We start from the raw sequence: 1,153,433 nt of genomic DNA, 5'->3' as shown, positions 1-1,153,433 counted from the left end.
CAAGAAAGGCAGCCTGCCCAACTAGAGGGACTGCAGGTGGGTGATTCCATTCCGGATATAAGAACATAAGAAATAGGAGCAGGAGTACGCCATTTGGCCCCACGAGCCTGCTCCGCCATTTAATAAGATCATGGCTGATCTGATCATGGGCTCAGCTCCACTTCCCTGCCTGCTCTCCATAAACCTTTATTCCCTTATCGCTCAAAAATCTGCCTATCTCTGCCTTAAATATATTCAATGACCCAGCCTCCACAGCTGTCTGGGGCAGAGAATTCCATAGTTTTACAACCCTTTGAGAAAATAAATTTCTCCTCATATCAGTTTTAAATGGGCAGCCCCTTATTCTAAGACTATGTCCCCTAGTTTTACTTTCCCATATGAATGGAAATATCCTCTCTGCATCCAACTTGTCGAGCACCCTCATTATCTTATAAGTTTCATTCTTCTGAACTCCAATGAGTATAGGCCCAAACCACTCAACCTATCTTCATAAGTCAACCACCTCATCTCCGAAATCAACCAAATGAACCTTCTCTGAACAGCCTCCAATGCAAGTATATCCTTCTTTAAATACGCAAAACAAAACTGTACACAGTCCTCCAGGTGTGATCTCACCAATACCATGTACAGTTGTAGCAGGACTTCTCTGCTATTATGCTCTATCCCCTTTGCAATAAAGGCCAATATTCCATTTGCCTTCCTGATTACTTGCTGTACCTGCATACTAACTTTTTGTGTTTCATGCACAAGGACCTCCAGGTCTCTCTGTACTGCAGCACTTTGCAAATTTTTTTCCACTGATATTATAATTTGCTTTTCAATTATTTCTGCCAAAGTGGATAACCTCACAATTTCCCACATCATACTCCATCTGCCAAATTTTTGTCCACTCACTTAACCTGTCTATATCTCTGTTATGTATTCAACCAGCATTGTAACCCATGTATAATCTGACCTAAGTTGTACACTGTGAGAACAATGACCACTAGGTGGTAAACTTGTGGGAGACACTCCTAACCTGGACTTTCAGATATAAAAGGGGAAGCTCCACCCACTTCCATCACTTGAGTGCTATGGAATAAAGAACAGGTCACAGACTGACCTTCTCTCAAGCATGGGCCTCGTGTGCATTTATATTGTATAGTAAGGACGTATCAATGGCGACGAGAAACTGGGATTTAAACCATGCGAGCATGGCCACGAGCAGAACAGATGAGAGGTATTGTGTTAAGGAATGGTTGGGACAGAGATTCAACATTGTTAAAGCAGCACACAGTTCTCCAGGCAGACAAGGGCAGTCGGGCATGCCCCAACATGTAGTCGAACCCAGAGGGAGAGTTCGACAGAGACAATGACAAGCTGAACGGCGATTCATGCCATTGCAAGGGACAATGTGGCCAGTAATGGGACCATCAACAACTGTTAATGGCGCACTCAAGGACAATAAAAGTGGCAGTCAGGGACGATTGACTGGCAAGGGACTTTTTGTTTCAAACAGCAGCTTATGTTGGGGGCGTGGAAGCACACACTCAGCCGGAGTTTGCAGAGATGAGCAAAATACCTGCAGAAATTGCAGAAATGAACGCTGGGGGAAATCACTGGAAGCTGAAGTTCAGCGAGTTCATGTGGAGCAGGTATACAGTTCATACACCAGGTCACCACCGATAATGATGAAGGTGCTCCTCAATGGCATCCCAGTATCAATGGAGCTAGACACGGGTGCCAGCCAGTCCCTGATGGGTATCAAACGGTTCGAAAAGTTGTGGCCGTCCAAGGCCAGGAGGCCAAAATTATCGCCGATTGACGCACAGCTACGGACATACACAAAGCAGATCATTCCGGTGCTAGGCAGCGCCACGGTAGTCGTGACCCACAAAGATTCGGAGAACAGGCTGCCACTCTGGGTTGTCCCGGGGGACGGTCCCGCACTACTGGGGAGGTGTTGGCTTGCGGTCATGAACTGGAAATGGGGCGATGTCAATGCAATTTCCTCTGTGGAGCGAGTATCATGCTCACAGATCCTGGACAAATTTGACTCATTATTTCAACCCGGCATTGGCACTTTCATGGGGGCCAAGGTAGTGATTCACATAAATCCGGACGCCAGGCCAATACACCACAAGGCCAGAGCGGTGCCATACATGATGCGGGAAAAGATAGAAGGCGAATTGGACCGCCTGCTGAGGGAAGGCATCATCTCGCCAGTCGAATTCAGTGACTGGGCGAGCCCAATTGTGCCGGTGCTCAAGGCGGATGGGTCGGTCAGGATATGCCTCCAGAAGTCTGTCCCAGGCAGAAAGGGACTACGGGATGGTAGAAAAGGAGGCGCTCGCATGTGTATATGCGGTAAAGAAAATGCACCAGTGATCTGTTTGGCAGGAAATTTGAGCTGGAAACAGATCACAAACCCCTAACTTCCCTTTTGGCCGAAAACAAGGCCATAAATGCAAACGCATCGGCCCGCATACAGAGGTGGGCACTCACGTTAGCCGCCTATGACTACACTATTCGGCACAGACCGGGCACCGAAAACTGCGCCGATGCACTCAGCAGGCTCCCACTAGCCACCACTGAGGGGGCTACTGGGCATGCTGCTGAGATGGTCATGGCTGTTGAAGCTTTCAGAAGCGAAGGCTCACCCATGACAGCCCGTCAGATCAAAGTCTGGACAAATAGAGACCCGCCATTGTCTCTAGTCAAGAAATGTGTACTGAATGGGGACTGGGCAGCCACGTACAGGGCATGCCCTGAGGAATTTAAACCATTTCACAGGCGCAGGGATGAACTCTTGATTCAGGCCGATTACCTACTGTGGGGAAATCGCGTAGTCATGCCCCAGATGGGCAGAGAGGTGGTCATCAGAGAACTCCACAAGGAGCACCTGGGCATTGTCACGATGAAGGCAATTGCCAGGTCACACGGTTGGTGGCCAGGTATAAACGCAGATCTGGAACTTTGTGTTCGCAGATGCAACACGTGTGCCCAGCTAGGCAATGCGCCCAGGGAAGCCCCCTTAGCCCCTGGCCGTGGCCCGCCAAGCCTTGGTCACGCATCCATGTGGACTATGCAGGTCCTTTCATGGGAAAAATGTTTTTGGTTGTAGTAGACGCCTACTCCAAATGGATCGAGTGTGACATTTTAAATTCAAGCACATCCTCTGTCACGGTAGAAAGTCTACGGGCAATGTTCGCTACCCACGGTCTACCAGACATCTTGGTCAGCGACAATGGCCCGTGCTTCACAAGCACTGAATTCTAGGACTTCATGGCAGGCAATGGAATTAACCATGTCAGAACAGCACCGTTCAAGCCGGCCTCAAACGGCCAGGCAGAACGAGCAGTGCAGATAATCAAACAGGGGATGCTCAGAATCCAAGAGGGTTCCCTACAATGCCACTTATCATGCCTCCTGTTGGCCTACATATCCCGACCACACTCACTCACAGGGGTTCCACCCGCAGAGCTGCTAATGAAAAGGACGCTCAAAACCCGGTTATCCCTTATACACCCCACCATGAAAGAAATTATCGAGAGCAGGTGCCAGTCAAAATATGACTACCATGACAGGAATGAGAGGGCGTGATGTATTGATGTAAATGACCCTGTTTTTGTCCTCCACTACGCTGCAGGGCCCAAATGGCTCACAGGCACTGTGGTTGCCAAAGAGGGAAATAGGATTCTGGTAGTTAAACTTACCAATGGACAAATCTGCCGCAAACATGTGGATCAAACAAAAAGGAGGTTCAGCAACCCCATAGAAGAAGCAGAGGAAGAACACGATATAGAGTTCACTCCTCCACAGGTAGCCGAACACAGGAACCAAAGGGAGGAGAGCCCAGTCACTGTGGGCAGTCCGGACAGGCCTGAGGCACTGCAAACAGCAGACACTCAGGCCAGCGCCCAAAAACCGGAGCCCCAACTCAGGCGCTCTACAGGAGAGCGTAAACCACCAGAGAGACTCAACCTGTGATCCCAATAAGACTTTGGAGGGGGAGGTGATGTCATGTATTCAACCAGCATTGTAACCCATGTATAATCTGACCTAAGTTGTACACTGTGAGAACAATGACCACTAGGTGGTGAACTTGTGGGAGACACTCCTAACCTGAACCTTCCGATATAAAAGGGGAAGCTCCACCCACTTCCATCACTTGAGTGCTATGGAATAAAGGACAGGTCACAGACTGACCTTCTCTCAAGCATGAGCCTCGTGTGCATTTATACTGTATGGTAAGGACGTATCAATCCCTTTGCAGATTTTTGTGTCCTCCTCACAATTTGCTTTCCCACCCATCTTTGTATCATCAGCAAACTTGGTTACATTACACTCGGTCCCTTCATCCAAGTCATTAATATAGATTGTAAATAGTTTGAGGACCCAGCACTGTTCCCACAAAGGGGCTGTCTGGGATGCATCCTCCCATTTGATTACCAGGGTAATAGATTGGAGAAAAGCTGATATGTTTTTTTGAGGGGCTGAGAATAGAACTTGGAAAAATAAAATGGACAATAATATTGGCAAAAAATGATGTAGAACATCAATGGAAACATTTAAAACAGTGTTCAACAGAGTCCAGGAAAATATATTCTGCTAAAAAAAACAAGCGAAACACTAATGAGACACCAGGATTGAATAAAGAGATAAGGGAAAAATTGAGAGTAAAGAAAGAGGCATACACTAAGTACATGGGGCTAGATTTTACATTTTTGTGCTTATCGTCCCAAAATGGGCATTATTTCCGGCGTGGGCGGTAAAAATGGGTTTTCAAATCGCTGGCTTGTTGCCCATTCTCAAAGCCCCTAGTTTCCATTTTTTAAATTGGGCATTACCGCGAGCGATATGAAATGGGTGGTAGCGTTAAATCTCGCTGACCTTGTGCCGTAAAGTGTCGCCGTCCTTAGCAACGGCATGGCAACGCTCGATTCCCGCGATTCAGGAGGTCAAGGGTCATCTTAACATGCGCAGAAGAGGAGACAGAGAGAGAGGGAGCTGAGAGGGACTGAAGACATGTGTGGCTGTGGTATGTGCTTGTTTGACAGATGTGGGAGGCATGAGGGAGATTCACCAGCAGCAAAAAAGCTACTAAGCACCAAGAACATAGTTGGCACCGAGTTTTTGTCCAAAAAATAAGATATAACATGGAAGGGATGGTGGAGGCCCTGGAGCTGGTAGCCAGGAACACTGGTGGCTGAGGACTCACAGTGGTCCCGGAGCGCGGCACTGCACCCCAAAGTGCCGCACCCCCATTGCCAACGACACATGAGAGCCAGGAGCAACATCTTGCTTCTGGCTTGGAGCACGTTCCTACCTTGGGACTGTCCTCTCCCGTATCTGTTCAAGCAGCGGCTCGGCCATCATCCACCCTGCACCCCCCCCCCCCCGCTAATGAAGCATCGCCTGAGGAGCTCCTCGGCCAGGCGGCTTGGAGTGAGGAGGGGAAGGGAAAGGGGCAAAGGTGGGGAGGAGAAGCGGGAGGGGGAGGAAGGGTTGGTTCTACAGAAATACTGATGATTTCAGACAAATGTTCGGTTTAAATGTTTTTTATTTCACAAAATCTTGTTGCGCATTGGCTCAGATAGCTGCACCATTACAAACTAGTGATTCCTTAACATCAAAGGGTATAATTACACTTAACTTCAATCAACTTAAACTTTGACTGCCACCAAGGTGATGCCCACCATTGATGTATCACCTGCACACCCAGCAGTGTGTGAGCCTTGTAAATAACACCAATGTTCTTTCAGGCAAAGCGCTCATTGATGAGCTCCTGACGTAAGGCTCTTGCAGCTATCATGCCACCACAGGCCCTTTCATGCAGTCTACAGGGGAGTGGGGGCATGGCTTCAGTGTCAGCTTGATTGTCTGGGCCAATGTCAGCGTCCGCCTCCTCATCCTCCTCTTCCTCGCTCTGGTGAGGTGGACTGTCAGACTCATCAGGCAAATCTTGTCCCCTCCTGATAGCCAAGTTGTGCAGCAATGTTTTGACATCGACATCGCTGCCCTAAGTGAGACCCAGCGGGCAGGGGAAGGCCATCTCAAGGAACATGGTGGAGGTTATACCTTTTTCTGGAAAGGAAAACCAGAGGAAGAAGGCCACCTTCATGGAGTCGGCTTCACGTCAAACTGGTTTGGCCGCCTCAAAGACTCCCCCTGTGGGGTTAATGAATGCCTCATGACCCTTCGCCTTACCCTATCCCGAAACCAATGCGCAACAATCATCAGTGCATATGCCCCAACACTCGATGAGTCAATGAGGGTTTTTATTCCAAACTCGAGACATCCCTGTCCCGTGTCGCCACGGGCGACAAATTGATCCTCCTAGGTGACTTTAATGCCAGGATCGGCGTGGCGTGATTGGCAGAGAGGTGGGGTAGGGAAATCCAACTCCAATGGCACCCTACTCCTGACAAAATGTCTAGAACACGAACTCCTCATCACCAACACCCTGTTCCGCCAGAGGAACAAATACAAGGCATCATGGCAACACCCTCGCTCCAAACACTGGCATCTGCTGGACTATGTCATTGTCCGAGCCAGGGATCGCAAGGATGTGCGCATCACCCGCGCCATGACAGAAGCTGATGACTGCTGGACGGACCACCACCTAATCCTATCCATCATCGATATAAACATAGCCCCAAAGCAGAGAGGACAGCAGAAGCAGATCCGCAACAAAGTTAATACTGGGGCACTTAAAGACCCAGCTAAGAGAGCCCTATATAGCCAGCGCCTCACAGACATTCTGGCGTGCCTTGATGACCCTGAGATACTTAATGCCCACAGCGCTTAGTCTGCCCTCCAGGCCTGCATAACCAGTGCCTGTGAAAAGAAACTTGGTTACTCAACCAGAAAACACCAGGACTGGTTTGATGAAAATGATCAAGAGATCCAAGAACTAATAGATCGTAAGTGCAGAGCCTTCCTGAGCCTCAAGCAACAACCCAACTCGGGAGCTGCAAAGCAACGTTACAGATGGCTCAAGGCTGAGGTCCAACAAAAAACCCGGGACCTAAAGAACAGTTGGTGGATGGAGAAAGCGCAGGTGATACAACAACTAGCCGACAGCCACGACACACGAGGATTCTTCATTGCAATCAAGGCCACCTATGGTCCAAACTCCCAAGGCCCCACCCCACTCCTGGCAAAGAACGGGGAAACACTCAACAAGGACACCGATGCTGTCAGGGCCCGCTGGAAGGAACACTTTGAAGATCTCCTCAATCGAGACTCTGCCTTTGACTCGATTGTTCTCGACTCCATCCCACAGCATGCGACCCGCCACCACCTCTGTGAAACCCCAACGCTGCATGAGGTAGGCAAAGCCATAAAACAGTTCAAGAATAACAAGACTACGGGTGCGGATGGAATTCCTGCTGAGGCACTAAAATATGGCGGAGAGGCGCTGTTGGCGCGGATACATGACCTCATCGCTCTCATTTGGAGGGAGGAGAGCATGCCGGGAGATCTCAAAGATGCAGTGATCATCTCTATTTTTAAAAAGGGGAACAAATCCGACTGCGGCAACTACAGGGGAATCTCCCTGCTATCAACTACTGGGAAAGTTGTCGCTAGAGTTCTCCTCAACCGTCTTCTCCCTGTGGCCGAGGCGCTCCTCCCGGAGTCGCAGTGAGGATTTCATCCCCTGCGGGGAACAACGGACATAATCTTTGCAACACGACAACTGCAAGAAAATTGCAGGGAGCAGCGTCAGCCCTTGTACATGGCCTTTTTCAATCTCACAAAGGCCTTTGACACTGTTGACCGTGAGGGTTTATGGAGCGTTCTCCTCCGTTTTGGATGCCCCCAAAAGTTTGTCAACATCCTTCACCTGCTCCATGACGACATGCAGGCCGTGATCCTTACCAGCAGATCCATTACAGACCCATTTCACGTCCGGACCAGGGTCAAACAGGCTTGCGTCATCGCTCCAACCCTCTTCTCAATCTTCCTCATTGCCATGCTCCACCTCACTGTCAACAAGTTCCCCGCTGGAGTGGAACTAAAATATAGAATGAGCGGGAAGCTGTTTAACCTACACCGCCTCCAGGCCAGGTCCAAGATCACCCAAACCTCTGTCATTGAGCTGCAGTACGTGGACGACACCTGCGTCTGCGCACATTCTGAGCCTGAACTCCAGGATATAATCGATGTATTCACCGAGGCATATGAAAGCATGGGCCTTACGCTTAACATCCGTAAGACAAAGGTCCTCCACCAGCCCATCCTCACCGCACAGCACTGCCCCCTCTGTCATCAAGATTCACGGCGCAGCCCTCAAAAGCGTGGACCACTTCCCATACCTCGGGAGCCTCTTGTCAACAAAGGCAGACATTGATGCGGAGATTCAACATTGCCTCCAGTGCGCCAGTGCAGCCTTCGGCCACCTGAGGAAAAGAGTGTTCGAAGAAGAAGCCCTCAAACCTACCACCAAGCTCATGGTCTACAGGGCTGTAATAATACCCGCCCTCCTGTAGGGATCAGCGGCATGGATGATATACAGAAGACACATTAAGTCGCTGGAGATATATCACCAATGATGTCTCCGCAAGATCCTCCAAATCCCCTGGAAGGACAGACGCACCAACATCAGTGTACTCACCCAGGCTAACATCCCCAGCATTGAAGCACTATCCACACTCGATCAGCTTCGCTGGGCAGGCCACAGTTCGCATGCCAGACACGAGATTCCCTAAGTAATTGCTCTACGCGGAGCTCCTTCATGGCAACCGAGCCAAAGGTGGGCAGCAGAAGCGTTACAAGGACACCCTCAAAGGCTCCCTGGTGAAGTGCGACATCACCACTGACACCTGGGATACCCTGGCCGAAGACCGCCCTAGATGGAGAAAGTGCTCTTCGAATCGCAACGCTGCGAGCATGAAGAGGTCAGGCACTGGCAGTGGAAGGAGCATGCGACAAATCGGTCCCACCTCCCCCTTCCCCCGACGAATGTCTATCCCACCTGTGACAGGGTCTGTGGCTCTCATGTTGGACTGTTCAACCACCAAAGAACTCACTTTAGTAGTGGAAGCAAGTCTTCTTCGATTCTGAGGGACTGCCTATGAATGAATGAATGAATGTGCAGCATGGAGCACACCACCACGATTTGAGCTACCTGCTCAGGGTGATATTGGAGCTCACCTCCTGAGTGGTCCAGGCATCTAAAGTGCTGCTTAAGCACTCCAATGGTTTTCTCCACGTGTTGCAAGTAGGTCTATGGCTCTCGTTGTATCGCCTCTCAGCTTCGGTGTAGGTGTCATGCAGGGGGGTCATCAGCCAGGTGGCGAGGCCATATCCATTGTCACCAAGCATCCAGCATTGACCTTGTGGCTCATTGTTAAACAAGTCAGATACAGCGCTCTCACGCAGAATGTGAACATCATGGATGCTGCCCGGAAATTGAGCATTCACTGCCAGTATAATTTGCTGGTGGTCGACAACGAGTTGGACATTCAGGGAGTGGAATCACTTGCAGTTCCTGAAAACCTCTGCATCCTAAAAAGTTGCCCGTATCGCGATGTGCGTACAGTCTATTGCTCCCTGCATCTTAGGGAAGTTTGCAATTCTTGAGAATTCTAGAGCCCTCTCACTCTGTGCCTCCCTGGTCATAGGGAAGCTGATCAAGTCCCTCCTGCGTGTGTACAGGGTTTCAGTTACCTTTCTTATGCAGCAATGTGTGGCATGCTGAGACAGACCGCAAATGTCGCCAGCTGAGGCTTGAAAAGAACCCGACGTATAGAACGACAGTGCCGCAGTGACTTTGACCTCGACGGACAGTGCAGTACTGATGGTGCTGGCAGGCTGCAAATCTGCCCTTATCAGCTGGCATACCTCAGTGATAACCTCTTTGTGGAAGCACAGTCTCCGAAGGCAGGTGGTGTCAGGGAAGTCGAGGTAAGACTGCTTCTCACTGTACTGGCGAAGGGTGTAACATCTGGTCCTGCTCATCAGTCTGGCATGTCTTACATGGGGCACATAATGCTGTGGAGTGTACCTTTGGCCATCTCGAGTCTGCAGCATGTAATTGGTCATCAAGAGAGGGTGAGAAATGACAGGCCTCATTGTAATAACTCTCTGTTTTCCACCGATTGGTCACAAATAATGAATGTCCCGACGAAGACACCTATTAAATTCCAATGGTATGGTCAAGATGTTTGTACAGTTGTTCACATCAACTCCAACGACCTCCAGAGTACATCTGAACTCCCCCAAGGTTGAAGCAGAACAGCCTTTTAAAGGATGCAACATGTGATGTAGAACATGGTGTCCATAATGCTGTGATTATTTCAGGACAGTTCCACTTTTACTGGGCGTTTTTTGGGGTGAGCGATATTGTGGGCGATATGTGTGCGAGGTGGTGAAAGTAACGGTGGGCGATCTCTTGGGCGTTAGTTTCGTCAAATGTGCTCTTTACGACAAAAAAAAAATGGGCGGGTGGTATTATTGAATCTCGGTGTTAATTCCACTCTGAAAGTAACGCTGGCCGATATTATGGCCGTTGATTTCGTCCATTCTGATCATTCCGCCCAAAAAAAGTGAGCAGGCGGTATTGTTTTATCCCAGCTTTACGCACATGGGGAAAGTAACGCTTGGCGATAAGTTTCCGAAAAATGCCCGTCAGTTTCCAATTTGTGGCTAAGTAGGCAATATATGGGCATTATACGTCATTTCAGTGGTAAAATGGACGTTAAGTAGGCATTAAGTGTGCAAATAACGAGGAAACTCTAGCCCATGGAACGGTAGCATGGTGGTTATGTCACTGAACTAGTAAACCAGAGATCTGGACTAATGATCTTATGATGATCAAATCACCACCTCAGCTGTTGGGGAACTTAAATTCAGTTAATTAAATAAATCTGGAATAAAAAGTTAGTATCAGTAATGGTGAAGATAGGCTAGAAATTTACCTCAGATCGCTGGCGCCGGATTCTTAGCGGTATTCCGGCAGTTGCGTCTTTTGAACCGCCGGAATACCGCTGATGCGCGCTCCTGTGGTTTTCTGCCCTTCAATGTTGGCGCTGGCAGAGCGTTCCAATAGCGGGCAGGAGCGGGTGGCAGCGGAGGCCCAAAACTCGGCAAGCAGAACCACTGTACAAAATGGCCGGAAAAGCTTCTCTGTGCATGTGCAGCCATTCTCCCTGATTTCGGGGTCAAGGGTGACCCTGCACATGTGCAGAGAAGATTGAGACAGCACTGGATAGCTTCAAACTGCAGAGGTGGGTGGAGGATTGTGCTGTTGCTTCAGTGTTGTCCGATAACCCTCTTTTGCTCCAATTCGTGCATAATGTCAGCGGTGGAGCTCGTTAGGAGTATTTCTCACCTTTCCTTTATTTTTTTAATATATGTATCATGTAATATGTCAACAAAGCTCCTTGATTGTGTGGACTGGTGAGGCTGCGGCTTGCTCTGGGAGTGCTGCCCGAAGTCGTCTGCTGTTCAATAATGCTCTCTGCCTGTTGTAATTTAATATTTGATGGTTCTTGCCAGCCTCGCAGTGTCACATGAGGATTTGATATTGTTTGTGACTCTTTGCACTAGCCCCCAAGGTAATTCTCGAGGAAGTAATCAGGATGTTTAGTGCATCTGGCATTTTAAGCATGTAAGCAGAATCGATGGGAAGCTATTATGCTGCTCTCTGTGATGGCACTGTGCGAGTGTCTTGACATTATTGCATAAGGGGTTGGAGCTTTTGTCTTCAGACGCTCACTGCTCAGTGTGGAACTGAGCCAAAGCAACTAGGGAGACAGCAGGTGAAATGACCTGCAGTGCCAATAGCAGATTGTAGTAAAACACAAAAGTATCTGAAGTTTCCCTGCTGGAGCTGTGCCTTGTTTGCGTTGCATTCTTGCAGGTCATGGTGTTGGTGACCATTTATAGTCAGATTAGTGTCTATTTGACTGCTTTTTTAAAGTTTCTGGCTTAGTAATGTAAAATAAATTGGAGAAGATGGAACAGCTGGAGTGATCAGCCAGCCTGTTATGATGGTGTAAAGTTTCTAGTAATCTCCACTATGAATGAAGTTTGTATCCCAGCTGACAATACTTAATTGTGCATAACGCTGGGCCCAAGTCAGGTAAGTACTTCAAAAATGGGTGTTTTTGATCAGAGCGATAAGGGGAAGTAGCGAGCCTTAAAAAATACTTTTTGTGGAAATCAGGGGGGAATTTTGGGCGATTTCTGGGTGGCAAATGTGGGCGGGCGATTTGTAGCAACGTCGACGGTAATCGTAGGCCGAAATTACTGCCAGCAATAATCGGGAGGTGAAACGGGCGGTGCAGGGTGGTAATTTACATTTTTGTCCAAAACAGGTGGTAACTGGGTGGTAACTGGGCGTTAACTGGGCGATCCCAGGGGAAATTCTATCCCACCATGAAACTACCGGATTGTTATAAAAACCCATCTGGTTCACGAATATCCTTTAGAGAAAGGAAATCTTCCATCCTTACCCAGTCTGGCCTATATGTGATTCCAGACCCACAGCAATGTGGCTGACTCTTGACTGCCAAATGTAGAGCGATCCTCCTCACCATCTGTGGGGCACCAACGTATGGCCTCATGAAGAATCTGCTCACTCCAGCAAAACCCACGGAGAAATTGTACGACGATTTGTGCACACTGGTCTAAGAGCATTTGAACCCGAAGGGAAGTGTTCTGAAGGCGAGGTACCGGTTCTACACCTACAAAAGATCTGAAGGCCAGGAAGTGTTGAGTTATGTCGCCAAGCTAAGATGCTTTACAGTACATTGTGAATTTGAAGGACATTTGGAGCATATGCTCAGAGACTTTTTCGTACTTGGCATTGGCCACGAAACCATACTTCGCAAACTTTTGACTGTAGTGACTCCAACCTTGAGTAAGGCCATAGAGATAGCCCAGGCGTTCATTGCCACCAGTGATAATACTAAGCAAATCTCTCAGCACACAAGTGCTGCTACAAGTGCTGTGAACAAAGTGATGTTGTTTTCGAATCGTAATGGACAGGGCAGGTCACACATACCTGCAGCTGCACGTCCGCAGATGTCTCAGAGTCCACCATCAAGGGTGATGAATGCAAGGCCATTAACACCTTGTTGGCGCTGCGGGGTGATCATCGTTTCCATTCATGTCGATTCAAAGGATACATTTGCAAGGGCTGTGGAACAATGGGACGCCTCCAATGAGTGTGCAGGCGAGCTGCTCGGCCTGCTAAACCTGCAAACCACCACGTTGCAGAAGAGGACAGATCCACAGAGGATCACGATGAAACAGAACCTTTGATAGAGGAGGCAGAAGTACAGGGGGTGCACACATTCACCACGAATTGTCCACCGATAATGCTGAAGGTTGAACTAAATGGACTCCCAGTTTCAATGGAGCTGGACACAGGCGCGAGCCAGTCTATCATGGGCAAAAAGACTTTCGAAAGGTTGTGGTGCAACAAGGCCTCAAGGCCAGTCTTAACTCCAATTCGCACGAAACTAAGAACTCACACGAAAGAACTGATTCCTGTAATCGGCAGTGCTACCGTAAAGGTCTCCTACGATGGAGCGGTGCACAAGCTACTACTTTAGGTGGTACCGGGCGATGGTCCCCGCTGCTCGGCAGGAGCTGGCTGGGACGACATCCGAGCGCTATCGCCCACTGACGACACTTCGTGTGCACAGGTCTTAAACAAATTTCCTTCACTGTTCGAACCAGGCATCGGGAAATTCCAAGGAGCAAAAGTGCAGATCCACCTAATTCCGGGGGCGCGACCCTTCCATCAGAAGGCGAGAGCAGTACCGTGCATGATGAGAGAAAGGGTAGAAATCGAGCTCGACCGGCTCCAAAGAGAGGGCATCATTTCACCGATCGAGTTCAGCAAGTGGGCCAGTCCTATTGTCCCAGTCCTCAAGGGAGACGGCACCGTCAGAATCTGTGGCGATTACAAAGTAACTATCAATTGTTTCTCCCTGCAGGACCAATACCCACTTCCAAAAGCCGACGACCTCTTTGCAATGCTGGCGGGAGGAAAGACGTTCATGAAACTGGATCTGACTTCAGCCTACACGACGCATCAACACGCCCAAAGGTCTTTTTGTTTATAACAGATGCCCATTTGGAATCCGATCAGCGGCGGCGATATTCCAGAGAAACATGGAAAGTTTACTGAAGTCAGTCCCACACACCGTGGTCTTCCAGGACGGCATCTTGGTCACAGGTCGGAACACAGTCGAGTATCTGCAGTACCTGGAGGAGGTTCTTAGTCGACTCAACCGTGTGGGGCTCAGGTTAAAACGCTCGAAGTGCATTTTCCTGGTATCTGAAGTGGAGTTCCTGGGAAGGAGGATTGCGGCGGACGGCAGCAGGCCCACCAACGCAAAGACGGAGGCAATCGAGAATGCACCGAGGCCACCGAACGTGACGGAGCTGCGGTCGTTTCTGGGACTCTTGAACTACTTTGGTAACTTCTCACCGGGTCTCAGCACACTGCTAGAACCACTACATGTCTTAATATGAAAAGGGGGCGAATGGGTTTCGGGCAAAAGCCAAGAAAATGCCTTTGTAAAAGCGAGAAAATTGTTATGCTCAAACACATTGCTTGAGTTGTATGATCCATGTAAGCGTTTGGTACTAGCATGTAATGCGTCGTCATATGGCGTCCGGTGTGTACTGCAACAAGCCAATGATTTCAGGAAACTGCAACCAGTTGCTTATGCATCCAGGAGTCCGTCTAAGGCTGAGAGAGCCTACAGCATGACTGAAAAAGAAGCATTAGCGTGTGTCTATGGGGTAAAGAAAATGCATCAATACCTGTTTGGGCTAAAATTTGAATTGGAAACTGACCATAAGCCACTTATATCCCTGTTTTCCGCGAGCAAAGGGATAAATACAAATGCATTGGCCTGCATCCAGAGATGGGCGCTCACGTTGTCCGCAGACAACTACGCCATCCGCCACTGGCCAGGCACAGAAAACTGCGCCGATGCTCTCAGTAGGCTGCCACTGCCCACCACGGTGTTGGAAATGGCGCAGCCCGCAGATCTAGCCATGGTTATGGAAACATTTGAGAGTGAGCAATCATCTGTCACTGCCCAGCAGATCAAAACCTGGACAAGCCAGGACCCCTTATTATCTCTAGTCAAAAGCTATGTGCTTCACGGGAGCTGGTCCAGTGTCCCAGTGGAAATGCAGGAAGAGATAAAGCTGTTTCAATGACGCAAAGATGAAATGTCTATACAGGCAGACTGCCTTCTGTAGGGCAATCGAGTAGTGGTCCCCAAGAAGGACAGAGACACCTTCATCAATGATCTCCACAGTACCCACCCAGGCATCGTAATGATGAAAGCGATAGCCAGATCCCATGTGTGGTGGCCCGGTATCAATGCGGACTTACAGTCCTGCGTTCACAGATGTAATACATGCTCGCAGTTAAGCAAAGCACCCAGGGAGGCGCCGCTAAATTTATGGTCTTGGCCCTCCAAACCATGGTCTAGGGTACACGTCGACTATGCAGGCCTGTTCTTGGGTAAAATATTCCTTGTGGTTGTAGACACATACTCCAAGTGGATTGAATATGAGATAATGTCGGTCAGCACGTCCGCTGCCACCACTGAAAGCCTGCCGGCCATTTTGCCACACATGGCTTACCCGATGTCCTAGTGAGCGACAACGGGCCATGTTTTACCAGTGCTGAGTTCAAAGAATTTATGACCCGTAACGCGAACAAACATGTCACATCTGCCCCGTTTAAACCAGCATCCAATGGTCAGGCAGAGAGAGCAGTGCAAACCATCAAGCAAGGCTTGAAGAGGGTAACTGAAGGCTCACTGCAGACTCGCCTATCCCGAGTCCTGCTTAGCTACCGCATGAGACCCCACTCACTCACTGGGATTCCACCTGCTGAAATGCTCATGAAAAGAGCACTAAAGGCAAGGCTCTCGTAAGTTCGCCCTGATCTACATGAACAGGTGGAGAACAGGCGACTTCAACAAAGTACATACCATGATAGCGCAAATGTGTCACGCGAGATTGAAGTCAATGATCCTGTATTTGTATTAAATTATGGGCAAGGTCCCAAGTGGCTTCCCGGCACTGTCGTGGCCAAAGGGGAGCAGGGTATTTCGGGTCAAACTTTCAAATGGATTCATTCACCGGAAATATTTAGACCAAATCAAACTCAGATTCACGGACTACCCTGAGCAACCCACCTTGGACCCTACCTTTTTTGATCCCCCAACATACACCACAGTGGTAACCGGCACCACGGTTGACCACGAAGCAGAACCCATCATCCGATCCTGTCACCGCATTTGGAAAGCAGTGACAGGATCGGACCGAGTCAGCATGGATTTATGAAAGGGAAATCATGCTTGACGAATCGTCTAGAATTTTTTGAGGATGTAACTAGCAGAGTGGACAAGGGAGAACCAGTGGATGTGGTGTATTTGGACTTTCAGAAGGCTTTTGACAGGTCCCGCACAAGAGATTGGTGTGCAAAATCAAAGCACATGGTATTGGGGGTAATAAACTGATGTGGATAGGAAACTGGTTGGTAGACAGGAAGCAGAGAGTCAGGATAAACAGGTCCTTTTCAGAATGGCAGGCAGTGACTAGTGGAATGCCACAGGGCTCAGTGCTGGGACCCCAGCTCTTTACAATATACATTAACGATTTGGATGAAGGAATAGAGTGTAATATCTCCAAGTTTGCAGATGACACTAAACTGGGTGGCGGTGTGAGCTGTGAGCAGGACGCTAAGAGGCTGCAGGGTGACTTGGACAGGTTAGGCGAGTGGGCAAATGCATGGCAGATGCAGTATAATGTGGATAAATATGAGGTTATCCATTTTGGGGGCAAAAACACGAAGGCAGAATATTATCTGAATGGCGGCAGACTAGGAAAAGGGGAGGTGCAAGGAGATCTGGGTGTCAAGGTTCATCAGTCACTGAAAGTGGGCACTCAGGTGCAGCAGGCGGTAAAGAAGGCAAATGGTATGTTGGCTTTCATAGCTAGGGGATTTGAATATAGAAGCAGGGAGGTCTTACTGCAGTTGTACAGGGCCTTAGTGAGGCCTCACCTGGAATATTGTGTTCAGTTTTGGTCTCCTAGTCTGAAGAAGGACGTTCTTGCTATTGAGGGAGTGCAGCGAAGGTTCACCAGACTGATTCCAGGGATGGCTGGGCTGTCATATGAGGAGAGACTGGATCAACTGGGCCTTTATTCACTGGAGTTTAGAAGGATGAGAGGGGATCTCAGAGAAACATATAAGATTCTGACGGGACTGGACAGGTTCGATGCGGGAAGAATGTTCCCGATGTTGGGGAAGTCCAGAACCAGGGGACACAGTCTTCGGATAAGGGGTAGGCCATTTAGGACTGAAATGAGGAGAAACTTCTTCACTCAGAGAGTTGTTAACTTGTGGAATTCCCTGCCGCAGAGAGTTGTTGATGCCAGTTCACTGGATATAGTCAAGAGGGAGTTAGATATGGCTCTTACGTTTAAGGGGATCAAGGGGCATGGAGAGAAAGCAGGAAAGGGGTACTGAAGGACTGATCAGCCATGATCTTATTGAATGGCAGTGCAGGATCGAAGGACCGAATGGCCTACTCCTGCACCTATTTTCTATCTTTCTATATTTCTATCCACAGCAGCCCTGTAGGTCCCAACACACCAGGCAGCCCAGCAAGGCCAGCTGCACAGCAGCCCAACGAGGGTCCAATAAATGACTCAACAACACCAGCCTTCACACCGAGACAATCAACGAGGGCAAGAAGGGCTCCAAATCGACTCACATTGTAAATAGTTACACTATTGACTTTTGGGGGGGAATGTTGCTGTGTATCTGGACTTGTTTATACTCTTTACAGCCACCAGAGGGCTCATTCCCCGGAGTCCCAAGGGATCTCATAATCCCTTGGGAACACAGGTTTAAGAGTGCTTCACAGGTTGGAGAGGCACTCTGGAGACCTGCAATAAAAGACTAAAATTACATGTTACTTTGAGCTCACAGTGTTCAGTCTGACTCTTTCTCCAGACATTACAGGTTCCTCGACATATTGGTCCAGAAAACCATCCCTAATACTCTCCAGGATATCCACCTCCACTGCATTGCTACCAGTTTGGTTAGCCCAGTCAATATGTGGATTAAAGTCGCCCATGATAACCTTTATTGCACGCATCCCTAATTTCTTGTTTGATGCTATCCCCATACTCATTACGACTGTTTGGTGGTCTGTACACAACTCCCACTAGCGTTTTCTGCCCTTTGATATTCCGTAGCTCCACCCATACAGACTCCACACCATCCAAGCTCAGGTCCTTCCTTACTATTTCATTAATTTCCTCTGTAACCAGCAACGCCACCCCACCTCCTTTTTCTTTCTGTCTATCCTTCCTAAATTTTGAATACCCCTGGATGTCATCCTGGAGCCATGTGTCCGTGATGCCAGTTACATCATATCCGTTAACTGCTATCTGCGCAGTTAATTCGTCCACCTTATTCCAAATACATAGAAATACGCCTCGCATTGAGGCACAGAGCCTTCAGGCTTGTCTTTTTAACACCCTTTGCCCCTTTAGGATTTTGCTGTAATGTGACCCTTTTTGCTTTTTGCCTTGGGTTTCTCTGCCCTCCACTTTTACTTTCCTTCTTTCTATCTTTTGCTTCTGCCCCCATTATACTTCCCTTTGTCTCCTGCATAGGTTCCCATCCCCCTGCCATATTAGTTTAATCCCTCCCCAACAGCACTAGCAAACACTCCCCCTCGGACATTGGTTCTGGTCCTGCCCAGGTGTAGACCGTCCGGTTTGTACTGGTCGCACCTCCCCCAGAACCGGTTCCAATGTCCCAGGAATTTGAATCCTCCCTTCTGCACCACTCCTCCAGCCATGTATTCATCTGAGCTACCCTGCGATTCCTACTCTGACTAGCACGTGGCACTGGTAACAATCCTGAGATTACTACTTTTGAGGTCCTACTTTTTAATTTAGCTACTAGCTCCCTAAATTCGTCTTGTGGGATCTCATCCCGTTTTTTACCTGTATCGTTGGTACCTATATGCACCACTGGCACGACAACTGGCTGTTTACCCTCCCCCTTCAAAATGTCCTGCACCCGCTCCGAGACATCCTTGACCCTTGCACCAGGGAGGCAACATACCATCCTGGAATCTCGGTTGCGGCCGCAGAAACGTCTATCTATTCCCCTTACAATAGAATCCCGTATCACTATAGCTCTCCCACTCTTTTTCCTGCCCTCCTGTGCAGCAGAGCCACCCACGGTGCCATGGACTTGGCTGCTGCTGCCCTCCCCTGATGAGTCATCCCCCTCAACAGTACCCAAAGCGGTGTATCTGTTTTGCAGGGGGATGACCGTAGGGGACCCCTGCACTACCTTCCTTCCACTGCTCTTCCCGTTGGTCACCCATCCCCTATCTGGCTGTGTAACCTTTACCTGCGGTAAGACCAACTCACTAATCATGCTATTCATGTCATTCTCAGCATCGTGGATGCTCCAGGGCGAATCCATCCGCAGCTCCAGTGCCGCAATGCGGTCTGTCAGGAACTGCAGCCGAATACACTTCCCGCATATGTAGTCGTCAGGGACACTGGAAGCGTCCCTGACTTCCCAAATAATACAGGAGGAGCATAACACATGTCCGAGCTCTCCTGCCACGATTTAACTCCTAGATTAACTTAATTTGGCAACAATAATGCTAAAGGTTACTTACTGATAAAGAAAAGAAAAAGAAAAAACTGGTCACCAATCACCAGCCAATCACTTACCCCCTTGGCTTACCCCCATGCCTTGACAAAGCAAATGCTGCAGAGTAGAGATGGCAGAAGATATATTCGACAGCATTATGTGCCCAATCTAAAACATGCCGGACTGATGAGGAGGACGAGACCGTACACCCCCCACAATTACTGGGAGAAGCAGTCTTACCTCAAATTGCAAAGTGCTGCAGTACAGCGAGACCTGGGGGTACTTGTGCATGAAACACAAAAGGTTAGTCTGCAAGTACAGCAAGTAACCAGAAAGGTCAATGGAATCTTGGCCTTTATTGCAAAGGGGATGGAGTATAAAAGCAGGGAAGTCTTGCTACAGTTATACAGGGTATTGGTGAGGCCACACTTGGAATATTGCATGCAGTTTTGGTTTCCATATTTACAAAAGGATATACTTGCTTTGGAGGCAGAGAAGGTTCACTAGGTTGATTCCGGAGATGAGGGGGTTGACTTATGAGGAAAGGTTGAGTAGGTTGTGCCTCTACTCATTGGAATTCAGAAGAATGAGAGGTGATCTTATCGAAACCTAGATTATGAGAGGGCTTGACAAGGTGGATGCAGAGAGGATGTTTCCACTGATAGGGGAGACTAGAACTAGAGAGCATGATCTTAGAATAAGGGATCGCCTATTTAATACTGAGATGAGGAGAAATTGCTTCTCTCAGAGTAAATCTGTGGAATTCGCTGCCTCATAGAGCTGTGAAAGCTGGGACATAGAATAAATTTAAGACAGAAATAGACAGTTTCTTACCTATAAGGGAATAAGGGGTTATGGGGAGCGGGCAAGGAAGTAGATCTGGGTCTATGATCGGATCAGCCATGATCATATTAAATGGTGGAGCAGGCTCGAGGGGCCGCATGGCCTACTCCTGCTCCTATTTCTTATGTTCTTATGTTCTTATGTAACACCTGCCTTCAGAGACTGCGCTTCCACAAAAAGGTTATCAGTGAGATATGCCAGCTTATCAAGGAAGATCTGCATCCTGCCAGCACCATCAGGACCGCACTGTCCATCGAGGTCAAGGTGACCGCGGCACTTTCGTTCGACACATTGGGTTCCTTTCAGGCCTCTGCTGGCGACATTTGTGCTATATCTCAGCATGCGACACATCGCTGCATTAGACAGGTCACTGAAGCCCTGTATGCACGTAGGATGGATTTTATCAGCTTCCCTATGACCACAGAGACTCAGACTGAGTGAGCTCTAGGATTCTACTGAATTGTTAACTTCCCCAAGGTGCAGGGAGCAATAGACTGTATGCATATCGCGATGCGGGCACCTTTTCAGGATGCAGAGATTTTTCGGAACCGAAAAGGATTTCACTTCCTGAAGGTGCAACTCGTTGTCGACCACAACCAGATAATTATGGCAGTAAGTGCCAAATTTCCGGGCAGCATCCATGATGCTCACATCCTGCGTGAGAGCACTGTATCTGACATGTTTACCAGTCAGCCATAAGGCTGGCTGATTGGTGACAAAGGATATGGACTCGCCACTTGGCTGATGACCCCACTGTGTGACACCCACACTGAAGCTGAGAAGCGATACAATGAGAGCCGCAGAGCCACACGCAATGTGGTCCAGAAAACCATTGGAGTGCTTAAGCAACGCTTTGTACGCCTGGACCACTCAGGAGGGGAGCTCCAATACCACCCTGATCCGGTAGCTCAATTCATGGTCGTGTGCTCCATGCTGCACAACTTGGCTATCAGGAGGGGGCAAGAATTGCCAGAAGGGGCTGATGGTCAACCTCAGGAGAGAGAGGAAGAAGAGTACGAGGAGGTGGATGCTAACCTCGGGGCAGACAATCAGGCTGACTGTGCAACCATGCCCACGCCCCCCTCCAGACCGTAGGAAAGGGCCCGTGGTGGCTACATAGCTGCAAGACTCTTACGTCAGCAAACATTGCTGTTATTGACAAAGCTGTGTGTGCAATTCAGACATCAATGTTGGGCATCACTTTGGTGCCAGTTAAAGTTTAAGTTGATTCAATTTATATTTAATTATACCCTTTCATGTTAAGGAATCACCAGTGTGTAACGGTGCAGCTATCCGAGACAATGCGCAACAAGGTTATTTAAATAAAAAACATTTAATCCGACCATTTATGTGAAATCTTAAGTATAGCTGTCAAAAACACCCCAGCCCCACCCCCACCCCACCCCACAACACGTTTATAACATTGACATCAATCAAATGGTCACCATTTCCAGCAACACAGAACACAAATGCAAACCAACAAGGTGACCCCCTCCCCCCGTACCCCAGACCTTACAACAAATTTGATACACCAAAATGGAAATATTACAAAACCATCACCTGCGGACAGAAACCTCACTTTCCTTGCGCCCCCCTCCCCCCCAACACCCCCACCTTTTTCTCCCCATCTCTACCCCTTCCCCTCCTGACTCCACGCCACCTGACCGAGGAGCTCCTCTGGTGCTACATCATTGGGGGGGATGAAGGCAGACCCGGTGGTTGCACGGATACGGGAGAGGATGGTCCTGAGGTGGGAACCTTCTCCGAGCCAGATGCAAGATGTTCCTCCTGGCTCGCATGTGTCGTTGGCAATGGGGGTCCAAAACCAGGGGTGCGGTGCCTTGCTCCGGGACCACAGGGAGGCCTCTGCCACCAGTGTTCCTGGCTATCACCTCCAGGGCCTCCACCATCCGCGGAACATACTCCATCCTGTCGGGATATGCCCCCCATTGTCTGGAGGATCTGCTGACCTATGTCAAGATTCCTCCTGGACAAGTCTACCGTGTCGCCGCTCAGATCTGCCGCTCGTGGCAGACCTGCCATGTCTAGAAAACCTCCGCGGGGTCGGTGCAGGCTGCTCAAAGTCCGCACTGTCATCCATAGAGAACGGACCCAGCAGATCCGCGGTCGGGAATCGGTGCTCCTCATCCGGCGAGTCCGGCCCCACGCCCCCAGCTTGTGGACTCTGTGGTCTTGCCTGGGGATGCACTGCTGACTGAGCTGCAAAACACAAATGAGGTTTTTAGAGGAGAAGGAGGTGCTAGGGTCACAAGGTGATTACAGCGCTACACACGACAAAATGCACGACAAAAGCACCACCACTATCAAAATCATCAAAAGACATCACATTTCATGACCATCAACACATTCTGCATTGCAATGATTCTCATGAGGCCAGCATTATTTAGAGAACACTTTTATCAATCATCTATCATACATTATTGTTCGGATATGAGTGGGTGTGGCATCTATTGACTTTACATCACGCAATGGTGTATACTTTACTCACGTGGCATCACTTCAGGTTCTGCAGCTGCTTGTGTGGCCGACCGGGGTGGTACCCCATTAGTGCCAGCACCCACTCCTCGATATCGGTGATGTCGATGATGATTGGTGCCCCCCCCACCCGTTCGCCTCTGCTCGGCCTTATTCTTTGAAACCTTCTTCTGTAAAACGTAACAACAGGACGACATGGCATGAGATCATTGCGTGATATCATTGCTAGGTACTGTCACAGCGACTGATACAACACATAAGCGATAGATGTAATCATGATTATTATGATAATTATCATTCTTTACCTAAAGACGTACACCATGAACGCAGGCTTGGGGTATAACATTCCCGGTAAACGTGAAAGACCTCACATTTGATTTTAATCACTCATTACACTTACAAATCAAATTATATAAATATATAAGTATATGTAAATAAATGTAATACTTGCTCTTGCGGATCCTACAAGGTCATTCCATCACTTTCGGCATTGATTGCCCTCACGCACCTCATTGGTCGCCGATGAGACCACCTCGGCTATCTCGGCCCATATCTTCTGGTAGGCCTTTGGGCTGGGCTTCCCACGGCCACCCTGTGTCAATTGACCCCAACGTGACTCGACCTCCTGCATGAGGGAGGCACTCTCTTTCGTCCTCCCAATTGTTTCTCTCCCAGCTCACTCCTCTCGCCAGTGTCAGTCTCCACAGCGTGCTATGTCGCCTCCTCCATTCCCTCCATTGTAGGCACCAAATTATCGAAAATATCTCACTGGTAACAGTTAAATTTTTGCTCACAATTCTGTATTAAGGTCAAAATTCTCCCTCCTACCTCCCAAAACAGCCAAACAAGCACCCACACCACACCAACACATGCCTTCACTCCCTCTCTGCTCCCTCTCTCTCTGTCTCCTCTTATGCCATGTAATGATGACCCCTGACATCCTGAAGCATGGGAAACTAGCATTGCCATGCCATTGCTAAGGACGGCGACACTTTACGGCAGAAGGTCAGAGAAATTTTACGCTAACGCCCATTTCAGATCGCTCGCGGTAACAGCCATTTAAAAAAATGCAAAGTAAGGGTTTTGACAATGGGCGATGATTCAGCGATCTAAAAACCCATATTTACCACCCACACTGGAAATAACGTCCATTTTTGGGTGATCTGTGCAAAAGCAGAAAGTCTAGCCCCATGGATTTCAAAAGGGAAAGTCTTGCTTGACCAACTTCATTGAATTCTTTGAAGAGGTAACAGAGAGAGTGGACCAGGGAAATGCAGTAGATGTAATTTTTCTAGATTTCCAAAAGGCATTCGATAAGGTACCACATAATAGACGAATGAATAAAATCAGAGAATGCTGAGTTGGCGGACAGTAGCAGAATGGATAACGAACTGACTTCAAGGCAAAGCAGAGAGTAGGGGTAAGGAATAGTTAATTAGAGTGACAGAAGGAGGAAAGTCTGGTTCCACAAGGATCGGTGTTGGGACCAATGTTGTTCACAATTTATATTAATGAATTAGACTTTGGAAATCAAAAACACAATTTCTAAATTTGCGAATGATACCAAATTGCAAAGCAGGGAGCTGGTCAATACTGAGGAGGACTGCAACAAATTTCAAGAAGATATTAATATACTTGCAGAATGTACAGATAATTGGTAAATGAATTTCAACAAAGATAAATATGAGGTATTAGACTTTGGTAAGGAAAATAAGGAGGTCACATATTATTGGAAAATGGGGAAGAAGAACAAAGGGATCTCTGAGTACAAATCACTAAAAGTAGCAGGTTAATAAGGCCATAAAGCAAACCAAGCACTAGGATATCAATCTACTGGTCAGGTGGGCAGAACAGTGGTGAATGGAATTTAATTCGGAGAAGTGTGAGGTGATGCACTTGGAGAGGGCTAATAAGGAAAGAGTATACACACATTACACGGTAGGCCACTTAGAAGTGTAGATGAACAAAGGGACCTTGGAGTGTTTGTCCACAGATCCCTGAAAGTAGCAGGCCAGGTGAATAAGATGGTTAAGAAGGAATACGGTATGCTTGCCTTTATTGGCCGAGGCATAGAATACAAGAGCAGGAAGGTTATGCTTAAATTGTATAATACACTGGTTAGGCCACAGCTGGAATACTGCGTGCAGTTCTGGTCGCCGTATTATAGGAAGGACGTAATTGTACTTGTCAGGGTGCCGAGGAGATTTACTAGGATGCTGCCTTGAATGGAGAATCTTAACTATGAGGAGAGATTGGATAAGCTGGGCTTTTTCTCCTTGGAACAGAGGAGGCTGAGAGGAGACCTCATTGAGGTGTATAAAATTTTGAGGGGCCTGGATATAGTGGTTAGCAAGAGCCTATTTCCCTTGGTCGGGGGGGTCAATTACAAGGGGGCATAGTTTTAAGGTGGTTGGTGAAAGATTTAGAGGGGATTTGAGGGGAAGTTTCTTCACGCAGAAGGTTGTTGTGATCTGGAACTCACTGCCTCGAAGGGTAGTAGAGGCAGAAACCAGCACTACATTTAAAAGGTACTTGGATGGGCACTTGAAGTGCCGTAATGTGCAGGGTTACGGACCTAGAGCTGGTAAGTGGGATTAGACTGGATAACCTCTTTTTGGACGGCGCAGACACAATGCTAAGTACTTCAGTGAATCTAATAAGGGCTAGAATGATCTCCTGGACTAGTTTTGATCACCTGGATGGGTCGGAGAGGAATTTTCCCAGATTTATTTCCTCCGATTGGCCTGGGTTGTTACTTGTTTTATTGCCTCTCCCAGAAGATCACATGGCTCCGGTTGGGGTAGGGTGTAAAATGTTGCAATATATGGGGTATCGCAGTTGTGTGGGGCGGACTGGTTGGGCCGGATGCTCTTTATCTGTCCGCCATTGTTCATAGGTTTATATGTAACCTTCAGGGCTGCTGATCGCGGGACTGTGTGGCTCTTTTTCGGCCGACGCGGACACGATGGGCCGAAATGGCCTCCTGCTGCACTGTAAATTTCTAAGTTTTTATGTTTATTTCTAGAGGGATAGAATTGAAAAGTAGGGAAGTTATGCTAAACTTGTATCAAACCTTAGTTAGACCACACTTGGAGTACTACGTACAGTTCTGGTTGCTATATTATAAAAAGGGTATAAAGGCACTGTAGAGGGTGCAGAGAAGATCTAAAAGGATGATACCAGAACTCTTGAGGTTACACCTATCTGAAAATGATGAACAGGCTGGGTCTCTTTGCTCTTATTAGGAGTGACCTAACAGAGGTCTTTTAAATTATGAAAGGTTTTGATAGAGTGGACACAGAGATAGTATTTCCACTTGTGGGTAACAGCAAAACTAGAGTCCATCAATATAATATTGTCACCAAGAAATCAAGTGGGAAATTCAGAAGAAGCTTCTTTACCCAGAGAGTGGTGATAATGTGGAACTCGCTACCACAGGGAGTGGTTGAGGCAAATAATAGAGATGCATTTGGGAGCGGGGGGGAGGGAGCCAGACAAGCATATGTGGGAAAAGAGAAGAGGGTTATGCTGATAGAGTTAGATGAGGAAAGATGGGAGGAGGCTCGAGTGGAGCATAAAAGCTGACATGGGCTGGTTGGGCTGAATGGCCTGTTTCTATGCTGTATATCCTATGTAATCCTAAGTGGACCGATGCCATTTTGATACAATTAAAAAAAGAGAAAAAGGGCATGAGGCTTGACTTAAGCACAGCTGTCAGTGATCTAGTGTCAATATAAAAGTGCTAAAGATTTATGTGATGGTCGACCATAATGAGTAACACAAGACAATACAACCTTCTATTAGTACACATGATTAACCAAACAAAATAATGACCACATTTTAAAACAAAGATTAAACAAATTCATGGGCCAGAATCTTTCCAGCCCTGCGAGTGCGGGTTTGGAGGTGGGCCCGCTGTCAAAATGGCTTTGATTGACAGCGGGTCAGGATCCCGCTCTGAACCCACTTCCGTGAGAGTTTCTCAACTGTCAGCTCGGCGTTTGGATAGTAGACCCGACAGGAAGCGATGGGACAGGTAATTAACAACATTAAAAGATATTTAAATGCTAGTTAAGATGGTTAAAAACAGGCACTTACAATTTTACTAACCTTTTGATGGGTTTGCCGTCCCTCGGGTTTCACACCAGGTAAGTGACTCTATTGCTTTGGCTAGTAGACAGCTGCAGAAGTGGTAGAAAAGCTACCATTTCACAGGTGTTCGCTTTCCAATGTCAGATGCTGAAGTCTTCAGGTTTTGGAAAAGATTTTTGAGCTGTGTGCACCTTGGAAGTGTTTGCAGTGAACTCTCTATTCACTGTCACCTCCTTGGAGCAACCTCACTCTCCACTGACAGAGCACTTCTGTCATCTCAACCTCACCTGCCGTCTATTCCAACAGCATCGGTGCCCTTGAAAAAAATCTCACCTTGGTCTTAGAATCCCACCACAATCAGCCCTAACACCAACATCACCAGGCAAACCAGCATCACCAACAACAACAACACCAACCTTTTCCACAATCACCTGATGTTGCACAGTACACAGGACATCAGCACCCAACCACATTACTGCCCGGGAGGCCAGTGATGGCTTCACCATGGCCAGATTTACTTCACTTCATGCTATACACCTTGACTAGCACACGATGCGCCAGGTTGGCACCACCCCACACCAACTCCTTAAAGCATCCCTGCAATGTCCAACCCATTCCCTTTACACTCATCACCATTGTGGGGGGTACCCTTATGTCTCACCATTCACTACAACTCACTAAGCCACTTCCAAAGGTGCTCACAAATCTGTCCAAGAACACAAAGTCTTGAAAATAAAGAGTTCAATGTTTGACAATACATCAACATTAACTATACATGAACATTGGCTAAAGGACCCAAGTGACTATCCTTGTGTGTTGTTAGTTGGTATGGTTGGATAAGAATGAGGGTGAGTGTGATGGGTGGCCAGTGAAATTTGGAACTAATAATGTAGATAGAGAGGGATGAGTGGCGGTGCAAAGTAAGTTGGTGTGATTAAGGATATGCAGGGGCAGAGTAGGGAAGGCAGAGTGATGGGGATGTGATGAGTGGCACAGCAGGATGAAGCTGAATGTGGCTTTGCAGTAATGTTTCGTGATCTGCTGAGATCATTGAAAGGTTTACATCACTGCAGCCTAGTCCTTTTGATGATGTCCCTGTTTGTACCCTCCTGTGCAATGTGCAACCAAGCTGCGTTGGTCTCCTGGGAAGGTCCCTTCGCCTATGGAAAGGGAAGAGGACCTCCCTGCGTGCTGTGACTCCATCCATAAACATCTGGAAGGAGTCATGGGAGAGATTGGGTGCAGCCCTGCACCTCTGTGCAGTGCTTCCCAGTGTTTGCTGAACCTCAATGCTGCAGGACACTGACAGAAGAACTGTCAAAATCATTGTGGGCATGGTCCCTTTAAGGAAACTGATTGATGGCATGTCATCAATTGACATCATCAGACCGGCTTCCTCTTAATTGGCCAGAAATCCTGCAGGGCGGGTTTAACGAGCCCAATAATGGGAACATTCTGGAGAGAGAGCGGGTTTGAGTCGGGAGCGGGCTTTCAATATGCCACCTATCCCAGCCGCATCGATCCCGCTGCTTGTGGAGAAATCATGGCCATTGTCTTATTTGAAATAATAATGACACATCCCAATTTATGGGCCCAAATTTCCCCATTTCTCCATTTTTTTTGGAGCAATTAGATTTTTTTGGAGTAACTTAAAAATCTCAATTCTCCCCATTTAAGTTGCTCCAGTGTAATTGAGGTAGTTAGGTTTTTTTTTAGTTCAGTTTTTTTTCAAAAGCGGGTGTTACCAACCACTTACCCCTATTTTGGCTATTTATGCAAGTTTAGCCATTTAAAACTTACTCCAAACTAACTTAGGCCAGAGTAAGTGTCCACTTTTGTACGTTCTGTAAAACCCTGCGGTTAGTTAAGAGTTCAGCGCAGGTAGCCAGAGACAAGGTGGGAAGGTAAGTTAGAGGATTCTCTAAAGCATTAAACACTTCACTTGTACCAATAAAGAACCATATAAACCATAACAGTTAATAAGTAATAGAAAATGTAAAATAAATCAAGTAATAATTAGTAAAGAGTCTTACCTTCCAGACTGGAGCACGCACCGACAATGCCCTTCAGCTAGGGCTAGGTGCAGGAGCCTCGCAGCCAACAGCAGTGTAGTCGTTCTCCCATGGTCCAGTGCTCCAGCTCTCCAGGTATCCTGTCCCCATTGCTCCAGTGCTCCAGTTCTCCAGTTCCCCAGTTATCCATTTCTCCAGTGCTCCATTTTTCCACTTCTCCAGTACTCCCGTTCTTCAGTTCGCCAGTTCTCCTGTTCAGCACGCATTGTCCACTACTTCATAGTATTTCATTGGTTTGGTTGCGCGGAGCTTGACGGATCTCCCCGCAGCAGTGGGCTAAAGTCCCGAGAAATTAAGGGGCTCCTGCCCCCCCCACATTGTGGTAACACAGCCTCATATCGTGGGGAAGGGGCAGTGGGGTCATCTAGTGGAATTGGCTACAGTACAGACTCCAGTCGGGTTGAGGAAGTCTATAAGCCATCATTCATTGCCTGCAGTTGGCTGTGTGCAGATCCTGGCAGGGGGGTGAGGTGGCACAGCAGCAGCAAGTGTCGGCTCCTGGCTGAGGCAGGCACTGCTGTCGCGATTGTGATCAGGGCTACATGTTGAGTAATGAGTCATCAACACCTCATTGTGGCTAAGTTGATCCTTCAGAAAACATCATACCCCATTAGTCCAACCTATTACTTGAAGAATTCACCTCGGACTTTTAAGAATTAACTTTTTTGCATTAACGTGCCTCTGTCAGGGACTGACTATTAGAGTAACGGGGTTTAACCCACCACTGTCTCCTGGAGAGAACGCCAAGTGCGTGTTCTAAATCGGATATGCTTGTTTGAGTTCAGTAATGCATCTGATTATCACCTTGGTATTTTACCCCACCCATTTACTTTAAGTCTTTTAATACGCCCCTACTTAATAAATATATACAGGCACCTTTAGTAGTTAGCAGTCTGTGTTGTTAGAAACAAAACCTCGAAAGGCTAAGCCATCTACATTTAAATTGTTCCCTGCAAATCAATAATGGCCCCTGTGTCCCTCCTCACTCCCTCTCCCACCCAACCCCTCACTCCCTGTGTCCCTCCTCACTCCCACACCCCCAACATCACTCTCCCGCACACACCCCCCACCCCCGCCCAACTCCTCGCAGCCAGCAGCGGGACCGATCTGTGTGTCTCAGATACTGTAGTCGCTGGCTTCCTCGGCCCACGGACACCCATCCCACTGTAGCAGGAGAGATCTCCGAGCCACGACACGCTACACCAGCACATCCCTTGGTCATGGCTAGGTGCAGGAAGCACTCATGACTGAAGGGGGGAGGGATGTCTATCTTTTGCAGGTGTTCGTAAATGTTGTGTGGTGATAATGGACCATGATTCAGTTTTAATGTATAATATACTTTATTGAAACGTTTACAATGTACTTTACTTTAGTGCAATAAAATCATTCTTGTCATGATTCAGTTTCAATGCATAATATATTTCATTGAAAACTTTACAATGTACTTTACTTTAGTGCAATAAAATCATTCCTGTATCAAACTTTACTTTAATATGTCTCTTTAAGATCACTTAAAAACTTTAAGATCACTTATAACGTTTTAAAGTTACAAAACTTAGTAAACAATTTCAATTTGAAAACGAGATCACTTAAAAACCTTGAGATAAGTTTTAACGCAGTAAATTTAAACAACTTATTAAATGTGAGAACATTTACACTCTAAGATCACTTAAAAACTATAAGATCACTTATATAGTTGTAAAGTAACAAAACTTAGTAAACAATTTCAATTTGAAAACAGTTACAACAGTGGCATCAACAGCTACAACAACAACAGCAGCAAAGAAAAGCTGCACCCAGCTCTCATCCACATCTCGGTGAATGTGTACTGCCTCATGGGGGTGGTGGTGCTGGGAGAGGCAGAGGGGTGGTGGGGGGAGTGGGGATGGGGGAGGGGGGTGCCCAGCTTGGGTCTCTACAGAGGCTGATACGGGGATTGCAGTGGGAGTGGCATTTGATTGGCCGTGCTACGTGCCCTCATTGCAGCAGCTAACTCCCTGATGGCCTCTGCCATCGTTTGCACTGCTCTGACATTCCCGCCTTCAGTTCCCATGTCATTACTGCTATTACTCCCGACAGTGCCGTTAACTCATCACCCACTCCTCTGACGGTGCCCTCGAGTGGTCTCCACACCCAATGCAATAACCTCAAGCGCATCTGTTGAACGCTGCATCTCAGGAGAGCCTATTTGGATTCTCCTTCCCCTCGCTCCGGCTCTGCCTCACAGTACACCTCCAGTGCGAGGCGCAGGGTGGGACGGTGGTGTCCTGGGTGTTCCACACTGCATTCCACCACCACCACTGGACCCGCTTCCTCTGACAGTGGGGCGCTGGGTGTTCCAAGCTGCATTCCACCACCACCACTGGACCCGCAACCTCTGACAGTGGGGCCCTGGGTGTTCCAAGCTGCAATCCACCTCCACCACTGGACCCGCAACCTCTGACAGTGGGGCCCTGGGTGTTCCACACTGCAATCCACCTCCACCACTGGACCCGCAACCTCTGACAGTGGGGCCCTGGGTATTCCAAGCTGCAATCCACCTCCACCACTGGACCCGCAACCTCTGACAGTGGGGCCCTGGGTATTCCAAGCTGCAATCCACCTCCACCACTGGACCCGCAACCTCTGACAGTGGGGCCCTGGGTGTTCCACACTGCATTCCACCTCCACCACTGGACCCACAACCTCTGACAGTGGGGCCCTGGGTATTCCAAGCTGCATTCCACCACCACCACTGGCACCCGCAACCTCGGAAACTGTAAAACCATGGAATGTCACACCAGAACTTACATCACTAAACGCGGATGGGTATGTGAAGAGACGATGGCATGCCACATCAGAACTTAAAGCACTATGCAAGGATGGGGAAGGGATGAAAGCATGGAATGTCAGACCAGAACTCTTTGAAGTGTCTGACAGAGTGAGGCCCTGCACTATGGACTGATCCATATTACGATCAACATTCTCCCCTGAACACATATCGATGCCCCCCTCCTCCCCACCCACCACACCCCTCTACCCCCACGCCCCCTCCCCCCCCGACCGCTTTGGTCTGGATCGCACGCAGCTGAATTTTCCTCTGGATCTTCTGGATTGGCATCGTGTTCTGCAAAATATAACCGAACAGTCAAATGGTTAGCAGCACAGAAGAGGGCAAGATGGGTGGCATGAGTAGTCGCGCACGTAGCAGGCCAGGTAGCAGGTTGATTTGAAGGGTCATGATGCATTTTTAGGACTTACCCACTCCCTCGAATGTGGGCCCAGCTTGTGCAGTACTGATTGCCTTTCTCCAGGCACAACTCATCAAAGCAGCGACCCTCTCTTCCAAGGCTGTCAGTTGGTGCAGATTTGCCAGGCCTCCTCCTGTTCGTGTTCTTTCCCTTTTGTTGTGGGCCAATTTCTTCTGCAAAGATGAAAATATAACTTTTTACAAAGGGTGTCTTTCTGCTGGGTGGGACATATACAGATGGTCATGTTTACAATTGCAATTCCATTGAAAAATGAAGATATTACTTACACTAATTACTTGACCAAGGTCCTGCCATTTCTTTTTACACTGGCTCCCAGGTCTCATGATATTCACCACTCCGCAGTATTCTTCTGCAACTAGGTTCCAGCGTTTTTTCATTTCTTTGGGTGCCACCCTTGTGCGACCTCTGTTGCTGGTGTACAGCTCCTGCCATCTGTTCTCAATGACATTAACTAGTGTCTCCAAATCTTCATGCAAGAAATTCTTCATTCTCGCTGCATGTTGTTGTATTGATGTATTGGATTTACACTCAGTGATTTCTCAAAACACACAGTCCTTACCTTGCATGCACCTTTGCAGCACCCTATGCAGCACTCCTTTGCACTCCAAGAATCACTTAAAAGACTTTTCACTCCTTCCCTTCCTGCAACCAAAAATCACAGAGCTCGCTTTAACTTGAAATGTGGCCGAGTGCCAATGTTGCTAAACACGCTTTGCCTTTAAAGGGCCGATCGTCAAGGTTGAAGATCCATTGCGCATGCACGCACGCTCCAACGCGCATGCGCAACGCTGCCAGCAATCAAAACCACGCTAGGCCCTAGCCCCACCCCCTGACGGCTGTGTGGATCCAGCACAGCACTTGCTCCGCCCCCCACAGCTTTTGATGTGCCACGCCACGGGCTTACAGCGTTCAAGGAGTGACGAGAATTCGAAGGTTGCTTTTCGGTGTGCTTTTTTACCTGCAAAGTCGATGCACCAGATGGAGCTGCGCCATTTAAATTGGAGGGGGAAACTTGGGCCCAAAGTCTCTTAATTTATTTATTCATTCATTGGATGTGGGCTTTTCTAGCAAGCCCAGCATTTATTGACCATTCCTAAATGCCCTTGAGAAGGTGGTTGTCCTTCGAGGTGGTAGAGGTCACAGGGTTGTGAGGTGCTGTCGAAGAAGCAATGGCGATTTGCTGCAGATGGTACACAGTGCGCCGATGGTGGAGGGAGTGAATGTTGAAGGTAGTGGATGGGGTGCCAATGAAGTGGGCTGCTTTGTTCTTGATAGTGTTGAGCTTCTTTAGTATTATTGGAACTGCACTAATCCAGGCATGTGAAGAGTATTCCATTATGCCTCTGATTTGTGCCTTGTAGGTGGTGGAAAGGCTGTGGGGTGTCAGGAGGTGAGTCACTTGCCACTTATCGGCCCAAGCCTGAATGTTGTCCACAGACTGCTTCTTTATCTGAGGAGTTACGAGTGGAACTGATGCAATCATCAGCGGACATCTTTCACCATTTAAAAAATACTCTGCGCTTCTATTTTTCCGACCAAAGTGGATAACTTCACATGTGTGGCACTACCACCATGCTAAATGGGATAGATTTTCAACTTTCCACACGTGTGTAAAATGCCGATGATTTAGCCGCATGTTATAGAAGTCTCCTGATTTCCATTTCTACTAAAATCAATGGAAATGGAAATGAAATGTTTTCCAAAACAGACAGATGATCCGCACTGCCAGTTTGATGCCCGGCTGACAGGTTGAATATCTACCCCATGCTCAGTACCCACTGACCAGTGTCTTTTATAAATATCTGCACGAACGTTAAAAAAATGTTGCAGTTAACAAAGGGTTAAGGTGGCATTTAAGATTTAGCAAAATGTGAGAATCAACAGAATTAGGGCACGTGGTAGATGGACATTTAGAAATTGATGTGCAATATATACACTGTGCATGCAGCAAACCATGAATTTGTATGCATTGGAAGTGTACACTGAAGTGACATGAATGATACCTTTTTAAGTAGAAACTTGCATCTGGCATAAGTTCAATAAACTTTACTTGCCATTTCTAAACTAGCACCTCAACTGACGCGCAGGCAGTTTCGACACTCCTACTTTCATTCAGTAGGATGTGTTAATTCATACGACAGGTACAAACCTTGAAGCAAAGGGACTGAAAACTCTGATAATATTAGTGGTGTAGCAGTGATGATGCAATGTGCATGTACATCTGCAACCCTCTTGGCATGAAAATATTGACTCAGATTTTGAGGTAGAAGTAATGGTGTGGCTATCAGCACTCACCGTTATTAAGGAGTAAATCGAACTGCAACTTCCAGCGTCCGCACATGCGCAGTTAAATGCAGAAATCAGGAAGTTGCTGGCTGAGATGCCCTGCTCCTCCAGAAGCTGCGCTATAACAGTATCTCACTGAGAGATTCAGCATTCAAATACATGAAGACCATGAAGTTGCTGCACTGAATACCCACTGAATAAACATGCCAGAAAAAGTTAGGGTTTGCCCATTCCAGTGTATGTGAATTTTTAACGGTGTGATGACCAATGTTGCGTCTAATTTCTTTCTCATGGGGGGTCCCTTTAAATATCTCTTCCAGCGGCAGGAGCTGGTGTGGGGCCTCGCGATTGGTGCGCGGCTATGCACCTTAGAGGGGAACACTGGTGATAAGTCTTTCTGGCACTAAAAATGTACTTTTACAAGTGTAGAGTTTCATTCCAATAATTAAAATTTGAAGGAGATTTAATGTTTTTTTATTTCTTTGTCTGATTTATCTTTTTTCTATTAATCTCATCTTTCTTCCCGTCTTTATTTTGCTTTCTGTACGTGATTTTACATTGAATAAAAGATTCTAACTTACACTTCCTGGTTCAGACTCACACTCCTCAGTAAAGGTTTTTCAATCTGATTGATTAGTTGAGGAGACACACCATTACTTGTCCTGTTCACACAAGTCGCAGATCCGCTGTGGAGGCCGCCACCCTTTCTTTTCTCTCTTATTACCCAAGTTGCAGTACATAAGCTCACAATGTCTGTGGGCAAGTGTAAGAATAATGAACAGATGGCGCCATTCGTTCGACAATGACCGTGAAATCTGGGCCATTAAAGATGTTTGAAGCATTCCCCTTTTGGCACTATTGCTGTATGCAGTATAAATAAATAGACATGAAAAGTTCAGCATCATTAAACATTAGGAAAATTGAAACAGAATTGAAAATTATACATATGCTAGATATTTTCAGCTGGAATTTCTGTGGGGGTTCTCCCAAGTAACTTCTGTAATAACAGGAACAAGAACTTGCATTATTACAGCGCTTTTAAGTCGTAAAATATCCCAAGGCACTTCACAGGAGCATTATCAAATAAAATTTGACACTGAACCACATAAGGAGTTATTAGGACAGATGACCGAAAGCTTAGTTAAAGAGGTAGGTTTAAAAGAGCATCTTAAAGGAGGAGAGAGAAGCAGAGAGGTTTTGGGAGGGAATTCCAGAGTATAGGGTGTAGGTAGCTGAAAGCATGGTTGCCAATGTTGGAGCGAGTACAATTGGGGATGTGCAAGAGGCCAGAATTGGAGGAGCGCAGAGATCTCGGAGGTTTGTGGGGCTGGAACAGGTTACAGAGATGGGGAGGGGCAAGGCCATGGAGGGATTTGAAATCCAGGATGAGAATTTTAAAATTGAGGGGTTGTCAGATGGGAGCCAATGTTGGTCAGTGAGCATAGTGGTGATGGGACTCGGTGTGAGTTAGGATATGGGCAGCAGAATTTTGGATGACCTCAAATGTATGAATGGTGGTAGATGGGGAACCTTTGGAATAGTCAAGTCTAGAGGTAACAAAGGCATGGATAAGGGTTTTAGCAGCAGTTGTGCTGAGTTGTGGCAGAGTCAGGCGATGTTAGGGAGGTGGAAGTAGAAAGTCTTGGTGAGTGCGCGGATAGGAGGGTGAAAGCTTATCTTGGGGTCAAATATGACATTAAGGTTGCAAACGGTCTGGGTCAGCCTCAGACAGTTGCAAGGGGGAGGAATGGATATGGTGGTGGAAGAGTGTTTGTGCTGGGTATCGAAGATAATGGCTTTAGTCTTCCCAACATATATAATTGGAGGAAAGTTCTGCTCATCCAGTCTTGGACAAGCAGACTTATAACTTCGAAACAATGGAGGGGTCAAGAGTGGTGGTGAGGTAGAGCTGGGTATCATCAGCGTACATGTGGAGCCTGACGTGTTTTTGGATGATGGCGGCAAGCAGCAGCATGTAGATGAGAAATAGGAGGGGGTCCAAGGATAGATCCTTGGGGGACACCAGAGGTAACGATGTGGAAGCGTGAAGAGAAGCCATTGAAGGTGCTTCTCTGGCTAGATGCCAGTGGCAGATCAGTAGAAAGTCCAGAGAAATGGTTGTTAACTCCACTGCTGCAATGTTTCCGTTGATCTCCTACAAAAGTTATGACAGGAGATTGGGAGAACTCCACAGGGAATTCTATCCCTAGATAGTAAAATACCAATGTGTTCAATGATGACATGGATAAACAGATATCACTATGAACATAAATTCCCTATGTTATCACAGTGTAGGAATCATAATTCATCTATTCTATTCATAACAATGCCCTTTATAACCTATTTGTGATCTGAGCCATTTTTCTTCAGACAAGAAACAAAAGTTGTATTTCACACTACAGGACTACCGGATCCTTGCACAAATGAAAATGTGAGGAATGCAGTGGAGCATCTGAAGTGGAGAAAATCCCTGGATTTGGACAATATTACAAGAACTGTATGACAACTGAAGGCTTATGTGTACTGAAATGGTTGTACCTCACCATCTGGTACATGAAATAATTGCCTCAGGACTGGCAATGAGACATTACTCAAACGACTGCACAAAAATGGAGACAAAACTGACTACTGCTGTATTATGATTTAATCTAGTGCTTGGAAAATGTCTTCTTCTTCCTTCTGCATATATACATAACATCTGTCGTGTGCATAAGGTCTCAGAAAATTAAACATAAAAATATGCATTTTCATGGTTGAGGTTACTTTCTGAGATCTTCAAGGGGATGGCAATGCCCAAAGGCTGCCTGTCCATCGCATGCACACTGCTGCCTAACACAATTGACAGGAGACTCAGGATGAATTAAGCAGATTTCTGATGAAAAAAGGATAATGTCAAATATATTGTACATCATACAGCTGGAAATGTGCTTATAACTTCAAATCCAGTGTTTTATCAAATTTGCAGACTTAAGAGTTGATTTTCTTGCATGTGCCACCATCATGAATATACTGTCATTACAGCATCCCCAAGAAAATTATAACCATCATCAGGAACGTATGAATTATTCAAATGCTGTGCATTACCACAAAAACAGATGGCAGAATGGATCAAAAGCAACATTGATATAAGTGTCACCTCTATGCTTTGATATATGTGCAGACTGGGTTGTATTAGAGGAATGGATACACCCAATAATGGTCTGAATAAGGGACATAACAGATAATGGATAACTTGCTAACTGTTAGATTTTGACTTTAACCTAACTCACCGAGCAGAAATTTGGAGCAATCTGTAGCAGTCTATTAAACATGTAAGAAGAGTGGAGTTAAGTGTAGAATTCCATTTTAAAAGCAATACAATATTACTTAAGCAATGAACAAAAATGAAGATAGTAAGACTGAAATACCTCAGCCATCCAGTGGACTCCCAACATAATTTTGGGGGAATCTACTAGAATGGTAACAAACTCCACCGGAGCCGAATATGCCCTGTTCCAGCCATGGGGCAGGGTTTCCAGGATGGCCTTGTAGAGGTGGAGCTTTCGCACAGGGGCTAATTAGCACAGTGCAATCCTGATTTTGTGAGTTCCTCATCATTAGCATGTTAAATTTGCATTCCCAGTGCTCTTTGCATAATTAACTGGGAGTGCAGAGGTCATGGGGGTGGAGGGGATGGGTGGGCGGGGGAGAAAGATGTGTCTGAGCCCTTTTAATGTGGTGCAGGCAGCATGCAAAATTTGCATTGCCTGCTCATTCTAATGATTGGAGCGCTGATCTCAGCGCTAAATAAGCTGCTGCTGGTTGACTTAGCGCTAAACAGGAGTAGCCAATATATGGTACAGTATACTGTCCAATATGATTTGGCCTAGGCTCTCTGCACTACTGACCTGGATGTTGGACAGCAGACTTACAACTTAGAGACAATGTCAGTTTGGTGAAGTCATGGGCCAACAGGGAAGAGAAAGGGCGCGGAGGTTTTCCGATGTGGCACTGGAGACCTTGATCCTTGGGTTTCAAAGACAATGTGAGCTCCTCTACCTGCAAAGGGGGGGCAGGGGTGGAGCATGAGGCTATGGGAGGAAATAGCACAAATTGTCAGTGCCACAAGTGCTGGATCCAGTGCCGCAAGAAGTTTAGTGACCTCACACGAGTGGTAAGGTGAGTAAATGCATCTTCAAATGCCATATCCGACCATCTCCACCACCAGCCTCACACGCTGTTCAATGCACCACACACCCATCACTCACCTACCAACAACCTTTAGCAATCACCACTCATACCTCACAATCATAGCTTCACCTCACCGTCACACACTTACCACTGCTGCAAGACACCCACATCTCACACCTTGTACACACTTCCAGCTATTCAACCATGGCAGGCACATCAGCCAAACACATTGCTCCACAATTATGAACACACTTCCCTTTCACTTGCAGACCAAGGTGGCTCATAACCACTGTGAACAGCATCAGACAGGCGGAGGAGAAGCCCAACTTCACAACCTCTCGGAGCTGGAAGACACAGTGATAGAGATAATGGAGGGGCCATCACTGAGGCCGTGGCTAGTGGCGAAGTTGAAAGCATTGCTGATGATGACGGTATGCTCATACCTAATCCTTATTCTCCCATCCCACTTCCCAATCATCCCACAATCTCTTCTCACTTACACGCTGCTGATAGTGTAAGCATGCACATCTTGCTCTCCGCCCTCCCCTCACCACAACCCAATCCTTGTGCCTTTCTCCTTTCAGATACCCAAGATGTCTCACCTGCCCGGCCTGCCCCCGAAGTTATGGAAGAGGAGAGTGAAAGATAAGTAAAGGCACCGTCACTCGATCTGACACCCAGGCAGCAGCTCAGAAAATGCCACTGCGTGTACTTTAGAGGGTGGTATAGAGGCGGGATCTGCATGTAGTGAGTCACCGGGCACGAGTGGGCTACAGCCAGGCCAGGGGGAAAGGGTAGCTCGTGTGCCAGCTCCTTGGAGTCTGAGTTCGAGCACAGTTTCTGCTGCACAGGGCTCAGATGATGGCATTGATGAGGTGGCCTTCAGAAGAAGGGTGATGGGCATGCACACAACAATGCTTTGTGCTATCGCAAGCCAGGCAGAGAGCCTCTTGTCAGTGTCAAGGAGTCCATCTCCAATATTGCATAGCATTCTGTGCGAAGCTTGGAGCCCATGATTTCCAGGATAGAAGTAATGGGCAACTCCATTAGAGAACTTGTGGACCCAGCCATGATGCTGGGATGACGGGCGATGCCGCTACTTCCATTGCAGCACAGGTGCAAGCAACCCACCATCTCAGTGCTGCAGTGGAAGCTCAGACCACTCTCATGCAGCCTCCGCTTGCAGCCATGCAAGATCAGACTGCTGCAATCGTGGCTGTGTTTACAAGTGTGGCAAGAGGCTTGCAGGGTCTCATAGCAGTCCAGCATTCTGTCCTCCACAGATGGCTAGGAATGTGGAGGCGCTGCCCTGGGGGAGTGGCAGTGGCTCCATGGAGCAAGAACCTGCTGTCCTCTCCGAGGATGACAGCATTCCTCCTCCCACCACTGCCACTCTGCCAGTGCCCTTGCTACTGCCTGTCAGCCAGCTAGCCGAGACTGCTGCCATCAATGCCCATGTGGTGCAGTATACAGTCAGGCCATCTAGGCCCAGAGCTGCTCGAGGACATCCTGCAAGGCCATCTGCAGTCTCCCCCACTGAAAGTCAGCAGCCTTCCACCAGCCATGCTGCAGCTACTCAGGTAGAACTGCATAGGAGCACTAGAATTTAAAAAAAATTGTTCATGGGATGTGGGTGTCGCTGGCAAGGCCAGCATTTATTGTCCATCCCTCATTGCCCTTGAGAAGGTGGTGGTGAGTTGCCTTCTTGAACCATTGCCACCCGTGTAGTAAAGGTACTCCCACAGTGCTGTTAGGGAGGCATGTGAAGAGTATTCCATCACGTTCTTCATTTGTCCATTGTAGATGGTGAAAAGGCTTTATGAAGTCAGGAGGTGAGACACTCACCACTGATGATGCAGCCTCTGTCCTGCTTTTGTAGCCACAGTATTTATATAGCTTGCCCAGTTAGGTTCCCGGTCAATGGTGACCCCCAGAATGTTGATGGTGAGGGATTCGGTGATAGTAATCTGGTTGAATGTCAAGAGGAGGTGGTTAGACTCTCTTGTTGGAGATGGTTATTGCCTGGCACTTGTGTGGTGCAGATGCTATTTGCAACTTATCAGCCCAAGCCTGAATGTTGTCCAGGTCTTGCTGAATGTGGATATGGACTGCTTCATTATCTGAGGAGTTACGAGTGAAACTGAACATTGTGCCATCATCAGCGAACATCCCCACTTCTGACCTTATGATGGAGGGAAGGTCATTGAGTGAAGCAGCTGAAGCTGGTTGGGCCAAGGACACTGCCCCGAGGAACTCCTGCAGTGAGGTCCTGAGCTGGGATGATTCTCCTCCAACAACCATCTTCCTTTTGTGCTAGGTGTGACTCCAGCCAGTGGAGAGTTTTCCCGCTGATTCCCATTGACTTCAATTTTACTCGGGCTCCTTGATGCCACACTGTCAAATGCTGCCTTGATGTCAAGAGCAATCACTCTCAGCTCATCTCTGGAATTCACCTTTTTTGTCCATGTTTGGACCAAGGCTTAAATGAGATCTGGAACTGCGTGGTCCTGATCAAACTAAAACTAAACATTAGTGAGCAGGTTATCGATGAGTAAGTGCTGTTTAATAGCACTGCCAACGACATCTTCCATCACTTTGCTGATGATTGAGAGTAGGCTGACAGGGTGGTAATTGGTAGGAATGTTTGTGTCCTGCTTTTTGTGGATATGACATACCTGGGTAATTTTCCACTTTATCGGGAAGGTGCCAGTAGCTGCACTAGAACAACTTGGCTAGAGGAGCACAAGTCTTCAGCACTACAGGCAGGAAGTTGTTGGTGCCCATAGCCTATGCTGTATCCAGTGCACTCAGCCTTTTCTTGATATCACGTGGAGTGAATTGAATTGGGTGAACATTGACTTCTGTGATGGTGGGGACTGCAGGAGGAGGCTGTGATCCACTCGACACTTTTGCTGAAGCTGGTTTCAGCTTTGTCTTTTGCACTCACGTGTTGGGCTCCACCGTCATTGAGGATTAGGGATGTTCACGGAGCCTCCTCCTCCCATCGGTTCTTTAATTGCCCACCAGCATTCACTACTGGATGTGGCACGATGACAGAGCTTTGATCTGATCCAGTGGTCGTTGGATCACTTAGCTCTGTCTACAGCATGCGGCTTCTGCTGTTTAACTCCTCATTGAACCAGGCTTGGTCACCTGGCTTGATGGTAATGGTAGATTTTATTTAAATTTGTTCCTGGGATGTGGGCATCACTGGCAAGGGCAGCATTTATTGTCCATCCCTAATTGCCCTTGAGAAAGTGGTGGTGAACTGCCTTCTTGAACTGCTGCAGTCTTTGTGATGAAGGTACTCCTACAATACTGTTAGGGAGGGAGTTCCTGAATTTTGACCAAGCGACTATGAAGGAACAGCAATCTATTTCCAAGTCAGGAGTCAGGATGGTGTGTGACTTGGAGGGGAATTGCAGGTGATGGTGCTCCCATGCGCCTGCTGCCATTGTCTAACCAAACTGGTAGCAATACGGTGGAGGAGGATTTCCTGGAGTGTATTAGGGATGGTTTTCTAGACCAATATGTCGAGGAACCAACTAGGGGGCTGGCCATCCTAGACTGGGTGATGTGTAATGAGAAAGGACTAATTAACAATCTTGTTGTGCGAGGCCCCTTGGGGCAGAGTAACCATAATAAGGTAGAATTCTTTATTACGATGGAGAGTGACACAGTTAATTCAGAGACTAAGGTGCTGAACGTAAGGAAAGATAACTTCGATGGTATGAGACGTGAATTGGCTAGAATAGACTGGCGAGTGATACTTTAAGGGTTAGAAACATAGAAATATAGAAAATAGGTGCAGGCCCTTCGAGCCTGCACCGCCATTCAATGAGTTCATGGCTGAACATGCAACTTCAGTACCCCATTCCTGCTTTCTCGCCATACCCCTTGATCCCCCTAGTAGTAAGGACTACATCTAACTCCTTTTTTAATATATTTAGTGAATTGGCCTCAACAACTTTCTGTGGTAGAGAATTCCACAGGTTCACCACTCTCTGGGCGAAGAAGTTTCTCCTCATCTCGGTCCTAAATGGCTTACCCCTTATCCTTAGACTGTGACCCCTGGTTGACGGTTGAAAGGCAATGGCAGACATTTAAAGATCACATGGATGAACTTCAACAATTGTACATCCCTGTCTGGAGTAAAAATAAAACGGGGAATGTGGCTCAACTGTGGCAAACAAGTGAAATTAGGAATAGTGTTAAATCCAAGGAAGAGGCATTTAAATTGGCCAGAAAAAGCAGCAAACATGAGAACTGGGAGCAATTTAGAATTCAGCAGAGGAGGACAAAGGGTTTAATTAGGAGGGGGAAAATAGAGTATGAGAGGAAGCTTGCTGGGAACATAAAAACTGACTGCAAAAGCTTCTATAGATATGTGAAGTGAAAAAGATTAGTGAAGACAAATGTAGGTCCCTTGCAGTCGGAATCAGGTGAATTTGTAATGAGGAACAAAGAAATGGCAGAACAATTGAACAAATACTTTGGTTCTGTCTTCACGAAGGAAGACACAAATAACCTATCGGAAATACTAGGGGACCGAGGGTCTAGCGAGAAGAAGGAACTGAAGGAAATCCTTATTAGTCAGGAAATTGTGTTAGGGAAATTGATGGGATTGAAGGCCGATAAATACATAGGGCCTGATAGTCGGCATCCCAGAGTACTTAAGGAAGTGGCCCTAGAAATAGTGGATGCATTGGTGATCATTTTCCAACATTCTACCGACTCTGGATCAGTTCCTATGGACTGGAGGGTAGCTAATGTAACACCACTTTTTAAAAAAGGAGGGAGAGAGAAAACGGGGAATTATAGACTAGTTAGCCTGACATAGGTAGTGGAGAAAATGTTGGAATCAATGATTAAAGATGTAATAGCAGTGCATTTGGAAAGCAGTGACAGGATCGGTCCAAGTCAGCATGGATTTATGAAAGGGAAATCATGCTTGACAAATCTTCTAGAATTTTTTGAGGATGTAACTAGTAGAGTGGACGAGGGAGAACCAGTGCATGTGGTGTATTTGGACTTTCAAAAGGCTTTTGACAAGGTCCTACACAAGAGATTGGTGTGCAAAATTAAAGCACATGGCATTGGGGGTAATGTATTGACGTGGATAGAGAACTGGTTGGCAGACAGGAAGCAGAGAGTCAGGATAAACGGGTCCTTTTCAGAATGGCAGGCAGTGACTAGTGGGGTACCACAGGGCTCAGTGCTGGGACCCCAGCTATTTAAAATACACATCAATGATTTTGATGAAGGAATTGAGTGTAATATCTCCAAGTTTGCAGATGACATTAAGCTGGGTGGAGGATGCTAAGAGGCTGCAGGGTGATTTGGACAGGTTAGATGAGTGCGCAAATGCATGGCAGATGCAGTATAATGTGGATAAATGTGAGGTTATCCACTTTGGTGGCAAAAACATGAAGGCAGAATATTATCTGAATGGCGACAGATTAAGAAAGGGGGACGTACAACAAGACCTGGGTGTCATGGTACATCAGTCATTGAAAGTTGGCATGCAGGTACAGCAGGCGGTGAAGAAGGCAAATGGCATGTTGGCCTTCATAGCTAGGGGATTTGAGTATAGGAGCAGGGAAGTCCTACTGCAGTTGTACAGGGCCTTGGTGAGGCCTCACCTGGAATATTGTGTTCAGTTTTGGTCTCCTAATCTGAGGAAGGACATTCTTGCTATTGAGGGAGTGCAGCGAAGGTTCACCAGACTGATTCCCAGGATGGCAGAACTGACATATGAGGAAAGATTGGATCGACTGGGCCTATATTCACTGGAGTTTAGAAGAATGAGAGGGGATCTCATAGAAATATATAAAATTCTGACGGGACGGGACAGGTTAGATGCAGGAAGAATGTTCCCAATGTTGGGGAAGTCCAGAACCAGGGGACACAGTCTAAGGATAAGGGGTAAGCCATTTAGGACTGAGATGAGGCGAAACCTCTTCACTCAGAGAGTTGTGAACCTGTGGAATTCCCTGCCGCAGAGAGTTGTTGATGCCAGTTCATTGGAGATATTCAAGGGGGAGTTAGATGTGGCCCTTACGGCTAAAGGAATCGAGGGGTATGGAGAGAAAGCAGGAAAGGGGTACTGAGGGAATGATCAGCCATGATCTTATTGAATGGTGGTGCAGGCTCGAAGGGCCGAATGGCTTACTCCTGCACCTATTGTCTATGTTTCTATGTCTCTATGAAACATATAAAATTCTGATGGGATTGGACAGGTTAGTTGCAGGAAGAATGTTCCCAATGTTGGGGAAGTCCAGAACCAGGGGTCACAGTCTAAGGATAAGGGGTAAGCCATTTAGGACCGAGATGAGGCGAAACTTCTTCACTCAGAGAGTTGTTAACCTGTGGAATTCCCTGCCGCAGAGAGTTGTTGATGCCAGTTCATTGGATATATTCAAGAGGGAGTTAGATATGGCCTTAACGGCTAAAGGGATCAAGGGGTATGGAGAGAAAGTCAGAAAGGGTGAATGATCAGCCATGATCTTATTGAATTGTGGTGCAGGCTCGAAGGGCCGAATGGCCTACTCCTGCATCTATTTTCTATGTTTCTATGTTTCTATGTCCATCTCGGTGGTAGACGTTGTGGGTTTGGGAGGTGATGTTGAAGAAGTATTGGTGAGTTGTTGCAGTGGATCTTGTGGATGGTATACACTGCAGCCATGGTGCGCCGGTGGTGGAGGGCGTGAATGTTTAAGGTGGTGGATGGGATGCCAACTAAGTGGATTGCTTTGTCCTGGAGAAGAAAAAGGAATACAAAAGATAGACACTAAGGGAATGCACGAGGATGATTAGTTGATGTTGTTATGTCGTATTGATATTGATAAATTTATAAATCATGTTTGGATTGTTTGTTTTGTGGTGACACTCATTCCCTCCCTCCTTCTTTTCTCCTCCTCCTTCTCCCTCCTCCTGCTTCTTCATTCCTCCTTCCTCCTTCCGTTCTCCTCCTTCCATCCTCCTCCTCCTTCCTGCCTCCTCCCTCTCCTCCTCTTCTTCCTCCTTTTCCTCATCCTCAGTTGGTCCCAAAAGCCATAATAGCAAGGGCTGCACTCTCATGATGGCCAAGTTGTGGAGCACGCAGCAGACCACCATGAAATGAGATACCCACTCCGGTGTTTAGTGGAAGGCTCCTCCACTGTGGTCAGTGCAGCAGAACCATTGCTTTAATACCCGATGGCCTTATATAATGAGTGGTGGAGTTGTGGAGGGGTGTCACCAGCCAGGTGTAGATCAGATAGCCCTTGTCACTGAGCAGCTACCCTCGCATTTGACATGGTGGCTGCAAGATTGCTGGTACACCAGACTGGCACAGGATGAAGGTGTCATGTATGTATGCTTGGGGTTACTAGCCACCAGGTGGTGCAATTGTCAGAGGTCATTGGGCTGTCTGCACGTGTGTGCAGCCCAGATATAAAAGGCAAGCCATCATGTAATGTAATCACTTTGGGCCCGAATAAAGCAGAGCCAGGATAGTATTCAGTCTATCGAGTTATTATATACATAACATTTAGTGATGAGGTAACATAAGAACCTTCACATGCAAAAATGAGCACAATTGGAATTCTGGAGAGATTCGTGGAGGGAGAGCACTGCACAGATTTTGTAGCTCGCCTGGACCAGTACATCGTGGCAAACAAAATGGAGAAAACCACTGACGCAGTTAGGCACAGGGCGGTCTTCCTCACGGTTTGCGGTCCAAAAATCTATGGACTCAGAAAGAATCTTCTCTCGCCAATGGACAAGGATTATGAGGAATTGTGTGCTCTAGTACATGACCATCTAAAACTAGAAGAAGGCATCATCATCTCACGATATTGATTCTACAAGCACGTTCGTTCTGAGGGCTAGGATGTGTCGGAATCGTTGCCGACCTAAGACGTCTAGCTGGACCGTGTAAGTTCAAAAATGCATTGGGAGACATGCTACGGGACTTCTTTGTAATCGACATCAACCACGAGGTGATCCTCCGTAAGCTACTTGCAGCGGAAACGCTGGACTTGAGCAAGGCTGTCACGATTGCCCAGGCATGCATGACGAGGGACAAACACTTAAAGCAGATATCATCGGAAAATCGGAACTTGGCAAGTACTGTAAACCAGATTGTATCATCATTTGGCAGAGCTGCATATGGCAGGGCCTACTCGACTGCATAGGCGAAACCTGTGGCTGCTCAAAGTCCATCAATGGGAATGAATCCGATTTCACCGTGTTGGTGTTGTGGGGGCAATCATCGGCCTCATCAGTGTCGATTTAAACAGTACATTTGTAAAGGCTGTTTGAGATGTGGGCATCTCCAGCGCATGTGTCCGCAACTGAGCAAGCGTGCTGCGACACACCACATGGTGGATGATGACCAGTATAGCGTGGATCCAGATATGCAATCTGAAATACCAGAGGAGGAAGTGCATAGACTGTATTCGTTCCAAACAAAAAGCCAACCGATAATGATTAATGTGAAACTTAACGGTGTGCCGGTACCGATGGAATTGGACACGGGTGCGAGTCAATCAATAACGAGCCAGTGAACATTCGACAAGCTGTGGGATATTAAGGCTGTGAAACCTAAGCTGAGTCCAGTCAATGCAAAGTTGCGCACGTACATTAAAGAACTCATAACGGTGATTGGCTGTGCGGTAGTCAAGATGTCGTATGATGGTGCGGTTCATGATTTACCGTTATGGATTGTTCCAGGCAATGGTCCAACGCCAGTTGGTGGGAATTGGCTAGAAAAAATCAAATGGAATTGGAATGATATCAAAGTGTTGTCGTCGGAGGATGATACTCCATGTGCTCAGGTGCTGAGCAAGTTATCTCGTTGTTTGAACCAGGCATCAGCAAATTCATAGGAGCCAAGGTGCAGATCCACGTGATCTCGGATGCAAGACCCGTCCATTATAAAGCTTGGGCAGTTCCGTACATGATGAGGGAGAAGGTCGAAATCAAACTGGACAGACTCCAGCGTGAAGGGGTCATATCACCAGTCGAATTTAACGAATGGGCCAGCTCCATTGTTCCTGTGTTGAAGAATGATGGCAATGTCAGGATTTGTGGAGACTACAAGGTTACGATCAACTGAATTTCGAAACAGGATCAATACCCATTACCGAAGGCTGATGACCTGTGTGCAACGCTAGCCAGAGGGAAGTCATTCACTAAACTGGATCTGATGTCGGCCTACATGACACAGGAGCTGGTCAACACATTGAAGAAACTTACGTGCATCATAAAGGACTGTTTATCTACAACAGGTGTCCTTTCTGAATTCGCTCGGCTGCAGTCATATTTCAGAGGAACATGCAGAGTCTACTGAAATCCGTCCCTAGATCAGTCATGTTCCAAGATGACATCCTGGTCACAGGTCGTGATACCGCCGAACATCTGAACAACCTGGAAGAGGTTCTACATCGTCTGGACAAAGTGGCACTGAGACTGAAACATTCAAAGTGCGTCTTCATGTCACCGGAAGTTGAATTCCTGGGGAGGAAAATTGCTGCTGACAGCATCAGGCCTACGGACTCGAAAACCAAGCCCATCAAAAATGCACCCAAGCCTCAGAATGTGACGGACCTGCGTTCGTTCCTTGGTCTACTCAACTACTTCGGTATTTTCCTACCTAGATTGAGCACTTTATTAGAGCCACTGCACATGCTGCTAAGAAAAGGTGACAACTGGGTTTTGGATGTGTCTCAAGTCAGAGCTTTTGCGAAAGCTACTAATCTGCTTTGCTCTAACAAGCTGCTGGTACATTATGATCCATGTAAGCGTTTAGTATTGGCCTGTGATGCTTCATCATAGGAATTGGTTGAGTGCCCAACAAGCTAATGAGTTGGGCAAATTACAACCTGTTGCATATGCTTCAAAAAGTTTATCAAAGACAGAAAGAGCCTACAGCATGGTAGAAAAAGAAGCACTAGCCTGTGTGTATGGGGTTAAAATGATGCATCAGTACCTGTTTGGTTTCCGGTTTGAACTGGAAACTTATCACAAGCCACTCATTATATTTTTTGGGGAAAACAAAGGTATCAATACCAATGCATCGTTCCGCATCCAGAGGTGGGCGCTGACATTATCTGCCTATGATTATGTCATTCACCATAGACCTGGCACTGAGAATTGTACCGATGCACTGAGCTGTCTGCCGTTGCCCACACCGGAGGTGGAGACGCCACAACCTGCAGACCTACTGTTAGTCATGGATGCTTTTGAAAGTGAAGGAACCCCTGTTATGGCTCAACAAGTTAAGACCTGGACCAGCCAGGACCCGATATTATCGGTTGTGGAATGTTGTGTCCTTAGTGGTGATTGGTCTGCCATACCCAAGCAAATGTGTGAGGAGGCCAAACCTTACATCCATCGCAAAGACAAACTATCCAGTCAGATTGTTTACTGTGGGATAATTGTGTTGTTATGCCTAAGAAAGGCAGAGAGAAATTTGTACATGACCTACATAGCACTCATCCCAGTATTGTCATGATGAAAGCCATTGCCAGTTCTAATCTATGGTGGCTTGGAATTGACTCTGATCTGGAATCATGCGTGCATCAGTGCAACACTTGCATGCAGCTAAATAAAGCACCAGCGGAATCGCCACTGAGTTTGTGGTCGCGGCCATCTAAACCATGGTCCAGGATCCACACCGACTTTGCAGGTCCCTTCCTGGGAAAGATGCTTTTAGTTGTGGTGGATGCATATTCCAAGTGGATAGAGTGTATAATCATGTCATCCAGCACATCCATAGCTACCATTGAGAGCCTTTTTGTCATGTTTGCCACTCATGGTCTGCCCGACATCGTTGTAAGCGACAACGGACCTTGTTTCACTAGTCTGGAGTTTCAAGAGTTCATGAAACTCAATGGTATCAAACATGTGAGGTCAGCACCATTCAAACCCGCATCTAATGGTCAAGCAGAGAGTGCTGTCCAAACTATCAAGCAGAGTATGAAACGTGGAACTCAGGGTTCACTGCAGACTCACTTGTCACGCATATTGCTTAGTTACAGGACAAGACCCCACACGCTTACCGGGGTCCCCCCTACTGAACTATTGAGGAAGTGAGGTCTCAAGACCAAGCTCTCTCTTGTCCACCCTAACTTGAACGATCATGTTGAATACACACGTCAAAGTCAGTGGTGGTATCATGATCGCGCTTCCGTGTCACGCGACATTTCTGTTAACAATCCTGTGTATGTACTAAATTATGGTCAAGGTCCCAAGTAGATCGTCGGTACTGTTGCGGCCAAGAAGGGTAATAGAGTGTTTATTGTCAAGCTCAAGAATGGGCAGACATGCAGGAAACATGTTGATCAGATAAAGCTGCGGCACACGGATGAACCAGAACAGTCTGAGGAAGACACAATCAGTGACCAACCAACCTACCCTCAGTCATCAGAGGACTCTGCTTGTCATGTATTCAACTGTCATTGTAACCCATGTATAAACTGACCTAAGTTGTACACCGTGAGAACACTGACCACTAGGTGGTGAACTTGTGGGAGACACTCCTAACCTGGACTTTTAGGTATAAAAGGGGAAACTCCACCCATCTTCTCCACTTCAATGCTGGCAAATAAAGGTTACTGATCACAGAATGACCTCTCTAGTATGGGCCTCGTGAGCATTTATATTGTATAGTAAGGACATATTATTGGCGACGAGAAACTGGGATTTAAACCTTGTGAGCATGGCCACTAGCAGCACAGACGAGAGGTACTGTGTTGGTGATGATTGGGACGATTTTATTGAGAGACTACAGCAAAGTTTCGTCACTAAGGAATGGCTGGGACAGGATTCGGCTGACAAACGCAGGGCTCATCTCCTGACGGTTTGTGGATCCAGGACGTACTCCCTGATGAAGGACCTTCTAGTGCCAGTGAAGCCAGCGGACAAGACTTTTGAAGAATGGGGAACACTTTAAACTGGCAAGCAGCATGCACATGGCGAGACACCGGTTTTACACGTACCAGCGGCGAGAAGGGCAAAGCGTTCCAGACTTCGTGGCAGACCTCCGGCGACTGGCGAGCCTCTGAAAGTTCCCAGATGCATGCAGAGTGGAGATGCTGCGAGACTTTTTTATTGAGGGCACCAGGCATGCTGGGGTTTTCAGGAAACTGATTGAGACCAAAGACTTGACCTTGGAAACGGCGGCTTTGATGGCCCAGACATTTATCTCAGGGGAGGAAGAGACCAGAATGATGTTTGACAAAAATCTTGGTTTAAATGCAGCAAATGGACAGGGAGTCAACATTGTTAATGCGGCACACAGTTCTCCAGGCATACAGGGGCAATCGGACATGCCCGAGCATGTAGTCGAACCCAAAGGGGGAATTCAACAGAGACAATGGCTAGCTGAACGGCGATTCATGCCATCGCAAGGGACAATGCGGCCAGTAATGAGGCCATCAACGCCTGTCAATGGTGCGCTTAAGGACAGTTACAGAGACAGTCAGAGACGATAGACTGGTAATGGAACTTTTGTTTCCACCAACGGCTCGTGTTGGAGGTATGGAGGCAAACACACATATACCTGCAGAAACTGCAATGTCAGCGGTCACTTGGCGCGTATGTGCAGAAAGCCTGCAGCCAGGTTGATGTACGAGGAAGACGGGCCCGATGTAAGCCCTACGAGGCCAAATGGACACTGGGGGAAATCACTGGAAGCTGAAGCTCAGCAAGTTCATGTGGAGCACATATACAGTTCATACACCAGGATGCCACCGATAATGATGAAAGTGCTCCTCAATGGCATCCCAGTATCAATGGAGCTAGACACGGGGGCCAGCCAGTCCCTGATGAGTATTAAACAGTTCGACAAGTTGTGGGCATCCAAGGCCAGGAGGCCAAAATTATTGCCGATTGACGCACAGCTACGGACATATACAAAGGAGAACATTCCGGTGCTAGGCAGCGCCACGGTAGTCGTAACCCACAAAGATTCGGAGAACAGATTGCCATTCTGGATTGTCCCGGGGGACGGTCCCGCACTGCTGGGGAGGAGTTGGCTTGCTGTCATGAACTGGAAATGGGGTGATGTCAATGCAATTTCTTCTGTGGAGTGAACATCATGCTCACAGATCCTGGACAAATTTGACTCACTATTTCAACCCGGCATTGGTACTTTCATGGGGACCACGGTAGTGATTCACATAAACCCGGACGCCAGGCCAGTACACCACAAGGCCAGGGCGGTGCCGTACGTGATGCGGGAAAAGATAGAATGTGAATTGGACCGCCTGCTGAGGGAAGGCATCATCTCACCAGTTGAATTCAGTGACTGGGCGAGCCCGATCGTGCCGGTGCTCAAGGCGGATGGGTCGGTCAGGATATGTGGCAATTACAAGGCCACCATCAATCGGGTGTCACTCCTAGACCAGTACCCGCTACCGAGAGCGGAGGACCTCTTTGCGACGCTATCCGGTGGCAAACTTTTTTCAAAATTGGACCTGACCTCAGCTTACATGACCCAGGAGCTGGCGAGTGAGTCGAAGAAGCTGACCACCATCACAACACACAAGGGGTTGTTTGAGTACAACAGGTGTCCGTTCGGGATTTGCTCGGTCGCCGCAATCTTTCAACGAAATATGGAAAGCCTCCTCAAATCAATTCCAAGGACGGTGGTTTTTCAAGACGACATCCTCATCACGGGTTACGATACTGAAGAACACCTCCACAACCTGGAGGAGGTGCTACGCAGACTGGACCGGGTAGGTCTGCGACTGAAAAAGGCGAAGTGCGTCTTCCTAGCTCCAGAGGTAGAATTCCTGGGGATGAGGGTAGCAGCAGATGGGATCAGACCTACTGCGTCCAAAATGGAAGCGATCCAGAGAGCACCCAGACCCCGTAACACGATGGAGCTGCCTTCATTCCTGGGGCTTCAGAACTATTTTGGTAACTTTCTTCCCAAATTGAGCACGCTGTTAGAGCCGCTACACGTGCTCCTACGCAAAGGTCTCGAATGGGTCTGGGGGGACAGCCAGGAAAGGGCTTTTGATGGATCATAACAAATTGCGTGCTCTAACAATATGACCCATGTAAGAAACTTGTTTTAACGTGTGATGCATCGTCCTATGGGGTCGAGTGTGTGTTGCAGCATGTTAATGCCAAGGGTCAGTTACAGCCGGTAGCTTATGCCTCCAGAAGTCTGTCCCAGGCAGAAAGGGGCAACGGGATGGTAGAAAAGGATGCGCTTGCATGTGTATATGCTGTAAAAAAAATGCACCAGTACCTGTTTGACAGGAAATTTGAGCTGGAGACAGATCACAAACCCCTAACGTCCCTTTTGGCCGACAACAAGGCCATAAATACAAATGCATCGGCCTGCATACAGAGGTGGGCACTCACGTTAGCTGCCTATGACTAAACAATTTGGCACAGACCGGGCACTGAAAACTGTGCCGATGCACTCAGCAGGCTCCCACTAGCCACCACCGAGCGGGCAACAGAGCATGCTGCTGAGATGGTCATGGCTGTTGAAGCTTTCGAAAGCGAAGGCTCACCCGTGACAGCCCATCAGATCAAAGTCTGGACAAATCGAGACCCGCTACTGTCTTTAGTCAAGAAATGTGTCCTGCATGGGGACTGGGCAGCCACGCACGGGGCATGCCCTGAGGAATTTAAACTATTTCACAGTGCAAGGATGAACTCTCGATTCAGGCCGATTGCCTACTATGGAGAAACCGAGTAGTCATGCCCCAGATGGGCAGAGAGGCGTTCATCAGAGAGCTCCACAATGAGCACCCAGGCATTGTCATGATGAAGGCAATTGCCAGGTCACACGTTTGGTGGCCAGGGATAGATGCAGACCTGGAACTTTGTGTTCGCAGGTGTAACACGTATGCCCAGCTGGGCAATGCGCCCAGGGAAGCCTCCCTTAGCCCCTGGTCCTGGCCCGCCAAGCCATGGTCATGCATCCATGTGGACTAAGCAGGTCCTTTCATGGGAAAAATGTTTTTGGTTGTAGTAGACGCTTACTCCAAATGGATCGAGTGTGACATTCTCAATTCAAGCACATCCTCTGCCACGGTAGAAAGTCTACGGGCAATGTTCGCTGCCCATGGTCTACCAGACGTCTTGGTCAGTGACAATGGCCCGTGCTTCACAAGCACTGAATTCCAGGACTTCATGGCAGGAAATAGTATCAACCATGTCAGAACGGCACTGTTCAAGCCGGCCTCAGTCGGCCAGGCGGAACGAGCAGTGCAGGTAATCAAACAGGGGATGCTCAGAATCCAAGGGGGTTCCCTGCAAAGCCGCTGATCATGCCTTCCGTTGGCCAATAGATCCCGACCACACTCGCTCACAGGGGTTCCACCTGCTGAGCTGCTAATAAAAAGGATGCTCAAAACCAGGTTATCCCTTATACACCCCACCATGAAAGAAATTGTTGAGAGCAGGCGCCGGTCACAATGTGACTACAATGATGGGAATGCAAGGGCGGGATGTATTGATGTCAATGACCCTGTCTTTGTCCTCAACTACGCTGCAGGGCCCAAATGGCTCGCAGGCACTGTGATTACCAAAGAGGGGAATAGGATTCTGGTAGTTAAACTTACCAATGGAAAAATCTACCGCAAACACGTGGATCAAACAAAAAGGAGGTTCAGCAACCTCATAGAAGAAGCAGAGGAAGAACACGATGTAGAGTTCACTCCACCACAGGTGACCGAACACCGGAACCAAATGGAAGAGAGTCCAGTCACTGTGGACAGTCCGGACAGGCCTGAGGCACTGCAAAAAGCAGACACTCAGGCCAGCGCCCAACAATCGGAGCCCCAACTCAGGCGCTCTACAAGGGAGCGTAAACCACCAGGGAGACTTAACCTGTGATCCCAATAAGACTTTGGGGAGGAGGTGATGTCATGTATTCAACTGTCATTGTAATCCATGTATAAACTGACCTAAGTTGTACACCGTGAGAACACTGACCACTAGGTGGTGAACTTGTGGGAGACACTCCGAACCGGGACTTTCAGGTATAAAAGGGGAAGCTCCACCCATCTTCATCACTTCAGTGCTGGCAAATAAAGATTACTGGTAACAGAGTGACCTTCTCTCTAGTATGGGCCTCGTGTGCATTTGTACTGTATAGTAAGGACATATTACCGCTGTCATCAATGAATCTGGACTTTCAATCCCTGATATGGTCATTGCCACTCCCTTCAGATCGGCTACCCAGCCCCCAGTCATAACAGACTCAGAATGGTCACCCAAAGCTGGAGTTGAACTGAGACGATCAACTCAGGAGAGGAAAGCCCTGGAGCGTTTCAATTTGTAAAAAAATTGTTACTAATATCTTAAAGGGGGATATTGTCATGTACGTATGCTTGGGGTTACTAGCCACCAGGTGGTGCGACTGTCGGAAGTCATTGGGCTGTACGCACGTATGTGCAGCCCAGGTATAAAAGGCAAGCCATCATGTACTGTAATCACTTTGGGCCCTAATGAAGCAGAGCCAGGTTTGTACCTGTGTTAGTTTACAGTATTCAGTCTATCGAGTTATTACATACATAACAGAAGGCATCAAGATTGCTGCCAGGATACCAGCATTCACCATCATGATGTGCTGGCCATGGTCACACACTAACAGCACATTAAGGGAGTGGTAGACTTTGCGGTTGTGGTACATCTCAGAATTGATATGCGATGCCTGCAAGGCCGTGTGTGTGTAGTCGATGGTGCACTGCACCATGGGGAAGTCCATTATTTGGCAATGCAACATGAGCGCTTCTCTTACTCCTCTCTGTTCAGCAAGAAGACAATGAAATCCCTTCTCCTGGAGTAGATAGCTTCGGTGACCTCCTGGATGCAGTGATGGATGGCAAACTGTGAGATGTTAGCTATGTCTGTTGCTGTAGACTGGAAGGATCCAGTGATGAACAAATTGAGGGCCATGATGACCTTGAGAGGCACTGGAAGAGCTGTCGTCGCCCTGCTCTAAGGCTGCAGATCTGGTTCCAGGAGGTGGCAGAGTTCTGTGACCACCTCCTTGGTGAAGCAGAGCCTCCTAATACACTGCTCCTGGCTTAAGTGCAGGTAGCAGCAGTGCTCCCTGAAAACCCTCGGTGGGTAAGACCACCTGCTGAGAGCCCAATATTCCCGTTTATATGGAGCTCCGCGCAAGCGATACACTGGCTTTTAAATAGAAAAATAGCTCATGCACGAGAATTTGAATGGGCTGCACAGCCTGTTAAAGGAGTTGTGCATGCAAAATAACATTTTAACAGGAACATTGATTCTGCCCCTCCTCCCTCTGCGAGCAGTTTGTCCTCTTCTTTGCTGCCTCTGTTCCCTTTGTCCCTTTGTCCCTTTGTCCGTCATACTCGAGCACGAGGGGAACTGCAGGTAGAGCTCCCTTCACTGGGAGCAAGTGGTGTGAGCAGAACCCTTTAAATTAGAAGCAAGGTGTTCTCCACTTGCAGCAACACTCTTTGTCACCTCAGCAACTTTAAGTTACTGTAGAAAGCTCCAAAAGTTGCACAAACTTACACAGAGCCAGTAGAAATTAAAAAGCAAGTCACCTGCAAGTTGTTGGTGATCCCTTTAAATATCACTGGTTCGGGGGGGCGGAGGGGTCCTTCCTACTGCTGAACGCTTAGTCAGCTGTTCGTGATTTGGAGCGGGCATTGAATGGAGCGGATCTGTCCAACAGGTCATGCGTCAAATCAGCGTTGCACACACCTTGATGTCATAATCGGCCTCATTACCATTTCTCCAGCGAGCGTGGGCATGGCTGTGCTGGTGACCTGCCCACAATGGTAGCCACCGCAGGATCCACTGCAAGTGGGCGGAAGCGATATGGCCACCATTTTTTCACCGAAACCGTGCCTCATCAGCTGTCGCTACGGGGCTGAATTTCACGGTCAGGAGGGTGTTTTTAGAGAACAGCATTTTAAGTTTTTAAAATAATTATGAAGTCAGAGAAATGTTTCAAGAGAGGTGGTGGAGAGGTGATGTTGGGTATAATCAGCATATATATGGAAGCCCACCCCATCTCTGCAGACGATAGCACCAAACAGCAGCATGGAGATGAGGAAGAGGAAGGTGCCAAGGATAAATCCTTGCAGGGAGATGAAAATACATTCAAGGACCATGCAGAAGAAGGCTTTGAGGCAGTAACTAGCAAGGACAGAGGGTTTTTTTTTTGAGGTGATTACAACAATTTTGAATGGGTGGGGGCTAATGCCTGAGGAGATGAAACCATTCACCTTTCTTTGGTTCCTTTAAAATTCTCATTGTCTACCGCCCCTCAAAGCCCAGTCCAAGTTTCTTGTGGACAAGCTTGGGGTGGGACTTGGAGGGGAAGTGGACAATGAGGATTTTAAAGGATCCAAGGGAAGTGAGTGAAGGTAAGAGTGGTGAGAGAGCATGACTTAATGTAGGACAGGATGCAGGCAGCAGAGATTTGGACAAGTTGGAATTTGTTTTGGGAAGAAGGAAGTTGAAAGGCCAGCAAGGAGGGTGTTTGTCAATCAAGTCATGAAGTAAAAAAAAATTGATAAGGGCTTCAGCAGCAATGGGGACGAGATGAAGCCAGGCCTAAGAACCAAACCGCCCCACCCTGTGAAAGTAGAAACTATTCAATTTACTGTGTAGTAAGCCTTAACCCTTAGATGTGATATTTTTTAATACATCTCAATTATACTACCTAGAACTTCGGCTCATTCAAAACATCACCATCGACACCTTGTTCTTCATTAAGCTTGTTCCTCCATCAATCCCATTCTACCACTGGCTCACTGTCTCCAAATATATCAAGTTTAAAATGCCCTTCCTCATCAGCAAATCCATACATGGCCATGCTCCACTAGCATCCCCAGCCATACGTCCCCTCCTGTCTCATCCAGTCCTCTGGCTCTGGCCTTCCTTGTATCCTTCAACACATGCTACACTATTGGTGACAGAGCTTTCAGCCCCACTCTCTCGAACTCCATCCTTAAACATTTCACCCTTGCTACCTCTCTGTCTACCTTTAAAAGACTTCCGAAAACCAATTCCTTCGATCAAGCTTTCAGTCACCTCTACTCTCACAAATTCTCTGTTCCTTTGTTCATCAGTGAGGTGCCTTAGAATGTTTATCTATTTTACATTATACAAGTTGCTGTTTTTGTTGTTGTTGAACATCATGAATGCACATGTGTACATAAAGCACTGCTCTATGTTTTGTGGTAAGATGGTGCGATGTATTTATACCAAGGTTAAGCTTCCCTAACGCCACATTATCTGACTAAGGAGTCATGATTCACAATGGATTCTGGGGCATTCATCACAGACCCAATTCACGTCTGGACCGGGGTCAAACAGGATTGCGTCATCGCCCCAACCCTCTTCCCAATCTTTCTCGCCGCCATGCTCCACTTCACAGTCAACAAGCTCCCCGTTGGAATGGAACTAAATTACAGAACCCATGGGAACCTGTTCAACCTGCGCCATCTCCAGGCCAGATCCAAGACTACCCCAACCTCTGTCGTTGAGCTACAATACGCGGACGACGCCTGCGTCTGCGTACATACAGAAGCTGAACTCGAGGACATAGTCGACATATTTACTGAGGCGTACGAAAGCATGGGTCTTAAGCTAAACATCCGTAAGACAAAGGTCCTCCACCAGCCTGTCCTCACCGCACAGCACTGCCCCCCAGTTATCAAGATCCATGGCGCGGCCCTGGACACCGTGGACCACTTCCCATACCTCGGGAGCCTCCTATCAACAAAAGCAGGCATCGACGATGAGATCCAACACCGCTTCCAGTGCGCCAGTGCAGTCTTCGGTCGCCTGAGGAAAAGAATGTTTGAAGACCAGGCCCTTCAAACTGCCACCAAGCTCATGGTCTACAGGGCTGTAGTAATACCTGCCCTCCTGAATGGCTCAGAGAAATGGACCATGTACAGTAGACACCTCAAGTTGCTGGAGAAATATCACCAACGATGTCGCCGCAAGATCCTGCAAATCCCCTGGGAGGACAGACGCACCAACATTAGTGTCCTCACTCAGGCTAACATTCCCAGCATTGAAGCACTGACCACACTCGATCAGCTTTGCTGGGCAGGCCACATAGTCTGCATGCTAGACACGAGACTCTCAAAGCAAGTGCTCTACTCGGAGCTCCTTCATGGCAAATGAGCCAAAGGTGGGCAGCGGAATCGCTACAAGGACACCCTCAAAGCCTCCCTGATAAAGTGCAACATCCCCACTGACACCTGGGAGTCCCTGGCCCAAGACCGCCCTAAGTGGACGAAGTGCATCCGAGAGGGCGCTGAGTACCTCGAGTCTCAACGCCGAGAGCTTGCAGAAATCAAGCGCAGACAGCGGAAAGAGTGTGCGGCAAACCAGTCCCACCCACCCCTTCCCTCAACGACATCTGTGATAGAGTCTGTGGCTCTCGTATTGGACTGTTCAGCCACCAAAGAACTCACTTCAGGAGTGGAAGCAAGTCTTCCTCGATTCCGAGGGACTGCCTATGATTGGCTCTAAATATGGAGATTGAAACTGTGATGGCAGGTCTACAAGTAGATTTTTTTATTCTACATTTGATATTGGAGCAATATGAAAATGAAGAACTGTTCACTGCCCCGTCTTTCATTCCTCACTTTGATCGGCACCAAAAAAATCACTAAAATAGATTTTAATATTGTAATGGAAACTGTTGCAGCTTATATCATTGCAGATCATTTCAAGCCGTGCTTATTTGTCAGGCTTACTGACCAGAAAACGGACAAGTTTTCATTGCAGTCATATATGCAATGTATTTCTATGTAAGTAGCAGCTCTGACTAACAATCAGCAATATGACTGTAAAACAAGGTCATTGGCAACATGTTGCATACAATAGAATGCATATACAAACATCACTAGGTCAGAGCAAACATTAACCCAAGCATTACTACCAGTTCCTATACCTGTCTGTGTTTGCTTACTGAGCTCTTGACAGTTGTATGTTTTGAACAACATAAAAGCACACCGGCTTGTGTCAATATTTGCAAATCGAAGTGGGTTCTTATCCACACCAGCTGGACCTCCTTAAACAAATATCTATCAGGATTTCACATTTATCTATGAAACCATTTGTTGAAAGGCAGATACTAAATAGACTTGTGTGCTTAACTATTCAGTAGCTCTGGAATCTGTTAAAATAACTGGACAGGTTTTTCTGAAATGTCAAACATATACAGTCATGACCATGTAAACAAACATCAATCATGTTGTTTAACCTTTAACTGGCTATTTGTTAGCTTTTAGAACTAACAACCTGATAAAAAAATAGCAATCTTCTTAGTAATTTTATCAGATGGCAGGAGTATTGATCTTTAGAAGCTGTTGCAGAAGGCAATAGACAAAGGACTTCTTATTTGAAGAAGATTCCTCTTCCTGTTCCTTTATTTATAGGTTTTAAATGGGGAAGGCGAATGTAGGATACAGGTGCTGTCAGTCATCATCTGTAGAGGCAAACTTTCCTCTAGGTTCCTGTTAGTTACAGGAACCCTTGAAGGTAAAGAGCTTTGAATAACTCCAGCAAAGGAGACCCATCTCCCTATTGTAGGTACATCAGGGTTAGTTGCAGGTGGAATTTGTTCTCCGCTGGTGAAATGCGGCCTTCCATCACTGATATTACTTTATGCTCGCATTGCTGAGAGGTAAGACATCATCATCATAGGCAGTCCCTCGAAATTAAGGAAGACTTGCTTTCACTCCAAAAGTGAGTTCTCAGGTGACTGAACAGTCCAAGATGGGAACTACAGTCTCTGTCACAGGTGGGGCAGACAGTGGTTGAAGGAAAGGGTGGGTGGGGAGTCTGGTTTGCCGCATGATTCTTCCACTGCCTGCGCTTGTTTTCTGCATGCTCTCGGTGACGAGACTCGAGGTGTTCAGCGCCCTCCCGGATGCTCTTCCTCCACTTACAGGGGTCTTTGGCCAGGGACTCCCAGGTGTCGGTGCACTTTATCAAACATAGAAACATAGAAACATAGAAAATAGGTGCAGGAGTCGGCCATTCGGCCCTTCGAGCCTGCACCACCATTCAATATGATCATGGCTGATCATGCAACTTCAGTACTCCATTCCTGCTTTCTCTCCATACCCCTTGATCCCTTTAGCCGTAAGAACCACATCTAACTCCCTTTTGAATATATTTAACGAACAGGCCTTAACAACTTTCTGTGAATTCCACAGGTTCACAATTCTCTGAGTGAAGAAGTTTCTCCTCATCTCGGTCCTAAATGGCTTACCCCTTATACTTAGACTGTAACCCCTGGTTCTGGACTTCCCCAACATCGGGAACATTCTTCCTGCACATAACCTGTCCAATCCTGTCAGAATTTTGTATGTTTCTATGAGACCCCCTCTCATTCTTCTAAATTCCAGTGAATATAAGCCTAGTCGATTCAGTCTTTCTTCACATGTCAGTCCTGCCATCCCGGGAATCAGTCTGGTGAACCTTCGCTGCACTCCCTCAATAGCAAAAATGTCCTTCCTCAGATTAGGAGACCAAAACTGCACACAATACTCAAGATGTGGTCTCACCAAGGCCCTGTACAACTGCAGTAAGACCTCCCTGCTCCTATACTCAAATCCCCTCGCTATGAAGGCCAGCATGCCATTTGCTTTCTTTACTGCCTGCATGCCTACCTTCAATGACTGATGTACCATGACACCCAGGTCTCGTTGCACCTCCCCTTTTACTAATCTGTCACCATTCAGATAATATTCTGCCTTCCTGTTTTTGCCACCAAAGTGGATAACCTCACACTTATCCACATTATACTGCATCTGCCATGCATTTGCCCATTCACCTAACCTGTCCAAGTCTCTCTGCAGCCTCCTAGCATCCTCCTAATGTTTTCTGCCCTTTGGTGTTTTGCATCTCTACTCATATAGATTCCACATCATCCAAGCTAATGTCCTTCCTTACTATTGCGTTAATCTCCTCTTTAACCAGTAACGCTACCCCACCTCCTTTTCGTTCCTGTCTTTCCTTCCTGAGTATTGAATACACCTGGATGGTGAGTTCCCAGCCTTGGTTACCTTGAAGCCAAGGAGGCTTTGAGGGTGTCCTTGAAAAGTTTCCTCTGCCCACCTGGGGCTCACTTGCCGTGTAGGAGTTCTGAGTAGAGCGCTTGCTTTGGGAGCCTCGTGTTGGGCATGCGAACAATGTGGCCCGCCGAACGGAGCTGGTCAAGTGTAGACAGCGCTTCGATGCTTGGGATGTTGACCTGATCGAGAACATTGACATTGGTGCGTCTGACCTCCCAGGGGAGTTGCAGGATCTTGCGGAGGCATCGCTGGTGATACTTTGTGGTCAAGCAGGGCAGTGTCATTGTGCCAACCCTCTTCTCGATCTTCCTCGCTGGAAAGCTCCACCTCACACTCAACAAGCTCCCTGCTGGAGTGGAACTAAACTATAGAACCAGTGGGAACCTGTTCAACATTTGTCGCTTCCAGGCCAGATCCAAGACCGTTCCATCCTCTGACGTCGACCTACAGTACACGGACGACGCTTGCGTCTGCGCACATTCAGAGGCTGAATGCCAAGTCACCGTCAACATCTTCACTGAGCATACGAAAGCATGGGCCTTACACTAAATGTCCGTAAGACATAGGTCCTCCACCAACCTGACCCCGCCACACAGCGCTGTCCCCCAGTCACCAAGATTCACGGTGCGGCCCTGGACAACGTGGACCACTTTCCATACCTCGGGAGCCTATTATCAGCAAGGGCAGACATCGACGACGAGGTTCAACACTGCCTCCAGTGTCTTTGGCCGCCTGAGGAAGAGAGTGTTCGAAGATCAAGCCCTCAAATCTGGCACCAAGCTTATGGTAGTGATATCCACCCTCCTGTATGGCTCAGAGACGTGGACCATATACAGTAGACACCTCAAAATAATAAGACAAATCAGCAATCAACACACAAATTGAAGGAAAAAAAGCATCCCATAAACACATTAAACATACAGGATATGGGCCGTGAAATTCCATGGACAGTGAGCTGAACATCAGGACCATGCCTGCTTGTGCTCTCCAGCAATGACTCCTGTTGGAGTTTGCCGGATCATGGGGAAGGTATCATATATGCATGGGGTGAGTAGGTGGGAGTATCATCTGGGACAATTCTTTGGAACAGTCTACCCCAGGTGAGCAGAAATTTGGCCAGCCACTCACCTGCCCAACCAGACGGAAAGAAGAATTTTACAGACAGCTCCCCCCCACACCATCCCGCCATTCCCCTACAACACTGGTACTGCTCTAATAGGTCTCCGAGCAAGAGGCCTGATCCAGGGGATTTATAAAATATATGTTTACTTTTCTGGGATCCAGGCCACTTGGCAGGATTGGGACCCATGGATGGGGCTTACATGTGCTCTTGTGGATGCCAGTACACCTAATTTCACTTGCCTTAGCAGCAGGTAGTATAACATAACATAAGAACATAAGAAATAGGATCAGGAGTAGGCCCTTTGGCCCCGCGAGCCTGCTCCGTCATTTAATAAGATCATGGTTGATCTGATCATGGACTCAGCTCCACTTCCCCGCATGCTCCCCATAACCCCTTATCCCTTTATCGTTTAAGAAACTGTCTATTTCTGTCTTAAATTTATTCAATGTCCCAGCTTCCACAGCTCTCTAAGGCAGCGAATTCCACACATTTACAACCCTCAGAAGAAATTTCTCCTCATCTCTGTTTTAAATGGGCGGCCCCTTATTCTAAGATCATGCCCCCTAGTTCTAGTCTCCCCCATCAGTGGAAACATCCTCTCTGCATTCACCTTGTCAAGCTCCTTCATAATCTTACATGTTTCGATAAGATCACCTCTCATTCTTCTGAATTCCAATGAGTAGAAGCCCAACCTACTCAACCTTTCCTCATAAGTCAACCCACTCATCCCCAGAATCAACTTTGTGAACCTTCTCTGAACTGCGTCCAAAGCAAGTATATCCTTTTGTAAATATGGAAACCAAAATTGCATGCAGTATTCCAGGTATGGCCTCACCAATACCCTGTATAACTGTAGCAAGACTTCCCTGCTTTTATACTTCATCCCCTTTGCAATAAAGGCCAAGATACCATTGGCCTTCCTGATCACTTGCTGTACCTGCATACTATCCTTTTGTGTTTCATGCACAAGTACCCCCAGGTCCCACTGTACTGCTGCATTTTGCAATCATTCTCCATTTAAATAATAACTTGCTGTTTGATTTTCACTTGCTGTACCTGCATAGTATCATTTTGTGTTTCATGCACAAGTACCCCCTGTTGTGTATCTGTAAATCATGCACTCCTATGTTCTGCCACCAGGGAGCTCATCCCCTGAAGTCCCAAGGGATCCCAGCATTCCTTGGGAGCACTGTATATAAGCCAGCCCCTAAGGCCTGTTCCTCACTCTGGAGTGTCTTATTAAAGATTGTTACTTTAACCTCCCTGTGTGCAGCCTCATCTGTGTTAGGAACACAACAACTGGCGACGAGAATACGAATTCAACGCAAAGATGCAACAAACTGTGGGCATCCTGGAGAAGTTCTTGGAGGGTGAGGACTGGGAAGCCTATGTCGAATGGCTAGACCAGTACTTTGTAGACAACGAGCAGGAAGGAGAAGGAAGCGCTGCAAAAAGGAGAGCGGTCCTCCTCACAGTCTGCGGGGCACCGACCTACAGCCTCATGAAGAATCTTCTGGCTCCAGTGAAACCCACAGATAAGTCGTATGAGGAGCTGTGTACACTGGTTCGGGAGCATCTTAACGCGAGGGAGACCGTGCTGATGGCAAGGTATCGGTTCTACACGTGCCAGCGAACTGAAGGTCAGGCAGTGGCGAGCTACGTCGCTGAGCTAAGGCAACTTGCAGGACAATGTGAGTTTGATGGCTACCTGGAGCAAATGCTCAGAGACTTTTTTGTACTGGATATTGGCCATGAGACCATCTTACGAAAACTTTTGACTGTAGAGACACCGTGGTAAGGCCATTGCGATAGCACAGGCGTTTATGTTCACCGGTGATAACACCAAACAAGTCTCTCAGCACACAAGTGCTAGCAATGTTCATAAATTAACTAAAACTGTGTTTGTGAGCAGAAATGTACAGAGCAGAACCCATGAGTCTGCAATGGCCAGCAGGCTTCAGGTGACCCAGATGACTCAGAGTCCCCAACAAAGGATGAATGCAAGGCAATTCACACCTTGTTGGCGTTGTGGAGGCTTCCATTCAGCCTATTCATGCCGCTTAAAAGGGTATGTTTGCAAGAGCTGTGGAACAATGGGGCACCTCCAACGAGCTTGCAAATGAGCTGTAAGCTCTGCAAAACCTGCTAACCACCACGTGGCAGAGGAAGATCGGTCCATGGTGGATCAAAGCAATTTCGAGCCTCAGAGAGAGGAGGCAGATGCTGAAGTACACGGGGTGCACACATTTTCGACGAAATGTCCACCTATAATGCTAAACGTAAAATTGAATGGCTTACCCGTAGCCATGTAACTGGACACTGGTGCTAGCCAATCCATCATGAGTAAAAAGATGTTTGAGAGACTGTGGTGCAACAAGGCATTCAGACCAGCCCTGAGCCCCATCCACACGAAACTGAGAATGTACACCAAAGAGCTTATCACTGTCTTGGGCAGCGCCAGGGTCAAGGTCATCTACGAGGGCACGGTGCACGAACTGCCACTCTGGATTGTCCCGGGCGATGGTCCCACACTGCTTGGAAGGAGCTGGCTGGGCAAAATCCGCTGGAACTGGGATGACATCTGAGCACTATCACATGTTGATGAGGCCTCATGTACCCAGGTTCTTAACAACTTTCCTTCCCTTTTTGAGCCAGGCATTGGAAACTTTTCCGAGATGAAGTTGCGGATCCACTTGGTCCCAGAGGCACGACCCACTCCCCAGTGGAATTCAGCGAGTGGGCCAGCCCGATTGTTCCAGTAGTCAAAAGTGACGGCACGGTCAGGATTTGCGGCGATTATAAAGTAACTATTAATCATTTCTCGCTACAGGACCAATACCCGCTACCTAAGGCAGATGACCTATTTGCGACGCTGGCAAGAGACAAGATGTTCACCAAGCTCGACCTGACTTCGGCCTACATGACGCAGGAGCTGGAGGAGTCTTCGAAGGGTCACCTGCATCAACACGCACAAGGGACTATTCATCTACAACAGATGCCCGTTTGGAATTCGGTCGGCTGCAGCGATCTTCCAGAGAAACATGGAGAGCATACTCAAGTCAGTACCACACACGGTGGTCTTTCAGGACAACATATTGGTTATGGGTCGGGACACTTCCGAGCACCTACAAAACCTGGAGGAGGTCCTCCAGCGACTGGATCGCGTAGGGCTGCGGCTGAAGAGGTCAAAATGCGTCTTCATGGCAACAGAAGTGGGGAGAACGATCGCGGCGGATGGCATTCGGCCCACAGATGTCAAGACAGAGGCTATCAGGAACGCGCCCAGGCCACAGAACATCACGGAGCTACGGTCGTTCCTGGGACTCCTCAACTATTTTGGTAACTTCCTACCGGGGTTAAGCACCCTTTTAGTGCCCCAACATGTGTTATTGCACAAAGGTGAGAACTGGGTATGGGGAAAAAAACCAAGTAATTGCTTTTGAGAAAGCCAGAAACGTTTTATGCTCCAACAAGCTGCTTGTATTGTATAACCCGTGTAAAAGACTTGTGCTAGCAAGTGACGCGTCGTCGTATGGAGTCGGGTGTGTATTACAACAAGCTAACGTTGCGGGGAAGTTGCAACCTGTTGCCTTTGCTTCCAGGAGCTTGTCTAAGGCCGAGAGGGCCTACAGCATGATTGAGAAAGAGGCATTAACGTGTGTGTTCGGGGTAAAGAAAATGCATCAGTAACTGTTTGGCCTCAAATTTGAGCTGGAAACCGATCACAAGCTCCTCACATCCCTGTTTGCTGAAAACAAGAAGATAAATACTAATGCCTCAGCCCGCATACAAAGGTGGGTACTCGCGCTATCAGCGTATAACTGTACCATCTGCCACAGGCCAGGCACCGAGAACTGTGCAGAATCTCTCAGTCGGCTACCATTGCCCACCACGGGGGTGGAAATGGTGCAGTCTGCAAACTTGTTGATGGTGGCGCAGCCCGCAGACTTGTTAATGGTCATGGAAGCGTTTGAAAATGATAAATCACCTGTCACAGCCCGCCAGATTAGGACTTGGACCAGTTAAGATTCTCTGCTGTCCCTAGTAAAAAAAACTGTGTACTGCATGGGAGCTGGGCCAGCATCCCCGTTGAAATGCAAGAGCCAATCAAACCATTCCAGCGGTGAAAGGATGAGCTGTCCATTCAGGCAGACTGCCTGTTGTGGGGTAACCGCGTAGTCTACCACAAAAGGGCAGGGAAACGTTCATCTCGGATCTCCACAGCACACAGCCGGGTATAGTAATGATGAAAGCGATAGCCAGATCCCACGTGTGGTGGCCCGGTATCGACTCTGACTTAGAGTCCTGTGTACGGCAATGCAGCGTGTGCTCAGTTGAGCAACGCGCCCAGAGAGGCAGCACCACTAAGTTTGTGGTCCTGGCCCTCCAGATCATGGTCGAGGACCCATGTCGACTATGTGAGCCCGTTTCTCGGTAAAATGTTCCTGGTGGTGATGGATGCTTTTTCTAAATGGATTGAATGTGAAATAATGTCAGGAAGCACCGCCACCGCCACCATTGAAAGCCTGAGGGCCATGTTTGCCACCCATGGCCTTACTGACATACTGGTCAGTGACAACAGGCCATGTTTCACCAGTGCTGAATTTAAAGAATTCGTAACCCGCAATGGGATCAAACATGTCACCTCGGCCCCGTTTAAACCAGCCTCCAATGGACAGGCAGAGCAGGCAGTACAAACCATCAAACAGAGCCTTAAATGAGTCACAGAAGGCTCACTCCAAACCCGCCTGTCCCGAGTACTGCTCAGCTACCGCACGAGACCCCACTTGCTCACAGGGGTGCCCCCGGCTGAGCTACTCATGAAAAGGACACTTAAAATCAGAATCTCGCTGGTTCACCCTAACCTGCATGATCAGGTAGAGAGCAGGCGGCAGCAACAAAATGTAAACGATGGTCGCACCACTGTGTCACGGGAAATTGATCTGAATAACCCTGTGCATGTGCTAAACTATGGACATGGTCCCAAGTGGATCGCGGGCACGGTGATAGCTAAAGAAGGGAATAGGGTGTTTGTAGTCAAACTAGACAATGGACAAATTTGCAGAAAGCACCTGGACCAAACGAGGCTGCGGTTCACAGACTTCCCTGAACAACCCACAGCAGACACCACCTTTTTCGAGCCCACAACACACACCCAAAGGATCAATGACACAATGCCGGACCAGGAAATCGAACACATCACACCCAACAGCCCAGCAAGGCCAGGCTCACTGAGCAGCCCTGCAGGGCCAACAACACGCCAGCCCAGCGAGGGCACAGCCAACACACCAGAACAGACATTTGCACCCAGGCAGTCCACCAGGGAAAGAAAGGCTCCCGATCGCCTCGCCTTGTAAATAGTTTTCACTTTGACTTTGGGGAGGAGTGATGTTGTGTATCTGTAAAGCATGCACTTCCATGTTCTGCCACCAGGGAGCTCATCCTGTGTAGTCCCAAGGGATCCCAGCATTCCTTGGGAACATTGTATATAAGCCTGTTCCTCACTCTGGAGTGTCTTATTAAAGACTGAGGTCACTGTTACTTTAACCTCCCTGTGTGCAGCCTCATCTGTGTTTGGAACACAACACTCCCAGGTCCCGCTGTACTACGGCACTTTGCAATCTTTCTCCATTTAAATAATAACTTGCTCTTTGATTTTTTTCTGCCAAAGTGCATGACCTCACACTTTGCAACATTATACTCCATCTGCCAAATGTTTATCCACTCACTTAGCCTGCCTATGTCCTTTTGCAGATTTTTTGTGTCCTCCTCACACATTGCTTTTCCTCCCATCTTTGTAGCGTCAGCAAACTTGGCTACGTTACACTCAGTCCCTTCTTCCAAGTCGTTTATATAGATTGTAAACAGTTGGGGCCCCTGCGGCACCCCACGAGTTACTGTTTGCCAACCAGAGAATGAACCATTTATCCCGACTCTCTGTTTTCTGTCAGTTAGCCAATCCTCTATCCATACTAATATATTACCCCCAACCCTGTGAACTTTTATCTTGTGCAGTAACCTTTTATGTGGCACCTGGATCAGTTCCTATGGACTGGAGGGTAGCTAATGTAACACCACTTTTTAAAAAAGGAGGGAGAGAAAACAGGGAATTATAGACCGGTTAACCTGGCATCAGTAGTGGGGAAAATGTTGGAATCAATTATTAAAGATGAAATAGCAGCGCATTTGGAAAGCAGTGACAGGATTGATCAGCATGGATTTATGAAAGTGAAATCATGCTTGACAAATCTTCTAGAATGTTTTGAGGATGTAACGAGTAGAGTGAACAGGGGAGAACCAGTGGATGTGGTGTATTTGGACTTTTAAAAGGCTTTTGACAAGATCCCACACAAGAGATTGGTATGCAAGATTAAAGCACATGGTATTAGGGGTAATGTATTGATGTGGATAGAGAACTGGTTGGCAGACAGGAAGCAGAAAGTCGGGATAAACGGGTCCTTTTCAGAATGACAGGCAGTGACTAGTCGGGTGCCGCAGGGCACAGTGCTGGGACCCCAGCTCTTTACAATATACATTAATGATTTAGATGAAAGAATTGAGTGTAATATCTCCAAGTTTGCAGATGACACTAAGCTGAGTAGTGGTGCGAGCTGTGAGGAGGATGCTAAGAGGCTGCAGGGTGACTTGGACAGGTTAGGTGAGTGGGCAAATGCATGCCAGATGCAGTATAATGTGGATAAATGTGAGGTTAACCACTTTGGTGGCAAAAATAGGAAGGCAGAATATTATCTGAATGGCAGCAGACTAGGAAAAGGGGAGGTGCAACGAGACCTGGGTGTCATGGTACATCAGTCATTGAAAGTTGGCATGCAGGTGCAGCAGGCGGTGAAGAAGGCAAATAGTATGTTGGCCTTCATAGCTAGGGGATTTGAGTATAGGAGCAGGGAGGTCTTACTGCAGTTGTACAGGGCCTTGTTGAGGCCTCACCTGGAATATTGTGTTCAGTTTTGGTCTCTTACTCTGAGGAAGGACGTTCTTGCTATTGATGGAGTGCAGCGAATGTTCACCAGACTGATTCCCGGGATGGCAGGACTGACATATGAGGAGAGACTGGATCAATTGGGCCTGTATTCACTGGAGTTTAGAAGGATGAGAGGGGATCTCATAGAAACATATAAGATTCTGACGGGACTGGACAGGTTAGATGCAGGAAGAATGTTCCCGATGTTGGACAAGTCCAGAACCAGGGGACACAGTCTAAGGATAAGGGGTAAGCCATTTAGGACTGAGATGAGGAGAAACTTCTTCACTAAGAGAGTTGTTAACCTGTGGAATTCTTTACCGCAGAGAGTTGTTGATGCCAGTTCATTGGATATATTCAAGAGGGAGTTAGATATGGCCCTTACGGCTAAAGGGATCAAGGGGTATGGAGAGAAAGCCGGAAAGGGGTACTGAGGTGAATGATCAGCCATTATCTTATTGAATGGTGGTGCAAACTTGAAGTCCTGAATGGCCTACTCCTGCACCTATTTTCTATGTTTTTATGTTTGTCAAATGCCTTCTGGAAGTCTAAATACACCACATCCACTGGTTCCCCTTTATCCACCCTGTTCGTTGCATCATCAGAGAACTCCAGCAAGTTTGTCAAACATGACTTCCACTTCATAAATCCATGCTGACTCTGCCTGACCGAATTTTGCTCTTCCAAATGTCCTGCTACTGCTTCTTTGATAATGGACTCCAACATTTTCCCAATCACACATGTTTGGCTAACTGGTCTATAGTTTCCTGCTTTTTGTCAGCCTCCTTTTTTAAATAGGGCCGTTACATTTGCAGCTTATCGCTCAAAAATCTGTCTATCTCCGCCTTATATATATTCAATGACCCAACCTCCAGAGCTCACTGGGGCAGAGAATTCCACAGATTTACAACCCTTTGAGAGAAGAAATTCCTCCTCGTCTCAGTTTTAAATGGGCGGCCCCTTATTCTAAGAGTATGTCTCCTAGTTTTAGTTTCCCCATGAGTGGAAATATCCTATCTTCATGCACCTTGTCGAGCTCCTTCATAATCTTATGTTTCAATAAGATCACCTCTCATTCTTCTGAATTCCAATGTGTATAGGCCTAACCTACTCAACGTATCCTCATAAGTCAACTACTCATCTCTGGAATCAACCTAGTGAACCTTATCTGAACAGCCTCCAATGCAAGTATATCCTTTCTTAAATATGGAGACCAAAACTGTACACACCACTCTAGGTTTGGCCTCACCAATACCCTGTACAGTTGTAGCAGGAACTCTCTGCTTTTATACTCTATCTTCCTTGCAATAAAGGCCAACATTCCATTTGTCTTCCTGATTACTTGCTGTTACCTGCATACTAATTTTTTGTGTTTCATGCACAAGGATCACCGGGTCTCTCTGTGCCACAGCCCTTTGCAATTTTTCTCCATTTAAATTATGATGAACTTTTCTATTATTTCTGCCAAAGTGGATAACCTCACATTTTCCCACATTATACTCCATCTACTATATTTTTGTCCACTCACTTACCCTGTCTATATCCCTTTGCAGATTTTTTGTGTCCGCCTCACAATTTGCTTTCCCACCCATCTTTGTATCATCACCAACCCCAGTCTGTCATTTGCCTTTCAAGGGTAGACAGAAAATCGACCCTTTACAGTACAACCCAGACACTCTCAGAAATAGCAGTAACAGAATATAACCAGATTTTTCCCATCCTCTTGAAGGTTCAGCTGGAGTCCTGCCGAAGTTACACAGAAGACTGGTAGAGGATCCGTGGAATTCCAAGGCCATGAACTCCTGAGAGCATAAGAACATTTGAATTAGAAGTAGCAGTACGTTATATGGTTGCTCATGCCTGCTCTGCCATTGAATAAGATCATAGCTGATCTTCGACCTCAACTCCACTTTCCTGCCGATCTCCATATCCCTCGATTCTCCTAGACTCCAAAAATCTACCTATCTCAGCCCTGAATATACTCAGCAGCCCCCAGTCCTTCTGGGTAGATAATTCCAAAGATTCACAACCCTCTGAGTGAATAAATTCCTCCTCATCTCAGTCTTAAATGGCCCCCAGTTCTAGATTCTCCAGCCAGGTGAAACAACCTCTGTATCTACCCTGTCAATTCCCCTCAGAATTTTATGGCCCAGAAATCCCGGCCTTCCCGGATCCAAATGGAGTGTGTACGGACCTGGGAAGGCATCGCAAAAGCCTGTTTTCAGCGTACAATGCGCATGCGTTGAAAACCGGCTTTTCCGATCTGTCAAGCTGGAGTTTGATAGATCCAACACATCTCCACATCCAGGACATTTGCAAGGGCAAGTTTGCATTATTTACCCATATCTTGCCCAGCGGATGTCCTGAAAACTCTTGCGCCTGGTAAAAGCAGGTGCATAGCTTACTTTTACAGACGTAAAAGTTTTAAAACACACTTAAAACATAAAAAATAACATTTAAAAAAGTTAATTTTTAAAACCCTGACCACTACGTTAAATTTATTTTAAAGCATAATTTTTAAAACTTTTTTTAAAAATCAGAAAAATCATTTATTTTAATAATACATAAATAGCTTTAATTTAAATTTATGTTAAATATGTAGTGTAATTTTTCTATTTTTTATTAACGTTGTGTGTGTTTGGGGGGTTTCTCATTCATAATAATGGAAACTCCAACTTACGGAGTTCCCATTATTATGAATGAGAACATACTTTACCTGGATTGGCTGCCCAGAGCCATGTGACTGCAGCTCCAGTCCTGCGCATGTCCTGATGTGCATGCACTACGACATGCAGTCAGTGGAGGTCTCAGGACCGGGATCTCTCTCGGAATCCAGTCGAATGCCCGCGGGAAGGATAAACCGGGTTTTCAGGGCCTATGGGCTAGATTTTCAATTTTTGCGCAGATCGACCAAAAATTGGCGTTATTTCCAGTGTGGGCAGTAAATATGGGTTTTGAGATTGCCGAATTATCGCCCATTTTCAAAACCATAACTTTCCATTTTTTTAAATGGGCGTTACCGCAAGCAATCTGAAGTGGGCATTAGCGTTAACTTTTTTTGACCTTCTGCTGTAAAATGTCACCATGCATAGCAACAGTATGGCAATAGTCATTTCCCGCGGTTCCAGAGGTCAGGGTCATCATTACATGTGCAGAAGAGGAGACAAAGAGAGAGGGAGCAGAGAGGAACTGAAAGCATGTGTGGGTGTGATATGTGCTTGTTTGGCTGTTTTGGGAGGCAGGAGGGAGATTCACCAGCAGCAAAAAGCCTACTGAGCACAAAGAACATAGTTGGCACTGAGTTTTTGTCGAAAAAATAATATTTAAAATGGAAGAGATGGAGGAGGCGACACAGCATGCTGTGGAGATGATGTTGGCGAAAGCAGTGAGCTGGGAGAGAAACAATTGGGAGGACGAAAAAGAGCGAGGAGGTTCTTGGATGAGGCAAATGCCTCCTTCATGCAGGAGGTCGAGTCACGCTGGGGTGATTTGACACAGGGAGGGCGTGGGAAGCCCACTCCAAAGGCCTACCAGAAGATATGGGCCAAGATAGCAGAGGTGGTCTCGTCGGCGATCAACGAGGTGCGTGAGGTCGGACCCGCCAGAGTAAGTATTACATTTATTTACATGTACTTATATATTTATATAATTTGAATTGTAAGCGTAATGCATGATTAAAATCAGATGTGAAGTCCTGCACTTATACCGGGAATGTTGTACTCAAAGCCTGTGTTCACGGTGTAAGTCTTCAGGTAAACAATAATAAGTTTCATAATTATCATGATTACATCTGTCAGTTATGTGTTGTATCAGTCTCTGTGACAGTACCTAGCAATGATATCACACAATGATCTCATGCCATGTCGTGCTGGTGTTACCTTTTACAGAAGAAGCTTTCGAGGAATAGGGCCGGGCAGAGGCGATCGGGTGGGGGACCACCAGTCATCATCGACTTCACCAACATCAAGGAGCAGGTGCTGGCACTAGTGGGGAGCCACCCCCGGTCGGCCATGCAAGCAGCTGCAGAACTTGATGTGATGCCACATGAGTAAAGTATACACCATTGTGTGATGTAAATTCAATAGATGCCACACCCACTCATATCCGACCAATAATATATAATAGATGGTTGCTAAAAGTCTCCTCTAAATAATAATGGTCTCATGAGAATCATTGCAATGCAGAATTTGGTGATGGCCATGAAATGTGATGTCTGTGATGATCTTGATAGCGGTGGTGCTTTTGTCATGCATATGCTGTGTGTAACGCTGGAATCACCTTGTGACCCTAGCACACCCTTCTCCTCTAATAACCTCATTTATGTTTTGCAGCTCAGCAAGCAGCATAGCCCCATGCAAGAATACCGAGCCCAGAAGGTGGGGGCACGGGGCCGGACTCGCCGGACGATCCTCCATCTGGTGCTGAGGAGCCCCCATTCTCGCCTGTGGATCTGCTGGGTCCCTTCTGGGAACAATTGAACCAATACCCCTGTTCTGACTTCACGAAGGAAAATACAAATAACCTTCCGAAAGTACTAGGGGACAGTGGGTCTAGTGAGAAGGAGGAACTGAAGGACATCCTTATTAGGCGGGAAATTGTGTTAGGGAAATTGATGGGATTGAAGGCCGATAAATCCCCAGGGCATGATAGTCTGCATCCCAGAGTGCTCAAGGAAGTGACCCTAGAAATAGTGGATGCATTGGTGATCATTTTCCAACAGTCTATCGACTCAGGATCAGTTCCCATGGACTGGAGGGTAGCTAATGTAACACCACTTTTTAAAAAAGGAGGGAGAGAGAAAACGGGTAATTATAGACTGGTTAGCTTGACATCAGTAGTGGGAAAAATGTTGCAATCGATCATGAAGGACAAAATAGCAGCGCATTTGGAAAGCAGTGACAGGATCGGATCAAGTCAGCATGGATTTATGAAAGGGAAATCATGCTTGACGAATCTTCTGGAATTTTTTGTGGATGTAACTAGCATAGTGGACAAGGGAGAGCCAGTGGATGTTGTGTATTTGGACTTTCAGAAGGCTTTTGACAAGGTCCCGCACAAGAGATTGTTGTGCAAAATCAAAGCACCTGGTATTGGGGGTAATATACTGACGTAGCTAGGGAACTGGTTGGCAGTCAGGAAGCAGAGAGTTGGGATAAACAGGTCCTTTTCAGAATGGCAGGCAGTGACTAGTGGAGTGCCGCAGGGCTCAGTGCTGGGACCCCAGTTATTTACAATATACATTAACGATTTGGATGAAGGAATAGAGTGTAATATCTCCAAGTTTGCAGATGACACTATACTGGGTGGTGGTGTGAGCTGTGAGGAGGATGCTAAGAGGCTGCAGGGTGACTTGGACAGGTTAGGTGAGTGGGCAAATACATGGCAGATGCAGTATAATGTGGATAAATGTGAGGTTATCCATTTTGGGGGCAAAAACACAAAGGCAGAATATTATCTGAATGGCGGCAGACTAGGAAAAGGGGAGGTGCAAGGAGACCTGGGTGTCATGGTTCATCAGTCACTGAAAGTGGGCACACAGGTACAGCAGGCTTAAAGAAGGCAAATGGTATGTTGGCCTTCATAGCTAGGGGATTTGAATATAGAAGCAGGGAGGTCTTACTGCAGTTGTACAGGGCATTAGTGAGGCCTCACCTGGAATATTGTGTTCAGTTTTGGTCTCCTAGTCTGAGGAAGGTCGCTCTTGCTATTGAGGGAGTGCAGCGAATGTTCACCAGACTGATTCCAGGAATGGCTGGGCTGTCATATGAGGAGAGACTGGATCAACTGGGCCTTTATTCACTGGAGTTTAGAAGAATGAGAGGGGATCTCATAGAAACATATAAGATTCTGACGGGACTGGACAGGTTAGATGCGGGAAGAATGTTCCCGATGTTGGGGAAGTCCAGAACCAGGGGACATAGTCTAAGGATAAGGGGTAAGCCATTTAGGACTGAGATGAGGAGAAACTTCTTCACTCAGAGAGTTGTTAACCTGTGGAATTCCCTGCCACAGAGAGTTGTTGATGCCAGTTCACTGGATATATTCAAGAGGGAGTTAGATATGGCTCTTACGGTTAAGGGGATCAAGGGGTATGGAGAGAAAGCAGGAAAGGGGTACTGAAGGAATGATCAGCCATGATCTTATTGAATGGCGGTGCAGGCTCAAAGGGCAGAATGGCCTACTCCTGCACTTATTTTTCTATGTTTCTATGTTTCTCAACAGAGGAAAGTGCCAACTTTGAGGAGCCTGCATTGCCAAGCTCCATAATCCATTCAATACTGATGACATCTAGTGCTCCTGTGGCCATTCCCACCTCCACCGTGGAGGTACCGGGCTTTAGCACCTTGCCACAGGGCACCCAGGTGTCTCCAGGACAGCGGCGACCAAACAGAGGTTGGTTTGACGCGGAAGGTCTGTTCCACATGTGGCAGATCTGAGCGGGGACATGATACACTTGTCCAGGAGGAGTGTTGACATAGGTCAGCAGATCCTCCAGACAATGGGTGGCATATTCCACCAGCAGGCCAACATGTCCACCACCATGATGGAGTACGTGCCGCAGATGGTGGAGGCCTGGAGCTGTTAGCCAGAAACACTGGTGACAGAGGGCTACCAGTAGTCCCGGAGGGCGGCACTACATCCCAAGGTGCCACACCTCCATTGCCAATGACACATGAGAGCCAGGAGGAAGATCTTGTTTCTTACTCGGAGCACATTCTCACCTCGGGACCGTCCTCTCCCATATCCATCCAAGCAGCGGTTCTGCCATCATCCCTCCCAATGAAACAGCACCTGAGAAGCTCCTCGGCCAGGCGACTTGGAGTCAGAAGGGGAAGGGAAAGGGGTAGAGGTGGGGAGGAGAAGCGGAGAGGGGAAAGGAAAGTGAGGTGCATGGCTGCAGGTGTTGTCTTGGGCATATTTTTATGTTGTAGGTGCTATTTTGTTTGGAGGGTTGGGGGAAGGGGCGAGGGGGCCACCTTGATGGTTTGCATTTGTGTTCTGTGTTGCTGGAAATGTTGACCATTTGAATGATGTAAATGTGCTAAATTTGTTGTGGGGTGGGGTGGGGGTGGGGCGGGGTGTTTTTTTAGTTATAATTATGATTTCACACAAATGTTTGGATTAAATGTTTTTTATTTAACATTACCTTGTTGCGCATTGTCTCAGATTGTTGCACCGTTACACACTGGAGATCCTTAATATGAAAGGTTATAATTAAACTTAACTTGAATCAACTTAAACTTTAACTGTCACCAAGGTGATGCACACCATTGATGTATGAACTGCACACCCAGCAGTGTTGCAGCTTTGTAAATAACAACAACGTTCCTTCAAGCAAAGCGCTCATTTATGAGCTGCTGATGTCAGAGTCTTGCAGCTATGTAGCCACCACGGGCCCTTTCCTGTGGTCTAGAGAGGGACGGTTGCATGATTTCAACATCAGCCTGATTGTCTGGCCCAAGGTCAGCGTCCAACTCCTTGTCCTCCTCTTCCTCTCTCTCCTGAGGTGGACCGGCAGTCCCTTCTGGCAATTCTTGTCTCCACCTGATAGCCAAGTTGTGCAGCATGGAGCACACCACCACGAATTGAGCTATTTGCTCAGGTTGGTATTGGAGCTCACCTCCTGAGTGGTCCAGGCATCTAAAGTGCTGCTTAAGCACTCCAATAGTTTTCTCAATGATATTGCATGTGGCTCTGTGGCTCTCGTTGTATCGCTTCTCGGCTTCAGTATGGGTGTCACGCAGCAGGGTCATCAGCCAGGTGGCGAGGCCATATCCTTTATCACCAATCATCCAGCATTGACCTTGTAGATGATTGGTAAACATGTCAAATACAACGCTCTCACGCAGGATGTGAGCATCATGGATGCTGCCCGGAAATTTGGCTTTCACTGCCATAATTATTTGCTGGTAGTCGATAACGAGTTGCACATTCAGGGAGTGGAATCCTTTTTTGTTCAGAAAAACCTCTGCATCCTGAAAAGGTGCCGACATCGTGATGTGCGTACAGTCTATTGCTCCCTGCACCTTGGGGAAGTTAGCTATTCGGTAGTATCCGTCTGTGCCTCCCTGGTCATAGGGAAGCTGATAAAGTCCAGCCTGCGTATATAAAGGGCTTCAGTGACCTGTGGCATGCTGAGATATAGCGTAAATGTCGCCAGCTGAGGCCTGAAAGGAACCCGATGTGTAGAATGAAAGTGCGGCGGTGATCTTGACCTCGACGGACAGTACAGTCCTGATAGTGCTGGCAGGCTGTAGATCTCTCCTGAGGAGTTGGCATATCTCACTGATAACCTCTTTGTGGAAACGCAGTCTCCTAAGGCAGGTGTTATCGGACAAGTTGAGGTAAGACCGCTTCTCCCTGTAAGTGTGGGGGGTGTAAGTTCTTGTCCTCCTCATCAGTCTGGCATGTTTTAAGATTGGGCACATAATGCTATCGAATATACCTTCTGCCATCTCTAGTCTGCAGCATGTGCGTACTCATCAAGACAGGCTGAGAGGTGACAGGCCCCATTACAATAACTATCAGTATTATACCTATTGTTCACAAACAATAAATGTCCCCACTAAGATACTTAAAGTAAATTCCAATCATCCACAATATGGTAAGATGTCTGTTCAGATGTTCACAACACCTGAAAACAACTCCAGAGTACATCCAAACTCCCCGAAGTTACATAAAAACATAAGAACATAAGAATTAGGAACAGGAGTAGGCCATCTAGCCCCTCGAGCCGCTCCGCCATTCAATAAGATCATGGCTGATCTGGCCGTGGACTCAGCTCCACTTACCCGCCCTCTCCCCGTAGCCCTTAATTCCCTTATTGGTTAAAAATCTATCTATCTGTGACTTGAATACATTCAATGAGCTAGCCTCAACTGCTTCCTTGGGAGAGAATTCCACAGATTCACAACCCTCTGGGATAAGAAATTCCTTCTCAACTCGGTTTTAAATTGGCTCCCCCGTATTTTGAGGCTGTGCCCCCTAGTTCTAGTCTCCCCTACCAGTGGAAACAACCTCTCTGCCTCTATCTTGTCTATCCCTTTCATGATTTTAAATGTTTCTATAAGATCACCCCTCATCCTTCTGAACTCCAACGAGTAAAGACCCAGTCTACTCAATCTATCATCATAAGGTAACCCCCTCATCTCCGGAATCAGCCTAGTGAATCGTCCCTGTACCCACTCCAAAGCCAGTATAACCTTCCTTAAGTAAGGTGACTAAAACTGCATGCAGTACTCCAGGTGCGTCCATAGCAATGCCCTATACAGTTGCAGAAGGACCTCCCTGCTTTTGTACTCCATCCCTCTCGCAATGAAGGCCAACATTCTATTCGCCTTCCTGATTACCTGCTGCACCTGCAAACTAACTTTTTGGGATTCATGCACAAGGACCCCCAGGTCCCTCTGCACCGCAGCATGTTGTAATTTCTCCCCATTAAAATAATATTCCCTTTTACTGTTTTTTTTCCCAAGGTGGATGACCTCACACTTTCCAACATTGTATTCCATCTGCCAAACCTTCGCCCACTCGCTTAACCTGTCCAAATCTCTTTGCAGCCTCTCTGCGTCCTCCACACAACCCGCTTTCCCACTAATCTTAGTGTCATCTGCAAATGTTGTTACACTACACTCTGTCCCCTCTTCCAGGTCATCTATGTATATTGTAAACAATTGTGATCCCAGCACCGATCCCTGTGGCACACCACTAACCACTGATTTCCAACCCGAAAAGGACCCATTTATCCCGACTCTCTGCTTTCTGTTCGCCAGCCAATTCTCTATCCACGCTAATACATTTCCTCTATCAGAGGACCTCTATCTTCTGCAGTAACCTTTTGTGTGGCACCTTATCGAATGCCTTTTGGAAATCTAAATACACCACATCCATCGGTACACCTCTATTCACCATGCTCGTTATATCCTCAAAGAATTCTAGTAAATTAGTTAAACATGATTTCCCCTTCATGAATCCATGCTGCGTCTGCTTGATTGCACTATTCCTATCTGGGTGTCCTGCTATTTCTTCCTTAATGATAGTTTCAAGCATTTTCCCCACTACAGATGTTAAACTAACCGGCCTATAGTTACCTGCCTTTTGTCTGCCCCCTTTTTTAAACAGAGGCATTTCATTAGCTGCTTTCCCATCCGGTGGTACCTCCCCAGAGAATTTTGGTAGATTATAACGAATGCATCTGCTATAACTTCCGCCATCTCTTTTAATATCCTGGGATACATTTCATCAGGACCAGGGGATTTGTCTACCTTGAGTCCCATTAGCCTGTCCAGCACTACCCCCCCTAGTGATAGTGATTGTCTCAAGGTCCTCCCTTCTCACATTCCTGTGACCAGCAATTTTTGGCATGGTTATTGTGTCTTCCACTGTGAAGACCGAAGTAAAATAATTGTTTAAGGTCTCAGCCATTTCCACATTTCTAAATTATTAAATCCCCCTTCTCATCTTCTAAGGGACCAACATTTACTTTAGTTGAAGCAGCCTTTTAAATCAAGTGACCAGCGATTTAGAAAATGGCGTCTATACCGCTGTGATTAGTTCAGGTGAGAGCAACTTTTTCATCGCGGTTTTTTCAGCAAGCGATATTGTCGGCGATATGTGTGCAAGGTGCCGAAAGTAATGCTCAGCGATTTTCTGGCCATTAGTTTCGGCAAATGTGATCTTTACGACAAAAAATAGTGGGCAGGCTGTATTATTAAATTTCGGCGTTAATTACATGCTGAAAGTAACGTTGAACGATATTATGGGCATTGGTTTCACTCATTCTGATCTTTCCGCCCTGAAAAAGTGGGCGGGCGGTATTATTTTTTATCGGTATTGAGTTCATGCCAAAAGTAATGCTCGGCGATAAGTGACTGAGAAATGGGCATTAGTTTCCATTTTGTGGCTAAATGGGCGATATATAGGCGTTATACCTCATTTCAGCATTAAAATGGACATTAAATGCGCGATATGCATGCAAATATAATGTAAAGTCTAGCCCTATATGTTTCCATGGGATCACTTCTCATTCTTCTAAACTGCAGAGAGTATAGCGCCAATCTGCTCAATCTCTCCTCATAGGACAACGATCACATCCCAGGGACCCTCTCCTCTCTGCTTGCTGCTGTACTGCAAAAGACTCGGCAATGGATGGTGATTTTCTGAGCAGAAAGTTACTCTGTACTATTCATCTCTGTCACAGCTGCAGTGAGACTTTGAAACCTTGCCTTTCATTAAACTCACCAACCTCATGTCTGCCCTGAAGTTAAATGCGTCCAATCAATTTCTCATACCCTGTGTAATTGTGCATTGCCCTGAAAGCATGCTTTCTGATATTAGTAATGTTAACATATTCCTATGAAACCCCTCTGTCCCAAATTTTAACAAATGCCAAGAGCAGCACCAGGCATACCTAAAAATGAGGTGCCAACCTGGTGAACCAATACATACTGCACACATGCTAAACAAAGGAAACAGAGGTAAGCAATCCCAGAACCAATGGATCTGATCAAAGCTTTGCAGTCCTGCCACATCCAGTCAGGAATGGTGATGGACAATTAAACAACTAACGGGAGGAGCAGACTCCATGAACATCCCCATCCTCAATGCCTAACATGTGAGTGCAAAAGACAAGGTTGAAGCGTTAGCAACCATCTTCAGCCAGAAGTGCTGAGTGGATGATTTATATCCTCCTCCTCCTGAGGTCCCCACCATCACAGAAGCCAGTTTTCAGCCAATTCAATTCACTCCACGTGATATCAAGGAACGACTGAACACACTAGACACAGCAAAAGCTATGGGCCCCGAAAACATCCCGGCTGTCGTGCTCAAGACTTGTGCTCCAGAATAAGCAACACCTTTAGCCAAGCTGTTCCAGTACAGCTACAACACTGGCATCGAACAACAATGTGGAAGATTGCCCAGGTATGCCCTATCTACAAGAGACAGGACAAATCCAATCCGGCCAATTACTGTCCCATCAGTCTACTCTCAATCATCAACAAAGTGATGGAAGGTGTTGTCGACAGTGCTATCAAGCTGCAGTTACTCACCAATAACCTGCTCACCGATGCTCAGTTAGGGTTCTGCCAGGACCACTCAGCTCCAGAACTCATTACAGCCTTGATCCAAACATGGACAAAAGAGCCGAATTCCAGAGATGAGGTGAGAGTGACTGCCCTTGACATCAAGGTAGTAATTGACAGAGTGTGGCATCAAAGGAGCAGTAGTAAAATTGTAGTCAATGGGAATCAGGGGGTAAGTTCTCCATTGGCTGGAGTCATAGCTAGCACAAAGGAAGATGGTTGTGGCTGTGGAAGCCAAATCATTTCAGCCCCAGGATATCACTGCAGGAGTTCTTCAGGGCAGTCTCCAAGGCCCAACCATCTTCAGCTGCTTCATCAAAGATCTTCCGTCCAACATGGGATCAGAAGTGGGGATGTTTGCTAATGATTGCCATGTTCAGTTCCATTCGCAACTCCTCAGATAATGAAGCTATCCATGCCCACATGCAACAAGACCTGGACGACATTTAGGCTTGGGCTGATAAGTGGCAGGTAACATTCACGCCACAAGAGAGAATCTAACTTATGCCCTTTGACATTCAATGGCATTACCATCACCAAATCCCCCATCATCAACATCCTGGGGATCGCCATTGACCAGAAACTTAACTGGACCAGCCACGGAAATAGTGTTGTTACAGGAGCAGGTTACAGCCAGGGTATTCTGCGGTGAGAGTCTCACCTCCTGACTCCCCAAAGCCTTTCGACACCATCCAGGACAGAGCAGCGTGCTTGATTGGCACCCCATCTATCACCTTAAACATTCACTCCCTCCACCACTGGCACTCCGTGGCTGCAGTGTGTACCATCTATAAGATGCACGGCAGCAACTCACCAAAGCTTCTTCAACCGCCCCTCCCAAACTCATGACCTCTACTGTCTAGAAGGACAAGGACATCAGGGGCATGGGAACGCCATCACCTCCAAGTTCACCATCCTGACCTAGAAGTATATTGCCGTTCCTTCATCGTCGCTGGATCAAAATCTTGGGACTTCCTCCGTACCAGCCACAGCTGGATTACCTTCACCAAATGGGTGGTGCGGTCCAAGAAGGTGGCTCAGCACCACCTTGTCAGGGGTGATTGGGGTTGGACAATTAGTGCTGGTCTTGTCAGTGACGCACATCCTGTGAACAAATAAAAAAACATTTAAGTTAAGATATCACAGTGCAGTTTCAAGCCAAATGTTTTTTTTACGTTTTGCTTTTAACAGAGAAAGGCTACATTTCTTTCATTTTTCGAAGTGTATTTTTGATACGAGCCATCTTCAGAGGAGCACTAAATATGGTTCAATAGTCCATTAACACTTCCTACCAGAAATACCTGTCCATTTTTGACACTAAAATTTGTGAATTGTGCAAAGTATTGCTCTTAGAAACGTAAAAGTAAATGTAAAATGAGAAGAGAAGCAAAAGAGAAAGAAAAATGATTGGATAAAATTTTAAAATTAAAAAAGTGTCATCGTGGTGAGGGGTGTTTCAAACACATTGTGTGGATTTTTACCTGGAATTTCACATACTGTGAGATCCCAACTATTCAATCGAATTGGCAGCAAGTGGAGGCTGAAAATGTAACTACTCAGCATGCTGAGCTCGATTGGCTCCCAACATTAGTTTATTTAGACAACTTCATATATTCTGCCCTTGGTTTACGAAGATGGGTACATTCTGGTCACTAAAGTTGAACCACAGGGTGGAGTATTCGAGGTCCAATGTGAATCAGTAAAGGTGCAATTTTAAACTAAATGTGAGTAACATTCAGTTGTAAATTAAGCAGGCAACAAACATTTTCTCATGTTTAATGATTATTTATCCTGAATGAAGATGGATGTGGAATAGGTCACGATCCCGTGATTTGATGTTCATGTAATTTGCAAACTAAAGGAAGGATTGACTCATAAAATTACAAAGAATATACATAAGAACATTAAAAAAACATAAGAAGTAGAAGTAGGAGTAGGCCATTTGGCCCCTCGACCCTGCTCCGCCATTTAATAAGATCATGGCTGATCTGATCTTGGGATCAGCTCCACTTCCCTGCCCACTCCCCATAACCCTTTATTCCCTTATGGCTCAAAAATCTGTTTATCTCCACCTTAAATATATTCAATGACCCAGCCTCCACAGCTCGCTGGGGCAGAGAATTCCACAGATTTATGACACACTGAGAGAAGAAATTCCTCCTCAACTCAATTTTAAATGGGTGGCCCCTTATTCTGAGACTATGCCTCCTAGTTCTAGTTTCCCCCATGAGTGGAAATATCCTCACTGCATCCACCTTGTCAAGCCCCTTCATTATCTTATGGACGCGCTTATTTGTTCTGCAAAAATGGCCTATAGGCTCCACCCCTTATTTCTGATTGGTCCCCTTGGAGGATAAGCCACACCCTGAAGTTTCACAGGAATGTGTCACTGGAACTCATCCCAAGGTCTCACTGACTTTGCAAATTGTAACTTGATCCACTTTGACTTCCTGAAGCGACATCCTGGGGTTACCATTAACCAGAAACCTAACTGGACCAGCCACATAAATTCTGTGGCTACATGAGCAGGTCAGAGGCTGAGTATTTGGCTGTGTGTGACTCACCTCTTAACTCCCCAAAGCCTTTTAGAAACATAGAAACATAGAAAATAGGTGCAGGAGTTGGCCATTTGGCCCTTCGAGCCTGCACCACCATTCAATTACTAAATAGCTGTTTAGTGTGTGTAGTGGGAGTCAGTGTTTTTGCTGGGTAATTTAAGGGTAACTAGTGGGATGGCAGGGCAGCTCGTTCAAATGGAATGCGACAGCTGTGCCATGTGGGAATTCCTGGATGCTTCCCGCAACGGGGATGACCACATGTGCAGGAAGTGTCTCCAGCTCCTCCAACTCGAGCGCTGAGTCTCGGAGCTTGAGCGAGGAATGAAGGCACTGAGGAGCATCCGAGAGAACGAGAGGTACGTGGATAGCTTGTTTCAGGCGTAGGTCACCTCACAGATTAAAAGGGTACAGGAGGATAGGGAATGGGTGACCGTCGCACAGAAGAGTATGGCGAGGCAGGTAGTACAGGAGTCCCCTGAGGCTATCCCGCTCTCCAACCGGTACTCTATTCTGACTACTGGCGAGGGTGGTGATGCCTCTGCGGGGTGCAGCCAGGGCAAAGTCCACAGCACCGTGGGTGGCTCAGCTGCACAGGGTGGGGGAGGAAGAAGACGGGAAGGGCTACAGTGATAGGAGATTCAATAGTTAGGGAAGCAGATAGGAGCTTCTGCGGCAGCAAGAGTGACATCAGGATGGTGTGTTGCCTCCTTGGTGCAAGGGTCAATGATGTCACTGAGCGACTGCAGGGTATTCTGGGGAGGGAAGGGGAACAGCCAGTGGTTGTGGTCCACATTGGTACCAACGACATAGGTAGAAAGAGGGGTGAGGGTCTTGAAAGCTGAGTTTAGGGAGCTAGGAGTAAGATTGAAAGCCAGGACCACAAAGGTGGTAATCTCAGGATTAATGCCAGTGCCACGTACTAGTGAGGGCAGAAATAGGAAGGCTAGTCAGATAAATACTGGGGCATTGGTGTAGGAGGGAGGGCTTTAGTTTCCTGAACAATTGGGACCGCGTCTGGGGTAGGTGGAACCTGTACAAGTCGGACAGGTTACACCTCAACAGAGACGGGACCAATGTTCTCACAGGTGGTTTTGACAGTGCAGTTGGGAGGGCTTTAAACTAGCTTGGCAGGGGGATGGGAACCCAGGAGAGGGCTCTGAGCTAGTTACAGCGGGAGAGAGCTCAGATGAATAGAACCCCAAGAAAGAATGCAAAAGGCAGAAGACAACAGAGCAGAGTAGCACTGGGATAAATATAAACTAAAAGGTGATAGGAAGAGACAATATGTATGAATATAAAGGGGCTGCAGGAGGGGTCAAAACTAAAAATCATGGTTTAAAAACTAGTATTAAAACACTTTACCTAAACGCACGCAGCATTCGAAACAAAGTAAATGAGTTGATGGCACAAATCATTACAAATGGGTATGATATGGTGGCCATTACAGAAACGTGGTTGCAGGGTGGCCAAGACTGGGAATTAAACATACAGGGGTATCTGACAATTCGGAAAGATAGACAAGAAGGGAAAGGAGGTGGAGTAGCTCTGTTAATAAAGGATGAGATCAGGGCAGTTGTGAGAGACGATATTGGCTTTAATGAACAAAATGTTGAATCATTGTGTGTGGAGATTAGAGATAGTAAGGGGAAAAAGTCACTGGTGGGCGTAGTTTATAGGCCCTCAAATAATAACTTCATGGTGGGGCGGACAATAATCAAGGGAATAATGGAGGCATGTGAAAAAGGAACGGCAGTAATCATGGGGGATTTTAGCCTACATATCGATTGGTCAAATCAAATTGCACGGGGTAGCCTTGAGGAGGAATTCATAGAATGCATACGGGATTGTTTCTTAGAACAGTATGTTACAGAACCTACAAGGGAGCAAGCTATCGTAGATCTGGTCCTGTGTAATGAGACAGGAATAATAAACGATCTCCTAGCAAAAGATCCTCTCGGAATGAGTGATCACAGTATGGTTGAATTTGTAATACAGATTGAGAGTGAGGAAGTAGCGACTCAAACGAGCGTACTATGCTTAAACAAAAGGGACTACAGTGGGATGAGGGCAGGGTTGGCTAAAGTAGACTGGGAACACAGACTAAATGGTGGCACAATTGAGGAACAGTGGAGGACTTTTAAGGAGCTCTTTCAGAGTGCTCAACAAAAATATATTCCAGTGAAAAAGAAGGGCGGTAAGAGAAGGGATAACCAGCCGTGGATAACCAAGGAAATAAAGCAGAGTATCAACTTAAAAACCAATGCGTATAAGGTGGCCAAGGTTAGTGGGAAGCTAGAAGATTGGGAAAATTTTAAACAACAGCAAAGATTGACTAAGAAAGCAATAAAGAAAGGAAAGATAGATTATGAAAGTAAACTTGCGCAAAACATAAAAACAGATAGTAAAAGCTTTTACCGATATATAAAACGGAAAAGAGTGACTAAAGTAAATGTTGGTCCCTTAGAAGATGAGAAGGGGGATCTAATAATGGGAAATGTGGAAATGGCTGAGACCTTAAACAATTATTTTGCTTCGGTCTTCACAGTGGAAGACACAGAAACCATGCCAAAAATTGCTGGTCACGGGAATGTGGGCAGGGAGGACCTTGAGACACTCACTATCACTTGCCGGGTAGTGCTGGACAGGCTAATGGATCTCAAGGTAGACAAGTCCCCTGGTCCTGATGAAATGCATCCCAGGGTATTAAAAGAGATGGCGGAAGTTATAGCAGATGCATTCGTTATAATCTACCAAAATTCTCTGGACTCTGGGGAGGTACCAGCGAATTGGAAAGCAGCTAATGTAACGCCTCTGTTTAAAAAAGGGGACAGACAAAAGGCAGGTAACTATAGGCCGGTTAGTTTAACATCTGTAGTGAGGAAAATGATTGAAGCTATCATTAAGGAAGAAATAGCGGGACATTTAGATAGGAATAGTGCAATCAAGCAGACGCAACATGGATTCATGAAGGGGAAATCATGTTTAACTAATTTACTGGAATTCTTTGAGGATATAACGAGCATGGTGGATAGAGGTGTACCAATGGATATGGTGTATTTAGATTTCCAAAAGGCATTCGATAAGGTGCCACACAAAAGGTTACTGCAGAAGATAAAGGTACGTGGAGTCAGAGAAATGTATTAGCATGGATAGAGAATTGGTTGGTTAACAGAAAGCAGAGAGTCGGGCTAAATGGGTCCTTTTCGGGTTGGAAATCGGTGGTTAGTGGTGTGCCACAGGGATCGGTGCTGGGACCACAGCTGTTTACAATATACATAGATGACCTGGAAGAGGGGACAGAGTGTAGTGTAGCAAAATTTGCAGATGACACAAAGATTAGTGGGAAAGCGGGTTGTGTAGAGGACACAGAGAGGCTGCAAAGAGATTTAGATAGGTTAAGCGAATGGACTAAGGTTTGGCAGATGGAATACAATGTCGGAAAATGTGAGGTCATCCATCTTGGGAAAAAAAACAGTAAAAGGGAATATAATTTGAATGGGGAGAAATTACAACATGCTGTGGCGCAGAGGGACCTGGGGGTCCTTGTGCATGAATCCCAAAAAGTTAGTTTGCAGTTGCAGCAGGTAATCAGGAAGGTGAATGGAATGGTGGCCTTCATTGCGAGAGGATGGAGTACAAAAGCAGGGAGGTCCTGCTGCAACTGTACAGGGTATTGGTGAGGCCGCAAATGGAGTACTGCATGCAGTTTTGGTCACCTTACTTAAGGAAGGATATACTAGCTTTGGAGGGGGTACAGAGACGATTCACTAGGCTGATTCCGGAGATGAGGGGGTTACCTTATGATGATAGATTGAGTAGACTGGGTCTTTACTCGTTGGAGTTCAGAAGGATGAGGGGTGATCTTATAGAAACATTTAAAATAATGAAAGGGATAGACAGGATAGAGGCAGAGAGGTTGCTTCCACTGGTCGGGGAGACTAGAACTAGGGGACACAGCCTCAAAATACAGGGGAGCCAATTTAAAACCGAGTTGAAAAGGAATTTCTTCTCCCAGAGGGTTGTGAATCTGTGGAATTCTCTGTCCAGGGAAGCAGTTGAGCTAGCTCATTGAATGTATTCAAATCACAGATAGATAGATTTTTAATCAATAAGGGAATCAAGTGTTATGGGGAGCGGGCGGGTAAGTGGAACTGAGTCCATGGCCAGATCAGCCATGATCTTGTTGAGTGGCAGAGCAGGCTCGAGGTGCTAGATGGCCTACTCCTGTTCCTAATTCTTATGTTCTTATGTTCTTAATGAGATCATGGCTGATCATTCCCTCAGTACCCCTTTCCTGCTTTCTCTCCATGCCCCTTGATCCCCAAGGCACGATCTACAGGGCATATGTCAGGAGTCTGATGGAATACTCTCCACATGCCTGGAGGAGTGCAGCTCCAACGACACTAAAGAAGCTCGTCCCCATCCTGGACTAAGAAGCCCGCTTGATTGGCACCTCATCCACCATTTTAAACATTCACTCCCATCACTGCCTGTGCACCGTGTCTGCAGTGCGTACCATCTAGAAGATGCTTCAATGTCGCTGGGTCAAAATCCTGGAACTCCCTACCTAACAGCACTGTGGGAGTACCTTCACCACACGGACTGCAGCGGTTCAAGAAGGTGGCTCACCACCATCTTCTCGAGTGCAATTAGAGATGGGCAATAAATGCTGGCCTTGCCAGCAATGTCCATATCCTGAGAATGAATAAAAGAAAATCTCTTTTTTCACTCGGTAAAAACAAACTAACTAAAGGAATGATAAATAAATAAAATTTAATTGGATAGTTTGGTGCTCATAATGGACCAGGCCATGGCCAATTTGTAGTGTTCTGCTGAAAAAAATGTTCGATAATTAATATTTTCTCTTACTAAGCAATTATCAAATAGGCTTCATCCTTGTTTTGTCCACTGTACTGGTGAGTTAATAATTGAGCAAAAGCAATCATACATACATCACAAATTTGGTCTATCCATGAAATCAAAATTATTTGAGGTTGGAAGTCAACTTTTTGATTTCCATTAATCTAGCTTGTTATTACAAGTGATGAATATTGGTGAGCTACTATATATATCCATTAAAACATCCATACACAGACAAGGAGAGCCTCTTCGTAGTGAGTCATTTCAGACTTCACTAAAAAGACAACATTATGGTAGAAGATGCTGGAAGCAAATAAATTAAAGAAAATAGAAAGGCTGCTGTAATGTATTTGCTTCATGGGTTCTTTGCTTAAGCATTCATAGGAACACATTGCTATTAAGAACTAGTTAGTTTATTAACAAAGGTTTTACATAAGAACATAAGAAATAGGAACAGGAGTAGGCCATACGGCCCCTCAAGCCTGATCCGCCATTCAATAAGATCATGGCTGATCTGATCATGGACTCAGTTCCACTTTCGCGCCCGCTTCCCATAATCCCTTTATCGTTTAAGAAACTGTCTATTTCTGTCTTAAAATTATTCAATGTCCCAGCTTCCACACCTCTCTGAGGCAGTGAATTCCACAGCTTTACAACCCTCTGAGAGAAGAAATTTCTCCTCATCTCTGTTTTAAATGGGCGGCCCCTTATTCTAAAATCATGCCCTCTAGTTCTAGTCTCCCTCATCAATGGAAACATCCTCTCTGCATCCACCTTGTCAAGCTCCCTCATAATCTTATACGTTTCGAGACAATCACCGCTCATTCTTCTGAATTCCAATGAGTAGAGGCCCAACCTACTCAACCTTTCCTCATAAGTCAACCCCCTCATCCCCAGAATCAACCTAATGAACCTTCTCTGAACTGCCTCCAAAGCAAGTATATCCTTTCGTAAATATGGAAAGCAAAACTGCACGCAGTATTCCAGGTGTGGCTTCACCTTATATACCTTATATACATGTAGCAAGACTTCCCTGCTTTTGTACTCCATCCCCTTTGCAATAAATGCCATTGGCCTTCCTGATCATTTGCTGTACCCGCATACTATCCTTTTGTGTTTCATGCACAAGTACCCCCAGGTCCCGCTATACTGTGGCACTTTTGCAATCTTTCTCCATTTAAATAATAACTTGCTCTTTGATTTTTTTCTGCCAAAGTGCATGACCTCACACTTTCCAACATTATACTACATCTGCCAAATTTTTGCCCACTCACTTAGCCTGTCTATGTGCTTTTGCAGATTTTTTGTGTCCTTCTCACTCATTGCTTTTCCTCCCATCTTTGTATCGTCAGCAAACTTGGCTACGTTACACTCAGTCCCTTCTTCCAAGTCATTAATATAGATTGTAAATAGTTGAGGTCCCAGCACTGATCCCTGCGGTAGCCCACTAGTTACTGTTTGCCAATCTGAAAATGACCCATTTATCCTGACTCTGTGTTTTTTTGTTAATTAGCCAATCCTCTATCCATGCTAATATATTACCCCCAACCCCGTGAACTTTTATCTTGTGCAGTAACCTTTTATGTGGCATCTTGTCAAATGCCTTGTAATGTTTAACAATCACACTACACATTACCAGTTCATCCACTGGGCTCACAACCGCATGTCTCATCGTGTTTGACCTAGACCCATCGTGTTTTATTGAGTCTTGTGAACATCACGTGACTGGCTAAGCTATTCATAATGCAACAGCTCTACAACTCTTTTTGGGGTAAACAAAAATTAAACATTAAATCAAGTGCCCCCCGATCTGGGGGACACTCCAAACACTTTTCACATGCCCTTTTTTTTGTTGTTTTTCAACAGCTCTACAAACCTGTGAGCATACTCACCAGGTGCATACCTTACAGCCGCAATGTCCCCATCCATCTCATTCTGTCTTTGCATCTGTAATTGAGAATGACAGCTATAGTGTGACACACGCATGGATGGAATTCAGGAAACTGACAAATAAATACATACAAATAAAAGGTGAACTTTGAATTTCAGATCATCCTGACTTTATCTTTGTCTAGAGGCAATTTTCACAAAGGGAGATATCTAGTAAGATTAACCATTTGTAATAATTTGCCCATGGTATTTCATATAGACATTTTGAATTGCTTACTGAATGTTGAGTTTAAATGCAATAACTCTCATTTTTAGTATAAAAAAGGTGCAGTTATTTAACTGCAAACAATTGTTTGTGGTGCTATTCCAGTCACTGGTGTGTATAGGACAAGCAGCTCAAGCTCATTTGTCTCATATTGTGGAGGCTGAAATGTTTTTAGGACTAGATCCTCCTCATTTGGTCCATGGATCGTATTGGCTAAGGACTGTACAGAGTCCAAAAGAAGGAGATAGATTTTCTCTGCGGCCTGCCAAACAGGATCATAGTGTTCCATCATTGAGTAGATATAACTGATGTTGACAACTGTGATGAGTATAGTAAAGTGTTCTTCCGACCTCACTTTCTTTTGTCAACATTTTCCATAATAATTCAGTTGTGATTATCAAATCTAGGAGATAATTTTGAATTGAGGAGACCTCACCTTTATATAGGAACAATGGATGGGCAACATCAGTGTTCCCCTGCAGAGCTGAAGGTACACACCATTTGTCAGAACACATTTCTGTCTTTTTATGACATCTACCAAACCATTAATGAAGATATGAAGGGTGTGGCATCAACAAAAATTCTTCATTGTCCTCTGGATAGATGTTATAAGAATATTCAACAATTATTTATCTTTGTACTGATTTAGCATTTTCTGTGGAAGTTCCATATCCAGTTCAACACACCATATAAACAAAATGAATACAGTTTTACAGTAAGCCTTGATGCCATGCCCTATTCAACATGCTAGAAATAGTCATATTACTGCTGTTGACTGTGGATGCAGATTGTTTTTCTCACATTCTTTGGAGTACATCTGAGGATAATGAAGTTAGATGCTGCTTTAACCTATAACTATACTATTTTCATTTTGGGACTTAATATGTGGATAAGGGTCCCGATTCCCTCTGTTGTCTCATGCTTTTCACTTACCAAAGCACTTTAATTTTGGGGCCAATTTTTTAGAGCATCTTTTGTTAAGAGGGTTGTGAGCCAATGCCAGTGCATAACTAGTTAAACAGGACACTCGATAGGACCAAATGTGATTTGCTTGATCTATGCTTCACTGGCTAGCAGATAGAGCAACAATTAGAGACAGCAACTTCCTCCTTAAGGTTACTCCAGTTCGTCCTTTTGTAAATCCAACTCTTGTGATTGACATTCATTTCAAGGTATCAACGAAAGGGATTTTGACTGTAAGCCAAGTAGTGGTCAGATATGCAAACTAATTCTTTGTCAAACCCTTTCAAGTGATTTGGGGCATCAGACAATGCTAGATCTAAGAAGAGACTGATGCACAGAAATAATAGGATTTATTTTGCTCCCTAGCCAATTTTCATATAAGCAAGTGCAATTGCTGATCAATGTGCTTAAACATAGGGCTGGATTTTCGGCTCATTTGCGCCTCGGTTAGCGCCTTGATGGGGCGTTAAATGCTGTTTTTGGGCGTTTTGCCGGGCGTCCAGGATTTACTGCCCAGGTGGAAGATTCGGCTTTTGGTTTGCACCGGTGCAAAAATTTACCGCCCCGCCCTCCGTTTTTAGCGTGATGATGACGTCAATCATCGTGCAATGCTGCGCTAGCACCCTGGATGGAACATTCAGCCTTAATGCTACATTTACGAACAAGTGGATGAGGGGAACCAGTGGATGTGGTGTATTTGGACTTCCAGAAGGCATTTGACAAGGTGCCACATAAAAGGTTACTGCACAAGATAAAAGTTCACGGGGTTGGGGGTAATATATTAGCATGGATAGAGGATTGGCTACCTAACAGAGAACGGAGAGTCGGGATAAATGGTTCATTCTCTGGTTGGCAACCAGTAACTAGTGGGGTGCCGCAGGGATCAGTGCTGGGACCCCAACTATTTACAATCTATATTAACGACTTGGAAGAAGGGACTGAGTGTAACATAGCCAAGTTTGCTTATGATACAAAGATGGGAGGAAAAGCAATGTGTGAGGAGGACACAAAAAATCTGCAAAAGGACATAGACAGGCGAAGTGAGTGGGCAAAAATTTGGCAGATGGAGTGTAATATTGGAAAGTGTGAGGTCATGCACTTCGGCAGAAGAAATCAAAGAGAAAGTTATAAATTAATTGGAGAAAGATTGCAAAGTGCCGCAGTAAGGGGAATAGATAGACGTTTCTGTGGCCGCAACCGAGACTCTAGGATGGTATGTTGCCTCCCTGGTGCAAGGGTCAAGGATGTCTCGGAGCGGGTGCAGGGCATTCTGAAAAGGAAGGGTGAACAGCCAGTTGTTGTGATGCATATAGGTACCAACGATATAGATAAAAACAGGGATGAGGTCCTACAAGACGAATTTAGGGAGCTAGGAGTTAAATTAAAAAGTAGGACCTCAAAAGTAGTAATCTCAGGATTGCGACCAGTGCCACGTGCTAGTCAGAGTAGGAATCGCAGGATAGCTCAGATGAATACGTGGCTTAAGGAGTGGTGCAGAAGGGAGGGATTCAAATTCCTGGGACATTGGAACCGGTTCTGGGGGAGGTGGGACCAGTCTGCACCTGGGCAGGACCGGAACTAATGTGTGAGGGGGAGTGTTTGCTAGTGCTGTTGGGGAGAAGTTAAACAAATATGGCAGGGGATGGGAACCTATGCAGGGAGACAAAGGGAAGTAGAATGGGAGCAGAAGCAAAAGATAGAAAGAAGAAAAGTAAAAGTGGAGGGCAGAGAAACCGAAGGCAAAAAGCAAAAAGGGCCATATTGCAGCAAAATTCTAAAGGGACAAAGTGTGTTTGAAAGACAAGCCTGAAGGCTCTGTGCCTCAATGCAAGGAGTATTCAGAATAAGGTGGACGACTTAACTACGCAGATAGCAGTTAATGGGTATGATGTAATTGGCATCACGCAAACATGGCTCCAGGGTGACCAAGGCTGGGAACTCGACATCCAGGAAGGATAGATAGAAAGGAAAAGGAGGCGGGGTGGTATTGCTGGTTAAGGAGGAAATTAATGCAATAGTAAGAAAGGACATTAGCTTGGATGATGTGGAATCGGTATAGAAACATAGAAAATAGGTGCAGGAGTAGGCCATTTGGCCCTTCGAGCCTGCACCACCATTCAATATCATGGCTGATCATTCCTTCAGTACCCCTTTCCTGCTTTCTCTCCCTTGATCCCTTTACACGTAAGGGCCATATCTAACTCCCTCTTGAATATATCCAATGAACTGGCATCAACAATTCTCTGCGGCAGGGAATTCCACAGGTCAACAACTCTCTGAGTGAAGAAGTTTTTCCTCATCTCAGTCCTAAATGGCCTGCCCCTTATCCTAAGGCTATGTCCCCTGGTTCTGGACTTCCCCAACATCGAGAACATTCTTCCCGCATATAACTTGTCCAGTCCCGTCAGAATCTTATATGTTTCTATGAGATCCCCTCTCATCCTGCTAAACGCCAGTGAATAAAGGCCCAATTGATCCAATCACTCATCATATGACAGCCCAGCCATCCCTGGAATCAGTCTGGTGAACCTTTGCTGCACTCCCTCAATAGCTAGAATGTCCTTCCTCAGACTAGGAGACCAAAACTGAACACAATATTCCAGGTATGGGTGGAGCTGCCGAATACCAAGGGGCAGAAAACGCAAGTGGGAGTTGTGTACAGACCACCAAACAGTAGTAGTAAGGTTGGGGACAGCATCAAACAAGAAATTAGGGATGCATGCAATAAAGGTACAGCAGTTATCATGGGTGACTTTAATCTACATATTGATTGGGCTAACTAAACTGTTAGCAATGCGGTGGAGGAGGATTTCTTAGAGTGTATTAGGGATGGTTTTCTAGACCAATATGTCGAGGAATCAACCGGGGAGCTGGCCATCCTCAACTGGGTGATGTGTAATGAGAAAGGACTAATTAGCAATCTTGTTGTGCGAGACCCCTTGGGGAAGAGTGACCATAATATGGTCGAATTCTTTATTAGGATGGAGAGTGACACAGTTAATTCAGAAACTAGGGTCCTGAACTAAAGGAAAGGTAACTTCGATGGCTTGAGACGTGAATTGGCTAGAATAGACTGGCGAGTAATACTTAAAGGGTTGACGGTGGATAGGCAATGGCAAACATTTAAAGATCCAGCAATTGTACATCCCTGTCTGGAGTAAAAATAAAACGAGGAAGGTGGCTCAACCATGGCTAACAAAGGAAATTAAGGAAGAGGCATATAAAAAAGCAGCAGACCTGAGGACTGGGAGAATTTTATAATTCAGCAGAGGAGGACAAAGGGTTTAATTAGGAGGGAGAAAATAGAGTATGAGAAGAAGATTGCTGGGAACATAAAAACTGACTGCAAAAGCTTCTATAGATATGTGAAGAGAATAAGATTAGTGAAGACAAATGTGGGTCCCTTGCAGTCGGATTCAGGTGAAGTTATAATGGGGAACAAAGAAATGGAAGACCAATTGAACAAATAATTTGGTTCTGTCTTCACGAAGGAAGACACAAATAACCTTTCGGAAGTACTAAGGGACCAAGGGTCTAGTGAGAAGGAGGAACTGAAGGATATCCTTATTAGGCGGGAAATTGTGTTAGGGAAATTGATGGGATTGAAGGCCGATAAATCCCCGGAGCCTGATAGTCTGCATCCCAGAGTACTTCAGGAAGTGGCCCTAGAAATAGTGGATGCATTGGTGATCATTTTCCAACAGTCTATCGACTCAGGATCAGTTCCGATGGACTGGAGGGTAGCTAATGTAACACCACTTTTTAAAAAGGGAGGGAGAGAGAAAACGGGGAACCGGTTAGCCTGACATAGGTAATGGGGAAAATGTTGGAATCAATTATTAAGGATGAAATAGCAGCGCATTTGGAAAGCAGTGACAGGATCGGTCCAAGTCAGCATGGATTTATGAAGGGGAAATCATGCTTGACAAGTCTTCTGGAATTTTTTGAGGATGTAACTAATAGAGTGGACAAGGGACAACCAGTAGATGTGGTGTATTTGGACTTTCAAAAGGCTTTTGACAAGGTCTCACACAAGAGATTAGTGTGCAAAATCAAAGCACATGGTATTGGGGATAATGTACTGACGTGGATAGAGAACTGGTTGGCAGACAGGAAGCAGAGAGTCGGGATAAACGGGTCCTTTTCAGAATGGCAGGCAGTGACTAGTGGGGTGCCGCAGGGCTCAGTGTTGGGACCCCAGCTCTTTACAATATACATCAATGATTTAGATGAAGGAATTGAGTGTAATATCTCCAAGTTTGCAGAAGACACTAAATTGGGTGGCGGTGTGAGCTGTGAGGGAGACGCTAAGAGGCTGCAGGGTGACTTGGACAGGTTAGGTGAGTGGGCAAATGCATGGCAGATGCAGTATAATGTGGATAAATGTGAGGTTACCTACTTTGGGCACAAACAAGCAAAGACAGATTATCTGAATGGTGGCAGATTAGGAAAAGGGGAGGTGCAATGAGACCTGGGTGTCATGGTTCATCAGTCATTGAAAGTTGGCATACAGGTACGGCAGGCGGTAAAGAAGGCAAATGGTATGTTGGCCTTCATAGCTATGGGATTTGAGTATAGGAGCAGGGAGGTCTTACTGCAGTTGTACAGGGCCTTGGTGAGGACTCACCTGGAATATTGTGTTGAGTTTTGGTCTCCTAATCTGAGGAAGGACGTTCTTGCTATTGAGGGAGTGCAGCGAAGGTTCACCAGACTGATTCCCAGGAATACTAAACTGACATATGAGGAGGGACTGGATCAACTGGGCCTTTATACATTGGAGTTTAGAAGAATGAGAGGGGATCTCATAGAAGAATACAAGATTCTGACGGGACGGGACAGGTTAGATGCGGGTAGATTGTTCCCGATGTTGGGGAAGTACAGAACCAGGGGACACAGTCTTAGGATACAGGGTAGGCCATTTAGGACTGAGATGAGGGGAAACTTCTTCACTCAGAGAGTTGTTAACCTGTGGAATTCTCTACCACAAAGAGTTGTTGATGCCAGTTCATTGGATATATTCAAGAAGGAGTTAGATATGGCCCTTACGGCTAAGGAGATCAAGGGGTATGGAGAGAAAGCAGGAAAGGGGTACTGAGGGAATGATCAGCCATGATCTTATTGAATCGTGGTGCAGGCTCGAAGGGTCGAATTGCCTACTCCTGCACCTATTTTCTATGTTTCTATGTTTACAGCGGGACCTGGGGGTACTTGTGCATGAAACACAAAAGGATAGTATGCAGGTACAGCAAGTGATCAGGAAAATGGTATCTTGGCCCTTATTGCAAAGGGAATGGAGTATAAAAGCAGGGAAGTCTTGCTCCAGCTATGTAAGGTATATAAGGTGAGGCCAGACCTGGAATACTGCGTGCAGATTTGGTTTCCATATTTACAAAAGGATATACTTGCTTTGAAGGCAGTTCAGAGAAGATTCACTAGGTTGATACCGAGGATGAGGGGGTTGACTTGTGAGAAAAGCCTGAGTAGGTTGGGCCTTTACTCATTGGAATTCAGAAGAATCAGAGGTGATCTTATCGAAACATATAAGATTATGAGGGTGCTTGACAAGGTGGATGCAGAGAGGATGTTTCCACCGATGGGGGAGACTGGAACTAGAGTGCATAATCTTAGAATGAGGGGCCGCCCATTTAAAACAGAGATGAGGAGAAATTTCTTCGATGAGGATTGTAAATCTGTGGAATTTGCTGCTTCAGAGAGCTGTGGAAGCTGGGACATAAATTTAAGACAGAAATAGACAGTTTCTTCAACGATAAGGGGTTAAGGGGTTATGGGGAGAGGGCAGGGAAGTGGAGCTGAGTCCATGATTAGATCAGCCATGATCTTATTGAATGGCGGATCAGAATCGAGGGGCGGTGTGGCCTACTCCTGCTCCTATTTCTTACGTTCTTATGTTTCTTAACGTCCATCCCAAGAAACACCTGAAAAAAACAGGTGGTCCCAGGGTGTGGCAGGCGGTATTGGCAGCATTTGTAAATGGAGAGATGAGGATCATACATCGCAGGTCACATTGACGACAACGGTTGTGCACATAATGCTGTGTGAAGCTCCAACTTGCAAACTTCACTTTTATCTGCCATTACAGTGCTCTTACAACTTCAGTGAGAGAATTTAATGGAGGCATTACTAGTTCGCCAATGTATCATGCTCCATGCTATTGCCAGGCAGTGTCAACCTAGAGGAAGGACTCTTGGCCATGTCGGTCCATGGATGAGGAGAGGCCGTAGGAGGAGGGCTTACCCCCACGTATTTACAGGCACCAACGTTCATACCTCCAGCTCTCAGAGCAGCGGTGTGTGAGAAGGTTGCGCTTCCAAAAGGAAGTTCTGACAATGTTATGCCGTCTCCTGCAGGCAGACCCATGCCTGGACCACATGATGGCAGCCTTCAACACTCCCCTCAAAACGTTACTGAATTCCTTGTGGTGTGCTGCATGTTGCACAGCTTGGCCATCATGAGGGGCCAGGCATTGCCAGTGGGGATTGCAGGCCCACCTCAGGAGGAGGAAGATGATGAACAGAAGCCTGGCCAGGCTCCCATTGGATAGCCACACTATCCACAGGGGAGGCAGCGTAGAGATGCTGCCGGACCAACACTCGCACGTCGCCAGCTCATAATGGACCGGCTCTCCTAAATGAAAGAAACTGAGGGATGGAGCTAATACTGGACACGCTGTGTGCCCCATAGAGGCACATCTCCGGTGAATATTGGAATGATACACTCCCAACTCCTACCTCCCATCATCATGTTCAAAAATCAGAGTGAACTGCATGACAATGTTGTGACTGGAAGATTAAGAAAGACTTATATTTATGGACGCGTTTATTTGTACTATAAAAATGCCGGCCCTCGTCTCTGATTGGTCCCCTTGGAGGATAAGCCATACTCTGAAGTTTCTCTGGAGTGTGTTACTGGAACCGCCCATCCCAAGTTCTCACTGACTTTGCAATTTGTAACTCAATCCACTTTGACTTCCAGAAGCCACAGAGGACAGATCTCCCCAGAAGTCGCCAAGTGCCAGCTGAAGTCCCTTACCCCAGTGCAAGTGCATCCCTCCCCCCAGCCTAAGTCCCTTGCCGCCCAGCGCAAGAGCTGCCTCCCGCAGCTGAATTCCCTTACACCAGCGCAAGTGCTGTCATTCCCCCACCACCCCCCCCCCCTCCATAGATGGGGCTTTGTGTGTGGATTGTTAACAGGTTTATTGGGTATGAAGTAAATAGTGACATTGTCGTGACTTCTGTATTGGAAGAACCTCTCTCCCCTCCGATCCCCCACCCTGTCTCTCTCTTCCCCCTCCCCCACCCCATCTCTCTCTTCCCCCTCACCCCGTCTTTCTCTTCTCCCCACCACCCCCCCGTGTCTCTCTCACCATTATCCCACCCCCCCGCCCTCCCAGGCTCTCTCTCCCCTCCAGACTCTCTCTCCCCCAAGCTCTCTTCGCCCACCCCCCCTCCCCGCCCCCCACAAGCTCTCTCTTTCCCCCAGTCTCTCTCCCCTCCAGACTCCCCGCCATGACATGCAGCTCAGCTCTCTCTCTCCCCACCCGGCCGCTTCTCTCCCCATCTGGCAGATTCTCTCCTCCCCTGTCCCCAGGATCTCTCTCCCTCTCCACTCTCTCCCCACGCAGAACCTGGTCGGACTGATTGCAGGGTCTACTTCCGGTTTGGTGGGCGCACTTCTGGTTCCGGCACTTCCGGTTCGGGCAGGAGGGATGGGGAGCGAGGACTCGACCAGGCAGGAGGATCGGGGATGGGGACTCGACCGGGCGGGAGGATCTGGGGTGGGAACTCGACAGCAAAAGCACAGTACAAATAGTCACTTTGTATATTTATATAGCGTCTTTCACGACACCGGACGCCTCAAAGCGCTTTACAGCCAATGAGGTACTTTTAGAGTGTAATCACTGTTGTAATGTGGGAAACGCGGCAGCCAATTTGCACACAGCAAGCTCCCACAAACAGCAATGTGATAATGACCAGATAATCTGTTTTTGTTATGTTGGTTGAGGATTAAATATTGGCCACGACAACGGGGATAACTCCCTGCTCTTCTTCGAAATAGTGCCATAGGATGCTTTACATCCACCTGAAAGAACAGACGGAGCCTCCGTGTAACGTCTCATCCGAAAGATGGCACCTCCAACAGTGCAGTGTTCCCTCAGCACTGCACTGGAGTGTCAGCCTAGATTTATGTGCTCATGACTCTGGAATGGGATTTTAACCCACAACCTTCTGACTCAGAGGTGAGTGTGCTACCCACTTTTTTGAAAAACAAATATTTATTGAACATTAAAAACATTTACAACATCATGATCATTCCATTGTATTATGCCTTCTGCCCATCTGCACAGCTGCTTCTCCAACACTTATTAACATTAAAACCTGAAGTTGAATTTGTCGCCTATAACATATATTAATCTATTGTACTTTACAAATTGATCTTAAAATACTATCTTTAAATTATTTTCTGAATAAAACATCCACAGAGCCATAATGATCATTTAGCTTATATTTAAAATACTCTTTTAGGTTTATTCTCCTCCCCTTAAAAAAACAGAGCATTTCTTCTTTGCACAATCACAGATCTAGCCAAACTGAATATTAAATTAATTGCCGCTCCACTAGACTTGGGCAGACTCTCTTGCAATCCCCATCTCAAAATTGAATCCCACGGGGGATTCCCATTCTTGCTCTTCAGTCCTCACCCAGCAAGAAAACCTCACACAACTGTTGAACATAATACTTTAAATCCTTTAACTGCGGACATAACACCAGTAAATGAGACAGAGTCTCATCCCATGTCCCACACACTGGGCAAGTTCCCACCTCTACTCGCCCAATCTTACAAAAGACTATCCTGGTAAAAATCCAGTTATGAGCCAATTTGAAATCTAGTTCAATCCACTCTGGACATTTGAAATTCGTCCACACTCCCTTCCAAATTCTGTTGAAGTCCAGCTGTGGGTATATATTCTGCCATGTCCTGACCAGCAGCTGTCTTGAATCTCCATTCTCTAAATACCCCATAGAAATCTACAGTTGTCAAATTGGACTAATTTCTCCCCTTTCTCCAGCACAAAGCTTGGAAAAGCGGGACGCATTTTACCTTCTTTGGAGATTTGCGCATTTATTTCTTTCATCCAATCCTGTGGCATTGCCCTCACAATCTTCTTATACTAACATGTATGTATGCTTGCGTTTACTAGCTACCAGGTGGCGCCACTGTCAGAGGTCATTGGGCTGTGTGGCCCAGGTATAAAAGGCCAGCCATCTTGTAATGTAATCACTTTGGGCCCTAATAAAGTAGAGCCAGGTTTATACCTGTTCGGAGTTTACAGTATTCAGTCTATTGAGTTATTGCATACACAACATATACATGATCACAATTGCTTTTTCCTCTACCTACTGATCCTCCTCCAACACCATATCCCTCACTACCGCTTCCAGCAACCAACCTGGAATTACCTCATATAATACATCTTTCACATATATAATATCAGCTTTTTTTTAAAGTTTGATTAAATAATACTTCTCCTTCAATGTTGACCTACCTGTTCAAAAATAAGGACTATTCTAAAGATTCCTCAGCAACTTTGCGCATAAACTGCACACTTTAAAAAATTAGGCCCAAGTCTCTACAACCCCCTTACAAAACCTAGGGAGAGGTTTAATCAATTTCAAAAACATATTGTGTATTCCATATAAAATATTCCCTGTCCTCCCATCCCACTTAATTTTTAAAAATCCTGGAAACAACTCTGCCAAAACCTTGTACTTGACTTCTGAAGAAATCTCTTCACCCATTTAATTCTAAAGATTTTTTTCTTCAAATCAATATCTGGGAAATTGAGTTCTCCCTGATTTTGCTGTTCAATTATGGTTTTGTAAGCAACCAAGGCTGGTTTCCCTTCCCATAAAAACCTCACACAAGCCTCTCGGCTGGACTTCTCCACCCACTCAGGAATATGCTCCACTGTCAATAAGTACCATAGTTTTGATAGCAGGAGAGCTGACACCACTGTCACTCTTCCTTGCACTTTCAACCACCTTCTTTCCCATCTTCCAAAATCTTTTTAATTTGCGTAACTTTCGGTTCCCAATTTAATCAATCCACTTCATCACTATCCTTCTCGCACCCCACATATGCACCCCAGAACTTCCAAAACCTCCGTCACCTTAAAAGGACTTTCCGCCAACCACGTCCCCCTACTCCTTCCCGCAACTATGCATTGGGACTTACTATAATTCAGTCTGGCTCCTGAAGCTCTACAATACTCCTCCACTCCTCCCATAGCTATCCTCACTGACTCCCCATCTTTCAACATTAAAGTTTGTGTCATCTGCATATTGGTGTATCATCGACACCTGCTCAGAACCTGAACCACAATCCCAATTACGCCTTGTTCCTTTCGCATCATGTAACCTAATGGTTCTGCTACCAATGTGTACAACAATGTGTACAACTACCCTGTCTCACTGATCTCTGTATTGGAAAATACTTGGATAAAAAGCCAGTACATTTAACACAGCTAAATATGTTTGAATAAAAAATGCTTATCCACTCAATTAAATTTTTCCCGAAACCAAATGCTTCCAAAAGCATCAATAAAAACTCATGAAAGACTCTATCAAATGCTTTCCCTTGATCTATCTTCAGCACATAAGCTTCCCTTCCACTCTCTTCCATGAGTTCTATCGCATCTCAGATTGAGCCCACAGAGTCAGCGATGTCCCAGCCTACGACTCTATAGGACTGAGAGGGCAAAACTATCTGCGGCATCACCTCCTTCATACAATTTGCCATAACCCTTGCCAAGATCTTATAATCCACATTTAATAATGTGATGGACCTCCAATTCTTCAGATCCCTTCTATACCCTTTATTTTTATAAGCTAAGCTTATGGTACCTCTCCTCAAAGATGGGGCCAGGCTTCTCTCAGTTTTAATCTCCTTGGACTTAAAATCTCTAAAAATTCTTTATGCAATTCTGCACTTAGTCCATCGGATCCTGGGCTTTTTACCCCCTTCATTCCACTTATTGCTACTTTTATTTCCACTAATCCTACTTCTTTGCCACACATGTTTCTCTCGTCCTCCTTTAATCCCTCTTCAATAAAAGCACTAACCTTCTCCATTGCCAATTTGGAATTTGTTTTCTTTTGTATATAACTCTTGATAAAAGCTACTAGTCGCCTCCATAATCTCCCCACTTTCACTAATGATCTTTTCTTCAACCTTCAACTCTCCAATTAATGATAACCTTCTCTTGCTCTAGAAAATATCTAGTGCACCTTTCTCTCTCCAATGCATCTTTAGCCTTTGCACGGAGAATAGCCAGCTTGCATTTTTTAACTTGTAATAATTCCCACTCTTCCTTTAAAAACTTCCACTTAGTCTCTGCTCCCTTATCCCCTCCATCAACTGCTTTACAGGTATCTGTAAACCTTCTGTTTATATTCTCTTCTTGACACCGGTTAGCTGTTGCTCTTTCTTTCCCGTAACGTACCGAATAAACTTTTACCTCATCTTTGAAATTGTCCCACCAAACTCTTTTTTCTTTCGAGAATAAAGGGAGCCAAAATTCAGTGCTGTCAGAAAGCTGGTGGTGTTAAGGCCTTTTTTCTCTGATTAGAGCAGCAATGTTTGTGGTGGCCATTAGATTCAAATTCAGCTTTTTGACCACAAAAAGTGTTCCAGTCTTATTAGCCCTTCGAACCTGAAAGTTTGCAATCTTAATTGGGGCGTTATTCCCATGGGAATTTCACCCTTAGGGTGATGTGGCAGCTGCCATTGCAGCACAGGCACAAGGGAATAAGCGTATCGGTGCTGCTTTGGAGAGGTTGGCTACGGCTCTGCAAGAGTTGACGGAGCGTCTAAGTGCCGTCATATCTGGTGGCTTTCAGACTGTGGCTGCTCACATGCAGTCTCAACTGGATGCCTCCCGAGACCTCAGTGTTGCTTTCGCGGCTGGATCCACCGCAGGCCACGGGGAACCTTCTGGTGTGGTACCACAGCACTGACCTGAGCTCCCTCAGATTGGTGGTGGTGGTATTGTGCCGCTCCCAGTGAGTGACTCAGGCTCCTCGGACCAGGATATGGATGATATGCTCCCTCCGGCTCGCAGCATTCCTGGCCCCAGAGCTGTCATTCCACCAATGCCTCCACACATGGCCTCGCCCAAGCCAAGCCAGACTGAACACTTTCAGGAGGGTGTTGGCCAGTCTCTAGTCGGCTCTTCCAGGCCTAAAGCTGGTAGAGGGTGTCCTAGAAAGACATCTGCAGCTTCTACACAGGGAACACAGCAACCTTCTCAGACCCATGAGGCAGCCACAGGGGAGACACTGAGGCGAAGTCGCAGGTTAGGGGGTTTATAAGGAAATGCACAAGGGTGGTAAATGATATTTATATGTTATTTTTCTGCACTGTTCATTGTTCTGGTAGTTGTTTGAAGTTATATTGATTATGTATTAAATCTTTATTTTTCGCACCTATATCTGGGCTGCTGTATAATGTGAGGTGAGCATCATCATCATCATTATAGGCAGTCCCTCGTAGTTGAGGATGACTTGTTTCCATTCTAAAAGTGAGTTCTCAGGTGACTGGAGAGTCCAATGCGGGACCTAAAATCTCTAACAGCTGGGCCAAACAATGGTTGAAGGAAAGGGTGGGTGGGGAGCCTGAGTTGACGCACGCTCCTTCCGCTGCCTGCGCTTGGTTTCTGGTTGCTCTTGGCGATGAGACTCGAGGTGCTAAGCGCCATCCCGGATGCACTTCATCCATTTTGGGCAGTCTCTGGCCAGGGCTGCCCAGGTGCCGGTGAAGATGTTGCACTTTATCAAGAAGGCTTTGAGGGTGTCCTTGAAACATTTCCTCTGCTTACCTGGGGCTCGCTTGCCGTATAGGAGTACCGAGTAGAGCGCTTGCTTTGGGAGTCTCGTGTCGGGCATGCGGACGATGTGGCCCGCCCAGTGGAGTTGATCGAGTGCGGTCAGTGCTTCGATGCTGGGGATGTTAGCCTGGGTGAGAACATTGACGTTGGTGCGTCTGTCCTCCCAATGGATTTGCAGGATCTTGTGGAGGCAACGTTGGTGGTACTTGTCCAGTGCTTTGTTGTGCTGCTGTATATAGTCCACATCTCTGAGCCATACAGGAGGGCGGATATCACTACTGTCCTGTAGACCATAAGCTTGGTGCCAGATTTGAGGTCCTGGTCTTCAAATACTCTCATCCTCAGGCAACCAAAGGCTGCGCTGGCATACTGAAGGCGGTGTTGGACCTCGTCATCGATGTCTGCTCTTGCTGATAGTAGGCTCCCAAGGAATAGAAAATTGTCCACACTGTCCAAGTCCTCACCGTGGCTTTTGATAACCAGATGGCAGTGCTGTGTGGCAGGGTCAGGTTGGTCGAGGACCTTTGTCTTATGGATGTTTAGTGTAAGGCCCATGCTTTCATATGCCTCGGTGAAGGTGATGACGATGGCTTGGAGTTTGGCCTATGAGTGTGTGCAGATGCAATCGTCATCTGCATACTGTAGTTTGATGACAGAGGACAGGTAGACCTTGGATCTAATCTGGAGGCGGCAGAGGTTGAACAGATTCCCATTTGTTACCGTGCGGAAGGCTGAGTTGGGACGACGTTTCCAGTCTGAGCCCCTGGATTGAGATTTCAGTTTTCTCTCTGTGAATCTCAGGATCTCTGGGCTAGACTTTCCACTTGGTGGTTAAGGCCGAAAAAAATGGGCCTTGTTCCAGCGATGCGGGACGTATCGCCCATGCTGATCGCCGGCTCAAGGCCCATTTATTTTTTTGCAATTTTCCACTTGGCCTTACCCCAGCGATGTCAAATGGGCGATGTGATTTCTCCGCGATCTCACGATCGCCCAAAGAAAACGGAAGTGAATGAAAAAAAAAGCTTCCCTAACAACACATTACTGCACATGTGCAGGTTGATTTTTTTTTCAGTTTGATGCTCTTTCCCGCATTTTGAGAGGTCGGGGTCTTAAACATGCTCAGAAGCTCTGTGTGGGTCTGGGAGAGAGAGAGAGAGAGAGAGAGAGAGAGAGAGGAGAAAGGAAGCAGGGATTTGACAAAGCACTTACCAGAGAAAAATACTACCCTTAATTCAATTCAATTTAAACAAAGGAGGGATCATTAGAACGGTGAAGGTCCAAGCCCTTCAGCAAGGAGGCCAATGAGGCTCTTGTTAACATTGTTAACGCGAAGTGGGAGGATCTGACACAGGGTGGGCATGGGAAACCTACACCCCGTGCATATCGGAGGATTTGGGCAGAGATTGACGACGTGGTCACATCGGCATCTAATGAAGCGCGAACACCGGACCGGACCAAGATGGAACAGCCTACTGACGGCTGCAAGAGTAAGTTGAAATTTATATTTGAAATCATCCATATTTATTATTTAATGATGTATGGAAATTCTAACTAGAATCTGCAATGTTATCTCGTAATCTTTAAACATAACTAAATTAGGATTAAATTATTACATTTACGCACCACAACATAAATTTGAATGTTACAGTATGAAATATCTTATTCCTATGCAATGTAGTGCAAATTTGTAATTGAACTTATAAATCTGTCAGTCTTAAATGTTTATTGCCAAACCCATTTGCTTATGCCTTGCAATGTTACCTTATCTATTACAGAAAAAGATATCTATCAACCAACGCGAGCAACGCAGGACGGGCAGGGGCTGTGCCATGCTGCAATCTCTCACCGCTTATGAAGAGCTTGCGTTGGCCTTGGTGGGGCCAGAAAGCCATTCGGTCACAACCCGTGGTGTGGCCGAACCCACCCTAGAGTCACGTGAGTAATGAGAACTGTGCATTGTGCAATGTGTGAATCAATAGTAAATATTTGTTACGCGGGTAATCCTATGCAATGATACTTTAATTTGATATAGAATTGAGTTATACTATTGAGATGTACTATTGATCTTCAAATGAGGTCATGTTAGGCCTGGTGAGCGCTTGTGCATATGGGCTAATGGTAATGTTTTGAGTTATTGAAAAATTGAGATGAATTGATTTGAATTGTTAAATGTTGTTTATAAATTTCATTTGTCTTTCAAAAGTCAACAAGTATCAGCCCACTGAACCTTCAGGAACCTCCCAGGAGGAAAAGCCAGAGGAGGAGCTAGTGCAGACTCCTGCTGTTGTGCGTGAGCAGGAGGAGAAGGAAGAGGAAGGGGAGGAGGCGGAGGAGGAAGAAGAGGAGATTTTTTTTGTGGGGGAGAAACAACCTGCGGCTATCTCTTTTGAGATAGATGAGGCACCGGGACCAAGCGGTGTGCAGGTGGTCATCCCAAGGCGCGTGACATTACAGACGCCGACCCCACGGCGGTCCGGTCAGCATGATATGTACTCGCCTGCCACGGAGGACCAGACGGAGAGCTTACTATCCCTGCGCAGGGAGACGGTCGCAATCGGTCGCGACCTTATCCAGGGGTTCGCGGGTTTCCCAGCCAATTGGAGCCAGTTCTCCACAACCTGGAGCGAGTTCTGCTCGCACTTCTCCAGCTGGTCTTCTGAGCAGTCACAGGCTGCTCGGGAGACGTTGGAGACGATCAGGGAGCAGACCGCCGCACCAAATGCCCTATGGCATGCATTGCTGGCTGGACACACGCTGCACCCCAAGGTGTCGTGTCCACTCGCAGTGAGACCCCAAGCACGCAAGCGAGTACGGAGGACATAGTTCCTCCTGACTCGGAAGTAGAGCCTCAGGCTTCTGCTTCCACCCCGTTACCTCCACCACAGCAGGAAGTCTTGCCGTTCCACTCTGCACGACGTCTTGGTGTCGGTCTGCGTAGACCAAAACAGGCGGGTGTGGTGCGAACATCGGATGGGACAGGATCTGGAGGGAAACGTGGCCGCAGGTCGGGAGGGGGGAATGTTTTTCAATAGTTCCGTTGTTACATATATGTTCACTTGTTATTATCACTTTATTATTCTCTTATTATTCTTACTAAATTGGGCACTTGTTATCAATACTTAAATGTTCACTTGTTATTCTTACTAAAATGGTCACTTGTTATCATCACTGAAATAGTCACTTGTTATTATTACTTAAATGGCCACTTGTTATCATCAGTTAAATGGTCACTTGTTATCATTACTGAGATGTTCACTTGGTATTATTACTTAAATGGTCACTTGTTATCATCACTTAAATGATCACTTGTTATCATTACTTAAATGGCCACGTTACTAATACTTAAATGTTCAATTTCTTCTTCTTCTAACGGTTTGGGGATTTGAGGGAAGGGTGGGTTGGTGCGGGGGGGGGGGGGGGGGGGCGTGGTTGGAGGGAGGGTGTTGTTCATTAGTTCATTAAAAAAAAATTGTTTCTTAATAAAAAAATGTTTTTCTACAACTTTTGTACCTTCTCTCTTAGTTAAATTAGTTTTACAACGTACAGTTTTTCATGCATATTTGTTTGTTTATTCTGTTTCCCCACGGAAATGAAACTTTTGATTAACCGTAACTGTAATTGAACGTTTGAATATCAACAATAGGTCATGCGAATTGTTCATTAATGAGCTGCTGACGCAAAAGTTTAGCGGCCATGTAACTGGCACTGGCTACCAGTCTTCGTGAAAGGTCAGGTGGTACCGGTGCTAGATCGCCAGGCTGATTAAGTTCCCCTATGTCCTCTCCAGCCTGTTCCTCCTCTTCATCTTCGCCGGCTGCCTCTTCTGTCTCATCTCCTTCTGGAGGTGGACCTGCAGCATGATCTGGCATTATTTGTCTTCTCTTTATAGCTAGGTTATGCAGCATGCAACACATAACAATAAACTCTGTTATCTGGTCAGGGTGGTACTGGTGGCTGCCTCCAGAATGATCCGGGCATCTGAAGCGCTGCTTTAGGACTCCAATTGTCTTTTCAATGATGTTGCAAGTCGCTATGTGACTTTCATTATACCATTTCTGTGCTTCAGTGACAGGATTACGCAGAGGGGTCATGAGCCAACTGGCAAGGCCATATCCTTTATCCCCCAGCATCCAACCGTGACCTTCTGGCTGATTGGCAAACAGGTCAGGGATAGCACTCTCACGTAAGATGTGCACATCATGGATGCTGCCAGTTAATGTAGCATTCACTGTCATAATTGTTTGATTGTAGTCGACAACAAGCTGCACATTTAGTGAGTGGAACCCCTTTCTATAACGAAACACCTCCGCGTTCTTTAAGGGTGCTTGCAGGGCAATGTGCATGCAGTCTATTGCTCCCTGCACCTTGGGGAAGTCTGCTATTCTCGAGAAACCCAAAACCCTCTCGGTCTGTGCCTCCCTGGTCATTGGGAAGCTTATGAAGATCATCCTGCGAGCGTAAAGGGCTTCAGTCACCTGTCGAATGCAGCAGTGTGTAGCATGCTGAGAGATATGGCAGATGTCGCCAGCTGAAGCCTGAAAGGATCCCGATGCGTAAAAGGCTAGGGCAGCAGTAATCTTCACCTCAATGGACTGTGTGGTTCTGATGGTGCTGGAAGGCTGCAGATCACCCTTAACCAATTGACATATCTCATCGATGACCTCCTTCCGGAATTGCAGCCTCCTAAGACAAGCATTTTCAGACAAGTTCAGGTAGGATTGATTTTCCAAGTACCTTCGTTGGCTGTACAGTCTCCTTCTCTGTCTTCGTCTCCATCTACCCATTACTCTGCCAACTCTTCGATTAATCCTTTCAGTAACCAGTGTGTGAGCAGTTGCAATTAAAGGCAGGGAAAGTATAGGCCCCATCACTATCAATAATTACTTTCACTAATTTTAATAATCTTCCTACTCTATACTCTCTAATCACTGTACTCTGCACTCTCTGTAATCTCTACGCTGTATACCAGTCAGTTTGATAGGCCCCAACAATATCATTAAATAATTTCACTATGTAAAAGCTATTTACAAAATAATTCCAATATATAAAAACTATTTAGCATAAATAAGTTGATAATACCTATTTATATTCCCTGTCCCAAATATCTGAGTACAATTTTCTTCAATTTTACTCTCTAAATGACTCACAATTAATTCTCCACCCTTCCTCTGAAGTTCAAAATGGCGTCTGTCGTGCCCATTTCCTTCTCTTAGGGCCTGAAAAAGCAACTATTTCTCAGCACTCTTTTGGGCCTTGCATCGGACCAGTGAAGTACATGCTAGGTGCCGAAACTTGGGATGGGCCTTGTGTGGGCGATCATTTGGGCGATCATCTCAGCGATCAAAGTGGAAACTTAGGCACCTGTTTTTCCGGCGATATTTTGGGCCTAGTTTCCACTTTTTGCTCAAAATGGGCGATAGAGTTCTGTTTTGGGCGATAGATGGGCCATAGATGGGCGATATGAAGTGGAAAGTCTAGCCCTCTATTTCTCTCTCTCTCTCTTTACCTTTTTCCCCCTTTTCTCTTTCTCTATTAATATTTCTCTATTTCTCTCTCTCCCAATCAAAATTTCTCTGTCTGTTTTTCATTCCCTTTCCTCACTTCCATCTCTTTCTCATTTGCTCCCTTCTCTCTCTCTCCCTTCTCCCCCTCTCTCCCCCTCTCTCTTTCCCTCGCATCCTGTCCCTCTCTCCTTCCCTCCCTCTCTCTCTCTCGCTCCCTCCCTCACCCTCACCCTCTCCCTATCTCCGACCCCTTGAGTGCGGATTCTGTGCTGAACTCCGGTCTATTGAAGAGGCTCCTGGACTTGTTGGTGAGCAATACGGGGCTGGCTCCAGGATCTCGCCCTGTCCGGAGCTCGCTGATCTCACCCAGATGATCTCTTACTGGACTTCTCTGCTGCCGACTCAGCTGCTGTCATCGAGCTAAACTGGCTTCGAAATCTCTGCCACTCTGCACCGGCCCTAAAAGCTAGTGGGGGTGCTGTCAGCTAAAGGGCCAGCTTCTAAATGGTGAAAATGGGTCTGGAGGGCAGAGTGGCAGCGGTGTGCACTTTTACCGCATCACTATTGCTGCAAGCCCCACACCGCCATCAGAGTCGGTCGTTCGCAGCGGTGGCCCACAACGCTGCAAGACTTCCCGGGCCAAATCTTTACCGGGACGGCCAGATGAGCCCAAAGCGGCAACCGTTTGATTTTGACGAATGGCCACCGCAAACAGGCAGTAATGGTCCTTCCCGGGACTGTGAATTTTGGGGCCAAATTTCCTTCCGAGCATTCTTTATTATATTTAAAATCCCTTCTTTATAAGAAATTTCTTTCAGGTACTGATTGTTTAAAATCCACACCCCTGGTGTTATTTTAACTCTACTGTATTCCTAATTTTAAGAACCAAAATCGAGTGGTCACTAAAAAATACTTTTTTATAATAAATCTCCATCACCTCAGAACTTAACCCTTCCCGCATTAACACAAAATTTATTTGGCTCTGTTTTAAAACATCACTCACACACCCTCTTCTGGAGAACTCCATTATTATGGGGTTCCGATCCCTACATAGAAACATAGAAACATAGAAAATAGGTGCAGGAGTAGGCCATTCGGCCCTTCGAGCCTGCACCTCCATTCAATGAGATCATGGCTGAACATGCAACTTCAGTACCCCATTCCTGCTTTCTCGCCATACCCCTTGATCCCCCTAGTAGTAAGGACTACATCTAACTCCTTTTTGAATATATATTCTCTCAAATTTAAATGTGCCATCATTTTTACAATCATCCCTCTGGAGTTATCATCCTTAAAGGTCATCTGGGCTGAAATGTCCATCTGAGATAAAAATACATTAAATACAAGGGTTTTCTGCCTATGCCACTTCTGTAAATAACCACCGAAAAAACTCACGTCGCTTGCAATGGTCATTCGGCGCATAGATATTAAAGAGATCACAATGCAGTTCCTCCATTTTTACCTTTAGCTGTAAAAATCTCCCCTCAGTGTCCTTGTCCACCAATGCAACGTTCTCTTTTATGGACGAACTCAGTAAAACAGCCATCTCTTTACGGTTATTTTTTGCACAACTTGCAAACACTTCTCCCTTTCAAACTCTTTCTAGGATATCCTCATCCCAAAAGGTTTCTTGCAGACACAACAGGTCAGTTCCTTTAAAAGACTGCAACAACTGCTGCAATTTCTTCTCCTCCTCAGTCCGTTCATATTGATTGAGACGAATGTAATCATTGCTTTTAATAAAATAAGTGTGCCTCATAATCCCGCCATCATTTAATCAGCAGCCCTTTCCTCCTCGCATGCTCTTTCACAACTTTTTGGGCAGCTGGAGCTTTCTCCTGCAGCCTCCGGCTCTTTTTCACCTCCTGTTTGAACTTTCCCTGCAGGTTAGCCTCTTCCTTACATCTAAATCCTTAGATTTAGGCTGCAGAACTGTCCCTTCTCCCTCCTTCTGCCCCTCACTAACCTTTCCCTTTCCACATGATGCCACCCCACCCTCACTTCCATGCCTTCATCCTCTTCTGGCTCTTTAGATATGGCCTTTATGGCGAAAGGGATCAAGGGGTATGGAGAGAAAGCAGAAAAGGGGTACTGAGGTGAATGATCAGCCATGATCTTATTGAATGGTGGTGCAAGCTCGAAGGGCCGAAAGGCCTACTCCTGCACCTATTTTCTATGTTTCTATATTTCCATGTTTCCTCACTCTCGAGCTCTTCTGTAATCTCCCGTCCCTGTTCCCCGTCAGATACATAATCTCCCTTAGAGAGTCTTCCTGCGAACATGGTTTCTCCAACAGTGCCACTCCCTTCGGCCTCACCTCCATCACTGGCCCTTACACTTACCCCGCACCCTGCTCCCGCCTCCGCTCCCCCCACTCTGTCCTAGACCCATGATGTTTTCCGCTGAATTTGTCTTTTTCCACCATATTTAGTGTGTTTTCCACAATCTCCATCCTGTTTTCTGCTCCGCAATGTTCTGCCTCTTCTTGTGCTCTTTTCTTATTCCGTTTGCGGCTGTGTCCTCCACCTGCTCTGCTCCTCCGGCCACTCCAGTCACACCTCCTGCTCCTTCTCCCATCTCATCACTCAAGGGACTTCCTTCTGCCTCACACTCATAGCGGATAGAGCCTTTGTGACAAACTGCACAGTTTGCATTTCTGAGCAATGTATCCAGCCTTACCACAGTTATAACAGTACAGGCCTGGACAGCTTTTTACAAGATGGTCCTGTCTCAAGACAATGAGAGCAAACCTTCACCTGGTTATCACGCAGAACCCAGAAGTACTGCACTCCTTCCATTATCTCGTATTTCATGCTGTAGGGTAATGACTTCACCCCCTCTGGGAATCGCATCTTTACATAACAGGTTCCATCGGCTACCTGTGTTCCAAGATAGCATCTCCTCTTTACTACTGAGCAAAGTTTAACTTCTCACGACTCCAACTTTTTTTTATCAGCGCATCATCCTCAACATAAACGCGCAGGTTTAAGAATGAAACTATCACCTCTTCAGAATGCAGCAAAGATACATCCAAGTACTTCTCACCAACCTTTAGGCTCAGTAAAAGTCTTCCCACCTCCTCTTGGCCACTGACAGTCATTTCAAATTCAACATTCGGCTTTGGTCGGCAAGCAAAGCAACTTCCCTCACCGCAGTCCTCCTGTACTGCCTGGATGATATCCCAAGCTCGCATCTCCTTATCCTGGCAGTGAACCACCACTGTGTTTTCTTTTCCAAACCTCCTGGGGTCCAAATCTTTGGGCCTTTTATTCTCCCTTCCCAAAACATTATCTCTCCTGATTAAATTCACACTGGGAGCATTGTTCACCAAGGGGCCCGGCACTCCAGGCCCCTCAGCAGCCATCTGGCTGATATTTATGGGCCAAAAAGGCCCTAAAATTTGAAGAAAAAAAACACCATCAACTTTTGACAAACTCACTCCAACTCCTGCAGTAATCTGCAGCACCTGCTCGCTCCTAGCCCCTCCCACCGAGAGAGCTGAACCACAGCTGATGCTGTGCGAGGAGATACACTAATTTTGCTCTTACCCCCTTTTCCAAAAGTGATGGATCTGCATATTAAAATGATTTTGCTTAGTCAGGCAGAAATAAATCCATATAATTGTGACCTTTTAGATATCCACAAGTTAATTAAGCTGGAGTTGTCTTACAAACACAGCAGCATCAGTAGTCCATCTCGATTATACTGAAGCTACAATGTACTCTTAATTGGCATCAGCTATGTTTTATTATAAGAACAGTTTTAATCATCTCCAGGGGTTCTTCAGAATCACTCAGATGGAACCAAATTTTCCAACAAGCTATTAGAATCAGTTTTAACTAAAGGAATAAAACTCATAAGCTATGGATCTGACACAATAGCTGTACTTTCTTCCAATATAACCACCAGGTGTTGAAGTGGCAGAAAATGCAATAAAATAGGGTGGAGCAACTAACCACCTCACTACTCCCCCCTCCTCCCCCCCAACACTGTCAACCACAATTTCCCTCCGTCCCTTAAAGCAAAGGAGTAGGCTTGCTGCCCTTAAACTGCTACGATGGGTGTAAATGACAGAGGTGAACCTGTCCAATATCACCCCTGCTTCTGCTAATGCTACTGGGAAGCCAGAAGAGGAGAGTTGGGACAGAAGCAGAAAGCCTACTGGTGTTCCTTTTGTTGGGAGAAGACTTCGCACTGGATAACTCTCTCTTTCATCTGACTCCTCGGCTCAGCCTGAGGCCTTAATTGAAATTTTTCCCATCTCCTCATTTCTGCCTCCTTTAAATAGACTCCCATGTTCCAGCTGACTGATTCCCAAGAATCCATAGAAATATTTTTAAATGTTTTTTTAATAATATAGTTGATGCTTATTAAGAGTGCATGGCAGCTTCAGTATAGTGTAAATGGGTTAATGGCAGTGCTGTGGTTATAAGACAACTCCACCTTAATTACAATTGTGGATAAACTAAAAGATCAGAATTATACTGATTTCTTTCTGTCTGACTAAGCAAAATCAGTTTAATAGGTTGGGGGTCAGATCAGGCTTGGGGCAGCTAATGAAAGACTTCCCTCAGCCTCCTCTGTTGGTGAATCCGTCCCAGAGGAAAATCTGGGTCAATTACTCCTCAGCTGCATCTATTGTGGGTTCAAAATTCATTTCAGAGTTTGAGTACATAATCTAGACTGGCTCTTCAGTGCAGTACTGAGAGAGTGCTGTACAGCCGGAGGTGCTGTATGTCGGATGAGATGTTAAACCAACACTGCCACCACTGGATTATCTGGTGATTATCACATTGTTGTTTGTGGGACCTTGTTGTGCACAAATTGTCTGTCACATTTCCTACATCACAACAGTGACTACACTTCAAAAATACTTCTTTGGCTGTAAAGTGAGTCCTGAGGTTGTGAAAGGTGCTATATAAATGTAAGTTCTTTCTTTTCTTTCTTCCTATTGGCTAGAGTTATCCTGCCCTGGTCTCACAGACATATTTTTCCTACCATTAAAGTGAATAGAGATGGGAAAATTGTTGGCTGGCCATTGCAGAAACAAACACCACCACCCATTGACTCAAATTCCCAGCTCCTCATTTACGTATTAGAAACCACAATGCAAATGATCTAATTAGGAAGTTCAAGCATCAGTTAACACATCACAAATTGAGCAGCCTATATTTCATTCTTCATGTAAGGGATAAAAGCACTGAAATTAGAGTTTGCAAGTGAGTGCGGATTTGCTGCATGATTCAAAAGGGAGCTGGGTGAGGCCCAGAGCGTGGCAGATGAGTATTGGCAGATGTATCGCCAAGTCACTGTGGTATCCTATTTGATCATCTTTGAGATCAGAGAGGAATTTCCCAGAGTTATTTTCTAAATTGGTCTATGGTTTTCTTTGTCTCTTCTGGGAAATGATGTGACTGGTGAGCGGAGATGGTAGATGGGGGTCACGGGGGTAGATTTTGACCTCTGGGGCAGTGGATCGGCGGAGTGTGCCGGTCGACCACCCATTCCAGCAGCAAAGAGACCCCGTGATTTTGAGGTTTTAGCTTCATTGAATTCTCCGGGTGAGTTGCAGAGCACCAAACAGACATCGCAATGCAGCTCGCTGGATTGATAACTGGAAACCCGGGCTGGAACTGCTGCCAGCAAGGTAAGTTATGGAGGAAGGGCGGTCACGATTACAAAGAGTGGGGTTCTGGGGTGGCTACTGTCATGTAGTCAACTATCATTTTAACCCATGTATAAGCTGACCTAAGTTGTACACTTTGAGAACATTGACCACAAGGGGGTGAACTTGTGGGAGACACTCCTAACCTGGACTTTCCAGGTATAAAAAGGGAAGCTCCACCCACCTTCATCACTTGAGGTCTTGGTAATAAAGGTAACTGGTCACAGAGTGACCTTCTCTCAAGTATGGGCCTCGTGTGCATTTATACGGCATAGTAAGGACATATCAGCTACAGTCCAGATTATCTTTTGGGGCCCTGGAGGAGAACACCTGCTCATCCGGAGACCACAAAATTGATTCCAGACTTACCTCTTTTATTCCATCGCCCAATGGTGCCTGCACTCCCCAAGCACCGGCTAGTTCCGACCTAAAATGACAATCGAGGTCCTACTCGGATCACTCGGAATACAGATTGAGGATAAGGACGTAGTGTCTCAAACGGGCGTACTATGCTTAAACAAAGGGGACTATAGTGGGTGATGAGTGATCACAGTATAGTTGAATTTGTAATACAGATTGAGGGTGAGGACGTAGTGTCTCAAACGAGCGTACTATGCTTAAACAAAAGGGAATACAGTGGGATGAGGGCAGAGTTGGCTAAAGTAGACTGGAAACACAGACTAAACGGTAGCACAATTGAGGAACAGTGGAGGACTTTTAAGGAGCTCTTTCATCGTGCTCAACAAAAATATATTCCAGTGAAAAAGAAGGGCGGTAAGAGAAGGGATAACCAGCCGTGGATAACCAAGGAAATAAAGGAGAGTATCAAATTAAAAACCAATGCGTATAAGGTGGCCAATATTAGTGGGAAAATAGAAGATTGGGAAAATTTTAAACGACAGCAAAGAATGACTAAGAAAGCAATAAAGAAAGGAAAGATAGATTACGAAGGTAAACTTGCGCAAAACATAAAAACGGATAGTAAAAGCTTTTACAGATATATAAAACGGAAAAGAGTGACTAAAGTAAATGTTGGTCCCTTAGAAGATGAGAAGGGGGATTTAATAATGGGAAATGTGGAAATGGCTGAGACCTTAAACAATTATTTTGCTTCGGTCTTCACAGTGGAAGACACAAAAAACAAAAATTGCTGGTCACAGAAAGGTGGAAAGGGAGGACCTTGAGACAATCACTATCACTAGGGGGCAGTACTGGACAGGCTAATGGGACTCAAGGTAGACAAGTCCCCTGGTCCTGATGAAATGCATCCCAGGATATTAAAAGAGATGGCGGAAGTTATAGCAGATGCATTCGTTATAACCTACCAAAATTCTCTGGACTCTGGGGAGGTACCAGCGGATTGGAAAGCAGCTGATGTAACGCCTCTGTTTCAAAAAGGGGGCAGACAAAAGGCATGTAACTATAGGCCGGTTAGTTTAACATCTGTAGTGCGGAAAATGCTTGAAGCTATCATTAAAGAAGAAATAGCGGGACATCTAGATAGGAATAGTGCAATCAAGCAGACGCTGCATGGATTTATGAAGGGGAAATCATGTTTAACAAATTTACTGGAATTCTTTGAGGATATAACGAGCATGGTGGATAGAGGTATACCGATGGATGTGGTGTATTTAGATTTTCAAAAGGCATTTCATAAGGTGCCACACAAAAGGTTACTGCAGAAGATAAAGGTACGTGGAATCAGTGGAAATTATTAGCATGGATAGAGAATTGGCTGGCTAACAGAAAGCAGAGAGTCGGGATAAATGAGTCCTTTTCGGGTTGGAAATCAGTGGTTAGTGGTGTGCCACAGGGATCGGTGCTGGGACCACAACTGTTTACAATATACAGAGATGAACTGGAAGAGGGGACAGAGTGTAGTGTAACAAAATTTGCAGATGACACAAAGATTAGTGGGAAAGCGAGTTGTGTAGAGGACACAGAGAGGCTGCAAAGAGATTTAGATAGGTTAAGCGAATGGGCTAAGTTTTGACAGATGGAATACAATGTCGGAAAGTGTGAGGTCATCCACCTTGGGAAAAAAAACAGTAAAAGGGAATATTATTTGAATGGGGAGAAATTACAACATGCTGCGGTGCAGAGGGACCTGGGGGTCCTTGTGCATGAATCCCAAAAAGTTAGTTTGCAGGTGCAGCAGGTAATCAGGAAGGCGAATGGAATGTTGGCCTTCATTGCGAGAGGGATGGAGTACAAAAGCAGGGAGGTCCTGCTGCAACTGTACAGAGTATTGGTGAGGCCGCACCTGAAGTACTGCGTGCAGTTTTGGTCACCTTACTTAAGGAAAGATATACTAGCTTTGGAGGGGGTACAGAGACGATTCACTAGGCTGATTCCGGAGATGAGGGGGTTACCTTATGATGAGAGATTGAGTAGACTGGGTCTTTACTCGTTGGAGTTCAGAAGGATGAGGGGTGATCTGATAGAAACATTTAAAATAATGAAAGGGATAGACAAGATAGAGGCAGAGAGGTTGTTTCCACTGGTCGGGGAGACTAACTAGGGGGCACAGCCTCAAAATACGGGGGAGCCAATTTAAAACCGAGTTGAGAAGGAATTTCTTCTCCCAGAGAGTTGTGAATCTGTGGAATTCTCTGCCCAAGGAAGCAGTTGAGGCTAGTTCATTGAATGTATAGATAGATTTTTAACCAATAAGGGAATTAAGGGTTACGGGGAGCGGGCGGGTAAGTGGAGCTGAGTCCACGGCCAGATCAGCCATGATCTTGTTGAACGGCGGAACAGGCTCGAGGGACTAGGTGGCCTACTCCTGTTCCTAATTCTTATGTTCTTATGTACTTACTTAATATGACCCCCATTTCAATATTAAAAAGGGACTGTTGCCTGAAACAGGCGGGTGATTTGGACACCCAGTAGTCGGCCCCTTGCAAAATGGAGCCAACCTCATTACTGGTGTTAACGGGCCGGTAAAGCTACTGACCCTATTTTGACACCAGTAGTGTCCCATTCATATCAGGTGAGGGAACTCAAAATCGACTGTGCAGACTTTACTTCACGACAGCATAGGACAGGTTCAATAGACCAGTTGATATTTTCCTAAACCTTGTTTTTTGTATGTTTGTATGTTATCATACATAAAAATTATGGTGGTTAAATTGGATAACCCCCCGAAAACAGGCACGGGGATGCGATTAGTCCACGCCCATTCATTGCAGGCGGCATGTTAACAATGCTGCCTGCTGCTTTACATTATTGCTCTATGCAGCCAGTGCTATTCAAACATGACAGCCACATCAGCCAAATATATCCCAGGAAAAGGGGAGGTGCAAAGAGACCTGGGTGTCGTGGTACATCAGTCATTGAAGGTTGGCATGCAGGTGCAGCAGGCGGTTAAGAAAGCAAATGGCATGTTGGCCTTCATAGCAAGGGGATTTGAGTACAGGGGCAGGGAGGTGTTGCTACAGTTGTACAGGGCATTGGTGAGGCCACACTTGGAGTATTGTGTACAGTTTTGGTCTCCTAACCTGAGGAAGGACATTCTTGCTATTGAGGGAGTGCAGCGAAGGTTCACCAGACTGATTCCCGGGATGGCAGGACTGACCTATCAAGAAAGACTGGATCAACTGGGCTTGTATTCACTGGAGTTCAGAAGAATGAGAGGGGACCTCATAGAAACATTTAAAATTCTGACGGGGTTAGACAGGTTAGATCCAGGAAGAATGTTCCCAATGTTGGGGAAGTCCAGAACCAGAGGTCACAGTCTAAGGATAAGGGGTAAGCCATTTAGGACCGAAATGCGGAGGAACTTCTTCACCCAGAGAGTGGTGAACCTGTGGAATTCTCTACCACAGAAAGTTGTTGAGGCCAATTCACTAAATATATTCAAAAAGGAGTTAGATGAGGTCCTTACTACTAGGGGGATCAAGGGGTATGGCGAGAAAGCAGGAATGGGGTACTGAAGTTGAATGTTCAGCCATGAACTCATTGAATGGCGGTGCAGGCTAGAAGGGCCGAATGGCCTACTCCTGCACCTATTTTCTATGTTTCTATGTTTCTATGACACTCACTGACACACTTCACTCTTTCTTCCAGGAGAAGGAGTGTAACAGGAAGTAGCAGGAAAGAAATGGAAGAGGACAAGCGTGCCTGCATGTTTTAACGCCATGGAGGAGACAGTGCTGACCATCAGGAGAAGAGGCATCACTGAGGCTTTGGCCACTGGCAGCGCTGGAGGGATCAATGATGAGGGTCTCTGCATACCTAATCCTACTTCTCCCTCATCCCATAATCTCTTCTGACTCACAAGCTGCAGATGATGTTGGCACAAACTTCTTACTTTCTCCTCTCCCTTAATCACAACCCAACTCTAGTCTCTTTTTCATTTCACATACCCAAGAACTGGAACCTTTGCAGTGCCATTGCTGTTGCCTGTCAGCTTTTCTGATTGGCTCAGATGACCACTATTCCCACTGTTCCCTCATAATGGTCAGGTTGTGCAGCATGCAGCATACTCCACAAATCTTGATACACACTCGGCTGAGTATTGCAGGGCTCCTCCAGAGCAGTCCAGGCAGCAAAAGCATTTCTTGAGGATGCCAATGCTGCATTCTGTAATGTTCATTTGGCAGGCTGGCTCTCATTGTAGGTGTTGTGTATGCAATAACTCAATAGACTGAATACTGTAAACTCCGAACAGGTACAAATCTGGCTCTACTTTATTAGGGCCCAAAGTGATTACATTACAAGATGGCTGGCCTTTCATACCTGGGCCACACACACGTGCGCACAGCACAATGACCTCCAACAGTGGCGCCACCTGGTGGCTAGTAAACCCAAGCATACATACATGACAATATCCCCCTTTAAGATATTAGTAACGGTCTTTTTACAAATTGTTATGTATTTAACCCCTTGTAACCTGCATCACACCTGTCCACCAAAGGGCCGACCTGTTGGAGTCCCAAAGGATCCCAGCATCCCTTGGGAGCACAGTGTATAAGCAGGCCACCCACGAGGTACCTGCACTCTGGAACCTTAATAAAGGAGTTAAGGTCACACTTGCTCATTACACACAGTACTCAGTCTGACCATTTATTATGAGTGTAACAATTGGCGACGAGGTAATGAACAACCGCGCAAAAATGCAAAAAATAGTCGGCGTCCTGGAGAAGTTCTCAGAGGGGGACGATTGGGAGGCCTTCGTGGAGAGACTCGACCAATACTTCATGGCCAACGAGCTCGAAGAGAATGAGAACACGACCAAACAAAGGGCGATCCTACTAATTGTCTGTGGGGCAACAACCTATGGCCTCATGAAGAATCTCCTGGCCCCGGCAAAACCAACAGAGAAATCCTACAAAGAATTGTGTACGCTGGTCCGGGAGCACCTAAATCCTAAGGAAAGCGTTTTGATGGCGAGATATCGGTTCTACACGTGTCAACGATCGGAGGACCAGGAAGTGACGAGCTACATCGCCAAACTAAGATGTCTTGTAGGACATTGTGAGTTTGAGGGATTCCTAGAACAAATGCTCAGAGACTTTTAAGTATTGGGCATCGGACATGAGACAATCCTTCGCAAACTGTTGACTGTAGAAACTCCGAATCTCAGTAAAGCCATAACGATAGCCCAAGCATGTATGTCCACCAGCGACAACACCAAGCAGATTTCACAGAACAAAGAAGTTTCGGCCAGTACTGTGCATAAAGTAACGTCGGTTTTGAGCAGAAATGTACAGGGCAGAAAGTACACGCCGGCTGCTGTGGCCCGACCTCAATTGACCCAGAGTCTGCCATCATCTGTTAATGCGAGGCAGTTAACACCCTGTTGGCGCTGCGGGGGTGATCATCGGCCCCATCAATGCCGCTTTAAGCACTATGCGGAAATGGCTGCAGAACAATGGGACACCTCCAACGAATGTGCAGGCGAGCTGCAAACCCTGCAAACCACCACGTTGCCGAGGAAGATCGATCCACAGTGGATCAGACGGAATTGAAAACTCGTATTGAGGAGGCAGAGGTGTACGGGTTACACACGTTCACAATGAAATTCCCACCAATAATGTTGAAAGTTGAACTGAACGGTATTCCAGTGTCTATGGAGCTGGACACGGGAGCAAGTCAGTACATAATGAGTAAAACAGCCTTCGACAGGCTGTGGGGGAAGAAGGCACACAGGTCCAAGCTCAACCCCCTTCACACCAAACTAAGGACTTACACCAAGGAACTAATCCCTGTAATTGGCAGTGCTGAAGTCAAAGTCTCCTATGATGGAGCAGTACACAAACTCCCGCTCTGGATTGTGCCAGGGGATGGCCCCACATTGTTTGGCAGAAGCTGGCTGGGGAAAATCCGCTGGAACTGGGACGACATCCAAGCGCTTTCTTCCGTCGATGACACCGCATGTACCCAGGTTCTAAGCAAGTTCCCTTCGTTATTCGAGCCAGGCTTTGGAAGCTTTTTGGGGGCAAAAGTGCAGATCCAATTGGTTCCCAGTACGCGATCCATCCACCACAAGGTTCGGACAGTACCAACATATGGGTGAAAAAGTGGAAATTGAGCTGAACAGGCTGCAACGTGAAGGCATCATCGCACCGGTGGAATTCAATGACTGGGCCAGTCCGATTGTTCCGGTACTCAAGGAGGACGGTACGGTTAGAATTCGCGGGGACTATAAAGTAACGATTAACCGTTTTTTGCTGCAGGACCATTACCCACTACCCAAGGCAGACGACCTATTTGCGATCCTGGCTGGAGGGAAGACATTCACCAAGCTGGACCTGACCTCGGCCTACATGATGCAGGAGCTGGAGGAGTCTTCGAAAGACCTCACCTGCATCAACACGCACAAAGGTCTGTTCATCTACAACCGGTGCCCGTTCAGGATTCGGTCGGCCGCAGCGATCTTCCAGCAGAACATGGAGAGCCGGCTAAAGTCAGTTCCTTGCACAGTGTTCTTCCAGGACAACATATTGGTTACAGGTCGGGATATCTTGGAGCACTTGAAGTATCTGGAGGAGGTTCTTAGTTGGCTGGATCGTGTGGGGCTCAGGTCAAAATGCTTGAAGTGTGTTTTCCTGGCATAGGACGTCGAATTCTTAGGAGGGAGAATCGCAGCAGACGGCATCAGACCCACCGATGCCAAGACAGAGGCCATCAAGAATGCACCACGACCACAGAACGTGACGGAGCTGCGGTCATTCCTGAGACTCCTTAACTACTTTGGTAATTTCCTACCTAGCTTAAGCACCCTGCTAGAACTCCTAAATGCGCTACTGCGCAAGGGAGACGATTGGGTATGGGGGAATTCACAAGAGACTGCCTTTAAGAAAGCCAGAAATGTATTGTGTTCTAACAAACTGCTTGTCCTGTATAACCCATGTAAACAATTGGTGTTAGCTTGCTATGCGTCGTCATACAGGGTCAGATGTGTGTTGCAACAGGCTTATGAATCGGGAATTTTGCAGTTGCGTATGCATCCAGGAGTTTGTCCAAGGCCGAAAGGGTCGACAGCATGGTTGAAAAAGAGGCTCTAGTGTGCATTTATGGGGTAAAAAAAATGTACTTATTTGGCGTCAAGTTCGAGCTTGAATAACCACAAGCCGCTCATATCGCTATTCTTGGAGCGCAAAGGGATTAATACCAATGCCTCTGCCCGCATCCAAAGATGGGCGCTCACGCTGTCGGTATACAATTATGTAATCCGCCACAGACCAGGCACAGAGAACTGTGCAGATGCTCTCAGTCGGCTACCATTACCCACCATAGGGATGGAAATGGCACAGCCAGCGGATTTGCTCATGGTCATGGTGGCATTTGAGAACGAGAAATCCCCCGTTACGGCCCGCCAGATCAGGACCTGAACAAGCCAGGATCCTTTACTATCCATGATAAAAAACTGTGTTCTCCATGGGAGCTGGTCTAGTGTCCCAGTGGAGATGCAGGAAGCGATTAAGCCATTCCACAGACACAAAGATGAGCTGTCCCTGTAGGCGGACTGTCTTTTCTGGGGCTATCACGTGGTCTTGCCCAAGAAAGGCAGAGGCACATTTATTAGCGAACTGCACAACACTCACCCAGGCATTGTAATGATGAAAGCCATAGCCAGATCCCACGTGTGGTGGCCTAGCATCGACTCAGATTTAGAGTCATGTGTCCGCCAGCGCAACACTTGCTCTCAGTTGAGCAATGCACCCAGAAAGGAACCGTTAAATTTCTGGTCATGGCCATCCAAACTGTGGTTGAAGATCCATGTAGACTATGCAGGCCCATTCCTCGACAAAATATTTTTGATTGTCGTGGACGCTTACTTAAAATGGATTGAATGTGCAATAATGTCTGTAAGCACATCCACGGCCACCATTGAAAGCCTACGAGCCATGTTTGCCACGCATGGCTTGCCTGATGTCCTCGTCAGCAACAATGAGCCAGTGCTGAATTCAAAGAAGTCATGACCCGCAACGGGATCAAACAGACCATGCGTAGCAAACATGACACGAAGGCTCTCAATGTTAGCTGTGGATGTGCTGGATGATATGATTGTACATTCTATCCACTTGGAATAAGCATCCACCACAACTAAGAACATCTTTCTCAGGAAGTGTGGATCCTGGACCATGGTTTAGATGGCCACGACCACAGACTCAGCAGCGATTCCGCTGGTGCTTTATTCAGCTGCATGCAAGTGTTGCACTGCTGCACACATGATTCCAGATCAGAGTCAATTCCAGGCCACCATACATGAGACCTGGCAATGGCTTTCATCGTGACAATACCGGGATGTGTGCTAGGTAGATCATGCACAAATTTCTCACCGCCTTTCTTGGGCATAACACCACGATTACCCCACAGTATACAATCTGATTGAATGGATAGTTCGTCTTTGCAACGGATGTAAGGTTTGGTCTCCTCACACATTTGCTTGGGTATGGCAGACCAATCACCACGAAGGATACAACGTTTCACAACTGATAATATCATGTCCTGGCTGATTCAGGTCTTAATTTGTTGGGCCGTGACAGGGGTTCCTTCATTTTCAAAAGCATTCATGACTAACAGTAAGTCTGCTGGTTGTGGCGTTCCCATCTCCGGTGTGGGCAACGGCAGAGGCTCAATGCATCGGCACAATTCTCAGTGCCAGGTCTATAGCGACTGATATAATCATAGGCAGATAATGTCAACGCCCATCTCTGATGCGGAAAAATGCATTGGTATTGATACCTTTGTTTTCCGAAAACAATGAAATGAGTGGCTTGTGATCTGCTTCCAGTTCAAACTGATGCATCTTTTTAACCGCATACACATAGGCTAGCGCTCCTTTCGCTACCATGCTGTAGGCTCTTTCTGCCTTTGACAAACTTTTTGAAGCATATGCAACAGGTTGTAATTTGCCCGACTCATTAGTTTGTTGGAGCATGCAACCAACTCCACATGATGAAGCATCACAGGCCAATACTAGACGCTTACACGGATCATAATGTACCAGCAGCTTGTTAGAGCAAAGCAGATTAGTAGCTTTCTCAAAAGCTCCATCTTGAGACGCACCCCAAACCCAGTTGTCGCCTTTTCTTAGCAGTATGTGCAGTGGCTCTAATAAGGTGCTCAATCAAGGTAAGAAATTATCGAAGTAGTTGAGTAGACCAAGGAATGAACACAGCTCCATCACATTGTGAGGTTTGCGTGCATTTTTGATGGCCTTGGTTTTCATGTCCGTAGGCCTAATACTGTCAGCAGCAATTTTGCTCCCCAGGAATTCGACTTCTGGTGCCATAAAGACGCACTTCGAGCGTTTCAATCTGAGTTCCACTTTGTCCAGACAATGTAGAATCTCTTCCAGGTTGTTCAGATGTTCGGCGGAATCATGACCTGTGACCAGTATGTCATCTTGGAACACGACGGTTCTGGGAACAGACTTCAGTAGACTCTCCATGTTCCTCTGAAATATGGCTGCAGCCGAGCGAATTCGAAAAGGGCACCTATTGTAGATAAACAGTCCTTTATGAGTATTGATGCAGGTAAGTTTCTTCGATGTGTCGACCAGCTACTGTGTCATGTAGGCCATTGTCAGATCCAGTTTTGTGAATGACTTCCCCCAGCTAGCGTTGCAAACAAGTCATCAACCTTCGGTAACGGGTATTGATCCTGTTTCGAAACTCGGTTGACCGTAACCTTGTATCCTGACAGTTCCATCACTTTTCAACACGGGAAAACTGGGGCTGGCCCGTTCATTAAATTCGACAGGTGATATGATCCCTTCACACTGGAGTCTGTCCAGTTCTATTTCGACCGTCTCCCTCATCATGTATGGAACTGCCCGAGATTTATGATAGATGGGTCTTGCATCTGAGTCCACGTGGATCTGTACCTTGGCTCCCGTGAAATTGCCAATGCCTGGTTCAAAGAGCGAGAGGAACTTGCTCAGCACTTGAGCACATGGAGTATACTCCTCCGACAACAACGCTTTGATCTCATTCCAGTTCCATTTGATTTTTTCTAACCAGTTCCTGCTGAACAGCATTGGACCATTGCCTGGAACAATCCATAACAGTAAATCGTGAACCGCACCATCATACTACGCCTTGATTACTGCACTGCCAATCACCGTTATGAGTTCTTTAGTGTACGTATGCAACTTGGCATTGACTGGACTCAGCTTAGGCCTCACAGCCTTAGTATCCCACAGACTGTTGAATGTCCTCTGGCTCATTATTGATTGACTCGCTCCCGTGTCCAATTCCATCGATACCGGCACACCATTAAGTTTTACATTAATCATTATCGATTGGCTCTTTGTTAGGAACGAATACAGTCCATACACTTCCTCCTCTGGTATCTTGGGTTGCATATCTGGATCCGCGCTAGACTAGTCATCATCCTCCACGTGGTGTGTCGCAGCACGCTTGCTTAGTTGCGGACACATGCGCTGGAGATACCCCACTCTCGAACAGCCTTTACAAATATACTGATCAAACCGATATTGATAATGCCGATGATTTCCCCCACAACGCCAACATGGTGATATCGGATTCATTCCCGTTGGCGGACTTTGAGCAGCCACAGGTTTCATGTATGCAGTCGGGTAGGCCCATCCATATGCAGCTCTGCCAAACGACGACACTATCTTGTTTACAGTACTTGCCGAGTTCCGATTTTTCAATGATATCTACTTTAAGCTTTTGTCCGTCGTCATGCATGATTGGGCAATCATGATGACCTTGCTCAAATTCAACGTCTCCGCCGCCAGTAGCTTATGCAGGATCACCTCGTGGTTGATGCCGATTACAAAGAAGTCCCTAGCATGTCTGCCAATGCAGTTTCAAAATTACACAGTCCAGCTAGACGTCTTAGGTCGTCAACGGATTCCGATACATCTTGGTCCTCAGAACGAACGTGCGTATAGAATCAATATCTTGACATGATGATGCCTTCATCTGGTTTGAGATGGTCACGTACCAAAGCACACAATGTTTCATAGTCCTTGTCCATTGGACTGAAGGGTGAGAGGAGATACTTTATGAGTCCATAGATTTTCGGACCGCAAACCGTGAGGAGGACCGCCTGGCGCCGAACTGTGTCTGCCTCTTTCTCCATTTTGTTGACCATAAAATACAGGTTCAAGCGGGCTACAAAGTCTGCCCAATCTTCTCCCTCCTCAAATCGCACCAGAATTCCAATTGTGCTCATTTTTGCATGCGAAGGTTCTTGTTAACTCGTCGCCAAATGTTGTGTCTGCAATAACTCAATAGACTGAACACTGTAAATTCCGAACAGGTGCAAACCTGGCTCTACTTTATTAGGGCCCAAAATGATTACATTACAAGATGGCTGTCCTTTTATACCTGGGCCGCATACACGTGCGCACAGCCCAATGACCTCCGACAGTGGCGCCATCTGGTGGCTAATAAGCCCAAGCATACATACATGACAGTAGACTTCCTGTGTACTTGCGTGTGGTTTCCTGATCAGAGTCATGAGCCTTTGATTTGCTGTGCTGGGTCAAATACAGGTGGAACAGAGGACAGCCACAGAATGAAAGAATAGTGAGCTGCCTGTGGTCACACACCAGTTGCACATTGAGGGAAAGGATTCCCTTTTGGTTCATGAAAATGGAAGAGTTCACATGATGAGCCACAAGGCAATGTGCGTGCAGCCTATGGCACCCTGCACCATGAGGAAACCTGCAATCCAGTCATTTTCAGTCATGAATAATGGTGGACAATTAAACAACTAATGGAAGGAGGAGACTCCATGAACATCTTCATCCTCAAGTATGGTAGAGCCCAGCACGTCAATGCAAAAGACATGGCTGAAGCCTTTGCAACCACTCACTGCCAGAAGTGCAGAATGGATGATCCATCTCGGCCTCCTCCTGAGGTCCGACCATCACAGAAGCCAGTGTTCTGCCAATTCGAGTGACTCTAATTGACATCAAGAAATAGCTGAGCCCTGACAAGATCCTGGTTGTAATGCTGAGGACTTATGCTCCAGAACTAGCTGTGCCTCTAGCCAAGCTGTTCCAGTACAACTACAACGCTGGCATCTACCCAACAAAGTGGAAAAATGCCCAGGTATGTCCTGTGCACAAAAAGCACGACAAATCCAATGCTGCAAAACACCTCCCCATCAGCTTACTTTCAATCACCAATGTTCAGTTTGGGTTCCATCAGGACCACTCAGATCCAGACATCATTACAGTCTTGGCCCAAACTTGGTCAAAAGAGCTGAATTCTTGAAGTTAGATGAAAGTGACTGCCCTTGACATCAAGGCAGCATTTGACTGAGTGTGGCACCAAGGAACCCAAGTAAAATTGGAATCAATGGGAAAACTCTCCACTCGCTGGAGTCATATCTAGCACAAAGGAAGATGGTTATGGTTGTTGGAGGCCAATCATCTCAGCATCAGGACATTACTGCAGGAGTTCCTCAGGGCAGTGTCCTAGGCCCAACAGTTGTGTATCTGTAAAGCATGCACTCCCATGTTCCGCCACCAGGGAGTGCATCCCCTGAAGTCCCAAGGGATCCCAGCATCCCTTGGGAGCACTGTATATAAGCCGGCCCCGAAGGCCTGTTCCTCACTCTGCAGTGTCTTAATAAAGACTGAGGTCACTGTTACTTTAACCTCCCTGTGTGCAGTCTCATCTCTGTTAGGAACACAATAACTGGCGATGAGTATACGAATCCAATGCAAAGATGCAGCAAACTATGGGCATCCTGGAGAAGTTCTCGGAGGGTGAGGACTGGGAAGCCTATGTCGAACGGCTGGACCAGTACTTTGTAGCCAATGAGCTGGACGGAGAAGGAAGCGTGGCAAAAAGGAGAGCGGTCCTGCGGGGCACCAACCTACAGCCTCATGAAGAATCTTCTGGCTCCGGTGAAACCCACAGATAAGTCATATGAGGAGCTGTGTACAATGGTTCGGGAGCATCTTAACCCGAGGGAGAGCGTGCTGATGGCGAGGTATCGGTTCTACACGTGCCAGCGATCTGAAGGTCAGGAAGTGGTGAGCTACGTCGCCGGGCTAAGGCGACTTGCAGGACAATGTGAGTTTGATGGCTACCTGGAGCAAATGCTCAGAGACGTTTTTGTACTGGGTATTGGCCACGAGACCATCCTGCATAAACTTTTGACTGTAGAGACACCGACCCTCAGTAAGACCATTGCGATAGCACAGGCCTTTATGTCCACCAGTGATAACACCAAACAAATCTCTCAGCACACAAGTGCTAGCAATGTTCATAAATTAACTGGAACTGTGTTTGCGAGCAGAAATGTACAGGGCAGAGACCACGAGTCTGCAACGGCCAGCAGGCCTCAGATGACCCAGATGATTCAGAATCCGCAACAAAGGATGAATGCAAGGCAATTCACACCATGTTGGTGTTGTGGAGGCTTCCATTCAGCCTATTCATGCCGCTTCAAAGTGTATGTTTGCAAGAGCTGTGGAACAATGGGGCACCACCAACGAGCTTGCAGATGAGCTGCAAGCTCTGCAAAGCCTGCTAACCACTACGTGGCAGAGGAAGATCGGTCCATGGTGGATCAAAGCAATTTCGAGCCTCAGAGAGAAGAGGCAGATGCTGAAATACATGGGGTGCACACATTTTTGATGAAATGTCCACCTATAATGCTAAACATAAAATTGAATGGCTTACCCGTAGCCATGGAACTGGACACTGGCGCTAGCCAATCCATCCTGAGTAAAAAGATGTTTGAAAGACTGTGGTGCAACAAAGCACTCAGACCAGCCCTGAGCCCCATCCACACGAAACTGAGAATGTACACCAAAGAGCTTATCACTGTCCTGGGCAGTGCCATGGCCAAGGTCACCTACGAGGGCATGGTGCATGAACTGCCACTCTGGATTGTCCCGGGCGATGGCCCCACACTGCTTGGAAGGAGCTAGCTGGGCAAAATCCGCTGGAACTGGGATGACATCCGAGCGCGATCACACGTCGATGAGACCTCATTTACCCAGGTTCTTAACAAATTTGAGCCAGGCATTGGAAACTTTTCCGGGGCAAAGGTGCAGATCCACTTGGTCCCAGAGGCACGACCCATTCGCCACAAGGTGCGAGCGGTACCTCACATGATGAGGGAGAAAGTAGAAATTGAGCTGGACAGGCTGCAACGCGAGGGCATCATCTCCCCAGTGGAATTCAGCGTGTTGGCCAGCCCGATTGTTCCACTACTCAAAAGTGATGGCACGGTCAGGATTTGCGACGATTATAAAGTAACTATTAATCGTTTCTCGCTACAAGACCAATACCCTAAGGCAGACGACCTATTTGTGACGCTGGCAGGAGGCAAGACGTTCACCAAGCTCGACCTGACTTCGGCCTACATGACGCAGGAGCTGGAGGAGTCTTCGAAGGGCCTCACCTGCACCAACACGCATAAGGGACTATTCATCTACAACAGATGCCCGTTTGGAATTCGGTCGGCTGCAGCGATCTTGCAAAGAAACATGGAGAGCTTACTCAAGTCGGTACCTCGCACGGTGGTTTTTCAGGATGACATATTGGTCATGGGTCGGGACACCATCGAGCACCCACAAAACCTGGAGGAGGTCCTCCAGCGACTGGATCGCGTAGAGCTGCGGCTGAAGAGGTCGAAATGCGTCTTCATGGCAACAGAAGTGGGAGTTTTTGAGGAGAAAGATCGCGGCGGACGGCATTCGGCCCACAGACGCCAAGACAGAGGCTATCAGGAATGCTCCCAGGCCACAGAACGTCACGGAGCTGCGGTCATTCCTGGGACTGCTCAACTATTTTGGTAACTTCCTACTGGGGTTAAGCAGCTTTTAGAGCTCCTACATGTGTTGTTGCATAAAGGTGAGAACTGGGTATGGGGAAAAAGCCAAGTAATTGCTTTTGAGAAAGCCAGAAACATTTTATGCTCCAACAAGCTGTTTGTATTTATGGCTAAAGGGATCAAGGGATATGGAGAGAAAGCAGGAAAGGGGTACTGAGGGAATGATCAACCATGATCTTATTGAATGGCGGTGCAGGCTCAAAGGGCCGAATGGCCTACTCCTGCACCTATTTTCTATGTTTCTATGTTTCTATATTTGTATTGTATAACCCGTGTAAAAGACTTGTGCTAGCATGTGATGCGTCGTCGTGCGGAGTTGGGTGTGTATTACAACAAGCTAACGTTGCGGGGAAGTTGCAACCTGTCACTTATGCTTCCAGGAGCTTGTCTAAGGCCGAGAGGGCCTACAGCATGATTGAGAAAGAGGCATTAGCGTGTGTGTTCGGGGTAAAGAAATGCATCAGTACCTGTTTGGCCTCAAATTTGGACTGGAAACCGATCAGAAGCCCCTCATATCCCTGTTTGCTGAAAACAAGGAGATAAATACTAATGCCTCAGCCCGCATACAAATGTGGGCACTCGCGCTATCAGCATATAACTATACCATCCGTCACAGGCCAAGCACCGAGAACTGTGCAGATGCTCTCAGTCGGCTACCATTGCCCACCACGGGGGTGGAAATGGAGCAGCCTGCAAACTTATTGATGGTGGCACAGCCCGCAGACTTGTTGATGGTCATGCAAGCATTTGAAAATGATAAATCACTTGTCACGGCCCGCCAGATTAGGACTTGGACCAGCCAATATCCTCTGCTGTCCCTTGTAAAAAACTGTGTACTGCATGGGAGTTGGGCCAGCATCCCCGTTGAAATGCAAGAGCTAATCAAGCCGTTCCAACGGCGAAAGGACGAGCTGTCCATTCAGGCAGACTGCCTGTTGTGGGGTAACCGCGTAGTGCTATCCAAAAATGGCAGGGAGACGTTCATCTCAGATCTCCACAGCACACACCCGGGTATAGTAATGATGAAAGCGATAGCCAGATCCCCCGTGTGGTGGCCCGGTATCGACTCTGACTTAGAGTCCTGTGTACAGCAATGCAGCGCATGTGCTCAGTTGGGCAACGCACCCAGAGAGGCACCACTAAGTTTGTGGTCCTGGCCCTCCAGACCATGGTCAAGGATCCATTTCGACTATGTGGGCCCGTTTCTCGGTAAAATGTTCCTGTTGCTGGTGGATGCTTTTTCAAAATGGATTGAATGTGAAGTAATGTCGGGAAGCACCGCCACCGCCACCATTGAAAGTCTGAGGGCCATGTTTTCCACCCACGGCCTGCCTGACATACTGGTCAGTGACAACGGGCCATGTTTCACCAGTGCCGAATTTAAAGAATTCATGACCCACAATGGGATCAAACATGTCACCTCGGCCCCATTTAAACTAGCCTCCAATGGGTAGGCAGAGCGGGCAGTACTAACAATCAAACAGAGCCTTAAACGAGTCACAGAAGGCTCACTCCAAACCCGCCTGTCCCGAGTACTGCTCAGCTACCGCATGAGACCCCACTTGCTCACAGGGGTGCCCCCGGCTGAGCTACTCATGAAAAGGACACTTAAAACCAGACTCTCACTGGTTCACCCAAACCTGCATGATCAGGTAGAGAGCAGGCGGCAGCAACAAAATGTAAACGATGGTCGCGCCACTGTGTCATGGGAAATTGATCTCAATGACTCTGTGCATGTGCTAAACTATGGACATGGTACCAAGTGGATCGCGGGCACGGTGATAGCTAAAGAAGGAAGTAGGATGTTTGTCATCAAACTAGACAATGGACAAATTTGCAGAAAGCACCTGGACCAAACGAGGCTGTGGTTCACAGACTGCCCTGAACAACCCACAGCAGACACCACCTTTTTCGAGCCCACAACACACACCCAAAGGATCAACGACACCACCCCGGACCAGGAAATTGAACCCATCACACCCAACAGCCCAGCAAGGCCAGGCTCACCCAGCAGCCCTGCAGGGCGAACAACACGCCAGCCCAGCGAGGGCACAGCCAACACACCAGAACAGACATTTGTACCGAGGTGGTCCACCAGGGAAAGAAAGGCTCCCGACCGCCTCACCTTGTAAATAGTTTTCACTTTGACTTTGGCGGGGAGTGATGTTGTGTATCTGTAAAGCGTGCACTCCCATGTTCAGCCACCTGGGAGCTCATTCCCTGAAGTCCCAAGCATCCCTTGGGAGCACTGTATATAAGCCAGCCCCTAAGGCCTCTTCCTCACTCTGGAGTGTCTTAATAAAGACTGAGGTCACTGTTACTTTAACCTCCCTGTGTGCAGTTTCATCTGTGTTCGGAACACATTACCAACCATCTTCAGCTGCTTCATCAATGACCTCCTCTCCATCATAAGGTCAGAAGTGGGGATGTTCACTGATGATCGCACATTCAGATCCATTTGCAACACCTCAGATAATGAAACTGTTCATGCCTGCATGCAACAAAATCTGAACAAATTCAAGCTTGAGCTGATAAGTGGCAAGTAACATTCACACCACACAAGTGCCAAGCAATGATTATCTCCAACAAGCGAGAGTCTAACCACCACCCCTTGACATTCAATGGGATTACCATCACTAAAACACCTACCATTAACATCCTGAGTGGTCGCCATTGACCAGAAACTTAACTGGACCAACCACATAAATACTGTGGCTACAAGAGCAGGTCAGAGGCTGGATATTCTGCAGCGAGTGACTCACCTCCTGACTCCCCAAAGCTGTCCCAACATCTACAAGGCACAAGTCAGGAGTGTGATGGAATATTCTTCACTTGCCTGGATGAGTGCAGCTCCAACAATCAAGAAGCTCAACACCATCCAGGACAAAGCAGCCTGCTTGATTGGCACTCCATCCATCACCTTAAATATTCCCTGCCTCCGTGGCTGCAGTGTGTACCATCTACAAAATGCACGTAACAACTCAACAAAACTTTGCACAAACATATGTAGCCAAGTAGGAAATCGTATACAAATCATGAACCAGCAACCTGTTATGTCTTTAACCCTTGGCAACCTGCATCACACCACCACCAGAGGGCCTACCTGTTGGAGTCCCAAGGAATCCCAGCGTCTCTTGGGAGCACTGTATATAAGCAGGCCACCCACACGATACCTGCACACTGGAGTCTTACTAAAGGAGCTAAGATCACACTTACTCATTGCTCACAGTACTCAGTTTCATCCTTTATTATGAGCTTATCACAACCCACACAAACCAAACAATTAATTTGTTAAAGTTTTTTTTTCTCAGCTGCCAAAAAGGAACCAGCAACAGCTACAAAACCAACTGATCAAATTGCTCAAACAGTTTTTCCAACTTCTTTGGGTGGACACGTTGTTTCTTCAGTTAGTTGACTCTATCATGCTTAAAAAATAACATTTATAACATAATCATCATAAAATGTAACCAATTCACAAAAATGTCTTTACTTATAAAATTACCACCATGACCTGATGAAAAACCATCTGATAAATTTTGACTCAAGAAATATAAAATACAGAACTAGAGGGGGCAGCTCAAGCAATACCAGGAGTTCCGCAGGTCTCTGATGAAATATGTAAAGGACCAGGAAAGATGTCAAAGATGAAGTATTTCTTGCTTTTGTTATGGCTTTAATAATTATACAATTGCATAAGTAAACAATAAAAAATATCACTTTTCACAAAAAATTGAAGTGTGTTTTAGGAAAGTTTTTTCTCGCCACTACAATGGTTTCAGTCCAGATAAAGTGACAGGCCCACAAATTCGGAAATGGGGCGCTAACTTTTGAAATCTTGAAAAATGTGTGGTATGGAATGAGAAATTGCTGGAATGATGGGGATGTGCTGAGCAACCGGGAAGTGGCCTCAAATTCATTGGAACTGAAGTCTGATGAGGCGGTCACGGACCGTCCTTCCACAAGGCCAATTGAGTGGCTGCCTCCTCTGTTACTGCTATTCCTCCTCATCCTCCCCTTCCTCCTCGTCCTTCTCCTCATCCTCCTCGTCTCCCTCTTCTTCCTCCTGAGGTGGTGAGGCTATGCCTGGTGGCAATGACTCACCCTCATAATGCCCAAGTTATGCAGCAGACGACGACAAAAGAGAACATTAAGTGAGTGGTAGCTTTTGCGGTTACGGAATACCTCAGGATTGTTATGCGGTGCCCGCAAAGTGATGTGAGTGTAGTCAATGTTGCCCTGCACCATGGGAAAGTCCATAATCCTGGCAAAGCCACATGCACTTCTCTATGGTCATGGGCAAGGAAATGTCGTTGCTTCTGTAGAAAGCATCTGTGACCTCGCGGATGCAGCAATGGACGACGAACTGCGATATGTTAAATATGTCTCCTGTTGCATACTGGAAGGATCAGTTGGCATAGCAATTGAGGGCAATGACCTGAGACTACAAGTCTGGTTGCAGGAGGTGGCAGAGCTCCACGACTACATCCTTGGTCAAGCGGAGCCTTTTAAGACACTGTTCCTCAGTGAAATTGATGTAGGAAACCTGCTGCTGGAATACCCTGGGTGGGTAAAGCCTCCTGTTGCGAGCCCTGTTGGCCCTCCTCCCTCTGGCAACATTTTGCAACCTTTCTCTCTGCCTCCGCTGCCTCTGACGTTGACACTGGAGGGCGAGGTCCAGTCCCAGTACAGCCCCCATTAAAGTATGGAAATGTTGCACTTTGAAATCTCACCTAAATGAAAGTGAATAATTTTTCTGAGGCAGAAGACTCCTTAAAGTGAAAATGCTGAAATCGCTCAAAATGCTTGTTTGCCAAAGTCAAACTGATAGGCAGCATTCTTTGCCGACTAAAAATAAATCGGATGTTGACGCCTTTAAATACTACTCCTCCATTGGCCAGCTGATTGCATACTGCCTCCTCTACCTGCTATTGCTAAAGATAGGTGCTCAGGCAGGGGGTGAGAGGGAATTTCTGATCCGCGTGCTAAAGGAGTGATGCGCACCAGATGACATCACGAGCACTGGGGTGCTAGGGACCGAGTTGGTAAGGCTTAGCACCAGTCCAAAAGCGGCAAGGAATTTTGGGGGCGTTGCTCAATTGGCCAAGCCCAGTCGCAAACCCATTTGCACCCCGTTATCGCCTCCTGGAGGCGGTAACGGGAGGAGCAAAGGAGGCCAATTTCTCCCCCAGCAATGTCTTCACTAGAAGCTGTTGGGGCCAAAATTGCCCCTTCTGATAGTGTTGAAAGTGGTGGCCACAGGTCAGCACAGAATGGCCACCAACTTTCTGCGTAGTGGCCCCCATTTTGTAAATTGCCCTTCGTGAGCTTTGGAGTGATGCCCAGGACCGCTCCGCCCATTTACCCGTCATGGCATGCACACACCGACCCCTTACTGACTGGCGGAGACCCCCTTGTGTATTCACCCCTCATGAAATGTTCCCTTTCCCATACTGCCCCGCGGGAACGGTCCCGCCACCAATTGGTGCCCCCGACAGCTTTTTGTGTCGGTGCACTCTCTGTGGCATGGCGGCTCGGCCACCCTTAAAGGGGAGGGTGCACTGCCACGGCTTCCAAGTTATTTTTTTTTTGTCGGCTGACTGCCAGGTCGGCCCGACAATTAAGCACCTGGGTTCAGCCGGGACGCCAACAGGCAGCCTGTCACCCCCTCTTGGGTGCCAGGCCGCTGGTCCAGCCCAAACCCTCCCTGGTGGCCCAGTGTTCGCAGCGGCCCGCCCCTTTAACTGAAGGGGAGAGACATTGTGACATGCCAGCGCTGACGTGATTGGTAAGGGTGCTCCATCCCGCAGCCGCCACAACTTCCGCCCCAAGCCAAAAACATTTTCAAAGTGCCGAATATCAACTGCATCGCCGCCACCTGGGTTGTGACGGAGAAAAACTTTTAAAAACAGAGGGTGTGCCCCGTTTTAGGCAGAGGCCAATTTCTACCCCTTTAACTGTTGTCAGTAAAACCTGTTTTGGAACTTTCACTTAGATCTCCCTCAACTATTTGGATTTCACTTTCATGGGACAGTTTATAAATCTGTGCTGGATCTGTGCTGATAGTTCTCCTCGAAATACATTTCCGATTGCTATGTTAGCTTTCACAGAATGATTTCACAGAATCTTGCAACACAGAAGGACATTCAGATGAACACAGAGATACACTACAAAATTCTTTTATTACTAGTGGGGTTAAATATTGTAGTAAAGCAAATATATATATATGACTTAGGAGGTTTAAGTTCTCCTCTCTTGCTGATTGAAGTCAATGTGTTGCACTGCACTCTTAATAATAAAAAATATGCTAAAGGGAAGAATAAAGTGAGTAAAGCGCTGGCCTACAAACACCAAAAGTATTCTTCTGCTATAATCACTATTTAAATGGAGGCATTAATCCTTTTAAAATAACTCTGTTAAAATAGCAAACAAAGGCAAGCAAAAGAAAAACTTAGGGGGTTAAATTGGGACATGCAGCATCCATTTTTTAGGTGCTACATGGCCACATAAGATTCGAAAATGTGCTCCAAGATGTGTGCAAATTTCGACAGTCGACAGGATGCCATCTTGATAAAGGGGTTGGCATTTGCGTGCCTAATAACCACCGGCAACATGCAGTACAGGCAGATCATGATGCGAATCTGTGCAATGCTGATTTGACGCCAGTGCTGCCATTTTTGAACTGCACACTCCATCCAATGCCCTGTCTAAACCTTGTGCAGCTGAGCACAACATTAAACGAAATGAAGGTGCTCCCACCAGTGCTATTTAAAGGGATCATGAGCTTGTACACTTATAATAAATGGTCAGACTGAATACTGTGCGTAATGAGCAAGTGTGACCTTAGCTCCTTTATTGTAGTTCCAGAGTGCAGGTACCTTGTGGGTGGCCTGTTTATATACCATACTCCCAAGGGATGCTGGGATCCCTTGGGACTCCAACAGGTACGCCCTCTGGTGGATAGGTGTGATGCAGGTTACAAGGTTACAAGGGGTTAAATACATAATAACAGCACTCCCCCGTGAAGTCAACAATACACTTATTTACAAGGTGAGACGATCTGGGGCTTTGCGCTCCCTTGTCGATCGTCCCGGTACAAATATTGGTGTGGTTGGGTTGGTCAGTTCTTCACTGAGCTGTTGGGCAGCCAGCCTTGCCGGGCTGCTGGGGATGGTGAGTTCTGTTTCGTGGTTAACTGTGGTGTCAATTACCACTTGTGTGTGTGTTGGAAGGTCAAAGTTGAAGGTGTCCTCTTCAGGTTGAGCGTAGCTGTTGGACCAAATTAAACTGCAGTTCACCAAGTGTTTTCTGTGCGTTTGTCCATTGGTCAGTTTGACCTGAAAAACCCTACTCCCCTCTTTGGCTGTGACCATGCCAGTGAGCCATTTGGGATCATGTCCATAATTGAGCACAAATACAGGATCATTGATCTCAATATCGCGTGACAAGTCTGCGCGGTCATGGTGCACACTCTTTGATGCCGCTAATCCTCCACGTGATCATGTAGATCAGGGTGAACCAGAGAGAACCTTGTTTTAAGCGCCCTTTTCATGAGCAGCTCGGCTGGGGGAATGAGGGGGCTCTGGTGCGGTAGCTGAGCAGAACTTGGGACAACCGGGTCTGCAGGGAGCCTTCCGACACACGTTTCAAGCTTTGCTTGATGGTCTGGACTGTCTGTTCTGCCTGGCTGTTGGCTGCGGGCTTGAATGGCGCAGATGTGACATGTTTGATCTCATTGCGGGTCATGAACTCTTTGAATTCGGCACTTGTGAAGCATGGCCCATTGTCGCTGACGAGGACATCGGGCAGGCCGTGCATGGCAAACATAGCTCTTAGACTTTCAATGGTGGCTGTGGACGTGCTTCCAGACATTATTGCACATTCAATCCACTTTGAGTAAGCATCCACGACAACCAAAAACATTTTGCCTAGAAATGGGCCTGCATAGTCTACATGGATCCTCAACCAAGGTTTGGACGGCCAGGACGGCAAAGTTAAGGATGACTCTCTTGGTGCATTGCTCAACTGAGAGCAGGCATTACACTGGCATACACAAGACTCTAAATCTGAGTCGATGCCTGGCCACCACAGGTGGGATTGGCTATGGCTTTCTTCATCACAGTGCCTGGGTGGGTGCTCTTTAGTTCCCCAATAAATGTGTCTCTGCCTTTCTTGTGCAATACCACATGATTGCCCCACAAGAGACAGTCCGCCTGCAGGGACAGTTCACCTTTGCGTCTGTGGAATTGCTTAATCGCTTCCTGCATCTCCACTGAGACACTGGACCAGCTCCCATGGAGGACACAGCTTTTTACCAGGGAAAATAAAGGATCCTGGCTGGTCCAGGTCCTGATCTGGTGGGCTGTAACGGGGGATTTCTCATTCTCAAATGCCTCCATGACCATTAGCAAGTCCGCTGGCTGTGCCATTTCCACCCCTGTGGTGGGCAATGGTAGCCGACTGAGAGCATCTGCGCAATTCTCTGTGCCTGGTCTGTGGCGAATTACATAGTTGTATACCGACAGCTTGAGCGCCCATCGTTGGATGTGGGCAGAGGCATTGGTATTGATCCCTTTGCTCTCCGAGAATAGCGATATGAGCGGCTTGTGGTCTGTTTCAAGCTCGAACTTGAGGCCAAACAAGTACTGGTGCAATTTTTTTACCCCGTAAACGCACGCCAGAGCCTCTTTTTCAACCATGCTGTAGGCCCTTTCAGCCTTAGACAAACTCCTGGATGCATATGCAACCGGTTGCAATATTCCCGATTCATTAGCCTGTTGCAACACACACCCGACCCCGTATGACGACGCATCGCAAGCTAACACTAGTCGTTTACAAGGGTTATACAGGACAAGCAGTTTATTAGAACACAATAAATTTCTGGCTTTCTTAAAGGCAGCCTCTTGTGAATTCCCCCATACCCAGTCATCTCCCTTGCGCAGTAGTGCATGCAGGGGTTCTAGCAAGGTGCTTAACCCAAGCAGGAAATTACCAAAGTAGTTTGGGAGTCCCAGAAACGACCACAGCTCCGTTACGTTCTGTGGTCGTGGTGCGTTCTTGATGGCCTCCGTCTTGGCGTCGGTGGGTCTGATACCATCTGCTGCTATTCTCCTTCCTAAGAATTCGACGTCCTGTGCCAGGAAAACACTTCGAGCGTTTCAACCTGAGCCCCACGCGATCCAACTGACTAAGAACCTCCTCCAGATTCTTCAAGTGCTCCATGGTGTTCCGACCTGTAACCAATATGTCGTCCTGGAAGACCACTGTGCAAGGAAACGACTTTAGCAGGCTCTCCATGTTCCGCTGGAAGATAGCTGCAGACGACCGAATCCCAAACGGGCACTGGTTGTAAATAAATAGACCTTTGTGCGTGTTGATGTAGGTGAGGCCTTTCGAAGACTCCTCCAGTTCCTGCATCATGTAGGCCAAGGTCAGGTCCAGCTTGGTGAACGTCTTCCCTCCAGCCAGGGTCACGAATAGGTCATCAGCCTTGGGTAGCGGGTACTGTTCCTGCAGCGAAAAATGGTTAATTGTTAATTTATAGTCCCCGCAAGTTCTAACTGTACCGTCTTCCTTGAGAACTGGAACAATCGGGCTGGCCCAGTCGTTGAACTCCACCGGCGTGATGATGCCTTCACGTTGCAGCCTGTCTAGCTCGATTTCCACTTTTTTACACATCATGTATGGCACCGCCCTAGCCTTGTGGTAGATGGGTCGCGTACCGGGAACCAAAGGGATCTGCACTTTCGCCCCCGAGAAACTTCCAATGCCTGGCTCGAATAACGATGGGAACTTGCTTAGAACCTGGGTACATGCGGTGTCGTCGACGGACGAAAGCGCTCGGATGTCGTCCCATTTTCCCCAGCCAGCTTCTACCAAATAACATGGGGCCATCCCCTGGCACAATCCACAGTGGGAGTTTGTGTACTGCTCCATCATAGGGGACTTTGATTCAGCACTGCCAATTACGGAGATTAGTTCCTTTGTGTAAGTCCTTAGCTTTGTGTGAATGGGGCTGAGCTTGGGCCTGTGTGCCTTCTTCCCACACAGCTTGTCGAAGGCCGTTTTACTCATGATAGAAACATAGAAACATAGAAAATAGGTGCAGTAGGCCATTCGGCACTTTGAGCCTGCACCGCCATTCAATGAGGTCATGGCTGAACATGCAACTTCAGTACCCCATTCCTGCTTTCTCGCCATACCCCTTGATCCCCCTAGTAGTAAGGACTGCATCTAACTCCTTTTTGAATATATTTAGTGAATTGGCCTCAACAACTTCCTGTGGTAGAGCATTCCACAGGTTCACCATTCTCTGGGTGAAGAAGTTTCTTCTCACCTCGGTCCTAAATGGCTTACCCCTTATCCTTAGACTGTGACCCCTGGTTCTGGACTTCCCCAACATTGGGAACATTCTTCCTGCATCGAACCTGTCTAAATCCATCAGAATTTTAAATGTTTCTATGAGATCCCCTCTCATTCTTCTGAATTCCAGTGAATACAAGCCCAGTTGATCGAGTCTTTCTTGATATGTCAGTCCCGCCATCCTGGGAATCAGTCTGGTGAACCTTCGCTGCACTCCCTCAATAGCAAGAATGTCCTTCCTCAAGTTAGGAGACCAAAACTGTACACAATACTCCAGGTGTGGCCTCACCAAGGCCCTGTACAATTGTAGTAACACCTCCCTGCCCCTGTACTCAAATCCGCTCGCTATGAAGGCCAACATGCCATTTGCTTTCTTAACCGCCTGCTGTACCTGCATGCCAACCTTCAATGACTGATGTACTATGACACCTAGGTCTCGTTGCACTTCCCCTTTTCCTAAACTGTCACCATTCAGATAATAGTCTGTCTCTCTGTTTTTACCACCAAAGTGGATAACATCACATTTATCCACATTATACTTCATCTGCCATGCATTTGCCCACTCACCTAACCTATCCAAGTCACTCTGCAGCCCCATAGCATCCTCCTCGTAGCTCACACTGCCACCCAACTTAGTGTCATCCACAAATTTGGAGATACTACATTTAATCCCCTCGTCTAAATCATTAATGTACAATGTAAACAGCTGGGGCCCCAGCACAGAACCTTGTGGTACCCCACTAGTCACTGCCTGCCATTCTGAAAAGTACCCATTTACTCCTACTCTTTGCTTCCTGTCTGCCAACCAGTTCTCAATCCACGTCAGCACACTACCCCCAATCCCATGTGCTTTAACTTTGCACATTAATCTCTTGTGTGGGACCTTGTCGAAAGCCTTCTGAAAGTCCAAATACACCAATCAACTGGTTCCCCCTTGTCCACTCTACTGGAAACATCCTCAAAAAATTCCAGAAGATTTGTCAAGTATGATTTCCCTTTCACAAATCCATGCTGACTTGGACCTATCATGTCACCTCTTTCCAAATGCGCTGCAATGACATCCTTAATAATTGATTCCATCATTTTACCCACTACCGATGTCAGGCTGACCGGTCTATAATTCCGTTTTCTCTCTCCCTCCTTTTTTAAAAAGTGGGGTTACATTCCATAGGAATTGATCCAGAGTCTATGGAATGTTGGAAAATGACTGTCAATGCATCTGCTATTTCCAAGGCCACCTCCTTAAGTACTCTGGGATGCAGTCCATCAGGCCCTGGGAATTTATCGGCCTTCAATCCCATCAATTTCCCCAACACAATTTTCCGACTAATAAGGATTTCCCTCAGTTCCTCCTTCTTACTAGACTCTCTGACTCCTTTTATGTCCAGAAGATTGTTTGTGTCCTCCTCAGTGAATACCGAACCAAAGTACTTGTTCAATTGGTCTGCCATTTTTTTGTTCCCCGTTATGACTTCCCCTGATACTGACTGCAGGGGACCTACGATTGTCTTTACTAACCTTTTTCTCTTTACATATCTATGGAAGCTTTTGCAGTCCGTTTTAATGTTCCCTGCAAGCTTCCTCTCGTACTCTATTTTCCCTGCCCTAATCAAACCCTTTGTCCTCCTCTGCTGAGTTCTAAATTTCTCCCAGTCCCCGGGTTCGCTGCTATTTCTGGCCAATTTGTATGTCACTTCCTTGGCTTTAATTCTATCCCTGATTTCCCTTGATAGCCACGGTTGAGCCACCTTCCCTTTTTTCTTTTTACGCCAGACAGGGATGTACAATTGTTGTAGTTCATCCTTGCGGTCTCTAAATGTCTGCCATTGCCCATCAACTGTCAACTCCTTAAGTATCATTCGCCAATCTATCCTCGCCAATTCACGCCTCATACCTTCAAAGTTACCCTTCTTTAAGTTCTGGACCATGGTCTCTGAATTAACTGTTTCATTCTCCATCCTAATGTAGAATTCCACCATATTATGGTCACTCTTTCCCAAGGGGCCTCGCACAACGAGATTGCAAATTAATCCTCTCTCATTACACAACACCCAGTCTAAGATGGCCTCACCCCTCGTTGGTTCCTCAAAATATTGATATAGAAAACCATCGTTTATGCACTCCACCGTATTGCTTCCAGTTTGGGTAGCCCAATCTATATGCATATTAAAGTCACCCATGATAACTGCTGCACTTTTATTGCATGCACGCCTAATTTCCTGTTTGATGCCCTCCCCAACATCACTACTACTGTTTGGAGGTCTGTACACAACTCCCACTAGCGTTTTCTGCCCTTTGGTATTCTGTAGCTCCACCCATACCGATTCCACATCATCCAAGCTAATGTCTTTCCTTACAATTGCATTAATTTCCTCTTTAACCAGCAATGCCACCCCACCTCCTTTTCCTTTCTGTCTATCCTTCCTCAATGTTGAATACCCTCGCACGTTGAGTTCCCAGCCGTGGTCACCCTGGAGCCATGTCTCCGTGATGCCAACCACATCGTATCCATTAACTGCTATCTGCACAGTTAATTCGTCCACCTTATTCCGAATACTCCTCGCATTGAGGCACAGAGCCTTCAGGCTTGCCTTTTTAACACACTTTGAACCTTTAGAATTTTGCTGCAAAGTGGCCCTTTTTGTTTTTTGCCTTGGGTTTCTCTGCCCTCCACTTTTACTCTTCTCCTTTCTGTCTTTTGCTTCTGTCTCCATTTTGTTTCCCTCTGTCTCCCTGCATTGGTTCCCATCCCCCTGCCATATTAGTTTAACTCCTCCCCAATAGCACTAGAAAACACTCCCCCTAGGAGTTCTGGTCCTGCCCAGGTGCAGACCGTCTGGTTTGTACTGGTCCCACCTCCCCCAGAACAGGTTCCAATGTCCCAGGAATTTGAATCCCTCCCTGCTGCACCACTGTTCAAGCCATGTATTCATCTGAGCTATCCTGCGATTCCGCCTCTGACTAGCACGTAGCACTGGTAGCAATCCCGAGATTACTACTTTTGAGGTCCTACTTTTTAACTTAACTCCTCGCTCCCTAAATTCATCTCGTAGGACCTCATCCCATTATGGATTGGCTTGCCCCCGTGTCCAGCTCCATAGACACTGGAATACCGTTCAGTTCAACTTTCAACATTATTGGTGGGCATTTCGACGTGAACATGTGTATCCCGTACACTTCTGCCTCTTCCGTGCGAGTTTCTAATTCCATTTGATCCACTGTGGACCTAGCTTCCTCTGCAACGTGGTGGTTTGCAGGGTTTGCAGCTCGCCTGTACATTCGTTGAAGGTGTCCCATTGTTCTGCAGCCACTTCAAGCGGCATTGATGGGGCCGATGATCACCCCCGCAGCGCCAACAAGGTGTTAACTGCCTCGCATTAACAGATGATGGCGGACTTTGGGTCAATTGAGGTCGGGCCACAGCAGCCGGCATGTACTTTCTGCCTTGTACATTTCTGCTCAAAACCAACATTACTTTATGTACAGTACTGGCTGAAACTTCTTTGTTCTGCGAAATCTGCTTGGTGTTGTCGCTCGTGGACATAAATGCCTGGGCTATCGTTATGGCTTTACTCAAATTCGGAGTTTCTACAGTCAACAGTTTGCGAAGGATTGTCTCATGTCCGATGCCCAGTACAAAAAAGTCTCTGAGCATTTGTTCTAGAAATCCCTCAAACTCACAATATCCTGCAAGGCGCCTTAGTTCAGCGACGTAGCTCGCCATCAAATAACTTTTCTTAGGATTTAGATGCTCCCAGACCAGCGTACACAGCTCTTCATTGGGTCTGTGATGGATCTATTGGTCAGGATCAAGGCTTGCATGCCGTCGTAGAGCAGGCGAAGAATGGTGACAAACTTTTGGGGGCATCCGAAACGGAGGAGGATGCTCCATAGTCCCTCGTGGTTGACAGTGTCAAAGGCCTTTGTAAGGTCAAAGAAGGTCATCTACAAGGGTTGGTGCTGTTCCCTGCATTTTTCTTGCAGCTGTTGCACTATAAAAATCATGTCCGTTGTACCCCGTAGAGGACGAAATCAGCACTGTGACCCCGGGAGGAGCTCCTCAGCCACAGGGAGAAGACGGTTGAGAAGGATTCTAGCGATGACTTTCCCAGTGGCTGATAACAGGGAGATTCCTCTGTAGTTGCCGCAGTCAGACTTGTCCCCTTTTTTAAAGATAGTTGGTCCAGTTAAGTTGCTGGTCAATGGTGACCTCAGGATGTTGATGGTGAGGAATTCGGCAATGGTAATGCTGTTGAATATCATGGGCGATGGTTAAACCCTCACTTGTTGGAGATAATCATTGCCTGGCACTAGTGTGGCACAAATGTTACCTGCCACTTATCAGCCCAAACCTGAATGTTGTCCAGGTCTGCTGCAAGCAAGCATGGACTGCTTCATTATCTGGGGAGTTGAAAATGGAACTGAACACTGCAATCATCAATGAACATCCCCACTTCTGACCTTATGATAGAGGGAAGGTCATTGATGAATCAGCTGAAGATGGTTGGGCCTAGGACGCTGCCCTGAGAAACTCCTGCAAGAATGTCCTGAGGCTGAGAACTTAACAGCTAGTGGTTATTTGAGCCAATCAGAAAAGCTAATAGATGATTTTTAATGTTATGGGCTCCTTGAATGTGACATCCCACACATTTAACGGGTGAGGTGCGCTATACAATGGGGGGTAGAATTTCAGTAGGATTCTCCCAATCCTTTTGTGTACCTTTTGTAGAGAATCGGTGAAACCGTTGAAAAATGGCTCAAATAGCTGCTTTCAATGATTTACACATTTCTGAAAGAAAGAAAAAAAGAAAGCAAGTAAGAAAGAAAGATCATAGCTTATGGAGAAGAAGGGGTGAAGCCATGAATTATCGATCTAATGTGACCTCATAAGAGTTCGAAAGCTATCATTTAAAGATTTGGTCATTGAAAGACTTGCTAATGTGACAATGGACCATCTGGTTCCTAAGGCTGAGGCTTCTCTATCGTTGTTATAATTTTCTTGTATGGCTCCAACTTACTGCACATTCTGCCAACAAACCTCTGTAACAATCTTTTAATGCATAAATGATAGTAATGATCTTGTGTCTTTTCCAATTTTAATTCTCTCATCTGTCTACATTCCAGCCACCCAGAACTCAGTAGCAGATGTTCTTTTCTGAGAAATGCACCTTTGGGAGAAAGTAAAAGATGATTCCTCATATCTGATATCCCTGTGCAGGATTGCCCCTGTCACTGAAAAGACGTTTGTGATTCAGCATCTTTGTCCTTAAACATGAGATGCCCCTAATCCTTTGGCCTCGGGAGAAGCTATTAACTTCTTTGTACCACTCCCCATAATCCTGGTTATATTGGCAAAGTTTCAAAGGTGCTTCTTTCATAGAACTATATTAATACAGCAGTCCTTCTGCCTTCAGATTTAGCTCCTACACCCCGTCTGCTAATCAGTTGTGCAAGCTGGGTCTGCTCCAATAAGTTTCCTTCCTGCTATGCCTCTCAGCTCTGACATCTTTAGTGGCAGATTTACTACTGATTGCATGTCTTATCTTCAGGGGATTCCTCTGTCAATCAAGGCTTGCACAGGGGAATAATGACCTTATCCTCTCAGCCAGAAAAGATTCTACTTACAGATCCTGCGACAGAACCCTCAGGCAGTTTGTCAATTGTGCCAGGTCTCAGTTTTCTAATTCCAAGCATGACCCTTTCTTCCTGACTCTTAGCTATGCTGTTATACATTTTCTTTTTGTTCCCAGTCATTCATTCGCAAATGCTGTGTATCCTTAGTTGCTTCAGAAGGACTCCCATTATCATTGTGTCAGCCAGTGGTAGTGCTCTCACCTCGGAGTCAGAAGGTTGTGGGTTCAAGTCCCACTCCAGAGGCTTGAGCACATTATCTAGGCTGATGCTTTAGTGTAATACTGTGCTGCACTGTCAGATGTGCCGTCTTTTGGATGAGATGTTACGCCAATATCTCAGGTGGATGTGAAAGATCCCACAGCACCATTGGAAGAAAAGCAGGGGCTTTCTCCTGCTGCCCCATGCTCCCACCTTCCCTTCACCACCCCAGCTGCAAGATCCGAGGAGCGTCTCCCCTTTCAGATTTACCTACTGCTGCCAGCCTTCTTCGGATGCTGACGGTGGTCTCTAGGCCGCCTGATCTTCGTCCTCTCCGGCTGGCGGCTGACGCTTTTCATTCGAAATAGCCGAGCAGCTGACTGACGGCATTCAAAGTAGGCCCTGCAGATCATGCCTCCATATTGCACTTCCGCGCTTCACTCCAGGAATTAAAATCGATCCTCATGTGTCTGCAAAAGTGCCTGTTTCAAGTGCTAAGATAAGTGTGGCAATTCAGTAGCCATTCAAGACTTGGAATACTGGCAAAATAAAGGTACAAAAAATGAGTAAATTGACAATGTTGTGAATATTGCTGGTGCAATAGCAATACATATTATGTGTCGTAAGCACTGCTATGAGTGTCTTATGAAAGTCAAAATCATTGTATTGCCACAGTGTGATTATCATTGTCATAGGAACAGGAGTAGGCCATTGAGCCCCTCGAGTCTGTTTTGCCATTCAATGAGATCATGGCTGATCTGCGACCTAACTCCATGTATCCTCCTTTGGCCTACATCCCTTAATAGGTTTGGTTAACAAAAAGCTATCTATCTCAGATTTAAAATTAACAATTGATCTAGCATCAATTGCTGTTTGCAGAAGAGAGTTCCAAACATCTATCACCCATTGTGTGTAGAAGTGTTTCCTAATTTTACTCCTGAAAGATCTGGCTCTAAGTTTTAGACTCGCCCCCTAGTCTTAGAATCCCCAACCAGTGGAAGTAGTTTCTCTCTATCTACCCTCTGTGTTCCCCTTAATATCTTGAAAACTTCGATCAGATCACCTGAATCATCTAAATTCTAGGGAATACAAACCTAATTTGTGTCATCTCGCCTCGGAACTTAAAACCTGAAGTCCGGGTACCATTCTGGTATACCTACGCTGCACTCCCTCCAAAGCCACTATATCCTTCCTAAGGTGTGGTGCCCAGAACTGACCACAGTACTTCAGGTGTGGTCTAACCAGGGCTTTGTATAGCTGCAGCGTAACTTCTACCCCCTTGTATTCTAGTCCTGTAGATATAAAGGCCAGCATTCCATGAGCATTTTTGATTATTTTCTGTACCTGTTCATGACATTTTAATGATCTATGTACCTGAACTCCCAAATCTCTTTGGCCCTCCACTGTTTTTAGCTTTTCACCATTTAGAAAGTACCCTGCTCTATCCCTTTTAGGTCCAAAGTGGATGACCTCACATTTGCCTACATTGAACTCCATTTGCCACAGTTTTGCCCATTCACTTAATCTGTTGATAACCCTTTGTAATTTTATGCTTCATCTACACTGCCTATCTTTTCGTCATTGGCAAATTTGGATATATGACTTTCTAAACCATCATCTAAGTCATTAATAAATACTGTGAATATTTGAGGGCCCCATCACAGATCGCTGCAGGACACCACTAGTCACATCCTGCCAATTTGAGTACCTACCCATTATCCCTACTGCCTGTCTGCTGCCGCTCAGCCAATTTCCTAACCAGGTCAATAATTTGCCTTCAATTCCATGGGCTTCTACCTTAGTTAACAGTCTCTTATGTGGGAATTTATCAAGTGCCTTCTGGAAGTCCATAAAAATAACATCCATCGACATTCCCCTGTCCACTACTTTAGTCACCTCTTCAAACAATTCAATCAGGTTTGTCAGGCATGACCTACCTTTCACAAATCCATGCTGGCTCTCTCTGATCAACTGAAAATTTTGGAGGTGTTCAGTCATCCTATCCTTAGTTGTAGATTCTAGCAATTGCCCGACAACAGATGTTAGACTAACTGGTCTATACTTCCCTGGTTCCTGAATCAAGAGAACATTGGAAGATTATAGTCAGAACATCTGCAATGTGCTCACCTACTCGAGAATCTGCACTCCCAAGCACTGTACTAGCTGCCCATCTCTAACCCTTAGGTGAGTATTCTAGATGAATGAATACTTTAAAGATTGCCCTGTGCTCTGTAGTCTTTAGCTTAGTTCAGACGGTCGATTCTTTAACTTGCAAATAAACATTGTAGTCGCTCTTGCCTGTTTGGAGCTGAAATGTACACCTTTTTTCAGGGTTTCCACAGCTCGTCTACCAAAGTTATAGCAGACAAGTGCAGAAACCCTCGCAAACTTCATCCCCTGTACATCTTGGAGGCTGATATTTCAAAATTTCACATAGAATTATATAGAATATACAGCACAGAAATAGGCCGTTTGGCCCAAGCAGTCCTCGCTGGCGTTTATGCTCCACTCAAGCCTCCTCCCATCCTTCCTCATCTAAACCTAACAGCATAACCCTCAATTATCTTCTCCCTCATATGCTGATATAGCTTCCACGTAAATGCCTCTATACTATTCACCTCAATTATTCACTGTGGCAGCGAGTTCCACGTTCTCACCACTTTCTGGGTAAAGAAGCTTTTTCTGAATTCCCTATTTGATTTCTTGGTGGCTATCCAAACCAAGTCGTGAATGGTGGTGGACAATTAAACAATTAACGGAAGTATGAGGCTCCATGAATATCCCCATCCTCAATGATGGCGGAGCCCAGCACGCAAGAGCAAAAGACAAGGCTGAAGCATTTGCAACCACCTTCAGCCAGAAATGCCGAGTCGATGATCCATATTGGCCTCCTCCTGAGGCCCCACCATAAGCCAATTCAATTCACTCCAATTGATATTAAAAAATGGCACAGTGCACTGGCTACAGCAAAGGCTATGGGCCATGAAAACATCCCAGCTGTCATGCTGAAGACTTCCACTCCAGAACGAGCTGTGCCTCTCACCAAGCCGTTCCAATACAGCTACAATACTGGCATCTACCCGACAATGTGGAAAACTGCCCAGGTATGTCGGGGCCGAAATTCAAGGTCTGTATAAGGTCCATTTCCACCGTTTAGCAGCAGCCATGCGGCAGAATCAAGTGCCACTGCGTTGCAGTCCAATGGCCGCCCCGACCCAAAATCAGAAAGGAGGTTTTTCGGCCTGTACCCAGTGCGTCATCAAAACATGCACTGCCACTCTCCCTCACCTACAGAATACTGCGCCCCAAATGTAGTGGAAAAAATCATTCCCCCGCCACGCAGTGCCCCCGACAGCTTTCTCTATCGGTGCATCTTCTCCTCACTATGTGCAGCCCGGCAGCGCGACAGCCCTTCAAGGTGAGGGCCCATCGCCGCGGCCACCATGTCTTTATTTTTGCTGGCCGACTTCCCGATCAGTCGGCAAAATGGTGCCCACTAATTCGGCCGGGCCCCCAACAGGCAGTCTGGCACTCTCTTTTGGGTTCCAGGCTGCTGGCCCGGCTGAAACCCTCCCTGGTGGCCCAGTGGCCAAAGATAAAAAATGGCCGATTCTCTCCCCTTTAACGATGGGAGAGAGCATGGTGACGCACATTGTGCTGTGATCCTGTCCCCGCTTCCACCCCTCAGTCTCACTTGCCGCCGCACTGCCGCCCCCACATTTGCATTTGCAAATTCAAGAGATTCAGAGAACAACTGCAGGGTTTCTCACTAATTATTTTGTAATACATGTTTTATAATATGTGCAATCCGTCAGCTATCCCTGTAACAAGGACATTTTTAGGATGAGACATTAAACCAAGGCCCCGGAGTTGCGGTCAATATTTATCCCTCAACCAACATTGCTAAAACAGATTATCTGGTCTTTTTTCTCATTGCTCTTTGTGGTACCTTGCTTTGGAAAGTTGGCTGCTCCATTCTTCTACATTACAACAGTGACTACACTACAACCAACGAAGCATTTTCTGAAGTATAGACACTGTTGTAATGTAGGAAATGTGGCAGCATTAGACTGGAGGAGCAGCAGGTAAATAAGGCACACACTTGGCTCAGTCATCTCCAACTTCCCTTTCCTCTCCAAAGTCCTTGAACGTGTTGTCGCATCCCAAATCCATGCCGATTTTTCCTGCAATTCCACGTTTGAATCCCTTCAATCTGGTTTCTGCACCTGCCACAGGACTGAAACGGCTCTCATCAAAGGCACAAATTAAATCCTTTGTGACTGTGACAAAGGCAAACTATCCTTCCTCGTCCTTCTTGACTTGTCTGCAGTCTTTGACACGGTTGACCACTCTATCCTTCTCCAATGCCTCGTCCAGCTAGGTGGGCCTGCACTTGCCTGGTTCCATTCTTATCTATCTAATCGTCTCTTCCTGCCCCCGCATCGCTATCTCTGGGGTCTCCCAAGGATCTATCCTTGGCCCCCTCCTATTTCTCATCTACATGTTGCCCTTTGGCGACATCATCCGGAAATCACAGCATCAGTTTCCACATGTACGCTGATGACACCCAGCTCTACGTCACTGCCACTTTTCTCGACACCTCCACAGTCTCTAAAATGTCAGACTGCTTGTCCAACATTCAGTTCTGGATGAGCAGAAATGTTCTCCAATTGAATATTGAGAAGACCAAAGCCATTGTTTTCAGTCCCTGCCACAAACTCAGTTCCCGAGCCACTGACTCCATCCCTCTCCCCAACTTCTGTGTGAGGCTGAACCAGACTGTTCGCAACCTTGGTGTCATATTTGACCCTGAAATTAGCTATCGACCACATATCCGCAGCATATCTAAGACCGCCTATTTCCACCTCCGCAAAATTGCCTGTCTCTGTCCTTGCCTCAGCTCATCCAATGCTGAAGCTCTCATCCATGCCTTTGTTACCTCTAGACTTGACTATTCCAACGCACTCCTGGCTGGCCTCCCATATTCTACCCCACGTAAACTAGAAGTGATCAAAAACTCGGTAGCCCATGTCCTAACTCGCACCAAGTCCCGCTCACCCATCACACCTGTGCTCGCTGACCTACACTGGCTCCCAGTTAAGCAATGCCTCGGTTTCAAAATTGTCATCCTTATTAAATCCTTCCATGGCTTTGCCCCTCCCTATCTCTGTAATCTCCTCCAGCCCCACAACCCCACAAGATATCTGCGCTTCTCTAATTCTGCCCTCCTGAGCATCCCTGATTATAATAACTCAACCATTGGTGGCCATACCTTCTGTTGCCTAGGTCCCAAGCTCTCTGCTCTCCGCCTCGCTACCTCCCTTTCCTTCTTCAAGACGCTCCTTAAAACATACCTCTTTGACCAAGCTTTTGGTCACCTGCGCTAAATTTTACTTATGCGGCTCAGTGTAAAATTTTTATCGCAATATACTCCTGTGAAGCGCCTTGGGATGTTAAAGGTGCTATATAAATACAAGTTGTTGTTGCTGTTAGTAAGTTGACTGTCAGCTAGCTTGTCAGATGTCCCATGACTGCTTTTGAGTCTCTTTACAAGAAAGTTAACAGAGGAGAACCTGAGCCAAAGAGACAAGAACATAACACACAGGAAGCATAGAAGATACTACAATTTCACTCTGTCCTGACAGCCACATGATATGCCTGCATGGCTCATTTCAATATCGAAATGAGTCTAAGAAAGAAAGGCTGGTATTTATATAACGCCTTTAAGGGGCTGCATGACCCATTCAAAATACCATGCATTGAAAAGCCGGCAAGCGGTGCATGGGATGTCAAAGGAAACATTGGTCCTTGGTCCTCAGTCCTCTCCAATCTGGCACGCTGTCACTATGTACATCGCGGAATCGTGCCCAGTTCCAGCGCTAATGAATTTAGGCCCCGATGCATGTAGGAAGTGTGCAGCTTATGCAAGATTTTTAATAACATATACAGATATTTTACCAAGATTTCCATTTGGTATCATTAGGAATCCAAAGTTATGCTATTTAATCAGCATATTGCGCTACTGCCTTGCTTGAAGAATTGGAATTAAAAGATTCCAATTGATCCATTCTAGTGAATGAAAATTGAGTGAGCATTGGAAGTTACATCTCCAGAGGGAGACAAATCAATTTTTATCAAACCTGGTATTCCTCTTTCAGATGTTGCCAATAAGAGGATCTTTGTCTTGTTACACCAGAGTACAATGATAACTCTGTTATACACATCTGGGAAGCATCTTGGGACATTTTACTACCATTAAAGTTGCTTTCTAAATGTAAGTCGGTGCTGTTGTCCAAGTGGTAGTATGAATTGGCCATGCAGTATGTTCTGTTTTGAGTGAAGGTCATTGGCATCAGATAACAGGAGAACAAATAGAGGATCAGATGAGTTTGGGAACAATATACATGTACAAGGGGACTACTTGAACACCTGGATAATAATTACATGGTTCATATTGTATGTATCATAGTCTTGAAACATGAGATATTTGTATTTGACAGCCTTCTGGTGACTTGGTGAGACCATATTAGAAAGTGTATGTGATACATTATCTTGTTGCATTTCTTTTTATCTATAGTGATATTTTGTTGCAAAACTTTATGTCTGTCCATTTGTAATATAGCATGTTGTTATTTTAGTCTTGGCTAAAAATAAAAGAAATGTGGCTCAAATGGTGAAATCTGCAAGAGATGAAAGAGAATCTATTAAGTACTTAAATTATTGGCTTATTTTTCCCTCTGGCCTATTCACCTCCAGATGGTATCCAGATACAAGCTGGAATTTCAGTATAAGATTAACTCAATTCATCCCAATAGACAAGTGATATTTACATGCAATTATTAACAACAGATTGAGTCATCTAAAAGTGGGTATTCATGTCAGGAATTTCAAGGTTTCAAGATGAACAATTCAAGATGCAGACATGAGGCCAACAAGATTGCATAAGACTTATGAATCCACTGTAATTTTTATAATCGTATTCCCTGAACCATCACAACGATGTACTGAAGTTTTATTTTCTTAGGTGAAGTAAGCCTGGATATTACTGTCAACAATTTTATCGTTCTGTTAAAATAGCAGATAGAAATTTGATATGAACATGTTAAGCACTCGTATGATAAGATCGGCGACAGTGCAGCATAGGACTGAGTAATCTATTCAAATGGCATTGATATCAATGCGATGAAAATCTGGTGGGTTCTACTATGGGTGGACGATCCACTTGTCCAAATATCTGGCCAGGCAGTGAAGGTGAAGATGTACCCCATGTGTCTCGGCCTATGTGTCATTAATTGTTTGGGTGTTACCATTAATCAAGGGCCAAAACAACACCAAAATGACTTGTTTGAAGTGAAGAGTGAACTCTTTTATTGAATGTTTCTTTACTGCTATGCCCTTATGATCCATGCCTTCCATCTGACTTCTCCCTGAATTATGCTGCTCATGACGATGGTAAAGAAAGGTGGGCTGCATAATAAAAGTCCTCAATTAAGTTAGGATAAAGGCTCTATCTCTGTAAGCAGCATAAACCAATGTGCCAGCACTAGTGTCAAAAGGCAGGGTTAAGCCCAGTGATACAAATATTTATATAGCAGACCGGTCACAAAAGTAAAAGTCCATGGGATCCAAGGCAAAGTGACAAGTTGGATCCAAAATTGGCTCATAGGCAGGAAGCAAAGGGTAATGGTCGATGGGTATTTTTGTGACTGGAAGGCTGTTTCCAGTAGGGTTCCGCAAAGCTCAGTACTAGGTCCCTTGCTTTTTGTGGTTTATATCAATGATTGAGAGTTGATTGTAGTTTGCAGATGATACAAAAATTGGTCGTGTGGTTGATAATGAAGAAGAAAGCTGTAGACTGCAGGAAGATATCAATGGACTGGTTAGGTGGGCAGAACAGTGGCAAATGGAATTCAATTCAGAGAAGTGTGAGGTAATGCATTTGGGGAGGGCTAACAATGAAAGGGAATACACAATAAATGGTAGGGCACTGAGAAGTGTAGAGGAACAGAGGGGGAATAGAAGGACCTTGGAGTGCATGTCCACAGATCCCTGAAGGTAGCAGGACAGGTAGATAAGGTGATTAAGAAAGCATACAGGATACTTGCCTTTATTAGCCATGTCATAGAATATAAGAGCAGGGAGGTTATGTTTAAACTGTATAAAACATTATTTAGGCCATAGCTAGAGTACTGTGTGCAGTTCTGGTCACCACATTACAGGAAAGATGAGATTGCACAGCAGAGGGTACAGAGAAGATTTGCGTGGATGTTGCCTGGACTGGAGAATTTTAGCTCTGAGAAAAGATTGGATAGGCTGGGTTTGTTTTCTTTGGAACAAAAGAGCTGAGGGGAGACCTAATTGAGGTGTATAAATTTATGAGTGGATAGGCAGGACCTATTTCCCTTAGTAGAGAAGTCAATAACTAGGAGGCATAGATTTAAACTAATTGGTAGGAGGTTTAGAGGGGATTTGAGGAGAAATTATTTCATCCAGAGTGGGCGGGGATACTGGAACTCACTGCCTGAAAGGATGGTAGAAACCCTCAAAGAATTTTAAAAATACTTGGATGTACACTTTAAATGCCGTAACTAACAAAGCTATGGATCAAGGACTGAAAAGTGGGATTAAGCTGGATACTCTTTTATGGCCGATACAGACACAATGGGGTGACGGGCGCCCTTCTGTACTGTGAATTTCTATAAGTCGATGATTCTATGAACTGTTTCAGAATGGCAGCTATTGCTAATTCCAAATTTCAATCTGATTGTTTGGCTCAGCATTTAAAAGCAAGTTAATCTTTTTTAACAAATGGTAAGTTATGTCAATGCTATCCTCCATCTTGTTTCATTCAGAGCTGGTGCTTTCATCGACAAAAAATTAGCTTGTGACATTACAATTTTTGACAAAGAAAATATCATTATGTATTCTTAGTACAGTTTTAGTGATTTGGTAACTATTAGGTTTCTCAGTCGAGATTGCAGTAGTCCGTGGGTATTCACACTGCAGTGAAACCTGGTCCTACAGACAACAATAACTTGCATTTATATAGCACTTTTAACATCGTAAAACGTCCCAAGACTCTTCACAGGAACATTATCAAACAAAATTTGACACCGAGCACATAAGGAGATATTCGGACACATGACCAGAAGCTTGGTGAAAGGGATAAGTTTTAAGGCACATTGTAAAGGAGGCGAGAGAGGTACTCGCAAACGACAGGCAACCGTAAAATACAACACTTCATGACAGTCCCAAATAATTTACATTATAAAATGTGTCCTTGCCGACCCTGGCATTGAAGTCACCAAGGAGGATCAGTTTGCCGTCCACAGGGACACAGGACAGGGATTTTTCGAGGTTGGAGCAGAAACCCTCTTTGGACTCATCTGTTGCATCGAGTGTTGGGGCATATGCACTGATGACTGTGGCGCATTGATTCCGGGACAGGGTGAGTCGAAGAGTCATGAGAAGTTTGTTAACCCCGCAGGGGGAGTTTTTGAGGCAGTCAAACAGCTCATTTTTGATGGCGAAGCCGACTCTGTGAAGGCGGCGTTCGTCCTCTGGTTTCCCTTTCCAGAAGAAGGTGTAACCTCCACCTTGTTCCTTGAGCTGGCCTTCCCCTGCCCACCGGGTGTCACTTAGGGTGGCGATGTTGATATCAAAGCGTCTAAGTTCCCGGGCAACTATGGCGGTGCAGCGTCCGGCCTGTCGCTGTTGGTGTTGTCCATGAGGGTCCTGACGTTCCAGGTGCAGAACTTCATGCTAACGGAGTGGAAGATGCCTGTGCGTGAGTTCTTTTAACGTGGCATGGCCGTTGCACACCGGCTACCACACAGGCTTATCTGAGCAAGGTCATAGAAACATAGAAACATAGAAAATAGGTGCAGGAGTAGGCCATTCGGCCCTTCGAGCCTGCACCACCATTCAATAAGATCATGGCTGATCATTCACCTCAGTACCCATTTCCTGCTTTCTCTCCATACCCCTTGATCCCTTTAGCCGTAAGGGTCATATCTAACTCCCTCTTGAATATATCCAATGAACTGGCATCAACAACTCTCTGCGGCAGGGAATTCCACAGGTTCACAACTCTCTGAGTGAAGAAGTTTCTCCTCATCTCAGTCCTAAATGGCCTACTCTGTATCCTAAGACTGTGTCCCCTTGATCTGGACTTCCCCAACATCGGGAACATTCTTCCTGCATCTAACCTGTACCATCCCGTCAGAATCTTATACGTTTCTATGAGATCCCCTCTCATCCTTCTAAACTCCAGTGTATAAAGTCCCAGTTGATCCAGTCTCTCCTCATATGTCAGTCCAGCCATCCCTAGAATCAATTTGATGAACCTTCGTTGCACTCCCTCAATAGCAAGAACGTCCTTCCTCAGATTAGGAGACCAAAACTGAACACAATATTACAGGTGAGGCCTCACCAAGGCCCTGTACAACTGCAGTAAGACCTCATTGCTCACAATACTCAAATCCCCTTGCTATGAAGATCAACATGCCATTTGCCTTCTTCACCGCCTGCTGTACCTGCATGCCAACTTTCAATGACTAATGAACCATGACACCCAGGTCTCATTGCACCTCCCCTTTTCCTAATCTGCCGCCATTCAGATAATATTCTGCCTTCGTGTTTTTGCCACCAAAGTGGATAACCTCACATTTATCCACATTATACTGCATCTGCCATGCATTTGCCCACTCACCTAACCTGCCCAAATCACCCTGCAGCCTCTTAGCATCCTCCTCACAGCTCACACCGCCACCCAGTTTCGTGTCATCTGCAAACTTGGAGATATTACACTCAATTCCTTCATCCAAATCATTGATGTATATTGTAAAGAGCTGGGGTCCCAGCACTGAGCCCTGCAGCACTCCACTAGTCACTGCCTGCCATTTTGAAAAGGACCCGTTTATCCCGACTCTCTGCTTCCTGTCTGCCAACCAGTTCTCGATCCACATCAGTATATTACCCCCAATACCATGTGCTTTGATTTTGCACACTAATCTCTTGTGTGGGACCTTGTCAAAAGCATTTTGAAAGTCCAAATACACCACATCCACTGGTTCTCCCTTGCCCACTCTATTAGTTACATCCTCAAAAAATTCTCGAAGATTTGTCAAGCATGATTTCCCTTTCATAAATCCATGCTGACTTGGACCGATCCTGTCACTGCTTTCCAAACACGCTGCTATTTCATCCTTATTAATTGATTTCAACATTTTCCCCACTACTGATGTCAGGTTAGGTTTTGGTTCAGTGGCAAGGGGGTCCAAGATGATTGCAGACCAGACACTGCTGTATGAGCCTAATTGCCTACGGCGAGATTTTGGCCACAATCCACGTCCGGACCAGGGTCAAGCAGGCCTGCGTCATCACCCCAACCCTCTTCTCAAACTTCCTCGCTGCCATGCTCCACCTCACAGTCGACAAGCTTCCTGCTGGAGTGGAACTAAACTACAGCACCAGTAGCAACCTGTTCAACCTTTGCCGTCTCCAGGCCAGGTCCAAGACTACCCCAACCTCTGTCATCGAGCTACAGTACGCAGACAATGCTTCCGTCTGCGCATATACAGAGGCTGAATTCCAGGACATTGTCGACGTATTTACTGAGACATATGAAAGCATGGGCCTTACGCTAAACATCAGTAAGACAAAGGTCCTCCACCAGCCTGTCCTTGCCACACAGCACTGCCCCCCAGTCATCAAGATCCACGGCGCGACCACTTCCCTTATCTCGGGAGCCTCCTTTCAACAATAGCAGGCATTGACGATGAGACCCAACACCGCCTCCAGTGCACCAGTGCAGCCTTCGGCCGCCTGAGGAAAAGAGTGTTTGAAGACCAGGCCCTCAAAACTGCCACCAAACTCATGGTCTACAGGGCTGTAGTAATACCCGCCCTCCTATATGGCTCAGAAACATGGATCATGTACAATAGACACCTCAAGTCGCTGGAGAAATACCACCAACGATGTCTCCGCAAGATCCTCCAAATCCCCTGGGAGGACAGACGCACCAACGTTAGCGTCCTCGTCCAGGCCAACATCCCCAGCATTGAAGCACTGGCCACACTTGATCAGCTCCGCTGAGCAGGCCACATAGTTCGCATGCCAGTCACAAGACTCCCAAAGCAAGCACTCTACTCGGAACTGCTTCACGGCAAACGAGCCAAAAGTGGGCAGCGGAATCATTACAAGGACACCCTCAAAGCCTCCTTGATAATGTGCAACATCCCCACTGACACCTGGGAGTCCCTGGCCATAGACCGTCCTAAGTGGAGGAAGTGCATCAGGAGGGCGCTGAGCTCCTCGAGTCTTGTCGTCAAGAGCATGCAGAAATCAAGGGCAAGCAGCGAAAAGAGTGTGCAGCAAACCAGTCTCACCCACCCTTCCCTCAACGACTATCTCTCCCACCTGTGACAGAGACTGTGGTTCTCATATTGGACTGTACAGCCGCCAAAAAACTCATGTTACGAGTGGAAGCAAGTTTTCCTCGATTCCAAGGGACTGCCTATGATGCTGATGATGACATTATAAAATATGCAAGAGGCACTCTAAAATGACGAGACCTCATAAATTACGGACGACAGATAGCCATATTTACTTACTATATTTTACACCGTAAAACACAGGACAGTGTATCTATCCTGGCAGCCTTTTGATTACTTTCTGAACAAGTAAACATGCTTTTAATGAATTTTTTCTATTTCTAAAATTATTTGTTCCTTTATCCCTTCCACTGACCCATAGAATCTCCATTTAGGCACTACATTTTACACTTATACCTCAATAGATTCCTCTTGCTGCCTCAGTGAGCCTCACTTCCACCATATCTGATGTCTGAGTAACTTGTAGTGAGCCCAGCATCGTATAAAAACTCTTATCAAGGTATTGGACTCTCATGTGATTTCCAACCCGTAGTTACGCTATAAACTAGAGAACAGATAAAGCGGCTGATTATATTCGTGTCCTGAGATTCCACACAGCTGTCACATGCTCTGTGTGCAGCAGATTGGCTGGAACCGCCCCCCCCGCGAGAATCACCTTGTGACTCACATTTTAGGATCAGTTATTAGTGGCAGCATGGGCCTTCTTAAAGTGCAGACATCTACAAAAAATGAACAGTTGATGCCTGTAGTTCACAAGTTTCACTGTATTTTGTTTGTTTGCTTGCAAGGTATACTCCTATCAATTGGCAACTGGAGCATTATCATAAGTTTCACACATACCTTCAACAAGATACTTGGATAGAACTGGTTCACAGACACTGCAGGATGGGTACAAGAGATCATCACCTCAGTGGCCAGACACAGCAACATGGTAAACTTAAAATAATAATGTGCAACACAATACACAGGAAGAGGACTGGAAACAAATACTATACTACTAAGTAACTTGCCAAAATGTGTCTTTTTTGAAATAAAATACAGTTCTCTTTAATTACGGCCAGCTGCCCATATTTGGGTGAACATAACTTGCATGACGGTTCCTGAACACATAATATGATCCTTCTCATTAAACAGAAGATTACCTTGTGCATGACTTTCCCCATCAATGACATATTTATTGCCATGTTGTGGATGAAATAGAGATGCTGACGTTGGCGGTTTATTACTGAAAAATGACTTGTAGAGAGTCATAAAACCTGCTATTAAGAAGCATGCAAGATGATGTTACATCTGATCAGATGCTATTGCTAGCACTACTTGTCTTTCAGATAGATCCCCTGGCATTGTCCCGGGTTTGCCTAAGGTACACTTGAATTAAAATCCAATACTTTTTCAGCCTGCCAACAGCAAAACAACTGAGGCATAATCAAACAAATTGCAGTACGTGAATAATCCCTTTATTACATTTAAACACCACCGCACCCCCCCCACCCCCCGCCCCACCCCCGCATGAACTTCCTACCTCCTGTTCCGTAAGATGAGAAGGTTAAACAAGATAGAGCATTCATTCATTATTTGCCAATGTCAATAGCTGCAAACAGATTGTACAGCAATAAAGTACAACTGCAGAGTCCTTTCTGGCGTGAAATAAAGCTGCCACCTAGAGTTCAGAGTTCAATGTTCACCTTTCTTCCATAAACCTCGCACAGAACTCTTGTTGTCCAGTTATCAATCTACAAGGTTATTCTCAAATGATATAGAAAACTGTTTCTATTTCTAATGTATCCTTATTTCACAGTGAATTTGAGTTTGCTGTCATTTAATTGTTCTCTTGAATGGGTCATGTTAATGCGATGTACTATTTGTTTTCCTAAACAAATGTTATAGCAATTGATGTCTTTTTTATTGCTCCATCCATACATAGTCCATCAACAGTAAGAGACACATATTCTGCATATTGGATAGAATTGGATTGATCCATTTCTTTGTAACTGTAATGACAACTGATTGGCTGTAGAAATGCTCTAAATCATTTACTGAAATCAATGCAGCATTCTTTAATGATGTCATAATCAGACCACCCTGATGCTCAGATAGATAAATGCGCTACATTTTGCGATACTGTTTGCATAAGCCATTTAGGCCATTTCTCCATGATTTCTGCAAATCTCCCAGTGAAGTTACAGTCACAGAAATGTTATCCACTATAGTGGTACAAGCTGATCTTTTATTAGTAAGGGATAGAGTTGGAATATTATATGAAATTTTGAAAGGAACAAGAGAGGGCTCAGTGAGGAATGACAATGGAGCTTAGGCTTTTTAAAAAATAGGCATATAGATTGAATTTATTTTCTTGACAGAGGACATTATTTTGATATTTAAAATGCAGATGGTCTTAAAAAATGTGATTGCAAGTCGGTTATTTAAGTTAAAATGCGATCACAAAGCTAGAAGACATGGATACAATGGAATATAGGCCTGTAAATCCCAGTCTCCCTGGGTCCGTACGGAGTGTGTACGGACCCGGGAAGGCATCGCAAAAGCCGGTTCTCGGCGCACAATGTGCGTGCGCTGAAAACCGGCTTTTCCAATCTGTCAAGCTGGAGCCTGACAGATCCAACACATCAAGAGCGAGGACATTTGCAAGGGCAAGATTGCGGGATACACCCATATCTTACCCAGCAAATGTCCTCAAAACTCTTGCGCCTGATAAAAACAGGCACATAGCCGACTTTTACAGGTGTAAGAGTTTTAAAACATACAAAAATACAATTAAATTTAATTAAATTAAATTAAAAACACACATTTTATTGTTAAAAACCCTGCCCACTAAGATAAGTTTACTTTTAATCCCAATTACAATTTTTTTTTAAATCGGAAAAGTATCTTTTCTTTCTCAGGCATTTATTAACTTTAATTTCAATTAATTTTAATTATATGAGGTGTGTTTTTTATTTTTTATTATGGTGTTTAGTGTGTTTGTTTTTTCTCATTAATAGCAATGAGAACTTGTAGATACTGAGTTCTCATTGCTATTAATGAGAATGCTGTGGAATACTGTACCTGATTGTTTGTGCAGTCACACGTGACGGCACCTTCTGCGTGGGAACCCGGAGGACGGGAATGCGCTTCACAGCGCGGGAAGAGAAGGCCTCCCCAACGGAATCCCACGCTCCTCCAGGACCACCAGGTAGATTCGTAGACATTTTTCAGGTTGGAGGCATCCGCCCGCGGGAAGCCACCGACTGCAATTTCTGGGCAAAATGTCCATTCTGACACATGCTAGAGGTGTAAATTATGAAATTGCACATCACTTGTCTGTAATTTTCCATTCATTATAGTGGACCAAAAATTATTGACCGCGATGACGTAATTTTACAATATGCGGCAAGAGCACAGGAGTGTAAATTTTATGCCAATATTACTGAGCTCCAAGTGAAAGTAGAGATTAGAAAAATTCACACATACAAACACTAGCAGACTTTCATAAAAGCCAGCCAATGCTACTTCGATTAATTTCTTTAAAAAAGAACTGAATAAATATAGAGTTAAGAATGGGATTGAAGGTTATATGGATAAGTACAGACATAGATGGAACACTATAGTTTCTATGCTGCTGAGACTGTGAAACTGTCATGTGTAAAACACGGCTGGTCAGGATTGACTAATGGGGATTGTAATGTTAGATTGATATCCTGGAGTTTTGCTCAATTACCTTTGGGTGTCAAGGAGAAATTTCACAGAGCTTAATCTTCTTGGAAGTTGTACCTGTGATTATTCACCTCCCTCAGGAGATTAAATACATTGGGGTAGAGTCTACAATAGAACAAATTGCACAGGGTATGCTAGAAAGAGTGGCATTGATGAGCAATACAGGCTGTTTTATTCCATATTTTATATTCTTAAAACAATAACGAATACTCAGAGTAAAAAGATAATGTATTGACCTATTGTGGCTTTCAAAGCCTGAAATAGCTGTTTGTTTGAATATGAGACATGATCATGTATGGAAAATTAATGAGTGCCACAGCTATTATTTGCATTAGTTCATGAACTGAACAGTGCAACCATGATATAAATGTCCAAAGTGGTAAGATAGTTCGGCTAGATTGATATCTTGAAATTCTCCTGTTGGTGGGGCAGAGCAATGGGAGCTTAAGGAGGCAAAATTGCCCTCCACCCCAATTGGGGTGATAACCTTCTGCAGCCGGGACTTTTAGCGCCCGGCCCAGAAGTCCCACCCCCACCATCACCGGAATTGCCATTACCACCCCTCCAAGGAAGCGGAAGTAACACGCTTCAACGCCCCCCCTTCGATTAAAGAGGAGGGCCGCTGTTCACTCTGCAAAGCTTCTGATGGCCTCCACTAGGCCTACAGTCCAAGACGGAGTGCCGGGCTGCACGTTGGCAGCTCGGACCACACTAGGGCCGCCATTGTAGAGCCGACCTGAGAATTGGTCAACAAAAAAAGATGGCAACCCAAGACGCTGGCACTCTCCCCTTTAACTAGCGCCTTGAGAGCAGATGTCAGACAGCTTCGCTGTTGCGAGGGGCAGTGAGGGGGTCACAGCGCACGCGATGGCGTTATTGCTGGTTCACAGTGGCCCAGGGTACTAACCACGGGGCATAACGTGCCATGGCAGTGCGTCCGCAAACGCCCGGGCAATTTCCCGGGAGGCAAGAGTGACCCTTCGGGGCTATAAAAAGGGACAATTTAACCCCCAACTCTTATCTTGCCCATCCTGTATCTGACCTAGGAGTGTTCACTGCTGACACGGGGTACAAGAGGTGGAAATGTTCCATTCCTCAGTAGTTTTCCTGAGTAGCAAATAAACGCTCATTAAAATTCTAGATGGTTGTTCTATTGAAAATGTTTAAGTGTTATAAATGGAATATATTTCAGTAATATGATGGATATCTCCACTCAGGAAACTGGCCAGCCACTCATGAACTCAGCTTCATTTATGAAGATATTTATCGTATAATTTATGTTCCTGCAACTTATCCACTATAGCCTAGAAATTCTTGGCAACACGCAAGGTTCACCAGTAGGAATTGATAGAGCCAGGGGTTTGAAAATCGTAAACTTGAGAACTCATTAGTTTGCTACCCACTCTGCGCTTTGCATTAAATTGTTGATCTGGTTGCCAGTGGTTCACTTAATTGCAACAGCTTCATTACAGAGACAAATTTGATCCAACTGAGCAGCTAATTGGGAAGGCAGGGTAGCCTAGCAGATATGGTACTGCACTAGTAACACTTCAAGTCACAAATTCATCTACCACCATGATAAGTTGTGAAATTGAATCTAATAAGTCTGGTTATTTGTGAGCTGGACAAGAAAAAATAACTATGAAACTGCTGGATTGTTGTTAAAGACCCAAGTGGTTCACAAATGTTCTTCAGGAAAGAGATCTACTATCCCTGCATGTGACTCCAGTCCCACACTAGAAGGTTGACTCTTGATGCTCTCAGGGCAACTAGGCATGGGTAATAAATAGTGCTTTGCCAGCGTTGACCACATCCCGAAAACATTTTTTTTTAATCCTTTCTTTTGCCCTATTCCCACAGTGCATTCAGTTTACCCATTTCAAATTGCATTAAATGGCAGCAAGACTTTGCCTAGTGGAAGAGTTTTCTTAAAACTGTCATACTTATTTATTTTTGCTGCCATTGAATTGAAAACAATGGGGCTTTCTTGTAATGTTCTCCTCTCACAGGATTGCATGAAAGAAAACAAAGAAAAACAAACAAAAGATGTCATTTATCAGCTGGCACTAGGGGCGGACTGGCTGCATCCAGCAATATGCCACCGACAGTACCTACAGGCCCATGCACCGTTATCTTGGAATGATGGATGAGAAATGCCTCTGCAGGTTCAAGGAAGCACTATGCTATCTGCTACAAAGAAACACACAGCCACCCTCCAACATAGAGACAACAGTGGCAGTGGAATTCAAGATTAGCACTGCTCTCAACATTTATGTCATTGTGCTTAAGATCTGTGCCACTGTGGGCTTTGCAACAGATGCCTCTGGAGCTGTCACATGTTCTAGAGCAGACTGCAATCCGAGCAAGGCTTCCTGCAAACTGCACAAACTGGCAAAAGATGGGAAGTAGTGTTCCACAAGGATCGATGCTTGAACCACTTTGTACACCATTTACATAAATGATTTGGACTCGGGAATCGGAAGTACAAGAAAAAAATTTGCAGACAATACCAAAGTGGGGAGTATAGTTACTACACAGGGGGACTGTGACAAAATACAGAAAATCATTAATGAACTTGCGGAATAGACGTATAATTCTCAAATGAACTTTAATATACGTGTATATTTTTGCAGTGGTGTTTCCCAAGGGTCTGTTTTAAGAACATAAGAACATAAGAAATAGGAACAGGAGTAGGCCACCTGGCCCCTCGAGCCTGCTCCGCCATTTAATAAGATCATGGCTGATCTGATCATGGACTCAGCTCCACTTCCCTGCCCGCTCCCTTTATTCTCTTTTGGGTCCATTACTCTTTGCAATTTTCTTAAACAACCTAGACTCGGGTGTAGGAAGCAGCATTATAACATTTGCAGTTGATATGAAACTTGGCAAAGTAGTAGATCATGATGAGAATAGTAATAGGCTTCAGGCTGACATAGACAGGATGGTGAAATGGGCAGACGCACGGCAAATATAGTTCAATGTAGAGAAGTGCGAAGTGATGCACTTGGGAGGACTAATATGGAAAGATAGTATACTATAAATGGCATGTTTTTGAATAGTGTACATGAGTTGAGAGACCTTGGTGTCCATATACACAAATCCTTAAAGATGACAGGGCAAGTTGATAAGGTGGTCCCAAAAGCATATGGATTACTTGCTTTTATAAATGGAGAGATCATGCTAGAACTTTATAAACCACTGGTTAGGCCTCAGCTAGAGTATTATGGACAATTTTGGGTATCACATTTCAGAAAAGATGTAAAGGCATTAGAAAGGATACAAAGGAGGTTTACCAGGATGTTACCAGGGATGAGAGACTTCGGTTATGAGGAGATGTTGGAAAAGTTAGGACTGTTCTCCTTGGAAGTCAAGAGGTGACCTAATAGAGATTTTAAAGATGATGAGAGGTTTTGATAGAATAAATAGGGAAAATATATTCCCTGTCGAGTGGGTCAATAACTAGAGGTCATAGATTCAAAATCGGCAAAAGATCCAGAGGGAAGAGAAGGAGAATTTTTTTCACTCAGAGTTGTTGGGATCTGGAACGCTCTCCCAGAAAAGGTGGTGGAAGCTGATTCAATAATAAAAGAGAGTTGGACAGGTACTTGAGGATGAGAAGCTTACAGGGTTACTGACAAAGCGAGGATGTGGGACGAAGCATGACTGCTCTTTCAAAGAGACAACACAGGCACAATGGGCTGAATGGCCTCCTGTGCTGTAAGTTTCGATGATTCTATGACCAAGATCCATCTATCTCGCCTTCTAATATCCTGATAGTCACACGATACAATGATAATAGAGTTGCTGACTCATCATAGCTACACTAATCGTACTGTGGTTGTGTTGGTGCTTGTGATAATCGGTCAGAATGATGCAATGAGATGAATAACCAGTTATATAAATATTGGTTGAGGGATAAATGTCCAAGACATTGGGAGGACACCTGCTCATTTTTGAATAGTGCCATGGGGTCTTTAATATGCACCTGAACAACCAAAACAAGAACACGAAATCTTGTTTTAATGACTCATCTTAATGACGTGACTGCTGACAATGTACTCTAATTACAAATTTTAAGGATGCATACAGCGAAACTCATGTATCATGTAGCGAGCTTGTATTAGTATTTGCTGTGCAAAGCTTCTTTAAAGTATCAGTGTGACAACAGCTTCAATTATAAGTTACTGCTTGAATTTGTGCTCTGCTGCAGTATGGACAGCAGGATAAGCACTGAAGAAGTTGTAAGGTCACCTGAGCAGTATTTATCGTGCAGAAAGAAAAGAGTAACGTCTACGGGGAAATACTTTCTGCATGCATACTTGGGGCAGTTACTTGATATAGGACTTGATATAGAGCAGTCTTGTCTTGGCAGATTTCCTGAGAACTCCATTTTCTTCACCTTCATTTGGAGTCAGACCTGTTGGTTGTTGCTTTTAATGTACTTTTGCATACAACACAACATTTTTTTTTGGGCCGGTTTATGATTCAATGTTATTCCTCTCTGAACTCCAGGAAATTGGGTAGATATCTAAATGCTATAATCAGGGCCTCACTAAGAATTGAAGATTAAAAACTGGTGGGCACTTCGAGGACCACTTCAAAACGCAACTGCAAAGCTAACTGGGGTAATAACTGGCAGAGATCTGTTTATCATAGGAATATAGATAGAGCAGTAGGCCAGTTAGCCACTAAATCCTGTTCCGCCATGCTCTTAGATCATGGCTGATCTGTACCTCAACTTTATTTAGCTGCCATTTCTCCATATCCTTTGACTGAATGGACTACTTCTGTTAACAATGTTCCTATACCCTTACCAAATTTCTATTGATCTCGGTATTGAAAATTTCAATTGTCCCAGCATCCACAGCTTTTTGGGGGAGAATTCCAGAGTGCTACTACTCTTTCTGTGAAATAAATGTTCCCAATTTCACTCCTAAATGACCTAGCTCATTGTGGCCTACCTTATTAAGATTATGCCACCTTGTTTTGGATTCTGCTACTAGAGGAAATAGTTTCTCTGCATCTACTCTATTGAATCCCTTTAACAAACACCTCAATTAGATCATCCCTCAACCTTCTAAACTCAAGGGAATACAAAGCAAGTTTATGAAATATGTCTTTCCAAGTTAACCCTTTAAACCCTGGTATAATCCAGGTGAATCTGCACCGTACCCCTCCGAGACCAATAAATTCTTCCTGAACTGTGGTTCCCAAAACTGAACACAGTAATCCAGATGGGGTCCGACCAAGGCTCTGTACAACAGAAGTATTACTCATCACTTCTGAATTCAAATCCCCATGCGATAAAGGCCAACATTCCATTAACCTTTATAACTGCTTTTTGTACCTCTGCATTTGCTTTTAGTGGTATTGTACACAATCATCTAAATTACTTTGCTCATCCACAGTTTCTAGTCTCTCCCTATTAAGTAAATATTCTGATTTGTCATTCTTGACTCCAAAGTAGATGACCTCATACTACACCACATTGATATCCATCTTCCATAGTTTTGTTCACTCATTTAGTCTTTGTCACTTTGTAACATCTTGCTCCCATCTACACAACTTATTCTGTCTCCTAACAGTGTTATCTGCAAACTAGGATATAGAACTCTCGGCTCCTTCATCCAAGTCATTAATATATATAGTGAAAAGCTGAGGCTCCAGTACAGGTCCCATGGAAATACCACTTTTCACTTGCTGCCAAGCAGAGAATGTTCCCTTTATTCCTAATCTCTGACTCTTACATCCCAACCAATTATCAATCCATGTTACAAGGTTGCCTCCAATTCTGTGTGCTCTCATTTTTGATAATAGCCACTTATGTGGAACCTTAGCAAATGCGTTCTAAAAGTTCATATAGGTAACATACATAAACACACCCCTATCCACCAGGCAAGTGAGTTTCTCGAAAACATTCAACTATATTAGTCAGACACGTCCTACCCTTCACAAATCCATTTGAATCTTTGAGAAACTCATGTTTGTCCAAGTGCTAAGTCACTCTGTCCCTGATGATAGATTCCAATAACTTTCCCCATGACTGATCTTAAACTGAGAGCTCTGTAGTTACCTGATTACTTCCTCCCTCCCTTCTTACATATATAGAAAGACTTGCATTTATATAGCACCTTTTATGACCACTGGACATCCTAAAGCACTTTATAGCCAATGAAGTACTTTTGAAGTATAGTCACTGTTGTACTGTAGGAGTATCATTTGCAGTTTCCCAATCCGTAGATACAATGCCTGAATCTGGAGCACTTTAGAAAATTATGACTGATGCATTTACAATTTCTTCTCCTATTTCTTTTAATACCCTGGAGTGAAAACCATAAGGTCTTGAAGATTTGTTTATCTTAAGTCCCATTATTTTCTCCATTATCATATTCTTAAATGAATTATGTTCCTCCTCCTGACTTATGTTTAGGTTCCCTTGTAACAACTATTTAGAAACAGATACAAAGTACTCCTTTAACAAGTGTGCCATTTTCTTATTGACCATTATCATCTCTCCTGTGTTGTTATCACCCTCTTTCTCTTAATATATTTATAAAAACGTTCGCAGTGTAACCGATCAGAAAATGTACTTTGTGTTTTCCAAAAATAAATATTTGTTCCTCAATCCATGTACTCCTACAAAATTTCATATAAAATATTAGCACTTGATCATATTTAAATTAATAGTGCTTCACAGACTCCCAAGTTCTGTGCTTATGTCACTATTATGGTTTCTTGTGCCTAAACCTGTAAGTTAATAAAATATTGTAAGCTTGACAAGAATTAAAAACAATTACACAAATTAGTTTTGCTGTATGGTTTGCATCTCAACAGATGCCCATGGAATCTTTATAGGCAGCTATAATAATTAATATAATTAATGAAAGATTATTTTTGAGACTTCTAGTTAGAGATTTGCAATCTGTGCTATTAAATTACTACCATTCTAGATTTATACAGAATATATGAAATATCTTTGAAAGTGATATAAGGACACAAAAAAATAATAGAGCACATTTGTAACGAAAAGGTAAATGCTATATTGATTCAGAAAATAGAAAACTTGAGTCATTACTCACCACTGGCTATAGACTAATCAGTAAAGCCCTAGTGAACAGATTAAAAACAGTTTCAGGAAGTATTTCTTACAGTGATCAATGATGTACTATCCCCAGCCACTGAATCTTCAATAACGTTTTTCCCTTTTGGGAAACAATCAATTTTTGTAATATGATTGATTTACCATTGGGCACAGTTTCCTTGTACTGAGAAAGGCATTTATCTCCCTTATATTTTAAAGCTAGTTTCAAAGGTAGAGAACTTGCAAGAGAGTTTTGGCTTCACAGTTAATTTTCTGTGTTTAATATTATGATTACTGTCATTAAGTGGTTTAAATAGCAATTTAGGGCTATTTCATGCTTTTAACATGCTATAGACTTGGGAACTGTTCTGCACAGGCTATTAGAAATAAGAATGGCTAGATACGCAGTTGGTTACAGAAACCTAGCACTGATTAAATGCTTTAGTTATGAGAAAAACTGGAAAAACTAAGGACATATTCCCTTGCACAGATATTTCAAAGAGATTTGATAGAGGTGTTCAAAATTAGGAGGCTTTTGAGAAGGTAAATAGGGAAAATCTATTTCCATTGGTCAGTCGGTAACTGGAGGGCATAAATTTAAGAATACTGAAAGAACGAAGGGAACGTTAGAAGAATTTATTTTATACAAAGGGATGTTATGACATGGAATGCCATGTCAGAAACATCATGGCCACTTTCCTTCATTTTGGATACCTGGATGTGAATCCATCCTGTAAAAAGGAACTTAAGTTTTTGCCCTGGCAACTGTACAGGCAAACACACTACACAGCATCAGCTAAAAACTCAGCTGTTGGCTTTTAAAGACTCAGGGGGCGAAATTCCCCTGTTGTGCGCCTCTTGTTAGTGCCTCCAGGCGCTAATTGGCCAGTGCTCTGAGAGGCTGCCGTGAACAGTGTCAGCGGCAGCCTCACGGGTTGCAAACCAGGCCGACCGCTGCTCGTGGGGCGGAATTTAAAGAGGGAGCTCGCTGCACTGCGCACCGCCATTTTGTTGTTTTGGCTGACTTCCTGGTCGGCCTATCTTGATGGTCCGTGGCATGGTCCGGGCTGCCATCGTACAGCCTGGCACTCCATCTCGGTGCCGGGCTGTGGCCACAGCACCACGTTGCCCTGGTGGCCCAGTGGGGGCCATCAGAGACCCAGCAAAGTGTGCAGCGGCTCTCCCCTTCAACGGAAGCGGAGGGGCGTTGAAACGTGTCAGCGCTATGCAGAGAGGCCGCATAGCTGCCAATCCCACCCGAGTGGCGCCCCAGATACTGCCCCAACAGGAAGTGGAGCATGTGACATTGCGCTGCACTTCCCGTGAGGGGCAGTAACCCCAATTTCATGGCCGGGGCGGGACATCCGCGCCAGGCACAGGAAGTCCCTCCCCAACTGGCTTACCGCCCCCCAAACGGAACGCTGGGGAATTTCTCCCCCTCAGAATCACAATACTAGAGAATTGGACTCTCATACTGGTAGAAAAAGCGACAAACTATATTGTTAGATTAGTAACTTGTTAATCAGGGAGGAATGAAGATGTTGTTGTTAATTTGTGCGTCAGCTTGGTTCAGTTGTTAACATTATTGCCTCCCCCTCGAGGACATGATCTAGGCTGAGACACCACGGCAGTATTAAGGGAGTGCTGTATTGTCAAAGGGGCATTTCTTTGAATTAATCATTAAACCAAATTATTTTTTGGGACTCTAGAGGAATCAAGGGATATGGGGATAGTGCAGGAAAGTCGAGTTGAAGTAGAAGATCAGCCGTGACCTTATTGGATGGTGGAGCAGATTTGAAGGGTTTTGTAGCTTACTCCTGCTCCTATTTCTTGTGTTCTTATATATTATCTGTCAATTCAGGTGGATTTCAATGATTCCGTGGCATTATTCAAAGAGCATGGAATTCCACCAATGTCCTGGGCAACATTCTTCCCTTAACCAATACCACCAAAAGAAAACAGACAAACTAATCAATCATGCTTGTGTTTGTACAGCTCCAGCCAGGAGAAAAAGCAAAAAAGAAGTAGAAAGAAATCAAAAGGTGACGTCACAGCCAAAGGGGTAAGTGATTGGCTGGTGATTGGTGAGTAGCTTTTCTTTTTCTTTTTTTATATCAGTAAGTAACCTGTTAACATTGTTGTCGCCAAATTAAGTGTATCTAAAGGTTAAGTCATGGCAGGAGAGCTCGGACACGTGACATGCTACTCCTGTACCATGTGAGAACTCAGAGACACTTCCGGTGTCCCTGACGACTACGTGTGCGGGAAGTGTATCCGCCTCCAGCTCCTGACAGACCACGTTGCGGAATTGGAGCTGAGGGTGGATTCACTCTGGAGCATCCACGATGCTGAGAATGACGTGATTAGCACATGTAGCGAGTTGGTCTTACCGCAGGTGAAGGGTCCACAGCCAGATAGGGAATGGAAGACCAACAGGAAGAGCAGTGCAAGGAAGGTAGTGCAGGGGTCCCTTCTGGTCATCCCCCTGCAAAACAGATAAACTGCTTTGAGTACTGTTGGGGGGGATGACTCACCAGGGGAGGGCAGCAGCAGCCAAGTTCAAGGCACCGTGGCTGGCTCTGCTGCACAGGAGGGCAGGAAAAAGAGTGGGAGAGCGATAGTGATAGGGGATTCAATTGTAAGGGGAATAGATAGGCGTTTCTGCGGCCGCAACCGGGACTTCAGGATGGTATGTTGCCTCCCTGGTGCAAGAGTCAAGGATGTCTCGGAGCGGGTGCAGGACATTCTGAAAAGGGAGGGTGAACAGCCAGTTGTCGTGGTGCACATTGGTACCAACGATATAGGTAAAAAATGGGATGAGGCCCTACGAGACGAATTTAAGGAGCTAGGAGCTAAATTAAAAAGAGGAACCTCAAAAGTAGTAATCTCGGGATTGCTACCAGTGCCACGTGCTAGTCAGAGTAGGAATCGCAGGATAGCTCAGATGAATACGTGGCTTGAGCAGTGGTGCAACAGGGAGGGATTCAAATTCCTGGGGCATTGGAACCGGTTCTTGGGGAGGTGGGACCAGTACAAACCGGACGATCTGCACCTAGGCAGGACCGGAACCAATGTCCTAGGGGGAGTGTTTGCGAGTGCTGTTGGAGAGGAGTTAAACTAATATAGCAGGGGAATGGAAACCAATGCAGGGAGACAGAGGGAAGCAAAATGGAGACAGAAGCAAAAGACAGAAAGGAGATGAGTAAAAGTGGAGGGCAGAGAAACCCAAGGCAAAAAAAAAAAGGGCCACTTTGCAGCAAAATTCTAAAGGATCAAAGTGTTTTAAAAAGGTAAGCCTGAAGGCTCTGTGCCTCAATGCAAGGAGTATTCGGAATAAGGTGGACGAATTAACTGTGCAGATAGCAGTTAACGGATACGATGCGGTTGGCATCACGGAGACATGGCTCCAGGGTGACCAAGGCTGGGAACTCAACATGCGAGGGTATTCAACATTTAGGAAAGATAGACAGAAAGGAAAAGGAGGCGGGGTGGTGTTGCTGGTTAAAGAGGAAATTAATGCAATTGTAAGGAAGGACATTAGCTTGGATGATGTGGAATCGGTATGGGTGGAGCTACGGAATACCAAAGGGCAGAAAACGCTAGTGGGCATTGTGTACAGACCTCCAAACAGTAGTAGTGATGTTGGGGAGGGCATCAAACAGGAAATTAGGGGTGCATGCAATAAAGGTGCAGCAGTTATAATGGGTGACTTTAATATGCACATAGATTGGGCTAACCAAACTGGAAGCAATACGGTGGAGGAGGATTTCCTGAAGTGCATAACGGATGGTTTTCTAGACCAATATGTCGAGGAACCAACTAGGGGGGAGGCCATCTTAGACTGGGTGTTGTGTAATGAGAGAGGATTAATTAGCAATCTCGTTGTGCGAGGCCCCTTGGGGAAGAGCGACCATAATATGGTGGAATTCTACATTAAGATGGAGAAGAAAACAGTTAATTCAGAGACCATGGTCCAGAACTTAAAGAAGGGTAACTTTGAAGGTATGAGGCGTTAATTGGCTAGGATAGATTGGCGAATGATACTTAAGGGGTTGACAGTGGCTAGGCAATGGCAGACATTTAGAGACCGCATGGATGAGTACGACAATTGTACATCCCTGTCTGGTGTAAAAATAAAAAAGGGAAGGTGGCTCAACCGTGGCTATCAAGGGAAATTAGGGATAATATTAAAGCTAAGGAAGTAAACATAGAAACATAGAAACATAGTGGCATACAAATTGGCCAGAAATAGCAGCGAACCCGGGAACTGGGAGAAATTTAGAACTCAGCAGAGGAGGACAAAGGGTTTGATTAGGGCAGGGGAAATAGAGTACGAGAGGAAGCTTGCAGGGAACATTAAAATGGACTGCAAAAGCTTCTATAGATATGTAAAGAGAAAATGGTTGGTAAAGACAAACGTTCTAAGGATAAGGGGTAAGCCATTTAGGACCGAGATGAGGAGAAACTTCTTCACGCAGAGAGTGGTGAACCTGTGTAATTCTCTACCACAGAAAGTTGTTGAGGCCAGTTCACTAAATATATTCAAAAAGGAGTTAGATATAGTCCTTACTACTAGGGGAATCAAGGGGTATGGCGAGAAAGCAGGAATGGGATACTGAAGTTGCATGTTCAGCCATGAACTCATTGAATGACGGTGCAGGCTGGAAGGGCCAAATGGCCTACTCCTGCACCTATTTTCTATGTTTCTATCTCATTGCTATTAATGGGATGTTGCTGGTTTATTTTAGCTTTTACTTTTGCCTACATAACATGCAATACAGCTCAAGATAATTCATTGTATGAAAGTGTATTAAAGCTTGTTGAGGTGTTTCATCATGACAAGATGCTAAAAGGGTTAAATTATGAGGACAAGTTGCAGAGACGAGGCTCATATTCCCTTGAGTATAAAAGATTAAGGGATGAGCTAATTGAGGTGTTTAAGATAATTAAATGATTTGATAGGGTAGATAGAGAGAAACTATTTCCTTTGGTGGGGGCATCCAGAACAAGAAGGCATAACCTTAAAATTAGAGCTGGACCATTCAGGGGTGTTGACAGGAAGCATTTCTTCACACATAGGGTAGTGGAAATCTGGAACTATTGCCCTCAAAAAGCTGTTGAGGCTAGAGCAATTGAAAATTTCAAAACTGAGATCGATAGATTTTTGTACGGTGAGGGTATTAAGGGATATGGTTCAAGGTGGGTAAATGGAGTTAAGATACAGATTAGCCATGTTCTAATTGATAAGCGAAACAGGCTCAAGGGGCTCATGGCCTATTCCTGTTCCTCTGTTCCTACTGATACTAAACCTGAACTGGCATCTATACAATAACTCTTTACAGAGGGATTTATATTTCCATGGAGTCTTGATGTTCTACTTCTACACTTGATGTAGTACAGTGCTACAAGACACTGAGAGACAGGGCCCAAGATATATCTCTGTCTGGATATAGAGCTGCCCAGTCGCCCCCATCCAAGCTCAGAAATACCCTGTGGAACCTCCTCCCTGGGTCAGTGATAACACTGATACAGAAGATCATGAGTTCAAGCTCCACTTGAGACTTGAGCACATATCAAGGCTGACATTTCAGTGCAGGACTGAGGGACTACTGCACTGTTGTAGGTGCAATTTATCTGACGAGGCTTTAAACCAAGGTTTTATCCTCCCTCTCAGATGGGCGTAAAAGATCGCATGACACTATTCAAAGAACAGCAGGGGAGTTCTCCTCATGCTCTGGCCTATATTGATCCCTTAACCAACGGCACTAAAACAAATGATCTGGTCATGAATCTCATTGCTATTATGGGATATTGCTGTTCACAAATTGTCTGCCATTTTTGTCTACATTACAACAGTGCTTATACTTGCAGGTTTTTTTGCCTCAGTACAGCGGGACCTGGGGATACTTGTGCATGAAACACAAAAGGATAGTATGCAGGTACAGCAAGTGATCAGAAAGGCCAATGGTATCTTGGCCTTTATTGCAAAGGGGATGGAGTATAAAAGCAGGGAAGTCTTACTATACCTATACAAGGTATTGGTGAGGTCACACCTGGAATACTGCGTGTAGTTTTGGTTTCCATATTTACGAAAGGATATACTTGCTTTGGAGACAGTTCAGAGAAGGTTCACTAGGTTGATTCTGGCGATGAATGGGTTGACTTATGAGGAAAGGTTGAGTAGGTTGGGCCTCTAGTCATTGAGATTCAGAAGAATGAGAGGTGATCTTATTGAAACGTATAAGATTATGAGGGGGCTTGACAAGGTGGATGCAGAGAGGATGTTTCCACTGATGGTGGAGACTAGAACTAGAGGGCATGATCTTAGAATAAAGGGCCGCCCATTTAAAACAGAGATGAGGAGAAATTTCTTCTGAGGGTTGTAAATCTGTGGAATTCGCTGCCTCAGAGAGCTGTGGAAGCTGGGACATTGAATAAATTTAAGACAGAAATAGACAGTCTCTTAAACGATAAGGGGTTATGGGGAGCGGGCGGGGAAGTGGAGCTGAGTCCATGATCAGATCAGCCATGATCTTATTGAATAGTGGAGCAGGCTCGAGGGGCCATATGGCCTACTCCTGTTCCTATTTCTTGTGTTCTTGTGTTCTTATGTTCTTAAAGTCCTTCCAGGCTGTCACAGTAAAAGTAGTAACATCGGTCTGCAGTTCATACTTATATCAAGTAGATGGCTGATGCCAAACAATTTCATCACCTTCCCCTATGACATCCAAAAACAGCAAGATAGAGTTCTGGGGTTTGCACAGATTGAAGGATTCCCCCAAGTCCAAGGTATCATTGACTACACCCATGTTGCCTTGCGGGCTCTTTGATATTCCTGACATTGATGAACCCAAATAAGTTCAACCACAAAAGAATAGAATTAAAACAATGACTGGGATTTATCCCATTCTGCCACAATAGCTTCACTCGACGTTCAGTGGAAACTCCATTTGCGCACCTTTGCACTGTAGTTTCAGTGAGGTTATAGTGGCGGAGAAGCTCCAAGAAAATCGTAGAATCATGGGCTAGACTTTCCACTTCAGATCGCTGGGTTAGTGCCCATATTCCTAGCCGTTTTAAATGGAAAGCTAAATAAAGCTATCAGTACTCCAGAAAACTCAATGGAAAAGATCTCATCGGAGCTGATGGCAGCACAAGCATTTCTTCAATAATCATCACAATGACTTTCATAGTACAAGCTGTTCTTGGCTATCTCTGGAGTTGAGCCTATTCATGAGCGTTCCCCTTTAATACTGACATTGGTTGTGCAATGAAAAACAAATCTATTTTTAGAATTGTCATCTCTCACTCCAATGGCCATGAAAATGAAAAGGAAAATAAATTAATAATAGAAGAGTATATTGTATTCAATGGCTGAACATTTTTGTCTCCCATTTTATCTCCCACATCCATGAGTTTTGTGACTGTTAGTCAAATCTCAGTCTGATTATGCCCCATTGTGGCCATTTCTAAAAGTGTGTGTATGCACTGGGGAGAGGATGGGGTGGAGAAGGCTAAGCTCACTGGTTAAAATATCAAATTTAAACAGACTGGACATCTTACTCTGTACCCTTGCCACCAATTTCATCCCCCTTCCCAGCCATTATCTCAACCTGAACCGGACTGTTTGCAACCTGCAACCTTGGAATCTTATTTGATCCCGAGCAGAAATTTCAAATACTTATTATCTTCATCAGAAAGACCGTCTATTTCCACCTCATAACATTGCCCATCTCTGCCAATAGCTCAGCCATCTGCTGCTAAAGCCCTCATTCCTGCCTTTAAGAATATTGGGTAGATTTTCAACTTGCCACCTGACATAAAACTGGTGTTGCTGCCCGTTATAGAAACCACCCGATTTTCATTTCCATTGATTTGATGGCTCTGTTGTTTAATTTGCTGATGAAGATCGTACCTTTGGTTAAAAATTTAATTCATTTAAGATGACCATTTTTAAGCTATGGTCCCCTCCAGCTGTTTTACTGGGATTTATTCAATATGGGATAACTGACCTTTCTTCTTGGTAGCTCAGCCTTCCTTACATTTTGGCAGATCTTCTTGGCTAAATAAGTGATAATTTTGTTCCAGCCTAGATTCAAGCTCTTACATTCCCTCCTTTTTTATAACACATATCTCACTAAGCTTACGTCTTAAAATATATAGATTTGTACCTATTTATGTAGTTGGGACATTGGCTAATAAAGAGAAACTGATAACATTAAATGAAAGTAACACTTACAAGTTGTAACCCTTTATATTGAAACGTTTCATATGCATTGTGAATAGAGCCAAGTTCTTTGATCCTGAGACTATAAACACATCTTGAAGCAAAAATAACATGACATTGCTTCAATATGAGAATGACATCATGTTAACCTGAGCTGTTGTGAAGCAGGCACAGTGCACAGCATCTAATTCAAACCTGCTTTCATCAAGTCGCTGATACTTCCTATTCTTTGGTCTATTTCTGGAGTACAACAAATCTCTTCTTCAAGTTTGTTTTGATGTAATATCAAGCTAGGAATGAAGGAAATGATTTCTATTTTAGTTAAAGTGCCACATCTTCTCATTTAGAATAGGAAAAATCATCAAAGGGATCAGATCAAAGCCCTTTTTAAAAAAAAGAGCAAGTCTGGTTGGAACCGTTCACCTATCACTCAGAAAAGGATCATGGACTGTTCCGGGGTCTGTCAATATTCTTGCTCGTAACAGAAACAAGTCACAAATCTGATATATGAAAAGTTAGCTCACCCATAACTCTTGTAGATTTCATTATACAATGGATCCTCTAGATATTGTCAATAGAGCAAGAATTTATTGATAAAATGGAAAATTAGAAATAGTAATAATAAGCAAATAAAAAGACCCAACATGGATCTGGAAGAAGATCCTACCGAGCAAAACTCCTTTGACTTCTTTAAGGATATTCGACAAAGTAAATGATGGAACTTCTTGTGTTATACTTTATTTGGACCTTCAGAAAGCTTTTGACAAAGTTTTATATGAAGAACTTCTAATTGACTTAAAAGCTACAGGAATCTAGGGTATAATTAAACAGGAAATTGATTAAAAACTAGGAAGGAGATTACTCATGAATGGTGTAACATCAGACTAAGAGAAGATGTTGAGTGGCGTTCTACAGGGGTCAGTGCTTGGACCTCTGTTGTTTCTAATCTGCATTAATGCCCAGGATATTTAAATAAAGTGAGCATATCAAATGTGTTGACGTCACTAAAATAGAAAGAGCAGTAGATATGAAGATGTAGTACAGAATTGGAGAAGGATTTACATCAACCTTGTAATTGGGCAGATAAAAAGCAAAGAAAACTTTACACTTACAAATGTGAACTTTGCACATGTGGTCAAAAGTGTGCCATAAGTATACAACAAATGGAATTGAAGTGGCAGAGGGTGATTTAGCAAGATCCTTGGGAGTGATGGTAGATTAATCATTTAAATTGCCACTATTCGAATAAACAAAAAATAGCTGCAATGTGTAAACTGGTGAAGAAAGGTGATAAAATTATCCTTTCAAAGTGCATTTTTTGTTACCTAAAGGTGGTTTCATCCCAGTAGGAAAGTGCTGAGGTGTAACTAACAAAATCAAAGAAGGAAACAAAACTTGTTAAGGGCTTGTTAACTGGTGTGGAAGTCTGGAACGTGCTGGTGTGAACACTTTTGCATTGAAACAGTTGGTGCTTTCCGCAACATAGAAATAATGTGAAGAAGGTAATGTTCTCATCTACTCTGCTGCCATTAACTTACAAACAGTGATGCAACTGTTTCAGTCGGCCACATCATGCGAAGCAGGTTGATTACTCCAAGGAGGGATCTAGGTGATCCTGCTGTCATTTGGGACTTGCCTAGAATCAGCGACAACACAGAAAACTGATGCATTTGTAGAGTAAATGAAGCTCTTTACCAGAAAGCACACCAATTTATCGGGTCCAGTATCGACCATGAGCAACTGATGCCAAGGCAGCTTGGCTTTTTTCCAGCTTTTCCACTTCCCCAAAAGATCCCTATGATCAACTATACTCACATTGCCATTTGTGGTCTGCCTCATAATCCAAGAACAGATATAATTATGAAGAGCTTTCACTCCCTTGTTATGCAGATCCTTTGTGATCAACTGCTCAAAATCCTCCATGGCATTGTATAGTTTACAGGTTGCGTGCCTGCCTGATTCATATTGAAGAAGTCAATGTGATTGAGTTGTATGGGAGACTGGTTTCTGGGAGACAAGTGATATATTCTTTTCCTAGAGAATAGTGGACCTGTGGAACATGTTGTTGCCTCATTCGATGGATGCTGATTCGCTGAATTCCTTCAAGCGAGAGCTGGACATACTTCTGCCAAGGGCGGAGATCACCTCTTATGGGAGGTAGGTGCTGCAGGGAATTCAGGGCCAGAGTGATCTCCTGAACTAGATGGGTTGGAGAGGAATTTCCCAGATTTTTTCCCCCCAAATTAGCCTAGGTTTCTTATCTGACTTTTTTGCCCCTCTCAGCAGATTACTTGGTTTCGGATGGGGTGGAGACTGTATATGTTGTGATACACAAAGTATCGCAATTGTGTGAGGCAGGCTAGATGGACCAGATGGTCTTTATCTGTACGTCCTTGTTTGTATGTTCGTAAGCTGCTCCCCCATGCCGTGCGATTTTTGCAGAACCACCTTGTACCACATCAACTTTGCCGACCCTCCCCTTACGGCCCACAGTCTTTGCCGACTCCCCTTTTCCTCCGCAATTCTAGTCAAACTCCTTCCCCCCACCCCAGCCTTATACGCCATGATCTTTGCCAGACCCCTTATCCCCGCGATCGTTGCTGATATTCTGCAAATTTTGCTGATTGCCCAGGACCGTCCCCTTCTACCGCAGGTTTTCCTGCCCAGCTGCTGTCCAGCCTGTCAATGTGGCCGGCTGCTGGGCAGGTAATGGAATTAAAAGATGATAATGAGGTGCTGCAGTGCCTGGGATTTCTGGGCTTCCCCTCCACAAACACATTCCCCTGCTCCCTCCCCGCCTCCTCATAATATCAGGGCCATTCTGTCTGTTGCAGCCAGTGTTACTCATAATATATCTTGAGGGCCACTTGGGGTCTGCCTTCTCCTCCTTGGTGGTCTGTGGTAGACTTGGTTCTCCACCTGCCTTTGAGGTTCCATTCGTGGCCTACACAACTGTGGAATACTGCAGAACTGGGAATCATCTTGTGGTTCCCCCTCCTTCTCTTGCTCTCTGGAAAGAAAAAAGGGAATGTTATTTGGATACAAAGCTATCCCAGCATTCACAGCACAATTGAAATCTGTACTCAGCAACTACCCACTGGTACATTGAAATTAGGTGCTTATTGTTACGCTCATAATAAAGCATGAAACTGAGTACTGTATGCAATGAGTAAGTGTGACCATAGCTCCTTTAATTCGACTCCAGTGTGCAAGTATCGCGTGGGTGGCCTGCTTATATACAGTGCTCCAAAGGGATGCTGGGATCCCTTGGGACTCCAACAAGTAGGCCCTCTGGTGGTGATGTGATACAGGTTGCCAAGGATTAAATACATAACATCACTCCCTTGTAAAGTCAATAGTAGACTTATTTACAGAGTGAGACAATCTGGGACTTTTTGCTCCCTTGTCGATTTTCTCAGTACAAATGCAGGTGTGGGTGAGTTGGTTGGTTCTTCACTGGGCTGCTGGGCAGCTGGCCTTGCCGAGCTGCTGGGGATGGTGAGTTCGGCTTCGTGCTCAACCATGATGTCGGTTGCTACTTGTGTGTGTGTTGGAGGGTTGAAGTTGGTGGTGTCCTCTTCGGGTTGCTCGTAGCAGTTGGTGAACCGCAATTTGATTTGGTCCAAATGCTTTCTGCACGTTAGTCCGTTGGCCAATTTGACCTGAAACACTCTACTCCCTTCTTTGGCTATGACCGTGCCAGCGAAGCATTTGGGACCATGTCCATAATTGAGTACAAACACAGGGTCATTGACCTCAATATCGTGTGACAAATTTGCGCAATCATGGTACATGCTTTGTTGATGGCGCCTGCCCTCGATGTGATCGTGGAGATCAGGGTGGACAAGAGAGAGCCTTGTTTTGAGCGCTCTTTTCATGAGCAGCTCAGCTGGAGGAATCCCGGTGAGCGAGTGGGGTCTGGTGCAGTAGCTGAGCAGAACTCGGGACAATCGGATCTGCAGGGAGCCTTCCGACATGCGTTTCAAGTTTTGCTTGATGGTCTGAACTGCCCGTTCTGCCTGGCCGTTGGATGCGGGCTTGAACGGGGCAGATGTGACGTGCTTGATCCCATTGTGGGTCATGAATTCCTTGAATTCAGCATGGGTGAAACATGGCCCAGTGTCGCTGACTAGGACATCAGACAGGCTGTGTGTGGCAAACATGGTTCTGGTAGGGTTTCGATGGTGGCGGTGCTTATAGACATTATTACACATTCAAACCATTTTGAATAAGCATCCACAACAATCAAGAACATTTTGCCTAGAAATGGGCTCGCATAGTCAATGTGGATCCTAGACCACAGTTTGGAGGGCCACAACCACAAACTTAGCGGTGCCTCTGGTTGCATTGCTCAGTTGAGAGCAAGTGTTGCACTGGCGCACGCATGACTCTAAATCTGAGTCGATGCTGGGCCACCACACATGGCATCTGGCTATGGCTTTCATCAATACAATGCCTGGGTGGGTGCTGTGTAGATCACGTATGAACATTTCTTTGCCTTTCTTGGGCAAGACCACATGATTACCCCACAAAAGACAGTCCGCCTGTAAGGACATTTCGTCTTTGCACCTGTGGAACGGCTTAATCTCTTCCTGCATCTCCACTGGGACGCTGGACCAGCCCCCATGGAGGACACAGTTTTTTTACCAGGGACAGTAAAGGATCCTGGCTGGCCCAGGTCCTGATTTGGCGGGCTGTAATGTCTGACTTTTCGTTTTCGAATGCATCCATCACCATGAGCAAGTTTGCAGGCCGTGCCATTTCCACCCCAGTGGTGGGCAATATTAGCCGACTGAGAGCATCAGCGCAGTTCTCTGTGCCCAGTCTGGGGCAAATTACATAGTTGTATGCGGCAGCGTGAGCGCCCAGCTTTGGATGCGGGCAGAGGCATTGGTGTTAATCCCTTTGCTCTCTGAGAATAGCGATATGAGCGGCTTTTGGTCAGTTTCTAGCTCAAACTTGAGACCAAACAAATACTGGTGCATTTTTTTCTCCTCATAAACACATGCCAGAGCTTCTTTTTCAATCATGCTGTAGGTCCTTTCGGCCTTGGACAGACTCCTGGACGCATAAGCAACCAGTTTCAAAATCCCCGATTCGTTAGCCTGTTGTAACACACACCCGACCGCGTATGATGACGCATTGCAAGCTAGCGCTATCTTTTACAAGGGTTATACAGGACAAGCAGTTTGTTAGAATATAATAGACTTCTGGCTTTCTCAAAGGCAGCCTCTTGTGAATTCCCCCATACCCAGTCATCTCCCTTGTGTAGTAGCACATGTAGGGGTTCTAGCAAGGTGTTTAACCCAGGTTGGAAATTAACGAAATAATTGAGGAGTCCAGGAACGACCACAGCTCCGTCACGTTCTGTGGTCTCGGCACGTTCTTGATGGCTTCCGTCTTGGTGTCGGTGGGTCTGATGCCGTCTGCTGCAATTCTTCTTCCCAAGAACTTGACCTCTGGCGCCAGGAAAACACACTTTGGGCATTTCAACCCGAGTCCCATGCAATCTAGCCGGCTTGGAACCTCTTCCAGATTCTTCAAGTGTTCGATGGTGTTCCGACCTGTGACCAGTATGTCGTCCTGGAAAACCACGGTGCGTGGAACCGACTTTAGCAGGCTCTCCATGTTCCGTTGGAAAATTGCCGTGGCCGATCGAATCCCGAACGGGCATCGGTTATAGATGAACAGACCTTTGTGTGTGTTAAAGATGAGGCCTTTCGAAGATTCCTCCAGCTCCTGCGTCATGTAGACCGAGGTCAGGTCCAACTTGGTTAACATCTTTCCTCCAGCCAGGGTTGCAAATAGGTCATCTGCCTTGGGTAGTGGGGGTACTGGTCCTATAGTGAAAAAAGTCGTTACTTTATAGTCCCCACAAATTCTGACCGTGCCGTCAACTTTGAGTACCGGGACAATCGGACTGGCTCACTCGTTGAATTCCACCAGCACGATCATGCCTTCTTGCTGCAGCCTGTCCAGCTCAATTTCCACTTTCTCTCGCATCATATACGGTACTGCCCGTGCCTTATGGTAGATGGGTCATGTACCGGGAACCAAATGGATCTTCGCTTTCGCCCCCGAGAAACTTCCGATGCCTGGCTCAAACAACGATGGAAATCTGCTCAGAACCTGGGCACATGAGGCGTTGTCGACAGTTCCAGCAGATTTTTCCCAGCCAGCTTCTGCCGAACAGTGTGGGGCCATCCCCTGGCACAATCCATAGTTGGAGTTCGTGCACTGCTCCATCATAGGAGACTTTGCCTTCTGCGCTGCCAATTACAGGGATCAGCTCTTTGGTGTAAGTTCTTAGCTTGGTATGAATGGGGCTGTGCCTGTGTGCCTTGTTGCACCACAGCCTGTCGAAGGCCTTTTTGCTCATTATGGACTGACTCGCACCCGTGTCCACTTCCGTGTCCCGTGTCGTTCAGTTCAACTTTTAACATTATTGGTGGACATTTCGTGGTGAAGGTGTGTACCCCGTACACCTCTGCCTCCTCGGCTCGAGTCTCTAGTTCAGCCTGTGGATCGATCTTCCTCCGCAACGTGGTGGTTTGCAGGGTTTGCAGGGTTTGCAACTCGCCTGCACATTCGCTGGAAGTGTCCCATTGTTCTGCAGCCGTTGCACGCATAGTGCTTGAAGCGGCATTGATGGGCCCGATGATCACCTCCACAATGCCAACAAGGTGTTAAGTACCTCGCATTAACAATTGATGCAGACTCTGGGTCATCTGTGGTCATGCAGCAGCCGGCGTGTACTTTCGGCCATGTATATTCCTGCTCGAAAACGACGTTACTTAGTGCACAGTACTGGCCGAAACCTCTTTATGCTGCAAAATTTGTTTGGTATTATCGCTGGTGGACCTAAATGCCTGGACTCGTGTTATTGTTATATATGGAGAAAGAGTCAGACTGAACACTGTGAGCTCAAAGTAAAGTATTTATTGCAGGTCTCCAGAGTGCCTCTCCAACCTGTGAGGCCTCCTTAAATACCTGTGCACCCAAGCGATTATGGGATCCCTTGGAATTCCAGGGGATGAGCCTTCTGGTGGTTGTACAGAGTGTATACAAGTTTACATATATAACAGTTATGGCTTTGCTCAGATTCAGTGTTTCAACAGTCAATAGTTTGTGAAGGATTACCTCATGGCCAATGCCGAGCACAAAAAAGTCTCTCAGCATTTGTTCAAGAAATCCATCAAATTCACAATGTTCTGCAAGGCGCCTTAGTTCAGCGACGTAGCTCGCCACTTCCTGGCCCTCCGACCGTTGACACGTGTAGAACCGATACCGCGCCATCAAAACACTTTCCTTAGGATCTAGGTGCTCCTGGATCAGCGTACACAATTCTTCATAGGATTTGGTTGTTGAAGAATCTAGCTCTGGTAAAATCATGAGGCTATAGGTTGTTGCCCCACAGACGGTAAGGAGGATCGCCCTTTGTTTGGCAGCATTCTCGTCCCCTTCCAGCTCATTGGCCACGAAGTATTGGTCATGTCTCCCCATGAAGGCCTCCCAATCATCCCCTTCTGAGAACTTCTCCAAGATACCAACTGTTCTTTGCATTTTCGTGCGGTTGTTCATTACCTCGTCGCCAATTGTTACGCTCCTAAAAAGGATTAAACTGAATACTAATGAGTAAGTGTGACCTTCACTCCTTTAATTTGACTTCAGAGTGCAGCTACCACGTGGGTGGCCTGCTTATATACAGTGCTCCCAAGGGATGCTGGGATCCCTTGGGACTCCAACAGGTTGGCCCTCTGGTGGTGGTGTGATACAGGTTGCCAAGGGTTAAATACATAACACTTATCATGTGTGGAATCATGGAGAAGATCCACATCACTTCCTCCCCTCTTCCAGTCGCCCTCTCTCTTCTGATCACTTCACTCCCTCTTCCAAGATCTACCTGAAGGATGCTGCCAGCAATGTAGCAGCCCAAAACTGAAATCCTCTTTGCCGGCAAGTTGCCTGGGGATTCCTAGCAGGCGTCTGCAGCTCACTGCCCTCGTGTAAGTGAAGCCTGAAGGCCAACAGCAGGTGTGCAATAGGCCTACCTGTTCCAGCACAGGGATCAATGCCTGCACCCAGTTACCTGCCAGTAAATGTGTTTGTCTGTAATGTCCTGCATGATCTTTGACCTTTCTGTATCCTCAGTGTGATCAAATCAACACTGATTACATTTTTCCCCTTAATTTTCCTCTCCCCTTTGTACCTGAATGTGCTGCATCTACTGGGGTGCAGTTCAACGGGCAGTGCAGCCCTCTGGTAAGTCACCCAAGTGTCTATCCTTCATGTGCGATCTCAGACAGCAACTGTTGACAACTATTCCACTGTGTAGGGCATTAGGGCAAAATCCAACACCGTCCTTGCCCGCTATCTACACACTTGCCAGCAGGACTCAATGATTAGAGATCCGGAGCAGGAACCCTGGCGGATTTTTCCCTTCCATAACTTGGGGTGCTTCAGCCAATGGTTGCCCCTTTTGTAATCTGAAACCAAGAATTGGACCTGGGAAGTTCTTGTCCAGGCTGTGCCATTACACATTAGGTCTTCGTGGGTGAGGGGGGCAACTGCCTCCCTATTGAAATTCATTTCTTCCAAGGATCTAAGAACTACGGTTTAGTTACTTCAGTTCTGGTTTGCTCCTACAATTTTTAAAACCCAGGCTTGCCAACAAGCTTTAAAAAACCGAAGCTTGCCAATATTTAATCACTGCTTAATTTATCTTGTTTTCACTCCTGCTCTTAAGATTTAGAGCTGCCCGACACTATCAGCTTTGACCCGTCACTTAGGCTTCTTAATTAAAGAAAATAGAATATAAATCCATAATGGAAAATTATTGTTAGCCTCCAGCTTGCCTTGTGCCAAAATGTTTGTCCAATTGGCATTTTCAGCAGAAAAAACATTTTTTTATACTGAGAATGCAGAAAGGAAATTCAAGTACAATACAGATCTTGGCCTTGAGTTTGCACTCAAGGCCCACTCCCTCAACCTCCATTGCTGACCCTGCCGGAGTATCTATGGTCCAGGAAGGTCCCTCATTAACATGACAGGGGCAAGCGCCCGCACCATTACGGTGCACCTTGGGCCAGGGAAGGAGGCACGGGCAAAGCGGCTGAGTGGGGAGAGCAATGAATCCTCCCACTGCTTCCTGCACCCAAAGACGCTGTCGTAAAAATGTTCGGCCCAGTTTCTAAAAGGGATGATCAAGAAAGGTGGAAGGAAGAATTTTTAGAGTCTTCTGGACTCTGGCCAGGATACCAGCGTTTCATCGTTCATCAGAAGGGTTGCCAGGGTTAAGATTATATTCAACATGGTAATTTAATGCCAGTCATCCAACCTCCCCATCAACAGCATGGGCTAAATTTCGGGCAGACAGAGGGTCTCGGCAAACAGGCGCATCCAGATCCCAGACAATATTCTAACCCCTCCAGCACACTCTCAGACAACTTTGCCAAGGCAGCGCAGTCTGGGCTCACGGATGCTTTTTATGCCTTTAAACTTGAAGTTTGAATCCAGCTGTCCACTGTGGAAAAAGTTAAAATAATAAAGTGTCTTTGAACAATGATTTGTACTAACTTTTGTCTGCAACCTGCTGATGGTCTAATTTTGTACCTGCAGTGTTCTCCACATGATTTACATTCCCTGAGGTGTTATTGTCATCACATAAAAAGAGAAAAACAAAATAATGACTTTTGCAGGTCTGCCCACAAAGCAGCTTGAAAGTCCCTGGAAAATGCTCATTGGATTTGAAATATTTTATTATCTACAAAATCAATGTCAACAGTTTTACGGCCAGAGATGTCTCAGTCAGGAGCATGCAACCTGTCAATAATAAGGTTCAAGGCTGAGGTGGTACTAAGCAATAATTAGATGTGGCACTTTTATTAGTCAGGATTTTGTAGCTTATGAAGACAATTTTAAACTGCTCCTTCAGACAATAAAGAGCTTCTGAGGTGGTTTAGCCTGCGTTTAGCGCAAGAAGTTGAAGCTTGCGGTAGGAACGGATGCCCAGACGATCGTTAATGGGCTGATTGCCACTTAAATTGCCTGTTAGTGTTCATTAAGGAGGCTGCATGGCATTTTGGTGAATAGTACTTGACCTAACACCCTCTCCTAACAGCAACCAGCTGATTTGGAAATAAACAAATCATTGCAGAGGATTTCGAGCACTACTTAAAGGTAAATCACTTTTAATTGTTCACTTGCTGCTGAAAAATTTTAAGAGGATTTTTGAAACACATTGGGAGACTTTCTGGGACATTTGTCAAGACTTCACCAACACTCTAGGAACATTTAGTCTGGAACTTCTCTGAGGACTTCACCATAAAAGAGTAAGTGCGGTGCTATTCCACCTTATTGGGCATCTTATAAGAGTCACCAGGAGAAAAGGAGTGCTTGGTCATCAGCATCTGGCTATGGGTTTGCAGGAGAAATGGGAGGAGGACACGAGGCCAGGCAGAGCAGCACTAGCTGCTGCAGGAGAGAGGGACAGGTGGGTGAGGAGGGCATGGTGGACTCCTCCCCCCTGCGGGTACAGGACAGCCCTCCTCCTCTGGACCTCCTGCACTAGGACCTCCAGTGTCGCGTCTGAGAGCCTGTGCGGCATTTCACTTGGTCCCTGAGCCATCCTGAAACCTCCCGCTGTGTTTCAGCCAGCACACTCCACACCTTCACTGGGAGTAGGTGAGTGGAGCCCACATATACTGCTCCATGAATATTGGGCTAGAAATTGCGCAGCGCCCCATTTGGGGCGATATCTTTTGCGGGAGCGCCAAAGCATCGCCGGACGTTACACAATTGATTCCGACAGGAATTTCAGGTTTAGCACTTCGAGAGAAGTGGAGCGCTAAATCAAGCGCTACCATTTCCTTTCGAACGCTAAAAGAAATGAGAGGGCACTGTAGCGGCAAAGCACTGCACAATGTTCCGTGCAGTGCTGTTGGTTTTACAGCCTCCTTCCCTCCCTTAAAGGGAAGGGCCAATGCTGTGTCATTGTAGCCTAAGGCTGTGTATGTTTGTCGACGGCACCTGCGATACGTACATTGCAGCGCCACCCACTCTGAGTGTAAGGCTTGAGCAATCGCGGGCTGGAAAAAGATCAAAATATAGCTTCCTGGGGACATTATTAAATTTTAGCCTTCCTGACCAGCATTGCCTTTAATTAGTGCTCCCCAAGCAGCCAGCAGAGGTGACAATGCCTCCTGCAGCTGCCGTTGTTGACGCCCGGTGATGCTGCACGGAGCGGAAGCAAATCTTACATTTAGGGGCGATAATGGTGATAGCTGTGCACCAGATGATGTCACGATCTATGGGGCGGTACATTTTAGCGCCAGCGCTAACCCACCATATAAGTTCACAGGTGTCGGTGATTTTGCTGCGCCCGGTCGATAAGCCCTTAGCACCCTGTTATCACCCCCTGGAAGCACTAACGGGAGGTGCAAAGGAGGCCAATTTCTCTCCCATTGTGTCTAATCAACGCTTGAGTATTAAACCTGTAGGTGTCTGTTTTAGCATCTCCAGGCAAGTTCAAATTATGGTAATCAGCAATTAGGACCAAAATTGGGTGCTAAAACCAGACTTTCAAACAGGCCTGTCTTACGACAGAAATAGACAGTTTCTTAAACAATAAGGGGTTATGGGGAGTGGGTAGGGAAGTGGAGCTGAGTCCATGATCAGATTAGGGATGATCTTACTGAATGGCGGAGCAGGCTCGAGGGGCCGTATGGCCTACTCCTGTTCCTATTGCTTATGTTCTTATGTTCTTCTTAGCACCACACCCATTTATGGCTGTTTTCACCCTTTCACCAAAATAACCCCTAAAATGTTTTATATAATTACATTACAAAATTCTGTCTCATTCTGAATAGGTGAATAACGAGAAAAGCAACATGAAAAAGAAACAAATAGTCCAGCCCTGTTCTGTTGAGAATGATGACATTTTCCAATGCTATAAGCTGAACAGTTTTCAGTTTATCTATTTTTTTGAGATTGCTCATTCCATTTTCCGCACTGTGTCCTTTGCTTGTTTCGAACAACCTGTTGGTGTTTCTGGTTCACAGTTAAAGTCATAACAGTGCAGCAATGTTAGATGCCAGCTGTCTCAGCTGGGCTGTAAAAACTTAGTACCACCTAGGGAACTGCATTCATACAGAATACATGAAGGCCATGACAAAAGTACCACACTGCTGATGTGACAGTGACTAAATAAGATTTAAAGTGGAAACTAATTTCCTTGTCCCAGTGGATATTAAAGATTTCACAGCACTAATTACAGGGAAAAGTAACCCCACTGCCCAGTCACTACTCGTCTGAGAAACCATCCTAGTCGTTATCCAGGTGCACTACTGTAAATGAAATCTGCCACTTCATTATGTTCAATGGAAATTCATCAGCACTATCACTCGTACTTCCTTTTAAACATACTGGCCAACAATTTGATAGTGCAGCTCCTGTTTTTCAGGTGCTGAACCTCAAATATGGCAGGCAGGGTATGCTCATTATAAGCCAGAAATGTGGCAATCGCTATATTAGTATAGGAAAAGAATAGATGTCCAGGGCCTGAGCCAGCTGTGTTCAGGAAAACCAGGTGTACATGTGGCCGAACCAAAAGTCCTTAAAGGAACTGTTGCAAGTTACCTCTCTCTATTGTGGGCTTCGTTCTCCTGCAAGGAGGGAATGAAAAGAAGTTTGAATGAGAGTGATGGAATGAGTGTAAGGGATGGGTAGATTACATCTGTAGGAAGGTAACTATGAGGAAGTGGGGTGCCAATGCTAAATGGCCTCCTTCTGTGGTGTTACTTGCAACAATTGCATTATGATGAGGGTGAGTGTGAGGGGTGGTCAGTTAGATGGGGATGTGAGTATGTACATAGAGAGAGAGGGATGGATGGACGTGCAAGGTATTTTGGTGTGAGGAATGATATGCAGGAGTAGGATTGGGAAGGCAGAGTGATGGGGATGTATTGACAGGCACTTCAGGATGAGGGTGAGTGTGGCATTTCACTCACCTGACCTCATGAGATCATTGCTTTCTGCACAGTAGCCAGGTCCTCCTCACCACATACCTGCTGCTGATCTCCTCAGCAATATCCAGCCAGGCTCTTTTTGTTGCTTGTGGAGGTCTCCTTTGTCTGTCAGCAGGGAAGGAGGACCTCTCCGTGTGCTCTGACAGCCTCCACAAGAGTAGGCAGTGCAATATCTGAACTGTGGTGCAGCCCTCTGTCTTTGGCTATCCATCCTTCCAAAGTTTTAGCTGTACTGTGACCCTTCTTTGCCACTTTCCACCCTCCTTTGGCAACATTCAAGTGAGTTGAGTGCAAGACTGCTTTAAATATGGGCGCTGGAAATGACACATCGATGATGTTAACAGGCCCGCGCCATTTAACAGGGCTGTGAAACGTGCATGTCTTTCAATTAGGGCCATTTAGTGAAAGTCGCTCTGAGCAACATGTTGCTGAGAACATCGTGCCCCCGACCCACTATATCGCTCGCGCACACCCAACCCGACGCAAAGCTAAAAATTCTGTCTCACTCTCTCTCTCATTGTCACACTCTCTCTTTCTGTCTCACTGTCTCTCTCTGTCTGCCTACCTGTCCGTCTCTCTGACTTTTTCTTTGTCTCTCTCTCTGTCTCTCTCAGTTTCTTTCTGTCTCTCTCTCTCTGTCTCTCTTTCTGTCTCTATCTCATTCTCTCTCGGTCTATCCCTCTTTCTCGCTGTCTCTGTCTCTCTCTCTCTCTCACAATCTCTCTGTCTATCCCTCTGTATCTCTCTCTCTGTCTCTCTCCATCCAGTATTTGCCCTCTTGGTGAGATTGGGAATCCTTTGCCTGACGTTCATCAGCCATGGACCTGTGCCAGGACAATTCAGTGACACCTCTGGACATGGTGCCACTCTCCATACTCCATTTGGTAATATTTCACCAGTAATGTCAACTTTCGTGAATTAATCGTGAGACACATGATTTTTAATGAAAATTTACCTCAACTCACGAAGGGTGATGATAATGGGTACGATTTTCTAATAGTTTTTTGTAAAGCATTTTCAGCTGCAGTAATATAGTTTTTGTAAAGAGGTGTGATCTGTTAGAGTTTAAATAAAGCCACTAATGAGGTTTATAAACCAACAAATACCAACTCATGATTTCTTACCAAACCTCATGATTTTTAAGAGTTTGTCTCATGATTTGTGAGACGGTCAGGTTGGCATTGTTGAGAAGTGCTTTCTAGCATCACCCTTGACAAGCCTAGCTCTAAATTTAAGGTTATGACCCCTTGTTCTGGACTCCCCAAGCAGATTAAATAATTCCTCTCTATCTACCCTATCAACTCATTTGATCATCTTAAACACCTCAACAACAACAATAACTTGTATTTATATAGTGTCTTTAACGTACTGAAACGTCCCAAGGCACTTTACAGGATTATTATGAGATACAAAATTTGACACCGAGCCACATAAGTAGAAATTAGCGCAGGTGACCAAAAGCTGCATCAAAGAGGTATGTTTTAAGGAGCGTCTTGAAGGAGGAAAGAGAGGTAGAGAGGTGGAGAGGTTTAGGCAGGGAGTTCCAGAGCTTGGGGCCTAGGCAACAGAAGGCACGGCCACCAATGGTTGAGTGATTATAATCAGGGATGCTCAAGAGGGCAGAATTAGAGGAATGCAGACATCTCGGAGAGATTGTGGGGCTGGAGGAGATTAGAGATAGGGAGGGGCAAGGCCATGAAAGGATTTGAAAATAAGGATGAGAATTTTGAAATCAAGGCATTGCTTAACCGGAAGCCAATGTAGGTCAGCGAGCACGGAGGTGATTGGGTGAGCGGGACTTGGTGCGAGTTAGGACACGGACTGCCGAGTTTTGGATCTCCTCTAGTTTACGCAGGGTAGAATGTGGTAGGCCAGCCAGGAGTGAGTTGGAATAATCAAGTCTAGAGGTAACAAAGTCATAGATGAGGGCTTCAGCAACAGATGAGCTGAGGCAAGGGTGGAGACGGGCAATATTATGGAGGTGGAAATAAGCGGTCTTAGTTATGCCTCGGATATGTGGTCGAAAACTCATTTCAGGATCAAATATGACACCAACGTTGCAAACAGTCTGATTCAGCCTCACTGCTGGCATCAGCCCTGAATGGGCTTGTTAAGCCCACCCTGCGCGTTTGTTGGCCAATTGAAGGAAGCGGGTCTGATGACATCATTTGATGGCACGTCATCAACCGGTTTCCTTTAAAGGGACCATGCACAACTTTATTTTGACAGATGTGCTGTCGGTGTTCTACAGCATTTAGTGCTGCAAACACTGACGAGCACTGCACAAAGGTGCACGGTTGCACCCAGGCTCTCCCATGACAACTTCCATATGCTTATGAAGGGAGTCACAGCATGCAGGGAGATCCTCTTCCCTTCCAATGGGTGGAAGAGACCTCCCCAGGAGATCAACGCAGCCTGGTTGCACATTGCACAGGAGGGCTTAAGCAGGGATGTCATCAGGAGGACCTGGCTGCAGTGGCGCAAACCTTTCAATGATCGCAGTGGATCATGAAAAGTTACTGCAAAGCCACACTCAACCTCATCCTGCTGTGCCACTCATCACATCCCCAACACTTTGCCTTCCCTACCCTACTCCTTACTCACACCAATTTACCTTGTACCTGAACCCATCCCTCTCTATCTATATTATCACATTCCCATCTCACTAATCACCCCTCACACTCACCCTCATCCTAGTCCAATCATACCGACCAACAATGCACAAGGGTAGGCCAGATTTATGTAATGATTCTGTTAATGTGCTGTCAAATATTGAAATCCTTATTTTCAGCACTTCTCATTCGCGGACAGATTTGTGTGCACCTTTGGAACTGGCTTAGTCGGTTGCAGTGAATGGTGAGACATAAAGGTACCCGCCCCCCTCCACTCCACCCATCCCCCGCAATGGTGATGAGTGATGAGTGTGAAATGAATGGCTTGGGCATTGAAGGGATATTTTATGGTGTTGGTGTGGGGTGGTGCCAACCTGGCACATCATGTGGCAGCCAGAGTGTCCAGTGTCAAGTGTATATGTGGCCATGGTGAGACCATTCCTGGCGTCCCGGGCAGCAATGTGTTTGGGTGCTGATGCCCTATGTCCTGTGCAGCATCAGTTGATTGCGAAGAAGTTTGGTATTGTTGGTGCTGCTGGTGTGCCTGGTGGTGCTGGTGTTGGGGCTGATGGTGGTGGAATTCTGAAGACCAAGGTGAGACAGTTTGAAGGGCACCGATGCTGATGTAATAGATGGCAGGTGAGCTTGAGATGACAGAGGCGATCTGTCAATGGTGAGAGAGGTTGTTCCAATGAGGTGACACTCGATAGTGTTTTCTCCAAACACTTGCAACCTGCATAAAGCTCAATCTGCCTTCCAAATGCTGTAAGCAATAGCTTTTGATCTTGGAAAGTGAACAGCTGAGATGTGAGCTTTTATAACACATTTGTAGCTGTCAATTAAAGAATTCAATTCATGGTAGCACATCTCCCGATGCCCTTACCTGATGTGATCCCCAAGCAGCATAGACTCCGTGGACAACCTGGTAAAATGGTGAGGTTAGCTTAAAATACTGTTTAAAGGGCTGTTAACAAGGTAATAATGACCTAAATCTCCTCTCCCGCCATTGTGTGTCGAGTCTATCAGCCCTGACAGACCCGACTTCTGGGAAAGTAGTGTGGTGGCAGGTTGATAGTGGATTCCTGACCCGCTGTCAAAAAAAGTTTTGCCCACCCAACCTGCCACCAAACACACCCACTGATCCCACGAAAAATTCACCAATAACCACTATGCTACTGTATCCCTGTTTTCTCTGTTTCTTACCTACTAACCAATTCCCTATCCAAGCCTATAAATTCCCTCCAATTCTATGCATTCTCATTTGTGTTAACAGTCTTTTATGTGAATCCTGGTAGAATGCATTCTAGAAGTCCATATAAAAAGCAACCATAGATACTCCCTTATCTATGATGATTGTAACCTCCTCAAAAAATTCAACTAGGAACGTTAGCCATGACTTACCCATTGCAAATCCATGCTGGTTCTTTGATCAGCTCATATTTGGCTAAATGCTGAGTCACTCTGTCCCTAATATCAGACTCTATTAACTTCCCTACAACTGTCATTAGAAACATAGAAAATAGGTGCAGGAGTCGGCCATTCGATCCTGCACCGCCCTTCGATCCTGCACCACCATTCGATAAGATCATGGCTGAGCACGCAACTTCAGTACCCCATTCCTGCTTTCTCTCCATACCCCTTGATACCTTTAGCCGTAAGAGCCACATCTAACTCCCTTTTGAATATATCTAACGAACTGGCCTCAACAACTTTCTGTGGTAGAGAATTCCACAGGTTCACAATTCTCTGAGTGAAGAAGTTTCTCCTCATCTCGGTCCTAAATGGCTTACCCCTTATCCTTAGACTGTGACCCCTGGTTCTGGACTTCCACAACATTGGGAACATTCTTCCTGCACCTGACCTGTCCAATCACGCCAGAATTTTAGATGTTTCTATGAGATCCCCTCTCATTCTTTCTAAATTCCAGTGAATATAAGCCTAGTCAATCCAGTCTTTCTTCATATATCAGTCCTGCCAATCCGGGAAACAGTCTGGTGAATCTTCACTGCACTCCCTCAATAGCAAGAATGTCCTTCCTCAGATTAGGAGACCAAAACTGTACACAATATTCAAGGTGTGGCCTCACCAAGGCCCTGTACAACTGCAGTAATACTTCCCTGCTCCTATACTCAAATCCCTCGCTATGAAGGCCAACATGCCATTCGCCTTCATCACCGCCTGCTGTACCTGCATGCCAACTATCAATGACTGATGTACCATGACACCCAGGTCTCGTTGCACCTCTCCTTTTCCTAATCTGTCACCATTCAGATAATATTCTGCCTTCCTGTTTTTGCCACCAGTGGATAACCTCACATTTATCTACATTATACTGCATCTGCCATGCATTTGCCCACTCACCTAACCTGTCTAAGTCACCCTGCAGCCTCTTATCATCCTCCTCACAGCTCACACTGCCACCCAGCTTAGTGTCTTCTGCAAACTTGGAGATATTACATTCAATTTCTTCATCTAAATCATTAATGTATATTGTAAATTGCTGGGGTCCCAGCACTGAACCTTGCGGTACCCCACTAGTCACTGCCTGCCATTCTGAAAAGGACCCGTTTATTCCTACTCTTTGTTTCTGTCTGCCAACCAGTTCTCTATCCACGTCAATACATTACCCCCAATACCATGTGCTTTAATTTTGCACACTAATCCCTTGTGTGGGACCTTGTCAAAAGCCTTTTGAATGTCCAAATACACCACATCCATTGGTGCTCCCTTGTCCACTCTACTAGTTACATCCTCAAAAAAAATTCTAGAAGATTTGTCAAGCATGATTTCCCTTTCATAAATCCATGCTGACTTGGACCGATCCTGTCACTGCTTTCCAAATACGCTGCTATTAGATCTTTAATAAGTAATTCCAACATTTTCCCCACTACTGCTGTCAGGCTAACCAGTCTATAATTGCCTGTTTTCCCTGTTTTCTCTCTCCCTCCTTTTTTTGAAAAGAATTAGCCTATAATTTCCAACTGTATCCCTCCTACCCTCTTAAATAATGAAGTGACACTTGCAGTTTTCCAATCCAAGGGAACAATTCCTGAATTGAGAGTTTTGGAAGATCATGACTAACCTATCAACAATTTCCTCACCTACTTCTTTTAATACCCTGGGGTGCAAATCATCGGATCTTGGAGATTCGTCTATGTTTAATTTCATTAGTTTCTCCACCACTATTATTTTACTTATATTGAATCTATTTAGTTTCTCCCCTTGATTTAGTATTGTTTTTTCTTGTATCTCTAGTAGTTTGCCATTTCCTGATTTCCAATTTCAGTATCACCTGCGTCTGTCATTAATGGACCCACATTACTCTTAATCACACTTTTTCTCTTAAATTATTTGTAAAAATGTAATGTTTTTCCTTGATGTCCTTTGCAAGCTTTTTCTTGTATTCCCTTCTTGCAGATTTTACTACTTTCTTCATCTCCTTTTGTTCTTTATATCTCTCCGAGTCCACAGGATCTTTATTGTTTTTTGTCTTCATTTTTTTTAAATCTTGTACTATCTCTCACTTCCCTTGTTGGCCAAAGTTACACACATAGAGCTCCTGCCCTTTAGGTGTATGGGCAGGTTTTGTATTCTACCAACTGCTTTTTTGAGCATCTCTCACTGTTCGTCCATCATTTTATCCATTAATAATTCTGCCCAGTCTATTGTGGTCAATTCCTGTCTCATCCTTCCAAAGTCAGCTTTACCTAAATTTAAAAATGTGGATCTCCTTCTCAAAATTAATATTTAATTCTATCAAATTATGGTCACTGTTAACTGGATGTTCCCTTTCCGATAGATTATTGACTAATTCAGGTTCATTGCTCACTAAATTTAAGATGGCCTGTTCTCTTGTTGGTCCAACAACATAATGACCCAGATTTTGCTGTCAAAATAACAGTGAGCCTAATGGCAGTCGCCGTTATTAAAACATTAATTGTACAGCAACTTCAGATGAGGAGCAGATGGACCGTTAAATGCCAATACCCAAAATTTGCTGTCTGAGTTGAATTGACTCTACCATTAGCTACACGAAAATATCGATTTTTTTCCGCTATTTGTCTCACCATTGAAATGCATTGAATGATGTGAAGTTGCTGTATTTGCGCTATTGATACAAACTAAAGTCTTGTGGTTACACGTGCAAGTATCCTTTTTACGATGTGGTAACTGTTAATTACTGCCAATCAACCTCCAGCACTGAAAATTAATTATTAAGTGTGGAGTGACATTCCCTCAGGTATGAATTGTTGTTGGAGATTTTTTAAATTCAAATTTCATATTTACGTATTTTTTAATCTTTCCTTTCCATCTAATTTTTCTCTCTCTCTTAATCCAATCTTTCTTTCACTCTCTTTATTTCTCTTTTTGTACCTGTTTTGACATTGAAGGGTTAAAAAGGTTAATCGCGATAGTGCGAAATTGCTGTGCTTTAGAAAATGCACTCTGACAGAATGAGATAAGCAATTGCAAAAAGGTCACAAGACGCTGAGCAAGAAAGAAACCAATCACACCAGACGCTGGCCGAAGATGAGGAAGTAAGTGGGACAAAGACGAAAAAAACTCATTGCGTAGACTTTTTTTTGCAATGACAGATGTAGAAGCAGTGACATGTGACCTTTGTGGTTTAAGACTTTAAATACTCATTTTTTTGTAAACCCAAGTTGAGTTGTAGCCTACATACAACTCCCCTGATACCTTGTATTAATAAACTGTGTGTTTTCAAACTCTCTAACGTAGTCTCGGAGTAGACTTATTTCTACCTCGGGGGTTTTCCCCCCAACTCGAATGTACGGGGATAAGTTCGGATTTCACGACATCCCAAAAATAAGAGCGTCGAACCGGCTGGCATGAGGCTGCCGGACACCCAACGAACAAGTGACTGATGTACTATGACACCTAGGTCTCGTTGCACCTCCCCTTTTCCTAATCTGTCACCATTCAGATAATCTTCTGTCTCTCTGTTTTTACCACCAAGGTGGATAACCTCACATTTATCCACATTATACTTCATCTGCCATGCATTTGCCCACTCACCTAACCTATCCAAGTCGCTCTGCAGCCTCATAGCATCCTCCTCGCAGCTCACACTGCCACCCAACTTAGTGTCATCTGCAAATTTGGAGATACTACATTTAATCCCCTCATCTAAATCATTAATGTACAGTGGAAACAGCTGGGGCCCCAGCACAGAACCTTGCGGTACCCCACTAGTCACTGCCTGCCATTCTGAAAAGTCCCCATTTACTCCTACTCTTTGCTTCCTGTCTGACAACCAGTTCTCAATCCATGTCAGCACACTACCCCCAATCCCATGTGCTTTAACTTTGCACATTAATCTCTTGTGTGGGACTTTGTCGAAAGCCTTCTGAAAGTCCAAATATACCACATCAAATGGTTCTCCCTTGTCCACTCTACTGGAAACATCCTCAAAAAATTCCAGAAGATTTGTCAAGCATGATTTCCCTTTCACAAATCCATGCTGACTTGGACCTATCATGTCACCTCTTTCCAAATGCACTGCTATGACATCCTTAATAATTGATTCCATCATTTTACCCACTACCGATGTCAGGCTGACCGGTCTATAATTCCCTGTTTTCTCTCTCCCTCCTTTTTTAAAAAGTGGGGTTACATTGGCTACCCTCCACTCCATAGGAACTGATCCAGAGTCAATGGAATGTTGGAAAATGACTGTCAATGCATCCACTATTTCCAAGGCCACCTCCTTAAGTACTCTGGGATGCAGTCCATCAGGCCCTGGGGATTTATCGGCCTTCAATCCCATCAATTTCCCCAACACAATTTCCCGATTAATAAGGATTTCCCTCAGTTCCTCCTCCTTACTACACCCTCCGACGCCTTTTATATCCGGAAGGTTGTTTGTGTCCTCCTTAGTGAATACCGAACCAAAGTACTTGTTCAATTGGTCCGCCATTTCTTTGTTCCCCGTTATGACTTCCCCTGATTCTGACTGCAGGGGACCTACGTTTGTCTTTACTAACCTTTTTCTCTTTACATATCTATAGAAACTTTTGCAATCCGTCTTAATGTTCCCTGCAAGCTTCTTCTTGTACTCCATTTTCCCTGCCCTAATCAAACCCTTTGTCTTCCTCTGCTGAGTTCTAAATTTCTCCCAGTCCCCGGGTTCGCTGCTATTTCTGGCCAATTTGTATGCCACTTCCTTGGCTTTAATACTATCCCTGATTTCCCTTGATAGCCACAGTTGAGCCACCTTCCCTTTTTTATTTTTACGCCAGACAGGAATGTATAATTGTTGTCGTTCATCCATGCGGTCTCTAAATGTCTGCCATTGCCCATCCACAGTCAACCCGTTAAGTATCATTCGCCAATCTATCCTAGCCAATTCACGCCTCATACCTTCAAAGTTACCCTTCTTTAAGTTCTGGACCATGGTCTCTGAATTAACTGTTTCATTCTCCATCCTAATGCACAATTCCACCATATTATGGTCACTCTTCCCCAAGGGGCCTCGCACAACGAGATTGCTAATTAATCCTCTCTCATTACACAACATCCAGTCTAAGATGGCCTCCCCCCTAGTTGGTTCCTCGACATATTGGTCTAAAAAAACCATCCCTTATGCACTCCAGGAAATCCTCCTCCACCGTATTGCTTCCAGTTTGGTTAACCCAATCTATGTGCATATTAACGTCGCCCATTATAACTGCTGCACCTTTATTGCATGCACTCCTAATTTCATGTTTGATGCCCTCCCCAACATCACTACTACTGTTTGGAGATCTGTACACAACTCCCACTAACGTTTTTTGCCCTTTGGTGTTCTGCAGCTCTACCCATATAGATTCCACATCATCCAAGCTAATGTCCTTCCGAACTATTGCCTTAATTTCCTCCTTAACCAGCAATGCTACCCCACCTCCTTTTCCTTTTATTCTATCTTTCCTGAATGTTGAATACCCCTGGATGTTGAGTTCCCAGCCCTGATCATCCTGGAGCCACGTCTCCATAATCCCAATCACATCATATTTGTTAACATCTATTTGCACAGTTAATTCATCCACTTTATTGCAGATACTCCTTGCATTAAGACACAAAGCCTTCAGGCTTGTTTTTTTAACACCCTTTGTCCTTTTAGAATTTTGCTGTACAATGGCCCTTTTTGTTCTTTACCTTGGGTTTCTCTGCCCTCCACTTTTCCTCATCTCCTTTCTGTCTTTTGCTTTTGCCTCCTTTTTGTTTCCCTCTGTCTCCTTGCATTGGTTCCCATCCCCCTGCCATATTAGTTTAACTCCTCCCCAACAGCACTAGCAAACACTCCCCCTAGGACATTGGTTCCGGTCCTGCCCAGGTGCAGACCGTCTGGTTTGTGCTGGTCCCACCTCCCCCAGAACCGGTTCCAATGCCCCAAGAATTTGAATCCCTCCCTGCTGCACCACTGCTCAAGCCACGTATTCATCTGCGCTATCCTGCGATTCCTACTCTGACTATCACGTGGCACTGGTAGCAATCCCGAGATTACTACTTTTGAGGTCCTACTTTTTAATTTAGCTCCTAGCTCCTTAAATTCGTTTCGTAGGACCTCATCCCTTTTTTTAACCTATGTCGTTGGTACCAATGTGCACCACGACAACTGGCTGATCTCCCTCCATTTTTAGAATGTCCGGCACCCGCTCCGAGACATCCTTGACCCTTGCACCAGGGAGGCAACATACCATCCTGGAGTCTCGGTTGTGGCCGCAGAAACACCTATCTATTCCCCTTACAATTGAATCCCCTATCACTATCGCTCTCCCACTCTTTTTCATGCCCTCCTGTGCAACAGAGCCAGCCACGGTGCCATGAACTTGGCTGCTGCTGCCCTCCCCTGATGAGTCATTCCCCTCAACAGTACCCAAAGCAGTGTATCTGTTTTGCAGAAATTAGGATGAAGTGGAATATCAGTAAGATAAGTGGTGTGTAAGAGAAACGAGTGTCCCCGTCACTTCAATTGTCAAAAACTATCTCAATCACCTAACTTGAGCCGGAATTAAGAGGGTAAATGCCCCACGTGATGGCCAAGGATTAAGGTCGAAGGGAACATCGAGAGGACAAAGTGACGGTGGAAACCTGTGTGACTCTGTGATACGCATGAACTGGAGTGAGAGTTGAGGGATAATCCCATCGCAATAAATAAGTGACGGAGTAGAAGTAGGCCCGCATGAAGAGACTCATTCACAGAGGAAGCGAGGGAAGGTCAGATCACATAATGGCATCGGGGAAGACCTTGAATGGGGGCCGGGAGGGTCTCTTAGTCGGTTCTATGCAGACGACCAGAAAGGCTTAATAGATAAAATGATTAAAGACGGATGGGATCCCTCGGCTGTCCCCAAGGAGCAAAAGAATTGGTGGGAGAAACAGAAACAGAAAAAGGCAAAAGAAAGCCGGAGTACTTTTAGTATATCAGTTATGTGTGTTACAAAGTAAAACCAAACAATTAGTAGAGAAAAGTAAAGAGACAAAAGCCGAGAATAAGAAATGGAGAGAGCGGTATGAACAAACTGGCAAGTGGGGGAGATCAGATTATGACCTCCCTCCGACTTATGTTGCCACAGTAGTGGCCTCAGCTCCTCCCTTTGATGAGCAGACCGAGATGGAAGGGTCAAATTCAGTAAATGCAGAAAGAGCAGCCCCTCTTAGGGTAACCCAGGGCGTACAGGGAGGGAACCCCCGATATCAATACTACACTTTCACCCCCACAGAAAAACAAATGATGAATCAGGATTTGGGGAGTCTACAACCACTGAAGAGAAATGTAGAATTTTGGCAAAAGTTAGAAGAATTGTATGAGACCCAGGATATGCATGAGCGAGATGTCCACCAAATAGTTCCGGCTAAATGTCCAAAGGACCGGTGGACAGGGCTAGCACCCCCTCACAGTGACGGCACATGGATACCTGCCGTGGGTGCCACAAGGGCACAATGGGACGCTGCCAGAATGGGGTTCGTCCAGGCTGTACAGGCCTTAATGGGAGCATCCACTCCAAATTGGGGATTGATAATGCAGACCCGCCAGAAAAAGGGAGAAAACACCAATGACTACGGAGAGAGGTTATGGGTCCAATAACAAGAATCCTCGGGATAGGTGGTCCCGAACAGAGACGACCCAGTCTTCGTGAAAATGTTTAAGGACGGCCTTTCGGCCAACCATCAAAAGATCTTAAAAATGGGGGTGGTAGTCGCGGACACCTATGACCAAGCTACCCAGTGGGCATGCCACATTAACTCTGGGGGAATAAAACAAGAAGTGGCCGCGGCTAAGAGTAGTAAGAGTGCAGGCTGAGGGGAATGCTACATCTGTGGCAAGATGGGTCATTTTGCCGCCAACTGTAGGGCCCCAAAAGACTAACCATCCGATGTGACAATTGCGGGAAAAAGGGAAATGCCACTGATAAATGTTGGGCGCCCAAGGAGAAAAGAAATAGTCAGTCAGGCCTTAGATTAGAGGAGATGAACCGACAGCAGTTTAATCACAGCACTGAGAGACTTAGGAAGCGACTGAAGGCCAGCAGCCCCCGTGGGGTAGGGAGAGAATCCGTGTATTCACATAGCAGCGCTGTTAGGGGGCCGGCAGTGTGATATGTTAGTGGATACCGGAGCATCGGTATCTATGACAGATATTCCCTTATCCACAACTAAACATGTAGTCCATATAACTGGCGTGGGAGGATTTGCCACCAAAGCCCACCAGAGTGAAGTAATTCTATTGGAGATAGCCGGTATTCTGATCCTGCACAATTTTATGTATGCCCAAATGCAGAAGGGACCATATTGGGGATCGACCTCCTAGAACAGTTAGGGGCAATAATAAACCCACAGAATAAGAGAATAGTTTGGAGAAATAAGGGAGGACGCAAAATCACGACGTACGGAGAACAGACTAATTTGCACAATCACGCAAAGGTTGGAAGTGTGCAACTTCTCACCCGAGATTGGGATACGGCAGGAGACCAAGGCCCATTATGCGAACAAATGAGGGAAGTGTGGGCTCAATCAAAGCAGGATTGTGGGCTGGTAGAAACCAAGCCGGTGGTCATTCCTAGGCCCGAACACCCTCCTCATAAGCAATACCCCATTAAACCTGGAGAGAGGACATATGGGGGCTCTAATAGAAAGTGGAGCTGAGTCCACGGCCAGATCAGCCATGATCTTATTGAATGGCGGAGCAGGCTCGAGGGACTAGATGGCCTACTCCTGTTCCTAATTCTTATGTTCTTATGTTCTAACCTGAAGGCCGAGAGGCCGTAAAACAAATAATGCAGGACCTCTTGCGGAGCAGTGTCCTCCGGGAAGCCGAAAGCACTACGAACTCGCCAACCTGGCCCGTAAAGAAACCAGATGAGTCATACCGATTGACCATAGACTATACGGCATTCAATAAAGTAACTCCCCGCCAGCACCCCATCGTAGCAAGCCCAGCGACCATATTTAATGGAGTGAAACCAGAACATAAAATATTCACGGTCTTAGATATAGCTAATGGATTTTGGTCCTGACCATTAGCCCAGGAGTCCCAAGATAAATTTGCATTCACGGTCGGGGATGGGCAATACACTTGGACACGAGTGCCCCAGGGTTTTCTCAACAGTCCAACCATATTTCACCGAACTATGAGTTGAGCCTTGGAGACTGGAGACTGTAGATTTAACCCCCTACCGAAGTACCATCCTCCAATATGTGGATGATCTGTTGATTGCCTCAGAGGACGAGAGAGGACATATGGGGGCTCTAATAGAAACCCGAGAAGCCTTAAAGAAAACGGGATTTAAGGTAAACCGCAAGAAAGCTCAGATCAGATTGAAGGAGGTACAGTACTTGGGACACCAACTGTCGCAGGGGGCAAAAACAATGCCCCACGTCGGAAAGGAGGCAATTCGCATTATGCCCCGACCGAAAATGGTCCGAGGAGTGCGTAAGGTATTCGGACTCTTTAACTACTGTAGGAACTTTATAGCCAACTTTGCGGCAATCGCGGAACCCATACAGAGAATAGTTAAGGAAGGAAAACCAGCTCTAGAAAGTGTGGAGTGGTGTCCAGAACAAGAAACAGCATACAGCCAGATAAAGGAAGCCCTGATGTTGGCACCAGGCCGAGGACTGCCAAATATGAACGCACCATTTCACATTCATTGTGAAAACGAGGGCGGGTTTTACGGAGCAGTAGTTACTCAAATGCATGGAGACCGAGCCCGCCCAGTAGCGTACTATTCCACCAGTGGCAGGAGGTCTGTCAAGATGTGTAGCAGCCTTGGACTGCGCAACATGGGCGGTGAAAGTTAATGAGCCAGTAGTAATGACAGGGGAGGTTATACTACATACCAAACATATCTTGGTCGAAATGCTCAACACCAGGAAATTGCGCTCCGTGTCCAACGTCCACCGGGCCAAATGGGAAGCAGTATTACTTCCCTTAGATGGTTCCGTAAAAATTGTACAAGACACGGGGAGAACCCGGCAGAGGGCCTCTTATCCATGGGTGAGCCTCATGAGTGCAGTCACAGGAATGGGAGGACTCACCGGGGCACATAAGTGAGATTCCCCTTGAAAACTCCGAGCTGATCTTGTACGTGGATGCGTCCCAGAAATACATTCAGGGGACCCCGCATACGGGATGGGCGGTGGGAGACGAAGCGCTAAACACTGTCCGAAAGGGAAGGTCAGATGGAGGACTGTCGGCCCAAGTAGCTGAACTCACTGCCCTGACTGAAGCCCTCCAACTGGCCGAAGGCCGGCGGGCAAATATATATATGGATAGCCGCTGTGCCTTCGGGGTAGTCCATGACTACATGACTGCCTGGGCAAGGAGAGGGTTCGTCACTTCGAGCGGGGAGGCTATCAAACATGAGGGCTGAATCACACTACTATTAGACACTGCCAGTAAACCCGCAGAGGCAGCAGTGATCACGGTTAAGGCTCACCAGAAAGTAATAAACAATGTCTAACGGGCAATGAAGCAGCGGATAAAGCAGCACAGGAAGCAAGTATATCCTTAGAAGTGCAGGAAGAAGTTGTATGTAGTATCATTACCAGGGAAGATATAGACATTGTGAGATTACATGCCGATGTAAGTGATAAAGAAAAGAAAGATTGGGGCACAAAAGGAGGGAGCCAAGGTGATGACTTCGTATGGAGGAAAGGTGGGAAGGTGATAGCCCCGGCTTGTATTAGACAAATGCTCATGGAACTACAGACGGCATCAGTCATGTCGGACGGAACGTCATGATAACAAACATAACTGGGGATTGATGGTGACCAGGAATGGGACAGGACGTAGCTAAGTACTGTCAGCAATGTGTCACGTGTGCCCAGCACAACCCAGGAAAGGCCATTAAGGTTAGAATGGCTCACCAACCACGACCAAGGGGGCCGTGGGAATGTATACAGATAGACTTCACGGGACCTTTACCATCCTCAAGGGGCAAGAAATACTGTCTAGTAATAATAGATCAGTTTACGCGGTGGGTAGAAGCGTTCGCCACGCGAAACTGCACCGCAATCACGGTGGCCCGAATATTGGCAGAGGAAGTAATCCCACGTTGGGGCGTCCCTATCCAAATCGATTCCAACCAGGGAACCCATTTTACCGGACAAATAATGAAAGAGGTGTGTGCTATGTTGGGTATTAGACAGGAGTTTCATATCCCCTACCACCCGCAAAGCTCTGGGATGGTAGAACGGATGAACAGGACACTTAAAACAGCCCTAGCAAAGGCCATCCAAGAGACGGGACAAGCTTGGGCGGATTTACTGCCCACAATCTTGATGAGACAAAGGGCAATTCCTAACCGAGTGACGGGATTAACTCCATGAGAGTTGATGACAGGCAGGGTGATGCGCCTGCCGGAAGGAATAGTAAAAGCTTTTATCGATATATAAAACGGAAAAGAGTGACTAAAGTTGGTCCCTGAGAAGATGAGAAGGGGGATTTAATAATGGGAAATGTGGAAATGGCTGAGACCTTAAACAATTATTTTGCTTCGGTCTTCACAGTGGAAGACACAAAAACCATGCCAGAAATTGCTGGTCACGGGAATGTGGGAAGGGAGGAGCTTGAGATAATCACTATTACTAGTGGGTAGTGCTGGACAGACTAATGGGACTCAAGATAGACAAGTCTCCTGGTCCTGATGAAATGCATCCTAGGGTATTAAAAGAGATGGCGGAAGTTATAGCAGATGCAATAGTTATAATCTACCAAAATTCTCGGGACTCTGGGGAGGTACCAGCGGATTGGAAAGCAGCTAATGTAATGCCTCTGTTTAAAAAAGGGGGCAGACAAAAGGCAGGTAACTATAGGCTGGTTAGTTTAACATCTGTAGTGGGGAAAATGCTTGAAACTATCATTAAGAAAGAAATAGCGGGACATCTAAATAGGAATAGTGCAATCAAGCAGACGCAACATGGATTCATGAAGGGGAAATCATGTTTAACTAATTTACTGGAATTCTTTGAGGATATAACGAGCATGGTGGATAGAGGTGTACCGATGGATGTGGTGTATTTAGATTTCCAAAAGGCATTCGATAAGGTGCCACACAAAAGGTTACTGCAGAAGATAAAGGTACGCGGAGTCAGAGGAAATGTATTAGCATGGATCGAGAATTGGCTGGCGAACAGAAAGCAGAGAGTCGGGATAAATGGGTCCTTTTCGGGTTGGAAATCGGTGGTTAGTAGTGTGCCACAGGGATCGGTGCTGGGACCACAACTGTTTACAATATACATAGATGACCTAGTAGAGGGGACAGAGTGTAGTGTAACAAAATTTGCAGATGACACAAAGATTAGTGGGAAAGCGGGTTGTCTAGAGGATACAGAGAGGCTGCAGAGATTTAGATAGGTTAAGCGAATGGGCTAAGGTTTGGCAGATGGAATACAATGTCAGAAAATGTGAGGTCATCCACCTTGGAAAAAAAAAACAGTAAAAGGGAATATTATTTGAATGGGGAGAGGTGCAGAGGGACCTGGGGATCCTTGTGCATGAATCCCAAAAAGTTAGTTTGCAGGTGCAGCAGGTAATCAGGAAGGCGAATGGAATGTTGGCCTTCATTGCGAGAGGGATAGAGTACAAAAGCAGGGAGGTCCTGCTGCAACTGTACAGGGTATTGGTGAGGCCGCACCTGGAGTATTGCGTGCAGTTTTGGTCACCTTACTTAACGAAGGATATACTAGCTTTGGAGGGGGTACTGAGACGATTCACTAGGCTGATTCCGGAGATGAGGGGGTTACCTTATGATGATAGATTGAGTAGACTGGGTCTTTACTCGTTGGAGTTCAGAAGGATGGTGGGTGATCTATAGAAACATTTAAAATAATAAAAGGGATAGACAAGATAGAGGCAGAGAGGTTGTTTCCACTGGTCAGGGAGACTAGAACTAGGGGGCACAGCCTCAAAATATTGGGGAGCCAATTTAAAACCGAGTTGAGAAGGAATTTCTTCTCCCAGAGGGTTGTGAATCTGTGGAATTCTCTGCCCAAGGAAGCAGGTGAGGCTAGCTCATTGAATGTATTCAAGTCACAGATAGATAAGATTTTTAACCAATCAGGGAATTAAGGGTTATGGGGAGCGGGTGGGTAAATGGAGCTGAGTCCACGGCCAGATCAGCCATGATCTTGTTGAATGGCGGAGCAGGCTCGAGGGGCTAGATGGCCTTCTCCTGTTCCTAATTCTTATGTTCTTATGTTCCTATAACTGTGGGACCCGACGTAGGACCCCTGAGGGATCAGATTAGAAAGTACTTCTTGGAACTGAGTAAGCAACTTAAGGAAGTGAGGGAACGGCAAGCAGGCAGGGATGAACAGAAGGAATTGGAGGACTAGGGGGAGGTCCCACAGGTAGGCGCGAAGGTAATGGTAAAATGTCTGCCAGGATGAACAGGGTTTGCTCCCCGTTGGTCTGGCCCATTTGAAGTCCTAATTAGCGGAGATACGTGCGCCTGCATAGATATGGGTGGGGTTGGCCGATGGAAACATTGGTCTCAGCTCAAAGAATATGAATCCAACGACCCCAGCACAAGCGAACAAAACAAATAACCCTGCCTTCATACACATTCTAGGAAACTGAAGGCGGACGCATCAACAGAAAACGCCGGAAGAAATAAAGACGATCCAAGATAAATGTGTTACGCGATATTATGTGCAGTTTGCTTTTTAGTGTAATTATAGTATGTAGCCTAGGGAGGACTCAGGCCAGAGTACCCCCACAGACCAAGAGAGAGTTGTATGTGAACACCTTTTTGTTCATGCCATACACCTATGCCAAGAAAGCCAATGTTGCCAACTGTTGGGTTTGTCCCCACACACTCGGAGAAAGGAATCCCCCTACAATCAATCCCATTTAGTGATAATGAGACGGCCAGCTGGATATTTGGAGTTAGAACAGGATCCACACGTGTTGGCTCTTATGCCGTAGAGGCAGACAGCAGCACCATAATAAAACTTAAAAGTCACGGATATAATCCAGAACAGTGTAGTGGGTGGAGACGATCAACCTATAACGATTCCTATCTACCACCGTTCCTAAGAACAAGGTGTAAGAAGGGACAGGGAGGGGGGCTATGTCTCACAAGGCAGGGATGACCGGAAGATCCTATTGTTGGGTACAGTAACTGCACATATAGCCTTATCTTACCTGCCGAAGGGGGTAGGGTAACACTCCTGTCATTAAACGGAAACGGTGACTTTTCGGTCCAATGGGACCCCCCAGCGATAAATAAGTATACGCCCTACAACGGGACTCATTTTGTGTACGGTCACAGGGCCTATCCCTGGTTGCCCCAAGAATGGATGGGTTCTTGTTATCTGGCGTATATCGTACCCTACATGTATCACCTGGGTTCTCTGAAGGACCTCCACTGGAGAGCCAGACGAGCCATCACGGAGACTGAAAGATTCTGGGCCATTGCATTTCCCTGGTATGGAATGGGTAAATTGGCAAGGGAATCCATTAACATGGCTTCCGTCCTGGAACAGCTGGCCAACAATACAGCTGAAGCCCTAGTTAAGGTTAATGCAGAGATGGTAGCCCTCCGCACAGTAGCTCTGCAAAATCGGATGGCCCTTGACTATGTGTTGGCAGAAAAAGGGGGAACCTGTGCCCTCATCAGGGCCGAATATTGTACATACATCCCGGATAGCTCTGAAGAAATTACCAATCTGGCAGAGCATATCCAAGAAGAGGTTAAAAAGCTTAAGCAACTACCAGCCTCCACATTGTGGGACTGGTTCTCAGGGTGGTTAAGATCTATGGGAACGTCACTAATCCAAGGTCTGGTTACCTTTGTGGTGGTGGTAATAATGCTGTATTGCCTATGTATGTTACTTAAATGTTGTATAAGCAAAGCACTGTCATCTTTAATATCGAGCAGACCTGTAACCCAACCGCCTTCAAACTACGAGAACCCAGCAGTGTCTCAGAAGGTGGCGTACACACGCCCAAAACACCTATATGATGAGGTTTTACAAGCAGCAGAATGCGGTACAACAGGAGATGGGAACCTGGACCCGGGAGTGGAGACCCTGGGGCTCAGGAACCGGCACATCACATCACCAATTTCTGCATGTAGACCGGGTCTACGTTGGCCTAGAATTATGTATGTGAAAAATTTCGGCCAAATGAGGGATTGAAGGGTTAATCGCTTTCGTGCGAAATTGCTGTGCTTTAGAAAATGTACTATGACAGAATGAGATAAGCAATTGCAAAAAGGTCACAAGACGCTGTGCAAGAAAGAAACCAATCACACCAGACGCTGGCCGAAGATGAGGAAGTAAGCGGGACAAAGACGAAAAAAAACTCGTTGCGTAGACTTTTTTTTGCAATGACAGATGTAGAAGCAGTGACATGTGACCTTTGCGGTTTACGACTTTAAATACTCATTTTTTGTAAACCCAAGTTGAGTTGTAGCCTACATACATCTCCCCTGGTGTCTTGTATTAATAAACTGTGTGTGTTTTCAAACTCTCTAACGTAGTCTCGGAGTAGATTTATTTCTACCTTGGGGTTTTCCCCCAACAACATTGATTTTACCATTCTAATTTACACTTCCTTCTCAGTCCATTCTCAGTTTATTTCTCAAAACTCCAAAATGATTTGTTAAGGAGATACATAGTTGCTTTCCCTATTCGCTCAGGTCCCAGATGCACAGTTACTCTCGCTGCACTGTTATCAGCTCGCACGTTCAGCAACTTGTCATGCAAAAAATGTAAAAACCTAAACAAGCAAGGTCCAGTCTAACTAATGGCCATAAGCAGCCCTTGTTCCAAAGCATGGGCCATTGTTCCAGAAAACTGTCATGAATACACTCAGGAAATTAACTGTCTTTGTGATTCAAGCTGTTTGCTTCCCCTGGTCTATGTGAAAATTAAAGTCTCCCATAATAAATACTGTTTTTACAACAAGCTTCTCTGCTCTCTATGTTTATGTATCCTACAACTTTATCACTGCTATCTGGAGGTCTGTAAGCAAGTCTTGCATTCTTTTCTAGTGTTCAATTTGTTCTGCTAGGTTGATCTGGCAGGAAAGTCACAAGCTCTTCTGCTTAGGCTCATGGTTAAAGTAACCTCGATGACATCAACGGATTTCATCTACATATTTAAAGAAGAACCCATTGTCTTCCAGTGGATATCAATCCTGCTTGCTCAGAAGAGCAGGTTAAAATTGAAGACTGTAGGAAGAGAGCAGGACCTTGGCTTACGTCAACTGGGAAAATGTAACTGTCTGCCCACCTGGTTTCTGCCAATCGGGCAAAGTGAAAATCACCTCTAATGTTAATAAAAAGGGAGGTTACTCCGGCAGGATCAGGCATGGAGATCACTCAGTTATATAGTCCAATTTTGTTTACAGAGAAACCTATGTGAAGTGCAGTGGTTCATAGTGTCATGTATTCAACTGTCATTGTAACCCATGTATAAGTTGACCTAAGTTGTATACCTTGAGAACACTGACCACAGGGGGTGAACTTATGGGAGACACTCCTAACCTGGACTTTCCGGTATAAAAGGGGAAGCTCCACCCACCATTTGCCTCTTGAGGTCTTGGTAATAAAGGTAACTGGTCACAGAGTGATCTTTTCTCAAGTATGGGCCGCGTGTGCATTTATACTATACAGTAAGGACATCGTACATAGTTTAAAAAAAATAAAAGAGATGAGGCAAGTAGTAATTAGATGTTGTCAAACTTCCATTCTTTTTAAAGCGTGAAGATCATAAAATTAAAGGAAGACTGAGGCAAGGATAAGGAGTACCACAGGTTTGAGGTCCAAGGAACAATTGAGTTAGAGTTTGTAGAAAGAGTCTTGATTTGAACACTTTGACACAGTAAGGGTTGTAGAACGAAAGAAAAGTGGAGGATGATGTATTTGGAGTTCACATGGAACAAGTGAGGAAAGTTGAGTATAATAGCATAGCATCAAGAAAGTAGAGAGCAATAAGGAAAGTTTCAATGAACAATTGGAGACTTGAGTTAAAAGGTGAGTTAAAAGATAAGAGGGGATTGATTGTTAGATGGAAAGTTTTTTCTTAAATTAAGTCAAACACACATCATCATAGGCAGTCCCTCGGAGTCGAGGATGACTTGCTTCCACACTAGAAATGAGTTCTCAGGTGACTGAACAGTCCAATGTGGGAATTACAGTCTCTATCACAGTTGAGGCAAACGGTGGTTGAAGGAACCGATGGATGGGGGGCCTGGGTTGCCACGCGCTCCTTCCTCTGTCGATGCTTGACTTCAGCTTGCTCTCGGCGAAGAGACACAAGGTGTTCAGCGACTTTGCGGATACTTTTCCTCCACTTTGGGCGGGCCAGGGATGCCCACGTGTCGGTGTAGATGTTACATTTTTTCAAGGAGGCTTTGAGAGTGACCTTGAAGCATTTCCTCTGCCCACCTGGAGCTTGCTTGCTGTGTTGGAGCTCCGAGTAGAGCGCTTGTTTTGGGAGTCTCGTGTCAGGCATATGGGCGATGTGGCCCGTCCAGCAGAGCTGATTGAGTGTGGTCAGAGCTTCGATGCTGGGGATATTGGCCTGAGCGAGGACACTGACGTTAGTGCATCTATCCTGCCAATGGATTTGCAGGATCTTGCGGAGGCAGCAATGGTAGTACTTCTCCAGTATTTTGAGGGGCCTATTGTACATAATCCATGTCTCTGAGCAGGAACGGGAGGATCGAGAGGCCCATAAAAGGAGCCCAAGAGTCGGAGGAGCCACAAGAGCAGGAGCGGAAGGATCGAGAGGCCCATAAAAGGGGCCTGAGAGTCGGAGGAGCCCTAGGAGCAGGAGCGGGAGGATCGAGAGGCCCATAAAAGGGGCCCAAGAGTCAGAGGAGTCAGCTGGTGCAGGGACAAAGTTTTTTAAAAAAAATCAAAATCGAAGTGTGACATCACAGACAAGTGGGTAAGTGATTGGCTGGTGGATTGGTGAGTATTTTTATTTTTCCTTTCGGTAGGAAACCTTTGGCATTGTTGCCAAATTAAGTTAATTTAAGGGTTAAGTTATGGCAGGAGAGCCCAGACCTGTGTCATGCTCCACCTGTGCTATGTGGGAAATCAGAGACAGTTCCAGTACTCCTGACTACTATGTGTGCGGGAAGTGTATCCAGCTGCAGCTCCTGTCAGACCGCATTGCGATACTGGAGCTGCACATGGATTCACTCTGGAGCATCCGTGATGCTGAGGATGTCATGAATAGCACATTTAGTGAGTTGGTCATGCCGCAGGGAAAGGTTGCACAGACAGATAGGGAATGGATGACCATGAGGCAGAGCAGGATTGTGGAAGGTAGTGCAGGAGTCCCCTGCGATCACCCCCTCCAAAACAGATATAGCACTTTGGATATTGTTGGGGGAGATGGCTCATCAGGGGAAGGCAGCAGCTGCCAAGTTCATAGCACCATGGGTGGCTCTTCTGCACAGGAGGGCAGGAAAAAGAGTGGGAGAGCTATACCGGTAGGGGATTCTATTGTAAGGGGAATAGATAGGCGTTTCTGCGGCTGCAATCGAGACTCCAGGATGGTATGTTGCCTCCCTGGTGCAAGGGTCAAGGATGTCTCGGAGCGGCTGCAGGGCACTCTGGAGGAGGAGGGTGAACAGCCAGTTGTCGTGGTGCATATAGATACCAATGATATAGGTAAAAAATGGGTTAAGATCCTACAAGCTGAATTTAGAGAGCTAGGATTTGAATTAAAAAGTAGGACTTCAAAGGTAGTAATCTCAGGATTGCTACCAGTGCCACGTGCTAGTCAGAGTAGAAATAGGATAGTTAAGATGAATACGTGGCTTGAGGAATGGTGCAAGAGGGAGGGATTCAAATTCCTGGGACATTGGAACCAGTTCTGGGGGAGGTGGGACCAGTACAAACCGAATGGTCTGCACCTAGCAGGACTGGAACCGATGTCCTAGGGAGAGTGTTTGCTAGTGCTATTGGGGAGGGTTTAAACTAATATGGCAGGGGGATGGGAATCTATGCAGGGAGACAGAGGGAAGTAAAATGGGGCAGAAGCAAATGGTAGAAAGGAGATGAGGAAAAGTGGAGGGCAGAGAAATCAAGGGCAAAAATCTAAAAGGGCCATATTATAACATAATTTTAAAATGACAGAGTGTTAAAAAAACAAGCTTGAAGACTCTCTGTCTCAATGCGAGGAGCAAGGTGGATGAATTAACTGTGCAGATAGCTGTTAACGGATATGATGTAATTGGGATTACGGAAACATGGCTCCAGGGTGACCAAGGCTGGGAACTCATCATTCAGGGGTATTCAATATTCAGGAAGGATAGACAGAAAAGAAAAAGAGGTGGGGTAGCATTGCTGTTTAAAGAGGAGATTAACGCAATAGTAAGGAAGGATATTAGCTTGGATGATGTGGAATCTGTATGGGTAGAGCTGTGGAACACCAAAAGGCAGAAAACGCTAGTGGGAGTTGTGTACAGACCATCAAACAGTAGTAGTGAGGTTGGGGATGGCATCAAACAGGAAATTAGGGATGCGTGCAATAAAGGTGCAGCAGTTATCATGGGTGACTTTAATCTACATATAGATTGGGCTAACCAAACTGGTATCAGTACGGAGGGAGAGGATTTCCTGGAGTGTATAAGGGATGGTTTTCGAGACTAATACGTCGAGGAACCAACTAGACAGCTGGCCATCCAAGACTGGATGATGTGTAATGAGAGAGGATTAATTAGCAATCTTGTTGTGTGAGGCCCCTTGGGGAAGAGTGACCATAATATGGTAGAATTCTTCATTAAGATGGAGAGTGACACAGTTAATTCAGCGACTAGCATCCTGAACTTAAAGAAAGGTAACTTTAATGGTATGAGACGTGAATTGGCGAGGATAGACTGGCGAATGATACTTAAAGGGCTGACGATCACATGGATAAACTTCAACAATTGTACATCCCTGTCTGGCGTAAAGTTATAATGGGGAAGGTGGCTCAACTGTGGCTAACAAGGGAAATTAGGGATAGTGTTAAATCCAAAGAGGAGGCATATAAATTGGCCAGAAAAAGCAGCAAACCTGAGGACTGGGAGAAATTTAGAATTCAGCAGAGAATGACAAAGGGTTTAATTCGGAAGGGAAAAATAGAGTTTGAGAGTAAGCTTGCAGGGAACATAAAAACTGAGTGCAAAAGCTTCTATAGATATGTGAAGAGAAAAAGACAAACGTAGGTCCCTTGCAGTCAGAATCAAGTGAATTTATAATGGGAAACAAAGAAATGGCAGACCAATTGAACAAATACTTTGGTTCTGTCTTCATTAAGGAAGACACAAATAACCTTCCAGAAATACTAGGGGTCCGAGGGTCTAGCGAGAAGGAGGAACTGAAGGAAATCCTTATTAGTCAGGAAATTGTGTTTGGGAAATTGATGGGATTGAAGGCCGATAAATCCCCAGGGCCTGATAGTCTGCATCCCAGAATACTTAAGGAAGTGGCCCTAGAAATAGTGGATGCATTGGTGGTCATTTTCCAACATTCTATAGACTCTGGATCAGTTCCTATGGATTGGAGGGTAGCTAATGTAACCCCACATTTTAAAAAAGGAGGGAGAGAGAAAACAGGGAATTATAGACCGGTTAGCTTGATATCGGTAGTGGGGAAAATGTTGGAATCAATTGTTAAAGATATAACGCATTTGGAAAGCAGTGACAGGGTCAGTCCAAGTCAGCATGGATTTATGAAAGGGAAATCATGCTTGACAAATCTTCTAGAATTTTTTTTGAGGATGTAACTAGTAGAATGGACAAGGGAGAACCAGTGGATGTGGTGTATTTGGACTTTCGAAAAGCTTTTGACAAGGTCCCACACAAGAGATTAGTGTGCAAAATTAAAGCACATGGTATTGGGGGTAATGTATTGACCTGGATCGAGAACTGGTTGGCAGACAGAAACAAAGAGTAGGAATAAACGAGTCCTTTTCAGAATGGTAGGCAGTGACTAGTGGGGTGCCACAAGGTTCAGTGCAGGGACCCCAGCAATTTACAATATACATTAATGATTTTGACGAAGGAATTGAATGTAATATCTCCAAGTTTGCAGATGACTTTAAGCTGGGTGGCAGTGTGAGCTGTGAGGAAGATGCTAAGAGGCTGCAGGGTGACTTGGACAGGTTAGGTGAGTGGGCAAATGCATGGCAGATGCAGTATAATGTAGATAAATGTGAGGTTATCCACTTTGGTGGCAAAAACAGGAAGGCAGAATATTATCTGAATGGTGACAGATTAGGAAAAGGGGAGGAGTAACGAGACCTGGGTGTCATGGTACAGCAGTCGTTGAAAGTTGGCATGCAGGTACAGCAGGCGGTGAAGAAGGCAAATGGCATGTTGACCTTCATAGCGAGAGGATTTGAGTATAGGAGCAGGGAGGTCTTACTGCAGTTGTACAGGGCCTTGGTGAGGCCACACCTTGAATATTGTGTACAGTTTGAGGAAGTACATTCTTGCTACTGAGGGAGTGCAGCAAAGGTTCACCAGACTGATTCCTGGGATGGCAGGACTGACATATGAAGAAAGACTGGATCGACTAGGCTTATATTCACTGGAATTTAGAAGAATGAGAGAGGATCTCATCGAAACATATAAAATTCTGAGAGGATTGGACAGGTTAGATGCAGGAAGAATGTTCCCGATGTTGGGGAAGTCCAGAACCAGGGGTTACAGTCTAAGGGTAAGGGGTAAGTCATTTAGGACCGAGATGAGGAAAAACCTTCACTCAGAGAATTGTGAACCTGTGGAATTCTCTACCTGAGAAAGTTGTTGAGGCTAGTTCGTTAGAAATATTCCAAAGTTAGATGTGGCCCTTACGGCTAAAGGGATCAAGGGATATGGAGGCAAAGCTGGAATGGGGTGCTGAAGTTGCATGATCAGCCATGATCATATTGGATGGTGGTGCAGGCTCGAAGGGCTGAATGGCCTACCCCTGCACCTATCTTTCTATGTTTCTATATAGGAGGATGGGTATCACCACTGCCCTGTAGACCATGAGCTTGGTGCCAGGTTTGAGGTCCTGGTCTTCAAACACTCTTCCTCAGCTGACTGAAGGCTGCACTGGCAAACTGAAGGCAGTGTTGGATGTTGTTATCGATGTCTGCCTTTATTGACAGTAGGCTCCCGAGGTATGGAAAATGGTCCACATTGTCCAAGGCCGCACCGTGGATTTTGATAACCGTGGGGGCAGTGCTGTGTGGCGGGGGCAGGTTTGTAGAGGACCTTTGTCTGACAGATGTTTAGTGTAAGGCCTATGGTCTCGTATGCCTCGGTGCATGTGCTGATGATGGCTTGGAGTTCGGCCTCCGAGTGTGTGCAGATGCAGGCGTCGTCTGCATACTGTAGTTCGATGACAGAGGATGGGACGGCCTTGGATCTTGCCTGGAGGTGGCGGATGTTGAACAGATTCCCATTTGTCCTGTAATTTAGCTCCACTCCAGCGGGGAGCTTGCCGAGGGTGAGATGGAGCATTGCAGCAAGGAAGATCAAGAAGAGCGCCGGTGCAATGACACAGCTTTGCTTGACCCTGGTCTGAGCGTGGAATGGGTCAGTGGTGGATCCGTTGGTCAGGATCACAGGTTGCATGTCATCGTGGAGCAGGCGGAGGACGGTGAGAAACTTTTGAGGGCAGCCGAATCTGAGGAGGATGCTCCATAATCCCTCACGGCTGACAGTTTTGAAGGCTTTTGTGAGGTCGAAGAAGGCCATGTACAGGGGTTGGTGCTGTTCCCTACATTTCTCTTGTATCTGCCACGCGGTCACACTATTAAGATATTAGGAACAGTATTGTATCTTGGACAGCTTGGGCATTATCGGGAGTTTAGAATTGTTGAACAGAGAATAAGAGTTTGACACTAAGCAGGCATCGAGCTTGTTGGAAGCAGTGTTAGTATTGGTTGTTATGTGGGCATTTGATTCAAGGTCATCAGTAAAATGATGGAAGGTGTCATCGACAGTGCTATCAAGCGGCACTTACTCACCAATAACTTGCACACCGATGTTCAGTTTAGATTTCGTCAGGAGCACCAGACCTGATCATTACAGCCTTGGTCCAAACATGGACAAAAGAGTTGAATTCCAGAGGTGAATTTAGAGTGACTGCCTGTGATATCAAGGCAGCATTTGACCAAGCATGGTATCAAGGAGCCCTAGTAAAATTGAAGTAAATGGGAATCAGGAGAAAAACTCTCCACTAGCACAAAGGAAGATGGTTGTGGTTGTTGGAGGTCAATCATCTCAGCCCCAGGACATTGCTGCAGGACTTCCTCAGGGCAGTGTCCTAGGCCCAGCCATCTTCAGCTGCTTCATCAATGACCTTCTCTCCATCATGTCAGAAGTGGGGATGTTCGCTGATGATTGCACGGTGTTCAGTTCCATTCACAACTCTTCAGATAATGGAGCAGTCCATGCCCGCATGTAACAAGACCTGGATGACATTCAGGTTTGGGCTGATAAGTGGCAAGTAATATTCATGTCACACAAGTGCGAAGCAATGACTATCTCCAACATGAGAGTCTAACCATCTCCCCATGACATTCAATGGCATTACCATCCCCCACCATCAACATCCTGGAGATCACCATTGATGAGAAACTTAACTGGAACAGCCACATAAATACTGCGGCTACAAGAACAAGTCAGAGGCTAGATATTCTACGGTGAGTATCTTACCTCCAGACTCCTCAAAGCTTTTCAACCATCTACAAGGCACAAGTCAGGAGTGTGATGGAATACTCTCCACTTGCCTGAATGAGTGCAGCTCCAACAACACTCAGGAAGCTTGACACCATCCAGGACAAAGCAGCCCACTTGATTGGCACCCCATCCACCACCTTAAACATTCGCTCCCTCTACTACCAGTGCACTGTGGCTGCAGTGTGTACTATCTACAAGATGCACTGCAGCAACTCGCCATGGCTTCTTCAACATCACCTCCCAAACCCACAACCTCTACCATCTAGAAGGACAAGGGCAGTAGGCATATGGGAACACTTTCACCTCCAAGTTCCCCTCCAAGTCATATACTATCCTGACTTGGAATTATATCGGCGTTACTTCATCGTCGCTGGGTCAAAATCCTGGAATATTCTCCCTAACAATACTACGGGAGTACCTTCACCACACCACATGGACTTCTGCGGTTCAAGAAAGTGGCTCACAGCCACCTTCTCTCGGGTAATTAGGGAGGGACAATAAATGCTGGCCTTGGTAGCAATGCCCACATCCCAGGAATGTATATATAAAGGTCAGAGGAGGTAGTGAAACCAAGAATGTCGATTAAAGAGTGAAGACATGAACAGTAGAAGAGGATAGCTATGGATAAACATAAAGATAGTATGCAGGTACAGCAAGTGATCAGGAGGCCAATGGTATCTTGGCCTTTATTGCAAAGGGGATGGAGTATAAAAACAAGGAAGTCTTGCCACAAGCTATATAAGGTATTGGTGAGGCCACACCTGGAATACTGCGTGCCATTTTGGTTTCCATATTTACGAAAGGATATACTTGCTTTGGAGGCAGTTCAGAGAAGGTTCACTAGGTTGATTCCGGGGATGAGGGGGTTGACTTATGAGGAAAGGTTGAGTAGGTTGGGCCTCTACTCATTGGAATTCAGAAGGATCAGAGGCGATCTTATCGAAACGTATAAAATTATGAGGGGGCTTGACAAGGTGGATGCAGAGAGGATGTTTCCACTGATGGGGTAGATTAGAACTAGAGGGCATGATCTTATAATAAGGGGCCGCCCATTTAAAACTGAGATGAGGAGAACTTTCTTCTCTCAGAGGGTTGTAAATCTGTGGAATTCACTGACTCAGAGAGCTGTGGAAGCTGAGACATTGAATAAATTTAAGACAGAAATAGACAATTTCTTAAACGATAAGGGGATAAGAGGTTATGGGGTGCAGGCGGGGAAGTGGAGCTGAGTCCATGATCAGATCAGCCCAAATCTTATTGAATGGCGGAGCAGGCTCGAGGGAGCATATGGCCTATTCCTGTTCCTATTTCTTAGTTCTTATGTTCTTATGTCATTGTAACCTTGATGAAAGAAAAAAGATTTTTGTTGCGCCATCATATAGCATGGAAATGATCACGATGTATTGATTCAGGTATTGAACTGCGAGAGGACGGGAAATTGTAGCATGAGGATTTGAGATCTAAATACAATTGATGGATGTAGAGTGGAATCATCAGCAGAAGAGTGAATTTATGGTCAAGTAAACAAATAGTAATGTTACCTGTGAAACATCATTAATTTTTACAGGACCACACTTCAGGCCATTTACTAGCATAGCAGTCATTTATACAACACTGTAATAAAATCCTGCCTACAGTCATATCAGCTCATTACCTGCTCCAAATAATTCACCATTACAGTGATTGAAAGTTTCACCTACTGAATCTATCCAGCCTTATTTTGGTACTTATTTTTTGTAGAATAAATAGATAGATATTAATTTGGATACAATACCAAGTGTTAATTAATCTCTTTGCCAGTATGGTTTCAGCATTTCATCACATTGAAAAAAACAACTAACAGTATGAAGGTATCATGCATCAGAATATATTAGTGTATACAGAGAGAAGAAATTAATATTACAACCAATTGAGGTATAAAAAATGAAACACTAGAGAATGAAATCGACCCTTGCAGCATAAAAACTATCAGAGCTAGAGAGCCCAGTATGTCTCTTCTCATGAAAAAGGGACAACTGGATTTTCTTTCAAATTAGGGATTTATAGGATGTCTTAGACTTTGATTTCATTACCAGCAACAAAACATTAAGAGCCAATCATGATGCATCTCCAAAACTTGATAAACTGCTCTTTCCCCACCCTAATCCACTCGATATCATCCCGTCCTTGACAACTTTTCTTAGCTCCCCATCTCCATAATGCATCAGTTTCAAGATCCTTATTCATTGTATGGGCTCACCTCTCGTGCCCTATGTTCCAGCATAGAACTGAAGGAGGTTGTAGAGGGAGGGAAGGCTTTGCTGTTGTATTCTATGCTCCTGTTTGTAAAATCTAGGGGCGAAAAATTGAATGGAAGTGCACCATCCATTAGTGCCCAAGAGGGGTGCTAACCGGGTGCTAAGCACTTACAACCAGAGCGGCGTGTTGTCAGTGCCTCCCAAGAACTCTAATGGAGGTTTACTGGTGGCGCTACCAATTAGCACTGTGCTCTCTAGTGCTACCCACTTGGTGATATAAATGCACATGCAATGCCCCAGTAGTGCCAGGGTCAGCAACTTCAATTCATGCATGGGAGTCAGCATGGTTTTATGAAAGAGGAATCATGTTTGACAAATTTGCTAGAGTCCTTTGAGGATGTAATGAGCAGGGTGCATTAAGGGGAACCAGTGGATGTGGTGTATTTGGATTTTCAGAAGGCATTCGATAAGGTGTCACATAAAAGGTTACTGCACAAGATAAGAACTCACAAGGTTGGGGGCAATATATTAGCATAGATAGAGGATTGGCTAACTAACAGAAAACAGAGAGTCGGGATAAATGGGTCATTTTCAGGTTGGCAAACTGTAACTAGTGGGGTGCCACAGGGATCAGTGCTGGGGCCTCAACTAGTTACAATCTATAATAATGACTTGGATGAAGGGACCGAGTGTAATATAGCCAAGTTTTTTGATGATACAAAGATAGGTGGGAAAGCAAGTTGTGTGGAGGATGCAAAGGATCTGCAAAGGGATATAGACAGGCTCAGTGAGTGGGCAAAAATTTGGCAGATGGAGTATAATGTGGGAAAATGTGAGGTTATTCACTTTGGTAGGAAGAATAAAAATGCAAATTATTATTTAAATGGAGAGAGACTACAAAATGCTGCATTTCAGAGGGATCTGGGGGTCCTTGTACATGAAACACAAAAAGTTAGCACGCAGGTACAGCAAGTAATTAGAAAGGCAAATGGAATGTTGGCCTTTATTGCAAGGGGCATGGTATAATAGTAGGGAAGTCTTGTTACAACTGTACAGGGCATTGGTGAGACCACAACTGGAGTACTTCTACAGTTTTGGTGTCCTTTTTTAATGAGGGATATACTTGCATTGGAGGCAGTTTAGAGAAGATTCACGAGGTTGATTCCTAAGATGAAGAGGTTGTCTTATGAAGAAATATTGAGCAAGTTGGGAATCTACTCATTGGAATTTAGAAGAATGAGAGGTGATCTTATTGAAACGTATAAGATTCTGAGGGGGACGGACAGGGTAGATGCAGAGAGGATGTTTCCTCTTGTGGGGAATCTAGAATTAGAAGGCATAGTCTCAGAATAAGGAGTTGCACATTTAAAACGGTGATGAGGAGGAATTTCTTCTCTCAGAGAGCCATGCAGCTTTGGAATTTTTTACCCTAGAGAGCTGTTGAGGCTGGGTCATTGAATATATTTAAAGTAGAGCGAGACAGATTTTTGAATGATAGGGAGTCGAGGATTATGGTTTACGGGGCATGGGCAGGAAAGTGCAGTTGAGGCCAAGATCAGATTAGCCATGATCTTATTGAATGGCGGGGCAGGCTCGAGGGGCCAAATGGCCTACACCTGCTCCTTTTTTTTATGTTCAATAGGTTCACCTGCCTTAGCGCCTGGAGGTAATTGTGCCAGAGAAAGCAAGCCCAGAAGTTCCGGGTGCGATAATGAAACAGATCATCAGGTGAGTTTTTTCATTTACATCCACTTTATGTAGCTTTGTCCGATGTTTAAAAACGTTCAAATCACCTCCCTTGCATTGGTTTTACTCTTCAGGTGGTCCAGGTGACCACCCCTTTAGGTGCTAGGATGCCAGTTTCCTAGCGCCACAACTTCATTAGCGTGCCCATGATTCAATTTTAGCATCCTAAGAGGAGTACTCCCCTGAGTGCTCCACTCCCCTCTTAGTGCGCTAAAAATCGATATCCCAATTGGAGGCGGTAAACATTGCCTGACACTAAAGTTAGCAACCAGGCAGTGTTACTCAATTTTTCCCCCTTGGACTTTGTAATGTATTTGCTTCATGGTTCTTTGATTAAGAATTCATAGCAACACATTGCTATTAAGAACGTGTTGGTTTATTAACAAAGGTTTACCAATCATGCTACACTTTACCAGTTCATCGACTAGGCTCGGGACACCGCGTGCTCCATCTCCAGGGACACCCTGGCTCGGATGTAACCGACAACAGCTCTACAACTATTTTAGTTGAAGACAATAATCAAGTACCCCCTGATTAAAGATGGGGGGGGGGGGCACATTCCAAAAACTTTTCAGGTGCCCCCTTGTTATTTTGTGTTTTTTATGAGGGCACCAACACACAAATTATACAAATGCCCCCTGGCTAAAAGGAGGGGAGCACTAAAACCGGAAAAATAAACAAATTAAACTTTACAAAAAAACATCAAATTCAAATTTGGTTGCCGGGCGTGATGATGCACTCCAGTCCCTCCGGTGCCCACTTCTCACGGAAGGCCGCGAGCGTACCGGTGGACACTGCGTGCTCCATCTCCAGGGACACCCTGGCTCGGATGTAACCGCGAAAGAAAGGCAGGCAGTCAGGCTGAACGACCCCCTCGACTGCCCGCTGCCTGGACCAGCTAATGGCACCCTTGACCATGCCCAGGAACAGTCCTACGAGGAGGCCTTCCAACCTACCCGCTCCCCTCTGCACAGGCTGCCCAAAGATCAGGAGTGTGGGACTGAAGTGCAACCAGAATCTGAGGAGCAGCCCCTTCAAATATTGGAACAGGGGCTGCAACCTCGTACATTCAATAAAAACATGGAACATGGTCTCTTCCAGACCGCAGAAATTGCAGGCAGCCTGGGAGCCTGTGAACCGTCTTAAAAACTTATTGCACGGGACTGCTCCATGCCTCACCCTCCAGGTCAAGTCCCCAATAAATAAGGGGAGGACTCCCGTGTAGAGTGCACTCCATTGGGGACCCCCGCCTCCTGTGGACGGCAAGATGGTGCACTATGGCGTGTCCGATCAGCAGACGAAGATGGCAAGGTGGAGCGTGTGCAGGAGCAGTCCGCACAGGAATCCCCTCCACGCAGAACTGAAAGGCACGGTGGGGATTTCCCCAAGGAGGCTCAAGTTGTGAGGCGCCAGCTCCCGAGGGAGGTTCCGGGGCTTGGCGCCGATGAGGAATTCCGTCCGGACGGGGTTCAGGTCGGATGGGATTTCCCCACGTGTTGAGCATCCTCGACACACCTAACGGAGTCAGGGCCCAGTGCTGTTTTTAGCGACTCAATGGCAATGGCCACGCGCCGGACGTCGGCCCAGGATAGGCGCCGTGCAACAACTCTACAACTACTTTTGTTGTAATCTGTTAAAACATAAATCGTTAAAGTCAAATGCCCCCTGATTAAAGGGGCACTAAAACTGCAACTTTCAATCAAGTGCCCCCTTGTTTTTTGTTTTTGTTTTTTTTGCAGGGGCACGAAAAACACAAATTATACAAGTGCCCCCTGGCTAAAAGGGGGTCGGGGGGGACACTAAAACCGACAAACTTAAACAAATTAAACTCTAGGCACTAAAGGTGCAAATTAAAATTTGGTTGCCGGGGGTGATGATGCACTCCAGTCCCTCCGGCGCCCATCTCTCGCAGAAGGCCGCGAGCTTACCGCTGGACACCGCGTGCTCTATCTCCAGGGAAACATAGAAACATAGAAAATAGGTGCAGGAGTAGGCCATTCGGCCCTTCTAGCCTGCACCGCCATTCAATGAGTTCATGGCTGAACATTCAACTTCAGTACCCCATTCCTGCTTTCTCGCCATACCCCTTGATCCCCCCAGCAGTAAGGACCTCATCTAACTCCTTTTTGAATATATTTAGTGAATTGGCCTCAACAACTTTCTGTGGTAGAGAATTCCACAGGTTCACCACTCTCTGGGTGAACAAGTTCCTCCGCATCTCGGTCCTAAATGGCTTACCCCTTATCCTTAGACTGTGACCCCTGGTTCTGGACTTCCCCAACATTGGGAACATTCTTCCTGCATCTAACCTGTCTAACCCCGTCAGAATTTTATATGTTTCTATGAGGTCCCCTCTCATTCTTCTGAACTCCAGTGAATACAAGCCCAGTTGATCCAGTCTTTCTTGATAGGTCAGTCCCGCCATCCCGGGAATCAGTCTGGTGAACCTTCGCTGCACTCCCTCAATAGCAAGAATGTCCTTCCTCAGGTTAGGAGACCAAAACTGTACACAATACTCCAGGTGTGGCCTCACCAATGCCCTGTACAACTGTAGCAACACCTCCCTGCCCCTGTACTCAAATCCCCTTGCTATGAAGGCCAACATGCCATTTGCTTTCTTAACCGCCTGCTGCACCTGCATGCCAACCTTCAATGACTGATGTACCATGACACCCAGGTCTCTTTGCACCTCCCCTTTTCCTAATCTGTCACCATTCAGATAATAGTCTGTCTCTCTGTTTTTACCACCAAAGTGGATAACCTCACATTTATCCACATTATACTTCATCTGCCATGCATTTGCCCACTCACCTAACCTATCCAAGTCGCTCTGCAGCCTCACAGCATCCTCCTCGCAGCTCACACTGCCACCCAACTTAGTGTCATCCGCAAATTTGGAGATACTACATTTAATCCCCTCATCTAAATCATTAATGTACAGTGTAAACAGCTGGGGCCCCAGCACAGAACCTTGCGGTACCCCACTAGTCACTGCCTGCCATTCTGAAAAGTACCCATTTACTCCTACTCTTTGCTTCCTGTCTGACAACCAGTTCTCAATCCATGTCAGTACACTACCCCCAATCCCATGTGCTCTAACTTTGCACATCAATCTCTTGTGTGGGACCTTGTCGAACGCCTTCTGAAAGTCCAAATATACCACATCAACTGGTTCTCCCTTATCCACTCTACTGGAAACATCCTCAAAAAATTCCAGAAGATTTGTCAAGCATGATTTCCCTTTCACAAATCCATGCTGACTTGGACCTATCATGTCACCTCTTTCCAAATGCACTGCTATGACATCCTTAATAATTGATTCCATCATTTTACCCACTACAGATGTCAGGCTGACCGGTCTATAATTCCCTGTTTTCTCTCTCCCTCCTTTTTTAAAAAGTGGGGTTACATTGGCTACCCTCCACTCCATAGGAACTGATCCAGAGTCAATGGAATGTTGGAAAATGACTGTCAACGCATCCACTATTTCCAAGGCCACCTCCTTAAGTACTCTGGGATGCAGTCCATCAGGCCCTGGGGATTTATCGGCCTTCAATCCCATCAATTTCCCCAACACAATTTCCCGGCTAATAAGGATTTCCCTCAGTTCCTCCTCCTTACTAGACCCCCCGACCCCTTTTATAACCGGAAGGTTGTTCGTGTCCTCCTTCGTGAATACCGAACCAAAGTACTTGTTCAATTGGTCCGCCATTTCTTTGTTCCCCGTTATGACTTCCCCTGATTCTGACTGCAGGGGACCTACGTTTGTCTTTACTAACCTTTTTCTCTTTACATATCTATAGAAACTTTTGCAATCCGTCTTAATGTTCCCTGCAAGCTTCTTCTCATACTCCATTTTCCCTGCCCTAATCAAACCCTTTGTCCTCCTCTGCTGAGTTCTAAATTTCTCCCAGTCCCCAGGTTCGCTGCTATTTCTGGCCAATTTGTATGCCACTTCCTTGGCTTTAATACTATCCCTGATTTCCCTTGATAGCCACGGTTGAGCCACCTTCCCTTTTTTATTTCTATGCCAGACAGGAATGTACAATTGTTGTAGTTCATCCATGCGGTCTCTAAATGTCTGCCATTGCCCATCCACAGTCAACCCCTTAAGTATCATTCGCCAATCCATCTCAGCCAATTCACGCCTCATACCTTCAAAGTTAGCCTTCTTTAAGTTCTGGACCATGGTCTCTGAATTAACTGTTTCATTCTCCATCCTAATGCAGAATTCCACCATATTATGGTCACTCTTCCCCAAGGGGCCTCGCACAACGAGATTGCTAATTAATCCTTTCTCATTACATAACACCCAGTCTAAGATGGCCTCCCCCCTAGTTGGTTCCTCGACATATTGGTCTAAAAAACCATCCCTTATGCACTCCAGAAAATCCTCCTCCACCGTATTGCTTCCAGTTTGGTTAGCCCAATCTATGTGCATATTAAAGTCACCCATTATAACTGCTGCACCTTTATTGCACGCACCCCTAATTTCCTGTTTGATGCCCTCCCCAACATCACTACTACTGTTTGGAGGTCTGTACACAACTCCCACTAACGTTTTTTGCCCTTTGGTGTTCTGCAGCTCTACCCATATAGATTCCACATCATCCAAGCTAATGTCCTTCCGAACTATTGCCTTAATCTCCTCCTTAACCAGCAATGCTACCCCACCTCCTTTTCCTTTTATTCTATCCTTCCTGAATGTTGAATACCCCTGGATGTTGAGTTCCCAGCCCTGCTCATCCTGGAGCCACGTCTCCGTAATCCCAATCACATCATATTTGTTAACATCTATTTGCACAGTTAATTCATCCACCTTATTGCGGATACTCCTTGCATTAAGACACAAAGCCTTTAGGCTTGTTTTTTTAACACCCTCTGTCCTTTTAGAATTTTGCTGTACAATGGCCCTTTTTGTTCTTTGCCTTGGGTTTCTCTGCCCTCCACTTTTCCTCATCTCCTTTCTGTCTTTTGTTTTTGCCTCCTTTTTGTTTCCCTCTATCTCCCTGCATTGGTTCCCATCCCCCTGCCATATTAGTTTAACTCCTCCCCAACAGCACTAGCAAACACTCCCCCGAGGACATTGGTTCCGGTCCTGCCCAGGTGCAGACCGTCCGGATTGTACTGGTCCCACCTCCCCCAGAACCGGTTCCAATGCCCCAGGAATTTGAATCCCTCCCTGCTGCACCATTGCTCAAGCCACGTATTCATCTGAGCTATCCTGCGATTCCTACTCTGACTAGCACGTGGCACTGGTAGCAATCCCGAGATTACTACTTTTGAGGTCCTACTTTTTAATTTAGCTCCTAGCTCCTTAAATTCATTTCGTAGGAACTCATCCCTTTTTTTACCTATGTCATTGGTACCAACGTGCACCATGACAACTGGCTGTTCTCCCTCCCTTTTTAGAATGTCCTCCACCCGCTCCGAGACATCCTTGACCCTTGCACCAGGGAGGCAACATACCATCCTGGAGTCTCGGTTGCGGCCGCAGAAACGCCTATCTATTCCCCTTACAATTGAATCCCCTATCACTATCGCTCTTCCACTCTTTTTCCTGCACTCCTGTGCAACAGAGCCAGCCACGGTGCCATGAACTTGGCTGCTGCTGCCCTCCCCTGATGAGTCATCCCCCTCAACAGTACTCAAAGCGGTGTATCTGTTTTGCAGGGGGATGACCACAGGGGACCCCTGCACTACCTTCCTTGCACTACTCTTCCTGCTGGTCTTCCATTCCCTCGCTGGCTGTGGACCCTTCTCCTGCAGTCAGACCAACTCGCTACACGTGATACTCACGTCATTCTCAGCATCGTGGATGCTCCAGAGTGAATCCACCTTCAGCTCCAACTCCGCAACGCGGACAGTCAGTAGCCGGAGGTGGACACACTTCCCGCACATGTAGTCGTCAGGGACACTGGTGTTGTCCCCGTGTTCCCACATGGTACAGGAGGAGCATATCACGTGACCGAGCTGTCCTGCCATGACTTAACCCTTAGATACACTTAAATTGCCGACAACAATGTTAAAAGTTACTGACTAATAAAGAAAAAGAAAAACTACTCACCAATCAGCAGCCAATCACTTACCACGTTGGCTGTGACGTCACCTTTTGATTTCCTTCTACTTCTTTTTTGCCTTCTCTCCCAGCTGGAGCTGCACCGGTACGCCTCTCTCGACTCCCGCCTCTCTCGACGCTCCCCGGACTGCTGAGCCTTTTATAGGCCGCTGCCTCTCTCGACTCCCGCCTCTCTCCACCCTGGCTCGGATGTAACTGTGGAAGAGTCAGGCTGAACGACCCCCTCGACCGCCCGCTGCCTGGACCAGCTGATGGCCCCCTTGACCATGCCCAGGAGCAGTCCGACGACGAGGCCTTCCGACGTGCCCGCTCCTCTCCGCATAGGGTGCCCAAAGATCAGGAGTGTGGGACTGAAGTGCAACCAGAATTTGAGCAGCAGCCTCTTCAAATATTGGAAGAGGGGCTGCAACCTCGCACATTTAATAAAAACATGGAACACAGACTCTTCCAGACCGCTGGAATTGCAGGCGGCCTGGGAGCCCGTGAACCGACTTAAAAACTTATTGCACGGGACTGCTCCGTGCAACACCCTCCAGGCCAAGTCCCCGATAAATAGAGGGAGGACTCCCGCGTAGAGTGCACACCATCGGGAAACCCCGCCTCCTCTGGACGGCAAGATGGTGCACTATGGCGTGTCCGGACAGCAGACGAGGATGGCAAGGTGGAGGGTGTGCAGGAGCAGTCCGCACAGGAATCCCCTCCACGCAGAACTGAAAGGCACGGAGGGGATTTCCTCGAGGCGGCTCAAGTTGTGAGGCGCCAGCACCTAAGGGAGGTTTTGGGGCTTGGCGCCGATGAGGAATTCCGTCTGGAAGGGGGTCAGTTCGGACAGGATCTCCCCACATGCTTGAGCCTCCTTGACACACCTAACGGAGTCAGGGCCCAGAGCTATTTTTAGCGACTCGATGGCATCGGCCGCGCGCCGGACATCAGCCCAGGATAGGCGTCGTGCAACAGCTCGACAACTATTTTAGTTGTGCACTTTAATCTAGTGCCCTCTGGTCAATGGGGGAACACATTCCAAACACTTTCAAACAAGTGCCCCCCTGATTTTTTTTTTTGAGGGCACTAAAATCACAAATTATACAAGTGCCTCCTGGCTAAAAGGGGACACACACACTAAAAACCAGCAAATAAACAAGTTAAACTTTAGTCATTTAAAATTAAATTAAAATTTGGTTGCCGGGGGTGATGCACTCCAGTCCCTCCGGTGCCCACCTCTCGCGGAAGGGCGTGAGCGTACCGGTGGACACCGTGTGCTCCATCTCCAGGGACACCCTGGCTCAGATGTAACCGCAGAAGAGCAACAGCTTTACAAACCTGTGAGCATATTCGCAGGTGCATACATTACAAACTTTATTGTTTCATTTCCTCCATTGTAAGTTTCCTTGTCCTCTTATTTTAAAGATGTCTGCATCCGAATGCTTATCTCCCTATTCCTCGACTTCTTTTAAAGTTTTACTCTATTTAGTGTATTTGTTCTCTTCATATTCTCTTCTTAAAAGGTAACACCTAGCATATCTGTCTGCCCAATCTGCTAACTTGTCTATATTTTCCTGAAATCACTTACACTCCTCAATACTGTTGTCCACGCTCTGTATTTTTGTGTCATCTGCAAAGTATAACATTGTTCCCCCGTACTTAAATTTAGATTATTTATATATATTGAGAAAATATACTATTCTCTACTTTCTGTCCACAACCAACATTCTACCTGTAATGCCATGGTCCCTTTAATACTGTGGCCTGGGGCGTGGATAGTTACTGAATTGGGGCACGATCCCGGTGCAACGCGCGCTGCACACGGCAAATTGGTCCGCTGGCCTCATTGGTATCAGCAAACTGCGAATGCCAGTCGCAGCCCCAGAGGCAGCTCAGGTAAATAAAATTGGCCATCTGGGATGCTGGCTGAGGGCCTCAGGTGAGCCTATGGGAGCGGGGTGAAGAAGCCAATCTGTAGAGGGGTTGTGAGTAGTGGCTGACAGAGGCCCACAGTTTTAGTGTGGAGCTGGGAGGAGCATTCCTGGCCTTCCCGGCTCCACATTAATCTATCATCATCTTCTGGTTAAAAACCTACCTTTGTGTTGGCAGCCTCCAGCAGACCCTACATGTGGTTAGGCCGCAAGTAGGCCCAATAATATTGAATGCTGCAAGATTCTGTTTGCAGTTTATTATAAAATGAGCTCAGTGTGTGAGCTGAGAAATTTGGAAAATCATCTACCCCAGGAATACAGGAATTCCCCATGACTTGTGTGCAGTCCGAGAGTTAAAGAACTGCTCAGGTCATCAGATCTGGGAATTTTGTAGGAGCAAATGGGAACAGTCTATGCCACATAAAAGCTGCCATAAAGAAAGGCTGCTAGAGATAAATTTAAATTGCAGCACATGAGGTGAGACTTCTTCACAAGCAGTTTTCCTCATAATTTTAATCTGCAAATATAAGATGCACTGTATATGAGATGAAGCGATGATAATACAACATAGTGAAATATAGTGTGGTTCAAAAGTGACTTGAAAAATGTTTTAATGAAAGAACCTTACCCTTTAGGTACATTGAAAATGATAGCTAATGTCTAACAATGTGTTAGACTATTGAGGATGTTAGAAATCACCTCCTAGTAAAAATGACTGGTAAAAATGTGAGCTTAAAAATAACTTTGCCGTATAATCAGATCAAATATTTACATTCATACAAGGCAAAATTTAAGTCCTTGTGCCAGGACTTTTAGGATGACTGAGGCCCACTCAGCAGAGCCAGCACCAATTTATAATTAAAATCTGTAACTGTTTGCTTGTATCCTTGTTAGCCGTGCCTTACAAATGCACTATGCAAGAGTAGGCCCATTAATAAACAGGCTCCAGCTATGAACCAATCACTATATCATTTTTGTTTTACATTTAAAGCAGCCTCATGATTGGTAGGTGACAGTTCATTAAGGCCATCTACTCAATCAACAAAAACTGAAAAAATAATTTGTTCACAATAACCTTCAGGCGACCTCGCAGGCAACGGGAGTCTTTAAAGCACCATCCCCATTACCTGTCAAGCCTGTGCAGACAGTTATTTTCCCCTACAGTAATAGCAGGCTGCTGTTGAACAGGGTAATAAACACCTACTGAGTGGGATGTAGCGTGAAAAGATCTCATCACCTGCCATTAACACGCTAATGAATAATTCAGCAAGGGCTGTCGTATCTGTCAGAAAAGCTCACGTCTAACCACTGTGCTGTGTGCAGCCTTGCACCATACGAGCAGAGACAGAGCCACAGAGATCCACATGACAAATTGGTGGCTGGGTGCTGTGTATTTCAGTGATGGAGCAGGTGTGTTTACCTCAGGATGAGTGCCTTTACCACACGGATTCACTCTGATGAATACACTAATGTAAAATTTCTGACTCAATAAACACTGATTGCACAGCCTCCTAATTCAGCCCTGAAGATTCTCAACATTATTCATGAAATATGAGGTTTAAAGTGTCTTGCGTCTCCCTGCAGACTGGCTGTCTAGCAATTATTCATTCTTAATGCTATGCTTTTTGAGGGGTGTGTGTGTATGTCTGTATGGCTAACTTTTAACATGGCCTGCCCAGCAGAAATGGGGTGATAGAGGAATTCAAATCGCTGAGGTGAACTTACTGCCCTGTCCCCGCTGTTGCCATAGTTACTGGGGCTTTCCACTGGGCAGCCCAGATGCCCGCCTGAATCACTACTGTTTGCACTTTCTAGGGTAACTGGACAGAGCGTGCGCTATGCATACTCTACCCTTGTGTACCTGTCTATGTGTGTGCTTGTATAAATGTGTGTGTTTGTGCCGGTGTATGAGTTTGTGTGTGTTTGTATATGTGTTTGTGCCTGTGTGTGTGTGTGTGTGTGTGTATTATTTTATATTATATATATATATATATGTGTGTGTATCTGTATGTGTGTACATTAAAATGTGTGTGTGTTCATATGTATTTATATGTATGTGTGTGTGTTCTGTACACTTCGGAAATCAAACACCGAGTTGCAATGAAATGATGCTTGTCTTGTTTGATTTAAAATAGAAAAACACTTCCATGTGCTTAAAAATTGATGTTGTTGTTAGCTGAAAGGAAATGGTACATGTAAATAGGCCACTGAGCATTGGGGACTTTTACATTTGTTCATTTTTAACAATACAGCCTGAGGGCATATTTGTAATACAGAGGGACATATAAATAAAGGAAGTGTGTTGTGCTGGGTGGGATCTTCAAATGCATTTGTTGGGATTTCCAGATTTGTACTTTGTGATCAAAATAGACAACTGCTTTTCTTTTTTCTTCCAGTAAAAATGGTAAGATTGAAGAATGTGTAATATAAAAATGACTCATGGAGAACTGGACAGTGTCAGAGATGCACTGCTGTATTGTTGCAGGAACACCATTGATAATTGCTTCATTCCAATGACTTCACATTTATCTTTTCCAATTATGTCAAGAGTAAACAAAGAAACTGAAGCACATCTGAGTACAATCACATCACTAATTTGATGGCAGTTTAGTGCTGCAGGGTATATTTTGTTCTAATGCTCTTCAGTACAGTCTCTAATATACTATGTTTGAGCAAGATGAAAAACAATATTGTCATCATGAAAGGACTACAATAAACAAACTTGATCTGTGACTAATACCTCAGCACAAAAAGCTTATTCATTTATAGTGATTAAAAGTATTATTTAATAAATTCATATTTTAGTATTCGATGCTTATTTAGTAATCTGGCATGCATTCAACTCACTGGTCTCTGATGATTAATTTACAGTGGACATCTGGTAGTCATGGCCATTATTTAATTTGTCAGACAAGACATTGCTTAATGATGGTAAGCCCAGTGGAATGCTAACTAATACCATTCTGCTCACCCACAGAATACTGGGTGGTCTTTGAACTGCGGGCAGAAAATGAGTTTCAGCAGCAAAAGTGAAACATCCTTGTTGCTAGGCCCCTGAGCAGCCACTTCTGAAAGGACTGCATGCTCATTCTGTCCTTTGATGGGTTTAGTTACCAGCTTTTTTTTCTTGTTTTGATGATTTTGGATTTTTTTTGTGAATTTGGTGCACTCGCAGGTCAGGTGGGTACCATGGTTAGCATAGCGCCTGATTCAGGAGGGGCAGTCCGCTGCCAGCCACCACTCACCCTTCCCGGTTGCCACCCTTCCGAGCTCACTTGGGCACCTTGGCTGGCATCCCAGCCGGCCAAACTTGCGCCCTACCCCGTGACCAGTGAGCTGCCTCTAGGGCCACGAGAGATACCTGCAGCTCTTAATGAGGCTAGCGGACAATTTGCATGGTCCTGTCACAGGTCTCAATAGGCTCATAAGAACATAAGAACATAAGAATTATGAACAGGAATAGGCCATACGGCCCCTCGAGTCTGCTCTGCCATTCAACAGTTCATTGCTGATCTTCAACCTCAACTTCACTTTCCTGCTTGATCCCCATATCCCTTGATTCCCCATGAGTCCAAAAATCTATCTCAGCCTTGAATATACCCAACGACTCAGCATTCACCGCCCTTGGGGGTAGAAAATTCCAAAGATTCACTGAGTGAAAAAATTCCACCTCCTGTCAATCTTAAATGGCTGACCCCCTTATCCTGAGACTATGCTCCCTAGTTCTAGACTCACCAGGGGAAACAACCTCTCAGCATTTACCCTGTCAATCCCCCTCAGAATCTTATATGTTTCAATGGGATCACCTCTCATTATTCTAAACTCCAGAGAGTGTGGGCCCATTCTACTCAATCTTTCCTGATAGAACAACTCTCTCATCGCAGATGCTGGACTGGGATCGTGCACCAATTAGGGCGTAATCAATTTCTAGGGCAATAGGTTTCAATCCAGATTTTTGAGGGGAGAAGGAATAGCTCAAAATGTAAACACTTCTAACTTGTTTTAAAAAATGTAGAGGTTGTCAGACATTTAAAGGTATATTTACAAATTTGGGTCACTGACCTCGAGTTTTGCCCTCCAGATGTATGAATTTGTAAAGTATGTCCTTTAATTACAACATTTTACCTCAAAAGTATAGCCCTGTGTCCTGTATTTCTGTTAATAAATTGACACTAGCTGTGGAGTATTTTGCTTATTCTGCGTTGATCTTAAGTAGATTTTCACAGTCGGGCTGGATTTTCGCCTTATAAGTTTTCGGGCGGTAATGGTGGTGGGGCTGTCCTGATACCCTGTACCACCTGGAAAAAGTTTGCGCCCTTGTCTGCAAAATTAGGCAGAAAGTGAGGTTCCATGATTGGGGGTGCAATATCAGACGTTACACAGGAAGTTTTTCTGCCCAACCAAAAATCGCGAAATTAAAAAAAAACACATTTGACGCAGGCACAGACGCATTCAAATCTTCCTGGTGTTGTACATGTGGACTTGTATTTACTCTGTACAGCCACCAGAGGGATCATCCCATGGAGTCCCAAGGGATCACACAATCCCTTGGGAGCACAGGTATTTAAGGAGGCTTCACAGGTTAGAGAGGCACTCTGGAGACCTGCAATAAAAGACTAAGGCCACACTTTACTTTGAGCTCACAGTGTTCAGTCTGACTCCTTCTCCATACACAACAACTGGCGACGAGATACAGATAGCGAACCCAAAGATGCAGAGAACAGTGGGCATCCGGGAGATGATTGGGAAACTTTTGTGGAGTGACTCGACCAATACTTTGTGGCCAATGAGCTAGATGGGGAAGAGAATGCTACCAAACGAAGGGCGATCCTCCTCACCGTCTGTGGGGCACCAAAGTATGGCCTCATGAAGAATCTGCTCACTCCAGCGAAATCCACGGAGAAATCGTATGATGATTTGTGCACACTGGTCCGAGAGCATTTGAACCCGAAGGAAAGCATTCTGATGGCGAGGTACCGGTTTGACACCGACAAAAGGTCTGAAGGCCAGGAAGTGGCAAGTTATGTCGCCGAGTAAGACGCCTTGCAGGACATTGCGAATTTGAAGGACATTTGGAGCACATACTCAGAGACTTTTTCGTACTTGGCATTAGCCACAAAACCATACTTCGCAAACTTTTGACTGTAGAGACCCTAACCTTGAATAAGGCCATAGCGATAGCCCAGGCGTTCATTGCCACCAGTGACAATATGAAGCAAATCTCTCAGCACACAAGTGCTGCTACAAGTACTGTGAACAAAGTGATGTTGTTTTCGAAGCATAACGTGCAGGGGAGGTCACACAAATACCTGCAGCTGCACGTCCACAGATGTTTGAGTCCACCATCAAGGGTGGTGATTGCAAGGTCATTAACACCTTGTTGGCGCTGCGGGGGTGATTATCATTTCCATTCAGGCCGATTCAAAGAGTACGTTTGCAAGGGCTGTGGAACAATGGGACACCTCCAACGAGTGTGCAGGCGAGCTGCTAAGCCTGTTAAACCTGCAAACCACCATGTTGCAGAGGAGGACAGATTCACGGAGAATCACGATGAACCAAAGCCTCAGACAGAGGAGGCAGAGGTACATGTGGTGCACACATTCACTATGAATTGTCCCCCAATAATGCTGAATGTTGAACTAAATGGACTCCCGGTGTCAATGGAGCTGGACACGGGCGCGAGCCAGTCCATCATGGCAAAAAAACTTTCGAAAGGTTGTAGTGCAACAAGGCCTCAAGGCCAGTCTTAACTCCAGTTCGCACAAAACTAAGAAATTACACAAAAGAACTGATTCCTGTAATCGGCAGTGCTACCGTAAAGGTCTCCTACGATGGAGCGGTGCACAAGCTAACACTCGGGATGTTACCGGGCGATGGTCCCATGCTGCTCGGCAGGAGCTGGCTGGGAAAGATATGCTGGAACTGGGACAACGTCCGAGCGCTATCGCCCGCTGACGACGTTTCGTGTGCCCAGGTCTTAAACAAATTTCTTTCGCTGTTCGAACCAGGCATCGGGAAATTCCAAGGAGCAAAAGTGCAGATCCACCTAATTCCGGGGGCGCAACCCATCCATCACAAGGCGAGAGCAGTACCGCACATGATGAGAGAAAGGGTAGAGATCGAGCTAGACTGGCTGCAAAGAGAGGGCATCATTTCACCGATCGAGTTCAGCGAGTGGGCCAGTCCTATTGTCCCAGTCCTCAAGGGAGACGGCACCGTCAGAACCTGTGGCGATTACAAAGTCACTATCAATCGTTTCTCGCTACAGGATCAATACCCACTACCAAAGGCCGACGACCTCTTTGGGTGGAAAGGCGGGAGGAAAGACGTTCACGAAGCTGGATGTGATTTCAGCCTACATGATGCAGGAACTGGAGAAATCATCGAAGGCTCTCACCTGCATCAAACCGCACAACGGTCTTTTTGTTTATAACAGATGCCCGTTTGGAATCCGTTCAGCGGCGGCGATATTCCAGAGAAACATGGAAAGTTTACTGAAGTCAGTCCCACACACCGTGGTCTTCCAGGACGACATCTTGGTCACAGATCAGAACACAGTCGAGCACCTGCAGAACCTGGCGGAGGTTCTTAGTCGACTCAACTGCGTGGAGCTCAGGTTAAAACGCTTGAAGTGCATTTTCCTGGTACCTGAAGTGGAGTTCCTGGGAAGGAGGATTGCGGCGGACGGCATCAGGCCCACCAATGCAAAGACGGAGGCAATCGAGAATGCACCGAGACCACAGAACGTGACGGAGCTGTGGTCGTTTATGGACTCTTGAACTACTTTGGTAACTTCTTACCAGGTCTCAGCACACTGCTAGAACCACTACATGTATCTCTACGAAAAGGGGGCGAATGGGTTTGGGGCAAAAGCCAAGAAAATTCCTTTGTAAAAGAGAGAAAATTGTTATGCTCAAACAAATTGCTTGTGTTGTATGATCCATGTAAGCGTTTGGTACTAGCATGTGATGCGTCATCATATGGCGTCCGGTGTGTATTGCAACAAGCTAATGATTTCGGGAAATTACAACCGGTTGTTTAAGCATCCAGGAGTCGATCGAAGGCTGAGAGAGTGTACAGCATGATTGAAAAAGAAGTGTTAGCGTGTGTCTATGGGGTAAAGAAAATGCATCAATACCTGTTTGGACTAAAAGTCAAATTGGAAACTGACCATAAGTCACTTATATCCCTGTTCTCCGAGAGTAAAGGGATAAATACCAATGCATCGGCCCGCATCCAGAGATGGGCGCTCACGTTGTCCACATACAATTGCGCCATCCGCCACAGGCCAGGCACAGAAAACTGCACCGATGCTCTCAGTAGGCTGCCATTGCCCACCATGGGGATGGAAATGGCGCAGCTCACATATCTAGCCATGGTTATGGAAGCATTTGAGAGTGAGCAATCACCCGTCACTGCCTGGCAGATCAAAACCTGGACTAGCCAGGACCCCTTATTATTTCTAGTCAAAAGCTGTGTGCTTCACGGGAGCTGGTCCAGTGTCCCAGTGGAAATACAGGGAGAGATAAAGTCATTCCAGGGGCGCAAAGATGAAAGTCTATGCAGGCAGACTGCCTTCTGTGGGGCAATCGAGTAGTGGTCCCCAAGAAGGGCAGAGACACCTTCATCAATGACCTCCACAGTACCCACCCAGACATCGTAATAGAAACATAGAAACATTGAAAATAGATATAGGAGTAGGCCATTCGGCCCTTCGAGCCTGAACCACCCTTCGATAAGATCATGGCTGATCATTCCCTCAGTACCCCTTTCCTGCTTTCTCTCCATAACCCTTGATCCCTTTAGCCGTAAGGGCCATATCTAACTCCCTCTTGAATATATCCAATGAACTGGCATCAACAACTCTCTGCTGCAGGGAATTCCACAGGTTAACAATTCTCTGAGTGAAGAAGTTTCTCCTCATCTCAGTCCTAAATGGCCTACCCCTAATCCGTTTCCCCTGGTTCTGGACTTCCCCAACATTGGCAACAATCTACCCACATCTAACCTGTCCAGTCCCGTCAGAATCTTGTATGTTTCTATGAGACCCCCTCTCATCCTTCCAAACTCTAATGTATAAAGGGTCAGTTAATCCAGTCTATCCTCATATGTCAGTCCGGCCATCCCAGGAATCATTCTGGTGAACCTTCGCTGCACTCCCTCAATAGCAAGAACGTCCTTCCTCAGATTAGGAGACCAAAATTGAATATAATATTCCAGGGGAGGCCTCACCAAGGCCCTGTACAACTGCAGTAAGAATAATTATGTGGGTTGCGATGGCCGGGAATCGAACCCGGGTCAACTGCTTGGAAGGCAGCTATGCTCACTACTATACCGCCATCAACCACACTATGATGAAAGTGATAGCCAGATCCCACGTGTGGTGGCCCGGTATCGATGCAGACTTAGAGTCCTGCGTTCACAGATGTAATACATGCTCGCAGTTAAGCAATGTACCCAGGGAGGCGCTGCTAAGTTTATGGTCTTGGCCCTCCAAACTATGATCTAGGGTACACATCGACTATGCAGGCCCGTTCTTGGGTAAAATGTTCCTAGTGAGCGACAACGGGCCATGTTTTACCAGTGCTCAGTTCAAAGAATTCATGACCCGTAATGGGATCAAACATGTCACATCTGCCCCATTTAAACCAGCGTCCAATGGTCAGGCAGAGAGAGCAGTGCAAACCATTAAGCAAGGCTTGAAGAGGATAATGGAAGGCTCACTGCAGACTCGCTTATCCCGAATCCTGCTTAGCTACTGCACAAGATCCCACTCACTCACTGGGATCCCACCTGCTGAGCTGCTCATGAAAAGAGCACTTAAGACAAGGCTCTCGTTAGTTCACCCTGATCTACATGAACTGGTAGAGAGCAGGCGGCTTCAACAAAGTGCACACCATGATAGCGCAAATGTGTCACGCGAGATTGAAATCAATTATCCTGTATTTGTATTAAATTATGGACAAGGTCCCAAGTGGCTTCCCGGCACTGACGTGGCAAAAGGGGGGAGCAGGGTGTTTCGGGTCAAATTTTCAAATGGGCCCATTCACCGGAAACACTTGGACCAAATCAAACTCAGATTCACGGACTATCCTGAGCAACCCACCTTGGACCCTATCTTTTTTGATCCCCCAACATACACACCAGTGGTAACCGGCACCACAGTTGACCACGAAGCAGAACCCGTCATCCACAGCAGCCCTGCAGGGCCCAACACACCAGACAGTCCAGCAAAACCAGCTGCACAGCAGCCCAGAGAGGGCCCAACAAATGATTCAACAACACCAGCTTTCACACCGAGATAATCAACCAAGGCAAGAAGGGCCCCAGATCTACTCACATTGTAAATAGTTACACTATCGACTTTGCGGGGGGGGGGGGGGGAGGGGGCAGTGTTGTTGTATATGTGGACTTGTATTTACTCTGTACAGCCACCAGAGGGACCCCATAGTCCCTTGGGAGCACAGGTATTTAAGGAGACTTCACAGGTTGGAGAGGCATTCTGGAGATTTGCAATAAAAGACTAAGGCCACACTTTACTTTGACTCTTTCTCCATACACAACACTGGGCACATGCAAAACTTTAGGACGCGGCAATTTCCTTTGCATATGCGCAGATGCACCGGCCCACTTCCCTCACAGCAGGAGAGATGGCGCAGCAGGAAGGAAGATAGAGCACACGCCGCTGCTCTACAGCAGCTGTTGAGGCATCATTGCAGGCCATACAGAGGAGATGGCCTGCACTGCATCTAGTGGGTGGAAGGAGGCCATGCCAGTGTCTTTAAAAGGATCTGGAGGGACATAGCCCAGGAGGTGTCAGCATCAGACACGGTGGCCAGAACTGGCACCCAATGCTGCAAGACATTTAATGACTTCACGAGGATCGTCAGGGTGAGTACCCTTTACATTTACGCACCCCTGCCATGGTTTCAAGATCACTGTCTCACACAATGTTTAGTCTTTGATGGAGCTTCCCCTTCTCTATTTGTTCCAGGCCATGGTGTGGGTTGTTGAAGCCACTTCAGTACAGTCTCTACACTTGCAGGCTCACTTCTGCAGCCATGCCCTCTGCATTCAGGATGCATGTACCGTCTTGTCCCCTAATCATTGTCAACCCTCCTCGCACTCCCCTTCCACTGTTGTTAGGTGTTGTCCAAAGATCACCCTGAGCTGCTATGCTACCTGGCTCTCACTCCTCCCACTGTTCCAACATGATCAGTCACCAGCCACACAGATTGAACTGAACACATTTGCATTTCCACACAGTGGCAGCTCTTCTACAATGGAAGGCACATGTGGCACAAGAGGAACTGCACACTTACTCAACCCTTCTTATTGCTTTTATTGCAGGCCAAGTTATTGCATAATAGGAGGGAGCAGCATCACACCAGAGGGAGACAGCCTGATCTGCAGGAGCTGACCGAGGTGGAGCAGAGAGTGTCGGCCCTCATGGGCACCCCAGTTCGCGCAATGGCCGAGGCCCCTATGAATAGTGACGGTATTTGCAATTGATGTGAATTCCTTGACCCCTAATATTAAGTGGCCTAGCCCTATTATATATACATGTCCAATGCCAACTTCCTCTCATCACCCTGCCCCCTCTCCCACTGCTAACCACATGCCTACTGTTTTGTTCTTACAGATGACCAGCCAGAAGCGCAGCAGCCTTCGCGTGAAGCGTCCACATCTGGGCACGGGGGAGATGACAAGGGAGGGGAGGAAAGTCCACTCCCTGAGCATGGGACCCCATCTGTTACACCATGTGAGAACACAACATCGGGGGAGGAGAATGAATTTGAGGGTTTTGAAAACTCTGAGGCTCCGGGCCCCAGTGGCCTACAGCAACGCCCAGCGGGAGGGGAAGCTCGGAGGCCAGCTCCCCGGAGAGTGAGTCGGCACAGGAGTCCTGCTCAGAGACAGGCAGATGTGGACCTGCACTTGGGGGCTATGTCCAAGGAGAACATGGAAATGCACCGCGAGCTCATGGGTGCATTGGGTAGGGTCCCGTAAAGCATAGACGCACTTGCTGCAAGTGTGGTGGAGGCCGCTTCATGCATTGTCTGCGTCTCTGAGGATTCCAGTGAGCCCATCCTTGCCCCCTCACAGAGGCAGATGGGCTCCAGCAGCAAAAGTGGGGTTCCAGAACGGATGGCATGTGCCATGGGTGATGTCGCAGCAGGGACACTCCCGATTCAGCAGAGACTGCTGCCGCCGATATTGAGGCACAGCAGTCCACAGCCGGGCCTTCGAGGCCCAGAGCTGGTCCAGGGCATCGTCCTAGGCCATCTGCATTGTCTTGCCCACCAATACAGCAGCCCACAAGCAGCCTTGCTGTAGGCACTGAGGCCTCATTGAGGAGGAGCAGCAGGCATGGGAGGGGGATGAAGGGAAGGGGGGGCAAAGTTCAGAGTAAGTCCAATTAAGTTGTAGGACAATGTTGTGGAGATGCCCTGATTTTTCATTATGGCGCATAAAAATAGTTAAGTTGAATTAATGCACTTCATTGTTCTTGAGTGCCTTGCAACAAAACGTTGTTTATTGAATTGTTTTGTTTTATTGGGGGGTCTGTTTGTTACTCTGTGGGAGTAAATTTTCACTTTGACCGTTTGCCATTGGTGTTGTGTATATCAATCCAAAGTTCGCTGGAGATGTGCCTTTAAGGTGGCACTTGGTGTGGCCAGTAGTAGCTCTATCCCTCAGCTTCCTCCAATCAAGCAAACCGGTCCATTATGGGCTGGCGACGTGCGGCTCTTGGTCCGCAGCATCCCTACACAGCATCCCCTGTGGGTGGGGTGGCTGTCCAATCGGGACCTCGCCAGGCTCCTCTTCACTATACTCCTCCTCCTGAGGAGGGCCTGCAATCCCCACTGGCAAGGCCTGGCTCCTCATGATGGCCAAGTTGTGCAGCATGCAGCTCACCACAATGAATTCGGAGACCTGTTGAGGGGAGTATTGAAGGCTGCCTCCAGAGTGGTCCAGGCATCGAAAGCGCTGCTTGAGCACCACAATTGTCTGTTCGATAATGTTGCAGGTGGATGAATGGCTCTTATTGAAGCGCTCCTTGGCTTCTGTGGTGGGGTTGTGGAGGGGGTCATGAGCCAGGTGGCTTGGCCATATTCTTTGTCCCCGAGCAGCCAGCCGCATCGTTCCCTTGGTCATTGAAACAATCGTGAGACACTGCTCTCACTCAAGTTGAAAGCATCATGTGTGCTTCCTGGATAGTGGGCATTCACTGCCAGGATACGCTGCATGTGATCGCACACCAGCTGCACGTTTAGGGAGTGGTATCCCTTTCAGTTTCTGAATATCTCTGCGTTGTGTAATGGTGCTCACAAGGCCACTTGTGTGTAGTCAATGGCTCCTTGAACCCTTGGGAAGCCTGCAATTCTGCCAAACCCACATGCCCGCTCATTTTGGCTGTCCCTGCTCATTGAGAACTTTATGAAGTCCATTCTGTGGGCGTACAGAGCCTTTATGACGTGGTGAATGCAGCGATGTGCAGCTTATTGAGAGATGCTGCATATGTCCCTTGCTGCAGCCTGGAAGGAGCCGGAGGCATAGAAGGCCAGTGCCACAGTCACCTTCACTGCGATGGGCAGCGCAGTCCTGTTGGCATTTTAAGGCTGTAGGTCTGCCTGTATGAGATGACAAATCTCTGTCAGCACTTCCTTTCAGAAGCTAGGCCTTCTCATATTGCTTCTCAGAGAGCTGGAGCTAAGAGCTTTGATGCCTGTAAACCCGTGGGGAGTAAACCCTCCTCCCTAGACGTCTTCAGCCACTCCTCATCCGTGGACTGACTTAGCCAAGAGCCCTTCTTCTATTTTGACACCACCTAGCAATAGCATGGAGCATGATACACTGGCGAACTAGTAAAGCCCCCATTATATTCTCTCACTGAAGTTGTAAGGACACTGTAATGGCAGATAAAACTGCCACTTTTAAGTTGGAGCTTCACATAGCGTGTTGTGCGCAAACATTGCAGTCAATGTAACCTCCTATTTAGGATCCTCCTCCCTCAATTTAAATCCACGCCAAATACTGCCTACTCGACCTAGTTTTTCAGGCGTCACTTGGGGTGGGCATATAGTGTGGCGTTAGGGTTTAAATTTACAGCCGGTGCGCTAGCGGAATGTTACATGACGACTGATGTCATGATCTCATTGAAACTAGAGGGCGGAGTGTTAAGTTTTTGTGCTGCCGTAAACCCTGAGCCGAATTTGCCAGCCGGATGGTAAAAGCTGGACACCCACCGTTATGCCTTAAAACACTCTTTGCCACCCCTCCAGGGCGCTACCAGAGGCGGAAGGGAGCCAAAAGTCCAGTCCAATCTACCTCAAAATGATGTGCTGTTACATTAATAACCACTTTTCAGTCTAAGTTTACACTACAGTTTGAGCTGCCTACCTCCCCTCCTGCAGAGACAGATACTAACAATGAGAAGCTAAGGGTGCTTGGCAGCAGGAACTTGTACTGTTCTACTGGTAAACCTTGGTGTAAATTTTCAATTTGCTGCCCGGGCATAAAACTGGTGTTACAGATGGCCACCTGTTATAGAAACTGTCTGTTGGTTGCTATAATGGGCAGCTGTTGACAAAAACAGTTTTACACACTGGCGACAGTTTGAAAATCTACATCCTCATTTCTAGAGCTGGTGCACTAAAATTTCAGCCTCCCCTAACAGAGGGGGAGGTAAGGGTATTAAGGGTTATGGAACCAAGGTGGGTCAATAGAGCTTAGATACAAATCAGCCATGATCTAATTGAATAACGGAACAGGCTCAAGGGGCTGAATGGCCTACTCCTGTTCCAATGTTACTGAGGCTTGTAATGGTGGTGACATTCCTGCAATTAACTAAACGCTCACTTTATCCAATTGTTGCCTGTTCATCATATGCTTGTGAATGAGTGGGAAATGAGTCGTTGCCTGAGCAGATGTTCCCTTTAAATGAACATTCTCATTAGCAACCTTCTATTGATGAACTAACAACAAATGCAGTCAGGGAGGCTTTCTCCTTGACTGTCCTATGTCAAACTATTGAGTGCTGCACAATTATTTCTTTCAAAAATGACATGCTTTTGTAATGTAAAATCTGGCCTGGATTTTCTTATTGTTGTAAATGATGTAATTTAAAGTAAATGGGCTATTAAATCTGACATTATAATAATGCCAACCAAAAAATCAAGCTCCATTTCTTTGATAATTATTGCCAAAAAGTAGATGTGAGTGTGAAATGAAGATGAAAATGTCATTCCTTTGCCTCCTGTTTTGAATTCAGGTTAGCTGTGGATGCCTTCTTGGGGTCAGTGGCACCAGTCACTCCCAAAATCAGTCCAAACATCTGATTTTGATGGGAGTTGGCTCACACTGACTTATATCTACTTCTACAGCAGTGGATAATAATGAAACCTCCTTGTGAACTATACCAGATATCTGTGTCTTCTGTATGCCCATTCAGCTGATCTCTCCAAAAGCAACAGTCAACACTGGATGAGGTAAGGCTTGATTCAAATCATGAAACTCATTTATTCCACTGTAGTGCAAACGTACAAAGCAATAGTTACAATCAGATTAATTTAGTTCATCTGATTGAGCAACTGATGGCATGAAAATTCTGTAGGTTATCCTACTTGACTTAAACAGACCAATTCCTTTCCATCCTGACTTTGTGAACCTGCTTGTCTCAAGATCTCTTGCCTCAACCATCCCTTCTGTTGCAAAAGCTCGACTTTTTTTCCTGAAAGAGATCAAAAACTTTCCTACATAATAGGTCTGAGGTGTGTATCAATTGCAGAGACAAGCCACCAAATTGGTTTTTAATTAGCCTATGAGGAAACAACATCAAGTCTAACCCATTAACCTATTACCTACCTACAGTACGCGGATGCCGCTTGCGTCTTCACACGTTCAGAGGCTGAACTTCAAGCCATCGTCAACATCTTCACCGAGGAATACGAAAGCATAGGCCTTACACTAAACATCCGCAAGACAAAGGTCATCCACCAACCTGACCCCGCCAGACAGCACTGCCCCCCAGTCATCAAAATCCATGGCGCGGCCATGGACAACATGAACCACTTTCCATACCTCGGGAGCCTAATATCAGCAAGGGCAGACGTCAACGACATGATCCAACAAAAGACAAAAGATGATAACAGTCTAAATATGTATGGTTGCAATAAAAATTTGACTGCAAACATTTTGCTGGTCTCTGCTAGTTGATCGTATTACAAAGACACGCAGGACAGAAATGTCAATTATAATTGGACTAAATGCCGTGAGTGTAATGGTTTCCCTATACCTTCATTGGCCCAAAGCTAATTTCTTCAGTGTTGTAATCAAACATTAAAAGGCAAAATAATGTGACTTCCATGTGATCATTTTCCAAATTAATCCAACCACAGAATTAAGGGGAAAATGCAATAGTTTGTCAAAGTATCTGTTTCTGATTAATCACCACCATTCACAAATTATACTTTCCATTAAAGTGATTCAGCTGTTTGAAAAATGAATTGATTAATTGTATTGTATCCTCGGGATGCTTAACAACAACAACTTGCATTTATATTGCGCCTTTAACGTAGTAAGATATCCCAAGGTGATTCACAGGAGTGCTATCAAACAAAATTTGACACTGAGCCAAAAAAAAGATATTGGGACAGGTGATCAAAAGCTTGGTCAAAGTGGTAGGTTTTAAGGAGCATCTTAAGGGACGAGAAAGAAGTAGAGAGGCCAGAATTCATGAGCTTAGGCCTGGGCAACTGAAGGCATAGCTGCCAATATTGGAGCAAAGAAAATTTGGGATGTGCAAGAGGCCAGATTTGGATGAGTGCAGAGATCCCAGAGTGATGTAGGCCTGGAGGAGAAAATTACTGATTTGAATGTGAATGTGCTTGGCTGTCATTTTTATTGTGTATGTATTGGGGGTGGAAAAGAAACTCATGTTTGACATCACATAGCTACGATACCTCAAATAAATCACGTAAATTACCTCCAAAATGTCTATCTCTCACAAGGTGCTGCCTGTTTAATGCAAAAATATTAATTTTCTACTTAAAATATTGGTGGAATTTCACTTTACATAGGATTGGAGATAAATTACAGCATTTTTTTAATGCTTTTCCTCAACATTCCCTTTGAAAAAGATAATAACTAAGAATGTTGGTTTTCATTTTAATAATGTTACAGTACATTCATACCACCACACCTTGAGGTGGCCAATGAAGCCTCTCCAAATAACTATGTTACTGCCTACAGTAGATATCACAAAATAGAGATGGACCACAAACCATCTTTTCAAGTCAATGACAACTATTATCTTACTTAGAAAACTAGCCACTAGTAATGCTACTAAAATTGTACTTGATCTTAATAATCAAAGATGCTGTGGATTGAGTAAAAATAATGGCTCAGATGTTGTTGTCAGGGGTGGTGGAATGGCGCTTGCCATTCACTTTGCTGACAGCTGCTCACAACTTTTTCTCGGCCTTCTCAACATAGATTTGCACTAATCTGCCATCAGATTCAGCACAGTGCCCTTTACAGGGGATCTGTAATGTCTGTGAGCAGGGCAAGAATGAAGCCTCAGATTGAAGAATCCTCAGTGAGACGCGCGACTGGAATATTTACCTGCTCATGCGTTGGGAGCAGGGGGCCCGGTAGCGCATGAGAAACCCGGAAGTAGCTGCAGCGCTTCTGTCAGTGGATTTTTAGCCCAGCCACTGCATTTGCATCTGACTTCCGGGTTTCCCGACTAATTAGCACAAGCGGGTCTGATGACAACATGCATGGGTCGATTTCAGCTGAAATATTTAAAGGGACCCTGCAAAGATGAAAGTTAAAGGATAAGCCAGGTGGGGGAAGAGAAGAAGCAACTGAATGAATGGAGTCTCAAAGTGACAAAGCTGCACATTGCTTAAATGATGGAGCTGATGCTGTGTTCTGTAAGGGCCCACAGGGAGATTCTCTTCCCAAGCTGACTCTAGCACATCACTCCTCATACATACTTACCTTGCAGGCGCACCCATTCCTATCTGTCCAGGAACCTAAAATGCATCTTCAGCATTCCGATTGCTTGCTCGATGACAGTTCTCGTGGTCATGTGGCTTTGATTGTATCTCTCCTGGGCCTCATTCTTTGGGATCCTAACAGGTGTGATCAGCCACGTCTTAAGGGGGTAGTCCTAGTCTCCAAGGAGACAGCTGTTAACTTTGCTTCAAGGTCCGAGGAGCTCTGGGTGGGTGGATTGGCACAGGATGAAAGAATCATGGCAGCTGCCTGGGAATCTTGCACAAACCTGCATGATGATCACTTTGTGGTGGCATCTGAGCTGAACGTTGATGGAGTGGAAGCTCTTGCGGTTAATGAAGATTCCAGGGTGATCTTGGGGTGCCCTGATTGCCACATGTGGGCAATCAATGACTCCCTGGATCTGTGGGAAGCCAGCCAGAGCCACATAGCCGAGTGCCCGCTCAATCCGACTGGCCTCATTGTTTGCAACGTATACATAATTACTGGCCCTGGCAAACATGGCATTGGTCACCTGAGTGATGGATGCATTTGTGGGCAGCAGATTGCGAGATTCTGAAGATATCGCCTGCAGATCCCGTTAAGGAGCCTTGGCGAAGAAATTGAGGTGGTGATGACTTTGACAGCCACTGGCAAAGTGTGACCACCAGGTCCACTTCACAGCAGGTCTTCTTCCAGGAGGCTGCAAATGTCTGCGCCAACCTGATGCGATACCTGACCCTCCTGAGCACTGGTGTTCTGACATGTCCAGGAAGCTGATCTTCTGCCTATATACCATCTGTGGGGTGAATCGTCTCCTGCGAGCTGCACCCCTTGTGCTCATTCCCTCTCCCCTGTGGAGTGGCAGGTCAGTGAGGAGATGGCTGCTGCTGCGCCTGCTGGTGCTTCTTCTGCTGCTGGTGCTGCTGCTGCTCATCTTGGTCCTTGTTGTGTATCGATAAAGCACTCCCATGTTCCACCACCAGGGAGCTCATCCCCTGAAGTCCCAAGGATTACCAGCATCGCTTGGGAGGACCGTATATAAGCCGGCCCCTAAGGCCTGTTCCTCACTCGGGAGTGTCTTATTAAAGACTGAGGTCACTGTTACTTTAACCTCCCTGAGTGCAGTCTCATCTGTGTTAGCAACATAGTAACTGGCGACGAGAATACGAATCCAACGCAAAGATGCAGCAAACTGTGGGCATCCTGGAGAAGTTCTCAGAGGGTGAGGACTGGGAAGTCGAACGGCTAGACCAGTACTTTGTAGCCAACGAGCTGGACGGAGAAGGAAGCGCTGCAAAAAGGAGAGCGGTCCTCCTCACAGTCTGCGGGGCACCGACCTACAGCCTCGTGAAGAATCTTCTGGCTCCGGTGAAACCCACAGATAAGTCGTACGAGGAGCTGTGTACACTGGTTCGGGAGCATCTTAACCCGAGGGAGAGTGTGCTGATGGCAACGTATCGGCTCTACACGTGCCAGCGATCTGAAGGTCAGGAAGTGGCAAGCTACATCGCCGAGCTAAGGTGACTTGCAGGACAATGTGAGTTTGATGGCTACCTGGAGCAAATGCTCAGAGACTTTTTTGTACTGGGCATTGGCCACAAGACCATCCTACGAAAACTTGTGACTGTAAAGACACCGACCCTCAGTAAGGCCATTGCGATAGCACAGGCGTTTATGTCCACCAGTGATAACACCAAATAAATCTCTCAGCACAGAAGTGCTCGCAATGTTCATACATTAACTGGAACTGCGTTTGCGAGCAGAAATGAACAGGGCAGAACCCACAAGTCTGCAACAGCCAGCAGGCCTCAGGTGACCCAGATGACTCAGAGTCCCCAACAACGGATGAATGCAAAGCAATTCACACCTTGTTGGCGTTGTGGAGGCTTCCATTCTGCCTATTCATACCACTTCAAAGGGTATGTTTGCAAGAGCTGTGGAACAATGGGGCACCTCCAACCAGCTTGCAAACGAGCTGCAAGCTCTGCAAAACCTGCTAACCACCATGTGGCAGAGGAAGATCGGTCTATGGTGGATCAAAGCAATTTCGAGTCTCAGAGAGAGGAGGCAGATGCTGAAATAAACGTAGTGCACACATTTTCGACGAAATGTCCACCTATAATGCTAAACGTAAAATTGAATGGCTTTCCCATAGCCATGGAACTGGACACTGATGCTAGCCAATCTATCATGAGTAAAAAGATGTTTGAGAGACTGTGGTACAACAAAGCATTCAGACCAGCCCTGAGCCCCATCCACACAAAACTGAGAACGTACACCAAAGAGCTTATCACTGTTCTGGGCAGCGCCATGGTCAAGGTCACCTACGAGAGCATGGTGCATGAACTGCCACTCTGGATTGTCCCGGGCGATGGCCCCACACTCCTTGGAAGGAGCTGGCTAGGCAAAATCCGCTGGAACTGGGATGGCATCCGAGCGCTATCACATGTCGATGAGAGCTCATGTACCCAGGTTCTTAACAAATTTCCTTCCCTTTTTAAGCCAGGTATAAGAAACTTTTCCGGGGCGAAGGTGCGGATCCACTTGGTCCCAGAGGCACGACCCATTCATCACAAGGCACAAGCGGTACCTCACATGATGAGGGAGAGAGTGGAAATCGAGCTGGACAGGCGAGGGCATCATCTCCCCAGTGGAATTCAGCGAGTGGGCCAGCCCGATTGTTCCAGTACTCAAAAGTGATGGCACGGTCAGGATTTGCGGCGATTATAAAGTAACTATTAATCGTTTCTCGCTACAGGACCAATACCCGCTACCTAAGGCAGACGACCTATTTGCAACGCTGGCAGGAGGCAAGGCATTCACCAAGCTCGACCTGACTTCGGCCTACATGATGCAAGAGCTGGAGGAGTCTTCGAAGGGCCTCACCTGCATCAACACGCATAAGGGACTGTTCATCTACAACAGATGCCCATTTGGAATTCGGTCGGCTGCAGCGATCTTCCAGAGAAACATGGAGAGCCTACTCAAGTCGGTACCACGCACGGTGGTCTTTCAGGACGACATATTGATCACGGGTCAGGACACCGCTGAACACCTACAAAACCTGGAGGAGGTCATCCAGCGACTGGATTGCGTAGGGCTGCAGCTGAAGAGGTCGAAATGCGTCTTCATGGCAACAGAAGTGGAGTTTTTGAGGAGAAAGATCGCGGCGGATGGCATTCGGCCCACAGACACCAAGACAGAGGCTATCAGGAACACGCCCAGGCCACAGAACGTCACGGAGCTGCGGTTGTTCCTGGGACTCCTCAACTATTTTGGTAAATTCCTATCGGGGTTAAGCACCCTTTCAGAGCTCCTACGTGTGTTATTGCGCAAAGGTGAGAACTGGGTATGGGGCAAAAACCAAGTAATTGCTTTTGAGAAAGCCAGAAACATTTTATGCTCCAACAAGCTGCTTGTATTGTATAACCCATGTAAAATACTTGTGCTAGCATGTAACGCGTTGTCGTACGGAGTCGGGTGTGTATTACAACAAGCTAACGTTGCGGGGAAGTTGCAACCTGTCGCCTATGATTCCAGGAGCTTGTCGAAGGCCGAGAGGGCCTACAGAATGATTGCGAAAGAGGCATTTGCGTGTGTGTTCGGGGTAAAGAAAATGCATCAGTACCTGTTTGGCCTCAAATTTAAGCTGGAAACCGATCACAAGCCCCTCACATCCCTGTTCGCTGAAAACAAGGGGGCCAGCCTCAACCCACATACAAAGGTGGGCACTCGCGCTATCAGCGTATAATTATACCATCCGCCACAAGCCAGGCACCGAGAACTGTGCGGATGCTCTCAGTCGGCTACCATTGCCCACCACGGGGGTGGAAATGGCGCAGCCTGCAAACTTGTTGATGGTGGCACAGCCTGCAGACTTGTTGATGGTCATGGAAGCATTTGAAAATGATAAATCACCCGTCACGGTCTGCCAGATTAGGACTTGGACCAGCCAAGATCCTCTACTGTCCCTAGCAAAAAATTGTATACTGCACGGGAGCTGGGCGAGCATCCCCGTTGAAATGCAAGAGCTAATCAAGCCGTTCCAGCGGCGAAAGGACGAACTGTCCATTCAGGCAGACTGCCTGTTGTGGGGTAACCACGTAGTGCTACCCAAAAAGGGCAGGGAGACGTTCATCTCGGATCTCCACAGCACACACCCGGGTTTCGTAATGATGAAAGCGATAGCCAGATCCCACATGTGGTGGCCCAGTATCGACTCTGACTTAGAGTCCTGTGTACAGCAATGCAGCGTGTGTGCTCAGTTGAGCAACGCGCCCAGAGAGGCACCACTAAGTTTGTGGTCCTGGCCCTCCAGATCATGGTCGAGGATCCATGTCGACTATGCAGGCCCGTTTCTCAGTCAAATGTTCCTGGTGGTGGTGGATGCTTTTTCAAAATGGATTGAATGTGAAATAATGTTGGGAAGCACCGCCACCGCCACCATTGAAAGCCTGAGGGCTATGTTTGCCACCCACGGCCTGCCTGACATACTGGTCAGTGACAATGGGCCATGTTTCACCAGTGCAGAATTTAAAAAATTCATGACCCGCAATGGGATCAAACATTTCACCTTGGCCCCGTTTAAACCAGCCTCCAATGGGCAGGCAGAGCGGGCAGTACAAACAATCAAACAGAGCCTTAAACGAGTCACAGAAGGCTCAATCCAAAGCCGCCTGTCCCGAGTACTGCTCAGCTACCGCACGAGACCCCACTCGCTCACAGGGGTGCCCCCGGCTGAGCTACTCATGAAAAGGACACTTAAAACCAGACTCTCGCTGGTTCACCCCAACCTGCATGATCAGGTAGAGAGCAGGCAGCAGCAACAAAATGTAAACGATGGTCGCACCACTGTGTCAAGGGAAATTGATCTGAGTGACCCTGTGTATGTGTTAAACTATGGACAAGGTCCCAAGTGGATCGTGGGCACGGTGATAGCTAAAGAAGGGAATAGGGTGTTTGTGGTCAAACTAGACAATGGACAAATTTGCAGAAAGCACCTGGACCAAACGAGGCTGCGGTTCACAGACTGCCCTGAACAACCCACAGCAGACACCACCTTTTTCGAGCCCACAACACACACCCAAAGGATCAACGACAGCACCCCGGACCAGGAAATCGAACCCATCACGCCTAACAGCCCAGCAAGGCCAGGCTCACCCAGCAGCCCTGCAGGGCCAACAACACGCCAGCCCAGCGAGGGCACAGCCAACACACCAGAACAGACATTTGTACCGAGGCGATCCAGCAGGGAAAGAAAGGCTCCTGACTGCCTCACCTTGTAAATAGTTTTCACTTTGACTTTGCGGGGGGAGTGAAGTTGTGTATCTGTAAGGCATGCACTCCCATGTTCTGCCACCAGGGAGCTCATCCCCTGAAGTCCCAAGGGATCCGAGCATCCCTTGGGAGCACTGTATATAAGCCGGCCCCTTAGGCTTGTTCCTCACTCTGGAGTGTCTTAATAAAGACTGAGGTCACTGTTACTTTAACCTCCCTGTGTGCAGCCTCATCTGTGTTAGGAACGCAATAGTCCTCATCTGAGGTCCAAGGTAAAACTGCATAAGTGGCACCCATGCCGAACTGATGCTTGACAGATAGGAAGTGTCGATCAGACTCACAAAAACCCAAGGTGGCAGAAATGACCTCCAAAGTAGTGGATATCAGCTGAAAAGCAGTGTAAGCACACTCTCAAAACAAGTCATGTGACCAAAAGCCTTTCACAGGCATGGAAGCAGATGTGAGGTCTGAGTGCTTACAGGATTGTTTGCCTGTCATTTGGTCAGCCCTCTCAATTCACGCTGTCATCGTGCCTTGCTTTCACTGGCGAGTTCCAGGAAGCGCAGGAAACCTGTGCACTCTGAGTTAAAGCTCAAATCTGCAGTTAAAACAGTTACTATTTGCCTCTTAACATCTTTCAATTGCCAACCCATCTCTCCTATGGGGGTTTCTCACACACAGCCAAACACCAAATGTAAAAGTTGGCGGGTTTGAGCCGGCTTCCCGACGTGCTGTCAATTTCATTGCATATAACCACCCAACCACTCCCAAACCCACTCGTTCTTTGCTGTTAGAATTCTCCTCTCCCCCCCCCCCCCCCACCCTCCCCTCCCCAAAGATTCTAAACCAGGAAGTATAAATTAGATTTAAATCATGTACAGAAAGTAAAATAAAGATTGGGAAAAGCAGATGAGATTAAGAAAGAGATAAAATAGATAAACAGAAAAAATTAAAAACCTATGAAATATTTAAATCTCCAACTCTAATTAACTTCTGAAGGAATGAGACTTTTACATGTAAAATTTAATTTTCAGGGACAGAGAGGTTGTTTGGCAGTAATTATTACTTATCATGTTGTTAAAAATGTATTTACTACCGAATGGACCAGACCTAACTTTTTCTGACATCTTTAATGGGTAACGAGTAGGCAAGTATCCCAAATTCACACCATTACAGTGATTTCAGTGGTGAGTCTATCGGCGAGGACTGTTATAGCGCACTCTGTGGTGGGCATCTCTGTCAGCAGTTTGTGGATTTCCACATTTAAATGTGCATTGCTTACTCCAGAAGTTGCTGTTAGATTTTCTCCATTATAACGGAGAAACGTTGCTAGCCTCACCATTATTGTCATCGCAAAACCCGGGCCAATGCAAAATTTTCTTTCCCAGAAACGTTGGTTAAAGCCAGACACTCAATTCATTTAGGAAATGGCTTGATGCTGTAATTGGGTGATGGTAGGGTTGATGTATTGGAAGGATGAAAACAAAAGTCTTTTCCATCTGAATCCAGCTTGTGCTCTTGTGGTCATTTAAATCCTGAGTCTATTTCAGAGCCATGATCATGCTTGCAGTTATGTTTTCTGCTTTACAATATATACACAAATTCTTTCATTTTTCCAAACTTTCTGTTGGAAGTTGGAACCTTCCAGTTTTATTGCCACCAATTTTAGTTTACTGCTGGTGACCATAGTATTTTGTGCCTATTGAATTGTGCTGTGCAGCATTCTTTCATGTGACAAGAAACGTTTTTTAAAAGGCAAGATTATACAAGCTAGATCGGGATATTGTAACAGAAATATTTATCACCTACTCACTTGACAAGTGAACTATGTTTTACTGAAAAATTATGCACAATCCTTAGAATATATGTTTTATGATTATTTGATATATAGTTATGCAGTAACAGTACATACTTTCTTGTATATTTTTACAAGTCGTTTTCAAAGGTCATCTTGCTAGACTTTACAGAGATTCATCGCAATCTCATTTCCCAAATCTTTCAGAGTTCCTGTCGGTCCTGTCAGGTAACAGGTACTGGACAGGAGATTCCTTGAGTTCTTGTCATAATTTAATCCAATAAATTTGGCACTTAATCTCTTACAACAAAGTGTCTGAGAGATCTGTTCATTAGACTGATAATGAGGAGAAACCAATAAACTTTCACTGTTAATTTAAACTGGTTAATTCCATGACCTTAATATTCAATTTAATTGGAAATAAAACAATCAAAGCTTGCCAATAAGAAAATCATGCACATTCAAGACTAGCCTTTCTATCATTTTCCCATTCCATTTTCCAATTATTTTAATGTATTTTATGCAAAATTTAACCAAAATGAATTTCAATTTCCCAAATCATTCCCATACTTTTTTACACCAAACTATTGCTCCAGTTCAGTTGTAGTACAGGTTAGGTACACAGTAAACCTCGTATACACTTGCCCAGCAATGAGGTCGATTTTCAACTTGCCGGATGTAAACTTGGTGTTTTTGGATCGGCCAACCATTATAGAAACAGCTCCATGGTGAAATCAATGGAAATGAAAAATGGCCGGTTTCTGTAATGGTTGTCTAATTATAGTTGGTAAATTGTGCAGTTTCTATAACAGGCGGCCAATCCACAACTCCAGTTTAACATCAGGGGAGCAGATCTACCACAATCTGTCGTAACCAAAAAGAAAACCCATTGTGCTAACGTGAACTTTTCCATTTTTTATAAGGACCTTCAAGTGAAATCGGCAATTTGATCTCAATTTGTGCTTGATCATTGGTTGTGTTGTGCTGTGATCCGTTACCCAATGGAAATTAGGCTGAAACTACCTAAACTCATTTTACATCGAATTCTTGCAGTGAGCTATGAGTGGTCACTTACACCCCATCAATCTGGGCTGGATTCAGACTTGGACCCCGGAGTTAAAAGGACAGTGTGTTAACATACTGTACCTCCCAGTCCCACAGCGTGTTACATTTGTTAATGTTTGGTGCTGGGAGGGAGGCACATTGTTGTATTACCATCACTTTTGCAAATGTTCATATAAATGGCAATAAAATGGAGAAGCACAGAATCTCCTCGTTCCCCTGCATATTCACAACTAAGATATAATGCAGCATTGGTTTGACTTCTGAAATGTGGTTGTCGTAAATATTAGGTTGCATTTTAGCAAAACTCCACTCTCAGCACCAACATTTACAATGCCCAATTTTCACTAGAGAAAGAACTATGTACAGCTCCAACATTATTCCATAAAATGTGGATCCAATAAATGTCCAGTCTTGAAATCAATGCCACCATTTACAGCATAGCTTATTGTCACTATTCACAGATTTGAGCACTGTAAATGCAAGTTTGGATTATATCTTGAATTGTAGACATAAATTGGCACATAAATCATACAGCTCATTAAAGGGAGCTACACTTTAGTGCAGCAAGTTATTTGTCCCTTGTTCTCTAGTTTTATGCTTTCACAATTCTGGTTAAAGAAAAATATATTTTATGTTGAATTTCCCCCATAGTGACTTCAAATAAGTACTAGTGAAGAATGCTGACCATCATGAGAATTCTGCCTCCGCTAATATATGACCAAAGGAGAATGTTGTGATACCACTGTAAATTCGACTGCCAAATTAGTAACAATACCATTTATACTTAATTTCATTCCTGAGAGTTTGTTTGAAATATTCTTTGTTGCTGGATTTTCATTGTGGCCATGCTCCCATGTCATGATGAGGCCTTTTTGTTTAATTTATAGCTATCTCTCCTTGCATAGAAATAGTAAACTTGATATCTTCGCAACTGCATATCCACAGTCTATTTTTGGTCTGCTGTAATATTGATAACTTGTGTTATATCTCATTTTACTTCTGCAGTTGCTTACTGCTGCCCTGTTTTTTCTCTTGTTTTGCTGCATTTCTTTAGTTTTTTTTCCCTTTGCTGTTTTGTATTGGTTTTCTTTGTTTCTCTTTCATTTCCCTTTATTTTCACTCTCTCCTGAGTCAAGCCCCCAAGACCAGAGTTGCCCAGGATAATGGGCAACATATAAACTGCCACAAATGCTTGATTCCAGCTTGCACTGTAACAGAAACCATGTAGGACAAATAGTTACATGAAATCTTTTCCATATGACACATGGTTCTTGCAGAATACAAGAATTCATATTGATAGGGGAGTACTGTTGTAGCTTATTCTAATTTGTGGACCTGGCTACTTTGTTACATGACTTAGCAATTTTATACATGTTGTTGATGAAATGCTCATACTTCACGGTCACATAACTACAAATGGAATATGGATAAGCTGACAACAACATCTGCAGAATGGCTGAGGAATATACATAACACGCACGTCCGTGATATATATTCAAGTAGTTCAGATGGCATTTGTATGGCACTTAAGTGTCAGTTACATAGCAGACAATTTGAACTGAACTCTCAATTAGATTACACTCGTACTACTATCAGTCAGCTTACCTGCTCATCTTAGTTTACTTCACAAAACCTAGAGTACATTAAGAAAACAGCATATTAGGTCAAAATTAGTTATAAATGTGAATTTAATTGTGGCTTTTGAAAACATGTATAATATACATATATATCAAATAAAAAATAACCAATCACAGGGAGTGAATGTAAGACTATAATCTACTGAAAGGATTTAAATGGAGTTGGTAAAATGCTTGCATGTTAGTCGCATGGCAAACATCGAAGCCCTTAATTAGATTACAGCCGCATAACTCACTTTCTGCAATCTATTACTTTTTATGTAAGTGTAACTGAGGTTAGGGAAGCAATTTCAATAGTTATGATGAGTTAACACTTAATGCTTGATCTTCCACCAGAATGCATTCATTTGGCAGCAATCATGTTAAATGGCATTAGATAGGAAACCAAGAGTCTTCACAAATCAGACAGAATAGGTGTATGAGATGTCATAAGCAGATGGGGTAAGTCAGGCATTGACTTATTTGTATCTAAGTCGAATGCTCAGAATAGATGTTATATTGTATGGAGGCCCTGAGGCAGCTGATCTGATGATTTCCATTGAACTGGAAAAATTTAAAATTTAATGTTTTTCCCCCGAATATTATTCTTCAAAGACTTGAAAAGATATGTGACACCGTTCAGAGTAATTTGTGACACATAAATGTATGCTAGGGAGTAATATGTATTTAAATATGTGACTTATTTGTAACTTAAGTTATAATTGCACCTTAATGATATCTTTAATTCACAATCTAGAATTTCCTAAATTACAACAGTAATAACACTTCAAAAGTGCTTCATTGGCTATAAAGGGACATCATGAGGTCACGAAAGATGCTATATAAATGCAAGTCGTTCTGTTTTTCTTTCATCTGAAGATGTTTCTTGACAGACTCATTTTTTTTCCTGGATAGATTGCTGAAAGACATTTTAAATTTGGAACATGTGGTTGTCATCTGCCACTTGCACCAAAGCAAAAAACTATCGGAAACATATGTGCAGAAAATGGTTCCGCTTTCTGGCAACTATGTGCTTTTCTTGAAATAATGTTTGCCTATGTTTAGTCGTAACATTTAATAACACACATTTCCTGTCTGAATTCATTATAACCTTAAATACATGAGCGCTTTTGTACACAAATTTGTTGGGAACTAGTTTTATTAATATTGGATCTTTTAACTACTTCATTGGATTTTACAACACCACGGAGGCAAGTGTGTCATTCATTATTAGTCAGCAAGTTTGGGAAACCTGCCAACAAATGAGTTTATAAACTATAATAAAAACAGAAAATGCTGGAAATCTCAGCGGGTCAGGCAGCATTTGTGGAGAGAAAGCAGAGTTAACATTTCGGGACGATGACCCTTCATTAAACTGGAGAGTGTTCAAAAAGAACGGATTCTTAACAAGCAGTGAAAGGGGGAGGGGAAGAAAGAACAAAAGGGAAAGTTGGAAGACAGGAGAGATTGGAGAGACAAAAAGGGATGATGGCCCAAATCCAAATTGGGTACAACAGTTGAACTTAATGTTGCTGGGCTGAAGAAGGAGAGAAAAAAATCAGCCAAGGTTGCTGCTTACTACCCAGTGGTCCCCTAATAGGAACTGTGTGGACGTTGGAAGAGGACGGGATTGGACACAGCCAAATACCATTTGGCACTGACTACCTGGACTCACACACGAAGGATTTCCATTTGGACAAGGTGCCTATGATAACGCACCTAACATGATGCATTGCCTTTGGGAGAAGAATGGTGAAAACTGTTTTTTAAAAAAAGGAAATAACTGTTTGTGTTAATTGAGTGTCAACAATTCATGGAAACAAATGGATAAACTCAGTGACAGATTTTGTTGATAGGAAACACCAGATGTTGAGAAATTGCAGAACTAATCATTGTTTCTAAATCTGTCAACAAATGGCAGTAAAACCCCAACTCCACAAAACGATCTGAAAAAACACCAGCATCATGTAAACAGCCCAAGATAACACATTTATTTTCTTTTGATGACAAGTTTCAAACTCATTAACAAAGAAACTAGCACAATCATTTTCACTTTAAATGGTACCATTGTGCTCCATGACCCCACTTCACTGCTCAGATCACCCTCACAACATGATCAAAAAGGACTAAACAAAAAGGCTTTTTCTTTAAAAGATGAATGCAAAAAAAACATTGCATAAAGTTGCAGAGATGAAGAGGTTTTGTCTCAGTCTCAGAATATCATACATGCTGACATCCATGTAAATAATTCCTTGTTAAAGATCCTTCTGCCTCATTGTGTTTGAATGACCAAAGAATTTATAAAAGAAAGAATCTGACACAAACCAGTGGAAGATTCCAAAAGGTTGAAGGATTTTTGAGCAGCTTCTTATTGTTAACACAAACATAATTAATTGGTTCCATGCAAATCACATCTGATGTAAAGCATATATTTTTAATTCCAAAAATACGTTCGATGTATTTTCTGCATAAATTTTACAAACTGATACAATAAAGAAACATCTTCTTTTGCCAATTATTAACATTTTGATTAAAAACTGAGCATGTTCATATCATTTAACAAATTAGCAAAATGTTAAAAATACAATACTTAAAGAAAAAGAATATTGAGGGTATAACCTGAAAATCTTTTCATTTTTGGTGAATATTTTTCTCATCAGCTAGTTCTTTCCTTTCACTAAAATGAATGAATGTGAGTATAAAAGAGGAAACTCAATTTATACTCAGATTGACTTTTTAACCGGCATTAGGGAACAGAGAAAAATGTTCACCTTGTGAAGAATGTACTGGGAGGTTGAACACCTTCCATTTCAGCATCAAACTGCAGATTAAAGTCTCCTCTACACTGTCCCAACAATGCAGCTAAAAACCTGCAGTCTGTCCATTGCACTGCCACTGTAACTCCAGCAGGTGTGTGCCAGAAAAGCCAGAATTGAGAAGGGGTCCTGGCTCCTGGATATGCCAGGTCCCGGTCTTGCAAAGAAATTCCCACTGAGGCTTGTTGGGGGCAGAGCATCTGCCCACCCCTTACAAGGCCTATTGATTAAGAGGGAGCGCTGACTCCTAAAGTCAGTCCTTGGCTCTCAGAAGGATCTGGTAAAGGATCAGTGGCCATGCAAAGACCAGGCTGTACGAGCCCACTAAAGGGTAGACATGGGCATCACCTTAGGACCCAGACTGGGACTGTAGTCGGGACCCTTGAAGAAAAAGGGACTTTAAAAACATGATTTAGCTGTTGTCCCCTTTGTAAGGGTTCTGGGAGCACTGTAAACTTCCTTCTAGGGAAGGGGACCAGCACCAGGTCGGAAAAGACTGCAGGAAATTACTGTATTTTGCTTTTTATATACTTTTTACATGTTGAAATGTGATATCCAAAGTGTAACCGACATGCAATTGATAAAATACTTTTAGATAGTTAGGTAGGAACATATAACTCACTTTCCTGGATATGACTGAGGAACACTGCATGGCCTTTTACGATCTTACAAAGGCCTTTGACACTGTCAACCGTGAGGGTCTATGGAGTGTCCTCCTCCGTTTCGGATGCCCCCAAAAGTTTGTCAACATCCTTCACCTGCTTCACGATGACATGCAGGCCGTGATCCTTACCAACGGATCCATTACAGACCCAATCCACGTCCGGACCGGGGTCAAACAGGGCTGCGTCATCGCTCCAAACCTCTTCTCAATCTTCCTCGCCGCCATGCTCCACTTCACAATCAACAAACTCCCCGCTGGAGTGGAACTAAACTACAGAACCAGTGGGAAGCTGTTTAACCTATGTCGCCTCCGGGCCAGGTCCAAGATCACCCCAATCTCTGTCATTGAGCTGCAGTATGCGGACGACGCCTGCATCTGCTCACATTCAGAGGCCGAATTCCAGGATATAGTCAATGTATTCACTGAGGCATATGAAAGCATGGGCCTTACGCTTAACATCCGTAAGACAAAGGTCCTCCACCAGCCTGTCACCGCTGCTCAGCACTGCCCTCCAATCATCAAGATCCACGGAGTGCCCCTGGACAACGTGGACCATTTCCCATACTATCAACAAAGGCAGACATTGATGCGGAGATTCAACATCACCTCCAGTGCGCCAGTGCAGCCTTCGGCCGTCTGAGTAAAAGAGTGTTTGAAGACCAGGCCCTCAAATCTACCACCAAGCTCATGGTCTACAGGGCTGTAGTAATACCCGCCCTCCTGTATGGATCTGAGGCATGGACGATGTATAGAAGGCACCTCAAGTCGCTGGAGATATATCACCAACAATGTCTCTGCAAGATCCTGCAAATTCCCTGGGAGGACAGGCGCACCAACATCAGTGTCATCGACCAGGTGAACATCCCCAGTATTGAAGTACTGACCACACTCGATCAACTTCGCTGGGCAGGCCACATAGTTCGCTTGGCAGATGCGAGATTCTCTAAGCAAATGCTTTATGCAGAGCTCCTTCATGGTAAACGAGCCAAAGGAGGACAGCGGAAACGTTATAAGGACACCCTCAAAGCCTCCCTGGTAAATTGCGACATCACCACTGACATCTGGGAGACCCTGGCCGAAGACCCCCGAGGTGGAGAAAGTACATCCAGGAGGGCGTTGAGTTCTTCGAGTCCCAACGCAAAGAGCATGAAGAGGCCAAGTGCAGGCAACGGAAGGAGTGCGCGGCAAACCAGCCCCACCGACCCCTTCCCTCGATGAATGTCTGTCCCACCTGTAACAGGGTCTGTGGCTCTCATATCGGACTGCTCAGCCATCAAAGAACTCACTTTGGGAGTGGAAGCAAGTCTTCCTCGATTCCGAGGGACTGCCTATAGAAACATAGAAACATAGAAAATAGGTGCAGGAGCAGGTCATTCGGCCCTTCTAGCCTGCACCTCCATTCAATGAGTTCATGGCTGAACATGCAACTTCAGTACCCCATTCCTGCTTTCTCACCATACCCCTTGATTCCCCTAGTAGTACGGACTTCATCGAACTCCTTTTTGAATATATTTAGTGAATTGGCCTCAACAACTTTCTGTGGTAGAGAATTCCACAGGTTCACCACTCTCTGGGTGAAGAAATTCCTCCTCATCTCGGTCCTAAATGGCTTACCCCTTATCCTTAGACTGTGTCCCCTGGTTCTGGACTTCCCCAACATTGGGAACATTCTTCCTGCATCTAACCTGTCTAACCCCGTCAGAATTTTAAACGTTTCTATGAGGTCCCCTCTCATTCTTCTGAACTCCAGTGAATACAAGCCCAGTTGATCCAGTCTTTCTTGATAGGTCAGTCCCGCCATCCCGGGAATCAGTCTGGTGAACCTTCGCTGCACTCCCTCAATAGCAAGAATGTCCTTCCTCAGGTTAGGAGACCAAAACTGTACACAATACTCCAGGTGTGGCCTCACCAAGGCCCTGTACAACTGTAGCAACACCTCCCTGCCCCTGTACTCAAATCCCCTCGCTATGAAGGCCAACATGCCATTTGCTTTCTTAACCGCCTGCTGTACCTGCATGCCAACCTTCAATGACTGATGTACCATGACACCCAGGTCTCGTTGCACCTTCCCTTTTCCTAATCTGTCACCATTCAGATAATAGTCTGTCTCTCTGTTTTTACCACCAAAGTGGATAACCTCACATTTATCCACATTATACTTCATCTGCCATGCATTTGCCCACTCACCTAACCTATCCAAGTCGCTCTGCAGCCTCATAGCATCCTCCTCGCAGCTCACACTGCCACCCAACTTAGTGTCATCTGCAAATTTGGAGATACTCCATTTAATCCCCTCGTCTAAATCATTAATATACAGTGTAAACAGCTGGGGCCCCAGCACAGAACCTTGCGGTACCCCACTAGTCACTGCCTGCCATTCTGAAAAGTCCCCATTTACTCCTACTCTTTGCTTCCTGTCTGACAACCAGTTCTCAATCCATGTCAGCGCACTACCCCCAATCCCATGTGCTTTAACTTTGCACATTAATCTCTTGTGTGGGACCTTGTCGAAAGCCTTCTGAAAGTCCAAATATACCACATCAACTGGTTCTCCCTTGTCCACTCTACTGGAAACATCCTCAAAAAATTCCAGAAGATTTGTCAAGCATGATTTCCCTTTCACAAATCCATGCTGACTTGGACCTATCATGTCACCTCTTTCCAAATGCACTGCTATGACATCCTTAATAATTGATTCCATCATTTTACCCACTACCGATGTCAGGCTGACCGGTCTATAATTCCCTGTTATCTCTCTCCCTCCTTTTTTAAAAAGTGGGGTTACATTGGCTACCCTCCACTCCATAGGAACTGATCCAGAGTCAATGGAATGTTGGAAAATGACTGTCAATGCATCCACTATTTCCAAGGCCACCTCCTTAAGTACTCTGGGATGCAGTCCATCAGGCCCTGGGGGTTTATCGGCCTTCAATCCCATCAATTTCCCCAACACAATTTCCCGACTAATAAGGATTTCCCTCAGTTCCTCCTCCTTACGAGACCCTCCGACCCCTTTTATATCCGGAAGGTTGTTTGTGTCCTCCTCAGTGAATACCGAACCAAAGTACTTGTTCAATTGGTCTGCCATTTCTTTGTTCCCCGTTATGACTTCCCCTGATTCTGACTGCAGGGGACCTACGTTTGTCTTTACTAACCTTTTTCTCTTTACATATCTATAGAAACTTTTGCAATCCGTCTTAATGTTCCCTGCAAGCTTCTTCTCATACTCCATTTTCCCTGCCCTAATCAAACCCTTTGTCCTCCTCTGCTGAGTTCTAAATTTCTCCCAGTCCCCGGGTTCGCTGCTATTTCTGGCCAATTTGTGTGCCACTTCCTTGGCTTTAATACTATCCCTGATTTCCCTAGATAGCCACGGTTGAGCCACCTTCCCTTTTTTATTTTTACGCCAGACAGGAATGTACAATTGTTGTAGTTCATCCATGCGGTCTCTAAATGTCTGCCATTGCCCATCCACAGTCAACCCCTTCAGTATCATTCACCAATCTATCCTAGCCAATTCACGCCTCATACCTTCAAAGTTACCCTTCTTTAAGTTCTGGACCATGGTCTCTGAATTAACTGTTTCATTCTCCATCCTAATGCAGAATTCCACCATATTATGGTCACTCTTCCCCAAGGGGTCTCGCACAACGAGATTGCTAATTAATCCTCTCTCATTACACAACACCCAGTCTAAGATGGCCTCCCCCCTAGTTGGTTCCTCAACATATTGGTCTAAAAAACCATCCCTTATGCACTCCAGGACATCCTCCTCCACCGTATTGCTTCCAGTTTGGTTAACCCAATCTATGTGCATATTAAAGTCACCCATTATAACTGCTGCACCTTTATTGCACGCACCCCTAATTTCATGTTTGATGCCCTCCCCAACATCACTACTACTGTTTGGAGGTCTGTACACAACTCCCACTAACGTTTTTTGCCCTTTGGAATTCTGCAGCTCTACCCATATAGATTCCACATCATCCTTCCGAACTATTGCCTTAATTTCCTCCTTAACCAGCAATGCTACCCCACCTCCTTTTCCTTTTATTCTATCTTTCCTGAATGTTGAATACCCCTGGATGTTGAGTTCCCAGCCCTGATCATCCTGGAACCACGTCTCCGTAATCCCAATCACATCATATGATGATGCATTGGGAGGTTGCACTTCACCAGGTAAGCTGTTGCTGATTTATGCAGCTTCTGCTAGCTCTGGCCCAAGTGGCCATGCTTTGCCAGTGGCTGGCAAAGTCACCATTTACCTTTTTGCCCCAGGATCCTCCCAGACATGTTCTAAGAGACATCAGCCGTATCTCCCAGTTTGCAATGCACAGCTGCAACAAGCAGGTCATCACTGCCATATTTTCCATCACTTTTTCTATGGATGGCAACAGTCAAAATGAGGGAACTCTGAGCTTTGCAGTGGTGCCTGGCTTATCTCATGTCCAGGGCATTATAGACATGAGGGAAGCCAGGCATTGCTGCAAAGCCCAGACCGTGAAGGCACCAAAAGACCAGGCCACACCTTTTATCAACAGAATGGGTTATCACTCAAGTAATGTCCAGCTGGTCTGGGATCACTGCAGAAGGATAATGTAAGCCCATGCCAGTTTCACAAGAATCTGTTCCCAAATCTTCATCCTACGACACTCATCCATCCTCTCATATTCCATTCTAACAGGAACGTAAGATGGCAATACAGGGAGGAGGCAGCGCAACAGGAAAAGCCATCATCTGTGTTCCCTCATGACAATGGAGACTTGAAAACTGCTATGAAAAGACATTGCAGACCAAAATTACAAAAGTGATATGTAATTAATTTAATGCTAAAAACAATACTTGCCTTGAATTCATCTCTCACCTAAGTGTCAATCCATAGTGCCTTTCTTCAAAGATTTACTAACTCAGCTATTCCTAGCAAAGCTGGTAGAAGGCTGCTGTTACTCATGTTGGGGCCTTTGAGATGATTCTGGCCAGTGACTTCTGGGAACTTGAGTCTGTGAGGGTTCGGCTGCAGACTGTAGCACTTCTGGCTCAGCTGGCTTTCTGGCACCGTGGCAGATATTGATTGAAAAGTTGGTGAGGGACCAGATGTGCTGACATCCTAAGACAGGGTAACACGTTCTGCTCGCATGATGTCACTGCCACTCCCATGGGGCTGTGGTTCATCTGTCCCACTGAACTCCAGGAGATCAGTGAGCTCTTGAAAGCCCTTTTCTATTTGGTCCTCCAGTCTCTCTGTAAGGTGGAGCCCAGAGTTTGGATGGTTTTCCACCAAAAGCTGCAAAGGCTGGTATCTAGACTCCCGATATGAGGGCCCAGCTGGGCAGGGAAATTTTCAGGGTGCTGGAGGGTGAAGGACTATTACCAGGTGTTACTGAGAGAAGTAGAGAAATGAAGAGCTGTAATCAACTTTGCTGCCTATGTCAGATCATTGAAACTTTTCCTGCATGAACCCAGGTCCTGGAAGTGATGCTTCTGGAGCTGATGCTCTTAGCCACCTCTCTCCAGGCCTGGTGAACATCTATTTTGGAAAACAACCTGCTGTTGGTGGGATAGATAACTTTTCTCCTTGCCTACACCAGGATCACCAGGGAAGCTTTGGAAAACCTGGAGGCTTACCTGCCATATATTTGTGACCAAATTCCTCTTGTTGCAATGAAATCAGCCAGAAGGGAATGCAACCTCCCTTTAAGGGGTGCATTCCCGCTTTTAATAGGCCTCTGGAAATTATGCATTGAAAGTGGGTGGGCTTCCCGACACGATTGAATGCGAAAACTGGTAGTCAAATTTAAATAAGGCCAGAAATTAAAAGACAGTGGTCCTGCAATTTAGACTTGCCAGTAAATTTCACAATTGCTTGCCCCCTAACCACCTGAAACCCGCTCCAGATTAAAGTTAACCCCCTTATTCTAACACTAGGTAATATTTCTGGGGAGTCATCTGCATTAATAATGGCAAACGAGTTTGTGTGTCCTGAGCATCTTTTAGTTTATTATAGGTCTAATCTAGTTAGAGTGCTTTTAAGTAGATTGTTCATAAATGTTAGATTAGACTGACATTCATTTCAATTCCTAACCTACAGGAGGCATCAGCCAATATTGCCTTTCTCTGGGCTTCATTCAGGTCTGCATCTGCAGAGGTGAACAGCAATGGCTTAAACAACATATTAATCTGAAGCTATAAGCTCTGGTATGGATTAGCCTCATGCTCAGTAAAGATGTCCTTTTGTACTGACAGATATCTCAAAAGCAGCATTAATCTACTAAACCAGGACAGTGTGTAATCTACAGCATCCCTTCACTACCAACGTAGCACAATCCGAGGGAAATAGTTTATAGAATTTCACATCTGTGTAGTAATTATGAAATAAAAAATTTAGAAGTGCATTCAGGCAGTCATGAGATGACAACTTGGTTCAGCCGTTGTGATATCACAAAACGTGAGCGATAACGAACGAGCAAACTACTGTACTTCTGCACTATGTTAAGCTCTAATCATTCACAGATTAATGCTAATTTTTCTGAAACCTAGATCATGAGAGTCAATTCTTCATAAAGTGGTAGAATGTGACAAAGCACTGAGCAGTAGCACATGGGTAATAGATACAGTGCGCGACCATTGATATGGAGACTCCATATTCAGCCTCTTAGTATCGAGAGCATAACTTTGGAGAGTATCTTGCTATTTCTCTTCTTCCAATATTGATTTTGGCAAAATGCATTAGCTGTTTTTTAAGACCATGGGCATCTTTATAACAAAGTAACAAAAAAGGGGGTAGTTTGAAACTGGTTTATTGTACATTTTTCTAATTCTATAATAATTAACATTAAAAATGTATTAAATATACATTAATTTCCAATGCTACATAACCAAAGGTAAGTATAGTTTTAAAAACTGAAAAATCATTCGGGTATAGTAATATTTTCGCTGTTATTATTTCCGTATCAATGGATTGTTAATTTAGTGTATACTCTATTTAAATGCCTATTTGTTAAGTGTGTACAATATTCTGCACTAATATATATCTGATGTATGAACTATATACATAGTTTGTTAAGTGACTATGTATGCCCAAATGTCTCCCACTCATTTATATGAAAGCCTGTCTTTTAAGTGGATTTAAATAATACAATGTGGATCATTTTTATTTAAGTGCATTATTTTGCAGTCCATGCACACACAAATTGCAAAATTAAAACTGTAATTATATAAAAACTACACCACTTCAAAGCAGACAAGGTCAAAGGGACATGATTTTTAAAATTGGAGGTTACCTTTTTCACTGTTAAAGTAGAGCATGAAACAAGAGGAAATGCTCTGTACAATGTAGAAGCATAGATCTAGTAGAGAAATTTGAGAAAACATCTCCAACCATAGGACTGTAAAAGTAGAGAATAAAGATAATACTTGCATTTAAATAGTGCCTTTCATGACCTCAGGACATCATAAAGTGCTTTACAGCTAATTAAGTACTTTTAGAAACAGAGAAACATAGAAATTAGATGCAGGATTAGGCCATTCGGCCCTTTGAGCCTGCACCGCCATTCAATAAGATCATGGCTGATCATTCAACCTCAGTATCCCTTTTCTGCTTTCTCTCCATACCCCTTGATCACTTTGGCCGTAAGGGCCATATCCAACTCCCTTTTGAATATATCTAACGAACAGGCATCAACAACTTTCTGCAGTAGAGAATTCCACAGGTTCACCACACTCTGAGTGAAGAAGTTTCTCCTCATCTCGGTCCTAAATGGCTTACCCCTTATTCTTAGACTGTGACTCCTGGTTCTGGAACTACCCAACCAACAGAAACATTCTTCCTGCCTCTAACCTGTCCAATCCCATCAGAATTTTATATGTTTCGATGAGATCCCCTCTCATTCTTCTAAACTCCAGTGGATACAAGCCCAGATGATCCAGTCTCTCTTCATATGTCAGTCCTACCATCCCGGGAATCAGTCTGGTGAACCGTCGCTGTACTCCCTCAATAGCAAGAACATCCTTCCTCAGATTAAGAGACCAAAACTGAACACAATATTCTAGGTATGGCCTCACCAAGGCTCTGTACAACTGCAGTAAGACCTCCTTGCTCCTATACTCAAATCCCCTAGCTATGAAGGCCAACATGCCATTTCCCTTCTTCACCGCCTGCTGTACCTGTATGCCAACTTTCAATGACTGATGTACCATGACACCCAGGTCTCGTTGCACCTCCCCTTTTCCTAATCTGTCACCATTCAGATAATATTCTGTCTTCGCGTTTTTGCCACCAAAGTGGATAACATCACATTTATCCACATTATACTGCCTCTGCCATGCATTTGCCCACTCACCTAACCTGTCCAAGTCACCCTGCAGCCTCTTAGCATCATCCTCACAGCTCACACCGCCACCTAGCTTAGTGTCATCTGCAAATTTGGAGATATTGCATTCAATTCCTTCATCTAAATCATTGATGTATATTGTAAATAGCTGGGGTCCCAGCACTGAACCCTGCAGCACCCTACTGGTCACTGCCTGCCATTCTGAAAAGGACCCATTTATTCTGACTCTCTGCTTCCTGTCTGCCAACCAGTTTTCTATCCACGTCAATACATTACCCCCAATACCATGTGCTTTAATTTTGCACATTAATCTCTTGTGTGGGACCTTGTCAAAACATCTTGAAAGTCCAAACAAAGCACATCCACTGGTTCTCCCTTGTCCACTCTACTAGTTACATCCTCAAAAAATTCTAGAAGATTTGTCAAGCATGATTTCCCTTTCACAAATCCATGCTGACTTGGACTGATCCTGTCACTGCTTTCCAAATGCGCTGCTATTTCATCTTTAATAATTGATTCTAGCATTTTCCCCACCACCGGTGTCAGGCAAACCGGTCGATAATTCCCTGTTTTCTCTCTTCCTTCTTTTTTAAAAAGTGGTGTTACATTAGCTACCCTACAGTCCATAGGAACTGATCCAGAGTCAAGAGAATGTTGGAAAATGATGATCAATACATCCACTATTTCTAGGGCCACTTCCTTAAGTATTCTGGGATGCAGCCTATCAGGCTCTGTGGCTTTATCGGCCTTCAATCCCATCAATTTCCCTAACACAATTTCCTGACTAATAAGGATTTCCTTCAGTTCCTCCTTTTCGCTAGACCCTCGAACCCCGAGTACTTCCGGAAGGTTATTTATGTCTTCATTAGTGAAGACGGATCCAAAGTATTTGTTCAATTGGTCTGCCATTTCTTTGTTCCCCATTATAAATGCACCTAATTCTGACTGCAAAGGACCTACGTTGGTCTTCACTAATCTTTTTCTCTTCACACAGCTATAGAAGCTTTTGCAGTCAGTTTATATGTTCCCTGCAAGCTTCCTCTCATGCTCTATTTTCCCCCTCCTAATTAGACCATTTGTCCTCCTCTGCTGAATTCTAAATTTCTCCCAGCCCTCAGATTTGCTGCTTTTTCTGGCCAATTTATATGCCTCTTCCTTGGATTTAACACTCTCCCTAATTTCCCTTGTTAGCCACGGTTGAGCTACCTTCCCCGTTTTATTTTTACACCAGACAGGGATGTACAATTGTTCAAGTTCATCCATGTGATCTATAAATGTCTGCCATTGCCTATCCACCATCAACCCTTTAAGTATCATTTGCCAGTCTATCCTAGACAATTCACATCTCATACCATCGAAGTTACCTTTCCTTAAGTTCAGGACCCCAGCCTCTGAATTAACATTGTCACTCTCCATCTTAATAAAGAATTCTACCATATTATGGTCACTCTTCCCCAGGGGGCCTTGCACAACAAGATTGCTAATTAGTCCTCTCTCTCATTACAAAACACCCAGTCTAGGATGGCCAGCTCTCTAGTTGGTTCCTCGATATATTGGTCTGAAAGCCATCCCTAATACACTCCAGGAAATCCTCCTCCACTGCATTGCTACCAGCTTGGTTATCCCAATCTATATGTAGATTAAAGTCGCCCATGATAACTGCTGTACCTTTATTGCACGCACTCCTAATTTCTTGTTTGATGCCATCCCCAACCTCACTAATACTGTTTGGTGGTCTGTACACAACTCCCACTAGCGTTTTCTGCCCTTTGGTATTCTGCAGCTCCACCCATACAGATTCCACATCATCCAAGCTAATGTCCTTTCTTACTATTGCATTAATTTCCTCTTTAACCAGCAAGGCTACCCCACCTCCTTTTCCTTTCTGTCTATCCATCCTGAATGTTGAATAACCCTGGATGTTGAGTTTCCAGCCTTGGTCACCCGAGCAAAAAACAAAAAGGGCCACTGAATATAAAGGGGCTGCAGGAGGGGTCAAAACTAAAAATCATGGTTTTAAAAACTAGTATTAAAACATTCTACCTAAATGCACACAGCATTCGAAATAAAGTAAATGAGTTGACGGCACAAATCATTACAAATGGGTATGATTTGGTGGCCATTACAGAAACGTGGTTGCAGGGTGGCCAAGACTGGGAATTAAACATACAGGGGTATCTGACGATTCGGAAAGATAGACAAGAAGGGAAAGGAGGTGGGGTAGCTCTGTTAATAAAGGATGATATTAGGGCAGTTGTGAGAGACGATATTGGCTCTAATGAACAAAATGTTGAATCATTGTGGGTGGAGATTAGAGATAGTGAGGGGAAAAAGTCACTGGTGGGTGTAGTTTATAGGCCCCCAAATAATAACTTCACGGTGGGGCGGGCAATAATCAAGGGAATAATGGAGCATGGGAAAAAGGAACGGCAGTAATCATGGGGGATTTTAACCTACATATCGATTGGTCAAATCAAATCGCATGGGGTAGCATGGAGGAGGAATTCATAGAATGCATACAGGATTGTTTCTTAGAACAGTATGTTACAGAACCTACAAGGGAGAAAGCTATCTTAGATCTGGTCCTGTGTAATGAGACAGGAATAATAAATGATCTCCTAGTAAAAGATCCTCTCGGAATGAGTGATCACAGTATGGTTGAATTTGTAATACAGATTGAGGATGAGGAAGTAGTGTCTCAAACGAGCGTACTATGCTTAAACAAAGGGGACTATAGTGGGATGAGGGCAGAGTTGGCGAAAGCAGACTGGAAACACAGACTAAACGGTGGCACAATTGAGGAACAGTGGAGGACATTTAAGGAGCTCTTTCATAGCGCTCAACAAAAATATATTCCAGTGAAAAAGAAGGGCGGTAAGAGAAGGGATAACCAGCCGTGGATAACCAAGGAAATAAAAGAGAGTATCAAATTAAAAACCAATGCGTATAAGGTGGCCAAGGTTAGTGGGAAAATAGAAGATTGGGAAAATTTTAAACGACAGCAAAGAATGACTAAGAAAGCAATAAAGAAAGGAAAGATAGATTACGAAGGTAAACTTGCGCAAAACATAAAAACGGATAGTAAAAGCTTTTATCGATATATAAAACGGAAAAGAGTGACTAAAGTAAATGTTGGTCCCTTAGAAGATGAGAAGTGGGATTTAATAATGGGAAATGTGGAAATGGCTGAGACCTTAAACAATTATTTTGCTTCGGACTTCACAATGGAAGACACAAAAACCATGCCAAAAATTGCTGGTCACAGGAATGTGGGAAGGGATGACCTTGAGACAATCACTATCACTAGCGGGGTACTACTGGACAGGCTAATGGGACTCAAGGTAGACAAGTCCCCTGGTCCTGATGAAATGCATCCCAGGGTATTAAAATAGATGGTGGAAGTTATAGCAGATGCATTCGTTATAATCTACCAAAATTCTCTGGACTCTGGGGAGGTACCAGCGGATTGGAGAGCAGCTAATGTAACGCCTCTGTTTAAAAAAGGGGGCATACAAAAAGCAGGTAACTATAGGCTGGTTAGTTTAACATCTGTAGTGGGGAAAATGCTTGAAACTATCATTAAGGAAGAAATAGCAGGACATCTAGATAGGAATAGTGCAATCAAGTAGATGCAGCATGGATTCATGAAGGGGAAATCATGTTTAACTAATTTACTGGAATTCTTTGAGGATATAATGAGCATGGTGGATAGAGGTGTACCGATGGATGTGGTGTATTTAGATTTTCAAAAGGCATTCGATAAGGTGCCACACAAAAGGTTACTGCAGAAGATAAAGGTACGCGGAGTCAGAAGAAATGTATTAGCATGGATCGAGAATTGGCTGGCGAACAGAAAGCAGAGAGTCAGGATAAATGGGTCCTTTTCGGGTTGGAAATCGGTGGTTAGTGGTGTGCCACAGGGATCGGTGCTGGGACCACAACTGTTTACAATATACATAGATGACCTGGTAGAGGGGACAGAGTGTAGTGTAACAAAATTTGCAGATGACACAAAGATTAGTGGGAAAGCGGGTTGTGTAGAGGACACAGAAAGGCTGCAAAGAGATTTAGATAGGTTAAGCGAATGGGCTAAGGTTTGGCAGATGGAATACAATGTTGGAAAGTGTGAGGTCATCCACCTTGGGAAAAAAAAAACAGTAAAAGGGAATATTATTTGAATGGGGATAAATTACAACATGCTGCAGTGCAGAGGGACCTGGGGGTCCTTGTGCATGAATCCCAAAAAGTTAGTTTGCAGGTGCAGCAGGTAATCAGGAAGATGAATGGAATGTTGGCCTTCATTGCGAGAGGGATGGAGTACAAAAGCAGGGAGGTTCTTCTGCAACTGTATAGGGTATTGGTGAGGCCGCACCTGGAGTACTGCGTGCAGTTTTGGTCACCTTACTTAAGGAAGGATATACTAGCTTTGGAGGGGGTACAGAGACGATTCACTAGGCTGATTCCGGAGATGAGAGGGTTACCTTATGATGATAGATTGAGTAGACTGGGTCTTTACTCGTTGGAGTTCAGAAGGATGGTGGGTGATCTTATAGAAACATTTAAAATAATGAAAGGGGTAGACAAGATAGAGGCAGAGAGGTTGTTTCCACTGGTCGGGGAGACTAGAACTAGGGGGCACAGCCTCAAAATACGGGGGAGCAATTTTAAACCGAGTTGAGAAGGAATTTCTTCTCCCAGAGGGTTTTGAATCTGTGGAATTCTCTGCCCAAGGAAGCAGTTGAGGCTAACTCATTGAATGTATTCAAATCACAGATCGATAGATTATTAACCAATAAGGGAATTAAGGGTTACGGGGAGCGGGCAGGTAAGTGGAGCTGAGTCCAAGGCCAGATCAGCCATGATCTTGTTGAATGGCAGAGCAGGCTCGAGAGGCTAGATGGCCTACTCCTGTTCCTAATTCTTATGTTCTTACATTCTGGAGCCATGTCTCCGCAATCCCAATTATATCATAATCATTAATAGCTGCCTGCGTAGTTAATTCATCCTTCTTATTACGAATACTCCTCGCATTTAGGCACAGAGCCTTCAGGCTTGTCTTTTTAACACTCTTTGTCCCTTTAGAATTTTGCTGTAATGTGACTCTTTGTGATTTTTGTCTTGGGTTTCTCTGCCCTACACTTTTACTATTCTCCTTTCTATCTTTTGCTTCTGCCCCCATTTTATTTCCCTCTGTCTCCCAGTATAGGTTCCCATCCCCCTGCTCTATTAGTTTAAACCCTCCCCAACAACACTGGCAAACACTCCCCCTAGGATATTGGTTCCGGTCCTGCCCAGGTGCAGACCGTCCGGTTTGTACTGGTCCCACCTCCCCCAGAACCGGTTCCAATGTCCCAAGAATTTGAATTCCTCCCTCTTGCACCACTCCTCAAGCCACGTATTCATCTTAGCTATCCTGCTATTTCTACTCTGACTAGCATGTGGCATTGGTAGCAATCCTGAAATTACTACCTTTGACGTCCTACTTTTTAATTTAACTCCTAGCTCCCTAAGTTCAACTTGTAGGACCTCATCCCGCCTTTTACCTATATCATTGGTGCCTATATGCACCACGACAACTGGCTGTTCACCCTCCCCCTCCAGATTGCCCTGCAGCCACTCCGAGACATTCTTGACCCTTGCACCAGGGAGGCAACATACCATCCTGGGGTCTTGGTTGAGACCACAGAAACGCCTATCTCTCCCCCTTACAATAGAATCCCCTACCATTGTAGCTCTCCCACTCTTTTTCCTGCCCTCCTGTGCAGCAGAGCCATCCAAGGTGCCATGAACTTGGCTGCTGCTGCCTTCCCCTGGTGAGCCATCTCCCCCAACAATATCCAAAGTGGTATATCTGTTTTGGAGGGAGATGACCGCAGGGGAATCGTGCACTGCCTTCCTACTCCTGCTCTGCCCGCTGGTCACCCTTTTCCTATCTGCCTTTGTAACCTTTACCTGCGGTGTGACCAACTCACTGGACGTGCTATCCACGACATCCTCAGTATCGCGCATGCTCCAGAGTGAATCCATCCGCAGCTCCAGTGCCGTCATGCGGTCTAACAGGAGCTGCAGCTGGATACACTGCCTGCACACATAGTAGTCAGGGGCACTAGAAGCATCCCTCATTTCCCACATGGTACAGGAGAAGCATGACACGGGTCTGGGCTCTCCTGCCATGACTTAACCCTTAAAATAACCTAATTTGCCAACAATGCCAAAGTGTTCTAACTGACAAGATAAGGAAAAAAGAAAAACTACTCACCAATCACTTCTCTTTTGAAGTGTAGGAAATGTAGCAGCCAATTGTGCACAGCAACCTCCCACAAACAGCAATGAGCTAATATCCAGATAATCTGTTTTTGTGATATTGGTTCAGGGATATTGACCAGAACACTGGGGATAACTCCTCTGCTCGTCTTCAAAATAGTGCCATGGGATCTTTTTACACCCACCTGAGAGGGCAGACAGAGCCTCGGTTTAATGTCTCATCTGAAAGACGGCACCTCCGACAATGCAGTACTCCTTCAGTATTACAGTGGAATGTCAGCCTAGTTTAGTGTAGTAAATGTAGATTCCATGGATATGTTCAAAATTCATTAGTTATGATTTTGCCATTGGAGGTACTGGAGGAATTGATGTGGAGGCTAAGAGAATGTATTACCAGGATTAAATGGATGGGAGAATTGGAGTTAGCAGTATTTGTGTGATTAAAAACAGATCTACTTCTAATCCTCTACAAATAAAAATCGAGTATGTATTCAACCAAAGAGGTCAATTTAACAATTAATTATTTTCTAACGATGGATATCATTCTCATTAAAGTAAGTTATTATGACATCAATGGGAATGGGCTTTGCAGAGGAACTATAGGAGTAATATTCCAACTCACCCATTGTAAGTGCATATCAAAAGGTCCACACTGCACACAATTTTCTAATCATTTAAAACAACTGTAAGTAAATTATTCGTAGCATGTCCAAATTTCTGATATGCGCTTATAGTGGGCAAGGTTTCTTGTCATCAGCGTGATGCCAAAAAAGTTTCTGTTATGAATCCTGAATTGTGCCATTTACATAAGAACATAAGAAAGAGAAGCAGGAGTAGGACATTTGGCCCCTTGAGCCTGCTCCACCATTCAGTAAGATCATAGCTGATCAGTTCTTGGCCTCAACTCCACTTCCCTGCCCGTTCCCCATAATCCTTGACTCCCTTATCCTTCAAAAATCTGTCTATCTCCACCTTAAATATATTCAATAACCCAGGCTCCACTGCTATCTGGGGTAGAGAATTCCAAAGATTCACGACCCGCTGGGAGAAGAAATTCCTCCTCATCCTCATTTTAAATGGGCGACTCCTTATTCTGAAACTATGCCCCCTAGTTCTAGATTCCCCCATGAGGGGAAACATCCTCTCTGCGTCTACCCTGTCAAGCCCCCTCAGAGTCTTATACGTTTCAATAAGATCACCTCTCATTCTTCTAAACTCAAATGAGTAGAGTCCCAACCTGCTCAACATTTCTTCATAAGACAACCTCTTCATCTCAGGAATCAACCTCGTGAACCTTCTCTGAACTACCTCCACTGCATGTAGATCCCTCCTTAAATAAGGACACCAAAACTGTATAAAGTACTCCAGGTATGGTCATACCAATGCCCTGTACAGTTGAAGCAGGGTTTCTCTACTTTTATACTCCATCCCCCTTGCAATAAAGGCCTTCCATTTGCCTTCCTGATTACTTGCATGCTAACTTTTTGTGTTTCATGTACAAGGACCCTCAGGTCCCTCTGTACCACAGCATTTTGTAGTCTCTCCTCATTTAAATAAAAATTTGCTTTTTAATTTTTCTTGCCAGCGTGGATAACCTCACATTTTCCCACAATATACTCCATCTGCCAAATTTTTGCCCACTCACATAGCCTATCTATATCCCTTTGCAGATTCTTTGTGTCCTCTTTACATCTTGCTTTCCCACCTATCTTTGTATCACCAGCAAATTTGGCTACATTACACTCAGTCCCTTTATCCAAGTCATTAATATAGATTGTAAATAGTTGAGGCCCCAGCACTGATCCCTGTGGCACCCCACTAGTTACAGTTTGCCAACGTAAAATGACCCATTTATCCCGACTCTCTGTTTTCTGTTAGTTAGTCAATCCTCTATCCATGCTAATATATTACCCTCAACTCCGTGAGCTCTTATCTTGTGCAGTAACCTTTTATGTGGCACCATCAGGTCCAGGGGACTTGTCCACCTTTAGTCCCATGAGTTTGCCTATCACCCTTTATCTAGTGATAGTGATTGTTTTAAGTTCCCCCTCTCCTAATAACGCTTTAATTATCAATTATTGAGATGCTTTCAGTGTCTTCTACCATGAAGACCGATACAAAATAGTTATTCAAAGTCTCTGCCATTTCCCTGTTTCCCATTATTAACTCCCCAGTCTCATCCTCTAAGGGACCAATGTTTGCTTTAGCTACTCTCTTCCTTTTTATATACCTGTAGAAGCTCTTACTGTGTGTTTTTTTATACTTCTTGCTAGTTTACTTTCATAATCTATCTTCGCTCTCTTTATTATTTGTTTAATTGTCCTTTGCTGATTTCTAAAAATTTCCCAATTCTCTGGCCTTCCACTAATCTTCGCAACATTGTATGCCTTTGTTTTCAATTTTATACCATCCTTTACTTCCTTAGTTAGTCACGGAGGGTTCACCCTTCTCAGAGTCTTTATTTCTCATTGGAATATATCTTTGCTGAGAGTTATGAAATATCTCCTTAAATGTTTGCCACTGCTTATCTACCGTCTTACCCTTTAATCTATTTTCCCAGTCCACTGTAGTCAACTCTGCCTTCATACCTTTGTAATTGCCTTTATTTAAGTTCAGGACATTAAGAAATAATGGAGGTTTGTACGAAAGGTATGGCAATAAACATGGGCGATTTTAAACTTCATATTCATTGGACAAATCAAATTGGCAAAGGTAGCCTTGAGGACAAGTTCATGGAGTGTATTTGGGATGGTCTCTTAGAACAAGACATCATGGAACAAACCAGGGAGCAGACAATTTTAGATCTGGTAATGTAATGAGACTGGATTAATTAATGATCTCACAGTAAAGGATCCTCTTTGGAAGAGTGATCATAGCATGGTAGAATTTCAAGTTCAGTTTGAGGGTGAGAAACTTGGGTTTCAAATTGGGTTGCCAATTTGATTTGTCCAATGAATATGAAGTTTAAAATCGCCCATGTTTATTGCTATACCTTTCGTACAAGCCTCCATTATTTCTTAATTTATACTCTGTCCTACAGTGTAGCTACTGTTAGGGGGCCTATAGACTACTCCCACCAGTGACTACTTTCCCTTATTATTTCTTATCTCCACCCAAACTGATTCTACATCTTGATCTTCTGAGCCAATATCATTTCTCACCACTGCACTGATCTCATCCTTTATTAACAGAGCTCACCCACCTCCTTTTCCTTTCTGCCTATCCTTCCGAAATGTCAAATACCACTGAATATTCAGTTCCCAGCCTTGGTCACCTTGCAACCACTTCTCTGTAATGGCTATCAGATCACACCCATTTATTTCTATTTGTGCCGTCAACTCATATATATGGCTTGTTATGAATGCTGCGTGCATTCAGATAAAGAGCTATTAATTTTGTCTTTTTACCATTTTTCCCTATGCTGACCCCACTATCTGATGCACTCTTATGCGAATACACTCTGTCCCTTCCTGTCACACTCTGGTTATCATTACCCCTATCGCTACCCTGCACGATTGCCTTCTCCTTTCTCTTTGACTTTTTAAATTTTTGCTCACCTGATCCCTCCCTCCCATAATTGTTAGCATGAAAAATGAGACTGTGGCAATTCAGGCAACCAAAGTAATTGAACACATAACATTCTGTCCATTACAGGAAAAACTGCCAAGAAACACTTGCAGTAATTAAATGGAGAGCGAAGTGAGTAGTATAATGAGCAAAGTGACTACCAGGGTTTACGTCCTCGTCCACGGCTGTCAGAGAGAGGAGATTTTCACCCTAACAATCTGAGTTTGATTCAAACCCAGATACCAGAGGAGAAAGGACATAACACACTGCATCTTATAATCCTCCAGCTATCAATATACAGTCTGAACGTTCCAATTGGCTGCAAATCCTGCCAATGTGTTTGGTGAGGCAAAACAGGTCCGCACACTGGCAAATGCCAAGAACCTTCAGCTGGCAAAGAGTTAAATTAGTCCCTACTGGTACACAATACTTGCCATTTTCTCTGGTTGTCCTCTACAGGTTTTGTACTTTTAGTTATCGCAAAAAAATTTGGAGCAGAAACTTTTTTTACTCAGATAAAGCTTTTAACATTTGTGCTCTTGCCATGTACTTTAAGATTCGTACTTGAAAAGGCACTTGAATTCAGTGGCACAGTGCATCAGTGTTAGTTTATCTGGCACAAAGGCTGCCTCAACATCTGCACATCTAAACAATATGAAATTACAGCGGGAAATAAATCAATAGCTGGTAATGTGTTTTCCATGAGGAGACACCGCATTCTGTCCTCTGAGCTGTTAGCAGGTGTGCTGGGTGCATACAGATGAGATGATAAAAGCCTGATGCGAGAGATGGGTAGAAAACACATGCTTTGCTAGCAATGACTTTTTAAGTCGCAATACATCAAACAGACAGTGTCGGCCTTTGAGGATAAATCTGTGATGGCTTGTTGTGCGTCTCTCAACTGCCTCTGAGGCCAAGAGACTAAAAAAGTGCCTGAATGTCATATTAAATCTACTTGGGAGGATGGAGCTCTTCAAAGAAGAGTGCAATCATATTTGACGGGAAATACATTTACTGAAAGAGCCTGGCTGAAATAGACATGCGTAATTACCATAAAGCTGAAACAAACTGGTGTTTTTCCTCAGCTATATTTTATCTTTATTGGATTAACAGTGTTAATGGACGTTATGTCAAAGGGAATTTGCATGAATATTGAACGTAAATGCAGTGTAAAGAATAAATAACGTACATTAGGCTCCTAACAGAAAACAGCCTTTTCACATAGGTACTTAGGTTGGTGCCAGCCTCTATACAAGTCTTCTCTCTTACCCATCAAATACACTCATTTGTTCTGCTGTCAATTTGTAGCTGAGAATGTCCATCAAGTTTTATTAATTTTTATCTGGAATGACTGTCAGTTTCTGGTATGCTTTTTTTTACGTTTACTTGCTACATTTACAAATCAAAGTACTGGCAGACACCAAAGCACAAATGCAATCATGTTGGATAAGTAAATATTTAGTGAGATGAACAGCTAAATCTCTGCTTTCGATCAGGAGCTTCCCAGTATCTCAAACACATATACTTAGCTCCCACTTTAGATGTTGCGTAGCTCCCCGATTGAGGGTTTCAAGTGGGTTTCAGATCTTTAAAACCAGGAACGGATCATGAGGCCGGAATTTTCTCAGGGAAGAGCGGGTGGTTTGGAGGCGTGGGGGGAAGTGAAAGTTCAACAAATATTAACCCCGGCCCCAACCCGCCCACTTTCAGCTTTCACTCAGGTGGGACGGGCTGACAATCCGCTGCCAAGAGGTGAGTTGGCAATTTACATATGACAATGAAGCCTGAAGCCTGAAGCCTCCACTTTAACGTGCTTTGCAGGTTTTGCTGCAGGCGGCCGGGGGTCCCGGGGCTCGGGATTCCTGCTGGCTGCAACTGGGCGGCATCAGCCTCGGGGAGCAATCTTTGTGGGCCGGGAGGAGCAGGATTGCTTCCTCTTTATCAGGAGCACATTTATCAGCACCTAGAAAGAGACCAGCATTTTACATGTATATACAGCATAAACGTCAGGATCAGGGTGATCTCCTAGACTAGTGTCGATCACCTAAGGGGATCGGAGAGGATTTTCACAGATTTTTTTCCCCCCAAATTGGCTTAGGTTTTTATCTGATTTTTCGGTTCTCTCAGGAGATCACATGGTTTCAAGTGGGGTGGGCGGTGTATATATTGTGATAAACAAGGTATCACAATTGTGTGGGAGAGGCTAGATGGACCGGAGGGTCTTTTTCTGTCCATCATTGTTCATACGTGCATGAACTTAAAATGAGTTTCTTCTGTTTACATTTGAACAGTCTCGGGCATCCAAATGTTGTGATGGTATCGCAGCAATAAAGCTTGAGGTGCTTTGAAGGAGCCGTACACCCCAGATATTGAGGAAGGGGCTCAGGGACCTACACAGGCTCTCCCCACCGATTCTTCTCGGTGATAGATGAAAACCAATAAAACCACAGATTCAGACAATCCGATGTTTGTAGGAGAGATCCAAAGCCCGAATTAATCCAAATCTTCTCTAAAGCGAATGAATATCTGCCTTAGCGAAAACTACAAATGAGTTAATATCAAATAACTGTGTTTAGTGTTATAACAAAAACGTATTAAAAACATAAGAACGTAAGAAATAGGAGCAGGAGTAGGCCACTTGGCCCCTCGAGCCTGCTCCGCCATTTAATAAGAGCATGGCTGATCTGATCATGGACTCAGCTTCACTTCCCTGCCCGCTTTCCATAACCCTTTATTCACTTATTGTTCAAAAATCTGTCATTCGCCACCTTAGATATATTCAATGACCCAGCCTCCACAACTCTCTGGGGCAGAGAATTCCATAGATTTACAACCGTCTGAGAGAAGAAATTCCTCCTCATCTCAGTTTTAAATGGGCGGCATTTTATTCTGAGACTATGTCCCCTAGTTTTAGTTTCCCCTATGAGTGGAAATATCCTCTCTGCATCCACCTTGTCTAGCCCCCTCATTATCTTATATGTTTCAATAAGATCACCTCTCATTCTTCTGAACTCTAATGAGTATAGGCCCAACCTACTCACCGATCTTCATATGTCAACCCCCTCATCTCCGGAATCAACCTCATGAACCTTCTCTGAACAGCCTCCAATGCAAGTATATCCTTCCTTAAATACGGAGATCAAAACTGTATGCGGTGCTCCAGGTGTGGCCTCACCAATACCCTGTACGGTTGTAGCAGGACTTCTTTGCTTTTCGACTCTATCCCCCTTGCAATAAAGGGCAACATTGCATTTGCCTTCCTGATTACTTGCTGTACCTGCATACTCACTTTTTGTGTTTCATGCACAAAGACCCCCAGGTCCCTCTGTACTGCAGCACTTTGCAATTTTTCTCCATTTAAATTATAATTTGCTTTTCTATTATTTCTGCCAAAGTGGATAACCTCACATTTCCCCACATTATACTCCATCTGCCAAATTTTTGCCCACTCGCTTAGCCTGTCTATAACCCTTTGCAGATTTTTGTGTCCTCCTCACAATTTGCTTTCCCACCTAACTTTGTATCATCAGCAAGCTTGGTTACATTACACTCGGTCCCTTCATCCAAGTCATTAATATAGATTGTAAATAGTTGAGGACCCAGTACTGATCCCTGCGGCACCACACTAGTTACTGTTTGCCAACCAGAAAATGACCCATTTATCCCACTCTCTGTTTTCTGTTAGTTAGCCAATCCTCTATCCATGCTAATATATTACTCCCAACCCCGTGAGCTTTTATCTTGTGCAGTAACCTCTTCTGTGGCACCTTATCGAATGCCTTCTGGAAATTCAAATACACCACATCCACCGGTTCCCCATTATCCACCCTGCTCATTACATCCTGAAAGAACTCCAGCAAATTTGTCAAACATAATTTCCCTTTCATAAAACCATGCTGACTCTGCTTGATTGAATCATGCTTTTCCAAATGTCCCGCTACTGCTTCCTTAATAATGGACTCCAGCATTACACTGCACTAGATCTAAGATAGCCTGCTCCCTGTTTGTTTCCACAATCCACTGTTCAAGGAAACTATTGTGTTCCCAACACAGATGAGACTGCATACAAAGAGGTTAAAGCAACAGTGACCTCAGTCTTTATTAAGACATTCCAGAGTGAGTAACAGGCCTCAGGGGCCGGCTTATATACAGTGCTCCCAAGGGATGCTGGGATCCCTTGGGACTTCAGGACATACGCTCCCTAGTGGCGGAACATGGGAGTGCATGCTTTACAGATACACAACATCACTCCTCCCCAAAGTCAAAGTGAAAACTATTTACAAGGCGAGGCGGTCGGGAGCCTTTCTTTCCCTGGTGGACCGCCTCGGTACAAATGTCTGTTCTGGTGTGTTGGCTGTGCCCTCGCTGGGCTGGCGTGTTGTTGGCCCTGCAGGGCTGCTGGGTGAGCCTGGCCTTGCTGGGCTGCTGGGTGTGATGGGTTCGATTTCCTGGTCCGGCGTGGTGCCGTTGATCCTTTGGGTGTGTGTTGTGGGCTTGAAAAAGGCGGTGTCTGCTGTGGGTTGTTCAGGGCAATCTGTGAACCGCAGCCTCGTTTGGTCCAGGTGCTTTCTGCAAATTTGTCCATTGTCTAGTTTGACTACAAACACCCTACTCCCTTCTTTAGCTATCACCGTGCCCGTGATCCACTTGGGACCATGTCCATAGTTTAGCACATGCACAGAGTCATTGAGATCAATTTCCCGTGACACAGTGGCGCGTCCATCGTTTACATTTTGTTGCTGCCACCTGCTCTCTACCTGATCATGCAGGTTGGGGTGAACCAGCGAGAGTCTGGTTTTAAGTGTCCTTTTCATGAGTAGCTCAGCCGGGGGCACCCCTGTGAGTGAGTGGGGTCTCGTGTGATAGCTGAGCAGTACTCGGGACAGGCGGGTTTGGAGTGAGCCTTCTGTGACTCGTTTGAGGCTCTGTTTGATTGTTTGTACTGCCCGTTCTACCTGCCCATTGGAGGCTGGTTTAAATGGGGCCAAGGTGACGTGTTTGATCCCATTGCGGGTCATGAATTCTTTAAATTCGGCACTGGTTGTCAGGCCATGGGTGGCAAACATGGGCTGTGGCGGTGCTTCCCAGCATTATTTCACATTCAATCCATTTAGAAAAAGCATCCACCATCACCAGGAACATTTTACCGAGAAACGGGCTCACGTAGTCGACATAGATCCTCGACCATGGTCTGGAGGGCCAGGACTCTAAGTCAGAGTCTATACCGGACAACCACACATGGGATCTGGCTATCACTTTCATCATTACTATACCCGGGTGTGTGCCGTGGAGATCCGAGATGAACGTCTCCCTGCCCTTTTTGGGTAGCATTTCGCGGTTACCCCACAACAGGCAGTCTGCCTGAATGGACAGCTCGTCCTTTCGCCGCTGGAACGGCTTGATTAGCTCTTGCATTTCAACGGGGATGCTGGCCCAGCTCCCATGTAGTACACAGTTTTTTACGAGGGACAGCAGAGGATTTTGGCTGATCCAAGTCCTAATCTGGCGGGCCGTGACAGATGATTTATCATTTTCAAACACTTCCATGACCATTAACAAGTCTGCTATGCCACCATCAACAAGTTTGCAGGCTGCGCCATTTCCACCCCCATGGTGGGCAATGCTAGCCGACTGAGAGCATCCGCACAGTTCTTGGTGCCTGGTCTGTGGCGGATGGTATAGTTATACGGTGATAGCGTGAGTGCCCACCTTTGTATGCGGGCTGAGGCATTAGTATTTATCCCCTTGTTTTCAGAGAACAGGGATATGAGGGGCTTGTGATTGGTTTCCAGCTCAAATTTGAGGCCAAACAGTTACTGATGCATTTTGTTTACCCCAAACACACACGCAAATGCCCCTTTCTCAATCATGCTGTAGGCCCACGCGGCCTTAGACAAGCTCCTGGAAGCATAGGCGACAGGTTGCAACTTCCCCGCAACGTTAGCTTGTTGTAATATACACCCGACTTCATACGACGATGCATCACATGCTAGCACGAGTCTTTTACACGGGTTATACAATACAAGCAGCTTGTTGGAGCATAAAATGTTTCTGGCTTTCTCAAAAGCAATTACTTGGTTTTTGCCCCATACCCAGTTCTCATCTTTATGCAATAACACATGTAGGGGCTCTAAGAGGGTGCTTAACCCCGGTAGGAAGTTACCAAAATAGTTGAGGTGTCCCAGGAACGACCGCAGCTCCGTGACGTTGTGTGGCCTGGGCGCTTTCCTGATAGTCTCTGTCTTGGCGTCTGTGGGCCGAATGCCGTCTGCTGCGATCTTTCTCCCCAAAAACTCCACTTCTGTTGCCATGAAGACACATTTTGACCTTTTCAGCTGCAGCCCGACACGATCCAGTCACTGGGGGATCTCCTCCAAGTTTTGTAGGTGCTCGACGGTGTCCCGACCCGTGACCAATATGTCGTCCTGAAAAACCACCGTGTATGGAATCGACTTGAATAGGCTCTCCATGTTTCTCTGGAAGATGGCTGCAGCTGACCGAATTCCAAACGGGCATCTGTTGTAGATGAACAGTCCCTTGTGCGTGTTGATGCAGGTGAGGCCCTTTGAAGACTCCTCCAGCTCCTGCGTCATGTAGGCCGAAGTCAGGTCGAGCTTGGTGAACGTCTTGCCTCCTGCCAGCGTTGCAAATAGGTGGTCTGCCTTAGGTAGCGGGTATTGGTCCTGCAGCAAGAAACGATTAATAGTTACTTTACAATCGCCGCAAATCCTGACTGTGCCATTACTTTTGAGTACTGGAACAATCAGGCTGGCCCACTTGCTGAATTCCACTGGGGAGATGATGCCCTCACGTTGCAGCCTGTCCAACTCGATTCCCACTCTCTCCCTCATTATGTGAGGTACCGCTCGCGCCTTGTGGTGAATGGGTCGTGCCTCTGGGACCAAGTGGATCCGCACCTTCGCCGCCGGAAAAGTTTCCAATGCCTGGCTCAAAAAGGGAAGGAAATTTGTTAAGAACCTGGGTACATGAGGCCTCATCGACATGTGATAGCACTCGGATGCCATCCCAGTTCCAGCGGATTTTGCCCAGCCAGCTCCTTCCATCGTCCAGGACAGTCCAGAGTGGCAGTTCATGCACCGTGCCCTCATAGGTGACCTTGACCATGGCGCTGCCCAGGACAGTGATAAGCTCTTTAGTGTACGTTCTCAGTTTCATGTGGATGGGGCTCCGGGCTGGTCTGAGTGCCTTGTTGCACCACAGTCTCTCAAACATCTTTTTACACATGATGGATTGGTTAGCCCCAGTGTCCAGTTCCATGGCTACGGGTAAGCCATTCAATTTTACATTTCGCATTATAGGTGGACATTTCGTCGAAAATGTGTGCACCCCGTGTGCTTCAGCATCTGCCTCCTCTCTCTCAGGCTCGAAATTGCTTTGGTCCACCATGGACCGATCTTCCTCTGCCACATGGTGGTTAGCAGGTTTTGCAGAGCTTGCAACTCATTTGCAAGCTCGTTGGAGGTGCCCTATTGTTCCACAGCTCTTGCAAACATACCCTTTGAAGCGGCATGAATAGGCTGAATGGAAGCTTCCACAACACCAACAAGGTGTGAATTGCCTTGCATTCATCCTTTGTTGCGGACTCTGAGTCATCTGGGTCACCTGAGGCCTGCTGGCAGTTGCAGACTCGTGGGTTCTGCCCTGTACATTTCTGCTCGCAAGCACAGTTCCAGTTAATTTATGAACATTGCTAGCACTTTGTGCTGAGAGATTTGTTTGGTGTTATCACTGGTGGACATAAACGCCTGTGCTATCGCAATGGCCTTACTGAGGGTCGGTGTCTCTGCAGTCAAAAGTTTTCATAGGATGGCCTCATGGCCAATGCCCAGTACAAAAAAGTCTCTGAGCATTTGCTCCTGGTAGCCATCAAACTCACATTGTCCTGCAAGTCGCCTTAGCTCAGTGATGTAGCTCGTCACTTCCTGACCTTCAGATCGCTGGTACGTATAGAACTGATACCTCGCTATCAGCACAGTCTCCCTCGCATTAAGATGCTCCCGAACCAGTGTACACAGCTCCTCATACGACTTATCTGTGGGTTTCACTGGAGACAGAAGATTCTTCATGAGGCTGTAGGTCGGCGCCCCGCAGACTGTGAGGTGGACCGCTCTCCTTTTTGCAGCGCTTCCTTCTCCGTCCAGCTCGTTGGCTACAAAGTACTGGTTTAACCGTTCGACATAGGCTTCCCAGTCCTCACCGTCAGAGAACTTCTCCAGGATGCCCACAGTTTGCTGCATCTTTGCGTTGGATTCATGTACTTACCGCCAGTTATTGTGTTCCCAACACAGACGAGGCTGCACACAGGGAGGTTAAAGTAACAGTGACCTCAGTCTTTATTAAGACACTCCAGAGTGAGTAACAGGCCTTCGGGGCCGGCTTATATACAGTGCTCCCAAGTGATGCTGGGATCCCTTGGGACTTCAGGGGATGCGTTCCCTGGTGGCGGAACATGGGAGTGCATGCTTTACAGATACACAACAGAAACTATCCCAGATGTACTCTATGAACTCCTCCTCAAGACTACCCGAGCCAATTTGCTTTGTCCAATCAATATGAAGATTAAAAATCACCCATGTTTATTGCTGTTCCTTTATTACAAGCCTCCATTATTTCTTGATTTATACCCCATCCAACGGTGTAGCTAATGTTAGGGGGCCTATAGATTATGCCACCAGCAACTTTTCCCCCTTATTCCTTATCTCCATCCAAACTGATTCAACATCTTGATCCTCTGAGCCAATATCATTTCTCACTAACACACTGATCCCATCCTTTATTAACAGTGCTACCCCACCTCTTTTTCCTTTCTGTCTCTGCTTCCGAATTGTCAAATAACGCTGAATATTTAGTTTCCAGTCCTGATCACCTTGGAAACACGTTTCTGTAATGGCTATCAGATTATACCCATTTGTATCTATTTGTGCCGTCAACTCACCTATTTTGTTACGAATGCTACATACATTTAGACAAAGAGCTTTTAAAATTGCTTTTTTACCCTTTTTTCCTGCTTGTTTCCTCTGTCCTTCAAACTCACTTTCTACATTTTTGCTTTCTAATTCCAGCTTTACTCCCCTCCCTACTGAATCTATTCTCAGGTTCCAATCCCCCTGCAAATTTAGTTTAAACCCTCCCCAACAGCACTAGCAAACCCCCCGCGAGGATATTGGTCCCGGCTCTATTGAGGTGCAAACCGTCCGGCTTGTACAGGTCCCATCTCCCCCAGAAGCAGTGCCAATGCCTCAGGAAACTAAAGCCCTTCCTCCTGCACCATCTCTCCAGCCACGCATTCATCTTCTCTATCCTCCTATTTCTGTACTCACTAGCTCGTGGCACTGGGAGTAATCCGGAAATTACTACCTTTGAGGTCTTGCTTTTTAATACCCTAGCTCCCTAAAATCTGCCTGTAGGACCTCATCCCTCTTTCTATCTATGACATTGGTTCCGATATGGACCACAACCTCTGGCTGTTCACCCTCTCCCCCCAGAATGCCCTGCAGCCGCTCGGTGACATCCTTGACCCTGGCACTAGGGAGGCAACATACCATCCTGGGGTCACGTCTGCGGCCGCAGAAATGCCTCTGCTCCCCTGACTATTGAATCCTCTACCACTATAGCTCTTCCATTCTTCTTCCTCCCCGACTATGCAGCTGAGCCACCCACGGTGCCATGGTCTTGGCTCTGGTTGCACTATTTAGAAGAGTAGGGGAGTTATCTCCACTGTCCTGGCCCATATTTATCCCTCAATCAACATCAATAAACAGATTCTCTTATCATTATCACATTACTGTTTGTGGGAGCTTGCTGTGCGCAAATTACCTACCATGTTTCCTACATTACAACAGTGATTACACTTCAAAAAAGTACTTAATTGGCCATAAAGTACTTTGAGACGTCCGGTGGTTGTGAAAGGCCGAGCCGCCAGACAGCCAGCCAGACTTTCAATCTGGATTGCTGGGGGGGGGGCGAGTGAGCAGAGAATTTTTTTTAAAAATTCGGCAGGGCTTGAGGGAAACCCATTCTCCCGAGAATCCCGACACCAATCCAGCCCCCGCCACCAGCCTCCATGTTAAAATCCTGGCCATTGAGTCAACACAGCTAGTTCAAAGGAATACAGAACATGGGAGAATATTATTCAGTTTTGCTATGGGCTGTTCTATTTCAGGATTTTTGACCAGTTTCCATTATAATCAATATATTATTCAGTCAGATACTGTAGCAGTTAAGATCTTTGTTTGATATTGAAGGCAGTTTCACCTTTGAATCAATTAATTACTCACAATCTTTTCCAATAAGCAACAGGTGGGGTCATCCCTCTCCCCGCTCAGGACAGCTACTTCCAATGTTCTGGTAAGTATATCTTCTGTAGACCTAACCATGTAATGTGGCAGCGAAATTGTTATCCTGAATATCATCCCTGACATTGGAAAATGCAAAGAGACAGGATGCTATAAGACACAGTGAGTAGAAAAAGTTAGAAAATATAGCATATAAAGAAAACAAATAAATAGTGGATCCCACCAGTCTGTGAAACATTGAATATTAAATGTTAGATCATTTGCAGAACAAAATATTCATTTCAGTTGTCCCATTATTAACACATCCGATATATTTGAAAACAAATATAAAAACGGTATAATTATGATTGTGATCTGAAAGGAGTTTGAAGAGCTCGACTGCATTACATGACTGATCTGTAATTTTACTTGTCATCAGGTGTAATGTAATTGACACTAAAATTACCTCCGTGTCAACCAACAATGGCTTAGTTAATCAAAATTAATTCATAGTAAAAGCATTTCTCTAAAGTACAGTACTTTGCAAATCTGAACAGTGACCCATTCCAACCCAGCACTACCCGGCATTTTCCATCATGATTTATAGACATTTTTAAGAATTACATTTAGTTGGTGGGAATTTTCTTAATGTGTGGACCACACAATGTGAAAAACAGCTATCCATCCCAATGGCTCCTAGGCAAGATCTCTATCTCCAACCAGGAAAGTCCTAGATTCAATCCCTTATTAGTGGTGAGTTTGCTTATTTCAGCAGAACATCAATTGGGCTAGTGTCATTGGTAACAGAACCCCTGGATTTTGGAGGGGGGAAATCAACCTTGGCTGCTGCAAGTGTACATGTGTGGACAGGAGGAGAAGGCACGATTGGCCTTAGCTGTGATGTCCATCACAATGAACAGTCTGCCAATACTCACTGTTACACTTAATAATGAGCACCCTGGTGAGGTACCAGAGAGTGATTGTCAGCTATGCTGTGGAACAATATTCAAGTGAGGGAATCAATGACTTCAGGAGGGGAAAAGTAGAAATAAATAATCTGTAAATAAATAAGCAAGGAAAGATTACTTTCACTGTAAATACGGCTTGTACTTCAAAACTGATCACAGTCATTTAAAATCAGTGGTCCTTGAAACTCATGCTTTATACTGAAGGCTCTCTGATCACATGCCTGATCGAAAGGTAACACTGCAAGTTTACTACACAAAACTCACTTATTGCAACACCATTTTAGAATTGCACATATCTGGGGTCAAACTTCATTCATGCTCCTCAGTGCTATCATTTAATGAGAGATCAATTTGGAACTTTAATCTCATGACTGCACACATCCCAAGAACTGCAATTTTTTTTACACTTGCACATTTTAATATGGAACTGTATAATAGGATAAGACCTACTATTGCCACCAAAAGCCTACAATTCAGCAGATTTGACTTATGAAAATAGGTTTCTAACTATACAGAATACCTGCTTGCTACAGTGAGACGGAGAATATATATATTAACTTGCAATTTTTCTTTCACTGGTTAGTTTCTCTGCAACAATTGCTCATTATAATAATGATCTTGCGAGCTTGCGCACAGAGCTTGGAGATTCGCAAACTGTGTGATTTCGCAAGCAAGTGAGGAATTTTGTGAGCGTAGGAATTCAGTGGAGAGCAGGAAGGCGGTGGAGACGTCTGACTGAAAAGGAGGAGTGGAGCCACAGAATCCAAGGGGGGAGAAATTGCTCTCAGCGAGATATTGGGGAGGGCACTTCAAATTAGCTGTAAATTTAGCACCCAGCAAGACGGGCTGCTAAATTGCTGGCAATTCGGCACTTGGAGAGAAAAAAATAGTAGGGGTGTTAACCTGGGCGTTCGCACGGCATTTGCACTCCGCACATCAGCGTGTGCTGCTGACGGCAGCACGTCACTGATGTCAACAGCGCCACACTGTCACATCACAATGTCCCTCCCCTTCTCTTAAAGGGGAGGACCGCTGGGACTGCGCATCCACTTTAGTGGCACCCACTGGGCCACCAGGGAGGGTTTAGGCTGGGTCAGCGCCCCGGCATTTAAGAAGAGGTGTCAGGTTGCCTTTTGGTGTCCCAGCTGTACCAGTGGCAGCCATTGTCGGGCCGACTCCAGAGTTGGCTGACAATTAAAGATGGCGGCCGCAGCGCGAGGCCCTCCCCTTTAAGTGCGGCCGCAGTGCCCCAGCCACCCCGCAAAATTGCAAGTGTCAGCAGGTGAACTTTTAGGAAACAGTGATCATAGTATCATAAGGTTTAGATTAGCTATGGAAAAAGACAGGGAGCAATCGAGAGTAAAAATTGGAGGAAGGCAAATTTCAGTGGGATGAGAACGGATCTGACCCAGTTTAAATTGGAATCAAAGAACAATGGGTTACTTTTAAAGAGGAAATAGTTCAGGTACAGTTGAGGTAAATTCCCACTAGGGGGAAAGGTAGGGCAACTAAAGTTAGTGCTCCCTGGATGACGAAAGAGATAGAGAGTAAGAAGAAGCAGAAAAAGAGCACGTATGAAAGATATCAGGTCAAGTATAGATCTGAGAATCAGGCTAAATATAAGTTCAGAGGATAAGTGAAAAAGAAAATAAGAGAGGTAAAGAGAAGGTATCAGAGTAGGATGGCAATTAACATAAAAGGTAATCCTCAGGGGCTAGAACCTCCACTTTGTTTGCATGCTTAATGCCCACTTAACACCCATTTTACCGCTGAAATTATGTTTAACGCCCAGATATCGCCTATTTAACCACAAAATGGAAACTGATGTCCATTTTTTGGAAACTTATCGCCGAGCGTTAATTTCTCCATGTGCTTAATGCCGGGAAAAAAATAATGCCACCCGCCCACTTTTTTTGGGTGGAATCATCAGAATGGGCGAAATCAACGCCCATAATATCGCCCAGCGTTAATTTCTGCACTGATTTAACGCCAAGATTCAATAATACCCACTTTTTTTGTCGTAAAGAGCATATTTACTGAAACTAGCAGCCATGAGATCGCCCAGCATCATATTCACCATCTCGCACACATATCGCCCACAATATCGCTCGCCCAAAAACCCACCCAGAAAAAGTGGAACTAACCAAAACTAATCACAGCGTTATGGACACCATGTTCTACATCACATGTCGCATCCTTTAAAAGTCTGCTGTGCTTCAACCTGAGGGGAGTTCAAATGTACTCTGGAGGCCGTTGGAGTTGATGTGAACATCACTATAAACATCTTGACCATGCTGTGACCGATTGGAATTTAATAGGTGTCTTCGTCGGGACATTCATTGTTTGTGACCAATCGGTGGTAAACAGATAGCTACTGCAATGGGGCCTGTCCTTTCTCAGCCTCTCTTGATGACCAATTACATGCAGCAGACTCAAGATCGCTGAAGGTGCACTCTACAGCATTATGTACCCAATGTAAGACGTGGCAGACTGATGAGGAGGACCAGGCGTTACACCCCCCGCAAGTACAGGGAGAAGCAGTCTTACCTCAACTTGCCCAACACCATCTGCCTTCGGAGACTGCGCTTCCACAAAGAAGTTATCACTGAGGTGTGCCAGCTGATATGGGGAGATCTGCAGCCTGCCAGCACCATCAGTACTGCACAGTCTGTCAAAGTCAAAATCACCTCGGCACTATCGTTCTACACCTCGGGTTCTTTTCAGGCCACAGCTGGCGACATTTACGGACTTTCTCAGCATGCCACCCATCGCTGCATTAGACAGGTCACTGAAGCCCAGTACGCATGCAAGAGGGACTTGATCAGCTTTCCTATGACCAGGGAGGCACAGAGTGAGAGAGCTCTAGGATTCTCCAGAATTGCAAACTTCCCCAAGGTGCATGGAGCAAAAGATTGTATGCACATCACAATGCGGGCATCTTTTCAGGATGCAGAGGTTTTCAGGAACCGCAAGGGATTCCACCCCCTGAATGTCCAACTCGATGTCGATCACCAGCAAATTATACCAGCAGTGAATGCTGAATTTCCGGGCAGCATCCATGATGCTAACATCCTGTGTGAGAGCACTGTATCTGACTTGTTTAACAATCAGCCACAAGGTCAATGCTGGATGCTTGGTGACAAAGCATATGGCCTCACCACATGGCCGATGACCCACCCTGCATAACACCCACACCGAAGCCGAGAGACGATACAACGAGAGCCACAGAGCCACTCGCAATATTGTGGAGAAAACCATTGGAGTGCTTAAGCAGCGCTTTAGATGTCTGGACCACTCAGGAGGCGACCTCCAATACCACCCTGAGCAGGTAGCTTAATTTGTGATGGCTATCAGGAGGGGACAAGAATTGCCTGATGAGCCTGACAGTCCACCTCACCAGAGAGAGGAACAGGAGGAAGAGGAGGCGGATGCTTGACATCAGCCCAGACAATCAGGCTGACGCTGAAGCCATGCCCCCGCACCCCTGTAAACCACATGAAAGGACCCGTGTTGGCATGATAGCTGCAAGAGCCTTACGTCAGGAGCTCAGCATTGATCGCTTTGCCTGAAAGAACATTGGTGATAATTACAAAGCTGACACACTGCTGGGTGGGCAGGTCATACATCAATGGTGGGCATCACCTTCGTGACAGTTAAAATTTAAGTTGATTAAAGTTAAGTGTCATTATACCCTTTGATGTTAAGGAATCAACAGCGTGTAATGGTGCAGCTATCTGAGCCAATGCGTAACAAGGTTTTTTTCAATAAAAAAGATTTAAACCGAACATTTGTCTGAAATCATCAGTATTTCTGTATAAAGCCTACCCTCCCCCCCCCCCCCCGCTTCTCATCCCCACCTCTACCCCTTCCCCTTCCCCTCCTGACTCCAAGACGCCTGGTCGAGGAGCTCCTCAGGCGATGCTTCATTGGGGGGGTGGTGGTGGGGATGACGGCCGAAATGCTGCTCGGACGGATACGGGAGAGGACAGTTCCGAGGTGGGAACATGCTCCTAGCCAGAAGCAAGGTGTTGCTGCTGGCTCTCATGTGTGGTTGGCAATGGGGGGAGCCCTCTGCCACCAATGTTCCTGGCTACCAACTCCAGGACTTCCACCATCCTTTCCATGTTATATCTTATTTGTTGGACAAAAACTCGGTGTCAACTATGTTCTTGGTGCTTAGTAAGCTTTTTGCTGCTGGTGAATCTCCCTCATGCCTCCCACAACAGCCAAACAAGCACACACCACAGCCACACACGCCTTCTGTCCCTCTGAGCTCCCTTTCTCTCTGTCTCCTCTTCTGCACATGTCATGATGACCCTTGACCTCCTGAATCGCGGGAATCGAGTGTTGCCATGCCGTTGCTAAGGATGGCGACACTTTACGGCAGGAGGTCAGCGAGATTTAACGCTACCGCCCATTTCATATCGCTCACGGTAACACCCATTTAAAAAAATGGAGACGAGGTGCTTTGAGAATGGGCGGGAAGCCAGCGATCTGAAAATCCTTTTTTACTGCCCACGCCGGAAATAACGCCCATTTTTGGGTGATAAGCACAAAAGTGGAAAATCTAGCCCAATGTCTTCTATAGGCATATAAATAGTAAAAAGGTAGTAAGAGGAAGATGGGGCCGATTAGGGACCAAAAAGGAGAGCTACGCATGGAGGCAGAGGGTATGGCTGAGGTACTAAATGCATACTTTGCATCTGTCTTCACCAAAGAAGAAGATGCTGCCATGGAGGAGGTAGAGGGGATACTGGATGGGATAAGAATTGATAAAGACGAGGTACTAGAAAGGCTGGCTGTACTTAAAGTAGGTAAGTCACCAGGACTGGATGAGATGCATCATAGGACACTGAGGGAAGTGACGGAAGAAATTGCGGAGGTACTGGCCATAATCCTCCACCTCGTTAGAAATGAGGGTGGTGCCAGAGGACTGGAGAATTGCAAATGTTACACCCTTGGTCAAAAAAGGTGTAAAGAAAAACCCAGCATCTATAGGCCGGTCAGTTTAACATCGGTAGTGGGGAAGGTTTTAGAACCAATAATCAGGGATAAAATTGTCACTTGGACAAGTGAGGATTAATTAAGGAAATCTAGCACAGATTTGTTAAAGGCAAATTGTGTTTAACCAACTTGATTGAGTTTTTTTAGGATGTAACAGAGAGGGTTGTTGAGGGCAATGCAGTTGACGTGGTGTACATAGATTTCAAAAAAGCGTTCGACAAAGTGCCACATAATCAACTTGCCAGCAAAGTTTAAGCCCATGGAATAAAAGGGACAGTGACAGCATGGATAAGAAATTGGCTAAGTGACAGGAAACTGAGAATAGTGGTGAACGGTTGTTTTTCTGGAGGCAGGTATACAATGGTGTTCCCCAGGGGTCAGTACTAGGACCACTTGTTTTCTTGATATATATTAATGATTTGGATGTGGGTGTACAGGGCACAATTTCTACATTTGCAGATAACACAACACTTGGAAGTATAATGAACAGTGAGTAGGATAGTGATAGACTTCAAGATTACATGGACAGGGTGGTGGAATGGGTGGACACATGACAGATGAAATTTAATGCAGAAAAGTGTGAAGTGATTCTTTTGGTAGAAAGAATGAGGAGAGGAAATATAAACTAAAGTGTACAATCCTAAAGGGGTTGCATGAACAGAGAGACCTAGGGGTATATGTGCATCAATCATTGAAGGTGGCAGGGCAGGTTCAGAAAACGGTTAAAAAAGTGTATGGGATCCTGGGCTTCATGAATAGAGGTATAGAGTACAAAAGCATTGAAATGATGATGAACCTATATAAAACACTAGTTCGTCCTCAACAGGAGTATTGTGTCTAATTCTGGGCACTGCACTTTATGAAGGATGTGAAGGCCTTGGAGAGGGTGCAGAAAAGATTTAGGAGAATGATTCCAGGAATGCAGGAGTTCAGTTACGTGGATAGGTTGGAGAAGCTATTTTCTATGTTTTCTATGTTCTCCTTAGAGCAGAGAAGATTGAGAGGTGATTTGATAGAAGTGTTCAAAATCATGAGGGATCTGGACAGAGTAGATAAAGAAACTGTTCCCATTGGCAGAAGGATCGAGAACCAGAGGACACAAATTTAAGGTGATTGTCAGACGAACCAAAAGTGACATAAGAATAAACTTTTTTACAGTGAGTGGTTAGGATCTGGAATGCACTGCCTGAAGGGATGGTGGAGGCAAGGCATCACTGCTTTCAAAAGGGAGTTGGATAAATACCTGAAGGAGCAGAATTTGCAGGGCTATGGGGAAAGGGTGCGGAAGTGGGACTAGCTTAAGCGCTCTTGCAGAGAGCCGGCATGAGCTCAACAGGCTGAATGGCCTTCTTCCGTGCTGTAACCATTCTATGATTCTATGATCTGTGCCTGTTCTAATGTACTTTAGCACTGGCCTGCCAAGCTGAATCCTATGATTATTCAAGACAAATATGGTGGGATGAAATTTCTGTCTTTGCAAATATTAATGGAAAAATAGACATGAGTATGAATTGGTGCCAAAATTTCCAGTCTCTACGGGCATGTATGATGTGCGTGCACACTTGCAGAGGCCTTGCAAGTGCCGGTTCTTGGCACATGTGCACATATGCCAAAAACCAGCACTTGCGAACTGTCAAAATGTCTTTTGATAGTTCCAACGCATCCCTGGGAGAAGAGCCTTCGCGGCAGAGATTTGGGATATTTTCCCAACTCTTGCCCAGCAAATGTCCTTCAAACTCTTGAGCCGGATAAAAGCAGGCATATGGCTTGCTTTTACCAGTGTAACAGTTTTAAAAGATAGAAAAATAAAATGTTCTCAATAATTTTTTATATTAAAAACCCTGTCCATTAAATCATTTACCCATATTAAACCATATAAAAAAATAATTTTTGTCTAAATTAAATTCAATTTCAATTCATTTTAAATATGTGAAGTGTTTTTCTTATTTATTTTAAATATTTGTGTTTTGGGGGTTATCCCCATTCACAGAAATGGTGATCTCCGTACAGAGGCATCCGCCCACAGGAAGCCCCCGAGCGCAATTTCTGGGCCAATCTGGATTTTACTCATGACTATTTATCATTAAAATTAATTAAAATGTGACTTTCACTCCCTTATAAGGGAAAAGTAAAGTAAAAAGTAAAACACCATCAATTCAATCTGTTATAACTTCTTTTGGAGAAATGGGGGGGGGGGGGGGTGGAAAGAGATATGGGAAGACATTCAACGCACCAAAAACGGGCACAAAATTGGTGTAGTGGCCAGTATGCGTGACCAATGACAATTTTGGGAGATTCGAGCTACATTGGTGCTCCTGCTTCATTTCATTATGATTGTCCAGCTGTCAGCACTAATTGCATTGTTTATGGCATCTTGTCAAATGGAATGCTGGGCAATCGGGTGGCAGGGATGCCATCTAAAGGCAGCCTGCACTCCTTAAAGTGGAGGTGTAATTTTGCTGATTGGAATCATAGCTGTCAGTCACTGCTGGAAGTGAAGTTGGTGGCTAAGAGGTGGCACCCTCATTTTCAGATACTGCACTGGTGGTTCTTGTGGAGGATGTGACCAGAAAGAGGGAGCTGCTCTTTCCAGCAGATGAAAGAACATGCGAAAACAAATAGCCTGGCACCAGTGGGCAGAGGTGGTAGAGCAGTTCAATGCAAGGAGCATAGCACCCAGGACCTGGCTGCAATGCCACAATAAATTCAATGATTTGACCAGAGCTGCTAAGGTAAGACTTCTACTCACAACTCTCTTACTTTTTGCTTAGCCCTGCACCATCTGCAGTCCCAACACTCACAAGCCTTCCTTCCTTCCTTTATCAATGCTGTTCTTGAACCACAGCAGTACAGTTCACTGAACCTCCTTCTGCTGCTACTTGCAAACACTGTACCTGCTTCTGTCCTCACAATTACTCCCCTCATTTCCCCATACCTGTGGCATTTCTCATGCACCATCCATTCTATTCTAACCTGACATATACATCTTCACAATATTTCAGCAGCCCACACACTAACACATTCCCTTTCTTCTTTCAGGCCAAGGTGACACACAATACCAGGGAGCAAACAAGGATAGAAAGAGGACAACCAAGTACTATTCCTATTCAAAGAGGCTGCACTGGAACATCAGGAATGTCACAACTGGCGAGGCTAAAGAATAAGCTCCACAGGGTGCTTGGCCATTGTACCCTCCTTTTCTCTTTTTTATGGCAAACTCTCACCCTCATACAGGCTGCATGACAATGCGGTTCTGCTTAGAGCTGCCACTTACTTATCTCTACTAACCCTTCCCACTCACTGTTAACCCTAGTCCATCTCTTCTCTTTGCAGGTCCATCACAAGTAACTGCCCCAGCTGCAGCAGGAGAAGAAGAAGATATCCCCCTGAAAACAACCTTACTCTTGCAAACAGCAGCTCAGAAACTGGCACCTTGCATAGCTTAGAGTGTCAGTTAGAGAGTCTGCACTGGTGGATTCATTGAGCACAAGTGCACAGGAGTAAGGCCAGGGGAATAAGATGACCCAGAAACCAGCTCACGGGAGGGTGAGCCAGCATCCTAGCCCTACTGTAGAGGGAAAGTGATGAATTTGTTTCACCTACTTGATATAGCAATGGACTGCAAATTGACAATTTCTAGGCAAATTAGTCCAAATCCCACTGAAGTCAATGCTTGCAACATTAGTACTGACTTGGACTTTGTCAGTCGGGGAGAGCTGGGATGGGGCTGCCAAAGGGACAATGATGAACAAGAAAAGATTGGGACATTTGCAATGCTGCTTAGGACAAGAGACTGCTGCTTGGCACTAAATGGTAATACTAGGGGCAGAGTGACTTTATCAGGGACAAAATGACAAATATGAACTGAGAGAGCCAACATAGATTTGTAAAAGTTAAATCATGTTGAATAAGAACATAAGAACATAAGAATTAGGAACAGGAGTAGGCCATCTAGCCCCTCGAACCTGCTCCGCCATTCAACAAGATCATGGCTGATCTGGCCGTGGACTCAGCTCCACTTACCCGCCCACTCCCCATAACCCTTAATTCCCTTATTGGTTAAAAATCTATCTATCTGTGATTTGAATACATTCAATGAGCTAGCCTCAACTGCCTCCTTGGGCAGAGAATTCCACAGATTCACAACCCTCTGGGAGAAAAAATTCCTTCTCAACTCGGTTTTAAATTGGCTCCCCCGTATTTTGAGGCTGTGCCCCCTAGTTCTAGTCTCCCCGACCAGTGGAAACAACCTCTGTGCCTCTATCTTGTCTATCCCTTTCATTATTTTAAATGTTTCTATAAGATCACCCCTCATCCTTCTGAACTCCAACGAGTAAAGACCCAGTCTACTCAATCTATCATCATAAGGTAACCCTTTCATCTCCGGAATCAGCCTAGTGAATCGTCTCTGTACCCCCTCCAAAGCTAGTATATCCTTCCTTAAATAAGGTGACCAAAACCTAGTTGAATTTTTTGAGGAGGTAATGAACGTGGTAGATAAGGGAATGTCTATGGATGTTATTTGTATGGACTTCCAGAAGACATTTAACAAGGTTCCACATAAGGGATTGTTAACAAATGAGAGTGCGTGGAATTGGAGGCAACATATTGACTTGGATAGAGAATAGGTTAGAAGGTAGGCAACAGAGAGTAGGGATAACAGATATATACTCCAATTGACAGGATGTGACTAGTGATGTCGTCAGGGATCTATACTAAGGCCGCAGCTTTGTACTACATTTATAAATGACTTGGATGAAGGAATAGAGAGCAGTATATCCAAGTTTGCTGATGACACCAAGTCAGGTGGCACAGTAAATAGTGTAGATGGGGGGAATGTTGCAAAGGGACATTGATAGATTAAGTGAGTGGGAAAAACTGTAACAAATGGAGTTCACTGTGGGAAAGTGTGAGGTCATCCACTTTGGACCTTATGAAGCTAGATCAGAGTATTTTCTAAACGGTGAGAAGCTAGGAACTGTGGATGATCAGAGGGATTTAGAGGTCCAAATACAGAAATCGCTAAAAGCTAGTGGACAGCTACAAAATAATTTAAAAAGCAAATGGAATGTTGGCCTTTACCTCAAGATGGATGGATTAAAAAAGGGGTGGAAATTATGTTACAACTGTACCAAGCTCTGGTGAGACCCCACCAGGAGTACAGCATTCACTTCTGGGCACCACATCTCTGGAAGGACATATTGCCCTTGGAGTGGGTATAGCGCAGATTCATCAGAATGATACCGGGGATAAAAGGGTTAAATTATGAGGACAGGTTGCATAGATTGGGCTTGTATTCCTTTGAATATAAAAGATTAAGGGATCTAATTGTGGTGTTTAAGATAATTAAAGTAGTTGATAGGGTAAATAGAGAGAATCTATATCCCCTGGTGGAGGAGTCCAGAATAAGGGGACATAACCTTAAAATTAGAGTTAGGCCGTTCAGGGGTGATGTCAGGAAACACTTCTTCATCAAAGGGTAGTGGAAATCTGGAACTCTCTCCCCCAAAAAGCTAGGTCAATTGAAAATGTCAAAACTGGGATTGCAAGATATTTGTTAGGCAAGGCTATTAAGGGTTATGGAACCAAGACGAGTTGAACTCTTTTGGGAGCAAACAAAAAACATTAAACCGTGCCCCCCCGATCTGGGGGAAACACCAAACATTTACAAGGCCCTTTTATTTTTTGGGGGATTTTTTTTGGGCACAAAATCGTATTTTTTCTCCAAGTGCCCCCTATAAAAGGGGAGGGGGGCACTAACAGCACCGGCAATTAAAACAAATTAACTTAAAAACATAAAATCAAATTAAAATTTGGTTGCCGGGCGTGATGATGCACTCCAGTCCCTCCGGTGCCCACCTCTCGCGGAAGGCCGCGAGCGTACCGGTGGACACCGCGTGCTCCATCTCCAAGGACACCCTGGACCGGATGTAGGCACGGAAGAGAGGCAACCAAGACGAGTTGATGGAGTTAAGATACAGATCAGCCCTGATCTAATTGAATGACAGAACAGGCTTGAGGGACTGAATGGCCTACTCCTTTTCCTATACTAACTTGCATTATGCTAACACTGCTGTAATCTCAATCGCTCTCTCAGGTAGCATTGGCATTTGTACATTTTTAAGACTCAGAGCTCAAGGTTGATAAATTTTGGATGAATTTGTTTCATGCTCTTGTGTCTGTTGAGGATCAGAGTGAGAAGGCCAGAACTCGCTTCATCTATGATCATTTACAACCTTCCACGAGAAGTGATCTATCTACCTTTTGGAATTTAAATCAAGTCTCAGAGCTGGGAGCAGTATCTGAGACAGACATTCCAGCACATTGCTCATTTTCACATGAAAATAAGTAGTAACATTGGAACTACTCCAAGAAATATGGGAAAGCATGAAAAATATGCTTTTCGGATACCTCTTTGACAAGGTGCTGTGCAAAAGGTTATGTCATAAGATAGAATCCTGTGGGATAGGAGGGCAGATTCATGGATAGGACGAATACCAAGCATGTATATACCATGCTTGGTACAGAATTAAATTCTGTTGAGTGGGAAAGGGACTTCGGAGTTATAATTATCATTTATGAGCCTCTGAAGGTGCACAACCAATGACAAGAGGCTACTGTGAAGGTAAATAGAGTATTAGGAGGTAGAGCAAGGATGATCCAATATAAAGCAAAAAGAACGATAGGAGGAAATTTTGAGGCCTCCTGCCTGGCAGAAACAGGCGGTAGTGTTCCAAAAATGTTAGGGTGCGACTTACCCATCGATAGTGTGGCCAATACTGTATTCCCAAGGACCAACAGCTGATCAGCTGGACAGCCTACCTGAGTCAGGCAGCAGACCCTTTTAAAATGCAAATCAGGGTTCTTTGATGTACATAGGACTCCGATGGTCATTTTAGGACTCAACTGGGTGGAACGTGTGCTGATGTATCCAGTCAAAGTGGAGTGCAGACGATTAATTTTCATTTATTTTTGGGAGGGTCAGTAGGAGCAGGGGCTCGCATCCAGGCTCCACAAAAACAATATGGAATGCCGCCACCTCACCCCTGCGCCCCCCCACCCCGCCCAGGCCTACCTTTTTGAGCCCAGAGGCAGACTGGTGTGCTCAATATTATGATGGCATGGAGCCAGCAGGCTTTCCCAGGATGCTCGTTTTTCTGCTCCACCAGCCGACTACCTGAAAACTGCATGGAGGGAGAATCTATTCCGTAGTTTCCTTATACAAGACAATAGCTTGGCCTCATCTGAAATGCTGTATCCAATTTTGGTGCTATCAGATGCAGGGTGACATAGAGGCCCTGGAAAAGGTTCAAAGTATTGTATATATAGGCACCTTTGGCAATGACTCCATGAGGCAGGGTATGGTACTTAAACTGTGTAGACTGAAGTCCTTTATTTACAGCTCCTTGAGTGAGGACACCAAGCTGTGAGCTCCCTTTTATACTGGGTTACCTGCAGTGTGCAGGTAACCCTTATGTCTCCAGCAGCAGCACCCTCTGGTGTACAGGTAAGGTGTGTACAGTGTAAGGTACATTCAGTGTTACAGACATCATATAACAATACAAGCATGCATACATAACAACACTCTCCCCTAAGCATTTTTCAAGTCCTTGTTGTCATGACCTGGGGAGGTGATCAGTAGTGGGCTATGGGAGGTTGTGGGGAGGGTTGTGTGGGTGCCAGGTTGATTGCTGTACTTGAGGCTGGCCTCATACATTTCCCCTTTCCCTCCCCCAGCCCTCCCCGCTCACGCACAGACCATGAGGGTGTCACTGTTGTGGGATCCCTCAGTGGGGTAGCCATTGCCGCAGTGGGTAGGATGCATACTCTGTGATGTGGGTAATTGTGTGGTGGTGGGCAGGGCCACAGGACTGTGTGGGCTCCTTGTCCTCCAATTGGGATGAGAGTCTGGTCATCCCAGGGTTTGCCAGGGAAGCTGGAGGGTATTGGCCTCTCGCTCCTGGTGTTGGCCCTGGTGGCCAGCGGGTGTAGGGCTGGTCTGGGGCAGGTTGCCAGTGGTGGTGGCTGTGCTGCCCATTGACCACTGTCCCTGTAGTGGGTCTGCTCCCACTGGGTGTGTGTGTCCTTCCTGGGGCATCATATTTGTTCCAAAGGTCCAGGCTACAAGGTCTGGTAGCCAGCTGAACCTGGGGTCTCCCACGGGGGGATTCCTCTAGCATTTGCATGGTCCCTGTAGAACCCAGTGTCCTTTAACTGTGTCCTACCTGTATACATGACACCTTGGCTCTGATCATACATAGTCGAGTCTACATTATTGACCGCCTTTACATTGTTAATTACAACATTTGCATCAATTTTTTGTATCATGGTCTCACCAGACATTAGGCATTTCAAACTCTCTGTCATAATCATCACACATAACAAGCTTGTTCTTAACTTTACTTATACAAACATTCATTTCATTTTAGTTACACCAGCATCACAATTCATGGTTACATTATCATACTTGCACCCTTTAACTACATTTTTAGCTTTAAAGTCCCTGTCATCTTTCAGTTGAAACTGTCCCTTTAAATTTTTTTGGTTACCGGTCTCCTTTAAGGGAGCCTTCCAATCTGATTCGCCGGTCGGGGCCACATGTCGCTCCACCAACGCTGCCCCTCGTGGTCTGGTCGTGGCCATTTTGATAGTAGGTTCTTCTCCTCGTGGTGTGGCCGCCATCTTCTGGCCCTCCTGCAGGTAGGCTGTGGTGGTCTTTTCTTCCTCAGGTTCGGCCATGGACGTCGGGAGTCCATCTTTCTCGATGATTTTCACCTCTTGGAGTCCTGCCGCAGCCCGGAAGGAGAAGTTTGGGTTTTCGGTCTTGGAGATTTCGCCACGGTGTTGTGGAGTCGTCGCCGCGCAGTCGAGCTGGACATTGGGATCTCTAGATGCAGCGATGGATCCATGTTCAATGTCAATTGCTGGAGCCTGGAGGCCGTCGCCACTTCAACCGACTTGGACCGGGTTCATCCAATTTCTTCCCAGCAGCGTGGGACCATCGCCTGCAACGATACACAAGGGGAGTTTGTTCAACACGCCGCCCTGGGAGACCTGGACGTCCACGCTGCCAACGATTTGGATTTTACCTTTGGTGTAGGTGAGCAACTTCACTTGGAAAGGAGACAGTTTTGGTCGATTGGCGGGATTTATTGAAATATTTTCAAAGGTCGTTTGGCTCATCAAAGACTGGCTCGATCTCCATAGAAATTGGGACTCCGTTGATGTCAACTTGCATCGTCCACGGAGAACTTTCGGTGGAGCAGGTATAAATTCCATACTCTTCTTCCAGGGGTTGAGCAGCTTCATCTTCATCTGTGTCGGAGCCCCGGTGATCAGCCAACTCTTCGGTGACGGGGTGAGTGAAGCCTTTTCTGCACATTCTTTGAAGGTGCGCTTTCTCTTTGCAGCCTTTGCATGCATAGTCTTTGTAGCGGTACTGGTGGGCCCTGTGGTTTCCTCCACAGCGCGGGGCCATCCGGTTTGCCCCATGTGGCGGATTCAGGGTTGCTCGACTTGGGGCAGCATTTCTGCCTTTAGAAGTATCCATGCGGTGCACTGCGTTCGCCGGTTTAGAGTCCTGAGTCAGTATTCACCTGGAGTCGCTGGCCAAAACCATGTAGCCCTGGCTCACTTGAATTGCTTTCTGCAGGGTGACTGTGATGTCTACAGAGCGCAATTTGTGTAGGAGGCCTTTGTGGCCGATTCCAATTAAAAATATGTCCCTTCGTGCTTCATTAAGGTGGTCGCCAAAATCACACAGTGCAGCCAGTCTTCTTAAATGTGCAGCATACTTAGCAATTTCTTGGCCTTCGGGTCGCCGGTAAGTGTAGAACTGGTGCCTGGCTGTGAGGATGCTTTCTTTTGGTTTTAGTTGCTCCTGTATTAGTGTTACAAGTTCCTCATAGCTCTTGGTGGTTGTCTTCTCCGGGGCTAGCAAGTCCCTGACGAGACAATGGATGGTGGGCCCACAACTGTTAAGCAGGATGGCCCTGCGCTTTTTCATTCGTGTAGCCGGTGAGTCCCCATCCAGGTCGTTGTCTATGAAGAAATGTTCCAATCTTTCTACAAAAGCGTCCCAATCTTCCCCATCGGTGAATTGCTGAAAGTTGCTGAGATTCGACATGCTGAGCATGCAGTTCCGGAGATGAGGGGGTTACCTTATGATGTATTCAAGTCACAGATAGATAAATTTTTAACCAATAAGGGAATTAAGGGTTATGGGGAGCGGGCAGGTAAGTGGAGCTGAGTCCACAGCCAGATCAGCCATGATCTTGTTGAATGGCGGAGCAGGCTCGAGGGGCTAGATGGCCTACTCCTGTTCCTAATTCTTATGTTCTTATGTTCTAGTTTGTGACCTTGTCGCCAGTTATTGTATATGTAGGCACCTTTGGTAATTACTCCACGAGGCAGAGTATGGTACTTAAACTGTGTAGACTGTAGTCCTTTATTTGCAGCTCCTCGAGTGAGGACACCAAGCTGTGAGCTCCCTTTTATACTGGGTTACCTGTAACCCTTAGGTCTCCAGCAGCAGCACCCTCTGGTGTACAGGTAAGGTGTGTACAGTGTAAGGTACATTCAGTGTTACAGACATCATATAACAATACAAGCATGCATACATAACACAAAGGAAGACCAATTGAGTGCTCCGTAGTTCAAAAGCCCTTAGTTATCACAGTAGACATGGAGAGCCAAATCTTTTTACAGTCAAGAAATGTAGACTTTGGGATGATTTTGGTGGAGTATTTAAAATGATGAAGGGACTTGACCATTTCTTTGTAGACAGACTATTTGAACTAGATAGGTTAGGGAAAACAAGGAGTCATGTATATAAGCTATGTAAGCATAGAATTAGATTAGATATCAGGAGACTTTATCAGGAGACTTTTTGCCTCACCCAGGAGATTACATGGCTGCTGGTGGGAGGGAACACTGATGATTATGAGGCTTAGTTGTGTTGTGACTTTTTGGGACAGGTTCTATGGACCATTCTGTTTTTTTTATTAAGTTTGCATGTTCATTACAAAAAAAGCTGCAAAGCTGATCCCCAGTCTTAGATGTCTGAGTTGTAAGTAAAGACTGGAGAATTCAACATGAGAGTACTACAAGGGACTAAATTAGTAAAAGAGAAATTTAAGTTTGATATTAGAAAGTTTATTTTCACTCAAAGAGTGATCAATATATGGAATGATCACCTCGTGATCAGACAAAAATTTGGAATAATTTAAAACCAATTGGATGTTGCATTAGGGGGATTTTAGGATCTTTCATAGTTCAGCTATCTTAGGTTGAGTGGCCCTCTTCATCCCAAATTATCTTTTGATCTTGTGATGTGGAAAATATCCTGGTACTAAATTTCCGTGGGTTCTCCAAGATCAGCTGAATCCCAGAGAAATGACGTAAACAGACGTTTTTATCTATTTACATTGTTTCTCTGTGGGGTTCCCGACCTCCATCAAAGAATTTCCAGATGCCTGTGAATACCGATTGTCACATCCAGGAATGGAGTCCACTCAGCACTATCTTATTATACTTTGGTTATTAGTGTCATGGAAAATTCAGAGAATTAATGTTCTATTACATATTATATTGTACCCCAATAGTAAAACAACATAATTGAAATGTTAAAGTCAGCATATCATATAGCTTCTGATGCACTTAAGCACTATTTTGAGATGCAGCTCCAGGGAGTAATGATTGTAAGTTATGGAGACATTTCCACATTCATAAATTTTACTTTATTTTTCTAAAGTGCGATTGTTCTTTAGGAACAATCTCCCCTCATTAGGAACTAAAGGTTTCTCAGTGTAGTATTTTTCTTAAATAAAAGAATTTGGGTACAAAGTGTTTCTTGACACTTTTAAGATGTTGACGTGACCTCACAACAGTCTCTGAACACAAATATGCTATGTTAAATGTTTTTGGGGACTGACAACAGCTATTGTGCCAGCTACAGCCACATGAATATGTTTAGTGTTGGCACAAAAACAAACCCTATAAAATCAACTCCTGCATTTGATTTTAAAATATAATTGATGTAACCATTAGTTTTAAAAAATTACATTGCTCAGAATCCTCACCCTTTCAGTTCCAAGTCTTCACCACACTTTTTACTGTGAACTTCAGGGTCTCTTAAACAGTCAGTGGGCTTTCATCCCATTGTTGTGAGGTAAATTTGAAACTATGCAGCCAGAGTTTAAGGGCAATAATTAAGAACAGAACCATAGCCAGTTCTGTCCCTCAGCTGATGGTCTATCTGAACTAAAATATTTACAGATATTGTGGTAAAATAACTTTTTTTTCAGTCAATAACATGACATTAATCACAAGCACATGTTTTGAAGCCACATTACTTCATAGCAACAGAAATAGCTACTGTAATGAATTTACTTCTAACAGAAATGAGTGAAGAGTCTTCCTGCGAATCTGAGCCAAACCCAGCTTTATCATCAAATTATGATGCTCTGCTCCAGCTCAATGACATGATGAAACATTGGCTCAGCTCCATCCCTTCTCTTTTACCATTTCAAATAAAATAAGTTCATTCTTGTTCAAGCCAGGAGAAAGCAAAGCTTGGCTTCGATTCTGCTTTGTCCAACTATATGCATTTGGAAAAACACATGATTCCAGATTATGTGCCATCATAACATTCCACAGTAATTTCAATTAGTTTTCATGAATTAAATTATGCTCCAAACTGAATCAATTTGTTCAAGTTGCAGAACTAATTCAAAAGTCGCCTAAATTTTGACGCTAAAGGTGAAAATTCTTAGGCCAGTCTTGCTCATCACATATTGCCAAAGTAAGAGCTATAAAATATGCTGTAAATTTGGATGTAAAGTTAGTGCATGGATCCAACTGGAAAACATCTACGAATGTTATTAGATCTTCCCTAGGCTCTAAACCAGTAGAGAGCTTTGACATGAGAGTCCTGCTGCCTGTTTGCTGTTGTTGGCTATGGCTTCAAGGCAACCTGGCCTATATCAAAATAAGTTTTAGTTCTCATTGTGCAATGACTCATCTCTCTGCAAATGACACTGTCATCTCCTGCAAAAGGCTGCATTTTAGAAAAAAAGATAATGGGGTTGACTTTAACTCTATCCATCCCACAGATACAGACAAGACGGTAGGCAGTTAAAACTAAAGGGTTTACTTACCCGCTCACAACTCGACCTTTCCCGATTATAACCTGTAGGGTATTGCAGGCAGATGAGGTGCCTACCTAAAGCAGGCGAGGGCCTCATGAATTTATGCAAATTGGGGTCCTATGATATCAAAAGGACTCCCATAGGAGTAATGTCCTTTGTAAGAAAGACTGGTATTAGAGATTCATATATATATTCATTTTGCAATCATTGTCCAAACTAATCTTACCCATGATTCTCTGTGGGCATGGGAATGTTAGAATATTAAAAGCTATTCGAATGTACGCAGAACTCAGTTTTGACTAGGCTCAGATAACAAGCAGCCACAGGCTGCTAGTGAAGGCCAAATGATTAAATATGGGTATTAGGCCAGACCTCATAGTTTGTTTAAAAGAAACTGGCCCTGGAAAGGTCATGGACAAACAACCCTGGTACTTGTACCAGGATCACGCCCACCAGTGACCTCCTGATTTCCATTGACCTCAGTTTAACTAGATAGTCACAGATAACTAAATAATAAATGGTAAAAGATAAATGGAATGCAACATTTATCACAAATATATAAATTAACATATAAACATGGTTCTCCACTCCCTATCTCTATAACCTCCTCCAGCCCTACAACCCTCTGAGATCCCTGTGCTCCTCCAATTCTGGCCTTTTGCGCATCCCTGATTTTAATCGCTCCACCATTGGTTGCTGTGCCTTCAGCTGCCTAGGCGCTAAGCTCTGGAATTTCCTCCCTAAACCTCTCCACCTCTCTACCTCTTTTCTCCTTTAAGACGCTCCTTAAAACCTACCTCTTTGATCAAGCTGGCCTAATAACTCTATGTGGCTCGGTGTCAAATTTTGTTTGATCACACTCCTGTGAAGCGCCTTGGGATGTTTTGCTATGTTGAAGGCGCTATATAAATGCATGTTGTGGTTGTTGTAAAAGTGATAAAACAGCAAATTTGATACATCATTAGGAGTCACATGAATAAGATGCACAGGAAAAATTATTCAAAGGGCTGGATTTTTGGCTTTTGAGATTTCGGGACGATAATGGCAGTGGGGCAGTCCTGATACCGCCTGCAAATAGTTTGCATCCTCATCTGCAAAATTCGATAAAACATGAGTTTCCAAGATCGGGGACGCGAAATCAGGCATTACGCAAGGAAATTTTTGCGCCCCAACTGAAAATCGCAGTGTTAAATAAGTCAGAATAATGTGCTGGACAAGGTTGTGCAGATGCCTTGATTTTTGTGGATTATGCTTGTAAATAGTTTATTTGATTTAAAGCACGTTGTCTATTGTATGGTTTTCTTTTGGTGGAGGGAGGTTTTGTTACTTTATTGCAGTAAAATGTCTGTTTGATCCTTTGCCATTGGTGTCTTGTGTATCATTCCAACGTTCACTGGAGATGTGCCTTTATGGGGGCACACAGCATGTCCAATATTAGCTCCATCCCTCAGTTTCCTCCATTATGAGCTGGCGACATGCAACTCTTGGACCGGCAGCATCTCCATGTTGCCTCTCCCGTGGATGGTGTGGCTATCCAATGGGGGCCTTGCCAGACTCCTCTTCATTGTCCTCCTCCTGAGGTGGGTCTGCAATCCCACTGACAATGCCTGGCCCCTCATGATAGCCAAGCTGTGCAACATGCAGCACACCACAATGAACTCGGAAACCTGCTGATGGGAGTATTGAAGGCTGCCTCCAGAGCGGTCCAGGAATCAGTCTACCTTTGGCAGATGGTATATCTCTGCGCTTCCGAAAGAAAGTGCTGACAGTCTTATCACACACTGCTCCCCAGAGAGCTGGAGGTATGAGTGTTGGTGCCTGTAAACCCATGAGGGGTGAGCCCTGTCCCCAGACATCTTCGGCTTCTCTTCATCCGTGGCCCGACATGGCCAAGGGCCCAACATGGCCAAGAGCCCTTCTTCTAGCTTGATGCCGCCTGGCAATAGCATGGAGCATGATACGTTGGCAAATTAGTAATGACCCATTAAATTCTCTCACTGACGTTGTAAGGACACGGTAATTGCAGATAAAATTGCTGTTTGCAAGTCGGAGCTTCACACAGCATGATGTGTGCAACCATTGCAGTCAATGTGGCCTGCAATGTAGGATCCTACTCCCTCCATTTAAATAGGCTGCAAATAACACCTGCTGCACCCTGGGAACACCTGGTTTTTCAGACATTTTCTGTGGCAGGCATTTAATGAGTCGTTAGGGCTGAATTTTGTAACTGGGGTGCTAGCGGAGTATTGTACGACAATTGATGCCATGATCTCAGAGAAACAAAAGGGCGGGGTGGTAAATCTTTCCGCCGCCACAAACCATGAGCCGAATATGCCGGCCAAGCAGTAAAAACTGAAGGTCCACCGTAATGCTTAGAAATAACTTTTACAGCCCCTTCGGGGCTCTAACTGAGGCGCAAGTGAGATGAAAATTCAGCTCAAAGTGTCTGTTAGTTGACCAAATGTTGAAAGTATTGTCATACTGTATAGCAGCACTTTACCATGGTAAATAGAACATTGGGTGCTCTGTATAGAATACAAGTCTCAGGAGGTCAAGTTGATGGATTACAGAATCATAGAAGTTTAAAACACAGAGGGAGGCCATTTGTCCGATTGTGCCTATCCCGGATCTCTAATAAAGCTATTTACTTAGTTCAACTTTTCACTTTCTTTTCAAATATTTAGCGATTTGATTTTAAAAGATCTCATAGATTTTTCTTCCACCACTGTTTCTGGTATGGTATTCTGTATCAATGCTCCCTGTTAGCTGTGTAGCGGCGCAGCGCTCCAGGGATCCCACTCAGTTGGCTTGCCAGATTTTCAATGTTAAAAACTGCACATGCGCGATGAATGGAGTGATTATTTGCAACAACATTTTTGTGTCCTTTTGCATGTGCGTTATTGGAACTCCGCCTCCTTTCTATGCATGCGTGGTCGATCCGGTCACGCATGTGCAGTGCGACCCACGAGGAAGCCGGAAGTGGGGCCAAACCACGATCCGCGTGGAGATCATTACTACTAGATCTGCTTCTCGGGCATTAGGATTATCTCCAGGATGTTTGCCTAGAATATCGCTGTGATTATCTACACAAACAGTTTTGTGGCCTTCTCAAAGAGAAAAAAAATTGGAGGTGGAAGAGAGAGAGACTGGGGAAGTGAGAGAGAGTTAGCAGAGGGAGAGAGAGACTGGGGAGAGAGAGACTGGGAAGAGAGAGGGGGAGGGAGAGAGATTGAGATTGGGAGAGATAGAAACTGGGGGGGTAGAGAGACTGGGGGAGAGAGAGAGAGACTGGGAGAGTCTGGGGAAGAGAGAGACTGAGGTAGAGAGAGACTTGGGGGGTAGAGAGAGAGAGACTTGGGGAGAAAGAGAGTGGAGGGGAAAGAGAGTGGGGGGAGAGAGAGAGAGAGTGGGGAGAGAGAGAGAGTGTGGGGAGAGAGATAGAAAGACTGGGGGAGAGAGAGTGGGGGAGAGAGGGAGAGAGAGAGAGAGAGTGGGGGAGAGAGAGAGAGAGTGGGGGAGAGAGAGAGAGAGTGGGGGAGAGAGAGAGAGAGAGTGGGGGAGAGAGAGAGAGAGAGAGAGTGGGGGAGAGAGAGAGAGAGAGAAAGAGAGTGGGGGAGAGAGAGAGAGTGGGGGAGAGAGAGAGAGAGAGAGTGGGGGAGAGAGCGAGAGAGAGAGAGAGAGAGTGGGGGAGAGAGAGAGAGAGAGAGTGGGGGAGAGAGAGGGAGAGAGTGGGGGAGAGAGAGAGAGTGGGGGAGAGAGAGAGAGAGAGTGGGGGAGAGAGAGAGAGAGAGAGTGGGGGAGAGAGAGAGAGAGAGTGGGGGAGAGAGAGAGAGAGAGAGTGGGGGAGAGAGAGAGAGAGAGAGTGGGGGAGAGAGAGAGAGAGAGAGTGGGGGAGAGAGAGAGAGAGAGAGTGGGGGAGAGAGAGAGAGTGGGGGAGAGAGAGAGAGTGGGGGAGAGAGAGAGAATGGGGGAGAGAGAGAGAGTGGGGGAGAGAGAGAGAGAGAGTGGGGGAGAGAGAGAAAGAGAGTGGAGAGAGAGAGTGGGAAGAGAGAGAAAAAGTGGGGAGAGAGAAAAAGTGGGGAGGGAGAGAGAGAGCGAGGGGGGGAAGAGAAAGAGACTTGGGGGGGAGAGAGAGTGAGAAGAGAGAGAGAGTGGGGGGAGAGAGAGGGAGAGAGAAAGTGGGGAGAGAGAGAAAGTGGGGAGAGAGAGAGAGCATGGGGAGAGAGAGGGGAGAGTGGGGAGAGAGAGAGAAAGTGGGGAGAAAGAGAAAAAGTGGGGTGAGAGAGAGAGTGAGGAAAGAGAGAGAGAGAAACTTGGGGGAGAGAGAGAGAGTGGGGGGAGAGAGAGAGAGAGAGAGAGAGTGGGGGGGGGGAGAGAGAGTGGGGGAGAGAGAGAAAGTGGGGAGAGAGAGAAAAAGTGGGGTGAGAGAGAGAGTGAGGAAAGAGAGAGAGAGTGGGAGGGAGAGAGAGAGAAACTTGGGGGGAGAGAGAGAGAGAGTGGGGTGAGAGAGAGAGAGAGAGAGAGTGTGGGGAGAGGGAGAGAATGAGAGAGAGAGACGGGACGGAGAGAGAGAGTATAGGGTAAAGAGACTGGGGGAGAGAGAGAGATTGGGGGGAGAGAGAGAGGGGGGGAGAGACTGGGGGAGAGAGAGAAAGAAAAAGACTTGCATTTATATAGTGCCTTTCACGACCACCAGACTTCTGAAAACATTGTTCGATGTCCTAACAACCTCTTACATATATAAAAAAAATCCCAAACATCTCCCTTTATCCTTTCATTCATGATTTTAAGTTTATTTCCTTTAGTTACTGATTCGCTGATCAGTGGAAATAATTTTTCAATATCTACTTCATCAAAATTCCTTATTAATTTGAACATCTCTATCAGATCTCCTCTGAACAATTCTTTGTTCTAATGAAAAGAGACTTGAAGTGGATTTGCAACTGGTTGCCTGGATGTAGAACCGGTGTCCCATTATAGGAACCACCCAGATTTCATTTCCATTGATATCGCTCTAACTTAAAAGTGGCCAGTTTTTATAACAGCCGGCGTTTATGCTCCACTCAGGCCTTCTCCCGTCTTTCCTCATGTAACTATCAGCATAACCCTCTGTTCCCTTCTCCCTCAGATGTTTATTGCATCTAAATGCATCTAAACTATTCGCCTCAACTACTCCCTGTGGTGACGAGTTCCACATTCTCACCACTCTGTGTAGAGAGGTTTTGTCTTAGTTCTCTATTTGGTTTCTTGGTGACTATTTTATGTTGATAGCGTCTAGTTTTGCTCTTCCCCAGAAGTGGAAACACTCTCTCTCTATCTACTCTATCAAAACATTTCATAATTTTAAAGACCTCTATTAGGTCACCCCTCAGCCTTCTCTTTTCAAGAGAAAAGAGACCCAGTCTGTTCATCCTTTCCTGATAGATATAATCTCACATTTCTGATATTATCCTTGTAAATCTCTGCACCCTCTCCAGTGCCTCTATATCCTTTTTATAATATAGTGACCAGAATTGTACACTGTACTCCAATCAAGGTTTGATACAAGTTTAACATAACTTCTCTGCTATTCAATTCTATCCATCTCAAAATAAAACCCCAGTGCTTGGTTTGCTTTTTATGGCCTTATTAACCTGTGTTGCTACTTTTAGCTCTTTACTCTGAGCTCCCTTTGCTCCTCTTCCTCTACCCCATTTAGTTTCTTATTTTCCAAGTAATATGTGACCTCTTTATTTTTCTTGTCTTTCCACTTTTACGTTATAAATCATTGGCAAGACTAGATATAACACATTGTGCCCATTAATTATTTCTGTGGTTAGAATATCAAAAGTAAATAAAACACACAAAGTATTTTATATATTTTTGTTTACTAATGACATGAACATATCACAAAGCTACTCTTTTCCTAATATTTAACTTTTATAAGTGAGATATTCTTATATAGCACATCACTGTATATAGTTTTATCTATGGGCATTAGGACAGAGCCTCATAGCTTATTTAAAATAAACTAACAAGCATTCCTGGACCTTATGCCAGGATCATGCCCATGAGTGACTTCCACTATTGACCCTGGTAGAGCAGGCAACGCCAGGAGAGGTAATCGAATCTGAATTTCTCAGGTAGGTGGCGGTGCCACTAGGGGTGTATCTAGTCTCCATGGCTTGTGCAGAAGGCCACAAATTATAGCATAGGTGCTCAGGCTAGAGAATGGTGGGTGTTCAGCAAACTTGGATATATGTTCTCCGTTATGTTATCTAAGTCATTAATAAATATAGAGAATAGTTGAAGTCCCAGCATAGATACTAGTCGGACACCACTAGTCACTTCCTTCCAATGTGGGTACATACCCATTGTCCCTACTCTCAATCTTCTACTGTCTAACCAATCTTGTAACCAGGTCAATAATTTGCCTTCAATTCCAAGAGCTTTAATTTTAGCTAATAGTCTCTTATGTTTAACTTTATCAACTGCTTGCTGGAAGCCCATTTCCCAGTCTACTACTTTAGTTACTGCCTCAAAAAATCAATTAGGTTCGTTAGACATGACCTACCCTTTACAAATCCATGTTGGCTCTCTCTAATCAGCTCAAATTGATCTAAGTGCTCAGTCACTCTGTCCTTAATTATAGAGTCCAATAACTTCCCCACAACAGATGTTAAGTTAACAGATCTATAATTTCTTGGTTTCTCTCTCTAACCTTTCTTAAATAATGGAGTTACATTTGCAATTTTCCAATCTAAAAGTATAAGTCCTTAATCGGGAGAGCTTTGGAAGATTATGTCTAAAGCATTCGCCATTTCCTCATCTACTTCCTTTAAAATCCTGGGGTGGAAATCATCAGGTCTTGAGGATTTGTCAGACTTTAGTGCCAGTATTTTTTCTTGCTTACGTTAACTTTAGTGAGTCCCAGTCCTTGATTCATTATTAGTTGACCTGGAATGTCAGGTATATTATCCTGACCCGGATGGGTCCCTGCCCCCACCTCTGCAGATCTTTGGTCTGAAGTATAAATAGTGCAATTAATATCTTGATGGAATTTTCATGGAGGTGCCAACATCTGCAGGGTCGAATACACTTGGCCTTTGAGAAATTCATTTTTAAATGTTTATATGTAAACAGGATTTGATTTTAGTGTAAGGTTTTGCACTTTAAAACAGGAAACACCCAATACACAATGAAAGGGTTCTATTTTTTTAAAAGGTGAAAAAGCAAAAGGATATGGGGTGATTAGCAAAGTTTCACTCCTATTTCCTGGTTTTTCATTCCATTAAAAAATGATATAGAATATGTTATAATATTACCTCCTGTAATATTATAACATTGCCCGGTGACAGCAAGCTATGTGACCAGGTATAAAAAGGGTCAATAGCACTGAATGAACTTCACCAATTTAGTAGGTAGACTAAGAAATGGCTCATGTTTTTTTTATTGAGAATGAAGGTTAAGATAGAGTACAAGTGTACTGGAGTCAGTAATGTAACTGAACTATAGCAGTGAGTTATACCACTCAATGGATTTTGTTTGACAAATATTATCATTGTAATAATAATAAAGCATAATACAAATTTACAGAGATACTTCAGAGCTGAGATTGAGGTGATCTAACTGGTTCTTTCAAACCCATAAGATTCTCTAAGAAAACACATCTGGAGGACCAATCCACATGTCAGTCTTGTCCCCCCAAGATGAATCTGGTTCTTCTTCTTCTTCTCCCCCCTCACTCCCAGAAGGATTACTTAGATATTGTACTCCACTTTTAAAACTGGAGTACATTATCTACAACTTGTTTATAATCCCAACAGGCTATGAAATCTACAGATCAGGCTTTGAAGCTCAGCTTCACTCACCCACTCTCATATTCTCAGCTGCACAGAGCACTTTTAACCTTTGCTACAATGGAGCCAAGTTTTCGGCCTGAGTTGCTCCTGTTTTTTTGGAGCAACTGGTTTAGAATGGAGTATCTTAGAAATTGCAATTCTCGGCATTTAGTTTGCTCCACTTCTAATCAGTTAGAACAGTTTCAGTTTGGAACAGAGTTTTTTTTTAAAGGGGGCGTGTCCAGCCACTTACGCCCGTTTTGAAAGTTTAGGCAGTGAAAACTTACTCCAAACTAACTTAGAATGGAGTAAGTGAAGATTTTTGTACGCTCAGAAAAACCTTGTCAACACTTAGAAAATCAGGCGCAGGTTACAAATCAGGCGTAGTGAATGGGGGGGGGGGGAGTGTTTAAAGGGAAGGTTACAAACATTAAACACTTCAGTTTTACAAAAAGAGCCATCATCAATAATAAATGACAAATACATCAATAAATCAACCAATAAATCAATCAAAAAAAATTAATAAAAATATATTTTTTTTTAAATCAATAAATAAAACATTTTCTACTTACTGACTGCAGCACCAGGAGTCCTCCAAATGCATGCTGGGATGTTCCCCGTGTGTCTCTGTCTAAGCTCAAAGTCTTGGGCCCTGCCCGTTCAGCCTCCCTCTCCTTTCTTTCTCTCTCTCTCTCTCTCCCTTCTCTCTCTCTCTTCCCCCCCATCTCACCCCCTCTCCCTCTCTCCCCCCCTCCCCCATTCAACCCCCCCTCACACCCTCCCCTCCCTCCCCCTCTCGCTGTCAGAAACACAGACATTGACAGTCAGAGAGTGAGAGAGACACACACAGACAGACAGAGATAGCGGCAGTTGGCGAGAGGCGGGGGCAGCGTCGGAGCGGCCTATAAAGGCCCAGCCGGTGCTCCACAGGCAGTGGCAGTTGGCGAGAGGTGGGAGCAGTCTATAAAGGCCCAGCGGGTGTTCCACAGGCAGCGGCAGTTGGAGAGAGGCGGGAGCAGCGTTGGAGTGGCCTATAAAGGCCCAGCGGGTGTTCCACAGGCAGCGGCAGTTGGCGAGAGGCGGGAGCAGCGTCAGAGCGGCCTATAAAGGCCCAGCGGGTGTTCCACAGGCAGCGGCAGTTGGAGAGAGGCGGGAGCAGCGTCGGAGCGGCCAAAAAAGCCCCAGCGGGTGTTCCACAGGCAGCGGCAGTTGGCGAGAGGCGGGAGCAGCGTTGGAGCGGCCGAGAAAAGGCCCAGCGGGTGTTCCACAGGCAGCGGCAGTTGGCGAGAGGCGGGAGCAGCGTCGGAGCGGCCTATAAAGGCCCAGCGGGTGTTCCACAGGCAGCGGCAGTTGGTGAGAAGTGGGAGCAGCGTCGGAGCGGCCTATAAAGGCCCAGCGGGTGTTCCACAGGCAGCGGCAGTTGGAGAAAGGCGGGAGCAGCGTCGGAGTGGCCTATAAAGGCCCAGCGGGTGTTCCACAGGCAGCGGCATTTGGCGAGAGGCGGGAGCAGCGTCGGAGCGGCCTATAAAGGCCCAGCGGGTGTTCCACAGGCAGCAGCAGTTGGTGAAAGGCGGGAGCAGCGTCGGAGCGGCCTATAAAGGCGTACTTGTACAGCTACAGCGGGGAGAGAAGGCAAAAAAGAAGTAGAAAGGAATCAAAAGGTGACGTCACAGCCAAGGGGGTAAGTGATTGGCTGGTGATTGGTGAGTAGCTTTTCTTTTTATTTTTTATATCAGTAAGTAAACTGTAACATTGCTGTTACCAATTTAAGGGTATCTAAGGGATAAGGCATGGCAGGAGAGCTTGGTCACGTGTTATGCTCCTCCTGTACCATGTGGGAACTCAGGGACACTTCCGGTGTCCCTGACGACTACGTGTGTGAGAAGTGTATCCGCCTCCATCTCCTGACGGACCGCGTTGCGGATTTGGAGCTGAGGGTGGATTCACTCTGGAGCATCCACGATGCTGAGAATGACATAAGTGGCACGTGTAGTGAGTTGGTCTTACCGCATGAAAAGGATCCACAGCCAGCTAGGGAATGGAAGACCAACAGGAAGAGTAGTACAAAGAAGGTAGTGCAGGGGTCCCATATGGTCATCCCCCTGCAAAACAGATACACTGCTTTGAGTGCTGTTGAGGGAGATGACTCATCAGGGGAGAGCAGCAGCAGCCAAGTTCATGGCACCGTGGCTGGCTCTGATGTACAGGAGGGCATGAAAAAGAGTGGGAGAGCGATAGTGATAGGGGATTAAATCATAAGGGGAATAGATAGGCGTTTCTGCGGCCGCAACCGAGACTCCAGGATGGTATGTTGCCTCCCTGGTGCAAGGGTCAAGGATGTCTCCGAGCGAGTGCAGGACATTCTAAAAAGGGAGGGAGAACAGCCAGTTGTCGTGGTGCACATTGGTACCAACGACATAGGTTAAAAAAAGGGATGAGGTCCTACGAGACGAATTTAAGGAGCTAGGAGCTAAATTAAAAAGTAGAACCTCAAAAGTAGTAATCTCGGGATTGCTACCAGTGCCACGTGCTAGTCAGAGTAGGAATCGCAGGATAGCACAGATGAATACGTGGCTTGAGCAGTGGTGCAGCAGGGAGGGATTCAAATTCGTGGGGCATTGGAACAGGTTCTGGGGGAGGTGGGACCAGTACAAACTGGACGGTCTGCACTTGGGCAGGACTGGAACCAATGTCCTAGGGGGAGTGTTTGCTAGTGCTGTTGGGGAGGAGTAAAACTAATACGGCAGGGGATGGGAACCAATACAGGGAGACAGAGGGAAACAAAAAGGAGACAAAAACAAAAGACAGAAAAGAGATGAGTAAAAGTGGAGAACAGAGAAACCAAAGGCAAGAAACAAAAAGGGCCACTGAATATAAAAGGACTGCAGGAGGGGTCAAAACTAAAAATCATGTTTTTAAAAACTAGGATGAAAACACTCTACCTAAATGCACGCAGCATTCGAAATAAAGTAAATGAGTTGACGGCACAAATCATTACAAATGGGTATGATTTGGTGGCCATTACAGAAACATGGTTGCAGGGTGGCCAAGACTTGGAATTAAACATATAGGGATATCTGACGATTCAGAAAGATAGGCAAGAAGGGAAAGGAGGTGGGGTAGCTCTGTTAATAAAAGATGATATCAGGGCAGTTGTGAGGGATGATATTGGCTCGAATGAATAAAATGTTGAATCATTGTGGGTGTAGATTAGAGATAGTAAGGGGAAAAAGTCACTGGTCGGCGTAGTTTATAGGCCCCCAAATAATAACTTCACGGTGAGGCGGGCAATAATCAAGGGAATAATGGAGGCATATGAAAAAGGAACGGCAGTAGTCATGGGGGATTTTAACCTACATATCGATTGGTTAAATCAAATCGCACGGGGTAGCCTGGAGGAGGAATTCATAGAATGCATACGGGATTGTTTCTTAGAACAGTATGTAACAGAACCTACAAGGGAGCAAGCCATCTTCGATCTGGTCCTGTGTAATGAGACAGGAAAAATAAACGATCTCCTTGTAAAAGATCCTCTCGGAATGAGTGATCACAATATGGCTGAATTTGTAATACAGATTGAGGATGAGGAAGTTGTGTCAGAAACGAGCGTACTATGCTTAAACAAAGGTGACTACAGTGGGATGAGGGCAGAGTTGGCTAAAGTCGACTGGAAACAAGGACTAAACGGTGGCACAATTGAGGAACAGTGGAGGACTTTTAAGGAGCTCTTTCATATTGCGCAACAAAAATATATTCCAGTGAAAAAGAAGGGCGGCAAGAGAAGGGATAACCAGCCGTGGATAACCAAGGAAATAAAGGAAAGTATCAAATCAAAGACCAATGTATATAAGGTGGCCAAGGTTAGTGGGAAACTAGAGGATTGGGAAAATTTTAAGCAACAGCAAAGAATGACTAAAAAAGCAATAAAGAAAGGGAAGATAGATTACGAAGGTAAACTTGCGCAAAACATAAAAGCTTTTACTGATATATAAAACGGAAAAGAGTGACTAAAGTAAATGTTGGTCCCTTAGAAGATGAAAAGGGGGATTTAATAATGGGAAATGTGGAAATGGCTGAGACCTTAAACAATTATTTTGCTTCCGTCTTCACAGTGGAAGACACAAAAACCATGCCAAAATTTGCAGGCCACAGGAATGTGGGAAGGGAGGACCTTGAGACAATCACTATCACTAGTGGGGTAGTGCTGGACAGGCAAATGGGACTGAAGGTAGACAAGTCCCCTGGTCCTGATGAAATGCATCCCAGGGTATTAAAAGAGATGGCGGAAGTTATAGCAGATGCATTGGTTATAATCTACCAAAATTCTCTGGACTCTGGGGAGGTACCAGCGGATTGGAAAGCAGCTAATGTAATGCCTCTGTTTAAAAAAAGGGGGCAGGCAAAAGGCAGGTAATTATAGGCTGGTTAGTTTAACATCTGTAGTGGGGAAAATGCTTGAAACTATCATTAAGGAAGAAATAGCGGGACATCTGGATAGGAATAGTGCAATCAAGCAGACGCAGCATGGATTCATGAAAGGGAAATCATGTTTAACTAACTACTGGAATTCTTTGAGGATATAACGAGCATGGTGGATAGAGGTGTACCGATGGATGTGGTGTATTTAGATTTCCAAAAGGCATTCGATAAGGTGCCACACAAAAGGTTACTGCAGAAGATAAAGGTATGCGGAGTCAGAGGAAATGTATTAGCATGGATAGAGAATTGGCTGGCGAACAGAAAGCAGAGCGTCGGGATAAATGGGTCCTTTTCCAGTTGGAAATCAGTGGTTAGTGGTGTGCCACAGGGATCAGTGCTGGGACCATAACTGTTTACAATATACATAGATGACCTAGAAGAGGGGACAGAGTGTAGTGCAACAAAATTTGCAGATGACACTAAGATTAGTAGGAAAGCGGGTTGTGTAGAGGACTCAGAGACTGCAAGGAGATTTGGATAGGTTAAGCGAATGGGCTAAGGTTTGGCAGATGGAATACAATGTCGGAAAGTGCGAGGTCATCCACCTTGGGAAAAAAAACAGTAAAAGGGAATATTATTTGAATGGGGAGAAATTACAACATGCTGTGGTGCAGAGGGACCTGGGGGTCCTTGTGCATGAATCCCAAAAGGTTAGTTTGCAGGTGCAGCAGGTAATCAGGAAGGCGAATGGAATGTTGGCCTTCATTGCGAGAGGGATGGAGTACAAAAGCAGGGAGGTCTTGCTGCAACTGTATAAGGTATTGGTAAGGCCGCACCTGGAGTACTGCGTGCAGTTTTGGTCACCTTACTTAAGGAAGGATATACTAGCTTTGGAAGGGGTACAGGGATGATTCACTAGGCTGATTCCAGAAATGAGGGGGTTACCTTATGATGATAGATTGAGTAGACTGGGTCTTTACTCGTTGGAGTTCAGAAGGATGAGAGGTGATCTTATAGAAACATTTAAAATCATGAAAGGGATAGACAAGATAGAGGCAGAGAGGTTGTTTCCACTGGTAAGGGAGACTAGAACTAGGGGGCACAGCCTCAAAATACGGAGGAGCCAATTTAAAATCGAGTTGAGAAAGAATTTCTTCTCCCAGAGGGTTGTGAATCTGTGGAATTCTCTGCCCAAGGAAGCAGTTGAGGCTAGCTCATTGAATGTTTTCAAGTCAAAGATAGATAGATTTTAAACCAATAAGGAATTAAGGGTACAGGGAGAGGGCGGGTAAGTGGAGCTGAATCCACGACCAGATCAGCCATGATCTTATTGAATGGCAGAGCAGGCTCGAGGGGCTAGATGGCCTACTCCTGTTCCTAATTCTTATGTTCTTATGACACTGACAGAGGGCCTGCAGGGAGCCGGAGAATAGTTAAGTTTTTTTTAGGCGCACTTTGTGAGGCGAAACGTGGGCGTCCAGGTCGGGGCTGCGCCGTTCTAGGCGCGGCCCGAAACTTGGGCCCAATGTGTGGAGTTCCAAACTGCACATCTGATTTACCGATCAAGGCCAAATATCTCCACTGCACACATACATGGTGGGGGGTAGTCGAGTGCAATCTGCAGTCGTCGGACACTTCCCGTAAACCAGATTACCTGGTTCCATAAACTCTGAAGTATACATAGAATTTACTGCACAGAAACAGGATATTCGGCCCTACCTGATCTATGCCAGCGTTTATACTCCACCCAAGCCTCCTCTCACCCCTCTTCATCTAACCCTATCAGCATATCCTCCTATTCCCTTCTACCTTGTGTGCTTATTTAGTTTCCCCTTAAATGCATCTATGCTATTCGCCTCAACTGCTCCTTGTGTCAGTGAGTTCCACATTTTAACCACTTTTTGGGTAAAGATGTTTCTCCTGAATTTCCTATTGGGTTTATTTGTGACTATCTTATATTTATGGCCCCTAGTTTTTGACAGTTCCACAATTGGTGAGGCAGTGCACCTTCGTACCAGAACTGTTCAGGATCCCTATATGTCTAGGTCTTAGTCATAGATAGTTTTTACGATTTTAATATGAATCATCTAATTCTCAAATTCCTAATTAGTCTAGATACAGCTTTACTTACATGTTATCAACTATTCCTATTCCTGGGTCAGTGAACCAAACACAGGAGGTGCTTTCCAGCTGATCCATAAAGAATTGCACTATGACACATAGGCATCTCATTACATTCTATGCAACATTAAAATCTAGAAGGGCATGTTTTCCCAACCATCTGCACAGCATTTTGTTCAGGGCTACATTTAAATTCTTGACCTCAAGAATCCTTCATGTGAGCAAGCAAAGTGAACAGATTACCTGACTCAAAATCTGATCGGGTTAACATATTGCTTTATTTTTACTGGTTCCAAATTACAGCTTCACATCCCACATTAAGCATGAAATTATCTTGGGATAAAGGAAAGCTCAATAATTTATGAACCTTTCAAAGGATACAGTAAAATATTTTTAAAAGCAACTTTCTGTGGATGTTTTCTATTTTTGTGACAGCAGGTTATCTACTGCAGATTTCCACTAAACAAATTCAACCCAGCTAGCTATTTGTATTGAAACTGTACACTTGTTCCTTATACTTGTGACAAAGATTTTTCTACAAACTGTGAGCATAGAAAATCCATATATGGAAGCTGGAAAACAAGCAAACCTGACAAATGGGGGGAATTTTAATCACCAAAAATGGATGGATTTGGGCCAGTGGGAGGTTAAAATGTTAAAAATCAGAATCCTGACTGAACCCCGCCTCTAAACCGCCCACTTCCAGTTTTAGCGGATTTGGAATGGGTTGCGGGCAACCAACCTGCTCCCAGGAAGCTGGTTGGTAATTTAAATATTATAATGAGGCTGCGTGCCTCATAATCCACTATTTCAAATTTAACTCTGGCCAGCCAGGTTTCCCAGGCCTCAGGAAAACTGCCGGCTAAAGGGAGACAAGGATTGCTGGATCCAGGAAGTAAGTACCTTTCTACTTACCTGCTGGATACAGTGTACTTGCCTCACCAACCCTTCTGATCTTCCCCAGACCTCCCCAACGAGACCTCCGACCTCCGATACAGCCCCAATCTCTGACCTCCCCTCCGCCTCCGATTTCCGACACCCCCACCCCCCCACCCCAGCCAGCAGCCTCCGTTCCCTCAGGCTTCCAATCTCCGACACCTCCTCCCAGCCACCGATCCTTCTCACCCTCCTCTCCGCTTCCCGTCTGCAGCATCGTGCCGAAGGCCTACCTGCCCGACAGTCAGGCAGCCTTTCAATCTGGCTGGCTGTAGCTGGGAAACAGAAAAAAGTTAATAAGGTCCTGCCATTAAATTCAGCAGGGCCCGAGGGAAACCCATTCTTCTAGGTCTTCTTGCAGCCCATCAACCCCACACCCCCAACTCCTTCCCTGCCTCCGAGTAAAGATCCAGCCCATATGAACAGTACGGCATCATCTCGTAACTTAGGCTGTAAGCATGTCCGAGAATATTTTTCTCCATCTTCCTCGCTGCAATGCTCCATCTCACTCTCAACAAGGTCCCTGCTGGAATGGAACTATAAACATTACAGGGAAACCGCAAAGGGATACAATTGTTAAGAGTACAAGTTTTATCTTCCACATGGATAGTCCCCTCCAACCCTCAGAAAATTTGAAGTTTGACACTATTGGGTAAATTTTGTTTTCACAGTATGGGTGATAATCACGCGGAGCAGATTACCTGTCTGTTATAGAACTGTTATAGGGGCTCTACAACTTATTCGCAATCCACTCTGCCCGATTATCCACCAGGTTGTGAAAATTAACATTTACCCCTTTATCTGGTGCATTTTCCTGAATTTTGGAATCTATAACAAACCTTCAGCATTGCATTTTTTCAACTAACACGGAAGGGCAATTAAACAATATTATTGAAAAAGACTCTCTTGTCATTCGGGAATAAATAGGAATCTGGAAAATCTTTATAGTTTAACACTTCTTTTTCCCAGTTTCAGCAGATAAGTTGTTACAATGAAAGAAATAAAAAAAAATTTAAATTGCCACGTAGTAAATTGGGAATTTGAACACAGTATTATTGACCATAGGATCCTTCAATTCAGGGCCATAAGCAGAAAATTTAGAATTATACAAGGAACTTATACTACACAATGGATTAGTGACATCTAGGTTTTCAAAGGAATAAAAAGGTATAACTACCTGCAAAACCTACCTCAAAAGTCACTCTCCACTCTCCAAAGCCCCCCCAGATTAAGTTGTCACTCTTCCTCCACCTCCCAGTTCATGCTGCACTTTCCTTCCTTTCCGTGCCTCGAGTAACATTGGTGCTTTCCTCCCCGAAAGCTCTTTCCCAACATATGGCCCCCGCATCTCCCAAAGTCCTGCTCCCAACTTCTTTCCCGAGGATTGTTGCTCTTCCCTCCCAAAAGCACCACAATTAGGGCCCATGTTTCCCAGGAGTTGCTCCTATTTTTTTGGAGCAACTAGTTTTTTTTTTGGAGTATCTTAAAAATCACTATTCTTCCCATTTAGTTTGCTCCAGTTTAAGTGAGTTAGTTCAGTTTTTTTTTTTCAAAAGGGGGCATTACCAGCCACTTCCACCTGTTTTGGCCATTTAACCAAGTTTAGCCAGCGAAAAGTTACTCCAAACTAACTTAGGCCAGCGTATGTGTCCACTTTTGTATGCTCAGAAAAACCTTGTGGAGACGTAAGAAATCAGCGCAGGTAGCCAGAGATAGGGGATGGGAAGGGAAGTGAGAGGATTTTCCAAAGCACTAAACACCTTCACAACAACATTAAAGAAGCATAAGTACATGTAAAACAATAAGCACTAAACAAAGCAGTACATTTAAAGCACCAAGCACTAAACAAAGCACAAAAATAAGCATTCAATAACAAATAAAAAATACAAGGAAGCTGAGAGGACCTGCACCAAGACTTACAAAGCATTAATCAAAGCACAAAAAGTAATAAGCAATTAATTAACAAATAAAAAATAGAAGGAACCCTGCATCTAAAGCACCAAGACCAAAGTAATAATCAATAACAAATAAAAAATAGAAATCCGACCTTTATGTGAAGGGAAGGTGGGGGGGTGGGGGGGGGGGGGGCGGGAGGGGGGAGATGGAAGTACCCTCTTGATCAAATGGTACAAATCCTCTGGAAGGTCTGGAGCTAGCCGTTGGACTTCAGTATCCTGAGGCTCTTGTTCCCAGTAACAAAACGCACCTGGGCAGCACCATGGGAATCCCATTTTTTGATTCAGTGAGCTTCGATTTTATTGTTTCAAGTTCTGAGTCCTTTCAATCTTTTCTGTTTGGAAGGCTGCGCCCATCTTCAGGATTCATCGCCGGGGCACAACGAGAAACTCTTGCACAAGCAAAGCATTCATTTCACGGAGACCCAATCCTGCCTCCAAACAGCGAGCAACATTAAACAGACGAGCCTGCCCAGGTCCCATCCTACTCACGTCTTGCCCCCAATCTCTTTCCTTTCCTGCTACGCCCACCCCCCCCTCCCCCGAACATCTCCGAGACAGTCCCAAGGAACACTCGATGGCCTCAGTCAGTGAGAGCAATCAAGGCTTTGTAGACATTTCCCAGATGCTCCCGGAGACCACGCTCTGCTGCACTTCGAGAAATCTCCATCTCGTTCATGAGTTCGACATCTTCCTTCTTGATGGTCACTTTTGCCAGCTCCTTCTTGTTTGGCTTTCTGTTCCCAGGATCTCCTGTCTCCGATGACGGACATTGCCGTCTCCAGGTCCGAGCTCAGGATCTCCTTCTCCCCCACATAGTCGGTCACCCTGTCCAGGAGCCCATTGGGCCAGGGCTAGGGGCGGTGTGCTTCGGGCCCCTCCCACACAGCATGCAGAGATTTAGGGGCAAGGAGCTACTGCACATGCGCGTGCACGCTAGCGCGCATGTGCAGAGATCCTGGCACTATTTTCAGCGCCAAGACCTGGCTCCGTTCCCCACTGGATGTGGTCCGCTACGCCGAACCTGAAGACATCCCGAGGAACAGGGAGAATTCCTCGGTAAGTTTTAGGTGCGATTTTTGTTCCAGAAAGTCTGCACCTCCCCCAAAGCATCATTCCTGGTTTCTTCATCCTCAGGTTTTTTATCCTTACATGAGACCACCAAAACATTGGCTATCCACATATATAACGGATAGTTGTGATGTATGGAAATGCCCCTGTCCCCACTGTTTGAATTTATAGCCAATAATCAAAGAATGTTCTTGATTTTCTGACCAATAGTCGAAATTATTGGAAAATAATCTGCAGCATCCACCCAAAGTTTCCGGTTGCACTGCCAGAAGATAAACCCACTGAGAGCACAAATTCAGAAAATAACCCATTAATATATTTTAAAGTCTGTCATTCTTTAAAAAAAAATTCTCATGATGTGGGCGGTATCTCTTCCAATAACAGTGCTAGTGAATGGCCTATGCAGGACCTTGCAATTGGTGCGTAGACGCGCACCTTAGAGGGAACATTGGTGGTGACCATTCTTCTTGAACTGCTACAGTCCTTGTGGTGATGATGGTAGGGAATTCCAGTATATTGACTCAGCGACAGTGAAGGAATGGCGATATATATCCAAGTCAGGGAGATGTGTGGTTTGAAGGGGAGTTTGCAGGGGACATTGCTGCCATGCCATTGTTGCTCTCATCCTTCTCAGTGGTAGAAGTCGCTAGGGAGGGAGGTGCTTTTAAAGTAAATTTAATACCGAATTTAGTGAATTCGGTAGATAGTCCATACTGCAGCCACAGCACTCAGTGGCAGGGGGGCCCATCAAGTAAACTGCTCTGTCTTGGATGGTGTTGAGCTTCTTGTGTGTTGTAGCAGCTGCAACCATCCAGGTGAGTGTTGAGAATTCCATCACACTCCTGACCTGAGCCTTGCAGCTGGTGGAGAGGCTTCAAGCAGTCAGAGATGATCCACTCATTTCAGAATATCCTGCCTCTGCCCTGCTCTTGTAGCCACATTGTTGATATGACTGGTCTGCTTAAGCTACTGATCAATGGTGACCCTCAAGATATTGATGGAGGGGGACTTGGTAATTAATGGTGGTGCCATTCAAGGTCAGATGGAGATGACTGTGATTTTTCTTTTTCAAGATGGTCATTATGTGGCACAAATGTTATCTGCCACTTGGAAGCCTAAGCCTGGATGCTGTCCAGCTTCTGCTGTAAGCTGGCATGGGCTGCTTCATTTTTGGAGGAGATGTGAATGGAACTGAGCACAGTGGAATAATCAGCAAACAGGAGCACTACTGACCTCATAATAAAATAAGGATCTTTAATGGAACAGTTGAATATACCTTGGAAGCCTCTCATCAACAAGAGCAGACATTGACAACGAGACTCAACACCACCTCCAGTGCGCCAGTGAAGCCTTCGGCCCCCTGAGGAAAAGAGTATTTGAAGACCAGGCCCTCAAATCTGCCACCAAGCTCATGGCCGACAGGGCTGGTGTAATACCCGCCCTCCTATATGGCTCAGAGACATGGACCATGTACAGTAGACACCTCAAGTCACTGGAGAAATACCACCAACGAAGTCGCCGCACGATCCTGCAAATCCCCTGGGAAGACAGACGCACCAACGTTAGCATCCTCGACCAGGCCAACATCCCCAGCATTGAAGCACTGACCACACTTGATCAGCTCCGCTGGGCAGGCCACATTGTTCGCATGCCAGACACGAGACTCCCAAAGCAAGCGTTCTATTCGGAACTCCTTCACGGCAAACAAGCCAAAGGTGGGCAGAGGAAACATTACAAGGACACCCTCAAAGCCATCCTGATAAAGTGCAACATCCCCACTGATACCTGGGAGTCCTTGACCAAAGACCACCCCAAGTGGAGGAAATGCATCCGGGAGGGCGCTGAGCACCTCGAGTCTCATCGCCGAGAGCATGCAGAAATAAAGCGCAGGCAGCGGAACGAGCATGCAGCAAACCAGCCCCACCCACCCTTTCCGTAGACGACTATCTGTCCCACCTGTGACAGGGACTGTGGTTCTCATATTGGACTGTTCAGCCACCTAAGGACTCATTTTTAGAGTGGAAGCAAGTCTTCCTCGATTCCGAGGAACTGCCTAAGATTGATTGATTAATTGAAGATGGTTGAGTCAAGTAAGCTTGCCTGAGGAATTTGTCATGTATATATGCTTGGGTTTACTAGCCACCAGGTGGCGCCACTGTCGGAGGTCATTGGGCTGTGCGCATGTGTGTGCGGCCCAGGTATAAACGGCCAGCCATCTTGTAAGGTAATCACTTTGGGCCCTAATAAAGTAGAGCCAGGTTTGTACCTGTTCGGAGTTTACAGTATTCAGTCTATTGAGTTATTGCATACATAACATTTGGCGATGAGGTAACAAGAACATCGTATGCAAAAATGAGCACAATTGGAATTCTGGAGTGATTCGAGGAGGGGGAAGATTGGGCAGATTTTGTAGCTCACTTTGACCAGTACTTTGTGGCCAACAAAATGGAGAAAGAATCAGACGCAGTTCGGTGCCGGACGCTCCTCCTCACGGTTTGCGGTCCGAAAATCTATGGACTCAAAGAATCTCCTCTCGCCTTTAAATCCAACAGATAAGGACTATGAAACATTGTATGCTCTGATATGTGACCATCTCAAACCAGATGAAGGCTTCATCATCTCAAGATATCGATTCTATACGCACGTTCGTTCTGAGGGCCAGGATGCATTGGAATTGGTTGCCGACCTAAGATGTTCAGCTGCACCGTGTAAGTTCGAAACTGCATTGGCAGACATGCTGTGGGACTTCTTTGTAATTGGCATCAACCACAAGATGATCCTGCATAAGCTACTGGTGGCGGAGATGCTGGATTTGAGCAAGGCCATCACGATTGCCCAATCATGCATGTCGATGGACAAAAGCTTAAAGCAGATATCATTGAAAAAATCGGAACTCGGCAAGTACTCTATACAAGATAGTATCGTCGGTTGGCAGAGCTGCATATGGCAGGGCCTACCCAACTGTGTACGCGAAACCTGTGGCTGCTCAAAGTCCGCCAACGGGAATGAATCCAATATCACTGTGTTGGCATTGTGGGGGAAATCATCGGTAACATCAGTGTCGGTTTAAACAGTATATTTGCAAAGGCTGTTCAAGAGTGGGGCATCTCTAGCGCATGTGTCCGCAACTGAGCAAGCGTGCTGCGACACACCACATGGAGGATGATGACCAGTCTAGCTTGGATCCGGATATACAATCTGAGATACCAGAGGAGGAAGTGTATGGACTGTATTCATTCCTAACAAAGAGCCAACCGATAATGATTAATGTAAAACTTAATGGTGTGCTGGTATTGATGGAATTGGACACGGCTGTGAGTCAATCAATAATGAGCCAGAGGACATTCGACAGGCTGTGGGATACTAAGGCTGTGAGGCATAAGCTGAATCCAGTCAATGCCAAGTTGCTTACGTACACTAAAGAACTCATAACAGTGATTGGCAGTGCAGTAATCAAGATGTCGTATGATGGTGCAGTTCACGATTTAGCACTATGGATTGTTCCAGGCAATGGTCCAACGCTGTTTGGCAGGAACTGGTTAGGAAAAATCAAATGGAACAGGAACGAGATCAAAGGATTTTCGTTGGAGGAGGATACGCCATGTGCTCAAGTGCTGAGCAAGTTCCCCTCGCTGTTTGAACCAGGCATCGGCAATTTCACGGGAGCCAAGGTGCAGATCCACGTGGACTCTGATGCAAGACCCGTCTTTCATAAAGCTCGGGCAGTTCCGTACACAATGAGGGAGAAGGTCGAAATTAAACTGGACAGACTCCAGCGTGAAGGGATCATATCACCGTTCGACTTTAACAAATGGGCCAGCCCCATTGGTCCCATGTTGAAAAGTAATGCCACTGTCAGGATTTGTGGAGACTACAAGGTTACGATCAACCGAGTTTCAAAACAGGATCAATACCTGTCACCGAAGGCTGATGACCTGTTTCCAACGCTAGCCGGGGGGAAGTCGTTCACAAAACTGGATCTGACGTTGGCCTACATAACACGAGCTGGTCGACATGTCGAAGAAACTTATGTGCATCAACACTCATAAAAGGACTGTTTACCTACAACAGGTGCCCTTTTGGAAATCGCTTGGCTGCAGCAATATTTCAGAGGAACATGGAGAGTCGACTGAAGTCCGTCCCCAGAACCGTCGTGTTCCACGATGACATACTGGTCACAGGTCATGTCTCCGCCGAACATCTGAACAACCTGAATCTACATTATCTGGACAAAGTGGGGCTCAGACTGAAATGCTCGAAGTGAGTCTTCATGGCACCAGACGTCGAATTCCTGGGGAGGAAAATTGCTGCTGACGGTATCAGGCCTACGGACTCGAAAACCAAGGCCATCAAAAATGCACCCAAGCCTCAGAATGTGACGGAGCTGCATTAGTTCCTTGGTCTACTCAACTACTTTGGTAATTTCTTACCTAGATTGAGCACCTTATTAGAGCCACTGCACGCTGCTAAGAAAAGGCGACAACTGGGTTTGGGATGCGTCTCAAGATAGAGCTTTTGAGAAAGCTACTAATCTGCTTTGCTCTAACAAGCTGCTGGTACATTATGATCCGTCTAGTACTGGCCTGTGATGCTTCGTCATATGGAGTTGGTTGCGTGCTCCAACAAGCTAATGAGTCGGGCAAATTACAATCTGTTGCATATGCTTCAAAAAGTTTGTCAAAGGCGGAAAGAGCCTACAGCATGGTAGAGAAAAAAGCACTAGCCTTTGTGTATGGGGTTAAAAAGATGCATCAGTAGCTGTTTGGTCTTCGGTTTGAACTGGAAACAGATCTCAAGTCACTCATTTCATTGTTTTCGGAAAACAAAGGTATCAATACCAATGCAATATCCCGCATCCAGAGGTGGGCACTGACATTATCTGCCTATGATTATGTCAGTCGCCATTGACCTGGCACTGAGAATTGTGCCGATACATTGAGCCATCTGCCATTGCCCACACCAGAGATGGAAACGCCACAACCAGCAGACCTACTCTTAGTCATGGATGCTTTTGAACGTGAAAGAACCCCTGTCAAGGCCCAACAAGTTAAGACCTGGATCAGCCAGGACCCGATATTATTGGTTGTGAAATGTTGTATCCTTAATGGTGATTGGTCTGCCATACCCAAGCAAATGTGTGAGGAGGCCAAACCTTACATCCGTCGCAAAAACGAACTATCCATTCAATCAGATTGTATACTGTGTGGTACTAGTGTTGTTATACCCAAGAAAGGCAGAGAGAAGTTTGTGCATGATCTACATCGCACGCATCCCGGTATTGTCATGATGAAAGCCATTGCCAGGTCTCATGTATGGTGGCCTGGAATTGATTCTGATCTGGAATCATGTGTGCATCAGTGCAACACTTGCATGCAGCTTAGTAAAGCACCAGCGGGAATCGCCGCTGAGTCTGTGGTCGTGGCTATCTAAACCATGGTCCAGGATCCACATCGACTTTGCAGGTCCCTTCCTGGGAAAGATGTTCTTAGTTGTGGTGGATGCTTATTCCAAGTGGACAGTGTACAATCATGTCATCCAGCACATCCACAGCTACCATTGAGAGCCTTCATGTCATGTTTGCTACACATGTAAGCGACAACGGATCTTGCTTCACCAGTATGGAATTTCAAGAGTTCATGAAATTCAATGGTATCAAACATGTGGGGTCAGCACAATTCAAACCCGCATCCAATGGACAAGCAGAGCGTGTGGTCCAAACCATCAAGCAGAGTATGAAACGTGTAACTCAAGGTTCAGAGCAAACTCGCTTGTCACGCATATTGCTTTGTTACAGGACAAGACCCCATACACTTACCGGGGTCTCCCCTGTTGAACTATTGATGAAGAGAGGTCTCCAGACCAGGCTCTCTCTTGTCCACCCTGACTTGAATAATCGTGTCGAATACAAACGGCAAAGTCAGCAAGGGTATCATGATTGCGCTACGGTGTCAGGTGACATTTTTATCAATGATCCTGGTATGAACTGAATTATGGTCAAGGTCCCAAATGGACCAGCGGTACTGTTACGGCCAAGGAGGGTAACAGAGTGTTTATCGTTAAGCTCAAGAATGGGCAGACATGCAGGAAACATGTCGATCAGGTAAAGCTGCGACACACATATGAACCGGAACAGTCTGAGAAAGACACAATCAGTGACCAACCAAACTACCCTCAGTCATCAGAGGACTCCGCTGTCATCAATGAATCTGGACTTTCAATCACTGACATGGTCAATGAATCTGAGACGTTCAACTCTGGAGCAGAAAGCCCTGGAACGTCTCAATTTGTAAAAAGACCGTGATTAATATCTTTTTTATATATGAATACTTGTATTTACTCTGTACAGCCACCAGAGGGCTCATCCCCTGGAGTCCCAAGGGATCCCATAACCCCAGGGGAGCACAGGTATTTAAGGAGGCTTCACAGGTTTGAGAGGCACTCTGGAGACCTGCAATAAACGACTAAGGTCACACTTTACTTTGAGCTCAGTGTTCAGTCTGACTCTTTCTCCATACACAACAAGTGGCGACGATTTACAGATAGCGAACATAAAGATGCAAACATTGGGCATCCTGGAGAAATTCTCGGAGGTAGATGATTGGGAAACTTTTGTGGAGTGACTCGACCAATACTTCGTGGCCAACGAGCTAGATGGGGAAGTGAGCTGCCAAATGAAGGGTGATCCTCCTCACCGTCTTTTGGGCACCAATGTATGGCCTCATGAAGAATCTGCTCACTCCAGCGAAACTCACGGAGAAATCGTACGACGATTTCTGCACACTGGTCCGAGAGCATTTGAAACCGAAGGAAAGCGTTCTGATGGCGAGGTACCGGTTCTACACCTACAAAAAGGTCTGAAGGCCAGGAAGTGGCGAGTTATGTCGCCGAGCTAAGACACCTTGCAGGACATTGCGAATTTGAAGGACATTTGGAGCACATGCTCAGAGACTTTTTCGTACTTGGCATTGGCCACGAAACCATACTTCGCAAACTTTTGACTGTAGAGACTCCAACCTTGAGGAAGACCATAGCAATAGCCCAGGCATTCAATGCCACCAGTGACAAGACGAAGCAAATCTCTCAGCACACAAGTGCTGCTACAAGTACTGTGAACAAAGTGATGTTGTTTTCGAATCGTAAAGTACAGGGCAGGTCACACATACCTGCAGCTACACGTCCGCAGAGGACTCAGAGTCCACCATCAAGGGTGATGAATGCAAGGCCATTAACACCTTGTTGGTGCTGCAGGGGTGATCATCGTTTCCATTCATGCCGATTCAAAGAGTATATTTGCAAGGGTTGTGGAACAATGGGACACCTCCAACGAGTGTGCAGGCGAGCTGCAAAGCCTGTTAAACCTGCAAACCACCATGTTGCAGAGGAGGACAGATCCATGGAGGATTACGATAAACCAGAGCCTCAGATCGAGGAGGCAGAGGTACATGGGGTGCATACATTCACCACGAATTGTCCCCGATAATGCTGAATGTTGAACGAAATGGACTCCCAGTGTCAATGGGGCTGGACACAGGTGCAAGCCAGTCCATCATGGGCAAAAAGACTTTCGAAAGGTTGTGGTGCAACAAGGCCTCAAGGCCAGTCTTAACTCCAGTTTGCACGAAACCAAGAACTCACACGAAAGAACTGATTCCTGTAATCGACATTGCTATCGTAAAGGTCTCCTATGATGGAACGGTGCACAAGCTACCACTCTGGGTGGTACCGGGCGCTGGTCCCATGCTGTTCGGCAGGAGCTGGCTGGGAAACATATGCTGGAACTGAGATGACGTCCGAGCGCTATCGCCCGCTGACGTCACTTCGTGTGCCCAGGTCTTAAACAAATTTCCTTCACTGTTCGAACCAGGCATCAGGAAATTCCAAGGAGCAAAAGTGCAGATCCACCTAATTCCGGGGGCGCGACCCATCCATCACAAGGCGAGAGCAGTACTGTACTTGATCAGAGAAAGGGTAGAGATTGAGCTAGACCGGCTGCAAAGAGAGGACATCATTTCCCCGATCAAGTTCAACGAGTGGGCTAGTCCTATTGTCCCAGTCCTCAAGGGAGACGGCAGCGTCAGAATCTACGGCGATTACAAAGTAACAATCAATCGTTTCTCCCTGCAAGACCAATACCCACTACCAAAGGCCGATGACCTCTTTGCAATGCTGGCAGGAGGAAAGACATTCACGAAGCTGGATCTGACTTCAGCCTACATGACGCAGGAACTGGAGGAATCATCGAAGGCCCTCACCTGCATCAACACGCACAAAGGCCTTTTTATTTATAACAGATGCCCGTTTGGAATCCGATCAGTGGCGGCGATATTCCAGAGAAACATGGAAAGCTTACTGAAGTCGGTCCCGCACACTGTAGTCTTCCAGGACGACATCTTGGTTACAGGTCGGAACATAGTCGAGCATCTGCAGAACCTGGAGGAGGTTCTTGGTCGACTTAACCGCGTGGGGCTCAGGTTAAAACGCTTGAAGTGCGTTTTCCTGGCACCTGAAGTGGAGTTCCTGGGAAGGAGGATTGCGGTGGATGGCATCAGGTCCACCAACGCGAAGTCGGAGGCAATCAAGAATGCACCGAGGCCACAGAACGTGACGGAGCTGCAATCGTTTCTGATCAACTCCTGATCTACTTTGGTAACTTCTTACCGGGTCTCAGCACACTGTTAGAACTACTGCATGTCTTACTACGAAAAGGGGATGTATGGGTTTGGGGCAAAAGCCAAGAAAATGCCTTTGTAAAAGTGATAAAATTATTATGCTCAAACAAATTGCTTGTGTTGTATGATCCATGTAAGTGTTTGTTACTAGCATGTGATGCGTCGTCATATGGCGTCGGGTGTGTATTGCAACAAGCTAATGATTTCAGAAAACTGCAATCGGTTGCTTATGCATCCAGGAGTCTGTCTAAGGCTGAGAGAGCCTACAGCATGATTGAGAAAGCAGCGTTAGCATGTGTCTATGGGGCAAAGAAAATGCATCAATACCTGTTTGGGTTAAATTCGAATTGGAAATTGATCATAAGCTACTTATATCCCTGTTCTCCGAGAGTAAAGGGATAAATACCAACGACATCAGCTCGCATCCAGAGATAGGCGCTCACGTTGTCCGCATACAACTACGCCATCCACCACAGGCCAGGCACAGAAAACGGCGCCGATGCTCTCAGGAGGCTGCCATTGCCCACCATGGGTGTGGAAATGGCGCAGTCCGCAGATCTAGCCATGGTTATGGAAGCATTTGAGAGTGAGCAATCACCCGTCACTGCCCGGCAGATCAAAACCTGGACAAGCCAGGACCCCTTATTATCTCTAGTCAAAAGCTGTGTGCTTCACGGGAGCAGGTCCAGTGCCCCAGTGGAAATGCAGGAAGAGATAAAGCCGTTCCAGCAGCGCAAAGATGAAATGCCTTTACAGGCAGACTGCCTTCTGTGGGACAATCGAGTAGTGGTCCCCAAGAAAACCAGCGGCACCTTCATCAATGACCTCCACAGTACCCACCCATGCATCGTAATGATGAAAGCGATAGCCAGATCCCACGTGTGGTGGCCCAGTATCAATGCGGACTTAGAGTCCTGCATTCACAGATCAAATACATGCTCGCAGTTAAACAATGTACCCAGGGAGGCGCCGCTAAGTTTATGGTCTTGGCCCTCCAAACCGTGGTCGAGGGTACACGTCGACTATGCAGGCTCGTTCTTGGGTAAAATGTTCCTTGTGGTTGTAGACGCGTACTCCAAGTGGATTGAATATGAGATAATGTTGGCTAGCACGTCCACTGCTACTACTGAAAGCCTGCGGGCCATGTTTGCCACACACAGCCTACCCAATGTCCTGGTGAGCAACAACGGGCCATGTTTTACCAGTGCTGATTTCAAAGAATTCATGACCCGTAACTGGATCAAATATGTCACATCTGCCCCGTTTAAATCGGCATCCAATGGTCAAGCAGAGAGAGCAGTGCAAACCATCAAGCAAGGCTCACTACAGACTCGCCTATCTCGAGTCCTGCTTAGCTACCGCACGAGACCCCACTCACTCACTGGGATCCCACCTGCTGAACTGCTCATGAAAAGAGCACTTGAGATAAGGCTCTCGTTAGTTCACCCTGATCTAAATGAACAGGTAGGGAGCAGGCGGCTTTAACAAAGTATATACCATGATAGCGCAAATGTGTCATGCGAGATTGGAATCAATGATCTTGTATTTGTATTAAATTATGGACAAGGTCCCAAGTGGCTTCCCGGCACTGTCGTGGCCGAAGAGGGGGCAGGGGTCAAACCTTCAAATGGACTCATTCACCGGAAACACTTGGACCAAATCAAACTGAGATTCACAGACTATCCTGAACAACTCACCTTGGACCCTACCTTTTTTGATCCCCCAACACACACACCAGTGGCAACCGGTACCACGGTTGACCACGAAGCAGAACCCATCATCCACAGCAGCCCAGCAGGACCCAGCATACCAGGTAGCCCAGCGAGGCCAGCTGCACAGCAGCCAAGCGAGGGCCCAACGCTTGACTCAACAATATCAGCTTTCACATTGAGACAATCAACCAGGGCAAGAAGGGCTCCAGATCGACTCACATTGTAAATAGTTACACTATTGACTTTGTGGAGCATGTTGTTATATGTGTATACTTGTATTTATTCTGTACAGCCACCAGAGGGCTCATCCCCTGGAGTCCCAAGGGATCCCATAATCCCTTGGGAGCACAGGGATTTAAGGAGGCTTCACAGGTTGGAGAGGCACTCTGGAGACCTGCAGTAAAAAACTAAGGTCACACTTTACTTTGAGCTCACAGTATTCAGTCTGACTCTTTCTCCATACACAACAATCTTAAAGGGGGATATTGTCATGTATGTATGCTTGGGTTTACTAGCCATCAGTTGGTGCCACTGTCGGAGGTCATTGGGCTTTGCGCACGTGTGTGTGGTCCAGGTATAAAAGGCCAGCCATCTTGTAATGTAATCACTTTGGGCCCTAATAAAGTAGAACCAGGTTTGTACTGTTTGGAGTTTACAGTATTCAGTCTATTGAGTTATTGCAGACACAACAGAATTCTTGCTGTAATACCTGTCATAATTGGTCCTTTTACAACCACAGCCATCTTCTGTTCCAGGAGAGTTTTCCTTTTAATACTCATTGACCTGTTAGGACTGCCTGATGCCTTGTTCATTTGAACATTGCATTGATGTTGAGAGGAGCTACTCTCACCTCTCCTCAAGCATTCAGGTCTTGCATCCTTGTGTGGATCAAGGTTGTGATGAGGTCTGGAGTGATTCTGGCAAAAGCTGAAGTGAGTGTCAGTGAGCAGGTTATTGGTGAGTAACTGTCAAATAATAAAGGCACTACTGATGACTCCTCCTGTCACTTTACTGAATATTGGGGGCAGGACAATAGGATAATAATTGATTGGGTTAGATTTATCCTGATTTTGGTCAATGGGACCTATCAGGGCAATCTTTCGCATTGTCAGGTAGATGCTAATGTCATAACTGTAGTGGAGTAGCTTGGCAAGGGGGTGCCTAGCTCCTGTGCACAGGACATCAGAGTTTCAGCCAGGTTTTTGTCAGGGCACTAGCCACTTCTTAATGTCATGTGGAGTGAACTGAATTGGCTGGACACTATTATCTATGAAGGTGGTGCCCTCAGAAAGGCGTCAAGTAGGATCCTCCATTCAGCACTTTTGGCTGAAGATGCTTGTAAACACTTCAGTCTTATTGTTTGCATTCATGTGCTTGGCTCCACCGTGAGTGAGGAAAGGGATGATCCTTCCATTATTTTCATGGTTGCCCATCATCATTCTTGACTGTATGTGATAGGGCTACATATCTTTGTTCTGATCCAGCGTTTAACTTGCAGGTTACTCTGCACAGTAGTTCCATTAGGTTCATACCTTATTGTAAGGCATGCCTAATGCTGCTCTGGGCACATCCTTCTATGCTCTGCATTGAAACAGAGTTGGCCTCCTTTCATTCTGCAGCAAATAAAGCATTAAGGAAGATTATTTATTCTGTGCAAACAGTGTTATGAAATGATAAAGCTGTTAATAAAGAAACAGGTTTATGATTTTGTTATATATCGTACCTAAAGACAATGTTCCACTCCAGCGATCAAAAAGCTAAGCAAACAAAATGGCTGACTCCTGAGAGCCGAGATTGTCCACGTGGTATAAAACTTGACAAGTGATTACTTTCACTGCCGGTAGTACATGACAGATCATTAACTGCCCCTGCAGGTCTTCTTGAAGTAATACACCTCTGTTACAGCTTCACTGATGAGCTTGAGCCTCATCTTGCACTCACCATCATGTTCAGGTAGCACACCCCATTACATTAGACTCACTGCATGAGGCAATACTTGCTGTGAGTTGTGAACCTCCTACGCACACCTGGGCTGCCCTCTCTCCCTGAATCACTGCACTATACCCACCAATGACCTCTACACCTCGGCTAAATCTCATCTACTATTGATGTCCTCTTCGTTAAGCTCACTAACTCAGGATCTGACCTGGAGTAAAATATTCACATTTCAAATTGACACTGCGCTGCAGAAATCTGCAGAGGTTCATTATTAATGGCCTTAATAATGTATTCACAAGTGAAAATAAATTTTCTTTTGCACCTTTTATTAGCCTCTTTTACTTCAAAATCAGAGAGAGCCTCCAGTGGAAACAAATACATGTTTTATGCTAGTGATATACATTTTTATTTCTTTTGCTGAGGTGAGGAGAGCAACCTGTACAACTCGTGTATGTGAAGCCTGACAGCTTGGGTAGGTGTGTTACTGTTTAGATGTTTCATCTTCATAGTCAGTGACTTGTTTCACTTCCATTGCCGATACAGAAAGGATACCTTCATACAGAACAGCTTCTTAACATTAATGTCTGCTATCAGCTGCATGCAGAGACTGCTAAAAGCAGTAGCAAATTCAATTTAAATGCCATTATCAGGGCATATCCCCCATTCAATTCAGGAGGGATAAAATTTGCTTTTATTGTTAAAAAAGCTTGAGGGAGTTGACCAATCAGTTGCTTAAAAATCAGTAAGTTATACATTATAACTCAGCATTACATAAAGCCCCTTAGCCGAGCCTATGGTATTAGCCTGAGAAAAGCAACAGATTAATGTGTCAGGAACACAATTAACACCCTCTATCTATTTCATCACAGATTCATACAATCAATATAAAAGGTTCTTGCCATTCATTAAACATGCTTACAGTGCACAAGTTCACATGTTAAGTCCATTTAGGCATTCTATTAATTTCTCCTCAAAGTCACAGTCACATAGCACAGTAATACTATTACCTCCAGTAAGGCCAGCTTAACAGTCTCCCTAAACTAGGTGGGACATATGCCTTTATCTCTCCTTCATCCCAGCCAGCTTAGAGAACATGGATGAATCTAGAGTGTCAGAGATCAGATTTATAGAGTTTCATTACACTGCTAGTGATCAGATACCATCCCAAAATAAATAACGTGCTACCTTCTTAAACTACCAGAATTTAAATACTGGAAAGACGAATAATTGCACTCTGCCATTAAAATTCTGCACACATCTAAACTATTTATCGATGTTTAGATTAAAACGTTCTTAATCTGCACACATCCATATGGCATGGGACAGTGACATGGAATGGCCATAGGATGCAAAGCTTTCTAATTGGCTGAGGTTGCATGGCAACTGCTGCAAAACATTTTGATTGGCTCAAATTTTAAAATTCTCCATTCACCAAAAAAAGGACTAATTAAATTTCTTAAATAGCATTCAATCACAACCTGACATTTTTTCCTTTTACTGGCCATGTTGATTCCCACCCAGCCCAATATAAAACCCTAAACATTAAATTTGTAACATAGCAAACACCAAAAAATGTTGCACCTTGTTTTAATAATCTTCCCTTCTTGCTCGTAACTTCATTTTTAAACATGTGTCTCCTGGTACATCAATGTTGCCATGTTATGTAAACAATGCTTTGGTAAATTTACTAATATGGGATTTACTTCCCCATATGCCCATTTTGTAAATTATTTTTCCTGCTTTCCCACAAAGCTAAGATTGATATGTTAGCAGGAAGTGCTTTCAACCTGGTTGATTTTAATTGCCTACCCACCTGTGTTTGTCTTGTCCTTCTACTTTGTGGAACTGAGCACCACTCTGGCCTTGTCAGTTAATACTCTATTATAACAATGGTGAGTAATAGTAGCATGACGGAACATTTTGGCACAAAAGCTAATGAGGTCAGATAATGAGTAGTTTTTAGGCTGTTTAGAAAATGATATGCTAATTATATCTGTGGGTCACAGAATTAGGCTTTCATTTGTACTTAAAAATGATGAGCAAAAATGAGATGTGCTTTCAGCAGCTGCAGCAACATATTAAGCGAACTATTTTTCTACTTGCCTACCTGATTTAGAAACTGAGAAAGATGCCTTGTAATCTCCTATTAAACCATCCTTTGCCTGTCTCCTCATTATTCAGAATATGTTCAATTATTTGTAATTAAGGTAATGAAAAGGACAGTGGCAGTAATGTGGAAGGTAATTGGAGGCAACCTACTGAGAGAAACGTAAACTGTTTTTGATTCATCAGGATACCTCGCAAATGATGAGCATTTATTAAATGGTAAAAATTTGAAAATTAAAGACGACTCCTGCACAGTTGTAATAAGATCTGGGAATGTTAGCACTATTTCAGGGAATGGCAATTTTAATTAGTTTGTCTTGTAAACTGCTATATTTTAGACCAATGTTAAGTGAGGGATGGCAACCCTCTTGAGCAAAACCAGAATTTGGAGCCAATTTACAAAAAGTAATCATCACTATAAGCTTCATCAGGCATGAACTTTCCACCAAACGTATTAAAAATATATGGTTATCATGCAAATATATTTGACAATGTTCTTCTGATCGCTGCTCTACCAATTATTGACAAAAGAATACATATTTTAAAATGTCGGCTGGCATTACTCCGGTTCGCAAAATTATAAGAATAAAAGATGGAATATTTAATCCCCACGAGAGGTGGGGGTTATTTTCATCTCACTGCTTGTGTGGTGATCTGGCATAATGGATTGCCCACCCATTGTAGAACTTATGGATTGTGGGGTGATGATCGGACAGGTTCTACAATAAGCAGGAGATCCGGTCATCGCATTACCATCCAGGCAGTGAAGGTGACGTTTACCTCAGTGAGTCATGACCCAGTGTAGTCTTCAGGTGAAGTGGGAATAGAGGTAAGGGGATAACCTGGCATGCAGACATAATTCAGTACATATTTTAAAGTAATGCTTTCTATCGTTGTTTTTACTTTCCATTATAAATTCCAATGTCCCCGTTTATAATGAAACTGCCTATGTAAACTTTCCACACTGTAATTTTAACCTTCTCACCTGTCCTCATCCCCATCCTCTCACCCACTCCCTTCCTCCTTTGCATCCTTTTCTGACACTCTCCTCCTCCCACCACTACTACTCCCTCTCTGTGCACTCCTCCTCCTTCACTCCTCCTTATCTCTTCCTCCATATCGTCCTCCCCTCCTCTTCCTTTCCACTATCCCCCTCTTTCCTATTCACCCTCCTCTCCCTTCTCTTTCCTTTATTTATCATCCCTTTCCTGTGCCGACTTCCTGTTCCCCTGTCCTCTTGCCCTCTGCTCTTCACTTTCTTTCTCTCTTCCATCCTTCCTTTCCTCCAACTTTGCTCTATTCCCTTCTTTTATCCCTTCCCCTTTTTCTCTTTTCCCTTCCTCTCATCCCTCTTCCTTCTTCTCATAAGAATGTAAGAATTCAGAGCAGAAGTAGGCCATACGGCCCCTTGAGACTGCTCCACCATTCAATAAGATCATGGCAGATCTTCAACCTCAACTTCACTTTCCCACCAGATCCCCATATTCCTTGATTCCCCTAGTCCTTTCCTTTCCTCCCATTCCCCAACAAATTCTTCCCTTCCCATCCTCTCTGTCCCATCTCCTCTCCTCCCCATTCTCCAACTCCATTCTCATTCCTCTTGTTCCCTTCCTCTCTCCCATCTTGTCTCCGCCCTCCCTTCTTCTCTTCCCACTTTTTTCCCTTCTCATTACGCTTAGCTGGAGTTGGTCCAATGTGGAATCAGGTGTTCAGTCAGGGGCAATCTTACAAATGATTCTGTCTATGGTGGTTATGGCAGATAGATGCAGCAGGCTAGCTCTGAAGCAGTTCCACCAATGTGATGGAGAGTGGGAGGTCTCAGGACGTACCATTGCAAAAGTTCATGGGTGCCTTTATCCAAACAGCAGCAGGGTTGGAGTCCCGGGCTGTGATATTGTGCAGCCAGGTTCAGGCAAGGAATTAAAGAAATCCAACAACAACAACTTGTATTTATATAGCACCTTTAACATCGTAAAAAAGGAGTATTATGAGACAAAAGATTTGACACCAAGCCACATAAAGATAAATTAGGGCAGATAAAAGCTTGGTCAAAGGGGTAGGTTTTAAGAGAGGCGGAGAGGTTAAGGCAGGGAGTTCCAGAGCTTAGGGCCTAGGCAACAGAAAGCACAGCCACCAATGGTTGAGCGATTATAATCAGGGATGCTCAAGAGGGTAGAATTAGAGGAGCGCAGATATCTTGGGGGTGGGGGGGGGGGGGTGGTTGTGGGGCTGGAGGAGATTAGAGATAGAGGTGAGGCCATGGAGGGATTTGAAAACAAGGATGAGAATTTTGAAATTGAGGCGTTGCTTAACCGGGATCCAAAATAAGTCAGCGAGCACAGGGGTGATGGGTGAATAGGACTTGGTGCGAGTTAAGACACGGGCAGCCGCGTTTTGAATTACCTCAAGTTTACGTAGGGTAGACCGTGGGAGGCCAGCCAGGAGTGCATTGGAATAGTCAAGTCTAGAGCTAATAAAGGCATGGATGAGGGTTTTAGCAGCGGATAAGCTGAGGCAAGGGCGGAGACAGCCCATGTTACACAGATATGTGGTCAGAAGCTCATTTCAAGATCAATTATGACACCAAGGTTACAAACAGTGTGGTTCAGCCTCAGACAGATATTAGTGAGAGGGATGGAGTCAGTGGCTAGTGAACGTAGTTTGTGGCGGGATCCAAAAACAATGGCCGTGATTTTACTTACCAAGGCGGGCTAAGTGTGGCTGAGGTAAGTGGCAGACAGCAACCCCACTCCCGCTTCTATGGAGCTCTGTTGATCGGATTTTACTTTGATGGGGCTTGGTAAGCCCGCCCTGCGAAGTTCCCGGCCAATTAACAGGAAGCGGGTCTGATGACGTCATCTGATGAAGTGTCATCGGCCGATTTCCTTAAAGGAACCATGGCCAACTTTATTTTACCAATTGTTCCATCAGTGTTCTACAGCATTGAGCCGCTACAAGCACTGCAAAAGGGTACACGACTGCACCCAGGCTCTCCCATGACTCCCTCCAGATGCTTATGGAGGGTGTTACAGCACACGGGGCGGTTCTCGTCCCTTCCAATGGGCAGAAGAGACCTCCCCAGAACACCAACGCAGCCTGGTTGCACAGTGTACAGGAGGATACAAGCAGGGATGTCGTTAGGAGGATCTGGCGCAAACATTTCAGTGATCTCAGTCGATCTCGAAACGTTACTGCAAAGGCACACTCAACCTCATCCTGCTGTGCCACTCATCACATCCCTATCACTCTGCCTTCCCTACCCTACTCCTGCACATCCTTACTCACACCAACTTATCTTGTACCTCCACCTATCCTTCTTTCTCTATCTACTTTATCACATCCCCATCTCACTAGCCACCCCTCACACTCGCATCCTTGTCCAATCATACCAACTAATAACACACAAGGGTAGGCACTTGGGTCTTTTAGGCAGTGTTCATGTAGAGTTTCTGCTAATGTGTTGTCAAATATTGAAATCTTTATTTTGAACGCTTTGGCCCCAAAATTGCCCTTCGCACCGATAGGGGGAGGTAAGCGTCCAGGGCCAGGGCTTCCTACGCCCAGCCCGGAATTCACGGCCCAACACAGAATTGAGCCGTGCGCCCCTCAAAGGAAGCTGAGCGCTGTGTCCAGTTTTCCGCTACCTTTGAGGGGCGTTCCCGGGGCAGCAGCACGGTGCTGAGTCCAACGTTACACGGCTGCTCCACGTAGCGCTGATGCTGTACAACGCCCCTGCCTTTCAATAAAAGGGGGGGGGCCTCTGTGCACTCTGCAGGCTCTTTAGGGCCACCAGGGAGGCAAGTGACTGGGCCAGCAGCATGGCACCCATAACAGAGTGCTGGGCTGCACGATAACAGCCCGGTTGACATGAGGGCCGCCATTGTCGGGCCGGCCCAAGATTCGACCGACAAATAAAAATAGCGGGCATCCACCAGCTTCACGACCCGCAATGACATCATCGCCAGTTGCATGCCGGCCCGGGGAGCTAATCGTGGATGTGGTGCACTTCGCCAAACTTCCAGAACAATTTGTCCGGAGGTGCTAGCGCTTCCCCCCCTCCCCTGGATGAAAACGCCATCGCGCCCCATTAGCGCCTCCAGAGGTACTAATGAGGCTATAAAAAGGGGCAATTTCACCCCCTTTGCATTCTTGCAGAGATTTGTGTCCACCTTTGGAAGTGGCTCAGTGAGTTGTAGTGAATGGTCAGACATAAGGGTACCCCCCGCACAATGGTGATGAGTGTGAAAGGAATGGCTTGGGCATTGCAAGGATGCTTTATGGAGTTGGTGTGAGGTGGTGCCAACTTAGTAACATCATGTGGCAGCCAGGTTGTACAGCCTCGAGTGAAGTAAATGTGGCCATGGTGAGGCCATCCCTGGCCTCCCGGGTAGCAATGTGGTCAGATGCTGATGCCCTTTATCCTGTGCAGCATCAGGTGACTACAAAGAAGGTTGGTGTTGTTGTTGGTGTTGCAGGTGTGCCTGGTGATGTTGGTGTTGGGGCTGATCGTGATGGGATTCTGAGGACCAAGGTGAGATTTTTTTCAAGGGCACCGATGCTGCTGGCATAGATGACAGGTGAAGTTGAGATGACAGAAGCGATCTGTCAATGGAGAGAGAGGTTGCTCCAAGGAAGTGACTGGATAGAAAGTTCACTGCAAACACTTCCAAACTGCATACAGCTCAAATGTTTCTTCCAAATCCTGAAGGCTTCTGCTTCTGACATTGAAAAGTAAACAGCTGTGTAATGGTAGCTTTTATACCACTACTGCAGCTGTCAACTAGCCAAAGCAATGGAGAGTCACTGAGAACCTGACACACTTACCTGGCGTGAAACCCGAGGGACGGCAAACTTGGTAAAATGGTAAATGCCTGGGTAAAATCCTTTTACATACCTTTAAATTACCTCTTAAGCATTTTAATTGACTGGTGTCAGGTCTACAATCTGCTGGCAGCCCCGACAGTTGAGAAACTGACACGGCGACTTCTGCCCCGTTGTCAGTCGGGACCATTTTGACAGTGGGCCTGCTTCCAAACCCGCACAGTTGGGAAGTTTAATTTCAGTTAATTAAATAAATCTGGAATAAAAAGCTAGTGTCAGTAATGGTGACCATGAAACTACCGGATTGTCATAAAAGCCCATCTGGTTGACTAATGTACTTTAGGGAAGGAAACCTGCCGTCATTACCCAGTCTGGTCTATATGTGACTCCAGACCCATAGCGATGTGGTTGACCCTTAACTGCCCTCTGAGATGGCCTAGCAAGCCACTCAGCTGTCAAGAAGGCAGCTCACCATCACCATCACCTTCTCAAAGGATGGATAATAAATGCTGGAATTGCCAGCAATGCCCACATCCCATTAATGAATTAAAAAAATGGAAAGTACTGACACAAAATGTGTGACAAATACGTGACAATAGGAAGTCAAATGATGCAGACAGGAAGTGCGAACGGCTGCAGGATCTTTAATATGTGTGATACACAGCACAATGAAGACAAATTTCATGAATGTGTATAAAAGCTTAAAATTCATGCCTGCTTTAATTTTTATGCTGAGCAGACCTGATGAAATGCAGTTTCACAGTAATATTATCAAGGTTAAAATACATCTTATATAATAGATGTCAAAACCATATGTAATTGAATAATGGAATAAATGCACTTTTGTTCATTTGTATTAGAGGGATATTACCAGAATGTTATACCTATGAATCAGTGTTTTTTTTAATCCTGTATATGGATGTTCTTCATAATGTAATATTTAAAATATTCATCTGAACTGCATCATGCCAGTTAACTCAACCTAACTCATTAATAGTGTATAATCCAGAATTCAGATTGCAGCACACCTTATTATAATGTTTAACCAATGCATCTTTCAGGCAGAAAATCTTAAAAGAATATTATGATATTATGTTCTTATATCACATGACTCTGAGGACCTCAAGTGGAGAACTCCTGAAAAACACTGTGTAAATGTCCAATTTTAAAGAAATAATATAATTTCTTCTCACAGAGGGTCGTGAATCTTTGGAATTCTCTACCCCAGAGAGCTGTGGAGGCTGGGTCATTGAATATATCTAAGGTGGAGACAGACATATTTGAAAGATAAAGGAGTCAAAGGTTATGGAGAGTGGGCTGGGAAGTGGAGTTGAGGCCAAAATCAGATCAGCCATGATCTTATTGAATGGCAGAGCAGGCTCGAGGGGCCAAATGGCCTACACCTGCTCCTATTTCTTATGTTCTTATATCACATGACTCTGAGCACCCCAAGTGGAGAACTCCTGAAAATCACTGTATTAATGTACAATTTTAAAGAAATAATATTTTCCACTCAATTGTGATAAACTTTAAACTTTCATCGTACATGGATTTCGTAAGCATTGATATTTTTTCCACTCTATGACCAGCGATTTCATATTAAGAACTTCAAAATTACACTTATGGTCAAGCATGTTCTTCTGAACGGCACATACAATGCAGCTTATCTTTGAAATATAGGTAAGATTGATCTGCTAATAAATGTTGATATTTTCATCATAGCATAGCAAAACAGTATTTAAATTACCCCAGTGTCGCAGCACACAATGAGAACAGTCTCGTATCATTGCTCTGTTATCTATTTGAATAATAAAGAATAATTAATTTCCTGTTAGAATTAGAAGCAGATTCAATAATAACTTTCAAAAGGGAATTGGATAAATACTTGAATGGGAAAACATTGCAGAGCTATGGGAAAAGAGCAGGGGAGTGGGACTAATTGGATAGCTCTTTCAAAGAGCTGGCAGAAGCACGATGGGCCGAATGGCCTCCTTCTGATCATTCTATGATTCTATAAAGTTAAATTTATAAGATATGTAAGAGCATAAAATGTGGAGGACATATTCCTGGGGTCCTGCTCTAAAAAGAAGGATATTGGATGAGCATCACACTCAGAATAGGGCACTGAGGACCATCTCGAGCAGCCTGAGACAGATAGCAGGGTTAAGACAAAGGCCAATGTCAACCTCAGTGCCAATATCTGAGAAAGCATGAACACAATACAGCACTACCTGTATCAAGTGGTGGCATCGCCAACACCTGTGATGTCGGGCTTGGCTCAGTGGTAGCACTCTTGCCTCTGAGTCAGGTGATTGTGGGCTCAAACCCTACTCCAGAACTTGAGCACACAATGTAGGCTGACACAAGTTCCATCTTTTAGGGCCTGTGATTAAACTAAGGCCTTATCGTGCCCGTTAAAGTGGATGTAAAAGACCTAAAGTCACAATTCAAGAAAGAGCAGTAGAGCTCTTCTTGTGTCCTGGGCAATATTTATCCTTCAGCCGACACCACTAAAACTGATTATCTGGTCATATATCTCATTGCTGTTTGTGGAATCTTGCTGTGTGCAAATTAGCTTCTGAGTTTGCCTATATTACAACATGGCTACATTTCAAAAGTATTTCATTGGTTGTGAAGCATTTGCAATGTCCTGAAGATGTGAAAGGCGCTAAATAAATGCAAGTTCTTTCTCCCCTTGATCACTGACTTTCTGTCCTTTGGAGAGAGCGATGGAAAGTGGCTTTGGAAAGCTTTTGCAAGACACATTCTGCAGGATCATTAAGTCTGCCCTCCTGCTAAGCAGTGATCACTCAAATCCAATACAAGTAGCATGGCCAGAGAGCACTTTTATGACACTATCCTCTCTCCTGGTGACACTTCACACAGACAGTCCACCCACACCTTCCCAGTTGCCTGTCCATGTAGGTGTCAGGATACAGGACCAGAATGCCAATGTGCCTGCAGTAGTGATGTATTCTCTTGGGACAGAGCCCTAGATGAGGGTCACCTTGGTCCTGGCCCTCAGGTATCATCTCAGTGCAGCATCAGGATAGACTTAAGAACAGCCTGTGAAGGATCAGAATAGGCATAGTAGAAAATAAGAAACGCTTCTTTGTAAATATATAGGCGCACAGTAATACCTAAGCCAATATGATGACCTGTGCACTTCTGTCACGAAATTCAGAGATCTAACACTGATTTTATGCTGGAAAATCAAGCATGTGCAATAGTCCCATTTCTATTCCTGAGACCTTATTTGAATAAAATGGCCAATAAAGGAGGGTGTGCAACTGGGAAGGTGTGGGTGGGACTGTCTACATGAACTGTCACCAGGAGAGAACAGAGTGTCATAAAAGTGCACTCCAGCCATGCTACTTGTGTTGCATTTGAGTGATCACTGATCAGCAGGAGGGAGTAAGATTTTCACATTTTACAAAAGTAAAAGAAAGAACGAACTTGAGTTGAATTGCTCTCCTATGATCCAACCATTACTGACAATATCTCTGTATTTTTCTCAGAGCGCCGACCCCCAGCAGCACAAGCAGCGGGGAGATCAAGGAGCAGCAGCCAGCCACAAAGGGAGCAGCACGAGCAGCTCAGAGAGGGCAACAAAGGTGAAGAGGGCGACTACATTCAACATCACCAGAGCCCAGAGAACGGATTGGTGGGGTGTCACGAAGCAGAAAGGGCACGAGTGGGATGAGCAGCAATCCTACAAAGGACTAGAGAGCCAAGCAGCGGGTCCAACCAGCAGCAACTGACCTGCCAAGATAAGTAGTAAAAATCAACATGTGATGTCACAGTAAGGCAGGGAAGTGCTTGGTTGGTGAGTTCCTCTCTCTTTTCTTGGGCATTGCTTTGAATTAAGAGCCGGGATTAAAAACTAAACCTAATTAAATAAATACATTCTAGATGGCAGGGCAGGAGATGTGTTACTGCTGCAACATGTGAAAGCTGGTGGACACCACTGAGGTCCACATCTGCAGCAAGTGTCTGCAGTTCGAGGAACTTCAGCTCTGCATTGATGAGCTGGAGTCTGAGCTGCAGACCCTGCAACACATCAGTGAGGGGGAGAGTTACCTGAACGCTGTGTTCCAGGAGGCAGTCACACCCCTTAAGTTAATTCATTTAAATTTGGTCCGTGGTCAGGGACAGGAGTGTGTGACTATGAGCGAGGCAGGTATGGGGACTCCGCATGTAGTGATGGAGGAGCCTCAGTCCATGCAATTGTCTTAACAGGTCCGAGATTCTTGCTCCCTATGTGGACGAAAGCAGGGACTGCAGGGAAGATGAGCAAACTGACCACAGCACCATGGTACAGGAGGCCATTCAAGTGGGGGGAGTAAAAATAAATGTTGTAGTGGTAGGGGACAGTAACATTAAGAGGATAGATACTGGTCTCTGCAGCCAAGAGCATGAGTCCTGAAGACTGTGTTGCCTGCCCGTTGGCAGGGTTAAGGACAGCTCCTCGGGGCTGGAGAGGGACTTGGTGTGGGAGGGGGAAGATCCAGTTGTTGTGGTCCACGTAGGTACCAACAACATAGATAGGACAAAGAAAGAGGTTCTGCTGAGCGAGTATGAACAGCTAGGGGCCAAATTAAAAAGCTGAACCACAAAGTTAATAATCTCTGGATTACTAGCTGAGCCACGAGCAAATTTACATAGGGTAAATAAGATCAGAGAGTTAAACACGTGATTCAAAGACTGGTGTGGGAGAAATGGGTTTTGGTTCATGGGGCACTGGCACCAGTACTGGGGTAAGAGGGAGCTGTTCCGATGTGTCCTAGCGAATCAAATAACGCGGGCTGTAGAGAGGGTTTTAAACTAATTAGTGGGGGCGAGGGTTCAGGTGAGCAGAAATTTAAAAAGTCAAAGAGCAAGGAGAAGGCAATAGGGCAGGGCAGCACTGGGAGAAATGATACCTAGAGCGTGACAGGAAGGGACAGAATGTATAAACATAAAGGTGTATCAGAAAGTGGGGTCAAAGCAGGGAAAAATGGTTAAAAAAAAAAAATTTAAAAGCTCTTTATCTGAATACACGCAGTATTTGTAACAAAATAGATGAGTTGATGGCACAAATAGATATAAATGGGGTTGATCTGATAGCCATTACAGAGACCTGGTTGCAAGGTAACCAAGGCTGGGAACTAAATATTATGGGGTATTTGCCAATTCGGAAGGATAGACAGGAAGGAAAAGGAGGTGGTGTAGCTCTATTAATCAAGGATGTGATCAGTGCGTTAGTGAGAAACGATATTGGCTCAGAGGAACAAGATGTAGAATCAGTTTGGGTGGAGATAAGAAATAATAAGGGGAAAAAGTCGCTGGTGGGCATAGTCTATAGGCCCCCTAACAGTAGCTACACTGTTGGATGGAGTATAAATCAAGAAATAATGGAGGCTTGTAAAAAAGGAATGGCATTTTAATCTTCATAATGATTGGACAAAACAAGGAGCCTTGAGGGAGAGTTCATAGAGTGTATCCGGGATAGTTTCCTTGAACAGTACATTGCAGAACCAACCAAAGAGCAAGCTATCTTAGATCTGGTACTGTGTAATGAGACAGGATTAATAAATGATCTCCTAGTAAAGGATATTCTAGGAAAGAATGATCATAGCATGGTTGAATTTCAAATTCAGTTGGAGGGTGAGAGTTGGATCTCAAACCAGAGTCCTAAGCTTAAATAAAGGAGACTACAAAGGTATGAAGGCAGAATTGGCTAAAGTGGACTGGGGAAATAGACTAAAGTGTAAGACAGTTGATGAGCAGTGGCAGACATTTAAGGAGATATTTCATAACTCGCAACAAAAATATATTCCAATGAGAAGGAAAGACTTTAAGAGAAAGAATAACAATCTGTGGCTAACTAAGGAAATAAAGAATGGTATCAAATTGAAAACAATGGCATACAAAGTGGCCAAGATTAGTGGGAGGCTAGGGGATTTGGAAACTTTTAAAAACCAGCAAAGATTGACTAAAAAAAGAATAAAGAAAGGGAAGATAGATTATGAAAGTAAACTAGCAAGAACTATAAAAACAGATTGTAAGAGTTTCTACAGGTATGTAATAAGGGAGAGAGTGGCTAAAGTAAATGTTGGTCCCTTAGAGGATGAGACTGGGGAATTAATAATGGGAACAGGGAAATGGCAGAGACTTTGAACAAATATTGTGTATCGGTCTTCACAGTAGAAAACACTAAAAACACCCCAATAGTGGATAATCAAGGGGCTATAGGGAGGGAAGAACATAAAACAATCACTATAACTAAAGAAGAAGTAGTCAGTAAAATAATGGGACTAAAGGTGGACAAGGCCCCTGGACCTGATGGTTTGCATCCCAGGGTCTTAAAAGAAGTGGATGCAGAGATAGTGGATGCATTGGTTGTAATCTACCAACATTCACTGGATTCTGGGGAGGTCCCAGTGCATTGGAAAACCGCAAATGTAATGCCCCATTTAAAAAAGGAGGGAGACAGAAAGTAGGAAACTATACACCAGTTAGCCGAACATCTGTCGTTGAGAAAATGCTGGAGTCCATTATTAAGGAAGCAGTAGCAGGACATTTGGAAAAGCATAATTCAATCAAGCAGAGTCAGCATAGTTTTATGAAACGGAAATCATGTTTGACAAATTTGCTGGAGTTCTTTGAGGATGTAATGAGCAGGGTGGATAAAGGGGAACCAGTGGAAGTGGTGTATTTGAATTTCCAGAAGGCATTCGATAAGGTGCCACATAAAAGGTTACTGCACAAGATTAAAATTCACGGGATTGGGAGTAATGTATTCGCATGGATAGAGGATTGGCTAACTAACAGAAAACAGAGAATCGGGGTAAACGGGTCATTTTCCGATTGGCAAACAGTAACTAGTGGGTACCACAGGGATCGGTGCCGGGGCCTCAACTATTTACAATCTATATTAATGATTTGGATGAAGGGACCGAGTGTAATGTAGCCAAGTTTGCTGATGATACAAAGATAGGTGCCACAGGGATCGGTGCTGGGGCCTCAACTATTTACAATCTATATTAATGATTTGGATGAAGGGACCGAGTGTAATGTAGCCAAGTTTGCTGATGATACAAAAGCAAATTGTGAGGAGGACACAACAATTCTGCAAAGGGATATAGACAGGCTAAGTGAGTGGTGAAAAATTTAGCAGATGGAGTATAATGTGGGAAAATGTGAGGTTATCCACTTTGGCAGAAAAAATAAAAAAGCAAATTATTATTTAAATTGAGAAAAATTACGAAATGCTGCAGTACAGAGGGACCTGGTGTCCTTGTGCATGAAACACAAAAAGTTAGTATGCAGGTACAGCAAGTAATCAGGAAGGCAAATGGAATGTTGGCCTTTATTGCAAGGGGATAGAGTATAAAAGCAGAAAAGTCCTGCTACAACTGTACAGGGTATTGGTGAGGCCATACCTAGAGTACTGCGTACAGTTTGGTCTCCTTATTTAAGGAGGGATATACTTGCATTGGAGGCAGTTCAGAGAAGGTTCACTCAGTTGATTCCTGAGATGAGGGGGTTGACTTATGGTTGAGCAGGTTGGGCCTGTACTCATTGGAGTTCAGAAGAATGAGCGGTGATCTTATTAACACATATAAGATAATGACGGAGCTCGACAAGGTAAATGTAGAGAGGACATTTCCTCTCATGGGGGAATCTAGAACTAGGGGCATAAAAGGGTCGCCCATTTAAAACTGAGACGAGGAGGAATTTCTTCTCTCAGTGGGTTATAAATCTGTGGAATTCTCTGCCCAAGAGAACTGTGGAAGCTGGGTCATTGAATATATTTAAGGTGGAAATAGACAGATATTTGAGCAATAAGGGAGTGAAGGATAATGGGGAGCGGGCAGGGAAGTGGAGCTGAGTCCATGATCAGATCAGCCATGATCTTATTTAATGGCAGAGCAGGCTCGAGGGGCCAAATGGTCTACTCCTGCTCCTATTTCTTATGTTCTTATGTTCTTAACCTCACATCTGTACTATACATGTGGTCTTCACCTTTACCAAGCCCACAGCTATTAAACTAATTAACATAATAAATTACTGTAAACCTTATTTCCTCCATCGGTACGCTGGTATTCTCAGATTGCATGCTGAGTAACGGGGTGATTCAAATGGTTGATTGGCCTTTTCTCATTCCCATCTCTAATCACAGTGCTGTTGCAGCAGCTCACTTCACTTTCTAAAGAAAAAGAATACTTAAAAACATTCCAGGAACATTCCCCCGAATTGTCATATGTAATTAGCCTTGTCAACTACTAGCATGGATTTAGGCAATAAGCCTCATTTGTATACAATTAATGAAATATTATGAACTGGAACAAGCTGATCGGCAATGGATGCCCAGGGATAATAATTGGACAAAGAAGCTGACACTAGTGCCTTATAATTGGCAGAGTTTAAGAGACTGAATGCCAGTCTTAACTGACATTCTGACTCAATTCTCCTCAGTGGGTCATTGGATGAATATCACTGACATTCAGCTGGTTGCTAGATGGAGTACGTTTCAGTGGACAAGCACTTCATCTTCAGGGGTAGGAAAAGGCTGGCAGGCCTGTCCTACCCCTCCTGTCAGCTGATCCCAGAGCAACAGTGACAGAAGCCACAGGGCATCCCGTGGCCCCAAATATGTTAGTCTGCAGCTGTTACAACTCTAACAAAAGGGAAATTGTATTTTTTTAAAGTAACAGATTTTCTAACTCATAAATACAAAGCTCATTAAAAATACTTTGTAAAAGAATTAGATTGCTGTTTATTTCCCCAGGACAATAATCAACTAGCCATACAGGAAAATAAAAATATGTTCATATTAATATATATCTTACCGTGACCTGCTATGACCTTTGAAGTAACAGGCTAACAACATTAAAAAAGAAGTAACACATCACAAAGTGCCATCCCAAAGTAATTCGGGTCAAATGCCAATTCTGTCCAGCCACTTTTCAGAGGTTAACAACGGCGACTAAGCAAAATACGTAGTTAAAGTGGGCTTCAACAAGGCGAAAGAGGGTTATGTTCTTCTAAACAAAAGGCTGAGCACCAACATTGTGAATTTGCAGAAGAATTTATTTTCTGAAACATAACAAAACTGGTGTCCTCCCTGCATCTGTCACCATAGACTCTTGGCTCCTAACACGGATTTTGTCTGAACCAATCCAATCAGAGGCTTCATGTCAGCAGGTGCTATTTTATTCCTGTGAAATTCATCAACTCAACAACCCGTGAAACATCAGTGGACAGAAAAATTCATTAAAATGGGATAGGATCTGGGCAGTGTGCATGGGTGACTTCCGAGAAGTGGCAGGAACATGGTGGGGAGGTCGGGGGGGGTGGGGGGGGATGGTGGAGGTGCACAAAGCAAATAAACAGGACTTCCAAGTATTGGCTGCTCAGACTGATCGCAGTCAAGTTCACCGCAATGGTAAACAAGGACAGTAACCTTTTACTGAAATGACTACTGCCTGTAGTAGTATATGAGATAAACGAGAATATCACAGGATATTAGATAAACTAGAATTACACCATGGCATTTGTTGCAAGCAGCTCTTATGAATAATGTCTTGTATTAGTGCTTATTTCTCTCAATGCACTTCATCTTCAAGGGTAGGAAAAGGCTGGCAGGCCTTTTCCATTTCCATTTCCATTTGTCTGCCAATAAAGTAGAAAATCAACATTACGGCCACACATTTGCTGTTTTGTCAATGAGGTTGATGGCATCAAAAGATTTGGTGGCATTTGTTGATAAATGCTGAGTTATTAGCCTCACAGTGACCCAGCTGGTATGCAATCTCTCATGTTGTATGTTTGGTATATGCTGAGTTAGCTGATCTGAGCTGAGATAGCGGCAAAACTCCCATAAATTACAATAACAACTTACATTTATATAGTGCCTTTAAAAAAATGACTTGCATTTATCTAGTGCCTTTCATGACCTCAGGATATCCCAAAGCACTTTACAGCCAATGAGTACTTTGAAGTGTAATCCTTGTTGTAATTTAGGAAACACAGCAAGATCCCACAAACAGAAGTATGATAATAACCAGGATAATCTGTGTTTTAGTGATGTTGATTGAAGAATAATTATTGGCCAGGACACCAAGTACAACTCCCTGCTATTCTTCGAAATAGTGGGATCTTTTAAATCCACCTGAGAGAGCAGACACAGCCTCAGTTTAATGTTTCATCCGAAAGATGGCACCTCTGACAGTGCAGCACTTCCTCAGCATTACTGTCAGCCTAGATTGTACTCAAGTCCCTGGGGACTTGAACCCACAACCTTCTGACTCAGAGGTGAGAGTGCCACCAATTGAGCCACGGCTGACATACAGTAAGATAGGAAGATAGTAAAACATTCCAACTGATCTCAGAGCGCCAACTAAATTATCTAGGGTGCCCACTCATTATTGCAATGCAGTGACCTCTGCCGAAAAGTGCAGGTGTGTAGACATCGAGTGAGGACGTGTTTGGTTGTGATGGTCTCAAAGTTGAATAGTCTTTTGACACTTAACGGAAACCTTCAGTGGAAGCCTTGGTGCTGGTTTTGGGGCTCCTCTGCTGCTTTAAGGTGACTTGACACCATTTCTCGCTGCAACACCATTGAGATTCTCCTCCAGCTGCTGTGCATTGGAAATGACCTCACGACCCAGGAAAATAGGTCAGAACCATGGGAGGGGTGGATGGAAGTCCCACCTTATCAGAACCCTGCCCCAAATGATAGAATCCAACGCCTTCTACATGAAGCCAAAAAACCTATTAACAGATGTCTGCTAGAAACACAATTTGACCCTATAGTATTTTTATGAACAGTTTCCATGGTTTGTCAACATTTTCCATTGATAGATATGCAATGACTTGTTCGTCATCTTGTTTCCAGAATTTTAACTAGTTCCCTGACTTTCATGAAAAGGTAATGAATAAAGCACTTTATGCTGTCCTATTGACTAACCAATGAAACAGTAAATGAAATACCAAAAATAATCAACAAACTTTACAAAGAAAAGTCAGCCACCAGAGGGCAACAGTGAGCTCCTCTCCAACACAGGGTTTAGCCCCTCAGCTGGAATCAGGTGAAGGTGACAAAGATTGTTCCTAGCCCACCTTGCCCCTTTTGGGTACAGAGCCTATGAACCACTATAGAACTTAGACAAATTGGAAGCCTGGTTCCTAGATTAGCAGGAGGATCTGGCACACACGCACACTCCACTAAACTACTAGAGTGAGTGGACGTACAAATATCCCATTAAATGATCAGAGATAGAATACACACCGTTCTATTGAAAGCATGCATGCAGACATAGAAGCCTGCCGAACTTTAGCACATTCTACATATATTTGTAATCAATAGGCTAAAAGAATTAGGGGGAAAAATGGAGTCGTTTGCACCTCCCGTTAGCACCCACAGGGGGTGCTAATGGGGCGCAAATGACTTTTCGTCCAGGCACGGTGCCGCGAATGACTCACGCTAAATTCCGCGAGAGTTTAGCGGCAGTGGTAACCGGTAGTGCCCCGCTCCACTGTGCAGGTGATGAAACCGTGCGCAGCAACCCATTTTCACCCCGGAGCAAACTTCGGTATCGCCCCCTGAAGCTGTGCCGGGCGATACCGCTTGCAGGGCACTAGTTAAAGGGGATGTGGCATGCACATGAATAAAAAAAATCGTTCGACTTACTTCTTGTGCCCCGTTGCCTCCTTGAACGCAGGATATGTGCCGCGATCTGGCAACCCGGCACTCAAGCTGATGGCAATGAACCTTGCTTCCCGGTGGTTCAGCTAGGGCCCCGCAAAGTCTGCAGCTTGGCCCTCTCTAATGCATGGGAGAGCCCTTCCTATCGCCACACGGCCCAGTGTGTAGCTCTGCATCCTGCTTACTTCGCTCCCACCCCGATAGCGCCCCAAAGAGGAAGTGGAGCGAGATTTTGTGATTTTTGTGTGGCCGGGAGGAGCACGAATGCAGCAGTCACTTATGAGGACTGATAGTTAGGCTGCTCAACAAGTATCACTGGTACTCCAAAACTACATAGGGCTCCTATTGACAGTCTAGGGCCCCAATCCCCAATATAATGAGATTCCTATATTTTTCCACAGGCACCTGGGCCACCCATATTAAGGCCCCCAACCAAAATAGCAACAACCCAGACATCAGCAGGATCGTGGCGATCAGTTGCCATTTTCATCTCACTCCTGCCCCCTTCCCACCTGGCAGAGGAGACGCTTTTTCTTATCCTCTGAGGGTTTTATGGCTAGTTCAAGCTGAAATTTCTCAGGAATGCTTCCACAAATATTTTTGATACAAAGTTGGAGTTTGAAAATATCACACATCCCCAAAAACTTATACAGTAGCACTTTTCCTAAACAAGAATTTATACAAATCACATTTCAGAATTGCAAATGCTTCAAAAAGTTTCCCACTGCCCGTTTGAGAGAAAATTAATCTGATGGACAAAAGGTATTTATTTGCACTAATGGAAAAATCTGAATGGAAAATACCTTCACTGCAAATCAGCCACCGCTTCCTAGTGACATGAATGACAAGTGGGAATTACTTTATAATTATACTTCTGGTGATTTCTAGCTATAGGTAAGTCAATTTTTTCTGGATAATCAGGCCAGCATTTAAGCACCAGCTGTGATTGAAATGTCTCTTTATCTGCCTATGTGCTTTTAATACATCTCATATATTGGAAGTCATCTCACTAGTACTGAAAGTACCTTCCTGCATTAAATAAGGGCTCTCCAAATCACCTCTAACACAGTGAAATAAAGCTAGTTCAGTACATATTATGGGGACAGGTCACACTTCTCTGTGAAAGTAATTATTAGATTGAACCCTTAAGAAGTAATTTTATGAGTCTACATTGTAACGTGGATTGTTTTGCTCATTGCAGCATGTATCAGAAATGTTGGTGTCTGCTATACATAGTTTTCCAACCAGTGGCTGTAATATCAGGGATAACATAGCCCAAATTTCTGGCATACGCTGCCACCAGGTGAAACATAGACATAGAAACATAGAAAATAGGTGCAGGAGTAGGCCATTCAGCCCTTCTAGCCTGCACCGCCATTCAATGAGTTCATGGCTGAACATGCAATTTCAGTACCCCATTCCTGCTTTCTCACCATACCCCTTGATCCCCCGAGTAGTAAGGACTTCATCGAACTCCTTTTTGAATATATTTAGTGAATTGGCCTCAACAACTTTCTGTGGTAGAGAATTCCACAGGTTCACCACTCTCTGGGTGAAGAAATTCCTCCTCATCTCGGTCCTAAATGGCTTACCCCTTATCCTTAGACTGTGTCCCCTGGTTCTGGACTTCCCCAACATTGGGAACATTCTTCCTGCATCTAACCTGTCTAACTCCGTCAGAATTTTAAACGTTTCTATGAGGTCCCCTCTCATTCTTCTGAACTCCAGTGAATACAAGCCCAGTTGATCCAGTCTTTCTTGATAGGTCAGTCCCGCCATCCCGGGAATCAGTCTGGTGAACCTTCGCTGCACTCCCTCAATAGCAAGAATGTCCTTCCTCAGGTTAGGAGACCAAAACTGTACGCAATACTCCAGGTGTGGCCTCACCAAGGCCCCGTACAACTGTAGCAACACCTCCCTGCCCCTGTACTCAAATCCCCTCGCTATGAAGGCCAACATGCCATTTGCTTTCTTAACCGCCTGCTGTACCTGCATGTCAACCTTCAATGACTGATGTACCATGACACCCAGATCTCTTTGCACCTCCCCTTTTCCTAATCAGATAATGGTCTGTCTCTCTGTTTTTACCACCAAAGTGGATAACCTCACATTTATCCACATTATACTTCATCTGCCATGCATTTGCCCACTCACCTAACCTATCCAAGTCGCTCTGCAGCCTCATAGCATCCTTCTCGCACACTGCCACCCAACTTCGTGTCATCCGCAAATTTGGAGATACTACATTTAATCCCCTCGTCTAAATCATTAATGTACAGTGTAAACAGCTGGGGCCCCAGCACAGAACCTTGCGGTACCCCACTAGTCACTGCCTGCCATTCTGAAAAGTCCCCATTTACTCCTACTCTTTGCGTCCTGTCTGACAACCAGTTCTCAATCCATGTCAGTACACTACCCCCAATCCCATGTGCTTTAACTTTGCACATTAATCTCTTGTGTGGGACCTTGTCGAAAGCCTTCTGAAAGTCCAAATATACCACATCAACTGGTTCTCCCTTGTCCACTCTACTGGAAACATCCTCAAAAAATTCCAGAAGATTTGTCAAGCATGATTTCCCTTTCACAAATCCATGCTGACTTGGACCTATCATGTCACCTCTTTCCAAATGCGCTGCTATGACATCCTTAATAATAGATTCCATCATTTTACCCACTACCGATGTCAGGCTGACCGGTCTATAATTCCCTGTTATCTCTCTCCCTCCTTTTTTAAAAAGTGGGGTTACATTGGCTACCCTCCACTCCATAGGAACTGATCCAGAGTCAATGGAATGTTGGAAAATGACTGTCAATGCATCCACTATTTCCAAGGCCACCTCCTTAAGTACTCTGGGATGCAGTCCATCAGGCCCTGGGGATTTATCGGCCTTCAATCCCATCAATTTCCCCAACACAATTTCCCGACTAATAAGGATTTCCCTCAGTTCCTCCTCCTTACTAGACCCTCAGACCCCTTTTATATCCGGAAGGTTGTTTGTGTCCTCCTTAGTGAATACTTCAAAGTTACCCTTCTTTAAGTTCTGGACCATGGTCTCTGAATTAACTGTTTCATTCTCCATCCTAATGCAGAATTCCACCATATTATGGTCACTCTTCCCCAAGGGGCCTTGCACAACGAGATTGCTAATTAATCCTCTCTCATTACACAACACCCAGTCTAAGATGGCCTCCCCCCTAGTTGGTTCCTCGACATATTGGTCTAAAAAACCATCCCTTATGCACTCCAGTAAATCCTCCTCCACCGTATTGCTTCCAGTTTGGTTAACCCAATCTCTGTGCATATTATAACTGCTGCACCTTTATTGCACGCACCCCTAATTTCATGCTTGATGCCCTTCCCAACATCACTACTACTGTTTGGATGTCTGTGCACAACTCCCACTAATGTTTTTTGCCCTTTGGTGTTCTGCAGCTCTACCCATATAGATTCCACATCATCCAAGCTAATGTCCTTCCGAACTATTGCCTTAATTTCCTCCTTAACCAGCAATGCTACCCCACCTCCTTTTCCTTTTATTCTATCTTTCCTGAATGTTGAATACCCCTGGATGTTGAGTTCCCAGCCCTGATCATCCTGGAGCCACATCTCCGTAATCCCAATCACATCATATTTGTTAACATCTATTTGCACAGTTAATTCATCCACCTTATTGCGGATACTCCTTGCATTAAGACACAAAGCCTTCAGGCTTGTTTTTTTAACACCCTTTGTCCTTTTAAAATTTTGCTGTACAATGGCCCTTTTTGTTCTTTGCCTTGGGTTTCTCTGCCCTCCACTTTTCCTCATCTCCTTTCTGACTTTTGCTTTTGCCTCCTTTTTGTTTCCCTCTGTCTCCCTGCATTGGTTCCCATCCCCCTGCCAAATTAGTTTAACTCCTCCCCAACAGCACTAGCAAACACTCCCCCTAGGACATTGGTTCCGGTCCTGCCCAGGTGCAGGTCCAGTTTGTACTGGTCCCACCTCCCCCAGAACCGGTTCCAATGCCCCAGGAATTTGAATCCCTCCCTGCTGCACCACTGCTCAAGCCACATATTCATCTGCACTATCCTGCGATTCCTACTCTGACTAGCACGTGGCACTGGTAGCAATCCTGAGATTATTACTTTTGAGGTCCTACTTTTTAATTTAGCTCCTAGCTCCTTCAATTCGTTTCATAGGACCTCATCCTTTTTTTTACCTATGTCGTTGGTACCAATGTGCACCACGACAACTGGCTGATCTCCCTCCCTTTTTAGAATGTCCTGCACCCACTCCGAGACATCCTTGACCCTTGCACCAGGGAGGCAACATACCATCCTGGAGTCTCGGTTGCGGCCGCAGAAACGCCTATCTATTCCCCTTACAATTGAATCCCCTATCACTATCGCTCTCCCACTCTTTTTCCTGCCCTCCTGTGCATGTCTACCAGTAGCACAGGCACATGGGGGGCTATTTGGTGAAAGAGTGAAAACAGGCACTCAATGGGTGCTGTGCTAATAAGACACACCTGTTTGAAAGTCTGGTTTTCGCATGCAATTTTGGTTCGAATTGCTGATTACCATAAGTTGAACTTGCCTGGAGGTGCTAAACCAGACACCTGCATTTAGTGCTGATTAGACGCAATTTTCTTGGAGCAGAATATGTGGGCTCCACTCATCCACTTCCACTGAAGGTGTGGAGTGCGCTGGCTGATATACAGCAGCAAGTTTCAGGATGGCTCAGGGGCCAAGTGAGAGGGTGTACAGGTTCCGGGACATGACACTGGAGGTCCTGGTGGAGGTTGTCCAGAGGAGGAGGGCTGTCCTGTAACCGCAGGGGGAAGGCATCCACCATGCCCTCCTCACCCTCCTGTCCCTCTCTCCTGCAGCAGCTGGTGCTGCTCTGCCTGGCCTCGTATCCTCCTCCAATTCCTCCTCCAGACCAAGGGAGGCACCTAGCATGATGCCAATGATCAAGCACTCCCATTCTCCTGGTGACTCCTATAAGTTAGAGTAGCACAGCACTTACTCTTTTTCGGTGGTCTTCAGAAAATGTTCAGAATAAATATTCCTAGAGTATTGGTGAAGACTTGACAAAGTGTCCCAGAAACTCTCCCGATGTGTTTCAAAAGTTCTCTTCAAACCTCCAGCAGCAAATGAACAGTTAAAAGGTGATATATCTTTAAGGAGCGCTTAAAATCCTCCGTAATGACTAGTTTGCTCCCAATCAGCTGGTCGCTGTTTGGAGAGGCCGTTGGGTCAAGCGCTATCCACCAATCAGGTAATTTAAGTAGCAATGAGCCCCTTAATGATCCTCCAGGTGGCCGTTCCTAGCGCAAGCTTCAACTGCTTTATCAAGCTGATGTCCTGCGTTAAACACGGGCTAAACTGGCCACCAAGGAGGCTCTTTAGTGCCTAAAGTATCTGGTAAAATCGCCCCCATAAACTTACCCCTTAATCTTTACCTTTCACTCCCCTCTTTTAGTCATGTCCCAATTTATTATAAAAGATGCACCTCCAAATTGACAGTACTGTTTCTGATGATGAGTTACACTCAAAGCAGTAACCTATCTTTCTCTTTCAAATGCTGATCCACAATACTGTCCTCCTGGTGAACCACTTCATGATCTTCTGCCTCCTAAGCACCAAGCCATCTTGCATGGAATTTCTATGTCCAGACCTTTTTGGATGGCAAAGTTGTACAGGGCACAGCAAGCTACAACCCCTATGCAGGATACAGACTCTGGAGCATGCTACTGATTTAAGTGGCCCTTTAAGACCCGCTATGGCTCTCTGAGACATCTATCTCTCCTCCGCTCCTTTTCTTGCAACTCTTAGTGGGAGTCATTAACAATAGCAGCTTGCAATGTTATGTGTGTGCCATTTACTGCATCCTGCACTTGGAGCAGGCAGCGCGTGATGAATTTGAATGGACCTATCATGCAGCTGCCTTGCTGTTGCCAAGCTGGATGAATTCCCCAGCTCTCCTAACAGTGTCAGTTACATGAGCAATTCATGCCCAATGGCACCTTGGTTGATATTACACAGATCCCCTGTGGCTATTTGAATTGAGCATAAAAATTAAGTGTGATTCGCACTTTCACACCTATTGCTTCTTTGGTGAAACAAACTCTTTGCACACAATGCTCCTCATTGAGACCTTCATACAATCTGTGTGACCCTTTGTAAGGCACATCTTCTTCAAGTAGTGTTTCATTCTCATCCCCCACCATCATCCTGTACTCCTTTTCCATCCTGTACTCTTCCTTTAACATTTCAAACAAGAGAGTTCTCATTGGTAATCCCATGCTTGCTACCCATACTCAAAACTTCTTAATGTGTAATGTGTAAAAATCTCCCCGTATCTCGCAGGTCCTCAGACAGTCAGGGACTAGCCCAGCTCTATCCATGTGCAAGGCAAAGAGCTCTTCTGTAACTCTAGCAATCTCTTCTGAAAGATTCTTCAGGTTGCAGGTTCCATGTCACGTCTGCCAGTCTCAGCAGATGCTAGCATCAAGTGCACCCCTTTTATTTCATTTGGAAGCGTAAGTGACAAGTTTGGGGAACTCTAAAACTGTACATTTTTGTTAACATATTTTAGAAAGATCCACCAGCTTGCTGCACACATCAGCAGAGTCTCCATTCGGCAAAGGAAATTGAACTGCAGCCATTTTGTAAATGATTATTCATTCTCAGGATATGAGTGGCGCTGGCAAGTTCGGCATTTATTGGCCGTCTCTAGTTGCCGTTGAGTGGGTGGTGGTGCCGGGGCTTCTTGTTGAACTGCTGCAGTCCATGTGGTGAAGATGGATTTCATGCCAAGTGTAAGTTGTTTCAGTTATAAACAAGTATGTTTACTAGTTATCACCAGTGCACTCCAGTGATGTAAAGTAACCTGCACCTGCTCTTAAAATGAAGCTACTATAATGTCTTTAGAAACACTATAATGTTCTTGGTCTTCTTGTGTGGTTGACTGTGAGATTGTTGCACTATGTCACAGTGCACAAGCTTTATCACTTCCAATCAGAGCTACAAGCAGGAGTTCTACAGATCTTCGACAGTAACTTAACAAACACCTGGTAAACCAGCAGGTGATATTCGTAACCAGACAGGTTCAATCGGGAACTCATCCTTCTTTCAATTTCACACCACTGCGATTTCTCTACTAAGTACATGTCAAACTATTACTTGCAAAAGCAAGAGCCACTTTGGGTATCCAAATGTAATACAAGATTATACCTATCTGGGGCACTGGCAGGCCTGCACATTCTATGTGTTTGAACATAAGAGCATAAGCATAAGAAATAGGAGCAGGAATAGGCCATTTGGTCCCTCGAGCCTGCTCCGCCATTTAATAAGATCTTGGCTGATCTGATCATGGGCTCAGCTCCACTTCCCTGCCCACTCCCCATAACCCTTTATTCCCTTATCGCTCAAAAATCTGTCTTATCTCCGCCTTAAATATATTCAATGACCCAACCTCCACAGCTTTCTGGGGCAGAGAATTTTTTAGATTTACAATACTCTGAGAGAAGAAATTCCTCCTCATCTCAGTTCTAAATGGGTGGCTCCTTATTCTGAGACTATGTTCCCTAGTTTTAGTTTTCCCTATGAGTGGAAATATCCTCTCTGCATCCACCTTGTTGAGCCCCTCATTATCTTATATGTTTCAATAAGATCACCTCTCATTCTTCTGAACCTTAATGAGTATAGGTCCAACCTACTCAACCTACCTTCATAAGTCAACTCCCTCATCTCCGGAATCAATCGAGTAAACCTTCTCTGAATTGCCTCCAATGCAAGTATATTCCTCCTTGAATATGGAGACCAAAACTGTACGCAGTACTCCAGGTGTGGCCTCACCAATACCCTATACAGTTGTAGCAGGACTTCTCTGCTTTTATACTTATCCCCCTTGCAATAAAGGCCAACATTCCATTTGCCTTCCTGATTACTTGCTCTATCTGCATACTAACTGTTATGTATGGGGAAAGAGTTAGACTGAACACTGTGAGCTCAAAGTAAAGTGTGACCGTAGTCTTTTATTACAGGTCTCCAACCTGTGAGGCCTCCTTAAATACTTGTGCTCCCAAGGGATTATGGGATCCCTTGGGACTCCAGGGGATGATCCATCATAGGCAGTCCCTCGAACTGAGGATGACTTGCTACCACGTCAAAAAGTTCACAGGTGTTTCAATGATGGACCTAAAATTCCAGGTCTGAACTCAATCTTGAAGGGTGGAAGATGCCTGTGCTTGGATTTTTTTAACGTGTGGTGACCGTTGCACACCAGCCACCACACGGGCTTGACAGAGCTAAGTCTTGGTCCAGTAGCAAGGATTAACCAAGACGACTGGAGACCTGCTCTGCTGCATGGATTTAGTGCGCACTGTGGGCTGGCCCGTACTGCCCCTGGGCCCTCGGCTCTTCTGGAACCCAAACTCATGCCTCTCCTGGGCCCCGATCACGTCCCTCTAACAATGGCTCTCCGTTCCTTGGCCCCGACCTCGCCACTCCTTCGCCCCGACCTCGCCGCTCCTGCTGCAGAGGGATGGGCCCTCTGGTGGCTGTACAAAGTAAATACGAGTTTACATATATAACAACACTCTCCCCGCTGCCCAAAGTCAGTAGTATAACTATTTACAATGTGAGTCGATCTGGGGCCCTTCTTGCCCTGGTTGATCGTCTCGGTGTGAAAGCTGGTATGGTTGAGTCAAGCGTTGGGCCCTCACTGGGCTGCTGTGCAGCTGGCCTTGCTGGGCTGCCGAGTGTGGTGGGTCCTGCTGGGCTGCTGTGGATGATGGGTTCTGCTTCATGGTGCTGGTTGCCACTGGTGTGTATGTTGCGGGGGTCAAACAAGGTAGGGTCCAAGGTGGGTTGCTCAGGATAATCCGTGAATCTGAGTTTGATTTGGTCCAAGTGTTTCCGTGGAATGAGTCTTTTTGAAAGTTTGATCCAAAACACCCTGCTCCCCTCTTTGGCCATGACAGTGCCGGGAAGCCACTTGGGACCTTGTCCATAATTCAATACAAATACAGGATCATTGATTTCAATCTCGCATGACACATTTGCGCTGTCATGGTATGTACTTTGTTGAAGCCGCCTGCTCTCTATCTGTTCATGTAGATCAGGGTGAACTAATGAGAGCCTTGTCTTAAGTGCTCTTTTCATGAGCAGTTCAGCAGATGGAATCCCAATGAGCGAGTGGGGTCTCATGCGGTAGCTAAGTAGGACTCGGGATAGGCGAGTCTGCAGTGAGCCTTCAGTTACCCTCTTCAAGCCTTGCTTGATAGTTTGCACTGCTCTCTCTGCCTGACCATTGGACCCTGGTTTAAATGGGGCAGATGTGACATGTTTGATCCCGTTGCGGGTCATGAATTCTTTGAACTCAGCACTGGTAAAACATGGTCCGTTGTCACTCACCAGGACATTGGGTAGGCCGTGTGTGGCAAACATGACCCACAGGCTTTCAGTAGTGGCAGCGGATGTGCTTGCTGACATTATCTTACATTCAATCCACTTGGAGTATGCATCTACAACCACAAGGAACATTTTACCCAAGAACGGGCCTGCATAGTTGTTATGTACCCTAGACCACGGTTTGGGGGGTGAAGACCATAAACTTAGTGGCGCCTCCCTGGGTACATTGCTTAATTGCGAGCATGTATTACATCTGTGAACACAGGACTCTAAGTCCGCATCGATACCGGGCCACCACACATGGGATCTGGCTATCGCTTTTGTTGGAGTGGATTTTCAGACATAGCAAAGCAGGATGGGGTAAGCCACCACTAAATGAACTTTGTACCAAGAAGCCTATCTGCTGTCCCTGATATGAACTCTGCAGCAACAGGTGATTCCTGGCCAGGTGCAGGTCACTGTTTCATAGAAAGCTTTGCAACAGAATAACTAACCACAAAAGAAGATGCAGAGGAAGGGCCCCCAAACTCGCGACATGCTATCAGGTTTCACTAGGACTAAAAAGTTGTATGTAAATGAATTGCGTTGCCATATGGATTGATTGGTTGTATGTAAATAAATTTAAATGATTGTATTCCGCCCCCTGTAAACTGCTTATAACCCCACGGCACAAGGCACTCGGGGAGAAGGTGTTCGCAGATCGCGGGATCTCAACTCTTCTCCCAGAGCTCTGTTAGCAATAAAGTTGTCTCTCTTACTTTACTAGAGTCTATGTGAATTTATTTTCGCCAACAAATTGGCGTAGTCGGCAGGATACCGCAGAGCTGGATAGTCGTATGACCCAGTAGAGCGGGATAGTAGTCAATTTCTGACCACCCAGAAATTATACTGGGGGAAGCGGCTGGCCGGCGAAGTGGTATCAAATGAATAAAATAGATTAAATAAGTAAAGAGACATAACTTACGGTTCTGAATCTGTTGTTCTAACGCCAGTGGTTAGTATGTGATAAGAGTTAAGAAATTCAGACTGTAGTGGCGTACAGCGCAGACTGAAAGTAAAGTAATTAGTGATGCGGGGGTTGATTATTTTAGTCCAATGTTCATAGATGGTGATATAGAAATCGGTGCGGAAGGGAGCTGATCCCTCCAACCAAGAGCTGGACTCTGGTGGTAAGGAAACACGTTAATCTTCATGAGCAAGACAAGAGGTCTCTGCGAGGTGAATCGTGGCCGTGAGTATTTTAGTTTGGAAATTCCATAAACTAGAGGGGAATACAGGAACATAGAATAAACATCTTCAATGACAGGTAAGGAAACGGACATAAAACGTGGACCGCCCGGGTCCCTAATTAACTCTTACATGACCGATCAACAAGTCTTAATTAAAAAATACAGAAAGACAGCTGGGATGTATCCCAGACATTAGAACAACAACGAAATTGGATGACAAAACAAAAGAAAGATAAAACCAAAAAGGCCGGAGTATTACTAGTACATCAGTTAGCAGGACTAATTGAGCAAGTAAAGGACGTTAGAGAGAAAAGGGAAGAGAAAAGTAAACAATTAATTCAGGCACAAGGAAAATGTAGGGAATGGGAAAAGAAATGCCTGGCGTTAGAACAACAGATTCAGAACCGTTCCCAATGGGGGGGGAGAAACAGCCTCACTGCCCCCTTAGGAAGATTACCAAGGTGAGGCAACAGCCCCGGGTCAGGAAGATCGAGAAACCATCCCGGCAGCGCTAGTCACCAGGGGAGGAACTGCAGCGAATCCCACTGTAACCTATAAACCATTTACCCCCGGCGAGAGACAGCAGATAATGGCATCCCTGGGGAAATTACAACCCCAGTGTGCGAATACCAAATTTTGGGCAGAGCTGGATACAGTTTGGGTGGGCCACCAACTACACTTTAGGTAATGCCCTGACTAATTGGAGTAAAATTACTACAACCAAACAACAAAAGAGGGAAGGAGCCTCAGAGTATGGGGAACGATTATTTCTGATATATCAAGAATGCTCTGGACAGGGAAACCTGGGCCGCGGCGACCGAGCATTTATCCAGGCATTTAAGAACGGACTATCCGCTGCACACCAGACCATTATAAAAATGGGAGTAATTTAACCCAGGATTATGATGAACTGGTCGAGTGGGCTAGTGGCGTCCAGGGAGGGGGCGATGAAAAATCCCAAACAAAGATAAAACAAGAAAGGGTTTTTGCAGCAGGGACGGGGGGGAGGACAGAAAAAGGGGACATGCCATAACTGCGGGAAGGTGGGTCACTTTGCCAAAGAATGTAAGGGGAAACGCCTGGAAAAACAATGCACGTATTGCGGCAAAAAGGGACATTTAGATGCGACCTGCTATAGTAAAAATGGCTATACTAATAAGGCAAGGACCCTGTCAGAACAGGAATACCAGCAGTGGCAGGAGTACAAAGCCACCCTGTGGGATGCCTGGCGGCCCCTGTACAAAGTAAAGAGGAGGGAAGGATATATGTGTCTGCACTAGTAGGGGGCCGACAGTGTGAGATGCTAGTGGACACTGGAGCCTCAATATCTATTACCAAACTACCCCTTCCCGTAACCAACAAAAAGGCTTTAATAAACGGAATAGATGGACGGCCAACACTGGCCTACCTGAGCACCACCCAAGTGGTGGAAATTGATAATTTATGTATACCCATGAGATTTTACGTATGCAAGAATCATGAGGGAACAATATTGGGGAATGACATAATGAAGGAATTCCAAGCCCTGATTGATTGTGGCGAGGGGAAATTAACATGCACAAAGGCAGATGGCAGTAAGGGAGATTTGGGACAGATAGCTCACCATATGGAAAGTTTAGGTGTAGCAACAGCCACAAAAATCAACTGGCATACCGAGACTGGAGGATATGGCGGCATTTGTGCCTCTGTGCCCGGGGTTTGGGCACAGACAAAATTGGATACCGGAAGGGCGGACATGGACCCTATTAAGGTCCCTGGACCATCTCATAAACCACACAGGCAATACCCTATAAGACCCGAAGCCAGAACAGCAGTTGTAGAAATAGTAAAGGGACTAGTGGAAAAAGGTATCTTAAGAGAAACTGTTAGCCCTACTAACTCCCCAACATGGCCAGTAGGGAAGTCAGATAGGAGTTATAGACTAACCATTGACTACACTGCCCTTAATAAGGTCACCCCCAAACTATACCCGATAGTGGCCAGTCCCTCCACAATCCTTAGTGGATTATCCCCTGAACATAAAATCTTTACAGTCCTGGACATAGCCAATGGCTTCTGGGCACTTCCCCTCAACCTAGAATCACAAGAGAAATTTGCCTTCACAGTGGAGGATAAACGATATACTTGGACCCGATTACCACAAGGGTTCCATAATAGTCCTGCCATATTCCACCGAGTCATGAGCGACGTACTAAAACAAATAGAAGTACCGGCAGGAAATAGTATTTTACAATATGTCGACGACATATTAATAGCTTCAGAAACCAAGGAGGGACATCAGGCAACCCTATACCTGGTGTTACGAGCTTTGGAGACGGCAGGCCTTAAGGTCAACCCCAAGAAAGCCCAGGTAGGGAAAACCCAAGTCCTGTACCTAGTGTACTGCCTTTCAAAGGGGTTGAAAGAAATGCCCTCGGATAGGAAAAAGGCTGTCAAGGACATGCCTAGACCAGTAACGGTAAGGGGGGTGAGGAAGATACTGGGTCTCTTTAATTACAGCCGGAACTTTATCCCTGAGTTTGCAAAGATTGCCGAGCCTATACAAAGACTAGTAAAGGGAGGAAAACCGGCCCTAGTCCTTATAGAGTGGGGCCCTGAACAAGAACAGGCGTATAGTAAACTCAAGTCAGAACTAGTCTCCGCACCTGGATTGGGACTGCCTGACATGGTAAAGATTTTCACATCCACTGTACCAATGAAGATGTGTTCTATATGGCCGTGGTCACCTAAGATCACGGGGATAAAAGAAGACCTATAGCCTATTACTCCACCGCCGAAGGTCCGGTGGTGACCGAATAATCCAGATGTATAGCTGCACTAGACTGCGCAGCTTGGGCAGTAAAAATAAGCGAGCCCGTGGTAATGACCGGAAACATCATTCTCCACACCAAACACACGTTGGTAGAAATGTTAAACACAGGAAAACTGAGAACCGTTTCTAATATGAGACGGACAAAGTGGGAAGCAGTCCTCTTGCCACCCATCAAAGCAGTAACTATAATTAGAGATGTATGGGAAAACCCCGCGGAGGGCATAGTGCAAGAGGGAGAGCCCCACGATTGCGGGGACGTGGATATGGACATGGAAGAGGATAGAATAAAAGACACGCCCCGTCAAACCGCAGAACAAACCTTGTTTGTGGACATCTCGCGAAAATACGTAGAGGGACTACCTCGTACCGGATGGGCCGTAGTTAACCAGGATCTAGAGACAGTCGAATCAGGGCGAATTAATGGGGGGTCGTCAGCTCAGGTGGCAGAATTGGTAGCCCTCACCCGGGCACTGGAACTATCAGAGGGTAAGATCATTAATATCTATACGGATAGTAGATATGCATTCGCGGTAGTACACGATAATATGACAGCATGGGGGAGGAGGGGTTTTATCACAACCAGTGGACATCCCATAAAACACCAGCTGAGAATAGAAGCTCTCTTAGCAGCCAGTAATAAACCAAAACAGGTAGCGGTCATTAAAATTAAAGCCCACCAAAGGGAACCGGACCGAACCAGTCCAGATTGGCTGAGTCACCAGGGAAATCAAGCTGTGGACTTAGCTGCACAAGAGGCATTAGAACAAGAGGAGCGTGAGGAAGCCTCAGTCAGCGCCGCTGGGGTCCGAGACGAACAGATAAGTATCGAGAAACTACACCAGGACACTTCTGAGGAAGAAAGGGGTATGTGGACAAAGCAGGGCACAATGCAAGGAAAGGATAACGTTTGGAGACGAAACGACAAGGTAATGGCGCCTGAATGCATACAGAATACCTTATTGGAGTTGCACCATGGCCTGTCCCATTCGGGACGAGAGGCCATGACCGGGAGTCTTGGAAGAGATTGGTGGTGGAAGGGGATGGGGAGAGATATTGCCAAACATTGCCATCGATGCGTTACGTGCGCACAATATAATCCAGGTAGGCCCATTAAAATTAAAATGGGACACCAGCCCTGTCCACGGGGGCCATGGGAACATTTACAAATTGATTTCACAGGTCCTTTGCCCCCATCCCATGGAAAAAGATATTGCCTAGTGATTATAGATCAATTTACCCAGTGGGTGGAAGCTTTCCCCACACGTGATTACACTGCCTCAACAGTGGCAAGGATATTGACCGAGCAGGTGGTTCCCCAAGGGGGAGTGCCTCTTCAGATAGATGCCGACCAAGGCACCCACTTCACCGGGAAGATTGTAAAAACAGTATGCCAGCTAATGGGCATAAAACAAAAATTCCACATCCCCTACCACCCGCAGAGTTCTGGAATGGTAGAACGCATGAACCGTACCCTTAAGAACGCCCTGGCCAAGGCCATGCAAACATCAGGAAGAACATGGACAGAAGTATTACCTATTATATTAATGAAGTTAAGAGCCACGGTAAACCGGACAACCGGATTAACCCCTTATGAACTAATGACAGGAAGGGCGATGCAATTACCAGAAAGCATCATAACAGGTGGGGCCGACGCAGGCCCATTAAAAGACAAAATTAAACGGTATGTTTTGGAACTAAACACTCAACTCAAAGGGATGCGTAAATTAGTAAGAGACAATCAGGAAGAGAGAGACGCTCAGAAAGAGCTTGAAAGGCTCCCTGATGTCCCGATGGCGGGACATTGCGTCATGGTAAAAACATTACTTGAAAAACCAGGGTTTGCACCAAAATGGAATGGCCCATATGAGGTCATAATCAGTGGAGACATCTGTGCCTGTCTGGACATAAGAGGGAAGAGTGTATGGAAACATTGGACCCAGTTGAAATTGTACAAAGAAACTAATGAGTAAATATAAGACATGTGATTCACGATAATGTAACCAGGATACTTGTTTATGCACCCCAAACAGTTGACGACTGCAAGCAAGTCCAAATTACGGCTACTGTTAATGTGTAAATATTGTACTGTTTGAGCGTAACAAATATGTCTTAGATAGCGTATATAATCGCGTTACTCTATGTTGTCACGGTTGTAAAGCCAATAGGATTTGAAGATAACTTGTTTTTCAAGACCCATATACGTTTACACGGCAATCGAACCGTGTGTTACCCACTAGCCCAATCAGTAGGGGCCCTGTTCGTGGCCACCCCTGGGTGGACCCCCTGTGACTTATTTACGGCGGATACCTCGGACCCTGTGAGGGACAAACGGGCGAATATAGAAGGGGTATACAGGGAAGATGCATGGAATTAATAAATCCCACAGATCCTGTGTGCAGGGGGTCCCGGGGAAAGGACGAAACGGTATGCTCAGACAATGCAAGCTACCCGCTTTGCTTCTCGGGGCAAGGATGGGGGTGTGCATATGCCCTGGTCCCTGAGAACGCCACCTGTGTGCAGACGCAGTGTGCCCGTCAGCACTGTTGAGTGCATAGAGGCCAGTTTACTTGCACCTGTAACGAGCAAGGATGCCTGAACGTGACCGCAGGGAGGCAAGTTATCTGCGGTCAGTGCAACGGAACTCATGTCAGCTCAGAAACATGGGCATACCCGTTTGATGATTACCAATTGGTAGGATCGGGCTCAAATTCAAGGGAACCGAGCAATTGGTGGTATAAGCAGTTCACGAGTGTGAGCAACACCGACGTAAAGTGTTAGAACTAAGGAGGGATTTGTGTTCCTCCTCAGCGGCACCTTCAAGACTGCAACACCGACCCTCCCGGTCCTCTTCACAGCAGGAACTATAGGACCACTCACTATTCCATGCCCCCAAAGGGGGCATACCCGGAGAAGGATAGTAACGCGGGCCATCAGCAAGGAGTTCTGTGCCAATTGGGAGGATCCTATCACGCTGGGATCATCACTCGGCCACGGGTTCCTCGGGGCCCTGTCTGTGGGGGGATCAGCGGGGGTAATTAGTGCCAAAAATAGGAACTATCTTATTTGTGGGTTAACCATTCTGGGAAACAGCACATCTAAGGGATTGGATGCCATCAACCGGGAGCTGTCTGAATTAAGATTGTATACGCAGCAGACCCGTTATGCCGTAGATTATCAATTAGCCCAACAGGGGGGAGTATGCACAATAATAGGAGACAAATGTATAACGCATGTTACGGATGAATCATACAATATCACCCAAGCCATTGATGCCATAAGAAAGCAGTTTGATGAGTTCAGACAAGGCCCAAAAAGGGGGAATAGCTGGCTTGACTAGCTATTAGGGGGATCCTGGGGGTCCTATTTAACGCATGGAGTAGTTATTCTTGTTGTAATAATAATTACTTGTTGCTTGATTATCAGATGTTTTAATATCTGCTGTAAAGTCATGATGGCCCGAATAGTGCCGGTTGCCAGCGTGATCACTGGAAAAGAACATCTGATGGGAACACCCAGGGACGCCGAGGAAGACGGAGCGGACGACGCAGGCACAGACCACTACCTATGAAGGGTAGGCTAGAGCTACAGGCAAGGCAGGGAAGTAACGTGCCTCGAAGGTAGGCACTGAGCCACCTTCATTGTGGTCATCTGGATTTCGTGAACATCCTCCAGGACCAACAGGGGGAACTGTTGGAGTGGATTTTCGGACATATCAAAGCAGGATGGGGTAAGCCACCACTAAATGAACTTTGTACCAAGAAGCCTATCTGCTGTCCCTGATATGAACTCTGCAGCAACAAGTGACTCCTGACCAGGTGAAAGTCACTGTTTCATAGAAAGCTTTGCAACAGAATAACTAACCACAAAAGAAGATGCAGAGGAAGGGCCCCCAAACTCGCGACATGCTATCAGGTTTCACTCGGACTAAAAAGTTGTATGTAAATGAATCGTGTTGCCATATGGATTGATTGGTTGTATGTAAATAAATTTAAATGATTGTATTCCGCCCCCTGTAAACTGCTTATAACCCCGCGGCACAAGGCACTTGGGGAGAAGGTGATTCGCAGATCGCGGGACCTCAACTCTTCTCCCAGAGCTCTGTTAGCAATAAAGTTGTCTCTCTTACTTTACTAGAGTCTATGTGAATTTATTTTCATTAACACTTTCATCATTACGATGCATGGGTGGGTACTGTGGAGGTCACTGATGAAGGTGTCTCTGCCCTTCTTGGGAACCACTACTCATTTGCCCCACAGAAGGCAGTCTGCCTGTATAGACATTTCATCTTTGCGCCGCTGGAACGGCTTTATCTCTTCCTGCATTTCCACTGGGACACTGGACCAGCTCCCGTGAAGCACACAGTTTTTGACTAGGGACAATAAGGGGTCCTGGCTCATCCAGGTTTTGATCTGCCGGGCAGTGACAGGTGATTGCTCACTCTCAAATGCTTCCATAACCATGGCTAAATCTGCGGGCTGTGCCATTTCCAGCCCCACGGTGGGCAATGGCAGCCTACTGAGAGCATCGGCACAGTTTTCTGTGCCCGGCCTGTGGCAGATGGCGTAATTGTATGCAGACAACGTGAGCGCCCATCTCTGGATGCGGGCCGATGCATTGGTATTTATCCCTTTACTCACGGAAAACCTTGATATGAGTGGCTTATGGTCAGTTTCCAATTCGAATTTTAGCCCAAACAGGTATTGATGCATTTTCTTTACCCCATAGACACACGCTAACGGTTCTTTTTCAATCATGCTGTACGCTCTCTCAGCCTTAGACAGACTCCTGGATTCATAAGCAACCGGTTGCAGTTTCCCGAAATCATGAACTTGTTGCAATACATACCCGATGCCATATGACGACGTATCACATGCTCGTACCAAACGTTTACATGGATCATACAACACAAGCAATTTGTTTGAGCATAACAATTTTCTCGCTTTTACAAAGGCATTTTCTTGGCTTTTGCCCCAAACCTATTCATCCCCTTTTCATAGTAAGACATGCAGTGGTTCTAACAGTGTGCTGAGACCCGGTAAGAAGTTACCAAAGTAGTTCAGGAGTCCGAGAAACGACCGCAGCTCCGTCACGTTCTATGGCCTCAGTGCGTTCTCAATTGCCTCCGTCTTCGAATTGGTAGGCCTGATGCCGTCCGCCGCAATCCTCCTCCCCAAGAACTCCACTTCAGGCGCCAGGAAAACACACTTTGAGCGTTTTAACCTGAGCCCCATGCAGTTGAGTCGACTAAGAACCTCCTCCAGGTTCGACAAATGCTCGACTGTGTCTTGACCTGTGACCAAGATGTCGTCCTGGAAGACCACGGTGCGCGGGACTGACTTCAGTAAGCTTTCCATGTTTCTCTGGAATATCGCCGCCACTGATCAAATTCCAAATGGGCCCCTGTTATAAATGAGAAGACCTTTGTGCATGTTGATGCAGGTGAAGCCCTTCAATGATTCCTCTAGTTCCTGCGTCATGTAGGCTGAAGTCAAATCCAGCTTCGTGAATGTCTTTCCTCCTGCCAGTGTTGCAAAGAGGACGTCGGCCTTTGGTAGTTGGTATTGGTCCTGCAGGGAGAAACGATTAATGGTTATTTTGTAATCGCCACAGATTCTGAGGGTGCCGTCTCCCTTGAGGACAGGAACGATTGGGCTGGCTCACTCGTTGAACTCAATCGGTGAAATTATGCCCTCTCGTTGCAGCTGATCGAGCTCGATCTCAACCCTTTCTCTCATCATGTACGATACTGCTCTCGCCTTGTGATGGATGGGTCACGCCCCCGGAATTAGGTTGATCTGCATTTTTGCTCCTTGGAATTTCCCGAAGCCTGGTTCAAACAGCGAAGGGAACTTGTTTAAGATCTGGGCACACGAAGTGTCGTCAGCGGGCGATAGCACCCGGATGTTGTCCCAGTTCCAGGGTACCTTTCCCAGCCAGCATCTGCTGAGCAGCATGGGACCATCACCCGGTAACACCCAGAGTGGTAGATTGTGCACCGCTCCATTGTAGGAGACCTTTATGGTAGCACTGCCAATTAGAGGAATCAGTTCTTTTGTGTAAGTTCTTAATTTCGTGTGAATGGGAGTTAAGACTGGCCTTGAGGCCTTGCTGCACCACAATCTTTCAAAACTCTTTTTGCCCATGATGGACTGGCTCACGCCCATGCCCAGCTCCATTGACATCGGGAGTCCATTTAGTTCGACATTCAGCATTATCAGGGGACAATTCATGGTGAATGTGTGCATCCCATGTATCTCTGCCTCCTAGGTCTGAGGCTCCGTTTCGTCATGATCCTCCATGGATTTGTCCTCCTCTGCAACATGGTGGTTTGCAGGTTTAACAGGATTTGCAGTTCACCATTGTGTCCCATTGTTCCACAGTCCTTGCAAATGTACCCTTTGAATCCAACAAGGTGTTAATGGCCTTGCATTCATCACCCATGATGGTGGACTCTGAGACATCTGCAGACATGCAGCTGCAGGTATGTGTGACCTGCCCTGTAAGTTGCAATTTGAAAACAACACCACTTTGTTCACAGTACTTGTAGCAGCACTTGTGTGCTGAGAGATTTGCTTAGTATTGTCACTGGTGGCAATGAACACCTGGGCTATCGCTATGGCCTTACTCAAGGTTGGGGTCTCGACAGTCAAACGTTTGTGAAGCATGGTTTCATGTCCAATGCCAAGTACGAAAAACTCTCTGAGCATGTGCTCCAAATGTCCTTCAAATTCGTAATGTCCTGCAAGACATCTTAACTCGGCGACATAACTCGCCACTTCCTGGCCTTCAGATCTTTTGTAGGTGTAGAACCGGTACCTCGCCATCAGGACACTTTCCTTCGGGTTCAAATGTTCTCGGACCAGTGTGCACAAATCATCGTACACTTTCTCTGTAGGTGTCGCTGGAGTAAGCAGATTCTTCATGAGGCCATACGTTGGTACTACCCACAGACGGTGAGGAGGATCACCCTTCGTTTGGCAGCGTTCTCTTCCCCATCTAGCTCGTTGGCCACAAAGTATTGGTCGAGTCGCTCCACATAAGTTTCCCAATCATCTCCTCCGAGAATTTCTCCAGGATGCCCACTGTTCTCTGCATCTTTGGGTTCACTATCTATACCTTGTCACCAGTTGCTATGTATGGAGAAAGAGTCAGACTGAACACTGTGAGCTCAAAATAAAGTGTGAGCTTCGTCTTTTATTGCAGGCCTCCAGAGTTCCTCTCCAACCTGTGAGGCCTTCTTAAATACCTGTGCTCCCAAGTGATTATGGGATCTCTTGGGACTCCAGGGGATGAGCCCTCTGGTGGCTGTACAGAGTAAATACAAGTTTACATATATAACACTAACTTCTTGTGTTTCATGCACAAGGACCCCCAGGTCTCTCTGTACTGCAGCACTTTGCAATTTTTCTCCATTTAAATTATAATTTCCTTTTCTATTTTTTCTGCCAAAGTGGATAACCTCACATTTTCCCACATTATACTCTATCTGCCATATTTTTGCCCACTCACTTAGCCTGTCTATATCCCTTTGCAGATTTTTTGTGTCCTCCTCACAATTTGCTTTCCCACCCATCTTTGTATCATCAGCAAACATGGCTACATTACGCTCAGTCCCTTCATCCAAATCATTAATATAGATTGTAAATAGTTGAGGCCCCAGCACCGATCCTTGCGGCACTCCACTAGTTACTGTTTGCCAACCGGAAAATGACCCATTTATCCCGACTTTTTTTTTGTTAGTTAGCCAATCCTCTATCCATACTAATATTATCTCCAACCCCGTGAACTTTTATCTTGTGCAGTAACCTTTTATGTGGCACCTTATCGAATGCCTTCTGGAAATCGAAATACACCACATCCACTGGTTCCCCCTTATCCACACTGCTCATTACATCCTCAAAGAACTCCAGCAAATTTGTCAAACATGATTTCCATTTCATAAAACCATGCTGACTCTGCTTGATTGAATTATACTTTTCCAAATGTCCTGCTACTGTTTCCTTAATAATGGACTCCAGCATTTTCCCAATGACAGATGTTAGGCTAACTGGTCTATAGTTTCCTGCTTTCTGTCTGCCTCCTTTTTTAAATAGGGGCATTATATATACGGTTTTCCAATCCACTGGGGCCTCCCCAGAATCCAGAGAATGTTGGTAGATTACAACCAATGCATCCACTATCTCTGCAGCCACCTATTTTAAGACCCTAGGATGCAGGCCATCAGGTCCAGGGGACTTGTCCACTTTTAATCCCATTATTTTATCGAGTACTACTTCTTTGGTGATAGTGATTGTATTAAGTTCCTTTCTCCCTATAGCCCCTTGATTATCCACTATTGGGATATTTTTAGTGTCTTCTATGCATATGTTTTATGTTGTACTATGATGACCCGATCTCTTCCTCACATGTGGGCCTTACTAACACTTAACAGACCAACTGCTGAGTTTGTCTTTCTCCCTCGCAGTCGGGTGTTGCTCGTACTAGGATTAGGGACAGCTGTGTTCCTCCATCTGCTCCCCTCGCTCTCCTGCAGAAGGCAGCAAGTGGACAGCTTTAGGAAATACAGCTATCCCAGCACATGGAGCATAAGTTTCAGTAAAGGAACAGACAGAGAGTGCCAGAGAAAACAGAGAGCAAGAGAAAGCATAAAGGAAAATAAGAGATCCATGAAAAAGAGGGAAGAAACAAAGCACAGATGGGAATAGAGATTAACAGATAGAGGTGGGATTCTCTTTCCTCCCCAGTAATTTATGTTTCTGTTTGTGTTCCACCAATGTCATTCTGCTGTTGATCATTAGAAGGTGCAGGTTGGGTGGCCTCCTGATGTTTATTTTCTCCTGTGAGATTGTGCTTGGCCTGCACTCTGCAGCTTCCCACAGCAGCATGGTTGAGATCAGGAGCTCCCAGTGTCAGGAATCACAATGTAACATCAAGCTGGGCTTTAGAAATCATCTGACTCTTTAGCGATCAAGTGTTCATTTACTGGATAAAAGATCTGACAGTTTGAAGAACAGAGGTCATTTTTTCTCAGATGTTCACATCACACAAAGCTCTGTCTAGGTTTACTGTCTCTATACCTCCTTCAATTACATTAATGTTATTTGTGGGTTTGATAAATAGTTCACACATAATAAATAACCAATCTACACAATTCTACCGTAGAAAAACAATTACTGTTCAGGATATTTTTAATGTTATATATTGTTATTCATTTACGGGGTGGCTTTTCACTTTTTTTTTGGCATATTGTGATTACTCGAGCATATAGGTCAGCAACCCTTTAAATGAATGTTCAGTCATTATGGACCACTACATTTAATTATTTCCTCTCTATGCTAAATTACCAAATCACATTTACTTCCATCTACATTCAATTAATACTCAACAGGGGTTCCTAAAAGGTGTCAGGTCTGATACATTATCAATCATCTAATGCTTGCATCTCTCAGCTTAAAAAGGAAAACATTAAAATTCCCCTTCCAAGATCTAAAATCCTTCCACATTAGCTGTACTGAGCACACTCAGTGAGGATTGATGGGATATGGATTACATCACGTAGGTGTAGACGACCTCATAATCCACTGTGTCACGAGTGAGTAGCTCCATTTTTCCAATGTACATGTAAGGTTTCAAGAGGCTGACGCGTTAAAAATGTAGCTTCCGAGCAGTGTCCATGAGGAAGATTGTCAAGTTTTCATAGTGCAATTTAGCTTTGATACTGAGTAGTTGTGGAATTATCCCACTAACCATTCTGCTGGATTCTACAGTGTTACAGTAAAGAAAGAAAATCTTTCATTTATGCAGAAACTTTTCACAACCTCATGCCATCCTAAGGCACTGCACAGCCAAGAACTATTGAATTGTAGTCATCATCATCATCATAGGCTGTCCCTCGAAGGAGGATGACTTGCTTCACGAGTTCACAGGTGTTTCGATGAAGGACCCGATGTTCCAGTCCTGAACTCCAATTGAGGGGGTGGAAGATGCCTGTGCGTGAATTTTTTTAATGTGTGGTGACCGTTGCACATCAACCACCACATGGGCTTGACAGAACTAGGTCTTGGTCCAGTGGCAAGGATTAACCAAGACGTCTGGAGACCTGCTCTACTGCATGGGCCTAGTGCGCACACATATCGCAGTGTGGGCTGGCCCGTGCTGCCCCTCGGCCCTCGGCTCTTCTGGGCCCCGTACCCTCATCTGTCGCACCTCCGCCACGATCTCTCGCCGCTCATCCGCCCCGACCTTCCCACTCCTCTGTACCTGGGTCCTGCCAATGTTCCTGCCCACGCTCCAAAACGGTGACCACGGTTTTGATGACATCACCCAGTCGCCCATCTCAAAATCGTCGCACACTTGGAGCAGCTCGCGCTGGAGGTTGAAGTGTAATGCCGCTCCAGCTCTTTTATAGCCCGACCTGCGGAGCTGTTCTCTCGCAGGTCGGGGGGCCACGACAACAGTCACAGTTAACTGTCACAGTTATGATGATGCTATAAGTATGGGTGCTGTTAACAGTTATGCACACTGAATTGTAGTCACTATTGTAATGTTGACAAACACGGCAGCCACTAAGCCAAGACCCACAAACAACAATGAGATGAATGACCTGTTTCGTAATGCAGGTTGAGGGATAATGTTGATGAGGACACCAGGGCCGGGAATCTCCTCAGAGCTGCTCCTGCTCCGGAACTTCACCAGAAGTGCAATGGTAACCCCATTTATGCACATAAACAGAGTTTCAGCAGCACTTGCGGGGAATTTATGGCAGCAGAGTGGGAGCAACTCCGAGGAAATTCCCGGCCCAAGAGATCACCACTACTCTTCTCTGAATAGTGCCATGGGATCTATTCCGTCCACCTGCAAAGGCAGATAGGGTCTTGGTTTAACATCTCATTCAAAAGATGACACTTGCAACACTGCAGTACTCCCTCAGTACTGATTCAGAGGCAAGAGTGCTGCCACTGAGCCAAGGCTGACAGCCTAAATGTAAAAGGCAGGGATCAGAGTACACAAACTACATGTTCAATAAATGATAGATGAGATTAGGAAGAAATAGCTTTTAACAGTGATCAGTTTTCTCAGTTATCTGCCAGTGATCCCATGGCATTGTGGGACACCATGATTTTACATTCAAAAGAGATGTGTCAACCTGGTGTGGAAAACTCAACTTCGTTGGTCCCAAAACTTTTGAAAGGTTTTTCGAAACTGCGTTCCAGCGAGTAATTTTTTCTTCGGGAGCAAAATGGATCAAACGTAAATCTTCAACATGCCTTTGAGACAGCAGGACAACGTAGCTGTTCAAATTTGGCCTGATGTTGATGCAAAACTCTTCACTGATCCATACAAAGGTTCACAAGCGACTTGGTTGTTGCACTGGGGACGTATTTCAACGGGTTTATTCAGATGGAATTCCACCATGTACATCACCCCTTAATATCAAACTGATTGTGTATCACACTTTATCAAACTGCAATCTCATTCAGGCACTGAGGCAGTGAGGTTTGCAGAACAGAGGCTGAGAGATTTATACCATTCCATTGGAGTCCAGCTACTTCAGTGTTTTAAGCTCGAAACAACCTCACATTGTTTGATGAAAAGTTTCTCCATATTCTGCAGGATAGGATCTGAACCAGTATTGTGAATGGAGAGATTTTAGCCTGAATGTGTGGTCGGCGTATCTGTTTCAACAATTTAATTCCACGCAATGGGAAGAACTGCTCTAATCACAATATGTAGCAGCATTGTGAATGCGATCAGGATGATTTCCTCTGGCTGGTACTTCTGGAGAAATCATCAATACATTTTTCTTTTAAATGTTTGTAATTTCAGTAGAAATACTGAGCAGAGGAACTCTTAAGAAATAGGTTTACTTACAGCGAGCAGAACAGTTCCTTCCTCCATGGTCACGAGCAAGATGACTAAGCATTTCTGATCTGTTTCACATCAATCAGCTGGTTCACAGAATGGGAGTATTTAACTTTTGGTTATATCAGATGGCCACCCGCTTGATACCTTTCCAATGGAAAGGAAAATTGAGAGAGATGTATAACGGGCAGCCGACCCGATATCGCCATGTTTACAGTATCAGCAAAAGTTAAAATTGCCTCCAATAAGTTTTGTTGGTGCATCTGACAATTTGGAGTTAACCAACCCAATCATCATATGGTTGTCCGATGGATATCCAACCCGGTGATCGCAGCTTGACAAAAAAGATCCCATTAACAAGAATCTCCTGGAGCGGATGAGTGACATGGCCACGGTAGCCGAATGATAAATTGGCCAGTGTTGGTAATGATGGGTCAAGCGGTCATGGGTTCCCTCATATTGGCCCTGGATTTCTATGGGAGTTGCCCTGATTTCCCACTGTAACTTCAATGGAAGATCAGAGGAAACTTCAAAGAAACAGGCTAAGTGGCTATTTTCAGCTTTTACGCCATTTTATTTGGGATTTCTGACGATCTCCCACGGAAGTTATGGTGGGACGTTAGGTGAAACCCCATGGAAATTCAGGGCTACTTTTCCAATTTTATTCATGTTCCCCTTTCTAACCTCCCTCTCATCCCCCCAGAGGGTCTCGCTCCACGTGTCCGCTCTGTATTGCTGTGGAAAACATCTGTATCAATGATTTTGACAAGGGTTCTCTGATCCCCCATTGTAACTTCAGCAGAAGATCGCCGGAAAACAATGAGAAGCAGTGTAGTTGGTCATTTACATAATTTTTCCGGGATTTCTGTTGATCTTCCACTGATGTTATGGTTGAAGATCGGAGAACCCTCGTGGAAATTCTACCCCTGCCCTTTCATGAGAAAGAACCTCTCCATTGATACCTTAATGTTAGTCAGTGACTCGGTAATACTTTCATCTCTGAGTCAGAAGATTGTGGGTTCAACTCCAACTCCAGGGACTTAAAAAAAATTTATTCATTCATGGGATGTGGGTGTCGCTAGCTAGGGCAGCATTCATTGCCCTTCCCTAAGGGTGGTGGTGAGTCGCCTTCTTGAACCGCTGCAGTCCATGTGGTGAAGGTACCCCCACAGTGCTGTTGGGGAGGGAGTTCCAGGATTTCGACCAGCGACAATGAAACAACAGCGCTATACTTCCAAGTCAGGGTGGTGTGCGACTTGGAGGGGAACTTGGAGGTGGTGGTCTTCCCATGCGCCTGCTGCCCTTGTCCTTCTAGGTAGTAAATGTCACGGGTTTGGGAGGTGCTGTCAAAGAAGCCTTGGCAAGTTGCTGCAGTGCATCTTATAGAGGGTACACACTGCAGCCACGGTACACAGGTGGTGGAGGGAGTGAATGTTTAAGGTGATGCATAGGGTGCCAATCAAGTGGGCTGCTTTGTCCTGGTTAGTATCAAGCTTCTTGAGTGGTATTGGAGCTGCACTCATCCAGGCAAGTGGAGAGTATTCCATCACACTCCTGACTTGTGCCTTGTAGATGGTGGAAAGGCTTTAGGGAGTCAGGAGGTGAGACACTCGCCACAGAATACCCAGCCTCTGACCTGTTCTTGTTGCCACAGTATTTATGTGGCTGGTCCAGTTAAGTTTCTGGTCAATGATAACCCCCAGGATGTTGATGGTGGGGGATTTGGCAATGATAATGTCATTGAATGTCAAAGGCTGGTGGTTAGACTCTCGCTTTTTGGAGATAGTCATTGCCTGGCACTTGTGTGGCGCGAATATTACTTGCCACTTATCAGCTCAAGCCTGAATATCGTTCAGGTCTTGCTGAATGTGGGCATGGACTGCTTCATTATCTGAGAAGCTGCGAATGGCACTGAACACTGTGCAGTCATCAGCGAACATCCCCACTTCTGACATTATGGAGGGAAGATCATTGATGAAGCAGCTGAAGATGGATGGGCCTCGGACATTGCCCTGAGGAACTCCTGCAGCGATGTCCTGGGGCTGTGATGATTGACCTCCAACAACCATAACCATTTCCCTTTGTGCTAGGTATGACACCAGCCAGTGGAGATTTTTCCCCCTGATTCCCATTGACTTCAGTTTTACTAGGGTTCCTTGATGCCACATGCAGTCAAATGCTGCCTTGGTGTCAAGGGCAATCACTCTCACCTCACCTCACCTCTGGAATTCAGTTCTTTGGACCAAAGCTGTAATGAGGTATGGAGCCAAATAGTCATGGCGGAACCTAAACTGAGCATCAGTGAGCAGGTTATTGGTGAGTAAGTGCTGCTTGATAGCACTGTCAATGACACCTTCCATCACTTTGCTGATGATTGAGAATAGACTGATGGGGTGGTAATTGGGCAGATTGGATTTGTCCTGCTTTTTGTGGACAGGACATACTTGGGCAGTTTTCCACATTTCAACACAAAAATCTAGGCTGACACTCCAGTGTAGTACTGAGGGGATGTTGCATTGTCAGAGGTGCTGTCTTTCAAATGAGCCGTTAAACTGAGGCCCTGTCTGCTCTCTTAGGTGAGCATAGAAGGTCCTATGGCACTATTTCAAAGAAGAACAGGGGAGTTATCCCTAATGTCCTGGACAATATTTATCCTTCAATTAACATCACTAAAAATAAAGATTATCTGGTCATTATAACATTGCTGTTTGTGGGAGGTTGCTGTGCGCAAATTGGCTGCCGCGTTTCCTACATTACAACAGTGGCTACACTTCAAAAATACTTCATTGGCTGTAAAGCATTTGGGACATCCAGTGGTCGTGAAAGGCAATATATAAGTCTTTATTTCATAGAAACATAGAAAATAGGTGCAGGAGTAGGCCACTTGGCCCTTCGAGCCTGCACCGCCATTCAATGAGTTCATGACTGAACATGCAACTTCAGTTCCCCATTCCTGCTTTCTCGCCATACCCCTTGATCCCCCTAGTAGTAAGGATTACATCTAACTCATTTTTGAATATATTTAGTGAATTGGCCTCAACAACTTTCTGTGGTAGAGAATTCCACAGGTTCACCACTCTCTGGGTGAAGAAGTTTCTCCTCATCTCGGTCCTAAATGGCTTACCCCTTATCCTTAGACTGTGACCCCTGGTTCTGGACTTCCCCACCATTGGGAACATTCTTCCTGCATCTAACCTGTCGAAACCCATCAGAATTTTAAAAGTTTCTATGAGATCCCCTCTCATTCTTCTGAACTCCAGTGAATACAAGCCCAGTTGATCCAGTCTTTCTTGATATGTCAGTCTCGCCATCCCGGGAATCAGTCTGGTGAACCTTCGCTGCACTCCCTCAATAGCAATAATGTCCTTCCTCAAATTAGGAGACCAAAACTGTACACAATACTCCAGGTGTGGCCTCACCAAGACCCTGTACAACTGTAGTAACACCTCCCTGCCCCTGTACTCAAATCCCCTCGCTATGAAGGCCAACATGCCATTTGCTTTCTTAACCGCCTGCTGTACCTGCATGCCAAACTTCAATGACTGATGTACCATGACACCCAGGTCTCGTTGCACCTCCCCTTTTCCTAATCTGTCACCATTCAGATAATAGTCTGTCTCTCTGTTTTTACCACCAAAGTGGATAACCTCACATTTATCCACATTATACTTCATCTGCCATGCATTTGCCCACTCACCTAACCTATCCAAGTCACTCTGCAGCCTCAGAGCATCCTCCTCGCAGCTCACACTGCCACCCAACTTAGTGTCATCCACAAATTTGGAGATACTATATTTAATCCCCTCGTCTAAATCATTAATGTACAATGTAAACAGCTGGGGCCCCAACACAGAACCTTTCGGTACCCCACTAGTCACTGCTGCCATTCTGAAAAGTACCCATTTACTCCTACTCTTTGCTTCCTGTCTGCCAACCAGTTCTCAATCCACGTCAGCACACTACCCCCAATCCCATGTGCTTTAACTTTGCACATTAATCTCTTGTGTGGGACCTTGTCGAAAGCCTTCTGAAAGTCCAAATACACCACATCAACTGGTTCTCCCTTGTCCACTCTACTGGAAACATCCTCAAAAAATTCCAAAAGATTTGTCAAGCATGATTTCTCTTTCACAAATCCATGCTGACTTGGGCCTATCATGTCACCTCTTTCCAAATGCACTGCTATGACATCCTTAATAATTGATTCCATCATTTTACCCACTACCGATGTCAGGCTGACCAGTCTATAATTCCCTGTTTTCTCTCTCCCTCCTTTTTTAAAAAGTGGGGTTACATTGGCTACCCTCCACTCCATAGGAACTGATCCAGAGTCTATGGAATGTTGGAAAATGACTGTCAATGCATCCGCTATTTCCAAGGCCACTTCCTTAAGTACTCTGGGCTGCAGTCCATCAGGCCCTCGGGATTTATCGGCCTTCAATCCCATCAATTTCCCCAACACAATTTCCCGACTAATAAGGATTTCCTTCAGTTCCTTCTTCTTACTAGACTCTCTGACCCCTTTTATATCCAGAAGGTTGTTTGATTAGTGAATACCGAACCAAAGCACTTGTTCAATTGGTCTGCCATTTCTTTGTTCCCCGTTATGACTTCCCCTGATTCTGACTGCAGAGGACCTACGTTTGTCTTTACTAACCTTTTTCTCTTTACATATCTGTAGAAACTTTTGCAGTCTGTCTTAATGTTCCCTGCAAGCTTCCTCTCGTACTCTATTTTCCCTGCCCTAATCAAATCCTTTGTCCTCCTCTGCTGAGTTCTAAATTTCTCCCAGTCCCCGGGTTCACTGTTATTTCTGGCCAATTTGTATGCCACTTCCTTGGCTTTAATATTCCTGATTTCCCTTGATAGCTACGGTTGAGCCACCTTCCCTTTTTTATTTTTACGCCAGACAGGGATGTACAATTGTTGTAGTTCATCCATGTGGTCTCTAAATGTCTGCCATTGCCCGTCCACAGTCAACCCCTTAAGTATCATGCGCCAATCTATCCTAGCCAATTCACGGCTCATGCCTTCAAAGTTACCCTTCTTTAAGTTCTGGACCATGGTCTCCGAATTAACTGTTTCATTCTCCATCCTAATGTAGAATTCCACCATATTATGCTCACTCTTTCCCAAGGGGCCTCGCACAACGAGATTGCTAATTAATCCTCTCTCATTACACAACACCCAGTCTAAGATGGCCTCCCCCCTAGTTCGTTCCTCGACATATTGGTCTAGAAAACCATCCCTTATGCACTCCAGGAAATCCTCCTCCACCGTATTGCTTCCAGTTTAGTTAGCCCAATATATATGCATATTAAAGTCACCCATGATAACTGCTGCACCTTTATTGCATGCACCCCTAATTTCCTGTTTGATGCCCTCCCCAACATCACTACTACTGTTTGGAGGTCTATACACAACTCCCACTAACGTTTTTTGCCCTTTGGTGTTCTGCAGCTCTACCCATATAGATTCCACACCATCCAAGCTAATATCCTTCCTAACTATTGCATTAATCTCCTCTTTAACCCGCAATGCTACCCCACCTCCTTTTCCTTTTATTCTATCCTTGCTGAATGTTGAATACCCATGGATGTTGAGTTCCCAGCCCTGATCATCCTGGAGCCACGTCTCTGTAATCCCAATCACATCATATCCGTTAACATCTATTTGCACAGTTAATTCATCCATCTTATTATGGATACTCCTTGCATTATGACACAAAGCCTTCAGGCTTGTTTTTTTAACACCCTTTGTCCTTTTAGAATTATGATGTAGTGTGGCCCTTTTTGTTTCTTGCCTTTGTTTACTCGGCCTTCCACTATTGCTTTTTACCTTTCTACCATCTGTTTCTGACTCCATATTACTTCGCCCTATCTCGCTGCATAGGTTCCCATCCCCCTGCCATATTAGTTTAAACACTCCCGAACTGCATTAGCAAATGTTACCCCGAGGACATCAGTTCCAGTCCTGCCCAAGTGCAGACTGTCCCTTTTGTACAGGTCCCACTTCCCCCAGAACTGGTTCCAATGTCCCAGGAATTTGAATCCTTCCCTCTTGCACCACTGCTCAAGCCACATATTTATTCTAACTATCCTGCTCCCTCTACTCTGATTAGCATGTGGCACTGGTAGAAATCCAGAGATTACTACCTTTGAGGTCCTACTTTTTAATTTAACTCCTAGCTCCCTAAATTCAGCTTGTAGGACCTCTTTCCGCTTCTTACCTATATCGTTGGTACCTACATGTACCATGACAACTGGCTGTTCACCCTCACTCCAGAATGCTCTGCAGCCGCTCTGAGACATCCTTGACCCTTGCACCAGGGAGGCAACATACCATCCTGGAGTCTCGGTTGCGGCCGCAGAAACTCCTATCTATTCCCCTTACAATAGAGTCCCCTATCACTATAGCTCTCCCACTGTTTTTCCCGCCCTTCTGTGCAGCAGAGCCACCCACGGTGCCGTGAGCCTGGCTGCTGGTGCCTTCCCCTGGTAAGTCATCTCCCCCAACAGTATCCAAAACGGTATATCTGTTTCCTTTTTAATCCTGGAGAAGCACACTGACATCAATAGCCCGACCGAGACCTAACTCATCAGGGGAGACTCTTTCCTCCTCATCAAAACTGTCCCATGGAGCTATGCATTCCAACATATTCCTTTTCTAACCACTGTAGTGGGGGTGCTGCCAATTACTCCACTTGGCCTATCCTCTTACTCCTCTAACAGTTTTCTATATTTGAGCACCTAACTCTCTTAAATAAAATGCCAGTCTTTGAAAATCCTCATTGTATGTCATCTTCAAAAGCTCCATCCCCATCCCTGTCCCTCCCTCACCCCCTAGAGACTTCCTCACCAAAGTATGGTCCCTTCTGTCCTCACTTAGCCACTGCACTTAGCATTTCCTCATCCTTGGTGACTTCAACCTTCCCTCTTACCTTTGATTTCTCTGCTGCCCTGTCCTCTCTCAATTTCTCCTTGTACATTAATTCTTTCACCCACAACCACAGCCAGCTGCTTCCAAGGTAATAATCATTGTTAAGGACATTTTGGATCACATCCTCATCTCCTTTATCATCCACCCTCTTGTCTGCCTGAAACCTTTTTATTTTCTTATCCTTGGTAATAAGATACTCCCTTGCTCCCTAACTTCCCAGTCCCTTGCCTCTGGTCCACAGTTTATCATTGAATTGGCCACTCAACTTGCCTGCATCTTTAGCACCCTCATCACCAGTAGATTTCAGATGGTCTCCAATCATTACAGCTCTGTGTGCTTCCCAATCCTGCCAGCACACCCCATCCCCATATCACAACACAGTAGTTTCTTATCCATCTCTCACCCCGACATCCTCATCAAGCTCACTTTACCTATGATGCCCAGCACCTATCTCACCTCCTCACCATTTAACCACCATTCCACAGCCCACTGCTTGCCTACATCATCTTTCCTCAGGAAATGTTTCTATACCCCTTCAAAATTGCAGTCATTGATACCCTTTTTTTAGCACTCCCTATTCAGCTCATTCCAATCTAGTTTTCATCCTACCCAGAACAGGGATAATGCTTGGTCAAATGATGTCTTGTAATGTGGCGGTGACACACTATCTGTCTTTGATTTTCCTGGGACCTAGAGTATGTTTAGCCGCACCATCCTCCCCCCATGATACACCTCCAATCGAGCCAAGCTCAAATTCTCTAATGATATCCTCCCCATGCTACATAACTTCAAACTTATCAGGTGTGAAATATTCTTACAACATAACTAACAAACACACGACATAAGATGGCTCTAACTGTCAACATGTGACTTTGCCACGTGACCCTTTTATTATTTACATCAGTAGTTGCATTACATCAGTAGTCTACTAGATGGAGCCATAGTCCACTAGGGGGAGCGCTATTACACTTCTCCCTGCTTATTGAAGAAGTAATCATAACAAAATAATCATTATACATGACTTACATGGTTATACACAACAAAAGATATTGTCGCATGTTTCCATACTTACAAAGCAAACTTAACCACTGGTTTTCTGTTTCAAAGAGAATAACTTCGCTCTCAAACAGAACTTTCCAATCTTCTTTTGGGACTTAGACTCATTCCAGGCTGAGCCTGAGGAGAGTTTTTCTCCAAGGGCAACCCCTGAACTACATGTGGACTCTCTACAACTTCAGACTGTTTGTCTGCCTGACTCAGACTAGATTTAAATTCTGGCTTTCTCTTGGACTTGTTTCTAGGATATCTGATGTAGGATTTGCTACTGATGTTCTACTTGTAACAAGACTATCTGACTCATCAGAAATAATTGAATCATTCCAACGTTTAACTCCTTCCACACCTGTAAGTAAAATAGGATCAATGTGAATAAACCTAACCTGTCCATGATGGAACATCTTGACCAAATATGTGCGAAGGCCACATATATTCACCACTCTTCCTGGTAACCACTTTAACCATTTATGATGATGGTTCTTCACTCTCACCTTCTGATTCAATTTCACACTTCTCTTACTTTATCTCTATCATGATTCTCTTTCTGTCTTAATTATTTCTCTTCTACTGACTGTGCCAAGTTTGGCTTTAACAACGGCAACCTGGTTCATGGCTGTTGTTTGAGAAAGAACTCTGCTGGTGTTCTACCAATAGTTGTATGAGGAGTATTCCGATGTAAACAGAAAATTTGCTAGGTGTGGTCCAAAACAACTGCCATTTCTTTGGATTTGGATCCAACATTTGCGTGATGAGAGCACGTTTGACAATTTGTACTGGGCACTCTCCTGCACCATTTGAATCAGGGGGGTACAGTGGACTGTGCAAATTCTTCTGAACAAAATTGCAGCCCATTATCAGACACAACTTCTTCTGGGAGGCCAAATAAAGAAAATAATCTTGGCAAATTGCCTAGTGTTTTACTTGCTGTTATTTTCCACATCAGAAACACCTCCGCCCACTTTGAATGATTATCAATCACAATGGACAATTGTTGTCCTTCTAGCTTAGCAAAATCTACATGTAACCTTTGCCACACCCTGGGAGGCCATTTCCATGGCTGTAATGGTACTGATGGTGGTTTCTTGCTTACCGATTGACATGTTGTACACTGACTAATGATGTACTCAATCTTTATCGAAACCTGGCCACCATTAGTATCTGTGTGCAACACTTTTAGTCAAGCACATTCTCAGCTGCTGGTCATGAAGATCTCCTAACAATTTAGACCTGAACTTATTTGGAATAACTACGCTTGTACCCCACATGATACAATCTTTATCCACTGATAATTCATTCCAAAGAATGAAGTATGGATGAATATCTTCCTCTGATATGTGGTTTGGCCAGCCATTTGCTATGTAACCATACACCTTTGACATAACTGGGTCATATTTGGTTGCTCTACCAATCTCTTCAGCTGTGACTGGCAGTTCATCAATGTATGAAAAATAGAACACTTCTTCTACCAAGGGATCATGTTCTCAGTTTCTAATCTTTTGAGTTCTTGCTCAACTTTCTCCTTGAGTGCATATGGTGCGAAAAGGTGGGGTAGCCTTGCTGGTTAAAGAGGAGATTAATGCAATAGTTCGGAAGGACATGAACTTGGATGATGTGGAATCTATATGGGTAGAGCTGCAGAACACCAAACTGCAAAAAACGTTAGTGGGAGTTGTGTACAGACCTCCAAACAATAGTAGTGATGTTGGGGAGGGCATCAAACAGGAAATTAGGGGTGCATGCAATAAAGGTGCAGCAGTTATCATGGGTGACTTTAATATGTATATAGATTGGGCTAACTAAACTGGAAGCAATACGGTGGAGGAGGATTTCCTGGAGTGCAAAAGGGATGGTTTTCTAGACCAATATGTCGAGGAACGAACTAGGGGGGAGGCCATCTTAGACTGGGTGTTGTGTAATGAGAGAGGATTAATTAGCAATCTCATTGTGTGAGGCCCCTTGGGGAAGAGTGAGCATAATATGGTGGAATTCTACATTAGGATGGAGAACGAAACAGTTAATTCAGAGACCATGGTCCAGAACTTAAAGAAGGGTAACTTTGAAGGTATGAGGCATGAATTGGCTAGAATAGATTGGCGAATGATACTTAAGTGGTTGACTGTGGATGGGCAATGGCAGACATTTAGAGACCACATAGATGAACTACAACAATTGTACATCCCTGTCTGCCGTAAAAATAAAAAAGGGAAGGTGGCTCAACCGTAGCTACCAAGGGAAATCAGGGATAGTATTAAAGCCAAGGAAGTGGCATAAAAAATTGGCCAGAAAGAGCAGCGAACCCGGGGACTGGGAGAAATTTAGAACTCAGCAGAGGAGGACAAAGGGTTTGATTAGGGCAGGGAAAATAGAGTACGAGAGGAAGCTTGCAGGGAACATTAAGACGGACTGCAAAAGCTTCGATAGATATGTAAAGAGAAAAAGGTTAGTAAAGACAAACGTAGGTCCCCTGCAGTCAGAATTGGGGAAGTCATAACAGGGAACAAAGAAATGGCAGACCAATTGAACAAGTATTCACTAAGGAGGACACAAACAACCTTCCGAATATAAAAGGGGTCGGAGAGTCTAATAAGGAGGAGGAACTGAGGGAAATCCTTATTAGTCGGGAAATTGTGTTGGGGAAATTGATGGGATTGAAGGCCAATACATCCCCAGGGTCTGATGGACTGCATCCCAGAGTACTTAAGGAGGTGGCCTTGGAAATAGTGGATGCATTGACAGTCATTTTCCAACATTCCATTGACTCTGGATCAGTTCCTATGGAGTGGAGGGTAGCCAATGTAACCCCACTTTTTAAAAAAGGAGGGAGAGAGAAAACAGGGAATTATAGACCGGTCAGCCTGACATCGGTAGTGGGTAAAATGATGGAATCAATTATTAAGGATGTCATAGCAGTGCATTTGGAAAGAGGTGACATGATAGGTCCAAGTCAGCATGGATTTGTGAAAGGCAAATCATGCTTGACAAATCTTTTGGAATTTTTTGAGGATGTTTCCAGTGGAGTGGACAAGGGAGAACCAGTTAATGTGGTGTATTTGGACTTTCAGAAGGCTTTCGACAAGGTCCCACACAAGAGATTAATGTGCAAAGTTAAAGCACATGGGATTGGGGGTAGTGTGCTGACGTGGATTGAGAACTGGTTGGCAGACAGGAAGCAAAGAGTAGGAGTAAATGGGTACTTTTCAGAATGGCAGGCAGTGTCTAGTGGGGTACCGCAAGGTTCTGTGCTGGGGCCCCAGCTGTTTCCACTGTACATTAATGATTTAGACGAGGGGATTAAATGTAGTATCTCCAAATTTGCAGATGACACTAAGTTGGGTGGCAGTGTGAGCTGCGAGGAGGATGCTATGAGGCTGCAGAGTGACTTGGATAGGTTAGGTGAGTGGGCAAATGCATGGCAGATGAAGTATAATGTGGATAAATGTGAGGTTATCCACTTTGGTGGTAAAAACAGAGAGACAGACTATTATCTGAATGGTGACAGATTAGGAAAAGGGGAGGTGCAACGAGACCTGGGTGTCATGGTACATCAGTCATTGAAGTTTGGCATGCAGGTACAGCAGGCGGTTAAGAAAGCAAATGGTATGTTGGCCTTCATAGCGAGGGGATTTGAGTACAAGGGCAGGGAGGTGTTACTACATTTGTACAGGGTCTTGGTGAGGCCACACCTGGAGCATTGTGTACAGTTTTGATCTCCTAACTTGAGGAAGGACATTCTTGCTATTGAGTGAGTGCAGCGAAGGTTCACCAGACTGATTCCAGGGATGGCGGGACTGACATATCAAGAAAGACTGGATCAACTGGGCTTGTATTCACTGGAATTCAGAAGAATGAGAGGGGATTCATAGAAACGTTTAAAATTCTGATGGGTTTAGACAGGTTAGATGCAGGAAGAATGTTCCCAATGTTGGGGAAGTCCAGAACCAGGGGTCACAGTCTAAGGATAAGGGATAAGCCATTTAGGACTGAGATGAAGAGAAACTTCTTCACCCAGAGAGTGGTGAACCTGTGGAATTCTCTGCCACAGAAAGTTGTTGAGGCCAATTCACTAAATATATTCAAAAAGGAGTTAGATGTAGTCCTTACTCCTGGGGGGATCAAGGGGTATGGTGAGAAAGCAGGAATGGGGTACTGAAGTTGCATGTTCAGCCATGAACTCATTGAATGGCGGTGCAGGCTCGAAGGGCAGAATGGCTTACTCCTGCACCTATTTTCTATGTTTTCTATGTTTCTATGTCCGGGAGATGGCTTGCAGTAAACTGGTCTTGCATCCTTCTGTACTCTGACACTCGCCTTGAAGTCTTGGATTAGACTGCCTGTTTCACAGAACACCTTTGGATATTGCTTGATGACATCATCTTTCAATGCAAATTTTGTTTCCACATGAAAAATCTCATTCCAATCCAGCTTCAGTGATTCCAACCAATTTGTACCTATCAAGGCAGGCTTGTCTCCTGCCAGTACTATCAGAGACAAGCTCTGAAACGTATCCTTGTATTTCACCGGTATGGTGATACGTCCTACAACAGGGATTTGCTCTCCTGATAGCTTTGCAGCTCCATCTTCAATTTCTCCAGTCAAAAATCAAGTAACTTGTCGAGATATAGCAATTTCCGTACTAAGCTTACCAGTGTCATTTCCATGGGCATCCTGATTCCTGCAATATCTACTTGGATGACAATACATCGCAAATCATTGTTAGACACCCTCATATTCCTGATGATGTGTCTCTCCAAAACCTGCTTGTCCTGTTACTTCTCTTCAATGTTATGCAGTGTCTGATGATTTCTACTTCTAGCATCGGTTTACTCTTCAGTTGACATGCCTTTGCAAGATGCCTAATTTTCTTGCAGATGAAACACTCTGCCTTCACATATGGACAGATTTGGGTGATATGTTGTCTCAGCCACCGATAGCATGACTTCAATGTACTGTTACCTTGGCCAGTTGCTGAGGCCTTGGGCCCCAACTGCCTTTTACTTATAACCTGCAGGCGATTCAGCTCAGTTGTCTGATGACTGGAAATGGCAAGAAGTTCTCGGGAGTATTAGGCGACCATATTCATCGATATAGCTGTCTGACAAGCTAAATCAAAAGCCTTGTTAGGGGTTGTCAACAACTTCCTTTTGATTGTGTCATTTTTCATCCCACAAAGCAATCACACAATGCTCGGCCCTGAAAGTTTCCAAAATGACAGTGAATGGATAGGTTTTTTAAAGCTACAATGTACTCACTGATACTCTTGTCATTTAATTGATTTTGTATTCCAAAATGATAACTTTTAGCAATTTCCAGGGGCTCAGGACTGTAGTGCTGTTCAAACTTGGTTAGAATCTCAGTCAGTGGCGTGACCTTTGCTTTATGGAAACCAGCAAATTTTTGGTGGTTTCATACACCTCAGGGCCTGCTTCCATCAAGAAAATAGCCCGTTTTCTTTCTAAAACCACCCGCTTACGGTTTTCATCATCAGGGACTTTGACGATGCTATTTGCAGTGACAAACTTTTCTAGCTGCTCCACATACACTCCAAAAGTCTCTCGATCATGATGAAACTCACGCAGGTGCCCTATTATTCCCATAGGCATGGCCATCTGGGCTCTAACATTTCAGTCAAATGAGCTTGTAATTTACCTTGGATTTTTAGCTGTTCTGCAAAACAAAGAACCTCTCAAAGTCTCTCCGTCGGTTGGCAGGAAAATCCACCAACAAAAATTTCAGCTAGGGAATCCAGACATCCCATCCTCATTGTCAATGTATTATATTCTTAAGGCATATCTAACAACACACTACACAAGATGGCTCTAACTCTTATCTTGTGACTTTGCCACATGACCCTTTTATTATTTACATCAATATTTGCATTACATCGATAGTCCACTAGGTGGAGCTGTAGCCACTAGGGGGAGCTCTATTACAATCAGATACTCTGTGACCCATATCCTTTCCAGCACAAGGTACCACCCCACTCCTAGTCGAGCTCTTCTGGCTCTCCGCCTTTCACCGTTTCAAGTTCAAATTTTCTGTTCACTTTTTCAAATTGAACCATGGCCTCACTTTACCTCTTTGCAGCATTCTAAGCCTAAGACTTGGGAATGCTTCATCACATGACAGGTGCTGTATAATGTAAGGTGTTGCATCATCAACATCGCTATATCATAACCAACTCCAAATCTATTATCCCAGGGCCTGGGTCCAAGCACCCCTCTCTTTAACCTTGATGTAAAGCCCCATCGTGTGATGCACTAGCTGTTTAGACATAACCTTGTTGGCAATTGTAATATACCTGACACAGGTTCTGTGAAAACATTCTACCCTCTGTGTTGTTACACAGATTCTTTTGAGTCTTTTCAGATTTATAAGAGCCATTGGTTGGTTCTTGACCAGTCACAAGGAAATATACACTCTGTTGGCCCCTGGCTTTTAGCAATTAAGCAATAATTTGCAAATAATGAAACAGCCAGAGGGGTTTGATCAATGACCTGTGTCTCAGGCATGTTGTTCTGAGAAAACCACATCTGCCAACATAAAGTATTGAAGCAATCATAGCTCAGTGAACGCCATAATAAGCAACTGTTATACTGGAACCATCAGTCATGTTTGGTTACAGACCTGAAAGGATATGACACCTCAGGGAGCAATGTCCTTCCATAAATCTGGGCAGCAATGAATAATGATTTGCAATCAAGTGATGAAGGAGCAAAGGATAGACAGAGAAAAAAGGTCTTTCATGCATATAAACGTACGGCACGGCTAAAAAAACACTAAACTTGGCAACGTTACTGTGTTATGTAAAGTATACAGCTGTCGAAGTAATTAAGATACAATTTGGGGAATTTTATCACAGAATTTGCTAACCATGCTACTGCTGAAGAAGATGGCATTCATTCCTCCTTATAAACTAACCATATTGCATTTAGCTAATGCGATTCAATCCAACCCAATAGAAACAGTTGATTAACCTTATGGCATGCATGTGTAAATAAGCACAATATTAATTTTTCCTTCTGCAATGTGAGGAAAATTAACATCAACTGACATGTTGGGAATAATTATGAATTAATAGATTTTTTGGGATGCAATGAATGACAAGAAAATGTGTGATAAATTAATTATTGAATCAAAGAGAGCACCTGATGGAATTCTGTGACTCTTTCTCCAGCACTGAGTTTTTCATCTGCAGAGGAAAAAGCATATTGGCTCTATTGAACTCAGACCATCTCCTAATGCGTAATCCACACTGCTTGTGTTGGTAAGTCCCTGCCATCCTACTCTGTGACCAGAATGTAAAGCTTCTCAGGAGAGACATTAGACTGCTAACAGAACGCAGCAGCAGATGGTCCTGGGTTGTCATGTGCTTCCTATTTGGACAGACGTGGAGATTACAGCTGAACACTTTATGAACTGTAATTCATAGTGATTGGCTGTGCTCTTTTTTTATAAGAAAGCATCTCCGTATTATTGGGTTACAACATAAGCCTTATATCACATCTATGAAAAATCAATTACATTAAAGAGGAAGGACAGGAGGTTGCTTTTAATGGCTTACTTACCCCACCTCAAAAAATAAAAGCAGTATTTCAAAGTTTAACTAATTCAAAGTTAAACGTATTCCTGGAGGTATCATCACATGTGCTCCCACCTCCAAATGCCAATATTTTTATAGCTAAGTTCAAAGAAAATAGAAAAAAAACAATGTTTTCAATGTCCTCCATGATTTTTTTTCTCGTTTTTTTCACAGCAGTGTCCACGAGACTAATCTTTAATTCCTGGAGACTCCAGGACTATCCTGGAGGCTTGACAATCCTGGATCCAATATTTTCAATAGGTTTCCTACATCAGTGGGATAGGAAGTGAGACAAAGGCTGAAGTCTCACATTTGCTTGCTGTTAATAAAAACTCGAGGGAACTGGAAAACACGGGGCAGCCGTAAAACAGCACTGAGCTGCCACTGGAGGCTCAGCAGGCACCGGCTGCTCACCCCAATAACTCATGTGAGGTCCAAGGCCTGATCGAAATTGGGCTCCAAGATGATCACCTCTGACGTAAAGATTGGTCTCTTCGCCCATTTGGCATCGGTAATAAATGTTCCTTGTCATTTTTAGAATATCCTGAATGGGTCACTCAAAACTTGACAAATGACAACCCTACTGAACTTTCTAAAAGATCCCGCTGTATTTTTGTTTACTGTATTATATCATTTTCAAATGTATAATGATCATTTTGTATTGGTGATATGTGATGTTATTTTAACAAGGCTCGATGCTTAAAACAAATCATGATTTTAAATTATATGTAAAATTAATATTTAATTTCCACATCAAGAGAATTTAGTAGAGGCAATGAAGAGGGCACAGGGACAAAAATCCACTATGCTGTAAAATTAGTTTATCTATTAATCATTGAAAAATCTACAATAAAATGGCTAAACGCAGCCTTGATATTGGATAACAATATCCTTTGGGAAGCATAAAATGAATTTTTGAAATGAAATGATTCAGTAGCCAACCCTAATTACCTATTTTTATGACTTGCTTTAAGAAGCAAGAGCAAGGAAGAGCATAGTGGATATAATGTTTGAGTGGCCTACCAACCATGTGTCCCAGAGTGACAGGATGTGGGTTCACCTTCCTCCCTACAATTCTCCTCACAGAGAGTTCAGTCAGATGGTTCAGGGAGAGATGCCTAGCAAAGGAAATAAGCTTCCCAGAGGAGGAAAGAGAAACTGAACATCGAGTTAACCTGCTGGACTGCACAAGTGATCCCATTACGACGCTGATATTTCAGCCTCATCACCTGACTGCTATCACTTCCTGCTCTGGCCCACCAACCATGGGCAGTACACATTCTGAGGCAGCCATTTAAAGAGATCTTCAGCTGCTCTCAAGAATGGTGTATAGAATGTTTGGAGTCAATTTATTGCAGTAGTTTGTGTGCTTTTTGACTTCAAAGGAATTGAAAATGCTCAATTGCTATTGTAGGATCTGAACTGTTAAGGGGCTTCTGGCATTGCAGTTGTTTCTTAATGGGGTTCCTTCTAGGAATTGAACTTAGGAAGGAGGAGCAGCAGGAACAGGAGGAACAGGGAGAGCAGGAGAAACAGGAGGATCAGGCAGAGCAGGAGGAACAGGAAGAACAGGAGGAACAGGTTCCTGCTCCTCCTGTGTCTCCTGTAGTTCCAGCTCTTTCTGCTCTTCCTGCAAACAGAGCTCCATTTGAAGGGGGAGAAAATAGTAGGAGATATGCTCCAAGGAATCCTTACTCTCACAACAGAGTTTATTAGCCCAGAACAACGGGCCCAAGTTTCGGCCTCAGTTGCTCCTGAATTTTTGGAGCAACTGGTGTAGAACGGAGTATCTTAGAAATTCAAATTCTTGGCATTTAGTTTGCTCCAGTTCTAGTCAGTTAGAACAGTTTCACTTTGGAACAGAATTTTTTTTTCAAAAGGGGGCGTGCCCGGCCACTTACGCCTGTTTTCAAAGTTTCGGCAGTGAAAACTTACTCCAAACTAACTTAGAATGGAGTAAGTGAAGATTTTTGTACGCTGGAAAAAACCTTGTCTACACTTTAGAAAATCAGGCGTAAGTTACAAATCAGGCGTAGGGAATGGGGGGGTGGGGGTTTAAAGGGAAGTTTACAAACATTAAACACTTCAGTTTTACAAATAAAGAGCCACCATCAATAATAAATGATAAAAACATCAATAAATCAACCAATAAATCAATCAAAAAAAATTAATAAGAAATAATGTTTTTTTTAAATCAATAAATAAAACATTTTCTACTTACCGACTGCAGCACCGGGAGCCCTCCAACAGCGTGCTGGGATTCCCCCCACTGTGTCTCTGTCAGTATCTATCTCTCTGTCTGTCTGTCTGTGTGTGTCTCACTCTCTGTCTGTCAGTGTCTGTGTTTCTGACAGTGAGGGGTGGAGGGGGAGGAGGGGGGTAGAGGGAGAGAGGGGGGTCAGAGGGAGGGGAGGGGGGGCAGAGGGAGGGGAGGGAGGGAGGCAGAGGGGGAGGGATGGGGGAGAAGGGGAGGAGAAGGGGAAGGGGGGGAGGAGAAGGGGAAGAGGGGGGGAGAAGGAGAAGGGGAAGGGGGGGAGGAGGAACAGGGGAAGGGGGGAGGAGGAGAAGGGGAAGGGGGGAGGAGGAGAAGGGGAGGGGGAGGAGGAGAAGGGGAAGGGGGGGAGGAGGAGAAGGGGAGGGGGGAGGAGGAACAGGGGAAGGGGGGAGGAGGAGAAGGGGAAGGGGGGAGGAGGAGAAGGGGAAGGGGGAAGGGGGGAGGAGGAGAAGGGGAGGGGGGAGGAGGAGAAGGGGAGGGGGGGAGGAGGAACAGGGGAAGGGGGGAGGAGGAGAAGGGGAAGGGGGGAGGAGGAGAAGGGGAAGGGGGAAGGGGGGAGGAGGAGAAGGGGAGGGGGGAGGAGGAGAAGGGGAAGGGGGGGAGGAGGAGAAGGGGAAAGGGGGAGAAGGGGAAGGGGGGAGGAGGGGAAGGGTTGGAGGAGGAGAAGGGGAAGGGGAGGAGGAGAAGGGGAAAGGGGGGGAGGAGGAGAAGGGGAAGAGGAAGGGGGAGCAGAAGGGAAAGGGGGGAGGAGGAGAAGGGGAAGGGGGGGAGGAGGAGAAGGGGAAGGGGGGAGGAGGAGAAGGGGAAGGGGGGGAGAGGAGAAGGGGAAGGGGAGGAGGAGAAGAAGGGGAAGGGGGGGAAAGGAGAAGAGGGGGGGAAAGGAGAGGGGGGGAAAGGAGAGGGAGGAGAAAGGAGAAGGGGGGAAGGAGAAGGGGGAGGGAAAGGAGAAGGGGGGGAAAGGAGAAGGGGGGAAGGAGAAGGGGGGGGAAGGAGAAGAGGGAGGGAGGCTGAACGGGCCGGGCCCGGCCGGGCCCAAGACTTCGGGCAGGGCCCGTCCCCAGCACCAGATTTACAGGTAGGTGGCGTTGGGTCGGGTCGGGTCCGGGGTCCAGGGTCAGGAACGCGGGTCAGGTCGGGGGGAGCATGGGTCAGGATCGGGAGCGCGGGTCGGGTCGGGGGGGGCGGCGGAGGGAGGTCGGTTCGGTTTGGTTCGGGTCGGGGGTGGGTAGGGGGAAGCGCGGGTCGGGTCTACTCCGGGAGGTCCAGTCCGGTCCAGTCCGGTCCGGGGGCGGGGGGGAAGCGGGAGTCGGGTCGGGTTGGGAGGAAGCAGGAGCTGGGCGTGGGAGGCAGCCTTATGCACGCAGCCCCAGTGAGGCCATTCGGTCAGGGCTAGGGGCTCTGTGCTTCCGGCCCCTCCCACACAGTTTTGGGCGCCTGGAGCTACTGCACATGCGCGCCCACTGTAGCGCGCATGTGCAGAGGCCCCGGCACTGTTTTCAGTGCAGGGACCTAGCTCCGCCCCCCACAGCTCGTGCTGCGCCGCGCCAGGCTCCAGAGGACCTGCAGGGAGCAGGAGAATCTGTAAGTTTTTTTTATGCACACTTTGTGGCGCGAAAAAATGACGTCCAGGTCGGGGCTGCGCCGTTCTAGGCGCAGCCCGAAACCTGGGGCCAATAATATATCTGCAGTTCTCTGACGAGCAGTCCACAAGAAGGCTTTGAATCTCCAAGGAGCCAGTGCAGGGTTGTATTGCATCCGGCAAGAAGACCTGCTGTCAACTAGTGCAGCTCGCACAGCATTGCTGTGGTGCAATTTGAATTCACATCTCTGGATGATTTGTCCAGGCCTCTGGATTACTAGTCCAGTAACTTAGAAACATAGAAACATAGAAAATAGGTGCAGGAGTAGGCCATTCACCACCATTCAATAAGATCATGGCTGTTCATTCCCTTGGTACACCTTTCCCACTTTCTCTCCATACCCCTTGATCCCTTTAGCCGTAAGGACCATATCCAACTCCCTCTTGAATATATCCAATGAACTGGCATCAACAATTCTCTGTGGCAGGGAATTCCACAGGTTAACAACTCTCTGAGTGAAGACATTTTTCCTCATCTCAACCTAAATGGCCTACCCCTTATCCTAAGACTGTGTCCCTGGTTCTGGACTTCCCCAACATCGGGAACATTCTTCCTGCATCTAACCTGTCCAGTCCCGTCAGAATCTTATACGTTTGTATGAGATCTCTTCTCATCCTTCTAAACTCCAGTGTATAAAGGCCCAGCTGATCCAGTCTCTCCTCATATGTCAGTCCAGCCATCCCTGGAATCAGTCTGGTGGACCTTTGCTGTACTCCCTCAATAGCCAGAATGTCCTTCCTCAGATTAGGAGACCAAAACTGAACACAATATTCCAGGTGAGGTCTCACCAAGGCCCTGTACAATTGCAGTAAGGCCTCCCTGCTCCTATACTCAAATCCTCTCGCTATGAAGGCCAACATACCATTTGCCTTCTTCACCACCTGCTGTACCTGCATGCCAACTTTCAATGACAACTTAACCACTATGCTATCATCATCTAGGAAGCCTGTTTCTGTGCTAGTGCTTGACAGGGTAAGAGAAACTGCATTGTCTTCAGGGTTATCCTCATCACTCTGTCATATTATAGTGACCGAGTCATCTGAATGACCTAGAAAAAGAACAGAGTGACCAAGGGTTAGTGTGTAGTCACAAGATAGGCACTAGCAGATCAATGGCACTTCAGCTAGATCACAGAGACAATGCTATGACATTAATGTTTTATGTCACCTCTCATCATGCCCATTCATCAATTTGCTGTGGTACCTGTTATGTATGAATAAAGAGTCAGACTAGATACTGTGAGCTCAAAGTAAAGTGTGACCTCAGTCCTTTATTACAGATCTCAGAGTGCCTCTCCAGCCTGTGAGGCCTCCTTGAGTACCCATGCTCCCAAGGGATTGTGGGATCCCTTGGGACTCCAGGAGATGAGCCCTCTGGTGGCTACGCAAGGTATGCACAGGTTTACATATATAACAACACAACCCCGCAACCCCCCCGCCCCAAAGTCAATAGTGTAACTATTTACAAGATGAGTCGATCTGGGGCCTTTCTTTCCCTGGTTGATCGTCTTGGTGCAAATGCTGGTTTTGGTGAATCGTTTGTTGCGTCCTCGCTGGGCTGCTGTGCAGCTGGCCTTGCTGGGCTGCCTGGTGTGGTGAATCCTGCTGGGCTGCTGCGGGTGATGGGTTCTACTTTGTGATCAACCGCGGTGTCAGTTGCAACTGGTGTGTGTGTTGGGGGGCTCAAAGAAGGTAGGGTCCAATGTGGGTTGCTCAGGATAGTCCGTGAATCTGAGTTTGATTTGGTCCAAGTGTTTCCGGTGGATGAGTCCATTTGAAAGTTTGACCCGAAACACCCTACTCCCCTCTTTGGCCACAACATTGCCAGAAAGCCACTTGGGATCTTGTCCATAGTTCAACACAAATACAGAATCATTGATTTCAATTTCACGTGACACATTTGTGCTATCATGATATGTATTTTGTTGAAGCCACCTGCTCTCTACCTGTTCATATAGATCAGGATGGACTAACAAGAGCCTTGTTTTAAGTGCCCTTTTCATGAGCGGTTCAGCGGGTGGAATCCCAGTGAGCGAGTGGGGTCTCGTGCGGTGGCTAAGCAGGACTCGGGATAGGCGAGTCTGCAGTGAGCTTTCAGTTACCCTCTTCAAGCTCTGCTCTCTCTGCCTGACCATTGGATGCTGGTTTGAAAGGGGCATAGAAACATAGAAACATAGAAAATAGGTGCAGGAGCAGGCCATTCAGCCCTTCTAGCCTGCACCGCCATTCAATGAGTTCATGGCTGAACATGAAACTTCAGTACCCCCTTCCTGCTTTCTCGCCATACCCCTTGATCCCCCGAGTAGTAAGGACTTCATCTAACTCCCTTTTGAATATATTTAGTGAATTGGCCTCAACTACTTTCTGTGGTAGAGAATTCCACAGGTTCACCACTCTCTGGGTGAAGAAGTTTCTCCTCATCTCGGTCCTAAATGGCTTACCCCTTATCCTTAGACTGTGACCCCTGGTTCTGGACTTCCCCAACATTGGGAACATTCTTCCTGCATCGAACCTGTCTAAACCCGTCCGAATTTTAAACGCTTCTGTGAGGTTTCCTCTCATTCTTCTGAACTCCAGTGAATACAAGCCCAGTTGATCCAGTCTTTCTTGATAGGTCAGTCCCACCATCCTGGGAATCAGTCTGGTGAATCTTCGCTGCACTCCCTCAATAGCAATAATGTCCTTCCTCAAGTTAGGAGACCAAAACTGTATACAATACTCCAGGTGTGGCCTCACCAAGGCCTGTACAACTGTAGCAACACCTCCCTGCCCCTGTACTCAAATCCCCTCACTATGAAGGCCAACATGCCATTTGCTTTCTTAACCGCCTGCTGTACCTGCATGCCAACCTTCAATGACTGATGTACCATGACACCCAGGTCTCGTTGCACCTTCCCTTTTCCTAATCTGTCACCATTCAGATAATAGTCTGTCTCTCTGTTTTTACTACCAAAGTGGATAACCTCACATTTATCCACATTATACTTCATCTGCCATTCATTTGCCCACTCACCTAACCTATCCAAGTCACTCTGCAGCCTCATAGCATCCTCCTCGCAGCTCACACTGCCACCCAACTTAGTGTCATCCGCAAATTTGGAGATACTACATTTAATCCCCTCGTCTAAATCATTAATGTGCAATGTAAACAGCTGGGGCCCCAGCACAGAACCTTGCGGTACCCGACTAGTCACTGCCTGCCATTCTGAAAAGTACCCATTTACTCCTACTCTTTGCTTCCTGTCTGACAACCAGTTCTCAATCCACATCAGCACACTACCCCCAATCCCATGTGCTTTAACTTTGCACATTAATCTCTTGTGTGGGACCTTGTCGAAAGCCTTCTGAAAGTCCAAATATACCACATCAACTGGTTCTCCTTTGTCCACTTTACTGGAAACATCCTCAAAAAATTCCAGAAGATTTGTCAAGCATGATTTCCCTTTCACAAATCCATGCTGACTTGGACCTATCATGTCACCATTTTCCAAATGCGCTGCTATGACATCCTTAATAATTGATTCCATCATTTTACCCACTACTGAGGTCAGGCTGACCGGTCTATAATTCCCTGTTTTCTCTCTCCCTCCTTTTTTAAAAAGTGGGGTTACATTGGCTACCCTCCACTCCATAGGAACTGATCCAGAGTCTATGGAATGTTGGAAAATGACTGTCAATGCATCCGCTATTTCCAAGGCCACCTCCTTAAGTACTCTGGGCTGCAGTCCATCAGTCCCTGGGGATTTATCGGCCTTCAATCTCATCAATTTCCCCAACACAATTTCCCGACGAATAAAGATTTCCCTCAGTTCCTCCTCCTTACTAGACCCTCTGACCCCTTTTATATCCGGAAGGTTGTTTGTGTCCTCCTTAGTGAATACCGAAACAAAGTACTTGTTCAATTGGTCTGCCATTTCTTTGTTCCCCGTTATGACTTCCCCTGATTCTGACTGCAGGGGACCTACGTTTGTCTTTACTAACCTTTTTCTCTTTACATACCTATAGAAACTTTTGCAATCCGCCTTAATGTTCCCTGCAAGCTTCTTCTCGTACTCCATTTTCCCTGCCCGAATCAAACGCTTTGTCCTCCTCTGCTGAGTTCTAAATTTCTCCCAGTCCCCGGGTTCGCTGCTATTTTTGGTCAATTTGTATGCCACTTCCTTGGCTTTAATACTATCCCTGATTTCCCTAGATAGCCATGGTTGAGCCACCTTCCCTTTTTTATTTTTACGCCAGACAGGAATGTACAATTGTTGTAATTCATCCATGCGGTCTCTAAATGTCTGCCATTGCCCATCCACAGTCAACCCCTCAAGTATCATTCGCCAATCTATCCTAGCCAATTCACGCCTCATACCTTCAAAGTTACCCTTCTTTAAGTTCTGGACCATGGTCTCTGAATTAACTGTTTCATTCTCCATCCTAATGCAGAATTCCACCATATTATGGTCACTCTTCCCCAAGGGGCCTCGCACAACGAGATTGCTAATAAATCCTCTCTCATTACACAACACCCAGTCTAAGATGGCCTCCCCCCTAGTTCGTTCCTCGACATATTGGTCTAAAAAACCATCCCTTATGCACTCCAGGAAATCCTCCTCCACCGTATTGCTTCCAGTTTGGCTCGCCCAATCTATGTGCATATTAAAGTCACCCATTATAACTGCTGCACCTTTATTGCATGCACCCCTAATTTCCTGTTTGATGCCCTCCCCAACATCACTACTACTGTTTGGAGGTCTGTACACAACTCCCACTAACGTTTTTTGCCCTTTGGCGTTCTGCAGCTCTACCCATATAGATTCCACATCATCCAAGCTAATGTCTTTCCTAACTATTGCATTAATCTCCTCTTTAACCAGCAATGCTACCCCACCTCCTTTTCCTTTTATTCTATCCTTCCTGAATGTTGAATACCCCTGGATGTTGAGTTCCCAGCCCTGATCATCCTGGAGCCACGTCTCCGTAATCCCAATCACATCATATTTGTTAACATCTATTTGCACAGTTAATTCATCCACCTTATTGCGGACACTCCTTGCATTAAGACACAAAGCCTTCAGGCTTGTTTTTTTAACACCCTTTGTCCTTTTAGAATTTTGCTGTACAGTGGCCCTTTTTGTTCTTTGCCTTGGGTTTCTCTGCCCTACACTTTTCCTTATCTCCTTTCTGTCTTTTGCTTTTGCCTACTTTTTGTCTCCCTCTGTCTCCCTGCATTGGTTCCCATCCCCCTGCCATATTAGTTTAACTCCTCCCCAACAGCACTAGCAAACACTCCCCCGAGGACATTGGTTCCGGTCCTGCCCAGGTGCAGACCGTCCGGTTTGTACTGGTCCCACCTCCCCCAGAACCGGTTCCAATGCCCCAGGAATTTGAATCCCTCCCTGCTGCACCACTGCTCAAGCCACGTATTCATCTGCGCTATCCTGCAATTCCTACTCTGACTAACACATGGCACTGGTAGCAATCCCGAGATTACTACTTTTGAGGTCCTACTTTTTAATTTAGCTCCTAGCTCCTTAAATTCGTTTCGTAGGACCTCATCCCTTTTTTTACCTATGTCGTTGGTACCAATGTGCACCACGACAACTGGCTGTTCTCCCTCCCATTTCAGAATGTCCTGCACCCGCTCTGAGACATCCTTGACCCTTGCACCAGGGAGGCAACATACCATCCTGGAGTCTCGGTTGCGGCTGCAGAAACGCCTATCTATTCCCCTCACCATTGAATCCCCTATCACTATCGCGCTCCCACTCTTTTTCCTGCCCTCCTGTGCAGCAGATGTAACATGTTTGATCCCATTACGGGTCATGAACTCTTTGAACTCGGCACTGGTGAAACATGGCCCATTGTCGCTCACAAGGACATCAGGCAGGCCGTGCGTGGCAAACATGGCCCGCAGGCTTTCAGTGGTGGCAGCGGACGTGCTTACGACATTATCTCACATTCAATCCATTTTGAGTACGCATCGACAACCACTGGGAACATTTTACCCAAAAACGAGCCTGCATAGTCGACATGGATCCTGGACCATGGTTTGGAGGGCCAAGACCATAAACTTAGTGGCATCTCCCTGGGTGTATGGCTTAACTGCGAGCACGTGTTACATTTGTGCACGCAGGACTCTAAGTCCGCATCGATACCGGGCCACCACCCGTGGGATCTGGCTATCGCTTTCATTATTACAATGCCTGAGTGAGTACTGTGGAGATCACTGATGAAAGTGTCCCTGCCCTTCCTTGGGACCACTACCCAATTACCCCACAGAAGGCAGTCTGCCTGTAAAGACATTTCATTTTTGCGCCGCTTGTATGGCTTTATCTCCTCCTGCATTTCCACTGGGACACTGGACCAGTTCCCTTGAAGCACACAATTTTTTACTTGGGTCAGTAAAGGGTCCTGGCTCATCCAGGTTCTAATCTGTCGGGCTGTGATGGGTGATTGCTCACTCTCAAATGCTTCCATTACCATGACTATATCTGCGGGCTGTGCCATTTCCACCCCCGTGGTGACAATGGCAACCTACTGAGAGCATCGGCACAGTTTTCTGTGCCTGGCCTGTGGCGGATGGCGTAGTTGTATGCGGACAACATGACCACCCATCTCTAGATGCGGGCCGATGCATTCGTATTTATCCCCTTACTTTCGGAAAAAAAGGATAACAGTGGCTTATGGTCAGTTTGCAATTCAAATTTGAGCCCAAACAGATATTGATGCATTTTCTTTACCCCATAAACACACACTAACGCTTCTTTTTCAATCATGCTGTCGGCTCTCTCAGCCTTAGACAGACTTCTGGATGCATAAGCAACCAGTTGCAATTTCCCAGATTCATTAGCTTGTTGCAATACACACCCGACCCCGTAAGATGATGCATCACATGCTAGCACCAAATGCTTACATGGATCATACGACACAAGCAATTTATTTGAGTATAACACTTTTCTAGCTTTTACAAAGGCATTTTCTTGGCTTTTACCCCATACCCATTCATCTCCTTTACACAGTAAGGCGTGCAGGGGTTCTAACAGTGTGCTGAGACCCGATAAGAAGTTACTAAAGTAGCTCCGTCATGTTCTGTGGCCACGGTGTGTTCTCGATTGCCTCCGTCTTCGAATCGGTGGACCTGATGCTGTGCCGCGATTCTTCTCCCCAGGGACTCCACTTCAGGCGCCAGGAAAACGCACTTTGAGCATTTTAACCTGAGACCCACGCGGTTGAGTCGACTAAGATCCTCCTCCAGGTTCTGCAGATGCTCGACTGTGTCCCGACCTGTAACCAAGATGTTTACAAGAAGCAGTCAGTCGAGGAGGCGGGAGCTCGGAGCAGCGCGAGTCCGGGGTCGGCGAGAGGCCTATAAAGGCCAGCGGGAGTCGAGCAGTTCGAGCAGTCTGTCGAGGAGGCGGGAGCTCGGAGCAGCGCGAGTCCGGGGTCGGGAGAGGCCTATAAAGGCCAGCGGGAGTCGAGCAGTTCGAGCAGTCAGTCGAGGAGGCGGGAGCTCGGAGCAGCGCGAGTCCGGGGTCGGCGAGAGGCGTACCGGTGCAGCTACAGGGAGAAGGCAAAGATACAAAGGTGACGTCACAGCCTAGGGGGTAAGTGATTGGCTGGTGATTGGTGAGTAGCTTTTCCTTTTCTTCTTATATTGGTCAGTAACTTTTAACATTGTTATTACCAGTTTAAATGTATCTAAGGGTTAAGACATGGCAGGAGAGCTCGGTCGGGTGTTATGCTCCTCCTGTACCATGTGGGAACTCAGGGACACTTCCGGTGTCCCTGACGACTACGTGTGCGGGAAGTGTGTCCACCTCCGGCTCCTGACGGTCCGCGTTACGGAATTGGAGCTGAGGGTGGATTTACTCTGGAGCATCCACGATGCTGAGAATGACGTGAGTATCACGTGTAGTGAGTTGGTCTTACCGCAGGGAAAGGGTCCACAGCCAGATAGGGAATGGAAGACCAGCAGGAAGAGTAGTGCAAGGAAGGTAGTGCAGGGGTCCCCTGTGGTCATCCCCCTGCAAAACAGATACACCGCTTTGAGTACTGTTGAGGGGAATGACTCATCAGGGGAGGGCAGCAGCAGCCAAGTTCATGGCACCGCGGCTGGCTCTGCTGCACAGGAGGGCAAGAAAAAGAGTGGGAGAGCGATAGTGATAGGGGATTCAATTGTGAGGGGAATAGATAGGCGTTTCTGCGGCCGCAACCGAGACTCCAGGATGGTATGTTGCCTCCCTGGTGCAAGGGTCAAGGATGTCTCGGAGCGGGTGCAGGACATTCTGAAATGGGAGGGAGAACAGCCAGTTGTCGTGGTGCACATTGGTACCAACGACATAGGTAAAAAAAGGGATGAGGTCCTACGAAACGAATTTAAGGAGCTAGGAGCTAAATTAAAAAGTAGGACCTCAAAAGTAGTAATCTCGGGATTGCTACCAGTGCCATGTGATAGTCAGAGTAGGAATCGCAGGATAGCGCAGATGAATACGTGGCTTGAGCAGTGGTGCAGCAGGGAGGGATTCAAATTCCTGGGGCATTGGGACCGGTTCTGGGGGAGGTGGGACCAGTACAAACCGGACGGTCTGCACCTGGGCAGGACCGGAACCAATGTCCTAGGGGGATTGTTTGCTAGTGCTGTTGGGGAGGATTTAAACTAATATGGCAGGGGGATGGGAACCAATGCAGGGAGACAGAGGGAAACAAAAAGGAGACAAAAGCAAAAGACAGAAAGGAGATAAGGAAAAGTGGAGGGCAGAGAAACCCAAGGCAAAGAACAAAAAGGGCCACTGTACAGCAAAATTCTAAAAGGACAAAGGGTGTTAATAAAACAAGCCTGAAGGCTTTGTGTCTTAATGCAAGGAGTATCCGCAATAAGGTGGATGAATTAATTGTGCAAATAGATGTTAACAAATATGATGTGATTGGGATTACGGAGACGTGGCTCCAGGATGATCAGGGCTGGGAACTCAACATTCAGGGGTATTCAACATTCAGGAAGGATAGAATAAAAGGAAAAGGAGGTGGGGTAGCATTGCTGGTTAAAGAGGAGATTAATGCAATAGTTAGGAAAGACATTAGCTTGGATGATGTGGAATCTATATGGGTAGAGCTGCAGAACACCAAAGGGCAAAAAACGTTAGTAGGAGTTGTGTACAGACCTCCAAACAGTAATAGGGATGTTGGGGAGGGCATCAAACAGGAAATTAGGGGTGCATGCAATAAAGGTGTAGCAGTTATAATGGGTGACTTTAATATGCACATAGATTGGGCTAGCCAAACTGGAAGCAATACGGTGGAGGAGGATTTCCTGGAGTGCATAAGGGATGGTTTTCTCGACCAATATGTTGAGGAACCAACTAGGGGGGAGGCCATCTTAGACTGGGTGTTGTGTAATGAGAGAGGATTAATTAGCAATCTCATTGTGCGAGGCCCTTTGGGGAAGAGTGACCATAATATGGTGGAATTCTGCATTAGGATGGAGAATGAAACAGTAATTTCAGAGACCATGGTCCAGAACTTAAAGAAGGGTAACTTTGAAGGTATGAGGCGTGAATTGGCTAGGATAGATTGGCGAATGATACTTAGGGGGTTGACTGTGGATGGGCAATGGCAGACATTTAGAGACCGCATGGATGAATTACAACAATTGTACATCCCTGTCTGGCGTAAAAATAAAAAAGGGAAGGTGGCTCAACCGTGGCTATCTAGGGAAATCAGGGATAGTATTAAAGCCAAGGAAGTGGCATACAAATTGGCCAGAAATAGCAGCGAACCTGGGGACTGGGAGAAATTTAGAACTCAGCAGAGGAGGACAAAGGGTTTGATTAGGGCAGGGAAAATGGAGTACGAGAAGAAGCTTGCAGGGAACATTAAGGCGGATTGCAAAAGTTTCTATAGGTATGTAAAGAGAAAAAGGTTGGTGAAGACAAACGTAGGTCCCCTGCAGTCAGAATCAGGGGAAGTCATAACGGGGAACAAAGAAATGGCAGACCAATTGAACAAGTACTTTGGTTCGGTATTCACTAAGGAGGATACAAACAACCTTCCGGATATAAAAGGGGTCAGAGGGTCTAGTAAGGAGGGGGAACTGAGGGAAATCTTTATTAGTCGGGAAATTGTGTTGGGGAAATTGATGGGATTGAAGGTCGATAAGTCCCCAGGGCCTGATGGACTGCATCCTAGAGTACTTAAGGAGGTGGCCTTGGAAATAGCGGATGCATTGACAGTCATTTTCCAACATTCCATTGACTCTGGATCAGTTCCTATGGAGTGGAGGGTAGCCAATGTAACCCCACTTTTTAAAAAAGGAGGGAGAGAGAAAACAGGGAATTATAGACCGGTCAGCCTGACCTCAGTAGTGGGTAAAATGATGGAATCAATTATTAAGGATGTCATAGCAGTGCATCTGGAAAATGGTGACATGATAGGTCCAAGTCAGCATGGATTTGTGAAAGGGAAATCATGCTTGACAAATCTTCTGGAATTTTTTGAGGATGTTTCCAGTAAAGTGGACAAAGGAGAACCAGTTGATGTGGTATATTTGGACTTTCAGAAGGCTTTCGACAAGGTCCCACACAAGAGATTAATGTGCAAAGTTAAAGCACATGGGATTGGGGGTAGTGTGCTGACGTGGATTGAGAACTGGTTGTCAGACAGGAAGCAAAGAGTAGGAGTAAACGGGTACTTTTCAGAATGGCAGGCAGTGACTAGTGGAGTGCCGCAAGGTTCTGTGCTGGGGCCCCAGCTGTTTACATTGTACATTAATGATTTAGACGAGGGGATTAAATGCAGTATCTCCAAATTTGCGGATGATACTAAGTTGGGTGGCAGTGTGAGCTGCGAGGAGGATGCTATTAGGCTGCAGAGTGACTTGGATAGGTTAGGTGAGTGGGCAAATGCATGGCAGATGAAGTATAATGTGGATAAATGTGAGGTTATCCACTTTGGTGGTAAAAACAGAGAGACAGACTATTATCTCAATGGTGACAGATTAGGAAAAGGGAAGGTGCAACGAGACCTGGGTGTCATGGTACATCAGTCATTGAAGGTTAGCATGCAGGTACAGCAGGCGGTTAAGAAAGCAAATGGCATGTTGGCCTTCATAGCGAGGGGATTTGAATACAGGGGCAGGGAGGTGTTGCTACAGTTGTACAGGGCCTTGGTGAGGCCACACCTGGAGTATTGTGTACAGTTTTGGTCTCCTAACTTGAGGAAGGACATTCTTGCTATTGAGGGAGTGCAGCGAAGGTTCACCAGACTGATTCCCGGGATGGCGGGACTGACCTATCAAGAAAGATTGGATCAACTGGGCTTGTATTCACTGGAGTTCAGAAGAATGAGAGGGGACCTCATAGAAACGTTTAAAATTCTGACGGGTTTAGACAGGTTAGATGCAGAAAGAATGTTCCCAATGTTGGGGAAGTCCAGAACCAGGGGTCACAGTCTGAGGATAAGGGGTAAGCCATTTAGGACCGAGATGAGGAGAAACTTCTTCACCCAGAGAGTGGTGAACCTGTGGAATTCTCTCCCACAGAAAGTAGTTGTGGCCAATTCACTAAATATATTCAAAAGGGAGTTAGATGAAGTCCTTACTACTCGGGGGATCAAGGGTTATGGCGAGAAAGCAGGAAGTGGGTACTGAAGTTTCATGTTCAGCCATGAACTCATTGAATGGCGGTGCAGGCTAGAAGGGCTGAATGGCCTGCTCCTGCACCTATTTTCTATGTTTCTATGTTTCTATGTTGTCCTGGAAGACCACGGTGCGCGGGATCAACTTCAGTAAGCTTTCCATGTTTCTCTGGAATATCGTCGCGACTGATCGAATTCCAAACGGGCATCTGTTGCAAATGAAGAGACCTTTGTGTATGTCGATGTAGGTGAGGCCCTTTGATGATTCCTTCAGCTCCTGCGTCATGTAGGCCAAGGTCAAGTCCAGCTTCGTGAACATCTTTCCTCCCGCCAGCGTCGCAAAAAGGTCGTAAGTCTTTGGTAGTGGGTATTGATCCTGCAGGGAGAAACGATTGATAGTTACTTTGTAATCACCACAGGTTCTGACGGTGCTGTCTCCCTCGAGGACTGGAATAATCGGACTGGCCCACTCGTCGAATTCGATCGGCGATAATGATACCCTCTCGTTGCAGCCTGTCCAGCTCGATTTCCACCCTCTTTCTCATCATGTACGGTACTGCTCTCGCCTTGTGATGGATGGGTCGTGCCCCCGGAATTAGGTGGATCTGCATTTTTGCTCCTTGGAATTTCCCGATGCCTGGTTCGAACAGCGAGGGGAACTTGTTTAAGACCTGGGTACACGAAGTATCATCAGCGGACGAGAGTGCTCGGATGTCGTCCCAGTTCCAGTGTATCTTTCCCAGCCAGCTCCTGCCGAGCAGCGTGGGACCATCGCCCGGTACCACCCAGAGTGGTAGCTTGTGCACCGCTCCATCATAGCAGACCTTTACAGTAGCACTGTCGATTACGGGAATCAGTTCTTTTGTGTAAGTTCTCAGTTTAGTGCGAATGGGAGTCAGGACTGGCCATGAGGCCTTGCTGCACCACAATTTATCGAAAGCCCTTTTGCTCATAATGGACTGGCTCGCGCACGTGTCCAGTTCCATTGACACTGGGAGTCCATTTAATTCAACCTTCAGCATTATCGAGGGACACTTTATGATAAATGTGTGCACCCCATATATCTCTGCCTCTTTGATCTGAGGCTCTGGTTCGTCATGATCCCCCCGTGGATCTGTCCTCCTCTGCAACATGGTAGTTTGCAGGATTAGCAGGGTTTGCAGCTCACCTGCACATACGTTGGAAGTATCCCATTGTTCCACAGCCCTTGCAAACGTACCCTTTGAAGCGGCATGAATGGAAATGAAGATCACCGCCACAGCGCCAACAAGGTGTTAATGGCCTTGCATTCATCAGCCTTGATGGTGGACTCTGAGACATCTGCGGACGTGCAGCTGCAAGTATGTGGGGTCTGCCCTTTGAAAACAACATCACTTTGTTCACAGTACTTGTAGCAGCACTCGTGTGCTGAAGATTTTTTTGGTATTGTCACTGGTAGCAATGAACGCCTGGGCTATGGCTATGGCTTTATTCAAGGTTCGGGTCTCTACAGTCAAAAGTTTGCGAAGTATCACTTCATGGCCAATGCCAAGTACAAAGAAGTTCCTGAGCATGTGCTCCAAATGTCCTTCAAATTCGCAATGTCCTGCAAGGCGTCTCAGCTCGGCAACATAGCTCGCTACTTCCTGGCCTTCAATCCTTTTGTCGGTGTAGAACCAGTACCTTTCCATCAGAACGCTTTCCTTCGGGTTCAGATGCTGCCGGACCAGTGTGCACAAATCATCATACGATTTCTCTGTGGGTTTCGCTGGAGCAAGCAGGTTTTTCATGAGGCCATACATTGGTGCCCCGCAGACAGTGAGGAGAATCGCCCTTCGTTTGGCAGCATTCGCTTCTCCTTCCAGCTCGTTGGCCACGAAGTATTGGTCGAGTCGCTCCACGAAGGTTTCCAAATCATCTCCCTCCGAAATTTCTCCAGGATGCCCACTGTTCTCTGCATCATTGGGTTCGTCATCTGTATCTCGCCGCCAGTTGTTATGTATGAATAAAGAGTCAGACTAGATATTGTGAGCTCAAAGTAAAGTGTGACCTTATTCTTTTATTGCAGGTCTCCAGAGTGCCTCTCCAGCCTGTGAGGCCTTCTTCAGTACCTGTGCTATCAAGGGATTGTGGGATCCCTTGGGACGCCAGGAGATGAGCCCTCTGGTGGCTACACAAGGTATATACAAGTTTACATATATAACAGTACCCACTTGCTATCCATGTGAAGAAAATCTCACTTTTGGTGTTAACTTGCTCCACCAGCATCTCCATGGCTTCTTCTAAAAGCCTCAGGTTCCTGCTGGAATGCATTTGCCTGAGGCTCCATGGTGTTGCTTTTCTGTTGCTCACAAAAAAGCACTGCCACTTTAAACTGCTGCAATTTCTCAATTCCTAATCAGTGAGCTATCTATGGGGAGCATGTTTTGCGCTGTCAACTCGCTTGAACCATGCTAATAAGGGGTGACCTAGAAATTTCAATGGGTCGCCCACTGACTCTTCCGAGCGATCGCCTCTCTCTCTTCACTCACCTCTCACCTGTTTACTGCTTGGAAACCAAAATAACACCAGCAGCCAATGTTCCCTTTAAGCTGTGCAGCTGCTCAGCATTCTGGAGCTCCTGCACAGCCGGCTCACCAGCTTTTAAATGGGAAAAACCGCGCATGGGCGGTATGTTGAAGGGGCTGCACACCTAAAAAAAAATTAAGGGGAACATTGCCCGTAGCATCTCATAGTTTACTGGAACACTCCACCTAAGCTGTTAATTCAGTCATGGTCAATAGGCAAACTAATAGTTTTGGTATAACACTGTCTGTCTCAAAAGGTACTCTTGCCTCCTATTATTGTCAAAATATGTTAAAAGAGAAAAGGAAAGACTTGCATAATACAGGTTGAACCACCCTTATCCAGCAGCCTTGGGACTTGATCTGTGCCAAATAAGGGATTTTGCCGGATGTGGGGAGGTCACGTGTTACAAGGGGAGCAATGCTATATAAACCGATTTTACAACTTCATTGGTGTCAATCATTTGTCAAAAACAGACCGTGTCTTCATTTCTGTGCCATAGCGACCAAGTACACACATTATTGTGTACATTAAGCGTAATTTTTACAACTTTCATGAACTCTGATCACTGGCCTGACCCCGCGATCCACCTCCACGTCCCCGTCCTCCCACGATCTCTCTGCCGCACTCCCAGCCCCCAGCCAGCACCGATATCCTGGACCCACCCTTCGCGGCTGGCTGGCTGGGGGCTGGGAGTGCAGCAGTGAGGAAGGCCACAGGAGGGGGGGGATCGGTGGCGGTGGAAGAGATCGCGGAGTCGAGAGTCCGGCGGCGTTTGCAGTGGAGCGGTCAGGGATATCGGGGCTGGCTGGCTTGGGGCTGGGAGTGCGGCAGAGAGATCGTGGGGGTGAGGGGGCGTGGATCGCGGGGTCAGGCCACGATTGCGGGAGTTGGCAGCGAGGAAGGACTTCAATTTGTTCATGTCGGAGGACTCGCTCGTGTTCTGCGCATGCACCCCCCGGCAGCGGGAATGATGCCAAATGAGGGGTGGTGCCGGATAAGGGAGTCCCAGATAAGGGAGCTCCAACCTGTATATAGAAGTAAACAAAAAAAGTCTGAAGGTTTGAAAGGTTGTGGTAATAAGCTGGAGTTCAGAAGAATGAGAGGGGACCTCATAGAAACATTTAAAATTCTGACGGGGTTAGACAGGTTAGATGCAGGAAGAATGTTCCCAATGTTGGGGAAGTCCAGAACCAGAGGTCACAGTCTAAGAATAAGGGGTAAGCCATTTAGGACCGAGATGCGGAGGAACTTCTTCACCCAGAGAGTGGTGAACCTGTGGAATTCTCTACCACAGAAAGTTGTTGAGGCCAATTCACTAAATATATTCAAAAAGGAGTTAGATGAGGTCCTTACTACTAGGGGGATCAAGGGGTATGGCGAGAAAGCAGGAATGGGGTACTGAAGTTGAATGTTCAGCCATGAACTCATCGAATGGCGGTGCAGGCTAGAAGGGCCGAATGGCCTACTCCTGCACCTATTTTCTATGTTTCTATGTTTCTAAGCAGCATTACAATACAAGTGTTAGGATAATAAGCAGGTTCCACTATACTTACAACAAGTACTTGATCTTCAGCGACCTTCAAAACTGATAGCCACAAGCAGAGAGTGCAATTAAATGGAGAAGGGTTTATCCTCATTGAGTACTAGAAGCATCATAACAGACCATTGATAAACTCTTTATACAGCAAGTGTTTGGTGAGATATTTTCTCGCGTGTCCCCTTCAGACATTGATCAAAAATTGTCAGTTATGCCATCAGGCATTCACACACAAAAAACAAAAGAGTTTTCCTCAATGGTGTGCAAGATCTTTATTTCCTAGTTAGATTGTTTTTAATGAAACAGTTTTGAAGACAGGGGGATGCTTATACAAATGAGAGATGCCAACACACCTAAGATAAAGTACAGATAAAGAATAATAGAAATGCTGGAAATCTGAAATAAAAACAAAAAGTGCTGTAAATACTCAGCAAAGTTCAGCATTTACTCACCATTTTTGGTGAATGTGTGGCTTAAAAGAGATATACCAACAGGTCTGGGGGGTGGATTCTGGGACGGGACACATTTCCTACTAAGAGTTGCAAGAACAGCAACTGAAGAATGCTACCAAGACTGACCTGCCTCAACCAGTGTTATCAATGAAAGGACCATAGGGACAATTTGGTTGCCTTGATAGATCAGGAGGGGTTCTACAATCTTCTTCAAAATGTATTTCCTGCGTGGTTTTGACCTGCACAATATTGCCATCCAGAAAGGCCTGAATATGGAGAATCCTCGGGAGGTGGCCCTACCTGCTATAGTGGTAGAAGAGCATACAATGGATCATCTGGAAGACCATCACTTGGAGGACTCTTCAGTGACAGCTGCAAGGGGCATCAGAACTCAACTTATTAGTGAAATTTTCTCATCCGTTTAACAGTCTCTCTTTGTCATCACTGCCTTTGCTCCTTATCCCCCACTTTCACGTCAACTACAAATCCTTCAATTTACTATCTATCTGAGAACATCACATCAGGCCTCTTTGGGCCTACATGAACATGCAAGTCTAAATAATGTGAATGAAAAATTGATTGCAACACGAATACACCCTCTCCTGCATGACTATAATCTTTGGTTTGTTTTAAATATGTTAACAACTTTGTTAAATTAGCAGAGATTCAGGCCCTGTCAGACTTTTCAGTATTTCATGAGTTGCCTGCTGGAGTTAGAGTGGGAGTCCTCTAAAAAACTAATATATATATATACATTATTTTACTATTATTTATTCACTAGTTCATTTATTATTCAATACATTTGGTTGGCAGTTAAAGTAAGGTCAGTTTTTAATGACTCTCTGCTGCTTTCAGGAGAATTCTGTGGAGGCCCAGGTTAGATCCAAGAGCTAAAGAAATCTAAAGAATGGTTTTCTGTTCATTATCATTGACATGTTATCAAAATTTCAGGACCAGTGACAATATGCTCAATGTCCCAGGGAACTAAGACTCATGTATGAGAGTTAACAAAAATATGGAAGCTGAAATATTGAGAGAAAGAAGGGTCCAAAAAACTGAATGTTTTACAGAAAACCTTTATCAAAGTTACTCACAAAAGGCAGTTATATAAGCTTAAAATACTGCAAATCAAGATACATTTTGAATATGGATAAGGAATTGACTGAAGGAATGGGTATTTTCTGAAAGAGATATTTCAGGCTAAAAGGAAAGTACAATTTGGCACTCAGGGGCCGAAATTGCATAATTGCCATGTTGGGCGCTCCACTTCCTCTTGGGGGTGGGTCTGGAGCATTTACCTCGAGGGTGTCAAAGCGCTACGCGGCCTCTCCGCGTAGGGCAGACGCGATCACAGGGCCCATCCCTTCCGTTCAAGGGCAGGGGGGGGCACGTTGTGAGCTCTGCAATGGTTTTGAGGGGCCTCCACTAGGCCACTGGAGATGCGGGGTGCCGTGGCCACAGCCCGCCACAATAGGGGAGGGCCGGGCTGCACCATCACGGCATGGACTCCACGAAAAATATCACGGAAGGCCAGACTGGTAAGTCGGCCGAAAAATAAAAATGCCACCATACACCTCCCCTTTAAGTTTCGCCCTGTGAACAGAGTGCGGCCCGGTCCTTGACCCGCAAGGCTGCCGCTGACATCGCCTGCAGCTGTCATGGGGCGAAGGCAGGGCGCTGCCGGCGGGGCGCTACTGTTTTTGCGCCTCCGCTAACTCCTGTGCAATTTCATGGGAGCCAGTAACACCGCCCTCCTCACGCAAGAAATGGTTTGAGCCCCATTAGTGCCCCCCAAATATGCTAACGGCAGTTGTAAACCATGCAAATTTCATCTCCATAATGTTTAATCTCACTCCGATTCATTAACATGTAACAGTAGTGATAGGAAATGAGAAAGTGCTCAGCTGACATTTCTCACGTTGAAAAGTGAAAGATTTACCAAGGTTTTTTTAAAGAATGTAAAAGTGCCCAACTCACATAACACTAATGAACCACGACAGGATAGAACTACACTTGTAAATAAAGATTGGATATATATAATGGCTATTTGCTACAGTGATCATAATGGACATCTAACTACATATTTAAGTCTGAATTATAATCATTTTTTATGTGTTTACCTTAGGAATCATTTATCCCATGTGTTACGTTTTTAGGGCTTCACAAACCCATGGAAACATGTATTACGGTCATTAGCTCAGTAAATTGACAAGAGCCCTCTTGTTTTCCTTGTGTCCGGTGAGTAAAAGAACAGTCTAACAGACTATGTGATATAAGCTACAAATTGCAAATCAAATTTACTACAATTCAAAAGTAGACAGCAGCAGAAAATCAATACAATAAATTTTATTTGATTACAGAAGCCTAGAAATGTTGTCCCCGAGTGACCGGAATTCTGACAGAGCTGTGATGGGGAATGGCGGTGGATCAGAATTTGGTGCAAACCTGGATCCATTGGGTTTCCATCCTATTCAAGAAGAGAAAGAACTTTCTGATCTGGTGGGAAAGGGTGTTTCTTCTGCCTATCCCATTAAAGTCTCAGTAGCAGTTTGAGGGCAGGTCTAGAGTGTTCGCAGGCTATCCTGGGAGTGCCATCAGATGTGCCCTTAATAGACCCAGTGGGATCTACATCTACCCAGAGCAGGCGTATATTCCATTATGAGCCTAATCAAAGCTACAACAGTTAAAAATCAAATAGTAATCGATCCCAAAGGGATCAGTAAGCATTGCAGAGAAGCCTTATCATTACAGCAAAAAAAAATCCCCCCAAAAATACAGCTGACATTAATCTTCAGATCAATCCAGCCTCTGGCAGACTGTCATTGCAAGATTCTAATGTATCTGCGAGGCAAGCATCCCTGTTGCACCACTGCAGGCCCAAGCACAAGCCCCCATCCCGCATGAGTTTTCTCCTAGAAAGTTTACCTCACATCTTCTTAGATATCTAAAAATAATAATGCACAACACTTGATTAGCTTTCTTGGTAATCCGTAACAGAAAACTGAGATATGAGTTGAATGCTCCAGGACTATTTCTGGGAACTCCAGTGCTTAATCAATGGAAGTAAAAATTACAACTGCTTTGAAAATTTTGCCATTGGGCATTTCCAGGCTACTGGCAGAGATTATACTGGCATTGCTCAGAGCATAACATCACATTCTATACAAGAGGTGACTGAAGCTTTCATGGTATATTATTCATGCTTCATCCATTTCTCCCAGGAAACATGATCAAACAGCAGAAATTCCACCTGGCAGTGAGAGTTGAAAGAGACTATACACACATCTATATTTAGACAACCTTTGAAAATTCTATGATCAACTGCACTATAAGAGGTTCCCTGCCTTCAACATACAGGGCAGGGAAGTGTATAGAATCTAAAAATGTTTATTACTATTGTATTTACCATACTGGCACAAGATTCCTTTATTCTCCATAATTTCTGTGTTTGTATTATTTACATAAGATTACATAGGATATATATGGCACAGAAACAGGCCATTCGGCCCAACCAGTCCATGCCGGTGTTTATGCTCCACTCAAGCCTCCTCCCGTCTTTCCTCATCTAAATCTATCAGCAAAACCCTCTATTCCCTTTTCCCTCATAGCCCCCCATTAAATGCATCTATACTATTTGCTTCAGCCACTCCCTATGGCAGTAAGTTCCACATTCTCACCACTCTTTTGGTAAAGAAGTTTCTTCTGAATTCCCTATTGGCTTTCTTGGTTACTATCTTATATTAATTTCCTCTAGTTATGCTCTTTCCCATAAGTGGAAACATTCTCTTTTTATGCACTCTATCAAAACCTTTTATAATTTTAAAGACCTCTATTAAGTCAGACCTCAGCCTTTTTTATTCAAGAGAAAAGAGACGCAGCCTGTTCATCCTTTCCTGATATGTATACCCAAGGTTCGATACAGATTTAGCATAACTTCCCTACTTTTCAATTCTATATCTCTAGAAGTAAACCCTAATGCTTGGTTTGCTTTTTTTATGGCCTTGCTAACCTGTGTCACAACTTTGAGCAAGATCACCCAAAGATGGTTATTGGGTGAACATGAGTATGGAACTAAATTGTGCAAAATCCATAGAATGAACCTTAGTGGCCCAACAACTAAAAACACAACCATGAATGCTACAAAACACTTCTTCCTCATCAATTTTCTGCTCTTGCCTATTTTCCTGAAGACATTTGGTCGTTACTAGGCAGCCTTAAAATTATTTTAAACATAAACAAATAAAGATATATCTGGACTCCTCTAATGCTGGTGGCAAGGGGCAAGCTCATTTATTTATTCATTGAATTATTTTTATTTTTATATAGGTGGCTTATAGGCCAAACGGCGCTTACTCACGCTGGACTTTCTGAAGTTTTAATTTGCTTATAACCAATCATTTGCTCATCCAAAACTCGGCTGCCCTTATCCGAATTCTCAACAAGTCCCCACTTACTCTTCACCACTGTGTTAGCTCACGGTCTGGCAACGCCTCGATTTCAAAATTCTCATCCTTGTATTCAAATCCCTCCATGGCCTCGCCCCTCCCAATCTCTGTAACCTCCTCCAGCCGTAAAACCCTCCGAGATCTCTGTGTTCCTCCAATTCTGGCCTCTTGTGCTCTAGAATTCCCTCCCTAAACCTCTCTGCTTCTCTACCTCTCTCACCTCCTTTAAGATGTTCCTTAAAACCTACCTGTTCTAATTTCTCTTTATGTGGCTCAGTGTCAAATTTTGTTTGATAATGATCCTGTGAAGAGCCGTTGCATGTTTTACTATGTTAAAGGCACTATATAAATGCAAGTTGTTGTTGTCTATGGAGTGAGATCAAGAACTCCTGTGCTTCAAATGCTGACCTGCCCTTTCCTGACAAGGTCAACTAACTCACACTTCTCCCATTCCTCTTCCTCAGTGTCTCTTTCCTCTCCAGTTAATGAAAATCAGGAAGGTGAAAAATACGACTGCTATATATCTGAAATTAGGATCATGCTTTGATACTATGTATCTACTCTGTAGCAGGAATCTAAAAATTCTGCCTAGAATTCAATATTTAGCCAAAGTAATTGGAGTTAATTTGAACCCATACTATATTTTATTTTTTCTCTTCCAGTTTTCACCCTCTTTTCAATGTAAATTGATCTTCCAAAATGATTTCTTTCTCACAAGCTAGATGATGTTGAATTGAGTTAATAATTATCTGTACCTATTCAGCTGAAATTAGGACAATAACTGTTTGACCTTGAATGTGGTGACCTGATGTAGTTCTGTAAGGATGAATGAACACTGTCTTATAGGATAATCCATCGCACATTCCTTATTTTTTTCCCTGTTTGCGCATCTCTGGTCATATATTTTAGTGGATGTGAATCTAAAGCTTCGATCTTGAATGGGCTTTCAAATAAGCACAAAAGCTGTATAGTGCATAAAAACTTACAACTGCACTGTTGACACAGGGTGAATTAGTATTCCTAAATGCAAGCCAGCAGATAATGCACAACACCAAGAACAAAAATATTTATTAAGAACACTAAAAATATTATCCTCAGCTGGTATAGCTAGCATAATTAAAAAGCATACTGCTCTTTACAAAGCAGTTTGTCCATGGTAATTTATAAAGCTAATATTATGTTTGAATTTTTAAATAAAATATCATAACATAAAATAATGTTGGTGATATTAGCAGACAAATGCATAATTGGGTCAATGGTCCATTAAAATAACAATAGAGGAATCTCCCATGATTGTGCGAAGTGTTCTTTTGCTTATATTGCCAACAGTATTTTTTTGACTAATTACTTTAATTAAAAGGTGTTTAAAAAGATTTTTAATGGAAAAATTGTCTTTACGTAGGGATGTACAAGAATGGAAAAGATCATTGAGATTCATGAGGCCAGTTTTAATAGAGGAGATCAGTGTAGAATAATAAATACAGGGGAATGTGTGATATTTCATTGATGGGGTGTTGGGGGCAGGGGGGGCTGCAAGCTGCTGTCTTTCACACATCCCTTATATTTGTAATGTTCAATCATTTTCCCTCCCCAAATTTGCTCCCACTTTGTTCCCTCTTCTACTGAAGGTGTTAACTAATGATTGGATATTCTACTCCAGCCACTAGACATCTTCCAGTACTCCACCCAAAGATTCAGTCTTCATGTGTGAACGTAGATAATATCAGCACACTATTCACCATGCTCATCACCATCATAGGCAGTCCCTTGAAATCGAGGAAGACTTGCTTCCAATCCAAAAGTGAGTTCTCAGGTGGCTGTAGTCCAATACAGGAATTACAGTCTCTGTCACAGGTAGGACAAACAGTCATTGAAGGAAAGGGTGGGTGGGGAGTCTGGTTTGCCGCATGTTCTTCCGCTGCCTGCGCTTGTTTTCTGCATGCTCTCGGTGACGAGACTCGAGGTGCTCAGAGCCCTCCCGATACTCTTCTTCCACTTAGGGCAGTCTTGAGCCTGGGATTCCCAGGTGCCGGTAGGGATGTTGCACTTTATCAAAAAGGCTTTGAGGGTGTCCTTGAAATGTTTCCTCTGCCTACCTGGAGCTCGCCTGCCATATAGGAGTTCCGAATAGAGCACTTGCTTTGGGAGTCTCGTGTCGGACATGTGGACGATGTGGCACGCCCAACGGAGTTGGTCGAGTGTGGTCAGTGCTTCAATGCTGGGGATGTTGGCCCGATCGAGAACACAGATGTTGGTGCGTCTATCCTCCCAGTGATTTGCAGGATCTTGCGGAAGCAGTGTTGGTGGTATTTCTCCAGTGCATTGAGGTGTCTACTGTATATGGTCCATGTCTCTGAGCCATATAGGAGGGCGGGCATCACTACTGCCCTGTAGACCATAAGCTTGGTGCAAGATTTGAGGTCCTGGTCTTCGAACACTCTCTTCATCAGGCGACCAAAGGCTGCACTGGCACACTGGATGCGGTGTTGGGCTCGTTATCGATGTTTGCCCTTGCTGATAGTAGGCTCCCGAGGTATGGAAAATGGCCCACGTTGTCCAAGGCCACGCCATGGATTTTGATGACTGGAGGGCAGTGCTGTGTGGTGGGATCAGTTTGGTGGAGGACCTTTGTCTTACGGATGTTTAGTGTAAGGCCCATGCTTTTGTATGCCTCGGTGAAGGTGTTGACGATGGCTTGGAGTTCAGTCTCTGAATATGTGCAGACGCAAGCATCGTCCGCGTACTGTAGTTCGATGACATAGGATGGGATGACCTTGGATCTAGCCTGGAGGCAACGAAGGTTGAACAGGTTCCCATTGGTTCTATATTTTAGTTCCACTCCAGGGGGGAGCTTTTTGAGAGTGAGATGGAGCATTGCAGCGAGGAAGATCGAGAAGAGCGTTGGCACGATGATGCAGCCCTGCTTTACCCCGGTCCAGATGTGGATTGGGTCTGCGATGGATCCGTTGGTCAGTATCACGGCTTGCATGTTGTCGTGGAGCAGGCGGAGGATGGTGACAAACCTTTGCGGGTAGCCGAAACGGAGGAGGGCGCTCCATAGGCCCTCATTGTTGACAGTGTCAAATGTCTTTGTGAGGTCAAAGAAGGCCATGTACAAGGGTTGATGCTGTTCCCTACATTTCTCCTGTAGTTGTCACGCGGTGAAGATTGTTATGTTCAGGATAAATTCACAGAACAATATCGCAAGCTCAAACTGTTGTGACCTTGATCTCTTTATTCAGACTCCAGAGTGAGGAAGCAGCATAGTGTATCACCTTTTATACCTGCTTGCCTCAGGGTGCACAGGTGACCCTTAGGTCTCCCACAGGTGTGCCCCCTCATGGCAAGTCTTACATTTGGGTAAGGTCTACGTACATACATAACAAAGATCACGTCCGTTGTACCCCTTAGTGGATGAAATCCACATTGCGACACTGGGAGGAGCTCTTCAGCCACAGGAAGAAGACAGTTGAGGAGGATTCCTGCGATGATTATGCTAGGGTATCATAATAGAGCCCAATCCTTTCTTCAAATGGCATATGTACACACATGTGCACACAAGCACACCCACACATGTGCACTTCTCAGCAGGGCTCACAAAATAGCAAGCAGGAGTAAGTGTGAGCTGATTTTTTTCCTTGCCAGTGGTGTGGAAGCCAATTACATCAGCCTAACTGCTGCCACACTTAAAGTGAACTAACTCAGAAACCGACAATTGAAATGGGATCTTCTGATCTGTATGGCTTATTAGCAGTTAGCTTCCCCCAATCAGTTCAAACTTGTGAAGAGTTGCTTCAAGATACCAATGGTGCATTTAATATCTTTGTACCAGGAGTTTCATTGGATCTGACTCTGTTTTTGTCTATGGTTGGCGCATGGGTATCTCAAGCCATGGCTGCCCAGGATAGATTCTTTCAAATAAGGGTGGCACAGATGATTCTGTGTTGATGGTCACATACAATGTCGACACTGAGATAAAATATTGAGCCTGAAATTCTAACGTCCCCGGGCCCATACGAAGTTTCTACGGACCCGGGAAGGCATCAGAAAAGTCGGTTTTCAGCGCGCATTAAGCATGAGCTGAAAACCAGCTTTTCCGATCGGTCAAGTTTCTTGCTTGACAGATCTCAAGCATATTGGGAGCGAGGACATTTGTACGTGCAAATTTGCGATATTTACGCATACAAATGTCCTCAAAAATCTTGCGCCTGAAAAAGCAGGCGCATAGCCTACTTTTAAGGTGCAAGTTTTTTAAAACACACAAAAACATAAAAATAAAGTTATGAAAACATATTTGATTGTTAAAAGCCCTCCCCACAATGGTAAGTTTATTTTAAGGCATAATTAAAAAAACTTTTTTACAAATCGGGAAAATATTTCTTTTAATGAGACATTAATAACTATAATTCAAATGAATCTTAAATATGTAATGTATATTTTCTATTTTTTATTAGCATTTTGGGTGTTTGGAGGGGTTTCTCATTCATAGTAATAGGAGTTTCAGACTTACAAAACTCCTATTACTATGAATGAGAATATACTATACCTGATTGGCTGCCCAGAGCCATGTGACTCCAGCTTCAGGCCTGCGCACATCCCAATGTGCATGCACTGCCATGCGCATCAAGAGGGAGCCTATGCATCGGAAAGTCGAGCGGGGGCAGCAGCTTTAGGTAGGTGCGTATTTTTTCTCTAAAATCTAGTCGAACGACCGCGGGAAGGAGGAAGCGGAATTTCTGGGCCAATATTTTTTAGGTAATTTGGAGCAGAACTTCGTGTGCAGGGACCTGAATGTTAATGTGGCTTTAGTCAATGATCCTCTGTACAAGCCAGCAGCTCTTTTGAAATGAGTTGCCCTCTCGTGTTGCTGCTGTTGAAAGTGATGAAGTCACTGGCCCTGCTTAGTTTGCTACTGAGACAATATTAGTTATGATCGAAGAGCTAATAGGGTGGGCTGCAACAGGCTGTCATCATCCACCCCATGTATTCCGAAATAGACCCTGGAGCACATCATTGAGCATTGTCCTCAGAGAAAGTTTGCAGGCAGCCTACAAGAAATCCATGCAGTTATACCAGAAGCTTTGGCATGGATATCCAAATTAGATATATTGTCATTTGATTTGCTTTTGTGATATATTCTTACAATATCACTAAGAAGCACACACACACAAGATGGCTCTTAACATAAACTGCCATCATGTGACTTTGCTACATGATTCCTTTATTATTTATATCAGTAGTTGCATTACCACAGTAATCCACTAGGTGGAGCAGTAGTCCACTAAGTGGAACTCTATATTACATTTCTCCCTCCTTAATGAAGAAGTAATCATAACAAAATAATCATCATACATAACTTGCATGGTTATACACAACAATTCCCGGGATGGCACGACTGATATTTGAGGAGAGACTGGATCGACTGGGCCTGTATTCACTGGAGTTTAGAAGAATGAGAGGGGATCTCACAGAAACATATAAAATTCTGATGGGACTGGACAGGTTAGATACAGGAAGAATGTTCCTGATGTTGGGGAAGTCCAGGACAAGGGGACATAGTCTAAGGATAAGGGGTAAGCCATTTAGGGCTGAGATGAGGAGAAACTTCTTCACTCAGAGAGTTGTTAACCTGTGGAATTCCCAACCGCAGAGAGTTGTTGATGCCAGTTCATTGGATATATTCAAGAGGGAGTTAGATATGGCCCTAGGGTCATCATGACATGCGCAGAAGAGGAGACAGAGAGAGAGGGAGCTCAGAGGGAATGAAGGCGTGTCTGGGGGTGGTGTGGCTTGTTTGGGAGGAAGGAGGGAGACTTTAGAGCTTCACAGCATGTAGGGAAAGAAAAATTAGCTGTTACTAGCCACATATTTGCCCGAATTTGGTCTATAATGGAGGCAGAGGAGGAGGCATTACAGCATGCTGTGGAGACTGATGCTGGAGAGAGCAGTGAGGTGGGAGAGGAGTACATTGGAGGGCACAAAAGAGCCAGGAGGTTCTCGGACGAGGCAAATGCAGGAGGTCGAGTTACGCTGGGTTGACACAGGGAGAGTGTGGGAAGCCCACCCCAAAGGCCTACCAGAAGATATGGACCAAGATAGAAGAAGTGGTCTCGTCGTCGACCAACGAGGTGTGTGAGGGCAACCAATGCCGCAAATGATGGAACAACCTTGTGGGATCCGCAAGAGTAAGTATTTCATTGATTTACATGTACTTATGTATTTATATAATTTGATTTGTAACAGTCATGAGTGACTATCAGCAGATGTGAGATCTTTCACTTTTACCGGGAATGTTTTACTCAAAGCCTACGGTCACGGTGCACGTCTTTAGGTAAAGAATGATAATTTTCATAAAAATCATGTTTACATCTGTCGGTTATGTGTTATATCAGTCTCTGTGACAGTACCCTGACAATGATATCATGCAATGATCTCATGCCATGTCGTCCTGTCACCTTTTATAGAAGAAGCTATCGACGATGAGGTCCATGCAGAGGTGAACAGGTGGGGGGGTCACCAGTCCCCAGCGACATCACTGAGATGGAGGAGCGGGTGCTCATGAGGAAGCACACCTGGATAGCCACAGAAGCCTCTGCAGACCCCGAAGTGATGCCACGTGAGTAAAGCTTAAACCATTGCGTAATGTAACGTCAATAGATACCACACCCACTCATATCCGAACAATCATATATGATAGATGATTTCTAAAATTGTCATCGAAATAATGCTGGCCTAATGAAAATCATTGCAATGCAAATGTGTTGATGGTCATGAAATGTGATATCTGTGATAATTTTGAGAGCGGTGGTGCTTTTGCCGTGCATGTGCTGTGTGCAGCACTGGACTCACCTTGTGACCCTAGCACCCACTTCTCCTCTATTAACCTCGTTTGTGTTTTGCAGCTCAGCCAGCAGCGCAGCCCCAGGCAAGACCACAGAGGCCAGAAGGTGGGAGCGCGGGGCCCAACTCTCCAGACAATGCTACATCTGTTGCTGAGGAACTCGGATTCTCGCCTGTCAATCCACTGGGTCTGATATCCACGGATGAGAGCGCGGACTTCGAGGAACCTGCATCACTGCACTCCAGAAGCCATTCCACCCCAAGGCAATCTAGTGGTCATGTTGAACATTTGATTGATGTCAATGGTGGAAAAAGTGGGGTGTGGGTAAGGGTTGGGTATTATTGTCTGTGATTTCAGATTAATGTTGGTATAAAAATTTTTTATTGAACATAACCTTGCTGCGCATTGTCTCAGATAGCTGGACCGTTACACACTGGTGATTCCTTAACATGAAAGTGTAAAATACAACGTAACTACAATCAATGTAAACTTTAACTGGCACCAAGGTGATGGGACCCATTGATGTCTGAGTTGCACACACACAGCAGTGTGTCAGCGTTGTCACTCACATCAATGTTCTTTCAGGCAAATCGTTCAGCTATCAGCTCCCTGACGTAAGAGTCTTGCAGCTATGTAGCCACCACGGGCCCTTTCCTGCGGTCCGGAGGGGGTCATGGGCATGGTTGCATAGCCAGCCTGATTGTCTGGCCCTAGGTCAGCATCCAACCCCTCGTCCTCCTCTTCCTCTCTCTCCTGAGGTGGAGCATCAGTCCCTTCTGGCAATTCTTGACTCTTCCTGATAGCCAGGTTGTGCAGCATTGAGCAAACGACCAAGAATTTACCTACTTGCTCAGGGTTGTATTGTAGCTCCCCTCCTGAGTGGTCCAGACATCTGCACAGTTACTGTTTTCTGGACCACATTGCGTGTGTCTCTGTGGCTCCGGTTGTATTGCTTCTCGGCCTCGGTGTGGGAGGGGGTCATCAGCCAGGTAGCTAGGCTATATCAGTTATCACCAAGCATCCAGCATTGTTCTTGTGGCTGACTCTTAAACATGTCAGAGACAGCGCTCTCACGCAAGATGTGAGCCTCATCGAAGGTGCCCAGACATTTGGCATTCACTGCCATTATGATCTGGTTGTGGTCGACAACTAGTTGGACCTTCAGGGAGTGAAATCCTTTTGTGTTACGAAAACGCTCCGGGTCCTGAGAAGGTGCCCGCATGGCGATGTGAGTGCACTGTATAGCTCCCTGCACCCTGGGGAACTTAGCAATGCGGTAGAATGCTCCAGCCCTGTCGGTCTGCGCCTCCGTGATCATGGGGAAGCTAATGAAGTCCATCCTTCTCGCGTACAAGGCCTCCGTGACCTGTCTAATGCAGCGATGGGTTGCATGGTGAGACAGAGGGCAAATCTTGACTGCGGAGGCCCGAAAAGAACCGGATGCGTAGAAAGACAGTGCCGCAGTGACCTTGACCCCGACCGACACTGATGCCCTGATGGCAGGCTGCATATGTGGCCTGATGCGCTCACATATTTCATTGATCACCACCTTTTGGAAGCGCATACTCCGAAGGCAGGTGTGGTCAGAGACGTCGAGGTAAGACCTCTTTTCCTTATACATGCAGGGTGTGTATGGTCTGGACCTCTTCCTCATTCTTGCACGTCTTAAATTGGAGACATCATGATGTGCATCGCACATTGAGCCATCTGCACTCTGCAGCATCTGCTTATTAATCGATGCAGGCTGAGAAATGGCTGGCCCTGTTGTAATGAAAGTATAATAGCGATTGATCAGAAGCAATGATTTTCTTTCTAAAATACACCTAGAGTAAACCTCCAATAGTCCAGAGTCTGAAAATATGTCTGTTGAGATAGTCACTTCACCTGAGAAGAAATCCAGAGTCAATGCAAACTCCCCCGAAGTTGAAGCTGCCTTTTGAATGAAGCGACCTGCGATTTTAAAAATGCCAGCCACACCGCTGACGTTAGTTCAGAACAGTTCCACTTTTTCTGGGTGGTTTTTTGGGCGAGCGATATTGTGGGCGATATGTGTGCGAGGTGGTGAAAGTGACGGTGGGCGATCTCCTGGGCGTTAGTTTCGCCAAATGTAGTCTTTGCGACAAAAAAAAGTGGTCAGTCTGTATTATTGAATCTCGCCGTTAATTCCGTGCGGAAAGTAACGCTGGGCGATATTATGGGCGTTGATTTCGCCAATTCTGATGATTCCGTCCAAAAAAAGTGGGCAGGTGGTATTATTTTTTTCCCCAGCGTTAAGCACATAGGGAAAGTAACGTTTGCCGATAAGTTTCCAAAAAATGCCTGTCAGTTTCCATTTTGTGGCTAAATGGGCAATATATGGGCGTTATACGTCATTTCAGCGGTAAAATGGGCGTTAGGTGGGCGTTAAGCATGTAAAAAAAGTGGAAAATCTAGCCCATGGACTTATTTTTCCATATTTGCAAATAAAACTTAACCACGGGTTTTCTGTTTCAAAGAGGATACCTTCGCTTTTGAACCAAACTTTCCAGATGGTATCAAACTGAAACTCATTCTCGGTTGAACCTGAGGAGAATTTTTCTCCAATGCAACCCTTGATCTGCATTTGGACTTTCTACAACTTCAGACTGTTGTCTGCCTGACTTGGACTCAGATTTAAAATCTGACATTCTTTTGGACTTGTTTCTATTTGCTATTGGTACTCTACTTGTAACAAGACTATCCGATTCATCAGAAATAATCAAATCATTCTAACTTTCAACTCCTTCCACATCTGCAGGTAAAATATAATCAAGGTGAACAAACCTAACCTGTCCATGATAAAACATCTTGGCCAAATATGTGCGAGGACCACATATCTTCACAACTCTTCCTGGTAATCACTTTAACCATTTATGATGATAGTTCTTCACTCTAACCTTGATAGAGAATTCAAACAGGCTGCATTTAGACAAGTTGAGAAAACACAGACTCCAATGACTACGTGCAGTTCAGCATGTTGCATTAAGTCATCAATCAACTTGACATTTTAGGACCTTGGGTAGCGAGCCAATTAAAAGGTTAAAAGACTATTAATTGAGCCAATAAGGTCAAAGAAGGCGAGTTCTTTTCTGTAAATTGATCCAGGTATAAGTACAGCCATTTTGACCATGTGGTCCCAGAAGGACAAAGACCTGGCTTAAAGCTAAGAACTTGTTACTGCTGTCTGCCAAAAAAAAAGAAGTTAAAACTACAATCGGAGTTTGTATTTCATTGGAAATTAAGAGATCTAACAAACCTTCTGCTTTAATTTCACACTTCTCTCCCTTAATCTACCTCTATTATGATTCTCTTTCTGTCTTAATTGTTTCTCTTTTACTGACTGTGCCAAGTTTGGCTTTAACAAGTTTGGTTCGTGGCTGTCATCTGAGAAACAACACTGCTGTGTTCTATTGGTAGTTGTATGAGGAGTATTACAATAAGTAATTAGAAAATTTGCTCATTTGTGGTCCAACGACAACTGATGTTTCTTTGGATTTAGATCCAACATTTGGTTGATGAGGGCACGTTTTACAATTTGTATTGTGCGCTCTGCTGCACCATTCGAAGTAGGGTGGTACGGTGGAACCTTGGTATGTTGCACACCGTTTCTGCTCATGAATGGTGTGAATTCTTCTGAACAAAATTGCGGCCCATTATCAGGCATAATTTCTTCTGGGAGGCCATATGAAGAAAACAATCTTCGCAAATTTTCTCGTGGTTTACTTGTTATTTTCTGCATCGAAAACACCTCTACCCATTTCGAATGACTATCACTCACAATGAACAATTGTTGTCCTTCTGACTCAGCAAAATCTACATGTAACCTTTGCCATACCCTGAGAGGCCATTTCCATGGCTGTAATGGTTCTGATGGTGGTTTCTTGCTTACAGATTGACATGTTGCACACTGACTAACGATGTACTCTATAATCTTTATCTAGACCCGGCCACCATAAATAACTGCGCGCAAAAATCTTGGTCAAGCATATTCCCAGGTGCTGGTTATGAAGGTCTCCTAACAATTTGGACTTGAACTTATTTGGGATAACCACTCTTGCACCCTACATGCTACAATCTTTATCCATTGATAATTCATTCCTATGAACAAAGTATGGATGAATATCTTCCTTTGATACCTGGTTTGGTCAACCATTTGCTATGTAATCATACACCTTTGACATAACTGAGTCATGCTTGGTTGCTCTACCAATCTCTTCAGCTGTGACTGGCAGCTCATCAATGTATGAGAAATAGAACACTACTTCTTCCGTAGAAATAATGTTCTCAGTCTCGATTCTTTTGAGTTCTTGCTCAACTTCCTCCTTGAGTGCATATGTTACGAAACTCATCTTGCGTCCTTCTGCGCTCTGACACTCGCCTTGAAGCTTTGGATCAGACAGCCTGTTTTGCGGAACACCTTAGGATACTGCCAGATGACATCATCTTTCGATACAAATTTAATTTCCACAAGAAAAATCTTATTCCAATCCAGCTTCAGTGATCCCAACCAATTTCTACCTATCAAGGCAGGCTTGTCTCCTGCGACTACTATGAGAGGCAAGCTCTGAATCTGATCCTTGTATTTCACCGGTATGGTGATACATCCTACAATGGGGATTTGCTCTCCTGAGTAGCCTTGGAGCTCTATCTTTGATTTCTGCAGTCGAAAATCATGCAACTGGTCGCGATATAGTGATTCTGGTATTATGCTCATGGATGCACCAGTGTTGATTTCCATTGGTATCCTGGTTCCTGCAATGTCTACTTCAATGATGATACTTTGTGAATCACAGTGAGATACCTTTGTGCTCCTGATGATGTGTATCTCCAAAACCTCCTCATCCTGTTGCTCCTCTTCAATGCTATGTAGTGTCTGGTGATTTCTACTTCTGGCATTGAAAGTTGGTTTACTCTTCAGTCAGCATGCCTTTGCAAGATGCCCTGTTTTCTTGCAGAAGAAACACCCTGCCTTCACATATGGACAGTTTAGAGCAATGTGTTGTCCATCACACCAATAGCATAACCTCAATTCACAGTTATCGTGGCCAGTTACTGAGGCCTTGGGGCCCAACTGCCTTTTACATAAGAACCATAAGAAATAAAGCAGGAGTAGGCCATTTGACCCCTCGAGCCTGCTCCACCATTCAATAAGATCATGGCTGATCTGATCCTGGTCTCAACTCTACTTCCCAGCCTGCTCCCCATAACCCTTGACTCCCGTATCATTCAAAAATCAGTCTATCGCCATCTTAAATATATTCAAAGAGCCTCCACTGCTCTCTGAGGTAGAGAATTCCAAAGATTCATGACCCTCTGAGAGAAGAAATTCCTCCTCACTTCTGTTTTAAATGGGCGACCCCTTATTCTGAAACTGTGCCCCCAGTTCTAGATTCCCCATGAGGTGTAACATCCTTTCTGCATCTACCCTGTCAAGCCCCCTCAGAATATTATATGTTTCAATATGTTTTACTTTTAACCTGCAGGAGATTTACCTCGGTTGTCTGACGACGGGAAATGGCGCGAAATTCTCCGGAGTATTGGTCAACCATATCCATCGATGTAGCTGTCTGACAATCTAAATCAAAAGTCAAGTTAAGGGTTGTCAACAACTTCCTTCTGATTGCTTCATTTTTCATCCCACAAACAAAGTGGTCATGCAATGCTCAGTCTTGAAAGTTTCCAAAATGACAGTGAGTTGAGAGCTTTTTTAAAGCTACAATGTACTCACTGATACCTTCGTCAATTAATTGATCTCGTGTTCCAAACTGATAACTTTCAGCAATTTCCAGGGGCTCAGACTGTAGTTCTGATCTAACTTGGTTGGAATCTCCATCAGTGGCGTGTCCTTTGGCTTGAAGGAACAAGCACATTTTTCTGGGTTTCATACACCTCGGGGCCTGCTTCAGTCAAGAAAATAGCCCGCACCCTTTCTAACACCACCCATTTACAGTTTTCATCATCAGGGACTTCGACGATACTATTCGTGATGAAAAACATTTCTAGCCGCTCCACATACACTCTGAAAGTCTCTCGGTCATGATGGAACCCACCGAAGTGGTCTGTTATTCCCATATGCATGGCTATCTGGACTCTGGCAACATCAACAGTTCAGCCAAATGTTCTTGTAATTTACTTTGGATTTTTAGCTGCTCTGCAAAACAAAGAACCTCTCAAAGTCTCTCTGTTGGTTGACAGGAACATCCACCAACAAAAATTTCAGCTAGGCAATCCAGAAATCTTATCCTCGTCACCAATGTGATATATTCTTATTACATCATTAACAAACTCTGCACAAAATGGCTCCATACCAGAAACTGACATCATGTGACTTTGCCACATGATCCTATATTATTTACTTCAGTAGTTGCATTACCACAGTAGTCCACTAGGTGGAGCAGTAGTCCACTAGGGGGAAGCTATATTACAGCTTTGCCACCACCATACAAAAGAAGAAGACTGATCCTGCTCAACAATGCATCTGTAATCTCCTTGATACAACTGTGGATTGCAAAACAACTGACACAGAAAATGCTCAGTTCAAGTCTAGAAGGAGCCGCTGGATGATAAATGAGGGCCCCGCTGACGTTGATCGTATTGACAAAACTATATAGATGTTACACGTTGTACACAGTGTTATTCCTGAAGGAAATGACAGTGCAGTATTACTCTCTGTTAAACTTTAGTTTCCTGAAGAGCATTTCTACTGTCACAACCAGGTAGCTATGCCTGGTATGGAAGACATACTGTGTAATGGGATGATGAAACTTAGACAGTACACCATATGTACCATCTAATATCACAGACAGCTCTCTTCTGCTCTTGTTGATCTATTTCTGCAAAACCCAGTGCTGATGGTGCACTGAATGCAGTTCCCATAGAACACAAAAACCCAGGACTGTGGAAGGAAAATTTGAAACAACTCATCTTTAAATGAAGACTCCAGAATTCAAACTGCACCCGTTCCAATAATGCTGTTCCATTTGAGAGACTGACAGATCAAACAAGTGATATATTAGCATAGCAATGTGGATGCTTCATTTTCAAGTGACAAAAGCGCCAGGGTGATTTTCCTACCACATGAACTGTGTGCATTAGGGATGTAACCCAAAATTAAACTTACAGCAATTTTGTTGCAGCTGGGAATTTGGGAAACAAACCCAAAGTAAGTGCTGCAATTCCCACATTGCTGGCTGCTGTAACACATTAGCAGTCAGTGCAAAGCTTAAGGCCGACAGCAAAGTCTGGGTTATTATGTTATACTCTTAGTCTCATCCAGAGCATTTCAATATATTTTGAATCGCTGAGATCTGATGATCTTTTGTGATTTGTGCTTCTTTAACTATATTTGTGCCAGGTATTTATGAGAAAGGGAACTCAGACCGCACAATTAATAGGAACATTTTAATTAATCATTGCAGCAAAATCTATCATTGTTTAAAACCTCTAAATTCCACAGATTAAACTAAGGTATGTCTGACGTCTGCAGTATTGTTTCAATTGTTTTGAGACATTCAGTTTAGGATATGACTAAGGAGGAGTTACTTTTTTGATCGCTACCTGTATTTACTTTGCACAACAATAATTCCACACATTGAAATGGACAGGCTAGTCAATTAATTGATGCAATGTTCTCTTCCCACTGGCTTTAATGGTGTAATGAAGCGGTTCATTCCAAGAGCTGATTTGGAAGACCTCCTCCCAGGTTTTAGTTTTCTCAGTTTGAAATCTAGCCATCATCTAATGGCCTGCAGGCAAATAAAACCATTCAAATATTTACTTATCTTGTCATCTGTTCTCATCAGACCTTGCAGTTCCTGTCATACTGCACATGTCTGTTTAAAGCATAACGCCATTAATACCTTCATAACACTAATGAATGCTTCACACCAGTGCTTTAATGAAATATGTTATTGTTTGCTCACACAGGAGGTTAGGAACTGTACTCATACTATGGCCCAGGTACCCCCTCTGCCCCTGCCAGTGCTGCTGGGTACCATTGAATGTCAAATGAACCTTCAGTCATACCGAAGTAACTTTTAAGTGCACGCTTATCATTGAAGAATCACACATGTGAACAGAAGATACAGCCTTCTGGGCACGACTTCAGTTACCATACAGAGAAACATAAGGCTACAGCTGCAGAAAAATGCTATTGTATGAACAAATCATTGTCAAGATAAACTCGAATAGGTTTGGGTGTCACTGTGCTAATTCGTCTCATGTTTTATCTTTGCATGCACACTGAGATTGCCAATGTAACCAGGTAACACTACGTTATTGAGGCTGGGTGGTCTGGCTTCATTTAGGGGCATGTCCACAAATTAGAATTTTGTAATTTTGTGCGGCTCCACTCCTGGTGAGAAGTGTCTCTAGATGATAGTGCAGGTGGCAGAATCAGCTCTATTATATTATTGCCATATCTCCAACCAGGAGAGGGGTCTCACAAAATTACCTCGTGTATAATTTGCATTGTGCATATTATATACCTACTGCAAAGAATAAGGATGGCGGAATGGTCCTAGCTTTTCTAAATACTTCCTTCTTAGGCAGTTCCTCAGAGTCGAGGATGACTTGCTTCCACACTAAAAATGAGTTCTCATGTGGCTGATGAGTCCTATGTGGGACCTACAGTCTCTGTCACAGGTGGGGCAGACGGTGGTTGAGGGAACAAGTGGTTGGGGTGTTTCGGTTGCCGTGCGCTCCTTCCACTGTTTACGCTTGGCTTCAGTTTGCTCCTGGCGAAGAGACTCGAGGTGTTTGGCACCTTCCCGGATGCTCTTCCTCCACTTTGAGCGGTCTTGGGCCAGGGATTCCCAGGTGCCGGTGGGGATGTTGCATTTTTTCAAGGAGGCTTTGAGGATGTCCTTGACGTGTTTCCTCTGCCCACTTGGGGCTCACTTGCCGTGGCGGAGTTCCGAGTAGAGCGCTTGTTTTGGGAGTCTCGTATCGGGCATGCGGACGACGTGGCCTGCCCAGCGGAGTTGGTCGAGTGTGGTCAGTGCTTCCTCTGGGGTTTTGGCCTGATCGAGAACACTGACGTTGGTGTGTCTATCCTCCCAGGGCATTTGCAGGATCTTGCGGGGGCAGTGCTGGCGGTACTTCTCCAGCGCTTTGAGGTGTCTACTGTATATGGTCCACGTCTCTGAGCCATATAGGAGGACGGGTATCACTACTGCCCTGTAGACCATAAGCTTGGTGCCAGATTTGAGGTCCTGGTCTTCAAACAATCTCTTCCTCAGGTGACCGAAGATTACGCTGGCGCACTGGAGGAGGTGTTGGACCTCGTCATCGATATCTGCCCTTGCTGATACTCATAGGTGCATTCATTACACTACCCACTGAGCCACACATAGGTGGGGAGCCTAGTTTGTCGCATGCTCCTTCCGCTGTCTGCGCTTGATTTCCGAATGCTCTTGGTGATGAGACTCGAGGTGCTCAGCGCCCTCCCGGATGCTCTTCCTCCACTTATGGTGGTCTTTGGCCAGGGATTCCCAGGTGTCGGTGGGGAAATACACTTTATCAAGGAGGCTTTGAGGGTGTCTTTGAAACATTTCCTCTGCCCACCTGGGGCTCGCTTGCCATGTAGGAGTTCCAAGTTGAGTGCTTGCTTTGGGAGTCTTGTGTCAGGTATACGAAAAATGTGGTCCGCCCAATGGAGCTGGTCGAGTGTGGTCGGTGCTTCGATGCTGGGGATGTTGACCTGGTTGAGAACACTGACGTTGGTGCACCTATCCTGCCAATGGATTTGTAGGATCTCACGAAGGTAGCGTTGGTGGTACATCTCCACTGCTTTGAGGTGCCTGCTGTACATAGTCCATATCACTGAGTCATATAGGAGGGCGGGTATCACTACTGTAGACCATGAGCTTGGTGCCGGGTTTGACGCCCTGGTCTTCAAGCACTCTCTTCCTCAGGTGACTGAAAGCTGCACAGGCACACTGAAGGTGGTGTTGGACTTCGGCAGCGATTGCTTCCCTTGTTGATAGTCAGCTCCCAATATATGGAAAATGGTCCACGTTGTCCAAGGTCTCGTCATGGATTTTGATGATGGGGGGTGCAGTGCTGTGTGGCGGGGGCAGGTTGGTAGAGGACCTTTGTCTTACGGATGTTTAGTGTAAGGCCCATGCTCTCGTATGCTTTGGTGAAGGTGTTGACGATGACTTGGAGTTCAGCCCCCAAGTGTGCACAGACACAGGCATCGTCTGCGTACTGTAATTCAATGACAGGATGGGACGAGCTTGGATCTGGCCTGGAGGTGGCGGAGGTTGAGCAGTTTCCATTTTGTTCTGTAGATTAGCTCACTCCAGCGGGGAGCTTACTGAGGGTGAGATGGAGCATTGCAGCAAGGAAGATTGAGAAGAGCGTTGGTGCAATGACACAGCCTTGCTTGATCCTGGTCTGAACATGAATTTGGTGGATCCATTAGTCAGAATCACGCCTTGCATGTTGTCGTGAAGCAGGTGAAGGATGGTGCCAAACTTTTGGGAGCAGCTGAATTTGACAGTTTCAAAGGCCATTGGGAGGTCAAAGAAGGCCATATAGAGGGGTTGGTGCTGTTCCCTGTATTTCTCTTGTATCTGCCACTTGGTGAAGATCATGTCCATTGTGCCCCTTAGTGGGCGGAATCCGCATTGTGACTCTGGGAGGAGTTCTTCAGACATAGGAAGAAGGCGATTGAGGAAGATTCTTGCGATAACTTTCCCTGTGGCAGACAGCAGGGTACTTCCTTTGTAGTTACCGCAATCGGACTTGTCGCCTTTCTTGAAGATGGTCACGATTATCGCATCTCTGAAATCCTCTGGCATGCTCTCCTCCTTCCAAATGAGAGAAATTAGATCGTGTATTCACGCCAAAAGTGCTTCTCCGCCATGTTTTAGTGCTTCGCCGGGGATGCCATCTGCTCCTGTGGCCTTGTTGTTTTTTAGTTGACAGATGGCCTTTTCTACCTCATGTCGGGCTGGGATTGTGTTGAGGTGATGGCGGGTAGCATGCTGCGGGATGGAGTCGAGGACAGTCACGTCGAAGACAGAGTCTCGGTTGAGGAGATCTTTGAAGTGCTCCTTTCAGCGAGCACTGACTGCCTCTTTGTCCTTGATGAGCATCTCTCCGTTCTTGGCCAGCAGTGGGGTAGGGCCTTGGGTACTTGGGCCGTAGGTGGTTTTGACTGCACTGAAGAATCTGCGCATGTCGTGGTTGCCGGCTAGCTGCTGGATCTCCTGCGCTTTCTCCACCCACCATCTGTTCTTTAGGTCATGAGTTTTAAACAATTTGGAAAAACTTTTAAACTCTTAAACTTTTAAACAACTCGGAAACCTTTGGAGAAACTTTAAAAATCTTTGGAAACTTTGGAAGAAACTTTTTAAAACATCCCTCGGAACTCCACCGGACACTGACCTTCCTAATGCCTGCTCCCCAACCAAGCCTCGGGCCACCTACCATCAATGGTGCTACTCGGCGCCGAGCTTGCGGCCAACACCTCGCCGTAGGCATTTAGGCTCATACAGCGGTGCCTCGTTGCCAATCGTCTTGGACCCCCTTGCCACTGGACCAAGATCTTTGCTCAGCTAAGCCCGTGTGGTTGCCGGTATGCAGTGGCCACCCCACATTAAAACAACTCATGCACAGGCATCTTCCACTTTGTTAATATGAAGTTCGGGACATGGAAGTCAGAACCCTCATGGACAACTCCAACAGCAACAGGCCGGAATGCCGCACCACCATCGTTGTCTGGAAACTTAGATGTTTTGACATTGACATCGCCGCCCTAAATGAGCCGCGGCGGGCATGGGAAGAGCAGCTCAAGGAACAAGGTAGAGGTTGCACCTTTTTCTGGAAAGGAAAACCAGAGGAAGAAATCTGCCATCATGGAGTCGGCTTTGCCGTCAAAAATGAGCTGGTTGACCGCCTCAAAGATTCCCCCTGTGGGATTAACGAACGCCTCATGATTCTTCGTCTTACCCTGTTCCGGAACCAATGCGCCACAGTCATCAGTGCGTACGCCCCAATACTCGATGCAACGGATGAGGCTAAAGAGAGTTTTTATTGCAACCTCGAGACATCCCTGTCCCGCGTCCCCACGGGCGACAATTTGATCCTCCTCGGCGACTTCAATGCCAGGGTCAGCAAGGACACAGCCCTCTGGGGAGGAGTGATTGGCAGGGGGGTGGGGGCGGTGGTTAGGAAAAGCCAACTTCAGCGGTATCCTACTTCTGAAAAAATGTCTAGAACATAGACTCCTCATCACCAACACCCAGTTCAGCCAGAGAGACAAATACAAGGCATCGTGGCAACACCCTCGCTCCAAACACTGGCACCTGCTCAACTAATCATCGTCCGAGCCAGGGATCGCAAGGATGTGTGCATCACCCGCGTCACGACAGGAGCTGACGACTGCTGGATGGACCATCCCTTAATCCGACCCATCATCGACATTAACATAGATCCAAAGCAGAAGGGACAGCAGAAGCAGTGCCGCAAAAAAGTAAATGCCGGGCACTTAAAGACCCAGCTAAGAGAGCCCTGTACAGCCAGTGCCTCACAGCTAGTCTGGCGTGCCTTGATGACCCTCAGATGCTGAATGTCCACAGCGCTTGGTCTGCCCTCCAGGCCTCTATAACCAGTGCCTGTGAAGAGACACTTGTTCATTCAACCAGAAAACACCAGGACTGGTTTGATGTAAATGATAGGAGATCCAAGAGCTAATAGATCGCAAGTGCACAGCATTTCTGAGCCTCAAGCAACAATCCAATTCGGGAGCAGCAAAACAAAGTTACAGACGGCGCAAGGCTGAGGTCCAACAAAATACCCGGGACCTAAAGAACATGTGGTGGATGGAGAAAGCACAGGAAATACAACAACTGGCCGACAGCCACGATATGCGAGCATTTTTCATTGCAGTCAAGGCCACTTACAGTCCAAACTCCCAAGGCCCCACCCCACTGCTGGCCAAGAACGAGGAAACACTCATCAAGGACATCGAGGCTGTCAGGGCCCGCTAAAAGGAGCACTTTGAAGATCTCCTCAATCGAGACTGCCTTTAACTCGAGTGTTCTCGACTCCATCCCGCAGCATGCGACCCGCCACCACCTCAGTGAAACCCCAACGTTGCACAAGGTAGGCAAAGCCATAAAACAACTCAAAAATAACAAGGCTACGGGTGCGGATGGAATCCCTGCTGAGGCGCTAAAGTATGGTGGAGAGGCGCTGTTGGCATGGATACATGACCTCATCTCTCTCATCTGGAGGGAGGAGAGCATGCCGGGAGATCTCAGAGATGCAGTGATCGTGACCATCTTTAAAAAAGGCGACAAGTCCGACTGTGGCAACTACAGGGGAATCTCCCTGCTATCAGTCACTGGAAAAATTGTCACTAGAGTTCTCCTCAACCATCTTCTCCCTGTGGCCGAGGAGCTCCTCCCGGAATCACAGTGCAGATTCCGTTCTCTACGGGGTACAACAGACGTGATCTTTGCAGTGCGACAGCTGCAGGAAAAATGCAGGGAGCAGTGCCAGCCCTTATACATGGCCTTTTTCGATCTTACAAAGGCCTTTAACACGGGTCTTTAGAGCGTTCTCCTCCATTTCGGATGCCCCCAAAAGTTTGTCAACATCCTTCACCTGCTCCACGGCGACATGCAGGCCGTGATCCTTACCAACGGATCCATTACAGACCCAATCCACATCCAGACCGGTGTCAAGCAGGACTGCGTCATCGCTCCAACCCTCTTCTCAATCTTCCTCGCCGCCATGCTCCACCACACAATCAGCAAGCTCCCCGCTGGAGTGGAGCTAAACTACAGAACCAGTGGGAAGCTGTTTAACCTACACCGCCTCCAGGCCAGGTCCAAGATCACCCCAACCGATGTCGTTGAGCTACAGTACACGGACAACGCCTGCGTCTGCGCACATTCTGAGGCTGAACTCCAGGATATAATCGATGTATTCACTGAGGCATACGAAAGCATGGGCCTTATGCTTAACATCAGTAAGACAAAGGTCCTCCACCAACCTGTCCTCGCTGCACAGCACTGTTCCCCAGTCATCAAGATTCACGGCGCGGCCCTCGACAACGTGCACCATTTCCCATACCTCGGGAGTCTCTTGTAAACAAAGGCAGACATTGATGCGGAGATTCAACATCACCTCCAGTGTGACAGTGCAGCCTTTGGCCGCCTGAGGAAAAGAGTGTTCGAAGTCCAGGCCCTCAAATCTATCACCAAGCTCATGGTCTACAGGGCTGTAGTAATACCCGCCCTCCTGTATGGATCAGAGACATGGACGATGTACAGAAGACACCTCAAGTCGCTGAAGATATATCACCAACGATGTCTCCGCAAGATCCTGCAAATCCCCTGGGAGGACAGGCATACCAACATCAGTGTCCTCGTCCAGGCTAACAACCTCAGCATTGAAGCACTGACCACACTCGATCAGCTTCGCTGGGCAGGCCACATAGTTCGCATGCGAGACACAAGACTCCCCAAGCAAATGCTCTATGTAGAGCTCCTTCACGGCAAATGAGCCAAAGGTGAGCAGCGGAAACATTACAAGGACACTCTTAAAGCCTCCCTGGTAAAGTGCGACATCACCACTGATACCTGGGAGTGCCTGGCCGAAGACCGCCCTAGGTGGAGAAAGTGCATCCGGGAGGGTGATGAGCTCTTCAAATTTCAACGCCGCGAGCGTAAAGAGGCAGTGGAAGGAGCGTGCAGCAAACCAGTCCCACTCATCCCTTCCCTCGGCGAATGTCTGTCCCACCTGTGACAGAGTCTGTGGCTCTCGTATTGGACTGTTCAGCCACCAAAGAACTCATTTCAGGAGTGGAAGCAAGTCTTCCTCAATTCCAATGGGAATGCCGATGGTAGGGGATCTCCTGCGTTTTCTCCTCTCACCATCTGTTCTTTAGGTCATGGGTTTTCTGTTGGACCTTGGCCTTCAGACGTCTGTAGAGCTGCTTTCTTGCTCTCGAGTTGTGTTGCTGTTTCTAGTCCAAAAATGATGCATCTGCGACGAAGGCAAAGCGGATGACAAATCGGATGTCACGGCATCCGAAGTAGCTGATTGGTTGGCGTCTCTTGGTGCGAGGTCAAACCCAGTGGCGAGGTCAGCGAGCAGCAGGAGACCCAGTGGTTGGAGAGCAGTGGGAGATCTGTTGGTTGGAGAGCAGTGGGAGATCTGGTGGTTGGAGAGCAGTGGGAGATCTGGTGGTTGGAGAGCAGAGGGAGATCTGGTGGTTGGAGAGCAGTGGGAGATCTGGTGGTTGGAGAGCAGTGGGAGATCTGGTGGTTGGAGAGCAGTGTATATTTTGAGTTAAGTGGCAGTGAGACCAGTCAAGTAAACAATAAGCTTGAGTGTTGTTGTGGCTGCACAAATCCAAACAAGGTGTGGATATTCCATCACATTCCTGATTTGAGCTTTGTAGATGGTGGAGAGGCTTTGAGGGGTCAGGAGGTATGTCATCACAAAGTAGCCATTTGTAGCCAGTTTAGCTTCGGGTGAATGGTGACCCCCAAGATGTTTATGGTGGGAGAATCAGTGATTCTGGTAACACTGAAGGTCAAAGGTAGAATTGCTGAGCTTTCTCTCTTTCAAAGTGGTCATTATGGTCAAAAAGGCATTTGGGACAGATTTGTGGCAATAGTTTCATACAGTTATTGTGACCCATCTTTAGTTCATCGATGTTTAACTTATCACCATGTTAAGCCAATCAAGCATCAAAGGTCAGTAATAATTAAAATTAAACAATTTAGAAAGCATGACATACCCCCTGTACATAATTGCACAATAATGAATGCATTATTCCAACATTCTATCAACTCTGGACCTGTTCCTATGGATTGGAGGGTAGCTAATGTAACCCCACTTTTTAAAAAAGGAGGGAGAGAGAAAACAGGGAATTAGCCTGACATCAGTGATGGGGAAAATGTTGGAATCAATTATTAAAGATGTAATAGCAGCGCATTTGGTAGGCAGTGAAAGGATTGATCCAAGTCAGCATGGATTTATGAAAGGGAAATCATGCTTGACAAATCTTCTAGCATTTTTTGAGGATGTAACTAGTAGAGTGGACAAGGGAAAACCAATGGATGTGGTGTATTTAGACTTTCAAAAAGCTTTTGACAAGATCCCACACAAGAGATTAGTGTGCAAAATTAAAGCACATGGTATTGGGGGTAATGTATTGACGTGGATAGAGAACTGATTGGCAGACAGGAAGCAAAGAGTAGGAATAAACGGGTCCTTTTCAGAATGGCAGGCAGTGACTAGTGGGGTGCCGCAGGGTTCAGTGCTGGGAACCCAGCTATTTACAATATACATTAATGATTTAGACAAAGGAATTGAATGTAATATCTCCAAGTTTGCAGATGACACTAAGCTGGGTGGCAGTGTGAGCTGTGAGGAGGATGCTAAGAGGCTGCAGGGTGACTTGGACATGTTAGGTGAGTGGGCAAATGCATGGCAGATGCAGTATAATGTAGATAAATGTGAGGTTATCCACTTTGGTGGCAAAAACAGGAAGGCAGAATATTATCAGATTAGGACAGATTAGGAAAAGGGGAGGTGCAACGAGACCTGGGTGTCATGGTACATCAGTCATTGAAAGTTGGCATTCAGGTACAGCAGGCGGTGAAGAAGGCGAATGGCGTGTTGGCCTTCATAGCGAGAGGATTTGAGTATAGGAGCAGGGAGGTCTTACTGCAATTGTACAGGGCCTTGGTGAGGCCACACCTTGAATGTTGTGTAGTTTTGATCTCCTAATCTGAGGAAGGACAGTCTTGCTATTGAGGGAGGGCAGTGAAGGTTCACCAGACTGATTCCCGAGATGGCAGGACTGACATATGAAGAAAGACTGGATCGACTAGGCTTATATTCACCGGAATTTAGAAGAATAAGAGGGGATTTCATAGAAACTTGTAAAATTCTGACAGGATTGGACAGATTAGATGCAGGAAGAATGTTCCCGATGTTGGGGAAGTCCAGAACCAGGGGTCACAGTCTAAGGATAAGGGGTAAGCCATTTTGGACCAAAATGAGGAGAAACTTCTTCACTCAGAGAGTTGTGAACCTGTGGAATTCTCTACCACAGAAAGTTGTTGAGGCCAATTTGTTAGATATATTCAAAAGGGTGTAAGATGTGGCCCTTACGGCTAAAAGAATCAAGGGGTATGGAGAGAAAGCAGAAGTGGAGTACTGAAATGCATGATCAGCCATGATCTTATTGAATGGTGGTGCAGGCTCGAAGGGCCGAATGGCCTACTCCTGCACCTATTTTCTATGGGCTAGATTTTCCACTTTCAGGCTAAGGCCAAAAAAAATGGGCCTTGTTCCAGCGATGCGGGACCTATCGCCCGTGCTGATCGCCGGCTTAAGGCCCATTTTTTTTTTTGCGATTTTCCACTTGGCCTTACCCCAGCGATGTCAAATGGGCGATATGATTTCTCAGCGACCTCACGATCGCCCAAAGAAAACAGAAGTGAATGAAAAAAAGCTTCCCTAGCAACGCATTACTGCGCATGTGCAGATTGTTTTTTTTTTAGGTTGATGTTCTTTCCCGCGTTTGTGGAGGTCAAGGGTCTTCACACATGCTCAGAAGCTCTGGGTGGGTCTGGGAGAGAGAGAGAGAGAGAGAGAGAGAGAGAGAGAGAGTGAGAGGAGAAAGGAAGTATTTTGAGAACTGGTAACTGATATCAATTTAATGGAGGGATCTTTTGAAAGGCGAAGGGCCAAGCCCTTCAGTGAGGAGGCCAATGAGGCCCTTGTGAACATTGTCAGCGAGAGGTGGGAGGATCTGACACTGGGTGGGCATGGGAAACCTCCACCCCGTGCAAATCGGAGGATTTGGGCAGTGATTGCCGATGTGGTCACGTCAGTATCCAATGAAGCCCGGACACTGGACCAATGCCGCAAATGCTGGAACAGCCTACTTTTAGCTGCCAGAGTAAGTTGAAATTTATAATGATCTAAATAGTAACAAGAATCTGCAAAGTTATTTGCTTACCTTTAAACAGAACTAAATTATGAATAAATTTATGCAACCCAGCATAAAGTTAAATGGTGTAATGTGAAATCTGCAACGTAATGCTAATTTGTAATAGAACATTTTAATCTGACAGTCTTAAATGTCTGCAATGTCTTAAATCGCCTGCTCCATTTACTTATGCCGTGCAATGTTATCGTATCATTTACAGAAAAAAGTTTTGATCAATAATCGGAAGCATCGCAGGATGGGCGGATGCTCTGCAATATTGCAGCCCCTGAACCCCTACGAGGAGCTCGCGGTGGCCTTGGTGGGCCCAGAAAGCCATTCGGTCACATCCCGTGGTGTGGCCGAACCCACTCTTGAGACCTGTGAGTAATGAGAAATGTGTATTGTTCAATGTGTGAATCATTAGTAGATACAGAAAATATCGTAGTTACTCATATAATGTTATGCAATTAAAATGTAGTTTGATGTTATGCAATGTTATGCAATTACAATCTAATGTTATGCTAATATAACATAATCTGATATAAAATGGTGATGTACTATAGATGTTCGAATGAAGTCATGTTAGGTCATGTTAAAGCTTGTGATCACCTGTGCATTTGGGGTAATGGAAAGCATGGCAATATTTTTACTTAGAGAAAAATTGTAATGCAATGAATTGAATAATTAATCGTTGCTTATCAAATTAAAGGTCAAGTGGTCGTCGAATCATTGGAGTCGACTGCCACTGAATCGTCTCCTACATCGCAGGAGGCTGAAGAAGAGGAACCACTGTAAACTCCTGCAATAATGCTTCACCAGGAGGAGGAGGAGGAACCGGAGGAAGAAGAGGAGTTTTTTTTGTGGGGAGGAACAACCTGCGGCCATCTCGGTTGAGATGGAAGATGCACCGGGACCAAGCGGTGTGTAGGTGGTGACGCCAAGGCGCGTCACATTGCAAACGCCGACACCACGGAGGTCCGGTCAGCGTGGCGAGCAATCGCCTGCCTTGGAGGGCCAGACAGAGAGCTTGATTTCCCTGTGCAGGGAGACGGTCGCGATTGGTCGCGACCTTATCCAGGGGTTCAAGGGATTCTCAGCGAGCTGGAGCCAGTTCTCTGCAAACTGGAGCCAGTTCTCGCAGAATTTCTCCAACTGGTCTTCTGAGCAGTCACTGATTGCAAGGGAGACTTTGGAGGCTATTCGGCAGCAGACAGCCTCAACCAATGCCCTATGGCATGCGTTGATGGCTCGACACGACGCTGCACTCCAAGGTGTCGTGTCTGCTCGCAGCGAGACCCCTAGTACGCAAGCGAGTACGGAGGGCACAGTTCCTCTGGACTCGGAAGTAGAGCCCCAGGCTTCCGCTTCCTCTCCATCACCTCCACCACGACAGGAAGTCTTGACATCCCACTCTGCACGACGTCTTGGTGTCGGTCTGCGTAGACCAAAACGGGCGGGTGGGGTGCGAACACTGGGTGGGACAGGATCTGGAGGGAAATGTGGCCGCAGGTAGGGAGGCGGGAGTTGTTTTCTATGTAGTTCACTTGTTTTAAAATGTTCACTTGCTGTTATACTCTTGTTATTGTTACTGTAATTGTTATTGTTATTGCCACTAAATTAGCCAATATTATTCAAGAGTTAAATGTTCACTTGTTCACTTGTTATAATTACTTAACTGTTCACTTTCCATTCTTTCTTAAATGGTCACTTGTTAGCATAACTGAAATGTTCACTTGTTGTCATGAATGAAATGGCCACTTATTAACATGACTGAAATGGTCACTTGTTATCATGAGTGAAATGGTCACTTGTTATCATGACTGAAATGGTCATTTAGTAGCATGACTGAAATGGTCGCTTGTTGTCATGACTGAAATGGTCACTTGTTATCATGACTGAAATGGTCATTTAGTAGCATGACTGAAATGGTCACTTGTTTTCATGACTGAAATGGTCACTTGTTGTCATGACTGAAATGGTCACTTGTTATCGTCACTGAATTGCTCACTTGTTGTCATGACTGAAATGGTCACTTGTTATCATCACTTAATTGCTCACTTGTTATCATGATTGAAATGGTCATTTATTAGCGTGACTGAAATGGTCACTTGTTATCATGACTGAAATGGTCATTTATTAGCATGACTGAAATGGTCACTTGTTATCATGACTGAAATGGTCATTTATTAGCATGACTGAAATGGTCACTTGTTATCATGATTGAAATGGTCATTTATTAGCATGACTGAAATGGTCACTTGTTATCATGACTGAAATGGTCATTTATTAGCATGACTGAAATGGTCACTTGTTATCATGACTGAAATGGTCAACTTGTTGTCATCACTTAATTGCTCACTTGTTAGCATGACTGAAATGGTCACTTGTTAGCATGACCAAAATGTTCACTTATTATCATTACTTAAATGACCACTTGTTCTGTAAATTTCTTCTTCTTGTAATGTTTTGGGGATTTTGAGGGAAGGGTGGGTTGGTGCGGGGGGTGGGGGGTTGGAGGGAGGGTATTGTTCATTAGTTGTTTAAAAAAATTTTTGTCTGTTAATAAAAAAATTATTTTTCTAAAGCTTTTGTACCTTCTCTCTTATTTACATAAATTTTACAATATACAGTTTCTCATGCTTAACTGTTTGTTTATTCAGCTTAACCGCGTAAATGAAACTTTTGATTAATCGTAACTGTAATTGAACATTTGAATATCAACAATAATAGGTCATGCGAATTGTTCATTAATGAGCTGCTGCGCAAAAGCTTAGCGGCCGTGTAACTGGCACTGGCTACCAGTCTTCGTGAAAGGTCAGGTGGTACCGGTGCTAGATCGCCAGGCTGATTAAGTTCCCCTATGTCCTCGCCCACATCCTCTCCAGCCTGTTCCTCCTCTTCATCTTCGCCGGCTGCCTCTTCTGTCTCATCTCCTTCTGGAGGTGGACCTGCAGCATGATCTGGCATTATTGGTCTTCTCTTTATAGCTAGGTTATGCAGCATGCAACACATAACAATAAACTCTGCTACCTGATCAGGGTGGTACTGGTGGCTGCCTCCCGAATGATCCAGGCATCTGAAGCGCTGCTTTAGGACTCCAATTGTGTTTTCAATGATGTTGCGAGTCGCTATGTGACTTTCATTATATCATCTCTGTGCTTCGCAGATCTGTGGATTACGCAGAGGGGTCATGAGCCAACTGGCAAGGCCATATCCTTTATCCCCCAGCATCCAACCATGACCTTCTGGCTGATTGGCAAACAGGTCAGGGATAGCACTCTCACGTAAGATGTGTGCATCATGGATGCTGCCAGGAAATGTAGCATTTACTGTCATGATTGTTTGATTGTGGTTGGCCACAATCTGCACATTTAGTGAGTGGAACCCCTTTCTGTAACGAAACACCTCTGCGTTCTTTAAGGGTGCTTTCAGGGCAATGTGCGTGCAGTCTATTGCTCCCTGCACCTTGGGGAAGTCTGCTATTCTCGAGAAACCCAAAGCCCTCTCGGTCTGTGCCTCCCTGGTCATTGGGAAACTTATGAAGTCCATCCTGCAAGCAAAAAGGGCTTCAGTAACCTGTCAAATGCAGCAGTGTGTAGCGTGCTGAAAGATATGGCAAATGTCGCCAGCTGAAGCCTGAAAAGATCCCGATGCGTAGAAGGCTAGGACAACAGTAATCTTCACCTCAATGGACAGTGTGGTTCTGATGGTGCTGAGAAGGCTGCAAATCACCCTTGACGAGTTGACATATCTCATCGATGACCTCCTTCCGGAATCGCAGCCTCCTAAGACAAGCATTTTCAGACAAGTTCAGGTAAGATTGCTTTTCCAAGTATTTTCATTGGCTGTACAGTCTCATCCTCTGTCTTCGTCTCCATCTACGCATTTCTCTGCCACCTCTTCGATTGATCCTTTCAGTAACCAGTGTGTGAGCAGTTGCAATTAAAGGCAGGGAAAGCATAGGCCCTATCACTATCAATAATTACTTTCACTAATTTTAATAATCTCTCTAATCTATACTCTCTAATCACTGTCATCTGCCCTCTCTGTACCAGTCAGTTTGGTAGGCCCCAACAATATCATTAAATAACTTCACTATGTAAAAGCTATTTACTAAATTATTCCAATATATGAGATCTATTTAGCATAAATAAGTTGATAATACCTATTTATATTCCCTGTCCAAAATTTCTGAGTACAATTGTCGTCAATTTTCCTCTCTAAATAACTCAGAACTAATTCTCCACCCTTCCTCCGAAGTTAAAAATGGCGTCCGTCGTGCCCTTTTCCCTCTGTAAGGCCCTGAAAAAGCAACTATTTTTGAGCACTCTTTTGGGCCTTGCATCGACCCAGCAATGTGCATGCTAGGTGGCAAAACTTGGGATAGGCCTTGCGTGGGCGATCATTTGGGCGATCATCTCGGCGATCAAAGTGGAAACTTAGGGGCCTGTTTTTCCGGCTATATTTTGGGCCTAGTTTCCACTTTTTGCTCAAAATGGGTGATAGAGGTCCGTTTTGGGCGATAGATGGGCCTTAGATGGGCAATGTGAAGTGGAAAGTCTAGCCCTATGTTTCTATGTTAATACTGCCAGCAGACCTAAGAGAAAAATGACATAAATGGTTAAAAAAAAGAAAACCCAAGCAAATCAAGCAACAGGTGGATCAGGCCCTGGAACAGACAATGACCCAGGTCCAGAGTGCAGTCATTTTAAGGTCTCCACCCAACCCTAGAACCAGGAAGTTTGGGAAGATTTTGATGTTTGAATGCAAATATCAGAAACAAAAAGAATGTAACTATCAGAAATAAAGGGATCTGGCATAAGGTTATAAAAAGGGACTAGCTATTTGTACTGCACTTTTTTTGACAGATTCTCTCCCCCGCCCCAAGCCAGCCTGGGGCCAAGAGAGAGAGAGGCTGGGGAGGCGGGGAAAGAGAGAGAGAGGCTGGGGGAGAGTGAGAGAGGCTGGATGGAGAGAGATAGGCTGGGTGGAGAGAGAGAGGCTGGGTGGCGAGAGAGAGAGAGAGGCTGAGGGTGGGGTGAGAGAGTGAGAGAGAGAGGCTGGGGATGAGGAGAGAGAGGCTGGGTGAAGAGAGAGAGGCAGGGGAGAGAGAGAGGCTGGGGAAGAGAGAGAAAGAGAGAGGCTGGGTTGGGGAGAGAGAGCCTAGGTGGAGAGAGAGAGGCTGGGGAGAGAGAGAGAGAGCGGTTGGGGGTGGGGAGAGAGAGGCTGGGAATAGAGAGAAAGAGAGAGGCTGGGTTGGGGAGAGAGAGCCTAGGTGGAGAGAGAGAGATGCTGGGGAGAGAGAGAGAGAGAGCGGCTGGGGGTGGGGAGAGCGAGGCTGGGGAGTGAGAGAGAAAGAGAGGCTGGGCGGTGGTGGGGGGAAGAGAGAGGCTGGAGGAGAGAGAGAGGCTGGGGGGGCGGGGGGTTGCGGGGAGAGAGAGAGGCCAGGGGGGAGAGAGAGAGAGAGAGAGAGGCTTGAGGGGGGAGAGAGACACGGTGGGGAGGGATCGGAGGAGAGAGAGGGAACTCAGGAAAGATGGATCACATTCTTCTAACCCCCTACAGGGGAGATCGATGGAGTGGATGGTATCCAGAATTCACGACACTGTCACTATTCACTTCATTCCCAATAAACCTGTTAACAATCCATACACAATGCCGCATCTATGGTGGGGGCAGGGGGCGGCATGCACTTGGACTGGGGTAAGACATTTCGGCTGGGGGAGGATGCACTTGCGCTGGGGTAAGGCACTTTGGCTGACCCTTGCTGTCTTCTGGGGAGCTCTGCCCTCTGTCACTTCAGGAAGTCAAAGTGGATCGAGTTACAATTTGCAAAGTCAGTGAAACCTTGGGATGGGTTCCAGTGACACATTCCTGTGAAACTTCAGGATGTGGCTTATCCTCCAAGGGGACAAATCAGAAACAAAAGGTGGAGCATGTTGCCCATTTTGGCAGCACAAATAAATGCATCTTTATAAAAAGACTTAACAGGAAGACAACTTTGCTTTGAACTACCAATACAGAAAACTAACAAATGGTGAAGCCCTACAATCGAAGAAGTTAACACCAGTAGAGCTGCTAATCGCAGAACTCTTCAGTTTAGAAAACTAGAGGGTATAGCAAAGACTGATATTGAAGTACACATTGAAACTGGCAATTGTCTCCATGCCTGTATGTATTATTAAATGTCTAGAAATGTTGAATCTTACCAATCCACATGTCATGCCATATGTGGTGGATTATTTTTGGTTCCGACTGATGCAATTGAGAGATGTCCTGTCACACATTGCGAATGTAAACCTTCTTCTCTGCACAGCAGAGCCTGGACCATCTGCAGTTACTGCATGTTCTACACACAAGCACATAGCACCACTACTATCATAAGCATAGATACTCAGACCCAGCACCTGTACACTGTAATATATCATTACCTATGAACACTGCCCTCGTATAGACATGCAGCATTATCAGTGCAGGAATATTACTGGGTCAATCCACTGTTAGTTGAAAAGTAGTGCAGGCCTCAGATGCATGTGAAAGATCAGTGAGCATACCTTGAAGACACAACCTGATGAAAGCTCATCAACTGGAAACACTGGCACTGATAATAACTCTGTGGCGTTTTAGACATAGAAACATAGAAACATAGAAAATAGATGCAGGAGTAGGCCATTCGGTCCTTCAAGCCTGCACCACCATTTAATATGATCATAGCTGAACATGCAACTTCAGTACGCCATTCCTGCTTTCTCTCCATACCCCTTGATCACTTTAGCCATAAGGGCGCTATCTAATTCCCTCTTGAATATATCTAACGAACTGGCCTCATAAACTTTCTGTGGTAGAGAATTCCACAGGTTCACAATTCTCTGGGTGAAGAAGTTTCTCCTCAACTTGGTCCTAAATGGCTTACCCCTTATTCTTAGACTGTGACCTCTTGGTTCTGGACTTCCCCAACATTGGGAACATTCTTCCTGCATCTAACCTGTCCAATCCCGTCAGAATTTTATATGTTTCTATGAGGTCCCCTCTCATTCTTCTAAATTCCAGTGAATATAAGGACAGTCGATCCAGTCTTTCTTCATATGTCAGTCCTGCCATCCCAGGAATCAGTCTGGTGAACCTTCGCTGAATTCCCTCAACAGCAAGAATGTCCTTCCTCAGATTAGGAGACCAAAACTGTACATAATATCCAAGGTGTGGCCTCACCAAGTCCCTGTACAACTGCAGTAAGACCTTCCTGCTCCTACTCAAATCCTCTCGCTATGACGGCCAGCATGCCATTTGTCTTCTTCACCACCTGCTGCACCTGCATGCCAACTTTCAATGACTGATGTACCATGACACCCAGGTCTCGTTGCACCTCCCCTTTTCCTAATCTGTCATTATTCAGATAATATTCTGCCTTCCTGTCTTTGCCACCAAAGTGGATAACCTCACATTTGTCTACATTATACTGCATCTGCCATGCATTTGCCCACTCACCTAACCTGTCCAAGTCACTCTGCAGCCTCTTACAGCTCACACTGCCACCCAGCTTAGTGTCATCTGCAAACTTGGAGATATTACATTCAATTCCTTCGTCTAAATCCTTAATGTACATTGTAAATAGCTGGGGTCCCAGCACTGAACCTTGCGGTACCCCACTAGTCACTGCCTGCCATTCTGAAAAGGACCCCTTTATTCCTACTCTTTGCTTCCTGTCTGCCAACCAATTCTCTATCCATGTCAATACATTACCCCTAATACCATGTGCTTTAATTTTGCACACTAATCTCAAGTGTGGGACCTTGTCAAAAGCCTTTTGAAAGTCCAAATACACCACATCCACTGGTTTTCCCTTGTCCACTCTATTAGTTACCTCCTCAAAAAATGCTAGAAGATTTGTCAAGCATGATTTCCCTTTCCTAAATCCATGCTCACTTGGACCGATCCTGTCACTGCTTTCCAAATGTGTCGCTATTACATGTTTAATAATTGATTCCAACATTTTCCCTGCCACCGATGTCAGGCTAACCGGAGCTGGGTGTGTGCAATACCTTGTGCAAAACCGGAAGAAGTCTTGGCGTGTCAGTGTATGCAAATTTAATGGAGGGCTACTTCACTAGAATATTACTTTCGGGTTTGCCGTCGAATACGCGGCAGCGGTCATGGTACAGATCCATCGCAACTGGAGCATTTAAAGTGCCAATCCAAGGATGGATTTTAGAGGAGTTAGGAGCTACAGCAAACTGAAGGAGAAGTGTTACGATGGATTCAATGATCACAGCTGTACCAAGATTTCATGACACGCTGCTTGATGCACTCTTGGGTGCAGTGAGGAGCAGGAGAGAGATACTCTTCCCCAGCAACTGGGGAAAGAAACCTGCTGATACAACATAGAAGGTGTGCCTGGAGGTGGCCCAGGAGTTCAGCAGGGGCATGACATGCGGGTCACTGATAGTTAATTCTGTCAGGCCATCAGAGATGGGGCGATAGGGACCTCCCAGCTACCTGGTGACAGAATTAAATATCAGTGACCTGCATGTCATCCAACACTCAGTCATGTTGCCTCGATTTCACCAGCGAGTAAAATATGACAATCTTCATAATGATAACTTGCAACATGCCAGTATTACTTCATATTTCTTTTCTCTACCAGGGCCTTCACATGTGCAGTAGCAGTCAGTGGAACTCTCGGAAAAAGAATCCGCAAAGGAGCTCAATCATAAGAACATAAAAACAAAAGAACATAAGAAACAGGAGCAGGAGTAGGCCAATGGGCCCCTCGAACCTGCTCCACCTTTCTATAAGATCATGGCTGATCATCTACCTCAACTTCACTTGCCGGCACATAGAAACATAGAAATATAGAAAAGGAGTCGGCCATTCGGCCCTTCGAGCCTGCACCACCATTCAATATGATCATGGCTGATCATGCAACTTCAGTACCCCATTTCTGCTTTCTCTCCATATCCCTTGATCCCTTTAGCCGTAAGGGCCACATCTAACTCCCTTTTGAATATATCTAACGAACTAGCCTCAACAACTTTCTGTGGCAGAGAATTCCACAGGTTCACAATTCTCTGAGTGAAGAAGTTTCTCCTCATCTCAGTCCTAAATGGCTTACCCCTTATTCTTAGACTGTGACGCCTGGATCTGGACTTCCCCAACATCGGGAACATTCTTCTTGCATCTAACCTGTCCAATCCTGTCAGAATTTTATGTTTGTATGAGGTCCCCTCTCATTCTTCTAAATTCCAGTGAATATAAGCCTAGTCGATTCAGTCTTTCTTCATATGTCAGTCCTGCCATCCCGGGAATCAGTCTGGTGAACCTTCGCTGCACTCCCTCAATAGCAAGAATGTCCTCCCTCAGGTTAGGAGACCAAAACTGCACACAATACTCAATGGTGGTCTCACCAAGGCCCTGTACAACTGCAGTAAGAGCTCCCTGCTCCTATACTCAAATCCTCGCGCTATGAAGGACAGCATACCATTTGCTTTCTTTACTGCCTGCTGTACCTGCATGCCTACCTTCAATGACTGATGTACCATGACACCCAGGTCTCGTTGCTCCTCCCCTTTTAATAATCTGTCACCATTCAGATAATAATCTGCCTTCCTGTTTTTTCCACCAAAGTGGATAACCTCACACTTATCCACATTATACTGCATCTGCCATATATTTACCCATTCATCTAGCCTGTCCAAGTCGCCCTGCAGCCTCCTCACATCCTCTTCGCAGCTCGCATTGCCACCCAGCTTAGTGTCATCTGCAAACTTGGAGATATTACTTTCAATTCCTTCATCTAAATCATTAATGTATATTGTACTGAACCCTGCGGCACCCCACTAGTCACTGCCTGCCATTCTGAAAAGGACCCGTTTATTCCCACTCTTTGCTTCCTGTCTGCCAACCAGTTCTCTATCCACTTCAATACATTACCCCCAATACCAATGCCTTAATTTTGCACACCAATATCTTGTGTGGGACCTTGTCAAGAGCCTTTTGAAAGTCCAAATACACCACATCCACTGGTTCTCCCTTGTCCACTCAACTAGTTACATCCTCAAAAATGCTAGAAGATTTGTCAAGCATGATTTCCCTTTCATAAATCCATGCTGACTTGGATCAATCCTTTCACTGCCTACCAAATGCGCTGCTATTACATCTTTAATAATTGATTCCAATATTTTCCCCACCACCGATGTCAGACTAACCGGTCTATAATGATCACCAATGCATCCACTATTTCTAGGGCCACTTCCTTAAATACTCTGGGATGCAGACTATCAGGCCCTGGGGATTTATCGGCCATCAGTCCCTTCAATTTCCCTAACACCATTTGCTGACTAATAAGGATTTCCCTCAGTGCCCCCTTCTTGCTAGACCCTTGGTCCCCTAGTATTTTCATGAGGTTATTCGTGTATACCTTAGTGAAGATGGAACCAAAGTGTTTGTTCGTTAGTCTGCCATTTCCTGTTCCCCATTATGAATTCACCTGATTCTGATTGCAAGGGACCTACATTAGTCTTCACTAATCTTTTTCTCTTCACATATGTATAGAAGCTTTTGCAGTCAGTTTTCATGTTCCCTGCAAGCTTACTCGCATACTCTATTTTCCCCCTCCTAATTAAACCCTTAATCCTCCTTTGCTGAATTCATAATTTCTCCAAGTCCTCAGGTTTGCTGCCTTTTCTAGCCAATTTATATGCCTCTTCCTTGGATTTAATTCATAGACTAGGGTCGTGAACTTAAGGGAAGGTAACTTCAATGGTATGAGACGTGAATTGGCTAGAATAGACTGGCAATTGATACTTAAAGAGTTGACGGTGGATAGGCAATGGCAGACATTTAAATATCACATGGATGAACTACAACAATTGTACATCCCTGTCTGGAGTAAAAATAAAACGGGCAAGGTGGCTCAACCGTGGCTAAAAAGGGAAATTAAGAATCGTGTTAAATCCAAAGAAGAGGCATATAAATTGGCCTGAAAAAGCAGCAAACTTGAGGACTGGGAGAAATTTAGAATTCAGCAGAGGAGGAGATAGGGTTTAATTAGGAGGGGGAAAATAGAGTATGAGAGGAAGTTTGCTGGGAACATAAAAACTGACCGCAAAAGTTTCTATAGATATGTGAAGAGAAAAAGATTAGTGAAGACTAATGTAGGTCCCTTGCAGTCAGATTCAGGTGAATTTATAATGGGGAACAAAGAAATGGCAGAGCAGTTGAACAAATACTTTGGTTCTGTCTACATGAAGGAAGACACAAATAACCTTCCGGAAATACTAGGGGACCGAGGGTCTAGTGAGAAGGAGGAACTGAGGAACATCCTTATTAGGCGGGAAATTGTGTTAGGTAAATTGATGGGATTGAAGGCCGATAAATCCCCAGGGCCTGATAGTTTGCATCCCAGAGTACTTAAGGAAGGGGCCCTCGAAATAGTGGATGCATTGGTGATCATTTTCCAACAGTCTATCGACTCTGGATCAGTTCCTATGGCCTGGAGGGTAGCTAATGTAACACAACCTTTTTAAAAAGGAGGAAGAGAGAAAACAGGTAATTATAGACTGGTTAGCCTGACATCAGTAGTGGGGAAAATGTTGGAATCAATTATTAAAGATGAAATAGCAGCGCATTTGGAAAGCAGTGACAGGATCGGTCCAAGTCAGCATGGATTTATGAAAGGGAAATCAAGCTTGACAAATCTTCTGGAATTTTTTGAGGATGTAACTAGTAGAATGGACAAGGGAGAACCAGTGGATGTGGTGTATTTGGACTTTCAAAAGGCTTTTGACAAGGTCCCACATAAGAGATTAATGTGCAAAATTAAAGCACATGGTATTAGAGGTAATGTATTGACATGGATAGAGAACTGATTGGCAGGCAAGCAGAGAGTCGGAATAAATGGGTCTTTTTCAGAATGGCAGGCAGTGACTAGTGGGGTGCCGCAGAGCTCAGTGCTGGGACCCCAGCTATTTACAATATACATTAATGATTTAGATGAAGGAATTGAGTGTAATATCTCCAAGTTTGCAGATGACACTAAGCTGAGTGGCGGTGTGAGCTGTGAAGAGGACACTAAGAGGCTGCAGGGTGACTTGGACAGGTTAGGTGAGTGAGCAAATGCATGGCAGATGCAGTATAATGTGAATAAATGTGAGGTTATCCACTTTGGGGCAAAAATTTGAAGGCAGAATATTATCTGAATAGCAGTAGATTAGGAAAAGAGGAGGTGCAACGAGACCTGGGTGTCATGGTACCTCAGTCATTGAAAGTTGGCATGCAGGTACTGCAGGCGGTGAAGAAGGCAAATGGTATGTTGGCCTTCATAGCTTGGGGATTTGAGGATAGGAGCAGGGAGCTCTTACTGCAGTTGTACAGGACCTTGGTGAGGCGTCACCTGGAATATTGTGTTCAGTTTTGGTCTCCTAATCTGAGGAATGACATTCTTGCTATTGAGGGAGTGCAGCAAAGGTTCACAAGACTGATTCCCGGTATGGCAGGACTGACATATGAGGAGAGACTGGATCGACTGGACCTGTACTCACTGGAGTTTAGAAGGATGAGAGGGGATCTCATAGAAACATGTAAAATTCTGACGGGACTGGACAGGTTAGATGCAGGAAGAATGTTCCCGATGTTGGGGAAGTCCAGAACCAAGGGACACAGTTTAAGGATAAGGGGTAAGCCATTTAGGACCAAGATGAGGAGAAACTTCTTCACTCAGAGAGTGTTAACCTGTGGAATTCCCTACTGCAGAGATGCCAGTTCATTGGATATATTCAAGAGGAAGTTAGATATGGCCCTTACGGCTAAAGGAATCAAGGGGTATGGTGAGAAAGCAGGAAAGGGGTACTGAGGGGTACTGAGGGAATGATCAGCCATGATCTTATTGAATGGTGGTGCAGGCTCGAAGGGCTGAATGGCCTACTCCTGCACCTATTTTCTATGTTTCTATGTTTAACACTTTCCCTAATTTCCTTTGTTTGCCACGGGTGTGCCACCTTCCCATTTTTATTCTTACACTACACAGGGATGTACAATTGTTGTAGTTCATCTGTGCGATATTTAAATGTCTACCATTGCCTAGCCACTGTCAACCCTTTAAGTATCATTCTCCAGTCTATCCTAGCCAATTCATGTCTCATTCCATCGAAGTTTCCTTTCTTTAAGTTCAGGGCCCTGGTCTCGGAATTAACTGTGTCACTCTCCATCTTAATGAAGAGTTCTACCATATTATGGTCACTCTTCCCCAAAGGGCCCCGCATGACCAGATTGCTAATTAATCCTCTCTCTCATTACACAAGACCCAGTCTAGGATGGCCTGCTCTCTAGTTGATTCCTCGACATATTGGTCTAGAAAACCATCCCTTATGCACTCCAGGAAATCCTCCTCCACAGCATTACTCCCAGTTTGGTTATCCCAATCAATATGTAGATTAGAGTCACCCATGATCACTGCTGTACCCTTATTACACGTGTCTCTAATTTCCTGTTTGATGCCATCCCCAACCTCCCCACTACTGTTTGGTGGTCTGTACACAACTCCCACTAACGGTTTCTGCCCTTTGGCCCTATCCCCATATCGTTTGATTACCTTAATATCCAAAAATCTATCGATTTCTGTCTTGACCATCCTCATCGACTGAGCCTCCACAGCTCTCTGGGGTAGAAAATTCCAAAGATTCACAACCCTCTTACTGAAGAAATTTCTCCTTATCGTAAATGGCTGACCCCTTATTCAGAGATTGTGAAGCCTGGTTCTAGACTACCCAGCCAGGGGAAATACCCTCCCTGCATCTACCTTATCAAGACCCTTAAGAATTTTGTATGTTTCAATGAGATCACCTCTCATTCTTCTAAACTCTAGAAAATATAGGTCTAGTCTACTCACTCTCTCCTCATAGGACAATCCTCCCATCCCAGGAATCAGTCTGATTAACCTTTGTTGCACTCCCTCTATGGCAATAATATCCTTCCTTAGGTAAGGAGACCAAAACTATACACAATACTCCAGGTGCGGTCTCACCAGGGCTTTATATATAAAGATGTCTTTACTCTTCCACTCAAATCCTCTTGTAATAAAGACTAACATACCATTTGTTTTCTTAATTGCTTGCTGTACGTGCATGTTAACTTGCAGTGATTCATGTACAAGGACATCCAGGCCCCTCTGAACACCAACATTTCCCAATCTTTTACAAATTAAAAAATACTCTGCTTTTCTATTTTTCCTACCAAAGTGGATAACCTCACTAATCTCCACATTATATTCCATTTGCCATGTTCTTGCCCACTCACTTAGCCTGTCTATATCCCCTTGAAGCCTCTTTGCATCTTCCTCACAACTTACATTCCCACCTAACTTTGTATCATCAGCAAACTTGGATATATTACATTTGGTCCCCTCATCTAAATCATTGATATAGATTGTAAATAGCTGAGGCCCAAGAACTGATCCTTGCAGTACCCCACTATTTACAGCCTGTCTGTTAACCAATCCTCAATCCATGCTAGTATATTACCCCCAATCCCATGAGCCCTAATTTTGTTTAATAACCTCTTGTGTGGCAACGTATCAAATACCTTTTGAAAATCCAAATACACCACATCCACTGGTCCTCACTGATCTATTCTGCTAGTTGCAACTTCAAAAAACTCTTAACAGATTTGTCAAACACAATTTCCCTTTCATAAATCCGTGTTGACTCTGCCCAATCCTATTATTAATTTCCAAGTGCCCTGTTACCACGTCCTTAATAATAGATTCTAACATTTTCATACTATGGATATCAGGCTAACTGGTCTCTAGTCCCCCGTTTTCTCTCTCCCTCCTTTCTTAAATAGTGGGTTAATTTGCGACCTCCAATCCATAGGAACCGTCTAGAATCTGTGGAACTTTGGAAGATGACAACCAATGCATCCACTTTTTCTCTAGCCACCTCTTTCAAAACCCTAGGATGTAGGCCATCAGGTCCAGGGGATTTATCAGTTTTCAGTCCCATTAATTTCTGCAGTACTATTTTTTTACTAATACTAATTTCTTTCGGCTCTTCATTCTCGCCAGACCCTTGGTTCCCCAATATTTCTGGCAAGTTTTTGTGCCTTCTTCCGTGAAGACAGACACAAAGTATTCCTTCTGAGGGTGGTCTGTCATAGGACTCATTCTTACCATGCACCAGCGCAGATACTCGCACTTTGGTGGGTGCAGTTCAGTTGTTAGTTGAGATTTCACTTGGTGATTCACAGTTCACATGTGAGCACGAGCAGACAGTAGTGGCAGGGAAAGCTGTGGAGAGTCCAGGTCGGTGGGCGCAGCCATCTCTAAGCTCCACTCAAATGGACACAGATGCTGTTCCCCAGCTGACATCGATGAAAAGGATAATCATTGATGGGCGACAGAAAATCTATGACGTACCGACAGGCATTTCACACACACTGTGATGATTGCAGAGACAATGGAGGAGAATAGTTCAAGTATGAGTGGGTTGACGACACAGCGCATTGCGAGGATGTCTTCTGCCATGGATAGAGTGGACAATTCCGTGGAACATCAATCACGGCAATCAAATGAGTCCATGCAGGCCTTGACCATGGCCATGTACACTTCGGACGCCAACATGTCTGTCACCTTTAATAGAATGACAGACACCTTAGCCATGGCCTTACAGCACCTCACTGATCTGCACCAACCTGCTCTCCAGCATAGTGGTAGAAGTGAAGTGTGGCTGGCCCAGGAGAGGTACGATGGCAAAAGGGGACATGGAAGTGGGATCTCCACTCAAGGCGCTCCCACATCTCACCCATTGCCCCGTCACCCCAGTCAGTAATCAACATGCTGCCTCCTCTCCCAATCGCTGAGTCTGCCCCTGCACTGGTGTAGGTGGTGCCGTCTTTGGCCGGGCCTTCACAGGCTCCAAAACCCAGAGGTCATCGACCAAGAGCATCTCAGCAGTCAGAGCAAAGATGTGAGCAGCCTGCCTCTACCTCAGCTGAAGCCACAGGGGTTGCAACACGTAGGAACAGTAGGAAAAGCAAGCATAAAGCTTTGTAGTTGCACAAGGTTATGCACATGGATGTATGAGAAAATGTTATGCTGTTAAGTTTCCATTCCTTAGTAGAATCACATAAAATGTATTACTTTTCACCACTTTCCCATGTTGCCCATTATTGGTATTTGGCTGGTAACTTTCCTTTTCAGTTGATTGATGATGAATGGAAAGACATGAATTGACCTGGATCAATAGGGGGAAGTGCAATGCATGGTTGTTTGGTTACAGGACTGATTTGTGTCAGTGACATTGGGTTCAATATTCCCCAATGCCGTTTTTTGGTGTATTTGAAGAGTTACACCCGTTTTTTGGGGGCCCGACTATGCCAAAAAAAAGTTGAAAGCTTCCCCGTTTTAACTTGTGAATGTGGCCCGGCGCACATTGTCCTTAAGTTCCGTGGGTGGAGCCTAAGATGTGCACCAAAAAGATCCGGTTGCCAGGGTAACGAGGGACACACTGCAGGCTGAGGCTGGAAAGTGAAACATACAAGACATTCTGGTCAGCTCACAGCAACCTGCACAAGCACCTTGCACATTGCAGCTATTTAAGGCAGCAGCCTACCTACATGAAAATATTAAAGAGTCTTGGCCAAATGTCTATCCTGTAAACTGTATGAATTGGAAACATAGAAACATAGGGCTAGACTTTCCACTTTCAGGCTAAGGCCGAAAGAAATGGGCCTTGTTCCAGCGATGCTGGACCTATCGCCCGTGCTGATCGCCGGCTCAAGGTCCATTTTTTTTTTGCAATTTTCCACTCGGCCTTAGCCCAGCGATGCCAAATGGGCGATGTCATTTCTCGGCGATCTCCTGATCGCCCAAAGAAAACGGAAGTGAATGAAAAAAAAGCTTCCCTAGCAACGCATTGCTGCGCATGTGCAGGTTGATTTTTTTTTTCAGTTTGATGCTTCTTCCCGCGTTTTGAGAGGTCAAGGGTCTTCACACATGCTCAGAAGCTCTGGGTGGGTCAGGGAGAGAGAGAGAGAGAGAGAGAGGAGAAAGAAAGCAGGTCAGAAAGTCTTATCCAAATTACAGATAAATTTAAAGAATGGAGGGAGGTGCAGGAAAGAGAAGGGCCAAACCCTTCAGCGAAGAGGCAAATGAGGCCCTCGTAAATGCTGTCAGCTCCAGGTGGGAGGATCTGATATGGGGTGGGCAGGGGAAACCTCCACCCCGTGCATATCGCAGGAATTGGTCCAAAATAGCCGACGTAGTCACATCGGCCTCCAATGAAACGCACACACCGGACCAGTGCCACAAACGGTGGAACAGCCTACTGGCAGCTGCGAGAGTAAGTTGAAATTTATATTTATGTATTATTTAATTATCTAAATAGTAACTAGAATCTGCAATGCTATTGGGTTACATTTAAACATAACTAAATTTTAGGCAACCCAGCATAAAGTTAAATGTTGTAGTGCGAAATATGCAACGTAATACAGCATTTAACTCTGTCAGTCTTAAATGTCTTCAATGTCTTAAATTGCCTGATCCATTTGCTTATGCCATGCAATGTTATCGTATGATTTACAGAAGAAGGGTGGGGGTGCTGCCATGATGCATACACTAAGCCAGTTCGAGGAGCTCGCGGTGTCCTTGGTGGGGCCAGAAAGCCATTCGGTCACATCTCGTGGTGTGGCCGAACCCACCCTTGAGACATGTGATGAATGAAAAATGTGCATTGTGCAATGTGTGAATCATGAGTAAATATTGAAAATATCATAGTTACGCATGTAATGTTATGTTATTACTGAGATGGTCACTTGTTGTCATAATGAAATGGTCAATTGTTAGCGTGACTGAAATGGTCACTTGTTATCATTACTTAAATGGCCACTTGTTCTGTAAAATGTTAATTTCTTCTTCTTGTAATGTTTTGGGGATTTTGAGGGAAGGGCGGGTTGGTGCAGGGGGTGGGGGGTTGGAGAGAGGGTGTTGTTCATTAGTTCTTTGTTTGTTAATTAAAAAAAAATTTCTCCAACTTTTGTTCCTTCTCTCTTACTTACATAAGTTTTGCAACGTACAGTTCTTCATGCAGATTTGTTTGTTTATTCTGTTTCCCCACGGAATATCATTAAATAACTTCACTATGTAAAAGCTATTTAATAAATAATTCCAATATATGCATAAATAAGGTGATAATACCTATTTATATTCCCTGTCCCAAATTTCTGAGTACAATTTGCATCAATTTTACTCTCTAAATAACTCAGAACAATTCTCCACCCTTCCTCAGTGGCTAAAAATGGCATCCGTAGTGCCCATTTCCCTGTCTAAGGCCCTGAAAAAGCAACTATTTTTGAGCACTCTTTTGGGCCTTGCATCGGCCCAGCGAAGTGCATACTAAGTGCTGAAACTTGGGATGGGCCTTGTGTGGGCGATCATTTGGGCGATCATCTCAGCGATCAAAGTGGAAACTTGGGGGCATATTTTTCCAGTGATATTTTGGAGCTAGTTTCCACTTTTTGCTCAAAATGGGCAATAGAGGTCCGTTTTGGGCCATAGATTGGCCTTCGATGGGCGATGTGAAGTGGAAATTCTAGAAACATAGAAAATAGGTGCAGGAGTAGGCCATTCGGCCCTTCAAGCCTGCACCACCATTCAATAAGATCATGGCTGACCATTCCCTCAGTACCCCTTTCCTGCTTTCTCTCCATACCCCTTGATCCCTATAGCCGTAAGGGTCATATCTAACTCACTCTTGAATATATCCAATGAACTGGCATCAACAACTCTCTGCTGCAGGGAATTCCACAGATTAACAACTCTCTGAGTGAAGAAGTTTCTCCTCATCTCAGTTCTAAATGGCCTACCCCTTATCCTAAGACTGTGTCCCCTGGTTCTGGACTTCCCCAACATCGGGAACAATCTTCCCGCATCTAACCTGTCCCGTCCCGTCAGAATCTTATATGTTTCTATGAGATCCCCTCTCATCCTTCTAAACTCTAGTGTATGAAGGCCCAGTTGATCCAGTCTCTCCTCATATGTCAGCCCAGCCATCCTGGGAATCAGCCTGGTGAACCTTCGCTGCACTCCCTCAATAGCAAGAACATCTTTCCTCAGATTAGGAGACCAAAACTGAACACAATGCTCCAGGTGAGGCCTCACCAAGTTCCTGTACAACTGCAGTAAGACCTCCCTGCTCCTATACTCAAAACCCCTAGCTATGAAGGCCAACATACTATTTGCCTTCTTCACCACCTGCTGTACCTGCATGCCAACTTTCAATGACTGATGAACCATGACACCCAGGTCTCGTTGCATTTCCCCTTTTCCTGGTCTGCCGCCATTCAGATAATATTCTGCCCTCATGTTTCTGCCCCCAGAGTGGATAACCTCACATTTATCCACATTATACTGCATCTGCCATGCATTTGCCCACTCACCTAACCTGTCCAAGTCACCCTGTAGCCTCCTAGCGTCCTCCTCACCAGCTTAGTGTCGTCTACAAACTTTGAAAGACTACACTCAATTCCTTCATCTAAATCATTAATGTATATAGTAAGGAGCTGGGACCCCAGCACTGAGCCCCGCGGCACTCCACTAGTCACTATCTGCCATTCTGAAAAGGACCCGTTTATCCCGACTCTCTGTAACCTCACATAACTGTAACCTTTATGTAACAACACTGTACACTGTATACACCTGAGAAATGTACACCTTGACCAGGGGGTGAACTTGTGGGAGTCACTCCTCACCTGGTCACCCAGGTATATAAAGGGAGGTCCCACGCAGGGTCATCACTTCTTGGTCCTGTGAATAAAGGTATAGGTCACAGAGTGACCTTGACTCCAGTATGTGCGTCGTGTTGATTTGCTGTAGTGTGTAAGGACGCAACATTTGGCGACGAGAAACGGGAATCAACGACTCAAGAGAATGGCCACCGGTAGTACGGAGGTACGTACTGTGTTGGTGAGGACTGGGACGATTTCGTTGAGAGGCTCCAGCAGAGCTTTGTCAAGAAGGACTGGCTGGGAGCGGAAGCGGCTGACAAGCGAAGGGCGCATCTACTGACCAGCTGTGAACCTAAGACGTACGCGCTGATGAAAGACCTGCTCGCACCCAAGAAGCCGGTGGACAAGACCTTCGAGGAGCTCAGCAAACTGATCGGTGAGCACCTCAAACGGCGAGTAGTATACACATGGCCCAACACCGATTCTATACGCATCGACATCGGGAAGGGCAGAGCATACTGGACTTCGTTGCGGACCTTCGGCGCTTGGCCAGCCTCCGTAAGTTCACAGAGGCCTGTAGGGGAGAGATGTTATGGATTTCTTCATTGAGGGCATTGGTCATGCCGGGATTTTTAGGAAGCTAATTGAGACCAAGGACTTGACCTTGGAAGCAGCGGCGTTGATGGTTCAAACCTTCATAGCGGGGGAGGAGGAAACCACGATCATATACGGACACAACTCTGCTCCCAATGTGGCAATGGAGCAGGGAGTTAACATGATAAACGCGACTCAGAACCCCACAGGCAGGCATGGGCAATTCGACACCAACCAGGCAGTAACAGACTCTAGAGTGGGCCCGCAACAGAGACAATGGCAGGTTGATCGGACATTTACACCATCACAAGGGACAATACGTCCCGGGTTGGGACCATTGACACCCACAAACAGAGTGCTGATGAGTAATTAAAGAGACAATCAGAGAGGAATGCCTGGTAACAGCTCTTTTGTTCACAACAATCTCAGCTCATGCTGGAGATGCGGAGGCAAACATGCTGCGAAGACCTTCCGGTTTCAACAATTCATCTGTAGAAATTGTAACTTGAGTGGACATTTAGCCAGGATGTGCAGGAAGCCCGCAGCGAGGCTGGTTTACAAAGTGGAAGAACCACAAGAGGGGTCTGCAAGGCAGGGGGGCCTGGGACACAGCAATGGACGCTGAAGTTCAGCAGGTCCAGGTGGCAAACATCCACAGCTCATACACAAAAATGCCACCTATGATGATGAGAGTACTGGCAACCCGGTACGCATGGAGCTGGACATAGGAGCCAGCCAGTCACTTATGAGTGTCCAACAATTCGAGAAACTGTGGCCACTGAGCTACCAGACCTAAACTAGAACGCATTGACACGCAATTACGACGTACACCAAAGAGATCATCCCAGTTAGTGGTCACATATAATGGATCTCAGAACCGGCTGCCACTCTGGATTGTCCCGGGAAATGGTCCCGCGCTTTTGGGGAGGAGCTGGCTAGCCGAGATGAACTGGAAATGGGGGGATGTGCACGCCATTTCATCTGTGGAGCGAAGATCATGCTCACAGGTCCTACTAAAGTACGAGTCATTATTTCAACCTGGCGTCAGGACTTTCAAAGGCACCAAAGTGAAGATACGCATCACCCCGGACGCCACACCAGTGCACCACAAAGCCAGAGCTGTGCCGTAAGTGATGCGGGAGAAAATTGAGAGTGAGTTGGACAGGTTGCTAAGAGAGGGCATAATTTCACCTGTTGAATTCAGCAACTGGGCAAGCCCCATCGTCCCTGTTCTAAAAACGGATAGCTCGGTCAGGATCTGTGGCGACTACAAGGCCACCATCAACTGAGTGTCCCTTCAGGACCAATACCTGCTTCCGAGAGCGGAGGATCTTTTTGCCACGCTGGCAGGTGGCAAGCTGTTCACCAAGTTGGACCTCACTTCAGCCTACATGACTCAGGAACTGGCCGAAGAATCCAAGCTACTGACCACCATCACCACGCACAAGAGGCTGTTTGTCGACAACAGGTGTCCGTTTGGCATTCGTTCAGCAGCCGCTATCTTTCAGAGGAACATGGAAAGCCTGCTAAAATCCAACCCCGGAACAATCATATATCAGGACGACATCCTTATCACGGGTCGAGACACCGAGGAACACCTCCACAACCTGGAGGAGGTGCTATGCCGACTGGATCGGGTAGGCCTGCGACTAAAGAAGTTCAAGTGTGTGTTTTTGGCCCCAGAGGTCGAGTTTTTGGGCAGGAGGGTTGCCGCAGACAGGATCCGGCCCACCGAATCCAAAACGGAGGCGATCCGTCGCGCGCCCAGGCCCGGCAACACATTGGAGTTGCGTTCATTTTTGGGACTATTGAACTATTTCGGGAACTTTCTGCCGAACTTAAGCACATTGCTAGAGCCGCTACACGTGCTCCTGCATAAGGGTTGTGATTGGTTTTGGGGGAACTGTCGGGAATGGACGTTCAATCGGGCGCGGAACCTACTTTCTTCTAATAAGCTATTGACCTTGTACAACCCCTGTAAGAAATTGGTTTTGACATATGATGCATCATCCTATGGGGTTGGGTGCGTGTTGCAGCAGAGTAATGATGAGGGCCAGCTCCAATCTGTGGCTTATGCCTCCAGGTCGCTCTCCCAAGCAGAAAGGGGATATGGGATGGTTGAAAAGGAAGCACTCGTATGTGTCTATGGGGTGAAAAGGATGCACCAGTACCTTTTTGGCAGAAGGTTCGAGTTAGAAACAGACCACAAGCTGTTAACATCCCTGTTGTCAGACAGCAAAGCTGTCAATGCCAATGCATCAACTCGCATACAGCGATGGGCTCTCACGCTGGCTTCATATGACTACACCATACGGCACCGGCCAGGCACCGAAAATTGCGCTGACGCACTCAGCAGGCTTCCACTGGCCACCACTGAGGGGGCAGCAGAGCAAAGCGCTGAGATGGTCATGGCTGTCGATGCTTTTGACAACGCAGGCTCCCCCATCATAGCCCGCCAGATCAAAATCTGGACCAACTGACATCCCCTCCTATCCTTAATTAAGAAATGTGTCCTGACTGGGGATTGGGCGCCCGCACACAGAGCATGCCCTGAGGAGGTCAGACCATTTCAGACGGATGGATGAGCTCCCCATCCAAGCCGACTGCCTACTATGGGGCAGCCGGGTAGTCATGCCCCAGAGGGGTAGGGAAGCATTCATCAGGGAACTCCACAGCGAGCACCCAGGCATCGTGCTAATGAAGGCCAATGCCCAGTCACATGTATGGTGGCCGGGAATTGACTCAGGCCTGGAACACTGTTCGCAGGTGCACGACGTGTGCCCAGCTGGGCAATGCCCCCAGGGAGGCCCCACTCAGTCCGTGGCCCTGGCCCACCAAGCCATGATCATATATTCACGTAGACTATGCGGGCCCGTTCATGGGGAAAATGTTCCTCATCGTTGTTGATGCGTACTCGAAATGGATCGAGTGCATCATATTGAATTCGAGCACGACATCCACCACAGTGGAGAGTCTGCGTGCGATCTTTGCGACTCATGGCTTGCCGGACATCCCAGTTAGCGACATCTGCCCGTATTTCACTAGCTATGAATTCCGGGAGTTCATGTCGGGTAATGGCATAAAACATGTCAGGACAGCGTCGTTCATGCCGGCTTCCAATGGCCAGGCGGGACATGCGGTTCAAAGCATAAAGCAAGGCATTCTCCGGATTCAAGGACCCTCCCTTCAATACCGTCTATTGCGTCTCCTGCTAGCCTACAGGTCCCAACCGCACTAGCTCACGGGAGTCCTGTCAGCGGAACTACTCATGAAACGTACATTAAAACTCAGTTGTCCCTCATTCATCCAGTCTTGTCAGACATTGTTGAGGGCAAGCGCCAGTCCCAAAATGAGTCCACGATCGTAACTCAAAGGGGAGATGGATAGAAATCGATGACCCTGTATTTGTTCTTAATCACGCTGTGGGGCACAAGTGGCTCAAGGTACTGTAATTGGTAAAGAGGGGAATAGGGTCATCGTGGTCAGACTCAACAATGGGCAGATATGCTGCAAGCATCTAGACCAAGTAAAAAAAAGGTTCAGCATGGACACTGAGGAACCTGAGGAAAATCATGAGATGCGACCCACACCACCGCCAGTGAACGAGCAACAAGAACCGTCAGCAGCATGCACAGTCCCTGCGGTCAGTCCAGACGAGCCGGAATCACCACAGGTGACAAAAACGCATGCCAAGGCTCAACAACCAGAGCCCCAACTGCGGCGCTCCACGAGAGAGTGTCGACCGCCTGAAAGACTCAATCTTTGACCCAAAGACGTTGGGGGGAGGTGATGTCATGTTTGTAACCTCACATAACTGTAACCTTTATGTAACAACACTGTATACTGTCTACACCTGAGAAATGCACACCTTGACCACAGGGGGTGAACTTGTGGGAGACACTCTTCACCTGGTCATCCAGGCTAATAAAGGGAGGTCCCATGCAGGGTCATCACGTCTTGGTCCTGTGAATAAAGGTACAGATCACAGAGTGACCTTGTCTCCAGTATGTGCCTCGTGTTGATTTGCTGTCGTGTGTAAGGACACAACATTCCCCGTTTTATTTTTACTCCAGACAGGGATGTACAATTGCTGAAGTTCATCCATGTGATCTTTAAATGTTTGCCATTGCCTATCCACCGCCAACCCTTTAAGTATCATTTGCCAGTCTATTCTAGCCAATTCACGCCTCAAACCATCAAAGTTACCTTTCCTTAAGTTCAGGACCGTAGTTTCTGAATTAACTGTGTCACTCTCCATCTTAATAAAGAATTCTACCATATTATGGTCACTCTTCCCCAAGGGGCCTCACATAAGATTACTAATTAGTCCTTTCTCATTACACATCACCCAGTCTAGGATGGCCAGCTCTCTAGTTGGTTCCTCGACATATTGGTCTAGAAACCATCCCTAATACACTCCAGGAAATCCTCCTCCACAGCATTGCTACCAGTTAGGTTAGCCCAATCAATATATAGATTAAAGTCACCCATGATAACTGCTGTACCTTTATTGCACACATCCCTTATTTCTTGTTTGATGCTGTCCCCAACCTCACTACTACTGTTTGGTGGTCTGTACACAATTCCCACTGGCGATTTCTGCCCTTTGGTATTCCGCAGTTCCAACTATAACAATTCCACATCATCCAAGCTAATGTCCCTCCTTACTATTGCATTAATTTCCTCTTTAACTAGCAACACCACCCCGCCTCTCTTTCCTTTCTGTCTTGCCTTCCTAAATGTTGAATACCCCTAGATGTTGAGTTCCCAGCCTTGGTCACCTGGAGCCATGTCTCCGTGATGCCAATTACATCATATCCGTTAACTGCTATCTGCGCAGTTAATTCGTCCACCTTATTCCGAATGCTCCTTGCATTGAGGCACAGAGCCTTCAGGCTTGTCTTTTGAACACACTTTGCCCCTTTAGAATTTTGCTGTAATGTGGCCCTTTTTGTTCTTTGCCTTGGGTTTCTCTGCCCTCCACTTTTCCTCATCTCCTTTCTGTCTTTTGCTTTTGCCTCATTTTTGTCTCCCTCTGTCTCCCTGCATAGGTTCCCATCCCCCTGCCATATTAGTTTAACTCCTCCCCAACAGCACTAGCAAACACTCCCCCTAGGACATTGGTTCCGGTCCTGCCCAGGTGCAGACCATCCAGTTTGTACTGGTCCCACCTCCCCCAGAACTGGTTCCAATGTCCCAGGAATTTGAATCCCTCCCTTTTGCACCACTCCTCAAGCCACGTATTCAACTGAGCTATCCTGCGATTCCTACTCTGACTAGCACGTGGCACTGGTAGCAATCCTGAGATTACTACCTTTGAGGTCCTACTTTTTAATTTAGCTCCTAGCTCCCTAAATTCATCTCATAGGACCTCATCCCATGTTTTACCTATATCGTTGGTACCTATATGTACCACGACAACTGGCTGTTCACCCTCCCTTTTCAGAATGTCCTGCACCCACTCCGAGACATCCTTGACCCTTGCACCAGGGAGGCAACATACCATCCAGGAGTCTTGGTTGCGGCCGCAGAAACGCCTATCTATTCCCCTTACAATTGAATCCCCTATCACTATAGCTCTCCCATTCTTTTTCCTACCCTCCTGTGCAGCAGAGCCAGCAATGGTGCCATGAACTTAGCTGCTGCTGCTCTCCCCTGATGAGTCATCCCCCTCAACAGTAGCCAATGCGGTGTATCTGTTTTGCAGGGGTTGACTGCAGGGGACCCCTGCACTACCTTCCTTGCACTGCTCTTCCTGTTGGTCACCCATTCCCTATCTGGCTGTGTACCTTTAACCTGCAGTAAGACCAACTCGCTAAATGTGCTATTTATGTCATCCTCAGCATCGTGGATGCTCCAGAGTAAATCCACCCGCAGCTCCAGTGCCGCAATGCGGTCTGTCAGGTGCTGCAGGCAGATGCACTTCCCGCATACGTAGTCGTCAGGGACACTGGAAGCGTCCCTGACTTCCCACATAGTACAGGAGGAGCATAACACGTGTCCGAGCTCTCCTGCCATGACTTAACCCCTAGATTAACTTAATTGGCAACAATAATGCTAAAAGGTTACCTACTAATAAAGGAAAAGGAAAGAAAAACTACTTACCAATCACCAGCCAATCACTTACCCCCTTGGCTGTGACGTCACCTTTCGATTTCTTTCTACTTTTTTGCCTTCTGCCCCTGCTGCAGCTGCACCAGCTGGTCTTTCCGATGCTACTCGAACTCCTGCTGCCTCACGAACTGCCGCTGGGCCTTTTTATAGGCATCCCATGCTGCCTCTCCGACGCTGCTCGAACTCCCACTGCCTCACGATCTGCCACTGGGCCTTTTTATAGGCCTCCCCACGCTGCCTTTCTGATACTGCTCGATCTCCCAGAAGAGGGGGAGGGGAGGCCCTTTTAGCCTGGGCTAGGAAAGCCCCTCCTCCTCCCACCCTGCCCCCCCCTACCCCTCCCGCCGGTGCTCGGTGCCGCTCCTAGCCAGGGCCGAAAGGCCTCCCTCCCCGCAGAGCCGGTGCTGCTCCTAGTGTAGTGTCCCTGTACCTTACTACAAACTCACACGAGGCCTGGATATATCAGACACGGTCACTCTGTGACCTTCACCTTTATTGCCAGGACCAAGGAGAGTTGACCCTGGGTGGGACCTCCCCTTTTATACCTGGAAACCCAGGTGAGGAGTGTCTCCCGCAAGTTCACCCCCTGTGGTCAGGGTGTGCATTTCTAGGGTACAGGTACAGTGTACATGAGTTACAGTTACATGACTATGTCATTGCAAGATGTTTAAATACATGACATCACCTCCCCCCTTAAGTCTTTTTGTTTCAGAGGTTAAGTCAGTCTGGTGGTTGACGCTCTCTCGTGGAGCACCGCAGTTGTGGCTCTGGTGGCTGCGCCTCAGCACGCGTCTCTGTCACCTGAGGTGATTCCAGGCTGGCCGCAGGGACTGTGCATGCTGAGGACTGTCTTTGTTGCTCGTCCGCTGGCAATGGTGTGGATGCCATCTCATGCTCTTCTTCAGGTTCTTCCGTGTCTATGCTGAATCTTTTCTTTACTTGGTCCAAGTGTTTGCGGCATATCTGCCCATTGTTTCGTCGGACCACCATGACTCTATTTCCTTCTTTGCCAATTACAGTGCCCTCAAGCCACTTGGGTCCCAAAGCATGGTTAAGAACAAATACCGGGTCATCTATTTCTATTCACCTCCCCCTTGAGTTTCGATCATGGAGCTCAGTTTGGGACTGTCGCTTGCCCTCAACAATGTTTGCCAGGGCTGGGTGAATGAGGGACAGCCACGTCTTGAGCGTGTGTTTCATGAGGAGTTCCGCTGGTGGGACTCCCGTGAGCGAGTGTGGGCGGGACCTGTAGGCCAGCAGGAGGCGCGATAGGCGTTACTGAAGGGAGGGTCCTTGGATGCATAGCATGCCTTGTTTAATGACTTGGACCGCCCGTTCCGCCTGGCCATTGAAAGCCGGCTTGAACGCCGCTGTCCGGACGTGCTTGATACCATTGCCCGACATAAACTCCTGGAATTCATGGCTGGTGAAACACGGGCCATTGTCGTAACCCCTGCCGCATCTCAGGGTAGTGGATTCTGGGCCTTCGAGGATCCGTTGTGCCAGGTTCTGGTATAGACTTTATAGTTTAATTCACACAGAAGCTAGGAAGAATGATATCCATTAGATTTAGGTTAAGTAGTCGCTTTATTACTAGCCCCCCTTTGGCTTCAATCTTTATGGACGGGCTTATTGTTGCGTGGTTGTGCTGGGAAGATTTGTTGTCCCCAGGGTGGTTGTTGGGGCAGTGGTAGGGCTTCACACTCCATCCGTCCCCCTTTTTGTTCTGTTCTGTTCCCACCCTTCTGTTTCTCTTGCGGGGTGGATTTCGCTGCTTGTTTTGCAGCTTCGTCCGCCCAGGCATGAGCTTCTTGAACTGAAATTCCATCCAGTTGGATTTCTGCGCCCTTCCCCATACTGGCGCCCATAGCATCGGCAGCCTGCTGCATTACAACCTTACTTAATACACTATACATAGCCATGCGTTAAAATAAGTTCTATCCTTGCTCCAGTCCTTGGCTGCTGGGATGCATATTTTGGCAGTTAAATTAAACAAAGCTAGTTCATGCAGTTGTGTCTTTCCTACGTGTGCTATATCTCTCGTAGTCCATCTGTATTATCCAGTGCTTGCGTGGGCCTTAAAGTTCCCAGTATCCTGAGTCTCCAGAGTCGAAGTAGCCACTGCGGTCCCATCTCGGTGAGTGTTTTATCTGCAAATTTTAAAGAGATAGCCTGGTCGTCACCAGGTGTTAGGTTCTGGTCTACTCATCTTTTATCCATGCATGTCGAGGTCACTCTGTGAAATCGGAGGTAAGGTTAGGTTGGGTTTGTGGACTACACTTATCCACCGTGGGCTCTATTGCCATAGGTGGATGGTGCTATGGCTGCGCACTGCACTATCCGTCTGGTCCCATTTAAAAAAAAATCTCTTCCAGCTTATTTATCTTAGCCTTTAACTCTTGAATTTGTTTTGTTTAAGTATCTTTCTTTTATTTGCATCAGGCGAGTATTATTACATAGGCTAGTTCTGTTTTTATTTTTATTCTGACTATCCCACCATTTCCTCTATCTGTCAGGTGAGCCTTTTTTATTCTATTTAGAAATCCAAATTAATAATGTCCAGTATAAAACAGCTGTCAATGGAAAGGGTTAACTCCTTTACAGGTTTATAAGAAAGCCTGATGTCATTATGTGACTTCACATAATCATCCAAAACATTTTTTTTTAAGTCTTTGTGCCTTCAAAACTTGCTTAGAAATTAGGAATCTGTTAAAACAACAGAAATCATTAGTAAAGCCGTCATAATAACAGTCTTCTGATCAGGAAAGACGGCATTTTAGATTAAACTCCAAATTTTTTTTTAACTTCTAATTCAAGTACTTGCCAAAGATTTTTTTTTTGATTTAAAACGAGACCACACATTTTTAATAGCTATTTTGTTTACTGAAATCCAATTTTCACACAAGCTGTATACATTCCAACATTTCGTTTTATTTTACGGTCCCGTTCGCTGGGCAAATCTTGTGTTTTATTTCTCTCTCTCTCAGCACAAAATCTAAAATTCCGTGCCAGTTCCATAAGAATTTAAAAATTCAGTAAGGTTCTCTAATTCCCAGTTTTCCTTTCTGTGCTGAGTTCACATAATTTAGATCTTTTCTCCTCGTTATTTTCAAAACCCTCCTGCTTGTTTAGACTGTTCGGGACTTTTCTTGATAAACAACGTCCATCAATGGAGAGTGTCTTTTACCTCTTCAAATTCTTTTTTTTTCCAATTAAACCAATATTCTTTTCACAGCCGATATCAGCTAGTATGTCTTTTACCATCGCAAACACCCCTTTTTTTTGTCAGCACCTATTTAGTACGTTACGTCTTTTTTTTTCAGATCTCCTTTCTTCAAATTAGGTTTTGTATTTTACACGGAGGGCTGCTTTTCGTTATCTCAAATTCCAGTTTCAAGGTCGTTACAATGTATTTTCTAAACTGCTAAAGCTTGCTGTTTTCTGCTCAACAAACCTATCCTTTGTGCATTTCCTACCTCCATAACTTACCGAATAAATCCACACCTGCGTTTCTAACTTAAAATGTCTTAAAACTTCCCACATACAGGACAACACTACAAAGGGTTAAAAAACTTTCACTCTGTTTGGAAAACATGAAACGTTCATTCCGCAGTCAAAAAATCACACAGGGACTCTCACTCAACGACAGACATTCACAAAAGTCTCTCTTCATTCAACAAAGCTTATTAATTGGTTGGCCAGTTCTATTTTTGGATCCATATGTCATTTAAGATAGTCATTATCAGCTTTTTTATGGCCTTACGTAATTACGCAAGTTACAATTAATGATTGGTTTTATTCGCCTTTTTACTAGCCGTGTTACCCATCTTCTTCGGGCTATGAGGGTCTTGGGCACTCCCTTAAATTCGTGTCAGGTATGCAGGACGCTATTTATATGTCTTCCCTTGGCGCCGTGCACTCGTACCACTGCACGCTTTGGGTCAATATATCCCGTCACTGCTCAGGGACGTTGTCTCTATTCCCTCTCTCTCTTGTCTCAGCACCGTGCGCTCGTATCGCTTCGGGTCAATAGACCTCCCTCTCCCTTTATATCTTCCCTTGTGTCGTACCCTGATCGCACTGCCGTGCTACCTCCACGCGCGCATTTTAGGATGTACCTTTTGACCTCCTTTTACCCCTAGATCATCCTTGTCCTCCGTCTCCGTCCCTCCGGGACTCACGACAGATGGTTCTTTTGTACAGATGTCCTTCCCTTGCGGTTTACAATGCCACAGCTCTAACTTGAAGGTGGTAAATTAAAACATACTCACCCCAACAGCTGGGTCATTGTTCCGTTCGGGAAGTCCGTACCCTGCTCGCAGCGCCAAATGTAAGGGGGAGATGGGAAGGCTTCCTCTCCCACGAGCGGGCCCACTGATATAGAGGGTCGACGCTCGCCCCAGCCCACGTAGCAATTCTCGAAGTTAGCAGACAGAGACGGATGGCAAAGTATAACGATCTTTATTACGAACGTCCGGGAACACCTCTTATCACAGTCGCCTGTGAGTGGAGATGCTCCCCGAACAGCACAATCATACAACTTTTATACATTTCAAAACCCCTCTGTTCCCGGACAAGACCTCCCTAGATTTCTAATTGAACTACCTTATCAGTGCTACTTCTCTAATTGGACTACCTTATTAGTGCTACTTTGGATTGACAGGCCAAGACCCTCATGACCGCTTTAGGCCGTGACTAGAATTACTTCATTAGGTCGGAATTTGTTATACATTTCCTTGGTCTCTGTGAGTCGCCTTGAGCCTCTTCGCAAGGTCTTATCAATGTCTGTTTAGGTTCTCACATCGTTTCCTGTCGGAATATTATTGAATTGATAACTTCTGGAGCCTTGGTACAAGGCCGAAGAGAGGCCTTTTACCTCCTTATGGGCCATTGCAGGAACTAGCACTTTAACCCTTGTCCCGCTGGTACCCCTAATGCCAAATTTCTCTTGCACTTTCAAATTGTTGGGCGCTCATGAGTGACTGACTAGCTCCGGTATCCAGCTCCATGTGCACCGGGATGCCATTCAGTAAGACTTTCATCCATGGGTGGCATTTTAGTTTATGAGCTGTGGACGTCAGCCACATGAACCCGCTGAACTTCAGCATCCAAGGCTTTACCCCAGGCCTCATCCTGCATTGCAGACCCCTCGTCTGGTTCCTCTGTCTCGCAGATTAGCCTCGCGACTGCCTTTTTGCATGTCCTGGCCCAGTGTCCACTGACATTACAAATCCTACAGGTATTTTGCTGGAACCTGCAGCTTCTCGCAGTGTGTCTACCCCCGCACCTCCAGCATGAGCTGAGATTGAGATTGCTGTTAACAAAAGAACATTCCTCTCTGATTGCCCATTTGGCTGTTTCTAAGCACTCTGATGGTGGATGTTAATGATCCCATCGCGGGACGCATTGTTCCTCGAGATGGTGTGAATTGCCAATCCCCTTTCCATTGTCCTTGTTGCAGGCCCACTCTAGAGCCTGTTGCAGCCTGGGCGGTTTCAAAATGCCCTTGCCTGCCTGTGGGGTCCCGAGCCGCGTTCACCATGTTAACTCCCTGGTCCGTCGCCACGTTTGGACCAGGGCTGCGCATGTAAATTAGCTTGGTCTCCTCTTCCCCTGCCATAAAGGTCTGAGCTAACAACGCCGCCCCTTCTAAAGTCAAGTCCTTAGTCTTTATGAGCTATTTGAAAATGCCGGCATGATTAATGCCCTCGATGAAAAAGCCCCTTAACATCTCCCCCCTGCAGGCATCGTAGAACTTACAGAGACTGGCCAAGCGCCGCAGTTCCGCCACGAAGTCCGAGATGTTTTGACCCTTCCGACACCGCTGAGAGTAGAACCGGTGCCGGGCCATGTGTACGCTACTCGCCGGCTTGAGATGCTCACTGATCAGTTGGCTGAGCTCTTCGAAGTCCGCCAGCTTTTGGGGTGCGAGCAGGTCTTTCATCAGCACATATGTCTGTGGACCGCAGCTGGTCAGTAGATGCGCCCTCCGCTTGTCAGCCACTGTCTCTTTCAGCCAATCCTTTGTGACAAAGCTCTGCTGGAGTCTTTCCACGACGTCGTCCCAGTCCTCACCCACATGGTAACGTTCCTCTGTGCCACCGGTGGCCATCCTCGTGGTTCGGTGATTCCCGTTTCTCGTCGCCAAATGTAGTGGCCCCTGCACCTTACTACAAACTCACACGAAGCATGGATATATCAGACACGGTCACTCTGTGACCTTCACCTTTATTGCCAGGACCAAGGAGAGTTGACCCTGGGTGGGACCACTCCTTTTATACCTGGAAACCCAGGTGAGGAGTGTCTCCCACAAGTTCACCCCCTGTGGTCAGAGTGTGCATTTCTAGGGTACAGGTACAGTGTACATGAGTTACAGTTACATGACTATGTCATTGCAAGATGTTTAAATACATGACACCTAGCCCAGGCCGAAAGGGCCTCCCCCTCCCCCTCCCCCGGTGCCGCTTCTAGCCCTGACCGAATGCCCCCCACCCCTCCATTCTCCCTCTATGCCGCTGCTGCCCAGGCCATGGAACTAGATCTTCTCCGCTGGTTCTCTTACCTGCGCTGATTTTGTTAACTGCCCAGAAGATTTTTCAGAGCAGTCAGATATGCCGTCTTAAAAAAAAACCGTAGTTAGCCAAACTTGCATAAATGGCCAGAATTGGCGCAGGTGGCAGGTTACGACCCCAATGAGGTCAAAAAAAATCTTAGCCCAAAAAAAATCGGACCTAAGTGAATTATGCTGGCGCAGAAACTTTGGGGAAACTTGGAGATTTTAATTAATTCCAAAAAAAACTGCACACCAAAACAATGGCGCAGGTAATTGGGGACAACAGAGCCTATTGAGGTAGGGGAGAGTGGCTGTTAGGTGTGATTGTTGCATCTGTCCAGTGATGATAACTATCTGAACCATACAGCTGTTAGGAAATCCCTGGCATCCCGGGGAGCAATGTGAGCGACTGGTGCTGCATTGGGGATGCCATCTTCATCCTTCACTTCTTCCTCATCTTCTTCATTGGAATTGTTTACACACGATATGTGCTCAGCACTTTGTTCCTCCTGCTGCTCCTCGCTGCTGCACAGAGAACACCACGATCATTCTGGGACCCTCGCTGGTGAGTACTGAAGGGTACCTCCAGATTTGACACAAAAACCATGCCAAAAATTGCTGGTCATGGGAATGTGGGAAGGGAGGACCTTGAGACAATCACTATCACTAGGGGGATAGTGCTGGACAGGCTAATGGATCTCAAGGTAGACAAGTCCCCTGGTCCTGATGAAATGCATCCCATGGTATTAAAATAGATGGTGGAAGTTATAGCAGATGCATTCGTTATAATCTACCAAAATTCTCTGGACTCTGGGGAGGTACCATCGGATTGGAAAGCAGCTAATGTAACACTCCTGTTTAAAAAAGGGGGCAGACAAAAGGCAGGTAACTATAGGCCGGTTAGTTTAATATCTGTAGTGGGGAAAATGCTTGAAGCTATCATTAAGGAAGAAATAGCGGGACATCTAGATAGAAATAGTGCAATCAAGCAGACGCAACATGGATTCATGAAGGGGAAATCATGTTTAACTAATTTACTGGAATTCTTTGAGGATATAACGGAGCATGGTGGATAGAAGTGTACCGATGGATGTGGTGTATTTAGATTTTCAAAAGGCATTCGATAAGGTGCCACACAAAAGGTTACTGCAGAAGATAAAGGTACGCGGAGTCAGAGGAAATGTATTAGCATGGATAGAGAATTGGCTAGCTAACAGAAAGCAGAGAGTCGGGATAAATGGGTCCTTTTCGGGTTGGAAATCGGTGGTTAGTGGTGTGCCACAGTAATCGGTGCTGGGACCACAACTGTTTACAATATACATAGATGACCTGGAAGAGGGGACAGAGTGTAGTGTAACAAAATTTGCAGATGACACAAAGATTAGTGGGAAAGCGGGCTTGGTAGAGGACACAGAGAGGCTGCAAAGAGATTTAGATAGGTTAAGCAAATGGGCTAAGGTTTGGCAGATGGAATACAATGTCGGAAAATGTAAGGTCATCCACCTTGGAAAAAAAATAGTAAAGGGGAATATTATTTGAATGGGGAGAAATTACAACATGCTGGGGGTCCTTGTGCATGAATCCCAAAAAGTTAGTTTGCAGGTACAGCAGGTAATCAGGAAGGCAAATAGAATGTTGGCCTTCATTGAGAGAGGGATGGAGTACAAAAGCAGGGAGGTCCTGCTGCAACTGTACAGGGTATTGGTGAGGCCGCACCTGGAGTACTGCGTGCAATTTTGGTCACCTTACTTAAGGAAGGATATACTAGCTTTGGAGCGGGTACAGAGACAATTCACTAGGCTGATTCCGGAGATGAGGGGGTTACCTAATGATGATAGATTGAGTAGACTGGGTCTTTACTCGTTGGAGTTCAAAAGGATGAGGGGTGATCTTATAGAAACATTTAAAATAATGAAAGGGATAGACAAGATAGAGGCAGAGAGGTTGTTTCCACTGGTCGGGGAGACTAGAACTAGGGGGCACACCCTCAAAATACAGGGGAGCCAATTTAAAACCGAGTTGAGGAGGAATTTCTTCTCCCAGAGGGTTGTGAATCTGTGGAATTCTCTTCCCAGGGAAGCAGTTGAGGCTAGCTCATTGAATGTATTCAAATCACAGATAGATAGATTTTTAACCAATAAGGGAATTAAGGGTTATGGGGAGCGGGCGGGTAAGTGGAGCTGAGTCCACGGCCAGATCAGCCATGATCTTGTTGAGTGGCGGAGCAGGCTCGAGGGGCTAGATGGCCTACTCCTGTTCCTAATTCTTATGTTCTTATGTCTAGGCACCTGAAGCGCATCTTGAAAATGCCGATCTTTTGCTCAATGATACACTTAGTTGCCATATGTTTGTCGTTGTACCGCTCTTGGGCTTCCTTGGTTGGGTTCCTCATGGGTTTCATTAGCCAAGTTTGAAGGGGGTGTGCTTTGTCTGCCAACAGCCACCACTTGTGTGCTTTCTGGTCCAAAGAGGTCAGGGAGCGTTGATTGCCGCAGGATGAAAACATCATGGCAGCTCTCAGGGAATCTGGCACAGACCAGCTGAATATTGATGGAATAGAATCTCTTGCAGTTGACGGATGCTCTTAGTTGATCTGGGGTGCGTGGATTGTATGTAGTCGATGACACCCTGCACTTGTGGGAAGCCAGCCAGAGTCGCAAACCTGAGTGCCCACACATTCTGATTAATGTCATCACAGGCATTGGCAAACAATCCATCAGTCACCTGCTTTAGGCATTTAAGTGCACCCAACTGGGAGATCCTGCATATATCTCCGTTAGGGCCCTGGAAGAAACCGAAGGTAAAAAAGTTGAGAGCAGCGTCACTTGTACAGCCACTGGTAATGCGTAGCCATCAGGTCCAGCAGAGAGCAGGTCTTCTGGGAGGCTACAGATGTCTGCCACTACCTGACATGACAATTTCAGCCTCCGAAAAAGGTCAAGGAAACTGAGCCCCTACCTGTACATCCTGTTATATGGGTAATGCCTCCCGTGACCTTGACCTCTCTGTTCCTCCCTTCTCTGCTCCTCCTCCCCTCTCTGCTGTTCCCCTCTCTGCTGCTGTTCGCCTCTCTGCTACTCCCCTTCACCGCTCTTCCCTCTGCCCCTCTCCTCTCTCCCCCACTCCCCTCTCTCTGCCCCTCTCCCCTCTCCCCCATTCCCCTCTCTCTGCCCCTCCCCTCTCTCTCCCCTCCCTCTCTCTGCCCCTCCCTCTCTCTCCCCTCCCCACTCCCTGCCCCTCCCCTCTCTCTGCCCTTCCCTCTCTGCCCCTCCCTCTCGCTGCCCCTCTCCTCTCTCTGCCCCTCCCTCTCTCTCCCCTCCCCACTCCCTGCCCCTCCCCTCTCTCTGCCCTTCCCTCTCTGCCCCTCCCTCTCGCTGCCCCTCTCCTCTCTCTGCCCCTCCCCTCTCTCTCCCCTGCCCTCGCTCTCCCCTCCTCTTTCTCTGCCCCTCCCTCTCTCTACCCCTCCACTCTCTCTTGCAGTCCCTCTCTCTGCCCCTCCCCCTCTCTCCCCTTCCCTCTCTCTACCCCTCCCCTCTCTCCCCATTCCCCACTCTCTGCCCCCCTCTCTCCCCTCCCTCCCCTCCCCTCTCTCTGCTCCTCCCCTCTCTCGCCCCTTCCCTCTCTCTCTCCCCTCTCTCTCTCCCCTCCCCTCTCTGCCCCTCCTTTGCTCCCCCCTCCCCTCTCTCTGCCCCTCCTTCTCTCTGCCCCTCTCTCACTCTCCCCTCCCCTCTCTCTCCCCTTCCCTCTCTCTGCCCCTCCCCCTCTGCTCCTTCCTCTCTCTGCCCCTCTCCTCTCTGCCCCTCCCCTCTCTCTCCCCTCCACACTCTCTCCCCCTCCTTCTCCCTGCCCCTCCCCTCTCTCTGCCCGTCCCTCTCTGCCCCTCCCTCTCGCTGCCCCTCTCCTCTCTCTGCCCCTCCCTCTCTTTCCCCTCCCCACTCCCTGCCCCTCCCCTCTCTCTGCCCTTCCCTCTCTGCCCCTCCCTCTCGCTGCCCCTCTCCTCTCTCTGCCCCTCCCCTCTCTCTCCCCTGCCCTCGCTCTCCCCTCCTCTTTCTCTGCCCCTCCCTCTCTCTACCCCTCCACTCTCTCTTGCAGTCCCTCTCTCTGCCCCTCCCCCTCTCTCCCCTTCCCTCTCTCTACCCCTCCCCTCTCTCCCCATTCCCCACTCTCTGCCCCCCTCTCTCCCCTCCCTCCCCTCCCCTCTCTCTGCTCCTCCCCTCTCTCGCCCCTTCCCTCTCTCTCTCCCCTCTCTCTCTCCCCTCCCCTCTCTGCCCCTCCTTTGCTCCCCCCTCCCCTCTCTCTGCCCCTCCTTCTCTCTGCCCCTCTCTCACTCTCCCCTCCCCTCTCTCTCCCCTTCCCTCTCTCTGCCCCTCCCCCTCTGCTCCTTCCTCTCTCTGCCCCTCTCCTCTCTGCCCCTCCCCTCTCTCTCCCCTCCACACTCTCTCCCCCTCCTTCTCCCTGCCCCTCCTCTCTCTCTCCCCTCCCATCTCTTTGCCCCTCCCCTCTCTCTGCCCCTCCCCTCTCTCTGCCCCTCCCCCTCTCTGCCGCTCCTCTCTCTGTTGCTCCTCTGTCTGATGACTACCTGCAGGGCTTTCCCCAGCAGACTGTTGCTGCTGCTGATGGTTACTTTACTCCTCAACTGAGGTCCAATCTAAAGCAGCCATGGTGCCACCCATCCAGATCGGAGTCTCAAAACCTCCAAATTCCACAAATTAGCCTCTCGCCATAAGTACTTTCAACAAACCCTTTCCCAGTGGCTGGTAAGAAAGCAACTGTGAGCACTGACTATTTATTGATGTCTGTATTCAGGACTTTTAATTAGCCCCATGAATTTGCGTACAATCTTCTCACCTTCCTTTCAATAGCAAGTTTCAGGAAGCCTGGGAAACCTGTGCATATGATGTTAAATTTAAATCTTGGTCAAAATCTTGTCAAAAGTGGCTCATTTAAATATTATAAGCAATAACCCGCCTCTCTGGAGGGGGTTACATACACGCATCCAAACATGCCTGAGTTAAACCTGAACATCAGCTTATTGGAGCTGGCTTTGAGACTGACATTTCCATCGATTTTAACAACCCTCCCAAACCCCAACCCATGCACTCTTTACTAATAACATTTCCACCATTAACTCTGTTTTTCTCTCCATAGATGCTGCCTGACTTGCTGAGTGTTTCCAGTATTTTCTGTTTTTATTGTTGACTACATACCTAGCACTGCTCATTTTTGGAATTAAATAGATGCAACATTGTACAGTCTTCAATGACCAGTCTCTTGGATACATACCTTGCAAAGATCATAATTTTGGAATCCTGGGTGACTCGCAGATACAGCAGCAGAATTGCAGAGTGTTCCGATTATAGTTGTACAGGTGTTGGAAAAGGGGCCAATTCTCCAAGAAGCTCAGAGGACAGTGGAGGGTGGCATTGTGCCATTTCCCCCACATGGGAAACTCAGATTCTCATTTGAATGCAGCTTTCATCTAGTGGTATTGTTTTTAGAGGAAATTACAGGAGTCACTGTCAGTTATGCATACACAGTACAGTGGTGTTACCTGACTAAAGGAAATAAATACTATAAATAGGATCAGAAATATATTCACAGTGTTCACAGAAAGTTATTTTGAATTTATTTTTGTATCATTCACTGGTATTATGACCATTTAGAGAAATAGTGTCCCATAGTATGGAAGGAATATTGAATCACCATCACTTGGTAACTGACAAAAATTAATTATTTTTGTATTGTTCTGGTTTGTTGACTATTCCTTTAAATCCAGTCATAGGGCTAGAATTTCGATGACTTTGTGACCGGATTTAAGCCGTGATTTGGGGTACCTTTTTGTGGCGGTGCTTCCACGTACCGCCAGGGAGAGGAGCGCTGACGTGCAAATAGTGTTTGCGATCGATTTTTGGCTCTCTCTCTCTCGAGACTCGTATTCTGCGCTCAGAATACCGACAGGGTCAAACCTATGGTGCAGCCCTGCCAGCAGTGGCAAGTATGAACACCTGCAAAAAAGGTAAGTTAAAGTTTTTATTTTTTAATTCTTTTTCAGCAATTTAGTAGGAAAGGGTTTTGTGAATGTTTTTTCTTTGTTTTTTACAATCTTTTTTTTTGTCGGTTTTCCCCCCCCTCTCCCAAGGCCTCTCTCGCAGCGCTATCGGCCCTGGGCTAAAGTTGCCAAAATTTACAGTTTGCGATCCTCGTGCAACGCCAATTTTTACCGATGCGCAAATTAAAGGCCAAAAAGCAGGCCTAAAAACAGCAGCGAAGCGAAAACAGTAATTTTGGCATAAAACTACCGTTTTTGCTGAAAACCAAAATTCTAGCCGATAGTATCTAAGCACTTTAAACTATAAATGTAGTGAAAATTCTTGTATCAAACTTTAAATCAGTACAATGTTGCAAGTAGAGCTGCTAACTGTGTTGGACATATTCCTAGAGGCTTCATTACATGACCTCCCGCCTCCAACTCTCGCCATTGGTCGTCCAACACCTCTATCCTCATGGCACACCCTCTTCCCATGTCAATTGAATCAATACCCAATTGGATGGTTCTCGACTGTCAGCCAAACAACCTTTTTCCCAACCCCAATATTGGTAGAACTACTAAACAGAAGTGTTCAAAGAAAATGAAAAAAATACACAATTTCTTTTAATACCCCTATGATTTTTCTCCAGGGTTCCTACTAAATCGCTGAAAAAGAATTAAAAAATAAAAACTTTAACTTACCATTTTTGCAGGTCTTTATACTTACCACTGCCGGCAGGGCTGAACCATAGGTTTGACCCTGTCGGTATTCTGGGAGCAGAATACGGGTCCCAAGAGAACCAAAAATCGATCGCAAACACTATTTCCGGTGTTGCACGTCAGCGCTCCTCTCCCTGCCGGTACGGGGAAGCACTGTCGCAAAAAGGTACTTCTTCAATTATTGTAGACACTGGGCCAATTTTGGTGGGTTGGAGACACCAGATGCAAGGCTTTGTTCCGTTTGTCTCCATGGTTACTGGCTTGATGTAGCAACCAAGCCACATTATTCAAATTTAAACAGTGCTATGTGATTGGTTCAATTTGTGTTGGACTGACAGTTCCTTTTTGTATTTGATTGTAATTTATTCAAAGACCAGGACGTCCAGGTAATTATTTTCAGAGATAACAACAACAGTAACTTATATTTATATAGCCCCTTTAATGCAGTAAAATGTACCAAGGCACTTCACTTGAGCCTTGTCTAACAAAATTTTACACCGAGCCGCATAAGGAAATATTAGGATAGATGACATAAATATTAGGATAGATGACCAAAAGCTTGGACAAAGAGGTAGCTTTTAAGGAGCGTCTTAAAGAAGGAGAGAGGTGTAGAGAGGCAGACAGGTTTAGGAGGGGAATTCCAGAGTTTAGAACCTACAAAGAAGCGCAGGGCTAAAAGGAACCTTGAACAGAGTAAGTTTGATAGTTGGTTTCGTATTCTCCAAAAAATAGTGTAATTTTGTATCAGTTCCCACATTGGTAATAATTATATATACACGTGTATATCATGTGTGTTCAGAATAGTTTAGCAGCAGATTTCTGATGGCTCTGGCCTCCCTGCGAACTCACGTGCTCGCGTACGTGCGCGGGCGGTGAGACTTGGCCGCCGAGTCGGCAGCGGCTGCAGGGCGCCTTCGGGCGTGGACGGACCTTGGTTGCTGTCGGGGGTCGCAGCTAGTTCGGGCGCCATCTTTGGGCAGCGCGGGTCCACCCGCTGCGGGGAGCAGGGAGCGACAGGGGCAGGGCTTCCTCGACATCACAACGCTTTCCATTGTTCCGCTGTAGAACAGGGAGCATGCGCGGTGGCCATCTTACTGCAGGGAGGCCATCAGGTGCAGGATGGGAACCAGTGACATGAATACATAAGGTCCAGGTCGGTGATTGGAGCGTGGGCAGATACAGCAGGAGCGGCGAGAGACTGTGGAGGGACATGATCAGGGCACAGGAGAGGCGTGAGTTCGGGGCCAGGACAGCATGGGCCAGCCCACACTGCGATATGTGTGCACACTAGGCCCATGCAGTAGAGCAGGTCTCCAGTCGTCTTGGATAACCCTTGCCATTGGATCAAGACCTAGCTCTGTCAAGCCCGTGTGGTGGCTGGTGTGCAACAGCCACTACACGTTAAAAGAATCCACGCACAGGCATCTTCCACCCTTCAACATGTAGTTCGGGATCCGGAATATTAGGTCCTTCATTGAAACACCTGTGAACTGATCCATTTTTGGCGTGAAAGCAAGTCATCTTCGTTTCTGATGAGCAGCAGATTGCAACCTTTCATTATTTTCATCTTGAGAAGATAAAAGGATTGCTGCTGTAAATATATACAACAACAACAACTTGTATTTATATAGCACCTTTAACGTAGTAAAATGTCCCAAGGCGCTACACAGAAGTATTATAGACCAAAATTTTGACACTGAGCTGCATAGGGAGAAATTAGGGCAAAAAGCTTGGTCAAAGAGGTAAATTTTAAAGGAGGAAAGAAATGTAGAGTGACGGAGAGGTTTAGGCAGGGAATTCTGGAGTTTAGGGCCTAGATAACAGAAGACACGGCCACCAATGGTTGAGCGATTATAATCAGGCTTAAGTGGGAGAATTAGAGGGGCGCAGACATCTCAGGCGGTTGTGAGGCTGAAGGAGATTACAGAGATAGGGAGGGGCGAAGCCATGAAGGGATTTGAAAAGAAGGATGAGAATTTTGAAATCAAGGCGTTGCTTAACTGAGAGCCAATGTAGGTCAGCGAGCATAGGGTGATAGGTGAACGGAACTTGGTGCGAGTTAGGACACGGGCAGCCAAGGTTTGGATCACCTTTAGTTTACGTAAGATAGAATGTGGAAGGCCAGCCAGCAGTGCATTGGAATAGTCAAGTCTAGAGCTAACAAAGGCATGGATGAGGGTTTCAGCAGTGGATGAGCTGAGACAAGGGCGGAGACAGTCGATGTTACCGAGTTGGAAATAGGCGGTCTTAGTTATGCTGCGGCTATGTGGTCCGAAGCTTATTTCAGGGTCAAATATGACACCAAGGTTGTTGTAATGAATGTAATGACTCAAAAGACTTGTTGCTGTAAACTGCCTCAGGTGTAAACCTGATCCAACTTTATTCGTGCCCAAAGTAACCCGCATGACTAGGTACCCGCGCTGATATACCAGTGACTGCGCATGCGCGCGTACAGTCGGATGGCCTCCGACAGTGGCGCCCCCTTGGTGTCTGGTGACCCCAAGCATAAATACATAACAACATCCCCTTTCAAGATCTTAATATCAGTCTTTTTACAAATTAAGATGGTCTGGGACTTTTCACTCATGAGTTGATCGTCTCAGTTCAACTTCAGTTCGAGGTGAGCATTCTGAGCCAGTTGTGACTGAAGGCTGAGTAACCGATCTGATGGGAGTGGTAATGACCACATCAGAAACTGGAGGTCCAGTTTCAATAATGACAGCAAAGTCCTCTGAAGAATGAACATTGGTCGGTTGGTCACTGACTGCATCTTCCTCAAGTGGTTCCAGTTCATCCGTGTGCCGCAGTTTTATCTGATCAACATGTTTCCTGCATGTTTGCCCATTCTGGAGCACGACAATAAACACTCTGTTACCCTCCTTGGCTGTAACAGTACCAGCGATCCACTTTGGACCTTGACCATAGTTCAGTACATAAACCGGATCATTGACCGAGATGTCACGTGACACAGCAGCACGATTATGATACCCTTGCTGACTTTGACATCTGTTTTCAACACGATCATTCAAATCGGGATGAACAAGAGAGAGCTTGGTCTTGAGATTTTTCTTCATCAGTAGTTCCGCAGGGGAGACCCCCAGTAACCGTATGAGGTCTGGTCCTGTAACTGAGCAGTATACAGGACAAGTGAGTCTGCAGTGAACCCTGAGTTACACATTTCATACTCTGCTTGATCGTTTGAACAGCACGCTCTTCTTGACCATTAGAAGCAGGTTTGAATGGGGCTGACCTCACATGTTTCATGAACTCTTGAAACTCCAGACTTGTGAAGCAAGATCCATTGTCGCTCAGAACAATGTCAGGCAAACCATGAGTAGCAAACATGACACGAAGGCTCTCAATGGTAGCTGTAGACATACTGGATGACATAATAATACACTCTATCCACTTTGAATATGCATCCACAACAACAAAAAACATCATTCCCAGGGAAGGGCCCACAAAATCGATGTGGATCCCTGACCATGGTTTAGATGGCCACGTCCAAAGACTCAGCGGAGATTCCGCTGGTACTTTACTTAACTGCATGCAAGTATTGTACTGATGCACACATGATTCCAGATCATAGTCAATTCCAGGCCACCATACATGAGCCCTAGCAATGGCTTTCATCATGACAATACCAGGATAAGTGCTATGTAGTTCACGTACACATTTTTCTCTACCTTTCTTAGGCATAACAACATGACCACAGTAAACAATCTGACTGAATTGACAGTTCATCTTTGCGACGGTTGTAAGGTTTGGTCTCATTACACATTCCATAGGTATTGCAGACCAATCACCACTGAGGACACAATGTTTCACAACCGATCAAATAGGATCATGGCTGGTCCAGATCCTAACTTGTTGAGCAGTGACAGGGGTTCCTTCACTCTCAAAAGCATCCATTACTAACAGTAGATCTGCAGGTTGAGGCGTCTCCACCTCAGGTTTGGGCAACGGCAGAAAACAGTGCATCGGCACAATTCTCAGTGCCCAGTCTATGACGAATAAGATAATCATAGGCAGACAATGTCAACGCCCTCCTTGGATACGGGATGATGCATTGGTATTAATACCTTTGTTTTCCAAAAACAATGAAATGAGTGGCTTGTGATCCACTTTTTTTTTTATATCAGTAAGTGAACTGCAACATTGTTATTACCAATTTAAGGGTATCTAAGGTTAAGACATGGCAGGAGAGCTCGGTCACGTGATATGCTCCTCCTGTACCATGTGGGAACTCGGGGACACTTCCGGTGTCCCTGGGCGCTACATGTGTGAGAAGTGTATCCGCCTCGAGCTCTTGACGGTCCGCGTTGCGGAATTGGAGCTGAGGGTGGATTCACTCTGGAGCATCCACGATGCTGAGAATGACGTGAGTATCACGTGTAGTGAGTTGGTCTTACCGCAGGAGAAGGGTCCACAGCCAGATAGGGAATGGAAGACCAGCAGGAAGAGCAGTGCAAGAAAGATAGTGCAGGGGTCCCCTGTGGTCATCCCCCTGCAAAACAGATACACTGCTTTGAGTACTGTTGGGGAGGATGACTCATCAGGGGAGGGCAGCAGCAGCCAAGTTTATGGCACCGTAGGTGGCTCTGCTGCAAAGGAGGGCAGGAAAAAGAGTGGGAGCGCGATAGTGATAGGGGATTCGATGGTGAGGGGAATAGATAGGCGTTTCTGCGGACGCAACCGAGACTCCAAGATGGTATGTTGCCTCCCTGGTGCAAGGGTCAAGGATGTCTCGGAGCGGGTGCAGGACATTCTGAAATGGGAGGGAGAACAGCCAGTTGTCGTGGTGCACATTGGTACCAACGACATCGGTAAAAAAAGGGATGAGGTCCTACGAAAAGAATTTAAGGAGCTAGGAGCTAAATTAAAAAGTAGGACCTCAAAAGTAGTAATCTCGGGATTGCTACCAGTGCCACGTGCTAGTCAGAGTAGGAATCGCAGGATAGCGCAGATGAATACATGGCTTGAGCAGTGGTGCAGCAGGGAGGATTCAAATTCTTGGGGCATTGGAACCGGTTCTGGGGGAGGTGGGACCAGTACAAACCGGACGGTCTGCACCTGGGCAGGTCCGGAACCAATGTCCTAGGGGGAGTGTTTGCTAGTGCTGTTGGGGAGGAGTTAAACTAATATTGCAGGGGGATGGGAACCTATGCAGGGAGACAGAGGGAGACAAAAATGAGGCAAAAGCAAAAGACAGAAAGGAGATGAGGAAAAGTGGAGGGCAGAGAAACCCAAGGCAAAGAACAAAAAGGGCCACTGTACAGCAAAATTCTAGAAGGAAAAGGGTGTTAAAAAAGCAAGCCTGAAGGCTTTGTGTCTTAATGCAAGGAGTATCTGCAATAAGGTGGATGAATTAACTGTGCAAATAGATGTTAACAAATATGATGTGATTGGGATTACGGAGACGTGGCTCCAGGATAATCAGGGCTGGGAACTCAACATCCAGGGGTATTCAACATTCAGGAAGGATAGAATAAAAGGAAAAGGAGGTGGGGTAGCATTGCTGGTTAAAGAGGAGATTAATGCAATAGTTAGGAAAGACATTAGCTTGGATGATGTGGAATCTATATGGGTAGAGCTGCAGAACACTAAAGGGCAAAAATCGTTAGTGGGAGTTGTGTACAGACCTCCAAACAGTAGTAGTGATGTTGGGGAGGGCATCAAACAGGAAATTAGGAGTGCATGCAATAAAGGTGCAGCAGTTATAATGGGTGACTTTAATATGCACATAGATTGGGCTAGCCAAACTGGAAGCAATACGGTGGAGGAGGATTTCCTGGAATGCATAAGGGATGGTTTTCTAGACCAATATGTCGAGGAACCAACTAGGGGGGAGGCCATCTTAGACTGGGTGTTGTGTAATGAGAGAGGATTAATTAGCAATCTCATTGAGCGAGGCCCCTTGGGGAAGAGTGACCATAATATGGTGGAATTCTGCATTAGGATGGAGAATGAAACAGTTAATTCAGAGACCATGGTCCAGAACTTAAAGAAGGGTAACTTTGAAGGTATGAGGCATGAATTGGCTAAGATAGATTGGCTAATGATACTTAAGGGGTTGACTGTGGATGGGCAATGGCAGACATTTAGAAACCGCATGGATGAATTACAACAATTGTACATTCCTGTCTGGCGTAAAAATAAAAAAGGGAAGGTGGCTCAACCGTGGCTATCAAGGGAAATCAGGGATAGTATTAAAGCCAAGGAAATGGCATACAAATTGGCCAGAAATAGCAGCGAACCTGGGGACTGGGAGAAATTTAGAACTCAGCAGAGGAGGACAAAGGGTTTGATTAGGGCAGGGAAAATGGAGTACGAGAAGAAGCTTGCAGGGAACATTAAGGCGGATTGCAAAAGTTTCTATAGATATGTAAAGAGAAAAAGGTTAGTAAAGACAAACGTAGGTCCCCTGCAGTCAGAATCAGGGGAAGTCATAACGGGGAACAAAGAAATGGCAGACCAATTGAACAAGTACTTTGGTTCAGTATTCACTAAGGAGGACACAAACAACCTTCCGGATATAAAAGTGGTCAGAGGGTCTATTAAGGAGGAGGAACTGAGGGAAATCTTTATTAGTCGGGAAATTGTGTTGGGGAAATTGATGGGATTGAAGGCCGATAAATCCCCAGGGCCTGATGGACTGCATCCCAGAGTACTTAAGGAGGTGGCCTTGGAAATAGCGGATGCATTAACAGTCATTTTCCAACATTCCATTGACTCTGGATCAGTTCCTATCGAGTGGAGGGTAGCCAATGTAACCCCACTTTTTAAAAAAGGAGGGAGAGAGAAAGCAGGGAATTATAGACCGGTCAGCCTGACCTCAGTAGTGGGTAAAATGATGGAATCAATTATTAAGGATGTCATAGCAGCGCATTTGGAAAATGGTGACATGATAGGTCCAAGTCAGCATGGATTTGTGAAAGGGAGATCATGCTTGACAAATCTTCTGGAATTTTTTGAGGATGTTTCCAATAAAGTGGACAAAGGAGTACCAGTTGATGTGGTATATTTGGACTTTCAGAAGGCTTTCGACAAGGTCCCACACAGGAGATTAATGTGCAAAGTTAAAGCACATGGGATTGGGGGTAGTGTGCTGACGTGGATTGAGAACTGGTTGTCAGACAGGAAGCAAAGAGTAGGAGTAAATGGGTACTTTTCGGAATGGCAGGCAGTGACTAGTGGGGTACCGCAGGGTTCTGTGCTGGGGCCCCAGCTGTTTACATTGTACATTAATGATTTAGACGAGGGGATTAAATGTAGTATCTCCAAATTTGCGGATGACACTAAGTTGGGTGGCAGTTTGAGCTGCGAGGAGGATGCTATGAGGCTACAGAGTGACTTGGATAGGTTAGGTGAGTGGGCAAATGCATGGCAGATGAAGTATAATGTGGATAAATGTGAGGTTATCCACTTTGGTGGTAAAAACAGAGAGACAGACTATTATCTGAATGGTGACAGATTAGGAAAAGGGAAGGTGCAACGAGACCTGGGTGTCATGGTACATCAGTCATTGAAGGTTGGCATGCAGGTACAGCAGGTGGTTAAGAAAGCAAATGGCATGTTGGCCTTCATAGCGAGGGGATTTGAGTACAGGGGCAGGGAGGTGTTGCTACAGTTGTACAGGGCCTTGGTGAGGCCACACCTGGAGTATTGTGTACAGTTTTGGTCTCCTAACTTGAGGAAGGACATTCTTGCTATTGAGGGAGTGCAGCGAAGATTCACCAGACTGATTCCCGGGATGGTGGGACTGACCTATCAAGAAAGACTGGATCAACTGGGCTTGTATTCACTGGAGTTCAGAAGAGTGAGAGGGGACCTCATAGAAACGTTTAAAATTCTGACGGGTTTGGACAGGTTGGATGCAGGAAGAATGTTCCCAATGTTGGGGAAGTCCAGAACCAGGGGTCACAGTCTAAGGATAAGGGGTAAGCCATTTAGGACCGAGATAAGGAGAAACTTCTTCACCCAGAGAGTGGTGAACCTGTGGAATTCTCTACCACAGGAAGTAGTTGAGGCCAATTCACTAAATATATTCAAAAGGAAGTTAGATGAAGTCCTTACTACTCGGGGGATCAAGGGGTATGGTGAGAAAGCAGGAAGTGGGTACTGAAGTTTCATGTTCAGCCATGAACTCATTGAATGGCGGTGCAGGCTAGAAGGGCTGAATGGCCTGCTCCTGCACCTATTTTCTATGTTTCTCTGTTCCGTTTTGAGTTCAAAACAAAGACCAAACAGGTACTGATGCATATTTTTGACCCCATACACACAGGCCAAAGCTTTTTTTTCTACCATGCTGTAAGCTCTTTCCACCTTTGACAAACTTCTCGAAGCATACGCAACAGGCTGTAGCTTACCCGACTCATTTGTTAGTTGGAGTACACAGCCAACCTCATATGATGAAGCATCACAGGCCAATACAAGACGCTTACACGGAGCATAATGAACAAGCAACTTGTTTGAACAGAGCAGATTCTTAGCTTTCTCAAAGGCTCTATTTTGAGACACACCCCAGACCCAGTTGTTGCCTTTTCTGATTAGCATGTGCAGTGGCTCTAACAAAGTGCTCAATCTGGGTAAGAAATTACCAAAGTCGTTGAGTAGCCCATGGAATGAACGCAGCTCCGTCACATTCTGAGGCCTGGGTGCATTTTTGATGGCCTTGGTTTTTGAATCAGTAGGCCTGATGCCATCAGGAGCAATCTTCCTTCCCCCAGGAATTCAACTTCAGGTGCCATGAAGACACATTTCGAAGATTTCAGCCTGAGTCCCACTTTGTCCAGACGATGTAGGACTTCTTCAAGATTGTTCAAATGTTCAGTAGTGTCGCGACCTGTGACCAGAATGTCATCTTGAAACATGACAGTTCTAGGAATGGATTTCAGTAAACTCTCCATATTCCTCTGAAATATGGCTGCATCTGAACAAATTCCAAAAGGACACCTGTTGTAGACAAACAGTCCTTTATGGGTGTTGATGCAGGTGAGTTTCTTCGAAGTGTCGACAAGCTCCTGTGTCATATAGGCCAACGTCAGATCCAGTTTAGTGAACGACTTTCCATCAGTTAACATGGCGAACAGGTCATCAGCCTTCGGTAATAGGTACTGATCCTGTTTTGAAAATCGGTTAACCGTAACCTTGTAGTCTCCACAAATCCTGACAGTGCCATCACTCTTTAACATAGGAACAATAGGACTGGCCCACTCATTAAACTCGACCGGTGATATGATCCCTTCACATTGGAGTCTGTCAAGCTCAATTTCAACCTTCTCCCTCATCACGTAGGGAGCAGACTGAGCTTTATGATAGACAGGCTTTGCATCAGAATCCAGGTGAATCTGCACCTTGGCTCCAGTAAAATTACCAACGCCCGGTTCAAATAAAGAAGGAAACTTCTTCAACACTTGAGCACACGAAGTGTCATCCACCGATGACAACGCTTTGATATCATTCCAATTCCACTTGATTTTCTCGAGCCAATTCCTGCCAAACAGTGTTGGACCATTACCTGGGATGATCCATAATGGTAGATCATGAACCACACCGTCATATGACACCTCGATTGCTGCACTGCCGAGCACCAGTATGAGTTCCTTAGTGTAAGTACGCAACCTGGCATTGACTGGACTCAGCTTCGGATTCGCAGCCGTGGTGTCCCACAGCTTGTCGAATGTCCTTTGGCTCATTATCGACTGGCTCGCACCCATGTCCAGCTCCACTGATACAGGCCGCCATTCAGTTTCACATTAACGATTATCGGCTGGCTCCTTCCCAAGAATGAATACAGACCATACACTTCCCCCTCGAGTTGTATACCTGGGCCAGCACTGGACTTGTCATCATCAGCAATGTGATGAGTGGCAGCACGCTTGCTCAGTTGTGGGCACATTCTCTGCAGTTGCCCCACTTTCGAACAGCCATTACAGGAGTACTGTTTAAACTGACACTGATGAGGCCGATGATCGCCCCCACAACGCCAACAGGGTGAAATCGGATTCGTACCAGTTGGCAGATTTTGAGCAGCTACAGGTTTCACATAAGCAGTCGAGTAGGCCCTGCAATAAGCAGCTCTGCCAAACGACGACACAATCTTGTTTACAGTACTTGCCGTGGAACTCCGACTCTTCGATTATATTTACCTCAAATTATCATCAGTCATCATGCATGCCTGGGCAGTCGCGATGGCCTTGCTCAAATCCAGCTTCTCTTCAGCCAATAACTTCCGAAGAATCACATCATGGTTGATGCCTATCACGAAGAAATCGCGCAGCATGTCTTCCAACACGTTCCCGAACTTACACGGCTCAGCAAGGCGTCGCAAGTTGCCGAAAAATCCCGACACATCCTGGCCCTCAACACGAACATGCATGTAGAAGCGGTAACGTGAGATGATGATCCCCTCTTTTGGCTTAAGATGGTCACGCACCAAAGCACACAAATCCCCGTATTCTTTGTCCGTTGGACGTAAAGGCGAGAGTAGATTCTTCATGAGGCCATAAATTTTTGGACCACAAACGGTGAGGAAAACTGCCCTGCGCTGAACTGCGTCAGCCCCTCCCTCCATTTGTTGGCCAAAAAATACTGATCCAGGCGGTCGATAAAATCCGCCCATTCCTCGCCATCCACGAATTTCTCCAGAATTCCACTAGTGCCCATTGTACATGCGAACGTTCTTAAGTTACCTCATCGCCAAATGTAATGAATGTAATGACTCAAAAGACTTGTTACTGTAAACTGCCTCAGGTGTGAACCTGATCCAACTTTATTCGTGCCCAAAGTAACCCGCGTGACATGGAACCCGCGCTTATATACCAGTGACCGCGCACACGTGCATACAGTCCAATGACCTCCAACAGTGGAGCCCCCCCGATGCCTGGTGACCCCAAGCATAAATACATAACAGTTGCGAACATTGTGGTTCAGCCTCAGGCAGATGTTAGGGAGAGGGATGGAGTCAGTGACTAGGGAACGGAGTTTATGGCGGGGATTGAAAATAATGGCTTCGGTCTTCCCAATATTTAATTGGAGAAAATTTCTACTCATCTAGAACTGGATGTCGGACAAGCAGTCTGATAACTTAGAGACCATGGAGAGGCCAAGAGAAGTGGTAGTGAGGTAGAGCTGGGTGTCATCAGCGTATAGATGGAGACTAATGCCGTGTTTCCGGATGATGTCGCCAAGGGGCAACATATAGAGGAGAAATAGGAGGGGGCCAAGGATAGATCCTTGGGGGACACCAGAGGTAATGATGCAGGAGCGGGAAGAGAAACCATTGCAGGTGATTCTCTGGCTACGATTAGTTAGATAAAAATGAAATCAGCCAAGTGAAGTCCACCCAGCTGGACGACAGTGGAATGGCGTTGGAGAAGGGTGGAGTGGTGAACTGTGTCATAGCTTGTTTACTTATTCTTAAACAAATATGCTTAATATCACATCAAAGTAGCAATGAAGTTGCAAGAAAAAATTGGCCTAAGCACCCCTGTACCAAATCCTTCTATTGTTCCAATGCAAGTTTAATCCAAAGTAATTAATTTATCTACAGATGGGTGGTCTTCATTCAAGCTTCCTGAATTCAACTCTGAAACAATAACCATCTTGTTAGAGAACAGGTAGAAAGCTCACAACAAATTTGAATCCTCAGGTAAAGAAGAACCAACAGAAACCACCAAGGTAGCCTGGCAGGGAGGGCACACTATACTGTGAAATGGTAGGAAGAGCTTCACTTGTCACTGGATCTTCTTTCGGGATAAACTGTAGAAGCTGGAGTACCTGTTACAATAGATGACAGAAACATGTCTACTTCCAGGTATTATCAATATAATGCAATGTTGAGGTTTGTTGTGCTATATCATATTGGCTTAGAACTGTTCACAGAAATAATATCTGGCCTCTGTCTGACTTACAGTGCTGGTGACATGCACAATTTTTTAAAAGTATTGTGTAACTTCAATTAATTGGATTCGATCCACAATATCTGCTTCAATCAGCATTTTCAGTTCACACACATTAATCATTTATCACTGTGTTACTCTATATTAGAATATGCAAACTGGCATTAATATTGCTCAAGCGAATCGTCATTCCTGGACTACTATTTTTATGCATGACAACAGTCACTCTAAAAATTACCAACACACATAATATCGGCCTCACAATCATTATCCCACAGGGCTGTAATAATTCTGTCTCTTTAATTATGTATATGTTAATTCAGTAGCACTGTCAATCTCTGGAACTCCCTCCCTGACATCAACAGAAAGCAAAATACTGCAAGTGATAGAAATCAGAAAACAAAAACAGAAAAAGCTGGAAATACTCAGGCAGCATCTGTGGAGAGACAGAACTCGGTCAGTTGACCTTTCAGTTCTGAGACCCTTCTAATCAGAGAAGTCCTTAATTTACAAAATGCTGTATACAGTTGATATTAGAATTTCTATTTTACAGAGATGATACAAGGATTTCTGCTTGACTGTACATAATGTGAATCTTTTCACCAGATTGTAACAGAATCTCGATTTGAAACACTGAAATATTCATTCACAAGTACACATCGAAACTTTTAAGCATACAAATTTTGGTGCAAATGATAAATAATGAGTAATGGCACAAGTCAGATTAATGTTGCAAAAATGTTCTAAAAGTTATTTGCCACACCACAAATCACCTAAATTTGTTTTTTAGTAGCCGAAAATCTGAAATTTTAAATGGAGGAAATAAATCCTAAAATAGAGAAAAAAACGTACAGAATTAACTAAGCCCTAATTAATAGGATAGAAGAGAGCTTCGGTAAGTAAGAGTCAGAAAAGAGATTGAATCCTACTAAGTTTAGAGATGGAGTCATGAACTCACTGATGTTATCTGCAAACTAGTGAGTTACTCTGTTTTTCATCTGAAGCGTAACTTGGTGCAGTCAGACGTTCTCAGTCTTGGTTCAAGAGCAGTTCACAACCTCTTTACGTTATTCTGACAATGTTACCTCAACTCCACTTTAGAAATATACTTCTCATGTGACAAATCGATTTGCCACTTTCTTTCCTTGTGGTTACTTAAATTTAGTGTGAAACGGTAACAGATGTTTTATTATGTAGACATGTCTCTCTGGTAGCTGAGATTGCCAAAACTAATTTTATGTAGTACCCTTTAAGAGCTATTAAGGAGAATATTTGAACCCAAGCCCACATGTAAAGCTCAGCGATCTTCACACTGCACTTCTCAGCTCTAATCCAGTCACGGCAAATTTCAGAAGTGAAATTATGATTTGTAAGAATGGTTTACATCAAAATAAGTTGCATTCTAAAGCAGAGAGAGTCATAGTAAGCCGAACACTTGGTGGACCTGCAAAATAAAAATAATTTTTCAAATGCAGCATTGTTGGTTTAATACATGCTAAGGTGATTGAAAACATTTGTAATCTTTGTAACTACCCACAAGTTAAGTTTGAAGCACACAAGACTTCAAAAATAAATACCATGGAGGATCATTGTAACCTAACATGCTGGACAGGAAACAGGCGAGCTCTGGTCGAACACTCATTTTACACCCCACCGATTTTACTCCCCATTGACTTCAGCGGGGTGTAAAATGGGGCGTGGTGTGAAGCAGATTCTGGTCGAACACTTGTTTTACACCCCATCAATTTTACTCCTCTTTGACATCAGCAGGGTGTAAAGTGGGCCAGGGAGTAGAGCGGAGAGTAAAATGGGGCGGGTGTAAAACGGGGCGGAGGTTAAAATGAGGCGGGGATAAAATGGAGCTGAGAGTAAAGTGAGGAGGGGGTAAAATGAGGAGGGGGGTAAAACGAGGAGGGGGGTAAAGCGAGGACAGGTAAAACGGGGCAGGGGGTAAAAGGTGGCGGTGGGGAAAATGGGGAAGGTGCAAAATGGGGCGTGGTACAAAATGGGGTGGGGTGTAAAGCAAGGTGGGGTGTAAAACAGGACAGGTGTAAAACCTGTCTATTTAACACCCAGCAGATTAGGTTAAAATTGCTCTCTATGTATTCCACTACACTTTATCTTTCCTACTGGTAGAGGGATTGACTCAAACATTGTTTTTGCCATTGGTTGTTTTTCGGACAGTGATGTTCCCCAGGGTCCCGTACGAGAACCACTGCTTTTCTTGATATATAGTAATGACTTGGATATGGGTGTACAGGGCACAATTTCAAAATTTGCAGATGGCACAAAATTTGGAAGCGTAGTGAGCAGTGAAGAGGATAGTGACAGACTTCAAGAAGATATAGACATGCTGGTGGAATGGGCACGTGGGAGATGAAATTTAACACAAGTTAAATTTAATCTAGTAGGAAGTGTAAAGTCCTGTCCCCTCAGTACAGATTCACACGACGCATGTAGTGAAGTCAAGGTCACTCTGGACCTGCACCTTTATTTCACAGCTCTGGAATGCTGCACTTGCCTGAGACCTCCTTGTATACCTGTCTCTTGCAAGTGCACCCCTGGTGGTAAGGTATGCTGGTGGTTACAGGTCATATCTTATTACAGTCATGTATAGCATGTTAATATACAGTTATATATAATTATGTAAGATACATGAGAGGAAGAATACAGAGAGGCAATATAAAGTAAAGGGTACAATTTTAAAGGGGGTGCAGGAACAGAGACCAGGGGATATATGTGCACAAATCATTGAAGGTGGCAGGGCAGGTTGAGAAAGCAGGTAAAAAAAAGCATACGTGCTCCTGGGCTTTATAAATAGAGGCATAGAGTACAAAAATAAGGAAGTTATGATGAACCTTTATTCGGCCTGAACTGGGGTATTGTGTCCATTTCTGGGCACCACATTTTAGGAGAGGTAGTGAAGGCCTTAGAGAGGGTACAGAAAAGATTTACAAGAATGGTTCCAGGGATGAGGGACTTCAGTTACGTGGATAGATGGGAGAAGCTGAGGTTGTTCCCCTTAGAGCAGCGACGATTGAGGGGAAACTTGGTAGAGGTGTTCAAAATCATGAGGGGTCTAGACAGAATAGATAGAGAGAAACTGTTCCCATTGGCGGAAGAGTTGCGAACCAGAGGACACAGAAGGTTGTGTGTGGGGGGGGGTGGGGGTGGAGGCAGGGGAGGGGAAGAGGGAGGGAAGGTGGAGAAATGCAAACCATGCAAAAACTATGGGGGCAAAATTGGTTATTTTTATAGCCCTGTTAGCGCTTCCGGCCGGGGGCACAAGGCAGTTTTCATCCAGGGGATGGGGCGTTACCACCTCCAGGGTAGTAGCCCAGGTGGTTTCAGAGGTGATGACCCGGCAGCGTGGCGTTGCATCATGCCCCGTGGTTAGTGCCCAGGCCGCCACGCAACCAGCAATTACATCATCGCCGTTCACACTGACACCCTCACCATGCCTGTGGTGTATGTAGGCACCTTTAGTAATGACTCCACGAGGCAGGGTATGGTGCTTTAACTGTGCAGACCTGCAGTACTTTATTAGCAGCTTCTGAGTGCTGACAACAAGCTGTGTGTTCCTTTTTATACTGGGTTACGTGCCGTGTGCAGGCAACCCCTGGGTCTCCAGCAACAGCACCTTCTAGCGTACCGGTAAGTTGTGTACTGTACAAGGGTACATTCAATGTTGCATGACAGTGTTACAGACATCACACAGTGAACAGGTATGCCTACACAACAATACCGACCCCTTAACCCTCCGTGGGGGAAATTGCCCCACGGGCTGCAAGAGTGGCGCGGGCAGATGGCAATGCCAGCTTCGCTTGTCACGAAGCTGCCGGACATCCGCTCTCGGGGCGTTGTTTAAAGGGAAGGCCTATAGCGCCACAAGCCACCATCTTTGTTTGTCAGGCGACTCGTGGGTTGGCTCGACCTTGGTGGGCCACCATCGTGCAGCCCAGCACTCCGGGCTGCTGGCCCAATCTCACGCTGCCCTGGTGCACAGTCGCGGCCACCAAATGGCCTGCAGAGTGCGCAGCGACCCTCCCCTTTAATCCAAGGGGAGTGGTGTTGTAGCACTCCAGAGCATCCGCGTAGCACTGGACACAGAGCCCCAGTAGCGCTCTGGTCCTCACCTCCAACAGAAGCAGAGCACCGGAGACAGCGTCCACTTCCTTTAAGGAGTAGTAGGCTCAATTCAGCGTCAGGGGCGGGACTTCCGAGCCAGGCACTAAAAGTCCCGGCCCCGGAAGGTTACCGCCCCCAATCAGGGCATGGGCAATTTCGCCCCCAATGTTCTTTATTAGAGGCAAGTATCCAGAATTTTAACATAAACAGCATTTAATGTACTAAAAGTTTGTTAATGTGTCCACCAGGTTAAAACAGACATCTGCTGTTGGAGATATTTCATAACATAGAAAAAGCAATTCCAGTGGTAAGTTTAATTATTTTGTGAATTATTTCATATTTTAGGTGTTTAATTTCCGAAGATGTTCTCCCGATCTGCTGAAGTTATGGCAGGTTATTGGGGAACCCCTGCAAAAATTCTACCCCTTTCATTTTAGCACCATATCCTCAGGTGGTTAAGAAATCAAGGTGGCAGCTGAAAGTAATTTCAAAAACTATTTTGATTTTTGTTTTAATTCATTCATGAGTGTGGGCATCGCTAGCAAGGCCAGCATTTATTGCCCATCCCAGGTTACGCTTGAGAAGGTGGTGATGAGCCGCCTTCTTGAACTGCTGCAGTCCGTGTGGTGAAGGTACTCTCACAGTGCTGTTAGGTAGGGAGTTCCAGGAATTTTACCCAGCAACAACAATGGTCCAAGTCGAGATGGTGTATGGCTTGCAGGGGATCTTGGAGGTGATAGTGTTCACATGCATTTGCTGTCCTTGTCGTCTTCGGTGGTGGAGGTTGTGGGTTTGATTTCATTGATTCCTTGTTTCCTGTTGCCAATTGTTGATTGGTACCCTTTTTCAGCTATTTCGGTATTAGCAGTTTTCCTACCTGCTTGAGGTCATTGATAGATTTTGTACTGCTTCATTGATATTTTATACAACTAGAATTGTTCAGTTGACAGGAATTTGTTGCTTTTTTATGAAGATGATGTTTGAGCCAATCAATCAAGTAGAACTTGCAGTGTACCGATGAGTGGGAATGCTTTTCATGTGGCACATACTTGGAATGAAATGGCTGCAAGACTTAGTTATTTAGATATGTCATTACTGTAGTCAAAAAAGATCATACACTGCTTTAAAATCCTAAAATACCTCTTAGATTACATTGTAGTGAATATTAATGACTGCTATAGTTGTTGAAGTCACAACATATTCATATATCGCTTTACTGTGACTTAGACAATTACATCAGATTTATTACTTTGTATTAGTCTGACAGCACAAGAGTTACTAAACCCAACCTCAAACATGATTTACTGCACACATTATGAGAAAGTTGCCGGTTGGCTTATTTTTAGTCATGCCCACCCCCTCAATAATTGCCTTAATTTGTGTTTTAGTCATTGTGCACTAGTCCAGTAAAGCAGTGTTTAATTCAGTGTAGCAAATGAGAATTGACTGTAATTATACTTTAAGCAGTGTCTTCACCAAAAAAAACATACCTCTGTAAGTAGCATTTAAGACACACTACCACATGAAGGGCATTTCCAGCCATTAATATTTTCTGAAACCTTTCCAGCCACATCATTCTAGTCAGCTCAATCACTTTTGTAATCATTTGCATTCAATCGGCAATATATCGATATATAATAGAATTTTGGAAGACAAACTTTCTATCCCTATATTCAAAATCTATTAACTACAAAATTGTGTATGCCATTATTTCCCACAATGTGGAAAATGATACAAATGAATAGAAAAATATTGGAAAAGTGCATTTGTTATATAATAATTATAATTACTTTATGAGAAATTTGAATGTTAAACGAAACATTGGATTTTTGCATCATAAAATTATTTTCCAACCTTTTCTAACAGCGACAAATGCATATTCAGGGTGCAACAATTATACTCAAGACTGATTAATTGTGACCAGCAGTTTTGAATCAGTTGATGTTACAAGATGGAAAGATTTCAAAATGTATACACTACTAAATAAACTCAAATAAATTTTAGGGGCACGGGGTACAATTTTACGGTTAGTGCTTGTTTTGCTTTTGTTTTAGTAGAAACGCAAGAAGATATTATAGGACAGAGCATCATTCCTGCTCGACTGAATATGATTGATTTTTCTTAAAGAGACACTCATATAAAATAAAACCGACAGAGTGATTTCTCATCTGTGTCTGCACTCACTGAAGCATGTGGGTTAGATCATCATTGAAGCAGGAGGTCATACCATTCTAGGGATAAATGCTTTCCAGTTACTGGAGCGTAGCATAAACAATCCATACAACATGATTGTCTGAATCATCCAACCATAGCCAATGAAAATAAAATCTAACAATGGCTTTAACTGTTCACTAAGCAAGTCTGAGAACTAGCAGATGTTGTGTTCATACATTATTTGTTTGTGACAGCTCACAGGACGGACATTAGGACCCTGTGCAAACTATTCACAGTTGCTGTATTCATTCTGGTTCATGCCAGTTTGGGGACACCATTTTGGGGGTTGTATAAAAGCACAGTTAAGTTACATTTCTCCTGGCCCAGTTTGTCAGTTATTTACGTGTACACAACTTAATTTGGCGATGAGGAAGACCCAAATTAACCTCCCTACCCCACCGCCTTGCCTCTCCACACCCGGGGACCCTCCAAGTCCATGGCCGAGATGGTTAAAAGTTTTCTGCATATAGCACAGCGAATCGGTTAGACGATAACAATGTAACACCAGCTCACCGCCGTGCAAAACTTATCCACTGCCTCAGCACCGAAGGCCAACGCATCTTTGGCCAAAACAGTAAGCGCCCTAAAGAAGTATTTTGGGCCAAAGAAAAGTATCGTGATGGAGAGATACCAATGTTGTCAAAGGGGGCAAGGGAACAGGAAACCAATCAAACAGTATATCATTTCATTAACTGAACTGGCCGCTACGTGTAACTTTGGAGCACTTACAGAGGAAATGAACAAGGATCAAATTATTGAGAAAAAAACGATTGCCACATTCAGGAATGCTTGCGAATGGAGAATGACAAAATGTCATTGGATAAAGCAACTAATTTGGCCATCCAAATCGAATCAGCGCTTTCAGATTCAAAAGCGATCAGATCCCCTGTTCCCCCTGTGCAGCTAAAGTCCATGTGCAAGGCGTTCGTCTAAAGCAGAAATTACAGCAGAGACCCAGGGCTAGTCATAAGCTGCCCACTACGGATCGCAGGCTTAACTTCCGCTGCTTTAACTGTGGGGACAAATCACACTCAGCAAAGAATCCTAACTGCCCTGCACCTGGGAAGAAATGCTCTGCATGTGGTAAAATGAAACATTTTGTTCGTGTCTGTTGCTCTTCGCAGCATATTCGACATTTACAATCTATATTAATGACTTGGAAGAAGGAACCGAGTGTAATGTAGCCAAGTTTGCTGATGATACAAAGGTGGAGGGAAAAGCAATGTGTGAGGAGGACACAAAAAATCTACAAAAGGACATAGACAGGCTAAGTGAGTGAGCAAAAATTTGGCAGCTGGAGTATAATGTTGGAAAGTGTGAGGTCATGCACTTTGGCAGAAAAAAATCAAAGAGCAAGTTATTATTTAAATGGAGAAAAATTGCCAAGTGCCGCAATACAGCGGGACCTGGGGGTACTTGCGCATGAAACACAAAAGGTTAGTATGCAGGTACAGCAAGTGATCAGGAAGGCCAATGGAATCTTGGCCTTTATTGCAAAGGGGATGGAGTATAAAAGCAAGGAAGTCTTGCTACAGTTACACACGGTATTGGTGAGACCTGGAATACTGCGTACAGTTTTGGTTTCCATATTTAAGAAAGGATATACTTGCTTTGGAGGCAGTTCAGAGAAGGTTCACTAGGTTGATTCCGAAGATGAGGGGGTTGACTTATGAGGAAAGGTTGAATAGGTTGGGCCTCTACTCATTGGAATTCAGAAGAATGAGAGGTGATCTTATCGAAACGTATAAGATTATGAGGGGGCTTGACAAGGTGGATGTAGAGAGAATGTTTCCACTGATGGGGAAGATTAGAATTAGAGGGCATGATCTTACAATAAGGGGCCGCCCATTTAAAACAGAGATGAGGAGGAATTTCTTCTCTCAGAGGGTTGTAAATCTGTGGAATTCGCTGCCTCAGAGAGCTATGGAAGCTGGGACATTGAATAAATTTAAGACAGAAATAGACAGTTTCTTAACCGATAAGGGAATAAGGGATTATGGGGAGCAGGCAGGGAAGTGGACCTGAGTCCATGATCGGATCTGCCATGAACGTATTAAATGGCGGAGCAGGCTCGAGGGGCCGTATGGCCTACTCTTGCTCTTATTTCTTATATTCTTATGTTCTTATATGGACAACCCCAATAGTGATGAACTCAGTATGGTTTACACCGTTAGTGACATTTCGCATAGTGGTTCAGGCAAATTCAAGGACCGTGAGATAAACATTGACGGTACGCCCTGCTGCCTCCTCATTGACCTTGGAGCCAAAGTCTCCATATTGAGCGAGGCTGTGTAGGAAACCCACTTCATGCACTATTAACTGCAGCCCGCAACTTCCATTCTACATGCGTAGTCCAACTCCAAAATTGAGGTACTTGGAGTCATGGCTGTCCCGATATAACACAAGGACAAAACATTGGAGAACTTTTCCTTTTATGTCGTGAAGGGACGAAGCCTTATACGTGTTGACCTTTTTGACAAGCTTGGATTCAAAGTTTATGACCCAACTGGCACACCTGTGTATACGGTGGACTTTGACAAGCAGTATCCCTCAATTTTCACAGGGTTTGGAGTGACAACAAAATTCTGCCATCATCCCCGCGTTGACCCTTCCATCAAACCGTACGCAGCGAATTCGCCGTCTCCCATTCGCGGTTCGTGACCAAGTATCCGCAGAATTAACACGACCGACAAAAGGCCAGCGTGAGTCGGGGAGGCCCAGCGGGAGGTCGAGAGGCAGAGCGGCAGCGTCCCAGGCCTACAAAAGGTCAGCGTGAGTCGTGGTGCATATTGGTACCAATGATATAGATAAAAAAAGGGATGAGGTCCTACGAGACGAATTTAAGAAGCGAGGAGCTAAATTAAAAAGTAGGACCTCAAAATTAGTAATCTCGGTGACGTCACAGCCAAAGGGGTAAGTGATTGGCTAGTGGTTGGTGAGTAGCTTTTCTTTTTCTTTTTTATATCAGTAAGTAACCTGTTAACATTGTTGTCGCCAAATTAAGTGTATCTAAGGGTTAAGTCATGGCAGGAGAGCTCGGTCACATGATATGCTCCTCCTGTACCATGTGGGAACTCAGGGACACTTCCGGTATCCCAGACGACTACGTGTGCGGGAAGTGTATCCGCCTCCAGTTCCTGACGGATCGCGTTGCGGAATTGGAGCTGAGGCTGGATTCACTCTGGAGCATCCACGATGCTGAGAATGACGTGAGTAGCACATGTAGCGAGTTGGTCTTACTTAGGTGAAGGGTCCACAGCCAGATAGGGAATGGAAGACCAGCAGGAAGAGCAGTGCAAGGAAGGTAGTGCAGGGGTCCTCTGCGGTCATCCCCCTGCAAAACAGATACACCGCTTTGAGTACTGTTGAGGGGGATGACTCATCAGGGGAGGGCAGCAGCAGCCAAGTTCATGGCACCGTGGCTGGCTCTGCTGCACAGGAGGGCAGGAAAAAAAGTGGGAGAGCAATAGTGATAGGGAATTCAATTGTAAGGGGAATAGATAGGCGGTTCTGCGGCCGAAACCAAGACTCCAGGAAGGTATGTTGCCTCCCTGGTGCAAGGGTCAAGGATATCTCGGAGCGGGTGCAGGACATTCTGAAATGGGAGGGTGAACAGCCAGTTGTCATGGTGCATATTGGTACCAATGATATAGATAAAAAAAGGGATGAGGTCCTACGAGACGAATTTAAGAAGCGAGGAGCTAAATTAAAAAGTAGGACCTCAAAATTAGTAATCTCGGGATTGCTACCAGTGCCACGAGCTAGTCAGAGTAGGAATCGCAGGATAGCTCAGATGAATACGTGGCTTGAGCAGTGGTGCAGCAGGGAAGGATTCAAATTCCTGGGGCATTGGAACCGGTTCTGGGGGAGGTGGGACCAGTACAAACAGGATAGTCTGCACCGAGGCAGGACCGGAACCAATGTCCTAGGGGGAGTGTTTGCCAGTGCTGTTGGGGAGGTGTTAAACTAATATGGCAGGGGGATGGGAACCAATGCAGGGAAACAGAGGGAAACAAAATGGAGACAGAAGCAAAAGACAAAAAGGAGATGAGTAAAAGTGGAGGGCAGAGAAACCCAAGGCAAAAAACAAAAAGGGCCACTGTGCAGCAAAATTCTAAAGGGTCAAAGTGTAATAAAAAGGCAAGCCTGAAAGCTCGGTGCCTCAATGCGAGGAGTATTCGGAACCCAGGAGAGGGCTCTGAGCTAGTTAGAGTGGGTGAGAGCTCAGATGAACAGGACCCCAAGAAAGAATGCAAAAGGCAGGAGGCAACAGAGCAGAGTAGCACTGGGGTAAGTGTAAACCACAAGGTGATAGGAAGGGACAATATGTATGAATATAAAGGGGCTGCAGGAGGGGTCAAAACTAAAAATCATGGTTTTAAAAACTAGTATTAAAACACTCTACCTAAACGCACACAGCATTCGAAATAAAGTAAATGAGTTGACGGCACAAATCATTACAAATGGGTATGATTTGGTGGCCATTACAGAAACGTGGTTGCAGGGTGGCCAAGACTAGGAATTAAACATACAGGGGTATCTGACAATTCGGAAAGATAGACAAGAAGGTAAAGGAGGTGGGGTAGCTCTGTTAATAAAGGATGATATCAGGGCAGTTGTGAGAGACGATATTGGCTCTGACGAACAAAATGTTGAATCATTGTGGGTGGAGATTAGAGATAGTAAGGGGAAAAAGTCACTGGTGGGCGTAGTTTATAGGCCCCCAAATAATAACTTCATGGTGGGGCGGACAATAATCAAGGGAATAATGGAGGCACGTGAAAAAGGAACGGCAGTAATCATGGGGGATTTTAACCAACATATCGATTGGTCAAATCAAATTGCACGGGGTAGCCTGGAGGAGGAATTCATAGAATGCATACGGGATTGTTTCTTAGAACAGTATGTTACAGAACCTACAAGGGAGCAAGCTATCTTAGATCTGGTCCTGTGTAATGAGACAGGAATAATAAATGATCTCCTAGTAAAAGATCCTCTCGGAATGAATGATCACATTATGGTTGAATTTTTAATACAGATTGAGGGTGAGGAAGTAGTGTCTCAAACGAGTGTACTATGCTTAAACAAAGGGGACTACAGTGGGATAAGGGCAGAGTTGGCTAAAGTAGACTGGGAACACAGACTAAATGGTGGCACAATTGAGGAACAGTGGAGGACTTTTAAGGAGCTCTTTCATAGTGCTCAACAAAAATATATTCCAGTGAAAAAGAAGGGCGGTAAGAGAAGAGCTAACCAGCCGTGGATAACCAAGGAAATAAAGGAGAGTATCAAATTAAAAACCAATGCGTATAAGGTGGCCAAGGTTAGTGGGAAACTAGAAGATTGGGAAAATTTTAAACGACAGCAAAGAATGACTAAGAAAGCAATACAGAAAGGAAAGATAGATTACGAAAGTAAACTTGCGCAAAACATAAAAACAGATAGTAAAAGCTTTTACCGATATATAAAACGGAAAAGAGTGACTAAAGTAAATGTTGGTCCCTTAGAAGATGAGAAGGGGGATTTAATAATGGGAAATGTGGAAATGGCTGAGACCTTAAACAATTATTTTGCTTCGGTCTTCACAGTGGAAGACACAAAAACCATGCCAAACATTGCTGGTCACGGGAATGTGGGAAGGGAGGACCTTGAGACAATCACTATCACTAGTGGGGTAGTGCTGGACAGGCTAATGAGACTCAAGGTAGACAAGTCCCCTGGTCCTGATGAAATGCATCCCAGGGTATTAAAAGAGATGGCGGAAGTTATAGCAGATGCATTGGTTATAATCTACCAAAATTCTTTGGACTCTGGGGAGGTACCAGCGGATTTGAAAGCAGCTAATGTAACGCCTCTATTTAAAAAAGGGGCAGACAAAAGGCAGGTAACTGTAGACTGGTTAATTTAATATCTGTTGTGGGAAAAATGCTTAAAGCTATCATTAAGGAAGAAATAGCGGGACATCTAGATAGGAATAGTGCAATCAAGTAGACGCAACATGGATTCATGAAGGGGAAATCATGTTTAACTAATTTACTGGAATTCTTTGAGGATATAACGAGCATGGTGGATAGAGATGTACCGATGGGTGTGGTGTATTTAGATTTCCAACAGGTATTCGATAAGGTGCCACACAAAAGGTTACTGCAGAAGATAAAGGTACGCGGAGTCAGAGGAAATGTTTTAGCATGGATAGAGAATTGGCTAGCTAACAGAAAGCAGAGAGTCGGGATAAATGGGTCCTTTTCGGGTTGGAAATCGGTGGTTAGTGGTGTGCCACAGGGATCGGTGCTGGGACCACAACTGTTTACAATATACATAGATGACCTGGAAGAGGGGACAGAGTGTAGTGTAACAAAATTTGCAGATGACACAAAGATTAGTGGGAAAGCAGGTTGTATAGAGGACACAGAGAGGCTGCAAAGAGATTTAGATAGGTTAAGCGAATGGGCTAGGGTTCGGCAGATGGAATACAATGTCAGAAAATGTGAGGTCATCCACCTTGGAAAAAAAACAGTAAAAGGGAATATTATTTGAATGGGGAGAAATTACAACATGCTGCGGGGGGTCCTTGTGCATGAATCCCAAAAAGTTAGTTTGCAGGTGCAGCAGGTAATCAGGAAGGCGAATGGAATGTTGGCCTTCATTGCGAGAGGGATGTAGTACAAAAGCAGGGAGGTCCTGCTGCAACTGTACAGGGTATTGGTGAGTACTGCGTGCAGTTTCGGTCACCTTACTTAAGGAAGGATATACTAGCTTTGGAGGGGGTACAGAGACAATTCACTGGGCTGATTCCGGAGATGAGGGGGTTACCTTATGATGATAGATTGAGTAGACTGGATCTTTACTCGTTGGAGTTCAGAAGGATGAGGGGTGATCTTATAGAAACATTTAAAATAATGAAAGGGATAGACAAGATAGAGGCAGAGAGGTTGTTTCCACTGGTCAGGGAGACTAGAACTAGAGGGCACAGCCTCAAAATGCAGGGGAGCCAATTTAAAACCGAGTTGAGAAGGAATTTCTTCTCCCAGAGGGTTGTGAATCTGTGGAATTCTCTGCCCAAGGAAGCAGTTGAGGCTAGCTCATTGAATGTATTCAAATCACAGATAGATAGATTTTTAACCAATAAGGGAATTAAGGGTTATGGGGAGCGGGCGGGTAAGTGGAGCTGAGTCCACGGCCAGATCAGCCATGATCTTGTTGAATAGCGGAGCAGGCTCGAGGGGTTAAATGGCCTACTCCTGTTCCTAATTCTTATGTTCTTATGTTCTTATGTTCTTATGTTCTTATGACCCGAACCTCAGGGAATTATTGAGAGCATTGACTCCTCACCCTGGATTTCGAACAGTCATTGCTTGGTGTAAAAATGGGGAGATCCGCCTATACATCGACCTGAAAGAGGTCAACAAGGCCATCATCCCGACAAGTACCCTCTTCCTACCATTGTCGAACTGTCTTCAGAATTCCACGGATCAATAGTCTTTATGAAACTCGACATGCGCTGCAGTTACCTACAAATACCTTAGCGGAGGACAGCAAACCGCTCACGGCATTCACGACACATGATGGTCTGTATCAGTATCGACGCATACCCTATGGACTATCATCTGCATCAAGTGCATTTCAGAAGATTGTCACTACTATTCTAGCAGACATAGAGGGTGCCCTCAATCTGCTTGATGATATCGTAGTCCTTGGACGGACAATAGAAGAACATGACCAGTGACTTGATGCAGTTATGGCTTGACTTGCTACACATAACATTACACTTAATGCCGATAAGTCTACATTCACTGCTGGAGAAATAAACTTTCTGGGCTACAAAGTCACAGCTAAAAGGTTTCAAGCAGAAGCTTGACAACATTGCCGCAAACCAGCGAATGTAGGAGGCTACCAACATCAAAGAACTTTCATTATTCCTCAGCACTTGCAACTTCTATCTGAAGTTCGCTCCGCACTACGCGCACATTGCCGAACCACTTCGTAAGTTGCAGCGCAAGGACGTCCCTTGAGAATGGACAGATTTCCAGGCTCAGGCATTCACCACGCTTAAGGAGAAAATCACATCCCCTTCTATCCTCGCGCACTTTGATCCGAATGCCACTACGTATGTCACCACGGATGCATCAGGCACCGCCTTGGGTGCAGCGCTCTCGCAATGGATTGATGGCCTGGAACACCCAGTCACCTTCACCACTCGCATGCTCTCATCTGCAGAACGTAAATAATTACAGGGGAATGTGAAGCACTCGCTTGCATCTAACCATGTGAATGCTGGCACATCTAGCTCTATGGCAGGAAATTTACCCTCCGTCCGGATCACCAGGCGCTAACTACGCTACTCGCTACAACTGGATCTGGGCACAGACCACTACATATCAGCCGATGGTCAGATCGCCTTCATCAGAATAACTTTGATATACAGTGCATCGCTGGCAGTCACAACCATGTAGCTGACATGCTCAGCCACTCGACACCTGATTCGAGCTCTGGTGCTGACTTGTTCACAGTTGACAACACGTATGTCATGTCGATCATCACTCAGTCCATCAGAAATCTTGTCTCCTGCAATGAACTCAAAAACGAATCACAGAGTGATGTTACACTCCAGCACGTGTGCCACTTCCTCCAGACTGAGAGGCCTAAGCAAATTCCGGAAAAGCTGAAAACATTCCACAGACTTTTCCGGTTGGAACGATGGCTGCCTAGCTTGTGGTGATAGAGCAGTAACTCCCAAGTCGCTTCTACAGAACGTTCTCTCATTGGCACATGATGGACACCCTAGTATTGTCCGCATGAAGCAGAGATGTCTCAATTCAGTTTGATAGCCTGGGATTGACACTCGCATCGAGGAATTCGTCTCACACTGTGAAGCATGCAGTCTGAGTGAAAAGGCCACAAACATCCGATCAGCACCAATGAAGCTCATTGCATAGCCACAAAGACCATGGCAACAACTTCAGTTGGGTATCTTCGGTCCAGTTGAAGCAGCTCCACAGAACCAGCGTTTCCTTGTTGTAGTACATGACCTGCATTCCAAATGGCCAGAAATCGCTACAATTCAGTGACCTCATCAACGATCGTCACTATTCTGCAGCCTATGTTCACGGAGTAGGGCTTCCCAGAGGTCATAATCACTGACAATGGACCACAGTTTGTGTCCGACCAGTTTGCGGATTTCATCATTTGTCATGCTATCGAGCATCGCCTTACTGCGCGGTACAATCCTCAAAGCAACGGATGTGTTGAGCGATTTAACCATGTCATCAAAGAGGGTTTGAAAGCCAACCTCACAGCAGGCCAAACATTCAACGAAGTGGTTCAAACCAATCTCCGCACATACGTTCGACAAAGCACTCGCTAATGGGGAAGACACACGCTAAACTCATGATTGGGTGGAATCTTCGCTGGCTACTGGACATTATCAAACCCCCAGCCCAACCTAGTGCAAAGATATCCACACTTGCATCCCAGATTTCGGAACACCAACAGGATGGGATAGAGGCACCGTTCTGTTTCCCAACCGAAAACCTCGATCAAACACCACAAGCTCCACGCCGGTCTCGGCGTATCAGAACACGACCTGGCTATCTCAAGGACCTTTGACTGTACATAGACTGTGGTTTTAAAAAGGGGGGGAATATATTGTGTTCATACTCTATTTGTTTGGTATAGCTCACAGGATGGGCATTAGGACCCTGCGGGAGCTAATCACAGTTACTGTATTCATTCTGGTTCATGCTGGTTTGGGGACACCATTTTGGGGTTGTATAAAGCACACGGCTTAAGTAACATTTCTCCTGGCCCAGTTTGTCAGTTATTTACACGTACACAACAGCAGACACTCTATACACTGCACAGTAATGTAAATGTATCCTCACCCATTCCGTGTACTGCTTTCATCTGCATAGTGCTACATGCAATGTGATTCGTGATCAGTATTGAAATGTATCCTGGAATGTAACGTAAACTTGTTCTTATCTGCTCTATGTAATACCCATATTTGCACAGTACTACATGTAACATGATTTACGGATTGTACTAAACTGTACCTTGAAATGAAATGTACGCTAGTGCATTGTATGGAATTGCTGTCAGCTTCCAAACGAATTGTATGGAATTGCTGACCGCAAGGTACTGAACTATTTTCCAATGTATTGTGATAATTTTATATGAATAAAGTATATTTTTGGAAAAAAAACATTACACAGTGTGCTGGTTTGCAGTTGTCACAATAGGGTGGACAACAAAAACTGATTATTGTTTCATTAAGCTCATATACCTAATACGGTAAATAAAATGACCTGGAGTAAGTTATATTTTGCTTTTAATTCAGGGAACACTTCGATATTTATTGGACTGCTGTATTAAACATTTAGGAAGTACAATTTATTTTATAGTTAATTAGTCAGATAATAAGTCATTTTGGAATAATTAAGGAATAATTTCGCAATATCAGAGTGTAGCAGAGAATAAAATGCACACTGAATAAACATAAAGGTTGTAGGCCTGAGTGTTTAGTGATGCACTTGGACATTTTCAAGTCTATTGCTATTATCATTTTTTTTAATAGGAGAAGGAAATAAAATAAAATGCTGCTGGAATTTGCTGAACACAAGAACAGTAACTGACTTTTATTTTTTTTATCCTGAGGGTGTCATTATGATAGAACAGTCAATGAACCAATTAGGACCCTTGCTGGGAGAACATGATGTAAGCTGTTAATTAAGAATGTGTAATCCTCTGTATTTTGTAAATTCTTCTAATGATAAATGATTGATCAAAATAGGTAATAATGACCCAAAGTATGATGATGTCGTTATGTTTTTTTTATTCATTCACAGGATGTGGGTGTCACTGGCAAAGCCAGCATTTATTGCCCATTCCTAATTGCACTTCGATACAACTGAGTGGCTTGCCAGGCCATTTCAGAGGTCAGTTAAGAGTCAACCACATTGCTATGGGTCTTGAGTCACATATAGGCCACTCCACTGGCTGGAGTCATAATTAGCACAAAGGAAGATGGTTATGATTGTTGGAGGACAATTATCACAACCCCAGCACATCGCTGCAAGAGTTCCTCAGGGCAGTATCCTAGGTCCAACCATCTTCAGCTGCTTCATCAATGACCTTCCCTCCATCATAAGGTCAGAAGTGGGGATGTTTGCTGATGATCGCACAGTGTTTAGTTCGAATCACAACTCCTCAGATAATGGAGCAGTCCCTAATCTGTAATTATATTGATAGTTACTATGAAGTCTTCTTCAATTAATATCAATAATAAAATACTTCAGAAAACAATTTTTGAAAAAATCCTCAGGACAATAACCAGAAGACATGTGAGAAGAACCAGAAATTAATTCTATGACCTAGAAAGTGATTTGCACCAACCTGCCAGCACAAACTGGGCACAGGAAAAGATCCCTGCACCAGAATGGGTAAGCCCATGGCCCACCCAATATTAAGCCTCCAGCTTCGTCTACATGAGGCTGGTGAGCTGCAGGTGCCTTCTAGGCATCTCCAGACAGCGTGCCGGCGAAGAGGATTTCAATTTCAAATCGCTCTGTCACTGACAGCGGCCCTAAGCTGGGTCCTAGAAAAGGGTAGAGAAATGATTGAAGGGAAAAGTAGTCATCGGGAGAGGGACGGATGCAATCAGGAGGGGACTAAACAGGTAACATAGACATAGAAGATAGATGCAGGAATGGCCATTCAGCCCTTCGAGCCTGCACCACCATTCAATAAGATCATGGCTCATCATTCACCTCAGTACCCCTTTCCTGCTTTCTCTCCATATCCCTTGATCCCTTAGCCGTAAGGGCCATATCTAACTCCCTCTTGAATATATCCAATGAACTGACATCAATAACTCTCAGCGGCAGGGAATTCCACAGGTTAACAACTCTCTGAGTGCAGAAGTTTCTCCTCATCTCAGTCCTAAATGGCATATCCCTTATCCTAAGACTGTGTCCCCTGGTTCTGGACTTTCCCAACATCGGGAACATTCTTCCCACATCTAACCTGTCCAGTCCCGTCAGAATTTTATACGTTTCAATGAGATCCCGTCTCATCCTTCTAAATTCCAGTGTATAAAGGCCCAGTTGATCCAGTCTCTCCTCATATGTCAGTCCAGCAATCCCTGGAATCAGTCTGGTGAAACTTCGCTGCACTCTCTCAATAGCAAGAACGTCCTTCCTCAGATTAGGAGACCAAAACTGAACACAATATTCCAGGTGAGGTCTCAACAAGGCCCTGTACAACTGCAGCAAGACCTCCCTGCTCCTATACTCAAATCCCCGAGCTAGGAAGGCCAACATACCATTTGCCTTCTTCACCGCCTGCTGAACCTGCATGCCAACTTTCAATGACTGATGAACCATGACACCCAGGTCTCGTTGCACCTCTACTTTTCCTAATCTGCCGCCATTCAGATAATATTCTGCCTTCGTATTTTTGCCCACAAAGTGGATAGCCTCACATTTATCCACATTATACTGCATCTGCCACGCATTTGCCCACTCACCTAACCTGTCCAAGTCATCCTGCAGCCTCTTAGTGTCCTCCTCACAGCTCACACCACCACCCAGTTTAGTGTCATCTGCAAACTTGGAGATATTACACTCAATTCCTTCATCTAAATCATTAATGTATATTGTAAATAGCTGGTGTCCCAGCACTGAGCCCTGCGGCACGCCACTAGTCACTGCCTGCCAATCTGAAAAGGACTCTCTGCTTCCTGTCTGCCAACCAGTTCTCTATCCACATCAGTACATTACCCCCAATACCATGTGCTTTGATTTTGCACATCAATCTCTTGTATGGGACCTTGTCAAACGCTTTTTGAAAGTCCAAATACACCATATCCACTGGTTCTTCCTTGTCCATTCTGCTAGTTACATCTTAAAAAAATTTAAGAAGATTCGTCAAGCATGATTTCCAATTCATAAATCCATGCTGACTTGGACCAATCCTGTCACTGCTTTCCAATTGCGCTGCTATTTCATCCTTAATGATTGTTTCCAACATTTTCCCCACTACTGATGTCAGGCTAACTGGTCTATAATTACTGGTTTTCTCTCTCCCTCCTTTTTTAAAAAGTGGGGTTATATTAGCTACCCTCCAGTCCATGGGAACTGATCCAGAGTCGATAGACTGTTGCAAAATGATCACCAATGCATCCATTATTTCTAGGGCCACTTCCTTAAGTACTCTGGGGTGCAGACTATCAGGCCCCGGGGATTTATCAGCCTTGAATTCCATCAATTTCCCTAACACAATTTCCCGTCCAATAAGGATATCCTTCAGTTCCTCCTTCTCACTAGACCCTTGGTTCCCGAGTACATCCGGAAAGTTATTTGTGTCTTCCTTCGTGAAGACAGAATCAAAGTATTTGTTCAATTTGTCTGCCATTTCTTTAATCCCCATTATAAATTCACCTGAATCTGACTGCAAGGGACCTACGTTTGTCTTCACTAATGTTTTTCTCTTCACATATCTATAGAAGCTTTTGCAGTCAATTTTTATGTTCCTGGCAAGCTTCCTCTCGTACTGTATTTTTCCCCTCTTAATTAAACCCTTAGTCCTCCTCTGCTGAATTCTAAATTTCTCCCAGTCCTCAGGTTTGCTGCTTTTTCTGGCCAATTTATATGCCTCTTCCTTGGATTTAACATTATCCTTACTCTTGTTAGCCACAGTTGAGCCACCTTCCCCGTTTTATTTTTACTCCAGACAGGGATGTACAATTGTTGAAGTTCACCCATGTGATCTTTAAATGTCTGCCATTGCCTATCCACCGTCAACCCGTTGAGTATAATTCGCCAGTCTATTCTAGCCAATTCACGCCTCATACCATCGAAATTACCTTTCCTTAAGTTCAGGACCCTAGTCTCTGAATTAACTGTGTCACTCTCCATCTTAATAAAGAATTCTACCATATTATGGTCACTCTTCCCCAAGGGGCCTCGCACAACAAGATTGCTAATTAGTCCCTTCTCATTACACATCACCCAGTCTAGGATGGCCAGTTCTCTAGTTGGTTCTTCGACATATTGGTCTAGAAAACCATCTCGAATACAATCCAGGAAATCCTACTCCACTGCGTTGCTACCAGTTTGGTTAGCCCAATCAATATGTAGATTAAAGTCGCCCATGATAACTGCTGTACCTTTATTGCACACATCCCTTATTTCTTGTTTGATGCTGTCCCCAACCTCACTACTACTGTTTGGTGGTCTCTTCACAACTCTCACTAGCATTTTCTGCCCTTTGGTATTCTGCAGCTCCACCCATACCGATTCCACATCATCCAAGCTAATGTCCCTCCTTACTATTGCATTAATTTCCTCTTTAACCAGCAACGCCACCCCGCCTCCTTTTTCTTTCTGTCCATCCTTCCTAAATGTTGAATACCCTTGGATGTTGAGTTCCAGCCTTGGTCACCCTGGAGCCATGTCTCCGTGATGCCAATTACATCATATCCGTTAACTGCTATCTGCACAGTTAGTTCATCCACCTTATTCCGAATACTCTTGCATTGAGACACAGGGCCTTCAGGCTTGTCTTTTGAACACACCTTGCCCTTTTAGAATTTTGCTGTAATGTGGCCCTTTTTGTTTTTTGCCTTGGGTTTCTCTGCCCTCCCCTTTTACTATTCTCCTTTCTATCTTTTGCTTCTGCCTCCATTTTATTTCCCTCTGTCTCCCTGCATAGGTTCCCATCCCCCTGCCATATTAGTTTAACTCCTCCCCAACAGCACTAGCAAACACTCCCCCTAGGACATTGGTTCCGGTCCTGCCCAGGTGCAGACTGTCCGGTTTGTACTAGTCCCACCTCCCGCAGAACCGATTCCAATGTCTCAGGAATTTGAATCCCTCCCTTTTGTACCACTCCTCAAGCCACGTATTCATCTGAGCTATCCTGCGATTCCTACTCTGACTAGCACGTGACACTGGTAGCAATCCTGAGATTACTACTTTTGAGGTCCTACTTTTTAATTTAACTCCGAGCTCCCTAAATTCGTCTCGTAGGACCTCATCCCGTTTTTTACCTATATCGTTGGTACCTATGTGCACCACGACAACTGGCTGTTCACCCTCCCTTTTCAGAATATCCTGCTCCGAGACATCCTTGACCCTTACACCAGAGAGGCAACATACCATCCTGGAGTCTCGGTTGTGGCCAGAGAAATGCCTATCTGTTCCCCTTACAATCGAATCCCCTATCACTATAGCTCTCCCATTCTTTTTCCTGCCCTCCTGTGCAGCAGAGCCTCCACGGTGCCATGAACTTGGCTGCCGCTGCTCTCCCCTGATAAGTCATCCCCCTCAACAGTACCCAAAGTGATGTATCTGTTTTGCAGGGGGATGACCGCAGGGAACCCATGCACTATCTTCCTTGCACTGCTCTTCCTGCTGATCACCCATTCTCTGTCTGGGTGTGTACCTTTAACCTGTGGTAAGACCAACTTGCTAAACATGCTATTCACGTCATTCTCAGCATCTTGGATGCTCCAGAGTGAATGCGCCCGCAGCTCCAGTGCCACAATGCGGTCCGTCAGGAGCTGCAGGCGGATACACTTCCCGCACACGAGGTCATCAGGGACACTGGGAGTGTCCCTGACATCCCACATAGTACAGGAGTAGCATAACACGTGTCCGAGCTCTCCTGCCATGACTTAACCCCTAGATTAACTTAATTTGGCAACCACAATGCTAAAAGGTTACTTACTGATAAAGAAAAAGAAAAAGAAAATCTACTTACCAATCAGCAGCCAATCACTTGCCCCCTTGTCTGTGACGTCACCTTTCAATTTCTTTCTACTTCTTTTTTGCCTTCTCACCCTACTGCAGCTGCACCAGTTGGCCTTTATAGGCCACCTCCTCGACATCCCCACTCGAAGTCCCTCTGCCTCTCCGACGCTGGGCCTTTATAGGCCACCTCCTCGACATCCCCACTCGAAGTCCCTCTGCCTCTCCGACGCTGGGCCTTTATAGGCCACCTCCTCGACATCCCCACTCGAAGTCCCTCTGCCTCTCCAACGCTGGGCCTTTATAGGCCGCCTCCTCGACATCCCCACTCGAAGTCCCTCTGCCTCTCCGACGCTGGGCCTTTATAGGCCACCTCCTCGACATCCCCACTCGAAGTCCCTCTGCCTCTCCGACGCTGGGCCTTTATAGGCCACCTCCTCGACATCCCCACTCGAAGTCCCTCTGCCTCTCCGACGCTGGGCCTTTATAGGCCACCTCCTCGACATCCCCACTCGAAGTCCCTCTGCCTCTCCAATGCTGGGCCTATTATAGGTCGCCTCCTCGAAGTCCCCGCTCGAAGGTACAGGCATTGGTCTTTGGTACTGCAGGTGGAATGTTTTTTGGCGACCCTTTAAGTTTGCATGTGCATTACATTTTCCTGAACACAGCTGGCAGCAGGGCCAGCACCAGCAGGACAGGCTAAATATACAAAGAGAGCCTCAAACATCGCTTGGCCCCCCCTATTTGCACATGCAAAGGACCTAACTCCTGCTTCAAGCACAGGCCCTGGTCGCCTCTTTTTTGTATTCTGAGCATCTAGTTTATGAATGGAGTGCTATCATTTTTGATATTTGCTTTGACGCCTGTTTGCAACTTTATATTTTCCCTACAAGTTAATTTTGATCAAACTGCTAACATTCATCAATAGATGACTCAGTAGTGAATTTGGCAGCTGCATCTTAAGTCTTAGGGGGTACTTACAATTTTATTGACATATATTAATCTATATCGACAACGTAAACTAATGCAGCTATTGTTTATGTATTATTTTAGAAAACAATCTTAAAACTTACGTTTCTGAATTAAATTTATGTAGCCACCAGTTACAATCTATGAACTTTTAGAAATGTCAGATCTAGTGCATAATATATAACAAGACTTCCTTTCTGAACATAAGAATATAAGAAATAGGAGCAGGAGTATACCATTCGGCCCTTCACACCTGCTCCACCATTCAATACAATCATTATGATATTTTAAATTATGAAATAGAACAGAAAATGTTTACAATTCACAGCATCCCAAAGAGAAAGAAAGGTTCTGATAAAGGGTCCCAACAGAAATTGATTTTTCACCAAAACCTGTTCTTTATTTTCCGTTACAAATTTCTAGCATTTTCTATTGCCATTTCAGATTTCTGGTATTTAGCATTTTTCTTTTTAATGCAATTAAGTTACAATTGGAAGAAAAAAACCACACCAGCGCAGGTTTATCTCTTGTCTAGCAATAACTATTAAACCAGAACCCATTGCAGTGGTGCATGTATTAACAATAGATACATTAGAGTTGCCAAAGGCACACAGGGACAATGTAACATTATCTCACCCGGCAGCAAGGCAGTGACATTGTGAATGCTTCCATTTAACTGTGCTAAACATAGACTGAAGAGGATCACAAAGGTAGGCAGCAGGTTCACTGGCTCTTTATTAGCTCGCAAATTGCTTTGAAAACTGCACACGTTTGTGCAGTGCAGAATACTGTTAACATTTTTTAATGTGTTCTCACAGGAAGCTGAGTGATCCACAGCTGTCATTATTCCACTGTAATTGAAGCATTGGGTCATGCGGGCCCCTTGCTTTCAGCACTTCAAGGTTAGGGAAATTGTTATATTTGGATCCTCCTTTATGGTTGCCTGGTATTTCCAAGTGGCTCATAGCAAAGGATATACAATGTTACAATGCTGTACTACTGGATGTTTATTGAGAAATAACACTGTTGGGGGAGAAATTTGCATCGTTTGTTAATGAGGCGTAAACTATTTCTTGCCTGGGGAGCGGGGCTACTACCATCTTCTGCAAAATTCCATGGGAGTTAGCGGAGGCGCAAACCGGCAGCGCCTCGCACCTCACAGGTCGCGAACCAGGCCGCACTCCGCTCGCGGGTTGAAAATTAAAGGGGGGGGTGCGTGGCGCCATTTTATTCCATGGATGGCTTACTGGTTGGGGACTTGCCTTGTGGAATTCGCGCAGTCCGTGCCGCCATGTTGAAGTCCGGCACTCCGCTTCTGTGCCGAGCTGCGGCCATGGCATCCCGCTCCCCGGTGGAGAAATGGTGACCCCCTCACCCCATTGCAGAGCTTGCTGCATGCCCTCCCCTTTAATGGAAGGGGTTAATGAAGCGTTGTTTCATGTAGTGCTGGTAAATTGCCAAGCTTAGCACCCCAGTCCCACCCCCGAGTTGAAGTGGAACGGGCGACATTGCACTCCACTTCCACTCGGGGCGGTAATTCCAATTTCGTTGCCGGGACGGGACATCCGCGCCTGGCACAGGAAGTCCCGCCTTGCCTCGGATACCACCCCCAAATGGGATACCACTGAATTTCGGCTCCTTTATATATTATTTATTGGTAACACTTTCTTTTTTTAATTTAAATTTGGTCTTACAGTAATGGTGTAAAAGACCCTTTGACTTGTCATGATGCATTAATCATAGAATCATACAATGGTTACAGCACAGAAGGAGGCCATTCGGCCCATCGAGCCCATGCCAACTCTCTGCGAGAGCAATTTAGCTAGTCCCACTCCCCCACCGTTTCCCCGTAGCCCTGCAATTTTTTTTCCTTCAGGTACTTATCCAATTCCCTTTGAAAGCCACTATTGAATTTGCCTCCACCAACCTTTCAGGCAGTGCATTCCAGATCATAACCACCCGCTGCGTAAAAAAGCTTTTCCTCGTGTCACCTAGTACCGAACCCTGGAGAACACAACTGTATACCTTTCTCCAGTCCAAAAAACAATTGTTCACCACTACTCCCTGTTTCATGTCACTTAGCCAATTTTGTATCCATGCTGCCATTATCCCTTTTATTCCATGGGCTTCAACTTTGCTGCCAAGGCTATTATGTGACACTTTATCAAATGCCTTTTGGAAATCCAGATACATCACATCTACCGCATTGCCCTTATCAACCCTCTCTGTTATCTCATCAAAAATCTCAATCAAGTTAGTTAAACATGATATGCCTTTAATTAATTGGAGGGTAGCTAATGTAACCCTACTTTTTAAAAAAGGAGGGAGAGAGAAAACAGGGAATTATAGACCGGTTAGCCTGACATCAGTAGTGGGGAAAATGCTGGAATCAATTATTAAAGATGTAATAGCGACTCATTTGGAAAGCAGTGACAGGATCAGTCCAAGTCAGCATAGATTTATGAAAGAGAAATCATGCTTGACAAATCTTCTAGAATTTTTTGAGGGTGTAACTAATAGAGTGGACAAGGGAGGACCAGTGGATGTGGTGTATTTGGACTTTCAAAAGGCTTTTGACAAGGTCCCACACAAGAGATTGTTGTGCAAAATTAAAACACATGGTATTGGGGGTAATGTACTGACGTGGATAGAGAACTGGTTGGCAGACAGGAAGCAAAGAGTAGGAATAATCGGGTCCTTTTCAGAATGGCAGGCAGTGACTAGTGGGGTACCACATGGTTTAGTGCTGGGACCCCAGCTATTTACAATATACATTAATGATTTAGACAAAGGAATTGAATGTAATATCTCCAAGTTTGCAGATGACACTAAGCTGGGTGGCAGCGTGAGCTGTGAGGAGGATGCTAAGAGGCTGCAGGGTGACTTGGACAGGTTAGGTGAGTGGGAAAATGCATGGCAGATGCAGTATAATGTAGATAAATGTGAGGTTACCCACTTTGGTGGCAAAAACAGGAAGGCAGAATATTATCTGAATCATGACAGATTAGGAAAAGGGGAGGTGCAACGATTAGCCATGGGTGTCATGGTACATCAGTCATTGAAAGTTGGCTACAGGTACAGCAGGCGGTGAAGAAGGTAAATGGCATGTTGGCCTTCATGGCGAGAGGAATTGAGTATAGGAGCAGGGAGGTCATACTGCAGTTGTACAGAGTCTTGGTGAGGCCACACCTTGAATATTGTGTACAGTTTTGGTCTTTTAATCTGAGGAAGGACATTCTTGCTATTGAGAGGGTGCATCGAAGGTTCACCAGACTGATTCCCGGGATGGCAGGACTGATATGAAGAAAGACTGGATCGACTAGGCTTATATTCACTGGAATTTAGAAAAATGAGAGGGAATCTCATAGAAACATATAAAGTTCTGGTGGGATTGGACAGGTTAGATGCAGGAAGAATGTTCCCGATGTTGGGGAAATCCAGAACCAGGGGTCACAGTCTAAGGATAAGGGGTAAGCCATTTAGGACAGAGATGAGGAGAAACTTCTTCACTCAGAGAATTGTGAACCTGTGGAATTCTCTATCATAGAAAGTTATTGAGGCCAGTTCGTTAGATATATTCAAAAGGGAGTTAGATGTGGCCCTTCCGGCTAAAGGGATCAAGGGGTATGGAGAGAAAGCAGGAATGGAGTACTGAAGTTGCATGATCAGCCATGATCATATTAAATGGCGGAGCAGGCTTGAAGGGCCGAATGGCCGACTTCTGCACCTATTTTCTATGTTTCTATGTAATCCACACTTGTCCAAGTTACTGTTAACTTTGTCCCTGATTATCATTTCTAAAAGCTTTCCCACAGCCGTGGTTAAGCTGACTGGCTTGTATTTGCTGAGTTTATCCTCACACCATTTTTTGAACAAGGGTGTAGCATTTGCAATTCTCCAGTACTCTGCCACCATCCCCATATCCAAGAAGGATTGGAAGATTGTGACCAGTACCTCCGTGATTTCCACCTTTACTTCCCTCATCATTCTATGATGCATTCCATCTGGTCCTGGTGACTTATCAACTTTAAGAACAGACAGCCTTTCTAGTACCTTCTCTAACAATTTTTAGTCCATCAAGTATCTCAACTATCTCTTCTTTCATAAGAATATAAGAACATAAGAAATAGGAACGTGAGTAGGCCATACGGCCCCTCGAGCCTGCTCCGCCATTCAATAAGATCATGGCTGATCTGATCATGGACTCAGCTCCATTTCCCTGCCCGCTCCCCATAACCCTTTATCATTTAAGAAACTGTCTATTTCTGTCTTAAATTTGTTCAATATCCCAGCTTCCACAGCTCACTGAGGCAGTGAATTCCACAGATTTACAACCCTCTGAGAGAAGAAATTTCTCCTCATCTCTGTTTTAAATGGGCGGCCTTTTATTCTAGGATCATGCCCTCTAGTTCTAGTCTCCCCCATCATTGGAAACATCCTCTCTGCATCCACCTTGTCAAGCCCCCTCATAATCTTATACATTTCGATAAGATCACCTCTCATTCTTCTGAATTCCAATGAGTAGAGGCCCAATCTATTCAACCTTTCCTCATAAGTCAACCCGATCATCCCCAGAATCAATCTAGTGAACCTTCTCTGAACTGCCTCCAAAGCAAGTATATCCTTTTGTAAATATGGAAACCAAAACTGCACGCAGTATTCCAGGTGTGGCCTCACCAATACCCTGTATAACTGTAGCAAAATTTCCCTGCTTTTATACTCCATCCCCTTTGCAAAAAGGCCAAGATTCCATTGGCCTTCCTGATCACTTGCTGTACCTGCATACTATCCTTTTGTGTTTCATGCACAAATATCCCCAGGTCCCGCTGTACTGCGGCACTTTGCAATCTTTCTCCATTCAAATAATAACTTGCTCTTTGATTTTTTTCTGCCAAAGTGCATGACCTCACACTTTCCAACAATATACTCCATCTGCCAAATTTTTGCCCGCTCACTTAGCCTGTCTATGTCCCTTTGCAGATTTTTTGTGTCCTCCTCACACATTGCTTTTCCTCCCATCTTTGTATCATCAGAAAACCTGGCTATCGTACACTCAGTCCCTTCTTTTACTATGAATTTGGCAGCATCTTCTTCTTTGGTAAAGACAGATGCAAAGTACTCATTTAATACCTCAGCCATGCCCTCTGCCTCCATGCATAGGTCTCTTTTTTGGTCCCTAATTGGCCCCACCCCTACTCTTCCTCCTTATTTACTATTTATCTGCCTAGAGAAGACTTTTGGATTCCCTTTTATGTTCGCTGCATCTATTCTCATACTCTCACTTTGCCCCTTTTATTTCCTTTTTCACTTCCCCTCTGAACTTTCTAGATTTAGCCTGGTTCTCACGTATTCTGAACCTAACATCTGTCATAAGCCCCTTTTTTCCGCTTCATCTTACTCTATCTCTTTCGTCATCCAAGGAGCTCTGGCTTTGGTTGCTCTACCTTTTGCGCTTATGTATCAACAGCCCCGGTTCCTCTCCTGTGAGGAAGTGGAACGGCCAACATTGCACTCCACTTCCTCCCGGGGGGCAGTAACCCTTATTTCGCGGCCAGGGCGGAACTTCCACTCCAGTTGCAGGAAGTCTCACCTCGCCTCGGTTACCACCCCCAAACGGGGCGTTACTGAATTTTGGCCCCTTTATACATAATTGCACCTCTGGGAGACTGAAAAATTAATCACCATTTCTCTGAGGTTGCCACAAATCTTCTGCCAACGTGACAGTGGTCAATTGGGAGAAACCCCGTAGAAATTCAACGTCATTCGTTATACACGTATTAATGATTTTGCAATAAATAGGAAACATGATAACATTCCCCCATTTCGCAATTGGAGATCGGCTTCCAGTACCACATGGCCATTATTCATGCATGCCAGCAGGACTGCAGTGACATCGCACCATCTGAATGTTGAAGGTGGTGAATGCGGTGCCAATCAAGTGGGTTGCTTTGTCCTGGATGGTGTCGAGTTTCTTGAGTGTTGGAACTGCACTCATCCAAGCAAGTGCAGAGTATTCCATCACACTCCTGACTTGTGCTTTGTAGATGGTGGAAGGATTTGGGGAGTCAGGAGGTGCGACACTTGCCACAGAATACCCAGCCTCTGACCTGCTCTTGTTGCCACAGTATTTTTGTGAAGGTCCAGTTAAGTTTCTGGTCAATGGTGACCCCTGAGGATGTTGATGATCCCTTTTTTGGGGGTGTCCAGACCATGTTGCTGGCTTCTTCAGATCCTTTGGGTCTTGACTGAGCCAGCGGAGTGCAAACTCCTGGTGAAGGGAGTCCACGCCCCTGGCTCCACCCACCCCCAACCCCATCAACATTTGTCTTGTTCAGGGGCAGCACAACCAGGCCTCTGCCATGTCCCAATTCTCTTCTAGTCTCCTGCCAGAGTAACAGCGGGAAATTATCTGAAGCCCAGGAATTCTGGTCCTTTTACCGATTGTGACATACAGTCAGCTCCTAGATTCAAATTCCATAACTATAATACCATTGACAAATATTCTATTCCTAGAAAAAGATCTGTTGTTAACTTCAGAATCTTGTTCATCCGTTACAAATACTGGAGTAAAATACAATCATTCAAAAGTTAGGTAGCATTGCCCCCTAATGGGAAGTTAAAGACTAGTAAACATATTGCAATTTTATTTTCAATGCAAATTTAACCTATATCGTCAAATCTCCATCAACATGAAATAACATAGTGCCCAAAACCGATCCCCACCAAGTAAACAAGGAAATAGTACACTTAAATGCCCACCGTAGTAATAACAGGCCCATTTAGTTATTAAAGGGTCATTGTTTTCAAAGACATTATACCATGTATATATAAAGATCTGTGCAAAAAATGTGATGGCTGATACAATATTATCAGATATCTAATTGTATTTGCCATAACTATTTATTTTTATTATAATTTTAGGGGTCAACATGATGGCAACTGACCATTTTTGTCCTATATTAAACAATATGATGTAAAAATATCTATTGGGATTCCTTGATCTCCCAACATAACTCCAGCGGAAGATCAGCGGAAATCCCAGTGTAGACAGCTGTTTACAGATTTTCTTTTGGGATTTCCGCCAATGTCATCGTGGAACATTGAGAGAATTTCCTAGATATAATTGTCTTGCTTGGCCATTTTTATACTTATATCTGTGCCTCAGGAATAAAAGTCTTTGAGGGAGAAATTCGGTTGTGCCTCAGTTAGGGCAGTGTCCTAGGCAGAGCGGTAAATTTTGCGTCTGCAAATGGTTTGTGTCTGCCGCTGCAAAATTCATCAGTTGGGCCCAGAGTTTGGAGCGGAACACTAAAAGAGGCATTGCACGCCGCTTTTAGGGTGCTAAGTTAGCAGAGCAAGGGACAATCCCAAGCTAAACAGCCAGCCTTGGAGCACCATAACAGAGGCCTGGGGGGAGAAAACTGGAAAAAAACACCAAAAATATTCCCAATATATAGCTCACGCCACCACAACATAAATCGCCAAAAAAAAATCACACTTACCTGAGGTCGGCATTACTTGCATCACTGTGGCCGCTACAGCTTGGAATGCTTGCTTTCACATGTGTTCTCACCAGGGCGCGCTACGGAGTGCTAAGGGTCTGGCGCCAACCAGAAATCGAGCCGGTGTCGCAACAAGGGACGTTGCACACCGGCTTGCCACTTCCGGGCCGGTAATGCTCCACGCCCCATTGACACATAAGAACATAAGAAATAGGAGCAGGAGTAGGCCATTAGGCCCCTCGAGCCTGCTCTGCCGTTCAATAAGATCATGGCTGATCTGATCATGGACTCAGCTCCACTTTCTTGCCCGCTCCCCATAATCCATTACTCCCTTATCGCTCAAAAATCTGTCTATCTCCACCTTAAATATATTCAATGACCCAGCCTCCACAGATCTCTGGGGCAGAGAATTCTATTGATTTACAACCCTCTGAGAGAAGAAATTTCTCCTCATCTCAGTTTTAAATGGATAGCCCATTATTCTAAGACTATGTCCCCTAGTTTTAGTTTCCCCTATGAGTGCAAATATCCTCTCTGCATCCAACTTGTCGAGCCCCCTCATTATCATATGTTTCAATAAGATCGCCTCTCATTCTTCTGAACTCCAATGTGTATAGGCCCAACCTACTCGACCTATCCTCATAAGTTAACCTCCTCATCTCTGGAATCAACCTAGTGAACCTTCTCTGAACAGCCTCCAATGCAAGTGTATCCTTCTTTAAATACGAAAACCAAAACTGTACGCAGTACTCTAGGTGTGGCCTCACCAATACCCTGTACAGTTGTAGCAGGGCTTCTCTGTTTTTATACTCTATTCCCCTTGCAATATATGTCAATATTCCAGTTGCCTTCCTGATTACTTGCTGTATATGCATACTAACTTTTTGTGTTTCATGCGCAAGGACCCCCAGGTCTCTCTGTACTGCAGCACTTTGCAATTTTTCTCCATTTAAATTATAATTCGCTTTTCTATTATTTCTGCCAAAGTGGACAACCTCACATTTTCCCACATTATACTTCATCTGCCAAATTTTTGCCCACTCACTTAGCTTGTCTATGTCCTTTTGCAGATTTTTTGTGTCCTCGCAATTTGCTTTCCCACCCATCTTTGTATTATCAGGAAACTTGGCTGCATTACACTCGGTCCGTTCATCCAAGTCATTAATATAGATTGCAAATAGTTGAGGACCCAGCACCGATTTCTGCGGCATCCCACTAGTCACTGTTTGCCAACCAGAAAATGACCCATTTATCCCGACTCTCTGTTTTCTGTTAGTTAGCCAATCCTCTATCTATGCTAATATATTACCCCCAACCCCGTGAACGTTTATCTTGTGCCGTAACCTCTTATGTGGCACCTTATTGAATGCCTTCTGGAAATCCAGATACACCAGATCCACTGGTTCCCCCTTATCCACCCTGCTCATTACATCCTTAAAGAACTCCAGCAAATTTGTCAAACACGATTTCCCTTTCATAAAACCATGTTGACTCTGCTTGATTGAATCATGTTTTTGCAAATGTCCCGCTACTCCTTCCTTAATAATGGAGTCCAGCATTTTCCCAACAACAGATGTTAGGCTAACTGGTTTGTAGTTTCCTGCTTTTTGTCTGCCTCCTTTTTTAAATAGGGGTGTTATATTTGCGGTTTTCCAATCTGCTGGGACCGCCCCAGAATCCAGGGAATTTTGGTAGATTACAACGAATGCATCCACTATCTCTGCAGTCACTTCTCTTAAGACCCAAGGATGTAAGGCATCAGGTCCAGGGGACTTGTCCACCTTTAGTCCCATTATTTTACCTAGTGCTATTTCATTCGTGATAGTGATTGTATTAAGTTCCTCCCTACCTATAGCTCCTTGATTATCCACAATTGGGATACCGGCACCGAATGTCCCAGTGGGCCACTAAGAGGGGTGGCAGAAGATGGAAAATCCAGCTTTTTGTTTAATGGTTATCTAATTGTTTTAATTATTGATAGCAGTGCAGCAAAGTTAGAACTCAAGCCATGATCCCATTTCCTGTTGTCATTCCTGATTATTCAAGAAACTGAACCCCCATCTAAAATGCTTTTTAAAATATCCAGTCACGTCAATCTGCTAAAAGTCAAGGCAGCAGCAGTAGGCACCTCCTCCCAATTTTCCTTGAGTTTCTGCTGCTATACCATCCGATTTTAGGTGACACAGTGCAAGAAAATTCAGCCCTAACTAGATTAGTAATCAATTGAAGAAATGACTATAATTCCATGAATTTCAGAGTCTGAGAATTGCAATTACAGTAAACCACAAACTGATCACCTAAATTAAGTTTTATTGATCAAGTATCAAAAATTCCTGGAATTTGTTTCAGAAATTGTAGATCATCTATAGTTTTCATAAAGAAATCTACAAGTCAAAATAATTTTAAAGTGGAATCATGTGCTCAGGAATGTAATAAGGGAAGAGAAGAAAATATAAAATGAAAGAAATACACTTTCAATACATTTCAGGTTTTACAGCACCTTGATTATGAAACCAATTAGCCACAGATTTCATGTTTTGACTTTTCATACCGAGTTAAGTAGCTCAATAATCCAAGAATTATCCTCAGATTTCATCACCTGATCGATAAACAGTTCATCCACAGGCATCTCTCATTTTCAGGATTGGGAGTAACAGACCAATAATTCCTTTCAGATTTCCAGTGTGCACAACAGGGCAAAAGAAAAGGACAAGCTGAGGGGCCATAGTCTATAATACAGGACAGCCTGGAGGTTTAAAAGAGTTGTAAAAAAGGTACGAAATTAGGTAATTGTGATTAGGATGAACATAGCGATGAGTTGAATTTTTTTTCTTTAAACCATGAGCAACAAACTTACAGGAGACATTTTCGCTACTTAGGTAGATGGTTAGAAAGTGGGAATTGCTTTTGATTTAAATAATGGCCTTGAAATTCCGATGTTCCCGGGCCCGTACGAAGTTTGTACGGACCCAGGAAGGCACTGGAAAAGCCGTTTTTCGACGCGCAATGCGTACGCGCTGAAAACCGGCTTTTCCGATCTGTCAAGTTTCTGGCTTGACAGATCATCTGCAGCTCGGAAGCGAGGGTACTTATAAGTGCAAATTTCCGATATTTACGCATACAAATGTCCTCAACAATCTTGTGCCTGAAAAAACAGGTGCATAGCCTACTTTTACAGGCGCAAGTGTTTTAAAGAACACAAAAACATATAAAAATACAGCTATGAAAACATATTTTATCATTAAAAACACTCCCCACAATGGTAAGTTTATTTTAAAAACTTTTTTTCAAAATCAGGAAAATATATTTTTTTTTAACATATTAATAACTTTAATTTAAATGAATGTAGTGTACATTTTCTATTTTTTATTAGTGTTTTGGGTGTTTGAGGCTGTGTTTTGGGTGTTTTGGGCTCACAGCATCAAACAAGAAATTAGGGATGCACGCAATAAAGGTACAGCAGTTATCATGGGCGACTTTAATCGACATATAGATTGGGCCAACCAAACTGGTAGCAATACGGTGGAGGAGGATTTCCTGGAGTGTATTAGGGATGGTTTTCGAGACCAATATGTCGAGGAACCAACTAGAGGGCTAGCCATCCTAGACTGGGTGATGTATAATGAGAAAGGACTAATTAGCAATCTTGTTGTGCGAGATCCCTTGGGGAAGAGTGACCATAATATGGCAGAATTCTTTATTAAAATGGAGAGTGACACAGTTAATTCAGAAACTGGGGTCCTGAACTTAGGGAAAGGTAACTTCGATGGTATGAAACATGAATTGGCTAGAATAGACTATCAAATGATACTTACAGAATTGACAGGCAATGGCAAACATTTAAAGATCACATGGATGAACTTCAACAATTGTACATCCCTGTCTGGAGTAAAAATAAAACGGGGAAGGTGGCTCAACTGTGGCTAACAAGGGAAATTAGGGATAGTGTTAAATCCAAGGAAGAGGCATATAAATTGGCCAGAAAAAGCAGCAACCCTGAGGACTGGGAGAAATTTAGAATCCAGCAGAGGAGGACAAAGTGTTTAATTAGGAGGGGGAAAATAAAGTATGAGAGGAAGCTTGCTGGGAACATAAAAACTGACTGCAAAAGCTTCTATAGATATGTGAAGAGAAAGAGATTAGTGAAGACAAACGTAGGTCCCTTGCAGTCAGAATGTGAATTTATAATGGGGAACAAAGAAATGGCAACCAATTGAACAAGTACTTTGGTTTTGTCTTCACGAAGGAAGACACGAATAACCTTCTGGAAATACTAGGGGACAGAGGATCTAGCGAGAAGGAAGAACTGAAGGAAATCCTTATTAGTCAGGAAATTGTGTTAGGGAAATTGATGGGATTGAAGGCAATTAAATCCCCAGGGCCTGATAGTCTGCATCCCAGAGTACTTAAGGAAGTGGCCCTAGAAATAGTGGATGCATTGGTGATCATTTTCCAACAGTCTATCGACTCTGGATCAGTTCCTATGGACTGGAGGGTAGCTAATTTAACTCCACTTTTGAAAAAAGGAGGGAGAGAGAAAACAGGGAATTAAGACCGGTTAGCCTGACATCGGTAGTGGGGAAAATTTTAGAATAAATTATTAAAGATGTCATAACAGCGCATTTGGAAAGAGGTGACATGATAGGTCCAAGTCAGCATGGATTTGTGAAAGGGAAATCATGCTTGACAAATCTTCTGGAATTTTTTGAGGATGTTTCCAGTAGAGTGGACAAGGGAGAACCAGTTGATGAGGTGTATTTGGAATTTCAGAAGGCTTTCGACAAGGTCCCACACAAGAGATTAATGTGCAAAGTTAAAGCACATGGGATTGGGGGTAGTGTGCTGATGTGGATTGAAAACTGGTTGGCAGACAGGAAGCAAAGAGTAGGAGTAAATGGGTACTTTTCAGAATGGCAGGCAGTGACTAGTGGGGTACTGCAAGGTTCTGTGCTGGGGCCCCAGTTGTTTACATTGTACATTAATGATTTAGATGAGGGGATTAAATGTAGTATCTCCAAATTTGCGGATGACACTAAGTTGGGTGGCAGTGTGAGCTGCGAGGAGGATGCTATGCAGCTGCAGAGTGACTTGGATAGGTTAGGTGAGTGGGCAAATGCATGGCAGATGAAGTATAGTGTGGATAAATGTGAGGTTATCCACTTTGGTGGTAAAAACAGAGAGACAGACTATTATCTGAATGGTGACAGATTAGGAAAAGGGGAGGTGCAACGAGACCTGGGTGTCATGGTACATCAGTCATTGAAGGTTGGCATGCAGATACAGCAGGTGGTTAAGTACAGGGGCAGGGAGGTGTCACTACAGTTGTACAGGGCCTTGGTGAGGCCACACCTGGAGTATTGTGTACAGTTTTGGTCTCCTAACTTGAGGAAGGACATTCTTGCTATTGAGGGAGTGCAACGAAGATTCACCAGACTGATTTCCGGGATAGCGGGACTGACATATAAAGAAAGACTGGATCAACTGAGCTTGTATTCACTGGAGTTCAGAAGAATGAGAGGGGATTTCATAGGAACGTTTAAAATTCTGATGGGTTTAGACAGGTTAGATGCAGGAAGAATGTTTCCAATGTTGGGGAAGTCCAGAACCAGGGGTCACAGTCTAAGGATAAGGGATAAGCCATTTAGGACCGAGATGAGGAGAAACTTCTTCATCCAGAGAGTGGTGAACCTGTGGAATTCTCTACCACAGAAAGTTGTTGAGGTCAATTCACTAAATATATTCAAAAAGGAGTTAGATGTAGTCCTTACTACTAGGGGGAATCAAGGGGTATGGCGAGAAAGCAGGAATGGGGTACTGAAGTTGCATGTTCAGCCATGAACTGATTGAATGGCGGTGCAGGCTCGAAGGACCGAATGGCCTACTCCTGCACCTATTTTCTATGTTTCTATGTAGAGTGGACAAGGATGTGGATGTGGTGTATTTGGACTTTCAAAAAGCTTTCGACTAGGTCCCACACAAGAGATTGTTGTGCAAAATTAAAGCACATGGTATTCGGGGTAATGTATTGACGTGGATAGAGAACTGGTTGGCAGACAGGAAGCAGAGAGTCGTGATAAATGTGTCGTTTTCAGAATGGCAGGCAGTGACTAGTGGGGTGCCACAGGGCTCAGTGCTGGGACCCCAGCTATTTACAATATACATAAATGATTTAGATGAAGGAATTAAGTGTAATATCTCCAAGTTTTCAGATGACACTAAGCTGGGTGGTGGTGTGAGCTGTGAGGAGGATGCTAAGAGGCTGCAGGGTGACTTGGACAGGTTAGGTGAGTGGGCAAATGCATGGCAGATGCAGTATAATGTGGATAAATGTGAAGTTATCCACTGTGGTGGCAAAAACGTGAGGCAGAATATTATCTGAATGACGGCAAATTAGGAAAAGGGAAGGTGCAACGATACCTGGGTGTCATGGTACATCAGTCATTGAAAGTTGGCATGCAGGTGCAGCAGGCGGTGAAGATGGCAAATGGCATGTTGTCCCTCATAGCGAGAGGGTTTGAGTATTGGAGCAGGGAGGTTTACTGCAGTTGTACAGGGCTTTGGTGAGACCTCACCTGGAATATTGTGTTCAGTTTTGGTCTCCTAATCTGAGGAAGGACGTTCTTGCTATTGAGAGAGTGCAGTGAAGGTTCACCAGATTGATTCCCGGGATGGCAGGACTGACATATGAGGAGAGACTGGATCGATCGGGCCTGTATTCACTGGAGTTTAGAAGAATAAGAGGGGATCTCATAGAAACATATAAAATTCTGACAGGACTGGACAGGTTAGATGCAAGAAGAATGTTCCCGATGTTGGGGAAGTCCAGAACCAGTGGTCACAGTCTAAGGATAAGGGGTAAGCCATTTAGGACCGAGATGAGGAGAAACCTCTTCACTCAGAGAGTTGTGAACCTGTGGAATTCTCTACCACAGAGAGTTGTTGATGCCAGTTCATTAGATATATTCAAGAAGGAGTTAGATATGGCCCTTATGGCTAAAGGGATCAAGGGGTATGGAGAGAAAGCAGGAAAGGGGTACTGAGGTGAATGATCAGCCATGATCTTATTGAATGGTGGTGCAGGCTCGAAGGGCCGAATGGCCTACTCCTGCATCTATTTTCTATATTTCTATCACAATCATAGTAATAGGAGTTTAGGACCTTACGGAACTCCTATTACTATGATACTTTACCTGATTGACTGTCCAGAGGCATGTGACTCCAGTTCCAGACCTGCGCACGTCCCGACATGCACGCACTGCGACTCGCAGTCAGGAGAGGCCTCAGCATCGGAAAGTCCAACGTGGGCAGCAGCTTAAGGTACGTGGGTATTTTTTCTCTAAAATGCCCACGGGAAGCACAAAACGGAATTTCAGGGTCATTATGTGGTACACAGGAAAATCACATATGTTTAATTATGTAAGTAAATCCCTGACAAATATTGCTTTAAGACAATTTTTATCTTTTCCTAACTTTGACCTAAATTGCTCAGTGGTTCTTCATAGGATTGCCACACATCCAATTTTGGACTAATCTGGGCTTTTGAATGAGCTGTCTGGAAATTTCTAAAATATAATAGGAACATAGGAACAGGAGTAGACAGTTCAACCCCTCGAGCCTTTTACGCTTTTAAATTAGATCATGGCTGATCTGTATCTTAACTCCATCAACCCGTGTGGATTCTGTAACCCTTAATACCCTTGCTTAACAAAAATCTATCACTCAGTTTTAAAATTTACAATTGACCTAGCCTCAACAGCTTTTTGGGTGAGAGAGTTCCAGATTCCCACTACCCTTTGTGTGAAGAAATGCTTTCTGACATCACCCCTGAATGGCATAGCTCTAATTTTAAGATTATGCTACTTTGTTTTGGACTCCTCAACCAGAGAAACTAGCTTCTCTCCATCTATCCTATCAACTACTTTAATCATCTTAAACACCTCAATTAGATTATCTCTTCTACACTCAATACAATACAAGCCTAGTCTATGCAACCTGTCCTCATAATTTAACCCTTTTAACCTTGGTATAATTCTGGTGAATCTGCACTGCACCCCCTCCAAGGCCAATATATCCCCCTTGAGGTGCGGCGCCCAGAACGGAACTCAGTACTCTAAATTGGGTCTAACCAGAGCTCTGTACAGCTGTACCATAACTTCCACCCCTTTGTATTCCAGCCCACTTGAGATAAAGGCAACATTCCATTAGCCTCTTAAATTAATTTGTCGCTGTCCACTAGCTTTTAGTGATTCATGTATTTGGAGCTCTAAATCTCGCTGCTCATCCACCGTTCCTTGCTTCTTGCCATTTAGAAAATACTCTGATCTATCTTTCTTAAGTCCAAAGTTCCTATGCTGAACTCTATCTAGCACAGTTTTCCCCACTCACTTAAATCTATCAACTTGCAACTTTCTACTCCCATCTACACTATTTACTGTGCCACCTAACATGGTGTTGGTAGTGAATCTTTGGAATTCTCTGCCCCAAAGTGCTGTGGATGCTCAGTCGTCAATATCTTCAAAGCTCAGATCGCTAGATTTTTGCACTCCAGATGAATCAAGGGATATGGGGATCGGGCGGAAAAGTAGAGTTGAGGTAGAAGATCAACCATGATCTTTTTGAATGGCGGAGCAGGCTCGAGGGGCCATATGGCCTACTCCTGCTCCTAATTCTTATGTTCTTATGTTCTTATGTGTCATCGGCAAACTTAGATTATACGGCTCCAAATTCTTTCAACTAAATCATTTATAAATATAGTGGAAAGCTGAGGCCCCACTACAGATCCCTGGACACCAAAGTTCTATCAAGTTAGGCTGAATGGCCTGTTTCAGTGCTGTAAATTATATGTAATTCTGTGTAATTCCAACCATATTACACATCACACACATTTCCAGTCCGATGGGTGTCAGACAGAGGAATCACGCACCAAAACCAAGTGGGTGCTTCATTGTAGTAGTTTTATTGAGGTCATGATTAAATAATTTAGACATCAACACAATGCACCATTTGTTGTGTTGCAATGTTTAATCTTTCTAAATTTTGTCCATGTCTAACAAGCACTCAAGATTGCCAGGTGCTGCAGTGAAAGCAAAAATAATTTAAAAGGATACATAGCAAGTGCATTTAGGTGGCTTTTGAAATGTTTTTCTCCTGGGTGTATTTTAAGAAGCATTTTGGGAGTGGGGAAAGAATAATGCAGAGAAGATTTTATGCCACATTTTTTGGTATGACGCATCATAGCGTCCACTTTGCCAGCCATGCAACAGGAGGTCCAATGCTGCGCTGCTCCGTTGCTTGTCCACACACTGTTTTATGCTTCGACATTGGGTTTTGTTTCATTTCATTTTTATTTGGCATGTCCTATCCCTACCCTTGAGTATTGGCAAAGGCTACCAATGGGTTGAAATGTTTTTTTAACATTTCTACGTTCTTAGGATAAGGGATAGGCCATTTAGGACTGAGATGAGGAGAAACTTCTTCACTCAGAGAGTTGTTAACCTGTGGAATTCCCTGCCGCAGAGAGTTGTTGATGCCAGTTCATTGAATATATTCAAGAGGGAGTTAGATATGGCCCTTACGGCTAAGGGGAATCAAGGGATATAGAGAGAAAGCAGGAAAGGGGAACTGAGGGAGTGATCAGCCATGATCTTATTGAATGGTGGTGCAGGCTCAAAGGCCTACTCCTGCACCTATTTTCTATGTTTCTATGTTTAAGAATTTCCTCCCTTCAGCAGATGCTTACTTTTAAGTGGCTACATCTCACATCCCTTGAAATTGTACTTAAACGGCAATTTTCCAGTTCCCCCCCCCCCTCCCTGATCAAGATAGCTTGATACCTGCACAAGACCAATATGGCACTGGGAGCTGTGATAAATGATTGAGGGTTAATGAACTTATGTAGGAAAATTGCTTGCAGACAGCGCACCACTTGCTGGCTTTTACCTCCTCCCTTCCCAGTATCGAGGGCCCGAAATACTCCTTCCAGGTGAAACAGTGATTTACTTGTACTTCTTTCAATTTAGTATACTGTATTCGCTGCTCAAGATGTGGTCTCCTCTACATTGGGGAGACCAAGCATAGATTGGGTGACCGCTTTGTGGAGCACCTCCGTTCAGTCCGCAAGCGTGACCCCGAGCTTCCGGTCATCTGTCACTTTAATTCTCCACTCCATTCCCACTCGGTCCTCAGCCTCCTACACTGTTCCAACGAAGCTCAACACAAACTCGAGGAACAGCACCTCATCTTTCATTTAAGTACTTTACAACCTTCTGGACTCAACATTGAGTTCAAAAATTTCAGAGCAGAACCGCTGCCAATCTTTGGCTCCCTTTCCCCCCTTATCGCCTCCCCCCCCTCCGCCCCACCCCCCGCCCCCACCTCCCGACCCTGTTTCTTTTTTTCTCCTTGTCTCTTATGGCAGTTGGTCATTATCCCACCATTCACACCCTATCTTGACTAATGTTTTTCTAACTCCTAGCATTACCATTTGAATTTGGGCCATCATACCTTTTTGTCTCTCCAATCTCTCCTGTATTCCAAACTATCACAGACCTTCCCTTTTGTTCTTTCTATCCCCTCCCCCTTTCACTGCTTGTTAACAATCTGTTCTTTCCGAACACTCTCCAGTCTGACGAAGGGTCATCGACCAGAAACGTTAACTCTGCTTCCTCTCCACAGATGCTGCCTGACCCGCTGAGATTTCCAGCATTTTCTGTTTTGATTCTAGAACTAAGCCATTCTGCACTAAACTTCAATAGAACCTGTAAATCTACCCTCAAGAGTCTTATTTTTAAAGTAAGTTCTCTCCCACCACTTACTTCATTGTTTTGTGCTGTGGAGCTATTTGTTAAGATATTTAATGAATTTTTATCAACAGAAAAGCAAATGTCTAAACTCATGATTCTTACTGGACTGCTGAGGAAGTTTTCTTCATACAACAGATGGAATGGATTTCCAATAGTGTAGTGGAGGTAAAAATCCTGGAATTATTTAAGAAACAATGTGGGGGTTGGGGGGACAATAACTGTACAATAAATGGAGAACTACTGCCAGAATTTGGCCCTTTTGTTGTAAAAAATTAACGAGGCGGTGTTGGGGGCAGGAGAGGAGCGGAAGAGAGTCGGGAGTGGGGCAGAAGGTGGCTGGTGTCATTTAACGCCACGTTGAGTACGTCAGCATGACACGGACGTCCCTCCTCATCAGTTAAAGGGGAGGGATGCTGCGAGGCTGAGTGAGGCCTCCGAGGCGCCCACTGGGCCACCAGGGAAGGGGGTGCCGGGCTGCCTGTTGTCGGCCGACTGCAGAGTTTGTCGACAATTAAAGGAAAATGGCAGCCGCACCGCCCAGCCACTGGCAGCTTCCCGCCTCGCGAAATTGTCAGTGGCACCGAGCGGCGGTGGCTGCGCTCCCACATGGCAATTTCCACCACGGGGCGGAAAAGGGATCACCGCCGGCCAGTAATGGGTCAGCGTGTGGCCAACAAGAGGTCGGCGCGTGGGTGAGGCAGAAAGTCAACCCGTTTCCACTGCCCCCGACCCGGGGGCAATTGCGAATGGTCGCATCCTCTGCCTGTCCCCGGTCGGTGAGGCCTTACCACCCCATTAACGGGCCTTAAAAAAGGGGGCAATTTTGGCCCCTAAATACTGTGGCCCCTATTTTAGAGAAAATAATTTTATTTCTGAGATATCACTTCTGTCTCCCATAACTTAGCATCAGAGAAGTAGATCTATCTGGCACCAGGAAATGTGCAAGACCTGCCTTCAGCAATAGAGAACAACACAAACCATCCAGTGCAAACAGTCTTCAGCTGCCAATGTAAAGTTCATGCTATCACAGCAGGCTGCTTCAGAGATAATAAATCTGCCAAACAAAAACCATTTCACACATCCCCACTTGCCCTCCAACAGTTTACTCAGTTGACTCAGATCGTATTATTAAAGGAGAAGCTTGCCCTTCACACACTTTTGCAAACCTTGTCTCCTAATGCTGGGAAGGAAACTTGACAACATATGTTTTAAATAAGATTTATTCCATTGGCAGGACCGTGAGGACTACACACAAGTAATGAATCTCTCAATAAAAGACAAATAAATAGTATATTCACACTAGGGTGTGGTTATGTAACTAAAACAAACATTTTCCAGAGTCATGTAAAATTCAGGAATGTAGTAATCATTTTGGGGCAATTAAACAACAAATGACTAAAAATTAGAAATTCTATTGCGCCTGTTTGGGACGATAACTTTTGAAATCTGAGAAAATTATCGCCAGTCAATAATCCATTTTTGATCATGGAAACTTCAGCTTTAGCACTCCCAGAGGGAAGTGGAGCGCTAAATCAAGTGCTAACTGCTTCTCTTAGGGCACTAAAGTGTGTGAGAGGGGCAGTAGCAACAGAGCGCTGAAGCATGTGCAGTGCAGTGCTACCGGCATCAGAGGCTTCTTCCCTCACTTAAAGGGACAGGCCAATGATGGTTTGCAACATTCTTCTTCTTCGTTCTTTGGGTCAAGTGACCTGCGCAACTTGCATTACTGCCCCAATCATTCTCAGAGAGTGGAGGGCACTAGACTGGTGCGAAGATTAAAGTTTGGCCTACCTGACCACTGCTGCCTTTAATTATCACTCCCCAAGCAGCCAGCTGAGGTGACAACGCCTCCTGTTGCTGCCATTGTTGACGCCCGGTGATGCAGCAAGGGGCGGAAGCGAATATCACATCCGAGGCGGTAATGGGCCGCTGCGCACTTGATGACATCATGATCTATGGGACGCTAGAGACCGAGGCACTAAATGTTAGCACCAGCGCATAACTGCCAGGGAAGTTCGCCGACGTCGCTGAATTTGTCGCGCCCGGTCGGTAACCCCGTAGTGACCCGTTCCTGCCCCACAGGCGCTAATGGGAGGAGCAAAGCAGCCGAATTTCTCCCCCATAGTGTCTATAATTCATCACCAATCTTGGCTTTGCATGGATTTTAATTTGTTCAGATTTGCCTCTTCTGTTTTAATTTTGTGACAGACGCCCCACAGACTCACCGCCAGTAACATTGTTCAATTGGCGTAATCACCTTAACCCTTGAACTTGCTTTTTATTCAGAGACCTAAGTGATGGATAGGGCTCATTCATGTAGGACAGCACCAAGGTTGAAAGAAAGAGTAGGAGAGAACATAAGGTGAATCAACAAATCTGAACCTACAAAATTGACGGGCAAGAAAAGACCAGCTTGTCCATCAAGCCTGCCCCACACCATGGTGGCTGGACCATCATGGCTAAATACTTCTTCCCTCCCCTGACCTCCAATCGGCCCCCGCCCCCCACAAATCTCACACTCACCCTGGCAGCCATGTAATCTCCTAGGGGAGGTAAAAAAAAGTGAAAAATCCCAGGGTGAATAATGGAAAAAATAAACAGTAAAATTCCTCTCCCACCCCCTCAAGCGATTAAAAGCAGTCCAGGGGATCACATGGACCAAGTGGTATCTATAAAGATACTTACCTGCTGCACGACGCGGATCTCTGCCCCAGCTCCCTCTTGAAGGCATGTGGAGAGTCAACACCAATCGCATGAGCCGGCAATGTATTCCAGAGGCTCACAATTCCCTGGGGAAAGAAGAACCTCCTAACATCCAGTCTATTCCTACTACATAGTTTAAACTTCACTGGTCACTGTTCCTCCCCAATCTGTTAAACTGGAATAATTTATCAATAGGGGTGCTATTACACCCTTAATTATTTTGTAGACCTTTATCAGGTTACCTCTAAGTCTGTGCTACTCTAAAGTAAATAGACCAAGGTCCTTGAGTCTGTCTGAGTAGCTGAGGTATCTTTAAGGTAGGAATCATTCTTCTAGCTCTCCTCTGGATCAGTTTTGTATCCATGCTGCCACTGAGCTTCAATTTCGTCAAACACCTTTTGAATGTCCACATACACAACATCAACTGCTCCACCCTCATTAACCCTCTCTACTACTTCCTCAAAGAACTCAATTAAATTAGCCAAACATGATATCCCTTTAACACATCCATGCTGGCTTTTATTTATGACCCCATATTTTTCCAAGTGCCAATTAATTTTGTCCCGGATTAACGTCTCTAAATGTTTCCCCACCACCGATGTTAGGACTGACTAGCCTGTAATTGTTGGGTTTATCTCTCTCCCCTTTTTTGAACATGGCTGTAACATTTGCAATCCTCCAGTCCTCTGGCACTGCACCCACATCTAAGGGGGACTGGAAGATTGTGGCCAGAGCTTTTGCAATTTCCACCCTTAGTTCCCTCAGCAAACTAGGATGCATCCCAGGTGACTTTTCTGCTTTGAGCGTTGCCAACATTTTAAGTACTGCTCTTTATCGATTTTTATCCCATTCAATTTCTCTACTACCTCCTCCTTGACTGCAACATTGGCAACATTCTTTAGTGGACAGATGCAAAGTATTAATTTATTACCTTAGCCATGCCCTCTGCCTCCACAAGAACATTTCTATTTTGGCCCCACCCTTCCTTTGATTACCCTTTTACTATTTCTATGGACCTGAAATTTTGGCCGGAGGCTTCCCACGGGCGAATGCCTCCGATCCGCAAGGAAAGTACACATCTACCTGGTGCCGCCGTATCTTCGGACTCTTGCAGTCCTGGGCCTGTGTAAAGGCTCACATATCCTAGGGCTGCATGCGGTTTGCAAGCGACCCTAGGATCACGTGGGCCAGCCCAACCAATCAAAAAGGGGGTTCTCATTATGCTTATGGGAATTCCGTTTACATACGGAATCCCCATAAGCATATTAGGAATGACATAAAAACATGCCTAAATAAAAATAAACCACCGCATATTTAACATTAATTAAAAACTACATCATAAGCAATTTTAAAGATTTTTGAATGTTTAAATGATTTAAAAAATGTATTTTAATATTTATTTAAACCCTTACGCTGGTAAAAGAAAGCCCTACTCCTGCTTTTACCAGGCAGAAGAGTTTTGTGGGCATTCGCTGGGGAGTAGTTGGGCAAATAGCCCAACTATCTGCCAGCGAATGTCGATTTCCTGTGCAGGTGCATGATCTGTCAAGCTGAAACTTGACAGATCGCAGGTTTTGGGTTTTCGTGCATGTGCAGCACATGCAGAAACCCAAAACTTGTGGGGCACTTGTCATAGGCCCCGTAAAATCTGGGCCTATGTTTATAAAAGAGTTTTGGGTTCCCTTTTAGGTTACCCACTAATCTTTACCCCTCTTATTTCCTATTCAGTTCTCCTTTGCACTTTTTGTATTCAGCTTGGTTCTCTACTGAATTATGAACCCAAAATTTATCAGAAGCCTCCTTTTTCTCTTTTATTTTAATCTCTAAGGGCTAAGAATTCGGGGGTTTAACACCACCCGTTACCAGCAAAATGTTGCATTAAGTGGGCGGCTGTCGCTCTTTCGCCAGCTGGTGACAGGTCCCACGACATCCACCATTTTCCAAGCCCGGCAGTGCTGCCAGTAATATCCATCGGCCTGCAAATTGAAATGAGGGAGAGGTGACGTCAGTAGGCGTGCAATGCCAACATAACGTCACCTCGTCGAACTTGGACGTTGGTGCTGAGTTCAGTACTGGGTCCTAAGCTCGCCATGTAAATCTAGCATGCAGCAGACTGTCAGAGGTACTGTCTCTTAAAGAGACACACACATCTTTCAGATAAGTTTACATTTAAGCTTATGGACTGGATTTTTTTGATTTTATTGAAATAGTGGTTTGCTGAAATACATGTTAAAAGTTTTTAAGTGTGTAGGGAGTGCTGCTCAACGTTTTCAAGGCCTCGGATAGTAAATAAGTCCTCTGAGAAGACAGAAAATGCTGCAAATACTCCGAAGGTCAAGCAGCATCCGTGAAGAGAGAAACAGAGTTCACATCTCAGGGTGAGATACTGCTGAGTATTTCCAGCAATTAATGCTGTCATTTAGGATTTACAGCAACCACTCACAGAGGGAAGCGGAAGACGCAGAAGAGGTAGATGCAGAAGAGAAGGAAGCAGAAGGAAGGATGCAGCCTAGACAGTCCCTTTCTGCCCGGGATATTCGGGATAGAATCATCCACCTGCGATACCAGTGACTACAACCCCAAATTCCCCTTTCAGCATTTTCCTACACCTTACCTTCCCTCTGTTACTGACCATCACAGCTTCTCCTTGGCCATAGTGCTGAAAGATAAGCCACCACAAAGGAAATGCTCCAATCCAGCTTTATACATCTATCCATCCAATATGACATTAAGAAATCAACTCATCATCTTTATGTATTCTCTTAGTGACTGCCCTGTGTGTGCCTTTGCCTATCCTACTGATGTCACAGTGCTATCCCAGTGGCTGCAGCATGACTGGTGGAAACATAGAAACAAAGAAACTAGGTGCAGGAGTAGGCCATTCGCCCCTTCTAGCCTGCACCGCCATTCAAACAGTTCATGGCTGAACATGCAACTTCAGTACCCCATTCCTGGTTTCTCGCCATACCCCTTGATCCCCCTAGTATTAAGGACTACATCTAATTCCTTTTTGAATATATTTAGTGAATTGACCTCAACAACTTTCTGTGGTAGAGAATTCCACAGGTTCACCACTCTCTGGGTGAAGAAGTTTCTCCTCATCTCGGTCCGAAGTGGCTTACTCCCTATCCTTAGACTGTGACCCCTGGTTCTGGACTTCCCCAACATTGGGAACATTCTTCCTGCATCTAACCTGTCTAAACCCGTCAGAATTTTAAACGTTTCTATGAGATCCCCTCTCATTCTTCTGAACTCCAGTGAATACAAGCCCAGTTGATCCAGTCTTTCTTGATATGTCAGTCCCGCCATCCCGGGAATCAGTCTGGTGAACATTCGCTGCACTCCCTCAATAGCAAGAATGTCCTTCCTTAAGTTAGGAGACCAAAACTGTACACAATACTCCAGGTGTGGGCTCACCAAGACTCTATACAACTGTAGTAACACCTCCCTGCCCCTGTACTCAAATCCCTCGCTATGAAGGCCAACATGCCATTTGCTTTCTTAACCGCTTGCTGTACCTGCATGCCAACCTTCAATGACTGATGTACCATGACACCCAGGTCTCGTTGCACCTCCCCTTTTCCTAATCTGTCACCATTCAGATAATAGTCTGTCTCTCTGTTTTTACCACCAAAGTGGATAACCTCACATTTATCCACATTATACTTCATCTGCCATGCATTTGCCCACTCACCTAACCTATCCAAGTCACTCTGCAGCCTCATAGCATCCTCCTCACAGCTCACACTGCCACCCAACTTAGTGTCATCCGCAAATTTGGAGATACTACATTTAATCCCCTCGTCCAAATCATTAATGTACAATGTAAACAGCTGGGGCCCCAGCACAGAACCTTGCGGTACCCCACTAGTCACTGCCTGCCATTCTGAAAAGTACCCATTTACTCCTACTCTTTGCTTCCTGTCTGACAACCAGTTCTCAATCCACGTCAGCACACTACCCCCAATCCCATGTGCTTTAACTTTGCACATTAATCTCTTGTGTGGGACCTTGTCGCAAGCCTTCTGAAAGTCCAAATACACCAATCAACTGGTTCCCCCTTGTCCACTCTACTGGAAACATCCTCAAAAAATTCCAGAAGATTTGTCAAGCATGATTTCCCTTTCACAATTCCATGCTGACTTGGACCTATCATGTCACCTCTTTCCAAATGCGCTGCTATGGCATCCTTAATAATTGATTCCATCATTTTACCCACTACCGATGTCAGGCTGACCGGTCTATAATTTCCTGTTTTCTCTCTCCCTCATTTTTTAAAAAGTGGGGTTACATTGGCTACCCTCCACTCCATAGGAACTGATCCAGAGTCTATGGAATGTTGGAAAATGACTGTCAATGCATCCGCTAATTCCAAAGTCACCTCCTTAAGTATTCTGGGATGCAGTCCATCAGGCCCTGGGGATTTATCGGCCTTCAATCCCATCAATTTCCCCAACACAATTTCCCGACTAATAAGGATTTCCCTCAGTTCCTCCTTCTTACTAGATCCGCTGACCCCTTTTATATCCGGAAGGTTATTTGTGTCCTCCTTAGTGAATACTGAACCAAAGTACTTGTTCAATTGGTCTGCCATTTCTTTGTTCCCAGTTATGACTTCCCCTGATTCTGACTGCAGGGGACCTACGTTTGTCTGCGGCAGCCTGCTGAATTTCAGTGGGGGACACTGCAAATGGCCTTGCTGATTGACCTTGAGGAGCTGGTGGATGGGAGTGTGAAATCAATTGACGGCGTTTCTTCTTCTTCATGTTCCTCTCATTATTGGGCAGGCTGCATATTTTGGGTGTGTGAAATGTGTTGTGGTGAGGGTAAGGCTGAAAAGCAAGAAGTGCATGCCAGAAGGAGGATAACGTATGAGGATACCAGCATTTTGATTCCTTTCAGCCCCTTCTCTGGCCAAGGACTCAGCCATGCCCCTGCCAAGAATGGCCAGCACCATCTCCTCCAAGGGGGCGAGGTGAGGCTAGTAATGGGAGGTGTACCTCATGATTGGTACAGATTGTTAGTAAGTGAGTGATTGGCTGGTAGGGGGCGGGGGGTGGGGGGGTGGGAGTCATGCATTGAGCAGTGTGTGAGGCTTGTAATGCATTTGGTAGGAAATGGCTTTTGAAGATGCATTCACTGACCTTGACCAGTGGTCTGAAATCATGAAGCATCTTTGGGCATTGGAGCCAGGTGGTGGGGGCGACCCTGCTGGCAGTGACTGCCGTGGTGATCTGGCCCCACATCGTTCTTTCTAGAGGGCCTCCTGGCCCCTGTGGGTAGAGGACCTCTCTTGCAGTTTTGACCCCCTGAACAACGCTGGAGTGCTGCATGCAAGACCCTTGGATGCCACTTTGCTGGCTTGCTGAGCCATTTGTGTTAGTGCTGAAGCACTTCTCCCATTTTTTAAGGTCTGGAAGGGAATTCATCTTTAAGAGCTGAAGAACTCACATTTGGGAATTCTTTTTAATATAATTATTTTAAGGCAGTAAGGGCTGAACACTGCATTTTTTTCTTCATTTTTATTTTTATTAGTTCAGAAGGCATCACCCTTTTAATGCATTTTAAATTTCCCACAGTGCCTAGCGAACTCTGTTGCTTCGCTTTCAGAGCCTGTTGGAAGCTGGATGGCAACTTCGCCTCCGATGCCTGCACTAATGCCACCAGGAGGGTGTTACATAGTAAGTTAGCACTGGGCTAAAATCTTCAACACCCAGCACAAATTTTGTCCATTTTCAGCGGCCTTTAACTTGAGGCTGTGGTGACTCCGGCAACTTTTGTGGCGGCCAGGAATTTTTAGTCCTATATCTTTAGTCATTCAGGGAGCTCTAGCTTTGGATGCCATTCCTAATTTAATACTTGTTTAAAAACTTAGATGTGGTGCACACCTCATAAACCTTAGGGTTAGAGGTTAGGGTAGGAGTTCAATGTAGGGAAGTGTGAGGTCATCCACTTTTGACTTAAGTAAGATAAATGAAAGTATTTTCTAAATGGCAAGGAGCTACGAACTAGAGAGGAGCAGAGAGATTCAGTGGTCTATATACAGACATCAGTAAAAGCTAGTGGACAGGTACAAAAGGATTTAGAATACAAAGGGATAAAAGTTATGCTACAGTTGCTAAAGCTCTGGTTAGACTGTCTCTGGAGTACTTGCATTCAGTTCTGGACACTGCACCTCATGCAGGATATACCAGCCTTGGAGGGGGTGCAGCACAGATTTACCAGAATGATACCGGGGCTAAAAAGGTTAAATGATGAGGACAGGTTGCATAGCCTAGGCTTGTATTCCCTTGAGTATCAAAGATTAAGCAGCAATCTAATTGAGGTGTTTAAGATGATTGAAGGATTTGATAGGGTAGATAAAGAGAAACATAGAAACATAGAAACATAGAAAATAGGTGCAGGAGTAGGCCATTCGGCCCTTCTAGCCTGCGCCGCCATTCAATGAGTTCATGGCTGAACGTGCAACTTCAGTACCCCATTCTATTTCCTCTGATGGGGGATTCCAGGACAAGGGACACAACCTTAAAATTAAAGCTAGGGCATGCAAGGGTGACGTCAGGAAGCACTTCTTCACACAAAGGGTAGTGTGAATCTGGAACCCTCCACAAAAAGCTGTTGAGGCAAGGTCAACTGAAAATGTTAAAACTGAGATTGATATACTTTTGTTAGGTTATGATATTCAGCGATATGGAACCAAGGCGGGTAAATGGAATTGAGATTTAATTGAATGGAGGAAAACCCTTGGGGGGCTGAATGAGCTATTTCCTTATGTTCCCTTGAAAGCAACAGGAAAACAAGTGCATGTGCAAAATATTCTGCCCTATTACAATACTGTGTTCCTGCCCACACAAGCTGGCATTGTTTGTCGATATGGATATGTGCTAGCAGCACAAATTATCTTGTTTGGCTAATGATTCAAGGTTGTTTTTTTAAAAATCTGATCTTAAACTCATTTAAAAAACTGGAACCCTTCTCTCAAGAAAGGTAGGCCCTGCACAAACTTAAAAAAAATAGTAAATTAAGTTCACAGAAATTTTATATTTACATGTCTTAGAAAACAGTAGAGAAGCACAAAATGCAAAAGTTTCTCAGTTTGCCATGTGACATTCAAATGATTGTAAGTGATTGTATACTGCACGCTCAGTGAGCAAGAATATATTTTCAAATGATTCATAGCTGCCTCCACTCGAGCTTGACCATCATTCCATCACTTCAGCTTTGCTCTGCCATGCCAGTCTCACTACATCAGTCGCTGTACCCTCACCAAATAGGCATCTCGGCATGTTCTGCGTGCCATTAATGAACAATGCACCGTTCATTATTAGATTGATGCACTGTTGATTTAATATCGCCTTCTGTACAGTTCAATCTGTTAAAAGCATTAACCCTGTTCAAAACAACCTTCGCGCTTGATTAAAACATCTGAGAATGCGATTCACGATATGTGATAAATTTGTCTCCATGCCTCATTAGGGCTACATCAGAGTGAAACAGATGGGCCAGCAAGTCTCATTTTCTTCAGTGGCAGTGGATGACAGAAGATCATTTTGATCTGATGAAAGGACAAAGAAATCACCTAGCAGTATGCAGTCTTTAAATATCCTGGCTCTTCCTGCTCCATCATATTAGTGGTCTTAAAGTTTCCTACCATTCTGTTTTGTGTACTGTAAATATAGGTATAGTATTCCTTATATGAACATCCTCACCTCCCCTTCAATTGCCCGACCAACATATGTTGAGAAAAGTGTTTCCCCTTTCTAATTATTCCTTTGAAGTAAGCATTACAGAACATATGGGGAATGAATTGGTGTCTCAGCAGATGTTCCCCTAAAATGTGCAACGTGTGTTACAGCTTCAGCCACAGCCCATGTGTACAGTGCAGATTGAGAAAGGATCATCAGTGCTTTGTTAAGGAATTTTCAGACAGGGTAGGTTCCTGGAAAAGGTACAAGAAAATCACATTGAAACTTCAATTCAAGTTTCACCATACTTACTGGAAGAAGGGCGAGAGCAAGGGAGAATCAAATTGTATTGCCTCAGAAGTTAAATTTTTTTATGTTTTTGTCTACACTTTGAAAAATAAAGTATGGGCTGCCAACATCAGTGACATATCAGATGTCACCTTAGAGTTTCTGTCTGCCAATATTTTCTAACAAAAATGAATTGGCCTTGGAGCAAATAATTGGAAGGTAAAAATCATTGCGCATCAATCAGATTGTTGCATATACCCCTGCACACAAATCAAGCTATTAGATGGCAGTGTCCTTTAAATGAACACTCACATTAAAAAAGAGACTAATCAGTAACAGTACTGGCTATTACACAAAATAAAGTGCACACAGCTAGACTTTCAAGGGTATGAAATAAGGCTGCTGTCACATAAAAAGAAAAAACTGCAAATGCTGGAAATCTGTGAAGCTCAATTTAAGCAGAGAAATTTTAATTTTCATGTTAGGCTATGTATTTTTGTTATGCTCTCATTAATAATAGTGTTCCTGTTGTAACCACTGAATCTGGTTACAGAGTTGAATTGGACTGCATTACATTTTGCACATGTCTTTCAGATATAGTCTTTCATCACTGGGATCAGGATAATTCCATTCAGGAAGCATTTTTCAGGTCATATGGTGCAAAACATCATTAAAATGACAAGATTGCAAAAGCATTATACATTACTGACTGAATCTTTTCAAATGTTAATTTATCTCCATCACACTATCTGGTTAGTACCTCCTCTAAACTAGTTCCCCTTGTGATAACACATGCATTGGTTTGCAGTTTCACAAGAAAATGGACAGAATTGCAGAAGTAATTCTCAAAATACCAGTAAAACTCCCAGAATCCCATGTAATTGAAATGTAATTTGAATTATTCAGCCACCATAAATCAGTTGCCTCAATCATCAACATTCCAGCAACCATTATATTTTTGTTGCCTCCTCGATTGTTTTCTCCACTTTTCTTTCCTCCTCTCCTGAAGTTCAGAGTCATCCTGGAACTCCTTCGCTAACAGCACTCTGAGAGTACCTTCACCACACAGACTGCAGCGCTTTAAGGTGGTGACTCACCACCACATTCTCAAGGGCAATTAGGCATGGGCAATAATTGCTGGCCTTACCAGATATACTTGCAGCCCGTAAATTAATTTTTTAAAAGGCTGTCCACCCTTTGGTGCTTTGCTCAAGTCAATGTTCTTCACATGAGCCTGAACAGTGGGTACCAATGAACTATTTGACCTGAGAAGCCATCACAGCCAATTCTAATCTTGTCCTCATTGGTGTACATACACACACCTTCTTTCAGCTTGGCTCACAGACACAATAAGGAATGGAAATCCTGCGAATTTTCCCCTCCAGACCAAGGATCACTGCAGCTAATTGTAAAATCTGTGCCCTTGACCCAAATGAGATCAGTTAACTTTGCCCGGGCAAGGGATCAGATCCAAGGTCCTCCTAGACTGTAAGGACTGGTACTACAACTCATGGCACAGCCATTCGTTGAGACATCAGTTGAACTACTATAGTATTTAAACAAAAATATTCCAGAAAAAGAAATCAAGATAAATATCACAAAGTTAAACGGAAGGCAAATCAAGTGCTTGTGCACATCTTAGCAAAGCTAAAATGTGAACAATGACTTGTTGGAAGGAATATGGACTGCAAAGCACAAGCAGGTATGTCCCTTTTTCCAGAAACTTTATGAAAAATTAGTATGAGTTTGAAAAGGTTTTCAATGACAGTAAATGCCTTGGTCTATTCGATTCTATTCTATTCAGAGATTGTTGAGGATTCTATCGAACCATTTGAGATAATTAAAACAAGTGTAAGTATGTAGTCTAGGAAAACCTCTCAGGTAAACAGATATACAATAGAAATCCACAAAAATAAAACTATCATACTAGCCTGTCATTTAACTAGAATGTTCTTTAATGTTCTTCAAGCAGTGATATTACTTTAGGGAGAAAAATTGGTCTAGCGCCGGAAACCAGTATAAAGTGGATGGCATGCCTGGAACATGGATCTGAGAACATTAGCCTGAAGCATGCAGAGCATTGGGCCTCAGACCTCGTCAACGTGAAACTGGTGACCTGGGGATGCCAACTGGATGTCACGATGCAGCTCACCAGTTGGAGCCCTGGAAAATTTGACCGGTTCCAACATGGAGCCAGCCTGCAGGTACATGTTGTGGGGATGGGGGTGGTGGGAAGTGAAAGGGAGGATGAGAGCTCAGGCTGGCAGTGACCCGCAGTGTTGATGTGGAGTCAGGAGGACCAGGACAGGACCTCCTAACTCCATATCATTGCAAGTAAAAAACATTTACTTACCTTTTCTCTGTGGTGTCCAGCAGTCCCTTTAAGGGCTGCTGTTAAGACCAATGTAAACCGAGAAAAGCAGTGCATGCAAGGCACATGCTGCATTCAGTTTATTCCGAATTTCTCAGCAGGGCCTTAAAACGTATGTTAGGCCCCTGATTTGTACATTCAAGGTGTCGAACGCATATTGCAAGCAGGCGCCCTGAGCATTTTGAAGTTGTCAGCCAACAACATGGCAACCAACACACTTGCAGGGAAAATAGAGCATGAGAGATTGCATCCGGAAATTGGTCCCACCAACTCAAATTTTTTGCCCAAAAACAGTGCATCAGAGACCAATTTCTCCCCCTTAATCCCTTAAAATTATACATGAATGGAAATTTTCAATCATGTATTCTGACTTTTGGAACGAACTCCTGGAATTCATTGAAGTAGTGAAAGGATTACCAGTTCCTATAAATGGCCATTGTTTGCATTTTGGGTGAGATCTTGCAGCTCATAGGGCTGGATTTTCGGCTGCTTTGCGCCCATTTAGCGCCTCGGCGGGGCACAAAAATGATTTTTTGGGGCGTGAAACGAGGCACACAAGATTTTGCACCGAGGCGGAATTTTCGCCAATGGTTTTGCGCCCAGCCACTGTTTTGACCGTTTGGATGATGTAAATTGTCGTGCATTGCTGCACTAGCACCCCGGGCAGAACTTTGGAGCATGTTGCCTGATTTAGAGTCCACAGACACTGCATGACATTTCCCAAACCCTAGTCCACAAACACTGCATGACATTGCCCCAATCCAGCCCAGGGAGTGTGCAGGACGTACCCTCAGTATCCAAGCGGGGGTCAACACCCCACAGTGCCAGTTGCCCGACCTGAGATGCCGATGAAGCCTGCTACTCGCTTGTCCAGGTCGGTGAGTGGCAGGGTCTGAGGTGGACTGCTGGCTATCCTCACCTGCTCGTGCTGATTATGAGACTTCTTTGTCTGCAAAGATTACAAGAGGGTCCATCTGCTCTTGTGGCACACACAAATAGCTACCAAAACACATACCATATTGCCTGAATGTAATACAGTCCTCTGTTTAATGGTCTTGGAAGTTGCACGTGGTTCATCAGCAGGACATCAACGTGCGGAGACATCTTATGAGATCTCAGAAAGCAATCTTAATATTGTGTAAAGATCATTCATAGCAAATAGGGTGCCAAACTATGTGTCATGCATTTTGGTGTGCAAAATCAAAGCGCGTGGTATTTGGTGTGCAAAATCAAAGCGCATGGTATTGGGGGTACAGGAAGCAGAAAGTCGGGATAAACGGGTCCTTTTCAGAATTTAAGGCAGTGACTAGTGGAGTGTCGCAGGGCTCAGTGCTGAACTCCAGCTCTTTACAATATACATTAACGATTTAGATGAAGGAATTGAGTATAATATCTCCAAATTTGCAGACGACATTAAACTAGATGGCAGTGTGAGCTGTGAGGAGGACGCTAAGAGGCTGCAGGGTGACTTGGACAGGTTAGGTGAGTGGGCAAATGCATGGCAGATGCAGTATAATGTAGATAAATGTGAGGTTATCCATTTTGGTGGCAAAAACACAAAGGAAGAATATTATCTGAATGGCGGCAGATTAGCCATTCAAAAGAGGAGGTGCAACGAAACCTGGGTGTCATGGTTCATCAGTCATTGAAAGTTGGCATGCAGGTACAGCAGGTGGTGAAGAAGGCAAATGGTATGTTGGCCTTCATAGCTAGGGGATTTGAGTATTGGAGCAGGGAGGTCTTACTGCAGTTGTACAGGGCCTTAGTGAGGCCTCGCCTGGAATATTGTGTTCAGTTTTGGTCTCCTAATCTGAGGAAGGACGTTCTTGCTATTGAGGGAGTGCAGCGAAGGTTCACCAGACTGATTCCAGGGATGTCTGGACTGTCATATGAGGAGAGAATGGATCAACTGGGCCTTTATTCACTGGAGTTTAGAAGGATGAGAGGGGATCTCATAGAAATGTATAAGATTCTGATGGGGCTCGACAGGTTAGATGCGGGAAGAATGTTCCCGATGTTGGGGAAGTCCAGAACCAGGGGATATAGTCTTAGGATAAGGGGTAGGCCATTTAGGACTGAGATGAGGTGAAACTTCTTCACTCAGAGAGTTGTTAACCTGTGGAATTCCCTGCCACATAGAATTGTTGATGCCAGTTCATTGGATATATTCAAGAGGGAGTTAGATATGGCCCTTACAGCTAAGGGGATCAAGGGGTATGGAGAGAAAGCAGGAAAGGGGTACCGAGGGAATGATCAGCCATGATCTTATTGAATGGCAGTGCAGGCTCGAAGGGCCAAATGGCCTACTCCTGCACCTATTTTCTATGTTTCTATGTAACCCACAGAGTGCTGAGAGACAGCAACAGCATGGGAACAAATGGTGTAATGAAGGAGTGCATGAATAAAAATTGAAGTAATGAAGGAGTGCATGAATAAAAATTGTACTCACTCTAACGACACTTGAAAGATCGTTGTGCCACTGCTGACCAATGTGTCTGAGGCAGAGACAACCTCAGCTATTTCCCTCCATATGCATTTAAAAATGGATGGCAGGGGTCTAGATCCACCCCTGTGATGTAACTCCTGCCATCTTCTCTCCACAGCCCCCACTAGAGATGCCTTAGCCTCGTAGCTAAATTGCCTGGTACGCTGTCTCGACTCCTAGTCCTCCATGATCAAAATCCAATTTAAAAATGGCTGATTCAGCCCCGGATGTACTCGGCATGCGCGCGGCCATGCCTTGCATTTGCGTTTGCGATTGGGCAGCAGATCAGAAGCGGGGTAGAAAAAAAATTTGCATGCAGAACGGAAGATTTTTTAGCGCCGGAACCTTTGGCTCCGGCGAATAAATTGTGTGGCGCAAAGCCGGAGTTAGCACGAATACTCCTCGTCAACTTTCATTTGGGGAAAGTTGTGCACTCTGGCGCTAATGCTAACCTGGCACTAAATTTTTGATTTCGCTGCGATTTGCACCCGGAAATGGGTGAAAACGCAAAAATCCAGCCCATAGTTCCAAAATACTCAGCTTCATTTAGTCAATGCTATACCTAGAATAAATGTACATATTTTTCATTATTGCCTAAATTTGCTATGACTTTCAGGTAGTCAAGACTGAAGAGGTGTGCTAAAGAAAATTCTAAACCTGCATTGCCCAAATTAGAAAATTTTTCAATGATTTCAATTTGGTCATGTAATCTAGTTAGTTTCCATTCCAGATTGTATAATAAGCACATCGACCCCATTAGCTTTAATGGCCTAAAGTTTCCTGTGGCAAGACAAGGAACAGTGCCACTGTTAGACTTGCCCTTGCCCATTTAATATTGACGATATTTAGTACTGCGAGTTGCTATTATAAGGAGCGAAGCAGCGCTGTGCCTTCTACAAGGCATCTGGGACCTGTGTGACCAGTCAAGCAACTGTGTGTCTCCTTAACCAATCAGTATGAAGAATTGATAGTGAACAGTGCAAAAACTGGAAGGACATGTATGTTAGAATGATGAAATCAATGTCAATTCAGCTGCAGAAAGAAATAGAGTGGGAAAGAAAGATTGGATTAAGAGAGAAAAAGAGACAGAAAGAAAAAGAAAAAAATAATGGCTTTTTAAAATTTCCAATCTCAAGGAATGAGACTCCACGCTTCTATTAGTTAATTTTCAGTGTCAGCCAGGTTGACTGGAAGTAATTGACAATTATCATGTCATTAAAGGGGTGCTTAGACTTGAAATGACTTTCTGTGGTGAGGTTACTTTGTATCTATCATGCCAGTACAGGTACTTTACACCGCTCAGTGCATTTGAATGGGGAGCCAGACGGCAAGATCCTATTTTCGCAAAGCTAATGTTTGAGCAGCACATCACCAACAGCAACTTTTTGATCTCCACGTTTAATCGTGAATCTGCCCTCGCCTGAAGTTACTGCAACATTTTCTCATAAATAACGCACGCGCTATTAGCCTCACCATTATTTTGACAGCAAATTTTAGGCCATGATATTTTATTACATTTTTTGTAACAGATCAAGTAATTTTTATGATTGAGACAGAAAGGAGGTTAGGGAAGACCACAATACTGATGAAGATGTTATAATCAATAGTGTATAGAATATTTTGGAACTGCTTTAAACAGAATTGTATTCTTCTTTTACTCAATACAGGCCCAATGATGAACTTGACCCATCCATTGAGCGCATGGTGCCACCTCCCACATACAGATGAGCACAAATTCCTACTGCAGGTGTAACATAGGATTTTCCATCATTATAATAAATGTTGAGCAGCCAATATTGTACAAAAAGTAAAGTACATTCTTTTTAATAAAAAGTAAAAGCTTTAATATAATACTGCAGCTAGTATAGAAAATGTGTGGGGTAGGGCATTTCATTTCTGGTAAGAGTGGTATTAGGTGGAATTTCAATGTTGGAGTATTTAGTACATGAAAATGAAATGTCCTTTTATTAAACTTACAGTAGTATTCTGGTTATTAAGACATCACTAGACACAGCAACAATCACAGTAAATTCAAGAAGGGAGTGTATATGACATCATTAACTGAATGACCTTAGCTATGGCATAGAAACAAAAATAACTTACCAGGATATCATTAAACTAGCCACCATGCAAGTCTCAGATGCAAGGATGTGACAAACGTTATTCCCCAGGGATCAGTACTGTGGCCTCAGCTTTCCAACATAAGTATTAATGAGTTGTCGGAAGGAATAGAGAGTTATATGTCTAAGTTTGCAGATTACACGAAGTTATAAGGCAAAGTATGCTGTGCGGGTGGGTAGACAAAATTACAAAGGGACAGAGACAGATTCAACTATGGCAGATGGAGTTCAATGAGGGTAAATGTGAGGTCACGATGCCCATGTACACAAATCAATACAAGCTAGTACACAGGTACAAAAAGTAGGACGTGTTTATTTGCAATAGTAAAATGCTCTGATTGGGTCCCTTTGATCACATGACCTGATTGCCGTTTGGTCCCCTTGGAGGTTAAGACACACCCAGCAGTTTCTCTGGAATGTGTAATTAGAACTGACCTGTTGACGTAATCAGTGACTTTGCAAAGTGCAATTCGAGTAATTCTGACTGCCAACTCCAAATAGGAAAGAGCTCACTCTCACAGGTTAAATCACCCTCCAGCTTAAGTTCCTACCCCATCCCCCAGTCCAAGTCCTTGAACCTCCCCAGCACAAGTTCCTGTCCCATCTCAGCCTAAGTTCCTGCCCCATCCTACCCAGGTTCCTGCTCCATCCCAGCCCAAGTTCCTGACCTCACCGCCCCCCCGCCCCTCACTCCTTCGCCGCGCCATAAATGGGGCATTGCGTGTGGATCACGGATTGTTAACGAGTTTATTGGATATGAGGTGAATAGTGACAGTGTCGTGACTTCCGGATTTCACTCACTCCAATTATGTCACTTGTCACACACGCACCAAGCTTTCGGAGAAGTCAACCAGGTATAGGGGGAGGAGTGGGAGAACGTGGTGTGGGTGTAAAGGGGATGGGGTTGGAAAAACTTGATCCATCTTTCCTGAGTTCCCTCTCTCTCTCCCCTCTGAGCCCCTCTCCCCCGTCCTCCCCCTCCCCCAATCTCTCTCTCTCTTTCTCCCCCAGTCTCTCTCTCTCTCTCTCTCTCTTTCTCCCCGTCTCTCTCCCTCTCCCCCATCCTCTCCCTCCCCCAGTCTCTCCCTCTCTCTCTCTCCATGTCTCTCTCCCTCTCCCCGTCTCTCTCCCTCTATCTCCCCTCCCCCAGTCTCTCCCCCAGTCTCTCTCCCTCCCCCCAATCTCTCTCCCTCCCCCCAGTCTCTCTCACTCTCCCCCACTCTCTCACTCTCCCCCACTCTCTCTTGCTCTCCCCAATCTCTCTCTCTCCACCCAGTCTCTCTCTCTCCCCAGTCTCTATCACTCTCTCCCCAGTCTCTCTCTCTCACTATCTCTCCCTCCCCCTTGTGTCTCTCTCACTCCCCCCAGTGGCTCTCTCTCTCTCTCACCCCACTCTCAAAACCTCCGATTTGTTCTTTCCCACAGAAGGCCACAAAATGTTTGTGTAGATAATCACAGCGATATTTTAGGCAAAAGTCCTAGATATAATCCAAAAGCCCAAGAAGCAGCGGCTACAAGGTCCACGTGGATCGTGGTTCAGCCCCACTTCCGGCTTCCTCGTATGTCGCATTGTGCATGCGTGACCAGATCAATCGCGCATGCGCAAAAAGGGACGGAGTCCAAGATGCACATGCACAGAAAGACGCAAAAAAGTTGTTGCAAATAATCACTCTGCAAAAAGTCATCAAAAAGTCTAATGGAATGTTGGTCTTTATCTCAAGGGGGCAGAAATTCAAAAGTGAGGAAGTGATGCTTCAGTTGTACAAAGACTTGGTCAGACCCTGTCTGGAATACTGCATTCACTGTTGAGTACTGAACATTAGGAAAGATAAATAAAGAAGCAAAATACTGCGGGTGCTGGAATCTGAAATAAAAACAGAAAATGCTGGAAATCTCAGCGGGTCAAGCAGCGTCTGTGGAGAGAGAAACAGAGTTAACGTTTCAGGTCTATGACCCTTCGTCAGAACTGGCAATAATTTGAAATGTAACAGATTCTTAAGGAAGTGCTGGGGCCCTGAAAGGGGGATTGGAGTAGGCCGGGCGGGGGGGTGGGGGGGGGGGGGGGAGGGTGGAGGAAGAACAAAAGGGAAGGTCTGTGATAGGGTAGAAGGCAGAAGAGATTTGAGAGACAAAGGGGATGATGGGCCAAATTGAGATGGTAATAGCACAAGTTAGGAAACAAAAGTTGAGTCTAGATAGGGTGTGAATGGTTGAATCAAACACAAGAAGAAATTGCACTTGGAGAGGGTGCAGTGCAAATTCACTACAACAGCTTTAAAGTTTAAATTATGAGGACAAATTGCATGAGCCTGGCTTCTATTCCCTTGCGTTTAGAAGGTTATGGGGTGATCTAATCGAGGTATTTAAAATGACAAAAAGGATTCGATAGGGTAGATACAGAGAAACTATTTCCTCTGGTGGAAAGGGGGCACACAAAGGGTATGGAAAATCTAACGGAACTCGCTTCCCCAAAAGCATCAATTGAAATTTTCACAGTTGAGATCAATAGATTTTTGTTAGGTAAAGGGATCAAGGGTTATGGAGCAAAGGCAGGTAATGGAGCTAAGAGACTGCAGGATGACTTGGACAGGTTAGGTGAGTGGGCAAATGCATGGCAGATGCAGTATAACATGGATAAATGTGAGGTTGTCCACTTTGGTGGCAAAAACACAAAGGCAGAATATTTTCTGAATGGCGACAGATTAGGAAAAGGGGAGGTGCAACGAGACCTGGGTGTCATGGTACATCAGCCATTGAAAGTTGGCATGCAGGTACAGCAGGCGGTGAAGAAGGCAAATGGTATGTTGGCCTTCATAGCTCGGGGATTTGAGTATAGGAGCAGGGAGGTCTTACTGCAGTTGTACAGGGCCTTGGTGAGGCCTCACCTGGAATATTGTGTTCAGTTTTGGTCTCCTAATCTGAGGAAGGACGTTCTTGCTATTGAGGGAGTGCAGCGAAGGTTCACCAAACTGATTCCCGGGATGGCAGGACGGACATATGAGGAGAGACTGGATCGACTGGGCCTGTATTCACTGGAGTTTAGAAGGATGAGAGGGGATCTTATAGAAACATAAAATTCTGACGTTACTGGACAGGTTAGATGCAGGAAGAATGTTCCCAATGTTGGGGAAATCCAGAACCGGGGAACACAGTCTAAGGTTAAGGGGTAAGCCATTTAGGACTGAGATGAGGAGAAACTTCTTCACTCAGAGAGTTGTTAACCTGTGGAATTCCCTACCACAGAGAGTTGTTGATGCCAGTTCATTGGATATATTCAAGAGGAAGTTAGATATGGCCCTTATGGCTAAAGAGATCAAGGGGTATGGAGAGAAAGCAGGAAAAGGGTACTGAGGTGAATGATCAGCCATAATTTTATTGAATGGCGGTGCAGGCTCGAAGGGCCGGATGGCCTACTCCTGCACCTACTTTCTATGTTTCTACGTTTCTAAAATAGAGTTGAGGTACAGATCACCCATAATCTAATTTAATAGGCTCAAGCAGCTGAATGGCCCTTGTTCCTATGTTTCTACACGTCACTTCTACTAGTACTACAAAGAGAAAATGTTAACATTCAACCATGAATTGCCTAAATTTCTCATTGTTGCACTTTAATATATATATATGAAAACTAAATAAGCTAAATGATTGCTAAGTGCACTGAATTTTGACCACTTTATTTTCATATTAGCTTGTTTCAGAGAGTTCTACATTTAAGCAATTAAACATGACTGTGAAAATACAAGTAGCTCAATGTAAGCATCAATTCTTGTCATGTTGCGCTGCCCACCATCTGTTTCTAGTATCACATATGCTGCTGTATTTTCTCATCCCATTAATTGACTACAATAACTCATGGAGGTAGTAATTTGTTATGAATTCCATTACTTACCTTCCAGGTAAGTGTGGGGCAGCTGTGTTAGTTTTATCAAGGACGTAAACTTGAATGGGACATTCTTTCTAGAATCTCCTTGGTTGGCATAAACTGGAAAGTATTATTGCAATAAGTGAAAATGTGAAACTCAATGGCCCAAATTTTGTTGCCAAAATAACCACAAGTTTAATAGCACTCGCATTATTAATGTGTAAATTGTCCAGCAACTTGTGGTGAGGAAGATACCCTGTGAACTGAGAATCACAACTTGGAAGATACCCCATGAACTGAGAATCACCACAAGTTGCTGAATGGTTTGCATCACTCCATTGTTAGCCTTGCGAAAGCGGCAGTTCTCTCTCAACCTGCTGTGAGTTTCAAGAAATTGCTGCATTTGCACCTTAATTGCCAAGTAAACTCGCTGCAGAAAGTTAATAGCATAAGTAGCTTTTTAATGATGAGATTTATGCTCCTGCACTGCCACTCAACCTCCTTGTTCCCGAAAGAGAATAATTGAAACTGTGTAGTCTCATTCCTTTCGGTAGTAAATTAGAGATTTTAAAATATTTTAAATTTAAAATTTTTTCTTACTTATCCTTTCTATTGTTTTTTCTCTCTTAATCCAACCTTTCTTTCCCTCTTCTATTTCTGTAACAGATTTGACTCTAATTCACCCTATTTCCTCTTTGTTGTTCCTCTGATATCAGTTCAAATGTACATAACTCATTGGGTTACTTGGGAAAAGTGCGACGTCCCTAAACTGTGCTATAAGGGAAAATGAATACTTACTCGCCTGAACAATGGCAGGAATTATATGGAGATAACTTCATCTCAATTAGCAGACTCGTCAAGGGTCATTTTAAATTTCAGATAAGATATTGGAACCGCCAGTCATACCCCCCGCCTGATTTTCCTTTCCATTGACTTCAGTTATATTATGGGTAACCAATCTGATATCGCACATTTTACCCCATCACCTGAAGTTAAAATGATCCCCATAATACAGTAAAATGAATTTGTGTTTCATGTTAAAACCAATAAATTAAATTCTGCTTCAAGTTGAAACCAATCCCTTAGGGGAGAGCAAGATGGAGATCTTGAAAAGGGAGTTTGAAGAGTTAAGTACAAATACAAAATACTGCGGATGCTGGAATCTAAAATAAAAACAGAAAATGCTGGAAATCTCAGTGGGTCAGACAGCATCTGTGGAGAGAAGCAGAGTTAACGTTTCAGGTTAATGATCCTTCATCAGAACTGACGAATGTTCGAAATTAACAAATTCTTAATGAGCACTGAAAGGGGGAGGGGAGGAAAGAACAAAAGGGAAGGTCTATGATAGGGTGGAAGACACGACAGATTTGAGAGACAAAAGGATTGATAGGCCGACTTGAGATGATAATAGTAGAAGTTAGAAAAAGATTAGTTTAGATAGGGTGTGAATGGCAGGATGATTACCAGATGATTACCAGCAAAGAGAGAGAAAAAATACATCAGAGCAAAATATGGGCAGAGGTTAAGGTCTGAAATTCTTGAACTCGATGTTGAGTTCAGAAGGCTGTAAAATGCCTAAACGAAAGATGAGGTGCTGTTCCTCGAGCTTGCGTTGAGCTTCATTGGAATAGTGCAGGAGCTTGAGGATGGAGATATCAGAGTGGGAGTGGAGTGGAGTGGAGTATTAAAGTGACAGGCTTCCCAATGTAGAGGAGACCACATCGTGAGTAGTGAATACAGTATACTACATTGAAAGAAGTACAAGTAAATCGCTGTTTCACCTGGAAGGAGTATTTGGCACCCTGGACAGTGGGAAGGGAGGACCTAAAAGGGCAGGTGTTGAATCTCTTGTGCTTGCACGGGAAGGTGCCGTGGGAAGGGGACGGGGTGCTGGGGGTGACTACGGAATGGAGGCTGCTGGGGTGAAAGAAGTACAAGTAAATCGCTGTTTCACCTGGAAGGTGAGGGAAGGGTGGAAATTGGATGCAAAGTGAATGAAATTTTCTAGTTTGACTGCACTTTCTCTCACCCCACCAGCCTCTACGTACAACGGATCATCCTCCGCCATTTCTGCCACCTCCAGCATGATTCCACCACCAAACACTTCTTCCCCTCCCCCCCACCCTCAGCATTCTGAAGGGACCACTTCTTTCACAACAACCTGGTCCATTCCGCAGTTATCTTCCTTACCTTTTCTTCTTTCTTCCCCTTCCACTTTCAGTGCTCCTTAAGAATTTGTTCATTTCGAACATTCGCCAGTTCTGACGAAGGGTCATCGACCCGAAAAGTTAACTCTGCTGCTCTCCAGAGATGCTGCCTGACCCGCTGAAATTTCCAGCATTTTCTGTTTTTATTATTGAAGAGTTAAGTGTTAGATTAAAAAGCAGGATCTTCAGGATAGTAATCACAGAATCAGTCCTGGTGATTGGCCAGTCAATGTGGCTGGACAGACAGTGTTGAGGGAAGGTTTCAGATTACTAGGACATTGGGATAAATTCTAAAGGCAAGGGAAAGTCCTACATTTGGGATAGGCTTCACATGAAAGGTTAACTCTGTTTCTCTCTCCAAAGATGCTGAGTATTTCCAGCAGTTTTTGTTTTTATTTGAATGAAATCAGATGAGTAGCAATGTTGTTTCAGAGAGGATAAATAGAGTGGTGGGATAGATTTAAGCTAGTAAGGTAAAAGACAGGGACAAGTCTTTGCATGCATAGGAAAGAGTTAAGAATAAGTTTGGCGGAGCGGCAAATCAGCCTAAGCCATCCAGCAGAGACTGTAAAATCATTTAAAAGGGATTGGATAAGCACGTGAAAAAGAAGAAAATAAAACAGAGCCTACAAGGGAGCAAGCCATCTTGGATCTGGTCCTGTGTAATGAGACAGGGAAAATAAACGATCTCCTCGTAAAAGATCCTCTCGGAATGAGTGATCACAATATGGTTGAATTTGTAATACAGATTGAGGATGAGGAAGTTGTATCAGAAACGAGGGTACTATGCTTAAACAAAGGGGACTACAGTGGGATGAGGGCAGAGTTGGCTAAAGTAGACTGGAAACAAGGACTAAATGGTGGCACAATTGAGGAACAGTGGAGGACTTTTAAGGAGCTCTTTCATAGTGCGCAAAAAAAATATATTCCAGTGAAAAAGAAGGGCAGCAAGAGAAGTGATAACCAGCCGTGGATAACCAAGGAAATAAAGGAGAGTATCAAATTAAAAACCAATGCGTATAAGGTGGCCAAGGTTAGTGGGAAACTAGAAGATTGGGAAAATTTTAAACGACAGCAAAGAATGACTAAGAAAGCAATAAAGAAAGGAAAGATAGATTACGAAAGCAAACTTGCGCAAAACATAAAAACAGATAGTAAAAGCTTTTACCGATATATAAAACGGAAGAGAGTGACTAAAGTAAATGTTGGTCCCTTAGAAGATGAGAAGGGAGATTTAATAATGGGAAATGTGGAAATGGCTGAGACCTTAAACAATTATTTTGCTTCCGTCTTCACAGTGGAAGACACAAAAACAATGCCAAAATTTGCAGGCCACAGGAATGTGGGAAGGGAGGACCTTGAGACAATCACTATCACTAGGGGAGTAGTGCTGGACAGGCTAATGGGACTGAAGGTAGACAAGTCCCCTGGTCCTGATGAAATACATCCCAGGGTATTAAAACAGATGGCTGAAGTTATAGCAGATGCATTCGTTATAATCTACCAAAATTCTCTGGACTCAGGGGAGGTCCCAGCGGATTGGAGAGCAGCTAATGTAACGCCTCTGTTTAAAAAAGGGGGCAGGCAAAAGGCAGGTAACTATAGGCCGGTTAGTTTAACATCTGTAGTGGGGAAAATGCTTGAAACTATCATTAAGGAAGAAATAGCGGGACATCTGGATAGGAATAGTGCAATCAAGCAGACGCAGCATGGATTCATGAAAGGGAAATCATGTTTAACTAATTTACTGGAATTCTTTGAGGATATAACGAGCATGGTGGATAGAAGTGTACCGATGGATGTGGTGTATTTAGATTTCCAAAAGGCATTCGATAAGGTGCCACACAAAAGGTTACTACAGAAGATAAAGGTACGCGGAGTCAGAGGAAATGTATTAGCATGGATAGAGAATTGGCTGGCGAACAGAAAGCAGAGAGTCGGGATAAATGGGTCCTTTTCCGGTTGGAAATCAGTGGTTAGTGGTGTGCCACAGGGATCAGCGCTGGGACCACAACTGTTTACAATATACATAGATGACCTAGAAGAGGGGACAGAGTGTAGTGCAACAAAATTTGCAGATGACACTAAGATTAGTGGGAAAGCGGGTTGTGTAAAGGACTCATAGAGACTGCAAGGAGATTTGAATAGGTTAAGCGAATGGGCTAAGGTTTGGCAGATGGAATACAATGTCGGAAAGTGTGAGGTCATCCACCTTGGGAAAAAAAACAGTAAAAGGGAATATTATTTGAATGGGGAGAAATTACAACATGCTGTGGTGCAAAGGGACCTGGGGGTCCTTGTGCATGAATCCCAAAAGGTTAGTTTGCAGGTGCAGCAGGTAATCAGGAAGGCAAATGGAATATTGGCCTTCATTGCGAAAGGGATGGAGTACAAAAGCAGGGAGGTGTTGCTGCAACTGTATAAGGTATTGGTAAGGCCGCACCTGGAGTACTGCGTGCAATTTTGGTCACCTTACTTAAGGAAGGATATACTAACTTTGGAAGGGGTACAGAGACGATTCACTCGGCTGATTCCAGAAATGAGGGGGTTACCTTATGATGATAGATTGAGTAGACTGGGTCTTTACTCCTTGGAGTTCAGAAGGATGAGGGGTGATCTTATAGAAACATTTAAAATCATGAAAGGGATAGACAAGATAGAGGCAGAGAGGTTGTTTCCATTGGTGGGGGAGACTAGAACTAGGGGGCACAGCCTCAAAATACGAGGAGCCAATTTAAAACCGAGTTGAGAAAAAATTTCTTCTCCCAGAGGGTTGTGAATGTGTGGAATTCTCTGCCCAAGGAAGCAGTTGAGGCTAGCTCATTGAATGTTTTCAAGTCAAAGATAGATAGATTTTTAACCAATAAGGGAATTAAGGGTTACGTGGAGAGGGTGGGTAAGTGGAACTGAGTCCACGACCAGATCAGCCATGATCTTATTGAATGGCGGGGCAGGCTCGAGGGGCTAGATGGCCTACTCCTGTTCCTAATTCTTATGTTCTTATGTTCTTATGTTCTTAAAAGGGCTGAGAAATACAATTACAGTAGAAGAGCCAGCACCGACAGAGGCACCGGCATGGGGAAATGGGCCACATGGCCTCTTTCAGTGTTGTTGTTGTTGTTGTAGATTGTATGATGGGCAGTCTTCAGATCTTCTGAACTTTCCACTACCAAATCATAAAGCAGTCAGATTATCTCCCAATGCTAGACCAGGTAAATTACACAAATAAATACTCATTTAGGGAGTTTATCATTGCCTTGGGCACAGCCCATAATCATATTGCTAAAATTAGAAGCAGGCACCAAAGGACAATATATAATTTTATAGCTGGAAAAGCTGTTGAGCTTTATGCTGGTTAAACTAGTTCTGCAATCATAATGTATCATGCCATGTAATTTCTGAAGCTTAATTCAAAATTGAAGAGATTCCAGGCAGAGAATACCACAGCATGAACTGTGATTAAAGGTATCATTATACAGATAATGACCACAGTAGGGATGTATATACCAAACCTAAAATGATCGAGATTGGGTAAAGTGTAACTACTCACAAAAAGAGAAAGAGGTCAAAAACCCACAGGGATGCTCTGCCCACCTAAGCACTCGCTGGGGCCTCCCTTACTGACTCCGCCAAAGTCAAGGTCAAGAGCAGGTTCCTTAATTAATATAATATATGCAGGCACCCACACCTTGGGTATCCACCAGAAATGGGGGACTGTGCAGGAACTGAGGCATTGGGCAGCTGCTCATGTACATGCTGAGTCCACCAGAACCAAGCTAGCTTTTGAATGGCCAACCTCACCAAAGAACTGGGCAATTTCTTTGGAGGTCCAAGTCTCACATACGGTGGGCTTAGGGCAAGTCTAGTCGCTTGGTGCAACCCAGGCTGGAGATGAGGATATTCCCAGCCTGGCAATTCCCTTACCTCAGCTCATTCCTTCTGATGTTGGGGTCAGGTGGAGGTTCGCAAACTGAGAGCAGAGGCCAAGGCCAAACGTATCCCAATTCTGGCCTCTCCTCTGAACTCCTGGAAGGTTTGAGGTAGTGTGTGCCACTTAGCGTCACAGATTTTCAACTGCATAAATGCCCAATCCAGTTCATGTAAGTTTTTGATTTAGTTCCAGGCCTGTTCATATCTAACACGAATAGATTTTAACTCATATCACTAGAATTACATTACTAATGCCTATTTGCAATGCTGCAAATCGGAAAAAGTAGAGGGTGAGAAATTCAGGTCAATTGCACCTCCCATTTAATCTGACGACTATCTATGCTGTACCGAGCAGACGGCTGCTGGTGGGGCGAAAGTTAAAGGGGAGGTGGCTGGTTAAAAAAAAATAGCAACTTTTCTTGGGTGCCCTGTTGCCGCTTTGGTGCGGGGTCCGTGCCACGATCAGTCAGCCCAGCACTCTGTTTGAGAGTCGGGCTAATCGCGCGGCACCCTCGCACCCTAGTGGTCCAGGTAGGACCTTTTCATTAATGCAGAATATGCAGCTTGGGCCTTTTCCTTTAATTCAGGGAAGAGTCCCTCCTACGCGGCCTAGTGTGTAGCGCGGCTGAACTGTGTGCCCTGCTCCCGAGGCGTCCGTTCCGCTAGCGCTCCAGAAAGGAAGTGGAGCACTTGATTTAGCTCTCCACTACCTTTTGGGAGCGGTAACCCCAGTTTTACCGTCACCAAATGAGGCGCACCCGAATTTTTAGCCTCAGAGTTTTAGGAACGTAAACAAAGTCAAGAAAAGGCCATCCAACCAAACCTTATCCCTCTGATAGCCGAAATCTCCCAGCCGAGCATTTTGAACATCACTAATGTTTAATACCTTACCCAGGAAATTGTTCCAGACTTTTATTACATTTTTGTGAAGAAATCTTGATCCATAAGATTCAAATATACTTTGCTAGTTTATAATTATGGGCCTACTTCTCTGCCTTATTTTAAAGTAATATGCAGTTATGCTATCTAATCAATTAAATATTTTAAATATTTCACTGAGATTATCTTTTAACTGGCTTCTCTCTATAGGCTGTAGAGATGGATCACTGCTTATCAACCTACAACTACTGGTGTAATTTTTAATAATGAATAGAACTGCTGGATAGTACCCAAGACCAACCTAAGGCTGACTGTTAATAAGAGGTTGCAATGGTTTAGGCACATATTCCACATTCCTGTGGAGATACTACCAGCTGTAGCTACTCTCAGCATAGATAGTCGTCAGACTAAATGGGTTGGCATTTTTATAAGTTGAATGTACAATGTGAGGACAGACTTCATTATTCCTAGACTGCCAAAGATAAAGCAAGGTACATTGACTGACGAGTTATTTCTCTGAAGACATTTCAGTTACTACATAAGAACATAAGAGCATAAGAAATAGGAGCAGGAGTAGGCCATTTGGCCCCTCGAGCCTGCTTCTCCATTCAATAAGATCACGGCTGATCTGATCCTGGCCTCAACTCCACTTCCCCACCTGTTTCTTATAACCTTTGACTCCCTTATTGTTCAAAAATCTGTCTATTCACCAACCAAACCAGGATCAGTTATCATAATCATAATCAGACTGGCCAAGAAGGTAATAGATCTCACTATCACTTGTTTTCAGCAGACATTATTGCTAATCCATTCAGGTCTTCAGTAAATTTTTTCTTTTGTGCGGTTATTTCCCAGCTGGTCATTCCATCACCTCCCATTTAACGGTAAGGTCTGGTCTTCAATAAATTAGTAGGCAATTAATTCCCATACTTCAGTCAATTTTTTCAATTGATATTTAATATCCATCTTAAGCAATATGCTCCAAAAGCATCCAGTCTCAGGGCCAAGCGGGCTGTAGCATGGTCAACGGCAAGGCAACCTCAGGTGCCATCTCTCTGGGATTTGCACGCGAGTTCTGCTGCAGAGAACTCAGATGAGCCCATCGATGTGGCGGCTTATGAAACAAGGGTGGAAGCTATGCATTTGCAAATGTTGGGGGCTATGGCAAGGGTGCCCGAGAGCCTGTTGCAAGTGGTCAAGAGCATGGAGGAATTTGCCTCCCGCATTATAGGCAACTCTTCACACACCAAGGAGCCCATCATTGCCAGTGTGCAGATGAGGGTGGACTCCCAGAGTGACCACGTGGATCCAGCTATGATGCCATGTGTCATGGGTGATGTGGCAGCTGTCATTTCAGCACAGGGGCAAGTGAACCAACGTCTGAATGCTGCTTTGGAGAGGATGGCCGCTGGCCTGGAAGCTCAGAATGCTCTCATGCACTCTGGGCAACAGGCCACGGAGCGTATTACTGCTGACGACTCTGATGGCATTAGGACTATGTCTGCTCTCATGCAGTATCAGCTGGATCTGACGTGAAATCTGACTGCACCCATCGCGGCTGGGTCTACCGCGGTCCATAGGGGACCTTCCAGTGCCGCACCACACCACAGACCTGTGCTCCAGCAGGTTGGTGGGGATGGTGAGGTGCTACCCCGGGGGAGTGGTGCAGGCTCATCGGACCAGGGTCCTGATGTGGTCTCTCAGGATCACAGCAGTCCTGAGGCGAGACCCGCCACTCCGCGACCGAAGGCATCGAGGAGGATACGGCCCAATCTGCAGCCAGTCCTTCCAGGGCCAGAGCTGGTCGAGGGAATCCTAGAAGGACTAGTAGCTTCTACACCTGAAACACAGCAACCTTCCCAGACCCATGATGCAGCTACAGGGGAGACACTGCGGCCTAGTTCCAGAATAGGTTTGCATAAGAGGGGTTATAAGGAATTTTGTGGATCCATTATTTCTGGTTTAATAAATCTTTATTTTGGGTTTAAATATCTGTGCAGGTCTCTCATTTCACTGTGGGGAATGCTTTGTGAAAGGGCTCATTGGTTTGGCCATGGAGATGTACAGATGAAGGGTAAAGTGCGCACGAACTCAGCGGAAACGAGCAGCAATGAGATGGTTTAGGATTTCCCTTGCAGGGTCCAGATGGCAACGCCGCCTCCTGTGTGGCTGCTGACCCGCATCCTGCTTTTCCTCCTGCACCTCCTCCTCCTAGCTGTGCCTCTAACCAAGCTGTTCCAGTCCAGCTACAACACTGGTATCTATCTGACACAATGGAAAACTGCCCAGGTATGTCCTGTCCACAAAAGCAGGAGAATTCCATTCCGGCCAATTGCCACCCCATTAGTCAGCTCTCAATCATCAACAAAGTGATGGAAGGTGTCATCGTCAGTGCTAGCAAGAGACATTTACTCAGCAATAATCTGCTCACCGATTCTCAGTTTGGGTTCCGCCAGGACCATTTGGCTCCAAACCTCAATACAGCCTCGGCCCAAACATGGATAAAAGAGCTGAATTCCAGAGGTGAGGTGAGAGTGACTGCCCTTGACATCAAGGCAGCCTTTGACGAAATCTGGCATCAAGGAGCCCTAGTAAAACTGAAGCCAATGAAAATCAAAGGTAAAACTCTCCACTGGCTGGAGTCATACCTAGCACAAAGGATAGGGGCCCATCATCACAGGCCCAGCAGTTCCTCAGCACAGTGCCCTAGGCCCAACCATCTTCAGCTACTTTATCATTGACCTTTCCTCCATCACAGGGTCAGAAGTGAGAATGTTTGCTGATGATTGCACAGTGTACAGTGCCATTCGCAACTCCTCAGATAATGAACCAGTCCATGCCCGCACGCAGCAAGACCTGGACAACATTCAGGCTCGGGCTGATAAGTGGCAAGTAATATTCACACCACACAAGTACCAGGCAATGACCATCTCCAACAAGCGTGAGTCTAACCACCGACCCTTGACATTCAATGGCATTACCATCGCCGAACCCCTAACCATCAACATCCTGGGGGTCACCATTGACCAGAAACTTAACTGGACCAGCCACATAAATACTGTGGCAACAAGAGCAGGTCAGAGGCTGGGTATTCTGTGGTGAGTGTCTCACCTCCTGACTCCCCAAAACCTTTCCACCATCTACAAGGCACAAGTCAGGAGTGTGATGGAGACATTGAACATGGAGACATTTTTTTATCTGTCTTCACGGTAGAAGACACTAAAAACATCCCATTAGTGAATAATCAAGGGGCTATAAGGAGGGAGTAACTTAAATAATCAATATCACTAATAAAGTGTTACTCGTTAAAATAATGGGACTAAAGGCGGACAAGACCCCTGAACCTGATGGCTTACATCCTAGGGTCCTAAAAGAAGTGGCTGCAGAGATAGTGGATGCATTGGTTGTAATCTACTAAAATTCCCTGGATTCTGGGGTGGTCCCAGCGATTGAAAACTGCAAATGTAACACCCCTATTTAAAAAAGGAGGCAGACAAACAGCAGGAAGCTATAGACCAGTTAGCCTAACATCTGTGGTTGGGAAAATGTTGGAGTCCATTATTAAGGAAGCAGTAGCGGGACATTTGGAAAAGCATGATTCAATCAAGCAGAGTCAGTATGGTTTTATGAACGGGAAATCATGTTTGACAAATTTGCTGGAGTTCTTTGAGGATGTAACGAGCAGGGTGGATAAGGGGGAATCAGTGGATGTGGAGTATTTAGATTTCCAGAAGGTATTTGATAAAGTGCCACATAAGAGGTTACTGCACAAGATAAAAGCTCACGGGATTGGGGGTAATATAAAGGCCCTGAAATTCCAGTCGGAGGTTTTTTGCGGGCAATTGCATCCAAACGGAGAATTTTTCCGAAAGTACCTGGTGGTCCCAGAGGAGCATGAGATTCCGTTGGGGAGACCTTCTCTTCCCGCGCTGCAAAGCGCGCTTCCGTCCTCAAGGTTTAGTCACATGTAAAGTATTCTCAATTAATAGCATTGAGAACTCTGTATCTACGAGTTTTCTGGGGCAGAGAATTCCATAGATTTACAACCCTCAGAGAAGAAATTTCTCCTCATCTCAGTTTTAAATGGGCGGCCCCTTATTCTGAGACTATGCCCCCTAGTTTTAGTTTCCCCTATGAGTGGAAACATCCTTTCTGCATCCACCTTGTCGAGCCCCCTCATTATCTTATTATCATGTGTGTATGCTTGGGTTTATTAGCCACCAGATAGCGCCACTGTCGGAGGTCATTGGGCTGTGCGCATGTGTGTGCGGCAAAGGTACAAAAGGCCAGCCATCTTGTAATGTAATCACTTTGGGCCCTAATAAAGTAAAGCTAGGTTTGTGCCTGTTGGGAGTTTATAGTATTCAGTCTATTGAGTTATTGCATACACAACATTTAGCGATGAGGTAACAAGAACATTCGCATGCAAAAATTAGCACAATTGGAATTCAGGAGTGATTTGTGGAGGGAGAAGATTGGGTAGACTTTGTAGCCCGCTTGAACCAGTACTTCGTGGCCAACAAAATGGAGAAAGAGGCAGACGCAGTTCGACACCGGGCGGTCCTCCTCATGGTTTGCGGTCCGAAAATCTATGGACTCATAAAGAATCTCCTCTCGCCCTTAAGTCCTATGGACAAGGACTATGAAACATTGTGTGCTTTGGTATGTGACCATCTCAAACCCGATGAAGACATCAGCATCTCAAGATATCGATTTTATACGCACGACCGTTCTAAGGGCCAGGATATGTCGGAATTCGTTGCCGACCTAAGACATCTAGCTGGACTGTGTAAGTTCGAAAATGCTTTGACAGACATACTGCGGGACTTCTTTGTAATCGGCATCAACCACGAGGTGATCCTGCGTAAGCTACCAGCGACGGAGACGTTGGATTTGAGCAAGGCCATCACGATTGCCCAATCATGCATGACGACGGACAAAAACTTAAAGCAAATATCATTGAAAAATTGGAACTCGGCAAGTACTGTAAACAAGATAGTATCGTCGTTTGGCAGAGCTGCATATGGCAGGGCCTACCCGACTGCGTACACGAAACCTGTGACTGCTCAAAGTCCATGAACAGGAATGAATCCGATATCACCGTGTTGGCGTTGTGGGGGAAATCATCGGCATCATCAGTGTCGGTTTGAACAGTATACTTGTAAAGGCTGTTCAAGAGTGGGGCATCTCCAGCACATTTGTCCGCAACTGAGCAAGCGTGCTGCGACACATCATGTGGAGGATGACGACCAATCTAGCGCGGATCCGGATATGCAATCCAAGATACCAGAGGAGGAAGTGTATGGACTATATTCAGTCCTAACAAAGAGCCAACCGATATTGATTAATGTAAAACTTAATGGTGTGCTAGTATCGATGGAATTGGACACGGGTGTGAGTCAATCAATAATGAGCCAGAGGACATTCAACAGACTGTGGGATACTAAGGCTGTGAGGCCTAAGCTGAGTCGAGTCAATGCCAAGTTGTGTACGTACACTAAAGAACTCATAACAGTGATTGGCAGTGAAGTAATCAAGGTGTCGTATGATGGTGCGGTTCACGATTTACCATTGTGAATTTTTCCAGGCAATGGTCCAATGCTGTTCAGCAGGAACTAGTTAGAAAAAATCAAATGGAACTGGAATGAGATCAAACCGTTGTCGTCGGAGGAGGATACTCCATGTGTTCAAGTGCTGAGCAAGTTCCCCTCGCTGTTTGAACCAGGCATTGGCAATTTCACGGGAGCCAAGGTGCAGATCTACGTGGACTCGGATGCAAGACCCGTCCATCATAAAGCTCAGGCAGTTTCATACATGATGAGGGAGAAGGTCGAAATCGAACTGGACAGACTCCAGCGTGAAAGGATCATATCACCGGTTGAATTTAACGAATGGGCCAGCCCCATTGTTCCTGTGTTGAAAAGTGATGGCACTGTCAGGATTTGTGGAGACTACAAGATTGCGATTGTTGTAGGAGGTAGGCACCTTTAGAATATACCAGAATAGTAGGCATTAGGCACCTGCTAGATATATCTAAACGCATATAAGTTTAAAGTGGCCACACATAAAATGGCTACCCAGGCATGATGGGAAATCAGGTAGTCAAGCTGTGAACTGTTGAACGTTCAATGACCAAGCAATACCCCTGTGAGGTCCACTATAGGAACGCCTGGGATGCGGGAAGACAGAGATAAGAAGGAAACCATCTCCTGTGAACAAGGTCATAAACCAATTAATTCCCCAGGAAGAAAGATAAGAGGGAAACCATCTCCTGTAAACAAGGTTATAAACCAATTATTTCTCCCAGATGAAAGAACTAGGGCGAGAACCTATAAAGTCATCGATCAGCCCAAGCTGACAATAACTGAACATATGGTTCCCGGGATAATAGGGGAATTCTATTGGGTTAAAAGAACCTATATGTAATCTATAATCGTTGTGATTGGCTTGTGTCCAGCCGTGATGGGCTGTGTAGCTGTAGTAAACTGTTTTGTAACTGTTGTGAAACATATAAAGGTGCATGTAACCCTTTGTTCGGTGGAGAGAAACCTGGATACGGTCCTGAGTTTTTCCTCCCCGCTGAGCGTAATAAAGGCCGCCAGGCGTTGGAACTGACTCTGAGTGTTGAGTGATTCTTCTGAAAAAACACTAACGCTAACAATGGCGTAGTCGACGGGATTTCCCGGAGTCGCTGGACGCCCTTGGAAAAAAAACCCGGGTGAGTATAAAAAACAATGTTTAATTATAAATGGTGCGGAAGGTGGAAGCTGGTTGATCGACACGAGGAGACGGTCTAATATCTCAAACGCCTAGCCTGAGCCTGAATTAAGAGGACTTTTGTCCCACGTGACGGCCAGGAACCAAGTAGGCGTAGGGAACACACTTAGACCGTGGGATCGTGATACCGAGAGACATCTTCCGGACCCAGTAGTGTAATTTGAAATACCCCGGGGTAGAACCAAGCGGTGTACAGCGGCTAACGGAATCCAAACCTGTGAACAGGGTCGGACCAACGGGCCGAGCGGTGGTAGGTAGTCGTTAAGGTTAACGTAAGCACTGCGGGAATTGCTTAAACGCGTTTTAAGAATTGTATAAGTTTGTGTAACAGCAGAACTTGTGACCTGACAGTAGCTAGGAGACGGTTTACTACAAGTTACGCTAGGTAGAAAGCGGACCTCTGAGAGTAGATTCCTAACGGTACTAGTCCTACCCAGGAATGGCCATGAAAGCAAGTAAACTCGAGTGGGGATCAGAAGGGTCCATTACCCGCCATCTGGCGGAAAAAACAAAAGAAGCTAATCGAGAAAAAAAAATGATTAGCTCAGTGTGGAATCCTCAGGAACTACCAGCAAAGCAAAGGGAATGGTGGGAGAAGGAACGGAAAGTCAAAAAGAAAAAAAAAAAACTGACGGTGATTGTCTTAAGTGAAGTATGGAAGAGGAATAGAACCGGCCAAAGAAAAAGATTAATAGGAAAGAAGAGAGACTTTTGTGAACGTGTGTATTAAATGAGAAGTGCCTGTGTGATTTTTGACTGCGGAATGAATTTTTTATGTTTTCATGTTCCGAAAGCCTGGTTGGAAGAGGAATGCAAGTGTCTGTTTATTTTAGAAACAGAGTGAAAGTCTTTTTTAACCCTTTGTAGTGTTGTCCTGTATGTGGGAAGTTTTAAGACATTTAAGTTAGAAACGCAGGTGTGGATTTATTCGGATGATAAGTTACGGAGCTAGGAAAATAAACAAATAAAGGATAGGTTTGTTGAGCAAAAGATTTATTTAACACGCTCACTTACTTGCCGAAAGATGATTGGGTTGAAAGATATAAATTTAGTCTCGGAATGAGATAAAGAATGCTTTAAAAAAAAAGAGCTTCGAGCAAAAAAAAAGTTTTAAATAAAGATTGAAATTACAAAGTTTGAATTGGGATTTTGAGATATTCAGAGAAGGCACAGAAAATACTGAGGTGGATTCAAAAAAAAGAAAAAGATTAAATTAAATCTGATCAGGTCAAACTCCTGGGCAAGTGGCGAGCTATCTGCGAAGGTGTAAAAGGAACTTTTGGAAAATGTTAAAAACAGCAAGCTTTAGTAACGACTTTGAAACTGGAGCATTTTGAGATAACGAAAGGCAGCCCTCAAACTCTCAAAGCTGGACTCCATTCCAGTTATGAAAAAAAAGAAAAAGATAAAGACGCCACTTTCAAAGTAAACAAATGATTTTAAATTAACAACTCTATGGAGTTACGAACCCTCCGTGTAAAATACAAAACCTAATTTGAAGAAAGAAAAAAAAGATGTAACGGACTAAATGGAAAAAGACATAACTTACTAAATACTAGTTGATGTTTGCTGTGAAAAAGATATTGGTTTAATTAGAAGGAAAAAAAAAAATTGGAATAAGTAAAAAACACTCTACATGGATTCGAATTTTAAATTATGAAAAAGTTTCAATGCAGTTTGAAAAGATTTCCAAAATGGACAGTGTTTATCAAAAAAAGTCCCAAACAGTCTAAACAAGCAGGAGGGTTTTGAAGATAACGAGGAGAAAGAGAGAAATAAAAAAAAAACAGAACTGAATTTCAGTAAACAAAATTGCTATTGTATGTGTGGTCTTGTTTTAAAACAATTAAAAAAAAATTATTTGGCAAGTACTTGAATTAGAAGTTCAGAAAACATTGGAGTTTACTCTAATGATTTATGCTGTTTTTAACGGATTCCTAATTTCGAAGCCAGTTTTGAAGGCACAAAGACTTTTTTTTTCAGATGATTACGTGAAGTAACGTAATGACATCAGGTCTTCTTACAAACCTGGAAAGGTGTTAACCCTTTCCATTGACAGCCGTTTTATACTGAACATTATTAATTTGGATTTCTTAATAGGAAAAAAAAGACTCACCTAACAGAAGAAACAAAAATAAAAACAGAACTAGCTTATGTAATAATACTTGCCTGATACAATAAAGAAATAGATACTCAATAAAACAAATTGAAGAGTTAAAAGCTAAGATAAACAGGCTGGAAGAGATAACGGGACTAGACGGATAGTGCAGTGCGCAGCCATAGCACCATCACCTCTGGCAATAGAGCCAATGTACCCCACGGTGGGTAGGTGTAGTCCACAAACCCAACCTAACGGTAAAGCAGACAACGATGTTTGGAGGAATAGCTTTGGCCTTGGTTATAGGAGTTTGGGTAATATTTAAGTGGGTAAAGACACGGGCGCACACCCTACAGATTCAGCTCGAAATGGTTCGATTATAACCTTGTGCTTCTGATTTTGCAGGGTGACAGGGACACTCGTAGAGCAAAAAACTTAACCCCTGGTGACGACCAGGCCGTCTGTTTAAAATTACAGATAATACTTACCGGAATGGGAATACGAAAGCCGCTACTCGTAATATGGATAGCCCTGCGACATGCACGTACCCTGGGCAACACCGACGGACAGCAGAGCACGCTGGAAATAAACAACTACATGAACTATGGAGTCTTGTTTAATTTAACGGACGGAATGTGCATCCCAGCGGCCAAGGACAGGACTTATTTTAATGCATGGTTACAAGTGAATCCTAATAAGAATAAGAGTATGTGTACAGTGCTCCACGGGTATAAGGAGCAGATGCATTAAACGGAGGGATGTCAAAGGGCCTGATGAATGTACTTTCGGCATAATTTGCACGCCTCCGGGACAATCCCAGCAATCAGTCATCCGCAAGAAGGGAATGGGGCTGTGTGGGTATTACGAGGAGGCGGGGGCGGCTGCAATATCATTGTATGTATGTTTCTCACCCCCTCCGACACCGCGCCCCATAAGAATCACTACATTGCCCGAGGAACTGCCTTGCCCCATAACTACGAAGGGACCAGAGAATGGGATTGTAATGTACAACGAGGGGGAACTGTTGTATGATAATGTTAAACATGAAATTGTGCCTGTTCTGATCAATATTTCAGGCATCCAGATGCCGGAATACTGTACAGAACAGTCAAGGAAGATGTACAATGTATTAAGTAAAGTTGTAATGCAGCAGGCTGCCGATGCAATGGGTGCCAGTAGGTTCCGGGGACAGGGGTTAGCCCCCAGGATGAAGAGGGAAATAGTCAATGATGTTGCTACCGTTTTCAATACAGGGACCTCCGTAGTGAACTCGATAGACATACAAGGATTAAATGAGAGGGTGGAACAGCTTAGAGGGGCGATGAAGGGGTTATTGGAGAGGGTGGAGCAAAACCAGGAAGACCAAGCCAACCTAGGAAAGGAGGGTGCCAAAATCCAGCTGGATGGCATCTCAGTCCTGGAAGCTCACGCCAGAACCATCAATCACCTCATTGATAGAGAACAGGAAGATACAGGGAAAGCAAAGACAGGGGCAACTCTGTCACGCTTATGGTCTGTGGATGGTGGGACAGATCCGCCACAATCTCGACCAGATCCAACGCGGGGAAGTACCCGATTGGATAGACAGTTCACATTTAGCTCAGTTGGCTAACCAAAGGGGGACACTGGATAATTGTACTCTGAAGGGACTGACCAGAGTATACCCAGCAATTCCAGATTGCCAGATGGGTAGGACTACCGGGATAGGGATAGTCCTGATGATCCCTATAGCCACGCCGGACTCAGGGCCGTTCCCCCTACACCAACGAGAGAATATCGGAATAATACGGGAAAATGTCTCCATACGCTACTACCTGACCACCACCTCTGCCGTTCGTCGAAACAACATACTTACCGGGATTTCCCTAGCAAATTGCAAGCGAAAGGGGGAAATCACAGTATGCCCTCACCTGGTGGGCCGAGGTGAGCTAGACGAGTGCGGGTTTAACCGAACCGACGGGTGTGTACTAGAAATAGTGCCCGCACACAGGCACTTCGCGAGGGCAGGCTACAGAGGGAAGGGAAGATACTGCGTCTCTACTACTGAGCGTTCATTCCAGTATAATGACCTGCAGTGCCCTATACCACAGCCAAACTTTTGCTTTACACCACTACGACCTGTCGCGATCGGGCAAGCGCATATCACCCAGGTTAGGCGCCGGAAGTCCGAAGTTATTGAGGTAACCGATCAGCTCCATGATCATTTGCTGGATTATGACGAGCCAGATCAGGTCCTTATCCCACATCTAACCGAAGTATTACGAGAGTTGAGGCTCAGAGTGGGTCAATCCGTAAAGCTCTACCACCAACTACAAACTAAAATCAAAGAACTGGAAGAAGATACTGAGGTAGACTTACAAAGTCAGAGTTGGTGGAGAAAGGTCTGGGACTGGGGAATAAATGTGAACATCCACCCATGGATTCTAATAATTTCACATATACTGGTCGGGATACAATTGATCTTAGCAATAACATGGGGCGTGATGGCCTGCCAGGCATGCAGACACCACTCACAATGAAGACGGACAAATCACCGTTCCCCGGATACTAAACAAGCCTGTTTAATAAAGGGGCAGGAGGATTTGGCCTTTGTCAATTCGATTTAAGCAACCGGGACTCCTGAAACCGCGTGACTGGCCAGCACGTTGAGGCAGGGAGTACCGGGCCGTGCACAAAATCTAATAAAGGTCGAATGGTCAGTTAAAAGGGGACTAGGACTAGTCCCTTTACCGAAAGGGGGAGTTGTTGTAGGAGGTAGGCACCTTTAGAATATACCAGAATACTAGGCATTAGGCACCTGCTAGATATATCTAAACGCATATAAGTTTAAAGTGGCCACACATAAAATGGCTGCCCAGGCATGATGGGAAATCAGGTAGTCAAGCTGTGAACTGTTGAACGTTCAATGACCAAGCAATAGCCCTGTGAGGTCCACTATAGGAATGCCTGGGATGCAGGAAGACAGAGATAAGAAGGAAACCATCTCCTGTGAACAAGGTCATAAACCAATTAATTCCCCAGGAAGAAAGATAAGAGGGAAACCATCTCCTGTAAACAAGGTTATAAACCAATTATTTCTCCCAGATGAAAGAACTAGGGCGAGAACCTATAAAGTCATCGATCAGCCCAAGCTGACAATAACTGAACATATGGTTCCCGGGATAATAGGGGAATTCTATTGGGTTAAAAGAACCTATATGTAATCTATAATCGTTGTGATTGGCTTGTGTCCAGCCGTGATGGGCTGTGTAGCTGTAGTAAACTGTTTTGTAACTGTTGTGAAACATATAAAGGTGCATGTAACCCTTTGTTCGGTGGAGAGAAACCTGGATACGGTCCTGAGTTTTTCCTCCCCGCTGAGCGTAATAAAGGCCGCCAGGCGTTGGAACCGACTCTGAGTGTTGAGTGATTCTTCTGAGAAAACACTAACACTAACAACGATCAACCGAGTTTCGAAACAGGATCAATACCCATTACTGAAAGCTGATGACCTGTTTGCAACACTAGCCGGGGGGAACTCGTTCACAAAACTGGATCTACATGGCACAGGAGCTGGTCGACATGTCAAAGAAACTTACGTGCATCTACAACAGGTGCCGTTTTGGAATTCGCTCGGCTGCAGCCATATTTCAGAGAAACATGGAGAGTCTACTGAAGTCCGCCCCCCGAACCGTCATGTTCCAAGATGACATATTAGTCACAGGTCATGACTCCGCAGAAATATCTGATCAATCTGGAAGAGGTTCTACATTATCTGGACAAAGTGGGACTCAGACTGAAATGCTCGAAGTGAGTCTTCATTGCACCAGAAGTCGAATTCCTGGGGAGGAAAATTGCTACTGACGGTATCAGGCCTACGACCTCGAAAACCAAGGCCATCAAAAATGCACCCAAGCCTCAGAATGTGACGGAGCTGCGTTCGTTGTTTTGTCTACTCAACTACTTTGGTAATTTCTTACCTAGATTGAGCACCTTATTAGAGCCACTACACATGCTGCTAAGAAAAGGAGACAACTAGGTTTGGGGTGCATCTCAAGATAGAGTTTTTGAGAAAGCTACTAATCTGCTTTGCTCTAACAAGCTGCTGGTACATTATGATCCATGTAAGCATCTAGCATTGGCATGTGATGCTTCGTTATATGGAGCTAATGAGTCGGGCAAATTACAACCTGTTGCATATACTTGAAAAAGTTTGTCAAAGGCGGAAAGAGCCTACAGCATGGTAGAGAAAGAAGCACTAGCCTCTGTGTATGGGGTTAAAAAGATGCATCAGTAGCTGTTTGGTCTCCTGTTTGAACTGGAAATAGATCAAAAGCCACTCATTTCATTGTTTTCGGAAAATAAAGGTATCAATACCAATGCATCATCCCGCATCCAGAGGTGGGCGCTGACATTATCTGCCTATGATTATGTCATTCGCCATAGACCTGGTACTGAGAATTGAGTCGATGCACTGAGCTGTCTGCCATTTCCCACACCGGAGGTAGAAATGCCACAACCAGCAGACTTACTGTTAGTCATGGATGCTTTTGAAAGTGAAGGAACCCCTGTCACGGCCCAACAAGTTAAGACCTGGATCAGCCAGGACCTGCTATTATCGGTTGTGAAACGTTGTATCCTTAATGGTGATTGGTCTGCCATACCCAAGCAAATGTGTGAGGAGACCAAACCTTACATCCGTAGCAAAGACGAACTATCCATTCAAACAGATTGTATACTGTGGGGTAATCGTGTTGTTATGCTCAAGAAAGGCAGAGAGAAATTTGTGCATGATCTACATAACACACATCCTGGTATTGTCATGATGAAAGCCATTGCCAGGTCTCATGTATGGTGGCCTGGAATTGACTCTGATCTGGAATCATGTGTGCAGCAGTGCAACACTTGCATGCAGCTTAGTAAAGCACCAGCGGAATCGCCTCTGAGTCTGTGGTCGTGGCATCTAAACCATGGTCCAGGAACCACATCGACTTTGCAGGTCCCTTCCTGGGAAAGATGTTCTTAGTTGTGGTGGATGCTTATTCCAAGTGGATAGAAACATAGAAAATAGGTGCAGGAGTAGGCCATTCGGCTCTTCGAGCCTGCACCGCTAAAGTGTACACTCATTGATAGTGTACAATCATGTCATCCAGCACATCCACAGCTACCATTGAGAGCTTTTGCGTCATGTTTGCTACGCATGGTCTGCCTGACATCGTTGTAAGCGACAATGGATCTTGCTTCATCAGTATGGAGTTTCAAGAGTTCATGAAACTCAATGGTATCAAACAGGTGAGGTCAGCACCATTCAAAACTGCATCCAATGGGCAAGCAGAGCGTGCGGTCCAAACCATCAAGCAGAGTATGAAACGTGTAACTCAAGGTTCACTGCAAACTCGCTTGTCACGCACGTTGCTTAGTTACGGGACAAGACTCCCATACGCTTACCTGGGTCTCCCCTGCTGAACTATTGATGAAGAGACATCTCAAGACCAGGCTCTCTCTTGTCCACTTTGACTTGAATAGTCATGTCGAATACAGACGTCAAAGTCAGCAAGGGTACCATGATCGCGTTACTGTGTCACGTGGCATTTTTATCAATGATCCTGTGTATGTACTGAATTATGGTTAAGGTCCCAAATGGATCGCCGGTACCTTTACAGCCAAGGAGGGTAACAGAGTGTTTATCGTTAAGCTCAAGAATGGACAGACATTCAGGAAATATGTCGATCAGATAAAGCTGCGGCACACGGATGAACCGGAACAGTCTGAGGAAAACACAATCAGTGACCAACCAACCTACCCTCAGTCATCAGAGGACTCCGCTGTCATCAATGAATCTGGACTTTCAATCACCGACATGATCAATGAATCTGGACTTTCAATCCCTGACGTGGTCATTGCCACTCCCATCAGATTGGCTACCCAGCCCCCAGTCATAACAGACTCAGAACGTTCGCCCAAGGCTGGAGTTGAACTGAGACTTTCAACTCAGGAGCGGAAAGCCCGGACCGTCTCAATTTGTAAAAAGACCTTTACTAATATCTTAAAGGGGGATATTGTCATGTATGTATGCTTGGGTTTACTAGCCACCAGGTGGCACCACTGTCGGAGGTCATTGGGCTGTGCGCATGTGTGTGCGGCCCAGGTATAAAAGGCCAGCCATCTTGTAATGTAATCACTTTGGGCCCTAATAAAGTAGAGCCAGGTTTGTACCTGTTCGGAGTTTACAGTATTCAGACTATTGAGTTATTGCATACACAACAATTATATATTTCGATAAGATCACCTCTCATTCTTCTGAACTCCAATGTGTATAGACCCAACCTACTCAACCTATCCTCATAAGTCAACACCCTCATCTCCGGAATCAACCTAGTGAACCTTCTCTGAACAGCCTCCAATGTAAGTATATCCTTCCTTAAATACAGAGACCAAAACTGTACGCAGTACTCCAGCTGTGGCCTTACCAATACCCTGTACAGTTGTAGCAGGATTCCTCTGCTTTTATACTCTATCCCCCTTGCAATAAAGGCCAACATCCCATTTGCCTTCCTGATTATTGCTGTACCTGCATACTAACTTTTTATGTTTCATGTACAAGGAACCCCAGGTCTCTTTGTACTACAGCACTTTGCAATTTTTCTCCACTAAAGATAGATTGAGCCTATACTCATTGGAATTCAGAAGAATGAGAGGTGATCTTATTGAGCTTTCCTTTTCATAGAATCATAGAATGATACAGCAAAGAAAGAGGCCGTTCAGCCCATCATGCTTGTGTCGGCTCCCCACAAGAGCCATGTAATTAATCCCACTCCACGCGCTTTCACCATAGCTCTGTAAACTTTTTCCCTTCAAGTATTTATCCAATTCCCTTTTGAATGTTACTATTTAATCTACTTCCACCACCCTTTCAGGTAATGCATTCCAGATCACAGCAACAAATTAATATTTACTGTCTTATTTCATCTTTCCGCATACTATTTTGAATTTGGTGGCTTTCAGTGCTGTAATTTCCATCAGAGTGCAATGACAGAATAGAAAAATCTCAAGACAAAAAGGTTTGTAATAAAGTTGATACTGATGTTGTGGAAAAATATCTCAAACAACAAAAACTGCAACCTCTGAAACCTCCATGTACACCAATTCACCGCACAACGACAGCATTCCTCCATGACACCACACGTAAATATAAGGCATGCTTCTATTTTATTTTTCTCCATTCATGACTAAAGTTTATTAATTTTCTGAAAACTAAAATTAGCTGTTGTTTCAGTAGAATATAATAACTCGTCATCATCATCATAGACAGTCCCTCGAACCGAGGAGGACTTGCTTCCATGTCAAAAAGTTCACAGGTGTTTTAGTGAAGGACCTAAAATTCCCAGTCCCGAACTAAATCTTGAAAGGTGGAAGATGCCTGTGCGTGGATTTTTTTAACGTGTGGTGGTTGTTGCACACCAGCCACCACACGGGCTTGACAGAGTTCGGTCTCGGTCCAGTGGCAAGGATTAACCAAGATGACTGGAGACCAGCTCTGCTGCACTGACCTAGTGCACACTCATATCACAGTGTGGGCTGGCCCGTGCTGCCCCTGGGCCCTCGCCTCTTCTGGACCCCGATCACATCGCTCTGCAATCTCTCGCTGCTCCTTCGCCCCGACCTTGCCACTCCTGCTGTACCTGCCCACGCTCCAAGCACTGATCTGGATCTTGGTGACGTCATTCCTTACTGCTGTTGCTCTCCTGCTCCAGCACGTACTGCCCCCTGGAGTGGCACGCTGCCACGCTGCTCCTTCCACTCCCCGGCCTGCTCCATGATGCTCGCAGGCCAGGGGCCGCTCAGCCTGCTGGGCCAGGCCGCCACACTGCTCCTTCTACTCCCTGGCCTGCTCCATGGTGCTCGCAGGCCGGGGGCCGCTCAACCTGCTGAGCCAGGCCGCCACACTGCTCCTTTTACTCCCTGGCCTGCTCCATGGTGCTCGCAGGCCAGGGGCCGCTCAACCTGCTGGGCCAGGCCATCACATTGCTCCTCCCGCTCCCCGGCCTGCTCTGATAGTGGTAGATGTTGAATGTTAGGGAGGAAGAAGTAGTAGAGGAACTATGTACTAAATGATGAAACTTTAAAAGGAGCAGAAGACCAGAGAGACTCAGGAATTGAAATACACAAGGGTTGAATCTCTGGGCATTCTTCTAATTGTCCACAGTAACTTTGATGGAAGCTCCTGGAAGCCCCAGACAAACAGTGTACATAGAATTAACAGCACAGAAACAGGCTATTCAGCCTAGCCCATTTTATGCCAGTATTTATGCTCCACATGAGCCTTCCCCCACTCTATTTACTTCATCTCACCCTAATCTACATATGTTGATCTGTTAGCACCCTTTATGACATAAGGGACTGGTAGTGTAAAGTCCTGCCCTTGCAGTACAGACTCACACGAAGCACATGCTGAAGTCAAGGTCTCTCAGGGCCTGCACCTTTATTACACAGCTCTCGAATGCCTCACTTGCCTGAGACCTGTCTTTATATACCTGTGTAGAACAGGTATCCAGTGTCTCCTGAAAGTGCACCCCTGGTGGTAAGGTAAGCTTGTGGTTACAGGTCATATCTAGTTACAGTCATGTATAGCATGGTAAGATACAGTTGTGTACAGTGGTGTGAGATACATGACATCACCCTCCCCCAAGGCCTTATTGTCTTTATAGGTTCAGTCTCTCAGGTGGTCTACGCTCTCATGTGGAGCGTCTTAGTTGTGGTTCAGTTGTTTGTCTTGGTGCCTGTTTTTCTTTCGGTGTGATTGCTGGTATCTTGCCTGGGCTGTCTGTTTCGTTCAGTATGATTGCTGGTATCTCACCTGGGCTGTCTGTTGGGAATGCCCTTTCCTCAGGTTGCTCCCTCTGTCTGTCCACCAGGTGTGGTGTGAGTTCCACATTGTAGTCTGCCTCTGGTTCAGCAGTGTTGTTGGTGAATCTACTTTTGACTTGGTCTACATGCCTCCGGCAGGTTTGGCCATTGTTCATTTGTACCACCAGTAGCCTGTTTCCTTCCTTTCCTGTTACTGTCCCTGCAAGCCATTTGGGACCCCTGCCATAGTTTAGCACAAACACTTTGTCCCCTATCTCATTCCACCTCCCCCTAGAATTTCGGTCATGGGACTCAGTTAGCTTTGCCTCAACGATTTCATGCATGTCTGGGAGGATTAATGAGAGCCTTGTCTTTAAAGTCCATTTCATCAATAGTTGCGCGGGGGGGATCCCAGTCAATGCATGCGGACGAGATCTGTATGCCAGCAGCAGTCGCGACAGGCGGCCCTGCAGCATGGGACCTTGGATTTTGAGCATGTCTTGTTTAATGATTTGCACTGCTTGCTCCGCCTGGCCGTTGGAGGCCGGCTTGAATGGTGCCGTCTTAACATGGTTTATGCCGTGGTCACTTATGAAATCTTGGAATTCTGCACTGGTGAACCACGGACCATTATCACTGACCAATATGTCAGGAATTCCGTGTGTTGCAAACATAGTTCCAAGGCTCTCCACAGTGGTGGAGGTGGTGCTCGAGTTTAAAATGGTGCATTCGATCCACTTTGAAAATACATCTACAACTACGAGGAACATTTTGCCCATGTATGGGCCCGCATAGTCTACGTGCACCCGCGACCACGGTTTGGTGGGCCAGGGCCAGGGCCAGGGGCTCAGGGGGGCCTCCCTGGGGGCATTACTGAGTTGGGCACAAGTGGTGCACTGTCGGATGCAGAGCTCCAAGTCCACGTCAATGCCAGGCCACCAGACGTGGGATCTGGCTATGACCTTCATGAGAACGATCCCCGGTGCTCGCGGTGGAGCTCCCAGACAAATGCCTCTCTACCTCGCAGAGGCATAACTACTCGGCTGCCCCACGTCAGGCAGTCTGCTTGTAGTGACAGCTCATGCATGCGCCTATGGAAAGGTTTGATCTCCTTGGGGCAGGCATCGCGAGCCTCTGCCCAGTCACCAGTTAAGACATATCTTTTTACTAAGGATAACGTGGGGTCGCTGGTCGTCCAGGCTCTGATTTGGCGAGCTGTCATGTGTGAACCTGTGGACTCAGAGGCATTAATTGCCATGACTATCTCACAGTCCTGTTCGTCAGACCCTTCCGTGGTCGCCAGGGGTAGCCTGCTGAGCGCGTCGGCACAGTTGTCTGTGCCTGGTCTGTGCCTTATGGTGTAGTCGTAAGACGTCAGCATGAGTGCCCACCGTTGAATGCGCGCCGAGGCGTTGGCGTTTATTGCCTTGCTCTTAGATAGTAGGGACGTGAGGGATTCGTGGTCAGTTTCTAATGCGAACAGGTATCCAGTGTCTCCTGCAAGTGCACCCCTGGTGGTAAGGTAAGCTTCTGGTTACAGGTCATATCTAGTTACAGTCATGTATAGCATGGTACGATACCGTTGTGTACAGTAGCATGGATTTATGACTGGGAAATCATGCTTGACAAATCTTCTGGAATTTTTTGAGGATGTAACCAGTAGAGTGGACAGGGGAAAACCAGTGGATGTGGTGTATTTGAATTTTCAAAAGGCTTTTGATAAGGTCCCACACAAGAGATTGATGTGCAAAATCAAAGCACATGGTATTGGGGGTAATGTACTGACATGGATAGAGAACTGGTTGGCAGACAGGAAGCAGAGAATCGAGATTAACGGGTCCTTTTCAGAATGGCAGGCAGTGATTAGTGGAGTGCCGCAGGGCTCAGTGCTGGGACCACAGCTTTTTACAATATATATTAATGATTTGGATGATGGAATTGAGTGTAATAGCTCCAAGTTTGCAGATGACACTAACTGGGTGGCGGTGTGAGCTGTGAGGAGGACGCTAAGAGGCTGCAGGTTGATTTGGACAGGTTAGGCAAGTGGGCAAATACATGGCAGATGCAGTATAATGTGGATAAATGTAAGGTTACCCACTTTGGGGGAAGAAACACGAAGGCAGAATATTATCTGAATGGCGGCAGATTTGGAAAAGGGGAGGTGCAGCGAGACCTGGGTGTCCTGATTCATCAGTCATTGAAGGTTGGCAAGCAGGTACACAGGCGGTGAAGAAGGCAAATGATATGTTGGCCTTCATAGCAAGGGGATTTGAGTATAGGAGCAGGGAAGTCTTACTGCAGTTGTACAGGGCCTTGGTGAGGCCCCACCTGGAATATTGTGTCCAGTTTTGGTCTCCTAATCTGAGGAAGGACGTTCTTGCTATTGAGGGAGTGCAGCGGAGGTTCACCAGACTGATTCCTGGGATGGCAGGACTGTCATATGAGGAGTGACTGGATCGACTGGGCCTGTATTCACTGGAGTTTAGAAGGATGAGAGGGGATCTCATAGAAACATATAACATTCTGACAGGACTGGACAGGTTAGATGCAGGAAGAATGTTCCCGATGTTGGGGAAGTCCAGAACCAGGGGACATAGTCTTAGGATAAGGGGTAAGCCATTTAGGACTGAGATAAGGAGGAACTTCTTCACTCAGAGAGTTGTTAACCTATGGAATTCCCTACCGCAGAGAGTTGTTGATGCCAGTTCGTTAGATATATTCAAGAGGGAGTTAGATACGGACCTTGCAGCTAAAGTGATCAAGGGGTGGGGAGAGAAAGCAGGGACAGAGTACTGAACGAATGATCAGCCATGATCTTATTGAATGGTGGTGCAGGCTCGAAGGGTCGGATGACCTGACTCTGCACCTATTTTCTATGTTTCTATGCCTTATTAACCACCTTATCTACCTGGCCTGCTACCTTCAGGGATCTATGGACATACACTCCAAGGTTACTTTGTTCCTCTACACTTCTCAGTGTCCTGCCCTTTAATGTGTATTCCCTTTCCTTGTTAGCCTCCCCAAATGCATTACCTCACACATCTCCAGATTAAATTTCATTTGCCACTGTTCTGCCCACCTGTTTAGTTCATTGATATCTTCCTGCAGTCTGCAGCTTTCTTCTTCATTATCAACCACACAGCCAATTTTAGTATCATCTGCAAACTTCTTAATCATGCCCTATATATTCAAGTCTAGATCATTGATGTATACCACAAAAAGCAAGGGACCTAGTACTGAGCCCTGCCGAGCCCCACTGGAAACATCCTACCAGTCACAAAAACACCCATCAACCATTACCCTTTGCTTCCTGCTTCTGAACCAATTTTGGATCCAACTTGCCACTTTGCCCTGGATCCCATGGGCTTTTACTTTCGTGATCACTCTGCCATGTGGGACCTTACCAAAAGCTTTGCTAAAATCCATATACACTACATCGTACACACTGCCCTCATCGACCCTCCTTGATACCTCCTCGAAAAATTCAATCAAGTTAGTCAGACATGATCTTCCCTTAACAAATCCATGCAGACTGTCCTTGATTAATCCATGTACTTACTTTCAGCACTCGAGTGATGTCGTTGATCCTCTTCCAGCACTGAATATCCGTCCGGTCAAGTACTGAGGTCCTCAACACCTCTGCAGCCACCTCTGCCCATGTATCTTTCAATACCTGCCAAGAGGGCTCCCAGATTCTGGAGAAAGGAGGCACCCCCTTCCCTCCACAACTTGCACCACCGTCTCAATTTCCGCATCTATAAAATCGACTTGCATTCCTGGAACCTGTCTGACTTGTCATTTTACAATATCGCAAACTGCAAACACACCAATGGTTCAGTTGTGTTCATATTCTATTTGTTTGTTACACGAACCTGACTAGGCAGGCATTAGGACCCTGCAGAAGCTATTCACACACTGCTGGTTCATGCTGGTTTTGGGACACAATTTTGGGAGTTGCTATAAAGAACACAGTTAGTTACATTACTCCTGTTTCAGTTAGTTTGTTTATTTACGTACACAACAGGTTCGGATCACAATGAGCAGTATCTACCTGAAAAACCTGCCCATTAAGCAGGCCAGGTTTGCTGCTGCCTCGTTCTTAGTCAATGCAAGTCAGATGAACTTCGGACCTCAATCGGTGATCCCGCCTCTACAACGCTTCACAGAGGCCATTTCTGCTCATTCATTTTTCAATTTAAAAGTTCCCAAATTTTCTCTAATCACCGCCCAATTGAGTGGGGCAGTAAATCACTTAAGTCTGAATGTGCACCCCATTTGGGGCAGAGGGCAATTTCGGTCCCACTATGTCTGATGTGCATGAATGATGGTTAAACAAGTTGAAACTTAAATTTTTATACTTAAAGAAGAAATATAATGGTGTGGGTTCAGCGCTTTCCTTGGGTTCTGATTATTTACAATGATTTATACCCATTTACGCACATTTTAAGTTGAGCGTATTTTATTGGGAGGGTACTTGGGCATAACTTAACATTGGCAAAAAAGTGTGACAATGGCCGTATTTTCAAGTCTAACTTCTGGGTTGCTCCAACAAAGGAAACTGCAGGCCAGAGGGTTGCCAGTACCCAATCAAAAACTGCAGTGGATGCAGAATCATTAGTACTTTTAAGAGGGAAGTAAATAAATATTTGAAAAAGAAAATTTTTAAAGGGTATGGGAAAAGGCAGGGAATATGGGACTTAATGTCTCTCAGAGAGCTAGCACCCGGCATGATGGACTGATTCTGGCACTCATATTCTGGTGTGATACCACACATATAAACTAGTGCAGCTGACCAGATAATTCATTTGAACGTGGCATCAAACTAGGATCATTTAGTATTCTTCCTTCATGCAGAAATTATAATATAGCTATATTTCTAACAAAATTAAAAGCTGAGTTTTTAAAAAGTAAGTTCTGGAAGGTTGCAATACTATAACATCACTGTGTCTGATCCCTCCGTTACATGGATGAAAATTAATAAAAATTCAATTTATGCTTTAGATAGTTCTAATTTTAAGAATAACATTTTCAGATTTATATAATATACCTCCCACAGATTTATGGAGACTATCCCTCATTATGAGCTCAATTTTCCCCAGTATTTGCGCCATTGTTTTTGGAGTAGGCTGCTTTTTCTGGCCTAACTTAAAAATCCCCAGTTTCCCCAATCAATTTGCACCAGCGTAACTCAGTTACTTACATTTTTTTTAGGTACTTTTTTTTCTCAAAAGGGGGCGTTACCAGCCACCTACGCCAATTCTGGACATTTAGGCAACTTTGGCCAGCTGATAGTTACTCCATTTCTACTTAGGCCAGAGTATATGGCCTCTTGAGAAAACCGTTGCGGAGAGTTTAAAGAAATCGGTGCAGGTAAGTAAATCAGAGGCCATTCGGTCTGGGCTAGCAGCGGGAAGTGAAGCGGACCTGGACAGGCTCGAAATCGGGGGCCACAGAGTGGCAGGAAGGCACCGGAAAGGCTCAGCAGGTGAAGAAAGCAAGCTGGCCGACATAAAATCGGGGGCCACACTGCGGCGGGAAGGCACTGAGGCTCAGGGTGAAGGGAGCAAGCTGGCCGGCACAAAATCAGGGGCCACAGAGCGGCGGGAAGGCACCAGAGAGATTTGGCGGGGGAGGGTGCTCACCGCAGCTGACCAGGAAGACACCTCACTTGGAACTCTACTGCACATGCACGGCCATTTCAGCGATGTCAAGAACGTCAGGTTTTTCCCCCGCGCATGCGCAGAAGGCCCGACTCCTTTTTCCAGCACAGACCGCAGGCTCCACCCCCCCGAGGTGACTGGCCACGCAGCGTGACTGCAGATTAGAGGCCAAACATCGGGGAAACTTAGGAGATTTTTTTCTGGAGCATCTATTTACCTAATTAAGTGGCGCAACTCAGGCAATACGCCAGAAAACGGGCTCGGGGAAAATTGAAGCCTATAATAGGAACAGGTGCTACAGTTAGTTAGACTTTATTGGAGGAACTGTAGCATTTTCATCGACTAATAAGTATTTTAATAAGCTGCATAATTATATTCCAAGTTTAGAACCGGAGGTATTTTCAAGCCATTTATTTCTTAGACAAACCCAATTGATGTCTAATTCATGATAATTCATTACAGACGACCCCTCACTAAGTAATTACATTCAGTACCAGAGATTGGCAACACCATGTGTAGCAAGGCATAGGGTGGGCATCTGGAACTTCAATTAATATGAGCTGCATGAAGGACTTGGAAATGTTTTCGCACTGTGTTTGGATTTCTAATGATTACTTTAGGAGGTCAGTACAACTTGCACAGCGGTCATCTCTGGAGAATCACTTTGTATCCCAGGTTCTGGAATATAACCCTTGTCCCTTGCTACACAGTTGCCAAGTTCCAGAAACTAATTTTAGTGAGATTATTGGACAAAATGAACCGAAACACAAGACTCTACTCCTCATACTGCTATAAAAGCCTTATAACTTTGTTCTTATTGTTACTATTTCCATCCATAATGTTTCAGCCATCTCCTCTCCTGTTACCGTATCCACTTTATCATCAATAACTGTTGTACCATTTTGCTCCCCAACCATACTATATTCCACTCACTTTAATAGATATATCTCTGCACAATCTCTATACCCTTTTAGTTCAACCTCATGTTCATCTTCTGAGTGCAAAAACCTTTTATCTTGCTGCATTTAAGAGCTCTTTGAACTGTACAGCTCATGCATTTTTCCTAGCCAGAAACAAAAGCAAAGGTCTTTCTCATCTGTCCTGCTATTCACTATGTGCAATAATCTAAAAAAAATCTAACATTTTGAATGAAGCAAGAGCTGATCTCCATATTGTTTTACATTAAAATCACAATATTTTGCAGTGTAGGAATTAAAATCCAATTAATTTAAATATATTTGCAGTGATGGAATAGGTAACTATTTAATTATGTTCTCACTGCATTCTTAAAATTAACAGGTCTATATTTCAGCTGGGTATAACATATGATAAGTATCTCCACAAGTAAGGCTGACCATATAACTCATTAGCAATATTGCCACAAGTGGCTATGGTCATCGAACAAGTGAGGTTATTTGTGACACGAGGCCGACCACATTTTCTGTTTACAACACTACGAGTAGATTTTCAAATGGAAAATATTTCATTTTAATGAGTGTTTCTGTTTCGCAGGAAAATCATCTGAAGCTGACACTCTGTCATTGTGTTGTTTGTGGAAATATAATTTGATTTTCACTAGTATGTTCTCTCAGGCATGAATGGAATTAATCTTTCCTTTGATCCGAGTTGGCAATGGAAAAAACTTAATCTAACATTTTTTTTGAAAGTCAGTGTATTTGCTAAAATCAGAAAAAAATGAATGGATTAGTTGTTCATACCTGAGCATTTTACAGTCACTTTTCACTTACAATCACCACTTTTGGTTCATGCTAACAGGAAATGTTTTGCTTATCTAAGAATATCTCCCTAAATATTGACACTGAACCACAAACATTTCACTGATGGAAGTGACTGTTAAATGTTGTTGATAAAATGCTATATTTTGGGTTACTCTTTCTTAAAGAGTTAAGGCAGAGCTGCCATTTTAACAGTGAATCATGATCGCCATCTGGAGGTTTATTTAACAAATGTAGTTAAGATGTACAAAGGAATCACATCAAACAGTAGAAACAAGTCTTTGCACATATACAGGAGTGAGCAAATACTTTCCTTCTGTTAATAAGCACCTGATGCAATTATATCTTTTGTGTCAAAAAGAAGTTACTCATATCACAAATATGTCATGTTGCAAAAACACTAGACACCAACGTGCCGCTTCTGCATATTGCCATTGTGATTCTTCTGGGAGGGCTTTTCTCCCCAATACTAAAATAATTCCCTTTAAAGGAGGAAGGAATTTATAAATTTCAACACGGGTTTAAACAATTACTAGTAAATTCACTAACTCCTCCTTCCCACCATCCAACTTCTAAGTTCCTTCCTTATAATGGTAAATTCCATTGGAACAGATCATTCACATTTACTTACTGATTTATATAGGTATGGTTTGTGCATGCTGATAACACAGTGTAACTTGTAAAGTGCTTAAATCTAGGCATTCACAGGGCTACCAGAAAGAAGTTTATATAGAGGCCTGCACATGATAAACATAAAATTTTAAAGGGATTTGATAGGGTAGATGTAGAGAAACAATTTCCTCCGGTGGGGGAATCCAGAATAAGAGGACGATATCTTAAAATTAGAGCTCGGCCATTTAGGGATGAAACCAAGAAGCACTTTTTCACACAAAGGGTAGTGGAAATCTGGAACTCCCCCAAAAAGCTGTGGATTCTGGGAGAATTAATATCTTCAAGAAAGAAAGCCTTGCATTTATATAGCGTCTTTCATGACCTCAAGCCGTACCAAAGCACTTTACAGCCAATGTAGTACTTTTGAAGTGTAGTTACTGTTACAATGTTGCCAATTTGCACACAGTAAGGTCCCACAAACAACATCGTGATAACAAGCAGATGATCTGTTTTAGTTATGTTGATTGAGAGATAAATATTGGCCAGAATGCCAGGGATAACTCCCCTCTTCAAAAGAGAGCAGACAGGGTCTTGGTTTAACATATCCAAAAGGCAGCACCTCTGACAGTGCAGTACTCTCTCAGCACTGCATTTTTGCGTTGAAGTGGGACTTGAACTCATAACTTTCTGACTTAGAGGCCCAAGTGTTACCCACTGAGCCACAGCTGACACAAATATTGATTGACTTGTGTTAGGTAAGGGTATCAAGGGATATGGAGCCATAGCAGATAAATAGAGTTGACATACAGATCAGCCATGATCTAATTTATCAAACAGGCTCAAGGGGCTGAATGGCCTATTCCTGCTGCAGTGTCACTACAATATTGCATTAGCCAGTTACAGTTCCCCATGTCTATCTCACTATTTGTTAAAGTTAAAGTATATGAAACAGGGACATTTCTTTCCCATCTAATCTTCTGGCTTTCACTTTAAATACACTAAACAATAAAATAAAATGATTGCATCTGAATTGGAGCAGCATTTTGCTCATTTTCCCACACATGTCAACAACATGTTGCATCACTTTAATCAACTGCTGCTGCAACAGAAGATTTTTAATTTGTGCTGGAAAAGGTCAGGCGGTAAATAAGGCAGAAATCGGGTTGATATTCATTTGTCCAAATCCAAATCAAAGTCTGGTAAAAATTAATTGAAAAATGATACTACTCAAGAGACATAAGGTAGTGGAGGGAGTGGCCCTACGACTGCTCATGAAATGGATGTTTCAATCGCTTGGTCACTGAAGGACTTTGGAAATCGTATGTATTGGATGACTACCCTCAGGCTGATAGGAAGTTTGGACAGAACAAATACATAGGGCTAGACTTTCCACTTTTGTGCAGATCGCCCAAAAATGGGTGTTATTTCCAGGTAAATATGATCGCCGGATTATCACCCATTTTCAAAATCCCAACTTTCCATTTTATAAAATGGGCGTTACCGCGAGTGATCTGAAATGAGCATTAGCGTTAAATTTTTTGACCTTCTGCCGTAAAGTGTCAGTATCCATAGCAACACTATGGCAACGGTCATTTCCCACATTTCAGGAGGTCAGGGGTCATCAATACATGCTGAGAAGAGGAGAGAGAGAGAGAGAGAGAGGGAGCAGAGAGGAACTGAAAGCGTGTGTGGCTGTGTTGTGAGAGGTAGGAGGGAGATTTACCAGCAGCAAAAAGACTTGTGAGCAGAAATAACATTGTTCCCATGGAGTTTTTGGTGAAAAAAATATATTTAAAATGGAAGGAATGGAGGCTGAGGATGCTGGCGAAAGCAGTGAGGTGGGAGAGGAACAATTGGGAGGACGCAAACGAGCGAGGAGATTCTCCAACGAGGCAAATGCCTCCCTCCTGCAGGAGGTGGAGTCACGCTGGGGTCAATTGACCTGGGGTATGCGTGGGAAGCCCATCCCAAAGGTCTACCAGAAGATATGGGCCGACATAGCCGAGGTGGTCTTGTCAGCGATCAATGAGGTACGTGAGGGCAATCAGTGCCGCAAGTGATGGAATGACCTTGTCAGGTGCGCTAGAGTTAGTATTACATTTATTTACATGTACTTATATATTTATATAATTTGAATTGTAAGTGTAATGATTGATTAAAATCAGATGTGATGTCTTGCACTTATACCGGAAATGTTGTACTCAAAGCCTGCGTTTACGGTGCACGTCTTTAGGTAAAGAATGATCATTATCATAATAATCATGATTACATCTGTCGGTTATGTGTTGTATCAGTCTCTGTGACAGTACCTAGCAATGATCTCATGCTATGTTGTGAAGAAGCTTTCGAAGAATAGGGCCGAGCAGAGGTGAACGGGGGTGGGCCACCGGTTATCATTGACCTCACCGACATCGAGGAGCGGGTGCTGGCACTAGTGGGGAGCCACCCCCGGTCGGCCACGCAAGCAGCTGCAGAACCTGAAGTGATGCCACGTGAGTAAAGTATACACCATTGCTTGGTGTAAAGTCAATAGATGCCACACCCACTCATATCCGACCAATAATATGTGATAGATGATTGATAAGAGTGTTCTCTAAATAATGATGGCCTCATGAGAATCATTGTAATGCAGAATTTGGTGATGGTCATGAAATGTGATGTCTGTGATGATTTTGATAGCGATGATGCTTTTGTCATGAATATGCTGTGTGTTGCGTTGGAATCACCTTGTGACCCTAGCACCCCTTTCTCCTCTAATAACCTCATTTATGTTTTGCAGCTCAGCCACCAGTGCGTCCCAAGGCAAGACCACCGAGCCCAGAAAGTGGAGGCAGGGGGTCAGATTCGCCGGATGATCGTGCATCTGGTGCTGCAGGGTGCCTTCTCCATGGATGACAGTGCGGACTTTGAGGAGCCTGCATCGCCAAGCTCCATAATACAATCGACACCCATGACATCTAGTGCTCCTGCGGCCATTCCCTCCTCCACCGTGGAGGTACCGGGCCCAAGCACCTTGCCACATGGCACTCGAGGCGTTTTCAGGACGGCGCTGACCACGCGGAGGTTGGTTGGATGCAGCAGGTCTGCTCCATGAGCGGCAGATCTGAGTGGGGACATGGTGCACTTGTCCAGGATGAGCGTTGACATAGGTCAGCAGATCCTACAGACAATGGGGGGCATTTCCCACCAGCTGGCCAGCGTGTCCGCCACCATACGCGAGTACGTGCCGCGGATGGCAGAGGCTCTGGAGGTGATAGTCAGGAACACTGGTGGCAGAGTGCTCCCAGTGGTCCCGAAGCAGGGCACTGCATCACAAGGTGCCGCACCCCCATTGCCAATGACACATGAGAGCCAGGAGGAAGATCTTGCTTCTGCTCAGAGCACGTTCCCACCTCGGGACCGTCCTCTCCCATATCCGTCCAATTAGCTGTTCTGCTGTCATCCCCCCCAATGAAGTAGCGCCCGAGGAGCTCCTCGGCCAGGTGGCTTGAAGGGGAAGGCATAGAGGTGGGGAGGAGAAGTGGCGGGGAGGAAGTAAAGTGAGGTGCATGGCCGCAGGAGTTGTATTGGTCACAGTATTTTTATGTTGTTGCTGCTATTTTGTTGGGAGGTTTGGGGGAAAGGGGGAGGGGTACCTTGTTTTTTTGCATTTGTGTTCTATGTTTATGAAGTGTTGTTGGAAATGTTAAACATTTAATGAATGATGTAACTATTATAAATTTGTTGTGGGGTGGGAGTGGGGTGTTTTTTACAGTTATAATTATGATTTTATACAAATGTTCTCATTAAATGTTTTTTACTTCAGATAAACTTGTTGCGCATTATCTCAGATAGTTGCACCGTTGCACACTGGTGATTCCTTAACATGAAAGGGGATAATTCAATGTCACTTGAATCAACTTAAACTTTAACTGTCACCAAGGTAATGCACACCATTCATGTATGAGCTGCAGACACAGCAGTCTTGCAGCTTTGTAAATACCACCAACGTTATTTCAAGCAAACCACTCATTTTTGAGCTGCTGACGTAAGAGTCTTGCAGCTATGTAGCCACCACAGCCCCTTTCCTGCGGTCTAGAGGGGGGCGGGGGCATGGTTTCATCGTAAGCCTGATTGTCTGGCCCAAAGTCAGCATCCACCTCCTCGTCCTCTCTCTCCTGAGGTGGACTGTCCGTCCCTTCTGACAATTCTTATCCCCTCCTGATAGCCAATTGTGCAGCATGCAGCATACCACCACAAATTGAGCTACCTGCTCAGAGTGGTATTGTAGCTCACTTTCTGAGTGGTCCAGGCATCTAAAGCGCTGCTTAAGCACTCCAAAAGTATTCTCAATGATATTGCATGTGGCTCTGTGGTTCTCGTTGTATCGCTTCTCAGCTTCTGACTGGGTGTTACGCAGGGGGGGTCATCAGCCAGGTGGCGAGACCATATCCTTTGTCACCAAGCATCCAGCATTGAACTTGTGGCTGACTGGTAAACATGTCAGATACAGTGCTCTCACACAGGAAGTGAGCATCATGGATGCTGCCCGGAAATTTTGCATTTACTGCCATTATAATTTGCTTGTGGTCGACAGCCAGTTGCACATTCAGGGAGTGGAATCCCTTTCGGTTCCGAAAAACCTCTGCATCCTGAAAAGGTGCCCACATGCAGATGTGCGTACAGTCTATTGCTCCCTGCACCTTGGGGAAGTTTGCAATTCTGGAGAATCCTAGAGCCCTCTCAGTCTGTGCCTCCCTGGTCATAGGGAAGCTGATAAAGTCCATCCTGCATGCGTAAAGGGCTTCAGTGACCTGTCTAATGCAGCGATGTGTGGCATGCTGAAATATAGCTCAAATGTCGCCAGCTGAGGCCTGAAAGGAACCCGATGCTTAAAGACAAGTGCTGCAGTGACCTTGACCTCAACGGACAGTGCGGTCCTGATGGTGCTGGCAGGCTGCACATCTCCCCTGATGAGCTGGCATATCTCACTGATAACCTCTTTCCGGAAGCGCAGTCTCCTAAGGCACGTGTTATCGGACAAGTTCAGGTAAGACCGCTTCTCCCTGTAAGTTCGTGGGGTGTAAGTTCTCGTCCTCCTCAGCAGTCTGCCACTTCTTTGATTGGGCACATAATGCTCTTGAATATACCTTCTGCCATCTCTAGTCTGCAGCATGTGTGTAGTCATCAAGGCAGGCTGAGAAATTACAGTCCCCATTACAATCACAATCAGTATTATACCTATTGTTCACAAACAATAAATTTACCTACTAAAACACCTAAAATAAATTCAAATCGTCCACAGTATGATAGAAACATAGAAACATAGAAACATAGAAAATAGGTGCAGGAGTAGGCCATTCGGCCATTCGACCCTGCACCACCATTCAATAAGGTCATGGCTGATCATTCACCTCAGTACCCCTTTCCTGCTTTCTCTCCATACCCCTTGATCCCTTTAGCCGTAAGGGCCATATCTAACTCCCTCTTGAATATATCCAATGCACTGGCATCAACAACTCTCTGCGGTAGGGAATTCCACAGGTTAACAACTCTCTGAGTGAAGAAGTTTCTTCTCATCTCAGTCCTAAATGGCTTACTCCTTATCCTTAGACTGTGTCCCCTGGTTCTGGACTTCCCCAACATTGGGAACATTCTTCCTGCATCTAATCTGTCCAGTCCCGTCAGAATTTTAGATGTTTCTATGAGATCCCCTGTCATCCTTCTAAACTCCAGTGAATACAGGCCCAGTTGATCCAGTCTCTCCTCATATGTCAGTTCTGCCATCCTGGGAATCAGTCTGGTGAACCTTCGCTGCACTCCCTCAATAGCAAGAACGTCCTTCTTCAGATTAGGAGACCAAAATGGAACAAAATATTCCAGGTGAGGCCTCACCAAGGCCCTGTACAACTGCAGTAAGATCTCCCTGCCCCTAGCTATGAAGGCCAACATACCATTTGCCTTCTTCACCGCCTGCTGTACCTGCATGCCAACTTTCAATGACTGATGTACCATGACACCTAGGTCTCATTGCACCTCCCCTTTTCCTAATCTGCTGCCATTCAGATAATATTCTGCCTTCGTGTTTTTGCCACCAAAGTGGATAACCTCATATTTATCCACATCTGCCATGCATTTTCTCACTCACCTAAGATGTTTGTTCAGATGTTCAAATCACCTTAAAAGATCTCCAGAGTATATCAAAACTCCCCATAACTTGAAGCATCCTTTTATATGAACCGACCTCCAATTTACAACATGGCGTCCATACCGCTGGGTTTAGTTCAGGTGAGAGCAACTTTTTCTCAGCGGGTTTTTCGGCGAGCGATAATTCCGGCGATAGGTGGGCAATGTGCCGAAAGTAACGCTCGCCGATATTATGGGCGTTAGTTTTGCCCATTCTGATCTTTACGCCAAAAAAAAGTGGGCGGGCGGTATTATTATTTCTCGGTGTTAAGTAGATGCCGAAAGTAACGCTGGGCAATAAGTGAGTGATTCATGGGTGTTGGTTTCCATTTTGTTGCTAAATGGGCGAGATCTGGGCATTATACCTCATTTCAGCATTAAAATGGACGTTAAGTAGGCAGTATCAATGCAAAAATAGTGGACAGTATAGCCCATAGTTACTGAGCACATCATCATAGGCAGTCCCTCGGAATCGAGAAAGACTTGCTTCCACTCCTGAAGTGAGTTCTTTGGTGGCTGAACAGTCCAATACGAGAGCCACTGACTCTGTCACAGGTGAGACAGATAGTTGTTGAGGGAAGGGGTGGGTGGGACTGGTTTGCCGCATGCTCTTTCTGCTGCCTGTGCTTGATTTCTGCATGCTCTCGGCGTTGAGACGTGAGGTGCTCAGCGCCCTCTCAGATGCACTTCCTCCACTTAGGGCAGTCTTGGGCCAGGGACTTCCAGGTGTCAGTGGGGATGTTGCTCTTTATCAGAGAGGCTTTGAAGGTGTCCTTGTATCGTTTCTGCTGCCCACCTTTGGCTCGTTTGCCATGAAGGAGTTCCGAGTAGAGCACTTGCTTTGAGAGTCTCGTGTCTGGCATGCAGACTATGTGGCCTGCCCAGCGGAGCTGATCGAGTGTGGTCAGTGCTTCGATGCTGGGGATGTTAGCCTGGACGAGGACGCTGATGTTGGTGCACCTGTCCTCCCAGGGGATTTGCAGGATCTTGCGGAGACATTGTTGGTGATATTTCTCCAGCAATTTGAGGTGTCTGCTGTACATGGTCCATGTCTCTGAGCCATACAGGAGGGCAGGTATTACTACAGCCCTGTAGACCATGAGCTTTGTGGCAGATTTGAGGGCCTGGTCTTCAAACACTCTTTTCCTCAGGCGGCCAAAGGCTGCACTGGCGCACTGGAGGCGATGTTGGATCTCGTCGTCGATGCCTGCTCTTGTTGATAGGAGGCTCCCGAGATATGGGAAGTGGTCCACGTTGTCCAGGGCCGCATCGTGGATCTTGATGACTGGGGCTGTGCAGTGAGGACAGACTGGTGGAGGACCTTTGTCTTACGGATGTTTAGCGTACTGAGCTACATAACTGAACACTGTCATTCGTGATATGTGAACCTATATAAATGCAGGTCAAAATTCCTCAGCCCTTCCTTGGCATTCTCGCAGTATCTCTCTCCCAATGTTGCCGCCTGCTATTCATACTTAAATGAGATGACCTCCCATTGACTCTACAGTGGGATCAGCGGCAAAGGTCATCAGTGAGCAAAATTCTGCCGTAATGGTATGGTAGTGTAGTTTTTTTATTCGTTCAAGGAGTGCCAATCAAGCGGATTGTTTTGTCCTGGATGGTGTCAAGCTTCTTGTGTTGTTGGAGCTGCACTCATCCAGGCAAGTGCAGAGTTTTCCTTCGCACTCCTGACTTGTGCCTTGTAGATGGTGGAAAGGCTTTGGGGAGTCAGGAGGTGAGACACTCGCCACAGAATACCCAGCCTCTGACCGGTTCTTGTTGTCACAGTATTTATGTGGCTGGTCCAGTTATGTTTCTGGTCAATGGTGACCCCAAAATGTTGATGGTGGGGGATTCAGCAATAGTAATGCTGTTGAATATCAAGGGGTAGTGGTTAGATGCTCACTTGTTGGAGATAGTCATTGCCTGGCACTTGTTACTTGCCACTTATCAGCCCAAGGCTGAATGTCGTCCAGGTCTTGCTGCATGTGTGCATAGACTGCTTTATTATCAGAGGAGTTGCGAATGGCACTGAACACTGTGCAGGTGAACATTCTCATTTCTGATCTTATGATGGAGGGAAGGTCATTGATGAAGCAGCTGAAGATGGTTTGGTCTACCATGCTGCCTTGAGGAACTCCTGCAGCAATGTCCTGGGGCTGTGAAGATTGATCACTGGGCAAGGTAATCCAAAGACCTCGACTAATAATCCAGATAATGAGTCCAAATGCTGCTACAAAATCTTCACTAATTCCACATCCACAAAAATTGTGCATGTGATGCAATGATGTCCTCATCTCCACATATCCAACAGCAAACTGTCAGGTACTTCCTTACATAGATAAAAATACAGCTTAACTGTACACCCATTTCTGCTGATACTTTACGCCACACAATCTAGTAATACAAAGATAGAGGAGATTAGTAGTGAGCCCTAGCAGGACAGTGGTTGTTACAAAATGTAAGTTCTCATCTATGCTTCCAACTGCTTTCATAAGAGATCTTATATTAGCAACTTGTACATGTTTTGTTAATATTTCAAACAAGCTGGCATTAAGGAGCTATCGATCAGTTTTGCACAACATAAATGTCCATAGGAGGTGCTGTTGGCATTGCTGTTAATGTTAAGCAGAGAATTTCACAACTTACTCAGACTACACTGGCACCAACGAGAATTTCAAACACTGCCATTATAGCAAACCCTCAAGTAAGCACATTATCTAAAAGATTCAGCAAAATATGAGAGATTTCTGCCAATACTGCCACATGAAACTGTGAGTCAAACAACAGACAATCCTAAAATGTTGAAAGCTCCTCTACTTGTTGACAATGTCATGTAAATATATTTAGTAAATATAAATGCCAGTATAAAGTTGAGGTTTGTTTCTAAAATACTAATTGTTAAAATCCCGTGCGATATTAAAGGGAAAATGCTTGTATGGCATTCTTCTGCCTGCTAGTTTAACGATGATGTTAACCATAACAGCTTCATTACAAGAGCAGACTGGGGAATTTTATACAAACACTTCAAAATGTTCATTGTCGATATCACACAATATGATTTCAACTCTATAAGCAGAGATACATTAATGCACATTGGGTCCCACCCAAGTATGAAACTCCCACCAGGGCTCCGTGCAAATATGCCCCATTCCCCAAGTAAAACTCACCATAATGCGAAACGTACAACCGCTTTATTATAATGCAGTGTGTAAACGTTCTATGAGCCTATTTATTTATGCGCTTTAACACACGTTTGAGTTGTAATGGCTCAGGGAGGTTTGCGGGGTTGCAGAGGAGCCCTGAATATTCTTAGTGCCCAGGACCCAAGAATTCATAATACGGCTCTGCCAAGAAGATTAACTCCAGTTTTATGTAGGATATGTTTGTAACAGTTAGCACTTTGTTATGGTCACAAATACTGATAACAACTGTATGATTTGATAAAACATTTAATGCCCAGTTGTGTCCAGCAATTGTGGAAAGCTTCTGGATGGAATTTTTAAGCAGAGGATAAACTGATGAACATAATAATGTTGTAATAAAGTTATTCATTTTCCAGTCAGTATTGAGGAGCAAATGTCAGCTTCACTGCTTAGGCGGTAGATTGGTGGAGCAGTTTGCAAGGCAAAATACCGCAGGTATTGGAAATCTGAAATATAAACATAAAATGTTGGACATTCTCAGCAGGTCGGGCAGCACCTGTGAAGACAGAAACAGAGTTAACGTTCAGGTCGATGACCTTTCATCAGAACTGGCTAATTTTACAGATGCAACAGGTTTTAAGCAATTCCAGATGCAGGGAAAGTAGAGATGGGGAGGAAAGAACAAAAGGCAGGAGTGAACAGCACAATCATTACAAGCACCTGCTGTCCGAAAAGACAGTGTTTATTACTGAAATTGTTAAACTCGATGTTCAGTGCGGAAGGTTGTAAAGGAGCGGGCAGTTTAAAAAGAACAGGAGTCGGAGGAACAGAGGAGGTCGGGAGCAGCGAGGCCCATAAAAGGGGACCCAGCAGTTGGAGGTAGTTGCAGGGGCAGAAGGTAAAAAGAAGTGTGCCATCACAGCCAAGAGGGTAAGTGATTGGCTGGTGGATTGGTGAGTATTTAATCTTTTTCTTTTTCTTTTCTGATCAGTAAGAAACCTTTGGCGTTGTTATCAATTAGGTTAATTTAAGGGTTAAGCCATGGCAGGAGAGCCCAGACCCATGTCATGCTCCTCCTGTGCTATGTGGGCAATCAGGGACGCTGACAACTACATGTCCAGGAAGTGTATCCAACTGCAGCTCCTGGCAGACCGCATTGCGGCACTGGAGCTGCGCATGGATTCACTTTGGAGCATCCGCAATGCTGAGGATGTCATGAATAGCATGTTTAGTGAGTTGGTCACACCGCAGGTAAAGGTTACACAGTCAGATAGGGAATGGGTGACCATCAGGCACAGCAGTGGAAGGAAGGTAGTGCAGAGGTCCTTTGTGGTCATCTCTCTCCGAAACAGATACACCACCTTGGGTACTGTTGGGGGAGATGACTCATCAGGGGAAGGCAGCAGCAGCCAAGTCCATGGCATCAGGGGTGGCTGTGCTGCGCAGGAGGGCAGGAAAAAGAGTGGGAGAGCTATAGTGATAGGGGATTCTATTGTAAGGGGAATAGATAGGCATTTCTGCGGCCACAAACACGACTCCAGGATGGTATGTTGCCTCCCTGGTGCAAGGGTCAAGGATGTCTTGGAGGGGCTGCAGCGCATTCAGGAGGGGGAGGGTGAACAGCCAGCTGTCGTGGTACATATAGGTACCAAGGGTATAGGTGAAAAACGGGATGAGGTCCTACAAGCTGAATTTAGGGAGCTAGGAGTTAAATTAAAAAAGCAGGAGCTCAAAGGTAGTAATCTCAGGATTGCTACCAGTGTCACGTGCTAGTCAGAGTAGGAATTGCAGGATAGCTCAGATGAATACGTGGCTTGAGGAATGGTGCAAGGGGGAGGGATTCAAATTCCGGGGACATTGCAACCAGTTCTGGGAAAGTGGGACCAGTACAAACCGGATGGTCTGCACCTGGGCAGGACCGGAACCGATGTCCTCGGCGGAGTGTTTGCTCGTGCTGTTGGGGAGGGTTTAAACTAAATAGGCAGGGGGATGGAAATCTATGCAGAGAGACAGAGGGAAGTAAAAAAGTGGCAGAAGCAAAAGATAGGAAGGAGAAAAGCAACAGTGGAGGGCAGAGAAATCAAGGGCAAAAATCAAAAAGCGCCACATTATAACATAATTCTAAAAGGACAAAGAGTGTTAAAAAAAACAAGCCTGAAGGCTCTGAGTCTCAATGCGAGGAGCATTTGTAATAAGGTGGATGAATTGACTGCGCAGATAGCTGTTAACGGATAATATGTAATTGGGATTACGGAGACATGGCTCCAAGATAACCAAGGCTAGGAACTCAACATCCAGGGGTATTCAATATTCAGGAAGGACAGACAGGAAGGAAAAGGAGGTGGGGTAGCGTTACTGGTTAAAGAGAAGATTAACACAACAGTAAGGAAGGACATGAACGTGGATGATGTGGAATCTATAAGGTTAGAGCTGCGAAACACCAAAGGGCAGAAAATGTTAGTGGGAGTTGTGTACAGACCACCAAACAGTAGTAGGGAAGTTGGGGATGGCATCAAAATTAGGGACGTGTGCAATAAGGGTACAGCAGTTATCATGGGTGACTTTAATCTGCATGCTGATTGGGCTAACCAAACTGATAGCAATACTGTGGAGGAGGATTTCCTGGAGTGTATAAGGGATGGTTTTCTAGACCAATATGTCGAGGAACCAACTAGAGAGCAGGCCATCCTAGACTGGGTCTTGTGTAACGAGAGAGGATTAATTAGCAATCTGGTCGTGCGCAGCCCCATGGGGAAGAGTGACCATAATGTGGTAGAATTCTTCATTAAGATGGAGAGTGACACAGTTAATTCAGAGACTAGGGTCCTGAACTTAAAGAAAGGAAACTTCGACAGTTTGAGACGTGAATTGGCTAAGATAGACTGGAGAATGATACTTAAAGGGTAGACGGTGGATAGGCAATGGCAGACATTTAAATATCACATCGATGAACTACAACAATTGTACATCCCTGTGTGGCGTAAGAAAAAAAAAGGAAGGTGGCTCAACCGTGGCTAACAAGGGAAATTAGGGAAAGTGTTAAATCCAAGGAAGAGACATATAAATTAGAGAGAAAAAGCAATAAACCTGAGGACTGGGAGAAATTTAGAATTCAGCAGAGGAGGACTAAGGGTTTAATTAGGAGGGGAAAAATAGAGTTCGAGAGTAAGATTGCAGGGAACATAAAAACTGACTGCAAAAGCTTCTACAGATATGTGAAGAGAAAAAGATTAGTGAAGACTAATGTAGGTCCCTTGTAGTCAGAATCAGGGGAATTCATAATGGGGAACAAGGAAATGGTAGAGTAATTGAACAAATACTTTGGTTCTGTCTTCACTAAGGAAGACACGAATAGCCTCCCGAAAATACTAAGGGACCAAGGGTCTAGCGAGAAGGGGGAACTGAGGGAAATCCTTATTAGTCAGGAAATGGTGTCAGGGAAATTGAAGGGACTGAAGGCCGATAAATCCCCAGGGCCTAATAGTCTGCATCCCAGAGTACTAAAGGAAGTGGCCCTAGAAATAGTACATGCATTGGTGGTCATTTTCCAACATTCCAAGGATTCTAGTTCAGTTCCTATGGATTGGAGGGTAGCTAATGTAACACCACTTTTCAAAAAAGGAGGGAGAGAGAAAACAGGGAATTATAGACCGGTTAGCCTGACATCGGTGGTGGGGAAAATGCTGGAATCAATTATTAAAGATGTAATAGCAGGGCATTTGGAAAGCAGTGACAGGATTGGTCCAAGTCAGCATGGATTTATGAAAGGAAAATCATGCTTGACAAATCTTCGAGAGTTTTTTGAGGATGTAACTAGTAGAGTGGATAAGGGAGAACCAGTGGATGTGGTGTATTTGGGCTTTCAAAAGGTTTTTGACAAGGTCCCACAGACGAGATTAGTGTGCAAAATTAAGGCAAATGGTATTGGGGGTAATGTATTGACGTGGATAGAGAACTGGTTGGCAGACAGGAAGCAAAGAGTGGGAATAAACGGGTCCTTTTCAGAATGGCAGACAGTGACTAGTGGGGTGCCGCAGGGTTCAGTGCTGGGACCCCAGTTATTTACAATATACATTTAGATGAAGGAATTGAGTGTAATATCTCTAAGTTTGCAGATGACACTAAGCTGAGTGGCAGTGCGAGCTGCGAGGAAGATGTTAGGAGGCTGCAAGGGGACTTGGACAGGTTAGGTGAATGGGCAAATGCATGGCAGATGCAGTATAATGTGGATAAGTGTGAGGTTATCCACTTTGGTGGCAAAAACAGGAAGGCAGATTATTATCTGAATGGTGACAGATTAGTAAAAGGGAAGGTGCAACGAGACCTGGGTGTCATGGTACATCAGTCATTGAAGATAGGCATGCAGGTACAGCAGGCAGTAAAGAAAGCAAATGGCATGCTGACCTTCATAGTGACAGGATTTGAATATAGGAGCAGGGGGGTCTTACTGCAATTGTACAGGGCCTTGGTGAGACCACACCTTGAGTATTGTGTGCAGTTTTGGTCTCCTAATCTGAGGAAGGACATTCTTGCTATTGAGGGAGTGCAGCGAAGGTTCACCAGACTGATTCCCGGGATGGCAGGACTGACATATGAAGAAAGATTGGATCGACTAGGCTTACATTCATTGGAATTTAGAAGAATGAGAGGGGAGCTCATAGAAACATAAAATTCTGACGGGATTGGATAGGTTAGATGCAGGAAGAATGTTCCCGATGTTGGGGAAGTCCAGAACTAGGAATCACAGTCTAAGGATAAGGGGCAAGCCATTTAGGACAGAGATGAGGAAAAACTTCTTCACTCAGAGAATTATGAACCTGTGGAATTCTCTATCATAGAAAGTCGTTGAGGCCAGTTTGTTAGATATATGCAAAAGGGAGTTAGATGTGGCTCTTACGGCTAAAGCGGTATGGAGAGAAAGCAGGAATGAGGCACTGAAGTTGCATGATCAACCATGATCATATTGAATGTTGGTGCAGTCTCGAAGGGCCGAATAGCCTGCTCCTGCACCTACTTTCTATGTTTCGATGTCTATGTTTCAAAAGATGAGATGCTGTTCTCGAGCTTTAATTGAGCGTCATTAGAACAGTGTAGGAGGCTGAGGACAGAGCGGTCAGAGAGGGAGAGGGACAGAGAATTAAAATGGCAAGTGACCGAAAACTCAGGGTCATGCTTGTAGACTGAACGAAGGTGTTCAGCAAAGCAATCACCCGTTTGGTCTTTTCAATGTAGAGGTGACCGCATCATGAGGGTTGTAAATCTATGGAATTCTCTGCCCCAGAGAGCTGTTGAGACTGGGTCATTGAATATTTTTAAGGCGGAGATAGACAGATTTTTGAGCGATAAAGGGTTATGGGTAATGGGCAGGAAGTGGAGCTGAGTCCATGATCGGATCAGCCATGAACTTATTGAATGGTGGAGCAGGCTCGAGGGGCCATATGGCCTACTCCTGCTCATATTTCTAACGTTCTTATGAGCAGTGAATACAGTATATTAAATTGAAAGCAGTACAAGCAAATAACTGTTTTTCCTGGAAGGTGTGTTTGGGGCCCTGGGTGATAGGAAGGGAGGAGGAGAAAGAGCAGGAGCACGTGTTGCATCTCCTGTACTTGCATGAGAAGGTGCCGTGGGAAGGGGAGCAGATGTTGGGGATGGACAAATGAACTAGATTGTTGCAGAGGGTACTGTTATGTATCTAGACTTGTATTTACTCTCTACAGCCACCAGAGGGCTCATTCCCCGGAGTCCCAAGGGATCTCATAATTCCTGGGGAGCACAGGTATTTAAGAGTGCTTCACAGGTTGGAGAGGCACTCTGGAGACCTGCAATAAAAGACTAAGGTCACACTTTACTTTGAGCTCATAGTGTTCAGTCTGACTCTTTCTCCATACACAACAACTGGCGATGAGATACAGATAGCGAACCCAAAGATGCAGAGAACAGTGGGCATCCTGGAGAAATTCTCAGAGGGAGATGATTGGGAAACTTTTGTGGAGCGACTCGACCAATACTTTGTGGCCAACGAGCTAGATGGGGAAGAGAGCGCTGCCAAATGTAGAGCGATCCTGCTCACTGTCTGTGGGGCACCAACATATGGCCTCATGAAGAATCTGCTCACTCACTCCAGCGAAACCCATGGAGAAATCGTACGCTGATTTGTGCACACTGCTCCGAGAGCATTTGAACCCAAAGGAAAGCGTTCTGATGGTGAGATACCGGTTCTACACCCACAAAAGATCTGAAGGCCAAGAAATGGCGAGTTATGTCACCGAGCTAAGACGCCTTGCAGGGCATTGCGAATTTAAAGGACATTTGGAGCACATGCTCAGAGACTTTTTTGTACTTGGCATTGGCCACGAAACCATACTTCGCAAACTTTTGACTATAGAGACCCCAACCTTGAGTAAGGCCATAGCGATAGCCCAGGCGTTCATTGCCACCAGTGACAATACTAAGCAAATCTCTCAGCACACAAGTGCTGCTACAAGCACTGTGAAAAAAGGTATGTTGTTTTCGAATCGTAACGGACAGGGCAGGTCACACATACCTGCAGCTATACGTCCGCAGATGTTTCCGAGTCCACCATCAAGGGTGATGAATGCAAGGCCATTAACACCTTGTTGGCGCTGCGGGGGTGATCATCGTTTCCATTCATGCCGATTCAAAGGGTACATTTGCAAGGGCTGTGGAACAATGGGACACCTCCAACGAGTGTGCAGGCGAACTGCTAAGTCTGTTAAACCTGAAAACCACCACGTTGCAGAGGAGGACAGATCCACAGAGGATCACGATGAAACAGAACCTCTGATAAAGGAGGCAGAGGTACATGGGGTGCACACATTCACCACGAATTGAACTAAATGGGCTCCTAGTGTCAATAGAGCTGGACACGGGCACGAGCTAGTCCATCATGGGCAAAAAGACTTTCGAAAGGTTGTGGTGCAACAAGGCCTCAAGGCCAGTCTTAACTCCAATTCGCACGAAACTAAGAACTTACATGAAAGAACTGATTCCTGTAATTGGCAGTGCCACCGTAAAGGTCTCCTACGATGGAGCGCTGCACAAGCTATCACTCTGGGTGGTACCAGGCGATGGTCCCACGCTACTCGGCAGGAGTTGGCTGGGAAAGTTACGCTGGAACTGGAATGACCTCTTCATGATTTTGAACACCTATCAAATCTCCTCCCAACCTTCTCTGCTGTAAGGAGAACCACCCCAGCTTCTCCAAACTATCCACGTAACTGAAGTCCCTCATTCCTGGAATCATTCTTGTAAATCTTTTCTGTACCCTCTCTAAGGTCTTCCTAAAGTGTGTTGCCCTGAATTGTACACAATACTCCAGTTGAGGCCAAACCAGTGTTTTATAAATGTTCATCATAACTTCCTTGCTTTTATACTCTATGCCACAATTTATGAAGCTAAGGTTCCCGTATACTTTATTAACTGCTTTCTCAATCTGCCCTGCCAGCACGATTTGTGCACACATATTTCCAGGTCTCTCTGTTCATTCACCCCCTTTCGGATTGTGCCCTTTAGTTTATATTGCCTCTCCTCGTTCTTCCTACCAAATGTATCACTTCGCACTTTTTGCGATAAATTTTATCTGCTACGTGTTCGCCCATTTCACCAGTCTATGTTTTCTTGAAGTCTATCACTATCCTCCTCACTGTTCACTATACTTCCAAGTTTTGTGTCTTAGAAACATAGAAACATAGAAAATAGGTGCAGGAGTAGGCCAATCGGTACTTCGAGCCTGCACCACCATTCAATAAGATCATGGCTGATCATTCACCTCAGTACCCCTTTCCCACTTTCTCTCCATACCCCTTGATCACTTTAGCCGTAAGGGTCATATCTAACTCCCTCTTGAATATATCTAACGAACTGGCATTAACAACTCTCTGCAGTAGGGAATTCCACAGATTAACAACTCTCTGAGTGAAGAAGTTTCTCCTCATCTCGGTCCTAAATGGCTTACCTCTTATCCTTAGACTGTGACCCCTGGTTCTGGACTTCCCCAACATCGGGAACATTCTTCCTGCATCTAACCTGTCCAGTCCCGTCAGAATTTTATATGTTTTTATGAGATCCCCTCTCATCCTTCTAAACTCCAGTGTATAAAGGCCCAGTTGATCCAGTCTCTCCTCATATATCAGTCCAGCCATCCCTGGAATCAGTCTGGTGAACCTTCGCAGCACTCCCTCAATAGCAAGAACGTCCTTCCTCAGATTAGGAGACCAAAACTGAACACAATATTCCAGGTGAGGCCTCATCAAGGCCCTATACAACTGTATCTGCAAATTTTGAAATAGTGCCCTATACACCCTATTCCAAGTCATTAATATACACCAAAAAGGCATCTGATAAAGTGCCACATAATAGGTTTGCCAGCAAATTTGAAGCCCATGGAATAAAAGGGACCATGGCAGCATGGATACGAAATTAGCTAAGTGACAGGAAACAGAAAGCAGTGGTCCTAGTACTGACCCCTGGGGAATACCACTATATACCTTCCTCCAGTCCGAAAAACAACCATTCCCCACTACTCTCTGTTTCCTGTTACTTAGCCAATTTCGTATCCATGCTGCCACTGTCCCTTTTATTCCATGGGCTTCAAATTTGCTGGCAAGCCTATTATGTGGCACTTTATCAAATACCTTTTTGAAATCCATGTACACCACGTCAACCTCATTGCCCTCATCAACCCTCTTTGTTACCTCATCAAAAAACTAGATCGTTAGTTAAACACAATTTGCCTTTAACAAATCCATACTGGCTTTCCTTAATTAATCCACACTTGTCCGAGTGACTATTAACTTTGTCCCTGATTATTGCTTCTAAAAGCTTCCTCACTGCCAAGATTAAGTTGACTGGCCTGCAGTTGTTGAGTTTATCATTACACCATTTTTTGAGTAACATTTGCAATTTTCTAGTCCTCTGGCACAACCCCCATATCCAAGGAGGATTGGAAGATTATGGCCGGTACCTTCGTGATTTCCTCCTCAGCATCCTAGGATGCATCCTATCTGGTACTGGTGACTTATCAGTGTTTAAGTATAGACAGCCCTTCTAGTACCTCCGCTTTATTAATTTTTATCTCCTGCAGTATCTCCACTACTTCTTTCACGATGACTTTGGCAGCATCTTCTTTTTTGGTGAAGGCAGATGCAAAGCACTCAATTAGTATTTAAACCGTGCATTCTGCCTCCATGGGTAGGTCCCTAATTGGCCCCACCCCTCCTCTTACTACCGATTTATTATTTATATAACGATAGAAGACTTTTGAGTTCCCTTTTATGTTAGCTGCCAATCTATTCTCATACTCTCTCTTTGCCCCTCTTATTTTCTTTTTCACTTCACCTCTGAACTTTTTATATTCAGCCTGGTTCTCACTTGTATTCTCAACCTGACATCTGTCATATGTGCTCTTTTTCTGCTTCATCTTACTCTCTATCTCTTTCGTCATCCAGGGAGGCTTGAATTTAGTTACCCTACCTTTCCTCCTTGTGGGAATGTACCCTGACTGTACCCGAACCAGCTCCTCTTTAAAAGGCAGCCCATTGTTCCATTACAGTTTTGCCTGCCGATCTTTGATGCTAATTTACCTGGACCAAATCTGTTCTCAACCCACTGAAATTTGCTTTCCTCCGATTAAGTATTTTTTACTCTATATTGCTCCATGTCCTTTTCCATCGCTAATCTACACCTTATGATACTATGATCACTGAACCCTAAATGTTCCCCTATTGAAACTTGCTCCACTTGACCCATCTCATTCCCCAGAACCAGGACCGGAAACATACTGATCATCAATGTTCTCCTGAACACACTTCAGAAATTCTTCCTCCTCTCTGCCTTTTACTGTCCCAGTCTATATTAGGATAACTGAAGTCCCTCAGTATCACTACTCTATTGTTCTTGCACCTCTTGTAATTTTCCTGCAAATTTGCACCTCTATAACTTTCCCACTATAGAATATGTCTAGTAGTGTAATGACACCTCTTTATTTCTTAACTCTAACCAAATAGATTCTGTCCTTGGCCCCTCCAGAACATTGTCTATCTCCAGCAATGTAACATTCTCCTTAACCAATACGGCCACCACATCTCATTTCTTTCTTTCCCTATCTTTCCTGAATACCTTATATCTATGAATATTTAAAACCCAATCCTGCCCTTTTGAGCTAGGTCTCTGTTATTGCCATGACATCATATAGTCATGTGGTTATTTGCACCTGCAGCTCACCAAACTTATTTACCATGCTTTGTGCGTTTACACACATGCATTGTCAACCTATCTTAGACCTCCTTGTATTCTCTCTTAGTCTGACCTCACCTTGCCAGTTCTTACTCTAGTGCTTCTGTCTCTCCCAGTCCTTTGCGCACTTTGTTTCTCCTTTCTAATGCTATATCCTGGTGCCCATCCACTGTAAATTAGTTTAAACCTTCCCCAGCAGCAGTAGGATATTGGTTCCGACACTGTTGAGGTGCAACCCATCCGGCCTGTACAGGTCCCACCTCCTCCCAATGTCCCAGGATTCTGAAGCCCTTCCTTCTATACCATCTCTCCAGCCATGTATACATCTGCTCTATCTTCCCATTTCTATACTCACTAGCTCGAGGCACCGGGAGTAATCCAGAGATTACTACCCTTGAGGTCCTGCTTTTTAATCTCTTTTTCCCTAACTCCCTAAAATCTGCCTGCAGGACCTCACCCTCTTTCTACCTTTGTTGTTGGACCACGACCTCTGGCTGTTCACCCTCCCCCCTCAGAATGTTCTGCAGCCGCTCAGTGACATCTTGACCCTGGCACCAGGGAGGCAAAATATCATCCTGGAATCACATCTGCGGCTGTAGAAACACCTGTATGTTCCCCTAACTATCAAATCCCCTATCGCTATTGCTTTCCCGATCTTCCTCCTCCCCCTTGTACAGCTGAGTCACCCATGGTGCCGTCAACTTGGCTCTGGCTCTACTCCCCAGAAGAACCATTACCTTCACCACTGGTTGGAGAGTGAGATGCACTCAGGGGACTCCTGTACTATCTGCTTGGTCCTCCTTGTCACCCATTCCCTCTCTGCCTGTATACTCTTACACTGTGGGGTGACCCATGTATTGAGCTGATAGCGCTTCCTCCCGCTTCTAACTGAGTCGCCTCCAAATGTATTATTAATGATTGTCTAATGAACTCCAATGTATTGGTGTACATCTTCTTGGAATTACCTGCAAAGTCTTGATGTGGCCAACTCCCAGGAAAATTTTATTCGGTAATTTTGCAAGCAGACTTGGGGCAAGTGCAAAGTGCACTCGCAGACTTCAGGCCTGGGGTATTTTAAGCGATCAGCTGCTTTCCCGAAACGGGTAGAAAGTGACAGCTGTCTGGTGATGGAAGCAGAGGTTTGAGCAGCCGAAGGTCCCCAGCCGGCAGCAAAGGAAAGATTGCTGGTAGGTCGTAGGGAGGAGGAAGATTTTTATTGAGGCAAGAGGGAGTCGAGGACAGGGAAAGTCTTACTTTCCTTGTGGGACCTGGAGTTCTGGAGGAACATTCCAAAGGCAATATTTTGATTTACCTTGCAGAGTCTCCTCGTGTTCCCAACAGCTGCTGGTCTGCTTCATCCTGAGGGAAAGACTTGTCCACTTAGGCCCAAGTTAAAATTGAATCAGAGTCCCACTGACATAATGGGACCCCGATTAGCATAAATTCAGGAAGCTCCCAATTGGTGCTTCAGCCACTGACCTGCAGTTGCCATTAACCGGTCCAGGCAGCGGGCGGTCGAGGGGGTCATCACCCCCAAACAAATCTTAATTTCACCGTTTAAGGTTCACAAAGTTTTATTTGTTAATTAATAATGGGGCACTCGGCTTTATAGTTTAATTTAAATAATTGCAGTGAGCAGTTAGATAGTGGCCAGCAGGATTCCAGTAGGAGCAGAGCAATAAGGTTGAACACTATTTTAAAGGCCCTCACTGCCCCACTTTATCCCTGCCACCATTATGTTACTACTCTAGTTTTCCTTTCAGTCTCCACTGCAAGTATTGGAAACATCTGGGCATGATAAGCAGCTGGTCTCTTTTGGAGCCCTACTGGTAAATCAGTGAAGAGTTACATAAGAACATAATAACATATGGACATACGAACATCCGTCGAGCCTGTCCCACGCAATTGCGATACCTTGTGTATCACAACATATACACTCCACCCCACCCAAAACCATGTAATCTCCTGGGAGAGGCAAAAAAACAGGTAAAAAACCCAGGCCTATTTGGGAAACAAAATCTGTGAAATTCCTCTCCGACCTATCTAGGCGATTGAAACTAGTCCAGGAGATCACTCTGGCCATTAAATTCCTTGCAGTACCTACCTTCTGTAAGAGGTGATCTCCGCCGCAGCCAGAAACAAATACAGCTTTTGCTTGAAGGAATTCAGCGAGTCTGCATCCACCACATGAGAGTGCAGCTTGTTCCAGAGTCTACTGTTCTCTGGGAAAAGAACCATCTCCTGACAACTAACCTAGATCTAGCCTTATACAACTTAAAATTGTGCCCCCTGATCCTGCCTAACCTATTTAATTGAAATAAACTGTCAGCTGGAACACTGTCTATTCCCTTCATTATCATATAAACCTCAATCAGATCCCCCCCTAAGTCTACGCTGCTCTAAGCTATGGAGTCCCAACTCTTTTAACCTATTTTGATAATTAAGATGCTTTAGACTTGGAATTAGTCTAGTGGCCCTCTTCTACACCCAACATGTGAGGAGACCAAAACTGGACACATTATTCCAAGTGCGGCCTGACTAAGGTCTTGTACAAGGACAAGACAGTATGCCTCGTCTTATACTCAATTGTCTTATGGATACACCCCAACGCCCTATTTGCTCTAGCTATCGCTGCACAGCATTACTCATGTACCTCTAAGGATGTATGCACTAGATTGCTTAAATCTCTTTCTATCTCCAGCATCTTTAATGCCTTTCCCTGGAGGGTGTATAAATGTTGAGCATTTGCCCTTTCCACATGCATAACACTGCACTTATCTAAGTTATACATAATTTTCCAGTCTTGAGCCCAGTCTCCCAACACAATAAGATCTGCTGAATCAGATGAGCCTCTTCTACAGTTCTAGCACTCACACAGATCTTGGTATCATCTGCAAATTTGCAAATTGTGCCACCAATCCCTGAATCCAGATCAATAATAAAAATAGTAAAAAGCAATGGTCCCAACACTGATCCCTGCGGGACACCATTGGTAACCGGTCTCCAAACAAATCAAAATCCAAAAGCAAAATATTGCAGATGCCGGAATCTGGAATAAAAACAGAAAATGCTGGAAATCTCACGGGATCTGTGGAGAGAAAGCAGAGATAACGTTTCAAGTTGATGACCCTTCGTCAGAACTGGAGAGTGTTCGGAAAGAACGGATTCTTAACAAGCACTGAAAGGGGGAGGGAAAGAAAGAACAAAAGGGAAGGTCTGTGATAGGTTGGAAGACAGGAGAGATTAGAGACAAAAGGGAAGATGGGTTGAATTGAAATGGTAATGCCAGGAGTTAGAAAAACGTTAGTCAAGATAAGGTGTGGATGGTGGATAATGACCAGCTGCCATTAGAGACAAGGAGAAAAAAAGAAACAGAATGGAGTGGGAGGTGGGGGGGTGAAAGGGAGCCAAAGATTGGCAGTGTCTACGCTCTGAAATTGTTGAACACAATGTTGAGTCCTGAAGGCAAAAAGTGCCTAAACGAAGGATGAGGTGCTGTTCCTCGAGCTTGTATTGAGCTTCGTTGGAACAGTGTAGGAGACCGAGGACGGAGAGGTCAGAGTGGGAATGGAGTGGAGAATTAAAGTGACAGATGACAGAAAGCTCAGGATCAATTTTGCGGACTGAACGGAGGTGCTCCGCAAAGTGGTCTCCCAATCTACGTTTGGTCTCCCCAATGTAGAGGAGACCACATCGTGAGCAACGAATACAATATACTAAATTGAAAGAAGTACAAGTAAATCGCTGTTTCCCCTGGAAGGAGTATTTGGGGCCCTGGATAGTGAGAAGGAAGGAGGTAAAAAGACAGGTGTTGCATCTCCTGCGTTTGCACATAAAGGTGCCGTGGGAAGGGGAGAGGGTGCTGGGGATTACTGTGGAGTGTACCAAGGTGTCGTGGAGGGAGCAGTCCCTTCGGAATGCTGAGAGGGAAGGGGAGGAGATGATGTGACTGGTGGTGGGGTCACACTGGACGTGGCGGAAATGGCAGAGGATGATCCGTTGAACGTGAAGGCTGGTGGGGTGAAAGGTGAGGACAAGGGAAACCCTGTCATGGTTCTGAGAGGGAGTGGGAAGGGGTGAGAGCAGAGGTGCGGGAAATAGAACGGATACAATCGAGGGCCATGTTAACCACAGCGGAGGAGCATCCTCTTGAGGAAAAAGGAAGACATGTCTAGAGGCATTAGTGTGACAGGTGACGTCATCAGAGCAGATGCGACTGAGATGGAGAAACTGAGAGAATGGAATTGATCTATGTATAACCACTCTTTGCCTGCGTCCAGCTAACCAGTTCTGAATCCAGCTCAATATATTTCCACTGATACCAAAGGCTCCTATCTTATAGAGAAGCCTCTTAGGTGGTACCTTGTCAAAAGCTTTTTGGAAATCTAAGTAGACAATGTCTACTGGGCTTCCCTCGTCCACCAACTTTGTAACTTTTTCAAAAAATAGATTTGTGAGACATGACCTCTTTTTTTTATGAAGTCATGTTGTGGGTGTCCCTAATATGTCCCTCCCTTTCCAAGTATTCATATATTGCATCCCTTATGATTCTTTCAAGCATCTTACCTATAACTGATGTTAAACTGATGGGCCTATAGTTACCTGGGTCTGCCTTGTCACCTTTTTTTAAAAATGGGGACTACATTAGCCTCCTTTCAATCTGTAGGAACCACATTTCCTTCTTTTGATTTTGGATACATGTTTGCTTTCCACATTTTTAATCTTATTCTTAAAAACTTTCCATTTATATTCAACATCGGTCGCATCACCACCGAGGAGGGTTAGCCAATTTACCCATTCCAAATCATCTGCCATTTTGGAGAAGTTTGCTCTTCTGAAATCCAGTACAAGTTGCAGATTCTCAATACCATTAGTTCTACTAGCCAATTGGAACCGTATAATGTTGTGATCACTGTTGCCCAGATGTTCCCCCACATGGAGGCTTGATACGAAGTCAGGCTCACTACTAAACACCAGATCCAATATAGGATTTTCCTTAGTTACTTCATTAACACATTGAGTCAGGAAACATTCTTGTATATTTTCCATATGTTTTTCCGCTACACTTCCCACCACAACCCCATCATCATCGTCATAGGCAGTCCCTCGGAATCGAGGAAGACTTGCTTCCACTCTAAAAATGAGTCCTTAGATGGCTGAACAGTCCACTATGAGAGCCACAGTCCCTGTCACAGGTGGGACAGATAGTCATTGTGGGAAAGGGTGGCTGGGACTGGTTTGCCACACGTTCTTTCCGCTGCCTGCACTTGATTTCTGCATGCTCTCAGTGACGAGACTCAAGGTGCTCAGCGCCTTCCCAGATGCATTTCCTCCACTTAGGGTGGTCTTTGGCCAGGGATTCCCAGGTGTCAGTGGGGATGCTGCACTTTATCAGGGAAGCTTTGAGGGTGTCCTTGTAACGCTTCCTCTGCCCACCTTTGGCTCGTTTGCCACGAAGGAGTTCCGAGTAGAGCGTTTGCATTGGGAGTCTCGTGTCTGGCATGCGAACCATGTGACCTGCCCAACGGAGCTGATCAAGTGTAATCAGTGCTTCAATGCTGAGGATGTTGGCCTGGTCGAGGATGTTAACATTGGTACGTCTGTCCTCCCAGGGGATTTGCAGGATCTTGCGGAGACATCGTTGGTGGTATTGCTCCAGCGACTTGAAGTGTCTACTGTACATGGTCCATGTCTCTGAGTCATACAGGAGGGCATGTATTGCTACAGCCCTGTAGACCATGAGCTTGGTGGCAGTTTTGAGGTCCTGGTCTTCACTCTCTTCCTCAGGTGGCCGAAGGCTGCACTGGCGCACTGGAGACGGTGTTGAATCTCGTCGTCAATGTCTGCTCTTGTTGATAAGAGGCTCCCGAGGTACGGGAAATGGTCCACGTTGTCCAGGGCCGCGCCGTGAATCTTGATGGGGGGGGCAGTGCTGTGCAGCAGGGACAGGTTGGTGGAGGACCTTTGTCTTGCGGATGTTTAGCGTAAGGCCTATGCTTTCATACGCCTCAATAAATACGTTGACTATGACTTGGAGTTCAGTCTCTGTATGTGCGCAGCCGCAGGCATCGTCCACGTACTGTAGCTTGACGACAGAGGTCGGGGTGGTCTTGGATCTGGCCTGGAGACGCGTGCCACTGAATGCCAGGAAATTTAAAATCATTCACCAAAGGTAGCATTTTATATTAAAAGCATCAGTGATCTGTTTCCATAATAACTCATCATGTTCAAGTGTCTGACCCAGGGGCCTATAACAATTGATCAATGCCACAATTTAATACTGCATTTTTACTGCCCATTCACAATATCTGAACGACAAGTGCTTACCACTTTTAAAATTGGAGCTATACTGCCACTTTCATATCAATGCGTATCGGTTTCTCTTGCGCATGAACGCAAAAATGGCAGCATTAATCTGTAGTCAGGCTCTGGAGTCCCCATGGAGTCACCAGACATTGTATGCAGCATAATGCAGTATGTTAAATCAGATTAAAATGTGCTCAAGTTGCATTTTTTCCAAAGTTCTCTCAAAACACTCAGAATTTACAAGCTGGGAGCAGGCTTAAGAACATAGGAACACGAGTAGGCCAGTTGGCCCCTTGAGCCTGCTCCGTCATTTACTAAGATCATGGCTGATCTTGTCATGGACTCAGCTCCACTTCCCTGCCCGCTCCCCATAACCCTTTATTCCCTTATCGCTCAAAAATCTATCTCCGCCTTAAATATATTCAATGACCCAGCCGCCACAGCTCTCTGGGGCAGAGAATTCCATAGATTTACAACCCTTGGAGAGAAGAAATTCCTCATCTCAGTTTTAAATGGGCGGCCCCTTATTCTAAGACTATGGGCCCAAGTTTCCACATGATTTGCGCCTGATTTTTAGGAGCAACTGGTGGAGAACGGACTATCTTAGAAATCGCAATTCTCCACATTTTTTTTTCTGCAGTTCTAGTCAGGTAGAACAGTTCTACTTTGGAACAGAATTTTTCTTCAAAAGGGGGCGTGTCCAGCCACTGACGCCTGATTTCAAAGTTTCCACAGTGAAAACGTACTCCAAACTAAAGTAGAATGGAGCAAGTGAAGATTTTTGTAGAACTGAAAAAACCTGTTCTACACATTAAAAAATCAGGCGCAGGTTACAAATTAGGCGTCCAGAACGAAGTGGGGGGGGGGGGAGGGGGGGGGAAGGGAACTCATTAAATTCTACAATAAATCCTTATTTATACTTCTACAAATATTATACAAATAAATCCAACCGGAATAAACATTTATAAGCAAAGAAAAGATTAAATAAACCATCTTCCTACCTGTGTGAAAGTGCTTCAGGCACGGAGAATGCTGCAGTCAGCCTGAGGCGCCCGTTCTTCCCGCGGGGGGGGGGGGGGGGGAGGCGCCCGTTCTTCCCGCGGGGGGGGGTTGGAGGCGCCCGTTCTTCCCGCGGGGGGGGGGGGGGGGGGGGGGGGGGAGGAGACAGTGAGAAGGCTGCAGTGAGATGTGCTGATGGCAATGTGCTTTTATAAAAAAAATTTCAAAAATTAAACAGCTACAAAGAACTACAAAAATGGTCGAGTGCCAATGTTTTTTTTCACACTGAGCATGCGTGAACGCTCCAACGCGCACGCGCAGCGTTGCCGGCAGGAAAAAAACTAATTTAAATAGTACCCGCCCCCTCCCACTTACAAAATCGGCGTGGGTGTAGGCTCCGCCCCCCTGGGCACCGCGCCAGGCAGACAAGAAGCTGCAGAACGCTCCAGAATCGCAATTTTTTTTTTAGGCGCCGTTTTAGGCGCGAAAAACGGGCGCCCAGCTCGGAGGGGCGCCCGTTTTTTATCGTGTGGAAACTTGGGCCCTATGTTCCCTAGTTTTAGTTTCCCCTATGAGTGGAAATATCCTCTCTGCATCCACCTTGTTGAGCCCCCTCATTATCTTATAAGTTTCGATAAGATCACCCCTCATTCTTCTGAACTCCAATGAGTAGAGGCCCAACCTACTCAACCTATCTCCATAAGTCAACCCCCTCATCTCCGGAATCAACCTCGTGAACCTTCTCTTAACAGCCTCCACTGCAAGTATATCCTTCCTTAAATACAGAGACCAAAGTGGTACGCAGTACTCTAGATGTGGCCTCACCAATACCCTGTACAGTTGTAGCATGACTTCTCTGCTTTTATACTCTATCTCCCTTCTGCACATGGGATCTTGCCTGGGACACTTCACGTTCTACAGTTACCAGTCTCAGGTCAGTACAGTTATATAACCTGAGCTGCAGAGGACGTGCATTATTTGTAATTATGTTCCAAGAACAATTTCTTCCTTAATGAGTGTGCTGGTGGGCATAATTTATAAAACTGTTTTAAAAAAAACATATATGCTGGGTCAGGAAACTGTCATGACATACACATGTCTTTATAAAAGTTCATTTTGCAGTGAAGTTTCACAGGATGGACTCCGCTCCTGGACTGACTCCTTGGGCTCGATTTCCATCTTCACTGTTTTTTGGGGTGCAATTTGATAAATCTGGCTTGTGTGTGAAAACTGCAAATAAGGGTTGATATGGAGGGTTAAGGGTGTGGTGAGTGAAAGTGGAATGTAGTGTAAGGGAATACAGCAGTTGAATGGGTATTCTGAGTGAGGGGGTAGAGAGCATGACGGGTGCAGGAAGCACCAGTGATTGGGAGAGGAGATGGGAAAGGAACTGCTGTGGGTCACATTTTCTCTGAACCTCACCCCCAAGTGCAGCCCGCAATGGTTGGTGTCTCCTTTCCCCACCACACCATGCACCAGTTCCCACCCAACAATACTGAGAGAAAAGCACAAAAAGAGAGAGCAGGAGAGACGAGAGAGAAACAGCAACTTGAAGACATCAGAAACAGATGTGAGACATCATACTATTCGACTTACTGTGTGGAATGCATTGGGGACTGATCAGTTTTTTTTAAGGAAACCATTAGAGTCACAAAGTCTAATAAAATGTAATGCATCGTTTAATATACTTTACAAAACATCACAGAACACCTTAATATCCTTCTACTTCAGTTACATAAAAATAATTTTATTTACATTTCTAAGTGCTGTAAAATGCTCTATAAAGCTTGAGTTTACATTAATTTTTTTTAAAATAAATACATTCATGGAGGCAACAGGAGCCAAAATAGTATCTAAAACACAATCTTAAAAAGCAGCAATAGTATTTCTAGAAACATCCTTTAAATTTGAAATGTAAATAAGGCCACTATATACAAATATAATTAAGGAAACCAATACACTTTTTCTTCAAACAGCCATCTTGCTGGCTAATGCTTTGGCAACATTGAGGCAGAATGGTCTCATTACTCATGGAATAAATGAAGTACAAACATAGTTAACTGCAGTTTATTTAAAATTGTCATTTCATCTTGCTCTTCAGCTAATCTGTTTTCATTTGCTCGACCCTTCATATTTCAGCTTCTTCATTGCTGTAACCTCCATCTTTCAGTATTTTCTAAGGTGCTAAATAATGTACAATCACAAAGAATATGCAAAAATGTAAAACACCACTGGGCAGTTCAGTGACTTTTCTTCATTGTTTTTAAGAGGTGCAGCAGCTTTTCATGCGCAGCTTCTTGTTCAAGTGTGTGCTGGACAAACTAGTTACAGAGTCCATATCTGTTCCTTCATCTACTTTTTTCCTCACTTCCCTGTGGAATGAAATAGAGACAATGTAAACAAAAGGGCACATTTATCAAGTACAGTCAAGTTCTTGTAAACACTAATTTGCAATGAAAAAGCATGAATCCAGATTGTACTTGCTGTGTACTACAAGTGCAGCGTCCCGAATCTGGAACCTTCGAGACCGAGACCGTTCGGGATTCAGTATTTTTCCAGACTTTGGAACATCTTTCTGACATCACAGATCTGGAAAGACCCGAGCCTAGGTTCGGGTATTTCCGGATTTCAGAACATCGGGGGGTCGGGGTACCTGCCATAGGAGCTGTTTGGGCCGTCCGGGGCCCGCCGAGGATGTTGTCGGGCAGGGGCTGGCCCCACTGAGGAGGTTGTCGGGTGGGCCCTGTCGAGGAGGTCGTGGTCAGACCGGCCCCGCTGAGGAGGTTGTTGGGCGGGCCGGCCAGAGCCCGTTGAGATGTTTGCGTCGAGCGTGGCCCCGCTGAGGAGGTTGTTGGGCGGGCCGATCCCGCTGAGGAGGTGTTCGGGCAAGGGCCCTGCCGAGGAGGTCGTTGGGTGGGCTGGCGAGGAGGCCTCGAGGTAAGGGCAGCGGCGGTGGGGCAAGGGGAGCAGCGGCGAGGTGAGGCCGGGCAGCGGCGAGGCCCCGAGATCGCCAAGGTCGTCGGGTCCAGATTCCAGAACATTTTACGGATTCCGGACGACCCTGCCACCGATCGGTCCTGTGTCTGGATTCCGGAACTCCAGATTCTGGACGCTGCACCTGTATTACTAATCTTAAATAAAGGATTGATGATTCAGTGAGTTAGTATTTGGTCTATTCTCTCCTGAGTTCAAATCAAGCCATACCAATGGGAGAAAATTCTCCTTTGTTTGTTAGAGCCATAGGCGTTTGCACCACAGAAGGAGGCTATTTGGCCCCTTCTGTCTATGCTGGCTACTTGTTGTAATAGGTCCCATGAGAAATGAGTTTGTAGTTCCTAGCATAGACAGACAGACAGCACAGAAATGTTAAGATTGTGGAACAGATTGGTTAATTTGCAAAGTGAAGCCATAAGGAAAATGTCTCATTGGTTCAGTAGAGAGTTGAGAGTTTGGAGCCATGGTACAATATTGCAACATGGTAGGGTAAGTTTTATTCTGTATATAATTATGGTACACCTGCATTTTCAGTGACTATTGCTTGCTCTGAGTGCCCAAGGAAGAAGAGTGTTCCATTCCCTAACACTAACACTCCTCGCCTTGATGAGCACAAAAGAAAACCCCTCAGATAAAGATAGGCAATTGACAAATGATCTACCATTGTCCATTTAATCATTATTCCAATATTAAGATTAAAAAAAAGACATAATTTACACGAGAAGTGTGTTCATTCAGTGTGCTGCTAAGTGAAATTTGGATGAAGTTTGAGAAGATCTGGTATGGTAGGTGTTAAAAAGCAAACATTCACAAAGTCCTCCTATTATCCTGTCAGTAATTCCTGCTGTAATGCTAAGCCATACAAACCAGAAAGTCCCAGTTTAAATCTCCGGTTTGTGCTGTGTTAGCTGATCTCAGTCAGAGAAGAACTACAATTAACCTCAGCATCCGAGTCAAGAAAGAGGAAATCAGCAAAGGTTATTGCTGATGAATGAAAATCCATGTTTGTCAATGTCAAGTGACAAGATTGAGCTTGAAGCTGATACTTTCATGATTGGGTAACTTGACACTGTCTCAGTTCACAAAGGAAGAATGACCATTTGGGTAAGACACCACTGGGCTGACAATGGCCATGGAACTATACCCAGGCAAGAGTCCATTCCACACGCCGGGAAGGAACAGTAAATGGTTTGATAAGACTAGAATTCTGATGATCTCGAATTACCTTTTGATAAAATCAGAATTTAAAGGGTAAATAACTTTTGAAAAGGCACAAAGGCCTAGATTGGTGCCTTGGAATTATTTTTACTTGGTAGTGATTGCAATGGACAGATAAAGAGGTTTCTCCTGATGGAACAAATAGAGCAATCATGAGAGGGTCACTGGAATTACTGACCCATCTTCCAATCTAGGGAGGTTAAGGTAACTCTAGGTTACCTACCTCACCAAACAAATTTTCTTTTAAAAAAAAGACGTATTCGTCCAAACAAGGCTGTCTTCAGTGGGAAATTGCTGAAAGTAAAGGATTCTTTACATAGAAACATTTCCATTCATTGTTACTAGCACTTGGAAAGGATTGTCTCTCCTCTTCACCCATGAACATTTCTGGCCTAAACAATACTGAGAATACACATGAATGTGCAAACCTGCTAAGAGAGGAAAGTGGACGAACTGGAATAATAATCAATTAAAAACCAATGACAGGAAAATCTTAACCACAATCCCACTCATGCAAATAACTTGTATTCAGACGAACAGAGCCATGTAAAGCCCTTCACTGCAGTAGGGCACTGAGTGCATTCCTAACTATAATTTATCCTACATATGCACAAAACTGTCAAAATAATTATTCTGTGCTTTTCCCATCTCTTCTTCACAACATTCAACATTAAAAATATAATTCAATTCTGTATTTCTCTATATAACAGAAGATATGACTGTCATTTAAAAACAGCAAAGGAAATTACTACTCAAAGAGTTGAAGATAAAGAGGTAGGTAGCACAGTGGAGCATTGTTTTACATTCATGCTCAGTCATTCAGGGGTTCCCAATCTCTGCCATGACTGTGTTGGAAAGCATTGAGTGGAATCCAAATACTTTCCTAAAGGGTCAAAAGAAAACATTGGAGGAAGAAATGCTCCGAGATATTCTTGTGTACCTCCTGGAAATACTAGGGGACCGAGGGTCTAGTGAGAAGGAGGAACTGAAGGAAATCCTTATTAGATAGGAAACTGTGTTAGGGAAATTGATGGGATTTAAGGCGAATAAATCCCCGGGGCCTGATAGTCTGCATCCCAGAGTACTTAAGGAAGTGGCCCAAGAAATAGTGGATGCATTGGTGATCATTTTCCAACAGTCTATCGACTCTGGATCAGTTCCTATGGACTGGAGGGTAGCTAATGTAACATCACCTTTTAAGAAAGGAGGGAGAGAAAAATGAGTAATTATAGACCGGTTTGCCTGACATCAGTAGTGGGGAAAATGTTGGAATCAATTATTAAAGATGAAATAGCAGCGCATTTGGAAAGCAGTGACAGGATCGGTCCAAGTCAGCATGGATTTATGAAAGGGAATTTTTTGAGGATGTAACTGGTAGAGTGGACAAGGGAGAACCAATGAATGTGGTGTATTTTGACTTTCAAAAGGCTTTTGACAAGGTCCCACACAAGAGATTGGTGTGCAAAATTAAAGCACATGGTATTAGGGGTAATGTACTGAACTGGTTGGCAGACAGGAAGCAGAGAGTCGGGATAAATGGGTCCTTTTCAGAATGGCAGGCAGTAACTAGTGGGGTGCCGCAGGGCTCAGTGCTGGGACCACAGCTATTTCCAATATACATTCATGATTTAGATGAGGAATTGAGTGTAATATCTCCAAGTTTGCAGATGACACTAAGCTGGGTGGCGGTGTGAGCTGTGAGGAGGACGCTAAGAGGCTGCAGGGTGACTTGGACAGGTTAGGTGAGTGGACAAACACATGGCAGATGCAGTATAATGTGGGTAAATGTGAGGTTGTCCACTTTGGTGGCAAAAACACGAAGGCAGAATATTATCTGAATGGCGACAGATTAGGAAAAGGGGAGGTGCAACGAGACCTGGGTGTCATGATACATCAGCCATTGAAAGTTGGCATGCAGGTACAGCAGGCAGTGAAGAAGGCAAATGGTATGTTGGCCTTCATAGCTAGGGAATTTGAGTATAGGAGCAGGGAGGTCTTACTGCAGTTGTACAGGGTCTTGGTGAGGCCTCACCTGGAATATTGTGTTCAGTTTTGGTCTCCTAATCTGAGGAACGACGTTCTTGCTATTGAGGGAGTGCAGCGAAGGTTCACCAGACTGATTCCCGGGATGGCAGGACTGACATATGAGGAGAGACTGGATCGACTGGGCCTGTATTTACTGGAGTTTAGAAGGATGAGAGGGGATCTCATGGAAACATATAAAATTCTGATGGGACTGGACAGGTTAGATGCAGGAAGAATTTTCCCGATGTTGGGGAAGTCCAGAACCAGGGGACATAGTCTAAGGATAAGGGGTAAGCCATTTAGGACCGAGATGAGGAGAAAGTTCTTCACTCAGAGAGTTGTTAACCTGTCGAATTCCCTACCGCAGAGAGTTGTTGATGCCAGTTCATTGGATATATTCAAAAGGGAGTTAGATGTGGCCCTTACGGCTAAAGAGATCAAGGAGTATGGAGAGAAGGCAGGAAAGTGGTATGATCTGCCATGATCTTATTGAATGGTGGTGCAGGCTCGAATGGCCGATTGGCCTACTCCTGCACCTATTTTCTATGTTTCTATGTTTCTACCAACTACTTTCGGAGCAACATTGATGTTGGTCTGGGAGCTAGTCATCTGCCAAGCCTCTCAACACAGGCAGTTAATCATGATTAGGATGATGCCATAAAGTGGAAGCAGCAAAAGTATCTTCACAAATAAGTGGAAGCCAGAGTGTTGAAAAATGCAACTTTGATATTGTATCCAGGGTAACCTCCACTTGCATGACATCAAAGTGCCAGATCGTAAGAGTTCCTGTTAAATTATCGCCACTAATAAAATGATTTCATTATACCTTCATGCAAACAAGAACTGTCCAGATGGTAAATGGCTGTCTTTTAGGTACTACTATCTCACCCAGTAGATAACAGTTGTAAAATGTTACGGCTGGATCGCATCAACCTGGATTATGTCAACGCTCTACACGACTATAATTTTAAAACACGAGGAAACTCTTAACAGTTTGACTCACAGAGTAATTCTCTTACTTTATGCTCCTGGCAGAGAACTTAATCTATCGGGAGAGCATATAGGAAATTCAGGCGTCCACTGCCTGTGATTGTTCAATCATTTTTAAGTTAATAGTTGGAAAATCATTTGTGGTGTCTACTTTTCCAGGTAGACAAGGCTACCTACTGGGACCGTGAAGTTGCAGGATGACCTCTATAGTGTTGTAAAATCCAGAAACACAGCTGTGTGTTTTTGGTAATATGAATAACTTTACATCGGTGGTGGGGATGGGGAAGGTGGTTTATCACTGGTTCCTCTCAGACTGTGACCAGAATGATCATTACCTTATGTTTGTTTCAGCTCATCCACCCAATAAACATCCCACTTGTTGACTTGTAACTTTAGTCCCTGATGTAAATAATGTCTGGCCTCCATATTGGTATCTCACATTAGTTAAGAACAAAAGAAAAATCAAAAATGAGAAATTAGCATTTGACGGATCAAAACTCACCCCTGTAATTTGCTAATTAATTATCTCTCTCTCTCTCTCTCTCTCTCTCAGGTATGTCCAGGCCAATGACACTAGGTTTGGACATTTGTTAATTTTTTTCTTATTGTTTTCCCTTTTTACATCACTATCAATAGAAATTTGATGTAATTTTCTTCCTTGGGGAAAAAAACAGGTGGTTATGCAGGAGGTCTGTTCAGAGTTTGTCGGTGCCACTTATCTTAGCATACTATCAAACTAGCTTTGACCTTTTACTCCACCTCATGTATGTCTTCAAGAAGCTGCTGATCTAATTAATAAAAATCAATGATTACCGAGCGAGGTGAAGCACTGCTTCGATAATGTTCGAACCATCCTTGGCACTTGTTTCACAGAACAGCACATTGTATGTCTGTCAAGAAAACAGAAGATAAATATAATTCACTCCAATATTTAGTATCCTTAAAATCCCACCCAAAGAATGAGTCATTCCTGACTAATATGCTCCAATATTATGATTATATTGCTTCAGTATCCATGTTCGATCCAAACCAGACTGAAAACAGAATATGCTAATGTCATAGGTGTTTTATACAGTGATGCATCTCTTTTTTTGTTTGCTTTTTGCTAAATTTCATTTTGTTGTGCAATGTGCAAACTCAATCAATCACTCACTGCCTGCAAAAGGAATCCATTTTATTATAGAACTGTTCAATGGATTTCAGGCATAAGAAAACTGAAGTATTGAATGGAGGTTTACTTCAGAGCAGAAGTAAATACTTCTAACATAACAGCACAAGTAACACGGGCACAAATTTTGTAGTTAATTGTTGGAGAATTACTTAAATCAGTACTTTTCTCTGCTTTTGTATAATTGATTGGACTGAACTGGAGTGTATGCCCACACTGTGGGCCCAAATTTGGCCAGGAGTTGCTCCGTTTTTTTTTGGAGCAACTTGATTTTTCTGGAGTATCTTAAAAATCCCCATTCTGCATATTTAATTTAGAAAACATAGAAAATAGGTGCAGGAGTAGGCCATTCGGCCCTTCTAGCCTGCACCGCCATTCAATGAGTTCATGGCTGAACATGCAACTTCAGTACCCCATTCCTGCTTTCTCACCATACCCCTTGATCCCCCTAGTAGTAAGGACTTCATCTAACTCCCTTTTGAATATATTTAGTGAATTGGCCTCAACAACTTTCTGTGGTAGAGAATTCCATAGGTTCACCACTCTCTGGGTGAAGAAGTTTCTCCTCATCTCGGTCCTAAATGGCTTACCCCTTATCCTTAGACTGTGACCCCTGGATCTGGACTTCCCCAACATTGGGAACATTCTTCCTGCATCTAACCTGTCTAAACCTGTCAGAATTTTAAACGTTTCGATGAGGTCCCCTCTCATTCTTCTGAACTCCAGTGAATACAAGCCCAGTTGATCCAGTCTTTCTTGATAGGTCAGTCCCGCCATCCCGGGAATCAGTCTGGTGAACCTTCGCTGCACTCCCTCAATAGCAAGAATGTCCTTCCTCAAGTTAGGAGACCAAAACTGTATACAATACTCCAGGTGTGGTCTCACCAAGGCCCTGTACAACTGTAGCAACACCTCCCTGCCCCTGTACTCAAATCCCCTCGCTGTGAAGGCCAACATGCCATTTGCTTTCTTAACTGCCTGCTGTACCTGCATGCCAACCTTCAATGACTGATGTACCATGACACCCAGGTCTCGTTGCACCTCCCCTTTTCCTAATCTGTCACCATTCAGATAATAGTCTGTCTCTCTGTTTTTACCACCAAAGTGGATAACCTCACATTTATCCACATTATACTTCATCTGCCATGCATTTGCCCACTCACCTAACCTATCCAAGTCACTCTGCAGCCTCATAGCATCCTCCTCGCAGCTCACACTGCCACCCAACTTAAGTGTCATCCGCAAATTTGGAGATATTACATTTAATCCCCTCGTCCAAATCATTAATGTACAGTGTAAACAGCTGGGGCCCCAGCACAGAACCTTGCGGTACCCCACTAGTCACTGCCTGCCATTCTGAAAAGTATCCATTTACTCCTACTCTTTGCTTCCTGTCTGACAACCAGTTCTCAATCCACGTCAGCACACTACCCCCAATCCCATGTGCTTTAACTTTGCACATTAATCTCTTGTGTGGGACCTTGTCGAAAGCATTCTGAAAGTCCAAATATACCACATCAACTGGTTCTCCCTTGTCCATTCTACTGGAAACATCCTCAAAAAATTCCAGAAGATTTATCAAGCATGATTTCCCTTTCACAAATCCATGCTGACTTGGACCTATCATGTCACCTCTTTCCAAATGCGCTGCTATGACATCCTTAATAATTGATTCCATCACTTTACCCACTACTGAGGTCAGGCTGACCGGTCTATAATTCCCTGTTTTCTCTCTCCCTCCTTTTTTAAAAAGTGGGGTTACATTGGCTACCCTCCACTCGATAGGAACTGATCCAGAGTCAATGGAATGTTGGAAAATGACTGTCAATGCATCCGCTATTTCCAAGGCCACCTCCTTAAGTACTCTGGGATGCAGTCCATCAGGCCCTGGGGATTTATCGGCCTTCAATTCCATCAATTTCCCCAACACAATTTCCCGACTAATAAAGATTTCCCTCAGTTCCTCATCCTTACTAGACCCTCTGACCCCTTTTATATCCGGAAGGTTGTTTGTGTCCTCCTTAGTGAATACCGAACCAAAGTACTTGTTCAATTGGTCGTTCTTTGTTCCCCGTTATGACTTCCCCTGATTCTGACTGCAGGGGACCTACGTTTGTCTTTACTAACCTTTTTCTCCTTACATACCTATAGAAGCTTTTGCAATCCGTCTTAATGTTCCCTGCAAGCTTCTTCTCGTACTCCATTTTCCCTGCCCTAATCAAACCCTTTGTCCTCCTCTGCTGAGTTCTAAATTTCTCCCAGTCCCCGGGTTCGCTGCTATTTCTGGCCAATTTGTATGCCACTTCCTTGGCTTTAATACTATCCCTGATTTCCCTTGATAGCCACGGTTGAGCCACCTTCCCTTTCTTATTTTTACGCCAGACAGGAATGTACAATTGTTGTAGTTCATCCATGCGGTCTCTAAATGTCTGCCATTAAGTCAACCCCTTAAGTATCATTCGCCAATCCATTCTAGCCAATTCACGCCTCATACCTTCAAAGTTACCCTTCTTTAAGTTCTGGACCATGGTCTCTGAATTAACTGTTTCATTCTTCATCCTAATGCAGAATTCCACCATATTATGGTCACTCTTCCCCAAGGGGCCTCGCACCACGAGATTGCTAATTAATCCTCTCTCATTACACAACACCCAGTGTGCCAGTGTAAGTGAGTCAGTTAGTTAGGATTTTTTTTAAGTTCAGTTTTTTTTCCAAAAGGGGGCGTTACCAGCCACTACACCTGTTTTGGCCATTTAAGCCAGTTTGGACAGCTAATAATTGCTCCAAACTAACTTAGGCCAGCGTACGTGGCCATTTGTGGCCGCACAGAAAACCTTTGCGGAGTGTTAAGAAATCAGCACAGGTAAGTATATTCTAAAGCACCAAGCACTAAACAAAGCACAAAAATAAGCATTCAATAATAAAAAATACAAGGAAACTGAGAGGACCTGTACCTAGCATCAAGACTTCCAAAGCACTAAACAAAGCACAAAAGGTAATAAGCAATTAATTAACAAATAAAAAATAGAAGGAATCCTGCACTTAAAGCACCAAGACATACAAAGCACTAAACAAAGCACAAAAAATAATAAGCAATTAATGAACAAATAAAAGGTAGAAGGAACCGTGCACCTAAAGCACCAAGATCAAAGTAATAAGCAATCAATCAATCAATAACAAATAAAAAATAGAAGTCCTACCAAAACACGGCCCGGAAGATGAGGGAGCCCATTCGGCCAGGGATAGGGGTGGCACGCTTCGGCCTCCCCCCCCTCCACACAGCCTGCAGCACACTCTCAGATTCTAGAGACGAGGAGCTACTGCGCATGCGCGCACACTCCAGCGCGCATGTGCAGAGGTCCCAGCATTGTTTTCAGCGTCGGGACCTGGCTCCGCCCCCAAATCCAGTTGCCACGCTACGCCAGCATTGAGGAGAGGCTGGGGAGCGGCCAAATTCGGCCCGAAGATTTTTGGCGCCCTTGGAATTCTAAAAAAGCACCGCACCTCTGGTGAGTGCGCCAGAAATCTGTACTGGCCAAATTTGGGCCCTTTAAAGGGTGTACTTACAAATACAAAACATTCCCCAAAAATGCACAACTTTCTGCTTTACACCACACCTCTCCAGATTTAAAAGAAAAATGTTTTTACTGATTCAGTTCTTTGATTCTCACCATGGCCAGTTTCTCCCCATAGCTGGTAGGGACAGACTTTTGTCTTTCTTTCATTGCTCCATTTCTTAGGTCCGCCTTGTTCCCCACCAACATAATAGGAATATTTTCATTGGTTGAATCCTTTAAGTTAAGCAAAAATGGATAACATTACCATCATGTATTTTTATAATCTTTGGTAAATCGTCACTAAGCCCAGAATTTTCAGTCAGCAGCTAAGTGGGCCCCGAAGTACGTTTCGCACAAGGATCTCGCAATCCTTGGTTTTTCCGACCTTCAATTCGAATCAATGAACTGTAGTGGGGATCCCCTTGTTCGAACTGCTGTGACATCAACAGGCTGTCTGAGCAGCCAATAAAAAGGCAGAATGCTCAGATAGCGAACAGGGAAGTTAATAAGCTCTTAAAATTGTAACGAAGTTGTGGTCAGTTTCAAAGGTGGAATGTCGGGGCGCTGCCAATTCGCTGTCACATCAACTGCAAATTCTGGGTTGAAATGTTTTCCTTGAGTCCATTCATTTAAAGGGGTACTGTCTTTTTGAAAGAAAGTTTGGCAAAATTTTGTTTAAAATTTTGGGATTGAAAGGAACCGGAAAACCAAACAGTAGTTTCATTGCACCGATGTTACATGCAAGCGATATGACTAACATAAATAATGTCATCATTTTGCTGCAGTTATAAAATCAAACAGAAAATGTTGAAATTCAGAAAGCAGTTTTATTTTTCCCTCTACTGTATTTTATTTCCGCTTCCCTCCCAGATATGCCAGCTCTGAAGATATTCTGTTTCTCTCTGAGGGGCAGACCCAAAGCATTTACCCTAGCTTCTTGTTTCAGATGCTGATTAAGTGTTGTGTATTTCTAGTATTTTCCATTTTCCTTTAAATCATGTTTTTCATTTGTTAAAAAGTTGACAAGCATTTCTTCGTAAATATGTATTTTCTTAAATGAAACTTAATCCCGGATAGGTTGACCAATATCATAAACTCACCAATCTGATAATACCAACTTACATTTTTGATAGCATCTATGCTTTTTGAAATATAAAATGCCCATAATTCTCCTTACTACTTTGTACTTGGGTCCCATTGCCCTGCTGCCATGATCTAACTTTTCCAAAGCTCTAACATCACCTCTCTAAGTTACTTTCCAGACTGAAAACCCATAGTTCTCCATTCTTTCCCTCTAACTCAGTCCCTCTGACTCTAGGGGTCACTCTTCTCTGAAACATCTTCAGAGCTTGAACTGATATGTTATTGAGCACAAGCGAGTGGAATACTGCAGTATGTTGGGGTTCAATATGTTAAGTCTCACAGTATGATTTCCCACATAAAATGAGTTCCCAATCCAACCTACTTCTTCAGGTGAGGTGACATTAGAAGGACAATCCCTTTTTCTTTTGGAGTATGTCATCTCATGCATCTCCAGTGTGCCTTCTAGTGGTGTTACTGCAGAGGCCTGGCAGTAGCTTGGCTGCTTACCTTCTGAGCTAGGAAGGGTAAATTTCCATCGGAATTCTCCTGCTCATCCACTAAGTTCGGTGGGAGAGCAACAGAAACCCAGAAACAAAGGCGGACAAATGGGAGAACCCCCTCGAAAATTCACTCGGAGGTAATGGTATGCAGCCCAGGAAATTGGAAGATGGGGAGAGAAATGAGGATGTTTGGCAGAACAAGCAACTTAGACACTGGTGTAAAATGAATAAAAATAAGAATATGGCATATTTATGGGAGACTTATGCACTGAACATTGCAATACAGCAGTAATGTTATTAATTATGCTCCAGGTACGATTTTAATGGATGAAAAATCATGGGGACTGTGCACCCAAATTCCCGATACTCGCTGCATGCAGGCAAACTCTATAGTGGGAGCACAATTTGTCAGGTTGTATTATTTTTCTGCCAGTGAGTTTACACTAACCATGCAGCCAATGTAGTTGCTGCTTAATTCATACGAAATCTATTATGAAAACCGGGTCATTCACCTCAATCATGTCAACCCATTCTCGTACATTGAGGAAACTTTTTTCACAGGTGACATCATATAGCAATAAAACACCATCCGCACGCCTAAAATACGATTTGGCAATACTCCGAAACCTGAAACATAAATTGTAAGATTTTGGTGTCCGCTTCTCTGCTAACCATTCCATTTTTTTTTTAAATGTTATTGCTACTGAACTAATACATTGCCAGTAATGTTAACACAATGGCCAATTTAGCTTCATTTTATTTTCCTTTGGTAAATTTTTATGTTTATCGAGGTGAAGAATCCAAGCTCATTTCAAGCACCCAGGGATCAGCGACTACTTTCAAGTTTCCTACATTACAACAGGGACCACACTCCAAAAGTACTTCATTGGCTATAAAGCGCTTTGAGACATCTGGTGGTCGTGAAAGGCGCTATATAAATCCAAGTCTTTCTTTCTAGTTGCTGACTAAGTTCTACTGGCTCTGTGTAAGTTTGTGGAAGTGTTTGGAGCTTTCCAGAGTTTAAATTTGGTGAGTTGACAAGGAGTGGTATTGCAAGTGGAGAAGGCCTTGGTTCTGACTTAAGAGTTCTCGCCAGATCACTTGCTCCCAGTTATGGGTGTGGCAGTTGTCATCCCCCTTGGCCTGCAGCATGACAGGAAGATGGAGCAAAATCAGCAAAGAATAGGACAAGCTACTTGCCGAGGAAGGAGAGGGAGAAGGGCTCTCAACAGGAGGACTTACTCACCTAGGTCTTCCGAGAGCAATTCTCTTACCTCAGCCTGAGCCAGGAGTAGTGTGTGAGGCGTCTGCACTTTACAAAGGTGGTGCTCACAGAACTCTACCACCTCTTGCAACTAGACCAGCAGCCTCACACTAGAGCAAGGACAGTGATGCCATTGCCTGTGAAGGTGACAGTGGCCCTGAATTTCCTTGTGTCAGGATCCTTCCAGGTGACATCTGTAACAAGTCCCAGTTTGTCGGCCACTGCTGCATAAGAGGGGTGACAGATGCTTTTTATGCCAGGAAAGGGAACTTCATTGTCTTTCTGAGCAGAGAGAAGCAGGTGGAGCGGGCATGTGGTTTTGCTAGGATAGTCGGCTTTCCCATGGTGCAGGGTGCCATTAACTGCACGCACATGGCTTTGCGGGCGCCGCATCTAAATGCTGAGATGTACTGCAAAGGTTACCACTCGGTGAATGTGCAGTTGATGTGCGACCATGCTTAGTGCATCATCATCATCATCATAGGCAGTGCCTCGAAATCGAGGAAGACTTGCTTCCACTTCAAAAGTGAGTTCTTAGGTGACTGAACAGTCCAATTCGGGATTACAGTCTCTGTCACAGGTGGGACAGACAGTCATTGGAGGAAAGGGTAGGTAGCTGGTTTGCCGCATGTTCCTTCTGCTCCTGCGCTTGGTTTCTGCATGCTCTCAGCGACGAGACTTGAGGTGCTCAGCGCCCTCCCAGATGCACTTCCTCCACTTAGGGCGGTCTTTTGCCAGGGACTCCCAGGTGTCAGTGGGGATGTTGCACTTTATCAAGGAGGCTTTGAGGGTGTCCTTGAAACGTTTCCCCTGCCCACCCAGGGCTCGCTTGCCGTGTAGGAGTTCCGAGTAGAGCGCTTGCTTTGGGAGTCTTGTGTCCGGCATGCAGACAATGTGGCCTGCCCAACGGAGCTGGTTGAATGTGGCCAGTGCTTTGATGCTGGGGATGTTGGCCTGATCGAGAACACTGATGTTGGTACGTCTGTCCTCCCAGGGGATTTGCAGGATCCTGCGGAGACATCATTGGTGGTATTTCTCCAGCGATTTGAGGTGTCTACTGTATATGGTCCACGTCTCTGAGCCATACAGGAGGGCGGGTATCACTACAGTACTGTATACCATAAGCTTGGTTCCAGATTTGAGGGCCTGATCTTCGAACACTCTCTTCCTCAGGCAGCCGAAGGCTGTGCTGGTGCACCGGAGGCGGTGTTGAACCTCGTCGTCGATGTCTGCCCTTGCTGATAATAGGCTTCCGAGGTATGGGAAGTGGTCCACGCTGTCCAGGGCTGCGCATGGATCTAGATGAATGGGGGGCAGTGCTGTGTGGCAAGGTCAGGTTGGTGGAGGACCTCTGATCTTCCTTGCTGCAATACTTCACCTCACATTCAACAAGCTCCTCGCTGGAGCGGAACTAAACTATAGAACGAGTGGGAACTTGTTCAACCTTCGTCACCTCCAGGCCAGATCCAAGACCGTCCCATCCTCCGTCGTTGAACTACGGTACATGGACGACGCTTGGGTCTGCACACATTCAGAGGCTGAACTCCTAAGTCATCGTCAACATCTTTACCAGGGCATATGAAAGCATGGGCTTTACACTAAATATGCTTAGTGCATCATGATGGTGAATGCCCAGTATCCTGGAAGCAGTCATGATGCTTTTATTCAGCACCAGTCCGCTGTTCCCCCTGTCTTTTGAGCCACCATGACAAACCAGAGGGTGGCTACTGGGCAACGAGGGCTATCCACTGATCACCTGGCTCATGACTCCGCTGCACAACCCAACCACATGTGGGCAGCATGCATATATTGAATACAATGCTACCACATGGAGTCTGATAGAGCAGACCATTGGCATCCCAAAACATTGTTTCCGCTGCCTGGACCGATCTGGAGGAGCCCTGCAATACTCAGCAGAGCACATCTCAAGATTCGATGTGGTCTGCTGCAAGCTCCACAACCTTGCTATCCATCAAGACGGCACCGCCCTCATCACCAGGTATACGACGACCAGCTGAGGAGTAGGAGGAGAAAGTGGAAGAGGAGGTGGTAACCCAGACAGCCCCTTTCTGCCAGAGCTGTCCATGATCGACTTATCCAACTGTGGTGCCAGTGACCACAACCCCAATTCCCCATTCAACAATAGTCCCACAGCTCACCTTCCCTGTCTCTGGCCATCACAATGTCGTCATTCCAATCCAACTTTATATATCTATCCATCCAATATTACATAACAAAGTCAACAAATCACCTTTGTGCATTCCCTTTGCCAATCCTAGTACTCCTACGCAGTGCTTCCCCAGTGGCTGCAGCATGGTTACTGACTTTCAGTGGGGGAAACTGCAGATGGCCTTGCAGAATGACCTCGAAAGGCTCCAGGCCTTCTTCGGACTGCACCACTTCGGCTTGGGCGGCTGCAGTCTGGACTGGCTGGCTCATAGGCAACAGCAAGGGCACTGGCGGCGTGGCAGCGGTGGGAGGACGAATGCTGTCATTCCCCCAGTGCGGCACCTCAGCAATTCTAGTAATCTGTTGGAGTACAGGGCGAGAGGGTGGTGGAGGCTTTCAAAAGGGAATTGGATAAGTACCTGAAAAAAAAATAATTGCAGGGCTACGGGGAAAGGACAGGGGAGTGGGACTAGCTGAGGTGCTCTCGCAGAGAACTGGCACAGGTTCAATGGGCCGAATGGAATGGCCTCCTTCTGTGCTGTAACAATTCTATGATTCTACAGACTGCTGTGGCACCCTGCCAGCCCCTTTCAACACTGGTAAACCCAGCCATGATGGCAGCAGTCTGTGTTTGAATGACTTGAGGCCGAGCTTCCATTGCAGCAATCAGACGTTGGGTGGCTTGTGTTGCAATGGAAGCTGAGACTTCGACCATCAGATGATGTCTGGGTCCACAAATCCATTAATGGAGTCGCCCAGCCCTTCCACGTTGGAAAGGACAGGCTCCAAGCTCTGCACAAAGCCCTGTGCAAGGCTGAAGCTGGACTCCTCCATGATCCTTGGCATTGCTTTCAGGCTTTCTGGCAGGCCTGCTAATGCACTAAGCATTTCATTGTGCAAACCCATCAGTGTTCTTCTGTAGGTAGCCCCATCAACGTCTTCATCAGAGTCCTATGCAGCAGAACCCGTGTGCGACCTCGTCCTCTGAGGGATTGGCACCCGGGCTACCCTTTCCCCGGCTGCAGGCCACTCATGCCCGGTGTCTCACCATGTACAGATCCCGTGTCAAACCTATCCTCTAAAGTACGCGGCATGTCAGTATCTGAGCTGGTGGCTGGAAGTGTGAAATTGAGTGTTTATTAATTCTTCTTCTTGACTCTCCTCTCCCTCTTCTTCTTTGACCACTGGCTGAACCTTTGCATTTCTTGGGTGTCAGTGATAAATGCACAAGTGTAGGGTTATGTTGGTGGTGGTGGGAGGGGAGGAAGCAAGAGCTGCGTGCGTACACCGTGCATAGATGAGGGGTTGTGGGATGTGAGGAGGATAACGTATGAGGATTCTGGCATCTTAAATTCCTTCGGCTCTACCACTGGCCACAGGCTCAGCCATGCCCCTCTAATAATGGCCAGCACTGTCTCCTCCAAAGGGGTGAGATGATGCTGGCGAGCCTGCCCCCGATGGTTAAGGTCCGCTGTCGTTTGTTATGCGCCACCTTTTCCTGCAAGATAAAGGGAAGTGTGTCAGTAAATGTAGTGCAATTTGATTGGGTGATGTTGAATAGCTAATGAAATGATCAAGCTGTGAAATGTGGGCGAGAGTCTTGTACTAGTGCTAAGTGTGTGCAGGTGAGGTGAAGCTATGAATGTGAGGGATTACGTAGGATATACAGCACATAAGCAGGCCATTCGGCCCCACCAGTCCATGCCGGCATGTATGCTCCACGCGAGCCGTCTCCCGTCTTTTCTCATCTAACATCATTATCTTCATCATCATCATGGGCAGTCCCTTGAAATCGAGGAAGACTTGCTTCCACGCTAAAAGTGAGTTCTTAGATGACTGAACAATCCAATACGGCAATTACAGTCTCTGTCACAGGTGGGACAGACAGTCATTGAAGGAAAGGGTGGGTGGAGAGTCTGGTTGGCCGCACGCTCCTTCCGCTGCCTGCGCTTGTTTTCTGCATGCTCTCGGCAACGAGACACGAGGTGCTCAGCGCTCTCCCGGATGTTTTTCCTCCACTTAGGGCGGTCTCTGGTCAAGGACTCCCAAGTGTCTCATCTAACTGTATCAGCATAACCCTCCATTCCCTTCTCCCTCATATACTTGTCTAGCCTCCCCTTAAATGCAGCTGTACTATTCGCTTCAACCACTCCCTGTGGTAGTGAGTTCCACATTCTCACCACTCTCTGGGTAAAGAAGCTTTTTTCTGATTCCCTATTTGATTTTGAGTCATGTTTAGTAGAGATTGTTGGTAGGTAAGTGATGGGGGTGTGGTGCATTGAGCAGTGTGTGAGAGTAGTGGTGCAGATGATGGGATATGGCATTTAAAGATGAATTCACTGACCGTTACCTCGTTTGTGAGGTCATTAAACTTCTTCCTGCACTAAGCCTAGGTCCTCACGGCCATACTGCTGGCATTGACTGCATTGGCTATCTGCTCCCACTGCACTCTCATCTGCTGCTTGGAGAGGTGCATACGGCCTTTAAGTTGTACAGGCTAGCTTTAATTGGAGCTAGTCTTACACAAACTTAGGCCCCCTGCTGAGCATTCAGCCACTCAGCAAAGTAGCAGGCTGTACAAATTTTACCTGCAGTCCTCTGTAAAGATGCAGGTTCCTATCACATCCCTGCACCCGTTTTCGGGGCCGACCGAAATTCTTAGTTACTCATTTCTAATTTACCTTTCTTGGCCTGCAGTGTCCCATAACTGCAACACCGTTTGCTCTCCATCAACAACCAAAGTTTTCATCTGAAAATCGACTCCTGCATGAAAAATAATACAAGAATATGGAAGATAAGAACATGCTGCTCCTCAATTACATCTACAGGCGCAGGGTCAGTTTCCGTTTGTATGCTGACAATACCCATTTCTACTGCTACCTCACAACATTCTCCACAGCTCACAACTACCTCTATGCAGTCAGATTCCTGTCTGAAATTAAATTGTGGACGAGTCAAAATTTCTTCTCACCATGCTCCCTTGACACTGCCTCCATGCCTCCTCAGCTACTCGCTCAGGCTTAATCAAGCCATGCAATACCTTGGCATTCTGTTCAACCAAGAGTTGTATTTTAAAACCACATCCCATTCATCACCAAGACTACTTGTATTCATCTCCATGACACTGCCTTCCACACAAACCTTTATCCGCACTTTTGGTACCTCTAGATTCGATTGCAACATCCTTCTTCCATCTTCCACCTCCTGATAAATGCTAACGTGGCCAAAACTCAGCTGTTTGCATCCAGTCACGTACTTCACATCTGTCATCACTGGCCAATGCTGTCTCCCAGTCTCCCAACACATTTGAATTTAAAATCCTCGTTCTCATTTTCAAATCTCTCTGTGGCCTCACTCCAACATTATCTCTGCACCCTCCAGCCTTACATCCCTTCCTGCACCCTTTGTTCCTCAAACTCCAGCCTTGTGCATCCCTTCACCCTTTACTCCACCACTGACGGCAGACCCATCAGCCACACTGGTCCTACATTCTGCAACTGACAATGAGATCTACAGCTATAATAGTGAGGTTCCATTGTCAATTATTCTTTGGGTATTGAATGTTAGTCATGTTCTAAAGACCATGAACATGATAATAGCACGAAGATAAAATGTTTTTTTTTAAATGACTAAAAAAAACACTGTAAACAATCCAAATGACAATCCATATGAGCAACCTATTCAGATGTGCAATTTGCAATCCTAAATTTGACATTGCATTCAGCTGTAAACTCCGTATCAGCTGCAGGTATCAGCCTTGACTTAGTGATCAGAGTGGTTCATCTCCCACTCCAGAGCTTGAGCACATAATCTAGGCTGACACTTCAGTGCACTGCTGAGGAACTGGTGCACTGTCGAGAAGTTACGTCTTTCAGATGAGATGTTAAACTACATCTGCTCTCTCGGGTAGATATAAAAGATCCTGTGAGTCTATTTGATGAAGAGCAGGGGAATTCTCCTGATGCCCTGGCCAATAATTATCCTTCACAACCAACATCACTAAAACATATTATATTGACATTTATCTCATTGCTGTTTGTGGGACCTCATGGAGTACAAATTGATTGCTGCATTTCCTTGCATTACAACAGTGACGACATTTAGAAGTACTTCATTTGATGTAACACAGTTTGGGATGTTGTGAGGGATGAAAAGTGGTATATAAATGCATTTCTTTTTTAGGAAGACTACATTATAAAACATTGAAGGTAAAGAAGCCAATACAGAGGCCCAGAAAATGTTCAGGCATTCTGGCTCCAGCAGCATTAGGTTTAGGAATTACACAGGGTTTCTGCATGGTTAGTTTCCTGGGGACCTTATCTGAGGCAGATCCTCCATCTGCGCAAAATGTGGCCCCCCTATGTCAAGGGGAAGGAGCCAGCACCTCCCTACACTGGGCATTTCCACTTCCTTGTTCTTAGTGCGACCAAAGTTTGGGGCCGGTAGACCAAGTAAAATCAGGCATACCTGCTTGCTGAGGCTGCAAATGGGCCCACCTGGATCTGCAGGTAAATCCTGCACCCACTGGGCCAGCCAGTTTCCTCCTCAGCTTCCAGGCTGGGGTGGGGTGGGGGGGGGGCTGGGGGGAGAGAAGGAACATCTAAGGCCCACTTCAGGAAGTCCTTCCCTCTGATTCACCGAACTTCACTAGTCAGAAGCACACGATCCCAGTGTAACTGCCTGCATTACGCCCCTGTGGATTTTCAGGGCCAGAGACTCCACACAGACTCATTTACCTCTAGATGAAAAATTTAGAAGTTGTGTCAACAGGCATTCTGGCAGATGTTTATAAAGTAGGCAACCATGCGAAAGCTAAAGATTGGCAGCATAACCGCGGGGGTAAAATATGGAAAATAAATTGATTAAAAGAAGATTGACTGGAGAAACATACCTAAAGTGGCACTGGTGTTCCCACGAAACTCATTTTTGCAGAGTCGTAGAAGAAAGCTTGATTTGCCCACAGCTGCATCCCCAGCAAGCACTATCTTGAAGGCTTTAGCGGTCTGAGGATATTTGAGGTTCCCAGCTGTGCTATTAGTCTGAAGAAAGAGCAAGGTTCAATCAGAACATCACTTTTGTCATTTTAAAGGGCAATTATGAGTTCTGAGTCAAGCAAAATAATCACTTTCCACTTTAAAATGAATGAATCAATCTGTTGGCTGAATCAGATATTGCCTACATCCATTTAGATGGACGAGTAAATGAAACAGTCAGATTGGAAATGATATCATTTGTCTGTATCCCGAGGTTTTTTTTTACTAAGTTTAAGTGCAATATATGAGGCACAATAAGAATGTACGTCCATTTAGATGGGGTTCAGAGACCTAATGGAAAAAATAAAACTAGCACTTAAATGGATATGTTGCCAGCACCCATTCTATGTATTTAGTACCCATGCTATGTCTCTGTTCTTCTGAAGCCACTAACTTATAACGATGTATATTTCTATTTCTGCAACCCTCAACCTTCTCCTTTCCCCATCCCCACTGCACTTTACCAAAGCAGTCATTCTTCACCTGCAAGCCTGGACAGTAAGGGTTAGAATTTCCATGAGGGTGTTCCCGATCTCCTACCGTAAATTCCATTTCCATTTTTTTTTTGGGGGGCTTTCCATGGATCTCTTGCCAAAGTTATGGCAGGATATCAGGAGAACTCACAGGGAAATTACTGGTACAAGTGTCAACAAGCTATTTAATAATGGAAAGAGAAGAGGGTGAAGGGAGAAAGAGAAGATAAATCATCACATCAAGGCTGACTTTACCTACACCCGACATTCACTTCGCAGCTGAAAATTAGACGTGGGAACGTAGCTGATTTTTTTCCATTCCCTAGCCCAGGAGGCAAGGATGGTAATTATAATGGTAATTATAATGCCCCAATCACTGCTGTCTAGCTGAGATCAGCTGACTCATCATTGGTCAGAGATTAATCGGAATCCTGTCTGATGTCATCAGGGAGTTCAGTATAATTTGTTTAATCACTATCGTAAATAAAGGCTAAGTAAATCAATTACAGGTACAACGTCCAGAATTCGGAATTTTAAAAACCAGAATTGTCTGAAAACCGGACATTTTGCAGATTGTAAAAGGAGTCGTCCGGAATCCGGAAATATGTTCTGAAAACTGGACATTTTTTTTTTAAACGGCGCATTACGGACCTGTAATCAGTCTGAGTCTTTCCGAATGCCCCATGACCCCGACCTACGTGCGACCCAAGCCGACCCGACCTAACCCACTTGACCCGAGCCGACCCCACCTGACCCACGTACTCCCCTCGACCAGGCCCCACTCGACCTGTCTCAAACGCGGTGGTCTTTTTTCTGATTTAAAGGTATTGTGAATTTGTGTTGCTTGCCATTGCAACCATGTCAAAAAGGTCAACAGATACCCCAATGGGTAATATAGGTAGTGCAAAGAGAAAACATAATTCAGTTTTCAATTGTCAAGAAAGTGGAGTTACTCCAGAGATTAGCTAGGTGTTTCAGTGAGAAGACTGAGTGAGGAGTATGGTGTTGGAACTCCACCATTTATAATATAAAACAAAGAACAGGTCATAAAGTTTTATGCAGAAAGTGACTTTCAGAAAGAAATGAGTAAGAGAAAAACTATGCATAAGCCTAAATGATTAGTTGGATCGAGTAATGATGGAGTGGTGGCGACAGAGGAAAAGTTGAAAAGGTTCCTTTGTCTGGCCTAATGGTGATGCAACAAGCTAAGATATTCCACACAGAACTGGAGAGTGAAACTCCATGCGAGTACTCTTCAGGTTGGCTAACCAAATTTAAACAGCGTCATAGCATCAGGCAACTGAAAGTATGTGGTGAAAAAGCCTCAGCAGATCATGAGGCAGCTGAAGGTTATAAAGGTGAATTCGTTAAACTAATTGCTGATGAAAATCTTTCGGCTGATCAAATCTATAATGCCGACAAGACAGCACTGTTTTGGCGCTATATACCGACAGCTGAATTAGCAACAGCTGAAGAATCGCAGCCAGCAGGTGTAAAAGACGCCAAAGATAGACTGACTGTGCTTGCTTGTGCAAATGTGGCTGGGACACATAAGTGTAAGCTTATGGTCATCTGGAAAAGCCAACGGCAAGATGTTTCAAGGGCGTGAGAATATTCCCAGTGCATTAGCATGGGTAACCAGGATAATTTTTTCTGAACTGGTTTGAGAAGCATTTTGTTCCCCAGGCGTGTGCTCATTACACTGCAGCTGGCTTTGAAGAAAACTGCAAAATATTTTTTCTGCTAGACAACTGCTCAGCATATCCTGATGCTGAGCCTCTAGTAAAGGATAATGTCCATGGAATCTATTTACCTCCCAGAGTATCATCACTGGTACAGCCAATGGACCAAGGCATTTTGAGATCAATGAAGTGTCTCTACAAAAACAAATTCATGAGGTGTTTGCTTAGCGCTGTAAACAGAGGGAATAACAGCATTCTCAAAACGTTTCTCTGTGAAGCACGCCATATGGGCAGCTGCGGATGCGTGGAATAGGGTAACTAGAGACACCTTGGCCAATGCTTGGCATAAACTCTGGCCAGCAACTATGTTTAGGTAAGGATGGCGACGATGCTGATGATGACTTTGAAGGTTCTCATGTGTCCAGGGAGAAGGAAACGATTGCTGAACTTTTAGAATACGCAAAAGGGCTGACTTGTGAAGCTGTGCTAGAATTAAATGAAGACAATGTCACAGAAGTCATGGACATAGACGATGATGCTCCCGTTGTGCATGCAGTGACAGATGAAGAAATTGTGAGCATGGTTTTGCACCCAGAGGAAAAGGATGAAAGCAGTGAGGATGACGATGCTGATGTTGATAATCAAGTGGAAAAAGTGTCCATTGACAAAGCTATCAATCTTTGTCAAGAATTAATTAACGCCCTAGAGCAACGAAACTGCATAAGTGAAGAGGAAATAATGCAGGTGTATAAAATTCGGGAAAAATTAAACAAACAAAAGCCCAAATTACTTAAACAATTAAAATTAGTCAATATGTTTCAAAAGGATATCGCAGCAGAGTGCCCAAGAGCTACAGTCTGCAACTACACCAGCAATTTCCACATCTGAAAATCCTACTGCTGGCCCATCTTCAGCCCCAGACATCATAGCTGAGCCCTCTACCTCAAGCACAACCTCCAGCCAATTGTAGCCTGTACCTATTTCTGTGCAGCTTACTTAGGAAGTGGATCACAGGAAGAATATATTCTTTATAACATTACAGGGAACCTGTATTCTGTTTCATACCTGTACTCTGTTTAACAAATACAAACCTTTATTTACTGTATTATATTCCATACCTATACTGTTTACCAAATAAAAACCTTTATTTATTATATTTCATGCTTTGAGTACATTCCTTTTCATATTTTAAGTATACTTTAAGCTGTACGTACCTTTTTAAAGGTTAAATCCGGAAAAATACGCAAACCGGCCTGGCCCGGAGGTTGCCGGATTCAGGCTGTTGAATTTTCTGCTCCAAAATTCGGAAATACCTGAAACTCAGCCCAAGGGTTTCTGGATTCTGGATGTCGGATTGTCTCTGAAATCCAGAAATACCCGAAATTCGTCCACGAGGTCGCCGGATTCTGGACTTTGGATTTTCTGCTCCAAAATACAGAAATACCCGAAACTCAGCCCAAGGGTTTCCGGATTCAGGACGTCGGATTTCTTCTCCAAAATCCGGAAATACCCAAAAGTCGGCCCAGGGGTTTCCGGAATCAGGATGTCGGATTTCTTCTCCAAAATCCGAAAATACCCAAAAGTCGGCCCAGGGGTTTCCGGAATCAGGATGTCGGATTTCTTCTCCGAAATCTGGAAAAACCCGAAAACCGGAACGACCTTGGTCCCAAAGTTTCCGAATTCGGGACGTTGTACCTGTACTTGCAATATAACTATGTGATTTGCCTGAACAACAGAAATTGTGAACTCATAGAGGTGGAGTATTATTTAAAAATATGTAACAGGCGTTACCTGTGGAGAAAATGCAGAAATACAGCGCCGTGATGAAGAGGCTCTAGAATTGCTCCGGCTCACTGCTTGGGAGGGTTGCTGGTCCAAAATCGTGCTTGTACTGTCCTGGCTAAAAGCTACATCATTCCAGATTTCAGGCACCTAAAAACAAATTGCAAATATACTGTAACCGACAGAGCCAGAAGTTGAAGGCCGGCTTCACTCAATCTAACTGTTTATCGGTGGCAGATTCTAGGCTTTGCAGTTTTGTGACTAGCTATTGACAGTTGAATTGTGAAAATTTACGACTCAAGATTATTAATTACAAGTTAAGGAAGTAAGAACTTCCATTTATATAGCACCATCCTCAACCTCAGACATCCCAAAGCACTTCAGAACCCATGAAGTTAGGAAATACGGTAGCCACTATGATACATCTGACAAGCTTTTACAGTTAATTCCATTCCAGATTTTAAGTTAATAACAGTCCTCTCTTAAAAGTGTGACTGATGCATTCTGAGTGCAGTACTGAGGAATTGCTGCATTCTCACAGGTGGAATTTTTCAGATGAAATATTAAACAGAGACCGTGTCTACCTTTTACCGATGGACATAAAAAGTCCAACTGCACCATTCAAAGATGTGTTAGGAGCTATTCAGTGCTCTGACCAATATTCATTCCACAACTAATACCATCAAAATAGATTATCGGGTCATTTTTACTTTATTTATTCGTTCACAGGATGTGGGCATCGCTGGCAAGTCCAGCATTTATTCCCCATCCCTAATTGCCCTCGAGAAGATGGTGGTGAGCTGCCTTCTTGAACCACTGCAGTCCTTGTGGTAAAGGTACTCCCAAAGTGCTAATTTTGTCACAGTGGTTTGGTACAACTGAGTGGCTTGCGAGGCAATTTCCAAGGGCAGTTAAGAGTCAATCACATTGCTGTGGGTCTGGAGTCACATATAGACCAGATTGGGTAAGGACGGCAGGTTTCCTTTCCTAAAGGACATTAGTGAATCAGTTGAGTTTTTACGACAATCCGGTAGTTTCGTGGTCACCATTACTGATTCTAGCTTTTTTTTAAATTCCAGATTTATTTAATTAACTGGCCGCATTGGGATTTGAACTCACATCTCTGGATCATTAGTCCAAGCCTCTGGATTACTAGTCCAGTAACATAACCACTATGCTACCGTACCGCCATTGCACTGTTGTTTGTGGTACCTTACTGATTGCTGCATCTGCCTACAATGTACTGCCACCCATTGACTGGTACAAAGATTTACACCTGTGATTCCTCACAGTGAGGTTTTGATCCCAATCATGTTGCCATGCCGTGAAGGCAGGTAACGCAAGAAAAAGAATCAGAGGGAGAAATGCTCCAAGGGTTGCTCTGAAGTAATGTTGAGCAGGCAACTGTAACGTGGTATTGGTCGAGAGTTGGGAGCAGATCTCCAGCAGGTCCTCTAGGCCCAAGAAAGGTTGTGGTATTGAGACAAAAAGAGGAGAAAGCAGACAGAAAGTTACATTAAAATTAAACTAAACAACACAGGAAGCAAGGGAAATCTTAATACGGTCTTGAAATTAGTGCCAAAAACCAGGTTATCAATGCACTACTCTGCAGCCAGCTTCCATGAAGTAAATAAGTACACAAAAACCTGGGAAAAATGTGGCGTAAATTGTTCAAATCCATAATGTTCTATTTCTATTGTGCTTGACACATTTTTTTAGAACAGGTTGGACCTCTGTGATCAGGCACCCTTGGGACCTGGCCAGTGCCGAAACAGAGAATTTTTCGGACCACAGGAGGTCACACCTAGCCTAGGCTTACCTGTCGACAGCGTCCGGGCTCCTGTGTATGCATGCGTACTGGCAGCTTGTGAGCAGCTCCCTCAGTGCCTGTGCATAAACTCACTGAGTGACAGCCGCTCCAGCCAATCGCCGCGCACGCTCACTGACTGACAGCCGCTCCAGCCAATCGCCGCGCACGCTCACTGACTGACAGCCGCTCCAGCCAATCGCCGCGCATGCTCACTGACTGACAGCCGCTCCCAGAGGTGGTTAACGCGTTGGTTTGGTGTTTTTTTTAAACCCTCCTCTCCCTCAGACCCAACTAATGCCAAACCACGGATGTTTCCAGACCAGAGTGTCCCGGACCAGAGAGGTTCAACCTGTACTTGTAGAAAGAGAGGCTTAGAAACATAGGAACAGGAGTAGGACAGTAGGCCATTCAGCCCCTCGAGCCGGTTCTGCCATTTAATTAGATCATTGCTGATCTGTACCTCGATCAGTACAAAAATCTATCAAGCTCAGTCTTGAAAATTTCAATTAATCCAGTATCCACAGACTTTTGGAGGAGAGTTTTCCAGATTTTCACTCACTCCTAAATGGTTTAGCTCTAATTTTAGAATGGTGCCCTTGTTCTGCATTATCCCACCAGAGCGAACAGATTCTCTAATTTTTAAAAATTCATTAAGGGATGTGTGCGTCGCTGGCAAGGCCAGCATTTATTGCCCTTTCCTAATTGCTCTTGAGAAGATGGTGGCCCACCTTCTTGAACCGCTGCAGTCCTGGTGGTGAAGGTACTCCCAGTGCTGTTAGGAAGGGAGTTTCAGGATTTTGACCCAGCCCAGCGACGATGAAGGAATGGCAATATATTTCCAAGAAAGGATGGTGTGTGACTTGGAAGGGAATGTGGAGGTGGTGGTGTTCCCATGTGCCTGCTGCCCTTGTCCTTATAGGTGGTAGAGGTTGCGCATTTGGGACGTGCTGCTGAAGTAGTCTTGGCGAGTTGCTGCAGTGCATCTTGTGGATGGCAAATAGTGCAGCCACAGTACGCCGGTGATAGAGGGAGTGAATGTTTAAGGTGATGGATGGGGTGCCAATCAAGTGGGCTGCTTTGTCCTGGATGGTGTCGAGTTTCTTGAGTGTTGTTGGAGCTGCACTCATCCAGGTAAGTGGAGAGTATTCCATCACACTCCTGATTTGTGCCTTGTAGAAGGTCGAAAGACTTTGGGGAGTCAGGAGACTAGACACCTGCCGCAGAATACCCAGCATCTAATCTGCTATTGTTGACACAGTATTTATGTGGCTGGTCCAGTTAAGTTTCTGGTCAATGATGACCTCCAGGATGTTGATGGTGGGGGATTCGTTGATGGTAATTCCGTTGAATGTCAAGGGCAGTGGTGAAGACTCTTGCTTGTTGGAGAGCATCATCATAGGCAGTCCCTCAAAATCGAAGAAGACTTGCTTCCACTTTAAAAGTGAATTCTCAGGTGGCTGTACAGTCCATTGGAGAAATTACAATCTCTGTCACAGGTGGGTCAGACAGTGGTTGAAGGAAAGGGTGGGTGGGGAGCCTGGTTTGCTGCACGCTCCTTCCGCTGCCTGCAATTGTTTTCTGCATGCTTTCGGCGACGAGACTCGAGGTGCTCAGCGCCCTCCCAGATGCTCTTCCTCCACTTGGGCAGTCTTGGGCCAGGGATTCCCAGGTGCCGGTGGGGACGTTGCACTTTATCAAGGAGGCTTTGAGGGTTTCCTCTGCCCACCTGGGACTCACTTGCCGTGTAGGAGTTCTGAGTAGAGCGCTTGCTTAAGGTGTTTCATGTCGGGCATGCGGACAATGTGGCCCACCCAACTGAGCTGGTCAAGTGTGGTCAGTGCTTCGAATCTGGGGATGTTGGCCTGAGCGAGAACACTTACGTTGGTGCGTCTATCCTCCCAGTGGACTTGCAGGATCTTGTGGATGCAGCACTGGTGGTACTTCTCCAGCGCTTTGAGATGTCTGCTGTATATAGTCCACATCTCAGCCATATAAGAGGGTGGGTATCACTACTGCCTTGTAGACCATAAGCTTGGTGCCAGATTTGAGGTCCTGGTCTTCAAACACTCTCTTCCTCAGGTGACCGAAGGCTGCGCTGGCACGCTGAAGGCAGTGTTGGACATTGCCTGGCACTTGTGTGGCGTGAATGTTACTTGCCACTTACCAGCCCAAGCCTGAATGTTGTCCAGGTCTTGCTGCATGAGGGCTTGGACTGCTCTATTATCTGAGGAGTTGCGAATGGCACTGAACAGTGTGCAGTCATAGGCGAACATCCCCACTTCTAATCTTATGATGCCGGGAAGGTCATTGATGAGCAGCTGAAGATGGTTGAGCCTAGGACACCGCCCTCAGGAACTCCTGCTGTGATGTCCTGAAATGATTTGCCTCCAACAACCACAACCATCTTCCTTTGTACTAGGTATAACTCCAAGCAGTGGAGAGTTTTTCCCTTGATTTCCAATGACTTCAGTTTTACTTGGGTTCCTTGATGCCACACTTGGTCAAATGCTGCCTTGATGTCAAGGGCAATCACTCTCACCTCACCTCTGTAATTCAGCTCTTTTGTCCATTTTTGGACCAAGGTTGTAATGAGGTTTGGAGCTGAGTGGTCCTGGCGGCAGCCAAACTTGGCATCAGTGAGCAGGTTATGGGTGTGTAAGTGATGTTTGATAGCACTGTCGACAATACCTTCCATCACTTTGCTGATGATTGAGAGTAGACTGATGGGGTGGTAATTGGCCGGATTGGATTTGTCCTGCTTTGTGGACAGGACATACCTGGCCAGTTTTCCACATTGTCGGATAGATGCCAGTGTTGTAGCTGTACTGGAGCAGCTTGGCTAGAGGCACAGCTAGTTCTGGAGCACAAGTCTTAGCACGATAGCCAGGGTGTTGTCGGGCCCATAGACTTTGCTGTATCTAATGCACTCAGCCGTTTCTTGATATCCCGTGGAGTGAATCGAATTGGCTGAAGACTGGCTTCTGTGATGGTGGGAACCTCAGGAGGAGGCTGATATGGATCATCCACTCGGCACTTTTGGCTGAAGATGGTTGTAAACACTTCAGTCTTGTCTTTTGCACTCACATGCTGGGCGCCGCCATCATTGAGGATGGGGATATTCATGGCGCCTCCTCCTTCCAGTATCTACTCGATCAAATTCTTTTATCCTTTTAAAGACTTTGATTAGATCACCCTTGCAGCTTCTAATTCAAAGGAATACAAACAAAATTTAGGCAGCATTTCGATTCTTCTTTTTCAGATCCAAAGTTGATGTCCTCACACTTCCTAACAGGGAACTCCCTCTGCTATAGTTTTACCCAATATGCAATGCAATTGGCGTCATAAGGAAGTTCAGTGTCATTTGTTACATTCCCATCAGAAATCAAGTCAGTGGATCAATTACTTGCAATGTGACCATTTCATTTACCTGAATAACATAAAATGTGAACTCAGAGGCAGAATATTATTTAAAAATTACCTGTGGTGAATGTGCAGAGATACAGCACTGTGATAAAGAGGCTCCAGAACTGCTCCGGCTTACCGCTTGGGAAGGTTTCCATTCCAGAACCGTGCTTGTACTGTCATGGTTAAAAGCTACCTCATCCCAGATTTCAGGCACCTACAAACAAATCGCAATTATACTTTAACATACGGAGCAAATGGTAGAAGGCCGGCTTCACACAATCCAACTGTAAAATATATAGGGCTAGACTTTCTTCTTCATTTTCGTCGGTTTTCTCGGCGGTACTGCTCTTTTTCGGCAGAAAATCACCCGGCGAAAGTTTACACTTCATTTTTTTAAAGAGTTCCGTCGACATTTTCAAAATACCGCTGGGGAGCAGACTGCCCACGTGCACCACCGAGAAAACCGTCACGGTCCAAGCTTTGCCTCAGTGGTGACCCGTAGGTAAGATTGAAAAAGAAAACGCCCATGAAAAGCTGCCGGAACAGGGAGATAGGTAAGTACCTTGCAAAGAAAGATAAGTTAAAGGTTTGTTTATAATTATTTTTAAATTCTTTCACAACGATTAAGTTAAAAAAGAACTTGAGAATGTTTTCTAAATTTTTATTTTTTGTTCCATTGAAAAAATATTTTTGAGGTTTCCCCTCTCCCGAGGCCCAATCACAGACTTGGTTTAAATTTGAGTACTTACCGCCCATTCTGGGTAAGGACCGCCCATTTTGCCAAGGATTGCGTTTAACCGCCGAGAATCTACATGCAAGATTAATTTTCTTGCGGGCGGTAGTTTTTCCCTTTTTTATGGAATTTTTCGCCAGCGTTATTTGAAGAATCTTAGCGGTCTTTTTGGGTGGCAATCCAGCAGTGGGGGGCTTTAGGGAAAGTCTATCCCAAAAATTAAGTGCTATATAAATACAAGTTGTTGTTGTAATCAGTTGCCAACTTTAAGCTGCAGCTCTGTTTGTTTGTGGATATTTGTATTGAGAAGATTTATACATCTATTAATTATCTGATCAAATTTTGCAGCTAATTTAATTCAAGAGATCTCAGCCTAGTGACAATGATTTAAAAAAATAAGTTCACAGGATGTGGGCGTCACTGACAAAGCCAGCATTTATTGCCCATCCCTAATTGTCCTTGAGAAGGTAGTGGTGAGCCGCCTTCTTGAACCACTGCAGTCCATCTGGTGAAGGTACTCCCACAGTGCTGTCAAGGAGGGTTGTTCCAGGATTTTGATCCAGTGACAATGAAGGAACGGCGATATATTTCCAAGTCAGGATAGTGTGTGATTTGGAGGAGAACTTGCAGGTGGTGGTGTTCCCATGCACCTGAAGCCCTTGTCATTCCAAAGAAAAAAATACTTGCCGGAAGACCCAAAGTGCTTTACAGTCAATGAAGTACTTTAGAAGTGTAGTCACTGATGTAATGTAGGAAATGCGGCAGCCAATTTGCACACAGCAAGCTTCCACAAACAGCAATGTGATAATGACCAGATAATCTGTTTTAGTGATGTTGATTGAGGGATCAATATTGGCCAGGACACCGAAGATAACTTTTTCTTCTTCAAAATAGTGCCATGTGATCTTTTACATCCACCTAAGAGAGCAGACAGGGCCTTGGTAATGTCTCATCGGAAAGACAACACCTCCGACAGTATAGCACTCCTTCAGCACTGCACTGGACTGTCAGCCTAGATTTTGGTGCCTGGAGTCCCTGGAGTGAGACGCGAACCTTCTGAATCAAAGGCGATGTTACTACCAACTGAGCTACAGCTGACACACTGTTATTTTCTAGGGTTTGAAAGGTACTGTAAAAGAAGCCTTGGCGAGTTGCCGCAGTGCATCTTGTAGAGGGTGCACACTGCAGCCACGGTAAGCCGGTGGTGAAGGAGTGAATGTTTAAGGTGGTGGATAGGATGCCATTCAAGTGGGATACTGTGTCCTGGATGGTGTTGAGCATCTTGAGTGTTGTTGGAGCTGCAGTCATCCAGCCAATTATCGGTGCTCTTTCATAGATTGAATAATCCTCCAATTGTCCTTTTTTCTGTCTGTGGGCAAACTCTGCTCTGTGTGGGGATCACTGTGCCCAAAACCAAACGCAATTACTCCAGATGAAGTACATAATGCAGCAGCATACTCTGCTACTGTATCAGCAAAGACTGGTATTTAATAACTGGATAGGGGCAACATTTAAAAACCTTAAAATTGGTCACTTGCACTGTTAATTATTTTAGACCTGATCAAAACCCTAGAAATATAACCTATTTCGCCATAGAGAAAATCATTTTTGTACAGTTCCGAATGTACCAAAGATTGCCATTAAAATATCACACTATTTGTATGGGTGCTTACATCTGTGTCAGAGGCATCACCTCCAAAGGCCTCTTGCGCACATTGTGACCTTTCAAAATTCCTTTGATGCTTGAAGTCACCTTCAGAATCATATTCATTTGAATCCCTCATTGTGGACATGCCACTGTCAAAGCAGCTTTCAGCCAGGCTTTCAACTTCACAGCTGGATCTGCACATGGGGTCACACTGAGCCAGTGAATCCAAGTCTTCATCTAGGTAAGAGGACCTGGATGACCTATTGAGAAAAATAATAATCAATTATGGTAGTGTGTCAGTGTTGTTGATGCTTTGCATTGAAGGAATGAGACCACATAAATGTAGCCTAATGTAAGCTTCTTTAACTTAAGGAATCATTGGAATATTTATAACCATAAAATTTGCACCAACAGGACCCATCTTTTGAGCAACTTGTAAGAGTATAGGCCATTGCAGTGCTAAACAAAATACCCAATAGGGAGACTTGGGGGTAGAAATTGCTCCCACCCCGTTTCGATGGTTTTTAGCACAGCTGTGGTTCAGGTCGCCTCTTGAGCGACATTCAGCTCTTTTGTTTTTTTTTTCTCTCCGATCTGGAACTCAATCATAATGGGGGCGGTGACTAAACCTGAGGGGCAGATACGCTGCGTAACAGCAACTGAGGGACGGAAGTTGGGGGCAGTGCGGAATGACCGCCGCGATTATGTCATCACGGCATCGCGTCACCACGGCTCTCCCCTTCACTTAAAGGGGAGCGCCTTTGCGATTATAAAACTTCGGCCCACTAGGCCACCAGGGAGGGTTTCGGCCAGGCTAGCGACCTGGCACCCAAATGCGGGTGCCAGGCTGCCTGTTGGCGGCACGGCCGAACTCGGGGGCATATTTGTCAGGCCAACATGGAAGTCAGCCGGAAATAAAAATGGCGGCTGCGGCAGTGCACCCTCCCCTTTAAGGAAAGCCACACCACCGCTGCTGAAGGCCATAGCTTCACTGGACCACCGGGAAAAAAAACTTGTTTTGGCACCGCTGGGCGAGCCGAAAATTTTCCGAGGGGAATGTCGCCATCGGGAGGAGGGGGGGGCGGTGGTGGGGTTAGATCGGCGGTGCACATGGTGATGACACGCTTAAGACGGATCAGCAGCAGCGGAGCGGTAGGGAGGAGATCAGGGCACTGCCGGGTAAACGCGGGAAGGCAATTGGGCTCTCAGCGGCCATTCCACCAAAAGTCGGTGGACACTCCACTCCGCAGAGTGGCCGCTGATTTGCGGTGGTAACAGGCCTTAAGGATTTTCTGCCCTTTGGTTTTAAATTGGCCTACTGGGGAATGTTGCTAAAATGGCCGACTGGGGAATGTTATGGAATTAGATAAATGCTTACTTTAAAAACAACTTGTAAAACAAAGATATATTTCATACATTTTAATATTTTCTTGGGGTGTGGACATTGGATTAGTAAAGTCCAAATTATGTTAATTTTAACACATAGCTACTTTATACAATTCTAGAGACTGCTATGCCTTCAACAGTTAAGAATTGACTGAAGTTTTTGTCAATACATGACAGATAACTACAGTTCTCAGTATTTCCTGGTCACAATATGTATTCTTGTGCCTCCCTAATTATAAAAAATCTCTGTTTGTTTGCTACTCACATGATGATTCTTTAATCAGTAGATGGTTTATGATTAGCATTTGGCACAATAAGACAGACGTCAATGTCACCAGTTACAAAACTAGATTTTTAGCATTGGTTCGGTCTCCAGGGCAGTTTATTTATTTTAAAATGTCTTCTATTTCAGAATAGACCTCAAGAAGCAAAAAGGATGCTGAGAAAAGACAGGTTAACAATTCAGGCGTATTTTGCTTACAGCAATCAGACCTAGAGCAAATACAGCACCTATGGCATGCAATGATTAGAATGCTCTGTAGAGGCATTTCCTCAAACACAAGAGAGTAATAAGGTGCCACAGTGGATTGAGGCTCCAACACACTATACCAGAGAGAATCGATAAGATGTGATTTCATGCCAAAGGAGTTACTAATTTCAAATACAGACACCAAGCAGAACTCATATGAAGAAAGATTGAGCAGGTTGGGCCTATACTCATTGGAGTTTAGAAGACTGAGAGGTGATCGTACTGAAGCGTGTAAGATTCTGAGGGGGCTTGACAGGGTAGATGCAGAGAGGATGTTTCCTCTCGTGGGGGAATCTAGAACTCGGGGCATAGTCTCAGAATAAGGGGTTGCGCATTTAAAATGGAAATGAGGAGGAATTTTTTCTCTCAGAGGGTCGTGAGTCTTTGGAATTCACTATCCCAGAGAGCTGCGGAGGCTGGGTCATTGAATATATTTGTGGAGATAGACGGATTTCTGAGAGATAAGGGAGCCAAGAGTTATGTGGAGTGGGCAGGGAAGTGGAGTTGAGGCCAAGATCAGATCAGCCATGATCTTATTGAATGGCGAAGCAGGCTTGAGGGGCTAGATGGCGTACTTCTGCTCTTATGTTCTGAAATCACAGACACTTCGTCATGAAAATAGAGGGGGTAAAATCATAGTTACAGTCAGAGTAAAGAAAGACTTTGGGGACTAAATTCACCCCCGCTGGAAAAGGCCACCATCTTATTTTTTATTGTTAGCCGCCCTATCTAAAATAATTATCTGAATGGCAGCAGATTAGGAAAAGGGGAGGTGCAACGAGACCTGGGTGTCATGGTTCATCAGTCATTGAAAGTTGGCATACAGGTACAGCAGGTGATGAAGAAGGCAAATGGTATGTTGGCCTTCATAGCTAGGGGATTTGAGTATAGGAGCAGGGAGGTCTTACTGCAGTTGTACAGGGCCTTAGTGAGGTCTCACCTGGAATATTGTGTTCAGTTTTAGTCTCCTAATCTGAGGAAGGACGTTCTTGCTATTGAGGGTGTGCAGCGAAGGTTCACCAGACTGATTTCCGGGATGGCTAGACTGACATATGAGGAGAGACTGGATCAACTGGGCATTTATACATTGGAGTGTAGGAGGATGAGAGGATATCTCTTAGAAACTTACAAGATTCTGACGGGATGGGACAGGTTATATGCGGGTAGAATGTTCCTAATGTTGGGGAAGTCCGAACCAGGGGACACAGTCTTAGGATAAGGGGTAGGCTATTTAGGACTAAGATTAGGAGAAACTTATTCACTCAGAGAGTTGTTAACCTGTGGAATTCCCTACCACAGAGAGTTGTTGATGCCAGTTCATTGGATATATTTAAAAGGGAGTTAGATATGGCCCTTACGGCTAAAGGGATCAAGGGGTATGGAGAGAAAGCAGGAAAGGGGTACTGAGGGAATGATCAGCCATGATCTTATTGAATGGTGGTGCAGGCTCGAAGGGCTGAATGGCCTACTCCTGCACCTATTTTCTATGTTTCTATGTTTCTAGAACTCACAGCAGCCCTCCCCGTTTTTTCCGTGCTTTCACTGCCACAGTGAATGCGGTGGCCTCTTGCGCGAAATTCAGCTCTGTCTTTTTATTGAGCGGGACAGAATTCGGTCATAATGGGGGCGGAAGTGGGGGTGGGCAGAGTGTCCGGTGCTGTCAGTCATCAGCGTTACATCACACTGGCGAGTCACCATGTCTCTCCCCTTCACTTAAGAGACGAGCCGCTGCGAGCTCTGCGATTATTTTAGTTAGGTCCACTGGGCCACCAGGGAGGTACCAGGCTGAACCCGGGGGCATAATTGCCGGTATAGACCTGGTAGTCGGCTAACAACAAAAAATAAGATGACGGCTGCGACAGTGCGCCATCCCCTTTAATGGTGGCCACACTGTTATTTTGCACACACTGCACCAACAGAAAAAACTGTCGGGGACACCGTACAGAGGTCGCAAGATTTTTTACAGTGAATTTTGCTTGCGGGCAGGAGATCGGTAGTGCGCGCTTTGATGACGCACTTAGGCAGGTTCGGCAGCAGCGGGCCGGAAGTGGGGACCATCGAAAAAACCATTGAGGAGAATTTCACGAGTGGCGGCCATTGAACAAAATATTGCTGGCTATTCGACACGGCTGCGTGGCCGCCGCTTTCCAGCAGTAACAGGCCTTACAGGAATTTCAGCCCCTTTGGATTTTAATTTTCCCAACCTTAGGATATCCTAAAGTGACTTCACAGCCAATTTTAAAATAATCTAGTCACCATTGTAATGAACACAGCAAGTTTCTTCAAGCAAGAAATAACAGTTAATCCATTTTGGTAATGATGGTTGGGGGATAAATGTTAGCCAGGACACCAGTCCACCTGAGGGCAGACAGAGTCTTGGTTTAACATCTCACCCAAACGACAGCACCCCGACAATACAACACTGCCTTAATGCTGCACTGGAGTGCCAACCTTATGTGTTCTAACACCTAGAGTGGGGCTTGAACCCATGACATTCTGACTCAGAGGCAAGAGTGCTGCCACTGAGCCGTGGCTGTGTATTTGCCCTGAACTGGCCTCAGGAGCACAAATTGAACAGTACTGACCCAGGAGAAGAACTCTTAATAGCTTTACTCCCTTGTCGCACTTAGTTCAAAATGGTGTGTGCACAGGGACATGATGGTTGGAGGAGGAAGAGAGAAAAAATTAAAAAAAGACAAGCACTTCAACAGTTGATGTCTCAGGGTTGTACCAAAAATACACTATGTGTTATAGTCCACTATAGGTTACAGAATCTGAAGGCATGGTGTAGCAATGTTTAGTGTTATAAAGGCATTATATATAATCATACAGCATGGGAGGCTATTTGGCCTATTATGTCTGTGCTTGCTCTTTGAAAGAGCTATCTAATTATTTCCACTCCCCTGCTCTTTCCCCATAACTCTGCAAAGTTCTCCTTTTTAGGTATATGTCCAAATCACAACTCGCTATGTAAAAAAAAAAATTCTCATTTCCCTCCCTTCTGATTTTTTGCCAATTATCTTAAATCTGTAACATTGAGTGACAATACATTAAAAATCATTACAGACAGTTGTCTTTCTGAACTGAAAAGAAATGAGTACAGAGCATTGCAAATGATAAACTACTGATGACCAAGTTGTTCACACTTCATTATTTCTATAGACATGATAAGGCCAGCATTTCCTTCATTGCTTTTACCCAGCATAGTCCACCTGGTCCTAAACAAAAATTGTACTGATTCTGTGAAGAAGTACAAAAATGCTCACCTGTCATATGACGTCTGAGGAGACTGGCGCCCACAGAGTTTTGGGCTACTTCTGAACATGGCATTTCCTGTTGGGGAATTTGCTGCACGCTGTAATATTGTAGAAAATTTTGATTATTTGTACATAGTAGTACTTTCATGTGAAATTGCTGTGTTCACCTAATGTTTAACATAGAAACATAGAAAATAGGTGCAGGAGTAGGCCATTCGGCCCTTCGAGCCTGCACCACCATTCAATAAGATCATGGCTGATCATGCAACTTCAATAACCCTTTCCTGTTTTCGCTCCATACCCCTTGATCCCTTTAGTCGTAAGGGCCATATATCCAGTGAACTGGCATCAACAACTCTCTGCGGGAGGGAATTCCACAGGTTAACAACTCTCTGAGTGAAGAAGTTTCTCCTCATCTCAGTCCTAAATGGCTTACCCCTTATCCTAAAACTATGTCTCCTGGTTCTGGACTTCCCCAACATCGGGAACATTCTTCCTGCATCTAACCTGTCCCGTCCCGTCAGAATTTTATATGTTTCTATGAGATCCCCTCTCATCCTTCTAAACTCCAGTGAATACAGGCCCAGTCGATCCAGTCTCTCCTCATATGTCAGTCCTGCCATCCCAGGAATCAGTCTGGTAAACCTTCGCTGCACTCCCTCAATAGCAAGAACGTCCTTCCTCAGATTAGGAGACCAAAACTGAACACAATATTCCAGGTGAGGCCTCACCAAGGCCCTGTACAACTGCAGTAAGACCTCCCTGCTCCTATACTCAAATCCCCTAGCTATGAAGGCCAACAAAACATTTGCCTTCTTCACCGCCTGCTGTACCTGCATGCCAACTTTCAATGACTGATGTCCCATGACACCCAGGTTTCGTTGCACCTCCCCTTTTCCTAATCTGCCGCCATTCAGATAATATTCTGCCTTTGTGTTTTTGCTACCAAAGTGGATAACCTCACATTTATCCACATTATACTGCATCTGCCATGCGTTTGCCCACTCACCTAACCTGTCCAAGTCACCCTGCAGCCTCTTAGCATCCTCCTCACAGCTCACACCACCACCCAGCTTAGAGTCATCTGCAAACTTGGACATATTACACTCAATTCCTTCATCTAAATCATTAATGTATATTGTAAATAGTTGGGGTCCCAGCACTGAACTCTGCGGCACCCCACTTGTCACTGCCTGCCATTCTGAAAAGGACCCGTTTATCCTGACTCTCTGCTTCCTGTCTGTCAACCAGTTCTCTATCCACGTCAGTACATTACCCCCAATACCATGTGCCTTAATTTTGCACGCCAATCTCTTGAGTGGGGCCTTGTCAAAAGCCTTTTGAAAGTCTAAATACACTACATCCACTGGTTCTCACTTGTCACTTGTTACATCCTCAAAAAATTCTAGAAGATTTGTCAAGCATGATTTCCCTTTCATAAATCCATGCTCACTTGGACCGATCCTGTCACCGCTTTCCAAATGCGCTGCTATTTCATCTTTAATAATTGATTTCAACATTTTCCCCACTACTGATGTCAGGCTAACCGGTCGATAATTATCAGTTTTCTCTCTCCTTCCTTTCTTAAAAAGTGGTGTTACATTAGCTACCCTCCAGTCCATAGGAACTGATCCAGAGTCGATAGACTATTGCAAAATGATCACCAATGCATCCACTATTTCTAGGGCCATTTCCTTAAGTTCTCTGGGATGTAGACTATCAGGCCCCGGGGATTTATCGGCCTTCAATCCCATCAATTTCCCCAACACAATTTCCCGCCTAATAAGGATTTCCTTCAGTTCCTCCTTCTCACTAGTCCCTCAGTCCCCTAGTATTTCCAGAAGGTTATTTATGTCTTCCTTCATGAAGACAGAACCAAAGTATTTGTTCAACTGGTCTACCATTTCTTTGTTCCCCATTATAAATTCACCTGAATTTGACTGTAAGGGACCTACATTTGACTTCACTAATCTTTTTCTCTTCACATATCTATAGAAGCTTTTGCAGTCAATTTTTATGTTCCCTGCAAGCTTACTCTCATACTCTATTTTCCCCCTCCTAATTAAACACTTTGTCCTCCTCTGCTGAATTATAAAATTCTCCCAGTCCTCAGGTTTGCTGCTTTTTCTGGCCAACGTATATGCCTCTTCCTTGGATTTAACATTATCCTTAATTTCCTTGTTAGCCACGGTTGAGCCACCTTCCCCGTTTTACTTTTACTCCAGACAGGGATGTATAACTGTTGAAGTTCCTCCATGTGATCTTTAAATGTTTGCCATTGCCTATCTACCGTCAACCCTTTAAGTATCATTCGCCAGTCTATTCTAGCCAATTCACGTCTCATACCATCGAAGTTTGTTTACAGCTTCCATGTTTCTTTAGAAAGCTGCTAATAATAGGGGATAATAGTGGTTTATTACACTGCCCCTTAACTTCACAGTCCTGAGTTCAAAATTAGAGCAAGTTCGCTCGTGTACAAAATAGAAAATATCACACGTGGAGTAGGTGTGACTGCTGAAGTCGGGACTAAAAACTAAATCTTTCATGTCCTCAGGATGCCCTAAAATGCTTTACAGCCAATTAAGTACTTTTGAAGTGTAGTCACTGTTGTTTTGAAGGCAAAAAAAAAACATAGCAGCCAATTTGTTCACAGTGAGGTCAAACAAACAGCAAAATAAAATTAATGACCAGTTAATCTGTTTTTGGTGGTATTGGTTGAGAGTTAATTATTCGCCAGGAGACCAACAGGACTCTGCTGCTCTTCATCGAATAGTGTTATGTAATCTTTTAAATCAACTGGAGCAAGCAGACAGCACCTCAATTTAATGTCTCATCCTAAAGACAGTGGGGTCGAAATTGCCCCCCTCCATAAGCTTCATTACCCCCTCTAAGAGGCGGGAATGGAGCGGAGAGGCCTTACCGACTGGGGGCGGACGGATGGGCTGACCTGTCCAAAATTGCCCCTGGGCCGGAAGCGACGGGAACGGATTCCCGTCCGTTTTCCCGCCGTGTCGACCCCATACCAACCGGCGGCGACCCGCTTTCTGACCCCTGTGGGAAATTGCCCCGCAGGAGCGGTGCTGCCGCCGGTTGGTATTCCCGACAGCTTTCCCCAGCGAGGAGCTGTCCGTGTCTGGGCAGCACGTCTGCCCTTAAGAGAGGGGTCACGCTGCCGACGACTCCATTTTATTTTTTATTGTCGGCCGACTGCCAGGTCAGGCCGACAATTATGCCCACGGGTTCGGCCGGGCCGCCAACAGGCCACTGGCCCAGCCGAAAACCTCTCTGGTGGCCCAATGTTTCCACTAAAATGGCTGCAGAGTTCACAGTAGCCTTCCACTTTAACTGAAGGGGAGAGATGTTGTGATGCGTCAGCGCGATGCGGCACATCTACGTAGCGCTGACATCATCAGAGCGGCAATGATAACTTGGAGCGACGGCTGGTCCAACCCGCCCTGCTGACGACGGTTGCTCCGACCCGCCCGCATTTCCGCCCCACAACGCTGCTCCGACTAAAATTTCTCTGGATTCTCCGCCCCATGGATTGGGGCGGAGAAACACTATAAAAACAGTAGGTGCCCCCCATTTGGGGCGGGGCTTAATTTCAGCCCCAGGATCTCCTACAATGCAGCATTCTCTTAGTACTGCACTTAAGTGTCAGCCTAGATTGCATGACCTGGAGCTGAAAGTGGTCACCCCCAAGCAAGCTGTTTGCTCAACTCTCTCAAACATGAGAGGTACATGTTGACACCAACAAAACTAAATAATGGGGTTTATAAAGCAAGCTTACACTCAAAAGGTGAGTACATAGCTTTCAAGTAAATAAATATAACTGATTCAGTTAATAAAGTGCGCTTCACATTCAGGTTAACTACCATATTAATCCATTTACAAGTCAATAGCACATATTAGTTGGACACTCACCAAAGTCCTGTTATACTTGCTGAAACTGTTTTCAAGAGCAGATCGCAGACCATCATTGCTGTCATGAAGCTTTCTGTTAGCCGACCTGTACAAGGGAAGAACATTGGCAAGTACCAAGGATTATAAAAACGAACTTATTCCTTTATGAAAGATGTCATGTTATGCACCAAGACAGATAGAAAAACTCAAACTCTTTACCAAAATACTTAGAGGAGACTGGATTTCAATTTCTAATATACTATACAGTTCTTGTAGTATTTTACAGCAGATAATATAAAAATAAAAGCTCTGTTTATGTAAATAGATGTGTCTTGATAAATGACTAAAACAAAAACAGCCGAATGTCAAACTGGCCCACGGATTCCACAATTGGCTAATTTAAATTATTTATAATATTCTGCATTGCGGTTTTTACATGCACAAGATGAGTTCATTTACCTCTTGGGAGAGGGGAGATGGTGCATTATCAAGAGTTCAGCTGTACTTAAAGAGTGGCAGGTTTTTTTGAGGCTAAGGCAACAGAAAGGCTGAAAGAGTTCCCAGAATTGCCCCATTTTAGAAAAAAAATCCTGGAAGTATTATTGGACTCTAACAAAAGTGGCAATTTTGGGGGTCAGGCCTGCGATTGCAGGAGTCGGCAGCGAGGAAGGACTTAAATTTGTTCATGTCGGAGTTCTGCGCATGTTCCTCCCGGTGGCCAGGAATGGTTCTGGACGAGGGGTGGTTCTGGATAAGGGAGTTCTGGATAAGGGAGATTCAACCTGTATTTTGATAAAGACAATATCCCTTTAAGTAAACACACCAGAGTGTGAAAATGCAAGGCTAGTAAATTTAAAGAGGCCCAGAGTATTTAAAGACAGCATATACATCAGAAAAAGTATATCCATTTAAAGTGCTATTTATCAATTAAAAAAAAGATACTTACTGAAGCATTTCAATTTGCTGTGTTAGGCTGACTCTATCATATGTATACCCTCTGACCATGTCCTGATCCCTGCAGTCGAAGTAAAAACGGAGTGAGTCAGGGGTTATAAAAAAAACGCATTTTTTTACACAAAGTTGTGTGCAGCACCTGTAGTGAATGCTCTTTAACTTAAACTCACAGTGCAATCAGTTATTTCTATTTCTTTTACCTTTCTAAATTCAAACTCTGATCAGCATAATCACTTTTCAAAGCATCCATTTCACTCTGCAGCAGCATTACGATTGTTTGTGCTTCAAGTAGTTCTTTTCTCAGTTTATCGTTTTCCTGACACCAAAAAACAAGCATTAAAATTTTTTGACTGAATTCTGTTTTCTAGCCTCAACACCCTTGCTCATAAATGCCACTATTATATCCTTTTAAATTGATAACGGACTGGGCAACAAGGTGGGATAATGCATCACATCTGCGACTCCCAAACACATTTCAGGTGTAACATCTGAAGGAGGTACCATATGTAGGCCAGGTATTTCCCACAGAAAGGAGGAGGAGAAGGTGAAGGGGTCAGATACCAGAGGACAATCTCATGCCATTTTTGCACTGGCTGTAAGAAGATGCATCAGTGTGGGAGCAGATCTTGGTACAAGCTAGAAAATCACCTTCTTGGCCACAGATAGTGTATAGCAGGAGAATGACTGGAATAAAAATGTAAACTAAATGTTAAATTAAAAAGTAGGACCTCAAAAGTAGTAATCTCGGGATTGCTACCAGTGCCACGTGCTAGTCAGAGTAGGAATCGCAGGATAGCACAGATGAATACGTGGCTTGAGCAGTGGTGCAGCAGGGAGGGATTCAAATTCGTGGGGCATTGGAACAGGTTCTGGGGGAGGTGGGACCAGTACAAACCGGACGGTCTGCACTTGGGCAGGAACAGAACCAATGTCCTAGGGGGAGTGTTTGCTAGTGCTGTTGGTGAGGAGTTAAACTAATATGGCAGGGGGATGGGAACCAATACAGGGAGACAGAGGGAAACAAAAAGGAGACAAAAACAAAAGACAGAAAAGAGATGAGTAAAAGTGGAGGGCAGAGAAACCAAAGGCAAGAAACAAAAAGGGCCACTGAATATAAAAGGGCTGCAGGAGGGGTAAAAACTAAAAATCATGGTTTAAAAACTAGGATGAAAACACTCTACCTAAATGCACGCAGCATTAGAAATAAAGTAAATGAGTTGACGGCACAAATCATTACAAATGGGCATGATTTGGTGGCCATTACAGAAACATGGTTGCAAGGTGGCCAAGACTGGGAATTAAACATACAGGGGTATCTGACGATTCAGAAAAATAGGCAAGAAGGGAAAGGAGGTGGGGTAGCTCTGTTAATAAAGGATGATATCAGGGCAGTTGTGAGGGATGATATTGGCTCCAATGAACAAAATGTTGAATCATTGTGGGTGGAGATTAGAGATTGTAAGAGGAAAAAGTCACTGGTCGGCGTAGTTTATAGGCCCCGAAATAATAACTTCATGGTGGGGCGGGCAATAATCAAGGGAATAATGGAGGCATGTGAAAAAGGAACGGCAGTAGTTATGGGGGATTTTAACCTACATATCGATTGGTCAAATCAAATCGCAGGGGGTAGCCTGGAGGAGGAATTCATAGAATGCACACGGGATTGTTTCTTAGAACAGTATGTAACAGAGCCTACAAGGGAGCAAGCCATTTTGGATCTGGTCCTGTGTAACGAGACAGGAAAAATAAACGATCTCCTCGTAAAAGATCCTCTCGGAATGAGTGATCACAATATGGTTGAATTTGTAATACAGATTGAGGATGAGGAAGTTGTGTCAGAAACGAGCGTACTATGCTTAAACAAAGGGGACTACAGTGGGATGAGGGCAGAGTTGGCTAAAGTAGACTGGAAACAAGGACTAAACGGTGGCACAATTGAGGAACAGTGGAGGACTTTTAAGGAGCTCTTTCATAATGCGCAACAAAAATATATTCCAGTGAAAAAGAAGGGCGGCAAGAGAAGAGATAACCAGCCGTGGATAACCAAGGAAATAAAGGAAAGTATCAAATCAAAGACCAATGCATATAAGGTGGCCAAGGTTAGTGGGAAACTAGAGGATTGGGAAAATTTTAAGTAACAGCAAAGAATGACTAAAAAAGCAATAAAGAAAGGGAAGGTAAACTTGCGCAAAACATAAAAACAGATAGTAAAAGCTTTTACAGATATATAAAACGGAAAAGAGCGACTAAAGTAAATGTTGGTCCCTTAGAAGATGAAAAGGGGGATTTAATAATGGGAAATGTAGAGATGGCTGAGACCTTAAACAATTATTTTGCTTCCATCTTCACAGTGGAAGACACAAAAACCATGCCAAAAATTGCTGGTCATAGGAATGTGGGAAGGGAGGACCTTGAGATGATCACTATCACTAGGGAGGTAGTGCTGGACAGACTAATGGGACTGAAGGTAGACAAGTCCCCTGGTCCTGATGAAATGCATCCCAGGGTATTAAAAGAGATGGCGGAAATTATAGCAGATGCATTTGTTATAATCTACCAAAATTCTCTGGACTCTGGGGAGGTACCAGCGGATTGGAGAGCAGCTAATGTAACGCCTCTGTTTAAAAAAGGGGGCAGGTAAAAGGCAGGTAACTATAGGCCGGTTAGTTTAACATCTGTAATGGGGAAAATGCTTGAAACTATCATCAAGGAAGAAATAGCAGGACATCTGGATAGGAATAGTGCAATCAAGCAGACGCAGCATGGATTCATGAAAGGGAAATCATGTTTAACTAATTTACTGGAATTCTTTGAGGATATAACGAGCATGGTGGATAGGGGTGTACCGATGGATGTGGTGTATTTAGATTTCCAAAAGGCATTCGATAAGGTGCCACACAAAAGGTTACTGCAGAAGATAAAGGTACGCGGAGTCAGAGGAAATGTATTAGCATGGATAGAGAATTGGCTGGCGAACAGAAAGCAGAGAGTTGGGATAAATGGGTCCTTTTCCGGTTGGAAATCAGTGGTTAGTGGTGTGCCACAGGGATCAGTACTGGGACCACAACTGTTTACAATATACATAGATGACCTAGAAGAGGGGACAGAGTGTAGTGCAACAAAATTTGCAGATGACACTAAGATTAGTGGGAAAGCGGGTTGTGTAGAGGACTCAGAGAGGCTGCAAGGAAATTTGGATAGGTTAAGCGAATGGGCTAAGGTTTGGCAGATGGAATACAATGTCGGAAAGTGTGAGGTCATCCACCTTGGGGAAAAAAAACAGTAAAAGGGAATATTATTTGAATGGGGAGAAATTACAACATGCTGTGTTGCAGAGGGACCTGGGAGTCCTTGTGCATGAATCCCAAAAGGTTAGTTTGCAGGTGCAGCAGGTAATCAGGAAGGCGAATGGAATGTCGGCCTTCATTGCGAAAGGGATGGAGTACAAAAGCAGGGAGGTGTTGCTGCAACTGTATAAGGTATTGGTAAGGCCGCACCTGGAGTACTGCGTGCAGTTTTGGTCACCTTACTTAAGGAAGGATATACTAGCTTTGGAAGGGGTGGGGACGATTCACTAGGCTGATTCGAGAAATTAGGGGGTTACCTTATGATGATAGATTGAGTAGACTGGGTCTTTACTCCTTGGAGTTCAGAAGGATGAGGAGTGATCTTATAGAAACATTTAAAATCATGAAAGGGATAGACAAGATAGAGGCAGAGAGGTTGTTTCCATTGGTGGGGGAGACTAGAACTAGGGGGCACAGCCTCAAAATACGGAGGAGCCAATTTAAAACCGAGTTGAGAAAGAATTTCTTCTCCCAGAGGGTTGTGAATCTGTGGAATTCTCTGCCCAAGGAAGCAGTTGAGGCTGGCTCATTGAATGTTTTCAAGTCAAATATAGATAGATTTTTAAGCAATAAGGGAATTAAGGGTTACTGGGAGAGGGCGGGTAAGTGGAGCTGAGTCCACGACCAGATCAGCCATGATCTTATTGAATGGCGGAGCAGGCTTAAAGGGCTAGATGGCCTACTCCTGTTCCTAATTCTTATGTTCTTATGTTCTTATGTTCTTATAAACACACAGTTTAATTTGCTAATTTTTTCCCCTCCAGGGCAAGAGATTTTGTGCAATGTGACACCCCAAAAAAAATCTTATGAATTTCTACATTTATTTGGTGTAGCATGATTTATATTCCAGTATCTCAATCTTGCAAAAAAATGCCAGAGGCAGTAAATTAATGATAATAAATCATGCCATATGGAGAATGCATCTGAAAAATTAGGATTTTCCATATTCACAATGTTGAATATTTTACTGCCACAATTTAGGTGGTGTACATATTGTACTTGTAAATTCATCAAGTTTTACATTAAATATAAAGCCGTAGTTTTCTCATAAAACCTCATATAACAAAGGGGGCAGTTTTAATGTTATCCGCCCAGCAGGAAAAGGCAGGATCAGATCAGCCACCATTATACACCCCACACAGTTTTACTTTACACTGACTTCAATAAAAAATAACATTGGGCAGGGTGTAAAATGAACAGCTGATCTGGTCCCATCAGTTTCTCAACAGGCAGCTTAGGTTAAAGTTATCCCCAAAATCGTAGAGCATTTATATCAAAGATATTGGAAAAGCAGACAAGAGATGAGCACAGAGGTTTTATTCAGAACACTGTTAGAATTATTCTAAATTGTAAAACTGGATTTTGTTTTACTTGTTGAATGCTGCCTGCATTTTCAGGAGACTCAGTAATATACCCAAGTCAGAATCTGTTCAGGAACATACTTCCTTACCTGAGTAAAATCATTTATTTTTCTTTTTAATGCAATGCTCTCTTCCTTTGGACTAATCGATCTGTATTGTTCTTCTAACTGTAAGAGGAAAAGAACATGTTTCTAGTTTTTCCATCACGCTGAATGAAAGTAAATCAGAAAGATGATTTTTGTATGACTTTCACAATGATTCACAAATAAGACAGACTTTAAACATCCACCAAAACGGCATGAAAAATTTAAGACTTTACTCAAAGTTCATGGCTGTACTCTTCTTACTCTTCTTGGGCTAGAACACTAGTCAGGTGCAGGGTGCTCAAAGTTTGGTATCCTCGTACAGGAAACACAAAAAGTTAGCATGCAAGTACAGCCAGCAATTAGGAAAGCAAATTGCATGTTGGCTTTTATTGCAAGGGAGTTGCAGTACAAGAGTAAGGAAGTCTTACTACAATTGTACAGAGCTTTGATGAGACCACACCTGGAGTACTGTGTACAGTTTTGGTCTCTTTATCCGAGAAATGCCTTAGAGGCAGTGTAACAAGGTTCATTAGATTACTCCCTGGGATAAGAGGGTTGTCCTATGAGGAAAGATTGAGCAGACTGGGCTTATACTCTCTGGAATTTAGAAGAATGAGAGGTGATCTCATTGAAACATGCAAGATTCTGAGGGTAGATGCTGAGAGGTTGATTCCCCTGGCTGGAGAGTCTAGAACTAGGGGGCATAGTCTCAGGATAAAGGGTTGGCCATTTAAGACTGAGATGAGGAGGAATTTCTTCACTCAAAGGGTTATGAATGTTTGGAATTCTCTTCCCCAAAGTGCTGTGGATGATGTATTCAAGGCTCAGATAGATAAAAATTTTTGACTCTCGGGGAAATCAAGGAATATGGGGATCAGACACAAAAGTGGAGTTGAGGTCGATGATGAGGCATGATCTTATAGAATGGCGCAGCTGGCACAAAGGGCCGTATGGCCTATTCCAGTTCCTAATTCTTATATTTTTATGTTCTTATGCATGGCACCTGACCTGAACCTGCCTGGATTTTGGATCATGTCATTAGCATTGACCCAGTGTGCCCTATGGCTGTCGTCCAAAAACAGCAGCCAGAAGGGGATAGATTTTTGACTTGCCGCCAGAATGTAAAACTAATATTGTGGATCGGCTATCTGTTATTCAAACTGTCGACTTTCATTTCCATTAAAATCAATGGTGTAGGTGCAGGCGCTCCACTCCCCAATCCTGGGGAAGTCCCAGGACAACACAAAGGCAACATGTGTCTCCACCCCTTTGTACTTGAGAACTGAAGGAGAAGAGGAAGAGGGATATGAATGTGGAAGTGCAATATCTGCATCAAAAACCCCAAAGCCAAAACTGCAAATTTTTGCAATTCACAGATTGTGATTGTAACATAAGAACAAAATGTGCTTGAGACACTCATTTCCCCCAACCTAGCAATGTCACCAGGCCTGTAAGGGGTAACAGATTAGGTGTATTGGCAAAAGTAAAATACACTGAAAACCATCGTTTTTGCACATGGCAATTTCCCCCTCCCACCTGCAAGAGACAGGAATCAGATCACTAGCCCAGGCACAGCACAATCATAGGAGCTTTGAAAATAGAGGATTTCACCAAGTTTCCTCCCCCACACAATGGCCCCAAGTTTCCACATGATTTGCTCCTGATTTTTAGGAGCAACTGGTGTAGAACGAAGTATCTTAGAAATCGGAATTCTCGTCATTTAGTTTGCTCCAGTTCTAGTCAGTTAGAACAGTTTCACTTTGGAACAGAATTTTTTTTTCAAAAGGGGGCGTGTCCGGCCACTTACGCCTGTTTTCAAAGTTTCGTCAGTGAAAACTTATTCCAAACTAACTTAGAATGGAGTAAGTGAAGATTTTTGTATGCTCGAAAAAACCTTGTCTACACTTTAGAAAATCAGGCGTAGGTTACAAATCAGGCGTAGCGAATGGTGGGGGGGGGGGGTTTAAAGGGAAGTTTACAAACATTAAACACTTCAGTTTTACAAATAAAGAGCCATCATCAATAATAAATGATAAATACATCAATAAATCAACCAATAAATCAATCAAAAAAAATTAATAAGAAATAATTTTTTTTTAAATCAGTAAATAAAAAATTTTCTACTTACCGACTGCAGCACCGGGAGCCCTCCAACAGCATGCTGGGATGCCCCCCCCCCTCTCCCAGTCTCTATCTTTCTGTCTGTCTGTGTGTCTCTCATTCTCTGTCAGTGTCTGTGTTTCTGACAGCGAGGGGGGGGAAGGAGGGGGGTAGAGGGAGAGAGGGGGGAGCAGAGGGAGGGATGGGGGAGAAGGGGGAGGGATGGCGGCAGGATGGGGGAAAAGGGGAAGGGGAGAAGGGGGGAGGAGGGGGGAGGGGGAGAAGGGGATAAAGGAGATGGGGGGGAAAGGAGATGGGGAAGGAGATTTGGGGGGGGAAGGAGATTGGGGGTGGGGGGAAGGAGATTGGGGGGAAGGAGATGGTGGGGAGGAGATTGGGGGGGAAGGAGATTTGGGGGGGGAAGGAGATTGGAAGGAGATTGGGGGGGGGGAGGAGATTGGGGGGGGAAAGGAGATTGTGGGGGGGAAGGAGATTGGGGGGGGGGGGAAGGAGATTGGGGGGGGGGGGAAGGAGAAGGGGGAGGGAGGTTGAACGGGCCGGGCCCGAGACTTCGGGCAGGGCCCGTCCCCAGCACCAGATTTACAGGCAGGTGGCATTGGGTCGGGTCGGGGGGGTGGTGGGAGGGAGGTCGGTTCGGTTCGGATCGGGGGTCGGGAGGGAGAGGGAGGTCAGGTCGGATCCAGTCCGGGGGCGGGGGGGGGGGGGGGGGGAGCAGGAGTCGGGTCGGGTCCAGTCGGGGGGGGGGGGGGGGAGTGGGAGTCAGGTCGGTGTCGGGTCGGGGGGCGGGGGAAGCGGGAATCAGGTCGTTGTCGAGTCCGGTCCGGAGGCGGGAAGCAGCAGTCGAGTCGGGTCAGCAGGAAGCAGGAGCTGGCCGTGGGAGGAGCCTTATTCACGCAGCCCCAGTGAGGCCATTTGGCCAGGGCTAGGGGCTGCATGCTTCGGGCCCCTCCCACACAGTTTCGGGCGCCTGGAGCTACTGCACTTGCGCGCCCACTGTAGCGCGCATGTGCAGAGGTCCCGGCACTGTTTTCGGCGCAGGGACCTGGCTCCGCCCCCCACAGCTCCTGCTGCACTGCGCCGAGGGCCAGAGGACCTTCAGGGAGGTGGAGAATCTGGAGGATTTTTTTAGCCGCACTTTGTGGCGCGAAAAACGGGCGTCCAGGTCGGGACTGCGCCGTTCTAGGCGCGGCTCGAAACTTGGGCCCTATATCCCAGATTATCAGGCTTCTTAGGACCTCAAAGCCTCTATTTGGAAAATTGGAACAAGAGGAAAACATATTTCCAGGTTAATTTATGGCACGTTTAGCCACAAATGGCAGCATGAGCTCAATGTCCACCTCCTGTTCCTAGAAATTCTCTTGACTTCTGCACAGTACCTTTTGAGAAGTACATTTTGCAAAACGTTTCTTTTGTTTTTTTGAACTAATGCCAATTTCAAGCAAAAGAAAAATCAAAGTTCACCTCCGACTGCACTCGTATTATTTTAAAATCAGTTTTAGAGGTAATCCTTACCTTTTTCAGTTTTGTGATTGTTAGCTGGAGTTCATTTACATTTGTGTCATATTGATGTTTTAGCTTAACGAGAGCAAACTCCGCTTTTTTTTGTTCCTGCAACCATAAAGTTAAATAGTTTGATCCATATCAAGCTAAAATATGTACCATTATATTACAGAAATATTGTCCCATTCAAACCAGAAGAGACTCATCTATAAACTTTTCTGTTAGTATTATCCCTTCCATTGTGATTCAATTGTACATAATCAGTGAAACAAATAACAATCCTCACAATTTGCATCTCTTCTGTGAAGAAGGTGCTTTTCCACAAAGAAGGGAATAGTATTATTTATATCTCAAATGGCAAGATGGTGAGACCACCCATGAGCAACATTGTCAGACCCCTTGGAACACGTTCCAACTCTCAAGCACCATAGTCAGAGGACTCACATCAGGTCCCTACTCATGAGCATTACTGTCAAAGACATCGGAGTAGGTCCTCACCAATTATAGTCAGCATCTCTGCTATTTCTTCCCTACATTCCCTCAGAAGCCTCGAATGTAGACCATCGAGTCCTTGTGAATTGTTTAGCTTAAATTTGAGTAATTTGTTTAGTAACATTTCTCTTTGAATAATAACCTCTGTAAAATAGTTCTGCACTTAATATCCACCTCCTCAGTGAAAATTAAAGCAAACAATTTATTTATCTTCAGTAATTCTTTCACTCTTCACTCAAGCTTACCTAATTAGTATAATTTTGGGATGTTTTCATGCTCTGAGTCTGCACACAATACCAATTGGATTGAGACTGTCCAAACTCAATTCACGGAACATCTTACAGCCAGAGAAAAGAGACTTTCATCTCATCAGCCTGTGCTTAATTTAAATCCAGGAGCCATAAGTAAAACGATCACATGCTGACATACTATGCCACCCAACCACAAGATAATGATATGCTTTGGAAGGGTTCCATGAAATAATTTGTTGCCAAGGCAACATAACTACTTCACTACAACTGTGAAGTCAGATCTCAAGACATATTTAACAATTATACTGGGCTGCCAGTGGTTCTGACCAACTAGATTTTTTAAATAGAGAAACTCTCTCTAAAGCACTTGAGCCCAAACACAACGTTTTATAAATATATAGAGCTATTTATTATAGGTTAAAACTATATGTACTCTCCTTTACATGTCACAAATGTAATTTAGAAGCAAGTTAATTATATTTGTCTTATTGCCGTGGGCTGAAAGCTATGCAAATATTGTCCTTATTTAAATAGTGATTACATTGCGATGGTCCAATGACATTATGGAACATTTTCCCTTCTTTATCGAGAGAAACCATAAAAGATTATTTTAAACCCAAACATTCATCAACATATAGTACTCAGTGCACCTCCATGAAATATGATTTCAATTTTGACTTGTGAAGTGAACTGTTGTTCTGAGTTACACAGTCAGCCTCCCAAGCAAAAAAATCTGTTTTACAGTAACAGAGTTTCTTCAGAATGTAGAATGCTATATTTTAATGGAATACCATTGATATGGGTAATACAGTGACAGGATGATTCATGTGCTTGCTGGATCTAGTGATATAAAAGGGGCCAGGACACAGGTGCGTGCTTGAGGCAACAACTATAGATGAAGGTCATAAATAAGAAAGTAAATATTTAACTATGTACTTGATGCTTTATTTTACCAGCCCTGCCTTTCTCTAAGCAATGTTTACTGTTGGAAATTCTAACATAATTATAACATAAGAATGTCAAAGTTAGGTGTGAAGTATTTAAAGAAAAATTGTTGTCTTTTCGGGTTTGCTCGTTTTGTGAAAAAGAAAACTACAGTAACTATAGTGTTGTTTTTGAAGAGGCTGCTATAAATGTTCTGTGTGGAATTTCAGGCTCATTAAAAGGTGAGGGATGTTGGCACTAAGGAATGGAACATTATTCCATTTCAGGCACTTAGTGTCAACATCAATCATTTCTAAATGAGGTAAAGCACAGCTAAGCACAGAGTGAAGAATTTAGGTTCCGAAATTCCATCATGGGATAAAGCACATGAATATTATCTGAAATTTCTCTCTCCAATACTTTAACAAAAGGTATTAACCCATTTATTCTAAATGTTAAACAATTGGACACTAGTATCTCATGTTGTGATTTTAAGGTTTTAGTGAATTGCAGTAAGGAGTTAAAATTCTGTGACAAATGATTTCCACTCTGCACCAAGTGTAATAAAATCAGGAACCTATTTGCAAAGCACAGGAGTAATTTTCAACTTTACTGTCTGGGCAGCAAACCGGTGGATCGGATTGATTATAATGGTATGAAAATTAGGGACAGGCGATCCACTCCACCAGGTTATCAGCAGGTGGTGAAGTTGAAATTACCCTTGACATGATTACAATCCTGCTACATCTAGTTGATAGAGAAAATCCATTCCCCAGTATTATCGATTTTTACAACTATATTTCTCATCCTGCTTTTTAAAATAAAGAGTTTGGAATTTTGTACAACAAATTGGAAATTTGGAAAGAGATGGAATTCTGTTGACAATCTTACCTCCTTTTGGCAATTCTGAACCGAAGTCTTTATTCGCTGATCAATATCCTCCTCCAGCTCACTCAGCTGTTGTGCAGCCTCATCCTGTGTCCTGAAACAGACAAGTACCAAAATAACAGAGACCTGCACTCTATAATCTGCTTCACCTCACTCGTTTATGCATGTCAACGGAGGTTACAATACTACAGCAAATGAGAAGAACCTTCCTCTATTTATATGTTCTGTTATTTATTCTGATGCCCACAGTATAACAGTTTTAATGACCAAAATAGCAATCTGGTTGTGCTTTAAGTTATTAAGTTGATATCAAAGGCTATCTATTTTAAAAATAGGTTGGCATTGATGGCATTTCTCCATTTCAATAATAACAGAATAAAATGGATGCTAATCTAAAGAAGATATTAGAAAAGGTGACCAAAAGCCTGTCAAAAAAAGTGGGTTTTAAGGAGGGTCATAAAAGAGAAGGAGGTGGATCAGCAGAGGGTGTTAGATGGCTGGAGACACAACTGCCAATGATGGGGCAACAGGAGCGGGATGCACAAGTTGCTAGAATCAGAAAAATGCAGAGTTCGGGGCAGATGAATTTACAGAGATGAGGAGAGTGAGGCCATGAAGGGATTTAAACACGAGGATGAGAATTTAAAATTGGGGGCATAGGGAGACTGCAAGTCACTGTAGGTCACTAATAATAAAGGATATTAGCTAGGAAAATCAAGTAGTAGAATCAGTTTGGGTGGAGCTAAGAAACAGTAAGGGGCAGAAAACATTGGTGGGAGTTGTTTATAGGCCCCCAAACGGTAGTAGGGCACAGTATAAATCAGGAAATTAAGAGGTGCGTCTAACAAAGGTAATACAGTAATCACGGAGGACTTTAATCTACATATACACTGGGAAAACCAAATTTGCAGTAATAGTGTGGAGGATGAATTCATGGATTGTATACAAGATAATTTTCTAGATGAGTATGTTGAGGAAACGAGAGAACAGGCTATTTTAGATCTAGTATTGTGCAATGAGAAATAATTAATAACCTTGTAGTAAAGGGACGCTTAGGGAAGAGTGACCATAATATGATAGAATTTTACATTAAGTTTGAAAGGGATTTAGTTAAATCCGAAACTAGGGTCTTAAATCTAAACAAAGGAAACTATGTAGGTATAGGGGCGAGTTGGCTAAAGTGGATTGGGAAACTCTATTAAAAGGTAGATAAGCAATGGCTAGCATTTAAAGAATTAATACAGAATTAACAACAAATATACATTCCTTTAAAGCACAAAAACCCCACAGGAAAAATGGTCCAACCAACAAGAGAAGTTGAAAATAGTATTCGATCAAAGAAAGAGGCTTATAATGTTGCCAAAAAGAGCCTGAGGATTGGGAGGATTTTAGAATTTAGCAAAGGAGGACCAAGAAATTGATAAAGAAAGGGAAAATAGAATATGAAGGTAAACTAGCGAGAGAAAGAAAGACTGTAAAAGCTTCTATAGGTATGTAAAAAGGAAAACATTTGCAAAAGTCAATGTGGGTTCCCTACCGGCTGAGACAGGAGAAATGATAATGGGGAATAAGGAAATGGCAGAGAAATTAAACAAATATTTTGGGGTAGAAATTCACCCATGCCAGAAACCTGGCGCACCTACCGTTTCAAAGTGTTTTTACCGTCGCGTCAGACGAAGTGGACTCTTGATCAATTTTCAGCTCTTTGGCAATTTTTTGGGGAGTGGACCGGAAGTCGGTCATAATGGGGTCGGAAATGCAGCGGTAAGTGCTCGAGGGGCAGAATGGAGTCTCGGCGCCGGAGCGGTGTTGACGTCAGTGCGCGTGCGTGTCGCCACGTGTCTCCACCCATTTAAAGGGGAGAGAACCAGTGATTTTTTAACTTCGGCTCACTGAGCCACCAGGGAGGATTTCGGCCGGGCCAGCAGCCTGGCACCCAAGAGGGGGTGCCAAGCTGCCTGTTGGCGGGGGCCATAATTGTCCAGCCGATCGGGAAGTCTGCCAGAAAAATAAAACACATGGCGGCCACGGCAGTGCGCCCTCTCCTTGAAGGGCCACCACGTTGACGTGGCTCACACACAAAAAACAAGATGCACCAACAGAAAAAACTGTCAGGGGCACTGCGCTATCTATGATTTTTGCAGCTAAATTTCGCGGGGGTGCCATGGAGGTGCAGTAGATCGGTGGTGTGCCTTTTGATGATGCACTTAAGACGGGTTGGCAGCAGCGAGGCGGAAGTGGGGACCACCAAAAAAATCCCCGAGGTGAATTTCGCTGGCGGCGGCCAATGGACCGGAAATTGGCGGCCGCTCGACTCCGCCGCCTGGACGCTGCTTTCTGGCAGCAAGTGGCCTTTTTGGGAGGCTGAATTTTGGCCCCTTTGTGTCTGTCTTCATGGATGAAGACAAGAGAAACCTCCCCGAAATAGTGGAGTACCAAGGGTCTAGCAAGAATGAGGAACTGAAAGAAATTAGTATTAGTAAAAAAAAATAGCACTGGAGAAATTAATGGGACTGCAAGCTGATTAATCCCTTGGACCTGATGGCCTACATCCTAGGATTTTGAAAGAGGTGGCTATAGAGATAGTGGATGCATTGGTTGTCATCTTCCAAAATTCCATAGATTCTAGAACAGTTCCCGCAGATTGGAAGGTAGCTAATGTAATCCTGCTATTTAAGAAAGGAGGGAGAGAAAACACGGGGAATTACAGACCAGTTAGTCTGACATCATTAGTTTGGAAAATGCTAGAAGCAATTATTAAGTATGTGGGAACAGGGCACTTAGAAAATAATAATAGGATTGGGCAGAGTTAATATGGATTTATGAAAGGGAAATCATGTTTGACAAATCTGTTGGAGAGATTTTTGAGGTTTTAACGAACAGAATAGATAAGGGGGACCAGTAGATGTAGTGTATTTGGATTTTCAGAAGGCATTCGATAATGTGCCACACAAGAAATTATTGAACAAAATTGAGACTCATGGGATTGGGGTAATATACTAGCATGGATTGAGGATTGGTTAATGGACAGAAACCAGAGAGTAGGAATATATGGGTCATTTTCGGATTGGCAGGCTGTAACTATTGAGGTGCGGCAAGGATCGGTGCTTGAGCCTCAGCTAGTCACAATCTATATCAATGAATTAATTGAGGGGACCAAATGTAATAGATCCAAGTTGCTGATGATACAAAGCTAGGTGGGAATGGAAGCTGTGAGGGGGATGCAGAGACTTCAAGGGGATCAAGGGCTCAATTTTCCCCGGTCATTTGCGACGTTTTTTTGGCGTGCGCCATTTTTTTTAGTGTATTTGTTTTTTTCCAAGTTTCCCCCTGCAATCTGCGCCAGCGTAACTGACTTAGTTACGATTTTTCTAGGCCATTTTTTTTTTACCTCATGTCTGCACCGTTTATTTCAATTGTTTGCAGTTTAGCCAACATTTTTTCCTCCTAGGTTGGCATATCTGGCCACTGCCGAAAAACCTTCTGGGCACTTAAGAAAACCAGCATACATTCACAAATCGGCACTGAAAGATGCCATTGTTTTTAAATCGAAGACTTTGGAGGGAATCAAGAACATTTTCAAAATTATTAAAGTTCAACTATTTTTTTACCTGTCAACGTAGAAGTGTAAATTTGTTATATTTCAGAAATTCTCTAATTTTTTTTTAAACTCACTCACAAGCTACCACCGAATGTCTTGAAGCAGAGCTGGAGGGTTGTAGCTTTGGCCGGCAGAATCGTCCCCGCCCCCTGACACAGCGGCTTGGGGTTTGGCTACAAAAGAAGCCGTTCGGGGGGGGTGGAGGGCTGTGAAGGGAAAGGAGAGAGAACAAGGTACCTATCGGAAGGCTTCGAGCCTGGGGAGCAAAGTGCCTTCTACACTGAAGACTCCAATTAGTTAGTAGGGGGGATGTAGGGGAAAGAAGATATCTTTGGGTGTGGTCCATCCATACAGATCTTGGGGAGAGAGAGAGAACTGCGAACCTGTCCTCCCTGCCTGCTTTCCTGCTGTTTTGAGCTTTTTTTAAAGTGTTAAATTTAAGTATGGGGGCAATACTGACAATGCCATACCTTGTGTGAACCTTCTGCATCATGGTGCTACGTAGGAGACAACTGATTCGACTTCATCGCATCAGGAACATCAGAGCCCGTAGGGTGCTGGGCGGAGGGCCTTACCCACCTCGGGTATATTGAGACAAGCATTCGGACCTCCACCTGAGTGATGCAGACTGTGTCAGAAGGCTACGTTTCCGCAAAGAAGTTGTAAGTTGGTCAAAACAGCCCTGCAACCTAGAAGCATCAGGACGACTGCTTTGTCAGTTGAAGTGAAGGTCACAGCCGCACTTTCATTCTATGCCTCCAGCTCGTGTCAAGCAACAACTGGGGATGTGTGTGCCATCTCTCAACATGCAACACATGTCTCCATTCACCAGGTGATGGTTGCACTGTATGTGCAGAGGAATGACTTCATAAAGATCCCCATGACCGCCCAAGCAATCCATGACAGGGCTGTGGGCTTCTCCAGGATTGTTGGCTTACCAAAGGTACAGGGCTGCATTGATTGTACCCACATCGCTTTGCGAACACCTTTGGAGGATTCCGAGATATACAGGAACAGAAAAAGCTTTCACTCTATTAATGTACGGCTCATGTGTGACGGCAAGCATCATATCAGGTCAGTCAATGCAAGATTCCCTGGCAGCACCCATGATGCGTTCATCCTACGCGACAGTGTTATATCTGCCACGTTTCAGCAGCAGCAGCCAGAAGGCCACAGCTGGCTACTGGGAGACAGAGGGTACGGCCTCACCACCTGGCCGAAGCTGACCGTGAATACAACATGTCGCACATTGCGACGTGCACATCACAGAGAGGACCACTGGCATATTGAAACAGAGTTTCCGATGCCTGGACCATTCTGGAGGCTACTTGCTGTACTCCCCTGAGATTGTCGGTCAGTTCATTGTTGTGTGCTGCATGCTGCCTAACTTAGCCATCATGAAGCAGCAGCATCTGGTAGTGGAAGACCCACCTGCGGTGAGAGTGGATGATGTGGAAGATGCAGATGATGAACAGGAGGAGGAGGAGGAGGATGACGAGGATGAGGAAGCTATGCAAGTGCCTGAGGCCGGAGCATGATGGCAGAGGAGGGTGGGCCATTGTGCCCCATTAACGATTGCTCGAGCCTCATGCCAGCAGCTCATCCATGAACTCTTTACTGATGCCTGAGGGCTCAGCGACTATTCAACATGGACATGCTTACTGTTTGGAGCTGTTCCATATTGTTGTGTGGTGTTAATGGAACATGATTCAGTTTTAATGTAAAATATATTTTATTCAAAAGTTTACAATGTACTTAACTTTAATAAAATTATTCTTGTATCAAACTTTATTTTAAGATCATTCAAAAACTTGTAAATTTACATAACTTACAAAAAACTTTTAATTTGAGAACAGTTACAACAGTAACAATAATAACAACTGCAGCAGCAACAAAGAAAGGCTGCACCCACCCATCTCTCATCCCCTTAGTCTAAGACCGCCCGCTGCACTTGGTCTTGGACACGCTACCACTCCTGCCCACAGGCGGTGGCACAGTGTTTCTGGGCTTGTTCTTTCTAACATCTCTGGTACATCGCATTTCTTGGGGGGGGGGCGTCAGGCGGCAAGTTGGAGGGCCCGACTTTGGGCTCTCCAGAGGCTGGTGTGAGGATTGGAGTGGGAGTGACAGTTGATTCTGTCAATGGACGCAGGGTCTGGGCATTTTCCCTTATTGCAGCAGCTAACTCCAACATGCTGTCCCTCATGTGCCCTGAGTGTCTCAACAATCTGCAACATTCCCTCCCTCATGTTGAGCAAAACTGTCTGAACTACCTGCAACATTCCCTCCCTCATGGTCAGTAACATGGTTTGCACGACCTCTGACATTCCCTCTCTCACGGCCACTATTCCCTCACTGATGGTCCCGGATATCGTTCCCATTTCTCATGTCATTGCTGTTACTTCTCCCGACAGTCCCGCTGTCTCATCACTCATCCCACTGATGGCGTCCAGGAGTGATCGGGTAAGGTCAATGCTCTCCGCACTCAATGACATCATCTGAACCATATCTGTTAGATCCTGCACCTCAGGAGAGCGCGGTCGAGCTCTCCTTCCGCTCCTCCCCATGTGTGTGGCTCGCACCCCACCACTGGGACTCGCAGCCTGGGATGGTGGGGCCCTGGGTGTGCCTCGCTGCACTCCACCACTGGGACCCGCAACCTCGGAAGGTGGGAAACCATGGAATGTCCCATCAACACTCAAACCACTAGTCACGGAAGGGGCTGTCACCTCCATGAGCGGCACCTCCTCCAAAGTCAGTACAGCAGTGGGAGCTTCATCCAACTCCATCCCCTCCCCCTCCCCCTCACCCCCATGTTCTTGGTCTGGAAGGTTGGATTGGAAGATGTTCTCCTCTTCAGGCTAAAATCTTCTGCATTGTCAGGGTTGGCCTCGAGTTCTGCAAAAGATAACAGAACAATCAAATGGTTAGCAGCAGAGGCGAGGGCAGGGTGGGTGGCATGAGTAGGCTCTCACATCGCAGGCCAGGCAGCGGGCTGATTTGAAGGACCATGGTGAATTATTAGGACTTACCCTCTCCCTCGAGTGTGGGCCCAGTTTGTGCAGTACTGATTACTTCTTTCCAGGCAGGACCCAGCAAAGCCAAAGCAGCGACCCTCTCTTCCAAGGGTGTCAGTGGGCGCAGATTTGCCGGGCCTCCTCCTGTTCAAGTTCTTTCCCTTTTATTATGTGCCGCCTTACTCTGCAAAGGTGAAAATGCAACTTTTTAAAGAGAGGGTGTCTTTCTGCTGGGTGGGACATACAGATGGTCACATTTACAACTGCATTGAATAAATTAAAATATTACTTACACTAACTACTTGACCAAGGTCCCGCCATTTCTTTTTACACTGGCCTCCAGATCTCGTGGTGGTCACCAGTGTACCATAATCTTCTGCAACTTGGTTCCAGCATTTCTTCATTTCTTTGGGTGGAATTTTTATGTGACCTCTGCTGGTGTCCAGCTCCTGCCATCTGTTCTCAATCACATTAACTAGTGCCTCCACTTCTTCCTGTAAGAAATTCTTGGTCCTTGCACTACGTTGCATCTTGTATTGCTGCAGCTGCAATTTTTCTAATGCTCTCACACAGCACTCAACGTTCTCATACACACAACTGGCTCTTTAAAAATGGCCGATTGCCAAATTCGAGCTGTACATGCGCGTCCATTGGGATAATGTCAAAAACGTAACTTTTTTTTCCCGCGCATGTGCAGACGGTGCGGCTTCGTTTTTTGGCGCAGACAGCAGGCTCCACCTCTCCAAGGCTACTGGACACGCTGCGCGGCATCAAATTCAAATTATACATCGGGGAAGCTTTGGCAAATTATTTCTGGCGCCTTTCTGTCCTAGAAAAATGAGTGTAACTCTGGCAATACGCCAGAAAATGGGCTTGGGGAAAATTGAGCCCGTAGACAGGCTAAGTGAGTGGGCAAGATCATGATGTGGAGAAATGTGAAGTTATCCATTTTGGTAGGAAAAATAAAAAAAGCAGAGTATTTTTTAAATGGAGAGAGATTGGGAAATGTCGCTCTTCAGAGGGACCTAGGTGTCCTTGTACATGAATTATTGAAAGTTAACATGCAGGTACAGCAAGAAATTAAGCAAGCAAATGGTATGTTATACTAAAATCCTCTTGTAATAAAGGCTAAGAGTAAAGACGTCTTACTGCAATTACATAGGACCCTGGTGAGACTGCACCTGGAGTATTGTACAGTTTTGGTCTCCTTATCTAAGGAAGGATATATTTGCCATCGAGGGAGGGCAATGAAAGTTCACTAGACTGATTCCTGGGATGGGGGAATTGTCCTATGAGGAAAGATGGAGTAGACTAGGCCGATATTCTCTAGAGTTTAGTAGAATGAGATGAGAAAGGTAGTGCAGGGGTCCCCTGTGGTCATCTCCCTCCAAAACAGATACACCGTTTTGGGTACTGTTGGGGGAAATGGCTCGTCAGGTGAAGGCAGCAGCTGCCAAGTTCATGGCACCATAGGTGGCTCTGCTGCACAGGAGGGCAGGAAAAAGAGTTGGAGAGCTATAGTGGTAGGGGATTCTATTGTAAGGGGAATAGATAGGCGTTTCTGCGGCCGCAATCGAGACTCCAGGATGGTATGTTGCCTCCTTGGTGCAAGGGTCAAGGATGTCTCGGAGCAGCTGCAGGGCATTCTGGAGGGGGAGGGTGAACAGCCAGTTGTCGTGGTGCATATAGGGATCAACGATATAGGTAAAAAATGGGATGCGGTCCTACAAGCTTAATTTATGGAGCCAGGAGTTATATTAAAAAGTAGGACCTCAAAAGGTAGTAATCTCAAGATCGCTACCAGTGCCATGTGCTAGTCAGAGTAGAAATAGCAGGATAGTTAGGATGAATATGTGGCTTGAGGAATGGTGCAAGAGGGATTCAAATTCCTGGGATATTGGAACCGGTTCTGGGGGAGGTGGGACCGGACGGTCTGCACCTGGGCGGGACTAGAACCAATGTCCTAGGGGGAGTGTTTGCTTGTGCTGTGGGGGATGATTTAAACTAATATGGCAGGGGGATGGGAATCTATGCAAGGAGACAGAGGGAAGTAATATGGGGGCAGAAGCAAAAGGTATAAAGGAGATAAGGAAAAGTGAAGGCAGAGAAATCAAAGGCAAAAATCAAAAAGGGCCACATTACAACATAATTCCAAAAGGACAAAGAGTGTTAAAAAAACAAGCCTGAAGACTCTATGTCTCAATGTGAGGAGCATTCGTAATAAGGTGGATGAATTAACTGCGCAGATAGCTGATAACGGATATGATGTAATTCGGATTATGGAGACATGGTTCCAAGGTGACCAAGTCTGGGAACTCATCATCCAGGGGCATTCAATATTCAGGAAGGATAGACAGAAAGGAAAAAGGAGGTGGGGTAGCGTTACTGGTTAAAGAGGAGATTAACGCAATAGTAAGGAAGGACATTAGCTTGGATGATGTGGAATCTGTATTGGTAGAGCTGTGGAACACCAAAGGGAAGAAAACACTAGTGGGAGTTGTATACAGACCACCTAACAGTAATAATGAGGTTGGGGATGACATCAAACAGGAAATTAGGGATGTGTGCAATAAAGGTACAGCAGTTATCATGGGTAACTTTAATCTACATATAGATTGGGCTAACCAAACTCGTAGCAATACGGTGGAGGAGGATTTCCTGGAGTATATAAGGGATGGTTTTCTAGACCAATATGTCGAGGAACCAACTAGAGAGCTGGCCATCCTAGGCTGGGTGTTGTGCAATGAGAGAGGATTAATTAGCAATTGTTGTGCGAGGCCCCTTGGGGAAGAATGACCATAACATGGTAGAGTTCTTCATTAAGATGGAGAGTGACACAGTTAATTCAGAGACAAGGGTTCTGAACTTAAAGAAAGGTAACTTCGATGGTCTGAGATGTGAATTGGCTAGGATAGACTGGCGAATTATACTTAAAAGGGTTGACGGTGGATAGGCAATGGCGGACATTTAAAGATCACATGGATGAACTTCAACAATTTTACATCCCTGTCTGGAGTAAAAATAAAACGGGGAATGTGGCTCAACCATGGCTAACAAGGGGAATTAGGGATAGTGTTAAATCCAAGGAAGCGGCATATAAATTGGCCAGAAAAAGCAGCAAACCTGAGGACTGGGAGAACTTTGAATTCAGCAGAGGAGGACAAAGGATTTAATTAGGAGGGGGAAAATAGAGTATGAGAGTAAGCTTGCAGGGAACATAAAAACTGACATCTATAGCTTCTATTAGATATGTGAAGAGAAAAGGATTAGTGAAGATAAATGCAAGTACCTTGCAGTCAGAATCAGGTGAATTTATAAATGGAGAACAAAAAAATGACAGACCAATTGAACAAATACTTTGGTTCTGTCTTCACTAAGGAAGACACAAATAACCTTCCGGAAATACTAGGGGACCGAGGGTCTAACGAGAAGGAGGAACTGAAGGAAATCCTATGAGTCGTGAAATTGTGTTAGGGAAATTGATGGGATTGAAGGCCGATAAATCCCCAGGGCCTGATAGTCTGCATCCTAGAGTACTTAAGGAAGTAGCCCTAGAAATAATGGTTGCATTGGTGGTCATTTTCCAACATTCGATACACTCTGGATCAATTCCTATGCATTGGAGGGTAGCTAATGTAGCCCCACTTTTTAAAAAAGGAGGGAGAGAGAAAACAGGGAATTATAGACCGGTTAGCCTGACATCGGTAGTGGGGAAAATGTTGGAATGAATCATTAAAGATGTAATAGCAGCGCATTTGGAAAGCAGCCACAGGATCGGTCCAAGTCAGAATGGATTTATGAAAGGGAAATCATGCTTGACAGATCTTCTAGAATTTTTTGAGGATGTAACTAGTAGTGGACAAGGGAACACCAGTGGATGTAAAGTATTTGGACTTTCAAAAGGCTTTTGACAAGTTCCCACACAAGAGATTAATGTGCAAAATTAAAGCACATGGTATTGCAGGTAATGTATTGATGTGGAGAGAGAAATGGTTGGCAGACAGGAAGTAAAGAGTTGGAATAAACGGGTCCTTTTCAGAATGGCAGGCAGTGACTAGTGAGGTACCGTAAGGTTCAGTGCTGGGACCCCAGCTATTTACAATATACACTAATAATTTAGACGAAGGAATTGAATGTAATATCTCCAAGTTTGCAGATGTCACTAAGCTGGGTGGCAGTGTGATCTGTGAGGAGGATGCTAAGAGGCTCCAGGGTGTCTTGGACTGGTTAGATGAGTGGGCAAACGCGTGGCAGATGCAATATAATGTGGATAAATGTGAGGTTATCCACTTCGGTGGCAAAAACACGAAGGCAGAATATTATCTGAATGGCGGCAGATTAGGAAAAGGGGAGGTGCAACGAGACCTGGGTGTCATGGTTCATCAGTCATTGAAAGTTGGCATGCAGGTACAGTAGGCGGTGAAGGCGGCAAATGGCAGGTTGGCCTTCATAGCAAGAGGATTTGAGTATAGGAGCAGGGAGGTCTTACTGCAGTTGTACAGGGCCTTGGTGAGGCCACACTTTGAATATTGTATACTGTTTTGGTCTCCTAATCTGAGGAAGGACATTCTTGCTATTGAGGGAGTGCAGCGAAGGATCACCTGACTGATTCCCGGGTTAGCAGGACTGATATATGAAGAAAGACTGGATTGACTCAGCTTATATTCACTGGAATTTAGAATGTGAGGGGATTGCATGGAAACATATAAAATTCTGATGGGATTGGACAGGTTAGATGCAGGAAGAATGTTCCCAATGTTGGAGAAGTCCAGAACCAGGGGTCACAGTCTAAGGATAAGGGCTAAGCCGTTTAGGACTGAGATGAGGAGAAACTTCTTCACTCAGAGAATTGTGAACCTGTGGAATTCTCTACCACAGAAAGTTGTTGAGGCCAGTTCGTTCGATATGTTCAAAAGGGATTTATATGTGGCCCTTACGGCTAAAGGGATCAAGGGGTATGGAGAGAAACCAGGAATGGGGTACTAAAGTTGCATAATCAACCATGATCATATTGAATGGTGGTGCAGGCTCGAAGGGCCGAATGGCCTACTCCTGCACCTATTTCTATGTTTCTATGAAACATACAAAATTCTTACAGGGTTTGATTGGGTAGATACAGGGATGATGTTTTCTTTGGCTGAGGGGTCTAGAACAGTCTCAGAATAAGGAGTCAGCCATTTAGGACTCAGATGAGGAGAAACGTCTTCACTCAGAGGGTGGTGAATCTTTGAAATTCTTTACCCCAGAGGACTGTGGAGGCTCAGGCTTTGAGTATATTCAAGACAGAGATCGACAGATTTTTGGATATTAAAGGAATCAAGGGATATGGGGATAGTGCAGGAAAGTGGAGTTGAGGTAGAAGATCAGCCATGATCTGAATGAATGGCACAGCAGGCTCGAAGGGTCGAATGACATGCTCATGCTCCTTATTCTTATGTTCTTATGTCAGCAAGAACAGGAGTGTTGGTGGGCAGGACAGTGTTCAGCAGCAGATCCTATCCAACACTTTTGATGTGCTGAAGTGTGCAGTGTGTGGAGGATGAGATGTAAGCCAGGAAAGTATTGGTATAGTTGAGTCTCGAGGTAACAACGGCGTGGATGACGGTTTCGGCAGTACATGGATCAAGGAACAGAAGCGGGCAATGTTTTGGAGGCAAAAGTAGGTAGTCTTGTGATGGGGAGAATATGGGGTCCAAACTGAACTCAAAGGTTGCAAACAATTTGATTCTGTGGCCTAAGTGGGGGATGGAATTGATGGCAAGGATACAAAGTTTGTGGCACGGGCCAAAGACTATGGGCTGGATTTTCATTGGGCTTGCATCTCTATTGACACCCCGAAGGGTGAGTAATGGGTATGCAAATGATTTCCGCCGGGCAGTCAGCTTCCAGCGCCCCGTCGGGAAATTAAGTGCCAATTTTGCAGGGATGCTGAGCAGTACCGCCTGGGAGCAGGTGTGCAACACCCTCGGTTGCAACAACATGGTGAAGTTTGTTTCAAGCGGGACCCATAGCGCCCCATAAGAAAGCTGACGGTCCGAGCTGATCCGGAGGCAGAGGGAAGGAATGACTACATGAGATGAGTGTGATTGAGGTTTTTTTTGCTGTGTTTTGCGGTTTATCTTTATGCGGGGTGAGCAAGGTATTAGGAATGTTTTTTTTGTGGGCTTTCTTGGCGATTTTTTTTCCAGGGAAGCCTCTCTTAGGCTGGCTCTTTAGCAACAGATTCTCAGTTGCGCAGCCGGCCTAGCGCCTTGAGAGGTGTGGAACGCCTGCCTTAGTGCTCCGCTCCACACTCAGGGCCCAGCTGCTGAGTTTGGTAACTGCAGACGCAAACCATTTCCCGGCGAAAACTTTACTGCCCCGCCGCCATTATCGCCCGATAAAGTCTCCAACCGAAAATCCAGCCCTATGACTCTGGTCTTCCCAATGTTTAACTGGAGGAAACTGCAACTCATCCAAGATTCCATGTCAGACAAGCAGTCTGACAACACAGAGGCAGCTGAGCGGTTGTGAGTAGTGTTAGAGAGCTAGAACTGGGTGTTGTCAACATACGTGTGGAATTTGTCATGTTTATGGATGATATCTCCATGGAGCAGCATATGGATGAGGAAGAGGATAGATCCTTGGAGGATTTCAGAGGTAATGGTGTAGGGCTCGGAGGAGCAGCTATTGCTGGAAATACTCTGGCTATGGTTGAACAGGATGGAACCGAGCAAGAGCAGTCGCACTGAATTAGACAATGGAGGAGAGTCGTTGGAGGAGGATGGTGTGGTCGACTGTGTCAAAGGCTGGAGAGATGTCAAAAAGGACAAGGAGGGAAAATGCACCATGGTCACAGTCACAGAAGATATGATTTGTGATTTTGGTTCGGGCCGTTTCAATGCTGTGGCATGGTCGGAAACAGGTCACTTGTCAAGCCAAACCTGGATGTTGTCCAAGTCCTTCTCCAGATTGGCATGGCCTGCTTCACCATCAGAGTTGTGAATGGAATTGAACACTGTGGAATCATAAAAGAACAGCACCACTGCTGAAATATAATGGAGGGAACCTCACTGATGAATTAGCCAAAGATGGTTGGGCCATAAATCCTGTCCCGAGGAATGTCTTGGGGCTGCGATGATTGGTCTCCGGAAATCACTACTATCTTCCTATGTAGCCGGAATAATTCCAACCTTTAGAGGATTTCCCTGGGACTCACATTGACCTCACTTTTGTCAGGCTCTTTGGTGCCACACTTTGGTGTCAAATGCTGCCTTGATGTCAAAAACAACTACTCGCACCTCTCAACGTGATGGATATGTGTGTTTCTGTGTGTATGGACTGCTCTAGATTAGCCTTTCATTCATTCAGAAATTGCAAAATGTGCTATTAATAAAATTCAGTCCCAGTCACATCAAGACACTCAGTATGTAGTAGCTATTTTTCACTGACTAGTTTATCATATAATGTGATCAAGTGACAGTGGATGGCTAATGTGCTAGTTAGTGGGCAAGATATGGGAAGCTCAAACACATTTTGAAAACAAGTTCATGAACAAGCTGTTCAGACTCATTGACTGAAAAAAGCAGCTTGCGCTAACATGATGTTATCAAATCATGGAAATGAGTTGCAAAATAAATTATCCAATTTTGTTAAAAGCGTTAGACATCAATTGTTTTATTATTACATACACACTAGATGTTGAAAAATTCTAGAACTGACAGTTATTAATCGATATCAATGACATTGGTGACATTGGGCCCAAGTTTTGGATTCCTGGTAGAACGGTGCACCTCGGAGAGGCCCGCCTAATTTCTAGAACTGAAAAAGCGGCAAATACTTACCTCGCGATTCTCCAATATCTGTAGGCCCGTTTCCAGCTCAGCGCGGTGCAGCAGGAGCTGCTGGGGGCAGAGCAAACGCGTTCTGACCAAGCACTGCCGGCAGGGGGGCGGGGCTAGGGCCCAGTGTCAGTTTGAGTGCGGCAGCGTTGCGCATGCGCGTTGGCACACAAACTTTGGCAATCAGCCATCTTTAAAAGGGACATGCAGAAGAGTAAAAATTAAACTTTTAAAAAGGTGCGTGCTGGCTGGCTGGTTCTCCCTCCCGGTGTTTTTCAGGCCTCCCCTATCCCCTGGCCGAACGGCCGAAAGATCGCAGCTTGGTGCCTGCTGCCGCTGTTTCGATGGAGGTGTAAGAAAAGTTAATTTTTTATTTATTGATTTATTTATCATTTATTATTGATGATGGCTCTTTATTGGTAAAAGTGAAGTGTTTAATGCTTTGTAAAATCCCCCAACTTCCCTCCCCCCAGCTCTCGCTCCCTGCGCCTAATTCCTAAAATGTAGGCAAGGTTTTTCTGAGCGTACAAAAATTGACACTCTCTCCGTTCTAAGTTAGTTTGGAGTAACTTTTCGCTGCCTAAACTTGCAAAACAGATGTAAATGGCTGGTAGCCCCCTTTTGAAAAAAAATTGTACTAAAACGAAACTATTTTAACTAACTAGAATTGGAGTAAACTAAATGCCGAGAATTGTGATTTCTAAGATACTCCATACTAAACTAGTTGCTCAAAAAAAATAGAAGCAATTCAAGCTGAAACTTGGGCCCATAATAAACTAGCTAAAACAAAGACTGAATATAATTGACACAAAAACTGACATGATCAAATTCCTGTGAATAAAGGGACCTGTGTCATACTTGCATAACACTATCATTTCAAATCCAACATACAGGCCCGTGCGGTCAATAACAGCTGTTTCTACCACACCATAACATTTGTTGTGATGCGTCACCAGACGCGTTAAGCGCAGGGGGAAAAAAATATTTGAGCAGAAATGTTTTTTATTCATCAAACTGGCACACAGCAAACAGGCTATACAAGGATGTGTGGTTTAATCACAAGATGTAATTTTAATGAAGCCATTTCATACTGTTAACTGAGTTTTCAAAGACTTCTCCTGGGGTGATTGCACGGTTTCTTTATTTCACAACTAGAAGAACACATGTGTAATCCAAACAGAAACATATATAACAGATCATTTTGTTCAGCTTAAAAAAACTGAAATACTGTATCGGAGGGTTTCATGATATAGGCGGATGTGAGCTTGTATTTGAGATACCTTGCATGTGGTATCCTACGTCTCAGCTATGTTATCATGAGAAGTCACCAGCCAAAGCCAGGTGCTTTCCCAGAGATAAAGGGTGAAAATAGATGGGACGATTTCCCTGAGCCACTCCTGAGCATCTCTGAATGGTAGTTCTAAAGCATTGTCAACACCACCAATTTGCATTTGTACTGCACTTTTAATGTTGAACAACATTTCAAGGCGCTCAAGTGACACACAATAAGAAAAACAGACACTAGACAAAGAAGGATATACTAGGAGGGGTAACCAAAAGCTTGGTCATCGAGGTAGTTTTTTTTTAAGGCGAGGGCGGAGGAGAGGTAGAGGGGTTTAGGGAAGGAATTCTAGTGTGAGCTCAGGTGGCTGATGTTTAGAAGGGTGGAGGATGGGAGGCTGGCCAGGAAACATGGCAATAGTTGAGTCTGGCGAGGCCAAAAGCATGGATGAGTGTTTCAGCAGATGGGCTGTGGCAGGGACAGAGGCGGCTGATACTACAGAGATAGAAGTAGGAGGTCTTTGGGATGGAGAGGATATGGGGTCATAAGCTCAACTCCAGGTTGAATAAGATGCTGTGATTTGCTAACAGTACACTTCAGCCTGAGACAGTGGCCAGAGAAGGGTTGGAATCAATGCCAATGGCATGGAATTTATGGTGGAAGCTTGAGATGATAGCTTTGGTCTTCCTAATGTTTATCCGAAGGAAACTGTGGCTCATTTAAGCCTGGAAATCAACAAGCAGTCTCATAGCATATAGGTAGTGGACGGGTCGAGAGAGCAGCTGGAGTAGTAGAACTTGCTGTAATCAGCGTACATGTGGAAACTGACCCCATGACTGGTGATGATATTGCCAAAAGGTAGCACATAGAAGAGAAGGACACTGAGGATTAGGAGAGCGGATATAAGGAGCAGAGGAGGTCTGAGAGCAGCGAGAGAGAAAGCAACGAAAAAAATTGAGTGACGTAGGTGATTGGTTGGTGAGTATCACTGTTGTCTTTTCTTCTCTCTAAGTTAGGGCAGAGGGGTACGCTAAAATTTTTAGTTAATAATCGAATAAATCGAGGCTTGGCAGGGCAGCTCAGTCCCATGGAATGCACATCCTGTGTTATATGGGAAGTCCTGGATGCTTCTCGTGGTCAGGACGACCATGTGTGCAGGAAGTGTCGCCAGCTAGAGCAGCTCGAGCTCCAGGTTTTGGAACTTGAGCGGCGGCTGGCATCACTGCAGTCCATCCGCGAGGCTGAGAACTTCGTGGATAGCACATTTCAGGAGGTGGTCACCCCACAGCTTAAGAGTGTGCAGCCAGAGAGGGAATGGGTGACCACCAGCCAGACAAGGAGTCCTCAGGGTACATCTCGCTCACTAACCGATTTTCAGTTCTGGACACTGGTGAGGGTGATGGTTCCTCTGGGGAGAGCAGCCAGAGCCAAGTCCATAGCACCATGGGTGGCTCAGCTGCACCTGGGCAGGTGGCAGGGGAAGAAGAGTGGAAGAGCAATAGTGGTAAGGGATTTGATAGGGGAATAGATAGGCGTTTCTGTGGCCACAATTGTGACTCCAGAATGGTATGCTGCTTTCCTGGTGCCAGGGTTAAGGATGTCACTGAATGGATGCAGGACAGTCTGAGGAGGTAGGGTTAACAGCCAGAGGTTGTGGTCTATATTGGTACCAATGACATAGGTAGAAAGAGGGATGTGGTCCTGCAGGCAGATTTTAGGGAGCTAGGAAAGAGATTAAAAAGCAGGACCTCAAAAAGATAGTAATCTCCAGATTACTCCCAGTGCCTTGTGCTCGTGAGTACAGAACTAGGAGGATAGAGCAGATGAATGCGTGGCTGGAGAGATGGTGCAGGAGGGAGGGCTTTAGAGTCCTGAAGCATTGGGACCATTTCTGGGGGAGGTGGGACCTGTACAAGCCAGACGGGCTGCACCTCAACAGGGCCAGGACCAATATCCTCACAGGGGGGGTTGCTAGTGCTGTTGGGGAGGGTTTAAACTAGCTTAGCAGGGGATGGGAATCTGAGAGCATATTCAAAAAGGAGAGAAGCAAAGCTGGACATGGAAGGCAGAAAATTAGTAAGCGAGTTTGGAAGGTAGAGAAAACAACGGTTGGAAAATAGACGAGAGAGATTGGCAGTGCTAAATGGTACTTCAATGTAAGGAGTCTAAGGAATAAGGCACTTGAGCTGAGAGCACAGATTGACACTTGGGAGTATGATGTTATCGCTATTACTGAGAAATGGCTCAAAGAAGGGCAGGAGTGACAGCTCAACATTCCTGGTTTTCAGACGGGATAGAGAGGGGGGTAAAAAAAAGATGTGGGGTCACAATATTGATTAAAGAAACAATTACAGCTGTGAGGAGGGATGATATGTTAGAGGGGTCATCAAATGAGGCCATATGGGTTGAACTGAAGAACAAAAAGGGGCGATCACACTGCTGGAAGTGTACTATACACCCCCAAACAGTCAGAGGGAGATAGAAGAGCAAATATGTAGGCAAATTTCTGAGAAGTGCAAAAACAATAGGGCAGTAATAGTAGGGGATTTCATCTATCCCAATACTGGGATAGAATTAGTGTGAAAGGTATAGAGGGAGCAGAATTCTTAAAATGCATTCAGGAGACCTTTTTTAGCCAGTATGTAGTAAGGCCAACAAGAGAGGGCGTGGTTCTGGACTTAGTTTTAGGGAATGAAGCTGGGCAGGTGGAAGGGACATCAGTGGGAGAGCATTTTGATAGTTGTGATTGTAATTCAGTTAGATTTAGGGTAGTTATGGAAAAGGTTAAAGACCAGGAATAAAAGTTCTCAATTGGGGAAAAGCTAATTTTACGAAGCTGAGATGTGATTTAGCCAAAGTGGACTGGACAACTACTTGAAGGTAAATTAGTGTCAGAGCAGTGGGAGGCATTCAAAGAGGAGATAGTAATGGTTCAGAGCAAATCTAGAGGTCCCTGGATGTCATGGGGCATACAGGGTGGGATAAAGAAAAAAAAAGGTCAGCATTTGACAGGTACCGAGGGCTCAATACTGCAGAAACCCTAGAGGAGTATAGAAAGTGCTGGGGTGAAATTAAAAAGGCAATTAGGAAAGCAAAGAGAGAGCATGAAAAAATATCGGCAAGTAAAATCAAGGAAAACCCAAAGATGCCGAATGGCCTTCTTCCGTGCTGTAACCAATCTATGGGCCCAAATTTCCCCAGGAGTTGCTCCATTTTTTTTTGGAGCAACTAGATTTTTTTGAAGTCACTTAAAAATTGCAATTCTCCCCATTTAAGTTGCTCCAGTGAAAGTGAGTTAGTTAGGTTTTTTTTTAGTTCAGTTTTTTTTTCCCCAAGAGGGGGCGCTACCAGCACTTATGCCTGTTTTGGCCAATGAAGCAAGTTTAGCCAGCTAAAACTTACTCCAAACTAAGTTAGGCCAGATTAAGTTGCTATTTTTGTGCGTTCTGAAAAACCCTGCGGTGAGTTAAGAGACCAGTGCAGGTAGCCTCTAAATGACAGTGTTGTGATAGGAATGCTAGTTCTTTTTTTAAATCCCAAGCAGCGAGACTGGACAGGGTGTAGGTGCTATCAGCCTGATTAAACGGAGTATATTTTTACTAAAGATAGCTAGATATTAAAGTACTGGAAAATCTTTGAACATTCTTTTCTCCCCCGCCCACCCCCCCCCACCCCTCCCCCCTTGCTGGATCAAAACTCTTCCCTTCCCTTCCCCTCGCCCCCCCCCCCAATCGGATCAAAACACTTTCCCTCACCCCCCCCCCCCCACCATATCAAAACTCTTCCCCTCCCCCACCCCCCCATCAAAACGCTTCCCCTCCCCTCCCCCCCCATCAAAACACTTCCCCGCACCAACCTCTCTTGTAGCCCTCAGCACGGGAAGGCAGCGGCCGGCCTGTGCGGCAGGCCACTCGGCCCGACATAGGGGCAGCGAACATCTCGTTGTTTCTTTGGCCAAGGATAGGGTCGCCCGGACAAGATGCGCTGGAAGGGCCAGGATCTACAGCGCACACGCGCAGACTCCACTGCGCATGTACGCAGCTGCCGGCACTCTTTTCAGCGCAGGGCTGTAGCTCCGCCCACCACCCGTTCCGATGCACAGGCCACAGGACTGGAAACAACGGGGAGAATACGGAGGTAAGAAATCAGCACCATTTCTGTACTACAAAGTCTGTGCACCTCATGGAGGTGCGCCGTTCTAGCAGAGGGGGCAAACTTGGGCCCTATGATTTTAAATACATTAAGAGCAAGAGGATAACTAAAAAAAAAAAGTAGGATCTATTAGAGACCATGAAGGTAACGTGTGTGGAGACAAAAGACATGCGTATGGTTAATGAATACTTGGCGCCTGTTTTCACAAAAGAGAGGGACGATGCAGACAATGCAATCAGGGAGAAGTGTGAAATATTAGATGAAATAAACATAGAGAGAGGGGAAATATTAAGGGGTTTAGCATCTTTGAAAGTGGATAAATCTCCAGACCCAGATGAAATGTATCCCAGGCTGTTAAGAGAAGCAAGAGAGGAAGTAGCGAGGCTCTGACCATCATTTTCCAATCCTCTCTGGCTACAGGTGTGGTGTTGGAGGACTGCTAACAATGTAAAAAAGGGAGCAAGGGATAGACTGAGTAATGACAGACCAGTCAGCCTAAGCTTAGTTGTGGGAAAATTATTGGAAAAAATTCTGAGGGACAGGATAAATCTTCATTTAGATCGGACAGTCAGCATGAATTTGTTACGGGAAGGTCTGACTAACTTGATTGAAATTTTTTGAGGAGGTAACAAGGAGGGCTGATGAGGGTAGTGCATTTGATGCACTCTATATGGATTTTAGCAAGGCTTTTGATAAGGTCGCACATGGCAGACTGGTCACGAAAGTAAAAGCCCATGGGATCCAAGGCAAAGTGGCAAGTTGGATCCATAATTGGCTCAGAGGCAGAAAGCAAAAGGGTGTAAGAGCAGGAAGGTTATGCATCACTGTATAAAACACTAGTTAGGCCACAGCTAGAGTACAGGTACTGCGTGCAGATCTGGTCACCACATTACAGGAAAGATGTGATTGCACTAGAGAGGGTACAGAGGAAATTTACAAGGATGTTGCCTAGACTGGAGAATTTTAGCTATGTGGAAAGATTGGATAGGCTGGTATTGTTTTCTTTGGAACAGAAGAGGCTGAGGGGAGACCTTATTGAGGTGTATAAAATTGAGGGGCCTAGATAGAGTGGATAGGAAGGACCTATTTCCCTTAGCAGAGGTGTCAATAACCAGGGGACATAGATTTAAAGTAATTGGTAGAAGGTTTAGAGGGTATTTGAGGAGAATATTTTTCACCCAGAAAGTGGTGGGTGGTAGAGACAGAAACCCTCATAGCACTTGGAGTACTTGGATTTGCACTCAAGTGCCATAACCTACAAGGCTACGGACCAAGAGCTGGAAAGTGGGATCAGGCTGGATAGCTCTGTCGGTTGGCAGGGACACAGTGGGCCGCGTGGCCTCCTTTTGTGCTGTAAATTTCTGTGATTCTATGATATGATAGAGCTATTGCTGCAAGCTCTGGAACTGCAGCTTACTTACACATTCTGCAACAAATTGGGCAGATTTTCTTATTTTGCTCTTGGGCACTAATAATTGCTTAGGTAGCGCACATAGAGGAAAGTCAGGCGAGTTGCATCAGCTGCCCATGATGGATTCTGCCTGATTTTCCATCCATTCCACTACGGACATGCGATTCTTCCAGTCTGACTTTCCTCTCTGTATTCTACCCAGGCAATTAATTGTGCTCATTCGCAACAGAGGAAAATATACCCCATAATATCAATTATAAGCCATTCGTAACAAAACACAGATTGCTTTTTGAAATTTTACCTTTTCACAGTGTTTGCTAGTTTTCCCAATTCTGCATTCTGCAATGTAATATCTCGAACAAAGTTCTTGATCACACATTCATATTGACGAATCAGCTTGGGCTCTGCTGTTTGCAGGTTCTGATAAAAGGCAGCAACCTGCTGAGGTCTGTTTGGAAACACAATGAATGAATGAATAAATAATGAGGCATAACAAGCAGCTTCCCCGAAACACTGATTGATAGAAAATACTGGAAATACTCAGCAGGTCAGGCAGCATCTGTGGAGAAAGAAACAGAGTTACCGTTTCAGGTCGATGACCATTAATCACCAAAAGGTTGGCCGCACTGCACCCACCTCCACACCTCATTCTCCAATCAATGCTCCTATCAAGCAAGGTGTTGCACTGAGAGCAGAGTTTTACAACATTTACCCTAAAGTATCTCATTAAAAAAATGACAATGCAATGAGTTTGATGCTGCTGAAAGCAATGAGAGTTGTTTCTACTTTGTACTAGTCTGCCATTGCTTTGCAAAGTATGGCTTAGTAGATTTTAGTTATCAATTGTCACCACAATAAAATGCCTAAAATTAAATAGATGCACCTCCACATGTAGTTAAATTGAACTCACTTTGATCAAATTCCTCATTTCATCTTCAAAGGACAGAGCTTTTTTAAGAATCTAAGAGGATACATGGAAAGGTTTTTGGTAAACTTTTTCTTTCCGTCAGATTTTTTTCCTTCCTCTCATAAATATAGCAGGCCGTGCTGCAGTGTGGCTCTCTTGTACTTCAGTCAAGCAATTATTTTTCAGGTGAGCATGGACAGTGAGGGGCCGAAATTCAGCCTCCCGATAAGGCCTGTTAACGCCGGAAAGCGACGGCCACATGGCAATGTTGAATAGCCGCCGCTTACGAAATTCTCCCCGGTGGTGACCACTTCCGCCCCGTTGTTGCCGAACCCACCGAAGGGCGTCATCAGAGCGCGCACCACCGGCGTCCCGCCCCACAAGCAAAATTCACCTGAAAAAATCTTCCGGCCTCCGCTCGGTGCCCCGACAGTTTTTTCTGTCAATGCACTGTGTTCGCACTGGCGGTGTGGCCTCCGTTAAAGGGGAGGGCGCACCACCACGCCGCCATCCTATTTTTTTTCTGGTCGACAATTATGCCCCCCGGGTTCGGCCAGGCCGCCAACAGGCAGCCTGGCACCCCCTCTTGGATGCCAGGCCGCTGGCCCAGCCGAAACCCTCTCTGGTGGCCCAGTGGACTTACCTTAAAGTGTTAGAGAGCTCGCAGTGGCTCTCCCCTTTAACTGAATGAGAGAGATGTGTTGACATGCCAGCGCGATGACGTCACCAGCCCGGCGCTGATGACTGACAGTGGTGGAGACTCCATCCGGCCTCCACTTCCACCCCCATTATGACGGTATCTCCGTTCCTGCCCCCACTTCCATCCTCATTATGACCGAATTTAGCCCTGCTTGAAAAAAACCCGACAGGGCTGAATTTCACAAGATGGGCCGCCGCATCTATTGCGGCAGTCAAAACACACCAAAAACGGTAGGTGCGCCCCGTTTTCGGCGGGGGGTGAATTTCGGCCCGAGTGTCTACAAGCTATTTGGCCATAGGGTATCACAACGGAGCTCAATCCTGTCCTCATCCAATTCACACAGTCTTTCCAGCAGAGAACACACTTCACATGCAAATATTAAAAGCCCTGTTTGGATCAACACCTAACTGGAACAACTAATCAAACAGACAAACAGCAAGCGAACCCTGGCTGATCCTCCCCTCCCTAGTGTAAGGACACAGAGACTAATTGTGGTACCACAGTTAGTGGCTCATCTGAGATCAACAAGCTTAGAACAATCTGTATGACTAAGTCCTAGTACATGTTGAAAATATGATTAGCATCCAGCTCTTAGTTTTGTTCCATCCACTCTGTAGATGTTTGCAATACTTTTTTTTTTAAATTAAACAATGAGAGAACAACATTTTTAGAAGCATTGCCTCAGGGAGTTACCAAGGCTGACTGTTAGGGACCCAAATTATCATTAAATAAGAATTAGAAACCCAGGAATGATTCAGCTTCAAAGTTGGCATTAATTCAGTTCCTTTACACTATCAGAGCCAGTAACTCATCCAAACCAATACTTTGAAGATGTTTGAAATGGAAATTATACATCATTTTTTTTTAAACTGATTTTTGAAAGGCTTACTGATAAGAATCTTTCCAACAAAAAGTAAAAATTAACAAAATATTCAGGGCAATTTATCCATGATGGTTGTGGCAACAATAATAGACTGCGGCAGCGATATTCATACTCTACATTGCTATGCTTTTGTCAGATTATAAAACAGCACAAAAATGTGTACCTATCAAAAGAGTGACACATATTAATGCCAATTAGCATTACTGTATTTTTTGAAATAGTCTTTAAATGAGATTGAGTTCTGAATGTTTTGAATTATGTTACATGGCATTCTGGTGCCATGCTATTGTAACATTAATTTTTATTTTTAAAAAGTCTAAAATATCAATCATATCCATTGTCAACAACGACTTATATTTATATAACACCTTTAACATAATAAAATTCCCAAGGCGCTTTACAGGAGCGTTATCAAAAAAAAGTTAACGTCAAATATTAGCAGATTAAGGCCCCGAAATTGCCCTTTGCCCCGATTGGGGGTGGTGACCTTCCGGGACTGGGACTTCCTGTGCTCGGCCCGGATGTCCCACCCCCAACACTGAATTATGCCGTGCGCCCCACTCAGCTTCCTTTAAGGGGCGCTCACGGGGCGGCAGCGTAATGCCGAGTCCAGTGCCGCGCGGAGCAGTTACAAGCGTAGCGCTGATGCGATACAACACCCCTCCCCTTCAATTAAAGGGGAGGGCCGCTGTACACTCTGCAGGACCTTTGGTGGCCGCCACTGAGCGACCGACTGTACCAGCAGTCCGGCACCCAAAATGGAGTGCCGGGCTGCACAATGTCGGCCCGGTCGACGCGAGGATCGCCATTGTCGGGCTGATGCAAGAGTCGGCCGATAAATAAAGATGGCAGCCCGAAGCGCTAAAGGCATTTAAGGGGCGCCCCGCGGGGCAATTGACAATTTCCCCCATGGGACGCAAAGGGATCAGCGTGGGGCAGTGAGGGGTCGACGCGCATGGCGATGATGTCATCGGCAGTTGCGCGCCGGCCTGGGGTGCTAATCACATGGCAATCCCCCAATCCTCTATGGCAATTTTCCGGGAGGCTCATCCCCGTGCCCATGTGAAAACGCACCCCGGCGGCGCTAACGGGGCTATAAAAAAGGATAATTTTTCCCCCTAAATCCCTTCCACCATTACTGTTGTGATAGGTAGTCGATGGCAGCGACTATTTTCCCTGCAGACGTAAGGGGACATCCTTGTCCTCAGCCGTAATATACCAGTGAGATGATCATAGACTATTCACACCTTCCTTATGTGTATTTCATGGTCCAGAACGAAGGAGTCACCAATCTGATTGACACTACCAGCAAGAAAGAAACAGCAGGAAAAATCCCTTTTTACTGGTAGTTGAATGAAGTTTGTTGTTATCTTGTAACTACCAAACAGCAAAAAACATGATAACTAGCCTTATGTTGAACAGTTTTGCAAGACATTGGTCCCTTTTTGCAGTGAACATTGTTCCAATTTAGTGATGATTTTGCTTTTAATCTAGCCAATTTAGAAGCAGCTGTAAATCTGGCTAATGCAATAACAAATATATAATAGAGGGGCGTACACTTTGAACTAAATCCAAATCCAGACAACAAGCTCTTTATCTCGTTAATCACAATGGTTTTAATGTCTACCTCAAATGAGCGTAATGTTACACCTTTCATTTATTTTATACAATTGCGCATGCAAACAATGGAACTGGCACTACACGTTTACTCGTTAGGCAAAAACTGGCAGCTTGCAGAACCCACAAATGTGTGGCTCCTCGTTGCTGTGAGAATTGCAGAGTTGGCAGGGGCGGAGGGGGAAAAGGGAAAGAATTCCCAAGGAGGTGCTCCTGATCGCCCACCATAACTTCAGCAAAAACCCCAGAGAAATGGTGTAAACAGCTGTTAACCGTTTTTCCAGCATTTCCGCTGATCTTCCAAAGTTATGACAAATGATTGGGAGAACCTCTGGAATTTCCAAGCATGGGTCTTTTGCATTAGAAAGAACGCAGTCAATGACGGGATTACCCTCCCCTAAGCTTGTAAGAACACAAGAAATAGGAGCAGGAGTAGGCCATACGGCCCCTCGAGCCTGCTCCAACATTCAATAAGATCATGGCTGATCTGATCATGGACTCAGCTCCACTTCACCACCCACTCCCCATAACCCCTTATCCCTTTAGCGTTTAAGAAACTGTCTATTTCTGTCTTAAATTTATTCAATGTCCCAGCTTCCACAGCTCTCTGAGGCGGCAAATTCCACAGATTTACAACCCTCAGAAGAAATTTCTCCTCATCTGTTTTAAATGGGCGGCCCCTTATTCTAAGATCATGCCCTCTAGTTCTAGTCTCTCCCATCAGTGGAAGCATCCTCTCTGCATCCACCTTATCAAGCCCCCTCATAATCTTATACGTTTCGATAAGATCACCTCTCATTCTTCTGAATTCCAATGAATAGAGGCCCAACCTACTCAACCTTTCCTCATGTCAACCCCCTCATCCCTGAAATCAACCTAGTGAACCTTCTGTGAACTGCCTCTAAAGCAAGTATATCCTTTCGTAAATATGGAAACCAAAACTGCATGCAGTATTCCAGGTGTGGCCTCACCAATATCTTATATAGCTGTAGCAAGACTTCCTTGCTTTTATACTCCATCCCCTTTGCAATAAAGACCAAGATACCATTGGCCTTCCTGATCATTTGCTGCACCTGCATACTATCCTTTTGTGTTTCATGCACAAGTACCCCCAGGTCCAGTTGTACTGCGGCACTTTGCAATCTTTCTCCATTTAACTAATAACTTGCTCTTTGATTCTTCCTGCCAAAGTGCATGACCTCACACTTTCCAACATTATACTCCATCTGACAAATTTTTGCCCACTCACTTAGCCTGTCTATGTCCTTCGGCAGATTTTGTGTGTCCTCCTCACACATTGCTTTTCCTCCTATCTTTGTATCGTCAGTAAACTTGGCTACGTTACACTCAGTCCCTTCTTCCAAGTCATTTATATAGATTGTAAATAGTTGGGGTCCCAGCACTGATCCCTGCGGCACTCCACTAGTTACTGGTTGCCAACCAGAGAATGAACCATTTATCCCGACTCTCTGTTCTCTGTTAGTTAGCCAATCCTCTATCCATACTAATATATTACCCCCCAATCCCGTGAACTTTTATCTTGTGCAGTAATCTTTTATGTGGTACCTTGTCAAATGCTTTCTGGAAGTCCAAATACACCACATCCACTGGTTCCCCTTTATCCACCCTGTTCGTGACATCCTCAAAGAATTCTAGCAAATTTGTCAAACATGACTTCCCTTTCATAAATTCATGCTGACTCTGCCTGACCGAATTTTGCTTTACAAATGTCCTGCTACTGCTTCTTTAATAATGGAATCCAACATTTTCCCAACCACAGATGTTAGGCTAACTGGTCTATAGTTTCCTGCTTTTTGTCTGCCTCCTTTTTTTAAATTGAGGCATTACATTTGCAGTTTTCCAATCTGCTGCGACCTCCCCAGAATCCAGGGAATTTTGGTAAATTACAACCAATGCATCCACAATCCCTGCCGCTACTTCCCTTAAGACCCTAGGATGCAAGCCATCAGGTCCAGGGGATTGATTTGCCTTTAGTCCCATTATCTTACTGAGTACCACCTCCTTCATTTAAATGTGCCAGTCTTCAAGTGGAGCCTACCAAATATAATTGTATCCCAGTACTAAACTGCTTTGTGTAAAATGTAGTCAATGAATGGAGATTGTGAAATAATTTGAAACTTTAGAAAAATAATGAGACAATAGAAGTGACAGTAATGAGCAGAATTCTCATTGCTTCAGACAGTGAAAGTCCCCAAGATGAGTGTTTGCTTAGTGATTTCCAACTATTGCTCACTGTCGGTGAAGTAGTAACAATGGGCCCAAGTTTCCGCCCGTTTTTCGCGCCACAAAGTGCGCCTAAAAAAAACTTGCAGATTCTCCGGCTCCCTGCTGGTCCTCTGGAGTCGGGCGTGGCACAGCACGAGCTGTGGGGGGCGGAGCTAGGTCCCTGCGCTGAAAACAGTGCCGGGACCTCTGCACATGCACGCTACAGTGGGCGCGCATGTGCAGTAGCTCCAGGCGCCCAAAACTGCGTGGGAGGGGCCCGAAGCACGCAGGCCCTAGCCCTGGCCGAATGGCCTCACTGGGGCTGCGTGCATAAGGCTGCCTCCCACGCCCAGCTCCTGCTTCCTCCCGACCCGACTCCTGCTTCCCCCTCCCCGGACCAGACCCGACCCGACCCCCCGGACTGGACCCAACCCGCGCTCCCCCACCCCCACGCCCGACCCGAACCGACCTCCCTCCGCCCCCCCCCGACCCGATCCGCGCTCCCGACCCGACCCCCCCCGACCCAAACCGACCCGCGCTCCGTTCCCTCCCCCCCCCCCCACCCTCCGACCTGACCCGACCTCCGTCCACCCCCCCGATCCGACCCGTGCTCCCGACCCGACCCAACCCAACGCCACCTACCTGTAAATCTGGTGCTGGGGACGGGCCCTGCCCGAAGTCTTGGGCCCGGCCAGTTCAGCCTCCCACGCCCTTCTCCTTCCCCCCCCCTCTTCTCCTCCCCCCCCCTCCGCCTTCTCCTCCCTCCCTCCCTTCCCTCTCTCCCTGTACCCCCCTCCTCCCCTCGCTGTCAGAAACACAGACACTGACAGAGAGTGAGAGACACACACAGACAGACAGACGAGAGATAGAGACACACTGTGGGGGGGGGGGGCATCCCAGCACGCTGTTGGAGGGCTCCCGGGGCTGCAGTCGGTAAGTAGAAAATGTTTTATTTATTGATTTATTTTTAAAGAAATTATTTCTTATTAATTTTTTTTGATTGATTTATTGGTTGTTTTTATCATTTATTATTGATGATGGCTCTTTATTTGTAAAACTGAAGAGTTTAATGTTTGTAAACTTCCCTTTAAACCCTCCACCCCCCCCATTCCCTACGCCTGATTTGTAACCTACGCCTGATTTTCTAAAGTGTAGACAAGGTTTTTTTCGAGCGCACAAAAATCTTCACTTACTCCATTCTAAGTTAGTTTGGAGTAAGTTTTCACTGCCGAAACTTTGAAAACAGGCGTAAGTGGCCGGACACGCTCCCTTTTGAAAAAAAAATTCTGTTCCAAAGTGAAACTGTTCTAACGGACTAGAACTGGAGCAAACTAAATGCCGAGAATTTGAATTTCTAAGATACTCCGTTCTGCACCAGTTGCTCCAAAAAATCAGGAGCAACTGAGGCCGAAACTTGGGCCCAATAGTGCAACAGATGTCAATAAACCCATGGGTTTGTAAACAGGGTGCACAGAAAAGTAAATATAATTTTAGCATGTTGAAGATCTTCATCAATGATCATATCAAATGTTTCATGGTCATTTTTTTTTCTTTTGCAACAGTTAAACATTTTAAGTGCATTTTCATACATGAAGATCCAAACTGAAAGCATAGAGCTGGAGTTTTATTTAAAAATTCCAAAGATTCCCAGGTCTTTATATAAGAGCTTGTGGAATAGTGTGCCTATTGTAAAGTGGTATGTGACGGCAGATAAAGAATCAGAATTCTTTCCATGACTAAATGCAAGAAACACAGAATTTACCTTGGGAAAAGTAAAATAAAACACAGATTAGTAGTGTGTCTTGAAGTAGTTAACAAATTTACAAATCCAGAAGTACAAATGATTTAACACTGGATTACTGATCTAAGGGCTGCAATGGCAACTTCCATGAGCTCAGCAACTCCCTGGGGTTTCCTCCTCCATTTGGAGGGGGCTCCAGACTAGTCAAAAAAAAACAATGGCCATAAGGAAATTCCATGAACCATTCAAAGAACAGTTGTAAATCTTCTGTTACTCCGCAAGTTATTCTCCTGCCCCCACTTCATCATTTGGTGCAATCCCAATTATCCAAGTTAAATACGTAATTTTCACAAGTTTCCGTGAAACAATGTGCAAAGCACTGCGGGGGCGAAATTATCCCTTTCTGAGAGGCCTGTTTACACCTCCTGGGTGGGGGGGGGGGTTACTACCTGCTCCCAGGAAATTGCCCCAGGAGTTTGCAGAGGCACTGTCACGGCATCGCCGCATCCCACGGATAGTGCACCGGGCCTCCATGCAACCGGCGATGACGCCGACTCCTTTCCACTCTGCGAAGAAAATTGGCCCGCGAGACTGGCGTGAGCAGGTGTCAACAACACCTTTGCGAGTCGCAAAGCTGGCCGACATCCGCTCGTGGGGCAGAAGTCGCCAGCGCCCCGTCATTTTACTTTTTTTGCCAACTCTCGGAACGGCTAGCCGATTTGTTCTTTTCAGTAGTCCAAGCTGCATCGTGCAGTCCAGGACTCCATTTTGGACGCGGGTTGCAGGTCCGGTACCACTCTGCCCTGATGGTCCAGCAGATGCCATCAGGGGCCTTGGAGAGTGGGCAGCGGCCCGCTCCTTTAAGCAAAGGGGAGGGCTTTGAAGCACGTCAGAGCTATGCGGAGCCGCGTATCGCGACTGAATAATGCGCCCCATTAGCGCCGCTGGAACCGCCCCTAAAGGAAGTGAAGCACGCGAGATTGTACTCCACTTCCTTTGATGGGTGGTAAGCCCAATTCAGCGACCGGGTTCGAACTTCTGCACCTGCCACAGGAAGTCCCGCCCGAGCGGGTTACTGTCCTCAATTGGGGGCACAGGGCAATTTTGCCCCCTCCGTGTCTAATCCTGTTCGGCATTCAAGCGAAGTTCTGCACCAGGAGCACTAAAGCTGAAAATTTATTCCAGATGCATAGAAGAAATGGTGGCTCTTGCTCCCAAGTACGCATAAATGCCTTCTTTACATGAAAGTCTGTTAACGTCAAATCTTTGTACAGGCTTACTAGCTTGTGTGCTACTGTCATTTCCCACCTGGAGCTACTCAAGGTTGAGTTCAGTCAAGTCACTTTCAGGTATAATTTCCTGTTTGGCAATGATAAGCTTCTTTCAAAGATTATTTCTGTATTTTAACACCCATTAAATCAATATAACAGCTGGTGGGCATTTTCCATCTTTAAATTTGTGAAAATCATCATAAAACTGAGGTTCATTCAGCACAAAATAGCCCTCCAGCACAGAAACTATTGACCATGAAGTGCAACAACCCTAAAGGGTATGACCACTACTCCCACCCACCCACCCCAGACTAGCTAATCCCCAGAGCCCAAAACAAAAGTTGACCCACATTGCTCCCGGCAAAAAAACAGTCACGGCAAGAAAACAGGATGTCTCAATGCATTCCTCCCTCAAGCAATGTACAATGAAAACGTACAATAGCGTCACAAAATACATAAGTGAATGCAAATTTTGAGAACTCTAAAAAAATCATATGACATGAAAGCTCACATGACAATGATCTTGGAGCTATGCAACCCTGTAGTAAGTACGCAAGATTGGGAAACATGACACCATAATGAATAGGTGCTCTTTGAGGTCATATCGTCAAAGCTTACTGTTCATCACAAGTAGTTAATTCTGCATTGCAGAGCTTTAATTCATTTTCAACAGGTTTGCAAGTAATTGCTTTCAAAACAGACTGGTATTTGCAAATACTATAGGGGAGATTTTCCTGGGTATGCACACAAGCGCTCACCTGGACTCAACGAATATCAGGAAATCTGGTGAGTCGAATTGCACACCTCTAGAGATTTATCTTCCATTCATTTAAATGGAAGGAAAACTGGGCAGGTTCCTCTATTGGTGTGCGTTTGGACCCAGCCAATTTTCTGATATCCGCTGCACCCGGCTAATCTAGCAGGCATGGGTGCAAGCCCAGGAAAATGTCCCCCAGTACTTCATGTAAAGTTTAATGAAAAATAGTATATTTTACTAATCTGGGATGGAAAACCAGTAACGTAATTTTCTTCCATTATTCCACTAGTTTCTGATTCCTCAGCCTCAAACGGATGTAATGAATGTAGGGGAAATTGCTTATAAAGTGCTGTGAAGATCTCGTTGGACAGTTAAGAGATATAAACAGTTTTCATTTATAGAAGATGTTAAAGAAAAGTTTGTTTACTCCCAAACAAATTGTGCAGGTGATTTTTCATCCCTTCGGAATGGGTGCAGAGGCCATTTTCAGCTATATTATACTGGAGTGGCAGCTGCAAGACAGGACAGCCCTAGACCTAAATCACAGGTTTGTGTAGGAAATAAAGCATTAATAGAACAAACTAATCCAAGGTGCAGTTTCAGCTTCAGAGTCAGTGGAGGAACTATGTGCAATCAGGTTTAGGATCAGCAAGGAGGCTATGATGGAGGTGTGCCAATTGATTTGTGCACCAGTCAATCATTTGCATTGTACTATCAATGGCAGCAAAAGTTCATTTTATGCTATAGGGACTTTCTAGCTGCCAACAGGGGGCATCACAGGAGTAAGTTCTTATGGTATCCACTGCTGCATTAAGCAGGTAATTGAAGTCCTCTTTTGTCACACGCACTCACCTATATATACACTTCAGCTGAAGCAGGAGGACACTATTAGTGGATATTAAAAGTAGTTAACGATCCTATAACCACCAAAACGATCACTCTTTCTTTGGAGTAAACATAGAAAATAGGTGCAGGAGCAGGCCATGTACTTTATCATCGAGGACATCCATACCAGTCTCTGAATCTTACTTTACAAATTTGTCAACGGGTGGTAAAGTTTCAACACCCCAGAAGGCTGAATGAAAATTTTAGCATGGATAGGGATTAACCAGCAGTTTAGGTTATGAAGTATGAAAACAGCTTTATTTCAGATAAATTGTGATGGATCAGTTTTCTGGCAAAGCTCAAAAAGCAAAAAATGCATACCAGCAGTCATTTGATTAATTAGGTGCCAAAATACTGAAATAATCATGGAAAAAAACTTATCCTTACCAAACAGCTAAATATAACCTCAAGTGACTTAACCTCAATCTTGAGTGGTTCCTGGCAGGAAGTAAAGGTAGCATGCAAACCAATTAGTTTGAATATAGCATAGAAGTTAATAAATGTTTATGGATACTCATGGATAGGAGTAAGAGATCCCCAAGATGGAAAATCAGTGGGAATCTTGGACAAACAGCTCAAAGTGACTGTGATCATTAACCATTTGCTGAAAGTATGCAAACAAATATATTTTTTTCTACTTTGCTAACAGAAACCTGCTGGTTCATCCCTATCAGAGCTAAAATTTTCATTCAGCCATTTGTGCACTCATTTTATATACCAATACCTGCTACATTAAATTGATCCCCTTAAATTCCATCTAACTTTAAAAAACCTCCCATCCATCGTATTCTCTGATCTATCTACACAATTGGTGTCAAAAACATTTTACAATATTAGAAGTACCCCCTTCATAGTCTTCATGGGCAATAAATGCTGGTCTTGCCAGCGACGCTCAAATCCCATGAACGAATAAAAAAAAATGTAAACAGCACACCATAAAATATCCTGGGGGATTCTCATGGCCCCCCCAGAGCATTTCCCATTTTAATTGTTATATTTAACATAAATCTTTAAAGTAGCTGCTCAGTATTTCCTGTAAAAATTAGGAGTGCTGAATATGTTTTGTTATTTGGTAAATAAAAACACACTGGAAGTTGCGTCAGAGTTGCGCAGTTTCGTTAAACAGCCAAGTTTAAACCCTGAACGTTGACTGAACTAAGCTGATGGTGATAATTACAATTTAGCTTGGCATCCTCCGATGTACGAAATAGCAAGTTCTGCTCCTGATCACTATCGCTCAAAGCGCACATGCACAGAGACAACATACGGAAATTGGGCTCCGTTTGGTGAGAATGGCCACTTGTTTCACTGTTACTTTGAAAATTAATTTCCCCAGTCTCTCCCTTCCCCATTTAACGGTGGTTGGTTAGTTAGTTACGGTTAGATAAAAAGTCACGAACTGTACATTGCAGAGTTGCAGTGGAAGGGACTGATCGGGCTCATTGCCCTCTCCCATCAACAAAATAACTGAGGTACATTCCTGAATTACTCTCACCTTTCTGGGTGCTACCGCTGAGCGTAGAAACGTGAGAACAAGTGGGAAGTTGGAGTTTACAGTAGTTTTCCACCTTTAGTATACAGTATTATCAAGGCCCCTGGGCAGACCCCATCCCCTCCCTGGCAGCAGCTCTCATGTTTTAAATGAGTTCCCCCTCCGAGGGGAGGCGGCGCTCCTCTCACACGGTGCCCTGAGACCTGCTCCCGCTGGGCTGTCCAAACAATCTGTTCCATGGCTGGAAACATTTAATTGTAGGTTTTGGTGTCCATCCTACAAAAACACACTAAAGCTGCGTTCGGGCCATTGTATTCACATGCCGTGAAACTAGTCTCTTGGAATATATTGGGACGGGTTATTTTAAGGCAGGCGAGAAGGCCATTAATACCACAAGAGCCTATTGTTAAAGCTGCGGTGCCCATAAGAATAGCGACAGCGTCCTTACTGAACGATCTCCTGTACACAAACCGGATTTTCACTCAAATTACATCTGAAAGTACTACCAAATTTTTTTAAAGTCCAAATTCTCATCGCTAACTTATGATGCAGAACTAAAAATCTGCAAAAGCACGCTCTGTGCATCCAAAAGTCGTAATTATTTTCTCTCAGCCCGGACCACCTGTAACCTCCCCAGTCACAGAAACACAGACAAAGTCGATGTTGTGACTTCTCCGCTGATTTGTTTAAAGTCGGCATGTGGGGCCCGACCAAAAGCTAATGTCCAGGGAGTGACCAGCGAGCCGGCCAAACTCACTCAATAAATAAATGCCGCGGATAAGCACAGCACCGCCACACGATCTGGGCTGTGAGGCGGCTACAGGCGTTTCAGAAACTTTTAAATGGACAAAAATCTTGGGCCCGACTGCGGAAAGCCTGGCCGGGGAGCCCAGTGCCGGCTGGCCGGCAGAACCGCGACAGTGGGCAGCAGCAGCACCTGGTTACAGACAGTCCTTACTGAACATCTCCGTACACAAAACGGGTTACATCTGAAAGTACTGCCAAATCTTTAAAAAAGTCCAGATTCTCCTCATTAATAAGACTCGCTAATTCACGGCGCAGAACTAAAAACCAGACCGCTCTTACCTTGGGATGAACCTGGCTTCGTCGCCCAGACGTTGCTGGAATTCGTCCCAGTCAGGCTCCGCGCTCAAAGCCTCGAAGTTGATCATCTCGGAAACTTCTTGAAAGCCTTCGGTGAATTCGCGGAAGTTGATGGAGCCGTCTCTGTTGGAGTCTAGCTTGTCAAAGATAGCGTCGATCTCGGACTCTTGTACTTGTAGCTCCCGACAGACCGTGAAAAATTCATCATACTCGATCCGACCGGAACGGTTCACGTCGCAGGTGTGGAAGAGGGCGCGCAGTCTCTGCTCTTCCATCCGGAAATAAAGGGGGGGGGGGAAATAAGATGCAAAAAAAGAAGAAAATCCAACCAGATAAGCCGAGATCAAGTTCCCTCCCTCGATGCAAAAGATGCTGTGAGGATCCAACCTGCCAGTCAGTCACCAACAGTTCTTCCTATTCCACTTTGGGGCAAATTTGCAAGGCAAAGTAGTTCAAGTGGGCTGTTGGAGGCGCCGCTGCGCAATGTGAGAGGTGTCCCATGCCATCCGGAGCCGTCTCTCGCCTCACTCGGCCAGGTATTGAAACGGCAGCGAGCTCGTCCTGACGTCAGCCTCACAGCTGCACAGTTGGACTTGCCAGTATTTATTTAAAGTTTATTTTCTTCTGTGCTCACGATTAAACCCCGTCACGTTATTGACCGAAGAGGTGGATGCAATGCAAACACGAGAGAGGCAGAGGCGTGAATCACTCCTGAGAAATGAGGTTTTCAGGTGATGCAGAACATAGGAATTAGCAGCAGGAGTAGGCACTACAGTTTGCTCCACCATTCAATAAGATCATGGCTGGTCTTCTACCTCAACTCCACTTTCCTGCCTGATCCCCATATCCCTTGATTCACCGAGAGTCCAACATCTTACCGATCTGAGCCTTGAATATACTCAATGGCTCCGCATCCACAGCCGTCTGGGATGAAGAATTCCACAGATTCACAACCTCTGAGTGAAGAAATTCCTCCTCATCGTAGTCTTATATTGCCAACGACTTATTTTGTTTTATGTGTTCATGGGATGTTGGCGTAGTTAGCAAGGCCAACATTTATTGCCTATCACTAATTGTCCTCGAGAAGTTGGTGGTGAGCCACCTCCGTGTGTAAAGGTACTCCCACAGTGGTGTTAGGGAGGGAGTTCCAGGATTTTGACCAAGCAACAATGAAGGAACGGCGATAGACTTCCAAGTCAGGATGGTGTATGACTTGGAGGGGAACGTGGAGGTGATGGTCTTCCCATGCACCTACTGCCCTTGTCCTAGGTGGTAGAGGTCACTGGTTTGGGAGGTGCTGCCGAAGAAGCCTTGGTGAGTTGCTGCAGTGCATCTTGTAGATGATACACACTGCAGCCACGGTATGCCGGTGATGGAGGGAGTAAATGTTTAAGGTGGTGGATGGGGTGCTAATCAAATGGGCTGCTTTGTCCTGGATGGTGTCAAGTTTCTTGAGTGTTGTTGAAGTCCTGAGACTCTCCAACCAGGGGAAATAACCTTTCAGCATCTACCCTGTCAACCCCCCTCAGAATCTTGTATGTTTCAATGGGATCATCTTTCATTCTTTTAAACTCCAGAGAGTATAGGCCCAATCTATTCAATCTCTCATAGGACAACCCTCTCATCCCAGGAATCAATCAAGTGAACCTTCATTGCACTCCCTCTAAAGCAACTATATCCTTCCTCAGATAAGGAGACCAAAACTGCACAGTAAGACAGATTAAGGCGATGTTACCCACCATCAAAGTTTAAAGCGCATTACTGTCTTCTAGCCAGACTCGGTCACCTTTTGGCGTGCTTTGAAAAAGTCAGCTTTTGGAAAAACTTGGTCCCAAAATTGGCAGTATTGATACATTTTTTTTTAAAAGCAATGTTGGCATAGGCTCTGCAGAGTGTCAAGTGTCGCAACATAAGAGTGGGAATTACTCAATTTAGTTTTGTACATGTGGGCTGTTTTAATGCATGTCCATCTCAAAGTTAAATATAAAGAAAGACTTGCATTTATATTCTGCTTTTCACGACCACCAGGTGTCCCAAAGTGCTTTGCAGCCACTGAAGTACTTTTTGAAGTGTAATCACTCTTGTAATAGAAACATAGAAAATAGGTGCAGGAGCAGGCCATTCAGCCCTTCTAGCCTGCACCGCCATTCAATGAGTTCATGGCTGAACATGAAACTTCAGTACCCCCTTCCTGCTTTCTCGCCATACCCCTTGATCCCCCGAGTAGTAAGGACTTCATCTAACTCCCTTTTGAATATATTTAGTGAATTGGCCTCAACTACTTTCTGTTGTAGAGAATTCCACAGGTTCACCATTCTCTGGGTGAAGAAGTTTCTCCTCATCTCGGTCCTAAATGGCTTACCCCTTATCCTCAGACTGTGACCCCTGGTTCTGGACTTCCCCAACATTGGGAACATTCTTCCTGCATCGAACCTGTCTAAACCCGTCAGAATTTTAAACGTTTCTATGAGGTCCCCTCTCATTCTTCTGAACTCCAGTGAATACAAGCCCAGTTGATCCAGTCTTTCTTGATAGGTCAGTCCCACCATCCCGGGAATCAGTCTGGTGAATCTTCGCTGCACTCCCTCAATAGCAAGAATGTCCTTCCTCAAGTTAGGAGACCAAAACTGTACACAATACTCCAGGTGTGGCCTCACCAAGGCCCTGTACAACTGTAGCAACACCTCCCTGCCCCTGTACTCAAATCCCCTCGCTATGAAGGCCAACATGCCATTTGCTTTCTTAACCGCCTGCTGCACCTGCATGCCAACCTTCAATGACTGATGTACCATGACACCCAGGTCTCGTTGCACCTTCCCTTTTCCTAATCTGTCACCATTCAGATAATAGTCTGTCTCTCTGTTTTTACCACCAAAGTGGATAACCTCACATTTATCCACATTATACTTCATCTACCATTCATTTGCCCACTCACCTAACCTATCCAAGTCACTCTGCAGCCTCATAGCATCCTCCTCGCAGCTCACACTGCCACCCAACTTAGTGTCATCTGCAAATTTGGAGATACTACATTTAATCCCCTCGTCTAAATCATTAATGTACAATGTAAACAGCTGGGGCCCCAGCACAGAACCTTGCGGTACCCCACTAGTCACTACCTGCCGTTCTGAAAAGTACCCATTTACTCCTACTCTTTGCTTCCTGTCTGACAACCAGTTCTCAATCCACGTCAGCACACTACCCCCAATCCCATGTGCTTTAACTTTGCACATTAATCTCTTGTGTGGGACCTTGTCGAAAGCCTTCTGAAAGTCCAAATATACCACATCAACTGGTTCTCCTTTGTCCACTTTACTGGAAACATCCTCAAAAAATTCCAGAAGATTTGTCAAGCATGATTTCCCTTTCACAAATCCATGCTGACTTGGACCTATCATGTCACCATTTTCCAAATGCGCTGCTATGATATCCTTAATAATTGATTCCATCATTTTACCCACTACTGAGGTCAGGCTGACCAGTCTATAATTCCGTTTTGTCTCTCCCTCCTTTTTTAAAAAGTGGGGTTACATTGGCTACCCTCCACTCCATAGGAACTGATCCAGAGTCAATGGAATGTTGGAAAATGACTGTCAATGCATCCGCTATTTCCAAGGCCACCTCCTTAAGTACTCTGGGATGCAGTCCATCAGGCCCTGGGGATTTATCGGCCTTCAATCCCATCAATGTCCCCAACACAATTTCCCGACTAATAAAGATTTCCCTCAGTTCCTCCTCCTTACTAGACCCTCTGACCCCTTTTATATCTGGAAGGTTGTTTGTGTCCTCCTTAGTGAATACCGAACCAAAGTACTTGTTCAATTGGTCTGCCATTTCTTTGTTCCCCGTTATGACTTCCCCTGATTCTGACTGCAGGGGACCTACGTTTGTCTTTACTAACCTTTTTCTCTTTACATACCTATAGAAACTTTTGCAATCCGCCTTAATGTTCCCTGCGAACTTCTTCTCGTACTCCATTTTCCCTGCCCTAATCAAACCCTTTGTCCTCCTCTGCTGAGTTCTAAATTTCTCCCAGTCCCCGGGTTCGCTTCCTTGGCTTTAATACTATCCCTGATTTTCCTAGATAGCCACGGTTGAGCCACCTTCCCTTTTTTATTTTTACGCCAGGCAGGAATGTACAATTGTTGTATCCATGCGGTCTCTAAATGTCTGCCATTGCCCATCCACAGTCAACCCCTTAAGTATCATTCGCCAATCTATCCTAGCCAATTCACGCCTCATACCTTCAAAGTTACCCTTCTTAAAGTTCTGGACCATGGTCTCTGAATTAACTGTTTCATTCTCCATCCTAATGCAGAATTCCACCATATTATGGTCACTCTTCCCCAAGGGGCCTCGCACAATGAGATTGCTAATTAATCCTCTCTCATTACACAACACCCAGTCTAAGATGGCTTCCCCCCTAGTTGGTTCCTCGACATATTGGTCTAGAAAACCATCCCTTATGCACTCCAGGAAATCCTCCTCCACCGTATTGCTTCCAGTTTGGCTAGCCCAATCTATGTGCATATTAAAGTCACCCATTATAACTGCTGCACCTTTATTGCATGCATCCCTAATTTCCTGTTTGATGCCCTCCCCAACATCACTACTACTGTTTGGAGGTCTGTACACAACTCCCACTAACGTTTTTTGCGCTTGTTGCTGTGTTCTGCAGCTCTACCCATATAGATTCCACATCATCCAAGCTAATGTCTTTCCTAACTATTGCATTAGTCTCCTCTTTAACCAGCAATGCTACCCCACCTCCTTTTCCTTTTATTCTATCCTTCCTGAATGTTGAATACCCCTGGATGTTGAGTTCCCAGCCCTGATCATCCTGATGCCACGTCTCCGTAATCCCAATCACATCATATTTGTTAACATCTATTTGCACAGTTAATTCATCCACCTTATTGCGGATACTCCTTGCATTAAGACACAAAGCCTTCAGGCTTGTTTTTTTTAACACCCTTTGTCCTTTTAGAATTTTGCTGTACAGTGGCCCTTTTTGTTCTTTGCCTTGGATTTCTCTGCCCTCCACTTTTCCTCATCTCCTTTCTGTCTTTTGCTTTTGCCTCCTTTTTGTCTCCCTCTGTCTCCCTGCATCGGTTCCCATCCCCCTGCCATATTAGTTTAACTTCTCCCCAACAGCACTAGCAAACACTCCCCCTAGGACATTGGTTCCGGTCCTGCCCAGGTGCAGACCGTCCGGTTTGTACTGGTCCCACCTCCCCCAGAACCAGTTCCAATGCCCCAGGAATTTGAATCCCTCCCTGCTGCACCACTGCTCAAGCCACGTATTCATCTGCGCTATCCTGCGATTCCTACTCTGACTAGCACGTGGCACTGGTAGCAATCCCGAGATTACTACTTTTGAGGTCCTACTTTTTAATTTAGCTCCTAGCTCCTTAAATTTGTTTCGTAGGACCTCATCCCTTTTTTTTACCTATGTCGTTGGTACCAATGTGCACCACGACAACTGGCTGTTCTCCCTCCCATTTCAGAATGTCCTGCACCCGCTCCGAGACATCCTTGACCCTTGCACGGGAGGCAACATACCATCCTGGAGTCTCGGTTGCGGCCGCAGAAACGCCTATCTATTCCCCTCACCATTGAATCCCCTACCACTATCGCGCTCCCACTCTTTTTTCTGCCCTCCTGTGCAGCAGAGCCAGCCACGGTGCCATGAACTTGGCTGCTGCTGCCCTTCCCTGATGAGTCATCCCCCCCAACAGTACTCAAAGCGGTGTATCTGTTTTGCAGGGGGATGACCACAGCGGACCCCTGCACTACCTTCCTTGCACTACTCTTCCTGCTGGTCTTCCATTCCCTATCTGGCTGTGGACCCTTCTCCTGCGGTAAGACCAACTCACTACACGTGATACTCATGTCATTCTCAGCATCGTGGATGCTCCAGAGTGAATCCACCCTCAGCTCCAATTCCGCAACGCGGACAGTCAGGAGCTCGAGGCGGATACACTTCCCGCACACGTAGTCGTCAGGGACACCGGAAGTGTCCCTGAGTTCCCACATGGTACAGGAGGAGCATAACACCCGACCGAGCTCCCCTGCCATGTCTTAACCCTTAGATACACTTAAATTGGCAACAACAATGTTAAAAGTTACTGACTGATATAAAAAAGAAAAAGAAAAACTACTCACCAATCACCAGCCAATCACTTACCCCCTAGGTGTGACGTCACCTTTCTGTTTCTTTCTACTTCTTTTTTGCCTTCTCCTTGTAGCTGCACAAGTACGCCTTTTATAGGCCTCTGCTGATCCCCGGACTCACGCCTGACCAAGGAACTCCTGACGCCTCTCGCGGCCTTTTATAGGCCTCTGCTGATCCCCGGACTCACGCCTGACCAATGAACTCCCGACGCCTCTCGCGGCCTTTTATAGGCCTCTGCTGATCCCCGGACTCACGCCTGACCAACGAACTCCCAACGCCTCTCGCAGCCTTTTATAGGCCTCTGCTGATCCCCGGACTCACGCCTCAGCGACCATGAACTCCCGCTGCCTCTCGCGGCCTTTTATAGGCCTCTGCTGATCCCCGGACTCACGCCTGACCAACGAACTCCCGACGCCTCTCGCGGCCTTTTATAGGAAACAGGGCAGCTAATGACCAGAAAATCTGTTTTAGATGTTGATTGAGGGATAAATATTGGCTAGGACAGTGGGGATAACTCCCCTGCTCTTCTTCAAAATCATGCTATGGGATCTTTTACATCCACCCGAGAGCTGATGGAGCCTCAATTTAATGTTTCATCTGAAAGACGGCATCTCCAACAGTGCAGCACTCACACTGAAGTGTCAGCCGAGATTTTGGTGCTCCAAGTCTCTAGAGTGGGACTTGAACCCACAATCTTTTAGACTGAGAGGTAAGAGTGCTACCAACTGAGCCTCAGCGGATACAAATATATTTAAAGGATATCTCAAAGTCCCTCCTAGCCTCACCTTGCAACCTCGTGACACTAATGTGGGACATCGCCACCCCCCCACCCACCCACAATGTGCAACAAAATAAGGACTAGGACCTTTCCATCTCTTCCTATCATTTTAATTCAGCCATCCCAGTTTTCTGTTCACTCTCTCCTATTTTTATCTTCTTGTTTTCCTTCCCTATCTGTCTGTCTTTTCTCCAATCTTTCTTCCATAATCAGTTCCTGAGACTTATCTTTTCAATTTAAGATTTTTTTTAAGGCCCTGAACAGAGCATTACATACAATAAAGTTAGATTATTAACCTCATCCTATCTATGCAGAAAGAAAATGATGTAAAATCTAGTGCAAATTTAGTGAGAAGCACTCAGTGGGTAAATTCAAAACACCCATCGACCTTTACCCATTGCTTCCTGCCTCTGAGCCAATTTCGGATCCAACTTGCCACTTTGCCTTGGATCCCATGGGCTTTTACTTTCGTGACCAGTCTGCTATGCGAGACCTTATCAAAAGCCATGCTAAAATCCATATAGACTACATCAAACGCACTACCCTCATCGAGGGCTAAGCCATTTAGGACCGAGATGAGGAGAAACTTCTTCACTCAGAGAATTTTGAACCTGTGGAATTCTCTACCACAGAAAGTTGTTGAGGCCAGTTCGTTAGATATATTCAAAAGGGAGTTAGATGTGGCCCTTACAGCTAAAGGGATCAAGGGGTATGGAGAGAAAGCAGGAATGGGGTACTAAAGTTGCAAAATGATCAGCCATGATCATATTGAATGGTGGTGCAGGCTAGAAGGGCCGAATGGCCTACTCCTGCACCTATTTTCTATGTTTCTATGACCCTCCTTGATACCTCCTCAAAAAATGCAATCAAGTTAGTCATCATGACCTTCCCTTAATCATGCTGACTGTCCTTGATTATTCCGTGTCTTTCTAAATGAAGGTTTATCCTGTCCCTCAGAATTTTTTGCAATAATTTTCCCACCACTGAGGTTAGGCTGACTGGTCTGTAATTACTCGGTCTATTCCTTTCTCCCTTTTTAAACAATGGTACATACTCATGTCCTCTGCCTCCACACACAGGTTACCTTTATGGTCTCCAATAGGCCCTACTCTTTCTTTAGTTATCCTCTTGCTCTTAATGTATTTATAAAACATCTTTGCGTTTCCTTGATTTTACTTGCCAATATTTTTTCATGCCTTCTCTTTGCTTTCATAATTTCCTTTTTAATTTCACCCTTGCACTTTCTATACTCCGAGGGTTTCTGCAGTATTGAGCCGTCAGTATCTGTTATAAGCTTCCCTTTTTTTCTTTATCCTACCCTGTATGCCCCTTGATATCCAGGGAGCTCTAGGTTTGTTAGTCCCACCCTTTTTCTTTAATGAACATACTTGCTCTGAACCCTCAGGGTCTCCTCCTTAAATGCCTCCCACTGCTCTGGCACACTGATTTATCTTCAAGTAACTATTTCCAGTCCACTTTGGTTAAATCACATCTCAGCTTCGTAAAATTAGCTTTTCCCCAATTGAGAACTTTTATTCCTGGTCTATCTTTGTCCTTTTCCATAACCACTCTAAATCTAACTGAATTTTGACCACCATCTAAATGCTCTCCCACTGATACCCCTTCCACCTGGCCAGCTTCATTCCCTAAAATTAAGTGTAGAACCGCCCCCTCTCTTGTTCAGCTTGCTACATACTGGCTAAAAAAGTTCTCCTGAATGCATTTTAAGAATTTTGCTCCCTCTATACCTTTCACACTAATTCTATCCCAGTTAATAATAGGGTAGTTGAAATCCCCTACTATTACTATCCTTTTGTTTTTGCACTTTTCAGAAATTTGCCGACATATTTGCTCTTCTATCTCTCTCTGACTGTTTGGGGGTGTATAGTACACTCCCAGCAGTGTGATTGCCCCTTGTTTGTTCTTCAGTTCAATCCATATGGCCTCATTTGATGATCCCTCTAACTTATCATCCCTCCTCACTGCTGTAATTGTTTCTTTGATCAATATTGCGACCCCTCTCCTTTTTTATTCCCCTCTCTATCCCATCTGAAAACCCTGTAACCAGGAATGTTGAGGTGCCATACCTGCCCTTCTTTGAGCCATGTCTCAGTAATAGCTATAATATCATACTCCCACATGTCTATCTGTGCCCTCAGCTCAGCTGCTGTATTCCCTAGACTCCTTGCATTGAAGTCTATATCATTTAGCACTGCCAAACTCCTTTGTTGTCTATTTTCTAGCCTTTGTTTCTCCTGCCTTCCAAACTCGCTTACTAATTTTCTGCCTTCCATTTCCCACTTTTCTTCTCTCCCTTCTGAATCTATTCTCAGGTTCCCATTCCCCTGCCAAGCTAGTTTAAACCTCCCAAACAGCACTAGCAAACCCCCCCACGAGGATACTGGTCCCGGCCTGTTGCAGTGCAGCCCGTCTGCCTTGTCCAGGTCCCACCTCTCCCAGAAATGGTCCCAATGCCTCAGGACTCTAAAGCCCTCCCTCCTGCACCATCTCTCCAGCCATGCATTCATCTTCTCTATCCTCCTATTTCTGTACTCACTAGCACAAGGCACTGGGAGTAATTTGGAGATTACTATCTTTGAGGACCTGCTGTTTAATCCTAACTCCCTAAAATCTGCCTAAAAAGATCTCATCCCTTTTTCTACATATGTTATTGCTGCTGATATGGACCATGACCTCTGGCTGCTGACCCTCCACCCTCAGAATATCCCGCAGCTGTTCAGTGACATCGTGGGAGGTAACATACCATCCCGGAGTCAAGTCTGCGGTCGCAGAAACGTCTGTCTATTCCCCTAACTATCAGATCCCCTACCACTGTAGCTCTTCCATTCTTCTTCTGCCCCACTGTGGAGCTGAGCCACCCTTGATGCTGTGGACTTGGCTCTGGCTGCACTCCCCAGAGGAACCACCTGCACTCCCCAGTATCCAGAACTGCAAACTGGTTAGCAAGTGAAATGCACTCAGGGGACTCCTGCTTTACCTGCCTGGTCCCATTCCCTCTCTGCCTGCACACTCTTAAGCTGCGGGGTTGCCACCTCCTGAAACATGCTATCCATGATGTTCTCAGCCTTGCGGATGCACTGCAGTGACGCCAGCTGCCGCTTAATATGTCCTTACTACACAGTATCTTCACAAAGGAAGATACAAATAACCTTCCGAATGTACTAGGGGACAGTGGGTCGAGTGAGAATGAGGAACTGAAAGATATCCTTATTAGGCGGGAAATTGTGTTGGGGAAATTGATGGGATTAAAGGCCGATAAATCCCTGGATCCTGATAGTCTGCATCCCAGAGTACTTAAGGAAGTAGCCCTAGAAATAGTGGATGCATTGGTGATCATTTTCCAACAATCTATCGACTCTGGATCAGTTCCTATGGACTGGAGGGTAGCTAATGTAACGCCACTTTTTTTAAAAAGGAGGGAGAGAGAAAGCGGGTAATTATAGACTGGTTAGCCTGACATCAGAAGTGGGGAAAATGTTGGAATCAATCATTAAGGATGAAATAGCAGCCCATTTGGAAAGAACATAAGAACATAAGAATTAGGAACAGAAGTAGGCCAATTAGCCCCTCAAGCCTGCTCCGCCATTCAACAAGATCATGGCTGATCTGGCCGTGGACTCAGCCCCACTTACCCGCCCGCTCCCCATAACCCTTAATTGCCTTCTTGGTTAAAAATCTATCTATCTGTGACTTGAATACATTCAATGAGCTAGCCTCAACTGCTTACTTGGGCAGAGAATTCCACAGATTCACAACCCTCTGGGAGAAGAAATTCCTTTTCAACTCAGTTTAAAATTGGCTCCCCCGTATTTTGAGGCTGTGCACCCTAGTTCTAGTCTCCCCAACCAGTGGAAACAACCTCTCTGCCTCTATCTTGTCTATCCCTTTCATGATTTTAAATGTTTCTATAAGATCACCCCTCATCCTTCTGAACTCCAACGAGTAAAGACCCAGTCTACTCAATCTATCATCCCTCATCTCCGGAATCAGCCTAGTGAATCGTCTCTGTACCCCCTCCAAAGCTAGTATATCCTTCCTTAAGTAAGGTGACCAAAACTGCACGCAGTACTCCAGGTGCGGCCTCACCAATACCTTATACAGTTGCAGAAGGACCTCCCTGCTTTTGTACTCCATCCCTCTCGCAATGAAGGCCAACATTCCATTCGCCTTCCTGATTACCTGTTGCACCTGCAAACTAACTTTTTGGGATTCATGCACAAGGATCCCCCTCCCCTTTTATAGGGGGCACTGGAAAAAAAAAAGTGATATTAGTGCCCCAAAAAAAAAAAGAAAAGCACAAAAAGGAAAAAAAGGGCCTTGTAAATGTCTGGTGTGTCATCCAGGTCGGGGGGGCACGGATTAATGTTTATGTTTTTCAGGTAAACTCCAAAAGAGTTTCATGCACAAGGACCCCCAGGTCCCTCTGCACCGCAGCATGTTGTAATTTCTCCCCATTCAAATAATATTCCCTTTTACTGTTTTTTTTCCCCCAAGGTGGATGACCTCACACTTTCCGACATTGTATTCCATCTGCCAAACTTTAGCCCATTCGCTTAACCTATCCAAATCTCTTTGCAGTCTCTGTGTCCTCTACGCAACCCGCTTTCCCACTAATCTTTGTGTCATCTGCAAATTTTGTTACACTACACTCTGTCCTCTCTTCCAGGTCATCTATGTATATTGTAAACAGTTGTGGTCCCAGCACCGATCCCTGTGGCACACCACTAACCACCGATTTCCAATCCGATAAGGACCCATTTATCCCGACTCTCTGCTTTCTGTTCGCCAGCCAATTCTCTATCCATGCTAATACATTTCCACTGACTCCGCATACCTTTATCTTCTGCAGTAACCTTTTGTGTGGCACCTTATCGAATGCCTTTTGAAAATCTAAATACACCACATCCATCGGTACACCTCTATCCACCATGCTCGTTATATCCTCAAAGAATTCTAGTAAATGAGTTAAACATGATTTCCCCTTCATGAATCCATGCTGCGTCTGCTTGATTGCACTATTCCTATCTAGATGTCCCGCTATTTCTTCCTTAATGATAGTTTCAAGCATCTATCATCCCGTAGCCCCGTGCTGCCTGGGACAGACTTCTGGAGGCATAAGCTACCTGCTGTAACTGACTCTTGGCATTAACATGCTGCAACACACACACGATCCCATAGGACGACGCGTCGCACGTTAAAACGAGTTTCTTACATGGGTCATATAGCATTAACAGATTGTTGGAGCATAACAAATTTCGTGCTCTATCAAAAGCCTTTTCCTGGCTGTCCCCCCAGACCCATTCGCGACCTTTGCGTAGGAGCACGTGTAGCGGCTCTAACAGCGTGCTCATTTTGGGAAGAAAGTTACCAAAATAGTTCAGGAGCCCCAGGAACGAACGCAGCTCCTTCGTGTTACGGGGTCTGGGTGCTCTCCGGATCGCTTCTGTTTTAGATGCAGTAGGTCTGATCCCGTCTGCTGCTACCCTCATCCCCAGGAATTCTACCTCCGGAGCTAGGAAGACGCACTTCGCCTTTTTCAGTCGCAGACTTACCCGGTCCAGTCTGCGTCGCACCTCCTCCAGGTTGCGGAGGTGTTCTTCAGTATCACAACCTGTGATGAGGATGTCGTCTTGAAAAATCACTGTCCTTGGAATCGACTCGAGGAGGCTTTCCATATTTCGTTGAAAGATCGCGGCGGCCGAGCAAATCCCAAACAGACATCTGTTGTACTCAAACAACCCCTGTGTGTCATGATGGTGGTCAGTTTCTTCGACTCACTTGCCAGCTCCTGGGTCATGTAAGCTGAGGTCAGGTCCAATTTTGAAAAAAGTTTGCCACCGGATAGTGTCGCAAAGAAGTCCTCCGCTCTCGCCAGTGGGTACTGGTCTTGGAGTGACACCCGATTGATGGTGGCCTTGTAATCACCACATATCCTGACCGACCCATCCGCCTTGAGCACCGGCACAATCGGGCTCGCCCAGTCACTGAATTCGACTGGCGAGATGATGCCTTCCCTCAGCAGGCGTTCCAATTCGCCTTCTATCTTTTCCCACATGACGTATGGCAGCGCTCTGGCCTTGTGGTGTACTGGCCTGGTGTCTGAGTTTATGTGAATCACTACCTTGGTCCCCATGAAAGTGCCAATGCCGGGTTGAATTAGTGAGTCAAATTTGTCCAGGACCTGTGAGCATGATATTCGCTCCACAGAAGAAATTGCATTGACATTGCCCCATTTCCAGTTCATGACAGCCAGCCAACTCTTCCCCAGCAGTGCGGGACCGTCCCCCGGGACAATCCAGAGTGGCAACCTGTTCTCCGAATCTTTGTGGGTCACGACTACCGTGGCGCTGCCTAGCACCGGAATGATCTCCTTTGTATATGTCCGTAGCTGTGCGTCAATTGGCAATAATTTTGGCCTCCTGGCCTTGGATGTCCACAACTTGTCGAATTGTTTGATACTCATCAGGGTCTGGCTGGCCCTGTGTCTAGCTCCATTGATACTGGGATGCCATTGAGGAGTACTTTCATCATTATCGGTGGCATCCTGGTGTATGAACTGTATATGTGCTCCACATGAACTCGCTGAACTTCAGCTTCCAGCGATTTCCCCCAGTGTCCATTTGGCCTCGTAGGGCTTACATCATCCCCATCCTCCTCGTACATCAACCTGGCTGCAGGCTTCCTGCACACACCGCACCAAGTGACCGCTGACCTTGCAGTTTCTGCAGGTATATTGGTGATACCTGCAAGCTCTGGCTGTGTGTTTGCCTCCACACCTCCAACATGAGCCGTTGTTGAAAACAAAAAAGTCCATTACCAGTCGATCGTCTCTGACTGTCTCTGTAACTGTCCTTAAGCGCACCATTGACAGGTGTTGATGGCCCCATTACTGGCCGCATTGTCCCTTGCGATGGCATGAATCGCCGTTCAGCTAGCCATTGTCTCTGTTGAATTCCCCATTTGGGTTCGACTACATGCTCGATTGCCCCTGTCTGCCTGGAGAACTGTGTGCTGCGTTAACAATGTTGACTCCATGTCCATTTGTTGCATTTAAACCAAGATTTTTGTCAAACATCATTCTGGTGTCTTCCTCCCCTGAGATAAATGTCTGGGCCATCAAAGCCACCATTTCCAGGGTCAAGTCTTTGGTCTCAATCAGTTTCCTGAAAACCCCAGCGTGCCCGATGCCCTCAATAAAAAAAGTCTTGCAGCATCTCCGCTCTGCATGCATCTGGGAACTTACATCGGCTCGCCAGTCGCCGGAGGTCTGCCACGAAGTCTGGAACGCTTTGCCCTTCTCGCCGCCGGTGCGTGTAAAACTGGTGTCTCGCCATGTGCATGCTGCTCGCCGGTTTAAAGTGTTCCCCGATCAACTTACTGAGTTCTTCAAAAGTCTTGTCCGCCAGCTTCTCTGGCGCTAGAAGGTCCTTCATCAGGAAGTACGTTCTGGATCCACAAACAGTCAGGAGATGAGCCCTGCGTTTGTCGGACGAATCCTGTCCCAGCCATTTCTTAGTGACGAAACTTTGCTGTAGGCTCTCAATAAAATCGTCCCAATCATCACCAACACAGTACCTCTCGTCTGTGCTGCTAGTGGCCATGCTCACATGGTTTAAATCCCAGTTTCTCGTCGCCAATAATATGTCCTTACTATACAGTATAAATGCACATGAGGCCCATACTTGAGAGAAGGTCACTCTGTGACCAGTAACCTTTATTTGCCAGCACTGAAGTGATGAAGGTGGGTGGAGCTTCCCCTTTTATACCTGAAAGTTCAGATTAGGAGTGTCTCCCACAAGTTCACCACCTAGTGGCCAATGTTCTCACGGTGTACAACTTAGGTCAGTTTATACATGGGTTACAATGACAGTTAAATACATGACACCATTCAAGCTCCGAAATCCAGAGATCAAGCTGCTCTAGCTGGCGACATTTCCTGCACACGTGGTCGTCCAGGTCACGAGAAGCGTCCAGGATTTCCCACATGGCACAGGATATGCATTCCACGGGACTGAGCTGCCTTGCCATGCCTCTTATTGATTATTAACATAAGTTTTTAGTATACCCCTCTGCCCTAACTCAGAGAGAAGAAAAGACAACAGTGATACTCACCACCCATTCACTTACCTGCTGTCCTGTGACATCCCTCCTTGATTTTTGGTTTTTTTTTTCTCTCCCCTCTCTCAGGTCTCCTCTGCTCTTTATACCCGCACCGCTCTCGCTACTTTCGCTCAAATATTGCCAGACCTGCTGAGTGTTTCCAGCATTTTATGTTTCTATTTCAGATTGCTAGCATCTGTAGGATTTTGCTTTTTGAAGACAAATGTAAAATGCTACATATAAGGAAAAATAGACAAGACAAGTACTCCATGAATGGTGTTGAAATAGCTAAGGATGCAGCTGGAACAGACCTAGAAGTCTTAGTGGACTCAATGTTAAGCATGTCCTTCTTGTGCAGAGCAGCAGCAATCAACATGTTGAACTACATAAACAAAACAGTAGAATATAAGTCAGAAGAGGTAATGATTAAAAGTGCTCTAGTGAGACTGCATCATGATTAATAGCTCCAATATTATGACTAATATTTGGCCAAGAAAAAGAAGGAACAGTCAAGCGATGCAGAGAAGAGCCACAAGACTAATCCTCAGTGTCAGCATCTAATTCATGAGAAAAGATTGGCTTTTTAAACTGGAAAGATTGTGTCTGAAAGGTGATCTTATCGAGGTATATATGATTGTTAAGGGTATAGATAAAGTTAACCCATAATCAATTTTTCCCCAAAGGTGCATGGCCGCGCATTAATCAGGAGGTCCCATGCAGACCATTCACCAGCCGCTGCCGCTGGAAAAGATAGATTTAAAGGAACCACGCACCAAAAAAATTAGAAGGAACATTGCGCATAATATTACTTTAAATTAAACTGCAGGAGTACAACAAGGGGACACAGGTTCAAACCAGAGAAGGCTGCTTTTCGGACATATATCAGGGTGTTCCAGATAGAGAAGAGGCATCAAAAACCCTGGAATCGTCTAAGAAACAATTGGATGCTATGGTGGTTGGGAGGAGGGTTAAAATCTGTATGGATGGATGAATCTAGATGATCTGAATGGCCATCTTCATCCATCATTATCTTATGATCATATCTTGCAGCAGGAGATGGAGTAGACAGTAGCAAGGGAATGCCAAGGAAATAGTACCACTGTCAGAATTCATTATCCTAGGGTGAGGCAATGCTGCTCCAGGCACAGCTTCCTGGACCTCACTGAGCAGCGCAGTACTGATGCTGAGTAGGGATATCGTGGCTGAGGTTTGCTGCGTGCTGCCCTATCGGTGAAAATGAAGGTTACAACTACCCTAAACCTTTCTGTCACTGGTATCTTTAAGCACCCACAGGAGAAATCTCAGGAGTCAGTCTCTATGCTATTCATTGCTGCTTTAGGGACATCACCAAAGCCCTTTTTTGCCATGCACAGAAATACATAAATTTAGCAGCAATCACCAACAGCAGCACCAGAGATCGTTGGACTTTTACCTCAAACTAACTACCCAAAGAATAGAGCATTATTGACTGCAGAAATATACCTAATTCATCTTCCTCCCAACAATTTTGCACCATACACCAATAGGAAGGACTATTAAACCCTGCCCATCCAAATGTTAAGTGACACATGATGGAAAAAAATGCATGTGAATACACTTCCCAGGGAGGATGCATACTCCATTCCTTTACAGCCAATTCAATGCTACTGACGTATTTGAAAGAGAAGAATCAAAGCCTGATTCTTGGCAGATATAAACAATGCAATGTGATCATGATTTATGAAACCACTACTCAATCCCTGAACCCAAGCACAGTAAACAGATATTGATGCCAATACGTGAACCAGGATCTTCATTGAACTAACATTTGAGATGCTGAAGCAACAGTTCCTATACTTGAACCTCCTAGAAGTGCTAAAACATAAGTGAAAGTGGGAAGAATTGTTCAAATTAGTTGCATGTTGCACAGCATTACCATACAGAAGTCTTCTTATGCATTTAAATGAGGAGCAGGAGGAAGACTGAGGAACTGGAGGATGAAGGTGCATCAAGCTACCTGGAGGAAACCAGGCATGACAGTCAGGGAAAGAAAAACAACCAGCATTTATATAGCACCTTTCACAACCTTATGATGTCCCAACGTGCTTTACAGCCAACTTTTGAAGTGTAATTAATGTTGTAATGTAGGAAATACAGCATCCAATTTGTGCACAGCAAGCTCCCACAAACAGCAATGTGATGATGACCAGATCATCTGTTTTAGTGATGTTGGTTGAGATATAAATATTGGCCAAGACATGAGCAAGAACTCCCCTGCTCATTTTTGAAATAGTGCCATGGGATCCTTTACATTCACTGGAGAGGGCAAACGAGATCTCAAATTAAGGTCTCATCCGAAAGACAGCATCTCTGACAGTGCAACATTCCCTCAATACTGCATTGGAGTGTCAGCGTAGATTTTATGCTCAGGTCTCTGGAGTGGAGCTTGAACCCACAACCATTTTGACTCGAAGACAAGAGTGCCACCACTGAACCATGTTGATACCTAAAGGGAGAGAGATGCATGAGTGGGTCATAGTCTGGTTCTTTCAATGAGCTCCACAATGGGCATTATACCTACATCGTGGTCATCTTAAAATCCTTGAACTGATACTTTTGCTGCTATGAAAAATATGGTCTCAAAATTCACGGGCCCTTGATATGGCAGCTTAAGTGTTGCAAGGCTGGACTTATGCTCACCAAAATTGGAGGAGGCTGACCCCATCCTGCAGTAGAAGGAAAAAGGTGAGCATTTAACTTCTCTGCAGCTAATATAGAAGTGCCGCTGACCCAAATTGGAGAAAGGAGGGTTGCAATAGTTAGAGTACCAAGGAAGAAGCCATTACATGCAGCACCATGAGCCATTTGAAAGGAAATCACTGTGGCTATGAGTGGGTCCTCCATAATCCTAAGGTCCCTTGCAGTGTCAAAAGAAGTTTAATTATCTCATTAGATCAGCCAAGGTAAGAATGTTTTCAGATGATTAACAGGGCAGATAACTGAGTCACTGAGAAGTTCTTGGCATTCCCTAGATTAATAGTCAGGCACTGCTCTTTGGTGTATCACGTGACACCTTGTCCCAGAAGCAAAGTCACTTAGCAGTCACGCTAGATGTGTCACAATCTGGCAGTAGGGGATAGAGCAGTGGGAGTCTCTGTGGCTTCAGTGGGTTTGTGAGAACCCGTTGCTTCTTTAACGTTACTATGTATTCATAAATCTCTTGCAATGCATGCTGCACATTAAAGTCTTACATCTTAAGTCCTTGCTCTCTTACACCTACTATTACTACCGCAGGAGAATGTAGCATCAATTATTATGCATTCCTCCTGCAGGAGAAGTAAGCACACAATGCCAGGGTACCAGAGGTGAATGTGCCAACTTACTTTATTGGACAGGGATTTTAATGTATAAATGAGTGATAAAATTTTATTTTTCTATGTTTTAATACTCTTATGCTAGTTCACCAGGCGTAAGAATTTCAAGGGCATATAGCCTAACTCTCCGCCTGTGAATGCCTTTTTCTTTCAGATTCGTACAATCTATCAAGAGGATTCTTGCATGCCTAATCTCTGAACTTGCGGGGCCCTACGGGTGTGTGCACACCTCGTACACGCCCTTAGGGGTCGCAAATTCAGCCCCATTATTTTGGATGCATACTGATTAACTGGTCTCTTTCCTTCATGACTGAAGAATTTGTGTGACACAAAATGGCAAGAGGAAGCCTGGGACTCGGGGAGCACCTGCCATTTTAATTGCGAGCCATTGGACATGACCAGAACTATGATTTACTAAAGCAGTTGTAGGAAAAGAAGAAATATCCACCATAATTGTAATCTGTCACAATTCTCTACTATCCCTCATAAATTAATGTGGCAATATTTTAGATCTTCCATGCATCATGTAGTGATGCATTTTCTTTGCTTAATGTCTGCGCCAACGTGCCAGATCTTTCCTTAACCTGATCATCACCATATCATATATTACCTATTTCCAAAGAATTGCCTTTGCTATAAAATTGTCTATGAACAACCGACCATAAAATGTATTCCCCGCACCCTTGACCATTCACTTTAGAATTTCACAAGATCAGCCCGAGAAGGTACGAAATTAGTGCTGAATTTCAAAGTGAACAACACCAAGGAACTAAAAGGATAATGATCAATGGAGCTGCTTGCTGACGTAGCTCTGTGCCTGACATCAACAGAGTGACCTACGGGCACCTTCCCAGTCTGAAATGTTTCCAAGAGACTGCAAAAGTATTAAAATTAAGATTTTTTCTATCAAATGAGGTGATTTTTTTAAAAAGCAAAAACTTTAATATGGAATACCTAAAAGAGGAAATTATTTTGCATTGAAAGTACCCTTCCCCCAGTAAAGTTTATGCCTAATCTTACAAAGGTACCATTTGCATTAAAATTGCTAACATTTTTAATGAAATTCCATGTGATTTACTAATTTGCGGTATGATTATACTAAAACAGCATACAATCCAATACAAACAACATTAAATCGAAAGTTAGAACACAACAAAATCTTTTCTTCATTAAATAAAAAACTTAGGGCCCGAACTTGGTGGAAGCCAAGGCCTGCCCAAGTGCCGCCCAAAGTCCCGCCGAGACACTGGGCGTTACTTTGCCAGAAAGATCCCTCTAAAAGAGAAGGCAGTACTGCCCAGGGCCAAATAACGGCTTACGCTGTCAATCTGGGCGGCACAGGCGGGAGCTCAATCTCAGCAGCAAACGCAAACCTCGTCAAAGTGCCGCTGAGGATTGAGTCGGGACGAGGGAGGGGCGAACACTGAAAAGTAAAAATCTTCATGAAAAAATACCCACCGGAACACCTTCAGGGGACAGGTAAGATGCCGAAAAATAAAACATTAAAAGGCTATATGCCCTTTTCTTGCAGGTCTTTTTACTTACCATCAAGGTTAGATCTGCCTCCAGGCAACGGTCCTTCACCCTGCTGCTGCCGACTCGCACCAATATGGCAGCTGGGCGGGTGGGAGGTTAGTTACGCGACTCGGCCATCTGCGGCCGGTTCCCAGTGGTACTCCCCTCCCGCTGTCAGCAGACCAAGAAGAATCTGTCAGTGAGGTGAGACCGCTGAAGAAACTCGGCAGCAGTGGGCAGTGAGGCCACCAATTTAGGGCCCATAGACACTTTTAGTTGAATTTAATGGGAATTGATTGTCATTATACATCTGTGTTTTAATGCAGCATCATCACCAAGAATCTTGACAGTATAAACATACATGCGAGCTCTATAATCAGGGGTTAATTTAGTAAAGAAATGGGGCATAAGGATTTTTCTCCTTTCTCTCATAGACAGGGTTATATTCTTCCCTTTTTCTGTTGCTTATGTGCTTATCGCTGAGCTAGGGAACACAATTGTGATTATAATCTGTAGCGGGGTTACAGGTCAGTTGGATTCTGCTACAACAATTATTCTTGTTCTGTGCATAATGTTCCTTTAGTTTGGTACAAACAAGGCTTGTTACATTTAACTACGTATATGTTACATAACATTGAGTGACTGACAGTTTCTGGGGAGACTGCCTAAAGCTTTTCAGCATGTACTTTCTGTGGCTGCTGTACACATATGGGTGTGGAAACAATGTTAGAATTGGATGAATAGTGCAAAGGTTGTAACCCTTTCTGTTAATTAGCTCAGTAGTTCTTCTGTTTTGTAAAAGCTAAGCATATGAACAACTACTGTTTCCAGGAATCTTGTCTTTCAGTGTATGGAGTGAGTTTTATTCTACATTTGATGACATTACTTTGGGGAAATATTTTCTGTATTTCATGAAGGTCCAAACGCAAGGGAATCCAAACGGTGCCGTGAGAGTGACATCACCACAGCTAATCCACAACCCGCGCAGCAATAGACTTGGGGCTGGAAATTCAGTTGAAGGTTTTTTAAGGCGCTAATGTTGGGTGGTCGCTAAATTTAGTGCCGGAAAATGGTTGGTGACAGCAGCAAAAAAATTCAGCGGTTACACCGACAGTGGAGTGGGGCACTAAGGGAAGGGTTCCACACATCTCTTAGGGCACTAGGCCGGGTGAGCAACTGAATATCCTGTGCTAAAGAGCTGGCTTCATAAGCTCCTTGCAAAAAAAAAAACAAAAAACACATTCCCTATACATTACTCACCTCAAATAAATTTAAATCTCAAAAGAAAATATCAATCACACTTACCTCATGCAGTCATTTCTTCTCTGGCCATGTCACTACGGGGCATTATAGGTGCAGCACAAACCAAATGTTGCATCCGTGTCTATACTGGGGACGTTGCACACTGGTGCGATGCTCCCGGGCAATACTCCTCAGCACCGCTGGTACCGGCACACTGAATTTTCTGAGCGACGCACGTGGCTACAAACCCTTTAGCACCCCTTGCCCCAACCGAATATTTTCCCCTTGGTATTTAAATTACTATATTTCCTTTTAATTCTGATAATAATTCCTTACCAAACATGCCCTTGGCCAGCCATATCAACACTGTGGCTATAAGAGGACCGAGGCTGGGTGATCTACAACAAGTGGCTCATCTCCTGACAGCTGAAAGTCTATTTATCATCGCTAAGTTTCAGGTGTGTGATGGAATACACACTACTCATCTGAATGTGTGCAACTGCAACAACAGTCAAGAAGCTTGACACTGTCCTACGCTCGCGGCCTTAGGTGAGAGGTGGGCGCCGGAGAGACTGGAGTGCATCATCATCCCCGGAAACCAAATTTTAATTTGATCATTTAAGTTTCAAGTTTAATTTGCTGGTTTTAGTGCCCCCCCACCCCTCTTTTAACTAGGGGGCATTTGTATAATTTGTGTGTTGGTGTCCTCAAAAAAAAGGGCACTGGAAAAAATGTATTTTGGTGTGTGACCCCCTTTGTAAGGGGCATTTGTTTAAAGTGCACAACTAAAATAGTTGACACTGTCCTACGCTTGCGGCCTTCCGCGGGAGGTGGGTGCCGGAGGGACTGGAGTGCATCATCACCCCTGGCAACCAAATTTTAATTTGATCATTTAAGTTTAAAGTTTAATTTGTTTAATTTGCCGGTTTTAGTGCTCCCCCCTCCCTTGGGGTGTGTCCCCCCTTGCAGGGGGCATTTGTTTAAAGTGCACAACTAAAATAGTTGACACTGTCCAGGACAGAGCAGTTTGCTTTATTGGCATTCCTGTCACCACCCCTTCCATCACCAGTGCACTGTGAGTGGAGTATGTACAATCTACAGGATGCATTGTACCAAATCGCCAAAGTTTTAACAGCATCTCGCTTCCTACGACCTCTAGAAAAGGACTTAGCAGGAATACTAAAAAACTTCAAATTCCCCTCCACGTCACACACCATCAGACCTGGACATATATTACAGTTCCTTCATCATCACTAGGTCAGTATCCTGAAATTTCCAACCTCACATCATTGCGGCAGCATCAAAGTAACAAGGACAACAGCAATTCAGAGCAACTAGGTTTGGGCAATAAATGTGGCCTGCTTTAAACCTCCAGAGACCCTCTTTTGCTCAATCCCTCCAATATAGTACTCCACTTCAAAAGCACTTAATTGGCTGTGAAACACTTTCGGATGTTCTAAGGATATGAAAGGCACCATATAAATGCAAGTTCTTAATATTCCCATATTCATGAGATCCTTTTTTCTTCATGAATTTGGTGCTCTCATCCTATCCCAGAACCAACTCATTCTGAAGATCTCTCCTTACATAGAATAATGCTTCTAACTCCAATATCCATAATATGTTACCACCTCAGATTCCTCTTCCCATACTCATGCTCCATGTCCGCTTAGAACTATAGGGGGCCGAAATTGCCCACCGCCCGAAACGTGTCGCACCTACTGTTTTCGAAGTGTTCTGGCCGCCCCAATGCACAGGGCGGCCAAACCGGAAAAATTCAGCACTTCATGCTTTTTTTTGGAGCAGGACGAAAGTGGACTCATCATCGAGATGGAAGCATGGGCACGTCAGAGTAGCTGATGCTCGAAGTCATCAGAGCTGCGCTGATGTGTCACAATGTCCCTCCCCATGAGTTAAAGGGAAGGGCCGCTGCAAACTCTGCAGCCATGTTAGTGGCAAACACTGGGCTAACAGAGGGTTTCAGCCGGGTCTGCGGCCATAATTGTTCGCCCAACTGACAGTTGGCCGACAAAAAAAACAACATGGCGTCACTGGCAGCGCCACCTCCCCTTTAAGGGCGGCCGCGCAGCCAAGCCACAGAAAGTGTACTGACAGCAAAAGCTGTCAGTGGCACCGACCAGTGGTGCGCCGCTCCTGCAGGGCAATTCCGGGAAAGGGGCAATTTCCTGCGGGACAATTTTGGAAAGGTGTCGCCGTCGGTCAGTAAGGGATCGGCGTGTGCACGCTGTGGTGGGAAAACAGGTGGAGCGGTCCCCTACACCGCTCCAAACCTGAGGAAGGGCAATTTTTTTAAATGGTGGCCTCTCCACAGAGACTTGGGGGCCATTCCACACCAGCCCATGGCCACCGCTTTCAAGCAGCCATGGACTTATAGAACGGGGCAATTTCAGCCCCTAGAGGTTTACATCTCAGAGGAGATGATTTGACCCAGCATGTCTGTGCTGGCTCCTTGCTAGAACAATCCAAAACTGCACCGTCCAACAAAAGGTCATCCAGTCTAATCTCAATTACCAGCTCTAGGTCCGAAACCCTGCAGGTTGGTGCACTTTAAGTGCCCATCCAACCATCTCTTAAAAGTGGTGAGGGTTTCTGCATCCACCACTCTTCCAGGCAACGAGTTCCAGATCCCCACAACCCTCTGCGTAAAGAAGCCCCCCCCCGCCCTCAAATCCCCTCTAATCCTTCCACCAACCACCTTAAAACTATGCCCCCTCGTTATAGACTTTAATTTTGCTGATGTCATGCATTTAAAGCAATCCATGAAGATTACATCTGATGAAAATGCATGTAAGCCAGATTTTACAGCATACAATGTTTCCAGAAGATTATTCGAGCCGATAGCGGAATTCTGTTGCTAAGATAAACATGCCAACACTGAACAATAAACAGTGATAACAATGAACACAACTTGTTGGGCTCTGACTGTACAAAATGTATATTAATATTTGTGTTTGCCATTCAAATAAATTAAAGTCATATAACAAGTATATTGTCAGCCTTTTCTAAAGGGAAAAGAAAGATCTAACAAAAAAGCTGCACTAGGATGGAAACTACATGATATCAAACAGCTTCAAGGCAGTGTGAAATCTGAAGATGCAAGTAGCAATCAGCTGCATATTTAATTAAACAATATCTCCACAATGTGAAAAGTTATTGAGAAAGATTTGTAAAACCAAGCATTTCTATCTGTGTGCATCATATGTCCAGAACTATAAAGGTTTTCTTGATCTGATGTTTCAAAATTATCAGGCTATGTGTGTTATTAACTTTTTAAACCCTGCTTTTCCTATTGTGTGCCAATTTGCTTGATGTATTGGTTGGGCACACAAATGTAGTTTACTGTTTAAAGTTAATTAATAATACCTACAACTTCACTGGTATTTAAATGGCAGAAACTTCGTCAAAAAGTGTTTCGCAAACTTTTCTGTCTGTTTACTAAAACACAACACACTGACATAAATTTTACTGGATTGCATCATCATGTCACTAGCACAAGAAATTACCATATCAAAACAACACAGAACTCTTATGGCTGTTCTCTCTCCCTAGATAACAAAATAACACCTTTTCATGAAGACAGTACCCCTTTAATTTTTTTTTAAAACCTCTGCATTTTGTAAAGCATCAAATCAAAACTTTGTTTGAAGATGAAGGCTTGTGTTAACTTTGTGCTAATACTTTAAAGCCCTGGAATGTCTTGAATCGGTTTCAGTGCGTGACAATGTACAGGACATGCTCTTCTCTGTCTTAGATCTCCAGGATGTGGCTTTTGCTTTCTGTTACTATGGTTTAACTATCTTGTTTTACGACCATTGCCATGGTACTAATATCTTAGATACTGGGCTAGCTAAAACTATTAGAATTTCCTGTGATCAGAATTTTGTTAAAATCTGCTATGTGGTTTAAAATATATTAATTTATAACTAATATTATTAACCTTTTGTGAGCCATCACTGGAAAACATTGCGATTTTCTAATTTATCCGGCACAGGATCGACAGGCCGAATGGTCGCCTTCTGTGCTGTAACCATTCTATGATTCTATGATCCTTCTCACTTTAACATTCCTCTTCCTAATAGAATTTGTGTTTGCTTCTTGAAAACTACAGAGGGAACTCAATACAGAATGTGTGAAAACCAGGATGTTAACGTCGATGGCTATTATGAAGGCAATTCCTGTAGTTTTTGACAGAAATCTTTGTTTTAAACAGTACAACTTATTTATGACTTATTCAATGGAAATAAATATAGTTGTGCTGAGGGAGCACTGCACTGTTGGAGGTGCCGTCTATCGGATGAGACGTTAAACCGAATCCCTGTCTGCTCTCTCAAGTGGGCGTAAAAGATCCCATGGCACTATTTCGAAGAAGAGCAGGGCAGTTATCCCCAGTGTGCTGGCCAATGTTTATCCCTCAATCAACACAACAAAAAAAAACAGATTATATGGTCATTATCACATTGCTGTTTGTGTTTGCTTGCTTGTGCGCAAATTGGCTGCTGCGTTTCCTACATTACAGCAGTGACTACAGTCCAAAAGTACTTCATTGGTTGTAAAGCGCTTTGAGACATCCGTGTTATGTATGGAGAAAGAGTCAGACTGAACACTGGGAGCTCAAAACAAAGTGTGACCGTGGTCTTTTATTGCAGGTCTCCAGAGTGCCTCTCCAACCTGTGAGGCCTCAAATACCTGTGCTCCCAAGGGATTATGGGATCCCTTGGGACTCCAGGGGATGAGCTCTCTGGTGGCTGTACAGAGTATATACAAGTTTACATAAATAACAACACTCCACCGCCACCGCCGCCGCCTCCCCCCCCCCCCCCCCCCGCCCCCGCTCCAAAGTCAACAGTGTAACTATTTCCAAGGAGAGTCGATCTGGGGCCCTTCTTGCCCTGGTTGATCGTCTCGGTGTGAAAGCTGGTATTGGTGAATCAATTGTTGGGCTCTTGCTAGGCTGGTGTGCAGCTGGCCTTGCTGGGCTGCCTGGTGTTTTGGGTCCTGCTGGAGATGATGGGTTCTGCTTCGTGGCCAACCGTGGTGTCGGTTGCCACTGGTGTGTATGTTGGGGGATCAAAAAAGGTAGGGTCCAAGGTGGGTTGCTCAGGATAGTCCGTAAATCTGAGTTTTATTTGGTCCAAGTGTTTCCAGTGAATGAGTCCATTTGAAAGTTTGACCCGAAACACCCTGCTCCCCTCTTTGGCCACGACAGTGCCGGGAAGCCACTTGGGACCTTGTCCATAATTTAATACAAATACAGGATCATTGATTTCAATCTGGCGTGACACATTTGCGCTATTATGGTATGTACTTTGTTGAAGCTGCCTGCTCTCTACCTGTTCATGTAGATCAGGATGAACTAACGAGAGCCTTGTCTTAAGTGCTCTTTTCATGAGCAGTTCAGCAGGTGGGATCCCAGTGAGTGAGTGGGGTCTCATGCGGTAGCTAAGCAGGACTCGGGATAGGCAAGTCTGCAGTGAGCCTTCAGTTACCCTCTTCAAGCCCTGCTTGATGGTTTGCACTGCTCTCTCTGCCTGACCATTGGACGCTGGTTTAAACGGGCAAATGTGACATGTTTGATCCCGTTACAGGTCATGAATTCTTTGAACTCAACACTGGTAAAACATGGCCCGTTGTCACTCACCAGGACATCGGATAGGCCATGTGTGGCGAACGTGGCCCGCAGGCTTTCAGTAGTGGCAGCGGTCATGCTAGCCAACATTATATCACATTCAATCCATTTGGAGTACGCGTCTACAACCACAAGGAACATTTTCCAACAGTATATCGATTCTGGATCAGTTCCTATGGACTGGAGGGTAGCTAATGTAACACCACTTTTTAAAAAAGGAAGGAGAGAAAACGGGTAATTATAGACTGGACATGAGTAGTGGGGAAAATGTTGGAATCAATCATTAAGGATGAAATAGCAGCGCATTTGGAAAGCAGTGACAGGCTTGACGAATCTTCTGGAATTTTTTGAGGATGTAACGAGCAGAGTGGACAAGGGAGAACCAGTGGATGTGGTGTATTTGGACTTTCAAAAGGCTTTTGACAAGGTTCCACACAAGAGAATGGTGTGCAAAATCAAAGCGCATGGTATTGGGGGTAATGTACTGATGTGGATAGAGAACTCGTTGGCAGACAGGAAGCAAAGAGTCGGGATAAACGGGTCCTTTTCAGAATGGCAGGCAGTGACCAGTGGAGTGCCGTAGGGCTCAGTGCTGGGACTCCAGCTCTTTACAATATACATTAACGATTTAGATGAAGGAATTAAGTGTAATGTCTCCAAGTTTGCAGATAACACTAAACTGGGTGGCGGTGTGAGCTGTGAGGAGGATGCTAAGAGGCTGCAGGGTGGCTTGGACAGGTTAGGTGAGTGGGCAAATGCACGGCAGATGCAGTATAATGTGGATAAATGTGAGATTATCCATTTTGGGGGCAAAAACACGAAGGCAGAATATTATTTGAATGGCGGCAGATTAGGAAAAGGGGAGGTGCAACGAGACCTGGGTGTCATGGTTCATCAGTCACTGAAAGTGGGCATGCAAGTACAGCAAGCAGTGAAGAAGGCAAATGGTATGTTGGCCTTCATAGCTAGAGGATTTGAGTATAGGAGCAAGGAGGTATTACTGCAGTTGTACAGAGCCTTAGTGAGGCCTCACCTGGAATATTGTGTTCAGTTTTGGTCTCCTAATCTGAGGAAGAACGTTCTTGCTGTTGAGGGAGTGCAGCGAAGGTTCACCAGGCTGATTCCAGGGATGGCTGGACTGTCATATGAGGAGAGACTGGATCAACTGGGCCTTTATTCACTGGAGTTTAGAAGGATGAGAGGTTTTCTCATAAGATTCTGACGGGACTGGACAAGTTAGATGCGGGAAGAATGTTCCCGATGTTGGGGAAGTCCAGAACCAGGGGACATAGTCTAAGGATAAGGGGTAGGCCATTTAGGACTGAGATGAGGAGAAACTTCTTCACTCAGCGAGTTGTTAACCGATGGAATTCCTTGCCGCAGAGAGGTGTTGATGCCAGTTCATTGGATATATTCAAGAGGGAGTTAGATATGGCCCTTACAGCTAAGGGGATCAAGGGGTATGGAGAGAAAGCAGGAAAAGAGTACTGAGGGAATGATCAGCCATGATCTTATTGAATGGTGGTGCAGGCTCGAAAGGCCGAATGGCCTACTCCTGTACCTATTTTCTATGTTTCTATGTTTACCCAAGAATGGGCCTGCATAGTCGACATGTACCCTAGACCACGGTTTGGAAGGCCAAGACCATAAACTTAGCAGCGCCTCCCTGGGTATATTGCTTAACTGCGAGCATGTATTACATCTGTGCACGCAGGACTCTAAGTCCGCATCGATACCGGGCCACCACACGTGGGATCTGGCTATCGCTTTCATCATTACAATGCCTGGGTGGGTACTGTGGAGGTCACTGATGAAGGTGTCTCTGCCTTTCTTGGGAACCACTACTCGGTTGCCTCACAGAAGGCAGTCTGCCTGTAGAGGCATTTCATCTTTGCGCCGCTGGAACAGCTTTATCTCATCCTGCATTTCCACTGGGACACTGGACCAGCTCCCATGAAGCACACAGTTTTTAACTAGGGACAATAAGGGGTCCTGGCTCATTCGGGTTTTGATCTGCCGGGCAGTGACGGGTGATTGCTCACTCTCAAATGCTTCCATACCCATGGCTAGATCTGCGGGCTGCGCCATATCCACCCCCGTGTGGGCAATGGCAGCCTACTGAGAGCATCGGCACAGTTTTCTGTGCCTGGCATGTGGCGGATGGCATAGTTGTATGCGGACACCGTGAGCGCCCATCTCTGGATGCGGGCTGATGCATTGGTATTTATCCCTTTACTCTCGAAAAACAGGGATATGAGTGGCTTATGGTCAGTTTCCAATTCGACTTTTAGCCCAAACAAATATTGATGCATTTTCTTTACCCCATAGACACATGCTAGCACTTCTTTTTCAATTAAGCTCTCGGCTCTCTCAGCCTTAGACAGACTCCTGGATGCATAAGCAACCAGTTGCAGTTTCCCAAAATCATTAGCTTGTTGCAATACACACCCGACGCCATATGACCGCATCACATGCTAGTACCAAACGCTTACATGGATCATACAACACAAGCAATTTGTTTGAGCATAACAATTTTCTCGCTTTTACAAAGATATTTTCTTGGCTTTGGCCCCATGCCCATTCGTCCCCTTCACGCAGTAAGACATGCAGTCGTTCTAACAGTGTGCTGAGACCCGGTAAGAAGTTACCAAAGTAGTTCAGGAGTCCTAGAAACGACCGCAGCTCCGTCACGTTCTGTGGCCTCGGTGCGTTCTCGATTGCCTCCGTCATCGAGTGGGTGGGCCTGATACCGTCCGCCGCAATCCTCCTTCCCAAGAACTCCACTTCAGACAGCAGGAAAACGCACTTCGAGTGTTTTAACCTGAGCCCCACTCGGTTGAGTCGACTAAGAACCTCCTCCAGGTTCTGCAGATGCTTGACTGTGTCCCGACTTGTGACCAAGATGTCGTCCTGGAAGACCACTGTGCATGGGACCGTCTTCAGTAAGCTTTCCATGTTTCTCTGGAATATCGCCGGCGCTGATCGAATTCCAAATGGGCATCTGTTATAAATAAAAAGACCTTTGTGCGTGTTGTTGCAGGTGAGGCCCTTCGATGATTCCTCCAGTTCTTGCGTCATGTAGGCTGAAGTCAAATCCAGCTTAGTGAACATCTTTCCTGCCGCTAGCGTTGCAAAGAGGTCATCGGCCTTTAGTAGTGGGTATTGGTCCTGCAGGGATAAACGATTGATAGTTACTTTGTAAACGCCACAAATTCTGACGGTGCCATCTCCCTTGAGGACAGAAATGATTGAACTGGCCCACTCGTTGAATTCGATCGGTGAAATGATGCCTTCTCTTTGCAGCCGGTCTAACTCAATCTCTACCCTTTCTCTCATCATGTACGGTACTGCTCTCACCTTGTGATGGCCCCTGGAATTAGGTGTATGCATTTTTGCTCCTTGGAATTTCCTGATGCCTGGTTCGAACAGCGAAAGGGATTTGTTTAAGACCTGAGCTCACAAAGTGTCGTCAGCGGGCAATTGCGCTCGGACGTCATCCCAGTTCCAATGTATCTTTCCCAGCCAGCTCCTGCTGAGCAGCGTGGGACCATCGCCCGCTACCACCCAGAGTGGTAGCTTGTGCACCGCTCCATCGTAGGAGACCTTTGCGGTAGCATTGCCGATTACGGGAATCAGTTCTTTTGCGTAAGTTCTCAGTTTCATGTGAACTGGAGTGAAGACTGGCCTTGAGGCCTTGCTGCACCACAATCTTTCGAAAATCTTTTTGCCCATGATGGACTGGCTCGCGCCCGTGTCCAGCTCCATTGACACCGGGAGTCCATTTAGTTCAACGTTCAGCATTATCGGGGGACACTTTGTGGTGAATGTGTGCACCCCATGTACCTCTGCCTCCTCGGTCTGAGGCTCTAGTTCGTCGTGATCCTCCGTGGATCTATCTTCCTGTGCAACATGGTGGTTTGCAGGATTAACAGGATTTGCAGCTCGCCTGCACATACGTTGGAGGTGTCTCATTGTTCCACAGCCCTTGCAAACGTACCCTTTGAAGTGGCATGAATGGAAATGATGATCACCCCCGCAGCGGCAACAAGGTGTTAATGGCCTTGCATTCATCACCCTTGATGGTGGAATCTGAGACATCTGCGGTTGTGCAGCTGCAGGTATGTGTGACCTGCCCTGTACGTTGCGAACTGAAAACAACATCAATTTGTTCACAGTATTTGTAGCAGCAATTGTGTGCTGAGAGATTTGTTTAGTATTGTCACTGGTGGCAATGAACTCCTGGGCTATCTCTATGGCTTTACTCAAGGTTGGGGTCTCTACAGTCAGAAGTTTACGAAGTATGGTTTCGTGGCTAATGCCAAGTACGAAAAAGTCTCTGAGCATGTGCTCCAAATTCGTAATGTCCTGCAAGACGTCTTAGCTCAGCGACATAACTCGCCCCTTCCTGGCCTTCAGACCTTTTGTAGGTAAAGAACTGGTACCTCACCAAGAGAACGCTTTCCTTCGGTTTCAAATGCTCCTGGACCAGTGTGCACAAATCATCGTACGATTTTTCGGTGGGTTTCACTGGAGCAAGCAGATTTTTCATGAGGCCATATGTTGTTGCCCCACAGATGGTGAGGAGAGTCACCCTTTGTTTGGCAGCATTCTCTTCTCCATCCAGCTCGTTGGCTACAAAGTATTGGTCGAGTCGCTCCACAAAAGTTTCCCAATCATCTCCCTCCGAGAATTTCTCCAGGATGCCCACTGTTCTCTGCATCTTTGGGTTCATTATCTGTATCTCATCGCCAGTTGTTGTGTATGGAGAACTGAACACTGTGAGCTCAAATTAAAGTGTGACCTTTTATTTCAGGTCTCCAGAGTGCCTGTCCAACCTGTGAGGCCTCCTTAAATACCTGTGCTCCCAAGAGATTATGGGATCCCTTGGCACTCCACGGGATGAGCCCTCTGGTGGCTGTACAGAGTATATACATGTTTACATATATAACAGTCCGGTAGTTGTGAAAGGTGCGCTATAAATCCAAGTCTTTCTTTTTTCTATATAAAAAATTGTTCTCTTGCTCTCAGTCCGAATATCTTACATTTAATCTTATATCTGCATTCCCTTGTTCTAGATCTCTCAATCACTAGAAACAATCTATTTCTATCCACTATGTCCCATCCTTTCCTATTTTTAAACGACTAACAAATTACCCCTTAATCTCCTGGCTGGAAATTTACTTGTGAGTCAGGTCGGGTGCGTGCGGGCAGTGTAGTGGGTTGGGGACACGATGCCTTGATCAGCTCGATCTTCAGAGCAACTTTAGCATAATGGCCACAATTAAACCCGCCATGCGTATTTCTCGGCCCTGTTTAAGGGTGCGGGTCTAATGACATCATCAATTACACATTTCAAGCTCCCATATTTAAAGCAGCCTTGAACACAACTCATCTGACTAACCACCTCTCACACTCACTCTCATCCTCATGCAATCATAGCAAGTAACAGCACAGAAGGAGGCCATTTGGCACTGGCACCACACTCTCTCTTCGTCACCCTCTACAGATGTAACCTATCCATCCCTTGCACTTATTCCACAAATTTCTCTTCTTTCCTTCCTTGCAGGAGAAAAGAGCCCACAACAATAGAGAGAGGGAGAGAAGCGAAGGTGGCCCTCCAATCTTCGCACATCTGATCGCAGCAGAGAAGAGGACTCTGGAGATCTTGGGAGCTTGAGAGACGCTGGCAGTGGGAGACAGAAAGAGGGAGTCATCCCAGCAACCTGGTGACAGAATCACACCTCATAAAGCCTCGTGGCATACAACAGTCACTCATATGGTGGCTGATGTCAGCAGCCAGTGAAATGTCATCATGTATATAATGGTAATGTTACTCATTCTCATTATAACACTTCAAATCCATCTCTTTTCTATCCCACAGGTCCATCAACTGCTCTCTTTCCCCCCGCCCCCCCCCCCCACTGCCCAGCCAGAGGAGGAAGACGAGTCTCTGAGAGTGCACCGTCAGCAGTTCCAAGCACAGCCAGCACCAGCGCAGATACGCACAACTCGGTGTGTCCTTTGCGCCTTAGAGTAGAGTTGTCACCTGGTGTCTCACAATTCACAAGTGAGCAAGAGCAGGTGGTGTTGACAGAGATAGCAGTGGAGACTCATCACCGGAGGGCGCAGGACGCTACAAACTCTGCTGAGCTGTATGCAGGTGTTGAGGTTCAGGGGCCATCGAGAAAGAAGGTGATCTTGAAGGAGCAGCAACAATCGTATGAAGCTCTGGCACCTTTTTAGCTGCAATGTCTGCAAATGTTCAGAGAATGGAGGAGTCCATCTCCAACATGAGCACCACCGTGTCGTAGATGATGGTGATGATATGCTCTTTCATGGAAAGGATGGCCACCTGCATGGAGCAGCAAATGCTGTGAACAACAGATGTAAACATAGACTTGGGCCTTCACCGCCCCACTGCGGTGCAGCAAGGTGCTCGCCAGCTCCTTGCTAGCAGGGAAGTGTGGGGGGGTCGGATGCAATGAGAAGGATGATGCTGAAAGGGGGACATGGAAGTGGGGGCTCTTCTCAAAGTGCTCCCACTTCTCCCCATTGCCTCCCCTCAGTCAGAACCCACATGCTTCCTTGGATCCCGATGGTTGAGTCTGCCCCTGCACTGTCGCAGAAGGAGCATACTTTGGCAGAGCCAAATCCAAAGGATGGCCACAAAAAGTGACTGACGAGTCGCAGCCAGGAAGTGGCTACCTCTGCTGAAGCCATTGGAGTTGCATCTCGTGGAAGCACTCGGAAAAGAAAAATGACAGAACAGTAGATGCCCAAGGTTATGCACATGGGTGTACCAAAAAATGTTAGTGGTAAGTTTCAGTTATTTTGATGACTTACATAAATGGTTTTCTTTGCACCACTTTCGGGGCTTGTCCATTTTTGCCTCAAACTTTGGAAGTAGCTGTCACTTGGAATGAATGGTGACACATTATTTAACCTCGAGCATTGAGGCTTTGTGCGAGAGAAATGGCTTGGTCATTGTAGGGATGCTTTATGGTGTTGTTGCAGGGGGAACTTAGCACCGCAAGTGGCAGACATGTGGCTGCATTGGAGCAAGTTAAGTAAATCTGGCCATGATGAGGCCACCCAGGCAGCAATGTGCACCGCTGCTGGTGCCATCTGCACCTCAGGTTGCCCCTTTTCAACCTCCTCGTCGTCCTCCTCCTCGGAAGAGCCTGTGTGCTCTGCGCCATGCTCATGCAGCTCTAAACCTTGTCAAGTTGTGCAGCGCGCAGATGATGATTCTGGAGATCCTTGCTGCTGCCTACTTAATGCCTCCTCCAGATCGGTCAAGACATCTGAAGCGCGTCTTAAGCATGCCTAGTGCTTGCTCTATGATATATCTGGTGGACATGTGGCTCTCATTATAGCACTCCTCGGCCTCAGTACTTGGCGTCTTCATGAGTGTCATGAGCCACGTCTTCAGTAAATAGCCCTTGTCTCCAAGCAGCCAACCAGTAAGTGTACTTGGAGGTGCGAAGAGCTGAGTGAGGGTGGACGGGCGCAGCACGAAAGAGTCATGACTGCTACCAGGGAATCTGGCGCACACATCCATAATCATTTTCTCTGAATGGTATTAGAATGGATAGAGGATTGGGTAATGGACAGAAAACAGAGAGTAGAGAAAAATGGGTCATTGTGGGATGCCACAAAGATCAGTGCTTGGGCCTCAGCTATTTACAATCTATATTAATGATTTAGATGAAGGGACCAAGTGTAATGTATCCAACTTTGCTGACGATACAAAGCAAGGTGGGAAAGTAAGCTGTGAGGAGTACACAAAGAGCCTGCAACAGAATATAGACAGGTTAAGTGAGTGGGCAATAATGTGGCAGATGAAGTATAATGTGTGGAAATGTGAGGTTATATACTTTGGTAGGAAGAATAGAAAAACAGAATGGCCCTGAAATTACAGCCTCCCTGGGTTCATACGGAGTTCCTACGGACCCAGGAAGGCATTGGAAATGCCAGTTTCCAGCGAGCAATGCACATGCGCTGGAAACCGGCATTTCTGATCTGTCAAGTTTCTGGCTTGACAGCTCGTAGCCAGATCGAGAACGAGGGCACTTGTAAGTGTAAATTTTCGATATTTACACTTACAACTGTCCTCAAAAATCTTGCGCTTGAAAAAGCAGGCAGATGGCCTACTTTTACAGGCACAAGTGTTTTAGAAAAAACAAAAACATCTAAAAAAGTTATTAAAACATATATTATCATTAAAAACCTTCACCACAACAGTAAGTTTATTTAAAAAAAAATGTAAAAAATTTTTTTTTTTTTAAAAAGACATTGATAACTTTAATTTAAATGAATGCAGTGTAATTATTTTCTATTTTTTATTCGTTTTTTTTAGTGTTTGGGGCTATGTTTTGGGTGTTTCGGGTTCTATCAGGAGTTTAAGACCCTGCGGAATTCCTATTACTATAATACCTTACCTGATTGGCTGCCCAGAGCCATGTGACGCCAGCTCCAGCACTGCGCACGTCCCTCACGTGCACGCGCTGCGACTGGAAGTCCGCTCAGGTCTCAAGCTCGGAATGCAGACGTGGGCAGCAGCTTAAGGTAACATTGAAACATAGAAAATAAGTGCAGGAGTAGGCCATTCGGCTCTTTGAGCCTGCACCACCATTTAATGAGATCATGGCTGATCATTCACCTCAGTACCCCTTTCCTGCTTTCACTCCATACCCCTTGATCCTTTTAGCTGTAAGGGCCATATCTAACTCCCTCTTAAAGTGCGTATTTTTTCTCTTAAAATACCTGCGGGAAGACCAAATCGGAATTTCAGGGCCAATATTTTTTAAATGGTGAGAAACTATTAAATGTTGGTGTTCAGAGAGTTTTAGGTGTCCTCATACAGGAAACACAGAGCGTTAACATGCAGGTACAGCAAGCAATTAGGAAGGTAAATGGCATGTTGGCCTTTATTGCGAGGGGGTTGCAGTACAAGAGTAAGGAAGTCTTACTACAATTGTACAGGGCTTTGGTGAGACCACACCTGGAGTACTGTGCACAGTTTTGGTCTCCTTATCTGATGAAGCATATACTTGCCTTAGAGGCGGTGCATCAAAGGTTCACTACATTGATTCCTGCGATTAGAGGGTTATCCTATGAGGAGAGATTGAATAGATTGGGCCTATAATCTCTGGAGTTTAGAAGAATGAGGTGATCTCATTGAAACATATAAGATTCTGAGGGGGATTGACCAGGTAAATGCTGAGAGGTTGTTTCCCCTGGCTGGAGAGTAGAGATAATTTTTGGACTCTAGGATAATCAAGGGATATGGGGATCGGGCGGGAAATTGAAGTTGAAGTCGAAGATCAACCATGATAATGAATATTGGAGCAGGCTCGAGGGGTTGTATGGCCTACTGCTGCTCTTTATAATATCTCAGAACATAAGAATTAAGTGCAATCAACGACTTAAAACAAAGGGGAAGAAAATCAAAAAAGGGTGTGAGGTGGCTGGTGCAACTGGTCCATGCACCTGATGGCCATAATTCATGCTTGTGCCTCAATTGATATGATTTGCGAGCTGACAGCACTACTTGGGCTGTTTATTGGCAGCTCCCTGGTTGTAGGGTGAGAAATTGGATGGCACTGATGCAATTTAAAAGCAGCCTACACTTCTTAAAGGGGAGGTGCACTTTGGCTGCATTAAATATGATTTATGCTGAAAAGTGGAGATGGTAGTTAGAAAAAGTGCTGCAAGAGCATAACTATTTTCTGACACCACTGTGGAGGTCCTTGTGGAGGAGATGACCAGAAGAGGGGAGCTGCTCTTTCCAGCCAACACGAGAAGGATTCCAAGCCAAATAGCCTGGCACCAGTGGGCAGAAGTGGTAGAGCAGCTCAATGGAAGAAATATAATGCACAGGACCTGACTGCAATGTTGAAAAACATTCAATGATCTGACTAGGTAGCTAAGGTAAGGCTCCTACTCACACCTATCTTACTCTCTTAGCCCTGCACCACCTGTAGCCCCAGCACTCACAAGCCTTCCCTCCTCCACGGCAGCATACTTCATTGAACCTCCTTCTGCTGCTATTTGCACACGCTGTACCTGCTTTTGTTCTCACAATTACTCCCCTCACTTCCTCACACCTGTGGTACCTTTCATGCACTAGCCACACTAACACATGCCCTTTCTTCTTTCAAGACAAGGTGGCACATATCAGGGAGAAGATGAGGTCAAGAGGAAGGCCACCATCCCTACAAAAGTTGTCCTCAAGGGAAGAGGCTGTAATTGAAGTAATGGGCAGAGTGGGTCAGGAGCATCACAACTGACGAGACTGAAGGTTATGTTCTGTAGGGTGTTTGGCTATTTTACCCACTTCTCACTGAACTTTCTCCCTCACATACTCTACATGCTAAAGTGGTGTTGCTTTAAGCTGCCATTCATCTGTCTCTGCTAATCCTTGCCGCTAACTGCTAAGCCTTGTCCCACTCTTCTCTTTCCAGGTCCATCACAAGTCATGGGCCCAGTTGAAGCAGAGAAAGAGGCCAGCCTTCCTGAGCACATACCATAACCCGATCTTACCCTTACAAGCACCAGCCCAGTTTCTGCATTGGCCTGCCTACCAGGGAGTCTGCGCACAATGTCGGAGTTTATAAACGAGTCCACCTCCAACAAGTGTGTGATCATCGCGTGCGGCATGGAAACAATTTAGGCAACCATTAAGCTTGTGGTCACCTCTATGCACACTGCAGTGGGGACCTCAATTATTGAGGCTCTGACTTTTTCTATTCTGTCTCTGGGTTCCAGCATCTCCAGTTTGAATGCATGGATAGAGGATTCCAAACTGTCACATCACTCCAGCACTCTGTTCTTGTACAGAGCAATGGGAGTGCTGAGGCACAGCCCGATGCTAGTGACAGTGGCCCCAGCAACCACCAAGATGTTGCAGCCTGTAGCTGGGCCCTTTAAGGCCAGAGCTCCTCAAGGTCGTTCACCACTGCCATCTCAACTGCCCTTCGTGGATGATCAGCAACCTCCCATCTCCTTTGTTGCAGCCACTGGGCTAGCTCCTTGTAAGAGCATTAGAGTGGACAAAAAAAAATTAAAACAGGCACTAGAAATACCTATGCTGGTGTTTAAGTTGAAGACATTCATTTGCATTGTAACGTGGATAAATTTGAAGTTATCCACTTTAGTAGGAAAAACATAAGGACAAAGTATTATTTAAATGGTGATGTCTTAGGAAGTGTCGATGTACAGAGAGACCTGGGTGTCCTTGTACACCAGTCATTGAAAGTAAACATGCAGGTTGTAGAATTTACCAATATTTCGCAAAGATTCCTTGTACCTTTCCCCTGCAGAGGAGAAGAATCCCTTTTTGGACTTTTAAAGTGAGTTTAAAGGGCAGACAAGGCTTGCAGGGGATAAAAGGGGATGCATTCATGGAGACATCTCCCCCCCTCACCGTGTTTGGACTCTTAGGAAAGGGAATTTAATTTGGAACTCGATGAACATTTTGGTATCCTAGGAAAAACTCTGAGGAAGATACCTAAGAGCTTTACAAGTTTAAGATCTCTAAAGCAGCATGTTGGAAGAGACTGCCAGAAGAGGGTGGGACTTCACTCAGGAATTGAGTATTGGAGCTAATTCAGTTTGTCTGGGAGAATGAATTAATCAATAACTAACAAGAACTGAGAGGCATAAAAATTCGCTCCCTAGGACATAAACGCATCAAGAGCCATCAGGCTAATCATCGGAGACCATTATTGGCATGCATGTGCAAATAGGCCTATAGAAATCACGGGCCCAGCCAAACGGCCCAAGAGTTTAAACACTGCTTCAACAATGCCAACCGGTGATTTTCCACATCATAATCAAATTACTGCTGAACGAGCCCGCCAAATTCTGACAAAGAAGAGAGCTCAAAACTAATGAGCAGCTCCCTTGAAACAAAGAGCTGGGCCAGATTTGGCAGGAGATAATGAAGCCTTTTTGGGGTATATCTATTCCCAGTTTTACAAGGGAAAATCCACAAGCAGCAGGAGGTGGGGAATGAAGAAATGGAGTAGTGGAGAAAACTACAAAAAACCATCAAGGACCGACCGAGCATGCAGACAGCAAGAGGCCCACGAAACTGAAGGTTGTCAGCAACCAAATTGACAACCCGGGCCACCACAACCAGCGAAACGACCAACCGAAACCAACTCAGCAAAAACCAAAGAATCGACATTTATTTCCACTTTACAATCTACTTCTGAACGACCAATGGGTGAGAAATTACCTAAAAGGACGAACTAAAACTATTCCTAACCAAAGAAAGTGGGTACTTACCCCATACATCCAAAACGCAACTTACCGCATCAGCAGATTCACCCCAACTGAAGACTACGCAGCCCGAAGTCCTCTCCTCCATCCGGGGTACAGCTCGCGTAGAAGGCAAAGTGCAGCGAACCCCGAAACTGTGATTCACCGGCAACTGTCAAAAGGGATTGGTGAGCATAACCCCCTGAACCCACAGAGCTATAAATTAGTTAGTTAGGGAAATTGGGAGGGGGAGGCTGGGATAACTTGTGTAAATGTATCTGCATTCTCCTCTTTTGTCGTGCATATGCTGTGTGTAGCGCTGTAATCACCTTGTGACCCTAGCACCTCCCTTCTCCTCTAATAACCTAATTTGTGTTTTGCAGCTCAGCCAGCAACGCGTCCCAAGGCAAGACCACCGAGCCCAGAAGGTGGGGGCACAGGGCCAGACTCGCTGGACGATCCTACATCTGGTGCTGAGGAACTCGGATTCTCGCCCGTCAATCTGCTGGGCCCGTTCTCAACAGATGACAGCGCGGACTTTGAAGAGCTTGCATCGCCAGGCTCCAGAAGGCATTCGACCCCAATGCTTTCCAGTGCTCCTCCGACCATTCCCACCTCCACTCTGGAGGTACTGGGCCCAAGCACCTCGCCCAGGGCAACCCAGGTGTCCCCAGGACGGCGCCGACCCCACGGAGATTTTGTAGATGCGGCAGGTCTACTGCACGGGCGCCAGATGAGAGGGGCAACATTGTAGAGTTGTCCAGGAGTACTGTTGACATAGGTCACCAGATCATAGAGGCATTGGGGGGCATATCCTGACAGCTGGCCAGCATCTCCAGCACCATGACAAAGTATGTTCCACGGATGACAGAGGCCCTGGAGGCGATAGCCAGGAACACTGGTGGCACAGGTCTCTCAGTGGTCCCGGAGCATGGCACTCCACCCCTAGGTTCTTCACCCCCAGTGCCAACGACACATGAGAGGCAGGAGCAAGATCCTGCTTCTGGATCTGAGAATGTTCCCACCTCGGTATCCCCCACTCCCGTATCCGTGCAACCACCGGCTCTGCCTTCATCCCCCCGAATGAGGCACCGCCTGAAGAGCGCCTCGGCCAGGTGGCATGGAGCGAGGAGGGGAAGGGTTAGAGGTGGGAAGAAGGTGAGGGGGGAAGGAAAGTGAGGTGCATGTCCGCAGGTGATGGCTTTGTTATATCTCCATCTTGATGTATGCAATTTGTTGTAAGGTATGGGAGGGTGGGGGCCACCCTGTTGGTTTGCATTTGTGTTCTGTGTTGCTGGACATGTTGACCATTTGATTGATGTCAATGTTCTAAAAAGTGTTGTGGGGTGGGGGTGAGGGTGGGGTGTTTTTGACCGTTATACTTATGATTTCAGACCAATGGTCGTATTAAATGTTTTTTTATTTAACATAACCTTGTTTCGCATTGTCTCAGATAGCTGCACCGTTACACACTGGTGATTCCTTAACATGAAAGGGTATAATTAAACTTAACTTCAATCAACTTAAACTTTAACTGGCACCAAGATGATGCCCACCATTGATGTCTGAACTGCACACACTGTCAGCTTTGTCAACAACATCAACGTTCTTTCAGGCAAAGCACTCATTTATGAGCTGCTGACGTAAGAGTCTTGCAGCTATGTAGCCACCACGGGCCCTTTCCTACGGTCTGGACGGGGGCATGGACATGGTTGCATAGTCAGCCTGATTGTCTGGCCATAGGCCAGTGTCCAGCCTCTCGTCCTCCTCTTCCTCTCTCTCCTGAGGTGGACCATTAGTCCCTTCTGGCAATTCTTGCCCCCTCCTGATAGCCAAGTTGTGCAGCATGGAGCACACCACCATAAATTGAGCTACCCGATCAGGGTTGTATTGTAGCTCCCCTCTTGAGTGTTCCAGACATCTAAAGAGCTGCTTAAGCACACCAATGATTTTCTGGACCACATTGCGTGTGGCTCTGTGGCTCTCATTGTATCGCTTCTTGACCTCAGTGTGAGTGTCACACAGGGGGGGTCATCAGCCAGGTGGCTAGGTCATATCGTTGGTCACCAAGCATCCAGCATTGACCTTGTGGCTGACTGGTAAACATGTCAGATACAGCGCTCTGACGCAGGATGTGAGCCTCATCGATGTTTCCTGGAAACTTACCATTCACTGCCATAATTATCTGGTTGTGTCGACAATGAGTTGGACCTTCAGGGAGTGAAATCCTTTTCGGTTGCGAAAAACCTCAGTGTCCTGAGAAGATGCCCGCATGGCAATGTGCGTCCAGTGGATTGCTCCCTGCACCTTGGGGAAGTTAGCAATTCGGTAGAATCCGAGAGCCCTGTCAGTCTGAGCATCCGTGGTCATAGAGAAGCTGATAAAGTCCATCCTACGTGCGTACAGGGCTTCAGTGACCTGTCTAATGCAGCGATGTGTGGCGTGCTGAGATATAGCGCAAATGTCGACCGCGGAGGCTTGAAAGGAACCAGACGCATAGAACGACAATGACGCGGTGACCTTGACTTTAACGGACAATGATGTCCTGAAAGTGCTGGCAGGTTGCAGTTCTGCCCTGATGAGCTGGCATATCTCACTGATAACCACTTTGTGGAAGCGCAGTCTCCGAAGACAGGTGTTCTCGGATAAGTCGAGGTAAGACCGCTTCTCCCTGTAAGTGCGGGGGGGGGGGGGTGTATGGTCTGGTCCTCCTCATCAGTCTGGCACGTCTTAGATTGGGCACATAATGCTGTGGATTAGACGTTGTGCCATTTGCACTCTGCAGCATCTGCGTTGTAATTGATGCAGGCTGAGAAATGGCTGGCCCCATTCCAATAACTAAGTATAATCCCGATTGTTCACAAGCAATAAATTTCCCCACTAAGACACCTAAAGTAAAATCCAATCATCCACAGTATGATAAGATGTCTGTTCAGATGGACACATCACCTGAAAAGAACTCCAGAGTACATCCAAACTCCCCCGAAGTTGAAGCAGCCTTTTCAATGAAGCGACTTGCGATTTACAAAATGGCGTCCACACCGCTGTGATGAGTTCAGATCAGTTCAATTTTTTCACAGTGGTTTTCTCGGCAAGTGAGATTGCAGGTGATATGTGTGCGAGGTGCTGAAAGTGACGCTGGGTGATATACTGGGCGTTAGTTTCGGCAAATGTGATCTTTACGATAAAAAAAAGTGGGTGGTCGGTATTATTGAATCTCAGCATTAAGTACATGCCGAAAGTAACGCTGGCCGATATTATGGGCGTTGGGTTCGCCCATTCTGATGTTTCCGCCAAAAAAAGTGGGCAGGCGGTATTATTTTTTTCTCGCCGTTAAGTGCATGTCGAAAATAACGCTTGCCGATAAGTGACCGAGAAATGGGCATCAGTTTCCATTTTGTGGCTAAATAGACGATATATGGGCCTTACACCTCATTTCAGCGTTAAAATGGACGTTAAGTGGGTGGTATGCATGCAAAATTAATGGAAAATCTAGCCCTAAGTCATTGATATAAACCACAAAAAGCAAAGGACCGATTACTGAGCTCTGCGGAACCCCACAGAAACAGCTTTCCAATCACAAAAACACCCATCAACCATTGCCCTTTGCTTCCTGCCTATGAGTCAATTTTGGATTCAACTTGTCTCTTTGCCTTGCATCCCATGCGCTTTTACTTTTGTACCCAGTCTGCTATGTGGGACCTTATCAAAAGCCTTGCTAAAATCCATATATACTAGATCAAACGCACTACCCTCATTGACCCTCCTTGTTACCTCCTTAAAAAATTCAATCAAGTTAGTCAGACACGACCTTCCCTTAACAAATCCATGCTGATTGTCCTTGATTAATCTGTGTATTTCTAAACAGCCAGGGATACATTTAATCCGGGCCTGGGGATTTATCCACTTTCAAAGCTGCTAAACCTCTCAACACTTCCACTTTCACTATGTTTATTTCATCTAATATTTCACACTCTTCCTCCCTGATTGCAATGTCTGCATCACATCTCTTTTGTGAAAACAGACGCAAAGTATTCATTAAGAACCATACCCACAACTTCCGCCTCCACATAGAGATTACCTTTATGGTCTCTATTTTATATATTTATAAAACATCTTCGGTTTTCCTTGATTTTACTTGCCAAAATTTTGTCCTGCTGTCTTGGACTTTCAAAAGGCTTTTGACAAGGTTCCACACAAGAGATTGGTGTGCAAAATTAAAGCACATGGGATTGGGGGTAATCTATTGACATGGATAGAGAACTGGTTGGCAGACAGGAAGCAGAGTCGGGATAAACGGGTCCTTTTCAGAATGGCAGGCAGTGACTAGTGGGGTGCCGCAGGGCTCAGTGCTGGGACCCCAGCTATTTACAATATACATTAATGATTTGGATGAAGGAATTGAGTGTAATAGCTCCAAGTTTGCAGATGACACTAAACTGGGTGGCGGTATGAGCTGTGAGGAGGATGCTAAGAGGCTGCAGAGTGACTTGGACAGGTTAGGTGAATGGGCAAATGCATGACAGATGCAGTATAATGTGGATAAATGTGAGGTTTTCCTCTTTGGGGGCAAAAACAGGAAGGCAGAATATTATCTGAATGGCGGCTGATTCAGAAAAAGGGAGGTGCAACGAGACCTGGGTGTCATGGTTCATCAGTCACTTAAAGTTGGCATACAGGTACAGCAGGTGGTGAAGAAGGCAAATGGTATGTTGGCCTTCATAGTTAGGGGATTTGAGTATAGAAGCAGGGAGGTCTTACTGCAGTTGTACAGGGCCTTGGTGAGGTCTCACCTGGAATATTGTGTTCAGTTTTGGTCTCCTAATCTGAGGAAAGATGTTCTTGCTATTGAGGGAGTGCAGCGAAGGTTCACCAGACTGATTCCTGGGATAGCTGGACTGATATATGAGGAGAGACTGAATCGACTGGGTCTGTATTCACTGGAGTTTAGAAGGATGAGAGGAGATCTCATAGAAACATGTAAAATTCTGATGAGCCTGGACAGGTTAGATGCAGGAAGGATGTTCCCGATGTTGGGTAAGTCCAGAACCAGGGGACACAGTCTAAGGATAAGGGGTAAGCCATTTAGGACTGAGATCAGGAGAAACTTCTTCACTCAGAGAGTTGTTAACCTGTGGAATTCCCTACCGCAGAGAGTTGTTGATGCCAGTTCATTGGATATATTCAAAAGGGAGTTAGATATGTCCCTTATGGCTAAAGGGATCAAAAGGTATGGAGAGAAAGCAGGAAAGGGGTACTGAGGTGAATGATCAGCCATGATAATGAATGGTGGTGCAGGCTCAAAGGGCCGAATGGCCTAATCCTGCACCTATTTTCTATGTTTCTATGTTTGTTTTCCTAATTTCCTTTTTAATTTCACCCCTGCACTTTCTATACTCCTCTAGCATTTCTGCAGTATTGAGCCCTCGGTCTCTGTCATAAGCCTCCCTTTTTTTCTTAATCCTACCCTGTATGCCCCTTGACATCCAGGGGGCTCCAGAGTTTTTAGTCCCATCCTTTTTCTTTAAGGGAGCATACTTGCTCTGAACTCTCAGGATCTCCTCCTTAAATACCTCCCAGTGCTCTGACACTGATTTACCTTCAAGTAGCTGTTTCCAGTCCACTTTGGCTAAATTATATCTCAGCTTAGTAAAATTGGTTTTCCCCCTATTGAGAACTTTTATTCCTGGTCTATCTTTGTCCTTTTCCATAACTGCCCTAAATCTAACTGAATTATGATCACTAGTATAAAACTGCTCTCCCACTGATACTCCTTCCACCTGCCCAGCTTCATTGCCTAAAACTAAGTCCAAAACCACCCCTTCCCTTGTTGGGCTTACTACAGATTGGCTAAAAAAAAGTTCTCCTGAATGTAGTTTAGGAATTCTGCACCCTCTATATCTTTCACACTAATTTTATCCCAGTTAATATTAGGGGAGTTGAAATTTCCTACTATTACTGCCTTAGGGCCCGAATTTGGTGAAGGCCCGGCCAAGTGCCGCCCAAAGGACCGCTGAGGTACCTGATGGTACTTTGGGTGGCATATTCATCCTGAAGATCCTTCAAAGGGCGGTGGACAGCAAATGAAGGACATACGCTGCTAATCTGGATGGCAGCCGACGGGAGCTCTCATTCTCGGCAACAAAGGCTCTTGCCGCCCAAGTGCCGCCGAGGATGGAAACGGGTCCACGGCGGGTCGAAGACCTGCAAAGAAAAATCATTAGGAAAAAAAAACCATCAGAAGATCTTCAGGGGACCTCATTGAGGTAAGTTGCTGTGGAAAAAAAAATGTTTACTAACCTTTTTTTCAGGATCTTAGAAACATTGAAGAAACATAGAATTTTACAGCGCAGAAGGAGGCCATTTCAGCCCATTGCGTCTGCACCGGTCGACAAAGAGCCGCACGGCCCATGATCAGCAGTCCTAAAGGTTACATATAAACCTATGAACAATGACGGAAAGGCAAAGAGCACTGTGGAAATGTATTTTTATCTAAGCTGTACCACACTGTATTTTTGTGCCCTTTTTAATATAAAACAAAATGGAGCCCTGGTCCTTCCAGAAATTTCTGCAACAAGCAGTCGGCTTGCATAAACAGCTAAACCTGGCTTGAAATGGCTGATAGCCATCAGACAGCTAGGAGACAAGTCCTGCTGAGACAAGTACCATCCATGTTGCTCTCCTATTGTCTATATGACACCAGTTCCACTCCACCCCACCCTTTTCGAAGTACTCAAACCATCAGCTGTTATCTCTTGTAGAGACCTCGTCCATTTGATGCAAAAAGATAACTGACCAGGAAACTGGACAATCCTGACACAATGCAAGGCAGGTAATAGCTCATTACCACACTCTCATTGAGTAATGGCCAGCTGGCCAACTAATAACCCTGACAAAAGGAAATATCTGGAAACCATGTCAGGACAAGAATGTAGTAACTAACTCTTTATCTGTATTCACTGACTGCGAGACAGAGCCAATACATAGGGAGAGGCCATAACTTGGGTTTTACTGTATAAATATCTCGTGATATTGTACCACTTAGCTATTGACTGAGTGTGACCTTTCCCTTGCTAGCAAGTAAATTAAAGAAACTTCTGCCGGAGCTGAAGGTGTCTGAGTCGTTTATCGGGAGTCGAGATTTCGACAGCACCCAGCCCAACCAGCCTGCCTCACTCAACTGCAACACCACTTATAACTGAAACATTCTACACTCCACCCCAACCGGAGCCATGTGATCTCCGGGGAGAGGCAAAAAAACAGATCAAAACCCAAGCCAATTTAGGGAGAAAAAATCTGGGAAAACTCCTCTCCGACCCATCCAGGCGATCGAAACTAGTCCAGGAGATCACCCTGGCCGTATTCTATTCCCTGCACTACTTGCCATTATATCTGCGCCAATCAACAAAAGGTCATCCAGTCTAATCCCAATTACCACCTCTAGGTCCATAAGTGCCCATCCAACCATCTCTTAAAAGTGGTGAGGGTTTCTGCATCCACCACTCTTTCAGGCAGTGAGTTCCAGATCCCCACAACCCTCTGCGTAAAGAAGCCCCCCCTCAACCTTCCACCAACCACCTTAAAACTATGTCCCCTCATAATAGACCCCTCCACCAATGGAAATAGGCCCTTACTATCCACTATGTCCAGGCCCCTCAATATTTTGTACACCTGAATGAGGTCTCCTCTCAACCTCCTCTGTTCCAATGAGAACAAACCCAGCCTATTCAATCTGTCCTCATAACCAAGATTCTCCATTCTAGGCGGCATCCTAGTAAATCTCTGCACTCTCTAGTGCAATCATGTCCTTCCTATAATACGGCGACCAGAACTGCACGCAGTACTCCAGCTGTGGCCGAACCAAAGTATTATACAATTTAAGCATAACCTCCCTGCTCTTGTATTCTATGCCTCGGCCAATCAAGGCAAGCATTCCATATGCCTTCTTCACCACCTTATCCACCTGGCCTGCAACTTTCAGGGATCTGTGGACAAGCACTCCAAGGTCCCTTTGTTCATCTACACTATTAAATGGCCTACCGCTTAATGTGTATACCCTTTCTGTTATATATGTAAACCTGTATATACCTTGTGTAGCCACCAGAGGGTTCATCCTCTGGAGTCCCAAGGGATCCCACAATCCCTTGGGAGCACCTGTACTTAAGGAGGCCTCACAGGCCGGAGAGGCACTCTGGAGACCTACAATAAAAGACTAAGGTCACACTTTACTTTGAGCTCACAGTATCCAGTCAGACTCTTTATTCATACACAACACTTTCCTTATTAGCCTTTCCAAAGTGCATCACCTCACGCTTCTCTGAATTAAATTCCATTTGCCACCGCTTTGCCCACCTGACTAGTAGATTGATATCTTTCTGCAGCCCATGACTTTCCTCTTTATTATCGACCACACAGCCAATTTTAGTATTGTCTGCAAACTTCTTAATCATACTCCCTATATTCAAATTTAAATCATTGATATATACCACAAAAATCAAGTGACCCAGTACTGAGCCCTGCGGAACCCAACTGGAAACATCCTTCCAGTCACAAAAACATCCATCAATCATTACACTTTGCTTCCTACCTCCAAGCTAATTTTGCCATGTATTCCATGGGCTTTAACCTTCATAACCAGTCTACCATGTGGGACCTTATCAAAAGCTTTGCTAAAGTCCATATACACTACATCGTATGCACTACCCTCATTGACCTTCTTGCTTACCTCCTCAAAAAATTCAATCAGCTTAGTCAAACACAATCTTCCCTTAACAAATCCGTGCTGACTATCTGTAATTAATCCTTGCCTTTCCAAATGTAGATTTATCCTGTCTTTCAGGAGTTTTTCCAATAATTGTCCCACCACTGAGGTTAGGCTGACAGGCCTGTAATTACTCGGCCTATCCCTTTCTCCCTTCTTAAACAGGTGTACTACATTAGCAGTCCTCTAATCCTCCGGCACCATGCCCAGATCCAAAGAGGAGTATAAAATGATGGTCAAGGCCTCTGCTATGTCCTCTTTTACTTTGCTCAACAGCCTAGGATGCATTTCATCTGGGCCTGGGGACTTATCTACTTTCATAGCTGCTAAACCCCTTAACACTTCCTCTCTCACCATATTTATTTCATCCAAAATATCACACTCCTCCTTGATAGCAGTATCTGCATTGCCCCTTTCCTTTGTGAAAACAGATGCAAAGTATTCGTTAAGAACCTTACCAACATCTTCTGCCTCCACAAAAAGATTACCCTCATGGTCTCTAATAGGCCCTACCCTTTCTTTAGTTACCCTCTTAATATATTTATAGAACATCTTAGGGTTCTCCTTAATTTTACTGGCCAAGAATTTCTCGTGCTCTCTCTTAGCATTCCTAATATCCTTTTTAATTTTGTCTCTTAACTTTCTATGTTCCTCTAAAGATTCTATAGTATTTAGCCTTTGGTATATGATATAAGCATCCCTTTTTTTCTTAATCCTCCCCTGTAAGTCCCTAGACATCCAGGGCGCTCTAGAATTATTTTCCCCAGCCTTTTTCTTTAAGGGCACGTTTGGCCTGAGCCTTCCGGATCTTCTCGTTAAATGCCTCCCACTGTTCCGACACTGATTTACCCACAAGTAGCTGTTTCCAGTTCACTATGGCCAAATCACTCCTTAACAGCAAAATTAGCTTTTCCCCAATTCGGAACTTTTATTCCAGGCCTATCCTTGTCCTTATTCATAACCAACTTGAATCTGACTGAATTATGGTCACTGGCACCCAAGTGCTCTCCCACTAATACCCCTTCAACCTGCCCAGCTTCATTCCCCAAAACTAAATCCAAGACCACCCCCTCTCGTGCTGGGCTTGCTACATACTAACTAAAACAGTTCTCTCAAATGCATTTCAAGAATTCTGCACCCTCTATAACCTTCACACTAAATTTGTCCCAATCAATACTTGGATAGTTAAAATCCCCTACTATTACTACCCTATAGTTTTTGGACTTCACAGCAATTTGTCTACACATTTGCTCCTCTATCTCCCTCCCACTGTTTGGGGGTCTATAATACACGCCCAGCAGTCTGATCGCCCCTTTTTATTTTTCAATTCGACCCATATGGCCTCATTTGATGATCTGATGATCCTTCTAACATATCATCCCTCCTCACCGCTGTAATAGTTTCTTTAATCAGTACCGTGACCCCGCCACCCTTTTTACCCCCCTCTCTATCTTGTCTGAAAATCCTGTAGCCAGGAATATTGATCTGCCAAACCTGCCCCTCTTTCAGCCAAGTTTCTGTAATAGCTATAATGTCATACTCCCAAGTGTCTATCTATACTCTTAGCTCATCTGTCTTATTCGCTATACTCCTTGCATTAAAGTATATACCATTCAGCACAGGAAGACCTCCTTGCTTACTACTTACTAAGCCTTGTTTCCTCTGTCTTACAGATTCGCTTTCTAGATTCTTGCTATCCAATTTCTGCTTTACCTCTGGTTTGAATTTGTTCTCAGATTTCCATCCCCCTGCCAAGCTAGTTTAAACTCTTCCCAACAGCACTAGCAAAACTCCTCATGAGGATATTAGTCCCAGCACTGTTGAGGTGCAACACGTCCGGTTTGTATAGGTCCCATTTCCCCAGAAGTGGTCCCAATGCCTCAAGAATTTAAAGCCCTCCCTCCTACACCAACTTTCCAGCCACATGTTCGTCCTCTCTATCCTTCTATTCTTATACTCATTAGCACTGGTAGTAATCCGGAGATTACTACCTTTGAGGTCCTAACCTTTAATTTTCTTCCTAGCTCCCTGAATTCTTCCTGTAGGACGTCATCCCTCATTTTACCTATGTCGTTGGTCCCGATATGGACCACGACCTCCAGCTGTTTACCTTCCCCCACAGAATGCCCTGTAGCCGCTTGGTGACATCCGTGATCCTGGCACCAGAAAGTCAACATAGCATTCTGGAGTCATGTCTGCGGCCGCAGAAACGCCTGTCTGCTCCCCTAACTATTGAATCCCCTATCACTGGTTGGAGAGCAAGATGCACTCCAGGAACTCATGCACTACCTGCCTGGTCCTCCTCCTCTTCTGTCCAGCGACCACCCATTCCCTCTCTGCCTGCACTCTTAAGCTGTGGGGTGACCACCTCCAGAAACATGCTGCCCACAAAGTTCTCAGCCTCGCGGATGCACTGCAGTAACTCCAACTGCCGTTCAAGTTCCGAAACACGGATCTCGAGCTGCTGTAGCTGACGACATTTCCCACTCACGTGGTCGTCCAGGTCACGAGAAGCATCCAGGACTTCCAACATGTCACAGGATGTGCATTCCACGGGACTGAGCTGCCCTACCATGACTCTATTTCATAGACTAAGAACGTAGCAGAAATAAACATAAGACAAAAAAAACCTCACCAACTATTCACCAATCAGGTCCTTCCCTTGTGCCGACCTCACTTTTTTTTTTACTCTGACGTCAGTCTTTCGAATTTTACCTCTGTTGATTTGCTGCTACTTTGCTCCCGCTCAGGTCAGCCTCCTCCGGTCTCAAGCCTCCACTCGCCACACTCTTTATTTATCTCACAGTAGTTCGAGGAGTTGCCCCCTTTGCAGGACAAAGTTATGGAGCATGCATCAAAGAACAATAACATGTAGAGACTCAGAGCTATATTGCAGGACGCCTGCAGACCTACCGATCGTTTGCTCAATCAGAACTCAAAGGCTCCAAAATTCTAATTTGTCTGCCAGCATTCCACCCCATACAAGAGGCTCAGTCAGCAGTGGGCAGTGCTGACCCCCTCCCCCGACCCCACGACAAGGGAGTGTATCTGGCAGGGGGCAGTGCTACCCCGCCCCATGACAAGGGAGTGTGTCTGGCGGAGTTCCCAGGAATTTCTCCACTGACACCCCTACGAGCTGCAATGGAACTCTTGCCAGCTGAAATCTAGGCAGCTTGCAGAGACCTGGTTTGTATTCCCTAATATCCGTTGAGTTTAGAAGGTTGCGGGAGTGATCTAATCAAGGGCGAAGTGATTCAGCAATTGGTAATCCGGGTGCAAATTGCGCTCAAGATCGTGCTGTTTTTCAGAAGTGTTTTATTTGCTCACGTTTCCGCTCAAACTCATTTGCATATCGCTGAACATAAAATTTTCCATAAACCAGTGAAATCGGGCACCGTTTTAGAACATAATTTTTTTTTAAACAATTTATAAACTATATTACTTGATATATGTAAGAGTGATTACCTGGTGCTGTTTTATTAATACAGCTGAAAAAAAATGTTCACAAAAAATAAGCATTTTTAATCAGATTGACTAGTCCACTACCTGTGAGTAACCTGATTGTAAATAACTGAAAATGACTGAAAAAACTATTCAGAACCATTTACTAGTTACATTGGTGTACACTAGTCAGTTTCTTAATAAATTATATAATTTATAATTTATTATATAAAATTAAAAAGCATTTAAAAGGTGCCTATTAGTGCCCTTGCGCCTAAAAAAAAGGCTTCATTTTAAGAGCCTCCTCAAAGGCCTGCAATTCGCGCAAAGTCGCCATGGTGATTAATTCGATCGGGGCCGTAGCCAGTTTTGTGGATCACGGAAACTCGATTTATGCTGGACGTAAATTGCTCTTGCAATTTCTTGATCTTTTGCGCAGGTTTGGCTGATTTCGGGCAAATTGCACTGAAAAAAACAGAACATAGCGAAAAATCCTGCCCCTGGTGTTTAAAATATTAAAGGGTTCGATAGGGTAGATACAAAGGGCCCAAGTTTCAACATGATTTGCGCCTGATTTTTAGGAGCAACTGGTGGAGAACGGACTATCTTAGAATTCGCAATTCTCCACATTTTTTTTTCTGCAGTTCTAGTCAGGTAGAACAGTTCTATTTTGGAACAGAATTTTTTCTTCAAAAGGGGGCGTGTCCGGCCACTGACGCCTGATTTCAAAGTTTCCACAGTGAAAACGTACTCCAAATTAACTTAGAATGGAGCAAGTGAAGATTTTTGTAGAACTGAAAAAACCTGTTCTACACATTAAAAAATCAGGCGCAGGTTACAAATTAGGCGTCCAGAACGAGGTGGGGGGGGGGGGGGAAGGGAAGTCATTAAATTCTACAATAAATCCTTATTTATACTTCTACAAATATTATACAAATAAATCCAACCTGAATAAACATAAGCAAAGAAAAGATTAAATAAACCATCTTCCTATCTGTGTGAAGGCACGGAGAATGCTGCAGTCAGCCTGAGGCGCCCGTTCTTCCTGCGGGGGGAGAGGAGGCGCCCGTTCTTCCCGCGGGGGGTGGGGAGGAGGCGCCCGTTCTTCCCGCGGGGGGGGAGGAGGCGCCCGTTCTTCCCACGGGGGGGAGAAGGAGGCGCCCGTTCTTCCCGCGGGGGGGGGGTGGGGAAGGAGACAGTGAGAAGGCTGCAAGTGCTGATGTGCTGATGGCAATGTGCTTTTATTAAAAAAATGTTCAAAAATTAAACAGCTACAAAGAACTACAAAAATGGCCGAGTGCCAATGTTTTTTTCACACTGCGCGTGCGCGAACGCTCCAACACGCACGCGCAGCGTTGCCGGCAGAAAAAAAACTAATTTAAATAGTACCCGCCCCCTCCCACTTACAAAATCGGCACGAGTGTAGGCTCCGCCCCCCCTGGGCGCCGCGCCAGGCAGACAAGGAGCTGCAGAACGCTCCAGAATTGCGATTTTTTTTTTTAGGCGCCGTTTTAGGCGAGAAAAACAGGCGCCCAGCTCGGAGGGGCGCCCGTTTTTTATCGTGTGGAAACTTGGGCCCAAAGAAACTATTTCCTCTGGTGGGAGAATCCAAGACAAAGGGACATAATCTTAATAAAGTGAGACTACTTTACATGAAGTCCTATATCAAGTTACTGCCCCAAGAATGCATGCCTCGAAGTATTTCCCCACATATGTTATTCTTTTATTTCTGCGCAATAAATAGCACTCAGATAACCTTATAAACTGTTTGGGCGTAATTTTGACTTTGTGCAATAGTGTAAATTGGCAGCCTGTTTTACATCTCTCCCGATTTTCATTTCCATTGACTTCAATAGAAGTCAAAATTGGGAGAGATATTAAACAGGCTGCCAATTTGCAATCACCCATTTTACACTATTGCACAAAGTCAAGATTACCCCTGCGAACTTATAGCTTTTGAACAATATTGTTGTCATGACCACATAGTATCATCAACAGGAATGCAACTCGATTAGCTTTAAGTACCTAACTGAATTCTTAACTTTTAATACAGATTCTTGAAAAGCACTAAACTGCCTATAGAGCAGATTCAGGCAGTTTATGGTACCATACCAGTGAACTAACATGTAGCTCTGTGGAGTGATAGGATGTTGGTTGTCACTTTGAGTCCCCAGTGAGTTCACAATCTTGGTTCTCTTGTTGCAGGGAGGAAGCTCATTTTATACCCCGCCTGTTTTTCTTTTTCATTGAAGTCAATCGGGTGGGGTGTAAAACAGACTGCGATTGCTGTCACCGTTTTGTGCTACAGATGAAGATGAATTTCATCCCCATAAATCCCAAAGCTTCATTTATATCACCTATTCATCTGTGCCACTTGCAGAATACAAGGCTAACCTTTCTGATGAAGGGTTATTATAACCTATCTTTCTCTTCCAGATGCTGATTGATCTGATTGAATGTTGTGCATTTCCAGCACTTTCTGTTTTTATTTGTGAACATAGAAAACTTAGGAACACACAAATAGGTCCAATTCATTTTGATTGTGTTTATTCAGTGGGATAAAAAAATCTGCCACTCAGCTCTGTCATAACATAATATAAAGAGTTTAAATACTGGTCTACAAATCTATGGCTAGCACAATTCCTTTCAAATAGAGTAAATGTAGAATCTCTCCAGGGTTGGCATGGTGATGCAGTGTGTGGGAGCGCCTATGCCATGGAGTGATAGGCCATAGCTTTCAATCTGTCATCCTCCACATGCTGAACGACTCAGCAGCGAAAGCATGAAGATATGAAATACAGTCTCCCGAGGACAAGATGGAGAAAATTGTCACTTCTGCACATTTCTTGGGGCCTGTAGTACTGTCAAAAGCAGGCCGTCCACTCAGGCAGCCACAAGCACAAGAAGGATAGTAGAAAATACCTTAAAAATATTTTCATCTTTCAAATATTATGCAATCTCTTCAGATTACTTTTTATTTCATCCTACAGATTCACACCAGTTGAAAAGAGTGGCTGTGGAACTGATTTTGAAACAACTCAATCGGGTGGAGTGTAAAACAGGCTGAGATCTAACTTGTCCATACCCTTTGATTTATTTTTCTCAAGAACATTCCCCACCGCTTATAGCAGGCACATTGGTATTAATGTGATTTCGCCTAAAACCATAATAAGTTGTTAAAATGAAACAGAATGAAACATATCCGCACCTAATTAGTGTAGCTTATAATTTCTGTTCCCAGCTTCTTTGAAAGCAAATAGTGCAATTGTTGCTTCTCATTTGTTCTGATTTATGTGCTGGAACATTCACCGCAAATGCTTTCCAAAACGAGAAGAACTAACTCAGAAACATACGAATACGAAAAATGACAGATAGGTAAAGACCATCTGGTCCATCGAGCCTGTCCCACATAATTGCAATACCTTGTGTATCACAACATATACACTCCATCCCACCTGATACCATGTGATCAGCTGGGAGAGGGAAAAAAACTAGCTAAAAAACCCAGGTCAATTTTGAGGGGAAAAAATCTGGGAAATTCTTCTCCTAACCATTTAGGCGATCAAAACGAGTCCAGGAGATCACTCTGCCTATGTCGATGATTACAATGCTTTTATTGATGCTCAAATGTCATCTCTTTTATTCCTAATGAACCATGCATATTCATTAGTAGGAATCCATCAGTGCAAGCTAGTCAGCGGAAAGTTTATATAGGCCCCACTGCTCATGAAGTTTAAATTACCAGCCAAGCTAAGTGGCTGAATGCACTACTTGCGTTTGAGTGTCACTGACATAGGACTTCTTTGCTGTGACAAAGAAAAACAGCAAATCAGTAAGTACAGGGGATTAACACGATACGCAGGATACTGTTACTTGGCTTATATTGGTATATGTCAATATTTTAGGTAACGAGCTGTTATTAAGTGGCTGTGTCGTATAATGGTTTAGAAAGAAGCTATACCCAAATGTAAAGCATGCAGTATTAATCATATCTGTTGAAGGGCCAGTATTATTATTGCGTGATCTATTCTGTAAACGAAGTAAAAGTCATACTATGTCCTTTATAATCATTTCTGACGAGGTAAATAAGCTCTCTTTCATCAAATTATACTTACTGATTGAATATTTTGTTGTGTGTTAATTTTTTTTTAACTTTGGAGTAAAAACATGTATGAATGGCCTAAAATAGCTGGCACACTTAATATATTATAAAACTGAAAAATATTAGCGTTATTTGCCTGATATAGACGGCTGCCAGTGATAAGTGTGGAAGTTGTAAGCGGTAGGGACTGTATCCATCTTGAGTAATAACAACTTATAGCACCTTTAACATAGAAAATAACACAATCTGCTTTATAGATGTGGTGAGCAAAATAATAGATAAAAGAGTTAGGATAAATAACTGAAATCCTCATCAAAAAAATGGGGTTTGAGAACGTTTTAAAACTGGAGAGAGAAGTGGAGAGGTGGAAGGGTTTAGGGAGGGAATTCCAGACAGTACAGCAAAGGTGGCTGAAGGTTCTTCCACCAATGGCAGGGCAAAGGAAGGGTGATGTACCAAAGGCCAGAGTCGGAAGACTAAAGAGTATGGGAACGAAGGGATGCAAGGATGGAGAAGATTGCAGGTGGGTTGAAACGATTGTAAGATGACAAGAAGAATTTTAAATTCAATAGAATAATGTAAAATGGGTGATAGTGAATCAGCAGCCCTTCTTGTCTAAAAAAAAGGATAAGTTACTTGATTTTATTGAAAACTATTTTCTATTTGTCAGTGTGAACTAATTATTTTTCTTTATATTTTGAAAGTACTTTCTCCCAGTAGCAGCAGATAATCTTTTACCGCATGTAAACAATTAAAAAAATATAAATTGCCTGATAGCAAAAGATGCAGTGGGAATTTCACCAACCACAGCAAGTTAGGCATTACAACTGATAAAGGAATCACAATGCTTTCAGCATCCCTGGTTTTTGAAAATGCTGAGTGGACGGTCATGGTGCAGCTTCACTTGCTTGTTCACATCTTGAATAGACTTCAGATCATGGATAGAGTGGCACCCATACAGATGAAGCAACTTTAGTCTAAAACAAAAAAAAAAGCAAGTTCTAATGTAACATAAAATACATGTGTATGAACTAAGGTTTACAGTGATTAAGCACAGACTGGCAGAGCTGAGGTCAAGTGAATGACAACCTGTTTTTAGTTGAAACACTTTTAGAGTTGAAATGCATCGTGCAATGTCTGTAACATTCTGTTTAATGCATGTGCAACAATTTCCTGTGTCCAGGCCTGGGTGGCAGACTGGACCCCAAACCAAAAGGTTGGCAAATTCAATGTTTCCTTTTACATTCAGCTCCATTACAAAGGGGGCCGAATGGTTTTTCCTTCTGAGTGGGAAGATTTTAGCAATTTACCACAAAAGCAGTAAACCAAAATTCGAGGTGAAACAAAGTACTATATTTCCTTAAATTTTTATGTTAAAGTATTGTTTTTTTTCCTCCCCTTTTGGTCTCCAGATGCCACTTTCCATTCAAAAAATTGGCAGGTGACCTAATCAGGTAAATAGGAAAGGCATGCCAGCAGCCCGGGATGATTTTCCATGTGTGTCACTGGGAGTTACTGACCTCTGCTCAGCACCTCCTCCTCAGGGCACAAATGATATTGGGGACTTGCCACAAAAACCATGGCTGCAAGCCTGGATTCTATCACTCTACAGCAAAGTGCATTGGGACATTTATGCCCTGCACTGCCCTTATCTTGTATGGGACATTTAAATACAAACTTTATTGCAACATGAATTCAGAACGAACCCATTTAATTAAAAGTCCCAAACTTACCGTTTGCAGTTTTTACACAACTTTTTAATGGCATCTTCAGTCATTTCTTTGCAGAAACTGAGCTTCACACATTCTAAGTTTTGGTTGCAGTAGATGGCTAGCAAACAAATCCTAGGTTGGAGACAAAGGATGAAACTATAAAAGTGCAATTTTACACTTACTCTTCTGCAGCAAGAATTGTGTAGAGGAATACAGGCAGCTGGTGGGGAGATACAAGTCAATAACTGAACTGAAGGTTCTGACATCACAAACCGCAGCAGCAAAGCTCAAGCAGTTTATAATGTCCAGATTAAAACACTGTTTATTGATGAATATATACACGAATTGTAAGTTATAGTTGCTTAGGTCAGTCAGCTGGAGTTTCAGTAAAAGGTTAAAGTCGACCCAATAACATTTTAATAATTGCAAATATTATCAGTGTATACGCTACCCAAAAAAAAAATCTAGTAGTGATGCAGTAGGGGACTGTGGCATAGTGGTTATGTTACTGGACTAGCAATCCAGAGGCCTGGGGGCGGTAACCTTCCGGGCTCGGGATTTCTACTGCCCGGGCCGGAGGTCTCGCCTCCGGCATGTAATTGGGCTTTGCACCCCTCAAACGGGACAGAGCACTGTCTCAGGTGCTCCACCTCATTGGAGGGGCGCTCCCGGGGTGCGCTACAACGCCACTCCCCTTCAGTTAAAGTGGATGGCTGCCGTGCACTATGCAGGTTCTTTGGTGGCTGCCACTGGGCCATCAGGGACGCGCTCGACCGGGCCAGTGGCCCGGCATCCAAAAAGGAGTGCTGGACTGCATGACGGCTGCCCGGTTGAGGTGAGGGCTGCCATTGTCAGGCCAACCAAAGACTCGGCTGACAAAATAAAATGGTGGCCCAGGGCACACACGGCCTCCCCTTTAAGGGGCGCCCCAGGCGGATGTCAATGTCCCATGGGCCGCAAAGTGGTCGGCATGGGGTGCAAAGTGGTCGGCGTGGGGTGCAAAACAGTCGTCACGCATGCCTGTTGCGCGCCGGCCCGCTGCGGTAATTGCGGAGTGCGGCGCGGCGCTACTGACAAATATCCCCCAAAATCTCTGGGGAAATTTCGCCCAAGGCATTACTGCCACCTGGTCGAAAAGGCCATTACACTCCATTAGCGTCTCTGGGAGACGATAATGGGGTGTAAGGTGCACAAAAGGGGCAATTTCGGCCTCCTGGACTATTGATCTGGTGACATGAGTTTGGTTAATCAAATAAATCTGGATTGATGGAAAAACCCATCTGGTTCACAAATGTCCTTAGGGGAGGAAATCTGCTGTCCTTACCCGGTCTGGCCTATATGTGACTCCAGACCTACAGCAACGTGATTGACTCTTAACTGCCTCTGAAATGGCCTAGCAAGCCACTCAGTAGTTTCAAACCACTACAAAAAACTAAAATAAGAAGAAAAACCGGATGGACATTGACCTAGGCAAAGAATTAAACTGATGGACAGCGACCTAGGTACTGGAGTTAGACATGACAAAGGCACGCCATCCCAGTCAGCCCTGCAAAGTTCTCCTCACGAACATCTGGGGACTTGTGCCAAAATCAAGCAACAGCCTGACACAGTCATACCCACAGAAACATACCTTTCGGTCATCGTCCAAGACTCCTCCATCACCATCCCTGTCCCATCGGTAGGACAGAACCACCAGAGGTGGCAGCACAGTGGTATACAGTCAGGAGGTAGTGGCCCTGGGAGTCCTCAACATTGACTCTGGACCCCATGAAGCCTCATGGCATCAGTTCAAATATGGGTAAGGAAACATCCTGCTGATACTACCTATCACCCTCCCTCAGCTGATGAATTAGTACTCCTGCATGTTGAACACCATTTGGAAGAAGTACTGAGGGTAGCAAGGGCACAGAAGGTACTTCATTGTCCATTAAGAGTGGCTTGGTAGCATCACTACTGACCGAGCTGGCTGAGGCCTGAAAGACATAGCTGCCAGACTGGGCCTGCGGCAGGTGGTGAAAGAACCAGCACGAGAGAAAAATCTCGTCCTCATCAATCTGCATATCACAGATCCATCTGTCCATGTCTAGCTAAAAACTGGGCATCCATGAGGGCCATCAGCAGCAGCAGAATTGTATTCCACCACAATCTGTAATCTCATGGCCTGGCATATCCCTTACTCTACCATTACCATCAAGTCAGGGGACCAACCCTGGTTCAATGAGAAGTGTAGCAGAGCATGTCAGGAGAAGCACCAGGCCTACCTAAAAATGCTGTGCCAACCTGGTGAAACTACAACACAGGACTACATGCATGTAAAACAGCAGAAGCAGCTTGCTGAGAGATCCCACAACCAACTGATCAGATCAAAGCTCTGCAGTACTGCCACATCCAGTCGTGAATGACAATGAACAATTAAACAACTAACGGGAGGCTCCCTGGCTATCCCCACCCTCAATAATGGCAGAGTCGAGCACATGAGTGCAAAAGACAAGGCTGAAGCATTTGCAACCTTCCTCAGCCAGAAGTGTCAAATGGATAATTCATCACAGAAACCAGTCCAGCCAATTTAATTCATGTGATATCAAGAAATGGCTGAGCACAATGGATGCAGCAAAGTCTATGGGCCCCAACAACATCCCGGCTGTAGTACTAAAGACCTGTGCTCCAGAACAAGTAGCTAGACCTGTTCTGAATCTATCCCATTTAGCACGGTGGTAGTGCCACACAACACTTTGGAGGGTGTCCTCAGTGTGAAGGCAGGTCTTTTTCTCCACAAGGACTTTGCTGTGGTCACAGCTACCAAGGCTGGGTATTCTGCAACGAGTTACTCACCTCATGACTCCTCAAAGTCTTTACACCATCTACAAGGCTCAAGTCACATGTCTGATGAAATACTTTCCACTTGCCTGGAAGAGTGCAGCTCCAACAACACTCAAGAAGCTCAACGCCATCCAGGACAAAGCAGCCCGCTTGATTGACACCCCATCCACCACCTTAAACATTCACTCCCTCCACCACCGACGCAACCTGTCTGCAGCATGTACCAGCTACAAGATATACTGCAGCAACTCGCCAAGACTTCTTCGACAGTGCCTCCCAAACCCACGACCTCTATCACCAAAAATTACAAAGACAGCAGGCACATGGGAACACCACAACTTCCAGTCACTTCCAAGTCACACACCATCCTGACTTGGAAATATATCGCTGTTCCTTCATCGTCAGTTGGTCAAAATCCTGGAACTCCCTACTTAACAGCACAGTGAGAGTACCTTCACCACAAGGACTGCAATGGTTCAAGAAGGCTGCTCACCACAACCTTCTCAGGGTAATTAGGGATGGACAATAAATGCTGGCTTTGCCAGCGACGCACACATTCTATGAATGAATAGAAAAATATGATCTATATGCTGGAAAAAGAGGAACAGTAGGAACTTGTAATGGGAGACAGATTAAGCAGGCAGCACCAGAGAAGGACCAGACCAACCCAGCACTACCCATCCAGCAGGATCTGTAGACCCAGGTGCATTTTCCAATACCTTTTTCAGGAGCTCACCACCACCTTCTCAAGGGGAATTAGGGAAGGGCAATAAATGCTGGCCTTGCCAGCGATGCCCACATCCCAGGATCAAATTTATTTAAAAAGGTGTGATGGTGGAGCCAAAATTAGAAATTGTCATATGAACTGTTGAAACTAAGAATTTATGTCATTGTCATCTATGTCATCCTTACCATGCTCAATATGACTCCTATTGTTTGAAAATATTTCAAAATAAACAATTGATCGTATAATATAAAGAATAATAAGCGTCTTGTCATGACCTCGAGGGTTGAATTTTCCTTGCATGATAGTGATGAGGTAATATGTCCACCCATCCTTCCGACCCCAACTCAACCCTCACCCATTTTCCTGGGTTGGGGGTCACTTTGGATGCAAAGCAGGCTCCCAATGTGATCCCTGCCGGCATGCAGGAGACTGCCGCTGCAAGGCCAGGAAATTCTAGTGGTGCTGTAGCAGGCCCATTCCTGCAGCACCTGAAGAGGTGGAAGTGAAACAAGACAGGTCTAAAAGGTTAAGTTGTTTGGGTCTGAATGGAAGTAGAAGGGCCTAATACTGAGCCTTCTCCGTCCATGTGTGAACATTGAAGCGATTACTGCCATCATCCTGCGTTTACTGTGACCTTCATCGAGGCAGTCCCGGAGAGTGGCAGTAATGGGTGGGCTATGCCCCTCCCACCTCATCCAATTCATGCAACACTATGGAAACAGCCAAAGGAATTTTCATCCTTTCAACGGTATTAATTGAAACCTGTTCTGCAGCAGTAACTGCCAAAACTTCAGGGAACTTCAACTTCATGAAAATCATGGGGAGCTTAAGTACGAAATGCCATGCTCGCAAAGCTAATAGTGGAGTGGTGCAAATTGTCCATTAACTTGTGGCGATTTGCAACTCACAGGGTGTCACTTCCTCGCCATAAGTTGCTCGTTGATTTGCACATTAAAAACGTCCTTCAGACACAGTTATTTTTCAGCAAAGTCTGGGGCAAAATCTAGTAATTAGCATCATAATTACCATTTTAACTACATGATATTTATTCTTGGCTAGTAAAATTAAGGAAAACCCAAAGATGTTCTATAAATATATTAAGAGCAAGAGGATAACTAAAGAAAGGGTAGGGCCTATTAGAGACCATGAGGGTAATCTTTGTGTGGAGGCGGAAGATGTTGGTAGGGTTCTCAATGAATACTTTGCGTTTGTTTTCACAAAGGAAAGGGGCAATGCAGATACTGCTATCGAGGAGGAGTGTGAAATTCTGGATGAAATAAACATAGTGAGAGCGGAGGTATTAAGGGGTTTAGCAGCTTTGAAAGTAGATAAGTCCCCAGGTCTGGATGAAATGCATCCCAGGCTGTTGAGCGAGGTAAAAGAGGAAATAGCAGAGGTCTTGACCATCATTTTCCAGTCCTCTTTGGATTTGGGCATGGTGTCGGAGGACTGGAGGACTGCTAATGTAGTACCCTTGTTTAAGAAGGGAGAAAGGGATAGGCCGAGTAATTACAGGCCTGTCAGCCTAACCTCAGTGGTGAGAAAATTATTGGAAAAAGTCCTGAAAGACAGGATAAATCTACATTTGGAAAGGCAAGAATTAATTAGAGACAGTCAGCAGGGATTTGTTAAGGGAAGATTGTGTTGGACTAATCTGATTGAATTTTTTGAGGAGGTAACCAGGAGGGTTGATGAGGGTAGTGTGTATGATGTAGTGTATATGGACTTTAGCAAAGCTTTTGATAAGGTCCCACATGGTAGACTGGTCACGAAGGTTAAAGCTCATTGGATCCAGGGCAAAGTGGCAAGTTGGATCCAAAATTGGCTTAGAAGTAGGAAGGAGGTGTGACTGGAAGAATGTTTCCAGTGGGGTCCTGCAGGGTTCATTACTGGGTACCTTGCTTTTTGTGGTGTACATCAATGATCTAGATTTCAATATAAAGAGTTTGATTAAGAAGTTTGCAGATGACACTAAAATTGGCTGTGTGGTTGATAATGAAAAGGGAAGTCATGGGCTGCAGGAGCATATCAATCTACTGGTCAGGTGGGCAGAGCAGTGGCAAATGGAATTTAATTCGGAGAAGTGTGAGGTAATGCACTTTGGGAGGGCTATTAAGGAAAGGGTATACATATTAAGAGGTAGGCCACTTAAAAGTGTAGATGAATAAAGGGACCTTGGAGTTCTTGTCCACAGATCCCTGAAAGTAGCAGGCCAAATGGATAAGGTGGTTAAGAAGGCATACGGAATACTTGCCTTTATTGGCCGAGGCATAGAATACAAGAGCAGGGAGTTATGCTTAAATTGTATAATACTCTGGTTAGGCCACAGCTGGAGTACTGCGTGCAGTTCTGGTCGCCGTATTATAGAAAGGACGTGATTGCACTAGAGAGAGTGCAGAGGAGATTTACTAGGATGCTGCCTGGAATGGAGAATCTTAAGGCATTCGATAAGGTGCCACACAAAAGGTTACTGCAGAAGATAAAGGTACGCGGAGTCAGAGGAAATGTATTAGCATGGATAGAGAATTGGCTGGCGAACAGAAAGCAGAGAGTTGGGATAAATGGGTCCTTTTCCGGTTGGAAATCAGTGGTTAGTGGTGTGCCACAGGGATCAGTACTGGGACCACAACTGTTTACAATATACACAGATGACCTAGAAGAGGGGACAGAGTGTAGTGCAACAAAATTTGCAGATGACACTAAGATTAGTGGGAAAGCGGGTTGTGTAGAGGACTCAGAGAGGCTGCAAGGAGATTTGGATAGGTTAAGCGAATGGGCTAAGGTTTGGCAGATGGAATACAATGTCGGAAAGTGTGAGGTCATCCACCTTGGGGAAAAAAAACAGTAAAAGGGAATATTATTTGAATGGGGAGAAATTACAACATGCTGTGGTGCAGAGGGACCTGGGGGTCCTTGTGCATGAAACTCTTTTGAGTTTACCTGCGAAAACATAAAACATTAAACGGTGCCACCCGACCTGGGTGACACTCCAGACATTTACAAGGCCCTTTTTTTTTTCCCCCCCTTTTTTTTTGTTTTTTTTGTGTTTTTCTTTTTTGGTTTTTTTTTGGGGCACTAAAATCACAATTTTCCCCAGTGCCCCCTATAAAAGGGAAGGGGGACACTAAAAGCACCGGCAATTAAAACAAATTAAACTTAAAAACGTAAAATCAAATTCAAATTTGGTTGCCGGGCGTGATGATGCACTCCAGTCCCTCCGGTGCCCACCTCTCGCGGAAGGCCGCGAGCGTACCGGTGGACACCGCGTGCTCCATCTCCAAGGACACCCTGGACCGGATGTAAGAGCGGAAGAGAGGCAGGCAGTCAGGTTGAACGACCCCCTCGACCACCCGCTGCCTGGACCGGCTGATGGCACCCTTGGCCGTGCCCAGGAGCAGTCCTACGAGGAGGCCTTCGGACCTACCCGCTCCCCTCCGCACAGGGTGCCCAAAGATCAGGAGAGTGGGACTGAAGTGCAGCCAGAATTTCAGGAGCAGCCCCTTCAAATAATAAAACAGGGGCTGCAACCTTGTGCATTCCATAAAAACATGGAACACGGACTCTTCCAGACCGCAGAAATTGCAGGCGGCCTGGGAGTCCGTGAACCGGCTTAAAAATTTGTTGCACGGCACTGCTCTGTGCACCACCCTCCAGGCCAAGTCCCCGATGAATAGTGGGAGGACCCCTGCGTAGAGGGCCCTCCATCGGGGACCCCCGCCTCCTCCGGACGGCAAGATGGTACGCCATGGCGTGTCCGGACGGCCGGCGAGGATGGCAAAGTTGAGGGTGTGCAGGAGCAGCCCGTACAGGAAACCCCTCCGCGCGGAACTGAAAGGCACGGAGGGGATTTCCCCGAGGCGGCTCAAGTTGTGAGGCGCCGGCTCCTTGTGCATGAAACTCTTTTAGAGTCTACCTGCGAAAACATAAACATTAAACTGTGCCACCCGACCTGGGTGACACTCCAGACATTTACAAGGCCCATTTTTTTTTTTTTCCCCCCTTTTTTGTGTTTTTTTTTTTGTTTTTTCTTTTTTTTTTTTTTTTTTTTTTTTTGGGCACTAAAATCACAATTTTTCCCCAGTGCCCCCTATAAAAGGGAAGGGGACACTAAAAGCACCGGCAATTAAAACAAATTAACTTTAAAACGTAAAATCAAATTAAAATTTGGTTGCCGGGCGTGATGATGCACTCCAGTCCCTCCGGTGCCCACCTCTCGCGGAAGGCCGCGAGCGTACCGGTGGACACCGCGTGCTCCATCTCCAAGGACACCCTGGACCGGATGTAAGAGCGGAAGAGAGGCAGGCAGTCAGGTTGAACGACCCCCTCGACCGCCCGCTGCCTGGACCGGCTGATGGCACCCTTGGCCGTGCCCAGGAGCAGTCCTACGAGGAGGCCTTCGGACCTACCCGCTCCCCTCCGCACAGGGTGCCCAAAGATCAGGAGAGTGGGACTGAAGTGCAGCCAGAATTTCAGGAGCAGCCCCTTCAAATAATAAAACAGGGGCTGCAACCTTGTGCATTCCATAAAAACATCGAACACGGACTCTTCCAGACCGCAGAAATTGCAGGCGGCCTGGGAGTCCGTGAACCGGCTTAAAAATTTGTTGCACGGCACTGCTCTGTGCACCACCCTCCAGGCCAAGTCCCCGATGAATAGTGGGAGGACCCCTGCGTAGAGGGCCCTCCATCGGGGACCCCCGCCTCCTCCGGACGGCAAGATGGTACGCCATGGCGTGTCCGGACGGCCGGCGAGGATGGCAAAGTTGAGGGTGTGCAGGAGCAGCCCGTACAGGAAACCCCTCCGCGCGGAACTGAAAGGCACGGAGGGGATTTCCCCGAGGCGGCTCAAGTTGTGAGGCGCCGGCTCCTTGTGCATGAATCCCAAAAGGTTAGTTTGCAGGTGCAGCAGGTAATCAGGAAGGCAAATGGAATGTTGGCCTTCATTGCGAAAGGGATGGAGTACAAAAGCAGGGAGGTGTTGCTGCAACTGAATAAGGTATTGGTAAGGCCGCACCTGGAGTACTGCATGCAGTTTTGGTCACCTTACTTAAGGAAGGATATACTAGCTTTGGAAGGGGTACAGAGACGATTCACTAGGCTGATTCAAGAAATGAGGGGGTTACCTTATGATGATAGATTGAGTAGACTGGGTCTTTACTCGTTGGAGTTCAGAAGGATGAGGGGTGATCTTATAGAAACATTTAAAATCATGAAAGGGATAGACAAGATAGAGGCAGAGAGGTTGTTTCCATTGGTGGGGGAGACTAGATCTAGGGGGCACAGCCTCAAAATACGGAGGAGCCAATTTAAAACCGAGTTGAGAAAGAATTTCTTCTCCTAGAGGGTTGTGAATCTGTGGAATTCTCTGCCCAAGGAAGCAGTTGAGGCTGGCTCATTGAATGTTTTCAAGTCAAAGATAGATAGATTTTTAAGCAATAAGGGAATTAAGGGTTACGGGGAGAGGGCGGGTAAGTGGAGCTGAGTCCACGACCAGATCAGCCATGATCTTATTGAATGGCGGAGCAGGCTCGAGGGGCTAGATGGCCTACTCCTGTTCCTAATTCTTATGTTCTTATTCTTAACTATGAGAACAGATTGGATAGGCTCGGTTTGTTCTCATTGGAACAAAGCAGGCTGAGAGGAGACCTCATTGAGGTGTATAAAATTTTGTGGAGCCTGGATATAATGGATAGCAGGGGCCTATTTCCATTGGTGGGAGGGGTCAATTACGAGGGGGCATAGTTTTAAGGTGGTTGGTGGAAGGTTGAGAGGGGATTTGAGGGGTGGCTTCTTCGCGCAGAGGTTTGTGGGGTCTGGAACTCACTGCCTGGAGGGTGGTGGTTGCATAAACCCTCACCACATTTAAAAGGTGCTTGGATGGGCACTTGAAGTGCTGTAACCTGCAGGGTTATGGACCTAGAGCTGGTAAGTGGGATTAGACTGGATAACCTCCTGTTGGCTGGTGCAGATACGATGGTAAGTACTGCAGGGAATCGCATACGGCCAGGGGTATCTCCTGGACTAGTTTAGATCGCCTGGATGGATCAGAGAGGAATTTTCCCAGATTTATTTTCCCCAATTGTCTTGGGTTTTTATCTGGTTTTTGCCTCTCCCAGGAGATCACATGGCTCCGGTTGGGGTGGAGTGTAGAATGTTTCGGTGCAAGGGGTGTCGCAGTTGTGTGGGGCGGGCGGGTTGGGCCAGATGCTCTTTACCTTTCCACCATTGTTCATTGTTCATAGGTTTATATGTAACCTTCAGGGCTGCTGACCGAGGGCCATGTGGCTCTTTGTCAGCCGGCGCGGGCACGATGGGCCGAAATGGCCTCCTTCTACACTGTAGATTTATATGTTTCTATGTTCTATATTTGTTAATGACTGTCAATCAACCCCTCTGCTCCAGAAAGTGAACAATTAAAAGTGTGGAATCTCGTTCCTTCAAGTTGTGAATCAACATGGAGATTTTAAACATGTCAAATTTTTAATTATTCTTTTCTTACTTTTCCTTCCAGTCTCTTTTTTTCTTTGCCTCTTAATCAAATCTTTCTTTTCCTCTCTTTATTTCTCTTTCTGTATCTGATTTGACATGGAATTCATCCACTCTATTTTAACCCCCTTCTCAGTCCTTCCTCGGTTTATTCTTCAATCCTTTAATCTCATTGGTTAAGGAGATACACTGTTTGTCCCATTGCTCACCAAGGTCCCACTTTTCCTCGCCATGCTGTTATCAGCTCACACTTCCAGCAACTTTGTAGGCAAAAACGTTTTGAGCTGAAGGGTGCAGGAACAAATCTAACTAACAGGGGACAGGTAAGATACCTCACTCCAGCAAATTTGGGGCCATAGTGATAGATTGTTGTATAATTTGTACCATCGCATTATATGTTTGTAAGCATATTTAGTGATAAGGCCATTCAGGTTCTACTAAACTAAATTATTCCACTAAATGATACTGAGATTGAAATAAGATAATTGAGCAAATAAGTGATCCTGCATTTGGATTATTTTCTTCTGCAACTTCAATCACTAAACCAAAGAACAAACTCACAATTCAATGGATATTGAATATTCTCTGGTTGGAAAATAACTGCATATTTAGGAGCAAGTCCATTTTACGGCCATTTTAATCTTAGTTAAGTGTCTGGTTTATTTTTAAAATCTTGACAATAGGAGATTATGTGTTCTTCGTAAAATAAGAGATTAAGGTAAACATTGCTGAGAGATGCTATTCAGATCCTTCTTCCATGGAGGACAAAAAGGGAGCAGTTGCCATGACGACACTGAAAATTCAATTTCAAATTATAATGCACTGCAATTGGGGAATGGAAAATTAAAATGGACAAAAAGCTCTCTGGTTCTTTAGCTGTTCTGCGTATTTTAATTAGCAGGCTCTTCAGAGATTGAACAGTGGTGATGAAAAGAGTGCTCCCTTATTACACCTGGTAGTAATGGTGCTATCATGTAGTTTTGAGTGATCTGACGCAAATCTGTTTTTTCAAAGATGCTTTCTTGTTTTAAAATACACAGAATCTACTGATTAATCAGAAACCCTCATTTTATTCCTATTCATTAGCATATATGGGTAACACTGGCAGCATGTAATACCATTTGTTACAATGTAATGAACAATGAGATTAGATTCACAGCAACAAAAGGTAAAATTGTTTGCGGGGCGTTTTTCCCCGGATACTTCAGGCGCTAAAGAGCCTCCGAAGTGACCAAGGTGGGGTTGTCAGCAGAAACGCTAGTTTAGCCCAAGACTCCACCTTGGTAAAGGAGTAGAAGTGCACTAGTAACGGCCGCCCAGAGGATCGTTAAGGCTCTGATTGACAATTAAATTGCCTGCAGCGTTCATTAAAGAGGATGCACGGAATTTTGGTGATGAGTGCTTCAGTTAATGACCTCTTCCAACAGCGACAGCTGAACAGGAGTAAATAAGTTCTCAGCTAAGGATTTTGAGCACCACTTAAAGCTATGCTCAGCTTTCACTGTTTAATTGCTGGTGGAAGTTTGAAGAAGACTTTTGAGATACATCGGGATACTTTCTGGAACACTTTGTCAAGACTTCACCAATGTTCTATCAACATTTATTCCGGAAATTCTCTGAGGACTTCATCTAAAGAGAGTGAATGCTCAGCTACTGTACCTTCTTGGACACCTTATAGGAGTCACCAAGAGAAAGGGAGTGCTTGGTCATGGGAATCTTGCTAGGAGTCCCCCCTTGATCTGGAGGAGGAATATTTACAGCACATGAGCCCAGGCAGAGTAGTACTAGTGCTGGAGGAGAGAGTGACAGGAGGGCGATTTGGCTCCCTCCTCCCTTGCAGTTACAGGACATCCCGCCTCCTCTGGACCTCCTCCACCAGGACCTCTAGTGCCGTGTCCATAAACCTATGCGTGCTCTCCCTCAATCCCTGAGCCATCCTGAAACGTCCTGTTATGTGGCAGTCAAAGCATTTTACACCTTCGGTGGAAGTGGGACCGTGGAGGCTACAAATACTGTCATGTATCTCACATTACTGTATATAACTGTATCTTACCATGCTATACATGACTGTAACTGGATATGACCTGTAACAATAAGCATACCTTACCACCAGGAGTGCACTTGCAGGAGACACTCCATAGCTGTCCCACTGTGGTATATAAAGGGAGGTCTCAGGCAAGTGCAGCACTGGAGAGCTGGAATTAAAGGTGCAGGTCCTGAGTGACCTTGACTTCAGCATGTGTCTCGTGTAAGTCAGTACATGAGAGTCAGGACTTAACAGTGGCGACGAGTTACGGGATCACAGAATCCACAGAATAGCGACCAACAGCTCAGATGAGAAATACAATGCTGGAGACAATTGGGATGACTTTATAGAAAGGCTCCAGCAAAGCTTTGTGACCAAAGACTGCCTGGGCGACGATAAGGCAGACACGAGAAGAGCCCATCTCTTGACCAGCTGTGGTTCGAAAACATATGCTTTAATGAAAGACGTGCTGGCACCCGAGAAACCAGCAAGCAAGTTTGAGGAGTTGAGCACACTGGTGAGAGACCACCTGAAGCCAGCGAGCAGCCTACACATGGCCAGACACAGGTTCTACAACTGCAGACGCTGTGTGGGCCAAAGCATACCCGACTTCTTGGCGGAACTTCGGAGGCTGGCTAGTTCATGTGAGTTCCCTGATGAACTAAGGAGAGAAGTACTGAGAGACTTTTTTATTGAAGGAATAGGCCACGCAGGCGTATTCCGAAAGCTTATAGAGACTAAGAACTTGACTCTAGAGGCAGCAGCACTGGTCGCACAGACGTTCTTGGCAGGTGAAGAAGAAACGAGGCTGATCTATACTTCGGGTACGACAACCAACGAGGCATCGGAACAAGGGGTTCACATTGTGAAACAAACCGCTACCCCCACACACAGACAAAGGCAGGAGAGCAGGCCTTCAACATCAGACAGTGGCGCCAGAAGCCATCAAAATCAAGGGCCACATGAACGGCCGATCACACCTCATCAACCCACAATGTGAGCAATCAACAACAGATTGAGAGAAGCTCAAGGGAGATCAGCTAGACGCAGCTCATTCTTCGGAAACAATGGAAACGGTCCGTGTTGGAGATGTGGGGGAAGGCACTCAATTAGGGTGTGTCGATTTCAACATGCCGTTTGCAGAAACTGAAACTATACAGGGCATCTGGCTCGCATGTGCAGAAAAAACACAGCTCGGCTGGTATACGAATCGGAAGGGTCGGAAAGCGGACCAGAAGACGGTTGGAACAGTGCACGGGACGCCGAGGTACAGCGGGTTAACACGATCAATGTCCACTGTTCTTACACCAAGATGCCTCCAATTATGATGAGGGTTCTACTCAACGGGATACCCGTCAACGTGGAACTGGACACGGGGGCCAGTCAATCCCTCATGAGCGTTCAACAATTTGAACAGCTGTGGCTGCACAAAAGCAACAGACCAAAACTCACGAAGATCGACACCAAACTAAGGACCTATACTAAAGAAATCGTCCCTTGGCAGCATCATGCTCTCAGTCACACACAAAGGGATGGTGCACCGACCTTCCCTGTGGATTGTCCCCGGGGATCTCCCAGCCCTGTTGGGAGAAGCTGGCTAGCAGAACTTAATTGGAAATCGGATGATGTTCACGCCATGTCGTCAAAGGAACGGACCTCCTGCTGAACAGTTGTAAGTCGTTTTGAACATCTCTTTCAGCCAGGTGTGGGCACCTTCAAAGGGGCTAAAGTTAGAATCTACATCACACAGAATGCCAGACCATCACAAGGCTAGAGCTGTGCCTTATGTGATGAGGGAAAAGATTGAAAACGAACTGGATCGGCTTCTGCGGGAAGGCATAATTTCTCCCGTGGAATTCAGCGACTGGGCAAGTCCCATCGTCCCAGTCATGAAGCCTGATGGATCTGTGCGAATCTGTGGGGATTACAAGTCTACCATAAACAGAGTCTCCCTACAGGACCAATACCCACTGCCCAGAGCGGTGGACCTATTTGCCACGTTGGCTGAAGGAAAACTTTTCTCTAAACTTGACCTCACATCTGCGTATATTACGCAAGAACTGACCGAAGAGTCTAAGCTACTCACCACCATCAACACACATCGAGGCCTTTTTGTGTACAATCGATGCCCATTCGGCATCAAGTCGGCAGCTGCTATATTCCAGCGCAACATGGAAAGTCTGCTCAAGTCCATCCCGGGGACGGTTGTGTTTCAAGATGATATACTCATCACGGGCAGGGACACCGACTCTCATCTCCACAATCTTGAGGAAATACTAAGTCGATTGGATCGGGTAGGCCTAAGAATTAAGAAATCCAAGTGTCTGTTTCTCGCGCCTGAGGTTGAATTTTTGGGCAGAAGGATTGCCGCTGATGGAATCCGCCCAACCGAATCCAAAATCGAAGCGATTCGCCTGGCACCCAGGCCCCGGAATGTCTCGGAACTGCACGCCTTTCTTGGGCTACTCAATTACTTTGGGAACTTTATGCAGAACTTGAGCACGCTGCTGGAGCCTCTCCACGTGCTACTCAGAAAAGGGTGCGATTGGTTTTGGGGGGACGCCCAAGAACACGCCTTCAATAAGGCACGCAACCTTCTATGTTCCAAGAGTGTTTTAGCCTTTTTTGACCCAGGTAAAAAGTTAGTCCTTACGTGTGATGTGTCAGCGTACGGGGTCGGGTGTGTTTTACAGCACGTCAATGATGCGGGTAAATTGCAGCCCGTTGCTTATGCCTCCAGGTCACTTTCGCAGGCGGAACGCGGGTACGGTATGGTTGAGAAGGAGGCACTTGCGTGTGTGTACGGTGTCAAAAAGATGCACCAATACCTTTTCGGGGCCAAGTTTGCGTTAGAACCCGACCACAAACCCCTCACGTCCCTACTATCCGAGTGCAAGGCAATCAACGCCAACGCCTCGGCGTGCATTCAGCAGTGGGCACTCATGCTGGCGGCTTACGACTACATGATAAGGCACAGACCAGGCACAGACACGCTTAGCAAGCTACCCCTGGCGACCACAGAAGGGTCCGACGAACAGGACTGTGAGATGGTCATGGCAATCAATGCCTTTGAATCCACAGGTTCGCCCATGACAGCTCACCAAATCAGAGCCTGGACGACCAGCGACCCCACGTTATCTCGAGTTAAAAGATGCGTTTTAACCGGTGACTGGGCAGAGGCTCGCAATGCCTACCCCGAGGAGGTCAAACCCTTCCATAGGCGCATGCATGAACTCTCACTACAGGCAGACTGCCTGATGTGGGGCAACCAAGTAGTTATGCCCTTACGAGGCAGGGAGGCGTTTGTCCGGGAGCTCCATCGCGAGCACCCGGGGATCGTCCTTATGAAGGCCATAGCCAGATCTCATGTCTGGTGGCCTGGCATTGACGCGAACTTGAAGCTCTGCATCCGTCGGTGCACTATTTGTGCCCAACTCAATAATGCCCCCAGGGAGGCCCCCCTAAGCCCCTGGCCCTGGCCCACCAAACCGTGGTCACGGGTGCATGTAGACTATGCGTACCATTCATGGGCAAAATGTTCGTCGTAGTCGTTGATGCATTTTCAAAATGGATCGAGTGCACCATCTTAAACTCGAGCACCACCTCCACCACTGTGGGGAGTCTTAGAACCATGTTTGCAACGCACGGCATTCCTGACATATTGGTCAGTGATAATGGTTCGTGCTTCACCAGCGCAGAATTTCACGATTTTATAGTTGACCACGGTATAAATCACGTTAAGACGGCACCTTTCAAGTCGGCCTCCAATGGCCAGGCGGAGCGAGCAGTGCAGATCATTAAACAAGGCATGCTCAGAATCCAAGGTCCCACGCTGCAGAGCCGCCTGTCGCGACTGCTGCTGGCATACAGATCTCGTCCGCATTTGTTGACTGGGGTTCTGCCCGCGCAACAATTGATGAAATGAACCTTAAAGACCAGGCTCTTGTTAATCCTCCCAGACATGCATGAAATTGTTGAGGCTAAGTGTCAAAAGCTAACTGAGTATCATGACTGAAATTCGAGGGGGAGGTGGAATAAGATAGGGGACAAAGTGCTTTGCTAAACTATGGCAGGGGTCTCAAATGGCTTGTAGGGACAGTAACAGACAAAGAGGGAAGCAGGCTACTGGTTGTACAAATGGACAATGGCCAAGCCTGCCGGAGGCATGTAGACCAAGTAAAAAGTAGATTCACTGATAACACTGAAGAACCAGAGGCAGACTACAATGTGGAACTCACACCACACCTGTGGACAGACAGGTGGAACAACTTGAGGAAAGGGCAGTCTCAACAGACAGCCCAGGCGAGATACCAGCAATCACACCGAATGAAAAACAGGCACCAAGGCAAACAACTGAACCACAACTAAGACGCTCCATGCGAGAGCACAGACCACCTGAGAGACTGAATCTATAAAGGCAATAAGACCTTGGGGGAGGGTGATGTCATGTATCTCACATTACTGTATATAACTGTATCTTACCATGCTATACATGACTGTAACTGGATATGACCTGTAACAATAAGCATACCTTACCAGCAGGGGTGCACTTGCAGGAGACACTCCATACCTGTCCCACTGTGGTATATAAAGGGAGGTCTCAGGCAAGTGCAGCACTGGAGAGCTGGAATTAAAGGTGCAGGTCCTGAGTGACCTTGACTTCAGCATGTGTCTCGTGTAAGTCAGTACATTAGAGTCAGGACTTAACAAATACAGCTCCATGAAAATTGCGTGCTAAACCTGCAGGTGTCTGTTTTAGCACCTCCAGGCATGTTTAAATCATGGTAAATATTAATTAGCTTCAAAATTGCGAGCTGAAACCAGACCTTCAAACAGGCGTGGCTTATAGCACAGCACCCATTTAAGAACACAAGAACATAAGAAATGGGAGCAGGAGTCGGCCACATAGTTCGTCGAGCCTGCTCCGCCATTCAATAAGATCATGGCTGATCATCGACCTCAACTCCACTTTTCCGCCCGATTCCCATATCCCTTGATTCCCCTTGAGTCCAAAAATCTATCTATCTCAGCCTTGAATATACTCAAAGACTCAGCATCCACAGCCCTCTGGGGCAGAGAATTCCAAAGATTCACAGCCCTCTGAGTGAAGAAATTCCTCATCGCGGTCTTAAATTGCCTACCCCTTATTCTGAGACTATGCCCCCTAGTTCTAGATACTCCAGCCAGGGGAAGCAACATCTCAGCATCTACCCTGTCAATCTCCTTCAGAATCTTGTATGTTTCAATGAGATCACCTCTCATTTCTTCTAAACTCCAGAGAATATAGGCCCATTCTACACAATCTCTCATCATAGAACAGCCCACTCGTCCCAGGAATCAATCTAGTGAACTTTCATTGCACCACTTCCAAGGCAAGTATATCCTTCCTTAGATAAGGAGACCAAAATTGTGCACAGTACTCCAGATATGGTCTCACCAAGGTCCTGTACAATTGTAGCAAGACTTCCTTACTCTTATACTCCAACCCCCTTGCAATAAAGGACAACATGCCATTTGCCTTCCTTATTGCTTGCTGTACCTACATGCTAGCTTTCTGTGTTTCTTGCACGAGGACACCAAAATCTCTCTGAACACCAACATTTAAAAATTTCTCACCATTTAAAAAATATTCTGTTCTTCTATTCTTCCTACCAAAGTGAATAACCTCACATTTCCCTACATTATACTCCATCTGGAATCTTACTGCCCACTCACTTAGTCTATCTATATCCCCTTGCAGACTCTTTGGGTTAGAAATTCGGTAATGTCCATTTTGAGGTGTTAACCCAAGTGGAGCAGTAAGTATAGCACCTTGAAAAGGTTTGCGCCTCCCGCTGAGAAATTTGCTGGAATCGGACCAAGAGCTGAAGGGGGCGCTAAATCACACCTGACCTGAGGGGGTGCTAACAAAAATGTTGGCGCTAAATTTTGTCAACCGTTGCACATGCTCCAAAGTCCGATTCACATCTGGGAAAAGCTAAGTCTTAAAGGCGCGGCAAGGTAAGTATGTGCATACACAGCTTCATCTCCTCACTGACATGGGAGTGGGGAAATGGAGGAGCAGGAAGGAAGGCAGAGAGTGCATTACTACTCGGCCACGACCCTTGAGGCCTTGCTTGAGGTTGTGGAGAGGCGCAACGATGCGCTACATCCTGGAGGGGGACGAAGGCCACCGCCAAGGGTCTTCAGAAGGCTGTGGAGGGAGGTGGTCCAGCACGTCTCTGTCTGTGACATGGTGGCCAGAACAGCGACACAATGTCGCAAAACATTCAACGACCTCACTAGAAGCATCAGGGTGAGTACCCTTTCCATTAACCTTGCAATGCGTTCATGTGAGCCTCACTGTCTTACACAATGTAAAGGCTTTACACTGCCCATCCCTTCTCTATGTGAACCAGGCCATGCTCCTCGTTGCTGGAGACACCCTAAAAGCTTTCTACCGCCTCACCAGACATGCCCCACCCATCCAAGCGTCTCTCACTTTCTAGCTCTCGACTCAGCCTGAGGCAAACCACCAACACTTTTTAACTCTTCATATGCGGTCACAGGCCTACAGCCTCATACTTACTCGTAGCACTTTGTCCCCAGATCCCACCTTTGACACATCCACTGTGCGTTGCCACGCAGGCTGAGGTGCAGAGATTCACACCTCGGGACATGAGTAGCGAGTCACTTACTGCAGACACATGTGGCACTCGAATAGCTACAGACCCACTGACAACTTCTTGTTTTGGTCATTGCATGCCAAACTGGCCCACAACAGGCGAGAGCAGGAGCAGATAGGAGGGGAGCCAGACCTCCAAGACCTCACCAACGTGGAGGAGCGAGTGTCTGACTTCAGTGGCGGCCGGCGAGGCAGAGCCCCCGCTTGACAGTGACGGTTTGTGCATGAGATGGCCGTTTTCTGTGAGAGCCCTTACCCTTGAGCCCACATGCCTTACAACATGTAGCTCCAAAATAATGATGCCCCTTCCTTCTTGCCTTCCTGTTCCCTCCCTAACTGCTATCCACACTCCTATTGCTTTGTGCTTACAGATGATGAGCCAGATGAACCACAGCCTGCCAGTCAGCCGTCTTCGTCACACGAAGGGGAAGATGAGGAGAAGCTGGACATGAGTGTGGCCACAGAGCAGGATCCGTCCTCAGTGCCCGTGAGTGAGGAGTCCAGCTCGGTGGACGAGACCACATTCCTGGGGTTAGCAGATCCAGATGCTCCTTGCCCCAGTGGCCTGCAGCAATGCCCAGCGCGAGGGGAATTTTGGGGGCCAGCTTTCCGGAGGGTAAGTCAGCCTAGGAATCCTGCTTAGAGACAGGCAGATGATAACCTGGATTTTGAGGCTATGTCCAGGGAGTCCATGTTGATGCACTGTGAGCTTTGGGGAGGGTGCCGCAGAGCGTGGATGCACTTGCTGTGAGTGTGGCGGAGGGTGCCTCAAGCATTGCCCATGCCTCTCAGCAGTCCACTGAGCCCATCCTTGCCCGGCTAAACCGGGTAGTGGGCTCAACAGGCGACAGTGGGGTCACAGAGGTGATGGCGCGTGCCATGGTTGACGTAGCAGCAGCCAAGACATCGCAGGCCGAAGCCACACAAGGTCTTCATGATGTCATGCAGTCACTGGTTGCTGGCATGCACTCTCAGACTGTGGACTGCTCCCTCAGCACCCGCACACGCACTCACTGACTGACAGGCGCTCCCAGCCGATCATCGGACACACTGACTGATCAGCCACTGCATCAAAAAACGTTTCTCTCCCGCATGCCCAACTAATGCCGAACCACAGATGTTTCCGAATGAAAGAGTCCCGGACTAGAGAGGTACAACCTGTACAATATATGGAATGTGCAAATAATTGGCAATTAATGACATATTCCATCTTGATATTCAATAAATATACCAAAGCTGTTGAATCATACTCATCTTACACACAGACCTTATTGAAATCTTTGTGACATTTGCATGGCCTATAAATTCTTTGTGGCTGGGTCATCGACTGGACTTTCTGTGGGGATTCTTCCGATGTCCTGCCTTAACTTCGGGGAAAGATCAGTGGAAACCCTGGCCGTTTATTCCATTTCTGCTGGTTTCTGCTGATCTTCTGCTGAAGTTGCACTAGCACACCGGAGAACCCCTGCAGAAATTCTACCCCAATATCTTGTGCATCCCTTAATGCTATCCCTATCTTAATTTTTCTTTTGTTATTTATGTGTCCGTAGAATACTATTTATTTTTATAATCCTTGATTATTTCATTTTGGAGTCCCTCTTTGCCCTTCCAACTTGTTTTTTTTAAACTTCTTTTCTAACCATTTTGTCTTCCTTTTTGTCATCCTCTTCTTTATTCTCTATGTACTTAGTGTATTAGACTATTTGCAACCTTGGTGTCATATTTGACCCTGAACTGAGCTTCCAGCCACATATCCCATGCTCACTGACCTACATTGGCTCCCGGTTAAGCAATGCCTCGATTTAAAAATTCTCATCCTTGTTTTCAAATCCCTCCATGGCCTTGCCCCTCCATATCTCAGTAATCTTCTCCAGCCCCACAACCCCCTCAAGACATCTGTGCTCCTCCAATTCTAGCCTTTGGAGCATCCCTGATTTTAATCACTCAACCATTGGTGGCCATGCCTTTAGCTAATTATGCCCTACCTCTCTGCCTCTCTTTTCTCCTTTAAGACGCTCTTTAAAACTTACCTCTTTGACCAAACCTTTGGTCAACTGCCCTAATTTCTCCTTATGGGGCTCGGTGTCAAATTTTGTTTTTATAAAACTCTTGTGAAGCGCCTTGGGACGTTTTACTACGTTAAAGATGCTAAATAAATGTTGTTGTTATGGGCTCAATTCTCCCCAGTGATTTGCACTGTTTTTTTGGAGCAGGCAGCTGTTTTTGGCCCAAGTTAAAAATCTACAGTTACCCCAATCAATTTGTACCAGCGTAACTCAGTTAGTTACGATTTTTTTAGGTAAGTTGTTTTTCAGCCAAAGGGAGCATAACCTGCCACCCGTGCCAATTCTGGCCATTTAGGCAAGTTTGATCAGCTGAGAGTTACTCCAGTTCTGCTTAGGCCAACGTATGTGGCCTCTGCAGAAAAACCTTCTGGAGAGATAAAGAAATTGACGCAGGCAAGGAAATCGGCACAAGTAAGTGCAGCAGATGCCCGGACAGCAGCAGCAGGAGAGGTAAGAGAGAGGGGGAGAGAGAGGTGGGGAGGAAAGAGAGAGGTTGAGTGGGGGAAGAGAGAGAGGTGGGGGGGGGGGAAAGGGGTGTAGGGGGGAGAGAGGGGGGGTGAGGGGGTGGTTAGGTGCGGGGACTGGGAGGGAGGAGGCCATTTGGTCTGGGATAGGGGTGGGGGAGCACACCGGCAAGGCCTTTGGCCTGGGCTAGGAGCGGGGGACCGGGACCGGCAAGGCACTCAAGGCTGGGGGTGGGGTGGGGGAGAGCGATTGGAGGAGCTGGACCGGCACAGGTAAGGGGCTCGGGGCGGGCTAGGCAAGCACTGACAAGCCCTTCGGCTAGGGCTAGGGGCAGAGAGCGGGTCCGGCTTTAATAATTGGAGATAAGTTGCTGCAATAATATTTTAATGTGTCTCTAAGTTGATGCAATGTGTTTTAATGTGTTGTGAGCTGGCTGTATGTTTCACTTTGCAGCCTCAGCTCTCATTGTGTCCCTGGTTACCATGGCAACCCAATCTTTTTGGTGCAAATCTAGGCTCCACCCCCAAAACTAAAGGACAGGTTAGGCCACGCCAAAATGAAGAAATCCAATGGGGAAATTTAGAACTTTTTTTTTTGTTGTACTTAAGCCCCCAAAAAACAGGCGTAACTCTTCAAGTACGCTAAAAAAAAGCTTTGGGGAAAATTGAGCCCGATGTCTTTTTCTTTAGTTAGCAGAACTCTGCGACAGAAGCAAAGCCTCCTTTTGCACTGTTCCTCAGATAAGTGGAGGTATGTTCTCTTAGGCTAAAACATTCTGTTAGGAGGGCAAAGATTCCTGTGAAGGCATCTCCTTTTAACTCGACTTTTTGTAGCTGAAGTTCTATTTGGTCCTTCCTCCTGTTGCTCCTCTTCCTCTAACTAGGGTGCAATTTCTAGAAGGATTCCCAAGTAAAAGAAAGTGTTAACTGTTTAGAAAGTTGTACAGCCACTTCAAGCACTTTAAGATCATCGAAATAGCCAAAAATTACTATAAACTACCAGCAGAATGTCTTCCAAACCTTGTTTTAAATAAGAGGAAAGAAAGAAAGATATGCCTTTCACAACCTCAGGGCATCTCAAAGCGCTTTACAGCCAATTAAGTACTTTTGAATTGTTGTAGTGTAGGAGGTGAGCAATCATTTAAGTAACACTGTAAAGGCCACCTCCTGGCTCGTACTGCCCATGGTTTGTGGGAGGGTTGTGGAAGTCTCAACGGCAGTGCTGATTGACATGAAAATGGCACTGATATCGCCAGTTGACCCGATTAGCATATATTTATGAAATGCCCAATTTTTTCCGATTAGGGCACTGGCCACCTAAAGTGTGAAATGGCCAAAAATTGGAATGGGGGGACCTCCAGCAGTAAATCTGCGTATAGGCGCAATGGGGCAAGATGAAAATTGGCCTCCTGAGCTCTCATGATAATTAAATAGTTTAATAGCTAGTTCGGTATTGAGCCGAAAAATCAGGAAAGTTCCAGGTAGATGAAGAGAGAGGCTGCAATTGTTATCATGATATATATTTATATCCAGGTGTCAGCATACAATTCACAGCAGGTGTGATGACATCCATATGCAACTACATTAGATGGATGGTTACTGTACAATGATTGCATGCAAAGATGTGATATATTGATACAGGGTAATGGCATTCGCGTTAGTTGGTGATTGCTGCTGTTTTTGTTGCCTGGGAGGTTCTGTAGCATTCAATCCTGAAGAGAGCCCCTTCTGTGCTTCACTTCTTTAATTGGAGAAACAGGGGAATCTCTGTCCTGCTGAACTGCTTGTAGGCATATCTGACATAAAGGCTTATGTTTAATACTAATGGTTCCTCATTCCCCAAAATGTAGTGTCCCACCCTGTAGACAAAATCAGCATTGATAAGCATTAAAGCACAAAGTCTACATGCCATCCAGTACCTGGCATTACAAGATTAGAAAACACACTGGCATTAGGATTTCCTGTTTCTAAACTGCAAATTATTTTTTGCAAATTCCTACAGTAATGAGGGCAGACTGTGCTTGAGAGTAAAGGATTGCCTGGATGGAAATAAGGTAGGTTGCATTACATGTGCGATCCTCCCTGCTTAATTCTATTTTAGACACTGTGCCCACAAAGTCCTTTACACCCAAGAGCAATTATGGGAAAATCTGCCCTGTGATGCCCCAATTGAAAATTCTGCAGTGTGAATATTACAATTGTTATACACCATAATCTTGGATAAAACTATCCTAATAGTTTCATATTAAACTATCCTAATAGTTTCTTGTTGTGCTCTCACTAGCCTGGAAATTGTACTGTTCGATATTATGTTATACAGGGTACACATTTAATGTGTTTGTATCAAATGTTTTTATTTTCTATTTTAATGCAAATATTAACCCATTTAAAATGAACAGATTAATGTTTCTATTAAAATAGCGGACATGGGAATTTCATATGACGTGTTCAGCGTTTGTGTAACATCACCCTGTAATTTCCAGGCTACTGTATTTAAATAAATAAGGAAAACAGAGGGGGAAACATACACACCGCAGCAAAAGTCTGATCGTGACCTGATGAGCACTTACCCCCATTTGCCAGTTGCTGTGGAGCTGAGGTCAAGATATTGTAGTTTATGGCAGCTCATGGCTAAAGCCTGCACGCCTGTATCTGTCACTTTCTTACAGCCACTGACATCAAGGTGTCTGTTGACAGGAAGCAAAAAAGCCTCTTAGTGAGATTAAACTGAATGTACACAGCAGAGCGAGCACACAGTTCACTAACCAGGGTCTTTTATCACACGAAGAATGTATTGATTACTGCCCTAAGGCAGCAGGTGTTTTCGTTTTTCTTTTTAGTCAGGAATCAGACTTCAAAGTGCATTAATCAATTCTCTCCTTGATCTGCAACAATTGTGGATTTGCGACATCAATTGTTGCTAATATCTATTTCCTTGCATTATTATTACTCTGCCTTTACTGACAAGACCTTGCAACTATAAGCCAATCAAAAGTAAATGAGTGATATAGGGTGCTATTTTCGCCACCATTGGGGGCCGGTTTTTTGGCGTTCGCTGATTTTTTTTGAGCAATCATGATTTTGCAATTTTGCTCAAAGTTTGTACGCCGGCGGTGACTGTCAGCGCTGGTTTTTTGTACGCAAGATTTTTTGGCACAGGTCTGGTTGAAAACTGATTTCCGCGCTGTTTTTGGCCCTTTTAACCGATTTTCGGCAACAACGATTTTTTTCAGGGCGGCACACAATGGCCTTAAGTACCGATCAGAAAACCCTTCGTTAACTGAAGGAAATCGGTGCTGAGTATATTTCTGAGTTTTTGGAATGAGGGAAGAAGACAATTTAAAACACAAATTCAAGATGATTTTAGGAGAGGGAACTCGGAAAATAACTCAGAAAGTTCATTTTTCCCACAGAATGTTTCTGAGAATGGGAAAATTGCGATTCCACCCCGCCACACCACTGAATCTCTGCTGACGGGGCTCCAGGCACGAGTCGGAGGAGTGCTGGCCAGCCGAAGGATCGCTCCCTCGGCTGGACACAAGCACAGGAGCGTGGCACTTGGATTCCACCCCTCCGCATCCCCCCCACCCCCGGGCTCAGCTTGGAAAGAAGCCCGGGGGGCAGGTGTAATACAAACGCCGAGCTCCTGTGTTTCTGTCCGGCCGAGGGAGCGACCCTGCCGGCATGCACTCCGAACTGTGCATCGGAGATAGCACAACACAGCAGCAGACATAGATATTTTGGCACAAGCTATAATTAAAACACCATAAATCACTGTGTGTCGCATCTCCATAGAGACAGAGCTTAGTGTTGCGCATGCACGCAGACCAGGATGTAGTCCGTTTTGCTAGGATGTCACCCAGCAAAGGTGTGTGTGTGCTGTGCTTCAGTAAGTCTCACAATAACAAGAATAACAAATTAAGAATAATAATTATGGGTGCAAATATTACTATGCCTCATGTAGTAAAATTGGTTTACATGCATGGTATATGGAGGCGACGGATAATACCACGGCGCTGTCGTCGCACAAATCAGATTGCTCGGGCATTAATGGGGAGGAGGCCATACCCTGATCGAATCTACAGGGACAGGCGCTCATACCTACACCTGAATGAGGCAGACTGCATTCACAGGCTGCGATTTAGAAGGGAGGTCATCACCGAGATCTGCCAGCTAGTCAGGTCAACCATACAGCCAAGAAGTAGCAGGAGGACTGCCCTACCTGTGGAAGTGAAGGTCACTGCAGCACTTGCCTTCTATGCTTTGGGCTCATTTCAAGCAGCAACTGGGGACATGTACTGCATCTCTCAGCATGCCGCACATTGCTGCATTCGACAGGTGACTGCTGCACGATATGTCAAAAGGGACCAAATCATCAATTTCCCTATGACCATGCAGGCAATGCGAGACAGGGCTGGGGGTTCTCCAGAATTGCTGGCTTTCCAAAGGTACAGGGGGCGATTGACTGTACCCACACGCCTTGAGAGCACCTTTGGATGACTCTGAAGTTTATCGGAACTGGAAAGGGTTCCATTCCTTAAATGTGATCATAGCAGTGGATGCCAAATATCCAGGTAGTATCCATGATGCTTTCATCCTATGCGAGAGCATTATATCTATCATGTTTCAGGAGCTGCCAGAGGGTGGAGCTGGTTGCTTGGGGAGAAAGGGTATGGGCTCACTACCTGGCTTATGACCTCCCCTACACAATCCCCGCACTGTGCCAGAGCGTCAGTACAACATGTTGCACATAACAATATGGAGCATCATAGAGCAGACAATTGGCATACTGAAGCAGCGTTTCCGATGCCCGGACCACTCTGGAGGCTACCTGCAATACACCCCTCACCACGTCGTTCAGTTCACTGTTGTGTGCTGCATGCTGCACAACTTGGCCATCATGAGGAGCCAGGCATTGGACATTAAAGATCCTCCTGAGGGGAGAAGGGTGGGGGGAGGAAGAGGACAAGGAGGCTGACAACAATGTTGAGGAGGAGGAGGAGGTGGATGAGCAGCAGCAGGAAGATGAGGAGGACCAGCAGCAGGAGGAGGAGGATGATGAACCCATGCCACTACCTCAACCTGCAGGACGACGGCGGAGGAGGCGGCCTCGTGCACCTATAGCCATAGCTAGAGACTTGTGTCAGTGGCTAATCCATGATCGCTTTGGTGCCTGAAGGCTAAATGGGCCAACAGTGTTGACTCTTAGTGTGAAAAAATAATGTACATCATGTGTAGGTAATGCTGCGTTGGTTTATATTGCTTTAATTCAAAAAATAATGTACATGATGTACGTAGTGTTGTGTTGGTTTATATTGCTTTAATTCAAAATATAATGTGCAGGATTCTGCTTAAATTTAAAAAATAATTAGGTTTATTAAACATTTGTACAGTTTTACTGAACTGTAATAAAAAATTTGTACCAAACTTTAAACTTTTCAATGAAGAAAACAAGTAGCAGCAACAAACAAACAAACTCTAGCTGCAGTCATCTCTCCTCCCCCTTATTCAAAGACCTTAGCGCTGTGCGCCCCTCTTGCCACCTCTATCCCTACCCATGCCCGTTGTCTCAGATGTCTGCTTCCTCACCATGACCCCAAGGTTTTTTCTGCTTTCTGCGTGAAGGCGCATTTGTTGTTGGTGAGGTTGGACAGGGACAGACCTAGCAGACAGCATTGTGGAATGCCCGGGTTCATCGTCGGACTCTTCTTCAGCCTATGGATCAACCCCTGGCACACTACCTGAGGTTGGTCTGGGGATTGGAAAGTGAGTGTCAGCAGTTGATGCTGCCAATTGCTGTTGAGCAATGACAGCCTGGGTGTGTCCACTTATTGTAGCAGCTATCTCCGACATTCCCTTCCTAATCTCCGACATCCTCTGTCCTACAGACAGTGTTACTACTTCTATTGTCAGTCCCGCTAATTCTCTCCTCACCCCATCCATGGTGTCCAGGAGCGATCTGGTTAGCTTGCTGCTCTCCCTACTCATTCCCATGATCTGTCCTATGTCCCCTGCAGCCTGCATTTCAGATTCAGCTCTCCTTTCCACCCTCCTCGACCGTCTCCCAGGTGTGGCTTGCTGCAACCAACTAGGACCCGCAGCCTCAGACTCTACCCCATGAAATGTCACATCGGTTGTATCGCTCAGCAAAGGGCTTGACGTCCTCAGGGGGTTCACCCGCTCCAGTTGCAATGTGACCATGTCATCACTGGGGTCTTCCTGCTGCTCCTCATTCTCTAACTCCTCATTCCTGAAGTGGATGAATAATATCTGGACTGACAGCTTCCTGATCTTCTGCTTCAGCTTCTGTCTCTTCCTGATATGCAACATTTGCAAAACAGAACAAATGTTTGGTTAGCAGCAGGGAAGGGGACAGAGGGAGCAGGATGACATGAGTACGTGGCAGGGATTACCCTCTCTCGGTAACCTAGGCCCAACGTCCACGATGGTGGTTGATCTTCTCTTGCGAGATTTAATCATATCAGCGATCCTCTGTTCCACAGCTGTTAGTTGCAGCCTACTTGGCACACCTCCTCCAGTTTTTGATCTTTCTCGGTTCATCAGTGACACCTTCTTCTGCAAAGATGAAAATAGAACTTTTTAAGAGAGGGTCCTTCTGCTGTGGTGGCCACACACACACACACACACACACACACACTAGTTACATTTACAAATGTAATTGCAGTGCATAAATACTTACAATAACTGCTTGGCCAAGGTCCTGCCACTTCTTTTTGGCCTGCACGCCGCTTCTTGGGGTCATGGCCACTGCATTGAATTCTTCTTCAACTTGTTCCCAAAGTTTTGCTAGTAGTTTCTTTTTCAGTTTCAGTTTCTTTTGTCTCATTCTTCCTTTGTTCTCAAGCACATCCCATTTCTTCTCAATTATGTCTACCAAGGGCTCAATTACTTCTGCTTGAAATCTCTTGGCCCCTCCCCCTTCCCCTTCTCTTTCCCCTTCCCTTGGATCCATCTTTTGCAGGTAAAATGTAAATGTCCAGATCCAGCTCCAATCCGAGTGTGTTCTCACAAGCTGCTGATCCAGACAAGGAAGTTCACTGTGGATACGCGGACACACCCATCACGTGGAAACGTTTTTTTTTCTTCTTAGGTGCATGTTCACTGACTTTCTGACGAACCCCCAAATTTAACTTTGGGTACCACAGCACCAAAATTAAATTTTACTTTGGCGAGAATTGTATTTCTTTTTCAGCGCAAACGGGCACAAAAAACATCCGCACATCTTCCTGGGCGCCAAAAATCAGCAAAGAGGAAAATAGAGCCCATTAACCCTGATCTTCAAAAAATGACAATGATTATGTTAAGCTGACGCTGGAGCTGCTGAATTTTCCAATGGGAGTCCTGTTGTGTATAGAAGAACTCCACGAGGCTGAGTATGTGAGTTAAACTTGGTGTGACCTTAGTCTTTATTACAACTTCAGAGTGCCTGAACAACATGGCAGCCAGCCTTTTATATTGGCCTTCCACGTCTGTGCAGGTGACCAGTAGGACTCCAACAGTCACGCCCTCTGGTGGCAAGTATTACATAGTTACATACATAACATCCCCCCAAAGCCTTCGGTACAAGTTATTTACAAGTTAAGGCGATCTGGTGCCCTTCGCTCCCTAGTTGATCGTCTAAGTTCAAACCCTGGCGTGTGTGAGTTGGCCGGACCATTGCTGCATTACACCGCGGCTGGTCTGACCAGACTGTCAGGAACGGTGGGTTCATCCTTGTGATTGAAAGCAAGCTCAATTGCTGGTTGGATGTGTGTTGATAAATCGTCGATGGTGATGTCCCCTTCAAGTCGTTCCTGGTTGTCAGTAAATCGCAATTTGGTCTGATCTAAATGCTTTCTTCACGTTTGGCCATTTAACAGTTTGATTATAAATACTCTATTCCCTTCCTTGGCCAAAACAGTGCCAGCAACCCACTTGGGACCATGACCGTAATTCAGGACAAACACAGGGTTGTTAACATCAATGTCACGTGAAATAGCCACACGATCGTGGTACATGTTCTGCCGGTATCGCCGGGTTTCCATGTGATCATTAAGATCCGGGTGGACTAGGGAGAGCCTAGTTTTGAGGGCTCTTTTCATTAACAATTCTGCCGGGGGAACCCCAGTGAGCGAGTGGGGTCGTGTCCGGTAACTGAGCAGAATGCAAGACAAGCGGGTCTGCAGGGAGCCGTGTGTCACGCATTTCATGCTCTGCTTGATTGTTTGGACTGCCTGCTCTGCTTGACCGTTAGACGCGGGCTTAAACAAAGCAGACCTGACATGATTGATGCCATTGCGGATCATAAACTCGTTGAATTCGAGCTGGTGAAACACGGTCCATTGTTGCTGACAAGGATGTCGAGCAAGCCATGGGTGGCGAATATGGCCCGGAGGGTTTCAATGGTGGCTATGGACGCGCTGGGTGACATGATTATGCATTCAATCCATTTGGATTAAGTGTCCACAACTACTAAAAACATCTTTCCTAGAAAGGGGCCGGCAAAATCTACATGGATCCTGGACCACGGTTTGGAGGGCCATGATCACAGACTCAGTGAAGCCTCCCTTGGCTCAGCTGCGATAAAGTGTTGCACTGATGCATGCATGACTCGAAGTCCGTAGTCAATGCCAGGCCACCAAACATGCGACCTGGCAATTGCCTTCATCATGACAATGCCTGGGTGGGTACTGTGCAGGTCACGTATAAATGTTTCCCTGCCTTTTTTTGGCAAAACCACGCGATTACCCCATAAGAGACAATCCGACTGGATGGACATTTCATCTTGCATTTCCCCAGGAAAGGCCAACCAGTTTCCATTTAGGACGCAACTCTTTACTAATGATAGCACAGGATCCTGGCTGGTCCAGGTCCTGATCTGGCGAGCTGTGATGGGTGACCCCTCGCTCTCAAAAGCATCCATGACCAGTAGCAAGTCTGCGGGTTGCGCCATTTCAACCCCAGTGGTGGGTAATGGTAGCCGGCTGAGAGCATCGGCACAGTTTTCAGTGCCTGGTCTGTGGCAGATAACATAGTCATAAGCGGATAATGTTAGTGCCCATCTTTCGATGCGGGACGAAGCATTGGTATTTATACCTTTGCTGTCTGAAAACAGCGAAATGAGCGGCTTGTGGTCAGTTTCAAGCTCAAACCGAAGTCCAAATAGATATTGGTGCATTTTCTTAACATATACACATGCTAACGCCTCTTTCTCGACCATACTATAGGCTCTCTCAGCCTTAGACAGACTTCTAGACGCGTATGCAACCGGTTGGAGGTTGTCCGATACATTGGCTTGTTGTAACACATAGCTGACCCCATACAATGAGGCGTCACAAGCTAGCACTAAATGTTTACATGGGTCATAGTGTACAAGTAACTTATCTGAACATAACAGGTTCATGGTCTTCTTAAAGGCTGTGTCTTGCGATTTGCCCCAAATCCAGTCGTCACCCTTATGTAGCAACATGTGCAAATGCTCTAACAACGTGCTCAACCCGGGTAGAGAGTTACCGAAATAGTTGAAGAGTTCCAGGAACAAACGCAGCTCCGTCACATTCTGTGGTCTGGGTGCATTCTTGATGGCCTCTGTCTTTGAGTCCGTGGGCCTGATGCCATCTGTTGCAATCTTTCTCCCCAAAAATTCAACTTCTTGTGCCAGGAAAACACACTTGGAGCATTTCAGCCTGAGTTCCACTCTGTCTATGCGACTTAGAACCTCTTCCAGGTTGTGCAGATGTTCGATGGTGTCACGACCAGTGATCAGGATGTCGTCTTGAATCACAACAGATTTCAGCAATCTCTCCATGTTTCTCTGGAAAATGGCTGCAGCCGAGCGAATCCCGAAAGGGCACCTGTGGTATATAAACAGCCCTTTGTGTGTGTTGATGCATGACAGTCTTTTTGAAGATTCAGCCAGCTCCTGTCATGTGGGCGGAGGTTAGGTCCAACTTGGTGAACGACTTCCCCCCTGCTAACGTTGCGAACAGGTCATCCACCTTGGGCAGCGGGTACTGGTCCTGCAGTGAGACTCGGTTAATCGTTACCTTGTAGTCTCCGCAGATTCTGACCGTGCCATGGTTTTTCAACACCAGAACAATTGGACTGATGCACTCGTAGAACTCGACTGGCGATATGATTCTTTCGCATTGGAGTCTGTCCAGTTCGATCTCGACTTTCTCCCTCATCATGCCCGAGCCTTGTGATGGACGGGCCATGCATCGGGGCCTAGATGGATCTGTACCTTGGCGCCTGTGAAGTTGCCGATGCCTGGTTCGAATAGCAAGGGAAACGTGCTCAGCACTGAAGCACACGAGGCGACATCCACTGAAGATAATGCCGATGCCTGGTTCGAATAGCAAGGGAAACGTGCTCAGCACTGAAGCACACGAGGCGACATCCACTGAAGATAATGCTTTGATGTTGTTCCAATCCATCTAATCTTTTCTAGCCAGCATCTGCCGAACAGCGTTTGCCCATTGCCTGGAACAATCCACAATGATAGGTAATGCTCAGCTCTATCATACGATACCTTCACTGCCGCACTTCCAATGACTGGTATGAGCTCTTTGGTGTAGGTTTGCAGCTTTGCATTAATCGGGCTTAGTTTGGGCCTTTGTGCTATATTGCCCCACAGTTTCTTGAAAGCCTTTTGGCTCATTATTGACTGACTTGCACCCGTGTCCAACTCCATGGATATGGAGCTCCATTTAATTTGACTTTCAGCATTATAAGAGGGCTCTTGGTGGTGAAGATATGTACCCCATACACTTCTTCCTCGGGTTGAGTTTCCTGTGCTGCGTGATCCGCGCCGGATCGATCATCCTCTGCCACGTGGTATGTCGCAACACGTGTGCACATTCGCTGGAGATGCCCCATCGTTGCGCAGCCTTTGCACACGTAGTTCTTGAATCGACATTGATGGGCCCAATGTTTATCCCCGCAGCGCCAACATGGTGCTAATGGATTCACATTCACCCCCGATGGCGGAATCTGAGTCATCACAGGTCTTGCAGCCGCAGACGTATAAGCCCTGCCATATGCAGTTCGGCCTGCGAGCGACGACATTTTATGCACAGTACTTGCCGGTGAGCGTCGATATTGAGAAGATATCTATTTGGTGTTATAGTCCGTGGCCATGCATGCCTGGGCGATCGCGATGGCCCTGCTCAGGTCTAGGGTTTTGGCAGCCAGCTGCTTTCGAAGAATGACCTCGTGGCTGATGCCCAGCACGAAAAAGTCCCGCAGCATTTGCCCCAACGCAGCTCCAAAATCGCATAGTCCCGCGAGGCGTCTCAGGTTGGTGACATAATCCGTCATGTCCTGGCCCCCGGAGCGATGGTGAGTGTAAAAATGACATCTGGCCATGAGGATACTCTCCTTCAGCTTGAGATGGTCCCGAACCAGCGTGCACAACTCTGTATATTTCTTCTCCGTTGGTTTTGTCGGTGCGAACAGATTCTTGATGAGGCCGTATATTTTAGGCCCACAAGTGGTGAGGAGAACCACCCTGCGCTTGGCCGCGTTAGTGTCTCCTTCCAGCTCATTGACCACGAAGTATTGGTCAAGCTGCTCGACAAAGGCTTCCCAATCATCACCTTCCATGACTCTCTCTAATATTCCAACTGCAGCCATGGTTGTGTGAAGGTTCGTATTCTGTTACTCGTCGCCAATTGTTGTGTACAGAAGAACTGGCCCATATAGCAGTGCCTGGTCTCCAGTCGTCCTGGACCCCCTTGCCACTGGACCAAGACCTCACTCAACTAAGCCCATGTGGTAGCCGGCGTGCAATGATCACCCCACGTTAAAAGAAATCACGCACAGGCATCTTCCACTCCTCTAATATGAAGTTTGGGACCTGGAATGTCAGGACCCTCATGGACAACCCCAACAGTGACAGACCGGAACGCCGCACCACCATAATTGACTATCTGTCCCACCTGTGATAGAAACTGTGGTTCTCGTATTGGACTGTACAGCCACCTAAGAACTCATGCTAAGAGTGGAAGCAAGTCTTCCTCGATCCCGAGGGACTGCCTATGATGATGATAGAAGAACTCCACGAAGCTGAGTATTGTGAGCTAAACTTGGTGTGATCTTAGTCTTCTTTATTGCAACTCCAGAGTGCCTAAACAACATGGCAGCCAACCTTTTATACTGGCCCTGCATGTGTGTGCAGGTGACCATTAGGACTCCAACTGTCGCACCCTCTGGTGGCAAGTATTACAAAGTTACATACATAACAAGTCCCTTCCCCTAATTTAAATAGAATACTAGCACACAAAAGCAATTCCAGAGAGGTTGACCTGTAGCACGCTTATTTGGGGAGCCAATAAAGTAATTTAGGTCCCACGTACATGGCTACAAACGAAGAAAACCCTCGCTGGTATCAAGGTGAAGGTGCAGGTACTCTTCAATTTTGCTTACATTTCTTGTGAGGCCACACAAACCCTGATTTTGCCACACTCTTTAGGAGATACTGTTCGAACCATTGCTCTTTACATATACTCTTTCGATGTGCATGGTAGATTTGTCTTGAGGGTGGTGATGGCAGCCTAGGATCCTCAAACAGATTCCAAGGCATCCAGGCTGAACTGCTCCTTTCCTATTAAGAGGATTCTTAGGTGTCTAAGAAGCCATGATTGCACTAGATAACTTAGAGGATAGGTTAGTTCTTCTAAGAGCTATCCATTCACTCTCCCTAACAATTGTGCAACATTAATACAAAAGTAAAATACAGCATATGCTGGAAATCTGAAATAAAAACAGAAAATGCTGAGATGATCTCTAACTTTGTCCAGTTCTGATGAAAGGTCATCGACTGAAATGTTAACTTTGTTTCTCTCTCCACAGATGCTGCCTCACCTGCTGAATATTTCCAGCATTTTCTGTTTTTATGTATAACATTAATACTGTTTTAAGAAACTTTTTTGAACAGCCCAGCCCCCAGGATCCCTGATGCACCCATGTTTTAAGCACATGGTATATGCTGCAGGTAACGCTTCCTCTAAAGTTACAAAATTCTGCACAGAATCAAATTTGGAAGAAAGTGCTTCCTCTAACTAGGTTTGTACTTGCTGCAACAACAATAATTTGCATTTACATATTGCCTTTAACATAGAAAAACATCCCAGAGTACTTTACAGAGGCAAATTCAAAATAAATGGCAAAGAAGGAGATATTGTTGGGACATCATTTTCTCCCTCCAAATAGTGCCTTGGAAAATTTGTCGCAGCATGCTTCAAGCACGTGATGTCAGACAATCCATGCCCACTATCAATTACACTCTGCACCTCTGCTAGAGCCTTGATAAATGCTGCTTTAGGAAAATCTAAACAACAATTTTTCTATTCAGCAATAATTCAGGGTGTGCAAATCAATTGGATTTCTGATCAAGTCCCTAGAGGGTGTATTTCTGTTTACTGTTATGTTTAAACTGTATTCATATTTGTTTCCATGGCTCCTGCATTGTGTGTACATAACTTTATCTTACGGCATTTTAGGCATTGTGTAGGTGTACATAGTCATGCTGTCAGTTACACAGTTTCAAACTTGTTGACTTTATGTAAATAGAATTTCCTTGAAGCTGCTCCCACTCTTCACTGGACGTGCAGCAGAAACCCCATTTACGCATGTAAATGTATGGCAGTGGAATGGGAGCAACTTCGTGCCTATGATTCTATTTACATAAAGTCAACTATTTACATTAAGTCAACTTGTTTAAATCTAGTTGGAAAAATAGAAAACAATGTTAATCTCGATCATTTATGCTTAGTTCTCTGGCATCTGTTGGAAAAAACAAACAAGAGGATGAGAATACACAAAAATCTAGTGACGCTTATATAAATCTAGAAGCTACATTTGGTGACATTAGCCGACAAACTCTTACATGTTTGTATAACATTTCTTTGTCCACTATTTGATTAACCTGTTTATTTTAAATGCATATTAAAAAATGGACAAAAGAATTTCATATGAGCAAGTCATTTCTAAACTATAGCTTTTTGAAGGGGAATTGTTGAGGTATCATAAAGCATATGCTTGTTAAAATTACCAATATTTTTTAAATAACTGCATATGAAGTTGGATACATGTAGATACGTTGTGCTAGTTAAGCAGTTCATTGTTGTAACAGAGCACAAAAAGATATGTGAAAGTTTCAGGTAGGAACCTTACTGGAACTGCCACTGAAGCAGATGTTGGGTTTTGTTTTGGTTTAGCTTCCTAATTGAAGAACGGTTGTTGTAAATTTTCTTTTTTACACAAGAAAACATATAGAAAAATGGCAACAAAGTTTTTCCTAATTTACGTTTTTTTCCACTCCCTTCTTCCCTCCCACAACTTGTGGTATATGCTCCTTTCCCAGTCGAGCGAGCACTGGCAACGGTAGCGCCACCAACCTCCCCAAAATGGCACCCGCCATTTATGAAAGGGAAATCATGCTTGACAAATCTTCTAGAAATTTTTGAGGATGTAACTAGTAGAGTGGATAATGGAGAACCAGTGGACTTTCAAAAGGCTTTTGACAAGGTCCCACACAAGAGATTAGTGTGCAAAATTAAGGCACATGGTATTGGGGGTAATGTATTGATGTGGATAGAGAACTAGTTGGCAGAAAGAAAGAGTGGGAATAAACGGGTCCTTTTCAGAATGGCAGGCAGTGACCAGTGGGGTGCCGCAGGGTTCAGTGCTGGGACCCCAGCTATTTACAATGTACATCAATGATTTAGATGAAGGAATTGAATGTAATATCTCCAAGTTTTCAGATGACACTAAGCTGGGTGGCGGTGTGAGCTGTGAGGAGGATGCTAAAGACTGCAGGGTGACTTGGACAGGTTAGGTGAGTGGGAAAATGCATTGCAGGTACAGTATAATGTGGATAAATGTGAGGTTATCCACTTTGGTGGCAAAAACAGGAAAACAGAATATTATCTGAATGGTGACAGATTAGGAAAAGGAGAGGTGCAACGAGACCTGGGTGCCATGGTACATCAGACATTGAAGTTTGGCATGCAGGTACAGCAGGCGGTGAAGAAGACAAATGGCATGTTGGCCATAGCTAGAGGATTTGAGTATAGGAGCAGGCAGTTGTACAGAGCCTTGGTGAGGTCACGTCTGGAATATTGTGTTCCGTTTTGGTCCCCTAATCTGAGGAAGGACATTCTTGCTATTGAAGGAGTGCAGCGAAGGTTCACCAGATTGATTCCTGGGATGGCAGGACTGACATATGAGGAAAGACTAGATAAACTGGGCTTTTATCCACTGGAGTTGAGAAGAATGAGAGGGGATCTCATAGAAACATATAAAATTCTGACGGGATTGGACAGGTTAGAGGCAGGAAGATTGTTCCCGTTGCTGGGGAGTTCCAGAACCAGGAGTCACAGTCTAAGAATAAGGGGTAAGCCATTTAGGACCAAGATGAGGAGAAACTTCTTCACTCAGAGAGTGGTTAACCTGTGGAATTCTCTACCGCAGAAAGTTGTTGAGGTCAGTTCATTAGATATATTCAAAAGGGAGTTAGATATGGCCCTTACGGCCAAAGGGATCAAGGGGTATGGAGAGAAAGCAGAAAAAGGGTACTGAGGTTGAATGATCAGCCATGATCTTATTGATGCATGGCCGAATGGCCTGCTCCTGCACCTAATTTCTATGTTTCTATGTTTCTATGACCCGCCGGAAGTGGGCAGAAGTGATCTGGCCACCATTTTTTTAATGAAAACGGGGCTTAACAGCCGGCTCTAAACTCCTAAATTTCACGGCCATGTTCTCGTATAGTGTCTTCTAGGATGTGATCAAGAGAGGTCCAGAGTGAGTGAATATATGATTTTCCTTCATTTCCTCTCATTGATATCTACTTATGACTGAGATGAGTAGTATGCTAAATGGAAAATCGCGGATGTGAAGCCATATTCTGCCCATCTATGGTGTGACGCACCAGAGCCCCAGTGAATTATAACTATTGATTATCAATAACTTTTCTTTGGTTTCTTACCTTATGGTGGGCAAGTAGGTGCCTATTTCAAACAGGCTGACATCCGTCAGCTGAGGGCAGGAGCTGAGAATGAGGCGGTCCATTTTGGGGCACTGTCTAACAATGTGATGCACCACATGATCATGAACCTACAAAAACAAAAAAAACAGCATCCTATTCAGGCCCTTATTTCCACTCATTTTGTTTCCAGGGTGTAGTGAGTACCTTAATGTGGGGTTTCAAACAGCTTCAAAATAAGTTTTGAAATACACATTCCAAGAATCAGTGGGCTAGCAGTGTTTAGTACTCTTAGACAGACAACTAGTATCAAATCAAAAGAGTCATGTGCAGCATCATTTCAGCACAAATCTCTCTGCAAAATGGGTAATTTTCCAGTTTTGCACTCATGGAGCAGAGCATTCCTACCATGAGCACACATTGGAATCTGGGATGCAGTGCCTGATGTGCAGCCACACTCTATTTTCCATCCACAGAAACATCTATAAGCTTCTGAACCTCGAGGGCTGAATTTTAATCTGCAGAAGCGCGTGGGTTTGGGTGTGGGGGTTGGGTTAAAAGCGCGTTAAACTGCATGTGCGCAACCCCCTCGAGACAGACGGGTTGCCAATTAACATATGTTAATGTCAATTAGAGCAATATTGACGCGCACTTTAAAATTTAATGTTGGGTCCATGGGTTTCCCGAGCTTCCTGAAACTCACCAGTATAAGCAAGGTGAGAACACAGCGGCGGGACTGAATCAATCTCAGGGAAATATGGCAATAAATACTCAGTATTCACAGCTGCTTTCTAACCTGCTAGTGGGAAAGGATTTGTTCACAGTACTTTTGCTGAGAGGTTACTGCCTACGATTTGAAGGCTTGCTCTATCACATCAGGAAGGGTGCCGCTTATGGTGCCTTAGATTGGACATCAGATGAGGATCAAGATGAGCAGCAACAGCACCCACAGCCTGCGGTCACAGACTTGTAATTACACAAGAGAGAAGGGACCAGCAGATAGGGGACCAGCAGAGAGGCATCCAGCAGATAGGGGAGCAGCAGAGAGGTGCAGCTCGCAGGAGGCATTACCCACGAGATAAGGTCTACAGGGAGGGAGGATCAGTTTTCTTGACATGTCTGAACACCAGTGTTTCAGGAGGTTCAGGATGTCACGTCAGGTGGTGGCAGACATCTGCAGCCTCCAAGAAGACCTTCTGTGATTTGGTGAGCATGCGTTACCAATGGTTGTCAAAGTCACCACCACCCACAAAATATTAGCCCTCCGGACCCTTCCAGGATTCTGCCAAATACATATCCAGGATCTCCCAGTCAGCCACCCACAAATGCATTATACAGGTCACTGATGGCTTGCTTGCCAGAGCCGGCAATTATGTTAACATTGCCTGTAATGATGCCAGTCAGAATGAGCGAGTGCTCGGCTTTGCGGCTCTGGCTGGCTTCCCACAGTTGCAGGGCATCATCAACTGCACACACATGGCAATCCATGCACCCCCAGAACAACCAGGAGATTATTCGTCAATCGCAAGGACTTCCACTCCACCAATATGCAGCTGGTGTGCAACCACAAAAAGATGTTTATGCAGGTGTGCACAAAATTCCCGGGCAGCTGCCATGATGCTTTCGTCCTGTGGCAGTCCAAGCTCCCTGATCTCTTTGAACTTGGAAGCGGACTTAAGGGGTGGCTGCTCGGCGACAAGAAATACCTACTGCAAAATTGGCTCACGACACACGTCAGAACCCCCAACAGTGAAGCCCAACAGCTCGACAATGAATACCATCGCACCACCAGATGTGTGATAGAATAGACCATCGGCATGCTGAAGATACGCTTCAGGTGCCTCGACGGATCTGGAGGCGCCCTTCAGTACACAACATCCAGAGTCTCCAGAATAGTCGTGGTTTGCTGTGCATTGCACAACACTGCGCAACAGCGAGGCTTGAATCTGCAGGGAGACCAAGGCGAAGAGCTCAGATCCTCTTCGGATGATTTGGTGGGGGAGGAGGTTGATGAGGGCGATGCACTCCCAACTGATCACATTATTGCCTGGGATGCCAGGGTCCCACAGATGTCCTTATTAAGGAAAGGCTCACTTAGGTTGCAACAGTACATCCATCATCCATATCACCGGAAAATTAAACAACCACTCAACCCCGTTAACCCCCCCCCCCCCCACCCCCTGCCATGCCACTGACACAAAGCAGTTCTGCAACCAATCAACCGCCCCTTGTACATCCCCCCCATTTGTCCCCATCAATTCATGTCCTTACATTCATCATCAAACAAGTTAGAAGGCCAGTTACCACCCAGCACCCAAGAATGGACAAGAAGGGAAAGTGGAGAAAAATAACATTTATGAGAGCTAAATAAAGTACAACAACTTATCAAAACAGTATTTTCTCAGACACCCATGTGCACACCATTGTGCTACTACAAAACCTTACTCTTCCTTTTTCTGCTACTCCTACGTGGTGCAATCTGTGTGGCTTCAGCAGAGGTAGAGGCCGGCTGCTCAGGTCCCTGCTCTGACGGCTGAGATACACTTGGCCGATGACCTCTGGGTTTTGGAGTCTGTGAGGGCCCCGCCAAAGACTGCTCCACTTGCATCTGTACAGGGGCAGACTCGGCCATTGGGAGATGAGGCAGCATGTCGGGTATTGACTGAGAGATGGGCTGTGGATGATGATGATGGGTGAGGAGTGGAAGCACTTTGAGTGGAGTCCACACTTCCATGTCCCCTTTCGCCATCATCCCTCTCGTGGCCCAGCAGCACTTCGCTACTAACAGTGTGCTGCAGAACACTTTGGTACAGATCAGTGTGGCCCTGTAAGGCGAAGGCTAAGGTAGAAACATAGAAAATAGGTGCAGCAGTAGACCATTCGGCCCTTTGAACCTGCACCACCATTCAATAAGATCATGGCTGATCATTCACCTCAATACCCCTTTCCTGCTGTCTCTCCATATCCCTTGATCCCGTAAGGGCCATATCTAACTCCCTCTTGAATATATCCAACGAACTGGCATCAACAACTCTCTGCGATATGGAATTCCACAGGTTAACAACTCTCTGAGTGAAGAAATTTCTCCTCATCTCAGTCCTAAATGACATACCCCTTATCATTAGACTGTGTCTCCTGGTTTTGGGCTTCTACAACTTTGGGAACATTCTTCCTGTATCTAACCTGTCCAGTCCCGTCACAATTTTATATGATTCTATGAGATCCCCTCTCATCCTTCTAAACAGGCCCAGTCGATCCAGTCTCTCCTCATATGTCAGTCCTACCATCCCGGGAATCAGTCTGAACCTTCGCTGCACTCCCTCAATAGCAAGAACGTCCTTCCTCAGATTAGGAGACCAAAACGCAACACAATATTCCAGGTGGGGCCTTACCAAGGCTCTGTACAACTGCAATAAGACCTCCCTGCTCCTATACTCAAATCCCCTAGCTATGAAGGCCAACATACCATTTGCCTTCTTCACTGCCTGCTATACCTGCATGCCAACTTTCAATGACTGATGTACCATGACACCCAGGTCTCGTTGCACCTCCCCTTTTCCTTATCTGCCGCCATTCAGATAATATTCTGCCTTCGGTTTTTACCACCAAAGTGGATAACCTTACATTTATCCACATTATACTGCATCTGCCATGCATTTGCCCACTCACCTATCCTGACAAAGTCACCCTGCAGCCTCTTAGCATCCTCCTCACAGCTCACACCACCACCCAGTTTAGTGTCATCTGCAAACTTGGAGATATTACACTCAATTCCTTCATCTAAATCATTGATGTATATTGTAAATAGCTGGGGTCCCAGCACTGAGCCCTGCGACACCCCACTAGTCACTGCCTGCCATTCTGAAAAGGACCCGTTTATCCCGATTCTCTGCTTCCTGTCTGCCAGCCAGTTTTCTATCCACGACAGTACATTACCCCCAATACCATGTGTTGTGTCCTTACACACTATTATAAATTCACATGAGGCACATTCTGCAGACAAGGTCACGCTGTGACCCTAACCTTTATTCACAGGACCAAGAAGTGATGACCCTGTGTGGAACCTCCCTTTAGATACCTGGAAGACCAGGTGAGGAGTGTCTCCTACAAGTTCGCCCCCTGTGGTCACTGTGTGCATTTCTTAGGTGTATACAGTGTGCAGTGTTGTTACATGAAGGTTGCAGTTACATGAAGGTTACATACATGACACCATGTGCTTTAATTTTGCACACCAATCTCTTGTGTGGGACCTTGTCAAAAGCCTTTTGAAAGTCCAAATACACCACATCCACAGGTTCTCCCTTGTCCACTCTACTAGTTACATCCTCAAAAAATTCTCAAAGATTTGTCAAGCATGATTTTCATTTCATAAATCCATGCTGACTTGGACCGATCCTGTCACTGCTTTCCAAATGCGCTGCTATTTCATCTTTAATAACTGATTCCAACATTTCCCCCACTGCTGATGTCAGGCTAACCGGTCTATAATTCCCCGTTTTCTCTCTCCCTCCTTTCTGAAAAAGTGGTGTTACATTAGCTACCCTCCAGTCCATAGGAACTGATCCAGAGTCGATAGACTGTTGGAAAATGATCACCAATGCATCCACGATTTCTAGGGCCACTTCCTTAAGTACTCTGGGATGCAGACTATCAGGCCCTGGGGATTTATCGGCCTTCAATCCCATCAATTTCCCAAACACAATTTCCCGACTAATAAGGATTTCCTTCAGTTCCTCCTTCTCACTAGACCCTTTTTCCGGAAGGTTATTTGTGTTGTCCTTCGTGAAGACAGAACCAAAGTATTTGTTCAACTGGTCTGCCATTTCTTTGTTCCCCATTATAAATTCACCTGATTCTGACTGCAAGGGATCTACGTTTATCTTCACTAATCTTTTTCTCTTCACATAACTTATTGGAGACATGTTGGTCTCCAGAGTCTGCATGATGGTGCTGAAGGTGTGCATGGACTCATCTGACTGGAGTGTTTAATGGTCCATGGCACTGGCCACTCTATCCATGGAAGAAGACATCATCTTCGTGGCCTGTGACATCACCGCCTCATGCTTGAGGTGGACTCCTACAATCTTTCCTCAATCGTGGTGATTCTAATTTAAAGGTCTTTCAGTGCATCGCACACTGTCTGCTGCTGCTCAATAATTCTCTTCTTCATCGATGGCCCTCGGGATACAGCATCTGTGTCCAGCAGAGCAGAGCTTGCATGAGCACAAGCACAGGTGTAGAAGCCTCCCGTGAAATTGTGAAAGAGGACAATGAATGGCTGACTAAGGAACTTGTGGAGCCAGTATCCCTAGATTCCAGCCACACAGAATGCAGTGATGAGAACTCAAATAGTTCTTTAGACTCCTAAACCAAGACAATATTCTTCTGCTATGTTACAAACGTTCAGTGGAGAGAGCAGACTGAAATGTGTTAAATAAAGACGGTCGTATAATATCGTTTCCTCAGTTGAACATGGAACATGTAAATCTTGGTAACACTGTGTCAAGTTCAGAATCAATAGCCGACTGTGCCCTCCGATGTGGATGCTCCAGAGGCAGGTCAGGGCCATAAAAGGTGAGCAGCGAGCAGCCCTGGAAACAGCGTGGCATCATACCACTTCAGGGAGCAGCGTGAGCTGGTGCAAGAGGGCGATGGGCAGTGAAGAGGGCGACTGGATTGGACGTCACCAAGATCCAGGTCAGTGATTGGAGCGTGGGCAAGTACAGCAGGAGCGGCGGGGTCAGGGTGAAAGAGCAGCGAGTGATCGTGGAGCGACGTAATCAGGGCCCAGGAGAGTCGTGAGTTCGGGGCCCAGCAGAGGCGAGGGCCCTGGGGCAGCATGGGCCAGCCGAAACTGCAATATGTGTGCGCATTAGGTCCGTGCAGCAGAGCTGGTCTCCAGTCGTCTTGGTTAATCCTTGCCATTGGACCAAGACCTAGTTCTGTCAAGCCTGTGTGGTGGCTGGTGTGCAACGGCCACCACATGTTAAAAAAATCCACGCACAGGCATCTTCCAACCTTCAACATGTAGTTCGGGACTGGGAATATTAGGTCCATCATCGAAACACCTGTGAACTCATCCCTTTTTGGTGTGGAAGCCAGTCATCCTCTATACGAGGGACTGCCAAAGAAGAAGAGGAGAATGATGCTCCCTCATTGTCCCTGTCTCCACCATCTGTTCTTGCTCACTTCTTGTTCTTGTGAGTCGCCAGGTGAAAACCCAACTACCTATCATACTGGTCCCTCTGAGTATGAGTCACTGAGCTGGTGCATGGTCTGACTGAGTCCTGTGATGGTGCACCCTTAGAAGGACTCAGCTGCTCTGAGGACTCGTCGCCAGTGACTTCCATTGACTGCTACTGTACGCGTGAAGGCCCTGTGGGAGATAAAGACATGAATTAGTCCTGGCAATGTAAGAATGTTGCAAGTCATCATTATGAAAATGATCATATTTCACTCGCTGTTGAAACCAAGTCAACATGACTGATGCCGTATGACATGCGGGTGGCTGTTATTTAATTGTGTAGCTGGCAGCTGTTCGCCTCCCCATCTCTGACAGCCAGGCTTACCTCCTCTTCTGCAGTTGTGTGCTACATGATCTGCGGAGGGCCCCTCTGGTTCTCTCCTTCTTCCTGGTGTTCTGTGCTCTCTTCTCTTACAAGAAGGAAAAGAACAGACTTATGAGAGTGTAATCGCATGTGTTCACCCAGTGGATGGAGTGCAATTGGTGAGGCTGACTATGAGGGAGAGGCCTGACATTGCAGAAGGATGAGGTTGAATGGGAGTGGTGGATGGATAGGATAGGTGTTATCAGGCCCCACTGCTCTCCAAAGTAAAATACGGACCTTGGTGTTGAAGGTGAAAATGGAGGAGGGCTGAATAAGGTTTGGAGGAGGTAGCTCCTTGTGAAGAATTTATGTGAGGGATCATTCCCACCCCCCAGGATGACCTTGAAGGAATCAACTGAGGAGAGGGAGGCACAGTATTACTCAAGATGGTTAAGCCTGTTTTAGCTGTGGACAACCAGTCAGGTGCCAGGTGCACTGGAATCACGCAGACACATATGTTCGGAAATATAAGGGGAGAAATTAAACTTCCGCCTGAAATGTGCACAAATTGGTGGAGTGGGCGCACCTCCTGTCCAAAGTTAGCACTGAGGCCCAGGAAATCATCTGGGTCCCAGCCTGAGCCAACCAACAGGTCGGATCTTGTGGGGGGTGGGGAGGGGTGCAGAAATCCAAGGGGGTCTGCGAAGGGGCCAGCACCTGGCTGAAGTTTTTTGGGGCTTAGGAGAAGCACTCCTGCTGGCTCCGCAAAAAAAGGAAAAATCTCCTGGGCGCTTCTGTGAGCGACTTCCAGCGGGCCCTTCAAAGACCACTAATTGATCCATTCAACTAAATGGATGGTGCACGGTCCCACTCTGCCCACTTGTAACTGAAATTTGCAATCGGGGTCCTACGATAGGGAATTCTAATCAAAATAAGTGGCATCAATTGGAAATTCATTTTTATAGAATAAACTTCTTGCATAATACATTATGCTGAAATGTCCAAATACATTTCACACAATGAATTGTTTTTATTAAAGTACAGTAACTGTTCCTATGTTAGAAAATGTATGTGTTTATTTTTCAGAATGGCACATCAAAGTAGATTAGTTTCTAAAAATTGATAGCTTAATTTTTGCTCCAGTATTTCATTTCCTTTTGGTTCCCTCCAATTTTTCTTGCCTACTCTTGAAACAGTAACCCTGGCTAATTTTTTGCTAGCCCAGGAGTGCTGAGCACAGCAATTACTGGCACTGGTGAAATTAGCCACGTCAAAATTCACCAGTGATTGAATCTAGGATCTTCCTAGCCTATATGACTCAGTTTCATATATAGCGGAAAATTAAAATAAGAAGAAATTCGGCCGCGCGGGCGGGGGGGGCATCACAGGATTCAGTCCCTGCATTGGAATGGTGAGGCCTGAGCCACTCCGATATTGGGCCTTGAGCTTGATTTCCACGGAGTCGGGGAGCTGCGCACAGCTGCCAATGAAGCGTAATTAAAGATCAGCCTTTAGGTAAATGCGGAATGGTGGGTGATCGGATTGGGAAGGTTGGGCGATTGAGTTGGCAGAAGTGGGTAGTCAGGCCAGGAAGGGTGGACGGCGGAGAGAGAGTGGTCTCGGAGGAGCAGGGAGTGGTGTCCAGTAGGGAGGGAGCCTCTGGTGGCTGGGGAAGAATAGGTGGCCATGGGGGGAGAGGCCCGCATTTTTTTAATGTGTGGTCAGGTGGAGTGGCTGCACATTCAGGCAAGTATATTTTAAACATTTAAAGAAAGAAACTTATCTTATTAATGGCGGCCTAAATGGCGGTTGCTTAAAGGACTGCCCGTCAAACCGCATGTAGGCCAGGTTTTCATGAGTGCAGTTGGTGCAAGCTGCCTCAGGCAAATCCAATCTTGCAGTGGAGGCCTCAAACAAGCATTGGGCCTCTAATTTGCATATGCAATGGGCCAGCACTTGGTTTCAGGCATGGGCAATGCACGTCGATTTTTTGGCCTTTACCAATATGGCAGGCGGCGCACTTATAGCTTGCTACTAAGCGTACACTTCCTACTCACCCTATTGGAGGCTTAGTAGGCCATATAGTGCCATTTCTAGGCCCTGATCTCTCAATTTTCAACTTGTCTATGCACCAGTTTTTTCTAGTCTTACCGCATTCAGTCCTGATAAGTTCAAAACAATTAGATTCTTCAAGCAGGTCACCATCTGTATCAGACAAGCAGTTGTAATCTTCGGGAGTCTGCCAACGTTCAGGACCTGCAGGTTTGGACACTTCTGCGCCATGTAGCTCAAACAGTGTGCACTTAGTGCATGACATCCAAATACTTCCAGCTCCCTCAGACTGAGTGAGAAAACAAAGATAACCATTAGGTCTTGAGTGATAAATGGCTTTTAATGAGAGTGATGCAGGTTTTACCTTTCCTACTCTTCAATAATAGTTAAGTGCTTCATGCACAAAAAGACCTCAGTCAGTGGCCGGCCAACAGTTACGGGCTGTTATTCGCATAATATTTAAAATATGAGCAAAAGCAAGTGTTGATTTTATGAAATCATGCTCCAGCAGAGAAGCTCGCCTGCCAGGAGAGTATATCAGGAAATTGCAGGTACACTCTCCATTATTTTCCAGTTATTAATTTCATAAATCTATCCTTACTTGTCAGTTGTCATGACTTTCCGTCACTGCTGGATCTGAATTTCTAAAAACATTTAAGATCAATTGTCAATATGTGGGGAAAACAAGTCTTTTGTTGTGGAATTTTGTCTTCATTATAGACCTTTCGACTTAGTGTCATATTTGAAATATGTCCTGCTGTGTGTCCACTTGATACCATCTTTTAGCCAACAGGTGACTGCAAAAGAGTGGGAATTGCCAGTTTTTCCATACCCTTAGAAAACTGGAGCATTCTGCCCCCATTTTATTTAAGACTGGTCAAAAGCTATAGGTTATGAATCTGATCATAAAGATCTTTTTGTTTAGAAAAAGTTAGATTATGCCACTTTTGCAAAGTTATTTAAATCACTGGTGGTACTGAAAATGATGAGGAAGGTTTACTATGTGCATTATTATACCCTCAGTTGGATATTAATTTTTCATATACCTACACTAAAGGTGCTGAAAACCCAATTTTCTCGATCATATTCACCAAGGCATTACATCAAAGCAACTACGGCTGCTGAACACAGCCATATATTTAATTGAACCGATAAGACTGGCATAATGAAGCCTTTCAAAATTATGAGAAAGACCAAAGTAGAATCTGGAAGTTTAATATATCATGAAAGGCACTTTGAGCACATATTCCCATTTTGAGGGTCTTTATAACAGTGAGATTGTAACAGACAACTTAAAAACTCAGAAGTAAACGATCCAGAAAATGTGATGCTTTCTAATTATTTCAATAACCAAACTAAATCTCCTTTGGAGTCTGGTACATAGCGACAAATTCTGGAACTTCATTCACAATTAGCAAATCCACTGAAATACTTACATGCTCATTGACTATTCCTGGGCTGCAAGCTACAAATTCCCGCATATAAAAGGGCTTATTTGATTTCCTTGAACGAGACAGTGATCACATGAGTTCACTGTGTCGCATTTAGCATTTGCTTGAACAGCTTCTGCAAATGTTATCTGGATCTTGTTTTTGAAAATTTCTAGTTATTGTGAGAATGCTGACACATCTTCCAGGAGCTGCTCCTTAATTTTTGTCTTCACTTTAGCCCAACACTCCTGATCTTTGGCCACCCGATGCAGGTGGGTTGGGGGGGACAAGTCAGAGGATCTTCTCCTGGATCTGGCCAAAGTGGACCAGGATGGACGCATCTCATGGAGAGTCAATGGCTGCCTGTCTTTTTTCCGCGATCTTATCGATGCCCGGGTGGCCCTGGAGAGGGAGCATGCAGAGTATGCTTGAGGCCTTCCATAACCGATGGGCATTGCAGGGACTGGAGTGCTTTATCGACACAGGTAATAATATTATCATTTAGCTTTATAAGTTTATAAGTTTATAAGTTTACTTTTGTTCTGTTGAAAATATATTTTATGTTTAAGTTCTTTTATTAGTTGTGACTCTTAGAAAGGGGGCAACACCATCCTGGGAGTGCTGTCACTACAAGGACTGCAGTGGTTTAAAAAGAAGTTAAACCAACTCCTTCTCAGAGCAAGTAGGATGGAGGAAAATGTGGCCTTGTCGTCGTCACCTACATCCTGAGAAAAAAAATTAAAATGCTGCTGTAACAGCTCACTCATGCCACCTTTATGATCAGCCATGATCTTATTGAATGGTGCTGCAGGCTCGAAGGGCTGAATGGCCTACTCCTGCACCTATTTTCTATGTTTCTATGTTTATATTATAGTCCTGTTGCCAACAGCAGTCTGTCTATGCCTTCATTGGAGGCAAGAACCACTTCAAAAAGTGGCTTTCCAATGCTCACTGGAGGCAACACTGCTGTCAAAAACAAAGGTAAATAGCTCTCGCTGGTCAAGCTGCCAACGTGTAGACTAACTCCTCGGCCCATTATAATGGCCCAGAATTTGCGGTTGTAATGATGGCGAAACTGTCAACGTTCATCGTCATTAATTTGTAAAACCAACGGCAACTTCTGGCGTTCGCACATGTGCAGTTAAATGCAGATCCGGAATTTATCATCAGGGGTACCCTGTTCCTCCACAGGGTGCGCTGTGCAGTCTTCGCAGATGCAATCAACACATAATCAGTGATCTTCAAGTTTTTATGCCCTATTCTCGCTGTAAAAACCAGTGACTAAGTTATGCTTTTATGAATGAGGTGTAACTAAGTTTATAACAGTATACCAAGTCATAATTACTGTTGAACATCCTCTGACTGTGAAAAACTAATTTTAGAAGTGTGGAGTGTCATTCCCTCCATTCTATGATAAAAATTCCATAGATTTTTAAAATAATAAAATTAATCCTTATTTTAAAAAAAATTATATTTCAGCTTCTACTTTTATCCCATGTGCATGTCCTGATCTTTATTTCTCTTTCTGTAAAATTATTAAAAAATGAGTAATATTCAGTGCTTTTTACTTCCTGGTTTGCTGTCTATGAGAATTCTTCAATCAGATTGGCTGCTTGATGACTGTTCCTGGAAGCCAGAGATCCCCTATAGATGATGTCAGAATGAAACTGATGTTGTAATAGGGGAAATTAATGCCACAGAGCCAGCTAAATCTTTGTGAACAGCTTTCTTTCAGGTCAGTGGCAATCGCCGTCTCTTTGCCACTTATCGCAAAATCCAGGTCATTATGTTTTAGATCTATACAGACTTTCCTTCCAAAAAAATCAAGTTAAGACTACAGCATTTAAACTACAGCTGTTGGCAACTAAAGTAAGTTTAACTGCAGCAGGCATCTGGCAGTCACCTTTAAAAGTGAAAAGATTATAAGACAGTATTATACAGTACACAACTTCAATTTTAAAATACATTTTTATATTACTTTACGTTACACTAAAAGCTAATATTTAACATTTTTGTCGCACCAGATACAATCAAAGCAAAGTGGCTTTTGCAAGCACAATTTAGTCCCAAACATTCTTTTAATGATTTAAAAAAAATATTCATTCACGGGATATGGGTAAGGCCAGCATTTATTGCCCATCCCTAACTGTCCTTGAGAAGGTGGTGGTGAGCTGCCTTCTTGAACCACTGCAGTCTGCGTGGTGAAGGTACTCCCACAGTGCTGACTTTGCTGTAGCAGTTTGGGACAACTGAGTGGCTTGCTAGGCCATTTCAAAGGGCAGTTAAGAGTCAACCACATTGCTGTGGGTCTGGAGTCACATATAGGCCAGACCAGGTAAGGACGGAGATTTCCTTCTCTGAAGGACATTAGTGAACCAGATGGGTTTTTCCGATAACCCGGTATTTTCATGAACACCATTACAGATACTATCTTTTTAATTCTAGATTTACTTAATTAAATGGAAGGTACAATCAACTAATACGACCGGAAGGGTGAGGAAAAAAATTCAATTCACAGCATGCGTCATGTGATGCGTTGCTCCAGCAATTTCTGGGTCAATATAGCCGACCAAATAGTGGGAAAGAAATGTAGGTTTCTTTAATCAGTATGTTGCATGTGTAAAAGAAAACTGCAGTGCTAGATCTGGTTCTGGTTAATGAAGCATGACAAGTGAAGATGGAAGAACACTGGGGAAATAGTGACCATAATCTAATTAGATTCACATTCAAAGCAGATAAAGAAAAGGACTCAAAGATAAATGAGTTGCACTGGAAATGAGCCAAATTCAGTGTATCTTTATCTGGCCAATTATTAATAGGTGGGGAATCTAGCCCATTCCGGGGGAGGGGTTCTTACACTCTTATACTTTTTTATTTTTAAAGTTGGTTGTTGTAACTATGAGAAGTAGATGATATGAATTAGCATAATGGATGGAAGATTGTACAGGGTATGCTGACCCCTTGACCGAATTGACGACACGCACTTTTACTTGCTTGAACCTCTGTGCTGAAAGTGCCAATTTATAAAATCTACCTATAGAAGACTCTAAAGTGATCATTGCACTATACTTCCTGCATCGAATTTAAATTCACCAGCAGCTGAGCTTTGAACTGATATGCTTTACAAAAAATACCATACATACAGTACAGCTACAAGAGCATGTTTATTGTTTATGCTCAGTCAGCATGACGGCTCTTTTGCATGCTCCAATTTCTTAGGAAATAAATATATTCTTTCAGTTTTCAACAGTGAAAACATTACTTTGATATGACTTGTTCTATCTGATTCATCACAGTTGAAGTATGCATTTTGTTTATTTTCCCTATTTTGAAGTTTACTCTATCTTGTTCTGTACTTTAAAAAAAAATCCGTTTACTGTGAGCCCACCATGCTCCAGTATTTTACAAATGGTGCTTAACAGCAGCAATTTCTAGCTGCACACAAGAGTAGACTAGCACTCCAAATATGCCCCTTGGGCTAGAAATTGCCCTGTTTGGGGTGATAACGTTTCAGGGAGTGCAAATGTATCGGCAGGCAGAAAATAATTTTTGCTCCTGGGAACTTCCGCTTTAGCGCTCCAAGAGGGAAGTGGGGTGCTAAATTAAACATTATAATTTCCCTTAGAGTGCTAAAGTGAGTGAGAGGGGCAGTAGCGGAAGAGCGTTGAACAATGTTCAGTGCAGTGCTGTTGTCATTGGAGGCTCCTACCCTTGCTTAAAGGGAAGGGCCAAGGTTGGTTGGAATCTGTCATGTATGCAAACTCTTTGTACTCACTATGCAACTATGTACGATGTACTACCTGAGGGCGCTGCTGTTGGAGGCCCAGGGGTTTCCTGCCCTGGTGTGTAGGGGATACAAAAGGCAGCCAGCCATGTTGCTCCTCACTTTGCAGTTGTATTAAATAGACTGAAGTCACACAGCTCTTACTCACAGTACAAGGCCTCGTGGAGTTATTCGATGGTAATTGCAGACGTAATAACTGGCGACGAGAATACAGACTTTCACGTGATTATGGATACCTTTGGCACACTAAAAGACTTTGCAGAGGGTGATGATTGGGATGCATTCACTGAAAGGCTCGAGCAATATTTCGTGGCAAACGACCTGGCGGGGAGACGAACACATTGCCAGAGAAGCGCAAGGCTATACTGCTGACCAGTTGTGGGCCCGAGGTCTACTACCTCGTCAGGGACTTGCTGGCACCCACGAAGGCCAAGGATAAAACATACGATGAGCTGACTGAACTAATTCGCTATACCATACAGATGACTTCCTACCAGAATCGGAGCTCACTGGCAAGTACTGTATGTAAAATAACGCCGATTGCAGGCAGAACTGTTGAACTAATAAGAACTGTACAGAGCAGAGCCTACATGCCTGCTGCTGCTAGACCTCCAAGGGGTGTAAATGCAAAATCATTAACACAATGCTGGCATTACGGGGGTAATCATGGGGCCCATCAATGTCGATTTAAAGATTATGCAAAAGCTGCAAAACAAGGGGCCACCTCCAGTGAATGTGCAAACATACTGCGACTCACCACGTGGCAATGGAGTCGGCAGAAGAGTCCCGATCCAGCGTGGATCACAAAGGACAAGCTAGAGAGGCAACTCAGCCTGAGGGAGCAGAGAGCAGGTGCACACCCTCGCCACAATAAGTTCTCCCATGATGATAAAAGTCAAATTACATGGCATTCCTGTATCCATGGAGCTGGACACGGGGCGAGTCAGTCAATTATGAGCCAGAAGGTATTTGAAAGGCTGTGGGGCAACAACAAAGCACAAAGACCCAAGCTGAGCCTGATTCAAATAAAGCTGCGCACTTACACCAAGGAACTGATACCAGTTATTGGCAGTGTGAACATAAAAGAATCCTATGATGGACATGCACACGAGCTGCCACTGTGGATTGTACCAGGCGATGGGCCAACACTGCTTGGCAGAAGCTGGATGGGGAAAATTCAGTGGAACTGGGAAGACGTCAAAGTATTATCATCAGTGGACAATTCTTCCTGTGCTCAAGTGCTGAGCAAGTTCCCATCTTTATTTGAACCAGGCATCGGCAACTTCACAGGCGCCAAAGTACAGATCCACCTGGTCCCCGAGCATGGCCCGTTCATCACAATGCTTGAGCGGTCCCCTTCATGATGAGGGAGAAAGTGGAGATCAAATTGGACAGACTTCAACACGAGGGGATCATATCGGCAGTTGAGTTCAACGAGTGGGCCAGCCCGATTGTCCCGGTACTAAAGAGCGATGACACGGTCAGAATCTGCGGCAATCTGTATCTGAATCAGAATCTGTACCCACTACCCAAAGCCAATGCCCTTTTCGCGACATTAGCAGGGGGAAAGGCGTTCACCAAGCTAGATCTAACCTCCGCTTACATGACCCAGGAGCTGGTTGAGTCGTCGAAATAATTAACATGCATTAACATGCACAAAGGACTGTTCGTGTACCACAGGTGCCCATTCGGGATTCGCTCGGCTGCAGCCATATTCCAAAGAAACATGGAGAGCCTGATGAAATCAGTTACACGCACTGTCGTATTTCAGAACGACATCCTCATCACTGGCCGCGACACCTCCAAACACCTACACAACCTGGAGGAAGTTTTAAGTCGACTAAACACAGTTGGACTCCGGTTGAAACGATCCAAATGTGTCTTCCTGGCGCCAGAGGTAGAATTCTTGGGGAGGAAGATTGCGGCAGACAGCAATGTTATATATGTAAATTTGCATTTACTCTGTATAGCCACCAGAGAGCTCATCCCCTGGAGTCCCAAGGGATCCCATAATCCCTTGGCAGCACAGGTATTTAAGGAGGCTTCACAGGTTGGAGAGGCACTCTGGAGACCTGCAATAAAAGACTAAGGTCACACTTTACTTTGAGCTCACACTGTTCAGTCTGACTCTTTCTTCATACATAACAACTGCCGACGAGATACAGATAGCGAACTCAAAGATGCAGAGAACAGTGGGCATCCTGGAGAAATTCTCAGAGGGAGATGATTGGGAAACTTTTGTGGAGCGACTCGACAAATACTTCGTAGCCAATGAGCTAGATGGGGACGAGAACACTGTCAAACGAAGGGCGATCCTCCTCACTCTCTGTGGGACACCAACATATGGCCTCATGAAGAATCTGCCCACTCCAGCGAAACCCACGGAGAAATCGTATGATGATTTGTGCACACTGGTCCGAGAGCATTTGAACCCGAAGGAAAGCGTTCTGATGGTAGGGCACGTACAGCCTATGGAGTTGGGGGCCATAAAATGGAAATTAAAAGGACAACACCGGTACTTATAGGGCTGGGTCCACATGAACTAACCATGCCGGTCTGGATAGGCCCAGTAGATCAACCCCTTTTGGGAATGGACGTTCTAATCTAAGTAGATTCATCGTTGCATTTTGAGGATGGTCGGGTGACATGGTCAATTAGAACTTTGAAGAAAGAAGAATTGAAGGAACACCCGATATGGGCTAAAGATAAGAACGATTGTGGCCTACTCCAGATAGAGCCTGCGTCATTTACCGGGACCAAGCCTCCATGCATTAAACAGTATCCCATCAGTCCAACTGCCATCGCGGGAATCCTACCGGTTATTCAGCAATTGGAGAAACAAGGGGTGCTTATTAAAACGCATAGCTCCTCCAATAGCCCCATGTGGCCGGTACAGAAATCTAATGAGACTTGGCGTTTGACTGTCGATTATCGGAAAGCTAACCAGTGTATTGATCAAAAAGCTCTTTTGGTCGCAGATCCCTCCACCATTTTTAATGCCCTCAAACTGGAACATAAATATTTCTCGGTTATAGATATGGCCAACGGATTTTGGTCGGTGCCTCTGGCACCGGAGGTTCGACAGTGGTTTGCTTTCACGGTCCAAGGACAACAGTATACTTGGACCCGGTTACCGCAGGGTTTCCACAACAGCTCTATGGTATTCCACATGGCTTTACAAACAGTCATCCAATATGTAGACGATATCCTGCTAGCTTCAAACACGGAAGAACAGCATGAACAAGATTTATGAGCTTTGCTGGACCACCTTTGGCTGGAAGGACATAAAGCCAGCATCGACAAAGCACAAATATCCCAAGAAGAGATTGTATACCTGGGACAAAAGATTTCACAAGGAAAGAGAGAACTTACCCAGGATAGAACTCCAGCCATTCGACTGCTAAAAAACCCACCACTATTCAGGAACTAAGGTCCTTTTTGGGATTGTGTAACTTTAACAGAAATTGGATTGACTCCTTCACACAGCTTGCTCAGCCACTGAATGATATCTTAAAGCGGAAATGTGCCTCTAAAGAAGCCACCACCCTCACTAAGGAACAGCAAGAGGCCTTCCTGAGTTTGAAAATGGCTTTGTGTTCGGCACCGGCTCTGGGAATCCCCGACAGAGGTAAGCCATTTACGCTGTTTGTCCATGAGAAAGAAGGATACATGACAGCTATACTGACACAAGAACATGGGGATCGACAAAGACCTATTGGCTATTATTCGGCAAAACTGGATGCGGTAACCCTCGGATGGGGAAGTTGCCTAAAGGTCATGGAAGCTACATGTCGAGCGGTAATGACCACTGCGGGTCTATTCCTCGACCAAAAGCTGATTGTCAAGTGTCCCCACACCGTACACGCTTTGCTGTCTATGACTAGAATGTCTCAGGTGACGGCAGCTAGATGGACCCGCTGGACAGCAGTTTTGGAAGCTCCTAATCTCCATATCGTCCGGGCCAGCCCGGTTAATCCTGCAACTATGCTCCCGATGTCAGAATCGAGGGAGCAAGAGCGGGGAGAATGTGAAGAGCATGACTGCGTGGAGATTTTAAAAGAAATAGAAGAAGCAGCCTTAGCAGCAGGGGAGCCTCTGCACAACCCAGACCTCATCCTGTTTACAGATGATTCCTCCTTTGTTGACAATGGTACCAGAAAAGCAGGATGGGCAGTTACAACCTTATATGAGATAGTGGCAAAACGATGTTTACCCTCAGGAACGTCAGCACAACAGGCCGAGTTACGGGCCCTGTCAGAAGCATGTCGAATAGCAGAAGGACAGACAGCTAATGCCTACACAGATTCGCGTTATGCTTTTGGAGTCGCTCACGACTTTGGTCTGTTGTGGCGGAAAAGGGGATTCCTCACTGCTGCTGGTACACCTATCCGAAATGGAAAAGAAGTCCGAGACTTACTAGAGGCCATACAATTACCTCAGGAAGTGTCCATCCTGAAGTGTAAGGCCCATACCAAGGAAAATACCACGGAAGCACAGGGAAATGCACTAGCCGACCAGGCAGCTAAAGATGCCGCCTCACAGGGCGTTCCCCCAGAAGAACCAACACAGATGTGCAGATAGAAAGCACTCAGGACTCTGACACGAGACCTTCAAACAATGCAAGGCGAGTGCTCCCGAGAGGAAAAATAGACATGGATTGAGACAGGAATTAAGCTATGTGAAGATGGTGTCTGGAAACAAAGAGTTACCGACAAGCCAGTCGCGCCACAAGCGCTTATGCCTTTTTTAGCCCAACAGATCCACTCGTGGGGACACTTGGCCTCACAACAGATGACGGCACGGTTCCAGAAAAGCTGGTGGGGTCGGAGATTTAAAAAACATGCCCAGCTAGTAGCAGACCACTGTGTGGTCTGCCAGAAAAATAATTCTGGACCTATCACGGTAATGCCCCAACTGAGGCCCCCTGCCCCTGAAGGACCATTCCAGCATCTGCAGGTTGATTATATATCTCTTCCTTCATGCCAAGGATACACTAACATTCTTGTCATGGTCGACAGATTCTCTAGATGGGTAGAAGCTGTCCCAACTAAAAGAGCCACAGCCAATCACCTGCAAAGGTCTTGTGTAAGGATTACATTCCCCGATGGGGAGTCCCGAGTAGCATTGACTTAGATCAGGGAACACACTTCACAGGTGCTGTCTGCCAAGAAGTCTGTAGGTTACTGAACATTACGTAGAATTTACACTGTCCTTATCATCCACAATCATCAGGACAAGTAGAGCGAATGAATCGAACTCTGAAACAACAGCTTGCCAAATATCACCAAGAAGGAACACCATGGCCCCAGGCACTACCAATAGTGCTATGTAGTATTAGGGAAACCCCAAACAGAACTACAGGTCTAAGCTCATTTGAAATTATAATAGGAAGATCCATGTCGCTGCTAGGAACTATCGATTTACGGAAAGCTGATGTTCACTTAATGAGTGACACTTTATTATCATACTGTCAGAACCTAACCAATGCTATTAGTTCTGTTTCCCGACAGGTTTCGGCAGCTTGGAGTAATCCACCCGAAGGAGGACACGACATCAGCCCGGGAGTCTGGGTGTATGTGAAAAAGTTGCATAAAGAACCTTTGGGTGCCAAGTGGGAGGGACCTTATCAAGTGTTATTGACCACCCAGGCAGCCGTTAAAGTCCAAGGAAAGAAAGCCTGGATCCACGCTTCACATGTTAAACGAGCACCCATAACTGAAGCTGAAATCAATAAGGATAATTACTTTTTGTCAAAATGTATACTGATTGTAGGTATTCTAGGCATTTTCCTACTTCTTACGAGCCGACCCTCTGCACCAAAGGGAAATAGTAGGGTTGCAAGGGAATTATAGTAACTGCTCCCGGAATTCTAAAAAGGGAGGTACTTGCGCCCTACTCGGAACTGAGTGTTGCACATATAAGCAACCCCCATCATTCACTTTGTGGAGCGGAGCCACTGAATGGCTTGGTTCAATAGGAACTTCAATGGTGGAAAGTTTAATTCTATTCATTGTAATTATTTTACTTTTATATTGTTTGTTTATGTTGATTAAATGTTGTTGCGAACAGGCGGCTGCAGCTGCTGTCCCACAGGTGAGACACCTTGCAGGTCCCAGCAGATCGTCTGTATGTGGCACAGGGGTATGTTATGCTGAAGGGAAGGTTGTTTACTGGTTGAATTAAGATATTGATTTGGATTAAATTGGAATAAGGTTAATTAACCTACTAAAACCAGACTTCCATTGTGGCCACGATGGAACTCGGGTTGGTGTAAATTTGTGTGGAAGTTACTAGTCCGGACATGTGGCGAAACACATCAACAAATTTTAGAAAGAAACTATTAACATGTATGAAATTATTTTTTAGAATGTTTAACCAGTGATACCTGATGTTTTATGATTCAGTTTATGAAAGAATCAAAGGGGGGATTGATAGAGAATTCAAGCTCTGCAGCCCGGCTGCAGTTTTGAAAAAACACAGACCACATTGCATTAAGTCATCAATCAACTTGACATTTTAGGACCTTGGGTAGCGAGCCAATTAAAGGTTAAAAGATTATCAATTGAGCCAATAAGGTCAAAGAAGGCGAGTTCTTTTCTGTAAATTGAACCAGGTGTAAGTACAGCCATTTTGCCCATGTGGTCTCAGAATGACAAAGGCCTGGCTTAAAGCCAGAAGCTTGTTGCTGCTGCCACAATAAAGTTACATTAAAACTACAATCGGAGTTCGCATTTCATTGAAAATTAAGAGATCTAACACAATACGAAGCAAATCTCTCAACACACAAGTGCTGCTACAAGTACTGTGAACAAAGTGATATTGTTTTCAAATCGTAACGTACAGGGCAGGTCATACATACCTGCAGCTGCACGTCTGCAGATGTCTCAGAGTCCACCATCAAAGGTGATGAATGTAAGGCCATTAACACTTTGTTGGCGTTGCGGGGGCGATCATAGTTTCCATTTATGCCGATTCAAAGGGTACATTTGCAAGAGCTGAGGAACAATGGGACACCTCCAACGAGTGTGCAGGCGAGGTGCAAATCCTGCTAAACCTGCAAACCACCATGTTGCTGAGGAGGACAGATCCACAGAGGATCATGATGAACCAGAGCCTCAGACCGAGGAGGCAGAGGTGCACCGATTCACCACGAATTGTCCCCCGTTAATGCTGAATGTTGAACTAAATGGACTCCCGGTGTCGATGGAGCTGGACACGGGCGCGAGCCAGTCCATCATGGGAAAAAAGACATTCGAAAGACTGTGGTGCAACAAGGCCTCAAGGCTAGTCTTAACTCCAGTTCGCACGAAACTCAGAACTTACACAAAAGAACTGATTCCTGTAATCGACAGTGCTACCGTAAAGGTCTCCTACGATGCAGCGGTGCACAAGCTACCACTCTGGGTGGTACCGGGCGATGGTCCCACGCTGCTCGGCAGGAACTGGCTGGGAAAGATACGCTGGAACTGGGACAACGTCCGAGCGCTATCGCCCGCTGATGACACTTCGTGTGCTAAGGTCTTAAACAAATTTCCTTCGCTGTTCGAACACGAATTGGGAAATTCCAAGGAACAAAAGCGCAGATCCACCTAATTCCGGGGGTGCGACCCATCCATCACAAGGCGAGATCAGTACTGTACATGATGAGAGAAAGGGTCGAGATCGAGCTAGACTAGCTGCAAAGAGAGGGCATCATTTCACCGATCGAGTTCAATGAGTGGGCCAGTCCTATCGTCCCAGTCCTCAAGGGAGATGGCACCGTCAGAATCTGTGGCGATTACAAAGTAACTATCAATCGTTTCTCCCTACAGGACCAATACCCACTACCAAAGGCCAACGATCTCTTTGCAACTCTTTCTCCATACATAACAGGCATCAGGCCCATGGACTCAAAGACAGAGGCCATCAAGAATGCACCCACACCACAAAATGTAATGGAGCTACGCTCGTTCCTGGGACTCCTCACCTATTTCGGTAACTTTCTTCCAGGGTTGAGCACCTTGCTGGAACCATTGCACAAGCTGTTATGCAAGCGAGACGACTGGGCTTGGGGTAAAAATCAAGAGGCCGCCTTTGAGAAGGCCAGAAATCTGCTATGTTTGAATAAGTTGCTGCTATTATATGACCCATGTAAACATCTAGTTTTAGCATGTGATGCGTCGTCGTACGGTGTCGGGTGTGTTTTGCAGCAAGCCAATGCAGTGGGCAAGCTCCAACCGGTTGCATATGCGTCCAGAAGCCTATCAAAGGCTGGAAGAGGCTGCAGCATGGTCGAAAAGGAGGCTTTAGCCTGTGTTTATGGTGTAAAAAAGATGCACCAATATTTGTTTGGACTCAGGTTCGAGTTAGAGACGGACCGCAAGTCCCTAATCTCACTGTTTTCGGAAAGCAAAGGCATAAACACCAATGCTTCATCTCGAATCCAAAGATGGGCAGTAACACTGTCTGCCTATGATTATGTGATCCGCCACAGGCCAGGCACTGTAAACTGTGAGGGTGCTCTCAGCCGACTACCGTTGCCCACCACTGGGGTGAAAACGGCACAGCCCGCAGACCTGCTGTTAGCCTTGGATATCTTTGATAGCGAAGGGTCACCCGTAACGGCCCACCAAATTAAGACCTGGACCAGCCAGGATCCTCTGCTATCTCTTGTAAAAAGTTGCATCCTCAATGGGAGCTGGTCAGCGGTCCTTAGAGACATGCAAGACGAGATCAAGCCATTTCACCATCGTAAAGATGAAATGTCGATCCATTCAGATTGCCTCTTATGTGGCAACCGCGTTAATCTTGCCAGAGGAAGGCAGGGAAACCTTCATACGTGACCTACACAGCACCCACCCAGGCATAGTCATGATGAAGGCTATCGCCAGGTCCCACGTCTGGTAGCCCGACATTGACTCGGACCTGGAGTCGTGCATGCACCAGTGTAACACGTGCTCACAACTGAGCAATGCTCCCAGGGAAGCTCCACTTATTCTCTGGTCCTGGCCCTCGAAACCATGGTCCAGGATCCATGTGGATTATGCAGGCCCCATTCTAGAAACATAGAAACATAGAAAATAGGTGCAGGAGTAGGCCATTCGGCCCTTCTAGCCTGCACCGCCATTCAATGAGTTCATGGCTGAACATGCAACTTCAGTACCCCATTCCTGCTTTCTCACCATACCCCTTGATTCCCCTTGTAGTAAGGACTTCATCTAACTCCTTTTTGAATATATTTAGTGAATTGGCCTCAACAACTTTCTGTGGTAGAGAATTCCACAGGTTCACCACTCTCTGGATGAAGAAATTCCTCCTCATCTCGGTCCTAAATGGCTTCCCCCTTATCCTTAGACTGTGTCCCCTGGTTCTGGACTTCCCCAACATTGGGAACATTCTTCCTGCATCTAACCTGTCTAACCCCGTCAGAATTTTAAACGTTTCTATGAGGTCCCCTCTCATTCTTCTGAACTCCAGTGAATACAAGCCCAGTTGATCCAGTCTTTCTTGATAGGTCAGTCCCGCCATCCCGGGAATCAGTCTGGTGAACCTTTGCTGCACTCCCTCAATAGCAAGAATGTCCTTCCTCAGGTTAGGAGACCAAAACTGTACACAATACTCCAGGTGTGGCCTCACCAAGGTCCTGTACAATTGTAGCAACACCTCCCTGCCCTTGTACTCAAATCCCCTCGCTATGAAGGCCAACATGCCATTTGCTTTCTTAACCGCCTGCTGTACCTGCATGCCAACCTTCAATGACTGATGTACCATGACACCCAGGTCTCGTTGCACCTTCCCTTTTCCTAATCTGTCACCATTCAGATAATAGTCTGTCTCTCTGTTTTTACCACCAAAGTGGATAACCTCACATTTATCCACATTATACTTCATCTGCCATGCATTTGCCCACTCACCTAACCTATCCAAGTCGCTCTGCAGCCTCATAGAATCCTCCTTGCAGCTCACACTGCCACCCAACTTAGTGTCATCCGCAAATTTGGAGATACTACATTTAATCCCCTCGTCTAAATCATTAATGTACAGTGTAAACAGCTGGGGCCCCAGCACAGAACCTTGCGGAACCCCACTAGTCACTGCCTGCCATTCTGAAAAGTCCCCATTTACTCCTACTCTTTGCTTCCTGTCTGACAACCAGTTCTCAATCCATGTCAGCACACTACCCCCAATCCCATGTGCTTTAACTTTGCACATTAATCTTCTTGGAAAGATGTTCCTGGTTGTTGTGGACGCTTACTCCAAATGGATTGAATGTGCTATAATGGCATTCAGCATGTCCGCAGCCACCATTGAAAGCCTCAGAGCCATGTTTGCCTCCCATGGCTTACCCGACATTCCTGTCGGTGACAATTGTTCGTGCTTCACCAGCTCGGAATTCAAAGAAGTCATGACCCATAATGAAATCAAGCATGTCAGATCTGCCCCGTTCAAGCCCGCATCCAATGGCCAAGCGGAGCGGGCAGTCCAAACCATAAAGCAGAGTTTGAAACATGTCACAGAAGACTCCTTACAAACCCGTCTGTCCCGGGTACTGCTCAGCTACAGGACACGACCCCACTCACTTACTGGGGTTTCCCCTGCAGAATTACTAATGAAAAGAGCACTCAAAACCAGGCTCTCCTTAGTACACCCTGACCTCAGTGATCAGGTGGAAACCAGGCGTTATCAGCAAAACATGTACCATGATCGCGGGGCTGTATCATGCGACATCACTGTAAATGACCCTGTGTTTGTGCTGAATTACGGTCAGAGCCCCAAATGGGTCGCCGGCACTGTTTTAGCCAAGGAGAGGAATAGAGTGTTTGTTGTCAAACTGCTCAACAGTCAAATGTGCAGAAAACATTTGGACCAAACCAAATTACGATTCACAGATAACCAGGAACCACCCGAAGAGGACCTCATCTTCAGCGGCCAACCGACACACGCCCAATTGACAACAGACCTCGCTGCCGACCACAAGGATGATCCCACCATCCCCAACAGTCCAGCCCAACCAGTCGTGCTGTAAGACAGCAGTGGCCAACTCACCCAGGCCAGAAGCGACACTCAACCAGGGAGCGCAGGGCTCCGGTTCGCCTTAACCTGTACTCAACTCGCATCAAAGACTTTGGGGGGGGGGAATGATGTCATGTATGCAAACTCTTCATATTCACTATGTAACTATGTATGATGTACCACCTGAGGAGGTCCAGGGGTTACCTGCCCAAGTGTGCAGGGGATATAAAAGGCAGCCAGCCATGCTGCTCTTCACTTTGCAGTCGTATTAAATGGACTGAAGTCACACAGCTCTTACTCACAGTACAAGGCCTCGTGGAGTTATTCGATAGTAATTGCAGACATAATAGAATCAATCCTCATGCTATCTCTGTGAGGCCACGGGGTCTACGCTACATGCATAACAGCCCAAAGCACTCTAAAAGAATGCAGGGCTGAAGAATCGGGCATCAAACCGCATCAGGAGACACCAGAATGGGGAGATCAATAAATGTTACCCTACCTGACCATCACTACCTCTAAATATCACTCCCCAAGCGGCCAGCTGAGATGACAATGCCTCCTGCAGCTGCGGTTGTTGATGCCCGGCGAAGCTGCAGCAGGCGGGAGCGAATATTACATTCGGGGCGGTAATGGGCGCTGCACACCAGACGACATCACGATGTACGGGGCGTGAGAGCGAGGCAGTAAATGTTAGCGCCAGCGCAAAACTGGCAGGAATGTTCGTGGGCATCGTTTATTTCGTGCACCCGGTCAGTAACCCCTTAGCACCCTGTTACCGCCCTCCGCAGGCATTAACGGGAGGCGCAACCCAGGCCAATTTATCCCCCTTTGAGGGCAACATTGCCCTGTGCCCCGATTGGGGGCAGTAACCTTCTGGGGCCAGGACTGTTAGCGCCCGCGATGAAGCCCCACTCCTGCTGCGCAATTGCCCTTACCGCCACTTCCTTTGGGGGCAGTAACCGGGGTGCTACTGGGGTGCTGAAGGAAGCACTATATGCAACGGCCACCACACATTAAAAAAATCCACACAGAAGCATCTTCCACCCTTCAACATGCAGTTTGGGACCTGAAATATTAGGTCCTTCATTGAAACACCTGTGAACTCATTGAACTCATCCCTTTCTGACGTGGAAGAAAGTCATCCTCGATTCGAGGGCCCACCAAAGAAGAAGAAGCACATTGTCAGTGGTAGCCTTTGGGGTTAAGGAAGATCTCAGGATTGTTATGTAGTATCTGCAAAATCAGGTGGGTGCAGTTGTTGGCGGCCCTACCATGGGGAGGCCTGCTATCCTGGCAAAGCCACATGCACGCTCTTCCTGCTTCTGTCCGGTGATTGGGAAGTCAATGTAGTCCCTTCTCCTGCTGTAGAGAGCCTCAGTGACCTCCCGGATGCAGTGATGGACGGCGAACTGTCAGATGTTAGCTATGTCTCCTGTTACAGATTGGAAGGATCTGATGGCAATGAAATTGAGGGCAACGGTGACCTTGACTGTCACTGGGAGAGCTGTGGTTGCCCTAGTTTGAGACTGAAGGTCTGGTTGCAGGAGGCGGCAAAGTTCTGTGACCACTTCCTTGGTGAAGCAAAGCCTTCTAATACACTGCTCTTCGCTTAATGAAGGTAAGAGAAGTGCTCTCGGAATACCCTCAGAATGTAAGGCCTCCTGTTGAGAGTTCTGATGGCCCTCCTCCTCCCTCTGTGCACATGATCCCGTCTTTCACGCTGCCTCCGCTCCCTCCACCATAGATCCTGGAGGGAGAGGTCGACTGCTGGTGCAGCCCACATTAATCTTAGCAAGTGTTGTAGTTTGAATCTTTCCAGAAATAATTATGCAGTTGTGTACTTGCCACAACACTCTGATACCAAAGAACCTTGAAATTACTAAAGGAACCAACACACAGCTACTCAAACTTCACAAATCTGTCAGGTGCAAGTGATTGGTGATAATCCCTTCCTGCTGCTGCACACCACTTGAAGCTGTTAACTCCAGCCGTAAGTCTAGAAGGAAGTTGGGAGATCGGGTGTCCAGTGAGCATTGCACACTCACCGAGGTCACAATCTCCATGATAGCGAGGCCCCTGGCGATTCAGGTTACCAGCAACGCTACTGGTAAGAGCGATATGGCATGCAGTGCTGGAACCAGCATCAGCTGTCTTTACAGCTGTCAGCGTCGTTTCAGCCCTGCCGGAAGCGTGTGGCGCAAGTCACACAAAATTTCCCCTCTTAGTCTTCATTTATGCCTGTATGACTACACAAATTCTAAGTATGAAACTTTCAGTCATGAGCCAGATACCTTAAAGGTGACTTTATGAATGGGCACTCCCGGCGGGGAGCCTCGCCCACTAGAAATGCAAATCAAGAAATTTGCAGACACGTTCCCCATGATTTTCCATCCATTAATTAAGGACTTTGGAACGTTTTATTATGTTAAAGGTGTTAGATAAATACAAGTTATTGTTGGTGTTAATATTGATGATAGAAAATCATTGGGCACATACGCATGATTTCCTGAAAAGCACTGCTAGCAGACAAGGCTTTCTGCCACAAGTGTGATTTCATAAAACCAGCTCTTAAGTGTCAACTCACACTGAAAGAGGCTACATTGTCTCAAGTGACTTTCCCACCAAAAACAGGAGAGTTGGTTGGGCTGCTGATAGCGCAGTCAAGGTTGGGAATGAGTTATTTGGGAACTGCAGGAGTAAGACCACTTCTTACTGCTGAGCAGTGGAGAGCATTGGAGCATCAACTATCATCACTGATAATGGATTTCTGTACCAAAGATTTCTGTTTCTGGGATGAAAACTATCACCTATTGTTACTAAAAATTAAAAAGAATGCCCAGAAATCTGAAATTGAAAAGAAAATCACAAAATATTGGAAAGTGAACAGGGGAGTCAGCATCTGAAAGAAAACGCAAGTTTCAGCTGGGACCTGAACTCAAGGGATCCCAAATCTTTTCATTTTGTGTTTCCAGCATTTTCTCTTTTTATTACTGGGACAGGGGAGATCTAAACCTTCTAAACCATTCCTGCTCTTGCAGCCCCCACAAGAAAAGTAAAAAAAAAGCAAAGAAAACATACCTCTTTGGCCCTTTTCTGGCCCTGGGTCCTATTCCTGCTAGCTTCAGCCAGTGGGAAAGCCAACAACTGCTTACCGTGCACAAGCCACCGGTTAAAATAGCCAAATTGACCCGATGACGTCATTGAAACATGAACATATTTAAAAAAGGACCCTGCTGGTTTCAGGCAGGAGTCCTTGTCACTTGCTCAGCAGAGCAGGTTAAAATTCTTCAACTGGAACTGGATGTTGGCAGGTTTTAACTGTGTGCCCGTCTGGTTTCCACCCTTATATTTCAAAAGTAGCAGCGATGGTGAAGTTCAACACATAATAGGCTAAGGAGTGGACTTTGTTACAAGACTTCACTGGTTTTAAAGTTGTTTTTTATTCGTTCCGGGACATGGGTATCGCTGGCAACGCCAACATTTAATGCCCATACCTAATTGCCCTTGAGAACGTGGTGGTGAGCCACCTTGTTGAACTGTTGCAATCCTTGTGGTGAAGATACTCCCACAGTGCTGTTAGGGAGGGAGTTCCAGGATTTTGACCCAGTGATGATTAAGGAACAGCAATATATTTCCAAGTAAAGATAGTGTGTAGCTTGGAGAACTTACAGGTGATGGTGCTCCCATGCGCCTGCTGCCCTTGTCCTTCTAGGTGGTAGAGATCGTGGGTTTGGGAGGTGCTGCCGAAGAAGCCATGGCGAGTTGCTGCAGTGCATCTTATAGATGGTACACACTGCAGTCATGGTACGCCAGTAGTGGAGGGAGTGAAGGTTCAAGGTGGTGGATGGGGTGCCAATCAAGCGGGCTGCTTTGTCCTAGATGGTGTCGAGCCTAATGAGTGTTGTTGGAGCTGAACTCATCCAAGCAAGTGGAGAGTATTCCATCACACTTCTGAATTGTGCCTTGTAGATGGTGGAAAGCTTTTAGGGAGTCAGGAGGTGAGACACTGGGTGCAGAATACCCATCCTCTGACCTGCGTTTGTAGGCAAAGTATTTAAGTGGCTGGTCTATTTAAGTTTCTGGTCAATAGTATCCCCCAGGATTCGGTGATGGTAATGCCATTGAATATCAAGGGGCGGTGGTTAGACTCTCGCTTGTTGGAGATGGTCATTGCCTGGCACTTGTGTGGCATGAATGTTACTTGCCATTTATCAGCCCAAGTCTGAATGTCATCCAGACCTTGCTACATGCGGGCATGGACTGCTTCATTTTCTGAGGAGTTGCAAATGGAACTGAACATCATGCAATCATCAGCGAACATCCCCACTTCTGACTTTAAGATGGAGGGAAGGTCAATGATGAAGCAGCTGAAGATAGTTGGACCTAGGACACTGCCCTGAGGAACACCTGCAGCGATGTCCTGGGGCTGGGATGATTGACCTCCAACAACCACAACCACCTTCCTTCGTGCTAGGTATGACTTCCAGCCAGTGGAGATTTTTCTCCCTGATTCCCATTGACTAGGGCTCCTTGATGCCACACTCGGTCAAATGCTGCCTTGATGTCAAGGGCAATCACTCTCACCTCACCTCTGGAATTCAGCTCTTTTGTCCATGTTTGAACCAAGGTTGCAAGGAGGTCTGGAGCCGAGCGGTCCTGGCGGTACCCAAACTAAGCATTGGTGAGCAGGTTATTAAGTGAGTAAGTGCCATTTAATAGCACTTTCGACAACACCTTCCATTACTTTGCTGATGATTGAGAGTAAATTGATGGGGCAGTAATTGACCTGCTTTTTGTGGACAGGACACACCTGGGTAGTTTTCCACATTGTCAGGTAGATGCCAGTATTTTAGGTGTACTGGAAGAGTTTGGCTAGAGCACAGTTAGTTCTGGAGCACAAGTCTTCAGCACGACAACCGGGATGTTGTCGGGGCCCATAGGCTTTGTTGTATCCAGTGTGCTCAGCCACTTCTTGACATCATGTTGACTGAATTGAATTGGCTGAAGGCTGGCTTCTGTGATGGTGGGGATGTCAGGAGGGGGCCAATATGGATCATCCACTTGGCACTTCTGGCTGAAAATGATTTCAAACGCTTCAGCCTTGTCTTTTGCACTTGTGTGCTGGGCTCCGCCATCATTGAGGATGGAGATATTCATGGAGCCTCTTCCTCCTGTTAGTTGTTTATTGTTCACCACCATTCACAACTGGATGTGGCAGGACTGCAGAGCTTTGATCTGATCCATTAATTGTGGGATCGCTTAGCTCTGTCTATAGCATGCTGCTTCCGCTGCTTAGCATGCATGTAGTCCTGTGTTGCAGCTTCCCCAGCTTGGCAAATCATTTTTAGGTACGCCTGGTGATGCTCCTGGCATGCTCTTTTACACTCCTCATTGAACCAGGGTTGGTCCCCTGGCTTGATAGTAATAGTAGCATGAGGGATATGCTGGTTACAGATTGTGGTGGAATACAATGCTGCTGCTGCTGCTGGCCCACAGCGCCTCATGGATGCCCAGTTTTAAGCTGCTGGATCTGTTCTGAATCTATCCCATTTAGCACGGTGGTAGTGCCACACAACATGGTGGAAGGTGTGCTCAGTCCCAGGCCCAGTCTGGCAGCTATATACTTCAGGACTCGGCCAGCTCAGTCAGTAGTGGTGCTACCGAGCCACTCTTGATGATGGACATTGAGGTCCCCCACCCAGAGTATATTCTGTGTCCTTGCAAGTGATGTTCAACATAGAGGAGTACTGATTCATCAGCTGAGGGAGGGTGGTAAGTGGTAATCAGCAGGAGGTTTCCTTACCCATGCTGGACCTGGAGCCATGAGACTTCATGGGGTCCAGAGTCAATTTTGAGGACTCCCAGGGCCACTCCCTCCCGACTGTATACCACTGTGCCGCCACCTCGGGTGGGTCTGTCCTGCCGGTGGGACAGGACATACCCAGGAATGGTGATGGAGATGTCTGGGACATTGGCTGAAAGGTATGATTCTGTGTGTATGACTGACATAAGATCAGATAGAAGACTAAATTTGATTCTTGCATTGGGTGATTGGGCAGGCAGAGGGCGAGGAGAGCCGATAATGCTAATAACAAAATTTACAGGAACACCAACAATTTGCATTTATATAGCATTTTTAATGTGGAGAAACTTCACTGAGCTGTAACAAAAAACATATGCCAAATGAAAGGGGCAACAAAGGCTTAGTCAAAGAAGTGGGCTTTAAATAAGGGTCTTAGAGGAGAAGAGGGAGTTGGAGAGGCAGAGCCATTTAGGGAGGGAATTCCAGAGCATGGCTCATCGGCTGCTGAAGGCAAGGCTACCAACGCTGAGCATATGGAGGGGGTAATTACACAAATGGATGGAGTCGGAGTAACAGAGAGTAGTGGGTGGAACTGTAGGGCTGGAGGAAATTACAGAGATAGGGAGGGGCAGAGCATGAAGGCATTTTAAACACATGGATGAGAAGTTTAATTATAATTAGTTTGGGAAGTGGAAGCCAATGTTGGTCAGTAAGGACAGGGGTAATAGACAAGCAGGACATGGTGCAAGAGAAGGTATGTGCAGCAGAGATTAGGACAAGTTAAACTTTATAAAAGGTGGATGCTGGTTTCCTGGCCAGAAGAGCACGTAAGTAATCAAGTCTGGAGGTGATAAATGCAGACAGGCTTAGGTGAGGGGCAAAGACAAATAATGGTCAGGATTTTAACATGGAGACAGGTGGGGGGTGTGGGAAGGGAGGGTCCGTTGAGGGTGGACGAGGCTGGATTGTGGTTGGGAAACTCAGGAGGATATGTTTCCCTCCCTGATGAACATTTGTTTCTCTGTTGGCTGGCTGGCAGTCGGGTGAGTAGGTTGGGATCCGGGGGGGGGGGCGGGGGTGACCCGGGTGCCTGGGATTGGATGGGGAGGAGAGGTCAGAGATCGCCAGAGGGGCTGTCAGAAGGCTGGGTATCAGAGGCCGGATGGGGGGGGGGGGGGGGTGGGTTCATGAGCCGGGATTTTGGAAGGCAGGAGGAAGGTTTGGGGGCCAGAGATAGGAAACCAGAGGACGGGTTTGGGGATCAGAAGGTCGGTGGGGGGAGGAGTCGGAGATCGGAGGCCTCGTGGGGTGGGTTGGAGGACTCATGGGAGAGATCGGATTGGGAGGGGAGATCAGAAGGGTCCTATTGCAGGGTGTTGGGGAGGTACGGACGCTGCACTTTCCTCCCGGACCCAGCAGTCCTCGCCTTAGAATGATAGAATCATAGAAAAATTATGACACAGAAGGAGGTCATTCGGCCTTTTATGTCCATGCCGGTCGAAACAAAGCTATCCAGCCTAATCCCCCCATCCCCCCTTCCAGCACTAGGTCCGTAGTCCTGTAGATTACGGCTCTTTCAGTGCACATCCATGTATTTTTTAAATGTGGTGAGAGTTTCTACCTCTACCACCCTTTCAGGCAGTGAGTTCCAGACCCCCATCACCCTCTGGGTGAAGAAATGTTTCATCATCTCCCCTCTAATCCTTCTACCAACTACTTTAAATCTATGCTCCCTGGTTATTGACCCCTCTGCTAAGGAAAATAGGCTGTTCCTATCCACTCTATCTAAGTCTCTCATAATTTTATACACCTCAATTACGTCTCCCCTCAGCATCCTCTGTTCCAAGGAAAACAACCCCAGCTTATCCAATCTTTCCTCATAGCTAAAGTTTTCCAGTCCTGGCAACATCCTCGTAAGTCTCCTCTGCACCCTTTCTAGTTCAATCTCATCCTTCCTGTAATGTGATGACCAGAACTGCATGCTGTACTCAAGCTGTGACCTAACTAGTGTTTTATGCAGTTTTAGCATAACCTCTCTGCTCTTGAATTCTATGCCTCGGCTAATAAAGGAAAGCATATGCCTTTTGAACTACCTGTCCTGCTACCTTTAAGGATCTGTGGACATATACTCCAAGATCCTTCTGATTCTCCACACCTCTCAGTATCCTCCCATTTACTGTGTATTCCCTTGCCTTGCTGCCCCTCCCCAAATGCATTTTCTGGATTGAATTCCATTTGCCACTTTTCTGCCCAACTGACCAGTTCATCATATCTTCCTGCCGTTGAAAGCTATCCTCCACATTGTCAACCACACGGCCAATTTTTGTATCATCTGCAAATTTCTTTATCATGCCCCCTACATTTAAGTCTAAATCATTTATACTATAAAAAGTAATGGACCGAGTACCCTGTGGAACCCCACTGGAAACAGCCTACCAGTCACAAAAACTCCCCTCAACCATTACCCTTTGCTTCCTGCCACTGAACCAATTTTAGATCCAATTTGCCACTCTCCCTTGGAGCCCATGGGCTTTTACTTTTTTGATCGGCCTACCATGTGGGACCTTGTCAAAAGCCTTGCTAAAATCCATTTAAACTATATCAAATGCATTGCCTTCATCGACCCTCCTAGTTACATTCTCAAAGAACTCAATCAAGTTAGTTAGACATGACCTTCGCTTAACAAATCCATACTGACTGTCCTTGATTAATCTGTGCCTTTCGAAATTAAGGTTTATACTGTCCCTCAGAATTGATTCCAGTAATTTGCCCACCACCGAGGTTCAACTAACTGGCCAGTAATTGCTCAGTTTATCCCTTCCTCCCCTTTTGAACAATGATACAGGTAGAACGTCCGAAATCCAGAATTCTAAAAACCGAATTGTCCGAAAACCTGACATTGTGCAGATTGCAAGAGTCGTCCAGAATCCGTAAATAGTTCCTGAAAACCAGACTTTGAAGCTGTACATACCTTTTTCCAACATGAATCCAAAAAAATATACAAACTGGCTCGGCCCGGCCTCACGGTTGCCATCGGATGTAATGCTCTGAAATCCGGAAATTCACGTAAGTCGGCCCAAGGGTTACCGGATTCAGGACATTGGATTGTTTCCAAAATTGAGAAATACCCGAAAATCGTCCACGAGGTTTCTGGATTCGGGACGTCGAATTTCTTCTCCGAAATCCAGAGAAACCCGAAAACCGGAATGGCCTCGGTCCCAAGGTTTCCGGATGTTATACCTGCACAACATTAGCAGTTCTCCAATTCTCTGGCACAACTCCTGTAGCCAGGGATGATTGAAAAATGATGGTCAGAGCCGCCGCAATTTCCTCCCTTACTTCTTTTAATAACCTAGGATATATTTCATCCAGTCCTGGCGATTTATCTACTTTCAAAGATGCTAAGCCCCTTAATACGTCCTCTCTTACTATGTTTATCCTGTCCAATATTTCACTATCTTCCTACTGAGCTTCAACATCGGCATTGTCCCTGTTGTGTATCTGTAAAGCATGCACTCCCATGTTCCACCACCAGGGAGTGCATCCCCTGAAGTCCCAAGGGATCCCAGCATCCCTTGGGAGCACTGTATATAAGCCGGCCCCTAAGGCCTGTTCCTCACTCTGGAGTGTCTTAATAAAGACTGAGGTCACTGTTATTTTAACCTCCCTGTGTGCAGTCTCATCTGTGTTAGGAACACAATAGTCCCCGTCTTTTGTGAAGACAGCCGCAAAGTATTCATTTAGTACCTTACCCACATCCTCTCCCTTCATACACAGAGCACCATTTTGGTCCCTAATAGGCCCTACCCTTTCCTTAGTTATCCTCTTGCTCTTTATGTAATTGTAAAACATCTTTGGGTTTTCTTTGATTCTACTTGCTAGTATTTTTTCATGCCCTCTTTTTGCTTTCCTAATTTCCTTCTTAATTTCATCCCTGCACTTTCTATATTCTTCTAGGCTTTCTGCAGTATTGAGCTCACGATGTCTGATATAGGCTTCCTTTTTTTGCATTATCTTACCCTGTATGTAACTTGTCATCCAGGGAGTTCTAATTGTGGCAGTTTTACCCTTTTTCTTTGTGTGAACATTTTTACCCTGAACTCCATTTACCTCCCTCTTGAACGCCTCCCACTGCTCTGACACAGATTTACTTTCAAGTAACAGTCCACTTTTGCTAAATCACTTCTTAGCCGAGTAAAATTTGCCTTCCCCCAACTTAGAACCCTTAATCCTGTTTTTTCTTTGTCCTTATCCATAATTATGCTAAACCTAACTGAATTATGATCAATACCACAAAAATGCACACCCACTGATACTCCTTCCACCTGCCCAGCTTCATTCCCTAACATTAAATCCAGAACTGCCCCCTCTCTTATTGGGCTTGCTACGTATTGGCTAAAAACGTTCTCCAGAATGCAATTTCGGAATTCTGTGCCCTTTAGCTGCTAGGCTCCCCGAGGCCTGGGAAATTGGGCCGACCAGAGTTCAATTTAACATGGAGCTTCCACGTGAGGCACATAGCCTCATTATATTTAAAGTGCCAACCAGCCTCCTGGGAGTGGATTGGCCACCCGCCCCGCCATCCCGCCTCCATTAAAACTGGAAACCGGAAGTGGGCAGGTTGGAATCAGGATTCAGATTTCTACCACTTTAATCTCCCATCCGACCCAAACTCGCCCGTTTTTTGTGGTTAAAATTACACCCAATGTTACAGAGGTATAAGTAGACAGCTTTTGTGATAAAGAAGATACGGGGTTTGTAGTTCAGCTCAGAAATGAACAGGATGTGGAGATTGTGAACATTCTGGCTCAGCCTGAAACAGTGGTCAGGCAGGGGTATAGGTGGTGAGATTATGGGGTTTGTGGCGAGGGACAAACACAATTGGGCTGGATTTTTGGTCCGTTGCTGCCATTGTTTTCACCCCAGAGGGGCGGTAATGGCGGCGGAAAGCATTTCCAGGCGGGCTACTAGCGCCTGCTGGGACATTCGGTGCCGGGCTTGCGGGGGTGCAGAGCAGTACCACCCGGGAGAGTTGGGACACCGGCTCGAAATTTGAAACTCACCCGATCCGTAGTACCCCACAGCGCACCCTAGTGGGACTGCCTGTGAAAGTTTGCAGTTCCAGCTCTAGTGGCCGCAGTGAGGGAAGGAATGTATACCTAAGGTATGTGTGATTATTTTTTATTTTTGCGATTCATGTGGATGTGGTGTCAGGAACGTATTGGGAATGTTTTTGGTGTTTTTATTCAGATTTTTTTTTCACGGAAGCCTCTCTTAGGACGCTCCGAGACCAGCTGTTTACCTCGGGACTTTCATTTGCTCAGCCAGCCCAGCACCCTCCCTTAGCGCTCCGCTCCACACTCAACCCAGCTGGTAAATTTTGCGGCTGGAGACGCAAACCATTTCCCGATGCAAAATTTACCGCTCTGCCCGGGTTAACGCCGCAAACAGAAGCGCGACTGAATATACACCCCAATGGTTATGTCTTCTCAATGTTTTGCTGAAGGAAATTATGGCTCACCCAAGAATGGAAGCAGTGTATTTGTTGTGCTGGTGACCAATACTTTGTCTTTTAGACTGCGTGATATCAGCCATTCAAAGAGAATATGCAGTATGTTAAATCAAGTAAGTAGACAACTGCAAGGTAATCGGTAAACATTGGGGCCTGAATTTTATGCTTAAAAAAATGGGTGGGTTCGGAGCGTGCGGGCAGTTAAATTGTTAAAAAAGGGATTCCCGATGTGACCGCGCCTCCAACCCGCCCACCTCCGACTGTAAGGGAGGCGAGATGGGAGTGGGTTAGGGGCGGGCGGCCAACCCGCTCCCAGGGGGTAGTATGTCAATTTAAATATTATAATGAGCCTGGAAGCCTCTTTTTTAATCTCTATTTTGAATTTAACTGAATTCGTGAAACCCGGCAATTAAAGCAAGGCGGGGACTACAGCTTCCAGGTGGTAAGTGGCTTATACCAACCCCCATCCTCATCCTTTCTCCGGACCAAACCCTCGTTACCTCTCTGCAGCTGTAGGCTTACCTGCCCGCAGCCAGCCAGACTCTCAATCTGACTGTTTGCGGATGGGAAATCGAGGCCTCACATGCAAATCAGTGCCTGCAGTTAAAGTCAGCAGGGCCTGTGGGAAACCAAAATGCACCACCTCATATTTATCTAAGGCCATATTCTGGAAAAGGTACAGCTTCCAGAACATAGGAGACAAAGTTTGCTTTGTGGAACCACTGTTAAATCAAATTTGTACACACTAAGAGTAGACAAAGGTAATGCAGCAGATGTAATATATTTGGATTTTCAAAAGGCCTTCAATAAGGTATTCATAGTAGATTCAGGGCTACAATGATCTGGCTACAAAATAGAAAACAGAGAGCAGGGGTTGAGATTGTTGCTCAGACTGGCAGCAGAGGACACAAAAAAATCTGCAAAGGGATATAGACAGGCTAATTGAGTGTGCAACAATTTGGCAGATGGAGTATAATGTGGAGAAATGTGAGGTTATCCACTTTGGCAGAAAAAATAGAAAAGCAAATTATAATTTAAAGGGAGAAAAATTGCAAAGTGTTGCAGTACAGAGGTACCTGGGGGTCCTTGTGCATGAAACACAACAAGTTAGTATGCAGGTACAACAAGTAATCAGGAAGGGAAATGGAATGTTGGCCTTTATTGCAAGGGGGATTGAGTATAAAAGCAGAGAAGGCCTGCTACAACTGTACAGGGTATTGGTGAGCCACACCTAGAGTACTGCGTACAGTTTTGGTCACTGTATTTAAGGAATGATATACTTGCATTGGAGGCTGTTCAGAGAAGGTTCACAAGGTTGATTCCAGAGATGATGGGGGTTGACTTATGAAGATAGGTTGAGTAGGTTGGGCCTATACACATTGGAGTTCAGAAGAATGAGAGGTGATCTTATTGAAACATATAAGATAATGAGGGGGCTCGACAAGGTGGATGCAGCGAGGATATTTCCATTCATAGGGGAAATTAAAACTAGGGGACATAGTCTCAGAATAAGGGATCGCCCATTTAAAACTGAGATGAGGAGGAACTTCTTCTCATAGGGTGTAAATCTATGGAATTCTCTGCCCCAGAGAGCTGTGGAAGCTGGGTCATTAAATATATTTAAGGCGGAGATAGACAGATTTTTGAGCGATGAGGGAATAAAGGGTTATGGGGAGCGAGCAGGGAAGTGGAACTGAGTCCATGATCAGATCAGCCATGATCTTATTAAATGGCAGAGCAGGCTCAAGGGGCCTATTTCTTATGTTCTTATGTTCTTAAATCCCAATACAGATAAGTTTGAGGTTGTGCATTTTTGTAGATTAAATAAGGAAGCCACATACTCGGCATGGCATGGGCTCGATGGACCAAATGGCCTTTTTCCGTGCTGTACCCATTCTATGATTCTACTCTTTGGAAAATAAGAGGCTACATTAGTTAGAGAAGCAAAGGGATCGAGGGATACAGATTCATCAATAATTAAAGGTAGCAATGCAGGTTAACAAGACAACAAAAATGCAAACAAAACACTGGGGTTCATAGAATTGAAAAGCAGAGAGGTTATGTTAAACTTGTATAGAACCTTGGTTAGACCACGCAGAATACTGTGCACAATTCTGGTCTCCCAATTACATAGGCTGGAATTTTCTGGGATCCATTTGGGCGTAGATCGGCGGCGGGTCGGGTGGGAAATATGAAGTAAGTTGGTGTGGGAACCTGTGGTCATCCCGCCCCACGCTCCTTTCTCTCGGGTGCATTTGCCAATGCGGCAGCGACCTGAACAGAAGAGGTGGGTGACCTAATTCAAATCATTATCATCTTGCTGTCAGACCCTTAAGCGCCTTTTTTCGCCTACCTTTCAAATTTCCCTGGCTGCCCACGGGATTTATGCAGCTCGAGAACCATGTCTGTCAGCCTGAGGCAGGAGTTGAGTGGCCATTGCTCCAGTTGATTAGATGACAGCATAAAATGTATTATAAAAGCTCCAGCCTCACAGCTGATCACTTTCCTCGGGCAGAAGCAGGTGCTGATTGCATTCCTAGCACAGATTAACTTTCTACAGGCTGCAAGTGTTGCAGCAAAGTTGCCATCCAATCTCACCTCATTGGTACAACCTATCACACCACTGACAGCTTGCTTCTTTCATCTCTACTTAACCTGTCATCAATTCTATCAGCAGGATGCCATTTACACTGTTTCACCTTTGTCCTCAGAATCAAACCACGGTGAGCCCCAATACCAGCAGCACCAAGCACACCAGCACCAACAACACCACCACCGATCTTCTCCTCAACCACCTGATACTCCACAGTAGAGAACATCAGCGCAGGGCTGCATCGCGCCGGAGGCGGGACCCCCAACACAGGGTATACAGGCAGAGAATGAGCTTCCTCAACATGACTGAGCAACAGTGCCAAAAGAGGCACAGGCTATCGTGCCAGGTTATCGCACACATTTGCACATTGCTTGAGCAAGACCTGCCGCCCAGAGGAGCGGATGAATACACCTTAACAGTGTCTGTCAATGTCACCAGTGTCCTCAACATTTTCACCTCAGGCTCCTTTCAGGGATCTGCAGCAGACATTTTCGGCATCTTGCAGTAGTCTGCCCACAGATGCATCACACAGGTCACCGATGCCTTCTTTGACAAGTCAGCCAATTATATCAACTTTGCCACTGATGAAGCCAGTGTTACTGAGCAGGTGCTTGGATTTGCCACTCTGACTGGCTTCCCATGGGTCCAGGACATCATCAGCTGCACACATGTGGCCATCAGGGCATCCCATCGTAACCCCAGAGTCTTTTTCAACTGCAAGGGCTTCCATTCACTCAAAGTGCAGCTGGTCTGCAACCACAGGAAGATCATCATGCCTGTGTGTGCCAAGTTCCCTGGCAGCTGCCATGACTTTTTCGTCCTTCATCAGTCTACCCTCCCTGAGCTCATCGCTCTTCCAAACAGACTTTCCAGTTGGCTGCTTGGAGACAAGTGCTATCCACTGAAGACGTGGCTCATGACACCCGTGAGGAGGCCAAATACTGAGGCCCAGGAGAGATACAATGAAAGTCACATTTCCATCATAGAGCAGACAATAGGCATGCTCAAAATGCACTTCAGATGCCTTCACAGATCTGGAGGAGCCCTTCTGAGTGCACAAGCCAGGGTCTCCAGCATCGTCATGATCTGTTGCACCCTGCAGCGAGGATTAGCGCTATATGAGAAGCAAGGCACTGAGCATACAGCCTCTTCAGAGGAGGAGAAGCAGGAGGAGCATCAGCTGAAAGATGAGGAGGAGGAGAAGGAGCAGGAAGAACCTGTGGTCCAAATCCCACCAGCTGCCCAGGAGGTCAGGGATGGCCTCATTGTTATGCATGGAGAAAGAGTCAGACTGAACACTGTGAGCTCAAAGTGTGACCTTAGTCTTTTATTGCAGCTCTCCAGGGTGCCTCTCCAACCTGTGAGGCCTCCTTAAATACCTGTGCTCCCAAGGGATTATGGGATCTCTTGGGACTCCAGGGGATGAGCCCTGTGGTGGCTGTACAGAGTAAATACAAGTTTACATACATGACAACACTCCCCGCCCGCCCCCACCCCAAAGCCAATAGTGTAACTATTTACAATATGAGTCGATCTGGGTCATTTCTTGCCCTGGTTGATCGTCTCGGTGTGAAAGCTGGTATTGTTGAATCATTTGTTGGGCCCTCGCTGGGCTGTTGTGCTGGGCTGCCTGGGCTGCCTGGTGTGTTGGGCCCTGCTGGGCTGCTGTGGATGATGGATTCTGCTTCGTGGTCAACCATGGTGCTGGTTGTCACTGGTGTGTATGTTGGGGACCAAGTGTTTCCGGTGAATGAGTCCATTTGAAAGTTTGACCCAAAATACCCTGCTCCCCTCTTTGGCCATGACAGTGCCGGGAAGCCATTTGGGACCTTGTCCATAATTCAATACAAATACAGGATCATTGACTTCAATCTCGCATGACACATTTGCTCTATCATGGTATGCACTTTGTTGAATCCGCCTGCTCTCTACCTGTTCATGTAGATTAGGGTAAACGAATGAGAGCCTTGTCTTAAGTGCGCTTTTCATAAGCAGTTCAGCAGGTGCGATCCCAGTGAGCGAGTGGGGTTTCGTGCGGTAGCTAAGCAGGACTCTATTGTAAGGGGAATAGATAGGAGTTTCTGCGGCCGCAACCGAGACTCCAGGATGGTATGTTGCCTCCCTGGTGCAAGGTTCAAGGATGTCTCGGAGCGGCTGCAGAGCATTTTGGAGAGGGAGGGTGAACAGCCAGTTGTCGTGGTACATGTAGGTACCAACGATATAGGTAAGAAGCAGGAAGAGGTCCAACAAGCTGAATTTAGGGAGCTAGGAGTTAAATTAAAAAGTAGGACCTCAAAGGTAGTAATCTCTGGATTGCTACCAGTGCCACGTGCTAATCAGAGAAGAGGAAGCAGGATAGTTAGAATAAATACGTGGCTTGAGCAGTGGTGCAAGAGGGAGTGATTCAAATTCCTGGGACATTGGAACCAGTTCTGGGGGAAGTGGGACCTGTACAAAAGGGATGGTTTGCACTTGGGCAGGACTGGAACTGATGTCCTGGGGGTAACATTTCCGAATGCAGTTTGGGAGTGTTTAAACTAATATGGCAGGGAGATGGGAACCTATGCAGCGAGACAGGACGAAGTAATATGGAGTCAGAAACAGATGGTAGAAAGGTAAAAAGCAATAGTGGAAGGCCGAGTAAACAAAGGCAAGAAACAAAAAGGGCCACACTACATCATAATTCTAAAAGGACAAAGGGTGTTAAAAAAACAAGCCTGAAGGCTTTGTGTCTTAATGCAAGGAGTATCCGTAATAAGGTGGATGAATTAACTGTGCAAATAGATGTTAACAGATATGATGTGATTGGGATTACGGAGACGTGGCTCCAGGATGATCAGGGCTGGGAACTCAACATCCAGGGGTATTCAACATTCAGGAAGGATAGAATAAAAAGAAAAGGAGGTGGGGTAGCATTGCTGGTTAAAGAGGAGATTAATGTAATAGTTAGGAAGGACATTAGCTTGGATGATGTGGAATCTATATGGGTAGAGCTGCAGAACACCAAAGGGCAAAAGACGTTAGTGGGAGTTGTGTACAGACCTCCAAACAGTAGTAGTGATGTTGGGGAGGGCATCAAACAGGAAATTAGGGGTGCATGCAATAAAGCTGCAGCAGTTATCATGGGTGACTTTAATATGCATATAGATTGGGCTAACCAAACTGGAAGCAATACGGTGGAGGAGGATTTCCTGGAGTGCATAAGGGATGGTTTTCTAGATCAATATGTCGAGGAACCAACTATGGGGGAGGCCATCTTAGACTGGGTGTTGTGTAATGAGAGAGGATTAATTAGCAATCTCGTTGTGCAAGGCCCCTTGGGGAAGAGTGACCATAATATGGTGGAACTCTACATTAGGATGGAGAATGAAACAGTTAATTCAGAGACCATGGTCCAGAACTTAAAGAAGGGTAACTTTGAAGGTATGAGGCGTGAATTGGCTAGGATAGATTGGCGAATGATACTTAAGGGGTTGACAGTGGATGAGCAATGGCAGACATTTAGAGACCGCATGGATGAATTACAACAATTGTACATTCCTGTCTGGCGTAAAAATAAAAAAAGGGAACGTGGCTCAACCGTGGCTATCAAGGGAAATCAGGGATAGTATTAAAGCCAAGGAAGTGGCATACAAATTGGCCAGAAATAGCAGCAAACCCGAGGACTGGGAGAAATTTAGAACTCAGCAGAGGAGGACAAAGGGTTTGATCAGGGCAGGGAAAATAGAGTACGAGAGGAAGCTTGCAGGGAACATTAAGATGGACTGCAAAAACTTCTATAGATATGTAAAGAGAAAAAGGTTAGTAAAGACAAACGTAGGTCCCCTGCAGTCAGAATCAGGGGAAGTCATAACGGGAACAAAGAAATGGCGGACCAATTGAACAAGTACTTTGGTTCGGTATTCACTGAGGAGGACACAAACAACCTTCCGGATATAAAAGGGGTCAGAGGGTCTAGTAAGAAGGAGGAACTGAGGGAAATCTTTATTAGTCGGGAAATTGTGTTGGGGAAATTGATGGGATTGAAGGCCGATAAATCCCCAGGGCCTGATGGACTGCATCCCAGAGTACTTAAAGAGGTGGCCTTGGAAATAGCGGATGCATTGACAGTCATTTTCCAACATTCCATTGACTCTGGATCAGTTCCTATCGAGTGGAGGGTAGCCAATGTAACCCCACTTTGTAAAAAAGGAGGGAGAGAAAACAGTGAATTATAGACCGGTCAGCCTGACATCGGTAGTGGGTAAAATGATGGAATCAATCATTAAGGATGTCATAGCAGCGCATTTGGAAAGAGGTGACATGATAGGTCCAAGTCAGCATGGATTTGTGAAAGGGAAATCATGTTTGACAAATCTTCTGGAATTTTTTGAGGATGTTTCCAGTAGAGTGGACAAGGGAGAACCAGTTGATGTGGTGTATTTGGACTTTCAGAAGGCCTTCGACCAGGTCCCATACAAGAGATTAATGTGTAAAGTTAAAGCACATGGGATTGGGGGTAGTGTGCTGACGTGGATTGAGAACTGGTTGGCAGGCAGGAAGCAAAGAGTAGGAGTAAATGGGTACTTTTCAGAATGGCAGGCAGTGACTAGTGGGGTACCACAAGGTTCTGTGCTGGGGCCCCAGCTGTTTACATTGTACATTAATGATTTAGACGAGGGGATTAAATGTAATATCTCCAAATTTGCGGATGACACTAAGTTGGGTGGCAGTGTGAGCTGCGAGGAGGATGCTATGAGGCTGCAGAGTGACTTGGATAGGTTAGGTGAGTGGGCAAATGCATGGCAGATGAAGTATAATGTGGATAAATATGAGGTTATCTACTTTGGTGGTAAAATCAGAGAGACAGACTATTATCTGAATGGTGACAGATTAGGAAAAGGGGAGGTGCAACAAGACCTGGTTGTACATCAGTCATTGAAGGTTGGCAGGCAGGTACAGCAGGCGGTTAAGAAAGCAAATGGCATGTTGGCCTTCATAGCAAGGGGATTTGAGTACAGGGGCAGGAAGGTGTTACTACAGTTGTACAGGGCCTTGGTGAGGCCACACCTGGAGTATTGTGTACAGTTTTGGTCTCCTAACTTGAGGAAGAACATTCTTGCGATTGAGGGAGTGCAGCAAAGATTCACCAGACTGATTCCCGGGATGGCGGGACTGACATATCAAAAAAGACTGGATCAACTGGGCTTGTATTCACTGGAGTTCAGAAGAATGAGAGGGGATCTCATAGGCACGTTTAAAATTCTGACGGGTTTAGACAGGTGAGATGCAGGAAGAATGTTCCCAATGTTGGGGAAGTCCAGAACCAGGGGTCACAGTCTAAGGATAAGGGGTAAGCCATTTAGGACCGAGATGAGGAGAAACTTCTTCACCCAGAGAGTGGTGAACCTGTGGAATTCTCTACCACAGAAAGTTGTTGAGGCCAATTCACTAAATATATTCAAAAAGGAGTTACTGTAGTCCTTACTACTCGGGGGATCAAGGGGTATGACGAGAAAGCAGGAATGGGGTACTGAAGTTGCATGTTCAGCCATGAACTCATTGAATGGCGGTGCAGGCTCGAAGGGCCGAATGGCCTACTCCTGCACCTATTTTCTATGTTTCTATGTTTCTGTGATGGGATAGGTGAGTCTCCAGTGAGCCTTCAGTTACCCTCTTCGAGCCTTGCTTGATGATTTGCACTGCCCTCTCTGCCTGACCATTGGACGCTGGTTTAAACGGGGCAGATGTGACATGTTTGATCCCATTATGGGTCATGAATTCTTTGAACTCAGCACTGGTAAAACATGGCCCGTTGTTGCTCACCAGGACATCAGGTAAGCCGTGAATGGCAAACGTGACCCGCAGGCTTTCAGTAATGGCAGCGGACGTGCTAGCCGACATTATCTCACATTCAATGCACACAACCACAAGGAACATTTTACCCAAGAACGGGCCTGCATAGTCGACGTGTCCCCTGGACCACGATTTGGAGGGCCAAGACCACAAGCTTAGTGGCGCCTCCCTGGATGCGTTGCTTAGCTGTGAGCATGTATTACATCTGTGAACACAGGACTCTAAGTCCGCATCGATACCGGGCCACTACACATGGGATCTAGCTATCGTTTTAATCATTAGATGGGTATTGTGGAGGTCATTGATGAAGGTGTCTCTGTTCTTGTTGGGGACCACTACTCGATTGCCCCATCGAAGGCAGTCAGCTTGTATAGACATTTCATCTTTGCACCGCTGGAACGATTTTATCTCTTCCTGCATTTCCACTGGGACACTGGACCAGCTCCCGTGAAGCACACAGCTTTTGACTAGAGATAATAAGGGGTCCTGGCTTGTTCAGGTTTTGATCTGCCAGGCAGTGGCGGGTGATTGCTTACTCTCAAATGCTTCCATAATCATGGCTAGATCTGCGGGCTGCGCCATTTCCACCCCCATGGTGGGCAATGGCAGCCTACTGAGAGCATTGGCACAGTTTTGTGTCTCTGCCTTTCTTCCACAAGACCACGTGATTGCCCCACAATAGACAGTCCGCCTGCAGAGACAACTCGACTTTGCGTCTGTGGAACGGCTTAATCGCTTCCTGCATCTCCACTGGGACACCGGACCAGCTCCCATGGAGGGCACAGTTTTTTTTACCAAGGACAGTAAAGGGTCCTGATCTGCCGGGCCGTAACGGGGAACTTCTCGTTCTCGAATGCCTCCATGATCATGAGCAAGTCCGCTGGCTGTGCCATTTCCACCCCAGTGGTGGGCAATATTAGCCGACTGAGAGCATCAGCGCAGTTCTCTGTGCCCAGTCTGGGGCAAATTACATAATTTTATGCCGACAGCGTGAGCGCCCATTTTTGGATGCGGGCAGAGGCATTGGTATTAATCCCTTTGCTCTCAGAGAACAGCGATATGAGCGGCTTGTGGTCAGTTTCAAGCTCAAACTTGAGGCCAAATAAGTACTGGTGCATCTTTTTTACCCCGTAAACGCACGCCAGAGCCTCTTTTTCAACCATGCTGTAGGCCCTTTCAGCCTTGGACAAACTTCTGGACGCATAAGCGACCGGTTGCAAAATCCCCGATCCGTTAGCCTGTTGTAGCACACACCAGACCCCGTATGACAACATATCGCAAGCTAGCACTAATCGTTTACAAGGGTTATACAGGACAAGCAGTTTGTTAGAACACAACAGATTTCTGGCTTTCTTAAAGGCAGCCTCTTGTGAATTCCCCCATACCCAGTCATCTCCCTTGCGCAGTAGCGCATGTAGGGGTTCTAGCAAGGTGCTTAACCCAGGTAGGAAATTACCGAAATAGTTAAAGAGTCCCAGGAATGACCGCAGCTCCGTCACGTTCTGTGGTCGCGGCACGTTCTTGATATCCTCCATCTTGGCGTCGGTGGGTCTGATACCGTCTGCTGCGATTCTCCTTCCCAAGAATTCGATGTCCTGTGCCAGGAAAACACCTGAGTTTCAACCTGAGCCCCATGCGAACCAACTGACTAAGAACCTCCTCCAGATTCTTCAAGTGCTCCATGGTGTCCCGACCTGTAACCAATGTGTCGTCCTGGAAGACCACTGTGCAAGGAACCGACTTTGTCAGGCTCTCCATGTTCCGCTGGAAGATCGCCGCACCCGACCAAATCCCGAACGGGCACCGGTTGTAGATAAATAGATCTTTGTGCATGTTGATGCAGGTGAGGCCTTTCGAAGACTCCTCCAGCTCTTGCGTCATGTAGGCCGAGGTCAGGTCCAGCTTGGTGAACGTCTTCCCTCCAGCCAGGGTCGCAAATAGGTTGTTTGCCTTGGGTAGCGGGTACTGGTCCTGCAGCGAAAAACGGTTAATCATTACTTTATAGTCTCCACAAATTCTAACCGTGCCTTCCTCCTTAAGTACCGGGATAATCGGACTGGCCCAAGTCGTTGAATTCCACCGGCGCGATGCTGCCTTCATGTTGCAGCCTGTCCAGCTCAATTTCCACTTTTTCACGCATCATGTACGGTACCGCCCGAGCCTTGTGGTGGATGGGTCGCGTACCAGGAACCAAATGGATCTGCACTTTTGCCCCCGAGAAGCTTCCGATGCCTGGCTCGAACAACGGTGGGAACTTGCTCAGAACCTGGGTACATGTGGCGTCGTTGACGGACGAAAGCGATCAGATGTCATCCCAGTTCCAGCAGATTTTTCCCAGCCAGCTTCTGCCAAACAACGTGGGGCCATCCCCTCGTACAATCCACAGCGGGAGTTCGTGTACTGCTCTGTTATAGGAGACTTTGACTTCTGCACTGCCAATTACAGGGATTAGTTCCTTGGTGTAAGTCCTTAGTTTGATGTGAATGGGGCTGAGCTTGGGCCTGTATGCCTTTTTGCCCCACAGCCTGTTGAAGGCCTTTTTACTCATAATGGACTGACTTGCCCCTGTGTCCAGCTCCATAGATACTGGAATGCCGTTCAGTTCAACTTTCAACATTATTGGTGGACATTTCGTTGTGAACGTGTGTACCCCATACACTTCTGCCTCCTCGGTACGAGTCTCCAATTCAGCCTAATCCACTGTAAATCGATCTTCCTCTGCAACGTGGTGGTTTGCAGGGTTTGCAGCTCGCCTGCACATTCGTTGGAGGTGTCCCATTGTTCTGCAACCGTTGCACGCATAAAGGGGCCGATGATCACCTCCGCATGCCAACAGGGTGTTAACTGCCTCGCATTAACGATTGATGGCGGACTCTGGGTTATCTGATGTTGGCGTGTAGGTTCTGCCATGTACGTTTCTGCTCGAGACCGACGTTACTTTATGCACAGTACTGGCCAAAACTTCTTTATTCTGTAAAATCTGCTTGGTGTTGTCGCTGGTGGACATAAATGCCTGGGCTATCGTTACAGCGTACACAATTCTTCATAGGATTTCTCTTTTGGCTTTGCCGGGGCCAGGAGATTTTTCATGAGGCCATAGGTTGTTGCCCCACAGACAGTTAGGAGGATCTCCCTTCGTTTGGTAGCGTTCTCGTCCCCTTCCAGCTCGTTGGCCACAAAGTATTGGTCGAGTCTCTCCACGAAGGCCTCCCAATCGTCCCCTTTTGAAAACTTTTCCAGGATGCCGACTGTTCTTTGCATTTTCGCGTGGTTGTTTGTTACCTCGTCGCCAATTGATACACTCATAATAAAGGGTGAAACTGAGTACTGTGTGTAATGAGCAAGTTTGACCTTAGCTCCTTTAATAAGATTCCAGAGTGCAGGTACCGCGTGGGTGACCTGCTTATATACTGTGCTCCCAAGGGATGCTGGGATCCTTTGGGACTCCAACAGGTGGGCCCTCTGGTGGTCAGGTGTCATGCAGGTTACAAAGGGTTAAATACATTACAAAAAATACTCGTATTTGTTTTGATAATGGAAGTTCCTTTTCTACGATTTACATTTTTAAATTTACATTGTAATGCTCAGAAAAAAATGTTTCTTCAACAGTTTCTTCCATCTCAGTTGGATGGAATGGATCCCATTTCACTATTTCGAAGAAGAGCAAGCAAGTTTCCCTCCGGTGTCCTGGCCAATATTTATCCCTCAACCAACATCTAAAACAAATTATCTAGTCATCACCACATTGCTGTTTGTGGGATCTTGCTGTGCACAAATTGCCTGCTGCATTTCCTATATTACAACATTGACTACACTTCAAAAGTACTCAATTGGCTGTAAAGTGCTTTGAGACGTCCCTGAGATCATAAAATACTCTACATAAATGCAACTTTCTTTCTTTAGGATTTATTATAAATAAGGAAACTCATTTCCACTGGCGTTGCACCTTTAAGTTGCTTCCTATAAGTTTGCGTGATCTTTTTGGCCCTTCCCATGACCTGCACAGCAAACTCCCGTGGATCTCATTTGCATGCCAGTGACTATCAGTCAGTGGAGTTGCAGAAACTAGTTTCCTATGAGACAAAGGGAGGGAGAGAGAGAGAAGAGAAACACACAAACAGATAGAAAAGCACTGGGGTAGAAATTCAGGACCACCAGAAAGCTGCCGCCCCTATCGTTTTTAGTGTTTTTTCCGTTGCATTGGACGAGGTGGCCTTTTTCACGAAAATGAGCTCTTTGTCATTTTTTTTCAGGCGGACCAGAAGTCAGTCATAATGGGGGTGGAAGTGGGGCGGTAAGTAGAAGATCGACAATGAGAAGGGCGGAAGTGGAGGTGGGACGGAGTCACCACCGCTGTCAATCATCAGCGGAGCGGTGATGATGTCATGGCGTGTGTGCATCACCACGGCTCTCCCCTTCACTTAAAGGGGAGAACGTTCATCATTTTGAAGCTTTGGTCCACTGGGCCAGCAGGAAGGGTTTCGGCCGTACCAGCAGCCTGGCATGCAAGAGAGGCTGCCAGGCTGCCTGTTGGCGGCCCAGCCTAACCCGGGGGCATAATTGATTGGACGAGTTGGTAACCCTCATACAAACCCAAATTGCCATGGGGAGGATGCAAAATCATTTACCGGTGCACACAATCGCCGATGCACACTTATTAGAAAGACCCATTCAAGGATCAACCCTATGGCAGGGTTTGGTCCCCAAAAATTGGTCGGAAGTGGGGTTCCGACGTGATGGTAGTGGGAGACCAGTAGTCTTTGTTGTCTTAAAAGGGGGCAGGCAGCAGATTATGCTTATTGATACTGGTTCAGCCGTTACCATCATCCACACCCCATAACCTGAACGCCACGCAGAGGCGGGCAAGGGTTGTATGACCCTTAAAGGGTTTAATGGTGATACAACCACCGCGTATACAGGGAAGGCCACTGAACTTCATTTGGGAGACCTCACCTGTAAGATCCCAGCGCCGATGCTGATGACCATCCCCGACAGAAGGGGAATTTTAGGGACTGATGTGTTGGATCAGTATGGCACGGTGATAGATTATAATCAGGACTGTGTTTGGATGGAATTGAGAGATAAGGCAGGAGTGATAGAAATTTCAGATGCTCACTCGGTTTTTGCTATTAAAAAGCCATCTGAGTATGACCCTCCGGGGAGTGAAAATGAAGCTGTGGCAAAACTAATTCAGGAACACCTAGCGGTGTTTGCCACATGCAAGCATGACTGTGGAAAAATGGCAGGCGAAGAATCTATTGAGGGACCTCCCCCACTCATTCACTAAACAGTACCCCAAGGGAGAGTCACCCTTACATCTGAGACACCATAAAATCCCTAGTCGAGCAGGGTGTTCTTAGGACAGGCACTTTCACGACCAATTCACCCACATGGCCGGTTAAAAAGTCTGATAGCAGCTGGCGACTGACTATTGATTACAGAAAGTTAAACTCTGTAACACCAGCCTACTCACCGGTAGTAAGAGAAACTTGCACCATATTATCTCAAATTTCTGCTGGTTGCATGTAGTTCTCGACCCTTGACATTGCCAATGGATTCTGAAGTATCCCTGTTAAGAGGGAAGACCAATTTCCAATCATAATTGAGGACCAGAGCTCATGCCTGCCTCAAGGGTTCCACAATGCCCTCACGATATTCCACAAAAGAATGGCTGCAATTTTAAAAGACTTTTCCCGCCCTACCTGCTTGCTGCAGTACGTAGACGACTTACTGCTGGCAACCGACAGCATGGAGGAGCATCTGTTCCTTTTGCACGAACTGTTGACATTGTTGTTTCAGGCGGGACTAAAGGTGAATCCCCGTAAGGCTCAATTAGTAAAAGAACAGGTCACCTTTCTAGGAGTGTCCATTTCTCCAGAGGGATCATCCCCCGACTCTCACAAGGTGGAGATAATACAGCGACTGCCATTACTCACTTCCAAAACAGCCCTACGATCATTCTTGGGTTTGGTGGGGTACCGAAGGAACTTTATCCCAGGCTCTGCAGAGTGTGCAAAGCCCCTGTATGATTTAATAAAACTGCAGGGTGATGACATTCGCCCGGCATGGACTGATGCTCACACCCAGTCTGTGGCTAAATTAAAAACTGCAATGATATAGGCCACATGTCTGATCCCTCCTGATCCCATGCAGGCCTTCCATTTGGAGGTCGGGGCCACAGAACAAAGCCTCACTGCAGTTCTGTGCCAAACGCGAGCTGATCGACTACAGTCCATTGCATATGCGTCTTGAATCCTGCAGGGGGCAGAAAAGACGTATACCGCATGCGAGCGCCACCTACTAGCCATCTTCTGGTCGGTACATCACTTTACCTTTATTACTAGATTACAGGCAGCAGTGGAAATTGGAACGCCATTAACCTAATCAAGGAATGGCATCGGCCCTCCAGACAGACACATGTATGAGGAGAAGCCAATCAGGAATGGCCCTGGAATCAAGATCCAATCCTGAGGCTCCCTGAGAAACAATGGCCTTAAGGGGTATAATAAGTCAAGCCAAAGATTGTTGGGTCTTTTCTTAAGCACACAGCAAAAGCAGGACCTTTCTCTACAGACCAAGAAGCAGGCCGTGTGCTTTGCCAGAGGGAAGTGACGTATACCTGTTTATAAATCATTATTGTAACATTGTATCTGTTGTAACTAAGTTGATCCATAGGATAGCTGACGACTGCTGATAGATGTGCATGTGTGTGTGTTTAATTAACTATTCCAAATTGTTTTAAAAGATTCAGTCTTGTTGTCAACTTAATGCCAGAGATTTAGAAATCTTACACTATGGTGTAACGGTTGAGTACTGCAGTCACTTTCTTTGCCACAGTCAGAGCTGTCCATGCTGTAGACGCTGGTTGATAATTTGTCCGGAGAAACAAACTTCTCCAAAACTACCTGTCTGAAGCACGGCCTACTGAGACGGAGCTCCTGAAAAAGGTGTTGGAAAATACACCTGGGTCTACAGATCCTGCTGGATGATGAAGGGTGCAAAATTTGTAGGAAACCGCCCCCCCCCCCCCCCCCCCCCAAGTGTTTGGACTCATTGGAAAGGACATTTAATTTGGAACTATTTACTATCTACCAGAATTTTTGAAATCCTAAAGTACACATGGAAGAAATTATGAACTTTAATCGAATTTGGGATTTTACGAGACAAATTTAGTCTGTGTGGGCAGGGCTAGAGAACTAAAGGATGACTATCCTACAAAGAAACCAGTTTGAGTATTGAAGCTGTCTGGGGTATTGAAACTAAAGTAAATTGTCTGGAGAATTGTGGATATTTGAAAACCCTTCTCCACAGGAGACAATAACATAGCGACAATTAACCCAGAGATAGCTAACCATCAACCTGAATCTGGAAAGCCATTTCAGCATATGCATAACAACAAAGGCCCATCCAGCCCGCATGAAAAACCCAAGCACAGACAGACATTGCAAATACCAAGCTAATATTTCCATCAAGAAACAGATTTAAAAGATCGACACACCTGAGACAAGTTACCATTTTAATGAGCCCACCAAAATATGACAAAGAAATATCAAGCCTGCCAAAAATTACACAAAGAATCCGGGCTGATTTGGCGCGAAGATTAGAACAGCCCCAAACATATAACTGGGCCCTGCTTTAACAAAGGGTATGCTATTGCCTCAGAAGACACTGCTAGGGACGCTTAGCAGAAGGTATGCACATAACAACCTAGCATCAAAAAGGGAGAGAGACCACCGCAGCAGTTGTAACTAATTTCTCCAGCCTCGACGTCTTGAAATCGGAAAAGGAAGAAAGAACATCACCATCGCGGCAGCAACCGACCACAGCCAACATGGTACCACCAAAACCACCGCGATCGACCAACTTCAAAACAAAACTCCACAAGGAAGAAACCGAAGAATCGAAAGTTTCCACTCTACAATCTAGGCCTGACTACCAACAGGTGAAACATTATCTAAAAGCACTTTGAAACCTATTTCTAATGAAAGAAAACCGGTACTTACCCAATAAGTCCAAAACACGCCCTACCGCACCAGCGGACACCACCCAACTGAAGATTGCGCAGTAAGAAGTCTTCTCTGACGTTCGGGGTACGGCAAGCAGAACCTACAGAATCCAGCGAACCCCAAAATCGCAAACTACCGCCAACTGACCATAAAGGATTGGTAAACATAGTCCTTGTTTTCCCTGGAGTTTAATCTAGTCAGTGTTAGGTATTGGGAGGTGGGAGGTATACTATTCACTGTCACCCCTTTGAATGTGTGATGTACTGTTCTTTCATTGAGTGATTATAAGCTTAACATTGTATTTTCTTGTCTTTAATAAAACCAAAGTTCTTTTGCACCAAACCAGTTGTCTCTTGCACTTTATCACATTCTCCAAATAAATCCAGAGTTGAGAACCCAAGGGTGTGTGAGCGATTCGAACTGCTTAGAAGGTCAGAGGTGAACCTGATACCCGAGACCACCCCTTACAATGGGTAGTGCTGGGTTGGTCTGGCCATTCTCTGGTGCTGCCTGATTAATCTGCCTTCTGTTACAAGTTCCTGCTGTTCCTCTTTTTCCAACATATAGATCAAGTTTTTTTATTTATTCATAGAATATGGGCGTCGCTGGCAAGGCCAGCATTTATTGTCCATCTCTAATTACCCTTGAGAAGGTGGTGGTGAGCCGCCTTCTTGAACCGCTGCAGTCCTTACGGTGAAGGTACTCCCACAGCGCTGTTAGAGAGGGAGTTCCAAGATTTTGACCCAGCGACAATGAAGGAACGATGATATATTTCCAAGTCAGGATGTTGTGTGGCTTGGAGGGAAACTTGCAGGTGGTAGTGTTCCAATGTGTCTGCTGCCCTGTAAAGTGGAAATTCCCTTTGGGAAGCCCATTGAGCAGCCCTGAGATTCTAATTAAGTGCTTGTTTGGAAATGCAATGCCTTTCAAGGGCAATGCAGAATGTAGAAGGGGGGGTGGGCGTTCCTCAATATAAGAATAAATATTTTTTTGCTTTACAAGCAGTGAGTCCCAACATATGGCCAAAATCTCCATAAGCAATCTAAGTTCAACGATGCCTCTTTAAAAAAGGACTTACACTCGTGCTGACAAACTGCGCCTTTTAAATACTGATGCAGTGTCAAGGATGGGTGGGAAAGCAAAAGTCACAGAATTTAGGACAGATGACGTCATTCTGCCCTATCATGTGCATGTGGCTGCCACTGGGAGAGTGCGCTCTGAAACAGTGGAACCCTGATATCACCATCATAGGCAGTCCTTTGGAATCAAGGAAGACTTGCTTCCACTCCCAAAGTGAGTTCTCTGGTGGCTGAACAATCCAATACGAGAGCCACAGACCCTGTCACAGGTGGGACAGACATTTGTCGAGGGAAGGGGTGGGTAGGGCTGGTTTGCTGCGCGCTCTTTCCACTGTCTGCGCTTGACCTCTTCACGCTCTTTGCGTTGAGACTCGAAGAACTCAACGCCCTCCCGGATGCACTTTCTGCACCTCGGGTGGTCTTTGGCCAGGGTCTCCCGGGTATCAGTGGTGATGTCGCATTTTGCCAGGGAGGCTTTGAGGGTGCCCTTGTAATGCTTCCGCTGCCCACCTTTGGCTCGTTTACCATGACGAAGCTCCGCATAAAGCATTTGCTTAGGGTGTCTCGTATCTGGCATGCGAACTATGTGGCCTGCCCAGAGAAGCTGATCGAGTGTGATTAGTGCTTCAATAATGGGGATGTTAGCCTGGACGAGAACAGTGATGTTGGTGCGCCTGTCCTCCCAGGGAATCCGCAGGATCTTGCGAAGACATCGTTGGTGATATATCTCCAGCGACTTGAGGTGCCTTCTATACATCGTCCATGCCTCAGATCCATACAGGAGAGCGGGTATTACTACAGCCCTGTCGACCATGAGCTTGGTGGTAGATTTGAGGGCCAGGTCTTCCAACACTCTTTTCCTCAGGCGGCCAAAGGCTGCTCTGGCGCACTGGAGGCGATGTTGAATCTCCACATCAATGTCTGCCTTTGCTGATAAGAGGCTCCCGAGATATGGGAAATGGTCCACGTTGTCAAAGGCCACACCGTGAATATTGATAATTGGAGGGCAGTGCTGTGCGGTGGGACAAGCTGGTGGAGGACCTTTGTCTTACGGATGTTAAGCCCTGATGTACATTTGCCTCATCAGAGGTTCCTGACTCCACCAAGGCATAATTGCCAACTTATGCCTTTCCCCAACCCAGGAATTTCAGATACCCCACATTTAATGCAGCAAGTATGAATATTCTGGCACTTATAAATGAAAAATTGTGAGCCTTGTCCCCTTCTAGGTGTTAGTGACATTTCAAAGTGCTAAAAGTGAATTTATAATAGCTGATTATACGATCGGACACGTCCTGCGAAGCGCGGTGTTCACAGAAAGTGCTGGTTGGGAAATTGCGGACCCGCAGCTCATAGGATTACATAGCATCTACAGCACAGAAACAGGCCATTCGGCCCAACCAGTCCATGCCAGCATTTATGCTCCTCTCGAGCCTCCTCCCATCTTTCCTCATCTAAATCTATCAGCATAACCCTCTATTCCCTTCTCCTTCATATACTCTTAAATTCAACCAAACTATTGGCTTCAACCACTCCCTGTGGTAGAGAGTTCCACATTCTCACCACTCTTTGGGTAAAGAAGTTTCTTCTGAATTCCCTATTGGATTTCTTGGTGAATATCTTATATTGATGACCTCTAGTTATGCTCTTCCCCACAATTGGAAACATTCTGCTGTATCCACTCTATCCCAAAACCTTTCATAATTTTAAAGACTTTTATTAGGTGACCCCTCAGCCTTCTTTTTCAAGAGAAAAGAGACCTCACCTGTTCATCCTTTCCTGATATGTATACCCTCACATTTCTGGTATCATCCTTGTAAATCTTCTCTACACCTTCTCCAGTGCCTCTATATCCTTTCTATAATATGGAAACCAGAACTGCACACAGTACTCTAAGTATGGTCGAACCAAGATTCGATACAGCTTTAGCATAACTTCCCTATTTTTCAATTCTATCCCTGATGATCATTAGGCTAAGGTGACAATATCATGATATCCTCTGGAGCAGCTGTTGCGACCAAAGGCCAATACTTTAAGAAGAGCCCTGCTCAGATGTTTAGATTGCTCATCATTTTCCATCCATTTAAATGAATTGAGAGAAAATCAGGGGCTTCAGACCCATGACTTTCCAACCAGAGCCCCATATGAGTGCCATTCTTCATCGGAACGCATGAGTGGAGGTCACTCCGACAGTTTAATGCAAGTGGTAGTTCAGAGCATTGCTCAGCTCTTCAACCAAGGTACTCACTGGCAATCTAAATATCTGAGCAAGGCTCTGGTTAAGATGTCGGCCTTTGGTCGGAACAGCTGCTCCAGAGGACATCATGATATTGCCACCTTAGGATAATGATTGTTTGGGCACTTGTCCAACTCAAATCATTGTAACTGGATTCCACTGTACATGCAGTAAAACATTCTGCTACATCTTTCACTATTCACAGGTTTAGTGATAAGTTTTAGTCACAATTGCTCTGGTGATAATGAGGAGAACATTAAGAGGAAACAAAACAAGATCACAATAGCCAAAATGAAAGATCATACCAATATCAGAATGTTGGAGATACAAATGTTATTTCTTATGTAAATGTAATTGTGTCACATGACTCCATTCTCTCTGAATACACTGATTCTTAGTACTGCAGTGCTAATTTATGAAGTGAGAACATCACAATCAGGCCATAAAGTGGCACTAATTACTTGAAACAGCAGATGGCTTTGAAGAGACCTTGGCTCCTTGCTGTGTAACAAAAATAACGTAATTCAGTTCAGACTTTCTACAAAATTAATTACAGGGCTCCAATTATGTATCCATAGCAATGAAAAACTACATTGGTTATTCTGTCATCTTCATCTAGAGCCTGAACTTTTATACCAAATATAACATTCTCATTAATCTATTCAGAAAATGCAAATGATGAAGTGTCATGATGTAGAACAGATTAGTATCTCAATCTAAACCATTTAGAAACCACATTTCAACCATCAGGGATGGAAATTTGCTAATCCTCAGGCAGCCTAATAAATAAAATGCCACATGTTGGCTAAAACTACACTTTATAGCCGGCCGTTGTTGATAAAATTAACGGTCAAGTCTGTCCCACCTTCCTATCTGGTAGAGGATATTTTCTAAGTTACCTGCAAAAGGATAAAAATCAGAAAAGGTGTCAAGAAAAAAAAAATTAAATGAGATGCTTGAAAAGTTCTTACTTTAGCAACATTTCAAAAATCATCGATTTTCTTTTTCCTCGTTGTGATATCTTCACAGAGCACAGCATACACAGCTTCCTAACATGGCAGGCAGCTCTCTCGGAAGTCTCCGGAATTGCCTGGTTCTGTTTAATGATTAACTCTGCAATTGCAGTACACAATACGTCCACATCCACAGTGTGGAGCTACAAACATTGCAAGCTTACAGACATTGCACTTCTCCCTCCTTAATGAAGAAGCCATCATAACAAACATCATACATAACTTTCATGTTTATACATAACACAGGATATAGACTTATTTTTTTCCATATTTACAAATTTAACTTTACCACTTGTTTTCTGTTTCGAAGAGGATACCTTTGCTCTCGAACAGAACCTTCCAAACATGGTGTCGATTTCACACTCATTCGAGGCTCATCCTGAGGAATGTTTTCCTCCACGGAATTTCCTTGATTTTCATTTGAACTCACTCTAACTTCAGGCTCTTTGTTTTCCTGACTCGGACTCAAACTTTCATTCTGATTCTCTCCCGGAATTGTTTCCAGTACATTGGATTTAGGATTTGCTACTGGTATATCAAAACTATCTGATGAGTCAGAAATAATTGAATCAGTCCCACCTTCAACTCCTTCCATGTCTGTAGGCAAAATATGATTAATAGGAACAAACCTAACCTGTCCATTATCAAACATCTTTACCAAATATGTGCGAGGACCACATATCTTCACCACTCTTCCTGGTAACCACTTTAACCATTTATGGTGATGGTTCTTCACTCTCACCTTCTGGTTTAATTTCACACTTCTCTCTTTTACTCTACCTCTATCCTGATTCTCTTTCTGTCTTAATTGTGTCTCTTCTACGGACTGTGCCAAATTTGGCTTTAACAACGAGAATTTGGTTCGTGGCTGTCATTTGAGAAACAACTCTGCTGGTGTTCTACCAGTAGTTGTATGAGGAGTATTTCGATATGTAATCAAAAAATTAGCCAATTTGTGATTCAATGACAACTGTCGTTTCCTTGGATTTGGATCTAACATTTGTTTTATGAGGGCACGTTTTACAATTTGTACAGTGCGCTCTGCTGCACCATTCGAAGCAGGATGGTATGGTGGAACCTTGGTATGTTTCACACCATTTTTGCTCATGAATTGTGCAAATTCTTCTGAATGAAATTGTGGTCCATTATCTGAAACAATCTCTTCAGGGAGGCCAAATGCAGAAAATAATTTTCGTAAAATGTCCAATGTTTTATTTGTTATTTTCCACATTGGAAACACCTCAACCCACTTCGAATGGCTATCAATCACAATGAACAATTGTTGTCCTTCTAACTCAGCAAAATCAATACGTAACCTTTGCCACACCCTGGGAGGCCATTTCCATGGCTGTAACGGTACTGGTGGTGGTTGCTTGCTTACCGATTGACATGTTGTACACTGACTCACGATGTACTCTATATCTTTATCAAGACCTGGTCACCATAAATAACTGCGTGCAAAACTCTTGGTCAAGCACATTCCCAAGTGCTGGTCATGGAGGTCTCCTAATAATTTGGACGTGAATTTATTTGGTATAACCACTTTTGCACCCCACATGATACAGTCTTTATCTACTGATAATTCATTCCTACGAATGAAGAATGGATGTGTATGTTTATCTGTTACCTGGTTTGGGCATCCATTTGCAATATACTCATACACCTTTGACATCACTGGGTCACGTATGGTTGCTCTACCAATCTCTTCAGCTGTGACTGGCAGTTCATCAATGTATGAAAAATTAAAGCACTTCTTCCCTATCAGGTGTAACTTCTGATGGGGAAGGCATCTAGACATTGCATCAGCATTACTGTTATCAGCTGATCATCTGTATTCAATATCATATGTATATGCTGACAAAATCAAAGCCCATCTCTGCATTCGGGCTGCAGCTAATGTTGGAACTGGGGACTTTGGATGGTGGATGGCTGTTAGGGGCTTATCGTCGTAACGATAGTAAACTTACGACCATACAAATATTTGTGAAACATCTTGACCCCAAAAATTAATGCCAAAGCTTCCCTTTCAATTTGCAGATAATTACTCTCACTGGCACTGAGAATGCCTGAAGCAAAAGCAATTGGTCTCTCCTCCCCACTACTTAATACATGAGAGATCACTGCCCCAACTCCATTGGGAGAGGCATCACATGCTAGCTTAATCTCCTTAGATATGTTGGACTAACATGGTGCTCTCTACCAATATGCCTTTACACTCCTTGATTGCTGTATTGCATTCTTTTGACCACTTTCAATGGATCTGTTTTTTCAAAAGTTAATTCAGTGGATGTAATACTGTTGCCAAATTTGGTAGGAACTTCCCATAATAGTCCAAAAGACCCAAGAATGAACGAAGTTCAGTGACATTCCTGGGAGTGGGTGCATTTCTGATCGCATCCAATTTTTCCATGGTTGGATGTAAACTATCTTTGCCTACTCTGTACCCTAAGTACTCCACTGAGTTTTTAAATAACTCACACTTACGAGCAGACACTCGTACTCTGTGCTTCTCTAGCCGTTTGAGGACTTAATTCAATATGTTATTAAGAATTTGCCTATTTGGTGCTGAAATTAGTATGTCACCCAAACTACCCCTTCAATACCTTGCAAAATCTGGTTCATCACCCCTTGGAATATGGCAGGGGCGGAAGACACTCCAAACGGTAGCCTATTAAATTGATATAGGCCTGGATGAGTATGTATAGGCAAACATGACTTGGACTCCTCATCTAGTTCAAGCTGTAAGTAGACATTCATAAGATCCAGTTTTGAGAAGATCTGACCACCTGTCAGTGTTGTGAACAAATCTTCTATATTCGGCAATGTATTAGGGACATTACCCTCTAGAACCTGGTTTACGGTTACTTTATAATCACCACACAATCTTACCTTACCATCGGACTTAGGTACAACAACAATGGGTGTAGCCCAATTACATCGACCTATCTTACAAATAATGTTCTTAGTCTCTAGTCTTTTGAGTTCTTGCTCAACTTTCTCCTTGAGTGCATATAGTACAGAACGTGGCTTGTAGTAAACCGATCTAGCGTCCTTCTGTACCCTGACACTTGCCTTGAAGCCATGGATCAGACTGCCCATTTCGCAGAACACCTTCGGATACTTCTTGATAACCTCATCCGTTGATGAAAATCTCGTTTCCACACAGAAAATCTTACTCCAATCCAGCTTCAGTGAGCTCAACCAATTTCTTCCTAGTAAGGCAGACTTGTCTCCTTTCACTACTATTAGAGGCAAGTTCTGAAATTGATTTTTATATTTCACCGGTACGGTGATACGACCTACCACAGGAATGTTCTCTCCCGAGTAGCCTCGCAGCTCTATCTTGGATTTCTCCAGTTGGAAATCACGCAATTTGTCACGGTACAGTGACTCCGGTACTACACTCATGGATGCACCTGTGTCAATTTCCATTGGTATCTTGAATCCCACAACGTCTATGTGGATTTTGATGATTTCCGAATTGCTGCCCATTAACCTCGTGCTCCTGATGACGTGTAACTCTAACATCTCCTCGTCCTGTTGTTGTTCTTCCGTGCTATGTAGTCTCTTTGGATTTCTACTCATAGCTTTGAACGCCGGACTCATACCTGTAAAAACTGGTTTACCCTTCAGTCGGCATGCCTTCGCAAGATGCCCAGTCTTTCTGCAGAAGAAACACTCTGCCTTCACATATGGACAACTTTGAGCAATGTGTTGTCCCAGGCACCTATAGCATGACTTCGACGCTCTGTTAGAATTTCTAGTTCCTGAGACTTTCGGCCATGCCCGTCTTTTACTTTGAACCTGCAGGTGATTTACCTCGGTTGACTGACGACCGTAATTATTATTTAATTCTTGGGAATATTGTTTGGCCATGCTCATCGACCTTGCTGTCTGACAAGCAATCTCAAAACGATAGCTTTCAGCAATTTCTAACGGTTTGGGGTTATAGTGCTGCTCCAGCTTCATTAAAATCTCTTTAAGCATTGTGTCCTTTGGCTTGTCAGGCATAAGCAAATTTACAAGAGTTTCATACAATGTCGGACCTGCCTCCAATAAGAAGATCACTTTCTTACGTTCCAACACAGCCCGGTTCTGGACTGCATTGTCTGGAACTTCGATTATGTTATTTGCAGTGAAATACATTTCTAGCCAATCCACATACGCTTTAAAACATTCCCGGTCGTGTCTATATGCCCCCAAATGTCCGATTACACCTGCCATTTTAATCTCTAGCTGTTCACACCGTGTGCTGTATTTTACCTCGGATTTTTGTAGCATTTTCCAAAGACAGAAACTTCCAAAGTCTCTCTGTCGGCTGGCTGAATCCTTCACCAACAAAATTTAAGCTTTAAATCACCCGAAAAATCCCATCTTCCGTCGCCAAATGTGATATCTTCACAGAGCACAGCACACACAGCTTTCTAACATGGCAGGCAGCTCTCTCGGAAGTCTCCGGAATTGCCTGGTTCTGTTTAATGATTAACTCTGCAATTGCAGTACACAATACGTCCACATCCACAGTGTGGAGCTACAAACATTACAAGCTTACAGACATTACACTCGTCATGTCAGTGAAATTTAAAAACAGTTGTAGCAAAGTACCATTAAGAATCAGAGCTACAGCTTCCAATCAGTCTTCTATCAGTGAGTCAGACTGATCAATACTACAGCTTCCAATCAGTCCTCTATCAGTGAGTCAGACTGATCAATACTACAGCTTCCAATCAGTCCTCTATCAATGAGTCAGACTGATCAATACTACAGCTTCCAATCGGTCCTCTATCAGTGAGTCAGACTGATCAATAACACAGCTTCCAATCAGTCCTCTATCAGTGAGTCAGACTGATCAACACTACAGCTACCAATCGGTCCTCTATCAGTGAGTCAGACTGATCAATAACACAGCTTCCAATCGGTCCTCTATCAGTGAGTCAGACTGATCAATACTATAGCTTCCAATCGGTCCTCTATCAGTGAGTCAAACTGATCAACACTACAGCTTCCAATCTTCCAATCGGTCCTCTATCAGTGAGTCAGACTGATCAACACTACTGCTTATTATTTCTTATGTTCTTATGTGTGTGTTGCCAAGAGAAATGAGTCGCACGCTCTTTCCTCCGCAACTCTTTCCACAACTCACATCTGCATCGCGCTGCCATGAATTGTGCATGGGCAATGGGGTTTGTAGTTTAGGCAATCAGAACACCAGTGACTGTAGGCAGTGTAACTCCACTAATACAAATTAAGTGGTACTGATTAATATGCTTCCTTCACAGTGAAGTCCTTAGTATAATGAGAGCTAACAGATACAACACTGCTTAGAATATAAACATTTTCTGGACTTCCAACAGACTCTAATACACACATAGTTTTGTGGGCTCTATCAAAAAGTAATGTGCATACATTCACCGGAATGTTTCCAGCCTTGTCTCCTTCCCTTATAAACATCTTGCACTCTTGGAGGCAGATTTTCTGTTACTGTGCTTGGTGCATTGGATTACTTGGGTGCAGTGTATAAAGGAAAACACTGGGCCGGATTTTTGAGAAGTTTGCGACAGGGTTTTGGCTGTGATTTGACCCTCCGCGGCGCAAACCCGGTCGCAAAGCCCTAGCGGGATCCTCGGGTACCTGTTTGCGGCGGCAATGGAACATACCGCCGGGGAGAGGTGCGCCGACGTGCAACGCCACGGATTGCGTTACCATTGGACTTTCGGCACTCTCCCAACCCGTACGCCAAGCTCAGAATACCGACAGGTCAAACATGTCAGTGCAGCCCTGCCAGCAGCGGTAAGTATGAACACCTGTAATGAAGGTAAGTTATAGTTTTTATTATTTTAATTTTTTTCAGCAATTCGATAGATAAGTGTCTTGTAAATGTTTTAGGGAATTCCCCCACCCCCCACCCCCGCAAAGGCCTCGCTCGCAGTGCTCCCGGCCCCAGACTAAATTTGGCAAAACTCATGTTTTTGCGCCGTGAATCCTCGTGCAACATCCCCCTTACCGATGCAAACGTAAAACCCGAATGTTCGGCCTAACAACAGTAGCGCAGCGAAAACGGTAAGTTTCACGTATCGCTATTGTTTCCGCTGAAAAAAAACAGAAAGCTGAAAATCCAGCCCCAAGCAGGCCAGTAATGGAGGCCACCTGACATTCCACCCAATTAAAATAATATACAAAAAAACATCAGGCAAGTTGTTATGGGTGTACAATCCTTCCTGCTTGATTGTTGCTACAGGTGCTGAGCCCGGGTGATCCAATATGCCCAAGTGCAATAAGAGAAAAATATGCCCCCATGTCTCAGCTTACTTTTGTTCTTGCACAGGGGATAAACCCAAAGAAGACCTCATGACCAAACTACTGTTCCTAATCTTTTCTCTACATGTGCTCTAGAACCTTACTTTTTACTGAAGGACATCACCACAGATCAATGTTAGCAGTAAAGAAAAGGCATTACCTTGTTCTGTGCTTTTTAATCAAAATATTGATGCTTTCATCTGTGAGCTGGCATCCATTGACGAGGAGTCTGTAAAGGCTACAACAAACACATTATTTGGATGCTGTATAGTTTTGCAGACACACACGCAGAACATTTGTTATTTGGAAACTGTAAACCTTAGGACAAGTAACAATTATTAGCTTCTTTTAGCTGAAGTACAGCTACCTGATTATTTTTTCCTCAAGTGGTAGGGGAGGAAGGTGGAGTACATGTGCCAGTTCCATTGCTTTAAATTTCAAGAAAACAAAAAAACTCTGAAAATAAATGTATCTTTAAAATGAAAGCCAGAATAGCAAAATAATACATTTTCTCACTTTCAAGCTACTCAGGCTATATGCATGCATTTCTCGTTCCCCACCCTCTACCATGTCCTCACCAGAACCCGACTCTTGTGCCTTTCAGCAAGCACCTGAGCAGCCTGTTCCCAAAGGCACCACAGAGGGCGAGCAGATACCAGCTCAGACTCCGGCAGTATGTGTCATTTAGAGGCTAGTGTAGCTGCAGGATCTACACAGGGTGAGGCACCAGGCATGAATGGGCTGCAGAAAGGCCAGGGGAAAAGGGTAGCTTGGGGGCCAGTTCCCTGGAGGGAGAGTTTGCGCGTAAGTTCTGCTGCACAGGACTCAGATAAGGATCTCGATGGGGATCCCTTCAGAAGAAAGCTGATGGGCATGCACACAGAAATGATAGGTGCAATGGCAAGGATGCCAGAGTTCCTCTCGGCAATGTCAAGGAGCATGAACGAGTCCACCTCCAATATTGCATGAGGTTCTGCACAGAGCAAAGAGCCCAGGATTTCCTGTCTAGAAATGATGGTACACTCCCATAGAGGCCGTGGCTTCCATTGCAGCATAGGCGGAAGCGACCCAACGTCTCAGTGCTGCAGAGGAAGCTCAGACTGCTCTCATGCACTCTCTGCTTGGTGCCATCCAAGTTTTGACTGCTCTCATACAGTCTCAGCGCGATGCCACCCAAGCTCAGATTTCTGTCATGCAGTCTCGGCTTGAGGCCACCCCAGCTCAGACTGCTCTCATTCAATCACAGCTTGAAGCCACGCAAACTCTGACTGCCATCATGTTTTGGTCTACCACCGTCAACTGGGGTTTTCAGGGTGTTGCAGCAGTTCAGCAATCTGTGCTCCAATAGATTGCCACGAATGCTGAGGGGCGGAGTGGCAGTGGGTCAGTGGAGCAGGAGCCTGCTGTCCTCTCGCAGGATGACTGCATTCTTCCTTCCTCCACTGCCATTGTCACTGTCTGTCAGCCAGCCAACCCAGACTGCTGCTGCACATGCCGAGGTAGTGCAGCCTACAGCTGGGCCTTCTATGTCCACAGCTGGTCGAGGTCGTCCTGTAAGGCCATCTGAAGTCTCCCACATGAAAACTCAGCAGCCTTCCACCAGCCCTGCTGCAGCCACTGGGGGAGCACTAGATCAGGAAAGGGCACACGAAAGACAGACATTAGGTGATTAGTTAATAGTATTAATGTAAATATGTGAGATGTGATTATAAATACATTTATCTATTTGTTTGGAATCTGTTGTGGTGTGCCTCATTTCAGCTTTGTGCCCAGGAGGATGCTGTGATATCTTCTTATTAGGCAGTCCTTCGGAGTCGAGGATGACTTGCTTCCAGGCTAAAATTGAGTTCTCATGTGACTGATGAGTCCTATGCGGAACCTACAGTCTCTGTCACAGGTGGGGCAGGTGGTGTTTGAAGGAATGGATGGATCGGGTGCTTGGGTTGCCGTGCGCTCCTTCCACTGGCTTCAGCTTGCTCTCGGCGTAAAGACTCAAGGTGTTCGGCACCTTCCCGGATGCTTTTCCTCCACTTTGTGCGGTCTTGGGCAAGGGATTCCCAGGTGTCGGTGGGAATGTTGCACTTTTTCAAGGAGACTTTGAGGGTGTCCTTGAAGCATTTCCTCTGCCCACCTGGGGCTCGCTTGCCATGTCAGAGCTCCAAGTAGATTGTTTTGGAAGTCTCGTATCGGGCATGCTGATGACGGAGTTGATTGAGCGTGATCAGTGCTTCGATGCTGGGGATATTCGCCTGAGCGAGAACGCTGATGTTGGTGCGCCTATCCTGCCAATGGATTTGCAGGATCTTGCGGAGGCAGCATTGGTGGTACTTCTCCAGTGCTTTGAGGTGCCTGCTGTCCATAATCCATGTCTCTGAGGAATATAGGAGGGCGGGTATCACTACTGCTCTGTAGACCATGAGCTTGGTGGCGAGTTTGAGATCCTGGTCTTCAAGCACTCTCTTCCTCAGGTGACCGAAGACTGCACTGGCACACTGAAGGCAGTGTTGGGCCTCATCGTCGATCTCTGCCCTTGTTGACAGTAGGCTCCCGAGGTATGGAAAATGGTCCACGTTGTCCAAGGCCTCGTCGAGGATATTGATAACCGGGGGGGCAGTACTGTGTGGCGGAGGCAGGTTGGTAGAGGACCTTTGTCTTACAGATGTTCGCTTCGGTGAAGGTGTTGACGATGGCTTGGAGTTCGGCCTCCGAATGTGAGCAGACACAGGCATTGTCTGCATACTGTAATTCAATGACAGAGGATGGGACGACCTTGGATCTGGCCTGGAGGTGGCGGAGGGTGAACAGTTTCCATTTTGTTCTGCAGATTAGTTCCACTCCAGCGGGGAGCTTACTGAGTGTGAGATGGAGCATTACAGCAAGGAAGATCGAGAAGAGCGTTGGTGCAATGATAATGGATCTGTGGTGGACCGTTGGTCAGAATCACGTCTTGCTTGTCGTTGTGAAGCAGGCGAAGGATGGTGAAAACTTTTGGGGGGCAGCCGAATTTGAGGAGGACACTCCATAATCCCTCACGGTTTACAGTGTCAAAGGGCTTTGTGAGGTCAAAGAAGGCCATGTACAAGGGTTGGTGCTGCTCCCTGTATTTCTCTTGTATTTGCCGCGTGGTGAAGATCATGTCAGTTGTGCCTCTTAGTGGGCGGAATCCGCATTGCGACTCTCGGAGGAGTTCTTCAGCCACAGGGAGAAGGCGATTGAGGAGGATTCTTGCGATGACGTTCCCTGTGGCAGGCAGCAGGGAAATTCCTCTGTAGTTACCATAATCGGACTTGTCGCCTTTGTTGAAGATGGTCACGATTACCGCGTCTCTGAAATCCTCTGGCATGCTCTCTTCCTTCCAGTTGAGAAAAATGAGATTGTGTATTTGCTCCAAAAGTGCTTCTCCGTCATGCTTTAGTGCTTGGGCGGGGATTCCATCTGCTCTTGAAGCCTTGTTGTTTTTCAGTTGTCAGATAGCCTTTCCTACCTTTAGCCGGGCTGGGGTTGTGCTGAGATAGTGGCAGATAGCATGCTGCAGGATGGAGTGGAGGACATTCATGTCGAAAACAGAGGCTTGGTTGAGGAGATCTTCGAAGTGCTCCTTCCAGTGAGCACTGACTGCCTCTCTGTCCTTGATAAGTACCTCTCCGTTCTTGGCCAGCAGTGGGGTAGGGCCTTGGGTGCTTGGGCTGTAGGTGATCTTGACTGCACTGAAGAATCCACGCATGTCATGGTTGTCGGTTAATTGATGGATCTCCTGTGCTTTCTCCACCCACCATCTGTTCTTTAGGTCGCGAGTGTTTTGTTGGACCTCGGCCTTCAGATGTCTGTAGAGCTGCTTTCTTGCTCTCTAGTTGTGTTACTGTTTCCAGTTCAAGAATGCCTTGTGCTTGCGGCATATTAGTTCCTGGATCTCCTGGTCATCCTCCTCGAGCCAGTCTTGGTGTTTCCTGGTCGAATGACCGAGCGTCTCTTCACAGGTGCAAATTATGAAGGCCTTGAGGGCAGACCAGGCGTTGTGGACATTCTGCAGCTCTGGGTCACTGGGAGTCGCCAGGGTGGCAGTGAGTCGCTGACTGAATAGCGCTTTCTTAGCCAGGTCGTAGAGTGCTCCAGCATTGATTTTCCTGCAGCATCATTTCTGTTGCCGTCGCTGCTCTGGGGCAATGTTGATGGTGATGACAGACCGAATTAGGCGGTGGTCCGTCCAGCAGTCGTCAGCTCCTGTCATGGCGCGGGTGATGCGCACGTCCTTGCGGTCCCTCGCTTGGACAATAACGTAGTCTAGCAGATGCCAATGCTTGAAGCCTTATACTTGTCTTTCTGAGGGAACAGGGTGTTGGTAATGACAAGGCCCTGTTCTAAGCATTTCGTCAGGAGGAAGGTATCATTGGAGTTGGTTTTCCCTACCCCCTCTCTGCCAATCACACCTCCCCAGAAGTCTGTGGCCTTTCCAACTCTGGCGTTAGTCACCCAGGAGGATCAGCTTGTCGTCTGTCGGTACTCGGAAAGGTATTGTTCAAGGCTGGAGCGTACACGCTGAAGACTGGGACGCACTGGTTCCGGGCTAGGGTGATCCGAAGTGTCATGATGCGTTCTTTTATCTCGCAGGGGGAGTCTCTGAGACGACCAACCAGCTCATTTTTTATGATGAAGCCAACCCCATGGAGGTGCTGATCTTCTTCTGGTTTACCTTTCCAAAAGAAGGTGTATCCTCCAGTTGAGTAGACTGGGTCTTTACTCGTTGGAGTTCAGAAGGATGAGGGGTGATCTTATAGAAACATTTAAAATAATGAAAGGGATAGACAGGATAGAGGCAAAGAGGTTGTTTCCACTGGTCGGGGAGACTAGAACTAGGGGGCACAGCCTCAAAATACAGGGGAGCCAATTTAAAACCGAGTTGAGAAGGAACTTCTTCTCCCAGAGGGTTGTGAATCTGTGGAATTCTCTGCCCAGGGAAGCAGTTGAGGCTAGCTCATTGAATGTATTCAAATCACAGATAGATAGATTCTTAACCAATAAGGGAATTAAGGGTTACGGGTGACGGGCGGGTAAGTGGAGCTGAGTCCACGGCCAGATCAGCCATGATCTTTTTGAATGGCGGAGCAGGCTCGAGGGGCTAGATGGCCTACTCCTGTTCCTAATTCTTATGTTCTTATGTTTCTTGAGCTGGCCTTCCCCTGCCCGCCGAGTCTCACTTAGGGCGGCGATGTCGATGTCAAAACATCTAAGCTCCCAGGCAACGATAGCAGTTCACCGTTTCGGTCTATCACTGTTGGGGTTGTCCATATGGGTTCTGACGTTCCAGATCCCGAACTTCATTTTGAAAAGTGGAAGATGCATTAATTCTTTTAACGCGGAGTGCCCGTTGCACACCAGCTACCACACAGCTTGACAGAGCAAGGTCTTGGTACAGTGGCAAGGGGCTCCAAGACGACTGTAGACCAGGCTCTACTGTATGGGCCAAGTACATACTCCTACTGTCCTCCTTTCTGCAGGACCTCTCTCCCTGGGTTTCATAGGTCGCAGTGGTGGCCTCACGAACTCGCTGCTGGTCTACGCTGCGCCGCTTCTGGGCCTCGACCTCCGTTCCTTGCTACTTCCGACCTCCGGGTCTCGCCAACCACCGAGCTTCCCGCTGCTCTCCAACCTCCAGGCCTCCCTCTCCTCTCCGACCTCAGGGCTTCGCTGACCTCCGGGCCTCCCTCTCTTCGCCAACCTTCCGGCCTGCCTCTCCTCGCTGACCTCCGGGCCTCCCGCTGCTCACTGCTTGCTGACCTCTCCTGGGCCCCGACCCTACTGCTGGGCTCGACCTCCAATCAGCTACCTGGGATCATGTGACGCTGGTTTTGTCACCCTCTGTGGTTCCGTTGCCTTCTCAGGGTGGCTTGCGCTGCTCCCTGTGGTGGCTGGCTCCTGCTTCTGCTGTTTCCACCCAGGTCGGGTCTGCCGACACCGCGAGACAGGGATGGTATGATGGGGATGTGGTGAGCAATGGGGATTTGGGGTTTCAATCATGCGAATCAGAGTCTGATTAGCCGGTCACGGACAGCCCGTCGTGAAGGCTGATTGTCTGCCTGCCTCCTTCCTCCCTCAACATTGGGGATTCACTGTGCATGGTCACACACCAACTGCACATTAAGTGAGTGGTAGTCTTTACGGTTACAGAAGATGTCAGGATTGTCATGCACCACCCAAAAGCCACGCGGGTGCAATTGATGGCGCCCTGCATCATGGGGCTGGTCACTATCCTGGCAAAGCCGTATGCATGCTCATCCTACTTCTTCCTGGAGAGAGTGAAGTCAACGTAGTCCCTTCTCCTGATGTAGAGAGCCTCAGTGACCTCCTGGATGCAGCGATGGATGGAGAACTGTCAGATGTTAGATATGTTTTCTGTTGTAGACTGGAAGGATCCACTGGTAACGAAATTGAGGGCTATGGTGGCCTTGACCATAGATGTAGGCTTCAAATTTATCACAGCCGAACACTATCGCAAGATGTTTTTCCTCAATCTGTGCGTATCTCGTCTCTGCTGCTGTCAATGCCCCTGATGCATCACATTGCAAAGTGACTTCTACCTTGAGATTATAATACTCAACAATTGGTGTGCTGGTGACAGCTATTTTAAGTCGTTGCAGCGCCAATTCTTGCGATTCTCTCAGAACCACCCTGCGGCCTTCTGTGTTAAATCTCTGAGTGGTTTTGTGATGTTTGACAGATGCAAGAAAAACTTACGCAGATATTGAACAAGTCCAAGCAGTCGCTGGATCCCTGCTACATCAGTAGTGTCGGAATCTTCAAAACTGCTTTAACTTTGGATCCACACACAGTCCTCTTCCTGTAATATCATGTCCAATAAAAGGAACTTCTCGCATATAAAGTTTAATTTTATCTCCATGATTGTTGCATTGCTGTAGGAAAGCTTCTAGGTGTTTATCATGGTCTCAAATCACTAATTCAAGCATATCTCCAAAACCCACCATCATCAACAGTTCCACCATTGCTATCTTAAAATCTCTTGTTGTTTTTTTGTAAGGGTGCAGTGGAATTAGGTTGCTTTGCGTCCCTGTGTCTATTTGAAATCTGAGGTAGTTGCCAGACTCCAACTTACGTGTACCATACTCCGCGTCATCCAAACCAATAGGACTGACTTGATTAGTAACAAAGACTCCGTTTATTCTTGGTTCATCACCTACTGCTATAGTTGACTGTTTGTGTGCAGGCGATTCTTTTCCGTGGCATTTTGTTGCTTGTTCCACACTTGTTGCATGTTCCACACTTGTTGCATGTTCCACACTTGTTGCACAATTTCCCAAGGGCTGGGCAAAGCTCTTTTGTGGAACTCGTGTTTCTTCCCGCAGTTCTAGTACTCACAAGTCTTTGGTGATTCTTTTGCGTTGTCCTGAAGCATGCCTCTGTCACATCGTAGGGTTTCCTTGGCTCTCAGCATCGCACTCACATTCTGTCCCTTCGACTCACCAATGACTTTGAGCTGCTCCACCATGCTTTCAGCTGCGTGACAAATCTCACCCGTCTTCGACAAGGTTAGATTAGCCTCTCGAAGGAGTCTCTCTCACACCCGCAACACTGCAATTCCAAACACAAGTCAGTCTCGGAGTATCTCTTCTGGCATTATGGCGTGGAACGTGCATCCTTCAGCGAGTTATCGCAGTGTTGTACATACGTTTCACCACCTTCCTGCATTATCCTGCTGAATTTATGTCTCTCAAAAAGGAACATTCTTGCGCGGTTGGCAGTACTGAGATGACTTCCTCAGCACCGGCTCTAGCTTGACCCTGTCTCCATCCACGGCCCAGTCTGTCCATGTGTAGTAGACTTCACGCGCCTCTTCCCCTATCGCTGTGAGAAGTGTCGCTACTGTTGTGTATGGAGAAAGAGTCAGACTGAACACTGTGAGCTCAAAGTAAAGTGTGACCTTAGTCTTTTATTGTAGGTCTCCAGGGTGCCTCTCTAACCTGTGAGTCCTCCTTAAATACCTCTGCTCCCAAGGGATTATGTTATCCCTTGGGACTCCAGGGGATGAGCCTTCTGGTGGCTGTACAGAATAAATACAAGTCCACATATATAATAACACTCCCCCCCCTCCCCCCCAAAAGTCATTAGTGCAACTATTTACAATGTAAGTCGATCTGGGGCCCTTCTTGCCCTGGTTGATCGTCTCGGTGTGAAAGCTGGTGTTGTTGAATCATTTGTTGGGCCCTCGCTGGGCTGCTGTGCAGCTCGCCTTGCTGGGGCTGCCTGGTGTGTTCGGCCCTGCAGGGCTGCTGTGAATGATAGGTTCTGCTTCGTGGTCAACCGTGGTGCCAGTTGCCACTGGTGTGTATGTTGGGGGATCAAAAAAAGTAGGGTCCAAGGTGAATCTAAGTTTGATTTGGTCCAAGTGTTTCTGGTGAGTGAATCCATTTGAAAGTTTAACCCGAAACACCCTGCTTCCCTCTTTGGCCACGACAGTGCCGGGAAGCAACTTGGGATCTTGTCCATAATTAAAACAAATAAGAACATAAGAACAGTGGCATGTGGCGGATGGCGTAGTTGTATGCAGACAACTTGAGCGCCCATCTCAGGATGCGGGCCAATGCTTTGGTATTTATCCCTTTACTCTCGGAAACAGGGATATGAGTGGTTTATGGTCAGTTTCCAATTCGAATTTTAGCCCAAACAGGTATTGATGCATTTTCTTTACCCCATAGACAAACACTAACGCTTCTTTTTCAATCATGCTGTAGGCTCGCTCAGCCTTAGACAGACTCCTGGATGCATAAGCAACCGGTTGAAGTTTCCCAAAATCATTAGCTTGTTGCAATACACATCCGACGCCATATGACGACGCATCACATGCTAGTACCAAACACTTACATGGATCATACAACACAAGCAATTTGTTTGAGCATAACAATTTTCTCGCTTTTACAAAGGCATTTTCTTGGCTTTTGCCCCAAACCCATTCGCCCCCTTTTCATCGTAAGACATGTAGCGGTTCTAACAGTGTGCTGAGACCCGGTAAAAAGTTACCAAAGTAGTTCAAGAGTCCCAGAAACGACCGCAGCTCCGTCACGTTCTGTGGCCTCGGTGCATTCTCGATTGCCTCCGTCTTCGCGTTGGTGGGCCTGATGCCGTCCGCCGCAATCCTCCTTCCCATGAACTCCACTTCAGACGCCAGGAAAACACACTTTGAGCGTTTTAATCTGAGCCCCACGCGGTTGAGTCGACTAAGAACCTCCTCCAGGTGCTGCAGATGCTCGACTGTGTTCCGATCTGTGACCAAGATGTCGTTCTGGAAGACCACGGTGTGCGGGACCGATTCAGTAAACTTTCCGTGTTTCTCTGGAATATCGCCGCCACTGATCGGATTCCAAACGGGCATCTGTGATAAACAAAAAGACCTTTGTGCGTGTTGATGCAGGTGAGGGCCTTTGATGATTCCTCCAGTTCCTGCGTCATGTAGACTGAAGTCAGATCCAGCTTCGTGAACGTCTTTCCTCCCACCAGCATTGCAAAGAGGTCATCGGCCTTTGGTAATGGGTATTGGTCCTGCAGGAAGAAACGATTGTTAGTTACTTTGTAATCGCCACAGATTCTGACGGTGCCGTCTCCCTTGAGAACTGGGACAATCGGACTGGCCCGCTTGCTGAACTCGATCGGTGAAATGAAGCCCCCTCGTTGCAGCTGGTCTAACTCGATCTCTACTCTTTCTCTCATCCTGTATGGTACTGCTCTCGCCTTGTGATAGATGGGTCGCGCCGCCGGAATTAGCTGGATCTGTACTTTTGCTCCTTGGAATTTCCCGATGCCTGATTCGAACAGCGAAGGAAATTTGTTTAAGACCTGGGCACACAAAGTGTCATCAGCGGGCGATAGCGCTCGGACATCGTCCCAGTTCCAGAGTATCTTTCCCAGCCAGAGTGGTAGCTTGTGCACCGCTCCATCGTAGGAGACCTTTACGGTAGCACTGCCGATTACAGGAATCAGTTATTTTGTGTAAGTTCTTAGTTTCGTGCGAATTGGAGTTAAGAGTGGCCTTGAGGCCTTGTTGTACCACAACCTTTCGAAACTCTTATTGCCTATGATGGACTGGCTCGCGCCCGTGTCCAGCTCCGTTGACACCAGGAGTCCATTTAGTTCAACATTCAGCATTATCGGGGGACAATTCGTGGTGAATGTGTGCACCCCATGTACCTCCGCCTCCTCTATCTGAGGCTCTGGTTCGTTGTGATCCTCCATGGATCGGTCCTCTTCTGCAACATGGTGGTTTGCAGGTTTAACAGGCTTAGCGCTCGCCTGCACACTCGTTGTAGGTGTCCCACTGTTCCACAGCTCTTGCAAACGTACTCTTTGAATCGGCATGAATGGAAACGATGATCACCCCCGCAGCACCAACAAGGTGTTAATGGCTTTGCATTCATCACCGTTGATGGTGGACTCTGAGTCATCTGCAGACGTGCAGCTACAGGTATGTGTGACCTGCCCTGTATGTTTCGATTCGAAAACAACATCACTTTGTTCACAGGACTTGTAACAGCACTTGTGTGCTGAGAGATTTGCTTCATATTGTCACTGGTGGCAATGAACGCCTGGGCTATCGCTATGGCTTTACTCAAGGTTGGGGTCTGTACAGTCAAAAGTTTGCGAAGTATGGTTTCGTGGCCAATGCCATGTACGAAAAAGTCTCTGAACATGTGCTCCAAATGCCCTTCAAATTCGCAATGTCCTCAAAGCGTCTTAGCTCAGCAACATAACTCGCCGCTTCCTGGCCTTCAGACCTTTTGTAGGTGTAGAACCGGTACCTCGCCATCAGAACACTTTCCTTCGGGTTCAAATGCTCTCAGGCCTGTGTGCACAAATCGTACGATTTCTCCGTGGGTTTTGCTGGAGTGAGTAGATTCTTCATGAAGCCATACGTTGGTGCCCCACAGATGGTGAGGAGGATCGCCCTTCGTTTTGCAGCGCTCTCTTCTCCATCTAGCTCGTTGGCCACAAAGTATTGGTCGAGTCGCTTCACAAAAGTTTCCCAATCATCTCCCTCCGAAAATTTCTCCAGGATGCCCACTATTCTCTGCATCTTTGGGTTTGCTATCTGTATCTCATCGCCAGTTGTTGTGTATGGAGAAAGAGTCAGACTGAACACTGTGAGCTCAAAGTAAAGTGTGACCGTAGTCTTTTATTGCAGGTCTCCAGAGTGCCTCTCCAACCTGTGAAGCCTTCTTAAATACCTGTGCTCCCCAGGGATTATGGGATCCCTTGGGACTCCAAGGGGATGAGCCCTCTGGTGGCTGTACAGAGTAAATACAAGTCCACATATATAAAAGCTACCTGCACACGTTCCAATTCCTGGTCAAGCTTCGTTGCAAGAGCGTAGTTTTTCCAGGCTCGTACAAGCCTCCTCTACTTCTCTGCCAAATTCAGGTTATGTAATTTTGAGAGCCCGAGGTTGTGTTGAAGAACCTCGTGACATCATAGTGCACACAGCTTAGTTTTCGCGTAACTTTAAACCCTATGATGTCCACCAAAAATAGTGAAAGTTGCTTTAAACAATCACTACCGCCGCTACCATCATGTGTCGATATCTCTTTAAGATAGTAGGTGTAGCTGTGATGTGTTATAAAGAACATCAACGTTTTCTGGAGGTATATAAATTAACCATTAAACTCACAGTAACTTCAGAAGCTGCACACAGGCTGCTACTTTCCAGATCACCCACAGAGAAGAGAGAGAACAATGGAATATCCTGAAGAATCCCATGACTCAGGCGCCATGTACTTGCATCTAATGTACATCACGGGATACGGCACATTTTGGGATAAGAACATAAGAACATAAGAAGTAGGAGTAGGAGTAGGCCATTTGACCCCTCGAGCCTGCTCCACCATTTATTAAGATCATGGCTGATCTGATCATGGACTCCACTTCCCTTCCCAAAACTACCCATTCCAACTTCCTGGCAAATTGCATTTCTTTGGCCCACCCCCATTGTGTTAAAAAAATCAATCTTTGGTGCATAACTGGCGTGCATTCCAAGCCAATCAAGAATTCCGCTCAGCTTTCAAAAGTTAGCAGCAAAACAAATTCTAACCATATTTCAGCTAACATTAAATAGCTAAAGAGTACTTCAGGATAAATCCCAGCAATAATCTTATTCTTGTGTATTTGTACAAAAAATGATTTCAGCCATTTTTTTAAATGTTATTGCCCAATCAGAGCTGCCATTTTGTTAAGACTTCCTGCAAGTGCTGAGAGCCAAGGGTACACGCCCATTCTGCTATAGCCATTTACACCTCTTCTAGTCCTATCTTTTGTTTCTTTACCTGTCCCATTACCATCTCCTTTTGCTTTGTACTTTCATACCTCTTATAATTTAATCTCTCCTGCCTTCCACCTATCACAGATCTTCCCCTTTTTTTCTTTCCTCCCCGCCCCCTTTCCCTGCCCCTGCACTTGCTTAAAATCTGTTACATCTCTTAACTTTTTCCAGTTCTGACGAAAGGTCATCGACCTGAAATGTTAACTCTCTTTTTCTCTCCACAGATGCTGCCTGACCTGCTGAGTATTTCCAGCATTTTCTGTTTTTATTTCAGATTTTCAGCTCCAGCAGTATTTTGCTTTTCTATTTGTGATAAACACCCAAACCTGTTTTAGTGCTTCAGCCTCAAAAACAGCAGGAGAAAGGTAACCCGGATTAAGAAGCCAGTCAACATGTAGAATCGTAGAATCATTACAGCACAGTGGGAGGCCATTCGGCCCATCGAGCCCGTGCCGGCTCTCTGCAAGAGCAGGTCAGATAGTCGCAATCCCCTGCCCATTCTCCGTAGCCCTGCACATGTTTTTCTTTCAGATACTTATCCAATTCCCTTTTGAAAGCCACAATTGAATTTGCCTCCATCACCCTTTCAGGCAGTGCATTCCAAATCATAACCACTCGTTGCGTAAAAAAGTTTATCTTCATGTCGCATTTGGATCTTCTGCCAATCACCTTAAATGTCTCTGGTTCTTGACCCTTCCGCTAATGGGAACAGTTTCTCTCTATCTACTCTGTCTAGATCCCTCGTGATTTTGAACATCTCTATCAAATCTCCTCTCAACTTTCTCTGCTCTAAGGAGAACAACCCTGGTTTCTCCCGTATATCCGTATAACTGAAGTCCCTCAACCCTGGAACCATTCTTGTAAATCTTTTCTGCACCCTCTTTAAAGCCTTCACATCCTTTCACAATATTTTCTTAGAACACCTACAGGAACATTTTTATTGGGGGGGGCGGGGGGGGCGGGGGGGGAGTTTTTTTTGTATAGTTACTCATGTTTTATCTGGAGTATTTCTTTAGGATAAGAATAAAGTCTTTAAAACCTGATTGTGAAAATAATTAGAAAATAAATTCTATTTCCACCAATCACTCGCAGAGTTAATATAAGTTACCTGTAGCAAAATATGTGGTACTTACCGTGAGGAGGCTTGAGCCAGTGCTACGATGCCTTTGCTGGTAGCTGCTGTCCAACTGACATCCACAGAAGTTAGCTTGCGACAAACTGCACTTGCATGAAGCAGAATTGTGTCTCCTGTCAGTTTAGGCCCACTGCAGCTTGTAACGTTCAGTTCCTGTGTGTTGGGAAATGTTGCTTTTAAAATAGGAACCAGAATTAACTTAACATCAAAATTCACAATATGTATGATTCAATTTGTTGACAAAAGATTTTTTCTTAGATACATTAGTGGCTTTGTTCATAAGTTAGAAGGTACACTGTTTTATAAGTGGGTAGTGTAATGAATGTATCTGTGAGTATCAGCAAGGGCAGACATCGATGATGAGGTCCAACACCGCCTCCAGTGCACCAGCACAGCCTTCGGTCGCCTGAGGAAGAGAGTGTTTGAAGACCAGGACTTCAAATCTGGCACCAAGCTTATGGTCTACAGGGCTGTAGTGATACTCGCCCTCCTCTATGGCTCAGAGATATGGACTATAAAAGCAGAGATCTCAAAGCGCTGGAGAAGTACCAGCAGCGCTGCCTTTGCAAGATTCTGCAAATCCACTGGGAGGATAGACGCACCATCGTCAGTGTTCTCGATCAGGCCAACATCCCCAGCATCGAAGCACTGACCACACTCGACCAGCTCCGTTGGGCGGGCCACTGTCCGCATGTACTACACAAGACTCCCAAAGCCAGCGCTCTACTCAGAACTCCGACACGGCAAGCGAGCCCCAGGTGGGCAGAGGAAACCTTTCAAGGACACCCTCAAAGCCTCTTTATAAAGTGCAACATCCCCACCGGCACCTGGGAATCCCTGGCCAAAGACTGCCATAAGTGGAGGAAGAGCATCCAGGAGGGCGCTGAGCACCTCGATTCTCATCGCCGAGAGTATACAGAAATCAAGCGCAGGCAGTGGAAGGAGCTTGCGGCAAATCAGTCTCCCCACCCACCATTTCCTTCAACCACCATCTGCCCCACCTGTGACAGAGACTGTAATTCCCGCATTTGGACTGTACATTCAACTGAGAACTCACTTTTAGAGTGGAAGCAAGTCTTCCTCGATTTCGAGGGCCTGCCTATGATGATGATGAGTATGCTCACAGGTTTGTAGAGCTGTTGCTTCCCGTCTGGAGGAGTCGGGGGTCCCCAATGGAGGGTTCTCTATGCAGGAGAGCTCCCTATATTTATCATCCCTTTATTTATTGGGGACTTGGCCTGGAGGGTGGTGCACGGAGCAGTCCCATGCAAGTTTTTAAGTCGGTTCACGGATTCCCAGGCCGCCTGTCATTTCTGCGGTCTGGAGAACTCCGTGTTCCATGTCTATGTTCAATGTGTGAGGTTGCAGCCCCTATTCTATTATTTGAAGGGGCAGCTCCTCAGTTTCTGGCTGCCCTTCAGTTCCACACTCCTGATCTTTGGCGAGCCAGTGCAGAGGGGAGCGGGCAGATCGGAGGGCCTCCTCATAGGACTGCTCCTGGGCCTGGCCAAGGTGGTCATTAACAGGTCCAGGCAGAGGCCGGTCGAGGGGGTCATTCAGCCCGACTGCCTGCCTCACTTCCGCGGTTATATTCGAGCCAGGGAGTCCCTGGAGATGGAGCATGCGGTGTCCACCGGTATGCTCACGGCCTCCCATGAGAGTTGGGCGCCGGAGGGACTGGATTGCACCATCACTCCTGGGAACAGAATTTTTATTTGATTGGCAAAGTTCCCAGTTAATTTCTAAATTTATAGGTTCTAGTGCCCTTACCAAAAAGGGGCACTTCATTTAAAGTTTTGTTTAAAATAGTTGTAGAGCTGTTGCTTCCCATCCAGAGGAGACGGGGGTCCCCAATGGCGTCCTCTCTATGTGGGAGACTTCCCTTTATTTATTGGGGACTTGGCTTGGAGGGTGTTGCACAGGACAGTCCTGTGCAATAAGTTTTTAAGTCGGTTCACGGACTCCCAAGCTGCCTGCATTTTCTGTGATCTGGAGGAGTCCGTGTTCCATGTTCAATGTGCGAGGTTGCAGCCCCTATTCCATTACTTGAAGGGGCTGCTCCTCAATTTCTGGCTGCACTTCAGTCCCACGTTCCTGATCTTTAGACACCCAGTGCAGAGGGGAGCGGGCAGGTCGGAGGGCCTCCTCGCAGGACTGTTCCTGGGCATGGCCAAGGTGGCCATTAACAGGTCCAGCCCGACTGCCTGCCTCTCTTCATCTTCAGCGACACCCTGGCTCGGTTACATCCGAGCCAGGGTGTCGCTGAAGATGAAGCAAGCGATGTCCACTGGTATGCTCGCGGCCTTCCGCGAGAGGTGGGCACCAGAGGGATTGGAGTGCATTATTACTCCTGGAAAGCAAATTTTAATTTGATCTAAGTTCCCTGTAAAGTTTTATTTGTAAATTTGTGGGTTCTAGTGCCCTTACCAAAAGGGATCACTTGCCTTTAAGTTCTATTAAAATAGTTGTAGAGCTGTTGCATTGTAAGCGGCTTAGCCAGTCACATGATGTTCACAAGACTCAATAAAACATCAGTCAGTTGGGTCTAGGTCATCCACAATGAGGTATGCAGTTGTGAGCCTAGTGGATGAACTGGTAATGTGTAATGTGATTGTTAAATCTTTGTTAATAAATCAATTAGTTCTTAATAGCAATGTGTTTCTATGAATTCTTAAGCCAAAAACCCATGAAGCAAATACATTACAGGTAGCACTCTCGCCTCTGCGTCAGAAGGTTGTGGTTTCAAGTCCCACTCTAGGGACTTGAGCACAAAAGACCTAGGCTGACACTCCAGTGCAGTGCTGACGGAGGTGCCGTCTTTCAGATGAGATGTTAAACCGAAGCTCCATCTGCTCTCTCAAGTGGACGTAAAAGATCCCGGAGGACTATTTCAGAGGACTAAACATAACCAAAAAACAGATTTTCTGGTTATTATCATATTGCTCTTTGTGGGAGCTTGCTTGTGTGCAAATTGGCTGTCATGTTTCCTGTTATGTATGAATAAAGAGTCTGACTAGATACTGTGAGCTCAAAGTAAAGTGTGACCGTAGTCTTTTATTGCAGGTCTCCAGAGTGCCTCTCCAGCCTGTGAGGCCTCCTTAAGTACACGTGTTCCCAAGGGATTATGGGATCCCTTGGGGCTCCAGGGGATGAGTCCTCTGGTGGCTACACAAGGTATTTACAGGTTTACATATATAACAACACTCCCCCCCGCCCCCCCCGCCCCAAAGTCAATAATGTAACTATTTACAAGGTGAGTCGATCTGGGGCCTTTCTTTCCCTAGTTGATCGTGTCGGTGCAAATGCTGGTTTAGTGAATCGTTTGTTGAGCCCTCGCTGGGCTGCTGTGCAGCTGGCCTTGCTGGGCTGCCTGGTGTGGTGAGTCCTGCTGGGCTGCTGCGGGTGCTGGGTTCTGCTTCGTGGTCAACCGCGATGTCGGTTGCCACTGGTGTGTATGTTAGGGGGCCAAATAAGGTAGGGTCCAATGTGGGTTGCTCGGGATAATCCGTGAATCTGAGTTTGATTTGGTCCAAGTGTTTACGGTGCATGAGTCCATTTGAAAGTTTGACCCGAAACACCCTACTCCCCTCTTTGGCCACAACAGTGCGGGAAGCCACTTGGGACCTTGTCCATAGTTCAACACAAACACAGAATCATTGATTTCAATCTCGCGTGACACATTCGCGCTATCATGATATGTACTTTGTTGAAGCCTCCTACTCTCTACCTGTTCATGTAGATCAGGGTGGACTAATGAGAGCCTTGTCTTAAGTGCCCTTTTCATGAGCAGTTCAGCGGAAATCCCAGTGAGTGAGTGGGGTCTCGTGCGGTAGCTAAGCAGGACTCGGGATAGGCGAGTCTGCAGTGAGCCTTCAGTTACCCTCTTCAAGCTTTGCTTGATGGTTTGCACTGCTCTCTCTGCCTGACCATTGGATGCTGGTTTGAACAGGGCAGATGTAACATGTTTGATCCCATTACAGGTCATGAATTCTTTGAACTCGGCACTGGTGAAACATGGACCGTTGTCGCCCACAAGGACATCAGGCAGGCCGCGCGTGGCAAACATGGCCCGCAGGCTTTCAGTGGTGGTAGCGGATGTGCTTGCCGACATTATCTCACATTCAATCCATTTGGAGTACGCATCTACAACCACAAGGAACATTTTACACAACACCTGGCCTGCATAGTCGACATGGACCCTGGACCACGGTTTGGAGGGCCACACCATAAACTTAGTGGCACCTCCCTGGGTACATTGCTTAACTGCGAGCACGTGTTATATTTGTGAACGCAGGACTCTAAGTCTTCATCGTTACCGGGCCACTACATGTGGGATCTGGCTATCGCTTTCATCATTACAATGCCTGGGTGAGTACTGTGGAGATCACTGATGAAAGTGTCCCTGCCCTTCTTGGAGACCACTACCCGATTACCCCACAGAAGGCAGTCTGCCTGTATAGACATTTCATCTTTGCGCCGCTGGTACGGCTTTATCTCTTCCTGCATTTCCAATGAGATAATGGACCAGCTCCCGTGAAGCACATAATTTTTTACTAGGGACAGTAAGGGGTCCTGGCTCGTCCAGGTTCTATCTGTCAGGTTGTGACGGGTGATTGCTCACTCTCGAATGTTTCCATTACCATGACTAAATCTGCGGATGGGCAATGGCAGCCTATTGAGAACAACGGCACAGTTTTCTGTGCCTGGCCTGTGGCGGATGGCGTAGTTGTATGCGGACAACGTGAGCGCCCATCTCTGGATGCAGGCCGATGCATTCGTATTTATCCCCTTACTTTCGGAAAAAAGAGATATCAGTGGCTTATGGTCAGTTTCCAATTCAAATTCGAGCCCAAACAGATATTGATGCATTTTCTTTACCCCATAAACACACGCTAACGCTTCTTTTTCAGTCATGCTGTAGGCTCCCTCAGCCTTAGACAGACTTCTGGATGCATAAGCAACCGGTTGCAATCTCTCAGATTCATTAGCTTGTTGCAATACGCACCCGACCCCATATGACGATGCATCACATGCTACTACCAGACGCTTACATGGATCATACAACACAAGCAATTTGTTTGAGCATAACAATTTTCTAGCTTTTACAAAGGCATTTTCTTGGCTTTTACCCCATACCTATTTGTCTCCTTTGTGCAGTAAGGCATGCAGTGGTCCTAACAGTGTGCTGAGACATGGTAAGAAGTTACCAAAGTAGTTCAGGAGTCCGAGAAACGACCACAGCTCCATCACGATCTGTGGCCTTGGTGCGTTCTCGATTGCCTCCATCTTCGAATCGGTGGGCCTGATGCCGTCCACCGCAATTCTTCTCCCCAAGAACTCCACTTCAGGTGCCAGGAAAACGCACTTTGAGCATTTTAACCTGAGCCCCACACGGTTGAGTCAACTAAGAATCTCCTCTGGGTTCTGCTGACGCTCGACTGTGTCCCGAACTGTAACCAAGATTCGTCCTGGAAGACCATCATGCGCGGGGCAGACTTCAGTAAGCTTTCCATGTTCCCCTGGAATATCGCCGCGGTTGATCGAATCCCAAATGGGCATCTGTTGTAAATGAAGAGACCTTTGTGCATGTTGATCCAGATGAGGCACTTCGATGATTCCTCCAGCTCCTGTGTCATGTAGGCTGAGGTCAAGTCCAGCTTCGTGAATGTCTTTCCTCCCGCCAGCGTCGCAAAAAGGTCATCTAACTTTTGTCGGGGTATTGATCCTGCAGAGAGAAACGATTGATAGTTACTTTGTAATCACCACAGATTCTGACGGTGCCGTCTCCTTTGAGGACTGGAACAATCGACTGGCCCACTCATTGAATTCGATCGCCGAAATGATGCCCTCTCGTTGCAGCCGGTCCAGCTCGATCTCCACCCTCTCTCTAATCACGTACCGTACTGCTCTCGCCTTGTGATGGATGGGTTGCACACCCGGAATTAGCTAATCAGCACTTTTGCTCCTTGGAACTTCCCGATGCCTGGTTCAAACAGCGAGGGGAACTTGTTTAAGACCTGGGCACACGAAGTTTCGTCAACGGACGAGAGTGCTCGGACGTGGTCCCAGTTCCAGTGTATCTTTCCCAGCCAGCTCCTGCCGAGCAGCGTGATACCATCACCCGGTACCACCCAGAGTGGTAGCTTGTGCACCGCTCCATCATAGGAGACCTTTACAGTAGCACTGCCGATTACGGGAATCAGTTGCTTTGTGTAAGTTCTCAGTTTAGTGCGAATGGGAGTCAGGACTGGCCTTGAGGCCTTGCTGCACCACAATTTATCGAAAGTCTTTTTGCTCATAATGGACTGGCTCGCGCCCGTGTCCAGCTCCATTGACACCAGGAGTCCATTTAATTCAACGTTCAGCATTATTGGGGGGCCACTTTCTGGTATGCACTATATACCTCTGCCTCCTCGGTCTGAGGCTCTGGTTCGTCGTGATCTGCCGTGGATCTGTCCTCCTCTGCAACATGATAGTTTGCAGGATTAGCAGGGTTTGCCGCTTGCTTGCACATACATTGGAGGTGTCCCATTGTTCACAGCCCTTGCAAACGTACCCTCTGAAGCAACATAAATGGAAACGATGATCACCCCCGCAGTGCCAACAAGGTGTTAATGGCCTTGCATTCATCACCCTTGATGGTGGACTCTGAGACATCTGCGGACGTGCAGCTGCAGGCATGTGGGGCCTGCCCAGTATGTTGCGATTTGAAAACAGCATCACTTTGTTCACAGTATTTGTAGCAGCACTCGCATGCTCAGAGATTTGCTTAGTATTGTCACTGGTGGCAATGAACGCCTGGGCTATCGCTATGGTTTTACTCAAGGTTGGGGTCTCTAAAGTCAAAAGTTTGCGAAGTATCACTTCATGGCCAATGCCATGGCCAATGCCAAGTACGAAGAAGTCCCTGAGCTCTAAATGTCCTTCAAATTCGCAATGTCCTGCAAGCCATCTCAGCTCAGCGACATAGCTCACCACTCCCTGGCCTTCAGACCTTTTGTAGGTGTGGAACCGGTACCTCACCAACAGAATGCTTTCCTTTGGGTTCAGATGCTCCCGGACCAGTGTGCACAAAGCATCGTACGATTTCTCTGTGAGTTTCGCAGGAGCAAGCAGATTTTTCATGAGGCCATACGTTGGTGCCCCGCAGACGGTGAGGAGAATCGCCCTTCGTTCGCTTCTCCTTCCAGCTCGTTGGCCACGAAGTATTGATCGAATCGCTCCACGAAGGTTTCCCAATCATGTCCCTCCGAAAATTTCTCCAGGATGCCCACTGTTCTCTGCATTGTTGGGTTCGTCATCTGTATCTCATCGCCAGTTGTTATGTAGGAATAAAGAGTCTGACTAGACACTGTAAGCTCAAAGTAAAGTGTGACTGTAGTCTTTTATTGCCGATCTCCAGAGTGCCTTTCCAGCCTGTGAGGCCTCCTTAAGTACAGGTGCTCCCAAGGGATTGTGGGATCCCTTGGGACTCCAGGGGATGAGCCCTCTGGTGGCTACACAAGATATTTACAGGTTACATATATAACATTTCCTACATTACAACAGTGAATACACTCCAAAAAGTACATCATTGGCTGTAAAGCGCTTTGAGACATCCGGTGGTCGTGAAAGGCGCTATATAAATCCAAGTCTTTCTTTTCTTTTCACAATGCTGCTTAGGTGAAGCTGTGTTTAAACTGGCCTGTCCGCAGAGTCTAATTACTGTGAATGGCCACAATTTGTGGCCAATTAGTGGTTAATTACTGTGATGATTATTCTGAGGACAAGTAAAGACTCAGTGCGGATTTCGTCCCCTACGGGGCACAACGGACATGACTTTTGCAGCGCAACAGCTCCAGAAAAAATGCAGGGAACAGCGCCAGCCCTTATACATGGCCTTCTTCGACCTTACAAAGGCCTTTGATACTGTCAACCGCGAGGGTCTATGGCGCGTCCTCCTCCGTTTCAGGTGCCCCCAAAAGTTTGTCACCATTCTCCACCTGCTCCACGACGACAGGCAGGCCGTGATCCTTACCAACGGATCCATCACAGAACCAATCAACGTCCGGACCGGGGTCAAACAGGGCTGCGTCATTGCCCTAACCCTCTTCTCAATCTTTCTCGCCGCCAGGCTCCACCTCACTGTCAACAAGTTCCCCCGCTGGAGTGGAACTAAACTACAAAACCAGTGGGAACCTGTTCAACCTGCGCCATCTCCAGGCCAGGTCCAAGACCACCCCAACCTCTGTCGTTGAGCTACAGTACGCGGATGATGCGTGCGTCTGCGCACATACAGAGGCTGAACTCGAGGACATAGTCGACATATTTACTGAGGTGTACGAAAGCATGGGCCTTACGCTAAACATCCGTAAAACAAAGGTCCTCCTCCAGCCTGTCCTCGTCGCACAGCACTGCCCCCGTCATCAAGATCCACGGCACAGCCCTGGACACTGTGGACCACTTCCCATATCTCGGGAGCCTCCTATCAACAAGAGCAGCCATCGACGACGAGATCCAACACTGCCTCCAGTGCACCAGTGCAGCCTTTGGCCGCCTGAGGAAAAGAGTGTTTGAAGACCAGGCCCTCAAAACTGCCACCAAGCTCATGGTCTACAGGGCTGTAGTATTACCCGCCCTCTTGTATAGCTCAGAGACATGGACCATGTACAGTAGACACCTCAAGTCGCCGGAGAAATATCGCCAAAGATGTCTCCGCAAGATCCTACAAATCACCGAGGAGGACAGATGCACCAACATCAGCGTTCTCGTCCAGGCTAACATCCCCAGCATTGAAGCACTGACCACACTCGATCAGCTCTGCTGGGCAGGCCATAGTTCGCATGCCAGACATGAGACTCCCAAAGCAAGTGCTCTACGTGGAATTCCTTCACAGCAAATGAGCCAAAGGTGGGCAGCAGAAACGTTACAAGGACACCCTCAAAACCTCCCTGATAAAGTACAACATCCCCACTGATACCTGGGAGTCCCTGGCCAAAGACCGCCCTAAATGGAGAAAGTGCATCCGGGAGGGCGCTGAGCACCTCGAGTCTCAACGCTGAGAGCATGCAGAAATCAAGCACAGGCAGTGAAAAGAGCATGCGGCAAACCAGTCCCACTCACCCCTTCCCTCAACGACTATCTGTCCCACCTGTGACAGAGTCTGTGGCTCTCGTATTGGACTGTTCAGCCACCAAAGAACTCACTTCAGGAGTGGAAGCAAGTCTTCCTCGATTACGAGGAACTGCCTATGATGAAGAAGTAAAGACAAATTGCTTACTTCCTCTTTTTCTGATGCTGCTTGTTCACTTGATGTTTAGTTGTAGTTTTATGTATTTGAACTAATCAATATAACAAAAAAAATGATTATTTGGTCATTATCATATTGCTGTTTCTGGGAGTTTGTTGTACACAAGTTGGCTGCCGCATTTGCCACATTACAACAGCGCCTACACTCCAAAAGTATTTAATTGCCTGTAAAGCTCTTTGAGACGTATTGTGGTCGTAAAAGGCGCCATATAAATGCAAGTCTTTCTTCCAGAACCGACCCCTGGAGAACACCATTGTAAACCTGCCTCCAGTCTGAAAAACAACCGTTCACCACTACTCTCTGTTTCCTATCACTTAGCCAATTTCGTATCCATGCCACCACTGTCCCTTTTATTTTATTGTAAATTTATCTTTTATTTGGATTAATTTTGCCCCCCCCCCCACCCCCAGGAGAGGAAGACAACCTACCTCGAATTACATAGAATGTATAGACCAAAACAGACTACTCGGCCCAACAGGTCTATGCTGGTGTTTATGCTCCACACGAGCCTCCCCCACCCTACTTCATCTAACCGATCAGCATATCCTTCTATTGCTTTCTCCCATATGTGTTTATCTAGCTTCCCCTTTAATGTATCTATGCAATTTGCCTTAACTACTCCTTGCAGTAGCAAGTTCCACATTTTAATCACTCTCTGGGTAAATAAAGTTTCTCCTGAATTCCCTATTGGATTTATTAGTGATTATATTATTATAGCAACTAGTTTTGGTCTTCTCCGCAAGTGGAAACATATCCTCTATGTCTATCCTATCAAACCCTTTCATAATTCTAAAGACCTCTATCTAAAGAAAAGACCACAGCCTATTCAATCTTTCCTGATAGCTATAACCTCTCAGTTCCAGTATCATCCTTGTAAATCTTTTTCAACTTCTTCAGTGTCTCGATATCCTTTTTATATGTAGACCAGAACTGTTCACAGCACTCCAAATGTGGTCTGACACAAGTTTAACATAATTTCCCTGCTTTTCAATTCTTTCGCTCCAGAAATGAACCCCAGTGCTTTGTTTCCTTTTTTTATAGCCTTATTAACCTGTCGATACTTTTAGAGATTTGTGTATCTGTACCCCTAGACCCCTTTGCTCCGCTACCCCATTTAGACTCTTATTTTCAAGGAGTATGTGGCCTCCCATTTTCTTCCTACCAAACTGCACCGCCTCACATTTATCTATATTGAAAATAATTTGCCAATTTCACACCCATTCTGCAAGTTTATTAATGCTTTCTTGTATTTAGTCGCAGTCTTTCTCAGTATTAAGTATACCCTCCAATTTGGTGTCATCTGCAAATTTGGAACTTGTATTTCCAATTCCCGAGTCCAAATTGTTTATGTAAATGGTGAAAAGTGGTCCCAGCACCGATCCTTGTGGAACACCACTTCCTACCTTTTGCCAATCTAAGTAACTAGCCTTAACCCTTCTCTCTGTTTTCTATTTTGTAGCCAGCTTGCTATCCATTCTGCTACTTGTCCCTGACTCCACATGTTCTGACCTTAGCCATGTCTACTATCGAAGGCCTTTTGAAAAGCAAAATATATTACATCTACTCTATTTCCTTTTGTCTACGCGTTCTGTTGTTTCTTCAAAGAATTCAATAAGGTTGGTTCCATAACCATCCCTGTGGAAATCCATGGCTGACTATTCTTTCTTACATTTTTGGTTTCTAGAGGTTTGTCTTTTACATACTTGAGTAAAGCTACCATTATCTTTCCTACCACTGGCATTAAGCTAACTGGTCTATAGTTCCCTGGGATGAAGGGGTTGTCATATGAAGAAAGGTTGAACAGGTTGGGCCTATATTCATTGGAGTTTAGAAGACTGAGAGGTGATCTTATTGAAACGTATAAGATTCTGAGGGGGCTTGATGGGGTAGATGCAGAGAGGATGTTTCCCCTCATGGGGGAATCTACAACTAGGGGACATAGTTTCAGAATAAGGGGCCGCTCATTTAAAACAGAAATGAGGAGAAATTTCTTCTCTCAGATGGTTGTGAATCTTTGGAATTCTCTGCCCGGGAGTTGTGAGGTTGGGTCATTGAATGCATTTAAGGTGGAAATAGACAGATTTCTGAACAATAAGGGTTATGGGGAGCAGGCGGGGAAGTGGAGTTGATGCTAGGATCAGATCAGCCGTGATCTTATTGAATGGCGGAGCAGAATCGAGGGGCCAAATGGCCTACTCCTGCTCCTATTTTTTATGTTCTTATGAGTTAGCTGTTGTACAGTGTCTAAATTTGGTCAAAGTGAAACCAATCAGATTTATCCTAACTACAATGAAGAGGGGAGGAAGGAAGCTCCAGTGAATGGGCTTCAAAATTCTCATCTTCACCTCTGAATTCATCCATGGCTTCATCTTGTCCTTGTCCTACGTTAGTGATCTTATACTGCTTCACATCACCACATGCATCCCTTGCTCTTCCAAAATAGGGCTTTCACTTGTCCTACTTCCTCCTCTCCAATGACTCAGTTAGTAGTATTCTTGCTTCTGAGCCAGAAGGTTGTGGGTTCAAATATCACTCCAGAGACTTGAGCACAAAAATCTAGCCTGACACTCCAGTGCAGAACTGAGGGGCCGCTGTCGGAGATGCCGTCTTTTTAAACCAGGGCCCTGTCTGCTTTTTCAGGTGAATGTAAAAGATCCTATGGCATTATTTCAATGAAGAGCAGGGAAGTTATCCCTGGTCTCCTAGTTAATATTATCCCTCAACACCACTAAAAACAAATTATCTGGTCATTATTACATTGCGGGAGCTTGCTGTGTGCAAATTGGCTGCTGCGTTTCTTACATTACAACTGTGATTACATTTCAAAAGTACTTCAATGGCTGTAAAGTGCTTTGGGACGTCGTGAGGTCATGAAAAGAGCTTTATAAATGCAAGTCTTTTTTTTCTCTCTGCATCTGGTGGCTGCTCATTAATTTACTATACTCCTACTCTCTGGAAATCTATGACTTTGCCATCCTTTCCATGCTTTCAAAAGCTTATTTAAATCCCTTAACCATTCTCATTTTTCCCTTTTACCCTCCTGCTCAGCATCCACTGTTTTGTTCTTCTAACGGTAAACACTTTGGGGGAGAAATTTGTGTGGTTTGACTCATTCATTGGCGCTAAAATGACATTGAGAGTCATTTTATGACCTGATGCCGGTTCCAGCACCACACACCGTATCAGTGTTGCCAGTAGCGCTGCAACTGAAGGCGATCACCGAAAGCCTCGCCATCACGGAGGTCGTGACGTCAGTGAGTGTGCAATGCTCACTGGACGCCCGATCTCCCAAATTCGTTACAGCCAATGAACTTACCGGCTGAAGAAAACAATGACAGCTTTAGGTGGCGTTCAGCAGTAGGAAGCCGGCTCCAGCGACACTATTTAAAGCGATCATCACCAATCACTCGAACCTGACAGGTTTTTGAAGTTTAAATGTCTGCGTGCTACTTCCTGCCACTGTAAGAGTTTTCTTTATTCATTTCAAGGTTCTTTGGTATCAGAGAGTGTCCTGGCAAGTACAAAACACCAGAATTTTTTCTAAAAAGCTCCAACCTATAACACTTGCTAAAAGTCATGGGGGCTGCACTGGCAGTGGGCCTCGCCCTCCAGGGTCTATGACGGAGAGAATGGAGGCAGCGAGACAATCAGCTTTACAGACGAGCCTTCGGTGACCAGCTCATGAGATTCCGATTCGCATGATTAAACCCCAGATCCCCATAGCTCACCACATCCCCATCATACAATCCCTATCTCACACCATATCACTGTGTCCTCCTGGTGCAAAGGTGAAATGAGAGAGAACGCAAAATATTCTAAACACAATTAATAACTTTATCTGTAAACATATCACACATATCAAATGAATTCTAATATCTAATAACCCTTGTGGCTGCCATATTAGAATCATAGAAATTTACAGCACAGCAGAAGGCCATTGTGGCCCATCGTGTCCGCCCTGGCCAACAAAGAGCTATCCAGCCTAATCCCACTTTGCAGCTCTTGGTCCGTAGCCTTGTAGGTTGTGACACTTCAAGTGCATATCCAAGTACTTTATAAATGTGGTGAGGGTTTCTGCCTCTACCACCCTTTCAGAAAGTGAGTTCCAGACCCCCACCACCCTCTGGGTGAAAGAATTCCCCTTAAATCCTCTCCAAACCTCCTACCAATTACTTTAAATCTATGCCCCCTGGTTGTTGACCCCTCTGCTAAGGGAAATATGTCCTTCCTATCCACTATCAAAGCCCCTCATAACTGAATACACCTCAATAAGGTCTCCCCTCAGCCTCCTCTATCCCAAAGAAAACAAACCCAGCCAAAAACATAAGAAATAGGAACAGGAGTAGGTCACCTGACCCCTCGAGCCTGCTCCACCATTTAATAAGATCATGGCGATCTGATCATGGACTCAGCTCCACTTCCCTGCCCGCTCCCCATAACCCTTTATTCCCTTATTGCTCAAAAATCTGTCTATCTCCACCTTAAATATATTCAATGACCCAGCCTTCACAGCTCTCTGGGGCAGAGAATTCCATAGACTTACAACCCTCTGAGAGAAGAAATTCCTCCTCAGCTCAGTTTTAAGTGAGCGGCCCCTTATTCTGAGACTATGGGGCTGAAATTCATCAACTCACCACCCGCTGCCACCGACATTCCTCGTGAAGATCCACCCAGTGCCACTTTGGAGCTGGCCTGGAGCGGGCGCGAGGAGAGAACCGCTGGGAACCGTCCACTGATGTCAGCGGATGGCCAAGTGGCACAAATGACCTCCCGCCCACCGTCCCCATATTCCTGCGGGCGGGAGTCGGCGGCAGAATGGGGGTGGACTGCTGCCGGCGAGAATGAGGCCTCCCGCCCGCTGCCGCCCAGATTGGCGGCGTACTTTGTCCATTTGTCGCCCACTGACCTTCGCGGGAACTCGGCGATGAATATCCCGCCAAAGTACTATCCAGTACCTCGCCGGCCATTGGCAGCACTGTGGGTGGCACTTGAGCAGGCGGAGGCCTTGATGAAAATCGGCCCCTATGTCCCCTAGTTTCAGTTTCCCCTATGAGTGGAAATATCCTCTCTGCATCCACCATGTCGAGCCCCCTCATTATCTTATATATTTCGATAAGATCACCTCTCAACCTTCTGAACTCCAATGAGTATAGGCCCAACCTACTCAACCTATCTTCATATGTCAATCCCCTCATCTTCGGAATCAACCTAGTGAACCTTCTGTGAACAGCCTCCAATGCAAGTATATCCTTCCTTAAATATGGAGACCAAAACTGTATGCAGTACTCCAGGTGTGGCCTCACCAATACCCTGTACAGTTATAGCAGGACTTCTCTGCTTTTATACTCTATCCCCTTTGCAATAAAGGCCAACATTCCATTTGCCTTCCTGATTACTTGCTGTACCTGCATACTAACTTCTTGTGTTTCATGGTCCCCCAGGTCCCTCTGTACTGCAGCACTTAGCAAGTTTTCTCCATTTAAATGAAAATTTGATTTCTATTTTTTGTGTCAAAGTGGATAACCTCACATTTTCCCACATTATACTCCATCTGCCAATTTTTTGCCCACTCACTTAGCCTGCAGATTTTTTGTGTCCTCCTCACAATTTGCTTCCTCATCCATCCTTGTGTCATCAACAAACTTAGCTACATTACACTTGGTCTCTTCATCCAAGTAATTAATATAGATTGTAAATAGTTGAGGCCCCAGCACTGATCCCTGCAGCAACCCACTAGTTACTGTTTGCCCACCAGAAAATGACCCATTTATCCCGACTCTCTCATTTCTGTTAGTTAGCCAATCCTCTATCCATGCTAATATATTACCTCCAACCCCATGAACTTTTATCTTGTGCAGTAACCTTTTATATGGTAGCTTATTGAATGCCTTCTGAAAATCCAAATACACGGCATCCACTGGTTCCCCCTTATCCACCCTGCTCATTACATCCTCCAGCAAGAATTCCAGCAAATTTGTCAAACATGATTTCCCTTTCATAAAACTATGCTGACTCTGCTTGATTGAAGTATGCTTTTCCAAATGTCCCGCTATTGCTTCCTTAATAATGGACTCCAGCATTTTCTCAACGACAGATGTTAGGCTAACTGGTCTATAGTTTCCTGCTTTTTGCCTGCCTCCTTTTTTAAATAGGGGCATTACATTTGCGGTTTTCCAATCTGCTGGGACCGCCCAGAATCCAGGGAATTTTGGTAGATTACAACCAATGCACCCATTATCTCTGCAGCCACTTTTAAGACCCTAGGATGTAAGCTATCAGGTCCAGGGGACTTGTCCACCTTTAGTCCCATTATTTTACCGAGTACTACTTCTTTAGTGATTGTATTAAGTTCCTCCCTCCCTATAGCCCTTTGATTATCCACTATTGAGATGTTTTAAGTGTCTTCTACCGCGAAGACCGATACAAAATATTTGTTCAACGTCTCTGCCATTTCCCTGTTCTCCATTATTAATTCCCCAGTCTCATCCTCTAGGGGACCAACATTTACTTTAGCCAGTCTTTTCCTTTTTATGTACTTGTAGAAACTCTTACTATCTGTTTTTATATTCCGTGCTAGTTTACTTTCATAATCTATCTTCCCTCTCTTTATTATTTTTTTAGTCGTTCTTTGCTGGCTTTTAAAAGTTTTCCAATCCTCTTGCCTCCCACAAGTCTTGGCCACATTGTATGCTCTTATTTCATTAGTTAGCCACGGATGGTTATCCCTTCTCTTACAGTCTTTCCTTCTCATTGGGATATATATTTGTTGCGAGTTATGAAATATCTTCTGAAATGTCTGCCACTGCTCATCAACCATCCCATACTTTAATCTATTTTCCCAGTCCACTTTAGCCAACTCTGCCTTCATACTTTTGTAGTCTCCTTTATTTAAGCTTAGGACATTGGTTTGAGATCCAAATTTCTCACCCTCCAACTGAATTTGAAATTCAACCATGTTATGGTCACTCATTCCTAGAGGATTACAGGAAATAATTTATTAATCCTGTCTCATGGCACAGTACCAGATCTAAGATAGCCTGCTCTGTGGTTGGGTCCGCAATGTACTGTTCAAGCAAACTATCCTGGATACTTTCAATGAACTCTTCCTCAAGCCAACCTGGCCTATTTTGCTTTGTCCAATCAATATGAAAGTTAAAATCGCCCATGATTTTTTACAAGCCTCCATTATTTCTTGATTTATATTCCATCCAACAGTGTAGCTACTGTTCGGGGGCCTGTAGACTATGCCCACCAGCGACTTTTCCCCCCTATTATTCCTTATTTCCACCCAAACTGATTCAACATCTTGATCTTCTGAGCCAATATCGTTTCTCACTAACGCACTGATCTCATCCTTTATTAACAGAGCTACCCCACCTCCTTTTCCTTTCTGTCTGTCCTTCCGAATTGTCAAATACCCCTGAATATTTAGTTTCCAGTCCAGGTCACGTCTCTGTAATGGCTATCAGAGCCTCCCATTTGTATCTATTTGTGCAGCCAACTCATCTATTTTGTTACGAATGCTACGTGCATTCAGATAAAGAGCTTTTAAATATGTTTTTTTTCCATTTTTTCCTGCTTTGACCCCACTTTCTGATTCACCTTTATGTTTAGACACTCTGTCCCTTCCTGGCACACTCTGATTTTCGTTTCCCCCAGTGCTACAAAGCTCTATTGCCTTCTCATTCTTTGACTTTTTAAATTTTCACTCACCTGAATCCTGCCCCCGCCGCCAATAATTAGTTTAAAGCCCTCTCTCCAGCCCTAGTTATTTCATTCGCCAGGATCCTGGTCCCAGCACGGTAGAAGTGGAACCCATGCGAATGGAACAGCTCCCTCTTACCACAGTATAGGTGCCAGTGTCCCTCGAACCAAAACCCATTAATCCCACACCAGTCTTTGAGCCACGTGCTTAACTCTCTTATCTTATTTACCTTATGCAAATTTGATCGTGGCTCAGGTAGTAATCCAGAGATTATTACCTTTGTGGTTCTGCTTTTTAATTTGGACCCTAGCTGCTATTAATCCCTCAGCAGAACCTCTATGTTTGTCCTATCAATGTCGCTGGTACCCACTTGGATCACGACAACCTATCCAATCTTTCCTCATAGCTAAAATTCTCCAGTCCAGGCAACATCCTTCTAAATCTCTTCTGTACCCTCTCTAGTGCAATAACATCTTTCCTGTCATTTGATGACCAGTGCTGCATGCAAACCCCCATACAAGGGTGGAGCTGGACTCGTCCATGCTCCTTGACAGTGAAACAGGCTCTCTGGTGTTCCTCTGGCACCCACCTTTCGCGGAAGGCCGTGAGCATACCGGTGGACACCGCGTGCTCCATCTCCAGGTGTCCTTGTAACGTTTAGAAACATAGAAACATAGAAAATAGGTGCAGGACTAGGCCATTCGGCCCTTCTAGCCTGCACCGCCATTCAATGAGTTCATGGCTGAACATGCAACTTCAGTACCCCATTCCTGCTTTCTCACCATACCCCTTGATTCCCCTAGTAGTAAGGACTTCATCTAACTCCTTTTTGAATATATTTAGTGAATTGGCCTCAACAACTTTCTGTGGTAGAGAATTCCACAGGTTCACCACTCTCTGGGTGAAGAAATTCCTCCTCATCTCGGTCCTAAATGGCTTCCCCCTTATCCTTAGACTGTGTCCCCTGGTTCTGGACGTCCCCAACATTGGGAACATTCTTCCTGCATCTAACCTGTCTAACCCCGTCAGAATTTTAAATGTTTCTATGAGGTCCCCTCTCATTCTTCTGAACTCCAGTGAATACAAGCCCAGTTGATCCAGTCTTTCTTGATAGGTCAGTCCCGCCATCCCGGGAATCAGTCTGGTGAACCTTCGCTGCACTCCCTCAATAGCAAGAATGTCCTTCCTCAGGTTAGGAGACCAAAACTGTACACAATACTCCAGGTGTGGCCTCACCAAGGCCCTGTACAATTGTAGCAACACCTCCCTGCCCTTGTACTCAAATCCCCTCGCTATGAAGGCCAACATGCCATTTGCTTTCTTAACCGCCTGCTGTACCTGCATGCCAACCTTCAATGACTGATGTACCATGACACCCAGGTCTCTTTGCACCTCCCCTTTTCCTAATCTGTCACCATTCAGATAATAGTCTGTCTCTCTGTTTTTACCACCAAAGCGGATAACCTCACATTTATCCACATTATACTTCATCTGCCATGCATTTGCCCACTCACCTAACCTATCCAAGTCGCTCTGCAGCCTCATAGAATCCTCCTTGCAACTCACACTGCCACCCAACTTAGTGTCATCCGCAAATTTGGAGATACTACATTTAATCCCCTCGTCTAAATTATTAATGTACAGTGTAAACAGCTGGGGCCCCAGCACAGAACCTTGCGGTACCCCACTAGTCACTGCCTGCCATTCTGAAAAGTCCCCATTTACTTCTACTCTTTGCTTCCTGTCTGACAACCAGTTCTCAATCCATGTCAGCACACTACCCCCAATCCCATGTGCTTTAACTTTGCACATTAATCCCTTGTGTGGGACCTTGTCGAAAGCCTTCTGAAAGTCCAAATATACCACATCAACTGGTTCTCCCTTGTCCACTCTACTGGAAACATCCTCAAAAAATTCCAGAAGATTTGTCAAGCATGATTTCCCTTTCACAAATCCATGCTGACTTGGACCTATCATATTACCTCTTTCCAAATGCACTGCTATGACATCCTTAATAATTGATTCCATCATTTTACCCACTACCGATGTCAGGCTGACCGGTCTGTAATTCCCTGTTTTCTCTCTCCCTCCTTTTTTAAAAAGTGGGGTTACATTGGCTACCCTCCACTCCATAGGAACTGATCCAGAGTCAATGGAATGTTGGAAAATGACTGTCAATGCATCCACTATTTCCAAGGCCACCTCCTTAAGTACTCTGGGATGCAGTCCATCAGGCCCTGGGGATTTATCGGCCTTCAATCCCATCAATTTCCCCAACACAATTTCCCGACTAATAAGGATTTCCCTCAGTTCCTCCTCCTTACTAGACCCTCCGACCCCTTTTATATCCGGAAGGTTGTTTGTGTCCTCCTCAGTGAATACCGAACCAAAGTACTTGTTCAATTGGTCCGCCATTTCTTTGTTCCCGTTATGACTTCCCCTGATTCTGACTGCAGGGGACCTACGTTTGTCTTTACTAACCTTTTTCTCTTTACATATCTATAGAAACTTTTGCAATCCGTCTTAATGTTCCCTGCAAGTTTCTTCTCGTACTCCATTTTCCCTGCCCTAATCAAACCCTTTGTCCTCCTCTGCTGAGTTCTAAATTTCTGCTACCTACCTTTGGCTCGTTTGCCGTGAAGAAATTCCGCATAGAGCGCTTGCTTTGGGAGTCTTATGTCTGGCATGCGAACTATGTGTCCTGTCCAGCGGAACTGATCGAGTGTGGTCAGTGCTTCAATGCTGGGGATGTTAGCCTGGACGAGAACGCTGATGTTGGTGCATCTGTCCTCCTAGGTGATTTGTAGGACCTTGCGGAGACATCGTTGGTGATATTTCTCCGGAGACTTGAGGTGTCTACTGTACATGGTCCATGTCTCTGAGCCATACAGAAGTGCGGATATTACTACAACCCTGTAGACCATGAGCTTGGTGGCAGTTTTGAGGGCCTGGTCTTCAAACACTCTTTTCCTCAGGCGGCCGAAGGCTGCACTGGTGATTGGAGGCGGTGTTGGATCTCGTCATCAATGCCTGCTCTTGTTGATAGGAGGCTCCCGAGATATGGGAAGTGGTCCACGGTGTTCAGGGCCGCGCCGTCGATCTTGATGACTGGGGGGCAATGCTGTGTGGTGAGGACAGGCTGGTGGAGGACGTTTGTTTTACGGATGTTTAGTACGCCTCAGTAAATATGTCGACTGTGTCCTGGAGTTCAGCCTCTGTATGTGCACAGATGCAGGCATCGTCCGCTTACTGTAGCTCGACGACAGAGGTTGTGGTGGTCTTGGACCTGGCCTGAAGATGGTGCAGGTTGAACAGGTTCCCACTGGTTCTGTAGTTTAGTTCCACTCCAGCGGGGGAGCTTGTTGATTGTAAGGTGGAGCATGGTAGCGAGAAAGATTGAGAAGAGGGTTAGGGTGATGACGCAGTCCTGTTTGACCCCTGTCCGGAAGTGGATTGGGTCTGTAATGGATCTGTTGGTAAGGAGCACGGCCTGCCTGTCGTCATGGAACAGGCGGAGGATGGTGACGAACTTTTGGGGGCATCCAAAACGGAGGAGGACGTTCCATAGACCCTCGCGGTTGACAGTGTCAAAGGCCTTTGTAAGGTCGAAGAAGGCCATGTATAAGGACTGGCGCTGTTCCCTGCATTTTTTCTGTAGCTGTTGCGCTGCAAAAGTCACATTGACAACATAGAAACATAGAAACATAGAAAATAGGTGCAGGAGTAGGCAAATCGGCCCTTCTAGCTTGCACCGCCATTCAATGAGTTCATGGCTGAACATGCAACTTCAGTAGCCCATTCCTGCTTTCTCGCCATAACCCTTGATCCCCCTAGTAGTAAGGACTTCATCTAACTCCTTTTTGAATATATTTAGTGAATTGGCCTCAACAACTTTCTGTGGTAGAGAATTCCACAGGTTCACCACTCTCTGGGTGAAGAAGTTTCTCCTCATCTCGGTCCTAAATGGCTTACCCCTTATCCTTAGACTGTGACCCCTGGTTCTGGACTTCCCCAACATTGGGAACATTCTTCCTGCATCTAACCTGTCTGAACCCATCAGAATTTTAAACGTTTCTATGAAGTCCCCTCTCATTCTTCTGAACTCCAGTGAATACAAGCCCAGTTGATCCAGTCTTTCCTGATAGGTCAGTGCCGCCATCCCGGGAATCAGTCTGCTGAACCTTCGCTGCACTCCCTCAATAGCAAGAATGTCCTTCCTCAAGTTAGGAGATCAAAACTGTACACAATACTCCAGGTGTGGCTTTACCAAGGCCCTGTACAACTGTAGCAACACCTCCCGACCCCTGTACTCAAATCCCCTCGCAATGAAGACCAACATGCCATTTGCTTTCTTAACCGCCTGCTGTACCTGCATGCCAACCTTCAATGACTGATGTACCATGACACCCAGGTCTCGTTGCACCTCCCCGTCCGTTGTGCCTCCCATGAAGCTTTTGACTACAGATAATAAGGGGTCCTGGCTTGTCCAGGTTTTGGTCTGCCGGGCAGTGATTGCTCACTCTCAAATGCTTCCAAAACCATGGCTAGATCTGCAGGCTGTGCCATTTCCACCCTCGTGGTGGGCAATGGTAGCCTACTGAGAGCTTCAGCACAGTTTTTTGTGCCTGGCCTGTGGCGGATGGCGTAGTTGTATGCGGACAACGTGAGTGCCCATCTCTGGATGCGGGCCGATGGATTGGTATTTATCCCTTTACTCGCGGAAAACAGGGATATAAGTGGCTTATGGTCAGTTTCCAATTCAGATTTTAGCCCAAACAGGTATTGATGCATTTTCTTTACCCCATAGACACACGCTAATGCTTCTTTTTCAATCATGCTGTAGGCTCTCTCAGCCTTAGACGGACTCCTGGACGCAAAAGCAACAGGTTGCAGTTTCCCAGAATCATTTGCTTGTTGCAATACACACCCGACGCCATATGATGACGCATCACATGCTAGTACCAAACGCTTACATGGATCATACAACATAAGAAATGTTTTGAGGATAACAATTTTCTAGCTTTAACAAAGGCATTTTCTTGGCTTTTGCCCCAAACCCATTCGTCCCCTTTTCATAGTAAGACATGCAGTGGTTCGAACAGTGTGCTAAAACCCGGTAAGAAGTTACCAAAGTAGTTCAGGAGTCCCAGAAACGACTGCAACTCCATCACGTTCTGTGGCCTCGGTGCATTCTCAATTGCCTCCGTCTTCGCATTGGTGGGCCTGATGCCATCCACCGCAGTCCTCTTTCCCAAGAACTCCACTTCAGGCACCAGGAAAACGCACTTCGAGCATTTTAACCTGAGCCCCACGCGGTTGAGTCGACTAAGAACCTCCTCCAGGTGCTGCAGATGCTCGACTGTGTTCCGACCTTTGACCAAGATGTCGTCCTGGAAAACCACGGTGTGCGGGACCGACTTCAGTAAGCTTTCCATGTTTCTCTGGAATATCGCCGCGGCTGATCAGATTCCAAACGGGCATCTGTTGATGCAGGTGAGGGCCTTCGATGATTCCTCCAGTTCTTGCGTCATGTACACTGAAGTCAGATCCAGCTTTGTGAACGTCTTTCCTCCTGCCAGCATTGCAAAGAGGTCGTCGGCCTTTGGTAGTGGGTATTTCTCGTGCAGGGAGAAACGATTGATAGTTACTTTGTAATCGCCACAGATTCTGATGGTGCCGTCTCCCTTGAGGACAGGAACGATTGGACTGGCCCACTCGTTGAATTCGATCGGTGAAATGATGCCCTTTCTTTGCAGCCTGTCTAGCTCGATCTCTACCCTTTCTCTCATCATGTACGGTACTGCTCTCGCCTTGTGATGGATGGGTCGCGCCCCTGGAATTAGGTGGATCTGCACTTTTGCTCCTTGGAATTTCCCGATGCCTGGTTCGAACAGCGAAGGAAATTTGTTTAAGACCTGGGCACACGAAGTGTTGTCAGCGGGCGATAGCGCTCGGACATCATCCCAGTTCCAGTGTATCTTTCCCAGCCAACTCCTGCCGAACAGCATGGGACCATTGCCTGGTACCACCCAGAGTGGTAGCTTGTGCACCGCTCCATCGTAGGGGACCTTTACGGTAGCATTGTCGATTACAGGAATCAGTTCTTTTGTGTAAGTTCTTAGTTTCGTGCGAACTGGAGTTAAGTCTGGCCTTGAGGCCTTGTTGCACCACAGTCTTTCAAAAGTCTTTTTGCCCATGATGGACTGGCTCGCGCCCATGCCCAGCTCCATTGACACCGTGAGTCCATTTAGTTCAACATTCAGCATTATCGGGGGACAATTTGTGGTGAATGTGTGCACTCCATGTACTTCTGCCTCCTTGGTCTGAGGCTGTGGTTCGTCATGATTCTCCGTGGATCTGTCCTCTTCTGCAACATGGTGGTTTGCTGGTTTAACAGGATGGAGGTGTCCCATTGTTCCACAGCCCTTGCAAATGTACCCTTTGAATCGGAATGAATAGAAACGTTGATCACCCCCGCAGCGCCAACAAGGTATTAATGGCCTTGCATTCATCACCCTTGATGGTGGACTTTGAGACATCTGCGGACGTGCAGCTGCAGGTATATGTGACCTGCCCTGTACGTTACGATTTGAAAACAACATCACCTTGTTCACAGTACTTGTAGCAGCACTTGTGTGCTGAGAGATTTGCATTATATTGTCACTGGTGGCAATGAATGCCTGGGCTATCGCTATGGCCTTACTCAAGGTTGGGGTCTCTACAGTCAAATGTTTGCGAAGTGTGGTTTCGTGGCCAATGCCAAGTATGAAAAAGTCTCTGAGCATGTTCTCCAAATGTCCTTCGCAATGTCCTGCAAGGCGTCTTAGCTCGGCGACATAACTCACCACTTCCTGGCCTTCAGACCTTTTGTAGGTGTAGAACCGGTACCTCGCCATCAGAACATTTTCCTTCGGGTTCAAATGCTCTTGGACCAGTGTGCACAAATCATCGTATGATTTCTCCGTGGGTTTCGCTTGAGTGAGCAGATTCTTCATGAGGCCATACGTTGGTGCCCCACAGACGGTAAGTAGGATTGCCCTTTGTTTGGCAGCGCTCTCTTCCCCATCTAGCTCGTTGGCTACAAAGTATTGCTTGAGTCGCTCGACAAAAGTTTTCCAATCATCTCCCTCCGAGAATTTTTCCAGGATGCCCACTGTTCTCTGCATCTTTGGGTTCGCTATCTGTATCTCGTCACCAGTTGTTACGTATGGAGAAAGAGGCAGACTGAACACTGTGAGCTCAAAGTAAAGTGTGACCGTACTCTTTTATTTCAGGTCTCTAGAGTGCCTCTCCAACCTGTGAGGCCTCCTCAAATACCTGTGCTCCCAAGGGATTATGGGATCCCTTGGGACTCCAGGGGATGAGCCCTCTGGTGGCTGTGCAGAGTAAATATAAGTTCACATATATAACAGTGATAATGACCAGATAATCTGTTTTTTGGTTATGTTGATTGAGGGATAAATATTGGCCAGGACACCGGGGATAACTCCCCAGCTCTTCTCCGAAATAGTGCTCTGGGATCTTTTATATCCACTTGATCGTCTCTGACTGTCTCTATAACTGTTCTTAAGCGCACCATTAACAGGTGTTGATGGCCCCATTACTGGCCGCATTGTCCATTGCGATAGCATGAATCGCCGTTCAGCTAGCCATTGTCTCTGTTGAATTCCCCCTTTGGTTTCGACTACATGCTGGGGCATGTCCGATTGTCTTTGTCTGCCTAGAAAACTGTGTGCCGCGTTAACAATGTTGACTCCCTGGTTGTTTGCCGCATTTGAGCCAAGATTTTTGTCATACATCATTCTGGTCTCTTCGTCCCCTGAGATAATTGTCTGGGCTATCAGAGCCGCCGCTTCCAAGGTCAAGTCTTTGGTCTCAATCAGTTTGCTGAAAACCCCAGCGTGCCCGATGCCCTCAATATAAATGTCTCATAGCATCTCTGCTCTGCATGCATCTGGGAACTTACATAGGCTCACCATTCGCCGGAGATCTGCCACGAAATCTGGAATGCTTTGCCCTTCTCACCGCCGGTGAATGTAAAACCGGTGTCTCGCCATGTGCATGCTGCTCGCCGGTTTAAGGTGTTCCCCGATCAACTTACTGAGCTCTTCGAACGTCTTGTCCGCCAACTTCTCTGGCGCTAGAAGGTCCTTCATCAGGGAGTACGTTCTGGATCCACAAACCGTCAGGAGATGAGCTCTGCGTTTGTCGGCCGAATCCTGTCCCAACCATTCCTTAGTGACAAAACTTTGCTGTAATCTCTCAATAAAGTCGTCCCAATCATCACCAACACACTACCTCTCTTCTGTGATGCTAGTGGCCATGCTCGCGTGGTTTAAATCCAAGTTTCTCATCGCCAATGATATGTCCTTACTATACAGTATAAGTGCACACGAGACCCATACTTGAGAGAAGGTCACTCTGTGACCAGTTACCTTTATTACCAAGACCTCAAGTGATAAAGGTGGGTGGAGCTTCCCCTTTTATACCTGAAAGTCCAGGTTAGGAGTGTCTCTCACAAGTTCTCCCCTTGTGGTCAATGTTCTCAAGGTGTACAATTTAGGTCAGCTTATACATGGGTTACAATGATAGTTGAATACATGACATCGGCCATGCCCAGGAGCAGTCCTACGAAGAGGCCTTCCGACCTGCCTGCTCCTCTCCGCACAGGATGCCCAAAGATCAGGAGCGTCAGACTGATGTGCAACCAGAATTTGAGGAGCAGCCCCTTCAAATATTGGAACAGGGGCTGCAACCTCACACATTCCACATATACATGGAACACGGACTCCTCCAGACTGCAGAAATTACAGGCAGTCTGGGAGTCTGTGAACCGATTTAAAAACTTATTGCATGGGACTGCTCCGTGCAACACCCTCCAGGCCAAGTCCCCAATAAATAAAGGGAGGACTCCCACATAGCGAGCACTCCATTGGGGACCTCCGCCTTCTCCGGACGGCAAGGTGGAGCGCCATGCCGTGTCCAAACGGCAGACAAGGATGGCAAGGTGGAGAGTGTGCAAGGGCACTGCCTTGGTCTGCAGGAGGAATAGGAGGAGGACATAATGCCAGGCAGACCAGCACCAGCTGCTGCAGGAGAGAGGGACACGAGGGTGAGGAGGGCATGGTGGACTCCTCCCCCCCCCATTGCGGGTACAGGACAGCCCACTTCCTCTGACCTCCTTCACCAGGACCTCTAGTGTCGCGTCCTGGAACCTGTACACCCTCTCACTCGGCCCCTGAGCCATGCTGAAACCTGCTGCTGTATGTCAGTCAGCGCACATCACACCTTTCGTGGAAGTGGGTGCATGAGGTACAGATATCCTGCTCCATGAAAATTGCGTTCAATCAGCACTTGAGTGCTTAACCTGCAGGTGTCTGTTTTAACAACTCCAGGCAAATTCAAATTATGGTAATTGGCAATTAGGATCAAAATTTTGTGCTAAAATCAGACTTTCAAACAGGCCTGTCTTATTAGCACAGCACCCATTTAGTGCTTACTTTCTCCCGTTCACCAAAATACCCCCCTTAAACTTTTGAAAACTTGCAGTAGTATTTCTGCATCAAAGGAAAACAATAACATGAAAATAGCACATTTCTAATGATCACTGTGCAATTCCTGCTGATGAGGCTTTTACTTGTCTATCTTTGCTATTCCAAGAACTGACTGCTCTACATACACACATAAAAATTAATCGCCTTTGAAGATGACTCATTCAAACAAAATGCTTGATGAAGCAAACACAATTGATTGGTCTGATGTAATACCTATACACAAGACAATGATGAGTCGGACTCCGGCTAAATTTCCCTTTCTTTCTCTCTCCACTCTGATCAAGCCATAGTCCCATTACAACAGTGACTACACTCCAAAAGTACTTCATTGGCTGTAAAATGCTTTAAGACATCTGGTGGTCGGGACAGGCGCTATATAAATGCACATCCTACTTTCTTTCTTTCCCAGCTGTATTGCTGTTGAAAGCTACTCACAACATCCCTCGACTGTCTGTGCCAGTTCAGAGAATCAATGGAGGAAGTTTGAAATCAAGACACCTACCTTCTCTGTTGTACAGGTACCAGAAAAAGAGAAAAGTGTTTGTCCTCACATATAATAAAAACAGAAATTCTATATGGTATGATGAAATCTATTGAACACCAATGCAGTTGATTAAAACTGCCTAATTGATTCGGACAAGTAGTAGCATGATATTAATTGTTGTCATGATTGTGAGGGAAATGCCTTAATAAAAGAACATACAGAATAAACTGTCGGCTTTCAGTAATGCAATAAGATTGCTGGTCTGAAATTGAACACCATTATGTTGGAGCCTATGGTACTGCAAGGAAACCTTCAGCCATAATATTTTGCTCCAGTCAACCAATGTAATTGTAGTGAAGCAATTCTGTTCTACAAAATATCTTATAAAGGACAAATAAAAGTTGCTTTGTACTAGAATTGTATATAACAGGAATTATTATACCTGAACTGATTATTTTTTTGCTATTGAAAATTTCAAAATGTGTGCATGCTTGTAGTGATGTGAGCTGTGTGGGGCCAAATGTCAAACTCTGGTAAATGCCACCTGCATAAAGCGAGTTTGGTAAGCGAGTCAATGTAGTAACCCAGGTCCCTCATAACCGGCTCCAAATAAGGAAGTACCTTGCTTGTATTAGGACGAAGGGGAAGGTAACTGTACTCCTCAATTTTGCTCACATTTCTTGTGGGCTCATTGAGCCATACCGCAAACAAAAGCTGGGAGCCCAATTCTGGGAGGTAACATTTCAAGTGCTGTGCAAATCATTCCCCTTTTGTGCACACATAAAATTAAGAGCTTTGATGCTCAGATGAGTGCCATCTATCACACCTTGCACTCAAGGGAACCCAGTCGCTCATTGAATGTTGTACATCTTGATTAACTTATGCTTTCTTCCACAGGTGAAGTAATAAAGGTGTTACTTCTTGGGAACATAGAGCTGTTAATTCCCTGCTACATGTGTGTACTGCAAACTGCTTTTCCTGCCAGTATAAGGAAGGGCTCATGCTGTGATAAGCTTCACTTTAAATGGAAGAACAATTCCTGATCCAGATACAAAAGCAAAATACTGTGGATGCTGGAAATCTGAAATAAAATCAAAAAATGCTCGCAGGTCAGGTAGCATCTGTGGAGAGAGAAACGGAGTTAACGTTTCAGGACAATGATCCTTCTTCAGAACCCTGATCCAGATGATGTGTGCGGTGAATTGCACAGCAGATGGTATTACTCTGAGACAGCCTTCTTTGCAAAGTAGGGGCAGCAAAGTCATGACTCCTCGCATCTGTCAAAAATGCAAAAATGGAGCCCTTCTCAGCAAAAAAAAAACAAATGCACTGAGCAAAATGCAGTAAAGGGAATATGAAACTGAAAAAAAACCTACCTCTTTCTTTGATGAAGTCTGCTTCAGCAGGCAAGCTGCCATGACTGTTACTGCAACTATGGTATTGTATTGGTAACATTACCGGACTAGTAATCTAGATGCCTGGACAAATGATCCAAAGACACGAGTTCAAATCCCACCACGGCAGCTGGGGAATTTAAATTCAGTTAATTAAATAAATCTGGAATAAAAAGCTAGTGTCGTTAATGGTGACCATGAAACTACTGGATTGTTGTAAAATCCCACTAATGTCCTTCAGGTAAGGAAATCTGCTGTCTTTACCGGCCTGGCCTGTATGTGACTCCAGACCCACAGCAATGCGGTTGACTCTTAAATGCCTTCTGAAATGGCCTAGCAAGCCACTCAGTTGTACACTATCACTACAAAAAAGAATAATAAGAATAAAACCATGTGGACCACCCGACGTCGATCTCAGCTCCAGCATCTGCTATGGACACGACAACTGCATGGGCCTTACGCTTAACATCTGTAAGACAAAGGTCCTCCACCAGCCTGTCACCGCCGCAAAGCACTGCCCTCCAATCATCAAGATCCACGGCACGGCCCTGGACAACGTGGACCATTTCCCATATCTCGGGAGCCTCTTATCAACAAAGGCAGACATTGATGTGGAGATTCAGCATCACCTCCAGTGCGCCGGCGCAGCCTTCGGCCGTCTGAGGAAAAGAGTGTTTGAAGACCAGGCCCTCAAATCTACCACCAAACTCATGGTCTACAGGGCTGTAGTAATACCCGCCCTCCTCTATGGATCTGAGGCATGGATGATGTATAGAAGGCACCTCAAGTCACTGGAGATATATCACCAACGATGTCTCCGCAAGATCCTGCAAATCCCCTGGGAGGACAGGCACACCAATATCAGTGTCCTCGACCAGGCTAACATCCCCAGTATTGAAGCACTGACCACACTCGATCAGTTCGCATGGCAGATACGAGACTCCCTAAGCAAATGCTTTATGAGGAGCTCCTTCATGGTAAACGAGCCAAAGGAGGAAAGCGGAAACGTTATAAGGACACCCTCAAAGCCTCCCTTGTAAAGTGCGACATCCCCACTGACACCTGGGAAATCCTGGCCGAAGACTGCCCGAGGTGGAGAAAGTTCATCTGGGAGGGCGTTGAGCTCTTTGAATCCCAACGCAAAGAGCATGAAGAGGCCAAGCGCAGGCAGCGGAAGGAGCGCGTGGCAAACCAGCCCCACCGACCCCTTCCCTCGACGAATGTCTGTCCCACCTGTAACAGGGTCTGTGGCTCTCATATCGGACTGTTCAGCTATCAAAGAACTCACTTTGGGAGTGGAAGCAAGTCCTCCTCGATTCTGAGGGACTGTCTATGATGATGATGATGATGATGATGATGCACACCCAGCCCAGTCGACCCTGCAAAGTCCTTCTCAACAACATCTGGGGAGTTATGCCAAAATTAGGAGAGCTGTCCCACAGACTAGTCAAGTAACAACCTGACAAAGTCATACTCACAGAATCATACCTTTCAACCAATGTCCCAGACTCCTCCATCACCATCCCTGGGTATGTCCTGTCCCGCCGGCAGAACACACCCACAATCGGGAGGAAGTGGCCTTGGAAGTCCTCAACATTGACTCCAGACACCATGAAGTCTCATGGCTTCAGGTCAAGCATGGGCAAGGAAACTTCCTGCTGATTACCATCTAACGCCCTCCCTCAGCTGATGAATCCGTACTCCTCCATGTTGAACTCCACTTGGAAGAAGCACTGAGAGTAGCAAGGGCACACAAAGGGACTTCAATGTCCATCATCAAAAATGCTCAGTAGCATGACTACTGACTGAACTGGCCGAGTCCCGAAGTATAACGCTGCCAGATTGGACCTGTAGCAGGTGGTGAAAGAACCAACATGAGAGAAAAACCTACTTGACCTCGTCCTCACCAATCTACCTGTCGTAGATGCATCTGTCCATGACAGCATTGGTAGCAGCGACCATCGCACAGTCATTGTGGAGATGAAGTCCTGTCTTCACACTGAGGACACCATCCATTGTGTTGTACGGCACTACCACCGTGCTAAATGGGATAGATTCAGAACAGACCTAGCAGCTGAAAACTGGGCATCCATGAGGCGCTGTGGGCCATCAGCAGCAGTAGAATTGTATTCCACCACAACCTGTAACATCATGGCCCGGTATATCCCTCACTCTACCATTACTATCAAGCACGGGACCAACTCTGGTTCAATAAAGAGTGTAGAAGAGCATGCCAGGAGCAACAACAAGCATACTTGAAAATAAGTTGCCAACCTGGGAAGCTGCAACACAGGACTACATGCATGCTAAAAAGTTGAAGCAGCATGCTATAAACAATGCTAAACGATCCCACAACCAACAGATCAGATTAATCTCTGTAGTCCTACCACATCCAGTCGTGAATGGTGATGGACCATTAAACAATTAACGGGAGGAGGAGGCTCCATGAATATCCCCATCCTCAATGATGGCGGAGCCCAGCACATGAGTGCAAAAGAAAAGGCTGAAGTGTTTACAACCATCTTCAACGAGAAGTGCTGAGTGGATGATCCATATCGGCCTCCTCCTGATGTCCCCACCATCACAGAAGCCATTCTTCAGCCAATTCGATTCATTCCACGTGATAACAAGAAAGAACTGAACGCATTGGATACAGCAAAGGCTATGGGCCCTGTCATGTATTCAACCAGCATTGTAACCCATGTATAATCTGACCTAAGTTGTACACTGTGAGAACAATGACCACTAGGTGGGAGACACTCCTAGCCTGGGCCTTCAGGTACAAAAGGGGAAGCTCCACCCACCTTCATCACTTGGAGTGCTAAGGAATAAAGGACAGCTCACAGACTGACCTTCTCTGAAGCATGGGCCTCGTGTGCATTTATACGGTATAGTAAGGACCTATCAATGGCGACGAGAAACTGGGATTTAAACCACACGAGCATGGCCACTAGCAGGACAGACGAGAGGTACTGTGTTAAGGAATGGTTGGGACAGAGATTCAACATTGTTAAAGCAGCACACAGTTCTCCAGGCAGGCAGGGGCAATTGGGCATGCCCCAACATGTAGTCGAACCCAGAGGGGGAGGTCGACAGAGACAATGACAAGCTGAACGGCGATTCACGCCATTGCAAAGGCCACTGCGGCCAGTAATGGGGCCATCAACACCTGTTAATGGCGCACTCAAGGACAATAACAGGGGCAGTCAGGTACGATCGACTGGCAAGGGACCTTTTGTTTCCAACAACAGCTCATGTTGGAGGCGTGGAGGCACACACTCAGCTGGAGTTTGCAGAGATGAGCAAAATACCTGCAGAAATTGCAGAAATGAACGCTGGGGGAAATCGCTGGAAGCTGAAGTTCAGCGAGTTCATGTGGAGCATGAATACAGTTCATACACCAGGACGCCACCGATAATGATGAAAGTGCACCTCAATGGCATCCCAGTATCAATGGAGCTAGACACGGGGGCCAACCAGTCTCTGATGGGTATCAAATAGTTCGAAAAGTTGTAGCCTTCCAAGGCCAGGAGGCCAAAATTATCGCTGATTGACGCACAGCTATGGACTTACACAAAGCAGATCATTCCGGTGCTAGGCAGCGCCACGGTAGTCATGACCCACAAAGATTCGGAGAACAAGTTGCCACTCTGGATTGTCCCAGGGGACGGTCCCGCATTACTGGGGAGGTGTTGGCTTTCTGTCATGAACTGGAAATGGGACAATGTCAATGCAATTTCCTCTGTGGAGCGAGTATCATGCTCACAGATCCTGGACAAATTTAACTCACTTTTTCAACCCGGCATCGGCACTTTCATGGGGGCCAAGGTAGTGATTCACATAAACCCGGACGCCAGGCCAGTACACCACAAGGCCAGAGCGATGCTGTACATGATGCGGGAAAAGATAGAAGGCGAATTGGACCGCCTGCTGAGGGAAGGCATCATCTCGCCAGTCGAATTCAGTGACTGGGTGAGCCCGATTGTGCTGGTGCTCAAGGCGAATGGGTCGGTCAGGATATGTGGTGATTACAAGGCCACCATTAATCGGGTGTCACTCCAAGACCAGTACCCGCTACCGAGAGCGGAGGCCCTCTTTGCGACGCTATCCGGTGGCAAACCTTTTTCAAAATTGGACCTGGCCTCAGTTTACATGACCCAGGAGCTGGCGAGTGAGTCGAAGAAGCTGACCACCATCATGACACACCAGAGGTTGTTTGAGAACAACAGATGTCTGTTCGAGATTCGCTCGGCCGCCGCGATCTTCCAACGAAATATGGAAAGCCTCCTCAAGTCGATTCCAGGGATGGTGGTTTTTCAGGACGACATCCTCATCACGGGTTACGATACTGAAGAACACCTCCACAACCTGAAGGAGGTGCTACGCAGACTGGACCGGGTAGGGCTGCGACTGAAAAAGGCGAAGTGCGTCTTCCTAGCTCCAGAGGTAGAATTTCTGGGGATGAGGGTAGCAGCAGACGGGATCAGACCTACTGCGTCCAAGACGGAAGCGATCCAGAGAGCACCCAGACCCCGTAACACGACGGAGCTGATTTCGTTTCTGGGGCTCCTGAACTATTTTGGTAACTTTCTTCCCAAATTGAGCATGCTGCTAGAGCCGCTACACGTGCTCCTACGCCAAGGTCGCGAATGGGTCTGGGGGGACAGCCAGGAAAGGGCTTTTAATAAAGCACGCAATTTGTTATGTTCCAACACTCTGTTAACACTATACGACCCATGTAAGAAACTTGTGTTAACGTGCGATGCGTTATCCTATGGTGTCGGGTATGTGTTGCAGCATGTCAACGCCAAGGGTCAGTTACAGCCGGCAGCTTATGCCTCCAGGAGTCTGTCCCAGGCAAAAAGGGGTTACGGGATGGTAGAAAAGGAGGCACTCGCATGTGTATATGCTGTAAGGAAAATGCACCAGTACCTGTTTGGCAGGAAATTTGAGCTGGAGACAGATCACAAACCCCTAACGTCCCTTTTGGCCAACAACAAGGCCTTAAATGTAAACGCTTCGGCCCATATAGAAATGGGCACTCACGTTAGCCGCCTATGACTATACAATTCGGCACAGACCGGGCACCAAAAACTGCGCCGATGCACTCAGCAGGCTCCCACTAGCCACCACTGAAGGGGCTACCGAGCATGCTGCAGAGATGGTCATGGCTGTTGAAGCTTTCGGAAGCGAAGGCTCACCCGTGACAGCCCGTCCAATTAAAGTCTGGACAAATAGAGACCTGCTATTGTCTCTAGTCAAGAAATGTGTCCTGAATGGGGACTGGGCAGCCACGTACAGGGCATGCCCTGAGGAATTTAAACCATTTCACAGGCGCAGGGATGAACTCTCGATTCAGGCCGATTGCCTACTGTGGGGAAACCGCGTCGTCATGCCCCAGATGGGCAGAGAGGTGTTCATCCACAATGAGCACCCGGGCATTGTCATGATAAAGGCAATTGCCAGGTCATACGTTTGGTGATCTGGAACTTTGTGTTCGCAGGTGCAACACGTGTGCTCAGCTGGGCAATGCGCCCAGGGAAGCCCCCCTTAGCCCCTGGCCATGGCCCGCCAAGCCTTGGTCACGCATCCATGTGGACTACAAGGTCCTTTCATGGGAAAAATGTTTTTGGTTGTAGTAGACGCCTACTCCAAATGGATCGAGTGTGACATTTTAAATTCAAGCACATCCTCTGCCACGGGCAATGTTCGCCGCCCACGGTCTGCCGGACATCTTGGTCAGCGACAATGGCCCGTGCTTCACAAGCACTGAATTCCAGGACTTCATGGCAGGCAATGGAATTAACCATGTCAAACGGCCAGGCAGAACGAGCAGTGCAGGTAATCAAACAGGGGATGCTCAGAATCCAAGGGGGTTCCCTACAAAGACGCTTATCACGCCTCCTGTTGGCCTATAGATCCCGACCACACTCGCTCACAGGGGTTCCACCTGCAGAGCTGCTAATAAAAAAGGACGCTCAAAACCCGGTTATCCCTTATACACCCCACCATGAAAGAAACTGTCGAGAGCAGGCGCCAGCCACAATATGACTATCATGACAGGAATGCAAGAGCACGATGTATTGATGTAAATGATCCTGTTTTTGTCCTCAACTACGCTGCAGGGCCCAAATGGCTCACAGGCACTGTGATTGCCAAAGAGGGAAATAGGATTCTGGTAGTTAAACTTACCAATGGACAAATCTGCCGCAAACACGTGGATCAAACAAAAAGGAGGTTCAGCAACCCCATAGAAGAAGCAGAGGAAGAACACGATGTAGAGTTCACTCCACCACAGGTGACCGAACACCGGAACCAAAGAGAGGAGAGCCCAATCACTGTGGGCAGTCTGGATAGGCCTGAGGCACCGCAAACAGCAGACACTCAGACTAGCGCCCAACAACCGGAGCCCCAACTCAGGCGCTCTACAAGAGAGCGTAAACCACCAAAGAAACTCAACCTGTGATCCCAATAAGACTTTGGGGGGGAGGTGATGTCATGTATTCAACCACCATTGTAACCCATGTATAATCTGACCTAAGTTGTACACTGTGAGAACAATGACTACCAGGTGGGAGACATTCCTAACCTGGGCCTTCAGGTACAAAAGGGGAAGCTCCACCCACCTTCATCACTTGGAGTGCTAAGGAATAAAGGACAGGTCACAGACTGACCTTCTCTCAAGCATGGGCCTCGTGTGCATTTATACTATATAGTAAGGATCTATCAGGCCCCAACAGCATCCCGGCTGTTGTGCTGAAGATTTGTGCTCCACAACTAGCCGTACCTCTAGCCAAGCTGTTCCAGTACAGCTACAACACTGGCATCTATCCAACAATGTGTAAAAATGTCCAGATATGTCCTCTCCACAAAAAGCAGGACAAATCCAATCCGGCCAATTACTACCCCATCAGTCTACTCTCAATCATCAGCAAAGTGATGGAAGGTATCGTCAACAGTGTTATCAAGCGGCACTTACTCACCAATAATCTGCTCACTGATACCCAGTTTGGGTTCCACCAGGACCACTCAGCTCCAGACCTCATTACAGCCTTGGTCCAAAAATGGACAAAAGAGGTGAATTGGTGAGGTGAGGTGAGAGTGACTGCTCTTGACATCAAGGCAGCATTTGACCGAGTGTGGCATCAAGAAGTCCTAGGAAAATTGAAGTCAATGGGAATCAGGGGTAAAAGTTTCCTTGGCTGGAGTCATACCTAGCACAAAGGAAGATGGTTGTGGTGGTTGGAAGTCAATCATCACAGCCCCAGGACATCGCTGCAGGAGTTCCTCAGGGCAGTGTCCTAGGCCCAACCATCTTCAGTTGCTTCATCATTGACCTTCCTTCCATCATAAGTTCAGAAGTGGGGATGGTTGCTGGTGACTGCACAGTGTTCAGTTTCATTCGCAACTCCTCAGATAATGAAGCAGTCCATGCCTGCATACAGCAAGACCTGGACAACTTGACCCTTGACCCTGGCACCAGGGAGGCAACATACCATCCTGGAGTCACGTCTGCGGCTGCAGAAACACCTGTCTGCTCTCCTAACTATCGAATCCCCTACCACTATTGCTCTTCCGCTTTTCTTTCTCCCCCCCCGTGCAGCTGAGCCACCCGTGGTGCCGTTGACTTGGCTCTGGCTGCACTCCCCAGAGGAACCATCACCCCCACCAATACTCAGAACAGAATACTGTTTGGAGAACGAGATGCACTCAGAGGACTCCTGAACTACCTGCCTGGTCCTCCTCTTCTCTCTGGCAGTCAACCATTCCCTCTCTGCCTGCACAACCTTAAGCTGTGGGGTGGCCACCTCTAGAAACGTGCTATCCATGAAGTTCTCAGCCTCGCGGATGCAGTGCAGTGACTCCAGCTGCCGCTCAAGCTCTGAAACCCGGAGCTCAAGTTGCTGTAGTTGGTAACACTTCTTACACATGTGGTTGTCCAAGCTAGGTGTGGCATCCAGGACTTCCCACATGGCACAGGATGTGCATTTTGCGGGACTGAGCTGCCCTGCCATGCCTCTGGTTATTTGACTATGGACTAAATTCTGAACTATCTGACTATGAAATAAGCTTAAAACTAGAAGACAAAAACACTCACCGACTACTCACCAATCAGCTTTTTCCCTTGAGCTGACGTCACTCTGATGTCACACTTTCGATTTTTGCCTCTGTTGTAACAAAAATAGTGTGGACAAAAAGCTGCAACTCCTTCCCCCTCTTCTCCGAATTCCCACTCTTTCCAAATTCCCAAATAAACCACTCTGCTTATGTCCGTTCCCTTTATGACCACATTATGGAGAACTGGGGGCCAAAATTGTCCCTCCCAATAAGGCCTCTGGCCGCCGGAAAGAGGCAGCCACGGGGTGGCGCGGAATGGCCGCCGACTCTTCGTGGAGGGACCACATTTTTCAAATTGCCATTCCTCAGGAGCAGAGCAGTGACCGGGACCGTTCTGCCCATTTTCCCGCCGCAGTGTACACGTGCCGACCCCATTCTGACTGGCGGGAACCCCCTTGCAAAATTGCCCCTTACCCGAAATTGCCCCGTGCGAGACGCCCCGCTGTTGGCCAGTGCCCCCGACAGCTTTTGCTATCAGTGCACTCTGTGTGAAATGGTGGCATAGATGCCCTTAAAGGGAAGGATGCACTGCCGCCATTGTCACGTTATTTTTTTTGTCGGCCGACTACCAGGTCGGCCCAACAATTATGCCCCCGGGTTCGGCTGGACTGCCAACAGACAGCCTGGCAGGCTACTGGCCCAGCCAAAACCCTCCCTGGTGGCCCAGTAGACCTAACTGAAATATCTGCAGATTTCGCAGCGACTCTCCCCTTTAACTGAAGGGGAGAGGCGTCGTGACGCGTGAGGCGATGCTGATCGGGGCAGCAGACCCGCTGCGAGGTCACTTCCACCCCGCACTCGACCAGAACACTGCACCACGGAGAAAAAAGAAACAAAGTGCTGAATTTCTCCGATAGGTAGGTGCGCCCCGATTTGGGCGGAGGGCAATTTCTATCCCCTGATGTCAACTGTGTCAAAAATGTACTACTATTTTTAATTTAATGACTTTGAAATTCCAATGTAAGAGGGGCCAGAAAAGGCAGTTCTCCATTCTGAAAAGCAACATATGGTAATTCCCACTAGGAGCAGAGGCTGGCGGAAATTTGGTTTGCCCTATCGAAGGCCTGATGTCAGGATGGTGTCACCTTCTAGAATTCTTGCTGTTTCCATTTCCTTTCCCTGGAGCAAGTAGGAGGCTGACAAGATACCAGCATCCAAGCTAGTAGAACAGCAGGAGTGGGGCATGTGGGGTTTCCAGGTTAGGGTCAAAATTTCAACGCATTTTTTTTAATTGACCATCTTCTATGAGGACTGATTAGCTAAAGTTTTTAAACTTTTAACCTGGGTCCACTGGCTTGATCACCACACTGCAGTTCAGCTCTGCACCCTCCTCTCCCTCCACCTCCTTCCCTCTCCCCCCGCCCCCGCCCCCCCGCACCTCCCCCCACCCACTGCAGGAGCCTAAACTGGTGTGGCCTGGTTTATTTTAGTTACTTGTCACTAGATACTCCATCAAGGTGAAGAGCGCAGGTCGCTAAGAGGACACAATTCCCGCAGTTACTGCGAATGAACGGATTGAGTAATTTTGGTCCCAAGATGTCTGGAGGATGCCAGTGAAAGAAAAAATGGAGGGGCAGAAACTTATTCCATTATTGTATCTCCCTAAGGGTCTGCTCAAACCATGTTCCATGTTATTTTAACCAAGGCACAATCCATTTATTTAAAATTAGTCTAATTACTCCCCTTTAAGGGCGGACGCACCTCCCAGGCACACACAGCTTCCCGCAGGGGAATGCTGTCAGTGGCACCGACCGGCGACGGCGGCACTCCCGCAGGGCAATTTGCCGCGGAGATCGGAAAGTGGGTTGCCGCCGGTTGGTGTGGGGTCGACGGAGCGGGAACACAGGCAGTGTGGAAACCCGGCCCGGGGGCAAATTAGGATGGCCTGGCCCAACCGTCTGCCACCCTGTATCCCTTTAACCTTCTCATATATTTGATTTGGGTGCAGGAATGCCTCTCTATTCTTCAGTGTTTAATGAACCCACACATTTCTTTAATTCCCTTCATCCTTCATACACATCATTTATCTTTCTCCAATGCTCCTGCTTAACTTTGCAAGAAATAGTTCACAAACATGATCACCATTACTTTATGCCAGTCATCCATTAGAGGTGTGCCATTTATAGTAACATGAGAATATGTAATGCCTCACAGTATTTATCTTACCAACCTTTGATCCAGGATGTAGTTTTACTGTTCCAAGACAATGAAAGCCTGAAGCAGTAAGTCCTGTTGCCAAACATGAATGGCAACAAATGCATTTCTTATGGTTCAGTTGTCCAGGATTTCCTGAATAGACTTACAACAGTAAAAGCGCATTATTTTCTTTCTGAGGATTGCATATCCACCAGGTGGATTCAAGCCAACACATTCCCTCAGATTCTAAAATATTTAAATTAGCTACAATTATGATGCCATAGAGAAATCCCAGCTAAGTACTTCCTCCCCAATTAAATATTTTCCCTAACCTTAACGTAACTGGTAGATGATTGAGTATCCTTTTCATAGATCATACAGCACAGAAGGAGGCCATTCGGCCCATCGTGCCTGTGCTCCTCCCCATCTCCTCTCCAATTTGTTTTATACCAAAACAATGCAATAATAATTCTCCTGATGGCTCAAATGATTAAGACATGATCAGCTAAGCCATTAGTAGCAACATGTATACGTGGAGCCATACAACAGCAAGGAGTCAATGCCTTAAGGAGATGAGAGGGGTTAAAACTAGCCAGAAAAAAAGAGATCCAATAGCATTTACCTATATTGATTCCAAGCTAATTTACAATGAGTGCATTTGGTAATGATGACATTTTCCTTTTGAGATATTTCTTAGCGTCTCAACTCAGAAAATTGGCAAGAAATCTGCTGCAAACATTTCCTTCTGGAAATAGGTATTTTCCTTAAACTGTTTGCATTTGTGGCTCTCTTTAAAATTGTTATTTGCACTGTGGAGACCAATAATTAGTATTTGAGGGAAGACAGGGGAGAACCAAGAGGAAAGCGCGAGATGTAACAGCTGGTTCCCTGATCTGGTGAGGAGCCCTGCACCAAGACCCACATGCCCATTACCCCTATCCTTGCTGACCTACGTTGGCTTCCCATTCCCCAATGTCCCCAATTTAAAATTCTCCTCTTTGTGTTTAAGTTCCTTCATAGCCTTGCTCATCCCAATCTTGTAACCTCCACTAGTCCTACAAACCCCTTCGGAACTCTGGATTCCTCTGCCTCTGTCCTACTGTGTATACCCCCACTCCCTTTGCCGTACTTTCAACTGCCAAGGCCACGCTCCGAAATTTCATGACCAGCCGTTCCTCACCAGGAGCACCTAATCGGGAAAATATCCCTCTTGTTCCCAGATTTCTATCAATTCCATGCCATAATTAGTCTAGTGACCAATTGTCAGTTTTTATAATAAGATTCCGAGTTAATACAGAAATAACACGGATGCAAGAGAAACAGTACAACATTTGCATAGTAACTGTTGTGTATGTATAATACAAGTATACTCCCTGTGCACCCAATGTACAATTACATAAGATTACTGGATGTACCTTCACACTGCATACACTATACTTGTACCACCAGAGGGTGCAACTGGTGGAGACCTTGGGGTCACCTGTACACAACAGGTAACCAGGTATAATAGGGAGCTCACCATGCTGTACCCCACTCAGGAGCTGTAATAAATGGACTAAGGTCACCACAGTTCTACAATACCTTGCCTCGTGGAGTCATTACTAGAGTGCTTACAGACACAAAAACTGGCGACAAGGTTATGAATTTCCATGCGAAAATGGCTAACCTTGGCATATTTCAACAATTCGCCGATGGGGAAGATTGGGAGGCCTTTGAGGAAAGGCTCGAACATTTTTTCATTGCGAATGACCTGGCGGGAGACAATCCAACCTCGCTAGCTGATAATCGCAGCGCCATCCTGCTCAGCAATTGTGGGCCCAGCATCTATGGCCTCGTCAGGGACTTGCTAGCCCCAGAGAAGACAACAACCAAAGCATATGCGGAGCTCGTAACGATGATACAGGAACAGCTCAAATCTAAAGAGAGCATCCTCACAGCCAGACACCGGTTCTGGCCAAGAAATCGCAAAATATGCTGCAGACCTCAGACGATTGGCTGCACCGTATGATTTTGGCGACCACCTCACCGAAGCGCTGCGGGACAGCTTCGTTATTGGAATCGGCCACAAGGGCCTTCTCCACAGGCTGCTCTCTGACGCCTTTTCGAGGCAAGGCTGCTGCTAGCAGTCTCTCTCAGGGTAGAGAGAACAGAACCCTAAGTCCCACAACCCTGAGTCTGCCACATGGGGCCAACCCCATGCTGGCGCTGTGGAGGAAATCACAGGGCCTACTAGTGCTGCTACTAAGACTATACTTGCAAAGGCTGTAACACAAAGGGCCACCTCCAGCGAATGTGCAAGAGAAATTATACTCACCGAGTCGATGAAGAGTTGGCCGGTCATCTGGACTCCAATGACGATGAAGAGAGAGTCCATGAGGCAGCTCAGCCCCACGATGTGGTGTACGGAGTGTTTATCTGTACCACCGAGAGTTCCCCATTGAAAATGGAAGTCGAAATCAACGATGTTCCAGTCACGATGGAGGTAGACACAGGGGCGAGCCAATCACGGATGAATCAGGCGGCCTTTGAGAAAGTTTGGGACAATCCAATCGAACAACCTAAAATGATCCCGATCCAAGTGAAGCTGCTCGCCTACACAAACGACACCATCCCAGTCTTTGGTAATGTGGATGTCCAGATGCCCCATGATGGCACAATGCACAAGTTACCTTTGTGGATCGTTGCTGGTGATGGTCCAACGCTGCTAGGAAGAAGATGGATGGAAAAGATCTGTTGGAGCTGGGAAAATCTCCAGCCTCCAGCAATCGACGTCCTACGCGGCCCCGAATTTGAATCCAGCACAATACCTGAGAAACCAGCTGCTCAACTCGAATGCATGGAGACGACACAGACCGCTCAACCCAACGGCAAAATGATCCAGCCGAAACGACCCGACCTCAACTTCCAGGCTCCAGTGGCAGGACTCTGGAGGAAGAAAATCAGCGCAGAAGGCAACTTCCCTGCTTCCATGGCAGAACCTGGGGAAAAAAAGGATCATCGCAGCCTACCTTGTGAAGAGAAAGAAGATGGTGCCCGCACCACGAGGTGAAGCGCATGAAGTAAAGATGGCGGTGGCCAGATCTCAAGGGGCAGCGTTGATGAAGCAACATGTGATGCCGAGCAGCGAACCGAATTGGGGTAAAGATTGCATGGCATTTTTAAAAGAGACCGGCAACCCATCACAATTAAAGGGACAGTTCCACTCTTTATACAGCGATGCCGGTGATACACATTTAAGAGATGTAATTGACAAATGCAAGTATGTAAATGTAATTAACCAAGTTAAGTCAGGCAATTGCAGTCGGAACCAATGTATTATGACAGTAAATGAAGTAATGATGTGCGATGCCGGGTTCTACATGTACACCGACAAAACAAAGGGCAACCTCCCGTCGGAAGCACCCAGGTCCAGTGGGCTACTCGATCATGTAGCCTGCGCCTCCGGGACTAATGTGATGCCCCAGGGAGCGTGGCCACACACAGAGGGAGCATACCAGCTGCAGTGCCAGCGATCAGCGGATGGCAAAGACACCACTACCGGTACCCTGCCCCTGATCGGCTCTACCCCTCTGGTCACCAGGGCCAGTACCGGGAGCAAGAGGCTAGCACCCTCCAGCTCTCCCAATGGGACCTGGGATGACCAGGCTCCCACTGTCGCTGACGGGCAGCAGGGAGACACTGCAGTTCTCAAAGGAGGACAGGGAGGCCACACACTCCTGTGGCCACCACTAGGCAATGGCAAAGGTCCTGAGACTCAGCCAGGTGAGCGATCCGAGCCCATCCAGCTAGCAGGGGGCGCAGCGTCGCCATCAGACAACCTGGACACAGTCCGGTCACTCTGGAACTAGCGTCCTCACCCACCTGCACCTACACAACCCAGGGGCAAGACTGTGATACCACGGTCTATACCTTAGCTATAAAATGCACTTGTTCCACTACTGCAGAAACCAAACCGTGATGTAATTAATCCTATTTTTTTTTTCGTTCTTTCTTTCTGTACATGTATGCACATGCAGGTGTTGAGTGAGCCACACTCATGGTCTATGTATCGGGGGGGCAGGGAAATGGATGTATGTAGCCATGGACACATATGGATCACACCCAGAACCCACTCAACTCCCACTGCAACCTCAAACCGTCCACTGCTGACTATTTCCCAATGTTGTGGCAATAAGGACTTGGGGGTCAACAGGGAGAGAGCCAAGCCAAAGCATAGACAAGGTGCAAGGGCTTTGGGCACTCAAGTCTAGGGCCAGAGCACACAATGCAAAGGCCAGTGGCACAAGACTTAGGGGAGAGTGATGTTGTGTATGTATAATACAAGTATACTCCCTGTACACTCAATGTACAGTTACATAAGACTACTGGATGTACCTTCACACTGTATTCACTATGCTTGTACACCAGAGGGTGCAACTGGTGGAGATCTAGGGGTTACCTGTACACAACTGGTAACCAAGTATAAAAGGGAGCTCAAGATGCAGTACCCTCACTCAGGTGAAAGCACAGGAGATACAACAACTGGCCGACAGCCACAACATACGAGGATTCTTCACTGCAGTCAAGGCCACCTATGGTCCAAACTCCCAAGGCCCCAACCCACTCCTGGCAAAGAATGGGGAAACACTCATCAAGGACACCGAGGCTGTCAGGGCCCGTTGGAAGGAGCACTTTGAAGATCTCCTCAGTCGAGACTCTGCCTTTGACTTGAGTGTTCTCAACTCCATCCCGCAGCATGCAGCCCGCCACCACCTCAGTGAAACTCCAACACTGAAAGAAGTAGGCAAAGCCATAAAACATCTCAAGAACAACAAGCTTACGGGTGCGGATGGAATTCCTGCTGAAGCGCTAAAATATGGCGGAGAGGCGCTATTGGTGCGGATACATGACCTCATCGTTCTCATTTGGAGGGAGGAGAGCATGCCGGGGGATCTCAGAGATGCAGTGATCGTGTCCATTTTTAAAAAGAGGAACAAATCCGACTGCGGCAACTACAGGGGAATCTCCCTACTATCAACCAATGGGAAGGTTGTCGCTAGAGTTCTTCTCAACCGTCTTCTCCCTGTGACCAAGGAGCTCCTCCCGGAGTCACAGTGTGGATTTCGTCCCCGATGGGGAACAATGGACATGATCTTTGCAGCACGACAACTACAGGAAAAATGCAGGAAGCAGCGCCAGCCCTTGTACATGGCCTTTTTCGACCTTACAAAGGTCTTTGACACTGTCGACCGTGAGGGCTTATGGAGCGTTCTCCTCCGTTTTGGGTGCCCCCAAAAGTTTGTCAACGTCCTTCGCCTGCTCAACGACGACATGCAGGCTGTGATCCTTACCAGCGGTTCCATTACAGACCCATTCCACGTCCGAACCGGGGTCAAACAGGGTTGCGTCATCGCTCCAACCTCTTTTCAATCTTCCTCGCTGCCATGCTCCATCTCACTGTCAACAAACTCCCCACCGGAGTGGAACTAAACTACAGAACCAGTGGGAAGCTGTTTAACCTATGTCACCTCCAGGCCAGGTCTCAGACCACCCAAACCTCTGTCGTTGAACTGCAGTATGCAGACGATGCCTGCGTCTGCGCACATTCGGAGACTGAACTCCAGGATATAGTCGATGTATTCACCGAGGCATATGAAAGCATGGGCCTTATGCTTAACATCCGTAAGACAAAGGTCCTCCACCAGCCTGTCCTCGCCGCACAGCACTGCCCCCCAGTCATCAAGATCCACGGCGCGGCTCTCGACAACGTGGACCACTTTCCATACCTCGGGAGCCTCTTGTCAACAAAGGCAGACATTGATGCGAAGATTCAACATCATCTCCAGTGCGCCAGTGCAGCCTTCGGCCGCCTGAGGAAAAGAGTGTTCAAAGACCAAGCTCTCAAATCTACCACCAAGCTCATGGTCTACAGGGCTGTAGTAATTCCCGCCTTTCTATATGGGTCAGAGACATGGATGACTTAAAGAAGACACATCAAGTCGCTGGAAATATATCACCAACGATGTCTCCGCAAGATCCTGCAAATCCCTTGGGAGGACAGATGCACTAACATCAGTATCCTCGCCCAGTCTAACATCCTCAGCATTGAAGCATTGACCACACTCGATCAGCTTCGTTGGGCAGGCCACTTAGTTCGCATGCCAGACACGAGACTCCCTAAACAACTGCGATATATGGAGCTCCTTCATGGCAAATGAGCCAAAGGTGGGCAGCGGAAACGGTACAAGGCACCCTCAACGCCTCCCTGGTGAAGTGCGACATCACCACTGATGCCTGGGAGACCCTGGCTGAAGACCGCCCGAGGTGGAGAAAGTGCATCCGGAAGGGCGTTGAGCTCTTCGAATCTCAACGCTGCGAGCGTGAAGAGATCAGGCGCAGGTAGCTGAAGGAGCGTGTGGTAAATCAGTGCCACTCACCCCTTCCCCTGACGATTATCTGTCCCACCTGTGACAGGGTCTGTGGCTCTCGTGTTAGACTGCTCAGCCACCAAAGAACTCACTTTAGGAGTGGAAGCAAGTCTTCTTTGATTTCGAGGAACTGCCTATGACGACTCTCACTCAAGAGCTGTAATAAATGGACTAAGGTCACCACAGTTCAAGTACAATACCTTGCCTCGTGGAGTCATTACTAGAGTGCTTACAGACACAATAGTAGCAACTCAGAAACTTGCTGTAAAAGCCATCTATACCAGAAAATTTTGGTAGAGTCTTTCCCAACCGTCCCAGGCTGCAGTTATGCTTTTGTTCCTGAATTACTTTCTAAGTTTTCTGAGCTAATTTAGCTTAATTCAGTGCATATCAGAGGTGGGCAATTTTTTGGACTGGAGGGCCACTTAACAAGTTTTGGTGAGCTGTTGAAGGCTGCCCACCAATGTCCTGCACAGGCCGCTCAACGATTTTTAAATGGAAAAACCATGCATGTGAGGAAATTTGAATTCTCCCATTAAATGGGCCGCGCGGGAACATTGCTACACATATAATATGAATTATGTTATCAACAGCTACCATTAAAATTTGTTATGGCATTTTTTGTATAAAGAACCTTCCGTGTCATTTCCACACTTAATAAAAATAGCACATGCTAACGATCATGATACACGTTCAGCCAAAACTTGTCCTAGCCATTGATATTATAATGCCAGTATAAACAATCAGTGTTAAATAAATACATTTGAGATCATTAAAATGCTAATTAGTAAACACTAATCAGTTTTGCCTTCATTAGTTAGGTGGTAGTTAATAACTGGTTATAAGGATCACTGGGGATTGGGCTTGGGCTGGGACGGGGGGGATTGGCCTGCGCCCTCCCCGCTGTCGCACTCACCGCTCTCCACCGGTTTAGGTGCCGCTCTGCTGTCAGTAAAAGGCCCTCCCCGGGGGTGCCATGGCCCAATCCGCGACTCCCGGCCACCTTCTGTCCACTTCAGCCACTGGTCTCCGTATCTTCACCTTCTGTCTCTAAGGCTAGTTGTAATATTGACTCCCCTGCTTTTTTTTTTCCTTATGAACCGTATTAATTTTATAAGCTTTACAGTAATTGATACATTGAAAGAAAATAGTAATGGTGTTTTGAGATTGCTGCACCATTATTCTGCACGCAACATGTTGGGTTTATTTAAGAGACTGCATTAAGCGTTCCAAAGATCAAAAAACATTCTTCTTGTAGCAATTAACCTGGTGGCCAAAGCATTTGGCACCCACCACATACATGGAGGTGAATGTGGTAGACAGGCTGTCCACTGTCCAGGCCTTTGCTCAGAATGAGTCTGTAGCCATTTGTTACGCCTAACTTCGCTGCAGATGCTTTACCAACAAGCATCCACTGTCTCAGAAGCGCTGCATTGGAATCTTCTGCTTTGGAAAATTGGACAATAGGCATCTTGGGAACCACTGGGAAGTGCGTTGTAACTTGTGGTTCAAAATCAATACAATCGATATTACTTATCGTTTTTATACAGGAGCTCACGCAGGATTTCTTTAAAAATGATTTTACCAAAAAAGTGTTGCCGCTCACTTGAGCAGAGTCTGCCTTGGTAGTCTCCGCAGCCATGGCATGGATTAAGTTGTGCTTTGCCCGCAAACCCGGCCTCAGTGTCAATGGCGTCACGTGGGGCGGGGTCAAATGCAGCAGACGTTCAAAGATCGAAGCCAGGCCTTGACGGGCTGGATAGAATTCATTGGTGGACTGTATTTTGCCCAATTTTGGTGTATATATACTGTGTTAGCTTGGCTCAGTTAGTAACATTCTCACCCCTGAGTCAAGGGGCTGCGGCCTAGAAATTGTATAAGGCCCGAAAACGGGTATGGGATCTGCGATATGCCTGTACCTGTTCAAAGTGATGCAGGCAGCGTGCAAAATTCATGCCATCTGCTCATTTTAATGTTTGCAGTGCTGATCTCAGCATTAAATGCGCAGCTGATTGGCTTAGTGCTGAAGAGGGGGACCAATATCGGGTGCAGACCACTGACCCATAAATTTTGGCCGAGGCTCTTGGCACTAGTTAAAGGGCAGGTGCTTTGTTGCAGAAAAATGTCATTCTCATTGTGGACAGAGCCATGGCCCAACAGCCAAGGGAATGAGGAAGGAGATTATCCGATGCGGCACTGGAGGCCTTGGTCCTGGGGGTACAAAGACACCATCAGGTCCTCTACCCACAGGGCGGTAGGTGGCCTTCCAGGCTGAGCACCAGAAGGCTGTGGGAGGAGAACGTTCAAGCCGTCACTGTGACGAGTGTTGTCCCCAGGACCTGAATCCAGTGCCGCAAAAAGTATAATCACGTCACGAGTGGTCAAGGTGAGTGAATGCATCATCAAATGCCATGTCCCAACGTCGGCAACACAAGCCTCACACACTGCTCAATGCACCACAGCCCCATTATTCACCTACAAACAAACTCTACCAATCACGAGTCATACCTCACAATCATCGCTTCACTTCACCCTCACACATTTACCACTGCTGCAAGACTCACACCCACATCTCACACCTTGCACACGCTGCCAGCTATTCAACCATGATAGGCATATCACCAAACACATTGCACCACATTCACTTCCCTTTCTCTTGCAGGCAAGGCTGGCACAAAAGCACCAGGGGCAGCAGCAGAGGGGAAGCCAGACCTCTGAACCGGACTGAGCTGGAGGAAGCAGTTCTTGACATATTTGGAACATAAGAACATAAGAACATAAGAATTAGGAACAGGAGTAGGCCATCTAGCCCCTCAAACCTGCTCCGCCATTCAACAAGATCATGGCTGATCTGGCCGTGGACTCAACTCCACTTACCCGCCCGCTCCCCGTAACCCTTAATTCCCTTATTGGTTAAAAATCTATCTATCTGTGATTTGAATACATTCAATGAGCTAGCCTCAACTGCTTCCTTGGGCAGAGAATTCCACAGATTCACAACCCTCTGGGAGAAGAAATTTCTTCTCAACTCGGTTTTAAATTGGCTCCCCCGTTTTTGAGGCTGTGTCCCCTAGTTCTAGTCTCCCCGACCAGTGGAAACAACCTCTCTGCCTCTATCTTGTCGATCCCTTTCATTATTTTAAATGTTTCTATAAGATCACCCCTCATCCTTCTGAACTCCAACGAGTAAAGACCCAGTCTACTCAATCTATCATCATAAGATAACCCCCTCATCTCCGGAATCAGCCTAGTGAATCATCTCTGTACCCACTCCAAAGCTCGTATATCCTTCCTTAAGTAGGGGCAGTCACAGAATCTGTGGTGAGCGGGGAAATGGAATGCATCAGTGGTGATGACGGTATGCTTATACCTTATCCTCACATTCCACTTCCCCCTCATCTCACAATCTCTTCTCACTTACAAACTGCTGATGGTGTATGAATGGATATCTTGCATCCCCCCTTCTCACCACAACCCGACCATTGTGCCTTTCTCCTTTCAGATACCCAAGAACTCCAACCTGGCCAGCAAGTCCCCAAAGTGATGGAGGAGAAGCCACATCGGCACTGCATCTTAACACTCGAAAGCGCCAGCTCAGAAAATGGCACTGCGTGGACGTTAGAGGGTAGTATAGAGGTGAGATCTGCAAATGGTGAATCATCGGGCATGAATGGGCTGCATTAAGGATAGCTTGGGTGCCAGCTCCCTGGAGGATGCTTTTGCACACAAGTTCTGCTGCACAGGACCTCGATGGGGCCGCCTTCAGAAGAAGGGTGATGGGCATACACATGGAAATGCTGGGTGCAATGGCAAGCCTTCCAGAGAGCCTCTTGGCAATGTCAAGGAGCGTGGAGGAGTCCGGCTTCAACATTGCACAGGGCTTTGCACGGAGCTTGGAGCCCATGATTTCCAGGATGGAAATGATGGGCAACTCCATGAGAGACCTTGTGGACCCAATCATAGAAACATAGAAACATAGAAAATAGGTGCAGGAGCAGGCCATTCAGCCCTTCTAGCCTGCACCACCATTCAATGAGTTCATGGCTGAACATGAAACTTCAGTACCCCCTTCCTGCTTTCTCGCCATACCCCTTGATCCCCCAAGTAGTAAGGACTTCATCTAACTCCCTTTTGAATATATTTAGTGAATTGATAATACTGGGTGTGATGGGTGATGTTGCAGGGTCCATTGCAGCACAGGTGGAAGTGAACCAATGTCTCAGTGCTGCATTGGAAGTTCAGACTGCTGCCATCATTATGAGGGTAGAAGGGGACTTGCAGGGTCTCACAGCAGTTTAGCAATCTGACTCCTAACAGATTGCCTGGAATGCTGACCTGTTGTCCTCTTTCAGGATGACAGCATTCCTACTCCCACCACTGCTACTCCACCAGTGGCCTTGCTGGTGCCTGTCATCTAGCCAGCCCAGACTGCTGCCACCTGTGCCAAGCTGGCGCAGTGTACAGTAGGGCCTTGTAGGCCCAGAGCTGCTCATGGACATCCTGCAAGGCCATCTGCAGTCTCCCCCACTGAAAGTCAGCAGCCTTCCACCAGCCATGCTGCAGCCACTGGAGCACCGGAGTAGGAAAAGGTAGATGAAACACAGACACTAAGGGAATGCACACAGGTGATTAGTTGACTTTGTTGTTTTGATTTGCATTTGATAAATTTATAAATTATGTTTATAATTTTTGTTTTGTGGTGGCTTTCATTTCAGCTTTGTGCCCCGGTGGATGCTGTGATATTCTTTGGCAGAGAGGTGGTAAGGTGGGGAAGTGGTGAGCAACAGGGATCTTGGATTTCACTCACTGGAACCGGAGTTTGATGAGGTGCTCACGGACAGTCCGTCTGGTACAGGGTTCTGCTGTCTGCCTCCTCCCTTCCCGTTCCTTCTCCTCTTCCTCCCGAGGTGGTCGCAGGACTGCGTGTTCATGATGGAGAATGCAGGAGACCATCACAAAATGGGACACCCACTCCAGTGAGTACTGGAGGTTTCCTCCCGTGCGGTCAAGGCAGTGGAACTGTTGCTTCAGCACCCTGATGGTCTGCTCGACGACTTTCCTCATGGCAGCATGACTCTCATTATATGAGTGCTGGCTATGAGTGCTGGCTTGCGGAGAGGAGTCATCAGCCAGGTGTAGATAGCCCTTGTCGCTGTGCAGCCACCCTCAGGTTTGACGTGGTGGCTGGAAGATTGCTGGCACACCAGACTGGTACTGGATGAAAGCATCATGTCTGCTGCCAGGAGACTGGGCATTCACCATTATGATACGCTGGGCGTGGTTGCACAACAACTGCACATTAAGTGAGAGGTAGCCTTTGCAGATGGGGTACATCTGAGAATTGGTATACGGCCCGCAAAACCTCGTGTGTACAGTCGATGGTGCCCTTCACCATGAGGAAGCCCGATATCATGGTAAATCCACATACATGCTCTCCCCGCTTCTTTTCGTTCAGAGAGAAGCCAATGAAGTCCATTCTCCTGAGTACAGTCTCTGGGACCTCCCGGATGCAGTGATGGTTGGCGAACTGGGAGATATTAGCTATGTCACCTGTTCCAGACTGGAAAGATCCAGTGGCGAATAAAATTGAGGGCCACGATGACCTTGAGGGCCACTGGGAGAGCCGTCATCGCCCTGCTCTGAGGCTGTAGGTCTAGTTGCAGGAGGTGGCAGAGTTCTGTGACCACCTCTTTGGTGAAGCCGAGTATCCTAATACACTGCTCCTGGCTTAAGTGAAGGTAGGAGGTGCTCCCTGAAGAACCTAGGTCCTGCGAGCCCTCCTGCCCCTCCTCCTCCTTCCTCTGCGAGCACCTTGTCCTCCTCTTCCCTGCCTCCACTCCATCTCCATGTCATACTCGAGTGCGTGGGGGACTGCTAGTAGAGCCCCCATGACTGGGAGCAAGTAGTGTGAGCAAAACCCTTTAAATAAGAAGCAAGGTGTTCTCCACTTGCAGCAACACCCTGTCATCTCAGCAACTTTAAACAAATCTAGAAAGCTTCAAACAGTGCACAAACTTACGCAGAGCCAATGGAAATGAAAAAGCAAGTCAGCTGCTTGTTGATGATGTCTTTAAATAGCACTGTTGCGGAGTCTTTGCTGCTGCTTAACGCATGGTCAGCTGTTCGAGATTAGGAGAGGACGTTAAATGTAGCAGCACTGTCCAAAATGGGAGATTGTGCATCAAATTAGCGTAGCAGGTTCATTAATGTCACGATCTGCCACATCTAAATATCTGCAGCGAGTGCAAGTAACGGCAGCACTGCCGACCTGTCCAAAATGGCCAACACTAAAGTCTCCAATTTTGTGACCTGCAGGATAACATTCACTATGAACTTACACAGAGTTACATAGAAGTTACAGCACACAAACAGACCGTTCGGCCCAACCGGTCTCTGCTGATCTTCATGCTCCACATGAGCCTCCTCCTGCTCTATTTACTTCATCTGACCCTGTCAACATATTCTTGTATTCCTTTCTCTCTCATGTACTTCCCCTTAAATGCTATTTGCCTCAACCACTCCATGTAGTCGTGAGTTCCACATTGTCACGACTCTTTGAGTAAAGACATTTCTCCTGAAATCCTTATTGCATTTATTAGTGACTATCTTATATAAAATAACACATAATCTAGGATGATATTTCAGTACTGTAGTGAGTGAATGCTGCATTGTTGGAAGTGCTGTCTTTCACATGAGACGTTGGAGGGGAAATTCCGGTCGGAAGCTTCCTTCGGACGAACGCCTCCGACTCGAAAACATTTTGCGAAAATACCTGGTGATCACAGAGGTGCCTTTGATTCCGGTAGGAGGCCTTCATTCAATGTGCAGCATACGGGGAGATGACTTGCCTGCATGTATGGAAATGCTGGAGTCACGTAGGCCTGGACTACCAATCACTAAGTAGGACAGGTAGAGTGCCCAAAATCCAGAGTTCTAAAAACCGTAATTCTCCGAAAACTGGACATTATGCAGATTTGCAAGAGTCGTTTCCGGAATCTGGAAATATTTCCTGAAAACTGGAATTTAAAGCTGTACATACCTTTTTCCAAGCAGGAATCCCAAAAAATACGTCGCCCGGCGTGGCCTCGAGGTTGTCGGAATCAGACCGTTGGATATAATGCTCCGAAATTCAGAAATTCACAAATGTCGGCCCAAGGGTTTCCGGATTCGTGATGTCGGATTGTCTCCGAGATCTGGAAATACCCGAAAATCGTCCACAAGGTTTTCCGATTCGGGCCGTTGAATTTTCGGCTCCGAAATCCAGAAATACACGAAAGTCGGCCCAAGGTTTTCCGGATTCGGGACGTCGGATTTCTTCTTTGAAATCCGGAAATACCCACACTCGGCCCAGGGGTTTTTGGATTCGGGATGTCGGATTGCTCCTCCGAAATCCAGAAAAACCCAAAAAACGGAATGATCTCGATCTTGAGGTTTCCGCTTTCGGGACATTATACCTGTATTCTCATTGTTAAAAATGGGATCTTCATTTGTACGAGCTCCCATTACTATCAATGAGAAAACCCTTCTAAAACAAGAAACACAGCATAATAAATAAAAAAACACCTCACATATTTAAAATTAATTGAAATTAAATGTAATTAAATATTTTAGAAAAGCAATATATTTTTTGGATTTTTTTAAATGTGTTTTAATGTGTTTTAACATAAAAATGTATGATTAAATTTAATTTTTATATGTTTTAAAACTCTTACGCTGGCAACAGTAAGCGATACGCCTGCTTTTACCAGTTGTAAAAGTTTGAAGGACATTCGCTGGGCAAGAGATGGGCAAATAGCCCAATCTCTCCCACGCGGATGTCCTTCTCCCGGGGATGCAGAGGATCTGTCAAGAGAAATTTTGACAGATCAGAAAAGCCGGTTTTCAGTGCATGTGCATCTCGCCCCGAAAACCGGCTTTTGCGAGGTCTTGTCGGGTCCGTGCGCACTTCGTACAGACCCGGCAAGGCCGGAATTTCTGGCATGTTAAATTGAGGCCTCATTTTTCTGCTCAGGTAGATGTAAAAGAGCAGAGTGTTCTGGCCAACATTCCTCCCTCAACCAACACCAACAAACCACATTAACAGGTCATTTGTTTTTTGTAGGGCCTTGTTATGCAGAATTTAGCTACTGCATTTGCCTACATACTTTGGGCTGGATTTTCAGCTTTCCTGATTTCGGGACGCTAAGCGCAGCGGGGTGGTAAAGATACCGCCTGAAAATAGTTTGCGTCCTCAACTGGAAAAATTGGCAAAAAATTAGGATCCATGATCGTGGGCATTAATCATCATCATAGGCAGTCCCTCGAGATCGATGTGAGCACTTAGGTGACTGAGCAGTCCAATACGGGAATTAGTCTCTGTCATAGGTGGGACAGACAATTGTTGAAGGAAAGGTGGGTGGGGAGTCTGGTTTGCTGCACACTTTTTCCGCTGCCTGCTTGTTTTCTGCATGCTCTTGGCGATGAGACGCGAGGTGCTCAGCACCCTCCGGGATGCTCTTCCTCGACTTAGGGCGGTCTTTGGTCAGGGACTCCCAGGTATTGGTGGGGATGTTGCATTTTATCAAGGCGGCTTTGAGGGTGTCCTTGTAACGTTTCCTCTGTCCACCTGGGGCTCGCTTACCGTGTAGCAGTTCCAAGTAGAGCACTTGCTTTAGGAATCTTGTGTCAGGCATGTGAACAATGTGGCCCACCCAACGAAGCTGGTCGAGTGTGGTCAGTGCTTCGATTCTGGGGATGTTGGCCTGATCGAGAACACTGACGTTGATGAGTCTGTCTTCCCAGGGGATTTGCAGGATCTTGCAGAGACATCATTGGTGGTATTTCTTCAGCAATTTGAGGTGTCTACTGTATATGGATCACGTCTCTGAGCCGTACAGGAGGGGGGTATCTCTCAGCCCTGTAGACCATGAGCTTGGTGCCAGATTTGAAGGCCTGATTTTCGAAAACTCTCTTCCTCAGGTGGCAGAAGGCTTCGCTGGCGCACTGGAGGCGATGTCTGCCCTTGCTGATAATAGGCTCCTAAGGTAAGGAAAGTGGTCCACGTTGCCCAGGGCCGCGCCGTGGATCTTGATGACTGGGGGGCAGTGCTGTGTGACGGGGTCAGGTTGGTGGAAGACCTTTGTCTTACGGATGTTTAGTGTAAGGCCCATGCTTTCGTATGCCTCAGTGAAGATGTTGACTATGACTTGGAGTTCAGTCTCTGAATGTGTGCAGACGTAAGTGTCGTCCGCGTACTGTAGCTCGAAGACAGAGGATGGGATGGTCTTGGACCTGGCCTGGAGACGACGAAGGTTGAACAAGTTCCCACTGGTTCTGTAATTTGGTTCCACTCCAGTGTAAGTTGGAGCATTGCAGCGAGGAAGATCGAGAAGAAGGTTGGCGCGATGACGCAGCCCTGCTTGACCTCAGTCCGGACGTGGATTGGGTCTGTGGTGGATCCATTGGTCAGGATCACGGCTTGCATGTCATCGTGGAACAGGCGGAGCATGGTGACAAACTTTTGGGGGCAGCCGAAACGGAGGAGGATGCTCGATAGTCCCTCGCGGTTAACAGTGTCGAAGGCCTTTGTAAGGTCAAAGAAGGCCATGTACAAGGGTTGGTGTTGTTCCCTGCATTTCTCTTGTAGTTGTCGCGCCGTAAAGATCATATCCGTTGTGCCCCGTAGTGGACGGAATCCGCACTGTGATTCTGGGAGGAGCTCCTCAGCCACAGGGAGAAGACGGTTGAGGTGGATTCTAGCGATGACCTTCCCGGTGGCTGATAACAGGGAGATTCCTCTGTAGTTGCCGCAGTCGGACTTGTCCCCTTTTTAAAAAATGGTCACGATTATGGCATCTCTGAGATCTCCCGGCATGCTCTCCTCCTTCCAAATGAGAGAGATGAGGTCATGCATTCGTGCCAATAGTGCCTCTCCACCATACTTTATTGCCTTAGCGGGGATTCCATCCGCTCCCGTTGCCTTGTTGTTCTTGAGCTGATGGATGGTCTTTTCTACCTCATGCAGAGCTGGGGCTTTGCTGAGATGGTGGCGGGTAGCATGCTGCGGGATGGAGTCGAGGACACTCGAGTCAAAGGCAGAATCTCGGTTAAGGAGATCTTTGAAGTGCTCTTTCCAGTGGGTCCTGACTGCCTCGGTGTCCTTGATGATTCTCTCCCTGTTCTTGGCCAGCAGTGGGTTGGGGCCTTGGGTGCTTGGGCCGTAGATGGACTTGACTGCGGTGCAGAATCCTTGCACATTATGGCTGTTGGCCAGCTGCTAAATCTCCTGTGCTTTCTCCACCCACCATCTATTCTTTAGGTTGCAGGTTTTTTGTTGAACCTCGGCTTTAAACCATCTGTAAAGCTGCTTTGCTGCTCCCGAGTTGGGTTGTTGTTTTAGGTTCAGAAATGCCCTGCGCTTGCGATTTATGACCTAAATCAGGCATTACATAACGGACTTTGTGTGCCTGAGCCGAAAATCACAGTGGTAAAAGAGGCAGCCATTTTGCTCGTGCGCAGTTGGAGTTATTTTTCCCGGGCCAGACGTTATTTCAGGGTGCAGCAGCTTCCTGCGTGCCTGCGCAGATGACCTGCCCAACTTCTGGCACCTCTGCAGAGATGGAGCAGCTGGAAGGCTGGCAGCATGCCAGCCGATTTTCAAATGAGGCTGCTGAGGTCTTAGTCCAGGCAGTGGAGAGGAGGTGGTCCTCATTTCATCTGGCTGGGGGAGTGAGATCACTGCCAGCTATATCTAAACAAATTTGGAGATAAATTGCCCAGGAGGTGTCTGCAACAGACATGGTTCCCAGAACTGGGACACAATGCCGCAAAATGTTCAACAGGGTGAGTACCATTCACATTTATTTATGGCTGCTATCCTTCCAACATCAATGTCAAACACGATGTGAAGTCTTTCATGTATATGGCCATTCTCAAAGTCTTGCAGCCTGTGGGGTGGGTTTTACAATGCATCAGGATGCTGAAGGATGACTTCTCTAGCCATTGCCTCTTAATGAAAGATGCACATACCCTCTTGTTCCCTAATCACTGAGAACTTTCCTTGCAATACATTACCACTGCTGATATGGGTTTCATAAATATTTCCTGCAGCTCCTATGTTACCTCCCTTTCATCTCCAACCAATCACTCACAAAGCTCATACAACATCCACACAGATTGAAGTGAAGTCATTAGAAGATCCACACAGTCTCACCTATTGAAGAATGGTAGGCATATATGGCACAAGGAGATGTACTCTTTCTGAACCCTTCCTATTTTTCTCTATGAAGTCGAAGCATTCATACAACTGGCATGAGCAGCTGCACAGAGGCAGGGTCTGCCTCAATCCTAGACTTGACGGATGTCGAGGAACGGGTGTTTGCACTCATTGGAGCACCAGCTCGGGCAGCTACCAGGTGCGATGCTGAGCCCCCTTTGGGTAGTGAGGGTATGTAAATGGATTGTGTGACTGAAGTGACTTCAATGAGACATATTATGAAGTGGGGGGGTGCCTTCAAATGTACATGTGCAGTGTCACCTTCCTGCTATACCCTGCCCCCGACCCTGCTGCTAACCACACATCCGTTTTTTGTGCTTGCAGAACAGCCACAATCACGCCAGCCTTCCCGGGACGCATCTACATCTGGCCATGGGGGAGATGACGAGGCTTGCGAAGACACAGAGCCCACGAGTTGGCTCCTTGGAATAGACCACTTCTGGGGGCGAGGCCAATTCCAGGGGTTTGGGAAGTCGGAGGCTTCTGGCCCCTGTCGCCTACAGCACCGCAGTGAGAAAGGGCAATCTCACAGGCCAGCTCTCTGGAGGGTGAGTCAGCAAAGTTGGTCTGCTCAACAACAGGCAGACATAGAACTGGACTTAGTGGAAATGTCCAGAGAAAACACAGGCAGTTACCGTGAGCTCATGGCTGTATTGGGATGGATCCCAGAAAGCATCGATAAACTTTCTGCAACTGTTGCGAAGGCAGCGTCACTAATAGTCGGTGTGACTCAGGACTCCAGCGAGGCCATTATTGCCCACTTACAGAGACTGGTGGCCTCCAGCAGCGACAGTGGAGTTCCAGAGTGTGTGGCGCATGCCCTTGATCACGTCGCAGTATCGATCGAATCGCAGACACAAACTACACTGCAGCTTGGTGATGTGATGCAGTCGATGACTGGGGCCAACCTCTCTGTATTCCCCACTGTTCAACGGAGAAGGGACGGTGCCGAAGCAGACCGGCAAGTTGTGAAGACACATCGTGCTCTGGATGCTGAGGCACAGCCCTGTCGGAGAGTCAGTAGCTCCCAGGAAATGGAACGTGCTGTCCTTCCTCAGGAAGACAGCATTCCGGCTCCCACCACTGACTCTCCAGCCATGCACCATACACGGTTGACATCGAGCCACCAGTGACTGATCCCACCGATGGTGAGTAGCCGGGCCTTCCAGGCCAAGAGCTGGTCCAGGGCATGGTCATACATTGTCTGCATTGTCTGCCCCCCACCGCCCCCCCAACACAGCAGCCCACTAGCAGCCTTGCTGTAGGCACTGAGGCCTCATTGAGGAGGAGCAACAGGCATGGGAGGGGGATGAAGGGAAGTGGGGGGAAATGTCAGTGCAAGTCCCATTAAGGGGTGGCACAACCTTGTGCAGATGCATTGGTATATAATGATGACAACTGTAAATAGTTGTTTTTGATAAATGAACTTGTTCACTGACTTGCTGCAGAACACTGTTTATTGTTTGGTTTGTGGTTTTATGGATTGATTGTATTGTTTGATGTTGTTGGGGGGTATTGTTTATTACTAGTTTTTATAACAATGTTACTTTGACCCTTTGCCATTGGTGTCATGTGTCTCATTCCAAAGTTCACTGTAGAATAGCCTTTAAGATGGCACAGAGTCGCGAGTCTTAGCTGTATCCCCAGCTTCCTCCATTCAACCATTATGAGCTAGCGACATGCGCTCTTGCTCCCGTAGCATCTCCACACTGCCTCCCCCATGGATGGGGTGGCTGTGCAATCGGTGCATCGCCAGGCTCCTCTTCATCGTCCTCCTCCTCCTGAGGTGGTCCTGCAATCCCCATTGGCAATGTCTGGCCCCTCATGATGGCTAATTGTGTAGCAGGCAGCACACCACAATGAATTCGGAGACCTGTTGAGGGGAGTATTGCAGGCTGCCTCCAGAGTGGTCCAGGCATCGGAAGCGCTGCTTAAGCACCCCAATTGTCTGTGTGATGATGTTGCGGGTGGCTGCATGGCTGTCGTTGTAACGCTGCTCGGCTTCTGTGGATTGCGGAGGGGGCTCATGAGCCAGGTGGCCAGGCCGTGACCTTTGTCCCCGATCAGCCAGCCATGCCCTTGCCATTGTTGCTGAAACATTCATGAGAAACTGCTCTCATTCAAGATGAAAGCATCATGTGCGCTCACTGAATAGCAGCATTCACTGCCAGGATGTGCTGCGTGTGGTCGCACACCAGCTGAACATTTTGGGAGTGGTATCCCTTTCGGTTTCTGAAGACCCATGTGTTGTTGAATAGTGCTTGCACGGTGACGTTTGTGCAGTCAATGGCACCCTGAACCCTCAGGAAGTCTGCAATTCTGCCAAACCCTGGAACCCTCTCATTCTGGCTGTCCCTACTCGTTGGGAACTTTATGAAGTCCATTCTGCGGGCGTACAGAGGCTTTGTTACATGCCGAATGCAGCGATATGCAGCGTGTTGAGAGATGTTGCATATGTCTCGTGCTGCTGCTGCTGGAAGGAGTCGGAGGCATACAAAGCCATCGCCACAGTCACCTCTACTGCGATGGGCAGTGCAGTCCTGCTGGCGATGGAAGGCTGTACATTTGCCTGTAGGAGATGGCATATCTCTGTTAACACTTCCTTTCAGAAGCTAGGCCTTCTCACGCACGCCTCAGAGAGCTAGAGGAATGAGCGATGGTCCCTGTAAACCCATGGGGGAGTAAGAACATAAGAACATAAGAAATAGGAACAGGAGTAGGCCGTATGGCCCCTCGAGACTGCTCTGCCATTCAATAAGATCATGGCTGATTTGATCATGGACTCAGCTCCACTTCCCTGCCCGCTCCCCATAACCCCTTATCCCCTTATCGATTAAGAAACTGTCTATTTCTGTCTTAAATGTATTCAATGTCCCAGCTTCCACAGCTCTCTGAGGCAGCGAATTCCACAGATTCACAACCGTCTGAGAGAAGAAATTAATTCTCATCTCTGTTTCAAATGGGCGGCCCCTTATTCTAAGATTGTGCCCTCTAGTTCGAGTCTGCCCCATCAGTGGAAACATCCTCTCTGCATCCACCCTGTCAAGCCCCCTCATAATCTTATTCTCGATAAGATCACCTTTCATTCTTTGAATTCCAATGAGTAGAGGCCCAACCTAGTCAACCTTTCCTCATAAGTCAACCCCCTCATCCCCGGAATCAACCTAGTGAACCTTCTCTGAACTGCCATCAAAGCAAGTTCATCCTTTTGTAAATATGGAAACCAAAACTGCACGCAGTATTCCAGATGTGGCCTCACTAATACCTTATATAGCTATAGTAAGACTTCCCTGCTTTATACTCCATCCCTTTTGAAATAAAGGCCAAGATACCATTGGCCTTACTGATCACTTGCTGTACCTGCAAACTATCCTTTTGTGTTTCATGCACAAGTACACCCAGGTCCCGCTGTACTGCGGCACTTTGCAATCTTTCTCCATTTAAATAATAACTTGCTCTTTGATTTTTTTCCTGCCAAAGTGCATGACCTCACACTTTCCAACATTATACTCCATCTGCCCAATTTTTGCCCACTCACTTAGCCTGTCTATGTCCTTTTGCAGATTTTTTGTGTCCTCCTCACTCAATGCTTTTCCACCCATCTTTGTATCGTCAGCAAACTTGGCTACGTTACACTCAGTCCCTTCTTCCAAGTCTTTAATATAGATTGTAAATAGTTGGGGTCCCAGCACTGATCCCTGCACCACCCCACTAGTTACTGGTTGCCAACCAGAGAATGAACCATTTATCCCGACTCTCTGTTTTCTGTTAGTTAGCCAATCCTCTATCCAAGTTAATATATTACACCCAACCCCTTGAACTTTTATCTTGTGCAGTAACCTTTTATGTGGCACCTTGTCAAATGCCTTCTGGAAGTCCAAATACACCACATCCACTGGTACCGCTTTATCCATCCTGTTCATTACATCCTCAAAGAATTCCAGCAAATTTGTCAAACATGACTTCCCCGTTTCGTTCCCGCGGGGAGGGGGGAAGGAGACAGTGAGAAGGCTGCAAGTGCTGATGTGCTGATGGCAATGTGCTTTTATTAAAAAATGTTCAAAAATTAAACAGCTACAAAGAACTACAAAAATGGCCGAGTGCCAATGTTTTTTTCACACTGAGCATGCGCGAACGCTCCAACGCGCACGCGCAGCGTTGCCGGCAGGAAAAAAACTAATTTAAATAGTACCCGCCCCCTCCCACTTATAAAATCGGCGCGAGTGTAGGCTCTGCCCCCCTGGGCGACGCTCCAGGCAGACAAGGAGCTGCAGAACGCTCCAGAATTGCGAGGTTTTTTTTAGGCGCCGTTTTAGGCATGAAAAACAGGCACCCAACTCGGAGGGGCGCCCATTTTTTATCGTGTGGAAACTTGGGCCCCATATTTCTGCTTTTCCCCATACCCCTTGATGCCTTTTGTTTCGAGAAATCTATCTATTTCCCTCAAATGTATTCAGTGACTTGGCCTTCACAGCTTCTGTGGTAGAGAATTCCACAGCTTCACCACCCTCTGAGTGAAAACATTTCTCCTCATCTCAGTCCTAAATTTCCTACCCCATATCCTGAGACTGTGACCCCTTGTTCTAGACTTTCCAGCCAGGGGAAACATCCTCCTGCATCTAGTCTATCCAGCCCAGTCAGAATTTTATACGTTTCAATGAGATCCCCTCTCAGTCTTCTAAACTCTAGTGAATACAGACCTAGTCCCGGAGTCGCAGTGCGGATTTCGTCCCCTACGGTGCACAAAGGACATGATTTTTGCAGCGCGATAGCTACAGGAAAAATGCAGGGAACAGCGCCATCCCTTATACATGGCCTTCTTCAACCTTACAAAGGCCTTTGACAATGTCAACTGCGAGGGTCTATGGAGCGTCCTCCTCAGTTTCGGATGCCCCAAAAGTTCGTCACCATCTTCCACCTGCTCCATGACAACATGCAGGCTGTGATGCTTACCAACGGGTCCATTACAGACCTAATCCATGACCGGACCGGGGTCAAACAGGGCTGCGTCATCGCCCCAAATCCTCTTCTCAATCTTCCTCGCTGTCATGCTCCACCTCACAATCAACAAGCTCCCCGCTGGAGTGGAACTAAACTACAGAACCAGTGGGAACCTGTTCAACCTTCGCTGTCTCCAGGCCAGGTCCAAGACCACCACAACCTCTGTCATCTAGCTACAGTATGCGGACGATACCTGCATCTGTGCACATACAGAGGCTGAACTCCAGGACATAGTCGACGTATTTACTGAGGCGTACGAAAGCATAGGCCTTACGCTAAACATCAGTAAGACAAAGGTCCTCCACCAGCCTGTCCTCACCGTACAGCACTGCCCCCAGTCATCAAGATTCACGGCGTGGCCCTGGACAACATGGACCATTTCCCATACCTCAGGAGTCTCTTATCAACAAGAGCAGGCATTGACCACGAGATTCAAGATCGCCTCCAGTGCGCCAGTGCAGACTTCGGCCGCCTAAGGAAAAGAGTATTTGAAGACCAGGCCCTCAAACTGCCACCAAGTTCATGGTTTACAGGGCTGTAGTAAAACCCGCCTTCCTGTATGGCTCAGAGGCATGGACCATGTACAGTAGACACCTCAAGTCACTGGAGAAATACCACCAACGATGTCTCTGCAAGATCCTGCAAATCCCCTGGGAGGACAGATGCACCAACATTAGCATCCTCATCCAGGCCAACACTCCCAGCATTGAAGCACTGGCCACACTTGATCAGCTCCGCTGGGCAGGCCACATTGTTTGCATGCCTGACACAAGACTCCCAAAGCAAGAGCTCTACTCGGAACTCCTTCACAGCAAACGAGCCAAAGGTGGGCTGAGGAAATGATACAAGGACACCCTCAAAGCCTCCCTGATAAAGTGCAATATCCCCAATGACACCCGGGAGTCCCTGGCCAAAGACCGCCCTAAGTGGAGGAAGTGCATCCAGGAGGGCGCTGAGCACACTGAGTCTCATCGCCGAGAGCATGCAGAAAACAAGCGCAGGCAGCAGAAAGTGTGTGCGGAAAACCAGTCCCACCCAACCCTTCCCTCAACGACTATCTGTCCCACCTGTGACAGAGTCTGTGGTTCTCATATTGGACTGTTCAGCCACCTAAGAACTAATTTTAGGAGTGGAAGCAAGTTTTCCTCAATTCCAAGGGACTGCCTATGATGATGATGAGTCGACCCAATATCTCCTCATATGACAGTCCTGCCATCCCAGGAATCAGTCTGGTGAACCTTCGCTGTACTCCCTCTATGGCAAGTATATCCTTTCTTAGGTAAGGAGACCAAAACTGCACACCCCAGGTGTGGTCTCACCAACGCCCTGTTTAACTGTAGTAAGACATCGTTGCTCCTGTTCTCAAATCCTCTTGCAATGAAGACCAACATACCAATTGCCTTCCTAACTGCTTGCTGCACCTGCATGTTTGCTTTCAATGACTGGTGTACAAGGACACCCAAGTCCCTCTGTACATCGACACTTCCCAAGCCATCACCATCTAAATAATACTTTGTTCTTATGTTTTTCTACCAAAGTGGATAACTTCACATTTATCCACATTATACTGCATCTGCCATGTGTTTTCGCACTCACTCAACCTATCTAAATCGCCTTGCTGCGTCTTTGTATCTTCCTCACAACTCACAATCCCACCTAGTCAGCAAACTTGGAAATATTACATTTGGTTTCTTCAACCAAATCATTCATATATATTGTGAATAGCCGGGGGGCCCAAGCACTGATCCCTGTGGTACCCTATTAGTCACTGCCCGCCACCCCGAAAAAGACTATTTATTCCTACTCTCTGTTTCCTGTCAGTTAATCAATATTCAATCCACGCCAATACATTACCCCCAATCCTATGTGCTTTAATTTTGCACACTAACCTCTCATGTGGTACTTTATCAAAGGCCTTCTGAAAATCCAAATACACTACATCCACTGGTTCTCCCTTAACTATTCTGTCAGTTACATCCTCAAAAAACTCCAGTAGGTTTGTTAAACATGGAAACATAGAAACATAGAAACATAGAAAATAGGTGCAGGAGTAGGCCATTCGGGCCTTCGAGCCTGCATCACCATTCAATAAGATCATGGCAGATCATTCACCTCAATACCCCTTTCCTGCTTTCTCTCCATACTCCTTGATCCCTTTAGCAGTAGGGGCCATATCGAACTCCCTCTTGAATATATCCAATGAACTGGCATCAACAACTCTCTGCGGTAGGGAATTCCACAGGTTAACAACTCTCTGAGTGAAGAAGTTTCTCCTCATCTCAGTCCTAAATGGCTAACCCCTTATCCTTAGGCTATGTCCACTGGTTCTGGACTTCCCCAACATCGGGAACATTCTTCCTGCATCTAACCTGTCCAGGCCCGTCAGAATTTTATACGTTTCTATGAGATCCCGTCTCATCCTTCTAAACTCCAGTGAATACAGGCCCAGTCGATCCAGTCTCTCCTCATATGTCAGTCCTGCCATCCCGGGAATCAGTCTGGTGAACGTTCGCTGCACTCCCTCAATAGCAAGAACGTCCTTCCTCAGATTAAGAGACCAAAACTGAACACAATATTCTAGGTGAGGCCTCACCAAGGCCCTGTACAACTCCAGTAAGACCTCCCTTCCCCTATACTCAAATCCCCTAGCTATGAAGGCCAACATACCATTTGCCTTCTTCACCGCCTGCTGTACCTGCATGCCAACTTTCAATGACTGATGTATCATGACACCCAGGTCTCATTGCACCTCCCCTTTTCCTAATCTGCCGCCATTCAGATAATATTCTGCCTTCGTGCTTTTGCCACCAAAGTGGATAACCTCACATTTATCCACATTATAATGCATCTGCCATGCATTTGCCCACTCACCTAACCTGTCCAAGTCACCCTGCAGCCTCTTAGCATCCTCCTCACAGCTCACAACGTCACCCAGCTTAGTGTCATCTGCAAACTTGGAGATATTACTCAATTCCTTCATCTAAATCATTAATGTATATTGTAAATAGCTGGGGTCCCAGCACTGAGCCCTGCGGCACCCCACTCGTCACTGCATGCCATTCTGAAAAGGACCCGTTTATCCCGACTCTCTGCTTCTTGTCTGACAACCAGTTCTCTATCCACGTCAGTACATTACCCCCAATACCATGTGCTTTAATTTTGCACACCAATCTCTTGTGTGGGACCTTGTCAAAAGCCTTTTGAAAGTCCAAATAAACCACATCCACTGGTTCTCCCTTGTCCACTCTACTAGTTACATCCTCAAAAAACTCCAGAAGATTTGTCAAACATGATTTTCCTTTCATAAATCCATGCTGATTTGGACCGATCCTGTCACTGCTTTGCAAATGCGCTGCTATTTCATTTTTAATAATTGATTCCAACATTTTCCCCACTATTGATGTCAGGCTAACCGGTTTTCTCTCTCCCTCCTTTCTTAAAAAGTGGTGTTACATTAGCTACCCTCCAACCCATAGGAACGATGCAGAGTCGATTGACTGTTGGAAAATGATCACCAATGCATCCATTATTTCTAGGGCTACTTCCTTAAGTACTCTGACACACAGACTATCAGGCCCGGGGGATTTATCGGCCTTCAATCCCATCAATTTCCCTAACACAATTTCCCGCCTAATAAGGATTTTCTTTAGTTGCTCCTTCTCACTAGACCCTCGGTCCCCCTGTATTTCCAGAAGGTTATTTGTGTCTTCCTTCGTGAAGACAGAACCAAAGTATTTGTTTAACTGGTCTGCCATTTCTTTGTTCCCCATTATAAATTCACCTGAAACTGATTGCAAGGGACCTTTTTCTTTTTCTCTTCACATAGCTATAGAAGCTTTTGCAGTCAGTTTTTATGTTCCCAGCAAGCTTCCTCTCATACTCTTTTTCCCCCTCCTAATTAAACCCTTTGTCCTCCTCTGCTGTTATAAAATCCTTCCAGTCTTCAGATTTGCTGCTTTTTCTGGCCAATTTATATGCCTCTTCCTTGGATTTAACACTATCCTTAATTTCCCTTGTTAGCCACGGTTGAGCCATCTTCCCCGTTTTATTTTTACTCCAGATAGGGATGTACAATTGTTGAAGTTCATCCATGTGATCTTTAAATGTTTGCCATTGCCTATCCACTGTCAACCCTTTAAGTATCACTCGCCAGTGTAGTCTAGCCAACTTCCATTGAAGTTACCTTTCCTTAAGTTCAGGACCCTAGTCTCTGAATTAACTATGTCACTCTCCATCTTAATAAAGAATTCTACCATATTATGGTCACTCTTCCCCAAGGGGCCTCGCACAACAATATTGCTAATTAGTCCTTTCTCATTACATAAGAACATGAGAACATAAGAATTAGGAACAGGAGTAGGCCATCTAGCCCCTCGAGCCTGCTCCGCCATTCAACAAGATCATGGCTGATCTGGCCGTGGACTCAGCTCCACTTACCCGCCCGCTCCCCGTAACCCTTAATTTCCTTATTGGTTAAAAATCTATCTATCTGTGACTTGAATACATTCAATGAGCTAGCCTCAACTGCTTCCTTGGGTAGAGAATTCCACAGATTCACCACACCCTGGGAGAAGAAATTCCTTCTCAACTCAGTTTTAAATTGGCTCCCCCGTATTTTGAAGTTGTGCCCCCTAGTTCTAGTCTCCCCGACCAGTGGAAACAACCTCTCTTCCTCTATCTTGTCTATCCCTTTCATAATTTTAAATGTTTCTGTCAGATCCCCCCTCATCCTTCTGAACTCCAACGAGTAAAGACCCAGTCTACTCAATCTATCATCATAAGGTAACCCCCTCATCTCCGGAATCAGCCTAGTGACTCGTCTCTGTACCCCCTCCAAAGCTAGTATATCCTTCCTTAAGGTGACCAAAACTGCATGCAGTACTCCAGGTGTGGCCTCAACAATACCCTATACAGTTGCAGAAGGACCTCCCTGCTTTTGTACTCCATCCCTCTCGCAATGAAGGCCAACATTCCATTCGTCTTCCTGTTTACCTGCTGCACCTGCAAACTAACTTTTTGGGATTCATGCACAAGGACCTCCAGGTCCCTCTGCACCGCAGCATGTTGTAATTTCTCCCCATTCAAATAATATTCCCTTTTACTGTTTTTTTTCCCAAGGTGGATGACCTCACACTTTCCGACATTGTATTCCATCTGCCAAACCTTAGCCCATTCGCTTAACCTATCTAAATCTCTTTGCAGCCTCTCTGTGTCCTCTACACAACCCGCTTTCCCACTAATCTTTGTGTCATCTGCAAATTTTGTTACACTACACTCTGTCCCCTCTTCCAGGTCATCTATGTATATTGTAAACAGTTGTGGTCCCAGCACCGATCCCTGCTGCAACGAGACCTGCATGTCATGGTTCATCAGTCATTGAAAGTTGGCATGCAGGTACAGCAGGCGGTGAAGAAGGCAAATGGTATGTTGGCCTTCATAGCTAGGGGATTTGAGTATAGGAGCAGTGAGGTCTTCCTGCAGTTGTACAGAGCCTTGGTGAGGCCTCACCTGGAATATTGTGTTCAGTTTTGGTCTCCTAATCTGAGGAAGGACGTTCTTGCTATTGAGGGAGTGCAGCGAAGGTTCACCAGACTGATTCCCGGGATGTCGGGACTGACATATGAGGAAAGACTGGATCGACTGGGCCTTTATACATTGGAGTTTAGAAGGATGAGAGGGGATCTCAAAGAAACATGTAAGATTCTGACGGGTCGGAACAGGTTTGACGCGGGTAGAATGTTCCCGATGTTGGGGAAGTCCAGAACCAGGGGACACAGTCTTAGGATAAGGAGTAGGCCAGTTAGGACTGAGATGAGGAGAAACTTCTTCACTCAGAGAGTTGTTAACCTGTGGAATTCTCTACCGCAGAGAGTTGTTGATGCCAGTTCATTGGATATATTCAAGAGGGAGTTATATATGGCCCTCACGGCTAAAGGGATCAAGGGGTATGGAGAGAAAGCAGGAAAGGGGTACTGAGGGAATGATCAGCCATGATCTTATTGAATGGTGGTGCAGGCTCGAAGGGCCGAATGGCCTACTCCTGCACCTATTTTCTATGTTTTCTATGTTTCTGTGCTTCTACTTCCCTCTGTCTCCCTGCATACGTTCCCATCCGCCTGCCATATTAGTTTAACCTCTCTCCAACAGCACTAGGAAACACTCCCCCTTGGACATTGGTTCCAGTCCTGCGCATAAATCCATGGTGGCTTTGCTTAATCTGTTGATATTATCGACGTGTGCCGTTATCACATCCTTTATAATAGACTCCAGCATTTTTTCTACTGCTGATGTCAGGCTAATCAGTCTGTAGTTCCCAATTTTCTCTCTCCCTCCTTTTTTAAATAGTTTGAAGCCACTTGCCAATAGCAACCAGCATAATATGCTGGCAAACTAGTAATGCCTCCATTCAAATCTTCAGTGACCTTGTATGGAAACTGTAATGGCACATAAAAGTGGCGTTTGCAAGTCAGAGCTTCACGCAGTGTGCTGTTCGCGGCCGTAGCTGTGTCAACTACGATGCCTAATCCTCCACCCCCCTTTCAATATGCCGCCAATATCGCCCGCTGCACCCTCGGAACGCTGATTTTTTCAGACGTATCCTGGGGCGGGCGTTAAATGAGGTGTAAGCGCTGAATTTTCCATCCGGGTCGCTAGCGCAGCATTGCATGACGATTGATGTCGTGATCTAAGTCACAATGGAAGGCGGGGCAGTAAGTTTTTGCGTCGCCACAAATCATTTGCTGAATTTACCGGCCGGGTGCTAAAATCTGGATGCATGGCGTTACGCCCAGGAACACCATTTACTGCCCCTCCGGGGCATAAACAGAGGCACAAACGAGCGAAAAATCCAGCCCATGATGTTTCATGAACAGCAACATGATAAACAATTAGTTAATCTATTTTGATGGCATTAGTTGAAGGATAAATGTTGGCCAGAGCACTGGGAGAACTCCCCTGCTTTGCTTCATATAGTGCCATGGAATCTTCTACATCAATCTAGGAGTTAAAAATAAAAAAAATGTGAAACCCGAACACAAACCGCCCACTTCTGTTTTTAATGGAGGCGGATTAGGAGCAACCAGTCTGCTCTCACGAGGCAGGTCAATCGCTAAATATTTTACGAGGCTATGTGCCTCCATTTTAATGAATGTTTTATTTTTAACTTCTGCAGCCGGGTTTCCCGGGACTCAGGAAACCCGGCAGATGAAAGGAGATGAATAAATGACTTTATTGTACTGCTTGTGGGCCAGGAGAAGCAGGAGTGCTTCCCCACCGGCCCACCAAGCTTACCTTTTAAACACCCTGTGATCGGCTGACTCCCACCCTCCACGTTGGCCAACACCCACCCCCTCCGAGGTTTGATTTCCCCCGCCGCCCGATGTTCGATCTGCCCCACCCCCCCCCACCACCCCAACCCCCCCACAATGTCTAAATCCTCCCGCAATTTCGGCCTTAACTGCCACCTACTCCTTGGCTACTATCCAGCTGACAGACTGCCAGCCTGTAAATCTGGATGGCTGTTGAGTAGGAAACCTGTAGTGATAATGTAAAACAGGTCCTGCTGTTAAATTCAGTAGGACCTGCAGGAAACCCTGCCTTTCAGGATTCCTGTTCGCAAATCCTGGCGAATTGGATCAAAATCCATTCTAACTCCAGAGATGTGATCAGCGACTTCTCATTTTCTCAAAGCTGATTTAATATGAAAAAGTACATGATGTGATGGCTGTTCCATCTAAGTATTCGAATAAACATTCTAAATGGCTTGTGTATCTTTGGGAGTTAACCCTTTGTATCCTGAGTCTAATCTTATATCAACAATTTAATATAAATTAAATCAAATATCCCTTCTAAGCCAAATATGTAAAATTCTCAAAATGTAATAGCTGCTTTGCCTTTATCTGCTACCAAATTGGAACTGCAGCTGTGCAGATATGGTATTTATGGGGTGGAAGATGGGCGTGATAGGGACAATTCTTTGCAGGCTGTACTGATGAGGTGATATACTGTTAGCTGAGTTCTTGGTACATGCACAGTACAGATGTTTCTTTCCTTTAAGTGTGCACCTTCTATTCACTGTTCTTCAAGCCAAAGAACATTTTCCACATTTACGTCGATGGAGTATCTACACTGAAAGCTGCATCAACTCTGCTGACCACCTTCTGCCACCTTGCTGCACATTGGTTCCAATTGGAGAGTTCACCTCAGTCCCAAAGATGGCCATTTTCCTGTAAGTATCACCTATGGCAAAATTTGCAGGTTCTCATCAGTGAAGGGGGCTGTCCTTGCTGCTCCTCCAGACACCTTTACTGCTCCAGCAATCAGGATTCAGGAAAATAAGTTTTGCCGCATTTTAAGTGCATGTCAGACTTCCTACACTCCTCCCCTTGTTGACATGATACGTCCTGCAGAGCATATTTTAACTTTTTTAAATTATTTGAATCTGGCAGGATGAGACCACTCAAATAACTACGATGTGTCTCATTGCACAATGCAGAAAGTGTAGAATTGTTCCTTATATTCTTGTACCATAAAGTTGTAAATCACCATCTCCTTCCTATCATATAACATAAAGCCATATGGGGCATAGACACGGTAGCCTTAATGTTCATTGTAATGAAAAGTGGTGAATATAAAATAGGACAGCTTACAAAAGAAAAATATTACACTGTAAATATCCAACAAAAACATCAATTTACATTTAAATGGTATCCTTACCATGCAGAATATCTCAAAATGTTTTGTAAGCAGAAGAGGAAAATGCCAAACAGAAGATGAAAAAGTTGAACAGGAGTAAACTGAAAGCATGTTTTGCTGGCATTGCGCTGACGGTCATCTTAGATCATCCATGATGCAATGTTGGTACAGGCAGTTGAATAATATGCCTAGACTCATTGGTGATGAGAATGTCCGACATGTGAAAGCTGATCCTAAGCTTATGGGCAATATCATGTTGGCCTTCAGAGCTAGGGGATTTGAGTATAGGAGCAGGGAGGTTTTGCTGCAGTTGTACAGGGCCTTGGTGAGGCCTCACCTGGAATATTGTGTTCAGTTTGGTCTCCTAATCTGAGGAAGGACGTTCTTGCTATTGAGGGAGTGCAGCAAAGGTTCACCAGACTGATACCCAGGATGGCAGGACTGACGTATGAGGAGAGACTGGATCGACTGGGCCTGTATTCACTGGAGTTTAGAAGAATGAGAGGGGATCTCATAGAAACATATAAAATTCTGACGGGACTGGACAGGTTAGATGCAGGAAGAATGTTCCCGATGTTGGGGGAGTCCAGAACCAGGGGTCACAGTCTAAGGATAAGGGATAAGCCATTTAGGACTGAGATGAGGAGAAACTTCTTCACTCAGAGAGTTGTTAACCTGTGGAATTCTCTTCTGCAGCGAGTTGTTGATACCAATTCGTTAGATATATTCAAGAGGGAGTTGGATATGTCCCTTACGGCTAAAGGGACCAAGGGGTATGGAGAGAAAGCAGGAAAGGGGTACTGAGGTGAATGATCAGCCATGATGATATTGAATGGTGGTGCAGACTCGAAGGGCCGAATGACCTGCTCTTGCACCTATTTTCTATGTTTCTATCTTTCCATCACCAAAGGGGAAGAGTGTACAAAATAGAGGGACCAAGAATGGAGCTCTGTGGCACACTGCATGTTGTCCTTGAAGAAATGCTGGATTATATTTTCAGAGTTCACTTGATAAGATGGAATAAATTAAACATCCCTAGTTGCCACATTACTAAAGATTCATGCACAAAGGTTTACTGGGATAAAATTAAATTAAAGTTTGAAAAAATTCATGCAACGATAGTCTGCTGTTTCTCGCAGTAAGAATGTCATTAGCATTCAGACACTGGTTAACTCTTGAATGAGACTATTTAAATGCATGCACAAAGTTCTGCTTTCTTCTGACTACAGCACAGTGTAGAGTGAACTTTACTGGCTCCCACCAGTCTGAAATAAATTTTGTCCATTTTCTCAGGGCCATTTTCCCAGTCAGCCACCGCAACTTTGGCAGAAGATCGGCGGAATGCCAAGATAGATATGTAAACATCTTTTCTGCTAATATTCCACTGAAGTTAAGGCAGCCAATCAGATAACCCCTGAGGAAATTCCAGACGTATCAATTTCTTTTCCTTCAGTCAGCTCTATGGTTTACAGATGTAAAAACATGAAAATACAGTATGAACTATGTCATGTATGTAACCTTTATGTAACAACACTGCAATACTGTATGTACGTAAGAAATGCACACCTTGACCACAGTGGGTGAACTTGTGGGAGACACGCCTCACCTGGTCATCCAGGTATATAAACATAGAAACATAGAAAATAGGTGTAGGAGTAGGCCATTCGGCCCTTCAAGCCTGCACCGCCATTCAATCAGTTCATGGCTGAACATGCAACTTCAGTACCCCATTCCTGCTTTCTCGCCATACCCCTTGATCCCCCTAGTAGTAAGGACTACATCTAACTCCTTTTTGAATATATTTAGTGAATTGGCCTCAACAACTTTCTGTGGTAGAGAATTCCACAGGTTCACCACTCTCTGGGTGAAGAAGTTTCTCCTCATCTCGGTCCTAAGTGGCTTACTCCTTATCCTTAGACTGTGACCCCTGGTTCTGGACTTCCCCAACATTGGGAACATTCTTCCTGCATCTAACCTGTCTAAACACGTCAGAATTTTAAACGTTTCTATGAGATCCCCTCTCATTCTTCTGAACTCCAGTGAATACAAGCCCAGTTCATCTAGTCTTTCTTGATATGTCAGTCCCGCCATCCCGGGAATCAGTCTGGTGAACCTTCGCTGCACTTCCTCAATAGCAAGAATGTCCTTCCTCAAGTTAGGAGACCAAAACTGTACACAATACTCCAGGTGTGGCCTCACCAAGGCCCTGTACAACTGTAGTAACACCTCCCTGCCCCTGTACTCAAATCCCCTCGCTATGAAGGCCAACATGCCATTTGCTTTCTTAACCGCCTGCTGTACCTGCATGCCAACCTTCAATGACTGATGTACCATGACATCCAGGTCTCGTTGCACCTCCCCTTTTCCTAATCTGTCATCATTCAGATAATAGTCTGTCTCTCTGTTTTTACCACCAAAGTGGATAATTTCACATTTATCCACATTATACTTCATCTGCCATGCATTTGCCCACTCACCTAGCCTATCCAAGTCACTCTGCAGCCTCATAGCAACCTCCTCGCAGTTCACATTGCCACCCAACTTAGTGTCATCCGCAAATTTGGAGATACTACATTTAATCCCCTCGTCTAAATCATTAATGTACAATGTAAACAGCTGGGGTCCCAGCACAGAGCCTTGCGGTACCCAACTAGTCACTGTCTGCCATTCTGAAAAGTACTCATTTACTCCTACTCTTTGCTTCCTGTCTGCCCACCAGTTCTCAATCCACGTCAGCACACTACCTCCAATCCCATGTGCTTTAACTTTGCACATTAAAGGGAGGTCCCAAGCAGGGTCATCACTTCTTGGTCCTGTGAATAAAGGTTCAGGTCATGGAGTGACCTTGTCCATGGAATGTGCCTTGTGTGGATTTGTGGTATTCTGTAAGGAATTTACAATGGCGACGAGAAACGGGAATCAACAACCCACGAGAATGGCCACCGGCAGCACAGATGAACGATACTGTGTTAGTGAGGACTGGGACGATTTCATTGAGAGGCTCCACCAGAGTTTTGTCATGAAGGACTGGCTGGGAGACGCAATGTCCGACAAGCGAAGGGCTCATCTGCTGACCAGTTGTGGACCCAAGACTTACGCGCTCATGAAAGATCTGCTAACACCTGAGAAGCCGGCGGACAAAACCTTTGAAGAGCTCAGCAAACTAATCGGTGAGCACCTCAAACCGGCGAGCAGCGTACACATGGCCTGACACTGATTCTATACCCACCGACGTCGGGAACGACAGAGCATACCGGATTTCGTTGCGGACCTCCGGCGCTTGGCCAGCCTCTGTAAGTTTACAGACACCTGCAGCGGGGAGATGCTAAGGGGTTTCTTTATTGAGGGCATCGGTCATGCTGGGATTTTCAGAAAGCTAATTGACTCCAAGGACTTGACCATGGAAGCAGCAGTGTTGATGGCTCAGACTTTTATGGCGGGGGAGGAGGAAACCAAGATAATATACGCACGCAATTCTGCCTCCAACGTGGCGATGGATCAGGGAGTCAATATCATAAATGCGACACAGAGCCCCGCAGGCAGGCAAGGGCAGTTTGACACACCCCAGGCAGCAATAGACCCAAGAGTAAGTCTCCAACAGAGACAATGGCAGGCTGCACGGACATTTACGCCCCCCCAGTGGACAATGCGGCCCGGGATGGGGCCATTGACACCCACTAACAGGGTGCTCAAGAGCAGTCAAAGGGACAATCAGTGAGGAATGCCTTGTAACAGCTCTTTTGTTCACAACAGTGGGAATCTCAGTTCATGCTGGAGGTGTAGGGGCAGACATGCTGCCAGGACTTGCAGGTTTCAACAGTTCGTCTGCAGAATTTGTAACCTCAGTGGCCATTTAGCCAGGACGTGCAGAAAGCCTGTAACCAGGTTAATATACGAGGCGGATGAACCAGATGAGGGGTCTGCAAGGCAGGATGACGCTTGGGGCAAATCAATGGACGCTGAAGTTCAGCGGGTTCATGTGGCAAACATTCACAGCTCATATACCAAAACGCCACCTATGATGATGAAAGTCCAATTAAACGGCATCCCTGTACGCATGGAGCTGGACACGGGGGCCAGCCAGTCACTCATGAGTGTTCAACAATTTGAAAAGCTGTGGCCACTCAAAGGCAGCAGACCCAAACTAGAGCGTATTGAAATGCAATTACGGACATACACCAAAGAAATCATTCCAGTGCTCGGCAGCGCAATGTTGGTGGTCACACACAATGGATCGGTGAACCGGCTGCCGCTCTGGATTGTCCTGGGCAATGGTCCCGCACTGTTGGGGAGGAGCTGGTTAGCTGAGATGAACTGGAAATGGGGTGATGTGCATGCCATGTCATCTGTGGAGCGAAGTTCATGCTCACAGGTCCTACAGCAATTTGAGTCACTATTTCAACCTTGCGTTGGGGCGTTCAAAGGTACTAAAGTAGTGATATGCATCACCCCGGAAGCCAGACCAGTGCACCACAAAGCCAGAGCTGTGCCGTATGTGATGCGGGAGAAAATTGAGAGCGAGTTGGACCGGTTGCTGAGAGAGGGCATCATCTCGCCCGTTGAATTCAGCGACTGGGCGAGCCCCATCGTTCCCGTCCTAAAAGCGGATGGCTTGGTCAGGATCTGTGGCGACGACAAGGCCATTATCAACCAGGTGTCCCTTCAAGACCAATACCCGCTCCCGAGAGCGGAGGACCTTTTTGCCACGCTGGCAGGAGGCAAGCTGTTCACCAAGTTGGACCTCACTTCAGCCTACATGACCCAAGAACAGGCCGACGAATCTAAACTACTGACCACCATCACCACGCACAAGGGACTGTTTGTTTACAACAGGTGTCCGTTTGGCATTCGATCAGCGGCCGCGATTTTTCAAAGAAACATGGAAAGCCTGCTCAAATCCATTCCTGGAACAATCGTATTTCAGGACGAAATCCTCATCACCGGTCGTGACACCGAGGAACACCTCCACAACCTGGAGGAGGTGCTACACCGACTGGACCGGGTAGGCCTGCGACTCAAGAAGTCTAAGTGTGTGTTTTTGTCTCCCGAGGTCGAGTTTCTGGGCAGGAGGGTTGCTGCAGACAGGATTTGGCCTACCGAATCCAAAACGGAGGTGATTCGACGAGCGCCCAGGCCCTGCAACACATCAGAGTTGCATTCATTTCTGGGATTCTTGAACTATTTCAGGAATTTTCTGCTGAACTTAAGCACATTGTTGGAGCCGCTACACGTGCTTCTGCGTAAGGGTTGCGATTGGTTTTGGGGGGACTGTCAAGAATGGGCTTTCAATCGGGCGCGGAACCTACTTTGTTCAAATAAGTTGCTGACCCTGTACGACCCCCATAAGAAATTGGTTCTGATATGTGATGCATCGTCCTATGGGGTTGGGTGCATGTTGCAGCAGGGTAATGCTGAGGGCCAACTACAACCTGTGGCTTATGCCTCCAGGTCGCTCTCTCAAGCTGAATGTGGATATGGGATGGTTGAGAAGGAAGCACTCGCATGTGTCTATGGGGTGAAAAAGATGCATCAGTACCTTTTTGACAGGAGGTTCGAATTAGAAACGGACCACAAGCCATTAACATCCCTGCTGTCAGACAGCAAGACTGTCAATGCCAATGCGTCAGCTCGCATACAGCAATGGGCTCTCACGCGCGCTGCGTATGACTACACCATCCGGCACCGGCCCGGCACCGAAAACTGCGCTGACGCGCTCAGTAGGCTTCCATTGGCCACCACTGAGGGGGCAGCGTAGCAAAGCGCTGAGATGGTCATGGCTGTCGATGCCTTTGACAGTGCAGGCTCCCCCATCACAGTCCGCCAGATCAAAATCTGGACCAACAGAGATCCCCTCCTATTCTTGATTAAGAAATGTGTCCTGACTGGGGATTGGGCGCCCGCACACGGAGCATGCCCTGAGGAGGTCAGACCGTTTCACAGATGGTTGGATGAGCTCTCCATCCAAGCCGACTGCCTACTATGGGGCAGCCGGGTAGTCATGCCCCAGAGGGGCAGGGAAGCATTCATCAGGAAACTCCACAGCGAGCACCCAGGCATCATGCTGATGAAGGCCATTGCCCGGTCACATGTGTGGTGGCCGGTAATTGATTCAGACCTGGAACACCGTGTTCGCAGGTGCACGATGTGTGCCCAGCCAGGGAGGCCCCTCTCAGCCCGTGGCCCTGGCCCACCAGGCCATGGTCACGTATTCACGTAGACTACGCGGGCTCGTTCATGGGAAAAATGTTTCTCATTGTGGTTGATGCGTACTCGAAATGGATCGAGTGCATCATTTTGAATTCATGCACGACATCCACCACCGTGGAGAGTCTGCACGCGGTCTTTGCGACCCACGGCTTGCCGGACATCCTTGTTAGCGATAATGGCCCATGTTTCACAAGCTACAAATTCCGGGAGTTCACGTCGGGTAATGGCATTAACCATGTCAGGACAGCCCGTTCAAGCTGGCCTCCAATAGCCAGGTGGAACGTGCGGTGCAAATCATAAAACAAAACATGCTCCGGATTCAAGGACCCTCCCTTCAATGCCACCAATTGCGCCTCGTGCTGGCCTATAGGTCCCGACCGCACTCGCTCACGGGGTCCTGCCCGTGGAGCTACTCATGAAACGAACACTCAAAACTCGGCTGTCCCTCATTCATCCAGTCCTGTCCGACATGTTGAGGGAAAGCACCAGTCCCAAAACGAGTACCTTGACCGAAACTCAAGGGGGAGATGTATAGAAATTGATGACCCCGTATTTGTTCTCAATCACGCTTTGGGGCCCAAATGGCTTGAGGGTACTGTAATGGACAAAGAGGGGAATAGGGTCATAGTGGTTAAACTTAACAATAGGCAGATATGCCGCAAGCATCTGGACCAAGTAAAAAAAAGGTTCAGCATGGACACTGAGGAACCTGAGGAAGATAATGCGATGGTATTCACACCAACACCAGTGAACGAGCAACAAGAACATTCAGCAGCATGCACAGTCCCTGCGGTCAGCCCGGACAGGCCGGAATTACCACAGGTGACAGACACGCATACCAAGGCTCAACAACCAGAGCCCCAACTGCGGCGCTCCACGAGAGAGCGCAGACCACCCGAGAGGCTTAACCTATGATCTCAATAAGATGTTGAGGGGGAGGTGATGTCATGTATGTAACCTTTATGTAACAACACTGCAATACTGTATATACGTAAGAAATGCATACCTTGACCACAGGGGGTGAACTTGTGGGAGACACTCCTCACCTGGTCATCCAGGTATATAAAGGGAGGTCCCATGCAAGGTCATCACTCCTTGGTCCTGTGAATAAAGGTTCGGGTCATGGAGTGACCTTGTCCACAGAATGTGCCTCGTGTGCATTTGTGGTATTGTGCAAGGACTTTACATACTAAATGGTACTATTTTAAAGCGGGTGCAGGAACAGAGAGATATACAGTGGGTGTATGTACACAAATCTTTGAAGATGGCAGAGCAAGGCTGTTAAAAAAGCATAGGGAATAGTGGGCTCTATAACTAGAGGCAGAGTACAAAAGCAAGAAGTTATAGAAACATAGAAAATAGATGCAGGTGTGGACCATTCGGCCCTGTGAGCCTGCACCTCCATTCAAGAAGATCATGGCTGGTCATTCCCTCAGTATCCCTTTCCTGCTTTCTCTCCATACCTCTTGATCCCCTTAGCCGTAAGGGCCATATCTAACTCCCTCTTGAATATATCCAATGAACTGGCATCAACAACTCTCTGCGGTAGGGAATTCCACAGGTTAACAACTCTCTGAGTGAAGAAGTTTCTCCTCATCTCAGTCCTAAATGGCCTACCCCTTATATAAGACTATGTCCTCTGGTTCTGGATTTCCCCAACATCGGGAACATTCTTCCTGCATCTAACCTGTCCAGTCCCGTCAGAATCTTATACATTTCTATGGGATCCCCACTCATCCTTCAAAACTCCAGTGAATAAAGGCCCAATTGATCCAGTCTCTCCTCATATGACAGTCCAGCCATCCCTGGAATCAGTCTGGTGAACCTTTGCTGCACTCCCTCAATAGCAAGAACGTCCTTCCTCAGATTAGGAGACCAAAACTGAACACAATATTCCAGGTGAGGCCTCACTAAGGCCCTGTACAACTGCAGTAAGACCTCCCTGCTCCTATACTCAAATCCCCTCGCTATGAAGGTCAACATACCATTTGCCTTCTTCAACGCCTGCTGTACCTGCATGCCAACCTTCAATGACTGATGAACCATTGACACCCAGGTCTCGTTGCACCTCCCCTTTTCCTAATCTGCCACCATTCAGATAATATTCTGTCTTCGTGTTTTTGCCCCCAAAATGAATAACCTCACATTTATCCACATTATACTGCATATGCCATGCACTTACCCACTCACCTAACCTGTCCAAGTCACCCTGCAGCCTCTTAGCATCCTCCTCACAGCTCACACCGCCACCCAGTTTAGTGTCATCTGCAAACTTGGAGATATTACAGTCAATTCCTTCATCTAAATCATTAATGTATATTGTAAAGAGCTGGGGTCCCAGCACTGAGCCCTGCGGCACTCCACTAGTCACTGCCTGCCATTCTGAAAAGGACCCGTTTATCCCAACTCTCTGCTTCCTGTCTGCCAACCAGTTCTCTATCCACGTCAATACATTACCCCCAATACCATGCGCTTTGACTTTGCACACCATTCTCTTGTGCGGGACCTTGTTAAAAGCCTTTTGAAAGATCAAATACACCACATCCACTGGTTCTCCTTTGTCCACTCTGCTAGTTACATCCTCAAAAAATTCCAGAAGATTCGACGAGCATGATTTCCCTTTCATAAATCCATGCTGACTTGGACCGATCCTGTCACTGCTTTCCAAATGCGCTGCTATTTCATCCTTCATGATTGATTCCAACATTTTCCCCACTACTGATGTCAGGCTAACCGGTCAATAATTACCCGTTTTCTCTCTCCCTCCTTTTTTAAAAAGTGGTGTTACATTAGCTACCCTCCAGTCCATAGGAACTGATCCAGAGTCGATATACTGTTGGAAAATGATCGCCAATGCATCCAGTATTTATGCTAAACCTTTATCAATCACTTTATAAATAGCTGGAGTATTATGCTCAATTCTGGGCATTACACTTTAAGAAGGATGTCAAGGCCTTGGAGAGGGTACAGAGGAGATTTACTAGAATGGTACCAGGGATGAGGGACTTCAGTTACGTGGAGAAATTAGTGTTGCTCTGTTTCGGGCAGAGAAGGTTAAAAGGAGATTTGATAGTGGTGTTTAATTTCGATAGAGTAAATAAGGAGAAATTGTTTCCACTGACAGGAGGGTCAATAACTGGAGGACACAGATTTAAGGTAATTAGTAAAAGAACCAGAAGAGACATAAGAATTTCCTTTAATGCATCAAGTTGCTTTGATCTGGAATGTACTGCCTGAAAGGGTGCTGGAACCAGATTCAGTTGTAACTTTCAATGGAAAATTAGATTATATACTTGAAAAAGGAAAAAAAATGCAGGATTATGGCGAAAGAGCAGGGCAGCGGGACTAATTGGCTAGGTCTTTCAAAGAACCGGCACAGACAGGATGGGCCAAATGGTCTCCTTTTGTGCTGTATGATTCTACACATTCTGAGAAAAAATATGTGCTGACTTAAAAGGAAGTAAATTACTTAAATGTACTGGAAACCTGTTTGTACCTTAAGTGAATTCTTGCAATGTCGGAATAGTTCCCTTAATCCAGAGTCAGTAATGGACTTTGTTCTGTCGTTGCATCGATAAAGCCTGAGGCTTTGTGGTTGATGATGCCCAATGTTCGCAAGCCAGTCATCATTCAAACAATTAATATTTTCAATCTGAATAGTCTTCCCTGAAAGAGAAACAGTCTACATCAAAGTTTTGTTCTCGTGCACTAGCCAGAAAATTAGCCACATTTTTTCATGAGAGTAAGGCTTTGTCTTAATTTTGTTTTCTTCTTCCCATCTTCCCTATTTTGGTCTCCCACACAGTACACCTTATAACTGGCCAAAAGTATAGACAGGCAACCACCTTCCTGATGATCAGCAATGTTTGATTGAAACTGGGCACCAGGAGGTGCAGTAGAATGGCCCACAATGACTCGACCCTCCCCATACCATCATCATCATCATCATCATAGGCAGTCCCTCAGAATCGAGGAAAGCTTGCTTCCACTCTAAAAATGAGTTCTTAGGTGACTGAATAGTCCAATACCAAGAAACACAGTCCCTGTCACAGGTGGGACAGACAGTCGTTGAGGGAAAGGGTGGGTGGGACTGGTTTGCCGCACGCTCTTTCCCTTGCCTATGCTTGATTTCTGCATGCTCTCGGCGATGAGACTCGAGGTGCTCAGCGCCCTCCCGAATGCACTTCCTCCACTTAGGGCAGTCTTTGGCCAGGGACTCCCAGGTGTCAGTGGGGATGTTGCACTTTATCAGGGAGGCTATGAGGGTGTCCATGAAAAGTTTCCTCTGCCCACCTTTGGCTCATTTGCCATGAAGGAGCTCCAAGTGGAGCACTTGCTTTGGGAGTCTCTTGTCTGGCATGCAGACCATGTGGCCTGCCCAGCGGAGTTGATCGAATGTGGTCAGTGCTTCAATGCTGGGGATGTTAGCCTGAATGAGGACGCTGATGTTGGTGCGCCTGTCCTCCCAGGGGATTTGTAGGATCTTGCGGAGACATCGTTGGTGATATTTCTCCAGCAACTTGAGGTGTCTACTGTACATTTCCATGTCTCTGAGCCATACAGGAGGGCAAGTATTACTACGGCCCTGTAGACCATGAGCTTGGTGGCAGTTTTGAGGGCCTGGTCTTCAAACACTGGTACCAAGCCAGCAACTCACAGGATGACAAATTGCTCTTTGTGCATTTTTATATCACAGGAAGGTTTACCTTAAAGTCACAAGAGATTGGTGAAACTTTACAATAATTCAAAAGTGACAAATAGATTTCTAGCCTGAAGATTGAAAGTCTCTCACTCACATCTCTCTGTCACATAACCTGACATTTGGTGATGCAGGCTCGAAGGGCCGAATGGCCTATTCCTGCACCTATTTTCTATGTTTATATTTGAATGTAAAGGGGTGGAACCCAGATGCACTGCTCTGCAACCCAGTTTTAACGGGGTTAGTCACAAAAGTTAATGATATTAAATTTTCAGATATTAAAAAATTGAAATGCTTAATAGACACATATTATAGGCTAGACTTTCCACTTTTGTGCAGATCGGCCAAAAATGGGCGTTATTTCCAACATTGGCGGTAAATATGGCTTTGAGGTTGCCGGATTATCACCCATTTTCAAAACCCCAACTTTCCATTTTATAAAATGGGCGTCATGAGCGATCTGAAATGGGCGCTCCTGTTAAAATTTTTTGTCCTGCTGTAAAGTGTCGGCGTCTATAGCAATGGCATGGCAACGCTCGTTTCCGGCATTTCAGGAGGTCAGGGGTCATCATTACATGCGCATAAGAGGAGACAGAGAGGGAGCAGAGAGGAACTGAAAGCATATGTGGGTGTGGTATGTGCTTCTTTAGCTGTTGTGGGAGGAACGAGGGAGATTCACCAGCAGCAAAAAGCCTACTAAGCACAAAGAAGGTAGTTGGCACCGAGTTTTTGAGGAAAAAATAATATTTAACATAGCAGAGGGATGGGAACCCAGGAGAGGGCTCTGAGCTAGTTAGAGTGGGTGAGAGCTCAGATGAACAGAGCCCCAAGAAAGGATGCAAAAGGCAGGAGGCAACAGAGCAGAGTAGCACTGGGGTAAGTGTAAACCACAAGGTGATAGGAAGGGACAATATGTTTGAATATAAAGGGGCTGCAGGAGGGGTCAAAACTAAAAATCATGGTTTAAAAACTAGTATTAAAACACTTTACCTAAACGCATGCAGCATTCGAAATAAAGTAAATGAGTTGACGGCACAAATCATTACAAATGGGTATGATTTGGTGGCCATTACAGAAATGTGGTTGCAGGGTGGCCAAGACTGGGAATTAAACATACAGGGGTATCTGATAATTCGGAAAGATAGACAAGAAGGGAAAGGAGGTGGGGTAGCTCTGTTAATAAAGGATGATATCAGGGCAGTTGTGAGAGATGATATTGGCTCTAATGAACAAAATGTTGAATCATTGTGGGTGGAGATTAGCGATAGTAAGGGGAAAAAGTCACTGGTGGGTGTAGTTTATAGGCCCCCAAATAATAACTTCATGGTGGGGCGGACAATAATCAAGGGAATAATGGAGGCATGTGAAAAAGGAACGGCAGTAATCATGGGGGATTTTAACCTACATATGGATTGGTCAAATCAAATCGCACGGGGTAGCCTTGAGGAGAAATTCATAGAATGCATACGGGATTGTTTCTTAGAACAGTATGTTACAGAACCTACAAGGGAGCAAGCTATCTTAGATCTGGTCCTGTGTAATGAGACAGGAATAATAAACGATCTCCTAGTAAAAGATCCTCTCGGAATGAGTGATTACAGTATGGTTGAATTTGTAATACAGATTGAGGGTGAGGAAGTAGTGTCTCAAACGAGCGTACTATGCTTAAACAAAGGGGACTACAGTGGGATGAGGGCAGAGTTGGCTAAAGTAGACTGGGAACACAGACTAAACGGTGGCACAATTGAGGAACAGTGGAGGACTTTTAAGGAGCTCTTTCATAGTGCTCAACAAAAATATATTCCAGAGAAAAAGAAGGGCGGTAAGAGAAGGAATAACCAGACGTGGATAACCAAGGAAATAAAGGAGAGTATCAAATTAAAAACCAATGCGTATAAGGTGGCCAAGGTTAGTGGGAAACTAGAAGATTGTGAAAATTTTAAACGACAGCAAAGAATGACTAAGAAAGCAATAAAGAAAGGAAAGATAGATTACGAAAGTAAACTTGCACAAAACATAAAAACAGATAGTAAAAGCTTTTACCGATATATAAAACGGAAAAGAGTGACTAAAGTAAATGTTGGTCCCTGAGAAGATGAGAAGGCGGATTTAATAATGGGAAATGTGGAAATGACTGAGACCTTAAACAATTATTTTGCTTCGGTCTTCACAGTGGAAATTGCTGGTCACGGGAATGTGGGAAGGGAGGACCTTGAGACAATCACTATCACTAGGGGGGTAGTGCTGGACAGGCTAATGGATCTCAAGGTAGACAAGTCCCCTGGTCCTGATGAAATGCATCCCAGGGTATTAAAAGAGATGGCGGAAGTTATAGCAGATCCATTTGTTATAATCTACCAAAATTCTCTGGACTCTGGGGAGGTACCATCGGATTGGAAAGCAGCTAATGTAATGCCCCTGTTTAAAAAAGGGGGCAGACTAAAGGCAGGTAACTATAGGCCGGTTAGTTTAACATCTGTAGTGGGGAAAATGTTTGAAGCTATCATTAAGGAAGAAATAGCGGGACATCTACATAGGAATAGTGCCATCAAGTAGACGCAACATGGATTCATGAAGGGGAAATCATGTTTAACTAATTTACTGGAATTTTTTGAGGATATAACAATCATGGTGGATAGAGGTGTACCGATGGATGTGCTGTATTTAGATTTCCAAAAGGCATTCGATAAAGTGCCACACAAAAGGTTACTGCAGAAGATAAAGGTACGCGGAGTCAGAGGAAATGTATTAGCATGGATCGAGAATTGACTGGCTGACAGAAAGCAGAGAGTCGGAATAAATGGGTCCTTTTCGGGTTGGAAATCGGTGGTTAGTGGTGTGCCACAGGGATCGGTGCTGAGACCACAACTGTTTACAATATACATAGATGACCTGGAAGAGGGGACAGAGTGTAGTGTAACAAAATTTGCAGATGACACAAAGATTAGTGGGAAAGCGGGTTGTGTAGAGGACACAGAGAAGCTGCAAAAAGATTTAGATAGGTTAAGCGAATGGGCTAAGGTTTGGCAGATGGAATACAATGTCGGAAAATGTGAGGTCATCCACCTTGGAAAAAAAAACAGTAAAATGGAATATTATTTGAATGGGGAGAAATTACAACATGCTGCAGTGCAGAGGGACCTGGGGGTCCTTGTGCATGAATCCCAAAAAGTTAGTTTGCAGGTGCAGCAGGTAATCAGGAAGGCGAATGGAATGTTGGCCTTCATTGCGAGAGGGATAGAGTACAAAAGCAGGGAGGTCCTTCTGCAACTGTACAAGGTATTGGTGAGGCCGCACCTGGAGTACTGCGTGCAGTTTTGGTCACCTTACTTAAGGAAGGATATACTAGCTTTGGAGGGGGTACAGAGACGATTCACGAGGCTGATTCCAGAGATGAGGGGGTTACCTTATGATGATAGATTGAGTAAACTGGGTCTTTACTCCTTGGAGTTCAGAAGAATGAGGGGTGATCTTATAGAAACATTTAAAATAATGTAAAGGATAGACATGATAGAGGCAGAGAGGTTGTTTCCACTGGTCGGGGAGACTAGAACTAGGGGGCACAGCCTCAAAATACGGGGGAGCCAATTTAAAACCGAGCTGAGAAGGAATTTCTTCTCCCAGAGGGTTGTGAATCTGTGGAATTCTCTGCCCAAGGAAGCAGTTGAGGCTAGCTCATTGAATGTATTCAAATCACAGATAGATAGATTTTTAACCAATAAGGGAATTAAGGGTTATGGGGAGCGGGCGGGTAAGTGGAGCTGAGTCCACGGCCAGATCAGCCATGATCTTGTTGAATAGCGGAGCAGGCTCGAGGGACTAGATGGCCTTCTCCTGTTCCTATTTCTTATGTTCTTATGTTCTTATAAGGCATGTAAGAGGCGACCCAGCACGCTATGGACACTGAGGACGTGGACGAAAGCAGTGAGCTGGGAGAGTAACACTTGGGAGGACGCAAAAGAGCAAGGAGGTTCTCAGACGAGGCAAATGCCTCCCTCATGCAGGAGGTCGAGTGACGCTGGGGTCAATTGACCCAGGGAGGGCGATCAACGAGGTGCGTGAGTGCAACCAATGCCGCAAGCGATGGAACGACCTTGTCAGATCCACCAGAGTAAGTATTACATTTATTTACATGTACCTATATATTTCAATAATTTGATTTGTAAGTGTGATGAGTGTAAAATCAGGTGTGATATCTTGCACTTATACCGGGAAGGTTGTACTCAAAGCCTGCGTCACAGTGTATGTCTTTAGGTAAAGAATGATAATTTTCTTTCTAATCATAATTACATCTGTAGGTTATGCGTTGTATCAGTCTCTGTGTCAGTCGCTAGCAATGATATCACGCAATGATCTCATGCCATGTCGTGTTGTTGTTACCTTTTACAGAAGAAGCTTTTGAGGAATTGGGCCAAGCAGAGGCGAATGGGTGGGGAACAACCAGTCATCATCGACTTCACCAACATCGAGGAGCGGGTGCTGGCACTAGTGGGGACCCACCCCCGGTCGACCACACAAGTAGCAGCAGAGCCTGATGTGATGCCACGTGAATAAAGTATACACCATTGCATGATGTAAAGTCAATAGATGCCACACCCACTCATATCCGACCAATATTATATGATAGATGAATCATAAAATTCTTCTCTAAATAATGACAGCCTCATGAGAATCATTGCAATGCAGAATTTAGTGATGGTCATGAAGCGTGATATCTGTGATGATCTTGATAGCGGTGTTGCTTTTGTCGTGCATATACTGTGTGTAGCGCTGGACTCACCTTGTGACCCTAGCACCCACTTCTTCTTTAATAACCTCAGTTATGTTTTGCAGCTCAGCCAGCAGCGTGGCCCCCTGCAAGAACACCGAGCCCAGAAGGTGGGGGCGCTGAGGAGCACCGATTCTCGCCCGTGCATCTGCTGGGTCCCTTCTCAACGGATGACAATGCCGACTTCGAGGAGCCTGCATCCCCAACCTCCATAATCCATTCGACACCGATGTCATCTATTGCTCCTGTGGCCATTCCCACATCCATCGTGGAGGTACCGGGCATAAACACCTTGCCACAGGGCACACCAGGTGTCTCCAGGACAGCACCGACCAAGAGGAGGTTGGTTCGATGCAGCAGGTCTGCTCCACGAGCGGCAGATCTGAACGTGGACATGGTACACTTGTCCAGGAGGTATGTTGACATAGGTCAGCAGGTCCTCCAGACAATGGGGGGCATATCCCTCCAGCTGGCCAGCATGTCCGCGACCATAACCGAGTATGTGGCACAGATGGCGGAGGCCCTGGAGCTGATAGCCAGGAACACTGGTGGCAGAGGCCTCCCAATGGTACCAAAGCGCGGCACTGCACCCCAAGGTGCCGCACTCCCATTGCCAACGACACATGAGAGCCAGGAGGAAGATCTTGCTTCTGGCCCGGAGGACGTTCCCACCTCGTGACCGTCCTCTCCCGTATCCGTCCAAGCAGCAGTTCTGGCGTCATCCCCCCCAATGAAGCAGCACCTGGGAGCTCCTCAGCCAGGCAGCTTGGAGTCAGGAGGGGAAGCGGAAAGGGTAAAGGCGGGGAGGAGAAGCAGGGGTGGGGGGGAAGGAAAGTGAGGTGCATGGCCGCAGGTGTTGTCTTGGGCATATTTTTATGTTGTTGGCAGCTGTTTTAGTGGGAGGGTCAGGGGAAGGGCGAGGGGGCTACCTTGCTGGTTTGCATTTGTGTTCTGTGTTGCTGGAAACATGTAAATGTGATAAATTTGTTGTGGGGTGGGGCGGGGTGTTTTTTTACAGTTATAATTATGATTTCACATAAATGGTCGGATTAAATGTTTTTTATTTAACACAACCTTGTTGCACATTGTCTCAGATAGCTGCACCGTTACACACTGGTGATTCCTTAACATGAAAAAGTATAATTACACTTAACTTAAATCAATTTAAACTTTAACTGTCACCAAGGTGATGCACACCATTGATGTATGACCTGCACACCCAGCAGTGTTGCAGCTTTGTAGATAACAACAACATTCTTTCAAGCAAAGCGCTCATTTGTGAGCTGCTGACGTAAGAGTCTTGCAGCTATGCAGCTACCACGGGCTCTTTCCTGCAGTCTACTGGGGGGCGGGGGCATGGTTTCATCATCAGCCTAATTGTCTGGCCTGAGGTCAGCGTCCACCTCCTCATCCTCCTCTTCCTCGCACTCTCCTTCTGGCAGTTCTTCTCCCCTCCTGATAGCCAAGTTGTGCAGCATGGAGCACACCACCACGAATTGAGCTACTTACTCAGGGTGGTATTGGAGCTCTCCTCCTGAGTGGTCCAGGCATCTAAAGCACTGCTTCAGCACTCCAATGGTTTTGTCCACGATATTGCGAGTGGCTCTGTGGCTCTCGTATCGCTTTCGGCTTCGGTGTGGGTGTCACGCAGCGGGGTCATCAGCCAGGTGGCCGAGCATCCAGCATTGACCTTGTGGCTGACTGGTAAACATGTCAGATACAGTGCTCTCACGCAGAATGTGAGCATCATGGATGCTGACCGGAACTTTAGCATTCACTGCCATAATTATTTGCTGGTGGTCGACAACGAGTTGCACATTGAGGGAGTGGGATCCCTTGCGGTTCCTAAAAACCTCTGCATCCCGAAAAGGTGCCCACATCGCGATGTGCGTACAGTGTATTGCTCCCTGCACCTTGGGGAAGTTAGCAATTTGGTAGAATCCTAAAGCTCTCTCAGTCTGAACCTCCCTGGTCATAGGGAAGCTGATAAAGTCCATCCTGCGTGCATAAAGGGCTTCAGTGACCTGTCTAATGCAGCAATGTCTGGCATGCTGAGACAGACCGCAAATGTCACCAGCTGAGGCCTGAAAAGAACCCTACGCGTAGAATGAAAGTGCCACGGGTGACCTTGACCTCGATGGACAGTGGGGTCCTGATGGTGCTGGCAGGCTGCAGATCTCACTGATAACCTCCTTGTGGAAGCGCAGTCTCCTAAGGCAGGTATTATCGGACAAGTTGAGGTAAGACCGCTTCTCCTTGCAAGTGCGGGGGGTGTAAGGTCTGGTCCTCCTCATCAGTCTCGCACATCTTAGATTGGGCACATAATGCTGTCGAATATATCTTCTGCCATCTCTACGTTTGCAGCAGGTGCGTACTCATCAAGACAGGCTGAGAAATGACAGGCCCCATTCAAATAATTATCAGTATTACACCGATTGTTCACAAACAATAAATGTCCCCACTAAGACGCCTAAATTAAATTCCAATCGTCCACAGTATGATAAGATGTTTGGTCAGATGTTCATATCATCTTAAAAGACCTCCAGAGTATATCTAAACTCACCCGAAGTTGAAGCAGAGCAGCCTTTTAAATGAAACGGCCTGCGATTTAGAACATGGCGTCCATAACGCTGTGATTAGTTCAGGTGAGAGCAACTTTTTTACATCGTTTTTTTCGGCAAGTGATATTGTCGGCGAGTTGTGTGCGAGGTGCCGAAAGTAAGGATGGACGATTTTCTGGGTGTTAGTTTCGGCAAATGTGATCTTCACGACAAAAAAAAGTGGGCGGGCGGTATTATTAAATTTTGACATTAATTACATGCCGAAAATAACGCTGGGCGATATTATGGGCGTTGGTTTCGCCCATTCTGATCTTTCTGCCCAAAAAATGTGGGTGGGCGGTATTATTTTTTATCGGCGTTATGTTCATGCCGAAAGTAACACTTGGCAATAAATGACCGAGAAATGGTCGTTCATTTCCATTTTGTGGCTAAATGGGTGATATATGGGCGGTATTCATGCAAAAATAATGGAAAGTCTAGCCCATGGTATGAACAGATTACTGGACTGCTGTGACGTCCTCTAAGTCCTTTGAACACTGGTATCCAAAGCCACAATGGCAGCAGTATGAGATTCCAATGCAGCAGGCATTCTATGTTGGAAAGGATGGGCTCCAAGCTCTGCTCAAAGCACTGTCCCAAGTTGGAGTTGGAGGCCACTTGACAGGCTTTCTGGCAGGCTTTCCAGTGCACCAAGCATTTGATTATGTACACCCATCAGCCCTTCTTCTGTAGTCTGGCCCATCAAAGTCCTTATCTGACTCCTCTGCAGCAGAACTAATGACCTCAGCCTTCAGCGAGCTGCCACCCCACGGTATCCTTTCCCCCCACCCTGAGTCCTGCCCAGGTTCCCGGTGACTCAGCACATGCAGATCCCTCCTCTATCCTAGCCTCCAAAGTACACACAATGTTAGTCTCTGAGCTGGTAGCTGCAAGTGTAAGATCGAGTGACAGTGTCTCTTCATCATCACTATCTTCTTCCTCCTCTGACTGGAAAGCAATCTTCTCGCTAATTTTTTTTTGAGGTGCGCAGCCCCTTGCAGCCCATTCAAGTGACCACGCAGGCGTGGTTTTTTACATTATAAAGCCACCAAGTGGCCTGCAGCAACCTCCAGATTGCTGCACAGCCGCATAGCTTAATGAAAACATTCCAGTTCTTGGGCAATGAAGTGAAAAAGTGACGAGAGTTGGGTTGTGATGAGGGGAAGAAGAGAAAGTGAGATGTGCGGGCTTACATCATCTGCAGCTTATGACTCAGAAGAAATTGTGCGAAAAGGAAGAAGTGGGAAGCGAGAAGGAGGCTTAAGTATGGAAATACCCTCATCATAGGTCCCTCCAGCTCCATCAGTGGCCACGTCCTCAGCGATGCCCCTTTCCATGATGACCAGTACTGTCTCCTCCAGCAGGGTTAAAATGTGCAAGCACACTTATCCTCCTCCAGTTCTTTGCTGCTACCAGCTGTTACGTACGTATGTACGGAATCCCCATAAGCCTGAATGAGGATCCCCTTCTTTCATTGGTTGGGCCAGCCCAAGTTATCCCAGTGGCGCTTGCGAACTTCATGCGTCCCTGGGATACATGGGCCTCTACGCATGTCTGCACATAGAGGCCCAGGAGCACGAGGATCCCGAGACAGAAGGTAAGTTCCCCATGGGAATCCTCCGACCACAAAAATCAGGCCCAATGACTCTCCTCTCCACGTCTTTTAGCATTCCTCCAGTGCATTCTCAGAAAAACTTGGGGCATGCTCTCTCATGTTCAGCAATTTCTTAAAGTATTAGATTCAGTTTTCAAACGATTCCCGCCACTTCTTGCAGCCATAATGCATGTCCCCTTTACGAGGTGCCGGCTGCCTTCAAGTAGCGCTAGCCACTTGTGATATCAAGCCCTTGCTGACACGTGCAGCCAATGAACAGTGCAGGTAATGGTGGCTGCATGCAGGAATAATGGAAATCAGCAGGTAGCACCAATTTAACATGCTGCCTGCAATGCAATGAACAGGTGTGGGTTAATCATGCCCACACCGATTTTCAGAGGTTACCCAATTCAACCCCCATTGGATTTTTCTTATCACACAATTACCTATGTAGAATAGAATTCTGTAAAGATACAAAATACCAGATATTAACAGGAAATGGTTTATTAAAGCATTTAATTATCTAAATATATCCTCTGTAATCAATATTTTGAATACTTGGAAGAGTATAATTACTTTTTCAGGTTAAAAAAGAGAGTGGAAGGCCATAATTATCTCAACTAAAAAACACTTTTTAAAACATTACTGCACTGCAAGTAACCCTAAGCTCTAACCTAATTGGTAAAACAGGTGACAAACTCTACAATCTATCTGTGATCTTTCACCATCATAATGTTTTATTTTTAGGTGGAGCACTATGAGATTTGGCATCCAGACACATACACACCCAGAAGGTATGTATGCATTCTTTTTCCTGTTAAAAAAAATATCAGGAATACATGGTGCAATGGCCAAGAACTTGGTTGCATTCCTAACCTTTATATTTACCCATCTGAGTAGAAGCCTTTAGAAATTCAGGTAAGGATTCTTAAATTGTTCAAGGTATCTTTGCTATCAGATTGCAATGTAGTCTCCCTAAAATATTTGGGACGTGAAATTCACCCTCTTAGCGCCATCATTTAAGGCTGATTTTGGCAGAAAAATGTTGGCTGCTTCGCCTCTGGCCACTTCTGGCAGTCGTCATTTTGGGCATTTCAGTAGTGGGACGTTGGGTGCATTCGACAGAAGAATACAAATGAGGCAGATCGCCAATCAGAGTGTAAAGTTGAATTGACACACGACCTGCTATTTTAGACTCGACTGTACGCCCTCTCCAAAGCACGCACAGCTGAACGCAAGATGAACCCTGCCACCAGCTCTACTTAAAGGGACACACGCAACTTTGAGCTAAGTTGCTTTTTTGCTTTTGTACTCGTTGTACAGTTCATTTGAGTAGTAGCTTGGTGTAAGACATTAAAAAGTTGTTAAAGAGTGCAGGGAGTGTAGGGAGTGCTGCTGGATGTTTGCTAGGCTTTGGCTCTTATAGGAAGGCCTCTGAGAACACCACTTGCTCCCAGTCCTTTGGGCTCTATTCGCATTCCCCCTTGGGCTGCAGCATGACGTGGAGATGGAGCAGCAACTGCAAAGAGGACAAGTTGCTCGCAGAGGGAGCAGGAGGAGGAAGAAGCAGAAGAAGAAGAAGCAGAAGAGGAGGAAGCAGAACTGGAGAAGGAGAAAGGAGGATGAAGCAGAAGGAAGGAGGCAATCCACACAGCCCCTTTCTGGCCGGGATCGAATCATCCTCCTGTGGTACCAGTGACCACAGCCCCAATTCCCCTTTCAACATTAGTCCCACACCTTACCTTCCCTCTGTTACTGACCATCCCAACATCCTCTTGACCACAATGCTGAAATAAAAGCCACTACAAAGCAAACTTTCCAATCCAACTTTATCCATATATGCATCCAATATTACATCAAAAAATCAAATAATCACCCTTGTGCATTTCCTTTCTGACTGTCTTGCGTGTGCTTTTGCCTAGTCTAGTACTCCAACGCAGTACTACCCCAGTGCAGCATGGCTGGTGGAAGACTGCTGACTTTCCGTGGGGGACACTGCAGATGACATTGCAGGACGACCTCAAGGAGCTCTGGGCCTACTAGACCCTGCTTCGAACTGCATCACCTTGGCATGGGCAGCAGCAGTCCGGGCTGGCTGGCTGACAGGCAACAGCAAGGGCAATGGTGGAGTGGCAGTGGTGGCAGGATGAATGCTGTCATCCTGGGAGAGGACAACAGGTTCATGCTCCATGGAGCCACTGCCACTCCCCTCAGGCAGGGCTTCAGCAATCCTAGTAATTTGCTGGACTGCTGTGAAACCCTGCAAGTCCCTTTCAACACTGGCAAATCCAGCCATTATAGCAGCAATCTGAGCTTGCATAACTTCTGTTATATATGTATACTTGTATTTACTCTGTACAGACACCAGAGGGCTCATTTCCTGGAGTCCCAAGGGATCTCATAATCCCTTGGGAAAATGGGTATTTAAGGAGGTTTCACAGGTTGGAGAGGCACTCTGGAGACCTGCAATAAAAGACTAACGTCACACTTTACTTTGAGTTCACAGTGTTCAGTCTGACTCTTTCTCCATACACAACAACTGGTGACAAGATACAGATAGCGAACCCAAAGATGCAGAGAACAGTGGGCATCCTGGAGAAATTCTCGAAGGTAAATGATTGGGAAACTTTTGTGGAGCGACTTGACCAATACTTCATGGCCAATGAGCTTGATGGGGAAGAGAGCGCTGCCAAATGAAGGGCGATCCTCCTCACTGTCTCTGGGGCACCAACGTATGGCCTCATGAAGAATCTGCTCACTCCAGCGAAACCCACGGAGAAATCATACGATGATTTGTGCACACTGGTCCGAGAGCATTTGAACCCGAAGGAAAGCGTTCTGATGGCTAGATACCGGTTCTACACCTACAAAAGGTCTGAAGGCCAGGAAGTGGCGAGTTATGTCGCCGAGCTAAGACGCCTTGCAGAACATTGCGAATTTGAAGGACATTTGAAGCACATGCTCAGAGACTTTTTCACACTTGGCATTGGCCACAAAACCATACTTCGCAAACTTTTGACTGCAGAGACCCCAACCTTGAGTAAGACCATAGTGATAGCCCAGGCGTTCAATGCCACCAGTGACAATACGATGCAAATCTCTCAGCACATAAGCGCTGCTACGGGTACTGTGAACAAAGTGATGTTGTTTTCGAATCGTAACGTACAGGGCAGGTCACACATACCTGCAGCTACACGTCCGCGGATGTCTCAGAATTCACCATCAAGGGTGATGAATGCAAGGCCATTAACACCTTGTTGGTGCTGCGGGGGTGATCATCGTTTCCATTCATGCCGATTCAAAGAGTACGTTTGCAAGGGCTGTGGAACAATGGGACACCTCCAACGAGTGTGCAGGCGAGCTGTAAAGCATGTTAAACCTGCAACCACCATGTTGCAGAAGAGGACAGATCCACGGAGGATCACGACGAACCAGAGCCTCAAGTCGAGGAGGCAGAGGTACATGGGGTGCACACATTCACCACGAATTGTCCCCCGATAATGCTGAATGTTCAACTAAATGGACTCCCAGTGTCAATGGAGCTGGACATGGGTGTGAGCCAGTCCATCATGGGCAAAAAGACTTTCGAAAGGTTGTGGTGCAACAAGGCCTCAAGGCCAGTCTTAACTCCAGTTCGCACGAAACTTAGAACTTCCACGAAAGAACTGATTCCTGTAATCAGCAGTGCTGCCGTAAAGGTCTCCTATGATAATGTCAGCTAGCACGTCTGCTGCCACTACTGAAAGCCTGCGGGCCATGTTTGCCACACATGGCCTACCTGATGTCCTGGTAAGCGACAACGGGCCATGTTTTACCAGAGTGAGTTCAAAGAATTCATGACCTGTAACGGGATCAAACATGTCACATCTGCCCCGTTTAAACCAGCGTCCAATGGTCAGGCAGCGAGAGCAGTGCAAACCATCAAGCAAGGCTTGAAGAGGGTAACTGAAGGCTCACTGCAGACTCTCCTATCCCAAGTCCTGCTTAGCTACCGTACGAGATCCCACTCACTCACTGGGATCCCATCTGCCGAACTGCTCATGAAAAGAGCACTTAAGACAAGGCTCTCGTTAGTTCACCCTGATCTACATGAACAGGTGGAGAGCAGGCGGCTTCAACAAAGTACATGCCATGATAGTGCAAATGTGTCACGCGAGATTGAAATCAATGATCCTGTATTTGTATTAAATTATGGACAAGGTCCCAAATGGCTTCCTGACATTGTCGTGGCCAAAGAGGGGAGCAAAGTGTTTCGGGTCAAACTTTCAAATGAACTCATTCCCCAGAGACACTTAGACCAAATCAAACTCAGATTCATGGACTATCCTGAGCAACCCACCTTGGACCCTACGTTTTTTAATCCCCCAACATACATACCAGTGGCATCCGGCACCACGGTTGACCACGAAGCAGAACCCATCATCCACAGCAGCCCAGCAGCGCCCAACACACCAGGCAACCCAGCAAGGCCAGCTGCACAGCAGCCCAGCGAGGGCCCAACAAATGATTCAACAACACCAGCTTTCACACCGAGATGTTCAACCAAGGCAAGAAGGACCCCAGATCGACTCACATTGTAAAGAGTTACACTATTGACTTTGGCGGGGGGAGTGGGGGAGTGTTGTTATATATGTATACTTGTATTTATTCTGTACAGCCACCAGAGGGCTCATCCCCTGGAGTCCCAAGGGATCCCATAATCCCTTGGGAGCACAGGTATTTAAGGAGGCTTCACAGGTTGGAGAGGCACTATGGAGACCTGCATTAAAAGACTACGGTCACACTTTACTTTGAGCTCACAGTGTTCAGTCTGATTCTTTCTCCATACACAACTTCAGTTTGAGTTTTCATTGCAGCAGTCAGAAGTTGCTTCTGCTGCAGTGGAAGTGGAGACTTCGGCCATCAGACATGGCATGATGGTTGGGTCATCAAGTGCTTTAATGGATCTGCCCAGTCCTTCCACGCTGGACAGATGGGCTCCAAGCTCTGCCCAAAATCCTGCACAAGGCTGGAGCTGGACTCCTCTATACTCCTTGACAAGGCATTTAGGCTTTCTGGCAGGCCAATGCATCAAGCATTTCACTGTGGATACCCATCAGCATTCTTCTGTAGGCCGCTCCATCGAAGTCTTCATCTGAGTCCTGTTCAGCAGGACTCATGTCCGACCGCGCCCTCTGGGGAGCTCGCAGCATGGTGGTGCAGGCTCGAAAGGCCGAATGGCCACTCCTGCACCTATTTTCTATGTTTCACTCATACCTGTTGTCTCACCACGTACACTTCCCGTGTCTAACCTATCCTTTAAGGTACGCTGAGTGTCAGTATCTGAGCTGGTGGCTGGGAGTGTGAAATCAAATGATGGTGTTTCTTCATCTTCTTCACTTTCCTCTCCCTCTTCTTGTTGAACCACTGGCTGGGCATGCTGGATTTCTTGGGTGTCTGAAATAAGAAAGGCACAAGGGTAGGGCGTGGTATGGAGAGGGGGAAAGCAAGAGGTGCATACTTACACCATGTGCAGTTTGTAAAATAGAAGAGATTGTGGAATGAGCGGGAAGTGGAATGTGAGGAGGATAACGTATGAGGATACCGGCATCTTGATTCATTCAGCACCGCAGCTGGCCACGTGATCAGCCATGCTCCTGCCAAGAATCGCCAGCACTGCCCCTCCATTTGGGTGAGGTAATGCAGGTGAGGCTGTCTCCCGCCGCTTAAGCTCTGCTGCCACCTGTTATGCACCACCTTTTCCTACAAGAAAAAGGGAAGTGTGTAAATGAGTGTGGTACAATGTGTTTGGGTGATGCGGCTTTCATGGGTGAATAACTGACAGTGTGTTTTGGCTGTGAGATGTAGGTGTGAGGCTTGCAGCAGTGTAAGTGTGTGAGTGTGAAGTGAAGCTAGGAATGTGAGGTATGCCTCGTGTTTGGTAGATTGTTGCTAGGTGAGTGATGGCGGTGTGGTGCATTGAACAGTGTATGAAGCCAGTAGTGCAGTTGGTCGGAGATGGTTTTTGAAGATGCATTTACTGACCTTGATCACTCGTCCAAGGTCATTAAACTTCTTTCGGCAATAGAGCCATGTCCTAGGGGCGACACTGCTGGCAGTGACCGCCTCGGCGATCTGGTCCCACCTCCTTCTTACAGTGTTTCTGTAGGGCCTCCTTGCCCCTTGTGGGTAGAGGACCTCTCTTCGAGTATTCACTCCCTGCACAAAGGCCTTTAGCGCTGTGTCCAAGACCCTTGGTGCCCTTTCCCTGGCCCATTGAGACATTTTGGTTTGTACTGAAGCAGTTTTAAAATTTTTGTTCACCAGAAGGCAGTTCACCTTTAAGCGGTACAGACTGCCTTTATGAGGGGCAGGCTAGCTTTAAGTAAGTTAGCCTCCCGCGAACATCACGAACTTCGGCTCCCTACTGAGCACACAGCCAGTCAGCAGCACATTCAGCTCTGGGCTGTGTGCTGCTATCATTATAATTAGCAGGCAGCATGAATTTTACATGCTGTCTGAACTCCTTTCAACCGGTGCGGGCCGATCACACATTACTATCCCCGCACCCTTTTTCGGGCCTAATCCAATTTCACCCACTTGGAGCTTTAAGAGCGCATTTACAGAAAGATATTGTATCTTGCTAATAGTAAAGGGTATTAGACTGAAGTCATTAATGTTCCCTTTGGTTTCATCGCCGAGAGCATGCAGAAATCAAGCGCAGGCAGTGAAAAGAGCATGCGGCAAACCTGTCCCACCCACCCTTTCCCTCAAAGACTATCTGTCCCACCTGTGACAGGGACTGTGATTCTTGTATTGGACTGTTCAGCCACCTAATGACTCATTTTTAGAGTGGAAGCAAGTCTTCCTCGATTCCGAGGAACCGCTTATAATGATGAGGTACAAGTTAATTGATGTACATTTCAGATAACAAAGGATTAAATGTGTACAGACCAAGGAGTTAAAATGACTTTCTAAGCCACAATAATGAAGCTTAAGCTGTTTACAAACCTACAGCTAAATTCAGGTCTTCGCAATATATTGTGACCTCGTTTTAGTTTTCTATGAAGAACACAAACAAGGTTAATCAGAGTATTTTTTTTATTTTGTTGAGTGCAGTTGTGCCACGCTGGTAGGAAAGTTTACAGGAACATGTTTAGCAAAGTAATTCGCAAACCTTTCTTCGTTTGTTTACAAAGACCACATGATGAAGCAAAACCGCACCAAAATGTGTCATCGCATCGCTTGATCATAACAAAAATTATGCATGTTTTTCTGGATTTTTCACCTTGTCTCTCTTGCTCCTAAATTTTTTTAGTGAAAATGGTGTCTCTTTCATTTCCAGTGAATACTGCTTGGAGAGAAAAAGGGAGTGAATGAGATTCAGAATCATCATCATTAGAGTGGACAATGTCTGTGGATCATTGTACTGATGTTATAATGAAGTGATAACTTATTTTGCCATTCATCCTATTACTGGGATATTTAAAAACTTTTGAATAACCTCGGAAACAAATGCAGACTACTTTTCAGACTTGCAATAGGGCCATCAGTGTAGTTAATCCTCTCATATGAATGTTGTTGTGCTTCAATGGAAGACACAATGGTAGCCAATGACAGAAAATTAATCTAAACGTGCCATATAAAATTGAAATATCACGCAAGCAAACAACAGCAGGTATGCAGCAATTATTTCAAAGCTGACCTGTGCTCTCAAATCAATCAGATCAAACGCTACTCCCTCAGTTAAGGATGTCACCTGAGTGATATGATTAAATAACTGTCTTTTAATCCTCACAGATATCCATTGTTCTCTATTTTTAAAACAATTTTAATGTAAGCTCATAGACTGTCTTTAAATTCATATGTTGCTGAAGTTAGCAAGTGGAGAAAAATAAACATTTTTGTCTTTCTATTGCTCCAAAAAAGTTCTGAAAAGCCTCCAACTGACATGTTACTCTGTATTTTCCCTTTCAGATATTGATGGACAAGGTATGTTTGCGCTGCTTGTCATTCTCGCCATCGTGGCTGTCGTAATCCACAAAAAGAAAGTGGGGAAAAAGAGCGGCGGCAATCCTGCGAAGACTTCTGATAAAGGGGAATCCTCATCAAACTCCTCCGTCCCAGCCTGAGTGGCATCCCGTGTTCCGCTGGTACTCCAAGGATGTCAGTCTATAGTCAGCAGGAAGAGTTAAAGAGCGAATCAGGGAGGGTGGCTTTTCATCGCGGTGATGGCGATTGACTGACAGCTCTGCGTCTGTGACCCTGTTTAATTGTAACGGTAGGAGTTGTAGGCTGGGGCCATTACAGGGAGCAGCGTGCGGTGGCATACCACTGCAGAGAGCAGCGCGTGCTGCTGCAGGAGGGCGACGGCTGTGAAGCCAGGTCGCTGATTGCAGGCACAGCAGGAGGGGCGAAGGAGAAGCAAGAGTTTGTAGATGGAAGTGACCAGGGCCCAGCTGAGGTTTGAGTTTGGGGCTCAGAAGAGGTGAGGGCCCAGGGGCAGCACGGGCCAGCCCACACTGCGATATGTGTGTGCGCTAGGTCTGTGCAGCTGAGCTGGTCTCCAATCGTCTTGGGTAATCCTTGCCACTGGACCAAGACCTAGCTCTGTCAAGCCCGTGTGGGGCTGGTGTGTAACGGCCATCACACGTTAAAAAATCCACGCACAGGCATCTTCCACCCTTCAAGATGTAGTTCGGGATCCGGAATATTAGGCCCTTCATTAAAAAACCTGTGAACTCATTTCTTTTTGGTGTGAAAGCAAGTCATCCTCGCCTCGAGGAATTGCCTATGATGATGATGATGTTTCCAGCATTTTCCTTCTTATGTCAGTTATTCCGTAATTGGAACAAACAATTTCAGTATCTTGGATTTAGAGATAAAGAGAAAGACCTAAAGTAAAAAATAACTGGCAAATGATAATATTGCTCCTAATTTTAAAACAAGACAAAACATAGCCTTTATTTTCATTTTACTGTGTTTTTTTGCTATTCTATTTGAGTTGAGCCTTTCTGTAAAACTCAGTTTTACAACATTTTATTGGTTTATACTCCTATCCAGAATTGCATGATAAAATAACATGGATTGAGAAAAGGTCACTTAGTCTTTCACCTCAATGGACCATAGGCAATCAGCTTTATCATGGGCCCTCTCCAGAGTAAATATTCTGAAAAGTTTCTCCAACCCCACTTTCCTCCCCCACCTCAATCGCGTATGGTAAATCAAGCAAACTCCAGACTTAATTCCTAATTCTGCATTCTACATTGTTCATTCTTAACTACTGCCTTGGCTTCCTTTATATCACATTTCCAAGATGCTGCATATTTATGAAATCGCATTTCAAACACTGCCTTGGATCACCTCTGACACAGCTGGGTAAATGTCGGAGGACTCTGTTGTCAGTATGCGAAGGTGCGGTGGGGATCGTGGTGAAGGTGCGGCGAGTGTTTTATATAAGAACAGAAGAAATAGGAACAGGAGTAGGCCATATGGCCCCTCGAGCCTACTCCGCTATTCAATAAGATTTAGACTGATCTGATCATGGACTCAGCTCCACTTTCGTGCCCGCTCCCCATAACCCTTTATCGTTTAAGAAACTGTCTATTTCTGTCTTAAATGTATTCAATGTCCCAGCTTCCACAGCTCTCCGAGGCAGCAAATTCCATAAACTTACAACCCTCTGAGAGAAGAAATTTCTCCTCGCCTCAGTTTTAAATGGGCGGTCCCTTATTCTAAGATCATGCCCTCTTGTTCTAGTCTCCTCCATCAGTGGAAACATCCTCTCTGCATCCATCTTGTCAAGCCCCCTCATAATCTTATACGTTTCGATAAGATCACCTCCCATTCTTCTGAATTCCAATGAGTAGAGGCCCAACCTACTCAACCTTTCCTCACAAGTCAACCCCTTCATCTCCGGAATGAAGGAATGCAAAATTCACAAGAGCCCCCGCCCTGTGTTTGGGCTCATTTGAAAGGAAATTTAATTTGGGACTATCTACCGAAAAGTTTGGAACTCTAAAGTGCTTATGGAAGAAACTACAAAATTTAATAGAAATTTGGATTTTAAAAGACAAATTCAAGCCTGTGGGCGGACCTAGAGAACAAAAGAAGCCCACTTGATTATTGGAACTGTCTGGGTGTGAGGACTGAGTTAATTGTCTGGAAGAATGAGTAATCGAAAATCCTTCCCCCACAAGAGACATTAACATCACAAAATCACCCAGAGGTAGTTACCCATCAACATGGGTCTGGACAACCATTTCAGCATATACATCACAAAGAGGCCCAATCCAGCCTGTATGCGAAAGACTAAGCACAAAAGGACATTGCAATTACCAAACTAATATTTCCATCAGGAAACAGTTTACGAACATCAACCCACCCAAGACATATCATCTTTTAACGAGCCCGACAAAATATTACAAAGAAGAACCAAGCCCGCCAAAACTATACAAAGGATTTTGAACAGATTTGGCGGCAAGATTAGAACACTGAAATCGTATAACTGACACCTGTTTTCAACAGAGGTTGGGTGGTTGCTAGGTAGCTACAAGGCTGCTACCACCTCAGATGACACTTTGACTGACAGACTAGTACCACACTACGCTGTGTCATCTAGACAAGGAGAGAAACCAACGCGACAGTTGTAAACTAACTTCTCCAGCCTCAAAGTCCTGAAGGAAGGAAGGTAGGAAGAATATCACTATCGCAGCAGCGATCAACTACAGTCAACGTGGTATTAAGGGAAAAACAACCGCAATTTCCCGTTAACTATCAAAAGGATTGGTAAGCATGGTCCTTGCATGTCCTGGAGTCCAACCGAGCTAGAATGAGGTATTGGGAGATGGGAGGTATAATTTACTGCGACCCCCTTTGAACGTGTAGTGCATGGTTCTTTATTAGAGTGATTTTAAGTTTAACTTTGTACCTTTCCTTGTATTGTTCTTTATTAGAGTGATTTTAAGTTTAACTTTGTACCTTTCCTTGTATTGTTCTTTATTCGAGTCATTGTAAGTTTGGCCTTGTATTTTCTTACTGGAGTAATAAGCCTATATTATCTTGACTGTAATAAAAACAAAGTTCTTTGCATCAAACCAGTGTTCCTTTGCACTTTTGTCACATCCCCCAAATAAATCCAGAGTACAGAACACGAGAGAGTGGGAGTGATTCGAACCGCTCAAGTTGGTCAGAAGGGAACCTGACCCCGTCATAGAGACCACCCCACCCCTCTTACAAAATGGTGACCATGGCACAACTCTGGTACAAAGGGTGTGATGTGGAGAGTGCTGGTTTGGGGTAAAGAACCAAGATGGAAGAGAGGATTTCCTCCTATGTGTATAAGAAGGTCAGTGTAACTAAAGAATGGGTGCTTAGTCTAATGCGTGCTGAGCGTCCAGCTGACGCTGCAGCCCAGTGAACAGCAAGCAAAGATCACAAGGAAGCAGTAGAGAAAGTAATTTGGTTGGTCTGTCTACAGCGACAGGTCCAGCTCCTAGACAGAATGAATTAAACATTACAGGCAGAGTTATGGGAATGCGCAGAGAACTATCAGGAAAGGGTTATGTCAGAAGAAAGATTATCAGGAGAACTCCGGAAGCTAAAACAGGAAAGGACCCAAATAATGGAAAGGTTTAAAAACAGTCAGGACTATTTTCAATGTCAGGTTACCGAGGCCAAAAGTAATGAAAAGTCACTGAGGGAGGAAAGCACTCACCTCACCCTACAAGTAAAAGAGATCCAGGAAAGATTAAAAGATGTGCAAGCAGCGTATAAAGTAGCTAGCACTAATGGGTTTGAATTGGGAGACCACGGTCCCTGCCAGCAACAAATTAAAGGTTTAAACCTTGCTCTGTCCAAGGCAAAAGGCATGGTATGCTTAATAAGCGCGGGTACACCCCAGGTAAACCTGGAAGAGAAGGAAGAAACTACCCGGCACGACCTGTGGCACCAGTGATTACACCGTGCAGCAGCGAGGGGGGCAAATCAGTTGCGGGGCGGACAGGGATAGTGAACCACCACCACCTGTAGCACCGAGTTTCAGCTCGGCTTGGCCGCTGGGAAGAGAGGGAGGGGAGCCAGAACAGGGAGAGCCAAAACCAGGGCCAATGTGCCCGGTCCGGCAACAGAGGTTTGGCCCGCCCACCCTTAACAGGGGTCCAGTGTCTCTGAAAAGTCAGTTTGTGGTCCCCCACACTCCCCACCAGCTTAGGGCTATGATAAGCCACCTTGGAAAGCTAACTCCAAAGGGAGACCCCTCGGTTCACTTTGTGGAAGTGGAACAGGCAGGGTATATTAATGGGTGCAATGATGCAGAAATGGCAAAGCTGCTTCTCCTATCCCTAGACAGCAAACTGTACCAGTTCCTATCTACTGAGAGCAAGAGAGGTCAGAAAACATTTGCTGCCATCCAAAAGGACATTTTAGAAGCTATGGGCTGCAATGACAGGAGTGCTTTCTCGAGAGTAGAGAAAAAGGTGCAGCTCACAGGAGAAACCCCACAGGCTTTCGCAGACCGACTGTGGCCGGTGTACAAAAGTGCCTGTAGTGGGGACATAGACAGGGATCACTTAAACCAGACGAATTAGCACACTGGCTCCGAAGCCTAGTAGCTAACAGTTTACCCCGAATAAGAACTAAGGCTGAGGCCTGGCTCGACCCCAGAGATCCCCAAGCCACAGAACAGGGAGTGCTTAGCCAACTGACCCTAGCTTACTAAAAACGGCAGAGGGACAGAAGAGCACCCATAAAAGGGAAGGGTTCACGAAATCCGACCGAGCCAAGATAAGAGGGAATGGCACCACGAAGGGGCAACCCCTCCGGTATAAAACGTACCTGCTTCGGGGGCAGAAAGAGTGGGCACTGAAGAAAGGATTGTAAAAATCCTTGGAAGAATAGCGCAGAAAAGAATTCTCCAGCTCCTGCCCAAAAGACCGAGACAGATAAACCAGTCCCTTCCCAACTCATTTGAGACCTTTTTAACTGCACTCCGAGCCATGTTAGATGGCCCTGAGAAGGTAGCCACCGCCAACGGTACCGAGATCCCATCTGCCCCATCCCAATCAAAACCGTGACTAGTACAGGCACAGCCTGTCCACCTGTGTGCCCTCAAGTATGATGCGTGGGGGAGACCGACCGTACAGATGGAGGTGGAAAAGGTAAAAGGGACTTACCTGCTGGACACCGGTGCCTCAAGCACCCTTGTCGATGCAGCTAACCCCGCCGCCTCACCTCTAACGGGGTCCCCTACAGCTTGGTGGGTATCACAGGCACTGAACAGACTGGCTCATTCTCCGTTCCGCTCTCCATTCATTTAGGTACATTCCACACTAAGTGGACTTGTGTCCTGATGAAGTGGGAGCAGGAAGGGAGAGGGATCCTGGGGGCTGACTTCATCCTAGGCCACGGAATCCTGGTGGATTTAAGAAACCACTGTCTTTGGGGGTCAGTCTGTACGGGACAGGAGAGTGAGGTGATAGTTATCCCGGGAAAACAGGGAAAAGGGACGGTGTGCACCATGAAACCAAAGGAGGGTTACGACCTTGAATCACTGGTCAGTAAGACCCCTGTAGAATATCAGGAGTATGTGAGGAAAAACCTTGCAGCTTTTGACACTCACAAACACGACTGTTGGAGAATAAACGGGGTCGAGGTTAGTATAGATGGGGACCCCATGACCTGACCACAGAAACAGTAGAACTTCCCCAGGGAGGCGGAAGCAGACATGGAAACAGCATTGGGTTCTTTAGTTAAATAGGGGGTATTGAGACCAATAGCTACCCATGTGAACTCTCCATTGTGGCCGGTTAAGAAACCGGACAACTCCTGGAGAGCCACGGTGGACTATCGAGTACTCAAGCGTAACATCCCCGCCTGTGCACCCACTGTTGCTGATGTCGCCGACCTCATTGGAAGTATCCCAGCCTCCACGACCACCTTCACGGTGCTGGATATTTTCAACGGGTTCTAGTCCATGCCTTTAAGAAGGGAAGATCAGTACAAGTTTGCTTTTACCTTTAAAGGACAGCAATACACTTGGAACTGTCTCCCTCAGGGCTTCCACAACAGCCACAGTATTTTCCATCAGTGTATGGCCAACTGTTTAAAGAACTTCAGCAGACCCCAGCAGCTTGTACAGTATGTAGATGACCTGCTCCTGTTCACCGATGAGGGGGAGGAGCATGGCCCACTGCTGGCTGTGCTGCTGGAACTGCTGAAAGAAGAGGGATTTAAAGTAAACCCCAAGAAGGCACAGATCGGCCTGAAGGAAGTAAAATTCCTGGGACTGGCTGTGCGCACTGGGGAAAGAGCCATAGACAAAGCTTGAAGGGAAGCAGTGCAGAAGTTACCCGCCCCCAACACAGTAACAGGAGTAAGATCTTTTCTAGGACTAACCGGGTACTGCAGAGATTTCATTGAGGATTATGCAGCCACCACAGCCCCTCTGCTCCGACTCCTACACAAGGGAGTGGAGTGGGAATGGGACAAAGGTTGCGAGGCAGCATTTATCCAACTCAAGAAAGACCTGCAGACCGCGCCAGCTCTAGGGGCCATAGATGGGGGTAAAGAGTTTTTCCTGGAGGTAGCAGCCAGTGGGGACAGCCTGAGTGCAGTACTGCTCCAAGAGTGGCACGGCCGGCTGAGACCAGTGTCTACTCCTCCAGGATACTCACGGGCGTGGAGAAGGGATACTCCAACTGTGAGCGGCACCTCCTAGCCACTCACTGGGCTGTGAAAAGATCACTGATCTTCATAGGGGGGGCCCCCTATCACACTCCTTACCCACCATACGCCCACCCAAATGCTCCTGGACGGGAGAATCAAGGACGGGACAATGAGCAGTGCCCACATTGCTCGCTGGACCTTGCTCCTCTCTCAAATGGACCTACCGGTAAAGGGTCTCTGCGAGCCAAGACTCGCAGCCAACATGATTTATTCAGGGACAGCCCATCGATGTTCCATAGAAGGGGTATGGGAAATTAACATCGGCTTTCGGGCTGGGTTACACCCCACAAGCCGAAAGATCTATGTGGACGGTTTAAGCATGGCATCTGCAGGTGAACGACTCACAGGCTGCAGAGTTTATGACCCCGAGGCAGGCATTGCCCTGGCAATTAATCTCCCCAGCATGCTGAACTGTCTGCGGTGGTGTACATAGTCACACATCCCGAAGAATTCCCTGCCCCATACATGATTTGCTCGGACAGTATGTTCACATGCAATTCGTGTATGGAGTACCTGGCTATCTGGTCCCACCATGGATACACATCCGCAGACGGAAGACCCCTGGCAATTAAGTCCCTACTGGAAAAGATCATGAAAGCCGTAGGGGAGGAAGGGAATATCTACATACATAAAGTGAAGGCACATTCCACCACAGAACCCCGTAGCGAGGGAAACCAGCAGGCTGACATGTTAGCCAAGCAAGGTGCCCGCATGGGCAAGCTCTGGGATCCGTATAACCCAGGACCCATCGCAGCAGTCAGGGGCAGGATAGGTATGGCAGGGATAGCTTTGCCCATGGATGTAAAAATGGTTTAGACCCAAGACCCCGTCCTTAAAACTGTCCTGAACATGCTGGCTAAAGGGGAAAGGATAGACGGCCCGTACGGCACTGCAGCAATTGCCATTAAAGAAGGCATGCTGCAGCAGGTAATCAGGAAGGCGAATGGAATGTTGGCCTTCATTGCGAGAGGGATGGAGTACAAAAGCAGGGAGGTCCTGCTGCAACTGTACAGGGTATTGGTGAGGCCGCACCTGGAGTACTGTGTGCAGTTTTGGTCACCTTACTTAAGGAAGGATATACTAGCTTTGGAGGGGGTACAGAGACGATTCACTAGGCTGATTCCGGAGATGAGGGGTTACCTTATGATGATAGATTGAGTAGACTAGGTCTTTACTCGTTGGAGTTCAGAAGGATGAGGGGTGATCTTATAGAAACATTTAAAATCATGAAAGGGATAGACAAGATAGAGGCAGAGAGGTTGTTTCCATGGTAGGGGAGACTAGAACTAGGGGGCACAGCCTCAAAATACGGGGGAGCCAATTTAAAACCGAGTTGAGAAGGAATTTCTTCTCCCAGAGGGTTGTGAATCTGTGGAATTCTCTGCCGAAGGAAGCAGTTGAGGCTAGCTCATTGAATGTATTCAAATCACAGATGGATAGATTTTTAACCAATAAGAGAATTAAGGGTTATGGGGAGAAGGTGGGTAAGTGGAGCTGAGTTCTCGGCCAGATCAGCCATGATCTTGTTGAATGGCGGAGCAGGCTCGAGGGGCTAGATGGCCTACTCCTGTTCCTAATTCTTATGTTCTTATGTAGGGGGGAGCAATGGGTAGTACCGCAACAACACCGGAGGGAATTCCTCCAGCTGGCCCACGAGGGTCCAGGAGCAAGACACCCCGGACCTGAGACCACTTGGCAATGAGTGGAACAGGCAGGGTGGTGGCCAGGACTCAGGGAAGACGTCCGTGAGTTCTGTGCTAGCTGTCTGGTGTGCGTGGCCAACAACCCCGACCCCAGAAAAGAAAGGTGTCTATGGGACATATCAGGAGGGTAGAGGGACCCTGGCAGTCGATCCAAATCGACTACATCGGGCCCCTACCCACTGCCCAGGGAGGTTACAAGTACTGCCAATATTGGTGGGCATATTCACCAAATGGGTGGAAGCCTTCCCATGTCGAATAGCCACTGCCCTGGGAACAGCTAGGATCCTGGTCAGAAAAGTGTTCTCTCGATGGGGACTACCACAATACTTGGAGTCCGACCAAGGGAGTCACTTCACTGGGCAGGTGATGCAGGAGACCCTTAAGGTACTCGGCATCAAAGGAAAGTGGCATGTCACCCACAACCTGCAGTCATCCGGGTCTGTGGAGCGTTTAAACCGTACCATAAAAGAAAGGCTGCGCAAAGAGACAGGGGACTCACCGAAAGGGTGGGTAGAGGTCCTACCACTGGTCCTCATGGGAATCCGGGCCAGCCAGTCAAAGAGCACAGGGTACTCCCCATACAAGTTCATTACCGGCAGAGCCATGCGAACCCCCACCCATGTGTTAGCCCCGGTACTCACGGAAGGTCAGCTCAGGGAAGCGAACCGGGACAGCTTTGTCAGGAATCTGTTTGAACACCTTAAACAGATTCACTGGCAGGCTGCTAACAACATGGGAAAACAACATTGGAGCAACCGACTGCTGCTAGAGCCCCGCAATCACCACGAGTGGGAGATAGGGGACCAGGTTATGGTGAGGAACTACGCTAGAGTAGGGGTCTTTGAGGCACTGTACATGGGACGGTACCACATTGTCGACAAGGCAAGCCCCATGGTCTATGCCATAAAATTGCCTCGCCAAACAAAGTAGTTCCACCTAAATCAGTGCAAACTTTTCAACCCGGGGCAGTAGCTAAACGTAAAGGACAGACAAAATCTGTAAACCGTACTAAAGACAGGGATCCCAGCCAGCAGCCCCCGACTGTGGAAATCCCACAGGGGACGTGGCAGACCCACAGACTGTACCTAGAGGGGTCGTGGACTGTGTTACAGGAGGAGTTGTCCCCCCAATCATTTGGGACTCGGACGCATCTCCAGCAGCCAGAGCCTTAAGAATGACTCCTCGCACACCACGGCCAAAGACAACGTGGTCACCAGCGCCCCAATTTGAAGGGCACCTAAGGTCAGAGACCAGCCCACGAGCAGGGACACCCAGTCGGTCGCCTCGGGCAACAAGGGACCCCAAGAAGGGATAGCAGTGGACCAGCCACCAAGTGGGAGTCCCCAGCCCATAACCCTCGACCAGGCAGAACCCCCAGGGGAAGATAGGAACCAGGCAGCCACCCTCAAAGGAGCGGTGTGCTGCAGCACCGGAGAGGACGTTCCCCCGATAGTGTGGGACTCAAACTCACATCCGGTCAGGATACTTAGGTCGGTCTGCACCGTCTAACCCTATCACCTACCTCGCTGGACACCCAGCGGGAGAAGAAGAGAGAGAGAAGGCAGGAATTAACCTGGCCATCCAGAGACGGGTGGCAGATGTACATCCATAGTGATATGAATTTAAGAATGTTTAGTAATAAGTTTAGAATAGTGTAAGATCTATCTGTGTAATGATAAGTATATATGTATTAGTTAACTGGGGTAAGGAAAACAGCTGTTAAAAGAGGCACAGGCCGGGTAATCCCCGGGAGGAAGAAGAATCTACCGGTATGGCTATTAAGGAAGCACCGGTGAGATAACAAGCAGAACGACTGTGAGATAAAGTTAAAAGCAATCAGTCCACAAGGAACTGAATAAGACAGCCAGTCAATTAAAGACACTATGAGCCCAACTTGGAACTCGGTCACCTTTGTCAAGCCAGAGAACTTTCTCAGGGCTAGACAATCTGTTTTATGTGCCCCTACAGGAAAGAGAGCAGCGTGAGAAGGATCCTGTTCCTGCTCGTCCTGATAAGGATGAGCAGCAGCGAACGAGGAGACGTGGAAGAATCCCTCATCTACGGGTGTTCAGGAGGAAGAGCACCGATCGTAACCGCCGGGAGTGGCCCCCAAGATGTGGAAGAACTCGCCATTTACGCCCACGAGGGAAGATGGCCAGGGTGGTTGGGATCTAACTCTACCCACTACTCCGGCCAGGAAGGTTTTACCTACGGGGAGGCCTCACTTCCATGCCCCCGGATGCGGATCATCGCTGCCCGAGTCAGTGTACAGAGGGAAAACGTGTGTGTTTGACTTGCAAAGGGAACATTCCCCTGGGAAGATGCTGGTGGCTCAGAAAACTCAGCAAGGATGCATGGGACCAGGAATCAGAATGGGAAAGACTCGGTAATGAAACATACCGCACCATCACAGGAACACAGGGAGGAGTAAAAGTGTGTTGGGACAAACGGTGGGAACCCGAACAAGGAATTTATGTTTGCATGTGGGGATCAGAGAGTATTTGTCCCGCAGGCATATCGATCGCCTTCGCCAGGCAATGGCAAGATGAAGGGGAAGGGATAGGGTGGGATTCTAGCCTACACGGGTGCGCGGTCCCACACTCCCCACTCCCAATTAACGCCACCGAACTAAGAGCACACATTAAGAAACTCCTGCCCATAATCCCGCCAATACGCACAGTAATAGAAAGGTGTCCTACCACCACCAAGGGACCTGGAAATGGATTAGTATTGGTACTGACCGAAAAGGTGTTATACCAGGGGGTACATTATGCAGTAGCTTCAGTAATATTAAACCTTACCGAGGTATACCTGCTTGCATAGTGTCCGAAGGAAACAGAGTTGCTATACCAGGCCCTACTCAGAGAAATTTTATGAGTTAGACTTTGGAAATGTAGACAAAGCAGACCTATACACCTTAAACGCTAGGGACACCATGGGCTCAGGGAGACCTAGAAGGGGAATCATAAATGACGTTTTCACTACCTTTATGCAATTCCCCCTCTACCTGAACATCTTACCGCTCTGCTAAAAGCTCTAATTATCTCACAAAAACATTTCTATACTCTAGAACAAAAAACCATTGAGATAGGTAAAAAGATTCTCGATATCACCATTCCGCCTTGGTGGAACCTTTTCAGAAATATAGAGGTCCCAGTTTGGATCCGAATCGCTTCCCACACTTTAGTTATTTGTCAACTCGCGATTATACTTTACTTATGGTGTCTCACTTGCCGAGTGAAACGCAGAGGCCGTCAGGTCAGGCACCAAAGAGTGCTATACGCTCCTTGGCCGAACTTGGGAATCGCGCAGGGAGGGGTGACACTATACTACCATGTTTAATTTGTGTTTGATTTTACCTGCTGTAAACCGCAGCATCGCGAGTGTTGTAAGAGTGTTACTTAAATGTTTTGACTATGTACCTTTATTTTACTGAACTTAAAACGTGTTTGACTATGGACCTTTATGCTATTTGAGAATGTGTTACCATGTGTTTTTATTTTACTTTACTTAAAGTTGTGTATGACTGTATACCGTCATTTTACTGTGAAAATTGAGTAAATGAGGGACATCATACCCCCTCTATACTGCAACCGAATTGCTACGACTGTATTCGCCTGTAAATTGCATTTGCATTTCAACGGGGGATAGAGGGTAATGTTTAGCTAGTATAAATGCAGGGAAGGTTGACTCTCGGGAGCAGGAATTATGCTTACCTTGATTGACACTCAAGGAGTGTGGAGTGTCAACAGGGGGTCATGAAGGAATGCAAGATTCACAAGAAAGCCCCCCCCCTGTGTTTGGGCTCATTCGAAAGGAAATTTAATTTGGGACTATCTACCGAAAAGTTTGGAACTCTAAAGTGCTTATGAAATAAACTACAAACTTTAATACAATTTTGGATTTTAAAAGAATTTTGGATTTTAAAAGACAAATTCAAGTCTGTGGGCGGACCTAGGGAACAAAAGAAGCCCACTTGATTATTGGAACTGTCTGGGTGTGAGGACTGAGTTAACTGTCTGGAAGAATGAGTATTCAAAAATCCTTCCCCCACAAGAGACATTAACATCACAAAATCACCCAGAGGTAGCTACCCATCAACATGGGTCTGGACAACCATTTCAGCATATACATCACAAAGAGGCCCAATCCAGTCTGTATGCGAAAGACTAAGCACAAAAGGGCATTGCAATTACCAAACTAATATTTCCATCAGGAAACAGTTTTCGAACATCAACCCACCCAAGACATATCATCTTTTAACGAGCCCGACAAAATATTACAAAGAGCCAAGCCCGGCAAAATTATACAAAGGATTTTGAACAGATTTGGCGGCAAGATTAGAACACTGAAATCGTATAACTGACACCTGTTTTCAACAGAGGTTGGGTGGTTGCTAGGTAGCTACAAGGCTGCTACCACCTCAGATGACACTTTGACTGACAGACCACACTACGCTGTGTCATCAAGACAAGGAGAGAAACCAACGCGACAGTTGTAAGCTAACTTCTCCAGCCTCGAAGTCCTGAAGGAAGGAAGAACATCACTATCGCAGCAGCAACCGACCACAATCAACGTGGTATCAAGGGAAAAACAACCGCAATCTACCGTTAACTATCAAAAGGATTGCTAAGCATGGTCCCAGCATGCCCTAGAGTCCAACCTAGCTAGAATTCGGTATTGGGAGGTGGGAGGTACAATTTACTGTGACCCCCTTTGAATGTGTAGTGAGTGCATGGTTCTTTATTAGAGTGATTTTAAGTTTAAATTTGTACCTTTCCTTGTATTGTTCTTTATTAGAGTCATTGTAAGTTTGGCCGTGTATTTTCTTACTAGAGTAATAAGCCTGTATTACCTTGACTGTAATAAAAACAAAGTTCTTTGCATCAAACCCGTGTCCTTTGCACTTTTGTCACCCTCCCCCAAATAAATCCAAAGTACAGAACCCAAGGGAGTGGGAGTGATTCGAACCGCTCAAGTTGGTCAGAAGGGAACCTGACCCCCTCATAGAGACCACCTCACCCCCCTTACAGGAATCAACCTAGTGAACCTTCTCTGAACTGCCTCCAAAGCAAGTATATCCTTTTGTAAATACGGAAACCAAAACTGCACATAGTATTCCAGGTGTGGCCTCACCAATACCTATCTAGCTGTAGCAAGACTTCCCTGCTTTTATACTCCATCTCCTTTGCAATAAAGGCCAAGATACCATTGGCCTTCCTGATCACTTGCTGTACTTGCATACTATCCTTTTGTGTTTCATTCACAAGTATCCCCAGGTCCTGCTGTACTGCAGCACTTTGCAATCTTTCTCCATTTAAATAGTAACTTGCTCTTTGATTTTTTTCTGCCAAAGTGCATGACCTCACACTTTGCAACATTATACTCCATCTGCCAAATTTCTGCCCACTCACTTAGCCTGTCTATGTCCTTTTGCAGATTTTTTGTGTCTTCCTCACATTGCTTTTCCTCCCATCTTTGTATCATCATCAAACTTGGCTACGTTACACTCAGTCCCTTCTTCCAAGTCGTTAATATAAATTGTAAATAGTTGGGGTCCCAGCACTGATCCCTGCGGCACCCCACTAGTTACTGATTGCCAACCAGAGAATGAACCATTTATCCCTTTTGAACCATTTGTGGCGGAGGAGCGGTGAGCGATCGTGGTGGAGATGTGGCAAATGAGGGTACGGGGCCAGAAGAGTCGAGGGCCCAGGGGCAGCACAGGCCTGCCCACACTGCGATATGTGTGCGCTCTAGATCCGTGCAGCAGAGCTGGTCTCCAGTCATCCTGGTTAACCCTTGCCACTGGATAAAGACCTAGCTCTGTCAAGCCCATCTGGTGGCTGATGTACAACGGTCACCACACGTTAAAAAAATCCACGCACAGGCATCTTCCACTCCTTCAACTGGAGTTCAGGACTGGAATATTGGGTCCTTCATTGAAACATCTGTGAACTCATGTGGAAGCAAGTCATCCTCGTTCGAGGGACCGCCTCTGATGATGATCACTCAATGAGGAACATGGATCGGAGATTAAGGCACCAAAATTGGCAGCCTTATTCTCTGATCCACACTCCCATTGAGCAAGATTCTGTATTGAGAGTGAATATATTTCCCTACCATTAATTGTTTTATATGAAAAACAAATCATACTAGGTTTTGCAGTCTCAAGTGCCTGTTCTGATTCTGGGAGTTCAGGATTCAATTTTGCAAACCTCTGGATCCCTGGTAGGGATCAGGATTGCTATTTATTATTACTTTCATATTTCTACCAGGATCCCTGGCTCTCGCTGTCTTCTCTTTTAATGTTTACAAGCTTCATTACCACAACATTGTGCCACAACCCCCGACAATACATTCTGGCAAGTATTTAAATCAGTTGCTCCGATAACTTCTTATTGTAACTTCAAAAGCCTGTGCTGCATCTCATACTACACCAGCTCCTGTTTACATTCACTTTGAAATACTAGCTTCTCCCTCTCACTCATTGGTCGGTTCTCTCTAACAACACCTTTATTTTGCCTTCATTCACTCTTTCATTGTGCCTCTCTCCACTATTAATCCTGCAAATTCTTTCTGGTTTTGGCTCCATTTACTCTTCTCCTTTGATCCCTTTTTAAAAAAATTTTCATCTATTGATCACTTCAGTTGTGGCTCCTTTCTTTTACTCACCCAAATATCTCTCCATCTGTGTCCCTATCTAGCTCTTCCTCAACCAATCAGCACTCTTCTTAATGACTGGGTAAACTTTGTTCTGATTGTCCTGTCTCTTCTGCAGTCTCAAAATCTCAGTTATAGTTCTGAATTCTGAGGTATTGGGATTGTTAAAATGGCCAGGATCCCAGAATATGGGATTGCAAATGCTATCCATTACAACATGGGAAAAGTTATTTTTAAAAAATGAAGTTAATGCAAAAAGAACAGTTTGTGCAACGGTAATCCAGGAATGGTTTTAATTTTAACATTTTTACATAATAATATGATTTATCAAAGTCACAAATGACATCCTCTATGATTGTGACAAAAATAAACAATCCTTCCTCATCCTTCTCGATCTGTCTACCGCCTTTGACACAGTTGACCATTCCATCCTCCTCCAATGCATCTCCACCATGCCTCGGCAGAGGGCCCATGATAAAACTGATTGCATATGGTGTATTGAGGTGAAAGACCAAGTGGCCTTTTCTCAATCCATGTAATTTTATTATGCAATTCTGGATTGGAGTATAAACCAATAAAAATGTTATAAAGCTGAGTTTTACAGAAAGGCTCAACTCATGGAGCAGCGCGAGCTGGTACAGGAGAGGGCCATCTTGGAGAGCGACTGGATTGGACGTCACCATAATCCAGGTTACTGATTGGAGCGTGGGCAGGTATAGCAGGAGCGGCGAGGTCGGGGTGAAGGAGCGGCGAGAGATTGTAGAGCAACGTGATTGGGGCCCAGGCGAGGCGTGAGTTCGGGGCCCAGCCGAGGTGAGGGCCCAGGGGCAGCACGGGCCAGCTCACACTGCGATATGTGTGCACACTAGGTCCGTGTAGCAGAGCTGGTCTCCAGTCATCTTGGTTAATCTTTGCCACTGGACCAAGACTTAGCTTTGTCAAGCCCGTGTGGTGGCTGGTGTGCAATGGCCACCACACGTTAAAAAAATCCACACACAGGCATCTTGCACCCTTCAATATGTAGTTCGGGACCGGGAATATCAAGTCCTTCATTGAAACAACTGTGAACTCATTCCTTTTTGGTGTGGAAGCAAGTCATCCTCGATACGAGGAACCGCCTAAGAAGAACCGTCGTCCAACTGAGTGGGTCTGTGTTCACCTGGTTCCATTCTTATCTATCTGAAACCCTCATCCATGCCTTTGTTATATCGAGACTTGACTATTCCTATACACCCCTTGTTAGCCTCCCATGTTCTACCCTACATAAACTTGAGGTCATTCAAAGCTCTGCTGCCCATGTTCTAACTCACATCAAGTCCTATTCACCCATCACCCTGTGCTCGATGACTTATATTGGCTCCCGGTTAAGCAACGCCATGGTTTTAAAATTCTCATCCTGGTTTTCATATCCCTCCATGGCCTTGCCCCTCCTTATCTTTGTAATCTCCTCCAGCCCCACAACCCCCCCGAGATATTACGCTGCTCTAATTCTGGCCTCTTGAGCATCCCTCATTTTAATCGCTCAACCGTTGGTGACCGTGCCTTCAGCTGCCTGGGCTTTAAGCTCTGGAATTCCCTCCCTAAACCACTCCACCTCTCTACCTCTCTTTCCTTCTTTAAGATGCTCCTTAAAAACCTACCTCTTTGACCAAGCATCTGTCCTAATTTTTCCTTATGTAGCTCGGTGTCAGGGTTTTATAATGCTCCTGTGAAGCACCTTGGGACGTTTTACTACATTAAAGATGCTATATAAATACAAGTTGTTGTTGTTGTTGTTGATTTACATTGAGAATATTTAAAGTTTCTCCTTTCTACCGAGGAAGGTTTTCAGTCCATCCATTTCAGATAACAAGGGGTTAGAAGTGCACAGACCAAGGAGTTAAAATGCAGAGCAGTAGTAAGCCGCTCTAATGATTAAAAATTGGACTTTATTTCACACATTGTAATCTCTGTTATTATCAGTCATAAGAAACATTTACAAAAGTCTTCATCTTTTTAGATACAATCCCTTTAAACCATCAGATGCGCAGGAAGGCACAAGGTTTTCATGACACTGAGAATATGCAAATGTGATTACAATGACAAGAAGCAAACAACTGAACTGTTGCATTTTCAGGCCAGCACATTTTGCTTTATTGAACAACTGGGTGTTACCTTCCCTTGCCTAAAAACAGAGTATTATTTATTGTACTTATAAGGTATACTTTGCAGGTATCAGACTACATAAATATAAATATTGTGCTATCCGTCACCAGGTTTTACTAAAACTTATTTCTAGGATTTTGAGACAGGTCATGCGCACAAGCAGACCAAATCCAGTTACCGTTTTCATTCCCTCTCTCACTTAAAAGGTTAGAGTGATTATAAAGGGGAGATTTTTGTGACAAAATTGCTATGATGATACTGAAACAGACTTTTATTTGAATACATGGGAAAACCGAGCCAAGTTTCTTTTTAGATACACTAATGGATCTCCCATGACGTTTCTCATGGTAAATCAAAGAGTACACTGTTTATATCAGGACATTATAAATATTTACTACTGCTCTTTATGGGCAGAAATACTTCCCTCAGCAGAAAGGAGATACTTTCAATATTCTCAACGCAAAGCATATTATTGTGCAAAAATGTTAAATTTAAAACTATTCCTGCACTACTGTTGCACTATTTGCGTTAATTTAATTTAAAAATGTATAGTATCAGAAAAATACACAATGTATTATACTGGCTCTCAGGAGGAACTGACTTGTTCTTTTAAGGATCAACAGTATTATTATTGTAAATAGACATATCTTGAGGTCAATTCAAGGCTTTTTTCTGTTGCTGATCTCTGAAACCAACAGAAAAGTAGTAGTTTTCTCATTTTTTTAAAGTTTTTTTTTAATATGATTAGAAATTGATATGTGTAAAAAAGTGTGAAGGATGTATTAATCACTCAATTTCCACATTCCTTATGCCACAATGAAGAAGTGTAAATAACAGAACACTTCATAGAGTGCGACTTTCATAACAGTGGTTGTGCGTTTCTAAGTGGTGAATGGATACCAGTGATGATATGAAGATTGAACCACAGACAGGTGAACATTCCTCATGATCTAAGGACAATGAAGATTTCTTACCCAACAAAACAAAAGCAAAATACTGCAGATGCTAGAATTTGAAAGAAAAACAGAAAATGCTGGAAAACTCAGCAGGTCAGGCAGCATCTGTGGAGAGAAACAGAGTTAACGTTTTGGGTCTGTGACCCTTCGTCAGAACTGGAAAAGTTCGAGATGTAACAGATTCTTAAGGTGCTGGGTCATTGAAAGGGGGAGGGGAGGAAAGAACAAAAGGGCAGGTCTGTGATAAGGTGGAAGGCAGGAATGATTTAAGAGACAAAAGAGATGATGATCAAAAATGAGATGGTAATGGCACGTTAGGAAACAAAAGATGAATCAAGATGGGGTGAGAATGATAGAATCATCACTAGCTGCCATAGGAAAGAGAAAAAAAAGGGGTTTGTTTAAAAAAAGGGAGGAAAGGGAAAAAAATAGGGACAGAGGTTATGGTCTGACATTGTTGAACTCGATGTTGATTCCAGAAGGCTTCAAAGTGCCTAAGCGAAAGATGAGGTGCTGTTCCTCGAGCTTGGGTTGAGCTTTATTGGAACAGTGTAGGAGCCAAGCATGGAAAGGTCAAAGTGCGAGTGGAGCAGATAATTAAAGTGACAGGCGACCGGAAGCTCGGGGTCAAGCTTACGGACTGAATGAAGGTGTTCTGCAAAGCGGTCACCCAATCTGCATTTGGTCTTCCCAATGTAGAGTAGACTACATCATGAGCAGCGAATACAGTATACAACATTGAAAGAAGTACAAGTAAATTGCTGTTTCACCTGGAAGGAGTTTTTTGGGGCCCTGGACAGTGGGAAGGGAGGAGGGAAAAGGGAAGGTGTTGCATCTCCTACGCTTGCACGGAAAGGTGCTGTGGGAAGGGGAGGGGTTGCTGGAGGCGATTGTGGAGTCGAGGAGGGAGCGGTCCCTTCAGAATGCTGAGATGGGAGGGGAAGGGAAGATGTGATTGGTGGTGGGATCATGCTGGTGGTAGTGGAAATGGTAGAGGATGATCCGTTGAACATGGAGGCTGGTGGGGGTGAAAGGTGAGGACAAGGGGAACCCTGTCGTGGTTCTGAGAGGGAGGGGAAGGGGCGAGAGCAGAAGTGCGGGAAATAGAACGGACACATTCGAGGGCCATGTTAACCACGGCGGAGAGGAATTCTTGGTTGAGGAAAAAGGAAGATATATCAGAGGCACTAGTGTGGAAGATGGCATCGTCAGAGCAGATGCAACAGAGACGGAAAAACTGGGAGAATGGAATGGAGTCCTTACAGGATGCGGGGTGGGATGAAGTGTAGTCCAGGTAGCTGTGGGAGTCAGTGGGCTTATAGTGAATGTTTGTCAATAGTCTATCCCCTGAAGTGGAGACAGAGAAATTGTGGAAGGGAAGAGATGTGTCTGAGATGGACCATGTGAAGGTGAGGGAAAGGTAGGAATTGGATGCAAAGTGAATGAAATTTTCTAGTTCTTACTGTTTGGTCAACAGCATTGTCATCTCAGATTTGGATTCAACAGTTATTGTTGCTCTTCTGAAGAACAGTTAAGCTGATCACACAGCCATGACACAATGCTAGTAAATGGAACCAAAGCATTTACCTGCTGTGGTACTGGTACCTCTTAGATTCTATCCAATACAACCATGACCATAAGTCAGTGAGCAATGTGCAAAGTTAGTTCTCAAGTCACTTTTACGAAAATAACATCACCAACTCATACCACGCACAACAATTTTTCAACATCCCCAAGCCAACAAATGAGAACTAATTTACCATTACAATTTTTTCAGCTATCCTGTTCACCATTAACTATATCAGCATTTACACCTATTCAGAGTGATCAGATCCAGTATAGCAGGAAAGGCTTCTACTTAACAAACAAGGAGGCTTATGATTGCAGAAATGTTATCACAGATATATGTGCCAATTATCCCAGCTCCAAGAAACACTCATTTATTATTACACATTTAGGCTCAAACTTGAGGTTTAAAAAGAGTTTAGAATGTGATTTGATGTTAAGTTTATCTCTTAGTGGATACCCGAAGGTAAACTGAATCCTAGTTGCTTCAGTCTATAGTAAGAGTGCACATTGGCTTAGCTGAAGTGCTGAACTCCCCAGGGAACTGTCATATACCTGGCTATGTGTCCAATCAATTAAAGCACTAGTCTTCAGGAAATCTATTGTATGTACTATTACACACCTTGAAAAAAAGGAGACAAAGTAAAAAAAAAGCTTTTCATGGCTCTAAATAATGGGTATTTTTCCCTCATGCTTGCTTTTTTGTTATTGAGGTGATTGATCTAATAATGTGTGCCCTTTACTTTCCACTAATCCAAATCATCAGCGGACCCAAAGCTACGACACCAAACTACTTTGAATTTCAACAGCTTCAGGTGTAAAATTCAAAGAAAGAGATGGCACTGACATAGGCATACATTTAGGAGGGACCACTCATCTGAAGTTGAAAGTAAAATGACTTTCCAAGGTTGCATTCAAGCACCCAACACACCACACAGCCAGAGACAGAATAAGCAGTCATTTGTCAGAAGATTAAATTATTAAATGTAAAGTGTAAACACTATCAGATTAAATTATTACATTTATACATTTATTTGTTGCCTCCATATCCTGTAATAAATCTATAAATTCTAATTCCCAGTTAAAAGACTCAAGGCCCTTGTCCAATATCCAACTAAATCATAAAAATAAAATACACCTACTTCTATAAAATGTTGCATGTGAGACTTAAGCTTCCTTCCTAGGAACAAGTAATATTAACAACAACTTGTAAATTATATAGCGCCTTTAATGTAGTACAATGTCCCAAGACACTTCACAGGAGCATTATAAAACAAAATTTGACACCGAGCCATATATGGAGATATTGGGGCAAATGATCAAAAGCTTGGTCAAAGAGGTAGGGTTATAAGAAGTGTCTTAAAGAAGGAAATAGAGGGAGATGTGAAGCAGTTTAAGGAGGGAATTCCGGAGCTTAGGGCATTGGCAGCTGAAGGCATGGCTACCAATGGTGGAAAGATTAAAATCGGGGAGGCTTAAGAGGCCAGAATTAGAGGAGCACAGATATCCCAGAGGGCTGTGGGGCTGAAGAAGATTCATCATCATCATAGGCAGTCCCTCAAAATCGAGGAAGACTTGCTTCCACTCTAAAAGTGAGTTCTCAGGTGACCGTACAGTCCAATGCAGGAATTACAGTCTCTGTCACAGGTGGGACAGACAGTCGTTGAAGGAAAGGGTGGGTGGGGAGACTGGTTTGCCGCACGCTCCTTTCGCTGTCTGCGCTTGGTTTCTGCATGCTTTTGACGACGAGACTCGAGGTGCTCAACGCCCTCTTAGATGCTCTTCCTCCACTTAGGGTGGTCTTGAGCCAGGAGTTCCCAAGTACCAGCGGGGATGTTGCACTTTATCAAGGAGGCTTTGAGGGTGTCCTTGAAAAGTTTCCTCTGCCCACCTGGGGCTCGCTTGCCGTGTAGGAGTTCTGAGTAGAGCGCTTGCTTTGGGAGTCTCATGTGGGGCATGCAGACGATGTGGCCTGCCCAACAAAGCTGGTCGAGCGTGGTCAGTGCTTTAATGCTGGGGATGTTGGCCTGACTGAGAACACTGACGTTGGTGTGTCTATCCTCACAGCAGATTTGCAGGATCTTGTGGAGACAGCGCTGGTGGTACTTCTACTGTATATGGTCCACGTTTCTGAGCCATATAGGAGGGCGAGTATCACTACTGCCCTGTAGACCATAAGCTTGGTGCCAGATTTGAGGTCCTGATCTTACGGATGTTTAGCGTAAGGCCTATACTTTCGTACGCCTCGATGAAGATGTTGACGATGGCTTGGAGTTCGGCCTCTGAATGTGCGCAGACGCAAGCGTCGTCCGCGTACTGTAATAATAAGAATAACTTTTATTTATATAGAGCCTTTCACGTAGTAAAACATCCCAAGGCGCTTCACAACAGTGTTACAGACTAACAGATAAATTTGACACCGAGCCACAGAAGAAATTAAGGCAGATGATCAAAAGCTTGTTTAAAGGGGTAGTTTTTAATGAGCATCTTAAAGGAGGAAAGAGAGGTAGAGAGGCGTAGAGGTTTATGGAGGGAGTTCCAGAGCTTAGGGCCCTGCAGCTGAAAGCACGTCCACCGATGGTTGAGCAGTTATAATGAGGGATGTTCAACATGAAGATACTGTAGTTCGATGACAGAGGAAGGAATGACCTTGGATCTAGCCTGGAGGCGACGAAAGTTGAACAGGTTCCCATTGGTTCTATGGTTTAGTTCCACTCCAGCGGGGAGCTTGTTCAGAATGAGATGGAGCATTGTAGCAAGGAAGATCGAGAAGAGCATTGACGCAATGGCACAGCCCTGCTCGACCCCAGTTCGGACATGGATTGGGTCTGTGGTGGACCCGTTGGTCAGAATCACGGCTTGCATGCCGTCATGGAGCAGGCGGGGATGGTGACAAATGAAGAAGATTACAGAGAAAGGGAGAGGCTGATTTGAAAATAAGGATGAGAATTTTAAAATCGAGACATTGCTTAACCAGGAATCAATGTAGATCAGCGAGTGCAGGGGTGATAGGTGAACGGGACGTGGTGCAAGTTAGGACATGGGCAACAGAGCTTTGGAGGTTGGAAATGGGGTGGTAGTTTGCAAGCATGGAGAGGTCAAGAGTTGTTTGTTTGAGGAGGGGTTGATGACCTCAGATTTTAAGGAGGGGACAGTTCCTGAGGAGAGAGAACCATTAACAACATCAGCTAACATAGGAGCCAGGAAGGAAAGTTGGGTGGTCAGCAGTTTAGTGGAAATAGGGCCGAGGGAGCAGTAAGTGGATCCCATGGTCAAGATGAACTCAGAGAGGGCACGAGGGGAGATTGGAGAGAAACCATAGAAAGGTGCCAGTTCATAGCCAGGGTGGGGTGAACCTTAGAGGGTGTTTGGCCAGGTGGGCGAGGACAAGGGAGCAAAGTGGCAGAGGTAGTTGATCAGATGGTTTCTGTAAGGTATGCACCTGTGAGTATGCTCACAGGTTTGTAGAGCTGTTAATGCAGCCCTTATTCCATTATTTGAAGGGGCTGCTCCTCAAATTCTGGTTGCACGTCAGTCCCACACTCCTGATCTTTGGGCACCCTGTGAGGAGGGGAGTGGGCAGGTCCGAAGGCCTCCTCGTAGGACTGCTCCTGGGCACAGCCAAGGGTGCCATCAGCCAGTCCAGGCAGCGGGCGGTCGAGGGGGTCGTTCAGCCCGACTGCCTGCCTCTCTTCCACAATTACATCTGAGCCAGGGTGTCCCTGGAGATGGAGCACGCGGTGTCCACCGGTACGCTCGCGGCCTTCCGTGAGAGGTGGGCGCCGGAGGGACTGGAGTGCATTGTCACCCCCAGCAACCAAATTTAATTTGATTTTATATATTTTAAAGTTTAATTTGTTTTAATTGCCGGGTTTTTAGTGTTCCCCTCCCCTTTTAGAGGGGGCACTTGAAAAAAGATGATTTTAGTGCCCAAAAAAAAGAAAAAAAACAAAAGAAAAAAAATACAAAAACCCCCCCAAAAAACACAAAAAAGGGCCTTGAAAAATGTTTGGAGTGTCCCCCAGATCGGGGGGAACTTGATTTAATGTCTACTTTTCTCCCCAAAAAGAGTTGTGGAGCTGTTAATGCAGCCCTTATTCCATTATTTGAAGGGGCTGTTCCTCAAATTCTGGTTGCACTTCAGTCCCACACTCCTGATCTTTGGGCACCCTGTGAGGAGGGGAGCGGGTCGGTCCGAAGGCCTCCTCGTAGGACTGCTCCTGGGCACAGCCAAGGGTGCCATCAGCCAGTCCAGGCAGCGAGCGGTCGAGAGGGTCGTTCAGCCCGACTGCCTGCCTCTCTTCCGCACTTACATCTGAGCCAGGGTGTCCCTGGAGATGGAGCACGCAGTGTCCACCGGTACGCTCGCGGCCTTCCGCGAGAGGTTGCCGCCGCAGGGACTGGAGTGCATCATCACCCCCAGCAACCAAATTTTAATTTGATTTTATATGTTTTAAAGTTTAATTTGTTTTATTGCTGGGTTTTAGTGTCCCCCCCAAGTCAGGGGACACTTGTATAATTTGTGTTTTAGTGCCCCAAAAAAAACCCCCAAAAAACAAAAAAGGGCACTTAAAAATTGTTTAGAGTGTCCCCCCCCCCCCCTTTAATCAGGGCCACTTGATTTAATGTTTGTTTTGTTCGCAACAAAAGAATTGTAGAGCTGTTAATGCAGCCCCATTCCATTATTTGAAGGGGCTGCTCCTCAAATTCTGGTTGCACTTCAGTCCCACACTCCTGATCTTTGGGCACCCTGTGCGGAGGGGAGCGGGCAGGTCCGAGAGCCTCCTCATAGGACTGCTCCTGGGCATGGCCAAGGGGGTCATCAGCCGGTCCAGGCAGCGAGCGGTCGAGGGGGTCGTTCAGCCCGACTGCTTGCCTCTCTTCCGCGGTTACATCCAGGGTGTCCCTGGAGATGGAGCACGCGGTGTCCACTAGTACACTCGTGGCCTTCCACGAGAGGTGGGCGCCGGAGGGACTGGAGTGCATCATCACCCCCGGCAACCAAATTTTAATTTGATGATTTGTCAAAAGTTTAATTTGTTTATTGTGCCAGTTTTAGTGCCCCCTCCCCCTTTTAGCCAGGGCGCACTTGTATAATTTGTGTTTTAGTGCCCTCAAAAAAAAACAAGGGGGCACTTGTTTGAAAGTGTTTAGTGTCCCCCCCCCCACCCCCCCACATTTAATCAGGGGGCACTTGATTTGTTTCCTACAAAATAGTTGAAGAGCTGTTAATGCAGCTCCTATTCCATTATTTGAAGGGGCTGCTCCTCAAATTCTGGTTGCACTTCAGTCCCACACTCCTGATCTTTGGGCACCCTGTGCAGAGGGGAGCGGGCAGGTCCGAGGGCCTCCTCGTAGGACTGCTCCTGGGCATGGCCAAAGTGGCCATTAACTGGTCCAGGCAGCGGGCGGTTGAGGGGGTCGTTCAGCCCGACTGCCTGCCTCTCTTCCGTGGTTACATCCGAGCCAGAGTATCCCTGGAGGTGGAGCCCGTGGTGTTCACCGGTACGTTCGCGGCCTTCCGGGAACATGATTTTAATTTAATTTGATAAATATCCCGTTATATTGGCTTTTTGGAATCCAGTGCCCTTTAAAAAAGGGGTACTTGATTTAAATTGGGTGGGTGGGGGGCTGGGGGGCTGTGGAAGGCATAGGAAGGCATCAGAAGCCTGCACTACCCTCAAATGTAGCCCAGGAGGTTGGGGGGGAGGGAGCAGTGGTCCCGATCACTGCGCCTGCTCAAATCTGGGTGTGGTCCATACAGACCTTGTGGGGAGAGAGTCCTGCCTGCCTGCCTGCCATTTTGAGCTTCTTGCAAAGGTAAAATTTAAGCAATACTGACAACGCCTTTTGCATGATGGTGCTCCGCAGGAGACAATTGATTCGACATCATCGCATGAGGAACCTCAGAGCCCATAGGGTGATGGGCAGAATGCCTTACCCATGTTGGGTATATCAAGATGGGCGTTCGTGCCTGCACCTGTGAAGCAGAATGTGTCAGGCGGCTGCGTTTCTGCAAAAGAAGTTGTAACTGAGAACTGTGAGTTAGTAAAAGCAGACTTGCAACCTAGAAGCGTCAGGAGGATTGCTTTGTCAGTTGAAATTAAGGTTACAGCTGCACTTTCATTCTATGCATCTGGATCGTTCCAAGCTACAACTGGGGATGTGTGCACCATTTCTCAACATGCAACACATGTCTGCATTCGGCAGGTGACTGCTGCACTATATGCCCGGAGGAATGGCTACATAAAGTTTCCTATGACCGCCCAGGCAATGCGTGAAAGGGCTGTGGGCTTCTCCAGGATTGCTGGCTTCTCGAAGGTACAGGGCTGCATTGATTGTACCCACATCGCCTTGCGAGCACCTTTGGAGGATTCCAAGATGTACAGGAACAGAAAAGGCTTCCACTCCATTAATGTGCAGCACGTATGTGATAACATGCATCGCATCGTGTCAGCTGATACAAGATACCCTGGGAGCACCCATGATGCGTTCATCCTATGCGACAGCGTTATATCTGCCATGTTTCAGCAGCAGCCAGAAGGGCAGAGCTGGCTACTGGGAGACAAAGAGTATGGTCTCATCACCTGCCTCATGACGCCCCTATGCGTAACCCGGATGGAAGCTGACCGGGAATACAACATGGCGCAAATTGCAATGCGCAGCATAATAGAAAGGACCATTGGCATCTTAAAACAGCATTTCCAATGCCTGGACCATTCTGGAGGCTACTTGTAATACTCTCCTAAGATTGTCGGTCAGTTCATTGTTGTGTGCTGCATGCTATATAACTTAGCCATCATGAGGCAGCAGCAGTTGGTAGTAGAAGACCCACCTGAGGTGAGAGTGGATGATGATAATGATGAGGAAGATGCAGATGACGAGGAGGAGGATGAGGAAGCCATGTAACTACCTGAACACGGAGCACGATGGCGGAGGAAGGCGGGCCATCATGTCCATTTAATGATTGCTTGAGCCTTGCGCCAGCAGCTCATCCATGAACGATTTGCTGCCTGAAGGCTCAGCGGCAACTATTCCAAATGAACCATGTTTACTGTTTGGACCTGTTTCGTGTTAATGGAACAAATAATGGAAATGATTATTCTTCAGTTCAAAAAGTTGTGTTAATAATGGAACAAATAATGTAAATGATTGTTATAATTTAAAATAAATTTTATTCAAAAGTTTAACAAACATTTGTTTGTACTTAACTTAACTTTAATAAACATATTCTTATATCAAACATTAAAGTTTACATTTAAGATAATTTAAAAACTTTAAGATCACTTAGTAACTACTTATAAGTTTACATAACTTACAAAAAACTTTTAATTTGAGAACAGTTACAACAGTAACAACAATAACAATAATAATAACAACAACAGCAGCAACAGAGAAAGGCTGCACCCACCTTATTCTAAGAACACCCGCTGCGCTTGGTCTTGGTGACTCCACCACCCTTGCCTGCAGGCAGTGGCACAGCGTTTCTCGGGTTGATACCAAGCTTATTCTTTCGAACATCTTGGGTAATGCGCACTTCTTGATGGGGGAGGGGAGGGGGGCAGCCGGTAATGTGGAAGGCCTGGCTTGGGCCTTTTCAGAGGCTGGTCTGGGAATTGGAGTGGGAGTGGCAGTTGATTCTATCAATAGGCACGTGGTCTGGGTGTGTTCTCTTATTGCAGCAGCTAACTCCAACATTCCTTCCCTCATGTACCGTGACAGTGTCTCACCTACCTGTGACCTGCCCTCCCTCATGTTGAGCAAAAGTGTGTCAACTACCTGCAACATTCCCTCCCTCATGTGCACCGACATTGTTTCTGTTGACTGAGCTCCCTCATGTTCCCGGACAGCGTTTCCATTTCTCGTGCGAGCGTTGTTACTTCTCCCAATATTCCCGATACCTCATCACCCACCCCACTGATGGTGTCCAGGACTGATCGCGTAAGGTCAATGCTCTCCACACTCATTGCCATCATGTGAACCACATCTGTTAGATCCTGCATCGAGCTCTCCTTCCCCTCCTCACCCTGGTTGTGGCGCGCAGCATCCCAGTGGGACCCGCAGACTCAGACGGTGGGGCTCTGCGTGTGCCTTGCTGCATCCCACTGGGATCCGCAGCCTGGGATTGTGGGGCCCTGGGTGTGCCTCGCTGCACCCCACTGGGATCCGCAGCCTGGGACGGTGGGGCCCTGGGTGTGCCTCGCTGCACCCCACTGGGATCCGCAGCCTGGGACGGTGGGGCCCTGGGTGTGTCTCACTGCACCCTACTGAATCCCCAGCCTCGGATGGCGGGAAACCATGGAATGTCCCACCAACACTCAAACCACTCAGGGAAGGGGCTTGCACCTCATGGGTGGCACCTGCACCTCCTCCAAAGTGAGTACAACAGTGGGGACTTCATCTATCCTCTCCTCCTCACTCCCATGCTCTTGGTCTGGAAGGTGAGATTGGAAGATGTTCTCCTCTTCAGGCTCGTCCTCGTCTGAATCTTCTTCTGCATCGTCAGGGTTGGCCTCAAGTTCTGCAAAATATAACAGAACAGACAAATGGTTAGCAGCAGAGGAGGGGGCAGGGTGGGTGGCATGAGTAGGCTCACACAGCGCAGGCAGCAGGCTTATTTGAAGGACCACGATGAATGATAGCACATTGCATCAAACGAAGCGTAGCTGACGGAGACATCCTCATGAACTGAAGCATGGCTAGCCCGCGCAGTACTTAACATTTAGGAAAGCCAGATTGTGGAATTTGCAGGACTTATCCTCTTCCTCGAGTGTGGGCCCAGCTTGTGCAGTGGTGGTTGCTTTTCTCCAGGCAGCACCCATCAAAGCAGCAACCCTCTTTCCAATGGTGTCATTGGGTGCAGATTTGTCGGGCCTCCTCCTGTTCGAGTTCTTTCTCGTTTGTTGTGCGCCACTTTCCTCTACAAAAATGAAAATATAACTTTTTAGAGAGGGTGTCTTTTTGCTGGGTGGGACATATACAGATAGTCACATTTACAATTCCAATTCCATTGAAAAGTGAAAATATTACTTACTCTAACTACTTGACCAAGGTCCTGCCACTTTTTTTTGCACTGACCTCCAGACCTCGGGGTGGTCACCATTGCACAGTAATCTCGTGCAAGTTGGTTCCAGCGTTTCTTCATTTCTTTGGGTGGAACTTTTATGTGACCTCTGCTGTTGTCCAGCTTCTGCCATCTTCCCTCAATCACAGTAACTAAAGCCTCCACTTCATCCTGTAAGAAATTCTTGGTCCTTGCGCTGCGTTGCATCTTGTTGATTTTTCCAATGATAATTAAAGTTCTCACAAAGCACTTAAAGTTCTCACACACAAATGGCTCTTTAAAAATGGCCGATTGTAGACCGGGAGCTGTAATGTGCATGCGTGCCCTTAGGAATCACGTCAAAAACATCTTTTATTTCGCGCATGCGCAGAAGGGGCAGCATAATTTTTTCGGCGGACATTAGGCTCCACCCCCCGAGGCTACAGGACAGGCTGCGCGGTGCCAATTAAAAAAAATATAACGGGGAAACTTGCCACATTTATTTTTAGAGCAGTTGTGGCTTAGAAAAATGGGCGTAACTCTGGCAATACGCCAAAAAATGGCTTTGGGCAAAATTGAGCCCAATGAAAGATTTTGATTGCGTGTGCCATATTTTTGAGGATTGACCAAATGAATACACTCATAAGATATTAAACTCTCTTTGTCTTTCACTTGCTAATAAACCTGCTTTGTATTCCCAGCATTTTCTGCTTTTAGTTCAGATTTCCAAACTGTGCATTTTCTTTTTTATCTCATGCACCAGCTACTCCAGCTCTGCCAATGCTGATCTGTAACCAAGTGCTGGGAGGGACTGACTCATCCTCTAGTCCCTGCCAACCCTGACAACCAAAATATATTTGAGGGTATTCTGTGTGGTGGAATCGTTTTATTTAATTCTATTGTTTACTGATATATATATATTGATCCCTTCAAAGGACACTTTAAAAATACATATATTTGTTACAGATAGTTGAGTGAATCCCTGACCAGCCAGTAACATCTCTTTTCATCTATCATGTGTGAAGTGTACAAGTGGCTGTTGGTGAAAAAGGATCAGGCTCTAGATATACAGTGGAACTCACACATGCACTTTCCTCAGCTCATCTATATTCAAAATGGCAGCTGATAAAGGACAGCAGGAGTACCTCTCGACATGAATTGGATACAGCGATGATTGGATAGGGCTCTGACATCATCTGTTGTCGGGATGAAGATCTGTGCACTAGAACTAGCTATTCCCCTAGCTACGTTGCTTCAGTACAGCTACAACACAGGCTTCCAGTTATGTCTACCAGAATACATTGATTGAATAAGAACATAAGAACATAAGAATTAGGAACAGGAGTAGGCCATCTAGCCCCTTGAGCCTGCTCCGCCATTCAACAAGATCATGGCTGATCTGGCCGTGGACTCAGCTCCACTTACCCACCTTCTCCCCATAACCCTTAATTCTCTTATTGGTTAAAAATCTATCCATCTGTGATTTGAATACATTCAATGAGCTAGCCTCAACTGCTTCCTTCGGCAGAGAATTCCACAGATTCACAACCCTCTGGGAGAAGAAATTCCTTCTCAACTCGGTTTTAAATTGGCTCCCCCATATTTTGAGGCTGTGCCCCCTAGTTCTAGTCTCCCCGACCATGGAAACAACCTCTCTGCCTCTATCTTGTCTATCCCTTTCATGATTTTAAATGTTTCTATAAGATCACCCCTCATCCTTCTGAACTCCAACGAGTAAAGACCTAGTCTACTCAATCTATCATCATAAGGTAACCCCTCATCTCCGGAATCAGCCGAGTGAATCGTCTCTGTACCCCCTCCAAAGCTAGTATGTCCTTCCTTAAGTAAGGTGACCAAAACTGCACACAGTACTCCAGGTGCGGCCTCACCAATACCCTGTACAGTTGCAGCAGGACCTCCCTGCTTTTGTACTCCATCCCTCTCGCAATGAAGGCCAACATTCCATTCGCCTTCCTGATTACCTGCTGCAGCATGCCTTCTTTAATGGCAATTGCTGCAGTGCCGTACGGACCGTCTATCCTTTCCCCTTTAGCCAGCATGTTCAGGACAGTTTTAAGGACGGGGTCTTGGGTCTAAACCATTTTTACATCCATGGGCAAAGCTATCCCTGCCATACCTATCCTGCCCCTGACTGCTGCGATGGGTCCTGGGTTATACGGATCCCAGAGCTTGCCCATGCGGGCACCTTGCTTGGCTAACATGTCAGCCTGCTGGTTTCCCTCGCTACGGGGTTCTGTGGTGGAATGTGCCTTCACTTTATGTATGTAGATATTCCCTTCCTCCCCTACGGCTTTCATGATCTTTTCCAGTAGGGACTTAATTGCCAGGGGTCTTCCGTCTGCGGATGTGTATCCATGGTGGGACCAGATAGCCAGGTACTCCATACACGAATTGCATGTGAACATACTGTCCGAGCAAATCGTGTATGGGGCAGGGAATTCTTCGGGATGTGTGACTATGTACACCACTGCAGACAATTCAGCATGCTGGGGAGATTAATTGCCAGGGCAATGCCTGCCTCGGGGTCATAAACTCTGCAGCCTGTGAGTCGTTCACCTGCAGATGCTATGCTTAAACCGTCCACATAGATCTCTCGGCCTGTGGGGTGTAATCCAGCCCGAAAGCCGATGTTAATTTCCCATACCCCTTCTATGGAACATCGATGGGCTATCCCTGAATAAATCATGTTGGCTGCGAGTCTTGGCTCGCAGAGACCCTTTACCGGTAGGTCCATTTGAGAGGAGCAGGGTCCAGCGAGCAATGTGGGCACTGCTCACTGTCCCGTCCTTGATTCTCCCGTCCAGGAGCATTTGGGTGGGTGTATGGTGGGTAAGGAGTGTGCTAGGGGACCCCCCCTATGAAGATCAGTGATCTTTTCACAGCCCAGTGAGTGGCTAGGAGGTGCCGCTCACAGTTGGAGTATCCCTTCTCCACGCCTGTGAGTATCCTGGAGGAGTAGACACTGGTCTCAGCCGGCCGTGCCACTCTTGGAGCAGTACTGCACTCAGGCTGTCCCCACTGGCTGCTACCTCCAGGAAAAACTCTTTACCCCCATCTATGGCCCCTAGAGCTGGCGCGGTCTGCAGGTCTTTCTTGAGTTGGATAAATGCTGCCTCGCAACCTTTGTCCCATTCCCACTCCACTCCCTTGTGTAGGAGTCGGAGCAGAGGGGCTGTGGTGGCTGCATAATCCTCAATGAAATCTCTGCAGTACCCGGTTAGTCCTAGAAAAGATCTTACTCCTGTTACTGTGTTGGGGGCGGGTAACTTCTGCACTGCTTCCCTTCAAGCTTTGTCCATGGCTCTTTCCCCACTGCGCACAGCCAGTCCCAGGAATTTTACTTCCTTCAGGCCGATCTGTGCCTTCTTGGGGTTTACTTTAAATCCCTCTTCTTTCAACAGTTCCAGCAGCACAGCCAGCAGTGGGCCATGCTCCTCCCCCTCATCGGTGAACAGGAGCAGGTCATCTACATACTGTACAAGCTGCTGGGTCTGCTGAAACTCTTTAAACAGTTGGCCATACACTGATGGAAAATACTGTGGCTGTTGTGGAAGCCCTGAGGGAGACAGTTCCAAGTGTATTGCTGTCCTTTAAAGGTAAAAGCAAACTTGTACTGATCTTCCCTTCTTAAAGGCATGGACTAGAACCCGTTAAAAATATCCAGCACCGTGAAGGTGGTCGCGGAGGCTGGGATACTTCCAATGAGGTCGGCGACATCAGCAACAGTGGGTGCACAGGCGGGGATGTTATGCTTGAGTACTCGATAGTCCACCGTGGCTCTCCAGGAGTTGTCCGGTTTCTTAACCGGCCACAATGGAAAGTTCACATGGGTAGCTATTGGTCTCAATACCCCCTATTTAACTAAAGAACCCAATGCTGTTTCCATGTCTGCTTCCGCCTCCCTGGGGAAGTTCTACTGTTTCTGTGGTCAGGTCATGGGGTCCCCATCTATACTAACCTCGATCCCGTTTATTCTCCAACAGTCGTGTTTGTGAGTGTCAAAAGCTGCAAGGTTTTTCCTCACATACTCTTGATATTCTACAGGGGTCTTACTGACCAGTGATTCAAGGTCGTAACCCTCCTTTGGTTTCATGGTGCACACCGTCCCTTTTCCCTGTTTTCCCGGGATAACTATCACCTCACTCTCCTGTCCCGTACAGACTGACCCCCAAAGACAGTGGTTTCTTAAATCCACCAGGATTCCGTGGCCTAGGATGAAGTCAGCCCCCAGGATCCCTCTCCCTTCCTGCTCCCACTTCATCAGGACACAAGTCCACTTAGTGTGGAATGTACCTAAATGAATGGAGAGCGGAACGGAGAATGAGCCGGTCTGTTCAGTGCCTGTGATACCCACCAAGCTGTCACTCGACCTCCTGCATGAGGGAGGCATTTGCCTCGTCTCAGAACCTCCTTGCTCTTTTGCGTCCTCCCAAGTGTTACTCTCCCAGCTCACTGCTTTCGTCCACGTTCTCAGTGTCCACAGCGTGCTGGGTCGCCTCTTACATGCCTTATAAGAACATAAGAACATAAGAAATAGGAACAGGAGTAGACCATCTAGTCCCTCGAGCCTGCTCCGCCATTCAACAAGATCATGGCTGATCTGGCCGTGGACTCAGCTCCACTTACCCGCCCGCTCCCCAGAACCCTTAATTCCCTTATTGGTTAAAAATCTATCTATCTGTGATTTGAATACATTCAATGAGCTAGCCTCAACTGCTTTCTTGGGCAGAGAATTCCACAGATTCACAACCCTCTGGGAGAAGAAATTCCTTCTCAATTCGGTTTTAAATTGGCTCCCCCGTATTTTGAGGTTGTGCCCCCCGACCAGTGGAAACAACCTCTCTGCCTCTATCTTGTCTATCCCTTTCATTATTTTAAATGTTTCTATAAGATCCCCTATAATCCTTCTGAACTCCAACGAGTAAAGACCCAGTCTACTCAATCTATCATCATAAGGTAACCCCCTCATCTCCGGAATCAGCCTCGTGAATCGTCTCCAAAGCTAGTATATCCTTCCTTAAGTAAGGTGACCAAAACTGCACGCAGTACTCCAGGTGCGGCCTCACCAATATCCTATACAGTTGCAGAAGGACCCCCCTGCTTTTGTACTCCATCCCTCTCGCAATGAAGGCCAACATTCCATTCGCCTTCCTGATTACCTGCTGCACCTGCAAACTAACTTTTTGGGATTCATGCACAAGGACCCCCAGGTCCCTCTGCACCGCAGCATGTTGTAATTTCTCCCCATTCAAATAATATTCCCTTTTACTGTTTTTTTTCCCAAGGTGGATGACCTCACACTTTCCAACATTGTATTCCATTTGCCAAACCTTAGCCCATTCGCTTAACCTATCTAAATCTCTTTGCAGCCTTTCTGTGTCCTCTACACAACCCACATTCCCACTAATCTTTGTGTCATCTGCAAATTTTGTTACACTACACTCTGTCCCCTCTTCCAGTTCATCTATGTACATTGTAAACAGTTGTAGTCCCAGCACCGATCCCTGTGGCACACCACTAACCACCGATTTCCAACCTGAAAAGGACCCATTTATCCAGACTCTCTGCTTTCTGTTCGCCAGCCAATTCTCTATCCATGCTAATACATTTCCTCTGACTCCGCGTACCCTTATCTTCTGCAGTAACCTTTTGTGTGGCACCTTATCGAATGCCTTTTGAAAATCTAAATACACCACATCCATCGGTACATCTCTATCCACCATGCTCGTTATATCCTCAAAGAATTCCAGTAAATTAGTTAAACATGATTTCCCCTTCATGAATCCATGCTGCGTCTGCTTGATTACACTATTCCTATTTAGATGTCCTGCTATTTCTTCCTTAATGATAGTTTCAAGCATTTTCCCCACTACAGATGTTAAACTAACCGGCCTATAGTTACCTGCCTTTTGTCTGCCCCCTTTTTTAAACAGAGGCGTTACATTAGCTGCTTTCCAATCCGCTGGTACCTCCCAGAGTTCAGAGACTTTTGGTAGATTATAACGAATGCATCTGCTATAACTTCCGCCATCTCTTTTAATACCGTGGGATGCATTTCATCAGGACCAGGGGACTTGTCTACCTTGAGTCCCATTAGCCTATCCAGCATTACCCCCCTAGTGATAGTGATTGTCTCAAGGTCCTCCCTTCCCACATTTCTGTGACCAGCAATTTTTGGCATGGTTTTTTTGTCTTCCACTGTGAAGACCGAAGCAAACTAATTGTTTAAGGTCTCAGCCATTTCCACATTTCCCATTATTAAATCCCCCTTCTCATCTTCTAAGGGACCAACATTTACTTTAGTCACTCTTTTCCATTTTATATATCTGTAAAAGCTTTTACTATCCGTTTTTATGTTTTGCGAAAGTTTACCTTCGTAATCTATCGTTTCTTTCTTTATTGCTTTCTTAGTCATTCTTTGCTGTCGTTTAAAATTTTCCCAATCTTCTATTTTCCCACTAACCTTGGCCACCTTATACGCATTGGTTTTTAATTTGATACTCTCCTTTATTTCCTTGGTTATCCACGGCTGGTTATCCCTTCTCTTACCGCCCTTCTTTTTCACTGGAATATATATTTGTTGAGCACTATGAAAGAGCTCCTTAAAAGTCCTCCACTGTTTCTCAATTGTGCCACCGTTTAGTCTGTGTTTCAAGTCTACTTTAGCCAACTCTGCCCTCAATCCCACTGTAGTCCCCTTTGTTTAAGCATAGTACGCTCATTTGAGACACTACTTCCTCATCCTCAATCTGTATTACAAATTCAACCATACTGTGATCACTCAGTGAGAGGTAGGTATAAAGAAAGAAAGACATGCATTTCTATAGCGCCTTTCACGACCTCAGGATGTCCCAAAGCACTTTACAATTAAGTATTTTTGAAGTGTGGTCACTGTTGTAATGTGGCAGCCCATTTACGCACAGCAAGCTCCCACTAACAGCAATATGGTAATCATCTATTATAGTAATCTTGTCTGAAGGATAAATATCAGCCAGGACACCAGGTTAACTTCCCTGCTCTTCTTCGAAATAATGCTATGGGATCTTTTACATTCACCTGAGAGAGCAGACGAGGCCTCGGTTTAACGCCTCATCCAAAAGACGGCACCTTTAACAATGCAGCACTCTCTCAGTACTGCACTGGAGTGTCAGCCTAGATTTTTGTGCTCAAGTCTTTGGAGTGGGACTTGAACCCATAACCTTCTGATTCAAAGGAGTACTACCCACTGAGCTATGGCTAACACTGTTGAATGAAAGTAACTGTCCTCAATATCAAGGCAGCATTTGAAAAATGCATGGCGCTAAAGATTCCTAGTGAAGCATCAGTGAGTATGAAAATGAAAACCCTCCAGTGGCTGACGTTATACCTGACATAAAGAAGAAATACTTTCATTTACATATAGCGCCTTTCACAACCACAGGATGTCTCAAAGCGCTTTACAGCCAATTAAGTACTTTTGAAGTGTAGTTATTGTTGGAAACACAACGGACAATTTGTGCACCACAAGCTCCCACAAACAGCAATGTGATAATGATCAGATAATCTGTTTTTTTAGTGATGTTGATTGAGGGATAAATATTGGTTAGGACACTGGGGATTACTCTCCTGCGCTTCTTTGAAATAGTGCCAGAGAGCAGACGGGGCCTCGGTTTAACGTCTCAACCGAAAGACGGCACCTCTGACAGCACTCCCTCAGTATAGTCATCACAGCCCTAGGACATTGCTGCAGCAGAGCAGCGTCCTCAACCCAACCATCTTCATCTGTTTCATCAATGACCTTCTCTCTGTCATAGGTCAGAAGTGTATCTATTTTCTGGTGATTTCACAGGGTTTAGTTCCATTCACAACTCCTCCAATAATGAAGCAATCCATGCCAACCTATAACAGGACCTGGACAAAATCCAGGCTTAGGCTGACAAGTGCCAGATAACAATCACTACCACACAAGTGCCAGGTAATGAACATCTTCAACAAGAAAAGATCCAACCACCTGTCCTGGCCTTCAACAGCACCGCCATCGCCAAGTCCACCATATCAACATCCTTGGGTCACTAATGATCAAAAGTTTATTGAACTAGATACATCAACACTGTGTCTACAAGAGTAGGGCAGAGGCTGGGTGCTCTGCGAAAAGTGACTCACCTCCTGATCCCAAAAAACCCTCTCCATTATCTACAAGGAGTGTGATGAAATACTCACCACTCATCTTGATGGCTGGAATTACAACACTAAAGAAGCTTAACTGTATGCATGACAGAGCAATCCATGTATGATCCTGCCACTAGATCCAATATCCACCCTTTATACAGATAGATTAGCATTTGAAATAGAAAGATAAGTTAAATATGAAGTGCTATGCAATTCCTGCATTTTCTGCCTTTATTTTAGATTTCCAGCATTCGTGATTTTTTTAAAATCTTGCAAGCGGTTGCTACTAAAATTGATGTTTTTTTTGAAAAACTAGATTGTAAATAGTGCAACAGATGAAAGCATTCTCAAAATTACTGACATTAATATTTTTCAGATTGGTATAAGACAAATTCCTTGTTAAATAAAAACTTACATAGAGTTTCATCGTTCGCCAGGCGGCGGAAGCAGTGACAGACCTGGGCCACCTGACAGAGGTCCTGGTGTGGTAACAGGATGAAAACACTAATCCAGATCTCATCAGGCAGATAAAGCCATAGTGAATGGTCATCATCCCCTCTACAAATCTAGTTCAAGATAAAACAAACAGAAGATCAGGATCCAATGCTTTTACTTATGTTCATGCATAGTGAAAACATATAGTGCCATCTCGTGGACAACTGACACAGATGCTTTAGAAAACATAGAAAACATAGAGCAATCTGTGAGAGCAATCTATAAAGAAAGAACTAGGACCGTTTGACCTAGTAGTCCAACAAAATGATGTTTGACAGGAGCTCAAATTTCAAAGAATGCATGTACAGAGACAGTATCTCATGTGATGCTAACACTGTCATGTCTTTTTTAAGGTTTTTATTCATGGGTGACCTATTTTCACATTATTACTGTTCAATAAAGCCGAAAATAAATTGTTGACCTGGGTTGCCCTTTTGAGAGGGAAGTTATCAATGTAACACCTCCTCATTTTTGGTTATATTCACCCCTTTTCCTCCACACCATGTACTCGCTAAAGCCAAAGCTGCTAGGTTTCCATTAATGCATCCCTGGAACCAGCCATTAAAAAATGCGATGGTTGATCCAAGGAGGAGGCGCACCCATTCTCCCTTTATTGAGTCATCTGACTTATGCTTGGTGCTTTCCACAACTGCAGAGCTGAGATTGGTAACTTGTCAGTGTGAGGGATATATAATGGCTTTCTAATAAAATTGGAGCCTTCAGCCCATATCTTAACGATCAACTTAACTAATTAATAAAATAACCAGGATTCCTATCTTTACTTCCTCTTTTCCCCCTCAGCCAATTTTTTCTCCTATCCTGAACATATGAGGGGCTAGAATTTCGGTTGTCGCCGAAAACGGTACTTTTACGCCAAAATTACCGTTTTCACTGCGCTACCATTTTTAGGCCTAAATTTCAGTCTTTACGTCTTGGTAAAGTTGACGTTGCACGAGGATTCGCGGCGTAAACCACGAGTTTCGGCAACTTTATTCCAGTGCCGGTAGTGCTGCGAGAGAGGCCTAGGGAGGGGAGGAAAACAAAAAAAATTGCAAAAGACATTCGCAAAACGCTCACCTACTAAATCGCTGAAAAAGAATTAAAAAGTAAAAACTTTACCTGACCTTTTTTGCAGGTCTTCATGCTTACTGCTGCTGGCAGGGCTGCACCGACAGGTTTGACCTGTCGGTATGCTGCACGTGGCAGAGAGTGCCGAAAGTACGACGGTCGTTTCACGTCAGTGCACCTCTCCCTGGCAGTACGTGGAAGCACCGTCGCAGAAAGGTGCCCGAAGATTACTGCACAAGATAAAAGTTCACGGGGTTGGGGGTAATATATTAGCATGGAGAGAGGATTGGCTAACTAAACAGAAAACAGAGAGTCGGGATAAATGGTTCATTCTTGGGTTGGCAACCAGTAAATAGTGGAGTGTCACAGGGATCAGTGCTGGGACCCCAACTATTTACAATCTATATTAACGACTTGGAAGAAGTGACTGAGTGCAATGTAGCCAAGTTTGATGACGATACAAAGATGGGAGGAAAAGTAATGTGTAAAGAAGACACAAAAAATCTGCAAAAGGACATAGACAGTCTAAGTGAGTGGGCAAAAATTTGGTAGAAGGAGTATAATGTTGGAAAGTGGGGTCATTCACTTTGGCAGAAAAAATCAAAGAGCAAGTTATTATTTAAATGGAGAAAGATTGCAAAGTGCTGCAGTACAGCGGGACCTGGGGGTGCTTGTGCATGAAACACAAAAGGATAGTATGCAGGTACAGCAAATGATCAGGAAGGCCAATGGTATCTTGGCCTTTATTGCATAGGGGATGGAGTATAAAAGCAGGGAAGTCTTGCTACAGCTATATAAGATATTGGAGAGGCCACACCTGGAATACTGGGTGCAGTTTTGATTTCCATATTTACGAAAGGATATACTTGCTTTGGAGGCAGTTCAGAGAAGGTTCACAAGGTTGATTCTGGGGATTAGAGGGTTGACTTATAAGGAAAGGTTGAGTAGGTTGGGCCTCTACTCATTGGAGTTCAGAAGAATGAGAGGTGATCTTATCGAAACGTATAAGATTATGAGGGGGCTTGATAAGGTGGATGCAGAGAGGATGTTTCCACTGATGGGGGAGACTAGAACTAGAGGGTATGATCTTAGAATAAGGGGCCATCCATTTAAAACAGAGATGAGGAGAAATTTCTTCTCTCAGAGGGTTGTTAATCTGTGGAATTCGCTGCCTCAGAGAGCTGTGGAAGCTGGGACATTGAATAAATTTAAGACAGAAATAGACAGTTTCTTAAACGATAAGGGGATAAGGGGTTATGGGGAATGGGCAGGGAAGTAGAGCTGAGTCCACGATCAGATCAACCATGATATTAAATGGCAGAGCAGGCTCGAGGGGCCGTATGGCCTACTCCTGCTCCTATTTCTTATGTTCTTATGTTCTTATATAAGATCCCGCCAACTGGGTTTTCGCCGTGGACAGTGAAATCGCGGCGAAAACCCGGTCGCAAAGTCGCCGAAATTCTAGCCCTAGGTGTAAATTTGGACATGAGAGGGGACGCAAAACAGGCAATAGCGCATCGATCACCTGTTCTACACTCTGCCTTGTATTCACTTCCATTGACTTCAAAAGGACAGAATAGCTGGTGTGTTATCTAACAGTCAGCAAATACAATTCCGCCTGTTTTGTGTCCCCATCCATATCCAATTTCACCCCATTGACTGCTTGCTGTTTCCATAACCACTGGGTGCTATCTAATACCTCACTTATGTGGTCATATTTCATGTGAGTGTCGAGAAGCTATTCAAAAACAGGGAGTATTATAACCGAGCCCAATCCCATCTTTTAAAAAATAAAAAAAGACTTGCATTTACATAGTGCCTTTTATGACCACAGGCCACCCAAAGGGCTTTACAGCAATGAAGTATTTTTGAAGTGCAATCACTATTATATTGTGTTATCACATTACTGTATGTGGGAGCTTGCTGTGCGCAAATTGGCTGCCGCGTTCCCTACATTACAGCAGTGACTACATTTCAAAAGTACTTCATTGACTATAAAGCTCTTTGGGACATCCTGAGGTCGTGAAAGGAGCTATATAAATGCAAGTCTTTTTTTTCTTTTTTAACCTGAGACCTTCATGGTCTATATAGCTCAAATAGTCACTTCCTTAACCAGCGGCGTTCTGGATTTCTTGTACAATATAAACAAGGATAAAATACTTGCCAGTTTGTCACAGGGCTGGAAGGCATTGTTGTTCAAATATTCAGAGGTTTTCCCTAAGAACAAAACAGTACAATAAAATAATTTTGTAATCCATAAAATATAGCAGTTAGATACAGGGAACTCCTATGATCAAACTGTGAAGATTATGAAAGGTTGCAGAAAAACACAGATAGGCTCACAAAATGGACAGACAGATAGCAGATGCAGTTTAATGTAGAAAATGTGATGTAATACATTTTGAAAAAATAAGGAAATAAAATACACCTTAAATTGTGCGATTTTAAAAAGGAATAGAGGGACATTGATATGCGGATTACAAAAAAGATTACAAATATGGTTACAAAAAAGGTAAATGGTATTTTTTGATTTCATATCTAAAGGCACAGAATACAAAAGCATGGTGATTATGTTTAATTTATACAAAATCTTAGGCTTCATTTGTAGCATTGTGTATAGCTTTGGGCAGGATATTAAAGCAATGGGAAAAGTGCAGCATATATTCACTACAATGTTACCACAAATAATGGATTACATTTACAAAGAGAAGAAATGAGGGTGGTTTTCACTGAAGTGGAGAAAGTTAAGGTAGATAGTGATATAGATTAGTTTCACTAGTTGGTGGGTCACTAGTTGGTCGGACACAAAGATAATCACAGTATAATCAAAGGGGAGGTTAAAAAAATAAATCAACACAGTGGGTGGTTACAATATGGAAATCTCTGCCTCAATTCATTGTTGAAGCAGAGTCCAAAGTGAATTAGTTGCTTAAAAACGAGGAACGTTATAGGGCTTGGGAAGTAAGCAAAAGACTGGGATTAGACTAAGTAGCTCATGCAGAGAAAAACATTGGGGCATGCTTAATGGTAAATGGCCTGTTTCTGTGCTATAAAATTCAATAATTCTGTAATGCCAAACATAGGGTGATAGGCCTAAACTTTCTGTTTACAACTCATGAAACCAAACTACAGTTAAAATTAGACCACAGAGTAATAATTTTCTGTTGAAAACCACAATGAATAGACTGGGTGGCACATTGGATTAGCACACTACTCTTTCATCACTGTTTCTGAGGTTTAGACAGAGAAGGGGAGAAATTCACCTCGTTTGCAAATCCCGCTCATGCCCCCAGCCGACTTTCCAGTCCAGATCACGGGGTCCGTGGCACACTGCTTCTGTGCCGGGCGACTGCCATGGCACCCGGCTCCCTGGTGGTGAAGTGGTGGCCCCTTCTCCCCGATGCAGAGTCGGCAGCGTGCCCTCCCCTTTAATGGAAGGGGAGGGCCCTGTGCTCCCGCCAGCGCTACGCGGCGCTGGAAAATTCCCGCAGTTAGTGCCCCCGTCCTGCCCCCGAGGAGGGGGGTGAAATTGGATTAGGCCCTTGCACGCAAATCTCGTGTTGTCTGTTCATTAGTCCACTAAACGTGCTGCTGGTTGGCTCAGTGCTCAACAGGGAGACTAATATCGGGTGCAGTCTGCTGTCCAATTAAAGTTTGCCTGCAGAGTGAAAGGCTCTCTGCACTTCTTAAAGGGGAGGTACTTTGTGGCAGAAGTATCTCATTGTCAATGTAGCTGTAGCAATGGTACAACAGGGAAAGGGCACCTTGTTTCTCTGATGCAGCACTGGAGGCCTTGGTCCAAGGGTATATAGAATGAGACAGGTCCTCTACCCAGAGTGAGCCAGGAGGCCTTCGAGACACACCATGTTTGGACCAAGGCTGTAATAAGGTCTGGAGCTGAGTGCCCTTTACAAAACCCAAACTGAGCACTGAGGAGCAGGTTATTGCTAAGTGCCACTTGATAGCACTTTCGATAACACCTTCCATCACATTGCTGAGGATTGAGAGTAGACTGATGGGGCAGTAATTGATCAGATTGAATTTGTCCTGTTTTTTTTGGAAAGGACATACCTGGGCAGTTTTCCATATTGTCGGGTAGATGGCATTGTTGCAGCTGTACTGGAACAGCTTGCCTGAAGGCACGGCAAGTTCTGGAGCACAAGTCTTCAGCACGTCAGTCGGGGTGTTGTCGGGGCCCATAGCCTTTGCTGTATCCAGTACGCTCAGCCACTTCTTGACATCATGTGGAGTGAAACGAATTGGCTGGAGACTGTCTTCTGTGATGGTGGGACCTCAGGAGGAGGCCGATATGGATCATCCACTCGGCACTTCTGGCTGAAGATGATTGCAAACGCTTCAGCCTGGTTTTTTGCACTTGCGTGCTACGCTCCACCATCATTCAGGATGGGGACATTCATGGAGCCTCCTCTTCCCGTTAGATAATCACAGAAATAATCAAAGGGGAGGTTAGAAAAATAAATCACGACCGGATGTGGCAGGACTGCAGAGCTTTGATCTGATCCGTTGATTGTAGGATCGCTTAGCTCTGTTTATAGCATGCTGCTTCCTCTGCTTAGTCTTGTGTTGCAGCTTCCCCAGGTTGGTACCTAATTTTTAGGTATGCCTGATGCTGCTCCTGGCATGCTCTGCTGCACTCCTCATTGAACCAGGGTTGGTAGAGTGAGGGAAGTGCCGGGCCATGAGGTTACAGATTGTGGTGGAATACAATTCTGCTGCTGCTGATGGCCCACAGCGCCATGTGGATGGCCAGTTTTGAGCTGCTAGATCTGTTCTGAATCTATCCTATTTAGCACGGTGGTAGTCCCACATTACATGATGGAGGGTGTCTTTAGAAACATAGAAACATATAAATTTACAGCGCAGAAAGAGGCCATTTCGGCCCATCGTGTCCATGCCGGCCGACAAAGAGCCCTCGGTCAGCAGCACTGAAGGTTACATATAAACCTATGAACAATGAACAATGGCGGAAAGGTAAAGAGCACCCAGCCCAACCAATCCGCCCCACACAACTGCGACACCCCTTGCACTGAAACATTCTACACTCCACCCCAACTGGAGCCATGTGATCTCCTGGGAGAGGCAAAAACCAAATAAAAACCCAGGCCAATTTAGGGGAAAAAAATCTGGGAAAATTCCTCTCCGACCCATCCAGAGGATCGAAACTAGTCCAGGAGATCACCCTGGCCATATTCTATTCCCTGCAGTACTTACCATCATATCTACGCCGGCCAACAAGAGATTAACCAGTCTAATCCCAATTACCAGCTCTAGGTCCATTAAGTGCCCATCCAACCATCTCTTAAATGTGGTGAGGGTTTCTGCAACCACCACTCTTCCAGGCAGTGAGTTCTAGAAAACCACAGCCCCCTGCGTAAAGAAGCCCCCCCTCAAATCCCCTCTAAACCTCCACCAACCACCTTAAAACTATGACCCCTCGTAATAGACCCCACCCCCAATGGAAATAGGCCCTTGCTATCCACTATATCCAGGCCCCTCAATAATTTGTACTCCTCTCAACCTCCTCTGTTCCAATGAGAACAAACCCAGCCTATCCAATTTGTCGTCATAACTAAGGTTCTCCATTCCAGGCAACATCCTAGTAAATCTCCTCTGCATCCTATCACGTCCTTCCTATAATACAGCGACCAGAACTGCACGCAGAACTCCAGTTGTGGCCTAACCAAAGTATTTAAGCATAACCTCCCTGCTCCTAAATTCTATGCCCCGGCCAATAAAGGCAAGCATTCCGTATGCTTTCATAAGCACCTTATCCACCTGTCCTGCTACTTTCAGGGATCCATGGACAAGTATTACAAGGTCCCTTTGTTCATCTACACTATTAAGTGACCTACCACTTAATGTGTATACCCTATCCTTAGTCGCTCTCCCAAAGTGCATCACCTCACATTTCTCTTAATTAAATTCCATTGGCCACTGCTCTGCCCACCTGACCAGTAGATTGATATCCTCCTGCAGCCCATGTCTTTCCTCTTCATTATCAACTACACAGCCAATTTTAGTGTAATCTGCAAACTTCTTAATCATACTCCCTATATTCAAATCTAAATCATTGCTATATGCACAAAAAGGGACCCAGTACTGAGCCCTGCGGAACCCCACTGGAAACATCCTTCCAGTCACAAAAGCATCTATCAACTATCACCCTTTGCTTCCTACCTCTAAGCCAATTTTGGATCCAACTTGCCACTTTGCCCTGTATCCCATGGGCTTTAACCTTCATGACCAGTCTACCATGTGGGACCTTATCAAAAGCTTTGCTAAAGTCCATATATTACATCGTACGCACTACCTTCATCGACCCTCTTGCTTACCTCCTTAAAAAATTCAATCAGGTTAGTCAAACATGATCTCCCCAGAACAAATCCGTGCTGACTGTCCCTAATTAATCCTTGCCTTTCCAAATATAGATTTATCCTGTCTTTCAGGATTTTTTCCAATAATTTTCCCACTACTGAGGTTAGGCTGACAGGCCTGTAATTACTCGGCCTATCCCTATCTCCATTCTTAAACAAGGGTACTACATTAGCAGTCCTCCAATCCTCCGGCACCATGCCCAAATCCAAAAAGGACTTGAAAATGATGGTCAAGGCCTCTGCTATTTCCTCTTTTACTTCGTCCAACAGCCTGGGATGCATTTCATCCGGTTCTGGGGACTTATCTACTTTCAAAGCTACTAAACCCCATAATACTTCTTTTCTCACTATATTTATTTCAACCAGAATATCACACTCCTCCTCGATAGCAGTATCTGCATTGCCCCTTTCCTTCGTGAAAACAGATGCAAAGTATTCATTAAGAACATTACCAACATCTTCCGCCTCCACACAAAGATTACCCTCATGGTCTCTAATAGGCCCAACTCTTTCTTTAGTTACCCTCTTACTCTTAATATATTTATAGAACATCTTTAGGTTTTCCTTAATTTTACTAGCCAAGAATTTTTCGTGCTCTCTCTTAGCATTCCTAATATCCTTTTTAATTTTGCCTCTTAACTTTCTATATTCGTCTAAAGATTCTATAGTATTTAGCCGTTGGTATATGACATAAGGGGAGCTTCCCTTTTTTTCTTTATCCTCCCCTGTAAGTCCCTAGACATCCAGGGGACTCTAGAATTATTATTCCCACTCTTTTTCTTTAAGGGCACATGTTTGGCCTGAGCCTTCCAGATCTTCTCCTCCCCACTGTTCCGACACTGATTTACCCACAAGTAGCTGTTTCCAGTCCAATGTGGCCAAATTACTCCTTAACTCAGCAAAATTAGCTTTTCCCCAATTCAGGACTTTTATTCCAGGCCTATCCTTGTCCTTATCCATAACCAACTTGAATCTGACTGAATTATGGTCACTAGTACCCAAGTGCTCTCCTACTAAGTGTTCTGTATTTAACCCTTGGTAACCTGCATCACACCAGCACCAGAGGGCCCACGTGTTGAAGCCCCAAGGGATCCCAGCATCCCTTGGGAGCACTGTATATATAAGCAGGCCACCCACGAGGTACCTGCACTCTGGAGTCTTATTAAAGGAGCTAAGGTCACACTTACTCATTGCTCACAGTATTCAGTTTCATCCTTTATTATGAGCGTATCAATTGGCGACAAGATAATGAAAAACCACGCGAAAATGCAAAGAACAGTTGGTATACTGGAGAAGTTCTCAGAAGGGGATGATCGGGAGGCCTTCGTGGAGAGACACAATCAATACTTCGTGGCCAACGAGCTGGAAGGGGATGAGAATGCTGCCAAACGAAGGGCGATCTTCCTTACCATCTGTGGGGCAACAACTTATGGCCTCATGAAGAATCTTCAAGCTCCGGTAAAACCAACAACTAAATCCTATGAAGAATTGTGTATGCTGGTCCGGGGGCACCTAAATCCTAAAGAAAGCGTTTTGATGGCGAGGTATCGGTTCTACACGTGTCTAACGGTCGGAGGGCCAGGAAGTGGCGAGCTACGTCGCCGAACTAAGGCGCCTTGCAGGACATTGCCGCACATTGTTTGGCAGAAGCTGGCTGGAAAAAATCCACTGGAACTGGGACGACATCCAAGCGCTTTCATCCGTCGACGACGCCTCATGTGCCCAGGTTCTGAGCAGATTTCCATCGTTGTTTGAGCCAGGCATTGGAAGCTTCTCAGGTAGTCCGATTGTCCCGGTACTTAAAGGTGACGGCACGGTCAGAATTTGTGGGGACTATAAAGTAACGATTAACCGTTTTTCGCTACAGGACCAGTACCCGCTACCCAAGGCAGATGACCTATTTGCGACCCGGGCTGGAGGGAAGATGTTTGCCAAGTTGGACTTGACCTCGGCTTACATGACGCAGGAGCTGCAGGAATCTTCGAAAGGCCTCATCTGCATCAACACGCACAAAGGTCTGTTCATCTATAACAGATGCCCGTTCGGGATTCGGTCGTCCGCGGCAATCTTCCAACGGAACATGGAGAGCTGCTAAAATCGGTCTCTCGCACTGTGGTTTTCCAGGACGACATACTGGTGACAGGTCAGGACACCATTGAGCACATGAAGAATCTGGAAGAGGTTCTTAATCGGTTGGATCGCGTGGGACTCAGGTTGAAACGCTCGAAGTGTGTTTTCTTGGCATCGGAGAGCGAGTTCTTGGGAAGAAGAATCGCAGCAGACGCCAAGACGGAGGCCATCAAGAAAGCGCCGAGACCACAGAACGTGACGAAGCTGCGATCGTTCCTGGGACTCCTCAACTGTTTCGGTAATTTCCTACCCGGGTTAAGCACCTTGTTAGAACCCCTACAAGTGCTACTGCGCAAGGGAGACAAGTGGGTATGAGGGAAATCACAAGAGGCTGCCTTTGAGAAAGCCAGAAATCTGTTGTGTTCAAACATACTGCTTGTCCTGTATAACCCATGTAAACAATTAGTGCTCGCTTGCGATGTATCGTCATACTGGGTTGGGTGTGTGTTACAACAGACTAATGAATCGGGGATTTTGCAACCGGTTGCTTACCGGTCCAGGAGTTTGTCCAAGACTGAAAGGGCCTACAGCATGATTGAAAAAGAGGCTCTGGCGTGCGTTTACGGGGTGAAAAAAATGCACCAATACTTGTTTGGCCTCAAGTTTGAGCTTGAAACTGACCACAAGCCGCTCATATCGTTATTCTCTGAGAGCAAAGGGATTGACACCAATGCCTCTGCCCGCATCCAAAGATGGGCGCTCAAGCTGTCGGCATACAACTATGTAATCCACCATAGACTGGGCACAGAGAACTGCGCTGATGCTCTCCGGGGTGAAAATAGCACAGCCTGCGGACTTGCTCAAGGTAATGGATGCATTTGAAAACGAAAAGTCACCCGTTGCGGCCCGCCAGATCAGGACCTGGACCAGCCAGGATCCTTTACTGTCCTTGGTAAAAAACTGTGTCTTCCATGGGAGCTGGTCCAGCGTCCCAGCGCAGATGCAGGAGACGATTAAGCCATTCCACAGGCACAAAGACAAAATGTCCTTGCAGGCGGACTGTCTGTTGCGGGGTAAGCGCATGAACTGGAAGCAATACGGTGGAGGAGGATTTCCTGGAGTGCATAAGGGATGATTTTCTAGACCAATATGTCGAGGAACCAACTAGGATGGAGGCCATCCTAGACTGGGTGTTGTGTAATGAGAGAGGATTAATTAGCAATCTCATTGTGCGAGGCCCCTTGGGGAAGAGTGACCATAATATGGTGGAATTCTGCATTAGGTTGGAGAATGAAACAGTTAATTCAGAGACCATGGTCTAGAACTTAAAGAAGGGTAACTTTGAAGGTATGAGGCGTGAATTGGCGAAGATAGATTGGCGAATGATATTTAAGGGGTTGACTGTGGATGGGCAATGGCAGACATTTAGAGACCGCATGGGTGAACTACAACAATTGTACATTCCTGTCTGGCGTAAAAATAAAAAAGGGAAGGTGGCTCAACCGTGGCTATCTAGGGAAATCAGGGATAGTATTAAAGCCAAGGAAGTGGCATACAAATTGGCCAGAAATAGCAGCGAACCTGGGGACTGGGAGAAATTTAGAACTCAGCAGAGGAGGACAAAGGGTTTGATTAGGGCAGGGAAAATGGAGTACGAGAAGAAGCTTGCAGGGAACATTAAGGCGGATTGCAAAAGTTTCTATAGGTATGTAAAGAGAAAAAGGTTAGTAAAGACAAACGTAGGTCCCCTGCAGTCAGAATCAGGGGAACAAAGAAATGGCAGACCAATTGAACAAGTACTTTGGTTCAGTATTCACTAAGGAGGACACAAACAACCTTCCGGATATAAAAGGGGTCAGAGGGTCTAGTAAGGAGGAGGAACTGAGGGAAATCTTTATTAGTCGTGAAATTGTGTTGGGGAAATTGATGGGATTGAAGGCCGATAAATCCCCAGAGCCTGATGGACTGCATCCCAGAGTACTTAAGGAGGTGGCCTTGGAAATAGTGGATGCATTGACAGTCATTTTCCAACATTCCATTGACTCTGGATCAGTTCCTATCGAGTGGAGGGTAGCCAATGTAACCCCACTTTTTAAAAAAGGAGGTAGAGAGAAAGCAGGGAATTATAGACCGGTCAGCTTGACCTCAGTAGTGGGTAAAATGATGGAATCAATTATTAAGGATGTCATAGCAGCGCATTTGGAAAATGGTGACATGATAGGTCCAAGTCAGCATGGATTTGTGAAAGGGAGATCATGCTTGACAAATCTTCTGGAATTTTTTGAGGATGTTTCCAGTAAAGTGGAAAAAGGAGAACCAGTTGATGTGGTATATTTGGATTTTCAGAAGGCTTTCGACAAGGTCCCACACAGGGGATTAATGTGCAAAGTTAAAGCACATGGGATTGGGAGTAGTGTGCTGACGTGGATTGAGAACTGGTTGTCAGACAGGAAGCAAAGAGTAGGAGTAAATGGGGACTTTTCAGAATGGCAGGCAGTGACTAGTGGGGTACCGCAAGGTTCTGTGCTGGGGCCCCAGCTGTTTACATTATACATTAATGATTTAGATGAGGGGATTAAATGTAGTATCTCCAAATTTGCAGATGACACTAAGTTGGGTGGCAGTGTGAGCTGCGAGGAGGATGCTATGAGGCTGCAGAGTGACTTGGATAGGTTAGGTGAGTGGGCAAATGCGTGGCAGATGAAGTATAATGTGGATAAATGCGAGGTTATCCACTTTGGTGGTAAAAACAGAGACAGACTATTATCTGAATGGTGACAGATTAGGAAAAGGGAAGGTGCAACGAGACCTGGGTGTCATGGTACATCAGTCATTGAAGGTTGGCATGCAGGTACAGCAGGCGGTTAAGAAAGCAAATGGCATGTTGGCCTTCATAGCGAGGGGATTTGAGTACAGGGGCAGGGAGGTGTTGCTACAGTTGTACAGGGCATTGGTGAGGCCACACCTGGAGTATTGTGTACAGTTTTGGTCTCCTAACTTGAGGAAGGACATTCTTGCTATTGAGGGAGTGCAGCGAAGATTCACCAGACTGATTCCCGGGATGGTGGGACTGACCTATCAAGAAAGATTGGATCAACTGGGCTTGTATTCACTGGAGTTCAGAAAAGTGAGAGGGTACCTCATAGAAACGTTTAAAATTCTGACGGGTTTAGACAGGTTGGATGCAGGAAGAATGTTCCCAATGTTGGGGAGGTCCAGAACCAGGGGTCACAGTCTCAGGATAAGGGGTAAGCCATTTAGGACCGAGATGAGGAGAAACTTCTTCACCCAGAGAGTGGTGAACCTGTGGAATTCTCTACCACAGAAAGTAGTTGAGGCCAATTCACTAAATATATTCAAAAGGGAGTTAGATGAAGTCCTTGCTACTCGGGGGATCAAGGGGTGTGGCATGAAAGCAGGAAGGGGGTACTGAAGTTTCATGTTCAGCTATGGACTCATTGAATGGCGGTGCAGGCTAGAAGGGCTGAATAGCCTGCTCCTGCACCTATTTTCTATGTTTCTATGGTCTTGCCCAAGAAGGGCAGAGAAACGTTCATTTGTGACCTACACAGCACCCACCCAGGCATTGTAATGATGAAAGCCATAGCCAGATCCTATGTGTGGTGGCCCGGCATCGACTCAGATTAAGAGTCATGCGTGCGCCAGTGCAACACTTGCTCTCAGCTGTGAGCAATGCACCCAGAGAGGCACTGCTAAGTTTGTGGTCATGGCCCTCCAAACCGTGGTCGAGTATCCACATGGACTATGCGGGCCCATTTCTAGGCAAAATGTTCTTGGTTGTCGTGGATGCTTATTCAAATTGGATTGAATGTGTAATAATGTCTGTAAGCACGTCCACAGCCACCATCGAAAACCTATGAGCCATGTTTGCCACACACAGCCTGCCTGATGTCCTAGTCAGCGACAATCGGCCGTGTTTCACCAGTGCCGAATTCAAGGAATTCATGACCCGCAATGGGATCAAGCACGTTACATCTGCCCCAGTCAAGCCCGGATCCAATGGCCAGGCAGAACGGGCAGTTCAGACTATCAAGCAAAGCTTGAAACGCGTTTTGGAAGGCTTCCTGGAGACCCGGCTGTCCCGAGTGCTGCTCAGCGACCGCACCAGACCCCACTCGCTCACCAGGGTTCCCCCAGCCGAGCTGTTCATGAAAAGGGCGCTCAAAACAAGGCTCTCTCTTGTCCACCCTGATCTCCATGATCATGTGGAGGGCAGGCGGCATCAACAAAGTATGTACCATGACCGCGCAAATTTGTCACGCGATATTGAGGTCAAGGATCCTGTGTTTGTACTCAATTATGGACATGGTCCCAAATGGCTCGCTGGCACGGTCATAGCCAAAGAGGGGAGTAGGGTGTTTCAGGTCAAATTGGCCAAAGGACGTGCAGAAAACACTTGGACCAAATCAAATTGCGGTTCACCAACAGCTATGAACAACCTGAAGAAGACACCACCAACTTCGACCCTCCAACACACAAACAAGTGGCAACCGACATCACGACCACGAAGCCGAACTCACCATCCCCAGCAGCCTGGCAAGGCCAGCTGCCCAGCAGCCCAGTGAAGAACCAACCAACTCACTCACCCGCATTTGTATCAAAACGATCGACAAGGGAGCGAAAAGCCCCTTCGTCTCACCCTGTAAATAAGTGTACTATTAACTTTACGAGAGAGTGATGTTATGTATTTTACCCTTGGTAACTTGTATCACACCACCACCAGAGGGCCTACCTGTTGGAGTCCCAAGGGATCCCTTGGGAGCACTGTATATAAGCAGACTACCCACGAGGTACCTGCACTCTGGAGTCTTATTAAAGGAGCTAAGGTCACACTTACTTATTGCTCTCAGTACTCAGTTTCATCCCTTATTATGATCGTATCACTAATACCCCTTCAACCTGCCTAGCTTCATTCCCCAAAACTAAATCCAAAACCGCCCCCTCTCGTGTTGAGCTTGCTACATACTGACTAAAAAAGTTCTCTTGAAAGCATTTCAAGAATTCCGCACCCTCTATACCCTTCACACTATATTTGTCCCAATCAATATTTGGGTCGTTAAAATCCCCTACTATTTGCTCCTCTATCTCCCTCCCACTGTTTGGGAGTCGATAATACATGCTCAGCAGTGTGATCGTCCCTTTTTTATTTTTTTATTCGACCCATATGGCCTAATTTGATGATCTCGCTCACATATCATCCCTCCTCATCGCTGTAATGGTTTCTTTAATCAATACCGCGACACCCCCCGCCCCAATTTTTAGCCCCCTCTATGTCTTGCCTAAAAAACCTGCAACCAGGAATACTGATTTGCCAAACCTGCCCTTTTTTCAGCCATGTTTCTGTAATGCCCTTGAAGAAAAAGGTTGGGAAAAATAATTCTAGAGCCCCCTGGATGTCTAGGGACTTACAGGGGACGATTAAGAAAAAAAGGGACGCATATGTCATATATCAACGGCTAAATATTATGGAATCTTTAGAGGAATATAGAAAGTTAAGAGGCAAAATTAAAAAGGATATTAGGAATGCTAAGAGAGAGCACGAGAAATTCTTTGCCAGTAAAATTAAGGAGAACCCTAAGATGTTTTATAAATATATTAAGAGTAAGAGGATAACTAAAGAAAGGGTAGGGCCTATTAGAGACAATAAGGGTAATCTTTGTGTGGAGACGGAAGATGTTGGTAGGGTTCTTAACAAAAACCTTGCATCTGTTTTCACAAAGGAAAGGGGCAAGGCAGATAGTGCTATCAAGGAGGAGTGTGATATTCTGGATGAAATAAATATAGTGAGAGAGGAAGTATTAAGGGGTTTAGCAGCTTTGAAAGAAGATAAGTCCCCAAGCCCAGATGAAATGCATCCTAGGCTGTTGAGCGAAGTAAAAGAGGAAATAGCAGAGGCCTTGACCATCATTTTCCAGTCCTCTTTGGATCTGGGCATGGTGCTGGAGGATTGGAGGACTGCTAATGTAGTACCCTTGTTTAAGAAGAGAGAAAGGGATAGGCCGAGTAATTACAGGCCTGTCAGCCCAACCTCAGTGGTGGGAAAATTATTGGAAAAAATCCTGAAAGACAGAATAAATCTGCATTTGGAAAGGCAAGGATTAATTAGGGATAGTCAGCACGGATTTGTTAAGGGAAGATCGTGTCTGACTAATCTGATTGAATTTTTTGAGGTAACCAAGAGGGTTGATGAGGGTAGGGCGTACGATGTATGGACTTTAGCAAAGCTTTTGATAATGTCCCATATGGTAGACTGGCCATGAAGGTTAAAGCCCATGGGATACAGGGCAACGTGTCAAGTTGGATCCAAAGTTGGCTTGGAGGTAGGAAGCAAAGGGTAATGATTGATGGATGTTTTTGTGACTGGAAGGATGTTTCCAGCGGGGTTCCGCAGGACTTAGTACTGGGACCCTTGCTTTTTGTAGTATATATCAATGATTTAGATTTGAATATAGGGAGTATGATTAAGAAGTTTGCTGACGACACTAAAATTAGCTGTGTGGTTGATAATAAAGAGGAAAGTCATGGGCTGCAGAAGGATATCAATCTACTGGTCAGGTGAGCAGAGCAGTGGCAAATGGAATTAAATTCACAGAAGTGTGAGGTGATGGACTTTGGATGGGCTAATAAGGAAAGGGTATACACATTAGTGAAGACCAACGTAGGTCCTTTGCAGTCAGAATCAGGTGAATTTATAATGGGGAACAAAGAAATGGCAGACCAATACAAATACTTTGGATCTGTCTCACTAAGGAAGGCACAAATACCCTTCCAGAAATACTAGGGGTTTGAGGATCGAGCGAGAAGGAGGAACTGAAAAAAATCCTTATTAGTCAGGAAATTGTGTTAGGGAAATTGATGGGATTGAAGGCCGATAAATCCCCAGGGCCTGATAGGCCGCATTTCAGAGTACTTAATGAAGTGGCCCTAGAAATAGTGGATGCATTGGTTATCATTTTCCAACATTCTATTGACTCTGGATCAGTTCCTATGGACTGGAGGGTAGCTAATGTAACACCACTTTTTAAAAAAGGAGGGAAGAGAGAAAACAGGGAATTATAGACCAGTTAGCCTGACATCGGTGGTGGGGAAAATGTTGGAATCAATTATTAAAGATGAAATAGCAGCGCATTTGTAAAGCAATGACAGGATCGGTCCAAGTCAGCATGGATTTATGAAAGGGAAATCATGTTTGACAAATCTTCTAGAAATTTTTGAGGATGTAACTAGTAGAGTGAACAAGGGAGAACCAGTGGACGTGGTGTATTTGGACTTTCAAAACGCTTTTGACAAGGTCCCACACAAAAGATTATTGTGCAAAATTAAAGCACATGGTATTGGGGGTAATGTATTGACGTGGATAGAGAACTGGTTGGCAGACAGGAAGCAGAGAGTCGGAATAAACGGGTCCATTTCAGAATGGCAGGTAGTGACTAGTGGGGTGCAGCAGGGCTCAGTGCTGGGACCCCAGCTATTTACAATATACATCAATGATTTAGATGAAGGAATTGAATGTAATATCTCCAAGTTTGTAGATGACACTAAGCTGGGTGGCGGTGTGAGCTGTCAGGAGGATGCTAAGAGGCTGCAGGGTGACTTGCACAGGTTAGGTGAGTGGGCGAATGCATGGCAGATGCAGTATAATGTGGATAAATGTGAGGTTATCCACTTTGGTGGCAAAAACAGGAAGACAAACTATTATCTGAATGGTGACAGATTAGGAAAAGGGGGGTGCAACGAGACCTGGGTGTCATGGTACATCAGTCATTGAAGTTTGGCATGTAGGTACAGCAGGCGGTGAAGAAGGCAAATGGCATGTTGGCCTTCATAGCTAGAGGATTTGAGTATCGGAGCAGGGAGGTCTTACTGCAGTTGTACAGAGACTTGGTGAGGCCACACCTGGAATATTGTGTTCAGTTTTGGTCTCTTAATCTGAGGAAGGACATTCTTGCTATTGAAGGAGTACAGCGAAGGTTCACCAGATTGATTCTTGGGATGGCAGGACTGACATATGAGGAGAGACTGGATCAACTGTGCTTGTATCCACTGGAGTTTAGAAGAATGAGAGGGGATCTCATAGAAACATATAAAATTCTGACGGGATTGGACAGGTTAGAGGCAGGAAGAATGTTCCCGTTGCTGGGGAGTTCCAGAACCAGGGGTCACAATGTAAGAATAAGGCGTAAGCCATTTAGGACCGAGATGAGGAGAAACTTCTTCACTCAGAGAGTGGTTAACATGTGGAATTCTCTACCGCAGAAAGTTGTTGAGGCCAGTTCATTAGATATATTGAAAAGGGAGTTAGATATGGCCCTTATGGCCAAAGGGATCAAGGAGTATGGAGAGGAAGCAGGAAAGGGATACTGAGGTTGAATGATTAGCCATGATCTTATTGAATGGCGGTGCAGGCTCGAAAGGCCGAATGGCACCTAATTTCTGTGTTTCTACATTTCTATTAAGCAGTAGGCCACTTAATAGTATAGATGAACAAAGAGACCTTGGGGTGCTTGTCCACAGATCCCTGAAAGTAGCAGGCCAGGTGGATAAGGTGGTTAAGAAGGCATACGGAATGCTTGCCTTTATTGGCCGAGGCACAGAATATAAGAGCAGGGAGGTTATGCTTAAATTGTGTAATACTTTGGTTAGGCCACAGCTGGAGTATTGCGTGCAGTTCTGCTCGCCGTATTATAGGAAGGACGTGATTGCACTGGAGAGGATGCAGAGGAGATTTACTATGATGCTGCCTGGAATGGAGAATCTTAGTTATGAGGGCAGATTGGATAGGTTGAGTTTGTTCTCATTGGAACAGAGGAAGTTGAGAGGAGACATCATTGAGGTGTACAAAATATTGAAGGGCCTGGACATAGTGAATAGTAAGGGTCTATTTCCATTGGTAGAGGGGTCTATTATGAGTTTTAAGGTGGTTGGTGGAAGGTTTAGAGGGGATTTGAGGGAGGGCTTCTTTACGCAGAAGGTTGTGGGGATCTGGAACTCGCTGCCTGAAAGAGTGGTGGATGCAAAAACCCTCACCACTTTTAAGAGATGGTTGGATGGGCACTTAAAGTGCAGTAACCTACAGGGCTACGGACCTAGAGCTGGTAATTGGGATTAAACTGGATGACCTTTTGTTGGACGGAGCAGATATAATGGTAAGTACTGCAGGAATAGAATGCAGCCAGGGTGATCTCCTGGACTAGTTTCAATCGCCAAGATGTGTCGGAGAGGAATTTTCCCAGATTTATTTCTCCTTAAATTGACCTGGGTTTTTATCTGGTTTTTGTCTCTCCCAGGAGATCACATGGCTCCGGTTGGGGTGGAGTGTAGAATGTTTAAGTATAAGGGGTATCGCGGTTGTGGTGAGGCAGATTGGTTGGGCTGGGATGCTCTTTGCCTTTCCGTCATTGTTCATAGGTTTAACCTTTAGGGCCGCTGACCAAGGGCCGTATGGCTTTGTTGGCCGGCGCGGACAGGGTGGGCCGGAATGGCCTCCTTCTGTGCTGTAAATTTCTATGTTTCTATGTTTCTAAAATGTCATACTCCCAAGTATCTATCTGTGTTCTTAGCTCATTCTTTAGTGCGAAGACCGGACTTTGTCTCCAGATTGACTGTGCAGTGATCACTGCTACCAATGCTGTCATGAACAGATGCATCTGTCACAGGTAGATTAGTGAGGACGAGGTCAAATAGGTTTTTCACTCGTGTTGGTTCGCACACCACCTGCTGCAGACCCAGACCTTCAGGACTCGGCCAACTTGGTCAGTAGTGGTACTATCGAGCCACTCTTGGTGATGGACATTGAAGTCCCCCATCTCCATTCTGTGCCCTAGCTACCCTTAGTGCTTCTTCCAAGTGATGTTCAACATGGAGGTGTACTGATTCATCAGCTGAGGGAGGGCGGTAGGTGGTGATCAGCATGAGGTTTCCTTGCCCATGTTTGACCTGAAGCCATGGGATTTCATGGGTTCGGAGTCAATGTTGAGGACTCCCAGGGCCACTACCTCCGACTGTATACCACTGTGCCGTCACCTTGGGTGGGTCTGTCCTGCCGGTGGGACAGGACAGACCCAGGGATGGTGATGGAGGAGTCTGGGACATTTGCTGAAAGGTATGATTCTGTGGCTTGCATAGTCTATGGGACAGCTCTCCCAATTTGGGCACAAGACCCCAAATGTTAGTGAGGAGGACTCTGCAGGATCGACTGAGCTGGGTGTGCTGTTGTCATAGAAACATAGAAAATAGGTGCAGGAGTAGGCCATTCGGCCCTTCGAGCCTGCACCATCATTCAATATGATCATGGCTGATCATGCAACTTCAGTACCCCATTCCTGCGTTCTCTCCATACCCCTTGATACCTTTAGCTATAAGGGCCACATCTAACTGCCTTTTGAACATATCTAACGAACTGGCCTCAATAACTTTCTGTGGTAGAGAATTCCACAGGTTCACAATTCTCTGAGTGAAGAAGTTTCTCCTCATCTTGGTCCTAAATGGCTTACCCCTTATTCTTACACTGCATCTAACCCGTCCAATCCCGTCAGAATTTTATATGTTTCTATGAGATCCCCTCTCATTCTTCTAAATTCCAGTGAATATAAGCCTAGTCGATCCAGTCTTTCTTCATATGTCAGTCCTGCCATCCCTGGTGAACCTTCGCTGCACTCCCTCAATAGCACGAATGTCCTTCCTGAGATTAGGAGACCAAAACTGCACACAATATTCCAGGTGTGGCCTCACCAAGGCCTTGTCCAACTGCAGTAAGACCTCCCTGCTCCTATGATCAAATCCTCTCGCTATGAAGGCCAACATGCCATTTGCCTTCTTCACCGCCTGCTGTACCTGAATGCCAACTTTCAATGACTGATCTACCATGACACCCAGGTCTCGTTGCAACTCCCCTTTTCCTAATCTGTCACCATTCAGATAATATTCTGTCTTCCTGTTTTGCCACCAAAGTGGATAACTTCACATTTATCTATATTATGCTGCATCATGTCCAAAGTTGGTGCCAAGGTCGATGCCAGGTGGACGGTCGGTTTTATTCTTATTTGTCGCAGTTTGTTACAACTGAATGGCTTGCTAGGCCAGTTCAGAGGGCAGTTAAGAGTCAACCACATTGCTGTGAGTCTGGAGTCACATATATGCCAGACCAGGCAAGGATGGCAGATTTCCTTCCCGAAAGGACATTAGTGAATCATATGGGTTTTTATGACAATCCTGTAGTTTCAAGGTCACCATTACTGATACAAGCTTTTTATTCCAGATTTATTTAATGAACTGAACAAATTCAACAGCTGCCATGGTGGGATTTGAACTGACCTCTCTGGATTAACACAATCACAATCACTAAGGAGGCAGTGCTCAGTAAGATAATGGGACTAAAGGCAAATAAATCCCCTGGATCTGATAGCTTGCATCCGAGGGTCTTAAGAGAAGTAGTGGCAGGGATTGTGGATGCACTGGTTGTAATTTACCAAAATTCCCTGGATTCTGGGGAGGTCCCAGCAGATTGGAAAACTGCAAATGTAACACCCCTATTTAAAAAAGGAGGCAGACAAAAAGCAGGAAACTATAGACCAGTTAGCCTAATCTCTGTGGTTGGGAAAATGTTGGCGTCCATTATTAAAGACACAATAACAGGACATTTGAAAAAGCAAAATGTGGTTAGGCAAAGTCAACATGAGTTTATGAAGGGGAAGTCATGTTTGACAAATTTGCTCGAATTCTTTGAGGATGTAACGAACAGGGTGGCTAAAGGGGAACCAGTGGATGTGGTGTATTTGGACTCCAGAAGGCATTTGACAAGGTGCCACATAAAAGGTTACTGCACAAGATAAAAGTTCATGGGGTTGGGGGTAATATATTAGCATAGATAGAAAGTTGGCTGATAAACAGAAAATAGAGCGTCGGGATAAATGGTTCGTTCTCTGGTTGGCAATCAGTAACAAGTGGGGTGCCGCAGGGATCAGTGCTGGGACCCCAACTATTTACAATCTATATTAACGACTTGGAAGAGGGGACTGAGTTTAACGTAGCCAAGTTTGCTGATGATACAAAGATGGGAGAATGGGTAATGTGTGAGGAGGACATAAAGAAGCTGCAGGAGGACATAGACGGGCTAAGTGAGTGGGCAAGAATTTGGCAGATGGAGTATAATGTTGGAAAATTTGAGGTCATGTACTTTGGCAGAAAAAAATCTAAGAGCAAGTTATTATTTAAATGGAGAAAGATTGCAAAGTGCTGAAGTACAGCAGGACTTGGGGGTACTTGTGCATGAAACACAAAAGGATAATATGCAGGTACAGCAAGTGATCAGCAAGGACAATGGAATCTTGGCCTTTATTGCAAAGGGGATGGAGTATAAAAGCAGGGAAGTCTTGCTACAGCTGTACGGGGTATTGGTGAGGCCACACCTGGAATACTGCGTGCAGTTTTGGTTTCCATATTTCCGAAAGGATATACTTGCTTTGGAGGGAGTTCAGAGAAGGTTCACTAGGTTGATCCCGAGGATGAGTGGGTTGACTTATGAGGAAAGGTTGAGTAGGTTGGGCCTCTACTCATTGGAATTCAGAAGAATAAGAGGTGATCTTATAGAAAGGTATAAGATTATGAGGGGGCTTGACAAGGTGGATGCAGAGAGGATGTTTCCACTGGTGAGGGAGACTAGAACTAGAGAGCATGATCTTAGGATAAGGGGCCGCCCATTTAGAACTGAGATGAGGAGAAATTTCTTCTCTCAGAGGGTTGTGAATCTGTGGAATTTGCTGCCTCAGAGAGCTGTGGAAGCTGGGACATTAAATAAATTTAAGACAAATATAGACAGTTTCTTAAACGATAAGGGGATAAAGGGTTATGAGGAGCGGGCAGGGAAGTGAAGTTGAATCCATGATGTGATCAGCCATGATCTTATTGAATGGCGGAGCGGCTCGGGGGGCCTTATGGCCTACTCCTGCTCCTATTCTTATGTTCTTATTATTCATCCATGCTTCTGGATTACTCGTCCCGTTACTTAACCGCTATGCTACCACAATGTTCTCTTTCATTTTTTTATGGGTGAACAACCCTTTTTCAAAATACTGTGGCTGCGCGGTTAATCCTAATGAAAAGCCGGTGAGCCGGCTGCTCGCAAGGTCCAGAGCGCAGCACAGCTACGCAGCTTAAAGGGAAGATTGATTGAGCAACGAGGATCTGGGGTTTCATTCATTGGAACCAGAGTCTGGTGATGCGCTCACGAACAGCTCGCCTGGAACAAGGATTTGCTGCCTGCCTCCTCCCTTCCACTTCCTCTTCCCGAGGTGGTCGTGGAACCCGTGGTGGCAAAGACTGCATCCTCATGATGGCCAAGTTGTGGAGGATGATGGAGACCACCACAAAATTGGACACCCACTCTGGCAATTATTGGAGGGCTCCTCCCGAGTAGTCAAGGCAGCGGAAACATTGCTTGAGCACCCCGATGGTCAGCTCGATTACATTCCTCATGACAGCATGGCTATCATTATGTGAGTGGTGGCCACGAGTGGTGAGGTTGCGGAGGGGAGCCATCATTCAGGTGTAGAGCAGATAGCCCGTACCTCCAAGCAGCCACCCTCGGGTTTGATGTGGTGGCTGGATGATTGCTGGTACACCGGACTGGCACAGGATGAAGGCATCATGATTGCTGTCAGGACAAGGGCATTCACCATCAGGATGTGTTGGGTCTGGTCACACAACCACTGCACATTAACTGAGTAGTAGCATTTGCGGCTGCAGTACATCTCAGGATATGCGGCGCCCATGTAGCCACATGTGCACTGTCGATAGCACCCTGCTCCATAGGGAATCCCGATATAAGAACATAAGATGTAGGAACAGGAGTAGGCCTGCTCCGCCATTCAATAAGATCATGGCTGATCTGATCATGGACTCAGCTCCACCTCCCTGCCCGCTCCCAATAAGCCCTTATCCCCTTATCGTTTCAGAAACTGTCTATGTCTGTCAAATTTATTCAATGTCCCAGCTTCCACAGCTCTCTGAGGCAGCGAATTCCACAGATTTACAACCCTCTGAGAGAAGAAATTTCTCCTCATCTCTGTTTTAAATGGGCGGCCCCTTATTCTAAGATCATGCCCTCTAATTCTAGTCTCCCCCATCAGTGGAAACATCCTCCCTACATCTACCTTGTCAAGCCCCCTCATAATCTTATACGTTTTGATAAGATCACCTCTTATTCTTCTGAATTCCAATGAGTAGAGGCCCAACCTACTCAACCTTTCCTCATGTCAACCCCCTCATCCCCGGAATCAACCTAGTGAACCTTCTCTGAACTGCATTCAAAGCAAGTATATCCTTTCGTAAATATGGAAAGCACATGGTATTGGGGGTAATGTACTGACGTGGATCGAGAACTGGTTGACAGACAGGAAGCAGAGAGTCGGGATAAATGGGTCCTTTTCAGAATGGCAGGCAATGGCTAGTGGAGTGCCGCAGGGCTCAGTGCTGGGACCCCAGCTCTTTACAATATACATTAATGATTTAGATTAAGGAATTGAGCGTAATATCTCCAAGTTTGCAGATGACATTAAACTGGTGGCGGTGTGAGCTGTGAGGAGGATGCTAAAAGGCTGCAGGGTGACTTGGATAGGTTAATGTGTAGGCAAATGCATGGCAGATGCAGTATAATGTGGATAAATGTGAGGTTATCCACTTTGGGGGCAAAAACACGAAGGCAGAATATTATCTGAATGGCGGCAGATTAGGAAAGGGGGAGGTGCAACGAGACCTGGGTGTCATGGTACATCAGTCATTGAAAGTGGGCATGCAGGTACAGCAGGCGGTGAAGAAGCCAAATGGTATGTTGGCCTTCACAGCTAGGGGATTTGAGTATAGGAGCAGGGAGGTCTTACTGCAGTTGTACAGGGCTTTGCTGAGGCCTCACCTGGAATATTATGTTCAGTTTTGGTCTCCTAATCTGAGGAAGGACTTTCTTGCTATTGAGGGAGTGCAGCGAAGGTTCACCAGACTGATTCCCGAGATAGTGGGACTGACATATGAGGAGAGACTGGATCAACTGGGCCTTTATACACTGGAGTTTAGAAGGATGAGAGGGGATCTCATCGAAACTTATAAGATTCTGACTGGATTGGACAGGTTAGATGCGGGAAGAATGTTCCCGATGATGGGAAAGTCCAGAACCAGGGTCACAGTCTTAGGATAAGGAGTAGGCCATTTAGGACTGAGCTGAGAAGAAACGTTTTCACTCAGAGTTGTTAACCTGTGGAATTCCCTGCCGCAGAGAGTTGTTGATGCCAGTTCATTGGATATATTCAAGAGCGAATCAGATATGGCCCTTACGGCTAAAGGGATCAAGGGGTATGGAGAGAAAGCAGGAAAGGGGTACTGAGGTGAATGATCAGCCATGGTCTTATTGAATGGTGGTGCAGGCTCGAAGGGCCGAATGGCTTACTCTTGCACCTATTTTCTATGTTTCTATGTTTCAAAACTGCACGCAGTATTCCAAGTGTAGCCTCACTAATACCCTATACAGTTGTAGCAAGACTTGCCTGCTTTTATACTCCATCCCCTTTGCAATAAAGGCCAAGATACCATTGACCTTCCTGATCACTTGCTGTACTTGCATACTATCCTTTTGTGTTTCATGCACAAGTACCCCCAGGTACTGCAGCACTTTGCAATCTTTCTCCATTTAAATAATAACTTGCTCTTTGATTTTTTTTTGCCAAAGTGCATGACCTCACACTTTCCGACATTATACTCCATCTGCCAAATTTTTGCCCACTCACTTAGCCTGTCCATGTCCTTTTGCAGAATGTTTGTGTCCTCCTCTCACATTGCTTTTCATCCCATCTTTGTATCATCAGCAAACTTGGCTACGTTGCACTCAGTCCCTTCTTCCATGTCGTTAAATGTAGATTGTAAATAGTTGGGCTCCCAGCACTGATCCCTGCGGCACCCCACTAGTTACTGGTTGCCAACCAGAGAATGAACCATTCATCCCGACTCTCTGTTTTCTGTTAGTTAGCCAATCCTCTATCCATACTAATATATTACCCCCAACCCCGTGAACTTTTATCTTGTGCAGTAACCTTTTATGTGGCACCTTGTCAAATGCCTTCTGGAAGTCCAAATACACCACATTCACTGATTCCCCTTTATCCACCCTGTTCATTACATCCTCAAAGAACTCCAGCAAATTTTTTGTCAAACATGACTTCCCCTTCATAAATCCATGTCTCAGACCAAATTTTGCTTTTCCAAATGTCCTGTTACTGCTTCTTTAATAATGGACTCCAACATTTCCCAACCACAGTTGATAGGCAAACTGGAAACTTGTGTGCTTTTCCTGCTTCGCTCTGTTCAGAGAGAAGTCACTGCAGTCCCTTCTCCTGAGGTACAGAGCCTCTGTGATCTCCCGGACGCAACAATGGACGGAGAACTGGGAGATGTTAGCTATGTCTCCTGCTCCAGCCTGGAAAGCTATGAGGGCGAAAAAATTGATACCACGGTGACGTGGAGGGCCACTGGCAGTGCCATCATTGCCCTGCTCTGAGGCTGCAGGTCTGGTTGCAGAAGGTGGCAGAGTTTTGTGACTACTTCCTTAGTGAAGAAGAGCCTCCTAATACACTACGTGGAGGTAGGGGAAGTGCTCTCTGAGGACCCTAGGTGGTTAAGGCCTTCTGCTGGGTGTTCTCCTTCCCCTCCTCCTCTTCCTTCCTCTGCAAGCAGCTTGTCTTTGCTGCCTCTGCTCCATCTCCTTGTCAGCTGCAGCGCGAGGGAGACTGCAAGCAGAGACCCCAATGACTAGGAGCAACTGGTGTAGTCAGAGGCCTTCCGGCTGCAGCCAGCGCTTCCCAACGTCCAGCAGCACTCCCTGCGCACTTTACCAAATTTCTAAATGTGTTCCAGCAAGCCAGTATTGATATAAACTCTGCATAAACCGGTACAAGAGAATAAAGAATTACCTGCAAGATGGATGTATCCCTTTTAAATTGCGCTGTTGGGGGGTTCCTCGTGTTCAGCTGTTTGTGTTTAGGAGAGGGCGTTGAATGGAGCGGCGATGTCGAAAATGGTAGGTCGTGTGTCAAATCAGCATTGCACGCTGATTGACGTCATGATCTGCCTCATTTGAATTCTACCGCTGCACGCAGGCAAACGACTTGCCCAAAATGGTGACCGCCGCAGCAGCGCCAGAAGTGGCCGTTGCTAAGCATCGGAATTTTGCGGCCACCGGTTTTATTAGCAAAAATAAATAATGTGCAATGCTGCAACTTAACAGTCGGAAAAAATGTTTTGTGTTTCTTTCAAAAGCCTATTTATCTATTAGCCATACACATCGTACAACCTGTCCTCACCTGGTTTAATTACATTATTCAAAACAGCAAAACCTTTATAAGAGGAAAAAGGAGGTGAATAGAAAACTGTGATGACATGGTTAAAAATTATTCATTGCACAAAGCCAATACAAAGATTACTTGTATTGATTATAATCTATGTGCAATGAATAATTGACCCTGATAAAAGAACATAAGATTTTAATAAACTTGACCTGAATATACATTCTGGACTTCAAAAAAGAAACTGCATTTGTACCAGAAGTTTTATTCTTTTCAACTTACGTGATTTCATTGTTCCCATTGAAGCCACTGCTGTATTTTGAAGCAGTGTTTTCGATCTTGGTGTCTCTTGTGGTGCTCGTTTACTATCCAGAACACTAGCACTTACACACCTTTTGGTCAGCTGCCTCCATGATGCCTTGCTCTTCGTCACAACCACTAACAGCACACAGGGAAAGACACAATTTAGATATTTTTTTTACAAAATACTGCAATAAAAATCAGGATGTTAATAATAAACCATTCGAACTGATTTTTAAAAAGGGATTTGATGGTCTGTACATGTGAAATTGATCAACTCAAAGTTTTTATTATGAGCAGACCACTTACATTAAAATTGGGTCCTGAACTTACAGAAAGGAAAATTCGATGGTATGAGGCGTGCATTGGCTAGGATAGACTGGAGAATGATACTTAAAGTGTTGACGGTGGATAGGCAATGGCAAACATTTAAATATCACATGGATGAACCACAACAATTGTACATCCCTGTGTGGCGTATGAAGCAGAAAGGGAAGGTGGCTCAATCGTGGCTAACGAGGGAAATTAGGGAAAGTGTTAAATCCAAGGAAGAGGCATATAAATTGGCCAGAAAAAGCAGCAAACCTGAGGACTGGGAGAAATTTAGAATTCAGCAGAGGAGGACTAAGGGTTTAATTAGGAGGGGTAAAATAGAGTATGAGAGTAAGCTTGCAGGAAACATAAAAACTGACTGCAAAAGCTTCTATAGATATGTGAAGAGAAAAAGATTAGTGAAGACTAATGTAGGTCCCTTGCAGTCAGAATCAGGTGAATTCATAATGGGGAACAGGAAACGGCAGACCAATTAAACAAATACTTTGGTTCTGTCTTCACGAAGGAAGACACGAATAGCCTCCCGAAAATCCTAGGGGACCGAGTGTCCAGCGAGAATGGGAGAACAGAGGGAAATCCTTATTAGTCAGGAAATGGTGTTAGGGAAATTGAAGGGACTGAAGGCCGATAAATCCCCAGGGCCTGATAGTCTGCATCCCAGAGTACTTAAGGAAGTGGCCCTCGAAATAGTAGATGCATTGATGGTCATTTTCCAACATTCCATGGACTCTGGTTCAGTTCCTATCGATTGGAGGGTTGCTAATGTAACCCTACTTTTTAAAAAAGGAGGGAGAGAGAAAACAGGGAATTATAGACCGGTTAGCCTGACATCAGTAGTGGAGAAAATGCTGGAATCAATTATTAAAGATGTAATAGCAGCGCATTTGGAAAGCAGTGACAGGATCGGTTCAAGTCAGCATGGATTTATGAAAGGGAAATCATGCTTGACAAATCTTCTCGAGTTTTTTGAGGATGTAACTAATAGAGTGGATAAGGGAGAGCCAGTGGATGTGGTGTATTTGGACTTTCAAAAGGCTTTTGACAAGGTCCCACACGAGAGATTAGTGCGCAAAATTAAGGCACTTGATATTGGGGGCTAATGTATTGACGTGGATTGAGAACTGATTAGCAGACAGGAAGCAAAGAGTGGGAATAAACAGGTCCTTTTCAGAATGGCAGGCAGTGACTAGTGGGGTGCCGCAGGGTTCAGTGCTGGGACCCCAGCTATTTACAATATATATTAATGATTTAGAGAAAGGAATTGAATGTAATATCTCCAAGTTTGCAGATGACACTAAGCTGGGTGACAATGCGAGCTGAGGAGGATGCTAGGAGGCTGCAGGGGGACTTGAACAGGTTAGGTGAATGATCTATCTTTATGGTGACAGATTAGTAAAAGGGGAGGTGCAATGAGACCTGGGTGTCATGGTACATCAATCATTGAAGGTAGGCATGCAGGTACAGCAGGCAGTAAAGAAAGCAAATGGCATGCCTGCCTTCATAGCGAGGGGTTTTGAGCATAGGAGCAGGGAGATCTTACTGCAATTGTACAGGGCCTTGGTGAGACCACACCTTGAGTATTGTGTGAAGTTTTGGTCTCCTAATCTGAGGAAGGATATTCTTGCTATTGAGGGAGTGCAGCGAAGGTTCACCAGACTGATTCCCGGGATGGCAGGACTGACATATGAAAAAAGACTGGATCGACTAGGCTTATATTTACTCGAATTTAGAAGGATGAGAGGGGATTTCATAGAAACATATAAAATTCTGATGGGATTGGACAGGTTAGATGCAGGAAGAATGTTCCCGATGTTGGGGAAGTCCAGAACCAGGGGTCACAGTCTAAGGATAAGGGGTAAGCCATTTAGGACCGAGATAAGGAGAAACTTCTTCATTCAGAGAATTATGAACCATTGGAATTCTCTACCACAGAAAGTTGTTGAGGCCAGTTCGTTAGATATATTCAAAAGGGAGTTAGATGTGGCCCTTACGGCTAAAAGGATCAAGGGGTATGGAGAGAACGCAGGAATGGGGTACTGAAGTTGCATGATCAGCCATGATCATATTGAATGGTGGTGCAGGCTCGAAGGGCTGAAGGGCCTACTCCTGCAACTATTTCTATGTTTCTATGTTCAGTGTCCTCCTGTTGAAATGAGAAGCATTTTGGAGACCCACACCTGAGTGCGTTTACATGCAATTAGTGGACTAATACTGCCTCTACATCTTATTCACCTTGTAAATGTCTGAATCAAGCTAACTTAATGTCTGGACTAGCACCTTACACCATGGCTTTCCTTGGCCCAAGAGAGGAGCAGCTAATTATGGCATCAAAGAGATTGAAGCTAGGACCTTCTAATCTACATGGCACAGCACTACATTTCAATGCCAACCTTTCCAGATTGCCCAGGAGTCTCCCGGAATGGGACATAGATCTGCTGGGCGCTGCTGATACCAGCCTAGAAGGTCTTTGCATTTTAAATTTCCCGCCGCAGCAGTAACCTCCTGCTCCGGGACATCACCAGTTGCCATCGCAGAGAAGCCTCTGGTCAGCTGCCTCCATGACCCAAGGATTCTCCTCTATCGTGGTTAACATGGCCCTCGACCGTTTCTGTTCTATTTCCCGCACCTGTTCTCACCACTTCCCCTCCCTCCCAGATCCACGATAGGGTTGCCTTAAAAACCAATAAGGGAATTAAGGGTTACGGGGAGAGGGCGGGTAAGTGGAGCTGAGTCCACGGCCAGATCAGCCATGATCTTATTGAATGGCGGAGCAGGCTTGAGGGGCTAGATGGGCTACTCCTGTTCCTAATTCTTATGTTCTTATGTTTTTATGTTGCCCTTGACCTCACCTTTCACCCCACCAGCCTCCACGTTCAACGGATTATCCTCCACCATTTCTGCTATCTCCAGCGTGATACCACCACAAAACATATCTTCCACTCCCCTCCCCTTTCAGCATTCCAAAGGGACCCCTCCCTCCGTGACACTGGTCCACTCCCCAATCACCCCCAGCAGCCCCTCCCCTTCCCATGCCACCTTCCCGTGCCAGCAGAGGAGATGCAACATCTGCCCTTTTAAGCCTCCCTTCCCACTGTCCAGGGCCCCAAACACTCCTTCCAGGTGAAGCAGCGATTTACTTGTACTTCTTTCAATTTAGTATTCACTGCTCACGATGTGGTCTCCTCTACATTGGGGAGATCAAACGTAGATTTGGTGACCACTTTGCAGAACACTTCCGTTCAGTCCATATGTGTGACCCCGAACTTCCAGTTGCCTGTCACTTTAATTCCCCACTCCACTCCCACTCTGATCTCCCCGTCCTCGGCCTCTTACACTGTTCCAATGAAGCTCAACACAAGCTCAAGGAACAGCACCTCATCTTTCCTTTAGGTACTTTACAGCCTTTGGGACTCAACATCGTTCAACAATTTCAAACCATAATCTCTGCCCCTATTTTTTTTCTTTTCTTCTCTTTTTTTTCTCTTTTCCACGGCAGCTGTTGATGATTCTGCCACCTTCATTTACACCCTATATAGATTCGTCATTTGTTTCTTAACTAGCCTCATTACCATAGCTTTTTGCCTCGCACCATCATCCCTTTTGTCTCTTAATCTCTTCTGCCTTCCATCCTATCACAGACCTTCCCTTTTGTTCTTTCCACCCCTCCCCCTTTCCCTGCACCTACTCTTGCTTAAAAACCTGTTACATCTCCAACCTTTTCCAGTTCTGACAAAGGATGGTAGACCTGAAAGGTTAATTCTGTTTCTCTCTCCACAGATATTGCCTGACGCACTGAGTATTTCCAGCATTTTTTGTTTTTACTCCAGAACAGTGATGTCACCTCCCACTGCCGCAGAGAGCCGGGACCAGTTGGTGTGCCAAGAATAATCGGAAATCGGGGAGCCTGGACAAGAGAGGGAGATTGGTGAATGGAATCAAGGAAGAGAGCGAGACTGGGAAATGGGGATGGGGTGATTGGAGCTTGAGCGAGGGGGAGAGTGCACAAAAGTTTCCAAACTTGGTGTCGAACTTAGACTCATTCTAGGCTGAGCCTGAGGACAGTTTTTCTCCAAGGGCAACCCTTGATCTACATTTGGACTCGACAACTTCAGAGTGTTTGTCTGCCTGACTCAGACTCAGACTTAAATTCTTACATTCTCTTGGACTCGTTTCTAGAACATCTGATGTAGGATTTGCTGCTGGTACTCTACTTGTAACAAGACTAGAAACATAGAAAATAGTTGCAGGAGAAGGCCATTCGGCCCTTCGAGCCTGCACCACCATTCAATAAGATCATGGCTGATCATTCTCTCATTACCCCTTTCCTGCTTTCTCTCCATACCCCTTGATCCCTTTAGCTGTAAGGGCCATATCAAACTCCCTCTTGAATATATCCAATGAACTGACATCAACGACTCTCTGCAGCAGGGAATTCCACAGGTTAACAACTCCCTGAGTGAAGAAGTTTCTCCTCATCTCAGTCCTAAATGGCTTACACCTTATCCTTAGACTGTGTCCTCTGGTTCTGGACTTTCCCAACATCGGGAACATTCTTCCTGCATCTAACCTGTCCAATCCCGTCAGAATTTTATATGTTTCTATGAGATCCCCTCTCATCCTTCTAAACTCCAGTGAATACAGGCCCAGTCGATCCAGTCTCTCCTCATATGTCTGTCCTGCCATCCCGGGAATCAGTCTGGTGAACCTTTGCTGCACTCCCTCAATAGCAAGGACGTCCTTCCTCAGATTAGGAGACCAAAACTGAACACAATATTCCAGGTGAGGCCTCATCAAGGCCCTATACAACTGCAGTAAGACCTCCCTGCTCCTATACTCAAATCCCCTAGCTATGAAGGCCAACATACCATTTGCCTTCTTCACCGCCTGCTGTACCTGCATGCCAACTTTCAATGACTGATATACCATGACACCCAGGTCTCGTTGCACCTCCCCCTTTCCTAATGTGCCGCCATTCAGATAATATTCTGCCTTTGTGTTTTTGCCCCCAAAGTGGAAAACCTCACATTTATCCACTTAATATTGCATCTGCCATGCATTTGCCCACTCACCTAACCTATCCAAGTCATCCTGCAGCCTCTTAGCATCCTCCTCATAGCTCATACCACCACTCAGCTTAGTGTCATCTGCAAACTTGGAGATATTACACTCAATTCCTTCATCTAAATCATTAATGTATATTGTAAATAGCAGGGGTCTCAGCACTGAGCCCTGTGGCACCCTACTAGTCACTGCCTGCCATTCTGAAAAGGACCCGTTTATCCCGACTCTCTGCTTCCTGTCTGCCAACCAGTTCTCTATCCACATCAGTACATTACCCCCAATACCATGTGCTTTAATTTTGCACACCAATCTCTTGTGTGGAACCTTGTCAAAAGCCTTTTGAAAGTCCAAATACATCACATCCACTGGTTCTCCCTTGTCCACTCTACTAGTTACATCCTCAAAAAATTCCAGAAGATTAGTCAAGCATGATTTCCCTTTCATAAATCCATGCTGAATTGGACCGATCCTATCACTGCTTTCCAAATGTGCTGCTATTTCATCTTTAATAATTGATTCCAACATTTTCCCCACTACTGATGTCAGGCTAACCGGTCTATAATTACCCTTTTTCTCTCTCCCTTCTTTTTTTAAAAGTGGTGTTACATTAGCTACCCTCCAGGCCATAGGAACTGAACCAGAGTCGATAGACTGTTGGAAAATGATCACCAATGCATCCACTATTTCTAGGGCCACTTCCTTAAGTACTTTGGGATACAGACTATCAGGCCCTGGGGATTTATCGGCCTTCAATCCCATTAATTTCCCGAACACAATTTCCCGTCTAATAAGGATTTCCTTCAGTTCCTCCTTCTCACTAGACCCTCGGTCCCCTAGTATTTCCGGAAGGTTATTTGTGTCTTCCTTCGTGAAGACAGAACCAAAATATGTGTTCAACTGGTCTGTCATTTCTTTGTTCCCCATTATAATTTCGCCTGAATCTGACTGCAAGGGACCTACGTTTGTATTCACTAATCTTTTTCTCTTCACATATCTATAGAAGCTTTTGCAGTCAGTGTTTCTGTTCCCGACCAGCTTCCTCTCATATTCTATTTCCCCCTTCCTAATCAAACCCTTTGTCTTCCTCTGACTCATCAGAAATAATCAAATCATTCCAACTTTCAACTCCTTCCACATCTGTAGGTAAAATATGATCAATGTGAACAAACCTAACCTGTCCATGATCAAACATCTTGACCAAATATGTGCGAGGACCACATATCTTCATTACTCTTCCCGGTAACCACTTTAACAATTTATGGTGATGGTTCTTCATTCTAACCTTCTGATTCAATTTCACACTTCTCTCTCTTACCCTACCTCTATCATGATTCTCTTTCTGTCTTAATTGTTTCTCTTCTACTGACTGTGCCAAGTTTGGTTTTAACAACAACAACCTGGTTCGTGGCTGTTGTTTGAAAAACAACTCTGCTGGTGTTTTACCAGTAGTTGTATGAGGAGTATTCCGATAAGTAATCAGAAAATTTGCCAATTTGTGGTCCAACAACAACTGCTGTTTGTTTGGATTTGGATCCAGCATTTGCTTGATGAGGCATGTTATACAATTTGCACTGTGTGCTCTTCTGCACCATTTGAAGCATTGTAATATAGTGGAACTTTGGTATGTTTCACACTATTTCTGTTCATGAACTGTGCAAATTCTTCTGAACAAAATAGCAGCCCATTATCAGATACAATTTCTTCTGGGAGGTCATATGAAGAAAACAATCTTCGCAAATTGTCTGGTGTTTTACTTGTTGTTATTTTCTGCATCGCAAATACCTCTACCCACTTCGAAAGGCTATCAATCACAATGAACAATTGTTGTCCTTCTAGCTCAGCAAAATCTACATGTAACCTTTACTACACCCTGGGAGGCCATTTCCATGGCTGTAATGGTACTAATGGTAGTTTCTTGCTTACCATTTGACATGTTGTACACTGACTAATGATGTACTCCATATCTTTACCGAGACCTGGCCACCATAAGTAACTGCGTGCAAAACTTTTGGTCAAGCACATTCCCAGGTGCTGGTCATGAAGATTTCCTAACAATTTGGACCTGAACTTATTTAGAATAACTACTCTTGCACCCCACATGATACAATCTTTATCCACTGATAATTCATTCTTACGCACGGAGCATGGATGAATATCTTCCTCTAACACCTGGTTTGGCCAGCCAGTTGCTATGTAATCATACACCTTTTACATAACTGGGCCACGTTTGGTTGTTCCACCAATCTCTTCAGCTGTGACTGGCAGCTCATCAATGTATGAAAAATAGACCACTTCTTCCCCATTGGGTGTAAATTGTGATAGAGATGGCAACCTGGATATAGCATCAGCATTACTATGATCAGCTGATTGTCTTTACTCAATGTCATAGGTCTATGCTGAAAAAATCAAAGCCCATCTCTGCATTCGCGCTGCAGCTAAGGTTGAAACTAGGGACGTTGGATGAAGGATTACTGGTCAGTAACGATGGTAAACTTACGGCCATATAAGTATTTGTGAAACTTCTTGACCCCCAAAATCAATGCCAAAGCTTCCCTTTCAACTGCGCATCATTACGCTCACTGGCACTGAGAGTGCGTGAAGCAAAAGCAATTGGTCTCTCCTCACACTAACTAGTACATGAGAGATCACTGCTCCAACTCCATATGGAGAGGCGTCACATGCTAGCTTAGATACGTCAAAATGTACTAACATGGTACTCTCTACCAACTGGCTTTTACATACCTTGAAGGCTGTATCGCATTCTTCTGACCACTTCCAATGGACCTGTTTTTTCAACAGCTCATTCAGTGGATGTAATACTGTAGCCAAATTTGGTAGGAGCTTCCCATAATTGTTCAAAAGACTCAAAAATGATCGAAGTTCAGTGACATTCTTGGGAGTGGGTGCATTTCTAATTGCATCCAGCTTTCTTTTCGTTTGCTGTAAACCATATTTGTCTACTCTTGTGCCCTAAGTATTCCACTGAGTTTTGAAATAACTCACACTTGTGAACAGTCACTTGTACTCTGTGCTTCGCTGTCCATTTGAGCACTTCATTCAATACGTTATTATGGATTTTCCTGTTTGGTGCTGAAATGAGTATGTCATCTAAATAACATACCTTCAATGCCTTGCAGAATCTGGTTCATCACCCTTGGAATATAGAAGGGGAAGAAGACACTCCAAATGGTAGCCTATTAAATTGATATAAGCCTAGATGATTATTTATAGTCAAGCATGACTTGGACTCCTCAGCTAGTTCAAGTTGTAAGTAGGCATTTGTTAGATGTAACTTTGAGAAGATCTGACCACCTGTCGGCATTGTGAACAAATCTTCTACATTTGGCAATGTATTGGGTAGATTACCCTCGAGAACCTGGTTTACGGTTACTTTATAATCACCACACAACCTTACCTTACCATCTGACTTAGGTACAACAACAATGGGTGTAGCCCAATTACTTAGATCTACTTTAGAGATAATGTTCTCAGTTTCTCGTCTTTTGAGTTCTTACTCAACTTTCTCCTTGAGTGCCTATGCTATGGGACGTGGCTTGCATCCTTCTGTACTCTGACACTGCCTTGAAGTCTTGGATCGGACTGCCTGTTTCGCGGAACATTTTCGGATACTGCTTGATGACATCATCCTTCAAGGCAAGCTCTGAAATTGATCCTTGTATTTCACCGGTATGGTGATACGTCCTACCACAGGGATTTGCTCTCCTGAGTAGCCTCGCAGCTCTATCTTTGATTTCTCCAGTGGAAAATCACTCAACTTCTCGAGATACAGCGATTCCGGTACTATGCTCACAGATGCACCAGTGTCAATTTCCATGGGTATCCTGGTTCCTGCAACATCCAATTAGATGACGATACATCGCGAATCGTTGTTCGGTACCCTTGTGCGCCGATAATGTGTACCTCCAGAACCTCTTCGTCCTGTTGCTTCTCTTCAATGCTATGTAGACTCTGGCAATTTCTACTTCTAGCATTGAGCATCGGGTTATTCTTCAGTCAGCACACCTTCGCAAGATGTCCTGTTTTCTTGCAGAAGAAATACTCTGCCCTCACATATGGGCAGCTTTGAGCAATGTGATGTTCCAGATAACGATAGCATGACTTCAATGCACTGTCACCTTGGCCAGTTGCTGAGGCCTTGGGGCCCAACTGCCTTTTACTTTTAACCTGCAGGCAATTCACCTTTTTTGTCTGATGACTGGAAATGATGCAAAATTCTCTGGAGTATTGATCGGCCATATTCATCGACATAGCTGTGACAAGCTAAATCAAAAGTCAAGTTAGGGGTTGTCAACAACTTTCTTCTGATTGCTTAATTTTTCATCACACAAACCAAGCGGTCACGCAATGCTCGGTCCTGAAAGTTTCCGAAACGACAGTGAATGTGTACTCACTCTCGTCAGGTAATTGATATTGTTTTTCAAAACAGTAAATTTCAGCAATTTCCAGGGGCTCAGGACTGTAGTGCGAATCTTTGTCAGTGGCGTGTCCTTTGGCTTGACGGGAACAAGCACATTTTTCTGGATTTCATACACCTTGGGGCCTGCTTCAGCCAGGAAAACAGCCTGTTTTCTATCTAATACCACTCAGTTATGGTTTTCATCATCAGGAACTTCGACGATACTATTTACGGTGAAAAACATTTCTAGCCGCTCCACATACGCTCCGAAAGTCTCTCGGTCGCAATGGAACTTACCCAAGCACCCTATTATTCCCTTAGGCACAGCCATCTGGACTCTGACAGTTGAGCCAAGTGTGCTTGAAATTTAGCTTGGATTTTTAGCTGTGCTACAAAACAAAGAACCTTTCAAAGTCTCTCTGCTGGTTGGTTGGAACATCCACCAACAAAAATTTCAGCTAGGGAAACCAGAAATCCGATCCTATAGCGCCAATGTGATCTACACTGTACATTAATGATTTAGATGAGGGGATTAAATATAGTATCTCCAAATTTGCAGATGACACTAAGTTGGGTGGCAGTGTGAGCTGCGAGGAGGATGCTGTGAGGCTGCAGAGCGACTTGGATAGGTTAGGTGAGTGGGCAAATGCATGGCAGATGAAGTATAATGTGGATAAATGTGAGGTTATCCACTTTGGTGGTAAAAACAGAGAGACAGACTATTATCTGAATGGTGACAGATTAGGAAAAGGGGAGGTGCAAAGAGACCTGGGTGTCATGGTACATCAGTCATTGAAGGTTGGCATGCAGGTGCAGCAGGCGGTTAAGAAAGCAAATAGCATGTTGGCCTTCATAGCAAGGGGATTTGAGTACAGGGGCAGGGAGGTGTTGCTACAGTTGTACAGGGCATTGGTGAGGCCACACCTGGAGTATTGTGTACAGTTTTGGTCTCCTAACCTGAGGAAGGACATTCTTGCTATTGAGGGAGTGCAGCGAAGGTTCACCAGACTGATTCCCGGGATGGAGGGACTGACCTATCAAGAAAGACTGGATCAACTGGGCTTGTATTCACTGGAGTTCAGAAGAATGAGAGGGGACCTCATAGAAACATTTAAAATTCTGACGGGGTTAGACAGGTTAGATGCAGGAAGAATGTTCCCAATGTTGGGGAAGTCCAGAACCAGAGGACTAAGGATAAGGGGTAAGCCATTTAGGACCGAGATGCGAAGGAACTTCTTCACCCAGAGAGTGGTGAACCTGTGGAATTCTCTACCACAGAAAGTTGTTGAGGCCAATTCACTAAATATATTCAAAAAGGAGTTAGATGAGGTCCTTACTACTAGGGGGATCAAGGGGTATGGCGAGAAAGCAGGAATGGGGTACTGAAGTTGAATGTTCAGCCATGAACTCATTGAATGGCGGTGCAGGCTAGAAGGGCCGAATGGCCTACTCCTGCACCTATTTTCTATGTTTCTATGTTTCTATGTATTCTTTACGACATCACAAACACACACATACACAAGATGGCTCTACAGGAACATGTCACATGATCCTTTTATTGTATTTACATGAGTAGTTGCATTACCACAGTGGTCCACTAGGTGGAGCAGTAGTCCACTAGGGGGAGCTCTATATTACACCTGCCACCACTGTCTGCTCTTGTCCACTTATGAACTAGGATCACCAGGTGAAAAGCCAATTATTGGTCTAACTGGAGCCACAAAAGTACATGCATTTGAGCTGGTCATAGTAAGTATGAGCCCTGTGATGGTGCAACCTCAAAAGGAACCAATTTTTCTGACCTGGTTAGGTTATTAAAGCACTTCCTGCACTGAACCCAGGAGCGTAGTATACTGATTCTGCTGCTGATGTCCTCGGCTGCCTCCAGCTAAGCTTTCTTTGTGGCAACAGTCGGTTTCTTCCTCCCATTGCTGGGGAAGAGAATCTCTCTCCGACTCCTCACTGCCAGTAGTACATCAAGGGAAGCGACATTAAACCAGGGCGCAGCCTTTGAGCGTCCTGAATCCTTATTCTAGAATTGCTGTCTCTGTGCCAGACCTCCCACCTCCTCCAAATTTCATCTTTGGATTGGCCCCATTAATGCTGCAGTTGAGATTGCGTCATGCGGGTCCGCACCTGGACGCTCACTGCCACGGATTCAACGCCAAACCCGGAGGCACCGGAGGGACTGGAGTGCATCATCACGCCCGGCAACCAAATTTTAATTTGATTTTACGTTTTAAAGTTTAATTTGTTTTAATTGCCGGTGCTTTTAGTGTCCCCCTCCCCTTTTATAGGGGGCACTGGAAAAAATTTGATTTTAGCGCCCCAAAAAAAAAAACAAAAAAAAAAAGGAAAAAAAAAAAGGGGCCTTGAAAATGTCTGCTGTGTCACCCAGGCGGGTGGCACGGTTTAATGTTTATGTTTATTTTCAGGTAAACTCAACGCCAAACCCGGAAGTAAAATAATAATGATTTGCCTGTACTAAAATGCCACAGACGAAATGACACACGCTGAAATTCCTTCCAGGTTGAAGTAATATTGGGGCAAATATAAAGCTTAAATATGTATGCAGATTGAAGGTTAGTGGAAGAGTTACCAATATTGAGGCAGAAGTCACTCCAGATCTGAAGTGGATGACATAAGAAATGAATAAGGTAATTTAGGGGTACAGTAGCATAGTGGTTATGTTACTGGACTAGTAATTCAGAGGCTTGGACTAATGATCTGGAGACATGAGTTCATAATCCCACCATGGCAGCTGCAGAATTTAAATTCAGTTACTAAATAAATAGTGACCATGAAACTACTGGATAGTTGTAAAAACCCATCTGGTTCATTAATGTCCTTTAGGGGAGGAAATCTGCTGTCCTTACCTGGTCTGGCCGACACGTGACTCTTAACTGCCCTCTGAAATGGTGGCTCACCACCACCTTCTCAAGAGCAATTAGGGATGGGCAATAAATGCTGGACTTGCTAGCAATGCCCACATACCAGGAGCGAATTAAAAAAAATTGAGGTCCTATGATGCGGAATTTAAATTTCCTTATTCAAAAGGACGCTGATGGCATTTTAATTCGGACTGAGCAGGGACTGAAACACAAGAAATTTCCTTTACCTGTAGATTTTTCACAATACCCAAGTATTTTCTAAATGTTTCCTACCTAGATCTTTCAGAAATTGCTGCTATTTTCAGTAGGTATGGAGCAGCTGCTTTGGTTGGGAAACAGGAGACTTAATAGTCTTAACATACATTTTTTCATGGAACTTTCAACATGCTTTAACTTACAGCAGCAGGTTCCTCTTTGATGAGCCGGCCTGCTCTGAATGCTCGTACATAAGAAATATCTAAACTGATAACAGCATAATTTTTCTGGGGGGCCATGCATCTGAGCACTGAACAGGTACAGGGCACCTGAAGTGCACTTCACCTGTCCTGACCAAGGTATGCCTGAACTTAAGTGGGTAGGATCATTAACATGGTCCAGTTGCTTGTCCGGCATAGGCCTACCCATTGGCAAGGTCTTGTCCCACGATTTGGGGGTGGAAGGAAAGCACAGCTACGGGGCTCAAAGGCAGGCATCTGTGGGACTGGCCATTGGCCTCTAAGCCTTCTGGATGTTGTAGAGTAATCACCAAAAGGCTTCCAGGACTGAAAGTCCAATGGGTCCTGCAAGAAAAAGGAGGCCACATACTTTTTACCCTTCCTCTTACTGACAGACGCTTTCAAACTCTCCAGCCTGAGTGGTGTCCAGGTGTCAGATACCTTGCCAGCTTCCTGGAAATGAACACATTTTAGACGCAAACACAGGAAATTGAGACAGAGCACAGGGAATGCTCCATAATTACCTATTGCAAACACTAGACCTGTCCTGCATCTCAAGGGAAGCTCTAGTAATACTGGGGCAACAAAAAAGGGCTAGAGATAACATACCCTAAATATTATTATTTTAGCTATGAGGAAAGATTGGATAGGCTGGGGTCAATAACCAGGGTCATAAATTTAAAGTTAATGGTCGGAGGTTTGGAGGGGATTTATGGAGAAATGTTTTCACCCAGAGGGTGGTGGGGGTCTGGAACTCACTGCCTGAAAGGGTGGTAAAGCCAGAAACCCTCATAGCATTTTAGAAGTACTTGGATATGCACCTGAAGTGCCATAACCTACAAAGCTATAGACCAAGAGCTGGAAAGTGGGATTAGGCTAGATAGCTGTTTGTCGGCCGGTACGGACACGATGAGCCAAATGGCCTCCTTCTGTGCTGTAAATTTCTATACTTCTATGGTTGTAAGCTCATACCATTTGAAGGGTCAGCATGCAGGGGTGTTTTTTTACTGGATCTCCAACAGTCATCAGCTGATCGCGGTTGATTTGTATTTGTTGACCTACAGAAAATAAAACAATAATGTTGTTCTAAAAGTTACTCTAATGGAGCTTTCTGTGAGAGAATGATAGCTCCCTTAAACAACTACAATGCAGCAGCTTTGGTGTAGAATGTCTGCATATATGTAGAATCTATGCCAAATTATGTTTAGAAACTAGAGGAATTCCTGTTCATGGCTCACAATGAGCTGTAGATTACACAGTTTCAAAACTGAGTTCTGGGGAGCAGGAGTGAGGCAGGAATGCACATCTCCAATAAAAATAAAATTGTAAAGCAGTTTGTAAAAGATCTGCTGAGACATAATGAGGTGTTTCCTCAAAAATAAATGTTATCTTTCTTAAGGGGGCAATTTTAACTGCCAAAAACGGGTAGCTTGGGGTCGGGTGAGATGTAAAAATCTGCCTCCAACCCGCCCACTTGCAGGTTTAACGGAGGCAGGACAGGGGGCGGGCAGCCAACCCGCTGCCAGGAGCCGGATGGCCATTTAAATTTAAAGTGAGAATGGGAGCCTCATATTTAACCTGTCTGTCAGTGTTAACCCTGGCCAGCCGGGTTTCCTCTACAGGTTCAGGGGATACGTAAGTGCCTTTGGAGCACTGCTTGGGCCAGGAGGAGCAGGAGTGCTTCCTTCAAGCTACCCACTTCCCTACCATCAGAACTCCCCTGTCATCCTGTCAACCCTCCAAAGACCCCCTGGAGTCAGGGATCGGATCCCCCACTCGAGTCGGAGATTGGACTCCCCCCCCACTCCCACTAACAGCTGCAGGATCTTTACCCACTCCTGTGGCCTGCTCCACAGTGCTCTCTGCCCAACTGGGAACCAAGCCTGTCAATTAGGTGGGATCCTTTCGATAAAAAATGAGGCAGGTTGTGGAGTCAAAACTCTACAGTATGCGCGACACCCAGACCTCCAGGTTTCCCGACCGAGGCTCCTCCCACCACTCGAAAAACCAGCCCTATCAATATCGGGGCCAAAACTCTGCAATTTACTTGGGGTGGTGGGGGGGAGGGAACATCCCCTGCCGAACAAATCAAATAGGAACTATATCTCAACGGTTCATAGATGCAGGTTCTTAAAATGGGACCAAGAAAAAGAAAACTTTAAAAATGATTTAACTAATTTACATCTTTCCTTCTTAATCAAGTATCTCGGTAACAATGTAATTAAAATATTCTGCTTACATGTTTAAATTCAGAATTGTTATTCAGAACTTCACTTAAAACCTGAATAACGGTATCGCCCTTCAGAATTTCTGCTGTTTACATTTTTTTTTGCTGGTTGTTTTTGAGTTCTCTCCGAGCTAATCGTGGAATTTTAGCTGGGTGTAACCATTTTGAATACATGATGAACTTCAAATATTAAATCATGGCAAAATTACAAACTGCTAAGTTTCATTGATCACATATATGCAATATGCTGTATTTACTAAATGAACAGCCCCTAATAGTATCTTACATTGGTTTTTTTACAACAAAGTTACTTCAGAAAAAGTTTACCTTTATGCTTTATCTTGTTTGGATATTTTATACATTGAAAAGAACAAATTCTGACCACTTTCACTACTAAAAAAAGTCCTTCATGGTTTCCTTCCTCAGTTCTAAGTAATTTCCCATCAATGCACAGGAGCAGTGAAGGGATGCCACTTATAAGCAGCAAGTTCTGTCATTCTTTGTGATTAGTCTGTTTTTCTGTCAATCACAATATTCTGGAAATTGTAGGGTGGGAGAGAAGCAGAGAAGGATAAGTGAGGAAGAGAATGGGGAGCAAAAGACCTTGCACAGAAGAAATGTTTTTATAAAATAGAATATTTTTTTTAAAATATGAAATAATGGATTTCTCTTGGTATTGCTTGTGTTATATCAGATGATGTGCTGTTTTATAAAGATAGGAGTGTTATGCACTGTAACATTCAATGCATTATTCTTCTCATGTTCAACTAAGTCCCTTTAAGCGCACAAGCACTAACCATTGTTGAGTAAACAGAGGCTGAGATAATTTGGTCAGGGAACTTCAGACACTGGAATGCACTTGTCAATTTCAGGCTGGAAGTGTAACCATCATTCTAAGAGCATTGAAATGAATAACATAACACAATGCCAGTGTTTATTGCTTTCAGGGCATTATTGTGCAAATGTCAACAAATTATGAAGATTAAATATGAAACCTAGGTTTAAAATAAACTGTTTATGTTTAGATGGATTTCAACAAACAATGAAAAAACATGGGTTGAATCCAATTCTGTCTCCAATCATTTTAGAAAAGAAAAGTAAAATAAAAGAGGTGAAATTTCACTTTTCACTCATGACTACATTTTCACAAAAAACACGAATTCTGGGGTGGATTTTAACAGGAAACTGCTCGGGCTAATTTCCCACCCACCAGAGGCAGCAAGATGCCAAGGCAATTTTAGCCACCAGACCTCATCTAAATGCCACTAGTTCACTTCCCACCTGAAAAGGGGGGACACGGAGGGTGTGGGGGGAGGTGGCACGAGGACACATTGCAGCTGTCAGCAGGGGAAGGTTGAACGGTCAAGAGCTTGCAGGTAAGTGGTGGGGAAAGCATTTCGGGAAGGTCTCGCAGAAGATATGGGGTTTATTCCGAGGCAGAGGAGGCCATTATTTTCCTTGTGGAGCCCTGCTCTTCCTGACCCCACAAAGGAAATGTTGTCACTTACCTGAAGAACCTCTTTGTCCTTCCCACCAGCTGCTGACCTGCTTCAGTCGGGTCATCATAGGCAGTCCCTCGAATTAGTGCCTCCATGCTAAAAGTGAGTTCTCAGGTGACTGAACAGTCCAATACGGGAATTGCAGGAGGCGGTGTTGAACCTCATCGTCGATGTCTGCCCTTGCTGATAATAGGCTCTGAGGTATGGAAAGTGGTCCACGTTGTCCAGGGCCGCACTGTGGATAGTGATGACTGAGGGGGTCAGTGCTGTGTGGCGGGGTCAGGTTGGTGGAGGACCTTTGTCTTACGGATGTTTAGTGTCAGGCCCATACTTTCGTACGCCTCGGTGAAGATGTTGACGATGACTTGGAGTTCAGCCTCTGAATGTGCGCAGACGCAAACATCGTCTGTGTACTGTAGTTCGATGACAGAGGATGGGACAGTCTTGGATCTAGCCTGGAGGCGACGAAGGTTGGAAAGCCACGGCGGCCTCTCCGTTCAGTCCCAGTTAAAATGCCATCAGCGGACCCCAACCTCAATTACCTTAGTCGGGCAGGTGCAACAGCTTTCACTCCATCAATGTGCAGCGGGTGTGCAACCACAAGATGTTTATGCATACGTGCGCAAGATTCCTGGGCAGCTGCCATGATGCTTTGATCCTGCGGCAGTCCGCCCTTCCTGATCTCTTCATACCTCGGAGCAGAGCTACAGGCTGGCTGCTCAGAGACAAAGGCTATCCACTTGAAATGTGGCTGATGACACCCGAGGTATGAGGCCCAGGAGCGATACAAATCTTTACTGTTTTTCTAGCACTTCTTTATGGTGCAACGCCTGTTGCTTCAGCAGAGGTAGAAGCAGACTGCTCAGATCCCTGCTCTGACTGCTGAGATGGTCTTCGCCATCATCCTCTGGGTTTTGGAGCCTGTGAGGGCCCTGCCAAAGAAGACTCCACCTGCACCAGTGCAGGAGCAGACTTGGCCATCGGGACACAAAGCTCCATAAGAGGGGTGTAATGGGTGGAAGTCCCCACTTCCATGTCCCACTTTCACCAACATCCCTCTCATGGCCCAGCCGAACTTCCCTGCGAGTAATGTGCAGAACACTTTGCTGCAGAACGGCCAAGGCTAGGGTATCATTCATCACATTTAAAGTGCCATTCATAATGTGCAAGTAACTGATTAAGGTCTGCATGCACGTGTGTGATTGCCAAACTTGATGCTCAATGCGGACGAAGACATCATCGCAATGGCCTGTGATATCATGCCACTAATGCTTGAGACGGACTTCTCCAATCTCGCTGCAATGGTGCACAGTGCGGCTGGAACGTCTGCCAGTACATCTGTTGTTGCTCCGGAAGTATCCTGTTCATCGATGGCCTCCGAGAAACAGCATCTGCATCCAGCTGAGCAGAGATTCGAGAGTCCTGCGCTCTCTGATATGGACGCAGCACTGCTTTCCCTGACTCCACCATCTGTTCCTGCTCACTTGTGAAGTATGAGTCACCATGTGAAACCCCAATTTATCTCTCTAAGTTCTCCCACCTCTGAGCTGGTGCATTGTGTGCGTAAGTCAGAGGGAGTAAGCTTCTCTGAGGAGTTGGGGGCGGCATCCTCGACCATCTCCTGTGGAACGTGTGAAGGCCCTGTGGGTGATAAAAGACATAAATGAGTACTGTCAAGATACAAATGTTTGAAATTTCACTCGCTGTTGACATCAAGTCAACATGATTGAGTGGCTGTGTGATATTTAATTGTGTCACCAGGTAGCTGTTAGGCCCCTATCTCCCCATCTCCGATGGCCAGGCACGCCAAGACACCACTGATCTCCAGCACCCCCTCCTCTGTAGCTGTTAGTTGTAAGATGGCTGGAAGGCCACCTCTGCTTTTCTGTGCTCTCTTCTCCTGCAAGGAGGGAAAGAAGAAACTTATGAGTGAGAGTATTAGCATGTGTCGAACATATGGATGACTATGAGGGAGAGGCATGACATTGCACAAGGATGAGGGTGAATGTCAGTGGTGGATGGTCAGACGGGGAGGCAAGGAACTGCACAGACAGAGCAGGATGGGTGTATCTGCAAGATAAGTTGGTGTGAGGCGGCAAGGGGTTGGCGCATGGCCGACAAGGGGTCAGAGCGTCGGACGATGCGGAAAGTCGTTTCCGCCGCCCCCGGCCCAGGGGTAATTGCAGATGGGTCGCATCCTCCGTCGGCCCCCCGGTCGATAAGGCCTTACCGTCCCGTTACCGCCTCTTACGGTACTTAAAAAAGGGGCCAATTTTGTCTCCTACACTGCTACCCAAAGCGAAAGTGGGTAATATTGTTTATTGCTCTGTATGACTTTTGCTTAAGATATTGAGGGGCCGAAATTGCCCCTTTTTATAAGGCCCATGGCCGCCTGAAAGCGGCAGCCACGGGTCGGTGCGGACTTGCCGAGGAGGGGTTGCCATTTTGAATATTGCCCTCCTTTAGTTTTGGAGTGGTGTCGGGGACCGCCCCGCTCATTTTCCCACCGTGTCATGCACGCACTGAAAACTAATTGCCCGGCGTCGACCATCTTTCTGAAATTGTCCCATGCGGAATTGCCCCGCGGGAGCGGCACCGCCGCTGGTTGGTGCCACTGACAACTTTTGCTGTCGGTACCTTTTTGTGGCTGGGTGGCGCGACATCCCTTAAAGGGGAGGTGGTGCTTCCATTGACTCCATTTTATGTGTTATTTTCGGCCGACTGCCAGGTCAAGCCGAGAATTATGCCCGCAGGTTCAGCCCGGCCACCAACAGGCAGCCTGGCACCCCCTCTTGGATGCCAGGCTGCTGGTCCAGCCGAAACCATCCCTGGTGGCCCAGTGTTTGCCACTAAAGTGGCTGCAGAGTTCGCAGCAGGCCTCCCCTTTAACTGAAGGGAAGGGAAGTTGTGACACACCAGCGCGATGAAGTCATCAGTGCAGCGTTGATGATTTGGAGCGAAGGCCACTCCGACCCGCCCCAACTTCCGTTCCGCTAATGGCGGCTACTCCGACCCAACCGCACTTCCGCCCCTCTCCCCACATCAACACTGCTCTGACCGGAAACAAAAACCAAAGAGCTGAATTTCTCCAGATTGTCCGCCCTATGCATTGGGACGGACGGAACACTTGAAAAGCGGTAGGTGCGATCCGTTTCGGGTGGAGGGCAATTTCGGCCCCTGAGTGTGTCAAGACTTGATCAAACGCAATAAAAATTATTTGCAAGCAAAAATGATGTCAAGTCTAAGAACCTTACAATGCCCCTGGAGTTGCCACACACTCCGTGGTTGACTGCAGTGCAGAGAAGCCTTCCCTGCACTACTGTACAAGTGTTATTAGTGGACTCCTCCATTCTTCTAGCCAGGCCTTGCAAAGTAGTTCCATTGACTTGCGAATGACTTTGCTCAGATACCCATTTTTTCTATGTAGTGCAATGCACTTTAAGTCACATAATGTTACCTCTTAAAGTTCACAATCTACATCTTCTGGGTGTATACAACTGTGCTAGTGCTCGCAACAGTTTATGAGAATGATAAAGGGTGCTGAGATGTTCAGGGCCGCCATCAGGAATCCTCCTGAACCCACTCCATGTCTTACCTGATTGCTGGCCTGATGGATTCTGGGCCAACTGATCTTCTCAGGTCCAAAGCCGACATGCTGCCTCTGGATGCCCATTTTAGGCAGGCAGCTGATTAGCTGAATGTTCATAAGGCCCGGTCATTACAATGGATCATACTTCCCACTGCAGATCTCAGGAAGGTGTTTTGCTGGATTTCTGCCCGGGAATTAAAATTACCCCTCAAATCTTTCTACTTTGTATATGCTCTCATTTTATTTCAACTTTGTCTGGCATATTGCATTATCACTCAAAGTATGCTATTGCCATGAGCAATATGAATTGTCCTTTGCAATAACTCCTGGTGTGACTCATAGGCTATTCATGTTTTTCATGCAGCAATAGTTAAAGATCATTATGTTTTGCCCTCCCACTTTTGTATGAAAGGGCTTGAATGCATGTAGGTCTCGCATTGTTACCAGATCCCTGTGGCTCATAGTGGATTGTAACTTAAGGTGTACAGCATGAAAGAAAAATATCCCATCATTATGCAGCATTTTGTTTAGTGATGCTACAGATAGCCTCCTTTCATCCCCTGAAATACACTATTGGTCTGCATTAATGACATGCAGAACAGTCTAAAGAGAGGATTAGTAATCTTGCAGATTTTTAAAAACAAAGAAAGCAGATGTAGGAGATGCTTGTCCCAGACCTAATTTTAGCTGAAATTGTTTTTATTTATTTATTTTGCCTGCAGCTACATTTTTATAACTGGAAAAGTCAGCAAAGCTCAGATATCCACCAAGAAACAAGTGTAAGCAGAAGGTTGTGAAAATCATTCAAAGAAACAGTTCAAGGTACATTACTTTAAACTGCAATACTTTATTGCTCAATTTACTTCAAAGCTTTACGGGCTAGAAATTCGTGGCCTTAACACCACTCTGTAGCGCCATTAAAATACTGCTAAAACGGTGGCCATTACTCTTTTGCACCTGCTAGCGAGTCCATCGGCCGCTCTTTCATCAGCTGCTGGCAGATACTGTGGCATCACCGCTTTCATCCTTACCTTTGCGCTGCTGGTAACTGGCAGCGTCACGCGAACAAAATGACGGCACTGTGATGTAAATCGCTGTGCAATGCCAACTTAACATCACAAGCATGAACTTCGACCCGAGCGCTGAATTCAGCGCAGAGTTCTATGCATGGTAGGTTAACCTGGCGTGCAAGTAGGCTGACTGTGGCAATGTCTGCACCTCTTAAAGGGACACACACATCGTTCAGTTAAGTTTGGATTGAAGGTTTTGGTGGGGTTTTTTTGATTTTATTGAAGTGGTGGTTTGCTACAGTAGATGTGAAAAGTTTTTTAAGTGTGTAGCGAGAGCTGTTGGACACTTGCAAGGGCTCAGATGGTAAAGGAAGGCCTTTGAGAAGACAGGAAATGCTGCAAATACTCAGCAGATCACGCAACATCTGTGGAGAGAACAACAGAGTTCACACCTCAGGTCGAGATGCTGCCGGACCAGTTGAATATATTTTTTTAATTCGTTCCTGGGACGAGGGCATCACTGCTAAGGCCAGCATTTATTGTCCATCTCTAATTGCCCTTGAGAAGGTGGTGGTGAGCCACCTTCTTGAACCACTGCAGCTCCCACAGTGCTGTTAGGGAGAGAGTTCCAGGATTTTGGCTGAGCGACTATGAAGGAACGCGATCTATTTCCAAATCAGGATGATATGTAACTTGGAAGGGAACTTGGGGGTGGTGTTGTTCCCATGCACCTGCTGCCTTTGTCCTTCTAGGTGGTAGAGTTTGCAGTTTTGGGAAGTGCTGTCAAAGAAGCCTTAGCAAGTTGTTGTACTGCATCTTGTACATGGTATACATTGCAGCCACAGTGTGCCGGTGGTGAAGGGAGTGAATGTTTAAGGCGGTGGATCGGGTGCCAATCAAGTGGGCTGCTTTGTCCTGGATGGCGTCGAGTTTCTTGAGTGTTGTTGAAGCTGCACTCATCCAGGCAAGTGGAAAGTGTTCCATCACATTTCTGACTTGTGCCTTGCAGATGGTGCAAAGGCTTTGGGGAGTCAGAAGGTGAGACACTAGCCGCAGAACTCTCAGCTTCCAGCTGCTCTTGTAGCCACAGTATTTATGTAGCTGGTTCAGTTAAGTTTCTGGTCAATGGTAACCTCTCCCCCCAGGATGTTGATGTTGGTGGATTCATCAATGGTAATGCCTTTGAATGTCATAGTGCCGTGGCTAGCCGCTGTCCTGTTGGAGATAGTCATTGTCTGGCACTTCTGTGGCACGAATGTTACTTGCCACTTATCTATCCAAGCCTGAATTTCGTCCAGGTCTTGCTGCATACTGGCATAGACGGCTTCATTATCTGAGGAGTTGCGAATGGAACTGAACACTATGCAATTATCTGCAAACATCCCCACTTCTGACCTTAAGATGAAGGGAAGGTCAGAGAGTTGTGAACCTCTGGAATTCTCTACCACAGAAAGTTGTTGAGGCCAGTTCGTTAGATATATTCAAAAGGGAGTTAGATATGGCCCTTGCGGCTAAAAGGATCAAGGGGTATGGAGAGAAAGCAGGAATGGGATACTGAAATTGCATGATCAGCCATGATCATATTGAATGGTGGTGCAGGCTCGAAGGGCCGAATGGACTACTCCTGCACCTATTTTCTATGTTTCTATGTCATTGATAAAGCAGCTGAAGATGGTTGTGTCTAGGACACTTCCCTGAGGAATTCCTGCAGCATCAACCTGGGGTTGAGATGATTGGACTCCAACAACCACACCATCTTCCTTTTTGCTAGGTGTGACTCCAGCCAGTGGAGAATTTTTTCCCTGATTCCTATTTACTAGGGTTCCTTGATGCCACATAGTCTAATGCTGCCTTGATGTCAAATATAGTCACTCTCACCTCACCTCTGTAATTCAGCTCTTTTGTCCATTCTTGGACCAAGGCTGTAAATTGGTTTGGAGCTGAGTGATCCTGGCAGAGCCCAAACTGGGCATCAGTAAGCAGGTTATGGGTTAGTAAGTGCCACTTGATAGCACTATCAACAACACCTTCCACCATTTTGCTGATGATTGAGAATAGACTGATGCGGCAGTAATTGGCCAGATTGGATTTGTCCTGCTTTTTGTGGACAAGACATACCTGGGCAATTTTCCGCATTGTCGGATAGATGCCAAAATTGTAACTATACTGAAACAGCTTGGCAAGAGGAATGGCTAGTTCTGGAACACAAGTCTTTAGCACGATATTGTCATGGCCCATAGCCTTTGCTTTATTCAATGTGCTCTGCCGTTTCTTGATATCAAAGGGAGTGAATCGAATTAGCTGAAGACTGGCATCTGTGATGGTGGGAGCCTCAGGAGGAGGCCGAGAAGGATCATCCACTCGGCACTTATGGCTGAGGATGGTTGCAAACACTTCTGCCTTTTCTTTTGCACTCGTATGCTGGGCTCTGCCATCATTGAGGATGGAAATATTTATGTAGCCTCCTCCTCCCCTCGTCAGTTGTTTAATGGTCCACCACCATTCACGACTTAATGTGGCAGGATTGATTCGTTGGTTGTGGGATCGCTTCGCTCTGTCTATAGCATGCTGTTTTCATTGTTTAGTATGCATGTAGTCCTGTGTTGCAGCTTTCCCACGTTGGCACATCATTCTTAGATACGCCAGGCATACTCTGCTACACTCCTTAATGAAGCTGGGTTGGTCGCCTGGCTTGATGTTAATGTAGAGTGAGGGATATGCCGGGCTATGAGGTTACAGATTGTGGTGGAATATAATTCTGCTGCTGCTGATGGCCCATAGCGCCACATGGGTGCCCAGTTTTGAGCTACTAGATCTGTTCTGAATCTATCCCATTTAGCACGGTGGTTGTGCCACACAAGACGATGGATAATGTCCTCAGTATGAAGACGGGACTTTGTCTCCACAAGGGCTGTGTGGTGGTCGCTGCTACCAATACTGTCATGGAATGATGGATCTGCAACAGGTAGATTGGCGAGGACAACGTCAAGTAGGTTTTTCTCTCATGTTGATTCTTTTACCACCTGCTGCAGGCCCAGTCTGGCAGCTATGTCCTTCAGGACTCGGTCAGCTCAGTCAGTAGTGGTGCTGTCAAGTCACTCTTTGTGATGGACATTGAAGTCCCCACCCAGAGTACTCTTGCTACCTTCAGTGCTTCTTCCAAATGGTGTTTAACATGGAGCAGTGCTCATTCGACAGCTGAGGGAGGGCGGTAGGTGTTAATCAGCAGGAGGTTTCCTTGACCATGTTTGACCTGACGCCATGAGACTTCATGGGGTCCGGAGTCAATGTTGAGAACTCCCAGGGCCACTCCCTAACAACTGTATACTATTGTGCCGCCACCTCTGGTGGATCTGTCCTGCTGCTGGATGGCGATGGAGGAGTCTGGGACATTGGCAGAAAGGTCTGATTCTGCAAGTATGACTATGTCAGGCTGTTGCTTGTGTAGTCTGTGGGTGAACTCTCCCACTTTTGACACAAGTCCCCAGATGTTTGTGAGGAGGTCTTTGCAAGGTCGACTGGGCTGGGTGTACCTTTGTCATGTCCGAAGTCGGTGCCAAGGTTGATGTCAGGTGGTCTCTCTGGTTTTATTCATATTATTGTTTCTTGTAGCAGTTTGTTACAACTGAGTGGCTTGCTTAGTCATTTCAGAGGGCAGTTAAGAGTCAACCACACTGCTGTGGGCCAGACAAGGTAAGGATAGCAAATTTCCTTCCCTAAAAGACAGTAATGAACCAGATGGGTTTTTACGATAATCCGGTAGTTTCAGTCACCGTTACTGATACTCGCTTTTTATTCCAGATTGATTTAATTAATTGAATTTAAATTCCACAGCTGTTGTGGTAGGTTTGACTCACGTCTCCGGATTATTAGTCCTGTGCTCTGGATTACTAGTCCAGTAACATACATAACCACATGCTACCCTTGCGTTTCCAGCACTTTATGCTGTCATTTTACATTTACAGCATGCGCTTGCAGAGGGAAGAGGAAGACACAAAAGAGGAGGAAGCCGAAGACGATCAGACAGAATGATGCATCCCAGACAGCCCCCTTGAGGCCGAGATATCTGGGTTAGAATCTTCCACTTGCGCTCCCAGTGACCGCAACCCCAAATCCCCTTACAACATTAGTCCCAGACCATACCTTCCATCTGTTACTGACCATCACAACATCCTTTGGCCACGATGCTGAAATAAAAGCCACCACAAAGCACACTTTCCAATCCACCTATATATGTCTATCCATCCAATGTGACATCAAGAAATCAACTCATTACCCATATGAATTATTTTAGTGAGTGTCTTTTCCTATCCTACTGATGCAGTGTTACCCCAGTGGCTGCAGCATGGCTGGTGGAAGGCTGCTGACTTTCAGTGGGGGCACTGCAAATGGCCTTGTTGGTTGACCTTGAGGATTTGGCAGCTGGAGGTGAGGTGAGGCTAGAAATGGGAGATGCGCCTCGTAATTGGAGCAGATTGTTGGTAGGTGAGTGATTGGCGGTGAGGGTTGTGCATTGAGCAGTGTGATGCTAGTGGTGCAGTTGGTAGGCGACACCTTTTGAAGATGCATTCACTCACCCTGACCAGTGGTCTGAGATTATGAAGCTTCTTTTTATTGCTTCAGTGTGCATGGCCCTTTTAATTCTCAGACCACTTAATTGCCCACAATTCCTTGTGAGCTCCACAGCCTTGCTTCCAGAGGCTGTGCGAAGCTCAAACACTGCTGCTGCACACAGACTTTGGGTTGGATGCCTCCAGTAACGCCATTAGGAAGGCGCGGCATGGCAGGTAAGTGCTGCGTCAACTCCCAGATTAATTTTGCTCCGTTAGCGTTGTGGCCATTTTCAGCTGCCGTTAACTCCAGTTGCCGGTGACACTGGCAACTTTATTGGCTAATATTAATTTTTCCCCCTACGTTTCTATAAACACACGATCCTTAAATTAGGTCAAATGGCCTGTTTCTATAATTTCAGTGCATTTTTTGTTTTAACTTATGTGAATAGACTATGTTTTAAACCACATTTAAAAAGTAACCATTTTTTCCAGATTCTTTGTGGGAAACATTTCAAAATTACCTTTTCCAAACTACCACAAAACAGAGTTAAGTGCATAAAATATGCACCCAGATAATATCAGTATTTTGTTTCTAAGAGGGCATATTTGTCACCGGGACAATAATGTAATATTTTTGTTTGTCTAGCTTTGACTTCATGCTTATTGTTTTTAATCCAATCAGACTATATAAGGGCCCGGATTTTGCGGAGGTAATGACGTCAAAACTGTCAGTAATTGCCGTCATTATCCCTCTGAAACTGACTGCAACTTCAGGATTTAGCACAAATGCAGATAATCGCAGAAATCCAGAAGTTGCGATCAGTCATTTCCTGCTCAGCACCCGTTGGGCTGTGGAACTCCCCAGAGCCGGCCGTCAGTTGAAATCACAAACAAGGACGAAAACGTCCCCTTTTATGATGGAATATCGCTGTTAAAAAACCCCTGATACTTTAAGCTTTGTTGAAAGAAGTGTAACTCGGTTTTTAACAATGTACTGACTGCTCAACAACAGTTCTGGCCCTGAAAACCTAATTTTATATTTGTGGAATGTCAAATGTTTATATTAATATGATTAAGAATTACAAGTTTTTTTTTGAAAGTTTGTTTATATTTCAGCGTCTACCTTAATCATAAGTGTATGTCTCAATCTTTATTTCATTCTCTGTAAAATTTATAAAAAGTAAATCTGTGCATGTTACTTCCTGGTTTGCTATCAATGTGATTGGCTGCTTAGCCAGCTTGATAACATCACTGTCATCAAAGATTCACTTGATTTGGCGCCAGATTCAAACTAAGGTCAGGAGAACTGAAATCGACGCCACAGAGATTGCTAGATCTTTGCAGGCAGCTTTCTTCGAGGTCAGCTGCGAGCGCCAGGTCAGGAAAGTTGAATACAGTTGCACATTCGCTTACATATAAATGCAAGTATATATAAAAGCAAGTCTTTCTTTCTTTCTTCTTTACATCCAATGGTGTACATCACACCCCTCTCACTCTGCCTTATCGAACAAGTGGGTCCATTGGTAAGGATTATGATTTGCATGTCGTCGCGAAGCAAGTGGAGGATGGTGACAAATTTTTTAGGACAGTCGAATTTGAGAAGGTCACTCCATAATCCCTCTCGGTTGACAGAGTCGAAAGGCCTTTGTGAGGTCAAATAAGGCCATGATACTGCTCCCTACATTTTCCTGGAATTTGTCGCGGGGTGAAAATCATGTCCGTTGTGCCTCTTAGTGGGCCGAATCGCACTGCAACTCTGGGAGGAGCTCTTCAGCCACTGGGAGGAGACGGTTGAGGAAGATCCTTGCGATGGTTTTCCCTGCGGCAGACAACAGGGAAACGCCTCTGTAATTACTGCAATCGGACTTGTCTCTTTTCTTGGAGATGGTCACGATTACGGCGTTTCTGAGATCCCCAGGCATGATCTCCTTCTTCCAAATAAAAGAGATGAGGTCATGGATTTGCGCTAAGAATACTTCTCCATCATGCTTCAATACTTTGGTGGTTTTCCATCTGCTCCTGAGGTCTTGTTGCTTTTCAGCCTTTTTAACCACATGCCAGGCTGGATTATACTGAGATAGTGGCTGAATAGCATGCTGTGGGATAGAGTCAAGGACACTCATGCCAAAGACAGAGTCTTGGTTAAGGAGACCTTCAAAGTGCTCCTTCCAGCGGGCATGACTGCCTCTCTGTCCTTGATGAGCACCTCTCCGTTCTTTGCTCTCAGTGGTATAGGTCCTTCGGTACTTGGACCGTAAGTGGTCTTGACTATGTTAAAGAATCCACGCACGTCATGATTGTCGGCTAGTTGCTGGATCTCCTGCACTCTTTCCACCCACCATCTGTTCCTTAGGTCACGAGTAGATCTGTTTTCTTTTTCTCGAGTTGTGATGATGTTTTCAATTCAAGAATGTCTTGCGTTTGCGGTTTATTAGCTTCTGGATCTCCTGGTCGTTCTCATCAAACCAGTCTTGATGTTTTCTGGTAGAGTAACCAAGAGTCTCTTCACAGGTGCTAATTATGGTGGACTTGAGGGCAGACTAGCCACTATGGACACTCTGCGGGCTCTGGTTCATTGAGAGTTGTCAGGTTGGCTGTGAGGCATTGACTGAATAGGGCTTTCTTTGCAGAGTCTTTGAATGCTACATTGTTGATTTTTTTGTGGCAGCGTTTCTGTTGCCGCCGCCATTTTGAGGGTAAGTTGATGGAAATAACAGAGCGAATTAGGCGATGGTCAGTCCAGCAGTCGTCAGCTCCAGTCATGGCACGGGTGATGCGGACATCCTTGCAGTCCCTCGCTCAGACAATGATGTAGTCTTACAGAGCCAATGCCTGGAACAAGGGTGTTACCATGAGGCCTTGTACATGGTGTTGGTTATGACAAGACCATGTTCTAAGCATTTCATCGGGAGGAGGATACCATTGGAGTTGGTTTTCCCTACTTCTTCCCTGCCAATCACACCTCTCCAGAGGTCTATGTCCTTTCCAACTCTGGCATTAAAATTGCCAAGTAGAATCAACTTGACGCCCATTGGGACTTGGGACAGGGATTGTTCAAGGCTGGAGTAGAATTCCTCTTTGGCCTCGTCCGTAGCTTCCAGAGTTGGGGCATACACACTGACGACCGTAGTGTACTGGTTCCGGGTTAAAGTGAGCTGAAGGGTCATAAGGCGTTCGTTTATCTGACAAGGGGAATCTCTAAGGCACCAAACTAGGTCATTTTTGAACCCCATGGAGACGCCGTTTTTTTCAGGTTTGCCTTTATAAAGGAAGGTGTATCCACCACCTTGTTCCTTGAGCTGGCCTTCTCCTGCCTGCCATGTCTCGCTCAGGTCGGTGATGTCGATGTCGAAGCATCTGAATTCCCAGGCTACGATAGCGGTGCGACGTTCAGGTCTGTCGCTGTTGGGGTTATCCAGAGAATCTGCATCAGAGGGTGCGGCCCTCTCCAAGCTCTGCTCAGCTGGACACAGATGCTGTACCCTGGGAACCGTTTATAAAAGGGATAATCATTAAGGGACAGCAGAAAATCTGCAATGAACTGACCAACATGTCACAGACACTGTCCACAACTGAGAGAGAATGGAGGAGTCCACCTCAAGCAGGAGTGGGTTGATGTCGCTTGGCATTGAGAGGATGGATATTCCATGGATACAGTGGCCAACTCTGTGGAACATCAATAGCGGCAATCAAATGAGTCCATGCAGGCCTTGACAATGGCTGTGCAGATTCTGGATGCCAGCATGTGTTTGCGAAAATGTTAAGTTGTTACGTTTCCGTCCTTTAGTATAATCATATAAATTTCATTACATTACACCACTTTCCCATGTTGCCTACTGTTGGTTACTTGGTGGCACCTTGCCTTTTTAGTTGCTTGTTGATGAATGGGAAGACATGAATTGACAGTGACCAATGGAGGGCGGGCGGGGGGGGGGGGGGGGTGTGCAATGGGTGGTTGGTAGGTAGTAGGCCTGCTTTTTGTCAATGCGATTGGTGGGCAGGGAGGTGAGAGTGGCCGTTGGATGTGGTTGCTAAATTGATCCAGTGATGGTAACTAACTGAACCTTATGGAATCTCTGGCATTCCGGGCAGCAATGTAAGTCGCTGGTGCTGTGCTGGGGTCGCTATCTGCATCCTCTGCCTCCATTTCATTCTCCTTCCCCTCCTCTTCATTGGATTCATTTGCAGACAATGTGTGTTCTGCGCTTTGTCATTCCTGCAGCTTCTTGCTGCTGCGCAATGTTCGATCCTGGAAGAATCCACAAGGAAAAAGGTTGAGGGCTGTAGTTACTTTCACAACCACTGATAATGTGTGGCCACCAAGTCCAGCAGGGAGAAGATCTACTTCTAGGAGGCTGCAGATGTCTGCCACCACCTGACATGACAACCTCAGCCTCTGGAAACACTGCACTTCTGAGAGGTCAAGGAAGCTGAGCCTCTGCCTGTCACATGGGTAGTGCCTCTTGTGAGCTCAATCCCTATGCTGTGCCCCTCTCTGCTCACCAACTGCAGATCTCTCCACAGCAGCTGTTGCTGAATGTCATCTTGCTCCTTGTCCGAGGTCCAGTCTATGGCAGCCAAGGTGCCACCCATTCTGATCTGAGTCTCAAAACTTCCAAAGCGTAGAAACTAACATCTCACCACAAGTACTCTGAACAAACCCTTTCCTAGTAAGAAGGCAGCTGTCAGCATTGAGTATTTATTGCTGTATTTGCCTGACTTTTAATGAGCCCCATGAATTGTGGTTGTGTTCTCGCCTTCGTTTTAATGATGAGTTTCAGGGAGCCCAGGAAACCTGTGGATGGGCTGTTAAATTTGAATGTAGGTTGAAATATTGCTAGATTAAACAATTAATATATTTAAATTGGTAACCTGGGTCTCTGGAACCACACAAATGCATTTCCGGCCACTTTAACTCCCCACCCACACATAAAACCACGCACTGCTCCAGGTTAAAATTCCCCCCATTGGATAATTTCCAGTAGCTCTAAAAATAATTACCAGACAGGGTTTACTATTCATTATCCTGGACATATCATTAAAAGTTGATCTAGATCTCAAGATTCTCAAAGCTATGGAGAGTTCGAAATCACCCTCAAAGTGATCTAAGATTCAGAGGCATAAATAGATCCCAAGAAGTGGTGGGAGAAAAAGTGACTGAAGGTATGATAAAAGAGGCAAGATTTTGAAGCTTTTGAAATGGAGGTCGGGGGTGGGGGAGAGAGGTAGCAAGATGGAAGGGTTTAGGAAAAGCAATCAAGAATGTGGGGCCAAGAGAGCTGAAGGCATTGCAATTGAAAGTGGAGTGGTACAAAGTATAACAGAGTCAGATAAGGGAGAATCAACCCTGACATAGGGCTAAAGGAACATATAAACAAAGACACAGATTTTGAATACAATGCATGCCGGCGGAGTGGGGGGGGGGGGGAGGCGGGGGATAATGGAGGGGGGTGGGAGACTAATGAAGATTGGGAAGGACAGGAGTGATAGGGGACAATATTAATTGTAGAATTTTGGATAAACTATAGATTATGTAGAATGAAACTCAGTTGGCTGGCAAGGAGAATGTTGGAGAAGTCAAGCCTGGTGAGGACTAGACTAGAATTTTATTTACCTCAGCAGGTCCGGTGCGGGCAGTGTCTGTGGCGGGTGGCAACCCTGCTGCTATCTCCATCCCACTGTTGAAAATAAACTTAATTTAATGGGGCCTATTAAGCCCATCCAGCACATTACCCGGCCCAATTAGATGGGGCGGATCTGGTGACGCGTTTTCAGCCAGGATCTGTAAAGGGACCATGGCCACATTAGATTTGAAGTTTCATCTAACATAGTGCTGTCAGTATGGAGTGCTGCAAACACTGGCAATGACTGAATGACTGCACAGGGATGCACGGCTGACCATGGGTTCTCCGATGACTCCCTCCATGTGCTTTTGGAGGGAGTCAAGAGCATGCAGGGAGGTCCTCTTTCCTTCCAGTGAGTGGAAGAGACCTCCCCAGGAGACCAAAACAGCCTCGTTGCAGATTGCAGAGGAGGTCACAAGCAGGGACGTGTTCAGGAGGACCTGGGTGCAGTGGCGCAAATGTTTCAATCATCTCTTTAGATCAGGAAAAAAAGCCACACTCAACTTCAACCTGCTGTGCCTCTCATCACATCCCCATCACTCAGCCTTCCCTTCCCTACTCCTGCACATCCTTACTCACACCAACATACCTTGCATTTCCACCCATCCCTTTCTCTCTATCTACATTATCACATCCCCATCGCACTCGCTATCCCTCACACTCACCCTTATCCTAGTGCAATCATACCAACTAACCACACACAAGGGCAGCCACTTGGGTGTTTTATCCAATATTTATGTAAATTTCCTATAAATGTGGTGTCAAACATAAAAATCTTTATTATCAACCCTTTCCGGTCTTGGACAGATTCGTGTGCACCTTTGGAAGTGGCTTAGTGAGTTGCAGTGAATGGTGAGACATAACTGTAACCCCGCAATGGTGATGAGTATTAAAGGAATGGCTTGGTCATTGTAGGGATGCTTTAAGGTGTTGGTGTGGGGTGGTGTCAACCTGGCGCATCATGTGGCAGCCATGTGGGTGTACAGCATAAAGTTAATTAAATCTGGCCATGATGAAGCCATCCGTGGCCTCCCAGGCAGCAATGTGCTCGGGTGCTGATGCTCTGTGTCCTGTGCAGCATCAGTTGATTGCGGAGAATGTTGGTGCTGCTGGTGTGCCTGGAGCTGCTGGTTGGGGCTCATCATGGTCCAATTCGGAGGGCTAAGTTGAGATAGTATAAATGGCACCCATGTTGATGGAATAAATGGCAGGTACAGATGACAGAAGCATTCTGTCAATGGTGAGAGAGTTCTTCCAATGAGGTAACACTGGATGGAGATTTTGCTGGAAACACTTGCAGCCTGCAAAATCTGTGCTGGAAATGGACTGAGCAACAACTTCTGCCTGAGGAAAGTGATAATCTGTTAGCATGAAATGTACAGTAAAAGCTCCCACCTGTCAAGTAATCAGCTGGAACAATGGCCACGGAACTCCCGCCTCAGGTAGGCAGACGTGCTTCCCGAGCATCATGAATCCCATGGCAATGCAGGGAAATTTAAAATGTAGGGGGAAAAAGGCTCTTAAGTGCCTGTAAATACCTGATAATGATTTCAATTGGATCCCCCGTTGCTGCCGGTCGGGTCGTCTCCGCAATGACAGACGCACCAGAGTGAAAGGCGCATGGGAGCACGGTGACACCAGGTTCCCGACCCGCTGTCAAAAATAACAACTTTCCCACCCAACCCACCACCAACTGCACCCGCTACCAGCCTGGAAAATTCCGGCCTAAGAACTGGATGAACATTTCAACATCAGTGGGGTGAAATAAAGGCAGATGTGTGTGATGTTGCAGAAGGGTGTAACTTTAACCTAACTCACCAGGCAGGAAACTAGCGGGAATGGGTTGAACAACGGTTTTACACCATGCCCAATATTATTCTCCGTTGATTTTAATGGACAGTAAAATCAGGTGGGGTGTAAAATAAACAATGTGCCCGATCCAGTCAGTTTCCCCATGGGCAGGTTAGGTTACAATTGCCCCTATGTTTCTATATACATTTTTGCTGATGCGCAGGATGTGGGGTTTGAAACTCAATGGTTCCGTGTTGCGTGCCATTGTATTCTGCCTCCGAGAACAGCAGGGGATGCTATTAAGGGCTAGGGTGCAGAGATTTTGATGGGAGCTGAATAGGGTGACAGTCTTACCAATGTTAAGTTGGAGAAAGTTCATGCTCCTTCATGACTTGATGTTAAACAGCACAGTGATGGTCATGGAGCCAATGACAGTAGAGAAGTACAGATGATATCACTAAAGGGCAACATGTAGACATGAAAAAGGAAGGGGCCAAGTATTGAATTTTGTGCACATATGTAGATATTTTAAATAGGGCCCAAGGATTGAACCTTAGAGCACCCCTGAGGTATGCAGGGCAGGAGGGGAAACTATGGCAGGAGATGTACTGATTATCAAGTGATGGTGCCACATAGATGAGTGGCAGAGAAGGTCAGAAATGATAAGATCATAAGAACTAGGAGCAGGAGTAGGCCATTTGGCCCCTCGAGCCTGCTCCGCCATTCAATAAGATCATGGCTGATCTGATCTTGGCCCCAACTTTACTTCCCTGCCCGCTCCCCATAACTCTTGACTCCTTTATCGTTCAAAAATCTGTCTATCTCCACCTTAAATATATTCAATGACCCAGCCTCCACAACTCTCTGGGGTTGAGAATTCCATGGGGCTCGGCTTTCTACTTAGATCGCTTAGGGCCCAAAAAATGGTCGATGTTCCAGCCTTAGCGATGTTTCAGCTCTCAGGATCGCTAGAAGATCACCCATTTTTCGGATCGCAACTTTCGGCATTGGGTGGATTGGGTCGTAGCAATGCAAAATGGGCCCCAGCGATGTGGAAGGTGAGGCATCCCTAGCAACGGCCTTTCTGCGCATGCGTTTTTTTTGCAAAGGTTTCCCGCGATTTGGGAGGTCAGGGGTCACCCAGGCATGTGCAGAAGGCAAAGGGAGGGAAAGAGAGAGAGGGGAAAGATTGGAGAGAGAGACAGAGAGAGAGACAGAGAGAGAAACAAAAATAATAATCAATAATAAATCCAGGGAAATATGTCCAATCTGGAAGAGTCCGCGGAGAGTGGCCAGGATGTGGAGGGGAGGGGAGGAGGGCAAAACCCTTCTCTGACGAGGCCAACAAGGCCCTCATCCAGGGGATGCACTCGAGGTGGGGCCAATTAACCCGGGGCAGGCATGGGAAACTTCCACCCCGGACATATTGAAAATTTTGGGGCGAGATCGCCAATGTGGTGTCCTCACTGTCCCACGAGCCGAGGGGATCGGACCAGTGCTGCAAGAGGTGGAACAGCTTGGTTGCTTCGGCAAGAGTAAGTATTTATTAGATTTTAAATTGTAATGATCTACTGAATATGTAAATCTGTCAGATTGAAATTAAGCTGGGTATTCTTGCGTAGATTTCCTGCTAAGATTTGGACAGAGTAATGAACCTGCGTCCTTTAAGTCTAATTTTGGCACCGTCTCCTTTTGGGTTACATTGGTTGATGGCTGAGCACTGAGGGGTCCGGTCACCTTTACCCACACTGTGTCAATCTCTCCGGCCGCTGTCACTTTCACAGTGACCCAGCCTGGACTGGAAGAGAGCTGCCCTGGCTCACTTTGGGATATTAGCTCCTGTCATTGCCGAGCTCAGCTGTCCTGATTCCCCAACCCTGCCCACCTCTTCCCCCCCCCCCCCCCCCCCACGGGGGCCCTTCATGGAGATTGTACTCGAGATGTTTGTGTCAAGCATTAGATCCGAAACACGATCTTTGTTATAATTGTGGATACAAACCCTATTGGCATATAACGTTGGAAACTATTGTCTTTCCATGATAGTACTTAATCAATTAGCTTATGCCATGCTCTTGTCACGTTTGCAGAGGAAGATATCTAAGAATCGGGCTGAGTGCAGGTGCACAGGAGGAGGCCCTGCCCAGCTGACCATCCTAACGGACCTTGAGGAACATGCAGCAACACTTGTGGGCACCCAAAGTCGCTCGGCCACCACCTGTGGTGGTGCAGATCCCTCCCTTGGGTCACGTGAGTAATGTGTAAAGCAGTGGTAATTCAAAGTAATGTAACAGCATTTCATTATAATATATGAATGATGTCATGTTATGCATGCAGCTTCTATACTACTCTCAGGTTAACAACATAAGAACATAAGAAATAGGAGCAGGAGTAGGCCATCTGGCCCCTCAAGCCTGTTCCGCCATCATAAGATCATGGCTGATTTCCACATAGATGTACTACCATATGATGTAATAATACGTAACGCATCTCGCTTCCCAATTATTGCAGTACTGTTGCTCCTCCTACATATGCCAGCGCAGTGCAAGAATGTGTAGCCTTCTGTTTTAATAAGCTCAATAAGCTCAATTGTGTTTTGCAGGTCCAACTCCGTAGGCGCAAAGGGAGGCCGCACCTGTCCCTGTCCTCTTACAGGTGATTATCACCAAGGTTGGTAAGGAGGAGGCCACGGAGCCAGAGGAGGAGATGGAGATGGAGACCGAGAAGGATGCCCCTTGCATCGTGTCATCTGTTGTACCTGCAGCCACATCGTCGGCTTTGACTGCGACGGAAGAAGTAGTTGGCCCAAGTGGCTTTCAGCAGGCGACCCCAATGCGTCCAACAGTGCCCATGCCGACCCTACTGAAGTTGAGTCAGCGAGGTCGGCATGCGCTGCGACGGGCCGATCCTATGGAGGACATGACTGCACTGTGCAGGGAGAGCGTCAACCTGAGTCGAGAGCTCCTCCAGAAGGTATCGAGTGCATGTTTATGGCAATGAGCCAGCAGACCGCCGCCATCAATGCCATCTGGCATGTGGTAGTGACGGGAGACGGCACTGCACTCCAAGGTGCCGTCCCCTGAGAGGAGCACCACCCCCACAGCAGCATGCCTTGAGGTCGTTTACTGCAAGTCGTGCAGGCGCGCATACTGTGGGATCAAAACGGGGGCCTAGGACACGAGGGATGTCGGACCTGGAGGGAAGCATGGCCGCAGGTAGGGAGGAGGGATTGTTATTGTTATTATTAAAAATGTGTTGAATGTTGGAGGGTGGGAGGGTGTTTGTTGAATTTTATTGTTGGGTGACTGTTGGGAGAGGGGTGTTATTTAAAAAATTATACATTTTTATAAATTATTAAAAAAATGTATTTGAAATTTTACAATTGTCGTGCACTGTCTTCTAATAACATAAGGTATAATATGAATACAATTCTTCGAAAACAATGGCCAGGCCAGGCAAGGATGAAACATAACGCAACTGCAACTGTCATCAATGTAAGTTCACGCAAAGCGTTCATTTATGAGCTGCTGACGCAAGAGTTTTGCAGCTGCGTAACTCTCACGGGGCCTTTCCAGTCTTGCCGGGGGGGGGGGCATGGGTTCATCGGCAGGCTGATTATCCTCCCCGAGGTCCTCGTCATCCTCCTCCTGCTCATCTGCCTCTTCCACCTCCATTCTCTCTTGAGGTGGACCGGCAGTCCCATCTGGCAATTGTTGTCCTCTATTCATAACTAGGTTATGCAACATGCAGCATATCACAGTAAACTCAGCGACCTGGTCAGGGTGGTATTGTAGGCTGCCTCCTGAGTGGTCCAGACATCTGAAGTGCTGCTTCAGCACTCCAATTGTCTTTTTGACGATATTGCGTGTAGCTATATGGCTTTCATTGTAGCGCTTCTTGGTTTCCATCAGGGGATTACGCAGGGGGGTCATGAGCCAGCTGGCAAGGCCATATCCTTTATTCCCCAGCATCCAGCCATGACTTTGTGGCTGACTCTTAAACAGGTCAGAGACAGTGCTCTCACGCAAGAGAGGCCACACCTGGAGTATTGTGTACAGTTTTGGTCTCCTAACTTGAGGAAGGACATTCTTGCTATTGAGGGAGTGCAGTGAAGATTCACCAGACAGATTCCCGGGATGGTGGGACTGACCTATCAACTGGGCTTGTATTCACTGGAGTTCAGAAGAATGAGAGGGGACCTCATAGAAACTTTTAAAATTCTGACGGGTTTAAGACAGGTTAGATGCAGGAAGAATGTTCCCAATGTTGGGGAAGTCCAGAACCAGGGGTCACAGTCTAAGGATAAGGGGTAAGCCATTTAGGACCGAGATGAGGAGAAACTTCTTCACCCAGAGAGTGGTGAACCTGTGGAATTCTCTACCACAGAAAGTAGTTGAGGCCAATTCACTAAATATATTCAAAAGGGAGTTAGATGAAGTCCTTGCTACTAGGGGAATCAAGGAGTATGGCGAGAAAGCAGGAATGGGGTACTGAAGTTGCATGTTCAGCCATGAACTCATTGAATGGCTGTGCAGGCTAGAAGGGCTGAATGGCCTACTCCTGCACCTATTTTCTATGTTTCTATGTTTCTAAGATGTGCGTGTCATGGATGCTGCATTTACTGCCATGATTATTTGGTTGTGGCAAACAATGAGCTACACATTCAGGGAGTGGAAGCCCGTTCAGTTCCAAAACACATCCGCATCCTTTAACGGTGCTCTCAGGGTGATGTGCGTACAGTCGATTGCTCCCTGCACCTTGGGGAAGTTTGCTATTCGCGAGAAACCCAGAGCCCTTTCGGTCTGCGCTTCCCTGGTCATAGGGAAGTTTATAATGTCCATCCTGCGTGCGTAAAGGGCTTTAGTCACCTGTCGAATGGAGTAATGTGTGGCGTGCAAATGTCGCCAGCAGAGGCCTGAAAGGAGCCCGATGCATAGAAGGAAAGTGCCGCAGTAGCCTGAACCTCAATGGGCAGTGCAGTCCTGATGGTGCTGGTAGGCTGCATATCTCAGCTATGACCTCCTTTCGGATGCGCAGCCTCCCAAGGCATGTGTTATCGGACAAGTTCAGGTATGATCGCTTTTCCCTGTAACTGCGTCGGGTATAAGGTCTCCTCCTCCGCAGCTGACTGCCTTCTTCAATATACCTTCTTCCATCTTCAGTCTGTAGCATGTGATTAGTGACCAATACTGGTAGAGAAGTTACAGACCCCATCACTATTGCTATAAATGCCCTAAATTTGTCCTCATTGAATTGAAATGTGAGCAGATGATTTCCAAAGAGTCAATAAGGCCCTTAAAATAACTCACAAATTAATTCTTCTCATAAGCACCTTCTTCAAGCAGCCTCTCACTTCCTCCGACATTCCAAATGGCTTCCTAGTGTCGAGTCCTGCTGAACAGTGCCAGTCAGGAGCAACTTTTCTCCAGCGATCTCCAACGATCTTCTTGGCGAGCGATCAGCCCGGCAATGTGTGGGCGATGTGGCGAAAGTTGCGGTGAACGATCACCTCAGCGATGTCAAAATCTTGTGTGCCAAAAGTTGGGCCGCCAATCTTTGGGCGATGTTCCAGCCCAACTTTCCAATTTTAAGGTGAAATGGGCGATAGCCTGCAGATTTGGGTGATAGATGGGCGAAAGCCCAGCGATCACCAGGGGAAGGTCTAGCCCCAAAGACTCATGACCCTCTGAGAGAAAAAATTTCTCCTCATTTCCGTTTTAATGGGCGACCCTTTATTCTGAAACTTTGTCCCTTAGTTCTAGATTTCCCCACGACGGGAAACAGCCTCTCTGCATCGACCCTGTTAAGCCCCCTCAGAATCTTATACATTTCATTAAGATCATCTCTCATTCTTCTAAACTCCAATGTGTATAGGCCCAATCTACTCAACCTTTCTTTATAAGACAACCTTTCATCTCAGCAATCAACCTCGTGAACCTTCTCTGAACTGCCTCCAATGCAAGTATATCCCTCCTTAAATAAGGAGACCAAAACTGTACGCAGTGCTCCAGGTCCTGTGCAGTTGTAGCAGGACTTCCCTATTTTTATACTCTATCCCTCTTGCAATAAAGACCAACATTCCATTTGCCTTCCTAATTATTGCTGTTCCTGCATGCTAACTCTGGGTGTTTCATGCACAAGGACCCCCAGATCCCCCTGTACCGCAGCATTTTGTAATTTCTCCCCATTTAAATAATAATTTGCTTTTTTATTTTTCCCACATTATACTCCACCTGCCAAATTTTTGCCCACTCACTTAGCCTAAGTATATCCCTTTGCAGATTCTTTGCATCCTCCTCACAACTTGCTTTCCTACCTATCTTTGTATCATCAGCAAATTTGGCTACTTTACACTCGATCCCTTCATCCAAGTCATTAATATAGATGGTAAATAGTTGAGGCCCCAGCACTGATCCCTGTGGCACCCCACTAGTTACAGTTTGCCAACCTGAAAATGACCCATTTATCCCAACTCTCTGTTTTCTGTTAGTTAGCCAATCCTCTATCCATGCTAATATATTACCCCCAACCCCGTGAGCTCTTATCTTGTGCAGTCACCTTTTATGTGGCGCCTTATCGAATGCCTTCTGGAAATCCAAATACACAACATCTAATGGTTCCCCTTTATCCACCCTGCTTGTTACATCCTCAAGGAACTCCAGCAAATTTATCAAACATGATTTCCCTTTCATAAAACCATGCTGACTCTGCTTGATTGTATTATGATTTCTAAATGTTCTGCTACTATTTCCTTAATAATGGACTCCAGCATTTTCCCAATGACTGATGTTAGGCTAACTGGTCTATAGTTTCCTGCTTTCTGTCTCCTTTCTTTCTTAAATAAGGGTGTTACATTTGCGGTTTTCCAATCCGCTGGGACCTCTCTAGAATCATGGAGATTTTAGCAGATTACAGCCAATGCATCCACTATCTCTGCAGTCACTTCTTTTAAAAAGTCCTATCGACATGGTGTGATCAAAGAAAGATTGTGTACCAAGGTTACAGTCACAAAGGACATTAATAATGACTTTGACCAATACAGTCTTAGTACTATGTGAGGAAACTCGACAGGAGGCATTCCAACAAAATGTGATGGGAGAAATGGAAATGGAGCTACAAAGCAACAGCATATTGGAGATTGGATGAGTGTTGCAGAAGATGGGAGGATTTATGGGTAAGCTCTTGAGATGGGGATTTTTGAAGGATAAAATGACAGAGCATAAGGAATTGGAGCTATTAAAGAAACCATTGAGCACTGGTCCAAGGAAAGATAGTTATATGGAAATTACAACATGTTAGTGTTTATCCTCTGCAGAAGTAAGTCTGACCTCCTCTATCAACTCTCTTCTGCCAGTATGTGCCTCTATGTTCCCATATTCCTTTCTTCCTCTTTCCTTCAATCACCTATCTAATCAATTCTTAAATGTTAGCATGTTCTGTGCTTCAATCACTAACTCTGCTAATGTATTCGACAGCCTTGCATCTCTGTGTAAAAAAAGGCTTCTCCTGCTCCCTGTCATAAATTTCTTAAATTTAGTCTTGTATCTATATACCCTTGTTCTAGACTCCTCAATCACTAGAAAAAGTCTGATTCTATCTACTCCTTCATCATTTTAAGCACTTCCATCAAAAAAGCCTCTGTTCTAATAAAAACAGCCACAATGTTTCCAAGTATTTCTTCATATTTGTATTTCAACATACCAGACGGCATCCTAGTAAAACTGTGCTGTATCTTCCCTATTGTCTCAACGTCCTTCCTATAGTACGAAGCTTAAAATATATAGGCATCACTGGCAAGGCCTACATTTATTACCCATCCATAATTGCCAAGAAGGTAGTGGTGGGTCTTCTTTTTTAACCACTGCAGTGTTTAACCAGTGAAGGTGCTCCCACAATGCTGATAGGTAAGGAGTTCCAGGAATTGGGCATACCTTCATTATTGCTTGGTCAAGAAAGAATGTTGTGTAACTTGGGAGGGGAGCTTGGAGATGATGCCATCGTCACTGTCCTTGTCAGTAGAGGAGATTGCAGGTTTATTAGATGCTGCCAAAGAACCCTTGGTGAGTTGCTGCAGTGCATCCTGTAGATAGTACATACTACAGCCATGGTACATTGGTTGTAGAGGGGTTCGATGCTTAGGCCAGTGGATGAGGCGTCGATCAAGCAGACTGGTTTGTCCTGAATGGCGCAAACTTAAAGTGCTATTGCAGCTGCACTCATTGAGGCAAGTAGAGAGTATTCCATCATACTTTGCCTTTGCCTGACATGTGCCTTGTAGGTGATGGAGAGTCTTTGGGGGTTCAGGAGTTGAGGCACTTACCACAGAATGCCTCTGACTTCCTCTAGTAGCCACGTCATTTATTATATATGGATTCACCATTAAATTTCAACTTTTAGCATAGAATCATAGAACGATGCAGCACAGAAGGCCATTTGGCCCATCATGCCTGTGCTGGCTCTTTGAAAGAGCTATCCAATTAGTCCCACTCCCCTGCTCTTTCCCCAAAGCCTTGCAATTTTTTTTTCCTTTTCAAATATTTAACCAATTCCTTTTTGAAAGTTACCATTGAATCTGCAGCTTCCTTTGGTCCTCAGAAATATTTACCATGCCTCCTATTTTAGTATAATCTGCAAATTTGGACATAGAAACATTGAAACATAGAAAATAGGTGCAGGAGTAGGCCATTCGGCCCTTCGAGCCTGCACCACCATTCAATAAGATCATGGCTGATCATTCACCTCGTAACCCCTTTCCTGCTTTCTCTCCATACCCCTTGATCCCTTTAGCAGTCAGGGCCATATCTAACTCCCTCTTGAATATATCTAACGAACTGGCCTCAACAACTCTCTGCGGTAGAGAATTCCACAGGTTCACAATTCTCTGAGTGAAGAAGTTTTTCCTCATCTCGGTCCTAAATGGCTTACCCCTTATTCTTAAACTGTGACCCCTAGTTCTGGACTTCCCCAACATCGAGAACATTCTTCCTGCATCTAACCTGTCCAGTCCCGTCAGAATTTTATATGTCTCTATGACATCATTCTCCCGAGCCCTATATTCAAATCATTGGTGTACACAGTGAACGAAAGTGGTCCCCGAACAGAACCCTGTGGGACACCCAACAACCCGCAGTTGCTGGACAAGAAGTTCAGTCATAGGGGACTGAGGGTGTAGAGAATGGGTCTAATGGAAGAAATTAGCTCGGTGAAAGTGGCAGATGAAGGAGGGAGTTAGAGAAGCTACAGAGTGAAATGAGACAAATGGTAATTGGGGAACAAAGAGTAAACTGTATTGAGACAGTCCACTGAATAGTCTCTATTTTCAAGATTAAAAAAATACATGAACTACTCACACTTGTTATTGGAGTTGTGGATAGGAAGAGCTGAGGATGGGGGTAAAGGGAGGCAGTTTGTTGTGGAGGTGTTGGGTTGTCCTTAATCTCCACAATAATCGAGTAGTAAACAAATTTAGACATAGAAAGACTGACACTGTCATGCTTAAAACGTTCCAGCCAGTTCTAGCAATTAATTCCATGCCTGTCATGCATTCAAACTGGAAGCCCTCAGATATCAGGGTGAAGAAGTGGAATCCGTATAAAGAAAGTGAGAATGGGAGATGGTGAGGGTCTTCAAGAAGACAGGCAAGGAGAGATGTTGAGCTGGTCAACAACAGCAAGGTCATGGCAGGTAGAGGGGCAGAGGAAGACATCTGGAGAGTTTGAGAGGGTGGTGCAGAAAGAGCTGCAGCAGGGGGAGTGGACTGTGTTTTTTTTCTCTCGGGACAGAGGGTGAGAGTAGGGAAAAGTGAATGCTGAGAGAACCAAGAAAGTGATTGGAAATAATCTGGTCAATGATCTCAGAGGTGGCAAGGCTTAGCAAGATGGCAAGGTGAAGAAGGCTGCCATGTGTGGGTGAGCCAGTTAATATGCAGGGTGAGGTTGACTGAGATCACGAGGGCAGAGAAATCAGAAGAAATTTAGGTGGAGACTGGAAATACCAAATTGGAGACACTTGGTGCAGAAGCTAAGTGAGGAGATTTCAGTGTGGAAGTTTCCAGCGAACGTATGAGTGGTACATGATAAGGACTTTGAAGCAGAGGAGGAGGAGTGTAGTGCATAAGATGCTCAAAGAAAGAGAAGTGCCAATGGAATAGGGTGACAGATCAAAATGGGCTCTATCAATGAGAGCTACATTGCCCAAAAACAAATACAGGCAAAGTTTGTCTGAATTGGTTTGCTAATTTAATTATTTTAAATAGCATCAAAACAAACCTTGGCGCACATTTCTGATTATGGATCACACCTAACACTAACCTTTTTTTTTAGATGCTGCTCAACCTGCTGTACACTTTAAACATTTTCTGTTTTTAAAACTTTAACGCACACAGAGCCTGCCTAAATTCATTTCACTTAGGATGTATGCAGCCAACAGAAACAAGAAAACTTTCAGCTTAGGCCGGTTTGAAACCCATGTCTCCAAGTGATAGAACTGTCTTCCATCCCATTATACCATCCACTTTGCTTTGTTTGCGAATTATAATTTCCTAATCTAAGCTCTCTGAACCTAGAGCAGCACAGTAACGTTAGGTATTAAGAGAAGGGAGAAATGCTATTCAAATTCTGTTCCACCTCGTTAGTTATAACTTGAGCAAGGAAATATCAAACATAGCCGTGCAGGACAAAGGGGAAAGGAGGGCATGATTCAAACCTGAGCAGTCTATGGCATCTCCTGACGTAGCAGTCTGGGAGTAGAATGAGTTTAAGATGCTAAAAAAAGAGATTTTTTTTTATCCTCAAATGACCAAACTCTAATACAATCCACAGTCAACCAACCAGACTACATCTAGTGGATAACAAGCTGTTCAGAATTATGGGCTCAATTTTCCCCAATGCCATTTTTTGGCGTATTGCAAAAGTTATGCCCGTTTTTTTTGGGCCTCGACTACTCAAAAAAAAAAACTAGCAAGTTTCCCCGTTCTATTTTTTGAAATTGGTGCCCCGCAGGCTGTCCTTTAGCTTCGGGGGGGGGGGGGGGGGTGGGGGTAGATGGAGCCGAAAAAACGATGCCCCCCCCTTCCGCACATACGCGAGAAAAAAAATAACCTTTTTTTATGTGACTGCTATGGCCGCGCATGCCCAGTAAACCTCCCAGTCTGCATTCAGCCATTTTTTAAAGAACCAGTTATGTGTGAGAACTTTAATTCTCAGTGGAAAAAGCGGAGCTACAATACAATATTCCACACAGCTCAAGGACCAAGAATTTCTCTCAGGATGAAGTGGAGGCACTAGTTACTGTAAGTGAGGCCAGATGGCACGAGCTGGACACCAGCAGCGGTCGCATAAAAGTTTCACCAAAAGAAATGAAGAAACATTGGAACCAACTTGCACAAAATTACTGTGCACTGGTGACCAACCTGAGGTCTGGAGGCAAGTGCAAAAACAAGTGGCAGGACCTTAGTCAAGTAGTTAGTGTAAGTAATAGTTTCATTTATTCACTGGAATTGCAATGTAAATGTAACCACCAGGCTGTGGAATTTGCAGGACTTACTCCCTCCCTCGAGTGTGGGCCCAGCTTGTGCAATGGTGGTTGCTTTTCTCCAGGCAGGACCCATCAAAGCAGCAACCCTGTCTTCCAAGGGTGTCAGTGAGTGCAGATTTGCCAGATCTCCCTCTGTTCAAGTTCACCCAGCAGAAAGACACACTCTCTAAAAAGTTACATTTTCATCAGTGCAGAGGAAGGTGGCACAGGAACTCGAACAGGAGGAGGCCCGGCAAATTCTTCAGTCTGGCTTTGCTAAATGTTAAGTGCTGCGCGGGCTAGCCATGCTTCGGTTCATGGGGTGTCTCCGTCAGCTACGCTTCAGTTGATGCAATGTGCTATCATTCATCGTGGTCCTTCAAATGAGCCTGAAGGCTGCGCTGTGAGAGCCTACTCATGCCACCCTGCCCCCTCCTCTGCTGCTAACCATTTGTCTGTTCTGTTATATTTTGCAGAACTTGAGGCCAACTCTGATGAGGCTGAAACTGATGCAGAAGAAGATTCAGATGCAGTTGAGCCTGAAGTGGAGAACATCTTCCAATCCCACCTTCCAGACCAAGGGCATGTAGTGAGGAGAAGGGGCAGGGGGAGGGGATGGATGAAGCCCCCACTGTTGTACTTACTCTGGAGGAAGTGCAGGTGCCTCCCATGCAGGTGCAAGGCCCTTTCCTGAGTGGTACGAGTGTTGGGACATTCCATGGGGGTTTCTCACCGTCCGAAGCTGCGGGTCCCAGTGGGATGCAGCGAGGCACACCCAGGGCCCCACCGTCCGAGGCTGCGGGTCCCACCGGGTTGAAGCTAGCCACACCCCAGGGGGAGGAGGGGAAGGAGAGCTCCTGAGGTGCAGGATCCAACAGATGTGGTTCAGATGATGGCAATGAATGCAGAGAGTATTGACCTTACACGATCACTCCTGGACACCATCAGTGAGGGGGCGGGGGGGGGGGGGGGCGGGGTGATGAGGTATCGGAACTGTCGGGAGAAATAACAACGAGAAATGGGATCACTGCCCGGGCACATGAGGGAGGGAATGTCGCAGGTAGTTGAGACACTGTCAGGGCACATGAGGGAGGGAATGTCGGAGTTAGCTGGTGCAATAAGGGAACACGCACAGCCCCCGCGGCCACTGACAGAATCAACTGCCACTCCCACTCCAATCCCCACGCCAGCCTCTGAAGAGGCCCAAGCCGGGCCTTTCACATTACCGCCTGCCCACGTTCCCCCATCAAGAAGTGTGCCAAAAAAATGGAGCCGATAACTGGGGAGAATTGACTATCTTGAAATTAATAAACTGCAGCAACAAAAGGCTGAGTGGACAATTTCAAAAGCATTTAGTAGAAATAGACGTATATATATTAAGCACAGACTGAGTATTTATAATAAGAACATAAGAACTAGGAGCTGGAGTAGGCCATTTGGCCCTTCGAGCCTGCTCCACCATTCAACAAGATCATGGCTGATCTTCGAGCTCAACTCAACCTTTCCGCACTATCCCCATATTCCTTAATTTCCTTAGCTCCCAAATACTTATCGACCTCTGTCTTGAATATACTCAACAACTGAGCATTCATAGCTCTCTGGGGTAGAGAATTCCAAAGATTAACAACCCTTTGAGTGCCGATGTTTCTCATCTCAGTCCTAAATGGCCGAGCCCTTATTCTGAGACTGTGAGCCAGTGTTCCCCAGCCAGGGGGAGCATTTTCTCAGCATTAACCTTGCCAAGTCCCTTAAGAATTTTATATGTTTCAATTAGATTACCTCTCATTACCAGCAACTTGAGTAAGCATTGTCTACTCAATCTCTCCTCATAGAACAATCCTCTCATCCCAGGAACCAGTCTAGTGAACCCTTACTGCACTCCCTCTAAGGCAAGTCTTTCCTTAGGTCATTATCATCATCATAGGCAGTCCCTCGGAATAGAGGAAGACTTACTTTCACTCCTGAAGTGAGTTCTTTCGTGGCTGAACAGTCCAATACGAGAGCCACAGACTCTGTCACAGGTGAGACAGATAGTCGTTGAGGGAAGGGGTGAGTGGGACTGGTTTCCCGCATGCTCTTTCCGCTACCTGCGCTTGATTTCTGTACGCTCTCGGCGTTGAGACTCGAGGTGCTCAGCGCCCTCCCGGATGCACTTCCTCCAGTTTGGGTGGTCTTGGGCCAGGGACTCCCAGGTGTCAGTGGGGATGCTGCACTTTATCAGGGAGGCTTTGAGGGTGTCCTTGTAGCGTTTCCACTGCCCACCTTTGGCTCATTTGCTGTGAAGGAGCTCCAAGTAGAGCACTTGCTTTGAGAGTCTCGTGTCTGATATGTGAACTATGTGGCCTGCCCAGCGGAGTTGATTGAGTGTGGTCAGTGCTTCAATGTTGGGGATGTTAGCCTGAACGAGGATGCCAATGTTGGTGCACCAGTCCTCCCGGGGGATTTGTAGGATCTTGCGGAGACATCGTTGGTGATATTTCTCCAGCAACTTGAGGTGTCTGCTGTACATGGCCCATTACTCTGAGCCATACAGGAGGGCAGGTATTACTACAGCCCTGTAGACCATGAGCTTGATGGCAGTGTTGAGGGCCTGGTCTTCAAAACACGCTTTTCCTCAGGCGGCTGAAGGCTGCACTGGCACATTGGAGGCAGTGTTGGATCTCATCATCGATGCCTGCTCTTGTTGATAGGAGGCTCCTGAGATATGGAAAGTGGTCCACGGTGTCCAGGGCCGCGCTGTGGATCTTGATGACTGGGGGGCAGTGCTGTGCGATGAGGACAGGCTGGTGGAGGACCTTTGTCTTATGGATGTTCAGCATAAGGCCCATGCTTTCGTACGCCTCAGTAAATACGTCGACTATGTCCTGGAGTTCAGCCTCTGTATGTGCGCAGACACAGGCGTCGTCCGCGTATTGTAGCTCGACGACAGAGGTTGGGCTGGTCTTGGACCTGGTCTGGAGACGGCACAGGTGTTAGGTAAGGAGACCAGAACTGTAGACAGTACTCCAGGTGTGGCCTGATCAATGCCCTGTATAACTGTAGTAAGACTTCTTTACTCATATACTCTAATCCCTTTGTAACAAAAGCTAACATACAATTTGATTTGCTAATGCTACCCTCTCTCACTTTTAATTGTACTGCTGCATGAGCACTTATTGTTTTACCCACTTTGAAATTTATTCTGAATACTATAAATTAATTGAATTGGACATTCATTCTAAACTGAACAAGCCTAATTTACATCAACAGCAACCCTCTCCCCACCCTATCTTCTTACACACAAAGTGGCAAAGAAGCCAAGTCAATGTGAATCAATGTGGCCTCCTGTTTAGCAAACTGGTGTGTGAATTAAACTATCCAGCACATTTATTTATTCAGCACAAAAATGAAGGAAATCAAAAGATTCAAAGTGGATTCATGTCTCTGTGGAAATAGACTACCTTTGTCCAGCAGGTGGTGCTCATTGATGGTTCTGAAGGAAAAGCCTACTGGTGATGGCAATCCAAACACAATTTCAGTTAACACAATGGCTCCAGAACTCTGTGGGTTCCTGGTGGAAGTTTCAGGATTCTGGCATTGTTACTGGCCTTGTCAAAGTTGGCATGGTTGGGGGAAAGTTATCTATTTAAAATATTCCAGGCAAGTGCCTGTGTCACTTGAGGAGACTGGAAGTTCCAGCATGGGGTGCTTGTTCCCGAAGGGAGTTGTTAGTCCCCCTGGAAAAGATGCTTGAAGAATGTCCTTCAGCCGCCTTTCTGAAAAATGTACCCAAAATGTTTTTAATTCTTCAGGGTTCCAGGCCACAATCCAGGCCTGGTCCCCCATGGTGGGCCCCACTTGCACCAGCCAGAAAACTGACACACCTCCTTTCATGGGCGTAAATGCTCATTAGCAAATTCCTAATTAAGCATGAGGGAATCCCTAGCCCGCGAGCCCCCTCCTCAACCATTTCCCTTCTTATGCCACTGTCCTTTGGGACAGATGGATGCTCCGGTCCCAACAAAGCCCTGGATAGATGTAAACATGGAGACAAGAGCTGAATTTCAGAGGTGAGGTGTGACTGACTGCCCACAACATTGAGACAGCATTCAACTGACTATGGTACCAAGGAGTCCTAGTAAAACTGAAATCAATGGGGATTAGGGGGAAAACTCTCTATTAGCTGGAGTCATACCGAGCACAAAGGAAAATGGTAATGGTTGTTGGAGGCCAAACATCTCCGCCCCAGGCCATCGTTGCAGGAGTCCCAGGACAGCATCTTAGGCCCAATGATCTTCAGTTGCTTCATTAATGATCTTCCCTCTATCATGTCAGAAGTGGGGATGTTTTCAGATTGCACAGTGTTCAGCTCTTTGCAATTCCTCAGATAACGTAGCAGTCCATGCTCACATGTAGTAAGACCTGAACAATGTCGAGGCTTGGGCTGATAAATGGCAAGGAGCATTCATGTCACACAAATGCCAGGCAATGACCACCTCCAACAAGAGAAAGCTTAACCACCTCCTCTTGATGTTTAATGGCATAACTATCGCCGAGTGCCCCCCCCATCAACATCCTGGGGGTCGCAACTGGAAAAAAACTCATTTGGATCAACCACATAAATGCCGTGGCTACTAGAGCAGGTCAGAGACTGGGTATTCTGCAACATGTAGCACACCTCCTAATTCCCCATTGCCTCTCCACATAAAGTACAAGTCAGGGATGTAATGGAATATTCTCGACTTAAATGGAGGGGTGTAGCTACAAGACGACTCAAGGAGCTCAACACCATTTTGGCCGACTTTACTTGTGTGTTCTTCTAAGCTCTGAAGTTTACAGGGTTGTCTTTTATGCAGGACACATTCGGCTACAGTGGCCTCAGTCTTTTTCATCTCTTTCATAATTTCTATTAGTTTTTGATGCTGAGTATTATGATTTTGAAGGGTTTCGTACATTTTAATTTTTTTCTCCTCATTGCAGAGTTCTAAAGGTAAACCTTTAGGTGGCCCTGTCATGTAACATTATCCCTATATCTTATCCCACCCTACCCTTTGGCACCACCACCAGCCACACAGACTGACCTAGTCATCTTTTTCTCCTTACCCGACAAGCTCCTTGTTGCCTCATCTCCCATCCTTGACTTTCACCACGACCAATATGTCCTGTTCTATCATCCAACTACCCCTTCTGAATAAAACAATTGCAGCTGCTGTAATCATTACAAGACGTTACAAAATATGCTCCATCATTAACATCTAGGTTTTTTTCCCCAAACGGCGGAATGTGTTCAGCTAAGACATCAGATGGTATATAGTTGGCATGGTTTTGCTTTCCAAGTTATCTCAGAAAGACATTGTTATTTTTTTTCATATAGAAATCTTAGTTGTTCCTAAAAAATGGTTTTCTCCAGAGATTTTCATTGTCAGCAATTTTCTCTTGGAAGGACCATTTTACAAACAGCTCTATGAACAACGAATCTTGCTATCAAGTCATTAAACAATTCTAGAAGTTGTAGGCACATGTGCATGCTGGGAGCAGCTTCTTCATTTGAAGTGAAACTTCTGGACACCTGATTGAATTTAAAGCTCAGGTTTCTCACATCGGCACAGATATCCAACACAAACCACTGTTGCAAGCTTTTCAGTCAAAAAAAATGTTTAAATATAGAGAAGTTTAATTATTTTCTTGGAAATTAGTTAATTGTATCTTACTTTTATTATGTTACAAATCTTATTTCCAATATTAAGGACCGCATTTTCCACTTGCTGGATTGTTGGTGGCTGGCACATGTTAACGTACGATTTTTTTGTGTACGTTTGCGCCAGAAAAAAAAAAATCGGGACTTTCGCCAAAGGAATATTTGAATTTGGCACAGCGCTCTCCGAAATTAGTTTGGGGGACGGAGCTTCAAGTCTGTGCCAAAAACTCTCCGGGTATGCGCGAAAAGCTGAAGTTGCCAGGGCAAATTGAAGTCTGCTCCCCGGAAAGGACTGCTACTCCACCGCTGCCGAAAGGGCCATAAAGGACCTCTCCCCCGTTCCCCACCCCACCCCCGGCTGGACCCGCTGCAATCCTGGGTCGAATGGCCCTCCCGCTCACGAACTTCAACTCGCAGGGGGAGGAGCAGTCCTTTTGGCCCGGGATTGCAATGGGTCCAGCAGGGGGGAGGGGGGAGCAGTCCTATGGCCTGGGATTTTAGCAGGGGGGAGAGGGGGGGAGCAGTCCTTTCAGCCCAGAAATCTTCTTCCCTTGCTCCAAAAAGAATTCCCAGTAAAAAACAAAGTATTTTATTTTGTATTCTTATTGCCTCGTTCCTATCCTCTTATGCGCCGCACCGATTCTTTAACTTAACAGAAGTTTTTCTTTGGAGTTGCTTTTGGCCACTGTTCGCCTCGCTCAAAAAAATAAAATCGCACGTAGAGAAAATCATTTAACTGTGAAGAAACGGCCAAAAACGGCACGGATCCAGTTATCGAGCGCCAAAAGAAATAAAACTGGCGCCGACAGTGGGCGCCAAAGTAGCAAAAGGAAGATTTCACGCCAAAACATGGCACCCAATCGTGGTGAAAATAGAGCCCTAAGTACTTATCTTACTGGAGAAACAAGATACCAGCTAAAAGGATTTGCAAAAATATTTGGAGCAACTTGTTTTGTGCCCTTTCTTTCCTTATTAGTAAATTTGCTGATGGTTCATGTTGGATTCATTGATTTCATGTGCCCTTTGTAGTTCCACATTGGGAATATATCTACCAACTTTCCTTGCATTTGATTTGTACATTCCCTATTTGTAATTTGTTGCTATTTCATAAATATGAAATTTAAGTCAATCGGTTGCATGTAAAAAAAAGTGACGCCCGAAGTGTGACAGTCATAGCTGCACACGATGCACAAGATTTTTCGTTAAATAGATGCGTGCCAAACAATTTCAAATAACATTGAAATTTGTATGTTATCCGAGTTTCCTAAACTATGAAATCCAATAACCCTGCACATTCATTCAGGAATACTTCAACGGCTACATTCCTATCTCCTGATTTTGAATGCACAGCGAGAAAGAAACTAAGAATTTACATTTATAAAGTCTTTTGCAACCTCAGGACATCGTAACCAATGAAGAAATTTTGAAGTGTAGTCAGTGTTGAAATGTAAGGAAACTACATTATTATTTATGAACAGAGTAGAGTTCTCGAATGAAAGTGATAGATCAATGACAAAAGTGAAAAACAATAGCAAAGATGAAACGTTGCACTCCTGCTCCTTTATATTACTGAACCATTTCGACTGGTGTTGAATCTTCCTCATTTAAGTTACAGGGTGAATTTGACAACAATGAGAAACTCAGTTGCTCTGAAGTCACAATCGCAACTTTAATGCTATTATACAGGTGAAACTATTATACATCCGGTTCCGATATATTCAATTTGTTGGTCTGTATAATCCAAGAGAAAATCCGACCCATGGTGATGGGATTTGAACTCATGTCTCTAGGTCATTAATCCAGGCCTCTGGATTACTAGTCCAGCAATATAACCACAATGCTACCGTACCCCCTTTTGCATCAGACCAAAGCTCATCCCAGAAGCTTGGTTCTTAAATGAAATGTCTGTGTAGAACTGAACCATACAAGACACCAGGTTAATTTGTTGATCAACGATGATTAGATGCCAGAGGGACAAGTACACGGCATCGTGGCAACACCCACGCTCCAAGCACTGGCACCTGCTCGACTATGTCATCGTCCGAGCGAGGGACCGCAAGGACGTGCGCATCACCCACGCCTAGACAGGAGCCGACGACTGCTGGACGGACCACCGCCTAATCCGTTCCATCATCAACATTAATATAGCCCCAAAGCGGCGATGACAACAGAAGCAATGCCACAGAAAAATCAACGCCGGGGCACTCAAAGACCCAGTTAAGAGAGCCCTATACAGCCAGCGCCTCACTGCCAAGCTGGCGACCCTCGATGACCCTGAGACGCAGAGTGTCCACAGCGCTTGGTCTGCCCTCTAGGCCACCATAACCAGCTCCTGTGAAGAGATGCTCGGTCACTCAACCAGGAAACACCGGGACTGGTTTGACAAGAATGACCAGGAGATCCAGGAGCTAATAAACCACAAGTGCAGGGCATTTCTGAACTTAAAGCAGCAATCCAATTGGGGAGCAGCAAAGCAGCTCTACAAACGACTGAAGGCCAAGGTCCAACAAAAAACCCGCGACCTAAAGAATAGATGGTGGGTGGAGAAAGCACAGGAGATTCAGCAGCTAGCCGACAGCCATGACGTGCGAGGATTCTTCACCACAGTTAAGTCCACCTATGGTCCAAACAGCCAAGGCCCCACCCCACTACTAGCCAAGAACAGGGAGACACTCATTAAGGACACCGAGGCAGTCAGGACCCACTGGAAGGAGCATTTCGAAGATCTCCTTAATTGAGACTCTTCTTTTGACACAAGTGTCCTTGACTCCATCCCGCAGCATGCTATCTTCCACCATCTCAGCAAAACCCCAGCCCTGCATGAGGTAGAAAAGGTCATCCGTTAACTCAAGAACAATAAGGCATCAGGAGCAGATGGAATCCCCACTGAGACACTAAAGTATGGCGGAGAAGCACTATTGGCACGAATGCATGACCTCATCTGGAAGAACGAAAGCATGCCGGGAGATCTCAGAGATGCCGTAATCGTGGCCATCTTTAAAACAGGGGACAAGTCCGACTGCGGCAACTACAGAGGAATCTCCCTCCTGTCGGCCACCGGGAAAGTAATCGCTAGAATCCTCTTCAACCATCTTCTTCCTATGGCTGAAGAGCTCCTCCCAGAGTCACAATGCGGATTCCGTCTACGAAGGGGTACAACGGACATGATCTTCACCGTATGACAATTACAAGAGAAATGCAGGGAACAGCACCAACCCTTGTACATGGCCGCTTTTGACCTCACAAAGTCTTTGACACGGTCAACCATGAGGGGCTATGGAGCGTCCTCCTCCGTTTCAACTGCCCCCAAAAGTTTGTCACCATCCTCTGTCTGCTCCACTACGACATGCAAGCCATGATCCTGACCAATGGATCCACCACAGACCCAATCCGCATCCAGACCGGGGTCAAGCAGGGCTGCGTCATCGCGCCAACGCATTTACGATCTTCCTAGCTGCAATGTTCCATCTCACGCTTAACAAGCTCCCCACTGGAGTGGAACTAAACTATAGAACCAATGGGAACCTATTCAACCTTCATCGCCTCCAGGCTAGATCCAAGGTCATCCCATCCTCTGTCATCGAACTACAGTACGCAGACAACGCTTGCGTCTGCACACATACTGATGTTGAACTCCAAGCCATCGTCAAAATCTTCACCGATGCGTACGAAAGCATGGGCCTTTCACTAAATATCCGTAAGACAAAGGTCCTCCACCAACCTGACCCTGCCACACAGCACTGGCCCCAGTCATCAAAATCCACGGCGGGCTTTAGATAACGTGGACCATTTTCCATACCTCAGCAGCCTACTATCAGCAAGGGCAGACATCGACGATTTAGGTCTAACACCGTCTCCAGTGCACCAGCACAGCCTTTGGTCGCCTGAAGAAGAGAGTGTCCGAAGACCAGGACCTCAAATCTGCCACCAAGCTTATGGTCTACCGGGCTGTAGTGATACCCGCCCTCCTGTATGGATCAGAGACAGGGACCATATACAGTAGACACCTCAAAGTGCTGGAGAAATATCACCAATGCTGCCTCCGCAAGATCCAGAAAATCCACTGGGAGGATAGACGCACCAACATCAGTGTCCTCGTTCAGGCCAACATCCCCAGCATCGAAGCACTAACCACACTCGACTAGCTCCGTTGGGCGGGCCACATCATCTGTATGCCTGACACGAGACTCCCAAAGCAAGCACTCTATTCGGAACTCCTACACGGCAAGCAAGCTCCAGGTGGGCAGAGGAAACGTTTCAAGGACTCCCTCAAAGCCTCCTTGATAAAGTGCAACATTCCCACTGGCACCTGGCAATCCCTGGCCCAAGACCACCCTAAGTGGAGGAAAAGCATCCGGGAGGGCGCTGAGCACCTCGAGTCTCGTCGCCAAGAGCATGCAGAAAACAAGCGCAGGCAGCGGAAGGAGCGTGCGGCAAACCAGACTCCCCACCCACCCTTTCCTTCAACGACTGTCTGTCCCACCTGTGACAGAGACTGTAATTCCCGTATTGGACTGTACAGCCACCTGAGAACTCACTTTTAGAATGGAAGCAAGTCTTCCTCGATTTTGAAGGACTGCCTATGATGATGATATGATCTCAGCCAGGTGATAATACATTTGGCCTCAGCAACCAAAAGTAAAAAGCGGGAGATGGAGTAGATCAGCTAGGGTTCCCACTCCTGACTGCAATTCAGCACACCTTGCTGGAAAGCTGTTGCATCAGAAGATCAGATGAAATAAGAACAGGATTGATCTTGGTTGTGATGCCACTGATAGGTCAGCCTGCCAATACTTGCACTGCAAATACTTGCACATGAAGAATGGGTAAGGTAGCAGAGAGTTGCCTACATCTGAGGAACTCTAACCCAGAATGTTAGTGCCTCCAGGAGAGGGGGGGATAAAATTAAGTGGGAAGTCAAACTACTGAAGTTCAGTGCCAATTGTAATGTATTTGCTTCATGGGTTCTTTGCTTAAGAATTCATAGCAACACACTGCTATTAAGAGCTAGTTGGTTTATTAACGAAGATTAAACAATCACACTACACATTACCAGTTCATCCACCAGGCTCACAACTGCATACCTCATCGTGGATGACCTAGGCCCAACTGACTGGGGTCTTATTGAGTCTTGTAAGCATCATGTGACTGGCTAAGCCACTCACAATGCAACAGCTCTACTAACCTGTGAACTTTACACCAATCAATTGCAACAGAACACTATACCTTGGCTTTATTTCTCCATATGTATCAGATGACCATGCAATGCTGGACTTCTCCCAACACCTTTGGTATCGATTCAAACTTGATTGGATGCTTTTTTTCCTTCTTGGCTTTATAGCTGCATCTTAAAAATAAAATAAATTCTATGATTACGATTATTTTTAAAATTCTAATTCTCCTCAATAAAATTACCCACACATGATTAGAATTAAAAATCTTGACTGATCTCTTTTAATAACAAATCCTACTGCAGAGTAACATTTCATTACTTTGCCTCAATGATGGAATTCTGCCCAACATGTTGATAAGGCATAAGAAAGTTTGGATCATAGAACGGCTATTTGGCCAATCACATGCACTTTTACACTTCATCAGTTTAAGCACCTAATGGAAGGATCTGCAATTTTTCCATAGTTCCCCCAACCCCTTCCCCTACCCCAGATAATCAAGTAAGACAACACATTAGCTATCTACTATTACAACTCCATTATTCAAAGTTAGGTCAGTAGTTTTCCATTGAAGATATTTCCTTGGTCCCAGCAGCACAGGTTCCATAAAGTGTTAGTTATCCTTGCAGTCTTCAAATGCCCATGGAATTTCCACTCCCATACTCTTAAATGCATTTGATATCCCATTTGAGGCATTTATGTATTCTTGCACCGTTCACAATGAACTAAATTGCGACCAACAGAAAGGCATTCACCAGAAACGTTTTTCTTTCTTTTTTGAAATTAAAATTAATCATACTATCTCCCACACTAATAGTTCTGTCCCAAGACCTCAGCAGAGTGGAACCCCTTACCTTCCTCAAGCTATCCTACCACCAACAACCTTCAGATTTTGAAAGCCCAAGTTTGAATCACCCAATTATTCCTCTTGTTCACGCCCTACTCCAGAGACCTCAGCACACAAATCTAGACTGGCACTTTAGCTCGGTACTGAGAGAGTCGTCTTCTTAGGCAGTCCTCCAGAGTCGAGGATGACTTGCTTCCACACTAAAATGAGTTCTAAGGTGACTGATGAGACCAATACGGAATCTACAGTCTCTGTCACAGGTGGGGCAGATGGTGGTTGCAGGGATGGGTGGGTGGGATGCTTGATTTGTCGTACGTTCCTTCCGCTGTTTGTACTTGGCTTCCGCGTGCTCCAGACGAAGAGACTCGAAGAGTTTGCTGCCTTCTCGGATGCTTCTCCTCCACTTTGAGTGGTCTTGGGCCAAGGATTCCCAAGTCGGCGGGGATGTTACATTTTTTCAAGGAGGCTTTGAGGGTGTCCTTGAAGCGTTTTCTCTGCCCTCCTGGGGCTCGCGTGCCGTGACGTAGCTCAGAGTAGAGTGCTTGTTTCGGGAGTCTTATATCGGGCATGGGAGTGCTGCACTATCGGAGGTACAGTCTTTCTGAAGAGATTATTTGCCCTCTAAGGTGAATATAAAAGATCCCATTGCACTATTCAAAGAAGAATGGGGGAGTTCTCCTGATGTCCTGGCCAATATTTATCTCTCACCCAGCATCACTGAAACAGATTATCTGGTCATTATCCTCATTAGTTTGTTGGACCTTACTGTGTACAAATTGGCTGCTGTGTTTTCCTACATTACAAGAGTGACTGCACTTCAAAATTAGTTAATTGGCTGTTAATCACTTTTGGAAATTCCTGAAGTGATAAAAGGTGCTGTATAAATACAAGTTCTTTCTTTCTTTAAGATATAGTACGGTCATTTAAGTCCAGTACAAAATAATACAAGAACAACTTGCAATGATTTAATGATTTAATACAATGATTTAATATCGTGAAACATCCCAAGGCGCATTACAGGAGCGTTATCAAACAAAATTTGACACCGTGCCACATAAGGAGATATTAGGACAGATGACTAAAAGCTTGGTCAAAGAGTAGGTTTTAAGAAGTGCTTTAAAAGAGAAGAAAGGTAAAGAGGGGGAGAGGTTTAGGGAAGGAATTGCGTAGCTTAAGGCCTCTATAGCTGAAGGCACAATGGTGGAGCGATTAAAATAGGGGATGCGCAAGAAGCCCTACTGGGAGGAGTAAGAGATCTTGGCGGGTTGTCAGACCAGAGGAGATTATAGAGATAGGGAAGGGCAAGGCCATGAGCGATTTGGAAACAAGGATGAGAATTTTAAAACCAAGGCATTGCCGGACTGGAATCAATGCAGGTCAGCGAGCACGGGGGAATGGGTGAATGGGATTTGGTGCAAGTTAGGATATGAGCAGCAGAGTTTTAGATAAGCTCAAGTTTATGTAGAATCGAGATGGGAGGCCGACCAGGACAGCATTAGAATAGTCAAGTCTAGAGGTAACAAATCCATGGATGAAGGTTTTAGCAGCAGATGAGCTGAGGCTGGAGCGGAGTCAGGCAATGTTATGGAGGTGGAAGTAGGCAATCTTGGTGATGGAACAGCTATGTGGTCGGAAACTCAACAATCGTGCTGGATTAGGAATAACAGGATAGTTCAGATGAATACGTGGCTTGAGGAATGGTGCAAGGAGGAGGGATTCAAATTCCTGGGACATTGGAACCGGTTCTGGGGGAGGTGGGACCAGTACAAACCGGACGGCTGCACCTGGGCAGGACTGGAACCGATGTACTAGGAGGAGTGTTTACGAGTGCTGTTGGGGAGGGGTTAAACTAATATGGCAGGGGTTGGGAATCTATGCAGGGAGGCAGAGGGAAGTAAAAAGGGGATAGAAGCAAAAGGTAGGAAGGAGAAAAGTAAAAGTGGAGGGTAGAGAAATCAAGGGCAAAAATCAAAAAGGGCCACATTACAACATAATTCTAAAAGGACAGTGTTAAAAAAACAAGCTTGAAGGCTAAGTGTCTCAATGCGAGGAGCATTAGTAATAAGGTGGATGAATTAACTGCGCAGATAGCTGTTAACGGATATAATGTAATTGGGATTATGGAGAAATGGCTTCAGGGTAACCAAGGCTGGAACTCAACATCCAGAGGTATTCAATATTCAGGAAGGATAGACAGAAAGGAAAAGGAGGTGGGGTAGTGCTACTGGTTAAAGAGGAGATTAACGCAATAGTAAGGAAGGACATTAGCTTGGATGATGTGGAATCTATATGGGTAGAGCTGCGAAACACCAAAGGGCAGAAAACGTTAGTGGGAGGTGTGTACAGACCACGGAACAGTAGTTGTGAGGTTGGGGATGGCATCAAACAGGAAATTAGGGGTGCATGCAATAAAGGTACAGCAGTTATTATGGGTGACTTTAATCTACATATAGATTGGGCGAACCAAACTGGTAGCAATACTGTGGAGGAGGATTTCCTGGAGTGTATAAGGGATGGTTTTCTAGACCAATATGTCGAGGAACCAACTAGAGAGCAGGCCATCCTAGACTGGGTCTTGAGTAATGAGAGAGTATTAATTAGCAATCTTGTCGTGCGAGGCCCCTTGGGGAAGAGTGACCATAATATGGTAGAATTCTTCATTAAGATGGAGAGCGACACAGTTAATTCAGAGACTAGGGTCCTGAACTTAAACAAAGTTAACTTCGATGGTATGAGACGTGAATTGGCTAGGATAGACTGGCGAATGATACTTAAAGAGTTGACAGTAGATAGGCAATGGCAGACATTTAAAGATCACATAGAAACATCGAAAATAGGTGCAGGAGTAGGCCAGTTGGCCCTTCGAGCCTGCACCACCATTCAATAAGATCATGGTTGATCATCCATCTCAGTACCCCTTTCCTGCTTTCTCTCCATACCCCTTGATCCCTTTAGCCATAAGGGCCATATCTAGCTCCCTCTTGAATATATCCAATGAATTGGCATCAACAACTCTCTGCGGTAGAGAATTCCATAGGTTAACAACTCTCTGAGTGAAGAAGTTTCTCCTCATCTCAGTCCTAAATGGCTTACACCTTATCCTTAGACTGTGTCCCCTGGTTCTGGACTTCCCCAGCATCGGGAACATTCTTCCTGCATCTAAACTGTTCAGTCCCGTCAGAATTTTATGTTTCTATGAGATCCACTCTCATCCTTCTAAACTCCAGTGAATAAAGGCGCAGTCGATCCAGTCTCTCCTCAGATGTCAGTCTAGCCATCCCAGGAATCAGTCTGGTGAACCTTCGCTGCATTCCCTCAATAGCAAGAATGTCCTTCCTCAGATTAGGAGACCAAAACTGAACACAATAATCAAGGTGAGGCCTCACCAAGGCCCTGTACAACTGCAGTAAGACCTCCCTGCTCCTATACTCAAATCTCCTAGCTATGAAGGCCAACATACCATTTGCCTTCTTCACCACCTGCTGTACCTGCATGCTAACTTTCAATGACTGATGTACCATGACACCCAGGTCTCGTTACACCACCCCTTTTTCTAATCTGCTGCCATTCAGATAATATTCTGCCTTTGTGTTTTTGCCCCCAAAGTGGATAACCTCACATTTATCCAAATTATACTGCATTTGCCATGCATTTGCCCACTCACCTAACCTGTCCAAGTCACCCTGCAGCCTCTTAGCATCCTCCTCACAGCTCACACCACCACCCAGTTTAGTGGCATCTGCAAACTTGGAGATATTACACTTAATTCCTTCATCCAAATCATTAATGTATATTGTAAATAGTTGGGGTCCCACCACTGAGCCCTGCTGCACCCCACTAGTCACTGCCTGCCATTCTGAAAAGGACCCGTTTATTCCTACTCTTTGCTTCCTGTTTGCCAACCAGTTCTCTAGCCACGTCAATACATTACCCCAATACCGTGTGCTTTAATTTTGCACACCAATCTCTTGTGTGGAACCTTGTCAAAAGCCTTTTGAAAGTCCAAATACATCATATCCACTGGTTCTCCTTTGTCCACTCTACTTGTTACATCCTCAAAAAATTCCAGAAGATTCGTCAAGAATGATTTCCCTTTCATAAATCCATGCTGACTTGGACCGATCCTGTCACTGCTTTCCAAATGCGCTGTTATTTCATCTTTAATAATTGATTCCAACATTTTCCCCACTACTGATGTCAGGCTAACCAGTCTATAATTACCCATTTTCTCTCTCCATCCTTTTTTAAAAAGTGGTGTTACATTAGCTACTCTCCAGTCCATAGGAACTGATCCAGAGTCGATAGACTGTTGGAAAATGATTACCAATGCATCCACTATTTTTAGGGCCACTTCTCTAAGTAATTTGAGATGCAGACTATCAGGCCCCGGGGATTTATCGGCTTTCAATCCCATCGATATCCCTAACATAATTTCCTGCCTAATACGGATATTCGTCAGTTCCTCCTTCTCGCTAGACCCTCGGTCCCCTAGTACTTCCGGAAGGTGTCTTCCTTCGTGAAGACAGAACCAAAGTATTTCAGAATGGTAGGCAGTGACTAGCGGGGTACCGCAAGGTTCATTGCTGGGATCCCAGCTATTTACAATATATATCAATGATTTAGACAAAGGAATTGAATGTAATATCTCCAAGTTTGCAGATGACACTAACTGGGTTGCAGTGTGAGCTGTGAGGAGGATGCTAAGAGGCTGCAGGGTGACTTGGACAGGTTAGGTGAGTGGGCAAATGCATGGCAGATGCAATATAATGAAAGCAAATGGCATGTTGGCCTTCATAGCGAGAGGATTTGAGTAAAGGAGCAGGGAGGTCTTACTGCAATTGTACAGTGCCTTGGTGAGACCACACCTTGAGCATTGTGTACAGTTTTGGTCTCCTAATCTGAGGAAGGCCATTCTTGCTATTGAGGGAGTGCAGAGAAGGTTCACCAGACTGATTCCCGGGATGGCAGGACTGACATATGAAAAAAGACTGGATCGACTAGGCTTATATTCACTGGAATTTAGAAGAATGAGAGGGGATCTCATAGAAACATATAAAATTCTGACGGGATTGGACAGGTTAGATGCAGGAAGAATGATCCCGATGTTGGGGAAGTCCAGAACCAGGGGTCACAATCTAAGGATAAGGGGTAAGCCATCTAGGACCGAGATGAGGAGAAACTTTTTCACACAGAAAATTTTGAACCTGTGGAATTCTCTACCACAGAAAGTTGTTGAGTCCAGTTCATTGGATATATTCAAAAGGGAGTTAGATGTGGCCCTTACAGCTAAAGGGATCAGCGGGTATGGAGAGAAGGCAGGAGAAGTTGCATGATCAGCCATGGTCATATTGAATGGTGGTGCAGGCTCGAAAGGTTGAATTGCCTGCTCCTGCACCTATTTTCTATGTTTCTATGTTACAATAGGATGAAATCACAAAATATGTTACAACACCATCGAATTTGTGTGTACTAGAGGTTTTATTCTATTCCATTCCATGATTTCTCATAACATGCTCTATAAATATTTTAATGAGCTTTTAAAAAGGACTCTCAGCCAACACACCAAGGTTCTAAACAATATGTGATGTTCTACAACATTTAAAACCCTCTTATGCTATCTGGAGGGAATGGGGAATGAGCCCAGAATTCTTAGCATTGTATGTTCCCATGAATGAAAAATCTGTCAACAACATTACAAAATTATAAATGTCTCCACAAAATGAGGCTGAACTAATGGCTCACATTTGATTGTTCCATTACACAAAATGAAGATTTTTGCATACCACACAGGCAGTATTCTATTTATACGAATTATAGCATCCTTGAGTAGAAAAATAACACTCTTTAATAAGAATTTTTGTAGCACAAGAAAACGAATTAAAATTGTTTTGTGATATCAAGTTGTTCATGAATTATGATTTTATTTCCACGACTACTTCTCCAACCAATTGGTGGCATACAGAGCACAATATGCTGTTTAGAGCTTATACACAAAAGACCCCAGCACTGGTTCTAATGCAGACTTAACAGCAATTACAAAATTGTGTAAGCCAACACCACAGGTTATTTGATCATTCATTAATTTGCTGTTTGTGATATCTTGCTGTGTGTATATTGATTGCCATGTTTTCCTACATAACAACAGTAATTGCATTTCAAGAGTGTTTCATTGATTGTAAATACATTCTTATTGTGACCAATGGATAACAAAGAGATGTATTTATTTTGCATATCTACACACTTACAACAACAACAACAACGTGTTAACGTAGTAAAACGTCCCAAGGTGCTTCACAGGAGTATTCTGAGACAAAAAAATTGTCACCGAGCCACACAAGGAGAAATTCGGGCAGATGACCAAAAGCTTGGTCAAAGAGGTAGGTTTTCAGGAGCATCTTAAAGGAGGAGAGAGGCAGAAAGGCGGAGAAGTTTAGGCAGAGAATTTCAGAACTTAGGGCCGAGGCAACAGAAGGCACGGCCACCAATGGTTGAGCGATTATAATCAGGGATGCTCAAGAAGGCAGAATTAGAGGAGCGCAGATATCTTGGGGGGTTGTGGGGTTGAAGGAGATTACAGAGATAGGGAGGGGCAAGGCCATGGAGGGATTTGAAAACAAGGATGAGAATTTTGAAATCAAAACGTTGCTTAACCGGGAGCCTATATAGGTCAGCGAACACAGGGGTGATGGGTGAACAGGACTTGGTGTGATTTAAGACACGTGCAGGCGAGTTTTGGATCACCTTAAGATTATGTTGGGTAGAATGTGGGAGTCCAGCCAGGAGTGCATTAGAATAGTCAAGTAAATAGGTAACAAAGGCATGGATGAGGGTTTCAGCAGCGAATGAGCTGAGGCAAGGGCAGCGACGGACGATGATACTGAGGTGGAAATAAGCGGTCTTAGTTATGCTGCTGATATGTGGTCGAATGCTCATTTCAGGGTCAAATATGACACCAAGGTTGCGAACAATCTGGTTCAGCCTCAGATAGAAGTTGGGGAGTGGGATGAAATCAGTGGCTAGGGAACAGAGTTTGTGATGGGGATTGAAAACAATGGTTTGATTTTCCCACTACAGGTTGAACCTCTCTTATCCGGGACACCCTTATCCAGCATCACCCCTCATCCGGGACCATTCCAGGCCACCGGGTGGCGCGTGCACAGAACGCGGCCGTCAAAATCCTACTCATCAATATAATCTTTCTCCTCGATCGGCTGCCTCCTCCTCATTGCCCTGCTGGAACTCCTGCAGCCACAGTCCTCGGGCCGGCTGCTCCTCCCCACAGTGCTCCCTCCGGGGGGTTGGGCCGACTCTTCCGAGGCCCACCAGCTCTTTGGGGCCCGCCGGCTCTTCTCGGCCCCTGCACATTGATTGGTGGACCGACCGTCAGTCAATCAGCGCACACATACACTTACCCCAGAAACAGCACTTAAAGGCGCAGTCCACCCAAACACGTGACCTTCCCTCATCCGGCAAAACCCCTCATTCGGGACAGGCCAAGTCCTGAGAGTGCCGGATAAGGGAAGTTTAACCTGTATTTAATTGGAGAAAATTTCTGCTCATCCAGAACTGGATGTCAGAAAAACAGTCTGCCGATTTAGAGATTATGGAGGGGTCGAGAGCAGTGGTAGTGAGGTAGAGTTGGGTGTCGTCAGAGTAAATGTGAAAACTGATGTTATGTTTTTAGAGGATGTCGCCAAGGGGCAGCATGTTGATGAGAAATAGGAAGGGGCCAAGGATAAATCCTTGGGGGACACCAGAGACAATGATGTGGGAGCGGGAAGAGAAGCCGTTGCAGGTGATTCTCTGGCTACGATTACATGGATAAGAATGGAACCAGGCGAGTGCAGTCCCACCCAGTGGAGAGGCGTTAGAGAAGGATCATAAAATCATAGACATAGACATTTACAGCACGGGAGGAGGCCATTTTGGCCCATTGTGTCCATGCCAGCCAACCAAGAGCTATCCAACCTAATCCCACTTTCCAGCTCTTGGTCCGTAGCCCTGTAGGTTACGGCACTTTACGTGCACATCCAAGTATTTTTTAAATGTGGTGAGGGTTCCTGCCTCTACCATCCTTTCAGGCAGTGAGTTCCAGATCCCCACCACGCTCTGGGTAAAGAAATTTCCCCTCAAATCTCCTCTATACCTATCCACAATTACTTTAAATCTATGCACCCTGGTTGTTGATTCCTCTGCCAAGGGAAACAGCTCCTTCCTATCTACTTTATCCAGGCCCCTCATAATTTTATACTTCTCAATCAGATCTCCCCCTCAGCTTCCTCTGTTCCAAAGAAAACAGACCCAGCATCTCCAATCTTTCCTCATAGCCAAAATTCTCCACTATAAACCATCATCATAGGAAGTCCCTTGAAATCAAGGAAGACTTGATTCCACTCCAAAAATGAGTTCTCAGGTGACTCAGATAACCAATTGAACAAATACTTCGGTTCTGTCTTCACGAAGGAACACACAAATAACCTTCCGAAGGTACTAGGGGACAGTGGGTCTAGTGAGAAGGAGGAACTGAAGGATATCCTTATTAGGCGGGAAATTGTGTTAGGGAAATTGATGGGATTGAAGGCCGATAAATCCCCTGGGCCTGATAGTCTGCATCCCAGAGTACTTAAAGAAGCCGCCCTAGAAATAGTGGATGCATTGGTGATCATTTTCCAACAGTCTATCAACTCTGGATCAGTTCCTATGGACTGGAGAGTAGCTAATGTAACACCACTTTTTTAAAAAGGAGGGAGAGAGAAAGCGGGTAATTATAGACCGTTAGCCTGACATCAGTAGTGGGGAAAATGTTGGAATCAATCATTAAGGATGAAAAAGCAGTGACGGGATCAGTCCAAGTCAGCATGGATTTATGAAAGGGAAATCACGCTTGACGAATCTTCTGGAATTTTTTGAGGATGTAACTAGCATAGTGGGCAAGGGAGGACCAGTGGATGTGGTGTATTTAGACTTTCAAAAGGCTTTTAGCAAGGTCCCACACAAGAGATTGGTGTGCAAAATCAAAGTGCATGGTATTGGGAGTAATGTACTGATGTGGATAGAGAACTGGTTGGCTGACAGGAAGCAGAGAGTCGGGATAAATGGGTCCTTTTCAGAATGGCAGGCAGTGACTAGTGGAGTGCTGCAGGGCTTAGTGCTGGGACCCCAGCTATTTACAATATACATTAACGATTTAGATGAAGGAATTGAGTGTAATATCTCCAAGTTTGCAGATGACACTAAACTGGGTGGCGGTATGAGCAGTTTGGGGGACGCTAAGAGGCTGCAGGGTGACTTGGACAGGTTAGGTGAGCGGGCAAATGCATGGCAGATGCAGTATAATGTGGATAAATGTGAGGTTATCCATTTTGGGGGCAAAAACACGAAGGCAGAATATTATCTGAATGGCGGCAGATTAGGAAAAGGGGAGGTGCAACGAGACCTGGGTGTCGTGGTTCATCAGTCATTGAAAGTTGGCATGCAGGTACAGCAGGCAATGAAGGAGGCAAATGGTATGTTGGCCTTCATAGCTAGGGGATTTGAGTATAGGAGCAGGGTGGTCTTACTGCAGTTGTACAGGGCCTTGGTGAGGCCTCATCTGGAATATTGTGTTCAGTTTTGGTCTCCTAATCTGAGGAAGGGCGTTCTTGCTATTGAGGGAGTTCACCAGACTGATTCCAGGGATGGCTGGACTGTCATATGAGGAGAGACTGGATCAACTGGGCCTTTATTCACTGGAGTTTAGAAGGATGAGAGGGGATCTCATAGAAAAGTATAAGATTATGATGGTACTGGACAGGTTAGATGCAGGAAGAATGTTCCCGATGTTGGGGAAGTCCAGAACCAGGGGACATAGTCTTAGGATAAGGGGTATGCCATTTAGGACTGAGATGAGGAGAAACTTCTTCACTCAGAGAGTTGTTAACCTGTGGAATTCCCTGCCGCAGAGAGTTGTTGATGCCAGTTCATTGGATATATTCAAGAGGGAGTTAGATATGGCCCTTAGGGCTAAGGGGATCAAGGGGTATGGAGAGAAAGCAGGAAAGGTGTACTGAGGGAATGATCAGCCATGATCTTATTGAATGGCGGTGCAGGCTCGAAGGGCCAAATGGCCTACTCCTGCACCTATTTTCTGTGTTTCTATGTACAGTCCAGTGCGGGAATTACAGGATGGGGTGGTCAACGTGTCAAAGACTGCAGACAAGTCAAGAATGACGAGGAGGAATAGTTTATCTTGGTCACAGTCACAAAGGATGTCATTTGTGACTTTGATGAGAGCCGTTTCCGTACTGTGGCAGGCGCGGAAACCTGATTGAGAGGATTCATACATGGAGTTGCGGGAAAGATGGGCACGGATTTGGGAGAAGACAACACGTTCAAGAACTTTGGGCAGGAAAAGGAGGTTGGAGATGGGGCGGTAGTTTGCAAGGGCAGAGGGGTCAAGGGTTGTTTCTTTGAGGAGAGGGGTGAGAAAGGCAGATTTGAGGGACGGGGACAGTACCCGAGGAGAGAGAGCCATTAACAATGTCAGCTAACATGGGAATTGGGTGGTCAGCAGTTTGGTTGGAATAGAGTCAAGGGAGCAGGAAGTGGGTCTCATAGATAGGATTAGCTCGGAGAGGTCATGAGGGGAGACCGGAGAGAAACTGGAGAAAGATGTGCGGTCAGGGCTCGGGCAGGGAGGATCCTTAGAGGAAGTTTGGCCCAGTGGGCTAGGGAAAGGAAGGGAAGAGGCAGAGACGGCTGACAGTCTCAATCTTAGAGACAAAGAAATCCATGAGCTCCTCACACTTATTGTCGGAGATGAGGGTGGAGACTGGGGAGAGTGTTTAAGAAGCCGGTTAGCAGTGGAGAATAGAAGCCGGGGTTTATCTTTGCATTCCAGAATGATTCTGGAATAGCAAGCCATTTCGGCAGACGAGAGCAGGACCTGATGCCGCTTTAAGTGGTCCAGCTAGATCTGGCGGTGAATGGATAAACCAGTTGTCCACCATATCCGTTCATGTCTGTGTCCCTTGGATTTTAGGGAGCAACGATGAGGGCTGTACCAGGGGGAACGGCCAGTGTGAAAGAGAGCAATTGTTTTAATAGGGACTAGGGCATCAAAGGCGGTAGTGAGGGTGTGATTGAGCAGATCGGTAGCTGCAGAAATGTCATGGTGAATGGAGAGCCAAAGGCTGGACAGTGGGGTTGTAAGAGTCGGGAAAGAGTTTTTTTCCAGGAGCGGACACAGAAGGAGGTAGGGTTGGGGTGAAGAAACATTTCTGATGCAGGTGCAAACAGATGAACTAACAGACCAAAGTGTCAGAATTATTTTTCAATTGATCAGCTGCTGAATTTTCTTTCTTTCTTAGTACAGAGCATGTATGGTTATCCATTAAGTAAAGCTCTATTGCACTGTGTATTTACATTTCCCAACCTCTGCAACCCCTAGACCTTGTAAGCTCTGATGTATGGGCTACACTGCAGGAGTACAGTCATAGGTATTCCACTAGCACTAGGTTAAGTTAGTACCGTATTTATTGTGTATTGTCTTTTGATTAAATGCCTTTGCAAAGTCACAAACCCAGAAGAAGTTTCACGGATTTAGCTACTTTGCTGTTTTTATCTTGCAATTTCATAGGAAATATCAATTTAGTAAGCAACAGAGCAAAATAACATAATTATATAATTATATGCACACAATTTGTAAGGGTCTAGGGGATAAAGAGGAATACAGTGACCTTTAATGATTTTATAATTACCTTTCCAAGTTTCTTTTTTATTCTCACACTCTGTAGAAGTTAAATTTTGATCCTCCTCCTGTTTTACAACAATTTGCTTCAAAAAAGCTCTGGGTGCAATGTTCGTTGATGTTTCTACATAGTTTTCTGGCTGAAAATCTTTCCCCTGTGGAGCATACTGTAGTACTGAAACTCCTGGTATAATACAATGTTCTTCTGCATTTTCTTCCACAGGTATAGCTCCTTTGCCTGGATTATACAGAGAGTTACTTTCAGGTTCCTGCTCATAGACAATTTGTTTTCTCTCAGTATAATCAGAGAAACATGTAGACACCTTGAATGAGGTAGTATTATTTTTCTCAGTTTCATGCTTCCCATAGTAGCTGTTGCTTTCATCCACTACTCCTGTCTGACTCGCATTTTCCTTTACTAAAAGCACATCTGCTGACTGCTGCTCTTGAGTTCGATGTTGGCCTCGAATTTTCTGTAGATGTTCCATGTAGAGAAGATATTTCTCATATACACTTAGCTCAGGCTCACATGTGCCTGAGGAATCACAAGTGTTAACTTTGGAATACTTCAAACCATAAATCTTGTCAGACCCCGCAAAGTCAGAATATACTTTTGATGCAGCTGTTGCATTTGTTAGTAACATACCAGTTTTTTCTTTCTTAGGGCTACCTCTGGGATTAGAGAATGATATTTTGTCAACATTACTCGAAACTGTACAAAATTGTGGTGTTATCCCAATCAGAACACATCCACATGCCATACACCAATTAACAGTTGAACTGTTCCCACTTGTGCATTCCGGGCAGAATTTGACCAGGTTACTTGCATGGAGGAAAGAGTCAATATTTTCATCTGTGATTTGGCCTTTTTCTCTTTCAATTGACTGCTCTTTTATAAATTGCAGATTGGATTTTTTTAAAGGGCTGGAATCAGAGGATGATAGCAAAGGCAATGAAGACAACTTCAAGGTACTATGTGTCTTATACTCAATTATTTGGTGCCTTGTTTCATTTTCATTATTATTATGGTTTGCTTCTTTTTTTAATGGATCATTTTCCAAAGTTAGCAGATTTTCAGTCCCTCTGTTGTCCAACATTTTGCCACTACAACATGATGGCAATGTTGATAAATATGAAAGTAAAGTTTTATTTGCATTTGTGACACTTAAATTTCTAAATCTTTCAGGGAACTGTTCAATACTTGGTATTTCCTGGGAAGCACTGACTTTTTCATTGTCTTTTTCATTTGCTGATATTGTTTCATTTGGACTTATGGTTGTCTCTTTGCAGAGGGTCGAAAGATCGAGTCTTGGAATAACTGACAAATCCATCTGTGATTTGAAGTTAAATCCAGCATTTTCCAAATTTAGTAAAACATCAGGTAGATCAGTAGCTTCTGAATCTTCTGCTGAAGTCTTATGGTAACCACCTGATAAGTATTCCACTGCTTCAATGGGTTCCCATGCATAATTATGTTTTTCTTTATCACAAACAGTTGGCATGCTTTGTTGTGTAGTGTTATACAGTTTAACAGGACTGGATAATAGATCTGCTGAACTGTAAAAAATTGTTGCTGGGGATTTTCTAAGTGTTACTGTTCTGGCGGATAAAGTTGGCTCCTCGTTGTCATCACTACACCAGAATGGAGTAACATTGTTTTTTACAAAAGGCTGCATAAATGTTCCCTTTCTTTCTCTATTTCCAGTGACCTCTTCTTCATCCGAACTACCTACAAGAGGAATCCAGAAATATTTATCCTCATTCAGTGCACCCACATCACCAATCCCAGAATGGCAGTTTTCATCTGCTGGAAACTCGAATTGAGTTACCTGCACTTTACTTTCCCCTGCACCTTTAATTTTCCAGTTGTTATTTGAAACATTATCTCTGTATGCATTTCCTTGCTCAGGAAAGCTTCTTTCCCAAATATTATTAGGACCAACGTGGCCCTTGCTTGAATAACCAGTATCTGCTAACATACATTTATCTTGCTCTTCACTCAGGCTGGTAGCTAAGCAGGAAGTCTGAACCAATGTCCTATTTGTTCTTAATAAATCAAGTGAGCTACAGCTAGCAGAAGATCTGGAAGTATCTGCTGAGTAATGAGAACCATCCAATCTGCTACTGAGAGGACCAGCGTGGATACTTCTATCGGTATCCCAAGACCAGTTAAAAGTATTTGGCTGCTTGGTGTCAGGCTTCACACGACTGACAACTGTTTCTTTCTCATTTAATGGACTAGCTTTTTGACACACTTGGGTGTTCATAACTTCCTCACTGTTTTTGAGGATTTTCTGAGCCCAGCTTAGAATATGCCTGAGCTTTTGGATCTCCGATACAGTGGGATTCTCTAGTAAATTATAATCTGGTTTTGGCGAGGAAACAGTTGTTTCATCACTCTTAGAAAATATCAATGATGGTTCTAAATCTGTATGATGGGCCTTCTGTGTATCTTGAACTTTTGTATGTTGAACTGATTCATTGAAATCAAATGTTTTTTCTATTAAGGAATCTTTTTGCTCAGCATTTATCAGATTTTCTCTTAGTGGGTTGCTCACATTGTGATCAAAGCTTCCTCGTTTGTCATTAGCTTCCAAACTGTCAACAGATGCAGATGTATTTGTGCAGTTATGGTTAGGGTCTACAAAGTAAGCCAAACGTTTTGCTCGAAGAGTCTTCAGCTCACGGGTGCGAGGAGTGTCTGTTTGTAAGATGGTCTCAGCATTTAAATGCTTTGAAGTTCTTGCAGCTGAAGTCTTATTCTGCAATATATTGGAAAGAATTTTATTACTTGCTGTAAATAATGACAAGAATACACTTAGGGAGGGAAGTACTATTGATATAAAATACCTCTTCTCCCTGGTGTTTAGGTGTTCAATATTACATTCATACAGGTTGAGCGCCCAAAATCTGGAGATCCGGAATCCGGAATGTTCCTGAAACTAGACCAATTGGTGGCAGGGTCGTCCGGAATCCGTAAAATGTTCCGGAATCCAGACCCACCGCCGCTGCCCGACCTCGGGCCTCGCTTCTGCCCTTACCTCGAGGCCTCCTCGCTGGCCCGCCCGAACACCTCCTCCGCGATGGGCCGCCCGACCAGCTACCTGGCGGCTGGCCCCGCCTGAACTCTTCCCCGGCAGCGGGGGCCCCAGCCGGCGAGCACTCCCCCCACCCCCGCCCCGACGTTCTGAAATCCGGAAATACCCGAACCTGGGCTCGGGTGTTTCCGGATTCGTGACGTTAGAAAGACATTCCAAAGTCCGGCAAAATGCAAAATCTGGAACGGCCTCGCTCCCGAGGGTTTCCGGATTCAGGACGCTGCACCTGTAATACAATAATGCTTATGTGTTAATTTGCTTCACTACTTGGGGAATACATATCATATTCAAGATGCAGAGGGAAAGTATCCTCTAATTGTACATTTTGAAGAATAGAAATTCCACAAAAAAGGAGAACTCTGCTTAACACCTACCTGTAACACCAGATTCTTATTTGCATCTGGTGGTTACACACATGAGTTGTTAAGCAGATGGTTTTCTAAATCAAAGAGCTGAAAAAGACTCAAACATAGCTTACCGACTGTGTAGAATTTAATGGCTGAGATCCCTTAGTACGCAGTGACTGCAGCATTTTGCCCCTTGCCGTCTTCACAAATTCAGCATCTGAAATAAGACATTATATCAACCTATTGTGAACATCCACTGCAACAGAAATAGAAACATCAACATAGAAATTAGGTGCAGGAGCAGGCCATTCAGCCCTTCAAGCCTGCACCGCCATTCAATAAGATCATGGCTGATCATTCAACCTCAGTACCCCTTTCCTGCTTTCTCTCCATACCCCTTGATCCCTTTGGCCGTAAGGGCCATATCTAACTTCTTTTTGAATATATCTAATGAACTGGCCTCAACAACTTTCTGCGGGAGAGAATTCCACAGATTAACCACTCTCTGAGTGAAGAAGTTTGGCTTACCTCTTATCCTTAGACTGTGATCCCTGGTTCAGGAACTACCCTGCAACGTGAACATTCTTCCTGCCTCTAACCCATCCAATCCCATCAGAACGTTATATGTTTCTATGAGATCCCCTCTCATTCTTCCTAACCCCAGTGGATACACGCCCAGTTGATCCAGTCTCTCCTCATATGTCAGTTCTGCCATCCCGGGAATCAATCTGGTGAACCTTCGCTGTACTCCCTCAATAGCAAGAACGTTCTTCCTCAGATTAGGAGACCAAAACTGAACACAATACTCAAGGTGTGGCCTCACCAAGGCTCTGCGCAACTGAAGTAAGATCTCCCTGCTCCTATACTCAAATCCTCTAACTATGAAGGCCAACATGCCATTTGCCTTCTTCACCACCTGCTGTACCTGCATGTCAAACTTCAATGACTGATGTACCATGACACCCAGGTCTCGTTGCACCTCCCCTTTTCCTAATCTGTTACCATTCAGATAATATTCTGTCTTCCTGTTTTTGCCACCAAAGTGGATAACCTCACATTTATCCACATTATACTGCATCTGCCATGCATTTGCCCACTCACCTAACCTGTCCAAGTCACCCTGCAGCCTCTTAGCATCCTCCTCACAGCTCACACCGTCACCCTGCTTAGTGTCATCTGCAAACTTGGAGATATTACATTCAATTCCTTCATCTAAATCATTGATGTATATTGTAAAGAGCTGGGGTCCCAGCACTGAGCCCTGCGGCACCCCTCTGGTCACTGCCTGCCATTCTGAAAAGGACCCGTTTATTCCGACTCTCTGCTTCCTGCCTGCCAACCAGTTCTCTATCCACGTCAGTACATTACCACAATACCATGTGCTTTAATTTTGCACACTAATCTCTTGTGTGGGACCTTGTCAAAAGCCTTTTGAAAGTCCAAATACGCCACATCCACTGGTTCTCCCTTGTCCACTCTGTAGTGTCCCTGCACCGTACTACAAACTCACACGAGGCATGTACTGCAAACACAGTCACTACGTGACCTTAATCTTTATTCCCAGGACCAAGGAGTGCTGACCCTGGGTGGGACCTGCCCTTTTATACCTGGAAACCCAGTGAGGAGTGTCTCCCACAAGTTCACCCCCTGTGGTCAGGGTGTGCATTTCTAGGGTATAAGTACAGTGTACAGGAGTTGCATGAAGGTTACACTTACATGAAGATTACCGTTGCATGATGGTTACATACATGACATCATTTCCCCCCTTACGTCTTTTTGTGTCAAAGGTTAAGTCTTTCAGGTGGTCGACGCTCTCTCGTGGAGCGCCGCAGTTGTAGCTCTGGTGGCTGAGCCTCGGCATGCGTCTCTGTCACCTGAGGTGATTCAGGCCTGTTCGGGCTGGCCACAGGGACTGTGAATGCTGTGGATTGTCCTCGTTGCTCGTCCACTGGCAGTGGTGTGGGTGACATCTCATGCTCTTTTTCAGGTTTCTCCGTGTCTATGCTGAACCTTGTCTTTACTTGGTCCAAGTGTTTGCGGCATATCTGCCCATTGTTTAGTCTGACCACTATGACCCTATTCCCTCCTTTGCCAATTACTGTGCCCTCAAGCCACTTGGGTCCCAAAGCATGGTTAAGAACAAATATCGGGTCATCCATTTCTATACATCTCCCCCTTGAGTTTCGATCATGGAACTCGGTTTGGGACTGGCACTTGCCCTCAACAATATCTGCCAGGGCTGGATGAATGAGGGACAGTCGCGTTTTAAGCGTGCATTTCATGAGGAGTTCCGCTGGCGGGACTCCCGTGAGCGAGTGCGGGCGGGACCTGTAAGCCAGCAGGAGGCGCGATAGGCGGTCCTTGGATGCGTAGCATGCCCTGTTTTATGACTTGGACCGTACGTTCCGCCTGGCCATTGAAAGCCAGCTTGAACGGCGCTGTCCGGACGTGTTTGATACCATTGCTTGACATAAACTCCTGGAATTCATGGCTGGTGAAACACGGGCCATTGTCGCTGACCAGGATGTCCGGCAAGCCGTGGGTCCATTTCGAGTATGCATCAACAACGATCAGGAACATTTTCCCCATGAACGGGCCTGTATAGTCTATGTGAATACGTGACCATGGTCTGGTGGGCCAGGGCCACGGGCTGAGTGGGGCCTCCCTGGGGGCATTGCCTAGCTGGGCACACATCGTGCACCAGCGATCCCAGTGTTTCAGGTCTGAGTCAATCTCCAGTCACCATACATGTGACCGGGCAATGGCCTTCATTAACACAATGCCAGGATGCTTGCTGTGGAGTTCCCTGATGAACGCTTCCCTGCCTTTCTGGGGAATGACTACCCGGCTGCCTCATAGCAGGCAGTCCGCTTGGATGGAGAGCTCATCCATCCGTCTCTGAAACGGTCTGACCTCCTCGGGGCATGCCCTGTGTGCGGGCGCCCAGTCCCCAGTCAGGACACATTTCTTTATCATGGATAGGAGGGGGTCTCTGTTGGTCCAGAGTTTGATCTGGCGGGCTGTGATGGAGGAGCCTGCGGTGTCAAAAGCCTCAATGGCCATGACCATCTCAGCATTTTGCTCTGCTGCCCCCTCGGTGGTGGCCAGTGGAAGCCTGCTGAGCGCATCAGCGCAATTTTCGGTGCCTGGCCGGTGCCGTATGGTGTAGTCATACACAGCCAGCGTGAGAGCCCATCACTGTATGCGAGCTGACGCATTGGCATTGACAACCTTGCTGTCGGACAACAGGGATGTTAACGGCTTGTGGTCCATCTCTAGCTCGAACCGTCTATCGAAAAGGTGCTGGTGCATCTTTTTCACACCGTAAACACAAGCGAATGCTTCCTTTTCGACCATGCCGTATCCACGCTCTGCCTGGGAGAGTGACCTGGAGGCATAAGCCACCATTTGGAGTCGGCCGTCATCATTACCCTGCTGCAACACACACCCAACCCCGTAGGGCGATGCATCGCACGTTAAAACCAGTTTTTTACAGGGGTCATACAAAGTCAAGTTTGTTGGAACACAGCAGGTTCCTCGCCTTATTGAAAGCCCGTTCTTGACAATCTCCCTAAAGCCATTCACAACTTTTACGCAGGAGCATGTGTAACGGATCCAACAATGTGCTTAAGTTCGGCAGAAAGTTCACGAAATAGTTCAAAAGTCCCAGGAATGATCGCAACTCCGACGTGTTGCCGGGCCTGGGCACCCGGCCGATCGCCTCTGTTTTTGATTCAGTGGGACAAATCCCGTCTGCGACAACCCTCCTGCCCAAACACTCGACCTCTGGGGCCAAAAACACACACTTGGCCTTTTTCAGCCGTAAGCCCACCCGGTCCAGTCGGCATAGCGCCTCCTCCAGGTTGTGGAGGTGTTCCTCGGTGTCTCGACCCGTTATAAGGATGTCGTCTTGGACTACGATTGTTCCAGGAATGGATTTGAGCAAGCTTTCCATGTTCCGCTGAAAGATAGCTGCCGCCGAACGAATGCCAAATGGACACCTGTTGTAGATAAATAATCCCTTGTGCGTCGTGATGGTGGTCAGAAGCTTGGATTCTTCAGCCAGTTCCTGAGTAATGTAGGCCGAAGTGATGTCCAGCTTTGTGAACAGCTTGCCACCTGCCAGCGTGGCAAAAAGGTCCTCCGCTCTCGGGAGCGGGTATTGGTCTTGCAGTGACACTCAGTTGATGGTGGCTTTGCAGTCGCCACAAATCCTGACCGAGCCATCTGCTTTAAGGACAGGAACGATGGGACTTGCCCAGTCGCTGAATTCAACGACCGAAATTATGCCCTCTCTGAGCAGCCTGTCCAATTCACTTTCAATTTTCTCACACATCACATACGGCACTGCTCTGGCTTTGTGGTGCACTGGTCTAGCGTCCAGAGTGATGCATATCACTACTTTAGTGCCCTTGAACGTTCCAACACCGGGTTGAAACAGTGACTCGAATTTTTGTAGGACCTGTGAGCATGAACTTCGCTCCACAGATGAAATGGTGTGCACATCCCCCCATTTCCAATTCATCTCGGCTAGCCAACTCCTCCCCAAGAACGCAGGGCCATTTCCCGGGATGATCCAGAGTGGCAGCCGGTTCTGTGATCCATTATGTGTTACACCAAGTTTGCAGTGCCTAGCACTGGGATGATCTCTTTGGTGTACGTCCATAGCTGCGTGTCAATGCGTTCCACTTTGGGCCTGCTAGCTCTGTGTGGCCATAGTCTCTCAAATTGTTGGGTGCTCATAAGGACTGGCTAGCTCCCGTATCCAGCTCCATGCGCACCGGGATGCCATTCAATAAAACTTTCATCATCATAGTGTATGAGCTGTGGACGTCAGCCACGTGAACCTGCTGAACTTCAGCATCCATGGCTTTTCCCCAGGCATTATCCTGCATTGCAGACCTCTCGTCTGGTTCCTCTGTCTCGCAGATTAGCCTCGCCACAGCCTTTTTGCACATCCTGGCCAAGTGTCCACTGACGTTACAAATCCTGCAGGTATATTGCTGGAACCTGCAGCCTTTCACGGTATGTCTACCCCCGCATCTCCAGCATGAGCTGAGATTGTTGTTAACAAAGGGACTGTTACCAGGCATTCCTCTCTGATTGCCCATTTGGTTATTTCTAAGCACTCTGATGGTGGGTCTTAATGGTCCCATCGCGGGAGGCATTGTTCCTCGTGATGGCGTGAATTGCCGATCCTTTTTCCATTATCCCTGTTGCAGGCCCACCCTAGAGTCTGTTGCTGCCTGGGCGGTTTCGAAATGCCCTTGCCTGCCTGCGGGGTCCCTAGCCACGTTCACAATGTTAACTCCCTGGTCCATCGCCACGTTGGGACCAGGGCTGCGCGTGTAAATTAGCTTGGCCTCCTCTTCCCCTGCCATGAAGGTCTGAGCTATCAATGCCGCCCCTTCTAAAGTCAAGTCCTTGGCCTCTATGAGCTTCCAGAAAATCCCGGCATGATTAATGCCCTCAATGAAAAAGTCCCTTAACATCTCCCCCCTGCAGGCGTCTGTGAACTTACAGAGACTGGCCAAGCGTCGCAGGTCCGCAATGAAGTCCGCGATGTATTGTCCCTCCAGACGCCGGTGTGTGTAGAACCGGTGCCGGGCCATGTGTACGCTACGTGCCGGCTTGAGATGCTCACTGATCAGCTAGCTGAGCTCTTCAAAAGGACTTGTCCGCTGGCTTTTGGGGTGCGAGCAGGTCTTTCATCAGCGCATACATCTGTGGTCTGCAGCTGGTCAGTAGATGCGCCCTCCGCTTGTCAGCCGCTGTCGCTCCCAGCCAGTCCTTTGTGACAAAGCTCTGCTGGAATCTTTCCACGAAGTCGTCCCAGTCCTCACCCACACAATAAAGTTACTCTGTGCTACCGGTGGCCATCCTCGTGGTTCGGTGATTCCCATTTCACATCGCCAAATGTAGTGTCCCTGCAACGTACTACAAACTCACACGAGGCATGTACTGCAGACACAGTCACTACATGACCTTAACCTTTATTCCCAGGACCAAGGAGTGCTGACCCTGGGTGGGACCTCCCCTTTTATACCTGGAAACCCAGGTGAGGAGTGTCTCCCACAAGTTCACCCCCTGTGGTCAGGGTGTGCATTTCTATCGTATAAATACAGTGTACAGGAGTTGCATGAAGGTTACAGTTACATGAAGATTACCATTGCATGATGGTTACATACATGACACACCCTACTAGTTTCATCCTCAAAAAATTTCAGATTTGTCAAGCATGATTTCCCTTTCATAAATCCATGCTGACTAGGACCGATCCTGTCACTGCTTTCCAAATGCACCGCTATTTCATCTTTAATAATTGATTCCAACATTTTCCGCACCACTGATGTCAGGCTAACCGGTCTATAATTCCGTTTTCTCTCTCCCTCCTTTTTTAAAAAGTGGTGTAACATTAGCTACCCTCCAGTCCATAGGAACTGATCCAGAGTCAATAGAATGTTGGAAAATGATCGCCAATGCATCCACTATTGCTAGGGCCACTTCCTTAAGTACTCTGGGATGCAGCCTATCAGGCCCTGGGGATTTATCGGCCTTCAATCCCATCAATTTCCCTAACACAATTTCCTGACAAATAAGGATTTCCTTCAGTTCCTCCTTTTCGCTAGACCCTCGAACCCCTAGTATTTCCAGAAGGTTATTTGTGTCTTCCTTAGTGAAGACAGATCCAAAGTATTTGTTCAATTGGTCTGCCATTTTTTTGTTCCCCATTATAAATTCACCTGATTCTGACTGCAAAGGACCTACTAATCTTTTTCTCTTCACATATCTATAGAAGCGTTTGCAGTCAGTTTTTATGTTCCCTGCAAACTTCCTCTCATACTCTATTTTCTCCCTCCTAATTAAACCCTTTGCCCTCCTCTACTGAATTCTAAATTTCTCCCAGTTCTCAGGTTTGCTGCTTTTTCTGGCCAATTTATATGCCTCTTCCTTGGATTTAACACTATCTTTAATTTCCCTTGTTAGCCACGGTTGAGCTACCTTCCCCATTTTATTTTTACTCCAGACAGGGATGTACAATTGTTGAAGTTCATCCATGTAATCTATAAATGTCTGCCATTGCCTATCCACTGTCAATCCTTTAAGTATCATTTTCCATGAGCGATAAACTTATACCGCTGATCAAACATTTTTTACTTATAGATTTAATGAACACCACCCAAAGCATTAAGATACTGAGAGCTAGAATCATGAGAGTTTAAACACTCTCCATACTTTAAAGCTGCAATGGTGAGATGTGCCATCAAGTACTGCAGCTCCAACACTAACCAGGAAAGCATCTTAAGCAAAGAGTTGCATTGACTCAAATATCTGGGCTTACATTGCTGTAAAAAGGGCAACGTGTGAACACAGCGTAGTCTCAAATGAAGCAGCTCCTGCCTAAAAAATCATGTACTGTGATGCATATCAGTGGCTAAAAGGAGTAACTCACCATGAGTATTGTAAGTCAACAGCTCTCCCCTCCACCCTGTGCAAAGTAAATGATGCAGCACTTCCCTACACCGTGAGTAGCATAAACTGGACAGCTCTCCCTGGGAACAGTAAACTGCAACTCAAATGCAAAACAAAGCAGTCTCTGGTGTAAGTTGAGATGAAATCACCTAGGTAATAAAACAACTCTCTCCCAATACAGAACTAAGCCACACGCTCAGGAAGGTCCCAAGTTCCATCCATACCCTTCAGGTTTGTTATTTCCCTCCTAAATGTATTTTGCTCCGAGTGACAGAGCATCTTGGTTATACCTGATAGTCCCTATAAACTTCAAATAGTCCATAGTACAGGGGTAGAGGAATATAAACTTAAACGTTGTAGGGAAGAACATTTAATTTAAAAAAAAATAATACAGGTTACACAAGGTCCTCCCACTTTTTTTGTCCGTATTTCCCCACATCCGCATCTCTTCTGAAGGTGAGACTAATGCTGTGGTAAAGATCTGCAGCTCCCCCATAACCTCAATCAGACATTCATAAATGGATCAGCCTGGACGGTGTGGCGATTCCATAAGTTTTTTTTTACTTTTTAAAACCCTAAGTAAACTGGAAGGCTTATTTATTTGCAGAAACCCGAAAGCTTCCAATCAGCATAGGATCAAACCGAAACTCATTGGGCCTTTTAAATACAAAGCAGTCTTCTAAATGACCAGGCCAGTGAAAATAAGATCAATACTCCAACCCCTCCCGACTTTGCATTTCTTTAGTACTCGACCCATTCCACACCCGAAAAAGAGTCTCTTTTAGTAAAAGCACAACATATTCACCCGACCACTAGCTGTGCTGCAGCGGATGAACCGTGAGTGGGAAATGCTCCCGTGGTAGAGATATAATTCGGTGCCTGCACTGTGCGCTGGAACAGCTGGCCGCTCCTCGCCGCCTGACGGTACCAAGCCGTCGCCATGGATACGGCCGCGCTCTGCCCGCGCCAGCAAAACGTACAACGTTGTTGCAATGGCGGGTCGTCGATGGGAATTTAACCGCTGAATGAATAAATGCCTATAATGTTTTTGCAAAATGTGCCGCCGGTGAGGTTATTTCTTTTTAACACAGGCAATCACAGTGACACCAGAAATGGACCTTCAGTATAATAAAGCCAAGAGCATCCGTTCAAAGGAGCTGGTGGAAACCCGTTCAATTTTCATCGATTACTGTTTCCAGAAAGGGAATGTTGGGGAATTGTGAAATGTTAGCTGAGAAAAGCATTGGGTTTTGAACAGTTTGTTTGGGCGAGAAGCGAGCAGGAAAAGGGTGCGGTAAAGATAGTTTTGTGGGAAAAGACGTTAACTATTGACTAACCACTCTTCTATAGTGTTGTGTATAGAAGAACTCCACGAGGCTGAGTACTGTGAGTTAAACTTAGTCTTTATTACAATTCCAGAGTGCCTAAACAACATGGCAGCCAACCTTTTATATTGGCTCTGCAAGTGTGTGCAGGTGACTATTGGGACTCCCAACAGTCACACCCTCTGGTGGCAAGTATTATATAGTTACATACATAACATCACTCCCTCGCCCGCCCCCCCGTCCCTCCTCCCGTCAAAGTCTTCGGTACAAGTTATTTACAAGTTGAGGCGATCCAGAGCCCTTCGTTCCCTGGTTGATTGTCTAAGTTCAAACCCTGGTGTGTGTGTGAGTTGGCCGGACCATTGCTGCACTGCACCACGGCTGGTCTGACCGGACTGTCAGGAACGGTGGGTTCATCCTCGTGATTGACAGCGAGGTTGATTGCTGGTTGGGTGTGTGTGTGTGGGTCCTCGATGGTGATGTCCTCTTCAAGTCGTTCCTGGTTGTCAATAAATCGCAATTTAGTCTGATCTAAATGCTTTCTGCACGATTGGCCATTTAACAGTTTGATTATAAACACCCTATTCTCTTCCTTGGCCATTATCATCAAGTGAGGTTGACTTGCTTCCATGCGAAAAAGGGATGAGTTTACAGGTGTTTCAATGAAGGACCTAAAATTCCAGGTCCCGAACTACATCGTGAAGGGTGCAAGATGTCTGTGCTTGGATTTTTTTAACGTGTGGTGGCCTTTGCACACCAGCCAGCGCACGGGCTTGACAGAACTAGGTCTTGGTCCAGTGGCAAGGATTACCCAAGATTAACTGGAGATCAGCTCTGCTGCACAGACTGAGCGCGCACACATATCGCAGTGTGGGCTGGCCCGTGCTGCCCCTGGGCCTTCACCTCTTCTGCGCCCCAGATTCACGCCTTTCCTGGGCCCCGGTCACTTCCCTCTACAAACTCTTGCCGCTCCTTCGCTGCTCCTGCTGTGCCTGCCCGCACTGCAATCAGTGACCTGGCTTCGTAGCCGTTGCCCTCCTGCAGCAGCACGCACTGCTCCCTGCAGTGCTATGCCACCGCACGTTGCTCCCTCCAATGGCCCCGGCCTGCTGATGGTCTTGCAGGCCGGGACCGCGGGACAGGCCGAGGCCCGGCTCCAGCCCCAGCACGGGGCGGACGCGGGCCCAGAGCAGTGGCAGCAGGCAGGCGCAGGCCGTGTAGCAGCGCAGCAAGGCAGGGCGGGGGCCGAGCGCTGCTCCCTGGCCCAGGGCCCCCAGCACCCCGCCGATTTCTGGCCGGGGAGATCGTCTCCTTGATAAGGACGGTCCGGGGTTTCGGGACCGAGGACAAGGAGTCGGAACTGTACGAGCAGAAACTGCAAAAAACACACCAACTCAAAACCAAACACTGACATTGTCACAGCTGTGTATCTACTGTATCACAGGCACGTGCAGCTTGCGATGCAGGTGATCATGTTGTACTGTGGACAGTACCTGATACGGACAGGCTAGATGACCAGTGGGAATCTCATTGCTTTCATCCTGTACCAGATGGATTTTGGAGTTTACGTGTGGAGCCTTTAACAACACTACACCCCCGGAAATCAGCATGGTCCGGGTCTGCAAGACCATCAGCAGGCCGGGGCCATTGGAGGGAGCAGCGTGCAGTGGCCCGGCCCGGAAATCGGCTTCCTTGACCAAAACAGTGCCAGCAACCCAATTGGGACCATGACCGTAATTCAGGACAAACACAGGGTCGTTAACATCAATGTCACGTGAAACAGCCGCGCGATCGTGGTACATGTTTTGCCGGTGTCGCCGGGTTTCCACGTGATCATTAAGATCCGGGTGGACTAGGGAGAGCCTGGTTTTGAGGGCTCTCTTTATTAACAATTCTGCCAAGGGAACCCCGGTGAGCGAGTGGGGTCACATCCGGTAACTGAGCAGAATGCGAGACAAGCGGGTCTGCAGGGAGCCGTCCGTCACGCGTTTCATGCTCTGCTTGATTGTTTGGACTGCCGGCTCCGCTTGACCGTTAGACGCAGGCTTAAACGGAGCGAACCTGACATGCTTGATGCCATTGTGGGTCATAAACTCGTTGAATTCTGGTCCATTGTCACTGACAAGGACGTCGGGCAAGCCATGGGTGGCAAACATGGCCCAGAGGCTTTCAATGGTGGCTGTGGATGTGCTTGATGACATGATTATGTATTCAATTCATTTGCAGTAAGCGTCCACAACTACTAAAAACATCTTTCCTAGAAAGGGGCTGGCAAAATCTAAGTGGATCCTGAACCATGGTTTGGAGGGCCATGACCATAGACACAGTGGGGTCTCCCTTGGTGCATTGCTCAGTTGTGAGCAGGTGTTGCACTGATGCACGCATGACTCCAAGTCCGAGTCAATGCCGGGCCACCAAACATGCGACCTGGCAATTGTATTTATCATGACAATGCCTGGATGGGTACTGTGTAGGTCGCGTATAAACGTTCCCCTGCCTTTTTTGGGAAAAACCACGTGCTTACCCCATAAGAGACAATCCGACTGGATGGACATTTCAGCTTTGCGCCGGTGAAACGGCTTAATTTCATCTTGCATTTCCCCGGGAATGGCTGACCAGTTCCCATTTAGGATACAACTCTTTACGAATGATAGCACAGGATCCTGGCTGGTCCAGGTCCTGATCTGGCGAGCTGTGACGGGTGACCCCTCGCTCTCAAAAGCATCCATGACCAGTAGCAAGTCTGCGGGCTGCGCCTTTTCAACCCCAGTGGCCTTTTCAACCCCAGTGGTGGGTAATGGCAGCCGGCTGAGAGCATCGGCACAGTTTTCAGTGCCTGGTCTGTGGCGGATAATGTTAGTGCCCATCTTTGGATGCGGGACGAAGCATTGATATTTATATCTTTGCTCTCTGAAAACAGCGAAATGAGCGGCTTGTGGTCAGTTTCAATGCTCAAACCGAAGTCCAAATAGGTATTGGTGCATTTTCTTAACCCCATACACACATGCTAACGCCTCTTTCTCGACCATACTATAGGCTCTCTCAGCCTTAGACAGACTTCCAGACGTGTACGCAAACGGTTTGAGGTTATCCTATACATTGGCTTGTCGTAACGCACAGCCGACCCCGTACGATAATGCGTCACAAGCTAGCACTAAATGTTTACAGGGGTCATAGTGTACAAGTAACTTATTTGAACATAGCAGGTTCCTGGCCTTCTCAAACGCTGTCTCTTGAGATTTGCCCTAAACCCAGTCGTCACCCTTACGTAGCAACATGTGCAAAGGCTATAACAACGTGCTCAACCCGGTAGAAAGTTACCGAAGTAGTTGAGTCCCATGAACAAACGCAACTCGGTCATATTCTGTGGTCTGGGTGCATTTTTGATGTCCTCTGTCTTTGAGTCTGTGGGCTTGATGCCGTCTGCTGCAAACTTTCTCCCCAAATATTCGACTTCTGCCGCCAGGAAAACACACTTGGAGCGTTTCAGCCTGAGTCCCACTCTGTCTAGGCGACTTAGAGCCATTTCCAGATTTTGCAGGTGTTCGGTGGTGTCATGACCAGTGATCAGGATGTTGACTTGAAACACAACGATGCGCGGAACAGATTTCAGCAAACTCTCCATGTTTCTCTGGAAAATGGCTGCAGCCAAGCGAATCCCGAAAGGGCACCTGTGGTATATAAACAGCCCTTCGTGTGTGTTGATGCACGTCACTCTTTTCAAAGATTCAGCCAGCTCCTGTGTCCTGTAGACAGAGGTTAGGTCCAACTTGGTGAGCAACATCCCCCCACTAACGATGCGAACAGGTCATCCGCCTTGGGCAGCAGGTACTGGTCCTGTAGTGAGACTCAGTTAATCGTTACCTTGTAGTCTCTGCAGATTCTGACTGTGCCATTGCTTTTCAACACCGGAACAATTGGACTAGGCTACTCATTGAACTCGACTGGCGATATGGCAAGAGTATGGGAACCTATGCAGGGAGGTAGAGGGAAGTGAAAAGGGGGCAGAAGCAAAAGGTAGGAAGGAGAAAAGCAAGAGTGGAGGGCAGAGAAATCAAGGGCAAAAATCAAAAAGAGCCACATTACAACATAATTCTAAAAGGATAAAGAGTATTAAAAAAACAAGCCTGAAGGCTCTGAGTCTCAATGTGAGGAGCATTCGTAATAAGGTGGATGAATTAATTGCGCAGATAGCCGTTAACGGATATGATGTAATTGGGATTACGGAGACATGGCTCCAGGGTAACCAAGGCTGGGAACTCAACATCCAGGAGTATTCAATATTCAGGAAGAATAGACAGAAAGGAAGGGGAGGTGGGGTAGCATTAATGGTTAAAGTGGAGGTTAATGCAATAGTAAGGAAGGACATTAGCTTGGATGATGTGGAATCTATATGGGTAGAGCTGCGAAACACCAAAGGGCAGAAAACGTTAGTGGGAGTTGTGTAGATCACCAAACAGTAGTAGGGAGGTTGGGAATGGCATCAAACAGGAAATTAGGGATGCGTGCAATAAGGGTACAGCAGTTATCATGGGTGACTTTAACCGACATATTGATTGGGCTAATCAAACTGGTAGCGATACTGTGGAGGAGGATTTCCTGGAGTGTATAATGGTTTGGATGATGTGGAATCTATATGGGTAGAGCTGCGAAACACCAAAGGGCAGAAAACGTTAGTGGGAGTTGTGTAGATCACCAAACAGTAGCAGTGATGTTGGGGAGGGCATCAAACATGAAATTAGGGGTGCGTGCAATAAAGGTGCAGCAGTTATAATGGGTGACTTTAATATGCACATAGATTGGGCTAACCAAACTGGAAGCAATACGGTGGAGGAGGATTTCCTGGAGTGCATAAGGGATGGTTTTTTAGACCAATATGTCGAGGAACCAACTAGGGGGGAGGCTATCTTCGACTGGATGTTATGTAATGAGAGAGGATTAATTAGCAATCTCGTTGTGCGAGGCCCCTTGGGGAAGAGTGACCATAATATGGTGGAATTCTGCATTGGGATGGAGAATGAAACAGTTAATTCAGAGACCATGGTCCAGAACTTAAAGAAGGCTAACTTTGAAGGTATGAGGCATGAATTGGCTGGGATGGATTGGCGAATGATACTTAAGGGGTTGACTGTGGATGGGCAATGGCAGACATTTACAGACTGCATGGATGAACTACAACAATTGTACATTCCTGTCTGGCATAAAAATAAAAAAGGGAAGGTGGCTCAACCGTGGCTATCAAGGGAAATCAGGGATAGTATTAAAGCCAAGGAAGTGGCATACAAATTGGCCAGAAATAGCAGCGAACCCGGGGACTGGGAGAAATTTAGAACTCAGCAGAGGAGGACAAAGGGTTTGATTAGGGCAGGGAAAATGGAGTATGAGAAGAAGCTTGCAGGGAACATTAAGACGGATTGCAAAAGTTTCTATAGATATGTAAAGAGAAAAAGGTTAGTAAAGACAAACGTAGGTCCCCTGCAGTCAGAATCAGGGGAAGTCATAACGGGGAACAAAGAAATGGCGGACCAATTGAACAAGTACTTTGGTTCGGTATTCACGAAGGAGGACACGAACAACCTTCCGGTTATAAAAGGGGTCGGGGGGTCTAGTAAGGAGGAGGAACTGAGGGAAATCCTTATTAGCCGGGAAATTGTATTGGGGAAATTGATGGGATTGAAGGCCGATAAATCCCCAGGGCCAGATGGACTGCATCCCAGAGTACTTAAGGAGGTGGCCTTGGAAATAGTGGATGCGTTGACAGTCATTTTCCAACATTCCATTGACTCTGGATCAGTTCCTATGGAGTGGAGGGTAGCCAATGTAACCCCACTTTTTAAAAAAGGAGGGAGAGAGAAAACAGGGAATTATAGACCGGTCAGCCTGACATCGGTAGTGGGTAAAATGATGGAATCAATTATTAAGGATGTCATAGCAGTGCATTTGGAAAGAGGTGACATGATAGGTCCAAGTCAGCATGGATTTGTGAAAGGGAAATCATGCTTGACAAATCTTCTGGAATTTTTTGAGGATGTTTCCAGTAGAGTGGATAAGGGAGATACCAGTTGATGTGGTATATTTGGACTTTCAGAAGGCGTTCGACAAGGTCCCACACAAGAGATTGATGTGCAAAGTTAGAGCACATGGGATTGGGGGTAGTGTACTGACATGGATTGAGAACTGGTTGTCAGACAGGAAGCAAAGAGTAGGAGTAAATGGGTACTTTTCAGAATGGCAGGCAGTGACTAGTGGGGTACCGCAAGGTTCTGTGCTGGGGCCCCAGCTGTTTACACTGTACATTAATGATTTAGATGAGGGGATTAAATGTAGTATCTCCAAATTTGCGGATGACACTAAGTTGGGTGGCAGTGTGAGCTGCGAGGAGGATGCTGTGAGGCTGCAGAGTGACTTGGATAGGTTAGGTGAGTGGGCAAATGCATGGCAGATGAAGTATAATGCGGATAAATGTGAGGTTATCCACTTTGGTGGTAAAAACAGAGAGACAGACTATTATCTGAATGGTGACAGATTAGGAAAAGGGGAGGTGCAAAGAGACCTGGGTGTCATGGTACATCAGTCATTGAAGGTTGGCATGCAGGTGCAGCAGGCGGTTAAGAAAGCAAATGGCATGTTGGCCTTCATAGCAAGGGGATTTGAGTACAGGGGCAGGGAGGTGTTGCTACAGTTGTACAGGGCATTGGTGAGACCACACCTGGATTATTGTGTACAGTTTTGGTCTCCTAACCTGAGGAAGGACATTCTTGCTATTGAGGGAGTGCAGCGAAGGTTCACCAGACTGATTCCCGGGATGGCGGGACTGACCTATCAAGAAAGACTGGATCAACTGGGCTTGTATTCACTGGAGTTCAGAAGAATGAGAGAGGACCTCATAGAAACATTTAAAATTCTGACTGGGTTAGACAGGTTAGATGCAGGAAGAATGTTCCCAATGTTGGGGAAGTCCAGAACCAGAGGTCACAGTCTAAGGATAAGGGGTAAGCCATTTAGGACCGAGATGCGGAGGAACTTCTTCACCCAGAGAGTGGTGAACCTGTGGAATTCTCTACCACAGAAAGTTGTTGAGGCCAATTCACTAAATATATTCAAAAAGGAGTTAGATGAGGTCCTTACTACTCGGGGGATCAACGGCTATGGCGAGAAAGCAGGAATGGGGTACTGAAGTTGAATGTTCAGCCATGAACTCATTGAATGGCGGTGCAGGCTAGAAGGGCCGAATGGCCTACTCCTGCACCTATTTTCTATGTTTCTATGTTTCTATATGTCGAGGAACCAACTAGAGTGCAGGCCATCCGAAACTGGGTCTTGTGTATCGAGAGAGGATGTTAGCATGAATGTTTTCTCAGAAGAATCACTCAACACTCAGAGTCGGTTCCAACGCCAATGCGGCCTTTATTAACGCTCAGCGGGGAGAAAGTCTCAGGACTGTATCCAGGCTTCTCTCCGCTGAACAAAGGGTTTCATGGATCTTTATATGTTTTACAACAGTTTACTACAGTTACATACAACAGTTTACTACAGTTACATTAGACCAATAGCGTTAGTCTCTAAACGTAAAGTGGCTCATGTGTTGCCAAGAGATGTGTTGCTAAGGGGTGTGTTGCTAGGGATGACTCATGTGTCTTGTAACATGGCCTGGGCCTCTCTTATCTTACTGTCCTTGGATGCTGGCATTGGATAGCCTCCTTATTAGAGTTACATATTCGGTTCTTGTCAGCTCGGGCTGATTCATGCCCTCGTTATGTGATGTAGGCCCTTCTTATCTCTATTTCTCGGGGCTCTGCTGTGTGGAGTTATAATGGTTTGTTATAGTTATCTTGTATCCAAGGCATTCCTGGCAGTGGGCCTCACAGGGTTATTGCTCGGTCAGCCTCAGTCAATAGTTCACAGCTTGACTACCTGATTTCCCATCATGCCTGGGCAGCCATTTTATGTGTGGCCACTTTAAACTTATATGAGTTTAGATATATTCAGCAGGTGCCTAATGCCTACAACAATTCCCTCCTTTCGTCAAAGAGAGTAGTCCTAGTCCCCTTTTAACCGACCGCCCTACCTTTATTAGATTTTGTGCACGGCCCGGTACTCCCTGCCTCAACGTGCTGGCCAGTCACGCGGTTTCAGGAGTCCCGGTTGCTTAAATCAAATTGACAAAGGCAAAATCCTCCTGCCCCTACATTAGACAGGCTTGTTTAGTATTTGGTGACCAGTCATGGGTCCCTCTTTGTTGTGCTTGGTGCCTGCATGCCTGGCAGGCCATTATGCCCCATGTTATCGCTAAGATCAATTGTATCCCGACCAGTATGTGTGAAATTATTCGAATCCAAGGATGGATGTTCACATTTATTCCCCAGTCCCAGACCTTTCTCCACCAACTCTGACTTTGTAAGTCCACATCGATATCTTCTTCCAGTACTTTGATTTTAGTTTGCAGTTGGTGGTAGAGCTTTACGGATTGACCCACTCTGAGCCTCAACTTTCGTAATAACCTGGGTGATATGCGCTTGCCCGATCGTGACAGGTCGTAGTGGCATAAAGCAAAAGTTTGGCTGTGGTATAGGGCACTGCAGGTCATTATGAACGCTCTGTGGGAGAGACGCAGTATCTTCCCTTCCTTCCGTAGCCTGCCCTCGCGAAGTGCATGTGTGCGGGCACTATTTCTAGTACACACCCATCGGTTCGGTTAAACCCGCACTCGTCTAGCTCACCTCGGCCTACTGGGTGAGGGCATACTGTGATTTCCCCCCTTTGCTTGCAATCTGTTAGGGAAATCCCAGTAAACATAGAAACATAGAAAATAGGTGCAGGAGTAGGCCATTCGGCCCTTCTAGCCTGCACCGCCATTCAATGAGTTCATGGCTGAACATTCAACTTCAGTACCCCATTCCTGCTTTCTCGCCATACCCCTTGATCCCCCTAGCAGTAAGGACCTCATCTAACTCCTTTTTGAATATATTTAGTGAATTGGCCTCAACAACTTTCTGTGGTAGAGAATTCCACAGGTTCACCACTCTCTGGGTGAAGAAATTCCTCCTCCAGAACCAGGGGACACAGTCTAAGGATAAGGGGTAAGCCATTTAGGACTGAGATAAGGAGAAACTTCTTCACTCAGAGAGTTGTTAACCTGTGGAATTCCCTACCGCAGAGAGTTGTTGATGCCAGTTCGTTGGATATATTCAAGAGGGAGTTAGATGTGGCCTTACGGCTAAGGGGATCAGGCGGTATGGAGAGAAGGCGAGAGTTGGGTACTGAAGTTGCATGATCAGTCATGATCATATTGAATGGCAGTGCAGGCTTGAAGGGTCGAATGGCCTGCTTCTGCACCTATTTTCTATGTTTCGTGTTGAAGTCTGTCCATTTCGATATCGACTTTCTCCCTCATCATGTACGGAACTGCCTGAGCTTTGTGATGGGCCGTGCATTGGGGCGTAGATGGATCTGTACCTTGGCACCTGTGAAGTTGCCGATGCCTGGTTCGAATAACGAGGGAAACTTGTTCAGCACTTGAGCACACAAGGCGTCAACCACTGAAGATAGTGCTTTGATGTCGTTCTAATTCCATCTAATCTGTTCTCGCCAGCTTCTGCCGAACTGACCTATCAAGAAAGACTGGATCAACTGGGCTTGTATTCACTGGAGTTCAGAAGAATGAGAGGGGACCTCATAGAAACGTTTAAAATTCTGACGGGTTTAGACAGGTTAGATGCAGGAAGAATGTTCCCAATGTTGGGGAAGTCCAGAACCAGGGGTCACAGTCTAAGGATAAGGGGTAAGCCATTTAGGACCGAGATGAGGAGAAACTTCTTCACCCAGAGAGTTCAACTACCACAGAAAGTTGTTGAGGCCAATTCACTAAATATATTCAAAAAGGAGTTAGATGTAGTCCTTACTACCATGGGGATCAAGGGGTATGGCGAGAAAGCAGGTATGGGGTACTGAAGTTGCATGTTCAGCCATGAACTCATTGAATGGCGGTGTAGGCTAGAAGGGCCGAATGGCCTACTCCTGCACCTATTTAAATGTCTATGTCTATGAACAGCGTTGGACCATTGCCTGGAACAATCAACAATGATAGGTCATGCACAGCTCCATCATACGATACCTTCACTGCCGCACTTCCAATGACTGGTATGAGCTCTTTGGTGCAGGTTCGCAGCTTTGCATTAATCGGGCTCAGTTTGGGCCTTTGTGCTTTATTGCCCCACAGTTTCTCGAAAGCCTTCTGGCTCATTATTGACTGACTTGCGCCCATGTCCAGCTTCATGGATACTGGAACTCTATTTAATTTGAATTTCAGCATTATAGGAGGGCTCTTGGTGGTGAAGGTATGTACCCCATATACTTCTTTCTCGGGTTGAGTTGCCTGTGCTGCGTGATCCGCGCCGGATCGATCATCCTCTGCCACGTGGTATAGAAACATAGAAAATAGGTGCAGGAGTAGGCCATTCGGCACTTCGAGCCTGCACCACCATTCAATAAGATCATGGCTGATCATTCACCCCAGTACCCCTTTCCTGCTTTCTCTCCATACCTCTTGATCCCTTTAGCCGTAAGGGCCACATCTAACTCTCTCTTGAATATATCCAACGAACTGGCATCAACAACTCTCTGCGGTATGGAATTCCACAGGTTAACAACTCTCTCAGTGAAGAAGTTTCTCCTTATCTCAGTCCTAAATGGCTTACCCCTTATCCTTAGATTGTGTCCCCTGGTTCTGGACTTCCGCAACATCGGGAACATTTTTCCTGCATCTAACCTGTCCAGTCCTGTCAGAATTTTATATGTATCTATGAGATCCCCTCTCATCCTTCTAAACTCAGTGAATAAAGGCCAAGTTGATCCAGTCTCTCCTCATATGTCAGTCCAGCCATCTCAGGAATCAGTCTGGTGAACCTTCGCTGCACTCCCTCAACAGCAAGAACGTCCTTCCTCAGATTAGGAGACCAAAACTGAACACAATATTCCAGGTGAGGCCTCACCAAGGCCCTGTACAACTGCAGTAAGACCTCCCTGCTCCTATAATCAAAACCCCTAGCTATGAAGGCCAACATACCATTTGTCGTCTTCACCGCCTGCTGTACTTGCATGCTAACTTTCAATGACTGATGTACCATGACACCCAGGTCTCGTTGCACCTCCCCTTTTCCTAATCTGCCGCCATTCAGATAATATTCTGCCTTTGTGTTTTTGCCATCAAAGTGGATAACCTCACATTTATCCACATTATACTGCATCTGCCATGCATTTGCCCACTCACCTAACCTGTCCAAGTCACCCTGCAGCCTCTTAGCGTCCTCCTCACAGCTCACACCGTCACCCAGTTTAGTGTCATCTGCAAACTTGGAGATATTACACTCAATTCCTTCATCTAAATCATTAATGTATATTGTAAAAGCTGGGGTCCCAGCACTGAGCCCTGCGGCATCCTACTAGTCACTGCCTGCCATTCTGAAAAGGACCCGTTTATCCTGACTCTCTGCTTCCTGTCTGCCAACCAGTTCAGTACGTTACCCCCAATACCACGTGCTTTAATTTTGCACACCAATCTCTTGTGTGGAACCTTGTCAAAAGCCTTTTGAAAGTCCAAATACACCACATCCACTGGTTCTCCTTTGTCCACTCTACTAGTTACATCCTCAAAAAATTCCAGAAGATTTGTCAAGCATGATTTCCCTTTCATAAATCCATGCTGACTTCGACCGATCCTGTCACTGCTTTCCAAATGCGCTGCTATTCCATCTTTAATAATTGATTCCAACATTTTCCCCACTACTGATGTCAGGCTAACCAGTCTATAATTACCCGTTTTCTCTCTCCCTCCTTTTTTGAAAAGTGGTGTTACATTAGCTACCTTCCAGTCCATAGGAACTGATCCAGAGTCGATAGACTGTTGGAAAATGATCACCAATGCATCCACTATTTCGAGGGCCACTTCCTTAAGTACTCTGGGATGCAGACTATCAGGCCGTGAGGATTTATCGGCCTTCAATTTCCCAAACACAATTTCCCGCCTAATAAGGATATCCTTCAGTTCCTCCTTCTCACTAGACCCTCGGTCGCCTAGTACTTCCAGAAGGTTATTTGTGTCTTCCTTACATGAAGACAGAACCAAAGTATTTGTTCAATTGGTCTGCCATTTTTTTGTTCCCCACTATAAATTCACCTGAATCTGACTGCAAGGGACCTACATTTGTCTTTACTAATCCTTTTCTCGTCACATATCTATAGAAGCTTTTGCAGTCAGTTTTTATGTTCCAGGCAAGCTTCCTCTCATACTCTATTTTCTCCCTCCTAATTAAATCCTTTGTCCTCCTCTGCTGAATTCTAAATTTCTCCCAGTCCTCAGGTTTGCTGCTTTTTCTGGCCAATTTATATGCCTCTTCCTTGGATTTAACACTATCCTAAATTTCCCTTGTTAGCCACGGTTGAGCCACCTTCCCCATTTTATTTTTACTCCAGACAGGGATGTACAATTGCTGAAGTTCATCCATGTGATCTTTAAATGTTTGCCATTGCCTATCCACCGTCAACCCTCTAAGTATCATTTGCCAGTCTATTCTAGCCAATTCACGTCTCATACCATCGAAGTTACCTTTCCTTAAGTTCAGGACCTTGGTATCTGAATTAACTGTGTCACTCTCCATCTTAATAAGGAATTCTACCATATTATGGTCACTCTTCCCCAAGGGGCCTCGCACAACAAGATTGCTAAATAGTCCTTTCGCATTACACATCACCCAGTCTAGGATGGCCAGCCCTCTAGTTGGTTCCTCGACATATTGGTCCAGAAAATCATCCCTAATACACTCCAGGAAATCCTCCTCCACTGCATTGCTACCAGTTTGGTTCGCCCAATCTATATGTAGATTAAAGTCGCCCATGATAACTGCTGAACCTTTATTGCACGCATTCCTAATTTCTTGTTTGATTCTGTCCCCAACCTCACTACTACTGTTTGGTGGTCTGTACACAACTCCCACTAGCGTTTTCTGCCCTTTGGTATTCTGCAGCTCCACCCATACAAGTTCCAAATCATCCAAGCTAATGTCATTCCTTACTATTGCGTTAATTTCCTCTTTAACCAGCAACGCTCCCCACCTCCTTTTCCTTTCTGTCTATCCTTCCTGAATGTTGAATACCGCTGGATGTTGACTTCCCAGCCTTGGTCACCCTAGAGCCATGTCTCCGTGATGCCAACTAAGTATTGAGAAAACGAAAGACAATGGCCGTAATTTTGCCTACCTGGGTGGATCAGGTGCGGGCGGTGTCCATGGCGGGTCCCGATCCCGCTGCTGGTTACATCCCGATGTTGAAAATGAAATTAACTTAAATGGGGCCTATTAAGACCACCCAATTAGATGGAGCAGGTCTGGGGACATCATTCATGATGTGTTTTCAGCTGGGATCCTTAACGGGACCCTTGCCACATTACATTTTATGTTTAATCTAACAAAGTGGATATTGAATCTTTACAATAATATAATAAAAGTTATATATGAGTGGCAAAGAAATACTTCAATAATAAGTAATTAATTAATATGCATCAAGAGCATAATAAAAAAAGTAAATTAATTGGTAAGTTATTGGTGCTTTAATCACAAATCTACAGACTTTTGTATCAGTAACTGGTACAAATAAAAGACCAGTGTGTCTAGATAATAGATACAATGAAGCAGATTTTAAATGTAATTGTAAAGGGGTGGATTTACAATCTTATGCAAGTTCAGCAGAATCCCTGAAAAACAGTATAAGCGGTGCTTACAATGTGTTTCTGCAATTTCTGCAGCTCTTCCGTTGAAGTTAACAATGGACAAGTGAGAGAACCTCTGCAGAAATTCACCCCCATCGTCTCAGACTGAAACATTAAATTAGTTATATTCAGGGACTGAAAACAAATTGAACAAGTGGGATGAGTGATGAGAATGAAATTGTTATGGTAGATGACTTGATTTAATATGTAACTGGACAATCACTGAGAAAAATCTGACCAGAAACAACATAAACATTTATTTAAATGGCATATGTCATTTTTATAATGCATATCATTTCACTGCATTTACTGTTAAGTTGGAAGGCAACAGCTGATAATGACCAGTGAAAAATGTATTTCCCTCACCATCCAGGATAGGAAGGGAGATTTCAGCACTCACATCCCTTCTAGAATTTCTGTATTAACATTTATCAGTAGCTTTTGAAATAGAACAGAATCTCCATCAATCTGTTAGCTGATGTAATCATGTTTTTGTTTTGGTTTGTTTTCCATACTTTCAAGTAATCAGCTGGAGAAATGGCCACAGAACTCATGACAGACGTGGTTCCCGAGCTGCGTGAATCCCGTGGCCATACAAGGAAATTTAAAATTAAGTGGAAAAAGTGTCTGTAAACTACCTGATAATTATCTCAATTGGGTCCCCCGCCACTGCTGGTTGGGTCAGCTCTGCGATGACAGAAACGCCTCGGGGAAAGGCATGTGGGAGCGAGATGACAGCGGGTTTCCGACCAGGTCAAAAATAACAACTTTCCCATCCGACCAGCCACCGATCTCGCCCGCTACCTCCGCAGAAAATACAGCCCAATGTCTTCGATCCCTGCCACAAACTCCATTCCCTAGCCACTGACTGCATTTCTCTGCCTCGCATCTGTCTGCGGCTGACCCAGATTGTTCGCAATCTTGGTGTTATATTTGACTCTGAAATAAGCTTCTGACCATACTATCGGTGCTATAACAGAGACTGCCTATTTCCACCTCATTAACATCGCCCGACTCCATCCTTGCCTCAGCTCACCTGCTGCTGAAACCCTCATCTATGCTTTTGTTACCTCTAGACCCGACTATTCCAACTATTCCAATACACTCCTAGCTGGCCTCCCACATTCTACCCTACATAGACTTGAGGTCATCCAAAACTCAGCTGCCCATATCCTAACTCGCACTAAGTCCAGTTTACCTATCACCCATGTACTCACTGATATATATAGGCTCCTGGTTAAGCAAAGTCTCAATTTTAAAATTCTCATCCTTGTTTTCAAATCCCTCAATGGCCTCGCACCTCCGTCTCTGAAATCTCCTCCAGCCCCACAACCCTCTGTGATATCCGCACTCCTCTAATTCTACCCTCTTGAGCATCCCTGATTTTGAATCGCTCAACCATTGGGCCGTGCCGTCGGCTGCCAAGGCCCTAAGCTCTGCAATTCCCTTCCTAAATCTGTCTGCCTCACTACCTCTCTTTCCTCCCTAAAGACACTCCTTAAAACCTAACCTCTTTGGCCAAGCTTTTGTTCATCTGCCCTAATTTGTCCTTATGTGGCTCGATGTCAACATTTGTTTTATAACACTCCTGTGCAATGCTTTGGGACGTATTACTACATTAAAGGCGCTATATAAATACATGTTGTTGTTGAATGGAGGAATAAAAATAAATAGTGGGTATTTGCAAGTAAATAATGTGAGAAGGAGTGGGTAAAGAAAAATATCAGAGAGGTAATGGGCCAGATGGAAATAAGTAATAGTGCATGAAAGAGTGGGTGGAGTTAACTAAGCCGACTGGAGACAATAAATAATGTAGCAAGATTATGTGGCTGAAGAGAAACAATTATCATCATAGGCAGTCCTTCGGAATCAAGGAAAACTTGCTTTCACTCTTAAAATGAGTCCTTAGGTGGCTGAACAGTCCAATACGAGACCCACAATCCCTGCCACAGGTGGGACAGATAGTCGTTGAGAGAAAGGGTGGGTCGGACAGGTTTGCCGCACGCTCTTTCCGCTGCCTGCACTTGATTTCTACACGCTCTCGGCAATGAGACTCGAGGTGCTTGGCGCCCTCCCGGATGAACTTCTTCCACTTTAGGCAGTTTTTGGCCAGGGGCTCCCAGGTGTCAGTGGGGATATTGCACTTTTTCAGAGAGGCTTTGAGGGTGTCTCTGTAACGTTTCTTCTGCCCACCTTTGGCTCGTTTGTCGTGAAGGAGTTCCGAGTAGAGCACTTGCTTTGGGAGACCAGTGTCTGGCATGCGAACAATGCTTCAATGCTGGGGATGTTGACCTGTAAGAGAAACAATTAACAATAGGACCAGATGGGAATAAAGAAACAGTGCAGCAGGAATGGGATGGCTGTGGGCACTTTTTAAATTTTAAACCCATGTTCCCAGTTGAGTCTGGCTGAGGTGGCAGTAGCTGCTTTGCAGATTTTTAAAAACACAGTACGTTCGGTGCTCTAATTGTGGGGACCAATCAAACAGAACAAATGTAAAAAATACTAAGTGCGGTAATTTTAGTCCTAGGAGTCTGGTCTGCTGAGGCCTATTTTGATGGACCAATAAGAGTGACACTCAAGGCACCATTAATTCAGGAAGAAACATACAGTCTAAGCAAAGAAAAAGCTCAACATAAGCAAAAAACAAAGTTCCAACAAAAGCAAAATGAATCTTCCCAACTAAATCATAATGTTGTTATCAGTGTTTGTAAGACACCTGTGATGCCCATTAACCGGTCACGGAAAGTCAAGTCCATGGTTGAGAGGCGGCAGTGTTTCTCAAATTAAAAAAAAACAATACACTCTGTACTTTAATGCTGGGGGCAGGAGCGGTGGGCAGAGACCCTAGGGCTAGGGTCTCTGCACAGGAGGTGTGATTTTGAGAGGAGCCAATATAGCCAAGTTATGCACCATCCTGACTTGGAAGTATATTGCCATTCCTTCATTGTCGCTGGGTCGAAATTCTGCAACTCCCTCCGTAACAGCACTGTGGGAGTACCTTCACCACACGGATAGCAGCGATTCAAGGCGGCGGCTCACTACCACCTTCTCAAGGACAATTAGGGGTGGGTAATAAATGCTGGCTTTGCCAGCGACACCCACATCCCATGTAAAAAAAAAAAATTTTAAAGTCCCTTTAATGGGCTGTGCAGCCCATTCAAATTTTCACGCATGCGCGAAATTTCACATTGGAAAAGCCAGACCTGGGTTGTGCGGGACCAGCAGACAACTGCGCAGCTTACAAGGAATGTTGGTTGTAGGGCTGGAGAAGATCGCAGAGATAGTGAGTGGCAAGGCCATGGAGGGATTTGAATACAAAGATGAGAATTAAAAATTTAATGCATTGCTTTACCAGGAGCCAATGAACAGGATTTGTTGCGAGTTAGAAATCCGGCAGCAGTTTTGGATGAGCTGAAATTTTTGGAGGGTGGAAGATAGGAGGTCAGCCAAGAGACCATTGGAATAGTGGAGCAGTTGGCTCCTTACTAACTTAAAATAAAATTCACTGGCATTCTAATGCCAGGAAGCAGAGAATTCTTAAATAATTACTCAAAAGCTCTGCTTTTCCTTGATTTAACATAACTACCATCAAAATTGTACTTATTTTGAGACTGCATTAAAGTAATTTCTTTTCTCTTGCTGCAGATAACCATTCCAGTAAAAAAAAGCTTTCTCAAGAGGAAAATATAAATCAGCATTATTAACAAAATATTTGTAAATTTGTTTTCAGTACCAATGTTATACACTAGAATTTGAAAGCACAAAACGAGGGGGAATATAATTATTTAAACATAGCAGCAACCAGAAATGCTGTAAAATGTAAAACATCAATGAAAAAGCTTTTGTTCAAATGCACTTTTATTGTTGAAATGCACTTTTATTGTTGATTTGTTATGAGTGTAGTAACATATAAAACAATCCAGGCATTATTTAACATATAAATATGAAATGCCAACCTTCTCAAAGTTTATTAGCCTAATATTACAGACATTTTTCCTGTCTGATTGAATGTATTATGGTAAATATCCTTCATCTTTCCCGGAGTAGTATTTATAAAGGCAGGCCAAACAACAGTTAGTGATGAACTACTCCTACTTACACAGCAAATCACAGCAAGAACACCACAATGTGAACATAGACTATTCTATCTCTGCTATCCACCTCAGTTCTTAACTATTTCACAAAAATGATCCCATGTATGTATTTGTTCCATTGTTCATATAACTTTTGTTAATGATATATGAGTCAGTGAATGAAAACAAAATTACAAGTCTGTCAAAGCTTTAAGGAAAAACAATCCATGATGAATGCAATAATGTGATGTGGCATTTTTAAACAAAACACAGATTTTTGGTATATTTTACAATTTCATTGTTGACAAGAGACATGAAGGTGATACAAAGAGCAGAATATGTTGTGAATAAAAATGTTCTGCTTTCTTCAGTTGCCTTTCTGTTGCCCAAAGATATACCATTTTATTGTTTTTAGTTTGTTTGCAAGTGAGCACAGGTGAAGATATAGCAGCAGCACAAATTAAGCATCTCAAGGCTGTTAAAGCATTTATTAATAAAATAATTTGACTCTTTTGCCAATTGATTTTCTTTAATTATTTGATTTAACTAAGTCATATTAAGAAAATAATTGAAATGTTATTACAGCAATCGGTCAATAGGGACAGCCCTAGTTTTAATCAGTCTAAGTATAAAAAGATCAGTTTAATATTATTTAAAAATTACGAAATAGAGTGGAAACTGACAAGTGCACCAGATCACTGGAAAAAGCTTTTCTATAATTTAGTTGAATGCAACACTTATGGTTAATATTTTATTACAGTATGATAATAATTGACTTGGGTCGACCCCTTCTACCAGTGCATTAAGATGGCTGGCATCTTCTCAGCCAAAAATAATTAGAATAGTGCTTATGTGGCTTTTTAAAGCATAAAACCTATTGCTTTATGCATCATTGCATCGATTTCTTACTTCAACTGCATATTATTATTGATACTTTTACGATGATCAACATTGAACCATGTTGAATTGAGTATTTTTGTGTTTAGTATTTAACTGGATTATATAATTGGTTACTTTCATAGTCCAATTCCATGGGTTGAGGAGTATTGGTGAAACAGAATTACTACTAGATTGAGCAATAAAAAGAACTGTACAGTTTACTACCTCACCCCCACAATGTAGTCTCCAAATTAGTATTGATATTAGTTACCTCAATTTAGAAAATATGTTGAATGCATCCACTTGCTGATCAATTGCTTTGGTCATGGAATTGGTATCTACAGAAAGATTAACTCCTCTACAATATGTCAGAGTAGGAATCGCTTTGCGGGTTTTGAAATGGTGCTGAAACAGTCAATGAGGTCATAAAGACAAGATTTAAAGAACATTTTGTAACTGATTCTGGACTGACTAGGAGAATGTAGGTTGCTTTATGTTGAATTGCACTTTTATAATTGAAACAAAAGATGCTGGAAACACTCAGCGAGTCAGGCAGAATCCATGGAGAAAGAACAAATGTTAACATTTCAGGTGTATAACTTCACCTGCATCTGAAATATTTTGTTTTTAGCTTTATAATGGAGTTTACTTTGACATCATTTTAACCATACCATAAAAGCCCTCATCCTTTTTGACAGTATGACAAAGTAAAGTTTCAGTAATTTTATACCATGACTTTCAAATAAAATAAAAATGTAACTTTATTTCTAGTCAAAGTGAAAATTATAATAGCCTTAAAATTACGTGTTCATTCAATGTAAAATCAGTCAGAGACTAATGGAATTCCCAAAGAAATGGTGTGAATAGTAGTTTTCAACCAGTAACCCCATTTCACTGGGGGTTCTGCCGGTTTCCCACTGAAATTATGGCAGGAGATTGAGAGAACACCTGTGGAATTTCCAGGCCAGTAACACTATTTTGCCATTTTCAAAACAGAGGAAGATGAGGATACACTAAGGTCTCTCGTGCAGGCCACCAATCATTAAAGAAAACCATAAATTGCACAGGGAACCGAAAAATCCGGGGAATGAAATTGGAGTTGAGCAGGGACGCAAAACAGGTGGTATTGCATCAGTCGCTTATTAAAAGCAACATACAATATTCAGTTCCATGGACAACAGTCAGCAAACGTGGTTCAGCCAGGTTTGTGTGCCGCCAATATCCAATTTGAACCCCGTAGCTTTTACAGACATTGATCGATAGATACAGAATAAATATTTCCAAATTTATCAGGGGCCGAACTAAATCATTTAAAAATTAATTCCAAGTTTAAGAGATCTAAATAAAGAAGCCTTTAACTAACAATGTTTAAAGTATACAACAGACATTAAAACTAGTGCAATGCCTAAAAATATTTTTTTTAAGTTGAAAGTGAAATTTAATGGGGTATATTTTTGCCTTCAATACATTCTGATGGAGCAGATCACCCACCTTATCTGATTGGAATGTTCTATAACGGGTGGGTGATCTGCTTCGCCAGCTTACCGCCAAAGATAAAAATTTACCCCAATGTTTTTAAAAACAGTTTTCACCCTGTAGGGTTAAGAGATATGTCTGAGGTCATGGATATATTGAAACGTTCATTCGCAAACTGGAGTGCATCAATATAACACAACAGCAGTTACACATAGCAACTTCAGGAAACATAGAATTTGTGGCTCCTGTGATGAAAAATGTTCATATTACATGAAATACTGGTGTGGTAACAGATGAAAGATGTTCCATCTTTTTAGAAAAGGTCAGAAATGTGATTTTAGGAATTACAAGCCTTTAGCTTTATATCTATAGCAGGAAAGAGAAACAAATAAAGGATGGAATTCAGCAATCTCTACAGATACTTAATAACTTGGCAGGTGAAGGGTAAAAGGCACTTAATATTGAGAAAGACACAACACATATTTGAGTAATGAAAATAGCAAATTTGATTACAAAGTGAAGGATATGTCAGTAAGTTGAATCAAGAAAAAGGTATAGGTGTAATAGTTGGCCAAATGTCAACACAGTTATGAGGCAGCAGACAAAAGGCAAATAAAAATATGTATATAAGCAGATCTGTAGAATATAAATCTAGGGAAGTTATACTGATATTGTATAAGAGCATTAACTGTGCTACAATTGTGTTACCATGGTCAAGACAAGATATAGAGGAGGTGGCAAGGATTCGGAGAAGGCAACAAAGATCATTCCAGGTATCACTGAATTATGAAGAGAAGTGGATTAAGTTTATTTTTCTGTTTAGAATAAATTTGAGATTAAGGGGTTGATGGATGGGGAATGTGATTAAATTGTTTAAAATAATAGGAGGAAATAGATAAATTGAATGTATGGGGTACAGTAGCATTGTGGTTATGTTACTGGACTAGTAATCCAGAGGCCTGGCCTGATGATCGTGAGCTCATATCCCATCACGGCAGTTAATTAAATAATTCTGGAATAAAAAGCTAGTGTCAGTACAGTGACCATGAAACTACCGGATTATCATAAAAACCCATCTGCTCTCAAACTTAGGGAAGGAAATCTGCCGTCATTACCTGGTCTGACCTATATGTGACTCCAGACCCACAGCAATGTGGTTGACTCTTAACTGCCCTCGGAAATGGCCCAGCAAGCCACTCAGTTGTACCAAACCAATACTGCAGCGGTTCAAGAAGGTGGCGCATCACCATCTCCGCAAGGACAGGGCAGAATGGGCAAAAAATTCTGGCCTTACCAGTGATGCCCACATCCCATGAACAAATTTTAAAAATTGTTGTGAGGCATTTTATAATTTAAAAAAAATAAAAGGGGAAATTCCATGATTCCATATAACCAGTGGGGAAGCTGTGGGTCAGAAAAAAGGCTACAATGTTATTGCCCCGATTCTTTGACCATGCTTCCTGCAAACTTGGCCTGCATGAGGTTGTGGAATTACCTCTCAAACTTCATGATTACAAACATAAAAGTATAAGCCAAACACAAAGAATAACTTTTTCATGCTTAGAGTTATCGACTTATGGAATAAGCTGCTGCCTAGTATGGTAAATACAGATTCCAATGAGTGGGAATTGAATACATTTTTGATTCAGTGTAGAATTATGGGATCTAAAAATCCATAACCCTTGCAGCATATTCCCTCCATAACCTCGGCAGAGGTACGCCGGAAGGGCCAACATCTGGTTATGTCTGGTCCCAGCCTTTCATTGAACTTACAGGTTGGCCAATTGGGGTTGGAGCCTCTTCCAATCCCAAACATGTCCATCAGTGTAGGCAGGGACAGGGACTCAAAACATTGGAGTTTATGCATTCCTGTCTCTCAATGGGACTTGGTGTATGGTCATCAGGGGCACTCCTACTTAGACCAAGCATCTCCACAGCTTTCCCACCTCTGCCAGCATTTCCAGCATGTTTTCTATGGAAGGTACCCTTGATGAGGCCGGCAAATCAGGGAACCAGGGTCAGCAGCAGAGGTTCCTGGTGAGCTCTAGTCAATCATTATGCCGAAATCCATGAAAAAGCAAGGTCTACTACTAATACATAGAGAGGCTTCACCGATATCTATTCTTATCCAACCTTTTTCAATAAAGAAAGCAGCAGATGGATTTGCAGCTATATAAAGATTGTGGTAATCCAGAAAAGGAATATTTTATGCAATTCCTGTTCAATCTGCTAATACTGTATTTTAATATGCTCACTTGTCTTTAGTCCAATTGGTGTTTACAATAGGTACCAAGAAGCACCACAGATATTGATTAAAAACTGTCATTTCTTCTTTTTTAAATATCCTGAACACCTATGTAAAATCTCATCAGTACAACTATCTAATTCCTATAGAATTCCTCAATAATTAATTCAGCTATTTTATTTGTAGATTAAGGTCAATTGAGTACAACACTAAACAGTCTGCTTTATGTTCTTCTGTCAATCAGGTTACAGACAAGGTCAGGGACAGATTGCAATTAGTCATTAACAGTTTTGTCAGTGCTGACCATTTACCTGATTCTTCAACACTGACTGCTTGAATTCCATTAGTTCTGTTTTCCTAGCAGGCAACTGTCTTAAAAATTGTCAGTGTACTAGACTGGCAGCCTAATAAAATTATACAGTCGACTGTATGTCAGCCAAAGGAGCAATGAGGCAAATATTGGAATTTTGAAATATTTTAAGCTGTACAGGAAGATTTACTAATTTAGAAGGATTATAGAAACATAGAAACATAGGTGCAGGAGTAGGCCATTCAGCCCTTCGAGCCTGCACCGCCATTCAATGAGATCATGGCTGATCATTCCCTCAGTACCCCTTTCCTGCTTTCTCTCCATACCCCTTGATCCCTTTAGCCGTAAGGGCCATATCTAACTCCCTCTTGAATATATCCAATGAACTGGCATCAACTACTCTCTGATGCAGGGAATTCCACAGGTTAACAACTCTCTCAGTGAATGGCCTACCCCTTATCCTAAGACTGTGTCTCCTGGTTCTGGACTTCCCCAACATCGGGAACATTCTTCCTGCATCTAACCTGTCCAGTCCCGTCAGAATCTTAAACGTTTCTATAAGATCCACTCTCATCCTTCTAAACTCCAGTGAATAAAGGCCCAGTTGATCCAGTCTCTCCTCATATGACAATCCAGCCATCCCTGGAATCAGTCTGGTGAACCTTCGCTGCACTCCCTCAATAGCAAGAATGTCCTTCCTCAGATTAGGAGACCAAAACTGAACACAATATTCCAGGTGAGGCCTCACTAAGGCCCTGTACAACTGCAGTAAGACCTCCCTGCTCCTATACTCAAATCCCCTAGCTATGAAGACCAACATACCATTTGTCTTCTTCACCACCTGTTGTACCTGCATGCCAACCTTCAATGACTGATGAACCATGACACCCAGGTCTTGTTGCACCTCCCCTTTTCCTAATCTGCTGCCATTCAGATAATATTCTGCTTTCGTGTTTTTGCCCCCAAAATGGATAACCTCACATTTACCACATATTTTATACTTTAACCTGGGTTCTCCTGACCAGTCTCCCACCTTCCACCCTTTGTGAACTGAGCTCCTTCAAAACTCTGCTGCCCATATCCTAACTCGCAACAAGTCTCGTTCACCCATCATCCCTGTGCTTGCTGACTTACATTGGCTTCCAGTCGAGCAACATTTCAATTTTAAAATTATCATCCTCATGTTCAAATCACTCCATGGCCTCACGCCTCCCAATCTCTAACCTCCTCCAGCTCTACAACCTTCCGAGATCTCTGCGCTCCTCCAATTCTCCTTCACATCCCGATTTTCATTGCTCCACCATTGACGGCCGTGCCTTCAGCTACCTAGGCCCCCAAGCTCAGGAATTCCCTCCCTAAACCTCTCCACCTCTACTTCTTTCTCCTATTTTCAATTCCCTCCTTAAAACCTACCTCTTTGACCAATGTTTTGAACCTGTCCTAATATCTCTATGTGGCTCGATGTCAAACTTTGTCTGATGACGCTCCTGAGAAGCGCCTTCGGATGCTGTTACTACGTTAAAAGCTACTACATAAATGCAAGTTGTTGTTGTCATAAAATAAATAATATAAGTTTCCCACTGTTCAGGCTTATCTTTTGATTCTCCATACTTTGAAGTGAGAACATGAATCCCTGGGAATTCATTATAAAATTGTAACCTGATTCAATGGTTCAGCTGAAGCTTCCACAGTTTCTAACCATCACTTGAATTATAAAATTAGACTGCAGCATTGTCACTTACCCTCTGATAGATTATTTTCTTCATCAACAGTTGTTTCCCCATCTCTCCTGGAGGTAGTGACTCCATGTTGGGCTATGGTCCTGCAGGTGACTGGCACCCTCCAGTATCATGCCGACTACATAAAAGGAGCATCATAGCTATGCATGATCCTTTCCTCATCTGTATAAATGCCATTAACATCCATCAATAGATAGCAATCAGGAGCTGAACCTGGACCAATTTTCTCCTTCAGATTGAAGTCAGTTGTATCAGCCCCTCTGCCACCCTGGCTCAGATCAGTTAACTCAGCACCAACCAGGAAGCACATCTGTGACCTTCCTGATTTGTATAATTCAGCTATTCACCAGATAAATTCACCAAGGCCATGGAAAGGCTATATCTGTTTAAACAATGCTTTATAATACATACAGTTTAATTCACTTTGTATTGTGATCAAACTGTATTTTGACGAGTGACAGCATTAATAGCTTCTGACGTCCATCACAGGAATTAACTTTTTAATTACATTGGAGCACTGGGACTAGCATCCAGGACCAGGTTATTGATTCCCTCTTAACATAGCCACTTAACGGATGAAGCTACCCTACACGTCAATGGACCAACTCTTTTTTTCAGGCTGGATTTCCAGCAGTCTGCTATCAGACTGGAAATATATATTCAATACTAACCAATTTTATTTTGATTTATTTGTAGTTTATTTTCCAGCTACTGGGAAATCACAGCAACAATGAAGTTGAGTGCTAACCTATTTTTCACTTCTTGGTTAGATATGATGTTTAGTTTTTGTGATGATACGAGTGAAATAAATTTTAACCTAATCTGTCCACCGGGTAACTGACGCGAAGAGATCAGCTGTGAGTTTTACATGCTGCCTGCTTTTGCTGATATCAATGGGAAGTAAAATCAGCCGGCTGATCTGATCACATCAGTTTCCTACCGGGCGGGTTAAGTTAAATTTACCCCTTGGACTATCTACCAGCTCATTCACAACACAGAACGATTACAGTGTAGAGCAAAGTGATTGATTGTTCATGATGAACATAAGTGTATAGTTGAGAAGACAAACTATCATAGGGGTGATTCCATGATCCTGTGTTCTCAGTAAGGGATGGCACTCACAAAGAGCACATCTTGGAAAATCGTAGATGGAAACTCAGTGATTTTCATGAACAGTAAATCACAGCCTGCACACTCATGATTTCAGTAAATGCACTACAAACATGTGCCAGATCGTGGAATTACCTCTCGTATGTAATAATTCTTGAGTGACTAAATATTTCGTTTCACAATAACTCAGACCTAGTGGGTGTTGGGTTTTAATAAGAGTTGTTTTTGAAAGGGGTCTATAACCATGTGTTATAAAAGGAGGAAGCACTGGCTACAATTTTATAGAATAGGGCAGGATTTAACAAGGCAAGCTGAAAGAAGGTCCTGACACATCTGCTCCCTCCCCCATGCATCTGAGATCAAATTGGGGGAGGGGAGTTGTGTCTTATTTTGTGCGAAGTGTGATACTACATTGACACACAGTTCATATCATTGTGCTTATCCGGCATGTAGTATTTCCAAATACCACTTTTGCCAAAAGATCTCTGTTCAAATATTATCTAAATGGCTACCCGTGAAAGTTC

At 45.6% G+C, this 1,153,433-nt stretch overlaps 2 protein-coding genes and 1 pseudogene across 8 annotated transcripts; all 3 read right to left on the bottom strand.

Moving 5' to 3' along the window:
- Positions 1-625,477: 625,477 nt before the first annotated feature.
- rasef (RAS and EF-hand domain containing) lies at positions 625,478-763,630 on the bottom strand. 3 transcript variants are annotated; one of them, XM_070882530.1, is made up of 18 exons: positions 763,544-763,630; positions 699,912-700,058; positions 678,331-678,421; positions 675,785-675,880; positions 672,155-672,232; positions 667,558-667,673; positions 667,350-667,418; positions 666,425-666,509; positions 662,510-662,598; positions 657,354-657,588; positions 655,021-655,161; positions 649,742-649,882; positions 645,654-645,801; positions 643,444-643,525; positions 637,842-637,956; positions 635,861-635,980; positions 631,835-631,911; positions 625,478-626,166 (listed from the first exon to the last, which is right to left on the bottom strand). In XM_070882530.1, exons 1-18 carry the CDS (start codon positions 763,567-763,569, stop codon positions 626,058-626,060), a joined length of 1,965 nt encoding a protein of 654 aa, XP_070738631.1. In that variant the 5' UTR covers positions 763,570-763,630; the 3' UTR covers positions 625,478-626,057. The 3 variants fall into 3 exon arrangements, 2 of the variants coding, with proteins under 2 accessions (XP_070738631.1, XP_070738626.1); XM_070882525.1 differs by lacking the exon at positions 763,544-763,630 and adding an exon at positions 713,176-713,684; XR_011593563.1 differs by lacking the exons at positions 625,478-626,166; positions 637,842-637,956; positions 763,544-763,630 and adding an exon at positions 713,176-713,684.
- A 3,412-nt stretch (positions 763,631-767,042) lies between these two features.
- On the bottom strand, positions 767,043-1,126,866 carry LOC139265471 (uncharacterized). Of its 5 annotated transcripts, XM_070882494.1 has the most exons (16): positions 1,126,793-1,126,866; positions 1,118,646-1,118,731; positions 1,115,080-1,117,831; positions 1,102,550-1,102,670; positions 1,060,815-1,060,900; positions 1,046,689-1,046,844; positions 1,022,761-1,022,813; positions 1,019,449-1,019,599; positions 963,921-964,090; positions 884,180-884,334; positions 870,891-870,968; positions 816,247-816,436; positions 807,551-807,678; positions 794,130-794,246; positions 770,329-770,439; positions 767,043-769,572 (listed from the first exon to the last, which is right to left on the bottom strand). In XM_070882494.1, the coding sequence occupies exons 2-16, from the start codon at positions 1,118,697-1,118,699 to the stop codon at positions 769,446-769,448; spliced, it is 4,449 nt and encodes a 1,482-aa protein (XP_070738595.1). In that variant the 5' UTR covers positions 1,118,700-1,118,731; positions 1,126,793-1,126,866; the 3' UTR covers positions 767,043-769,445. The 5 variants fall into 5 exon arrangements, with proteins under 5 accessions (XP_070738595.1, XP_070738615.1, XP_070738618.1 ...); XM_070882514.1 differs by lacking the exon at positions 1,126,793-1,126,866 and having other exon boundaries at positions 1,115,080-1,116,798; positions 1,118,646-1,118,717; XM_070882517.1 differs by lacking the exons at positions 1,118,646-1,118,731; positions 1,126,793-1,126,866 and having other exon boundaries at positions 1,115,080-1,116,798; positions 1,117,628-1,117,696.
- On the bottom strand, positions 930,530-930,910 carry LOC139229976 (adenosine 5'-monophosphoramidase HINT1 pseudogene; annotated as a pseudogene).
- Positions 1,126,867-1,153,433: the final 26,567 nt, after the last annotated feature.

The sequence above is a fragment of the Pristiophorus japonicus genome, chromosome 1 (assembly GCF_044704955.1).
Source record: "Pristiophorus japonicus isolate sPriJap1 chromosome 1, sPriJap1.hap1, whole genome shotgun sequence".
NCBI classification, from domain to species: domain Eukaryota; kingdom Metazoa; phylum Chordata; class Chondrichthyes; family Pristiophoridae; genus Pristiophorus; species Pristiophorus japonicus.
This window is presented reverse-complemented; position numbering and strand designations above follow the sequence as displayed.

Coding starts and splice junctions, on each gene's coding strand:
- rasef (XM_070882525.1), bottom strand. CDS start 713,468: ATGGAAGAGCAGAGACTGCGCGCCCTCTTCCACACCTGCGACGTGAAC. Junction 649,883..655,020: donor TCTCTGCACATTCACCACAG/GTAATTTTTAAA, acceptor ATTTGTTTTTAG/GTGCCTGAAATCTGGAATGA. Junction 637,957..643,443: donor GACACTGCAGGCCAAGAAAG/GTAAATTAGAAA, acceptor TTTATGTTTCAG/GTTTCGGAGTATTGCCAAAT.
- LOC139265471 (XM_070882494.1), bottom strand. CDS start 1,118,699: ATGCTGCAGTCACTGCGTACTAAGGGATCTCAGCCATTAAATTCTACA. Junction 870,969..884,179: donor CTGGCTCAAGCCTCCTCACG/GTAAGTACCACA, acceptor TGTTTGTTGTAG/CCTTTACAGACTCCTCGTCA. Junction 816,437..870,890: donor ATTAAAAAGCACAGAACAAG/GTAATGCCTTTT, acceptor TTTCTCACTCAG/TCTGAGGGAGCTGGAAGTAT.